Genomic DNA, 1,153,433 nt, shown 5'->3' with positions numbered 1-1,153,433 from the left:
GATCTCGCATAGCTATGCTAATTAGCCATATGATTATGCTAATGAGCAGCCATTTGAATTGCAAGATTGCTCATTTCCATGAAGCTGCCAGCTCTAAAGGTCTGTGTAGACCCAGCATTTGTGGATAACAGAAGCACTGTACTCAGATGTACAGGAACTCTTTTCTTAACCTGTGTATTATGTAGTTTTAACATAAGCTTTAGTAGTTTTTTAGAAGTCACTTGAATATTGGATGCAGCCCACTTTGGGGTTAGCGTAGCCCATCATTGCAATGTGATGGAATTTATACAATCAAACTCATTTTTTTCCATTTCTGTTCTCCTTTATTTCTCTAGTCCCTGCAACAGTTCATGTCAATCTTCAAGGAAAAATTTCATACAACTTCCTGTGAAGCAAAGTTCAACAAGCATTTCACAGGCTTCTTTGGGAAGACACTGGTCCTGAGTGAAAGCAGAAGTGTTAGTCCTGTCTTCTCAGTAGTTTAATAGCCAAACAATTGTCAGTGCGGGAGCCGTGAATAAGCAACTCAATGGGGTGGAAGGGCAGGAGGGCAATTCTGAGTTACAAACATCACACTGCCAGTAATGCCAAATTGCCAGTACATCACCATTCCCACCGATGCAACTTTTTACAGGACAGTTGTAAACATATTAAGGCTATGTCTACACTAGCCCCAAACTTCGAAATGGCCATGTAAATGGCCATTTTGAAGTTTACTAATAAAGCGCTGAAATACATATTCAGCGCCTCATTAGCATGCTGGAGGCCACGGCTCTTCGAAATTGACGCGGCTCCTTTTCAAAAGGACCCTGCCTACTTCGAAGTCCCCTTATTCCCGTGAGCAGGTGGGAATAAGGGGACTTCGAAGTAGACAGGGTCCTTTCAAAAAGGAGCCCCGTCGGGATGAGCCGCGCGGCGGCGAGTCGCGTCAATTTCAAAGTGCTGCGGCCGCCCGCATGCTAATGAGGCGCTGAATATGTATTTCAGGGCTTCATTAGTAAACTTCGAAATAGCCATTTACATGGCCATTTCGAAGTTTGGGGCTAGTGTAGACATGGCCTAAGAGACATAGGTTACACCCATGGGTAGGGATGGATGCATGTTTGTCTCTGATTTTCTGATCAACATCTATACAAAATCCTGAATCATAATTTGAGGTCATAACTTACAACTAAAATTCTCCTTGGCAAGGATGCTCCTAGTTTTATGAAGTGCCATGCTCATCTAAGGCATTGTACAATGAATAAAAATAATTCATTGCTAGTCACTAGTATTGTGTATTGTAGCCATACAGATACCAACAACAGAAGTCTGCCCTTACTAAAGTTAATGTCCTACCACACTGGTGAAAAATATTCCCTTCTTTCATTCGGAAAAGCCTACCACACACTTTATATCAACATATGCTGCAGCAATCTAAAGTAATTTCATTACTTCAACAGCACTGCTTCAAGAAAGAAGCACTTATTTTATTACTATTATTTAATATACGTAGGTTAGAACCTCATGTGTGAATTGACAAGGCAAAAGATACTGAAGGGAAACACTGTTACTCCTTGGGCAAACACATCCCTGAATCCATGTCTACACTAACACTTATTGCAGTATAACCTATGACACTCAGAGGTGTGAATTTCCTCCTCACCCCCCCACCCCAAATGTGAACAGTATACTGATCTACAAGCTGGTGTAGATAGCGCTAGGTCAGTGGGAGAGCTTTGCCTGCAGACATTGACTAAAGCCACACTGCAGAGGAGAATGTACCTGCTCAGAGTCAATCTTCTGGGGCTTCATTTTACACATGCATGAAATGACACTCCCAGGGATCCATGTTGACCCCTGTACTCCTCACAAGAGGCAAAGAATAAGGGAGGTCAAATTGATTTACCCACAGTCAACTTCCATGTCTGTCCACACAGCAGAAGGTTGACCTTCCTGTGACTTCCCTTATTCCTCGCCTCTTCCACTATAGTATGGCTCTAGTTTCAGTTACATTACCATCTCATACTGCCCAAATGGAATTACTCATGATCTTCCTGTGGTTTGAGAAGTATCATCTTGCATGTGGCCAACTGAGTAGCAGATCAAGTCGTGTTAAGCAATGCACAGCAGCTAATAATAAGGAAATGGTGTTTCTAGGGCCTGAATCAAAGCCTGCTGAAGTCAACAGACACCAAATAAGCAGCAGTGCAAGTACCTGATGGCTATTCTTTGGAAAAATGCCAATGAGGAGTGTTAAACCATTGGGAGTTACTCCTTCCAAGACATTAATTTTAATTTAAAAGAAGTGGGGGCAAATTCTGATCATCATACAAATCTAGAGTAATTCCATTACTTCAGTGGCACTGCTTCAAATTTACACTGGGTAATTGACTATAATTTAGCCCATTGTTTCTATCTAAGATTATGCCTTATTATAGTTGAAATGGCTGCAGCATATGTTGATATCAAGTGGGTGGTAGGTTTTTCTGAATGTATGTAATGCATAACAGAGTTAAAAAATCAGTACTTAGGAAAGTTGCAACAAGTTGGTACCTGCATGTGCCTTTTCCCAGTAAAATATATACATTCATCATCAAGTAAAATTATTACTAATCATTGATTGAGAGCACTACTGTTATGGCTGTTGGCAAAGTGCTTCACAGACATATACTGTACATTAGGTCTGTCCTCCCAGCACTTAACAGTTTAACTCAGCCAAATACAAAACATGGTTGCAGAAGGATTAATGCCCAGCATTTCTTTCCCAAGTTCTTTCTTTAAGCACCTTCAACCATTATCACCCTCTGGATACCTGTAGGGTCTCAGAAACAGTTACTTTTGTGTTTCTTGCTAGATTTGTCATTTCATAATAGTGTATGTTTATGTGATGTATGCACACACTGTTCTGTGTGAACAAACCTAGGCCTTATGAAAATGAACAACCACTGCTACTGCTACTAGCACAGAGTCATGACTAGCACAAGTAAACTCTTTGCAGGCTTCATTTCACACATGCATGAAATGACACTCCCAGGGATCGATGCTGACCCCTGTACTCCTCAGCCCCCCACTTCCGTTATCCACCTCTTTCGTATACACCAAGCACTCCCAGATCCTCTTGAATGCAAAGATAACCAATAGCTAATAACAGGTTAAATTAGCAGTGTTGACACAGGTTACAAAAAAAGTAATTTCGTGGTATTTTTTTTTTTTTTTTTTTACAGTGGATACAAAAGGGCTAATAGAATTTGTGATTTAAGAAGGATTTTGATCTCAGAAGTTTGCATACGAACCAGAACACAGCTGATGTTGATAGGCACAGAAAAACAACCTGAAGTTATGCTAGAGATTGCAGCTACCTCCTTAACTCAAGATGTGCACCTACCATTCATAGTCTGAGGTCTGGTTAGAAGCAGCCATTAGTTTAGAGGACCAGCAGCTATGGTCAGACCTCTTGGCGCCTCTTTTCACTCTTGATCCATTCCTTGGTCATCAAAGCAGTGCCTTCTCCATGAAACTACACCTTAAATCAGTGTTTCCCAAAGCATGGTACGTGTACCACTGGTGATATGCAAAAGGATGTCAAGGAGTGTGCAGCAAAAAATAAATGACTAAAAACCAGGAGATAAGAACTGGTGTGGCAATGGGAGAGGGGATATGCTGAAGTCCCAAAAGGGATATGTGAATGTTTTAAGTTTGGGAAACACTCCTTAAATCATTTGGGAAGCTGAAACTGGTGCAGAATGTAGCTGACCACTTTCAGAGTGGAGTGTCTTGCCAGGAATAGGTGACATCAGCATCCCATGATGTGCGGTGCTTGTTAGCTGGCTCCTGGAGAGAATTCAGTGTGATGGTTCTGACCTAGAAAGTCCTAAACAGCTGCCCATGACTTTGCCTGCCAGGAAAGACTACATTTTTCCATCCACCATCCCACTACAGTTTAGGTCAGCAAAGATGACTGTGCCGGAGCATCCTTGGTAGACACAGCAGAAAGCAGCCAGCAAAACTATTTCACTAAGTGGCCCAACCATGGAATGCACAGCCTCATTTGTCCAATACAGCCTCAATTATTAATATTAAAATAGCACTCAAGGAGCCTAATTAAGGTTGGAAATACTGTGCTATTAGGTTAAATTAGCAGTGTTATAAGTTACAAAATCTAAATTTCATTGCACTGTGTAAATAACTAGTATAATACTGTTCTTGCCCTGAAGGTCTCAATCTTCTACAGGCCCTGCAGATCAATCTCTTGCACATCTGGAAATAAAGCATAGATGGCATCTGTCACTTAAGTAATGTATAATATCCCTCATTAACATGGTATCTGAGCCACTTAGCTAAAACACTTATCAAAATACCTCACTGAAATACTGATTTCCAAATATTCCCATTCTAAGATTCACAGCCCTGTACAGCTTGAACCACAGCTGTGTGCCATCAGAAAGGAGAAGTTTCGAGCTCTGCAGTGGGGTATGCTTCAACTGCCTATAGACTTTAAGCCCCTAGCTCCATAAAACATGCATTTTTTAAGATCCACTGATGTTATTGGCACTTGAGCACAGGCTTATGGTAGCCACAGGTAAAGAGATACAAGAAATAGTGCAAAAAAGTGTGTTTAAAGCTCTCCAGCCTACTTCTACACCACTTTGTGAAACACTTGGAATGCTTAAAAAAAAAGACGACATTGTGGTCGAGCTTTGATTGGCAGTCATTTAGAATGACCTGCCTAATTCATCTTTGGGTTCATCACTCACAAGGAGTACAATCATCAAATTCCTACAAAGATATTCACATCACATGTATATATGTATATTACAAAATCTACATACCCTAATAATATAAACATACACAAATGCAAGCACAATGTTATGTAAGATATATAATATAAAAATGTATGTGTATAAAACACATTCCTCATACTCCATTTCCCTTTACATTTCCATTTAAGCTTTATTTTTCACTCTTCAGAGCCTGATTCATTTAGATTTGTTTAAATGTTTTATCACTGACAAAGACTATCGACAAGGCCAACTTCTAGCAAATTTGTGCCCTCTGCTGTTCATTGGAAGCTACTGAATTCACAAACGATTTCAGATTAACTGCTACTGCTACATTTTCTTCTTGACAAATCTTGGCTTGCTGTAATACATATAATTTTAACAGACTACATTAATTTAAATGCTGCCCACTTAATAATAGGAAGATTAACAACAAACTCTTGGGCAAGTTTTAATATATGTATACTTTATACAGCTAAAGGTCCCATTAATAAAGCATTAGACAAGCTATCAAGTATTTATTTCAACAAATGATATTCTGATTTCAAAGAAAAAGTGAAAACATTTCATCGATCCTAGGAAAGGTGTCCTTTTACATATTTTTAATTCAAATACAAATAAAAACCATCCCAGTGGGCATCACTAAAGTATGATAAGGTTGTCAATTGATTTAATGTGTTGCAAACATCCAAGTTTTTCCACACACCATATACTGCATCATTTGCAGATGCTTCTCTCAGCAGGGCTGTTCCTGGGTGGTATTTTCAATAAGTTAAGGCAGGTTACAACTTCACACAGGCATAGCTGAACTATGAAGTCTGCAGTCCAAGCCTGATCACTTAAGTAGGCAACTTGATTTGAGGTTATTCAGTATTAATAATCTTTGATTCACTGATGATCTTGAAATCCAGCTATATTTTCAGTTAGTTAATCCAGTGGCTCACAACCTTCCAGGCTATAGTTACCCTTTCCAGGGTCTGATTTGTCTTGTATACCACCCTCTCACCAATGTTTCACCTCACTTATAAAAACTACTTGCTTACAAGGCCAGACATAAAAATAAAGGAAAAAAGTATCCCAGCACACAATTAATTTCTCATTTTACCACACAAGTATCCCTGTTGTAAATCTAGGCATATATCTAGGTGAACTGATGTACCCACCGGAAGACCTCTGTATATCTCCAGGACTATGGGTACTCCTGGTTGAGAGCCACTGAGTTATAAGGGTATGTCTACACTACAAAGTTATTTCACAACAGCAGCCCTGATTTCAAAATAACTTAGCTAGCATCTACACAGCACAACCGCCATTTCAAAATAATTTTGAAACAGCTATTGGCTTATTTCAAGAGAGATAAACCTCATTCCACAAGGAATAGTGCCTATTTCAAAACAGAGGGTGCACAGACAGGGAGGAGAGCTTATTTCAAAATAAGCCATAGTGCATCCAGTGGCTCTGTTTTCAAATAGGCTCTATTGTGTGTAGACGCTCTATTTCAAAATAGCTGAGAGCTATTTTGACATGCACGTGTGTAACAGCGTTATTTCAAAATAAGCTCTTCTGGAATATTTTATTTCGAAATAAGGCTGCTATGTAGACATACCCTTAGTCTAAGGAGACCAGGAGAAACATTTTGATCACTGACAACTTACTATCTTTTACTGCAGTCAGATTTTTGGGGACCATATCATTGTGTTTTGCCATCTTCATTGTTCTACCATCTCCACTGCACTTTTAAGCTGCTCCCTAAAAGCTGCACAATCTAAAATCAAAATTTGAAAGAACTGTCCTCCTTAAACCTCTGCATAGGATTTCACAGGAGTTTAGAAGACTATTTCTGGTGTTCATCAGCACAGGCAGCCAAAAGGTGGGTTTTAGAAAGAGTCCCAGGAGCGTTCACAAGGAATCCTGCTCATTGGCAGTACTGCACGATATGTCCTTCTGCCTGCATCAGAGCCAATGGGCATGAACACACCATGTTAGTGAGTCTCACTTTGCATTAGCGGCCAGTTGAATTCCGGGGGCGACTTAACCTCAACTTCCACACCTAGAATGGTAGGAGGCCCATTTGTTGTACTCACAGAACCATCTCCCTATGCTCCTTCACTATCCTCGCTTCATTCCAATTGTCACTGCAGTGCTGACAGAGCTCACATTTCCTCAGTGTGACAGGGAGAGTAAAGGGAAGGGTATTCTCAGTGGAAGTCCCATTACGATAAAAGAGATTTATCTTCAATCTCATCCCCCATCAGGTGTGCTGCAAGATACTACACTGAACAAGGACATCCCCAAAGAGCTATATCATAATGACACCCGACACAGAAAGCATCAGCCACCACCCCAAACACTGAATGGAACTGGTTTAAAAAAAGAGGAGGAGACAAAGAGAAAGACACAGAAATCCCTATGAACAAAATTCAGTAAAACACTAAAAGCCCTTTGCCATAATTGCATTAATTTGACAGCTGGTGTCTGTCATTGCAGGAGTGCACTCAGACAGTGTGCTGTGGTAATAACTCATGCACCACATTTCAACTTCTTCTGTGGTCTCCTAACCAAAACACCACATTTAGATACTTTATAAACATAGCAGATTTCTTTTACCATGAAATTTTATGGCAATGAACTCCAGTCCCTTAAGATCTCAACTCCTAACTTCATTATTGTAGCATCCTGGGAATAAATTGAACATATACCACATACTGGCCGTGTCTACACTAGCCAAAAACTTCGAAATGGCCATGCAAATGGCCATTTCAAAGTTTACTAATGAAGCGCTGAAATACATATTCAGCGCCTCATTAGCATGCGGGCGGCTGCGGCACTTCGACATTGATGCGGCTCACCGCCGCGCAGCTCGTCCAGATGGGGCTCCTTTTCGAAAGGACCCCAGCTACTTCGAAGTCTCCTTATTCCTATCTGCTCATAGGAGCAAGGGGACTTTGAAGTAGCCAGGGTCCTTTCAAAAAGGAGCCCCGTCTGGACGAGCCACGTCAATTTTGAAGTGCCGCGGCCGCCTGCATGCTAATGAGGCACTGAATATGTATTTCAGCGCTTCATTAGTAAACTTCAAAATGGCCATTTGCATGGCCATTTCGAAGTTTTTGGCTAGTGTAGATGTAGCCACTGTTTTCATAAATAAAAAAATGCTGTCATCCCGAGTACGTTCGTGATTGGTTTCGTGAAGTGCAATACTGGCTCATCTAGTAGGCGTATAACTGTCCATCCCTGAGACTCACTGGAAGCTTCAGACTGAAGGCTTCCAGGTAGCACAAGATCAGCTTTCCAAGTTCTTGCAAACTTTAGATTTATTTTAAAAGCTGCAGCATCACAAGTGTGGTTGAATCATTAGTCTGGCAAGCACAGCGAAAGATGTTTGCTGCACTGGCACAGAATTAATTTTCACGCCCATGGATCATTTGATAAATTTTCCTAGCCCATAATTACAAGCAAGCAAGTGCAAGTTGTCTTCTCAGTTCCACATCCTCCATCAAACAAGAATGATTCTGACTTGCAGAGTTCAAAGTTTGGGGAACTAAACATTTCACTAACATGCAATTCATAGCTCAAAGGAGCAGGTGGGAAATTCACTCAGCCTAGAAACAGTTTCTTCCAGCAGAGTGTGTTTGAGATTAAAGGTGTGTCTACATGTTCAGCGCTGCAGTGAAGCAGCCATGCTAAGAGCTCTCTCGACAGTACTGAAAGGAACAAAAAAAAAAAAAAAACCTCTCCGGGAGCAGCAGAACCTATGTTGGCAAGAGAAATTCTCCCACCACCATGGAACGGTGCAAAGAATGCTTATGTTGGTGAACAGCAACGAAGGGTCCTGTGGCACCTTGTAGACTAACAGAAAAGTTTTGAGCATGAGCTTTCATGAGTACAGACTCACTTCATCAGATGCTGGTCTTGGAAATCTGCAGGGCCAGGTATAAATAAGCCAGAGCAAGGGTGGGGGTAACAAGGTTAGCTCAGTCTGCAAGGGTGAGGCTTACTACCAGCAGTTGATCTGGAGGTGTGAACACCAAGGGAGGGGAAGCTGCTTCTGTATTTAGCCAGCCATTCGCAGTCTTTGTTTAAGCCAGAGCTGAGGGCGTCGAATTTGCAGACAAATTGTAGCTCAGAAATTTCTCTTTGGAGTCTGGTCCTGAAATTTCTTTGCTGTAGGATAGCTACTTTTAAGTCTGCTACTGTGTGGCCTGGGAGATTGAAGTGCTCTCCTATGGGTTTTTGTATATTGCCATTTCTGATATCTGATTTGTGTGCGTTTATTCTTTTACATAGAGACTGTCCAGTTTGTCCGATGTATATAGCAGAGGGGCATTGCTGGCACATTATGGCATAAATTATATTGGTAGATGTGCAGCTGAATGAACCCACGATGTTATTCAGGGGAGTGAAACGATCGCACTCCTGAATGACAACAATTATGCTGATGCAGTTTGCAGTGTAGATGTAGCTTAAGACACACTGGAAGCATTGCATGGTGACAAGACTTCTGGTTCTTATATGAGTTTCAAGCTCTTGCCTGTACATTTAACCTCAAAACAGCTGGCAGGATGTGATGAACAAGCATCATTCACTGACTAGTCGTCATTTCTTAGAAAGCCTGTAAGAATGAGTCTGGATCAAATACAAATTTCAGGGGGTTTTCCTATGTGGTTTTTATCTTAACGGACACAAATGGAAAAACTCTGGATTAGTAGGTGGAAGTCTGATCCATGCAATGGACCTATTTACTACCATTTCTTGTATAGAATTGGGGCATGTCTTTCCTATGGGGGCAAGATCTGTTCTCTTGGTCCACTGCCTCCAATTAATGGCACTAGTGCATCTCCAGCAGTGTGGTGTTTGTTGTCATTGCTTTTTAAAAAAAAACACTGATCCCTTCCCACTAGATGAAGGGGCATCAACGCCAGCATGCCTGCCAAGATGGCAAACAAACTGACTTTCATCGGCACATGAGGCAGAAGCTCGGCCCTGCCTCTCCTCCCCCATGCAGGCGTGACCTTGCTCAAAGCCACACCACCTGGGGATTAACAAAATGCCAGCTAATGCTATCAACCACCAACTAAACACTAAAGCTCCGCATCTTAATTTATTTATTAATGAAGCTATTGTAAATAGGAGTGTTAGTAACTTTAAAAAGTATCACCAGCACTCGGACCATACACAGTGGTCAAAAGGTCAAATTTCGGCGCTCCGCCTTGGAAAGGTCACTGACGTCTGTAGTCGATAAAAGATGGAGTGCCTTAAAACCAACAGTCAATAGAGTAGCCACCAAATTCCTTTTCTCACGTCCAACCAAACAGCTCCTCATGATTCATGGATAATCAGTAACAACAAAAACAAGAGGGGAGACAAGCGCCAAGAGTGGGAATCTTGTATCACAGTCTGACTCCTAGCAACACAGAACAGCACTTGAAGTCTTACACCATGCCTGCGTAGAAGATGAAAAATGTTGACCTTCACCACAATGTCTGAAATCAAGTATAACAGTAAAAAACACTCTTGATAATTGATAAGCCCAGCTAAGCCACATGTCTCCATCTCAGTGGTATGGTATTCACATCAAACATCTATGTGCTATTCACAAATACATAGAGATTTTCATACAATATTGTTTGTATGTTCATAAACAGTCTTGTTTTCGCAAGAACATGAACTGTATATTTTCCAGTGACAAAAGGACTTCCTTGACCAGGCATACAAGTTGGAAAACAAATACTGAATAGCAAACAAAACACTCACACCCAAAAATCTGTGAGTAATGCATAGTCTGAAATTTATTTATCTAGACCTTCAACCTCCTCTCATGATTATGTCCTCTTCCTTGCTGTGTTTTTTTTTTAAACAGGAAGTGAACAATACCCTGAAAATTCCTATGTACTTCAGTAAATTTGCCCAGGACATTTCAGTTAAACTTGTCCTTTTGATTTCAGATGGGGTTTGTTTGATCTTTAATGGAAAATTTGAGCATCTCAGTGAGAACTTCAGGCATTCCTTACCGTACCTGTTTACAATTGCTAATGAGGACCAACCATCTCATAAAAAGCTTTCCCCTGAAGAGCAAACAGCCCTCAACAATATCAATGGGCCAACTGTCTCTCTCTTGTACGCAACAAGTTGAAGGTAGCAGTCTTGCACGAGCAAAATAATTCACCTTATGGATACAGTTTTAGTGACAATGTTAAAGATATTGTTAATTCATGCATTTGATGTTGACGATTCCCTTTTAATGCTATTTCCTTAAGTTGGACATGAAGAACCCCATCATATATTAGACATCTTTTAACTGATTGAAATATGACTTAGAAATAGTCAGATTCAAATACCATCCACAACTTTCCAAAACAGATAAAACCACCACCACATAAACAAAGGAATGGTCTTAGAATTCATGGATGTAACTGACTGCAGCATCATCTGCTTGCCATAATTCATGACATTTTTCCATGTCTGTATTCACTCTGACTTCATTTGAGCTGAAGATGTTCCTGTAGCATTTCAACAAAACCTGCTCCAGGAAGATTTTGGAAAAAGACATCTGGGTGCAGAAGAAGAAAAAAGGCAGAAAGAGGTAATTTAAAGTATGAGTTTATATCAAAGTAGTTATGATACAAATAGAAAAAACTGAACAGTGGAAGAAAACCAGGCAGTCAGTCAGTCACTAATTTCATTGAAAAACACCATAGGCTTTAGATGAAATTGTTGAATTACATAATCCATTCTCAATTCCTAAACAAGAAATTAAGAGTGTTTTCATGAGACTTCATAAACTGACTCCGACGTTGAGGCCAGAAGAGACTACCATGGTCATTTAGACTGTAATCCTCCACATTGCAGGCCACAGAACCTTGCCCATTCATTCCTGTTATAGACCCACTATTTGTCTGAGTTACTGAAACCTTCAAAATACAATTCAAAGGCTTCAAGTTAGAGAGAATCAATCCACCATTTAAATTATTTTAAATCTGCAAGTGACCAATGGCCCATGCTGCAAAGAAAGGTCTCTGTCAATCTGAGCCAGGGGAAGATTTCTTCCTAACCCAAACTACAGCTGAACTATCAAAGCCAAGAATCATTAGACTTACCATATTCCAACTTTCAAAAAAAGGGAGTGTATCAGTATCTACATAATCACATTGCATTAATGTACTATATATCCTGGAACACATTAATACAACATGAGTTGAAAGATAGTGATGCAGATACACTCCCTCTTTTGAAAGGTGTCCTATTTTGAAAGTTCAGATATGGTAACCCTAAGCGTTACGCTAGTTCAGCGGACTGCATTAAGGTTGGCAATATCATGCAAGATAGGACATAACTAGATAGTGACCATGCTATTCAACTCTAAGAAGGATATGAAGAAAAAACGTCCATTACAGCTTGCTGGTATGGGAGAGAAATGCTCGGCATGTGCACGTAAATATTTTGCTCCTGTCTGCTGAGACCTGCTAGATATTCAACTGATACAGTGCTGTTTCACCTATTGTAACTTATTTGGTTATGGTGGGACCACAAACTATGTTAATGCTAAACACAGGAGTTGTGAAATGTGATCACCCGTTCTTGTAATTATTTTGGGAACACAGAAAACAAGGGATGTATTTAACTGTTTTTTTTCCCCAAAAGGAAAGAGACCGTCAGTTTGAACAACCTGCAAGGGACCCTTGGTAGAACTCTGAAACTAGAGGGAGGGCAGGGCTCAGACAATGGGGCACATGCCCTCAGGTGTGAGCTGTAAGAATGGCTTAATGTCTTTCTCCCCACCTTGCAATGACAGAGCTAAAACAGGCTCTATGTTTAGTCTCCCATTTTTTTAAATTGACTCCATTGGATGCTGGAGCCCCCTTGTGGCTGGATTGTGCTATGGGCCAAGAACTGAAATCACTGAACTTTGCCCAGTGTCAAATCCACCACAAGCTAGTGGAAGTAGTGAACAGTTGCCCAGTGGGAACAGCAGTGCAGTCAGAGGGATGGCTGGCAGGAGCAGCAGTCTGACCGGCGGGAGCTGCAAACTATAGCAGTGGCACATCGAGCAGCCAGAAGGCAGATGGTGCAGAGCAGTGAGCAGGTGAATGGTGAGTGACCAGTGGAGGGAGTAAGTTGCTGTTTTACCTCCCCTACTCAGGATGGGAGGTGAACTCTGCACAGGCAACCCTGAATTCTGGAGCTGCCCTGACCAAGGGCAGCAAGTGTAAGAGGGGTGCAGAGGAAGGTCAGGCATGTAAAGGGACATTTGAGTTGCGGCACTTAAGAACGTCAGAGGAAGAGGACACCATCCAACCTATTTGGGTCAGACTTTTACTCATGGTTTTGTTTATGAATTCTGTTTGTGGTGTTTTCTCAAATTAACACCAAGCTACTTTCCTCTCTTTTAATAAAAGTTCTTTCCTACACTCAGACTCTGTGCTTGAGAGGGGGGAAGTATTGCCTCTCAGAGGTGCCCTGGGGTGGTGCATGAATTTCCCAGGTTAATGGGTGGGGAGGTTGAGCCAGTTTTGCATTGTATGGATGGAGAGGAACCTCTAGAAATGGAACTTGGCCCTGGCTGCTGTTGCTGGTTCTATCTGGCAGCAGGGTTACACAACCAAAATGAGGCAAACCACAAGGCTTATGGAGATAAAATCCAATGGTTAATGTCCCTTGGCTGCACATGTGCACTAAAGCCATTCTGATTACTTGTCATTTGCTGTCTGTTTTTGCTAACTGAAAAATTAATGAAGTTTGATCCTTTTCTACGTGGCCTGTGTTACAGCTACTTCAGGACAGATTCCAGAGCTCTTACTTACATACAGCTTCAATAAGCCAGCTCATGTGAGTAACTTTACACCAGCTTGAATCAGGATCGCACAATCTGACCCTTAGCAGAGGAACATGTTTCTTAGTTATAGCAACCAATGGTGCAGGCAAATTGAGTTGAAATTCTTGTGTGTGATAAGAGATGAGACAGTTTGCAGAACACACCTTGGCAAGTTTAGCTTTTTCACACAGACACCATCCACCCAAAAGGGAGAGAGAGATCCGGTGCAATTGATCATACAAATACATACACAATCTTGACAAGAGAGGGAAGACTTTCCAAGCAGGGAACTTTGTCCATGCCCTACCTATTAATTTGTGCTTTCAGAGACTGTTTTGTTCAAAAGGAACAGGATAAAACTAACTTCAGGGCATTAACAAAAGCATCATTGAAACAACAGCAGTTCACTCAATGAAGAAACAATAAGCTAACTGGTAAGGAGACACTGAAAATAAGTTGCTTTGGTGACCAAGATCAAGCAATGTTTGTTAAACAAATTCTTTTACCAAGTAGAGATTATGCAGGGTTTTGTTTAACCTGTCACTTTGGCTTGAACACCAAAATAAAAGCAGAGTTGATCAGTTTAGTTTTATATTGTTTCTAATCAACTTCTAGCTCTCAGAGCAAAATAGAACTTCATCTAGATTTGCAGCATCCTAGGGGAATCATCGGGAGATTCCCTCAAAGATAATTAAAAATTAAAGTCAGTGACAATTATGAAAATATTTGTTTGTAATATATTTTGAAAACCTACTTGGATCGCATGGAAATCCAGTGCTAGCTACATTCCTTGTTTTGTGGCATGCTGTTCTTTCTGGCAGACTATTTGTAGTTCTATAACATGATATAGAGCTGTGACCGTTTTGCTACCTATTCCACTCCTATGTCAGTATTATCATCTCCTCCACTTCTCTCTCAAATCACAACTAAAATTTTAGCATAAGATAATTTGGAAGCATCCATTTGAAAAGTTTCTCCTGGGGCTGGGGCGGGGGTGGGGAAGCCTCAAGGTCATGTTATCTGGGCAATCCTTTCTCTCTGGTCAGGATGCTGCCTTAGACCATTATACCCTCAAGTGGTGAAATCCTAGAAAATCAAGTTTCATTCTTGCAATTCCTGTGCGACAGGCTCAGGCTGGATGGCTAGATTAGAAGGGGAGAAAGGTATTGCCAAACAAAACAGAAATGGCCTGGCTAATTAAGAGAGGGATACTTCAGGGCAGGGAGGAGTATCTGACCCATGGAAGCAGCAGCAAAGGGGCTGGTATGAATCAATTGGCAAGGGTGGCCATCCCATGGCTCTCAAGCTGCATGCAGCTCTTTGAGCAATTTGAGCTCAGAGCCATGTGCAGGGAGTTCCATCCACCACTTTGCTCATGTGCCCCAACTCTCGGTGGAAAACACGCACAGCAGCAGAGGCAGTGGCTCTGATGAGTCACCAGCATTGAGTCTGAGCAGGGGACTGGAGGTCAGAAAGGACATTGAGTTGGAGTGGGGGAGGGGTTGGGGTGCCTGGCTCCTGGCTGGGGAGCATTGTGTTAGAGCAGGGAGTGCTTGGTTGTGGGGGAAGGAACTGAGTTAGAGCAGGGTGCTGGGGATGCCTGGTTCTGAAGGAGGGGAGAGGGATTGGGTTGGGAGCGGGGGGGCCGGGAGTGCCTGGCTCTGTGGTTAGGGGAGGGCATCGAGCCACATGTTGTTTATTTTATCTATCTAGAAATAGATTAGAGATAGATAGATCTTTGAACTCTATCCACATGGCTGTTTGCACTCTTGTCCACGGCTCAGTCCATAGGACCTTTAAAAAGCCTTCCCTGCTGGGGAAGAAGGGCAGAGTGGAAGAGAAGGTTGTAGAGAGATGAGGATATTTGTAACAGATAAGGGGATAAAATGGAGAGTTGATAAGGAGAACACCAGTGTTGCCAGAGACAGCAGGGCAGGCGAGGAGCTCCCATAAGGAGTGCTTGGACCTCAGTGGCTGGGAAGGACTATTTACTCAGCCCAGGCAGGTGTGGGGTGCCAACACAATGCCCTTCTAGCTGAGGGACAGAAGCCCGAACCCCAGCAAGGGCAAGGAGAACCCACAAAACAGTACCCAAATCCTCTGCAAGACCATGGACAAAACAGAGGTTGGAGGCCCAGGAGTGGGACTGACTTGGCCACACCTGAAACAAGATTTGCACAGCCTGTCTCAAGAGGTCAGCAAGCACTTTTGCAAAAACAACAGAATCTGGATCTTTATCAACTCGTCAGCAGGAGGTCACTGTATGTAAGTAACTACAAACTGCAATGTGATCTCCTAGAGATCTTTAAATTATATATTTAAAACAAAAAACAAAGAGGAATTTTCAGGGTTGGAACCGTTTGTCTGGAGTCTGGTGGAATATACTGCCTCTCAATCTTCTCAGGTTCCTAACCAAATGATCGTACCCCCAGAATCTTAGGAGCTGTCCAACTTTGGCCTTAACGAGGTGTCTTTGTGAAGAACCCTTGCTTCCTTCACTGTGCATCTTATAAGACAGGCAGTAAATGCAAGGACTTTTCTGGGATCCTACCTCATTTCACCATATATATGAATTATTGGCCCAGATCAAAGGTCACTGAAGTTAACGGAAGATTCCCATTGACCTCAATGAGCCTTGGATCAGAAACTCTATTATCCAATATATAGGTATGTGAATCCTGTGCAATAAAGTCCATCTTCACTCCAAAGAGTGCTAAAAAGAAATAGATGTGTTTCTACCACTTGTATAGGAAAAGTCTTTCATAATTAAGTTAAATAATAAACAACGGTAACCAGAATACTGAAGCATTTTTTTGTCAGGAGGGCTATTTCCACCACACATTTCAGCTTGTACCCTCAGCCCTCTCTCCAGAGCTGGTCAGAAAAGCAGATATATTAATGAAGAGGAGTTTCCTTGCTGCATTGTGCAAATACCTCAATCATTTTTGTTCAAATGTTCCCAGTAAAATTTCCCTCAGGAAGCAGCCACACCTTGGAAATTTTAGACAGGAATGTGAAAAAAACCAGTGTTTATAAGCATCTGAAAAGAGGGGATTAAAATAGAAACCTTTACACAGGCATAATTACACCTATAGTACGTGCTGGATATAGGAAATGTAGGTTTGACAACAAAGCAGGAAGAGAAGTATTATATACCCAGTTCTGTGTACTTGACATGTCCATTCCCACGGGATTTGCTACAGAATCCCCCCTTTGCTTTCAGACCTGAACAAGTCCGCCCTACATTTCTCATCCATTTGCTTTCTGAGGGCAACTTCCAGTCACAAATTGACTGTACACAGATGCAATGTTGCCAGCATGAACCTGAACACATTCGGGAACAAGAATTTGAGAACTGTGATCAGCTTCAGTCATCTCAGTGGGGTGTCAGTTTGGAAACCCTCCCCAGGTATCAAAATCCCTAACTAGCCCTTATTCCATAACCAAGACCTCCATCTTCTCCCAACCAACAGGTTTCTCCATCAAATGGCCAGACAAGCTTTACTCCCTTCTGCCTACATAATGGGAAGGAGTTTCCCTTGGGATTGAAGGGCTGGATCTGGCAACACCCAGTCAGCATGTTAAGGTGGCCATGTGCCTTCCCCTGAATGCTGCAGTGCTCTTAGTGGGTGGGAGAGTACGGACCCTCTAAAGACAAGGAACTAGCCACAGACTCTTGGGGAAGGTCATCAGCACTCCCCCTCTTCAGGAAGACGCCTAAGCTGAGGTACAGCCAGGACCCAAAGGTTAGATGTCAGGGAATGGAGGGATGAGAGGTTCAATACAGGGGGTGGAGGGAATCCCCTCAGCAGCAGTCACCTCTGAAGCGGGCTATGGTTGTAAAGACCTCATCTCCTACTTGCGCCTCGCCATGCGGGAGAGGCACAGCCAGCATGTTCACTGCCTCCATGGCCTGATGACCAAATTAAATTGGAAAGCAGCAGGAAGTTAGATAGATCCAGACAGTGAGCAACTGCTGCCCAGCCAGCTCTCAGACAAAATAGCTAGACTGAGCCTCAAAGGTTGAATCCACACTCACCCTGACTTCCAGAAGGGGCATGGTAATGAGTGGAGTAGAAAATGCAAATGAGGTATAGATTAAAATATCTGGCACCTCATTTGCATATTCCCATGAGATCTCACTTCTGGAAGATGCCCTTCCAGAAGCAAAAGCTGCTGTGTAGATGGGTTTCCTTTGGAAGGAAAGGGGGTCCTTCTGAAGGAAATCCTTCTTCCAGAAGATCCTTCTTCTGCAAAGGTTTGTGGAAGTAGTATCTTCTGGAAGGGGGATTTCCTTCAGAAGGACCCCGTTTCCTTCTGAAGGAGCCCTCTCTACACATCAGGTTTTACTTCCAGAAGCAAGATCTCACAGGAACATGCAAATAAGGTGTGAGATATTTTAATCCACGCCTCATTAGCCTCTTCCGCTCTGCTCATTACCATGACCCTGCAGGAAGGGGGTTGTGGGAGGTGAGTGTAGATGCACCCAGAGGGATCCAGCCCTTTGCACACAAGCCTGGGAAGCAGCAGGTAGTGTTCTGTCCATTATACCTAGCAAAGGACTGGGTCGTCTGTCACCACAAGTGGCCGGTGAGATTGGATCTCTTTCCACAGGAGGTGGGTGAATGTGAAACAGACTCCGATGGGATTTCCCTTGCAGATCATGGCTTTTGCTGACTGACAATTAAAAGGACCTGAAAATTCTAAGTCTGTGCTCAGGTTTACACTTGACACTTAGGTCAGCATAACTATGTTGCTCTGGGGTGTGGAAAATGCCCCCCTGCTGCAGTGAAATACATACAGACAAACCCTGTGAGAAAAACCTGTAGCATTGACAGGTTTATTTAAATGCTGGGAGAGGTCAAAGAAGTAACAAACTCTCCTGGCACAGTCATAGTGCAAGAACTTTAACAACCTCATAATAAACGGGTCTACCAGCATATCCAGCCCTGGTTTGGCAGTCAAAGTTCCTTCCTTCACGCCATAAAGGATTGTTTCTTGGAAAGATTAGTCCTTCATCTAATAAAAGGAGGAAACATTCCTGACTCATTCCTGAACAACACACGGGGGATGAGTCTATGAAATACAATAAGCCACTAAGTAACAGTGACCAAAACATAATTAAGTGCGACATCCTCTCTGGAGCAATTCATAGCATTTGTAAATACTGTGATCCTCTGTCAAGAAGTCTGGAAGAAATTTTCTGAAAATAAGGAAGAGCTAAAAACTGCACAAAGGTAGGAAATTAACATCTTTAAGATCACCATGAAACACTTTTCATGCCAATTTCACTCCCAATATAAGGGCACTCATCTAAGGCTTCCCTCTGACTTCACTTGCAGCTGCACCCTGCAACCCAGGGCTGATGTAATTGTGCAAGATTTACAGAAAAAGTCACAATACATAAAACACTGACTTCAAAATAGAAGAGGGAAAGCTATGATTAAAATTTTGAGTTATGAGCATTGCTGTATCTTTTTAACTTTACTACTTACTTAACTAACTCTTTCCTAATAGGGCTGCTTTGATAAGCACTACATGTCAGATACTGTACAGAGCAGTAGTCCCTCTCTGCACTGACTTAAAAATGAAAAAGACAAGTGAAATCACTTTTGATGGATTTCCTGATCTCATTTTAAAAAAAGAGCTAATCTTCAATTGCGAGGAATGAAGAAAGGAGAGAGTACCATATACACAAACTATTAGAAAACAATTAGAATAATGTATACAGTTAGATAACCTAATCTTTAACATTCCTGCAACAGTGTGGCTACGGGGAAGCACGTTATCTGATACACTGATTGTAATCTACCTAGATCTGGACTGACATAGCCAGGCACTTCTGTCTATACCCTTTGGTATGGAAGGTGCCCATAAGAAGTTGTTTGTTTGTTTGTTTGTTTTATATTTTACTTACACACAAACACACATGCACACTTCAGCTCTATGACAGAATAAAATATTACAGGTTGAACCTCTCTAGTACATGACCCTTGGAACCTGACTGGTGCCAAATGAGAGTATTTGCCAACCAAGGCAAGTCAATACTGTCTATCAGCATTACCAACACTTTCACTGCTTACTGGGCTCTTACATTCAGGGGTAAATGACAGCTAAATAACATAACACCGAGAGCCAGGACTGGCGGCTGTAAACAAACTTCATGGGACCACAGGTAACTTGGCCACACTCATAATAAATGGTCATCTAGCTAACTAAAATCATGCCAGATTACAGATAGTGCCAGAAGATAGAGTGCCAGACTAGTGAGGTTCAACTTGTGTAAAGAATAGGAAGGACAATCATCATCATCTCTCCTTTGGAAAAGAAAATGTTTTATAAGTGTCTTCAATATTCTTTAGTTCTGTAGCTTGATGTTTTCTAATTTAAAGTATCTATTGCTTTTCCATAGCAGGGATTGTCTTACATGTTTATACAGCCCCATTAGGCTTTACCTCAATAAAATACACACACAGGAAACACAGGACATTTGAAATCTTCTCCAGGGGTTTCTCTCATATAATCCATTTTTAATAAAAATCAATTTTTAACAAAAATGTATCTCAAAGGTTCCTTGTGGCAGAAGAGCATTTACTAAGTCTCTGTATCTTTTGAGACAGTATGTTCCAAACTGCGAAATTGCAAGAATATCTACAACACTGCTCAGGGTCAAGCTAAGAACCCAGTGGCTATTGTGTACTTGAATTTTCAGAAAGCCTTTGACAAGGCTCCTCACCAAAGGCTGTTAAGCTAACTAAGCCGTCATGGGATAAAACAGAAGGTTCTGCCATGGATTGGTAACTGGTTAAAAGAGAGGAAACAAAGTGTAGGAAAAAATGGTCATTTTTCAAAATGGAGAAAGGTACATAGTGTTGTTTCTCAGGGGGTCTATACTGAGATAAGCACCAGTCAACATACTCAGGAATGATCGAAAAACAGATAAACAGTGAGATGGTACAATGTACAGCTGACACTAAACTATTCAAGATGCTGAAGCCCAAAGCAGATTGCCAAGTGTTTTACAAATGAACCTTACAAAACTGGGCAGTCAGGCAATAAAATGGCAGAGGAAATTCAATGTTGACAAATGCAAAGTAACATACGTTAGGAAACACAATCCAAACCCCACAGAAATAAAATAAACAAGCCTCAAATTGAGAGAATTTAAAACAGGGAAATCCAACAGAATTAATTCACTCAGAAAGAAAGAGTCAAATCTGCTAGGGATGACAATGAGAGCTGATATGCAGACATGGCAATGGATCACAGACTCACCAAATCCTAGGGATGGAAGGGACCTCGGGAGGTCATCAAGTCCAGCCACCTGCCCAAAGCAGGATCAACCCCAACTAAATCATCCCAGCCATGACTACGTCAAGCCAGGACTTAAAGCCTTCTAGGGATGGAGAATCCACCACCTCCCTAGGTAACACATTCCAGTGTTTCACCACCCTCCTAAGCTATGTCTACACTACAGCCCTCTTCCGGAAGATGGTCCTTTGAAAGAGCATGTTGACATACAAAAAGCAGATCGAGCTTTTGAAAGAGAGCATCCATACAGCTATAGGCGCTCTTTTGAAAGAGCGGAGCAGGAAATGCCACAGACAGGGTCACATGACTGACAAGCGCTTCTGGGGCCCACAGCTAGACTCTCTCCTAAAGGGCCCCTCCCAAACACCCTCGCCCTGCACATTCTGAGGCCTGCTAAGCTGCTCCAAGCAACGGAGAGTCTGTACAGGGACCAGACAGCCAGCAACACCCAATGGATCCCCATTAGCAACTCATGGCACTAGAGCTGGCCATCTGGGGCACCCTGGTCGGCCAGCTGGCCACAGTGCTCACAGTGACCCTCCACCTCCTCCCAGGGCTGAGCCCCCCCCCCCCCCCCCCCCCTCCCAGGGCCCTGGAGCCCCTCTATCTGAGATCCCACTGGCACTCCCCCAGAGTGCCCCAGTGCCTGATTGGTGGGAGCAGCTAGTGTTGGGGGAGTGGGACGATGCTGGATGGCGGCAGAATTTCTGGATAAGCAAGCAGACTTTTCAGGAGCTCTGCCACTGTCTCGCCACCACCCTTAGAGACCAGGACACCCACATGCAGCCCACTCTGCCCCTCAAGAAGCAGATCACCATTGCTGTCTGGAAGCTGGCGTCCCTACTCAGCTTCCAGCCTGTGGGGCATCCGTTCAGGATGGGTAAGGCCACCATCGGGGCTGTCTTCATGGAGGTAAGACATGCTCAAGTCACACATCTGTCACAGGGAGGGGGCTCCAGGGCAAGAAGGACCCTTGGTGGCTGGGGCATGGGTGGAAGGGTTGGGGGGGGGAGAGGGGCAGGCACACCCTGTCACACCCTCACAAAAGTGCACGCCTTCCCTCCCACGCATGTTATCCACGCAATCAACACCATGCTGCTCCACAGGGTTGTCTGCAAGGGCGATGTGGACATGGCCATCGCAGGATTCGTTGTGGTCAGCTTCCGGAATCACTTCAGTGCCCTGGATGGGGGCACATTCCTATCCATGCTCCTGAACACAGCTCTGGCAGCTACATAAACCACAAGGGCTACCACTTGGTAGTGCTCCCGGCGCTGGTGGACTCCAAGGGTCAGGTCATGGACATCTGTGTGGGCTGGGTGGGCCAGATACATGAAGCTTATGTGTTCAAGAACTCCAGCCTCTGACACAGCATGGAGGCCAAGACATACATCCCCCGATGGGAGCCCCAGGTTGGGGATGTCACCATGCCCATTGGCATGGTGACGGATGCTACCTACCCCTGCAGCCCTGGCTAATGCGCCCTTACGCTGGCCACCCTGACCCCACTCAGGAGCTTTTCAACTCTGGGCTCAAACAGGCCCACAACACAGTTAAGCAAGTATTCAGGCAGCCGAAGGCCTGGTTCAGGTGCCTCCTCAAGTGCCTGGAAGTCAAGCTGCAGAACATCCCCCAGGTGGTGGGTGCCTACTGCACCCTCCACAACATTGTGGAGGGTAAGGGTGAGGCATTTGTCCAAGGGTGTGTGGCCAAGTCCAGCCCTGGCTACAAGCAGCCAGCCGCTGTGCTGAGTTGCCAGGCCCATCAGGATAGAGCCCACATTAGAAAGGCCCTGTGTGAGAGCTTCACCCATGGGCTCCAGTGACCCCACTCACAGCCACCCCCTGCAGGCTGCCCTGCACATACATACCCTCAACAACCCCCCCACATAACCATCCCCCCAGCATTTGCACAGGACACGGGGATGGTGCAAAAACAAACTGTTCAACTAAAAGTAAAAACTGTGGTTTTTACAAATGGGGACCAGAACTATTTACAATGAGGAACAGGGGACAAACTATACATATACAGGGGCTCGAGAAGGGGAGGGCAGCTCAACCCGGGGCTGAGGGGACGTCAGTCCAGGACAGCGGTGGAAGGCTGCGAGCCATGTCAGCTTCAGGATCCCCACCCACCCTTGGTTCAGGGTCCCCAGCAGGGCTAGGATGAGGTGGGAAATATGGGGAAGAGGGCCGTGGGAGGGCTTCAGCAGAGGGGTGGTGGGATGGGCGTGGGGGGGACCAGGAGGGCCAAGTGCTCCCTCAGAACCCCGGTTATGGCCCTGAGGTTGGACATGAATTCCTCCCAGACCACCCTCTGCCAGGCAAGGTCCACCTCCTCCAGGCAAAGGCACTGCTCGACCACCTCATTATCTCCCAACCGATAGCAGGCCCTCCTGGTGCAGATCCACCTTGGTGCTGGTGGCGGGGGGGCTGCCTGGACCCTCTCCTCCACCTCCGGTGGGCTGCCCAGGATGACTGAGGGGATGGGTCTCTCTTGGCTCTCTGGTGGTGAAGCTGTATGGATGAAAAGGAAGAGACTGATGGCATGTCAGCCACTGAGAACATCCGCTGGCCTGTGTGTCTGGCCTGGGGCCACTGGGAACGTGGGTGACCCACTGGCAGCTGTAGCACCCCCAACCCCGTGAGCTGGGGTGTGTGTCCCACTCAGTACTTACCAGAAGTCCCTTTCCAAGGTCCAGCAACGCCCAGCTGACTGTTGCCCAGCTCGACAAAAGTGAGGGGAGGTCAATGACTGGGTCCCCCTCCTCACTAGACCACTCAGCGGGTGGCTCCAGCTCTGGTTGGATGGTGTGGCCTTAGGGTCCTGGCTCCTCCTCTGCCTTGGAGTGCAGCTTGTCCGTCAAACTGTCCAGGATGGCAGGTGGAACTCCTGATAGTAGGGGCAGATTGCGGGACCTGCTCCCTACTGGCCAGCTTTATCTTGGGCCTACGTGTAACCCTGCCAGAACTCCTTCTTCACCTTGTTTCTCAGCTGGCCTGAGGTGTGGGCAGGATGTCCCCAAGTGGCCAATCCAGTGGCCAGGCAGGCAAAGGAGGCCACTTTACAGCACTTGCCACCCATCTCCAGCAGGACCTCTCCCACTGTAACTTGAGACCATTGCTCCTTGTTCTGCCATCTGTCACTGCTTACAGCAGCCTCTCTCCATCCTCTTTAGAGCCCCTACTTCAGGAAGTTGAAGGCCGCTATCAAATTGCCCCTCGCTCATCTGGAGGGATGTACATGCCATAAGTTGATATTCATCAAGCCAAGAGGTAAAATCCTCCCTTTTATATTAGGGAAGCTTGTCTACAATTTAAGTTCAGAAACCCCAGTTCAAATAATCGTATTTTGTCAGCAGGGTCTGGTTACTGGCAATTCTCATTTGAAGAGTTGAAGTAAAATATTTTTTCTAGCCAAATATCTATCTTTTTAGATTCTTTGTCATTACTTTTTGTTGGCTGTGTCTGGACCTCTCATTCATCACAGTGATAAATAATGACCCAAAGTCCTTAGAAAGCCCTAGGTTGCAGTGGTCTGTTCTCGATGTTAGTGCCAGACATATGTTCCTTGTTTTCCATTTGAACATGTATTTCTTAAATTGCCAGTAACTGGTTGTCATTTTACCTTTTTCCATTAGATCTCTCTCTCCTTGGAAATATTTATATATCATAAGCAAGTCTTTGCTCAATCGTCTTGTTGATAAATTGAGCGCCTTAAGTCTTTGACTATCTGGTACTTTTTTCTAGGCTTCAACCAAGTTTTATGGCTCTTCTTCACACCTCTTTGATTTAACGAGACTCCATGTCTCTGTGCCTCATTTCTAAACTTTAAGGGAGTAATTGCACATCAGACATGGAAGAAACTGTGGCAAGACTAGATTATATTACCAACTATCTTTTTCTTCTCCATCTCTAGAGGAACAATTCTTTATCAATAAAAAAGCAAGACTTCCAGGTCCTCTGCATATATCTAGCTAAGCTACCTACTTATACTACCTAGCATGGAGGTAACAGAGAAGTCTTTTGAACGCTCTAATACTCTTCTGATTGTCTATTTAACCTTTATATTGTGGTACCACCTAGCAGATCCATCCAGGTCAAGGCCCCCTTGTGCTGGATACTGTGCAAACATTAGTAAAGTGGTTAAGATGCAGGATGAGCAAAAGATCTAGATTACGATCTCCATGGTCCAGATTAAGATTTCAGTGACTCTGATACTGATCCAGAAGCACTGTACTGAAGATAGTGGAGTTTTTCTGGATTTACCATGATGTAACAGAGCAGAATCTTACTCATGATTTCTGACATAACTGGCGGAGAGCTCAGTATGGCCATACACATCTGATTTCTGAAGCCGCCGCATGCGGCACATGGACTACATTTTGTGCTTTCCAAATCAAAGCCATAGAACAGACTCTCAGAAATAAAAAAGAACAAATTTTTTTCAGTGAGCAAGTGCTGTGAACAGCCTACCAGTTAGTGCAGACCTGGGCACTCAGAACATGAAGGGAGCTTAGGTTATCAAAGTTCAGAAGGTTTTGTTCCCAACTCACTAAATTCAGCTTTTAAGATTAGACTGTTTACTGCACTAGCCTCAGTTCTTTGTTCAAAGAGCTCTCATTGAGGTTTGCAAATATGTAAGAGACAGCAAGGCCATATGATGTTTCCAAATTACATTAAAATCTGTGCTCTGTTATTTTATAGGCACATTGATCTTTTAAGGAACATTTAGGCATTTAATTAACATATGACAAGATACCAAAGTTAAGGAACAATGCCACTATTTAGTACACTATCAAAACAAATTATTAGAGCATTTCAGAAATTAAAGTTTCATATGGACTTGTCTTTGTTTTAATGTGGTACTTGGGTGTGTATCTTCCTTCTTATTTTAATAGTAAAACTGAGCACCCACTGTGTCATATGGTGACAAGGGGTAAAATTTTCTAATAAGTGCAGTAGGACCAGCGCTTTTTTTCCTCGGAAAAAAGGTGCTGGAACTCAAGCCCCAACCCCGTCTCTGCCCCATGGCCCCAAACTACCACCAGATTTCAACCCCTCCCCCTGAAGCCCCAAACTGCTGCTAGGCTTAACTTCCTCCCCCCACTAGTGGCCCCAACCTGCCACCAGCCTTTAACACCCCCTGTGGGGGGTCACACGTGCACACACAGAGGCTGGGGGGGGGGTGTCACACTCAGAGGATGGGATGGAGTAACATGGAGGTGTCACACATGGAGGTGGGGGATGCTGCAGACGCCAGGGCAGATCACACTGCAGGAAGCAGGGGGAGGGGGTTAAGGGTTCTTTTCATAATGGTGCCTCTGCTCTGCTGCCCTCCCCCTGCGCCCAGCTTAAACCCCACTTGCTCTCCCCGCCGCCTGGCTTAAACTGCTCCACCGCTGCCCCATCTTAGAACACACTTGGCTCCCCTCTGCCCCCTGGCTTAAATCCCACTCATGCCCTCCAGCCCCTGGCTTAAACTGCTCTGATCCTGACTGTCTTAAACCCCACTTGCTTCCCCTACCCCCCTCCCTACCTCACACAAGCAGCCAAGCTGCTGCTGCCAATGCTGCTCTTTGCCAGGCCACCGCTGCTGCTGCCTCCTCTGCATGGCTGCCCCCAGCCCCACCTTGCTGCACTATGAATAAAACTCAATTTACTTAGTTTAATGGCTGGCCTTTAAACCAATTAAATTGAATTCCATTAGCTAGCATGGCAAGGCAAGGCAGGGAGAGAGCAGAGGAGGAGTCAGCCGGAGGTGGCAGCATAACAGGCCGCAAATGGCTTTTAAAGAGCCATATGTGGCTGGGACAGAGCCATTCAGCCAGCTTTTAAAAATGGCACCATTGCTGCCTTTACTGCAGCCTAAGTGAAGTCCTGAAAAAAGGTGCTGGAACACCTTTCCAGGGCGTTTCAGCAGGAAAAAAAAATACCCCGATTAGGACTGTAGCCTGAGTTTCATTTTCAAATGAGACATAGGCACCTTTTAAAGCTGTAGCCAAGGGCTATATGGTAAACCATTATTAGAATCCATTTTGGAATTCTCACTTGGGAAGCTTGATCCAGTATCCACTCAAGTCATTTATGAAGCAGCCTGCGCTATGCATTTCTGAAAATCTGCGTGTTCCACCTGCCCAGCACTTAGAAAGAAACAAAAGAAAGAGTCTACAATTGATATACAATTAATAAGAATTAATAAAATCAAGAAGATTTAAAAAAATACATCCAAGAAAAAAGAGGTGGAGAAAGAGCAATTATTTGAAGTAAACTGTCCCATCAAATCAGAGCTCCAGTTATTTTACAGGCACAAATCCAGCTCCTCTCCTTACAGATCTCAATCCTTACCTTTCCTGGCACGTAAAAACAATGTGAGTCATCTCCCAGTGCATTTGCCACCTATCCTGCCATTCATCTTTGGCTTCTGAAGCATGTCCTTCCAACAAGCGACCGAGTGTGAGCGATATCCCTCAGATTCTGATAGGTTCAGCTAGCAACGAATTGGATGGATTCTTTATAAGAGGACAAAACATTACATTTTGCTGCCAGATTGATTTCAGAACACAGCACATGTTTGAAACTCCTAGTGCTAAAACAGTGTTTCTCAACGCGTGGTACATGTATCTTTAGGGGTACACAAGAGAATTCTGGGGGTTACACACACTGGAGCCATATGCAGCTCTGTGAGCAACAAAATGCTCAGAGCCGTGAGAGCACTGTGGGCCATGCCTCGCACACATCCCTCTCTAGCGCTTGGTGGGAGAAGCATATAGCAGTGGTGAGTCACTGGTATTGGATTACAGCGGGGGCGTGGAGAGGGAGGTGCCTGGCTCAGAAAGAGGGCAGCGGGAATTGGGTTAAAACAGGGAGCTGGGGGTGCCTGGCTCTAGAATATTATGCTTGTTATCTAAAGTAAGTGATAAAATTGGAATTAGTATCATTTTAGTTTAGTGTTTATAATTACAACTGAATGGGTTTAAAATGGACAGATTCCTTGTGAAAATAAAAAAAAAAACTGCAGATTTGGAAGAAGGTAGTCACAGGAAACCATATCAGAAATATCGATTTAATTGTGGTCCACAGCAATTCGAAATCTGAGTAACATTTGATTTCATCTGAACAAGCTCAAATTTCACATTAATTATATTTTTCTTGTAATTTCACTGATCATTATTCATTGATATTTGCATAAAACATATACATATGTATGAATAAAATTGGACTTATTTTACATTCACCTAATTTTTTTTATCTATCACCTTTGCACAATCATTTAAGTACGATGGCACGTCTAGAGCCTATAGGCAATTTCTTCCAACCAACCAGTTACAATTAAGTTGTTTAAACAAATGTGTTGCAATGGTAGAAAAAAAATTGCATGTCTGAATATTGTAGGTACTGGGGGACTTACTTTTTAAAAAAGGGGTACTTTATAAAAAAAGGTTGAGAAACACTGTGCTAAAAGACTGTATCCCTAGATTCCTCTTTGAATGCTGCATAATACACCTCAAAGGCAATTGCATTAGCCTTTACTTCACCTCTACTGCATCAGTACTGTTATTCAAAATAAAGCAGTCTCCACCATGCATGTGAATACAAATAGTTAACATATTTGATTTACTGAGTGAGTATTACAGGTTGAACTTCTCTCATCCGGCAACATCCATAATCCAGCATGATTTTAGTTAGCTGGATGACCACTTCTCATGGGTGTGGCCAAGTTTCCAGTGGTCCTATAAAGTTTGGTTACAGACACCAGTTCTGGCTCTCAGTGTTCTGTGCTGTTTGCCATAATTTACCCCTACATGTCTTCTAAGAGCCCAGTAAACAGGAGTAGTCTTGGTAATGCTGCTAGACAATATTGGCCTCCCGTGGTCCACCAAATTCTCTCATTTGGCAATAGCAGGTCCTGAGGGTGTCGAACTAGAGAGGTTCAACATGTACTAGGTTATAAAACAAGAGTTCAGAATAGAAAACAACATATCTTACACCAGTTTCATCAAAATATGAACAGCAATAAAATATTGGAAGAACGCACACTGACATAAATATATAGAAACAGAAGAATGTAAGATATAGGTTGAGCTGTTTTTCTTAACTACGATCTTAAACAATGAGTTACCTTGGCCTCTCTCCTGGTCTAGAAGTTTGAAGATGCCCCCTTTTGGTAGCTTATGCTGTCAACACTTGGGATGCCTTTCATTATCTGTCAGAGACAACCGAGCTATTTTACATTATTCTTTCCTCCCTTCAGTCCACTCACCAGAAGAGTCTGGGACTCTAACTCTACTCTCAGCCAGTTCAAGTTCTTTGGAGCAAATGGAGAAGATCCAGAATCAACAGACTCACCTTCAATAATCATCTTGATCAACAGTGACACACAATAAAAAAACTTCAAGAAGGAAGTAGCACAATAAGGAAACGGTGTGGGTAGAGAAACACAATGAGTCACTCTTGCTACTCTGGAGAGTAAGCATGGCCTGAGGAGAACAAGAATATAAAGAAACAGGAACCTGAAAAAACAAACAGCTCCAACTGGAAATAACACGGATTAAAAAGTATTAAGTATGTGAAGTTTGCCTAAATAACCATGAAGGGGAAAATGCAATAACTATTTGAGTTTTCAGATAACATTTACATCCAAGAGGGAGAGAAACTGATTAAGATGGTACATGGAGGGGAAGAATTAGGAGTAAGGGAGGCCAGGAGAGACAGGATCGATAAGGAGGATTAGTAGTAATTAAATTGAAGGCCTACTGCCAATGAAACAAACCCCACAACAGACACAAAATGAGGAAAGGATATGAACGAATACCAATACCCACATCATTGGAAACCTGAGCCAAAGGCCACTTAAAGCCATGGGAATTTTTCTAAAGATTTTGGTGGCCTTTGAATCAGTCTCTATGATTTACTTTCATCTTGTCTTACTCTACTATGTAACCAAGCCCTCTAGTTGCCTCACGGAAGGTACAAGATGTCCTGTCACCCTCCTGAAGCAGGAGCATCCAGTATTGGTGAGTTGGTCTTATTCAACCTCCTATAATCCCTCCCATCTCACATGTCTACCCTGCTCTAACCCATTCTCTGTCAGCACATTTTAATCCATCTTTTATTTCTAACACACGTGACCAGAGAACGAAACTGAGCTGGGGTCAAGGGGATGTTCCTTGTTCTCCAGCGTGCAATTCCTGTGCTTACTTGTGTTTGTCTCCCAGATCCCAACCGGGGTTACTCACAGTCTTCTAGGATGCAAGCCACACCCTGAGCCTATGTGGATAACTGCAGCCAGCCACATGTGATTAATGTTCTGGCTCTCACCAGCTTTGGTTATACTGCAGGGTGATCCAAACACATTCCTGGTCTTACATTCCCCCACGCACCCTCCAAAATGTATGTCTTGTACTGTCCAGCCCTCTACTGGACTGGACAAATTTCTATAAAGTCCATGATCTCTTTAATAGAAATAGTATGTAGAGCCCTGCGTGGGTACAAATGGTGTATCTACAGATGCTGTAGGGCTCAATTGGGAACTGCAGAGGTGGAACTAGCAACATGGAGGGCTGCTTGCAGAAGCCGCCAACTACATGGGCAGCTTCTCCAGTGTGGTGTGCCACCTCCTGCCCTGCCCACTGGAGCAAGCACCAAGCTCATCAGCAGCTCTCCCTGGTCACACTAGTGCGTGCAAGGGGCTCACACACCAGCTGAGAGGAGATGCAGGCTGCTGTGCGGAAGGAGACTTGCGTCCGGGACATGTAAGCTGCATGCATGCACTAGCTTGACCAAGGACAGCTGCCATTGAGCCAGATGGGCAGGGCTTTGGCAGTATAGCTGCAACGGACAAACTGCCCGCACATGGCACTGGCTCTTGCAAGTGGAAGCCTGACTTTCATCACTGCTGTTCCCAGCAGAACCCTGCAGCTCCATGCATATCCAGCATAGAACCACATACGTGGATATACATTTTCTATCTGTACATTTCTCAAATACTAAGCATACAACTTGCTATTCTGAATGAAGGTCTCAAATTCTTCAGTTTGAACACAGTGGAGAAGATAAAATGGTTTATTAACTACAAAGAGATTTTGAGTACAAGCAACGTTGCATAAAAGTCAGAAATGTAACGGGTACCTAATTTAACAAACCCATGTTAAATTCAATGCAAAGTTTTCTCACCACATGCTTTCAGAAATCTTTTTGATCAAACTTCTTTAGTCAGGACCCCTTCTTTCAGAATCCAAGTCGTGCTTCCTTTGCCACTTCAGGTGTTATGAATACAGCAGGTGGGGGCTGAAAGATGGGTGTTGTAGGGTCTCTGTCTCTCCTTAGCGTATTTTCAGTCCCCCTCTGGAAAAAACATTTCCAGCTGAGCATTGGGAGACAAAAAGTCTATGGGAAAGGATGTTCCCTGCTGCTTTTTCCTCACCTGTTTGATCTTCCTTTGTTTCCTTTCCTGCTTGACTACTATACTTATTGCTTAAATACACATCAAGTAATGTACAAAATATAGCAGAATCTTAAAATTTTGCTTGCAATGTTGCCACATTGAGTTTATCAGCATGATGAGGAGCAGCAAATGATGAGCTTTCAGATGACTGTTCAAAAGACATACTTTGTACAAAGATTATTACACTAGCGTGTGGACGCAGGGATAAATTCTATCACATAAGTAGAGTAAGATAGTTGGTGACTGGACTGCCTGAGGCACATGGCAAGCCCTGGCATGAAGAACAGCAATGGTATGTCTACACAGCAGCCTCATTCTGAAATAAACTATTCTGGAATAATCCCTTCTCATCTGCTATCTTAAAGCCCTTTACAAGACAGGACACATATCGCCTTCACCCCAATGTTACAGATAAATGAGGAAATAAAGAGAGGTGAAAGGATTTGTGCAAGGTCACACAGAAAGTCTGTGACAGAATCTGAAAAAGAACCTTGATTTCCTGACTACCAGACTAATCCTATGACCATTGTGCAATGCTGCCTTCTTTGCAAACTTTGCAAACTTTCCTCAAGCCTCCAGGTGGAACGTGGCAGCTCTCAGGTATTTGTTCGACATTGGTCACAGCGACATCTAAGCGAGTAAGGGAAGAAATGTTCCGGAGATCATCTTAATTTTAAGTGGCTCTCTCTGTCCCATACACCTCCCCCATCCCTCAAAAAAAAAATTTGAGTAGCACTGTTCTGGCAAAATAATGGTAGGGAAGCTGCTTATTTATTTGCTCCTTACTTGACCCTTAAAACATGTTCAATCTACTTACAGCAATAAAGCAGGACTGAGTGCGTGTATACATATATATCTGTTTACCACAGGGTGGCAGCAAGAGTTAGAGAATACAGTGACAAAAATACCTAAAGTAGAGAAAGCAGAACACTACAGTTGCTTTCTTAGCTATCACTGTGATTTAAAACAAAAATGCCAGGTCTGGACAAACAAACGTTCTTGTATGGACCCTAAACCCTTCTCCCCCACCACGTCTGATAGTCCCATTACTAGGAACGTGTGCACATTCTAAAACACTGTCAAGACATGCTTCCCACCTGTCAAATCCCAAATATGGCACACGGTATGTATCAAACTGAACATGAAGAATACAAAAGAAATTAATATGGAAAATTTAGAAGGCTGTGGGATTCATTCCTATTATCTAAACAACACTAGTATGTTCACGATACTTTGCTTTTGAGATCACTAAACAATTGCCCACAAAAATGAGGGGAGACAATTTTTGTGAGACACACAACTTTGGGACTGAAATGACTGACATCCTTCCAATGAGTATCACATAGAAAGAACATTCCAGAAAAAAATATCCTACAGAGAAAAAAATAATGTTCAGAATTAATCTGGAAAGAGAATGCATATTCCCACTCCAGGTACATTTAAAAGTTTAGCTGGAATACATTTTAAGCCTTCAGTGTAGTCTAGATAAACTTTTAAATCGGGGTGGGAAGCTTTTTCTGGGTCGGGGCCACTGACCCTTAGTGATCACTGACTGAACAACAACAACAACTACCAAAATGGAAATATTTCCTTTTCTAGCCAGGGCCAGTACCTTTTGTGGACCCTGTAAGCTCTGGGGCTGGTATGGGAGGTGAACAAGAGGTTCTGTGTGGGACAGGTGTATCAGGAACTGGGCTTGGGGTGTTAGGTCTGGGCAGGAGGAAGGGTGTAGGAGTAAGCTGGGCATGGGCAATCTGGGTGGGAGTGGCGTGCACGAGTGGGTTGCAGGTACAGGGCCTGCATGGGAGTGAGCTGGGGGGCAGGAGTGAGCTGGGGTTGGAGGTCTGACCACGAAGGTATGGAGGGGGGTCTGGCCAGGAGGGAGTGCAGGAGTGGGCTGGGGGTGTGGGGTCTAGATGGGGATGAAGGGTCTGGATGGAGGGTGCAGGAGCTATCTGGGGGCAAAGGATCTGAGTGAGGGAGGGGTGTAGTTTACCTGGACAGCACCCCCAGATGCACATGACTCTGAACTCCCTATCCCCACTCCCATGCATTGCCCTCCACTGCTCTGATTGGCTGGAATTCTGGCCAATCTGAGAAGTGGGATGAAGTCTACAGGCAGTGCTGCCACTCCTGCTTCTGTTCCCTACCTGACAGAACAGCAGCACCACCACACAGAGTGACTTCCTACCACCCCCAACAGTGGCCCAGCTTGCCTGACCTGTCCCATGAGGCTGAGGGTTCCCCACCACTCACCCCACAGAGGGCCAGAAGATGGGGAGGGAGCCCATCCAGGGAGTCCAGATCCAGGCAAGCTGCAGGCTGGATCCAGACCGCAGTCCAGGTGTTCCCTACCTCCGTTAAATTTAAATTTACCTAAAGACGGAAAATTCAAAGAACTCAAGTTTGCTCAGCAGGGGGCATCTGGCAAAAGTTACAAAGGACTCTGTCTTTTTAAAAAATTAAAGAATGCATATACCTAGTGCAGAGCATTCATTACGTAACAAAAATAATTTTATTTACAAAGCCACTCTGCTACGGTGCTTATTCTGATGTACAGCACAATCATAAGAAAATTTTCCTAATAAACTATGAACATTATAGAAGAATCCAAAAGAATCAACAGAAAATTAAATCCTTTCTATAGATATTTTTAAACCAAGCTATAGAATTCACAAGCAGGGCTATCTTTTTTTTGCTCAACTAAGCCACAGAATGCCATAGAGAATGCTCTAGAACTTTACAGGGCTGGCTGAAACCAACTATAAAAAGGATTAAATTAGTCATTAAATTCTATAGATTTTTAGAGTAATTTCCATGGAACCCTCCTTAATCTCTCAGACGCTCATTGATTTCATCCTTACTGAATTCCACAGAGCTCTTCTATAAGAGGCATGAGAATAAAAGCCTTAACAATGGGGTAATGCAGGTGGACAGAGCTATTCATGATATTGGTGCCTGGAACAGAAGTCTGGCTAATGTCATTATGAGAATTTTAAAGTAAATTCTTAAATCAAAGTATTCTTTTTCTTCTGAGCTAGATCTTGTTGGTTGGTGGTGGACTGGTGGTGGTGGATGGTTCACTGCCAAAGCAATCTTACTGGCCCTTCAGGATTGCTGAAACCGCATCATACTTATAAATAGTAGGTTATTTCAGGTATTTGGAAGATGTCTGTCGCTGAAGTATCAGTAGACACCAAAAAGCTTTGGATCAGGCCTTACATAATTAGGCTCATGTGTGGTCTCAGGACTCATCTCCCGCATTGTCTACAAGCCAGTAATACGCACACTGCAACATGTTAGCTTTTGTCCATACTGTTAATACTTATTCTTCTCCAATTGTCGTTTAAAATCCCTGCAGCACTAGAGGACTACATTTTGCTGGCCTTAAAAATCAAGGTGGACATTAACGTAACCAGTTGCACTAGCTTCTGTGCTAGAGACGTATGCTTTGTACAGAAGAAAGGAAAAATATGAAGTTGGTAAAGGGAAAACTGTCTCTATTTCAAGGACGTAAGAGTCCATTTGGCTTACAGTCTGACTGGCCAGAAAGAATCCATGCAAAGGTACTTGGGGACTTTCAATGTTCTAAAATAAGACTGTTTGGAATACTTGATGCCCATGGGAAAATGATTTCTGGAGTAACTAGCAACTGCATTCCTACATTTCTCCTGTCCAGGACGCTATCATTACACAGCTGTGAAAGAAGAGTCTGGAAAAAGTGTTTTAATAGCCTTCTGAAACCTTCCTGCTGTAAAAATAGACTATAACCATCCTTAGGTTGTGTTGTTGCTCAGCAACCTTTTTTTTCCCCCCCTTATGTCCCTGGTCTCAAATTTCCCATAAGTCTTTGCAGCTACCAACCAATCTGTAAATCACCATTCACCCGTCAAAAGCAGCAATGCCTGCTAAGCTTGCAGGACATTCCAGCCTCAAGTGATATCATAGAGCTAGAGAGATGGGACCATGCAGGGTGCCCTACACAGCCAGAATACCTGCACCTCCCCATCCCCTTCCTCTGTGTGTGTGTGTGTGTGTGTGTGTGTGTGCGCGCATGCGCGCGCGCCTGAAAGCATGTGCTCAGGGCTATGGAGGCAGAAACTAGAGTAGGGAGGCTGGTGAGGGAACAGGCAGAAGGGTGAGTGGTGCAGGCCATCAGTGCTGTGGGCTGGGGGATTTGGGTCACCGGGGACAGGCAGAAGGGCAGAGAGCTGGGGAATTCATCTGCCAAGGCCAGACAGAGGAGCAGAGAACGGGGGGTTTTGGGCTGCTGGGGCTGGGAGTCAGGGTAGGGGACCAAGGTATTTGGCCTTCAGGGCTGGGCAGTGGAGTGGTGGGGTGGGGTGGCAGGGACTCAGGGTGCTGGGACCAGGTAAAGGGGCAGGGAACTCAGGGCAGTCAGTTGCTGAGGCTAGGCAATGGCACGAAGAGCCAGGGGATTTGGGGTGCCAGGACTACAGGATTCAGAGCACCAGGGCAAGATGGAAGGCAGGGAATTTGGGCTTCCTAGGCCAAGAGGCGGAGAGGGAGCTGCAGGACTGAGGATTGGGCCTGCATGAGTGGCCACACTAGGCATACGCAGCATGACGCACTACTTAACTTGGGGCACAGTGGTGCCCTGAATTTAGTGGTTCCCTTCACAGCTGCATGCTCTGAGGGTGCCTAGGGGTGGCCCTGGGACCACAGGCAATCATCTGCAGATAAGACACAAACTTGAGGGAGAGCAGATAATTCTAACTTAAAAATAGTAATAGTAAAAATTCTCGCCCATAATTAAGAAGACAGGCAATCCCCTGCTTGTTGGGAATTCCTGCTTCAGGTGAAGTTAAAGAAACTTCTGGGGAACCATCTTGGTACCTTTTCCCCTTGGTCAAGGTCAGCGCAAGAAAAAAAGGCACCTAAGAGATATAAAGAAGAATACCTGAAGACAACATGCAAGGCATATTCTTTTCCTCTTCTCTGATGGCTGGACACTAGTGGAACAATAGGAGATGGGACGTTGGAGACAACAGTTTCACAGCTGTTAGTGAGTACACTTTACTGACGGGAAATATTAGGAATGGAGCTAAGCAGCCCTTCCACTGAGCTCTACCTATCACACATGGTCCTGTTTACAGGCTCTCCCAAGCTAACCCAATGGACAAGTACTCCACAGCATACCAACAGTGGAAGTGTCCTGATCTTTTAAAACGTGCCTCAATTCTCTCAACACCATCTTCCAAGAGGAGGAATACAGCCCCTATATCTGCAAGTCTTGATTACAGATAATTTCATTGTCGGTGAAGGGATCCACAACACAGAAACTGAACCAGTCCAAGACAGAAAATGACAAGCTTTTCTACAGCAATGAAGGGATAAGATCATGAGACTGGATCCAGAAATAAAAAAAACAAACAAAAAAAACAGCTCCACCAGCATGGAGGTGACCCACATGTGGCTGAGGGACTGAAACCACATCCCATCCTGATGGTGACAGCTGGTGACAGGCCAGCTCTGATGGAGATGAAAGTTCTGTTCTCATCTGGCTGCAGTAGCAGAACGTGAACATCAGCTCAGAAGGCAGGATGTTGAGTGGAGCTGGGCTAGTCACCAACAGCAAACATTTGATATACTGAAATAAAACAATAATAGATGCTGTCATGGGGCACGCCACCATCCCACTGTCAGAAAGCCTAATGAAGAGTCCCTGCATTCAGACAGTGCCAACTGGGGACAGCACCAGGAGCTAGAAGTAACTAGATCTAGGAATGACCCCACAAATGAGCTCAATTCCCATTACACCAGTGAGCTTGCCCAAGGATTGGGGGCTCTAATATAGTAATGGTTCTCAACCTGTGGTATGTGAATCCCTGGGGTGGGACAGAGGTCTTCTAGGGGTATAACAACTCATTAACTGCCTAATTTTACAACAGGCTACATAACAAAAACTAGTGGAGTCCATACAAACTAAACTTTCATAACGACAATGACTTGTTTATATTGCTCTATATACTAGACACTAAAATGTAACTACAGTATTTATATTCAGATTGATGTATTTATAACGATGCAGTAAAATGCGAAAGCAAGCCATTTTTCAGTAACAGTGTTCTGTGATTCTTTTCTATTTTTACATCTTATTTTATAAGCAAGTAGCTTTCAAGTGAGGTGAAACTTGGGGTATGCAAGACTAATCCGACTCCTGAAAGAGGTATTGTAGAAAGGTTGAGCAATACTGCACCAGGAGACCTACAGCAACAGACTATGGTCAAGCCAAGGCTAAGGGCTGGCCAACTACACTTGGTGTGGGAATGAGGGCAATGAAGCCCTCTGGCCAATACAAGGCCATGAGATAAAGCAAGTTCTGCACTACTCTGATCAGAGGGACATTCCATCAGGGTGGGCCCCCAGCACTGTCATAAGTGGAGGCCAAAGTGGCAACAACAGACGGCCAACCAGCAACAGCAATTCCAGCAGCAGCACAGCAGTAGCATCTACTGTTGAAGGAGATTGTGTCCCAGCAGCAAGAACTCCAGAGACATTTTCTGCAAAAGTTAAGACCACCAGCACTTGCCCAGAACATCTCTTCAGGGCTAAATACTCTGGGGAGCCCTGCCACTCGTGTCACTGAAGTTAACTAACATGGGCCCAGACAACAATCTGGAGGCATTCCTTACCATCTTTGGAAACAGACACACTGACCTCTCAATAGCCTTCAAAGCACTGGGCATTAGTTTGGACTTTATACTTGATGGGACAGGCCCCGCTGGCCTACCATAACTTGACAAAGAGCAGACTCAAGATTATGTTTGGGTGAAGGGTCTCAAAAGAGCACTTGAAGGAACACTTGAGGGCCCAAATTGCACGAGTGGTCCTGATGGAGTAGCTTGTACCCATACGTCCAATAAGAGGCCAGGCACTTGTGCTCTGTGAATGAGGGATGCCGTGCAGCTGATGGAAAACTTTCTCTCAGTCGATGGCTCACTGAAGATGGGCCTTGTGTAGCTGGAATCAGGAAATCTGCCCCTTTTCATTGGTCAGTGAAACCTCATGGCCCAAGCCAATAATTATGCTCTGTCTCATAGAGCTGTGAGACCCAGTAGCACAAGTCAGGAATACCACCTCTTCACACAGGACAGTATGGTCCCATGGCCCAAGTCAATAATTTTGCCCTTTCTACAGGGCAGTTTGGTTTAGTAGCCTCGGTAACTACATTTGCCCCGTCCATGAGGCCGTGAGGCTTAGCAATCAACGATTCAGCTTTTACAGTAGGGCAGTAAGACCTAGGGGCCACTGCTTGACACAGTGAGACGGGGCTCCCACCAGGGAAGTCTGGGCTCTCCCTATCCTCTGGGCCCAGAGCCTTTTAGGGGCTGTAGCACAGGCCCTTGAGTCAGCAGACAAAGGCTCTGACCAAAACATATGAGTCAAAACCTTGAGTCAACTCAGTCTGCTGTTGGATTCCGCAGGATGCTTCCTGGTGTTGTCCCTGCTGCTGGGGCCCTTTCTCCAGCACTTCCAAACCCTAGGAGGCCTCTGGGGTTGCCTTGGCCTCTGCCTGGGCTGTGGCATCTCCGGCTCCTACAGTTCCATGCTCTTGCTGAGCCGTGGCTGGAGCAGGCGACACACATCCGTCCTCTATGGTAGGCAGCTCCAACTGAGCTGAGCTTCCCTCTTTTACACTGGAATACCTGTACAGAGCAAAGGGGGTGGGGCTTCCTCAGCCCACAATAGTAAGGTTAAGCCCTTCCCATTCAGTGCAGGGTGAATGCGTCTCATCACACAGAGCAATGGCTGAATCAGGAATAGGATTCTTGCTTCTTTTCTCCCAGTCCAGTAGCCCATCTACTAGGTAACACTACCTTCTCATTTACACCAGCGTTACGTCTGTTTGGAATACCAAAAATATCCTCTAACTTAAAGCAGATTGCTTCATTTAAATGGAATAGAAATTATAACTGTGATGATTTTTAGCTAGCATTATCAGGTAAAATCTAAAATTACTGCCCTGCAGTGCAGCTTGATTTTTTGGAATCAAATTATGCTGGAAAAAACTAAAGACAGTAAGTAATTTTACAATCAGTTGCTTCAAAAGATGCGGTGCCTGAAAAACAATCACCAAAAATAACAGAGGAGCTCAAATATTTGATTTTTCCCTTAATACTAAATTGTCCTCTGGTAGCATTGAAGGTTGTTCAAGATACTACAATTTGATTTTAAAGTCTTATTTAAAATAGATAATGCATCAAAATCTAACATGGATGTGATCCTAGAGCCCCATGTTCCTAATAATAATATTTAACCTGTTTAGATTTTGACAGCATTTGAGTCATCACAGTTCTGAATCAACAGATTGTAGACTCAGAATTGGCTGTAGCCTTTTCCAGAACAATTTGTAATGGTTCTCTCTCGGGGGTTTTTTTAAAGCAGAATAATTATACATTCCAAAGTTAAGGTTCCCATAGCAATGTTAACTCGGCCACATTGCACATATGTAGTATTTTCAATAACTGTTAATTTATGCTTTACTATGTCTCTTAAATGTGGCCGAGTTATCGTTGCTGTGGGAACCTTAACTTTTGATTCGCTGGACTTTTTTTGCATAGTTAAGTTTTCAATTATAAAATTTTATTAGCATAGAGGATTTTTTTTAAGCATTGAATTTCCTTGTGCGTTTTCTGGGAATAAAATGAGAGGGAGAGAGGGAGACAAAGGACCAACTCAGAAGCTATGACTGCATATGCAAATAAAAGCTCTCAACTTTTTCCTTTAAACCCAATTTCCTTAGAGGGCATATTTGTAAATTACTGCACTATCTAATAAACATGCCAATTCTTTCAGGAAGTGAAACATTATCAAGACCAGCACCGCTATTTGGATACTAACTTTTTGTGGACCATCCCTTAAGAGAAAGATTAGACTACTTTCCTAGCATTTGTGATCACCCATGGCAACTACAGTAATTGCTGGTTACATAGAAAAGTAAAAGTACTGAATGCATCAGCTGTCTCTCTTACGAAATTTAAAAAGCTGAGTCAGCACTGTGACCTAATTTTTCAAAGGCAAGCCAGCGATTTTGGCTGCCTCTACTTGTTAGTCTCAAGCCAAGAAACACTTAGAAGAGGCTTTATTTTCTGGGAGAATTGCTCAGCCCACCTGAAAATCAGGCCTTGGTAAAGATGCCTGAAGATAGTCACCCAAAAGCACAAGCCACTGTACAGAAAATGTAGACCATGACATGATTGACCACGTGATCGCCAGCTCTCTGCATACCATAGTTTGGGAACCTTTGCTATGACTTGACAGAGAGCCGGGTGGGGTGGGGGGAAGTGAGGGGTATCTGAGAGAAAATATGCCACGATTCTTACTTTGAGATGTTAAAATTGGCCTGTATCACTAGGTACTGCAGGAAGGTTTACAAAGCACAACATTCTCAGGATTTCTGAATGTTTTTGGTGTGTGTTACAGCTGCCAGGTGGCTTAGCTTCTGACTGGAAATACTGGTCAAAAAGGGAACCTGGCAGCATCCAGCACTGATAGACCACCAAAAATCCAGTTACTGCAGGGTGAGGAGAGGCAATGGGTTACTAACCCGTGCCAGCCTCTGCTCAGCCAGGGCCACCTCCTACCTGCACACAGCCTCCTATTCAGGCTGCAGTAGCTGCCTTCCCAACCCTGGAGCATAGGGAGCCCAGAGGGGGGAGGAGGAGGATGGGAACTGAGAGGGAGATGATTTGGAGAGAGATGAGGAGAGAAGTGAGCAACAGGAGCTGGGCCTTGGCAGAGAGGCAGAGCAGGGGTCCATGAAGGAAAGAGATGGGATCAGGGGGCTGGGCTTTAGAGGTCCAGTTACCAGAAGTTCAAAAGGTGGCAGAACCCCCATGTGTGTGTGCGTGTGTCTTGAGAAACAGCAGTACTGTGTACTGTTATGGTGCCCCAAAGACTGATAAATGCAAATTTACAGAATACCCCAGATCTGGTTGTGACATTCTTCAGTGACATGACCCACAGAGGACTTATGAGAGATATAAGCCCTCCTACTAGTAGAGTTAATGCACAGTCTCCTTTAATTCAAATGGAACAGCCTATACTTTAGGAGCTGAAGGCCTTCTGTCATGTCCCCCTAATGACATTGAAGTCTAGACAGCCATGCCGTACAGACAACTTTCTTTTGTAAGGGACTGACATACTCCAGACGGGGCCAGTTTAACCACCTGCCCCAAACTAGGTGGGGACAGTCCCAGGGTGACTGACTCTGGGACAACACTTTTTCCAGACTCCCTGTGGTGCCTCTCCACAACTACCCAAGTTCCAGTGATGGTGACAGCCTCTTGCTGGCAGGGGAGGGAACTGAAGTGGTTGGGGTCTTGGGAGAAGAGGAAGAGCAAGGTCCTGCATGTGGTCCCACTTTTGCCTTCTGAAAAAGTGGTCCCTTGAGGCCAGTGATACTTAAAAGCAGACAGACATGAGAAGCTGTGGATCTTGCAACTCTCTCTTCCCACACGTGCTCTCTCTTGCCTATAAAACTATCTTGCTTCAATAATAGTAACTGGTAACTATGACACAGGCAATGGTTTACTTGTTAGTACAGTTGATTCAAAAGGATTTTTTAACGAGTGAGCACCAGCAAGCTGGCACAAAGCTGCTCAGGATTCACTGACAGTGTGGCAATCTTGCAGGAGAAAAGCAGAACATGATCAATAGCTGGAAGTCAAATTCATATGAAAAACTAGGCACACATCTTTGCTTAAACATTGGCACAAACTACGAAGAGAAGTGGCATATTCTCCATCTCCTCATCTTCAAAGCAAAACTGAGTGCCTTTCAGGAAGGTAAGCTTTTGCCAGACACAAGTTACCGACTCAGTAGAGGGCTTACTAGGTGAAATTCTAAGTCCTGTACTATACAGGAGCTCAAACCAGATGGTCATAATGGTCTTTTCTAGTCTTAAAATGTCTGCGTGTGGATCAAGGAGAGAGACAGAAGTTTCAGGGTGCCTAGGTCTGAAGGCAACTTGACTTATTTCCAGACTCAGTTTAGTTCACCGGTGACGACATACAGTCACTGTCACCTAGGAAATGAAATATGTTGCCATAGGAACCTCAAGACTGCCTTATTACACAGATTCAAAATATTGACAGTTGCAAAAAGGCCTCATCTGATATCAAAAGCCCAAAGTTTTTTTTCTTAATAAATATTACTAACAAATAACACATCAGGTTTTATGTGGAATGGCTTGGGAGAAAGGTATGCATCTTAATATAAAATACAACTGCGATATTAAACCTTTGGGAAAAATGGTGCACAGCCAGTTTTAAACTATATGAAGCCATTGCCTTCTATAAAAATTGTAGATCCTATGAAGGCAATTTTAGTGCTCAACTTGGCTTGAATTTCAGGAGCTGCCTTATTTACATTCTGGGCCCTCATACTTAGTTTGACATATCTCTTGATGTAAACGAACAGCCTGTTTTTTTAGTGCATAAATATCTGGAAAATACTCCCCTCCATACGAATAGGGCCACATTTACTATATGCTGTATTTGGAATTCCTTTGCTCTTTCTTTATATAACAACATGCTTGGAAAACTACCAAGAAACAGCATAAACTTAAAGACTAAATCCAGCCCAGAATAGTTTTGAATACATAAACCTTTATAGCAGCTGCAAAATCACTCAAGAGAAGTGGTCAGTTGTAATAGGCACATCACAAAGTTGGTTAGTTGCGGCAAAAATCTGGAAACACTTCCAGACAAATAATCTGCCCCAGGCTGGATAAGACTTTATTTCTAAATGGATTTTTAAATCATGTTTTATTTACATTAAATACAGGTTGGTTTGTTTTTTGTTTTGTTTTGTTTTTAATATTTGCAATTTGATTTAAAAATTGACAACTTATGTTAAGGCCAAAAAGTTGTAATCAATGGAAACCATTTCATTACAAAAATTATATTAAATACATACTTGCTGACAAGTCAGAAAGGAAGCCAAACCACTGAACTGGTAATGTCACTAGCTAAGCACCTGGAACCAGAGAGTTTGTTGATGTGTTTAATCAGGTTGTAAGAACAGTAGCTTTTTTCTGCAAAAGCAGAAAGAATATAGTGTTTGATTCACATGATTCAACTAGTTCAGACCAATCAATCACTTATTCCATCATAGTTAAGAAACCTATTAGAAGCTGCAAAAGCATGACAGATGGCTTTCCTCTTCCAATATCCAAAAAGGAATCCAGAATGAGAAGGTGAGATCTACTAGTTCTAACATCTTGAGAGACAGGGTGACCAATATTAGTTCAAACATCTGCAAACATGTGGATTTGCTAGTTGGTATTCCCTGTAATAACTGGGTATGTAGGGTGACCAGTTTTGACCAGAAATTCTAGTTTAAAAAAAAAAAAAAAGACCACTGACCAAAACAACTGAAGTCTACTTACTGAGGGCAGAGGAGGAACCAAGAACTAGCCTGTACTCAGCCAGGGTCATTTCCTACCAGCATCGGGTAGCTGCAGTGCCCTGGTTCTGAAGGTGAGTTCCTCCTGACCCACACAGGGAGGCAGGAGAAGGGTAAAGCAGTGAGTGACAAATGGAGAGGAAAAGAGAAGCAAAATAGTGGGCATATCTTCAGTGGGAGGACAAGGCAGGTTAAGGGCTTTGGGGGGAGAGGTGAGGCCTGGGGGAAAGGAGCAAGTCCTCAGGGGAAAGGCATGTTTCAGCCCCCTCCTGGAATGTCCGAGTTTTAAATATTACAAAGCTAGCAACCCGAGGGGTATGGCATAGCATGCTCTTCTCCTTCATTGCCCCCTGCTAACAACCCTTCTGGCCTTGCTGGGGTCTACCACTCCTTGCAAAACAGCCCTCCAACTAGGTCACAGAGCCAAACCCCTTAGGGGAAGCCAATAGGACAACAACTAAGAGCTTGATCCAGTCTTGACCTATTAGTCCTTACCCCTGGTATTGGGCAGGGCAGGAGGACAGAATTTCATTAGTTCTAACCCTTTGTCAGGGCATGTCCACTCTACCTATTTGATGGTCTGGTAGGGAAATCCAGACTCTCCCTCTCTGCTGGGTTCTTCCTAGTCAGGGACCCTTGAACAGGCATACAATGCCTGGCTACACAGAACCCCCTGTTGCTTTGCTTTGTACTACATACTTTGCCTTGGCCTGTCTTGGCCCCTTGCCTCTGTTACACTGGGGAGCTTGGGAAGAATCAGCTTCACTATCTCTAAGCCTCTTCCACCAGCTCACTACAAAGCTTTTTTTGTTCTTTCTGCTCCTCTGTCCTGCTGAAGGAGACATTTCTCCACTGCCCCTGCAGGACAGGCCCTAACTCAGCAGGAATATTCCTGCTCACTGCAGGTCTTTCCACCTGCATGCAGAATCCTGGATGGATTCACTGTCTGCCACTGCTTCCCAACTGCCCCATGTTCCCTGTTACAGGTCAACCTTCCTTCAGGAAGACTGTCTGCTAGCAGTCCCACTCAGCTCCTGGTTCCATGCCAGCTCCTCCAGCTGAGCAGGTACCAGAGAGCAGTTCTCTTCCTAGTCAGGGCCTACCTGAACCTAGGTTAGCCTTTTTAACTTCTTCCTCCAAGCTTGACACACGTACTGCAGGTATACCAGGGAGTGCTCGCACCCACGGGCTCTCCTTAACCCTTTCAGGCCTAGTGTGGGGTTTTTACTCCACTACAGCTTCCTTTGTTTAACAGGTAAGTTTTAAATCCACCACACATTCAGGAAATCTCTCTCTTAAAACCCAGCAGTTTTAAGGAAGTTTTATTTAATAAAACATTTTTAGATGCTTTATTTTGTGCATCTTCATTTGAATTTCCACCCAAATATAAACTTGACATGACACTCCTAAGAACGAATCACACATCAGAGAACTATTACTATGCCAGCACTGTGCACTGAAAATGTAAAATCCTCCAATCCAATCAGTACAGCAAGTCTCCAGTGTGATATTCCACACTCTACATGCTCGGAATTCTACTGACATCAATGGAATTTCCATCTTTGAATGGAAAGCAGAATATCTGCATTGAAACATGCCACATGGTTCCAAGGGAACCTCCATCTGGATTTCTTAAGGTGATCCTGATTTCTTTGCAGTTATAAAGCAGCATCAATGACACATACTTTTATGAATCATAAGATTATACAGAGATTGTAATCTGAAGGTATCATAAAGTAGGTATGGTTTAAAAGATTTAAAAAAAAAAATCTTACAAAATTGGTAAAATTAATTTATTACTGACCATACTGGCATTCCCTACAAGTTCAAACCACTCATAGCTTCTCCTATGGGTTTTAAAAAAATAAAAGGTAAAAGAAAAATAATTGAGCCCAGTGTATAAAGTGTATGATGCTTTCTCACAATAAAGAGCTTCTGTACTACATGGTCAAAAGCGAGGAATAGATTGTTCTTCAGACTTCAGATGAGAAAACCAGAGTTCGATAGGTTCTCTCTCCATTCCCTAGACAAAATTATTATTTGTGTTTGGGGCAAGTGCAGAAATTTGAGGACAAGGTCACAACTTAATATTTATTTAAACTTTATTTTTGTAAGATTAAAAATATTCTCACTTTCCTTTGTCAGATAAACATGTATTGTAAAGTCAGGACATTTACTACAATTCCTCAATGAACTCTGTGACATCCGTTAGTAAGCAGCCTTTGGCGACAGTCTACATTATTATGGTCACCACTTTTACAACATTTAGGGTGCGTCTACACCAGGAACTAACTTTGAAGTTAGGCACTACATTGAAGTAGCCAGCAGAAAGTCTACACACATTTTCCCTTACTTTGAAGTTAACTTTGAAATAGGAAGCCCAACTTCAAAGTCCTTACTCCATGCCTGGGAATGGAGTAGCACCCTACTTTGAACTTTAACTTCAAAGTAGGGTGTGTGTGGATGCTCATCTTCGAAGTGGTACTTCAAAGTAAGCAACTTTGAAGTAATTTTTGTAGTGTAGACACAGCCTAAGATATATTTTGTACAAAGCACAGCTTGTGAGTGATCATCTGAAATATCATAACCTGCCGAGCATCACTGGGCTAGTAAAATATGTGTACAGTAAGGTCTCAGAGTAAGCAAGGGTTCCGTTCCACACAACCTCGCGTAAACCCAGATTTCACGCAAGTTGGGGTCTGGTTTTTCCCTGGCAGAACACATGTTCTGCAGCCAGGGAACCAACAGAAAGTAAGTCCTGGGGTTGAGGGTGGGCGGGGGACAGTTGGGTAGGTTTAAGCCTGGCGGTGGGTTGGGGCTGTGGGAGGCAAGTTGGGGGTAGGCTAAGCCTGGTGTGGGTTAGGGCTGCAGGGGGGTAAGGGGTGGAGTTGAGCATGCGGGGTGAGTTGGGGTGCAGGGGCGGGGGGGGAGTTGAGCTGGAACCAGAGCCATGCCTGGGTGGTGAGCCGGCGGGGGGGTTGCACCGGAGCTGCGGCGGGCAAGCGGGTGGTTTGTGAGCTGGCGGTGGGGGGGGGGTCGCACCAGAGCTGCGGCGGGCAAGCGGGTGGTTTGTGAGCTGGCGGTGGGGGGGGGGGTCGCACCGGAGCTGCATGCTGGGGTGGGGGGGCATCGTCATCTTGTGAGCCGGCAGGGGGTCGCACTGGAGCTGCGTGGGGCAGCTTGAACCAGAGCCACTTGCAGGTGGTTTAAACTGGGCTGGGGGGTGGGGTCAAGGTCAGACACGTAAAAGCGGGTCACACACACTGAGTTCGTGTACTCTGAGACCTCACTGTATTGGTATTGTATGTAAAGTTACCAAGATTCTACCATATATCATTGTTATAAAAAGATATGAAAAGCAGGCCCAAACCAGTTTTTTTAGAGATAAATACTCACTGGCACCCTAACCAGCTTTTAAAGAGCTACCACAGGCTTAAGGAGCCATCCCCGAGCAATGGGGAGGTCTAAACAAGGAATTTACATTTCATCACAGGGACAGTTCAAACCTCATGTCCCCATGAGACTACTTGTTGCCTGCACCCCAGCAGCAGGTAGCCCCAAAGAAGGGGGAGAGTGTTGTAAATCTGAGATACAGTGGCCTCTGCTTTACTTCTCTTCTCCTTCATCTTTGCACAGGACCTCAATAACTGTAAAAGAGCTGACAGGGTCCCAAACTGAAATGAGACCCATCCTGTGAAATTTACTGCAGTGTATAGTGGGAAAAACTGTTTTGCTTTTAAGTTTTCTTATCCTGTTACATTACATATTAACTTCAGTTTTATCCTTCTATTTTCTTCTGCAACCAGTCTAGACTTCAAATCTATCTTTTTGTATTTAATAAGCTTATCTTGTTGTATTTAAACCAGTGTGTTTAGGTTAAAATATGTGAGGAAATGCTACTTGGGATAAGAAAGCTGCCACGTATATAATTTTCCTTTGATGAAATGATAGGCTTCCTATGAACTTGCAGTGTTCAGGAATATGATAGGCAGTACAAGACATATGCTTCTCAGGGGACAAGTCTGGGACTGAATCTCTAGATGTTGCCCTATAAGTAATTCATGAGTGACTGGTTAGAATGCACTTAGCTGGGAGTGAATTTGCACGCTGAAGGCTGTATGACCAGGCCAGGAGTGGATGTTCAGGCAAGAAAGCAGAGTAAAAGGCAGCTGGGCTAGAGAATTAGTGGAACCTAATGGTTCAATGGTCCAGATAGCACTCTGGGGAATGTCACTCCTCATATCTCTAGGCACTCCTCACAAAAATACCGTTGGCAAAATTCAAGCTGTTTAACTCTGACCATCATGTGGAAGCTCTCTTTTCTTTACATGCCACATACTCCTCTTTCCTTCTGAATGCTCCATTCCCTCATGTTGTGACATCAGTACAGACTTTCATGCTGCTGAGCCCTCCATTTTCTTTGATAGCCTCTATAGCCACAGATGCATCCCTGGTTCACTATTCAGATGGTCCTGCTCCCATCCGCTCTTGTCCCTACATTTGATGGAGGTTCCTCCTGCATGGCATGAAGTTGCAAAATTGAATTTTCATGCCTCTGTTCACATCCTTCATTTCCTTCTATTTTTCCTTCAGTGGCTATCCTACACCTACTGTAATGGGTTTGATCACAGAGGTCCCCTGGAAACTGTTACACAATGTGCTGATCATACCACTGAGCCTGCTTAACTGCCCCACAGGGTGCCCCTGTTCTACTGGACTAGAATCTATGGTCTCCCCCAGCCAACGCAGTGTGGGGGTAACAGACCCCCAGCAAAGCCACACAGATGCTACACCAGCTCACCTCTGGAAGGGTTAAACTACGGAGCCTTGACAGCATCCAAAGGGGACCAAAACCCCCAAACAAATCCATCTTACTTTGTGTAAAAGTTTTACACTGAGAACGCTCATAAGCTTTGCCTTTTATATCAAAGAAAGAGAGATTGAACAATGGTTGCTATCTCCCAGCCCAGGTAACCATTATTTTCATGGGGCTTGATAATAAACAAAAGTGTTCTTTTTAAATATAAAATGTAGGAATTAAATGATTGCAAGTGAAAACAGACAGATCAAATTAAGTTAATAAGCCAAAATAAACAAAAACACACCAAGTAAGCATAATACACTAAGATAAATTATTTCAATGTGTATTCCTCACCCTTACTGTTATTCCAGGAAAAAGCTTTCTAGACAGAGTTGATCATTTTCCCTAGCTGGGTCTACAGCTTTTTTGAATTCTTTAGAGTTCTTTGTCTTCAGGTTTCTTCATGTGTACCCTCGTAGGGTGGAAAGGCAATTTCAAAAGACAGTTGAAGACAAAAGGCTGATTGCATTTCACTCCTTAAATAGACGTTGCCCAACGTGGGAATCCTTTGTTGTATCTCCCCATGTCCATGAAAAATAACAGACTCAGGATGGGTTACAGCACCAGGTATTTCATTGTCACATGTCTTTCTAGGACCAATCACAATTTGGGCATACAGAAAAAACAACCCCTTTTATAGAGCGTTGTTTTGAACACAGGCCCCTAAGTTTCCCAAAGTACCACAAAGAGCTTTCACTAGAAGACTTAGATTAATAAACAGATTTGCACTTCATATTCCTAACTTTATAAACAAGAATGATACTACTACTACTTAACCCTTGTACTCCGAGTGGAGCATAAGCCGCCTACAAGTCTTCTCCACTTTCTTCTCTCTCAGCATTCAGTGCACACTTTTCAAAGAGCTACAAAACATTGATTTTGCTGCTGATGTTGCCCTCCTTTCACACCAAACATGAAAGCATGGAAGAAAAGGTCACAAAACACAACAAAACTGTCGCAATGACTGGACCGAACATTAACAAGGGAAAGACCAAGACATTGAGGATCAACCTGTCCAACACCACCACCATCACACGGAGAGATGGTGACCTGGAAGATGCGAAGCAGTTCACCTACTTGGGAAGTATTATGGGCAGAGATGGAGGAACAGACAAAGATATCAATGCCAGGATAAGGAAAGCAACAGCTGCATTCGAGACTCTCTATCCCATATGGAGTTCACAGATAATATATGCAAAAGGTGAAACTGCGGATCTTCAGCACATATGCGAAGAGTGTGCTCTCGTGTGGACAAGAGGCCTGGCATACTAAAAAGTCTTCAAATTACAAGCTACAGACATTCAAAAACAGATGCCCTAGGTACACACTTTGCATCAAATGGTAAGACTGTCACAAATAAGGAGCTTTGGAACAGAGCAGGACAAGAACCAACTGATGTTCAAATCAAGAAAAGGAAGTGGGGCCACACTCTCAGAAAACCATCATCCAGCACAGTCCACCAAGCTCTCACATGGAACCCACTCGGAAAATGCAAAAGAGGAAGATCTCGGACAATATGGAGAAGGTCTACTGAGACCGAATGACAACAACCAGGGTACTCCTGCAGTCTGCTAGAAGTTTTTGTCATGAGACAAGAATGATACATGCCCAGAAATAAAATATACATGGTCACATGATATGCCACATGATGCATTTTTCCTAACATATCTTTGAGTTATGCATATTCATACTTATAAGTTAATTTTCATGAAACTTGCAGGGAACTCCTGTGACATTTACCTTTAAATTAGTTACCATTTTCAACTGATACCACTCGACAACTTCAATACCTTTTCCATCATTTACCTCCTGGGGATATCACATGCTTAACCAGTCAGAGTATATACTCTGTGAAGAACAGCATGTCCTGGCTGAGTGCAGATAAGTTCATTGCAAACTGTTGTTTAGTTTTATAAGCAATCAGATAACACATGCAAGTCCCTACTTCACAATTAGCTCATCCTTGATGAAATAGTCTCTTCTGTAGAATGTTGCTTCAGAAAGTGAAAAGGCTGCTTTTGAAAAGTGGATAAAATGGAAATATTTCCAGACATGTTTTGCCAAAAATATAACAATATATATTTTGGTGTTTAAGTGTTAAGTCCATTAGAATCTGGAAATGTCTATATGGCATGCCCAAGCCAACTAAAATATGCATTCCAGGCTTCTTTTTCCTCGCACTTCTCCTGTAAACTGTCTCAAAAATACCTACAAAACACTAGTACGTATAACATATGGGCCACAATAGAGCAGCCATTGAGGATGAGCCACAGTGGAGTCATGTTTTATACCTTGCACTTGGTTTAACTACAGGTTTCCACTATTGAGACAGATATCTAATTTCCAACTCTTCATATTGTTTGCGGAAGAAGCCAACAGCGGGTCCTGCCAGTGTTCTCTCTAAACTGTGCACTTAGGCAGCCACCCAGGAAAGATACAAATGCCACCCAGGTCATTAGCAGAGTGTTCACAGCAGCAGCAGCTGGCAGCATGTATTTCTACTGGTGGTGCATGTCAGCACATATCAGGGCTTGTAACAAACTTTATTCTACCCATGGATGGAAAAATTAGAGGGTCATGCTGCTAGTAAATGAGGGACTCAGATTTCTTTGAGAAGGTAAATCAGAGCTGAGGGTGAGAGGTAAAATTAGCAGACCCAATGATATCATCCTCAGATGTATACCTGGCTGTAATACATTTCAAAATTCAGTCTTGAAATGGAGAGCATACCAGAAGGATCAGCGAATCTGAAAAACCAAAGGAGGTACGTAGCAGCGGTAGAGAGAGGTGCTGTGGCATCTTGCACACCCTAACTAAAGTCTGTAATCTTAAGTGTCTTTGCCCCGAGATGAGAGACAGGAGATTAAAAAAATTCTCTAAAGAGCTGAAGAGTTGTCCAGAGAATGCCTGCTGGATAATCTAAGAGACAATGAAAAGGCTGCAGTAGGCCTGGATGATTAATAATGACCAATAATAACAGTTAAAGTATTTTTGTGCCATTTTGCACATATTCCCCCCTATATTTTTCATACGTACTCAACCCGTCTTCCCTCCCAACAATTGTGTCTGATGCTCTACAGAATAGTAATTAAGTAGGGAGATGCTGTCTAAAGAAACCAACCTCTAAACTATATAATCACCATGCACAGATAACTGCTGAAACCTGATACAAACAAAATGGGGATATTTGGTGGCAGTGTAATTCATTTTAAAATTTCCCTGTCTCAAGTTAAGAGCACCAAACTGCATGTGGCAGTCACCTGTGACAGCCTGGTCAAGCCATGTTGAATTGCCATTCAGTCAACATTTATTGCCCCTTGAGCTAAAGATTTACCTCTCAGAGGATACTTTTTATCATCTTAAGAGAATTCAAGTCATTGGTCAGATTCAACAGCAGGTTACACTGGCAGCTACAGAGCCTCTGCAGTGGGGAAGCTTATGCATAAAAGAGCGAGCGCAGTAAAACTCCTACTCCAGCAGGGCGCTCTCAGTTGACCAGCACATTTGCAAAGATGGCTGGGATGGCTGTACTGGGACCCAGCCAGAACACAAGGATGGTCTAAATCAGTAGCCCCAAGTGATTGCCTATGAAGCCAATTCCCAATTCATAGAATACTAGGACTGGAAGGGACCTCAAGAGGCCATCGAATCCAGCTCCCTGCCCCAATTGCAGGACCACGTACTGTCTAAACCATCCCTGATAGACATCTAACCTGTTCTTAAATATCTCCAGCGATGGAGATTCCACAACCTCCCTTGGTAATTTATTCCAGTGTTTGACCACCCTGACAGTTAGGAACTTTTTCCCAATGTCCAACCTAAACCTCCCTTGCTACAGTTTAAGTCCATTGCCTCTTGTTCTACCCTCAGAGGCCAAGAAGAACAAGCTTTCTCCCTCCTCCTTATGACACCCTTTTAGATACCTGAAAACCGCTATCATGTACCCCCTCAATCTTCTCTTTTCCAAACTAAACAAGCCCAACTCTTTCAGCCTTTCTTCATAGGTCACATTCTCTAGACCTTTAATCGTTCTTGTCGCTCTTTTCTGGACCCTTTCTAATTTCTCCACATCTTTCTTGAACTGCGGTGCCCAGAACCAGACACAATACTCCAGCTGAGGCCTAACCAGCACAGAGTAGAGCGGAAGTGACTTCTCATGTCCTGTTCACGAACACACCTGTTAATGCATCCCAGAATCATGTTTGCTTTTTCTTGCAACAGCATCACACTGTTGACTCATATTTAGCTTGTGGTCCACTATAACCCCTAAATCCCTTTCTGCTGTAGTCTTTCCTAGACAGTCTCTCCCCATTCTGTATGTGTGAAACTGACTATTCCTTAAAGGTGTCTTCCCTGGACAAATTGGTAAGGAAGGGTGGGGGTGCTACAAACATCGCTTGTCCTCTCTCCAGAAGCGAAGCCTACCAAGTGTTGCAGCCCCTGTTGTCATAAGGTAACCCATCTGTGCCCACACGTCCACACCAAAAGCAGTAAATTAAGCCCACTAACCACTTAGTTTTGAAGCATGTAAAGCCTTAGGGCATCTTTTAAAGAAATATTTCCAAACAAACGAAGGCCTGTCCCTGCCCCCATTGAAGTAGTTTCCATTTGTATCAATGGGAACATGATCAGGCCTTAAATCTGTAGTGCTCTGTAGGCAATCAGCCCGACAGTGGCCTTTAACTCATTATAAATCATTGTAATTAAAATGTATAAGCAATAACAACAACATGTTCTAATCACAACAACTATTAATTCTAGATTTTTTTTCAACTTTCCAGAATCTTTAAAAGGACTTATGGCACAGACCTCATGGCTATGAATTATTATAACTACACATTTCTACATTGCTTATCACTAATGTATCTGTATTACTGATGTCATTTTTAAAGCTGTGGAGCTATTGGTTTCTCTCCTAAAACAGTGGGAGGTTTTTTTACACTCATTTTGTATAAATAATTGCTCATCAGAGAATAAACCCTTTTACCAGGTACACCTTCCATGCTCTTCCAACAGCTGAGAAATAGGGGTATCCAGCAAAAAAAGGGCTTTGAAGCATTAAGTTTAAAAATGGTTTGGTTGCACATTATTAACAGATTCTGTTCTCGTGTAACAAGAGAGGTAGCCATGTTAGTCTGCATGCTATCAAAACAAAAAAGCAGTCAGGTAGCACTTTAACGACTAACAACTAATGTAAATTGTTTTGTTAGTCTTTAAAGTGCTACAATTGCTTTTTTCCTATAGTAAAATACACAGTACACAGACAAGTCTATCTACCTTTCAACCTAATATATGGGAACACCTTAAACACCTGAAATGTCACAAACACTGTGAGCTGAAACAATTTTTCCAGAATCTCAGCAAGTAGACATAATTGCACATGATTAGTTCTTAATGTGTCCAGAAGAGGGCAATGATGCACATAGAGAGAATATTATATATGCCTTTTATATTGGCTATACATTTGAATTCAAAATGTTTGCTCCAACAGAGTTTTTCTAGGCTGTCCCTCCTCCAACAAGACACTGATCTTAAAAACAAACATACAAAAATGTAAAATCCCTTAGCCTCCATTTTGGGGAAATCAGACATCCAACCACTGGTGCAAGTACAGCTCAAACTTTTAGCTTTCAGTAGAATTAGGATGCCTGATGATTTCAGGCTGGCTGCAAAATGAGTGCTAAAAAATGCATGTCCACACCACCACCACCTCCCCCAAAACAGCACAGATTCTAGTTGCAATAAAAGCGCTTTGGTTTTTTCTTGTTTGTTTAAAATTGGAGCTGCCGCTTTGGTCCTGAAGAATGCAGCATAAGGGAATATCATACAAGGAAACTATCTGGTCTTCAAAGGAGACAAATCATTATTAAATACGTTCTGAAAAACCTTTTACTTAGAAGCACTTATTTGTAGGGAGACATTGCAGCAAACTTCTTTTTGTGGCATTCTCGAAGACTATCTGCGCATTTTTACTGGGATACCTTTCTCATCTATTGGAAGTTATTAACACAAACACTCCCTCTCTATTCTGCTGACCACACTTACATCACCTGATCTGCAGCTAGTCTGTAGTATAATCATCATAACAATAATACAACAATCATTAATGCTTTAATTACTATCTAATTCCTTCACATATAGACAAGGGTCAGATTAAGGGGAAATGTAGTTTTGTCACAAGGCTCTATTTAACCCTGGGACACGCCCTCATGGCTGCATCTGGGGAATGGCTCCTACTGGCCTGATGCACCAAAAGAGAGCAACAGAAGAGGAGTAACTCATGTATTTTTCCTGGAGGTGCAATCCCTCATTTTTAGCAGTTGGTATACACCTTCCTTGCTGCTTGACCCTCTAGTCAGGGGACTAGGTGTTTCCCCCCTTCCCCGGTATCAAAGCTTCACAGGCTCTTTTGGGTATCGTACCAAGAAGGCCTATAAGACAAAGGTATGCCATTTCCCCCAGTGGCTGGCAGGAAAACTAAGGCTCACCCACTATTCTGGGCTCCAGCTCTGGGGCCCATGAATCAGAGACCAAGGTCTACACTATTCCAAAGTTTGCTGCCATTCACCTAAGCTTTTTCCTAAGCCACTCCATCAAGCTTCCTTCTCTACTGTCTCTCTGGCTACACCCATCTCTCAGGGCCAGGATCTCAGGCTTTCTCCTTTTCCCTCTCTAAGCCCAGAAAGTGATGACAGGCTCTCATACTGCAGCCCTCTTCTGCCCTTACTGCTTGGCCTTGTATCAGCCCTGCCTGTTCCTACACAACCAGCTCCATCCAAATCTAGGGATTGTCTAGCAAACCTAACTCATCCTTGGGTTTGGTTTACCTGGTTCTTTATCCCCCCCGAGCCACATGAACCTGGTCCAGGTTGGTGTGAGGTTAAAACCCTATCACATGTGCTCCTCCAAGCTTCTCCCACAAAATCCGATCTGCCCATGTAAGTCACCACTATGAGACACCACTCTTTAGTAGATTATGCTCATATTCAGAATACAATCAAAATCATACTTGCCACTTGGATCCTTGGGTTTTGTATTACGTCTGTGGGGCCTGAATATATTGACGAACTCGGTGTTAGGTTTGCCCCTTCTTAATTGGGAGAGGGAGACCACCAAAAACTGGTGGGAATTTCCACACACAACCACCTGTTTGTGACACCAAAATGAGAGATCACTTAAGCACATTGTTTTTACGTGACACTGCCTTAGTGTAAGAGCACAAAGCACAAAGAAAAGATTGACATAGGTGCTTCATTTCTTCATTTCAAAATTGACAAATTCAAATTCATGAAAATATGTAAATTGTAGAGTCTCAAAAAATTCATGTTGTAGTCACAGAATATGCACTGTAAATTTGGAGGGCATATGTAGGATTTTTTCATTCTTGATAGCATTTGAATGAATTTGTCACACTCGCAAAACAGTACTCAAAACTTAACTGGGGAACTGCAACTTGCAGTTCCACACAAATACAGTGTAATTCAAAATGCTAACAAAGTTTGAATTTCATGCCTTAGTAAACATCAGTACTGGAAGGAAATCCAGATATCAAAATGCGTTTAATCTACAGCCTAACTCCTGGACAGAAAAAATATCATTGTTTTAATGAAATAATACAGCAATTGCTATTACATAAAACAAAATGACTAGAAATACTTTGAAACAAGGTATCTTAAGTTTTCTGCTGGGGTCAGTCTAAATATTTCTTTAAAATAGTGGCTCAACTTTTCCAGATGACTGTACCATTTTAAGGAGTCTGATTTGTCTTGTGTTCTCCCAAATTTCACCTCACCTTGAAACAACTTGCGTGCAAAATCAGAGTAATAAAGTATCACACCATACTATACTGAAAAATTGCTTACTCTCAATCAGTCCATATGAAATTTTACTTTGTGCTGCTTTAACTAACGCTTTTTGTGTAGCTTGTTGTAAAACCTGACTAATACCTATCTGAGATTACATTCTCACCGAAAGATCTCTGCATACCTCCAGGAGTATGGTACCACAGATTGAGAACCACCACTTTGAAAGTGACAGTCTGTATATTTTAGTTCCTGTGTGCCTGGCTTACTAAACTCCCTACAAGTGAACTAAGGTAGTCCTTCGTAATATATTTATTGTTATTTCTTCTTTGCATTATCATAGTGCCATGACACCATGGTCTTAGGTGCTGTACAAGCAAAGAAAAAAAAATAGATTACCCCTATCCTACAGAGATTAACTCAAAGTACAAATCAGGAAACAACAGGGAGATGTAGACAAATGGGGAACATAAGAGAATATTGAGACAACTCTGGTAAGCAGCCTGATAAGCAGTACCACAGCTTGGAAGAATTTTGTGACAACAGTTTTTTTGTTGGAAACAGCTGTTTCAATTAAAATGATTTTTTCTGTGTATTACACCACAAACATGAGATAGTTGAATGTAGAAAGATAAGGTGTTTTATTCAGTATTAAGTAGAAGATTACCTTAGTGATTTAATAATAAAAATACAAAATATTCTATTATTTTATTCTGAAATAGTAGTGCATTGGAACTTATGAGTTACAAACAGCAGAGCTACACCCTGACCAGGTCAAGCACACACCTCATTTGGAAAAAGAAGTACACAATCTGGCAGCAGTAGAGATTAATTAAAAAAAAAAAAAAAAGTAAATACAGTACAGTATTGAGTTATACATCAACTATGAAAAGACAAAGGGAAAGTAACAAAAAAGGATTTGGCAAGGTAAGGAAACTGTTTCTCTGCTTGTTTCATGGAAATCAAAGTGATTAAAAGCAGTATTTTTCTTCTGCAAAATAAAGTTCCAAATCTGTATTAAGTTAATGTTCAACTGTAAACTTTTGAAAGAATAAACAGAACATTTTATTCAGTCACAAATACATCAGTTACAAACAGCCTCTTTTCTCAAGGTGTTCATAACTGAGCTTCTACTGTCGGAGCGCATATTAACATGTCATGAAATAACACGCAGATATAAAAATTAAAAAGCTACATAAAAATTCAACTCTAAAATGAAATTTTGGTTTCTTTTTCACCCATGAAACAAAAAAAATCTAAGTTCCAGAGAGTTCTGATAAGTGGCATTCACAGCAAACCAACCGCCTGCCCTAGACAATTTTTTGTAGTCACTGTGGCTAAGGAGAGTTTCAAGGAGACAAAGTGAAAGCTGCAGTGTACACTTCAACAGACAATAAAACCACTTCTATACATGCACAACCTTCTGGAAGAGCAGTGGCTTCCTCTGGAAGATCCATGGAGTGTCTACACATGAAAGGTGCTCTTCTGGAAGGACACGTCACATCTTCAGGAGTCCTTACTCCACTGCCAAACGAGGAAAACCTCCTTCCTCTGGAAGATTCTTCCAGAAGAAAGCATGTGTAGACACCCACAGACCACTTCTTTTGGAAGAAGCGGTCCGCCATGGTGGCGGCCAGCCAGCGTATGGAGATGCTCCAAGCAACCCTAGCAGGGCTCTGTGGTCTCTGGGTTTGGCTACTTCTAAAGATGCAAGGACCCACAGACCCTGTGGCAGGAAGCTGAGTGTGTGGAAGCAGGCAGCATGTGCAGGGCTGCTAGCCACACTCCCCCAAGCCCCTGCATGACTCACTGTTCCTCACAGGTGGCGGGCAGGCCAGCATCCCACACCTCCCCAGGGCAGGCCCAGGGCACCCAGGACCCCCAAACAGAGGGCCCCCTCCTGGAGGGAGCCAAAGCTCCAGGACCTCCTGGGGCGCTGGCATGATGAGAAGGTGCTACAGGACAAGACGAGTCACCGGAAGAGTGCCCCCACCTTTGTGCGCCTCGCCCAGGGCCTGTCCGCCCAAGGTGCCCCTTCCTGGGCCCCCAAGCAGGTCCAGTGTAAGGTGAAGGAACTGCACCACGGGCACAGGACTGGGACAGGGCCTGCCAGTCCAGCCAGGCCCCAGCCAACTGTCCTTTCTTCCAGGAGCTGTGGGACCTCCTGCCTGGGTACGAAGACTCTCCACCCCGCATCACCAAGGAGACAGCTGCACCATAGCCCCCTGCCACACCAGAGGGGGAGGCATGTCCTGCCTCAGCACCCAGGACGCGGACATCCTGTCCAGTGGGGAGTCGTTGGAGGGCTCACTCATTATCGAGCTGCCCTCTGCAACCAACAGCCAGGTCACATCAAGCCAGGCATCACCCGGCCTGTTCAAGGCCACCTCAGTAAGTGCATGCCATGGCACATCTGAGGCGGGGGGCACACCTGGGCCCCAACGCAATGACCCGACCCAGATGGCCTGTCCTAGAACACAGCCTGGGGCCACAACCATGCCAGCAGGCAACATCCGGCACCATCAACTGTGGAGACCCCCACGAGCGCGCCAGGGGACCCTTGGCCAGCACAGCTGCACCCAGCCCACCCACTCCCCAGGAAGGGAATCCCCCATGTCCAAACCCCCACCCATGGCCTGCCAGCCTATGCATGGGGGGGCCCCCCACCATGGACAGCACCACTGCCATGCCATCGTACCTCATGAGCCAGCATGCCAGGAACATGAGAAACCGCATGGGGCCATCCCTGGGACATACCCATCCCTTGGGTCCGGGGGCAGGGGGTAGCTACAAAAGGGGAGTGGGGGCATGGCACCCAGGGTCCAGATGCGCCTCTGAACCCCCTCTCTCCCCCTACCCCACTTACAGCAGCACCATCTGAGGGGTGGGAGAGCAGGACGAGGAGCCCAGGGCCCACCAGCCCCATCCAGGACAGAAGGCCCACTAGTCCAGCAGCCTTGACTGGACCAGCCCCAGCATCCATAGCACAGTGGCCAAGGGTCCAGAGGGCCCAACGCCAGGGCCACAACGAGGAGATGCAGCCTACACGGCCAACCTCCAGCACCAGAACGCGCTGGAGGAGAGGTGGCTGGCCCTGGGAGAAACCGAACTAAACTGACGGCGGGACACATGGGGGGAGGTGGCAGGGATTCTCCACTCCTTGTCTGAGGCCCTGGCCAACCAACCCCAGATGTTCCTGCCCCCTCAGCTGCCCTTGCCCCTCTAGGCAATGCCTCTGAGGCCCTACCTGCCCTACTGCCCCCAGGCCTGTCCGCAGCTGCCCTGAGGCGCCTCAGGGCCTGGCCCGTGGCCACAGCAAGCCACCTGGAGTGCCCCCCCACCCCACAAATCTTCCCTCCACAATCCTCCCACGCTGAGGCCGAACCTGTGACCAACCACCCCTACCTCCTGGTGCTCCTGGCCCCAGCAGCGCCCCAACAGGGGCCACATACCCGGGATGGGAGAAGCACCCACAGGGGATGGGGCTCACAGCCCTCCACCCCATCCCTTAAGTAGAGCCCCCTCCATCCCTGTCCCAGTACCCCTCCAAGTTCTTATGCCCCGCAATCCCTGATCCCCATGTATATAGTTATGCAGGTTCTGGTTTGCACATGTATGTTTATTGGTTCTTACCTACTACTATTTACAATGGTTTCCTACGATTCTACATTTTGGTTTATATACAGTTTTTACAGTTTGCACCCCCTGTGTCCCTGGTTACTGTGGGGGAAAGGTAGGAGTGGGGGGTCTCTGGGGGTGGGGTTGGGGGGTCAGTACTCCTCTCAGGTGAATGCCTCCTGGAGTGCTTCCTGGGTGCACACACAGTTGAGCCACTGGTCGGGGACTGTGGCAGGCTGCTGGTATCTGGGGGCCACCTCCACCATCCTGCCCTGGGGGAGGGTCCACTCACATGCCTCAGTGACGTTGTGGAGGGTGCAGCAGATGGCCACAGCCCGGGGGACATTCTCCACCCCAACATCGAGGCATGTGAGGAAGCTTCTAACCCTCAACTTCAAGCAGGCGAAGGCACACTCAACAAGATACCACGCCCATGTGAGCCAGGCTTTGAACAGCTCCTGGGAGGAGGTGAGGTGGCCCATGTACAGGCGCATCAGCCAGGGCTGCAGGGGTAGGCTGGGTTGCCCATGAGGCAGAGGAGCATTGCGACCTCCCTGATGGTGTGCTCCCACTGGGGGATATAGGTTCCTGCCGCCATGTGGCAGAATAGGACAGAATTGCTGAAGACGCGTGCATGGTGTGCCCTGCCCCGCCAGCCCACATATGTCTGTGGACCTCCCCCACAAGTCCACCACCGCCTGGAGCATGATGGAGTGGTACCCCTTGCAGTTCACGTAGTGGCCACCACTGTGGTCTGGAACCCTGATAGGAATATGCCTCCCATTGATCACCCCAAAGCACTGGGGGAACCCGAGCTCAGTGAAGCCCTCGATGACCATGTCCAGGTCCCCCATGCACATCAGCCTCCGCATAAGCACGTCATTGATGGCTCCCATGACCTGCAGGGGACACAGCACAACCACACTCGTGAGCATGCACAGGGTGCCCCGTCCCCTTCCCCACCTCTCCTCCCTCCCTCCCTAGATGGATCTCCGGCCCCGCCCTCTCCCCCCACTGGGGCAACCATCTAGCAGCCGATCTGTGTTGGTCCCCTGGGGTCAGGCCTACCCACCCCCACAGTCCAGGCCCTCATCCCCTGGCCTCCAAGGGTCCCCAGTGCCCACAGCCCCCTTCCTCCCTCCCTCCTCCTATCTAGCTGGGCTGGGGCCTGGAATAGGGCTTACCTCTAGGACGACAGCCCCGACAGTGGGCATGCCCAACCCAAACTGCTGCCTGATGGACCAGTAGCTGTCCAGGGTGGACAATTGCCATATTGCGATGGCCACGAGCTTCTCCACGGAAAGGGCTGGCCACATCCAGGTGTCCTGCTGTCGACGCATGGGAGCGAGCCAGCTGTAGATCTCCAGAATGGTCTCCTCCTTTATCCGGGAGATTCTGCAGCCAGCCCTTGTTGTCCCACTCCCCCATGACTACCGTGTTCCACCAATTTGTGCTGGTAGTCTGGTTCCAGATGCGCAGAACAGCCGGGGGGCGGGGTCCAGCAGGGCAGTGTGGGGTCAGGACCCACAGACCTGGGTCTCTGTCTCTACAGGAGGCCAAGGAGGGTGGCCAGGAGGATGACCAGAATGAGGGTCATGGCAACCCTACTGGTCTTCAGCTGCTGGGAGTCGGGACAGTCAGGACCAGGATCTGGCTCAGCCTTGCTGCAAACAGCAAGACAGGCCTCAACAGCTTGTGCAGGGAGGAACTTTAAAAGGCCACGTGGCTGGCAGCCCCAGAATGGCTCTCCAGCCACGACACCGTACGCAGCACTTCCTGTTCTTCCAGAAGAGCATCCGTGCATGGGTAGACACGATCTATTTCCAGAGGATTGTCTTCTGGAAGATTGTGCGTGTGTATAAGCAGCTGAAGAGATTTGTAATAAGGAAGGAGGTAGGCCAGGAAGGACCTTAAAAATGAAGGCAAATAGCTTGTGTTTAATGCAGTAAAAATTAACAAAAACAAAAAAACAGAACCAGCAGAGAGGTACGTAGGCCAAAGCAATAAACTAACAAAACACTCTTTGCAGCAGCCAAGTTCTGAATATTACAACTTTCTGTTCTATAATGCCCAAAAGCAAATAGCTTCTGAATTCCTAAGGATATTGCTCTCAAGCCTAGTGAGTATTCTCTCTCCTGATCCAAAAACCCTGGAGGATCCCTTAGCTGAAGGAGCATTTCAGGTGTTTTAATTACAGCAGGAGTGCCTGTCTGAGCAGCCGAGTTTTCATTCAATTAAAGCTGCCCAGGTGGAACACAACCAGCTCACACCACTGCCCTCTGCAGGTCAGTTGTAGGACAGATGCATCTGACAAAGCGGGTCTTTGCCAACGAAAGCTTATGCTCCAAAATATCTGTTACTCTATAAGGTGCCATAGGACTTCAGATACCAACTAACACGGATACCTCTCTGATAAGTTGTAGGACAGCATTTGTAGCTCTCTTCACCTTTAAGCACACTAAACATACTTTTACCAGGGCCTGAATTTCAAGATCTTATTCACACAAAACAGCCCACACTCATGTGAGTAACTGCACTGAACCGTATGTGCATGGCTCACAAGTAAAATCTGGCAGGAACAGGATTCTTTTGCTCCGAGTTTCATAGCGCTTGACTAAGGCGCAGACACGCGTCTAGGACATAGCAACACAGCTTTCATTTAAAAACATCCACAAGTAAGTAAGTGTGTGCGTGTCCAAACCCTGTCTTGGTTGCCAGAACCAACCATGAAAATGTGAAGCAAGTTTAACTGATGCCATGATGACTGACTGTCTCCGGAGAGGCCCAAGAGGAGGAACTGCCCCATTTATTTGAATGAATGGTTAATACAAATCCACAGCTCTCCGGGTTGAACCTCTCTAATCCAGCAACATCTGTAATCCCTTACGATTTTAGTTAGCAGAATGATCACTTACCATGGGTATGGTCAAGTCCCATAAAGTTTGTTTCCAGCCACCAGTCCTGGCTCTCAGTGTTTTGTGATGTTATTTTGCTGTAATTTACCCCTAAATGTCTTCTAAGAGCCCAGTGAGCAGTGGAAGGGTGGTAATGTGCTAGACAATATTGCCTGGCAAATTTTCTTGTCCAGCACCAGTCAGGTCCTGAGGGCGCTGGACTAGAATGTTTCAACTGGTAGTTTGGTTCACAGACACTTCCTTAGCAGAGGACTGTCTGGGTAGTGCCCTTGCCCCTCCCCAGCCATCATGTCTGTGCAGTCAGGGACACTTCAGCAAATACCCACCCCTCTGCTCATTTTAGTTAATGCCTCTGAGGCAAACCCAGACCACTTTCAGAGAGCCCCGGTGTGGGCGGGGACGAAGAGGGAGAGCAAGCTTGCTTAAAGAACAGTGCCAGATACTTCTCTCCCCTATCTCTGAATTGCTGTGTAAAGACCCTGATACCCCTAGGCAGGTTGGTCCATGGTAGAAAACACTGGACCAAGAGACAGCCCTTTCCAGAGTTTGCCGAAAGCCCCAACAGGATTTACTGTGACCCTGCAGTGCAAAAACATTGCACGTGTCCAATTCCATACGTCAGCTTCTACACAAAACTTTGTAATTTTAACTTTTGCAAAGGGCATGCAGTGTTTTGGGAATGTAGTCCTAAAAGTCTATAGAGCTAAATTCCACCACTCCTCTATTCCTCTGCTACTGGAACCAAGACAATGGTATTGCATAGGTATGATTGACAACAGAGTAGGGCTGATTTTTGTACTCTTATATTTTCACCCTGCGAAAAATACAGTATGGAAATCTGTTGTGCTGTTTCCTGCTCAATTTGTAAGTGTTATTGCTGGATGGAAGATAAATTAGTTAATTAAGTTGAACAGCTGCATTCCTTCCTATCAGGTATATTGAGACAAGCAATCTTTAGCAGACGTTTTGAAGGTATTTTAATAAATTCTCTTTTCTGAACAGATATAAAAAAATCCTGCTGCAATCCAGAAAAATCAAGAGTGGAGATCAAAACATATTCCACATGTGCAAGTCCAGATGCTATAGTTTCTTTACAGCACAGATTTTACATAGCTTTCATAGTACTGTAACAAACAGGATAACTGCCCCCTAATCCCCAAATGAAACTGATAGATCATATATAAGTTCACAATTTAACGGAGTATTATTGAAAATGCCCATTTAAAAACCCAAACTTCTAACACCTGTGAAAAAAAACCTAGGATTCCAGAGTTACAGGAATCATAATCTAAAGTTACAAAAACAATTCTTATGCCATACCAACCTTAACACTTAATTTGTGCACAAGGATCAAAGTTTAATACCCAAAATGACCTTAGCTGTGACCCTGGTTTTTATCTTACTATTTTTGGGCTTGATCAATCTTTCTCTGAAGTCCCTGGCAGTCTATCTTTTAATTTTAATGGGAATTAGATGAGGCCCTTGATGCTTTTAAGGTTATAAATGAGGACAACTTTGTATTTGTTCTGTATTATTAAGTTTAATGGTTTGTTGCAACATGAACAGTTCCTGTTTTAATGTCATGGCCCTGGTTTTATGGTCTGGTGTTAATTACACTAGTCTATTTTTAAACAGTAGCTTCATTAGTTAATTAGCGACAACCTGAATTATTTTATTCAGTAAGAAAATACTTCTTTTTTGACATGCTTATACACTAAGATCATGGATGCTATAGAGAAGCAGATTAGATACTCAGTCAGGAATTCTTAAAGTTTTTACTTGCTGGACTGTGGACAGTTGAATTAAATGCAAAACTTTAAAAAGACATTTTGGGTAGAATTGATAGACATTTTCTCAACAAAATGAGATTTTTCATCACAAGATTTGCAGGAATTTGGTTTTTCAAGAACAACAAAAATCAATTTGGAGGTTTTCCTTCCTCCCTTTCACTCCATTTTTCCTGAAACAAAAGGCAGGCAGGCAGGGAGAAAAGTATGGATTTTTTTCCCCCAAAACAAAAAATAAAAGTTTTTGGTTTTCCATTTTTCTATGTCATGGACTTTTTCAGTGCTTCAGCTAAAAAGGCTGAAGAAATCAAAAATATTTAATCTCGTTCAAGATCTTCATAGAGAACAAATATTTTCAACCTTGTGCAAGTGCATGCTCCTACCATGTGAGTTTACATATAGGATCTAGTCCTTTGTAAATCAAATCATGGCATTCAAGTGTTTATGTTCAATTCCCTTCTGCATGGGTTCCATTGTTTGAGAACAAATAACTGTTCTTAACTAATTTTTGGGGTGCTGAGTTCAAAACATTATTTCCAATTTTGCCCCGATGCACAGATTTTCTGAAAACTGGAGTCTACTTTTTCAAAAAAAGTTATTCTAATGTGTTATAAATTACATGCTGTGACTTATTTTCAAGAACTTAAAACTATATGCAGTGACTTATTTTCTAGAATTTGCATGCAAAAATACCTGAAATTGACTGAATTGGCCAAAATGAATGCCATCTAGCTTAATTTTGTTGAACAGGATCACCAAATTATTATATATCACAGAAGTAACAAAACAGAATGGTTTCATTGTTTTATGTTTTGAATTATATTTATGACTGTATTTTCAGCATTTTTCAGGTAATCCCCTAATACGGCATCTCTAGATTTCCTGAATGATCCAGACATATTTTGTTACATTTGTGGCAGTTTTGTTCCAAAGAAGCAAAGGCAGAACGTAAAAGATTTTGTTAGAAACATATATCATACCTACTTTGGTTTAAAACTTAGGGATCAAGACAAGTCTTGGGCCCCTCATTAAGCGTGTGGATCACGTGTGGAGTCTCAAACACTGGAGTCAAGGAAAAAAGAAGTCTGACATTTGGAATTCCCATGGTTTGGTGTGAGCCCAAGAATCACAGGGATGACTTACTTCTGTTTATGTAATGTAGAAGGGTATAACATTTGAAACAAGCATGGTATATTTTACCCAGCCCTTCCTTCTGCAATACAGCAAATACAACATGGACCTGATGCGCCTATTCCTAACCCTCCAAATTGTATTGAAAATGTCATGTTGCCTTCCGACACCAGTGCTGATAATGTTGGAAGCGATACTAAGTATGGACCAGAACATACCAGTAATGAGCCACAACTTTTCCAAAGTGAATTGAATGACTTGGTGAGAGACCTGGATCAGCCTAAAGATTCTGCTGAGGATTTGGGATCCAGAGTTCAAGTGAAGAATGTGCTTTCCACTGGGACAAGTTTTGCTTGGTAAAGGAACCACGAGACTTTGTTCCACATTTTTCTATGGATGGCCTGTTGGTATACTGCAATAGCATTGCCAGATTAATAGGAAGCTTGGGGACAGCTTACCAACCAGGTGACTGGAGACTGTTTATTGACTCTTCAAAGACAAACCTAAAACTAGTCCTACTTCAAAATGGCAAATCAGTTATGCCTCTGTGCCTATTGCCTACTCTAGAGAAACCCAAGAAAATCTTGAACTTCTCCTTGAAAAGGTACATTATCCAGAGCATGAATGGACTGTATGTGGAGATCCGGAGGTGCTGTGTATGCTGCTTGGTCAGCAGGCTGGTTACACAAAAATGCAATGCTTTTTATGCAACTGGGATAGCAGAGCAAGAGATCTTCATCGGGTAAGGAAACAGTGGCCACCAAGGAAGAGTCTGACTCCCAGGTCCAAGAATGGAATTCATGAAAAACTGACTGAGCCCAGCAAGGTACTGCTACCTCCACTCCACATCAAGCTAGGTTTGATGAAACGATTTGTGAAAGCATTAAAACAAGAATGGTGACTGTTTCAAGTTCATTTGCAACAAGTTCCCAGCTTGGAGTTACTGAAAAGTTAAGGAGAGTGTCTTTGCGGGTCCTCAAGTTAGGAAGCTGATTCTTGACACTAACTTTGAAGAATCCATGAATGACACAAGGAAAGATGCTTGGATTGCCTTCAGAATGTCATACAAAACTTCTTAGGGAATAACAAAGATCCTGATTATAAAACACTGTTGGCAACATGCTTAACAAATTTGAAAGACTTGGATGCAACATGAGTTTGAAAATTCATTTTTTTGCTCTCCTATCTGGATTATTTTCTTGAAAATCTTGGAAGTGTCAATGAAGAGCGATGGAAACAATTTCATCAGGATATCAAGAGGATGGAAAAGAGATATCAAGGATGCTGGGATGTCAACATGATGGCTGATTACTACTGGCCCGTGAAAAAAGAGGCCGATAATGAGATGCATAAAAAGTTGTTGAAAAAGCATTGATTCAGTCACATCTAATCATTTAAAATTACTCAGTTGTTAAATTTCACATTTTGCTAAGTTGTTCTTTAAACAAGGACTTACACTAGACCTTTTAAAAATTATAAGCTTACTATTTACCTAGTTTTTAATGCATAAAGTGGAATAAAAAGCAGGAAAAATGTCCATTTTTCCTTTTTGATTTGTGAAAAATCCTTATGTGATAAAGCAAAATGGATGACATTTTTGAAATCAGCAGAGCAAAATTATGTAGTCACTGATTTTTATCAAAACAACTGAGACTGATACGGTTGTTGAAGGATACCAGTGACAATGCGGAGGCAGCAGTGACAACGTGCAGAGTTGGGAATTTGGTTTAAAATGAGTACAGGTATGAGACAAGGAGATCCAATATCACCAACTATCTTCATCACACATCTAGAGAGAGTGGTGGACAAGATCAAGGAAGAGGCAGAAGGGATAACTGTGGACAGGATAAGAACTAACAACTTGAGGTTCACGGATGACAGGTATCATTGAGGAAGATGAGGAGAAGCTAGTGAAAACGGTGCAGGTGCTAAACGAGGAAGGGAAGCGGTATGGACTGATATGAAAATGGATAAAACAAAAGCAATAGTATTTGGAGATAAGGAAATAGGAAGGAAGATCAGTATAGATGGGATTGAACTAGAGAACATAAAGAAGTTCACGTATCTGGGGAGCAACATAGCATATGATTTAGACAAGCCTTTCCCAAAGTGTGGTCCATGGTCCTGTACCAGTCCGTGGGGGAAAAAAATACTGGTCGTTAGAAAATATACAAATTATCACGCACAATCCTATTTATTTCGTACATTTCACATTCTTCCAAATAATTAACGTAATAACAATACGGTAGGCACTTAAGTATTTTATATCAAGATTTATATTATGTAATATTGGTATTGTGAATAACTAATAAACATTGAAAATTGATTCACTTTTCATTTTTTTTTTAATATGCATTTGTATTTTTGTGCCACAAAAAAGGTACTGAAAAAAACTCTGTTCCAACTATATCAAGTTTGAGAATCCTGATCTAAACTGTAAGAAAGAAATAGCGACTAGAATAGTAAAGCAAAAGCGAGTTTGAAGACAATGGATAAGATCTGGAAGAGCAAAGCAATTAGCATAGGAATGAAGCTGAGTGTCTTGAAAACATATGTATTCAGCAGCACGTTGTACAGATGTGAGACATGAGTGATAACGAAAGATTCGAAGAGAAGAATATTGGCATTCGAGAGGAGTTGTTATAGAAAGATCCTGAGAATAGGATGGATACAGAAGGTCACCAACAAGGAATTATACAGGAAGATACAGCTGAAAGAGAACCTACCACAGAAGGTTATACAAACAAGTTACAGTTATTCAGGCATATTTGCAGAATGAATGAAGAACGAAAAATCAAGACCCAGGTATTCGGCATAATGGATAGTTCAAATAGGAGAGGCAGACCCCACAGAGAATGGTAGATGATATAATAAATTTGCTTGATTTCTGTAAACTAGCCCCACACCACTCTGCCCTGGACAGGGAAAGAGAGAAGGAAACAGTGGCTACGTCTACATGTGAAGCCTACATCGAAGTAGCCTATTTTGATGTGGCGACATCGAAATAGGCTATTTCGATGAATAATGTCTACATGTCCTCCAGGGCTGGCAACGTCGATGTTCAACATCAACGTTGCGCAGCACCACATCAAAATAGGCGCTGCGAGGGAACGTCTACACGCCAAAGTAGCACACATCGAAATAAGGGTGCCAGGCACAGCTGCAGACAAGGTCACAGGGTGGACTCAACAGCAAGCCGCTCCCTTAAAGGGCCCCTCCCAGACACAGTTGCACTAAACACCACAAGATCCACAGAGCCGACAACTGGTTGCAGACCCTGTGCATGCAGCATGGATCCCCAGCTGCAGCAGCAGCAGCCAGAAGCCCTGGGCTAAGGGCTGCTGCACACGGTGACCATAGAGCTCCACAGGAGCTGGAGGGAGAGCGTCTCTCAACCCCTCAGCTGATGGCCGCCATGGCGGACCCCGCTATTTCGAAGCTGCGGGACGCGCAACGACTACACGGTCCCTACTTCGACGTTGAACGTCGAAGTAGGGCGCTATTCCCATCCCCTCATGGGGTTAGCGGCTTCGACGTCTCGCCGCCTAACGTCAATGTTAACATCAAAATAGTGCCCAACACGTGTAGCCGTGACGGGCGCTATTTCAAAGTTAGTGCCGCTACTTCGAAGTAGCGTGCACGTGAAGACACGGCTAGTGAGTGAGGCATCAGACACCAATGAGCACTAAGCACTTGGTTGTTGATGATGAACCTGGCATCTAATTTCATAAAGGACCTTATTCTGACATCCCATCAGATCCCACAAACAGTGAAATGTGGCTCTGCCACTCTTTGGATGTGAAACCATCAAGCTATTCAGCTGCTATCTACTCTAGGAAGTGACTGAAACTGGCAAATCAGTAGGGCTTTACTCTTTCACTCTGAATAGGAATCAGACCTCACTCCCAAACATTGTGTCAGAGGACTGAGCAGTTTTGCAGATGCTGGTCAAGCATTTCTAAAAGGCAGGCTCCTAAATCCAATCTAACAATGGGACTTGCGTAAGCATACTAGAGACTTAGAAGTGCAAGTCCCATTGACATCAAGGCGCTTTTAAAAATTGCACTTTTAGAAGGCTAAAGTTAGGCTATCAAAGAAAAATTTGTCCGCTCTTTTGGTTGAAATGGAAAACAGAGATGCTGGCCATTCCTGTGTACTCCAACATTTCCGTGAAGTACCCAATACCCAGGGGAGAGACATCCGTAGCACTAAAAACCACACTCAAAACTGGTGTTAAATAGTGAAGGGGGATAAATAGTGTAGAAGACAGGGGGTAGGGCTGCAGGGGAAGTGGTGAAACACATGTGGTGTGACGGGGAACCCCAGGAGAAATGGCAAAGAGGTGTGATTGGTGGCAGGGGCTGTGGAGGGAAGTGGTGAAGAGGCATGAGAGGCAGGCAGAGGGGCTGCAGGGAAAGAGGCAGAGTGGGGATGGGGAAAAGAAGAGCACAGGTGGGACCATGGGGGAAGAGCAGGATGTAGGACTGGAGCTTGGGGTTAGAATGTTGGTGGGGATGTGGCCTGAGTGCCCTTTCAGTAGTGGCACTCCAAAAGCAGTGGGAGTTCAGTGCATTAAATAGCATCCCTGTTGGTAGGCCAAAGCCTGAACAGTCCTATCAGCCCAGAGGTGGTCCTAGGCTAGTGCTGAGGCATATGACCAGGAGAGTGTAGGGAAACTACATCCAAACACATCATGCTGCAGATGATCAGCATGTATCTTTGAGCAGGCAACTCATGAAATGCTTCCAATATGAATCAACATCTTCTTTCAAGCCCCCAGGAATGGGACCTGGACAGGCTGCTGCCAAAATGTTCTTCATGTAAACTACTCAGTAGGCTGGACTTCTGATACTAATGGAAAAACCAAAAGTGGCTTTGATCTATTAATACCCAAGTTACACTTAATTTCAGAAAAACTGTCAGTCAAATTAGTCTCTGCTACAGTCAAAATTCTTTGTCATTTTCTATTGCCAGAGTCTTATAGAGTCACGATAAAAAATTTCTCTATGTTGAAAATTGGGCACAAACATGCCACATAACCAACCCAAGTTTTGAACTCATTTCGGAATCGTAAAAAAGTGCTCTGTTCCATTCCACCCTGGAACTGCTGGAGAAATGGTTGGCAATCACAACTTTCAAAGTATTGCAGTGTGTTTAGTTTTGGTTGGCTCTTCTTTGAGAAAAGACACTTTTGATTGAAAAGATCAGTGAATACAGTTAAAGGTGAAACAGGAGTCAAATACAATAAGGGATGGTGGACTTTCTGGGTAAAATGTTCAAAAGTACCCCTCTTTTGAAAAATTTTACCTTAGGACTATTTAACCTTGAAAGAAGAAGAGTTAAAGAAGCCTTGAATAAAGAACTCAAAATTACAGTCAAGACCAATCAGCTTCAACTTCTTTATCCTGCCTCATAAAACACAAATACTTCATGAGTCTACAGGCAAATTTTGAGTAAATATAGGCTACGCTAACATCCATTGTCAAAGAAAGAGTTATTGATAGAAATGTGGCTGTATTTTAAAATGGATATAATATAGTCATTTGAAATCGTGGTTTTTAGTTATGTTGCCTGACATTTAATAACTCAGTAACACCAGTTGAATGTTGTTTTACTTGGGTGAATGTTGAGCACATTCTGTAGTTCTGTCTTTAGTTATTACTTTAATTACACAGGCTTCAGACACAAGCCTTCAGACACACAACATTCAAGCTATTTCCTTACTTTTTCAACTTGATTTTAAGAACAGAAGATTTGTAGTCAAAGAGCACAGGTTCACTTTGCAGAAATTGAATGCAAAAGAAAAAAAAAAAGACACCCATGTGCACTTGATAAAGAAACAGACAAGTAGGCATTAACATATTAAAAAAGCATGATTGACATCCTAACATTTGTATTGGAAAGATCTTAATTACACGCTGCTACTCCTAAGAGGGAGACCACATACTCAAACTTTCTATTGGCGTTTGGTTTCTGCTACAAACTTGAAGAAGCAATCCTCACCATACGCCCCCACTTACAACATAAACAACAACACACACATGAATTATCTCTAGGTAGGCTAAATGACTCCTTCGGGCCGTTTCTTCCTCCAAAATGCTGTGCAGTAAAGGTAAAATGCTTTAAGAAGCACATTACATTCTAGTTCATTAAGAAACCCTTTGAGGGTTTTAAGGAAAGTTGAAAAACAAAACCCAAAAACAAAACCCAAAATATTTTTTTCCTTTCAAGATTCAAGTTAGAGTTAATGACTCCTAAATAGGGCAAGGCTGGGCCCAAGCACTGGAAGCTGTCTAGAAGTGGGAGGGGCCACTGGCCATGGATTGTGACTCCACCACTTGCTCCACCCATCCCCACTTGCTCTCCTCCTCCCACCCTCCAGGGCCCTGACCAGACTTTACTCCAACCTGCCTCTCCCCAAGAAATCACACACCCCCCACTGACTGCTCTTCTTTGCCCCTCCCCCCCCAACTCTGTACCCCAAATCAAAGGCTCCCCAGACCACAATTCTCTGTCTCTCAGCGGGTAATACATGCAATGGGGAGGGCTGCAGGGGAAGTGGTGAAGCACATGTGGTGGGACGGGGACCCCAGGAGAAATGGCAAAGAGGTGTGATTGGTGGCTAGAGCTGTGAAGGGAAGTGCAGAAGAAGCATGAGAGGCAGGCAGAAGGGCCATGGAAAGAGGCAGAGTGGGGATAGGAAAAAGAAGAGTACAGGTGGGGCCATGGGGGAAGAGCGGGATGCGGGAATGGAGTTGGGGACAGAATGTTGGTGGGGTCGCAGCGTGAGTGCCCTTTCAGCAGTGGCACTCCAAAGGCAGCGGGAGTATAGTGCACTCTACCGCTGCCCTACATCCTGTGAGGTGGCTTATCCTTCCCTGGCCTATCGTACCCAACACCCATACTTAGCAGATATTTGCAGTCTGGTTCTGAGAGACCTGTCTTTGTCCTGAAATCTCCCTTTCCAAACAACTATGGTGCAAGACACAAGGAAACTTCATGAGCTTCCTAACTGAGTGACTGCCAGCACTTCTGAATTAGCTATTAACCTTTTTAGTATTTACATGTGCCAGGACATACCCAGAGGGAAAGTGAGGATATTTATTCTGGAAAGACTAAGGGACATTTCCAGAACCATGGCAACCCTGACAGGAAAAGTCTTGTGTCCTGCAATGCCCGAAGACTTATGTCCCCATTTTATAACTCTATAGGTTCATTAAAAAGGGAAACCCCATAAAAAGGATAATGTTTTCTATTATATAATCTACATTGCTAAGAAATCTCTCTAAAATTCTATTGGTTACTTACCTAATAAATGCTTGAGGAATTTTTCCTAAGCGAAATGATCTCTTTCCATGTATCACATTTTTGTAAACTAAAAGTTCCCTCTCTCTTACCCTGAAGGAGATACCCCCTGCCAATTTTCCTTTCATTAACTATTTACCCAGCACCTGAGTGAACTTGGTTTCACACAAAGGAAGACAAGTTTTTGGGCTTCCAAAGAATGTTCTGACACTAGAGCACAACCAAAGAGCCACAAATGTTGATGGTTATAGGCAGTTTTTTTTATTAAAAAAAAAAAAAAAAAAAAAGCAAAGAGGAGCCAATACTGAGCCAGGTCCCCATCCTCCCAGACAATCCTGCAGCTGGGAGTTGCCAAGGTACCAGTACTCAGTACCAGCAAGTACCAGCACAAGAAAGCACTAGTAACAGGAGAATATGTAATTCGTATCTTTGGCCATGTGTCTTCCATAAGGCTCCCGGGGGAGGTAAGGACTTCACTGAGGGCTAGGGAAATGGCATGCTACAGAGGGGTTGATAGCGAAAGGCAATTAAGGGCATTTAGGGCCTTTGAAAAGGCTGCTCTGTTTTCACTATGCAATTGACAAAGCAGGACATTGCTTGCTCACAGGCCCTCTTCCCACCCCACACTTTGTGATGTTATTTTATTTGGTCTCCTTTACTTCACCTACTGTTTAGTGAGATAACAACAGATGGGAATGAATCAGTGGGCCGCTGCTGTTGCCAACACAGCAAGCTCCCTGCATATAACTTACTATGAAGCCAGCCACTACTTCCTTAGGAAAACAACCTGTTCAATCGCCTAGACCCCTTCCCCATTGGTGAATATTTATCACCAGCCCCAAAAAAACAGTGCCTGGAGCCAGAGCATTCAGACCTAGTTGTCATAATAGAAATCACATCTTAATAGAGAGATTCTTCACCACACACCTCTCCTCCCAATTACACAGACAACATCCTCTCTGCTTCCTAAGGCTCTGTTGCAATAGCACCTTGGACCAAATTAAACAATTAACTCCTCATTACATTCAAAAAATCTTTGCACTGACTTACAATGCAACCCCGGCCCCATCAAAATCAATGTGGCAAAACTCTCATTGACTTCAGCACAGCCAGGATTTCATTCTTAGTAGTTTTTATCTGAAAGGGCATATGCAGAGAAATGAGGAGTGTGCTCATGTAAGACTGAAATCAAGTGCTCATGAAAGACTGATGTCCATGTAGTGTTCACAAGAGGGAAATATCACACAGAGGAGAACATTTATCTATAGGTCCATTTTGTCTGCACAAATCTAATGTCATTTCCTCATCCCTACAGCTTATATTTCTGCACCTTTATGGGTACAAGTGTTTCACTGTAATACTCTCCTCTGGCTGCAATTTTAAAGTTTCCCCAATACTTAGCACTTTTGAAAGTCCCACACTGTGGGCGTTGTATATTTTTACAACCTGGCATTTCTTCCCAAGACTAACCCTAACATTTGATTTAAACAGTGGCCTCTTTCCACAAAATAAAAGTTGCCATACTACAGTGTCTCTGATACAGGTGTGTTCCACTGTACTTAAGGAAGTTCCTGTCCATGGATCATCACCTTGTAGTGGTGGTGAAGCTTGCCTGTTTCAATGACCCGAGAGCGATGCTGACAGGAGTCATGTACTCCCTTACGGTCACCATGGCAAAACAGTCAAGGGAGAGATTCCGGACAGACTGTGATCCAAGAAGACCTCAAGAGCAAAGCTGACAGAGGATGACTTCACAACAGAGGCAAAACAGTTGCATAACTTTATAATGGCTGTGAAAGCAGATAAAGGCTGCAGTTGATAGAGGCTTTCCAGTCACTGTGGTGTCCATATCATGGGTTTCAAGCCCTCTATAGCTATATCTACACTAGCCTCTCCCTTTACAAGCGGCATGCTAATGAGACACTTCAGGATATGCTAATGAGGCCCTGCAATGTATATACAGAGCCTCATCAGCATAACGGTGGCCACAGCACTTCGAAAGTGCCGCTTTCGATCATGCGTGGCTCATCTACATGGTGTCCTTTTCAAAAGCACCCCCCACACTTTGAAATCCCCTCATTCTTGTTTGCCGATTTCAAAGTGTGCGGGGTCCTTTCGAAAAGGACCCTGTCCAGACATGCTGCACGCAATCGAAAGCAATACTTTTGAAGTGCCGTGACTGCCATTATGCTAATGAGTCATTGCATATTCACTGCAGGGCCTCATGAGCACATCACAAAGTGTCTTGTTAGTGTCCCCCTTTCGAAAGGGGTGGGGGGCTAGTGTAGACATAGCCTATCTGTCAAGGACAGTGTGGTGAGGGGAAGTGATCTTGGAAGAGGGGAAGTGATCAAAAGTAGCCAACATGGATTCACCGGGGCAAGTCCTGCCTCACCAGTCTGATCGGCTTCTATGACGACGTAACAAGCTCTGTGGACATGAGGAAGTCAGTGGATGTGATATACCTTGACTTCAGCAAGGCTTCTGATACAGTCTCCCACAGCATTCTTGTTCATAAGTTAAGGAAATATGGATTGGATCCTTGGACTATAAGATGGATAGAAAGCTGGCTTGATGGTCGGGCCCAGTGGGTAGTGGTCAATGGCTCAATATCTGGATGGCGGTCTGTTTCAAGCGGAGTGCCGCAAGGCTCAGTTGTGGGGCCAGTGTTATTCAACATCTTTATTAATGACCTGGATGAGGGACTGGGTTGCACCCTCAGCAAGTTTGCGGATGACACAAAACTAGGGGCAGAGGTAGATACGTTGGAGGGTAGAGAGAGAAACCAGAGGGACCTGGATAAATTGGAGGAATGGGCCAAAAGAAATCTGATGCGGTTCAATAAGTAGAAGTGTAGAGTCCTGCACCTGGAGCAGAAGAATCCCAAACATTGTTACAGGCTGGGGACCGACTGGCTCAGCAGCAGTACGATGGAAAGGGACCTAGGGGTTATGGTGGATGAAAGGCTGGATATGAGTAAACAGTGTGCCCTTGTAGCCAAGAAAGCTAACGGCATACTGGGGTGCATTAGGAGGAGCATTTCGAGCAGATCTAGAGAAGTAGTTATTCCTCTTTATTCGGCACTGGTGAGGCCACATCTGGAATAGTGTGTCCAGTTTTGGGCCCCCCAGTATAAAAAGGATGTGGATTTGCTAGAGCAGGTTCAGCGAAGGGCAACAAAAATGATTAAGGGGCTGGAGCACAAGACCTATGAGGATAGGCTGAGGGATTTGGGCTTGTTTAGTTTACAGAAGAGAAGACTTAGGGGTGATTTAATAGCAGCCTTCAACTTCCTGAAGGGGAGCTCTAAAGAGGAGGGTGAGAAACTGTTCTCAGTGGCGTCAGATGGCAGAACAAGGAGTAATGGTCAGAAGTTGAAGAGGGAAAGAAAGATTCTCACTAGCAATCACAGGCTACACTACAATAATACTGATCCTGGAACTTTTCCTTGCAAAAAGCCCCACTGTCAACTTTGTCCACATATTTATTCTGGGGATACCATCACTAGACCTAACCCTGTTGGTTACAAGATCAATGGTACATTCTCGTGCACTTCCAGCAACATTATATATGCCATTATGTGCCAACAATGCCCTGCCACTATGCACATTGGACAGACTGGACAAAACCTTCACCAAAGAATAAAATGGACACAGAGCAAACATCAAGAAACTCAATACACATAAGCTAGTCAGTGAATACTTCGGTGGAGTGGGCCATTCTGTTAAAGACCTGAGAATGTGTGTCCGAGAGTACAGAGAATTTAAGAACAGATTACAGGGAGAAATTTGTGAATTGGAATTCATATTCAAATTTGGCATATTAACTTGTGGTATGAACAGAGACATCAATTACCTCACGCATTACAAGGACTGCTTCCCTTCCTTTGATGCTCGTAATTATCTCAGGCAGGACACTTAACATCCCCCTCCCCTCACCTCCTTCTTCTGTCCTATGTATTTGATTTGTCAGTTTTCATTTCTTTTTTTTTGGTCTTCTGTATGTATAAATATCACTCTATTGGAAATGAGATTGATCTGAAGAAGTGGGTCTGTCCCACGAGAGCTCGTCACCGAATAAATCATTTTGTTGCTCTTTAAAGTGCTACATTTCTGCTCTTTTGCTTTGTTGGAGTACAGACTAACATGGCTACTTCCCCATTACTTCTGAGCATTGCAAGTGACAATATCTCAGTATGAAACCCTCCACCATCTCCCACCCTTTGGGCCAGCATGTATGCGTTCCATCAGTATATTCCAAGCCCAAAAGTGTTCTGTAACCAGATTAGTTTGGGAAACACTCCTGTGCAGAATGGCATACTTTGTATCTTATTAAGACAACAGACGCTACTATAAAAGACAGATAGAATTATTTGACTTTATAGGATGGCTTAAACACTATAGAAAGACCATACAGAAAGAAAGAGCATAATACAGAATGATAATTTTCTGTAAGGCCCAATGACCCACAGTGAATTGAAAGGAAGGGAGAAACAGAGGACAGTTTGATTGTCTTGCTGCATGGAGTAGTTGATACACAGCAGACAGGATGTTGCAACAGCCGCCCTACAAACCTCTCACACCTTCTGAAGCATTTGATACTGGCCACTGTCAGGGATAATGCTGGAACACTAAGCGCACGATGTAACTTATGGTCCCAGGAAGTCAGGAGCTTAGTTTTAGTCCTCATCTAAAAGCCAACATTTCCAGTAGCCTAGTACTCCTAACACCATGTGTGGGACATTGGTTCAGTAATCTTGAGAGGGACGCATGTCATTTATCAGGTCACCAATATTAATGCCCCTACAGAACCTCACCATTCCTTGGAAGTCTCCAGACCAGAGGTACATCTTACTTAACACACAAAGACCTAAGGACAGCTCAACTCAAGGTACTATGGTTGCCGTAGAGTGCATAAGCACTAACACGTGTCTGACTATCTAGCAAGTAAAGAAAATCCGAGAGTCAAGTTCAACACTTCTCTCTCCAGCTTCTCTTGGCAGACAGTTTTTTATACACATTAGAATAAAAAAAAAAGTTTACAGTGTGTTCAGTAGAGTGGAGAGCCAAAATGAGGCCATCCTTAAAATATGTTCAGGCTGTTTCCTACTCTCAAACAACTCCTCAGACTAATCTTTGCAACTAGACATTTGCTTATAGGATGGAGTTTTAATGTCTTAGATTTTTTTCTTCCAATCACTCTAAAAACTTTCCAGAAGTCAATCAATTCACAAAAGACACAGAAAGAGAGGAAAAAGAAAAAGAAAAAAAAACACAAGCCAAGTTTTTCAAGATTGACCACACTACACCCAGAGAAAGTGTTGCATTGCATTTAGGAATTGTACAGAATATCTGGCAACATTCACAGTTTCTCTCAGACTTTTGGAAAAGGAAGGGTGGTTCTGATGACAAGTCAGTCCAAAGAAATGGAAAAGCTTCACAAAACTGTTTATCCCAGCTGGTGTTAATACAATTTGCCTACAGCTCACGCAGGTTTCCTATTACCATCCGTTAATTAACTTTTGCTATTTCAACTGTATTTTTCTTAAATTACACAGATTAGTAGATCACAATTGAGGACCAACAATAGGATCTGATTTGGTTATGACAATAGCATTCTTCAACTCTGTTTTTTATTTAATGCACTCATCTGTTTCAGCCATATTTATAACATGACTGTAGAATTCTGGATACAACAGAGACTTCAATGATGTTAAATTCGTTTCTATAATGCTCAACAAATGCACATGCTCAGCTGTTTTGATTATTTTACATTTCAGTTAATAAAAGTAATAAGGCACTTTAGGGTACAAGTTTCAGTGTGGTTATCACATTACTTGGGTACATAGTCACAGCCTTTGGCAATAATTCTACCCAAAGTATGTTGTTATGGTCTACAAAATTAACTGCTTTCCATGTTTTATGACTTAGGTACGTACTTGGCTTTAATATACTTTAAAATCTCAAAACAACAATATTTAATGGCTTATGGACAGAATGCAGTACAAGAAATTTAATTTTTGTACTTCCCTTATTTACGGCAGAAAGCATTTAAATGCAGAAAAGGGCTCAAACATTTATTTTAAAATTAAGTTTTCTTAAGTTTGCTGCATTCACAGAATAAAATCTAAAAATAAAACACTAAAAAAAAAAGATTACATCAGCTTTGCTAAGTCTGGAAAAATATTTATCAGACTAAGTCTTCCAGCCCTGCCTTATTATAAACATTAGCACATGTATCCCCTCGCCCATGGACACACCTGCATGCACACTCACAGATGCTGAGTCTCAGACTCAGTCAATTTAATTACAAATGGTCGGGGCATGAAAATTCTGCTACCCTGTGAGATGTAGCAATGCTGACCTGGCCCCCGGTGTAAACCACAGCTGATCATGTATTACGATAACTGAAGGAGATGATTAAGGTACAATTTACTCAAGTAATATACATTTCAATAACAACAAGAAGTCCTGTAGCACCTTACAGACTAAGATATTTTGGAGCATAAGTTTTTACCCATGAAAGCTTATGCTCCAAAACATCTGTTAGTCTATAAGGTGCCACAGGACTTCTTGCTGTTCTTGAAGATACAGAGTCACGCGGTTTCTTCTCTGCTACTTGTCATCATTTCAACAGTTTTCATGTTTCTTCTTTCCCCCTTGCTAGCAAGTCCACTCCCCCTAAATCAGTGTGTTCCAGTAAAGGGAAGAGAGCAAGCAAATGATTCAAATAACTCAGTAAACAGTACGACAAGATAGTCTTTAAAATCTTGAGTAGATTTTTTTAGGTGTTTGAGTAGCATAGCATGAGTAAGGAATGCCTCTTTTACACTGGTACGATAGCCACAGAGGCCTACAGGGGCTCAAAGCCTTTCGTGCAGCTTTTTTTGCTATTTTGCTGGTTGTCAAGTATGTTTGCGTGTACGCAACTGCTGTCTTATATTGCGTCTTGCCTCCTTGCTCACTCTACAGTGCAGCACATTGAAGTTGCACGCAAAACCACAGTGGTGTGGTGTAATGTAATTAAAAACAGACTTATAACCTCATTGCCAGATCAAACAGAAGTAGAAAGCAGGTTGGGAGGAGCCAGCTTATCTGATTCCTTCAATAGTAAATGGAATGTATAAAATAATCTGTGGCAGACTGATCATGTGAATTTTGGAAAACTCTTTAGAGTTTTGGAATAAAGACTACGCTTACTTTCCCTACGGGCACACTATTACATATTCATTATTTAAGTCATCTTTTGTTCTTTTCATATTTTTCAGTATGACGAAGATTGTTGAGATAAGTACCGCCACATTATAGAAGTTGCCAGTGTTAATGGTGGAAACTTTGGTGACTTGGTAGGGAGTGGCAGGGAAGACAACAAGCCATCTGGGACTGAGGGGCTAAGCATATGAGTTGTACACATCTGATTAAAAATGATTAACAGTGAAATAATAATCTTGATAGTTTAAGTGTGAAACTTAAAGACGATTATTTAATGGCCCACAAGAGCAGTTCCTACCTCCGAGAGGTATGCAGACTCAGAAAGACACCACAGCTCTGATTTAACACAGAAAATATGAGCCTCTATGGTTTCTTTTCAATCGTAAGGGCTACCTATGCTTTTATTCCTCCAGTGAAAGTTTAGATTCTGCAACATGGTTCTCTGGCTAACTTGGGGAATCATAATACAAGGGACTATTATGTAAAGAAAGTTAATTGTAAACAAAGCAACTTTTTACTAATTTTCACCTGTATCAATTTTAACATAGCATTTCTCCATTAGCATGAATACCGCTAATAGCGTACACAATGTTCTCACCCATTTTAAAATTGTGGATAAACAGAACTTAGCATGAAGAAGTTTGACATAATTTATTTAGGCAAGATTTAAATGTCAGACAGAAAAATTAAATGCTGAAATGTAGGCAGAAAGATGGAAATGCTCTTTAAGACAGAAAGACAGGGGCAAGACTTTGGCCCAATAACCACATAGATCCATGGCTACAGGAGGAACCTGGGGAAGGAATTATGACTTGGATATTTCTTTCTGGCTGGGTTCCTTGCGCCCTTGATTTAGGTCTATACCAGTACAAGATTACATTTGTATCTCTACTGGTTCAATTGGGTTTTCTCGGGTATTTGGGCAGGGAATAAAAAGCCAGTCGAGGCTCCACCCATTCCCTGCCCATTTACAGAGGAAGGCATGAATATATTTGTTAACCTTTCTGTTTTGTTCTTTCAAGGACTATGCATAATGACTGTAGGCTTTTAACTAGAAATTCTTTGGATCAACTCAACTAATCATAATGTTATAAATTCTTAATTCAAGAGTAGGTTGGGTTTTGTAGGGAGAATTGCAGCAGAGAATCCTAAATGTTTTAAAAAATGAAGGAACATGTCATTCTATTCATTAAATATGTTGGCAAAATCTCCTGAATACATGCATGTCAACATTGCTAAGGTAGCTTTGCCTTGCAACTGCTAAATCATGGCTGTCTAATTTCAGCTGCATCTGTAAGCATCTTAAATAAAATGGTTCATTATCTGCTTCTTCTGGCAAAGGTTGCTGCTTAAATGTGTAAGGGACAATGGTGCCCCTTTACTACCTACAAAGTCTTCAAATATCACATGAAACCAAACATAAATACTATCAAATAAGCCATGAATTGACTGCTAGGTTCACCTAAAAATGACCCTGGTTCAAGACAGGTGCCATACATATTGACATAAGTGCAATAAAGCTCACTCACTGGAAATTTATTAGCTGTTTGCGTTTGCAAAAACAAACAAACATTCTATACCATTAACCAGACCAGGGAAGAGTCACAGAGTTGAGACTAATTCTCTCCAGTGAAAGGTAAACAGGTAGAAGCCACAGTTGAGTTAGCAGTTTCTACCAATGGGAGATCAATAAGGATGCAGCCCCCTTTCCCCCTACTCCCCATTGAATCCTACCCTCTGCTTTAGGTACATCTTTCTTTCTGTAAAGAGGCAAACACAATTGCACTGACTATATACAGTTCCATTGCAAAGCTTGACAGACTATGCTGGATGATGGTTTTCTGAGAGTGTGCCCCCGCCATTTCTACTATCTTCTCTTGATTTGAAAGTCAAGTGGTTCTTGTCCTGCTCTGTTCCAAAGCTCCACATTTGTGACAAAGTCTTGCCATTTAATGCAAAGGATGTACCTCAGGCATCTGTTTATGAATGTCTGTAGCTTGTGATTTGAAAACTTTTTAGTACACCAGGTCTCTCATCCATACAAGAGCATGCTCTTATTTGTGTTGAAGATCCACAGTTCCATCTTTGCAGATATTTGTTGTGAACGCAGCTGCTGCTTTCCCTATCCTGGCATTGATATCCTTGTCTGTTCCTCCTTCTCTGCCCATAATACTCCCCAAGTAGGTGAACTGCTCCACATCTTCCAGGTCATCCCCTCCCAGCAAGATGGTGGAGTTGTTGGACTGGTTATCCTGACTGTCGTGGTCCTTCCCTTGTTAATGCTCAGTCCAGTCATTAAGGCAGTTTGATGCTGCAACTTTTTCTTCCATGCTTTCATGTTGGTGTGAAAGGAGGGTGACATTATCAGCAAAATCAATGTCCTCTGTTTGAAAAGTGACCACTGAATGCCCTGTTGATGACCATCTACTGTCCTGCTCTTAATCCAGTCCATTGTGCTCAAGAACCAGAAAGGTGACCATAGGCACCCTTGTCACACTACTATGTTAAAAGGAGTGTCCTGATCAGGAATAGCAATAGAAAATGGATAAGAAAGAGTAAATGATGTGGTACAGGTTGATCAGAGGCCTCTGCATTCTGCTGACTACATCTACTGTTTCTATTTCGCTTCAGTGCACCCGGACGTCTCCATTTTAGATCCACTAAAACTGGGATGCTTTTTCTTAGATAGCTATTCATCACTTATGTCCACTACCCAATAAAGCTGGAAGAACTGTCCAGTTGGAATGACCCTCTTCTAGTGAGAGTTACATGCTCAAAGAGAAGAGAGATTCTGGATACAAGAAAATGATGAGATTTTTTTTTTTTTTTTTTACTATCCTTGCCGTTACTGTAGCTTCTAACTTCATAAGGTACTGCTGTTGCCATTTTTTGCCCAATGTACATTGTACAGGGGTATTGCTGGCTTGTAATGGCATATCTGATATTGGTTGAGATAGATGAGAATGAGCCCGATTTTGTAATTAGCGTGGTTAAGTCCAGTGATGGTATCCTCAAAATAAATATGTGGACAAAGTTGGCAATGGGGTTTGTTGCAAGGAAAAGTTTGAGGATTAGATGGAGATGACAAAAGGGAATACTACCAACACGCCAATGAACATTAGTCTCACTTGCTCGATCCTCCCTACCAACACCAAAAGAAGAATTCTATGTGGACTCCCTGTGACAGTTGTAGTGACTGTATAGATTTCTATATACAATGCTTTCGCAACCATGCACAGACTGACATTATATGCAAACACCACCAAATGAAACACAATCTCAACTGAGCTGAACGCTATGCTGTCCAGAGTCTCAAAAATAACTCAGATATTATAATCAAGCCAGCTGAGAAAGGGGGTGCTGTTGTCATCATGAATATGATCAGGAGGCAGCTAGACAGCTCTCCAACACATTTTACAGACCACTTTCTTCTGACCCCATTTTAGAATTCCAAAGGAAACTACACCATCTACTTCAGGAACTCCCTGCCTCTACTTGGGACCAAATTCACTCAGACACGCCATCTGAGCCCCAAACCAGTTTATTCTATTTGCGTCCTAAAATCCATAAACTGGAAACCCAGAGTACTCAATCATTTCAGGTATTGACACCCTTACTACTGGACTATCTAGCTACATAGACTCCCTCCTCAAACCCGACACCACCAGCACTTCTAGCTATCTCCAAGATACCACTCACTTTCTGAGGAAATTACAAAACACTGGAAACCTTCCTGACAATACATCCTTGCCACCATGGATGTAGAAGCCCTCTACACTAGTATTCCACATGAAAATGGACTACAAGCATTCAGGAATACCATCCCTGATGTTACCACAGCAAATCTGGTTTCTGATCTATGTAACTTTGTACTCAACCACAATTATTTCCAATTCGGGAACAACATACACCTCCAGATTAGCGGCACTGCTATGGGCACCCGCATGGCCCCACAGGATGCTAACATTTTTATGGCAGACTTAGAACAATTCCTCAGCTCTCGTCCCCTATTGCCCCTCCTTTACTTAGGCTACATCAATGACATCTTTAGTCATTTGGACCCATGGTTAAGAGACTCTGGAAGAATTCCGCAGAGATTTTAACAACTTGCACCTTACCATCAATCTCAGCCTTCGCTATTCCACACGAGAAATACATTTCCTGGACACCACAGTACATGTCACTGAGGGCCACATCGACTCCACTCTCTACCACAAACTCACTGACTGCTACACTTACCTACATGCCTCCAGCTTCCATCCAGCACACACCACATAATCCATCATTTCTAGCCAAGCCCTCAGATGCAATCGCATCTGCTCTGCTCCTCCTGACAGAGATGAAAAAACTTCAAGATCTCTACACAAAACGTTCATAAAACTTAATCATCACCAAGAGAAGAAAAAAAAAAAAAAGATTGACAGGGCCAGATGAATACCCAGAAACCAGTTACTTCAAGATAGGTCCAGAAGGTCAACAACAGAACACCATTAGTCATTACTTATAGCCCCCAGTTCAAACCCCTGCAATGTACAATTAAAAACCTACAACCTATTCTAGATCATGCTGCTACACTCCAAAAAGGCCCTTGGGGACAGGCCTATACTCTCCTATAGACAACCTCCTAACCTAAGAAAAATTCTTACTAGCAATCGCAGGCTATACCCCAGTAATACTAATCCTGAAACTTTTCCTTGCAACAAACCCCATTGCCAACTTTGTCCACATATTTATTCTGGGGATACCATCACTAGATATAACCATGTTAATTACAAGACTAGTGGCTCATTCTCGTCTACCTTGACCAATATTACATATGCCATTATGTGCTAGCAAGACTCCTCTGCAATGTACATCAGCCAAACTGGGCAAACTCTTCGCCAAAGAATGAATAGACACAGAGCACACATCTGGAAGCTCAATACACACAAGCCTGTCAGTGAGCATTTCAGTGGAATGGACCATTCTGATAAAGACCTAAGAATATGCATCCTACAACAAAGAGACTTTAAAAACAGATTACATGGGGAGATTTGTGAACTAGGGTTCATATTCAAATTTGACACATTAGCACTTGGTATGAATAAAGACAACAATTATCTTACCTATTATGAGGACTGCTTACCCTCCTCTGATGTCCATTATGATCTCAGGCAAGACACTTAGCGTCCCTCACCCACCCCCACTTCAGTTCATGTATTCGATTTGTTACCTTTATTTCAATTTTTTTGGACCTCTGTATTATATAAATGGGTCTGGACTGGAAATTCTATAGATCTGAAGAAGCGGGTCTGTCCCATGAAAGTTCACCACCTAATAAATCATTTTGTTAGTCTTTAAAGTGCTACATGACTGCTTTTATTTTTTTGTTAAAATACAGACTAACACAGCTACCTCTCCATTACTATTCAAGATTTCTTACTGCATACTAGAGCGGACCCAAACAGAGAATCCTGATTATTAAATAACTATTGTACAAATATTTAAACTTATAAACAAACTTATTAAGAGCAATTCTTTAGGTGCAGAAAGGGGCAGGGAACTGAATTTTTCTTCTGGAGCCTGAAGATGCATTTGCTGGCATGGTGCGTTGGGCTGGATTTTCACCTTGTGCAAATCCAAGTATCTCAGTTGACTTCAATGGATTTGGCCCATAAACTGCATAGCTGTTCCAGAGGAGCTTGTTCAATTTTGCTGATGAAGAGGAGGTTGGTGGCAAAGAACTTTTCACTGTATCTTTGCCCGAGGCGGCCGAAAGGCTATGATGAGGCTTCAAAATGGAATCTACATAAGGTGACCGAACAGAATGCTACCTAAGATTGCATGAAACCCTGATTTGAATTGATGCTCACTATTGAATACATCATTTAATAAATACCTTTATTTTTAAAATCTGCTGACCGACATGTCATATTTTGAAACTGGCATATTTCCCCATAATATATTTCCATTATTTTTTATTGTTCTTTTTCTTTTTAGAAATTTTACATATCTAATGTTTTACAGAGATGAGATGTGACATGAGACTTCCACCTTACTTGACTTCTCCTTTTAACTTGCCAGAACAATCACTCACCTCTTTTTCTTGTTGTGAATTGCAGATAGCCACATTTTCTGGACTGGGGACAGGACAAGGGAAGGGCCCCCTTCAGATAATTCTGGAATAGGCTAGTGTGCCAACATCTGCCTTTTATCACCCCCTAGCAATATATTTTCTTGTTTAGAGTCCTCTGTGGATCATTTCATGAACCTAGCTAAATGTTTGCATAATGATTCCACACGTGTGTTGCTCCTTAATTGTGTGTAATAACTTAAGCAGACCGTGTAAACAAATCACAGTCCCACTCCTAAGAGCCTTGTCCAGATGCTCTCCGAAAAACTTGCAACCTTGGGGGTATGGTCCTTACATACTCTGTTAATTTCTGGTTTGCCAGCAGGGTGTTAGCTATTATAAAGCATTTGATTTAAGACACTTTTCTTTCCCTTTAGGACTACTCACTGTCCAGAGTGGGCACTCTAGATTATCAGATATGTGCCACAACCAAAGGACTCATTCCTACCACGTCATATGGGTCAACATATGTCCATCTGCGAGGTAGATATGACATCAGCAGCATGTGGGCCACGTTCATGCATCATCAGTCCCCATTTAATAAAATTTCTTTCATATACTGCATATAGTTCTGATGCACTTATCCTCATTGGTTATTTTAGTAATCTTTACTTCCTGCATCAACAACGTTGCTACCTCACAACCTAATAACCAATGAAGTGATTTTATGCCACAGCCATTGCTAGATACTGGTCAAAACTCACCTGAGAAATTATGTGTGCGCTAGGCAGCTGGGGAGATACTTGTAAAATCTTCAAGAATTTTGGGAGGGGAGAATCCATAGATCACATCCTGGTGTCACAGTTCAATGCAACTACACTTCTATTTCCCCTGCAAGGGCACCTGCTCTCAGGTTCCAGCTTAATGCCATTCCCTTTGTGTGTGGAGAACCATGTCTATCTCCCTTCTCCCCTGGGTATTTCCAGGCTGCACAGTTCCCTGCCTACACTGTGTTAGTCCCTGCACAGACCAGCTGCTCAAGGACACTGCTTGCTTTCTCTTCAGAGACTGATAACAGCAATTGTCAATGGTTATTAGTCACCACACAGCTCATCTGTGCCAGCCTGTTTTAATCTTAAGGTGACAGCAAGACCTGTTAAAAAACAATAAAAGAAACTACACATACACTAATAACTTACTAGAGATCACCCCAGCCCGAACCTTGATTTTGGCAAGAGCAGTTATTCAAATCCCTGCACAAGGGATGTCCTCGTGGTACAATCACTGCTTCAGCTCAAAACAAGCACACAGTACATATGGTTTCAATACACCCAGCCCTTCCAATCCTTCCTTAAGGGTCGAAGTCCTCCATGGACCAGGGTCCTGTCTGTTTGCTGGATCAATAAAAAGGGCCCTGACCCAGTTCAAAATGAGGCTGTTTATCCAGAAAGACCTTTTTTGTTGTCCTCTGGAGAAACCAGTTTGAGCTAGCGTGATGCACCTCTCCTGAGGGGTACCTTACAGGGGTAAACAACAGAGAAGCTACATTAGCATCCGTGCACTATTAGAGAACAGGCCTGTACGCAGGAGGAGAGGAGTAGAAGAGATGTGAACACACACCCTTCTCCCCGCCCACAATTGGCCATCCGACCCCTTCTCTGCTTTGCCTCCAGGCTGACCCGTCACCCTTTCCCTGACAAGCCTTGCTAGAGATTACTGGGGCAGGGGCTGGGCAAGCAGCAGGGATCCCATGTGCTGTTCTGCTGCTGCCTCCCAGCCCACTGAGCACCGCTGCGGGGCTAGAAGCCTCCCAGCCACCTGCAGAGAAGCAGAGCTCAGCAGGCTGAGAGGCAGAGGTAGAGTGCTGCGTGGTGAGTGCTGGGGAGGTGGAAGGGAAGCCGCAAAGCGGCAAACCCCTGCAACTACTGCTATTGCCAACTGCCCAGCCTTTGCCCCAGATAATCCTCCCCCTCCAGGCCAAGCAAAGGGAGGGATCTCCACGACAAGTTGAGGTGGCAGTCAAGGGGGTCTGACGGGAGTGTTTGGGCCAAGTGGGAGTACTGTGTTCGGGTGAGAGGGATGTTGGGGCCTTGAGAAGGGAGGGTCAGTCTGAGCAGGGGTGAGGGATTGTGTTCAGGCCAGGGAGGATGTTAGGGCCTTGTGGGAGCAGGGTGGGGGTTTCTTGGGCTGAATGGAGGGGTGGGGGGCTCTTAGGACCTAGTGCAGGTGGGGTGGGCCAAACTGGGGTGACTGGAGGGGAGCAGGGCCAACTGAAGGTGGGGATGGGGCATAGGGCCAGCTGAAAAGTTGAGGTTAGGAGGGAGAAGGGCAAGGCCCACTGAGTGGGGGGTGGGGGTCCATATTTACAGAAAAGTGCATAAACATTCTAGAAATTCCTGCATATGGGCCTGGAGAAGGCGTATAACATTCCACAGTAAACACCCTCACGGTTTTCCTTTTTTAACAAACTGGACCCCAAGGGTACTAATCCTAACTCAAAAGAGTTAATCTTAATTTCACAAGGTTTGTTTGGAGAATTACAGGAGATTAGGTGACACTCCTGGCTCCACTGAAGTCATTTGGAGGTCTGCCACTGCTCTCACTGTGTATCAGTGTACAATAAAGTCTAGTAATATTAAAAGCTGGAGTTAGAGAAAAAAACATTCCACACTGGACCAGTCTCCTGCAGATCCTTCATTCTTTCTTACTTCTGTCCATGTTTTAGCCTTTCAAGAAAAACTTCATGTGTGTAGACTTATGGATCTAAAATTTTTTTGTGGGCGAGTCATGAGCATCTCAGTTTTATGGTGGGTCAAGACTGGGTGTTTGCACTCGTATTTTTCAGTCTGAAGAAGAATTTCACACACCTTAAAATCATGTACAGAGACACTGGAGCATCAGTTACGTCTAATGCCTCTCAGGAATGGCTCTTCATCGACATGAGCATGTGCCCGCATACGAAGTCTCTCTCCACAACCCCATGCATTACTTATTAAACATGATTATATGGCATCTGGGCACTTCAGCTGAGGCCATGGTACATAAACTTTTATACTATAAAGAAACTACTTGTCTGCATATAAAATGTTATTAAAATTGTGGTAGTGACTGAAGGCGACAACTAGGTGGGGTTCCATCGTGCTAAATGTTGCACAAATGTAGAATAAATGACCATTTCTGCCTTCTTCCCTGCAACAAGGTCTTGGTACCCCCCAAAAAAAAAAAAATCAGAAACCTGTTGATAAAATGTAGCATTGAGGAGAATTAGGTATTGAACGTGTTGAGGGCTCACTCCTTAAAATTGTTACCAGGTGACTTAATTGTCAAATGGCAGTACAAATCAAGGTACAGAGCAGAAAAGAACCTTTCCCAGTGTGAGGTGATTCAGATCAAGCGTTTAGGCGTGGCCCAGTCTAAAGCCAGGGATCAGCCACAAAGATCCTGTCTGGTTCCACAACATTTAGAGGGGAGGAAAGATCTAGGTGTTGGGTTCTGACTCAACTCTGTCCACCAAGAATAATAATTTGCCCCATGTATTTTAGTTCTTTTCTTCAGATGTGGCATATGTGCTTATATACTACAATTGTTGTCTCAGGTTGAATGGGCACGAGACAATAAAATCTAGGATGAGATCTTGTGTTTCACTTCTAAGAGGAGCAGTAGGGATTTTAGGTGGCTTGAAACTGGAAAGGTCCACAGTATAATTATGGCAGCCCTAAAAGCCTTTTTTAAGGAATTTCTGGGACTGCCCTATCAGTTGCAGCATAGCTTGGAATTACCACAGCTTTCAGAAAAAAAAAAAAAAAAAGTTACATGAATTGTCTTCAAGTCAGAGACTTTTAAGATGCCTGCAGAGAGTAACTACTATACCTCAGAAGGACACTCCACTACTTTCCCCGTTTTTGGGTAATAGGCAAAGACCCCTTTGTCAGATGTAACAAAGATGAAGCAGGTCTTTGCCTGTGAAAGCTTATGCTCCAAAATATCTGTTAGTCTACAAGGTGCCAGAGGACTTCTTGTTGTTTTTACAAGAGCTATGTATTTTGCCTTGTTTTATTCCTATACCCTCCATGATCTGAACTGTCATTTTTAAGAAACATCCTAAATCAAACACACAGAAATCTGTGGATCATCTTTAAGGCAATATGGGGCCAGATACTCAACTGGCATAAAATGAGCATAGCACGACTAAAGTCAATGAAACTACACAAACTGAGAATCTGCCTCCAGCTCACCAATTTCAAGGCCAGCCCCACTCAATTTGCTAATAATTGCTACTGCTGGATTAATAAATACTTGTATACAAACACACCTCGATCCAGAGAAAATTAGAAAAAAGTGTTTTCTCTTATACCCAATAGCATATGAAAGTTGTCCTGAACATAACACTAACATTTTCATTACTAATGCTCCACTTAGTAGCTCCCATTTAAGATTTTGTTTTGCACTAGACTCCAAAGGGAATATTTTCAAAGGCACTTAGTAATTTTGAAAGCCAAAGGGACTTAAGCTCTTAACATTTTCAAATATACATGTGATTTAATGTCAGTACCTGTATGCCCATATCACTGAAGAATCCAAGTGCCTCAGAAACAACATCAGAGAGGTAGCCAAGTTACTCTGTATCTTCAAAAACAACAAGAAGTCCTGTGGCACCTGATAGACTAAAAGATATTTTGGAGCATAAGCTTTTGTGGGCTGATGAAGCGGGTCTTTGCCCAAGAAAGCTTATGCTCCAAAATATCTGAGAGTCTATAAAGTGCCACAGGACTTCTTGCTGTTCAGAAACAACAACATTTCTTCTCACCGTACCCCTATAGTTAAGAAGTCATCCCCGTGTTTCGTTACAGAGAGAACAAATGACTTGCCCAGAGTTACATTCTTCAAAGTGACTAAATTAAATATTCAGAATGTCAGCACTTCCAATAGCTCTACCTCATAGGATCAGGTGATAAAATAGCTTCCCTCTGACATGTAGGCAACAATTTTATCAGTGTAGATCTAAATTCTCCATCACAGGATGTTCAAAAAGAAATCAAACTGTATTTTTCAGGCCTAGATATAGTTAACCTATTCCACTAGATCTTAGAACCATAACCTTCATGATCACTCTCTTACAAGAGAGAACAGGAGTGAGTATGACTCTCCTGTTCTTGAGGCCTTGATTCAGCACGTCACTGCGTTAGTACAGACTAACCACTAATCACTGTCTGAGCCCTTCATTGGGGCTCCTCCCATACTTTAAGTTTGGCACATGCAAAGAACCTTTCTAAATTTGGACCTAAATGATTAGACATGTCAGATTCTAAGAGTTACAGAGAATCAACAGGAACCGTTACAGAAGCAGCAACCTGGTGTTATTTTTCGCACGGGAGTTTCTATAAAGCATTATTTCCACATCTATAAATCTTACCTACCAAAATATATGACCTCTCTTCCCAGGCACCTACACCTATACTTACCTTTTTTCCCCCCATCCTCTCCTCCTTAACTTTGTGCGCCCACTGCCAATAACTCAGCATAGCAAACACCAAAGGCCAAGGTCAGCTCTGGTGAGCATGAACATGACTCCACCAAAGTTAATGAAATTCTCCTGCATGTTACCAGGCTGAAATTAGTCCACAGGGCGAACAGTAGACTAAGACACATCCCTTATCCAAGGTGTTAGTTACATTTACACTTTGCTTACATACATGACACCCTTTATCCTTTCAGAATGAGTTTGTTTGCAGCTCACTGTAATTACTCCAACTGGTCTAATTTTTCCCCAACACAGGGCTTTTTTGGTAGTTTCCTAAGAAGGCCTTTATTTCACAGTGACCCTGGGAAAAGCACAAAAAGGTGAGATGTCACCCTTTCAGTTGTCAGGAAATGCATGTGTAGGGGGAAGGCCAGCACGTTTCTGAGAAGCAAACCCAGATAACGGAGCTCACGGCCAGCTAGAGCACTGACAGCTCAAGCTCACAAGTCTCAACTCCCTAGCCCACAGAGCCACGTGCTTTTCTGAGAGTATTATTTACTGGACAGCGTTTTGTTTGGTGCACAAATAGACTGGCTCTCCAGCAAAAACCAACAAGGTCTGTCCTTTCTTTTTTGTTTTCTTTACGGTATGGGTGTAGTACCCGACTATACACAATGCTTTGTGTCAAACATGCATCCCTCACCCTCAAAAAAAAAAAAATCAGCTCATCTCTGTCACAAAGTATCGACACTCAGAGAATAAACACAGATCGGACAACAGACTGACTACTGCTAGTAAGTGCTGTACACTTCCTGGACCAGGCACTTAAGGTGGAGAAAGAGAGTGGTTAGCTTACATCCATCAAAGCAGCTGTTTGAAACATAAGGCTTGAAGTGACAAGTGGGAGGAGAAGACAAATGGGCAGAACAGCTATAATGGATCAGGCCAATAAGGGATATCCTGTGGGCACAGGGCCTGGGGCGACCCCACCTACCACAGGCCCTACCCTTGCTCCTCCCCACTCCACACTTCCCTCATGCACCACCCTTGCACTGCCGATGCTCTGCCTCTTCACTTTCCCTCTCTGTCCCCATTATTCTCCTTCCACCAAACACCCTGCCCACAGGACACGAGCCAGGGAATTACTGGAGGGCCTAGCACAGGGCAGCAGCAGGGGTTGGGGCCCACGCTCGCTCACCACAGCGACAGGAGCCAGAGCCACCTGCTCCTGCTCCGCCATCCTCTCCCAGCCCACCTCCCTCCCCTTCACCACAATGCCAGGAAGCAGAGCACCCCAACCACAGCCCGCTCCTCTGAGTGATGAAGCGCTGAGCCTGGGGCGCTCCACTTCCCGCCAGCATAGTGAAGTGGAGCACAAGAGGCTAGGATAGGATGGTGGAGCAGACAAGGCTGGCGGATAGCTCCGCCTCCAGCCATTGTGGTGAACATGGGAGGAGCCAGAACCCTGCTGCCACCCCATACCAGGTCCCCCAGATAACCCCACATGCCACCCTGAGCCTCCTGGCTAACATGGGGTAACCTCCCATTCACTGAATGGGGGTCCCCGCAATGGCTGCCTCAACCAAAGTGCAGGCCCTGGGGTAGCCACCCCAAACCACCCTAGGATGGGGTGTCTCTGAAGCCAGTTGTCCCTGTAGCTCAGTACCCTTTCTTCTGACAGCAGCTGATGCCACTTGCTTCAGAGAGAATAAACAGAACAGGGCTCCATTATATTTTTGGCCTTTATAACATCCCCTGGCAATGAATTCCACTGACTTCCTTATGGTTTTTTTAAAGCTTCCTTCCTATTAATTTCATTGTGTTCTCATTGGTTCTTATATAAGGTGAAGGGGTAATTAATTTCTTATTCTCTTTGTCTGTACTTCTCATGATTTTAGAGATCGCTATTCTGTCTTTACCTCTCTCTCTTTTTCTAACATAAACAGTCCCAGACTTTAAAACCCACATTGTATTGAAGCTGTTCCATACCCCCTCACCATTTTTGTTGCCCTTATTTGTACTTTTCCAATGGGAATGAGAAAAGGTTGGGCTGAACATAGAGGGGGAAAGGAGAAAAGTAGTCCAGATATGCTGTAAACAAGCATCAGCCTTAATTATATTTAGTCCTGAACTGAGTGCAGTGGAGTGGGCCAGAAGCCCTCGAACTCCCTTCCAGTCCTGTAAGTCTGTAATTTACACAGAAGACGACAAGTAGCCAGGTTACTTCTGTGTACACACACACACACACACACACACACACACACACACAGAATCATGACACCAGCAGGAATGCACACTGTTGCAGAAATGCACATGTTCATTCATGTGAGGAGACAATGAAGTGAAGAGTATCTGAATGTAACTGCTTCTACCCAGTGAAAGGAAGAGGAGAGAATGAACAGGCAGTATAAGACAAACATTGGGTCAAACTCCTCACTCAATTACTTTAGTGTAAATCTGTAGTGAGCAAAATTTGGCTCCTATGTTTTGATGTGTCCACATCAATATCACGGCAATTTATTTCTCTAATATAGCTGCAAGATTTAATCAATAATATTTTATCCTATTCAAATTACAGGGTGTAAGGATGAATTTTCAGCAAGTATTTAAGAGCTCACATAACTAGATATTTTTAGACAGAGGCAAAAGTGTGTCCCAATTGTCCATTTTTACTTGAGTATCTTCGTGCAGGAACGAAACTCAAGGGAACTTGGTTAATATTATCCCAAACCCCTTTGTTCAGCAAACATGCACATGATAATTTTATGCATAAGACTGGTCTACTGAGCCCAATGGAACTAGTCATATACATAAAGCTAGGTACATGTATAAGCGTCTGCAGGATTGGGGCTCATGTTTGCCTCTTAAAAAACAGGTATAAAATATTTTTCTAAAATTATTCCCCAGGCACCCAGTCCTGCAGAATGCTGAGAGCCTTCAGCAGTCACTGATTTCTGTGAAAGCCAAGGGTGTTTGACACCATACAGAACTGGACCCAAAGAAATAAAAATTCTTTGATAGACTGCCGAAATAGAGACAGTAAAAAGGGAAATGCAGCAATGCATGCTGTTACGTGCGTGCAAGGAAGTAGCATTGGTTTAGCCAGGACTCAGAGAGCTATTCTGTCCACCAGCTCCAACACCAATAAATCTCCCCACAAAAAGTTGTCTGAAATATTGTATGGCTATGTCTGCACTAGAGAGCTTTGTAGACGAAACTGAGGTTTTCTTGAGAAAACTCGTGGAGCATCTACACACAAAATACATTTTGTCGACAGAAACTGTTGACATGAAAGCCATGTAGATGCTCCCGGGGACCCTTCTGTTATAAAAGCGGATCAAAAGATTGATCCACTTTTATGCATAGACATGGTCTATGGACAGATTTGTCATAATATCTCTAACAGTAATTTCTGTAGACAGATGTTTCTAGTGTAGATGTATCCTATTACACTTAAGCAGCAATAGCCAGATAGGACAAAAGTAAGAGTTGTAAACAGGATTGCTGAATAATTTTATCATATGTTGTGTTTCACTGGTTTCGTAAGTAAATCTTCATTATTATGAGCATAAATCCATTTTAAACTTGGTCTTTTGTAGCTAAAGCCCTTCTCTATCTTTCCACATTCTCTGCTAGCTTTCAAAGTAATATAAAAAGAAAGCCAAACAAGGTTTTCTGAATCATTATGCCCTGATACACAATATCATCACTGCCACCACCAGCTTTCAGTTTGTGACCCGGGATCATCTTAGCCATTTAAGCAACATAAGACACAGAAGGATGCAGACAGAGGTACTGTTAGCAACTTGACATGGCGACACACACTGATGGACAAGCTGCACATACCCATGCTATACCCATAGGGCTCAATTCTGACATTAGTTACTCTGGTGGGACTCCATTGACTTCACTACTCCTGATTTAGGCTGATGTCAACAAGATCAATATCAGACCTGCTTGGTCTCCACACTAAAGCTCTGATGATGAAAAGTACAAAGGATCCTGTGCATCCACTCAGGTCAATACTGCGTGCTGAATGTCCACAGCTTGCGATGTCAGGCCCTATTTTAGCAGTAGCAGTGAGGGAGAGGTCTAGCAATCTAAAGTAGTTAGAAATTGCATGAAATAGCCTACATGGTGTCCACCAGCCTTGCCCTATATTCAGCATAAGTGAAAGAAGAACAAACCTCCACAGGCATGACTTCATTTGGCAAAAGTACCAATACACAATGCAGCAGTTTGGAAGTAATCGGTTAGCTTGATGTTCTTAATCCACCACAAGCCCTCAAAGTAAGGGTACTAGTTTATTAGCACAGCATGTCCCCGATTTACCCAGATAGCGCTCAGAATTAAGGTGGCAGGACTAGAATGAGTCTCTCTATAGCTGACATCTGTGCCACTGGAAGAAGGGCCCTCCGTAGAGCTGCATTTCCATTCTGCATGAGTGTTGGATGTGGTAATACCCAGAAACCTCAGCTTTAATTTTTTTTTTGTCTGATCATTAGTAGATTAGAATCTATGAATTAAGTAAGCACCCCTCACATTTCAGAGCTAAATCTTGGAAGTTACATGGCTTTTTCATACTTTTGGGCAAATATTACACCCCTCACCCATCTAATGGGTATGTTCTCTCCACCAAGGTAGAAAAGCACACAGAGCATGTAAATCATCATTTCAGGTTCATCCAAAAACCCTATATCTAATGTCAAAAAAGGATCGTACTACCAAATTACACGTACTACATGATGGGGTCAAATTTAGCTACGACATATCAGGAAAGGGATCTTGGAGTTATAGTGGATAGTTCTCTGAAGACATCCATGCAGTGTGCAGCGGCAGTTAGTAAGGCAAATAGGATGTTAGGAATTATTAAAAAAGGGATCGATAATAAGACAAAAGATATCATACTTCCCCTATATAAAACTATGGTACGCCCACATCTCGAGTACTACGTGCAGATGTGGTCTCCTCACCTCAAAAAAGATATATTGGCATTAGAAAAGGTTCAGAAAAGGGCGACTAAGATGATTAGGGGCTTGGAACGGGTCCCATATGGGGAGAGGCTAGAGAGACTGGGACTTTTCAGTTTGGAAAAGAGGCGATTGAGGGGCGATATGATAGAGGTATATAAAATCATGAATGGTGTGGAGAAAGTGAATATAGAAAAATTATTTACCTTTTCCCATCATACAAGAACTAGGGGACACCAAATGAAATGGATGGGTAGTAGGTTCAAAACTAATAAAAGGAAATTTTTCTTCACACAGCGCACAGTCAACCTGTGGAACTCCTTGCCCAAGGAGGCTGTGAAGGCCAGGACTCTATTAGGGTTTAAAAAAAGAGCTTGATAAATTTTTGCAGGTTAGGTCCATAAATGGCTATTAGCCAGGGGTAAAGTATGGTGCCCTAGCCTTCAGAACAAGGGCACGAGATGGATGGCAGGAGATAAATCACTTGATCATTGTCTTCTGTTCTCCTTCTCTGGGGCACCTGGCATTGGCCACCATCGGCAGATGGGATGCTGGGCTGGATGGACCTTTGGTCTGACCCAGTATGGCCATTCTTATGATCACCTCCACTATGTTGCACAAAATATCCTCACTACAGTACTGTGGTACATTGAACACTCTTAATGGTTTCTACAGTTACGTATTCATACAGAAAATATAATCAGCAAGCAGCATTCTTGTCTGTGAAATACAAAGGAGAAAATAAAATAAAATTCACTATATATTCATGAAAATATACTTGATCTCATTACCTAAAATTAGATTTTAAACTAAATTCCGTAATTTACAATGCCCGAGTCTACATCAACCTGGATCACATATGCACAGCATAGGTTCATATTCAGTTTGATCTGCAAAATACCTTGTGTGTTTTCCTGCAAGAAATTTATTATTTGGTCTCCTAACACAAGCAGATCAATGCTTCACTAAATATTTTCCACTTTCCTTTTATTCCTTACTCAGCGTACTTCCAAAACAAGAAAAATATCTGTGTAAAGTTAAATGTTGTTTTCTTTTCCTTATTACATAACCAGAAATCTTGTATGGAGCACTATTGTGGAGTTTTAAGAAAAAAAAAAGAAAGAAATGACCACACACACACACACACACCACTGCATTACAATAATGTTCATTGTGTTGCCATACACACCACTGGTATTTCAATTAAATGAAAATGATATGTAACCTATAGACCAACTTTCAGGTCAATGCTGAATATCCTTGCAGTGTCTCACATCATCTATACCTGGTAGAGAGGTAAGCTTTTCTCACTTAGGGACAGCAAAACCACAATTTTTCCCTATTGATTGCAAAAACACTGTATGCTGCCATGCAAATAAAGTCATTCACAGTGATAAAAATGTTCCTCAGGTAACTGGATTTGTTTTAATAGACAAATGGTTTTAGGAAATAATGGATATGGATTTTATTTTATTGTGGGAGAGATAAGCAACCTAAAATAACAGCCACATAAACCCTAAACAATCTCTTTCGAGATAAATGGTGCATCACTATGTCTTCTTCTTTCTAATGAAGCTAAAAGAACACACCTGGAACCAGATTTGGGATATTTCACTTCAAAAACACAACCCAATGCAAAAATGTCTCTGGTAGAGATTGAATTTCATGATTTCTGATTACTTTTGTGACATTGTGATCCTTATCATTCTTCATATAAAGGACCATTGACTCCATATTGGAGAACACACTCATTCCATCCCTATCAGCTCTATGCTCAGGTTTGCACCTGCTAAGACAAAAGCACCATATTTCTGAATTCTATCCTAGTAAAAAATAAATTTACATTTGCATTTTATTCCACCACTCACACCATCATCTCCCATGTTAGTCTTCAAAGCCATTATGAATAGCTCTAAACATTGCTTTTAATCCAACTGGTATTTTTTTTCCTCTCCACTGCATTACAGCCACAACCCTGAAATACTGTGACTTGGCTTCACTCATCTGGGCCCACTTAGTCAAAACAAACACAAAGGGAAGGATCTACTGGACTGACAGAAACAAACAAACCAAAAAAATCAGCTGCAGAACTTCCTCATACTGGTGTGCATAGCTCTCTCACACCAGCTCAGGTTCTACATCGATATCATCTTGTCAAAAAAGTGCAGAACAGCTTTCATCACAAAGGCTCAGAGCTTGGAAATTACAGCAAAGCACCAAAGCTGTTGCAAACCCAACTTTACCTGGATGTGAAGTGTGCTCTGCAAGTGCAGCATTTGAAGCCACAACATGACGCAACTGAAATCATATGAGGGATGGGGGCTTACTGACGGAAATGGAACCCCCCCCTCAAAACAACACAGACACGCCACCCCTCAAGAGTATACCCCTCACTGCCCAAGCTTAGAGCACCCTGCAAACAGATTTACACAAGCTGCAAATCGATGACAGTGTGAATGCACCAATGCGACTGACAAACAGCAAGTGGTGAAGGGAATCTGGATTGATCCGCAAACCTGCAATCCCCGCAAGCAATACATCAACAGCCCCTTCCCTCACCTCCCTGCACCCTTTAACCCCTCCAGGCTCAAAAGTTCACTGGTGTCGCCATCACAGGGGACCTGCTCTTTTAATGCCCTTATTGGAAACAATCTGGCCTAATTATTGAAGTCACCTCTAGCTCTCTTGATTCAGGGAGCTAAACCAGGCTGATGCATTCCTGCGCTGGGCTCCCCACTCCCGGCACTCCCAATTGCCTCCCCTCCACTTGCAGGCTCCCTCCTCCCTACCTTGCTCTTCGCTGTCCCCAAAGCAGACTCTGGGTTCCTCCTGGGGGAGCCCGGATCCTCTACCCTCCAGGGTTTTGCGTTTCTTCGACATCTGGCCGGTGTTTGGGAGTTGGGTTTCTCCTCTCCCTCTCTCTCTCTCTCTCTCTCTCTCTCTCTCTCCGGGGAGAGGAGTGTATGTGGAGGGAGAGAGACACACGGAGAGAGAGAGAGACAGAGAGAGAGATTGAAAGAAATCGCTGCTTAAAGAGAGGGGAAGAGACTTTGGAGTGGCTAGAGAGCAAGTAGGAGGCAGGGACTAAGTGGAGAAATCCTACAAATCACAATCCCATCAATTCAGCCCCACGTCTAAGGGGTTTGCTCCCCACCCCTTTCCTAGCCAACAGGGGGGAGAGGCAGCCTTAGTGAGGGAGGCACTGGACCCCCCTGCAGGTTTTACCAGTGCTGGCGGACAAGCACAGCCTTTTGGGGTGGGCTGGAGGAGGGGAGCTGATTTATATTGATTTCTACGGGGATCCTTGCGGGTTAAACAAACGATTGGAGGTCAAGGAGTGGGGGAAGGGGGCAGAAGAGACAGAGGAGGGCAAACGACAGTCGCTGCAGGTGGAGGAGGACTGAGTGCCCTGCAGGGGTCGTGTGTTGTGTAGCCAGGGACCCTGAAGTCCCTGCAGGGCGGCCGGGCCGGGCTGTTCTCCTAGGTGGGCGGAGGGGTCCCAGGCCCAGCGGGAGTGCGGTGGGGGAGGGGGCCGCTGGCCGCCCCGGCGGGCACCTGCGGGATTTGAGTCATTGCTGCGGAGCTCGGCAGCTGGCTGGGAATATGCCCGAGTAACTCGCACCTTGCAGACTCCGCTGTCAAGTCAGGGGCCGGCCCCCGCACTCGGCTCTCCCCGCGCCCCCGCCTCGCCGCCATTAACCCTTTCAGCCCTGGAGGTAAGAAAAGGTCACTCTTCCCCCGCCTCTGAGAGCTACTTACCCCCAGCGCTGGTCCGCCGTCCCCTTCGGAGCAACTTTCAAGAGCAGCGCCTCGCTCTTCAGTCCGGGCGGGGGCGCTCAGCAGCCTCCAGGCGGTTGAAGTTTGGGGCGCTTGGGGAAGTGGGGGGCCCCGATCCCGGCTCTTCAGGGTGCCCAGCAGCAGGGCTTCCTCGCGGGCTCTGGAGAACAAGCTACTTCGCCAATCTTCCTCGCGCCCCGAAATGAAGCGCCCGGGCGGAGGGCTGCTCCCTCTCCTGTCAGGAGGCATTGAACCCAGCGATGCCGAGAGCGACTCAGACGCTCAGGAAAATTGGAGAGGCGCTCGCAGTGGCTGCAGGCTCTCCCCACGCAGAGAGATGTATAGAGTGTGCTGTTTGTACGACGCCCATATAGATCTACAGAGGGGACTGTGTTTCATAGGTGTGTTTGGCTCATAGGATCTTCCCAGAAAATCCCGGCTGCCGGCTGCCTGGAAGTTAGAGGTTTGTTTGTTTTTTTTTTTCTTAAGCAAAGGGGGCTGATGCTTGGACACATCTCACGTCCAACAGGAGGCAATGACGTCTGTAGCTTCATTGCTATAACAGCACCAAGGCTGCAATTGCCATTCATTGAAATGATAAGGGGCGCTCAGACGTAAGCAGCCTGGACCTTTAGCGAGAGTCAGAGACGAAAGAGGATTTTTCTCCCCCCTCCCCCAAACAAATACATAACAATAAACAGCGCGAGAAGGGGGCAATTTCAGCCTGGCCCTGAGAGGCTTCTCTCCCCAGACCCAGATCAGAAACACTCTGTAACTGACTAGACTTTGGGGGGGGGGTGTGGTGGGGGGGTTAATTGCTCATCTCTCTCCAGGCAGAGGTTGGATGGAGGCTGGGGGCTCTTCTACTCCCTCCCCTCCCAGCGCATTTCAGATCGGGTGCCTTGCCCTGCATGTGTTCCGGGTGTGTGGCTACGTCTTACGGAGCGATTATTCATTTCATTGCATTGCATTTATTGCACCCACAGCAACGATCTTTTCCTGCAGCAATGGAAGAGAAGGTGCTTTCAAAAAAGAGAGGCTGAGGAGCAAAGCGGTTCATTTCCGTGCGGGCTCACTACATAGTCACCGTTCTGGTCTCATATGGAGACGGCTTCCCCGGTAAACCGCGGTGTGGGGGGGCGGAAGGGGCCACTGTATAGAAATACCTCATAATCCCAACCCTCACAGTCACTGCTTGGCACTGCAAAATTACCAGGAGGGGGAAATAAACACGTCCCCCGCCCCCCGTCCACACACACACACACACACACAGAGAGTCCCCGTGATCTAGTGTCCTAGAAATGACAGCTCGGGTGTTAAATAACCCAAGAAACTGCCTGCCAACAACACTCTGCTCCCGGATAGGACCAAGTATATTAGCATCAGCGTGGAGCAGCCCTCTCATTGCATGCAGCAGAATCGACACACAGGCATAGGCAGAGTTGCGAAGTCAGGCAGTGGGTGAGGGGAGCAGCTTTGCATCTCTGGACATGCAAAGTGCACACATATCCCTGGGGAAAACGCATGGGGGAAAATCACAGCTCAGGGTTTGATCTAGCCCTATTGAAGCCAATGGGAGCATGGCCATTAGCGTCCTAGAATTTTAGGATTAGAAGGGACCACAAGAGAGTCATCTAGTCTAGCCTCTTGCCAAGGTGCAGGATTTGTTGTGTCGAATCCATCCTCAACAGGGCACTGGTCCCTACTGGGCAGTCAACACTTTAGTGAGGCCCAGAAGGGGGCTAGCAGGGTGGAGAGTAAAGCGCTAAGTGAAGAAACTTACACAGCTTCCTTTCACGTTTGCCTTTCATTTCAAAGATGCAAGGAGAGAGAGGGAAGAAAACATAGGGGCTGGGTGGGGGGTCCAGGGAATCACATAAGGAAGAAGATGATGATACAAAGGGAGAGGCACAGGCATGACCTTGTCACCTGAGCTGTAGCCCAGGATTTAGGAGACCTGAGGTCTAGCCCTAGTTGGGCCCCTGCCTTCTTGTACATCCCTGAGGCAGTTATTCGTTGCTCTGTCTTTTTCTCCATCTGTAAAAGGAGCATGATGGTACTCCGCCTAGCCAAGGTTGCTGACCCCAGCTTTAGCACATACCTAGCACCTTTCCGTTGCGGAGTTCAATGCACTTGTCAGAGTTGGAGTGCCAAAATTTAACCTTTTCACCTCTATGTGTGGTCTGAATGCTGGTGATACTTTTTAAAGTCACTAATAGTCCTACTTACACAGCTGCACTAATAATTAAATAAAGATGCAGAGCTTTGCTGTTAGGGGGTGGCTGTTACCATCAGCTGGTCTTTTGTTAATCTGCAGGTGGCATGGCTTTGAGCAAGCTCCCAGAGGCATGGGGAGGAGGGGTGGGACCGAGCTTCCGCCTCACGTGAATGAAAAATCAACTCTCGTGCCACTCTTGCTGACCCCAGTGCTACATAGTCTTACTCCAAATAAAGCTATGGTGGCGTGGTGCCCTGCGCCTGACAATGGTTTGTTACCACCCACGATCCCTGTTTTCAAAATACAAACAAACATCCACTAAACTATACAAAAAGCAGGTCATGACACTGACTAAAATGTCACCTACTGCCTTTGTCTTTCCTCTCCACCCAATCCAAAAACAGGAACTGGCTTAGGCTGGTAGTACAGACAGCTCATCAATACTGTGTACATGCCCAGTGGTGCTTTGTTTTTATAAACCAGCCTGAGGTAGTCAGAATTACTGAGGTTGTGATTTGGCCTCCCAGGGGAGAAAGCTGTCCAGTTCCCCTGGCCATAAAAATAACCTTTTAGAACAGGCCCAGTTTTTGAGTTAAAGTCACAGCTATTGCTTTCTCCCATATAGCTTTTCAGTCTCACCTCTAAGCTACTATCCAATGCGCCTACACCACTTGAACATGATTTGTCTAAACTAGCAGTTAGATGGGCAAAAATACCCAATTCTCCAGTCCACAGCACAAAATTTACATTTGTGTAATTTTTTATACTAGTAACTTCACTTTCACGTAGGTATAATTTTGTACTAGGAACATCAGTAAAAGTGATGTAATAGAGTGGTGGATCTGGCCCCCTACTAGCTGCAAGGTGTTTACTTCTTATTAACTTCTGTCTCTTTTCAAAGTCAATTGATAGGGGGAGAAAAGAATGTAATGTTCATGAATGATGGGGATGTTGATGGTGCTCGAACAAACGCATTCCAGAACTAATTTTATGGCTGGCATGGCCCACAAATTTATTACACAAGCTATAAATGGCCTTTAATGTCTGTCAAGATAAAGTGGATGGTCTTCCACGTGAATCTTTTGAGGGATTTGGCCACCTAGTGAATGTGGAGGCTTTTCAAATGAAGAGGCAGTAACTATCTTCTTTCTTATACATTTTAATTTAACCCTTCTGCTAGGAGGAACCAGCAAAAGCAGCCAGGGCTGGATTCAATACCTAGGGGTTCTTTTTCAACAATACAATATAGAACAGGCTCAAGACCCCACGCAGTAACCTGGGAAACTCACATACTGCCCCACGTGCCTCTGACAGAAAACACTTCCCCACTTGCATGCACGGAGTCCGAGTGCAGAAAAGAAACATTTAATGAAAAGAGGGAAGACTCCCAGTGTTAACTAGGGAAAATACCACGTGCAGGATTTATAATCATAAAAGCAATTGCAGGGCTTCCAGTTCACACTGCATGAGGACTGCCTTCAGTGCCTTGTGCCTCATGTGTCTGAGTTCTGCAAATAAATGTTTTTCTGTGGCCCTCTCTGCGTTATCACCATACCCCATTAGCTGTAGTTTGGTCAGTGAGGACTCCAGATTCAGAGGTGCATCTGTGTAAATTCACCTCCCACGGGGAAAGGAGGCACCTTGCTTGCTGTGCCATCAGAACACTTGCTCTGGCTAGCCACCCATCAACCATGGTTCCTGTCTGCTTGCCTCCCAGCCAGCTGCGTATGGCACTTCTACCAGTCAGTCTCATTAGACAACTGCTTGCCACTCCCACTGGCTTGTCGTCAGTTGTCTTCTGCTGTCACCCACCTCTCTGCCGTGACCTTTGCAGGTCCATCTCTTAGGCCGCATCCACACTGCACTTTTTTTTTTTTAAATTACATATTTTTTCAGCATCCCAAGGTCAAAATAAATAAAGTCAAAAATCACATTCACACAGGCCCAGCTTTGCAAAATGGAGCATTCACATTCAAAGGGTCCCAGTTCAAAATAAGAGCTCCTCTGGGAGAAAAAGCAGCAGAGCTTGCAGCACTAGCTAGAGTGACTATCCACCTGAGCATGATAGGAGCCCTCCCTGGTGGCCAATAAAGCTGGTAATAGCTGTGCTTTGTTCACACGCTCATTTTCAACCTTGAAAGCGGGGGCGGTTGACAAAAGTCATTTGCAGAGCTGGAGGTGTTATTTCAAAGGCAAAAGCCCTCTCATCTCCATTTTTTGTCCATGGCATTGTGAACGCAATGTGGGGTAGGGTTTGTTTGGGTTTTTTTTTTCCTGGGGCTGGGGGGGAGCCACAAATGTAGACAAACCCTTAGTGACCATCAGTTCTTAGTGATTTTCAGCTTTTAGAAGTGTCCACAATTTCAGCTCTCGTTTAAATACTTAAAATAATGAAGACTTCTAATAGAGCCTATGTAGCTCTGTCTTCGAACACTGAGGAGGAACACGTTAAACCATCTTGGGGACCCTTAGAGCAAGTCCACACCTCCTAGCTGGGACACCCATCCCCATCCCTCTTACTTTCACAGGTTCTGTCCTTTGAGCTTATCAAGGTCCTTTCCACTGAGGGTAACCCCCTCATTTGGGGCAGATCAAGTACAGTTCTGCCCCCCTTTATTCATACAATAAAGACAAGGACACTAAAAACATGTCACTACCCCTGCCTTCAGTACTAAAGTGTTTTGTAAGCCAACACCAGGCAAGGTTGATCGCTTAGAGGAGCGCCGCTCTATCTGCGGGATATTTTGGCAGAGTATGCTCAGGTAAATACAGTTTGCTCCTGAAACCTCTCCTCCTTCTAGCTAGCTATTAGAAGAGAATTCATTCAGACCTTGCTTACACCAATTTTGCCAAGTATCTAAATTCGGGGGTGGGGGCATAGGATTCAGAGAGTCCACTTTTGGGGAAGCCAAGAACTCCATCCTCTTTTCTATATTAATGTCCTGTAGAATTTATAGCCAGGGATATAAACTGATTGAGTAGGAGATCCTGCCTGGAGGTTTTTTTTGAAAATCACCCTACAATGATCTGTAGCAGGAACATAATTTTCCACTAAATTGTGTATCACAATCTTCCCCCTCCAAATTATATAGATATTTTTTCTGTGACATTGTATAGGACTTTTGCTCATGTTTTAGGATGTTAAGGCCTGGCTCTGGCTTTTCACAAGTGCTGCTACTGATACTATCATCATGCTGCAAGATCCTCCTCTTTATTACAGAATCATAGAAATTAGAGAAGGAAATATGGATTAAGGCACGTATTTTGATACCAACAAGGAATGAATAGGATTATTCTATAAAATATATTCTCTGTGGCTTTGTCCAGCCAAACCTTAATTAATTCCACCTGCCTTAGAAGTTTATTCCACCCTCTAATACATCACATCAGTGGGAAGTTTTTCTTACTGTTTATTCTAAATATTTCTCTGCTTAATTTCTTCCCATCACTTCCTACACATTTTAAAGCATTTTAAGCAATTGCTTTTTATATTTATGTAAGATATTTGACTTGTGCAATAGAAAAGGAGGACCAAGAAAATGTGACAGGTCTCCCCATGTTATTAGTGGTAGCATTCCAGATCAAGACAGGTTTTCTAAGCTTAGATATTAGTGCTGACTTCATGCTTCTTCTTTCAGAGGTGCTTTTAGAAGAATTGAGACAGAGGAAAATTACATATTGCACAAAGGTTTGAGGTAATTTTCCAGAACAGGACAGTGGGGCAAGAATGCTTTGAGGATAGGAATACAGCCGCATGGAGTAATTTGTCTTGCAAATAAAAAATAAACTCACTATTTCCCCCTCAAAAAAGATTTGCCTTTTTTTAATATGCAATGGTACGCTATAACTTGGGTCTTTAGGAATAAAAGAAATGCAGTATAGGTTAAGTCTTTCTAATCTGTAACACCCTCGACCAGCAAACTCTGTAATCCAGCATGATTTTAGTTAGTTGGACAACCACTTATGATAGGTGTGGCCAAATTTCTCAGGGTCTCTTATAGCTTGTTTACAGCCACCAGTCCTGGCTCTCAGGTTCTGTGCTGTTCTTCTGCTGTAATTTACCCCTAAATGTCTTGTAAGGGCCCAATAAGCAGCAGAAGTGTTGGTAATGTGCTAGAAAATATTGACCTCCTGTCATCCGACAAATTCTCTCATCTGTCAGGTCCCAAGGGGGCCAGTCAAGAGAGGTTCAACCTGTATACCAGGATCTATCACTAAAGATAGTTCTATTTCCTGACCTATATTAACCAACACTTTGAAGTTACTTACTGAATGTTGCTCATTTTTTTTCCAAATATTTCAAATCAATCAATCAATCAATCAATTCTTTTACTGGAAATTTCAATTGTTGTTTTGATGGTGGTCAGTGGAGATGAGGCTGTTAAAAATCTCTTCAGACCTGTAAGGAACTCAAACTCTATGGGCTTAAGTTTGAAATATTTCCATTAGCATCTATGGTTTGCCTGAATAAAGATAGAGGGGGCCTGGGCCAAAGTCCATTACTGTCAATGAGAGACTTTACATTGACTTCAGGGACTTTGGAGCCGGCTCAAGAAGTAAGGGATTTCAGGATTAGGCCCTCCACCATGGAAGTAAAGGTTATGCTAAATTGATTCCCCATATGAGGTTGACTTATACTTCTTTCAGCCTGATACACTTAGACAGAATATTTGTCTCATCTGAGGCAGCACTGAAATCACCAGACGAAAGACCTTCAAGAACAACAGCTCAGTTTGCAAACGCTTAATTTTTTACTTTATTTTTAATCAAAAGGAAGTGTTACCCGCTGAATCCGTCAATCATGCTTACAAAGGGGTACTCACATATTTTTTTACTGACTAGATGGAATCATGGCAGCTTACTATAAAGAGTACAAAATTAAAAATCCAGAGGGGAAAGAAACAGCCCTGCTAGGCAAGCCCTGTTCTGCACTTTATACCGTAATATACCGACAACATAAAATTCAGTTCAACTCCAGTGCCAACAGAGCAACAAACCAAATTCAAGGATCATAAAACCAAAAGAAGGGGGAAAAAAAGGCTATGTTAAGCTTCTTTTTTTCTTTAACTTTCCACCATAAGTTTTACCCCACTCAGTCAAATCACTAGAACTTTACACTATGGAGGGAAAAAAAAAAAAAAAAACAACTTTCGGATCACATATTCATGGTACTTTTCAGACTTAAATTATTAGTCTAACCCTGCAAAAAAAACTATGGCATATGTCAAATGCTTCTTCTAAGAGCCCTGTGTCCAGCTCCAACTGGAGTTAATGACATCAGGCTTTTGGTTTGTGACAGTACATATAGCTTGCCTAATTCTCGGTTACACTTTAAAGTGGGTGCACGTGTAATAATTTATACATTTACACCCACTTTAAGATCACTTTACATTGTCAAAGAGACATATAGCAATCTTGGTGCAAAAGACAATCAGGTCTGGGGGTGCCCAGCTACTGCTTTTATTAAGGTTAGTGAGAATTTTGCCATTCACTTTAATGGACATAGGACTGAATCTATGGGAAAGGAAGGAATACATATTAGAAGGCTCTGAAACATATTAAGCTATATTTTAAGGGATCTGGCCTACGTATGTGTTCGTTTTGGGGAGGGGAGGGCTGACACTACTACAGCCAGTGGCTGTCCTAGGGATACTGAAGCATGGCCCAGGAGTTAGGAGAAAAAAAAAAAAAAAAAAAAACACCAAGAGGCTGGAAGAATGACCCCAGTCATAAGGAAGCATACAGGTAAACTCAGTGGCCCAGATTAGCCAAACTGTCCACTGAAGGTAGTAAAATCCCTTTAAATCATGGGTGTCCAACCTTTTGGCTTGCCTGGGCTGCATTGAGTGAAGAGGAATTGTCTTGGGTCACATATAAAATATAATATAGTTATGTATATTAATCACATAATAATGTTAAAAGTTTACGATCTTGTGGGGCCGCATTACTAGCTGTCCAGGGCCACATGCGGCCCACAGGTTGGACATGCCTGCTTTAAATAGTGAATGATAAGCCAAAGGTAAAAGTTATACTGATCATAGTTTTCCAAGATGATATGACTGAACACCACACAACAGTCACCATGACATGAAAGGCAATTCTGTTTCAAGCATCCAATGACGTATTAGTTTTCTCAGGCAGATAAATGTTTTCTCTTAGTAAGTCTTTGCAAGGTCACATATGACCTAGTGCTTTGGATACTACAGATACGGATATCAGTATGGTCTAATCTTTGTAAAACCGTTCTCTGAAACTCATAGCAAAGCATTCACCTTTATTGGTGAATAAACTCTTTCACAGTTAATAAATCTTAGTATTTATATCATTTTAGATCTTCAAAGAGATTTGCAAACATTAACTATTTATCCTTACAATACACAGGGGAATAGATAAATTTTATTATCCTTATGTTAGAACAGGAAACAGAAGAGACCCATTCTGCCACTCTTGTTCATACTGAGCAGTGCTTTAATCCATAAACACTTCCATTCATGGAGTGAGATACTATTTACCATGAGCAATGGTGCCAGAATCTGTGATTTGACCAAGGCCCTGCAGGGAAATTACAGGCAGCCTTAAAATGCGAGTTTAGAGCTGAACAAGTGATCGATTTGTCAGGTCAATGGCTGAGATGGTAAAACTAGCAGAAAAATAGGTTTGTGTCTAAGTTTTGTTTTCTCACCACCATTAAAAAGTGGAAAACAGCAAAGTGTATTTAACATTTCTAAACTTCCCTCCCCCACCCCCCAGACAAAACTTCTACACAAATTTGACCCAAATTCACAAGTAGTTTTGGTGTCCCCAAACATGTATTTTTCAGTGAATTTACTGTTTACCAAAACAAAGTTGCACGACTCTTCTTATGAGTTGCTCACTCCTTGGGCAACCAGCGACCCATCCATTGAACAAGGCTAGTCCCCAGATTCTCCCCATGTACTCAAGGCCCTGACCTTCCCCCTCTTCTTCTGCCCCACTTGTCTCCACAAAAGCTGAGGTCAGGAGGCCTGACTGTGCAGCTGTAGCACTACCAGCCCCTGGTGCACCAGGTGGTGCGACCCAAGCACAGGCTGCCCCAAATCGCTGCAGGAGGCAGGCCAGGCAGCTCCAGCCAGACTGGACCAACTGCAGAGTGCAGGGAACTGCAGGTGGGAGCCTGGGGGAAAAGAATGGCATGGGCCACTCTAGGCTGTTTGGGGAGCCGTACCTTCCTCCCGCCTACGGTACCCATCGCACGTCTGGCTCACGCTCCTTTGCCTAGACCACCTCCCCTATTGCAAATCAAAAGCTGGAACCTACTGACATCTGAATTATTCTTCCGCCCCATAAGGTAATTTACACTAGCAATAATGATTGAGTATCCCTGTTGTTGCTGACATTGTGTTCAGTACAAACGGACACCTATAACAACAAAAATCCAAAGGACTTTTTCAGATCCCAATTTCTGATGCTAGGAAAGGACCACCTTTCCCGAGGGTTGGTTTTTTGTTTTTCCTCTCAAAGTTTAACAATTTGTAGGGGATGAAATGTGTATGTATAAGAGTCACATGAGACTCTAGTCCCCTAGACAGCCAGTAACATGCCTGTTTGCAGAAACAAACTGTGATGACATAAACATATTTCAGTATAGAACAAGTACAGTTTGAACCTCCCTAATCCAGCACCCTCAGGACCTCACCAGTGCTGCATGACAGAATTTGCCAGACCATGGGAGGCCACTATTGCCTAGCACCATTACCAACACCTCCACAGCTTATTGGGCTCTTAGAAAACATTTGGAGGTCAATTACAGCTAAATAACAGCACAGAATCGGCACAGAACCAGGACTGGTGGCTGTAAACAAACTTTATGGGACCATGGGAAACTTGGCCATACCCATGAGAAGTCATCATCCAGCTAACAAAATTTATGCTGGATTACCAACGATGCCAGACAGGAGAGTTCCAGATCAGAGATGTTCAAACTGTACTACAATTTCATTAAATTAACTTTCATTTTCTCATAGAATACGAAAATAATCAGGGCAATAATCTAGAGACATGCGATTTAAATTTGCTCCATTATATTTAATATCTGTTTCTTGTATCCTAATGTTTTCTCCTCCATAAATGAAGTTCCCTTTTTTTTTTTTTTGGCAAGTCCTTCAGACGTGCCCAACATATTTTTCCACTCCAACCAGCTCTCTCTGTGTTCACAAATGTTAGCCAGAATAATGCAACAAGAGTGGTCTTAGCTGTAAAAATATGTTAATTCATTTTGCATAAGGCCCATCTCAAATTAACAAGGATACCAATTTTTAGGTGCTCTATTAAACTGCAGACTAAATTTCCACACTAACCTCAGAAAAATTTTGAATGACACCCAATTGGGAAGAGGCTGGAGGAAGAAGAGATCCTGTGACAGTGCAGAAGAGACTCATTTATAATTCTGTTCCTTGGAAAAAGGGATGTGTATAAAATCAGGTTGCTGATGGCAGAGAGAAGCTGCAAGGAGGTGGTTTGTAGTCACTCTGTTTGGGTGTGTCTACATGTGCCACTTCTTCCAGAAGCAGCATGGTAATGAGCTATCCGGAAGATGTTAATGAGACACAGATGCAAATTTTCTGCATCTCATTAGCATATTGGCACATGGTTTGGAGCCCTGAAGGAGCTCTTCCAGGCTCCAAAGTACACATGCACAGGCGCAGCCCGCAGGGATCTTCTGGAAGGAAGCCCTCCTTCTAGAACCCCCTTCTTCCCCAAAATTCACATCCGTGCCTCATGAGCATCTTCCGGAAAGCTCATTACCATGCCACTTCCAGAAGAAGCAGCAAGTGTAGACACAGCCTTTGAGGCTAGAGGGAGAGAGGTAGCTTGGCTCAGATAGAAGGGAACATGTGAACAAGGATGGATAGGTAACAGTCCAGAGAAACAGCAGCAAGGTGTGATGGGATAGTGTAGACCTTAGCTTCTGGCTGTAAGATCCCTGAACTGGAAACTGGAGCAGAGGGTAGGCCAGGATTCCCTTACAAGCCACGAGGAAGTGGCACCATTGAGGGGCAGAGAATTGGAAGACTGCTTCAGATGGCTAGCACAGAGAGACTTTGAACTCAAACCCCCTCAAAAAGGGACAATGATAATTATCTGGCGAGAGGGATGACTCACAACAATTGAGCCATCAGTTATGAGAGGGAGAGAAAGTACCTGCAGAAAGAGGCATCAGATTGGCAAAGTTACATCTCCACTCCCCCCACCATACCACAAGGAGACACTCCACTGGTTAATAGAGCACCCTGTGATGACCACAGGCATTTCAATTACTGCTTTTCAGCCTTTCTGGCGATGACGTGAAACCCGAATAAGTTTTAGAAGGCTTGTTTGGACACACGGCAAACTACCAGTACACACAAGCAAATTTTTCACCATTACAAATAGTCACTACTTGCTAACACCACCACAAACAAGTCGTCCTGTGGCACCTTATAGGTTAACAGATATTTTGGAGCGTAAGCTTTTGTGGGCAAAGACCCGCTTCATCAGATCCGATGGGTCTTTGCCCACGAAAGCTTATGCTCCAAAACATTTTTAGTCTGCATCTTCAAAAACAGCAAGAAGTCCTGTGGCACCTTATAGACTAACTCGACGACCTCTCTGATACTTTCTAACGGTTACCACAACCTGGCATCTGAGACACTTGACACTTTAAAAAAAGTAAACCGTTTGCAGCAGCTCGGAGAATAAAAAGAAAGGTGTGGAAGAGGAAGAAGACACCGTGAAAGCCTGTAAGACTTGAGCTCTTACCTTTGTCTGTGCTCTTGCATCTTCCTCAAGAATCCTTCTGAAAAACCCAGGCATGGTTTCTTGATGTCACAAAGGCCTCCAAGAGCCTCAGGCATTTGCACAGACTCCCTTTTGTTTCAAGATTGTGGGGCTGAGTCTAGTACCTTTCCCAGGCCCTCTGAACTGTTCTAGTCGATTATAGAAATTGTAGAGGACCTTAAGCTTGGGAGAATTTCCCACTGCAGGAATAGGGCTGACATAAGCAGACATTTTGCCTGCTCTTGGAAAAGGTGTGCCAGGGACAGGTGAGCCAAGAAGTAGCTGAAGGGTGGCTCCTGCAAGTTAAAGCAGCCCTCAGGGGCCATTTTAGATTCAGCAGTGTTCTGGGTAGCACAAAAATGGCTTAAAGACACCTTTATCCCCATTTTTAAATCGGGGTTTGCCTTTTGTAAGCATCACTCCAGAGGAGTACAATCTCTCTAAATCAGACTTTGCAACCACAAATGTGCATGATCAAAAGACTTCTGTCAGTAGTGTAGTAGAAAATTTGCTTTTCGACTAAATGAAATGTATTGTGGAATATGTCTTCCCCCCACCCTCCCAGAAAAAAATTTTGATTTTCACAAAGGCAGACACCCAAACCTCCGAAAAAGTTTTCTGGTTTCAACCGAAATCAAAAACTTGAAATTCTAGAGAGACACAAAACATTTTATTTAAAGATTTTTAAATCTAATGACAGTGGAGTCCCTGTGGCAGGAAGACTCGCGCTTAGCACCAATCACCCAGCAGTTGCTCATCACAGCTTGCCCACTCAGCTTTGACTGACCTCATCATTAGTGGGCCCTTCTTAAATAATCCTGAACTTGGCAAGGCTTTGGTGCAGCCAACTAGCACCCCGGGGATCTTTGAGACAATCCAAGCTACAGCAGCGGTGCAGGTCACACAAAAAAGGTACACATTGCTGAGAATCACCCACTAACTAAATTCAGTGGTAGGCTCCGGGAGCTCCACTTGGACACTGAGAACACAGTTGCCTGGCTTGATGACTACAAAACCACTAAATAAGTACATTTGATGACTAAGGGAGTGAGTATTCCAGCGGCCAAAACCGGAATCTCTGCTCTACCTGTATCTTTTTAGCACTATATAGAACCACCACCACGAGGGACTTATTTTGAAGACAGCTACTGCAGCAGTTTCAGACACCTCTTAAGTGTCTTGGTTTTTTAAGCAGGGGAATTTTCACTACTTTTCTCAAGAGTTCTCCATTCCCCCCCCCCCCCCCCCACCTATTGTGAATTGTGTTGGCGGCAGGTATGGGACTGGCAACTGTGCCAAGTGAAGTTCTTTCTAACCACTTCCAGGGTACAGCACAGTCTCAGAGGGGTAGCTATGTTAGTCTGTAGCTTCACAAAAAACAAGCAGTCCTGTACCACCTTAAAGACTAACAATTTTATTTATTAGGTAGAGCTTTCATGGGTAATACCCACTTCAGATAAATCTAATAAATAGCTATTAAGGTGCTGCTTCTTTGTGAAGTACAAACAGTGGCAGCCAAACTAATCCATGATGTCCTCAGCAGCATGTCTCAGTCTTGATTGGTTTTCAGTATACAGATCTGATGGCCGAAAGGTATTTTTAACGTTACGTGGCATGCCAACTTGTACAATGAAGCAACTTTATCACGCATCTCATATTTGATAGTTTATTTCAAGTCCCAGCTCCTGGAGATAGTTGAATACCTGAGGAATTGTAAAGCAAAGCTTGAAAAATGTGACCCAAACACCCTGAGCACTTACAAGTCTGAGGCAAATAAAAAGGAGTCAAAATGTACCAGTGGGTTTTGTTTTTTTTTTCAAATCTTACTCTTGAACATTTGAGGTTGGTAATACAGAAAAAGCGTTGTGTGACATTTTCTGAAAGAATTACCCCCCATCCCTATGTCATTGTTGTAAAGCTTTACCATCACCCATTTGAAAAAGGTGAAAGGAGGAGTGGAGCATTCGAAATATTATACAATTTAATTCGGAACTTCAGCCCATGATGAGATGTTCCCTCCCCTCCGCCCCCACATACACAAATAAGATGAGTTCTATGAAAGTGTTTGCTTATTATTAGCAGTCAGTCGTCAGAGCTCTGGTTCATTAAACTGCCACAGCAACAGACCTAACAGCTTCTCAGGCAACGGAGCTTTTTTCCTCCTGTCTCTGAGGTGGAAGGACAGAGCACCCCCCAGACATGTTATCAACTACAGGTTCTAAGGGACACCACAGCCACACCCCTGCCAGGGGCTACTGGTGCTTGCAGGGGAGAGGTTGCAGGGAGGGCTACACAGAGGGGCAGAGGTGTCGGGGAAGGCACTCCATTTAGCCATGAAAATTTTGGTGGTAGGGCATAGAGAGGCAGTGCATCTCCTGAGTGCTACCACAAATCACCTATGCACTTGCCTGTAGGTGGAGGGATGGCACAGAGGGACACATCCCTGCACCCATAGACCTGCTGGCCACTAATAGGATTGTATTGTGAGGTGACTGCACCCGTTAACCTACTAGTAGGGGGGCACTGCACCCACAGACCTACATGTGGGGATTGGGACAGACTCATCTTTGCACCAGCACACTTGCTGGTAGCTGTGGGCCGCAGGGGACACTGCACCCACAGCCTGGTGGGGGGTGGGAAGGGCGATTTATTGCACACGCTTCCAGGAGCAGCTAGCCACTGTCAGGGTAGCTGGTGGGGTGCCACTGCTGGACGCTAAAGCAGATGGGGGTAAGCTGCATGCAGGGGACGTGGTACACGTAGACCTGCCTGAACTTAGAAACCGCTTTGCAGAGCAGTGTGGGACTGCAGCTGCACTACACTTGATCGAGTTCCCGCCGCCGCCCCCCTCACCGCTTGACACCACAAGCTGGCACCAGAGCCGCAGACACATCCTCCCCCCCCCCCCCCCCCCCCACGCCTGGCTCTGCGCCTGCCCCAACAGGAGCTGTGCACACATCCACCGCCCCCACCCCCCACCCCCGGGCCGGGCCAAGGTCTGAGCAGCTGGACCAGCGCGCACGGCTCCGTGCCTGGCACACTGATGAGGGCTGCAGCACAGGCTCGCCTGGCGGGCGGGGGGAGGGGGAGCTGTGCAGAGCGCCGGAGTGAATGGAGCGCAGGCGGCTCGCTTCGCCCTCTGCTCCCCCTCCTGTTCCATTCAGCCAGCCCCGGCCCTGCTGCTGCTGCTGGCGTCAGAGCTGCCTGCGTCAATGCTGCCTCAGTGACACACACAGGGGCTTTCTCCCCCCTCCTCCTCCTCCACTTTTTTTTCTCAATGAGCAGCCTAATGGGATTTTTATGAGCCTGCCCATAAATCAAGCCAGGAGGGCGGCTCGCTGCGGCTGGCACGTTTACACTTCACGAGCCCTTTGTCCTTTTGGCAGCTTCCCGGTCGGCCCCGGGTTCCCGCGCGGAGCCGGAGCGCAGCTTGCCCCCCCACCCCCGACGCTAGCGGGGCTGCAGAAGGCAAGAGACCCCCCCCCCCCCCGCACGCACCACCTGCTGATCAAACGCCCCCGCAGGCACCAGCTGACTACGCTAGTGCGGGGGGGAGGGGTGATTGCCCCGTCCTTCTCAAGGCGCACGCACACCCACAGGCGGGGCTGTGAGGTCGAGTTGTTTGGCACTGTTCATTATTTATTTTAAACAGCCCAGCGTTGTCTCCCTGCCTCCACTGTAATATTCTTGGCTCTGCCTGTGTATAAATCTTCATGCAGGGGTATGTATGGAAATACGCGCTTTCTGCCCTGCTACTCATCAAGGGGGTGGTAGCATGTTGAGCCCTAACGTGCATGCGGGGCGCGAGGGGAGAGGAGTGTTCTCCATCCAGGCACCTCTCTCCCTCCCCTACTTAAGTTAATGACAACACTGCCCTTGATTTCTGTGGTGCCAAGTCCAGCCTTGCCTTTAGAAGTATCTAGGCTTAGCTATGCACAGAAGGACAATAGACTGGACCTGTTGCAGCCAGTGAGGAACAATGAATGCAACAGGCTCCAGTCTAGGCTCACAGAAGACATGTGCACAGATGCTCAGTAATCTCGGAGGGGTAGTCAGACTGTCTTCTCCAAACAGGAAACAAAAAAGTGGTGTAGCATCCTTCACACTAACAGTTTTATTTGTTAGTAATCACCTAATAAGTTATACTGTTAGTCTTTCAAGGTGCTACAGGACTGCTTTTCTGTTGGTGTTATATACAGACACCTCAGCCCCCATCCTGCTTTGTATTATTGTTGAAGTGAACTTGAACTAGCACACTACTCTAAAACTGCCCCCCCCCCAGCCTTGCACATCCCTAGAGTAATTCTTAGTGACACAGAGCAGCTCCTATCTTACACTTCCCCCCCCCCCCCCCCAGATATAGCTCTCAGGCATTGTCTATACCTAAAACTTAAAATTCACACCTCTGAGCCACAGCTGTACTAACTTATGTTCTGACAATGCTGGTTATCTGAGCTATTGTTATACTGGAAGGGCACAACAAGTGGGGTTCCACAGGGATCAGTTCTGCTTAATATCTTCATCAATGACTTAGATCGGGGGCAGGGAACCTCCAGCCTGCAGCTGAGATAGGGCCTGCAGCTTGCCTGGATCCAGCCCATGAGGCCCAGGGATCCCTTCCACAACATCCAGCTTGCAGCAACTGGTGGGGGTGCAGAGCCCTGAGGGCCAGAGTCAGGCAAGCTGGGGACAGACCCAGCCCTTGGTGGGTGGAGGGAGGAAGCAGTAGGGGCATCACTAGAACTCTGGCCTTTCAGAGCAGCTGGTGAGGGGGGCGGGCTGGGAGAAGAGCCTCCCCAGGGAGCATTTCTGCCCTTTGCTGTTCACCCCAGCTGAAGGAGAGGGGGGCAGTACTGGCCTGTGGACCAGTACTGGCCATCATCCAGACCTCCTCCAACCCCAGCCCTTTCCTTTCCCCCTGCCCCATCCAGACCCCAAACACCCTCCACTAGCCTGCTCCTATACCCTCCCTCCTACCCAGACCCCCACGCCTGCTCCCCAGCAGCACCCTCCGATACACTGAGCCCTGAATCCCCAAATGGGGTCCCATCTTGGTCCCTCAGAAGAGTTCATTCGGCCAGGGGGAAGCCCTGAACCTCAGTCTCACCTTTTTCACTCCCCTCATGCACCTGCACCACGGGCAGGGAAGTGAAGTGTCTCACTCAAGTGCCACGTCAGTGAGCGTTTTGTAGGTTTTTATTCTTCACACTTTTATGTATCCCCTACCCCAGTTTAGATAACAGTAGATAATCCTATCCTCTAAAGCACTTGCAAACCCTCCCTTCTTAATATTATAATTCCAAGTGATCTGGACACACTGGAGAAAAGGACAAAGACAAAATATTCCACTTAAGAACAAAATCAGTTTCACATACAAAAACATGAATGAGTGCCTAGGAAGGAGTAGTGCAGAAAGGGCTAGGGATCATAGTGGACCACAAGCTTAAAGAAAAAAAAAAAAAAGCAAGCATCATTCTGGAAGCATTAACAGGAGTGTTCTAAGCAAGACATGAAGTAATTCTTCTGCTCTACACTGTGCTGATTAGGCCTAAACTGGAGTGCTGTGTCCAATTCTGGGGGGGCCACATGTTAAAGATGGACAAATTGGAGTAGGTCCAGAGAAGAGCAACAAGAATGATTTGAGGTCTAGAAAACACACCCTTAGAGGGAAGAATCAAGAAGTTGGGCTTGCTTAGTCTGGAAAAGAGAGAAGACTGAAGGTGACATAACAGCTTTCAAGTACTCACAAGATTATTATGAGAAGGGAGGGAAAAATATCCTCATTCATCTTTGAGACTGGGAAAAGGAGAAATGTGCTGAAATTGTTGCAAAGGGGGGGACTAGATTAGACATTAGGAAAAACCAGAGGGCAGTCACCCAAGAGTTCTGAAGGAACTCAAATGTGAAATTGCAGAACTACTAACTGTAGTTTGTAACTTGCCATTTAAATCAGCTTCTGTTCCAGATGACTGGAGAATAGCTAATGGGACACCAATCTTTACAATGGGCTCCAGAGGTGATCCTGGCAACTACCGGCCAGCCAGTCTGACTTCAGTACTGGGCAAACTGGTTGAAACTCTCAAAGAGCAGAATTGTCAGACACATTGATGAACATAATTTGTTGGGAGAAGAGTCAACACGGCTTTTGTAAAGGGGAGTTGTGCCTCACCAATCAGAGTTTTTTGAAAGGGTCAACAAGCATATGGACAAGGGGGATCCTGTGGATCTAGTGCACTTAGATTTTCAGAAAGCCTTTGACAAAGTCCCTCACCAAAGGCTCTTGAGCAAAGTTAACTGTCATGGGATAAGAGGACAGGTCCTCTATTGGATTGGCAACTGGTTAGAAGATCAGAAACAGTGTAGGACTAAATGGACAGTTTTCAGAATGTGAAATAGTGGTGTCCCTTGGGGGTTTGTATTGGGACCAGTCCTATTCAACATATTTATAAATGATCTGGAAAAAGAGATAAACAGTAAGGTAGCGAAATTTGCAGATGACACAAAACTACTCAAAATAGTTAAGTCCCAAGCAGACTGAAGAGCTACTAAAGGATCTTAATAAATTGGGTGATGGAATTCCATTTGCCATTTTGTTGCCCAAGGTTGATAAATGAAAAGTAACACATTGGAATAGATAATCCCAACCATACACATAAGATGATGGGGTCTGACTTAGCTGCTACCACTCGAGAAAGAGATCCTGGAGTCATTGAATGGATGTTTTCAGAGAGCTACCCACGATGTGCAGCAGCAGTAAAAAAAGAAAAAGTAACACAATGTTGTGAATCATTAAGAAAGGTATAGATAAGACAGAAAATGTCACATTACTGCTATATAAATCCATGGTATGCCCACATCTGGAATATGGTGTGCAGATGTGGTCACCCCATCTCAAAAGAGATATATTGGAATTGGGAAAGGTTCAGCAAAGAACAAAAAAAAAAAAAAAAAAAAAAAAAATGATTAAGGGTATGGAAAGTCTCCCATATGAGGGGAGATTAATAAGACTGGAACTTTTTAGCTTGGAAAAAAAATGATTAAAGGGGATATGATAGAGATCTATAAAATCATGACTGGTTTGGAGAAAGTAAATAAGGAAGTGTTATTTACTCCTTCTCAACACAAGAACTAGGGGTCACCAAATGGAATTAATAGGCAGCAGGTTAAAAAAAAAAAAAAACCAAACAGGAAATTTTTTTTCCCACACAAACAGTTAATCTGTTCAACTCCTTGCCAGAGGATGTTGTTAAGGCCAAGACTATAGCAGAGTTTTAAAAAGAACTAGATGAATTAATAGAGGATAGGTTCATCAATCACTATTAGCCAGGATAGGCATGAAGGGTGTTCCTAGCCTCTGTTTGCCAGAGGGTGGAAATGGGCAACAGGGAATTGATCACTTGATGCGTACCTGTTCTGTTCATTTCTTCTGGGGCACCTGGCATTGGCCACTGTTGGAAGACAGGATACTGGGCTTGATGGACCTATGGACTGACCCAGTATGGCTGTTCTTATGTTCTTCCGAATGCTCAGGATTAAGCACTGGAACAGATTGCTGAGGGAGGTTGTACAGTCTCCATCATATGAGATTTTTTTAAGAGCAGGTATAAAAACACCTGTCAGGGATGAAGTAGATGGTGCTCGGTCTTGTCATGAGTGCTGGGGGCTGGACTCAATGACCTTTTAGGGGTCTTTCCATTCTATGGCTTTGATTCTACTGTCTCTCAAGGGGTAGATTTATAGCAACAGCAATATCTATTCCATCATTCACTGTAGTGATTATCTATGGTACAGTAGCCTTGCTGCGGCACTGCAAACCCTAGTGCTTATAAAACACAAGAGCAGTCTTGTTGTACTTTAAAGACTAACAAAATGATTTCTTAGGTGATGAACTTGTGGGACAGACCCACCTCTTCAGATTTGGAAATTCCAGAATAATCCTCAGATTAAAGAGAATAATTTTTCCTCCCTCCTCCTTGTAATAATCTTGTAGGTACTTGTAAGCTGTTTTGTTGGCTTCTGTTTCCCAGACCTGAAGAAGTGGGTCTGTCCCACAAAAGCTCATCACCTAATAAAGGCTAACAAAATGATTTAAAGTGCCACAAGCCTGCTTTTTTGCTTTGTGAAGGTACAGACTAATGTAGCTATCTCTCTGTGACTATGCTGCGTATAGTGTAGACATGTCCTTATACGTATTCTCTGTCCCAGGCTGTTGAAGGGGGCTCCCAGATGACACAGGTACCCAGTGTTATAGCAATCCTCAGCATCTGGGCCATTATCTACTATGTTATAGTTTTCCTATGGGTACAAAAACAAACAGCAACTTTATAGAACACCTATCCCATCATCCAACTATCAGGATGTTAAAAATGCAACAGCAGTTTTGGGTTGAAATACCAAAAGATTTTTTTTTCTTAAAATAAAATAAATAAAATCACAAGCAATTATACTACAAAATAGAATTTGAGGGAAAAAGAATTCCAGCAACTGAATGACTCATGCACAGCAAGGGCTTTTACAGTACAGTTTAAAACTATGTTGCTATTTGCATTTTTAAACACAAAAAAGGAAACAAACAATATCTTAATAGCAATGTGCTATGGAGCAATAGGAGTCATTAATGAATATGCATTTCAACACCCAAGATACCTACATTAAACCTGCATTTATAGTACTTATTTGTTAATCTGCATTTTATTACAATGTATGAGCTTGAATTCAAAATTTATAAACATCTGTTTAGCAGATAGACCAAAGAGCCAGAGATTTTTTGCCAGGTAGGGGACCAAACAGTGTATTGGAGGTCTCATTATGTGTTTGAATAGCAGTATATCATGGCAACAGCAATTTAACTTACCTTTCCCAAGAAGTGTGTAGGGGAAAAGAAAGCAGACACCTGGCAATCTGAGTACCACTGTGAGCCAATTTTAACATAAAGGCAGATTCTGATTCCAGACATACAGATTACTGGGCCAAGGATGCCACGAAGGCTGTTTAGGTTCTATCACCGAGATCAGGGTTCGTCAACTTTACGAAAGGGGAAGGAGTGAGGAGACTAGAGGGACTGAACCTTTCCGATTTGTTCTTTCATGATATCAAGGACAGACATAGCTATGCATTATCATGTCCCTACATAATGAGCATATATGTTGGATATTAGAAATAATGAAGTGACACTTTTCCACACTAAGATCAGCCTGTCCCTCCTGCAACACCTTGACAATAACCTGGAGACATCTGTAAATCACATGCATGGCTGCCAGTCAGATAACTTCTCATGGCTCCCTATTCACTCATGGCCCATATGAGGAGGTGGGCCTGGATACTTCCAGAATACTCCAGGACGGGGCTTGGCAAAAACAGAAGACCCTAAGATTACATAGGCAGACGTAAGGGCCAGATCACGTAATACCAATAGACACTTGCTCACATTCAACCTCGATAGACAGGAACTACGAGTTATCCTTCAGTGGCTGCTTGTTGGCCCATCTATGAAATAAGCTAATGGGTTTGGTGTAGTTTCTTGTGGGCAGTTCTCTACATCATTCTGACAAACACAGCTGGCATTGGATGGCTTTACAGGGTTCCCAGGCAAAACCAGCATGGAAGCTGAACTATTCTCATGCCTTCAGCCAAGTCCCTCTGGTTTATAACCAAGGCTATGTCTACACTCAGAGATTAGGTCCAATTTGTTAAGGTGGATTTTTTTAAGCACCCAGTTTTGTGCCATTGAGGGTGCATGTCCCTACTGACATGTGAAGCCAATGGAGTACATCCCCATTAGGGTTGGCAGCATTGATTTTGTCAGCAATGCACTGAGATACCTATCCCACATTTCTTGCTGCCCCTTGCATTGTGGGTTAAACTCCTAGATTATGTCCACACTAGGAGGATTTTGTTGACACAACTTGAGTGTCCACACTAAAAACGTGGCTTCATGGGAGTAGAGAGTGTTGAAGTGGGGCACTTATTTTGAAGCTGCCCCCCTCTACACTGTCAATCTGCAATTGGAAGTCTGCACTTGCAAATTTGTATGCCTGTCATTATGCTAATAGCACACTGAATATGCATGTTAACACCTCATTACCATGCCACCTCCAACTAAAGGTGGCATGTGTAAAAAGCAGCCCTATTCCAAAAGGAGTTTCTGCAGCTGTGCAGGCTACAAGTGGGGATGGGGTGGTGGCGGCTTTCATGGCTGTCAGTCCGAGCCATCACATGCTTCCATTCCCCACTTTGCTGGAGCATTGGGAGCCTCCCATCCTCAAAAGCACAGGAAATGAGTGGCAGACATTGTAGTATGGGGCATGTTTTTCCTCCCTGGGGCTGTGTGTGACTTGTTCTGCTGGGACCGTGAAAGTTTCCCTTTCCCTAGAAGCCCAGATGGGAGGGAGGAGGCAGGCATGATAGTGCAACTTGTGCTATCATAGCTTTATAGTCCTTCCCATGTTGCCTCTAGATTGCAGTACAAGATAGTGGCCTTCTTAAGATAAACATGTTGATGAAGAACTAGTAATGTTTTTGTTCTGGTACTACCTTGGCAGCCTCAGGCCCAGGACTGTCTGGGAACAGGTATGGGGAGCTGGCTGAGCACCAGCTCCTCTTTCTAAAGCACTGTAAGGAACAGATGCTGACTGAATGTGGGCAGAGGGCTAGTTGGTATGTTACACTATTCTGTGGTGCAATGATACCAGATTACTTACTGGTGGCTTAGCATGGAAAGGTGCCTTATTATGGAGGTTAGAATAAGGCAGGGCTCCCCAGAAATCGTGGGAGAAGAATTCAAGAGTTCCTGTCTGAGAGTTTTATGGACATGTGCAGAAAGGACCAGCGCTCAGTCCCTGGCAACAATTAACAAGTTGTTTCCAGGGGACTGGGCTGTGTATGTACAGCACACATCACAGATCACACCCAATTACCTTTAGCCCACTTTAGTATAATTAAAGATGAGAACTCATGGGAGGTGCCCTTGTCACCATCATGGCCCAGCTGTGAAACATCCTGGGAGGAGGGGATGAGATCCAAAGTTAAAGAAGTGTCCATGGCCATTGGTGAGATCAGCTGCTCTGTTTGCCAGCTGACTATTACCATCCTTCTGCTCTTCATCAATCATGTCTTCCCTGTTGTTGCCAGAGAAGTCTCTTGGGAGCTATCCATGGACTGTTTGGAGACACTGTTAGGCAACCCTGGTGTATCCCTTTTCTGCCATGCCCTGTGAGATCTTGGCATAGATGTCTGCATTTATTTTGCTGCTTTATAGTTCTGCCAGCACAGCTTCATCCTGTCACACAGCAATAAGGTCATGGGTCTCCTGCTCATGCCATGCTGGAGCTCATCTGCCACCCTGGGAATTCATGGCCAGATGTGCTGCTGAGGTGTGCTGCCTGCTCTGCTCAAACAGAAAATGGAAACAAACAAACAAAAAAAAACACACTAAACAAAAACAAAAAAAAACTTTCCCGGGCTGTTTCCAGCACATCTGGAGAGCAGCAGAGCTGAATACAGTGGCCAGAGTGATCCAAATGGGGCACTGCAGGACACCTAGAACATCAAATTTCACAATGCTCTGTTTGCATTACCCTAAAGTCAGCCATGCAAGGCTGATTTTGGCATTACTCCTCTTGAAAAGCAGGAGTGTCAAAGTCAGCAGAACAGACCTTGTAGCGTGGCTCGATTGCTTAGAAAAACAACCTACAGCAGCTAAGTTTGACCTAACATCCTAGTGTAAACACTAACTGGTCTCAGCAGGGTAGCTTACCCATTGCCCATGCTGTACCTTTGTTGTGGGCAGTAGACTTCAGTCTCAGTGCTCTTCAATCTTCCTCTAAATTCATTTTAAAAATTTAGAGGCGACATAAGCAGCATATAGAGAGGGTTCATATTACATGCCCACACACACCATTTTATAGATACACTTTCATACATAGTGTACATATTGCATTTAATAACCATGCCTCTGCCTAGTTAGAAAGGAAAAAAACTGTGTGGTAGAAAACGTAATTTGTACATTAGGAAGTCTCCGTTGCCAGATCAGCAGCAGCACCACTGACGTCTGTACTCTCGCTTTGTTCCTGCTGCTATAAATCAAAATGACTACAGTCCAAATGCCTTCCTTGTTTAAGTACAAATGCACTGCTACTCAGGGGGGAAAAAACCCAACATATGGAGGGTCTTAGATAGTCTGAATATATTTCTAACCAATTCAACCAGAGGCAGTCCTAAGCCAGGTAAAAAACCATTCCTAATTTCATGATTTAAAAAAATGCCTTTTAAATTATGGCTCCAGCAGAGCTGTGGCAATTATGCATCTACTGGCATCAATGTCTTTGCTAAATGAACTACCAAATTTACTTCCCTTAATGTGCACTGAGATTTTTTTCGGATTAACACCACCTCTTCAGAGACCTTTCCCCCACCTCCATGTCCTTGTGTATTTTCTTTATCATTGTGCACACTATTAAATAAAATAGAAGAGAGGCAATGATCAGATTTGCTTTCCCTGCTTTTATATTTGAGGATTTATTGCCATATCTATTTGGAATTTTACAAGAGATTGACTAGGAAGAGAACAAACTGATTAAGATCTGTCTTTGGAAGTGAAATTAACACCTCTATACATCACAAGGCGTAATATGCAACTTTAATTTGAATTAAGTTCTCAAAACTTTAGTGGGATATAAAAAAAAATGGTACCTAGACCTTGTGCTCACCCTCCACACAGAAGTCAGTGTCACCTTGAGACTTATTGGGCACCCGGGATTGTCTTATTATATATGAAATGCAACCTAACCAATCTTTACATTGGACTTCCTGACTCTGCTAACACAGCTTTTTACATTTAATTGCTAAAGGTTTTTTTTAAAGCAAGAAGTCTGAAGTGGTTTGATTTACAAAGCTGTGCCATTATACCTTCCAAATTCATTTAACCTACACCAGCTGTTCACTCAGAGGTCTGATCCAAAATCCTGCAAGTGTAGCTCAGCACTTTTGCTATGAAAAAAAATTGTATTTAAGACTCAAATCGTAGTGCCTACTTCCACCACCTAGAGACATCGCTGGGTGTTTAAGGTTCAATTAAATCGAGAGGCGTAAGGATGGACATGGTCACATGAGCATAGATTTTCTAAATTCTATCTATTCTTCTACAAGAAAGGGTACCCAGAATCCAGTTGCTCTGAATCTCTGGCACATTAGTCTTTCATGAATGATGATCTAAATTTGCCCAGCCTTAGTCCTAAGCAGGAAACATTGTATTTAAGCAAGCTTGTCAGCTTCTCCACCTATACACATTGCGTTTTGTGTGGCTTGCCCCAAAGCACTTTAAGAATAAATAGCTCCACAGATCACACAGTATCCATGTATCTGGTTCATGGTATTAGGAAAGAGATCAGTTTGAAACAAAAGGAGAGTCAAAGATCAGGAATTCCAGTAAGGCCAATGTGGTTTTTTTTTTTTTCTTTTTTTTTTTTTTTATAAAAAACCCCAAACGCACCACACATGGGGACATGTACACCCATTGAATTCAGGCAGAGATTGTTGGGGCAGATTTTGAAACTAAAAACCTCATGTAAAAGCTGGTTGAATTTTAGTGGAATGGAGCCATCTAGCTGCCTGCAATCAACTAACAATGGAGCAAAAGGAGTTCTATTGAGGAAGCAGGAGTATTTATCAGAGCAGTGATGAGGAGGTTTTTAATATACTCCCTCTTGCTTTCCCTAGGAACTCCCTCAAAGTCTGTTTCCTTTTATTCATTTTGCTTCTTGGAAAGCCTTTTCAATTTGGTGGTATGGACCAAAAGTTCATCATATAGTGCTTTTTTTCTTATTTACATGGTGTACTGTACATAGGACCATCACAACCCTCCTGTAAAGTCTGCTGTAGCAGGGGCTTTGGAGTGAGGGAGACTGGATTATGCACAAGTTTGCTCCTCATTGCTCCCAGGCCATTCAAGGAGAGATTCATGTGCAGTGCAGCTTGCTCAGACTAAAGATACTCGCGATGCCTGAGAATGTCCCCATCCATTAGCCAAGAGTTCCTGAACTGCTATCTAAACACACTATTTAGAACACCGCTGTATCACAGTGCACTGGCCTGCATTAACAGTCACCACCAGAGGCAGGACTGACGTCAAAGTGGTGGAGATGTAATGCCTGGCGGGGGGGGGGGGGGGGGGGGGGTGTCTGATCTCCACGCCTGTCAACTGGAGAGGTGGCAGGGCAGGTAAAGGTAGCAGTTGCCCCAGAACCCAACAATGCAAAAAAAAAAAAAAAAAAAAAAAAAAAGAGACCTGGGGCTCCCAGCCACTGCCACTTCCACAGCAGCAGCTGGTGCCCCAGACCCTCTAAATTGCTGCCAAAATGCCATGCGGCACGCTCAGGAAGCTCTTGAGGATGATGCTGTGGTCCGGACAATGCTGAGCGCTAGCGGACCTGGCCCTTCCCCTTTTACCCAAGGCTCTGCGCCTCCCAGGAGCACAGATCCAGACCCTCACCATGTTCCCAGGGGCCTGGCACAGGTGTCATCTCCCCTGCTGATCTCTCTTACCTTGCGCCATGTACCCTTCCAGTTTAGGCAGTCTTCCAGACACCCTCCCCCCACCACCTCCTGCTGCCTTCCCTAGGCGCCCAGGCTGTGAATATAAAACCAGGCTGTAGACAACACCTCTGCCTACTCTCAGGGAGAGGTTCTTCCCCCTGTGATAGGCCAGTCCACTTCCCAACACAATTGTCTGTGGGGAACCACACCAGTTCCAGGCCTGTAATCAGGCCAGGCAGCAAACAAATGGGCCCAGGCCCTCATTTAGGGCAGGGCCACAAACAATTCCAACCATACCAGTCCAAGCCAGAGTTCCAGGGCAGGACAGCCAATAGAGGACAGTTCCCAGCAAATGTCCCAGGCCCTAGTGCAGGGTCAGGCAGCCAACAGTACACCACATAGGCCCAGGCTTTAGCATAGGGCAGGGCAGCCAATAGATCACACTACCAAGCTAGGTCCTAGCTCAGGGTAGGAAAGGAACTAGACAGGCCTCCTAGCCAGGTGGAGAGCTGACAAACAGAGGCAAGTACTTATAGTAGGGAAAGGGGAAGACTATCCCACCCCCCGAAAGGCCTACCAACCCCACTACTCCCCAGCCCAGGGCCCTACCAACAGCAAAGTGATCTGCCACTGGGTTCTACCAGGCTCCAAACTGCACCATGCCAACTCAGCTACACCAGGCCACTTCCAGACTCCCCCTTGGGGCATACCTCACTGAGCAGCAGGTTAGGCTCCTTGTTGTCTGGGCAGTGCAGGGTCTCTATTCCAGCTTGTACTCTTCCTTGGTGGGGGCTGGCAGGAGACCCAGTGGCCTGGGCCAGTCCTCAGCCTCCTGTAGGGCTGTATCACTTTCCCAGCCTGGGTGCTCAGGACCAAGTATCCAGCTTCTCCCGCAGCTGAAGCTCAACTGACCTCTGCACTCAGCTTTTATACTTCCTGTCCTGCCCCCTAGCTTCTGGCCAGGTGACAGGCAGGTGTGGAGCTCCACCCACCAGGGCTCGAGGAGAGGTTCTTCCCCTTCTGGGTCAGTGAGGGTCCACGCCACCTCACTGCAATCTCCTTTAGCCACATGTGACTGTGGCAGTCCAATAAAGTAGGTCCCAAGAAGCACAGCACCATCCTTGATTAAATGGTCCTATTACTGTAAGTTCCTTTAGACTCTGTGCCACCACACATCTGGCTGTCCTCCCTGTACCTACCCACAGCCTGTCATTTGTTCACCTATTTACTATTACTGCATAAAGGACAGCATGTGAGTGGGTGGGTGGATCCTGGGAAGGAGGAGGAGGGCTACAATGAAAGCACCAGGCTCCCACATGAAGGTAAAAACAAGCTCAGACATGGATTTTTTTTAAATATAGTGCAGGTCTTTACGTGATGTCTGTTTTCCAAAGCCATAGTTACCTCTCAAGGCTGTCCCTAGCTGCTCTCTCTGTTTTGGACTTCAGTTCAGATTTCATTTAATCCAAATCTTGAACCCAGATCTTGCCCAGATGTTTCAAAAGTGAGCCTTCTTATGGCTGGTAGATGAAGCTAGACAAATTTAGACTATTGATTTTTCTTAAGTGAGGACAGTTAACTATTTGAATAAAGGATGTGGCAGATTTTCATGATCGTTAAAGGATGAATGGACAACTTTCTGAAGTCTAATCTATAGCGTAAACAGAAATGATAAACTTGATACTGAAATTATTGGGTGAGGACCTTTGGCCTGTGCTATGCCAGAAGTCAAACTCCATGTTCATAGTGGAACCCCACGAGACTTAAATCTATAAATGGAGTGTTCCTGTCCAAAGTGGAGGCCCTTGAAAATCAGTTGGGCTCCATCATTGTTCAGAAGTGCCTCCCTATGGAATTCACTGGAGGCTTGGGGCTTATGAGGTTAATTGTTAGACTGGAAGTCTGCAAAAATTGCTAAATGAGGGCCTTTCCATGCAAGCAACAGACCCATACGCAAGCACAGATTTTCATGACGGTTGTGTCTGTAAGCAAACTGTTTTACTCTCTGAGGTCTGGTCTACACTAGGGCTGGGTCTACATGTGCCCCTTCCTTTCAAAAGGGGCATGTTAATGAACGGGTTCAAAAGCTGCTAATGAGGCACTGCACTGAATATGCAGCGCCTCATTAGCATAATGGCAGCCACAGCAATTCGAAAGTGCAGCTTTTCGACTCGTCCACTGCCCATGGAGACGGGACCTTCCAAAAGGACCCCCCCCCCACACTAGTTTCGACATCCCTTTTTCCAATCACAGCTGGGGGGAGGGGGTCCTTTTGGAAGGTCCCGTCTCCATGGGCAGTGTGCGATTCGAAAAGCCACACTTTCAAATCGCTGGCTGCCATTATGCTAATGAGGTGCTGCATATTCATTGCAGCGCCTCATTAGCATCTTTCGAACCCGCTCATTAATGTGCCCCTTTCGAACGGAAGGGGCATGTGTAGACCCAGCCTAGGAGATCAAGTCAAATTTAAGGCTCTATGCTCGATTTTATAAACTCTCCATCTATACACTAGCAGTCAATAAGTTGACACTAAGTGGCTGTAACGCCAACTTTGGTACTGCTCACTTCCTAATAAAGTTACTCAAAAAATTGAATTTGCGATGTCACGCGAAAACAATGTAGATTAACCAGAGTTAAAAATCAGTTTTATTAGCCCCAGAAACTGTCCCACAAAGTCCCTCAAAGTGTCCTTTCAGCACATTGCTCCAGGTGCGCAGGAAGTATGAAACAGGAAACTGGGCATTTTGAAGCAATTTCTTTATGACCAGTGTGATGGTCGCATGTAGCTACTTTACAGAGCTCCAGCATGGAGCCATCAGGAGTGCCAGGGACTCATTTCATTGTGCAGGCTAGCCACCTCCCCAACACAGTACATGGCGGCTTAGCTGTGGGGGTCATGTTTGTATTAGGGGATGAGAAATCTCTTTCCTGCAGGTCACATGTGTACAGGGGCACCCCCCCCCCCACACACACACTTACAGGCTCCAGGCAGTGGGGGGGGGGGCTATACCCAGTCCAACCACTTCACTAGCCCCCCGCTCAATAAAACATGTGCCTGCTGTGCAGTGCAGTCCACGCTTCCAGACAGCAGCATGTCCTGGCTTGTGTGCTGTGAAGCCTCCAAAGGTGAGAAAAATTTGGGGGCTGGCTGTTGCTGGGGGGGGGGTGCGAGAATTTCACCCTACAGCAAAGATTTTTTGGGTCTGGAGGGCTGTTGCCAGGGGCCTAGACCCTGCTGCCTGAACCAGGCTCATGGGAGCCTTCTGATTCCCTGGCTCGACAGGATTGGGAGCCTGGTCCTGGCTAATGCAGAATTGTGGGCTACCACCCACTAGTGCCTGGTGGCTGCACCATGCTAATGGGAGCCTTATGACCCCCTTGCTTCCCATGGCTCCATAGGATTGGGTGGAGGGCGGGGGGCTGGTTAATGAGGAATTGTGGGTTGCACCCCACCTCCCTGCTTCCCAAAAATGTGTGGCTCATGGGAGCTGCACATTCTCTGAGATGTCATGTTTGCTGCACAAATGGGTGTTCTTTCCCCAGGGGACCACTAAGATTCCTGTTAACATTGCCCTGTCAGAACAGGAAAGGCACCATTGCTAGTCGTGGCATAATATTCCTCGAGGGGGGAACACAGGTGGATAGCCATATAGAACACAGAAAATTTACAGGTGTTCTTTCCCCAGGGGACAAGTGTGGTTCTGTTAGCATGACACAGTCAGAGCAGGGACAGGCTCATAGATTATTGCAGTCTGACCACCTTTACCAATCTGCTTGGCTGCTGTACAGATTAGCATTCTTTCCCCAGGGGACCAGTGATTTTTGAACAGGGGGGCAGCAACACTAACACCTGGAAAGCAAGGCACTCGGTCTTTCCTTTTCTTCTTCCAGATGATGCTTACTACTAGACAGCATTGCCCTCAGGAATTGACTATTTTTCCTAATTTCCTTCTGAAAATTGGCCCTTTGGCTTCAAAGGGAAGAGAAGGAGGACAATGCAGTCTGGGAAGATGATAGTGGGGGCTAGCAGGGCACATTGGGCTGAAAGCTCCATGCTGCAGATGACTCAGTATCTCATGGGGTAAAGAGACTTCTGCAAAATGGCCAATTGCTTTGAGGGCAATGCAGTGTGGAATGATGACATCACACTCCCACAAGCAGCTGTGGGGAATTTTTTCCTATCATGCAGCAGTGAAAAAGCACAGAATGCATGGGAATTCAGGGAACGAGGAGATAGGTTCCCACAATTCACTGATGCAACAGTCAAACTTTGGCAATTAGCAGGAACCCACAAAGTCCACCTTGTGGGAAGGTGTTCCTATTCAACTTTAACTTTATAAAATCCAGTATTACAAATTCACCTATGATAAATTTAACTTTATTTTGTAGTGTAAATATACCCTTAGTGGGGATGGAAAGATGCAATGCTATAGCCACATCAGTGATATAGCCAAGGTGGGAGGCATGGAAATATAAGAAAGTGACTCAAGCTACATGTGTGTCTCAGGTAAGAGCATTTTATGATTTAGCACCAGCACTGAGGAGCGATGGGTTGGTGCTAACAAAGCATTCCCCCGTGGAAGCATCAACAGCTTTAACTATTAGTTCTGTATTGTAAAACTTCTGGAGCATCATGCGAAAACCTGCTGGCCCTGGGGAAATAAGTTGGACTGTTAAAAATAGATTCCAGCTTTTTCAGGAAGAGCAGATTGGCAACCGTGACGTATGAACACGCAGCAGCTTGTTGTCCGTTTCCCACAAGACGGTGGTATTTTAGTAAGAAACTGATGCAGATGGCTGCCTGGAGATGTAAATGCGAGCATGTTCTTTAGTTCTTCAGTCTCTATTTTTCATGGCTCACCTTTGGCATACTCTTTTCTAGTAAAGTGCCTTAGACGAGGGGGCCGTGACCATATTTTGAAAAGGTTACTAGATTTGTGGAGAAAGAGTTTCTTTTTGCCCGTGCCTGCCTCATGCCAGATCAGGATCAGCAACATCCAGCGTACATGCCAACAGTGGCACATGTGACAATAACGCAGCCCTGCTCCTCCTCCCCTCTACAGCTATCCTGCTGGGGGCTTGCTCAAAGCCAGCCCGCCTAAGGATTAATAAAGACCAGCTAACGCTACTAACCACCACCTAAAGAGTAAAGCTCTGCCTGTTTATTTTTTATGTATTTATTAACGAAGCTGTTGTTAAGTAGGACTACTAGTGACTTTAAAAAAGTATTACCAGCACTCAGACCATACAGAGAGGTCAAATTTCAGCACTCCACCGCAGAAAGCTGCTGAACCCTGCACTAGATATAAGATGGTACTAGGGACAGCTGTAGGCAACCCTAGCATCAACAGAAGCCCATGAATACTGGAAAAGATTTTCAGTGGTAATCATGGGCCACAGGGGAGGCAGTGTCACCGCTGGGTCTTAGCACTCACTCTCTCCTCTCTTTCTATCCCTATTCTGACCATTTTGAAGGCTCCCACAGCAGGCTGCTCAGCTTGACGACTGGTGACTCTTCACCTGAAGTGTATCTGTTAACTTAAAAGTGAAAAGCTTTCTAGCTTGCCTGACCTATTAGCATAACATTGAACCTGTGAAAGAGCCAATAACTAGTAATGAAACCACTTAACAGGCAGGTGGCAACCCTCTTTACTAACAAAAACAGTGGTGCATTACTATGTCTATAGGCCCTAAACTTAAAATTTGCTTTAACATTTTCATTAGTTTGTGGCCAAAGATTATGAAAATCACATCTCTTTAAAAAAATCCATACATAGATGCACTGAGAATTCAGGTTTATTCTTAAATGTTTGGATCTTCAGGCATATCATTTTTAAATAAACTCTTCAAAATACCACCCTCAACTAAAATGCACATTTTAATTTGAATTACTAGAGTACAAAAAATTTGCTTCCAAAGTATTCTTGTCCTTTCTGTCATCTCAAGTGGAAAAAGGTAATTTTTTTTTCCAAACTATAAAACGGTAGAGGGAAAACAAACAGGAAAACCTCTCTTCTCAGAAGCAACAAGTCGTCCTGTGGCCCCTTTTCGACTAACAGATATTTTGGAGCATAAGATGACAAAGTGGGTCTTTGACCATGAAAGCTTATGCTCCAAAATACCTGTTAGTCTATAAGGGGCCACAGGACTTCTTGTTGGTTTTGAAGACACACACAAGCTCTGATACTTTTCTCAGAAGGTGCAGGGTCAACTATTTCAGGGTCTAGCACTTGTGGGATAACCAGATTGCTATAGGTATGAACCACAAATTAGAGGAAAAGAGACAAAGTAAGGCATAAACCAAAGAACTGTATGAAGGATAAGATAAAAAGGAAGAACTCAAATTCTATATTAGGTGGTGAGTTTTCGTGGGACAGACCCACTTCTTCAGACCAGTATGGAAATGAACTGTATGCTCTGGGAATCAGTCACTGCACATTATAGCATTTGAATAGTCTGGTCTGAAGAAGTGGGTCTGTCCCATGAAAACTCTCTACCTAGTAAATTACTTTGTTAGCCTTTAAAGTGCTACTGGACTGCTTTTTTGTTTTGATAGACTATAGACTAACACAGCTATCTCTCTGTTACTATTCAAATGCTATAGTGTGCAGTGACTGATTCCCAGAGCATAAAGCTCGTTTCCCAACCAAATAAAAACTTCCCATTCCTCTGCAATACACTTAAAGATAGGTTTCTGTTCTGGACTATTTCCTACTTAAACTCCAGGCACTGATGGGAGTATGGCACTGAGGCCCAAGACCTGTAACTCTCCAGCTAAATTTTAAGCCCTTGAGGAAGAAACTCGGAGTCCAGCAAAAGATGTTCATCTTTGTCAGCAGAGAAGCCCTTGAGGAAGATGACGACTCAGTGCAGGTCTACACTGGATCTGAAAGTTGATCTTAGACGCACATTCCAGTTATGACAATTGTGTAGCTGGAGTCAATGTATCAGGCTGTCCACACAGGGATGTGGGTGGGACAAACCCTCCCATTGACCTCCCTCACGCCTCATGAGAATGAGAGAGTAGCCACAGTCGACTGTTGACCCCTGATATCATCCCCCCAACCAAGCTAAACTGAACCCCAGAAGATCAGCCCTGACCTGTCTGGAGGATATTATTGGTGTTCCAGGCAGGCTTCTCCTTTCCTCAGGAATATTGACATCCTTGAAGGATCTGTCTGAACAGCTCAGAGATCCTTACTGCAAACACTGTCTCCCAGATAGGAACAGAGAGGTAGTCACGTTAGTCTGTACGCCCACAAAACAAAAACAGCAGAAATGTAGCACTTTAAAGACTAACAAAATGATTTGTTCGGTGATGAGCTTTTGTGGGACAGATGTACTTCAGCATATCTTTGAGCGATCTGATGAAGTGCATCTGTCCCACGAAAGCTCATCACCGAATAAATCATTTTGTTAGTCTTCAAAGTGCTACATTTCTGCTGTTTTGTTTTGTCTCCCAGATAGTTAACAGAGAGCAGGTGCTAAGTGATCCCTTACATAGTCTCTTTCGCGGGAAGAATCCTGAGGTGATAGAATGTTGGATGCAAGCTCTGGCAAGAAAAAACAGTTCCATCCAGCAAATGCTAGTGTGGTACCATTGCCCAAGTTGTTTACAAGCAGGTTAGCAAAATGCAGGCCAAGGGTCAGGGCACAGAAAACAAACAAGCCACTCTGGAATTACCAAAAATCAACCATACAATTAAACTATAAACATGAGATCAAACAAGTTTTACACCTTTACATCTAACATCCATCCCTCTCCCTCTCCCTCTCTCTCCCTCACTCTCACACACACACACACACACACTCACTCTAAAGGGGGTATTTCTTAAGGGAAAAACATTCCTTTTCTTTTAAATGGCCATACAGATGCGTTTCCCTTTTACCTCCCACTATGCATCAGCTAGTTTTAGAGAACCCTCCACTAAAATCAGTACCTTGCTAAGATATAAAATCCTTTCATGTGCCTAAAAATCTTTGGAAACATTTTAACAACCATATTGTGAAGTTTCATAAATATATCTTATGAAAAAAAAAATCACAAAATAAATTAATGTTCCCTTTTTCAGAAAGCAATGAACTTTGTTATGAGAATACTATTTTAAATTAATTAATCAGAGCAATTTAATTTCTTTGTTTCAGTGAGTTTAAATATGTAGTAATATGGAATGATTACTTTATGAAGGCTTAATAATATATTTAAAACATTAAAAGTGGCTTAAAAATACTGATAAAGAGAATGCTCTAGACAGAAGGGCTGCATTGTGTATTCCATAATATTTAATGGTTCATTCAACTGGATAACTCACTTGCCCTTACTATAAAGATTTTGCAAATAAATCAATGACAAGCTTCAGGATTTATCAAAAAACTTGTAACTGACATGTTTTCTTGCCAAATTCAGTGATTTTAATCACTTACCTTCTTCATGTCCAGTCTACAATCTGGCATGCAGTGGAAAACGTTTCATTTTCTTTAGAAAAATTTTAGAAGAGGGTCTCCCTCCCCACCCCATCCGCACCTCCCAACATCATTTGCTACATTTGGGTTCAGGGATTTGGCTGGCATGGGTGAGCAGAGAAAAGAGACGCACAGTGGGGAGTGGATGGAGCATTGAGGAAGAGCGGGGCCACAGGCGTAGGATATGTGGGAGTACCATTTAATGTTCCTATGAGAGAGGATTTTCCAACAATGTTGGATGTTAAAATCAAAACTGACACATGCCCACTGACTCTAGTGTAGTGTTCTCTAGTACAAATCAGGAGTGAGATTTGTAGCTCTAATTTCCAAGGCATTCTCAATCCTGACTTGCCCAGCCAATCTTCCCTGACGCACCTAGCTGCCAGCCAGCACTGCTACGCTCTGGCTAAAAAAGACCAAGCACTGTCATCCACAAATCATGAGAAATACAGATCCAAGTCCAAGCAGCAAACACAAGCAGCACAGCCTGCAAGAATAGGGACAGTGGGGAAGAAGGTGTGCCACAGAGGTTGTGTGAAAGCTGAAGCAATCTCTTACGCCAATCCGTTGAAGAGTTGTGGGGAGGTTTTCCTTTGTTAACCCTTCAGAGGCACTGACCATTTTATTTTATAAATTTTCAACCACATTACCCTCTATTTTAGAGGAACAAACAAAAAAAAGGTGGGAGGGGGAAAAAAATCTATGTAACAAAAGAATTGCAGAAAACAGATTTACTGGAGGGTGGGAGGGAGAGAACAGGGGAATGCTCAAGTCACTTGTATTGGTGAAAAAAATCCACCACCTGGCAGAACAGTTACAACATACGTTTTTGTGTGTACTTACATTATTACTAAAGAACTATGAAAACATCCTCTTGGGCATGTGATTTGTTTGTTGGCAGTGGGCAGGGCCTCTGAAATGGGCTTGGCTTGGTTTGGGCCTGGTATGAGGTAGTGAGGCTCTTATCTTGACAGACTTGGAAACTCTTAAGATCCTGCAGAGAACAGCACTCTATGAAAGCAAAATAATGGTATTGCCTCATCTTTGAAACTCACCAGTAAGAGGGAGCTGGTACTCATTTTGTCATGTTCCGCAAAGATATATTTAACAGCAAATGGCATTTTGCATCAATTAGTGCTTCATTAAAAATTGTTTTGTGAACAAATTCACACTCCAATGGGAAGACTGAACTTCAAAGTGATCTGGGATACTCTGCACAAAAGGCACTCAGGAAATGCAAGATCTGCTCTATTGTGTTACAACTGCAGTGTTATCTAGCTCAGTTTTCCTTCCATGTTATATTGTCAGTGAATCTGCCTCAGGAAAAGACCACCTGCTGTTTTCACACTGAATTTTAGGATTTACAGGCAGAAATTGATGCCAAGCACTAATGCTTCATCGCTATCATAGAAACTCAGATATCAGGGGAGGGGCATTGTATGACTACCTAGGTTCTGGAGATAAAACTTAGTGGAGTCTTTTTATGCCACTGGAATATGAACAAACATGCTCCAGCAGGGTTTCTGAAACTATATTCTGCAGAACATTGGTGTTCCTTGAACAATTTACAGGTGTGCTGCAAGCATCTGGAAAAAATACACTGTTTGTATACATTTTCTGTTATTAAAACCCAAATACAATATTATCTCTTCATTGCTCCAATACCCGATATTTTAATTTTGGTTTTGCTGTATGTAGTGCTGGTTGGGGTTTACTTGTGTGTTTTGTGGGGGAGAGTCCTCAACAATTTTTTGAAGAAAATTTTCATAGGTGTTCTATACTAAAAATATTGTTTAGTGTTTCATGTCCTCAAAAAAGTTTAACACTGTGCTACAGTACAATAAATACTGAAACCTTCTTTTGTCCAGCAGAACAGGTGAGATTTCATTTGGACTCTGTAGAGTAAGTATTAAAATGGACAGAGTTAACTTAGATTAAGCACAATATTTTTTTAAAAAGAGGGTACGTGCACGTTAAAAAAAAAGCTTTGGAAATATACAAAGCTGTCCTGCCAGATCAAATTAATGGCCAGGACTAAATGTTTCAGAGGAAGGTGTGAGAAAATCTGAGGGAAGCTATGGAATAACTTTTCATAGGAAAAAAAATTCTAACCCCCTATTACTTAGTCGCTCATTTGTGTGATGAAGTATGAGGATTTAGATCCTTTCCAAATCATGGTATGAACACTCTTTCCCTTGTAAAGCACAATAAGAGGAACAGAAAATGTTCAAGATGAAAATAGTTTAAAAGTGTAACTCACTGGGTGTTGGCCATCCTCAGTTGCCAATCCACAGAGGACAGGTCTGTTACAGCCTGTCTTGCTGTAGCCACTTACAGAAATCCTGAATTCAACATCAGATCATGAGCAAGAGGATGGATATTCTATAACATACCTGCCATGTGGTAAAACCCTAACACGGGACCAGAAAAGAACTGATGTTTGGCTGCATTGATAAGGTGGTGGGAAGAGGAGAAACATATGAAGGGATGGGGGAAAAGGTGAAGGGGAAAAAAAGACCTGAGTCTTTCCATTTTAATTATCTAGGATCAGATTTTCAGCTTTAAGTTGTATAAGCTGGCATAGCTCCCCCAAATCAGTGGAACTACATGATTTACATGACCTGAGGATTGGACTGCTAACATGGCGTTAAACAATTTGAGCTAGCATCCATGTAGCCATAACATCTCATAGTGGTAGTGGTCATTTGCAATTGTTTCCATTTTGTGTCTTCCTAAGTGATATTTGTGCATGAACAAGTACATGAAATTGTAGTGCCAATCCAGTAATTATATATACATTTATTTCAATTTCACACTTATCTTAGAACTTAAAGATGAAGATGGGTGCTTAAGAGCATCTTGTGAGAACTAGTAACTTTTGTGGCTGCAGTAGAGGAGATGCAAGTTGTGCCTGTTCAAAAGCAGCTAGATATATCACTGTTTAAAATGTTACCCTACGTGCACACGTAAAGGTGTTTATCATCCATTAGTGTTTCTTGACTAAAGATTAGGGGTGAGGTGGGGTTTAAATTGATAATGAAGTTGAATGTGTCAGACATTGAAGTGCTTAAACACTCCACAGCCCTGACTAAGTCAGTATTTTTAGGGTCTAGCAACAGAGAGGTAGCCATGTTAAAGTACTACATGACGGCCTTTTTGTTTTCAGATACTGACTAACAAAATAACGTAGTAGGTGATGAGATTTCGTGGGGAAGACCCACTTTTGTAAGCACTGTCTTCTCCACGAAAGTGCATCACCTAATAAATTACTTTGTTAGCCTTTCAAGGCCTGTATGACTACTTTTTTGTTTTATTTTGGGAGTATAATTATACCAAAGTTTACCCTTACATATTATTAGCTATAGTATCCAAGCAGAAAATAACTAGTCCCCACAACTAACCACCACCAGGCTGTGTAGAGTACTTGAAGACCTTTGGGGAAATGATTAGCAGCATGTATTTTGATGCAGCCTTATAGGACTTGCTCTCATAAATATACTTATCAGTACGTCTCCAGGTCCATTACAAAAAGATGTTAACATCATCTATCCCACATTTACAGATCAGAAAACTGTATCAAAAGAAAGAAAAATTCTCATTCCTGATGATCTTCCTGAATCCGTGGCACACTTGTACCTCCATCCTAATCAAGATGAGCCTCATATGGCAAGTTATGAGTCACCAGTTATCTGTCACACAGTTTCTTTTATTATTAAGCCTACACAAAAGCTATGAAGCTTCCACCTAGCCTAGATCTCACCCCTCATTACATGGAGGCTGGACTGTGGACAGTCCTTTAAGAATGGGATAAGGCACATTGACAGAACATTGGACTGAAGAAACTCATACCACCACTGCCAGGGTGTGAGTCAGTTACACACTTTAAAAAATCCTTTATGCAAACTTTTTTGAAAAAGTTCTCTGTATTGCATTAGTCCAAGAGGCAATAGTCACTGGATGAGTGTCCTAAGTGCTGAACAAATAGAACAAAGACTGCATGTCCCCAAAAGTTTACAAACTAAATTGTAGTACTCTACTCCAAAATCAGTTCTTTGAGTATTAAAATGTCCTGATGACTCTAAAGATAGCCATCCAAAGGTAGAAGGATCATGATAGCCAGCTGCCCAAGTCTGAAGACAGCTTGAACACAAAGCTGAGACATGAACTGCCCCAGTCCTTTTAATTGGTTATTAAATTCAGACATCTTGCAGACAGTTTTAGCGCCACTGCACTAACATTATGATTATACAGCCACAAAATCTCCTGTCTACTAATGGAGCTTCCATCAGGTGCCCCTTTTCATTATACCTGCCAATCCTGAGTGTGTATAGACACCATACAGCACTTTGATCAGCACTGTATGGTTGTTTGGTAGCAACTGCTCATACTTTCGTATTTTTCACTAATATACGAGCATGTCTCCTTCAAAAACTTTTCCAGTGATGGTGAAAAATGCCTTTTGTTTCTTCCCCTGCTAGCCTCTACTCACCAACTCCAACCACTTTCCACCTGACATCATCCATGATACACAGGTTAAAAAACGAGCAATTTCCTGAAGTTGGTTAAAGTTTAGCAAGTAGAGTCTAGAGAAGGAAAGCCCTAATTTATGCCATGACAGACCCAGGTTCAATTCCTGCTATCCACAGACCTCTGATATGACTTTGGGAAAGATAGTTAATGTTTCAGTACTCTGTCTATAAAATGGGGTTAATTGTCCAGCCCTACCTCACAACTCTGTTGTGGGTGTGATACCCATCTCTGTAGTAAATATCTAGAATACTCTCTTAATCTGCAAGGATTTAGCACTTACGTTTTTAAAAATGTTATGAGTTCAAAAAAGCATAGACTTGAAATGGCTCTTAATATTTTATATTAAACAGCTACAGTGGTTTAGTCACACTACTTCAAGTAAAGAAATCATATCAGCACAACAGGCACACCATGCACACAATTAAGTTTGTAGGGGTCTCGTTTCCACATTCTTTGATGTAAGAGGAAGATTGTATAATATGCTGACTCTTCCATGTTATCCCCAAATTGCTTGCAATGCTAGAATACAAGTTCTCCAAAATCATACCACAGTTCATTAACTGAAGGAGAACAATGAAGGAATTGTTAATGTTACCCAAATACCTCAAACTTCTTAAACCAGTTTTCCCCTTTATAGATAATCTGCGCACACTGCCCTGGCATGATTTTAGTGAAGTTTAAAAACAGACTGATCTGCCAAGGTCTGTTTTGTTTGAGAAAAATTGTTTTTCTTCCACCCAGATGCAGTTGTCTGCCATTCCTGAAATAAGCAGGCATCACTGGCTCAGGCTGTAAATGCAATATTTTCTCCCTCAGAGTCTGAAACAAGACTTCTACTATTAAGTTAGTTCTTGATTCTCTCTGCAAGGTTCAGAGATACAAGATAATGAATAAGTGGTTAGCAATATATTTTGCTACTACAGTATTGGAAAAAATGTCAGTGTTTGGGTCAAGATTTTCAAATACAGGAGCCTGGAGTTAAACCCTTAACAAATTTAGTCATCCTGCTTAGACCCCCTTTGAAAAGAGGTTCACCTTGAATTTGGGGTAAATATTTACATAGATTTCTGGAAGCTTCTCTGAATTATCATACCCTTCAAGGACTCCAGAGGTTCCTTAGTCTCTCTCTCTGCTCTTACACAATCATCCTTGCCTATAACAGGCTCCAGTTCACATCCACAGAAGCCGCCACTTGACAGGCCATAGAGATGGCCTCCACCCACTTTAAGAAAAGATGAGGAACTGTGATCCCCTGCAGCAATGAGTTATTCTGCCAGGTACATTGGACAAAGCAGACAGTCTCTGAGCAAAAGCATGAATGGACATAAATCTGACATCAGGAATTGGAAGATACAAACCTATGGGGGAACACTTTAACCTCCCTGGACATTCTTCTACAAAAGAATTTTGCAACAAGATTACAGAGACAGACATCTGAATTGGAATTCATTTGCACATTTAACATGTTTAAATTAGGCTTAATAGAGATCTCAACTATCGTATGCATATAACAAGGGCAATTTCCCCACCTTTCATGTTCTCAGGAGTGGGACATATTCTACTTAAGTTAATGTGCTTTGTCTGCTGGTCCTACCAGTGAAAGGTAGCCTCCCCCCCTCCACACTCACCCCCCCTTTCCTTTACCTCCTGCCCTCCCCCTGCTATATAAATCCTGGATTCTAAGGGTCTACTCCAATCATCTGAAGAAGTGGTCATGCTTCTAGTAAACTCATGACAATATAAATTTGTTGGTTTTTAAGGTGCCACAGAACTCCTTGTTGCTCATGAAGCTACAGACCAACACGGCTACACCCCCCACTACTATTTTCTTTGGACATTGACTGGGAAGCCCAACAGACATTGTATATGGGAAATAGTGAAGAAGGATTTGGAAAAAACTTTCAAATCACTGATGTCAAGGAACCTTCTAGGAGCGTAATTTTCCTTCCTGTGACATTCTCCTTTACCCAGGTTTAGTTTCCAGGATCTCCCACTGGCTATTCAGCAAGACGTACCGACTGCCATTAGAGCTGCTTCTTTGCTTTCCCATTCCTCTGCACCCTGCTGAGGATACAGCAAGAGATACAGCCCAGTCACTTGCCTGCCAATTAGAAATAGTATGTCAAAGTCATGGGAGCAAACAGCAATAAACAGCATCAGCTGTCTAGCCTGTTTGATCCTGAGACCACTTCCATTGCTTTCCATTTTATTAAAATGATATTAATAGAACAGATATTTCAGGATGTAGGGCCCTCTCCTCCGTACAACTTATAGTTCGATTTTATGAGCAGCAAATTGGTTCCTTACTTGGGTCCCCAGTATTCTTGAGTTGCAGATCACAAGATTACTACGTTATTTTGTCCTTTCAGTTAAAAAGTTACACGGGAATATAATTAAGCAATCACAGCTAATCACTCTTCATTTGCTATCATTATAGACTGCACTGATGACTGAGCCTATTATAATGGGAATTATCAGGGAAGACCCTGTTTTAGTTGCTTATAGTTTTTCTTCACTTTAACCCATTAGGAAGACATTTTCTTTATTGGCTGTCTGCCTCAAAATGACTTCTTTGGAAAAAATTGCAACACAAACAATTTTGAAAATAAGGCTCAGGGAACATAAGTACATATTTCAAAAATGCATTTATGAAAATTTAACAAGGGAAAGCACTTTCATTTCAATCCATATACATCTACACGTATAGTAACTGTGGCTTTCACATATTAATGTACGAAGCTGTGGTAGTCCTTACTGCCTGTGGGAGTAGAGCAGGGGTGGGGAACCTTTTTTGGGTCAGGGGCCACATTTAAGAGAGAAGCCAAAAAACCACCCTACAAAACACTTACTGATGCAACTCCTGACTGAGACACCTCACTCTCCTGACGCTCCAGTACCAGAGGTGGGCAGGGGGTGGTTCAGAACTGAAGTACAGGGATTCCTCCAAGTCAAACTAACTGCTCTGGGACCAAAAATGCAGGGGTTCAGAATTCAGTGTACAGTAGGGGACTTCTGGAGAACAGGTCTGGGTGGAAGGGAGGATGCAGGAGCAGGCTGGGATTGGGGGAGCTGGGTGGGAAGTAAGGCGCATAAGTGGGCTGGGGGCAGCAGTCGGGGGAGAAGCTCAGGAGTGGGTGAAAAGGGAAGAGTTGAGCAGGATAGAGGGTGCAGGCACAGGCTGAGGGTGGTGGTCCGGGCAGCAGAGTGGGGCAGAATAGGGTGAGGTGCTCACCTCTGCACACCACTGCCATGACCCCTTCCCCCAGCTGCGGAAACAGCAGCGAGGGAGAAAAGTGTCTCTCGGAGCTTTCCTCCCCCCTGCTCTGATTGGCTAGAATTCTGGGAAATCAGAGCAGCGGGAAAGCCTCTGGACAGGCAGCACTATGCTGCCATTGCTCCAGCCGGGGAGGGGAAGGAAAAGGGGTGGCCACTCTGCATTCTGACCCTACACCTCCCTCATCAGAGCCTGGATCTGGCCTGAGCTTGCCTGGTTCTGGACTGTGAGGCTCAGGGATCCCCAGTCCCCCCAGGCCAGATGCTGGGGAGGGGAGCCCCAAGCAAGCCACAGTCTGGATCCAGACCACTGGCCAGGGGCACCTCATTCCTGGGGTAAAGCAGTAGGGATGCAGCCCCACTGCCGAATGGAACGGTGTGAGGGAAAGAAAGGCCATTCTTCTCTGGCTGCAAAGGAGCCAGATCATGCGTGTTAAACTTATAGGTACACTTACAGGAACCTGCTGGAAATGTGTTTGCTTCCAGAGAAGCTCAATTATGTCCTGGTCCACATCCCTCTATGGTTCCTGCTGGGCCTGTCTCCTGTCCACTCTTCCTTCCTCCATACAGCCTGACACATGCACCCTTCAGGACTTTTGTTTATGGTCTGATAAAACACTGGTATGCAAGATATTGTCGGACCGGTCCTCTCAAATCCTTTTGCCTCCTTAGCTGGCTCAGATGGCCCATGGGTGTTGGAGGCAGACACATCCACTCAAGGCTGCAACAATAACGGCTACACCATCATTGTAATGACAGTCACAACAGGAAGTGAAAGTTAAATTTCAGAATTCCCTTCCCATTCAAACAAGACATGCTTATTGATACTTCAGCTGCAGAGTACTTGCGCATAGCACCTCTCCCCAGTCTCCCGAATGCTGCTGACCATATCCCATCAGGAACCAGGTGGGCAGGGAAGAATGGGAGAGGGAATTAGGACAAAAATTGTTCAGTTGTATATAATAGTACAAGTATAAGGCAACACCACTGAATACTGATGCTATTTGTGCCAGGAGGGGGTGATTTTATGTGCTCTCTCACTGAAGGTAACAAAAGCACAGGGCGCAGCTGCTGTTGGCATCTCAGGGCCACCAGTGCCACATGCAACTTTGTTTACTGTACTACAATAAATCTGGCAGGTGCCAGAGTGGCAAGGAAAAAATGTCTTACTGCTGTAGAAACAGGACTCCCATCCTAGAAACCTTAAGGAGAGGATTCAGAGAACGTCCATGAAAGGATTCAAGGGACATCCACACATACAGGAACAGTTCTGCGTGGCCTCCCTGCCCTAAGGTTACCAACTCTATTTGGATCTATTCGGAGAAGTCTCATCCTAGGATAAAACAGCATTAATGACTGACCAACTATACTCTAGAACTCATTCACTATAGAGACATCATTTTTCCCCTCAGTACAAATAAGCAGCAGCTGAACCATAATTTCACATTAAGAATATTGTTAGCAATATTGCAAGCAATTCAAGAAACAATCACAACCATGGAATACCATTTAATTTTGGGTGTTTCTACATTTTTAAATGTGTTTATTTCAATTACAGAACAGACTGCAAAGTATGCCACTTTCCATTTATTTTGATTACAAATATCTGTACTGCAAAAGTAGTATTTTTCAATTCACCTAATACAAATACAGCAGTGCAATCTCTACCATGAAAGCTGAGCTTACTAACGTAGAATTAAATGTACAAAAAACTGCACTCCAAAACAAAACACAATGTAAAACTTTAGAACCTACAAATCCACTCTGTCCTACTTCTTGTATAGCTGATTGCTCAGACTACCAAGTTTGCTTACATTTGGTAGAGAGAATGCTGGCTACTTCTTACTTATGTGTTACCTAAACAGGTATTCACATGGTGCTGTCATACCTTACGTCACAAGATATGTATATCCCTCGATTCTTCAACCACCATTCCCGGGGACATGCTCAGGGTGATGAGGGATTCTGCTCAATAATGATCCAAAACTGAGCCGACCAACACATGCTGATCTTTGGCATCTGACTCAGATGCCACCAGCAGATGGTCGATTTTCTCTTTTGGTGATCCATGTTCTGTAGTTTCCCCATTTCAGTATTGCTATTTTAAAAGCATATGAAAGCATGCTCCATACCTTGCCCCTCAAATTTTGGGAAACACTTCAGATTCTTAAGCCTGAGTTGAGTGCTGTAGCTATCTTAAATCTCAGATTGTTAACTTCTTTGGCCAACCTGCAGCAAAAGTGATCTTAAAACCAACAGCATGTGCTGGGTCCTCATCTGAGACTATTATAGCAAACTATATGGCAGAAGGTGGGCAAAACAGTGCAGGAGACCATTCTTCCCCAAAGAATTCAGTCAATTTGATTAACACATTATGGGTGCGTCTATACTAGCCGGCTACTTCGAAGTAGCTGGCACAATGTCAAAATAGTACACGTCACGTCTACACGTGCCATGAGCTATTTCGATGTTTAAATTGACGTTAGGCGGCGAGACGTCAAAATCGCTATTCCTATCCAAAGATGGGAATAGCGCCCTACTTCGATGTTCAACGTCAAAGTAGGGCATGTGTAGATGATCCACGTCCCGCTACATCGAAATAGTGGGGTCCTCCATGGCAGCCATCAGCTGAGGGATTGCGAGATGCTCTGTCCAGCCACTGCGGGGCTCTGTGGTCACTGCGTGCAGCAGCCCTTAGCCCAGGGCTTCTGCTGCAGCGAGAGGTCCATGCTGCATGCACAAGGTCTGCAACCGGTTGTCAGCTCTGTGGATCTTGTGTTGTGCAGGCCGAGTGTGTCTGGGAGGGGCCCTTTAAGGGAGCAGCTTGGGAGCTTTGCTGGCCCCTTATTTCAACGGGGAGTGCTTGTATGTGTGGACGCTCCGCATTTCCTTCTGGGGCAGCTCCTTTTGATGTTCTCCACCACTACTTCGATGTTGAACGTCGATGGCACCAGCCCTGGGAGGATGTGTAGATGATACGCGTTGAAGTAGCCTATTTCAATGTAGTGTGCTAGTGTAGATGTAGCCTATCTGCTTAAAATGAGCATCATCATCATCATCATCATCATCACCACCACCACCACCGATGTATGTCCCTGGGAATGGTGGCCATAAAATGAAAGGGCACATAAATGTTTAGCATATCTAGCATGTAAATACCTTGCAGTGCCAACTACAAAAATGCCATGCGAACACCTCGTCTTACTTTCATGTGACATTGTAAAGAAGAAACAGGCAGTATTATCTCCCACAAACAAACTTGCATGTCTGAGCAAGTAGTAGTACTGATTGTACATGCAGGGTCTAAAGTTTCACTTTTTTTTTTTTGGAGTTCAGTTATGTAACAACATATATTTGTAACTTGCACTGTCACAACAGATTGCAGTACAGTACTTGTATGAGGTGAATCAAAATGTACTATTATTTTTACAGTGCAAATAGTGGATATTGAAAATAAAGTGAGCACTCTACACCTCCTGTTATGTTGTAATTGAAGTCAATATATTTGAGAACATAGAAAAAAATCCTAAATTTTTATTTGGGATTCTATTGTATAGTTGCAATTAAAACTGTGATTAAGTTGTAATTTTTAAGCTAATCACGTGAGTTAACTGATTGACAGTCCTACATACTGCATAAACAATACTGCTAAATCTCCAGTTGTAATGTGAATTTTTTTAAATAGTGAGATTGGATTTAGGGTACTTTGCTTGTTAATGCACATTTAACTGTGTGTTCATTAGTTAGCATGCCCTTAACAATGATATATGAAGCAAAAACAGACTTAGGATAATGTCTATACTTACTGTGCGTTCGGTGCACTGCAATCGATCCTCCAGAGTTCAATTTTGCCACGTCTGAACGGAGTAAGGAACATCAGTACACGCCCGAAGAGCCCTGATCTACACCAGGGAAGAAAGTTGATTTTTGTATGCTACTGGCTATGCTAATGGCATAGATAGAATTGTGTACCTGGGATTGACTTTCTGCCTTTGTGTAGACCAGGCCTCAAAAAATCAAATGCTATGGTGCTTTCCTTCTAGAATTTGGTCTCCTGTAGTGGAGTACCTTTGTTCAATTTCTTTCTTACATCAACACTTCAGTTGGCTTCATGCTGCTTTTCACAAAGCAGAGGACTTAGATGTGTTCATAAAAGTCAACGCATGACATACAGCAGTTCAGCTGCATTTATAATTCTGCGTTCACAACACTGTCTGTTTCTTACTTGGCTTCAGAGCAGAGTTATTAAGCAGAAAACCTTTTCAGAGTAGGCATTTGATACTGGAAGAGAAAGTGTGAAGTGAAGGACTTCAAATATTTGGCTGCTTCCACTTTCCGGTATTTGTTTGAAAACGATGTAAGAATATCACCTCCACCACACTGGACAAGATCATCATTCCATCATGCCTAGTATCTGGTCTTCCAATAGTGATCAGTGCCTGGTGTCCCAAAGGGAATGAACAGAATAGGTAATCATCATATGATCTATCTACTATCACTTATGCCTGGCTTCTGACAAACAAAGGCTAAGGACACTATCCCTGCCCACCTTGTCTAATAGATATTGATGGACCTACCCTCCGTGAATTTACCTAGCACTTTTTTGAACCCTGTTATAGTCTGGGCCTTCACAACATCTTCTGTCCACAGATTAACTAGGCATTGTATGAAATGGTACTTACTTTTCTTTGGTTTAAAACTGCTGCCTATTAATTTCATTTGGTGACCCCTAGTTCTTGTGTTATGAGGAGTGAAATACTACTTTGTCCACACCAATTTTATAGGGCCTCTATCATATTCCACCCCCCTTACTCATCTCTTTTCCAAGCTGAAAAATCTCAGTCTTATTAATCTCCTCTTATATGGAAGCTGTTCCATCTCGCTCATCAATTTTGTTGGCCTTTTTCTTAACATTGCCCAATCCCACCCCTTTTTATGTATATTGGGCAACCACACACATACAGTATTCAAGATGTGGGCATAACATGGATTTATATAGCTTTTTTGCATATTTGGCTTCACCTAATTCTTGACTCCCCCTTACTCCCACTCTCTGATTTGCTCACCTTGATTATATTTTTCTGATTTGTCAACCTCAATTACTATGTTGGGTTATCTGTGGCTTAAATATGGAGTCTGTTCTGGTATGGCTATGATCTGAAGAAGTGGGTCTGTCCCACAAAAGCTCATCACCTAGTAAATTATTTTCTTTGTCTTTAAAGTGCTACTGAACTGCTTTTTTGTTTTGATAGTGTATAGACTAGCACGGATATCTCTCTGTTTCTTTCAAAAGCAGTGTAGACATGGCTGTTTTGAAAGTAAACCCCCTCTCCGAAAGAACTCTTCTTCCCATAAAAAAAGTAATAAGGGTTCTTTCGAAGATAGGGTTTACTTTCAAAAGAGCCATGCCTACACTGCTTTTCTTCTTTTGAAAGAAGCTCTTTCGAAAGCATATGCAAATGAGGCACCAGATATGAAAATCTGGACCTCATTTGCATGCCTCTTTCGAAAGAGGAATGCAAGTGTAGACACAGCCCTTGTATGTAGCTGTGTTATTTCAAAATAAGCTGTTTCTGAATAGATTATTTCAGAATAACACTGCTGTGTAGATGTAGCCCAGATGTTTAGTATGGTTACCCCTTATGACAAGGGCATCTAGCCAAAACTTTGGGCTCTCAGGTTGCTCAAGCTAAAAGGAGATGCTGGTTGAGTCAGATATTTCTGATTCAATTTTGTTTATATACACAAAATCTTTTTCCCCTAAGCACAGGAAGAACCAAAACAGAGAATTTCTTTAATCACATCTTCAAGCTGCTGTCAACCAGCATCCAATCAAAAAAGTCCTCCCTCAGATCCATATACTATGCTCATTCAGACTGAGTCTGTAGCTTCTTGCTCTATTTCTGTGTGCTTCTCTGCCCCTCCCCATTCAAATACTACCCAGTATAACCCTTCCCCTCATAGTTCTATTTCTTGAGTGGCCATGGAGGCACCTGTGCTTTGGGAGCTTAACTATTTCCTCTGGTGAGGTGTCCCGCTCAGATAGCGGCACAGCTGCCAGCAGCAGCACAGAAAGAAGGGTGGTGTGGCATGGTATGGTCACCCTTCTGGGGCATGTTTCTGTTCCAAGGTGGACGACCCAAGAAGGCAGGAGCCCAGATTAGAAAACAGTGCTTCCACCAGCAGCAGAGCAGAAGGAAGTGTAGCAAGCCATTGTATTGCCACCCTTCCTTCTTAGCAGCTGCTGGCAGTGCCAGTGTTTTCCGGGCTCAGTGGCTCAGAGCCGCTGCCATTCCAGCCACCCAGAGATGAAGGAAAGAAAAAAATCATGGACATTTTTTTCCATATTTCTAAAGTCTCCTGGGCAGAGATCAGGAGACTAATGAAGCGGTCTTCTCTGGGAAAACCCAAACGTAAGGTGACCCTACTAATGACCCTCCCGCACTTGCTTTGCCACCCCCTTTTGAGGGATCCCCATCTGAGAAATGCTGCACTAGGGGATGCCTTTACAACCCCAAGGTCCAACACTGCCAATCGTTCTTGGCAGGCTCTTTCCCACAACTTCCATGGAAGTGGCTGTAGATTCTCAGGGAAGCTTTTTGTATTTCAAATACCTGCCTGGATGAAAACTAGTAGATCGAAAAGAAGGTCATGTCCAGGAAAACCCAGACGTGTTAAGCGACTATATATTTCATTGTGCAAAGAAACTTGTTACTTACCAAGGAACAAATACATTGTGCCTGCATGCCACTTGTATCTGCCAGAATGTATACAACCTTCTACTAACTCTGTAGTCTCCTGCTGCCTGCTTCCACCTCATTTTCCTGGAAAAGCAAGAGTTTAACTTAGCCACCCAGAGATGCTAACTACATCAATGCATAATTCTTCATCCTAGGAGCATGACTAGCCTCTGGTGGACCAACATCAGGAGACCAATTAAATAAAAAAATCATGATTGACTTAAAAAGAATGAGATTAAAGAGAAAGAATTCATTGAGGGCTTGTCTACACTACCTCCCTACTTCGAAGGGAGGATGGTAAGTAGCATGTTGGGAGTTTATTAATAAAGTGCTGCGCTGCATATGCAGCACTTCATTAAGCAAATTCCCCTCTGCGGCAACATCGCAGTTTTAAACTTCAAAGTGCCGGCTTGTGTCCAGCCACAGCTCACCTGCCAGTACTTCAAAGTGCCCAGGGTACTTCCAAGTCCCTTTCCTCCTAGCCAGCACGTCAAAGTTGCCACGGGGTAGGGATTTGCTCAATGGGAGAAGGTGGAGATGTCTGCACACCCCAGAGCCCTGCCAGAGGGGGACGCCCACTAGGAAGATCTGAGGAATGGTACTAGGGTAAATCAAGTTTGAGACACCTGCCTTAAAACCTTGGTTTTGTTCCTGCATGCACTTGGAGCAAATGAAGGCTCTCTGACTCACCTTTCAACTTATTTTCTTCATTTTTGTCTTATGCTGCTCTCTGTTGATATTCAGTCAGTCGTGTTTGTGTTGGATCGGAATATTAGTTATTGCTTCTATGAAAGGCTCTGACCACAAGTTACAGCACAATCTTCCTAGCAATGGAGAAAGTAGTGTCATGAGCCAAGATACCCTCTAGTGGCCAGTTCATGAACATCAGCCTCATATACAAAAGGACAATTCTGAGCATTCTTTTAACTTAGTGGAAGGTACAGCCTCGGGGACAGATGTGGCTACTATACCCCAGACACCTGAGGAGATGAACAAAGCACCAATTTCTTACCAGAATTCCTTAACCTGAGTGCTGTCTACACAAGCAAGCTCGCAAATAAGAGCATTAAAAAGACCATTCAAGGAAGGATGGTACTTCATGGTGCACCAATAGGGTGGAGAAGGTTGTGAAAGCACACAGGCAGGACAGCTAGCGCTCTTGATCGATAGGCAGATGCGCACTGACTAACATTGACTGGTGCTGCACAGTGGGGGTGTCTAATGTGTCAGAAGATGAAATGGCACCCCGTTTGTTCTTGTGCAGCTCTACTCTCAAAGCTGTGACGAGCAAGACTGTGACGATATCACATAGGAACGCTCAGGCTCGCTCTGAAAGAGAAGATGAGATGTTGCCCTTCTCTCTTCCTCTTTAGGTTTTGCATCTGGAAGTGTTGACACCTTTTATTGTTGGGTACTCACCCTTCTGGTCTGTTGTTGGCAGTTTCTTCAAAATTATCCTTAGAGCTAACTTTGTTTTCATTGGCCAAATTTCCTGTGTCAACTTTTAGCTTGCTATTGAAAGTTCTTTTTCAGGACTGTCCCCGCTCCCACTCTGATAACTTGACCTAGACATCAAAGTTCAGCTTTGATGCTCATTACTTAGATGCCCATTTTTCCTACTTTTTCCACCAATGTTAGCATTTAGCACTCCATGCCACTGGATTTTCAGAGTAGAGCAAAGGCAACGGCAACACAGGATTTTTTTTTCCCCCCCAGGTTACTTACCTGTATCTGTGCTAAAGGGTCCATGTTTCACACACCTAGAAGAGAGGCTGTTACTGCTGCATTGTGGGTTGTCAGGTCTGCTCGATGAGGATTTTTTGAATATCCCATAACTGAAGCATACCCGAGATCTGGCTTACTTTTCATTTTCTGTTTCTTGATCTAGGGAACTGCCACTTGAGATGCTACTGCCAAAGAATATTAAGTCATTTACACACTTCAGTTCTGAGCCATCAATGGCGATATTTGGTTCAACAGTAATTCTTCTGGTTAATGGGTTTGCATGACTTAGGCTCTGAATTGTGAGCTCTTCAGCACATAGAGTAACTTATTTTCTTAAGTCAACAACAAAAAATAGGGCTATGACCTGTGTTCACCAGCACACTACAGTAATGTAAACTATTCACTAAACTTCCAGCCTCAGAAGAGTTTTTGGGTGAGGGATCAAGGCATTTATTTTAATAAACATCTCACCTCTCTCTGACAACATACAAGCAAACGAACAGTTTCCTTCTTTCCTTTCGAAAGGCTAAGTCTTAGTCACTAGATGGTCATATTTCCCTCCTGGAAAGAGAATAAACCAAAACAGGGAGTGTTATGAGAATAAACATGATTTATTACTCCGAGACGTGGTGAATACTTCAGAACATTGCCAGCACAGCTAGAACAGTTTAGAGGGGAGAGGAAGATATAAAATAGGATAAATCCCTAAACAAAGCCTGCCTGGGTAAAGCTTCGGTGTAGGTACACTTATACCAGCAAGAGAGTCCTTTTGCGAGTCTAGCTTATTTTATGCAAGGCAGCAGCATCACACAACACCTTGTTGATATTAGCTGCACCTCCATCATATTGATAGATGACTGCTTTTTTGTTTTGATCTGCAGCATGAAATGATCCTGCTAGTGCTGCAACAATTCAAAGCTTGTTCTAGAAGAACTAGCTGTCAGTTCAGATGTTTACCATCAAGCTGACCCTTGTAATTTGACACTAGAGAAATGCAGAACAATCAGAAGCTTTTTATTAGTTTGTTGATATTTGAGTATAATTGTTCTCTTATCAGCACAGCATGTCCTTGCTCTGAAGTTTGAGATTTTAGTCCTACCCTTAGAAGAACCTGTTTTTAAAAAGAAAACATGAAAAAAAAAACCCTAAGGAAACTATTTGTTTTCTTCCCTATCCTCTTGCTCCTGCCCCCAATTTTGAAAAAAGAACGGTAATCAAGTTGCCTAAATGAAAATATTAATTAATGCTTGTAGTGGCCAATTCATGGGCAAATAGAACATTTGCTAGAACATTGGAATGACAATTCTCCCATTCCCAATTGCTGGCAAGGTGTCGGAAGTAACACATCATTGTCATGGGTGGCAGATATGACTTGTTAGCAAATGTCACTAAGGCAACACCTACACTGAGTTTTGTTGACAAAAGTTATGTTGACACTCAAAAGTCGACAAAACAAAAATCCCCAAAGGGTGTTCGCACTTGCTTCCTCTGCCCACAGAGCATGTCCTCACTGCAGGCACCATCACCGACAGCGTGAGCAATGATTGCCTCAATGCAGTGTTGTGGGAAGACAGTTCTCCCATAGCCACCTCAGATGCTGGAAGAGGAGCAGCATTATGAGTAGTCGAAGGCAGAAAAGATAAACCAATGGAGTGGAATAATAGCTGAAGTCACTTTTTTGCCTCACTGTGCTATCACGCTGCAAGATCGGAATTTACCCCTGCAAGCAACAGAAAGGTCTGTTGGATGGCCAGAACGAGCCACCAAGATAGAAAGATGGAGAAGCAACTAACTGCCTAGCTATTATGCTTCCTCAGAACTACCTGAGCTTTCTTCTTGAAGCTGTTAACTATCAGTTCAATTGGAAAGTTAAGACATCTTGGTTAAGTTATTGCAGTAGCCTCCAGAGGCTTCAAACAGTACACCTTTGTGTCTGTGTTTTGCATAAAGCGAGCTTTAAGTTGTCTCCTGTTTGCAAGCTGAGAGAGAGATGGGAGGATTTGGATACAATATATTTTAAAATGGTTGTTGAGCTGCCAAAATTCAGAGACTCTCCAATATTTCCACTGGATCCATCTGAACCACATCTTTTAAAGGTACACATTACTTATCTGAATGTTTAGGCAGTCTAATGTATTTCCAGAGCTTGCTCTTAGATTTGAGAGAAAGTGGGGAAAATGATAAGGAAAAGAACAAAATACCCATCAAAGGCTGTAACACTGTCTTTATGGTATGCGTTAAATCCTAGTCTCTATAATGCTGCTGAGTCTGAACCTCTTTATGGTAAAAATAATTTATAAAGGAAAGAATTGGGTAAAGGGAACGCAGACAACTCCAGACAGATGGACATAAATCAGACATCAGGAATGGTAGTGTACAGAAGCCGGTGGGTGAACACTTCAATCTCCCTGGACACTCAGTGGCAGATTTAAGGGTGACAGTTCTGAACCAAAGAAATTTCAAAAAATCAAATGGAGAGAGAAATCTGAGCTGCAATTCATTTGCAAATTTGATTCCATTAACCAAGGATTGAACAGAGACTGGGAGTGGCTTGCAGCTTACAAAACCAGCTTCTCTGCCCTGGGTGTTAATATCTCCCCATTAGACTCTGACAAAGGCTCACATACCCCTGTGTGATCTAACCTGTTTTTTCCTCTTTTGATAAGTACTATTGATATTGGGCCATTTCCACCTTGCTGAATAGACCATGCTGTTCATGCTCCTGAAGTGCTCTGGCCCTCCCTTTTACTGGAACCCCCTCTCTTTAAATACCCTTCTGAAACCACACCCCCACTCATGCATCTGATGAAGCAGGTCTTTGCCTACAAAAGCTTATGCTCCAAAGTATCTGTTAGTCTATAAGGTGCCACAAGACTTCTTGCTGTTCTCGAAGCTACAGACTAACACAGCTACCTCTCTGAAACTATGCCACATCATTTGAGGGAAAAATATGTAAAACAAGTTACATCCACAAGGGGGAGCACAGAGATCAGCAATAGGATCAACAATTTTTTTTCCCCAAGAAGGTATTCTTTGACCTGAAGTAAGTTAGAACCTACTTATATGGCTCAAGGCTGAAACAGAGGTATAGGGTTCCCCCCACCCCCTCCAAACCCCCATATTAAACTGTGTGCATGGGGAAACAAGAAAGTCAAGATCTCAACTGGGTCTTCTACAGTATAACTGTAGAAAGCCACAGAAAGATCTACTTCTGAGATCCAGAATCTGCCAACAGTTGAGAGACCGAAGATTTTTTCCCCCTCATTTGCCTAACAGAGTCAGATGAAGCAGCCACTAAACTTGCCGGATGCTTATCTGAAAAGAAAGTAAAGGTTGAAACTGGAATTCCAGTGATGATACGGACACCTGTGTTTTGCAAACTGCGGATAGCGCGATTCAGTTACAGCACTAGAACACGGAGATCTAGTGCCCACTGAGCCCATAATGAACTTAGGGCACTGGCCAAGCCTGTCAAATTCACCCCTCAGTTTGACTGTCTGGAAAAAATGGGCAGACTATTTCCTTACCTTCGGCCTGATTTTTATATATCTTCTCAAGCAGCGACTCCAGATTTTTTGTTTTGTTTTTAAACCAAGGCAACCCATAAGCCACGTTTTGTCTTTGCTCATGACCTGCTATTTCATGCACGTGTGCGCGCGGACCCACCCAGAGTGCAGCCCTTCCCCTGGCTTGATGCATAGGCAAGCAAGCCCACGCCATGCTCATCTCACAACAGCAGGAGGCTTATATTTCAAAATGTTTTGCTCACAGGTTGTGAACATTTATTAGTGAAAGGAATGGGAATTCTCCCTTCAGAGAAGTAATGTAAATGCAAAGCAGCATGAATATATTTGTCAAAGTATTACTTACCCATTTCACAAAAAAAAAAGTCAGCCAGCTCCAAGACAACGTAAGATAGGTTTGGGTTTTTCTCTTTTCCTTCTGCCCTTTAGCATTATGCTTTCAGCCTTTGCTCCACAGTCACAAGGACTAGAAATGGAAGTCGAGATTATAAAGTCTAAGTTCCAGCAGCTATGTTTTCTAGTGACTCTGGGTATGGGTTTTCATCTTGAAGACAGAGGGTTTGGAAATGCTATTTTGCCAGTTGCGTTTACATGCTTTGTAGTTCAGTGTACCTAAAACTAATTGACTGGGTATCTACATTGCTTGCGGGTGGTGTTCCCTGTAAAATGAGCACTTGGGTGGCCACCCAGGAGAGATTCAGGTACTGCCCAGCTGGTTTGCAGAGTACCCACAGCCACCAGCATGTGTTTCTATTGGTGCTGCATATCAGATGGGGGAAAAAATAAGGAAGAAAACACTGCTTAGATGCCATTCATTTTTTATTAAAAAGCATAAGCAGAGCTAGGGTCCATCTATGAATGCCTCAGCAAGGAGAGGGGAAAAACCATATTTGGAGATTTCTTTTAAAACCAGATGAGAGAGAGACTCAAAAGCTAAATAGCTAACCTAGAAAGACCAAAGCTAGATTCCTAGGGCAGAGCTACTTTCACTTGCAGTGGGTCGCCAGGCTAAATGTCAGCGAACTGAAGAACCTATACATTAAGGAAAGGCAAGAGCTGCTGTAAACTTAAGGTTTTGTCCAGCTTCTAGGCACACAAACTTAGAATACCAAACAAATGTCAGTAGGCAGAACATAGAGTAAAGGAGTCTAAATGAATGTGTGGAGAGGTCTAACATCAGTATTACCTTTGCATTGCTTGTACATTTAGTTTTTAAATTAAGACTTAACTAAAGCACTCTGAGTTTGGGTAAGTCTACACTGCCAAAACTCCCACAACTGCAAGTCTCAGAAGCCAGGTCTACAGCCCCACACTCATGCTATGGAGCTTAAAATAATGCACATACCTCATACTGCGCTCCCCCACCCCCCACCCCCCACCCCCCCGCAATGTAGGTATTCCCAGTCTCCAGGTTTCAGAGCCCAAGGTCCAACCTAAGCAGGACAGTCTAAACTGCTATTTTTCCATCCTGTAGCACAAGTCCAGCCAGCAGACTCTGGCTCTGAAACTTTCTGTCATAGGAATGGCAATACTGCTCAAACCCCAAGGAGTCTCACTAAAGAATTGTGGGACTTCCTCTCCTGAAATACATTTTAAACAGTTTTCATCCATGGGTAGCTCATATTTTTCCAGTCAGTCTTCTGGAGATCCCCAGGAACAGCTGATTTGGAGTATTATGACTTAATTGCACAGAGTTCCAATTCAGACTTACCCAACCAAGGAGAAACTAAAGTTGTTTTTGTTTTTTGGGGGTTTTGTTTGTTTTTTGGAGAGTACACTTCTGGTGAAACAAAAAGTCAATGAAGTCACACCATCAAGGAGAAAAATTCACCTAGCAGATTAGAGCTATCCTATTGGAGTTGCAGGGGGGAGGTGGATGCTGGGGGAATAGGAGAAGGCCCTTTGAAATTGACAGACCTATTAGCAAAAAGCTATTTTGGATTTGTAGCATGTACACGACATCTCCAAGGCCATGAGCACACACTGAATTCCTTCTCTCAGACTCAGCCACTACTACTTTAGTTATTTTTGTCCAGACTGAGTCACGTAAGCAAACCCCAGAACATCACTCACTTTCCAGCAAGAACCCATTCCTACCTTCAAAGAGTTTTCTGGAGACTTCTAGGCCTTAATTTGGCAAGGCCGCAAAAGACAGAGCTTTCCCTTGTATCCTTGAGAAACTCCTGAGTTGTGCTACTCTACAGCACCACCTAGCTCAGCCCCACACTGCAGTCAGGCTCAGAGGTTGCATACTCCTCATAAATGGATTCCTGCTGCAGGAGCAGGGTGCAAACCCCTTAGTCAGTGCAGTGTATATCCCAAGATGCAGAGGCTGGAGTTAGCCCTTCAGCAGCTGTTTTCTGCAAAGTTCTCATCCTTACGCCTGTTTGTTGGTTTATACCAGCGTTTCCCAAATGGTGTTCTGAGAGACCCCAGGAAAGTGAAAATAAGGGTTCCTCAAAAAAACCACCATTATGATAGCAGACTCCTCTGTGGCTCCCTGCACTGCGGCTGTTGAAACAGTAGAACTAAATTTAAATTGGTTTAATCGGCCAACAGGGTGGCAGGCGGGGTCCTGCCATTAAACCAACTATATTTGCGTGGAGTGTCTATGTAAAGTTGCCATTTAAGTAAAGCTATGTATTGTGGAGACGATACACTTCAGAGCATGAGTGTATTTCTATGTACGGTCTACTAATTAGTCTCATGCCCACCACACATACACTTCAAGCGGTTAACAGAAAACAGTTTTAAGATCTGACACTAAAATGAGAAAAAAGTGAAAGTCTGTATCAGTAATTTCTAGAACAAGGAGGTATTCTTGTGTTTAAAATAAAGCAGACAGCAGAAAAGGATAAAATGGAAAGTGTGCACTTCAAATGGTGTGGCCCTATTATTAAATGCAAATATTTTACACCAGCGGTGTCCAATAGAAATTCAAAGATCGCCACACTTGTGGTTGTTGTCGTCTTTCCGTATTTGCCTCAATTATTTATCAATCTAAACGTCCTCTCTCTTCTTCAGAGCCAGGGCTTTCCCAGCACTGTCTCTGAATAATCATCATCTGCCAAAGCCAGGCACCCCTAACTCCCACATTCTAATTCAATCATAGAATCCTAGGGCTGGAAGGCACCTCAGGAGGTCATCTAGTCCAGCTCCCTGCTTCAAGCAGGATCAACCCCAACTAAGTCATCCCAGCCAGGACCTTATCAAACCAGGACTTAAAAACCTCCAGGGATGGAGAATCCACCACCTCTCTAGGCAGCACATTCCAGTGCTTCATAACCCTCCTGGTGAAGTAGTTTTTCCTGTTCCTCTCCTTCTGTAACTTCAGACCATTGCTCCTTGTTCTGCTATCTGTAACCACTAAACAGTTTCTCATCATCCTCTTTAGAGCTCCCCTTCAGGAAGTTGAAGGCTGCTATTAAATCACCCTTCAGTCTTCTCTTCTGTAAACTAAACAAACCCAAATCCCTCAGCCTCTCCTCATAGGTCATGTGCTCCAGCCCCCTAATCATTTTTGTTGCTTTCTGCTGAACCTGCTCCAGCACATCCATATCCTTTTCATAGTGGGGAGCCCAAAACTTGACACCATATTCCAGATGTGGCCTCACCAGTACCAAATAGAGGGGAACAACCACTGCTCTAGATCTGCTCAAAATGCTCATCCTAATGCTCCCCAGTATGCTGTTAGCCTCCTTGGCTACAAGGGCACACTGATTACTCATATCCAGCCTTTCATCCACCATAACCCCTAGGTCCCTTTCAATGCCAGGGACTCACCACAGCTGCGGAAGCCACCACTGGCGTGACTGCTGGCGCTACCATGCTCTTCTCCCGCTAAGCGGTGGGGTGCACGTGTGGAGTGGGCAGACAGCTCCACGAGCCACATGCAGCTTTAGAAACGCAAGTGGGCCACCCCCGTATTTGCCACAATGCAATGTCCTATTCATCACATGTGGAGAGTGGTGAGTGTATTGGACACCACAGTTTTAAAAGGTCACTGAAATGCTCTGCATACCACATTCCTTAAGAATGGAACTGTGTGCTGTAAGGGAGAGAGAGAAACAGACAAATACAGCTTACCGGCAGAATGAGCAAGATTTAGCCATGGCTTTCAAATGCTGCGATAACTTTTGACAGAGGAATACGAGATATGAAGGATATTTAAACGATAGGACTCCTCAATGAGGCTTTGTCTACACAGCAGTCTTATTCTAACATAAGCTATTCCAAAATAACACAGCTACACGCAAAATGCATCTTGAAATAGCAAAGTGCTATTTCAAAATACAGCATCTACACACACAGGCCATGTCTACACGTTCCCTCCCTTTTGGAAAGGGCATGCTCATAAGACACTTCAGAACAGGCTGACGCTCTGACATGCATGTTCAGTACCTCATTAGCATAATGGCAGCCACTTGCACTACAAAAGTGCTGTTTTCAAAAAGCAGACTGGCTGTATGGATGTGGGCGCTTTGAAATAAGCGCCATATTTTGAAATTCCCAATCCCTTTTGGGCATAAGGGAAGTTCAAAGTGTGGTGATTATTCTGAAGCATCTGCATCTATAAGAGACAGTCTGTTTCAAAAGCAGCACTTTGGAAATGTGACTGGCTGTCATGCTGCTTTTGAAACATAGACTGTCTTTATAGATGCAGATGCAAGTGGCTGCCATTATGCTAATGAAGTACTGAACATGCATGTCAAAGTCTCAGCCTGTTCTGAAGTGTCTTATGAACATGCCCCTTCTGAAAGGGAGGGGTATATTTAGACATGGCCACGAAGCCTATTTTGACAGAGCTATTAGATGCATTATGGCTTATTTTGAAATAGGTGCTGTTAGGACAAGGAATAGACCCCTATATCAAAATAGGCACTATTTTTCATAGAACAAGGTTTACTAATTTTGAAATAAGCCAACCACTATTTCAAAATAGCAGTTGCTTTGTGCAAAAACTAGGGTTATGTCTATGCTAGCCCCTTGCTCTGGGGATGCTAATGAGGCACCACATATTCATTGCAGTGCCTCATAAGCATATCCTGAAGAGTCTCATTAGCATAATGGCAGCCACAGCACTTTGAAAGTGCCACTTTCAATCACACGTGGCTCCTCTAAACAGGGTCCTTTTCAAAAGGACACTGCACACTTTGATATCCCCTTATTCTTTGCAGTCCCTTATTAGCATATCCCAAAGTGTCTCATTAGCACCCCGCTATAGAAAGTTATCCCCCTAGGATAGTTATTTTGAAGTAACTTTGCTGTTTAGACATAGCCTATGGGAAAGTCTATACAACTTAATACTACCAAATTTACTTTAACTACTTGAGATGGTTTACTATACAGTTATGTTTTCTGAATCACTACCAAATTTGACAGAATTTTTTTTAGAAGAATGAAGAATAGTTTCCCTGCCCACTAACAGTCCCCCCGCCAAGAGCTAACTATTATGGATGTGCATGATTATGTATTAAACAAATCCATATAAACAATAAAATCTCAGGTCATGAGGAGAACCCAGGTTCCCACCATACTTAAATACTGTTTATACAGGATTTATCTTTGAGTCACCACTCTAACAAATTAAATATAAATGAAGAGCACAGAGGAAGCACAATTTGTTCAAATCTGACAAAACAGTTAGCTCTGACACTGACAGCTTTCGTGTTTATTTTCAGCAAATAGACTGAGTTTACTAGCACAGTTACACACACACACACACACACACACACACAGAAAGGGAGGAATTTGCGTTTGACTAGTGCTGAAAGAAAATTAAGCTTTATAATAAATAGAAAACAAAATTTACACTTTCAGTTCTTTACACAAAAGAAGTCTGTCAGCAGAAGAATAAAAATGGTTTTATGTAATACGCATTTTGGAGAACAGATGTTCATGGATCAGAATTTTACAGATTTGAATAATGAATAAACTCGTAACCTGCTCAATAACCGAAGCAAAATTTAAGAAAAAGTTATTGCCGTAGCTTTCAGACCATACTAGTTTGTTATGAGTGGTCAGTTAAAAGTAAACAGGAGGTACATCTTATTTCTTGGCTAGATATTTGGCCCAACTTAACTAGCTTTGAGTTTAGTTTTTTGACAAGTACTTTTTCCAACCAATGGTTAATTGCTACTATTTTCTGGCAGCCAATGCATTTGCAGGTCAGGTTCCCTCTGACATTCTCTGACTAGTGCTTTGTTTTTTAGAGGCAGACAGTTAAAAGATGGATGCCATTCCTCATATATATAAAAGAATTTGCTCATAACGAAAAAATACATAGAGGACAGATTACGAACTGGACAATCTGAGGGTCTGACTTCAGTAAAGTCTTCCTTAATCTTGAAAATGTTCAGTTTTCATTTTAAACTACATTAAACTATATCATGCCTAGTGTGTGTTTAGGTTATCACTTGCAGCTGACTTATCAGATGAGTCTCCTCCTATTACTTTCATTAAACACCTTGCAATGATCAGGCACCACTGTTTGCGTTAACATTATACAGCTTTTAAGTCTCTCAGATTATGTCTACACTATGAGAAATTCAACTTTTTTTTTTTTTTTTTTTGCAATTTTGGAATTAAGTTCAAATTTGATCATCTTCACCTCCAATGTGTTCCTCAAAGTCGTCTCATTGCTGCCACACTAACTGGCAAACATCAAACTGCTGCAGTAGTGCATTGTGGGAACCTATCCCACAGTTCCCTCATCCCTGTAGCATTCCGGGTATGCTCACTGGTCTTTGACATCTTCCCACATTGCATTTTCCCCATCCCCCTCCCGTGCTAAGCAAACATCCATTTTTGTCCCATTGAGGGGAATGAAAGGTAGGGCATCCACACAGATGCAAAAAAGTTTACAGAAATGTCTTTCTTCTGTAGCTGAATTCTCAACTGGCCATCCACTGAGTGTCTCCCCTCCCATGATTGCATCTGATCCCTGAAAATACAGGGACCCTGACTGTATTTTCAAAGTTAGGAGGAGGATAGAAGAGTCTAGGGGAAAAAAATTTTTAACTTGCCCCTTCAATACACAGATGTTGCCAACACAGGTGATGGCAGTGAAATATCATACACTGAATGCAAACAACAGCACCACTTTTAGTCAGTGTTAGAGACTACAAGGCCTTCTTGACATCGCTGCAATACCCACATATGATAGTACCAGTCTTCAGGAGAAGCATCGGTTGACATTTGTTGCTATCAAGTAAGTATCAGAAGATAAAACCATAGCTCAGCAGTGAGATGAATCACAGGCTAATATCAGTATGTGAATGATGGTCAGAGAAAAACTATTTTTACAGTATGTAAATACATCTTAAAAGAAAACCTATTTCTTTTTTTTTTTTTTTACAGGGATTATGCAGACAGCATTCATCGATATGGCTATGTCTACAATAGAGTAAGCTGTTGACAGAAGTTACTGTTGGAGGAGATCTTCCAACAAGACTTCTGTCAACAGATTATGGCCAGACTGCAAAGCAGACGAAAAGAGCAATCTACTCTGTCAGAACAGCCAGAATGCCTGGTCACTCTATTGACAAAACGGCCAACTGGAAGCGCAGCAGACAGGGCTGCCTGATGTCCAAGAAGCCCTCTCTGTTGCCAGAAGCCCCACCGGAACTCCTGGATTGCCTTTGTCAACAGAAGCATTCTGCCTCATGGAGCGGCAGAACACTATTGATAGAAGTGCCGTGTTCTGTCAGGTTACTATTGACAGAACACCTTGGGAATGTGGACGCTCCACCAGTTTTTGTTGACAAAAGCTCTGTAGTGTAGACAGAGCATGAGTGCTTGCAGAATGGGAATTTAACACACAAGGTTGGAAGCATAAATGTATTTAACTTCTGTTGCCATTTGTACAAGACACTTGGTTGTATTGAGACAGAACACAGTAGCAGACCGGACACCTTTGAGGGAAGTTTGACAATTCAGCATTTTCTTGAAAATGCACAGCCAAAGGAATTCAGATTAAAGCAGACTTACAGCATGAGCCTCACACAGTGTTAGGGGAAAGCAATGAATGGAATTATTGGCCACTCGGCCCAGTGAGCGGCCACTCCTGATCACTACACAGCTCAGTCCTGGGCTCAGGACTGACTGCAGACCTCAGCAAGCCCACACAAAGCTCCCATACAGGCAACACAGTTAGTCCAATCCAAAGTCAAAAAGGCCCAGGCCCTGGTACAAGGTGGGGCAACAAACAAGCTGCGTCAATATGAAGTCTGGAGGCCCAGGCCCTGCTGTAGAGCAGGACAACAAACAAGCAGGGACAATATAGAGTCAGTATACAGCTCTGCTTCAAGGTGGGGCAACAAACAGAGTCCGTATAGAGTCCATAACCTGTAGCCCTGGTGCAAGGTGAGACAGCAAACAGCCAGGCTACGTCTACACTAGCACAAATCTCTGAAACGGCCATTTCAGAGATTACTAATGAGGCTCTGAAATGCATATTCAGCGCCTCATTAGCATGCCAGCAGCCACAGCTCTTCAAAATTGCCGCTTTTTGCTGCCACGTGGCTCATCCAGATGGGACTCCTCTTCAAAATGACCTTGGGAACTTCGAAATCCCCTTATTCCTATGAGCAGAAATGGGCCCCTGTCTGGACAAGCTGCTCAGCAGCGAAAAGTGGCAATTATGAAGAGCCACAGCTGCCGGCATGCTAATGAGGTGGTGAATATGCCTTTCACCACCTCATTAGTAATCTTCAGATTTGTGCTAGTGTAGACACAGCCCCAGTCAATAAGCGGAGAGTGCTAGACAAGCCAGGTGTACGTCTAAATTGGTGAGAGGCCCACCCACTCCACTGTGCCCTGGCCCAGGGCCCAGTTAGCGACAGCACAGTCTGCCGCTAGGGTCAGTGGGGATCCACACCACAACATGCTGACCTTGCTATCCCTGGGTCAGTTCAAACTCTCCTCATACCTGATCAGATGCTAGTCTGGTTCCTCTGGGGTCCAGAAGGGTGTGGAGCCTTTTCCATGGCTGGTAGTGCCCTCATCCTTGCCGTCTGTCAGGGGGCCTTGGTGGTCCAGGCCAGTTCTCTACTTCTTGAAACGCAGGATCCACCTCCCAGCCTGAGAGCTCAGGATCTGTGCCTACCTCCTCCGGTGGCAGGGCCCCTACTAAACTTGAGGCTGGGGCGGGGTTATACTTGTAGCCCCACTCCTTGCCTTCTGGTCAGGTAAGGGTGTGGGGCTAAATTCTGTCTGCCAAGGTTCAGGGAGAGGCTCCTCTCCCAGCTCAGTGAGTGGCCACTCCTGCTCACTACAGGGAGTAAGAGAAAGAGAAAAATCTGACAGAACACCTCAACATGCCAGGCAACCCCAACACCACACTATAGCACCTGAAACCATCTCACTGAAAGGTAGTGTTGAACATTTAGGTAAGTTAGGAATGCCAAGGAATCTCCTAATTTCTCTGGAAACCAGCTGACAGATGTGTCATCTCAGACAAGCCCTCTGAACAAACAAACAAGGGCAGAAGGAGGGAGAACAAATGAAGAATTGCCTACCATGAATAAAAGGAAGGCATTTCCTGCTGTCAGACATGAAGGAGTCATTCACCTCATACTCATCCTGGTGATTGGGCATCTATTTAGCCAGCTCTCCTTTGGTGCCTCTTACGTATAGCTGGTCCAGCCCTCTAGCAGTCTGGCTGCTCTCACATCTCAGCTCCACAACCAAGTTACATTTTATGGCCACCTCTTTGTGGCATGTTGGTATCTTTTCAGTTTTCTGCCGAGGCACGGGCCTCAGCCAGGCTGTCTCTAGAGTACTCCCCTTTCAGGAAACAGGGATAGGATGACATCCTAAAAGTCTTCTCCACTCACCAATATACCCCGGCCCAACTTTCAGGGAACAGGTATCTACTGCATCTCATCACACCTTCCCTCCTGCACAATCTTCCTCTTGAGTCTGACCCTTCCCTCACAGCTGTACTCCATGTAGCCCAGGGCTTCTACTACAGCCCAGCTTTCTCAACTCCTTTTACAAAGCCCTCCCTTGTTCCTGTCCTTCTTTCAGAGCCCACTGTCCAGGAATGTTCCCTTCACCTGCAACAACGCTTTCCTGACTATTTTCCAGAGCTTCCTATTACACAAGGCTTCTAAAACCTGGTTTGCTTCTCCTCTTCAAGACCCAGCTTCTATAACAGCCACCCAATCTATTCCACCTGGGTCCCATCCCAAACTGAGCCTGGCTCTTCATCCAGGTGCAAGTGAAAACACAAACTAAGCTCACCAACTCCTCCTAACCCCTTCAGTGCTGGTCCTGCTGGATTTATATCCCAGAAACAGATGGTTTTGGTAAAACAAGTCTAGTCTAGAGTATCTAGTTAGAGCACAAAATGTCCAGATCGTATGCCTCCCTAACAATTGGGAGAATCTGAATCCGAGTTCATTCTTATTATCTGAAAGCTCTTTCATATAGACACAGATAATGACACCCATCACAGAGAGGGCATAGTATCCTACCCAGAAATACAACATAACACACCTTTGCACACTGGAACTCATTCTCCTTGCCTTAACTCTTGGGGACATGGCTAAAATCAAGACTCTTCCCAGGAAAGGAATCCCTAATCCCACAAAATAGTGCTCTCAGGGAGCAATTGGATGGGGTGATGGTCAAAAGGTTCACAGAGCTTCTCTGAGTTGGAAGCTACACATTATACAGAAAAATACAATATTGATGGCCCAGTAAGGAATATTTTACGTTAAGAAAGGGAACAGCTCTATTTTTGCTGTCTTAAACCCTGAACATTTAGGTAATAACCAGCACTTTGTAACCCAACACCTGTCCCACGTGTCACGTGACTAAATAAAACCTCAGTGAAACAATTGTTACAGAATCACACCGTACACAGAGACAGAATAAGCTGGGTTTCTCCTAGATGGGCTCTCTTCAGAATCTGGAAATGTTTGGCACATTTGTAACTTCATATCCCAACCCCAAAAGCAGGTGAACCCAAAACCTCAGGATGGGAAGGGGCTAAAAGTGTGTGTAGCAGTATAGGTTGCAGATGATATATGGGTCTGTTACCACAGGCCGAACTATGAGAACATTCTCTCCCGATAAGTCAAACAGATTCCATGCGTTTTTTCACGCTTGGTCTGCTATTTGTACAGTTAACTAGGTCTGACCTCACAGCTCCTTCAGCAAATATGACAGTCAGTAGTGTTGGAAAGTAAATGTGCACAAACAAAAGTGACACTCCGTTCCAGTGGGTCTTCTCTGACAACTTATCTACCATATTAACAAAGTCTGGGAGAAACAGTGGATGGATGCCCCATGGATTGTCATGCAGTGGGTGGGGTGGAATAAATACGAAATGGTCAGATAGCCTGCAGGGCCCGATTTTAAGTGTTGTGAAATTTATATTTCGTGGCATGGCAAGGGTTTGTTCCTGGAGAATATGAAAGAAGAGCCTATAAAATGGAGTGGTATGTGAACTTGTATACATCATTCCTAGAGCAAAACACATAGTCATGCACAAAACAGAGTGCCTGGCCAATGCTCCTCTACCAAATATTGCCAGCAGCTGTGAAATTTCATTTCTGAATATTTCCAGTGCAAGAGGGACAGAAAATGGCTAATTGATCAAGGGCAGGAAAAATACACTTGAGCCCACACTGTACATACCTGTCTTGCAGGTGACAGAAACCAGAGTTTTCCTGTTGAGTTGGTAGTGAACCTATAGGCCACATCAGACTCTTAAAAATAAATAGTCCAAAATGTTCAGCTACCAGAAGGGATCATCTAAGAGCCCCAGGTATTCTTTATTCCCAACCAAGAGAAGGAGCAATGACACACACACCCCCTTAAGAAGAAATTAGTTTTACAACTGGGGCTTATGGCTCAAAGAGAATTACTCAGAGTTGGCAAGAGTTGAATGGTGCCTAAGCATTTAGCTACTGTTTCAGGGTTAGAAAGCTAGCTTTATCTTGAATTTATTTATGCAGAAAGACCTTAGCAGCACAACATTAAATCAAGAACGTTCCCAAATGACACCATTCCCAAATTGTTCATATGCTTATGTTTATGCCAGACATCATCTTTGTGTAGAAACTTATTATTCCACAATGGGCACGTTAAAAAAAACACAACAAGAAACTAAACTTATTTTTTATGTTTCAGAAGTAGATCTCTCTCACACACCCCTGCCCTATATAGAAATTCACTCTTTTTGCTGTACTCTTCTCTCCCGGGCTTCTCCAGCCTAGTAAAGGCAACTGGGGGATGATTTCTCAGGCCAACAAACTTTTCATGGCATGTCACAAAATAGCTACCTAGGAAGTGACCCATGGGAATTGTGTTGGACTTAGAGGCTGTTTCATTAAATTACCATGTAAAAGTGTGATGGTAGATGAAACTAGCTACCATAGTCTAACACCTTCTAACGCTAGTCAATGTAATTTTAGGTTTACATTTACCACATACTAAGCTAGTCATGTTAAATTTAAAGCATAAGTTCTCAGAGTGGTAGCTGTGTTAGTCTGCAGCTTCACAAAAAAAAAAAAAAACCACACACACACACACGTAGTCCTTTAGCACTTTAGAGACTAACAACTGTATTTACTAAGTGCTCGGCTTCTGTAGGTAAAACCCACTTCTCCAGAATCTGAAGAAGTGATCTTACCCACCAAAGCTTATTGCCTAACAAGCAAAATCACTTATCTTGAAGGTGCTACAGGACTGCTTATTTGTTTGTTTGCTTGCTTAAAAAAAGAAGAAAGAAACAGCATAGGGGAAAGCCAGAATTTTAACTGAGCTAGTACAGCATATGCTAAAGAATAAGTCCTATGTTTTCCACTATTGTTATGAAGGGCTTGTCTGAATACACAAGTTGAATTGCTTTCCCTGTACCAATACAGAGACAGTGGCACTATACCACCTCCTTCTCCTGCCCCCACCATGGGCACAGCGGTTCCAACACAAAAGGGCTTTATACCTCTATAGCTATTTCCCTTCACCAAGAAGCACACGATGGTGAGACACCGAGCACAAGCTTGAACAACCCTCTCCTAAGCCTTGAGGTGAAACACAGGCCATTCTATGACTCCTCAGGTCTCCTGCCTAATCACTGCCTCCAACTCACCTCCCAAGATTCTTGGTAGCTCTCAGGCTTCTGGCAGTCCCATGGCATCCAGACCAAATTAAAATGCAAGCAAATGTCTTAAGCCAGGTCTATACTACACACATCACTAGAACTACATCACTCAGGAATATGAAAAATTCCTATGCCTGAGATAAGTTCCCCCTACGTCACACAGCTGTAAGGGCCACATGCGGGCAGCCACAGGGGGTCTCTGCTGGAGAGGAGAAAGACAGGGAACATGCAGGGTTGTGGCAGGAAAAGGTGCCTCTCCCCAGCAGCAGCCTCACTGCCACAGCAGGAAGAGCTGCCTCTCCTCTAGCCTCAGAGCTGCAGTGGCAAGAAAGGGCTGGATGGAAACATCTGTTCCTATTATGGCCTGAGGCAGTCTTCACTTTAAACCCTTCATCTCTAGCCCACCCCAGAGTCTGCACCCCCCCACCCACCCACCTTCTGCCTCATGCTGCTCCCTCTCTCATGCCCCCAGCCCACCCTGGAACTCAAACCCCTAACCAGAGCCCTCAGCTCTGCACACCCCAAGCCTTTCCCTCTGCCCTGAGCCTTGGCCCACACTCTGAACCCCAATAGCCACACTCCAACCACATGTCACTTCCATATTGATTCACATTACAAAATTCAGTCTGCACATGGATGTAAAAATCAGAGAGAAGATTGTCTCCAAATGGTATAGTTCTACCGACCTTTCTCCCCCATGCAGACAGCACTATTTTGGTAGAATAAGCTCTTCCTCTGACTCTGCTCCCCCATCTCAAGGACATGGAGTAACTAGCCTAAGGGAAGAGCTCTTGCTTGTTGGCTGAGACCAGCTTCATCAAAGCTTTACAGCAGCACAGCTGCAACAAATGAGGCATTTGTAGGATAGACCTGACCTTAGTTGTGATCACGGGCACTCCTTTGAGGATGGCAGGTCATAAAGTTGCTTTTGCATTCAAAAAGAGGCAAAACCCTCATCAGAGACTAATTGGGAAATCCATGTGATGCCCTCGTTCACTTAGTGCTTCCAGATTAGAAGTTTGCTGCCAGCTGGTAAGTTTGTCTTGGCCCTAATACGTGTTTTTGCTTGATGACATGGATAGAATTGGTGCCTTAACTAGTCTAGCCCAGCCCTTCTGTTCAACCACCACTTTCAGCACCTTTTTTTCTCTACATTGGCCAACAAAGGGAACGAAAGACACACTCCACCCAAGGGAACTGGATGCATTAAAGTATGTTCAGTTTCCACCCACCTTAGTGTACAGCTGTTAGCATGCTTGAACCAGTGTGACATCTGAGACCTGATAAAAATGTAATAGAAATGTTGTAGGTCTGGGAGCTTAAAGCCAACCCTGCTCTGCTATAGGGAGTTCCAGGCTTTCAAATTGTGCCTGTAGATATTGACCAGGGCCCCACAGGAAGATTCTGTAAATGTTATTACATTTTTCTAAAATAACAAGGAGGCAATGTAACAGGGCTTCCTCGGTCTTGCTTCTGTCTGGGCCACAAATCTTACAGACGTCCTTTTCCTGGTCCAACAACCCATGCAGTTTATTTATAACTGAGTCTCTCCAGCTGTACAGCATACATCATCATCATCTCATATCTGTCTCTCTCTCTGTGTCTCCTTGTGGATTCTGGCTACTGGTTTAAATAGCCTTTCTGTTCTGATCTGCTGCTGTATCTCCCCCAAGTTAGGCACGTCCTTGCCTTGTCAGCGCCAATGTGATTGGATCAGCTGTGATGAATGCAGATTCCATCTTTTATACCTGGCACTCTGGCACATGAATGTATGCAGGTAGGCCACTTAGCATATGGGGACACTCAAGCAGAATATTCATTTTTTATTGTGTTAACCCTTCTGCACAGACTTAGGGACAGAAGATGTCACCTATTTGTATCACTGTTTGTGAGAGTACTGACTGTGTAGCCCAACTTTTCATAAAGAAGAGTAATGACACAAATTAATCTTCAGACCTAAATATTCTTTTTTAAAACCAGTCTGATGCCTCAGATCTACTTGAGATTCACCTGCCAAGTTTTGTGTCCATATACAAGATTTTATAAAAGGATATGATCAAATTTCACTGACCCAACTTTAAACCTCTTCTGTTAAATATTTAGCAAAACTACATAGCAAATTCCTAAGGAGTAACCACTAATGCTAGGTGAAATTTCACACAGAAAAGCTACCGATGGAAAAAGAGAGAGAGGCAGGACTTATTTTATTTTTATTCTTTCAAAATGCAGCGTCAGTTATAGAGTCACACCAATGGCTGCATAATACAGAAAGCTACGATACATCACTTGACATAATATTAAAAACAATAAAACTAATAATCAAAAGCACACACATTTTAGCTCATCATCAAGTGGATGACATCACACTCTGAGTTCCACTGAGCTCCTTGACTTTCACTTCCCCTCAGAATAGTAACAGCGAGGAAGCTGTGCTAGTCTATACACTATCAAACCAAAAAGCAGTCAAGTAGCACTTTAAAGACTAGCAAAATGGTTTATTAGGTGAGCTTTCGTGGGACAGACCCACTTCTTCAGACCATAGCCAGACCAGAACAGACCCTCAGAAGGGCTTGAACATGCCTGTGGGATCTGCTAGGCTCTAGGACGTTGGCGCTTTCTTGGCTAGGGGAAAAATAAACAGTGGCGATATCTCCATAAAGCCACCTATTTTTGGCACCAAATGAGAGGTCAGTCAAGAAATATTGTGAAAGTGTTTGACCAAACCATTCCTTTCTCACCTGAGGAATGAAATAGTTACCACTGACATATCACTGGGCATCTGTTAATACCTCACTGAGATGAATGCAGCATCTTGTACCTCTCAGCACTGTTGTTCCAGATTCTCTACAGGCTCACATAGACATCAGCTGCATGTGGGTTACATATCTGTGGGTGCCTTCATAACTATAACAGCTAGACACTGTCTTTTTTTTTTTAAACTGAAAGATGACCGTCTTCAGACCAAGCAGATGCTACTGGTGTGCTGGACTACTGTGTACAGCTTCAGTCAGACCAATGTCAAAAATCTCACTGAACTCTCTCTGCTAAACCAATGAACTAAGGCTGGTTTAAAAACAGAATTTCTATTCCAGGCAAATTTTTGACATTTGATTTTTATTCCAAATCAAAATTTCTCAATATTCCAAAATATCTTGATTCAGAAGCAGCATAATGTGTTGACCAAGTTTCAAACAGGCAGCCATGTTAGCCGGTATCTGCAAAAACAATGAGGAGTCCTGTGACACCTTCAGGGCTATGTCTAGGTTGCTTGCTTCTGTAGGGAGACAGTCTGCTGTGTCGGAAGCCTTCTGACGACATCCCTGAGGAAGAAGGGATGTATCAGTAGAGGGGCCAAGAGAAAGCCTCTCCCAACAGAACCATTGGCAGGAGATATACAAATGCATTGCACAATTTGCATATCTTTTGACAACAGCACTCAGCAATCTCGACATAGCCTAAGACTAACATTTATTTGGGCATAAGCTTTCCTGAAAGTGAAAACCATGCATCTGACAAAGTGATTTTTACCACAAAATCTTATGCCCAAATAAATCTGTTAGTCCGTAAGATGTCCCAGGCTGACTCAATGTTTTCACTATGTTTGAAATGAAACATTTGTGTTTTAATGAGGTTGAACCAATCTAATGTCATATTACACATATGTAAATAAACACGTTAGATTTTCTTGTGCAGGTAAAGACAGATTTGCTCTGGTACATTGAATGGGTATGGGATATATCAAGCCTGTTTTACATCACGAGTTCCCTGACTGGCGATTCACACTCCCCGGTGCATTAATTTTAGATCTGTTACAGAGAGCTCTATGGCTGAGTATACTGTTTGCCTACAGAATGGTTAAGAGGCCTTTCCTCTCCACAGCAGGGTGAGTGCTTACTTGTACCAGGGCAGGCCACATTGGCAAGAGCAGGTCTAAAACAAATGATGCTCCTGCTCTTGGACCAAGCATTCCTGCCTACACACCTAGCCCCATTTCCTTTTGTGGTATCAGCACTTGAAGAATCGGATGTAATTTCACAGTTCTGCACTCAATGCACCAACTGTGGTGCCGCATACCTCAGGTTCGTGAGAGAAAAATCAGAAAGAGCCAAAACATGCTTGAACTTCACTTGCAGAGAAACAGACAACTACGTGTTTCACTCTTGGGCTACGTCTACACGTGAAGCCTACATCGAAATAGCTTATTTCGATGTAGCAACATCAAAATAGGCTATTTCGATGAATAACGTCTACACGTCCTCCAGGGCTGGCAACGTCGATGTTCAACTTCGAAGTTGCGCGGCACCACATCGAAATAGGCGCTGATAGGGAACGTCTACATGCCAAAGTAGCACACATCGAAATAAGGGTGCCAGGCACAGCTGCAGACAGGGTCACAGGGCGGACTCAACAGCAAGCTGCTCCCTTAAAGGGCCCCTCCCAGACACAGTTGCACTAAACAACACAAAATACACAGAGCTGACAACTGGTTGCAGACCCTGTGCATGCAGCATGGATCCCCAGCTGCCGCAGGAGCAGCCAGAAGCCCTGGGCTAAGGGCTGCTGCCCACGGTGACCATAGAGCCCCGCAGGGGCTCGAGAAAGAGCGTCTCTCAACCCCTCAGCTGATGGTCGCCATGGCGGACCCCGCTATTTCGAAGTTGCGGGACGCGCAACGACTACACGGTCCCTACTTCGACGTTGAACGTCGAAGTAGGGCGCTATGCCTATCCCCTCATGGGGTTAGCGACTTCGACGTCTCACCGCCTAACATCGAAGTTAACTTTGAAATAGTGCCCGGCGCGTGTAGCCATGACGGGTGCTATTTCGAAGTTAATGCCGCTACTTCGAAGTAGCGTGCACGTGTAGACACGGCTTTGCAGCATCCCTTCCTCCTGGCAATAGTCCTCCTCTTCCCAGCTCTGCTTGACAGAACTATATCCATCCCCTTTGAAAGTCTTTCGCACAGTGATGGATCTGAGACCTACATAATGGGGCCTATTGCCAGGCTGCAAGTATCCAGGGAGTAGTGAATGACTGAGCGCTAGTTCATGCTCCCATATGTAGTATGCCCAGTTTTTCACTGCATTAAACTTTCAGGGTCACATTTGCAGTATGTACTTATGCCCACAATGACTGCACTTCAATGTGAATATGCTCAGCTGCTTGGACACCCAAAACCAGATCATGTTAGTGAGCACTTAGACATGCCATTAACCAGTTTGTGCAAGTGGTAATGCAGGTTTGTATGTTTACAGCCTGGGTAACTATTTAAAGGCATAGTATCAGAGGGGTAGCTGTGTTAGTCTGGATCTATAACAGCAAGGAAGGGTCCTGTGGCACCTTATAGACTAACAGAAAAGTTTTGAGCATGAGCGTTCGTGAGCACAGACTCACTTCATCAGATGCATCTGATGAAGTGAGTCTGTGCTCACGAACGCTCATGCTCAAAACTTTTCTGTTAGTCTATAAGATGCCACAGGACCCTTCCTTGCTATTTAAAGGCATAGTTGAAGAGTTTGGATTTCAAGGCCAAACCCAAAATATCTGCCAAAATGTAAATTCAGCTCCATCTTTCCTGAATGGATGAGAGTTTTCATTATGAGAAGCATTTTTCCCTCGCTAATAATATACTACCCCCAAATTTTGATTACTAAGCCTACCTGCCCATTATGTGTACACATTTCTCTACAATCTTCATGACTAAGGGTCAGATGGTTGCCAGTTTGGCTCACAAAGGGATCTCCTGTTCCCCTGGGTCAACAGCAGCACTGCACAATAAGGTGCAAAGTCAGGTAATTCATAAAGCACCTAGCATAGACAGTCTATCTTTCATTGGGGCAAAAAGCAGCCAAATTATTTTCCTCAATACGGCAGTTCTGTGTTCCCATCCCCTAAGGGCCAACCTACTTACTCATTTACTGCACATGAAATACGACCACTGCTTCTTTGTAACATTGTCTTGTTATTGCCTTGTATTCCCCCATCTGTCTGCATCTAGTTGTCAAATCTTGTCTTCCATTTAGAGAATAAGTTCTTAGGGCAGGGAGCTTTCATTCTCTGTCTGTACAGTACTTAGTACTGGCAGGCAGGCAGACTCACTGGGCCCTTAGTCAAGGTAGCTGGGCCAGCTCCATGCTCCTGGAAGGGGCAGGGCCTCAGCTGGAAGGGGTGGGGCTTGGGCAGACGGGACAGAGCTCAGAACCCCTGGGGTGATGCCACGCCACACCCTCCCCTTGAGCTGGGCGTCCCAGGCCCTTCTGAGTTGCTGAGCCTTGGGGCAGTTGCCCCACTGTCAGTAGGCCTGAAAAAAGGATTCTAGTCCATGACTAGGACTCTTAAGTGCTACGGAAATACAAAGTTATAATAAATGAACTTTACTAGTTTAAACTTGTTTCCACAAATTAAAAACTAAGACTTTAGTTTATTAAAGAAACTTTACTAAATGTTTTCCAATTAACTTAATACTTTTGAAATATAAGTACAAAACACAATGGAACATACTTGTCTAATGTCTACAAAAGCATCTAAAGAACAATGCACTTACATCATATACATGATTCACTTTCACAATAGAACAGGAGAGCTTAGACCAATATTTACAATACGGAGAGAGGACACAGTTTGCAGCCATCTGACTCTGGGGCTGCCCTTTATTATGATTGACTCATTTGGAACAATGTATACTATCCTAATCCTACAGTTGGATTTGCCTGGGCAGATGTTTGATCCTGGCACAGATCCCCACTGAAGTCAGTGGGGCACTGCGTGGATGTGAAGACCCACCCATGTGTATCCAGTTGCAGGCATAGGGCCTAAGAAACCAAAAGTGAACAAGCATGTGCTTTTTCCATCTTTAAGCTGCCATTATAGCACATGAAATATAGAATGAGCCCTTCGGCTTAGAACTCTGCTTTCCAATCTTGCGCACTTCATCAAATAAGGACTTCTTCTGGCATGTGCCTAAAGTTCAGCTTCCACTCTCACCTGTATGTCCATAGACGTCAGTGGGAGCAGTGTATACATCCAAGGGCACATTTTGACCCAACATTTGGGCTTTGACTCCAGCAGTAGCTTAGGTCAACAAGAGCCCTCAAGGATATTGGTCTATTAGCATGGATAGCAAGGACATGAGGGCTATGTCAAGACAGTGCCCTAACCTTGAAATAAGCTACGCAATTTGCTCTATTCAAATTGTATTGCTTATTTCAAGTAGATTTCTAAGTAAGCTACATCAGCATGTGGCGCTGTCTAAATGGCACCACATGCCAACATGAAGAGCTGTTTCAAGGCATCCCTGTACTCCTGGTGCTGCAAGAGTGTGCCCATCATCTCAAAAACTTTAAGGCAAAGGGCTCATTGCATAGACGTGGGCAGCTTTTTCAGGATACCTTTGTATCTCGAAATAGCGCCGGCCACGTAAAAACATAGCCACGCAGACCTAATTGTCTACTAAAGACAAGCAGTTGGTGTAATTTAAGGATTATATTTATACCCCCCCCATGCGAAATTACTGACATTTCGGATTTGCGCATGTCATATAATTTAACTACTTGAACCCCACACCATTTCCATCGGTCATGGACTGGTATGTCCTATGCATGATTGTCTTAAGGTACACAGCATATTGGCAGATTATATACACATCTTGAAATGTACAAAACAAAGTGACATCCTAACAAATAATAAATATTGATCAGAGTACAATATTGAACTAAAATAAATTAGAAAGAACCATTAGGTATTAACTTTCTTCTCTCATCTGGGGCCTGGGCCATAGCCCATTAATGTGAATCAAAGTCTTTACATTAGCTTCCAAGAGCTTTAGACAGGGTCCACCTTTAGATAAAGCTCTTTGAAAAGCAGGGGTTTAGTTAGCCTGAAAGTTGCTTATTGGCTATATGATCAAAGAATGGAACTCGTCTTCAAAAAGTGGTATTGCCAGTAAAGATGACTAGAGAAAAATGTTATATTGCATTTATTGTGAAGAAAAAAGTTCTTGCTGATTGTCTTTATCATTTAATTCAGTCACAAGGAAACAAGCACATAGCTGTGCATAAAATTGTTAACTACCAGAATACCACATAATCTCAAGACAAATATACATTAGTGCACGCAGTTTTCCAAATTTCACTCTGCTAAATTGGCGTAGATTTGAGAATGATTCAAACTAATGCACTAATAAAACTTCTCTCCCAACTAAAGATAAGTTCACCAGCAAATTGTTACCTGGCAATTGACTGGAAGTAGCTTATTTAAAGAAAAAAAAAAAAAAAAAGACAGACTGACAAAAGTGTCCGGATACACATTAAATAAGACTGAACTACAGATGCTCCCAGAACATAAAGAACTGTAGAATATGGATCATTTTGGTGTCTCAGGCCCATCTATGCCAAATTTTTCAATTTAAGGGTTAAAAATATTTTAAAAGGGAAGAGCAGTCAAGCTGCTGTATGAGAATTGCACTCATAAGGGGTACATGCTGCTAATAATACACTGTCCTCCTGTCAGAAGTATAATTCAGTTGCCTTACACAAAAGCAGTGCATTTTTTTTTTTGCTTGTAATACACTTCATGTCTCTTTTCTCCCCTTCTCAAGACTTCACTGGGGATTCAGTATTAAGAGTTAACTAAATAGCTAAAAAGTCTTTGCCTTAAAGAAAGGGGTTGGTTTACATGGAAGGAGGTGTGACAGGAGTCCATGTGGAGGCCAGCCTAGCATGTGCCGAGGTATCATACTGGCTGTCAGGAATGTCTGTAGGTGTGCCAGTGTCATACAGCGGAGATCCCGAAGAGGAGGCAGTGACAGAGTGAGGAAGGGGTGGGTAGGGCGCCGTAGAGCTTCGCAAAAACTGGGAGCTCAGTCCATTGGACATCCCACCGGACTGAGAGACGGGCGTGATGGTGCTGTTATTCACAGACCACAAGTTGGGATAGTGACTGCAAGAAAGAAGGGTACATAACATGGACAATTAATTAACCCATTTTTCCCCGCAGGCTGCTATGCAGTTTTACAATTCACAATGCACATTCCAGGCATTTTTATCCAGAAACTTTTATGCACAGTTAAGAACTCAGGGAAGTTCTTGCTACTTCAGTATACTAAAGTAGTATCAGGCACTTAGACTGTGGAGCACACTGATATACTGCAGCCAGCATGCCATGAGTGTAAGCAGTGGTGCCAACAGCCATTGCGGGCCCAGGGACGAGGTGCAAGGGGGTGAGGCAGCTCCCCACCCCGGGAAGGAGGGGGGCCATGGGCACAAGGGGCACAGCTGAAGGCAGTCAGCACAGGTGCCTCCCCCGCACATTCCCTCAGAGTTGCACGCAGAGCAGCAACACAGCGCTGTGCAACACTTCCAAGAGGGTCAGAGCTCCAGCCACTGCCACTGCTACTTCGGCGGTGGCAGCAGCTGGAGTTCCAGGCCCCTTTGAGGTACAGGACCTGGGGACAACTGGCCCCTTTGCCCCGCCTCCCGTCAGAGGGCCTGAGTATAAGGATTTACTTAAATTCCCCCAGCTGCCATCTCATCCCTCTTGTCCCCCCACCCACACACCTTTTAAAAAGTTCTTTACCTGGGGCCAGGAATAAAAACGTTAATAGATGAGAAAAATCTGAAGAGGACACATTAGCTTTTCCATTTTTATTTAGCACCTACACAGCACTTTAAACCTGCAGATCCCAGAGCACTTCACATAATAATCTCTGTTATTTCCACATTACAGAGGGGGCACCAGAACCCAGCGGGGGTGAAGTGACTTGCCAATGGTCATACAGAAATTCAGTAGCAGAGCCAGGAAGACAAACTGGGTCTCTTGGCTCTCATTCCAGTGCCTGGGACTCTGGTGCCTTCTAAATGCAAAGACTTTTTTGGGAGGGCAAAGAAGTGGTTGGGAGTATTGTTGTTTCAATAAATTTGTGCTCAGCAAAATAAGTATCTTATACTTTGTGCTAGTAATATATACAGTATGTATTAATGTATACACATTAACTTGCATATTTCATAAATAAGGACATTTTCTGCAATTTAAATATATTAGCAGATTAGAGTGTTCAACTACAAGTTAAGAAAAAAAAGAGGGCTAAGCCCTTGAGCCTATTAAAGTCAATACCAAAATCCCATCCAACTCTTCAATAACTTCTAATTTGGGTTCTTAAGGATTGGGTACAAATGCAACATCCAATAACTTCATTCAATAGGCAAGCCAATATTTGATTAAGATAATCATAAGTCCAAAAAAAGACATATGTATCCATGACCTGAGGGTAGTTTTCACTGAACTCTCTTAAAAGCAATAAACAAGGACTTTTATTTAAAAGGATACTGTTTGCTTGATCTGTCATGCTTATCTGAGCATTATTTTACTTAGTCATTACCAATAACACTTAAGATTCCCAGAACTGAAAGATGAGAAAACAATTGTTCCTCATTTTGCCAATGTGGTTGTGTCAACACTAGCCCAAAACTTCGAAATGGCCATGCAAATGGACATTTTGAAGTTTACTAATGAAGTGCTGAAATACATATTCAGCGCCTCATTAGAATGCCAGCAGCTGCGGCACTTCGAAATTGACGCAGCTCGCAGCTGCGTGGCTCGTCCAGACGGGGCTCCTTTTCGAAAGGACCCCAGCAACTTCGAAATCCCCTTATTCTTACCTGCTGTTGCAGATGGCCATTACATGGCCATTTCGAAGTTTTGGGCTAGTGTAGACGTAGCCTGTATTTGATTTCTGTGTTGGCCAGCACTCATCAGATTGGCTATGGCTACACTATGGCTTTATTGCAAAATAACTCTGGTAGCAGCTACACTATGCACATGCTATTTTGAAGTAAATTTGAAATAGTGGGTTCATTACTTTGAAATTGGTAAATCTCATTGCAGGATGAATAATGCCTATTTTGAAATAAGCCATAAGGGCATCCAATGGCATTATTTCAAAAAAAGACACTATGTGTCAAGAATGCGATTTCCAAACAGCTGGGTGTTATTTTGAAATGCCTTTTGCATGAAGCAGCGTTATTTTGAAATAGTAGTTTTGAAATACTTTATTTCAAAATAACTCAGTAGTGTAGCCATAGCCTTTCATTGTTTCTCCTGTATGGCCAGTCACTTTTACTATTTATAAGGGATTTTTATATATCAACAGGGAGGGGGGGAAAAGCATTAAAAGAAAAATGTGACAATAAAGCCATAAATAGGCAGAGATTTAGACCTGATGTACACCTAAAATGTAGTCAGTATATCACTCAGGGGTGTAAAAATTCAGACACCCAACAGATGAAGTGAAGCAGACAAAAGCTCCCATATAGAAACCACTAGGGTCAACAGATGAATTCTCTGTCAACCCACCTACTGCCTCTCCAGGGAAGGCTTTCACTACAGCAATGGAAAAACCCCTTCCATCAAAGGAGTCTACACTACAGCCGTATAACTGCAGCTGTAACACTGGAGCCCTTGTAGTTCAGACATAGCCTGAGGGAGAGAGAGGTACAGAACTTCCAAGTACTTTTAACAGGATCTCAAGCTGACAGTGACCTGGTCACTCTCTTTCAATTAAAACTCACGCAAAATACTTGCATTTGGGAAGTTTTGGGGCTGCAATGAAAAGGGACTGAATCCTACCTGGAGCTGGTAGATGTGCCAGTGCTGTGACTCATGGGCAGCATACTAGTGTGGGGGGGAACTCCTAGACTGGACCAGTTGTCATGGGATTGAAGCATGGAAAGGCAGGCAGAGGAATTATCAGCATAGGCTGCTGTGAAAAACAAGCAAGCACTTAACAAGCAGATTAGCAGTTCAAGTGAAGCATGGCTAAAAGCAGCAGTGACATGTATCTATCAGTTGTGTCAAACTGTCACTTGTATTGAGGCTGTTGAGTGCCAGGGTATATTTCATTTCTAACCTCAACTAGTTCCTTATGGCAAAATGCTGAGAGGCGTGCTTCGGTAGCTCTGTGGTAACCGGGGGGCTTAATTAACAGTGGCTGTGCCAGCTCACCCTTTGCAGCCAGAAAAGGTTACTGTGAATGTAAGGAGAGGAGAAAAATCCCTGATGGGGGAAAAATTAGGGCACACAACAAAACCAATTATTCTTATGGAGTACTTTATTTTAACTTGTAAAACCGCTGTGTAATGCCAACAGAACCAGGTTGCTGGCACCAGGGATAAAACCTGTGAGCATAGGGTCTAAAGCCCTGCACTCTACCACATGAGCTAAAGGCCAGCTGGCCCTCAGCTGAGGCTGTAGAGCAGAGACCTCACTCACCCTAGTATGAGGTCTCAGTGCCTCTGGGTACTACATATGCAAAGGTTCAAGAGGCAACAAAAATCAGCTACACGCAAATTTTCATCTTTAACACACTTGACAGTTACTTGTTGTTCCAGACACATACTGTGCTTACAAGTGGACCGGGGTGGGCAACTTGTGGCTCTGGAGCCACATGTGGCTCTTTAAGGAGTCATTTGTGGCTCTGCACACTGCCCCTGCTGACTCCTCTTGCAGCTCCCTGACCCATTGCCACTGAAGCTGTAGATCCAAATGCAGTTGGTTCAATGGCTGGCAGGGCAGTGAGAGGAAAGTGGCCATTAAACCAGTCAAATTCAGTTCCCCTATCTCAGCAGCGGCAGGGCAGGGAACCTTCTTTCCATTGGGCATACATGGTCACCCAGCATGGGCTCCCCACCATCTGAGCACTCTCATCTGCCCCAGCCATGCCTGGAGGGCTGGAGCCAGCTATGTTGTGCCCCTTCCCAGCCATAACTTGGGCAAGGGGCTGTTTTTGGGCTGGCTGCACAGGTTCTCTGTGCTCTCAGCAGAGCCCCACAGAGCCAGCTCCACCCCCCTGCACGCCACAAATCCCAACCCAGAGGGGGGTCCCCCACCCTGCTGGTCACAGTAGGACCTGGGGTCAGAGGCTCTCACTCCCTGGGGGGCTCTGCCACCCTGCCTGCCATCCAGCCACCCACCACACCTGACTTGCTGACAATAAACAAAGCCAGTGCCATGGATGGGTTAGTCCTGGGGCTGGGTTTGTGGCTGAGAGGGGTCAAGCCTGAGGATGGGAGAGGTGGTTTGAGGCTGAGAGGGGTTAAGCCTGGGGATGGGTGGGGCATGTTTAGGGGATGAGAGGTAAACTTGGGGATATGAGGGCAGGTTTGGGGGCCAAGGTGGGTCAAGCCTGAAGATGGGGGGCAGGAAGAAGAGCCTGGGAACGGGGAATTGGGTGGGGCATGGAGGGTTGATGTGAACAGTGCTCCTTCCTGTTTAAGAGCCAGGTGCAGCATTTTCTTTGTCCTCATCTGCTCTGCAGTCCAGGGGTAAAAGTAACTTAAATGTTCTAACTGGTACAAATATCGGTATGTGCACTGGTCTCAAAACAGGGGTAACAAAAAGTACCGTTTGATGTTATTTATTAAGGACTGTCTCATATTTCACATGCACTGCGGGTCTTAAATATCTATTTTGTACCTGAATTTGAAAAGACGGCTCTTCTCGCTATTTTGGTTGCAGACCCCTGAAGTGGATAATGATTATGCCCTCTAGCTACATATTTTATACAAATTTAAAACATTAAGCTTTTTATAATAACCTTTCAGTAGCCTTCATTGAGCAGGAGAGAAAAACTCATAGCAAGTCCTAGATGCACAGTTAGTTAAATATTCCTTCCTTTCTTCTTACAGAAGTGCAGTTGAATAGACAGATTGCCGTTATGCATTCAGTTCTGCCATCCTTACTTATTCTGAGGAGTCCCTGACTGAACATGTAGTCAAGGGGACTATACAATAAGATGTTCCTCAGGGTGTGTAATGGTGGCACAATAAGCCCTCAGTTATTTATTTGCATAGATTAAGCCCACTCGACTTCACTACCAAACCTAGAAGCCCGTTTCTTCAATTCATAGCAGTATCTTTATCCTCCAGTTCCTCAGATACATACATTCCCTCTTCACTTAAACAAAAGGTCCCCAACTTCTTCTCCTATCCCCTCCACCAGTAATAGGACACGTCTGCAGCCACACTGGGCCAGGAGCAATAGCTGGGAGCAAAGATCAGGGCCTGGCCACCGAGAGCAGGGGTCAAAAACAGGGCTGGGACAACCTGGGACTGCATGTTGGGGTGGAGGGGCACGACCTGAGCAGGGCTGGGTGGCATTCCCTTCCTATCCCCCCATGAAGGTGGGCACAGGACCCGTTGCAGCTGCCAGACAGTCCTCCATTCCCCTGACAGGACAGTACATCCCACAGTTTGGGGAGCATTGACTTAAACTGACAAACACTGTCAGAATAAACTAAGCTACACCGAGCTAAAGATCACTTAAGAATCCTTTGTGGCAAGATTTTTGTTCTACAGCAGGATGCTGGGATAGTGTTAAGCACAGGATTTTCTAACAACCTAACAGTGGATAGAGCATTACACAGTCTCAATTCTCCGTTGTTAAGAGGTTACAAAAGTGTGTTTACTTTTTGGTATTGCCTTTCAAGCACTATCAGGAGCTCTCAGCACAAACTGTGCTAGATACTGATTTCTGCTCCAATGACATCACCCCAGACTTACCCTGAAGCTGATCAGAATTTGGACCGCTAGCTTAATTTCCCTCTTTAAATAGCTGCAGAGTAATAAAGACTTACTTGGAGAGTTGTTTCTGTGGACATATGGATTGGGGTAAGGGGTAGAACGGTGATTCCTTAGTGATGAGAACCTTTCACAGCTGTGAGCAGAAGACAGTGATAAAGGTGCTCCAAACTGAGTGTGCGGATTGGCAGGAGGGCACAGGGTCCCAGTTCCAGGAATAAGCCAACCACCTACTATGGGATAGAGAAGACATTTCATCACACTGATAAATAATGGCACAGGGTAGGCTATGAATGTTATGACTCCTTTGAACACTATTACTCTGAAGTTATATTATACAGGAAACAGGGAATTAGAGATGGTTACAAAATTTCCAACACAATGTTTTTCCACCAGAAAATGCCATTTGTCCAAAGTGAAATGATGCCTTGCCCAAAAATTCATGTTGGAAGAAAAATTTAGGAAAAAAAGGCAATTTTACTAAGGGTGAAAAAACAGGTTCTCTCCCAGCGCTGTTGAATAATATTATTTAGTTTGGCTTCCACATGCCCTTTTCAAAATGATACAGTAAAAATATTATACATTTAAAAAAATTCTTTACCCGTGTTACTAATTACACCTGAACTATTAGAACTGAAATATTTTTAAAACGTTGCACTGTTTGTGTTATATATCATTCACTTTAAACCATAAAAAAAAAAACAAAACACTGCTTAATTTCGTCTTTTGTTTATTTCTTCTCTTTTGATTCTCCTCCATTAGCACAGCATTGCTCTGCTTGGGGTTTCCAATACTGATATGGGATGATGTTTAAAAGCAAAATAAAATGTTTTCATAATTTTTAAAACATTCCATTTACTTGTAGAAGTCCTTTTACTCACCTTGTGCACCTAAATTTTTGGCAATGTCCCTTTAAAACAATATTTGAAATTCTGAAATAGAGACACTTTAAAAGTCATCTGAAAACAAAAGAATGTTAAAATTGGTGCCTCCAATTTTCTTTAAAAATAAATTGAACTGATGAGTTTATTCTCACTTTTTATTATTATTTGAAATAAAACACTCCTTCCATTAATTTTTCCACAGATATTGCATTCTTTATATCCAAGACCATTGTCTTGTACAAAACTAATGTTCTTATAATATTTCATTACATAATTTTTGAAGGCAGCATTACTATTTTCAATAAAACATATAGTATACAATGAGAACAATAAAAAACTGAGAGCTAGTAATCATAAGACAGACATTGGTCATAGGCCTGGAAGGGACTTTGAGAAATCTTCTAATCCAGTCTCGGTCTCAAGGCAGGACTAAGGCTACAGCCATGCTACTGTGGAAGACTCACCTGCTCAGGATCAATCTTCCAGGGTTTCATTTCACGCATGCATGAAATGACGCTCCCAGGAATCAATATCAACCTGTCCTTCTCATCAGAGGTGAGGAATAAGGAAGGTCAAAGGGAGAAATGCTCCTGTCGACCTTCCGTCGTGTAGGCAGACATGGAAGTCGATCATGGATGAATCAATTTTAGCTACACAATTGGCGTAGCTAAAATTGTGTATCGGTGGTCAACTTCTACATCTAGTGTAGACATAGCTTAAATATTAGCTAGACCAGTGTTTCTAAAACTTTAAGAACACCAAACAATAATATTTTAATGCCGAACACCTATGAAAATTTTCTTCAAAAAAGAATTTGTTGTCAGATGAAAAAACCAAAACAAAACTCCAAACAGCAACATATACAGCAAAAAAAAAAAGTAATGTAATCAGGTATCACAGCAACGAAGTAGTAACATTTTATGTGATTTTAATAACAGAAAATGTATACCAACAGTGTATGATAGCAAAGCGTTAGCCACGTGCAGCACACCTGTGAGTTGTTCACAGAACACCAGTGTTCTGCGGAACATAGCTTTAGAAACACTGATCTAGAAAGTCATACCTGATCTACAGCAAGAGTTAACAAATTCCTGCAAACAAACACTGGTGTCTAAATTTTTGCTCAGCTACAACATGCTACTAAATTGTATTGAAAGGCAATACAAGCCAAGCAGAGATGAAAGACAGTATTTTTTAAGTTATATACTTAGTGAAATTCAACATACATTGCGAATATCCAGATTGCTGATTTTCTCCGACTTCATCCATCATCTCTTTGTGATCACTTCTGTCAAAGAAGCCACATTTTATTAGCCAAAGAAAATGATTTGAAAGAAATATGTTTTACAAATACGTATTTTTTTCTGCAAACTTTGTAACTTGGTTTAGTCAGGGATTCTCACCTTTCTTTTGCATCAAGGAAAGCCTTTGCAAATGGATTGTATTTAATTTTTAAAGCTGTGATCTAAAAACAACAACAAAAATCTTATTTTGCAAGTGTTACTACTCATTATCACACAGTATTTAGGATCAAATCCTGCTTCACTAAAGTAAGTGGGATTTTACCATTGATTTCAGTAGCAGTAGGACGAAGGCCACAGGACAGCATCCAAACATCTCATATTAAAACAGCAGACTTTAATTAATCATTTGCTCTACCAAATTTCTCCAGGTCTGAAGAAGTGGGTCTGCCCCACAAAAGCTCATCACCTAATAAATTGTTCTGGTAGTCTTTAAAGTGCCACATGACTGCTTTTTTGTTTTGTGAGGATACAGACTAACAGGGCTACCTCTCTGTCACAAAATTTAAAGACATCCACTGTCACTGCCTAAGCTGCCTGGTTTCATTATCCCGTTAAGGAAACACATAACCAGTGACAGTTGTAAAGAGTTCGAGTTTTTTGGATGGACCAGCATGAACAAAAAATCTCCAAAAGATAATAAAACTTAGTAATGCGAAGTTTAATTGGAGTTTATAGTGTACATTTCAGTTATTTGAAGACCGGAGTCAGTTTTGAAAATAATATTTTTAATTAGTTCATGTATTATTTCTTGTACTTTAAAATAGGGAATTTACTCTTACCAAATTTTCTTACATTACTAGGTAGCTTTGATAAATTTCAAATAATCTTTATTTGTTAATAGTATAATTTGTAAAGTTACATTATACAGAAAACAGGGAATTAGTGTTACAGTATTTCCATTGGACTTTAATTTCAAACAAACTTGCTTTATATACAATTTAAAATGAAACACAGAGAATAGAAAAAAGTTACATGCAATCATTTTGGTCCAGTATCTTTCACTTTGCTAATTCAGAGGATATAACTGCATGCAGATTTCTTTCCCTGAGTGCATACCTCCTCATTCTGGTAAGCTGTCACAGCTATAAACTGGGTCTCTGGAAAGGAATGGCTGGTTATCATACGCTGAGGGCCACCAACTCTCACTATGTGAATCCTGGGCTCATACTTGTGCAAGGAGTTCAACATGATCTGTAAATATATGATAGCAGAGAGAAGCATCACCACAGTGGGGTGCACATTCTTACAATTACAGAACACTTTTTGGTTTTAAAAGAGTTAATGTTTGAGGTCTTTGTCAGGGAGAGGGAAGTCAACAGAAACTAGTAAATTCTTAAATTGAAGCCTGACAAAAGAAGACAAAAGTCAGGCAATTCAATTATCTGCCTAAACATGATGTCATTATATTTGGCAGGGTAGCCTATAGATAGGTGCACACTTCAGATTATCAAATAATCCAAGCCTAAAATAATGTTTTTTAAAAAAAAAAAATCACCTAAAGAATCCATGATCCACTTGGAAACGCTCAGCTGAACACAACCAGCCCAGTCTAAAACTATAGATGATACTGACTCCCAACCCAAATGTCAACCAAACTGAAGAATAACTTGATCTACAATGGTGGGGGCGATCAAAACAAATCTCTTTCCCCTTTCTTGGTGAAATCTAAAGCACCCTTTACAAGGAAATGGGTCTGAGTTTTTACTTTTGCTCTCAAAAGGAAGTGGTTTTTACACCAGTCTTGTACGCTTTAAAAAACTAACTTTTATTCAGATGATATGGTTCTATTTCCAGCAGGCTTTTACAGGAGCAACTCTTTCACAGTCGGCCTTACCATACAAAAGGAGGGGACACCCCTGAGAGGGAGTGTGTCTGTGTCAGTCTCTATCCACTCAAGTGGCATTAATGTGTCATGGTATATACAGAACATTAATACAATCTGAGTGGGTAGAGGCTGATACAGACACATTCCCTTCTCATGGTCTCTTCTTTTTGGAAAAGTCAAACGTGGCAACTCCAATGGGTCACAAGTTTACAGGCAACCCCGGATAGGTTGTACTGGAGGAAAGTAGTTAGACCTTTGGCGTGCTGCTTGGTAGAGCCAGAGGCTGAGAGAAAGTCGGCTGCCAGCCCTGGAGTTTAGCTGCCCCTGAGTTTGCTGCAAGGCTAAGCGGGAGCGGGTCTCCAGCCCTTCCCACGGCTCATACTGAGCTCTAACCCCCCCAGACCCAGAGAGGACGGGCGAGGGTCCCTGCCCCGCAGGAGGAACCGGAGCAGCTTGCGGGCGCCCCTCCCCGAGATCCCCTGGGGACCACTCACCTGCCCCCCTCCGTTGAGCTTGTTGGTGAGTTTCACTTTGCTGAAGGACACCGGCGCCTTCATCCAGTGCGCCCCGAAGTTGGGCGAGTCCGGGTGGATGTAGACGCAGCTGGGGGCCTGGGGCTCGGGTTTGCCCCCGGGGACCCACTCCCCGTTCACGTACTTCCAGCGGTGGGAGTCGGCGGCCACGAAGTCCAGCAGGAAGGAGTACATGGCGTTGGGGTCCAGGCCGGCCACGCTCACCTTCAGCACCGGGAACATCCGCCTGCGGGAGAGAGCGGGGCCAGGAGAGGCGCGGGGCTCGGGAGCCAGCTGGGCGACAGCCCGGCCCCACGGGTGCCCCGAGCTCCGCTCCACTACGCTCCCGCACGGGGCTCCCCCTCACCCGCGGCTCCATCCCAGCCCGGCCCGGCCTGGCCCTTGACCTTCCCGGGGACTGGGCCCCCCACCCTCCGGGCTAGGGATCAGCCGGTCGCCACCGCCTCCGGCTCCCGGCCTGCAGCCCCCTGCCGGGTTGCGCAGTCTGCAAAGCGCAGGGGAAGAGACCCGGCTGCACTGGGCGGCGGAGGGGGGTCCCGGCAGCCTCGCCCCACGCGGCCGAGGATCCGGGTTCTGCGGGCACATTCCGGAGACCCGCTCCCCAGCCCGGGACTGGAGGGAGCGAAGCCTGCAGGAAGTAGGGCCGAACGGAGGATGCCCAACGCAGAGGGGCAGGCGGCGAGCGCAGCGGGGCTCAGCCCAGCCGCCGCGGGCCCGGGCCCCCAGGTTGCAGCAGCGCCCCCTACCTGCCGTTCTTGGTCACGATCATCTCGTTGGTGAGCTCCTTGAAGCGCAGCCACAGCTCGTTCTCCTCCAGCGTGACGCGCAGCTCCCGCTCGGTGGGGTCGCCCTTCTCGCTGCCCGCCTGCAGCTCGCTCTCCACCGCGCTCAGCAGATGGTCCACCCGGTACTGCAGGCTCTTGCCGGAGCTCTCCGTGCCGGGAGAACTCATCCTCCCGCCTCCTCCGCCAGCCCCGCTCACCGCCCGGCGGTCACCCCCAGCCTCGCGTCCGGCTCCCGCTCCCGGCTGGACGCAGCCCGGGCCGCTCCGCACGGGTCAGCCCCGCGGCTGCTGGCGGGGGGAAGGGGCCAGGCTGGTTGCAGTGGGGCGGCCGAAGGGGTTAATCCACTTGACCTCTCCGGTCAGCGCGACTGGAACGCGCCCCGGGGGCCGCAATTATACCCCCCCAATAAATACCCCCCGGTGACATCACAATGCCTGCGGGGGGGCTCCCCTGATTGGAGGAGAGCCCCTTTGATGTGTCCGGCCGAGCCGGCTGATTGGCTCCCTGCGGCCATATCAGAACGGGGCCCGGGGAAGCCTGTGATGTTAATTGCGGCCGGGGGGTTAAACGCGGCTATTTTATGTAAATCTGCCCCCAAATGTTTGCACCTCTATCAAAGCCGCCGGGCTCAGGGCTTCAGCAGCCGAGGAGGAAATGGCCCATCTCAGCAACAGCCCCATAACCTGGGCGCAGCATCCTCCTGCCTCCGCAGCGGCCCTCCTGAGAGGCACACACGGCCATGCCGCTGGCGACATAGGGCACAAGCCCCCGCTCGCCGGCCTAGCCCGGCCGAGCCGAGAAGGGACTCTAGCGGGGCTTCGGGCTGCGCTCGGGGTCCTCCCCCACGCCGCTGGTGCAGGTGTTGGCCGCCTATTTCCCCCAGACATTTAAAGGATCACCTCCCCCCTACCCCGAAACCACCCATCGGCAGCGGTGGTGGCCTGGCTGCCGAGGGGAGGCACCTTTTAAGGGGAGAAGAGGTTTTAATAAAACAATCAATAAACAGCCACTGCCCAGAAAGCACCTCTCTGAAATAACCCCTCTGGTTGAACTCCTGCCTAAAGATTTTACTGATCCCCCCCCCATCATCTTCCTCTCTTAACCCTCATCCCTACGTGCCCGGGCATCTGAAACTGACTAGGATCAAATGAAGATCAGAGGGGCAAGCGGGTTAGTGCCTATCTTCAAAAACCACAAGAAGTCCCGTGGCACCTTGTAGACTAAGAGGTATTTTGGCGCCCAAGTTTTTCCCTTCGGGTCTTTGCCCAGGAAAGCTTAAGCGTCAAAATATCTCTTAGTCTACAAGGTGCCACCGGGCTTCGTGTGGTGTTTTGCGATCATCTCAACATTTCCACCCTTTAGTTGGAGACATGTACAAACAGCTGGAGAAAGGACGCTTAAACCGCCCCTCCAGAACCAGGGGGACGTTTTATGTTTGGATTAGGCGGGGGAAAGGGAGTTTAAACTAAAACTGGAAATAAAACTTCCCGATCCTCGGAGCTGCAGCCAGTCTCACGGGCCGAGAGCGAATGCCTGGTTGGAGACAGCCCAGTGCTTTGGCTTGGTTCGGCTTCTCAGGAGGCGCTGCACTCCGCGGCGCGAGGGAAGAGTTTATTACCTTTCTGTGAGAATCCCTGGCTGGAGGGAGAGAGGTGACAATGAGCAGGAAATAGTTCAAGGGGTCTCTTTAAACAGTAACAATCGCTTTAAACAGGCGCAAAAGAAGGGGAGGGGAGGCAGCGCAGTGTAAAAATAAGGATTTATTTTTAAAAAAATAGCCTTTAAAAAAGATCGCACTCCTCCCTCCCTCCCTTCCAAATACCGGATTTTCGTTTTAGCTGGACTGATTGAATGGGAACAAAAAGCAGTCGAGTAGCACTTTAAAGACTAGCAAAATGGTTTATTAGGTGAGCTTTCGTGGGACAGCCCCACTCCTTATGACTGAATGGGGTGATTTGAAGGTTTGCCGGTTAGGAAACGTTTCTTGGTCAATGGCAATCTCTAGGGGAGAGCAACAAGCGAAAACGGTGGCCGGGTTAGCCTGTATGATATCAAAATACGGCAGCAGTCATGGGGCACTCTGAAGACGAACAAAATAACGTAGTAAGGGGATGAGCTTTGGTGGGACAGACCTGGGCCGACAGAAGGTCTGTCCCACGAAAGCTTATGACCTAGTAAATTGGTTTCCTCGTCTTCAGAGTGCCACATGACCGCTGTTAAAAGCAAGGTTGAGCGTGGGGCGCTATCTTCAACGCGAGGCGAGAGAGAGAGAAATAGACAGATGGACAGACAGGCCGACACATGCCCATTGGATACAAGTCCACTTTCCATGCGGTACACGCCTCTGTATTGCAGGGGGAAACGGCTCCATTAGTCAAACTCCAAAACCACCCCGTAGGGCTGTACTCGTTTTCTTCTCCCCTTAAGCTCGGCCACGGAGGTTGCATTTTAACCGGCTACACGAGATAATCAAGTTAGTGTTTTTTGCTCCATCGCGTTGCTTTGGGAGGTTTTTTTTTTTAAACTGTGAGTGCAAAAGAGCCTCTGGTCCTTTGGGGACCTGGCGGGAGGACATTTCCCCGCTGGGGGTTAGTCCTTGCACAAGAGTTTTTAAAACTCTGAGTAACCTGGGCGCTTTGCTCGCCGGGCGCTCGGCTCGCTCTCCCAGCAAGCCGGGTTTCAATCAAAGGGCGGCCAGCGAGAGCCGCCACAGCTAGACGCTAGATCCAAGCCCCGCTCTCGGGAACGCCAGACTCCCCTTTTAAAAGACATGAACAGGGCAGCTCAGAACTGCCGGGCGCGGCCGTCGAGCGGGGTCCTTTTCCCACCGCTGAGCCTTATAACAGGGCAACATCCCGCCTGCCACGATCCTCTGAAACTTAATCCAAAATGAGTCTCCTGCGCGGCCGGCCGGTGCCAAGCAGCGCGGTTTGTATCTTTCAAGGCAACACAGCGATCAAACCTCGCTCCGCCTTCGCCCCAGTGGGATTTTTCGAAGCGTTCTCAAGCGATTTCTGCTCCGGCGGGGTCGGCGGAGGACGGATTTCGTTTTCATTTCTTCCACCACCGCCGCTTGAATGCCAGGAACAGAGTCAAGCGGGAGCGAAGGCGACAGGGCTGCTTGAGTGGATTAAAGTCTGAAAGGGCAACGGGATTTGATCTGGGGCCAAAGTCAGAGGGTTTGAAATTTGGCCAAAAACGGGGCTGTGGACGAGGGGGAAGTGAAATATTTCTGCGCCGGCTCGTTCTTTAATTTTAAAGACGACCCCACACACCTAAGGGAAGCGCCAGCCTCCCGCCGAAACAAACATTGTGATGACATTTTGCGTCTCCTAGCAGAAGATGTTATTTTCCTTAATTTACCCTTGCAATAGAAGCCACCTTCCTGTTGACTTGCATTGCGTTTGTTTTAGTCAGTGGCTTTCCCGTTTAGCGTCAAAGAACCAAGGAATAGCCCCCTTTTCAGCTGACTTTTTTTTCTTAAATCTTCCCCAAATTAATTGATAAAGTTGGGAAAAGAAACCCTGCAGGCTTCTTCATTTAACCAACACCCTAAAAGGACTTAACACCCTTCATCCCCCTCCTTCAGTCCCCTGTACTTGATTTGTCAGTTTTTACTGCATTTTCTTTAACCTCTCTTCTTACAAAAGTCAGTGGCTTTGGGAAATGAGATTGATCTGAAGCAGTAGGTCTGTCCCAGGACAGCTCATCACAGAATAAATCATTCTGCTGGTCTTTAAAGCGCTACATTTCTGCCGTTTTGTTTTACCCTAAAACAAGGTAACCCCGTTAAATCATTTTATTAGTCTTTAAAGTACTACATCACTGCCGGTTTGTTTTTTTTTTTAAACACCATAAACGGAGTGCAACTTGGTTATTTGGAAGAGTAGGGAAAATACTATTTTTTCCCCCTGGGCTGCTATTTGGGCCTTCTTCTTTATTATTATTTTCCCCTCTGCCCTGTTTCTCCTTTCTGATCTTAATTGCACTTTGGTTCTCAGGAGAGAAAACTCTCCACTTTCACAACCTTTTCACCGAGAGCTGCAGTGCATGACAGTTTACAGCCAAAAACTTCCTCCAGCCTAACGGCTATAAAGACTACCAATTTATAGCAATGTGCCTTATACTGGATGAGCACCAGCTTCCAGCTGTTCCCCCTGGGTTCATGGGATCTGGCTGTCTGTCTCTGCATTACCACCACCGCCAGGGTAGAAATAATCGCAACCGTGATCACTGGAGCACGCCATGATTACTCCCCATCGACACTAATCACAAATAGGCAATATACAGTCAACTCTTTCACATCTAGCCTTCTGTCATCCCACCGGCCTTTTAACCATAAGTAAATTTTAGCTATGTTTTTTGTAAGTACAGAATAGTGAAAGTAAATAGAAATAAATACAGCAAATACACTATAAGATTACAGTGTACAATATGACTTGGTAAATAAAGTACTCTGCATACATTTGTTTGTTTCTTAATATCTAACCTTGTTTTTCTTTAGAGTTATGCAGTGCTAGGTATGCCACTCTATTAGCCAGACTATTTTAATATCCAGCAATGTCTTGGTCCTGCAGCTGCAGGATATGAAAGTTTACTGTATAGTCCATCTCAAGATGCTACACATCAGCGAGTAAACAAAGGTGGGGTTTTTGTTACCTTTCAGTCTTTTCCCCCAGATCACACCTCCTATTCCAAAATAAGCCCCGCATCCAGGACTGATTCAATGCAGTCTTAAAAACAAATCAAAAAGAGCAACAAAGACTGGGATATTAATTATGTCATTACATTAAGTGCAAACGAAAAGTGTGGAGATATCTAGTGACCCACAGGGCTCAACTAGCACACAGTAAACTGAAATTACTTTTAAAAGTCTGGGGCATTCATTTTGCAGGGCTAGAACATGTCCCTTGCCTTCCCTTTGAAACTTAAGACAAATATTCTGTTTCCACGATCCCATTCAGAATTACCAACGTAGAACGTGTGCTTAATAAATGTGCAAACATCTTTGGAATTAGAAACCTGCTTGCTTACTGTTGTGGTCTTCGGCTGTCTTTTACTGAACATTTTCTTCAAATCAAACATTTGATTTCAATTTCAGTGTAAATTAAGTCAAGTTATTCAAAAAAAAAAAAAAAAAAAAAAGAATTCCCGTGGCACCTGATAGACTAACATATTTTGGAACATACGCTTTCATGGGAAAAGACCCACTCCATCAAGCAGGTCTTTACCCATGAAAGCTTATGCTCCAAAATATCTTTTAGTGTATAAGGTGCCATGGGACTTCTTGGCCTTGTCTACGCTTGGCCAAAATTTCGAAAGGGCCTTGTTAAAGGTCTAATCGGAGCATGCTAATGAGGTGCTGACATAAATATTCAACGCATCATCAGCATGTGCCAGCCATGGCACTTCAAAAGTGCCATGTTTCGATCACATGCAGGTTGTGTTCATGGGGCCCTTTTCGAAAGAACCCCACAAACATCAAAATCCCCTTAGAATAGGGGGAATAAGAATTAGAATAACGGCCCCATATAGATGAGCCACATGTGATCGAAATGTGGCACTTCTGAAGTGCCGTGGCTGACAGCATGTTTATGAGGTGCTGAATATTCATTTCAGTGCCTCATTAGTATTCTCTGATTTGGCCATTAGTGCGGTCCTTTCAAAATATTGGCCAAGTGTAGACACGGCCCTTGTTGTTTTTGCAGATACAGACTAACACAGTTACCTCTTCAAGACAAAATTATTAAGAAAGTCTCCGAACTTACTCACGTGTCCTTCCCAAACTCACAAACCTTGTCCATACTGGGAGAGATTTCTCCATAAACAGATGTTCAAACTATGAAAATGATAATGTACAAGATCAATATCTTAATGCATTTATTTTACTTTCATAAACATAAGTAATTGTGTTTTGTGGTCTCTTTTTAAACAAGAGACACAAGGCTTGTGTTGGTTTGTTTTTTAATTTTAGAGACATACGATTACTGTGCTTCATAAGGCTTTTTTTTTTTTTTTTTTTTTTTTTTTGTTAATTTTCAGAAAACAACTGCCTGTCAAGTAGCCATACAAAGTGAAAAAGTGTTTTCGCCTTTCTCATTTGGTGTTTTGGATGGTAGCATAAGCCTGTCCTGCCTTTTTGACCATGGGCAAAACTTTCAATGAACCAATCAGAGCTTTGCTCGAAGACTGCAAAATCCTCTATTTTTTTTTTATTATTAAATCAATGTGGGTACTTGAAGCCTAATTCTTCTGCCACTGAAGTCAATGACAAAACAGCAGGGCACTGGACTTGATAACATCTTGAGGTCCCTTCCAGTTCTAATATTCTATGATGCAAGAGGAGGTGGAATATGTAACATTAATGGCAGGTGAGTGGGTAAGCGTGTGACTGGTAAAAATATTTCACACTCCCCTACACAAACTCTAAAGAAAGTCCGATTAACAGAGTGGTCAAGGAAAAAAATGTGTGTATGTAAATAAATCCCATGATTCCATTCTTATCTTTTCCAATTCCACTACAAACTTGCTGGGAATATAATTGTTTAAACAAAATATCAATTCATAGGTGAGCTGGTGCAATTCAGATGCCCGAACAAGATCTATCCATGACTGTAGCAGCCTATTTCTGTGAAAAGGAGACAGTAGAATGATGGTGAGATGGGGAGGAGAGAGAGACTGTTTACTCTTTTAGCCTGGCCAGGATTATCATCTGTTTTTTTTTTCCCCAAAAGTCTGTTCTGCTTCCAGAGGAGACAACGGGGGCCATGTCGACACGAGGGGCTTTTTCCAGCAAAACCAGGCTTTTGCCAGAAAAAAAAATGTGGAATGTCTACACGGCAAATGCGCTTGGTCTACAAAACCCAGCATAGCTGCCTGCAGTGTTATACGTGTCGCCACTCAGGTATAACACCTCTCTCGACAGTGTTCTGTCAACAAAACAGCAGTGTAGCTGCTCTGGGGCCCTTTTGTTGACACATAGGACTGCTGGTTCACTGGGCAGCCCCGTTTGCAGAGCTTTCAGCTGTTCTGTCGGGAGAGGGCTAGAAAGCTTGGCTACTCTGTCGACAGAGTGGATTGCTCCTTCTGTCTGTATGTGTTAAGACGTGATGTCTTGACAGAAGTTTTGCTGGGAAATCCCTTCCAACAGTGACTTCTGTTGACAGAGGCTTCTTGTGTAGATGTGGTCTGGGAGCCTGGGGTACACAGAGTGCAAAGTCACTCTTATAAGTTTAAGGCTAATATACTTAGGAATTGGGGCAAATAGATGTCAGGGATGGTGCTTAGTTCTGCCAGGAGGGCAGGGGACTAGACTAGATGATCTCCCAAGGCTCCTTCCAGTTCTAGGAGATGTCTCTCTCCAAGTATAAAAATACCTTCTACCTATATTTCCTTACACCTCCACTGATCCTGGCCTCTAACTCCAACTTCTCAATGGGACTTCTGCCTGAAACAGGACATTGGGCTTCATTGCAAAGCTAGTGTTTCAGAAGTCAAAAATAGCTAATAAAAGATGACTGTTCATGACTCCCTTCGTAATAGTTCTCAGATTGAAGTAGTAATTCTCAAAATAATTAACAAGCCAAAATGGTCATAATACTACTAATCTGCATTTATATGGCACCAACTCACCCTTACACTGAGTCTTGTGCAGCTATTTATGTTATTGCAACATGAGAATAAAAGGCCACCAAATCAAAATGGTAGCAATTAACTACTTTATACTGGCATAAATACCAATACAAGATATAGATCTTGGAATCATTCACAGAGTGTCTACCTCTCCAGAAAAGGTATTTCAAAACTATCTTGAAAAAACGAGAAGTCCCGTGGCACATTATAGACTAACATAACTAGTAATTCTTTTCATAAAGCTGACATCGGGCTGTCATTTTAATGTCATGCAACAATAAGATTTCTAGAAAAGGATCTGAAGCCTGAGGGCAGGTTTTACAAAACCAAATTAGTTTTCCTGTCCCTATCTCAATTCTTTCCCCCTTCACTCCCAAGGTAAATATAACAGAGGAATGTTTTATTTGTGTATAGTATGATCAACAATCAGAAATATGGAAACTGACAGCCAGCCAAGCCAAAATCATCTCATGCCTTGACTAGCCTAATTGGTTCTGTTGGTTTCATGCTTGCAAACTTGCCCTTTTCAAGACCTGTGAAAGTGTTGTCACTAGAGCTACATCTACACTACCATAGAAGTCAACCTAAGCTATGTAACTCCAGCTCCAGGAGTAACAGTAGTTGGAGTTGATGTACCTTAAGTCACGTTACCAGAGGGTCTATGCCACGGGGGACTGATGGAAGCAGCTCTCCCATCAATGTTCCCTGAGGCCTCACCTACAGTTCATGACGCCTTTGATCTACTTCAGTTACCCAGATAGCGTAGCTGGGGTTGACATACTCACTGAGGCATCTTGCATGCAGTAATGTCAGCGGGGGGCTGCTCTCCTTTAGACACTAGCTAGTCTTCTCATCTTGGTGGATTACTAGCATCAATGGGAGTGAGCTCAGAGACTGATTGCATCTACAGCAGACATGATAAGTTGATGGCTGATGGATTAATTGCTGCAGTGTTGATCCAAAGCATAATGTGGACAAGGCCTCACTCTTCTCATCTGGGATTGAGTAGAAAGGTCAATTGCTGAATGATCTGTGGTCAGTTTGGTTAGACCCACTAAATCAACCACTGGTGGATTGATCTCAGAGCACTGATCTGGGCTGTAGTGTAGACAAAGGCTCAAATCATTTTCCTGGCTTGTTGCTTTGACTGTGGCACAGTCATGCAGTGTGACAAGGTTTAAAGACACTTCCTAAGTTCTGGCATGTGAAACTGTATAAGAACTCTCAGGGTCTCTGCCTGCTCAAGGATGATCTGGGCTGGCACTGCCAAAGGAAAGAAGTGGATGCAAGAGCATCTGTTGCACTTCCCAGTTGGCTAAAAGCTGGCAATGACAGTGTTAGATGTTATACCATGTTCTGCATTTCTTTGATCCTCTTTTGGAATGTTGTTAATAAAGCCTACCACAGGGGTGAGGAATAAGTGGGCCACAGACTGGATGCAGTTTTCCAGGGTTAGCCCCCATCAGGCTTCCAGACATTTTAGTTACCCGAGTGTCTGCAGGCATGGCCGCTCACAGCTCCCATTAAGTGCAGTTCGCTGCTCTTGCCTTAAGAGAGGTGCAGGAAGTGGTTGCCTGACCTGCAGTGTTTCCCCGCATCTCCCATTGGCTGGGGATAGCCAACTGTTGCCAACAGGAGCTGCCAGCGGCAGCACCTGCAGACATGCAGGTTAAAGAAAAGTAGCTGGTGGCCCACCGTGGCCTAATCCTGGTGAACCGTGTCCAGACAATGGGCCACTTATTGCCCACCCTGGCCTACCCTGAGGAAAAGAGCTTGAGCAGAACTAGTATTTGGACTTTTGAACTCACCCATTAGTGTCTCTCTGCTTTTCCTTCTCTTTATGTTTCTCCACAGGCTACCCCTTTTCTAAACACAGCAGCAAACCCAAACGTCTCATCTGCCCACCATAATGATGCTAGTCTCAATAATCCAGTGTTCCATGTCTAATGTTGCTTCTTAGGCACGGGAAAGTCTGCAGTCCAAACCCATCAGTCCACCACTTTATTCTCATTCTTCTTCAAAACACACTGGCCCCATCTATGCTGCCCCCTCCTTCTGGGAGGGGTATGACAATGAGAGCAGCGGAAGAGGCAAATGAGACATGGATTAAAATATCTTGCACCTCATTTGCATATTTCCACAAGATCTCACTTCTGGAAGATCCCCTTCCGGAAGCAAAAGCTGCTGTGTAGATGGGGTTCCTTCCAAAGGAAATCTCTTCCAGAAGGCCCTTCTTCTGTAAAGATTCTGGTTTTGTCAACAAAACTTGCAGAATGCCCACATGAAAAATGTGTTCTGTCAACAGAACCTGGCACTTTTGTGGACAGCCTTTGGCTTTTTGCCCCCTCCCGCCCCTCCATGAAGCACAATGTCTTTCTTGACAGAATCTGTCAAACAACAAAGCTGCGTGGACACTCCAAGGGGTCCTCTGTTGACAGACAGGGCTTCCAAATTGCCAAGCAGCCCTCTTTGCTGTGCTTCCAGCTGGCCATTCTGTCGAGAGCGCGGCTTGGCTGCTCTCTGTCAAAAGAGCAGATCGACAGAGTGATCTGCTTTCATGTGTGGTTGTGATGTGTTGACAAGAGTTTTGTCAGAAGATACCTTCTGACAGTAAGTTCTGTTGACAGATCGCTGTAGTGTAGGTGTAGCCTATAGAATCAAGAGACCACAGGGGCCAGTGCAGTGACATGAATGGGTAGTACTTTTTGAAAAAGTGGACACTTAGGCTAGGTCTGCCAGCAGGGCTATTTCAGAATAAGCTATTCCAGACGAGATCTTCCAGAATAGTTTATTTCGAAAAAAATGTGTGCGCACAAAAAATGCAGCCATTTTGAAATAGAGCCTCCATACTGACTGGACAGCAAGGCACCCCTAGTGGGACTGGAGGCCCCCTATTTCCAAATAGCCCCTATTCCCTGTCCATACAGCACTTATTCTGAAAAGTCTATTTTGGCAGCACTATTCCCCCTAGAACGGGGATTACAGAATTTGAAATAAGATGTCCAGCAGTTTTGCTGTGTAGATGCTCACCAAGTTGTTTCAGAATATTTTGAGCTCAGTAAACTTAACTGGCTCCTGGAACTATATTTTGCCCTACTTTGCACCACACAACAGAAATTAGGCCTCTATGAAGCATTAAAGTCTGGTGGCCCAGGCATAAGCATCAGGAGACCTGGTTTCTAATCCCACCTTCGCCATTGACGTGTTCTGTGACTGTGGGTAAGCCCTTAACGTCTTTGTATTCCAGTTGTCCCTGCGATAATGTTTTTAAACCTTTGTAAAGGGCTTTGAAATCAAAAGGTGAAAATTTCAGTAGAGATACTATTTAGTACATCACAATATTATAATATACTATAACATTCTAATTGATATCTGCCACATCCTGTTCTCTCAAGCCACTTTATCAGGGTATTTTCTTGTTTTCTTTCTTCAATAGGCTCCATACACTGAATGTCCTCAGAACACATTACCTTCCTTCCCCCCACCCCAGTTCACCCCCTCCCATTTTATACAGATGCCATTTTGGTTCATGATACCTTTAAAAAAAAATCTATCTATGTATCAAATAAAGGCATTTTTAATTCTTATCTCATCATCTAGCTGTTCATATACATTCTCAGTACAAGACAAGATATCTTGGTCCAGAAAAGGAAATGACATGAAACAGAGGAACAAATGTCTATTTAGTCTATTTTTTGTTGGAGTAACCAGTCAGCCATTACATAGAAAAGTGTAAGCCTTTGCCTTCAGCAAAGGATTTAATCCTGAAGTGCTCTTATCATGAGGGACATTTTCTTCTTGACCACAGATTGTGACTCTGAAGCATGTTAGAAAAACATTCCACCACCGACAGGCAGACAGGATCTAGACATTCCAAAAACTAAGCTAATTGTAGATATTTAATTCATTTAGTTTAAGTTAGTTGAGTTGATCAATTCAAACTGCTTTACAAAGATGAGCACTAAAACAATCTCCCCAAGGTGACCATTCCCTTTTGTTCTACAGGTTCCAGAAGTCAAATGTCTAATTTTTAACATTAGAACAATTAAGCAGCAGTAAGTTCGACAACTACTAGTATTTCTCTTCATTCCTCCCATCTCAGTTCTTTTTTCGCAAGTCCCCTCTTTTTCTCTTAGCCTGTCTACACTAGAGCAATCTGTCAACAGAAGCTTCTGTCAGAAGATATCTTTCAACAAAACTTCTGTTGACACATCACAGCCAGACTGCCAAGTGAATCAAAAGAGTGATCCACCCTGTTGACAGAGAGCAGCCCGACTGCAGAGCCGCTCTCTCAACAGAATGGCCAACTGGAAGCACCACAGACAGGGCTGTCCGGTGTCCTGGAAGCCCTGTCTGCCTATAGAGGGCCCCCTGGAATGTCCTGACCGCATTTCTCTCAATAGTCTCAGTTGACAGAGGCCTTCTGCCTCATGGGGGAATGGCAGAACGCTGTTGATAAAAGTGCTGCATTCTGTTGCTTTACTGTCAACAGAACACTTTGAGAATGTGGATACTCCACAGGTTTTATCAACAAAACACCAGTTTTGTTGATGAAACTCTCTAGTGTAGACATAGTCTTAAAGTTTCTTGCGTTTCCAGTTATTATAGGGTCTTGTAGAGACAAACAGGAACGTAATACTACACATTCTCCAAAGTACAAGAAAATAAGCTCATGAGTGTCCATATCTTCTACTATTTAACTGAATTATGGGCAAAATACTTCACGAACCATTCCTAAGAAGTCCAATTGCAGTAAAATCTTTGATATCCAGCATTCTATTATCCAGAATTCTTAAATAACTGGCATTTAACCATAAGTAAATTTTAGTTATGTTTTCCATAAGTACAGTATAGTTAAAGTAAATACAAATAAATACAGCACATGAAGTATAAGTTTACAATACTACTGTTGGTAAATAAAGCACATGGCATACGTTTGTTTGTTTCTTAACCTCTAATATCTTGTTCGTCTTTCGTGTTAAGCATTGCTAGTCATACCTCTCTATTATCTGGAATATTTGATTATCTGGCAGCCTCCTGGTCCCAGGGCTGCCAGATATGAAAGAATTTACTGTATAAGAGGTAAGTATCAGAGAGGTAGCAGTGTTAGTAGCATCGAGGTAGCTTCAAGAACAACAAGTCTTGTGGCACCTTATAGACAAACATATTTTGGCTGCATCTGATGAAGCGGGTCTTTGCCCATGAAAGCTTATGCTCCAAAATATCTGTTAGTCTATAAGGTGCCACAAGATTTCTTGTTGTTGTATAAGAGTTATTTATGATTTGCAATGCTGTTGCTAAGTGGATTGATACCCCAGGCCACACATCTTTCCCAGATCAGCTCTGAAACTTTGTATTCAGCTGCTCCAAGGAGCATCAGGGTAGTGAGTGCAAAAGATTGAAGGATTCAAAGGCACTGAGTTCACAGTAGGAAACTAGGATTCTCACTATAAAGCAACTCTAAATACTTCAGTTTGATTTAAAATTAAAATCCTTCTCCATGTACTGTGGTCATATCTGCAAAGGCGCTTTAGCTATCAACCTCATGGTTTAAGTGGGAGGGAGCTGTTAGGTGGGGTAGCTCCAGTGAAAGACTTTCAGCTATGGAACTTGCAGCACGTAGTTTTGTTACAAAAAGAGCAAAGTAAGTCCCATCTGTTGTTCTAGCTTTCTGAGAAAGGACTGGGCTAAGCAGACTGGTACTCATTAAGCTGGGGTTGAATGAGATAGCTTAAAAATTCTTCCTTGGCTAATTGTTCATTTTGTATTGCACGTGCACCTCTGGTGAGAAATAGTCATGTTAAATGAAAATAAAACAAATACATAGAATGAAAAATTTTGATCACAAGAAAAACTATGCTGGCATTTAGACATTTTTTCCTCTGAGGCAGCTGTCTGTCTCCTTTGTGTCTAAAGCTAGGTGCGATCTCTTGAACCAGGAGAACCACACTTCTTTTTTAAAAAAGAATTGAAGGTGAGATTTTCACCAGTGCTTAAAACTGTAATTGAGGGTGCTTTGACTATTCTTAAGATTCCTTAGAAGAAGATCCTGTGCATCTATGAAGACACATTTTATCTTGCTGAGCTTTAAGGAATAGATGTCACCAATTTTGTAAACTTAAGCAGCTTTACAAAACCAGTATAGCTTTAGATAAATCAAAGTGTAGAATCTCTTTTTTTGGAAAGGACTCTAGTTAACTAACTTCCTACATCAGTTTTGTCAAAGCCATGCACATTTATGATAAGACTGATTCACAAATTCCATTTGGGGTCAATATCTCTCCATGTGTAGTGACAAAAACACACATACAGTAAACTCATTATTTCCATTCAACTATAAGTTGCAGTGATTTACCTTTCATTCACTCAGCATGGACACCTCAAGATTAACTAAGGCTTGCTCATTGTTTTCAAATCTCCCATAACTTTTCTACCTCTTTGACATTTAAAACAGTTTTAAAATAACTTCAGGTCTCACAATTATAAGTTGGTAGTGTATTTTTAGATCATGAAACTGCATCTATCACACATCAGCTTGTTAATAACATTTATTCCAAATCAGTGCCTGCCTAGCTGAATCCTACAGTTTTCCTGAAGGAAAAAAAAAATCCCCTTTCTTCCCCTCAATGGCAATTTTCCTGAATAAGATCTACAAGGCTGAAACTATATCTCAGACCAACTTTGGTCCATGCAAATCTTATTTTGTTCTAGGGCATCAATGAATACTTTAGCTTGTATGAAAATCTTCATAGTTGCAAGGATGTAACCTTTTTACACAGATTACATATGACATTATTAACGAGAAGTCCTGTGGCCCCTTGTAGACTAACAGATTTTTTTGGAGCATAAGCTTTCCATGAGCAAAGACCCACTTTGTCAAACGCATATTTTTGCTCATGAGAGCTTATGCGCCAAAAAAAATCTGTCAGTCTACAAGGGGCCACAGGACTTCTTGTTGTTTTTGGAGGCAGACTAATGTGGCTACCCCCTGACACATGACATTATTGATTACCATCATAGACGCTGGATCGTGGGTTATTTGTGCCTTGATATATTATCGCAGAGCAACAATCTTTTCTTTTTTGTTTCCTTGTTCAAATGATGTACTGCTCTGATTTTCAGCAAGATTCTCAGTATAAAGATAGGAAAATGGCTGTGATTTAGACAAATTAAGCCTTCAAAATTGAGCTTTTCTGGAAGGCATTTATCAAATCTCCAGCGCATCTTGGTTTAGTCCTTATGCCTCTTCTGTAGAACGCATTGTATTGCCAGAGGGAGGTTTTGCAAAGCTTCCCCTGCTTCCCCTCCAAGAAACCTCAAAATCTTCACCTTTTGGCTGTCTCAGGTACATCTGCCCTGAAGCTCAATATGATGCAATTAATGAGCAGCCATCCTCCTCCATCAGCTCTTCCTTCCCTTTCTCAAGACAGATGTGCTGACAGTATGGCACCTTCTTTAAAGGAATTCAGTTTTATGGAAGGTGATCTTTCACAAGAAAGCACATGTGGCTAAAAGCTTTTGGTTGTCCTCTTTATTCCAACTGTTGTCTGCGGTGTTGTTGTAACGGAGTTGGTCCCAGGGTATTAGAGAAATCAGGTGGGTAATGTAATATCTTTTATTGGACAGCTTCTGTTGGTGAAAGAGGAAGGCTTTCAAGCTCACACAGAACTCTTCTTTCAATCCTGAAGAAGAGTTCTGTATGACCTCAATATCTGCCTCTTTCACCAACAGAAGTTGTTCAATAAAAAAGATACTCCATCACTTACCTGGCCTCTCTGTATTCAAAAGCAGACTCACCACCTCTCATTCCAAATAGCTTCAGAAAACCAAAGAAACTAGAAATAGAAAATATTTACCAATCTTCTAGGGGCCAGTGCAAGTGTGTTTCCTATAATATATTCTTTGCCCAAGTGACTTTTAAATGTATTGCACGCTGGAATACCTATTAATAGTCTCAGACTAATACATATTAGGACCTTCCTTCTGATAATTAGACTGCATTTTTCTTTGCTTAACTTCATTCCATTGCTCCTAGTTATACTATACATGTCACATAATGGAACGGAGAATGAGCCCAAAAAGCCCCGATCTACACCAAGGAAGAAATTCAATTCTGATATGTCAATTCTAGCTATGCAAATGGGGTGGCTAGAGCTGCATATCTGGGATCGACTTTGATCCCTAGTGTATACCAGGGCTATATTATGCACAAAATGTTCAGCTACCACAGTTGGGCACAGGAATAGAAAACCCTAACCATAGCTCAATAGAGAGACTAGAATCCTAGTCTTCGTAATTGTGTGCAACCTTCCACTTCACATGAAGAAAGGGATATTATCAACATTCCCTCCTGCTATCATCTCACACTTGTGAGAATTGGAGATTTAGCCTAACAACTGTCCTGCATCTTAAGTACAGTATTGTCCTTCACAAAGCTCTTCATACACTTGCTTATGTCAAAGCATGCAAGCAGAAGAGGAAAAATCATGCATCATTAGTAATTAGAGTATAAAAAAAACAAAACAGAAATTTAATCCAAAATAGCAATTGGCAGAAAGTTTGGGGGGAAAACTCTTGAGTTCAATGTTACTCCTCTGAACAATTTCCACTGACAGTGTAATAAAACAGAACTTTTTCCATTGCTCTAAGGCTTCATAAAAGCTTGATAAATATGAGTGAAAAAAAAAATCTATACTGATATAAGCACCGTTATACCTGTATAACTGTGTCCACACCAAGTAGTAGAAGGGCTTTCTCTCACCAGTTTCTGAACTTGCATTATTAAATCAGTAAAATAAACAATACGTGGACAACTCTTCATGTGTTGCTGCTCTTAGGTTGTGTCAGCAGCAGGAAAGATATGTTTGACTTAGCCTACCTAGGGTAACTAACTCAAAGTAAGATCCTATTGAAGAGACAGCAATGTGTAGTTCTCTCACAACTAAATCTTCAATTTAACTTACTAACTGGTGTATACGCTACAAATTGCCTTGCCTTCAGAAGGATTTTACTTCAAGTTAGTTAACTCAACATGGATAACTTGAAGTTAAGAACATACCTAGTTTTCCTAGTGGAGACAAGGCCTTACTCACACACCATGGACAGATGCAAAACCGAAAGTTAACCACCTACGAGGGCCTCTCTGCAAAACAGGCACGCAATTAGTTCTACTGAGTTCTGAGGTGTTAAAAGACTCCCTGGTCAACATCTCAGATACACAGTTATAACTCCAGTTCAAGTCAATGAAGCTGAAACCATGTAATTCAACGGGGTTTAGTCCCTCAGCTCCAGTGACAATTTAATATCAGGATTGTTCATGTATATTTCAAATGCAACTAGAACATGCGGTTAGACACACAAAGGCCATCAAAGGCACAGACCTTCTTTAGCCAGAGCATGCTCAACCATCTCCCAACCCCACTCCACCCCCTTCCCCAAACCCCACCTCTGCTCTGTTCCCACTCCACCCCTTCCCTGGCCTCCTCCTCAAGGGTGCCCCATCCTTGCTCCTCTCTGTCTCTCTCCTGGAGTTTCCTGAATGCCACAAATCAGCTATTTGTGGCCCACCAGAAGTTTATGGGGAGGAGTTGGTCAGTGGGGCCACTGGTGTGCAAGAGATGTGAGGGGAGGGAGACAGAAGGGAACCTAACACTGGTGGGTGTTCAAAGCCCACTGATTTTCTTCATGCTTCCTGTAGTCCCTATGGAGTTGGCACCTATGAAGGAAGCTTAGAGCACTGGAATGCCTAACATTTAGATACCCTGTCACCTTCTGGATTCCTCCATGCCAAACTCAGCACTGAAGTTCCCTACACAACACATGAGGAGAATTAGGCACCTTAGAAGGTTTTCACAGAAGCCATCACACTGAGTGGAGAACTACTTAAAAACTTACTGATAGGAAATGCCAACAAATGGGGTGTGACCTAAGTCATGGTCATCAAAAGGTAAAGTCATGTCCATTTCTGGACCACAGAGTGCTGCTTCACTCCACTGGGGCTTCATGGTTGCAAGCTATCTGCTGGAGTAAAGTGGCTAAAGAAAATTAGCATTTTCGTGGTAGCAGTGGCTTATCCTTAGTGGTTAAAATGCTCATTCAGGACAGCCATGTTTAAATCCCCACTTGACTGAGCTTGGAGGAGGGATTTGAACTATGGTCTCTCACCTCTTTGGTCGATACCCTAACAACTAGCATCAAGGGTATTCTAGGGTGCATTTCTCTCTCTCTCTCCAATTTGTATAGAAGATCCATTGGGCTAGATGGAGGGTGAAGACCATTAGGCCACTCCTCTGGGAAGTGGAAAGCCTGGTTCAAATCCATGTTCTAAATCATGCATGGTGAGGACTTGAATCCAGGATTCCCATTCCCACTGCAGCTAATGGGGCAGGGGCACCACCCCTTCCTTACTGGGGATTGTAAGGTGCCTGATATTGTAGGTAGCTCACTAGATCAGTCCCTGCAGTAAAGGTAAGCAGGAGAATCCTATTGTGAAGATCACACCAGGACTTAGACACCATGCTGCACATCAGTCTTAGGAGGCTTTGTGCATGCCCACTGGTAGAACTTTAGGCACAGGGGCCTTTAACAGCATAACTTAGGCAGCTAGAGAAGGTAGATGCTTAGAGGGTTAGACACTCACACATCCAGCTTGTGTGTTGAGAATCTAAATTGTGGACCTAGGTTCCCAAAATGACAGCTGGGCACCTATATCTCTTTAGCCGTGTCTACACGTGCACGCTACTTCGAAGTAGTGGCACTAACTTCGAAATAGCACCCGTCGCGGCTAAACGCGTCGGGCGCTTTTTCGAAGTTAACTTCGACGTTAGGCGGTGAGACGTCGAAGTCGCTAACCTCATGAGGGGATCAGAATAGCGCCCTACTTCGACGTTCAACGTCGAAGTAGGGACCGTGTAGACGATCCGCGTCCCGCAATGTCGAAATTGTGGGGTCCTCCATGGCAGCCATCAGCTGGGGGGTTGAGAGACGCTGTCTCTCCAGCCCGTGCGGGGCTCTATGGTCACCGTGTGCAGCAGCCCTTAGCCCAGGGCTTCTGGCTGCTGCTGCTGCAGCGGGGGATTCATGCTGCATGCACAGGGTCTGCAACTCGTTGTCGGCTCTGTGGATCTTGTGCTGTTTAGTGCAATGTGTCTGGGAGGGGCCCTTTAAGGGAGCGGCTGGCTGTTGAGTCCGCCCTGTGACCCTGTCTGCAGCTGTGCCTGGCACCCTTATTTCGATGTGTGCTACTGTGGCGTGTAGACGTTCCCTCGCTGCACCTATTTCGATGTGGTGCTGCGCAACATCGATGTTGAACATCGACGTTGCCCACCCTGGAGGACGTGTAGACGTTATTCATCGAAATAGCCTATTTCGATGTCGCCACATCGAAATAGGCTACTTCGATGTAGGCTTCACGTGTAGACATAGCCTTTGTTGGTCTAGCTTATACTTCACAAATGAATCACTGATATATGCCTCATGCGAGGTGAGGGACACACTGGAAAGCCAAGTAAGGTCAGTCATTCCACAACTAAGTATACCATCTTCCCACAATTACCCACAGTATAATGTGCTATTGCTATCATAGATCTTTTCAGCTGTACCTATTAAAGACATGTAAGTATTAAGTGCCTGCTAAACAGTCAGTGAAGCCACTAGATGACTGAGGTGCTACAGCCACATTCTAGGTTAAGCCTATTGCAGAGAAGATAAATGATTTCTTTGTATCCATCTTCACTGCAGAGAATATGGGGCCGATGCCACATCTGACATATTCCTCTCAAGGGACAGATGTGAGGAACTGTTTTAAAGTGAAACATCAATAAAGGAGGTTTTTGTAATAACAGTTAAGGCACCAGGACTGGATGGTTTTCAGCCAAGAGTTCTGAGGGAACTCTAATGTGAAATTGCAGAATTGCTCTCTGTGGTATGTAACATATTGCTTAAATCAGCCTTCGTACCAGATGAGTAGGTAATGTAATGCTGATTTCTTTAAAAGGCTACAGAGGTGATCCTGGCAATTACAGATAAGCCTAATTTGACTACCAGAAAAACTGGTTGAAACAATAACAAACAGAATCGCCCCACACACAGATATGTTGGAGAAGACTCAACATGGGTTCTGTAGCAGAAAATCATGTCTCACCAATCTATTAGAATTCATTGAGGGTATCAGCAAGCATGTAGGCAAAGGTGGTACAATTTATACGTTATACTTGGACTTTAAGAAAGCCTTTGACAAGGTCCTTTTCCAAAGGCTCTTAAAGTAACCAGCCATGGGCTAAGAAGGAAGGTCTATCATTGACCAGTAACTAGTCAAAAAGATAGGAATAAATGGCCAGTTTTCACAATGCAGCTGTGCAAATAGCAGTGTCCCTTTCAGGGACCTGCACTGTCACCTGTGGCTTAACATATTCAGACTTGGTCTAGGAAATGGAGTAAACATAGGGGTGACAAAATTTACAGCCAATATTTAACTACTCATGATAGCAAAGGCCAAAGTTGACTGTGAAGTTATGAAAGGATCTCACAAAACTAGGTGCTTGGGTAACAAAATAGCGAATGAAATTGAATGTTAATAAATGCAAAGTAATTCACATTGGCAAACATATTTCCAATGATACATACAAAATGATGGACTCTAAATTAGCAGTTGCCACATGATTAAGAAACACCCCACCTAAACGTAGTACATAGTAGAATCTCATTATTAAAGTACTCCCCTGAAAGGTGGAAGAACTGCTTGCAAATCTGTTCTTTCCTCCTTACCTATATTTGAGCATGCTACTTTCATATGCTGCACAGATGTGCTAACTGTTGGGCTAAAACTTAGGAGGAGCACCACTGCCACCTTTTTGTATGTGTGCTCATGCACAAAAAAAAAAGGTGTACACACCAAACTTCTGGAGAATTCACAGCCAGGTATCTGAGGACTGCCCATACATTCCTCTCCACTGCATTTCGTATTTAGTGTACATTGCTACCCATCCAGTTTTCTGGTTTTTGAGGACCCTATTTTTAAGTATCTAACTCTTCTTATTTGTTGCATAGCAAGCCTGGGTGTCGAACTTGGGGCTGTGAATTCTAACATGAAATTAGGTGCCTAAATATCAGACAGTGCATCATTGAGTCTTGGTTCCCTTTGTGGCTCTAGCCCTATGTAAATATCTTCCCCCAAAGTCCCCTACCTATTAGTCTTTACCTCCCCTTACTTTTCCTTCCAAATCTGCCCAGGGGCATGTACCTTATTTCTAGCCCCCAGAATTTTACATATTCCAGTTTTGTTACTTCATGAACGCTTTCTGGTTAGTTACAGTTAAGCCTAATTGTTCTATTGTTGGCATTGTTTCTTCTTCTTCTTCTTCAGCCCTTTCTTGATCAATGTCTTGCTATGATTATAGACAGTGATCCCCTTGATATTTAAATTCTTGTTTCTTTACATTTCCTAAGTCACTTACCAGTTTACGTCCACTTAAACCCCATGACAAACTTGCATTCACTGTCCCTTTTTGGTGGTAATGGTCACTGCAGTTTCAGGTCATATGAAAATTTGCCAGTTTTATTAAGCTTTCAGCAGTCATTAATGCTTAACATAAAACAAGTGTGGGTCACATACTAATCATTGGCATTCTGTCATCACCATACTATTTGATCTGTAACCATTCATACCTCTCTTTGCTCTGTCTGGCCTCTGTTGAATAAGGTTTTTTTTTTTTTTTAATCTCACTATTTCCCCATCAACACTAACCAAGAAGAGCAGGTTTACTGCTTCACCTGTTATTTGCATGCTCTTCTCAAAATAAATTAATGATTTCCTAGCGAGACAAGGAAGGTGAAGTAATATCTTTTATTGGACCAACTACTCTTGGTAAGAGATGAGTTTTCTAGGCTACACAGCCCTTTTATTCTTTAATTTCTTAGGCTGGGTCTCCACGTGCCCCGGAAAAGTGAATACTGAGGTGTCGGATGGGGTAGCCTAGTTAGTCTGGATCTGCAAAAGCAGCAAGAAGTCCCGGGACACTCTATAGACTAACATGTTTTGGCGCATAACCTGCTGCGGGCAAAGACCCGCTTCGTCAGATGAGATTCTAGCTGGACCAAAGGCGTGGCTAGAATTGCGTATCTGGGCTCGACTTTGAGCCCTAGTGTAGACCAGGCCCCAACGAGAAGAGTAGCGGACCCGGACGCGAAAGCCGCCCCCCGTGCCTACGTAAGCAGCGTAGCTAACCTAGCCGGCTAGCGCAGCCTCGGAGCACACCAGCCTCTCCCGCCCACGTGATAGCAGTTGTAATGCCCCGCCCCGCCCCTCCCCGCCCCGCCCCGCTCGCGCGCGCCACATTCAAAGTGCGGTTGGGGAAGGAGCGCGCCCGGCAGACGGACTCTCCTCGACATGTCGGGACAGGGGCGGCCGCAAGTCGGCTGGAGCGCCAGAGCGAGCCCAGCGCAAGAGGAAGAGACCGCGCAGTTGCAGGTTGGGTTAGACACCCCGCTCCGGAGCTTGTTGGGTTTGCGGGGTCAGGGCCTTTGAGGCCCCGAGAGGCATTGTGGGTGGATGGAGGTGCGGGGGAAAGAGGACTGTGGGTCCCACTACAGCGTAAGGGGCTCAGCGTCACCGTTTCCCTGCTCGTGTCGTGATTGTCGCGACGCACGCCCGTTGTGGCCGAAGCCGCGGTAGTTACGCAGAGGCCGGCGCGGTGATGAAATCTCGCGATGTTTGAGCGCAGCCCCATCGGGGGGCTCCTCCGCCCGTGGCTGCCGGCGCCGCGCTTCGCCCCCTTCCCCCCAGTTGCTGCCCCGGGTCGGGCCGAGGAGGGGAGGGGAGGGGAGGGGAGAGGAGAGTCCCCTACGGCCGGAGCGTGCCGCTGTCGCGCCGGATGCGCCTCTCGGGTCCCCTGGGCGCCATGGGGCGGGAGGAGCCTCACAACGGCGTTACCCTGATTCGTCGCTAGGGCTCGGGAGTCCTGGCCTTGGCGCCGCTCACCTGCCGACTGCACGTAGCGGGGGAAGGTGGCTGTGATTGGCGCTTAAATCGAGAGGTTGTGAGAGGCGTCGATAAGACTCAGCTGAGAGCGAGGGAGAAACCCTAGAGCCCTCTGCGGACGTGGGCTGACCTCAGCCTCTTGCAACACAACCATCTCAGCGCCGCCTGTGCATGCCCCTAACACAGTCAGGTGATACCACTTGCAGCGATTTTGAAGCCAGTGACTTTCGTCAGCACCCAGCTTTCCGAGTAGCAGTGAAAAGCCTCTGTTTGTGTTCTCAGTGCCAGAAGAAAGCCGCAGGTGGCCTGGGTTCCTTTTAAAATGCACAGGTGCAGACTCTGCTGTCCAACAGTAGTGATCTTTATGTGAAAACATATTTGGAAACTTGCAAAATTAAAGATAATCATTGGCCCCAACTATGCTCTTGAGTATGTTGTACCATGTTTGCTGAATTTTAAAAGGCATTTCTGCTGATATAATTCTTTCCTTTTGACTTTGAGGCACAGGGGCAGTTTTCTGTCTGCATAATGGATATATATGATACATTCAGCCATCAGATATTCTGAGGCTTAATACATTACTACTTGTAAAACATTTGAGATGCTTGGTTGTATACCAAATGTTATTTAAACCAGATCCTTAACATTATTGAAGTGTACAGTTTAAAATGGAAGTGGGCTGGTTTTAGGAATTCTTATTTTGTGAAGAAATGTGAAATCCCCTCACAGAGTTGTCTCCCAACAACCTGATAGTACCAGTACATGAACTTATTTATGATCTTTATTTTTCTTCCTTTTTAAAACTTCAATAGGAGGAGCTAAAGTCTCTTGAGCAGCTGCATTCATCCTTGAAAGTCCTCCATCAAATGGTTGCCTCCTGTAAAGAGGTAAACTGCATGAACATTTGCAAAATACTATGAATATAAATATTCTTTGACAGTGGGGTATAATAAGAGTACTCTCTCTCTCCCCCCCACTACATACTGTGGATTATGTTGATGGGAAGAGGTTTGGTGGGCTTTTTCTAGTATAATAGTTGACCACATCCCTCACTTAAATATTTTAAGGGCCTCTTAGGAAGGGTGGAATCAAAATGCTCAGGGTTCATGTAACAGCAGATAGTAATAAGGGGATTCCAAAGTTGCCGGGGTCCTTTCGAAAAGGAGCCCTGTCTGGATGAGCCACGTCAATTTCAAAGTGCCGCGGCTGCCAGCATTCTAATGAGGTGCTGAATTTGTATTTCAGCACTTCATTAGTAAACTTCGAAAATGGCCCTTTGCATGGCCATTTCAAAGTTTTGGGCTAGTGTAGACACAGCCCCTGTCTTTTAATAGACTATTAGCCTCCAGAGGTGTTCCATATGTGTCACACAATGCCCCACAGCCACGGACTCTGGCCACTTCCATCTTTGCTGCTCTCCAGGTGCAGCAGGAATTAGGGAACATGAAGCATGCAAATTTAAATTTGGCACCAGGAAGCTCATGCCTATGGGGTGATGCTTGTGAGAAGCTGAGAAAATTATTTTTTTGCTATCAGCACGTTGCGCACGCATCTACCCATTAAAAATAGCCCCAACAAGGAGTTCAGAGAGTCTCTACCTCTGAAAGCTGATCACTTAGATTTCTTTTTTCAGAGCTGGCACCAGCCCCTGCCCCATGTGGCGGTTAGGCTGCTGGGGCGGGTGTGTTTGTATCAGAGGCCAAGAAAATTCTTTTCCGTGGTTTACATTTGTGCAGGGTCCCTTCCACCCTCCACAGATGCCATGCAGTCAGGATCTTTCCCACACCCAATCACATCAAGTGGCTAGCCCCCCACCCAATAAAAGGATATGCCACCGTTCAGTGTGGACCGTGCTGGCAGGCAGCACCACGTCCTGGCTTGCATGCTGTAAGGGTTCCAAAGACAGGAAGGATTTTTCAGGGGCTTGTTCCCCTGTCCCCCACCTGAGCACCACTAAGGGGACTGTCTTGACTGGCCCTTTATCCACTGATCCCCCAAGCCCGCCCCCCATGGGATGAAAGGGACCAGCCCCTAACAGTCATTTGGGTCTGACCAACCCACCTGGGCAACAGTGCTTGTTGAAATTTGGCGAGCCCCATTCCCCCATGCTGGGCAACTCCGTGTAGTCTGGACAAGCTAAGCGGCAGTGAGCCACGTCAATTTCAAAGTGCCACAGTTGCTGGCATTCTAATGAGGCGCTGAATATGTATTTCAGCGCTTCATTAGTAAACTTCAAAATGGCCATTTGCATGGCCATTTTGAAGTTTTGGGCTAGTGTAGACATAGCCATGGTGTTTCCACACTAGCTTAATTCGAACAACACTACCTTAAGTTGCTTTTCAAGGTGTTATAATTCTGACCTTAGTGTTGCCTAAAATTGACAATGGTATTTTCAGTGAAGACAGTGACATTATAAAATCGAGCTAACAGCCTTAAATTTGGTTTTATCCTGTAGTGTAGGCATAGCTTCAATCTAGTGATATAAACTTGTCTCCCAGGCATGTGACTTAACCATGCAAGTCTACTGTCAGGCTGAATAGAATCTTCCTGTAATGAGTGAGTGTGAAGAATAGGAAACTTTTTGAAATCTTGAATTTTTGCAAGAGTTTCCTATTCAGCTTTAGTCCTGGTTTCAGCACAGAACACCCCGTTAGCAGTCTTCTCTCCTTTTATTAAAGATGTGTCCTGCTTGATAGTATCCACTGATCACACATGTGGCAGGATGGCACAAGGAGACAGGCCTGTTCGGGTTTTATAAAACCTTAAATTAGCATCTGGAGACCAATGCACCACCAGTAGACTCTGGAGTACTGGTGTCATAAGTCCCAATAAAACTCTGTATTCAGTAAGAAACTATATTTTGCACTAGCTTCAGTCTCAAAGTTTTAAATATGACCTTAGTGGTTTGAATGCTTTTGAGAAGTGACGCCATAGCACAACTCCCTAAAAGTAGCAGTTTCTGGGTGTGGCTTAGCAATGGAATGGAAGCTGTATGAAATCATCTCATGCAATTGCTGGTGATGCAGAACTGATATACCACTATTTTAAGTTACTAGAAAATTGCAGGTAAGGATAAAATACTTTGTCAGAACTCAGCATTATATGGGCTAAAAACTCCCTTGGAGCACCATGCCATCCTAAGAATTTTCCTTGGTGTTGCTGGGAATTTTCAAGATTAGGGCCTCCAGGATTACTCTCAAACAAGTTGCAGTGCTTATGAAAAGACTTCATATCCTGTAAATGTCTGCTGGTTTTTGGAGTTCACTTGCGAGTCTCTTGAACATAAAGGTCATAATGCAAGGATACCCATAAAGCACCTAACTCTTTTGACCTCTGATAGAGGGATGATGCCTTTTAGGGCAATTCTAGTTTCCACAGCACTACCTGGAGCATAGGATCAAGTGATCTTCTGTATATGTCTGAACAGTACACTAGGAGCCTAGTATTATAGGGACTTATTTGGACTGTAAAGATGCTACTAGAAAATGGAAGACATGGTTTGCAAACAAAATATTTCTTAGGAAAGGTTTGGTCATGCATTAAAACCAAAATTCTGTTGTCTTAACTGTGTTTTTCTTGCTCTCTGAAACATTGAGTGACTCAACTATTCAAGGGTTTCCTAGCAATGTCCAAAAACTGCCGGGAGTTTTAGCTTGGCTTTCCAAAACTTGAACTGATGCCATGATTTTTTTTTTTTTTTACAAACAGACTATCAATTCTCTTGTCCAAAACAACAACACATTAACAGGTTAGTACTATGTTGCTGAGAAAATGGCTTTAAAACCCACATATAGGACTACTTTTTTAAAGACTAGGAATTTCTTTAAAAGTTTTGGGTATATCTGTGGTATTTAAAACTTGTGACACCAAGTTTCAGAGCCCCACTCATGTGACTTAGGCTGAGGGTAGATTGAGGTGGTCAGGCTGTAGAGCTAAAAGTAGCAATGTAGACATTCAGGCTTGGAATGGCATCTGGGCCCTATGAAGGGCTCAGACTCCATTCAAAGCTCAGATGCTTATACTGCTTAGCCCTGTAGCCTGAGTCAGTTGACCTAGGGTTTGAGACTCTTGATGCAGGTCTTACTGCAGAGTAGATGTGCCCTTGGTGAAATAATTTGAAATCATGCTTTCTATTTTCAGGTGCAAACACTTAAAAAAACTACAAGGGAACTTATACCCTCAGCGATCTTTTCATTTAAATTTTTTTTTGAAAAATCTAACATTAATAGAAATGTGCTTGCGACTTCTACACTCAGTAAAATGTTTAAATGCATATGCACAACTGAACACAGCCAGACTGTGTCAATGCTTTCCTTGCAGTTTGAGCCAATATTGCCCTAGAGCGTGCTTCTTGTGGTCCATGTCTCCTTCTGAATAGAAATGTTACTACGTTTCACAATAGTGCTTTCTGACAGCATTTGGCAACTCCTTTCTTTCTCCCTTTTGCTGTCCCACTGCTTTTGGCTCCACAAGTCAGCAGAAAGCAAAAGTGTTCTTGACTACACCGCTAAATAGTACTCTAGGAATCAAGAAGCAACATTATTGGCTAGGAGGAATGAGATATGGTCAGTAAGTCTAGGCAATAAGAGTGTTGGAAAGGAAAAGGGGGATTTGAAATTGAGTACCAAAAAGTGAGTAATAGAAGTGGGGGAAGAATAGATGGAAAGGAAAACTTTGATGCAAGAGACTGAAAGAGCAAACAAGGAAGTAGCATAGAAGGCAGGAGCAAATGATTTACAAGTAGTAAATCTTGGCTTTTAGGTTAAATTATGCATGTTCAGGTATTTTATACTCCAAGTGGGAGAATGCAACTGGACTTAAAGTTCATGTAATTCTTTTTATAGGCAAAAATTATGGCTCCTGGCTGTTATTGCAAAACTGACATTTTATACTGGAACAAGAACAATAATTGAATTTGAAAATCTTCAGTTTTAATAGTTTAAGAAATCAGTACTGCAGGTTAATAGCTCTAGTTTAATACAAATTGTAACTTTGCCATGTGCACTTAAGCATACATTTTTAGCTGCACTAAACTTCAATGCTAGGACTCAAAGTTCTCAAAGTAAACTTGAGCTAAAAATGAGAACTTGTGGGAAGTTCAGTCTGTAGTGTGAATTCAGGGCTTGTTGATTTGTTACTTGGGTGGTAGTAAGGATTTAGCGAAGAAGGCTTCATATTAAGTGCTAAAGTGTGTTTCTGTTTTGATGTATAATTACATGGACTTTAAATAAAATTTCTCCTTATGGGGACCTGATTCTATTGGAGATAATATAAAGGAGGTTGCACATGTACATGACTACTTTAACCTCCCCTCTCTAAGAGAAATATATGAAACTTTAAAAGTAGTAGTCTTTTTACTAGACAGTTATGTAATTCTTTCTACTGTGTGACTTGGCTCATGCTTCAGCAAAGTATAAAGCATTTCTACATTACAGTGCCCTATGTTAATGCAGATGGATAAGTCTGAAACAAGGCAACACATTAAGGATACTCCTACACTGCAGCGATCTGTCAACAGAAGTTACTGTCAGAATAGATCTTTTGGCAAAACTTCTGTCAACAGATCACATCCACACACAAGTGAATCGGAAAAGTGATCCACTCTGTCAGAGAGCGGCCAGACTGCCTGGCCACTCTAGCCAACTAGAAGCTAAGCAGATAGGGCTGCCTGGTGAACCAGAAGCCATTTCTGCCTATAAAGGGTCCCTGGAGCATCTGCACAGCTCTTTTTTTGTTGCCAAACTGTTGACAGAGGCATTACTCCTCATCTGGGAGAGGCAGAAGTACTGAATTTTTATCAACAGACTGACAAAACATATTTAGGTAGATGCTCAGTTTTGTCAACAAAGCCCTCTAGTGTAGAGGTGGCTTATTAGTCCTCAAAGAATAACTCTTGGTCCCAACAATGGTTCGCTTGTTAGTAGGTAAGCGTAGAAATAAAGCATTGTTTTTAAAATGTCTAACCTTTGTTACACATTTTAGAACAGCAGTTCCTTTTAAGAACTAGCTTCTTCACTAATCAGTTTTGAAAATTTGCATGTATTGCAGATGTAGTAATAGTCTGAATGCTTACTATTTACTCAGTCATATGAAATATAGTGCTAAGAAACTAAAATATACCTTGTTTTCTTAACTCTTCTCTTTTAGACCTGAATAAAGGTTGGCAAATTTTCTTCACGGGACAGAAAGGAGATCTAAAATAAGGTGTACAAACTGATATTTTGAATGCTTTTTATTAAAAAAGTCACAAGCTGGAAATCAAATTAAATTTGCAAGTTTTGAAGTAGAGCCTTGCTAAATCTTCAGACTTTTGTCAGGTTCAACTGGAATGAACACAACTGCTTGGAAATGCAAACATTCCATGAAGAGAAGGCTTTTTTCGTAAATATATTGGACTTGAAATGACTTCACAATTCAAAATAGTAGATTCACAGCAGCCTAATTTTTTTGCTGTTTCAACAAATATCTTACTCTTGTCCTTTCATACTCTAATTCCTGTCTTGTGGTCTCATAACTACAATTCTGTTTACATAACTAATTTGTATTAAAATACTGTAAATGTCAAAGTACTCATTTCTTCACATTAAAACTTGCAAAGGAGTTGTTGCAGACAAGACTGGGAATTTTTGATAGCTGTGGAGACTACTGTCCATATCTACTACCAGAACAAAACATGCTGAAGATCTTAGAATATTCTCTTTAGAGATAATACTAAAGGCGGAGCAGAGGTGAGAAAATATTTTACTTTCTAGGTGTGCAATTGTGATTCTCTCATGATATGCAGCAATAACCCCATTCTTCCAGTACTGTAAAACAGATTCATATTCCACTGTGCATAAATTGCATGCAAATAGACCAGGCTAGTCAAGGGGATGGCAATATTAGTTAACTGTCTTAAAAAAGATCAGTTGTAAGATGGGTAGGAAAACCAAAGATCTGTCAATGTTACTATTACATTTATTAAAGAATCAGCTGAACCATCTGTAAACTAAGTATGTAAAACTTGATGATCAGTTTAACATATTACCTTTAATATGTAACCAATGACTTTCTGTGCAAGTTTCTGTCCTAGCCTCTGATTCCTTGTAGAGGTGGGTAGGCATTTACTAACTGATTGGAAGCAGCAGAACTAACAATCAAGGAAGCAGTGCCTGAGGTGACCTATGTATCAACTGCAAGCCTCAAATTATTTTGCCTCTGACTAGTCAGACTGACACCTTAGGAGTTGCTCATGTTCTTTCAGCCAAGTGCCATTAATTTGCTTTCTTCTCTTGTCTTTGTCCCTCCTCCCCAACATATGCTCTTCTGTGGGGTTGGTCTCCTGCCTTCCCGTGTCATCAGGCACAAGAGCCAGGTGATAGGTGGTTTGCAAAATGGCTGATGCACCCACTTGTACGTGAAGTGAAAAGTCCACAGCAAGATGCAAATTAGGTCTGAGGCAGCCATTTAAAAAAAAAAAAAAGCATTTAATTTCATAGTGAATGCTCAGAAGATTGCCTTACAGCTTTACATGAGTGATATTAGATTCAAGAATGGAGTTAAGTACATTTCTGACCAAATGCCCCTAAGTACTCTCATCTTTGCTGAAGTGAAAGCTGGACTTGCATCTGTCATAGTTTATTGAAAAATAGATTTACCTACTTTAAAAAAAATACAACACACACCTGCCCTACTAGGATTTAATTGCTCAGCTTGCAAGAGCTTATAATGAGAAATTGATTTCAGTACATTTATGTAACTTTCAACTACAGATGCATCAACTCACACACTGAGGTATGTTCTAATAGTTAATATGCAGTTCATCTAAAAGCTTAGGAACTAGTTATATTACATAATGAATTATCTATCTTCACAAAGACCCATTTAACAGCTACTTTGAACCACTCCATGGTAATACTGCTCTATAGCCAAATCCACTATTGTTAAAGTGAACAACATTCACATTGTCTTAAATAAGATTGAGATTTGGTCCTCAAAGTTGTTACGTTCATTGGATTTCATAATATAGGAACAAGTGTGTAGGTTACATCGTAAAGCTGCAAGTTCAAGGCTGGTGTCAGTTTCTGTATCTTTAGTCATCTTTTTCCACATTAGAAAATGGATCCTCCTTTGTCCACGTAATTTGTCCAAAAAGTAACAGCTGACTTAGCCTCCTTAAAATTAAAAAAAAAAAATCCTAAGATCAGCTGTGTACATTTCTAACATTAAGGCATTATTCAAACTAATAGATATAATGAAAGCAACATTTTGATTGTATCAGCTTGTCCTAGCATGCTTTTGAAATTTTGAACTAGTTATTTATAACAAAATATTTCCCTATTGTGTTCCATGGGAATAGTAGTTTGAGCTCCTGTTCTGTCCCTACCCCTTTTCCTCAGATAGGCTCAGCTTTCTTGCTAGAGTATGTCTCCCAGTATTCAATGTGTTTGTCCCTTGGACTAAGTTCTGAGGTGTATACCTTGGGAGTCACATCATTCCAGTTGCATCATGGATGATCCAGTCTGGGCAGGGGGGGCTTGTGCTATAAGGGAGAAGGGGGAGATTAGACCCCCCCACCTCCCAAACAACTCCCTGAAAGAAGCAATGCAACACAACAAGGAAATGGAATTCAGTGTTGGGCTGGCTCTAAATGACTTTTTTGGGGGGTGGGGTGGTGGTCAGTTCAATTAAGGAAAATGAAACCTTTTGGTTTGGGAATGTTGAAAGCTTTAATTTTGATGAAAAATAAGGCAAACTGAATGGCAAATGAGACCATTTCTTAATGTTTTTTTAAAATGTCCATTACACAAAAAATCTTAACATCAGTTTTTTGTCTCAGGTTGGGATAAGAAAAGTAAAGTAGTAGAATTTCACACAGGACAAACATTCTGAATTTTTGTTCAGCTCTACTTTTGGTATGACTGTAGGCTTTCCTACTAGAGAGCGGTTATAGATGTGCTTTGGCTCAGAACAGCATCATTCTCCAGTGATCTGCAACAGGTCCATCCCCTGGAGAGGGTAGGAGAATGCTTGTATTCCCCTTCTGCCTCACATGGCTGTAATTTCCTCATGTTCCTCATCTTTTCTCCATCATCTTTAGCAGGCCCTCTCCCTGCCTCAAGGTCCGTATAAACCTGGCTTGCCTGGCTCTCCTGCAAGTATTCGGATGCCCCGGATAAACTCATTACCTCATTGCCCTACGATAGCCCATGCAGCCTGAAGGCTACTGACCAGCAAAAGGATTGGTAACCGTGGTCTTGCTCTAATGAACTTCTAAAAGGTGGAGAAGCTGTACTGGTGAACCCTAAGAAATTTGCCAAACCAGAAGGTCTCTTTTGTGAGAGATCTGATCTCAAGGGGAACCCTCTGAGTGCAATGGAGGGTAGACTGATGCTATAATAGCTCTGCTCTATGGATACTACAAGGAAAGTGTAAGGGTTGAGTGTATGACAGCTCTGGTCTAATAGGAGACAAAAGAGCAAATAAAGATAGATACATACCACAACTGGATTGTTCAGAACTATCTCTTCCATGGTAAGAGGTACAGTGATCATTTCACGTGGGGCAAAGGCATTGTGACTGCATTTCTGATTCTCCAAACTGTAAAACACATCCAAAACCTCTTTCGAAAATAACTCATCTAAATAATCCATAAGTATAACTGTACTGTTAGGATAGCAACATAATCACTATGGTTGAGATAGATTTTCTGTTCTAAAATTCCTGGCTTTGCTCTGCATTTTCTCTCATTTCACTTTGGGAAGAGAATGTCTAATCTTTTCCCTCACTCCCTGTTAACTTTCGGGTGCATTCTAACTCTACAGCAAATAGCATGGATTTTATTTGCACATGAGAATATTTACAGGCACTCCTAAATTCTGCTGCGCTCAGTCAACTTGATTTTAAAATTTCCATTTTGGTATGCATGGTACATAGTCTTGGCTGAGGAGTATATGTTTTGCTTGAAAAGATTTAGTTTCAAAATAATATTACGGACATGTAGCCTGAGTTTGCACAGCAGGTTAAATGTTAACTTCAGAAGCAAGCACCAGGGTGTGATGCTCTGAATATTCACTGGTAAGTATATTTGACAGTTCACACCTACGTGTATTTTAATGTGTGATTGCTCTAAGAGCTGAAACGTTTCAAGTCACACTTACAAAAGGAAAAAGGGAATGGAGTCCTTACTATATAACAAGTTTTTTTCCAGTCTAAATGAAAGAGCATAAGCATTATGCACTGATTCAGGCAAGTCAGAGTATACTCACATTTCAACACCTTTACTTTCATGTTGTTTCTCCTTTGAATAGTTCTTCATTTCTTTAAAAACCATGCATGCTTTAGATAAGCCCCCATGACGCTGCTCCTGCTGTTTCCTATGCAGCAAAACTGGCAGTGTGCTTTCCTCCGTCCCTCCTTCAGTGGAGTGATTTCCAGCTGGTTTATGATTTGGAAACAAATATTCCATCTTGGGATAACAAAAGCACAAGCATTGGTTACACAAAGATGTCCTGCATTCTCAAAGCAGAACACTGGAAACTTCTCTTTAAAAAAAAATAAACAAGAACAAATAACCTAGCAACATGGTATGTTCAATTCAATCTCAGACTTGTGATTCACATTTGCTACTAGAACTGTATCCTGAGGTTAACACCAGTTTTAGAATCTAGTTTAAGGAAAACCTCTCCTAGTTGTTCTGTGATTACTACTTCAGCTGGAATCACACCATGAGGGTCACACTCACACCTGATATGCAGTTTGTATAAAATTCAGACCAGGACATAGCTCAGTGAACCATGCACGATATACCTTTGAAAGAAAAGTTAATAAAATTCCCTTTTCAATCCAGTAGCATAAGTACTTGAAACTAGTATAATAAGAAAGACCACTATCCAGTGTCAGATAATGTTTGTCATGGGCTGTGTTGCTTTTTTGGCATTTTTCAATAAATAGGCATTTCCAGTCATTTAGAACAAAGGAGAAACTTGTTTGTTTTGCTTATTTCCTTTTAACTTGAAATAAAGTTTCTTATTTACACTGATAATCTTCCACATATCAAAGGGAGTTCAGGAGATGAGTTTTAGGAGAATTATGTATTTCTATGCCTGAGGTATATCCTTCACATCAAATGGCAAGACTTTGTCACAGATGAGGAACTTTGGAACAGAGCAGGACAAAAATCATTTGACATTCAAATCAAGAGAAGGAAGGGGAGATGGCTAGGCTACATCTCAGAAAACTATCCTCCAGGATAGTCTGTCAAGCTCTCGTGTGGAACCCTCAAGGAAAACGCAAAAGGGGTGGACCCCAGACAACATGGAGAAGATCTACTGAGATTGAAGAACAAGGGGTACTCCTGGAGTCAGCTAGTAGTTTTGTCTTGAGACAGAAGTGGAGGAGACTTGTCGATGACCTATGGTCTACTCAGAGTACAAGGGTTTAAGTCAAGTAAGTGGTAGCTTTTATTAGAATAAATATCTAGGACCACTTTTTAGTGACATTTTATAAACACAGGGCCTACTGCCAATTCCATTGAGTCAACACAGATTTTACTTTTGACTTTAATGGTAGCATGACTGGATGCAGAAAAAAAAAGTTTCTCTGGCTTGCAGAGCTTTTTCCTTATTTTAGTCATAATAGACCTATAACACTACCAGGAGAGTTGAATTATTCATAGCGATAAGACAGTCAGCCAGTTTCAAGGGTAACAGAGATAGCTGTGTTAGTCTATATACTATCAAAACAAAAAAGCAGTCCAGTAGCACTGTAAAGACTAACAAAGCAATTAATTAGGTGATGAGCTTTTGTGGCACGGACCCACTTCTTCAGACTGTAGCCATACCAGAACAGACTCAATATTTAAGGCACAAAGACAATTTTCCTGATTTGTCAACCTTGATAACGATTTTGGTTTTCTGTGCCTTAAATAGAGTCTATTCTGGTATGGCTACGGTCTGACGAAGTGGGTCTGTCCCACAAAAGCTCATCACCTAATAAATTATTTTGTTAGTCTTTAAAGTGCTACTGGACTGCTTTTTTGTTTTCTATGCATTTTCCCCATTGAAAGTTGAAATTGGCCAATAACTTCTCATTAATTCACCAACTGTAGTTTCAGACACAGACGGGCAGAGGAGCCTGCTTATTATGAACTAAGATACAGGTACACTATATTTACAGTGAGGCAGAATGAAAATTCTTAACAGTTTCTATGTCATGTGATGTGCAACCTGCAATGCTAGTTACACCGAATCTCTGCAGAGAGTGAAGATTTGCTATAAAACATCAACAACTTCCCTGCATGTGGCTTTGCTGATGATTGAGGATCTTGATAAAAAGTGGCAGGTAGGAGGGAGATGTAAGGAGAATTTTACATTCAAGGAGGTATATAAGTCAAGCCGAACTTTTTAAGTTTGCAATGTTTGCAGTGAGGCTAAGTCTACATTTCAGGGTTTTTCAGAAATAATTTGGACAGTAATGTCAAAATACAGATAGTCCCAGCTTACGAACAGGTTAGGTTACGACCAGGTGTTCAGAACTATATTTGGTCGTAAGTTGAAAATACCCTTACACTGCAATCCCTCGAGGTATGGGAGGTTCCCGTTCCACGCAACCCTTGCGTACCTTGAATTTCACGTAAGTTGGGCAGGGGGCTTTGGTTGGAGCCCTGGGAGGGGATTAAGCCTGGGGTTGATTAGTGTGGCAGAGGTGGTGGGAGGGTGCAGTTGGGCTGAGGCTTGCAGGGGTTGGAGCTGGGGCTGCGGGGCTGGTGAGTGAGGGGGTTGGATCTGGAGCCCTGTATGTCGGGGGTTGGGAGCCCTAGGCATAGGTTGAAGCCAGAGCCGCATGTGCCAGGGAGTGTGAGCTGGGGCTGTGGGGGATTGCGGGGGGGGGGTTAACTGGGGAGGGTAGAGTAGACCTTCATGTGCCTGGGGAGGTAGACATTCAGTGGCTGACAGCCCAGCGTGTGCCGGGGGTGGGGGTCAGCTGGGGATGGAGGGGGTTGGGCTGGGCAGAGGGGAGAACGAATGGGGTGAACCAGGGTGAGGGGTGGGTTGAGCTGGCTGGGTGGATAGAGCCCCTGTGCACACTGGTGGCTGACAGCCAGAGCCCCAAGCATGGGGGAGGGGGTGAACTGGGGCTGTGGGAGGGAGTGTTGAATGGGGGGTGCACCACGGTGGGGTGGGTGAGTGGAGGGGAGCTGAAGTCAGAGCCCCATGCATTGGGGGGGGTTTAGCGGTGGGGGAGGGGTAGAATGGGGTGCAACAGGGTAGGGTGCTTGAGCAGGGGACAGGTTGGAGCCCTGTATTTGCTGAGCCACCTGCATGGGGGGGTGGTGACCTGGGGCCACACGGGGGTTGTGGATGGGGGGCGTCAAAGCCTGGGTGTGCAGGGGGGTTGGGACCCAGGGGGTTAGAAGGGAATCCCTCACTGGGGGAGGTGAGCTAGAGGGTGGTCGTAAGTCGATGTGTTCGTAAGTCAAGGACTGCCTGTCAGTTAGTTCTGAATAGAGTGTTCACACTGCAGGAGTATTTCTCAATTGAGAGTTCATACTAGAGAGCCCAATTTCGAAATAAGAGCGACGATGGGATGTCTCCCTGGATGCCAATTAAGTTATAATTTCCTGTGCTTAGTACACACTGAACCAATTTAGACAGTTGTTTGTTTTGGTGGACCTACTATTTAAAGTTAAATGCACTGTTATTCCAGAACAACAAGCTTTGCAGTGTGGGTGCCCCATGTGTGTGTTTTACACACACACACACACACACACACACACAGAGTGAACAAGTCCTGAGAATCTATGACCCATAAACAATGTGTGCACTACAGAGATCTTTCAAAAGAAGCCCTTCCAGAAGCTCTACTCTGAAACAGCTTCTTTCAGAAGAGTACGTCCACACACAAAAAAGCAGATCAAAAGAGTGATCTGCTCTTTGAAAGAGTGTCCACACAGCCCCCGCTCCTTTGAAAGAGCAGGCCAGGGACTGAAAAATCAGGTCCCATGAGGACTGCTCTTTTGGGGGTGGGGGAGAGGAGGTAGGGTCTGTGGAGCATCTACACATATTTTCTTTTGAAAGGGGGCGCTCTTCCTGACGCGGGAAAGGAAGAGCGAGTTGAAAAGGGTGCTGCATTCTTTCAATTTACTTTTGAAATAATGCTTTGTGGGTGTAGGTGCTGCACTGGATCTTTCAAAAGAGCCTTCTTTCGAAAACTCTTTCAGAAGACCTTACTAGTGTAGATGCAGCCATATTTAGGCAGTTAAACAAGTGAACTGATTTTCAAAAGGTGCTCAGCATCCACAGCTCCACTGTAAAAACTGGTAACTTATTTTGCTATTTAAAATCTTGGTCCTGCAAACAAACATTTATGCATATTTGCAGTATTCAAGCTTAGGTATGGATTTTAGGTGCAAATTCAAAAACATCTAGCTCTTGAAAGATTGGCCCTACTTCTCTTTTTAAACACATAAGAAAAGAGCATGAATAGTAGTAGTAGCCTATGCACGTAATGCCCAAAAGCTCCAAAAATGCTTTAGTGAAATCATTTTTTAGACCTATATGCAACATTTTCTAAAATCTTTTCTGTGTGGAAGGTATACTTCTAATAGAATATGTGCCTGGGGCAGTCATACACCCTTTATTTTATAATAATACATTTGTATTCTAAATCGTTGCTCACACCCCAATGTTATGTCTCACCTTCAGGGTGAGACATGTTATGTTTGCACAATACCATTATAAAGCTGTATAACTAGAGTTGGAAAGATTAGATTTTTATTTGTAAATGTCAGTAATAATCAATTTTACCATGCACAGTACCAAACACAAGAAAAACATTCCATCAATAATAATCAGAATTCTGCTTGAGAACTTCTGAAAAGTTTGATTTACAAATATTCGGTATATTTAGACATATGAAGTGGACAATTTGTGCATTAGTGTTTGCAAGAACATTAACTTTTTTAATCTCAGTTTCTATTGTCATTAAATAACAACTGTCTGATTGATCTCATAGTCTGGCTCCTGTGGAATTTCCTGCAACCATGAAAACTTAAGGGAGCATTTTTTCAAAAAAGCTCAGTATAATTAAGGGACCTATAGTAATTGTAAACAAACAAATAATCATCAAATTCTGCCAAACTGAAGTATAACCAAAGTCCCTTGACAATGCCTTACTCCACCTCTCTGCTTATAACTAACGTATAATACAGCAGCAGAAGACTGAAAATGGGGGAGGAGGAAAACTGTGGGCCCCGCTAATGCTACTGGGAGTTTTGCCATTGACTTTGATGAACTCAGGAATTAACCTGGGGTTTAGTTTAAGTTTACTGAACTCTATCTGGAATAATACATATAGGAATTGTGCAAACTTCCATGCTTAGTTCTATCAACGACACTGTCCAGATCCCTAATAATTCAATCCAAGGCCTCTCCAGAGGCTATTAATTGTAACAAATTGTATGGTGGTTTTGTACTATGGAAGTCCAGTGCACAAATCCACTTACCTTCTACTGATCTGTCTACTATGCTGTCTGGATTGAAAAGCAGACTGTAAAGCTTTAAAATAAAAAATATGCTATTCTAGACTTGCAGCATTTGTAGCAACAGTCAAGAAAAATGTTATAGCTACTACTTTGCCTTGGTCAACTATTTATTAAAAAGCAGATGGTATAAATGATAGCAATGATCATTTAACTACTAACCAGATCACGGACACTGTGCTCTTTTTCATCAACTGCAGACTGGCCATTTTTCTCCAGCAGTCTGTTCCAAGTAGCACCCAACGGAGAAAAGCAAATTTAGAAGAAAGCTGTAAGGACCATCACTCTCTGAATACACAGCAGATGTTATCGTAGCTGGAGAGCTGAGCAAATATTTAATTTTTCAGATTGGTGGCCATGCTGCAGTGAGGGGAATGCTTTGGTTAATTTCCAATCAAACTGAATTTTTTTTTTCCACTCACCAAAATGAAAAAAAAAGATTCAGCTAGACTTCACTTGAAATGAACCATCATTTTGAAATCATTCCTTCTCACTTTATTAAAAGAAAACTTCCCTCTTTTTAAATTCAGCTCTGACCACTTCTTGCATATGTCCTGAATTAGGACATAGATTTGGTAGCTCTGAAATGTCATCTTTAAGCCAATTTACCAATCTTTGAGGAAAAAAAAAATCTTACCCAGGTCCAATGATAACTCCTAAATAATGTTCTTTGAGTGCCATCTCTGCCTATTTCCACCTACAGATACAGCATCAAGCTGCAGAACTACCTTGAATGGCAGTTTCTGGTAAGCACCTTTTCTTCCATTTAAGCCCTCGGTGCGTTCTCACTTCTGGGAGATGAGCAAGTGCCCCCCCAGATGGACAATGGATGAAAAGTTCTTAGCTAAATAGGAACAGTAGCATTGCTCTCCCAAACTGGCCATTGACATGCAATGCTAAATCCAGGGAGTGTTGTTGTAATAACAGTCTGCACGCTTACAGCAAATGTGTTCTTTACTGTAAGAAAGTATATTAGCTGTCACAAGAACCTATAACATTGATGGAAAAACGTGCAAAAGCAAGAGACAAATAGTTCAAACACAAAGGGCTACTGATCTAAAACTCTAGGGCTATGGTTACGCTGCCCCAAACTGCTGGCAGCTGTATGCAAATACTGTCACAAAAAGGCAAATTGCTGCTCATTTGCGTATTTGCTCACTGGCGGACACCACTACCAGCACAAAAGAAGCTGTGTAAATGTGGTTCTGCCGCAAAACCTGCCCTTTGCCGGCAGAACCACATTTACACAGCTTTATTTGTGCTGGCGGCAGCATCTGCCGGTGAGTGAATATGCAAACGAGCATCAATTTGCATTTTTGAGACTGCCCATTTGCATACTGCTGCCAGTGGTTTGGGTCAGTTTAACCATAGACTAGGAGTATGTTAAAATTATGCCTGATAAGTGGCACCAGAAATTAATCAACTAAAATGGGTGCATTGGAAATTAAGCCAAGTGAATGATCAAAATAACAAAGAAATGGACTATTCTGCCCATCACTATATTCTGGGGATCCAAAAAAAGACTGGGCTAAAAATTAGCAGAGGCTACTGGAATGCTGATTGGCTGAAAAGAGGGGAAGAAGCGAGTGCCATCATTACTATCCTGGACATCTCCAAGGACCCCAGACCTTCTTCATCCTAATCCTGAAATGCCCTGACCAGCCCAAGCTAGGAGAGAGGGATCCAGATGACATCTCCACTGTACTGGCTACATCTGAATCCCAAATATCGTCTAGGAGTGGAGATTTCATTCTTCCACCCCAGCCCTCCCTTTTTTGTCCTTTGCCTTTCTCTCCTTACTATTCTTTTCTTGGACAAAGGGAGCAGGATAGGAAAGTCTGGCTTAGCCGGCCAAGACTTTGTATTTTGCAACATTGCTCTAAGCCTAACTAAAGAGAGGCACAGAGGAGTAGCAGGTTGTTTTTTGTGAAGATCCAGAGTATCAGTTCTGTAGCATCTTAAAGACTAACACATTCATTAGGTAATGAGCTTTTGTGGGTATGACCCACTTCATCAGATTGGATCTGCTCCAATCTGAAGTGGGTCTTACCCGCAAAAACTCATTACCTGATAAATACAATTGTTAATCTTTAAGATGCTACAGGACTGCCTTTTTTAAAAAAAAGTATAAATACGCTGCCCTAAACAATCAAATGCTGGAACAAGTTTGTCAGACCTCAGAGACAAAACAAAAAGCAGTCCTGAAGCACTTTAAAAACTAACAAAATAATTTATTAGGTGATGAGCTTTCATGGGTTAGTCCTTAAAGTGCTACAGGACTGCTTTTTTGTTTTGTGCAGATACAGACTAACTTGGCTACCTCTCTCTGACTACATCTCAGAGAATATGTCTACACTGCAATTAAAACCCACCAGCTGACCCATGCCACCTGAGATGGGCTCAAGCTAAGGGACTGTGTACTCATTTGGGGTCAGGCTGGAGTCTGGGCTGTAGGATACTGCACAAAGGTCTCAGAGGTTGGGCCTGAATATCTTCATTGCAATTAAACAGCCCCTTAGCCTGAGTCAGCTGGCATGCACCAGCCACCACTATGTAACTACAATGTAGACATACCCAGAAGGACTGACAAGATGAAATGCTGTCCCTGTGTTTTTCCAGCAGCGAGGTTACAAATGAGAATCAACACCAGAGACAGCAGCTGTATTTTCTGACTTTGATCTTTTTCTTGTCTCTTTTGAAAACGGGCCACAAACACAACCGTTCCAGTCCATCTCAACTAGCTTCTTTTTTCACAAAAGGAAAGTTATCATCTTTGGGATCTTCTAAAATACAGTTAGACGAAGGGGATTTCCTTTTAAGGAACTTCTCCAGCTAAAGGAAAAAGGAAGTGATGTTCTTAACGTCCTTACTTAATACTTTACATTTCAAACGTTTTACTGTTTTCCTCCTTTTTCTCCGTCTTTAATAAAAGGTAAAAAAAATCGTCTGCCATGGTATCAAGAAGGTGAAGGACTCCGTAAACCAAACCTTGTTTAATACTGTTTAATATTGGACAGTGACTCAGTCATAGTGATGCCTTTAACTCTTTGGGCCCATTTGCTCTACCTAAGTTAATACAACAGTGGTATCTGGTGAAGGTGTGTGCTGAACTTTAAGTTGCTGCTTTGCAGGTCTCCACTCTGGGAACCTACATAAGCCAACAACATGGACAGATGCCATTCATGGAACCAATCTTTAAACCAGGGAGTACAGCTTTCCCAGCTAAAATACTTCACACGTCTTAATCTACAAACGTGTCTCTTTGTTTGGTTATGGGTTCTCCCTGCCATTGATGCTCATGTTACAAATATGAAACATTCTGAAGGACTAGGTATTTTTCAGGAAAAAGCAAAACACCCACTCTTTACCTGCAGGGACTTTAACAGCAGAAATTTAGGGCAGGTCTACTCTACAGCAGAAGGTCAAATGAAGGTATGCAATTCCAGCTACGTTAATTACCTTAATTTGGGCTTCCGCACCACTAAGGAAGGTTGATGGGTGCATTTGCTCCTGGTGACTTCTCTTACTCCTAGCGAGGGGCAGGAGAACTGACGCAGGCATCTTGTAAGTTCAATTTAGCATGTCACTACTAGACGCGCTAAATCGCACTCCATAAGAGTGGCAGAGTCAATCTTCCCTGTAGTGAAGATGTACCCATAAGCACTCAAGAGTTAGGCAACAACTGTTTTTGAGGGTCTCAGTGGCACCTAAATGTGCAGGCCTTACACAGCTAAACTGGCAATTTACACCAATAACCCCAAGGACAGTTGGTGTTCAAACCTCAAATGTTGACCACTAAGTGACTTATGAACTACACCATCTATCAAACACAGCTCTGTGGTAAACCAGAAAAATACAGCACATGGAAATGTTTCACTTTACACAACCATTTTCATGTAATGCGTTCATGATGTAACTGACCTCTTAGATAATGACATATTGAGAAGGGCGAGATGATACATGTGATGCAAGTGTATCAGTTGTCGTTCATAGTGGAAATGCTTCCTACTCCATTTCACAGCGTTGCTCTGTAAATAAAAAATATCACAGTGCAATTCAGAATGCAAGTTCACTGAGAAGAAGGTTGAAAACTTTTTAAGGGACCTACAATAATACAAAGCAACTTTTTCATTCAGGAAGAATGAAAAGCAATGATTACTTTTAGTTCCTGTACTATTACCTCCTGAAATATAATTGAAAGTTTTGAACTTGATAGGTTCTATTACCAAAAATGGAACAGTCTAATCTGTTACAGTGACAAAAGCACAAAGTAACAATACTGAAGTTGTTACACTTCATCTGTCACATAAGAATGAGTTCCGTAAAGTGCAATATTTAATTTAGCTTAATTTTTATTAAAGGAGCATGAATTTTCATTCAACCTACATTTTAAATCACTGATACTTTTAATGCGCACAATCACCTGCCACACACTTCCAACTGCATTTAGTTTTCCATAAACTTCTAGCTGCCTAGTGCACTGAAACAGCTCATCAGAGGCAGTGCCTTTCTTTTATTTTGATTAAGACCATTCCTGTAACTTTGTGGCTGATCTGGTTCCCCAAAAGTCCCTCCATCAGTATATGTCTCTGAGTTTGCATTAGCATGCACATAAGTTCCTACATCAATAACTACATGTGGGTGACAAGTTTTAGCTGAAATCATATTTTATCGTTACATGGATCTGCTTTGGCTCATTCTTCAGATGACACTTCCTTAAAGTAATCAAGATAGAGAAGAAAAGTTGTTTTATTTTTAATATAAATTGTTTGGTTTCTAGAGCTTTGAGTACTCAAGAACCTAATTCAAAGCCCATTCAGTGACTCAGGGTCTTTTCTTCTTTTCAATTGGCTTTCCATGAGACCTACAATTTTTAATCAATGGCTGAACTGAGTGGCCCACTAAACCAGCGGTATCCAATAGGGATTCAAGGTCCGCAACACTTGTGGTTATTGTCTTTCCATATTCCCCACATTATAACATACAGAACTTTATAGAGCCAGGATCTCCCAGCCCACCTCCTTCTAAATAAATGCCCTCCCCCAACAGCCAGGCACCCTCTGCCTCTTCTGTTCTAATTCAATGCTGGTGACTTGCTAGAGCTGCTGCTGGGGTCACCATGCACTTCTCCCACTAAGTGGTGGTGTGCATGCACAGAGTGGGGGGACGGCAGTCCCCGAATGTGGCTCTCAGGAGGAGCTGCATTTAAAGGCTCCAAGAGCTGCATGGGGCTCGAGAGCTGCAAGTTGGCCACCTCGGTATTCACCACAAGACAGTGTCGTATTTCCCACATGTGGTGAGTGGCGAACTTACTGGACACCCCTGCATTAACAGTGTCTTCCACATTATACTTTCTCTGCAAATCTAATAAAATGATTTATAGGTTTATATGAGTGAAATGAAGAGCAGAACTAGTTACAGTTTATATACCCAAGTAATTGCTCAAGTATATTTAAAAAATTATTCTCAGTACTTATATCCTACACCCCTTGTTGCTTAGCCCCTCTTTGTAACAGACTCGGCAAAAAGTTATTTTGAATACATGTTCAAAACAGGAAATGAACCTATGTACAACTTATTTGTAGGGATCAGTTGTAGATAGCAAATGGCTAGTGTATTTTAAAATTTATTTAAGAAAAATGGACTTAATATACTATGTTCTCCGTCCTGTTCAATGATCTGTTTGCTCATTGCAGGATCAGATCCTTTTAGCGAGTGTGTGCGCGTGCGCACACATTTGCTATGAAGAATACCAAAGTGGACCCATGCATCCATCTAACTGCTGATTGTCTGGCAGGGATTCTCTTTAATTGTTCTGTAAAGCATTACATCTTTTTATAGTGCAATTTAGAAAGGTCCAGGTCCTGTAAATAACGAAGCATGTGGAACTGTACTTAATTTCAATGGGACTATTATTGTGTATAAAAATTACAGAATAAAGAGCAAATACATCAATATTAATTTACTGCAATAATTTAAAAATATCAATTCCTCCACCCAAAGGAAAATTATGGTAAAAGCAAAAGTCACCAAAAATCCTTCCACACTTTGCTCACTACATTATTGTAATGGGTATGCTCATGAAAAGAATGCTTCTTTATCGGTAACATTTCCTTTCCTTGTCTTACAGTTTTGCCTTTAAAGCCATGTAGATAGACAAAGATGAGCAGATGGTGGGTTTTTTTTTAAAACAAAAAACAAAAAACATTGGGTCTACGTCTAGACTAGAGGGTTTTGTTCACAAAATAGTAGTTTTGTCAACAAAACTTGTGGAGCATCCAGGTTCCCAAGGGTATTCTGTCAAAAGTAAGTCAACAGAACACAGCACATTTTTCGACGGCTGTATCCCACGCTGCACAAGGAAGACAGACAAAATGCCAGTCTGGACTTCCAGGGGCCCTTCTGTCGACAGAAAGGGCTTCCAGGACACCAGGCGCCACTGTCTGCTGTGCTTCTGGTTGGCTGTTTTGCTGGTAGAGCGGCTCACTCTTTCAATCCGCTTTGGCAGTCTGGACACGATCTGTTGACAGAAGTTTTGTTGCAAAATATCTTGCGACAAAAACTTCTCTTGACAAATCACTCTAGTCTAGAGATGAGAGGCTTTATTGACATGAATGGCAAATAGCATAATCCTGCTGCAAACCTGTCTAATTGAATAGGACTGTCTCCCTGAAGTGAACTGCATTCAGTGGCCCTGGATTTAAAAGAAAGCTCAGAAGAAGGTTCAGAATTGGCCTTGTCATTTTGGGAGTTGGAGTTGGGGAAAAAGCCTGATTGGTGAAATAAATTTTCACTGATCACCTCCCAAATGTGACAGAATCCCATAAACCAGGGTTTCTCAAACTTTATACAGTTGGAACCCAGTTTTTTTCAGTACCCTTTTTTGCAGCCCAAAAATAGAACACGCAGTAAAAAAAAAGAAAAATTAATAAATTTTCACCGCTTATTATTTATTAGCAATAATAATATAAATCTTGATATAAAATACTTAAGTGCCTAACTTGGTGTTATTACCTTAATTATGTGGGAAAATATTAAATGTACCAAATTAATGGGATCATGCATGCTAATTTGTATACTTTCTAAGGACCGGTACTGGGCCGCAGACCACATTTTGGGAAGCGCTGCCCTAAACTTTTGGCACACCACTATGCACAGGTCCGGCCTACAGATTTTGGAATGGGACAACAGGATAAATTTTTGGGATACATCCCGTATCCATCTGACTGTGAGAAGTCTGAATGGCCTCAATTCCCACCACAGTCAATCAGAATATTCTGGGTACTTATCACCTTGCCATATCAGGCTCAAACGCATCCTTAATCATTAGTGCTTCATACGTCCCATGGAGCAGCTCATCTGTTTTGAGTTCCCATTTCATTTTTCAGGAACAAAAACTAGGTCTCCAGGGCAGCCCTGAATGTCAGAAATTTTAAGTATTGGTGAGCTCCTAACAGAAAGTCAAAACCAGCTTGCCTGGCTTTGTAGTTCTCTAATCAGCCAAGTAAAGGTGACGTGTGAATTTCAGTGGCAGGAAGCAGTTTATAGTACAGTAACCTAGCCCATTGTCTGGGCTTTTTCTGCTCAGCTTCATTACTATTACCATGATAAAGGCAAGTGTTTTTTTCTGCTTCCTTTTCTTCCCCTTCAAGTCTCTGCTTGCTCTTGACTCTTCTGAATTTCACTTTGATACTTCCACACCTTGGCTCTTCTCCCAGACAGAATAATTACAAGAGCTCAAATTAACCTTTTTGTTGTTGTTTTTGGGGGGAGGGTGGATGAGGCAGCACTGTTGTGAAGCTTTGCTGAGCAAACTCACCAGCTCCTGAATTCTGGATTGTTCTTCAGGCCTTTTCCGCAATTCAGAAAGCCAAGAAAGCAGTGGCTGTGGGAAACAATTCAGGTCTCAGATTTAGCATGAAACAGAGATAACCAGAATGGGGCCCACCAAATGTGGCCCAGAGCTTCATTCATCTTACAAGACCTCCAGCCTTTTCCTTCAGAAGTTCCAAAGCTGAGAGTAAAGTCACAGGAGGAACAGAAAAGCCACAGTCATGTGATTCAAAAGTTGATCAGAATATCCAACTGAGCTGTCTGGTTTAGGTCTCGTTCAGCTAAAGGAAACTGACAGCTAAGATTTTAAACAAGCATTCTCCATTGCTGTGACCACATTGAAACAACTATTCGCATGCTCAGGTGCTGTGATCCAACATGCTGAGCAAAGCAGTGACGAGACATACTGGGAATTTGAAATATCCAGAGTCCATCCATGCATATAATAAGCAGAGTAACTCCATGGACTTCACTGGTGAAACAGAGATCAGGATCTGACCTCCTCTACAAATAATCAGTCCTCCTTTAAGTGACTTCATACAAAATGAAATACATTAGGAGAAATTGTGCCTTTCTGTATAGCCATGCAACCCCGTGCACATAAAAGAGATGAATGGGTGTAAGTAATGATCCACTGAGTGCAAATAGATTATTGCTAACATAAGGGGGGGAAAAGCAAGGAAATTGTTTTGATTATTCAGTTGCCTATTCAAATAACAAATCCATAAACAAACGTTAATTAAGGCAAGGAGGGGGAAACCCTGTTTTATCCCTCTTTGTAAAAGTGACATTCCTAAACATGACAGCAGCCCCTACCAGCCAGCTAGGACATGGTTCAGTAGTGATTCGAAAGTGAAATGCCACCTCTCTCACCAACATAATTTCCTATGGCACCTGGACATTCTCTGGAAGTCTCCTATGGAAGTACAACCCTACGTAGCTTGAGAGAGCCAGAGATCCCATGCTGATAGGGCTGCAGACATAAATACAATATATTGTATTCTAGCACACATTACACAAAGGCATATCCCAGATTACGGCACCATTATTCTCTTTCTGACACCATACCAATGAGTTAAGACTTCATCAGCACTGTCCACTGCAGTTATTACAACAGTGACAGAGGGACAGACACACTTCCACACACAGAATCACAAATTTCTTTCCTTCAGTACAAAACAAAGGTAGATAGCTGGTGGAAAAAATGAAACACAGCAGCCATTCAATCTCCAAACCAAACTGAAATAGAAAACACCACACTGGAAATCCTGAGCTCTAGCTACATTGCAAGTCATCTCGACTGGAAATATATAAGGAGTCTAGAGACTAACAGCAGCCTCAAGAGATGCACTTCCTTGTATTTCCCTCTCAACACCTACTTGGTTTACCAGGAATACTTCCACTTGTGTAGGGAATGAGATTATAGATCTCTCTCTCTTCCATTCTGCACTCCCCCAACCCCCCCGCCCCCATTTGCATCGTTCTAGAGTGTTAGGGTCTGATTATCCTCCTACATCAGGGGTGAGCGAACTTTTTACATCAGGCCACATTTTTCATCCCTGCAATTAGCAGCTCCCCCACACAGTTGTCTAATGTAATTCAAACTGATGGAAATTTTGGTTATGTTCATATAAAAAAAATCTTTCCGCATGTGCAAGAAAAGTAGTATGTGAATGTAAAAATTTTATTAATTGGTAAATAAACAGGAATACTCATACATAAAAACAATAACATAGGTCAAGATTTTGACTGAGATGGATGAGTCTGAGACCCATTTAATGAGATGAATGAGTCTATTATGCTGCACCCCCTTATGAAATGTCATGCCCCAATCCAAGGGGGCCTGCCCCCCACTTTTTGCACCCCTGTCCTGTGTGGCTGTAGCTTTCAACAGTTATTCTCAATTTACAGTGCTGTGAAGCAATCTGGCCCTTATGTCATGACCAGTCATCAGGCTGAATCATCATATTATATTAATTTGTTATCCACCTAAGACCGTTATGGCAGAGAAAAACAGTTTCTTAGTAGAATGTTACCTTGTATTTCCCACTATGTGATCTAAAATATGTAATACAATGTTCTAACAACAAAGTAAGCCCAGCAATTTTAAAGTCAGTAATTTTGTTTAGGGCATCCCCCTCGCCACAAAATTTGCAGATGGGTGTTCCTGAAATTTTTCATTTGTCAGCTTCCTCATCAGTTATGCCAGGTTCCCAGAAAGAGAGGGAAGCAGCCCTAAATGAAAAGTCTTTATTTAGCACTTCATATGATTTCATATTATTTTATCATAGTCCTATTTGGATCCTATTTTTGCCAGCCAATAGCTAAAGAAAAAAAGATGCTTGTCAAAATTCACCTATCTTGAAGGCCATGAATCTCTAGAAACATTGGGGGAGTTTTTCCCCACCATGTATCTGGTACAAGTTGGTTTCTGAGAGAAGTATCATGATGAAATATTATGAATTTGTTTTCAATACTTTAAAAAAACAAAAAAAAAAAACCCAAAAACTTTTTTTTTAAACTCAGGGAGCAGTTTGTACACCTTTCAGTTAAATCAGAGGTCCAAAAAAAAAAAAAAAGGGGAAAAATACAACAGTAAGGAACATCAAATGGATTTATGGCACTCCCTTGGAGGTATCTGATTGAATAAGCCACTGAATTGGGTGACAGATAAACAAAAATATGTTTTCTGTTACATTAATGCACATATATAATGTGCTTTATTTGAGAAATAAATGGAGTTTAACTGGTGAATACAAACAAGTTAAAATACTCTTTACTTTTTCTGAATATCATATGAAACACAACACAACTGAAAATATTTAAACTAAAAATGGTGTGTATACTAATTAGGTAAATTATTGATAAACTGAATATATTTTCTTTTTCTTACAAGCTGTCCTTTTAGCTTTTTTAAAAGTTTGTCTCCCCCACTTATCTTTCATACAGGAACCCACTGAGCCAACTTCTGCTCCAGTTTATATTGGTGAAAAATCGGGAACAATTACACTGACCTCGATGGTAAAGCTTAAAAAACAGAGGGCAGAAAAAAGTCCCAATGTTGCAGTTAAAAAATAAAAAGCAGAGGTGGTGTATTCTTAACCATAACTGTTGAAAGATGAGTTGCCTCGTGTGTTGAGTGTCTACATAATGAGTAGACAACATTTTTTAAAATACTTGATAGTCATCCTGTAGCCCTTAATTAGACAAGATTTCCTTTGGTTTCAATGGAAGTTGCACTTAAGTGACAAGGGTAGGATCAGGCACTTGAATACAAAACAAACATATTTATTGGTATAAATCACATATCAAGGCGCTAAGTTGTTTTACTCTAAGGGTCTATTTTCAAGTACTGTAACATCCCAGTTAAATTACGCTGGCCTTGATTCAATGTCCACTGATGTAATTAAATTTTCTTTGCATTAATTTAAATGGGACCTGAACTCGACCCTCTTTTGGTAGAACTTTCTTATGCTTGTTTTCAATCCAGCAGTGTTATTTTTCCTAAATTGGATTAAGAACTCATTCAGGTATTTCTGAAATATTAGAGCATGACATTTTTATTTTTATTTTTTACAAAAAAAAGAAATCACTAGTTGGGACATTAGATACTTTCTTGGGCAGTTCTCATAGCTCAAAATAGTCGTCTTGCGCTCTCTCTCTCTCTCTCTCTCTCTCTCTCTCTTTTTTTTTTTTTTTTTTTTTTTTTTTAAGTAAAACCTCCATCACCCTGATGATGAATACCTTTGCCAGGTTTATCTAAATAAAGTCATCTGAAAATATTTCAATAGTTAACAGAGAGAAAGCTGTGCTAGTCTACATACTGTCAAAAACAAAAAAGCAATCCAGTAGCACTTTGAAAGCTCACAAAATAATTTATTAGGTGATGAGCTTTTGTGGGACAGACCCACTTCTTCAGATCTGAAGAAGTGGGTCTGTCCCACAAAAGCTCATCACCTAATAAATTATTGTGTGTGTCTTTAAAGTGCTACTGGACTGCTTTTTTGTTTTTAAAAATATTTGGTACATGGTCCTTATCTTTTTAAAGATGTGCCATGATGTGGCACTTTAGTTGCATACAAGATAAATAAACTAGATATTTTGAGTTTTTCACCTGAAAATAAATGACTATTTTAACAAGTACATATTTAAATAAGCACATACATGTTTTCAAATCAATGTCTTTTCAACTTCCATACATTTCAAATAAACATACTCAATATATTTTAGAATCTCCTCAATCTGAGAACTCACATTTGGAGGGGAAAAAAAAACTTACACATAAAGGATCAGATTTTAAGGCAGACCATTGACACTCTCACTATTCCTGTTTACACTGTGGTAATCAAAATTAGACACTAGCCTGCAACCTGTCAAACACGTATTTTAAACTTTTCTCTTTATCAATCACAATTAAAAGGAAAATAAAAAGGCAAAACCACAAACACTCCAAAAGTTCAGATTTCAATAAATTCAATCTTAGAGTTGCCACAGCATGTTCTCTGATATAATAGTGCAAATCTAGACTAGCCACTGGAACTACTCAGGAAATTCACTCATGTGACTAAGATCAGATTTTGCTGTAATTTAGCATCATACGCACAAGGGGGATGACTTGTTGTTGCTGTGGGAACTGTAACTATGAATTTCCTGGCTTGCATGTGATTCAAACTTCAGCTTTAACGCTGCATTAATGTAGCTTTTCACACTTGACAGGCACACACTATTTTTAGCCCAGAGATTCCCAAATGGAATGCATTGTTTTCTTCACTACTCAAACAAACACAAAAAAAAAGTTGAAAAAAGAAAACATATGTACACAAGACTTCCCATTTTTACTACAGTACATTGACTAGTTCCAAGTAATCCCCTGCCACCAACCGCCAACTTTTACATTCAGACTGATAGCCAATATCTCAATGTACCTGAGACAGCTAATTTAAGAAGGAAGTGGTCAAAGTCATGCTTTTTTGTAAACTTCAAAGGTGATCCCTCTCCTTCCTCCTCTTTACATTTTACTGTCTGGCTTTCTGCCCATCCTGCAGCTGTTAGCTAAGCTTGTGTTTCATGGCGTCAAACCTGCCTCCTCACGGTCCATAAAGTTACAGCAGGGATCGTGATATGCAGGTGTGGAAAAGGGAGAAGTGCAGGATGAGCCTGTTAATGATTTTTGGCACCCCATGCTGAGTTGCTGAAGAAAGAGAGCAGCTTGCAGAAGAGTCACTCTTTGTTTGCAAAGGTGTTCTGGGCCATATTACTTCTCCCACAGCAAAGGTGTTGGGTTTTTTTTTTGTTTGTTTGTTTTATGGGCTGTTTACAAAAATGATTCACCTTTTATATAGCTTTTAAAAATGCTTTGAGACTTTAATTAGACACAGTAATTCCATCACACTACTATGAAGACTTTTACTTTCCATTTAATCTCCCATTAGATGATTCAATGCTCTTATTCAACAATAAGTCCACATAACTGAGGCTGATTGTTTAACAGAAGAAGGAAGATAGTAAAAAATCAGCCCATGCTCATTTATGTCACAACCCTTAGTTGGATTTCTAACACACATTTATAATTTGCTAATGTAGGCAAAGAGTCCTATCTTTAGACGTATAAACAAGCAGTCCTGTAGCACCTTAAAGACTAACACATTTATTTAGTAGGTAATTAGCGTCACGGGGTAAGGGATACTCATTTAATGCTTTCATTAGTTAGCTAATAACTGAGATTCTGAATCAGGAATTCACCTGATTTTAAACATATACTTCAGTGGTTACCTCAACAGCAGCTAACAGACCTGCAGAGTTACTTTGGAATAATTTAAACAAATGTTAATCAGGATTTTCAGAAATGGGTGCCTAAAATTAGTCTCCTAGGGAAAAACATTGCAGAAGGGCCGAAGAGTATGTCCACACGCCCGAGGTGCGACTGCAAATGTGTAAATTTGTTGGAGCTGGCACAGCTAAAAATAGAAGCACAGAGGCAATGGCAAGAACTTCACAGTCTTGCAGCACATGTGTACTTAGAGACTGCAGCATGCCTGTCACCAGCCTGTATGGAAGCCCGTGGTGTTGCATCTCCTGTGCGACTTTTGGCTGTGCTATCTCAGGTATGGCTCCCTGTGCTGCAGCGACCCCGAGGCTGCAGGGTGCCTTCGGAGCCTGGGTGCCACTGAAAGCCAGTGCGATGGACGTAAGCTCAAGTCACTGGAATGCTTTTGACAACTCTACCCCAAGGTTTTATTTAGGTGCGTAAATAAATGGGGGCTTTGGACACTCAGCCCTTTTGAAACCTTTCAGTCCAATTATGCAGGTACCTCAGCAGCTCAGAATAAAAAAACAATTTAATACCTAACTTCAGACTAAAGGTTGAGGTGCTCACTGGAAATCCAACAGGGGCTATGGGGATACAGAGACACGGAGAGCACCACTCCTCTCCTACTCAGTTGTCTGCTTGGATTGTCAGATTATGCAGGCAGGGTTCTGCGTCCTTCTAAAAAGTAACTGTATTTAATGTATAAAAATCCCACAATTTTCTTAAGCAAGAACAGCTTAGCTGGCATCACACAAGGCACTAATAAAGACACAGGTCCTGGTTGTGATTTCATTTAGGGCTTTGATAGATATGCTTTACAAATCTAAAAATAACTCATTTTCAAGATTAAAAATGTGGCACACATACTAGTGGTAATGGGGCTTTCACGAGCAACCACATCATCAGACACTAAATACAATTCACCAGCAACTTAACAGAGTCAACAGTGATGTGCTCTTGCCAAGAAAATCTGGATTAAAACAATGAGAAAGAGGAGTTCTACCTTGTTTGGCTGCAACTCAGAAAAAGCACATACACCTATGAAGTCCTTCCTGATTCAGGATGGCACTTAAGTATCTGTTTAAATGTAGCCACTGAGGTCAATGGGATTTAAGCACTATTGAAAATAAACGGCAGACCCCAGAGAAGTCCAGAACAGGGATGTTTTCCTAAATCAAGGCCTAAATGACAAGATGGAAAATTTTAAACACACACATAATTATTATTAGTTTCCATGACTCTGTCACCTAGGGGCCCCACTCATAAACCAGGACCCCACTGTTCAAGAAGCTCAACAAATACATAGAGCGGAGGATAAAAAACAGAGTCTCCCTAGCCCACAGAATTGGATATTTTTGCCATCACCATACAGTCTGTAGATACAAGAACACTCTACTAAGCCACCAATAAAGATGCGCTTTATTGTTACAAAGGCAGCCTGGATTACATTAATGTGTATATCCATTAATATATAATTATCTGAAACAAAGTATGATCCCATTACAGTCAGTAGAACCTTTCCATTGACTTCACTGGGGCCAAGATTTGGCATTATATTTGAGCAACAGCACAGGGGTATTTTCTTTCCTAGCAAAAGATTTTAGCGGATTCCTTTAAATTAGAAATAAAATAGAATGCTTGCACACAGATTTCACAGTTGAAAACAGACTGTAGCTAAAATTCTTGGTATTCAAAATTCTATTATCTTCAGGTCATGTTTCAAGGGTTATTTGTTCTCCAAGATGATCGGAAAGTTAAACCAACAAAAATATTTACCTATACAGTTGTAGGTTTTATAATATTTGTATGCGACCCAAAACACTGGATGGGAGTTGTTTTTTTTTTTTAAACTAGAAAGAGATAAATGTAAATAAATAAGATGACTCATTGAAAATCAGGGAGAAAGGCTCTTGGATTCTGCAGTGATGTGCGGCTTAATCTTTTCAATTCTTCCAAATTTGCTGCAACAACCTGACATACTTTTTATTTTTAAATTGTAGAACAGTAGGTATAATCCTAAAAATAAAAACTGGCTGAAAAGATACCTGTCATTTACATCATGCCAAAACAGCCCCCCTGAATCATATGACTTAACGACCTTGCCAATCCAAATGCCTTCATTAATTTACCAGTCATATTTAAAGTCAGGGAAACAGTCAGAGCACAGCCTGATCCCTCAAAGACCACTGGGACTGCTCACAGTGAGTAAAGATAAGCACATGCATGTTTTTTGTGCGTAGCTGAGTGCCAGAATGCACCATGCCTATGCTGCCTTGCTCATGGTAATGCTGAGTTATGCTATTGCGTGTTTTATGACACTTCTTCACTTGAGGCTGGAAACAGGATCAGCCACATAATGTTAAGTGCTGCATAAACACTTAGGTTGCGTCTACACTTGCATTCCTCTTTCGAAAGAGGTATGCAAATGAGGGAAATAAAAAAGGCAAATGAGGTGCATATTTGCACCTCATTTGCATATTCTTGTTTCAAAAGAAGAAAACCAATGTAGACTCTGCTCTTTCGAAAGTAAACCCCATCTTCAAAGGAATCCTTCCCTTTATTTAATGAAATAAAATAAATAAATTATTCCCATTAAATAAAGGGAAGGATTCTTTCGAAGATGGGGTTTACTTTTGAAAGAGCAGAGTCTACATTGGTTTTCTTCTTTCGAAACAAGCTCTTTTGAAATAAGAATATGCAAATGAGGTGCCAAATATGCACCTCGTTTGCCTTTTTGATTTCTCTCATTTGCATACACCTCTTTCGAAAGAGGAAGGCAAGTGTAGACCCCTAATACAAGAGCCACTATGCTTAAAAGCACCAGTGCCCTCGCTATGCCAGTATTCCTACCACTGCTTGGACTACAGAAGCACCATGGGTAATACTGAAACAGGAGGAGATTTCATAAAAAAGACTATGTAGACACTTGAGGATCAACCATCAACTGCAGAGGATCCACCATGATTTCTGAAATGGAGCTGAACGCAGTTTGGTCCCTTCTACATCTGCATTAAAAACCATTTACAGCACCTGTTGCAGACAGCAGGTATTTAACCCCAGGTATACTTCCTAGCTAGCTTTTTATAACTAAGCATTCCAAATGGCCATATTTTATTTCTGAAAACTGAAATGTGAAGAAATTGTTCATATCAGGACACGTGCCTCTGTTCTGCCAGTTATGTGTGGCCCATCATTCAATCCTCCTGCCTGTTTCCATTGTAGGTCTTACTCTTCCCAGGACTCCACAAAGATGGGCTTGTATCTCAACAAACAAACAAATTCTGCATAGGTCAGGGGTGGAGTTTATTTTGGGTGCTGCAGAATGGGGTGGAAGAAAGGGAGAAGAGAGGACACTGTGAAGAAAACAGTGGCTCTATATGTTCTTGCTGAGAAATATCCCAGGCGGGTTTCTCAGCTCTCAGAAGAGGAAAATGTGTTCACATGAGTAATTGCCTTGCCAGTCCTCTTGACCAGCAGACTAAGCTTTATTTACCTACCTTGCAGCAGTCGATAATGATCCCCTTTTTCTGTTTGAGTGGCTAAATTTTAACAGCAAAGTGCGAGAAACAAAATCTCCTTTTAAACCCAGCAAGTGGCAGTATACAGGCTGAACCTCGCCAGTCTGGCACACTGGTCTGGCAACATCCATAGTCCAGCATGATTTTAGTTAGCTGAATGTCAACCTATCATGGGTGTGGCCATGTTTCCTGTGACTCCATAAAGTTTCTTTTCAGCCACCAGTCCTGGCTCCCAGTGTTCTGTGCTATTATCATCTGTAATTTACATCAAAATGTCTTCTAAGAGCCCAACAAGCAGTGGAAGCATTGGTAATGCTGCTAAAGAATATTGACCTCCCATGGTCCAGCAAATTCTCTGGTTCAGCATCAATCAGGTCCTGAGAGTGCCAGACTAGAGAAGTTCAACCTGTACTTTGTTCCACACATACCAACCCGCTGGTGAAAACAAGGGGCTTCTTTTGGTCAGATCCAAAATGTTTTCTAAAACACCTTTTTTATGGGTCTCATGGAAAAGGGCTAAAGTGTAGGCTCTTTGGGGCAGAAGAATAATGTCCCTGAGTTTGGATAGCAACTAATGAAGTCTGAATGCAGTGAAAAATAACTGATAAGGAAGAGGAAGCTCAGCCCAATGGTTAGGGCATCACCATAGGTAACAGGAGAGCTAAGTTCAATATCCTGCTACACCAGAGACTTCCTGTGTGGCCTCAGGCAAATCACCTCATTTGTCTGTGCTTCAGTTTCTTTTCTGTAGAAAGTGGGGCAATAACATTTTCCTATTTAGTGGGTGTTTGGAGAACAGACATTAAAGATTCTGAGGTGCTCTCATAGCATGCGAATGGGAGAGCATTTTAATGAGACATACAGGAAATGAGAACTGTTCTGCAGAATTCTTAAACAAGCCTGTAGAATTCTATACAGGGCTATAATTCTCCATTCAATTATATAGGCTGATTTAAAAATTTAAAAGGACAAGATCTTGAGTCTCAGATGCTGGGGTTTTTTTTTTTTCAAAGTATCTTTGATAGAATCTTGCTGGTTTCATCACTATTAAAAACTCTGTATGACTTTTTCACAGGGAGTATACTCAGATTTAATCAAATGATCTTCGTACAGATTGAATTTCTCTAGTCTGTGGCTCTCTGGCCCAGCAACATCTGTGGTCCAGCATTGTTGGGTGTTCCAGGGTTGGAGTACTTGGGGAAAAACTGGTGCTGCAGGACCACAGATGTTGCTGGACTAGAGAACCAGCCCAAAGGCTGGGAGGTTGGAGCTCAGTGACGAGGCCATGTGCTGGAGCCTGGCGGTCGGGAGCGGGGCCTCAGGGCAGAGCCCAGACTGTGCTCCCAGGAGCAGAGCTCAGGCTTGGCAGCCAAAGGCTGAGAGCAGACCTTGGTGGCAGGGAGCACAGCCTGGAAGATAGCATCAGATGGGCCTGCATTAACCTCCTCTGGTCCAGGAAATTCCCTGGTTTGGGACTGGTCAGATCACAAGGGTGCCAGACCAGGGAGGTGCAACTTGTAATTGGTACATGAGATCTGGTTTCTGTCAATTTCTTTCCATTTTTCCAACATTTCAGCCACTTATTCCTATTCTATTATAAAATAGTTTAGCAACCAATCCTATGTCCATGCAGCACAGACAGCCATGAATGGTGGAACTGATTTGCCACATTAGGTTCTCTAGAGCCCCACACTCCTAAGGTCTTGATGAGTTTAAACTCTTAAGAAGAGTAGCATCCTAGAGGTTTACTGTCCATCACCACAGGATCTAAATGACTTCTATGTAATTATAATTATATTATAATATAACTCACCAGCTCATGAATCATTATTTTTTTCTAATGCTTAGGGTTGTCAATACTGTGACATCATAACAGAAGGAAGAATATCTGCAAAATAGTAGGGAAAATAATCTTATCTCCTTCCTCGTAAGATTTCTCGTCTTCACACACCAGACAACGAAGAAGAATAACACTTTAGATTCTTCTGTTCCATAGACTCTGGTGGGAGGCTGGGAATAGCTCTGCATGTTGAATTGCAACAGAGAAATTGAATAAAAGTGAAGCTGCACAAAACTTAAAAAACAAAACCCCAATTCCTGTCCTTAAAATGAACTCATTCCACAGACTGGAGGGGAAAAATTAACTGTGGAGAAAAATCAAGATGAAAATCTTGTTTTCACACCAAGAGCCTTCAGCCAACAAGCCTTTGGCCATCTTTGCTTGGCCAGAAAGAAGAGTCCATCAACCAACCCAGCAGGTCAACATTTTTTCTTCTAACATTTATTTTTAAGGGGAAAAAAGAAACAAGTTTCAGTTGAAAATTCTCAAAACCAGAAAGCTTTCAAAATGATTTTCCCAAAATGTTTTGTTATTAAAAATTTCCAAAGAGAAAAAATTATTTTTCTTGGTTGCTTTACCTTTCTTTTTTTCATTGTCAGTTTTGACTAATCACAATTGTTACCCAGTGATATATCGGGGAAAAAAAACCTAATGCTTTTTTTATTCAAAATATTTTTTTTAAATTCTTGATTTTTTTTAAAATTATAACTTCAAATTTGAAATATCTATTAAATTCTATGGACTTCTTAAAATAAAAAACAGCCCATTTTGAAAACCAATAGAATAAAAATACTTCAGAAGTGTTCCCAGTTTACCATTTTATCTCCATTTTTAAGTTTGCTCTGACCAGGGAAATGGGCTAAGAACAATAAGGAAGTTCCGCATACAAAACTGGTAATATAACAGGAGCTGTAAAATCCATGGGTACCAAACTGGAAATCCTAATCCCACTTCATGGCAGAATTGGACAAATGGGTGGAAGGAATTAAAGGGAAAATACAAAAAGGTGGAAATTAAATTACAAGTCCCCAAAACAGTGATCAAAGGGTATGACCACACTGCAAAAAATCCCCCAAACGATACCCTGTAGCTGCACGTTAAGAACCCACGTTAATTGCTTCAGGCTCACGTGCCTCATGCTAAGGGAGCTATTTTAACACAAATCAACAAGATTCTTCAAGTGATTGTTCACGGGATGTGCATTCCAATGTAGGCATGCGAGCCTGCGCATGCCCAGTTGCCTGAACTCCTTTTCCCCTAACTGGTAGCTATCGGGTTGGTGTGGTACCCACTGGAGTGACGCCGACATACGACTACTACTACTACCACCACTTAACCCTTGTACTCCGTGTGGAGTGTCGGTCATCTACAAGTCTCCTCCACTTCACCCTGTCTTGGAACAAAACTGCTAGCTGGCTCCAGGAGTACCCCAGTTGTTGTCATTCAATCTCTGTAGACCTTCTCCACCTTGTTGAAGGTCTTCCTCTTTTGTGTTTTCCTTGCGGGTTCCATGTGAGAGCTTGACGGACTATGCTGGAGGATGTGACCTAGCCATCCCCACTTTCTTCTCTTGATTTCAACATCAAATTGTTCTTGTTCTGCTTTGTTCCAAAGCTCCATATTTGTGATGGAGTCTTGCCATTGGATGTGACGGATGTACATCAGGCATCTGCTTATGAATATCTGTAGCTTATGATTTGAAGACTTTTTAGTACGCCAGGTCTTGCATCCATACAAGAGCACATTCTTCACATTTGTGTCGAAGATCCGCAGTTTCCTCTTTGCAGATATTATTTGTGAGCTCCATACGGGAGGGAGAGTCTTGAACGTAGCTGTTGCTTTCCCTATCCTGGCATTGATATCCTTATCTGTTTCTCCATCTATGCCCATAATACTCCCCAAGTAGGTGAACTGCTCCACATCTTTCAGGTCATCCCCTCCCAATGTGGTGGTGGTGGTGGTGTTGGGCTGGTTAATTCTCATCATTGTGATCTTTCCCTTGTTAATGCTCAGTCCAGCCATTGACAGCATTGATAAAGACACTTTGTGGAAACTGCTGCAACCCCTTGGCATCCCACGCAAAATTATTAGCTCAATTCATTCAACTTACGAACCCTTGACATGCCACATTATTCACAGTGGAGTCTTGACAGAATCCTTCAGCATTCTGTCGGGAGTGCGACAAGGGTGCCTATTGTTACCTTTCCTGTTCTTGAGCGCAATGGACTGGATTATGAACAGGACGACAGATGGCCATCAACAAAGCATTCAGTGGATACTTTTCAAACAGCTATGGGACATTGATTTTGCTGATGATGTTGCTCTGCTTTCACACCAACATGAAAACCTGAAAGAAAAGGTCACAACACTAGACAAAACTGCTTCAGTGACTGGACTGATGTCAATATGGCAGCCAGTATATACACTGCCCGACCTACTCCCCGTTCAGTTCCTTCTTGCCATGGTGACGGTTGTTGGAATTCCCTGTGCTTGTGCTTTCCTTTGCTGGTAGCTCATTCGACAGAAGTGCAGCATTCCTGACCCATATATATCCCAATTCAGGAGATCTGTAGGGTGGCCACCTGGTCCTCCATACATGTTTGTGGCCCATTATGCAATTACACAACACGCTAGGGAGGACTTTGCAGTGGGCAGTGCCGTACTGCAGTTGTTCCAGGGCTCTGACCCCACCTCCGAATGTCAGCTTGCATTCACTTACATTGGAATGCGCATGAGCAATCACTCGAAGAAAAAGAGATGGTTACCTGTTTCCGTAACTGGTGTTCTTCCAGATGTGTTGCTCATGTCCATTCCAAAACCCACTCGCCTTCCCCACTGTCGGAGTAGCCGACAAGAAGGAAGTAAGCAAGGAGTGGGCCAGGCAGTGTATATTTTGGTCACCATATTGGTGCCACTGCAGGAGGCACCACACCAACCTGATGGTACTGGCTAGGGGAAAAAAGACTTTCAGCAACTGGGTATGTGTGGGCACACACACCTACCTTGCCATGCACATGAGCAACACATCTCAAAGAACACCAGTTACGGAAGCAGGTAACTGTCTTTTCTGTGCAACTGCCACAGACTCAGCTGAATTTTAAATCTCTCCAAATATGTGGAAAGGGCTCTGTGGGTATCTTCAGGGAAGCGATGCAATGCCACATGGACAAAGGCATTTGTGGGAGACGATAACAAAAGGGTGAGAACACTGGCAGAGTGAGGCAATCTAAAGCACAACAAGGAAGGATACCTCAGGAGTGGAAAAGTTACGTAGAGCTGTATTTTACGTGGAATGAAAAAAGAAATTATTTGTTATGTGGAGGACCAGAGAAGAGGGTGTGGCAGTAGGTCCAGATGGTTATAACGAGAGATTTAGCTGAGAGGATGAAAAGAAAAGAATTTCAGAGAGTGTCATCCAAACATCTATTTACTGGAAAACAACGTACAAGTTGCATCTTTCCCAAACATCAGGACCTGATGGTGCCAAACAAGAGAATTCGCCTAGCAGCATTAGCAACATTTCCATGGTTTACAGGACTCTTAGAAGACATTAAGGGGTAAATATTAAGGTAAATAACAGCACAGAACACTGAGACACAACACTGGTGGCTGGTAACAAACAATGGGACCATGCGAAGCTTGGCCACACCCATGATAAGTGGACATCCAGCTCACTAAAACCATGCCAGATGCTGGATGTTTCCACACCAGAGAGTGCTGGATAGTGGAGAGGTTCAACCTGTATAATGGAGAATTGGAAAAAATAAACTAAGCTATACTTCTCTTCATTGGCAGAAATCTTTGGTGCATCTGCTCTTCTGGAACTAATCCATGTCTCTCCTTTTACAGCACCTGACGTGCAACACACCATACATTTAGGCTACGTCTACACTAGCACACTACATCGAAGTAGCCTATTTCGAAGTAAGGACATTGAAATAGGCTACTTTGGCATGTATCAGCTACACGTCCTCTGGGGCTGGTGCCATCGACGTTCCACATCGAAGTAGTGATGGGGAACATTGAAAGGAACCGCCCCGGAAGGAAATGCGGAGCGTCCACACATACAAGCTCTCCCCGTCAAAATAAGAGGCCAGCAAAGCCCCAAGACACTCCCTTAAAGGGCCCCTCCCAGACACACTTGCCCTGCACAGCACGAGATCCACAGCGCCGACAATCAGTTGCAGACCCTGTGCACGCAGCATGGACCCCCAGCTGCAGCAGCAGTAGCCAGAAGTCCTGGGCTAAGGGCTGCTGCATGCAGTGACCATAGAGCCCCACAGGGGCTGGACAGAGCATCTCTCAACCCCTCAGCTGATGGCCGCCATGAAGGACCCCGCTATTTCGAAGTAGCAGGACGCGGATCGTCTACACACGCCCTACTTTGACGTTGAACGTCGAAGTAGGGCGCTATTCTCATCTTCAGATGGGAATAGCGATTTCGATGTCTCACTGCCTAATGCCGATTTCAACGTCGAAATAGCACACGGTGCGTGAAGAAGCGACACGTGCTATTTCGATGTTGTGCCGGCTACTTCGAAGGAGCTGGCTAGTGTAGACGCACCCTTAATCAGAGATCATTAGAATGGGAACCTTTCATTGGAAGGCTTGGAGGCGCAGGAGCAGCACCATTGCTGAGTGAAAGCCATCCCTGTCAAGCGTGCCCAAAACCTCTGCACCACTGAAGCTAAGTGATAAATAGGCCTTGGGCTTTCCCCCTGGACAGGGCTGAACTTCTCCCTTTGCATTTTAGACACATACAAATAACATAGTGTCAAAGTCATAACACTTGACTGAAATGGGTTACAGACATTTAAACTGGAAAGCAATAATCACGCCGAAAAGGTGACTTTCTGGTGTGAATTCAGTAAGAATAAAAAGCACAAGCAAAAGAATTGCCTGTTCTGGGGCAGGTGGGTGACAGGCTGGAGATTAAGCTATATTCCTTTTCACAGCAAATGTCAAAGCTCCAGAGAAAACAAAGCAACCTGCTGACCTATGAGCACAATGGGCCAAAATTTAACCCTCGTATGACCCCACTGATGCTCATGGACTCCTTCCAGGGAAGGACTGACTTCTCTCCCCAACACTCTGCCTTGGGTCAGTGAACTAACTAGCAAACTGAGAAATTCAATTGAAAGGATGCAACAAGGGCAAGGGTCTTCTCACCTACCTCCGGAAATATTTGCTCAGTTTCTTCTTGGTGCTTTGTGTGTTTACGTGGATGATGAGTTGGAGGTTGGCAAGTCACTGGCCCTGGGAGAGAAGCTGAGCTCTGTAAGATAGTGAAAGCAAAATCAAGGATGGTATGTCTTCATAACTGGGGATGAAAAGGAAGTGCCTAACGCCTGGTCTACACTAGGGAACAAAGTTGATCCCAGATACGCAATTCCAGCTACGCCATTAGCACAGCTAGACTCGACGTATCAGAATTGACTTTCTGTCCTAACGTAAATCGGGCCTCTTTGGGCTTGCACTGATGTTCCTTACCCCATACGATAGCACTGAGTACCAGGGTCAACAGCTGAGCCCAGAGAAATCGATTTTGCTGTATCTTTACACACATGGCAAAAATCGAACTCCAAAAGATTGATCACAGCACGTCGAACAATTTTGGATTTGTGTAGTCATCACTTCTGTGCCATTTTGTAATGTGCCTGAAGGGGCAGGGGGAAAAAAAGGAAACAAATTGAAAATAGCTGTTGACTTATTTCGAGATTGGTCACCCTCCTTTCATAAGGAATATTGCCTATTTTGAAATAGCTAGTTCAAAATAGTTGCTGTTAAGATAGGGAATAGTGCTTATTTTGAAACAAGGCATAGTGCGTTCAATGGCTCTATTTTGAAATAAGCTTTTGTATGTATAGAGCCGCGTCTACACTAGCCGGCTTTTTCGAAATAGCTATGCCAACTTCAAAATAGCGCCCGCCGCGTCTACACGTGCCAAGCGCTATTTCGAAGTTGAAATCGACATAAGACGGTGAGACATCGAAGTCGCTATCCTCATCAGGAGATAGGAAGAGCGCCCTACTTCGACATTGAATGTCGAAGTAGGGCATGTGTAGACGATCTGCGTCCCGCAACATCGAAATAGCGGTGTCCTCCATGGCAGCCATCAGCTGAGGGATTGAGAGACGCTCTCTCCAGCCCGAGCTCTATGGTCGCCGCGTGCAGCCCCCGAGTTCCTGTGCAGGAAGCTGAGAGCACTTGCAGGCAGCAGCACAGCCACGTGCCCAGCCTGCACATCCTCACCAGCCCCAACCCAACACCTAGCAACCATGGCAGCCAGCCCCCCCAAGTACCCACAGGGCACTCCCCCCAAGGGGACCCAGGGCTCCCAGCCTGTCAGCCAGCGGGGCCTCTCCTGGACAGAGGCTGAGATCCGGGACCTGCTGGGGCTCTGGGGTGAGGAGGAGGTGCTCCAGGTAATGGGGAGCAAGAGGCAGAATGCGGATGCGTTCGCTCGGCTGGCCAAGGGCCTGGCTGCCCAGGGTTACCCTGCCCGCACTCCTGACCATGTCAGGAGTAAGGTAAAAGGAGCTGCAGCAGGGTTACGCCTGGGCCCGGGACACAGACAGCCGATCTGGGGCCGCCCCTGCCGCTTGCCCCTTTTATAGGGAGCTCCGGGAAATCCTGGGCCCCTGGTACACCTCCTCCCCACCCCCGGCCACCCTTGACACCTGGGCCGATGAGCCCCAGCAGGCCCTGGAGACGGAGTCCGCCCTGGAGGCCAGCCCTGCACCCCAGGGCCCCCCCCAGGAGCCCACCCCTGGGACACCGGAGGAGGAGGAGGAGTCCTCCAGCAATGGGGGGCTCCAAATCGACCTCCCCTCCCGCAGCTCCAGCAGGGCATCCACCCGATGGGTGTCCCCTGACCATGGGAGCAGACCATCAGGTATGTACCCCCCTGGTGCACACCCCAGGGGTTAAGAGACATGACGAGAGCCCTCCACACACCCAGATGACCATGGCCCCGAGGACAGCAGTGAAATGTACCTCAGAAGAGTCCATCAGCCCCTGCCCCCCAGCAGGACACCGCCATGCCCCATCCCTGGGGATGGGGGGAGCAGAACCTAGGGTCCCCCATGGGGAGGGGGGGGTTGGACACACATCATCATCATCATCAGCATCTCCGGGGGACGGGGACGGGGAACCAGCAGCAGAGGGGTGGGGGGACAAGGGCCACAGGCAGGGCCCAGACTAATGGCTCTCTCCAATCTTCTTCCCCCCTCTGTTCCGCAGCTGCACCATGGGAGGGCCCGGAGAGTACTGGCATGGTGTCTGGGGTCCTGGACAGCCCACCGGGGCCATTGCAGCAGGCCAGCCCCTCGGCGGAGCACAGGCCAGCCCCAGGACGAGCCCGACAGCGTTGGAGACATCCGCAGGCATCCATGGACCCGCCCCTGCTTGCCAGCCTGCAGCGTCAGGCCTGGGGGGCCTTCATGCGCACCTTCCAGGACATCGCGCGGCCCTTGGCCCGCTCCGCCTGCTGTCCCTCCACCATCCGCCGTCCTGGGGCCTGCCACCGAGGGGGACCATGGGCCTTCAGACACCGCCCGGCCCTATCTGCCGGTTCTCCTGGCCCCCATGCAGCCTCGACAGGGCCTCTGGCCGAGACGTGGGTTGCGCCCCCCCACACCAGGCGCAGGACAATAAGGGGTGCATGGCTGAGGACATTGCCCCCCAAGGCCCAGTCCTTTGGACATATTCCCCCCATCCTTGTAAATAGTTTTTCTTCTGCTCCTGTTTAGTACCTGCCCCCCATGTACATAGTTCCCCCCTTCTTCTTTTATTAATTAATACAGTTTGCACGGTTTTGTTTAAAAAAAATTACATTTATTGCACAGAAGTGTGTGTGTGGGGGGGTGCTCTCAGGTGCTCTGTAGTGTGGGTGTGGGGGCAGGGAGTGTTGTGGAAGATGGGGGGGTGCAGTGGGTGGCTCACCCGCAGCTGGTCCTGCCAGCGTTCACCCCGCAGCCTGGTCAAAACGGGCCCACAGGGCCTCCTGGACCCGGATCCCTTCAAGGTCGACCTGGCGACTGGGGGCAGCAGGTGGCTGGACGTCGGCCCTGCCAGCCTCCACAGCCCAGCCCTGGAAGAAGGCCTCTCCCTTGCTCTCCACGAGGTTGTGGAGTGTGCTGCACGCACCCACAACCTGGGGGATGTTGGTGAGCCCTGCATCCAGGCGGGTGAGGAGAAACCTCCAGAACCCGTTGAGGTGGCCGAAAGTGCACTCGACCACCTGGCGCGCATGGTTCAAGCGCGTATTGAACTGCTCCTGGCTGGCCGTGACATGGCCTGTGTAAGGGTGCATAAGACAGGGCCAGAGGGGGTACACCACATCTGTGACGAGGCAGAGGGGCATGGTGGTGTCCCCCACAGGGATCTCCCTCTGGGGGATGTAGGTCCCTGCCTCCAGCCAGCGGCACAGGCCCGAATTTCTGAACACCTGGGTGTCATGGATGCTGCCAGGCCAGCCAACATAAATGTCCAAGAGGCAGCCCCAGCTGTCCACCAAGGCCTGGAGGACCACGGAATGGCATTCCTTCCTATTCAGGAAGCGTCCTCCGCTGTGCTCCGGGGCACAGATGGGGATATGGGTACCATCCAGAGCCCCAAAGCAATTTGGGAAGCCCAGGCTGGCAAACCCCGCGATGGCAGCATCCGGGTCCCCAAGCTGCACAAGCCTGCGGAGGAGCAGGGCATTGATTGCGCGGATGACCTGCAGGGGAAGGACATGAGAGGGCACCGGTGAGGGGTGTGCAGGGTGTATCTGGCCCTCCCCCCAGGGTTCCCCCCCACGCCGTGTCCTCTTACCTCCATGAGGACAGCCCCGACGGTGGCCTTGCCCATGCCAAACTGCTGCCCTACGGATCGGCAGCTATCTGGAGTGGCCAGCTTCCAGACAGCGATGCTGACCCGTTTCTCTACAGTGACGGCATGTTGCATGGGGGTGTCCTGGCGCCGTAAGGCAGGGGTGAGCCACTGGCAGAGCTCCAGGAATGTCTGCCGGCTCATTCGGAAGTTCCAGAGCCAGCAGTCGTTGTCCCACTTGCCGAGCACCAGCCGCTCCCACCAGTCCGTGCTCGTGGGGTAGCTCCACAGCCAGCGGCGTGCGCGGTGGGGGGTGGTGCTGGGAGGGCAGCAAGGTCTAGGGCTTCTTCCTCATCCCTTGGGGGCAGCTCATCTTCCTCAAATAAAAGATGGTCAGCTGCCTCCTGCATGGCACTGAGCAGGGCAGCCACTGGTCCTCCAGGGGTGGGTGTGTGGGCCTCTGGCTGCTGCTGCTGCTGGGGGTCCATGGTGCTTCATGGGCTGTGCGTGCTTGTGGCTCTGCAGACCGCGTGCTGTGCAGGCTGAGTGTGTCTGGGAGGGGCCCTTTAAGGGAGCTGCTTGCTGTTACCCCAGAAGTGCTAGTCCACCCTGTGACCCTGTCTGCAGCTGTTCCTGGCACCCTTATTTCGATTTGGGCCGCTTTTGTGTGTAGACGCTCCCCTGCAGCACCTATTTTGATGTAGTGCTGTCCAATGTCGACGGCACCAGCCCTGAAGGATGTGTAGACGCTATTCATCAAAATAGCTTATTTCAATTTCGCTACATCGAAATAAGCTATTTCGATGTAGCATCCCAGTGTAGACGTAGCTTAGATGCTATATTTTGAAATAGCTTAAGTGCATTTTTGTGTGTAGCAGTGTTATTTCAAAATAAGCTATTTTGGAATAACTATGCCGGAATAGTTTATTTTGGAATAAGGCTGCTGTGTAGACATACCCTATTATTGCAAGAATGAACTTCAAGCACAAAATTGGTTTAGTTTGGATCAGATGATACTGAGTTTGTACAAATGTTGGAGTCTGTCCGTTATCTAATCCAAATCAGTTTGCCTATCCCCTCTTCGCAGAAATACCTTAATGCAAAGACATAAAGTACTCATGGGCAAACTAGGCAAGTAAATGGGAGGAATGAATGGCTCCCCTTCACCTCAGTGGGCCACAAAACTGTCATAACCAGGACAGCCTCCTGGAATAGGATAGTTCTGCTATCTGTGCTTGCACACCTAGAATTTGTGGGGTGTGCCGACTGAACCATAGCAGTGCTTTGACTGGATGCACAGAGAACACACGGCTCTCACAATTAATGGTACGTGCAATCAGCAAACACGTTGCTTCATCTGCCACTGCTTTATGTGCATGTTACTTTAGCAATACTGGCAGGGAAAAAGAAAAAAAGAAAACCTTATGCAGATGGAAACAAGTGGAATCTGGCAACCCTGTGCCTGGGCGATGGTAAACAAAATGTCTTACAGGCAATACATAGAACCCTGATGGGCTATAGGCTACCCACCACTGAATTAAAGGACAGGAATATAATTAACATCAGTCAACATGGAAAATTATGCCTTGGCAAACAAAACTGAATTCATTCTTTGAGGAAGTTACAAGCTGAGTTGATAAAAGTAACTGAGTAGATGTCGTTCAACTTCCACAAGGCATTTACTTTTGTACCACACGACATTCAAATTGAAACCCAGCAATGTATGGTATCAATACAGCACATGTTAAATGGATCAAGGATGACCTGTCTCGAACAGTGGTCATCAAAAGGGAATCATCCTCAAACAGCAGTGTTTGTACGGGGCTCTATGAGGTCTGGTGCTAGTCAACATTTTCATTTGTGATTTAGAAGTAAATGGAAAAATTACTGCTGATAAAACTGCAGACAACGGACTGGCATTCGCTAAGAATGGTGAATAATGATGAGCAGGAGGTCACATGCAGCAAATACAGCCACATGCAAAGCTATACATCTTGCAGCAAGGATGCAGTCTGTATCTACAGAATAGAGGACTGCATCCTGGCATGCAGTGGCTCCAAAAAGACCCTAGGGGGTCACAAAGAACAAACAACTCAGCATGAGCTCCCAGAACAACACTGTGTCAAGGACCACAGCGACCCTTGGATATACAACAGGGACGCAGTGAATAGGGAGGCTACTTTACCTCGGTATACGGCATTGTAGAGACAGCTATTGGAATGCTGTGTATAGTTCTGCTGTCCACATTTCAAGAAGGATGCTGAAAACTGACGAGAGTGCAGAAAAGAGCCACCAAAAATATTTTAGGAGTGGAGAAAATGCTTTGAGGGAGATACTTACAAAGCTCAATCTGTTTAGTCTACAAAAAGAACAAGAAGTCACTTGATTAAAGTTATATCAGGATCCTCATACAGGGGAGAAAATACTCAGGCTCTTTAATCTAACAGAGAAAGTCACCATGGCTGGAAGCATAAGCTAGACAAATTCCAGCTGAAAATAAGTAACAAATTGTTGGCAGTGAAGATGACTACCAAGGGATGTGCTGGATTCTTCCTCTCAATGTCTTTGTATTAAGACTGGAAGCCTGTCTGAAGATAGTCTAAAACCTAACAGAAGTTACTGGGCTCAATCCAGGGGTAACAAAGTGAAATGCAATTGCTAAGGATATACAGGAGATCAGATCAGATGATCTACTGGTTCCTCCAGGCCTTAAATCATGAAGCTATGACCAAAAAAAGCACTGAAGAATGAGGCACTGGAGACAGAGCACTTTATGAACTTTTAAGAGCGTCTTCTATGAAAAGCAGGTTTAGGAATTACACTGTTGCTAATTTTGTTCAGCAACTTCACAGTGCTGGGTTCTCATTTAGAGTTTTTGAAGTCACAGGATTACTGTCCTGACTCCTGTCTACAAATAAAACAACTACAAACATCCTTATTACAGCAGGGAGTTTAAGCACAAGGCCAGCTGAACAAAGAGAGCACAGAGTATTACAGTCCCTGATTTAGGATCAGATGTTCACCATCTATTTTACTCTGCAAACAATAAGATGAGTTATTTTTGTCCTCAGGCGTCCACTATCTCCTGCAAACAGAGCTGAAATGAAAGTGAGGATGTATTTACATTGACTCCAGAATTAGGCACACCCAGTAGTTCCATGTCAAATTAATGTTTTCTATTTAGGGTGAACCTTGAGATTTACATTATATATTTAACTTGCCTACGTACAATCTGATGAAGTGGGCCTGTCCTTCAAAAGCTCATCACTGAATAAATCATTTTGTTAGTTTTTGAAGTGCTACATTTCTGCTGCTTTGTTTTGCCTATGTACAGTTCAAGGACAGGGCACTCTCAGAGTATCAATCAAAGTAAAGATCATTTCTACAACCTTAGTTTATAAAATATAATTGTTTTGCTTTAACTTCCTTCTACTCAGACAATATTGCTGCCAAGATGTGAAGTGTGGATGATTTGACTCAAGAATATCTGTGCCCTTTTAGTACTCCTCTGGCTAATGAGGATTATGCTGCCACAAACACCTTGCCTTTGAGTCTGGGGAGCTAAGTATCTCATTTTGTTTTACAAACAAATATTTTTCCATAAATTTTGTTCAGAACAGAGAGACACTTCGTGGATGACAGGAAATCTGACCGATCACTCAACTAGCAGAAAAGGAAAGTCAAAACAGGCTCATCCATTCTCTCTAAAATCACTGCTAAAAAGAGTTGTACTTTTTAAGAGTAATGCAGAAAAACAATTAGCAGGATATGTTCCACTGAGGGAGTGGTTGCTCTAAAAACAAAACTGTTTTAAGGGCCACATCAGAGTAACTGTTACATTTGCCAAGTCTGAGTCCTGCAACCAACAAATCAGGCCAGCTGGCCAGTTCTTTGTTGCTTTTCCCATTGTACAATAATTCACAAACAGTGCAATGCAAGTACGCTTCACCATGGTGCAAATGACTGCACAAGACGCAGGGCATTGTAGACTGCATGCCACAGATCTTCCATCTGTTCAATCATCATCAGACAAGAGGTGGATGCTGATGGCTTGTGCAAGTGAAAACTTTAAAAAGGAAGAAAGCTGAAAACACCGATAAACTGAATGATCGTTGACTATATAGAGAAGTATTAAGAGAAATGAGGTGGCCAATCATAAACAGGAGAAAAGACTGAACAGGGCGGCACACAAAGGCTATGCCCACACTGCATTCCGCTTTTGGAAGCGGAATGCAAGTGAGATCAAAAATGCAAAGGAAGCATGGATTTACATATCTTGCATCATATTTGCATACTCTTGTGCAAGTGTACTTCCAGAAGAGGCTTTTCTGGAAGCCAAAACAGCCATGTAGATGGGGTTTCTTCAAAAACAAACCCCATTTTCAAAAGACCCCTTCCTCCTATTCTGTTTCAGGAAGAAGGGTTCTTTCAAAAGCAGGGTTAGTTTTCAAAGGAACTCTGTCTACACGGCTCTTTTTCATTCTAGAAAAGCCTCTTCTGGAAACGTGATCACACAAGAATATGCAAATGAGACTCAAGATATGTAAATCCATGCTTCATTTGCATGGAAAAGAGCCACATGGGTAAGGCTGTATTTTTGTGTTACCTGCTGCACCGTCCTGGGAGCAAACGCAGCTCCTTGCTTAGGCTCTCCTTCAGGAGAGATTTTTGCACTCAGCAGCCAAAGTGTGCCAGCACTGGAGTGATCAGTGTTATCGGTGTTAGCTGCAGCACTCTGATATGTCCTTGAGAACTAGCACATCATTAGTGATACCTTCACAACTGAACGTGTGGGTCTTAGGTCATACGCCAGACAAAGCCATGGATGCCATTTAGAAAAAGCCATTAATTATTATAATCCTTTACTTGACCCTTTTGCATTTCATTTCAGCTCTGTTTCTGATAACCATATTCCCTTATGATGCTCTTTGGCGAAGAGTACAGTAGAAGTCCCTGCTCCTTTGAACAAACATTGATCAAATGATGTGGGTCAATACACTGAAAGTAAATTGGAAAGGGGAATCAATTTTGCAGTGCAATTGAGAACCATACATAAAAGGTCCAAATCTCTGATAGGACTTGTCCACATTGAGGCTAGATCTACACTAGCCACAGAAGAGCAAACGATTAGGTTCAATCTTCCAGGGTGTCATTTCACGCATGAGCAAAACTGCACATTCCAGGCTCAATGTCGAACCCAGAACTCCTGGTGAGCCACAAGGAATAAGGAATGTCGGCGGAAGGAGTGCTCCTGTCAACATTCTGCAGTGAGAACAGGGACCAATGTTGACGGCTGCAAAATCGATTTTAGGTATACAATTGGTGTATCTAAAATTGCATAGCAGCCATCAACATTCCCCGTAAGTGTAGCTGTAGCCTGAGTCACAGCGCAGATTGTGGGGATGTGAACGTAGCCTTGTTTCAAAAAGGATTGTGTTAATATGACCTAGGCACTTTTTAGTTTGTGCCAACAGTGTCCACACAGGACACTTAGAGCTCAGCTGTTTGGTGTGCTCTGCAGTTCACTTCGTAGTCCTTACCATGGCACAGTGTAGGCAGAGCCGTAGTCTGCATTTTCAACAGTTATTACCATCATCCTGATTTAGTATCAGCTTACCCCACTTTGCACCCATGCAAATGCCAATACAAGGTGCAGACAGACTACGAAACAGCTGCGACACACACATCCAATTATACAAAAGGGGTGTGTATCATGCTTTACACTTTCCCTCGCTGAACAAAAATACATAGAAATTATGTGTGACTGCAAAATAAGTAGCACTTGTTTTAAATTCAACTTATATATTGACTCACATATGCACTCACATTGAAATGATCTTTCTTGTCTGCTGTACTCCACTCATGTTACATTTATAACAATATATCAGATTGTCTATGTTTATGAACCACGTCTTTTCCACAGACCCTGTTTTATATTATACACAAACTTTTTAGAATGGGTCTTAGATTCCCAAAATCCACTTCTCAGATCCACTCTCAGAGTTTCCTGCGGAGCTGAGAAATGCTCTTTGACATGGGAGAGGTGGAATGTTATCACCAGGCAGCCAGTTTCAGATGGAACAGTGAGAGTTCACACTAATAAAAGACTTGTCAACACAAATCATTGCAATTCTTCCCCATACCTTCCTACTTCTGCTGGTTGAGTATCTGTGTTAATTTACACAGTCTTATGAACATAGTTCAGACTGCTATTAAAGGTAGTTAGAAACTCACTGGCAACTGTGATAACTGCCTCCATCAGTTACTTCTTGTGCATATATAATCCCATGTTTTCACAGCTACAAATTAATGTTCTGATTTTCTTTTTTAATAATTGATTGTCTGAAGTACCACATTAAATTCCTGCCCCCGCAAGCCCTTCCCCCTCACCTATCTATACTTTTAGGCTATGTCTACACTGCAAAATTATCTCTACTTACATCAGAATACAGCCACCACAATTATTAAATCACTTGTGCGCATGCACGGTTGGCTTCTTTTGTTTGCAGTGCAAACCTCCATGAGAAGCAATGTATCAACTGTATTGTCACTGTGGGATGACTCCTGAAAGCCAGTCACAGTCGACATAAGCAACTCAGTATCTCCACGGGTGCTGTGTCTAATTACGTCAGCCATGACTCTACACCACTTGGGGAGGCAGTTTAGGCTACGTCTACACTGTGGACCTTACAGCAACACCACTGTACCTTTACAGCTGTGCCACTGTAAGGTCACCTGTTTAGCTGCTGTTTACTGACAGGGGAGCACTCTCCTGCTGGCATAATTAAATCACCCCAATGAGCAGCAATAGCTACATTAGCAGAGAGCCTCTCCTGCTGCCATAGAGTTGTCCACACCAGTGCTGTTACCAGCAAAACTTATGTTGGTCAGGGAAAGTTATTTTTACACCTCCGACTGACAAAAGTGCTAGTGTGGACAAAGGCTAAATCAGCACAGAGAGGCACATTTTTGAGCAAGAGACAAATTTAAGTAAAGACAATTCCACAGGTCGGTCAACAAAAGGCAGCTTTCATTGATTTAACTGTGTAGTGTAGACCAGGCCTTAGAAATATGCTAACGCCACACTCTCCTTCCTCAGGGTCATATTTAAGATATCGGGCATCTCTGTATGGAATCCAAAAGATGGGCAACATCACCTTTATTGTCTTGTCTAAGATAATGCACCTACACGTGGAGTTATCCCCTAACTATTCCTTATTTGCTGTATGTGTGCGCATCCTTACTTCAGAACAAGACCATCCACATGTGGAATAATTAGGAACCGTTACTCAGGAGGTTGTGAATTCTAGCCTGCACTAGCATGTTGCGTTGACTCAACTGTGTGGACAGTAGGTGATGCACACTAAAAGTTCCCTAGGGTGCCTTAATATTCTATTGTTTGACATGGGACTATGTTCATGCATTAACTTCCTCTCCTCAGTCTCACATCTTGCTCCCCAGTCCAACCTGGCTTCTGTTCTCTCCCATCACTGAAATGGCTCTCATCAATCTCTCACATCTCTTCCTTCCCACAACTCACTGGGATATCTTCTGCTTTCTGCTCTTTCTTGATCATGTCATGTTCTCCACAACATCCACCCTAACATGACTTGTTATGATGCAGATAGTCCTGTCCTCCTTTGGGTCTTCTACTTCTCCAACTCCTTCAGTGTTTACTCTGGTGGTTTCTACTCTTCCTTCTCTCTCCTCTCCACTAGGGACCCACGAGGCTCTTTCCTGGGTCACCTCTTCAAGTATACAGTATAGGAGGACCTGTTTTGATCACTCTGATTCAACTACTATCTTTAGGTCAATGACTCACAAATGTACATCTCCACATCTGACTTTTCTCTCTTAGTTTTGTCCTTTGTATCTGACTTGATCTCCAACATACTACCTTGGATGATACGTCATGGTCTTAAATTTAATATGGACAAAATTGATCTCCATGTATTATTTTTCCTTCTCCTCTACTTCTTCCACTGTTGTTAACATCAGCATCGTTCCCATCACTCAGACTTGGAGGGAACTTTGATGCCTCCATATTCTTGTGTACAAGCTTCTGGATTGTTCCAGTCTTGCTGGATCTCTCTCCACAACTTAACAGAAGTTCCCGCCTTTCCATCTGTCCAGGTAGGTAGCTAAAATCCTGCTCTCTATGCATTAGTGACCATCTCTTTGACAGCTGTAATTACTTCCTCCCTGACCTCTCCAATACCCATATTGCACTGGTCTGTTCAGAATGGATCTGTGATGATCTGGAATTAAATTACATAAGAAGGGTCCTGGACACTCTGACAATCTATCAGAGCAGATTGGAATTGCCCCAGAAGCTTCATTTATATTTAAAAAACAAGGGTTTCAGTAAAACAAATAAGGAAATGGGTAACATAGGGGCTTCTGTACTACTTATCTTTACATTAACCTCAGTTTATTTTATTTTGTCTCCACATTTTAATTTGCACTAAGACACAGATTTTTGTCTCAAGAACACAGTTTTTTATTTAATGGACATAATTCTGAGGGCATTTATCAAAGTCATAGTTTAATCACATCTCTAGACACTGATTTCTGCCCTGGCTTTAACATATGTTAACAGAATATGGCAAAGAGTAATTTTTTTTAATATAAATATATATGGAGCAGTAATAGAAAAAATGTGGGGCTTGTCTCATATATTCCAAAACCTATTTCTAGCACTCTGGGGCTATGGCTACACTACAGCCTTATGTCTGAACAAGCTTTCCAGAAGAGCTACAAACACCAAAATAACGCTGCTATACACAAAAACGCATTTCGAAATCGCACTTAGCTATTTCAAAATAGCATTTCGAACACATAGGGCCCATTATGGCTTATTTCACAATAGCCCTAATTCCACATCTTAACTGTGCCTATTTCAAAATAGTTATTTTGAAATAGGTATTACTCCTGCTGCAATGAGAGTTACTAATTTCAAAATAATGCACCTGCTATTTCAAATTTATTTCAAAATAGCATGTGCATAGCGTAGATGCTCACAAAGTTATTTCAAAATAACAGCTGTTACTTTGAAATAAGTCTGTAGTGTAGACATAGCCTGGCAGTATAAAGACCCTTCTGCCAGAGAGCTGTGAATGAGAACCAGACTTGGACTGCAAGGAGAGAATTATCGTAAGGAATTATTAAATTCATCTGTTTAAAGCCCTTATATTAATCTACAAATGGAACAACTGAAAAGGCTTCACAGCAATGTGGAGAGCTATCTAGTGCATTAAGCAAAGCAGAATAGCGTCTAACATAAGAAATATTTCCATTTTAAAACATACCCGTTCAAAAATGAATAAATATTAATTAAGAGGCATATGGTGTCTATTGTGGAAGTGGAAATACAAGAATAAGGGCAGGTTTACATTACCCCTTATGTTGATATAACTTCTGTCACTGAGGGGTGTGAAAAAGCCACCTGCCTGAGTGACACAAGTTACACTGAACTACACTAGCACCATGTCAACAGAAAACACTCTCCTGCCGACGTAGCCTCTGTCTCTTGGGAAGGTGGCACAATTATGCCAATGGAAGAGTGCTAAGCATTTTCACCAGCTGTGTTACAGCTGCATTATAGATCTATCTCATGGAATTGGAAAGGTCCTTGAGAGGTCATCAAGTCCAGGTCCCTGCACTCACAGCAGGACCTATCACCATTCCCAACAGATTTTTTTGTTCTAGCCTAACTTGCCCCAGACCCTAGATATGGCCTCTCCAGGAGTGAACTCGCAGCCCTGGGTTTACAAGCCAATGCTCTAATGACTGAACTATCCCATTCAGTACAGCTGAGCCCATGTAATGCTTCTAGACGATCTCAAAGAAAATGTCTTGGGCCCTGTCTACACCCAACCTTGCACACATTTAACTAAACCAGCTGTGGGGGAAACACATTACCCTTCATTAAACTGAAGCCAGCTTGACAGAGGACAATGACTCAGGGCGCAAGCCCCTTCCTCCTCTGGAAAATCTGAAAACATTCTGAGCCCCATTCATCACTGCCTTGTACCCGGCATACTTATTTACATTAGTGCAAAAGGAGTGTGTAAAGTTTCCATTCTGAATGTATCATTTCAAATCTGCTTTGCACAGGTGAAAATGACAACAGTGACACAAGACATATACAGTTCTGTGAACAGAAACAAACCAGCTTACATATTTCCTAATCCATGCCCACTTTTGCTCTTCTGTTTTCTGAAACCCATGTCTCTTGGGCACCCCCCAAATGAGCCATGTTGCATCACCAACCACTTGAAAATCTTGGCCTGGATTTCTACCTACTTATTTTTCTTCCCTGATAAAATCTGAAAATCTTCTAAAAAAATCCTGACTTTTTGACACTTTGACACTTGTCTCTGTTGATGCTCTATCGGTTTAATTGTCTGAAATTGGTTTTCAATTCATTTTCGAGTGGCACTTTCCCCTTTTCATGTTTAAAAGGTCATCCCCTCATTTCTGTTTTATTTTTCTCTCACATCTCTGTGAACAATCTCTTCTGCTTTAGTCAGGCTCATAGTAACTAGGAATGAGCCAAGATATATTTATCTTAGGCCAGGCAAACAGGGACTCATGTGGTCTACCTTTAGACTGGGGCAGGATAAAAGGCCAACACAGCCTCCTCACGGTTTGGTGACATCTCTATTAATCCTTCCTTCACTTGGAAACAATTACCAGAGAGTCACCTGAAAGCATCTACAGAGAAAGTCTTCTAGAAGAGTTAGGTGGGTCAACATTCTACTCTCGCTTACACTGGTTGAAACTGAGAGTGCCTCCGTTAGTTTCCATGGAGTTCCTCACAGTTTACAATGGTGTAAGAAAGAACAGAGTTTAGCTCTCAGGTTCACAATCCAGAAAGACAGCAAGAGTATGTGTGTGGTCAGTGGCACAGAGCAAAGTAAATTTTTTGCTACAAGTACATGCTTAAAGGTTATTCTTTTTAAAATGAACTGCAATGCTCAGTTGTATTTGTGTGACTTATCACGCTCATTTATGTACTGTGCTCAAAGGGTGATATTCATCTCTGCACAGGTGGACGATACAAGGTCTATACACTGCTTATGTTACACCTAAGCCTTCTTTTAAAATCTCAGCTGGTGCACTGATCTTGTCCTCTGCACAAAGGTGAATTTCACTTTCTGTAAATAAAGTGCTGGAGATAACTCCGGCAAGTGCAGCTGATAGGAGCAACATGTAATTGTGGAGCAGAGCAAGAGGGAAAAATGAACATTGCTAAGAATCTACTTTGCAGACAATGGCAAAAATTGGCTTTGGTCATGTGCCTGACTTGAAGAAAACCTGACTACTTATGGCAGTACAAGAGCCTGATCCTAACATTACTGTTCCATGGGTTTGTAGGATTCCCAGAGAAGTCCCTGACTACAAATTGATGGCAGGCTGAGGCTTTTGAGAGTTTAAACATTTTACAAATTAACACACACATGGAAGAATACACCATGACATTTCTTTATGCAGTATTAACCATATATAGAAAACAACTCTAAGTGAGGTTGTGCAAAACACATGGCTGAAGTGGGGCTCATACACTAAACATACCCAGCTCTCTGGCTGAGTCTAGACAAGAGATGATGCACAACGAGAGAGAGGAGACCTCTGAGGAGTTGGATGGGACAATATCCTCATTCTCCTCTTTCCAATCACCAGGGTAATGGGTGAAATCCTGAGGCACTTCAGGATGCAGCATTGTTCCTGGATACTCAGAGCCACAATTAAGAGAAATGCCTTCTTTCAGATTCAGCTAATCAGATGTTTATACTCATTCCTCCCAGACTAAGACCTAGCCATTGATCCTGGCTTTTGTTACTTTCGTATTAGATGTAGCACATCCTTACTTGGGCTAGCTCTTGAGGGTCATGTGGGAATCCTCGATCTGGCCATCATGGAGGAACTCACCTTTTACTAAAAAACAGCACATCACACTGTGCTCCAACAACTTTCCCATTACGTCCATTTCAAGGTCTCGGCCCTATAGTTGCATTACACCCTTACCTAAAACTCAGTCTATGACCTCCGTCCTTGACACACTGAGATAGCTCTACTTTATAACGACAAAAGCCGAAAGATCAATATTCAAGGTAAGTTAGGAAGACAAACCTACATGCAACTGTGCACTTAGATCACACATGCAATTACAGTCATATGCACAAATGAGGCAACTTCAAAGGACCTGCTGTGTGCAGTTTAAGGAATGGCCATGTGCACATCGGGCACACAACAGAACACTGAACACCTACCCCTGGACCGCCACATTTAATTTGGCATGAAATGATAGAGATTATTACTACACAAACTAAAAATCTTGACAGAGTGTAAATTTTTTCATTGCACTGTAGACAAGCTTAAGGTGTCCAGTATGTGAAATGTCTTTGACAGACCTGACTTCATTCAATTAAAAAGTAGACAGACATAACAGTATCCTATAAAGGAATGTAAACCACAAATTAAACTGTGCTTTACCTTCAGCAACCTGACAGCCAGGCCCAAGAAATACTGCTATGTCTAGCAAATTGGAAGAGTGATGTGTTCATTGCACTGAGGTGTGAAGGACCCAGCCCATCTTGCAGGGCACAGCTGGTGAACTGTACACAAAGGGGGAAGTAAGTGGGAGGGGGAAGAAGGGGCCTGAGGTAAACTAGGAGACATTTTTGCCTCCCATTGTCCCTTCCCACCCTTTCCTTCCATGCAGCTTTGCTTGCCCTTGCCACACCACCAGGAAGTGATTTTCCAGCCAAGCAACATTCTGGAAAGTGTTGGATCAATTTGCTAAAATAGTCGAAAGAGATCCAGGAACACAAATGAGCTTTCTCTGGGACGCTGGGCGTCATCCATCCATCACTTGCTTTTAAGTACAGCCATTGCAACACTAGGACAAATGAAAGCTCTCCAACAGTCTTTAGATAGGATCATTATGACTAATTCTGAACAACTGAACAAAGACCTCATAAGCCAAATGCAGAGTCCTCTGGGGCTACAGCCAATTAGCACACAGAACAAACTTGCAAGAATAGGTGGAAGGGGAAAATGTTGTAAAGGTTGCACACCTCTTCAACTCCAGTAGTCTCTCGTCCGGCAACACGGCAGACCATGGATGTTGCTGGACAAGAGAGTACCGAGCCCCAGTGGGGCTCAGAGCCACCACCTGCCTGCAACAGCGCAGGGGCTGAGAGCCAGAGCCCCCTGGGCTGGGGCAGGAGGGAAGCTGGAGCTGGAGCTGCAGCAGCCCCAAGAATGCTGGGCTGTCAGGGTGCAGAAGCCCTGGACCTCCCCTCATCTGCCAAATTCTCTTGTTCGGGACCTGTTATGTCCTGAGCCTGCTGGATAAGGGAGGTTCCACCTATACTGACACACTAGGGAAAGTTCAGTTTACTACATTGATCTCTTTGCTTTTAAATCAGCTTCTTCTCTCAGAAAACGTTTCTTCCAAATACCTGCCCTCCTGCACCTTCTCTATGTACAGATCCTCAGTCTTGCCCATCTGCTCTATTTTCCACCGAGGCTGAGCAAGAAAGGCAGAAGATGCAGGACACAGCCAGGGACGTGATCCTGCCAGCTGCAGGGGCACCAAATTCTTACACAGGGCTTTTGTTGTTGTTTAAAAGCCCCATAGGGACTTGAATTAGGTATTATGAATTAATCCTTACAACTCCCTAAAAGGTAAGTTATTCCTATTTTACACGTACGGTCTGAGAGACAATAGTAACTTAACTCTCAAACAGCCATAAAATGAAACCATAATCCCAAGCCACTCTCCCGGGGGCGGGGGGGGGGGGAAAGCAGGGAAGAAAGAGTGTGATACAGTCCTTGCCCTTCACAGGCCAGATTCTCAAGGGCAGCCGTGCTCCTTTGTGCTGTTTGGTATTATGGTTGTGGGGTCAGTGGGGGGACCGTCCGTGAACGTAAAGTCCCAGGGGCCAACATTTCAACCAGCCCCATTCCTCCTCCAGCAACCCCTACTGAAGAAGCTGCTACTGAGAAGGGGCAGAGATGCAAGCTCCTATGGAGCCATATGCCAGTGGCCTAAGTTGTGTAGCCCCCTACAGCAGCTCTTGCCAGGACCACTGCTGGTGCAGAAAGGGCCATGGAATCTGGGAATCAGTTACGGCTGGCTCCCAGCAGTTCCCCCTGCCTCACATTCTCTTATACCAAATGGGGTTTGGACAGAGTCCTCGACAGACAAGAACTATAGAATTAAAGTAGCATTATCTGAAAGCACAAGTGAGACTTACCGTTTTCAGCTGTCCACATCTGTTGGTCAGAAGAACACTGGCTGATTGTGCTGCACTGGTTCTCATAACACGATGTGAAGAAAAAGACTTAGCTGCAAACACTGTAAAGTAACAACAATACCTCAGTAATAATGTTATGTGTTGAAGGAAACCTTGTTATGAGTCAAGTTAACACCGCATTGAAATAGACAGGTGTAAACTCATGCTTCCATTAACATAACTGTAAAAACAAGCCCCCAGTCTATGACAAGAAGAGTGTGTGAACCTGACGAGGGTGCTTTTGTTGAGTGTTGTTTTGGGCAGGGGCATATGTGCGTGTGTGTGTGTGTGAAAAGCCAGACCAGACAAAAACCTGGAATGAGAGAGAGATGGAAGGACCAGCTGAAATGCTGGTGGTTGACTTCAGGGAAAAAAAAACCATGGGAAAAGGTTTTTGGGTCAGGCAGGCTGGCTGTATAAGTGGGTTCTAGGTGCTAGAGTAAAATAAATGGTTTCCTGCTATTTGAGTCTTTCAGCATACAGACATACAGAGCTTTGCACATTTCCTTTCGGACAAACAAAACAGCCTCAAAGAAATACCCAAGTGTTACAAATTTCTCCTCCCTAACTGGAACAATCAGCTAGACCAGGGGTCAGCAACTTTTCCTAGGTGGAGTGCCAAAATCTGACCTTTTGATATTTATGTAGAGTCCAAGTGCTGGTGATACTTTTTAAAGTCACTAAAGCTACGTCTACACGTGAAGCCGACATCGAAATAGGCTATTTCGATGAATAACGTCTACACGTCCTCCAGGGCTGGCAACATCGACGTTCAACATCGATGTTGCGCAGCACCACATCGAAATAGGCGCTGCGAGGGAACATCTACATGCCAAAGTAGCACACATCGAAATAAGGGTGCCAGGCACAGCTGCAGACAGGGTCACAGGGCGGACTCAACATCAAGCCACTCCCTTAAAGGGCCCCTCCCAGACACAGTTGCACTAAACACCACAAGATCCACAGAGCCGACAACTGGTTGCAGACCCTGTGCATGCAGCACGGATCCCCAGCTGCGGCAGCAGCAGCCAGAAGCCCTGGGCTAAGGGCTGCTGCCCACGGTGACCATAGAGCCCCGCAGGGGCTGGAGAGAGCGCGTCTCTCAACCCCTCAGCTGATGGCCACCATGGCGGACCCCGCTATTTCGATGTTGCAGGACGCGGATCGTCTACACGTGTCCTACTTCGACGTTCAACTTCGAAGTAGGGCGCTATTCCCATCCCCTCATGGGGTTAGCGGCTTCGACGTCTCGCAGCCTAATGTCGATGTTAACATCGAAATAGCGCCCAACACGTGTAGCCGCGACGGGCGCTATTTCGAAGTTAGTGCCGCTACTTTGAAGTAGCGTGCACGTGTAGACACGGCTTAATAGTCCTACTTACAACAGCTTCATTAATGAAATAATTAAGATGCAGAGCTTTACTGTTTAGGTGATGGGTGGTACCATCAGCTGGTCTTTTGTTAATACACCAGCAGCATGGCTTTGAGAAAGCTCCCAGTTGCATGGAGGAGGAGGGGCAGGGCTGAGCTCCTGCCTCATGTGCCACTCATGGCACCGGTGCCAGGGATTGCAGACCCCTGTTCTAGACCTCAAATTTTGGGGCCGGCCGTCTGGTCAAAAGGGGTAACACTAATAACAATTTCTCCCTGTGTTACAAATACACGTCACTGCTCATGGATAAAATGTAATTTCTATTTGCTCGACTCAGTATAATGCATCTTCCTTTTTGCCTGAATACTAAGGATTCCCTTTTTCCACTTTGACATCAAGAATACGCAACTCCAATTCTAGTCTGAAAGCATGTTTAGAGCAAACAAAATATCCCCACAATCTTACTAGAGTGGGGAGTGAAATCATCCCCTTCTGCAACAAAACAAAACAAAAAAAAAAAAAAAAAAAAAAAAAAATAATAGTAATAATGGCTACTTGCTGTTCTGGAAATGCTGTTAGCAGAAACAGAACAAGCAGTGTAGACAGAGTTCATTCGAAAAGAAACCCTGCTTTCAAAAGCACCCTTCTTCATGTTTTCAAAAAGAAGGGTGCTTTTGAAAACAGGGTTTCCTTTCAAATGAATCCTGTCTACACTACTTGAAGTGCTGTTTTCTGAAACAAAACAGCACTTCTTGGATAGTGAGTGGCCACCCTTATGCAAATGAGGTGAGTAGTATGCAAATTAGTGCTTAATTTGCATTTCCAATCCACTGTATCCCCTTCCGAAATGGGGATGTAGTGTAGATGCACCCAGGGTGGCATCTGTTGAAGAAAAGAGAAACCACTAACCCCATGAAAAGGGCAAAAGATTTTGACATGGGAAGCATGCATTGTCCAAAATTGAATGGGGAATCCTTTCTCCAACCTCATGTAGCACACGGTCTGCTACATGGTCTCCTAGGAGCACCTTAAAAATGATTGCATTGTTAGTTCAGTGTCTGTATTATCACTGAGCCCCTGGTCTGTGGTTGCAGAGTATTGAGTAGCACCCAACCCTCCACAATAGAGGGTCCTAAAACCACAGCACAAACAGTTGCACTGGGTTGTCCATTACAAGTGAGGATTTCATAAGGAAGCAGACACACAGAAAATCGTCTCACAAAGGTAAGCAAAAACTAATTCATCTTCTGGATCACTACCACGCAAACCCATGACATGCTGCACATTTTCCAGATCCAACAATCCATCCACAGTTCTTGATACAATGCTCATGTGCATCAAAATAAGAACCCAAATCACCAAAATATTAATGAAAGTCAGCCAATACTATGGCAAGCTCATATTTTGAGTTCGTAATGAAGCCTGACCTCAGGCACTTTTCACCTATACTTGGTTTTTGTTTATGAATATTTCTACATACCTCTAGCTAATGTCATTCTACCATATTGGAATGACATTTATTCTTGTCAAATTGAAAAAAAAATTGCACGTGTTTTAAAGAAAGATGGGCTACAGTCTTAGACTCTAACACAATGAATGTCAATGTTCATATTTTGAGTGCTCAATTATGCACTTGGACTTTTCAAAATCAGGGCCACTGGGTGTTGCAAAGCCTTCTAAAAATATAATATTCTATCTACTATGTATAAGCAGAGTACAAAAATACACCTGAACATACAAAACTTAACAAAAAACCTAAACTGAGTAACATTACTGCATTCCGTCAATTGTGTTTAGATGGTAAAGAAAAGGAAGATGGTGGAAAGATGGTAGAAACAGATGGTTCTCAAACATAAATTGTCCTATTGTGGTCCTCTGCTATAGTTTTGTTTTGTGTGGAAACAGGATTAAATAAAAGAAAATGTATTTAAACTGTGCTTGATTCAACATCCACTGCATTGTATAGGAGCCTTTCCACTAACTCAAGCAGGCTTTGGATCACACATATGATGATGAAGCTTGTGAGTCAACAGATTCTCAAAAATTCAGTAAGAAAATGTTAGGTGAGGGGGACAAACGTGATCCAGGTACAGAGTTCCCAAACTCTCTGGTACCACTTTCAAACTGGACTCAGTTCGTTATGTATTATAGTAGCACACAAAGGTCCCAATAAATCTGGTCTCCATCATACTTACAAGTAAGATACGGTTCAGATCTTCTGCTGGTATAGACTGATGACTTGAAATCAATTATTTACTCAGCTGGTATACATCAGCTGACGCTCTCTCAAGTCAAACCCTACAAACACTTAGGGATACATGCAACTATTCATGAGAGCAGTCTCATTTAGTTCCATCGTACAAATTTAAACTCTCCCCTCTGGCGCTGTCATCCCGCAACCTCCCTCGTCTGGCAGGACCATGGATGTTGCTTGACTAGAGAGCCCCTGGACCAGGGAGCCCCACTGGCAGCCCCAGCACAGGGAGCCTCAATACTGGGAGCCCCTCTGGGGTTGGGGGGCCCCACTGTGGGGAGCCCAACCCCAGTTGCAAGCCCTGCCAGCAGCTCTGCAGCCACAGTAGAGCCTGCAAGAGTGGAGCTCCCCCTCCAAGCAGCCTGAGGGCCAGACCTCTCCTCATCCAGCAAATCCCCTCATTAGGAACCACTCAGGTCCTGAGGGTGCCAGCTGAGGGAGGTACAACCTGTACTCCTGACATGACTAAATTTACCCATACACATGTTTACAGGATCGAGAATTGAATTAATACATTATGCGAAAAATGGGTGCAAAACAAATGGAGGGAGTGGAGGAGGATGGAGAAGGGTAAAAATGAGAGAAACACATGGTTATATAGACTACCTAGGAGCACAGCTTGTGGGCAATGCTGTTCTAGTGGTGTTGGTCCCAGGATATTAGAGAGCCAAGGCTGATGACTATCTTTTATTGGACCAACTTCTGTGATGTAAGAGACAAGCTTTTAAGCTGCACAGTGCCCTTTTTAAGATGTGGGAAAAAGTCACAGTTGGCAGCAGGTTTCAATTAAAAAAAGGAATATAAATGAATATTACTGACTGTAATAACCTTATATAGAGTAATCATTTCCTCATTTCTCCCTCAAACACAAATGATGATGCTATAAATGTAAAATTTCATAAAAACTGTTATGCCAAACATCAGCTTTTTCAAAATATGCTGTAGGCTGTTTAGGGATTCCATTTACAAAATAATGTAAGACTTCCATCTGTACAAACTAGCATCAGTGTTTGTCCCTTACAATTACTAAAGCCAGGTTACTGTCTGAAATTTTTGTCCCTATTTTTAATTTTATTTCTTTTTTCTAAAAGTCTAATAGGTTGTTTTTTACAAGCATGAGAAAAAAGTGATATATAGTATTGATTTGAAGGGTAACACTTTACAGTTTTTCTAGATTCTCAGATGGAATAAACCTGCATTGTTACACTGACTTCAACAGAGCTACACTATTATACACCAAATGTGAGTCTGGGCTCTTGCTTTGATACCTTGTTACAGATATTACATTTTTAAAATCAGATTCAAAAAGTAAAAAATAAACCCTTCAAAACATTCCGGAGAGACCAAGCATGTCAGAAACCCAACTTTTTGATTTTATATCCTGAAGTTTTTCTTTGAGTTGTGAACCGTGAGCGTCCTCTAGGATCAGCGTCCAAAAGTCTTCATAATCTTGCTGGTTCTTTAAGATTCCATGTCTAGTTAACTCATTCTGCAATCCTATAATCTTTAAAAGAGAAGAGGACAAGCAAATACAGAGTTTACTTTCTGCACTGACACGTACACCAGAGCCAAATAGGAAATTGTCAAATAATGGGTCAACTCCTCCTGTACTGGTGGATGAAGCGTATATGAATAGAGACACATTCTGATGTGCCTTTTACATTGGAGAAGCTGCTAGTGTGGACAGTATTCCTCAGTGACCCACTGGGATATAAAAATACAGTAAGACAAATCTTATTGCTCAAACAGAAAGACCAAAGCCACTTCAATTCCCTCCTCCCCCAAACACATCATATGCATTAGCTCAATGGTTTTCAACTTGAGGGGGTCTCAAACAACATGTAAAATTTCAAAAGGGGTCCGTACCTCCATTTGAATTTTTTTTAGGGGCCCACAAATGATAAAGGTTGAAAACCTCTGTGCTAGCTGATGATGAGGTTGAAACATGATTCCTCTCCCTCCTTCCCCTTCAGCTCATGATTATGAACTTCCTGGAAATCACACCAATTTAAAGATTCCGTGCCCAATAAAGATTCTCTCCAAATGGCACAGTTAACACATGATGATGATCCCATGAAGACACTTCATCTGTGAAGTGCTGGCACATTTGTATTTTATGTCATTATAATCAGTGTGCCAGTGACAAATGTATGCAACAAACTTAAGTGGAGATTCCGGAACGTCAATTATTTTCTCTTGCTGGGAAATATTAAAAAAATAAAAACCCTTAAAAGCCCACCAGTTATGCCACTGCTTGCACACTAAGTCAGCTCTTATTGTTTAAGCAACTACTTTCTGTTTAAAAATAATGCCAGTATTAAGTACTGGAGGTGTGGATGGATGGCTTTAGTTGCACCCTTTCCCTCCCCCCAACCTCAGTCCCAAGCAGAGAGCATGAGGCTGAAATTTGCATATACCTAAAATAAACGATTGAATGAGCAAAAATAAAAATAAAATCACAGGGTGTCAGTATCTTCTTTCAAACGTTAAATCTCAGCAGAAAACACCCTCAGCAGAAAACACCCTTTGCATTTCCATACGTAGCTTCATTTTATCTTCCTCATTCAGCTAGCGAAGGGCCTACCGTAAACTAATCAGCCATCCATTCTGGCTGTCACAAGGAAAGCACTGGCCGCAAATAAATCAAGGATCACAAGGACAAAATGCATAACATTACATAGAAATCTAACCCCCTTCCAATCAATTTGCTCTGTATCACAGAACAGCGACACCTTGACTGAAATAAACAAAAAGTTAAGAAATCTAACATACCACCACTGCATAGATGGCTTCCTAATTTAATTTTATCACTAAGAAATTGATCCAATCCCCTATGGCCATACACTGTTTCCCCACAGGAAAAAATATATATACATATACTAAAGTGAAAAATTTGCCAAAACAAAAAAGCAGTCAAGTAGCGCTTTAAAGACTAACAAAATAATTTATTAGGTGAGCTTTCGTGGGACAGACCCACTTCTTCAAACCATAGCCAGACCAGAACAGACTCTCTCCGTTACTGAAAAATCTGCATTTGAGAGAGAACTTCTAGATATGCAGATTAAGGGTCAGTTCCTAAAGAGAGGCACAGATAGGATGCACTTTCTCAAGGGTCTGTGAGATGCTGTTTACGGTTCATTTGTAATTCAAACAAAAAAAAAAAAAAGAAAAAAATCATTGTAAGAAAGGCAGATGACTTCGAAGAATGAGACAGTTTTTAACTAGTTCTATTTCTCCTCAAGTAAATAGTAAGTAAAATCAATTACTTTCCAACAGCTGTTCTGTGTCCTATTTTAAATTATTATCAATCTTTTTCCTAGTTTTAGTCTGTAGCTTCACTAAAAACAAGCAATCCTGTAGCACCTTAAAGACTAACAGATTTGTTTATTAGATAATCATCTTGATGAAGTGGGTCTTACCCACAAAAGCTGTTGGTCTTTAGGGTACTTACAGGACTACTTGTTTTTCCTAGCATGTATGTATCCACGTTACAGCTAGTATTATCCAGCCCTCTTATGGACGGTCTCTATAGGAGGCCAAGGATTGAATGGGAATGGTGTTTGAAATAGTTTTCTGCTGATCAAGTCTCCATGGGTCAGGAGTGAAGGTGAAACTGGGCGTAGTATGGGAAAGCCCAAAACTGCTGCAGTCTGTACCTGCTCTGTAGATAATCAGAGATTTTTAGTGTGCAACTCTTTTAGCCTGGCACCTTCCAGAAGAATTAAAGTCAACAAACATTGAGATTTACGGATGGTGGTGGAAATTTTAAGCAAATGGAATATTTTAAAAAGAGAAAAATTGTTATTCACTCATTTAATATACCAGAGCTTTATAGTAGACACGATGGTTACAACTCTTTAAAAATATTTACAACATTTGCTAAAACAATTTGGAAGCGATATTAAAAGCAAATACAACTCTTGCAGCATACCAGGTAATTACTGGACTGTGGAATAGACTTGAGGCACTTAGCATCACGAGATAATTTGCAGTAGGGCACTTGATGTCCAGGGATACACTTAAAAGAAAGATAAAATTTTGGTTAGCTTTTTTGTTTTTCCCAGTAGCTGGGAAACAAAGCACAAAACAAATGACAAGTAAACATTCAGCCACAGGAAGCCATTAACAACAGTGGGCACCAATTAGGGCTCAGCAGGTATTCCTAACACTGCCTGGTGCTCTAGCTCCTCCTCAAATGCTTTGACATAACACTCACAAAACCTAGGCTTAGGAAACAACAGGCTGTTTCATTTACTCAGCAATTTGTAGCCACATATTCCTGCTGATAGGCCCATAAACCTGTTTGTAGTCTTCTTCTGTTCCCCTTCAAGTTTGTGTCATTAGAACCTGCAATTACTGTCTGCCCAAAGGAGAATAGTTTTAAGGAAATAAAATAAAATGAAGATTCCCTCTTTCTTTTTCTTGTCTCCTATTTCCATCCTCTTCTGCTAAGGAATATAAAATGCAAAGGCTGATTTATGGAACTTCTATTCATGAAGATTATTTTTTCCTAGTTTTTTTGTTCTAAAAACAACAGCAGAATGTTCAAAAAGCACCACTTCTTTAAAAAGGGGAAGAAAAATGATTATTCTCCAGATGAAGCCATTCCCTTAAGTAAATACTGAACAGTTCACAACAAATCACTCTCCCACTCACATATAATTAAAAAAAAATCAGTAGATACAAAAAATATTTGCGTTCATTATAACAATACTTTGCATTTGGATAGTTCTTTGAAAAAACATTTATAATTTAAGCCTCAAACACTGTCCCTCTGATAGAAATAACATTCTCAGCACATATAAGATGAAATAAAATGTTACTGGTGGGTTAGATGCCTCCATAATCAGACTGTGTCTTCTCTGCTTTAAAAAAAATTTTTTTCTTCTTTACCTCGGATTAACTAACCTGTGAGACTTACTCTGAAGCAAAAACAAAGTGAAGACCAGGCCCTTTAGTTTTACCATAAGATAATATTGAGGCAGTCAGCCCAGGAGGGGTTACAGAATAGTGTCCTTGTATACATTACATACTTTTCTCCAGTGGAGCTGAAGTGCCCACTCTTCAGCATATTTCCTCCACCCCCCCCCCCCGGAGGCTGGCTGGCTGGCTCTCTCTCTCTCTGTGTGTGGGCGCGCACGCGCTCTCAAGGTTAACAATGAAACAAAAATATTCCTTTCCCTTCGAAACACACAGATTTGTTTTTTTAGCAGGGAAGACAAATCTAATAGAGACTGAGAATTACCAAAGCTATTGTGTTTAATTCTGCTCTCAATTGTGCCAAGAATCAAGCAGCATTCCTTGGAATTATATTATTGCAAAACAAACCAGCAGTCATGTAGCACTTTAAAGAACAACAGAATAATTTATTAGTCTTTTATTTGTTAGTCTTTAAAGTGCTACATGACTGCTGGTTTGTTTTGTTAGAATACAGACTGCCACATCTACCTCTCCGTTACTATTGCAAAACATGTCACAGATCAGAATGAGGCCAGAGAAATCTGACTAGGACCGACACATCATGGTAAAGTCTAGCCTTGTAAAGTGGGTGAAATAACCCACTGATTCCATTAGTTGCCCTTTTCTTTTCTGCTGCTCGCTGACAGTTGAGGTGCTCCCACTTCAGCCATCACTCTGGCAGATAAAAGCTAATTGGAACATTTTTATCAGTTAAAGTCACGTAATATATTGAATGCTGTCTTCATCTCTGAGCTAATTCATCTAAACTTTAGTATCAGGAAAAAACAGAGGGGAACATAACAGAGGTGATAATATGAAATAATTCTGAACTCCCCCAGTCATTTAGACCCTATGAGGCTTCAGGACAGGATTCTTTGGCTGTAGTTTTCCTTTAATGATTTCCTTTCTTCTCCTCTGCTTTTTTGCAGTAAATAAATTCTGCCACCATCAACAGTTTAGCTTCCATCACTGCCTCACAGTAACCACCTGCCCAAGCTGTTGGTGACATTTCTGGCCAGCTACTCACTTCAGAGAGCACCTGTGACCAGTTTTTTTTAATCAAAAGTATGTAATATTAAGCTCTCAGAGCTCTATAAGCACAGTCTCCCTATCTGATGGCTGACATGAGCCTTGGAACCTAAAGGCCCCAGTAAGTGTTACTAGCAGCAGCAGTGAAGACAAGTCTGCAACAGAGCTTCAAGAATTCATGTAGAACGGATTTTGGAAAGGACATCTAGCTGCATTGGGCCTTACGGCGCATATCCTGGAACCAATGTAGAGATACATATAATGTATATACACTGGAAGCTTCCTGGTACTTGGCAGACTGGAAACTTATGCTATGTCTACACTAGACCAAGCATATCCAATATGTTCACCACTCAGTACACGGCCAACTTGCAGCTCTTGGAGCCTTTAAATGTGGCTCCTCCTGAGAGCCACATGCAGGGAGTGCCGTCCATCCACTCCATGCACGCACCCCATCACCTGGTGGGAGAAATGCGGGGTGGCTCCAGCAGCGGCTCTGATGGGTCACTGGCATTGTATTAAGATGGAGGCAGAGGGGAAGGCTGAGGGTGTCTGGCCCTGGGGGAAGTCATTCAGTTAGAGTGTGCGCGTGATGGGGGGCTGGAGGTGCCTGGGTCTGAAGGGGAGGGCATTTATTTAGAGGGGGGAAAGGGGCTGGGAGTACCTGGCTCTATAAAGTTGTGTATAATATAATTTTGCAAATATGGAAATACGACAACCACAAGTGTGGTGGTCTTTGAACTCCTATAGGACACTGCTGCACTAGACACAGAAGTTGACCACAGATGTGCAATTTTAGCCATGCCAATTGTGTAGCTAAAATTGATGCATCTGCGGTCAACATTCATGTCTGTCTACACAGGGGTCAACAACAGAGTTTCTCCCTTCAACCTTCCTTATTCCTTGCCTCTCATGAGGAGCACAGGGATTGACTTTGACCCCTGAGAGCACCATTTCGTGCCTGTGTGAAATCAAATCTCGTAAGATCGACTCTGACTGGGTCAATCTTCCACGGTAGTGTAGATGGAGCCTCAAAAGGATCATCGCTCCATAGTTCAAAATCCCAGCTCAGGCTGATGGCTCACTGTCACATGACTACTTTATGGAACACAGCTGGCAGGGGTCCAAGCACTGATGTAATGTAACAGGCCCCCTGCCCAGCATGGAGTGAAGTAGCACCTTAACAAGACATTAGTAAGGTGTTGACCTCACTGCACGGCATGGCAGCACCTTGGGAGGCCTTGCTGCCACAGGTGCAAACAGAGTCAAAAGAAAAAGCATGCAACTGCCAGAGCCTCGGTGGTATACCAAGCAGGCCTTGGCAACTTTGCCTCCCTGTGCTCAGAAGCACAGCTGGGAAAATCTTTGCAGGTGCCAAGGCCCCTAGTGAATGAGAGAGTTCCTCCCAACACATCAGGGAACTGCACTGAGGAGTCTATGAGGTGCCAAGACTGACACATGGGAACAGAGGAATTCTGTAGCTGGAGTCTGAGATACCGACCCCCTCCAGGCATTGAAATGGCACTGTCCCTTGGACACACCAGCTGAGACTCTGAAGGCGGCAATAGTGAAACACAGGGAGACTAAAGTAATCTGTCCAGCGTCACAGAGAACACTTGTAACAGGGTCAAAAATAGAACCAAGAGCTTCTGTCACCTGGCTCTGAATCTAACCACATATAAGACCAATCATTCTCCCTTAATTTACATCCAGTGAAGTAGCACCATTGCAACTGCTGCTTTCTGCCCACCACGTCCTGCAGTTCCTCTGAGCCAGCCAGGAGATGGACCTGGGCCGAGAGGGGAAGGAAAGAGACCATCTGCCCTCGTGCCCCTGAGCTGCCTCCCGCAGACAGGTATGGTGACATGTGGCAAAGGCCAAGGCTCCAGGGCCAGTGGCACAACAGATAACACATCCGACTACAGATCAGGAGAGTGCAGATTTGACTCCTGCCCAGCTTGCGGTGTGTGCCCTTGGTTGCCACCTGCCTGATGGGGTGGTGCTAATTTTCAGTGGGGGCGGGGCAGGAAAGCAAGTCCCATAGGTCCAGGGGCAAAAAGAAGGGCCAGCCCTGCTTCATCAGGACCAAGGGAAATTGCTCACCTGCCTGACCCTGATGTGATTTGAACACATAGCCCTCTGATCTGGAGTCAGATGCACTGCTGTTGCACCATGAAGTTAACCAGCAGGCTGGTGAGTTTTTGGCATGTCATGGTGAAGCAGGAAGGGCAGGTGGACTTGCCTTCATGGTGCATGAGCCAGCGCCTACGATCCCCAGGTCATCCCTGACGTCGGCACCGAGTCAGGTGCTCGAAAGGGGCCCTTGCAGCTCAGCTAGAGAGCAAGCGACCAAGCCAGCTGGCATGGGAACTGCAGCCCTGGGCCTCACGAATCACCTGTTGGGCCCGTGCCCAAGTGGGCTCTGGAGCCAGATGTGGGGGGAGCTGATGCTTGTCCTTTCCATAGCCCATGCTTGCCTATGCTATGTCTCCATTGACGAGCGCAAAGGGGCGTAAAACTCTACCCAAGGCAGCACGCTTCTCAGCAAACTGCCCATGGCCCCAGGCCAGGGCTCCTTACAAAAAAAGAAAGTTAGGAAGGAAGGGGCCAAGAGCAGCAGCACCCCTCCAAGAGGCTCCTTCAAGAAGCCCAGAGAGTAAAGTGCACCGTGGAGCCCAGAGTCTTAGGACAGAGAGCTGCTCATGAGCCAAATGCACCAAAAGAGTGGCCAAGGTGGGGGGAAAGCCCTGGAGAAAAGAGGGACTGCGTTGGCTGCGAGTCAAACACGGGCCTCCCGCATGGCGGGCGAGAAGCCTACCACTGAACACTAACATATAAGCTATAATATAGCACAGGGGCGGCCAACTCGTGGCTCACCAGCCAGAATCCGGCCAGTGAAGCCTTTTCATCCAGCCCACAAAGCTGGCAGTGGTGCCATTTTATTCAAGCTGGTCAAAGGGATAGCTGGCTGTGAGGCTGAGATGGGTTAAGCCTGGGGGCGAGTTTGGGACTATTTTGTGTTCAGCTCCTGGAACATGTAAAAATTGCCGTGTGGCCACCGATGAAAAAAAGGTTGGCCACCTCGGTATAGGGAGACCAGACAGCAAATATGAAAAACTGGGGTGGTGGGGAGTGGTACATGGGCGCCTGTGTCAGACAAAACTCCAAAATATCATGATTGTCCCGCTAAACTTCAGGACATCTAAGTATCCTACTGAAGTATGTCATCATGTAAGCATATTTTCCTTCTTAGGACTGCTAATTCCTCTTGGTTTAAATAGGCCCCGTATACAATACGCTAATGTAAGTTTTATTAGCGCAGTGAAATCTAGTAGCAAGAAAAGAGCCTCATTGCATGCGTGCGCCTTTGTTGTGTGCAAAAATTTCAGCTGTCTCGATATTCTCAAAAAGGATTTGGATGAGGGTTACAAAACATAACTGAAGGTGAGGATGCAGTGTTACTTCACCTCACGGGCATTTATGTACACAACACCTCTTAACACCGTGCTTGAGCTCAGGCATGTATGCACACAAGTCACAGAACTGCAACATTGGAAGAGACCTCAAGAGCCTAGACCCCTACACACCGAGGCAATTGTATGGCAATTGTTATTGCTGTTCAGTGCAGGATACACCAAGCATTCACAGTGCCTACCACAGCTTGGAGGCAAGAAATGTTGTAAGTGCTTTAGTAGCTAGACCTTGCAGGCCGTACAGTAGCCACTCACAGACGTAGTTCAGAGAAATAATATTTCACTAGAGCTGAGAGGAAAAGGAAAGATTGTTTAAGCCTCCACAATAAAGGTATCTGCAATTAAAGTTCAAGTGAGCAATAAAGATTCTTCTTTAGGTTCCCGGGGGAGCCCAGTAAAGAACAGGGCTCTTCAGGTAGAGTGCCAGCTGCGCCCTCTCTAGTCCAGTCTTTTGTCCTGCAAACAGGAGGTTGCAGGCTTCCAGGCCATGCTCAGTTAGCATCTCCCATTGGAGGCCTACTGCAATGTCACAACACTACCTAGACTGCCAATGATGGGGATTCCACACCCTCCTTAGGTACCATATCCCAGCACTTAATTAGCCTTATAGTTAGAAAGTATTTCCTGATATCTAATCTAAAAATCTCTTACTGCAAATTAAGACAATTATTTCTTGTCCTACAAGGAAGATCTTTTATGCAGTGAAAGACACTTTTGGAAATCACAGCCTATATACTATTATAGAAGAAGACTATACAGAATTAAATGCACACATAATACAAATGCACAGAGATACACACATTTAAGCGATAAATTAACATTTAAATTCCTCATTTAAAAGATATGTACAGTCTGAACTATACCAACCAGTATTATAGTGTTGTTTTGACCCCTCTTAACAGCTACAATTTCTTCTGAACCCTCTTTTGTTTGCTACACCATCCCATCTAACAGTGCACTATTTACTATATTACACCGATTTCTCATTCTTTAATTCCTACTGAATTTCAGTGCTGCAAGCATTTTGGTTAGATTTAATATACAACATGTCCCTAGTCTGTCTATATATAATTTCAGAACCTGTCACTGCTATGTTTGTTCAAGAGGTCCTCTTAAATCATAAGAGCCACAACCACAAAATTTGGTAAGCAGCTTCCTCGTACTCTAACTTAGACCAAGTTCAGGGTTTGGTTGTGCCTGGAAAGTGGGAAATGCGTGAAATCCCAGGATTTCCCAGAACATAGGAAGGGAGGGGGCAGAAGGAGGAGAGAGGCAAAAGGGAGGGGCACAAACAGGAGGGATGCAATACTGAGAGTGGCTGATACAGGCTGGCTGCAGCACCAAGAGGGAGGCCAGACAGACAGATTGCTGGGGAGCAGCTGGAGAGGGGATAGCTCCCTGGAGTTTTGCTCCCCTGCAGACAGCCTGCAGGTTGTGGGGGGCCAGCTGGAGAAGTGACAGACCCTAGGTGAGACAGTTTATATTATACTTACAGTCATCGTGTTTCGATCGAAGTCAGAGTGGCTTAAATTATTACAGGCACAAAGCCTCATCATCACACAGCAGCTTACAATTATTTTTATACATAAACAGCACTGTATCACTTTAATCACATTTGTAACCCTGTCGTGCTAGTAAAGTTACTGAAATTCAACTTAACAGGAGCAAAAAGCAAAAGTTTACTAGTCAATTCATCACAGCTCAACCCTTCCTTATCTTAGCTTTATGCTCCCCTCAGGTAATGTGAGCAGAGAGAAAGAGAGCACATGCAATGGCTCAGCAGCTCACAGAAAGTCACAGGATTGGGGATCTGAAAGCAGGAAGCGGCATTCAGAGAGCAGAGCCAAGCAGAACCTGCATTCTGTGCATGGTTACCGAGTGCAGACACCAAGTATAACTTATGTATAGTCACAGAAGGCGTTAGGGTCTTGCTTCAGAAAAGCACTGAACCCACTGGTACAAAAGCACGTTTAAGCGCTTTGCTGAGTCAGGGCCTAACCCCGAAATGTTCACTCCCTCACTTTTACAGTGCTAGCAGCACCAGGAGGTAGCCAATGGCCAAAACTACTCCCTAAATGCTGTTTTATGTGGGGGAGGGACCATTGTTCTGACCATATCAGGCCCTCCTTGAAAAGGCTCATGGATCTGAGAACAAGTCCCCTCTGCAGCCTCTCAAACCTGTACTTACCAAGGGGAACATTGGAAGGAAAATCCATGATGATCTCTGTTCCCCTCCGACAGGCTTCACTGCAGGAGGGTAAGATATAGCCCAAAGTTTGTGCACTAACTTGTCTGTTTAAAATAAAGAGAGGTGTACCATGTCCATCTACAATCTGAGCTGATCTCATGTTAATGCGTTATATAAGCCAGCCACTGACTCAGAAAAAACAAATCCTGTTTCAGTGGGCTCCTAATAAATTTTTGCATCAGTTTAATGGACTCACCATATCAGTGGTTGTCCAAGTATGGGTTGAGACCCAGTTCTGGGATGCAGAATGCGAGACCTTAGGTCAACTTGCTGTCAGGTGATCAACAGGTGTGCGAGGCTTCCTGCCTGTTGTGGCACCATGGATTGTGCTGTGCTCTAGAAGCAGGCATCAGCAGGTCTGGTTCCCAGGTGGGGGCGCCACGTACTGCCCCCACCCTGAGCAGTGGGTCTGCTCTTCCACTGGCCAGTTCCTAGACACTTTAGACACTAAGACACATCTAGGGGATGCCCGCAGGTCAGAGCTGCATGGAAACATTCACACCCCTCCATCTAAGACTGCACCGGCTGCTGGCCATTTCTGTGGTGCAGTGCTATCTACAGTGCTGGGACAGGCAAGAAGCTTGCCTTAGCAGCACTCTGCTATGCTGCTGATCAGGAGCTGCCAGAGATAAGACCACACCGCAACCCCCACACCAGCCTTGAATGTCCCCATCCCAGAGCCCTCAGCCCCTGCTACCTTGGCACAGAGCCCCCACCCACACCTTGATGGCTTTATCCCCAGCTCCACTGCAGAGCCAGCACTCCCACCCCACGGCCCTCGTTTCTACCCACACACCAACTACCAGCAGCCTCCTGCACTCTGAATCCTTCAGCCCCCACCCTGGAGCCTGAACTCTAGTCAGAAGATATTATTGTTAGGTCATGGGCGTTAACAATTTTCTTCAACTGGGGGGCCAAGAAAAAAACTGAAAACCACTGTAACAGAGCATATGCCTAATATCGCCTAATGTGCGCAAGTGGATGCATCAAAAAGCAATGGCATTAGCACAGGCTAGGCTGCACATCTTTGCAGCTCGTTCCACGGAATTACTGCCAACTACCCTGTCAAGTATTTAGTGAGCCCTTAATCTGCAAAGCAGTGACAAAATAATCTAACAGTTGTGTGCCCAAGCACATCTATGAAGCATCTAATCCATTAATCTGAAGAGGCAATGATTAATTTTGCATGCTAAGGTGGCTTACGAAATTTGAGATGAAAAATAAAGTTCATTTGTAAGTGCAGAAAACCTGGTTGTTTACCAGTTCTCTTAATCTCCAAAAGGCACTAAATGCCTGAGAAAGACCTGTTAATAAAACAAAAAGCAGTCAGGTAGCACTTTAAAGACTAGCAAAATAATTTATTAGGTGAGCTTTCGTGGGACAGACCCACTTCTTCAGACCATGGCCATGGTCTGAAGGAGTGGGTCTGTCCCACGAAAGCTCACCTAATAAATTATTTTGCTAGTCTTTAAAGTGCTACCTGAATGCTTTTTGTTTTGATAGTATATAGACTAGCATGGCTCCCCCTCTGTTACTGTTAATAAAAGAACATGTTTACATCCAATTAAGAATTGAAGATTAAATTTTGGTTTTAGAATTCTGTTTGACAACAACCATAATTCCTTTATTTAAAATTTATCCATTCTCCCATTTCCCCATAAAAAAGCAACTAACAAACCACCCTCCCACCCCTTCCCTACTCTGAGGTTATCCTGGTGTGTGCAGAAGTTCAACTCAGAGAACACTTCTGATGCAACATAATAATATAATAAACCCATGAGTTCGTAACAGAAATATTCAAGTTTACACTACAAATATCTATTCTGATGTAATAATTCATGTATTTTTAGGCAGAAGGTGCATTTCCCCACAAATTTTCATTCTCTATTGATTTGTTTTCATATCATCATCTTACACAGTATACCTATTCATTTTGCACTACAGAAACATACCTAGTTAGAATGAACTTCTCAAATATTCTTAAATAAAAAAAAAAAATAAAAAAACCTAAAAAAATTCTTAAACAAATATATAAATAATATAAATAAATAAAGAGCAGAATAATAAACATAGTGCCCATTGGTACAATTTGGGATCCAAATGCTACAATATCAGACTTGCACTGATCTTTATAGGACTGGTGTGGGGTGGGGTCTGTATTTTCACTTGATGTATGTAGAAATGCCCATGGCCTTAATTCACATTAACCCAGAGTGAGAAACAGTAGCATTGCTCCTAATCACTGATGTGTGAATAAAACCCATAATACAAAGCATTAGCATAGTTTTACAAATCTAGATGATGAGTTAGTAATTGCTTGCAGTGACTTTCCACAGGTTTTCAAGCACATTGGCATGGCAGTGCGGGGGACATAGAACTGAAGCAGCCAACCCTGTTCCTGTTCTGGGGATAAAACAGAGGACATCAGGCTGCAGAGCCATTCATCCAGAACTTTCACCAGCAGTTAAGTCACTAAGGAAAAAGGAATAAACCATAAGACTCCACAAGGTTTGAACAATGAATATTTATGGCTTAACACTGCTAGAAATAATTGTTTTTAAAAAGGAAAAATATATTTTAAATGCAGATGTTTAATAAATATTAAAACTTCAGTTCCCTGAACTAAGTAAAATTATTATTCACATTATGCCACAAAATTATTTCCAATAATGATTTTCTGTCTCCTTAAGACTATATGGATGGACTTACCTGGACTTCGCAGGGCAGTATGCAAAATGACATACACTTGTGCTCATGTCATGTGGCAGGCAATCCCCAATGAGGCAATGGTCAACCACTGCTCCCAACACACCTCTCCACATGGCTCCCTAGCTTGCAGCGATTTATCCACAGGAGCAATGTTCCCTCTAGTTTTTTGCCATCCACACGTGGAATAAATTTTATTGCATGCACAGAGGCATCTGCGGATGTGAACCACCAAGAGAAACACATGCTGCTGGACTGCCAGCTGCTGTGGGCACTCTGCTAATCACCTGGGTGAAAACTGAATCTCTCCTGGGCGGCCACCCAAGCACTCAGCTTACACAGAGCACTACACTGGGGCCAAGTAGCCAACACTTGATTCAGAGAGCAACTTTTCACATGAGCTTTGAGAGAGTGAGGGCAATTCTTACTCTTCTACAGCCAGCCAGCCAAGTCATGTTGCATCACAGAACGGGAGATCTGAGGGTATGCTGGCAGGCAGATTAGAGAAGCCTGGGTGCAGTAGGTCTGGGATCCCCAAGAAGGGAAGAGGCTCCATATTTTTCCTGCTAAAGCCAAGACTGCCCTTGAGAAAGTACATCTGTGATTTATTTGACAGATGTGCAGAGGCCTCACTGAGGGAAAACACCATTTGAGTTTTCCTGTGAAGGAATGAAGGTATGGGATATTAGCGAATCAGAATGACATTTCCAGCCATTCCACTTGCTAAATACTTCAGATATTTCCTGGTAATATTTTTACACTAATATTTTAACTGATTTGCACAGACAGAGTGCTTCAGTTAATGCAGTTTACAATTGTGCTTCTCAAATGTAGCCAGTTCAGGATGTGACAATGGCAAAAATCAAATAATCTGTGAGCAACTGTACAAAGGAAAGCAGGATGAATACAAGAACACTTTTGGAAACAACTTCCATAGGGGAAGGTAATCAGGTACACAGGGGATGAGGGCAGCATGAATACAAACAAATTAGGCAAATAGAATACTGTTTACAATTTTTAAACTATATTGTCAGTATAAAAATGCTGTTAACCAACTTGGAAAGTGACTTTTTGAATTGGAAAAATTTACATGGTCTTGCATAAGCTGTTCTGTCATCATCAGAGGATCACTGGGCATGGACTTACACCTATCACAGGTCTTGCCCAGACTCAAACTTGCACTGTTTGAACAAGAAGTGTATTTTAAAATTGATTCAGGCAATGTCTACACTAAAGACTTTAAAGACGCACAGCAGCACCAATACAGCTCCATCTCTCAAAGGCTGGGTTTACACTTGCCATGGAAGATCGAACACTTACGTTCGATCTTCTGGGGTGCCTTTTCACCTGCCAGGGTCAATATTTACCCTGGAACTCCTTGTCAGCCCGCAAGGGTTAAGGAATGCCAACTGTAGGAGTGCTCCCGCTGGCGTTCTGCAGTGAGGACAAGGATGAATATCGACAGCAGCAAAATCAATTTTTGGTAGTCAACTGGCGTACCTAAAATTGCGTAGCAGCTGTCGATATTCAAGGTAAGTGTAGACCTAAGGCATCTTGTGTTGCTGCTCGCACTATGCTGATAGGAGAAAGGTCTCACATCCACATCATTAACCACCCCTTCTCCCCAACAGCCACACATAGCTACTGTGGCTCATGGGCGTATGTCAGCAGGAGAAGCTCTCACATGGACAAAGTACTGTGTACACTGCCACTTCTGCTGGTGAAGCTTACCTCACTCAGGCATGGCTTTTTCACACCTCTGAGAAACTAAGTTTTGCTAATGTAAGTAGTATTACAGAAATGGCCTGAGTTTTAGGTGAGGCAAACCTCTGTGCAGATGCTCCAATTTCATTTTAGGAGTAGCTTTTATTGGTTTAGCTTAAATTAAGTGGTTACTAACAGGTTGATAAAAAATAAGAAATTGGATGTTCCTAAACAAAATGAGTGTCTACATATGATTTTTCACTGCAATTTTCCCATGTAATTAAGCCACTGGACTCTCAGAAACAAACTTGCTACTACAGTTGGGCATATAAATTAAAAAAAGTCATCAGAGTGGAAATTCCTTAAATCTTTCTTCTTCTTACTCATTGGTTTTGTGTGTATGCATACTTTGCAAGAGCAAACATTCATTATTTCTTTTTTCATTTGAAAAAGGACCTAAATGGTTGTGCTTTAAAATTAAACGTTTAGTTTATAAAATGTCAAAGTTAAGATTCAGAACATCATGATTAAAGCACTTTCTTTCCTCTCACTGACTATGAGGCTGCAAACATAATTCACTGCAGTATTCTCCTGTTAAATATGGAAAAGTGTTTCCTTTAGAAGAGGAAATTCTCTTAAGGAAGTTGTTTTAAGATAAATAAAAGTTCAGGATGAAGCCAGCAAAAGGTGTGAAGGATTTCTCTTTGATTTCCCAATTTGTGTATTTGTGCTCAGACACAGACTACATTTTATGCACATATTAATAGGATGCTAATAAGTCTACAACTCTACTTTAACATGGACCTGTAGAGACAGCCTGTGATGTGGTACCAGATATATTAACCTTAAGTAAAGGAATTTTGTCTCTTTCTTGCAAAGAGGGAATTGGATCATGCTTTTTTAATTTTGAGTTGAAGACGTCGTGCAAAGGGAGACCATTAATTTATCAGACTTTTTATTGACCAGTTAAAATTGTCATTAAACATCAAGACAGAGGAACCAAGTCTGCCTAGAATAAACTTTAGTAGAATATTCTTTTTACCAGTATCATTACAGACAAGGAAAAAGGTGATTAAATTAGGAAAATTAGTTATGTCAAAGAGCTCATAAAAACAACAAAACACAGCAACAACGTCCACAGAACTCTGTTTAAAAGTTTGCTGAGATCTCATGGAAAACTAAAAAACGTGTTGTTTAAAAAACTACTCCGCTAATGTTTTCTGGATTTCTCTTCCTTTAGATCATTTTCTTAAAATACCCTTGGGAAATTCACATGAAACCAGGATCTTTATTCCTCAGCAGTTCATTTTATCCTGTCTGATTACTTCTGAAGTAAGGCAAAATCTTCTCTCTGGTGACATTATACACATCTCTATAAAGCCAAAGATGAGATTTAAATACTAAGTAAGGGAATAAAAAGAGAGAATAGAAAAAAAACTCTTCAGAAAAAGATTTTTTTCCCCATGTATTTCCCCTAGCAATACAAAAGAAAGGAAGTGTAAAGCCCCCAAACATACACATCCAACTCTGCAGTTGTCCAAGAACTGAACTCAAGAATTATACTTAGAACTATAATGTCATTTTAAAAATCACACTCTAAACCAGCGTTTCTTAAACTTTTTTGAGAACATGGAACACTAAACAATAATATTTTTTATGCTGAACAGCTATGAAAATTTTCTTAAAAAAAAAAAAAAAAAAAAAAAAAAAAAAAAGACAGGCCAAAAAAACCCAGACAAACCACAAACGAACAAACAAACAGCAACATATACAACAAAACCAAAATGAAGTAATTTAATCAGGTATCATTGCCATGAAGAAGTAACAATGTATCTGGTTTTAATAACAAAAAATATATACTGTCAGCGTATTTTTTCGAATGCTCACAGCACACCCACAAATTGTTCATGGAACACCAGTGTCCCACGGAACACAGTTGAAGAAAAACAGCTCTAAACAATGTTTACCTGTACAATGAACACCACCTGAGATTTCCAAAAATATTTCAGTTTTACTAATCAAAATTGTTTTTTTGCCATTTACACAGTTTGTCTTTTTCATAACTTCCAAAAGTGAAAAATCAATTAAGCCACAGCTCAGTTTCATTCTCAGATTCTCAGACACTACCAGAAAACAACATTTATTGACTTAAAAAAAGCCAAACCATTATTCCATTGGAGTTTTAAAAAAACCCACAGAAACATTACACTTAGACTATTTATACAAAACCTAATATTGAAACCTATTGTAGTTTAATAAAGCAAATGTGAAATATTTTCAAAAGCACTTAAGTGATTTAGGCACTTTTGAAAAATATGTTATCCAGTACCAACTGAGCTGATTTCTAACATGGTCTAACCTGACTGTACATCATGGGTTAGAATTGTGTTAAAAATGCCTCCCCTTCCCTGTGCTACTAGGTACCTAAACTAGAAGATTGTTTTGCTGAGGAGGGAAGGGGAAGAGAGGAGTTGGAAAAAACCCAGAGGAGTTCTACATTCATCCCTATTCATGTTGGCTGGCCAAATCTCATTTAAAAACAGCAAAAATGGAACAGTATTTAAAATTAAACATCAATTCAGGTTTTAGCTCCACTTACAAAGGATTTAAAAGAAAATTACTGATTACCATTTGAGTACTGTGCTATCCCTTAAGAATTCTTCCCCCAACTGTCCCACCATGTACTATGCAAACCAAGAACAATGTTCTCCAGAAAATATCAGTAATTCTAAGATTGTGTCCAACTCTGCATGTACAGTAATAACCACATTACAGAAACCATTACAAAATTTAACTATTAAAAATTAAATGTAATAGTTAAATAAACCATGGGTTACACTGTGCCCAGATGGCTGGAAGAAAGCTATATTATAAATGTATATTTTGTTTAGTATCTCTCAAAATAAAAACACAGCTATCATGGTTAAAATAAGGCTAGACCACATTCATGTTGTAGATTTACTTTTAAACAATGCTATTTTAAGTGCAGATGATAGCTAAGCTTTTCTTTTTTCTTTTTTTTCTTTTTTTTTTTTTTTTAAAAAACTTCTTGTACTGAGAAAACAAAGGTCACCTCCTCCATTCGTTAGGCCAAAAATCACCATGGCAAGTTTGGGGTTTTTTTGTGTTTTTTTTTTTTAATATAATTTTTTAAATTTAAAATAGTTCTTAAATAATGAAGTTGCTAAATTGTTCATTATTTTAGATGCTGACCAACTAGAGGTGTTTTTTAAGTTCTAAAACTCAGCAGTTTCATCTGCAAAATTAACTTCTTTCTCAAAGGAGCAGATGAAAGAGGTGTGGTGTCAAAGAGTCATTCAGTTGTATTTCAAGATTGAATTGCTAATTAGTTACAATGCACTGAGCCTCTGCATGCTCACCTAATCTTCCCCCCCACTCCGCCTCCTGCAAATCACTCTCAAGCAAGCAACAAGGCCTGGATGGAAATGACCCCTCTAGTATTATACTGAAGATGGATATATGAATTACTGTTAGTTACTTCCTACATCAAGCTGCCTTTAAACCTCCTCAGTCTGCCCTGCCTGTTGGCAGCAAGGGGACTCCTATAAATGTCTCCAGCTTTGAACAGTCCTGTGTGCAGTTCTTGTGTAGCAGCCACCAGATTCTCTGGCCAAGAGAAAAGGGAAGGTGCTATATTACACACTTTAGGATTCCCAGAGTAATGATTTATGTGACAGCACTATGACTGGGCAGGTCATGGCAGTGGGCTGGGTACAGAATAGGAACTAGTCAGGCAAATCTGGGGCATCCTATGAATCTATTCTAGTCTCTGAAGCTGGATAGCCCAAGATTCACTGAGAACCTTCTTCTCCCCAGCTGCAGTTCTAGGGCACCCGAGTGGGTCTGGTAGATTAGGTCATAAGCACACCAGAGTGTGCATCTGTGAAAGGATCTAAGGGATGTGGCAAAAGGGGGAACCTGTGAAATACTTCAGCCAGCGCCATGATAAATGGGGAGACATCTCAACTCCCCTGAAACAGTCAAGTTACAAGCTACAGTCAAAAACCTCCTCCCCCTACACGGTTGGCATTCTACCTTGGGGCCATGAAGCATGAATATGTCACATCTCACCAGCACCTCAAACCATCCTTGGTGGAGTTAAGATCCCCCAGGGCCTCCATTATCTAAAGTATTTTTAAAGACCATTAAACTGCACCTCCCGGGGGAGCCCTTCAGAGAGTAATCCCAGTGTCCTGGCCCATACCCCCAGATGAAAATTTCCCCAGTGACATCCTAAACCAGATGAAACCCATCATGAATGTGCTGTTTCCCCCAAGGTTTGTCGGCCATTCAGGTGACCCTAAGCTGAGTTTCACATGAATTCCCATCTTCCCGCACCACACACACACACACACACACACACACACACACACACACTTTATGCGAAAACTGAGCAAAACTCAATGTTTTCATCAAGCTTGTTTTGCATTTGGGCTCACTAAGTGAAAGTGAGCCTCGAGGGGTGTGAAATTCAAACCATATGGATCAGAACTCGCAAGTCCGGCACAGCACTACTTTTAGAATGCAAAGCTCTCTCATCGGCACAATTATCGAGTGCCCATGCTCACCTCATCCCATGTGACTGCTTTGGAGATACAGTCAGGTCGCAACATTCATGAGGGTTCACTGCTAAGAACCCTCGCGAAGGTTGAATTTCGCGAATATCTGGACGTACCGCACAGGTGGCTAGGGCACCTCATGGCGGCTCCAGAAGCACAGCAGCAATACCGGTGCCATGCAGGGAGCAATATGGCAGCAATACCAGCACCGCACAGGCAGCTATGGAGCCTCGCGCCGATAATACCAGCACCACACAGGCAGCTACAGAACCTCATGCTGCCAACACCCATGCTGCATGAGTGGCTACGGAGCCTTATGCCGCACTAGCGGCTATGGAGCCATGTGCCGCACAGACGGCTACGGCTCCTCACACCAGGCAGCGGCAACACCAGCACTGCACAGCTGACTACGGAGCCTCGTGCTGCGTGGTGGCAAAAGCTCAAGGGATAAACGAGCCACTCGTGAATAACTGAATTTGTGAATCTTAAATTCGCCAATGTCGTGGCCTTGCTGTACTTTAAACCATTAGACGCCTAAAGGAAGAATATGTCCTCCCATTTCTCTCATGACTTCCTTCCTTGAACCGGTTCTCCTTTATGCGCCACTTCCATTTCTCCTAAGATGGCTCTCTCCGCTCCTTTAGTTTTCCTGCCCTCAACTCCCTTTCCAACTACCCCAGATCAGGGACCCTGAGCCTCGCATTCCCAACCTGCCAGGCTCTACACAGTGGCTTCCATAAACCTGTGGGAACTGACCAGTCTGGATGCAGAGAAAACAGTGTTTCTTAAGCTTTTAGAGACCACAGAACACCAAACAATAATTTTTATGCATCATGCCTATGAAAACGTTCAAAAAAAATTGTTGCAACAAACCAACCAACCAACCAACATATCCAGTAAAACCAAAATGAAGTAATTTAATCAAGTATCATAGCAATGAAGAAATAACACGGTATCTGGTTTTAATAACAGAAAATGTATACCATCAGTGTATGGTATCAAGAAAGTGCAGATGCTTGTGGAACACCTGCAAGTTGTTCACTGAACACAGTTTAAGAAACACTGCAGTAAAACACCTCCTTACTGATTGGCAGCCTAATGGTAAAACATTCCACCTGGCTCTTTTTTATCTCACTGGAGTAGGGATTTACTCCTACAGTCAGGAATCAATTCACTAGGCCTAGCGCCAGACTCAGCAGCTATCACAATGCTACACCGTGCACACTGGGTAGTGCGAGAAGTACTCTAGGAGGCCTGGAAGCAGTTTTGATGATAATCATGTCTTTTAGAATTGCCTCAGTCAGGAATTACATGAAAGCCACTTAAGCTATGTCTACACTTACCTTGAAGGCCGATGGCTGCTAAGCAATTTTTGGTATGCCAGCTGCATAACAAAAATCAACTTTACAGCCATCAACTTCTGTGCCTGTCTTCACAGCAGAATGCTGATGGGACTGCTCCTCATGTTGACCTTCCTTTACCCTCACGGCTCACAAGGTGTTCCGGGGTCGATGCTGACTATGGAACGCACCATTTCACGCATGCATGAAACGGAACCCCAGAAGATTGACCAAGAGTGGTTGATCGTCTACATTAAGTGTAGATGGACCCTCAGATCTGTATGGCTGGCAAGGTTATTCCTCTTCAGTTTATTCTTTTGAGTTATTCAACTTTTTAGCAATAAGTGATTTTATTTCCACCTTCACAATTATTTAGAGCAAAATCTGTGACTGGAGAAAGAGTATATAAAATCATCTACCTATGGGAACAGCAGGATTCAAAAGGGATGACATCAATATGATTTATTTAAAAAAAACCTATAGAATTTAAATAGAAAATTAAGCCTTTTTTAAAAAAAAAATTATGGCTAGAAAAATTGTACCAAAACAAATTTGAGAGAATATTTTTTATGAAAAGTCAAAAGGAAAATTGGACCCATTTTCCTTCTAACTCTACTTTCCATAGATGCTTTAAACCAACATACAGAATTAAACAGAAAGCTGCATTCCCACTACACAACTGCATAGATTTAAAATGGCGACTGAACATTTATTAATCATTCTTTATTGGTTGCACTAGGGTTTTTCCCCATGGGCTGACTCTCCAGTTGCTTTTGTTTTTAACTTACAGGTATTTTCTGGGTTTTGGAAGGCAAAAATTCAACACCACTGTCAGAACTAAGTTAATGACTGATGCTTCCTGTACTAGTACTAACTTGTAATTTGTGAAGGAACTGTTTCTCTCAACCTGCCACAGCCCAGGTGAGACAGAAACCAAGCTGGGCTTAACAGACTCAAAATGAGCGGTGTACCGTTATCAATTCAGGAAGCTGGAAATGACGCAGGATTAATTGCTTCAGTAGAAATCACTTCAATTTCATGATTTTTTCATGGCCTATAAGGCGCTCACATCAATAAGTATGAGAAGACCAGAGAGGTGAAGAAAAGTGATGAATCTGAGCCTGAATTAGGGATGCTGCTCATAGAAACCTCCATTCAGGAAGGGGCTTGAGCCCATGATTACATCCACCTCTGCCCAAAGCAGTACTTACAATCATGCTTAACTTTAAGTATGCACTGCTGGCCTAAGCAGGGGTATTTTCCTGAACTAGAGCCAAAGAAACAATGGGCTGCACTGGACAGTGCAGTTGCATGCTTCCATTTCTAAAAAGGGCAACATAATTTTCTATCAGGATGTTCTTTGGCTACTCCATTAATTTAAACACAAAATAGATTATTTTTCTTTTCTCTGGGAACCTCCGTGGCTGTTAGTATGCTAGTTAGCCATGTGAGCAAGGAAGCTGTCAGGTAAAAGGAGTGTTTCTTTTGTTCTGAAATGTCAGACAAGCTATTGGAGGGATAGCCATGTTAGTCTGTATCCACAAAAACAATGAGAAGTCCTGTGTCACTTTACAGACTAACAGATCTACTGGAGCATAAGCTTTCATGGACGACTCCTCACTTTGTCAGCTGCATCTGACAAAGCAGGTCTTTGCCCATGAAAGCTTATGTTCCAGTAAATCTACACGGTTCCACAGGACTTCTCTTTGTATAAACGAGCTGTGGATAAAGGTTTGAACGAAAAGTTCAGGTTAAAGCCTTTGGAGAAGAACTTGGTAGAATCCACTGCAGGAATAATTTACTAAATATTTCAGGTTTACTTGTTATGTGCATTAATATGCCATGTAAATATCTTGAAGAATTATTTATTTTCATACCAGATGGAACAAACACAAAAAAGTAACAATTTACACCAAATAGCTTGGACATCTACATTTTCTCCTTCCCATGAGGACTCTAGAATCTGTTTTACCATGAGACACAGCATACTTTTTAAAAGGTAACAGAGGTACAGCCAAAAAAGGGAATGCTGACCCTAATTCTGCAGGATAGTGTGGTTTTGTTGAGACACCTTCTCACATTGAAATTAAAAATTCACTAACCCCTTCCTTACTAGCAGAGAATCCATTCCACAAAACTCTATTTAAAATAAAACAAAACAAAAAAATGTAACAATGAAGTTCACACATACTTCCCATTACATTATTTGGCATATATGAGGCACCAAGATTCTGGTTACAGTTCTCTCTTTTTTTAAGAAATGAGCAAAGTAACAATCTTGATTTCCATTTTGTGTGACTTATATAGAAGTAGCAGGTCACTCGCCCATTAAACAGGAAGTGTTCTGAAACCCGTTTGCAATATCTGAGGGGAACAGAAGCTCACGTTCCAGTTATAATTTAATTGTATTTGCCTTTAAGACTTACTTGTAGGGATGGTTGACAAGTTTCCATTGAAACTGTTTGACTGGATAATACATGTTTTTTGACTAAGCCAAAGGACATTTTCCATGACAATATTTTAAGCTTTTTGTCAAAAAACAGAATCTTTTTGATTTTTCAGCAGAGTCAAAATTTCCATAAGGGAATTTTTTCCCCCAACCAGCTCAGCTCCCTTTCATTTTTATATTAGTTCTCACTTTGGGGCACTAAAAAGGTGATTTCCTTTCAATTTACAATGGGAAGAAATTAAAGCAAGCACATTTTTACAGGGTGTAGAAAATTTATATGGGCTTGGGCATGCAGCGTGTGCTGCGGTTGAAGAAAGGAAATAAAAAAATAATAGGACTAAAGTCTCTGGAGTATTTTGGCAAAACTCTACAGAAGTCAATGACACTGAGCCCACTGACACTTGGAGAGTTCAAATCTCAGTATTAGCTCATACAGGAAAATCTAAAGCCTCTGATTAAATAGTTTAAGCTGCTCAGAATACTTTTATAACAGTGTCATGTACTTCTAAAAGAATGGTTGCAAATTTCATTAACAGGGCTGTTTTATTGTCTCCAGCTAGTCTTGAATACAGGAGTGTTTGTATATTTCTACACACTGGTTTAACCTGTTAAAACTCAAAGTACATAATATAAGCACCATCCAGTGAAGGTTGTGATCATGCAATTACTGGGGTGAGGGGTGGGGTAAAGAGAAGAACTCAACTGCTGCCCAATTGTTTTAACGTCAAGTTGTGAAGGACCCTCTGTATAAGTAATGCTACCAATTCACATGCAAAAATACTGTATTTCCTAGCATCACAATGTCACTTGGCTTCAGTTTTTTGCATTCCCAGTTTCACCAGTATAGTCTCGCAGCCTACAGAAAGGCTAGTTCAGCTATCCAGAAAATTATTATTAATTATATTTTATTGCAATGGTGCGTGGAGACTCCAATCCTACACCAGGACCAGGCTAGGGCAGTGCACACACAAAACAAAAGACCATTCCTGCCATGTGCATTGTCGTCACAGCACAGCTTTCACCTCCTATGTTTTAACATGTGAAACAATGGGCTAGGCTGCAGAACTCCTCCCAATAGATGGGGCAAGTATGTCTATGCTGTTTTAAACCTTCAGGAGTGAGTCTCAGAACATGGGCCTAGAGACCCATGTTCGCACTACAGCACTTAAAAACAGCTCTGGAGCCCAGTAAGGATGGTGGGTTTCAGAGCCCGAGCTCCAACGTGTACACAGCTTTTTGTAGTGTCTTACCACTAGCCTCGTAAGCTTGAGCCTGTCGACTGGTGCTGAGAGGCTTGCTGCTGTAGTTTTTTAAATGCAGCGCAGACATACCCTCACTGGCTACAGCACAGACCCCTCATGTTAGTCAATATTCATCCCTATGAATTGTACAACCAAGGCCAATTAGTTCAAGAGAGACATCAAAAATTTCCATATGTTGGAGTCAACAGTATTACCCATCAGTGAAGGATAGACACCAGCTAAAAGTTCTCCTCTAACTTCTGGATGTTAGTAATACCCAGAACTCACTTGCCACCCAAGTTTCACTTTCTCAGCTTGACTTGCAGCCTTTGAAAATAAACTGTGTCCTTTTAGTCAAGGCAGCAGTGTTCTCTAGTGCTTACGGGGAGCATAACATGCTTAGCAGCAAAGTTTCAGAAGGACAGCACCTGTGTATTTATTTTTTAATCAGGAGAGGAATGCAAGTCCTTTCATAAACCTCTCACCAATTCACAAGCACTGCCAATGCATGGGAGAGGTGGACTCCTGGAAAGAAGCCCTCATTAGCAATGGATGGGTAGCAAATGCCCAGGACCCACATTAGGGGAGCTGCAACCTACAGAACCTGGCTTTTGTGGGCCAGCTGTGGCTTCTCAGCATTGAGACCAGGCAGAATTATGTTGCAAAGTCTAGGTAAATGTGCTAATTGACAAGAATGTACAGTGCAAGCTTTATTATATGGCAGCCATGGACAATAAAATGTACCAGTTGTTGGAGCTGGGACCTGCTCCTGGCCTCACTCTGACCCCCACCCCTCCAGCAAGCTGGCCCCACTCTGATGGCCTGGCTCAGTAACGGGCCCCATCGCATGCCAGTTAATTGAATGTGCCAGTTACTCAGGTGTCAAATAACCAGACTTTTACTGTATATAACTCTTAGAACAGTCACAAACCCAAGTGGTTTAAAGCTAAGATATGAATACTTATGGATACCATAAATCTTACACTAACAAAACACAGCATAATCTCTGCTACTATAACTCATCTGAATTTCATAGAAGCTGCTGGGTCCACTTTGCCAACCCTAGCCATTATTTAACTTCATGCATCTGTTTTTGAAAATTTTGGCCCTTGCCTTTACAGTCATCTACAAAGGAAAAACCATGAAGCTTATACTGCATAAGCAGGGGCTTTTCTTACCTTATTTTAAACACTGCCCAAAAGTAAGACAGAGTCCAAAATGAACGCTCTTGCTGGTGTTTGGATTTGTTATGTTGCTAATTTTTTATTACCCATCAGTATTATATCAAAGTGACTATTTTTAGTCTCTGCAAGATACAAGATCTTTAAACCATAGGAACACTGCTGTCTATAATTTATCCCGTAGAGTTACCAATAAATCCTGAGCACAGACTCACTATGCGTTTGGATTGTCAGAAGTAGTGTTAAATCCTCCACAGAACTCCTGCAATTTAGGTTCTCACATGCACTTGTGCTCCTTTGGATTTCTTTCAAACAGTCACAATATCTAAAGCTACCGTCTTTTGGAGATCACTGATCATGATGAACACTCCTAAGATTATGAATGAGCAGCTCAAGAACACTTCTAACGATCTCTCCACATGATTCAGTAATCACTAGGATTGCCTTTGTTCTAGTTTCCTCCCCTTCCCCCCCCCCACAAGTGTTCTACTTCATAGCAGAGTTCTTCACACTGTGTCATCATCTCTTTTTTTCCTGCTTTTAATCAGCTGGTATGGCAATGCCAATTAACGTGGGGTTGTCCACGTTCCTTTGACAACAACTATGTTTGGCCTGTTTGCCTACACTGCTCAGTCTGTGGCAACTGCCAGATCCCATAAAATCTCTCTTAGTCTCTTCCTAATACCGCACGGTTCGCTGAAATCTATACTTGTCACAGTAGTACCAATACAGATACTTGGGTAACCTCATTTTATCTGTTCATACACAGTAAACTTTTTCATATCTGGCAGTCCCAGGACTGGGAAGTTGCCAGATATTCAAATATTCTGGATAGTAGAGAGGTATATCTAGCAATGAATAACACTTAAGAAAAACAAGATTAGATATTAAGAAATAAACAAAACTGTATAGTGTATTTTATTTACCAACAAGTCATATTGTACACTGTAAACTTATACTGTATTTGCTGTATTTATTTGTATTTACTTTCACTACACTGCACTTACAGTAATCATAACTAAAATTTACTTACGTTTAAAATGCCAATTATTTGAGAGTTTCAGATGATAGAATGCCAGATATGAAAGAGTTTACTGTATTCTCTATTCTCTCACAGATAGGAAGGAAGAGATGGTGGAGTCATGTGTTCAGTACCTGCAGGGACCTTTTTGTTATTTATTACAAAATGAAGTTCAGTTCAAATCTTCTTTCCATTCTTGGCTGTTCCTAGGATTTTTCTCCCAGTCCCGAACAATCCATATCCTAGATCCTTTATAAAGACTTACTTTACAATAAATCAATAAGCGAAATAACAGAAGCCACTTAGGCTACATATACACTGCATTCCGCTTTTGAAAGCGGAATGCAAATGAGCAAGATCAAATATGCAAATAAAGCATGGATTTACATATCTTGCACAATCGTGCTTCTGGAAAGAACCCTTCTTCCTATTTGGTTTCAGGAAGAAGGGTTCTGTCAAAAACAGGGTTTGTTTTTTAAGGAACCCCGTCTCCCCGGCTGTTTTTCCTTCTAGAAAAGTCTCTTCCAGAACCAAAGCATAGCCAAATAAACAAATAAATTAGCAGAATGAAAAAATAAAGCAATTTTTATAGTAAATCATCATCTCAGGTCTTCTTTGTGTTGTAAAAAGAAAGTCTAGAAGCCATGATTTTAAGTTTGTCTTTTAGTTTTCTACTTTGGAGACACCATATTTTTGAACTGAATCTGATTGAGTTATCAAGTCTAAATAGAGCTCCATATCTTCAGTTTTGCTCACGTGAACTTGGAGCATTGGAAGATATAGCTCCTTATCTCTTGGACAGCAAAATTTTCCAAGTTTCTGAGAGCATGATTAATTTTACCTCTTTGGCATAAGAAAATTAAATTTGTCAGTATCTCAAAATACAATGCTTTTAGTATTTTTCTCAAACCCCAGTAATAATTAAATCATTAAATTGGTGGCAATCAGCATTGTGCTTAAGGCTGGATTGACATTGATGATGTTGTAGATTGTGATCTCATAAAATGGACTTAACTGTGTTATAAAGAAGCAAGTAAAGCAGAACATGAGGCTTTATAAAAGTAACATTTCATGGATTTTATTATGTCAATAAATGCTAGCTAGTGACCAAGTGAAAAAAGAAGTGAAATGTGCTAGTTTGTTTTCATAAGCCACAAATAGTGAAATTAAGCCAGCTTTTGCAGCATCCTTTGTCTTGAATCATCAATAATTGTTGGTGACTCAGGCAAGGACTTTTTAAAAAAAGGATTATTTTTAATCTCAACATACTCTTCAGAAGACTTTCCAGTTTCAGGCATTTTTCTTCAGGCAACAAGCTCACTTTCCAGCAGAAAATGTTGAGTTTGAAACGTTCATTAATTCTTCACCAACTTCCCCACTCTCCCATGAAAGGAGTGGATCTATAGTTTAACTGTGTCAATGCTAATGGGAGATAAAAACATTAAGAATGGCCAGACTGGGTCAGACCAAAGGCCCATCTAGTCCAGTATCCTGTCTTAACACAGTGGTTAATGCCACATGCCCTAATGGAATGAAGAGAACAGGTACATCAACTGATTCACAATGTCACCTATTCCCAGCCTTGACAAAACAGAGGCTAGGAACACTATTTTTACCTATCCCTGCTAATAGCTATCAATGGTCCTATCCCTCATGAATTTATCTAGTTCCTTTTTGAATCCTGTTATAGCCTTGGCCTTTATAACATCCTCTGGCAAAGAGCTCCACAGGTTGACTGTGTGTTGTGTGACGAATTTCCTTTTGCTTGTTTTAAACCTGCTATTAATTTAATTTGGTAAACCCTATTTTTGTTTCACAGGAAGGGGTAAAACAATTCTTTATTTACTTTCTTCACACCAGCATAATTTTATAGACCTCTACCATATCTCCCCCTTACCTATTTCTTTTCCAAGCTGAAAAGTCACAGTCTTAATAATCTCCCCCCTCATATGGCATCTCTTCCATACCCACAATCATTTTTCTTTGCCCCTTGCTGAACCTTTTCCAATTCCAATATGTGTTTTTTGAGATGAGGCAACCACATCAGCACACAGTACTCAAGATGCAGGAGTACCATGGATTTATGTAGAGGCAATATGGTATTTACTGCAGAGATGACTAGTGCACTGATTTGGGGGGCAGAGGAGGGGCACTGACCATGCACCCATGCCCTGCCTCCTCCCCCAACCCTCCTCACATGCTGTGCCCAGGCCCCTCCCTCTTTCACTACTGTCCTGCCCCTACCCCACACTTCATCCCCTCCCACCTCTCCTGTGGAAGGGCTGTACTTTATATGCACTGGATCCCCCTTGTCCACACACTTATTGAATACCTCAAAGAATTCTAGTAGACTGGTGAGGGAAAATTTCCCTTTCCAAAAACCAGGTTGACTCTTCCCCAGCAAACTATGTTCATTTCTGTGTCTAAACAATTCTGTTCTTTACTATAGTTTCAACCAGTTTGTGAACACTGAAATTAGATGTACCAACTTGAAATTGCCAGGCTCAGTCCATATAAATCCTGCACATTGATAAAAGAAAAGACAACTCATACCATTTCAAAAGGATATAGGCAAAAAAGTCCTTTACTTTATCTAGTCAAGCCTTCCACTTTTTCCCCTAAATAGTTCCTTATGCTTGTTTGCAGGAGGTAAATCCCTCTTCTTTTCCCTCAAAATAAAAATTCATACCTTTTTTCCTCCTTGCTGTTCAAGATTTTTCTTGAAGTGGAGATCAGACTTTCTGACTTGAATTCGCTGCTTTTGAACTTTCTTATTCAGTAAATCTCTGTAACGAACATACAGGGCATTTCTGAGCCTGTATAGATTGTTGTAGTTTTCAAGATGGCGCTGGAAGAAAATATCCATATGAATTTGGAGGTTGGGTTTACTTATTTTATGTTAAATGTATATTTTCTTTCCACATTTACACTAATCACTTCCAAAACAGGCATGGACTTTCCTGATCAGAATATAGGGTCATTTCGAAAGCTGTACAGGAACCAGATATTTTGTTTAGGGGAAAGAGCTGCAAAAATTTGATTCACTCTTTTCATTCTGGAATAGAAAACAAAAACAAAAACTGAAATTTCACCAAGTACCAGAGTTCCAAACCCCACCCCGAAATCTGGGAAGATGAATACACTGTTTCAATGTTTGTTTTTCATTGTATAATGCACAATTAAAAACAAACCAAATGCTCCACTGAAGAAAAAAAAAAAAAAAGGTTAAAATGTGACATTTAGACAAATTGAGAATGAATTTTCAAAGACACCACCTTTCTGGGAAACATTCCACTTTCAACTAATCTGCATTTTCCATTGAGCTCTACTCATTCCTGTTCTAGCGACAGACATGAGAATTACCACAAAAGCGCAATAGAACCAGAGTCCATTTGCTGAGTGGGATCCCCACCTCCGAGACTAGGAGGCGCTGGAAGCAAAGGGAGAGAACATCTTGCATTGCTCTCAATGGTAAGGGATTCTGTCTGCTGTAAGAATGGATAATATCTAAGATTGTGAATCTCAACAGGAAAGAAGTCTGGGGGGAGGAACTAGTCCCTCTCATCCATCTAAAGGCCGTCTCGATAATACTTCTCCCTGTAACCCCTTCTAGCAAGCAACATGGTTCTCTATATTTTGTACCAATATCCTGCACAATCCAATTGATTTCAATAGGATGCAAATCAGCATAAAATTTAGTCTGTGAAATAAGCTGAGAGGCACCACTGGAAGCGTCATTCAATCCTCATTTGTAAGCAAGGAGAAAAAGGTGGCTCCTGGGCCCTAGAACGCCTAGAAAGATGGAAGAAAAAAGCCAAGGAAGTTATGAAATTACTATGGCAGCACCATCACCATAGCACCACTGTAGTTTACAACAATTTAAAACCTACCAAAGCTTTTGAGGAAACATCCCTAGAAAGATGATAAACAGTTCAGCAAAAAGAGGGTGATTTTTGCCCTGAAAACTAAGAAACATCCCGCAGTGCTGACTAGAAGGGAATGACTTCACATTTAGCCTTCACAGCCCTGTAGCTATGGATGTCCTCTGCTCCACACACTTAAGCGTCTGTTTTTATGCAGTACCTGGGGCTGGGTTAACACACAGCTACCAATGTTCAGCAATTATTCTGGTCATAAGACACCTTCAGGCTACGTCTACACGTGAAGCCTACATCCAAGTAGCTTATTTCGATGAATAACGTCTACACGTCCTCCAGGGCTGGCAACGTCAACGTTCAACTTCGACGTTGCGCAGCACCACATCGAAATAGGCGCTGCGAGGGAACGTCTACACGCCAAAGTAGCACACATAGAAATAAGGGTGCCAGGCACAGCTGCAGACAGGGTCACAAGGCGGACTCAACAGCAAGCCGCTCCCTTAAAGGGCCCCTCCCAGACACAGTTGCACTAAACAACACAAGATCCACAGAGCCGACAACTGGTTGCAGACCCTGTGCCTGCAGCATGGATCCCCAGCTGCAGCAGCAGCAGCCAGAAGCCCTGGGCTAAGGGCTGCTGCCCACGGTGACCACAGAGCCCCGCAGGGGCTGGAGAGAGCGCGTCTCAACCCCTCAGCTGATGGCCGCCATGGCGGACCCCACTATTTTGAAGTTGCGGGACGCGCAATGACTACACGGTCCCTACTTCGACGTTGAACGTCGAAGTAGGGCGCTATCCCCATCTCCTGATGGGGATAGCGACTTCGACGTCTCGCCGCCTAACGTCGAAGTTAACTTCGAAATAGCGCCCGACGCGTGTAGCCGTGACGGGCGCTATTTTGAAGTTAGTGCTGCTACTTCGAAGTAGCGTGCACGTGTAGACACGGCTCCTGAGAGACAAGCTTCACAAAGCATTAGAAAGACACCTCTACTCATGCTCTTTTAAAAGAACTTCAGAAGTGACAGGTAAAACCAAGAGAATGAGGGAAGAAATGGAGAAAAAGTCAAGTCTTTTTTTTTAATTTAAAAAAAAAAAAAAAAAAGACAAACAAGCCCCATTTCAGTTTAGGCTCATTCTGGAGAGTGTTTGGAAAACCTCATTGAAAATAGAAAACCATTTGCCATTTTATAAGTCATCTAGCATATCCCTATTTGCTTCATATTGGCATTAAATTAAAGAGACTGTGAAAGACAAGATCTTTGATATATCTAGGAATTACGTATGATAAAAATACAGCTAAGGAAAGGGACATGTAAACAGGGCATGAGAGTCAACACTTTAAATGCTTCCTTCCTTCAGGACCTTTTGGTCTTCTTGGGAAGAGTCTGAGCCCTGGTCTACATTAGGCAGGTAAGTCGATTCCAGATACACAATTTTAGCAACAGCAATTGCATACCTAGAATCAACTTATCTGCAATAAACTTACTTGGCCGTCTTCACAGAAGGAGGTCGATGACAGAAACTCTCCCATCAACCTCCCTTACTCCTCAAGATATCAAGGAGTAGAGGGGTCAACTGTTGTTGACCCAGGTAGTTCAATTTCACGCCTCTCTACCACTCTCCAGAAGATCGACACTGAATGGGTCGATCTTCTGCATAATTTTACCCTTAGTAGAATTTCTATTCAAGTCAATTGACTGCTGGGACTCAAAGGGCTGCAATGAAAACTCTTTGTTTGGATGCTCTAGATAGCAGTCAGATTGATTATCATGGGGGTAGCGTTCTGGAAGCTACAATACAATCTTGTAATATTGTTAGGACCCAGTTCTGTGCCACTGAAGGCAATGAGTCTTGCCATCAACTTCAGTTGCTCAATAACAGACCTGTAGGGGGTCACATTTATAGTGATAGATGGTTGAAAAATCCATGAGTAAAACTGCCCACCTATATTTATACATACAAATTACTATGACTGCATAGAATCATAGAACACTAGAACTGGAAGGGACCTCGAAAGGTCATTGAGTCCAGTCCCCTGCCCTCACAGCAGGACAAAACAGCATTTAGACTATCCCTGATAGATGTCTAACAGGCTCTTAAGTATATACAGTAACGGAGACTCCACAACCTCCTTAGGTAATTTATTCCAGTGTTTAACCTCCCTGACAGTTGGGAAGTTTTTCCCGATGCCCAACCTAAACCTCCCTTGCTGCAGAGGACAAGAAGCAAAATTTTAATTCCTCTTCCTTGTAACCCCCTTTTAGCTACTTGAAAACTGCTATCGTATTCCCCTCTAAGTCTTCTCTTTCCTAAGTTAAACAAGCCCAGTTCTTTCAGTCTTCCCTTATAGCTCATGTTTCTCTAGACCTTTAATCATTCTTGTCGCTCTTCTCTGGACCTTCTCTAATTTCTCCACCTTTCTTGAAATGTGGTGCCCAGAACTGAACGCAATACTCCAATTGAGGCCTAATGAGTGCTCAGTAGAGTGGAAGAATGACTTCCAGTGTCTTGCTCTCAACACCCATTAATGCATCCCAGAATCTTATTTGCCTTTTTTTTCTTTTTTTTTTTTTTGAAACAGCATCATGCTGTTGACTAGTATGTAGCTTGTGATTTACTATGCCTCCTAAATCCCTTTCCACAGTACTCCTTCCCAGACAGTCGCTTCCCATTCTGTATGTATGAAGATGATTGTTCCTTCCTAAGTGGAGTACTTTGCATATGTCCTTATTAAGCTTCATCCTGTTTACCTCAAACCATTTCTCCAGTTTGCATGTTCAATACTAGTTGCAGTAGAACCTCAAAGTTATGAGCACCTTGGGAATGCAGGCTTTTCATAACTTGAAATGTTTGTACGTTTGAACAAAATGTTATGGTCCTTTCAAAAAGCTTACAACTGAACATGGACTGAATCCAGCTTTCAAATCTACTACGCAAAAGACAAATACTGCTTTTAACTATCTTCATTTAAATGAAACAAGCACAGAAACAACCCTTGTCAAATTTTAAAAAATGATTCCTATTTTTAGTAGTTTATGTTTAAATGAAATACTGTATTTGCTTGGGTGTCCATGCACTGCTGCCTCTTTGTGTACTTCCAAATGAAGTGGTGTGGGTGACCAGACAGTTTAGAACATAAGAACGGCCATACTGGGTCAGACCAAAGGTCCATCCAGCCCAGTATCCTGTCTGCCGACAGCGGCCAATACCAGGTGCCCCAGAAGAGGTGAACCGAAGACAATGATCAAGCGATTTGTCTCCTGCCATCTGTCTCCAGCCTTTGACTAAAGGCTAGGGGCACCATAGGTTACCCTTGGCTAATAGCCATTTATGGACCTAACCTCCAAACAGTTTGAAACACTTGTGTTAAATAACTGAGGTACCACACTGTACATATAACATCCCAATAGTTCTACATGCACATATGAGTACTACTGTACACATGCTTTACACAAACCTCTAAATTTCTTTAAAAATTTGGGTCCTTTGTATATTACATAGGAAGTCATTTGAACACTAGTTACAAAAATATGCTCAATGTACCTTTCCATTTCAATACTTAAAGCTGGAAGCATGTGGGTATCCTACAACAGCCAGCACTTTCTCTGGTCTTTGGGTTAATAGCAAATACAAAATCAGTTGAATGTCTGATCTGAGAACCGTGTGCTGCATTAGTTTGGGGCAGGTGACTATACCAGGTCTTTTCTTTCTCTAATTTCTATGACCTGCTCTTTAATTCTAAATTAGAAGGAACTTCAACTTATTTTATTCGTTTCCCTGTGCATTCAAAGTGCGAATTCACTTTTCCTATAACCCTACCCTGGATAATCACAAATATAAATATTCCCAGCTTAATGTATTTGCAGACTAGCTGAAATAAATCAAAGTATTACAGTGAGTTCCCAGCAGGTGGTGCTGTTGACTATTGCTTAGTTCAATAACCCCAGGTTCCCAGTGACCTGAGAGTCTAGCATCATCCATTTCACTCCTGACACTGCAAAACTTCTGTGATTCCAGATTCAGTAAACTGCAAGGCTCCAAATCCATTTTCAGTAGAGATGCATGTTTTACTCAAGCATAGCTAAGTAAGCAAGGGTGCCTCACAACAGAGGTATGTTTGGATTGCCAAGTACCCAAAGAACCTGACATAAGATAATAGCTGTACAGTCATATGATGCAACAACCCACAATATCTATATATATTTATATGATGCTACTTTGTCAGTATGCCTATACACAGATGTCTATCAGAGAGATATTACAGAAAGGCAAAAATCTGCATAAGATTTATCATCCTAAAAAAAACTGAAAGAAAAATGGGGCTTTAAATAGAATGACAGTGTCTCAAACTTCACATAGTAACAAGTCTTTGACCCCTCCCTATGATTTCAAGACTGACACCCTACTGCATGCCATGGCCGCTCAGGACTTCACAGAAGCACTTGAACTAAAGGAGAATCTGCTTTAGCACTAGGCACTGTTGCAGCCAGGACACTCATACTTGACAGAGTGAACCAGTAAATACACCAGGTGTTTGCAAGTCAGGTGACTTCCACACAGCAACGCACAGAATAAAAATCACCTCACAGCTCATATTATGCTACATAAAGTGGTACTATACATGGCAATTGCCACATTACGGTACAAATATTAATGAATACTGTCCACATAATGCTTACTTCAGTTAAACTTTCAGCTTAATACACAGCTGAGCATTCTACACTCAGAACACACAAATATCTAGTAAGCATTACCCTCTAGATTTTCTACAAGCTAAAAAGCTATTCATTGGATGATCAATATGGCTCTACCATGAGATATGCTGGTAATTACAGCTACCTCAACTCTCAAGTCTACCTGTTTGCTTTCACCTTAGTAAATACCTTTCTAAGGAGAGTTTTTAGTACTAGAATTGGATCATTTGGTCCCAGTTCTCTCGCATTTACATGGAAGTAGGTCAAGGGGAAAACCCCTGGAAATTAATGAAACATGACATAAAGGTAAAATGAGCATCAGCTCCTTTGTCAGCCAAAGGAACCAATAAGCACAGCCACCAGAGAATCCAACAGCCCATCTGGATAATAACAAAGAGCTCTTAGACTTCTGGCCATCCAAATATTCTAACTATGGAATTCTTTTACATATTAGTTTAAGTTATCTGCAAACATCGTACGGGAATTACCTGCTCTAGCAGGGCCCATTTCATTGCAGCTTCTTTGTCTTCATCACTCAGTGATGATTTGATGTTTCCCTTCTTCCCATTGTCATCTTTCATCCTCTTTTTGGGGACTTTGTCATTCTGGACAGAAATACATGGATGTCAGACATGGGCTCTGATCAGTCATGGTTAAGATAAGTGCCACAATTTATAATATTTACCCTCTTTACTGCATAACAGACGTCTCTTTCACTGAAATCACAGAATAGCCAGATAAACCCAAGTTAAATTTTCAGAATCGTGGAGTGTGGAGCTAATACTTGGATCAGACTGAGAATTTACTTATTCCTAAAACTTACTCCATATTTTTCACTCATTATTATTGAATAATAATAGTGGTTAGTAAAGCATTCCAGAAAACATACATAAATTAGTATAAGAACTCTTTGTTTCTATGGCTTTAAGTAACTGATTTCACTCTATGTATTTAAACCAGATCACCAACAGTGTAATGTATATTTCCACTCCTTTTGAAAATAAGACACAAGCACATGAAGTAATGCAGTCCTCAGACACTGGTCCTAGAGACCAGGATTTTTCAAGCTGCACCAGCCAACTGTAGATGTTTCCACACACATACTTTACAATCCCTATCAGAAGCCAAAGCCTGCTAGATGTGGTTGCCTCCACATACAAGACTCAAGTTCCAAATAAAGGAACGTGGTCATGTGCACTGATGGGCCAAACACACTTCACAAATTCTTATAATCTCAGAAGGTGATGTCCAGAGAATGATGATACAAGTGTCATTTGAAAGCACTAGAACAATATCATCTACATTTCTGCTGCTTTGTTTTGTTGGAGTACAGACTAACATGGCTACCTCTCTGTTACTATTAAAAAGCAGGAATTATTTTGGGGAAGTTCTATGGCCTGTGGTATACAATAGGCCAGACTGGGATATCACAATGGTCCATTCTGGCCTTAGAATCTATAAATATACAAAATTATCAGGATCCCACTATTTAGAGAACACGTTTAAAGTAAGGATCTGGTAGTCCTTGATTTTGAGATGTTTATTGGAATTGCAGATAATGAAGGCTGTTGGTTGCAGAGTAATGTGAGTGAGTGAGTACTGGTGTTTCTATCAGCAGGTTGACCATATTTTCCTATGCTGAATATGGGAGGCTTGGTAAAATTACTCGTATTCAAAGGAGTTCAGTGGCAGTCAGTCAGAACCATGCAGTTCCTTACCTTTATCAACATGAGATTCAGACAAAAACCAACAGAATAGCAATATTTTTGTTTCCAGATATACAATAAGACACCTCCAGATCAACTGCTGATAGTAGGCCTCACCCTCCCTGACTGAGTTAACCTCGTAATCTCCAGCCTTGCTCTGGCCTACATATTTATACCTGCCTCTGCAAGTTTCCACTACCTGCATCTGACGAAGTGGGTCTTTGCCCACGAAAGCTTATGCTCATACAATATGGTAGTAACTTGCATAAGGGCAGATCATATTATTTATTTTAGGAAAATCTGTGAGACTGAGTTCACGTATGAAGTAGTGTTTCTGACACACTGACACAGTTGCTGTAGTCTGTCCCACAGGTAGTTCAGTGATGTTGTTGCTCACATTACACAGTTTGTAAACTACTTTGGGATGCATCTAGTTTAGAAGTGCTACCATTAGGAGGCATTGTGCCCCCTAGCAAAGGAGTGGCAGAGAAGACTCATCAGAAAAGCATCAGTTAATGTCAAGTTGACTGAGCCCCTGTTAAAAGAAATCCTGAGTAGTGGGAGTCTTTTTTATTGACCTTCTTATCTTTAAGGTTGCATGGGGAGAAATGACACACACACACACTCTCTCTCCGCCCCCCCACCCATACACCTCTCTCACACAGGGATGGAGATGGCCGACTGACCAGACCCAACTCTCCCTGTCTAGTGCTCTCCACCCTCCATGCCTGGCTGGGCCCCCAGGATGGGCCCAGCTCTCCTGGTACCCGGTATCACACCTTGCGAAGGCAACATGGGGAGGGCATGCAAAGTCACGGCCCCCCCGCCCCACATTTCTGTGAGGGTTCGCACCAGAACACGGCCACCAGCAGCCTTTCAACACTGTACAGGAGGGAAGGGATGGGAGCTGCTTCCAGCCACAGGGGGTGAGAGGTAGGGAGATTACAGGGTAGGGTTTACTTGACCCATATATTTGCAGATATCATCTCTTCTCTCTCCCCTGTCCCCCATCCCCATCACTCCCCTGGGACTAGAAGCAGCTTCTCCCTTCCTGCCCACAGAAAGGCAGCTAACACCTCCAAGCTATTGCTGGCTACTGATATAACCAAGCCACCTCCTGTCCTCTGACTACAGTGTGGGCAGGAAAGGGATAAGCCATAACGCTGCATTATGCACCAGGGCCCAGGGAACCTGACTGCAGGGGCTTCAGCAAACCAGAGAGGAGGCGCAGCAGGTGAGGATGCCTAAGGAGCAGAGCAGCCCCTCACTACCTTGGGGGCAGGATCTGGCACAGGGGCATTGTGTGAAGTGGCTGCCTGGGGGGCTGCTGCAGAGCCATGGCACAAACAGGCTGGAAACTGCTTCCTCCCCACCACTGCAGCATTTCGCTGATGGGCAGAAAAGCTTCCCTGTGCCAGTGTTATGCTGGGGTTTAGCACATGCAGGGCTTGTCTCCTCCTGGCCAGTGTCCCAAGCCAGAGGGCCAGGAGCTTTCCATGCCTGGCAATCCAGCCGGAGGCAGTGGAAGAGGAAAGAGCCTGCCAGCCAAGCTATTGGTGAGCCGAATGATCTGACTGGGGCTGGTTTGTCATACACACCCTACCAAGTGGAGATAAAGGAAGAGCAAGGGTGTGACGTGGCACAGCAGGGAGAAGACAGTGAGGGGGAAGAATGTAAAGGCCCAGTGGGTGGACAGCAGAAGTGACACGTAACCAGCCACTGCCAGCCCACACTCACCAGCCGTGGCTCAAGCAGTCAGTGGTGGCTGGAAATGGGATTGGGGTGGGGGGCAGGAGGGGGGCTGCTGCTCCAGAGGAGGCAGTGTGGCAGGGACTGCGCTGAGGGACCAGCAGGGGGAGTGGACTCACACATGGTAGCTTTGCCGGACCACCAGCCCTGCACACCCATCCTATTGTCAGCCATTGGCCCGCAACTCACTGCTGGTAGATGGTAACAGATAGCTGTGTTAGTCTGTATTCTAGCAAACAAAACAGCAGTCCTGTAGCACTTTAAAGACTAACAAAATGATTTACTAGGTGACGAGCTTTCGTGGGACAGACCCACTTTTTCAGATCTATACAATTTTCAGTCCAGACTCAGTTATATAGCAGCAGCAGTAGGACCCACCAGTACTGAGGGGTGGAGAGAGAGACAGAGCAATACAAGACAATTTGTCTATTTTTAAGAAAAAGTAGGGACACCTGAGGAAGAGAGTACATACAGGACCGTCCTTTTAAAAAAGGACATCTGGTTACCCTACCTATCAGCCTGGTCTGGACTACTCTAGGGTTGCAGCTCTGGGTTTGGAACTTGAAAACCTGGCTGCAACAAAGGCATTGTATTTAACAAATTTTGGCCATGGAAATTTCTTCGTGCTTGGTTTATTTTTAAATTACAAACCTGTGGCTTGTTTGTTTGTTACCCAGCCTTGACTTTACTAGGCCCAGCTCATGGGCCCACCAGGTTTCTAAATTACTCCCATAAGAGCTCTCCTTCCCTTACCCCCGAAAAAGGAGACATTCCTGGGAATCTGATCCCAACAGAAACCAATCAACACATAGGGCAACACTTAAAATGCCCTGATTGGTAAGGTAACTATTTTGAGAGCAGCATGCATGTAACTGTTTTGGATCTAAAATAAGCCCATTTAAAAAAAAATTAATCTGTGACTCAAAGTTGAGAGGGCAAAAAGAAAAAGTTTTATTGTGGGTTGGTTGTACTATTAAAATATTTATGTGCCTTTGCTCCAGGTAGCAAAAATGTGGTGTCTGAGATTTGGTGGGAACACATACCTTTTGTTGACAGGAGACCAAAGCCAATATTGGAAACTGCTGCCTCAGAAATGAATTACGTTCTATTTAAAAAACAAAAAACAAAACACCCTCTTGTGCAACTCTGCACAATGAAACAATCAGTTGTAATGGTATGTCCAGGACAGCATTGAATTTATATTGGTGGTTAGTGAAAAGTACTGTATAAAACCAAATAGCAAAGCACACAGGACAAAAGTTTGCTAAAAATGTAGGAAACTAAGAATGACCTATGTCTGAAAAGGATTTGTCAAAAACAAAACCCAGACAATTGTCTTTCTTCCTATTTACAAAAAATCTGTCAATAAGCACATTGCTCACAGTGGGAAGAATCCCCCTTTGCATTACAAGTAATTCCTTGCTACCAAGGATACCGCAAACATGCATAATCCTGGCCACGCTGATCCCGCTGAAAGGTCAGCGAGTGAAGAGAGAATTTAGAAAAAAGGCAGACTGCCACAGCACAGCAATCATAACAAAGGCAAAAAGGAGAGAGCCTGAGCTGACCACAACTCTGCTTCAGGCAAAATGCACCAACTAACTATAGCAAAAACGTGAGGGAAATGTAAAACACGGCCATTGCTCAGAAGCCAGCTCTATTTGAGGGGAGAAGAAAATTTTACAGAAGGCATAAACTCAAAACCATCACAGGAGACCCCTGCTAACTGCCTTTGATGGGCTGACAAGCCAGGTGCATGAATGACGCTTGAAGGCAATCATTAGCACACTGTCTCAAAGGCTCGGAGAAAGGGATTCAGTGGAATAAACATTGCTTCCATTACCAATGCAGATATTTCTATATCCAGGCTGAGGGAGGCTTGGGGTCCTGTCTGGAGAGAGCATGACTGACTGCCTAAACATGCTCTTTAATCCTCTCAAGTGCGTAATACTGGTTGAACCTCTCTTGTCCGGGACTCTCTGGTCCAGCAACATCCATGGCCTGGTATTGTCAGGGACCCTGTGGGGGCTCCAGGGTTGGAGCATTCAGGAAGATAAATCAGTGTTGCATGTTTCCAGATGAGCACCCCCGCCACAGCCGGGATCTCAGTGGCTGTAGCCTAGCAGGGGGATCAGCCACAGGGAGCCCAGCGGCCAGGAGTGGCGCATAGCTGAGCAGCTGGTGGCTCAAAGTGGAGGGTGGTAGCCTGTCTGGAAGCCTGGGGGCTGGGAGCAGAGGGGCTGGCATTGACATCCCTGGGTCCAGCAACCTCCCTGGTTTGGGACCAGTCAGGTCCCGAGGATGACAAGCCAGGGAGGCCCAACCTGTAGTACCTTCCTTCGATTAGCATGGAGAGGCTGGGTCAGGGCCCCGTTTTAGCAGGGTCACCAGGGCTGGTGCCTGACTTGCTGGAGTGAGAAGCCAAAGTCAGAGCACTGCTGCCAGGGCTGAAGCCAAAGCCTGGGCTTCAGGGCTCCGGTTAAGGCACTGCACCCAGGGATGAAACCTTTATACTTTGGCTTTGCCTGACCCTCACCAGGGGCAGCAGAGCTTGGGCTTTGGTTTCCCCTTCTGGGATCATGCAGTAGTTGTTGTCAGAAGTATAGTAAAGTTTGAGAACCCCTCGCTTAGAGGTTGGATGCAGCTGTTCCGCAGAAATCTGGGAACTGTATGTTTTACCACTGCTTTTGGAGTTGTCTTCTCAGACCGTCTCAGTGCAATTCTTGGAACTTTCCTTCTCCAAAGGAAGACCGACTCAACACCCTGTTTGGCCACTCATCTCACAGTTGTGTCTGTTCCTTTTGCCCCACCCACTCCCCAGAACAGAATATCCTTCCCAAGCTGGTCTCCAAAGTCAAATCACCTATCTCCTCTTCCATCACAGCGATATGAAACCGGCCAGTTAGGTGTAGATATGATGATTGCATCATGGCATGCAATTATCTTCACTGAGCATTTGTTTAGTTATTTTATGTCAGCCCTATCTTACCCTCTCCCCCTCTCCACTCTTTGGCAGTTCCACCTACTCCCAGTTGGATCACGTTGGAAATAAGCTAACTGATAGACTTCAGGGAAGCTCCTGTGTTTTGTCTGTAAAGGAAGGTATTGACATTATAGTGGGCACAGATAATATAGTAAATATATTGTGAGAGGAACAGTACACCTATATCTGAATGAGGAATCATCATCATGGGTCTGGCTACTCATTTTGCTCAAAGCAAGAAAATCCACTTCTGGTGTTCTGTCCCCAAAATAAGAGGGCTTGAAGTAAAATGGTGACCTATTACTGCAAAAGTCTGTTACCCTTAGTTATTTAGTAACCTGTACGTCTACACTAGGAGAACAAGTCAAACTTAGTAAGGCCAGTTTTATACCACCTGAATTTACAAGTCCCATGTGCCTGGGTTTACTGGGCACGAGGTCAATGGAGTACATTGCCAGTAGTGTGGCTGCTTGGACATTAACAGGGCTGCATTGTGGGTAGACATCCCACATTCCTGCCACACCTTTGCATTCTGGGTGAGGCTCCCAGTGCCTTGCTTGGAACTTGCTGAGGGGATTAAAACAATGCACCAAGTGGTTATGGGTACAGCTCATCAGCCTCCCATAACACCTTTATTTCCTCCTGCTCTCCCTGCTCAAAAGTGATGGTAAACAATCTTATAGCAAGCTTCCTCCCCCCACCCGGCTTCTCCATGCAGATGGCATAGCATGAATTCTGCTCAGCTGCAAACTGCTGTGGCAAGCACTGCAAACATCTCATGCGTTATGCTCCAGTTTCTCCCGAGCTTAGTCAGGAGACACTGGAATGAGCAAGCATGAGAGGAGGCCACAAACACAAAACATGCAGTAACTCACCGAGTGAAGTAATAGGTATATGCTGGCAGTGGTCAATCCTACTGACACAGCGGAATTCTGATTCTGGTCCCAGGGGACAAGCGCAAACTGGTGGGACCACAGTTAGGTGGGTATGGCACGATGAGCCACAGTGGCTGCAAAACTTACACATGCATAAGATCACCCTTCATGGATCTCTGTGAATTGCCTTCTCTCACCCTAAAGCACAGCAGTACCAGAATGAGACCAGCTCTGACAGCTGAGAAGTAAATGGCAATAGCTCTGTGGAAGTCTGCAATGCCAGACACCTACTAGTCACTGAACAATCAATTCTGAATAAGTAAGACTATAGTGGGGGCTGCTGCGATCCAAGGGGCCAAGGCTATCAATACCCTTCTGCTACAAAGGACAGTGACTCTGGGAAATGTGCCAGACATAGTGGAAGGCTTTGCTGTGGTGGGATTGCCTAACTGTGGTGGAGCAACAGGAGCTCTCTAGGTACCAGACCACCTTGCCCCAGAGTGTATAAACTGCAAGAGGTACTTCTCTGTGGTGTTGCAGGTGCTAATAGATCACAAGGGCCACTTCACTGATACAAATGGGAGATAGTTAAGAAAGGTACATGATGTGCACATCTTCAGGAATTTCGACCTCTTCCGAAAGCGGTAAAATGGAACTTTCTTTCCAGACCAGAAAATTACCATCGGGGAAGTTGAAGTGCCAATAGTTGTCCTTGTAGACCCAGCCTACACTTTGCTCCCATGGTTCATAAAGCCATACAGAGGCGGCCTGGACTGCAACAAGCAACAGTTCAACTATAGGCTGAGCAAGTGCAGAATGGTGGTAGAATGTGGCTTTGACAGTCTAAAGGCAGGCTGTCGGCATCTACTGACTAGGTTAGAACTCAGCAACATTCCCACTGTTGTGGTCAAAAACCTGTGCTCCATAATATCTGTGATGGTATGGGGGAAAATTTGCTGGTGGGTGGAGAGTAAATGCAGATGGTCTAGCTGCTAATTATGAGCAGCAAGACACCAAGGCAATAAGGCGAATTGATCGAGGGGTAGCACACATCAGAAAGGCTTTGAAAACTAGTTTAATGAATGACCAGACAGTGATGTGACAATTATGTATGTTGCCTTTAAAGTGGCCCCTGCAGTATGTGTGCTGGCTTGTTCAGTACTCCCTTCTCCAAATGCAGTTGACAAAAACAAAGATTCTGCTCATAGACAGCTTTGGGGCAATGGTTGGTGTCCCCACATAGATCCCCTCACAGCTGGTCACAGAAGCAGCAAGTTTGCCACTCTGATCTGGACTGATCATTTGCCTCTTTTGTCTTCTGGTAGGCTTGCCTAAGCTGCTTTATTTTCACATGGTACCGCTGGATGTCCCTGGTGTATCTTTTTTCCACCATGTTCTGTGCAATTTGGCAGAGATATTTCTTCAGCTTTTCTTCAGCTCTTTCCACAGATTCAGGATCTCCTGCACACTCCATGCTGAAATTCGTTTGTGACCCTGGGCATTCATTGCCATGCTGGTCCAACAGGAAATGAAATTCAAAATGTCCCAGGGCTTTTCCTGTGTACTTGGAAGTGCAGCAGAGTTGAAAGTACTGGTCAGAGCTGTCCCATTGGGTTAAGGTAGAGTCCAAAAACATCAACCTTTACAGTGCTGTATCTGTGCCATTCCAATATTGACCATGCCACATCCAATTTAGCTGTACTCCTCATCTAGGAGCGTACAAAAATTGCTTTAAATGCCCTGAAAGTCAGCAGAAGGAGCTTTGTGTTATAGACTTTTTCCTTACAAAAATCCACCTACCTTGGCTAACTTTGACCTAGCCTCACAGCACAGACCAGTGTTTCTCAATGTGTGTTATGTGTGTTACGCGTACCCTTAAGAGTACACGAGGGAAGTTTGAGGGATACATGCTCTGGAGCCTCATGCAGCTGTTTGAGCAATGAAATGCTGGGAGCTGCGGGAGCACCAGGCGTTACTCTGCACATGCATCCCTCTCCAGCACTTGGAAGGAGAAGCATGTGGCAGCGGCAACGGTGATGGAGGTGGCATCATTGGCTCCAGTGTGTCACGGGCACTGGACTATAGCAGGCTCTGGAGGAGGGAAGGTAAGAGTGGGTTAAAGCAGGGGACCTGGAGGTGCCTGGCTCTGGAGGAGGGGAGGAGGAATTGGGTTAAAGCGGGTGGGGGTGCCTGGGGCTCTGGAATATTATGCTTGTTATCTGAAGTAAGTGATAAAATTGCAATTAGTATAATTTTAGTTTAGTTTTTTTATAAATGCACCTGAAAGTGTTTAAAATCCATCATCAATTCCTTGTGAAAACAAAAGAAAAAAACCTGCAGATCTGGAAGACAGTAGTACACAGGAAACGGTGTCAGAAATATACGACGCAGGAAAACCTGAAGTGAAAAAACCACTCACCAGTGGAGGAAGTGGAAATTCTTCTGAGATAAGAAAAGCATGCAGTTACAATTGTGACCATCTTAAACTGGGCCTTACCACAAGCGGAAGTGTACCCCCAATGCCCCCTGCATGACTTGCTGTGACACATTATCTACTCACTGTATGAAATGACACCTTTATACAAGTTGTTTAAATACATGGGTTGAAATGGTAGAAAAAATTTTGCATGTCTGGAAATGGTGGGTACTGGGGATACTTGTAATTTTTTTTTTTTTTTTAAAAAGTGGTATTTTATTTATATAAAAAAAAAAAAAGGGTTGAGGAACAGTGGTGTAGACCAGGACTCAGTGAATTTTTGGAAGCAAAGCAATGCTTGAGTCCCCTTTATAGTCATTCATTTGGGCTGCCCAGATGCAATACATACTATTTTGTATGTACAATAAATACTCGATTTAACAGACCAATTAGGGGAAGAGGTTTGTCCGTTGTTCCCAAAGGTCTGTCCAGTGTGGGCGTTTACTGCCCCCCACCAGGCTCCCAAGGAAAAAAAAAACACCACACCTAACTTACCAGACAGCCACTGGAGGAGCCGCCGGACCCCCGCAAGGCTTGCACCTCATCACACGCAGCTGAAAGTGCCTTGCTGCGTGCAGCTAGAAGCACCCCGATAGCATGGCTGGAGTGGCCCTGTTAGGCACAGCGTGAAGCGCCCTGCTGCTCATGACTAGAGCAGGCCTGCTGCATGCAGCTGGAAGCGGGATGCCTCAAGTCGTGCGCGGGGAGGCAGTTCCAGCCAAACATGGCAGGGCCACTTGAGCCGCGCACAGCAAGGTGCCAGCCAGGTGGGGATCCAGCCACCTGGAGGAGCCACAGCCTGAAGGAACTGCCACCGGACATGCCACACGCTCCTCCCACTAGGAGTGGGGTGCGAGTGCCATCTGCCCACATACACCCCGTCCCCCTGGTGGGAGCACTGCATGCCAGCTCTGAGGGAGGAGGTGGCATCTCCTCCAGGTCACAGCAGATATAAGTCCCTTTACTTTTTTGTGGGGGGTGTGGGTGGGGATGGAGGAATTTAGGATTTTACAGTCCCCAGAGGACTTCAGGAACAAGTCCACCAAATCGGGGACCGTCAAATCAAGGGTTTACTGTTTCTTTGTGCTATCAAACTACACACTCTGTTCTATGACAACTGAGTGGGATTCAATTCCAAGCAGGCAGGTAAGGAAATAACTTGTAAAGGAAGGAAGGGAAAGAAACTAGCATAATTGATGTAACAATGGAATTTTGCAAAATTCATTCATACACGTGCAGGATCATACAAACATACACCATGAAAAAAGAAATTTCAATGGATGCATATCTGTTAAAGCAATAAAATCTACATTGATGTGCCTAAACAAAATTCAGACCTGCAATTATATGAAGCCAGTGAAAACACAATATTTAAACCAGATATGAATCAGACTAGCTGCATTAATGTAGCTCTTTCCTTCACTCACTCGTCTGCTGAACTCACTCCATGGCATGCATGTACTACCACAGTGACTCCATATGAACTAACATTGCCCAATGTCACAGTTACAACATTTTTGCTACTGTTTGTTTTAGATTATGTATTGCCTGTCTTAGGTATGGAGTTTAAACAAGTTAACAAAATAAACAGTAGTGTAGAACTCACTTCATTATTACTATACGATCATATGCCACCATAACAGAACCAGGAAGATCCAGGACAGATTTTGTAATGCAGTCACTTGGATCGCAGCACCCACATACTAAATAGATAGGAGGTTGTATGGTCACATGTCTTTCTAGAACCAACCACCATTTGCACTTACAGGACCAACAAGACTATTCACAGGTCATTGAGATGATCATGAAGCCATTAGGTTTTTGGAGCATCAGGAATGGCCCTCATTAGCACATTTAGAATTATACACAGATCCACATTTCATAGGTCTACCTTTAAACACAATAGTGACACATGAACAAAAATAGGATATACACTTTCAGAAGACCGTACCATTAAAACTGATGTCACAAGAGGTGTTTAGTCTAAATCGGTGGTGGCCAGCCTTTTCTCATCAGGGGCCATGCGGCAATTTTTCACATGTTCCTGGGGCGGGGGGGCTGACCACAAAATAGCCTCAAACCTGTGCCCCACATCCCAGGCTTAAACTCTTTTAGCCTCAAACCACCCCCCACCCTACCCCCAGGGCTTAACCCCTCTCAGCTCCAGACCCAGGATTAACTTACTTCACATAGGAGTTCTGCATGCTGCTGCCTCCCACTGCACCTTCTCCAGGACACTGTCTCCTCCTCAGCATGGTGGCACAGCTCTCTCTAGCCTTCCTAATGCCTTCCCCCATCTGCAGCACATTCGTCTCTCTGCACTGCTGCACTAAAATAATGGGACTCAATTTAATTGTTTGAATATCTGGCTCCCCTCTGCCAGCCATTAAACCAATTAAATTGAGTTCTACTCTTTCAGCATGGCAGGGCAGGCAGCCAGAAAAGGAGTGAGCGGTGGTAGCATCTGGAGCTGCAAATGGCTCCTTAAAAAGCCACATGAGGCTCAGAGCCACTTTGCCAGCTTTCAAAATGGGACCGCTGCTGGGTCCTCAGGCTGAATGAAAAGTCTCCGCAGGACAGACTCTGGCCCACAGGCCACGTGTTGGACGTCCCTGGTCTAAATGGTCTTTGATGTATGCCTATTCACATTCAGAAAGCAATTTTCATAAAGTATGGGAGATGTGACAGTCTGTACAAATCCTTCTTTCATACATACCTGCAGTGTTTTGCACAAACACATTTGCAGATAAAAACCTGGAGGCCATTTTTGAAAACCTGGCCCTGAAAGTCACATGCAGTTTTACAGAAACATGTAGCGCTTACAGATAAGCAACAGGAATGTGCCTTGGTCAGTTTTTCAACTTACTGTAAAACCAATGGGTCACATGATCCTTACAGATTACAATCTTGAAACTCTATAGCACATAACATATAAGGAAAGCCATCTACCAAGCAAAACCTCAGTTCATAATAAGCCCTTTACCTGACCATAAGATCAGTAAATAATACCACAATAATTCTGCTATGATGTATCCAGTTATATGGTAAATATGAATAAGTAGCCTAATAGTTTTAAAGCCTATTCTCTGCCCACTACAGCTGATGACCAGTATACAGAATTTGTTATTTTCTTCTCTCTAGAAGAGGGAACTGTAGTAAAAATATTTATGGCAGGACCCAAGAGCCGCCTCCTCTACAAAACTGTGATTTATCTCCAATGCTGATCAATCTGTGCACTGAATGAGGTAGAGGTCTTGAGAGAAAATTACTATGTGATTATGTATTTAAAGACTAATGCTATGTGTTTGTACAAAGAGGCCAATTACGGCTGTACAAGAAACCTTAATTCTAGCATTTCCTAACTTTGCAAACTATATGCGTGTACTGTCCTATATTTTAAAAAAAAAAGCAAACTGAATAAACAAATTCAGTCATGTGCCATCAAACTAACACCCATATGGGTCATTAGCAGGGTTCAAATCTTTAAATCCTCTACACAGACCTCTTCCACTGTAGATACCAGCATAACTAGTAGCAGTACTCGGCTGTTATCCTCCACAAGGACCAGACAAAAGAGGGGGAAGACATACACTCTGCCAGTGTGGTTCAGCTATATTTCCTCACAAGAGGGAAACAGGGAGATTCAGGAATACTGGGTTCTAGTCAAGGTTCTGAGGGTTGGCTACACGAGCAGTTAGAAATGCATCCACCCCGCCCCCCACCCAAAGCCTGACCCTCTTCTCCCCTCCAGCTTGTTCCTTTCCCTGTCGTAGCTCTTCCTTGCTCCACTGTCAGGTTCCTCATCTCAGTTCCAGTCTCTTCCACCAGGCTCCTTGTCCTTATTTACTCCCTCCAATGCCACCTCCAAGTCTGACTCTTGTCCATTCTGTATTCTAGTGCAGTCAAGCAGTCTCTTCCTCCTCCTCACTGCCTGGTTACCAACTGGGGGAGCACAGAGGGAATGGGAGCGACAGTCTTCCTGCTCTTGATTGCTTTCTTCACTTTCACTCTGGACTGCAGCACCTGGGCTCAGCAACTGTCGGGAAATTCATACTAATATCTTGCAACCCCAGGCTGCAGCGTGGTCCACACAGGTGCAATCTTTGGAGAATTAGCTGCCAAGATCTACCAAGATTCTATTCAGCATGTGTGAAATGAGATTTTGCTAAGGTTTATAATTTGATCAAATACAGGCAGTTTTCCCACAGGAATAACAAAAACAAATGCTTGATACAAAATTAGCCCTCCTTCCAAATGTTGGTTCCCTGCACCAGAGAATGGGGGTGCTAGAGCTTTTCAACAAAATGAGAGAACTAAAAAAAATAAAAGGAAAAAGGCACATGGACAAAACATATTTTTCCACAAGCCTCATTCTTGAAATGGCTGAACCATTTTGGTGGAAACTTTCAAAATATCCAGCTTGTGAAAGACACCTCATGTGGAAAAGTGCATCTCTAGCGGTTAATATTTAGCAACATTTCAAGCAACTAAAATAGAGTTTTATAAAGAAAAACACTGGGCAATCTTAACTAATTGGCAGCACTACCAGCTCCATCTATAATGCACATATACCTCACACAATGGATCCTGACTGGGACCTCTGTGCAGTACTGTGGTACAAATATTTGCAAAACAATGACCTCATAGAAACAAAATAAGCAGAAGAAAGTGTTGAAGGGAGACACTTGGTGTTCTTGTACAAATTAAATGTCAGAATACATTACTTGTGATGACACTTTGCAGTACAGCAGGGCTTTCATGTGGAAGATATAATGCTGTGATTGATAGCTCTATAAATGTTTACTGACTGCTCTAATTACCATCATCACATCATGTACAGAGGCACTTAATTCTTGATTTACAGAATGGGACATAAGGGAGACCTGTTTTTCCTTAGCTCATCATGGAGACCTTAAAATTCTACATTACTGTAATAAAAGTACAAGAAGGATAGCGTGTATTTTAGCTCTGCATTCTGCAATGAGTGCCTATATTTACCACTTTGTTACCATGGCAATACTGCCTGTGAAGTACATCAGCAAGCTGATGCTGTCATCTCTCGTTGTACTTATAGTGTACTGCTGCTCCTTATTTGGAAGGTGACCAACTGTAAAGGGGAATGTGAATTTCTCTCAGACCCCCAACAAGGGCTTATTTTCAAAATTTTTCTATTAACTACTGATAAGCTAAATGGTAGTGACAAATAAATACCAGCATTCTCTTCCCTTTTCAGAAGAGAATCGGTGTGCCTACACTTCAAGAGAGCAGAGGGCAAAACTGAACCCCTATGCTTAAATATGGAAGGCAAGGTTGGAAGCAAAGAAACATTCACTCACCTCCGTTACTTTGCAACAGCCTAAACAAGAGTTTTTAGTACATTTTTCTCAGATAGGCACAAAGGGACTGTCATTTAGTCCCACACACTTAATTGATTGTGAAAATAGGCTAGTGCATTATGAGCAAAAAAATCACCTTTTTGTTTCCATTAAGCACAAACTCTAATATAGGGCAAAAAAAGCTGAAGGCAGATCAAACTCTTAAGGTAGGGAACCCAATAAGTATATTCAACTTCACTGTATGTAAGACGGCAGACAGATTTATAGCAAAACCTACTCTCTGCTCTATTTATTTGTTACTGGTGAGAGCTACTGATTCTTTGTAGTTCCACCTGCAATTTTTTTTTAAACTTCATGAGTCCTAGGTGGACGAAGTAAGGATGTTAATGGTTAACCGATAACCCTCACCCTAAACAGATGAGGCTTACTGGCCACAGTTAACCGGCAGAAATTCGAACAGGCCCCAAACCATTGCAGGCAGGGGGTTGCTTCAGCCCCGAGGGCCAACCACGGGTGAGGGCACTCCAGCCTGGCTGGAACAGCCTGCATCCACAGCAGCCATGGGCGTGCTGCAGGTAGGGGCTCTCCAGCCCACCCACAGCAGCGCCATTCCTTGGCGCTGCAGCCCAACTGGAGCAGTTCCTGGCTGTGGCGGGGAGAGGTGGGAGGCAGGAAGCACTCCAGCCCGTCGAGTCTGGAGTGACCTCCCCAACCACCCCGCCCCATTTAATCAGTTAACCGATTAAACCTAACATTTAAATGGTTAACTAGCTAAATGGGATTATATATCATTAGGAGGCTCCTAGGGATATTTAGGACCAGACCAGGGGAAAGAAAGTCAGGAGAACTGGGTTCTCTTTGCCTCTCCCACGGACATATTATGCAACCTTGGGTAAGTCACTCATAGTAACATGACTTGTTTTAGCATTAAACGAGAATAATAGTTCCCTGACTTCCAAGGAAGTTTATGAAACTTACATCATCAAATGGTTTGAAGTGTTTTTAGATCCTCATATGAAAAGCTTTAAAGAAGTGCAAAGTAATATTACAAAACAAACATTTAACTCGTGGCAATAGTTTAACTGCTTTATGAACTGGTTTGGGGCATTACATTCTGCAACTTGATGAACCAATAATACTTTCTTTCCCTGGGTAGTTTACAAAGCACTGAGCAATCATGTCTTTGTCTCACTCGTTAGCAATTTCCTGTACAATTTCTATTTGGATTTTTACAGCATTGCATTTCACACTATTATTTACATTTTGGTAACTGCCATATTGTTGTTATGCAGTTTCTGAGGTGACAGGCACACAATAGTGTCTAATAGTGCATTTCTGATTCTTGGACTGTTCTTTGTAGGAGGTTTGTTTTTGTTTTTTTGGCTGTGTCCTGGGAGAGAATTTCTTCCTCGGACAAGGGCTGGGCTATAGGCATTCTTTCCAAACAGTCAGGAGGGAGGATCACCTTATGAAGTGACAAGGCCTAGTAGACAGAGCCCCAATCAGAAGCCATGTTGCCAAGTACCATGAGCAAAATGGAGCCTCGCTGCACATCAGGAGCCTCATGTCAGAGACATGGTCAGAAGCCAAGTACCAAGTCCATAAAGTGAGCTGGAGCTGACAGCCAGGAACTGGGAACCAAGGATATGAGGCAGAGCATGAGGAAGAGTCAAGGGGAGTAAACCAGGAACAGAAGCCAGGGATAGGGGCAAGGGAGAAGATGAGAGCAGGAAGCAGGCCCAGAAACGGTCCTGCTATAGAATGTGGAATGCCACTGAGCAGCCAGAGACCAAGTCCAGCTGCTGGAATTAAAAAGGTGCCTCCTGGAGCCTTTAGCCAAGTAGAAGGCCAGGATCATTGGCTAACTGATCCCAGTGCAACAAGCTGCACCTGTGGGTCCCTGATACCTAGTCTTTCACTATAGGACCAGGACTGGCAACAGCGGCTCACTCAGTCATAGGAAAAAGCATGTCTTGTATACCTTTCACAGACCCTAGCACAGGTTGGCAATGTAAGCACAAATCCAGGGGTCCAGGCATGCTCAGAAAGCTTTCCTTGAAACCCACAACACATCTTCACTGATATTTTAGCCATGCTGGCTGTGTTATTGGAAGCACAAGTAGATCTGCGTGAACTGCAATCATACCTCTGTTTACAGAGCAGGCATAATACTGACACTAGCAGCAGAAAAGAAAAATTAAGTTTCTTAGGATGTAAAATACAAGTAAGCTAGTATAATAAGTTCTGCTTCATACAGTGGCAGTTGTTAAAAACTTGCAAGTTGCCTTAGATAGCTGTAAGATCTACAGTTCACTAACCCCAGTACTCCACAGCATTCAAGGAATTGCCTATACTAAGCATAGAGAATTCCTGTGCAAGTGGACAAGGCTCATACATACTCACATAAAACTGGCAAGTTTTCAGTACCACCCTTTTAACCATGTCAACCATGGAGATGTGAACCAACATGCTCCAGAGCCAATCTTTTCTGGGCATGTCAGAAAGGGGGAAGAAGTCAATCCAAGGGATACTGTGGGCCTCACTTGTTTAAAAAAAGTGCAACCTTTGCTACTTCATCGTATCTCCTGTTTTAATTTCAGGAAGAGACTGGTCACTGCAAGTACTTGGATCACTGAATGCTGAGTCTGAACCCATACCAGGTTTATTCTACCTGCTACCCAAGATCCATAAACCTGGAAATCCCAGACGCCCCATCGTCTCAGGCATTGGCACCCTCACCACAGGATTGTCCAGATATGTGGACTCAATTTAGAAACTATGCTACCAGCACCCCCAGCTTTCTTCGAGATACCACCAACTTCCTCAGGAAACTACAATCCATTGGTGACCTTCCTGAAAACACCATCCTGGCCACCATGGATGTAGAGGCCCTTTACACCAATATCCCACATATGGACTCCAAACGGTTAGGAACATTATTCCTGATGAGACCGAGGCACAAAGGGTGGTGGAGCTTTATGACTTTGTCTTCACCCACAACTATTTCAGATTTGGGGACAAATTATAACTTCAAATCAGTGGCACTGCTATGGGCACCTGCATGGCCCCACAGAATGCCAACATTTTTTATGGGTGACCTGGAATAATGTTTTCTCAGTTCTCATCCCCTAGCGCCCCTCCTCTACCTGAGCTACACTGATGACATCTTCATCACCTGAACCCATGGGAAGGAGACTCTTGAAGAGTTCCACTGTGATTTTAACAGTTTCCACCCCGCCATCAACCTTAGCCTGGACCAGTCCACACAAGAAATTCACTTCCTGGACACTACTGTGCAGATAAGTGACGATCACATAAATACCACCCTATAGCGAAAACCCATGGACCACTATTCTTATCTACATGCCTCCAGCTTCCATCCAGGGCACACCACACAATCCATTGTATACAGCCAGGCACTAAGGTACAACCCTATTTACTCTGATCCATCAGACAGAGACAAACGTCTACAAGACCATTACCAAGCTTTCCTCAAACTACAACACACACCTAAGGAAGCGAGGAAACAGATTGATAGAGCCAGACGGGTACCCAGAAGCCACCTGCTACAAGACAGGCCTCGCAAGGAAAACAAGAGAACACAACTGACCATCACATACAGTCCCCACCTAAGGCCTCTCCAGCGCATCATCAGTGATCTGCAACTCATCCTGAACAATGATCTTTCACTCTCACAGACCTTGGGAGGCAGGCCTGTCCTCACCTACAGACAGCCTGCCAACCTTAAACACATCCTCACCAGCCACTACAAATCACAAACCAGTGACTCTAGGCCTGGAACCAGCCCCTGCAACAGTCCTCGCTGCCAACTCACCTCACATATCTACACCTGTGACATCATCACGGGACCTAACACCAACTATGCCATCAGGGGCTCCTTTACCTGCACATCTACTAATACAACATATGCCATCACTTGCCAGCAATGCCCCACTGCAATTTACATTGGCCAGACTGGACAGTCTCTCCGTAAAAGAATAAATGGACATAAATCAGACCTCAGGAATGCTAACGTACAGAAGCCTGTGGGGGAACACTTCAGTCTCCCTGGACACTCAGTGGCAGATTTAAGGGTGACAGTTCTGAACCAAAAAAATTTCAAAAATCAAATTGAGAGACAAATCTCTGAGCTGCAATTTATTTGCAAATTTGACTCCATTAACTATAGATTAAACAGAGACTGGGAGTGCCTCACAGCTTACAAAGGCAGTTTCTCTGCTCCGGGTGCTAATATCTCCTCATTAGACTCTGACAAAGGCTCACATCCCCCTGTCTGATCTGACTTGTTTTTTCCTCTTTTGATAAGTACTGTTGATACTGGGTCATTTCCACCTTGCTGAATAGACCTTGCCAGCTCTGGCCCTCCGTCTTACTGGGACCCCACTCTTTAAATACCCCTCTGAAACCACCCCCTGACTCATGCATCTGATGAAGCGGGTCTTTGCCCACGAAAACTGATGCTCCAAAATATCTGTTAGTCTGTAAGGTGCCACAAGACTTCTTGTTGTTTTCAAGTTTTTAATGATGCTCGCTATACGTATTGTAGGGAAAAATCAGCAGTCAGGGCGGTCAGACTATAAGGCTTAATATATTTTTCCCACTTCTATACTCAGTGAATCACTTGTTAATAGCATCTTGTGTATTATATTACAGTACACATCCAACAAGCTAAATGATTTATAAGAACAGCACTTTTCAGCAGAAAGACAGCAGGCATACCCATCTGACACAAAGGACTCTGACGAGCCTATGTATAAGTAAAATGTTTCAGTTCAAAGTGGAATTACTTCTTCAGGACTCTGGCCAAAACAAAAACATTTATATAAAAATATCTGACACTTCACTATCATAGTTTTATTTTGATACCCTTTGTATTAAAGTTCTGGATCTCTTCTGATAAGAGATTCCAAGTCATATCCAATAAATTTTAAAGTGACTTTTTGCAGTGGAAGAACGCTCAGTCAAAACTTGCCAGAGACAACTAAAGTTACCCTTCTGTGAGGGCTTCAGAGTTTGAATTTACTAAGTAAGGCTCTTGCACAGAAAATTATCTCCGTGTGCCACACGGACCCAAAACAATAGTCTGTATTTGGTAGCAAGTAGCTCGTCAGAAAAGCAGTTGGTCAACAGTTTACTCCTTTCTTGTTTGTTTTGTAATTTTCATCTGAACTGAACTTGGAGGTGGGAAGGGATGGGAGGACAAAGTCTTGTGTAATTCCTGTGAAGGACCACAAACAGCAATACCAAGTCACAATAGACAAGAGGATTGAGCTGGTCCTCCAATCAACTGAACTGGTGCTCCATTATTGTATATGTTGCTTAAATAAAACTATTCTCCCAGAATGCAAATAATTCTTCCATTTATCACATTTTAAAGAAGTATTTCACTCACAAGTCTGACATCTTTTAAAATGATTACCTGATTCCTGCAATGCAGCGGCTGATAAACATTCAGAAGAGGAGGAAATGTACTCTTCTTATAAAGCTGCAAGTTGGTTGCCATGTCACATTACAGTTTCACTCCCAGTCTCCTATGAAATGGAAGGTAAGCAAGACTACAAATAAAAAGACAGTATTACTACATCAAATTACATTAGCCAAACTTCAAAGCCAATATTCAACATATTTACAAAGCATGATATTACAAGCTGACATCTTACTACTTAAATCATTCTACTGTGAATTTACTTCACAAGTAGAATATAAGTCAACTGCTTTTGGTAAATTATGTTGTCTTGAAAGTAAATACTACGGACATGAATATGCTCCGATGCATTGCTTTTCCAGAAAAGGATTGTTTTAAAAAATTTTTAAAAAATATTGACAGAACAATTCCAATTCTAAAACAATTGATTCCAGGACTTGCTTCTATCTTAATGGGAGATATGCAGACCATATTCCATTGCTCCCATAACTTGGCTCCCACAAAGATCCATTAATATTTTCCATCCTCCACTCAGTGGCTGAGGAGTTGTGATGTCTTTACATCATTCCCAGTTTTCTGTTTACTGAAACAGTAGCCAATTTTCTCCATGATTTCCAGAGGAGAAGCTGCATGACCCTATATTTAAAAGGAAGCCTTTACACTACCCTCCATTCTGTTCTCTGAGCATCCAGAAGTCTACCTCCTGCTTGAGTACACACAGTACTACCTCCTTATTAATAGGTGTTCTGACACCTGTTTCCTGCATGCACCCTAGTCACCAGCAGGCACCTGTCCAGTAGGTGACCTCTGAGCATAACTACCCCCTTTGACCTCCTCGGGCAAACTAACATGGAATAGCTGGGGCAGGAGGGCTGAGGAAGACAACATCCCTTAGAATCATTAGCCTACTGCATAAGGTAGCCAGCCAGGATATTGAAAATTCTCCTGCAGATGACCACCTCTGCCTGATGGAGAGAAAGGATTTGCCCAGGAACTGCAACCGCTGAGGGGAGCGTCCTTCCCGCACAGCTAGAGAGTGGTTCTAGTTCTTTCTGGCTCTACTAATATTTACTCATTCCATTGTTCAGTTCAAGTGAAACCACTTCAATAAGAGCGATTGAGAAAGCCCAGCATTCCATAACTTTGTGATTAGAGCACTGACCTGAGAGTTGGCTGATCCCTTTTGCCTCATGAGAAGGATGTGGGATCTGAAGCAGTGGTTCCTCCCTGCCCGTGCCACTGCCTGACAAGTTCTCTATCTACTCGGGCAAAAGGTTATAAAAGAGGTGGTCCTCCTCTGTTTTCCTTCATGCAACTCAGGCAGCCAAGTGCTCATCTTACCGTGTTTGGTGATCACTAGTCAAGACACAAGACAAAGAGCCTAGACTTGGGCAGCTACTCTGAGCAATGGGCTTATCTCTTCCCTTGCCATACCTTATTCCCCTACACCTCTTGCCATGTTATCAGTGTCTCCCACTGGTTAGATTACGTGGCTAGCATGCTGACTTGGGAGATCACCATTCTCTGGTGCCCATTTCTCCTCTTTTATTGCATAGGAAGCTGAGGCACCTAACTCAGAGGCTAGAGGCACACTTACACCTATGCGCAGATTGCTACTCCGAAGGGCTATATTCCAGGATTTGATTTAGCGTGTGCGGTAGGGATGCTGTAAATCAAACATTCAAGGCATCCTGCTTAACCCCAGCACCCCTTGTGAGGGGTAAAGGCGAATCTGTACTCACCAGAAGATTGCCACAGGCAGATTGATCTTCCAGAAGTCGATTGTGCTGCGTGTTTTAAGATGTGGCAAAAATCGATCTCTCTGGGCTCAGCTGTCAATCCTGGTACTTCATGCTATTGCGTAGAGTAAGGGAGGTTGGCGCGAGCCTGAAGAGCCCTGAACTACACTAGGACAAAGTCGATTCCGTTGTGTCGATTCTAGCTATGCTAATGGCATAACTAGAATTCCATATCTGAGATTGATTTTGCTCCCTAGTGTAGATCTACCCGGAGAAAAATCAATGAGAGAGTTTCTCCTGTCAACCTCCCACTGTGAAGATAGTGCCAAAGTTCGAATCCTGGTACACTGACCCCAGTGTAAAGTAGCTGGAGTTGCAGGTCATAACTTGAATTTATCCCCAAGTGTAGACCTGCCTTAAATCTATATTGCAACTTTACTGTGCTGCAACTTTCTGGCTCAGGGGCATAACAAATCCCAAATCTTCCCTCTATCCCTCCTCCCCCATGAAGCAAGTTACAGTGCTGTAACGCACCAGTGTAAAAAGGCTCCAGCTCCCAGTGCCTTCAGCTACTCCCATGGTGGATGTGGTTTACCTGGAGCACTGGAACAGCTCTCTCTCAGCATTCCTGCTGCGGGCACACTTCACATTAAAACACTTGTATCAGCATCCCTTTAATTTTAGAAATGTAGATCAAGCCTTAATCTTCAAGGCCTGCAGCACAGTGCCTGTGATTTCCTAGGGCCCTGAAATGCTTGGTGTTGCAACACCAATATCCTTTCACAGAACTCATCCTAAACCTCTGCTTGGGTGCTCCAGCCTCATCTGTAAATTTGGAGGAAACATACTGCTAGCTGTGAAGAAGGAAGGAAGCAAACCCCAACGCCTTCCACTTACAGAAGTGCAATTTGCAAGCCATCTCATCAAAGGTAAACCCAGTTACTTGCCCAGAGCTCCCCTCACCTCCAAACAGAGGCCCAGCTTGTGGAAAGCAAGGAGAAGCTATAGAGGGGTGACTCCAGTTTAAAAGGAAGTTATGTGTGGCGGACTGCAGAAGACTATAGAGCTCACTTCTTCCGGAAGAAAGCAAAGACCCGTTTGTAAAATAGGACTAGCAGCAAGGCTGCCCCCCCGCCCCCGAGCTTGCTGTATCCCACCCTCGGGCTGGCGCCGGGAAACTGCTGGAGGGGTCCCAGAGAAGGAGCACAGGCGTTTGAAATGAGGCGCAGCCTTATTCCTGCACGGGGCATCACACCGCCACCCAGAAGCACCGTCCACGGCGATCTCTTGGCGGTTTCAAACCCACCCGCTCAGCGCCCCCTGGGGCTGGCGGGCGGCGCAGGGGCTGAGCCGCGAAGCAGATAAGCCCCTCCCCACTCTCAACTGGCCGCGCCCCAGCTCGGAGCCCGGCCACGCTCGGGCTCTGCGGCGCTGCCCCGGTCACCCACGCGCGAGCCCAGTTCTGTTCGGCCCGGGGCCGTTCCCGCGCAGCCGAGGCGGCACCTACCGCTTGTGAGTCGCTCCGCGAGGCGCCTCCTCCCAGTCCAGCCGCAGCTGCAGCCAAACCGCGCGGCTGGGGGGCGGCTCGAGGGCAGCCCCCGGCGAGGGTGGGGCGCGCCGGTCCCGCTGTGGGGCAGGCGAGCGGGCCCGCGTTGGCAAGGCAAACGTGCAGCCCGGGGAGGGTGGGGCAGGCGAGACAGGCGTTTTCCTGCAAGCAGCCCAGGGCGGGACGTCACGCGCGGCAGCCTGGCATGGCCCCCAGTGGGAATCAGCACTGTAGGGGGGATCCGCAACAGGTGTGCACTGCCAGCTGCTTTAGAGCCGCGTTGCTTACGTCTACACGAGCACAAATCGTTTCCAAGATTTCTAATGAGGCGCTGTAATGCATATTCAGCGCCTCGCCTCATTAGCATGCAGCCCGCCGCGGCTCTTCGAAATTGCCATTTTCGCTGCCGGGCGGCTCCTCCAGAGGGCAGCAGAGAGGAAGAAAGGGACTTCCAAGTTGCCGGGGTCCTTTCGAAAAGGACCCCCATCACGACGAGCAGCGCAAGAGCGAAACACGGCAATCTGGAAGAGCCGCGGCGGGTGGGCTGCTTATGAGGTGCTAAATATGCATTTCAACGCCTCAGTAGTAATCTTCGAGACGGCTATTTGTGCTAATGTAGATGCGGCCACAGTGCTGCGCTTATGCAGCTTTCCTCCACCCAAAAATCGTCGGTCCAAATAATAAAACAATCTGGTATCACAGCACTGACAGGGAGCGTCTGCACGGGCACAAATCTTCGAAGCAGCCATGCTAATGACCATTTCGAAGATTACGAATGAGGTGCTGAACGGAACATTCAGCACCTCCTTAGCATTAGGACGCTTCCGGCCACGGCCCTTCGAAAGCATGCGGCTTGGCTCGGCTCAGTTACACGGGGAGCCTTTTCAAAAGGACCTCCGTGAAGCCGCGCCGAGCCGCGCACCTGCGAAAGTGGCGCTTTCGAAGGGACGCGTCAGGAATTGTCCTAGTGCTTATGAGGCACTGAATATTCAGTTCAGCGCCTCACTCGTGGTCTTCGAAATGGCCATTAGCATGGCTATTTTGAAGATTTGTGCCCATGTAAACACACCCAGTGGGTACGACTACATTTGCATTCCTCCTTCAAAAGAGCTATGCAAATGAGGTAAATTGGAAATGCAAATGAGGTGTACATTTACATATTTGGTATCTCATTTGCCTATTCTAATTTCAAAAGAGCTTCTTTCAAAAGAGGAAAGCCAGTGCAGATGCTGCTCTTTTGAAAGTAAACCTATCTTTGAAAGAATCCTTCTTCCCTTTAATGCAAGTGTAGACACACCCTCTGTGTCTGGTTTTAACAGCAGAAAGTCAGTGTCTGGGATCAAAAGACAAATCAGACACTCGCGGTACACCTGCGAGTTGGCAAGAGAACACCAGCATTCCACAGAACACCATTTAAAGACACCGCTCTAGAACACACTGGCCAGAGCCAGTCGGTGTGTGTGCAAGCCAGCTGCCCATTTTACAGGAAGCTCCAGGGGCTACTCAGGGCTGAGGACAGCTCTCTGCCACGCTGTCCTCAACATAGCAGCACACGAGCCCCCTGCAGCAGCAGAGCCAGAGCCACCAGGACGCTAGACCAAACCAGTCGGAGCCAGAGACTAAGGGCCTGTTGGACAATGGCAAGTCATCAGATGGGACCCTGGTAATCACCATCTTATCAGGTGATTATTTTATCTAATCTCCTCACTAGAGGCTGACAAAGGCTCACATCCTCCCCGTCTGATCTGACTTGTTTTTTCCTCTTTTGATAAGCGCTGTTGACAGTGGGCCATTTCCACCTTGCTGAATAGACCTTGTTAGCTCTGGCCCTCCCTCTTACTGGGACCTCACTCGTTAAATACCCCTATGAACCACGCCCCACATATTGGCAGAGAGCTCTGTGAGGCCCTGGCAGGTACCCTAGGGTTGCCAACTCTTTAATGGTGCAAACAGCCCTGCCCAGCCCTATTGCTTCCCTGAGGCCCCCCCCTCAACTCACTCCACCCTCCTCCCCCCCCCTCACTCTCCTCCACTCTCACTCACTATAAGTGGGCTGGGGCAGGAGATTGGGATGTGGGCTCTCAGATTTGGGTGCTGGAGGGGGCCAAGGGTTGGGCCAGAGTTGAGGTATGGGTTCTTGTGGGGGACGTTGAGCATGGGAGGTTCAAAGGACTGGGGCAAGGACAGCAGGCCAGGGAGGGATTCCAGCCAGGCAACTTACTTCAAGTAGCTCCCAGAAGCAACATCATGCCTGGTCATAGGCCCAGGGATGGCCAGGCGGCTCTGAGTGCTGATACTGTATGCAAGTTCTTCTTCCACAGCTCCCATTGGACATGATTCCTGTCCTATGAGAACTCATGAGGCAGTGTTTGTGGCACAGGCACACACAGAGTGCCTAGAAACAAGACATGCCCGTCGATTCTGGCAGCCACAGTGGGCTTGCCTGCTGTGCTGCCACCAGACTTTCAGCAGCCTAACATCTCCCAGATGGCTTTCAATAGCCCCGCCAAGAGATTGACGCCAATTCCATGGAGGTTAGACAACTCAGAGAAAAGCAGGTTCCCCAGGACCTCTCCTACCACCAGAGGAAGTCTCAGCTCCTTGAAAGTGACTCTACTCCTTTTTGCTATAATGAATCCCTGGCTATGACAGCGAACAAGCTTGGAGCCCTAGGGCTTTGTGAGGGTGAAGGCATATATATTTCCTCATAAAGTCGTGCATGTAATGTGTTTCTCTAAATGCAGTCAAATATAAATGCCTGTGCATGCCCATGCATCCAGCCTGTCTTCTGCCAGTGCCTGGTGCCAGATAACTCAGAGGGAATGAAGAGAACAGAACCCATCTCCTGTTTGTAGCCAGAAGTTTAACGACACCTGGAGCATTTGGTGGCATCCCTGACCATCTGGGGTAATACTTAACAGTTCACATTGCCCTTGTTACAATCTAGCAACAATGTAATTCATTTTGTTGACAGTTTGTGTTGCTATCTTTCTCAATCAACTATAATTTTCAAATAGGTATGTGCCATTTTACAACTTACCATTCTTTCACTAGGAAACTCAATAGTGTAAACATTTACTCAGTTGCAAGTGATACTATTTTGCAAGAGTAGTATTAAAGATCCAAACCCAGCAAACCATTCTGAACTTGTCAGTGGAACTGCTCAACAGCAGCAAAAATTAGTCACATGTATGTTGGCAGGAGCAGAGCACTGTGGATGGCAAAATAAAAAAAAAAAATAAACAATTACATATTTGGCTGATTGTATTGATTAAAACAGGAGTTGAAAGTTTCTTGTATTAAGTATAATTAAGGAGTTAAGTTACAGTGCTCCCTTGCCTTGAAAGTTGGTAATTTTATGAAAATCACTACTTATATTCAACCTCTTGGACCTATCTGAAGGCATATCACTTAATTTCTCAACAAAAAATTTTAGGGTGAAATTCAGCCACACACATTAACACTGAAATGTCTAACTGTTTAACATTCTTCTTGGTGCTTATTTAAAAAAAAAAAAAAACCTGAAAAAAGTCTTTGGGGGGTAGCTGTAGCTCCTGCAGTTAATTCAGCAAATAGAGTCATGTGGTGATAAAGCCCTACTGCCCTTGTGTAAATATAAAAGGATACCCCTGTATGATGGTGCAAACTTTGATGCATCATGGTGGCCAGTTCCCAGAGGTTTACCTAGGGTTGGTGACACAATCTGCACCATAGGCTGCTAATGGAAGGACTGACTTTATCATTGCAACTATTATGCCAGTGCTATCTATTTATTCTGGTGCATCATGGTCTGGAGACTAATAGGATGGGTACCCTTTTGTATACACCAAATACACTCCTAATCTATTCACTCTTTGTAACAACTGGGTGTATAGCTGTTATAGGGATGCTAAGGAGTTCATACGAAGGTTAGCACTCCTTATGGAGAGACAAACTTTGACAACTGCTATGAATTGTGGAATCCAGAATTCCATGCACAGCTGTCTTCTCTATTCTCTTTGCAGCCCAATTAAAGAATGTTGACAAGATATAATAAGAAATGCTGAACAAAATTAAGGATAATCACCAACATTCCAAAAGTAGCTGGCTACATCTACACTAGCCAAAAAACTTCAAAATGGCCATTTCGAAGTTTACTAATGAAGCACTGAAAAACATATTCAGCACCTCATTAGCATGCGGCTGGCCACGGCACTTAGAAATTGATGCAGCTCGCCGCCGCACGGCTCATCTAGATGGGGCTCCTTTTCGAAAGGCCCCCCAGCTACTTCAAAATCCCCTTATTGCTAGAATAAGGAATAATTCTAGGAATAAGGGGACTTGGAAGTACGTGGGGTCCTTTCGAAAAGGAGCCCCGTCTGGATGAGCCGTGCGGCGGCGAGCCACATCAATTTCGAAGTGCCACGGCCGTCCACATGCTAATGAGGTGCTGAATATGTATTTCTGTGCTTCATTAGTAAACTTCAAAATGGCCATTTGCATGGCCATTTCGAAGTTTTTGGCTAGTGTAGACATGGCCGCTAAGTTTGGCCTAATTAATATGTCACTTTCCATAAGTAACCAGCAAAGAAAAATAAAACATTGTAGTCTCCTTCCTCTTTTTCTTTAAAGAAAGTTGAAAATGTTTTTAGTTTTCTGAATTAGAATGAAAGACACTGCCATGACTGGAAAACTCAAGCAATTATGACATCACAAAAGCCAACAGACTGAACAAGATCAGTCAACTCTGTGACTATACTTTGATTCTGCTGATCTGTTGTTATCATTCAGTAAGCAACAAACATTTAGAGAAAGGAAGTTTTTATAAACAAATTCCACCAGCTTTTAAAATGAACATACAACCTTTGATCATAAAGAAGGGAAAAAAGGAAAGCCCAACTAAACGTTCTGAGAAAAAAAACCTTTAGCAGCCATGTTAGTTAAAAGGAATTCTTAGTACATAGTTAAAAAGTTCTAAAAGGCCTGCTTCTATTACATTGACCTCTCTGCCCTCACAAAAAAAATACTATGATGTTAAAAGAGACAGTTACTTCCAAGATTCTGACCCCATTGGGGTGGAAAACATGTTTATAATGTGTTTTTTTAATTTAAGTATCTGTTATTCAGTATTTCATAAGTATAATTTTATTTTGTATGCTGCAAAAGCAACCGCAGTAGACTTACAAAGAAGCATTATGGCATGGATTTTTAATGGCCACATTACTCACACATAGTGAGCTGTCAAGGCTAGAAACAACCATCACATACCACTAGGCAAGGGAAAGTCACAGCTCTCCAATGAGAAGTCATTTTTACTTGCACAGCTTGTGAAAATATTCAGTTCACGTTAGACTACTACTGGGGCTGGATCTGTATTTTTTTCTGGGCTAAGTGTAATATGGAGAAGGGGAGGGCACACTATAATTGTGGAAAAAATAAAACATTGAAGATTTTTATCCTTCTCTGCAGGTTGCTTGAAAGCTATTTATTGGTTTAGAATGTTAAACACAGGCCTGGTGCATATGGATTAGGAAATAGAGTGTTTGTAGTAGCAGAGTGATTCACCAATATTAATTCAATTTACTCCCACATCACATCATTGTGAGAAGATATTATCCCCATTTCGTAGATGGGAAGCTGAGACACAGATATTAGTCAAAAGTTTCTACTAATTTCAAGTGTCCAATTAAAGATGCTTTGAACCAAATTTTTCAGATTATTTATGTTTAGCATTTTATAGCACTTAGGCCATGTCTACACTAGCCAAAAACTTCGAAATGGCCATGCAAATGGCCGTTTTGAAGTTTACTAATGAAGCGCTGAAATACATATTCAGCGCCTCATTAGCATGCGGGCAGCCGCGGCACTTCGAAATTGACACAGCTTGCCGCCATGCGGCTTGTCCAGATGGGGCTCCTTTTCTAAAGGACCCCGGCTACTTCAAAGTCCCCTTATTCCTATGAGCAGATAGGAAAAAGGGGACTTCGAAGTAGCCAGGGTCCTTTCGAAAAGGAGCCCCGTCTGGACGAGCTGCGCGGCGGCGAACCGCGTCAATTTCGAAGTGTCGCGGCTGCTCGCATGCTAATAAGGCGCTGAATATGTATTTCAGCGCTTCATTAGTAAACTTCAAAATGGCCATTTCGAAGTTTTTGGCTAGTGTAGACACGGCCTTAATGTGCAGTTTCCACTGACATCACTTGTAGGTGTGAGTGCTCAGAACATCTACAAATCAGATGCCAGGGTTTCAGATGTTGACCACGCAATTAGTGACCACCTCTAGAATGTTTAGTCTGAAGTGGCTTGTCTAGCAACACAGAGAAACTCTGTGGCACAGACAGGAATAAGCGCCAGTTCTCTAGAACAGTATTATACTGCCTTAACCATGACACCATCCTTTCTCTTCCTGACCTCTCTTGCTTCATTCACCACTTACCTTCCTATTTCTGCAACAAACGAGGCAAGGATCCTACCGAAAATACCCTTTTTTAGTGCACAGCCCTGATTCATCCTCAGTAGTGGTCCATTCTGTGCGCTGAATGAGGCAGTGGTCTTGTGAAAGAAAACATGTTAATGTAATCATGTACTTAAACTACCACAGCAGACAACACTGGAAAATAATTAACGTTGTGGGGGAAATCATAATTCTGGCATTTCGCAAGTTTGTAGGGCTTTGTTTTGCACTCTTACCTTAGTTTGCATGTGTAATGTTCTAGGATTTTAAAAACAGAACAAACAGAAATCCCCTAAGTATTGTGAATCAGATTAGCAACTGAAGATAATAAACTCCTTGATGCTTTGAATCTTTGGAATTTTGGTTCCCCACCTACCTCCAACAGCAGGTGTGAGTCTTCAAGGGTTTAATTATTTTCTCAGGATGTAATATTGCCTTTAAATTAATTTAACTTGGTTTCATATGGAATGAAATCATGGTATCAAGAGCTTATGCTGCTGTCAGGCATTCATATGAGCTGAATTCTCACCTTACACTATGATCTTCCACTATGAAATTCCAAATTTATAAGTAATTTTTTATATTTCATACTTTAAAGTGTCGATTCTTCTTTGCAACTAAATGTACTGATTAAATACACCTGTATATAAAAGCACACTGCAGTTGTCTTTAGCCATAAGTACGATAGTAATTTCTAAAAAGAGACTAACGTGATGCCTTTAACCATAAGTACCACAGTAATTTCTAAAAGTGACTTATTGGCCGTGTCTACACTAGCCCAAAACTTCGAAATGGCCATGCAAATAGCCATTTCGAAGTCTACTAATGAAGCGCTCAAATACATATTCAGCGCCTCATTAGAATGCTGGCAGCCGCAGCACTTCAAAATTGATGAGGCTCACTGCCACGTGGCTCTCCAGATGGGGCTCCTTTTTGAAAGGACTCTGGCAACTTCAAAATCCCCTTATTCCTATCTGCTGTTAGGAATAAGGGGTTTTCGAAGTTGCCGGGGTCCTTTCGAAAAGGACCCCCATCTGGATGCAAAAAGCAAAGAACATCCAGCTTCTGTTGCTCCTACTGATGCCTCTTGTTCCATCCACTGTGGCCATAAAATGAGTAAGTCAGACTGTCCCAGTAGAAATCACACTTGTGTAGGGAATCTCTATTTGTTTAAGGTGAATGGATACAAATTCAAACAGTTATGGTAGAGGCATGTGCAGTACAGTGTTTAAAAATGGCAGGAAATTTTATAGTTACATTTCATATGCAATATTACAAAGCATCCGTTAAATTGATATTATAATATTTAAATTATTACTTATTTTCTCACACATCACACTTTTTTCTTCGGACTTCTGAGAATATCATATATCCTTTTTACAGTGGCCATCCACTATTCTGGTATTTAATTAGTATAAAATCAGAGTGATACGTTTCGTGGTTTAATAAAATGAGTATGAAAAGGTCCAACTTTCTGGAACAAAATCAAAGAGCATATAAATAATTACAGGCCATTTAAAATTAATCTAAAATATACTATCACTTTGAGCAATTTATCTGTAAAAACAAAATCTCCTGGGAGTTCTTGGCATTGCCAAAGACAATATTTTTTCTGCTCTGTTGCATTAATGTCAGACTAATCCACTACATAAAAAACTAAAACTAAACAGCATAAATCTTTCCTACAGTACCATGAAACATTTTATATCAAAGCAAGAGTTTTTTTTAATTTCTAACTCTAGTATGCTACAGAATACTTGGTACATTCAAGTTAATATGTTAATACATATTTAAACAAAGTTATTTCATATGAAAGAGGTTTGCCATAGCATTTTAAGTATTTACTTATGAATTTTCTAAATGAGTGAATTCTGCTAAACTTGACCTCTTTAATCCAGCACCTTTGGGAAAAAGGCTATGCTTGATAATGGAATTTTCCAGACCATGCGCCTTTGCCAATACAAGTAAATAAACAAAGATTGTCTATAATGATTTGTGCATACAAAAACCTCATTGAGTACTGTGCATGTTAAACATGTCATATGATAAATCCTTAATGCAATGCTCTGTATTTAAACTGTTATTTTATTATAGTAATTAAGCAGAAAACTGCTAATTGTGCAGCACAGTTCTCTGCCGTTTTTCATGTTTACAAGTTAAATTTGTGCTAGATAATACAGTATATATGTATACTATTTTGTTGCACTGTATTTCAACTTATTTTTATCATGTGCAGGTGCAAACTACAGGTGTTCCTGCATTACAGACACATGGCATAAGTAGATTCAAGTTTACTGTTGTGGCAACAAGTAGCTGAGAGGATGCTCTTTAGTTATCAGCTGGTTTTCACACCCTTAACGGTCTTGAAAGACTGAAACTTTTTCAGAGGCCATATTAGCCTACTGGGCCTTAAACTGGAATGTTTTGGGGTGCCCACCCAGAACCTACTAAAAAAGCAAATAGGGATTCCCCTTGAACTCCTCAGTCTACTTATTATGTAGTCTTCTTATGCCTAATGCCGACAGTGCCTTTGCAAATGAAATTTTTTACATTTCCTCTCAACCTCAAAAGTTTGGGGGTGGGAGGGGGTGTGACTAAATTCAGGTTTACCCTCTCTAGTCTGGAACTCTCTCGTCCAGCAATGTCCAGAAACATCCGTAATCTTGGTTAGCCACGACAACCACTTATCATGGGCATGACCAAGTTTCCCCTGCTTCCATAAAGTTTGTTTATAGTCACCTGTCTTGCCTCTCTGTGCTGTTAGTTAGCGCTAATTTACCCCTAAACGTTTTCTAAGATTCCAGTAAGCCGTGGAAGTGTTGGTAAGGCTGCTAAATATGTTTAGCATGTAGCAACATTTAAATGTCATATTTTTCTATCTAGTGTCCTTGAACATGTTTGAAAGTTTAAGTTTGATATAATGTGATGTTAGAACATTCATACACTATTCATGCACAATGCCATTAAAAAAACAAACAAACTGTACACCCAAATAAGTGCTCCAGATACATAACACCACACGTACATAGAACTACAACTCTGCATGCTGATTGCAAGCCAGTTCATCTTAAACTGCTCTGTTCTGCACCCTGGCCAGCTATCCATCTCACTGAATGCCCATTATGATACTTATTTGAACACAACCATAAGACTGAATTTGAATTCCTTAAAAGATTTTGCTCCAATTCCTTAGGTTTTAAATCTTCTAGATATTTTAGTCTAGGACCACAATTAAAGTCATCCTACATAAACTGCACATTCTGTAACAGAGAGGGAGCTGTGCTAGTCTATATACTATCAAAACAAAAAAGCAGTCAAGTAGCACTTTAAAGACTTAACAAAATAATTTATTAGGTGAGCTTTCATGGGGGACAGACCCACTCCTTCAGACCTTCTTCTTCTTCAAATATTGAGTCTGTTCTGGCATGGCTATGGTCTGAAGAAGTGGGCCTGTCGCACAAAGCTCACCTAATAAACTATTTTGTTAGTCTTTAAAGTGCTACTTGACTGCTTTTTTGTTTTGCAGTCTGTGGGTATTATCAGCCCATCCTTATCCTTGGATAATCACTTGGTATCTCTTTCAATCCTGCAGCTAAATACAATCAGATGCCTACAACAGATTAAGAAGCCGTGTTCACAGGTACAAAGGTACTGCTGTTACAACACAGAAAGCTTTAATCGCTTATTCAAATAAATAAAAATATTCCCTTATGTACAAATAGACATATACCCTTCCTTTATTTACAAAGTAATTTCTTTTAAAAGTGAAATCAATACCCTCCTTCAGAACTGAACATTTGTCTGGAGTCCCTGTGTTGCCAGCTGGTTTTGTTTTCCTTTTAGCTTGACTGCCCTTTGTTGTTTGACACAAAGACTTCTGTGATCGTTTCTGATAAAGGCTCTGTAATTTTAACAAGTTTAGCCCATTTCCTCCTCCCTACCCCGACCCAGAAAGAGTAAACAGAGAGAGTAAACAATTCCTGCAAATATCAGGAGACAGCTTTTGCTACAAAAAACACTGAATACAGAAAAGGAAGCACCTATTGTTATTGTAAATTAACTAGCTGAGAACCTTTGTCTCTGTTTCTGCTAACATTCAAACACTCCCAACGCGCTGGTTTTAGCATCTCGTCCTGTCTATCAACTGTTTTGCCTTCTCCTTTCGGATAAAAAATATTCAGCAGCCCAGCCGGATAAGGAGAAATATGTGTACAATACTGAACGGTCAGCCCCACTTTTGGTCTCGCCAAGGGCCACATGATGTGAAGGAAAATGCGCAGGACCCAGCAGCTGTAAATACGTTGCCCCGGTTGCTGGAGAGCCTGGACCAGACCTCGCTGGGGTCAAGGCGCATTTCGCCTGGACGGACATCCGATTCTCGCCTCCATCTGCACCCAGTCAAGTCAGTTTCCTCCCAGGGGAAACCCGGCACTAAAGCTCCGCTCTGGGTGGCTGTAGACACCAACACGCAGAGTCGCTCTGGAGCAGGGTACGGTGGTGTGCGGCCGCCGGCGGATTGAGGATGGAAGAGCCCGGCTCCCGGCACAGCGCGTGGGGAAGCCCCGGCTCCTGGAGGGGCAGGGGCGGGCGCTCCCTGGCTGGTGCGGCCGGGCAGGGCGAGGTCCCCCATCCCCGGGCTCAGAGGGCCCCCAGGTGGGGCAGGGTCTCCAGCTTATCGGCCCGATCCCGGCCGGCCGCGCTCTCCACCCCTCGCAGCCACTCGGTGCATTTGCGCACCAGCCCCTCGTCCGCGGCCGCCGGCGCCGCCTCCTCCTCGTACTCCACGTCGTCGTACCGGTGCCGCTCGTTCAGCAGCGAGATCTTCAGCAGGGCGCGCAGATCCCCGCCGGGCGCGGCCCGGGCCCCCCGCCGCGCCGATCCCCCGGCCGTCGGGGCCGCCTTGCCCCGGGAACCCGGCAGGAGGCGCTCGGTGCCGGCGGAGGGGATGGGCCGCCCGCGCTGCTTCTCCAGGCCGCGGCGCTGCAGCACGCGGGCCGCATCGGGGGGCAGGCTGAGGGAGAAGCGCAGCGCGGCCTCCCCGGCGCCCGGCTCTGGCCCCGGCCCCGCCGCCGCGCACAGGCTCTCGCAGGAGCGGCCCCCGGGCTGGGGCGGCGCCGGCCTCCGTGGCTGCTGCCTCTGCAGGGAAGCGCACGGCCAGGAGCCGGGGAAGGGACCGGCCCGCTCCGGGGGCGCCCCCCGCGGCTTCCTGGGCGGCTTCTCCTCGGCGGGAGGCGGCGCCGCTTTCCTGGGGGCCGCCGGCTTCCTAGGCTGCGCTCGGGGGGCGGCGGGAGGCACGATGGGCGGCAGGGACATGGCGCTGCCGGCTGAGACCTCCGCCCAGCGGCTCAGGGCCGAGCATCCCCCGCCGACCGATCTGGCCTGGCTGCAGCCCCCCGAGAGCGCGCGATCGTGCCGAGAAAGCTGTACCCCGCCGCCGGCTCCGGCTGACTGAGCCAGACACGCGGGAGGAGGGGCTGAGTGGGCGGGGGAAGCAGTCGGGGGAAGGGCTGAAAGCCCCCTTCCGCCCCGCGCGGTTGAGCAGCAATGGAAGAGGGGAGGGATGGCGGGGGGGTGTTTTATTCTAAACAGTATTAAAAGCAGCAGATCTGGCTGGGAGGAGGAAGAGAAGTCAAAAATAATGCCAGGCACGTTCTCCACGGCGAGATCGGCGAGCAACTTGAGCAAGGCTGGGGTATTTATATCTCATCAGCGACACAGGCGTGCAGGACGTGTTTAAATGGTAGGGCGCCAGTTCCTACAGTAAGTACTTTTAGCCACAACTAAGGTGCAGACTGGTGCCCTCCTCTTGCACTCCTTGCCCCCTGAGGTCGCTGCTTTTTACATTTTAAAATAGTCAAGGGTTTTACACTACACAGTTACAACTATCAGAGAGGTAGCCATGTTAGTCTGTAGCTTCGAGAACAACAAGAAGTCTTGGGACACCTTATAGACTGTAACAGATATTTTGGAGCATAAGCTGTTGTGGGTGAAGACCCACTTCATCAGATGCATGAGTGGGGGGTGGGGGTGGTTTCACAGGGGTATTTAAAGAGTGGGGTCCCAGGAAGAGGGAGGGCCAAAGCTAACAAGGTCTATTCAGTGAGGTGGAAATGGCCCAGTATCAACAGTACTTATCAAGAGAGGAAAAAACAAGTCTAATCAGACAGGGAGATATGAGCCTCTGTCAGAGTCTAATGGGCAGTTTAAGAAACGTTATCAAGGAAGACAGGTTGAGATGCAAGACTAGTGGAGATTGAGGACTACAGTAGCCCTCAGCTACAAGCAGTGGTAACATTTATAATGAGCAGGGATGAGATCACTCAGAGTAGAAAGAAAAGTAGTCAGAGCAAGAAGGGGAAGTAAGTTATTCTTTCAGGCAGGCCAATAAAGTAGCTGGATCATATTGTTATAACAGGACAATCCACTACAGCTAGTGACTGAATTCAGGCAAGCATGTGAAAGAAATATATTTTCTAAGACTTTTGCAAAGGGCAAGCAGATAATGTTTCAGAAAATGGTATTCTAACTGGGTAAGCCACTGAGACAAGGATACAACTGTTAAAGCTAAATCAGGTATGAGGTTAAAAACAGGAGAGTAGGATGAACCCAGTTATTAGGCTACCAGTCTGGGACTTGGGATTTCCTGCTGCACCCCCGCTTTCCCATGGGATTGTGGACAAGACACTTGCACCAGTTCTGCATTCAAATGGCATTTCTCAGGAGTGCTGAGAAAAATAAATACATATATTGCACCCTTGTATCTGAGATGAGGAATGAAATATGTTCATATCAGCTGGACATTAACATTCACCAGTGAATGGACCAATTTACAGCAGTGGGTTTGAGGTGCCTGCTTATGGACATTCTTCAAAGATTTTTGTACTATTTATTAGTGTTCCTAAAATTTGACATTTTTAACTATAGTACTTCCAAGTTTTACTATTTGGAGCTGTTTACATATAAAACTGGACATGCCAAGTTAAGGCAAAGTAAGTGGAAATAAGGACGTGAAATAACAGCCAAGCCATGATTAACATGATCCTACAGTTGCAACTCCTGTGTAAGTCAGTGGTTTTGATTTTAATGATAAAGTTTTTATAAAATCAGAAAATGTAACTGAAATCATTCTGAAACCCAAATTGTTTTGATGGGGTAACGCATGACCTCATAGAAAGGGTGAAGCTGCCACAGCTAAACACATTTTTGGTAACAGAAGGTGCATGGAACAAAGTGGATTTCTCCAGAAATGAACTTTCTGGAAAAAGATCAAATTAACTCCAGACCCAGCAGTAGTATTAAGGAAGATAATGAAAATACATAACAAGGCACAAGATGAGTGGACCAGCAGCAGTTGACCTCAGACCATAAGATAACAAAAACTGAAGAGTAACTGGAACTACCATCTGTAGAATATTTTAAGCTAGGGTTGCCAACTTTCCTAACCAAATGCTATTGCCACAAATCCAGCCCCTCCAGTTGGGAAATCTGTCAACTCTATTGTTAGCTCAAAGCTAGTTTATTTTAACTTATTAAATGGGAGGTTTTATTTTTTTTCATTTTTTTTTCATAAAAGAGTGGCCATACTGGATCAGACAGATTCATCTAGCCCAGTATTCTGTCTTCCAACAGCTGCCACTGCCTGATACCCCACAGGGAGTGAAAAAAATTGGTAATCAAGTTATCCCTCCCTTGTCACCTATATCCAGCCTCTGACAAACAGAGGCTACAGCACCATTCTTAACTGTCCTGGCAAAGTAGCACTAATGGACCTACCCTCCATGAATTTACCAAGTTCTTCTTTAAAAACCCTGTGAAGCCCTGGTCACCACAATATCCTCCAGTAAGGAGTTCCACGGGCTTATCTTACTACTGCTGTAGAAATTCACAGTACACTCATCCTGAATACTGTGTACAGATGTGGTCCCCTCATCTCAAGAGATACACCTTGGCATTGGAAAAAAGTTCAGAAAAGGGCAACAAAAATGATTAGGGGTTTGAAAGAGGAGCCACATGAAGAGATTAAAAGGACTGGGACTTTTCACCTTAAGAGATTTGGAAGGGACAATGACGACAACATCCCCTCCCCTGGCTAAGGGAACGTCAGCCTAGCACTGCCTGCAGAGAGGCTTCCCCCACTGCTCTGACTAGGCAGAATTCTGACTAATCAGAGTGGTGGGTGTGTGTGACTAGCAGCAGTGGAGGAAAAAAGCTCCCTGGAGAGGCTGTTTTCCTGCTATTTTCATTCCCATGCCAGGGGAGGGGGCAGCAGAATGTGGAGGTAAGTGCCCCCTTCCACCCTGCTCCCACACAGACTTTCACCCTCCTGCACCCCCTCCTACCCAGACCCCACACCTGCTCCCAGCAGTCCCCTCCTGCACACTGAAACCTGCCCCCCCTCGCTTTTTGGGCCCACCCCAAACTGCCAAAGAGTTAACCTGGCCTGGGGGAAGCCCTGAACCTCCATTCCCCCTTCTCTGGTGAAGTGCGAAGCGAGTGATATATCTCAGTCAGGGGCCGCACCAGTGGGGGTTTTGCCTTTTCTTTCTCCACCTCACTTTTATGTGGCACCCAACTGATATTTCTGTGGGTCAGTGGTCCAGGCACAAAAAAGGTTCCCCACCAGAACCTATATGCAGCTGTGAAATAGGAACACACATGCTAGCAAGAATATAGCCCCCATGCAGTTTCTGTCACAGAAAATGCAAACCTCTGCCAGCCACCCCACTGTCTTAGAATTAACATTCACATGAAGACTAGCTTGTTAAAAATCAACTGGAAGAGACTCAACTATTGCTGTTGGAGAGAGAGAAACCAAAAGAACTTTCTGTCATCATCACATGAAACATCTAAGAGCTAGGTCAACTACAGCTTCAGGATCCTCATAGCTATATTGGTATTTGAAATATTTCAACCAAGACATGCTCCAAAAACACTGCTTTCACAGAAGCTAGGTAAGATGTATTAGCATATTCCACAGAGCTATAATTTCAAAATACTATTAAAGATGCTTCAAAGTCACTTTTGTACTTTGAGACAATCTGAGTTAGTTTAGTAGATGTACCAAACACAATTTTTAGTCTGATGATAGCCTGATGATAGGAGAGGGGATAACAAAAGAGATCAGGCGTAATAACTGAACATATGTTGACTAATTTCAAAGTGAAATACATTTTTGCAAGCAATGTCTTAATGTCTTGCCTATGTGGCTCCAGCATAAAAATTATAGTCGACATGTAAAATAATTCATTTATTTTGTAAATCAATGATTTATATATTATTCATAAGCCATTTTAATCAAATATTTTAAGTTTCAAAGTAAAAAAAAAATGGTGCTTAGAAGTGAGCAAAGCTTTTATCAGACCTCTCAGGTTCACACGATGCCTTCTCCATACTGCACGTGAACTAACATTTCAAAGCAACCCTCCCGCCTATAATTAACTATAAAATTCTAAAAAATTCTCTCTAGAATAATTACAAAATCCTGATCTTTGGGAAATGCATAGAATGAACAACAAAAGCACATAAGAAATAAGACAAACACTTTATATGAAACTTTAACAAATATCACCGAAGATCCTGAATTGTACACACTGGGGATTAAATTGTGTTAACAGAAACTGAGTTAAATAGTTTTTAAGACTAAATTGCATAAAAAGTGTTAAGCCTAGGATAATTTCTAAATGGTTCAGACAGAGATAAAACACTGCTTACCTGGCTCATATTTAAACTTGGTTATGCTAAAATTATTTAATCCACAGAGTGCAAAAGTCAGGTGAGATATAATAAAAACTGGCACCAAATATTGTTTCAGGAGTGGAAGTTCATAACAATTTTTTTGAGCAAGCTTCATAAAAATAGAAGTAGACTTTTAAAATATATCAATGGTTTGTGTTTTGTTCAGTTTAACTCAGGCAGGATGTGCAGCATTTAATCACAGCATCCCTAGAAACCAAAAAGAAAAATTTATTTATTTACAGGACACATTCAGATCGCTAATATTTTTCAGACCACACAATATTGTGTTACATTTCCCCAATTTAGTTCTAAAACATACAAATTCAATAATGCACTATTTACATGGTAAAACGGAAATCTTAATTACTTGTCAGATGCCGAATTCTGGTAGCAAACTCTGAAGAGTTTGAATGTTCTGAAGGGGCACTGCTTCCCTAATGAGCATTTTGTAAATTGTTCCATTTGCATTAATGTAAACTTGCTCAGCCTCAAAAAAAGTTGAAATTTTATAACTAACCAATTGTCAACAGCACATGTCAAAACACAAAAAGCCTTAAAAATCACTCTAAGTTCTCAAGCACCAATTTCCCTCGCTCTGGCTATCTGTACATTTTGATAGAAATATTTTCTCATCTGTATATAGTGAAATCTATATTTATTGACAAATAATCAAAATCTTCCAATCCTACTTATGGCGCAAATTTCAATTCTGGCAGTTATCCTCCATCCAAATGCTAATATATTATAAAATATGGAGAATATATTTGGGCTTTCTAGATTAGCAAGTTTTTAAAAAGCGATTTTCAAGAAAACTGCTTTTGAAAAAAACTTTAGCACGAAAAACAGGTTTATTTTTGTAACAAAAGGACATTTAAGGGTGACTCACCTTGCATAAGGAATATAGGAGAGACTATACCTGAAAAAGGAGAGAAAAAGTAGTTAAAATTTGAGACGTTTCATTTCTTTTCTACATACCAATTCACTATTTTAGTTCAGAATTCACAAAAGCAGACCAGTGTAAACAAAACACTAACAGGATTACGTCTTCAAATTATAACCACTTGAAAATAAAAAAAAAAGAGCTCTGCAAGAACTAAATGTACTGCCAAGAAATCTGGGTCTCCTTTTCTCTTTTAGTGTTGCTACGTACAGTAAACTCTTTTGTATCTGGCATTCCATCATCTGGAACTCTCAAACAACCAGCATGTTAACCATAAGTAAATTTTAGTTGTGTTTTCCATAAGTACAGTATAGTAAAATAAATACAGCAAACACTATACGTTTACAGTGTACAATGCTGTTGGTAAATAAAGTACTCAGCATTTTGTTTCTTAATATCTAATCTTGTTTATCTTTAGTGTTATGCATTGCTAGGTGTACCTCTCTACTATCCTGAATGTTTGAATATCTGGCATCAAGGCTGCCAGATATGAAAGAGTGTATTGTCGTAAAGCCTTCCGCTGAATGTGAATTCCTCTGCAAAAGAATATGTGGAGATTTACTATCATTTAAGATTCTTAGCTTTGGGGTTCCTGAAGACTGATTACCGAACCATATGAAATCCTACAGTTCTCCCTGAAATCAAACCCAAAGAGATACAGTTTATGTAAATATGTACCTGGCAGTATGCAGCATTCCCTATAATTTTTCACATCCATGCACAGACTGACTTGCATGGACCAATATGGAGGTGATGTGTACATACTGATGCACTAACAAAATCATTCCACACAGGGACAGTATATGGCGGGTTGCAGCCAAGAGGTTGGGGTACTGGAGGGTGAGGGCTGTGGCTGAAGGTACAGGTTCTGTGGTGGGGCCAGGGATGAGGGATTGGGGTACAAGCTGCCCTTTGGGAGGAAGGGAAGTGGTCTACTCCCAGGCCTCTCTCACCCTAGTAGCTTGGGCTGCTCCACTGACCAGTGACAGCTTCAAGCCTGCTTCAATGTGGACTGCATTCTACTCTGAGAGCAGGAGCCATCCGGATTCCATTTTCAGCATCCGGACATCAGTCCTGGGGACTGAGTGGTGGTTAGACTCGGGTTAGGGTCAGAGCAGAGCCACCACTTTAGGGAAGCCAGGACTGTTCAGAGTAGATTGACGTAAGCCACATCTGAAGCTGTCTAGCTGAGCTAGTGACAGACACGTGCAGGCAGTTATCAGTGGATGAACATGATGGAGCACTCTGAAACACATTTTTTTTCCTGCTGATCAGACACCAGGAGGATTTGATATCAGAAGACCACAACTTCATCAACTTTTAATTTTAGTTATACAGCCATAACCTTCACCAGTCCCCAGTTACTTGGGTCTAGTGCAACAAGAAATGGCCTCCATATCAAACAAACTGCCAGGACTGGCCTCCTTCAGCCTACTTATGTCCTTCTCATGGGAGGGAGAATTCAGAAGGGCATATCTGAAAGGCATCTATTGCTCCTTTTTCCTCTAGGCTAATATAGCTTAGTAGTTAGCTCTGCGAATTGAGCATTTAGAGTTTCACCCTTGCAATAGACTCTTAAGGGTTCCACTATACAGCTTGGTCATGGAGCTGAACCCACTTCCCATTATCTGGCCCAGCCCTAAGTTCTCTCAACCACACATTGTCCAATGTCTGATAAATGTACTCATCTTTCCTGTTCCACACAGAGGAACACCATACCTGATGTTCCTATATGAAAATCACTAGTGCCTGTTCCAAAGGAACCTGTGTACGTAAGTCCCAATTTTAGGCACCAATGTGACTCAACTCTGATCTCACCCCACCACTGCACCAAAGCTTCTGCTGTAAAAGTTCCCTAGGTTCTTAAGTGTGTGCCCTTTGGCACATGCACTGCTATATCGCTGTTATCATCCATACAGCTATCCCCATAGTGATCCATACATGGGAGAAAGAAGCATTTGTCTGCCTATCTTATCCATGAGGCCCAATTTAATAGGTGTGTTCACAAGCTGCCTGTCACATCCATTCCCAGTCAAAATCCTACCAGAGGAAGAGTAGGTGGTTGTACCTTAACTGTTAGATGAGTATCCATAAGACTCATTTTTAGTATGGGAGACTATCTGATTTTCCCCCAACCCTCACCTGAGGAAGAGGAGGAGACTTGGACTCTCAGAAGAGTGCCTTAACCACTGGGATATTCTGATGTGGTTTTCTGTCAGTCTCTCAACTGAAGCTTGTGCAATTCAGATACACCAAACATTTACAATAAACAAACAGTCATTAGAGCAATGGGATTGGACACTCCACCCATCAGGATATAGAGTCACTCACTCTTAGACCCAGGGATTTACCGATCACATTTTCCAGGCTGTATATAAAAGCCACCAGATACTTTTTTGCAAGTTATGTTGAGATAAATCCTGCCAAACTGCACATATACAACTTAATTTAGAGCAACGTGTGACTCGGGCAGAATTTGGATCTATCTACATTAAGCATTTTCATATGCACCTCAAACACACATCAAGTTTGTGGCAAGTGAATAATTCAAGATAAGTTTAGAACAGCCTTACCAGGTCATTGCTAAAAACTGGAATACGCAGAAAAGCAGGGCCAAACCTTTCTTACCCCACTAAAACAAAAGAAATATTGTAGATTAAAACAGATATATAGAAATGAATTTACAAACTAAAAGTACTACCGTTCTCAATCCAGTTCACTCCAAAGCCTTAGTCAACCTACGATGGTCAAGCTCCTGAGTTACAAAGGTGTAGGCGCTTAAACATATCTTCCTGTCTCTTTGCAGTAAATATAATCAATTGTTAGAATATGATCATTCCAACTGAAGAGAGCTAATTCGCATCTTTGTTATGCAAGGCTTCCCTAGTTCTGAAACTCTCAAAGAATTCCAATGATCAAACTATCTATATTTGATCTCTACAACATAATAGGTGTATTCTTTTCAGATACATGTTTACCTTCACCCTTGTACTGATACTCACAAAAGCACAGAACTGAGGCAACAGAAGTTCACCATTTCTGTTATCCTTTATTCATTTTAAGATCTTACGTTTCTTCAAATCCTTTCCCAAAAATACAGCTGTAACAATGCCCTTACTCTGTAGAAGAGGTGCTAAGTTCAATTCACTAACTATATGCTATTCAAAACATCAAATGTACACGCATGCTGAAAGAAAGCACTTTTTAAAATAATTCACAAGGTCCTCTCTCCCACTGTGGTGTCTGTAAACTTGAATATTACAGCATCAAGAAAACTTAGAAAAATCAGCCACGATCAGTCCTAGAACTCTTTAAACATTAGCCCTTTGTTTGCATTTTTGATCTCCCTCATTTGCATTCCTCCTCCGAAAGGGGAACGCAGTGTAGATGCAGCACTAATTTACAAATCTCATGCCTCCTTGTGCAACATTTTGCAAATCTCATTTCTGGAAGAGACTTTTCCCAAAAACAAAGACGACCGGGGGGAGAGCATTTTCAAACCAACCCTTCTTTCTGAAACAAAATAGGAAAAAGGGTTCTTGCCCCCTAAAGAAAGCCCATCTACAAGGCTGTCTGTTTCTGGAGAAGTCTCTTTGAGAAATGAGATTGCACAAGATTATGCAAAGGAGGCAAGAGATTTGTAAATCAGCATTTTATTTGCATTTTCAATTGCCCTCATTTGCATTCCTCCTCTGAAAGGGGAAGGTGTGTAGAAATAACCTACATGAAACAGAGTGCTACCACAACCAATAATCTACAAAAGCAAGTTTCTCTTAAAAGGGCAAAGAGGATCTAAGTTAATCACTTACCCAGAATACAGCACATAGAGTGAGTATGAAACACAACTGAAGAAAAAGAAAAGTCAGTGTACCATGTGCAAATATCCAAATAGTTTATATAAGTTCAATAAGTCATTTTCAAATACGCAATCTGAAATTAGGAAACCAAAAGGATTTTCGATATGGCTGTTTCTGCTAATAAATGGCCTGAAATATGCTAGTAAGGCACAGATGTAAATTCCCAGTGCCTCATTAGCACAGGGTCACATGATTTGGAGTCCGGAAGAAGCTCTTCTGGACTTCAAAACAGTGTGTAGAAGCCTGGCCCCTGGGGGATCTTCTGGAATGAAATCCTCCTTCCAGGAGGCCCCTTCTTCCTGAAAAAGGGAAGCAAAAGGGGATGGATTACATGATTACCTGGTCTGTTCACTCCCTCTGGGGCACCTGGCATTGGTCACTGTCAGAAGACAGGATACTGGGCTAGACAGACCTTCGGTCTGACTCAGCATGTCCATTCTTCTGTTCTTAGTGTGCTCTAGTTGGTCCCTGGAAGCTTTGCCTCTCCTGCCCAGGGCCCTCCAACCTGCCACACTACCAGTTCCCACACCTGCTACTGCATCCTGACTCAGATTTGCCATCACCCTGAAAAGTGGTTCTCATCCACTTAACATGGTATCTGGCACTCACTCATTTAGGCTTCCTGAGCCCAGCATAAAGGGCACTGAGCGCACAGGAGCATCTCCCTTCTCCTAGTTCCAGTACCCTGAACAACCTGAGCAGCAGTAGCTCAAATCTACAAATGCAGAAAAATTTCTGCTCAAATCCAGTTGAATTTAGTTAGGATCCTCTAGCAAGTCTCCACTGACCACAAGCAACGTGTGATTTCTCAAACATTTACAATCTGGCCAAATTTGGGAGAGAGGAGAGATGCCACAAAGGCAACCTAACAAATTTCAGATACCTGCTCCAACCCACGCTGGCAATAAACGTCTCAAAAGGAAAGATCAGATTTTCTTCTTTTTTTAAGTCTCAGACAAAGGGAAAAAATATCCCTAAAAGTCTCAAACAGCTGATTGATTTTAGGTGAACTTTTCTTTAACATTTCTGATTCAGGTTCACACCTGGCATGAAAAATTTCAGCTAAAGTGAGACGTAGTTTGGCAAAACTCATGAGCAACTGGAAATAGAATCTTGAAATGAGAAACCTGAGGCACTGTTACCAATTCAGCACATAATTCAATAAAAATAATGTGCGTCCATACAATATCTTTTTCCAAAGCTTAAGATCTGCTTCTTCTTCCCCATCCTATGCATTAAGATTTTTAAAGTTGAAAAAATGAGTAAATGTTTACCAGCATAACAATTGTAGCAATCATTCTTGTCGGCTCAAACATTTTTTTCAGCTGCTTCACAGGCCCCATCAAGAAACATGTACTAATGAAATAAGGAAGAAATAGCAAGGTACATTCAGATACTTTTTGTAAGGACTCAAAATTACAGTCATCCAATGTACAAACTATAGAGCCATCCAATGTACAAACTAGAGAAAGGCATCACACTTCAAGAAAAACTAGCAAGAGGGTCACAGATGAATACTCTTTATACATTTGTTCCAGGGATGTGTACTTGCTATTTGCTCTCCATTTCCTTCAAAATATTCCTAGATCTATCAAAGTGAAGCCAGTTTGAGCCTAGTCAATCTAGACCTGCTTTGAAGTGTAATTCATCAGATTTCACGGCACAGGGAGGATTTGAATTAGGAAGATTTGTCAGGCTGAGTACGACCAAAGCCAAACCTATACAGAACTTAAATTTTCAAAACAAAATACAATAGATTCTGGTCCTAAAAGTTCTAAAAAAAAAAAAAAAACCCTCAACTGACCCGTCAGACAGTGGAAGTTATAATATTGTCAAAAGCAGCTGGGTGTAGCATCAACTTTGAATTTAAAAGTTCGAATGAATGCTAGTGTGGAAGAGCCATGTCTCTGAATTGAAATCCTTAGCTTCCAGAGGTGTCCTGTATGTATCCCACAATGCCCCAAAGTCGCCCACTCCAGCACTTCCATCTCTGTTGCTCTCCTGGTGCGCAGGAATTAGGCAAAAGGAAGCCCATGAATTTGAATTCGGGACCAGGAAGCCCAGGGCTGTGGAGTCATACTTGTATGAGAGGCTGAGAAATTTCTCTCTTTGCTATTAACACTGTGAGTGCAGCTATGCATTAAAAATAGCCCCATCATGGAGTTCATGGTTCTGTCTTAGCCCTGCAAGCTGAGTGCTTGTGTTTTTCTCCTGTACTGGTGCCAGACCCTGCCCCACTGCACTATGTGGTGAGCTATGCTGTTGGGGATAGGGTGAGGGCGAAGACTGTGTTGTGCTTGTATAAGGTCAAGAAACTTCTTTTCCGCAGTTTACATTTGTGCGGGGGCCTCCCCTCACTCTCCCACAGGCACCATGCAGTTGGGGTCTCTCTCACACCCAACCATATCACCTGGCTAGCCCCCAAACCAAGAAAAGGACACACCTGCTGTTCAGAGAGGACCATGCTGCCCGGCAGCACCATATCCTGGTTTACATGTGGTGAGGGCTCCAAGAATAGGAAAGATTTTCGGGGGCTTGCTGCCACAGGTGGGGGTGGGGGGAGGAGAAACGGGGACAGCCGTCTCAACTGGCCCTCAAGTCACAGACCCCACATCCCACTGCCCAAAGATTTTGGAGGGGCTTGCTGCCACTGTGGGGGGGAGACCAACTCAACCAGCCCTTGAACCATGGACCCCACCCCCCCCAAAAAGATTTTCAGGGGCTTGCTGCCACGGGGGGGGGGGGGGGCAGGGGCACAACCCACGTCAACTGGCTCTGCAGTCACAGACCCCACACCTCCCTATGGCAATGAGGGGAGCCAGCCCCCACACGGTCAATTGGGGCTGGCCCCAGCACCTGAGGAACAGTGCTTGTTGAAATTTGGTGAGCCTCATCCCCTGCACTGGACATCTCTGTGTAGTGAAGAGGGAAGCCAAAAATCTTTTTCCTAACCTTTTCTATCCTTCTTTCTTCAAGCATTGGCCCCTTTAACACAGTGAAAAGTGGCTAGAGGGCCACTTAAGACAGATACCTTGCTGCAGTATCAGCCCATTGCAGACACCAGCTGCTTTCTGTAACATCTTTTATATTTAAGTTATTTCTTACCCTATCCTTCTCTTTCCTCAAACTTTGGCCCCTTAACATGGGGAAAAGTGGCTGGAGGACCAGTTGAGAAGAGATTCCTGGGTGATCCCAGGGCACAAAAGCGCACGCGCACGTGCACGTGTGTGTAAATTTGGTGAGCCCCTCTAGAAAGATTTTGTGAGGCAGGGTTTTTGGCTCTTTTTTTCCAAACCTTTACTATCCTATTCTTTCTTCAGGCTTTGCATTGTTCCTGAATTATTCTCAGGAATCAGGTTTCCATCACCAAAGGGACGAGGTAGGGAGGGGAGTGGCTGCAGGGCCAGTTGGAAAGACTCAGACCCCTGCTGCTTTTTTTAAAAAGTCTTTCGCAATTCAGTTATAAAAAGCAATTCCATGACAGAAGCAAGGGATTTCAGTTAATTTGGAAATCTTTGCTGATGCCCTACTTTTCCTTCTTTCCTTCTGGAAAAATGGCCGTTTGCTTACCACAGGCGGGAAATGAGGGCAAAGCAACGTGGGAAGATGGCATCACATACCCACAATCACTCGTGGGGCATTTTTCTCCTCAGACTGCACCAGCAAAAATACCCAGAATGTTATGGGGATGAAGGAACTGTGGGATAGGTTCCCACAATGTACTGTTGCAGTCAGTCAGTCAATGTTTGGTGACTGAGTGTGGAAGCTATATGTCAAGTTTGTGGAGAATCTGTAGGGAGAGTAGGATACTCAATTCAAATTTATAAAATCCAGCATTACAAAATCTATTTTAATAAATTCAAATTTATCTCAGTGTAGCTGTAGCCCATCAAGGGAACTCCATTCCTTTAGCTTGAACTCAGCACCAGATCAAATAGAGGAACAGCGACTGCAGTCTTTGCTGAATCCTTCAGCCTTCCTCTACTTGACTGAAGGGAAAGAAGGTCAGCCGCTCATCTAAAAATAATCTCTCTAGTCCAGGACTGCTCCTTACTCCTGTTGTCTGACACAGGACAACCTCAGAATAATTCTGTTCCACCACTCTGAAGCTGGACACACCCTTCACCTACATGCAGCCAGGAAACAGAAGATATCTAAGTTCCTTATCCTGCTCCAGAGAGTGGGTAGAGATTTCACCTGCTCCCATAGCCCCTCCCTAAACATTCTGCATCAACTACCATTTGACTAATCTCACAGTACAGCTCTATAAATTAGAAGTGAGTGGATGACTGCTTCTAGGTCCAGATAAAACTGCCACACTCAGATAAAAGAGACACATATGGTGGTAGAACGTTCTATCTGTCCCTGGAAAATGATGTCATGGGACTTGTATGTAGTGAGCTGCTATCCATACGAGACACAAGATCTAAAAGAGGTACCAAAGAGGCTGCATGAAAAGACACTTCATTAGACCCCCATCTCATGTGTAGGTTGTGTTCTTTGGCAACCCTGCGTAAGTCAAATTTTGCATGAGGTCAGGATGGGGGCTCCCTGGCTGTGGTTGGCTCCCTGCTCGTCTGAGCAGCAGGAAGCCCAGAGCCAGGCACAGCAGTGCTAGTCAGTTACCCAGCTCCCAGGAGTGGTGGAGATGCAGGAAACTGACTTGTGCTGCTGCACCTGGGTCCCAGCTGCCTGTCACACACAGGAGCCTGGAAATTGACTGGAGCAGCAGCACTGGTCAGTTTCCCAGCTCCCCTAAGCAGAAGGGAGCCAGGAGCTAGGTGCAGCTGCTGGGAGTCAGGAGTGCACAGGCCCAGCTGCTGCCTGGTTCCCAGCTCCCCACCGCTCAGGGCAGCCAGGAAACTGACCGGCACAGCAGCACTGGTTGATTTCACCTTGCATTATTCTAAGAAATGCACAAGTCGAAATCGCGTACATTGGGGGTCTACTGTACTGAAATTTCATGGCAGCAGAGAGAAAACCAGATGAAAGAAGAAGAGACTGAAGAACTGGTGGGGAGATAACTGAGGAAGTAGGGTGAATACCATGTGGAATGGTGTCAGAGGACCAGCCACAGGGGCACCATGTGCTACCCACCCCAGGCTCTGCTGCTCCACTGTAACTAGCATGTAACATGAAAATCTGAAGTGCACAATACAACCTGAAATTATAAACAAATGTTCTTCACACTTGAACATGTTAGTTGGCAGTTAACTTTAGATTCTAGAATGGCAGAACTTAGCAATAATTAGGAAAGTAATGCATACCTGGCTAATGCAGAAATGTTTCCTAGGGTGTAAAACACTGCAAAAAGTTTCAGCCCTGAAGGAAGCCACAGAAATGCTGTCCCCTGCACAAAAAAAAATATATATATTTCAACTCCTAGTCCATCCAATTCAGTGCATTTTAAAATAAATGTAAACTAAAAAATTTCAGTCAAAAGTAATTATGACCTATGCCAGTCATATACTATATTCAGAGACTGCAGTAACCATCCAGTGGATTAATATCTCCCTCTACTGGGAAGTAAGATGTAGTGATCTGTATTGAACTGAGATATTCATATTGTGGAGGTGTGGAAACAAATCCCATCAATATTCCTACAGCCTACATTTGTATCAGAGGCCTATTTCACAGGTACTTTAAGTAGTAATTAGAGACAGGTTTACTTGTTATGTTATTGTACAACAGCCAGACTTTCAGTTTCATTAAAACCCATGATTCCAAGTTAGAAGCTGCTGTACACTATGTGATAAGCAGACATGTATGAAGTCATACTGAATGTTCGCAATCCCTCCCAATCCACTACGAAGGAAGTCCCCTCTCACTTCTCCCACTCACGCTCCAGATCAACAGTTCTAAAAAAGTCTGGGTCAAACAAACCTTGGCTTGCAGGCAAAACACATGCATGGATAGAGGAGGAGAAGTCTGAATCAAGAACCTCACTCCAAGAGCACCTTGCTATAAACCCCCTCGTTTAAACAATGAGGCTGAAAATTCAAAATCCTCTGCTGTCCAGAACTACCATGACTAACATGGAAGAGAGGCAGGTTCTAAAGCTAACTTGAAGACAAACCACTTACGGCTTTTGACGAAACTATTACACCGATCCCTTGATTTACGAATTTTCGTTAAAACGTAACTTTATACCTTTTTTCAATTTATGAACATATTTTTGCTGTAAAGAACCACCAACCTTCATCTAAGCGTCCACTTCGCAAGTAACAAACATGGAGGAATACAGTAGAAGGCTGGGTGAGGCTGACTCATTTCCCTCAGCCACCCAGCTCTTCCCAGCATGCTATGCATGCTTCACTGAGTTTGTGTCATCTTGTCTGTGAATTATATTAATCTTCAAATATTTATGATCACGATGGGTCCTAGACTTGAGAGAGTGTCTTCAGGAGCAGAGACTAAGGCCAAAAAAAACAAAGAAAGCAATATCTGTGGCTACCAAACCTGAAGTTATTAAAAGAATTGAAGAGGGCCAGTAATCGAAAGACATATGTTGGCAATGGACTTGGCAGCATCGACAGTGTGTACAATCTTCATACAGAAAGAAAAGATAAAAGAAAGGGCACAAATGTATGTTGATGGAGCTAAAAGTTGTAGTTAATAATGAAGGCCAGGGATGCCATCATGAGTAAACTTCACAGACTTTTAATACATTGGATCAACAGTCATAATGAATGCAACATGTCTTTGAGTTTCCCCATCCTAAGGGAGAAAGTCCCACCTCTGTTTGAGGACCTGAAGAAGAAAGCCAAGGAAGAGGGGCAAGTTGGGGCCACTGAAATAACTTTCAAAGGAAGTCATGGTTGACTTGAGTGCTTATGATGATACAAACACAATTTAAGTCTGTGTGTTACAGGCAAAACAGCATCTGCTTATATTCAGGCAGCTAACATTTTCCCAGCCACACTGCAATGAATAATTTGAAGGTGGATATTTTGCAAAACAAATTTTTCATGTTGATTAAATGGGGCTTTTCTAGAAAAGAATGCCCTCTCAAACCTTTATTTCAAGGGATAAAACAAAAGCAACAGGTTTCAAGGCCTCAAAATATTGATTGTTATTACTTCTTGGTGGAAACTTGGAAGGAAATGTGAAATTGAAGCCTCTCGTTGTTTAAACAACAAGAATACCTGTGGCACGTTATAAACTAAGGTATTTTGGAGCATAAGCTTTTGTGGATCCATGAAAGCTTATGCTCCAAAATACCTTAGTTTATGAGGTGCCACAGGACTTCTTGTCATTTCTGCAGATACAAATGAACACTGCTACCTCACTGATACTCATCTCCTTGTTTACTATTTGGAAAATCTGAGGGCACTTAAAGGCTTAAACAAGACGTCATTTCTTGTGGTCTGGTGTTCTAACTGAAAGGCACGGGTAACAAAGCAGGTTTTTGTGGATTACATAACAAGTTACCTTTCATCAATCTTCTCTCAATAATGTGCTGAAAATAAGCTGTATAACACGTCTGCTGATCCTCAATAATGCTCCCAGTCACCCTATCAAAGTTGAAGACTATGGTGATGACATTCAAGTGGTTTTTTTGCCCCCAAATACCACTTCCATCCTTCAGCCAATGGATCAAGGCATCAATGCTACATTTAAAGTTTACTACCTGCAACTGGTGAAGAATTCTCGTATCTGCATCAGATGGAGAAGACAAACCAACTATTAAGCAGCTGTGGAAGAACTACAATGTGAAGATGGCTGTAGAAAATATCACAACTGCATGAAATAAAATTACTCAAAGTATCCTGAATGGTGTTTGGGAAAAGCTGTTGATAATATATATGTTCATAATTTCCATGGTTTTGAGGGTAAAGTGAAAGACATTCAAATTCTATTATGCAACTGGTAACTCAAGCAGGATTCAAAGAGATAGGCAAAGATGATGTTCAAGACCTCTTATTGTCACATGGTGAAAAACTGACTAATAAAGAATTAATTCAGCTGCATGCAGAAACGTTATCAGAAAAGGAGGAGGAAGAACTGAATGAACCACAAAAAACAGTGGACACTAAAACACTCAAAACTCTTCAGTGCATTAAGGCAGCTACACAAATTCTTGGCGACAATGACTCAAACTTAGAGCGGAGTTCAACATGCAAGCAACAAACTCAAAGTCGTTTGATGTTACCAGGAGTTGTATGACAGGAAAGAGAGGGCTGCAGTACAAACTTCAGTGCTATCATTTTTTCTAACAATCAATCTCTTCACCTCCTCACAAACACTCATCACCATCAGCTGATCCTCAACCTCAGACGTTGAAGATAAAACCCCAATTAAGGAGACTGAATTCACTACAAAGCTGTTTCTGATGATGACACAGATGATCCCATAGAACTCATGTCAACACTTCCCTCTTCACCACTATTTAAGAACTGTCTAGTGGTATTCAATGTCATAAAAAAGCAATAAAGTAGCACTGCTCTTATTTTTATGATAGTATAGTATTGTAACGTATGTATGAAAAATACTGGGTGATTTTTAGGGAGTTGGGAACCAGTCAGAATTTGACACTGAAATTAAGGGGGATTTCATTTCCAATTTATGAATTTTCACCTTACAGTTTTCATGGAATGAATTACATCCATAAATCAAGGGACAGATGTACCTTAAAATTTTCACACAAATCAAAAGGGTGATAATGTAGACCAGGGCATAAGTGTTTTGTTTTGTTTTTTTTAAAGAATCTGTTTAAGCAAGCAGCCACAGTCTGCATCAACTAGTTTGACTGATCTTACAGTGCAGACCCAAGTGCAGCTCTATAAATTACAAAGGAGTGGATGGATGACTGTTTCTAGGTCCAGACAAAACTGTACCACACACAGATAAAGGCACACTTGGACACTCCCACTTGACCATCCAGAAGCAGCCAGGAAAACCATAAGACTACCAGGATGTGAATTTGGGTAACTAAAAAAAACAAAACAGAAGGCAGCACTCCCTTAACGGAGTGGATACTCTCTCTGCCAATTATTCTAGGCTCATCTCAGTCTTACCTGGGTTAAGCATCCATCAGCTAGCTTTTCACCAGGCCCTAATGAAGGTAAGAGCTTGCAAGAGTCATTTGCAGAACTGGTTGATGCAAACTAAAACTAGGTGTCATCAATATATTGAGATGCTGCAGTCCACCCTATGGCATTCACTACCTTCCCCAGCAGCCTCAGATTAAGGCCAGAAGAGATCATCATGTGTCTAATTTGACCTCAGAACATTTCAGACCACAGACATTCACTCAGATTGATTGGTACAACCTGCTTCACATCTGGAGAGGTCAAAACCAACCATCCAACAGAATTTCAGCCGTTTAGTGGAGCTGTCAATTAACTGCAGTTAAGCCTGAAACTTACAGAAATCAAAGTTAACTTTTTTTTTTAAACATGTTAATGATATAGTTGTGGACAGGGGGAGGCATCAGTGGTGGAGGACAGAAGCACCAGCCTACCACTTCCTGGCCACACAGGCTGAAACCTCATGCCCCACAGGGGCATTTAATCACAGAAATCAAAGATGAGTAGACCTGGTAGGGACCTCAAGAAGTCATTGAGTCCAGTCCCCTGCCCTCAGGGCAGGATCAAGCACTATCTAGACCAGGGGTGCGCAAACTGTATGTCAGGTCCCTACTTTTCAACCCTGCAATTAGCCAGGCTCCCCCTCCACCAACCTGTGGGAGGACCACAGGGAAGGATATGAAGTGGGCACTCTGAAAGGAGGTGGGATGCTTGGGAAGAGGGTGCTGGAGGCGGGGGGAAGGACACCAGGAGGGTACGTGGGGAACTCACTGCTGAATCTTGTTGATGAGCAGCGGTGGCACCAGGCTGAAGGCAGCCCTGCACCCCCAGCACTTTAATACCAGATGAGCTGGAGCTAACAATTAATTTTCACCTTTGTGGACTTGAAAAAAATATCTCTTGCCATACTGTAGTTAGATTTTTTTTCATGGTCTAAGATGTAAAAGTTGGGTAAAGGTTGCAATTATTTTTCTGTATTTCTGCATAGAGGCAGCACTCACTCCACTCCGAGACTCCTGGGGACCAGCGTGACATGGGCTGCAGGGACCAATATAACTACCTCACCCAAGCCAGAAACTCACTGGCTTGGCCCCACCACTTGACTCAGGGCCTCTAAACATTCTGACTGGCCAAACAGTTGTTTTTTTTTTGGGGGGGGGGGGGGGGGGGGGGGGGAAGATGGCATGTTCCTTTGGCAACAGCAGCTGCAGAGACCACCAGGGAGAAAAAGCAGAAGGCTGGGAAGGCAGTGGAAGACACAGGGTGAGCCCATCGAACAGGCAGCCCCCCTTTGGATACTCCCCTCACATAGCACACTCCTGGTCTAGACCATCCCTGATAGATGTCTATTTAACCTCCTAAATATCTCCAGTGATGGATATTCCACAACCTCCCTAGGCCAATTTATCCCAGTATTTAACCACCCTGACAGTTTGGAAGGTTTTCCTAATGTCCAACCTAAACCTCCGTCACTCCACCAAAAAGGGAGGCGCTGCTGTCATCATGAATATGACAGACTACCAAAAGGAGGCTGCCAAGGCAACTCTCCAATACCACATCCTATCAGCCTCTGTTCCCGGATCCCACTGAGGAATACACAAAGAAACTACAGCATCTGCTCAAGACCCTCCCCATAAAAACACAGGAACAAATTTACACAGACACACCCCTTGAACTCAAACCAGGTTTATTCTACCTGCTACCCAAGATCCATAAACCTGGGAATCCCGGACGCCCCATCGTCTCAGGCACTGGCACCCTCATCACAGGATCGTCTGGAGATGTGGATTCTCTACTTAGACCCTATGCTACCAGCACCCCCAGCTTTCTTTGAGATACCACCAACTTCCTCAGGAAACTACAATCCATTGGTGACCTTCCTGAAAACACCACCCTGGCCACCATGGATGTAGAGGCCCTTTACACCAATGTCCCACATATGGACTCCAAACTGTTAGGAACATTATCCATGATGTGACCAAGGCACAAATGGTGGTGGAGCTTTTTGACTTTGTCCTCACCCACAACTATTTCAGATTTGAGGACATATTATACCTTCAAATCAGTGGCACTGCTATGGGCACCTGCATGGCCCCACAGAATGCCAACATTTTTTATGGCTGACCTGGAACAATGCTTTCTCAGTTCTCATCCCCTAGCGCCCCTCCTCTACCCGTGCTACACTGATGACATCTTCATCATCTGGACCCATGGGAAGGAAGCTCTTGAAGAGTTCCACTGTGATTTCAACAGTTTCCACCCCACCATTAACCTTAGCCTGCACCAGTCCACATGAGAGATACACTTCCTGGACACTACTGTGCAGATAACAGATGGTCACATAAATACCACCCTATACCGAAAACCAACAGACTCCTATGCTTATCTACATGCCTCCAGCTTCCATCCAGGGCACACTACACAATCTATTGTATACAGCCAGGCACTAAGGTACAACCCTATTTGCTCTGATCCATCAGACAGAGACAAACATCTACAAGACCTTTACCAAGCTTTCCTCAAACTACAATACCCACCTAAGGAAGTGAGGAAACAGATTGACAGAGCCAGATGGGTACCCAGAAGCCACCTGCTACAAGACAGGCCTCGCAAGGAAAACAAGAGAACACCACTGACCATCACACACAGTCCCCACCTAAGACCTCTCCAACACATCATCAGTGATCCACAACCCATCCTGGACAATGATCCCTTACACTCAGACCTCGTGAGGCAGGCCTGTCCTCTCCTACAGACAGCCTGCCGACCTTAAACAAATCCTCACCAGCCACTATGGATCACAAAACTGACTCCAAGCCTAGAACCAATTCCTGCAACAAACCCCTGCTGCCAATTCTGCTCACATATCTACACCAGTGATATCATCACAGGACCTAACATCAACCACACGATCAGGGGCTCTTTCACCTGCACATCTACTAATATAATATATGCCATCATGTGCAAGCAATGGCCCACTGCAATTTACATTGGCCAAACTGGACAGTCTCTCTGTAAAAGGATAAATGGACATAAATCAGACATCAGGAATGGTAATGTACAGAAACCTGCGGGAGAGCACTTCAAACTCCCTGGACACTCAGGAACAGATTTAAAAGTAGCAGTCCTAAAACAAAGAAATTTCAAAAAAATCAAATGGAGAGAGAAATCTCTGAACTGCAATTTATTTGCAAATTTGACTCCATTAACCAAGGATTAAACAGAGACTGGGAGTGGCTCATACCTTACAAAAGGAGCGTCTCTGCCCTAGGTGTTAACATCTCCACATCAGACTGACAATGGGCCATATCCCCTGTCTGTTATCTGACTTGTTTTTTCTGCTTTTCATACACACTACTGATAATGTGCCTTTTCTATCCTGACTGAATACACCTTGTTAGCTCTGGCCCTCCCTTTTACTGGGACCCCACTCTTTTAATACCCCTCTGAAACCACCCTCTCACTGATGCATGTGATGAAGCGCGTCTTTGCCCACGAAAGCTTATGCTCCAAAATATCTGTTAGTCTATAAGGTGCCATGGGACTTCTTGTTGTTCTTGAAGATACAGACTAGCATGGCTACCTTTCTGATACCTGTCCACCAAAAAGCCAGGGATGGGGAATCATTTTCCTCTCAGAAGCTACTGATCCAAGGGCATGGGGGCAGGAACAGAGGGGGAGGAGAAAAATCAGTCAGACCACACACAGCCCAGTGGAGCACAGGGGAAAGCACAGGTCTTCTCCTGGGTTTGGGGGGCAAAAATGGGGGGTTCAGGGTGTTGGAGGGGATTCTGAATTGGAGATGAGGGGCTTGGAATGCAGAACTGGGCTCAGCACTGGAGCAGGGAGTTGGAGTGCTGCTGTGAGCTCTGGGAGGAGCTTGGGGCAAAGAAAGGGGTTCTGATCTTGTCAGTGGGTTTGGCACGGACATGTGGGTGGAGGCTTAGGTTTGGGGTCAGGATTTAGGCTCCAGCCAGGTGCCACTTCAGTCAGCTCAACTGAGGCCAGCTCTCCTCTGCTCTGGTCTTGCACCACTCATGGAACTTGTCATGACATGGCCAGGTGGCTCTGTGCAATGCATACTGCCACACCTGCAGGTGCCACTCCTGGGAGCTCCTCTTGCCCACGGCCCACAGGCAACAGGAGGTATTGAGGTAAATGCAAACAGACTGAGCTTCCGTTATCACTCACCCTTGCACCTAGAGGCCATTGGGAGGTCAACTTCCCCACACTGGAGCAAGCCAAAACTTGTGGGTCCAGCCCCAGGACTCAGGGCTTCTAGACCACCTGCCAGAAACTTGCCAGGGCCCAAGTAAAGTTAAGCAGGAGGACAGAGGTTCTCTACCTCTGACTTAAGCCAAACTGGTTTGCAAGTTCCATTTCAACTGACTAATTGTGTTTTTCAGATGATGTCACAACTATGTACCAATACTCTCACCAACTTTACTATGCAAATTAGTGGAGAGTTTTACACATTAAATTGATAGATTAATTAACGTACAAATACTTATAACAGTTCTAAATGTGGGTGTTTGGAATGAACTTTGGAGGTCTCAACATATGCAGATTTTTTCAGAAGTGATCACTTATGTCAAATGCCCAGTTTGAGAGATCTTTGGCTTAATTTACAAAATGCTGAGCAACAATAATAGGCAAAGAAAACAGGTGTCAAGTGCTCTGTACCACTGAAAGTCAAGAAACAGATGTCTCAAGTTGGGCAAGCAGAACCAGCACTCTCTTCTGAAATTGTTACACTTGAGGAACAAGAAATTGTGAGGTATATTACAGAAATGGCAGGGAAAGAGGGACTGCTTCTAAAGCTACTGCCTCAACTTGCCTGTCTCTCAAAACAGGACACCTGCTCCTAGTACCTCCTTCCACCACCATCTGTCCTCCCCATATCATGGTATACAGTTTAATTCCAATTTAGTAGTACAAGTTGTTTACAGTTGTTTCAACATTACATGGAAAACACCATTAATTACACCTACAACTGGGAGACCTGAACTTTTGAAATAGCAAGTGGACAATATGTCAAAGTTTTGCTCAACTATTTTGGTTACTGTAATATAGTTTTTATGTGCAGATTGATTACTAGAGTAATGTAAGAAGAAACTGGCAGTAGTTAATTCTTGTAGTAAGAGATGCCACCAGACAATTTACTGTAAATGGGGGGAACACTGCCAATAGTGTAGATGACGACGTGTCAGATCCAGCATGGTACTAAACACCCTTTATTGCAATTGAAATAAAGAGAGTGTTCTCAGCACCCCATAGGCTCAGGTCCACAGAATGAAGATTAGCAAGATCCTACCAGAAGTTTTTTGTTTTTTTTTTAAAAAGGTAGAAACAAGTTTTACTTACAAGAATAGAACAGATAATTCCAACTGCAAAACATATGGCAAACCATTTCACTCGAGTACCAAAACTAAGCGTTGAGGCATCAAGAACCTTGGGGGGAAAAGAAAGTTGACAATAAAAACAATGAATTTTAGGTGTTGTCCAAAATATAAGTACTTCTTTTGCATTTAATGAGTTTAAAAGTGTAACTGTCTTCATTTCCCAACCTGGAAGTATTTACATTTTATCTTGATTGCCCAAGATCTCGCACATGATCATTTTACTCCAATTTAAAGATAGTACAGGTTGAACCTGTAGTCTGGAACTCTCTCATCTGGCAACATCTGTAATCTGGATGACCACTTACCATGTGTGTGGCCAAGTTTCCCATGGTTCCATGAAGTTCATTTACAGCCAGTCCTGGCTCTAAGTGTTCTGTGCTGTTATTTACCCCTAAATATCTTCTAAGAGCCCACTAAGCAGTGGAAATGTTGGTAATGCTGCTAGACAATACTGACCTCCCATAGTTTAACATATTCTCTCGTTTGGCACCAGTCAGGTCCCAAAGGCACCAGACGAGAAAGGTTCAACCTGTATTAGCTACTTGGACAGACTCTGTTAGTCCACTTTGATGTTATATGTACACCATAGCAATCAAAACGTGTTGCACCCACAGACATGCAGACCCACCCATCACCAAATTGTTACAACTAAACCACATCATGCCAAACATGGCCATTTCTGAACGAGTTCTAATGAGCAACATGTGTTTATTAGCTGTCCACTAATTTACCCATTTAAAACATATAGAAGAGAAAGAATCTTTTAGAAGTATACTAGTCAACATTTTAAACATATAGTTTCAAGATCCTTTTTGACATGGCTATATTTACTTTATCAAACAAGGCAATCACAGTTTACTCCTACAGAAAAAGGATAGCAAAATGGAACACGTACCAAACAGAAAATTGAAATGATATTAAGTATCTGAAGAAGTATAACAAAATGACAGTCCTGGGCATTTGCTGCAAAACCACTCCCTAAATTCAAACAAACCATATTAGCTGTGTAACTCTAGGTATTTTCTGCATGCCAGATTTCTTACTCAACTGCATACCTTCCAATAGGACCACCCCTTTAAAACAAGTAAATGGTTTTAACACACTACTATATCCAGTGAGAAATTTAAGTGGTCTTGGTTACAGACTTTGCAAATAAACGACAAGATACCAGTTAGGGAAGGCAATATGTAGCCTTCAGGTCAGATGTGGCCCACCAAAGCTTTGGATCGAACCCAGTGGGACCCACAGCCCCAGGCTGCTCAAAGCGGCTGGCTGCTGGGGTCATGTGTCTCTAGGCACCATATGCCCTTTGCAAAGAGTTGGGGAGGGCTACGTGTGCTTCCTTCTGCCTCCAGCACAATCCTCACAATTCCCATTGGCCAGAAGCCAGTCAGTGGGCACTCTGAAGACTATGCAGCGGATGGGGGCAGTGTGCCCAGTCTTCCCTCCCCCTTGGGGATCACTACACAGGTACTTAATGTTCTACATTTGCTTACAGATTAAATGAACTGATGAAGCACAATGCAAACTATCAGTTCTCTTCTGTTTTCAAGAACTAAGGCCTGTTCTTCCACATTACAGAATATGCAGCTTACCTTATTAGGGCCAGTTCTTTATCCTTATGTAAGCATAAAAGAAGTAGATGAGAGTAACTATGTATCTCAAAAAATGAAACAATATATAGCGATTATATTCTTGAACAGAATCAAAGGGAAGTGTCTTCAAATAGCTGCATATACATAATTGTATCACATGTTCAAGTACATTAATTCATGCAAATAACCACAAGTGCAGATAAACAAGTTAAATCCTTTCCTCTGCAGCTCAGAAACGAAGTGCTGCTATAGCAAGTGCTATTACCACATTAAAATACCAAGCAGGTTCTTCTGAAAAAGCCACCGTTTTCACTCTGCCACAAGGCAGGGCTGGGAAAGGGTTTGGAAACCAAAATGCAAATAAAGCCCTTCACCACCCAGCAAAGTACCATTATTGAAGATGAGTTAATGATTTTTAAGGAGTTAACCCTTTACTTCTGGATGTTTAGATTTGGCAGTAAATAATTGTCAGCAGAGAGCAGCTTAGGCAAAGGGCAAGAGACCCAACGTATACAGCAATGTTGACATCAGAATGTAGGCATCAAAAGTCAGAAAGGATTTGATTTACTGGCCCCCTTTTATATTTTCCATTCTATATGAAATAACTCCAGACCACAGTCATTCAACATTCGCAACAGCTTGCAGTCCAGGTTTCCTGTTAGCTTTTCCCTTTATTCTCCTTTCCCAGATAGTGCATCCACATAAGATTCCTCCAGACTACGAGTTTACACACATTGTACTCTTTCAATCTTCTCAACAGAGACCAGTTAATAATGCAGATGAGCATATGGCTGCACAATTAACCCTTCTGATAAGCTACTTAAGCCGTGTCTACACGTGCACGCTATTTCGAAGTTAACTTCGACGTTAGGCGGCGAGACGTCGAAGTCGCTAACCCCATGAGGGGATAGGAATAGCGCCCTACTTCGACGTTCAACGTCGAAGTAGGGACCGTGTAGTCGTTGCGCGTCCCGCAACTTTGAAATAGCGGGGTCCGCCATGGCGGCCATCAGCTGAGAGGTTGAGAGATGCTCTCTCTCCAGCCCCTGAGGGGCTCTATGGTCACTGTGGGCAGCAGCCCTTAGCCCAGGGCTTCTGGCTGCTGCTGTGTCAGCTGGGGATCCATGCTGCAGGCACAGGGTTTGCAACCAGTTGTAGGCTCTGTGTATCTTGTGTTGTTTAGTGCAACTGTGTCTGGGATGGGCCCTTTAAGGGAGCGGCTTGCTGTTGAGTCCGCCCTGTGACCCTGTCTGCAGCTGTGCCTGGCACCCTTATTTCGATGTGTGCTACTTTGGCGTGTAGACGTTCCCTCGCAGCGCCTATTTCGATGTGGTGCTGCGCAACGTCGAAGTTGAACGTCGACATTGCCAGCCCTGGAGGACGTGTAGACGTTACTCATCGAAATAGCCTATTTCGATGTTGCTACATCGAAATAAGCTATTTCGATGTTGGCTTCACGTGTAGACGTAGCCTCTATGTGCAAACTACGGTATTCTCTATGGCCATCCAGAGAGAAGCAGGTGTAGTAGGCTTAGATGACTGCCAAGTGGAGCTCCCTTTGTGTGACTGAGACACCCTCAATGCTAGCTGGCGGAAGGCCCACCGTATTGTAACTCCTGTTAGGCCAATACTCCCATTACCCTCAAAACATTACCATTATATGTACCATCCTTTAGGTATCATATGTGAACTGATGATACACTGACAGAGGGAAAAAAAATCACTGATATATAACTTGTGTGAAACCCATGCATACACCATGCTTAGGTACTGTGCAAAGAAAGGGGGGAGTCCCTGTCATTAAATATTTAATCTAATTTTGTCCTTCACATTAAAACAGAAGGATATGGCAGACCTGGGACTCTCATAAGGCGCTAGTACGCATACAATTTATCACTATCATGATTTAGCACAAGCAAAAGCAAGATCTAGGATTTCATCCTGGATTCCTGATTACTGAACTGTGCCGCTCATTGCAATATTGGCACTACTAGTATAACTTTGCTTTGTGAAGGACCAGATAAGGATAGCCGTATATTTCAAGTCTGAAAAGAGGTTATCAGGAGAACTTTACGAGGAGGAGGTGTGCTGTAGAAAATCTCTTCCTAATCTTTACCTGTAATGCCCTTTCCACATCATTTCCTATGGGCCCAAAATGCCATAATGAAAAAGGAACATGCAAATAACCCCTCATCCCCTGTATAATTACAGTTTAAGTCATACCACTTCAACGGGAAACTCAGTGACACAAGAGACTCACAAATATTGACATGTGAAGGAGATGAAATGTCTACCCAAAAGACAGACTAGAGAGCAAGGTGAAAGACTGAAATTGGGAGGACAGGCTTTGTGAAACATAATTGTTTGACAAGTCTAATGCAGAATCTTCTACTAAAAGAAAACACCTTATGATATCACTGCTGAATCATAGCGAAGTTTCTTATGGGCCCCCAAATGAAGTCAATGCTGGCCAGACATGTTGCCCTTCTGATCCTAAAAAGATCTATTCCACTTTCCTAACGCTGTATTTCTGGTTATTCCCTAGGTCATTCATTGCTAGGAGCAGAGAAAAAGTTGCACTTATGGGCAACTTCTCCCCTATTCTCTCCTAAAAGATTCCTTGCACTTTCTTCTGAAATTGTTTGTATTAGCCACTGTCCATAACAGGACACCGAAATTTGATGAGCCATTTATCTGATTTAGTACATCTATTCTTATGTTACTAGGTTGAGTTGTCTGATTTTATTTGCCTTGTCTTGCTGCTTCCAAAAACTTTTCAGTAATGACACCCTGCAACAAAAAAATCACTAATTTCTGTAAAGCTATGCATTTCACACTTTGACAAATTTGTCACTAATAGCAAAGATCTTCAGACCCATAAGAAGAATTTTACAGTGGGGACCCATCGACTTAAACCATCTCAAATTAAATACATTAGTAAATCAAAATCTTAGAACTCTACGTATTTTTAGGTGGAAAGATTCTAGATCAGTGTTTCCCAAATGGTGTTTCATGAAGTGAAAATAAGGGTTCTGTGAGAAAATGACCCAGGGCTGGCAACCTGAGGCTCCAGAGCTGCATGCAGCTCTAAGAAGTCATTTTCAGCTCTGGACGCTGCTGCTGCTGACTCCTCTGCGGCTCCCTGCCCTACCGCCACTGAAACAGGAGAACTAAATGTAATTGGTTTAACATCTGGCAGGGCAGCCCAAAGGGATCCAGCCTTTAACCAACTGAATTTAGTTCCATTATTTCAGCGGCAGCAGGGCAGGGAGCTGCAGAGACCCCCTCACTTGCAAAGCAGCCAGCATGTGCCCATGGGTGTGAGGCAAGAGGAGCCAATGGCTATCTGAAAGGGAGCCAGATGGGTCTTGCGATTCCTGCATTGTCCCTGCCTATCATTGGCTGCGACTGGCCTCTCATGTTGCAATAGGGCACTCAATGAAATTGCACACTTGGGAACAGAGCCCAAGGAGCAGTGGTGGCTAAGGTAGCTTTGCCCGCCACGTTGGGTGAGGTAGCGGGAGAAGCTAATGCGGGCAGAGTTTGTTCAGGAGGGGTTAGGCTGGGGGCCTCTTTGGGTGGGTCCTAGGGACTGGGTTTGGGGCTGATGGGGTTAAGTCCTATATAAGACTGTCATTAGGGGTTCTGCACAATTCTTTCGAGTTTAAAAAAGGTTCTGTGGCCAAATAAAATTGGGAAACACTGCCCTAGATTTATGCCCTGAAAGTTACGATTTGTGCATATAGTCTGCTCAGAGCATGGGGAATGCAGGGTACCTTACACTTGCACATTTCTCTCTGTAATGTTATGCTCCAGGGCAGCATTAAACATCTAGCAGCCAGCCCCATAATATTGGAAGGTGCGACATGATGCTTTCAGTCACTTCTATAACTTTCTTATTTCTATAAATTATTTCTGCCAACATATGAAAGGCTTGAACTCTCAATCAGAATTTAGTCCCTAATTTTAAGGTGTTTTTTTTTAAAAAAAATTCAGACTAAGCCTACAAACATTTTCTTCATATTTGTATAAACTGCTGGTTAACACTAACCCACATACTAATTAAACAAATTTCTTCAAAGCTTTAAAAAATTAACCAAAATGTTTGGGCAAACCTGAAAAACTGTCAGCCCACAAAAAAAACTGGAAAAAAAAAAACCCAATGCCTTTTAAACAAACTGCTTTCACAGCAATGAGATACAAGGTGGGTGAGATTATAGCTTTTATTGAACCAGCTTCTGTTGGACTGACACACAAGCTTTGTGGCAGAAAGCTTGTCTCTCACCAAAAGAATTTGGTTCAATAAAAGCTATTACCTTATCCACCTAGTCTTAGTAACATCCTGGGACCAACGATACTGTTCACTGCCATAAGTGACATTGAGGAATGAAAAGAGAAGGGAAGACTAAAAGGGATATGGATCCAAAAGAGGAGTATGTCTCCAGAGAGCTGTAGTAGTTAAATGCCAGTTAGCATTTAACATCATCATTAATATGAGTGCTCCTAGACGGTGATGGTCAAAACTGCACAAAAGTACCTCCCACAAATGCTGTTGTGCAGGATTCTTAACAGCCCTACCGTTTAAACAGGTCCCTTCCCATTTAACCATCACGTAGATGCCTTAAAAACCTAAATGATTGCATATACATACTGTACAAACTCTTTTTAAAAGAATCAAGGCAATATAGTGTATACTGTAATGTGACCAAAGTATGGGCTGTAGTATTTAAATAGTGACTATGAAAAACATTTCTTCCTATTTAAACCATCACTTTTAACAACGTAAACCTTGGACAGAATGTGCTGTTCCTACCAATGCATGCTCTTCATTACATGTTACACTTAGCACACAACACTGCTCCAATCATGAGCTGCCCATATAAAAGGGCCTCTGAGAAAATCCCTACTAGATACTGTACTTTTTACAGCTTCAGGTGATAAAAAAGCATTAAGACATAGGACTAATACTACAGACTAGGGATGATCAGCCTACTTGTTGCCAGGAAGCCATGAGCCCACCATCCTGATCTGAGTTTATTAGAACAAATTAACTGGAACAAACATATATGTCCGTAATAAAATCCCAGTTGGTAGGTACATGAAAAGGTGCTAGGAGATGTAAAGCACCGTATCTACCTTTAATAAATGAGTCATCCAGGAGTATTTTCCACCTTTAGAGTGGGAACTTTTCATCCAACCAAGTTGCTTCACAGTTATTTAAACGTGACCTGCTGTATTACAACACAAACTGTAAAATTATTTAACAGAATATACCGTTTGTGACAGTGAGATATCTTACCTAGGTCCCATTAGATGAAATTCTCTCTCTCCATTTACCAATAAAATTCCATTTAAAAATATACTTATATTTTCTTCCCTAATTCAATTTAAGATGGGATGTGTTTCATGACTTTTGTCACCTTAGTTTTGACTTAGCTAGTTCCAGTGATTTCATGAAGTTTAAGGTTTGTTCAAGCAGAAGTTTTAACTTTGCACCTTTCTTTAAAGAATCATAGAATACTAGGACTGGAAGGGACCTCGAGAGGCCATTGAGTCCAGCCCCCTGCCCCAATGGCAGGACCAAGTACTGTCTAAACCCATCCCTGATAGACATCTATCTAACCTGTTCTTAAATATCTCCAGAGATGGAGATTCCACAACCTCCGTTGGCAATTTATTCCAGTGTTTGACCACCCTGACAGTGAGGAACTTTTTCCTAATGTCCAACCTAAACCTCCGTTGCTGCAGTTTTAGTCCATTGCCTCTTGTTCTATCCTCAGAGGCCAAAAAGAACAAGTTTTCTCCCTCCTCCTTATGACATCCTTTTAGAGTTCCCTCTAAACTTGTATTTATTTCCTTGACAAAACTGGTTTGATCTTTGAGTGAACCTCAGCAAGGGAGGGACTTAAAAAAAAAAAAAAAGTAGTAGTAAGGGATTCTATATGTTTCTGCATAAGTTATATTTTTCAAGTTTTATAACTTCTTGTGAGAAAAATCCTTCCAGTTCTAAAATGGATAATTACATTGGAAGAGTTCCTACGAAAATACATACTGTTGGGATTTGTTTATTTGTGTGGATCCAATACATTTCGCATACCTGTCTCCTCAGTCAGTTGAAACATCCAAAACTAGAGATTACAGAAATCAGCATGTAAGAATCAAAACAGGAATAACACTAGTTTGTGCACTAATTAAAACATTAGGACAAGATCAGGCAACTGTACACATGGTCAAAAAAAAGAGGTTGTGGGGTGGTTTGTTTTTTAAGAGCATGTCTGCCAAGTGTCCTGAATCACATCTCAGATGTTTTTTGGCAATATTCTAACTATTTTTTACCTTAAGGTGGCTAGTAAATGTAGGGCTAAATTACATGCATTTCAAAGGGGTTTCAAAATTAATTATGAGCAGAGGTTCGTAAATCAGAGTAAAGGAACTACATAAGACCCATTCAGATGGGTACAGAAGTTTCTGGGAGGCTTTGGAAAGAGTAAAGGAAAAATCATTTTAGCTAACTACCAATGTAAGTATTGTCTTTGCTATTCAAGGGCTTGTTGGCCATGGGTCCCCATCCGGGGAGTTTCCTGCCACCCTTCTTTCGAAAGAGGGCGTGGAACTGGGTGGATGCTCTCTTTTGAAAGACCTGCAGTGTCACTTCAAAAGAGCAGATCAAAATACCTACCCGATAATGGCAACGGGTGCTCCCTTTTGACGTCTGCTATTTCGACCACCAAACTTCAAATTTTCACCCGTTTGAAAGGGCACTCACATGTAGACCCAGCTAGAATGTGTTTTCAATATTAAATCAGGAGAACACCACACTTTTCCATCGGCCCTCTTCCTCTCCCAGATGAGCAAGAGCACCCTCTTCTGAAAAATTCTGTCACAAAAAAGCATGTAGACACCCCGGGGCCCTTTTTCCCCCTCAAAAGAGCAGTCGTCATGTCAGATTTTTCTATCCCTGGCCAATTGTTTCTGAAGAGATCTTCTGGAAGACCTTCTTTCGAAGGATTGCTGTAGTGTAGATGTAGCCATGCAGTTTCCAATACCCAGTGACTCTCTCTCAGTTGGAAATCATGTTTGTTTTGGTTAAACATTGTTATATAAGGATTTAAATATTATTAGCTGAGAGTTTTGCTCCTGGGTGCTAACATTAGCTTAAATCATAAAAATGGATATATCACAAAACATTGCTTAATCATCACTTGAAGAAACAAACACGATTTTTTTTTTTTTTTTAAAAAGACTCCTTATATACTCTGTCTCTCTGTTGGTAAAAGAGAGAACTACTTCAATTTGCCCTCTCCCTCGTGTTAGTTCCACTTTTGTTTTATACAAGCTGACATACAAGCTGTCATCCTAAATACAACAGGATTGTGCAAAATATTTTGCTACACATCCTTCAATTTATTTTGAACACTCATAGTTAAGGCTAAATAAATGCATCCCTGGTACCTCCAAAATACTGCAGTAAGACAGTGTAATTTAGTATTTCAAGCATTTAGAAAGTCTCGGTTGATTTTTTTTCCTCTCCCAATTTCTGTTTAGTTGTTGCAGATGGGGAACTAGTTTTTTTTGGTTGTGTGCCATTGACCCAAAGGGAGAAAAAAAAAAGGTCAGTCAAGGGCCACATACAAATGAGAAGCAAAAAGACAGAACATAAAAACAATGCCCCCCCACATAAAAACCACTTAGTGACCTGCTGCTAACAAAAGACATCTCCTCACCTCAATCACATTCAATGTGGGGTGCCAGGGCTTCGCTTGCATTCCAGCCCCGGCGGGGGGGGGGGGGGGGGGGGGAACACAGGGTAATGAGGCTCAGGGCTTTCTCCAACTACATGTGCTCCAGCCCCGTGGAGGGGGGAAGAGGAGGTGCTGAAGCTCCGAGACTTGCCAGGAGCTGGAGCTGGAGCATCAGCTCAGCAGACTGCTGTGGGAGCCCGGAGTCTTGCTGCGGGCTGGATCCAGCCCATGAACCACTGATTCCCTTCCCCACTGAAAGATATCAGATTATTCAGTGGAAGATAGTCCTACCTGCCTAACTGAGACTCAGCAGGCTAGACCAGACATATAAAAATCAACAAGCCACAATCTGCTACATGGCTACCACTTATCCCCAGGAAAGACCCAGTATTTTCAGCTCAGTATTTAACATTCATTTGCTACCTCAAAAAGATAACCCAATACAAAATATTTCAATCACGTTAACTCAGGTCTTATTCCTCTCCCATCTCCATTTCAATCAGGAGTAGTATGCTTTTTTTTTTGGTGTTATATAAAAGAGGTACTCTTTTTAGGCACAGCCAGTGTCACTTGCAGTGATGATTAAATGGAACCCAAATATCTCAATTTTTGGTGTTCTTGTTTTACTGTACTAATTAAGATTTTTACTTTCACTTTGGCCACTAATGTTCTGAAAGCACTAACTACATCAGACTAGACTTCAATCTAGTACAGAGACTGGTATATGTAACTTAGGAAGCCACTTTATTCTTAAAGGAAGGTTTTCTGAGTAGGCCTGTCAATCAAAGGTCCTTTCTATACCATGTAGGGCTGCAACAAGTTATGGTTTGTTAACGTGTGAATTCATTCTACAATTAGAGATACAACACCTAATTCAGTAGTCAAAGGTATATCTGAACGGAGTTCAGCTTCAGCTGGTTTAAGTGTAACATAAGCCAAGAAAGATAAGTTACTCACCTGTAGTAAAGATGGTTCTCCGAGATGTGTCCCCGTGGGTGCTCCACAATAGGTGTCGGGCTCGCCCGGCGCCGCAGATCGGAAATCTTCTAGCAGTTTCTCCTGGATTGTGCATGCGCCGGCGTGCACCGCCCCCCTGTGCGCCTCCGGCCACGTGCACAATCCGGTCCCCGCCAGTTCCTTGACCAACCGCCTCAGATGCTCCTGAAAAACACTAGACAGAGATCCGAAGCAGGGAGGATGGGCGGGTGGTGGAGCACCCACGGGGACACATCTCGAAGAACCATCGTTACTACAGGTGAGTAACTTCTCTTTCTTCTTCGAGTGGTCCCCGTGGGTGCTCCACAATAGGTGACTACCCAGCAGTAACCCAAGTAAGGAGGTGGGTAATCTGTTTATGTGCGGCTTGCCCCAGAGAGGACTGCTGTCGACAGACGGGTATCCTCTTGGAATACCCGAGGCAGGGCATAATGCTTGGCGAAGGTGTCATAGGATGACCAGGTCGCTGCTCTACAGATGTCTGTTAACGCGATGCCCTTGAAGAAGGCTGTTGACGCCACCACCGCCCTGGTGGAGTGAGCCCTGGGCAGGGCCAGCAAAGGAGTCTTTCGAAGTTCGAAGCACATTTTTATACAGGACACAATGTGCTTTGAGATTCTCCGTGAAGAGAGACCTTCTCCCTTTGACCCGGGAGCGAGAGAGACTAGAAGCCTGTCCGTTTTCCGGAAGGACTTAGTTCTGTCTGTGTAGAAGGCCAACGCCCTCCTCATATCTAGCAGATGCAGGCGTGCCTCCTTGCCAGAGCTGTGAGGCTTCGGGTAAAACGAGGGTAAAACTATTGGCTCATTAAGACTGGACTCCGAAGAGACTTTTGGAACAAAGGCTGGGTGCAGCCTTAAGGTTACCGCCTCCTTTGAGAATACTGTGCAGTGCGGCGTTGCCATCACTGCCGCGAGCTCACTCACTTTGCGGGCTGACGTAGTTGCAAGGAGGAATGTTGTTTTTATCGTAAGGAGACGTAGGGGAACTGTGGCTAATGGTACAAAAGGTGGACCCGATAGCATGCTCAGCACCAAGTCCAAATTCCACGATGGTGGAAGCGGTTTCTGAGGGGGGGGGGGTGCAGGTTTACCAGCCCCTTCAAGGACCTGGTAACGATAGGATGGGCAAATACCGTGGGCCCTTCCTCTGTATGCCGAAAGGTTGATATAGCGGCGAGGTGGACCTTTAGCGAGGATAGAGAAAAACCCGCCTCTCTTGAGGTCCAATAAGTATTCTAGTATTACAGGTATAGGGATGTTGAGGGGAGCTAACTGCTTGGCGGAACACCAGGCTGAGAATCGAGTCCATCTCTGCTTGCAAGTCCTCCTGGTGGAGGTCCTTCGGCTACATTCCAGGACTTGTTGTGCTCCCTCCGTACACGTGCTCTTTAAGGAGCTGAGCCATGGATTAGCCATGCTTATAGGTGTACTATGGACCCTTGAGCCCGCGTGAGTAAGTCCGGCGCCACCGGCAGAGGGAGCGGTGAGTGGTCCAACATGCGCAGAAGCAAGGGAAAACATTGCTGCCTATCCCAAGCAGGGCTATGAGTATCATGTGAGCTCTCTCCCTTCTGGCTATGTGCAAGACCTTGTGGATAAGCGCTGCGGGGGAAACGCATAAATTGGGAGCCCTTCCATGAATGCGTCCCCCAGGGACCCCCACCCCACTCCTGGCCTGGAGCAGTACTGGGGACACTTTTTTTTTTTTTTTTGTACTGGGTGGCAAACAAATCGATCTGGGGAAACCCCCATGTATGAAAAATGTGCTGTAGCAGATCGGAGCGGATCTGCCATTCGTGTGTGATTGCGCAGCGCCTGCTCGGCTGATCTGCATTCACGTTGTGAGCGCCTGGCAAGTGTGAGGCATAGGGCACGGGATCGTGCTCCTCCTTGTCGATTGATGTAGAACATAATGGAGGTATTGTCGGTATTGAATCCCGACTACTTTGCCAGGTAGGTAATCTCGAAAATGTTTGCAGGCGTTGAACACTGCTCTGAGCTCCAATATGGATATGTGCAGTGCCTGTTCCGCAGGGGACCATAGCCCTTGCATTACCTTGTCGCCGATGTGTGCTCCCCATCCCATGTGGGAGGCGTCGGTGGTAAGAAAAACAGAAATTTGTGGTTGGTGAAAAGGCACCCCCACTAGCAGATTCTCGGGGTTTTCCCACCATGCCAGGGATCTGCGCACCCCTGTTGTGGGCGACACCACCCTGTGGACAGTGTGGGATGCCGGTTTGTAAAACGCTCACCGGCCAATGCTACAGGCTTGACATCTGCAACCTGGCATTCTGTACTGCAAACATTGCTGCCGCCACATGGCCCAGCAGCTGTAGGTATGTTAAGACCGGCACCGTGGGGCTGTATGTAATGACTTTCACCAGCGAACTGATTGCGCGGAAGCTGGCGTCGGGTAGGTACACCCCTGCTGTGACAGAGTTTCTGCGTGCCCCTATAAACTCTACATGTTGTGTGGGTTCGGACTTTGACTTTGCGAGGTTGATGACTAGACCCAGTGAAGAAACACGTCCACTGTGACGCGAATCATGCGTGAGACCTCTGCCTTCGAGGTCCCCTTTCAGCAGGCAGTCTCCCAGATCTGGGAAAAATAAACACCCCCTGTCTGTGCAGGTAGGCTGACACCACTGCCTGGGTTTTGGCAAAGACTCTGGGGGCCGAGGAGAGGCCAAACGGAAGAACCCTGTGCTGGAAGCGCTCCTGGCCGACCGTGAAGCAGAGGAAGCATCTGTGTGCCAGGTGGATTGTTATATGAAAGTAAGCATCTCATAAGTCGAGTGCTGCAACCCAGTTGCCATCGTCCAGTGCCGTGAGTATCAAAGCAACTGTGATCATCCGAAATCGTTGCTTGAGCAAGTAACGGTTGACGCTCCGAAGATCTAAGATGGGCCTCCAGCCTTCTGTTTTCTTCTCTGGTAGGAAGTAGCGTGAATAAAAACCTTCCCCTGGAATTATTCCAGCACTCTTTCCACCACCCGTATGAACAGAAGGTGAGTCACCTTCTGCTTGAGCCTTGCCTCGTGGCAGCGTCCCTCAGGTGAGGCCTGGTGGGAGGCTTCGTCGGTGGAAGCGACTGGGAGGGGATCGCGTAACCTGTGGCTATGATCTCCAGTACCCATATGTCTGTGGTGATCTTTTGCCATTGGGAGTGGATTGGTCTGAGGCGATGATGGAACATGAGATGAGAGTGGCATTGAGCGAGGGTATTGATAGTGCAGCCCCCGACATACCCATCAAACTTGTTGCCTTTGAGGCCTGACCTGAGGGCGTACGGCTTTGTTGAGAACATCGCCTAGGAGTTCTGTACTGTTGCCACTATTGATAGCGCCCTTGGCTGTAGCCCTGTTGATATTGAGCACACCGTAGTTGTAAGCGTAGCATCTTTGCTGAGGATAAAATTTTTCCCCTCCTGTATGGGGGAGTATAAATGTCCAAGGTTCTAAGTGTAGCTCTCGAGTCCTTACTGGAGTGAGGGACCGAGTCCGTTGAGTCTGCGAACAGCTTTTGTGTATCAAAGGGAAGGTCCACGATCTTCGCCTGTAGGTCCCTCGAGATACCCGACGTCTGGGGTCAGGATTCTCTACGCACAACCACTGCTGTAGCCGTTGAACGTGTCGCCGTGTCCGCCATGTCCAGGGCAATCTGGGCTCCCGTCCGCGATGCTGTGTAGCCCTCTTGAACAATTGCCTTTAACACCGGCTTTTTGTCTTCCAGAAGTGAATCCATGAGGGGAGTAAGCCCGGAGTAATTATCAAAATTATGGTTTGCTAGGTGTGCCCATAATTTGCCACTCTCAATCGCAGGATAGGAGAGGAATAGACCTTCCTGCCAAACAGCTCTAGCTTCTTAGCATCCTTGTCCGACCCCCGATTTGTACTGAGAAGCCTTTGACCTCTGCTGGGATGACCCGACCACCAAAGAATTTGGTTGGGGGTGACTGAAGAGGAACTTCATGCCCTTTGCCGGGACGAAGTATTTCTTATCCGCTCTCTCATTCGTAGGCGGAACAGAGGCCGGAGTCTGCCATATAGTAATGGCTGACTCCAGAATGGCTTCGTCCAGCGGAATAGCAATTTTGGATGAAGCCGGGGGTCTCAAATTTTTCAGGAGTTTGTGATGTTTCTCCTGTACCTCTGCTGTTTGAATGTCATGCCTGAAAGCCACCCTTTTAAACAGCTCCTGAAACTGTTTAAGGTCATCCAGGGGAGAGACATTCCTGGGGGCCATGGCCTCGTCTGGGGCGGATGAGGAGGAACCCCTAAGGTAAACCTCCCTCGAACCCTCGGGTGTCCGCGGGCGATGACACACTTGCTCGCTGGAGGATTGTGAAGGAAAGTCTCGGGGTTCTAAAATTAACTCCCTTTGAGACAACTGTGTTTCCGTCCCCGATTGGGAGTGCCCACGGGGGTATTGAGCGGCGGGGGGGGGGGGAGGGGGGGACCTGCCCCTGGGTGCAGGCCTGTGGTTTGTCTGTGTCCAGCATGATAGGATGACCATGGCAGCATGGGCAAGGGTCCGGGTATGGAGACCTGGACCACTCACGGGGGGTGTACCCCCAATGTCTGGGAGAGCGAGACCTCCGTGACGACACCGATAGAGGTGAAACTGGCTTGTGATAGTACTCCAGGGGCTCCAATCCCAGAAAATGGTGAAGGTGGCCCAAGCCATGGTGACATTGGTTGGAGGAACAGAGAAGGAGGTTTTTTTTTTTGTTTTTTTTGTTTTTTTGTTTTTTTTAATAACTGAAAAACAACAAATCACACGTGGAAAAAAACCACTAAGTAATCTTACTCCGGCCGTAGCCTGAGTGGATTCCGTCTGCAGCCGATGGCGGTTGAGAAGGAACTGGCGGGGACCGGATTGTGCACGCGGCCGGAGGTGCGCAGGGGGGCGGCGCGTGCTAGCGCATGCGCGATCCAGGAGAAACTGCTAGAAGATTTCTGATCTGCGGCGCTGGGCGAGCCCGACACCTATTGTGGAGCACCCACGGGGACCACTCGAAGAAGAATGCAAGTTTTGTTGCAGAGACCAAGAGTCTTGCCAAGCACAAACGCAAAATGACAGCTTGATGCCAAGCTGTCAATAACTTTTGCAAATGCATGCTTTCTGAAGCAAGAAGTCAACACTGTCTACAATAGCAACAACTCTTTTCAGCAGTTCCAAATGAGAATCCAAGTTCTCAGTTGATGCATCTGACAAAGCGGGTCTTTGCCCACAAAAGCTTATGCTCTGTAATAGCTGTTAGTCTATAAGGTGCTACAGGATTGCAGATACAGACTAACATGGCTACCCCTCTGATCCAAGTTCTCAAAGGAGACCCCACTGACGGCAATAACTGATCAACATTATTGAACCACCTCCCCTCACCTAATCAAACAGGCCTAGAAAAGAAAACAATGCATCTATAACCTATCTATGCAAATCGTGCCACCAGTAGAGTCCAACCAGTGATAATGTAGCAACATAAATTAAAGGCCAGAGCAAACAATACTTATAGCTTGGTACCACAACTCATTCAAAGGCACATACACTACAAGATGAAGTACTCAAATATGAGCCCTACATCATCAGCCAGGGACAAAATATCAATGCTCCTGTCTTGACAGAGTTACCAAGAATGGAATTTCAAAGTTCAGACAAACAGAATCTTCTGAGATAAAGACTATTCGAACTTATTCTGGCTGAAGGCTGCATGCACCAGATGAAGGTGTTCAGGAGGAACTGCACTAGCGATTAAGTGAATAAAGAAAACAAACTAGGTCACCTATTCCTACCAGGTTAATGAGAAAACTACATTTAAATATGCCATAAAAATATTACTTATCCCAGGAAACTGTGCAAGTAGAATTTTGCATGGCTGTTTAAAAACTTGATTATAAATTTAACAAAACTAATAATATTCTCAACTACATAATATCACAGTCAAGTCACTTACACTGTACTTCAGTGTCAAATATTTAAGAGTGGTACATTTTTGGATTGATTCAGAGGACAGATACCTCAATAATAAACAGTTAATGACCTTTGTGTCAGAGCATTTAATTATCATGCCGTTATAATGAACACTACACTGGGCAGTAGGGCAGAATGCGAGTATCTATCTAATATTCCCAACCCACAAAAAGATTGCCACAGGATGGCAGACTTAGAAGGCCTTAATCTCAGGTGTCCAAGCCGCCACACACCCCCAACCCCCACCCCCAAAAAAAAAAAAAAAAAGCAAACAGGAATGCCATTTCAGACCGAGTTCACTAACCCATCTTGGACAATGACAAATGCCAATTGCTTCCCAGGAAGGTATAACACTGTAGTGGGCAACTGCTGAATAACTTCTCCTTAGTAAAAGTTTCTTCCTAGTCCCTATAAATGTGTGCTTGATTTAAACATTGACTCATTAAGTACATAAATGTTAATAAAAAAAATTGTATGTGAGGAACTTCAAAGAGCTCTAACAAAGAAAGCTCAATGGGCAATACAAAACAGCAGATGAAATTCAGTGCTGTCTAATGCAGGTATGCATAAAGTGGTGAGTGCCATGAAATTTCCTAAGGGGGCACAGTATGATTGGCTGCTGTCTCGGGCTCACCCATCTCAGTAAAAATGTTCAACTATGTTACCATTTTATGTATGTTTATTTACACTAATATACCGATTAATAAAGTTTTTACATTATACATATGTTCTTCCACATGTTAATAGGGTTTTTTTGTTTTATTTTAAATCAAATCACCTGAAAATTCGGTTGTTTATGATTCCATTACACAGGTTTGATTGGGGATGGACCCTACTAGCTGCAGAAACAAGAAGTGGAGCCTCATGTAAAAAGTTTGCTCACTCTTGATCTAATACAACGTAATGCACATTGGGACGAACAATCTCTACTACTCTCACATGAGCAATAGAACTTTGCTGACTACTCAATGAACAGGGAAAAAAATTGGGCAGTATTGTGACTACTTCCATGAAAGTCTCTGTTCAGTGTGTTAGGACAGTCAACAAAATAAACAGCACATCAAGTACTAAAGTTAGAATGACAAAAAATATACATTTGTGTTATGCCATAAACAAAATGTGGGTCAAACACCACCACTAGCAGAGAAATAGCAAAAACAAAAGGATTTCAGAGTGATGATGAAAATTACTGAGGAAAAGGGAGATTACAGTATGAACAGAATTCAAAGAATGAAAGTAGTTTATAAAGGAAGATAGCAAAACATAACATGAGCAACTCAATGTAATGAACATCACACAGAACATAAATTGGGTGCCCTTTTCTTTTTATCTAGTAATACAAGGGAAACGCATTAACTGAAAGGAAGGGAAAAATGGATAGATATTTTGATTTGCACTACATACCATCAGTTTCTCAGCTTTGCCGAGTCAACAAGAATCGGACATTTAAATGGGGGTAACTAGAAAATCCATAGTGTTGATTTTCAGTAGTATTAAAAACCTAAGCAGTTGTTCACAGGAGGAAGTGCTAACGTGGGCATGTATTAATTACTCCAGAATCAAGCTATTTTTATTCCAGAGAGATGTCCACCCAAGGGCCTATGCCAAAAGGGCTAGTCCCATTCCCCATTCCCTTCCACACAAGCCCTTCCAGGGCTCTGAGCCCTCAGGCTGCAGGATGCAACTAAACTAGTAACTGGGTGACCGACGCTCCTTCTCTAAGAGACTAGTTCCCAGGCAGGCTGTGGGTTTCTTGCTCGGCTCCGAACCACAGGACGCTGGCAGGGTGGGGCGTGTCTGCTAGGCCGGGCAGCTCCCGTGTCACAAGAGCGGAGACGCATTGTCCAGCCCGCCGGCAACCGGGCGCTGCCCGCTACAGCCTGCGCCGGGAGGGGGCAGGCCCACCGCACACCCCCGAGACACCCCGACACGCGCCGCGGCGGCACCGGAAGAATCGATTATGGCCCCGGCGCAGCGGCGGGCACGGGGGAGCCGCGGAAGCTACCTGCGCCGTCAGCCCCTGCTCCTCGTCGTCCTGACCGCTCAGCACCCGACGCAGCTTCTCCATCCCGCCGCCGCCGCAGGCCCCTCCTCCCGCGAGCTGACGGGCTCCACCGGAAGTCACGAGGCCGCAAACGGAAAAAGAATCGCCGCGGCCGGGATTTTACTCCAACTGTTAGAACGGCCGGGAACCCACCAAGCCCCTTCGCGCTCCACGCCCCGCCCCCCTCTCCAATTCCCGCCCCGCCCCCGGCCTATCCCCAGCCTCTTCCTGAGTGCCCCCGCCCTCTTGCTCGCTGTGGCTCCGCCCCTTTTCCCCGCCCGCCGCGCACTCACCGGCTGACCCGGTCGAGCTGCGGCGTCGAGTCGCGCCTGGCGGGGGCGGGGCTCGCAGGGGGCAGGTCTCCAGCCCGCGTGTTTCTGCCCTCTGTGATTTTTTTTACTAATCCCTGTGTCCCTTCTGCCCCACCACCGAGAGGGATTTCGGTACAAACGTCGGCCCGCCTGAGAACAGCTCATGCCACCTCCGATTAGGGCGACCTTATCTGTCTGTCCCAAGTATGGGCTCCACTTTCGGAGCCCCTGCGGAAACAGCAGTCGCCGGTGCTCCCTCCTCCCTCTCCCCGTCCCTCAGGGCCCACATAGGGGGTAATGAGTCCCTTTTAAAATATACGTAGGGATCCCAAAAACGGGACTGCCCTGCCCAATATGGGACAGATGGTCACTTTAAGTCCTGTGGCTATCCCCTTGGGTGTAGTCTCTTGGCTAAAGTGTGAACAGTTATCTATAGGTTACTACTATATTCCTAGTGAAGTCTCTACAGAGCAATACTCTAAGGCTGCATCTACAGGAGTAGCTTCTGGCAAAACTGGGCTTTTGCCAGAAAAAAACATGGAGCATTTACATAGCAAATGTGCCTTGCCGACAGTCTGTCCACAAAACGCAGCACATCCACCAGCAGCATTACACCTTTCCTTGTTCAGGTGTAACGCCTCTCTCACCGTAAAAGAATAAAGGCACACAAATCAGATATCAGAAATGGCAATATACAAAAACCTGTAGGAGAGCACTTCAATCTTCCAGACCACACAGTAGCAGACTTAAAAGTCGCTATCCTACAGCAAAAAAATTTCAGGACCAGACTCCAAAGAGAAATTGCTGAGCTACAATTCATCTGCAAATTCGACACCCTCAGCTCAGGATTAAACAAAGACTGCGAATGGCTGGCTAAATACAAAAGCAGCTTCCCCTCCCTTGGTGTTCACACCTCCAGATCAACTGCTGGTACTAAACCTCACCTTTCCTGACTGAGCTGACCTTGTTATCCCCAGCCCTGCTCTGGTTTATTTATACCCAGCCCTGCAGCTTTCCATGACCAGCATCTGATGAAGTGAGTCTATGCTCACGCAAGCTCATGCTCAAAACTTTTCTGTTAGTCTATAAGGTGCCACAGAACCCTTCATTGCTGTTACAGATCCAGACTAACACAGCTACCCCTCCGATACATGCCTCTCTCAACAGTCTTCTGTCGACAAAACAGCTGTGTAGATGCTCCAGGGACACTCCATGTTGCATAGCTGCTGGTCAGCTATTCTGTTAACAGAGCAGCTGGGCAGTCTGTCCACAGAGCGGATTGCTTTCAATGTGTAAATGCGATCTGTTGACAGAAATTTAGCTGGGCTATCCAGACACTAACGTCTGCTGACATAGGCTTCTTGTGTAAATGTGGCCTAAATACTGATGAGGTGCATTCCACGCATGAAAGCTCCTGATCTAATACATTTGTTAGCCCCTAAGGTGCCACATGACTCTTTTTTTTGTGAAGAGAGGGTGTGTCTACACAGTAGCCTTATTCCTATTCTGGAATAGCTTTATTTCGAAATAACACTAATACGCACTCAGGCTATATCAATGCTAACCCCCCGCCTTTCGAAAGGGGGATGCTAATGAGACACTTTGGCAGATGCTAAGGAGGCGCTGCCATGAATATGCAGGGCTTCGTTAACATAATACCAGCCACAGTGATTTGAAAGTGCCTCTTTTGAATCATGTGCCACCTGTGTAGATGGGGCCCTTCGAAAGAACTCCCCTAGTCTTCAAAAGCCCCTTATTCCTGTTGGACTTTAGGAATAAAGGGCTTTCAAAGACTGGAGGGTCCTTTTGCAAGGCCCCCCCGTCTACAGAGGCTGCGCACGATTCAAAAGTGGCACTTTTGAATGGCTGTGGCCAGCATTATGCTAATGAGGCACTGCATATTCACAGAAGTGACTCATAAGCATCTGCTGAAGTGTCTCATTCGAAAGGTGGGGGCTAGTATAGACACAGTGAAAAATGCATTTCAAAGTAGCCTTCAGGTATTTAAAAATAAATGTGTCTACACACAGAGCCTTTTTCGAAAGAGAGCCAGTGGACATACTATGGCTTATTTTGAAATAGGCACTATTCCTCCATAGCATAGAGGTTACCACTTTTGAAATAAGACAACTGCTATTTTGAAATTGTGTTGTGTCGACACTAGGATAGCTATTTCAAAATAACAGCAGTTATTTCAAAATAACTGTGCTGTGTACACCTACTCACAGACACAAAGCCTATGTCTACATGGTGGGCACTATTTCAGGATATGAAGATGTCCCAAAATAGCTGCCTGCATGTAAGCAACGTGCCTGTTGTGTCCAAACAGTTTTTGAGATAACAAGCATGCTATTCTGGCATCCCTGTACACCTCATAGCATGAGGAATACAGGGATGTCTCAAAATAGGGCTTTATTTCAGCACGTGGCACCGTTTAGACAGCACCAAATGCCAAACTAACCTATTTCAAGTTTATGGTGCTATGTAGATGTAGCCTAAAAGGGCTATGTCCTCCCATTTAAACAGGAAGTAAAGGCACATAGGTACACCTTGTCATTGCAATTACCAAGGCAACGATCAACTCCTATCAAATTAAGGTGAAAGCATATCATATTATATAGGACTGCACACAGGAAACAAAACCATCTTTGGTGAAAATGACCATGGTTCCTCTTGCCCAATATTTTGTTGTCCAATAGGAGCTTGTGCCAGCTGCTTCAGAGGAAATGAATGGAACAAGGCACTTAAGTGTTCCTCACCAACATCCAGTCCCAGCTTCAGGCAGGCAGAAATTTAGGGACACACTGAGCATTGGGTCGAGTTTTGTTTGTTTTAGCTAAGAACTATTGATGGACCTGTCCTCCACTCATTTATCTCATTTTGTTTAGAACCCAGTTATATCTTTAGGCATCATAACCTTCCTGTAAGTGAGCTCCACCAGTTGACTTGTGTGTTAGGTGAAAAAGGACTTCCATGGCCCTGTCTACACGTGCCCCAAACTTCGAAATGGCCATGCAAATGGCCATTTCGAAGTTTACTAATGAAGCACTGAAATGCATCTTCAGCGCTTCATTAGCATGCGGGCGGCAGCCGCGCTTCGAAATTGACGCTCCTTGCCGCCGCGCGGCGCGTACAGACGGGGCTCCTTTTCGAAAGGACGCCGCCTACTTCGAAGTCCCCTTATTCCCATGAGCTCAGGGGACTTCGAAGTAGGCAGCGTCCTTTCGAAAAGGAGCCCCATCTGGACGCGATGCGCGGCAGCAAGGAGCGTCAATTTCGAAGCGCGGCTGCCGCCCGCATGCTAATGAAGCGCTGAAGATGCATTTCAGCGCTTCATTAGTAAACTTCGAAATGGCCATGCTTGGGCCACGTGTAGACACACACACACACAGCTCATATTAACTCTTGCTACCATTCTGACCCTGATCCACAATAATTCAGTAGTTGCAAATCCCCCTAGTGAGGACACGCACATGCAGAAGCAAGTTAGTTATTTTAGTGGCTGTAGAGCATCAAAAACTTAGGTTGATATACATCTATAAGGTTCCACAGGAGTTCTTGTTGCTCTCGAATAATTTTGCAGTGTAGTTACACTGTAAGTTTTTTTTTTTAAATTAAACATCGCCTTAGGCACTTAGGAACCTAAGATCCAACAACTTTAAATGAGTCTATTAATTGCCTGAGTTAGGAACCTAAGCCACCTAGGTACTTTTGAAAATGTTACCCTCTCTAATGACGACTCTACCACGTTTTGTGTCGCGAGACAAGCCTGACAGAAAGGAGGAATAGCAGGTTGTCTTTGCCATGGCTGACTGTTGGACCAAAAGGTGAGGCAGGGACAAAAACCTGTTCTGTCACTTTCTGTGGATTAAGGCAGGCATACAAAGTATGTGTGCTTAGTTTCCATAAAACTGTTGATTATTCTTTCATGCCCTTTTGTCTGTTTTCCTGGAGACAGCATTAGCTGCCCCCCAAGCATATCCATGGTTGTAGAGACTGGAACACCCTCTAAGTATGCCCAGAGACTCAGCAAGGCTACCTGACCCATTGCATCACCTCCATAAACTTATCAGGCTGTTTTGAAACTAAGTAGGTTTTTTTTTCCCCCCACTCTCATGATTCCCTGGGAAAGGCTGTTCCTGAATTTCACTCCTCTGATAGTTAGAAACCTTCATATAATTTGAAACCTAAACTTTGCTGATGGCCAATTTATAACCACTTGTTCTTGTGTTCACTTTGCTGCTTAACTTGAATTGAAGTCCTTTCCCTCCCTGGTATTTAGATCTCGGATGTATTTATAGAGAGCACTTTTATTCCTCTCATCCTTCTTTTGGTTAGTAACAGAGAGTAAGCCATACTCGTCTATGCACTATCAAAACAAAAAGCAGTCAAGTAGCACTTTAAAGACTAGCAAAATAGTTTATTATTAGGTGAGCTTTCGGGGGACATAGTGGGTCTGTCCCACGAAAGCTCACCTAATAATAAACTATTTTGCTAGTCTTTAAAGTGCTACTTGACTGCTTTTTCTTTTGGTTAGGTTGAACAAGCCAATCCCGTCGAATCTTCTCTCAGAAGGTAGTTTTCCCTGTAACCTCCATTATTTGATTGCGACAATGCTGTTTTTTCCTTGCATTCATTACATGTAAGGTGCTACTCCAGTGACAAAATGAGTTATAATGACTCCTGTTACACCAGCAAAGGGAAAGAGAGACTTCCCAATTGTTGTTCAATGCTAAATAAAGACAAACTGCAACAGACAGTAAAAAGGACTATGCTCTCATCATCGGTACTGGAGTTTGCAGGGACTTACTTCTTGTTCCAATAAAATAAAATCCCTTTGAGGCATTGTTAACAATGGGGAGCAGAGCTGTGCTAGCTCAAGCTGTGTTTAAGCAAGGTAATAACTACCATGGTTCTCCAAGACACAATTTTAGATGCACAACCTGCCCTCAGATAGCTCAAGAATTAGAGTTGGGACCCCAAAGTTAAGTTGATGATTGTGTCATTACAGGGTGAACCACTCTTGTTCAGTACCCTCAGAACCTAACTGGTGCTGAACAAAAGAATTTGCCAGACCATGGGATGTGACCTTTGTCTAGCAGCATTACTAACACTTTCAATGCTTGCTGGGCTCTTTGATATTTAGGGGGTAAATTATAGCTAAACAACAGCACAGAACACAGAGCCTGGTCTGGTGGCTGTAAGGAAAAAAACTTAGTAATCACATGAAACTTGACCACCGCCATAATAGATGGACATCTGGTTAACTACAATCATGCCAGATTACAGAGGTTGCCAGATGAGACAGTTCTGTATTAGAGAGATTCAACCTGTAATTGTAATACTGCAAACTGATCGTGTCTGAAATCTACTGTGATAATATGAACAATGAGTTGTAAATCAAAGCCCATGAAGTCAGTGGAAAATTCTCATTGATTTGAATGGCTTTTGGCTCAAGCCAAATGTGGATACTTGGGTTGGAAGGTTAATATCAGACCCTTGAAAAAAACTGCCTCATTCCATTCCATTTCTAGACTCTGGTACCTCTTTGGGCCTCTCATCCACAATAGATAGTTGGAGTATAGGCTGTGCTTTCAGGGTGGACAGTTCAGAAGATTAGTATTAGGACATGGAACATTTCATCTAAAGGGTAGACATTTGTGTCCAGCCCAGCCTCTAGTGACTTGTAGTACACATGGACCATAAAATACAAAAACTAGATTGTAAAATCTACAAAACAGTTTGGAAAAGAAAAACAAAAGGACCAGGATGGGTTTTGGGAGGGTCTTTTTTTATTGTGTTCAGTGCCATCGGTGCGCACAGACATATACAACATACCAGGGTGAGGTGAATCTCTGCCCTGAGGCCCCTACAGTGTAAAAGGCAGACGAAGAAAAAAAAAGGGCACAGAGAAATGAGAGAAGACTGTATTGGGAGAAGCAAGTTGGATGGCTGCATCTCTTAATATCAGTTGGTTCTTTTATATAAAAGTGTTGTTGTGGAGAAGGACTAGTGGCATAGTGACAGTGGTTTATTGGTAATTGCCTTAAATTCTCTTCAGGGTAGAATTCTGTCAGAAAATACACCCATCTCTCCCATGCTAAACCATCCCAGGGCCCAGTTTTTTTTGTTTGTTTGTGATTACCAGACCACACAACGTCATTGGTTCATAGAAAAAGTGTCTCAGATCACTTGCCCAAGAACAAGTTTTCCTAAACCATTTCAGCGCCTCCTAAGTATGTTTTTGACGGAAACTTGGGGTCTGTAGCCATACAAACCAAACCCACTTGGTCTGGAATGCCCCGCTGTGCTTTATATAACAACAATTTGTAGTCGACTTCTCCTACTGTCTTGCAGTCTTCAGGCTTGCTGATGCCCTGAGCAAAGAAAGGATTTGGCTGAACAATTTACTTTCCCCATTGCTGATATTACCTGTAGCCCTTTATTCTGTGTTTTGTTGTTGCATACTAAACAGTGACATATGCATTCACTTCTTTAGCTTGTAAAGGCCTTTATTGTTCCTATTGACAATCTCAGAAGAATCTGGCACAGGGACACCAAAAGCACCTTTCTCTTAAGGCCATTACTGAAAATATCACCAACAAACAATAGAAGATATTACATCATCTACCTTGTCTCTCTGCCAACTGTTGCAGTCAGTTTCCAGTATAACTCAAAATTCCTCACCTGCTAACTTGTCAAACATAACGTCAAGTCCTTAGATGGTGTTTTTTGTTTGCTGATCTACAGTTCCAATTAAATCTCTAAGAACACAAGTGCAACTTGCTGTATACACATTAACCTTTTATTCAGGATCAATAAATGAAAGACACCTTTGCCTATCTGTAGGCACTGCTCTATTAGAGATGGTGTGCCATTAAAAATAAAAACCCATTTGTCTACTGCAGTGTTTCCCAAAGTGTGGTACACATACCACCAGTGATATGCAAAAGGATTTCAAGGGGTACATGGCAGAAAATTACTGAAAATCAGGAGATAAAGCACTGGGACAGCACTGAGAGAGGGGGTACTACACCAATATGGCCAAAGTTGCAAAAGAGGTATGAGAATGTTTTTAGTTCAGAAACACTGGTCTACCGGAAACACCAGCTTCAACCTGAAGACCTTATGAATTCTCCATCTCTCAGTCTTTACATCAAGACTGGATGTTTTTCTAAAAGATATACTATAGCTCAAAAAGAAGCTATCAGCTTGATGCAGAAATTGCTGGGTAGGCTCTGTAGCCTGTGTTATACAGGAGGTCCAACTACCCAGCCAGAATGGCCTCTTCTTGCCTTAAAACCTATGAACCACTCAAAGTCATATACATACCTAGGGTTTACACTGGCATGAATAACAATTTTACCAAGGGTGACAGGACACAGTCCCATTCCTTTCTTGTCACAAACAGCTCAGAGATTCTCTTTTAGTTAAACTCCAATACAATTATTTATAGCATTCTCCCCACCACCCTTACAATCGTGGATGCCCCTCAATTCAGCCTAAGAATGGGGAGTCAGAAGGTATTTTCGAGCTGAGAGCATGCTCAGGTGGAGCCTATATATGGCTCATCAGTCCACTCACCTGGTGGTATTTGAGCTTACCCAGGGAGGGAAGAGTCACTTGGGTTTTAGTTCCTTACTAAACAAAAAAGCAGCCCTGTAGCACTTTAAAAGACTAACAAAATAATTTATTACATGATGAGCTTTTGTGGAGCAGACCTACTTCTTCAGCTCTGTTATTTTATTAGTCTTTAAAGAGCTACAGGACTGCATTTTTATTTTGTGAAGATACAGACTAACATGGCTACCTCTGTAACTATTCTTCCTTACTAGTTATGGTATGCAAAAAGGAAATAAGCCAGCCTCCCAGAGCCCAGACTGAGTTTGCATGGCTCAAGTTAGTGTTTTTAAAAAAAAAAAAAAAAAAAAAAAAAAAAAGGTTGCCCCCCAACCCCCCCCCCCCCGCAGTGCCTTTGATATGGAAATCAGACACAATGGTGGCATTCCACAGTGCCATTTGTAAAGTCACTTTTCAGGCAGAAAAGCCTACTCTCCTTCCATTCATGTGGGGTTTGTTTTCTCATGTTTTTGCTTTTCTTTCCCTCACCTGTAGTTTGCTCACTTGTTTTTGATTCCTTTTTCCTTTGGATGTTTTCCTTTTCATGATCTTTTGCTTTTTTTTTTTTTATATTCTGCTTCTTACCTTCCACCTTTTATGAATTTTCTTTTTCCTCTATTAGCACACTAAACACTAGCATCTTCCTGACTATAGCCAGATAGATATTTAGGAGGATGTTCATTTGAGATGTGTAAATTAAGCAACACAAAGGAATTGGTTCATATAGTAGCTATAGTTGAGCCACCATGTAATGTGGCTCATGATTAAATTTAGTTAAGCATCCCTGAGTCAAGAATTCTATAGGATACCCCCTTACTGGCTGCAGCACTAATCTGACCTAGCTGAGCAGTTTTTATAGTCTAAATCTAACCTCAGCTGCCTACAAAGGGTTGGTTAATTTTTCTTCCTCCCCTGGTGCCCCTCTCTCATGCTGGAACCTCTCTTTGGTCTCTTTTCTGTCAGAGTCTCTCTCTGCCACATTCCCACCCTGTCTCCCCTAAATATCGCCATTGTGCTTTGTAGGGAGAACAAATCACTCCCCCCTATGCCATCAACAAATGTAATTTACTAATAGTGTGTTCTCTCCAAGAGCTGGAAGGCAGTGATTGGGTTGATGACAAATTTCATCAGCAGGCTTCAGAGTGGGAAAAGAACTCTTATTTATAATGGGAGCCAAAGAAGCAGAATGCAAAGAGAATATACAGGACTTGTCATCTCTCTCACAAAGGGAATTCTATTCTCTCCCATTATTCCACTGTGATTATTTCTGTGATTTGCTTTTGTGCAGGCTAAATGATCACTACACGTGAACCGTAAATGGCAAGCTCCCACAATCAGATGTATGCAGAAGGAATGTTTTAATCTTGCAAGGACAAAACAAATTCTGTGAGCTATTGTAGCACCATCACAGGTTACTCAATCACCTTGACTAAAGGATCCACTAAGTCTTTTCCCACTCAAATTGCTATGGAGTTATTTCCTGCCTCCCAGTGGAATTCCCAAGACGTGTAACATTCCTTAGCAGCAGGCAAGTGCCACTAAAAAGGTGAGACATTCTTTCCTGTCTGAAAACATGAAAGAAGAGAGCAACTGAAGCTTCCCACATGCATTACAGAGGAACAGGAGGGGACATAAAGCCCTCTGCCCTATTCTGGTGAAGCAGAAGCAGGGAATAGAAAAAGGGATATGTGATTACAACAATAAGAGCTTCATTACTTAAAAATCATGCCTTGGCTTCAAAGTTAAATTGGATTAAGTTACATTATGACTCTGAAGTGTAGACAGTTGTTCCGGAATAACTCTGTATGTAGACAAATCTGGTATAACCTAAAAATCCCACAGTCAGCTAATACACAAAAAACAAAGTAATCCTGTAGCACTTTATTTATTAGGCAATTTGTTAGTTCCCCTTTCAAGCACCTTTGTTTAGGCAAATGAGGCAGAATAATTAGTGGGGCTAAATTGGTTGGTCACTCTTGCTATTAAAGGCATCAAATAAGTCATCTAGCCACACGATGGCGCTTCTTCCCTAGAACTATATGCCAATAGGAAAAAAACTGACAGGTCATGCAACATGAAAAAGTGCTCACACACTCAGTTCCTAACAAAGGTGTTCAGTGCCTTACAGCATAGGTCTGTTAACTAAGAGTAGTGGGTAACAGTCCCCTCAAATGACTTCTGAAGTTCATTATTGCTTCAAGCAATTACAGCTGACAGCTAGTAGCCTGGAGTATTTATTCTATACTGTATAAATATTAGAAGTAAACTCAAAACGAGAATCTCCTCTTCGAATCCTGTTGAGTCCAAGTGAAACCTCACCAAAATTCCAACCAAACAGACACTCTGCCCCCTAAAACAATAGCCTAATATACAATAGCTGATATGACCTCATGTCAGCCATTCTATTGTCACACTCAGTCTGCCACTTTACTGATTGTACTATACAACATGCTGCATGTGCTTCTTAGAGATCATTCCAAATGAACTCTGAGTGTTTGCACACCTGGCTTCCTTTTTCATTTGATCTCTTGCCTGTATAGGTGGGACCCAGCCATGTTTTAACTTGTTACAATAATGTTATTAGAGAAAAAAAAGGAAAAACTGCTCTGCGAAGCAGCAGGATGTCACATTGCAGTTGTCTGTAGCAAATCCCTTGGCCTCCCCCTCAGCCAAGTCTCTTAATCAGGGTTTCACTCCAGCTACGATGACACTAGACCAGGGGTGTCCAAGCTTTTTTTCCATCGGGGGCCACACGGCATATTCCAAGGGCTGAACACAAAATAGCTCCAACCCACACCCCCAGGCTTAGACCCCTTGCAGCCCCAAACTGTCTCCCGCTGCCAGCCCCCAGGCTTAACTCCCCCCAGCCCAAATCAGCACCCCCCACATGCTTAACATCCTTCACAGCCCCAAACTGCCCCCTCAAACCCAGGATTAATTTACCCAGGAACTCCACGTGCTGCAGCCCCGCGGCTGCTCCTTCACCGGGTCATCTCCTCTTCACCCTGGCTGCGCTGGTCCCCTCAGCCCTTCTACTCCCCACATGAGCATTGCAGCAGGGGCAGCTTTCAGTGCCCTGCCATGCTAAAAGAATAGGGCTCAATTTAATTGGTTTAACAGCTGGATCCCTCCTGCCAGCCGTCAAACCACTTAAATTGATTTCTAGTCTAGTTTCTCAACCCTTTCTTATAAAAGTACCACCTTAAAAAATAAAGTATAAGTGCCTCCAGGACCCACAAGTTTTCAGACATACAAAATATCCAAGCCCTGCTCCCCTCCTCCAGAACCAGGCAGCCCCAGTCCCCCACTTTAACCTAATCTCCCCCCCTCGCTATAATCCAATGCTGTTGACTCACCAGAGCTGCTGCCGACACCATCACCGCTGGCACGCACTTCTCCCTCCAAGCGCTGGGCGGGGGGGGGGCCACATGCGCAGCACGGTGCATAGTACGCCTGCATCTCCGAGCATTTTATGGCTCAAACAGCCACATGCAGCTCCAGTGAACGTACTCCTCCCACTGCTGTGTCTCTCTGCCCTGCAGTGCTGTACGGGAGCTGAAGGAGGAGTCAGATGCCAGAGGCAGGAGCTGCAAATGGCTCCTTAAAGAACTACATGCACCTCAGTGCCACGCAGCTGCCTTTTAAAAATGGCATCACGGTTGGCTCTGCAGACTGAATTAAAAGGCTCCATGAGCTAGATTCTGGCCTGCAGGCCACATATTGGACTGCCCTGCACTAGCTAGCTTATAGTAATAAGCTGTGTCGCTACTAGTGCGCCATTAAGAAGTGTGCAAAGAAGCTGTTTTTTGACTGTCCTATGACAAAAAAAACCTCCTCTCTGCCATGAGCAGCAACAACTTTCTTGGCTGGAGAGTGTGCCTGCTGACAACCCACACCAGTGCTTCTCCTCAGAAAAACTTTTGTCTTTGGGGGTAAGTAGGAGTGATCTTTAACACCTGAGTGACAGTGTTCAGTTGCTAGTGTAGACAGTGTCAATGAAGACCGCCATGGGAATCCTCACGGAATTGCAAAAAGGATGTTTCCACTGAGAACAGCATTCTCTTGATCTCACCTCTGCCCAAGCCATTCTAACTTCTGGTTACCCAACATTTAGACTTTCCCTCGTTTTGAGCCCTATGAGCAACATTTGCGACAAAGACTTAAAAGTCCCCAAAATTCTTTCAGAATATAAGAAACCTAAAGATCTGACCAAGTGTAACTGTAATTTCCATAAAGGTTTCAAATGGATCTAAGCCTGCTTTGGGTTTTGTGTTAAGTTTGCATTTTTGGTGAGGGATTGTCCTTCCCACGAAAACTGAAACTGCTCGTTAACAGTTTGCTGTTGTGGTTTTATGCTTATTTAACTCCAAACACAAAGGGTAGGAATTGCTACATATATGAAGATGAAGTGCTTTGAGGAAAATCTTATGAAATAAAACCAATGAGCCAGGGGTTGGTATGTGGCCTGGTTTCTATATTCACCATTGCATTACTGCAGTTTTCATGCCAATGCAATTTTGGTTAAACCAAAAGCTACAGTAACAAAATGGAGTAATGCAGAATTGAATCAGGAAACTGAGGCTTACTAAATAATATTTGTGTTTGAACAAAGGCATGAACTATTTTTAACCTTATGGGAGCAGGGCAACCCCTTTAAGAAAAATCAACCAATACCAGTTGAAGCAGAAAAGTGGTAATTGGGAAACCTAAGATCGATTTTTTATCTCCACTTTTTTTTACGTACATAAAAAATGGGTGCTTAACATGAAGCTCCTACATTCAAATTAGCCACCTAATTTCAACCAAAAGCACTGAGCATCCAACAGTTCCAACTGAAATAAATGAAAATTTTTATTTTAATGTGTTACCTTATCCTTCATTATAACGTGGTCAAACTACGATTCTGTTCCTCAAAGGATCATTGTTTTCCCCCAACCATTTTCAATACTCTATTAGCAGTTATGTGCATTATAAACATCACTCCTTCTGCTCAAGTATCTGACAGCAGCCACCGCTGAAGGATCATCCTTTGCCTTGACAGAGTTACAGATATGAAATAAGTAGGAATAAAGGCATATAGACAGAAAAGAAAGCATTTAACTATTACATAACTAGCCAGCAGCACACGAACTAACTACCTTGAGAGGTGGTGAATAATTTGTATTGTCAAATGAAAGATTCCCTTTGCTGAAAGATACGTACCTCATTGGTAGCCACGTGTGTTTTCCGATCAATTGCATGCAAACAAACAAACAATCAAGATCCACATTACTTTCCTCAGATGCATATTATATTGGTTTGAGCTGTATAATTAACAGTCACAGTAAGAATTCCAGAGACGTTTCCTCATCTCCTTCCTGAGCCAAAAAATCCCACTTACTTAAGTTATGCTCTCTATAAAGAAGTCTGTCAACTGTATGCCAATAATTCCACAGTCAGTATATTAAAAAAATGCAATACTATTGTCATACACCAGTTTATTTAAAATTTCAACTTCAACTCATTGCAACAGGAAATGACCCCTATAACAGAAAGTCCATGACCATCAGATTTCCCATGTTCAGGAGATTTCCTTTAAGATCTAATATTGGAGTATCAGAACAGTATGCTGTTTTATTGTGCACTTGTAACAGTTATCAAAATTATTTATTGCCATTTTTTCTGATTAAAACTTTTTGACAGTGCATACTTAGCTGGGACACAGATTTTACTATCCAAAGTCACTTCACTGATAGAGTTATGCCTGTCTTATATATTCTATATGTTGTATGAGTTATTTGCAGTTGTTGATGTCACTTTGAAGCAAGCATAATAAAGAACTTAATAAAAAAATTCATTTGCCATATTCAGATCTTACCCTGACAGGCTCTCACTGAAGTAAAGGGAAGTTTTATGCCTGAATAAGAACTTGAGCAACCTTCAGAGGTCCAAATGCACAAAATGAATATTTTTAACAATGTAAAACCTCACAATATATCTAGCTCCTTAAATATACATATTTGTAATTAGTTACCCCATGTCTGTTTACAAAAAGTTCTTGCTTCTCATGTGACTTGAGGGAGCAGAAATTATTTTTTGCCTAAGTAACATGCCCTTTCAGATAAAAATCCACTAGTCACATTACTGATAACAGACATGCACCTAGTGACTTGGCAATTGAGCACTGTCAAGTCTGAAAATGGAGACCTTTAGATCAGCAAGACATTGCTGAAATCTGGTATAAATTTTAATGATGAAACAGTCAGGAATAGATGCCCCCAAACTACCACGTTAAATGGTTTTTAAAATATTTAAATATGTAGAACAATTACACCACTTACAATTGTGTCTTACTAACCTCTAAGGTCATACTGATTTAACAGGCTTAAGTTACACACAATGGTTCTGTCCCATTCAGTTATCTAGTGGCTTAATAAAAACCAAGTTTTCATCATTTAAAAAAAAAAAGTATAGAATACATGATTCGGGTAAGTACTTTCATTAATAGAAAAGTAAAAAGTCAGTAAGTGTAAGGCAAAGAGTTAGATGTAATTGTTTACATTCAGAAGAGTATATTACAAAAAAAGGCAGACTACAAAATTTAGTGGAAAGACTATTGTTTTGTGTTGACAAGATTTTGTATTCATGATCAATGTTATGATGGAGAAGAAAATGAAAAATTGTGCGCCACAGCAGATGTAGAGCTCTTCCCTTGTTGTAATTTACAATGAGGAGCACATTCCCAGTTTTTCCAAGATGAAGGCATTTAGTTTTTCTTTTCCATCCTACCAACAAAAACAGGAGAATTCAGAGCAGCTCTTAGTTTTTAAGAACAGTTACTGACCAAGGCTTGAAGATACTGGGGAAATCAAAGGTTGGGTGTGAAAAAGACTTACTAGATTATCTGATTTATAACCTTAGTAAAACAAAAACAAACCCTAAAATCTCCTGGTTCTGTGAAGTCTAGTTCTGAAGCATCTCAAAAAATGGCAACTCCTAAGCTACTTTGTCAGCAAGTGATGAGGCAACACAATATTCATCATTTACTTTGCTTTTGTGCTAATTGTTTCCTGGGGAAGTCTTCATCCCAGAAGTTGCTTTCTGCGACAGAGAGATGAACGACTAACAATAGGATGTTACAGCAGGAGGCACCAAAAATAACTGGCAGCTAGTAGTCATTGCTAATTATAGAAGATGAAAAACTGCGAGTCTTCTAACTTGAATTCACGTACAGAGAACATCCCTAACAAATGACAAGTAACCCCTTCCTCACCCAGATTTAAAAACCTCACTCACTTGTATTTGATCAGTCGTCCTCCTTGGATAAGCTGTGCGATTTCATTAGTGAAGTGACAGGCAAACAGAAGCCAATTTCGCGGCTGTACCTTGTAGGCAAACCTCATAAAAGTCAAAGAGTAACAACACAGTGCTGTAAAACAAAAGAGTCAACATAATGTAAGTGATAAAGTCCAAATTTAAGGCCAGAAGGAACTACTATATAATATAGTCTAACCTCCTGCATATTGCAGGCCACAATCATCACCCATATTAAACCAAAGTATGAAATTTAGACCTAAGTATCACAGCCCACCAGAGACTAGACGATGATGAAACACAGGGAGAGAATAGAATGGACCAAGATACACCAGTGACAAGAAAATAATTAAATGTAATATATCCAGATAATCCCAGCAAGTGATATGTGGGCACATACTGCAGAAGTAGACTAAACCAAAAAAAAAAAAAAATATATATATTTTCATTCCCAAAACCACCAAAAGCAACAACCCCCACCCTCCACCGAAAATCCAGAATCACTCCCTTATGTTTAAGAAGCTCACCACATAAGGTTTTAAATTTCTCCTATTTATGGCAACACCATTTTTATGCAAAACAATACCAAATTCTTGGCAAACCACTATCAGCAACTACTGGATGTATTTCTCCTTTACTATGGAAGCACCTCAAACACAGCAAACAATTCTAGAAGTTGTCTGTTTTGCTGGGATGCAAACACAGAGGCTTCATAGTTGCAATAGTTCTGAACCCTCATCAGTGGTTCCTATAACCACACACAAGTTAGTGTCTTCATTTCATGGTCCAATTGCATCTTCTACTGCAATCAGTATTGATTCCAATGGAACCTGGATCAGGCCCTACATAAACAAGTTTTCAAATTTGCAGGAGGCCCTATTGGCACATTCCTGGCAAGAAACTAATTGAAAACAAACAGTCTTTTTAAAAGCAGTAAATGCTCCCCTTCTTAAAAGGCTGCCCCACGCCCCATTTTGCAAAACAGCTTTCCAGAGAAGTCTAACTTAATGTAGTCATATCAATAATTAACTATTTTAGTCTCCCTTTAAGTGCCCTTACGGAAAGAGTAGAAAAATATTTGCTATCGTGTAAAGTTTGTACTTGATGGAAATTCATATGTAAGAAATCCTTTTGTGAATCCTACTGAAATAACTGTTTGTGATAATAGACCAACAGACACTCTGAGAAAGGAAAGTCTTCGATTTTAAGAGAACCATTGACACTTCTAGCAGAATATTTGGAAGAAGGAAGACTGAACTTTCATTCTGTCCAAAACAAAAGCAACTCATTCAAAACTATAGCAAAAGAGAACAAGAAGTCCTGTGGCACCTTATAGGCGAACAGATATTTTGGTGCATAAGCTTTCATGGGCAAAGACCCACTTAATCAGATGCATGGGGGGCGGGGGTCCCAATAAAAGCAAAGGCCAGAGCTGACCAAAGACAATGCAAGATCTAGCAAAGACGATGCTTTGTGGAGAAAAACCACTCACCTACTAACCTTTTTAATAGCGCTGGATTATGACTGCAGCAGCAGACACAGTAAATAAAGCTATTTTGCAACAGTCATACAACCTTCTATTTGTGAACAAGCACTACGTGGAAACTGAACTAGCTGTCTAAACTTTGTGTTGGAGTGTACATATATTTGATGGAGCAAAGTTCTTTGGCCAAATATTTGAAGAGTTGTGCCATTTCCCTATCGAAAAAGCCTCCTCTCAAAACCAAAATGGATGTTTAAGCATCCACCACACTTGGAATGTACCATTTCACCATAAGGGGAAGATTGGTAGTTTCAACCTGGGCCTGAAACATCTATTTTAGATGTGCGGTGTTTAGCGAGATGAAGACCTTACAAAACATTCACATACAATAAAAATGTAAGCAACCGTCACCAGCTATATAGTAAGGGTACTCTAAAGGCTGAAAAAACCTACACTTCAAAACATCCTTTTTCATTAGTTGCTTTTGACAATACTACTGAACTGTGCTTCAGTTCCACTGTGAAAACAGAAAGGAAGCAATGTGTTTTACTTGTTAACTTCTGCAGCATGGGCTAGATTCAGAAGAGGAATCCACCACTTTGAGACCTCTAAAATCCCAGAATCATGCCCCACCAGAATTCACAACCTCACTCCTCCACCTCAGCTGCAGGTGCATAAATGCGCTTAGCATGTAAGATTTTGTAGTAAAAGTTTCCCAGGAACTTATGTTTTTCCCACTGAACCTGTGCACTGCAGATCCATGAGGTATCTGGATGCTTAAGTGTCAGAGTGATTCACCAACTGAAGGATGACAAGCATTCCTCTGTCAAATGTGCCTGTGGGGCCCAGTATGATGCATTCAAAACTTGCATATTGGCTAAGTCCAGGTAGGTGACCTTACATAAGTAACCACTCCACCTCAGGGGGACAAGTGGTTTGAGCAGTAATTTGCAGCCTCTCAGGTGAGTGCCTAACTACTGAGTTAGGGAATATTCTGATGTGCAGCTCCCTGAGGCTCAGTCTATGCTTTGAGCTAGGCGTGTGATTCCCAGGTCCAATATACACACTTGTGCCACTCTCCATGAGCTAGTGTAGCCATGGCCTGGAAAGCAGAGCAGCAGCAGCAGCACAGGCTGGCAACCCTGAGTACAAAGCTGTCAGACCCTGTGGATAAGTATTTAAAACAGCTGGTCTGTGCCAACACTCATAGCTGTTCATTCTACCATGGATAAATTACATCACGTACTAATCATGTACGAGGTGCGTCAGTCTTTCCTGTTGAAAGTATTCCACGATGGAGAGATATATTTTATATTTAAAATCAGGGGCCAGGGAGGAAAAAAGAGCAAGTGACTGAGCACAGGAGTGACTGCAGTCTGGTAATTAGTACTCTCAGTTGGGAGCTGGAAAACCCAAGATATAATCTCCCACTCCAATGTCTTAAAAATTATTTATCCAAAAGTGGAACAAGTTCAACAGCAAACTTTGGCAGGCTGTTCCACGACCCAGTAGTTAGGGCACTCACCTGTGAAGTAGTAGATCCCCATGCAACTCCCTGCTCCCCTTATTTGCAGGATCTCCCACAATCCAAGTGAGTACCCTAACCACTGGGTTAAAAGAACAAACATGTGCTATGGGGTAAGACCACCAATCCCCCTCCAAGACCTTGGAGAATGAAATATAATGATGGTCTTCACAGAGACTTGGTAGGATATACACGCAAGTGAAATACTGGTATAGAAGGGTACAGCTTACTCAAGAAGGATAGGCAGGGTCAACAGGGAAGAGGTATTGCCTTATATATTAAAAAATGTATACAGCTGGACTGAGGTGGCGATGAATGCAAGAGACAGATGCCTTGAAAGTTTCTGGGTTAGGTTAAAATGGGTAAAAAACAAGGGTGATGTCATGCTAGGGGTCTAATACAGACCACCTAGACAGGTAGAACAGGTAGATGAGGCTTTTTCTAAGCAATGAACAAAAATCATCTAAAGAACAGGATTTAATGGTGATGGGTGGACTTCAACTAACCAGACATATATTGGGAAACCATCACAGTGAGAGACCATCCAGAAAGTTCTTGGATTGCATGGATGACCATTTTTTATTTCAGAAGGTGGAAAAAGCTACGGGGGTCGGGGTCAACAGTACTTGATTTGATTTTACCAAATAGGGAGGCACTGGTTGAGAATTTGAAAGAGGAAGGCAGCTTGGGAGACAGTGACTATGAAATCACAGAACAGTAAGAGAGGTAGCTGTGTAAGTCTGTATGCCAACAAAACAAAGCAGCAGAAATGTAACACTTTAAAGACGAACAAAACAATTTATTTGGTGATAAGCTTTTGTGGGATACACCCACTTCTTCAGATCAATTGTTGAGAGCAAGACACGGGAAGCCATTCTTCCACTCTGCTCAGCTCTCATCAGGCCTCAATTGGAGTACTGTGTCCAGTTCTGGGCACAACATTTAAAAAATGTGAAGAAATTGGAGAAGATCCAGAGAAGAGCAATAAGAACGATTCAAGGTCTGGAGAACATGAGCTATAAGCGAAGACTGAAAAAACTGGGCTTCTTCAGTTTAGAAAAGAGAAGACTTAGAGGGGACATAATAGTTTTCAAGAACCTCAGAGGGTTACAAGGAGGAGGTATAAAAAAACTGTTCTCCTTGGCCTCAGAGGATAAGACAAGAACCAATGGGGCTTAAACTGCAGCAAGCAAGGTTCAGGTTGGACATTAGGAAAAACTTCCTAACTGCCAAGGTAATTAAACACTGGAATAAGTTACCTAGGGAGGTTGTGGAATCTCAATCACTGGAAATATTTAAGAGAAGATTAGATAGACGTCTATCAGGGATAGTCCAGATTGTGCTTGGTCCTGCTGAGAGGGCAGGGGACTGGACTCAATGACCTCTCGAGGCCCCTTCCACTCTAGTGTTCTATGATGTTAGTCTACCCTTCCCCACATTTGTCTGAAATCATGACCCTGGCTAAAAGTTGAGAGGTTATTCCCCACCCCATCTTCTTGCTAAACTGGATTCTAGAACTCAGAGAAGGTTTGCAGGAGAGAATCCCCTATCCCAGAGAGGCACGACTTAGCACCTTAGGTCAAACTGCTACAGGGTCTACATGGGAGAACCTCTTCCGTCATCTTCCTGTCCACGGTAGAGTAACAGGATTAACTGGAGAGCAATCTGCAGTTGACTTGGCAGGTCATTAGACCTACCAAATCAACCACCAATGGCCTGGTCTAGAGCACTGGTCCACATAGTCATGTAGCTGCAGCCTGTAGCTCATTTCTTTCTCTACTCATTGTAAAGAATTATCATGCCCAAGTTCCTTTGTGAACCTAGCCCTCATTTTACAAAAACTTTATGAGAGGCTTGCTAGTCAACCATTACTGGAGTTTATAGTTCATAATTTCCTTTATCGGGGCAATTTCTGCTCATATCACTCAAGTATCCAGACTTCAGTTGCAAAACTTATGTGTAAGAAAAATTGAGCTCTCTACAATGTTTAGAGGGCTAGCCAAAATGTTGGTTTTAGTTTCAACAGAAGTCTTATGGCTTAGTTAGCATACAAATTTACGTTTAACTGTCAATCAGGGACTAAATCTAGTTTTACAAAAAGAGGAATTAGAGATATTAAAGAAATTTTTATAGCCAGTGCAGTTTGTTCTAAAAAACATGTAAGTCATATTTATCTCATACATGCAATTTCCTCACTCTGTTTATATTTTGATCTCAATTGTCCACCAGCAGAAGAAAATTAACTCATGCAAAAGACAAATGATGATTTACGCTCATGACAGATTTTTTTGCCGTGCAACTTGATTTGCTGGTGAAGACCTTAAGGTTTTGTTCAAATCTATTAAGTGGGTCTGTCCCACAAAAGCTCATCACCTAATAAATCATTTTGTTAGTCTTTAAAGTCTACAGGACTTTTTTTTTTTTACCCATACACTTTGGCTTGTAAATATCAATATCGAATTAAGACATTATTTTTTTTATTTAAAAAAAAAAAAAACACAAGATGACAGGAAATCCAGTGTGTCAGAAGGAAAAAGTGGATCCTTGGGCAAAGTGTCTACATTCAAGGGACAACAATCATTTAAATGAAACCATTCTTGCATTTTCAAGCAGCAAGACTCCTGAACAGAATACAAAGTAAACAAATGGTAGACAGACATTTTCAAGCGTGATTGTAGCCCTCTTTCTTTTGTAGAAATCCTTTTAATTGACAGCTATTACTCTCTAAAGGCAATATAAGTCAGTTAAGGTGCAGGCAGCACTTAAACTTCAGAAAACATTCTCTTTCAATTCTCCAGATGGCAATTATTGTAACTTAAATCTCATACCACACACAAGCAGAATACATGAAAGCCCCTGGTGCAAGTGGGAGGCATTAACAAGTTAACACTGGAAATAAGTTAGTTCCAGAACATTTTCCAGAACTAACATTATATAGCAGTAAGCGAAAAAAAGATGAATTTTTGTAAAGCAGCTACTGATTTGCAGTGCCCACTTTCAAACCCCTTTCAGGAGCTCTCCCATTTGCATTAATTACTGAGTACCCACTCTTGGATAAGTACATAATATATTTTTCCCTCTAAGATGTTTCATGTTGGGCATGCCAAAAAGAGTACCCAGCAGTTACTAGTTTTTTTTTTAAAACCTAAATCCTCAGTGTTTTAGATGTAACAAGAAAGTTAATATATGTGTTAAACTAAAATTATTCCTGGAAGTGTAGCTTTTAGGAATTTTTTTTTTTTTGGACTTCATGTAGTTTGACACTAAGTCTGCTTAGTTTCAACCCTGTTTCATACCAAATGTCATCCGGCCACTAATGATCTCTGGAGATTTCTTCATGTCATTAATAGCAGCAATAGGGAGACCCCAGTTGGCTACCGGTCCCCAGAAGTGCTGTAAATAAAGTAGAAGAGTTTATTGTCTAACTATGAAAGATTTAATTTTTTTCCTACTATCAATAGATGTTATTCTAACATGTTTTTAAATGAGTAAGTTCTGGAAGAGTTGCAGTGGATTAGAGCTTCTTTCCAAGGTAAGACAGACAGCTTTCAACCACACTTAAGGAAGAAAACATGGTTGTCAAATAAGGATCTCACCTTCTCGGATGCAAGGGAAACATCCTCCCCACTTTCCTAAGACCATGGAGTATGATAGGGTACTGCATAACTTGTCACCCCAGGGGACAAGGACAGAACACAACATTTTTCCCAAGCTGTCAAGTGGCAAAAGAACCCACTCTATGGTCACCTCTGTAATCCCAGGTACATGCTAGAATCTATAGCTAATTTATGCAAATGTTTAGTGCACCTTGTTCATGCAAAAAACACCCTCCAAACCACTACTCAATATAATGCAAAAAACAAAAAACAGAATACAACCCTCAGTGGAAAAGAGTTATGAGAATAATTTAAGGGAGTACTCCGGCATTATGCTGGAGGCTGAACTACTCCCAACAAGCATGTCTGAGCTCTGGGCAACCATGCCACTTTGTGGAAGCTGTTGGGCAATAACCACCTTTCATTTAGGTAAGGCAGATCAGTTAAATGCCCTTTGTTCAGTGACTGCTGAAATAATGGAGAACTACTGTCCAAAGAGAAGACAGTATACAAGCTTGGGAAGCGTCTGAGCTTTGGGATTTAAGGGGAGTTTCCTGTGGGTCTGATAGAAGTGAAGGCAGGGATGGAGGATTTGACCTAACTGTGTGTCTGTGCCTCTGCATGAGAGAAGAATGAATGTCACAAAAACAGAAGGGCAACAAAAATCCCAGGTAAGACCTTAGAGCATGATCTTGCATAATAGGGAAGAAAGCAAGCTTTGGCTCAGAGTGCTGGCTGAAAGAGGCTTGGAACTGTGAATGTAGAAACTGTGCTCAGAAAAAACAGGTTTTTAATGTAATAAATACAATTCCATCAAACCAATACCCATCATGAGTTTCTCCTTCTAACAAAAGCCAAATGCAAGACCTGAAAGTCAGCTAACTGCTAAGGCCAAAAGGGTTAACACGAGTATACTCATTCGCAAGTGAAAGCTGGAATTCTTTGCCACCAGTTAATACCACTTTTGCCTCTATTTCAACATTAACATTACACCTACTCCAGTGATTCAGAGCAAGGGAACATATACAGGAGAGAAAGGGGGAAAATGGGTTTCGTCACCTATAATTTTAGTTCTTTTGCAGAGGGCTATCCAATGGTCCAGACATGAGCCTGTTGATTTTACTTGTGCACTCTACTAGCATAGAGACAGCTTTGCTTCCACTCCCAACTTGAAGGAAGGAAGGAAGGAAGGCAGAATCTAAACTGCTACTATTGTGGTGGAATGAGCAGATCTAATTCATTAGTAGTGTGCAGAATCGTGGATGCCCATGTATGAGTAAAGGAGGTAGAAAACTTGCAAAAATGCCCCCAGCTAGAATAACCCCCATGATCAATTTTGCTGAATTAAGTACTGTTTTGTAGCAAGGCTGATAGTTAATTACAGTGAGACATGACTTCATTTAAGGTGGCAAAGCTAAACACCACAAACTAACACTGCTAGTATTAGTCAAATTACATTGTCACTTAAACACCTGATGATAGGACTTGGACATTTCTGAAAATTATATCTAAACAGTGTAGCTTAAAGAAGTCTAAATAGCATGAACAGTGAGTACTTATGAAACATTGTACAAGCTATAAAAGTTAAAGACTGCCACTTTTATGCCAGAAAATATGGAAGAACATGAAAAGTTGACAGGAAAAGAAAATGCAACAGGAATCACTAATTAAAAACAAACAAATTACTACTCTCAAACCCACAAAACAAGGATATTCTGAGCTACAGTATGTAATTTGTATATTAATAGCAGTGTTTAAGTGAAGCCATGTGTGGCACAGTGACACCAGACACCAATGTAAGTTGATATAGGCTGTAATAGCTAGAACCACAGCAGCAGAAACTCAGTTACAGTGGAATTCTGTTATTTTGGGGTGCTTGCATGCTCGTCAGTTTCCTGGCTCACTGCTACTCCTGAGAGCCAGGAAACTGATGAGCACAACCACTCTCAATTTTGACTCTAATTAATCCAAGTAACACGCAAGTCAAAATTGCGTAAATAGGGGTTTTACTGTATTGTAAGCATCTCCTCTGTTTTGTTTTGTGTGTTTTTCATATACAACTCAAGAGGGGCTCAACAGAAATATAACGAAGTGCAACTTCATACGTACTGGTTTAGGGACGTTAAAATGGTTAACCAGTAAGCATGAGGCCTACCAGTACACTTATCAGTTAACTGGTCTTTGCTGGTGAACTCCAATGGCAGTCAGCTGCACTGGGCTGGAACAGCTCTGTCTGTAGAGGGATCCCATGTTTGTGGCCAGGTGGCAGGCCCCGAGTTAAAACATTTAACATCTCTATACCTGCTATATTCAGGAGACATGGGAAGCAGAGTAGGATAGCCTTCTGTTTTGGTATACACTTATCCTTACTGCAGGACTAAGTACACAGAATCTCAGTTTAGTGAGCCATGATTTCCAGCAATTGAATTAACTGGGGAATCAGAGAAAGGCTTGAGTGAAAGTCGAGACCATACCTGATGCAAACATAGTTTAAAACAAAACATTCAATTCCTCTAGCTGTAACACATGACTGTGCAGTAATCAGAGATTGAACTCTAAATCAACCCCATAGCCCTAGCAAACAATGATGGCCAGGACTATGAACGAAACCCAAAGTCCTGAAGATTAGCAATGAACCAATTAGAATCAAGTAAATTCATAATGCTAGTACAAGAAGAAATAATATAGCTTTTTCTTACCGTACTGTGTTGTCAGGGTTCATTATGTTATGGTTCACCATTCAGATGAGGCATGAAAGAGGAGCAAAGAGTTAGTTTTCTTCAAGAAACATTGTCAAATTACTCATTTTGAATGGAAGAGAGGAAAACATCAGTAATGCTACACCAATTCCTCAATTAAATTTTGTGCTAGAACGGAAAGTACTTCCATCTTCATACAATCAAATGTTACCCTCTAATATGTGGGTGGGCAATTTCACGAGGGCCACTTCAAGAATTTGGAAAGCAGTCAATGGCCACTATTATCCATGACATTAACGGAGGAAGTGCAGGGTGTGGGATGGCAGCTGGGTATGGAAAGAAGCTTGAGGTAAGGGAATGGGGTGTAGGAGGAGACATGGGGTCTGTGTGGGAGTTTGGGTGAAGGAGGTGATTGAGACCTGGGGCAGGGCACTTGGGATGCATGTGCACATGCACACACGCAAGGGTTTGAGTTAAGACCTAGGGCAGTAGGGAACTGTGGCCCAGGTCAGAGGCTTTGTCTGTGAGAGAAGGCAGGGTGGATTGTGACCTGGGGCATAGGACTGAGGTGCAGGCATTTGGATTGTGACCTAAAGTGGGAGAGGTTGTGACCTGGGGCACTGGATTGGGATGCAAAAATCAGGGAGGAGATATGGGTGCAGGAGGAGGGGCAGAGGGTTATAGTTATGTGGGATGAGAGGGGAAACAGGAGGGAGGGGCTAGGGTGCCAGAAGCAGGATCTGGCCATTGGACTTAGATGGCACCTGGCCAGCAGCCCTGCCTCAGGCTGTTTGCTGGCTGCACCAGCAGACTGCTCAAATGGCTGCTTGTTCCCTGTAGCTCTCTACTCCAGATTCCAGAGGGAAGGAGACTGCTTTGAGTGCTGCCTACGTTCCCCAGCAAAATCTCCAAGCTCTTATTGGCCACAGACTGTAAGCTGGCCAATGGCAGCAGAGATATTTTGCAAGGGGGCAGGAGCAGGAAGTGAAGGCTACCACCTTCCTCCTGGCATCTGGAGTGGGTGGGGGGGTGGCGCACAGGAAGTTATTTAAAGCAGGGGCTGCCTGTTCTGTCCTTGAGGCAGCTTGGCAGGCTGGATCTTGCACACCCCTGCTCTAACATATTTGGGTGAGATCCTGGTCCCACTGTACTAAGTGGGAATTTTGCCATGGACTTCAGTCAAACCAGGATTCCTCCTCTAGTCTTTTAGATCGAGAAGGTGATAAAACCGTGAGTTCTAAAAGCCATGTGGCTGGTTGCATTTTCCATGTAACTACAGATTAAAAAGAAATGCAATAAAGTGAAGGGTTTTATTACTGGTGAATTCAAACAAGTTGAAGTGAAGGCAAATCACAAAAGAAGCTGCATTTGCTTTTGATAGCGAAATCAATAGTCACACTGACCTGCTAGTTCACAGAAAGTTGCCAACAATGCTTAGGAGACCCAGTCCTAAATATTTACATTGACCACAATCTATGTTGACAAACTTCAATGGCCTGACACACAAAGATACTTAATTTCAATTAAGTTTATTGCCTTCAGGTTGTATCTATGCTAGCTGCTGGAACATATTTGGGACTATCTGTTGACATATGAGGCACTGGGCACATAAAAGGACCAAACATAAGATGCAATCGAAGTTGCCATGTTTTGTCTTGAGATGCACAAGTTTTACCATAACCAAGTCCACAATTCCATATTCTTTATTAGAGTCTGTATGGTAAGGCGTTTCTGAAGATCTTACTCTTAATAGTTTGAGATACACTGTGTCTATATGCAGTATGTGCATGACCAGCACATACACCTGCATAGCTAAATGGTCAGCCTTTGCTTATAAATGTGTATTCAGTGTAACTGTCCTAAGAAATGTTTTCACCATTATTTCTAGTGCTCTTTCATTTTGTAACCATGCTCACTGGGGACTTCAAGATGTTGTATGTGCATGTCTGTTGGGTATCCTTCACCCTAACTTGTTACAGGGCTGCTCAGCATAAAAGCTTTTAAAATATGAACTGAGGAAATGATTCATAAAGCTCAGTTTTTTTTGGGCAAACTGCTTTTAGTAAATAGGATACAAAGCTGTTCGCTTCATGACTGTGTAAGTTGTGTTTTTCCCTTAGTGGTCTACATATTGACTAGATATAGGAGCCAGCCACCAACAGACTCCACTGAGGAAAAGTTACATCAGGATTAATCTAGTCCATTTTTAATAGCTGCAGCAATGTCAATGCAATTTGCATTAAAACACATTTACATTGTATTGTTAGCTAAGTTTGTGGAAACTCTTAAATTAAGCCAGTTCAAACAATCTTACACTTAAATTCTCAATATTTTAAATGGAAGTTTGTTTCATTTAGTGGCAATTAAACCCAGCCTGCAGCAGGGTCTAAAATACTATTATTTTCGTGGTAGAACATGCAACCTGTCCCGATGGGAAATATTCTTTCCCACCAACCAAATCTTTTATGTTCCCATGTCCTTGTGACAGTTACTACTATGGGAGGAATACAAAAAAAACAGGGTTATAAAACTCTTTTCAGGAGCAAGCACATATTTTGCCAAGTACTTGGAAGCCAAGAACATGTCAGTTACCTCAACAGATGGAAGCTCTTCATTTTTAGACATAATTACATTGTAACATATGCTTCTTCCTCTAGTATAATTGTTCTATCCCTAGTTGGTCATCTCCATAAAGTAAATGCAATGCCTCAAAAGCAGAACCCTCGCTCTCCTGAGAGAGAGAACGCTAAGGTTAGTCACAATGTGTCGGACTTAGATTCCCAGTTGATCCTTTTAGGGGTTTCTAAGGGCTTCTCAAAGCACAGCACAGTAAACTGGGTTCTTGAATCTATCTTACACCAGTGGTCCATAATTTAAACTGTCCTGCTGATGCGTATTACCAGTTTAAGAAACTCTGAGATAGTCCCACTTCAAAGGAACTGTTAAGGGGAGAATTAAATCATAGATCACTGGGAGCAAGGTAGACAAGCTTGCCATGCTCTAGCTGTTCAGAAAGGCAACCCCTAACTTAAAATCAATAAGGTAGCCAGAGCAATTTAGAGCACTGGCAATGGGTGCACTTTGTAAGACATCAGGCACATTATGCACTAGCTTGAGCATCCTGAAGGTTTCAGGTGCATTACAGTGAATTATCCAAGGTGACAGAGGCCAAAACGACTACCGCAAGCAACCACATTCACCAGCAACTATCAATTGTCTTGGCCCAGCAAAGATGGAAAACATGTCATTGCCATCTCACTGCTGCTATATTGGCCATGGGTCAGCTGTAAGTCATGATAACCTGTGACTGCAAAGCTAAGAAAGAGGGTATTCTAGGGGACACTTTAGCAACCATGAATAATAGTGTCTTATAAATTCCTACCAGACAACTCATGGTGCTCTGCTGCTTCTTTAATGCTGCCTCACACAGAGCTGTCCAGAATTGTAGATGTGGTCCAGGTACAGCTCAGAAAGTGGCTCTCAATAGCCACTTCTTACCCTCATGCAGTTTTTTTAAATTGCAGAAGAGCATCAGTGGCCTCAGCATTTTTGTTTATAGCAGGGGTTGGCACTAGATTTTATTTCCTTGTTTCAGGCACGCACAAGCTGGGATCACAGATATGCCAAGTCCCAGACGTAAGGCAACAATACCTTACGCTACTACGAGTTATCCTGGTGACCATTTTTGAGCAGAGCTACCATTCTACTAAGAACCTTCACTTTACTATTCTGTAAGTGTGGGGAGGCTGAGGACACCCTTTTTGAAGAACTGAAAAATAATCCTAGCAAAAAGGTTAGCGACTTAGCAACATTTTTATCTTGTGCAAAGACAAGAAAGAAATCCTTCAATCCCTTGACTAGTCTACAAAACATTTGGGCTATGTCTACACAGTAGTGTTATTCTGAAATAACTATTCTGGAAAAGATTTTCTGGAATAGCATATTTTGAAATAATGGTGCCACACACAAAAATACACTTCAAAATAGCTGAGCACTGTTTTGAAAGAGTGTCCAGACACAATACAGCCTATTTTGAAATAGAGCCATCGGATGCACAATGGCTTATTCCAAAATAGCCCCTATTTCCTGCTTATACAGCCATCAATTTCAAAATACCTATTGTGAAATAGGTGCTATACCCCATACCTATTTCAAATTGTCCACTATTCAAAATTATTTCAAAATAGACGCATCATGTAGATGCTTGCAAATTTATTTTAAAATAATTTTTCTGTATAGACATAAGTTTCCAAATTGCATTTCCCCACCCATGAGACCGTTGCTATATGGTTCTATATTACACAGCTGCTGGACCAAGAAAAAAATCTCTGAATAGTAGCTGGGTAAGTATTAAGAGGACATTGCACAAGAAAAGAAGTGCTCCTCCCCCAAAAGATAAGACAATCCAAACAACTCTGAATTCTTAGTTTAGAAATAGAAAAGTGAAAGGGACTAAACTACATGAAAGACAGGAGTTCATTAAGGCCTTGAAGTCAGTGTCCTTCAACTTCTCCCAAAGTGTACATATTGAATGTGCATTTTGAAAAGCTTACTTTGAAGTATTCGTCTTGTTTAAAAATTAATTCCAGGTCTTATTTTGTCACTCAAAGTAAGCGCTCTCTCTTGAAAGAAGAATTGCATTTCTCTGTTTACATGGAAGACAAATATACCACTCGTATTTCTAGTCACATTTTAGATCATCTGAGTTAATAAAACTGCTCATGCATTACAAAGAATAGGACACACCTGCTTCAAAATAGTTACTAATCATGGGATCACTATTGCAATGTTAGCTAAAAGAAAAAGATAACACCATTTAAGATGGCCCCCAGCTACTTCAGAACCCAAACTAGTAGGTTCAATGTTCTGGAGTTTGATTTCACACATCTGGTAAAGACACAAAATCAAACACTCTAGGTTTGGTAGTTGCGTGGGGTAAGGTAGGTCAATGGGAGAAATGCTCCTGTTCACCTTCCTTAGTTAGGACAGTCAGGTAACTCAGTTTCAGATACATCAATTCTAGTAACACAATTGCCATAGCTAGAACTACATCTCTGCAATTGACTTATTTACCTAGTACAGACTAGTCCTATATTTACAAGGGCTGCAGAGCATCTCTCTGTGGTGCAGAAATTGAAAGCTACAATTTTATTAGAACATTTTCTTGCAATGTTCATTTCAGTGTTCAAGAAATACTAGATAACTGAGTCTTTCTGCCAGTGGTTTAGATATATAATAATCATACCATTAAGCTCTGAACCAGCTATTTCCAGTCACCAAGCATTTAAATCATAATGGGCTCACTTCCGACCAAAAATATTAAACAACAAGTATTGCAAAAGGTCTATTTGTAGCATACATTCTTACAATGTGTGCATTAAAATGCATGTAAAAACTAATGTTCTATTGTGTAAATATAATTGGACATACATGCATCTAGATCTCTATTTAATACTCTTCAGTTTAACCAGAATTTAAGAGTTGTCATAGCATCTGTTGAGTCAACTGATTTAAATGCTTAGAACACAGCTTCATAGGATATTTGTTATATTTTTGTATTTAGAATCTACACTTATCTTTGAGACATATGAGGCACTAAGGTTCTGTTAAAAGTGAATTAAAATACAGAGAGATATACCCGTCTCACAGAACTGGAAGGGACCTTCAGAGGTCATCAAATCCAGTTCCCTGCCCTCTCAAAAGGGCCTGTCACCATCCCTGACATTTTTTTTTGTTTATCTATTTGCCACAGACCCCCGAAATGGCCTCCTCAAGGACTGAACTCACAACCATGGGTTTAGCAGGCCAATGGTCAAACCACTGAGCTATCCCAAAAATACGATTTTGAACATGTGACCCACTAAAAACAGCCTAATTTAAAATGCACACATGTATGCTCTTTTATGACTTGCAAAATAACTGTCAATTATTCCTCAGGAAAGCCAGTTTGGGAAAGTAAAGACTCCTTATTGTAGGCCTAAGATGACAACACAATTTGAAGCAATGAACTGATTTTTTTTGTTGTTTTCCTGTTTTATAACATACAGATTTTTTGCTAGTGTTCCTTGAGTCATTGCAATTTTTAAACTTAAATCTTTGGAACCAAGATCTCGCTGTCACAGGCTCTCAGTATGACAAGACACAGCCTTCATATAAAGTGGGGCTCATAAATATGCACTGGATGAACTAATCAACTTAAGACTTCCACTGCAGTAAAAGTGTAAAAATTAAACAGACATAAATTCAATGGATAGGATTGCATAAGTATTTGTACTAGAGGCCCTGTTGCAGCTCCGCTTGCAAGTGGAAGTTGGTCTGGAAAAAGTTCTAGACAGAAAGTTGTTGTAACTCACATCCGAAGTACATAGGCTGGGCCCAACACTGGCAGGGGGAGGGGCTGGCGGGGTGGGAGAGAGGGGCTCAGTTGGGGGGCTTGGCTGGGACCTGCACCCACCTGGATCAGGGCTTTGTTAGTGGTTGAGCCAGGCCCTGCAAAGGCTGGGAGGGGGGATCTGTTGCAGGTCTGGGGGAGGTACTGGGGTTGGCACAGTATGGAGAGAGAACCACATGGTAGAAGCTTGTTCAGACAGAATGATGGATGGATACAACACAAATAGTCATTTGTATGTAGAAACCAATATGGCCATGAAACCAGAGCCCTTTGAAACATTAAACAATTAAAACACACTCATCCCTCATTCAATGCGTACTTTACATATGAGTACTCACTAAAACAAGGAACCTATACACCTACCTTTATTCACTATATCAGTGAATTTCCCCACTTATATGAGCAGGGTCCCTGGCCTGGGGAGCCCTACATCTCTGAGGCTGGTTCATCTCCAGCCGTGGGGTCCCTGGCTGGGGGCAGGGAGACCCACAGCTGGAGCTTTCTCCCTCCCTTCCCTCAGACATGCAGCTATCCGACAGCCCTTCGGCTGGGGGAAGAGAGGGAGAAGGCTCTTACCCTAGTTTCCTCCCCTGCAATGGCAGGAACGTGAAACTGACCAGCCATGAGCTGATCAGTTTCCCAGCCTTGCAAGCCATGGGCAGACTGGAACCAGCCTGCCCCTGGTTCCAAGCTCCTGCCACTCTGGGAGCCAGGAAACTGACCAGCCCTGGTGGTTCCTTGTTCCACTCCCCTTGCAGGAAAATTCGAGTTATGCAGGGGTTGCAGGAACAACTCCTGGATAATTCCAGGGTTTACTGTATTAGACCCCACTCCCCCCTGCAGACTTCACCCTTGGCCAGGTTTTAACTGCCTCCCGCAGTCCCAAACTGCCTTCAGCCTTAAACCCACCCAGCAGCCCCAAACCTCTTCCAGCCTTAAGAGCATAAAAACGGCCATACTGGGTCAGACCAAAGGTACATCCAGCCCAGCAGCCTGTCTGCCGATAGTGGCCAGTGCCAGGTGCCCCAGACGGGGTGGACCAAAGACAATGATCAAGCAATTTGTCTCCTTCCATCCATCTCCAGCCTCTGACAATCAGAGGCCAGGGACGCCATTCCTACTCTTGGCTAACAGCCTTTTATGGACCTAACCTCCATGAATTCATCTAGCTCTTTCTTAAATTCTGTTATAGTACTAGCCTTCACCATCTCCTCTGGCAAGGAGTTCCACAAGTTAACTATGCACTGAGTGAAGAAGAACTTTATTAGTTTTAAACCTGCTACCCATTAATTTCACTTAGTGTCCTCTAATTCTTGTATTATGGGCACAAGTAAATAACTTCTCCATATTCACCCTCTCCACACCTGTCAATTTTATATACCTCTATCATGTCCTCCCTCAGTCTCTTCTTTTCTAAACTGAAAAGTCCAAATCTTCTTAGCCTCTCCTCATACAGCACCTTTTCCAAGCCCCTAAATCATTCTAGCTGCCCTTTTCAGAACCTTTTCCAGTGCCAGGATATCTTTTTTTAGGTGAGGAGATAACATCTGTACACAGTATTCAGGATGTGGGCGTACCATAGATTTATACAGGGGCAGTAAGATACTCCTTGTTTTATTTTTCTATCCCTTTTTTAATAAACCCTAACATCTTATGCCTTTTTTTACTACCTTTGCACACTGTGTGGATGTTTTCCAGGAACTATCCACAATAACTCCGAGATCTCTTTCCTGATTAGTTATAGCTAAATTAGCCCCCATCATATTGTAAGTAGAGTTGGTGTTATTTTTTCCAATGTTCATTACCTTACACTTATCCACATCAAATTTCCTTTTGCCGTTTTGTTGCCCAATCGCTCATTTTGATGAGATCTTTTTGAGGTTCCTCACAGTCTGCTTTTGTCTTGACTATCTTGAACAGTTTAGTGTCATCTGCAAACTTTGCCACCTCACTGCTCACCCCCATTCTCCAGATCATTTATGCATAAATTGAACAGGATTGGTCCTAGGACTGACCCTTGGGGGAAACCACTAGTTACCGCTCTCCATTCAGAAAATTTACTATTTATGCCTACCCTTTATTTCCCGTCTTTTAACCAGTTCTCAACCCATGAAAGGACCTTCCCTCTTATCCCATGACAACTTAATTTACATAAGAGCCTTTGATGAGGTACCTTGTCAAAGGCTTTCTGGAAATTTAAGTATACTATATTCACTGGATCTCCCCTCTCTGCATGTTTGTTAACCCCTTCAAAAAACTAACAGATTAGTAAGACATGATTTCCCTCTGCAGAAACCATGTTGACTTTCGCCCATCAAATTATGTTCTTCTAGGTGCCTGATGATTTTACTCTTTATTATTGTTTCAAATAATTTGCCCAGAACTGACGTTAGACTTAGAGCCCCCCAGCAGCCTCAAACCGTCCCCACCTTTACACGACCCCCATCCCAGCAGTCCCAAACCACCCCCCAGCATTAGACTCTTCCTGCAGCCCCAAACTGCCCCCAGTCTTAGACTCCTCCTGCATCCCTCAACAGCCCCAACCTTAGGCACGCCTCCTCCTCCTCTCCCCTCAGCCTCTTCACTAGGGCTGCTAGGCTGGGTGGCTCCCCCAGCCCTCCTGCTCTCAGCAATTAACTCAAGCGTTAAGGTTTCAGCACCTAGGCATAAGGTAATTGCTATCTCTAGTGATGGAGATAACTGCCGGACATGGCAGCTATTACCATTGATAGATATCTGCCTGAGGCAGCCGTATTATGCAAATAGCTTCTTTAACAGCCACATGCCACTGGAAACTGGACCTTAACAAATCCACCAGGACCCTTGTTTGGGTACCGATCCATAGGCTGGAAATCCCTGCTCTACATACATACATACACTACATTCTATTTCTGGTGCCAAACTATCAAAATACATCAGAAAAGTACCTAAACTCAATTGATTTATGTCAAGTTACAAGCACGTGGAACAAATTGGAGACTTTCACATGTATTTTAATGGGAATTTAGTGTTGTTCTTATGAGTTTTCGCCTATGAGCAGAAATTTGGGAACCAACTGTGCTTGTATAATGAGGGATGAGTGTAACAAAAGAAAAAACTCGCCAGCTATCTTTTCCGCAAAAAATGCTCTTACACCATATAACTGAATGCAGCATGGGTAATACTTTTAAGCTGGGATGACTTACTATAATGAATATCTGCCTCTTTTTGTCATTGGAGAAGAAATGACATCATTTTATGAGATATTATTCATACATGTTCAAGCTCCAAGTTCAATTCTGTTATAACTAGCACAATTAAACACTTCCAACCACATAAGGTAGTGCTAAATGAAATAAAATGCACAGAAAACCTTTGGAGCCCTTGAGTTATTTCTATCTATGCCTGCATGTCTGCTCCCCTTTTTCCTACTTTCCCTCCTTTTGCTTCAACTCAGACTCTCTCTTTGTTGTCGTCTTTGGAATCTTTTCATGTTTTTCCACACTTTTTAACTATCCTTTCTATCTGAATTTGCTTCTGCAGATGCCAAACCTTTTCTGACAAAACAGACTTATCCAGTAAGTGTTGATTAGTACACTATTTCTCCACTACTTAGGCTTGCATCATCTCTTACTGAGAGCTTGTGTCTATATTACACAGGAAGTTCCTTTGAGCAACAATTATACTGTGTCCTGTGTTTGCTAGGCACCAAGCACCATTAGTGTTCAGAAATTACAATAAGAAGAGACTGTTCCCAAGTTCTGATTTCTTGATGCTTATCATTATATGATTCTGTTTTAATTTATTTGTAACTTTCCCAGACTTAAGTCATTTGGGCTGAAATTTCCTCTAATCTGTATGCCCCTCATGCAGGTAAAATATTTCCTAAAAACAAATTAGGTCAAAATATTTCCATATTTCTGAAAATAAGACTAACAGGGAAATATTCCACTCTTTTCCTAATGTTAAAATACTCACATCCATTTTGTTGATAAGCTCTAACACCTTCATGCTTTGTCACAAGAATCTGATATTTGGGAAGAGGTGGCAGGATTGCATTGGTGTCAGAGATCCGTCTTTTACGCTATCCCTGTGAAAATGTGCTCAAAATTTGGCCAAGTTATGAGTCTCTGAAAAAATAAATAATCATCCACAGTCTCCACATGCTCTGTGAAGACTTGTGAGATTCTCCGAGGACTGCATTAATACTAGTCACACATCATCCCAGAACTATAGGGGCTGGAAAGGCCCTCCACGAAATTGTTCATCATAGCCTCTCCAGGCCACTGTCGCAACAGGCCAGGGGTCAGCAACCTTTTGGGGACAGGGTGCCATAATTTGACCTTTTGATTTCTATGTAAGATCTGAGTGCTGGTGATGCATTTTAAAATCACTAGTACTCCTACTTACAACAGCTTTATTAATAAATAAAGATGCAGATCTTGAGCATTTAGTTTGTGGTTGCAAGCATTAACCCACCTTCTGTTAATCCACAAGCTTCCAGCTGCATGGGGGAGGAGGGGAAAGGCTGAGCTCCTACCTTGGGTGCTAATGAAAATCAGCTGATGTGCAACTCTGTGCCACCTGTACTGGGGATTTCTGATCCCTTCACTAGACACTGAAATTGAGATCAGAGAGAGTCTCTTTCCTGTAAATTCAGCTGATCACAGGCAATAAAGAGAAGGAAGCCACTCTTTATAGAGTGCTGAGAGGCAACAAGACTAACAGGCTGCACACACAAATCTAATCATAACATCCCCATTAGGGAACCTGATATTGAACCTATCACACTCACATCTCTGCTGACAGAGAAGCAATGTAAACAGCAAGGCAATCCCCTGGCAAATTGCTTATTCACCCCTTCTAGGGGTTGGACCACATAGGTGTAAGCAGGCAGTTTATCATTTAACAGGTACTCTATTATCTCAAGTGGTAGAAGTATGAATGTAGCTTTACAGGTCCAAACCCTTTTTATGACCCAAGTTGGGAATCAATATAATTTTAGCTGTTGGAGTTTAGTTCTTGGTTATTTTGCTTTTAAAGTTAATAAATTATACACGAAAACAATGTTACAAAAACATTAAGTTTGCAAAGTCAATCATTCAAAATTCCAGAAATGCTTTAAGGGTGCCTGAATACCTTTTACTTGGTCCCAATATGCTTAAATAACTAGACCCTGCATTAAAGATAAGCAAAGGCCATTTTCACCTTGTAAAACTGACATGATTGTTTACCTGCACAAGCACAAAGACTACACCTGTCCTTAGTAATTATAACAGTAAGAAGTAAATTGCTCATCCATTTTAAAAGGTAAGCAGCATTCCACAGGGTTCCAAAAGCCACCGTACTTTAAGGTCCTTTAAAGTGCTGCTTGACTTAAATTACAACAGAGTTTATGCATGAGAAAAATGGAGCAGGCATAGATGCACCTACAGGAGCACTTTGCAGACGCATGCGAACAACCTCAGAGGATAGGCCTGTTAGTCTTTAAGGCGCTACAGGACTGCTTGTTATTTGTGAAGCTACAGACTAGCGCATGTATTAGGTCATAAGCTCTCGTGCGTAAGACCCACTTTGGAGACCTAAGTATCTGAGGAAGTGAAAGCTCAGGACCTAATAAAGACCTTGAAGGTGCTTCTGGACTGCCTGTCGCATGTAAATGATGAGGCCCATTCCTCATTCCGATTGGCCCTCTGGCTCGCTGACGCACCCGACGGCATGGGAACCACTGCACAGCACGGCCCCGCAGCGGGAGCTCCACCTGCTTCCTTGACAGGGATAGCTCGGTAGCTATGGGAACACCAGCCCCTCCGAGCAAAACTCGCCACGCGAAGGGCAGCACCGATCTCCATACACGGCTGTGCTGCCCCGGGGCTGGTAACGCGCATTGCCAGGCCTCTCCCGGGACGCTCAGCGCCAGCAGAGGTCAACGGGCGCCGGCAGCGAGCCCCAGGCAGTGCCAGCCCCACCAAGCGCTCTGCGGGGCCTAACGGCCCCGCGGCTCCCGCCAGAGCCGCAGCCAGAGCGGGAACACCCGTAAGGCCGGCTAACGGCCGAGGCGGACAGCGGCAGGGCAGCACCCAGCCGCGCTCACCTCATCAGGTAGTCCCTGAAGTCCTTGCTCCGCACATAGTCCGCGGCCTTGCGGACCAGCGCCCCCGCCATGGCGGCAGGGGAGGGGATCGGACGACGGGCGGGAAAAGACGCTAGCAACGCAGAGACCACACTAGCTTCGCGTCCCTAATTCCAATGACAACTGCACTCTCTGGGACCAGGGTCAAACCGGCTACGCGCGGCACTCCCAGCGCACCGCTTTACGGCCACGGCTCGCCGGCCGCTCATTGGCCCCGGCTGCCCCTCCCCCTAATCAGCCTCCGAGGAGGCAGGCGACTGCCGTAAAGTAGCGTTACGTCGTAAAGCTCAAAGGAAGCCGAAGTCGCCCGCGGGGAGCGAAGCAATGGGTGTCTGAGCCGCTATTGGCCGTTGGCAGGTGGCTGCTGATCTCTTATTGGTTCCTGCCCACCACTTTGTTCCCCGCCCAGCTCTCTTCTCCTCGCCTCTTGTTCTGCTGGGTCAAGGGCGCGAGCAGCAGCTGTGGCCGTGTACAGGGGAGTGAGCCAAACATCTCCTGGCCTGCTTCAGCTAGGAATTGGCTAAGTGACCCCACACAGTGGCCTGCCAGTGTGTCACCTCCTCAAGGTTGCGCCTGTTTGTCCTTCCCGTGGCCTTTTGCTCAGAAATTATTTTGCTGGAATTATTTATTTTGGACTATCAGGAGTTTTTGCAATACTGTGAGGCTTAGACACACAGCCTACCACCAGCAGATTGCAAGACAGCAAAGGAGAAGCAGCATTGTGAGCATTCTTGAGTTAGTCCTGACTTTTGGGGTAGTAGGTGAGAAGCTCAGCTTTCACTAAAACAGGTAACTTTTTAACTCCCCTGATTATGGCAATGAGTTAGAAAGAATGAAGTGAGTGTAACTTAATGGGTGGACAACTGGTGCCTTCTCATGATGAAAGGGAGCAGTCTAAAGGGGGAGGATATCTCAGTGCTCCCTTGTTCACTACCCAGTGAATCTGCCACTTAGTGTTCTACCTGGGGGCACTATGCTATCTGCATCCCATGCTGTCTGCAGGGTGGGGGAGTTGGTTCTGTCTTTCTTTCCCTACCCCTTTTCATCCCTCCAGGCACGTTTGTTGGCTTTCCCTGCAGCGGGACAGGAACTGGGGATGAGCAGAACAGAGCAGTTTGTCAAGTGATCCACCCCAAGTTATCCAGTCTCAGCTTCTGGCACTCAGGGGGATTCAGGGACATCCAGCACATGAGGTTAGGTCCCTGACCATTTTAGCTAATGGCCATTGACAGATCAATCCGGTATGAATTTATCTTATTCTTTTTTGAACCCAATTATACTTTTGTCCTTCACAACATACTTTGGCAACAAGATTCACAAAACAAACAAAAATCCATAAACTGTTAATGGTAGGGATTAAATCCATGGAGCCTTAGATTATGTCTACACTGCAAATAGCACCCACGGCAGCATGTGTCAGAGCTTGGGTCAGCTGACCAGGGCTTGTACTATAGAGCTAAAATTATCCGTGTAACATTCCCACTTCAGCTAATGCCTAGCCTGTGAAACCAGCAAGGGGACTGCGTGTCAGAGCATGAGTTCCATCCCAAGCAAAGTGGCTCTGCTTTGTGGCTTCATGCCCACACAAAGCTTGAGCTGGTTTATGTGGCCTATAGGGTGCCTATTAACCTCATACTGCACCTGGAGGGGGAGCTAGGGCTTATAAAATCTGGTTGTAGATAAAGCCTATCTGTGGGAGAAGAGGGATTAGGATTATGGAGCCTGCAAGTAAGAGCAGCAACTGGTGATAAGGAAGGGGTAGTAGAGTCAGACGAGTGCTAGGTCTTGCTAGCAAGAGCTTAGTAAGCAGCTGAGAGAAGTGAAGTAGATGTGGGGAGTAGAAGGTGCGTCTTTGGTAAAGCCAAAGATAAACTGGGGTATAAGGCAGAAAGGAGCCCAGGGAAAAAGCAATCAAGAGTGAGCAGGCCAGGGTTCCTTATAACAGCATTTCTGGGTTAGCATGGGGATAGGGAAGTGGTATAATCCCTAAAGACAGAATAAAGAGTAACAGTTTATCTGGGGGTGGGGGAAACTTTGATGGTCTGAATGGTGGTGGTGTTGGGAGATGCTGCATAGTGATCTGGTTGGGGGACTGAAATAAGGAAGGACTCCTTCAGGTTCTAAAGGTGGAGAAGGACTGCATTATGAGCAACCAATGATGGGCTGTCATATTGGACACATGCTGATTCTCAGATCTTGACTTTATGAGGTTCGTGGATGGAGTCCTCAAAACCCAGATGTAATAGCTACACACAGAAGAGCAATCTGGAATTGGCCTGTGCTACCCAGTTGGGGTTTGAGGGGTTTGACCCATGACTTTTGTGGCTATATAGACATCTGAGCTTTGGGACCTTTCCATCTCACAGGGTCCCAGAGCCTGGGTTCAAGCCCAGTTTTCAAATCTGTGAAAAAGCCCTGCATCCTGAGCTCAAATTAGCTAATGTAGGGCCAGCTGTTGGTTTTTCTGGCCTGTGTAAAGCTAATGTGAGACTCATGGCAACAGCATGTGTGGCTTTTTTTCTCTGCTGGTGCAGACTGACTTTTAGTGTTTATGGGAAGGGACTTAGAGACAAGATACTTGTTTAGGCAAATGGAGAAGGATGATGGGCTCTTGTAACAGGGAATTCCTATTTAACTACTGATCAGGCAGTCTGGGAAGCAGGAAACTGGTTTCAAAAGAGGAAGAACAAGAAAAGACTATGATTCTGAGAAGCCATGTGCAGGGCAGGTGATCCTGTACTCAGTAGAGGATTCTGACCTCAGCAAGCCTCAAGGTAAGGAAACTGAGGCAGGTGTGAGTGTGCTAGCCTCAGAGGATTTAACTTAGTTTAAGTGGGGTTGATATTTGGCTTGATCTGAGGAATTGTGCCAGCAAAGTAGCTGGCATCTTGTTGACTCTTAAGCAGCCAAAGGTTCCCTTTGATGAAGTCAGCTGATACAAACCCAGATAACTATATTACCTTTGGCCTAATTCTCTAACAAGGGCAGCCCTCTTCCACTTTAAATACAGTGGATAAACAAACTATATAAGCTTATTGGATGATTAACTTGTGGCTGTGAACGTGCCAAAGTCCTTTCTCTTGTTACTGAGATCAAAGTAAGTGGTAGATGCTGAATTACAGGCAGTGCTAGTAGACTTTCTGCAAGGTCATTTGGGAGCCAACATAGTGTCCTCCTTTTAGGTTTACGGGAAGTGTAAGCAAGAAAAGTGCCTGCTCAAGATTCTGCATGCCTGTGACAACTTTTACACAATTATATGTATGACTTAAAGAGAAGCAGAGGTTGGCTTTAGGACAGCTCTCCAAAGCTGAAATTCACAGCTTGTCCCTATCTGTCTAATGGTTCAAATCAAAACCTTGCATCTGAATACTCCCAGCTGTGTAGATGTAACCTAGCTCCATATTTTACAGCCTCACTCTTCTCTCAACAAGCCTTCCGCCTACCTAATCAGAATAATATGAAACATAGCATTCAATGAAAGTAGAAGTTTGGCTAGTGCTTAGTTCTTTCTTATTCCAAACCCTGCTGTCAGGTGGTAGTGCAACCATCTCGTTTCTCAAGGATTAACACGAAATACTTTGGTTTAATTTCTCCAGAAGTGTTGAAATGGGATCAGTGTAAAATAGTTGTATAATTATTTAAAGTACCAAGGGGATACCTCAGTTTTGATATGATCTAATATCACAGCCATACCCAGCTTTTCTTTTGGCCTCAGATTGCCATCCAAAGAGTGTGTATGTACGTATTTAAACCTTGTGGCTCAATTTTCAAAGGTGTAGAGACCCCACAAATCTCATCCAGGTCAATGGGAACTTCAGATGTTCAGAACCTTTGGCAATGCAGAGGTTACTCAGTTTTGTAATTACAAGTATATCTCAACTGACTCAGTGGAATTACTTCTGATTCATACTAGTATAAGTGAAAAGACTAGGATACTTAATTATAATCAGCTATTTTATGTTATAGTGGAATCCTAGTTCCATTAAAATTATTGGGACCTTTACCCCAAGTTTAAATCACTGTGATTTGGCTCTTGAGTTTTGTTTTAAAAGGTTCGATTTTAGTCTTTCCCAGCCCCTCAGATAACTTGGGGGAAAAAAAATCCTGCTGCTGCTTGTTTCTGAAATCAATTAATCAAGAAAGATACAAGAAGAATTTGTTACAAAGAAGGCCAGTTTCTAATTTAATGTTATTTACTAATTTGTCAGTGGAACTGCACCTGGGATACATTTGGTACACTCTGGCTTTAAAGCAGTTTTTTTTTTTAAATTAGCTGGCTTGTTTAAGAGGCAGGCAGGCCTGCCTGATCTGTGTAACTTTAATGTGCCTAGTATAATGTCTGATCTATCAGATTTGGGCTGGCTAGTGCTTCACGTGATTAGTGTGTCATGAGTGTTAGTTTTAGGCTTGAAGTTTATTATATGAATACTGTTATCTTGATCTGATGATGAGGGATGTCAGTGCAGCACAAACTGAAAGGAGGCTAACAGCTAAATCAGACAACTGTGAACAGCAGTTCGGTGTCACCTCTTGTACTGAGAGAGCTTTTGATGAAAGCAACGGGTCAGGAAGACAGAGTGCAAGTGCCATTTTAAAATGGTTCAGCTTGGTTATTTGTGGCTGTCTGGGACTTACGCCTGATACTTTAAGCCCTGGTAGCGAGCCATCAAGATTTCTTTTGCATGCCCAAGGAATTCACTGTTTAACTGGTTTTGGATAATGGCTGATAGATATGACATTTTCACTGGCTATTTCCTTGTGCTCTGATGCTTACATGTTGTTTATCGCTGAGCTTTTCTTAAAGCAATCTGATTGAACAGAGGCAACTCCTCATTGCACAGCTTTCACCTCTTCACTATTAATAAAGTGACACTAGTAAAATTGGTTCAACATTTAATTAACACAATAATGGTAAGACCAAATTAACTGCCTGGGTGTCTTTCTGGATGATATTTGGTTATATAAATTTACATACTTCAGAAATCTATTTAAATACCACCACATGGCCAGAGACAGTGCTCTCTTTTCCATGCAGTACTATCAACTTGTCTTAATCCTTATCTAGTGGCAGACTACTGTCTATTGAGGGTGGGGGGCAGAATAGGTGAGTGGGCACAAGCCTGCTCACATCTGAAGACATCCCCTTCCTCCTCCTCCTCCCTCAGCTGAGGAGCCACTGGACCCAAGCCTCATGGAAATTCCTGAGGACAGCAAATGGGGGGGAAAAAAGGAATAAAATTATGGGGCAACAGCAGCAGAGAGGTAGCTGTGTTAGCCCGTATTCTAACAAAACAAAGCAGCACTTATGTAGCACTTTAAAGACTAACAATGATTTTTTAGGTGATGAGCTTTCATGGGCTAGGTCCACTTCTTCAGATCTGTAGAATTTCCAGTCCAGACCCAGCTATGTGGTACAGAGGTCCAAAAAAATTGCAATAAAAACTGACAAATCAAATACATGAACTGAAGAAGGGGGTGGGGAATCTTGTGTGTCTTGCCTGAGATCATTACAGACATCAGAGGAGGGGAAGCAGTCCTTGTAATAGGTGAGATAATTGCTGTCTCTGTTCATACCACGTGTTAATGTGTCAACTTAGAGTATGAAGTCCAGTTCACAAATGTTCTGATGTAATCTGCTTTTAAAGTCTTTGTTGTAGGGGACACATTCTCAGGTCTTTAACAGAATGGCCCACTCCATTGAAATGCTCACTGACAAGCTTGTGTGTGTTGAAAATCCTAATGTCTGCTCTGTCTGTTCATTCTTTCATGAAGTGTTTGCCTGGTTTATCTGATGTACATTGTAGAGGATTGTCTGATTTTTTTTTTGGGGGTGGGGCATCTGTTACAGATGCCCAAAATTAATCTCTGGGGTTGGCGGTCGACTCCTGTACTCCACACTATTGCTATGGTGGAATAAGGGAGGTTGATGGGAGAGACACTCCCATCGACCTTCCTTAGTGAGGACAATCAGGTAAGTCAATTCCCAATATGTCAGTTCTAGGTACGCAATTGCTGTAGGTAGAATTGCATCTCAGAAATCAACTTATTTCCCTAGTATAAACTAGCCCTCAATAAAATTATCTAGTTTAAAGTAGGTCCCCTGGTCTGCGCATAACATGACCAAGAAAAAACCTAAGATTATTCCATACTCTTCTTGCTCAAGTATAGTTTGTTGTGGTTGGGTCAAAGGACATTTCAGCTTTGTATTCTGTCTTTTTTGTTTCAGGCACAAACAAGTGAAGCCCCATTGTTTCCTGACATTGCTTTCCTGGGTGTAGTATATGAACTCAATACAAAGCCCAATACTGCCCCTACACCAGCTGTGTTCATATTTCAATGGGTTGTACTATTAAACGTGTCCTGATAGCTGGCTGAAGTGAGAATAGATAATGAGCAACTTTGAACAAAAAGTCTTCCACTGTTGCCACAGAGTGGAGGCTTTTGAATTACAGGCTGTTCTTAGTTCTTGAAATTGAAGATTTGAGTGTAGTAGATAGTGTTTGAAAGGTCAAGGCTGCTCTAGCTGTGAAAAGCTAAATACTGGTACCGTGTATTGATGCAGTATGTTAGGATGGTTTAAGGGAGACCTGTTGTTCATATTCCCTCCTGTAAGATACGCAGCTAGATATTCAGCAGGTGTAAATTGCTGTAGCTCCATTCTCTTGTACAGGTATGTTAACTTTCACCAACTGGTAACCTGCTCCCATCTGAAGTTACCGCACCTTTTAAATTCATGCTGGCTCCCATCCTTAACACAAGACCTTCAATCTTCACGTTGATTCTTCCATTTGTGAATCAAATGGAGGGATTGGAGGAATGAACTGAACAACCACTCAGAATAGAGCTCATTAAGGTGGAAAATAAGTGGAGGATTGGAATATGTGAGCAAATGCATGACCAGTAGGTACATGTTTATTTAACACAATTTTCTCAATAAAAGTACAATTATAATGAGTGAGGATTTGACATTAGCTCCTATTAATAGTTGAAGGGCCTTAGGCACAGGATTAATTTAAATGAGCATAATTATAAGAACAATGTGGAGCACTGCAACAGACTCTGATTCATCAGCCTGTGAGAGACTGCACAGCCATTCTCTTCATGGCACAGTGTGTGATGCCCAAGCATATATAAGAAGCACAGCTCATGCTGCTCTTAATTGTGCCTTCTCAGTAGTTAAAAACAAACCTGGCTGGCTGGAACCTGGATTGCAGGTTTCCTTTTAGCTTTCCCTTATGGTTGTGTGCTTCAGATGCTGGCTGGGCCTAAGAGGTGTAATATTGGAGGAATTGCCTGGCATTGCTGAGAGCTCCAAATCAGGGCAAACTGCTTAAACCAGGGCTGCTTACAGCCCAAAACTGGGGAGTTGTCCATCCTAAAGCAAACCAGTCACCCAGAACACTTCTCTTGCCACGCTGGCTAGAACGAAATCACACAAGCAATTTCGTCAGACATTTCAGTTTTCCTATGCCATAACCAGTACCCTCCTACACAGATGAGGTGATGTAAACTAATCTCACCAAATCTGAATGGGCTCTTCCAGTCCCAAAGGACCAGCCACATTCCCAGGTCAGTGAGTACGTTAGATCTTATCCTACAGAATTGAAGCTTTATTAATGAAAAGCAAACAGGGTGAATAAAATTGTTAAAGCAATCAAATGACATCAAAGGTCCTGGCTGGGATGACTTGGTGGGGGTTGAGTCTGCTAGAAGCAGGGGTCTGGACTAGGTGACCACCTGCAGTCCCTTCCAGCCCTGTGATTCTGTGACATAATCAGTCACAAACTTCTTGATGCAGGCTTGCAGCTGATGGAATAGACTGCTAGCTTTTTAGTCTCCTGGAGTACATCCTTTATCAGGATGAGTCAGCAACCTTTCTGGGTTCAGTTCATTGCAGGGTCCTTCTGCAGAGATGAGCTGGATTGAAGACAAAAAATGAAGAAACTCAGCGTGCCCTTTATACTGTTGTCTAGGTGGAGGGGAAAGCCACTGTTTATCCTTGTGTGGAGGCGCATCTGAAATACAGCCTGTCACATGAGCAGGTCCTTGTTTTTGGGCAGTGCCTGTCACCTGGGCTACAGGTCCACAGCCAGATTTCTCAGAGGTGGATTGGAATCAAGTACTGCTTTTCCTGGCTAAGAATCCATTCACGTTAGGTTGCCATGCCTCCTATTGTGGTCTCCCAGAGAGTAAAATTTCAGCTACAAAGACAGAGCCAATACATATACAGTAAACTCTTTCATATCTGGCAGCCCCAGGACCAGAAAGTTGCTGGATATTCAAATATTCTGCATCATAGAGGTATACCTCTAACAATGCATAATGCTAGAGAAAAACAAGATTACATATCAAGAAACAAATGTATGCAGAGGCCTTTACCAACACCAGTAGTAGTGTACACTGTAAACGTACTGTATCTGTGTTTACTTTCACTATCCTGTACTTATGGAAAACAATTAAAATTTACTTACGGTTAAAATGCCGGTTATTTGAAAATTCTGGATAATAGAATGCTGGATATGAAAGAGTTTAGTGTGACTCCACACGCAAAAATGATACACATAAGCAGCATTAATGGATTCAGTGAATCACCAGCTTTTATTAGAAACCTCACTTGGCACAAGATTTAGTGCCAAACCTAATACAGTGGTTACAGTAGTGTTTTTCATGGTCATTTTAAAATGCAGGAACATCAGAGGTGCAGAGTGGGCTGCTTTTCCCTGTTTTCTGAGCTGGCTGCTCATGTGTGATTGCCACCTTCTGTGGTATAATCCAGGACCAGTCAGTGGTTGTCACAGACTGTCCTTCCATCTCAGAAGACACTTAAAGCTCCGCTGCTGCCGCTCCCAACTTGGGCCACTCTCAAACAGCATGCAGGATGCACTGCGTGTTTTGTGAATAACTGTCATCTTGTTTCAGTAACTCTGATCCCATCATTTGTCAGCAACACACCAACTCCACGCCGGTATCCGTCAGCCTTGGTTGTTAACTGCAGAGTGACTGCAACAATTTCCTCATCCTTGATTTCCCCCAAAATTTGAGCTGTACCTGTTCTGGATTGTTGAGACATTAGATGTTTGTTTGTTCAGGTAAGGGATCAAGATACAGTGGTTTGCCGCTTCAATAGGAAATATAAAATGATTCAGTTCAAACACTTTATACAATAAAAGCCCTAACTACAAGGAGACTGAAGTGTATGAGTAGAAGGCAAGGGCCAGGCAAACTCTGGCCCACCAAGCCATTACATACAGCCAGATTATCTAATGTGGGTCTTAGCTACAAAAAGTTCATTACCTAGTAAATTTGTTAGTCTTTAAGGTGCAACAGGCTGGGTTGGTATTTGAAAAATATGGAATGTCTTTTACCCCAAGACTTCATGTCTCTGTCCTTACAGCAGGAAGGAACTTTATTTAAGGGTAAGGAAAATGCATTTCAGAGAGTGACCGTAGTATAAAAAAGGGCAAAACCACCCATCATATTCACTCACACCCTTCCCCCAAAATGACAGAGATGACAATTTTGGGAGATTTAATCAACCCTGTTACCAGGACCAGTTAGTTCCTGCTAAAATCCTTATTGTATCTAGTTTAGTTAAATCTGAAGAAGTGGGTCTGTCCCACAAAAGCTCATCACCTAATAAATTATTTTGTTAGTCTTTAAAGTGCTACATGACTGCTGATTTCTTTTATATCTAGTTTTAGTTCCTAAAAGCATTTTGCAGAGTGGCAGCCCTATTTAGTCTGTTTCAGCAAAACACAATAAGGAGTCCGGTGACTCTCTAATAATTAAAATTTATTAGGGCATAAGCTTTTGAGAGATACAACACCCTCAGCTCTTGAAGAAACAACGAAGGTATACAGCGGGGGAGTGTGATATCAGTGCTAATTAAATCAAAGTGGATATGGCTCAGTCACTCTACAATGGGGAGGAGAAGGTGAGAGGACTCAAAGGGGAAATTAGCTACTGTAATGTGAGAATTACTCCATGTTTCCTTTTAAGTCTTGTTTCAGGGTGTCAAATTTTCATACAAATTCCAGTTCAATAGCTTCTCATCTGCACTCGGTGTTCTGCAGCATCTTTATGGGTGACTTAGAACAATGCTTGCTCAGCTGCCAGCCCCAAGTGGCTGTTCTCTACTTGTGCCACATTGATATCATCTGGATCCATGGAAGGGAGGCCCTCAAAGAATTGCACCAGTTACCACCTCACTATCAATCTCATCCTGGATCTGCCCACATGGGCAATCCACTTTCTAGATACTACAGCTACAGTACAAATAAGTGATTGTCACATAAATACCACTCTACACTGGAAATCTACTGACTGCTGTACTTTAAATACCTCCATCTTTCATCCAGAACACATCGCATAACACAGACAAACCCCCACAGGATCTCTATCAAGCGCTCTTAAAACTACACTAGCCAACTGGGGAAGTGAAGAAAAATTGACATAGCCAGGTCGATACATAGAAGTCACCTACTTCAGGGCCGATGCAACAAAGAAGGCAATAGAATGCCATGCCACTAGCCAAATACTTGCAGATCTTTGCTGTGTAAGAGAGGTTTTCACTGGGGGGCTGCAAGTATTTGGATGGGTGGTGCAACTGTCTCTTGCAAAAGTAGTCAGACAAATTAAACAGAAGTAATTCTGTTGTCCTAAACATCCCAGATTTTGTGGTTTACAGTACACTTCCTGTAAACACCCCCCCAATAAAAAAAGTGAGTGCCTGGTTGAGTTGCCTGTCTGACTACTGGTGGCCCCTACTACCTATTGACTTCCCTTTTGTTTTTTGTACTTTAAAATGCTGTTTCTTTGTATAGGCTCTCACAGAGCACAGGCTTAGGTCCTGCTTTTCCTTCCTCTAACCTGCAATCCCAACATGACCTCCTGCTGCTGATTTTTCAGCCTACCCTCAGGCTAGGAGCCATGAAGGGGCTCATGGGGTGCATTGAGCAGTTCGGCCCAAATCAAGGAGAAAGCAACAAGGAGAAGACAGTGGGAAGAGAAGGTGGTTAAGAGGAGGCTGCTCTGGGGTATGACCAGAGCCCAATGTCAGGAAAGAAGTGGTCTGAGGCCTGGTGGGTGAGGGCTGCTAGGAAGACAGAGGAATATTTTGGGGAGTTGGGGTAAGAACAGAAGTGAAGAGGAAGCTAGCACAATAAATGGCACAGGAGGAGAAGAGAAGGCAAGATGGTGAGTATATTCATTGCACAATACCAAAGAGTGTATTTAAAATTAAAAGGATTGAGCTCCCTTCGTCCAGAATCACGTACTTAGTGAAGGATACCCCAGTCTGCTCCCGCACAGAGAGCGGTCCTGATTCTCACTTCAGTTACACCAGTGGAATGAGTTCAGAAGCAATGGAAATACACTTGCATAAGACTGGTGTAACTGAGGGGAGAATCAGGCTTTTTTGTTCCAGAAGAGTGGAACTCGCTCTGTGGTGCAGGCCTGGGAGACTGGGGTGGTGGCTTGTTTTTTTTTTTTGTTTTTTTTGTGGTCACCAGTAAAGCTAATACCCAGAAAAATGTTATGCAGGTTGCAGGCCGGTTACCAAGGAAACTCACAGCATCTCTCTGCAGAAGATTTCTGAGGGAACGTTATTTAAGTTTCCTTTCTGGAAACTTTGTTTTGAACAAAAGTGAAGTTTCAGGCTTGTCTGGAGGGAGGACTGACAGGCTGAGTGATTAAAGGCTCACTTGTCCCCTCCCAGGTACCAAACAGCAGGTCAAATTGGAGGTTTGAGGACTGAAGCTACAAAGCAGGAACATCTCCTGCTATTGTTTGAGAAGAGTATTGCATGATTTTATCAGGATTGTGTGCACGCAGCCAACTAAGACCAAGTACATAATTACTAATAAGGAATCGGATGTACAAAACCAAAATAAGGTCTTCTAAAAATTTCTTAAGAAAGAATGAGCATGACAAGCCAAAATTTGTTTCTCCTTTGGAGCCTGTCACAGTATGCTCTTGCCCTTTTAAATCCCTCTGAACCTTTTCTCCTGCCAGTGTCCCCCACCATCCAGCCCTTCAGCACAATCACAGCTGCTTTGAAGCCAAGTTCAGACACTTTCACAATGCTGCAACTCAGCTTGAGTCACATAGCAGCCACTGAGGCTAGTAGTGGTGACAGCACACACAAAGTGATGCAGGTACAGGGCACAGAAAAAGGAAGCGGAAAGCTTCTCTGTGAACCGCTGTATGTAACAATATAGGAAATCCAAAGATCAGAGTGATATAAAAATTTCACAAAACCATATATATAAAATATTCAGAAACTCTACTAACCCTAAAATTTGCACTGACTGCCCATTACAAACAGGAAACAAAGTATTTGGAAACAGGCATATGAAGTCTGTAAACAAAGTGCTGGATCATGGTCTATCCCAGGAGTCGGCAACCCCCGGCATGAGTGCCAAGGGTGGCACGTGAGCTGATTTTCATGAGCCCTGCTCCTCCTCCCTCATGCAGCCAGGAGCTTGCTCAAAGCCATGCCACCTGTAGGTTAACAAAAGACCAGATAATGTTACCAACCATAACCTAAATGGTCTGCTCTGCATCTTAATTTAATTTATTAATGAAACGATTGTAAGTAGGATGATTAGTAACTTTAAAAAGTATCATTGGCACTTGGACCGTACATAGAGGTTAAAAGGGTAAATTTCAGCATTGTCTTAAAAGGTTGCTGACCCTGGTGTGCATTGACTAAGTTATCAACTACTAACAGAAAACCTCTCACCTGGATTATTTCCTAAGGGCCAGATTCTATCATTCTGATGCAGAGTGAGTTAAGCCCATTGCTTTCATAGAAGCTACTTGTAGAGTAAGATACTGTGGATACTAAGGATGACAGGATTTGGCCCTGAGTTCTAATCAACATCTAGCTTTTAGCAATTCATTTTATTTCACAGTTCACACCTTTCCAATTTTTTCTCCTCTGGTTTCAAAATTCCTCGTCAACAAGAGATGTGTGGTACCCTCTCATCCCTGTCCAGCTTTCTTTTACATTAAGGAAAATATCTATTTAGGACGTATTATGGGGCAGAAATTGAGCCACTACGATCAGTGGTTGTATACTTGAAAATAGAATACTGGTTAACGGTAGGGGGTCAAATTTTCAAATGTAGACAAATTGTGTCCAAGTTTAGAAGACGAACTATTTACACGTGCTGCCTGTTTTTACATACATCAGCAGGCTAGTTAGCTGCTTGATTTGCAAGCATTGTCATTTGCACATGTAGCTTAACACAATTTCACAACATTGCTGAAAATTTGGCTCCAAATATAACTGACTTTGACATACCAAAAACCCCCTATACTTTGAGATTTTTTAATCTAACTTTACTTAACACAACAAAAGCCTTAATACTAATCTTGATTTATTTTGTATTTAACAGCCCATTTTTGAGGATTCTTATACATTCAGAAAGCTGCTTGCCTTTGTTACACGTGCTGTAATGCTTGCAGACAAACTTTTGTTTTGGTGTATATAAAGGTATCCTAAGCTTTTTAACAAAGCAAGCCTAAAAAACTTCTTACCAACTTGCCAAAATGTACTTTCTCAGCTGCACTTGTTATCTTTTATGACCCAGACATGTGAGAGGGAAGATCTGTCCTCCTTTCAAATCTTCCTCTCCCTTTTTTTTTAAAAAAAAAAAAGCTTCTCCCAACCATTTAAGCTACATAGTGAAAACCTTATAGAAAACAAATGAGGGATGCTCTTCCTCCCTGCCTGCCCTGCAAAAGGGTGGTCTCCTAATTTCTGAGCTCAGCTTAAATTCCAAAATATAAAGTTTAATATCCTTTCGAATCAGCTCAACAGTTGCTGAAACAGACGGTGGATAGCAGGGCTCAAGAAACATAAAAGCTAGGACTAGCTCGACTGCAGTGGGCCTCTGGCAAAGGCAGGGGGCCTGATAATGGTTGCCATTAGGGTAGTGGTAGGCAACCTGCAGCTCACTAGGGCTCTACCTGTGGCCCACAGATCCCCTGACTGTGTCATCCCCCGCACCTCATGTACTTGGGCACTGAAGCCCTGCATTTTTCATCTCCCTCCCATCACTTTTGGAGGAAGGAAATTACCTGATGCATGTTCCTCTTCCACCCTCACAGAACTAGAATGCTGCAAACAGTTGATTCATGGCATTCTGGCTGTGGCAGGAAAGAAGAGGAGTGGGGATGCAGCACACTGAACGTGCGGGGAAGGAGGTGGCATAGGAAGTGCAGGACTGCAGTGCCCTGGTGCATAAGAGGCGTGTGGTGGAGAAGATGGACAGGAGGGCCATAGGTCAAACCCCAGGGGGCTTCTGCAGCCCACTGAGGTGAAGGAGGGCTGCACAAGTGGCCTACCCACCATTCCTGCCTATTCCTGCCATGGACTTTGCCAGCTCTATGCCAGTTTGTGCAGGTTGGTTAAGCAGCTATTTGGAGCAGCAGGGCAGATTCCAGAATAGAACCTCTGTTCTATATACTAGGGAGTGAATTCATTAAATTGAACATCTCAAAATTAGGGCATGTGCTGTGCAGCGTGAGGCACTGTATGACTTTCTCCTTCAAACTGCCGCAAAGCAACTTCCTGGGCATTGGAATATGAAGAGACGTGAACTTGTTCTTCATCCTCAGTTCTACAATGTTTTTCCCCTTCTCCCTAGATTGGAAAACACAGCTGGTATAATTGGTCATACATAAGATTCATGCTCATAAAATCAAAGTGTGTTTGCAAAGATTGTATTCAAGTGCAGTCGTCCTCCTGAGTGCCCAAAAATGATTACGCAGGTGATGGTGTGGGCAAGCTGCATGTAGACAGGGAGGCTAAGTTTCGTAAATTTGGCCACCTATGTTCTCTTACTTAAAAAATATATTTATAAACACCCATTGCAAAGCTGTAGTTTTCTAGATCGATGACGGGGGTGTTGAGCTGAAGTTGCTCATCAGTGTAACTGACTGGGCCTGTAATAGGTACATCACTGTGTATGTGTGTGCATTCACATTTTTTATACACTTGGATGGTTCAGGTATTTAAGTCTTTTTTTCTTAAGCTTGCACAGTGAGCTAGTGCCTTTTTTGGCCAATGACTAGCCTGTACTTGGTGTAGATTCCAAAGCCAGAATGGCTTATTATGGTAAGATGTCTTCTAAATCAGAGTAATTTTATATTTACAGGACTCCAAAAAAATCATCTGGACCAGGAGTCAGAAAGGGAGGCGTGAGAGCCTATCTTCATCGGCTCATGGGGCCAGAGTTCAACCCCACCTCTCCTCCCCCATGCAGCCGGAAGCTTGCTCAAAGCCTGTGGAATAACAAGAGACTAGCTAATGCTACCAACCACCACCTAAACGGCAAAGGTCTGCAGCTTAATTTATTCATGAAGCTGTTGTAAGTAGGACGATGAGGCTTCGTCTACACTAGCCCAAATCTTCGAAATGGCCACATACATATTCAGCACCTCATTAGCATGCCAGCAGCCATGGCTCTTTGAAATTGCCACTTTTCACTGCTGTGCAGCTCGTCCAGATGGGGGTCCTTTTTGAAAGGACCCTGGGAACTTTGAAATCCACTTATTCCTATGAGCAGATAGGAATAAGGGGATTTTGAAGTTGGCAGGGTCCTTTTGAAAAGGAGCCCTGTGTGGATGAGCCATGCAGCAGCAAAAAGCGGCAATTTTGAAGAGCTGCGGCCGCTGGCATGCTAATGAGGCGCTGAATATGTATTTGCATGGCCATTTCGAAGATTTGGGCTAGTGCAGACACAGCCTGAGTGATTTTAAAAAGTATCACTAGCACTCAGACTGTACAAAGAGGTCAAAAGGACAAATTTCAGTACTCTGCCTCAGAAAGGTTGCTGACCCCCATCTAAACACACCAAAATAATGGGCTTTTATATGCTATTAATCTCCAATAGGTTTTTAAAAAAAAGTAAGTTAAGCCTTTGTATGCTAAACTTCTTCCTAAAAAAACTGCTTACTGCCAAGCTCTACAGCTCTTTAGTTAGAAGTCTGTAAAGGAAAACGTTGGCAAAAATAGTAAGAGAGAGGAATAGCTTGAGTAGTGGTACTGAGTACTGCCACTTTACCCGAGACTTTCAAAGCTCATTATATTCATAATTCCTCCATATTAACACTTTAAACACTGCATCAGCTTGGATAAATTGGGATTTATGTATTTTTGTATCCACTGTCAGCAAAACCCTAGTAAGTAAACATCATTAAACTTTGATTTCTAAGCTTATAAAGCAAAATAATTAGTACATGCTTACATTCATTCATGCTTAGTACATTCTTTGCATCTGAAGATGGGATTGAGTTGGAGCAGGGCAGATAGATTTTTAAATCAAGGTGATTTAAGTAATTCATGTAAATCTAGTTTCCCACTGATACTATTTTGTATTTCTTCAAACAGTGGTGCAGATCTGATCGCATAAACATGTTCATTGGTGGCTTAGTATAGCATTTTACAATTTCTACGAGGGAATACATTGGGTAATATTTTCAGATAACTGAGGACATAGTATATAATACTCAATACCTGTGTCAAGCTGCTGATGTAGCAGCAGTATATTAGGAATGGTAAACTAAGTCATACACACAAAGGTTACATCTACACTAGAAGCATCTGTCTAAAGAAGTTACTGTCGGAAGAGATGTTCTGAAACAACTACCGTCAACAGATGATGTCTACACATAAAAGCAGATGAATCTTTTGATCCGCTCTGTCAACAAAAGGGCCCCCAAGCTCATCTACACTGCTTTTTTTTTTGTATGTAGACGTTCCACAAGTTTTGTCTACAAAACTCTCTAGTGTAGATGTAGCCAAACAGAACAACTTTATTAAACTAAACCTTAAATGTTTCACATTTTCAGTTGAAGCAGTCTCCTGAGTTGCCTGTATTTGTGTGATAGATTCTAAACTAATTAATCAAGCCAGAAGGGTTAGCTAACCTAAACTTTTAGATATAGCCACATCTTCATCCACAGTTTTCCCCCAATAAGCAGTTGCAGAGCTGACACTTGACATTTTCCCAGGGAACAGATCTCTTCAGAATATTCCCAGATAGGGTCCTTGTTTTTTTTTCCAAACGCGCATGAGCCATGACAGTTTTTCTGTGGCAAAAGTACTGGGTAGTATAGGAAGCTGTGCGCGCTAAGGTCTTCCTTTTTTCTTTCCAGTACTCTCCACTGTTCCTTTCTCATTTTGTCTCCATCCTTTTCCTAAAGATTGTTTGTCTTTTAGACAATGTCTTAACTAACTCTGCTATACTTAGCCCAGGTCCATCACGATGTAAGCACAGAACAAAAACAATCTTATCTAGCTTGTAGGTTTTTGCACATCTTAATCTGCTGAGAAACAAATTGAAAACCCAGATCTTTCAAGAAGCAAGAGCTGGTTGTGTTAGACTGGACAGAGTAGAGCCATTAGTTCACTTTTATGAAACTAAGGCCATGTCTACACTAGCCAAAAACTTCAAAATGGCCATTTCGAAGTTTACTAATAAAGCGCTGAAATACATATTCAGTGCCTCATTAGCATACGGGTGGCCACAGCACTTCGAAATTGACGTGGCTCGCCGCCACACGGCTCTTCCAGATGGGGCTTCTTTTCAAAAGGACCCCAGCAACTTCGAAATCCCCTTATTCCTATGAGCAGATGGGAATAAGGGGACTTCGAAGTAGGCGGGGTCCTTTCGAAAAGGAGCCCTGTCTGGACAAGCCACACGGCAGCGAGCTGTGTCAATTTCGAAGTGCTGCGGCCACCCGCATGCTAATGAGGCACTGAATGTATATTTCAACACTTCATTAGTAAACTTCGAAATGGCCATTTGCCTGGTCATTTCAAAGTTTTTGGCTAGTGTAGACACGGCGTAAGTGTAACATGTTTGTCATATGATTTAATTGTACCTTATTTTTAATGAGAATTAATTTTTTAAAAAAAAATCAAAATCCAATTTAAACTGAGTTTTTGACTTTTTCTTTCAAATCATTGATATTTATCCATCCTGATTTTGAGTTAGAGGGCATTTTCATGTACCTGATATCAGAATCACCATAAGCAGGACCCAAGGCAGTGCTCATATAAATTAGTTGAGTGGGTCTAGTGCAAAGGCGAAAAGTTCAGAAAAAAATTAAACATATCAAAAAGAGAAGGAATTGTTAACTTGGCTTTTTCAGTTTTCTCCGAATAGAGAGGATAACCACAGCACTGCAAGATCCACAGTCTGTACACAATATAGACTTGGTGTCTCTTCATGCACAACACACACGCACAAGGCCCACTTCTTGAGTCTGTTCATGCAGCACAAATCAGCTGGAGACCCATACAGCTGCTGTAGTAACTCTATACTCCCAGTTTCATATGTCTATTCCAAGTGTCATTCCCAGGGAAAAGGGATGTGATCAGGACCTCTTCATACCCTTGTGAGCTGCAGCTTCTGGCTCAGCCCAGGTGGAGGGCTGGGGCTGCTTTAATCAGGTGACATAACACCTATATTCTCAGTCCTATCCCACATATACCTTGTCTAGAACAGACAATCAAGGCCATATCTGTTGGTATATGTGTACATTTATATATAGGGACAGAAAGTTGAACCAATTCATTCATCTTGCGTTGTTTCACAGCATTGTTTTATTCTTAAAAAAAAATATACAGCTTCAAGGAGAGCTGCTTTGACGCAGTCCCGTGTGCACAGCACATAAAACATTAAATAGATTTAAATTATTAAGATTATAAACTTTAAAATAGACTAATACAAACAATTCAGAACAACAGTGGAAAATGTAATCCTAGGAAGCACATTGCTGTAGTTAATGCAACTCCTTGTTCCCCTGGCCATACTGCTGCAAAGAGTGTGAATCTGCTGAGTCCATTTGAGTACCAAGATGCACACAGAGTGGCTATCCAGCAAAATAAATCCTTCTAGGATACCAAGTTGCATGTTCACATTTTTTTTTCTTTTTACCTTTTGCAACAGAAAATATAAGCCATCTTGTTTGCTCCTGCAAAAAGCATGTGAGGTGATGAAACTCACTTGAAAAATTTACAGAAGCGCTATAAATAACAATCCTGGCCAATGTGTGACCAGCAAGAGCCAATATGGATAAGAAAAGGAATTTAAAAAAAGCCTGAAGTCCAGCATTACAAACTTTGCCCATAAGGTGATTTGTTTTCTTAAGACTTTTCTGGTGCAGTGTTCTTTCCCTACAACTGGAAAACCCAGAGAGCAGAGCATGATTGATTCATCTAGTATATCAAAATCTCCTGCATAAGTGTTATATCTTGTAAGAATTAGGTGGGTCCCGTAGAGTTATGTGAGCCCAGGCATAATAGAAAGTTTTGCCCTTTAAAAGCAGGGAACATGGAGACTACACAGTTTTCAGGGAGGAACTGGTACGTATCATGTGTCTGTGGGAGTGGTGCGTGAAGTGACGACTCAAGACTAGAGGAGGACGACTCTGTGTTAGTGGCAGGAGCAGGGATTGGAGGTATACTTTAGAGTTGATCTCTCCAGCATAGCAGGACTGTGCAAACAAACAGGGCTGGTGGAACAGACCTAGGAAACAGCTGGGAGGAAGGGCTCAATAATCCACAAGTCTGCTTGGCAAAATTATGAAAGGGGGACTTCCCGCCACCCATGCTGAAAAATCAAGTCGGCCCCCACAACTAAAACAGGTTCATCTTGACTAATACTCCTCTTCTTTGTCCTGTCCAAGCTATTTTTTTCTGGCAATACCCTTCCTTGGAGTCTTTCTGTGTGCTGTAGGTAGGCTTTTCCCATGTCTTTGCCTGGCTCTATTCCAGCAGTCATTCTTAGTTTATTTTCTCAGTCCTGCTACTATGGAGAGGCCACACGCAGGGCATACCTCCTCTCTGAGCCAACGGCTCCTTCCTATTAAAGTCTTGGACAGCCATCTGAACTCTTCAGTCACGGGAGACCTAACAATCTCTTTTAGAGACTGTGGTTTCCAGAGTTCTGTGCCAGCTCTGTGGTAGGCCTTGGAACACTCGCTCTTAAAAGGGGCGTCACCACCATACTTCAATAGCAAATGAGAGTGGGAGGGTTAAAAACAATTCATTCTGAAAAAACTTGCTCTCCTTCACTTTGTGCTAAGTCTGGTATTTAGCATCATGTCTCCCCCTTCTTCAGTCCCTCTGAGATGGGCTTCAGTACAGCTGATGATCAGGAGAGGTCTACTGCTGACTGGTTGAGCCAATTCACCATCACGTAGATGCTGGCCGTAGCTAAAATATTTTAAACTGAGCTGCTTGTGTTCACTGTGAAAAGTGCTTTTTTAAAAAAAGTGAAAACATCTTAAGGATTCCAAAAATAGTACTTGGGGCTGAAAGGGAACCTATTTTATTTGGCTGTCAGTCAATAAGGAAGTAGGGCAATTGGCACATCTTTGAGAAGTTACTGATTCAGGATCCTGGCTCAAATGTAAAAGAAATAAAACAGCAAAGGATAAACTTTGCCTGATGCTGGACTTCTGCTGATTCTGGTGACTTCATGTGCAAGTTGTCCAAAGTTCTGTTAGCTAATAAAGATGAACCTCTTGAATAACACACTGTTGATTTTCAATGAGGCATTTTTGGGGACTGCTATAACCGTGTTGAGGTAAGTCTTTTCATGCCCCTCCTCTGAGCCAGATTGGAGGACAATACAGGCTCCAGCCTTGGCGCTTGAGGTGTTCGGTTTAAAGCAAAGTACGTGGCTGCCATTGCACCCTGTAAAGTAGAAGAGAAATTACTGGGCTTAAAAGAAGTTCTTTCATTACTCCCCTCCCTTTTCCAGTTCCTACCACCAGGAGAAAGATGTTAACTGTATTGGGCTTGCTGCACAGCTGAGTGGCTCAATTTCTCCCCCAGAAGGGGAACTGGTACATACGTACACACACACTTGAAGTAGTTAATGACAACACAGACTAAAATTATAGTAACTAGCAGATGCTGTGTATAAGAAGTTTAATGTCTACAGGTTGAACCTCTCTAATCCAGAACTCTCTTGTCCAACATCATCTGTAATTTGGCATGATTTTAGTTAGCCAGATGACCTCTCATCTTGGGTGTGGTCCCATAAAATTTGTTTACAGCCACCAGTGGTGGCTCTGTGTTCTGTGCTGTTATTTACCCCTAAATGTGTACGAGCCCAGTAAGCAGTGGAGGTGTTGGTAATGTGCTAGATGATATTGACCTCATGTGGTCCAGCAAATTCTCTCATTGGGCACTGGTCACATCCCAAGAGTGTCTAATGAGAGAGGTTCAACCTGTACTATATCTTGGACACATTTGAAAATAACCCCCTTGTTTCCCGTATCTCCAAAGTATTACCACAAATCCCATCTTTACTGTTAGTCAGGAAGTTACAGTTATTCTCTGGGGAAAAGATGCTGTGTTTTACCTTCACCAGGTGAACATCCTGTCTGCTGAGTTGATTTTGAGATAGATATTCCCTGTTCACTATCCATGGGTGTCTAAGCACTTGGATTGCTGTTAGGCGCTGATGAGGATCTACATGAAGCATCTTGGAAACAATATCCTGTAGTTGAAGGAGCAGGAAAAGGGGAAGTATAAAAACTTTTTTTTTTTTTTTTTTTTTTTTTTTACAAATCTAATTGGAAATATTTTACTTACTCATGGTAGGTTCATCATCAGTATTTAAACAGACAGTACAATGCATCCAAGCCTTTCTAATCCTGAGTAATATTCAGAAGTAAAACCAAATTTTCAAGTGTGGGTTCCTAATAGAACAACCAAAGTTCTTAACATTTAAGCACCTTCAAAGAGGCCATTAACCATATTATGAAACTGGATGCCCTCTGAAAACATCATAATTTGACAATTGGCCTGCACATGGGATGAATTTCTTATATCTCTTAAAAAAGAAAACAAAACTAACCCAAATCAACAAACCAGGTTTCCCCTAGGAAAACTGGGACACTAAAGGCCCTAAGTCACTTTTCAAAGTGTAATTTAGATTTCTTTGACACTGAAGCACTTCTGACATATGTTACATGAAGTTAACCAGCTTCAGAATGTTCACTAATTACACCCAGCTACTTTATTATGCTGTTATGATTCCCACATTGCTGACAAGCATGGAAATCAATTTTAATTAAAAAACCTCCAACTACAAATTTTTTTCAGAGTTCAGTTAAACCTTTGTATTCCACTTATTTGTTACAGTGAGGTTTATATGGGGTGGTGGTGTAGCTATGTTGGTCCCAGAATATTAAAAGCACAAGATGGGTGAGGTCATATCTTTGGTTGGACTGACATCAGTTGGTGCTAGAGACAAGCTTTTACACTTACACAGCACTTCTTCCTCAGATTTGAGTTGAATGGATCAAGAACTGTCTGACAGAACTCAAAGTAGCTGTCAAGGGGAAATCATTGAATGGGGAGTATTTCTATTGGGATTCTGCAGATATTGGCTGTAGGTCTGGAACTATTCAACATTTACTTGAATGATCTAGGAATAAATATAAAATCACTACTGATAAAATTCTCTGAGGCAGAGATTGGTAGAATGGAAAGTAATGAAGACAGGGCAAGTGTGAAGAGATGTCCTCATCTTGGTGTGCAGGAGGAGGATGAGTTCCTCTAGGATTGTTCCATGCCAATAAGACACCTGCCAGGCTTGTGCAGCCTGGTAGGAAAGGAGATTAAAGGAGGGAACTCCCCACAGGAAGGGGAGGAGCAGGAAGAAGTTGTTTTGCCCAGGGATGGCTGGTGACAAAGGGAATCTAGCCCAGGAAGAACTGAGTCATGTTGCTCCTGCAGCTGTTGATGGTAAACAATATCTACACCAGAAAACCTGGTAGAAAGAGAACCCCATGAGGGGGAAATACTCTGTGGGACTGAGTCCTTAGAGTTGACTTTCTAGGGCTACTTGAGAGATTGGTCCTTGTTCCCGCCAGCTCCCTTTCCCCCCGCTTGCAAAAGTAGTGGAGGAACAGGAGCCAAACACTGGCCTTTGAAGAGGTTCACTCAGACTGCCAACTGGGGGCGGGAGGAGAAGTGGTAAACAGGACACAGTGGGACCTGGGTGCAGGGAGTGGTTCAGGGAGCTTGTCCCTTCACCCCAATAGGCATGCAGACTGCACTATCTGGATTGCTTAGTAAACTGTGCCCATTGGAACAAAATGCATTTTAATACAGCCAAATGCAGAGTTGTACATTTAGGGGGCTAAAAGAATGCATATGATACTTTCAGAAATGGGGGGAGTGAATCCTGGATATAGCAGTGACTCTGAAAAGCATTTAGGGGTCATAGCGAACAACAACTGAACACGAGCTCCCAGTGTGATGCTGTCAGAAAAAAGGACTCCTGATTGAGTGTAGTAACAGAGAGATAGCCATGACTGAGTGTAGAGTGGTTATTTTAGCTCTGTTCTTGGCATTGAGAAGACCTCTCCTGGAATTCTTTGCACAGATCTGGTTTCCACATTTTAAAAAGTTGCTTGGAAAAACAGAGTGCAGAAAAAGAAAAGCCACAAAAATGATTTGTGGGCCAGAGAAAACTGCTTACCGTGAGAGATGTAAAGAATGCAATTTGTTAAGTTTATCAAAAGAAGTTTGGCTGGTCACTTGATTATATATGTAGGTATGTTCACAGAGGCACAATAGGTGGTACTAAAGGGCTCTTGAATTTAGTGGACTGAGGCGTAAAGACCACCAATTAATAGAAGCATAAACCAAATAAATTCAGATCACAAACAAGGCACAGATTTTTAACATTAAGGGTGATCAACCTGTGGAAGAAATGAACAAGGGCAGTGGTGGATTTTCCATCTCTTAACATCTTCAGGTAACAACTGGAAGGTAACTTATGCTTGTCTAAAGTGTATTTGGCTCAATACAGGGGTAATTTGGGTGAAATTCTGTGGCCAGTGATATACAGGAGGTCAGATTAGATGGTCTAATTATCCTTTCTGGCCTTAATTTTTTTTTTTTTTTCATTCTTTAGAGTTTGAGTCTTGTGGTTAGGACTAAGACTGAAGAATCCTTGTTCTAATTCCAAATCTTTCACAAGTCTTCTGTGACTTTGGGCAAGTCACTTTGGCTGAAATAAATGTATCCAATACTTGGAGGTGTTGGTACACGTTTGAGACACGTTGGGCCTGAGTAGAAGGGCTGGGGGTTGAGCGCCTGTTATTTCAGATGAAATCAAGAGGAGTTGTGGGGGTTCAGTACCTCTGAAACTCACAAAAGTGGGTGCCCCAAATTAGTGGCCATTAGTGAAAAAATTGGCCATAAGCACTTTGTGCTGCACTTAAATAGCCCTCTCTTTTTTTAAAGTGCCTTTTTCACAAGTCTCAGAGAGAAATTAGCATTTGTAAAGTCAACTGAGATGTGAATGAAAGGTGCTATGCACAAGGCAAAGTGCTAATGATCTAAAACCAGAGCTAGGTACATATTTTAATATTAGTTTATGGGCTGCCTTTTAAAAAGCTTACTTTTAGGGATTACACAGTGATCCGAAATTAAACTGGACATATGTTTTTTAGGTTGCTCTCTTTTATTTAAAAAAAGTTCAGTCAAATTAAAATAGATTTTTTGTTGGACTTTGATATTAAATTTCATCTATTTGTGTTCATGCTGTATTATGCCTTACATTCCTGAAACAGGATACAGAAGTCCATAATGTAATTACTTACACAACCATTATGACATAGGTCTCATTAAATACAGCCTATGGAGATAATAGAGCTTCTGATTTCACTTGCTCTTGCTTAGAAAGAGCCTTACATCTTGCAGAATGACCCCTGTTTTTGGAAAGCAGAATAAGAACAGAAAAAGTCTGCTGACCTTAGCAGCATCAGATACTGAATCCCAGTTTCCTCCTGTAAGTGCGTACTTCCCGCTGCCAATCCTGGCCAGTATTTCTTCTGGGGTGTCATCTGGTCCATTTGCAAAAGGGGTGAATCTGTGACACAAACATTTTTATTGTAAAAAGGTGTCTTTATGTGCTGCGTATTTTTGGCATACAATTATAGGACCTGATTCTGCAGCCCATTCATATCTTTAGGAACTTAATTGAGGTAAAGACTGCAGAAATATTCCCTTAATTTTTATTTGGCTATGGTGAGTTTCTCACGGTCAAATACTGTACCATCCCCTATAAATTAGCCTGCACAGAAAAAAGAAATGCACTTCTATTCCCCTCCTTTTGCTTTTCAATATGTAAAGAAGAGCTGAAAAGATTTTTTTTTTTTTTTTTTTTTTTTTTTTTTAAGTATGGGATTTTTCCTTTTTTAAAAAAGACAAAAATTTCGATCTTCGTGCCAAGGTGACTGGTGAAATAATAGAATTATGACAAAAAAAGCAGGAGGCAAATGCTCTGATGAGAAACAAAAGAAATGCTGGAAAATAGGCACCTTTCAAAAATATTAAAAAGCCCACCTCTCAGGTCTTCTTTATTCATCCTAATAAAGATTGCAAAATAAATCACCTGTGATAGAGTTAAGGGAAAGCCAGTCTCACCACCATAGCTATCTCCTCTTTGGAGTACAAGTGCCTGATACTTTAGGCTTCTCACCTTCTGAATTTTTATATGGCTGACAAATTTGAGGACTCACGCCTCTCCTTAAAAGATACCAGAGAAGCGCAGTTGTCGTGCTCCCAAACAATACAGCAGCTCCTACAACTGTACAAACATCTCAGAAAGAGTGTGATAATTTGTAAAGGAGACGGTCTTGCATGCCCAACAAACGCAGGCTCAAAAGGTATGACAAAGATTTTTCAGCTTGGGGACTGTACGCTGTCTCCTTCCTAGTTCTGAGGGCAGGTTTCTATCCAAATGGCAGGCCCTATATGAGGTAGTCCAATGGATATTCAGATTTTCTTTTCAGGATTACATTTTTAAAAAGGGCCCTGAATGAGCTGGACCAGAGACTCCTGGATTTCAGAGGTTCAGTCTGTACTATGCTGTGGCCAGTCAGCCTTACCTCTGCTACAGCCATAAGAAACTTCACATTTTTCATTTGCAAAGGGGTTCACAATTTTTGTTTCTGATTTGTGTTCTAGGAATTTCACACAGCTTCAGAGTCAAACTGAGTCTTCGCTTTCAGCCCTCTCTCCTCCTCTCAATCTACTTTTCCCCTCTATTGCATTGCAGCAGTCTTTTAATCTTTGCCACCACATCTATACCTCCTGGCTCTTTCTAGTTCTCTCTATCCAGCGGTTCTTTTCTACAATCTTATTGATGGTAGGACAGCTTCCTTCTTTGCAAATCTTGCCACCAGAAGCAAACTTCTTATTCTGTTTGCATTATGGAGCCCACATCTGTCTTTCAAATTGTATCTGAATACTCATTTTTTTCACTGGTGCTCAGACACTGTGGTGATCAGCCAAGTACAAGGACCCAAATTGCATAGAACACACCTTAAAATTGAAGCTAATGAAACTCCTCATATGAATAAGTTGAACAGGATCTGGCTCTTAGTAGGCTACATTATGCAATTATGATAACATTTTAAAAAGTGTGTAAGTGATGGAGGCATTTAGGAGCTTATGTCTAACTCAGTTCTTAAAGTGCCAGACACTTAGCTGCTTCTGAAGATCTTATCCAAAGTCTGTTTTTTTCTCTCTGATGCATTTGATATAATCTCACAGAATACATTGTATTTATCCATGACTTTTTAAAATGTTTAGCAGTTCTGAACTATCCTCACCAGAGAGTGTTGCTGCTAGAAATCTCATACTTACCCAGCCAACATGGTGTACAACAGGATCCCTAAGCTCCAGATGTCACAAGCAGCATCATAACCTTGTCGTTTCAAGACCTACTCAAGGAAATCAAAATAGGCACAGTTAATTCTTGCTCATGAATTCTGAACTACAAGAAAGTGTTGATGTTTTGGCAGCGTTTTAACATTTTGCAGGGCTTGATCTACCATGCAGGTGGAATAGGAGGTTGCCCTGGACAGCAAAATTGTCAGTAATTGTTTGTGTGGGTAATGGTAGAATGGCAGGGAACACACTATTTTAATGACGATAATAGGATCTATTTAGCTAGTCTGAGACACACAAATCCAAAGAAGCCAAATAAGATGGAGAGGCTGGGAGGTGTGTGCAAAATGTTGAATTTTAAAAGCCATGAGTACAAGCAATTATTCACACACACAAAATATGTAAATACTTTAGAGAATGTAACTCAAGTTAGTCACCCCCATGATATGCAAGGAAATTGCAGAAAAAAGCAATAATGGGACTGACAAACCCACTCCTAAATTTACTACTGAAACAAACGTGAGCTTCTCTACAGTGCTTCGTTAAAATGATTCTGGACATTAAGAAACACACACTTATTTACACGAAAGACCATATTTGCTGCTCTTGCAGGGTGAAGGGGGCTTAGCCGGATGTATATTTATGTACACTGAAGAGTGCCTTTAAGCTGGCGGAACCATGTAAAATGGCCATGATATAAACTGCGTTCTAAGGGGCTGACTTTTAAAAAGATCATTGCATGAATTCATATGCCCTGACCAGTCTATGTTCACAAATACAGTATTTGTGCATACAAATAGCTGGTAAAACACATGACCGGTCATTTTCCGACCAATATCCCATTTGTCCACTCACTCTCACTTACCTGTGTGGATATCATGTATCTGCACAATGTGACTTTGCATCACTGGCTTTTATACGTAAGAACATTTGAAAATACGCATGTGAAAGCTTCTGAAGTTACAGCAAAGATGTTACTGCATATGGGAAGGTAGTAAAGTAACCCTAGAATTTGAGATCAGACAGCAATATTCATTTTACGTTATGACCAACTAACTTATGTTTAGCAGGTGGTGTGTGTAGAAGGTGACCAGAAATACATGCTGCTATTTAGGCTCTCTTATGGACTGTGATGAGTGGGCATTACATTGGATTAGGTCATAAAGTAAAGTATCATGACATGGTCCAAGATGAAAGTCAGAAGTATCCCGCTGGAGGTTTTGGAAAACAGGTACTGCTGCACTCTGACATGAAGTGTTTTCCGTGATATACAAGGTATATAATCTGGTTCAGCACCTTTCAGCACCCTCTTCCCCCACAAAAATTGTTCCAGTATCCCTCTTTTGGATATCATTCATTTGGTTTGTCCTCACCCTTGTGAAATGCAGGTGTCTCAGCCTTTGGTATGAGTACCTTCTGTAACAAAGTCCAAGACCTTATTTAAGGGCCAGATTCTGTCACCTCATTTGTAAGTAGGGCTACGCAGGAAGAATGGTGGTATAAGCTGAATAAGTGTAAAACTACATATGAATCCTCTAGGTTTTGCTTTGTAATAGGTAAATGTCATTGGAATTTCTGACTTTTTTGTTTTGTCAAAAATGTATTACATGTAAGTGTACTGAATTTTTCTGAAACGGGGGAAGGGAACCAAAGCAAAAAGATATAATATGGTTTAGCTTAAAAAGAAAATTTAATGCACTCAGGTTGCATCTACACTACGAGATAAATTCAAAATCATTAATATCAATTTTGGAATTTATAAGTTCAAATTTGACCATCCTCACTTCCCACGTGCGCCTCACAAAGTCAACTCATAGCTGCTGCGCTCAAATTGACTTAACATTGATTGTCACAGTAGTGCATTGGGGGAACCCATCCCAGAGCTCCCTTGTTCCCATAGCATTCTAGGTATGCTCACTAGTCTTTGGCCTCATCTTCCCACATTGCATTTTCCTCATCCCCTCCCGATCCCTGAAAATATGCCCATCCCTGTAAATAGTACAGGGTCCCTCAAAGTTAGATGACTGTGTTTTCAACTGGCCGTGCACTGAGTGTCCCCCCCGCCCATCATTGCATGTGATCCCTGAAAATAATACAGGGGCCTGGACTGTATTGTAAAGTTAGAAGATAAAGGATATAAAGGTGTAGGAAGGAAGAATTTTTCACTTTCCCGTTCACTACAGGCGTGGGGGGGGGGGGGGGGAGATTCAGTGGGGGGGACCAGTTGAGGTGGCAGAATGTTGAAGTAGCTAAAAGGAGACAAGTGTCATATTAGGCCCACTGGCAAAATGTGTACATAAGAGAGAAAATAATATAGAGGATGAGAACGATTTAAATAACGTATGTTCTGTAAAAGATGTCCCCGGAAGAACCTGTGCTAAGGTAGTTTTGGAACAAAACAGAACAACACAGAAAGAAGGTTGCTGTAGGTATAATAAGGTGATGGTGGAAGCCCCAAATCTCATTGACTGGCTGGGCCAGCTTGTGCTTCCGGAGAGGGGGACAAGCGCTGAGGGCCCGGATGACATGGTCCCTTCATGGGGAATCAGCCCTTCCCAGTTTGTGAGACTTCCCCCCTGATGGCAGCAGTAAGCCCCTTAGCCACTTGGGGGGCTTCCCCCTGGAAGGAGCAAAACCCCCAGTATCTTAGCTGCCAGGGGAGACTTCCCCACGGTAGCAACAAAATCCCCAGTATCTTATCTGCCCGTGGAGCCCTAAATGCATGCAATCTATGACTTGGTGCTGCCTGGTAACATGGTCTGCACCAAACAGCAGGCACATCCTTTTATTGGGTTGGGGGCTACCCACGTGATGTGGTAGAGCACAGAAAAGACCCAGACTGTGTGGCACCTGTGGGGGAGGAAAGGGGGTTCACACACATATGTAAACTGCTGAGAAGTTTCTCCACACCTTATGCAAGCACGACCCCCACCACAGGTGCCACGTGGTGTGGGGGGGGTCAGCGGCTGGCACCAAGCAGTGCAGAAAAAAATAAGGAGCTATTTGTAATGGGTAGATACACTCACAGTGCTAATAGCAAAGAAAGACAGACATTTCTCAGGCTCTCATACAAACATGAGCCCACAGCCACAGGCTTGCTGCTCCGGCTTTGAAATTCATGGTCTTCCTGGTACCTAATTCCTGTGCACCTGGAGAGCAGCGGGCAGAGTGGAGCACTGTGAGGCATTGTTGGTTACATATGGGGCACCTCTGGAGGCTAATAAATTCAATTTTAAGATGTGGCGCTTCCACACTGGACTTTAATTGAACTTCTGAAATCAAGCTTGACCTTATACCCGTCAGGTAACCGCGATTTTGTAATCTCAATATTTGTGCTCCCTAAATTGAGCTAATGGTATTAATAGTGAAGACAGTTATGTGGTATTATCGAGCTAACTGCCTTAAATTCAAATTTGTCTCGTAGTGTAGGTGCAGTGTAGATGCAGCCTAAGATTAAAATGCAGTTACACCTTGAAAGGTGACCAGGTAAAAATGACACTGTTGGGGGTTCTAACTTTCAGTGTATGTGTCTATGTTAAGAAGAAAGGTCAGCTTAAATGAGACCTTGCCGCCAGTGCAGACACAGCTTAACGGTTTTTACCTTAAGGTCCCTGAGGGTCCATCCTGACCATTTAATGCATTTTTAAAAATGTAAAACCCTCTTTACTACAGTGTATAACACATTAGTTAAAATGTATTATCTAAAACTTTTAAAACTTGATTTACGTAGTCTAGACAGGACCTTAAGACTCTCAGATTGGAACTAATAACATTACAGATTCAGCACACTCAGTTTTGAGAGAGAAGAGAGAGCACTTTTTTGTCTAGGCTAGCATAAAGATGGTATTCGGGTCAGGTTTAATTAACATCCTAACTCCTGAATTCTAGCTAAAGGATTTACTCTGCCTCTATATTAAAAATAGGTCAGCTTTAGGTTGGGCTTAATGAGCACATATTAAAGCCAAACTTAATAATTTTTTCTTATGTAGAGAAGCTCTAAGTGTGCTATGAATAAACCTGCCTTATGACTGCAGCAGTACCCGAGAGGTACCTGTCTTCAGTCCTTTGGGCTGCATGGACAGCTAGCACAAACACAAGGGGCCTGATTCAGCTGTCCTCTGCAGTGATGTAAATCAGGAGTCTGTGGCATTACAGTGGAGTAACTCTCTCAGGACAGGGGAGGAACAGGGGATTCCTGGTGTTTTGAGAAGGGCCTTAAGAACATTTGGACCGTCAGGTGGAAGAGAATAACTAACTATTGTATTTGCTTCCCTCTTGCTTTAAAAGTGAGGCAGTATTCTGCTAACATTCTGAGATTGCAGTTGTTGTAGAAAATCAGTTTTGCCCATATAGGCTATGTCTACACTTACAAAAACTTTGAAATGGCCATGCTAATGGCCAGATCGAAGAATACTAATGAGATGCTAAATTGCATATTCAGCACCTCATTAGCATGCTGCCAGCCACAGCGCTTTGAAATTGTCACATTTTGCTCCCGCGGCTTGGCTACACAGGGGTTCTTTTCGAAAGGACCCCACCAATATCGAAATCCCTCATTCCTATGAGCTCATAAAATAGGACTAAAGGGATTTCGATGTTGGTGGGTCCTTTCAAAAAGGACCCATGTAGCTGAGCCGCACAGGAGTGAAACGTGACAATTTTGAAGTGCTGCGGCCGGCGGCATGCTAATGAGGTGCTGAATATGTATTTCAGTGCCTCATTAGTATTCTTCGATCTGGCCATTAGCATGGCCATTTTGAAGTTTTTGATAACTGTAGATGTAGCCATAATGGGATCACCAGACACTGTGAAAGGAAGGAATATTCTGTAACATTTTTCTGTCCTGATGCCCTATCGCTGATTAGTGATCTTGATTCATTGAAGGTTAACATTGCTAGATGGGCCAGGGGTTGTGGTGGATTCTCCATCATTGATTTTAAAATCAAGATTGAATGTTTTTCTAAAAGATCTGTTCTAGAAATTTTGGAGGGTTTTTTTGGGGAGGCTGTTCTACAGCTTGTATTAGACACATAGTCACTTGAAATGGTCACACTGGTTTCTACTGTCCTTGGAATCTACACAAAAAGTTGTTTCAGAAAATCCTGGCTAGGTAAACTTTACCAAATCTCAGTGACATGGCAAAACAGTTTCCATTTGACAGATGCGTGGAGTGCACTGAGTACTTCGGAAAAAGCTAACTTAACAAGCCAGTCATGATCTTGGGGAAAGAGATTAGACAAAAAATTCAGAACCTCTTAAAACTGTATTTCTGTTTACCGTTGATGGTGCTGGCTGGCTATTGCATCAAGATTGTGTTAAAGTCTAATAAAATAAGAACACATGTTGGTGCGTTGCAACTTTCAGATAACTTTGTTGCTGATTTTTACATCTTTGTGAAATAAAATGGGGAGGTTCCAAAGTAGCTCAAATAATATATCCATTTTGGAGGCTGCAGACCTGGTATTTAGGCAGAAAATCTGCATCCTTTGTGATGCAAAACCCAGTCTTGTACAAGCTTATGCTGTAGAGACTCTTGAAAAGGTACACCTACAACTACCACTTATGAGTGGCCATACTAGGTCAGACCAGAGGTCCATCTAGCCCAGTATCCTGTTTTCAACAGAGACCAATGACAGATGCCCCAGAGAGAGTGTGAACAGGACAGGTAATCATCAAAAGGATCCCTCTCCTGTCAGAGAAGATTGCCAGAAATGCCGTATTGTTCCCCAGCAGCAGGAATGGTGGAAGGGCTAGTTGGAGCTACGAGGCACACTGATGTTTTAACCATCATGCCCAGAATAGGTCTATAAGAACACAGTGAGTAAAGTGCTAGCACAGCCACCAGCACCTTGTGTGCCAGTGGGAGCTGGGAGTGTAAAACTCAAGGAATGGTAACTGTGTGGGACATTTTTGATAAGGTTTAGCACAGACCATGCCTGTGTTTGTACAGTGAATAGGACAAATGTGGCTTCTGAGCATGGAAGCCACCAAGAAGTGTATCCAACATCATTTCTTAGATTCTGCATGACTAGGCTGAAATATTGTAAAGATAAGAATTCTCTGGTACTTCTGATTGTAGTGGGAGTTAGGAAGCATACAAGAATGGAGAAATCAATTCTTTTGCATACACAAAAATTCTGACAAAGTTTGGTTGAAGAATAAAGGTTTTTTTATTTTTACCTGAGATGAGCCTCCTGTACTGTCATGTAATGCCTGGTGCTTATGGGCTTTTCCCGACACCCCCAACTGAACCATGCCATTTATTCTTTACTGAGAGCACTGCTCCCACTAGGTGGCATGCTGGTTCTTCCTCTTAGGCATCTTTTTGCATCTATGCTATTTTATGCTGCAATAGCCACATTAGCATCTAATACTGAAAATTAAATGGCTTCCAAAATAAATAGATTTAGATATGCAAACCTGCCATTACACCTCTGCTATTCTCCTTCTGTATCATATGCTCAATCTCCTTCCTAATGTCCAATTTAATTTTGCATGCACATTGGAGGAAATAGTTGCAGTAGGCGTTGTACTGAGACAGTAAAAGACAAATCTGAGCCAAAGGGCAGCATTATGTCACAAGGAAAATGTAGAAGCAGCACTTAAGGCTTTCATGTAAGCAGGCAATTATGGCAATGTTTCAATTGGCCGCTAATGTTTCCTGCATTAGGACAGTTTGCTTAACTCACTGAGATGTTAGACTTATGACTTTGGGTCTGAATTCAGCTTGCCTGCTGTCCAATCAACGTTTTGACCTGGTAGTGTTTTTTTTTTTTTTTTTATTATGGATCACACACAAAAGATATTCCATAATGAAAAGAAAAATCAGAGTAGGCAGATTACATCTCTCAGAAAATGACAAATGTTTAGTATTGCATATGTGGTCAAATTTTCATCTTAAAATTAAGTTCTCATGGAACACTGGTATCCTTTTCATCTACTGTAATATATTTTAAAGAGTTCTTTCCGCTTGTCAGAAAGGAAAATCAGACCAACAGCAATAAAATAACTGCCCAACTGTAACTTGACAATGGATGAGTTCATAAAATGTGTATTTTTATATATTGATTACAGCTCTGGTTTGTGTGTGTGTGAGAGAGAGAGAGAGAGAGAGAGATGGAACATGACTGCATCTAACACAATGAGCCACACCATGTGATGATGAGATAGTGTCAATTAAACAAGTCACTTTGAGCATGAGCGCTGTATGATCTGAAGTTACAAAAATTCCGTCAAAGTATTATCTGCAGGAAGATGATCCATTTACTTCATAGTTACAGACAGATAAGAGGCTACTTTTTGGGCAGGAGGGTTAGGAAATTAGGAGGCAAGGGAGGTTGAGGATTGCATACTATCAGAAGGAAAATGGTATCTGTAGTGGAATGATTTATAACGTTATGTAGTTTTGTTTCGGTTATTTGTTAATAACCAGCTGAGGTAGTCAAACAGAATTGTACATTCGGGGACTTGAATCAGCTAGTAAACATGACTGGAACAAATAACTAACAGTCATCCAGGAGATAAACTTGTTAGTACTTCAGGGAATGACAGATATGAGTTTCAGGTGCTGAGCCATAGTGGTGCCTGCATGGTCCAAGCAGGTAGGGGAACTAAAGCCTGGGGCATGGTTACCACAAGATTAAGGGCAATCAAGAGGAAAAACACTACCTCAGTGATAACCTGGAACTAAAGGGATCCAGTTTCTGTGACCTGGTTCAAGTCACTTGACCTTTCTCTGCCTCAGTTCCCCATCTATAAGGACTGAGGATAACAGCAATTCTCTGTGTCGCAGAGGTGTTGAAAGGACACCAACTTTAAAATTGGGAGGTGCTCAGATACTACAGAGATGGGGATCATATAAGTTCCACAGCTAGAATCTGGCCTTTTGTATTTCCTTTTCTTTCTAATACCCTTTTGCACTCTCAGCAGCATGTGACTCTCAGTAGTCCTAATGATTTCTGTGGGACTGCTCATGGTGTTAGGTACAATCATGACTAATGCTGTCAGAAACTGTCCAAATGAATCCAGAGACCTGATGCCAAGAAGTTCAGACATGGTGCCACAAAGAGAGAGGAGGATGGACTAGGTAAGGAGATATATACCTTCAAAACAGCGGCACAGCTATGGGTACCCGCATTGCCCCTCAATATGCCGATATTTTCATGGCTGACCTGGAACAGCGCTTCCTTAGCTCTTGTCCACTAACACCCCGTCTCTAGTTACGCTACATTGATGACATCTTCATCATCTGGGCCCATGGCAAGGAGACTCTTGAGGAATTCCACCGGGACTTCAACAACTTTCACCCCAACATCAACCTCAGCCTGGAACAGTCCACACAGGAGATCCACTTCCTGGACACCACGGTGCTAATACCCGATAGCCACATCAATACCACCCTGTACCGTAAACCCACTGACCGCTACGCCTACCTTCATGCCTCCAGCTTCCATCCCAGACACACCACACGATCCACTGTCTACAGCCAAGCACTAAGATATAACCGCATTTGCTCCAACCCCTCCGACAGAGACAAACACCTACAGGATCTCTACCAAGCATTCTTGAAACTGCAATACCCACCTGAGGAAGTGAAAAAACAGATCAACAGAGCCAGACGTGTGCCATGAAGCCTCTTACTACAGGACAAGCCCAAGAGAGAAACCAACAGAACACCAGTAGCCATCACCTACAGTCCTCAGCTAAAACCTCTACAGCCCATCATCAGGGATTTACAACCCATCCTGGACAATGATCCCCCACTTTCACAGGCCTTGGGAGGCAGACCAGTCCTTGCCCACAGACAACCTGCCAACCTGAAGCAAATCCTAACCAGCAACTATACACCGGACCACAGTCACTCTAACTCAGGGACCCATCCATGCAACAAACCCCGTTGCCAGCTCTGCCCACATATCTACACCAGCAACACCATTACAGGACCTAACCAGATCAGCCACACCATCGTGGGTTCATTCAGCTGCACATCTACCAATATAATTTATGCCATCATGTGCCAGCAATGCCCCTCTGCTATATACATCAGACAAACTGGACAGTCTCTACGTAAAAGAATAAACACACACAAATCAGATATCAGAAATGGCAATATACAAAAACCTGTAGGAGAGCACTTCAATTTCCCAGGCCACACAGTAGCAGACTTAAAAGTAGCTATCCTACAGCAAAGAAATTTCAGGACCAGACTCCAAAGAGAAATTTCTGAGCTACAATTCATCTGCAAATTCGACGCCCTCATCTCAGGCTTAAACAAAGACTGCGAATGGCTGGCTAAATACAGAAGCAGCTTCCCCTCCCTTGGTGTTCACACCTCCAGATCAACTGCTGGTAGAAAGCCTCACCCTTGCTGACTGAGCTAACCTTGTTACCCCCACCCTTGCTCTGGCTTATTTATACCTGGCCCTGCAGATTTCCAAGACCAGCATCTGATGAAGTGAGTCTGTGCTCACGAAAGCTCATGCTCAAAACTTTTCTGTTAGTCTATAAGGTGCCACAGGACCCTTTGTTGCCGTTACAGATCCAGACTAACACGGCTACCCCTCCGATACAAGTAAGGAGAGTTCACTAAACCCTTAACGCCTTTTTTATCTTCATTATAACCACTCAGATTCTGTCTGTCTGGATTATTATGTGAGGAGTTCAAGATTTGAGATATTTTGCAGGCTGTTTTTTTGTTTGTTTGTTTGTTTGTTTTAAACTCCTGAAATCTTGGACCTAATTAAGCCATTAGCAAAACTTCCCTTGACTTCAGTGAGGCCAGGATTTAATTCCAAGAATTTTTCTTTTGATTTTTAATCTTGGTTTTCAGTATATTCATTTTGAGACTAACTTTGTTTGGATGAGGTACGTTGAAGGGGAAGTAACCTGACTACAAAAGTGGAACAGCTGGGGGAAAAGCGATCCATATAACCTGGCATAATCAGTCAAAGTCACACCCAAGGAAGTCGCAGTACGATGTGGCTACAGTCAGTAGGGACAAGACAAAGCTAACCAACCAGGAAATAAGATGTGTGACAGTTCATAACAGGGCATATGAAACTTGTCTCTGTTCTAACTCCTGCTTTGTTCCTTACTCTTTTTTTTTTTTTTAATAGAAAGAATAGGGATAGATGTGTGTTTTGTTATAAAATACCGTATCCACAGTTTATGAAACACGGTCTTACCTCAGGGGCTACGAAGTTGGCTGTGTAGCAAGGTGTCATGAGCAGGCCATTCTCTGCTCTCAGCTGTTTGGCAAATCCAAAGTCACAGATCCTGATGGAATCTGGGTTTCCTGACTCATCCATATAGAGAATATTACTGGGTTTCAGATCTCGATGTACAACCTTAATGAGAAACAAAGAAATTACATAGGCAAGATTACATAGTTTGCAGACTTGGTTACCATTAGGCATTTTTCCTGACGGGTGAATGTGTGTATGAGGGGGTGGGGGTGAAAAGAATGTCACTTTTTGAAAAATGAGTGAACTGCTGACATGGATACAGAATTGCACTTATGTTAAGATTAGAAATAATACCAGTTATGTCCTCTGCTGTCATCCAAGAGTGAAGCAGATGTTCCAGTGGAGAGGCATCTCTTTTGTGGGATTGCAGAAGGGATTAGTATACAAACAAAATACCTCCCTCTGAAAGTATAGGAAGCTCTTTGAATCTCAATGATTTAATCCTTCAGTTACAAAGAAGGCTGCCAAAGGTGGAAAGCGTGGACTCATTTGAGTGTGAGGTTCTTCCGCTAGCTGCTCTTAAAGTGAGTGCCTCTCAACTGAAGGAGGACATTTTCATTTTTCTTCATTTTGTTTCCAAAAAATCCTTTGTGTAGTGTTGATGTGCCATGGTGCTTCGCTAGAAATGGCTGAATTTCAGTGGAATGCAAATAAATGGTAAACATTGTATCAGCCAAGCAAAACAGTCATGAAAATGTAGCAGCCTTTGTATAAAATGAACTCATTCTGGTCATGAACATGATAATGAAAAAGGTACCCTGCATGTCCCAGACTAATAGCAAAAGAAAGTACTTCAAATTGCTATAGGTAGGAGGCTGGAATTTCAAAACTTGCGTTATTAAAAGACTGTAAAAACTGACTCATGAGATGATCAAAACAGCATAAGCTTACGAACTGGGAGTTTGTTTATGCACCTACATGCTAGGACTAAAATAATTTATTCAACAGCTCATATTTGTCCACGTTGTGCTTAGAAACTACAGTGATGACTGTGGTAGGAATAAATAATCTCCACAGAGATTTGAAAACTAGAATCCTTGGGATAAAAGGCATTAGATAAATATGGTATCTGGCCTGGGGAATGGCAAGAGTGGCTTTGACCTCATTTCACAAACTGGAGGCTTGTTTTTAATTGTACTTGTTCAATAGTAAAAAAAAATATCATTCTTTTAACAGTTTCTTTGTACCCTTGAATGTACATTTTGAGCAGCACCCCCATTTAATTTGTTTCCCAATAAACAATATCAAACTACTTTTATAAGAGTTAGCTTTTACTAAGGTTGACATGGAGAACAGAAATATTAATACTCACTCCTTGGGAATGCAGATAGTCTACAGTCTTCGTAATGGTGCAGAGGACAGCACTAGCTTCTCGTTCTGAGAAACACTTCTGTCGAAGGATTCGGTCTAAGAGCTCTCCTCCTCGCATTAGCTCCATAACCAGGTACACATATTTCCCATCATCGTACACCTAGAAGAGGAAAGGAAGCAATCACAGATCATGGACACATTAGACTAGCAACTAGTGATCCATCTGCAATATCTTACTGTTGATGGAATGCACTTGGGTATCTGGACCCTCTGAGTTTTGTTGACAAAACGGCCATTTTGTCAACAAACCCTCCAGTGCTGACATAGCCTCTGTGTTTCTGTTTATAGAAACAAATACACCACACACACTGCTATATTCTTAAGTGTTGGCAATTGCTAGAATGTTGTCCAAATGAATGCCTAGGAATTATAATGCGAGTATGTAAATACACATAAGTGCGTAGGCCTGGCTTGCTATGTAACTTGCCTCATTTTTCAGTGGATGTCATTGAAAAGGTAAATGAAAGATTACTTTGTAAATAGATGCCTGCCAAGCAATATGTTGGAGTCAAAGTGTCCGTGTTAGCTAAGATAAGCAGCAGCACCTGGATTGTAGGGACAGAGGAAAAGATAAACCTGGAATGTAAAGCTCAGGTTCTATATGGACCATGCATGGAAAGAGCATGCTGTACACGGATTGGTTCCTGAAAAGTAACGAAGCCTACCATGGAACATGTGGTGCAATATATGGTTATGAATGCATGTTAATAAAAATATACATAAGGTAGAGTTTTGCTCTAACTTTGGATATGCGATACACCCTAAATCCACCTTCTTATACCTGAGCCTGATGAACCGAACATAGCTTTGCTGTATGCCAAACAAAGGAACCTGAGTGACTAAATTGGAGTCAAACTGAGTTTTCAGGGAACGAGTGCAAGAGGTATTGTGAAAATGTGACACCTACACATTCTCCTTCTCCTAACGTTCAGTTAGATACACATCTGCAAAGTACCAGCATTCTCGATGCCTTAACATTCTGTGCTTCAAGAGAATTCTGCTGTATTGTGTTCCCATACCATGCTCGTCCCTGAGCACCCAGAATCTCACACTAGATCATTCCCAATTCCTGCAGCTCTCGGAGAGGTAACCCACTAGGCTGTGCCTGTGTCTCTTAACGTTCCCCAGTTCTTGGAATGGAGGGAGCAATAGAGAGTCAGAGAACATCACATTACTACTTCAAATTTTGGAAGGCCACATGATCACTCTGTCACAGATTTCCACCTTCCACTCACTCTGAGCTTTTTAGACACAATACTGCAGGAACTCCAACAACAAAGGTTTGTTTTTCTTTAAGGAAGTGAACAAATCAGTAATTTAGCTCCCAAGAGCACACCACAACCCTGAATCAGGTTACCTCTTTTTCCTTTACTGCCATTTATGAGACAACTAGCAGAGTTAGCCTCATCTGCATAAGGGAATTTTATCAAGAACATTTTCCAACATAGTTGATACTATTTGGATTCCTAGTACTGACAAGACTCTAGCAGCTTACAATATTTCTACATGTTGATTAGAGCTGCTTGCAGGGGATAAAGATACCAACAGTTATGTCAGCACTAGGGCTCTGGCTGATGCTCCCTTTGGTGCAGATGAGGTGGGATGGGAGGGGTAGCACTGGCGGAAAATCTTTGCTAGTGTTCTGTAGTACAAACAAGGCCTTAGATGTTGTCCTTCATACTAAATGTAAAATAAGGTCTCTTCTAGTTGTCTCTTTGGTTGCTCACATTTAAGGTAGGCTTCTTGGCACTCAAGAAAAATTGGGGAAGTGCTGTTTGCCTAGTTAACAGTCCTTCTCTCAATAAAAAGTACCTAGGGATGCACGTCAGCAGTTACTAAACAGAAAATAGCCATTCCAGTTTCCACAGGATCCTTTTTACTAGCATTCAACAATTTACCTTAAAAAGCAGATTGAAAGATTTTAGTTATGGAAAGTCTTTTAAAATCAAATTAATTTCTGTTCTATCCAGTGTCACGGCTCATTTGAAGTATGCTTTTGCCTAGCTGGCCAAATAGTACTTGCTGAATACGTGGTCAGATACTCTTGCCACTTTTATGTCAAATAATCTTTCAATGAACATTTTTTTCTGTGATCCAGGTGGCGCTCGTTTTAAAATTAAAATGACTGAAATTAAAACAGTTTCTCAGATATGCTTGGTTTTAAAAGGAGAATTGTTTAAAGCGGAAAGTGCTCATAGACTACTCACATCTTTCAGAGTAATGATGTTGGGATGCTGCCCGTATCTCAAGAGAATCTCAATTTCTTCTGAGGGGTCTCGTTTGCTTTTATCGATTATCTGGAGTAAATGAAGCACAGACCGGTCAGATACAGGATAACATCACCAAATATAACAATGTCTAATTTAAATGTACTAACATTTAATAGCCCACTGATCATCATAGGTCCTTTTAAATCACTGGGCCCCAAGACAACTGCCCCTGTCGGCAACCCTGGACTTGTCCCTCAGCTCAAGCTGTGGTCACCTTCGTTCTAGGAAGAGAACACGACCATTTTCTGTATTCAGTGCATACATGTATTGCACTATACAGGAGACTAAAGAGTTTGACCAAATCTTAATCTGTAGACAGCAGGTCTAAGGAAAACCTTGCACCTGCTGCTTAAATGCCACCCCTGCGAACAGAGCCTGCTGTTGAGATGTCATTTATTTCTCATCAACATTTCTACCTGCCACACTTAGGAAGTCAGTCAAAGAGGCTTAGTTGCTTGTGCAGCAGAGAGCATTGCTTTCAGCGCTGAATGTGAAATGGCTCGCCATGTCTTATATGACGAACATGAAACAAAAGCAATTACAGAAGGATCAGGGGAAATTAGCTTTAGTGTGTGGTCTCAGCTGTAACTCCACAACTAATATCTTAAGTTCCACTCCAGTATAAGCTCAATTTGTCCCAAAAAAAAAAAAAAAAAGTCTGGACCTGAGAAATTCAGGACAAAAGACAATCCCCCCCCGCCCCCAAACATCCTGGGAGCATTACCAGACACACTTTTAAATATCAGGACTCTGAAAAAGTAATTGTGACATTTTCACAAACTCACAACTTAAAACTTTTGGTTCTTAAGGCTTCAGACTTGTGACATAATGTAGCTCTCTCAGAGCTAGCAAATTGTACAGACCTAACACAAATTTCACCCACAAAATTTCTTAAAAGCATTAACTTCCTTTACATTGATACATATTAATGCACACATTTGCATTTACTGTGGAGACCAGCAATGGTGGAGGGGGGTACAAAGATGACAATATGCCAGTCTTTGATTACAAGCCAACAGTTGGTGCGTACATTTTAAGTATATGTCAGCTGTTGAAGTATGGGCCAGTAGTAGTTGTGCACATTTAATAAATGCTGAGACAAAAACATTGAAAAACAAGTTGTAGGAAAAAGTCCTTCTAAAAATTTCTACTTAGTATAGTGTTATTCAATGAGAATAGGGGAATCTAGCAATACTCAAAGACAGTGGATACCCTCGTTGAGTGGTCACATGTAGGTACCCAGAGATTTAAAATTGCCCCTCAGCAACAGTTTCATATAGAAAAATATCCAAGATCCTCAGCTGGTGTAAATCCTCTGCAGTCAGTGGAGCTACACTAATTTGCACCAGCTAAAGATCTGGTCCTCTGATAGTTAATCAGTAGACTGAAAAATGCTTTAATAAATTCTTAATTTTTCTCACACATTTTTATTAAAGAAAATTATATGTAGTGCATATGTTATAAAGCACATGATTAAATCTGAAATACAAAAATAGTGTCAGAAAATTCTGTTTATCTTATTTCAAGAGAAGAGAGCCATTCTACGAGTCATATAATAATTAAAGACTATTCATGATGCCTTTGCAACTATGGGTGATAAATATTTTCTCACAAACTTGATGGGCCACATAAATGGTCACCCAAGAAACTGTCAGAGCTGTGAACAGAACTCCTCTATTCCTGACTACAGCCCATAGCCAATCCACTAGGATATGCTAGAACAGATCAATGGTCCTTCTTTACAATACCGTCATAGTGGCTTGCTAATGATCATGATCATCAGTGATCATAGGTTCTCTAGCTGTGGTCCACAGATCACAGGTGGCCCACGAACTCCATTCAGGTGGTCCATGGATAGTTCCTGTCAAATAAGAGCTCTATGCACAGAGGGCTTCCAATATTAGAACTATGAACTTTAGATAATTAGTAGCCTGTTCTGTCACTCTGACTTCGAGAGAAATCTAAGCAACTGCTTCTGACAATGGCACTGTGATTTAACCCCAGCTGTCCCAATACCATGGACTATGGCAAGACTCTTTCAAATGCAGACAGACATTCTCATTGGAAAACTTTTTAAACTTTCACAGAGACATACCAGATTCCGAAGGAGCATGACAGGTGCATTATACAGCACGGAGATCATTATGGCTTGGAAGGAGGGACCACAAATACATCCCTTTGATTAGCAACAGGGAAAAGGTGCCAGCTGTGCAGAGAAACCATAGGGAAGGAGAATATTCATGTTGTCTCTGCTAAAGCTGCTTTATTTTGTATAATGTGCTTTGAAGATTTCTTAAGAAGCATGATTAGTGTTGAAGTCTGGGTTAATCATATTTAACACAGTTGTGTGTTTCAGCACCATTTTATATGATTTGTAAGTGTTTTAAATGGGAATAAAAAAGAAACAATTCCATGAGTTTGAACACATTTTTATTTAGATCTCATATTTATGGCACATTCATGTCACCCTGATGTAACAGTTCCTTTAGCTATAGAAAGGCGAAACACCACTTTTGAACAAAAGAGGCTTAACTGGCTATGCAGAGATTTTAAAACTGGCTGGTTCATCTGTAATATTAAATGCAAAGAGAAGCAACACAATGAGAACACTATGCAGTCCTGTGCTGAGGGTTTCCATTTCAATTATATTGCCTTCTAAAAAGAAGTCATATTTATTTCTGTCAAGCATTTGTTTCAGTTTGGTTCCTTTTTATTTCAAGTTTCTCAGGCTGGATGAAAATCTTTTTGGAAGTGTCCACATTATTTAAAAGGATGTGGTATAATATTACACTTCAGATCTCTCAGACGAGAACTAGTCCAACTAACAGTTTCTGCGGCGGAGCGGGGGAGGTGGGGGGACATTTTGCTCTGTTATTAGATTTGATTAATTTAAAGGGTTCACCTACCTCTTGGTTAAAACTTTCAGAAAAATAGTGGAATGACTATATTTAAAAACAGATTTAATTAGCAGAAAAAATGGTCATCAGAACAAACTGTGTGGGTGGAGTGTGAAGCTTTCTACACCGAATACATATCCAGTTATTTCCACTCTTGTGACTCAGTGTTTACAACTTTAGCCTGCAAAGATTGCCCTGTGACTTAGGACTAGTTTGGTGCTTTCTATTTTCCAAGCAACACAGAAACACAAACTATTTCAACTGCAGAACCCTCCTTGTGCAGTAAGAAAGGATATTTTATAGAGACACTCTCCAGCCTGGGAGCAGCAATGGAGAGGGCTCAAGAAAGGGAGTCAGGAGACCTGGGGTCCATTGTCTGTTCTTACCGTGGTCCTACTCTGTGATTGCATTACCTCTCTTAGGCTCAGTTTGCACATCTGTGGACTGGGGATAATATGTCTGTCCTTCCTTCCTTTATAAAGCTATACAGATGGTATATAAGAACTAAGTGGTTTTAATGTAAGGAGAAAATTCTGAAAGCATAGAATCCAAGCATATGAACCAAAATCTTCATGGTCACTGAAAGGAACACATAACTGCTAAGCACAAAATTCCATCCAAAACATTCAGGTACTTAGATGTTCAGTTGGGCAAGGGGAGAGACTATCCTATTAAATTGTAGGAAAAAACTAGCTGCTATTTCTTCTCTTGAAAAGGTTCCTGTTTTCCATTGAAAATGATAACCTCTCCTCATTCTGCACAGTTAGCCAATAAATTGTGCAACTGGATTCCCATGAGGCTTTTTACCCATACTTAGGTCTCTTGTGGAAATCAATAATTAAACTATTCTGACATTTATTCTTTACATACGAAAAATCTGGCAGAAGTACTATGCATATTGTAGTAAGTTTTATATACCAATAGTATATAGTACAAAATAATTAATGTCTCTACAGTGTGATGCGATTTCTAGTCTTTTCCGCCTACTAGCCCTTGGAATGTGTGTGTGGCTGGTGCAGATGTATTTTTGTTCCTTGTAAAGCAGGTATGAAACTAAATAAGGCAACAAAAAATAAGATGCATTTTCAATCTGTCAAACAAGTGCACTATAAACATAAGTCAAATGAAGTTCGTACTTTCGGACAGAGACAGAGAAAGATGTGAAGTGTGATTGTTGCTTGCCTGTATCCTGAAAAGGTAAAGGATGAGACTCTCTGTGCTGATTTCTCAATGTTCAATAAATTGCTTGAGCTGAATCATCTGACATCTGGTTAACCGATAACCAAAACAGAACCCTAGCACCACCAAATGAAGGCAGGAACAACACACACATATTCACATCTCCTCCTCCAGTAGTACATCAGCACCAAACAGGGCCTATACCCAATAGATTAAAGGGTCATCAGTAAAGCAAAGCACTTATTGAACCTAATCTCCTTACAAACCTGCTCAGGCATCTCTATTGCCCTGCTCTGCCCATACTACCTTGTATTCCCAGTGCTGATGGTGAACTCCAGCTCTCTCCATAGACCCCTTCTCCATTCAGGTCCACTGATCTTTCCTCAATTTGCTTCTGCTTCCTCAGAATACAGACTTCATTTCCAAGACAGCAAAATCTGGCAGACACACGTGTGCGCGCTCATACAAACAGGAGAGCGAGCATGACGTCGGCTGCTTTCTTGTGAGTACAACACAAATCTCTCAAAAGGAGGCTGTCATGTAAAATTATACCATATACATTACCATATGAAGTTATGGTAAAATTGCTCCTTATGGTCCCAGTTCAGGATGAATCTTAATCCCTGAGCTGAGTCAAGGCCTAAAAGTATGTATCAGCTCTCAAAACTTGTTTAGAAGAGGATAATTAGGACAAGGTGTTAAAATATTCCCCCAGAACAGAGATAAGATCCTCGTAAGCCCTCCCTGTTGCACTTTCACCCCTTTCTTCTTGCTGCCATTTTTACCTTTATAAATGCTCTATCTAGGATATTTAGACAACAGTAGTCACTATTGTACTTAGATACTCCCCTCTCATCCTCTGCACAGTTTTAGCAATTATGAATTCCATGCCTTCCCTTTTGCAGAATACCACATAAGCAGCTTCTTGAAAAGTAGGCCCCAGGTGCAAAGCCATAATCTTCCATGAGGGACAAGAAATTCAAGGGCTATGTCTATACTGGGGCCATTTGTTGACAGAAGTTTTTGTTGGAAGATATTTTGCGACAAAACTTCTGTCAGCAGATCGTGTTCAGACAGCAAAGTGGATCAAAAGAGTGATCCATTCTGCCGACAGAGAGCCGCTGGACTGCCCAGCTGCTCTCTCAACAGAATGGCCAACTGGAAGCACAGCAGACAGGGTTGCCCAGTGTCTCGGAAGTCCTGTCTGTTGACTGAGGACCCTCCTGAACATCCAGACCAGCTTTCTGTCAACAGAATCTGTCAAGAGAGGCATTCTGCCTCATGGGGCAGTGGCAGAATGCTGTTGATAGAAGTGCCGAGTTCTGTCGATTTACTATTGACAGGACACCTTGAGAACATGGACACTCTGAGTTTCGTCGACAAAACATCCATTTTGCTGGCAAAATTCTCTGGTATAGACATAGCCAAGGTGTTTGTTCAAAATTTGTTCTGAAATCTGTGTTTACTGAATGCCATCATGTTCTCTACTGATGCTGTTGCCATGTTACCAGACTAAGGATCATTTGCTGATCAATACTAGCACACACCTGTCATTTTATGTGATCTGGTCCCTTCTAAAGATGTAAGGCAAAAAAATGTCCTTTTTGTAAGTGGTTTTGTAAGTAATCTCTGGAAGGGTGCAATTAACTCCCAGAAACAGGGAGATTGCATTGGCAATAAGGAAATCATTCCAAACTTCTCTCCAGCGGAGTGCCAGAATTTAAACATGTGGCTTTTGGGAACTGCTGACATCGCCTAATCTTGTTCTTGATTCCAACTCTCCCAACTAGCATTGGGCCCAGTGCCTCTGGGATGGAAATACAGAATCAAATCCCAACATCCCTATTCAATGCTCATTTTCACCGTCTCCCACACTACAATAAATGAGTTTGTATGACAAAGGAGTTGAGTAAAATCCAAATAAAAACCTAAGGATTTGGTTTATGTACCCATCCCATCCCCTCCCTTACTACCTTATGAGATTTAACACTGAACATTATTTTTGTTGTAGCTTGGCTTCAGGGGAACATCTTCTTTGGTACTATGCAGTTACACCGAGTTCTAGATTTGTGTAATTTGTGTGAAACCTGTTTCACCGTTAAATGAAAGAAGTTAATCAAAATTGCCCTGATCTGGCAAACTAAATGCACAGATAGAGCCCAGATCTCATCCAGATCCTGGTGAAATCAGTGGGGCTACGTGTGGACACTTGGTTTTAGGAGCTGGCAAAACTGTTCCAGCAAAAAGGTACAAGAAGCTTGAGATTTTTTCACTGAAATTCTCATTAGGATTCCTAGTGGTCAATTTATTTATTCTTTGGTCAAAAGCGCCATGGGTGCCTCTTGGACACATACGTGTAAACATGGTCTCTTTCCTGAAGAGTTTACAATCTGTTTCCTTTCGGTCAATCGACTCCTGTTTTCAGAGAGAATGAGAGAGCCAGGAAAAGCAATCCAAATAATACAGAGACCGCAACAAAGCGATCAGACTTGAGGACCACTGGGCAGAAATTTTTACATTTTCTGCATCAATAAAAGACATACAAATTCCTGTTTGCTTAAAAAAAAAAGAATACCAAACAAAAGCATCAGCATGTCAGGTAGAGTTGGAAGGCTAAATTTATCTTGTTAGTTATTCACTGCATTCTGCAGTTAGTAATAAACTCCTGATATAGCTGCAGGTTATGAGGAGAATAATTGTGCAATGATCTACATTTTATTGAATACTCCCTAGCTTTCAGACTAATGCTTCCCCATCTGCTTAGATCAAGCATCTGAAAAACCAGGAAATTACCACAATGAACATTAATGGAAGGGAGATGAAACTATAAGGTTAATTGTGGTGCATACCATTTAGGCTTTCTTAGCTAGGGTTGCCAACTTCTCTCTCTTGATGGCTTGTGGATACTCCCTTTCTATTTGTATTATTCCTGTACAGCTTAAGTAAAATGCACCTTTGTCCCATATCTGGATATAGCAAACTATAAAGGGGTGGCTGCAGCCACAGAATGTGGACTAATTGTCAGTTTTACAAGCTAAAGACAAATTGTCACTTTATCTAGAGAGGGGCCCATGCTGTAAGACTTGTCTCTCTATTTGCAGTGTCTGGTGAAGATGGCATGTTGGAGCAGAAGGAACCATGGCTGCAGGGCTACTCTGCTTGGGCCGTTCTCTGCAGGAATAGCAGCCCCTGTGGGCTGGAGCCAACCAATGGAGTTTAGAACATTCCCTTGAATGGGTCTCTCAAGTGCTGAGGCAGCGCTGTTCTGTGTGGCTGAAAAAGGGGGAGGAACCAGTTTTGCAGTCCAGGCAGCACTAAGGGCTGACTGCTGTAGCCCTGTCTGCCCCTTTTACCTGTGGCTTCAGCCCTTCCATGGTTGCAGAGCCAGGCCACCCCTCACCCTGCCCAAGGGCCTGTAGTGGTTGTTAGTCCCACTGAGTCCTCTAACTTCATTGCTGTATGCATGCAGGAATCAAAGCTGAAAATTAGCAGCAGTATTGAAGCAAAGAAAAATTTTCTCCAAGAGTGCTGACTTGTATCAACTCTCTGGGATGTTTTCCGGTGTCTGATTTGCTACTCCGTAATGAATGCAAGCTGTTTTCTTTCTTCCCTGAAACAAAGCTCTGCATCTGTTTTGGGGATTTCACATTGATTGCTTTTATTCTTTGGTATAATATCATCTTTCCCCTCTCCGCCAAAAAACATTTTCTCTTTATTTAAATAATTTACTTTCTCTAAATTACGGAGATAATGAAAATCAGGTCAATCTATTTTACTCCTTGACACAGTGACACCAATATAATCCTTACAAATATGCTCAATCAAACCAATGCCCTTTTCTATTTAAAATACCTGGGCATCTGCTGTACCTGCCTTTGCAAACATATTCAGTATTTGAAGATTCTGAACCAGAACAGACATCTGTAGAAAGAGGGATGCTTTCATTTTTCCAAATCCCTTGCTTTGTGACTGTGCCTTCCCAAGGAGCTCTGAGAAGTGAATGACAAATTGGACAAATGTCTCCAACTTGGGGAAATGGTCTGAAGGAAACAGGATGAACTTCAATAAGGACAAACGCAAAGTACTCTACTTATAAAGCAACAATCGGCTGCACACATACAAAATGTAAAATGACTGCCTGGGAAAGAGTACTGTGGAAAGGACCATAGTGGACCACAAGCTAAATATGAGTCAATATCCTAAACCGGTTGCAAAAAAAGTAAACAATATCCTGGGATGTATGAGCAGGAATACTGTAAGCAATGCACAAGTAATTCTTTCAATCTATGCTGATTAAGCCTCAGCTCTGGTTGCCATATTTCAGGAAATGTGTGGACAAATTGGAAGAGTCCAGAAAAGAGCAACAGAAATGAAAAGGGCGACTAAGATGATTAGGGGCTTGGAACGGGTCCCATATGGGGAGAGGCTAGAGAGACTGGGACTTTTCAGTTTGGAAAAGAGGCGATTGAGGGGCGATATGATAGAGGTATATAAAATCATGAATGGTGTGGAGAAAGTGAATATAGAAAAATTATTTACCTTTTCCCATAATACAAGAACTAGGGGACACCAAATGAAATTGATGGGTAGTAGGTTCAAAATAATAAAAGGAAATTTTTCTTCACACAGCGCACAGTCAACCTGTGGAACTCCTTGCCCGAGGAGGCTGTGAAGGCCAGGACTCTATTAGGGTTTAAAAAAGAGCTTGATAAATTTTTGCAGGTTAGGTCTATAAATGGCTATTAGCCAGGGATAAAGTACGGTGCCCTAGCCTTCAGAACAAGGGCAGGAGATGGATGGCAGGAGATAAATCACTTGATCATTGTCTTCTGTTCTCCTTCTCTGGGGCACCTGGCATTGGCCACCGTCGGCAGATGGGATGCTGGGCTGGATGGACCTTTGGTCTGACCCAGTATGGCCATTCTTATGTTCTTATGAATAAAAAAAAATCTAGAAAACATGACCTATGAGGGAAGATTGAAATCATTGGGTTAGTTTAATCTGGAAAAGAGAAGACAGAGGGGATATGAGAATAGTTTTCAAGTACCTAAAAGGTTGTTATAAGGAGGAGAGAACATTTCTTCTTAACTTCTGAGGGTTTCAACTGAAGCAAGGGAGTTTTGGTTGGACATTAGGAAAAGCTTCCTAATGGTCAGAGTGACTAAGCACTGGAATAAATTGCCTAGAGAGTACTTATGGAATCTTCCTGTGCCTCTAGAGATTTGAAAGAGCAGGTTAGAAAAACACCAGCCAGGGTGGTTTAGATGGTGTCTGCCATGAGTACAGGGGAGTGGACTGAATGACCTCTCAAGGTTCCTTCCAGTTCTACGATTACCGGTTTTTATGTTGCTAAACTGCACAGCAAACAGTGATCATCCAGAAACTGTTTTAGCTGAGTGAGCTCAGAAAACGACCCAGAGGAAAAATTTCAAAAGCCCTTAACTCTCATTTTTAGAGCCAGGAATTTTGGCGTTTATTGACATGATTGTTTAGTTTTTGGCAAACTAGGATGTAAATCTATCCCACGTTAAGTTCCACACGCTCAATTTCTATATGGACGCTGCTCATGCAGTCTAAGATTTTGTTAGTGTAATTTGAACAACTCTGCTTTCAAATGGGAGCTGATCATAGCACATTGCATCCACACTAGCATGTAGTTTTGTTTTTTTTTTTTGGAAAAGCTGGGTCTGTTTTGAAAAAATCCGTGGAGCACTTACACACAAAACATGGTCTTTCAATCCAAAAATTGAAAGAACGCAGCCCTTTTTCTGGTGGCCCTCTTCCTCCCCCAGATGAGGAAAAGCACCATTTTCTGAAAATTCTTTTTTTGGAGGGGGAAAAAGGTGTGTAGAAACTCTGCAGGGCCTTTTTTGATAAGAGCAGTCCTCATGGTGCCAGATTTTTCAGACCCTGGCCTATTCTTTTGAAAGATCAGGAACTGTGTGGAGGCTCTCTGTCAAAAGAGTGGATTGCTCTTTCAATCCACTTTTTTGTGTATGGATGCCATCTTTCTAAACAAGTTTTGTCAGAAGAGATCTTCTGGAAAAACTTCCTTGGAAGGATTGCTGGTTGTAATGCAGACAGGAAATTCATAGTGCAGAGCAGAGTTACAGCACAGCTTGCCAGACAAGAACTATAGCTAAGTGAAATTCAGTTAAGAGGCCTTAGGTATTGTGTCATATAGATGTATAAGAACCCCCTGCTTCCCTCTCCTACTGCATAGACAAATCCAGCCCCCCTAAGTGAGAGGTGGATTTGTCTAAGTAACTCTGGGACTATTCCCCTAAGTGAGTTGGATGCCTAACTCCTATTTCAAGCCAATGGAAAAGAGAGACTTAAGCTGCTTAGGTGCTTTTATAAATCCCTCTAGGCTCCTTTTTACATCTTTAGGTGTTGAAATAACCTTTGTCAATACATCCCCAGCGAGCTCAGCTGAACAATAATGAGAAGAGAGAGAAGTACCATACATTGTACAAAACACATAGGCTGCGTCTACACATGCCCATTTCTCTGGAAGGGGCATGGTAGTGAGCAGCCCAGAAGATGCTAATGAGGTGCAGATGTAAATTTCCCACACCTCACTAGCACATGTCCATGTGATTCGGAGTCTGGAAGCCCCGTCTCCTGGACAATTTTGAGGAAGATGGGGCTTCCAGAAGGAGGGTTTTCTTCCAGGAGATCACTGCAGGCCGCATGTCTACATGGCTATTTTGGAGTCCGAAGGAGCTTCTTCTGGACTCTGAATCACACGGTCATATGCTAATGAGGCACGGGAACTTTACATCTGTGCCTCATTAGCATTTTCTGGGCTACTCATTCATTCCGAAGGAAGGGACATATGTAGATGCAGACATACTGTTTCTGGATTAGGAAGGGGTTCTTTTTCATTGTGTGGATTTTCTAGCTGCAGCCCTGATTTACTCTGTATCACTGCTCTCACTCAATATAAGGCAATTTATTTTCCTACTCAGAAATAGTAAATAAATCTCAGCAGGTGCTGTGCAGCATCGTTATGTTGTGTCCTCTGGGCAACTGGCAGAGATTAATTCACTCAGTGACATTCTTCTGTAGTGATTCCACAAAGTCATGTTCCCAGCACCTACCACTGTCATGTGGGCGAACAAATCTCTTAAGTGCTAACCCTGGGCCAGAAAAAAAGAGTGAGAATATAACTCTATACCCTGGTGACTGGGGACTCACTGGCAGTTCCAACTGCAAAGACCATTTAACTATTAATGCAAAATAGAACCACTTCAATAGTACTTAAATCAACTTCTACCTCAGCATTAGCAATGACATCAACAAAGTCAACTACCATTAAATTCTCCTCAAACCCACATGCAAAAGCACAATTTAAAACAAACTAGGCTTCTCATTCATTTTGAAACTTACAAAAGGAAAACAGTGATCAGAGGACAGGTAATTTACTAGTGTAATGCCAGCAGATGGAACCAAATCCAAATGCTAAAAGCCAGTTACACTAGCATCCTTCAAACATTGTTAGTTCTGCAAAGATACTCAAATCCATCCCATAATTTGATTTTAAGTAAATACAATCTTATAATCTGTACCATACATTTATCTATGTACCTGCCTCCACTAGATAATTTCGTACAGGTTGAATCTCTCTTGTCCAGCACCCTCAGGACATGAACCAGAGAATTTGCCAGACCACATGAGGTCAATATTTCCTAGTACATTACCAACACTTCCACTGCTTACTGGGTTCTTAGAAGACATTTAGGGGTAAATTACAGCAAAACAACAGCTCAGACCACTGAGAGCCAGGACTGGTAGCTGTAAACAAACTTTATGAGAATATGGGAAACTTGGCAACAGCCATGATAAGTGGCTGTCCAGCTATCTAAAATCATGCTGGATTACTGACATTGCTGGACGAGAATGTTCTGGATTAAATAGGTTCAGCCTGTATCATTGGGCCTGATTCTACTAGTGTTCAGTCACATTGAAGACTCAGATCACTTTGGAAATAGTCACCTGATTGTGATTTGAAGCTGAAATCAAGCAGTTATCCCCTAAGAACATGCCATTGTCTGCTTCTCTGATGCACATGCTTTTTTGTTAGTAGCTATTTGTCTTCCGGAGGCATGTTTAATGTTTGGAACTTTTCCTCCAAACACAAACTCTCCAGACCAGGGGTCAGCAACCCTTCTGCAGCAGAGTGCTGAAATGTGACCTTTTGACCCCTCTGTATGGTCTGAGTGCCGGTGATACTTTTTAAAGTCATGAATAGTCCTACTTACAACAGCTTCATTAATAAAAAATTAAGATGGAGCGCTTCATTGTTTAGGTGGTAGTTGGTAGCATTAGCTGGTCTTTTGTTAATCCATGGGCAGCGTGGCTTTGAGGAAGCTCCCGGCTGCATGGGGGAGAGGGGTGAGGCTGAGCTCCTGTCTCGTGTGCTGATGGAAATTGGCTTCCATGCCATTCCTAGCACCTGTCCTGGGGGTTGCTGACCCTGATCTAGACCATCAGCCACTCCTGCAGGCTTCATCTTCTTCTATCTCTGCATATCCTTCAATTAATACATACAACAGATGCTGCAACATCATACTCCAATTGTGATCTTATCAAGGAATTATATGGAGAGATCATTATTTCCTTTTAGAAAAGAATTCCTTTTTAAACACCCTTGCAGTTTGCTAGCTTTCTTGGCTGCAGCTGTGTACTGTGACTTGGATTTCACAGTACTACTTTACCAAGTCTGAAGCCATTCACTTCCTCCCCACCCCATGTCCAACTGAACTGCATTTAATTAGTATTTTGATTCTCTGTTGGATCCTCTCCATTGCTCATTTGTGCAACTGTCATGTGTCTGAATGCCAATGAGGCAAAAAGGGAAGGGAATCTGATTAATCATAGGTGACTATGCTAGTGCAGCACATTTTTTCCCCCAAACATCTCTAATTATATGAAGGAAGTGTCATATTTTAATATGCCATAGAGAATGAGAAAGGTGGTTTGCATTTGTCAGGTGTATACTTCCCATTTTTTTTCTTCATTTGGGGGCTACTTCAGTTCTAGATCCTGTTCAAATCTATTACCTAGGTAACAGTGAGAATGGCTGAAATGATTAACAATAATCTAAACCTGACTGCATTGATATTCTGCGTGAGAAGGATAGGTCCTTTTCTTCTCTGATTTCATTTGCTGAGGTTAACTCAGAAGGATGAACCTTAAAGCTCAACATGTCATCCTTCTGAAAAGGAAAACGAGTCTGTGACCAGATTGATGCCTGATGTAATTGAGGAGCCTTCACCATACATTTGTATCTGCCAGGATGATTTCTTACCTTCACTGCAAATTCTGCTTCTGTTGCTTTATGCACACACCTCTTGCATACTGAATAGGAGCCAACACCTATGTCCTCCTTGATCTCATATCCATCTGTAAAATGAATATTGTTCCCATGTAACTGCTGTAGAGAAAAGGACAAAACAAGGGATATCAGAAGACCAGTATTATGGAACAGAAGAATCCTGGCCAGTGACCATAAAAGGATAGCTGAGCTCACCCTCTCAAACATCTACCATAGTGCTTAGAAAATATGTTAAGCTGTATTTAAGTTCAGTGCAATGAAGTTGTGGCCACTTTTTACATAAACGTGTCTCCTTCCTTATTGGTGCCATTCCTCAATAACCTACAACTGTATAGCTAGGAACAATGGTATTGAGGTGTTTTTAGACATGTCTGGGATTTGGAGATCCAATTCCCAGTACAAATGAATATTTAAGTATGCACACAAAGTGGACCAACCGCAACAGGAGAAATTGAGAGACTGACTAAATAGGGTGGTGGTTAGGGCAGACAAATTTGAATCTGGGTCCTCCAAATGCCAAGTGGGATTCCCCTAACCAGTGGGTTACGAGCTATTCCGAGGACTGTCTAGCTGTCCCTTTCCTTTGTTTTTCACAGAGACTTTTGAAGAATCTCATTTTGGCCCAAGAGGAAATGCAGCCTAATGCAGAATCCACAACACTTTTTGCAAAATGGAATTCTTGTTTTCTGGCCCTCACCAGTAATTGCATGTGGAGCATTGGGTGCCATACTTGCACAAAACAAGCTATATAAAAATTATAATGTGCTGCGGCACACAGAATATTAGCAGGATGAAAGCTGATACCACAAGCAGGGGCGCCTGTTGTGAAATGCATCGGAAAAGACTGTGTGTGCCAGACTGCAATGCTCAGGTGGTTGCAGTGTCACTCACTGAAGTGCGTGAAGTTCTTTTAGATTGCGTGCAAGTCTGCACTGACAGGTGAGTGGGCAGATACTGTTCACACACACAGCTGATATTCACTTTGCCATTCCCAAAAATTCCAAGGAAAGAGGATGGCACTGGGTAAAGAAACTGCTTCCTTCCCCCCGCAGCAGTAAGCACAAGGTAGGGATGGGAATTCACTGTAATGGCATGTAGGGGCGAGAACAAGACTGAACAGCCATTTACTGTTTGTCTGTTGGTGTTCATGTTACAAGGTAAAGACCCAGAAGTGTATGTGGGCCTCAGGCCCAGCAATGGGTTAATTCAGCCTAGCACAGAGTGCCCACTTATTCCTATGCACCTGGATCCAAGGTCTGTGTAGCCCATACAAAGGGAGGTCTTAGTCTCAATAATGCCATTAGGACAGGGCTAAGAACATAAGAACAGGCATAGTGGGTCAGAGCAGTGGTCCATCTAGCCCAGTACTCTGTCTTCCAACAGTGACCAATGCCAGCTGGTTCAGAAGGAATGAACAGAGCATACAATCATCAGGCGACCCAGTCCCTGTAACCCACCCCCAGCATCTGGCAATCAGAGGCTAAAACACCAGAGCATGGGGTTGCATCTCTCACCAACTTGGCTGAGAGCCAGTGATGGTTCTGTCCTCTGTGACCTTACCAATTTTTTTAACCTCATTGTAGTTTTGGACTTCACAGCTCGCAATGAATTCCACGGGTGGACTATGTACGGTGTGAAGAACAGATAGATAAGACAAATAGGACAGAAAAAATATAATGCCCCATACCAATCCATGGTATGCCACCATCTTGAACACTGTATACTGTTCTGGTTGGCACCTCTCTAAAAGTGCACATTAGATCTGGACAAAGTACAGAGGAGGGCAACACAAATTATTAGGCGGGGATGGAACAACTTTCATACAAACAGATTTAAAAGATTGGGACTGTTCATCTTAGAAAAGAAATGACTAGGGTTAGGATATGACAGAGGTCTATAAAATCATGAATAGTATGGAAAAATGAACAAGGAAGCATTATTTACCCAGGATATGGTGCAGAAACAAGGGGTCACCAAATGAAATTAATAGCCTATTAGCTAATAATGCTTCCTTGTTCATTTTTCCATACTATTCATGATTTTATAGACCTCTGTCATATCCTAACCTTAGTCATTTCTTTTTCTAAGCTGAACAGTCCCAATCTTTTAAATCTTTAAAAACAAACATGATGAAGAGAACATCTTCACGGAATGAACAGTTAACCTGTGGAACTTGTTGCTGGGGGCGTAGCAAAGGCCAAAACTATAACAGGGTTAAAAAGAATCATATGAGTTCATGGAGGATAAGTTCATCAGTGGCAATTAACCAAGATGGTCAAGGATGCAACCCCATGCTGTGAGTATCACTGAACCTCTGATAGTCAGGAGTTGGGACTCAGTGATAGAGGATGGGTCACCTTTTAAACTTCCCAGTTCTGTTTATTCCCACTGAAGTATCTGACATCAGGTGATTTTGGAAGACAGAATACTTATTTAGACTGACCTTTTGTCTGACTCAGTTTGGCCATTTTTATGCCCTTGAGCCAGCTCATGGTCAGGTATGTAGAAGTGGACTTTGTTTCAGTCATTAAATTGTGAGAATAAAATTTTCTTTATGCCAGTAAATAAGAACGTTGAACATGAAACTAAAAAGTCTTTGGAAAAATCACCTCTGTTTTTGCACCTACTGTTGGCTGTATGTAAATAAACTACGGATGAATAAATTAATCAACTGATGTAGTTTAAATACAATATGCAGCTGGATATTTGCTCATCCAATGTGAAATATAACTCAGTGTCAATACCTGCACAATTGGATGAACTGTGATTTTGTGCAAATCTGGCTGTGATGGCTCTTGTGCCAAGTTGGATGCGATGAAGCTGAAACCTCTGAAAAGGTGATGAGCATTGGCACTGGGAGGAACGCCAGGGGAATCTGCAGAAGAAATGAGAATATGGACTACATGAGTTAGACAACTAGAGAGCAGAAAGTGAGTAATGGTCCAACATTTGCAGCAATGAAGTATCAGCACTACCATCCAACAGCAACACACGCTGATTGAGCGGTTACAAACTCATAGACACTACTGGATGAGCTCCTCCTGCTTAGTATTGGAACAGAGAGGGGAACGTTCATGCCTGGTTTGCTTGTCTCCTGCGCAGCAGGCTTGTTGCACAGATGTTTCTACAGCGCCATTATAACAAAGGGCACACCACAATCCTGCGATTCATAGGAAAAAAAGAGAAGGAGCTGGGCAGGCTGGGAGGGCAGATTGGGGCACTACCCTCCCTTTGACCTGTGAAGATTCCCCTGGGGCGGGGGGGGAAATACAACCTACGGCTGTGCAGTAGAACCCACATTTTAAGAGCTAGTTGGGAACAGAATTCAGAAAAAATTTCGAACGGCTCATAAAATTGAACATCTAAAATCAGAGCAGGCATGGTGCACAAATTGGAGTGTGGTGCCCCACGCGGCTTTCTCTTTGTCCTTCAATCCAAGGCACTGAAGCCATTGGAGTGTGGAGGGATGTCAGGGTGTTCTTCATAAATGTTGCTATTATTACAGAGGTTCTTGATTTCCTGTCGTGAAAAGTTTCCCCTCTCCTGTGGACCCCTTGCCCTGAGGCCTGGGAATAGCCACAGCTAGAAGGAATGTAGACTAGCATGAATGGAGATATGTTGTCTGGGTTGGGGGGAATCACAAGTATAGAGCAATTGCAGCTGTCTGGTGCCTCTGCATATCTTGCTCCCAGCCTAGTTGAAATCCAGCAGGTTTAGAGATGATGGGAGCAGTCGTATATTTGGTGCTGGGGAGATACATAAGGGTTGCCCCTGGTTGGGCCTATGGGGCTAACGGTCTGAAGCGACGTCAGGGATATTTCTTTCCCTTAAGACCTCCTCTCATTGTAAAACCAATGGCAGGGGGTGATCTCAGTCTTAAAAAGTTGAAGTCCTTCTGCCCTGTGAGTCACACACCTATGTAACATTCTCTGGCAGCCAGGTAGCCAGCCCAAGAATTAACCTGTCATTGAAAAGGGGAAAAAGAGTTACACTGTATTTATCATTTTAAAAACACACACTCAAACATTTTAAACAAAGCAAACAATAGGGAGGTTAACTAGATGGGTATTACATAACATCTTATTTAAGCCTACTTATTTTTCTGATACTTCCTCAAGTTACACAGCATGTGTTTTTCTAGGGGAAAAAAGGTTAAGGAATTAAGCCTCCCTTTCTAAAGCATTTCCTAGTAGAAACCTTGTAGGACACCCAGTTTCACCTGAGCAAAGAGCATACATCCCCTTAGGGCCATGTATACCGCTCTTGATTCGTGTGTGCAACATCTGTGAAATCAACATCAATGTTAATTGAAATCAATGGGCAAGGTATGCACAGTTGGTTCTTGGTCCACAGTGCTCTGGAATTACTTGGCAAGGTAAATGTTTCCCCATCTGACCATTTGCCTCTGAAATGCAATAAGAGCAAGAGACAGAGAAAGACGTTCTGAACAGTTTTTCTGAAATCAGAATATGACGAACACAGTAAACTCTTTCATATCTAGCATTCTATCGTCTGGAACTCTCAAATAACTGGCATTTTAACCATAAGTAAACTTTAGTTATGTTTTCCGTAAGTACAGTGTAGTGAAAGTAAATACAAATGATACAAAAACAAGGAGAAGTCCTGTGGCACCTTGTAGACTAACAGATTTTTTGGAGCATAAGTTTTTGTGTGCAAAGACCTGCTTCGTCAGATGCGTGTCAAACAAATAAATACAGTATAAATTTACAGTGTATAATAGTACTGATGTTGGTAAATAAAGTACTCTGCATATGTGTTTGATCTTGTTTTTCTTTAGTGTTATGCATTGCTAGGTATAACTCTCTACTATCCAGAATATTTAAATATCCAACAACCTCCCGCTCCCAGAGCTGTCAGGTATGAAAGAGTTTACTGTACGTTTAGAGGAAATTTATCTGCTCAATGCTGTAGAGGCTAGTGCAGCCAAGGCTGAAGCCAGTATGTTCTTCATCAGGGATCATTCTTAGCTGTAATATGAATCAGAAATAAATAAAATGAATCAGACCCATCTCTGAAGTGTGAGAAAGGTCATGTTTGTTTGTTAAAATTATCTGGGCTGGCTGTTCATCTCTCAGCATTCTGGAGAATGCTGTCTTTCCAAATGCTCACATTGAATCACCAAGCCTCTTGCAAAATCAGATGCTACTCTGGCACATGCACTGCATCAGTTTTACGAGCCTGGTTAATAAAAAGGAGGAATGAATAAATCAAAACTGAATCTGAACACACTTAAACTTTAGGAAAACTCAGTTCTTGTTTCAAATGCTTTGACCCCAGTGTTTTTCCACATAAAAGCTAACTACTAATTCATAATCAACAGCCAATTTCTTCACCATCAACAATTACACTAATTATTTTGTTTCCAACATCAAAAATTGATCACAACTAGCTAGTAAGCCTATTAACATGATTGTAATCTGTCCACTCAGCGTTCCAAATCATGTTAGTTAAGCTTTCAAACCCAGCTAGTCTGCCAAGTGTAGATGAATCCCGTGTGACTTGCCAACTATGCATATATCTCTCAAGTGCATATAGATCTTGCACATTTATTTCTCAGACTAAACAATACCCCACTGAAGGAGGTAAGCAGCATTATCCTCCTTTTACAGATAGGGAAACAGCCCCAGAGATAATGTGATAAAGTCACACAGAATATCTGGCTCACAACACAATTTAGGAAGTCCGACTCCTAGTTCGTCTATCCTAGACCACACAAAACAACTTCTGATACAGCAGATTATTCAAATGTTGAGGTTTTGAAGCCATAACTGATACATAAATATTTTTTTCAGACAAGAGAACTCATACAGAAAGAAGTGACAGTAAAATGCCACGTTATGTTCACGGGCAGCGGGTACTGTAGGCAGAGGCAAGCAATGACTTCCCAAACTGCCTCACCTGGTGCCACCCATACTCCACAGGAGACTCCTCTACCTTGGCTCAGAGGGGGATCTTTAGTTTTGATTGAGCCTAGGTCTACCCATCCTAGTACTTGGCAGTAAGTAGACAGCCAGCTTGTTCTTGATCAACCACCACATCATGCTTCATTCAGATTAATCTGTGGATCAGAGTGTTCATAAACCAAAAGGATTCACCTAAAGATTGGGTGGATACAAATATGATGGAGGTTGGCCTGGTCCCAGCTTCAGCACATAGCTTTTTCACTCCATTATTGACATAGGAATTCACACAGTAGCGCACTTGAATAACTGTGTAATAAATTTTTATTATATAGGTTTTTCAATTGCTCCACTGTGGAGTGGTGTATAAACCTCTCCTGTAATTGAAGGATAACATTAGAAAGTGGCACCCTTCAAAGCCTACCCTATTGTACTTAAGCAGTCAATACCCACAGTTTTCGAAGTTTTTCAAATTCACATAAGCACCTATTTATCTGAAACTCTTTAATCTTATAAAAACAACAAGAAGTCCTGTGGCACCTTATAGACTAACAGGTATTTTGGAGCATAAGCTTTCGTGGGCAAAACTTGCTTCATCAGATGCATGAGTTGGGGGTGGGGATTCAGAAGACAATTTAAAGAAGGGAGGTCTCAGTAAAAGGGGAGGGCCAGAGCTGACAAAGTCTATTCAGTCAGGGTGGAAATGGCCAATATGAAACCCCATGTTGCACAAATCGCTTATCCAACAAAAACAGATAACAGTAATCCCTCGAGTATGTGGCGGTTGCATCCTGGCAACTGCTGCGTGAATCAAATTTTGCATAAATTGGGCGGGGAGGCTGGGGAGATCCCCAGAATTCCCCAAGCTGGGGGAGTAGGCAGCTGCTGCCCTCTGGGGGAAAGCTGAGGAGCACCAGTGCTCCGCTGCCATTCCAGCTGCCCGCTTCCCCTGGCTGGGAGAAGCGGTGCAGTCGCTGGCTCAAGCCGCCAGCTTCCCCCAGCTGGGGAGCACACAGCTGCTTGCGATGTGGTTTCTCTCAGGTGGGAGAAACAACTACACCGTAAGCAGCTGTGTGCCCACCGGGCGGTTTCCATTTGCATTTAACTTGTGTTCATGTGAGTTAAGCACAAATCGAAATTGCGCTTCTTGAGGGTTTACTGTACCCCATAATCCCACTTCTCCAAGTATTTTTGATGTCCTCAAAGCATTTAGGACAAATTATATATTTTGCTGCAGGAAGGTAGCATGTGAAACTGCAGGGAATGATCTGGATCCTAATCACTGACAAGGAGCTATAAAATTTGAAGAGTAACTGACACAAATACTAGGTTACTGGAATATAATTCCACTTACTCCTAGAACATAATCACATTAAATGAAGATATGGTTAGGATGATGACTAACTGTGAATAGAAGGCTAAAATTATATCACAGTGAAAGGGGGACATAATGACCCACTACACAGAAGCTTCATAGTAAACATAAACCAAAACAGAGACGCTTAATTGGTTTCCATCATCAACAAACCCGAAGGATGTATAGGAATCATGGGATTGTTAACAGTTCCTTTTCTTTTTCTTAAAATTTAAAGGGAAATCTATTTGTCATCAAAGATACAGTCTGGGGACAAGGTCTACTGAGGATGGGCCGGATTTTTATTGAGATACACGCCCCTTTACACTGCTTTAGAAGTGTAAGAGGGATCATATAGTGGTAACAGATCTCATTTACACTCTTTTTAAAATTATTGGGCCTGGTTCATATGTAGACAAAGGATACGTCTACATTGCAAATGAAGGTGTGACTGTAGCTCAGATAGGCACACAGACATGATCTAGCTATGATAGGGAATGATAATAGTGAAGATGTGGTGGTACAGGCTTCCTCCTGGGCTAGCGACCTAAGTATGCACCCAGGTTTCCCTGTGGTACTGTATTGGTGCAGCTGGCCCATGCAGAAGTCTGTGGTGCCATGACTTCACTGCTGTGGTTACCTGTTAGGCAGATTAAACCAGCATGGGTATGTCTTCCTGTGCCGCTACCACATCTGCACTTGTGGCCTGGCAGTGGAAGGGGGCCTTAATGTAAATGAGGATTTAAAAAAAAAAAAAAAAGAGCCTGGGTATGCAAGTCTGTTTCACATCAAATGTCAAGTTACAGCTGATAGCTAATGATCAGAAAATACCTGTGAACGAATGCAGTATAAACCAGGTAAGTCTGTCCCTCAGCATATCCATGCATACAGAGATTTTCATGCCAATAAAACCAGTAGAGCCTGAACCCCAAAAGCATTTAGAAATCCAAACAGATGTCAATTTCTTCAAATTAGCTGCCAGACCTCAAATCTCACATTAACAGACTAGCTTGTGAAGTTTCTGGCATTTTACGGAGGTGTGCATCCAGGTTCCAGACAGATCAGAATTAAATGTATGAACAGTGCAGAAAAATGCCTGACTCCCTACAGGGCATGCAGCTCTCCCTGTACTTATAACAGCCTGTCGATAGGAAAAAATTACAAAGTGTAAAGCAGTGATCAAAATAAAAGCATTATAAGCATTTTTCACAGCATGGGTGCATCTACACTTGCATTCCTCTCTTGAAAGAGGTATGCAAATGAAGGAAATTGAAAAAGCAAATGAGGTGCATATTTGCATATTTAGCACCTCATTTGCATATTCTTACTTCAAAAGAGCTTCTTTTGAAAGAAAAAAACAGTGTAGATGCTGCTCTTTCGAAAGTAAACCCCATCTTTGAAAGAATCCTTCTTCCCATTAAATAAAGTGAAGAAGGATTCTTTCAAAGAAGCATCGTCTATGCTGGTTTTCTTCTTTTGAAAGAAGCTCTTTCGAAATAATATGCAAATGAGGTGCCAAATATGCCCCTCCATTTGCATACCTCTTTCGAAAGAGGAAGGCAAGTGTAGACGCATCCCTTGAAAGAAGGCTTGAGTCAAGCTTTGGGTGATAAGTTTTAAGAGAGAAGCCTTTGACAAAACTAAGATCATCCTGAATCAAAACTATGGAAAAGTTCAGCTTGGAATCCAAGTGCCCTGATCTCTCTCTAGTGGTTTTTATCCTTATCAGAACTGATTCACTCATTTCTTATAACTCTCATTACAATTTTGGGACAAACTGGGGGTTGAAACTTGAAGCCAGAGATTGCAATTTATTCCAATACTTAACACTATTCACCCTTACCATCTTGAAATGGCTTTACACTCAACAAACAAGTAACTCTTCACCTGGATGGGGACACATAGTTAAGTATTACTGGGTCCATTTGGCAGATGGGAGGAACTTTGGGAGGGTGGTTAAATGACATGTTTAAAGTCAGACAGAGCATTGCAGCAGGGACTAGTGCTTAGAAGGTTACTGGTACCACTGTTTGCTCAGAAAACTGATCTACTAGTGTAACGAAAAATATTCTACCAGGCATATATGAGCACTAGTCTAAAGTGGAAATTATGCATCAAAATTAAGAGCAACAGTGCCATATTGAGCATCTATTGATCATCAAACACTTATGTTATGGGCCAAAATTCTCCAGAGGCCTAACTCCATTGGCCTCACTGGGGTTTTGCCAGCAGAGAATATAACACTCCATCAGAGTTACCATTCATCAACACTGGTCAGAGTGTTCTAGGGCATTCAACAAGTAAATCATACAGTGTGACACAGATAAATACTAACCTGCAAAGATGCTAAAACCTTTGAAAATGCTGTCATTTAAAACAGTTACAAGTACTCAACCTTAGCCAAAAAAAATTAAACAGTAAAAGCAGCGATTTTTCTTTCATTTAGCCATGTCAGGCACCATTTCTTTCTGAGCAACATGCTCAGTGACAAGTTGGTGAAGTAACTGGGCTCATTCCCAATAAATACTGAGCTGCAAAGCTACATCACAGCTTGACCAGGCCAAGTCCAGCACACGGATTCCATAAAAGATCAGGTCTATTGATTTCAGTGGAAATGGAACAATTAACTGAAAAGAGCCATCATTTCTGTTCCATCCCGTGACTGATGCTAACCTGTAGGGGTCCGTGATGTGAACTCTGGATCAAAATGGAAAGTGTCTTCGGGCCGTCCCACTGCTGGTTTAAAAGGTGGCTTGATTTCTTTTCTATAGAGTTTCTACAAGAAAAAGAATAGCCAACAATCAATGAATGATAGAACAACATACCACAGCAGCAGTCCGATCCCAGTGCAGAATCACACAGTTCTTTAGCATGTTCTCTGAGAGGGGAACTATGTGGTGCTCTGGCAGGGGGTGATATGCCTGAGGGTATAGCAGCTGCTTCTGCCTCTGTTGATTAGAATCTGTGTCCTAGTACGCCTTCGCCACTTTTAATTATTATGACCTAGATGCTATATAAAATGCTTCCTTTAGCTACAGAATGGTACAACATTTCAAGCAAACAGTGAGCCTCAGAATTTGCTGCTCTTCAAGACTGAACTGGAGTAGTTCCTGGGTAGGAGTAGTAAATTTGCAGAGCATTTCCAGTGGCTGGAGATAGGACATTAATTAGGGAGAGGGTCTAAGTCACTACGGAGCATTCTTTTCCAGGTATCTGCTTGGCACATGCTCAGGGTCTAACTGATGACCACATATGGGACCAGGAAGGAATTTTCCCCTGGGCCAAACTGGAAGAGAACCTGGGAGGTTTTCACCTTCCTCTACAACATGGGGCATGATCATTTTCTGGTTTAAACTAAAATAAATGGTAGACTTCTGTAACTTGAAGTTTTAAATAATGATTTCAGAGGGCTTCACTATCTCAGCCAGAGGTTATGGGCCTATTAAAGGACTAGGTGGGTGAGGTTTTGTGGCTTGTGATGAACAGAAGGTCAGAATAGATAATCATGATGGTTGGTCCTTTATGACCTTAAATTCTAGGGGTCTGAATTTGCAGATGGCAGTAAGAACCAAGCACTAGTGGGCTGGGTTAGATGGTGCTGTGGGAAAGGGTCACTGTATTAGTATTTATTAGTTGGGAAGAACCAAGAACATGTTTGATGACATACAAGACACAAAACAGAGACAGTTATTGCCGCAAGCTCCTTACAGTCCAAACAGGTAAGTAGGGCTACAAGCTACACTACTGTTGCTATTTGGGGGTACAGATATTGTCAGGGGCAGCCGTGCTATTTTGAGCATGGTATTCCAGTTCCGGTACCCCTCACTGTATGAGGGGTAGCAGAAACTTTGAAGTAACCCCTTATTTTGAACTCTGGCACTGTGTGGACGGCATCATGTTTGACATAAGCTAACTTGGAACAAATTACGCAATTTGTTGTGCGCAAATTGTGTAAATTATTTTGAGTTACAGCTACAGTGTAGTCTTGGTGACTTCTCATTTGCCATGACTGGAAAAGGAGGAGTGTGTGGTGGTTGGGAGGGAAAATGGCAGGGAAGATGAGAACTTGCCAGAGGGGGATAGCAAGGGGGGTCTGCAGCTGGGTCAGGCAGTCTGGTTAAGGCACTTGGAGATGAAACAAGAAATAAGAGATAATTCTAGGGATGGGAGAGGCACATGCAGATAAGTATTCCTGGGTATGGGTGCTTGTGTTGGGGAGGGAGGGAGCACATATGGAAGACTACACTTATAACCAGCAACAATAGTACTTTGAACCCCTATACCGCTTTCCATCCAAACACCTCATCGGTATTTTCCAAACATTAATGAATTAAACCTCACACTACTCCCGGGAAGTGGGCAATTAATTTGATAGATGAGTAAACTGAGGAATAAAGCTTTTGGGTGTGATTCAAAGCCCACTAACATCAATCTAAAGACTCCTATTGATTTCAACGGACTTTGGGTCAGCTCCTCTCTGAGCTAGAAAAAAATCACACAGGGTGTGCTTGATGTCAGAACAGGGAAAAGAACATCAATCTGACTCCCTCCCTGCCCTCTCTTTTCATCGCTAGACCATATTCCACCTCCATCTGCATTGTCATCTTCTGACTTCGAAGTGCTGATTTGATTAAACCAGAACACACTCAATAATTAATATGCTTAAGCACAAAAATAATGGTCGTATTAACCTTCAAGCCACAATAAGAGCTCAGAGTTCAACTTTATGAGTGTTTGGAAAGAATATTTTAAGCTAATTCCTAAAAGATAAAACAATTTAATAAAACAGCTGATTTTTTTAAGAATATTTAATGGCACTGATCACATTCTTTTTCACCTCTTTCCATGTAGGAAGATTCTTTTTAATGCATGGTTTCTGTAATGGGGGAATTACTGTAATATATGACATGTCTTATCAGTTATGGTATATTACCGTCCAACATTTTAGTGTTCAAATTGCTTAAATAAGGTCCCTGTTATATCACCTAATGTCTGCATCACCCCAGATCAGATGTTTATGGCCAAGTGACATCATCTTGGAAAAGAAGAAAGGGCACGGTGAGAGCTGGGAATGACATTCCAAAAACGAACAGTGATTTCAGTGTCAAAAGTCTGGCCCCTGTAAAACCAGCCTCCTGAAAATTTTAATGACTCAAAGCCATTAACTTTTTCAATAAATTGAGACCTAATAACTTGCAGGGTTGCTCTCCATCTAGATTTCTAGAGGATATTCCAATATTAACTGCGGGAGGGGAAGGAGGCAAAGAGAGGAAGAAATATTTTGCAACCTATTATAATGCGCCCAAAATTGTTCACATGATGCACTGTTCTTTCATGATAATGCAGTGTGTTGATATTTTCATTGTATGGGACAAACTAAACTGGGTGACAAGTGATTCAGCTATGTAAATTTGAACTCTGACATCTCTGTTGCTAAAGATCAGACTGTTAACTAGGTGCCCAGACAGTGTCGCCCCAATTCTGCAGAACTGAAAGGAACTGGGTATGTGCCACGGGCTTGCAGTGGAAGCAGGATTAAACCACCAGCAGTAAACTCTGTTTTAACTGGCATTCCATCATCCAGAATTCTCAAATAACCAGCATTTTAGCCTTAAGACACATCACATTTCATTACCTCATCTACCGGCATCAAAACAGAGTTAAAGTTTAAGTACATTTTAGTTAAGTTTCACATAAGTTTAGTATTTGTATAGTGAAAGTTAAAATAAATACAGCATGCAGTACTATTTAAAAATGACAAGAAGTCCTGTGGCACCTTATAGCCTAACAGAGTATTGTTTAAGTTAAAGATCAAGTACATTTTAGTTACATTTTCCATAAGTACACTCTAGCGAAAGCAAATACAAATGAATACAACAAATACAGTATACATTTATGGGTACAATACTGCTGTTGGTAAATAAAGTACTCTGCATACATTTTTGTTCGTTAGTTAATATCTAACCTTGTTTGTCTTTAGTGTTATGCATCGCTAGGTATACCTCGCTATGATCCAGAATATTTGACAATTCAGCAACCTCATGGTCTGGGGGCTGCTGGTTATGAAAGTGTTTACTGTATATCCAATTTTCAAAGTTTGACATCTATGCTGTGGTTCCCAATTTGGCATTTAGGGCATCTGGGCACTTCAGTGCCAATTTAGACATTTAATTTAGGTGCACAAGGCTGATTTTATATGCCCATTTATTTCCCAAAGCCATTAATTAAGCTAGGAAAAAAATAAGTTTACTTTTCTATCCAAACAGATTTCTTTATCACAGGGCCCCTCCGTCTTTTGTTATCTGTATATTCTTTTTCCTCCCAAATAAATAAAAAAAAATCACTATCATGCTGGCCGCTCACAGAAAGATATGGTTGATTTGTGTTAGAAATCATGGTGCTTTGCACAGAACCATGCAGAGTTACTAGCTGTGTAAAGAGATTGTATTGTCTTCCTTGGATTCAGGATGATGCAGAAGCTTAATATGTCGCAATAAATGGAAGTTACTTATCTTGCTGTAACTGCAGTTCTTTGAAATGGGTAGTTGCTACCTGTAATCCACTGTGGTTATGTATGCACTCCACGTGCCTGAGGCTCGAGATGTTTTCCAATAAGCATCTGTTAATTCATGTCTGTGCCCCTGCTCTCTGCATGCTCCATACCCAGGATATAAGAGGCAGGGTAGACTGCCTGCCTCCCTTGTTCCTTTATTGCAAAGATAGTCATGACTGAAGCACAGGGGAAGACAAGCTGGTAGTGAATATAGACAGAGAGCACACATCTCCAAGAATTCCAGTTATAACAAGCCAGGTAACTGCTTTTTGTGCTAGTTACTGTGTGTGTTATGCTGTGAGTGACTAACAAACAGCATTCAGAGTGGAGGGGGGGCAGCAATGCAGGTGTTGTAACTGCTGGTAGAACCACTCTCCCACAGTATACAACAGCAGTGGAGTCCTGGACCAAGGTGTACAATTATGTGTACCACCATGTAGCTGCCCTACATATATCAAACCGGCTACCTCTTGAAGTGATTCTACTGAGGCTGCTTGGGCTTTTGTAGAGTGAGCCTTTACCCCATATGGGGGAACAAGCCAGGTCAAAGGATGGAGTAGGATACAGCTAGAAATTATCTGAGAAGATACAGCTTGTCCCCACACTCACTGTGCTATGGCAACAAAAACAGTCTAGGCGATTTCCTGATCTCTTTCTGTCTCTGCAGGTAGAATGTCAATACCCACATGTCAGGGGAGTTAAATCGTCGTTTCTTGCTCGAGACATGGAGCTTTGGGAAAAACAGATTAAGTGAATTTATATAAAATTCTGAAACTAGCATTGGAGCAACTTTCGGGTGTATGTGTAGAAAGATCTTATCCTGATGGACTAATGGTGTAGTGAATCATGATCTAAAATTCTAGATGGATGATAACTCTGTAAGCTATTCACTGTGTCCTAGTTTACCTACCTTTCTGGCCACGGTGATGGCAGTGAAGAAGGTGACCTTTGCGGATAGGTCAGATATGGAATATATAGCTAGAGATTCATAGGGTGGGTCAGTATTTCATTGATAGGTGACAAGCGCAAGCTGCCACCAGGTGAATCTGTTGTGAACCAAGGCAAAGGACCTTCACCTGGAGGGTAAAAAGACAGTCCAAAATAAGGGAAATAGCTGTTCTCTCTGAATACATATGGTTTTGCTGGGCCCAGACAGAGCGCTGTTTCCACCAGGCTAGGTAACATTTCCAGGTGGAGTCCTTTCTGCCAAGAAAAGGCGTTGCATAGCTTTCGAGAAGGAATGTTCCAGGCTTGACACCCATCCAAATACCACATCGGGAGAGGAAGAGCGTTAGGATTAAGATGTCTGACCTTCTGGGTCATGCGATCTGGAAAGCTCCACAAGCTAACAGATGGCTGAGATGACATTTGTAGGAGGCTTGGAAGCCTGAATTCTCTGAGCCATCTGGGTACAGCGTGCCATGTCCAGTAAAATCTTTCATGGAACCTGAGGTAGTACTGAGACAGCAGGGAAGGCCTGGCTGAGCTGCTCTCTCTCAGGTAGGAGGGGAGAATCATATCTGGAATACTAACCTTGAGTTCCCCTGGAACAACGTATGTTGCACTTCCTCTGTGTCTTATCCCAAGCGAGGGCTCTCCACTGAGTGAAGACACTGTTTAAAACTGAATCGTGCTACTCTCACACTTGGCTGGAAGAAAAATGCCAGCTGAGGCAGTCCACCAGTGAGTTCTGGAGGTAGACTACTGATAGGATGGTGAGGTTCTGCATATATCAGTTCCATAAGTTGACTGCTTCTACAGAGAGTCTTTTCTGATTCTAGCGTGTCTTTATTTATTGGAGTGCAACCTAACTAGACTCCATGGGCAGGCAGATATCCCAAAGTTTATACTGAGGATTTTCAAGCTCTTGTAAGGAGATCTGGAGCTCTTCTGCCACTCTGTAATAATTCCTGAAAATGTTTATGACTGTCCAGGAGAGAAAGAGTGACTGCCTCTTCAGGTGCTGAGGACAATACCCCCCTTGGAAGATGGTGCTGGTAGACCTGGATTGTCTTCCCCTTCTGTGGGCCCAAGGGGTTCAGGCTGTCCTCTTGGAGTAAAGGGGGTGGGGGAGACAGATTCTGTGTAACTAGATTCTGGGTATGTAAGGCCAGTATAAGAGACTGAAGGTGGACCGTGGTGGAAGGACAGAAGAGCGTTGGGGGCCCAGAGGACACGATATAGGGACATACTGAAGGCACAAATGAAGAAATTCAGCATCAGTGTCAACACTTGGGAGAACCTGGCCCAGGACCATCCCCAGTGGAAAGTGATAGTCTGTGAGGGAGTGGCACAATTTGAGAGGTCCTGCCACAGCACAGATGAGGAGAGGCAAAGAAAGAGAAAAGAGCAGCAAAAACTATCCCACGCCCCTCCAATAGCTACCAACACACCTGCCTCTTCTGTGATAAGACATGTGGCTCCAGAATCCGGCTGTTCAGCCATCAATGGCCTCACAGCTAGGAGGGGGACCTGAAGATGTCCTACTCGTTATTGACTGACTGCCAAGATGAGAAGACACACCACTCTTCGAAGGAAGACATTTTTATCTGGGCAGCTGAAGCTGGCTCCAGAAAATTCTCAGTCTTCTGCTTGGACTTAATTCTCTGAGAGGAAGTGAAGCTGGTTGCATTGGCACACCAGCTCTCCTAATCTTGGATCTGGGCCTGTTGACAATTGCAATGGGTCCATGGACAGGAAACCATGGCTAGTGAACGGGATGGGGGACCAACGTCTCCCACAGTCCTAGATTCCTGTAGGAATTTATACTTTTCTGGTGCGGTTCAGTCCCAATAACAAGGGAGACTGTAGATCTGGAAGGGCAAATACACAGTCCCGACTAGTCAAATTAAGTTGCAGGCTCCACAGACTAGTGTAAATCACCCGTACCTTTACAGGCTGTAGGTTGTCACTCTGTGCCAACTAAGTAGGTATAGGTGGTGATTCCTTATGTGTTCATGATGATACCACCAGTGATTGAGTCCATGCAGTTTTTGACAGTATTGGTGGTGGTTCTTCCTTCATGTACATTTTAAGCGGGCACCAAACTCAGTGTCCAAGTTGATGCAGACTCCAATACTGAAGAAGTCTTGCTCCTATGAGTCTTTTGAAGATGCCATTAAGTTAGGGTTACCATATTTGACATGTCAAAAAAGAGGCCACTCCAAGAAAGAGTATCTATATCAGTACCCACCAACTCAAGTTGAATTAATGTACTAGATACACTGTAACATATTAATGCAACGTGAGTTGGTAGATACTGATAGATACACTTCCTCTTGGGGTGTCCTCTTTTTTATATGGTAACCCTAAAACTGCACTGTCCACTTCCTAGCACAGGGTGGGGGGTGGATACCTGTGAGCCTAATTCTGTAACCCTTTACACCTGTGCAAATTGAGTGCAAAGCTCCAGTCCCATTCACCACCAGCAGCACTTTGCATGAAATGGGAAGATCTCTAGGTGGCTCAGACCCTGGCAATGGCTGGCCCTAGGGTTGGCTCAGGCCTGCCTGTGGAGACCTGCCTGACTGCAAGCCCCTGTTAAAACTGTCAACATGCTGGAAAACCATCTGCCTCCTTCTCAGCTGCTTCTGGTCTATGGTTCCCCATGGACCAGCCCTGGGATCAGAGCAGGGGATGGCTGATGGGGAAGGGGTAGCATTTTCTGCATCCCGTTCTCTCCAGGGGGCAATGGGGAACTACCCTTTCCTCTGGGCTTTGCTGCAGAGAGCCTTTGCCACTGGCTGACTGACCCCATTACCAGCTGGACTGCAAGCATGCTACTGGCTGGAAAGGCTGAGCTCCCAGCTTGAACTAGCCCCCACACGGAGGGTGCTTACCTTGCTGGTGAGTGGCCATGCAGCCTCCCAGGGCTGGCCACGTTCCCAGCTAGGCTGCAAACACTTTGCTGGCTGGTGGGGCTGAACTCCCAGCCTGAACTTACCCCCACCAGATATCATTTCCCTAAAAAAACAGGGTGAGGCGGGGGAACCCTCCTACTTATCTTCCACGGCTCTGCTTCTGCCACTCCTTTTCTCACTTTGCTCCCTCCCGACTCAGGGAGCTGCCTGTAGCTGAGCAGAGGCAGATGCAGCTCGGAAAAGCTGCAAACAGAGTTTATGGGGCAGATCAAAATCCCAGACGTTTTTTTAGACTTAAAAAAAAAAACCTGGCTGGACTGAGATTTAATGGCTGAAAAGGAGAACATGTCTGGGAAAAACCGGATATATGATAACCCTAATTAAGTTTCAGGCAGGTCTCAGATGTTATGGATAGAGTGTGATGGCACACCTGACTTGGAGAGGTAAGGGAGGGACGTCTCTTCTTAGAGAATCTGGAAGGGAATCTGCTTACATTTGAGGGAGAGTGTCCCTTACTCTGACAGGGTCCTGTCCTCTCCAGAGTCCATTCTGGAGTCAGACATAGTGCTTGGGAACATACTTCCTGCTGAAAAGGGCCAATGCATAGATGCTTCAAAGTTGAAAGTCTTGTGCCTGCCATGTTTGGGTAGGAAAAGAGAGTGGCGGGTTTTGCTCTTAGCAGAGATGTGAACATCTCTGAGGCAGCACAGGGAACCTGGGTGGCTGTTGCTGACTGAACAGAAGTGGGGGCAGGAGAAACAGTTTAAGTCTGTTATCCTGGGCAAAATCTAAATACCCCACTGAGTGACTAGGAGAGCTCCCAGGGTGGGGATTTTAACTCTAACTGGAGAGTTATAAAACACTCACCATTAAAAATTCATGAGAACAATATAACTTGAATATTTATAGGAGAAGAGAACGATGGACACTGGAGGATTCAGACTCAGGTCACGTAGCTGTAAGAGGGAACTGGAGAGATGGTCTGAATTGTCCTGTATGCCCTTGGTGCAAAGCACAAAGAGGGAAAGGGTGTAGGCATGGACCAAGTGACACTACTTGCAAAAATTGTCCATTCTCAAGTGTATGGCACGTATGCATAAACCATCATGACATACACATAGGTTATATCTACAATACAGGGTTTTATCGACAAATTGGCCGTTTTGTTGACAAAACCCGCAGACCTTTCAGATTCTCAAGGGTATTCTGTCAACAGTAAGTCAACAGAATGCAGCACTGTTTTCGACAGCTGAACCCTATTTGCCACATGGAAGAATGCCTCTGTCAACAAAAATCCAGTCTGGACTTTCTGGGGGCCTTTCTACCAACAGAAAGGGCTTCTGGAACATCGGGCAACTCTGTCTGCTGTGCTTCTGGCTGTCCAGTTAGCCAGCGGAATGGCTGGGCTGTCCAGCCGCTCTCTGTTGACAGAGTGGATTGCTCTTTCAATCTGCTTTGGCAGCCTGGCCACAATCCATTGACAGAAGTTTTGATAGAAGATATCTTCTGACAAAAACATCTGCTGACAAATCGCTGTAATGTGGATATAGCCATAGGAACCTGCTTTCAAAGAAGACAGAATGATAAATTCAGGCATATGGGTTTGGAGAAGCATCCAAGCATCTGTATGTTTGTCAAATCCCCAAACCTTTTGAGGCTCTGACAATGATTACTGTCAGATTAATTCACAACTAATTCACCAGAATGCACACGGAGACTTCTTACAGTTTGAGGACTCTTGGCTTCTAGAGCTACAGTTGGTTTGGAGAATTAACTCTGCCATTTTTTTGCAATTAGCTATTTCATATTTTGACATGAGGCTAGGAAGCTCATGGAGATTTTGCTTAGTTTGACAGGAGAAAAATATATTCTGTAATTGATGGACGACTGCATCTGAACATATTTGTTATACAGAGATGTTTTTGTACATAACTTATAATTAGAGCTGGTCAGGAATTTATGTCAATTTTTTTGACAGAAAAAGCAGTTTCTGAAAAACCAATTTTCTGCAGGAATAATTTAAATTTAGTTTAATTTTAGTTTCTAAAATTAGTTTCTAATTTTAGTTTCTAAATGTTTTTAAGTGATTTTTTTCAGAACTTTGCATTTTTCCAAAAATTTTGAAATTGCAACTTCTTGTCCTGTTATTTTCATTTTTATTTTTTGAAATATCAGAATTTCCTACAGGCTGGAAATTCTGCTTTTTCAACCATTTCTACTTAATATGTGTTACTATTACGCTCTGTTAATATCTTTCCCCAGGTCCCTGGTGCTGACTTGGGTGGTCAATGGACATTTCTTTCTCTTGAGTGCATGTAATTAGCCAGCAATGCAATGTTTGGGTCTCACACCTACCCTTCATTATTTACGATCACTTAATTTATCACAATTCATTTTAAAATGGATACATCAGAGAGATACAGATGTAAATGATCTCTACAAGCATCTGGCAAATATCAAGAAAAAGAAAATTACTTGACTTAACTGAGAACTATTATATGATTTCCTACACTGACCAAATGTCTCTGAAGAAGAATTTAGTTATTCCTAAAACATCTTCCAGAAGTAGAAAGATGCTGCACTATGTAGTGGTGCCCTTGCAGAACAGGAATAAACTTGCTCGATGCATTTATGTATCGCAGAAAAACCCAATACAGAGACAAAAGGCTCAGCTATCTCTTAAATGTTATCCCTTAACAAGACTAATGGCAAATGACAGAAAGGGCACCAGAATTCACATCCCTGGATCAGTCTGTGCTGGTGATAACATCTGTAATTAATTTCTACTGTGAGTTTAGTTTGACCTTTATGGTGAAGGTGTGTTCTGGTGAAGGAAACAGAGGGAGCGGGGAAGAAGAGGAACTCATGCCCCGTCAGCCAGGTCAGATGACAGCACTGAGGTGGAGATCCACAGAAGCAACGTTTGGTGTGCGTCACACTAGAAAATACAGATTCAGGATCCTGGTACTGCAGAGATGGTACTAGTAACAAGGAGGCTTTTACAAAGACTGGCCAATGCTACCATTTTGGCTTTGGGATAAACAAGATGGACGAAAGTTTTCCGTCTGTCAAGTTCTCTTTGCGTTGCTTACACCATCTGAAATGCATCTAAAGGAGCTGGGGATTTGCACTAGGGAATTTCTCATGTGTAGGGGAAATCTCGATTGGCCAGCAGGGCTGACAGCCACTGCAGGCCCCCGGGAAAAGTGGGAGTGGGGCCCAGCTCTGTGACCCAGCAGGAGTGGGGCAGGGGCCATCATCTTTCACGCTCCCAGGACCGTGGTGTTGGGCCCCCCACAACCACGCAGAATGGTGGAGCAGCACTATGAGCATGTCAAAGGGGCCCAGAGTTCTGACTATCATTGCTGCTGAAATGGTGGAAAGCCAGGTCCTGGGACAATGGCCCCTTTTGGGCCCCTGTAGGCAAGCCTGCAGGTGGAAGCTGATCTACTACCTCCAGCACCAGAACCCACCTTGTTGTAAGCGGAGGGTAGGTGTCTGGGCGAGGAGGCACCCATTACAGCTGATTCTCCACTGGCATCATGCACCTGAAGGAATGTACCTCAGTGGTACATACCAAAGTTGTCTCTGTGCATCATCAATTTACACTACAGGTTGAACCTCTCTCATCCGGCACCCTCAGATGTGACCAGTGCTGGACAAGAGACCATGGGAAATCAATACGGTCTAGCACATTACCAACACTTCCACTGCTTACTGGGCTCTTAGAAGACATTTAGGGGTAAATTACAGCAAAACAACAGCACAGAATGCTAAGAGCCAGGACTGATGGCTGGAAACAAACTTTATAGGCCCCCAGGAAACTTGGCCACACCCATGATAAGGGACCATCCAGCTAACTAAAATCTTGCTGGATTATGGATGTTGCTGGATGAGAAGGGCTCAGCCTGTAGGGTAAAGCTGAGAATCAAGCAGCTGTGACCAGCTTCCCAACAGCCCCTCATTCTCCACTACGTCTGAGCAGTAGGGCAGCAAGCCTTCCATAAATAAGTCTTCATATCATTTTACTGGCTCCCACTTACCCAATTATAGTTAAGGGCCTGTATTCAGAAGGGTATGCAACCAAGCTCTAAACAGGCAGTCTAGGCTGAACTATGGCATCCAGTGGTCTCAGCTTAAGAACTAATTAGGAATGGGGGTACTCAGAGAATTGCAGTGTGGGTTCCAATGCTGAGCTTGACCAACTTCAGAACGTGCAGAACCCAGATTGCCTTGGGCTGAACACAGATACAGAGAACACAATTCCCCTTGGTCTTCCTCATGCATTCAGCTTTCCCATACTGCTCATGTTATGAGTATGGGCACCTGGTGCTTCAGCTCTCCCTAGACAGAATGAGGAAACCATCTGACCTCACCTTAGCTAACATCAGTTGCCAAGATGCTTGTAATGTATTTGAGTGCATTGAACAGAGCATGGAATTTGCTCATGTGAATTTGCGGTTTTAGTTTCTTAGACAGTTATGTTGAAGTTACTACATTTGTCAGCCATCCGGCTCCAACTGTGCGCGCACTTCTGGGTTTATAATCAAGGATTTGTATTATACGTACAATATTCAACAAGGGGTGATGAAGGTGGGATATCAAGAACCTTCTATGCAGCCAAGTCATAATCCAGTCTGATATTGTTTGCAGTCCCTAGGCACTAACAGCAGTGAGGTGAAATGGCAAACTACACTGGAAAAACGGAGGCCTATCGAAGATGCCATGGAGGACTGGCTCACATATCGAAAGGGGCTGGAGGAGTACTTTAAAATAAATTAAATTCTCCAAGCAAAACCATCAACTACATGAAATGTGACTGAGCAGCATTATGGAGTGTTATCAGAGGAAAGCCAGCCAGCAATGCTTTTGAAGAGATAAGGCAAATTGTTCAAGAGCACTATCACCCAAGCTCTTGATTGCAGCAGAAAGATTCAGGTTTCATAAGCAGCATCCACTTGAAAGCGAATCTATTTCCTCTTTTGCAACAGAGTTAAAAGATTACCAGACAGTGCTTTTAAGAACAAGTTTAGCGAGGCCCTAAGAGAAAGATTTGTATGTGGACTACGGAGTGAAAGCATGCAGAAGAGGCTCATATCTTTAAACACACAGTAGCAGCTGCACTAGCAATGGAAATTGCAGCTAGGGATGTAATAGAATTGCATTTGACACAAACAGCAACACAAATGCACAAACCATTTGTAACCCATGGCAAGAAGTTCAGCGGATCGGATTCCAGGCAGTCAGGCCTGACGGTCAGAGTGGCAGTCAGGCTAGGAGTCAACATCTGAAAACCAGAGCCAAAGGTCAAGACAGACTTCAAGTCAGGAATCAGAGATGAGCGTTTGAGGTGAAGCCAGAGACTGAATGCCAGAGCCAAGGACTGAAGCAGAGTCAGAGCTGATGGTTGGAGCGAGATTACCAAGAGTGAAGAAAAGAAGGAGAAGGGTTGATTCTGAGGTAGGAGCAAAGTTGGGACATGATGGGAAGACGACAGGGTGCAGAACTGTGTCTGTCCTGGACAGGCCCACCAATGGGGGAAGGAAGGCAAAGGGGGGCATTTACCCCTGGGCCCAGCATTTCAAAGGGGCCCAGAGCTCCAGACACTGCTGAAGTTGCAGTGGCTGGAGCTCCTGGCCTCTTTGAAATGCCATGGAGTGCTGTGCCACTGCTTTCGTGCAACTGGGAGGGAGCATGAGGGGTACCACTGCATGCAGCAGTGAGGGAATGTGGGGGAGCTGGGCTGACTGCCCTAAGCCCTGCCCCTTCCACCCTTGGCTCTGCCCCATCTAGGGGTGCAGAGCAGGCCCCCCAAGACTTTGCTCCTGGGCCCACGGCAACTGTCAGCACCGCTGGTGCTGTGGAGAAGCAGGAGCAGGACTTAGAGATGAGCACAGGGAGGCAGATGGTCTGTGGGCATCTGAGTTGAGAAGAAAAGGAATTACCATTGCTGTTAGGTTTAAGAACCAACTTGCTGGCTGTCTCAACCAGTCAGGCAGGGTGGTCCCTCAGGCAACCTGGCTGGCTTGTTAGGCTGTCCAGAGTACTGAAGAGATACAGTTGAGGGCTTACTGCAGACACAGAGCCAGTTTGCTCAGCAGACACACATTATTTTTGGAATGGAAAAGGATTTCATGCTCCTGATTGCTAAATTGAAGGTGCATATTGAAGAAGCTGTAATAAAAAGCATCATCTCCAAGCAGTGTCTTGAACTAGGAAGAATAAGGAAGAGACCAGATGAAGACAGAGAAAACTGAGTATCAGTGTACATGCTGTAGACAGGAGCAGTAGAGACAGACTGTGGGAGTAGAGTAGCCAGCCTGCATATATATTGTGTGTGCAAAAATGACCACTCAGTAATCTGGATGACACCAGGGTGGTTGGAAAAATGCTTAACATGGAATCGGACACCAGCTCGCCAGCTTCCGTCATCTCACATTTGGAATATGAGAAAACTAAAAACCAACAAACTGAAGGAGACATGGAGGTTACTAAGAATTTGCCCAGGAGAAAAAAATAGTGCTAAGTTGTGGTGATACAAGTGAATGTGGATTATAACAATACATATTGTTTTTTTAGACGTGTTTGCCATTGAGAAAGGGGGCGGGGACCAGCCCTGGAGGACTGTGAATTGTTACACAAGGTTCCACTGGATTAGATATTTTTAAAGATGCTGCCATCGCTTTCAGCAGACTCCAGTAAAACAGCTGAACAGCAGCTGTAAGGGATATTAAGTCAGGCATTGGGAGTTGTCAAGGAGTACCCAGAAACCCTAATACACACAAAAGCTCAATCAATCTTAGATCAAAAAGTGCAGACCAGAGCCTGACCTTTCCCAACCGGTATCTGCTCAAAGTTACATGCTGAATTAGAACAGCTTGAAAGTGAGACTTTCAAAACTGGCCTGGATTGAGTGGGAAATGGCTGTTGTTCCAACTGCGTGAAAGTATGGAGCAGTAAGAATGTATGAAGCTTTTCAGTTCATCATGAACCCTGGACTGAAAGTTGAAAGAGATACCTGGCCTTGAACCGAAGATGTTTTTTGTATCACTGGCAGCAGGACAACAGTTCAGCAAAATTGATTTGTCACAGTCCTACCCTGTGGATGAAAGTTGAGGAAAAGCCCAAGGCATACCTCACAAGCAACACACAGAAGGGTCTATATCAATGTAACAGCCAAGTGTTTGGTATTGCTTCAGCTCCTGTTATATGGCAATGAATCAAGTTTTGCAAGATCTTCCAAGTACATCACATTATCTGGATGACATTATTGTAACTGGTTGAAGTGATGAAGAACATCTGGAAACTCAAAGGATATTAAAACCTCTAGAAGAACTCAGATTACAAGCTAATGACATAAAATACTATTTTTTTCAATGACTCAGTAGCTTAATGTGGGCATGTTGCTGATGTAAAAACCCTACATAAATCTCAGGAGGCAAAATAGTCCTGGAAGCTTCCCTGCCAAAGAACATTTCACACTTTAGATCATTTCTGGGATTCATCAACCACTACAGCTGATCTTTACCAAGCATAGCTACTGCCTTTTAGCCATTGAACTGCTTACTGCTGTGTGGTCAAAAGTGGGTTTTGTCATGTGAGTGTCAAAAAGATTCAATACAAAGAAAACAATAGGTCACCTCAGACAATGTGCTCACATACATTACTCCTTCCTTGTCCTCATTGGGAACTGGGTTGGTCAGACCAGTACACAATGCTACAACTACCTCACTGTGAAGAAGTTCTCCTTTCTATTTTGAGCCTCTTTGCCAAATGGGATTGAGCGTGGCAGCTCCTTGCCACATCAGCTGATGCCGGCACTGGGGAAAAGCCAGCTTCAAAATATCAGTCTTGTCCTGGGTCTCAGAAGGCTCGTCTTCGTTCTGGTCTCTGGTGATGCACGTGTTTCAGCCTAAGGCCTTTCGATGCAAAATGCTTTCCCTGTGGTCCTATGAATGTTTCTGGACTGCCAGCTGCAGAGTTCTTGTCAGTCATAGCTGCCCTCAGAGAGGCCAAAAGCCCTTCTGGGCCCCTGGGCAAGGTGGCATTGGAGTGGGAAGGGCGGGAGGCACTGTGCTCCCGGGAGGGGTAGGGCCTCAGGCAGAAAGAGTGGGGCTGGAGACACCAACCCTCAATGCCACAGTAGCCGTGTCTACACATGCACGCTACTTCGAAGTAGCGGCACTAACTTCGAAATAGCGCCCGTCATGGCTACACGCGCCGGGCGCTATTTCGAAGTTAACTTCGACGTTAGGCGGCGAGACGTCGAAGTCGCTAACCCCATGAGGGGATAGGAATAGCGCCCTACTTCGACGTTCAACGTCGAAGTAGGGAACGTGTAGTCGTTGCGCGTCCCGCAACTTCGAAATAGCGGGGTCCGCCATGGCGACCATCAGCTGAGGGGTTGAGAGACGCTCTCTCTCCAGCCCCTGCGGGGCTCTATGGTCACCGTGGGCAGCAGCCCTTAGCCCAGGGCTTCTGGCTGCTGCTGCGGCAGCTGGGGATCCATGCTGCAGGCACAGGGTCTGCAACCAGTTGTCAGCTCTGTGTATCTTGTGTTGTTTAGTGCAACTGTGTCTGGGAGGGGCCCTTTAAGGGAGCGGCTTGCTGTTGAGTCCACCCTGTGACCCTGTCTGCAGCTGTGCCTGGCACCCTTATTTCGATGTGTGCTACTTTGGCGTGTAGACGTTCCCTCGCAGCGCCTATTTCGATGTGGTGCCGCGCAACGTCGAAGTTGAACTTCGACGTTGCCAGCCCTGGAGGACGTGTAGATGTTACTCATCAAAATAGCCTATTTCGATGTTGCTACATCGAAATAAGCTATTTCGATGTAGGCTTCACGTGTAGACGTAGCCATAGTGTGTCATGCCATGTCACATCCTCATCCTCCCCAGCCAGCCCTTAGCCCTGCCCAGAGCACGGTGCTCCAGAAGGAATTTAAAGGCCCAGGGCTTCGGCCACTGCTGCTCCACAGCAGCAGCGGTGGTGGACCTTTGAACTTCCAGGTCCCAGGGCAACTGCCTGCTTTGCTCCCCTGTCAATAGGCCTAGGTGCCCTGGTGGAGTCAAGGGGATGGGCAGATTCTGGGATTCCTTGGTTCTCTCCCACTGAGGACTTCAAATATCCTAGCAGTATTCAAGTCTTGGCATATCATTGTTGATGATGTTTGCTGACTGCCAGCAAATCAAAGCAAAGAGCATCCTGTAGTTGGTTGAAGAACAAAATGAATAAATCAGTGACTTTTTTCTGCAACAATCTAGAGCTCAGTACAAAGTATCTGTGGTAGATCCATTTCTGTTCCCCAATCACTTTCTGTTTCATGAAGGGCCTTCTAACAGCGGGCAGTATCATTACAATAAAAACAAAAGCCAAGTTTCATCTGAAGGCTCATGCTGACTCAAGTGTAAAAGCAGAAACAAGACACAAACAGACAGGTAATGCTAAAAAAATACTTTGAAATGGAATACGTTACAAAAAATCTTTTATAGTGGAAACGAAAAGAGAATTATTGGAACTAAAGCCTAAGAAAAGGGGATGCAAGATACCTGAGCAGCAGATGAAAATCTACAATTCCCTTTTTCTTTCATTTTATTGGCTCCTGGGGTACTCACAAGAGCCAAACAAGCTCTGCAAAGTTCACTTCAAAGCAGGTGTGTGAATCCTGACAATATTAAAATGATCTTTCAGCAGCACTCGGTGCCTTTTGTTTGACATAATTTGGGTTTAAACAAGCAGTTTCCTCCAGGTACTAGTTCTTTTATGAATCCTTATACAAGGTTACAGGTTTGGTTTGGCTCAGGTGCACTCACACAGGTTCAACAAAACCACAAGTGGGAGTAGCGGCCATAGGACTTGATCCATGTGACATCCCTCACAGGATGCAATTTTAATAATGTGGTGATTCCTATTTCTGTGGAACCAATTAGTTCACATGAAGTTAGACTGGAGAGTTGTAAAAGCTCTAGCAAGCCAAACCTCAGATTGCTGGCAGATAACCAGAGATCACAAAAGTTGGCACATCCAGTTTTAACTCAAACTTTGTAGATTTGGACACAATGGCCATGTCTACATGAGCCCCAAACTTTGAAATGGCCATTTCGAAGTTTACTAATGAAGCGCTGAAATGCATATTCAGCGCTTCATTAGCATGCGGGTGGCTGCGGCGCTTCGAAATTGATGCGCCTCGCCGCCGCACATCTCATCCAGACAGGACTCCTTTTCGAAAGGATGCTGCCTACTTTGAAGTTCCCTTATTCCCATCAGCTCATGGGAATAAGGAGACTTCGAAGTAGGCGGCGTCCTTTCAAAAAGGAGCCCCGTCTGGACGAGACGTGCGGCGGCGAGGTGTGTCAATTTCGAAGTGCCGCGGCCGCCCACATGCTAACGAAGCACTGAATATGCATTTCAGCGCTTCATTAGTAAACTTCGAAATGGCCATTTGTGTGGCCATTTCGAAGTTTGGGGCACATGTGGACGTAGCCAATTTGTATTAATGCTAGTGCTGGTTCATAAATTGAAACTTGTGCTGAGATTTATTTTGAATGTCTTTGAGGTCTGAATCAAATGGTTAGCTCAACTCTGTTGTTAATGTCATTCTAGGTTGAAATGGACTGCAAAAGGCAAGTCATTGGTTACAGTCTCAGGCACCATGTCAAACACTTCTTGTCTGGATTGTTAAATTTATTTAAATGTTTGCCATTTTCATTTCATTTCATTTCAAATGCTGAAGCTAAGCTTGTTAGCTAGCATCTATAAAAAGAATTGCTCATCTGCCCTGGATCATCAAATTGTCTATTATTAAAATAATTGGTCTTTAAAAATCTGTCTGGTTTATGCTTGTCTAAAGCGCAAATCCTAGTTCACATTATGCTACCCCAATGTTGCAAGGAAGTGATAAAGCCACTTTAACTTGGTGATTTATGCTTCCCACAGCATAGAACATCCTAAAATGCTGTACAGCCAGCAACAAGGGACTTAGAAAAAAAACCCGCCAGGCTCTCTGGCAGAGGAGGTGCATTAAAGCGGAAGGGGCATGACTGGACTACTCCATTTGCTGGGGGCCATAAGATAGAGCGGTTGTAGGACTGCTCCAAATGTGTCCAGAGGAGGCAGAATTGGTGGCTAGCAAATCCTGGAGAACACAAAGGTGGCACAGACCCCCAAAGAGTATGAGACGAGGCTGGAAGACTTCAACGGATAAAATAAGCACAACAGAGAAAGAACCCAGAGGAGCAGACAGCTTTCCTCATGCATCTGACGAAGCGGGTCTTTGCCCATGAAAGCATATGCTCCAAAATATCTGTTAGTCTAAGAGGTGCCACAGGGCTTCTCTTTGTTTTTGCAGACACAGACTAACACAGCTACTTCTCTGATACCTTCCTCTGCTGTGACTTTTCCCAAGCCAAAGCCGTAGGCTTTGTCTTGCGTTCAGTTTGAAATGTCACAGGAAATCCTTTTAGAGCTGCTCCATTACATTTCAATGCGGGATCAGTATCTTAAGTTCTTCAGAGTGCAATATGGTAATTATTCTTTGACCCTCTGGAAAGTGATTCAAAATACATCATAACGAGCCAGGTGATTACATAAAACCAAACAGAAAGTTTGAAAAAAGCTGAAGATGCTGAATGGACCTTTATTTTTTTTTTAGTGTAAAAGCAGAAATGTGGATGCTAATCAAAAGGCTTTAACTCACAAGCCCTCTCTGGCAGCTCTCACTCTAGTGTGCATTTTTGTTTTGTTTTGTTTTGACATAATAGGCTTGGCTTCCAGCTGGCCTTTGCTAAATCTACCTAATCCCAGGCTACAATTAGCAACAATATTGCTTTACTTACATTCCAATCTATAGTAACAAAGAACAGGTGTCGTTTAATTTCTTCAACTCCATCGAAGCCAGCACCTGTCAAGACAACAAGAAAAAAAAGAGTGAAAATAAAGCTAAGCCAAGAACAACATGTTGGCTGGGTCTACACAGCACTCTGCTCGGCTTGCGTGAGGTCTGTATTGCCCAGTCTCTCCTGTCTTGTGTTAGATAAGGAAATAGAATCATAGAAGTGGAGAGCTGTGGGAGACTTCAGAAGGTCATCTAATTCACCCTCCGACTCTAAGGAAGGGCCAAGCACACTGATGCCAGAGGTTTGCAAACTGGGCCATGACCTTTTTGAAGCATGCAGAGTGATGATGGCAGGTGGCTCGGGGTAGCCCCACACTGGGGCTCAGGAAGGAAGTGCCAGTTCTATCCCTTGACTCTTATTCTGTTTTTTTCTGAGGTGGGAAAGGAGGTGTCACCAAAAATTGTACTTCAAGTGGGAGGAGGCCAGCTCAAAATTTTTTTAAAACTGCCGACCTAGACCATTCCTTACAGGGATTTTGTCTGACCTGTCCCCACTGCCAGTGATGGTGTAATATTTTAGATCTGAGAGAGTTTGTATTACTGGTGGTCCTGTAATCTTGGGAGCCTTTTATGCTCAGCTGCTGTAGCTCACAGTCCAGAAGACAGAAGCGTTGGTACTCTGCAGCCCTGGATCAGCACTCTGATCCTAGCAACCTGCCTGAAACACCACAGCTAGACACCGGCCTCTGCCAGTCTTCATTATTATTTGCAGAGTGACCCTAATACACTCCCAGTCCTGAATTTTCCCTTGCCCTGGAGCATTCTGCCTTCTCCTGGAACACTCAGAAGCTCATTGTCCTTTCAAAAGACAAAAGCACTGCTTTTTACTTTAACTGGAGCTAGCAATCACTTCAATTGAAGCACAGCACTTGAAAAAAAGAATAAACAATTATTAACAAAAATGGGTTTTAAGTGAGTTTATGTACAAGGGAGAAGCATAACAATGGTTGCAAGCAAATACAAGTATATTTTCTAATGGCTAAAACCTAACTTAACAGGCTGCTGTCTTTGTTGAGGGCTGATTTTTTTTTTTTTTTAACTCCCCAAACAATGTTGTGTTTCTCTCAGTCAGGACCTTCTACAGACATACATGCTGTGGGGTTCCCTTGTCTTCTGAGGTAACAGATGCCAAAATGTTTCATCTTACAATACCCAGAATTCTCTGACTGTGTTTCAAGAGACAGAATCACCTCACGCTCGTCTTTCCTTCCTGTGGACGTCCCATCCCACTCTGATTTCTACATTGATGAGACATTCATTGTTTTGATTCCACAGTACTACTTTTCCTCTTGTCTGGGGGGGGCGGGAGCATGTTTCTCCCCATGTTGGGTCAAAGAATTTAAAGCATACTTTCACTGAATATTCACAATCCATCATATATTGTATTAAAATGTACATTTCACAATGATATTAATCACCAGCATGTCACTAGTGTTCACAAAAGGCATAATGCAATACACTTTATCATACAGTACTATGGTATACAATTAGTTGATACTCATCATTTGAGGGTCAGATCCCTGAAGAAAGCTACCGGCATCTCTCTCCAGGTTGATAGATTAGTTTATATTTTATGAAACCGTATGTTAATTATCTGATCAGCCTTATTGTCAGACAGACACATTCCCCCTTTGGGTAACTATTCTTTAACCTGTGCTGTCCCTTTTCTGGTTTGGATACCTCTTTATTGTTAATGTTAATTGTGTTAAACATCTGGTCACAATTATCCTTTTTAGTGAAGTGAAATAGAGCTTATATCAACCAGCAACATGTGCTGGAGGTTAGCACATTGCCTAATGCACTACTGGAAGGCACTAAGATACTAAAATGATCAGTGTGGCTCAAGAGCCCGTCCAGCAAAACACAGGACAAAACCATGCAGGAAGAGGAGTCCAAAGGTCTTCCTGACAGAGGGACAGTGATATTACTGCTACCCAGCACTTACAGATATTCATCTGGAACAATCAGCTTCATACATAAAAAATGGGAAGCGACTGTCTAGGCAGGAGTACTATGGAAAGGGATTTAGAGAGTCATAGTGGACCACCAGGTAAATATGAGTCAACAGTGTGATGCTCTTGCAAAGAAAGCAAACATGATTCTGAGATGCATTAACAGGAGCGTTGAGAGCAAGACACAGGAAGTCATTCTTCCGCTCTACTTAGCACTCATTGAGCCTCAGTTAGAGTGTTGTGTCCAGTTCTGGGCACCACATTTCAAGAAAGATGTGGAGAAATTGGAGAAGGTCCAGAGAAGACCAACAAGAATGATTAAAGGTCTAGAGGACATGAGCTATGAGGGAAGACTGAAAGAACTGGGCTTGTTTAACTTAGAAAAGAGCAAACTTAGAGGGGACATGATAGCCATTTTCAAGTACCTAAAAAAGGGTTACAAGGAGGAGGGAGAAAAAATGTTCTCCTTGGCTGCTGAGGATAAGACAAGGAGCAATGGGCTAAACTACAGCAAGGGAGGTTTAGGTTGGACATTAGGAAAACCTTCCTAATTGTCTGGGTGGCTAAACCCTGGAATAAACTACCTACGGAGGTTGTGGAATCTCCATCATTGGAGATATTTAAGAACAAATTAGAAAGACATCTACCAGGGATGGTCTAGACAGTGCTTGGTCCTGCTGTGAAGGTAGGGGACCAGACTCAATGACCTCGAGGTCCCTTCCAGGTCTAGTGTTCTATGATTCTATTTGTATCTACCTCCAAGAGTTAAGATTTATTAACTCCAGTTTACAGATGCAGAAACTGGTGCACATAGTCTCAGAAGGATAGCCATGTTAGTCTGTAGCTTCACAAACAACATACAGTCCTGTAGCACCTTAGAGACTAGCAAATGTATTAGGTCATGAGCTTTCATGGGTAACATCCACCTCCTCAGAATGATGGAGTAGGACAAGAACACATAGTTTAAGCTCAAATTTACACAGAGACAGCTGATTTTGGGTACCTCAGAGTTTGGATGTCCATTTTGAGACACCTGGTTCTCATTTGTATTGCCACAAAACACACCCGTCAGACACTTTTTGTTCACTAACCACTTTCTTATGTATCCTATCCAGTGTCTTTTTTGTTTAAAAAAAAAAAAGAGAAAGAAGATGGTACTCAGTCAGCTCCCCATCCCCCTCCCTGCCACTCCCGTGGCTGGGGCTGCCAAGATGTTGGTACTCAGTACTTGCAAGTAGTGGCAAAAAAACCAAACCAAAACAAAAAAAAGCACTGATCCTATTAATTATTTGGCAAAACTCCTTGAGGTTTCACAGAACGTGTCTAATTCTTTCTTTACTTTTGCTGAGGACTTATGTCCTCATTTGAAAATCATCCTCGTTTATTTCTTTCAGCACATTTAGTTTATTGGCTTGAGGAAAATCAGCAGGTGTTCAGGAATAATTAAACAACAATCATACCTGACAGAATGCCATCTGATTGGTTGATCTGTTTTTATTAATAGCCTTTTTCTTTCTCCCACGGGAGAAAAACACCACCTGGAGATGAAGATTCTGCATTACTATTTTGGAGCCATTTCCTGTGAGATGCTGAGCATCTCCAGTGGTGTTGAGCACTTCACTTCTGACTGTCATTAGTGGAAGCTGAAGGCACTCGAATACCTTGCTGCGGGTGTCCAGCACCTCACAGGACTAACCCTTTTATTTGCAATACTTGTACTTCCTAACAAGCAGTCTTGTAAAAGGTTTTGTCAACTCAAGCTTCTGTAAAATGTGACATCTGCTTTCCGTGCGCATAAGACATTATTAGTGTTTGCCAAAGCACACTGATCAAGAGTGGCATTCTATTGTCTGCCTAGCTTTGGCTCACGACTAGGTATTAAAAACAAATATTAGCCCTCCATGTAATAGGCAAGTATCAGACATGAACATTGAGAAACTGACCCAATGGAAATGCTTATAGTTTTGATTTTCCTTCCTGGTATTCTGAACACAGAACCGGTTGTTGCTAGAAATCAGCAAATACAGAAACTTGTCTAGCTACAAACCTTGTGATGGAAATTTCTTATTAGTAATTTTCAAACATCACCCAAAGTTCAAGGCATAGGCCAGATTGCCTGCTCAGCATACATGGTAGGCCTGCTCTAGATTTCACTGATATGTGTTAGCTAAGTGGAAACTCCAGCTAAGACAACAGAGTTACATGAATGTCATTTCAGCATCAGAAAAGTATCAGGAACAGTAAATGTGCTTAGAAGAAATATCAGTGAAGAACATGCTTTGTGTTCAAAGATAAGTGGTAACTTCATTACAGAATGTAAAAATCTGAGAACCAAACTCAGGTCCCACTGAAACGAATGGAAAAAATCCCATGGCTTCAGAGGACCCAGTTATGGCACTTAGTATGCGATCAAGCTGATAACATTTCCTAGGATGGGAATGACACATGCTTTTCTGCCTCAAATCTCTGCTCCTAAAGTTCCACCCCATGCACCTTTACAATTCTCCATTCTGTTATCTCAGGAACCCTCCCCTGTTCTATAGCAGAAATGAACCATCTTTCTGAAAGGTACTATTGTCAACCTTTTCCCTCTCCAGTGATGTATCAGTCCCATTTTGTTAAACGACTTAACATACACTTTAACATTTCTGGTGTCTACTAATTTTCAGTAAGATTGTTGAATTTCAGACAAATGATGACAATAAGCTAGCCACCTCTGTTAGAGGAAGATTACTGTGTACACTGAAAAAACATACCACACTATTTACATAGAAATTCATTTGAGAGATGACCCTAAATATACCCCCACATCTGAACACCCCAGAGCTCTGGCATGTTAAAAATCATTTGTGTGGCCCTTCATAGTTGGAGAAACTATCTCCAGTGAGTGTACTTTATTATAAAAGTCATACAATGGTAACTGCCATTAACAAGAACGATTGCCATCAACAAGTTTAACGAGAAATGAGTACTCCTCAATGCTATGGAATTTAAAGGAAGAGGTGAATGCTTTGTATTCAGCACTTCATATTTGCTCATGCAATTTCCACCACCATGAAGGAAATAGCAACTAGGATAGCAGAAGCAAGAGCAAGTTTGAAGGCAATGGATAAGGTCTGGAAAACAAAGCACTTAGCTTAGAAACGAAGCTGAATATCTTGAAAACGTGTGTAATTCAGAAGCATGGTGTACAAATGAGACACATGGGTGATAACAAAAGATTAGAAGAAACGAATATTGGCATTTGAGGGGAGTTGTTACAGAAAGATCCTGAGAATAGGATGGATGCAGGAGGTCACCAATGAGGAATTATAAAGGAAGATACAGCCAAAAGAGAACCTACTGCCGTAAGTTACTGCTATTCAGGTATACCTACAGAACCAACAATGAACGAAAACCAAGACCCTGGTATTCAGCATAATGGACGGTTCAGCTAGGAAAGGCAGACCCCATAGAGAATTATAAATGATGATAGATGATAGTAGGTTATATAGTAGATTGGTGCGGAGCTAGTCTACAGAAACTAAGGCACTCTGCACATGAGGGAAAGATGGAAGGAAACAGTGAAGGAGACATCTGATACCAATGGGCGCTGAGCCCATGGTTGTTGATGATGATGATGTACATCTATCTACTATGTATTTTAGAGAGTTTGTCTGTTTGATCAAAATTTCCTCCAAAATGGTAAGAGCTAGGATCACTAAATTTGGGACACAGCTTCCTCTTGTCATAACTTAAAGCAGCATAAGTGTTTGGTTGTGCCAGGAAAACATTACGTGACTGGAACAGGATTGCTCCTCATAACACCAAACAGAGAAGAGACAGAATCAACAAATCAAGTACAGCCCTCAAAACTGATATAATTGAGCAAATATTGAAAGAGACTGAACCAAGATGAGCCAGAAAAACAGGATAAACCTGGAATAGGATTGTTTCTCAAGAAACCTTACAGAAAAGACATAAAGGAGATATTTTGGGTTTTGCTCTGTTTTGGCACAGCTAAATCAATGCTTAAGGCTCGAAAACTAGATGACAATATTATTGGAGGCTAAAAAAACTGGACTACAGCCCTTTTGTATTAAAACAGTGAATGATAGGACTTTATAGGAATGAAGAAAAATACATTTGATAGAATTCACATTTAAAAAATAAATGGACAAATTTTAACAACCCTTCTTTTAAGAAATCAAAAACAAAAATTAACAATAAAATAATTCTGCATTTTTGAAAAATACAAATACAATCACTTAAGTAAAGCATGTATATTTTTCAAAAAACAAATAAAGTCTCCAAAACCCCCAAAACTTGAATTGAGTGATGGACCTGAGCAAAACCAGGTAAATCAGCTATAAGTTTTGTTTTTTTTTTAAAAAAAAGGTAACAGGAAGCACAAAGAGATCAAGATAATCAGAATACCTAAATTACTGGGCATTGATAGACGTTTGTATAAAAGCTGCTTCAACAATCATCACCTTGGTAGTTAAGCAACGTTTTGTTTATAAAAATCAGAAGAGTCATCAATTTTATTCCCTGCATCTTCGTAACACCATAGAAAGAACAGTTACGTATCCTCTGGTAACTATGGTTATTTCAGAAGGTGTGTGGGAGGCGCAAGAAGGGCCACGTACCCATCCCCAGATGCCCAAGGGGGTCACATTCAGCAGGGAACCACAGCAGAAAGGTGCAGAAGGTGGGGCCACTACTGCTGGGAGCTAGTGTCCTGCACCAGCAACTCCTCTGGCAAAGATTTGCTGGATTTATCACCAGACCTGTCCTTCAGCAGGACTGCAGAACCCATGGGATGCAGTTGTGTAGAATGGCTGGGGGCAGCACAGCTGAACTGAAGAAGTTGACAGCGTGAGGCTGCACGTGGATCCCACGTTCTGCTCCTTGTGCTGCCATGGTTCTGGATAGCATTGTGGCTCAGAAGACTGTCTGAAGGAGTGAAAGGACAGAGCTCCCCCACCAGGTAACATGGGACGGGCAGATTGCAGAGGGCTTAAGACTGGGGGGTGGGGCAGAGTCAAATGGGTGTCACATGTATCCCTTCCATGAGGCACCCCCACTGTTGTGTTTGGCCTGTGTATGCACCCTGTGCTTTCTGGAGCTGATGTGTGAGGAGATAAAGGAGAGAGTGGTCCAACTTTTTTTTACCATTCAAAGCTTGTGTTAACTCAGGACTCAAAGTGCAGATGGAGGGCTGTTTGCAAAGTCTCCTGTGACTACAGTATCTCAAAGAACCACAGTTACTGTAGAGTAACTTTTCTGTCTTCTCTGAGTACATGTCAGTGTGGACTCTGCTGAAGGTGACTAGCAATTATTATTCCCTTCAAGAGGGTGGGAGTAAGGAATTTCAGCTGTGAAACAGTGAGTGGAGTACTGTTCCCCTGAACTTGTTGGGTGGTCTGTCTGCTATATAGAGAGCACAAGATCGGAAAATTTCTTAAGCTGGTGACAGATGTAGCTGGTGCTTAGGTGGAATATGCTTGGATATTGGAATGGAAAAGCTCTCCAGGCAACTGAAAATGAATAGAAATGCCTTATGGCTGTGTTTACACTTGGTCAAAACTTCAAAATAGCCATGCTAATGGCCAAACCAGAGAATACTAATGAGGCGCTGAAATGACTATTCAGTGCCGGGGGTCCTTTTCAAAAGGACCCTGCAGAAGTTGAAATCCCCTTATTCCTATCAGCTGATTCCTATCACTCCGCCCCATTTGACTCTGCTAGTAATCAGCTGATAGGAAGGCAGGGATTTTGATGTTTGCAGGGTCCTTTTGAAAAGGACCCCCATGTAGATGAGCCATGCGTGAGCGAAACACAGCACTTTCGAAGTGCCGCAGCACACAGCATGCTAATGAGGTGCTGAATATTCATTTCAGTACCTCATTAGTATTCTCCCATTTGGCCATTAGCATGGCCATTTCGAAGTTTTGGCCAAGTGTAGATGTAGCCTATGTGATTCATTTGGAAATTCATTGTGGGGAGCCTTTGGGTGAGCCAGAAATGATCGCGAAGCGGCAATGAGCCCGATAAAACTTTGTTTGATCCCATTATGGTAATACAGTATAGCTGTGGATAATGTGCTCTTTCTTCTCTTCCATTGTTGAATGAGGCTTTGGGAAAAAGACTATCAAGGTAATTGATTGATTTTAGATGATAGTCTAAGGCCCTATTGGATAGGAAATTAGAATGTAGTCAGAGTATGACTTTGTCCATTTGAAAGAGCCAAGATGAGCTGTTGGCTACCACAAAGATCCGCTTGATGGTAAGGAAGTGCATAGAGCTCTCTGTTGTGGGTTCAAAAGGAGGATCAAAAGGTGGTGGATTCTCCATCCTGGGAGGTTTTTAAGTCCCAGCTTGACAAGGTCCTGGCTGGGATGACTTAGTTGGGGTTGATCCTTCTTGAAGCAGGGGGCTAGACTAGATGACTTCCTGAGGTCCCTTCCAGCCCTAGGATTCTATGATCCATAAGCTTCAGAAGTCTCAAAATAAGGTCTAATGAGGGAGCCAGGTCCTTAAATGGAGGGCTAACACAAAAAAATGTCAGTATCTCTGCATGTGAAGCTTTAGTGTGACTGTACTGGAGTGCGACCAACTGACACTGCTGCCAAGTGGACTTTGAGAGAATTAAATGGTAGTTGGGGCATGTTTCAAGAACAGCAAAGTTCAGAATCTTCAGTGTTGCTGCCTCAACTGGGTCTAAACCACACAGACAGTCTTTTCCATTTTGAAGCAAAAGTCTTCTTGCTGGAGGATTTTCTGCTTTGTATAAGAACTTTGAGAACTCGTAGGGAGCAATCTCAATATTGCTCAAACAGCCAGCAACCCAGCCAGTCATATGTATCAACTGTAGGTCTGGCTGTTGATCTTGATTCCATAATATGTCCAAGCAGGCTGGGAGATGGAACCCTCTGTAGCAGGTCTGACAGCCAATTTGACCAGTAAGGGAGTATCAGGATGTCTGTAGCTGTTTTCCTCCTGATCTTGGACATTATCCTGGAGAATTGGTGACAAAGCATGTTTGAGTCTTCCAGATCACTGCAAAACAAAGGCATCTAGTAATAATCCCAGGGTCATATTTTTTGGAAGAAAAATTCATGCACTTGACATGGTCTCCTGTTATGAACCAGTCTATTTTGTGGTCCCACAGTGGTAGAATGTAAGGTCTATGATAAACTCCTTCTGGGAGCTCTTGCAGCTGGTCACTGCGTAACTACTTAAGAAGTACGCCAGGCCATTGCTGGCCCCTGGGAGGTGTAGACTGAATGGGATTATCCTGTTGTGATGACATTACTTCCATAGACTAATGGTTTCTTGTCAGAAGATCAAGCATCTCTGTTTGTTTACATAGTGCATCACCAACATGCTGTGTTGCAGGATTTGCACTGAGCAGGCAGGAAGGTATGAAGGCCAGTATGTAGTCTCAGAGCTCTTGGAAATTCATGCGCTATTGCAGGTCACCCTAAGACCAGGCCCAGGCATCTCCTGGTATTTCCACTGGCTGCTCCAGCCCAGGGAAGCATCTGTGACAAGTATCCCCCCAGGAAAGGGACAGAATCGGAGCTGAGGTGCCAGCATCAGTTTCTTTCTTGGCAACATTTTTTCTGCACTAGTCTTCGATAGAAGTGCTGGACAATGCTGGGCTGTCCACTCTCAGGATCTCAGATAAGACTCTTACAAATTGTTCCAGAACTTGGAATTTGAGCTCCATGTCCTCCTAAGCAGAAATGGCACCTACTATGTCCATCTGTTAAGGGGATTAGGCTACAGGAGGACTGATCAGCTTTGAAGCCTAGAGGTTTAGGTTGGCCAGGCATGAAGGTGTAGATAGTGAAATCTAGCTGCTGATACTCAGAGAAAATGGGTCTATATGATCATAAAACAGTCAAATACAAAGGTGATCAAAGAGGTTCTGAAGAAATTCATAAGGTTTAGCCCAAGCTAACAGTGAGTTAGAAGGTGCCAGGTTCCATCTCACTGCAAGAAGTTATAAGAGGAAACTCAGAGACAATTTTTTAAGATAAACGTCTGTTGGGGCTGCACATGTACTATGTGCCTCATGCTTCCTTGCAAAGGCATAAAAGGTGAAGCAGCTGGAATTGAGTACCAGGCACGTGAAGCACACCAACGCCTACAGCAGCTCCACTCTGACATATATTTGAAAAATGTGAATATTTATACATTAGTAAAGCACTAAAAAGTTACGCAGCAGCCCAAGGACACACATCAAGAGGGGACTTCCATTTTCCACACAAGATTATTATTAGAAATTTCAGAAATCACAGATCAGCCAGATGGTGACATAACTTGGGGTGGGGGGAGGGGGTGCAAACATCTTGCTAACAACTATCTGTCAGAATGCTAATGCTGGGATTGCAACATGTGGGATCAAATACTCTATGTAGTAGATCCCACCATAAACACCACCTCAAGTGACGCAAAAGCTAGGGATGAAAGCAAGAGGCAAAAATACCTCTCCTGCACCATTTGCTTTTTATACATCTTAGAACAAGTTATTTGCTTAATTTAGCTTTGCTCTCCTACTCCTATTCCCCATTAAAAAAAATCTAAGCAGCATAAAAGGTTGCAGGAAAGAACAGCACTCTGCTTTTCAAGAGTTTCTCAGTATTTACATATTATGTGTCTCACTCACAAAAAGGCAAGTAATTAATTAGCTGCCAAAACCCACCCTGGGTACTGATGCCAGCCAACTGTATATTTAATGAGGATGAATTAGTTATTTCTTTTCCTGTGACAGAACTTACAGAAGTTGGAGATCAACCATTCTTTCCCCTGAAGCCTTTTCTTTATAGCCACCTAAAAGCTCTCGAGCAATATACTCGCACCAAACAGAAGAGAGAAAGCAGAGCAAACACAGAAGATTTGTGTGAGGCAACTGGTGGGCTGTGTCTACACTAGCTCCCAACTTCAAAGGGAGCATGATAAGTAGGGTGCCAGTAGATTAGTAATAAAGTGCTGCGGTGCATATGCATCACTTCATTAAGCTAATTCTCCCCCGCGGCAACTTCGAAGCGGCAAACTTTGAAGTGCTGGCTTACGCGTAGCCGCAGCTAACCCGGTGGTACATCAAAGTGCCCGGGCTGCTTCGAAGATCCTTTACTCCTCAAAAGTTTGCCACTTTGAAATTGCACCACAGCACTTCATTAGTAATCTCCCGACACCCTACTTACCATGCTCCCTTAGAAGTTGGGAGCTAGTGTAGACACAATCGTGGAGAAGGATACCTTATGGCTAATGAATATTGTAAATATACAGTTAAATCTTACTTCCCTTATATCTAAAGAGGAGAAACTATTTTAGAGTAAAATTGCTTTTGTTTTTTAATATATCAACATGGGAAATTACACCAGCAGAGCTATAACAAAATATATTACTTTTCCCTTGTATTCAAACTAAATTCAGAGTATGTCCCGAGGTTTGATTAGCACTTTTTTCCCCACTTTTGTAGAGTACACAGTGCATTTTACTAAAAGGTTTATGGCCTTCTGGATGCTCTAAGTAATAGTGCAACCTCTATGGGGTCAATTAAGTTATCATTTCACAAATGGGGAAAAATCACATATATTGGGAAAACAATGTCAACTGTTTTTAGCAACATTGTCAGATGAAATTTTGGGATCACAAGGCCCAAAATTGCTCTGTTGTTGTTACCTCGCTTTCTTAGATTTCACCTCTGAGATTGCACATTGAGGTTTCACTGAATAGTGGGAATTAGGTAATAACAGTGGTATTCAAGATGTTTAAAATAGAAAAGGGGAATCACTAGGGGATGACAATATGGAAGAAAAATAAATTTGTGGGAGGTGTGAGCTGGTAAAAGAATATAAGGCAGAAGAGAACAGAGAAAAATGGGAGAGTACCAAAGGAAACATCTTGTTGCAAACATTTATTTCCTTGCACTTATCCACCAAGACCAGAGCAAGGCACTAGAGAGCTGGAAGGAACTTACAATATTTTTACAGATGGAAGTAACATTTTAAACTAACAACCATATTAAATAGTAACAGAGAGGAAGCCGTGCTAGTCTATACACTATCAAAACAAAAAGCAGTCAAGGAGCACTTTAAAGACTAGCAAAACAGTTTATTAGGTGAGCTTTCGTGGGACAGACCCACTTCTTCAGACCATAAGCCAAGAACAGAACACCACTGGTCATCACTTACACCCCCAACTCAGACCACTGCAACGAATTATTAAAGACCTACAACCTATCCTTAATCAGGATGCCACACTCCAGAAGACCCTGGGCGACATGCCTGTTCTCTCCTACAGACAACCTCCCAACCTCATGAGGATCCTCACTAACAGCCACAGTCTGTACCCCAGGAATACCAGTCCTGGAACCTTTCCCTGCAACAAAGCCTGCTGCCAGCTTTGTCCACGTATCTTCTCTGGAAATACCATCACTGGACCTAATGAGGTTACTGACAGAATCACAGGCACTTTCTCATGCTCCTCTACTAACATCATATATGCCTTCAGCTGTGTCTACACGTGCACGTTACTTCGAAGTAGCGGCACTAACTTTGAAATAGCGCCCGTCACGGCTACACGTGTTGGGCGCTATTTCGATGTTAACATCGATGTTAGGCAGCGAGACATCGAAGTCGATAACCCCATGAGGAGATGGCAATAGTGCCCTACTTCGATGTTCAATGTCGAAGTAGGGAACGTGTAGTCGTTGCGCGTCCCGCAACATCGAAATTGCGGGGTCCTCCATGGTGGCCATCAGCTGAGGGGTTGAGAGACAGTCTCTCTCCAGCCCCTCCAGGGATCTATGGTCACCGTGTGCAGCAGCCCTTAGCCCAGGGCTTCTGGCTGCTGCTGCTGTAGCTGGGGGTCCGTGCTGTATGCACAGGGTCTGCAACCAGTTGTCGGCTCTGTGGATCTTGTGCTGTTTAGTGCAACTGTGTCTGGGAGGGGCCCTTTAAGGGAGCAGCTTGCTGTTGAGTCCGCCCTGTGACCCTGTCAGCAGCTGTGCCTGGCACCCTTATTTCGATGTGTGCTACTTTGGCGTGTAGACGTTCCCTCGCAGCGCCTATTTCAATGTGGTGCTGCGCAACGTCGATGTTGAACATAGACGTTGCCAGCCCTGGAGGACGTGTAGACGTTATTCATCGAAATAGGCTACTTCGAAGTAGGCTTCACGTGTAGACGTAGCTTTCATGTGCCAACAATGCCCAGATGCTTTGTATATTGGACAAACTTCTAACTCCCTTAGACAAAGGGTCAATGGGCACAAAACAGACATCAAAACACTCCAGATCCACAAACCAGTTAACATTTTAATGGAATGGGGCATTCTGTCAATGACCTAAAGGTATGTGTGTTACTGAAGAAGAATTATCGCACCATTCTGGAAAGGGAAACAGCCGAGCTGGCTTTTATATTCAAATTCAGCACATTAACACATGGTTTAAATTGTGATGGGAACTTTCTGAGTCACTATAGGGGCTCGTCTGCATACTTGGCTCAATCTAATTCTTGACCTTCCCCCCCACCCCTCCACTCTCTGATTTGCTCACCTTGATTATCTTTTTCTGATTTGTCTTCCTTGCTTACTGTTTTTCGTTCTCTGTGCCTTAAATATTGAGTCTGTTCTGGTCTGGCTATGGTCTGAAGAAGTGGGTCTGTCCCACGAAAGCTCACCTAATAAACTATTTTGCTAGTCTTTAAAGTGCTACTTGACTGCTTTTTGTTTTGATAATCATATTACTTTGATATCCTCAATTTGCTGTGGTTGTATTTGCTTTTCACTAAAAATGTCTAGGGAACAAATTTTCAAAGGAACCACCTCCTAAACATGATTGGCAACCCTAAGGATAGGACTACACAGCAAAGTTTTTTTGAAATAAGAGTCATTATAAAAAAGGCAAATGTAGTGCCCATCTTTAAAAAAGGAAAGGAGGACAATCCAGGTAACTATAGACCAGTCAGCCTTACGTCAGTCCCTGGGAAAATAATGGAGGGGATTTTCAAGGTTTTTTGGAGCACTTGGAAGAGGGGCAAGTGATCAAAAGTAGTCAACATGGATTCACCAAGGGCAAGTTGTGCCTGACCAATCCGATTAGCTTCTATGATGCGGTAACAGGCTCTGTGGACATGGGGAAGTCAGTGGATGTGATATACCTTGACTTCAGCAAAGCTTTTGATAGTCTTCCACAACATTCTTCCCCGTAAGTTAAGGAAGTATGGATTGACTACCTGGACTATAAGATGGATAGAAAGCTGGCTTGATGGCTGGGCCCAACAGATAGTGGTCAATGGCTCAATATCACATGGCAGTCAGTTTCAAGTGGAGTGCCCCAAGGCTTGGTTCTAAGGCCGGTGTTGTTCAACGTTTATATTAATGCCCTGGATGAGGGACAGGATTGCACCCTCAGAAAGTTTGTGGATGACACTAAGCTAGGGGGAGAGGTAGATACGTTGGAGGATTTATCCAGAGTGACCTGGATAAATTGGAGGATTGGGCCAAAAGAAATCCGATGAGATTCAACAAGGAGAAGTGTGGAGTCCTGCACTTGGGACAGAAGAATCCCAAACATTGTTTTAGGCTGGTGACTGACTGGTTAAGAAGCAGTACAGTGGAAAGGGACGTAGGGGTTATGGTGGATGAAAGGCTGGATATGAGTAAACAGTGTGCCCTTGAAGACAAGAAGGCTAACAGCAGATTAGGGTGCATTAGGAGGAGCACTGTGAGCAGATCTAGAGAAGTTGTCGTTCCTCTGTACTCAGCACTGGTGAGGCCACATGTGGAATATTGTGTCCAGTTTTGGGCCCCCCCACTATAAAAAGGATGTGGATGTGCTGGAGCAGGTTCAGTGGAGGGCAACAAAACTGATTAAGGGGCTGGAACTCTTGACCTATGAGGAGAGGCTGAAGGATCTGGACTTATTTAGTTTGCAAAAGAGAAGATTGAGGGGTGATTTAATAGCAGCCTTCAACTTCCTGAAGGGGTGCTATAAAGAGGATTGAGAAAAAAAACTGTTCTCAGTGGTGATAGATGGCAGAACAAGGAGTAATGGTCTGAAGTTAAAGAGGGAGAGGAGTGGTTTAGATATTAGGAAAAACTACTTCACCAGGAGAGTAGTGAAGCACTGGAATGTGTTGCCTAGAGAGGTGGTGGAATCTTTATCTCTGGAGGTTTTTAAGTCCCAGCTTGACAAAGTCCTGGATGGGTTGATTTAGTTGGGATTGTTCCTGCCTGAAGCAGGGGGCTGGACTCAATGACCTGCTGGGGTCCCTTCCAGCCCTATGAGTCTATGAAAATAAGTATCCTAGCATCTATACAACACAAACACTATTTCAAAATAATTTCCAAATAATGTTGGCTTATTTCAAAATTGATAAACCTATTTCTATGAGGAATAGCATCTATTTCAAAAGAAGTGCTGTTAAGACAGGGAATAGATCCTATTTCAAAATAAGCCATAACGCATCCAATGGCTCTATCACAAAATAGGCTCTATGCAGTAGGTGCTGTATTTCAAAATAGCTAAGTACTATTTCAAAATGCATTTTTGTGGGTAGCAGTGTTACTTCAAAATAACATATTTCAGAATAGTTCTTTCAGAAGAGCTTAGTTTGAAATTAGACTGCTGTGTAGACATACCTTAAGTGTCCTACATCACTTTCACAAAATACTGAGTTTCCTAATGGATGGATTTACATAAATTAATCGAGAACACACTTTACGTACATCCTTTCAAACATAACTGGGTGCAATAGAAAAAAAAAGAGGAAAACAAAATCTTTGTGACAAAGCAGACAATTCATTTTAGGATCCTAAACAGGAGAAGCCCTTTGTTCAAAACGCTCCTGCTAAAATAAATGAGATGGCACAGAAATTTAATCAGAGCAGCTTTTCAAGAATTCTTCCTCTCTTCCTCCCCCTCCAAAGATATGGAGCAGAAATATAGAGTTCATTAAAAAAATACCTGACTGGGTTCTCATTTTCCTGGATTACTATCCACAGGTGTTCTCTCATGCAATTCATACAGGTTAGTGATTTACTTTCTTTTCACTGAACAAATAAATCATGAATTAATCTCATGCTTTGGAGTCTAATTCTATGCTTGATTTCCTGGCTTCTCTCTCTAGTAATGCTAGTGTTTTGCTGCAGAAAACAACTGAATATAAATGTACACATAACAAAGGATAACTACTGGTTAAAATACATTGAGGGAAATTATCACCATCATATTGTATAGAAATCAAATGAGCAACCATACCTAATCTGTTGGACGGGTTCCTTTTGAAAAGGGCTCGCAGCAAACTTTGAGCTTCTGTGCTCAAAAACTGAGGCATTCCTAGCTTGGCTCTGAAAGAACAGAACATTTGAAAAGAAAAATACATTTTTCAAAAAAAATTCACATCCACACTTGCATTCATAACTAAAATTAATTTGGTCATGCAGACACCCAGACACATGTCCCCAAAGATGTTATACCAAGACAGATTAGACAGCTCACAAATGGAGGGGCCAGTCCTGTACCCAACGAGGTTAAAAGAAGTTTTATCACTGATGTCACTGGGAGCAGCTCCTGACTGAAAGCCGATAACACCATTTTATAGTTGATGTTATTCAAGGGATGCTAATTTAAAGAGGTCATTTTCAACTATAGGTTGAACCTCTCATCTGGGATTCTCTGGTCTGGCAACATCCATGGTCCAGCAGAACTACAGAAGTTTCTGGACCAGGGAGCTCCAGGCACAGAGATTTCTTGGGGCTAGGGGCTCAGCCAGTTTGTTAGATAGCCACATGGGGGGAGTCCCAGTAGCTGCCACTGCCCTGGGTGAGGAGCAGCTGGAGCAAGTTGTCCTGCTGGCTGGAGTGGTGGCCCAGAGTGGCCTGACCTCTCCTGGTCCAGCAAACTCCCTCACATGGGAAAATTCAGGTCCCAAGGGTGCCAGGCCAGAAGGTCCAACCTGTATAATCTCTTCTTCAGTTTTACCTTGCTGGACTGAATGCGTCAGGGTTGTTCTCAATCCAAAAGCAAGCTCTTTGGAAAGATTGACCCAAAAAATGGCCTAGATATTTTCATGAATGAAGGAAGTGATAAGAAAATACACATTTTGCACAATTAAAACATATAGTTGTTTTTTAATAGCTCTGGTCTTCAGTGGTACATGGCAGAAATACACAATGTGGCAGCGACTATGGTTTTGATCTTGCCAACACTTACGCACATGCTCAGCATCAAATCAATGACGAGCTTGCAGAGGAAAGGACTCAAATCAGAAATGATAAAGTGCAGGACTGCCTGCACAGCTTTAACCCTGCACCCTCTCATATATGCATTCTCATACAGCCTTACTATAGGCCCACATATTTTCTTCCCCTGCCAGGCCTCTCTCAATGTAATGCTCATAGACCAGTAATACACTTCCTGTTCATTTACTCTGAATGAGTTGCCTAGGTGATATAGGCATGCACTAACTCTGACATTAGTAGGGGTTGCAAATCTAACTCCCCGCACAGCCCTGAAATTCTCAGCTTCTACATATATTTCTTCTAGTTCTATGTATGTTATGCCACTAAATGTACTTAGGGCCAATGGCCCACCCAAGGAACAGAACTAAGAAGTATTCAGTAGATACACCAAACAGATATTACTACTTACTTGAGAATTAGTGCCATTGTCTCCTTTCTGTCTTTTCCCTGGAATGGTAATGATCCTGTCAGCATCTCAAACTGCAGGGCAACAATAAAAATAGTACATTAAATAAACACATATAGCATTCATGGAAGATTCCATCTGACAGTGCACGGCACTAATATTTTCCACTACCTCGTTTTTTATTAATTATGAATTATAAAGTACCTATTTGTGTTTGAAAACATACCGTTTATGCCAAAAATCATCTAAAAAACCTATAGCTATAAGTAGAGAGATATTATGACAAGTACATTTCTACTGTGTAGGACATCAGAGACTAACACAGTATTTCAGTTCAAAGGCGGCCTAAGGAACTGGTTTATCATCAGCAGTGTGGAGAATCGTGCTAGAAGAGATGCACAAAAGTCTTGCTTTCAGAGGTTTACGTGAACTTATTCTCCACCTATGTTGATGCAGCTGGGTTCATTCCCCCAAGATTTTTGCCTTCATATTCAGGTTTAAATGAACCCAGAAGCGGTCATCAATTTTTGCCTGGCTTCCATCCGAAAGCATCAATCATCCAACATTCCTCTGAAATGCAGTGACACTTTCAGCATTCCACATTTGTAACAAAACTCACACCAGGCACGCTCCCTGGCCTGGTTTGAGATGAATTCTGAGTGTCACACCACGCTAGTCACTGCACTGTTTGCATGCACAAGTAGTAGCTGATTTCCCCACGGTAAGCAATGTTGGGAGTTGTGTACAGGAAATAGGCATCAGGGACATAATTCAGCTCTGACACAAATGAGGACAGCTTCCCTTCCCCTGAGGTCAACAGGCCTTCTATTTGCTTATGTCAGGGCTGAATTAGGTATTGGGGCTTTTATTTGTAAATAAATCCACACAGTTTAATATTCATGGTTATAACTTAGCACATATTTATAAGGGCCAGCTTCCAACACCCTTCTGTTGAGTTGCACCTTACCAAAGGAGTAGCTCCTTTAATTTCAGCAGGGCTATTTGTGCATTAAGGTACTATTCAATGTTAATAAGGATAGCAGAATCTGACCCTTAATGGGACTCTCCCTTTTACAAGTTAAATAGATCAATAATTCCTGTAAGTACTTAATAATAATACTTAGCTCTCACAAAGCACTTTATAAAAGTGGGCAAACATCACCCCAGCTTGTCAGCTGGGGAGACTGAGGCAGGCAATGGCAGAATGATTTGTCCACGGAAACAAAATAGGTTTGTCTCAGAGCCTTTAGCAGAACCCAAGCTTCTTGGCTTTCAGTCCAGAGGCCAAAGTGCTAGATCATGCTTCCTCCTGTTGGCCTTTCTTTAACTTACACCATTTTTAATTACCTGGGGAAGTGGGTTCTTCCTATGAAAGCTCATGGCCTCATAAATTTGTTAGGCTCTAAAGTGCTACAGGGCAGCTCGTTGTTTTTTGCAGTTACAGACTAACATAGTTACCCCTCTGAGCCATTTTAGCTTACGTAACTAGTAAAAATTAGTTTAGGGGTGCGTCTACACTAGGAACAATCTTCGAAGTTAGGCACTACATCGAAGTAGCCAGCAGAGACTCTACACGCATTTCCCCTTACTATGACATTAACTTCAAAGTAGGGAGCCCAACTTCAAAGTCCTTACTCCATTCCTGAGAATGGAGTAGTGCTCTACTTTGAAGTTAAACTTCGAAGTAGGGTGTGTATGGATGCTCTACTCTGAAGTTGCTTACCTTGAAGTTGTACTTCAAAGTAATTTTTGTAGTGTAGACACAACCTAGAAGTAATCAGGATATTGCCAATATCTGTTCTGCTTTAGTTAACACAAAAGATGATTAAATGCTAAACGTAGTTTAGGGTCACTGAGAGGTAGCCATGTTAGTCTGAATCTTCACAAAACAAAAAAGCAGTCCTTTAGCCCTTTAAAGACTAACAAATCACCTATTACTCTTATATCCCAGTGGAGTAGCTGTATCAGTCCATTTCAGGAAAAAACAAAACAAAAAAAAACCCAAAGAGTCCAGTGGCGCTCTAAAGACTAACAAATTTATTCGGGTGCTAGTGCATCAGCTTTCATGATATATAACTCACTTCCTCAGATGCTGAAATAAAAACACAGATACTGAGATGAGAGCGTGACATGAGTGCTAATAAAATCAGAGCGGATATGGTTCATCTTCAACAGGGCAGAGAAGGTGGAAGAACCTGAATTGGAAATGACCTATTGTAATGTGATTACCACTTCAGGTGTCTGTTTACTCCTTGTTTCAGTGTCAAATTTTCATATGAATTCCAGCTCAACAGTTTCTGGTTGCAGCCTGCTTTTGAATTTTCTTTTTTTCTTGCCTGAGAATGGTAACTTGTAAATCAGAAACTGGAAGATTCAAGTGCTCCCCCACTTCTTCTTGAATGTTGCCATTCTTAATCTCCAATTTGTGTCCATTTATTCTTTTTTGTAGCGACAGTCTGGTTTGTCCAGTGTGAAGGGCAGAGGGGCATTGTTGGCATATATTACATTTCAGCCATTTAACAGACACAAAAGGGAAAACTAATAAAAGCCCTAAGGAATGAGTGTCCTGCGTTTTAAAAGATGATGCCGTTCTAAAAATCCGTATAAAAATCTGAATGATTAAAAAACAAACAAACAAACCACACACACAGGAAATTCAAATAACTTGCAATTTTTTTCCTCCCTGAAATTTAGAAAAATAAATGCTGAGCTGCACTGACTTCATGAAGAAATACCATTGCACAGAGTTGGGCCAGTAGAAGGGAGGGCATAATTTGAACCTCTAAATCAAATTTCAAGAGGTCAGGCAGGAATGTTTCTTGCTAAATACAATATGTTTTTTTCTTTAAGAGATATGTGCACATGGCAGGTAAGAAAACTTCCTATGATACAGAGAGATGAAACAGAAATATTCAGTTAAAACTCCAATGAGATCAGTGCATTTCTTAAAATTTGAAGCTCATTGTGAAGTGCTATTGTAATACATTCACTTTCAGTGATATCTGAAAATTTGATCTTCAAAGTTGAAATTGCAGTTTTTTATCAAATAAACATTTTTACTTTTATACATATTTAATTAAATAAATGCTAACTGGCCTTGTCTTCTCCCCTCATCAACCCATTTTAAACTCTCAACAGGGGTCGGGGCTATTTGAACATTTATTGCTTGAAATTAAAGTCTTCCATTCTAAATAGTTAGTTATATCAGGTCACATTTAAAGGTCACAATTTTATCATGCACATTGGTACATTATGCATATTAAATCTTTAGTTCAGTTGTGGTTTCCCCAGCACTAAGTTATCAAGGTATCCAATGCAAATTTTAAGAAAGCCTAATTTCACCTCTGAGACCCACTGCATAATGTATTTTGCAGTGTCTACCCAGCAATAATTCATGAAGCCATCACCTGAAGAACTAGATTGACAAGTCAGAGGAGGCTAATTTCACGTAAAATGTCCAAAAATGTGTACATTTCTATTCCAAAACAGTTTCTTCTCCTCAGTAGCTGTGCTAACACCCTAAATGGGAGAGGTGAGAAAGAATAACACATCTTCATAAAAAAAATACAAAAATAAAAAAATGGTTTTCTTTCTTTTATCTTTTTACCCACTAACATTCTGGTCGTGGAATTGGACTCTCTAGCAAGGAAGCTGCATTTTGCAGTTCTCAAGACCATTCATCACTTCCCTGGCCAATACATTTGTATCCCAAAATAGCAACTATAGTGTATCCATAGCCCAGGAAGCTTTCTGAAGCTACTGAAAGCAGGTACTTGAAAGCAGTGGAGCTGACAGACACCTGGTTACCCTGATGGTCTTCTAGATGAGCCAGTGGCCGTTTTTGACCATTTCTCTCCCCATCACCCGCTCCATCATGAGTCCCCATACTCAGAGACACTGTGTGTCCACTCCATCCGGTACCTTGGGAAGACTGCTTCTTTTCCCTAACCTTGACTTCTCACTTCTTTACTAACAAGCAGTGGGACAGGAAAAACACGCTTTGTCCCAATTCAGTTGGCCACACACTGAAGCTCAGAGGTTCCCAAGAAACATCATGCTATGGGTTATCAGATATTCTCCTCTAAAAGGCAGTTGCTAGGGAATCCCTGAAGACTCCTTAGCTACCAGGTTAGAAATTATGGGATGCCATACATTCTCTCCACCATCCAATGCAAAAAAGGAAGTGTTTGCTCTCTTCTACCTCACCCCACAATACTTTTTTTTCGTTTGATTGGGAGAAGTTATAACATTAACACAGCAGCCCCGCAAAACAGCAAGACTAGAGAAGCATCCACACCGTGCCCTCTGAAGGTCAGGGGATGGGGAAACTACACTCACTGAGGGAGTGAGGGACAGGAGTTTACCTTTAATGGGATCCAATGATTTAATGAAATGAAGCTGGGGCTGGCGGCCAGCCAAGCTTTATCAGAGTATGGGGAAAGAACATGTCTGCTGAAATATTGAGAGTCTGGGAGATGTTCTAGGTTGCAGTAGGATCCTGAAATCACTTGACTTCAGAGAGTAGAACATTCCAGTCATGACTCTTGGGCTTTACTCTCACTTTCATCTCTTCTGTGGCTGAGGTCCCACAGGCAAGGTCACTCAATGTCTCAGAGATTTCCCATTTATAAAAACAGATTATTATAGTTATTTATTATGTGTATTATCAAAGCACTTATGAACTCCAGGATTGGATTGGGGCCCCATTGTCCTAGGCACTGTACAATCACCACATACAAAGATGGTCCCTCCCGCAAAGCATTTACATTCTAAGGATTGGACAGGAGACAACAGATGGATACAGGCAGAAAGAGGAGTACAGGAAAACAGTAAGACAATTACAGTCAGCAAGACAGACAGGGGTCTCAGCACACTAGGACCCAGAGAATTTTAATTAGCTTTCTTTCTGTTTCACACCTACCTTTCTTATAGTAACACATACCTTCTGTTTTATATTTTGAACAAGTTTTTTTTAAATGAAATTAAAATAAGGCAAAGGTGAAATTATAAAATGCTTTAAAGACAAAACTTGCTTATAATGTAAAGGTACTTGCTGGTGGGCTATAGCATAGGTTAGTGGTTCTCACCTGGGGGGGAATCTGTGGCCCTGGGGGCACTGTGAGCTGGTTTTGGGGTCTATAAGCCCCAGTACCTCGGGCCCATGGGTGGCATTAGGTGGTGATGTGGGGCGCTGACCCTCAGACTTCAGTGCTATAACTCACAACAATGTAACCAGGGCAGGGCAATCCCAGGGCAGCTCCCCCCATTAACTGTTACCTCTGGTGAAAAAATGTAATAGAGGATTTGGGCAAGGAGGAGGGGAGATGGTGACCCATCTGCAAGGAGGAGATGTCAGTGTGACAGGTCAATATTTAAGCAGAAAGAGACAGGTCTGAGAGTAGAGAGGTAGCTCCGTCTGCATAGACATAGTCATAGAATTTGTGTTTGCCAATGAGATTACTCAGAGAACAGCTGTGGAGGAAGAGGAGAAGAGAATCTAGGACAGAGCCCTGTGAAAACTCCCGCAGAAAGCTGAAGAAGTGACTAGGGAGGTGGGAGGAGAACCTGGAGAGGACCAACTGATGGAAGACAGGTCAAGGAGGATGAGAACAGGGTAACTCGTGCTGAGATTTGGCTAAAAAAGAGAACACTAGAAACTATGGCAAGAGTAGTTTCAGTGGAGGTCACATGATACAAGTCAGACTAGAAATGATCTCAGATAAAATCAGAGGTAAGGAACTCCTGCCGGCAACTGTCAATACTGTATTCAATGCACTTAGAGACAAAAGGGAGGTGGGGCAGTAGGTGGAGAGGCATTGGAGGCAAGCAGGGCGAAGGGTAGTTTTTATTAAGAATGGAGAGACTAAAACATGCTTGCATTGTGAGGGGAAAGAGGCAGTGCAGAGTGGGAGGTTAAGGAGAAGAGTAAACCAGGGAGATGAGTAGGAATTGGATAACTGGAGAAAGTGGAAGGAGAGCAGATGGGAATGTCTTCCCTCCAGGACAAAGCAGAGCACTGTACAGCAGGGAGTGGGGAGAGAAGGTGAGCTGAAGGGTTCACCAAAAGGTCTGGGATAGAACTACGCCCCAAGACATGAACAAGTTCTTTGTGCCTGTAGAAGCCCCCCCTCAGTTAGGTGGACAGAATTGCATCTCCTGGCTCTTGAGATGCACAATTAATTTAATGTTTGTAAAGAGCCTGAAGATCTTCACCAAACAACTGCTTTTCACAGTAAAATAATCTGAATTATGAAAAACACCCCTCATAATGAAAATAAAAGGACATCTTTAAACTGGGTTGTTGCACAAGGAGATAATCTTGGTTTGTATTGATCTAACCAAGCAAGAATAGGTATACTGGACAGTCCTTGGTTTACAGGGCACTGTAGGACAATGAGCTTTAAAGCGAAAAATTATCATCCAAGCAAAACATTCTCTATCTGTCAGAAACGAAGATATTCATTAGCTTCTCCTTCCTCTACTTACAGATTCTGCAGGTGCAGCAACTAAAGAAAGACACTTGGTTCTATTCTTTATACATTCACTACATTGCATATATAAGTATAAACATGTTTTTATTTGGGACCTCATGCCCAGTCATCACTCACATTCCCCCACATGCAAGGAGGCTGTCTATCATGCATTTCTGCAGCAAAGTTTTGACCTCCAGGTGCGGAGCTCTATAAATCAGCTGGAAAGGCATACTAGGAGAACCTTTTGTTCTCAAGGCTGCCCAACAGACTTGCAGGTGCTCTCTCAACGAGAGCTCAGTCCACCAGGGATTCACACTTCTCATGAGCTAGCAAAAAATGGACTAGGTTCATTCACAAATTTCTAACCATTTAAGTTAGAATTAACTCTTCATACCAGTTTTAGTGGTGTTATAAAAGCTGTTCACTGACAAATTCTAACCCTTATTTGGATATCCCTTAATTCTGTCTGATTGTAGATTATTTTAAGATTAGCTTTTCCACCAGAGTATGTAAATCATAACTCGAAGAAAATACAGCATAAGGAGACAAAAAAGAAAAGGCTAGTAGCAAATATCCTTCCATACATTTTGGATAGCGAAATCCCTTTTTACTGCTTCAAATCAAGCAATTAATTTTGCAAGGAAAAAAGGTTACAGTGGTCAGAGCTTTTTTTCTCTGAGGTATCTGGCAGTACTTAAGGGCTAAAGCAGAAGCTTACAGTTAAGATGATTCTACTCTCTCTCTCCCCCATCTCTTTCTGTATTTCACAGTCTTTTCCCACATATTAAGTTACCAAGGAGGGGAGTGGGAGTGAAAGTAATGGTGGAAAAAAAGATTCAGAACACAAGGTGGATGCAAAGTAGACACAGTTATAAAAGGAAGAAAGAGTGGCATCATAGGTGGCAAATATACCAATAATGAATGTTTCTTTAGTGGAAGCAGACCATGAAAAAGTACATTGCAAAACCAAATATGGGATGAAGACCTCAGAAAATTTAGTACAGAATAGTAAGATAGAAGCCTTCATTTTACAGGTATCCTCAATGGCCTCCTTTTTCAGAAGTGCTAGGCACCCACACCTTACACTCAAGTCAACAGACAGATGCATGTTTGGCACTTCTGACATTCTGGATATAAACAGCCAGAGTTAATTTTGGATTAATTGGTGTTAACCAATTAGTACGTTGGTGCAAGAAACAAACATTACATTTTTATTCTGATTTTTCATTGATTTCCATTTTCTTTCTTTGATGACACCCTGTCTAATTGGGGGATGTTGTCTTTATCTGTTTGTAAAGCGGCTAATAAACTATTGATACAATAATAATAGGGTGACCACATTGCCCTATGGCAAATATGGGACACCAGCCTTCAGGGATGTGGAGGGACTGCTGTCCCATGTCAGGACTCCTCAGCAATGGGGTCCCTACAGGCTCCTGAGGGGGAGGCACTGGGGATGGGGGCTCCACAGCCACGCCGATGGAAGGGGAGTGGAGGATGGTGGCTCTGCACCCTCCTGGCAGGTGGTGCCAAGAATATGGGTTTTGCAGCCTCCTGGTGCGGGGAGGGGCAGAGAATGTGGAGGCTGCTGCGCAGAGGAGCTCACCTACTGCAGGAGCTGTTGCCCTAAGACACTGGGTGCTGGGAAACAGAAGCTCCACAAACACACAGGACATTTTGCCCATTTTCTTAAAGAAGTTGGGAGGCCTTTGAGACAGCTTAAACTGTCCTGGTAAAGACGGGATGGATGGTCACCTTAATTTTTTTTTTTTTTTTTAAAGTAAGACAGCGATGTGGTGAGACAGATAGTTCTGTGTACCTGAGTCACACAGAATTGAGCTTTCTGGTAGATTCAAATAAAAATTCACCATCACAAAATGACTTCATTATGAGCGAATTTCACTCTGGGAGGAGGTGGTCATTCTGGGGAAAGATCCACTCTGCTTCATCCCCTGCGGTAGTGACATAAGTTGTGGTGGACAAAGGGCGACCACAGCTTCCCACACAGTGCGCAGCAGGGGTGGTGGTGATTTTTGCTCATCTCTTGCCACAAATGGAGTCAGCTTCCTTTCTGCTCCTATCCAGTTCCACTCCCAAAAAGAGCAGAGCAGAAGCAGAAGGCCGCAGCGGACCCCTGGAATATCTTCCTGTTGGCACAGCCATTTTTTAAGACCCCAAGGACCTCCTTATGTGAAAGTGGAGCTTTGCTGTAAATGGCACAGAAGTCCATAGAAAGGCACCAGCCCAATTTGGGGGTTTTCATATTATTTCATCATATCCAGATTGACTATAAACAGCTTCCACTGTATGGCCGATGGGAAATAAAGCCTAAACAGAAGCAGAAGTAAAAAGCGGTCCAGGAATGTTCTTTTAGCCCTAAGCAATTGGTCTGTTTTTTTTTCCCCTACAGCAAAATGAATAATTCTGCAAAAGGAACAAGAGCATGATCTGACATTACAAAAATTGCAGCCATTCAAATAAGATGGATCTAACTGCAGATGTCTTTAAAGGTAGCTATGTGGTCAATTCATACACATGCTATATGGTTGATCCTCTCTGAATTTGTCCAAAACCAATTTGTATAAAGACTAACTATTAAAAACTAAGCAGCAACGGAAAGAAAAAGTGATCCTCACACAAATGAGCTAGAGCAGTGAATTTTAAGAAATGGATGGCAATGACAGGATGAATCAGTGCCCCTCCTCTGTGCCAATCCATACCACACAATGGGTGTCACACACCAGAGTACGTGACATGCCTTCATTAAAAAGCAACTGGGTTCTTTGAAGGACTTGATGAGGCCAAAAGGTCCCTGATTCTCTAAAAATGGCTGGGTTCTATTTATAATTTCTTGTCTGTGAGGTGCAATTATCTTAAAATTTTGTTCCCCTTACTTGCCTAAAATGCCCTATTCTACACACTTTTCCCTTCAGCAAACACTCAGCACATACAGCAAGGCTCCAGTGATGGTCAGAGGCAGACAAGTGACAGGAGAGGAATAAAGAAGCAAGACATACTGCCCTAACAACTGCTTCAAAATTCTATTTGGCTCTCCTTAACTACTTGACTTAAACACTTGTACTCTGGGTGGAGCATAGGTCATCTACAAATCTCCTCCACTTCACTCTGTCTCACAATAAAACTTCTAACTGACCCCAGAAGTATCCCAGTTGTCCTTCAGTCTTAGTAGATCTTCTCCTTGTTTTGCGAGGTCTTCCTCTTCTGTGTTTTCCTTCCGGGTTCCATTTGAAAGCTTGAAGGACTATTGTGAATGATGGTTTTCTGAGAGTGTTGCCTAGCCATCCCCTCTTTCATCTCTGGAATGTCAAGTGGTTCTTGTCCTGCTCCTTTCTGTTCCAAAGCTCATTTGTGACCAAGTCTTGCCACTTGATGCAAAGAACATAACTCAGGCATCTGTTTGTGGCTTGTGATTAGCTTTCCAGCAAGCATAAAGTTAAGGCTCTGAAGAGAAAATCCAAATAACAGCTCGCAAAAGTCAAAGAAAATTCACTGTCAGGTGATGTCAAAGCCAGGCCAGGAAAGACGGTGAGTTTTACTGATGTCAGGCCTATCACTGAAGTGGAAGCACAGATGCTTGTGAACTATTGAGGTGGAATGAAATTGCCAAGATGTCCACTAGAAATGAATTATACTTATATAAAAAAAAAAACCACCACACCCAACAACAAAACACAGGTTTCAGGAGGAAGACAAGGGCAAAGAATTAGCACATGCTCAGGACAGAAAAAACTGTTCATCTACGTTGCTCACCCGGTCAGTCCTCACCAGAGCCATGGTCACGAGAAACATCTTTGACTTGACACCTGACTGTAAGGAAGTATTCCAGCAGTGCAGAAAATAGAATTTAATCCCCATTGTTACGTTTGTTTCCTACTTTCCACCTTCCTCAAATACAGGCTTATGCCAAACTAATACTATAAAAAGAGTAAATAATATTAGCTAAAATACAGCTTTTAGTTATGTCCAGCTCTGAGTTTCTTGCTGCATTTGGTCTACTCTACACCTGTACCTGTGTTGTTTATTATTTACACTAGAATAACATCAACAGGCCCTATTCATGGATCAGGACCCCACTATGCTGGGTGTTGTATAAACACAGAACAAAAAGGGGGTCCCTGCCTCAAAGGAGTTTACAGTCTAAGCGGGCTGCAACTCTTCAAGGGAGGAAATATGGAATTTGTGTTTCATTGAATCTAAGCTGATCATATTGTCTACAATTAACAAAAACCAATCGCGTGTGGTTAAACATGGGTGAGTATTGCCTAGGGGAGACTTGGTTCCTTGAAGGTGAATTTATCAAAATCTGCTCATCCTAAGAACTTCATCTAATGTGCTTATGAAGAAACAATGCCAGAGAACAGCTAAATTAGCAGCACTTGAACGTGAAAGCATATGAATCTCTTCCCTGACTTTCTCCAAAATGTTTCAGTTATAGTAAATGCTTCAGGGGTAGAGTCTCCCAGGAGTTTCTCTAAGGCTGGGTCTACACATGCCCCTTCTTTTCGAAAGGGGAATGTTAATGAGTAGGTTCGAAAGATGCTAATGAGGTGCTGCAATGAATATGCAGCGCCTCATTAGCATAATGGCGGCCACGGCGTTTCGAAAGTGCGGTTTTTCGAATCGCGCGCCACCCGGGGAGACGGGACCTTCCGAAAGGACCCCCCGAAGGGCTTTTGAAGAAGGTCTTTCAAAAACTGGGGGGGGGGGGGGCAGTCCTTTAGGAAGGTCCCATCTCCACGGGTGGTGCGCGATTCGAAAAGCCGCACTTTCGAATCGCCGCAGCCACTATTACGCTAATGAGGCGCTGCATATTCATTGCAGTGCCTCATTAGCATCTTTCGAACCTGCTCATTAACATTCCCCTTTCAAAAGGGAGGGGCATGTGTAGATGCAGCCTAAGAGGTCAGGGAAATCTTACTGACAGATCCAACATGGAGAACTGCTTCCATTCAGGAACCAAATTAATAACTAAACAGAACAATGATCCTGTTTATTCCCCAGGTGATTATATGTTTTTTAACATGTTCTGCATTTTTCTATGGAATGAGGTTATCATGACTCATGGCAATCAATTATAACAACCAGTTTATGAGAGAATTGGATTGAGAGAGAGTGAGAAATTAGTGGCCAAATGTCATCCCATCTAATGTCAGAAGTAATTAGTTTCCTACTGCTGGCGCCATGTGAATGATTAAAGCAATCACCCACCATTTATATCCTGCTTACTACCAGGCCATTAATTACTGAAAGCGAGCCTCCTTAGTCTGAAATATCAAACAGCTGTGAAAAGAAGGGAAAAAAGGACACAATTCACACTTACCATCAGCACGCCAAAGGACCACCAGTCTGCACTCTGTGTGTGTCCTCGCCGATTGACCACCTCTGGGGCCATATACTCTATTGTCCCACAGAAAGAATAGGCTCTCTTGTCATGGTCAATGGCCTCCTTGCTCAGGCCAAAATCTAGACATTTTTAAAATAGATGGAACTTTTGTCAGATCTTAGCCTATTGTTATAAACATTGTCTCACATTTAAACGACATCTTTCCTTCAAATGAAACAACAGCTTAAGGCAAAGGTGAAAAATTCTGAACCCAAGTGAGAATCAATTTTGTCCAGAAGTGCATATTTTTGCAATGGGACATTTACGTGCATATAACCACCAAAACACACTCAGAAACCGGTAGCTATATACACATGTGGCTATACAGAAACAAAATTCCCTGCTGGCATGTTGGAATTTATGCCATGGGGGTGGGCACATACATATTCCACACACATCTGAAGAGACAGTCCAGAGATGGCAGAGGTAATTAGGATAAGCAAAATATAGTTACACCAGCTGGAATTTGAACAAGTCATTGGAGTTCACAATCCAATTCTCGCAAAAAGTACCATGGCATTTCTAACCATCACAAGTGGACGAGCATGTACTGATCCCACACAGCAGCTCCAAGGCAACACAGGATGTCCATTCCAGGCATCTTTTCATTCTGGAGGTAGACGCCATGTGGGAAGAGCATGTGGTTGCAAGGATTCATGGGTTGGAAGCATGGAGCTAGAAGCCACAGTCAGGAGCTTAATTTTATCTGAAAAACGGTACCTCCTGCATGCATTAATCCCTTATGCTACACTAGGACAGTGGCTCAACAATGACCACAAGGAATAATGTCAGCTAGTGAACCATCAGTCCCACTTACTGCAGCCCCTAAATTTTCTCTAGCAACTTCTTTCCAGCTAGTGATCCAAGATCACAGCTTGAGGTAAAATGATACATGGAAACCAATACAGTGAATTGGCAGGCATGTAGAAGTCAAGATTCAGTGATCAAATGCTGTTCTTTACACACCTGTAATCTTAATGTGGCCCTCTTCATCTAGGAGGATGCTGGAAGGCGAAAAACCACAGAAGGATTAGGAAAATATAAAACACATTTAACAATAGAGAATAAAAATGGTGAAAGGGAGGAGATATCTAGATTAAATATGCATGTAGCCTGCCTCCTTCTTAGAAGCTCCAAAGAGAAAGATCTCTTTAACACCCAAGGTCTACCTACCTATATGCCCGAGACATGAACAGCCTGTGCAGGCTGGATAATCAGCCTGATTGACATGCCATGGCAGCCAGGTGCATGATTCGAATGTTTGGTTCGGAGTTTCCAGACACATGAACTGGGTCTAAAGAGAGACCCAGTGTTTGTAGGAAGGGAGCTGCCTGCAGGACTGCTGATTTCAGCTGCAAGCATCACAGAACTTTAATTTCTCTTGAAGGAAAGGCGAGAAAGGTTCACAGAGAACCCAAAGCTCTTCAGTTGCAAGGTGACCTTCAGAGCCTCAAAAGTAAGGAAGAAATGGAGTCTTCCATTTGTGAAGAGCCAGGGTTCTCTGAATGTGATCTACACAATTTTTTTTTTAAACAGAGTATCACCATCACCCTCATTATCAAGACTCAAACAAAAACCAAACCAAACAACGCAAGCTAGATTTAAGACTGCTCATGCCTCTCCAAGTTAGCTCAATGTCGCAACAATTTCAGAAGTCTTTAAGTATCATGCAGGCCTTGGAACCATGTGATATGGCTAACCTCGTTCCTGGGCTCCGGGCCCCTGTTCAGTCCACTAGCCCCATGGCCAGGACACCATGGACATTCTTGAAACGGGTGCAGGGGAGGGATGGTGGTCTGGGGGAACTTGGGCCCCACCCACTCATTCCAGGTTCCGGCCCAGGGACCCTGTGTGGCTGCTACTGGCTCCCCTCACCATGGACACCACAGCTCTACCCCCGACTCTCTACCTCCTCCAGGTCGTAGTGGTGGCAGGAGCATGTTCCCCCTTCTGGATCAGCTCCCCCCGTGCGATCAGTCTATTCTGGCCTCATGGATAGGGGCCTTAGCTCTTTGTTGATCAGCATTCCTCCCCTCCTCTGCTGTTCCTACAAAACTCCCCCTGCTTCTTTCCACTCGCCTCCTATGTTCTCCTCTATCACCCTCCCCTCCCACTGGGCAAAGAGTTTTTTTAAAAGGCAGTCTTAAGTCGGAGCAGCTGGCCCCAACTGACCCAGGGCAGCGTCCTCCCGACCTGCTCCCACTCTGTTCATTTGCCAGCCCTGCTTTTCTCTCTTGTACTCACTCCCCTGGCCCTACCCTGTCACAGCCACTATGCACAACATCGTAGGTCAACAAAAGAATGAGGTCATATCCCTTAGGTCTGCATGCAGGTTGAACCAGCTCCACGGCAGCACCTTGGACCTGTTGCCTTGGACCTATTGGAGGATTTGCATAAACCCAGGGCTCAGTGAATGGAGAAGGATGAAGAGGTAACCCAGGGATGAGATATGAGATCGAGGGCATGTGTTGTCCTTCCTATACTCCAAAGGAAATCTGCTGAAAAGGTAATATAGCTACAAGGGAGGCTTACACAGTTCTCTTCATCCTAGGTCCCCTTCCAGTGAAAGTTAACTCCAGAAGCCACAATCTGGTCATGCTGTAAGTTTGCCGAATGTCTGTACTTAAATCATCTTAAATTAGCCCCTGAATATTATTCATTAATGTCCTTTGTTTTTAATAGAAATACATACATACATAAATACATTTTTATTTTCTGAAGTTAAGTTTAACTCAGTACCAATAAGAAATTGAAAGGCGAGGGCAGATGGAGCTCACCAGTGAGGGAACACAGTATAAAAGCCATGGTAGCGACATTCTGGATAGCTGCAAATCCAAAGGAATGATGTGTCCCAGTAAATAAATGATGCTCTCTTAAAAGGACTGTGCTGTACTTAATAAATCATTTTTACCTCATGAAAACAGTGACATGACTTATTTAATCTAATTGCTGATTCACATGTTGAAGAAGAAATAACTCATCTTCTGACTGTGTGTGGTCCAGGAAGAGATTCTACTTCACTTTTCCCAACAGCTGCAATGTTAACCCTTATCTCCTGTTCCAAGTCTAACATGAGCAATTGCACTTTCTACACCTAAATTTCCTTATCACACCTATTGGATCTGGCACATTTCTTTGTGCCCCAACCTCTTCTGCAGCATGTGTGCGCACAGGTGAACTTGTATTTTCAACATGGAAGGCAGCTCCTTTCAGTGATGCAAAGTGATTCCTTGTTTATGTGATCATGAAATATTATTCACAAACATTTGTGTGGGAAAACTAGAGATTCTCTTGATTTGTAGTATGGAGTTAAAAATGGGGAGACACTCATTTTTCTCACTACTATGAGCAATTTTTATAGTAGCAAAGGTTAAAAACACCCCAAATTTTGGCGTTATAACCTCCAGTTTTCATATGTTTGCTCCAGGCTAACATTTATGATTTTCACAGCAGCAGTCAGATATGAAACATGAAGGCACCAGAAAAAATCATCTTTAGTTTTTGTGCAAAGAAGAAAGAATTCTGAGGCAGAATTAGGATGCAGTAGTTTACTCGAATGTACTCAACACTCCTTTAATTAACCATTAGATTAAATATGTAAAGTTAGTAGCCAACCATATCATCTCTTGGTAGTCCTATCCCCTCCAATGTTCTGATTATCATAATACAGGTATATTTAAAAGAACCAACCTAATAGAAGCAAAACTGATACATTTGCCTATTTTCACAGAAAAAGTTGTCTTTGTGATAAAACAATTTAAACACGATCATTCATAATGCATTTGTAGGCCAAGGACAGCCTTGTCGACTCTGATTCAACATCAGAAGCTGACAGCTGAGTCACTAGTGTTGTTTAATAAACAAAGCCTCTTCTTTTCCATCTGCTCCCAACTTCTACAGAAGTGTGATTTTTAAGCACCGGCCATGTAAAAGCCATGTTTAAATATGTTCTAGTGATAATCTTCCCCCCACAGAGGATTACATGGAGGAAGATAACAGAATTTTGCTGTCCCCTCACCAGTGTGATTTGGAGGTGAGAGTTAGGCCTTTACCCTAAGATAAAAGGCATGTGACCCCCCCCATCCCATGCAAGGGCAGTTTGTTGACATTGGTTTTAGGTAGGTAGATATTGCTAGGCATATGAGAAACACACAGCTATTTAAGTCAGTATGACTCAAAGTGAGTCTCAAAGTGTGGTCTGAGGCCCACCAGTGAGCTCATCTCCCCACCTCCCTTGCTGCAGCAGGGAGCCCACACTGGCACTCCAACCCCATGTGCACTCCCCCAAGGCTGCAGCACAACCACCAGCACCTGCTGCAGAGGGGAGCTTTGAGTCCCTTGGGCTGGATCCGGCTAGTGGGCAGATGAAAGCAGTTCCATGCGCTGCTGCTTCCCCACCCTGTGGCTGGGGGGTGGGAATGGCAGTGCAGGAAACCGATCACCTGGAGTCTTCCCTCGCTGCTCCCATTGGCGATATTCTGGCCGATGGAAGTAGCATAGGGTGGTGCTTGGAAGCAGCATGGGGTGCAGACCCAGGTAAGCAATCACCCTTATGCCCGAAACCCCATTGCCCACATGGACCCTCCTCCTGCCAAGACGCTGCATCCCCACCCTGCTTCTGAACCCGCCTCCCTCCATCCTAGATCCCTCACTCTCTTCCTGCTCTTGCACCCCTCCCACACAGACTCCTCCACTCCGCTCCTTCAACCTCCCGACCACTCAGACCCCCACACTCCCTCCTGACCAGATTCCACATCCCCACCCTACTCTTGCACCCTCCTTCCTGCCCAGACCCCTATCCCACTCCCTGACGATCCCCTTCTGAACACTAAATCCCTCATTTGTGCCCCACACCAAAGCTGAGGGTGGCCCACAAAATCTATGAGCCCCAGGACATCGGAGGTATTCATCTTGCCTGTAGGAAGCCTTGAACCTTGTTCCCCCCCTCCACCAACTTCATGAGGCTGCAGCATGAGGGGAGTGAGCTGTCTCAGTTGGGGCCCACATCAATGAAAGTATGGCTTTTTTTTTTTTAAATGGGTTTCACTTTTGTGTGGTCCTCGACTGATTTTTCTGTGAGTCAGTGGCCCCCAGTCTAAAAAGGTTCCCCACCCCTGCCATAAATAAAGACAACATTGAAACCTTTTTTGGGGGTGGGGTGGGGACAAATTAATATTTCACTTTATACAAATGAAGGTTTAAAATATACACTTTTATGTTATAAAACATAAAATTAAGATTTCAATATATGCCCCCTTAAATGATAGCTGCATATTTACATTTCTGTGTTATGTAGCCTAATATAAATAATTTAGTATTTAAGGTACTTAGAGATAAGTGAATGCATTGTGTTATCATGGGTGATTAGCTGGTGATTTGTGAAGAGGTTTGTGTTGAGCAGGGTGGACCTCAGGGCAAAAAGTCTGAGAACCACGACCATAGCAAATAAGAGACAGAGACCAAGAAAGAGGCAGGGAAAAGTAGCAAGAAAATGACGGGAGGCGGTGAGCACAGTGTGACTCTAGAAAACGCTATAGGAAGACCTTTTGGCTCCGCCGTTGGCGAAAGAGGCTTGGTGGGCTGGTAAGCAAAGGAACACTTTTTTTTTTTGTTCTTGATGCCTTCTGCATTCCGAGATGCAGGACTTTGTACATTCATTTCTGAATAAAAAAAAGAGCATTAAACAAAGACCTGGCTACCACCAATTCTACTCCCAACTGGAACATCCACAAAGCCCTGACACTGGACTAACCTGTCATATCAAGGGGCAAACGTGCTAGTCAAACAGTTTTGGCCCTGGAAGTGTGAAAGGAGGAACGTAGCCCGCTAGGGGAAGCCTTCTGCGATAACAATGTAAGTTTGCAGCTCTGCACTAATTCCAGGGGTATTTCCAGCTGGGAGTCAGCACAGCTGCAAAGCATCCATTGATGTCTTCCCTGAATCATCCACACTATAAATAGTTTATTTCCCACTGGAAAGGTCTGCCACTTTTTGCAGTATTAATTTCTGAATCATGAATTCCACATTCCCATCCTCCTTGAGGAGTTCACAACCATGGACTGGAGTGAATGGTAATCAGGCTAGTTTATTATCAAGCATGAAAGGGGCCTAAAAACGTTCTGTGGGCTTTCTGCCAGTCAGACCCTTATGAATTTATTGAGAAAAAGAAGTGGACACACACATCAAAGCACTACATACTGTACGGAGAGTGAGAGGAAGAATACGGTAATCTTGAGTAAGGGTTGATGCTCAGACACTGTGACAATGAGGATCTACATCAGTTGTTGGCAGTTTGTGGGCTGTGGGCTGCACCAGGATAATCTGATTGGCAAGGCGAGACATTTTGCTGATGTTGCCTGTCCACAGGCATCTCCCTGTGGCAACTCCATCCAGGTTGAAATAGCAAACTGTGGCCACTGAGAGCTGTGTGGGACAGTTCCTGATGATGGTCAACATCAGCAAAATGTCCCACAACCCACAATCAGATTACCCTGATGGGCCACATGTAGCTTGTGGGCTGCACGTTGCCCACCATTGGTCTAGACAGGTGAGATTAGAAAGAGTATTTGTTTGTGGTGCAGGCGATGGGGATTCCCTGCATTCCTCTCCACACATTTGATAGACTGTGCATCTGTCCCCATTGCATGACCACTAATACCCCCATCAAGGCGATAAGGTACGTTCAACGTTTGCGCTAAGTTTTTTTTTTTTTTTAAACTCAATAGGCTACAACTTTGCCGAGTGTTCTATTTTTGTGCTTAAGCAAACTTACACTTAGAACTTTGTCCAAGGTCAGGACAAAATAGGGAGACTGTGCACATGGATCCCATGTACACGCAGAGTGATTTGTCCTCAATGTATAAGATGTACAGACCTCCATATTTATGAACCAAAATTTACACGGGAGGGAAAAAAAAGAACTAGCTATGAAATGTGGGGGGAAGTGTTCATTAGTGCAATGGATCAATTTAAGATTAGCAAAGCAGCCGCTGTAATCAGTCACTAATTATCCTGACTGAAATGACTGGCATATAGTAAACTTCTCCAGTAATTGTGGTGACAAGCGTCTTCTGCCATTATCCCTCCTGTCTGGTCTCTTTATGTCTTATGTTACTTACAGATCCTTTTTATTCTACACTATCATTAATTGAAATCTCTATTCCAACAATCACAGTTACTTCAGCTACTGCATATGAAATCATAAGAACATAATAATGGGCGCACTGGATCAGACCAAAGGTCCATTTAGCCCAGTGCCCTATCTGCCGACCACGGCCAATACCAGGTGCCCCACTGAGGACTCTGATAGGATCCCCAAGGCCTTCACACAGAGCATCTCTATTTTATTTACACATAACTGTTTTTTCAGTGTAAGATTAGAAAGCGTCTGTAAAACTGTGGCTCTTCACATTTTTTATTTCAAAATTACGAGTCATAATTGGCGCTTTTCTAGCAATGTCTATTTTAAGATTGTGAAACACAAATGATTAATTTAATCTTTGACAGCCTGACCCAGTTCCTGTTGCCCTTTATTGCATCAGGCCCTGAGGCAAAGAGGATATTCAACTCCATTTTACAGATGGGGAAACTAAATCAGGGACAGTAGAGTGACATGCTGTAGGGCACAACATTTGTGGAAGAGCTGTGATTACAACAGACAGCTGAATCTTAGGTGCAAACACCCTCCCTATTGAATATTGACAGTGTAGATCTCAATATGGAAATGATTCTGTCTGCAACACTTCACAATTTCTATATCAGCTTGTTAACTCTGATTCACGTCTTCTTGGCTTTGCTTCATACCCATACAACTCTGTCCACACATGTGGGGTTGTACCATTTTCACTATACTGCCATATATAAAAAATATAATTTTTGTGGAGACAAGCTCTTAGCTACGCCCATGCAATCAGAAGGATTCACTTTTGTAGCTTTTATATACTATGGCTGTGTCTACACTACATAAATAACTTTGAAGTTGAGCATCTACACAGACCCTGCTTCAAAGCAGGGCACTACTCCATTCCCGGGAATGGAGTAAGGACTTTGAATTTGGGCTCCCTACTTCAAAGTTAACTTCAAAGAAAGGGAAAATATCTGTCGACTGTCTGCTGGCTACTTCAAAGAAGTGCCTAACTTCAAAGTTAGTTCCTAGTGTGGACGGACCCTATGGCTGTGTCTAAATTTGCATTCTTCTTTTGAAATAGATATGCAAATGAGGGAAATTGAAAATGCAAATGAGGTGCAGATTTGCATATCTTCCCATAAAAAAAGGGAAGAAGGCTTCTTTCAAAGATGGGGTTTACTTTTGAAAGAGCAGCGTCTATGCTGTTTTTCTTCTTTCAAAAGAAGCTATTTTGAAATAAGGACATGTGAATGAGGTGCCAGATATGCAAATATGCACCTCATTTGCATTTTCGATTTCCTTCATTTGCATGCTTCTTTCAAAAGAAGAATGCAAGTATAGACACATCCTATGTGTTCTAGTCATTTATTATAGGCTGAATTAGAAGCACTGACTATATAAGTTGCTGACACATCCCATTATAAGACCTTGTTTCCAGTTATTTATAATCTTTGCCAAACATCACTTACTCAGGCTAAGATTTCCCAGTGCTGGATGTCCGCCTCAGGTTGAAATTTTCTGGAGGGCTGCGGGGGATGCAAAATTTCATCTAGGAGTCATTTACAAGAATGAGGCTAGGCAAAACTGTTGTTTTGCTCACGTTAAAAAATTCAGGCAGTCTGTTTGGTGTAAAAAGCTCTGTCCTTCCCATGCTCTGGAGCAGGTACTTGAAATTTGGTGGGGGCTTGCCTTTGTGTCCGGAATATGCATTTTGCCATCTCACGAAAATCTGCCCAAGTTTGGCCAAGTTACACACCTATGAAACACACCACAGCTTGAACACGTGCGAAGTTTTAGCAGCTAAATTTCTGGAAGATTCCATCTGTGCTGCACACGCTCGGGTTGAGTGGGACCGTCCTTAAAATGGCAGTTCTGCTGCGCTGTGGGTTGTGCAGGGTCTGGCCACCTGAGCAGAGAGACTGGCGTTTCCGTGCTTTCAGTGACCTCCCTCTCCTCAGTTGAACCTGGGCGCCAAGGAGGAGGATGCGGTTTGATTCAAATGCAAAGGGGACATGAGCCAGACCTGTGGAATGTGGTGGGGAGAGAGAATGAGTAGTTTATGACAAGGAATGTGGAGTACTAGGGGGAGACAGAAGCTGGCGGAGACTGTGACAGGGAGACAGGAAATGAAAGCAGGAGTAGTTGTGCAAGAATATTGGAAGCCAGAAAGAAAAACAGAGTGGGGTGATAGCACTGAATGAGGAAGGATTACTATAGAAAAACAGTGTGCAATTAAAATCCATGTCTTAATGCACACACACACAAGGAAGTTGAATACAGGTTGCAGAGGGGATCTTAATTCTGGCACTTCTGAACTTTTGAGTACAGGTGGAGGCTGTCCAACACCCTCAGGACCTGACCAGTGACAGGCAAGAGAATTTGCCAGACCACAGGAGGCCTTTTGTCTAGCACATTACCACCACTCCCACTGCTTACTGGGTTCTTAGGAGACATTTAGGGGGTAAGTTACAGCTAAACAACAGCACAGGAGACTGAGAACCAAGGTTGGTGGCTGGAAAAAAAAATTATGGGACCATGGGAAACTTGGCCACACCCAGAATAAGCAGTCACCTGGTTAACTAAAATCATGCCCAATTACAGATATTGCTGGATGAGAGAGTTCCAGATTAGACAGATTCACCGTACACTTGACTTTACAACTTTACTAATGTTCCTTTAACTTCGCTCCCTTCAGGGTGCAATTCTGAGATGTGCTTGTATCTCAGTTTGACTGGCTGGCCCCATAAAGACAATAGGGGCCTGTCTAATACTGGTTCAGCTCCATTGATATTTGTGTCAGTGGGACCTCTAGTGGATATGGGCTACCATAATTGTTTTCATCACCATATTGACTAGATTTACTGTAAGCAATATTAGGTGACATGCGGATGAATAACAGCATGAGAAGCAAGTGGGCTCTCCGTATCATGGCTCCCAACACTACTAAGACTGGTTCATCTTATTTCATTTTTCAAGGCCTCTTGGTCCCATGGTCAGCCTATTTTGGCCTCTAAGGGGTGTAATGAGCCTGTTCTCACCTCTGTGGTCACTTTACCATTAATGCAGATTTTCTTGCAGGTTTAACTTTATTTTTGTTTGACAAAGCTTCACTGACGTGCTCATGGAGCAAACAGACTTGCTGGGCCCTCAGGCAAGGTGGTAGTGGTGGGGGACTGACTGTGCTCCTGAAAGGGGTGGAGCTTCAGCTGGAAGCTGCAGGGCTGGGGCAGTCAGCCCTCACCACCACTCAGACTTGTGCTGTGTCCCCCTCCACCCCTGCAGCCTGGAGCATCGTCTGGAGCATGCTGCCCAAGGCTCTGGAGCGTGGTGCTCCGGCAGCAATTTAGAGGGCCCAGGACTCCAGCTGTTGCCTCAATAGCAGCAGACAGGAGTCCCAGGCCCCTTTGTGCTCTGTCAGTGGGCCTGCACGTGCCTACACACTTAACTACAGCTTAACTGAACTTTTTAAATGGGTTTGTAGTAAGGTTATTTTGTAGTAGTGATTCAGCACTTTGCAGATTGGCCAAAAGCAAAAAGCAATAAAGAATGTGCCAGTCCCCACAAAAAACCTTAGCATATGAATCTCAATAATAGCATGTAGCATTAGCAGGTGTGTTGTGAACAAGACACGAGAAATCATTCTTCCGCTCTACTCTGCGCTGGTTAGGCCTCAGCTGGAATAGTGTGTCCAGTTCTGGGCACCCCAATTCAAGAAAGATGTGGAGAAATTAGAGAAGGTCCAGAGAAGAGCAACTAGAATGATCAAAGGTCTGGAGAACATGACTTATGAAGAAAGGCTGAAAGAATTGGGCTTGTTTAGCTTGGAAAAAAGAAGATTGAGGGGGGGACATGATAGCGGTTTTCAGATATCTTAAAGGGTGTCATAAGGAGGAGGGAGAAAACTTGTTCTTCTTGGCCTCTAAGGAGAGAACAAGAGGCAATGGACTTACGCTGCAGCAAGGGAAGTTTAGGTTGGACATTAGGAAAAAGTTCCTAACTGTCAGGGTGGTCAAGTACTGGAATAAGTTGCCAAGGGAGGTTGTGGAATCTCCCTCGCTGGAGATATTTAAGAACAGATTAGATAGATGTCTATCAGGGATGGTGTAGATAGTGGTCGGTCCTGCCGTTGGGGCAGGGGACTGGACTCAATGTCCTCTCGAGGCCCCTTCCGGTCCTAGTCTTCTATGATTCTATGTAGAATCAAAGATCAAAAACACTAATTTTTTTAATTTATTAGCTTTTCTATGGTGCTCCTGAATGTAGCATTTGAACGCCCAGCAAAACATGAATGAGCTAAGCACCAAAACTTACTGAAATCAAAAAGATTGCTGGTAGACAGGGATACAAAAAATCCCACATGGCACTTGATGTTATTGATGACAGATGTTCTTTTAAATTTGATATTTGGTAGTAGAGCGATACAATTATTCCTGTAGATGTTTTAATTCAGCGGGTGACTTTCTGCATTTAATACATTTCTGGTTTCTATTTTCATTTAGGTTGTGTCTACACTTACAAAAAATCCTCAAAATGGCCATTAGCATGAAGTTTTTCATAAGTGTAGACGTAGCCTTAATGAAAAATGATGAAGTTAGACTCATTTATGAAATAGCCTTCTGAACAAATAACTATCATGTCTTCATCTACGGGTTTGTCAAAATAACTGAAATATATACATGAAACTGAATGAGAAGCTTATATTATTTGTATCATATTTGTGGATAAACAACCTTCCAGCCCTCAGATCCTCACTCCTGCAAAATCAAGCTTCTAAAATCCTTGGCCCTTTCCTTCCTTTGGAAGTATGAAGCTGACCACAGACCATTCTAAAGAAGTCTCAGGGGTTAGCGGTGTTAGTCTGTAGCTTCACAAGCAGTCCCGTGTCACCTTAGAGACTAACAAATTTATTAGGTAGTGAGCTTTTGTGGGTAAAACCCACTTCATCTGAAGAAGTGGTCTTGCTTATGAAAGCTCATAAGCTAATCTATTTGTTAGTCTCTAAGGAGCTACAGGATTTCTTTTTGTTTGTCGTTCTAAAGAAATAACTGTGGCAGGCAGGGAAATAATATTGCTATCTTCTTAGCATCTGGAAACATGAATGACAGTCACGCTGGCTCTGTCACTATGTATGAACTAGTTCTGCTTTACACTGCTACTTCCTTTAAACAAATCTTAATATTTCTTTAAAAGCTTCATAACTTTTAAAAGGTGAAGCATGTGTTTTTAAAAATTGGTGCAGAACAACATATGCTAAACATATTTTACCTGGAACAGAACAACAACAACAACAAAGGTCAACTGACTCCCAATCATCTCACCATGGGTGTCAGGTTTATTTCAGTAGTAAATGTAAATATTTTTAAAAAGCAAAGGAAGGAACTACAGTAGGGTCTCAACATTTGAGAGGGTTCCGTGTTGAGAATGCTTGTGAATGTTGAATTTTGCAATATGGGGGACTCAGAGCCCAGGGGAAAGCGGCAGCTGCTGGGACTCCCTGCCTGGGGCCCCGAGGGAAGCAGCAGATGCTAGAACTCGCTGCTGGGAGTGCTGGGGAAGCGGTAGCCACCTGGAGCCCTGGGGAAGCGGCTGCTAGCAGCCTCTCATGAATACTTGAACTTGTGAGCCTTAGGTTTGTGAATGTTGAGACCCTACTGTATTTTAGACACAAACATATTCCTGGCATAATTTAGCTACCATCACTAAGCACCTCATACAAGAGCAGGATTAAGGCCAATTTATCTTAGTGCTATTATAAATAGCAAACTTTTTTAAATTGACAAAATATCTTTGGGCTCAAATCTGATTTCCATGAAAATGGTACAAACCCAGATTAATGGCATTATTCTAGATTTACCTTATTTTAAATGAGATGAGAATCTGGACCTTCATTACATACCTTCTTTTGAACCGAGATAATTAAATCATATCAAAAGCAATACAGCACCCACAGTGAGTCACTAAATAATGCTGGTAGTGAGCTTTCATGGGTAAAAGCCACTTCTCCAGTAAGTCTTACCCAGGAAAGCTCATTACCTAAAAAATAAAATTGTTAGTCTAAGGTACTACAGGACTGCTTGTTTTTTGTGAAGCTGCAGACTAAAAAGGTTACCTCTCTGAGACTAAATAATGCTGGAATGTTGTGCTTCCTCATGCTGAAACAGTAGGGTTGGAAGGCTGGCACTGGGCTGAGATTCAAGAAACCAGCATGAAATTCCTGGCTCAACTGCAATCCTCTTCTTGAATAATTATGTGCTAGTCACTTAACAGACCAATTCCCCACCTCTGAATGGGTAAATACCTCTTGCACAGTGGTGTCGAGGGCCAACTCTAGTAATGATTGAGATACTCAGATATATGATAAGAGCTTTCTTTGGCACCCTGTGTCTTCCTACTATAACAAGGAAGTGATTTAAAAGATTCACTCACATTTTGATTTAATTTATTTCCATTAACTTACTTTTCTGGTTTTAGATCCCTGTAAATAATTCCAAGGCTATGGAGGTGATCTAAAGCCAAGGCCAGCTCAGCTAAGTAGAACTTGACATCCTCTTCTGTAAACATTACCTAGTAAGAAAGAAAGGAAGAACAAGTCTAATTACTGTAAGCAGACAGATTGCTTTGCTTTAAACAGCTGCACAGGAGAATTCTCTGACTTAGAATTGCAAGAACAACTATTGTATCAGAACAAAAAAAAGCAGTCAAATAGCACTTTAAAGACTAACAAAATAATTTATTAGGTGAGCTTTTGTGTCAGTTTGTCAGTACCTGTCTGCGTTCACGTTGACCACCCTCTCCAGGTTCTCTTGGCTACAAGATAAAATTCTGTTCATTCAGCTACATTTGCAACCCCCTTAAACCATGGTGCTTTCCTTCTTGGTTTTGGTCATCTCAGCTGATACTACATATATTTATAAATCAGGGCTGAGCCTTAGTATACTTACAAGAAGTCAACGCACAGCCCAGCTCTTAGTATTTTTGTTTACTAAAGTCTTGGTACACGATTCCCAAATTCCCACAAGTGGAGATACAGACCTATTTTGTTTAAAAGTGAACTGAAATGATTTTTAGTTTACTAATATGTATTTATTTTCAAAACATTAACAAAATACGCAACGTGAAGACTTAGGGCCTGATCCAAGAACCCCATTGAAATAAATAGGCGTTTTCCTTTGAATTCAGTGGGCTTGGGCTCTAAGCGATGACAAGCTCCTCCTTTACTCACCTGCTAAGAGACGTTTGACATAAGACACAGAACAATAGAAGTTGCAGGCACGGGCAACATGGTGACAGGACCAGAAATGGCTCCACCCCTAGTCTAGCCTGGGGCAATCGCAAACCTCTGCAGCCTGACTGCTAAGGCATGGGAACTGCTGCTCCTGGCTGTGAGGCAGAAGTAAGAGAGCTCAGCAACAGCTGCAGGGTACCCAACAGGATGTTTCTGAATCATTGCATGGGGAGAGGTGGGATTAGGCTGCCTTCTAGAGCAGCCAGGGCCTGTCTTCCTTCTGGTGCAAGGGGCTCAAAGCCTGACCATGTACAAATTTGCTTCTGTGGTGGCTGCATCAGCTCCCACCACACCTCCAGGAGGGCAAGGGAGTGGAGAGCATTATGGGGGGAACCTGTGAGGAATGAAGGGAACTGGAGACAAGCAGAGATGCCCCCTCCAGGGGCAAGGAGGAAGGGAGAGGGGCAGTTACACAGGAAAGTGAGAGAACTACTGCTAGCACTAAAGGAAGCTGGTGGCTCTTGATCTACTTGGACTCCCACCAGCTATTGCAAGGGACAGTACTATCCACATTCTGTGGGTTGATTAGCTTGCACAGCTGCCTCACCATGTGCCTTGGATTTTATCTCATGGCTGGCTCTATCCCCATCTCCGCGGCTAGCTGTTACTTCTCTCCAGCAGCCAGAGGCAGCTTGCTCCCCTTTGCTTTTGGTGAAACAGCTTGGGATTTGTAACGCCACTGCTAATAGCACCAGAGAAAGGTTCTCTCAGAGATGTATAACTGCTGATGGGCTCAGCCAATGATGGCAGGGGAATCACACCCTCCCCCCCCACTCTCTTTACCAGTAGAATCAAACTGGATCTCGAATTTAAAATACTGCAATATGTTTATCCCCACCCACACCACTTTCTCTCATTGACCTCTGTGAATTTAAAAAGCCAACTTTCAGGTGAGAGCGACGCTCTCAGAATTTGGCTTATGTTATTCACATGCGCCCTTGCTCCCTCTCCCTGTAACTGCACCCTCCCCTTTGTGGTACCCAGCGGAGCGTTTTCACTGTCTCGCCAGGACTGATGCAAGGCTCTTATCCCTGGCAGCTCCCTGAGTCTGCCCTCCACATTGACTCTGCCACGCTTTTCAAATTTAATCTGAAAATAATTATTTCCTCATTTCTCTCTGTCAGTCCCCCTGCTATTTTTTATTATGTACATGTTTATTTATAGGTATTTAACCCTGGGAAGCAGCGTGGGATAAGGTCTATAAGAACCGTACTGGTCAGAAGGAAAAGTCATGTATTATGAATGAGTAATAATGAATAATCTCCATCCTCAGATGCAGACACCTGCAGATATAAAGCAAATATGTACAAATGTGCATGGCGGCAGAGAGAGGGGATGAGAGAGTTGCCAGGCCCCTGGGCAAGATGAGGGGATGAGTGCTGGCTCTGTCTTCCCAGAAGGAGCAGGGCCTTGGGCAGAAGGGGCGGGGCTGGGGCAGCCAGCTCTCAGAGCTGCATGGAGTGCATTGCCTGGGGCTTTGGCAGCAATTTAAAAAGGCCCAGGACTCCAGCCTCCACTGCTCCTTCAGTAGTGACAGTGGCCAGGAGCCCTGGGCCCTTTTGAATCACTGGGCCCTGGGGCAATTGCCTCCTTTGAACCCTACCCACACCCAGCTTAGCTGCAGAGTCAAAATTTGTATTCACAGCCACAAAAATGAGCCATGGATATAAAGTGAATATTACCGATTTGCAGGACTCTGCTGAGAGCAAGATGCTCTTGACCTTTCAGTGACTTAGTAAGGGGCCCTCACAATCCTGTTGCTTCCTGCCCCAACAAGGCTTCAGGAAGAGACCTTAGAAAGCCACATAACCATGGGTGAAATCTTGGCCTCAGTGAAATCAGTGGTAGTTTTACCCTCGACGATAGTTGGGCCAGGATTTCACTCATCGTGCTTTTGTGTGCATTCCTAAAGATTCAGAGTCAGCTCTGGGGGAGCATCAGGGCCCCCTGAGCAAGGTGTGTGTGTGGAGGGGGAGGGGGACATGGCTCTGTGCTCCCCGCAGGGGCAGGGCTGGGAGTAACCAGTCCTCGGCTTGCCCAGAACATGGCATGGTGCCGCCTGCTCCCCCTTGCCATCCTGTTTGTTTTGAATTTTGGAGTTCATATGAAGGAGTACAGAGACACTTGTGCTAAGTGTAAAATAGCTGGGGACATATGTCGTCCAAGTTTTCTGTATTTTTTGGCACTTCAACCTCAGCTTCTCTCACCACTCAATACCCGACACTGCTACACATGGTCGCTTGCCCATAGGCTTCGTGGAATGGGGAATCTGGGTATCTCTTTTCTCTCCAAATCCACAGCCAGCATGTGTTTCTTTTTAATAGGGAGTCAGGGGCTTATTCTACCCTCAGAAGGAACTAGCAATGATCTGACCATCGGGAGTAAATTGTAAATAAGTTTTCTTTTAAACACGATGCTTGTGCTCTGTTGGGTGGGATGGTACATATCACATGATGCCTATATAGGTATTAAAAAGGGATAGGGAAATTAAAACAAATTATAGCTCCAATTTGGTTCTACAAAATGAAAATAACACCCAACCATACATATTCTGAAAACGATGCAAGGCACTATTGTGTGACCTACACAAAAATCAATGGGCTTACCTCTTTGGAGAGTCTTGTGAAAAGGTCCCCTCCACGCAGGAAATCTAGTATTAGATACAACTTTCCCTCTGTTTGAAACGCTGCATTAGAAAACAATGGAGATGTTGGAAGCTTTAATCATTGCAAAAGTCTCCAGGGAATGAACATTATTGATTAATTTTGCATCATTCTCTCAATTTCCTGCCATGGTAACCCCTCTGTTTCGGAATGGAATTATATAAACTCCCTGCTGAACTACACAGTCTAGTCCATACTAAAAGGAACATAAGCTGGGGCTGGAGATTTAACTGGTCCCAGAGCACTGGCTCCAGCCTGAGCCTGAATTGCCTACCCAGCAAATTTAGAGCCCCATGGCCAGAGACTCTCGTGTTCAAGTCAACTGATCCAAGCCAGCTGCAGGCCTTTAATAATGGTGTAGGTGTAACTTAAGATGATAAAGCTGCCTTCCACTGCACAGGGCGAGGAGAATAAAAGAGTAAAACAAATCAGAAAGGCTCCCAGAACTGTAGAAGGAGAGAGCCACAGCTGTTCCAAATGGTCAGAGAAGCCCCTTTATTAGCAACAGGACTCTTCAGGCATTCAGGGAGCTTGACTGGCTGAGACAGGGAAATCTAGGAAGAAGCTGCTTTCCATAAAGCATTACATTAATTTATAGAAATTAGTGAGTGCTATCAATTATCAATAGTCTATGGGAACAAGATACTCTAAGCAAGCTGTTTTCTTCAGGGGGTGGTAGAACTGGCATATATATCAGTTATCTCAGCTGCACCCACTGCATAACACTACCCTTACATTATACCTGGTATCAAATTTATTTTGAGAAATGAGTAGCAAAGCCCTCCACATGCTGAAATTTTCTTGCAACATAAGGACAATGAAGTCATACACTCCAGTAGCTGAGTGAAAATGGGTTATATTTGGCAAAGGTATGATTTCAAAAATGACACAGATCATTACCAGTTCCAAAACACACAGAAGAGTGAATTTCAAATTCCTTTTCATTATAATTACCATAATGAAGCTTCACTATGAAAGGATGATTCACTTCCGCCAAAATATCCCTCTCCATTTTTGATCGCACCCGATCCCGAACTAGAGAGAGAGAACAATAAGAACAGCAATCAATTAAGAGGCAGAATAGTGCAATAGAGAGCACATTAAACTAGGACTCAGGAGACCTAGAGTCTAGCTCTGACTCTGTCACTGGTCAGCTGTGTGACCTGGGCAAGTCACTTCACCTTCCCTGTCTCTCTCTGTCAATAGTAAGTAGCTGGGGCAGAGAATGTTCCTTTACAATACAATACACTAATTTTATTGTACGATAACTAATACTAATCTTGGCTAGGTTTTGAGGAAACAAATAATAGGAAGATGATTAAGGTTTACAAAAGAGAATCTTAATGTTAAAATTAAAAAACAGTTAAAACAATGTAAACACAAACATAACAGTGAATGACCATGGAAAATTAACCAAGGGACAGCGGTAAGTTAACCTTGTGTACATTTAAGCATATTAGTGCTGTGCTGATATTAGCAACAGGATGACTCACTGAACACCTAGATGTCATTTAAATGAAATATTTTAAACACCTAATTAGATACAATTTAAAAAAAGAAAAGGAAAAGCCTGTGTCTGAGGCAGAAGAGAACTATTATTTTCATGTGCAGAGACACTTAGTGTATGGCAGAAGCAAGAGTAATGATTTTTTTATGCATTAGATGAATGAACAAATATCAGAAAAATAATTATGGACATGTATAGGGTCTAATCAAAACAGAAACTGATGATTACACAGAAACTGTGTTTAACAGCATTTCAAGACACCTAGTTGAGTTCTGCTTTTCAGAGGAACATCTCTTGATTCTAAAGATGTATTTTCTTTTTTATCACAGCTTTACTCATTACCTAATTAAGTTGCTTAGGTTTCCTGTTCCATCTCCTTGTACCACATTATTTATTCACCTCTCAGCTGCATCACCCACACCTTGCACCCCCCACCCCCATTGTGAGTTTACTGTAGTCAATAATGCATGAGCCCTCTTGGTGGTTCTGCCATCACACGTACATGTGATGGGTCTATTGACAAATGGAAGGTCAAAAGCTCAGCGCCTCCGGCACCCAAGTTAATGAATAAATTACAGTGCAAGCTTTTCTCATGGTGCACATGCTGCACAGCACAAGCAGAGAGTCACATACTCAGAACAGGAAAGTCTGGGGTAGAAACTGCTGCACTCTCCCTGCACAGGAGATTTACTATTTCAAATCAAATGGATAAAGTACTATGAGTGCTTCCTGAAGTCTAGCTATGAAAGATACAGGCACACACCCCAGCACCAAACATTCACGTAAGCCATGCATCACCCTCAGGGCACAAAGCCCCCGTGATGGGGCAGAGAGATAGAGGGCAGAAGCAGGAGTGGTTTCTCACCCACCACTGGGTAACAGTGCAAATCAGCTGTAAAGCTCTCACTTCAACCACAGACAAAGGACCACCCAGTTATGCCCACCTCACCAACCATACCTTCAGCCAGGCAGGTGCTTGACAGTACTTCCGCACTGATGCTTATTTACAATCACATTATACAAAGCTTTGGTGTTCAGTTACTCTGGTTATTAGTTTGAGGGCATTCGAATGTAGCAGCAGGGCAATATTTATGATGTGCGTATGCTTGTATCACATCATTCGTGGCTCCCGCCATGAATAAGGCCTTGACTCCCCCACCCTACCGGGTATTTATCCTGACACATTGTTAGGCTGTTGTGTTTTTAGGTGAGCACCAGGATTCAGTTGTGTTGGTGAGAGAGACAGAGGGCTAGTGCTGGGCCAGGATTGTAGGATTGTATTATATGTGTATCAGGATATTGTAATGGGATGACAGCTCTGGAGAGGGGAGGGAAACTGTTTGCTGTTGCATACATAATTGAAATAGGTCAGAGGGTGGGAAGAGCCATATGTATAAGAGATTTCAATATCCCAGACTTCTGCCCTTTTGCCACAGTCTTCGGAAGATGTGGGTCCTACCTCTTTACCTAATGCATAAATTTGTTAGTCTTGAAGGTACTACAGGACTGCTTGTTTTCAGGTGTGTCTATCCTAGGAACTATCTTCAACATTAACTTCGAAGTTAGGCACTACATCGAGGTAGCCAGCAGAGAGCCTACACACATTTTTCCTTACTTCAAAGTAGGGAGCCCAACTTCAAAGTACTTACTCCATTCCCAGAATGGAGTAGGTGCCCTACTGTGAAGTCTAACTTCGAAGTAAGGTGTGCATAAATGCTCAACTTCAAAGCTGCTTCTTTCGAAGGAAGCAACTTTGAATTTATTTTTGTAGTGTAGACACAGCCTTCCAGTCAGTGTGTCTGGGGATCTGTAATCCTTCTAATTCTTCATAAGAAAATGCCTGTTTTGTAAAGGGATTTTGAGATTTACCTGGAAACGCAGGACGTAAGAGTGTTATATACTGTGTGTTGTCTCTGTGCCACATTGAACAGTTGCCCTGGGCCTATCTATCTCAAATCATTTCACATAATTCACTAAGGGGGTGGTTATACACATTGTTTGGGACTTCATTAACCTTTCATATCGCTGCGTCATCTGCCTCTCCACGTGGAGACAGAAGCTGTAGCAGGCCCTTGTGATATTGCAGAGAGGGCTATGTCTCCCTGTATCATGCATCTCAACTTCTCTAAATGCCTTGGCCTGATGACCTCAAACCCTCTCCCCTTTTTTATTTATTTATTTTTTTTAAAAAAGCATATCCTTCTAATCTCTCATTCCCTACAAAAGGGCAACTAAAAAGACTGTTGTGGCACACAGGTGCTTCAGTGGCTCATCAGGGTTACAGCTTGACATATAGGTGGGATACACCCTCTCTCCACCCCTTCATATTACATATTTCCTGGCATGGGTGCTTGTAGCACAGCAATTATGTGGGCCCATTTCTGGCATCCTGATGTCACAGCATCTGTTATTTAGCCCATTGCTCAGCTGCTGTCTCATTCTATGAGACAGCAGCTCTCTCTCTATTCTGCTCCTCCCACATCACCTCTCTGTTGCTTTGGTGTCTCTGGGCTGTGCATGCTTTTAAATTTAGGTTTCCTTCTCTGGATTGTATTAGAGGGGTAGCCGTGTTAGTCTGGATCTGTAGAGCAACGAAGGGTCCTGTGGCACCTTATAGACTAACAGAAAAGTTTAGAGCATGAGCTTTTGTGAGTTAACTCTTCTGAAGAAGTGAGTTAACTCACGAAAGCTCATGCTCTAAACTTTTCTGTTAGTCTATAAGGTGCCACAGGACCCTTCGTTGCTTCTCTGGATTAACACTCCTCAGGGTGGGGACAGCTGATGACTCTCTTTACCCTTATCCGAGTAGCTGTCCTATCTTAAGTGCATGCAAGGCCCTGTCACTGTAGCATTGAAATGCCACACAATGCTATAGGCAGCATAAATCAAGACTCACTTCCTCTCCCACAGCCCCTCACTCTACACAGGTGTTCTGGTTGTGGAGGAAGTCCAAGTTCTCTCTCTTTTGTCCTGGCACTTGCCATATGTGCAAGCTCTTCCTGCTACTGTCTACATTTCTGATGTAGGTGGGGCAGGTTTTCATGGGGAAAACCCTCCTGAACAGTCAGGCTTTGGTTCAGCTGCTCGAAACAAAACTTCTCCAGGTGGGACTCGTGTATGAAAATGCTCTGCCTGTCAGACTCAGATTTCTGCTTGTGTCCAGGACTGCACCAAATCGCTAAGTGCCCAAAGCCTGGCATGCCAGGAGCCAGCATAAATGAGTAACGTTATAGATTGTTTGCAATCTTAACAGACTCTGGCGCAATCATTCCAGATTTCTGGGTCCTGGTCACTCTGGGATTTGTCTCCAGATCTTATAGGGAGAGATTGAGGGGTCCGAATATGTGGTTGGATAAAGACACTTGGCCCAATGAATCAAAAAAGCACTGATCTGTTTTTCTGAAACTGTGGATAGCTCCTGTTGTCTAGGTCATTACATGGGGGTGGGGGAGTGTAACTCTCCATTTCCTTTGCTGGATCAGCTACTGAAAAGGACAATTTGCATCATCCTAAATTCAGTCACTCTCTTCCAAAACAAACTCGTCTGAGGACCACCTACTCCTCTGGATCACTTGATTCTCTCAGCCCAAAAGCGTGATGGTTCACTTTAACGTGTTACCCTCCCGTGGCTATGTGCAATTGTCTGCTGCTGAACAAATACTCCAGGACTTACAGGGGGTCACAAGGTCTAGCCTGGTCCTACTTCTTACCCTCTCATGCTACTTGCAGGGGATTGCTCAGATGTCCAAACACTATCTCCAGCACTTACCAGCTGCTTTTTGAACTTGCACCACTTATAGAGGCAGCATGCTCAGGAAGTAGCTGTGTGTAATGTTTTGCAGGTGATATTCACACTAACAGAAGATGTTTACTTTTCTGTATAAACAGTTTGTTCACTGGAAATGGTACCCATTTGCTGAACTCTTAGGCTATGGCTAGACTATTGTCACTCTTATGGGATGCAAATGTATTCCAAAATAGCAACTCCACAGCTACCCATTGCGCTCGAAATAGTGTGGCTATTTAGAGGACGGTATTCCTTTTCTGCGACCCCTCATTGTGAGAATGATAGTGGAAAGCTCAAGAGAGCCACTTAATTCGAACTTCGGCACCAAGTTTGAAATAAGTTAACTTGAAATAGTTGATTTGGAGTTAGGGAGACACAGTGTAGCCATAGCCTTAGTGACAGGAAAGTTTTTGTCCTGTATATCCAATATTAGATTTGGCCAAAATGTGTTTTTCTTTTTCTAACTTCAAACTGCACAACAGAAGTGCAGAGAGCATAGCTTAGAGCACTGATCCCCAAATCACAGCAGGCAATTTTATTGCTCCCCCCAGTTCCCTTCATAACAAGTTTTTAATGGGGGTAGTCTGGGAGCCAAGAAAATATGGGAACTGCTGGCCCAGAGGAATAAGCACAGGGCTGAGATTCAGGAAGTTCTGAATGCTAATCCTGGCTGGGCCACTGACTCACGTGTCCATTTTAGGATAAATAACTTATCTATAAATTACTTCTATCACCATGGGAAATGTAAAACAAAGTGATTACATAGTCCTATCCTACAGCAATGGAGAAGGTGTGTGCCAACTTCCATTTTGTATATGTCCATTTAATATGATAGGGTTGGGACTGTAGTTTTTCTAAAGACAAAGGACTGAAATAATAGGGAAGAGAGAGAAAATGAATGCCAAGTATATTGCTCTGGAAAAAAGCTTCATCTCGAGAGAAGATCAATTGCATTTTTCCTCCTAAGAAAATTGAATCAAAAATCCTCATCTGCTTCTCACTGAAGGGTTTGCTGACAACAAAACTGGTCAATAGTTAAGTAAGAAAAAAAACAGAATTAATTTTTAGCAGATGTGCCTTTGGCTAAATGCACACCATGGCTAGCAAAGCACACCGCTAACTGTTGAATCTGTGAAAACACAAAGGCTTTGCTTGACACAGAAACCACAGAGAGCCCAACCTCCTGCTGAATTGTTAGACTAACTCAATGGGAACCTTTAATTAATCAAATCGGGGCTTGCATATCCACAAAGGGCGATATTAGAGACGCAATAGGGTACTGTCGCAATTAAAATGCTGATTAAAATTGGTAGGTAACAGTGTAAAAAATGAAGAATTTAAGTGCTCATGGTTAGACCTCTGAACCAATATGCTGGCTCTGCTGAAGTCAGTGGGGGTTTTGCTTTTGACTTCAGTCAGGCAAAGACTTCCTCTCTGGATTCTTAGATTAGTCTGACCAAGTGCTACTCTCACAACTGTGCCCTTCTTGTCCCCATGGCAGGGTAATTTTCAGGTTTACTTAAGGAAAATTGTTCCTACAACATAAAAGACAAATGGCAGTGATAGTTTATTGGCCTTGGAGACTATGAGAGTTTTTTGGTATTTTTTTTTCTCTCTCTCAAATTCGGGGGCATTGATGTTGGTTCTATAGGTCATTATCTGTTTTTTGGTGGGAAGGTTTTTGACCAGTCAGTTCATAACTCTGATATGTTAGTGTTAAGCAGCAGAACTTTCAGCACAAATGGACTGCAGGTGCCAAGAGAGTCAATGAAAAAAGAGTAAGGGCAGGTCTACACTCCACGGGAAGGTTGAATTAAGGTATGCCATTTCAGCTATGGTAATTATTTAGCTAATGTCAGCGTACCTTAATTAGGTCTTCTGCACTGACTCCACTTCGGGAGGTTGATGGGAGCCTGTGCTCCCATCGACTTAGTCCTCAGAGGGAGGGGGCAGGAGTACCGCAGTTGACAGTGGGCACCCTCTAAACTCCATTTAGCACATACTTGCTAGGCACACTAAATCGAACTCTGGAAGATCAACTGCGGCAGAGTTGAGCTTCCCTGTAGTATATATGTGCCCTTAGACCTGATCTACAGAAGGGCAGAAAGTTGACCCCCTATGTGCAGTTCTAGCTGTGCCACTAGTGTAGCTATGATTGACGTACCAGGATCGACTTCCTGCCCTGGTGTACATTAGGGCTCTTCAGGCTCATACGGCCATCCCTTACTCCATGTGTTAGCGACAGCATGGAGTACCAGGGTTGACAGCCAAGCCCAGAGAGATCAATTTTACTGCGTTTTTACAGACACAGCAAAATCAAACTCCAGAGGCTCGATCGCAGCATGTCAAACCCCCTGTGAGTATAGACGTGCCCTTAATGACCTTAGTCTGTCTTTACAGAAGCTGTCAAGCCACCTAAATTTGCAGGCTTCTGGTTTAACAATCAGATGGCTAAATACGTGATAGCTGAACCACAAAACCAACATTAAATTTTTATGGAGAGCAAACCTGGCAGTTGCTTCATGGGCAAAATACCAGAGATTGAAGTGGGGACATCCAGTGCTAAAAGCATGAGCAACTACAATTTAATCTAAAGAGTTATTCATTTAGCTGGACTAGCATAGTTAAGCTCAACTCACCTTGGTAGTCTGGACAAGGCCTAACAGAAGGAAATCATGAAAATAGCTTCCCAAAGCAAATTCCACATTGTATGTTTAATTGTAAATTTCATAATTCACACTGGGAAAATTTTTCAGAAGCGCTTATATGATTAAGGAACATAAACATCATTTTCAAAAGGGACCTTGGGCCACAGATTTAAAAGTATTTAGGCACCCAGTAGAAATTCAGAAGAGGTTAGGTGCTTACTTCCAATTGCCTTATACAACTAATATACTCCCAAGGAGATGTTTTTGAGCTAAGTGAACACGTGAAGAAACATAATTTACTACGAGTTTCACAAACAAGAAGTCCTGTGGCACCTTATCGACTAACAGATATTTTGGAGTTTAAGCTTTTGTGGTCATCAGATGCATGAGTGTGTGTGTGTGTGTGGGGGGGGGGGGGGGGTTCACTTTGCCCATGAAACCTTATGCTTCAAAATATCTGTCAGTCGATAAGGTGCCACAGGGCTTCTTGTTGTTTTTGAAGATAGACTAATTCGGCAACACCTCTGATATGAGTTTCACAATCTATTCACATTCTGTGAAAAGATCAAATTCCACACATTTGTTACAAATTATTTGCTAATCTTTATCACTATTACTAATTTGCTAAGAAATGGCTCTCCTCAACAAGCAGAATGTTCAAATTAAATAAGAAAACCAATACTTATTACTTTATACTGTGATTATTACGGACTGGGTAACAAAGGAAATGACCAAAACGACAGGAGCTGCGAGACTTGCTAATTTAATCAATCTCAACTGAAAACGTAGGCCATGGGGGAGAGGAAATCAACGTTTGTTAAATGAAGGAAGCTACTGGTGAGATTCTAACATCTATTATTTTTCTCCATACCCAGAGATCTCAATGCAGTTGCTTGAATGTAACAAAGAAAAGAACTGACTCAAACTTAGGGACATTTATTTTACATTCAGGTTTCTAAAACTGTATTATGACATATACAGTGTAGTTTCAGCTCAGTTAGTCCCAGGATATCAGAAAGGTCAGCGAGAATCTTTTTTATTGAGCCAAGTTCTCTATTGGTGAACAAGACAAGTTTCTGAGAAACACAGGGCTCTTCTTCAGTTGTTGGCAGAGAGCGACACACACACACACACACACACACACAGGCTTTTGAGCTACTCTCTCTCTCATGGAAAAGCCAGTCCACTAAAAAGACCTGTCTATACTAATGGCTAGATTGGTGCAGAAGTGTTGATTTAGCAGGTCTGGTGAAGACCTGCTAAGTTGAGGGCAGATCACTCTCCCATTGACTCCTGTACTTCAGCCTTCTGAGAAGAGCATCTTCCAGTGACACAAGGCGGTGCACACACCACTTTAAGATGACCTAAGTTACATTTATTTCAGTTACATAACTTTCAATTACCTCACCTACCATATCTCTTTAATATTAGAGAGTGGCAGACAATACAGAAGAGTGAACACAAAAGTCAAGATATTTAATGCATTTTCTTCAATTTTTTAATCTGCTTTTGCATCTGGAGGAAATGATTTAGAGAATTAGATTCTAATCTCAAATTTGCAAGCATGTCATGGAAGATAAACTAGATGCCCAACAACTGATTCTAAAAAATACAAAACAGTATTGGAGAAGAGACTCTGGCTCTAATGGTTGTGCTCTGAAAGAAAATATGCACAATTTTTGCTACAGTTTCTAGTAGACAGACTCATACTGAAGATAAGTCCTCACTGAAATAAGAATTGCATTCTTAATCTTGAATTTGGGTTAGCAAACTCAAGTGGCTAATTTAGTTTAAAAATAGTAATAAACACTTGATTTAGCTGCTATTTTGACTTGATTTAGCACTGCAGCTCAAATTCTGTTTTAGACTTGAAATTGAGCTGCTAATCCAAGTTACAACCAGAGTTGCCTTATCTTCATGTTATACCTTATGCTTATAGGGATCTGTTATAATATGCAGAAACCTCTCGCTACGCTACGCTACTGTCACCTGAATAATGAAGCATAATGACAATGGCTTGAGCAGAATGCCACTGAACATGTCTTAATATTTGTTTCTTCTTTCCAAAAGAGGACTTTTCCAGGACAAAGACATTGCAAACCACTGCAAAAGTGGAAACTTTAGAAATGAGGAAAAATAAATAAAAAGTGAGCTTTTGTATTTAAGCTTAGAACTTTTGTGGCTGTGTAGCAACAACCACATAGACAGAATTATGAGACTGTTTTAAAAATCACTCAAAAAAAGATCAATAATGGTTCAGCCTACACTTAAAGAACTCAAGTTTGGGTGAAGGAAATTTTTCTCTTTTCAATAATTTTTCTTACATAAACCAATGCATTCCACTTTTAGGAATTTCTTTTTAAGTCAGCTACAAGTAACCAAGGTAAATCCAAACACTCATGGATATGACTTATAGGTTAGAACAAAAGATGTTTCTAAAATAAACCAAAATGTCTGATTATGCTTCTCACTTATAGCATAGATCAGTGTTTAACTACGTTACGCAGAAAACTGATCTTCCGTGAGCAACTTGCAAGTGTGCCATGAGCATTTGGAAAATAAAATACAATGTATATATTTTCTGTTATTAAAACCAAATACAACATTACTTCTTCATTGCTATGATACTTGGTTCAATTACTTCTTTTCATTTTTGCTGTATGTGATGCTGTTTAGTTTTTTTTTTTGTTCAAACTTTTTTTTGAAGAAAATTTTCATAAATTATCTACATAAAATGTTATGAATTGCTGTTCACAAAAAGTTTAAGAAACACTGGGCTAGATCACCACCTTTTAGTGAGGCTCTCAAAGAGCTGCACAAACATTGATCTTACATTGTCGCTCTAAGGAAGCTAAACTTGTTTTAAAAACAGGGAAACAGACATTGACCGATTTAGTGGCTTGCCATTTAGTCTTAAGAACAAATCATACTGGGTTAGATGAAAGATCAGTCTGGCCCAGTAATCTGACTCCAAACAAACAGTGGCCCATATCAGGTGTCACAGAAGGAAAGAAGAGAACAGATAATCATGAAGTGATCCATCCCCTGTTGCCCATTCCCAGATTTTGACAAACTGAGGCTAGGGACACCAGCTGTGGCTCTCCTGGATAATAGCCATTTGTAAACCTACCCTCCATGAACTTATATAGTACTTTCTTGAACCTTGTTATAGTTTTGGCCTTCATACCATTCTCTGATATAGAGCAGTCAGTGCATGTGATATACCTTGACTTCAGCTAAGCTTTTGATACAGTCTCCCACCAACTTCTTCCCCATAAGTTAAGGGCATATGGATTGGATCCAGGGACTATAAGGTGGATAGAAACCTGGCTTGACAGTCAGGCCCAATGGGTAGTGGTCAATGGCTCAATATCTGGATGGCAGTCAGTTTCAAGCAGAGTACTATTCAACATCTTTATTAATGACCTAGATGAGGGACTGGATTGCACCCTCAGCAAGTTTGTGGACAACACAAAGCTAGGGGGAGAGGTAGATATGTTGGAGAGTAGAGATAGGATCTCGATTGACCTGAATAAATTGGAGGATTGGGCAAAAAAAAATCTGATGCTATTCAGCAAGCAGAAGTGTAGAGTCCTGAACCTGGGACAGAAGAATCCCAGGCATTGTTATAGGCGGGGGACTGACTGGCTATGCAGCAGTACAGTGGAAAGGGGCATAGGGGTTATAGTGGATGAAAGGCTGGATACGAGTAAACAGTGTGCCCTTGTAGACAAGAAGGCTAATGGCATAATAGGGTGCATTAGGAGGAGCATTGCAAGCAGATCTAGAGAAGTTGTTGTTCCCCTCTACTCAACACTGGTGAGGCCACATCAGGAAATTTTGTCCAGTTTTGGGCCCCCCCCAGTATACAGAGGATATGGATGTGCTGGAGCAGGTTCAGCAGAGGGCAACAAAAATGATTAAGGAGCTGGAGCACATGACCTATGAGGAGAAGCTGAGGGATTTGGACTTGTTTACAGAAGAGAAGACTGAAGGGTGATTTAATAGCAGCCTTCAACTTCCTGAAGGGAAGCTCTAAAGAGGATGGTAAGAAACTGTTCTCAGTGGTGTCAGATAGCAGAACAAGAAGCAACGGTCTGAAATTACCGAAGGAGAGGAGTAGGTTGGATATTAGGAAAAACTACTTCACCAGGAGGGTGGTGAAGCACTGGAATGCATTGCCTAGAGAGGTGGCGAATTCTCCATCTCTAGAGTTTTTTAAGTCCCGGCTGTTGAAATATCTTCACCTGAGGTGCTTGATATGTCCCTGGCCATGGGCTGTGGTGTTTGTGTGTTTCTCCCCACATCTTAACCAAAAGCCTTAGGAACTGAGCATTTTAACATCTATGTTGTTTAATTCATGATTTTGTTCCCTATCAGGCCCATAGAAGCACCTTATAAAAATCTACTGTAAAAAATCCCCTTTGAAAAACACCATATAGAACTGTCTAGAATGAAGTAAACAAGAATGACAGTTAGAAAATGACAGTTGGTGTAAATATTTATGAGGGGCAGTTAATACGTATAAGTTACAGTTTGAAATCCTAATAGTTAGTTGGTTAGTTTTGGATACCTACTAAATATGTAACATATAGCTTTCCTCGGTTGCTGTGGCAACCAAAATGCAACAGGGACTTCAAACAGGTCCTCACAGGCCCTATCAAGTTAGGAGCCTGAGGCCCTTTCTCTCACTCCTTCTGGGGACCTGGACCTGGACCGAGCTGAAATCACTAAAGAGCTAAAGAAGAAAGAAGAAAAGAAGGTGACAAGGTTCGTGTCAGTCGTCGTACCCCAGCCGCCAAGAGACGTCGAAGACCCAAAAAGGACGCCTTCAGGAACTCGGACTTTGAGCCCATAGTCATCGAGGGACAAAGAAGAGCTCCTAATTGCCACCATTTTGAAGGCTCCGGTTTATCCTGGAGGGTTTGTTCCGGCAGGTGACGCTGCCTAACGAGCGCGCACCCTGTGAAAGGGATAAACTGCAGCAGCGGTCCTGCCCTTCTCCTTGACCATTGCCGTGGCTGCTGGGGAGAACTAAGGCCGTTCTGAAATCACTACAAATTTGGTTGCTTATTTGCAAATTTGTTACAGGAGGTTTTTGTATCCCAAGTTGGTTCTTTTCCTCCTGGTTCTTTTCTTCAATCCTCTTTCCTGTCAGGCCTAGCGCGGCGCTGTAAAAACACGCCTGTGCAGCCATACTTTCCTAGCTCCTAAAAGAAGCGATTGCAGGCCCAGCGCCTGGAAACAGAGCTAAGGAAGGAGAGGTAACAATCAAATGTACTTGCAATGACCTGGTTAATGTGTGTATTTTACACGTGTTGTTGTATCTTCGCTTGCTGCTGGATGTGCTAACCAATAGCAACAACGCATTCTAGGTGGTAGGCTGGGACTGTCCCAGTTCTGCTAACACAATCCGAACTGTGTAACCCTTTGTTTCTACTAGCCCATGTAAAGCACAGGGGGCGCTATTTATAGGCAACCCGAGATATCTTCAACCCTCAGAGTATTCTAAAAGCATAATTTACTTTGCCAGTAAGAGGCAAGGATTAATTTGACTGGCCCATAATAGGGACGGATATTGTATTTGCAAGCTACCGTGAAAGGTGTTTCTTACCTTGGGCTAGCTGTTTAACTGGCAGTCCAATCTAGGGGGTCATCGTCAGAGGTGACCCCAAACCTCAGGAATTGTTGTAAGAGGCGATCCTTAAGGGGGGAGTCGTAAGAGGCAACCGCAAACCTCGGGAACTGTCGTAGGAGGCGGTCCCATTCCATCTGCTCCCCCCCGTTCGAGAGGGAGGTTGAGCGCCCGGATCATTGTAAGAGGTGATTCCGGAATTAGGGTTGAGAGCCTCGTGGCTCTCCCCCCTGCCTGTGAGGGAATAACTCCCTGCGGCAGGTTACTTCTTATTCTTTGCCATTAACTGGCACCTCTATAAAAGAGGATTGCGTAATATTGTGCTTTAACTACTTTCCCCTTGCAGCACTCAGCGAAGACATCATGGGATTCCTGGGATTCGCTGTAAGGAGTGGGACATTTTGAGGGTGCTGCTCATTGCAGCTTTACATAATTCAAGGGCTGGTGTCATAAATAGACAAACTCTGTGCTAAAAAACTAGTAGAGGAAAGGGAAAACCTATAGTCTGTCAATTTAGGTTTATCCTCGTGTGTAATTCCTCTCCCCTTAATAAATTCCTCTTGTGGTTGTACCTTTAAAGGGACTCATTCATTCTTTCAGGGCGGACAGTGTTCAGCACCATTCCTGCGGATCCTACCACAACCCTGTCAACCCCATTGGGAGCGACCACCGTGCACACCGCGCTGGGTTGCAGGGTAGAATCCAGTGAGACACTCTACCAGCATCTCTAAGGGTGTGGTTAGGTGTCTCAGGGGCAAAACAGCAAGAAAAATTTAAATTTGGTGTCGTGCCTCAGTTTCCCCAAGTGCACACACATTGCTTAACAGCATTGCCCTCTGTGATACTGGCTTGACAGGGTCCTGGCTGGGATGACTTAGCTGGGGTTGATCCTGCTTGAAATAGGGAGCTGGACTAGATGACATCCTGAGGTCCCTTCCAGCCCTAGGATTCTATGACAAGGAGTTCCACAAGTTGTCTGTGCATTGTATGAAAAAAATACTTCCTTTTGTTTGTTTTAAATCTGTTGCTTGTTAGTTTCATTCTGTGGTCACTAGTGCAAGTCTTATGAGGCGTAAACAACATTTCCCTATTTATTTTCTTCACACCAGTTGTGATTTTACACACCTATGTCATACCCTCTTTTAGTTGTCTTTTTTCCAAGCTGAAAAGTCACAGTCTGATTAATTTCTCCTTATGTGATAGCTGTTCCACAGCCCTAATTATTTTTGTTGCCCTTTTATGAACCTTTTCCAATTCCACACAAGAAATCCATGCCAAGATCAGCAAGTGAACCTCACTGCCTGCTCTAATTACTGGACAAGCTCCATCATCTTGCAAAGTTCTTAATAGGAGACTTTATTAAAACAGAAAGTTCTTTATGAAAGAAATTTAAGTTAATGAAAATTAAAAGGATAAAGAATCGCATTTGCTATGCAAGGAAAAATAATGACGCAGACACATTTTAAATTTTAAATGCGTACACACACGCACTTAGAGGCCAATCCACTACCTCTTGACATACAATATACCCAAAGTTCCTGAAAGGCAGATCTGCTCTTACGTTCAATGGGCCAACTTTTGCACTGACATTCACCACATGCAATACCAACTGTGGCAATTGTTGTTGGTTATCTAGGAGAATGGTAATGAAAAGGCTGATGAAGAACAGAGAAATCTGCCAGTCATAATGAGAGGAGAGAGCTTCAGGAGAACAAAATTATACACATGGATATTCATGAAATGTGTCCTAGAACCTTAGCAGATTAGCAGGGTTGGAAGAGACCTCTGGAGGTCATCTAGGCCAACACCCTAAAAAAAAGCAAGACCAACGCAGCTAAATTCATTCCAGCCAGGGCTTTGTCAAGCCTGGCCTTAAAAACCCAAAAGGGTGGACATTCCACCATCTTTCTAGGTACCCAAGTGTCTTTCTAGTCTACATTCCTGATCACAGATCATCCAGCCTGTCTTCAACACACAAAAACCCTCACTACCTCTCAGGACAGCCTCAGCAGGTCCAGACTTCCTGGGTTACTTAAATTATATTTATTTAGAATTATTTGCCTTATTTGACATTTGTCGTCAAATAATGCATGCAATATTAGATCCCTATTTAATATTGCATTTTTCCTTTAGTTACCTTCACACATGATGTATAATAACTGCAATCCATAGCAGTTCTTACTGCATTAAACAGCCACTGGCAGGGAACTGCCCACATTATAGGAATCACAGAATTTTAAAACAAGAAATTAACAAATAAACCAGGCGTTAGGGCTACCGGGGCCCAACTGAAAGGAATCAGTAGTCACTCTGGAAATAGCTCAGCTCATGAAGGGAAGAGTTAGCTGACGATGCACACAGTATTGTAATAATAAACTTACAATAGTAACACAGTAGGATGGCCTCTTTTTTCCCCCGATCAAGAAGTATTCTCCCTTTTAACGTTAAGTACCAACTCTCAGAAGTGAGGCATGGAGAAGACCTACAGGCAGGGCCCCCCCAACGGGAGTGGGTGGACAAAAGGGACAAATCCTCCCACGCCTGGTGATTCAAAAGGGCCTGGGTCTCTTGCTCGCTGCTTGTGCTACTGCAGAAGTTGCAGCAGCCAGGCACTTTAAATCACTGCCAGAACGTGGCATGCTCTGAGCACCTCTCAGGCAGTGGGGGGCGCGGGTGCTATCCCTGTCTCTTCTGTCCAAAGCCCTGCCTGGTCCAGGAGCATGGAGCTAGGCCCTGCTCTACCTTGCCCAAGGGCCCAGCAAGTCTTTTGGCTCTCCTGCCTACAACATATTTCATTACTTACTCCAAAGACAGTCAGTCAGTGAATGGACACTGGGCCAAAACTCCTCAGCATTGCTCTCTTGCTACTGCCACCTTTTCTCCTTTGAGCCTCTAGTTCCCTTCACCGCTACTGTCATGCTGAGGTGTTCACCACCAGGCTGCTCACCTATGAGGCAAAGTCAACACCTCCATCTCTCCAATCCAAGGCCCAAATATGTCACCTCTGTTGGATGTTCCTGAATTAAATGATGTGCTGCCTTCTGTTTGTTATGGTGATATCACTAAGTAAACATGAACAACGAACGTTTTGTTTCTTTCTTCCCCAGTCTGAGATGGAGATGAGCCAGCTATCTGGGAACTAGTGGAACTCTCAAGGTGGCAAGTTTCATACATCCAACTTCTGTAACTTAAATTTTCATTTCTTTTCTTTGTTCTTAAAAAGAGGCTCAGGTCAGGTATTTGGTACACACACAGTGGTGCAAAATGCTTGGCTCATGTTACTTCTCCATAAAGGTTGCGTCTATACTAGCAAGTACTTTCGAAAGATGTTTCGAAACCAGGGGGCTCTTTTGGAAGAGCCCATGGAGTGTGTACACACAAAAAGTGTTCTTTCAAAAGTAAATCGAAAGAATATGGCTCTCCTTTCAAAATCACTCTTCCTTTCCCATTTCAGGAAGAGCGACCCCTTTTGAAAGCCTCTTTGGAAAGAAAACATGTAGACGCTCTGCAGGGCCCTTCTTTCCAAAGAACAGTCTTCATTTTTGATCCCTGGCCCATTCTTTTGAAAGAGTGGGGGTGTGTGTGTACACTCTCTTTCGATCTGTTTTGTGTGTGTGTGTGTGTGTGTGTGTGTGTGTGTGTGTGTGTGTGTGTGTGTGTGTGTGTGTGTGTGTGTGCGCGCGCGCGCGCGCGTTGCACTCCTTCAAAAAGAAGTTCCTTTGGAAGAGATCTTCCAGAACAGCTTCTTTCGAAAGATCTGTGTAGCGTAGACGTAGCCAAAGTGTTTGCCTTTTAAAGCAAATGTGTTTTTTATGGTGTTTACACAGTTTTTATGACTGAAAACTGTTGAGGCCTCTTTGAGTTTGTAAACATCCAAAGAGACCTGTGGTGAGATCCTCACCTTTGTTCTGACCTCTTCACACAGAGCAAAAAGGCCAAAGGGACAAAGTGGCTCAAGAAGTCCCAAATCTGGCCAAAGGAAGATTCCTTCAGTGCAGGCACTGGGGTGGATGGCCATAAGGCTGCTTTTTGAGGACCCACCTGCAAACCAGTGCTCAGAGGGCAGGCTGGGGGCAGGGCTCATACTGAAATTCTAGGCAGTGATGTAACGCATAGGTTAGTCCAGGGAGGCTGACTTTCATGAGACAGCTAGGGCTGCCTAAAGAATGACAAACCTTTCCAGTTGCTACAGCAACCCAGAGCTAAGATGGCAGAAATGTGGCTTAAAGTCACCTTAGCCCCACCCCATGCTATGAGGTTTGTGCCTCTTCATTGCAGCACAGATTCACACTTCAAGGGCACAACTGAAAGTGTTTAGTTACTATCAAGCGGGAGTGAATCTTTGGGAGGAGTGGACAATGTCATACACTCTCACACAATGGAGATTGTGCCTAGAGGGATTCTGCATCATCCCATCAATTGAGATTTATTCATGACTGCAACAGGGACTAGTAATGGTACTATATCTTCAGTAGATCAGGCCAAACATCTGAAATCCCATTTTATAAATAAAGTATAGCTTTTTTAATACCTTTTGTTCTAAATGGAACAAAAAAGTTGAAATTTCACACAAAATAAAATTTCTTGAATAAATAAAAAGGTCATTTTGTTTTGAAAAAAATTCCATTTTGACATTTTTATTTCATAAGTAGAGTTTAGTAATTTTTAATCATCTCAAACAATTTGTTGTAATGCACGAGGCTGGACTTAGGAGCAGGAGACCCAGACTAATGCCTAAGGTACCAGGCCTGAGATTGGGCACTGGGCTTACGGTGCTGTTTACAAGCAGGGATCCTTGCACTGAATCCAAGAGCTTTCTTCACATCTTGTGGTTGTAATTCCCTCAGCCTGTTTGTGTCAGATGGAGCCTCAGCATCCTCTTTAAATTCAGTATCTCTCTTTGCAGTACTGCAGAGGACAGCCATCAGATTGTTGATTATGAGGCTAGGACATAAGACCCTTACGGACAATGTTACAAATCTGATTGTGAGAGCCACATTGACAGTGCAAGGCCAGTGGGGTGCCAGATGACTGAGGTTTCTGATGCCTGATGGAACTGGTGCAGTTGAGTAAAGATGAGACCGGAATCCGACACAATGTGCGAAGCCTGGAAAACCAGATCACTGCCTTCAAATTTCTGGTCTCACAGTCTCTGTTCCAAGTAAATGTTGTAAGCAAGGCATTATACACTCAGTTGTGACATTCAACAACTATTGCTTTGATGAAAAGCTGTCTTGGTTGAGCTGTGTTCTTCAGAGGACAGATTTGAAGATGCCATCATTGCCAAAGAAATGGCAGAAAACTTAGCACTTGAGCCTGTCTTCAAGGAAACTCATGTTCATTGGAAGAACAGATACTTTTGGTTACCAGGGTAAAGATGATGTGATGGGAAACTCAGAATAAAAATCCAGAAAGGGAGGTGTTTTGCTTGCTCATTGACAATGCTCCTGTGTCCATTGAAGAGAGGTTTCGACAAGTGAAGCACCATGAAAAGACTTGAGTTTTTTTGGTATGGTCTTAGGAACCTGCTGGCAGACAGTAAAGCACTCTGGACCAATTGCACAGATCTTCACTGGACATCAGTGATAAAAAAGCTCTATGTCAAACTGGACAATATCTATCCCATTTTGCTTGAATGGGAAGCTCTCTCCATCACAAGTTCTCCAGTTCATTTATGATGCAGAGCTGAAGGACAGTTTTCCTAATGTATGTATAGCTTTGAGCATTCCGTTCATGCTGCCAGTCACAGTCATGAAAGCAAACTTTTCAAAGGTCAGGAGCATTACACCATATCTTTGATCAAGTATGGCAAACGACAGATTGACATTACTAGAAAATGCCATTTGCTGGTCTTTGGATCTCTCTAAAACTGCTTCAGTCTGCAAGGAACGTGACCTTTTGAACTAAAAATAGTATCTAGGTCTGTAAGGCTGGTTTAAAGACAGAGGTATCAGCTTTTGAATGGTTCAAGTTTTTCTTCCTATGAACCAAGGAAGACTCTCTCAGGTTAATTATGGGCACCTGACTCTAATTAAGGGCATCCTTGACCCTATGACCTTTAAAATCCTTTTCCAGGGAGCAAGAAAAGTAAGAACACCATAATGTTGCAACATTCGCGAGTTAGTTTGAGAATTCAATTATTTGTGAGCAGCTGCTGCTTCCCCAGAGCTCCTTGGGAGGAATGCTGATGGCTGCTTCCCCAGGACTCAGAACCAGCGAGGGGCATGGCCCAGCCACTGACCAGGTCCCCACAGCCCCGCCACTGGCCTCCGCCTCCCCCAACTGCTGCCCAGGAGCCCAGCCAGGGTAAAATGATATTTGTGAAATAATATTCACGAAATTAAACATTCGTGAGGGTTCTCAACACCGAACTCTCACCAATGTTGCGACCCTACCGTATATGTGAAGCCACCTACAGAAGGGTTATGTGCAATGGGGGGAAAATCTTCTCCGAGACAAAGAGTTGTTTTTCCCTATAAGGGTAAATCTTGTTTTTGTTCCAGATAGTGTGGGAATCAGGAAATGTAATAATTTTGTTTTTTCTTAAAAGAAGCCCTTGGACCTACCCTAGAAAATACTGTAAATAAGCCAATATAAATGTACTAAAGCTTTTGAAGTGGGACTGATTTATTCCAGGCCCACTTAATTCCAGAGGGAGAAAAATGGAGCCCTAATGTGACCAAAAACCTGCACTGTCACACACACATCCCCCATAGGCAAATGCAAAGCATTCATTCCATATCTGACCTCTCGGGATGACCTGGAAGATGCAGAGCAGTTCACCTACTGGGGGAGTATTATGGGCAGAGACAAAGGAACAGACAAGGATATCAATGCCAGGATAGGGAAAGCAACGGCTGCATTCAAGATTCTTCATCCTCATTAGAGGATCTCCAAAACATCTTTAAAACATGATCTTGGGAACTTGAATTAGTAAAGTTGCTAGACTCTGAAAACTCTTGGACCAAAAGACAGATTTTATGACTTATTCTGATAAGCAGTAACTTACTGTCTTTTTAAAAAAAAAAAAAAAAAAAAAATTTCCCTTTGTGACTGCAGAGGTGTTAAATTGTCCTCTTCCCCTGGAAAGATCTCTTACAATGCGTTTAGCATAAGGCGTTAGCATAACCTGCTACATCTTTTGTATTTAGCTGTGACACTCAAGCACTGTTCCCAGCTCTGAGGAGCAGCTCCATGTAAGCTTGAAAGCTTTGTGACTGCAAATCTCAAAATCTACTGTCATTAGTTATTGCCAGAGCCACCATAATTTTCCACAACTGTGAAAATTTAAATGGATAAAACATGCTGAAAAACCCAGAATGTTGACATTATATATCAAGATTATGAAAAAATAAATTTTGCCAAGTGTCCTTATACCACCACCAACTACAGCAGCGGCAATCATTTTGTCTGTTTCAGTAGGTATTCAGAGTTAAAGATTAATAAGTTTTAATGAGCAATGACTATAAGAGGTCGGGATAAAAGCTGACAAATATCTGAAGGACAAACATAAAGGAACGCAAAGAATTTTTTAAGAAAAACCAGCAGGGCCAAGGAGGATGTAAATAGGAGTAACTGGCTGAAAAGAAGAAAGGGAAAATGGTGATTAAATATCAGGAAATGTTCTTGTCAGTGATATCTGCTAGCTTCTACAGCAGGTGTGGGCAAAATATAGCCCCCAGGCCACATCTGGCCTGCCAAACATTTGGATCCAGTCTGCCATGGCCCAATGGGATCCTCAAATAGGCTACTTCACTGATGTGGCCTCACACACTGCTCAAAGTAGAAGACCCTTCTGACCCCAGCTCCCTCCCAGAATCTCTCCTGTACCCCAATCCCCTACCCAGAGTTCCCTCCTGTACCAAACTCCACCCCAGATTCTGCACCTATTGCTATCAAAGAAGTGCACCCGCTGACCATTTACCAAATTCTTGGAGCGGTCCCCATCAAAAATTATTGGCCACCCAGGCTCTAGAAGGGGTGGGAAGGAAGTGATGTGCTCCATCACTCAGCACATTTTAAAACCGGATTAGACCCCCAAAAACCCTCTCCCTAAAACAAAAACAGCCAGTCAGTTGGCTGGAAAGGGACACTAGCTGACCTAATATTTCTAGGGCCTTCCCATCTCTAACTTCTATGATTGTACTAGAGGCTTCAGGTATTCAATCTTCAAGGCCGTGCATCCTTCAGAAACTTTTAGATTCTCCTGTAATATGGACAAGCTGTTGAAATCACTCATTAAATTTTTTAAAATTAGGATCAAGATCTGAAAACCAGGTAAGAACATTTAATAGTTATTGTGAAAGAAAAAGAAGAGTTAACACAGCCGCATTAATAGACTTGAAAAAACACTACTGAAAACAATAGTAAGACCTCGCTGCTATAGAATAAACAGCAAGAAGTCCAGTGGCAACTTGTTAGGCTAACAATTTCATTCTGTCATAAGCTTTTCGGACTTGCCACTCAGGAAATATTATGCCATAATAAAATTTTTAGGTCTTTAAGGTGTCACTAGATTCCTTGTTGGTTTTGCTGAAACAAACATCTACCTCTGAAACCTGCTTTAGAAGGCTTGTCACCAGTAGATCTCAAAGCACTTTACACTGGCCAGCATCATTGACCCCATTATATAGAAGGGGAAACCAAGGCAGGGGAAAAAGGACTTCTCCAAGTTCATCCAGCAAGCTCATAGCAGAACATGGAACAGAATCCAGGTCTGTTGTACCCCGAACCAATACTTTAGCTATTAGGATACGCTGTCTTCAACTAAACACAGCACTTTTTTTTTTTTTTTTTTTTTTTTTTAAAAAGAGGTAGCTAACAAATGTCTTAGGTGAGTCAATTGGTGGGCTAAATGCAACTGAGCCTGCTCTGCCTCCACCCTAATACAGGCAAATCATTGGATTTCAGCAGAGCTAAGGCATGAGACAAGGCTGTCACTCCTCATTAGAATGAGTTGGGCAGTAATTCTGAACTGTCATTTTTCTCAATGATGTCTGAATAGCTTTCTCACCCTGCAGCTAGCTCTATTCCTCATGGATACTGTACAGACACTAACCTGCTTGTGCCTTCACCTTACACTGAGACACAAGTAGGTGAATTTCTTACTAAAAATGAAGTGTACGTGTGGACAGACAGGGCAGCTGCATCACTGCAATCATGGCTACAACTCCCATCAGCTGTTACTAAGAAAGTACCTCATAAAACCTTTCTGCGGGAGGAGAGAATGGTGGGTGGAAGTCAGGTGGGCAAGGCCTTGGGTGAAACCCTAAAAAAGTGAGAGCATCCCCTGCCTCTTGACTGGGTGTACGGAAGGAGCATGCTCCTGGAGTTCTTGAGACCCACCTGTCACAGAGGGTGCAGGGATCTGGGAGACTAGTCTTGGGTTAAGAGCATGAGCCAGGCAAGCATATGAGCAGCTGTGTCAGTCAGCTGCTGTTTGGCTAAACAAAGTGAGAAAGAGCAGTCACCCACTGTGTCCCCATACCTTTCACTCTAGGGGGAAAGCCACTTGAGGTACATGGGCTACTCTACGTAGACAAAGCAAGAGTGAATGGGGAATCTAAGGCTGCTCCGACACTCACCCCTGCCCATTGGAGGTGGCCTGCTAATGAGGCAATTTGAATATGCTAATGTCCATATTCAGCACCTCATTAGCATAATGTCAGCCACACAACTTTCAAAGTACAGACTTCAAATTGCAGACTGACAGTGTAGATGGGGGCAGCTTTGAAATAAGTGCCCCTCTTTGACATTCCCTTACTCCCATCTAGTTCTGTGGGAGTAAGGAATGTCGAAGTGGGGCCCTTATTTCAAAGCTGCCCCCATCTACACTGTCATTTTGCAATTTGAAGGCTGCACTTCGAATTTTGCATGGCTGCTATTATGCTAATGAGGTGCTAAATATGCACATTAGCACCTCATTAGCCTGCTTAAATTGCCTCATTACCATGCGTCCTCTGATGGGGGTGGGGGGCGAGTGCAGAAGCAGCCTAAGAAGTTAATTATGCAGCCTGGCTGCCTCTGGATAGGGGTCCACACTTAATTCAAGATGAAATCCATGAAGGGAAGAAAGTAGGTGATGAATAGCAGTAAGTCTGGGGCAGAAAGGGAGTGCAGGAAGGAATTATGCAGACCCTCTTGGGAGTCAGAAAAGTCTTGGGAGTCCCTCTTGGAAAAGCCTAGCGGGGAAGCCCTGGAATCCTCACCTGAGTTGAGAGGGTTGCCACATGGGTTCCAAGTGAGAGGCTTTTTACATTTTGACCGTGTCTACATGTGCCCCAAACTTCAAAATGGCCATTTGTGTGGCCATTTCGAAGTTCACTAATGAAGCGCTGAAATGCATATTCAGCGCTTCATTAGCATGCGGGCTGCAGCGGCACTTCGAAATTGACGCGTCTCGCCGCCATGCGTCTTGTCCAGATGGGGCTCCTTTTCGAAAGGACCCCGCCTACTTCAAAGTCCCCTTATTCCCATGAGCTGATAAGTCAATTTCGAAGTGCCACTGCAGCCCGCGTGCTAATGAAGCGCTGAATATGCATTTCAGTGCTTCATTAGTAAACTTCGAAATTTGCGTGGCCATTTCGAAGTTTGGGGCACGTGTAGACGTAGCCTTTAAGACTGAGGGTTTGTTGGGGGATTCCAGGGGAGAGACCTACAATTCCTAATCCTGAGAGAAGGATGAATCTGGAGAGCTTGTAGACTGTTCTGTTCTGGTCTGGCTATGGTCTGAAAAAGTAGGTCTGTCCCACGAAAGCTCACCTAATAAATTATTTTGCTAGTCTTTAAAGTGCTACTTGACTGCTTTTTGTTTTGATAGTATATAGACTAGCACGGCTTCCTCTGTTACTACGGTGTACTAAGTTTAGTTTTCAGTCTTACAATTCATTACTTATATCAAGCACAAAAACAAACTTGGCAGCTGCAACGATTAAGCAGCAATCTAAACACTGTCAACATGAAACACCTTCTGAGCATGAAAGGTGGCTTTGAGCTAATAATGAGTGTAATGCTAATGCAATTATCCCTGTGATGGAAACTATGCTACAATTTGAATGCTTGCTAGATAGCCAAGGGCATCATGCAACTATTGGTAGAAAAAGCAGCTTTGTGCAAATGTGAAAAAATTTGGTGTTGTAGAGAGTACGCTATGCTGTTATGGTAGTGTTGGTCCCAAGATATTAGAGAGCGAGAGATGGGCGAGATAGGCTGTGTCTACACAGCAGCATTATTTCGAAATAAATTATTCCAGAAGAGATTTTCCAGAATAGCTTATTTCAAAACAGTGTATCTACACCCAAAATGCATATCAAAATAGCACTCAGCTATTTAGAAATAGAGCATCCAGACAATTGAGCCTATTCTGGAATAGAGCCCTTGGATGCACCATAGTTTATTTCAAAATGCCCCATTCCCTGTATGCACAGCCCCTGTTCTGAAATAGATATTTTGGAATAGGCACAATTCCTCGTAGATTGAAGTTTACCAAATTCAAAATAAGGACGCTGCTATTTTTGAAGTTATTTTGAAGTAGCAGTTGCGTTCTGTAGATGCTTGCTAAGTTATTTCAGAATAGCCGCCGTCATTCCAAAATAACTTTGCTGTGTAGACACATCCCTAGTGTGTTTTCTTGGATCAGCTTTTGTCAGTGAGCCACAAGCTTTTGAGTTTACAGAGCTCTTCCTCATAACTGAGAACGGTAATCTGTGTCACAACTAAATATAAGACAAACACTCTAGCTATGTCTACACTGCCCATCTCTTTCTGAAGGGGCATGCAAATATGGCCGATCAGAAATGCAAACAAGGCACAGATTTAAATATCTTGTGCCTCATTTGCATACTTGTGCAGGATCTTGATTCCAGACGAGCTGATTTTGAAAGCCAAAACAGCCATGTAGACATGGGAAAATAGAAATCTGTGAAAACAATTTCTTCCTAGAGAGATTGTGTTGTATTCAGTCACCTACCAACTACAATTGTGCCACAATTAGACAGTGCTGAAAACGAGCAAGTGGTGATTACAGTTGGATGCTTCTCTGGTGCAACTCCTTCAGCAAATAGAACAAATAGAAAAGGAGCATGTCTCATGGCTAGACATTTCTACAGCTCATCAATGAGTTGAAGATGACTGGGCCGATTGGAAAATAGCATTGGAAAAGCCATATCGATTAAACAGCAGTTAAGTTATTGAGAGCTGTTAACTGTTAATTCTTCTGACTATTTCAAACACTTCATGCACTACAGAGCTATAAGAGCTAATAAAAATCTAATTGACTTTTTTTTGGCCAAAACTTCATAATGCCATGGACCACACTTCAGCATGTAATAGTATGTGTAATTCCACCTAAGTCTTATGCAGTATAGTGCTTATCAGCAGAGCTCAGCATACTTTACAAAAGGGGATAAGAATCATTATCCCCATTTCACACATGGAAAAACATATTTCAAAAGGTCACCCAGTAAGTCAGTGGCACAGCAACAATTCAGTTTCCTGAATTCCAGTTCAATACTCTATCATCTAGGTCAGGGTTCAGCCACCTTCTGACACAAAATGCCAAAATTTGATCTTTTGACTTCTATGTACAGTCACTAATAACGCTGCTTACAACAGCTTCATTAAATAAATAAATTAAGGTGCAGAGCTTTACCACATAGGTGGTGGTTGGTAGCATTAGCTGGTCTTTTTTAAATCCACAGACAGCAAGGCTATGAGCAAGCTCCCAGCTGCATGGGGGAAGAGGGGTGGGACTGAGCTCTGCCTTGCGTGCAGATGAAAATCAGCTCTCATGCCACCCTTGGCATGCATGCCAGGGGTTGCTGACGCCTGGTCGAGGTTATCCTGCCTCATGAAATAATGAATTAAATGGTATTAAGGAGATAAAGGAATGCCTACTGGAACTGGAGCCCATGCTTGCCAATAAAAACTAATGTTCTACAATTCATTTTTGAAGGGTACTGACAGCTACTGTCACAAATGACAGTAAACTCTTGAACATCATGCTGTTTTTGCTACCTCCGACACTGGTCTGCACCATAAGAGCAGCTGATTTGCTCTGGTCTGAGCTGTATCATCTGCTAGATCCAAACAGGTTAGTTAGCAATGCCAAAAAGAGCGTAGCTAGAAAATGTGCAATAGTTTCATGGTTCCTTCAAAACTGGGCTGATTTCTTCATTAATTTGTCCACATTTCAATGTTAAGAACCTTTGGTATCATGCAGCCCTTCAACACCTGTGGCAGTGTGCAGATCCATGGCATTTTAGGATTTGAAGGGTCATCCAGTGCTTGACAGTGCTGTTGAAGAACAGTTATCGATGCACAGGAGAATTTGGTGCATAAGAAAAACAAACAAGAAAACGAGTAATGAAGAGTTCTAATCCAAGGTCCCACTTCACCCGTGGGACACCACTGAGTTGGTCAAGTGCAGGGCAGTTACAACTTACAATTTGAGACATGATCTTTTTATGAATACACATAATAAATTCTTATGTCAACACTGATGTGATATGGCAATACCCATTATGGTGGTTCCTTTATCCCTCAATGCTGCCCTTAGTTACAAAGCTAAATTTGACTGTAAAGTAAAGTCAAGGAAAACACAACTGGAAAAGCCTTGAGGAATTGCTTTGTGATGTTCAAAGTAGCAGTGTAAAGGGAGAGTGAACCAAAAACTGCAGTACGGTTTTTCCTTCCTGACATCTCAGCCCAAGAAACATTTAACGTGCTGATATATATGTGCATTATATCACTGCAGCTGGACACGTGGGTCAGTTACTGTTTACTCAGAACAATGGCTAGCAATCCACACTGCTCTTCCGCTTGTACTAGAAATACATGCACAGATATTGAGTTGTTAAAAAAAGAGAGTTCACAGAGTATTAAAAAAGGACAAAGATAGGTTAAATTAAGAACAATACCTGCTGTTCTGTGCCTGATGCAGACCAGAACAATTATCACCAACATATCATTCTGAAGGTCACATAGCAAAATTTGGAGCAATTCACAAAGAGTCTCTACACGGAAAGATAATTTCAAGGCAAAATGTTTTGCAAGAGCCTCAGATGTCAGAAACTGCAGTTGGTGAGGATGAATATGAAGCTGGCAGCGAGAGTAATCCTGTTTTACCTAAGTGGATGGCTGCTGCTGGTGTGGGACCAAATGGAACAGCATATTGAAATTGGAAAATGTGCTATTGATCTCAGTCACAACTAAAGGACTATTTATAGTAACTATTTACCAGTCTGGGTGACCTTCAATCTTTTATATCTACAACAAAAGCAAACAGTGGTGATAATGATTCTCAACAATACAGTACTATGTGGTCATTTCTGCAGAACAGCAGCAGATTTTGGATTCACAACATTTTTAAATAGTTGTCAGACAAAATCATAAAACATGTTGAATTGTAATCCACGGAAAGTTGTTTCAGAAAAGGTAGTCATGTCAGTCTGTAACATCACAAATAATCAGTCCTGTAGCACCTTACAGACTAACACATGTATTAGGTCATGAGCTTTCCTGGGTAAAAGCAGTATGATCAAGTCAATTACCTGAGCTTTTTAGAGCAAATTTTGGTATGAAAGCTTTTATTTATTTATTTATTTTTAAAAACTGGAGCTGCATCTGTGTTTCCAGAGCTACTAATTTATGCTGCTCTACGTACCGGAATTGGACAGTAAATTTAAGAAGCTAGGTAGAAAATTGGATCAAAAGTAACAAAAGGATTTGGAAAATTACAGTTTTTAATATCACTGATGAAATGAGTATATGTCGCCCACTAACAGAAAAAATAAAATGCAAGATCTAGACAAATAAACCTGCACATGTTAATCCATCATTTAGAGGAATGCTAATCAATTTGCTTGGAGATTTCCAACAGCGGCCAATAGTTCAAGAGCCTATTCTATGGAAGTATTTTCCGTGGCACTTTTCAAATCAAGGGCAGTTGCTTTTTTTTAAGAAATTCTGAAGAAGGCTCCATATTCTTTCCATATCTCATTGGCAGCCAGAAAAAAAAAGCCAACAAGTAACAAGAGTAATTTTAGATAATTTAGATGAATTTAGCATGGGCGAAAGCACAACAGAAGACTGATCAAAACTAATGCTACAGAAATCTGTTCCTGTTGTGGAAGGACCTGCAATCAGAGTATTACCCTGAAATGCGATCAAAGGTATCCCGTGGTAACCAAATATCCCAATATCAAGGATAGTATAAAACTGTTTCCCCAAAATAACACAAACATGCTGGCCCCTCCTAAAAGAGAAGGTCTGCATAACAGTATGCAAGAAAAAGGTTTTCATCAATCAACATGTAGAAAGTAATGGGTAACAACAAGCCACATCAGGGGGCAGTAACTAGGTCAGTAGGACAGTATTAACTTGTTTGTATTGGGATTTAAATATGTATCTCCAAGGAAGTATCTTTGTTTGGCCTAGGAAGAAACAAATAGTCTCACTATTCATTGAATTGGTCCACTGTTATGAACATACATGTATTAGCACTCCAGTATTGTCTGTGGAATACTAGTGCTTTGTCTATAATAAACCTGGCAGGGTGTATTAACGGATCTTGTGGTCACTGGACAGTTCTGTCAGGGTCTGCAGGGCCAGCTCTCTCTGCAAGGCCGGGCAGCAAACACCAAAAACCCTCTCGCACACAGAGCAAAACATCTAACCCCACCTCTCTTACTCAGCTTCCTCTTTCTGTTTATATAGTGCAGCGCAAAGGTGGGGCATGGCTCTTGGATCACAACCCCAGATGTCCTAGCCATAGGTTCCAGCCTATCCTTTGAAGAGGTGGTACATTCCTTCACTGTTCCTAAACCACCAACTACTTTCTGCTGAAAGACCCGAAACGGAGCTTGCTCTCGGAGCTCATTTCTTCTGATTCTCGCTTGGGCTGGGACTAATCATAGGCCTTCCCATTATCCCAAGTTGTTGACATCAGCCGGTTGCATTGATGCAGCCTTTTAAAGAGCCCAAACATTTGAGGAGATTATGTTTGACCCTGGTTTAAATAATCAATGAATACAAAATATTTTAAAAATATGAAACTGGTAAAGTGGAAAAAAAGATGAGGCTCAGATGAGTTCAAATGTAGGTTAACCTCTGTTTGGGAGTAATGGAGAATCTGGCCTTTGAATCAGTTCTGAGTTCTTCCTCATAACACCCACCTTCCTCATGGCTGGGTTATGGGGATTAATTAAACCAGTTCACAATACAGTGCTTTAAACATGCAAAATGCCAAATTACTACAATTACTGTCATTCAAATTAGGATTCATTTCCCCCATCTTCTGATGTATTTTGGATTATTTCCCCCTGCGTTTAGTAGAGAACTTTTTCAGGCTGATTAATATTTGTCTTAGAAAAACGAGGTTCTACATTCAGCTCAAAACCATTTATTTGTCTATATGTCACAGTAAAACTGCATGACTGGGTTTTCTGTGGGGCACCATCACTTGTTTAAAGAAGGGCACATCAATCAATAAGTTATTTAAAGAAGTATAGGCACACAGTTTTATAATTCTGCCTGCCCTGTAGGCATAAATCTTTTGAGTAACTCTAAGTTTCTATTTAAAAAAAACAAACAAAAAGCCCTCCATTGCTGAAGGACAGCTGCATTTTAAGCCTGTTGGGGTATGCCCTTTCCTGAAGTCCTTAGAAATGGGACTTCTTCCCCCTTAGCACAAGATTTCAACAATTCTAAGTGCACCTTGGGATGATGCTATAGGCTATAATTTGATCAGACCTTATATGAGAACGTCCAGCTGCCTTGAACAGAAACAGACAATGCTGTGTGCTCAGAATTTATTTGTATAGACAGAAGTTGGGCTTGAATATAAATCTGAACCTGTATTCTGAATGAGTAAAGAAATGGCAAGAAACAAATACCAATATACAAAAATTAAGATCTAGAGCATGGGTGTCCAAACTTTTGGCTTTCCTGGGCTGCATTGAGTGAAGAGGAATTGTCTTGTGCCGCATATAAAATATATAATATAGTTAATGTATATAAATCACATAATAATGTTAAAAGTTTACGATCTTGTGGGGCCGCATTACTAGCTGTCCAGGGCTGCGGGTTGGACACGCCTGATCTAGAGGCAGCTGAGTCAATTTTTAAAGAATCCTTTTTGCAAAGCAGCAGCAGCCAATTAAAAAGAAAGCTTATATATAACTTTAACCTGTAAAGTCTTTGTGTTGGCTTCTGGAAAATCTTTTGCAATGAATAATAGCAGCAGTACTTATACTTCTGTAGTTCAGGGTAACATTCTCAGAATATCTGTTCTCACGCACAACAAACTTGTATGACCAGGTTATTTTTCTTTACGGCACATGTCTACATTTCTTCCTAGAAATCTCTCAAGACAGGAGTCTGCAACTGAAATAGTGAGAAGAGCAATTTTTTCCCATGTTCGATTACAAAAATCAAATACTTCAAGGGCCACAATGCATGGGAATAGGAGATAGTCCTTAATAAATACTGTCAAACCATACTTCTTGTAAACCCTATTTTAAGAACAGTGCACGCACAATTTGTAATGTGATTCATTTAACCCTTTTCTGAGTCCTAGGAGGCTTCAAGATTAGTGCTATTTAGTGGCAATGACTACCAGGAAATTAATTGGCGATCCAAAGGGGGTCAGTTTAGGAGCATTCAGCATAGCAGGTGAAAGGTGACCATCCATCCCACATTTGGCAGGACGCCCCATGTTTGGGACACCAAAAAGACATCCCCACTTATTTTTTTAAAGGGGACTAATTGTCCTGTATTTGGGCCTTCCCCCACTGACCTTTTCCACCAGCAGCTGTGCAGGCCCAGCTGTTGGCCAGATAGCTCTAGGTCACTTCCCTGAGCCTTGGGGAAGCAGGGGGTAACATGGGCAGCTGCCGCTTCCCCAGGGCTCCCAGAAAGCACCGGTGGCTGCCGCTTCCCTAGGACTTGGGGAGGGCTGCTGGCTGCTGCCTCTTTCCCGGCTCCCCTGGGCTTAGTGGAGCCAGGGGGAGCCACCCCTCCCCTTCCATATCCCTCTGTACCGTATTTGGGACAGGGAGATATGGTCGCCCTAAGCAGGGGTCAGTAAACTTTTGTGTGTCAGGCCCCACTTTTTATCTCTGTAATTAGCAGGGCCCCTCGCCCAGCTTGTCCAGTGTCCCGGAAGTGAACATCGGTCTCCCATAAGTTATGGGCCATGTTCCATTGGCAATGGTGGGGGCAAAGACGGGCACCAGCAGAGGCCACAGCGGGGAGGCTGATTGCACCGTACCCCTGTTATGAAATGTCATGCCCCCTGCCTAGTGCTTAGAGCAGAAGATGAGGCATCTGGAGATGAATTCTTTTTCCAGCATTTCATTGGTTCATCTAAAGCAGAAGTCCATAAATGGTGCACCAAGATTGAGAGTGACTTTCAAAGCACATTGGCAGCAAAATAGTTAGCCAAGGCCTGGTTTTCAGACATGGGTTTGCAGCACTTCTGAGACCTGGCCCTGCTCTCAGCCTCAGTTGCACCATCTGTGAAATGGGTTTAATAATTCCTGTCTCATAGAGGTATTGAAAGAATGAACCAAAAAAGTTATCTGGTTGATCCCCATTAGCAGCCTATGGCAAACTTGCTCTTGAAGCATCCTAATTGCTGGGACCTTTAGCCCAGAGCAGGAAGGGAAGCTGGAAGCCCATCAGTGGTAGGCAGACCCTGAGCCTTAGATCATCACAGATCTAGGGAAGTAGGTGGAAGAGAATCCATTAGCCCACAGTGAATGTGAACATCCTTTTGCCATCCCAGCTGAACAATGTTTCTTCCTCCCTGCTCCCCTGAGTCAATAGCTTGGGAAAAATCTCAGTATTAATTAATTTGAGCATAATGTCCAAAACCCTGGCAGTAAGCGTACAGCAATCGGGCCATGGCAGCCCTATGTAGTAACTGTCACAGTACTGCCTCCCTGAGACCTGATTCTCCCCAACCCTAGGCTAGCTCCATTCACAGCTGGGCTGCAAGCACTCTGCCCGGTGGGCTCTGCTCCCAGCCTGAACCGGCCCCCACAAGGAGAGTGCTTACCTTGCCAGTGAGGGGCAATGCCTGGGCGGGCTGGATGGCTGGCTGGCAATATACTGCCAGCTGGAGGGGCTGAGCTCCCAGTCTGAACCCTCCCCCACAGATCTTATTTCCCAAAACAAAATGGGGAGGGGGGAGCCCTCCAATCATCTCCTTAGCATATCTCTGCTCCTGTCCACTCCATTTCTGACATTGCTCCCTGCCGACAAACAGGAGCAGCTGTAAGTTGAATGGAGGCAAACACAATGAGGGTGGGAGTGGTGGGAACTCCAGGGTTGCAGAAGGAGTCTGCAGGAGCTGAGCAAAATCCCAGTCATCTTCTGGCTTTGGAAAAACCCGGCTGGCCAGAGAGTTAACTGGATGTATGGTAACCCTAATTCCAGTGTCCAGAGCTGCAGAGGAGTCACCGCTTGGAGCCATAAGTGACTCCTCAAAGAAACACATGTGGCTCAGGAGCCACAAGTTACCAACCCCGGTCTTAAGCAATCCATTGAGCGAATTAACCACATTCTATTCTTCACACCAGGGTCCAGCTCTGTCCCTTTTCCAGGTTCTGGAACACTGGAAACCATGGCATTCTGGGACTTGCCACTCTCAAGTATGTGAGTATATATGTACGTGAGACAGCAGTGGATGTGGTGAAGGTAGTTGGGGAAATATAAGCAACAGTCTTTCCTCAGAACAGTGGAGGACCAGGGAAGACCTATTCAGGGTCACTTGATTTGGAAGGGGACAGAGCACACTGTTGAAAGGCTGGAAAAAATCTTGAGGGACAGTCAAAGGATGAGGAAAGGCTTAAGAAGAGGCAACGTTTTGTGCTAGGAACTCAGTCACTGCTGCTTACAAGCTGAACAAAAGCTGTGGAAGAGCCCAGTAGTATAGGACTCTGCACCTGAGTACCTGTGAGTGAAGTTAGTTTATTTAGCTAACATGTTATTTGTAAACTCCGCACCAAGGTATGATGTTTAGATTCCCTCCATAAATGTTGTTTCACTGAACTCGTTACACCAGAAGCAGAGAAGTTTTGGGGGTTACTCTCAGGTCTTAACCACACAACCACCAACAGGAAACATAGGTAAGTACAATGAAGGGCAAAATTGAGGGAGTTGCTGTGCCTGCTATAATATGGAAACTCCAATTTTTTGATGCAGGGTGTTCTGAGTTACACCTGCTACCTGGGACAGTTATATATATGTATATGTTTAATATGCAGTTTGTTATGAATATTTTAAACCACTGAGAACTTCAGGTTCTTTTGAACTAATAAAATTGTTTTCAGGCTTTTCAGAATCTGTAAATTCTACAGCAGTGGTGAACAAACATTTTACCTTGGGCCCCCCTTTTCATTCTTGCTATTAGCTGGGGGCCCCCCAACCTGTCTAATAAAATGCAAACCAACAAATTTCTATTCTGTTCATCATGAAAAAAAGAAAAGCCTTTTGGCACGTGCCAGTCTATGTGCGGTGGTAACAAACTGCAATGGTGCAAGGACAATACACATAATGGGAGAGAGGATACCCATTACACAGATAGAGGCAAAGCATGTTTGAAGAGCCTGCCCTGCCAACTTGCCCAGCTCTCCCAGCAGTTATTAAAACAAAAACAAAACAAAAAAAAACCTCACTCTGTTTAAAAAGCCCTCTCAAGTCCTGCAGTCTCAGGTAGTTCATCTTGCTGTTTCAAGAGCCTGACCTAACTTGGGGTGGGGTGGGGGGCAGTGAAGAAAAACAGGTCCCTGCTGTTTGAAGAGCTTACCCAATCACCCACCCCTTTTCCAGCCCTCCTGGGAAGTTTTTTTAAAGTTAAACAAAAACTAAACAAAAGATCAACAATTTCACTCAACAAAAAATGACTGGACTCTCTCGGGAAGTTGAAATGAGGGGCTGTTCTGGTAAAAGCGCGCACGCGCACACACACGCACACACACACACACTCTACCCCTACTCAAATGCTCCCACAAAATGTGAGGGAGGGGACCAGAAATTAGGCTCTCCCTCTCCGAAGGCAGAGACTGGTGGGGGAGGGAAGCAGGCAGTGCTGTACAGGGCAGCTGAGCCAGAAAGAGGCTGCAGGGAGGCAACGGAGGGACCCCATGGTAAGGGGTACCACGAATGAAACCCGCTCTCTCCTGACTTCAGGGAGAAAAGCAGCACAGCACATGAACACAGCACAGCTGTGCACAGAAGCGACAGAGAGGCAGTGGAGGGCTCCCATGGGCAGGGGTCAGCTGATTGCGCTGTGCCCCCTTTTGATATTTCGCATCCCCTTGAGGGGGCCTACAGTCAGTTTGTGCACCCCATTCTACAGCATTGTCAGCTCAGCTGAAAGCACCATAAACCAAATAGCTGTGGCTGAAGAAGATCACAAAATCTCAAGATACATTTGGTCAAGTCATTGAGTATGCGCTATGCGTAAGCTCCATAAATAGCAACGTGGCAAAATCTGGGGAGCTAAATCGCTTCTGTTCCTCAAGAAACCGAGAAGCTTCACAACAGAAAGCTTTCAAAACCTGCAGGTACCATCAGTACAACTAAGCAGATCCTCAGGTGCATCCCGCCTCTGACAAAGGTCCAGAGGCCCATACAGTCTAAATGCCAGTTACTACAGAACGTTTTACAAGAACGCGTCTTCGTATTTCAAACTCCGCAGTTAGTTCCTGTATGCCATTACCAGCTCTTCAGATCTGTTTAGTGGAGTTTATAATTAATGTGATTCAAAAACAGATTCTGCTCACGGAACTATGAATCTTATAAGGCTCCATCAGCTCTTATACACCTTGAGAGGAGCAATGTGAGAATCAAGTTAACAAATCAGTCCTTCCTATGTGCCATGTTTCATGTAAAAATGGAAGAGGTCCTCCCCCCACACCCAAAGCTTCTGTCCCCTTGTTTTCAGTGGGACCAAATGGCAGCCCTGCTAAACTGAAAGTCTCCTCCAATTTTTTTTTTTGTTAAACATGTATTACTATATTCTTGTCTGTTTTCCAAAAAATAATAATTTCAAGAAGCTAATTCTTATAGTGTTAAGAAGAAACATTTTAGGGCACGTCTACACATCAAAGTTTTTGTTTTTTGTTTTGGAATAATAGCCGCTATTCCAAAATAACTTTACAAGCATCTACACAACAATACAGCTTATTTCAAGTTCTGTAAACCTCATTCTACAAAGCATAACACCTATTCCAAAATAGATATGTTGGAATCGGGGCTATATAGAGAGGAAATAGGGGCTATTTCAAATAGGGGGCCTCCGGCCCACCCAGGGTGCCCTGCTGGCCAATCAGTGCGGACTCACTACTTCGATACACATTTTGAGAGTAGACATGCTATTCCGAAATAAGCAATTCCAGAAAATCTGCTGTGCAGACAGTCTTTGAGAGCTTATTCAAACACGTCTGAAGTTTAAAGAAATTCCCAGAATAGATGGGACTCTATTCCAAGACTTAAGACTCTGACACAGTCTTAAGATTGGAAATATAGATCAAATACAAAGCCCTCATGAGAATATCATAGTTCATAAGTTCAAAAGAAAGATGAAATATTTCAAAGTCAGAAAATTCAGAGTTTAAATTTCCACAAACATCCTTAACTACATTTTATATTCCTATTTAGTATTCATCTAGCAGATCTTTCTCAATTTTAAATATTACCAAAACTTTGCCCCCCAATTGCATGTCTAACATTAGATTCTGATATCCTTAGCAAGGGTCCTAAATAAAGGGCCTGATTCTGAAAGCAATAGGTCACTAAGTAACTAAGTATCAGAGGGGTAGCCATGTTAGTCTGGATCTGTAACAGCAACGAAGGGTCCTGTGGCACCTTATAGACTAACAGGAAAGTTTTGAGCATGAGCTTTCGTGAGCACAGACTCACTTCATCAGATGCTGGTCTTGGAAATCTGCAGGGCCAGGTATAAATAAGCCAGAGCAAGGGTGGGGATAACAAGGTTAGCTCAGTCAGCAAGGGTGAGGCTTACTACCAGCAGTTGATCTGGAGGTGTGAACACCAAGGGAGGGGAAGCTGCTTTTGTATTTAGCCAGCCATTCGCAGTCTTTGTTTAAGCCTGAGCTGAGGACGTCAAATTTGCAGATGAATTGTAGCTCAGAAATTTCTCTTTGGAGTCTGGTCCTGAAATTTCTTTGCTGTAGGATAGCTACTTTTAAGTCTGCTACAGTGTGGCCTGGGAGATTGCAGTGCTCTCCTACAGGTTTTTGTATATTGCCAGATCTGATATCTGATTTGTGCGCGTTTATTCTTTTACGTAGAGACTGTCCAGTTTGTCTGATGTATATAGCAGAGGGGCATTGCTGGCACATGATGGCATAAATTATATTGGTAGATGTGCAGCTGAATGAACCCACGATCGTGTGGCTGATCTGGTTAGGTCCTGTAATGGTGTTGCTGGTGTAGATATGTGGGCAGAGCTGGCAACGAGGTTGGTAGCATGGATGGGTCCCTGAGTTAGAGCGACTGTGGTGTGGTGTATAGTTGCTGGTTAGGATTTGCTTCAGGTTGGCAGGTTGTCTGTGGGCAAGGACTGGTCTGCCTCCCAAGGCCTGTGAAAGTGGGGGATCATTGTCCAGGATGGGTTGTAAATCCCTGATGATGCGCTGTAGAGGTTTTAGCTGAGGACTGTAGGTGATGGCTACTGGTGTTCTGTTCGTTTCTCTCTTGGGCTTGTCCTGTAGTAAGAGGCTTCATGGCACACGTCTGGCTCTGTTGATCTGTTTTTTCACTTCCTCAGGTGGGTATTGCAGTTTCAAGAATGCTTGGTAGAGATCCTGTAGGTGTTTGTCTCTGTCGGAGGGGTTGGAGCAAATGCGGTTATATCTTAGTGCTTGGCTGTAGACAGTGGATCGTGTAGTGTGTCTGGGATGGAAGCTGGAGGCATGAAGGTAGGCGTAGCGGTCAGTGGGTTTACTGTACAGGGTGGTGTTGATGTGGCCATCGTGTATTAGCACCGTGGTGTCCAGGAAGTGGATCTCCTGTGTGGACTGTTCCAGGCTGAGGTTGATGTTGGGGTGAAAGTTGTTGAAGTCCCGGTGGAATTCCTCCAGAGTCTCCTTCCCATGGGTCCAGATGATGAAGATGTCATCAATGTAGCGTAAGTAGAGACAGGGTGTTAGTGGACAAGAGCTAAGGAAGCGCTGTTCCAGGTCAGCCATGAAAATATCGGCATATTGAGGGGCCATGCGGGTACCCATAGCTGTGCCGCTGATTTGAAGGTATATATCGTCGCCAAATCTGAAATAGTTGTGTGTGAGGATAAAGTTACACGGCTCAGCCATCAGATGTGCTGTAGCATCACCAGGGATACTGTTCCAGACAGCATTTATTCCATCTTTGTGTGGGATGCTGGTATAGAGAACCTCTACATCCATGGTGGCTAGGATAGTGTTTTCTGGTAGGTCATCAATGTATTGCAGTTTTCTCAGGAAGTCAGTGGTGTCTTGGAGATAGCTGGGAGTGCTGGTGGCATAGGGTCTGAGGAGAGACTAAGTAACTAACTTTGATTTGATCTATAAACAACTGTAGCATTTTATACTATCAGGTGTCCATAACATAAATACATGACTATTCATGTACTACTTTAATACTGGCAGTGCCTATTTTTATTTTCACAAGAGATTGTGTGAACTACCCACAGCCTTGCAACTCTTCCAGTATAAGATTAGGCTTAATGTGTAATATCTAACTTCTGGTTAGCATTCAGTACAGCCACAACTAGGGAATCCCCTTGCCCTTGCAGGGGGAGGGACTCCATTGTCTAATAGATCTCTCCCCATCTCTAAATATGGTGTTTCTCTATATACAGTGTTAACTTAACCACAGAGGTCTGTTGGCATAGAGCTGACTCACTGTGAGCTGTGAAGGCTGAGAACTATTGACTGATGAAGGTGAAAGGTTCTGTATTGGTTTTTATAATAACCTTTGTTGCTGTTGAACCCTGGCACGGTGCTGACTAGTGAGGCATAACTAGCCTACAGAGATTATTTACTGACAAAGAATAAAAGATTCCACGTAAGTGGGTAACCCTTCATTAAAACATGCATTAAACAACTCTCACGCTCTCCACAGCCAAGCTCCTCACACTAATCCAAACAGGTGAAGTTTTCTGCAGCCTTTTTTTAAAGCTGTCATTTTGTCTCCTCCCTACTTTTTATGTTGCTGTAAATCTATCTTCCCACAGGAAAAGAACAACCCATGTCTTTTGCAAGTTGCAAGAGCTACTCATGGTCAAAACTACGTTTTAAAATGCCATAGAGGTCCCAGAGCCACGATTTCCAGACACCTCTGATATTTTCACTTCAGCTCCAGATGCTGCTGCTATCAGGGTTCCTTGCAGCTCTCAGAAGTTGGGGGGCAGGGACCCTATGGCACTCCCAGTCATGACGGGGGTTCCTTGATGCTTTTAGCTGCCACAGGTGGCAGTTAAGCCCCCTGCCACCTGCAGACTGCCCAGCTATTGTAGGCAGTGGCTCCTATCCCCGTTCTCCAGCTGTCAGTCTTTGGGAAACCCCTGGACCTCTCAGCCACTGTGGCTGGTGGTGGTAGGGAGCTCAGGACTTCTGAAGTGGGAAGGGGGGCCCCCTGCAGCTGCCAGTCTGTGGAGGCCCTAGACTCCTCAGTTGCTATAGGCGTGGGATCCTCCTCCTTCCCCACTTCATCATGGATATTTTTAGTGAAAAATCAGAGACAGGTTATGAGCGTCTCTGAACGTACTAAAAATATCCATGACAGACCCCTAGCCTTGCTCCCCTGACATTCAGCTTTATGCTGTTCAGTGCAGCATGGATAACAACAAAGCCTGGGCAGCTCTGCTTTTACCAGTAATTACTGAATGTGGTGCTAGCAAGCACTTCTGTGTTTGTGCCCATCACTTGACATGGTAATAAATACTTGAAGTCAGAGGGATTTCCAGCCCTACTCAGTGTGGGTGGCCAGGGATAATTCAGAACTCACTTACAGACCAAATTAAGCTGTCAAAACTATTATCTTCTGTGCCAAGCTCCTTGGAACTTCAATGACAGCAACTCTCACTACAGCTCTTTTAATATTTCCCTTCCTACATCTTGCTGCTTCTGGGCTGTCTTCATTTTTGTACTGCAAGTGAATTGATTGCCAGTTAATTTGAGGCAGATTTGTAGAAGCTAATGTGGACTTCCCTCAAACCAGTGAGCTGGGCTACAAGTTTTTGCTCTTTATGCTTACCTCAGGGTGAAGTAGCCTGAGACACAAAAGGCAGTGAAAACATGCCCTCTGACTGGAACCTTGACAGCGTGACCCATTGGAATGGTTCTGGTATAGAATCTAGCAGAGACCAGGCTCCTGTCTCAGGCTATGTCTACACTACGAGGAACGTGAATGTATTAAAATTGATTTTATATTGTTGGTTTTTCTAAACTCGATTGAGTATCCTCACTTCCCCCAGGCTCCCAACAAATTCGACACATTGCCTCCACACTGAAACGACCAAACATCGACTGTTGCAGTGGTGCATTGTGGGAGCCTATCCCACAGTTCCCTCAGCCCTGCGTTCTGAGCCAGGTACAGCAGTGCCGTTAGTGTCCTGGGTCCAGCAGTTTGACAGACCTGGGAAACTGACAGTGCAGCAGCCCTAGTCAATTTCCTGGCTCCCACTAGCACAGTAAACCCTCCATTTTATGGACCAATAGGGCTGTCTGTTCTTCCCCACAGTCCCTTAAATGTGAGGGTTTACTCCCCCTCCCCACAGGTTCCCCCAGCACCAGTCCCACACCAACTCCCCCACCCAAAAAACCAAAAACTACCAAAAACACCCCCCCCAAAAACAAACAGACAAACAAACAAACAAACCTCTGCCACTCACCGGCTTGAGTGGAAAAGCTGCTGCAGCCCACTGGCTGGGGGTGCCTGATTGTAGGTGGCCAAGTGTGCCTACAGGATGGGTGCTGGCCCCTGGGTGTCTGGCCCCATGCATGGCTCGAGCCACCCTGCAGCAGCAGGGTGCCTGGCCACCGCCACAGGAGTGCAGCAGCCTGGTCAGTTTCCCATCTCCTGCTAGTAGCAGAGAGCTGGAAGCCAGGTGCAGCATGCATAGCTTTGTGGGATAGGTAGGGGACACTTCTGGAGGCTAATAAATTTGATCTTAAGATGTGGTGCTTCCACCCTGGCCTTCAGTCGCACTTGTGAATTCGAGCTTGATGCTTTACCCAGGCGGTAACTTCGATTTTGTAATCTCAATATTAGTGCTCCCTAAATCGAGCTAATGGTATTTTCAGTGAAGACACTCACGTGGTAAAATTGAGCTAACTGCCATAAATTCGAATTTGTCTCATAGTGTAGACGCAGCCATAGCTTCCAGCTGTTACTACTAAATATCACAGAAGCCACTGTGGTGGTATATTCGAGGAAGCACGGCGATGTTGTGCAGATGCAGGGAGAAGTGAACCAGAAGTACCTGACAGAGGGGAAAGCATGCTGGTGGGGTAGGAGGTAGAGATATCAATCTAGTGCGAGTTTTTGATGGAGGAGACCAGGTTAAACCTCTATGGGTAGCCTGAAATAATCATCCAAAGTCTGAGACGTTTGTCTGAAGAGAACTGAACCTACGGAGTTTTTAAAATTGATTGGCCCTCATTTTATTTTTAAATTACCCTCCCATGTGATCTACGAATACTAATATAGTCTATTAGGGAGACAAGGCAGGTGAGTATATTTTATTGGATCAACTTCTGCAGAGGAGAGAGAGAAGTTTCTGAGTGTACACAGAGCTCTTCTTCAGCCTAGGAAACATACACAGAGAATCTCAGCTAACTACAAGGTGGAACAGATTGTATAGCATATGGAGTTAACACATTTCAAGGGACCATTGAAGGTGATGTGACAAGTTAAATCCCTCCAGACACAGGAGCGGAAGAAAAGATAAAAAACAGGAGGGGGCGAGGAGTTAGTGGGTTATAGGTTGTAATAAGCCAAAAATAGTCCATGATTTTAAGTTAATTTAAGTTTGCAGGCAGGTTTCTTTTGAGAAGGAGGTGGTCTGATGGGTAACTGGATAGCCAACCTCTTTATGAAAAGCACTCACCCACAAATGACAGGATGTTTTCTGTTTCTTATTCTTCTGTTATAGTTCATTTGAGAGCTTAGCGTTTGCCTCATATCATTCCATAGTTGTTACTGGGGTATTTAGTGCTCTGGATGCAGTATGCCACATGTGATTTTGAAAGGTGATTTGTGTTGCAGCTGAATTAGTCACCTTAGCTGTGGAGATCTGTCTACTGGTTTTGCATCTATTCTGGCAGGATCTGGTGCTGCTCTTGGTTGACGTGTCCTTGTCTGTGGGGAGCGTACTTCTGATGATGAGATGAGAGGAGAGAGGGGGAGATCTGAAGGGCAGAAGAGAAACTTCAGGAAAAATCTCTCTCTGTAGGGGGTCTCCATGAAGTATGGCTTCTACTTGTTTAACAATACACTGTGTGGAGTGATAGATGACAATTAGGGCTCTGTTGTTACAGGGGTAGGTGTGTGTGTGGGTGTGGGGGGACGTGGAGTTATTTCTGTATTGAAGCAGGTTCTCCTAAGATATTTGGCTGTCCAACTCCTGTCTATTTCTCTGGTGAAATGTCCCTTTAAGTGTGCTATGATGTATATTCTGGGCTTTTTCTTGAAGCGTGTTCTACAGCAACTGTGCGCCTGGCTGTCCCTAACAGATTTTTTGGTATGTTTGGGGTCATAACTGGATCTGTGAAGGAAAGTGTGGTTTTCTGTAGCTCTTCTGTATATAATTGTCTGGGTTTCAGGTGGCCTGTCTGTCATGTCAACAGACTCCAGTCGTTGGTGGGTAGGACCAAGTCGGGGACCTAGGTGAGGATTAGTGTTTGAGCCTTTACTGCTGGAGCTAAAACAGACTCATGAATCTCTAGCTGGCCTTGGTGCCACTATAGGGGACAGAGCACCACACCAAGAAGTCATAGGGTACATGTCCAGAGGATGAAATTATCATCCAGGCACCTCATGTATATGGCTGTTTTTGTGGTACACGGAAGAGGCTGACAGATGAGGCATCCATCCATGTATGCATTACTGTCCCCAGAATTGGGGCAAAGGATTGTTGAAGATGATGCTGTTATGAGTGAGGATGAATTGGATGAGTTTGGCCACGTGTGTGCCATAGGTAGCCAAGTGAGTAAATATTTGAGACAGGCAGCGGTTCCATCATTGTGAGGAGTGTCTGTGTACAGGGAGGTGATGCACATTGTGGCAAGGATGGTATTCGGAGGGAGGTTGTCAATATTGTGGAGTTTGTGCAAGGAGTCATTTGAGCACTGGAGGAAAACAGTCACTAGTGGCATGAGTGGTTTGAGGATAATTTCTATCAGTCCCAATATTTTGTTAATACTCTGTTATTCTGACCGCCAGGACCAGGGACGATGGGTCTGCCTGGGTTCCCTTACTTGTGTACCTTGGGAAGCATGCAGATGGTTGTTGGGGTGGGTTTATGAGAGATATGTAGAATTCTGTAGAATTTATCTTGTCCTTCAAACTATTGCCACCTCTCCAAACTCCTCATCAGAAGCAGGTTCCCCACAGACCAAGACATGTCAACTCAAAGCAGCACCAGACCAGAGCAAATGTAAAGTCTGCAGACATCTCTCCTTGGCTATGGATGTCAACACTCCCCACAACACATCTTCTAAGACGCCAAGGTCTTACATGTGCCTATCACCATGTGGTGCATCACATCCGGTGCACTAATACTCCAACCACAATGTGAGTGAATGCGGACAGACAATTACTGCAGGCACAAAGGAACTCAAACAGAAATGGGGGGGCGGGGAAGAGAGAGAATTGCTAGGCTCCTGGGCAAGATGGGGATGAGGGAACAACTTTGTGCTCCTGTGGCCCATGGCAGCCAGTCCTCTGTGCCATCCACATTGTGCTGCCCCACCCCAGCTAACCTTCAGTGCTGCCTGGACCATGCCACCTGGGGCATCTGCAGTGATTTAAAGGGCCTGAGGTTTTGGACACCACCACTGCCATAGTATTGGCAGCGGCCAGGTGCCCCAAGCTCTTCTGAATTGCCAGGCCCTGGGACAGTTGCCCGTTGCCTCACCCCTGCAGTTGGCAGACCAGCACAGAAGCATCAGAAACAAAACACACCAGATCACCTGTGTGTCAATACTTTTCACTCAAGCCAACACTTATCTGACTATGGGTAGGGGGGGACCTGCTGGCTGGGGAAGGCTAGCCCCCAAGTCCCTTCACACACACCAGAGCCACCCTATTATGGCCACTGACCCATGCCCCTTGCCACTGGCTCCTACAGACTTCTGCTCCCCTCACCCCAAGCATGGTCACAGCCTTCCCAGGCCAGAAGTGCAGAGCTGTAGGGGAATGCAGCCCTAGCCTTCCAGACCACAGAGCATGGGGAGGCTGGGCATCCAGCCATGAATGGAGAGCCCTCCAGAAGCCAGGGAGGGCTCGGTATGGAGAGTGGGCAGGCCACACCTGGATATTCCTCTGATACCCAATGCCCATGGCATGGATCTGACCTCTGTCCCCATCCTCAACACAGAACTTGCATAAAAGCTTCAAAAGATGAGCCTGTGAGGAGCTTATTTTTTTTTTCTGCTCGGCCACTAGAAGTCAGACTGAAGAGACACTGGATTTACGAGCAATTACAACAATCTCTAACTTGCTAATAACCTCACCCTGGTTTCCCTTCTCCCCCTCATGACCAGAATGGTGCTAATGGGCCACTTCACCTTGAAATGTGTTAGCCACTTACGTGAAACAATCAGTTCCACCATGGATGGTGGGTGACCCCACTGTTTGGGAGGCAGAACCCCTACCCAACCACCTCCCTTCTGGTCAAGGCCCTGCCCCCCACTCTGGTCAGAGTCCAGCCCCTTGCCTCCACACACAATAGGACCTGGGGCTCAAGGAGCCCCAGGGAACCAGCAGGCACTGCAGCTGCTCAGCACCCTCAGGGCCTCCAGCAGAGCATGAGCAGCACCAGGTGAGGCAGGTTGTGAAGGTATTACCTTTCGCTGCCTAAAATACCCACTACCCATGCATTCCACCTCGTCGTCTCAACATCCTGGGACGAAGGCTATATCTATACTATGCAGCTTTCAGTCACAAGCTTGTGTCAACACAGCTTTGCTGCTAAAGTCAGCATGTATGAATGCTTTTTGTAGACACTTTTGCTGACAAAATACTTTTAGCCCCATGAGCGTTGATACTTGCACTTCCCATGGCAAAGCTTTTGTCACTTGGGGGGGTTAAGCATCTTTGAACGACAAAACTGTTAATCATTTGCAAGTGGAGACAAAACCTAACCCAGCTACAACACCAGAGGTCCAATTATTTGTTAGGTGATGAGTGTACACTGTGTGTTACACAGATGGAAAGCCAGTGATCATTTTTGATCCAAAGACTTTACTCATTGATATGGGGATGTTAAAAATATGAAATTCTCATACAGGAAGGGTTATGATTTTGTGGTTTCACAAAAAGAGTAACAAGCTATGTGTTCTTTCCTCAGATTTGTCGCAGAACAAAAACTATTTTCACAGGCGGCGCAAACAGAGTTTTGATCAACCAAGGTGCTGCAAAATATGACTGAATAAGGACTTGAGAATTTGCTCCATTATAAGCATGTGTGCATGCACGCACGCACGCACTTATCGATTAGCATCAGATATATTTAGATGGCTGTTTATTCTAGGAAAAGAGCAGAGTGCAAACTCTTCTATATGCATTCTAAACTGAAAGACCAGCAGCGGCTTCAGCTTTGTAATTAATGTTTATAAAGAGCTTTGACATCAGAAAGCACTATGTGAGTGCTTAGTTTTCTGTTTGCCTGACTTAGTTAGTGTGCAAGAGAATTACTGTGTGATGTCATTAGCCACGGGATATCTACTGTGCTATTAGTCATAATCAAGATAATCTAGAATGACTAATGATTGTAAATATCCAACTTGAGAGATGTTAGGCACCCAGAAATCATTTGTCATTTTTGAAATCTGAGCCTGTGAGTTTTCAAATATATAATGAGAATCAGTTAATACTGTTACTTTGTACCAATAGTAAGATATTTTCTACTTTTCAAATACATTTAACTAAACATAAAACAAAAACAGCAGTCATGTAGCACTTTAAAGACTAACAAAATAATTTATTAGGTGATGAGCTTTCGTGGGACAGATCCATTTCTTCAGATCTGGAAATAGTGTTGAAAATTAACGGGCACAATGAATATATAACAGAGATAGGGAAAAAAATGAACACTGACAAATCAGCTGGGGTGGGGGCAAAGGGTGGAAGGAGGGGAACAGAATTCCTTACTCCAAGTGTCTGTTAAGTGACTTGACTGAGATCACTACAAATACAAAAGATGAGGAAGCTGTCTTTGTAATGCCACACAATCTATCATATATAGTCAAGCCCTTAGACACCATCACATCTGGTCCAATTCTACTGACAGAGACCAAAAACTTGAAGATCTCTACCAAGAATTTACAAAACTTAATTGCCTACCAGGAGAAGTAAAAACACAAATTGACAGGGCCAGATGAATACCCAGAAAGCAGCTACTTCAAGATAGGTCCAAGAAGGTCAACAACAGAACACCACTTGTCATTACCTATAGCCACCAACTCAAACCCCTACCGCACAGCATCAGAAACCTACAATCCATACTTGAACATGATCCTACACTTCCGAAGGCCCTAGATGAGAGGCCTGCTCTCTCCTATAGACAACCTCCTAACCTTATGAAAATTCTCACTAGATACCACAGGCCACACCACAGTAATACCAATCCTGGAACTTTTCCTTGCAACAAATATTGTTGCTAACTTTGTCCACATGTTTATTCTGGAGATACCATCACTGGACCTAACCATGGTAATTACAAGATCAGGGGCTCATTATTCTGTACCTCAACCAATGTTATAAATTAGCATGGGCCAGCAATTCCCCTTAACTATGTACATTGGACAAACTGGGCAAACCCTTTGCCAAAGAACAAATGGATGCAAAGCAGCCATTAGGAATCTTGATATCTTAATATACTTTAACCAGTCAGTGAGCATTTCAGTGGAGTGGGCCATTCTGTTAAAGACCTGAGAATGTGTGTCCTACAACAGAGAGTCTTAAATAGTGGATTACACAGGGAGATGTGTGAACTGGAGTTCATGATCAAATATGACACATTTAACACTTGGTCTCAATACAGATGGCAATTATCTCGTGCATTACAAGGACCATTTCCCTTTCTGTGGTACTTGTAATTATCTTATCTTAGACAAGACTATTAGATTCTCTCCCCTTAACTCCCCCACCCTTTAGTTCCATGTATCTGATTGGTCAGGGTGTTTTTTTTTTTTTAAACTCTGTGCTGTCTTACTGTCAGTCTGTACTGGAAATGCTATAGACCTGAAGAAGTGGATCCATCCCACGAAAGCTCATCACCTAATGAATTATTTTATTAGTCTTTAAAAGTGCTACTTGACTATTGGGTTGTTCTGTAATGCGTAAGATAACTGCCATCTCTATTAAGACAAAGGTGCAAAGTGTCGAATTTGAGAATAAATTCCAGTTCAGATGTCTCCTTTTGTAATCCCTTAACGTCTTTGTTGTAGGATGCAGTCTTAGGTCTTTAATACTGTGGCCTACTCCACTGAAATGCTCACTAAACCAAGTTCAAAAACAGAGATGCCACCACTTATATGCAAATTAAAAGGAACCCCAGAAGTCCTATAAATAATCCGCATTAAAATAGTAACTAAATAATGCAGCATTATCAAATACCAAAATCCTTATTTAATTTCTGTTTCCCATACTATATGGTCAGCAAACAAAAAACCCAAAGCAAGTGAACTTATTCACTGAACTCTTAAGCAGAGTGATAACAGGAATAAAATTAAAAAAAAACCCAGAAAAACATGATTTTTTTTTCATTATGGCAGCCAAGTCTGCCTTGGCTACTTAGATTCAGTTATAATATCTATTACAAGTTGAAGAACAGTTTCTTTACCTTCATTATTTACTTTTTTCCTTAACAATAACTGCACAACTTTCCTTGCCTAAGCATTTTAGTTATTATGAACACAAAATACAACTTTCTCTCCTGGCAATAATGACGACAACATCATCAAGCATTTTATTAAAATGGCTGAACAGGTATGAAAAAAACCCCTCACTTTTTCATGTAAAAATTTAAGGGACCAATTTTCAGAACTAGACTCTAATGTGATCCCCACAAACAACACTGCTTGTTATTTACCGCAGGTACAAATGAAAACATCTTCGCACACTGCTGATTTGCAAGAGTTATTTCCTCATCTATCATTTGCTCTTGCAAATAACTTCTCTTTGTAAAATGTGGGTGCATTTATTTCAAGGCACAAAGTGACACAAAGTATAGAGTTTTAATATGTTGAATCCATTATGAGGCTATAGAACGGTGGAGGCTGATAGGAACATGATTTTGTGTTCTCAGATCCTCCAAAACCATGCTAACAGATACTAAACATCACAACAAAAATAATTTCTATAGCACGAGAGAGAGACAGACACAGAGATAGAGTTTTCAGCCCGGTGTCTTAATCCATACCTTTCAGAGTTGCTTTCTTAAGTACCTTCATAGCATAAAGCTGGCCAGCATCAGATCCTTTGATCTTCCTCACCAGAAAAACCTGAAAAAGTAAGACATCTATATAATCAAGTGATGGGGTTTGAGAGGCTAGCATTTTCTGAATTTGATGGAGTAATGAGTACTGAGACAACAAGAATTCTAAGGAAAAAATAACAACTTTCCCAGAGTACATCTGAGTGATATCCCTACTATTACACCTTTTGACTCTGCTAATATACAAACAAACCCAGTTTTTAAAATTTTATTATATATATATATATATATATATATATATATATATATGCAGGAATTCCTTACTATCTAGTCCCAGGTGACTTTTGGGACAACAGGGAAAAAAGAGAAATCAGCAATTTAGTTCATTCACTATAAGCCTCCCAAGATTTCATTTGAAGCTATCCAAATTATTCAGACCTCCCTGATCAATAAGGCAAGAAATCTCAGCAGAGTAGGGTCTTTCAGTTAACATCCAGTATTTACAGGTTTCACAAAGGCCAGATATACAGTCAGAGAATCTGTTCTCTGAGGTATTTCAGGACTTCTGTTGCTGGCAGAAGAAATGCAAAAATGTTCGGTCATGACAGGAGTGTGATTTGGTGCTTTGTTTCCTGATCTGATAAGTGTGTGGCTCTCCCACCAATAATTGTGCACTCAAAGTGCAAAATCTGGCTTCTCTGCAGCTACAACTTTAAAACGTACTTTTCATTTACATTCATGTTAAGGTGAGCTCAGTCCACCTTACCTCAAGAAACTGACTTACTCCTGAAACCAACTGTGTTACACCAGCAGAAGATGGAGTAACAGTATGACAATGTCTACAGTGGTGCATGACTCTGAGCACCAACCTTAGGGCAGATAATCCAAACTGGTTATACTCCAGAGTACATCTGAGTGAGATCCCTATTATTATAGGGATGACAGGGATGTGTCTGACATGTCAGCTCTAACGTGTGTATTTCTAGGTAAGTTTCTACTCCCTGTTCCTGAAATGCTGCACACAGATGTTTTGGGAACATCCGAGTCCTCCTCCTTTTTTTTGCTATTCTGGGCAAACGGACCATTTTTATTACAGAATTAATCCATGCACAGAGCCAGGGGACCCCAAATATCCAGCTCGGCAATAAAGGCAGAAAGAAGAGGACACTGCCAAAACTAATCATTTAAAAAATCCAACTATTCACAGAAATGTGCGTGGGTACATTTCACTCGGCTTTACTCAGAAATAGTGTCTGGTAACATAGGGATAGGAAGAGGGGAAAAAGTCACGTTAAACCTCAGAGTTTCAGCACTGTTATTCACCTTTAAAAAGCATCATGGTATCTCACTCTCAATCAAGTGGGCAGGATGAGAAAGAGGCCATGTCTACACTTATGAAAAACTTGGAAATGGCCGCGCTAAAGGACAGATGGGAGAATACTAATGAGGCACTGAAATAAATATTCAGTGCCTCATTAGCATGCCGCCAGCCGCGGCACTTCGAAAGTGCTGCATTTCACTCATGCACGGCTCATCTGCATGGGGGTCCTTTTTGAAAGGACCCTGCAAACATCAAAATCCCTTTATTCCTAGAAGTTTTTCATAAGTGTAGACATACCCAGTATGTTTCATAAGAAACCCTGTGTTTTCAGCAGGACAGAACACTATACCTTCAGGGATGTTCAACAGGAATTACTGAAATATTGGGCGGGGGGGCAAGAAATAACCCTCACAGTATGTTGTATAATCTTGCAAAGCCAGTAATATGCCTATGGCTGCAATAGAAAAAATCATCAGCTTAAGTTATTAGTCATTTGTCAGCTGTTCTGTGTAGCATGGTCTGCTTTCCTGCCCAAAACAAATGAGTCAAGGAACGTTGTGTGCTGTTTTAGAGGACATCAACATAATTACCACACTGAAAGGGAAAGGGAACAAACAAAAATGCATTCTATTGCAAAATGATGTATTTCATTATTCTTAAAGGTACAGTGGAAGGCAAAGAGAATGGTTTAAATCCCCTCATTGTGTGGTTTTTCTGAAGCTACATCCCTAAGTCATTATTGGAGCACCTAAATAAGATTTTCAGAAATGCTGAGGACTTTCAGCTCTCCTAGACTCCCGCCAGAGCATTAATCTCCAGAACTGTCAAATCTTCACTTGTCATGGCTACCAGCTGGAGCCAACACACTACTGAGTTAAACAAGGATCTCAGACATTATGGTGAGGAAAACCTTGACAGGAACAGTGTAAGCAACTCCAGCAAGATTCCTCACCTTGTCCTAAACTGCAGGGACCATTCAGACCCGCTGATAGTGGGGGCAAAGGCAGCAGCTGCCCCAGAGCCCAGCAATTTTAAAGTGTCAGGGGCTCCTGGCTGTGGGAGCTATTGCAGATACAGCCCTGGGTCCTTTAAGTCACCACCACAGCCAAAAGTGGCACGCTCTGGGTGGTACTAGGGGGGAGTTAGCCCCCTGCCCTATACCTCCCAGGGTAGACAGCCAACCCCATCTTGTCCAGGGGCCCAACAAGCCAGTCAGCTGCACTGGGACCCTCACTGGAATGAAAAGGTGGTTAGCATTCTAGGGGCATTCGATCCCAGGCCTCTTGGCTGAGGTGCCAATTAGAGCCTGCTGTGGTATTGAATGCACTAACCTATTTCATGTAGCTCACTGAATGATGACTTAAGACCAAGTCTTTCTTTGGTAAGCACTTCTGTGGCACCAGGGACTAGCTACTTCAGCTGTGAAATGGTGACTGTAAACAGACAGTTTAGATGACTGATAGTAAAATGCAGCATACAATCTAAGATGGCCTTGAACCACTTCTGCAGTATTATAACCATATGCTGAAAAAATTTGATTAATTTTGGTCATGAGAAACTACTACAGGAAAAAGAGAGCTGGGGCATTTGGAACAAGGACAGGTGCCAATTGCTGGTTTTGAAAGAACAAACTTTCCATTACCATCCCCTCCTTTCTTGTTAAGGCATTGCATCACACAGCAGCAGCCTATGCTTACCCGGTCTGCCTGACTCTGTTTTTTTAAACGCAGATATTCAAAACACACGTGCGCATGCATGTGCACAGGTCTTTCCTATGCAGAGTTGCAAGTCATGCATTTGCCAGTGAGCACCAAGGTTTCTAAATTCCCTTATGTATTATGCAAGCATAAGAACGGCCATACTGGCTCAGACCAAAGGTTCATCTAGCTCAGTATCCTGTCTTCTGACTGTGTTTGCAGTGTTTAGGAAAGCTGCTAAGGTTGAATCTTTACTTACCTGACGTTTGACCGTGCCCTGGTCGATCTTTCAGAGTTTGATTTTCCTGCGTGTGTTAAGACACAGCAAAATCGATCTACCTGGGCTTGGTCATTGAGCCTGGTACTCTGTGCTATAGTGTGGAGTAAGAGACATCAGCGTGAGCCTGAAGAGCCCTGATCTACACTAGGTAAAAAAGCTGATTCTGATATGTCAATTCTAGCTACGCTAATGGCATAGATAGATTTGTGTATCACAAATCAACTTTCCACCCAAGTGTAGATCTAGCCTTAATCTTCCAGATTAGGGGTCAACAACCCTTCCGAGGCGGAGTGCCAAAATTTGACCTGTTGGCCTTTACAACAGCTTCATTAATAAATGAAGTTGCAGAGCTTTACCAATTAGGTGGCGGTTTGTAGCATTAGCTGGTCTTTCACTAATTCAAAAGGCATCGTGGCTTTCAGCAAGCCTGGGGGAGGAGAGGTGGGGCTGGAAGAGATGTATTAAGATCAAGGTTTGTCCCATACACAAAGTGGCCCACTGAAGGCAAAGGAAGCCTTGTGTAGCATTTAGGACAGAAACTTCGTTGGTTGCATCCTTGGCTTCCTCCACAAAGTGGAAACCTCTGCATAAACTCATCCCATCAGCTCGGATTCTGGGAGAAGGGATAAAAATCCCAGACAAGAGAAAAGCAGGATCTTTATGCTGTCTGGACTTGGAGGGGCAAAGATCCTAAACATAAACAAGAGATCCCCTTGCCGCTGGGCCTGAGTCAGCCCTAAAGTACATACAGAACCCCTTATCCTAGTAGTTTATATGACCATTTTAAAATTAAGACTAACTCATTTGTGTGTATTTGTTTCCTGTTTGAACCTTGAAAATAACTTTTCCCCCTTTGTAAATGTTTAGTTAGTTTGTTACAGGACTGGCTACAGGCATTGTCTTTAGTTTGAGATCTCAGTACACATGACCGGGGTAAGTGACTGATTGCTACTTTGGACCTAGAAGTAAACTCAGTATTGTGATTTTTCATGTCAAGTGACCATCATGTAGTCTGGTTTGCCTGGGCAGCAAGATAGGCTGGAATGCTCAAGAGGACTGTCTGTGACTACAAGGTGAGTGTTATTCTGCTTCAGGTGTTCACACTTGTTATTGGGCAGGTGAAATCTAATTCTACATCATGCAACCAGTTTGGAGTATCTGCCCTGAGGATGGTGCTCACAGTCATGTGCCACTGTAGACGCTGTCATACTGTTACCACATCTTCTTCTGGTGTAACACAGTTGATTCCAGGAGTAAATCAGCTTCTTGAGTAAGCTGGACTGAATCTGATTCTGGTTCAGGTCTAGGGAATATGCTTTCAAACAAACCGAGAAAAATGAACTTAGAGCAAGGATTTTTGACACCTGGTTTTAACTAGGCTTGCCAGCCACCACTGAGGATCACACATCCAAAGGTTTGGTGTTACCATGAATCCAGACCATAAAAATGTAGAAGCTCAACCAAAGAACATTCAAGTGTGGGTTTATGGTCTTTGTATTTTGTTTTGTAACAGACATGTATAACATGCACATAGCCATGGAACAGCACACAGCTGAAAGCTTTGTCCTGAGGCAGAGTAAAGTGGAGGAGACTTGTAGATGACCTATGCTCCACCCAGACTACAGGGATTTAAAGAAGAATGGAATATGTGCACAAACATGACTTTTGTGGGCATTAACAAGGGGGAGTGCTTTTCATCTGAGCATGGTAAAGTTCTCACTGCACCGCTGAGAGGAAACTCCATTTTATTTTATAGATGGGGAAACTGAAGCCTGGAGGAGGTAAGAGAAAGCTCAGGACAACATGGGGTCACTGGCAGAGCAGGAACTTGAACATTTGACTCCCAATCCCATGCTTTAACTTTAGTGGCTGTTATCTCGCTCATTGAGGATGAAATCTGGGCTCCCCAGTGCTCAGAACATGATTCTCAAAAGGGACTTGAGGGACAATGCCACCAAATCTCATTGAAAGTCCATGGGAATTGGGTGCCTGGCTCCCACAAACCTCCTTGAAAAGCACAGTCTGGATCAGCTGCAGGGGTGGTGGTGGTAATGCTACAAGGACCGGATTACATAACATGCAGTGTAACAAATATGGTTTTTCTGTAACTATACTGAGAGGCCTAGAGCTCTTCTGCAGCCAGAATAAAGAGCAGCAGCAGCCACCAGTAACTAGAGAGCTGGCAGTCACATTCTTACATTCTATCTAAATCTCCTTATAATAGTGTCACACCAGGCTGTTAAGAAGAAGGAGACCACATCCTAATGCCACCCACTGTCACCAAATAAAAGAAAGCACATCTCAAGATGGGAAAAGAAACATAGTTAACAGAATTTCATCTGGCAAAAAGCTACATATTAGTAACTGAGGTTGTGGAATCCCCATTCTATGATGATTGTCCTCACTTTTCTATTGTTTTCTGTGTGCTCTCTCTCTAGTTTAAATTATTTCTGTCTGCTGTATAATTAATTTTGCTAGGTGTAAATTCAATTAAGGTGGTGGGCTATGATTGACTGGGTAATTGTGTTACAGTACATTACAACTGGTTGGTAAAATAATGCTAAAATAATTGGTCAAAGTATAGCTAAGCAGAACTCAAGTTTCATTACTTAAACTGGAGTCCAAGAAAGTAAGCAGGGCAGAAGAAAAGAAAAAAAGAAGGAAAAACAGCAAGAAGAGGAAGAGGGGGGAAAAAAACTCCAAAGACTCACCCCCAAGACCAGAGCTGCAGCAACCAACATCCAGAGAGGGAGACTTTGTTTGTCCAACAGGGGAAGTCTGCTGCCCTTTATCGGGATTGGTGAACATGGCACTGTGTGCTTAGCGTATATTCTACTTTCTTGAGAATTGCAAATAAAGAATAAAAATATTACTGTGTAAGGCTTTTTCCAGTGGCACAGATCTTGCACACCGTCAGGGAATTATGCCCTGAGTCCAAGGAATTGGGTAAGGGTAGGAGTTTAAATTAACAAGGTCACACCTTGAGCCCTAGGGATTGCTTAAAGGTGTGTGTGTCTCTGAAGTGCAGAAGGGATAAAGAAATTTGTGAAGGTAACAGTATGGTTTTAGGTCTAGTGGCATAAGCATTATCCCCCAGCCTGTTGTACAAATGATCCCAGTAAAAGACAAATATGCAATTCTGCCCAACTTCACTGACTTCAATGGAATTGTACTAGTGGCATTTAAAGCATTATTAGGTCCATTATGTTATCTTGTCATAAGGCATAGCTGAATAATTACATACTGTAGAAAATTACCTTTCCATAGGAACCTTGCCCCAGTACTTTCAGCAACTCAAACTGTGAAGGATCCGCCTTTTCAAAACCTTCCTTTACATGATGACTGATGTCTATTTCCTTTACTATACCTTCTTCCTGTGAAAGATTAAAAAAACCACAGCTGTTACTGAGTGAAAACACACAATATTTATTTAAATCCCACCACACTTGTTTCTGCAATTAAATCCCTAATACTAAAATCTTTGGAGAATACAAACGATGCTCTGCCAAATATGAAGCATGTATATACTAGGACCTATTTTCAGGGCAGCATCGTGAGTCCAACTGCAAGAAGTCAGCATCCCACTGCTTCTGCTTATGAAACTTCATGATGTGAATAGATAGAAATAGAACCTGTAAATTGAAACATTGGAGTAAATAATTGATGCCTCATTCGGCTCAGGATGCCTGTTCATCATAGACCTTATTTATCACAGTGATGTATGTATAGGTGCTGTAGTACTGTAGTGCATTCCTTTCCAACTACACCCTACTCTGTCCAAAGATACGACTTACAGTCACCTAAAACCTTGCAGCTTTATTATCTTTAAGGAGAGACTCTACACTGGTGACGGAGAGATTTTGCTCATAGTGCTGCTGCACGTTTAGCTGAAGGAATGATGAAAGATTACTACTAGCAACATTCCAAATGGCAAGATTTACAAATCCCACATGCCACTGGGGCGGCAGCAGCAGCAGGACGACATTTCCTTACTGTGTCCTCCCCACATCCCCTCCTCTCTCAGAACGAGGCCCCTCATGTCTCGTTTTCTAGACTTCTTTGGAATATTAGCATTGTTGACACAGAGGCACCCTTTGAAAATGCACACTGAATGGGGCTCCTGATGCTGCAAAACTCTGTGCTTAAAGTTAAGCACTAGCCTAAATGTTTGAATAGTTGTGAAGCCATAAGCATGTGTTCAGCAGTCCAGCCTCTGCTATATATCTGATGAACAGTCATATGCTGGGTAACAATTTAGACTTGTCATTGTGTCAACTGAAGGGACACTGCACAAAATTATTTGCCAGACCCGCGTGAGCTCCTCAGGATCATAGGAACAGCCCTAGACTTTCTGTAAGGCATGGCATCAAGGTGGTTTACTTGACTGACTTTCGCAGCAGATTTATTCTTATCTAGTGTGAATCCCAGAAGTATCTCATTCAACTCACTATGCTTAAGTGTCAACTTACTGATACCACTATCACAAAACAAGTCTTTTCCAACTCAGCCATACTTTACTCTTGTACATAGCACTTACTCAGATGCTAGATTAATATATGCATAGTTTTTCTCTGTTTCATATAGAAATGGGCTAAAACCAGACCCGTCTCCTCATACTCCTGAACTCTGGGTCCAAAGGAGAAATGCAACCGAGATCTAAATGAATCTTGGTTTTGTGTTGGCAAAACCTAAAACCCAAACAAAACTAGTCCCATTTTTATAAACATCAAAACAAAATCCCCAGTACTACTGGTATCTCGTCTCTTCACCACTCTTGTCTGTTCCCAAAATACTCTGGATGAAATCTGGACTGCATGCAAGACTTAACAAAACTCTCAGGTCTCTGGAGCTAGAATTTCACACACTGCTTTCAAGTTGCATTAGCAAATTACAGTTATACAATAGTTTTCTGTCTATACATTCATATTGATAATGAGTATCACATGCCTATAACCTGAAGCATATTCCATATGTTTTTCTTAAAAATAATGTACCCTCTTGAGTTCAAGGTATATAGTTACAGGAATATAGGAAATTGCTAAGGTGTTGCTAATTTTGTTTGCTGAAAGAATATTAGTAAAATGTATTATTTCCCTAGAATAGCAAAAAATGTAAGGTGATTAATTTGGAACTTATAATAAAGCAGCAATTGAATTAGTTACAAAGAAAATTAATACCACAAAAAGATTGTTAAAAAGGACACACAAGAACTAATATTAGACCTACCAATTTTTAATGAGAGGGTCAGTGCACTGTTAAATACCTCAAGAAATGAGGTTTAGACCACTTCCTATGGAAGATCTTTTTGCTTTGGTTTGACTTCATTTCAAACGCTCAGAGGCATGCCAAAATACTTCCGTCTGCTTACTCTGTTTCTGGGAGCAAGCATGACGTTCTCTCAAACACTAGAAAGGCAGGATGCTTGTGAATTGCCACAAGCCGTCTCCTGCTATCGGTCCTCAGCTGCATAAATGGTAGTTTGCATCTGACAAAAGCTTATGATCCAATATATGTTAGTCTCGAAGGTGCCACAGGACTATTTGTTTTTACTAATGGTAGTTGTTTCATTCACATTGAACTTTATGAGCTTAAACCTCCTTCCAGGGAAGTGAAGGGCAAAGGTCACAGGTTGCTTGAGCCAGTCAACTGTGACCGACTCTCCTTGGCCTTCAACGAGCTTAGTCTTGAAATTAAATACAGCTTTCAAACCACCTGAGGAGTGAAGCTCTGGAACACCCTTCCATGGCAGCACAGGATAAAGTCCTGTGTGGACCGAAATAGCGGCCAACAGAGAAGAACATGGTACCATTGTACCTGGAAGCCAGCATGGCTCCATCATGCCCAGGACCCAGCATCTCAAGCTAACAGCTCCTCCCGGCAGGGCAGCCGCACCTTTCTCACTAGGACTGTACCACCCCCAAAAAAAGGTGCTGCAGCTGCGGAGTGGTGCTAGAGGTGGTGCAGCTGTGCTGCTGGGAGGGGCTGCCATGGATGCAACAGTATCAAGCTCCTCTCTGTTGGCTGCAGTGGCTCTTGGGAGCAAAGCCCTGTAGACCCCGGTGTCTAGCCACTGAATCTGCAGCCATGGCTAGACATTTTTATCTGTGCATAACTCTAGAAATAGGTTCAAAAAACTTAACTGGTCTTCAAGGCTGAGCTTAAGTTTTATGGAGGGTACGACAGAGAATTCTTTCCCACGTGTCTGGCTGCGGGGTGCTGTCCACACACTCTGCAGCCAACTGATCACCATTTTTGGGGGTCAGGAATGAATTTTCCCCTGGGTGCAATTGGCAGAGGCCCTGTGTGTTGTATACCTTCCTAACCACTGTGTCTACACTAGCAAATTCTTTTGAAAGGTTTTTCAAAAGAAGGGGGCTCTTTGGAAAGATCTCAGGGTGTCCAGAGTGTCTACACACAAAAAGCGTTCTTTTACAAGTAAATTGAAAGAATGCGGCACTCCTTTCGGAGGAGCTCTTCCTCTCCTGTTTCAGAAAAAGTGCCACTTTTGAAAGCTTCAGAAGAAAGAAAACATGTAGACACTCTGTAGGCACCTGCCCTTCCCCCCTCCCTTTTTTTTTTTTTTTTTTTTTTTTTTTTGGAAACAGCAGGCCTCACAGGACTTACTTTTTGGATTCCCAGCCCATTCTTTCAGAAGAGCGGGCCTGTGTGGACACTCTCTTTCAACAGAGCCGATCGCTCTTTTGATCTACTGTTTTGTGTATGGACGCACTCTGTTGAAAGAAGTTCTCTCAGGAGAGATCTTCCAGAGAGCTTCTTTCGAAAGATCTCTGTAGTGTAGATATAACCCTGCAGTAAGCAACATGGGCTACTTTCAAGCGAGTGAGTTCTATATAACCCTTGAAATCATTATTTGAGAACTTCAGTAGCTCAACCAACATTACAGGTGGAGGTGGGTGAGAAAAGGAAGGAGGGAGGAATGAAGTTGATCTGTGGCCTGTAATGGCCAGGAGTTCAAAACAGATCACAAAGTCTATGAGTATTGCTTTGCCCATGAAAGCTTATGCTCCAGAACATCTGACCTCAATAAGTGGGTCTGTCCCACGAAAGGCTCATCACCTAATACATTATTCTGTCAGTCTTTAAAGTGCTACTGGACTGCTTTTTTGTTTTGATAGTATATAGACTAGCACAGCTCTCTCTCTGTTACGCTCCAAAGTATCTGTTAGTCTATAAGGTGCCACAGGACTTCTTGTTCTCAAAGATGCAGACTAACACAGCTACCTCTCTGGTACTTGGATTGCAAGGTTCCCAAGGCAGGGACCATCTTCTATTCTATAATTTGTACAGCACCTAACACATGGTCCTTGTCTATGAATAGCATATTTGTATATAAAAAACTGATTCTGTAATGCTGGTATATGGAGTTACTCGATTCAAAATGGTATAAAACTATGGCAGGCAATCAGCTGAAGTAGCAACTCACAAAAAGTCCTATTGACACAATATTATAGGGCCAGTTCCTGTGATGTGCTGACCGTCATCAGCTCTAGCTGAAATCTTTGGGAGACAGGGGCATGGGTGTTTGGACCTCAGAGAATGGAGTCCCATAAACATTTGCTATGGCAGCACAATACTCACGTAATGGATCTCACTAGATGGTTCAGCTAGGCTAGCACAAGGATAATAGTGTTACTTGTTCTCAGGAAGCAGAGTGTACTAGGAGCCCAGAGATTAGGCTACTGGTATGAAGACTGAAATGGAGGGATAAAACAAGTATTAGAAATACTGTTGGCTGAGCCCCACTGCATACTTCAATGCAATTTCAAATTAAAATAATTCCAGAAACAGGGTCTCTAATTACAAGAGAGATTATATCACTAAAAGGCAGCGTTTTAGCTCTGTGGCACAGCTAGCATTGAGACAGGAAAAGGTTATGCTGCAAACAGAGCACAGGGCACACAGCAAATCACCAAGGCTACGGATTCTGTCATGAGCATTTTAGTAAGAGTCAGACAGGTTGCAAGCAACAAACAAAAGTTCATGGACGCCTATGGCCTGTCCTGACTTACTAAAGGTATCCTGGGGGAAGCAGTGGAGGGGTGGGAGTACAAACAAAGGCCTGGCAACACTTGCAGCTGCTTCAGCTCCACCGCTGTTTCTATGGCATGGGTTGACTACTGCTGTTCCAGTCAGTGGCCCTCAGAGTGCTGGGTCAGCCATTCCTCAGACCCCTGGGGCTGCCACGCAGCTAACCAGCGGCTACTCATCTAGCAGCCCTGGGCTTAACAGCTGCTTCAGCCTAGCCCTACATGTAGTCCCAGAAAGTTCTGGAATCCATGACTGAATTGTATCTTACTCATCACTGCGAAACCTGATGAGCTAGGAGGTTCCAAAAGGGTTTTTACAGGAAATTTGAAAAAAAAAAAAAAAAAAAAAAAGTTAAGGGCGGGTATTTTGAGCTGAACAGTTGCAATCTATACATGTTCATAGATATTTATAAACACAGGAGTTTCAGTGGTCTGTGATAAAATGTCACTGACATTTGGATGATGGTTGTTAGAAGAGCCCAGTTATAGTTGTCTCCTAAGCAAGACAAAAACAAAGACAATTAAAGTGCCACTTCCCTGGTTCAGCACCCTCAGGGCCTCACAGGTCTTGAATGAGGGAGTTTTCCAGACCAGGGGAGGTCAGTACCTTTCTTGGCCCCCTGGCCCCTGCTCCCAGGCTCCCTTCCTAGCCACCAGGTTCTCAAGTGTTGATCTGTCTCCACTTCTGATCAACGACCCGTCTGCTGCTGGCTCCTAGCTGGCCCCTGCATCCCAACCACCAGTGCTCTCCAGACCAGCAACTTCCAGGGTCCTGCCAGACCACACGTTGCTGGACCAGAGAGGTTCAAACCATAATGTTGACAAGCGTACTGAAGGATGGAGCTGTCAGCAGAGCAAGGCTGGTCTCTCTTGGGCCTGACCTATCTACTCTAGCCCACCCACGTGTAAGATATGGAGCAGAGCTGTATATAAAATTTGCTGACCTAAATTTTCAGAAGTGGTTAGTGAATGTAGGTGCCCAAGTCACGACACATGAGAGCAGCTGGATTTTCATAAAACGCTGGGCGTATTCCAAGGGGAGGGGGGAATTCAAGCTTTTTTTCAGCTCAAGAGAGAAACCAAAAATCCCTACTGGTTTTGAAGACCCACCTTCATTTCCCCATATCATCCTTTTAGGCATCAGCCAGTTGTGTCAAAACAAAAAAGCAGTCAAGTAGCACTTTAAAAAGACTAACAAAATGAGTTTAGGTGATGAGCTTTTGTGGGACAGGCCCATGTGGGACAGCCATGGTGACAGCTGTCCCATGAAAGCTCATCACCTCATAAATTATTTAGTTGGTATTTAAAGTGCTACCTGACTGCTTTTTTGTTTCGATAGACTACAGACTCACATGGATCTCTCTCTTTCACTATCTGACTGTTGTGGAACCCCAGTAACAAATCTTTCTTATTTTTCAGGTTAATGGGTTGCATAGTGCTACCCAATTACCTGACTTTATTTTTTGCTACAAAGTTGGAAAGGGAGAGAGGAAACTGAGCAATCCACAACCTTGTTTCAGGTTTAGGACCCTATGAATCCACAAGTCACCAAGACTACCTCATTTTTGCATAGCTCGTATACAGGGGAAAAAATAGACTTTTGTTTCTTTCCTGGCAGAAAAAAAACTTTCTAAATGGTTACCTTCCTTGTTATTGGTCCCAGTATTTTGCATCATTTGTGGCTGCTGAATTCTCCCTTAATTCAACTAAGGTAGGGCACAACGTACAGCATTTGCTAGGGAATCTGTTTTCACACACAGTTAACCAGAGTCAAATGCCCAAATGAAGGAGCACAAGATTTAGGGTCCTGCCTTTTTCCCCCCCCACTGAGCAGCATTTGTGTCTCATGGACCCCCTCCCCACACTGTAGTTTGTCCGGGATAAGTTGCACAAGTGCAAGCCACAGTTCACATTGCTGTGGCACTGCCGAGGTACAGGCTGACAGCAATGCAGTTACACCCGGGCAAAAGACTCTCCGTGCATCCTGTAAGCAGCCCCACGGACAGAAGTGGGATCGGTTGTGGAATACAATGCTATTCAGTGTGATTAAAGCTAGCGCCATTATGAGTGTCATTTTACCACTCACACAGCTGTCATTCAGAGACGATGGATCAGGAGTTCCACCAGTTCTCCCCATGCCCTTTTGGCCCGCGGAAATCTTTCTGTGTTTCGCAACTATAACAGTGCCTGCTGCCACTGACTGGAGAAAACATAGGCAACTGTATCACAGCTGACGGAACTTTAACCAGGAGCCAAAGGGGCGTGCAGGTGCTCCCTCAGTCCGATCTACAACATCCGAATTTGAGGATGAGGCAAAGCAATATCTGAAGATCTGATCAAGTTAGACAAGTGGTTCTCAACCTTTTCACTAGTGAGGATTCCCAATCACCCCCTAAACCATTTGGGAACCACCACCAAAGCCAATTTTAGCCACTACATCCACTTTCACTAAACAAAAAAGGCAACCACAACATAGATTTTTGGACTGGAATTCATAACGTTATTGGAAGTGTGGCAAGGTGTCCCTCTGTCTGGCTCGGGTCCCTTGCTTCTGCCTCTGACTGTAGGTGTAGGCTGTGGTTACCTCTGCTCTTTGGGGCCATTGGCCGGTCTCCTTCCCTACTCTCCTCATGGCCAGGGCTGTCAGCCTGGCTCGGGGGAGGGGAGTCCAGCTACTCCTCCCTCCCCAGCTCCCTTGCCATTACTTTCTCCACTCCTTATCTGCGTTTGCCTTCTCCTTTACCATGGCTCTCCAAACTCCTCCACCTCCTCTCTCACCTTCTCCGCCTTCCCTGTTTGCCTGGTCTGCTTTTTTTAAGCCAGATGGCAGTCAGACCAGCTGGCTCTTGTTAATTGATTGCAGATTGCTCTCACCTGCATTGCAGCCTTAGCTGCTTCCCTAGATCAGGCTAGCAGCCTGAGCTGCCTTTCTCCTCCAACCTAGCAGGGTCTGCTGGTCTTCCTGTTGCAGAAGATACTTCATTTTAAAATACTAATTGATTGTAATGTTGCAATTTATTTAAAAAAAATCCACAAAACATTTTCTACAATCATTTTTATTTCTCTTTTATTTTTTCCCCCCACAAACTCCCTTCAATATGCTCTCGAGCCCCCAGGTGTCCACCAACACCAGGTCAGGAACCACTGCGTTACAGCATTTTGCTCTTAAAAAAAAAAATGAGCAGAATCTTCAAGCTGAGTTTTGATCAGTCCAGTTGGGAGAATATAAAAATGAACGTATCAGGATTCAGTCACGAGCACAGCAGCCAGTCCTCTCACTCTCGGCTCACTTGTCCCTCCAGCATGCCAGTGGGAACGCGGCCTCGACTGAGCTAAACCTTCTGTAAATGTGTGTGTCAGTGCAAGAGGTATAGAATTACTCAAGCAAAACTGATGCTCCTATTTGTGGAAAGCCTGTGATGGAAAACCACAAAAGCCAGAGAGAAATGTTCCTGCACCTCTGATAAAGTAGCAGAGAATGCTTCTGTGACTCAGGAGAGAAGGTTGAAAGAACCGAGCATGTTTAAGCTAGAGAAGAGAAGGATGAGGGAACATAATTGTCTTCAAGTACATTGAAGGCTGTTATAAAGAGGACAGTATTCAATTGTTCCCCATGTTCGTCAGATTCAGAACAAAAAGTTACTTAGTATTGGGGTAATTTTGCAATTGTTGCATTTGGGGCCATAGTAAAATTGCAGATTTCCCCCAGGACTAGTAACGGGCTCAAGTCTGCAGAAAGAGATTTAGGTTAGTTGCTATAAAAAAAAATTCTAAAAAACTACAAGGATAGCAAAGCACTAAAAATAATCTCTGCATAGTTATTCTGAATCAGTGCTGGGGAAGGAAGAGGAGTGGAGTAGAAATGGACTAGATGAACTTTAAAAGGTCCCTTCCAGCCCTACATTTCTATGAATTTATGTGCTTTGCATAGCACAGGAATGTCAATGATTTAAGGTCTGATCCTGCACCCAGAACTCCCAGCAAAGTCAACAGAATTTCTGGGTGAACAAAGTGCCACAGGTTGACTGCCTTGTGTGAAGAAGTTCTCCCTTTTGTTTTAAACTTCCTGCCCATTAATTTCATTGGGTGATCCCCTAGCGCTTGAGTTATGAGGTGTAAACAACATGTCCTTAAGAATGGTACAGAAAAATTGAAGATCATCACTATCATATCCCCCTTAGTCATCAGCTTTCCAGGCTGAAAAGTCCCAGTCTTTTCAATCTCTCTTCAAACAAAAGCTGTGCGACACTGCTAATTATTTCTGTCATGGTTCTCTGTCTCTTTTCTGAATCCAACATATCTTTTTTTGAGATGAGGTAACCAGCTACACGTGCAATACGTGGGCAAACCATGGATTTATATGCTATTAGAAAAGGGATAGCTGATATGACAGAAAATTTGTAATGTTCTATTGGCTTTTTTAACAGCCAGTGCGTATTGAATGGATGTTTTCAGAGGACTATACACGGTGACACCAAGATTTCTTTCTTGATGAGTAACAGCTAACGTAGACCCCCATCATTTTGTGGGTCTAGTTGGGATTATGTTTTACCCAGTGAATTACTTTGCATTTATCCAGACTGACGGTCACCTGCCATTTTTCTGCCCAGTCTCCCAGTTTTGTGAGCTCCCTTGTAGCTCTTAGTAGTCAACTTTGGAATTATAAAACTCCTCATATTTGTTATCATCTGCAAATTTTACCACCTCACTGTTTGTGCCTTTTCCCAATTCATTTATGAATATGCTGAAAAGCACCGATACCAGTACAGTCCTCTGGAGCACACCACTACTGACCTCTCTTCATTCTGAGAACGGAGTATTTATTCCAATCCTTTGCTTCCCATCTTTTAGCTGGAGTGCCTGGCTATGCTCTTTGGATCATAGCAGGGTCCTTAATTTAATGACAAGACTTTTGTTGTATTTAGTCACCCTGTTTCTCGTTATAAACAAAACCAACAAGAAGTCCTGTGGCACCTTACAGACAAACACTTTGCCACAGAAACTTTCATGAGCAAAGACCCTGTTCATCAGATGCATCTGACAAAGTGGGTCTTTGCCCACGAAAGCTAATGTGACAAAAAATCCCTTAGTCTCTAAGAGGCCACCGGACTTCTTGTTGTTTTTGCGGATACAGATAATATGGGAAATCTGTCCACTACAACAGAGCTCATTCCATGCTAGGGAGAGGAAGGAGGTGGCAAGACCTGGTGGGGAGGGGAAGGAGAGAAAGAGCTAAGAGAGCCACATGAAAAATGTAACCATCGCTGCAGAATGGCTTTCATTTCTGCTAGGTGGGGCCTCATGCCTGGCCTGTTCTGCAGCCTCTCTTCAGCACCATGGAAGAGGCCTTATTTCCTGGTAAGTTTTGAGGGTCAGTTTTCTGCATTCTCTGGCCCCATTCCTGTGGGATTTTTCTTAAGGAAGGGTGTGACCAGGTCCCAAATCAGGGAGATAATTTCACCCCACCCAGTGATCTCAGTTCCTGTGGTATTTGTCCACAATTTTTTTCTGAAAAGGTATGAGAGCCTGCTGTTGGGTAGAGGGGAGGGTTCAGTCTAGAGATTATAATGATAGTGTGGGATAACTTTATAGATACATATTGGAAAAGCCACACAGGATGAAATGATGCTATGCAAATTATAAGAGCTTTATCATATCACACCAAACCCGAAAATAAGATTATTGCACATTACCCTGTCCCTTGCACATACATACTCAGAGAACCATGCCTAATTGTACTGTAAGAGGGCTAGCTACCCTCCTGGAAAATTCTTACTCACATGATAGAAATTGCTAATCTTTCAGTAGGTTTAAAACAAAAAACAATCAAAAAAACTGAACCAAAACTCTATAAGCTAATAGATGTCTTTCACATAGATTTCCACAGGGTGAGTGAAAACCATATAAAAAGACTTGTAATGGAAAATGACAAGCTCTGGACTGTTAGAATAATTTCTATAGAATCAATTCAGGTGAATCACTCAAATTCTAATCAAACATTTCCATTAGGCTAACATATATTGTACTTTGCCTTCCTCAGGCCCTATTTTTATTCCACTGTTCCTTCCAGTTGAACTTTTACTTCAGAAGGTAGTGAATCTCTGACCATTTTTACGCAGGAATCAGATGAGGTGATCACAATTTTATGTACTTAAAACCTATTAATTTACTGCCCTCATGATAAGAGGGGGGGCTTTCTGTATTTTTCTTGACACAAATGACAATGTGCTTAGGAGTTGTACAGAACTGATTATTATCAATAATGTTCTAAACTCTTCACCCCAAGATTAATTTAGAGGATATCAAACTTGGGAAAATTTAAGTTTCTCTTCAAATCTAAAAAATGAAGAGGAAAAGGAGGCAAAGAATCCAACTCTCAAACCCAAACACCTGATAGCCAAAAGTACAACCAACTCCCAGCCCCCCAAACACTTGGCCAGCCTTATTTATGTAGCAGCAATTTACAAATACTCAAATGAATTTGTGAAATTTTTAACAGAATGTGTCCAAAATGAATCAGTATTAAAAATTAGGAACTCAACTACACTGCAAAGAACTACAACAAACAGGGACATGGTCATGAATAACTCAGTCTACATTATTTATCAGCATGTGGCTGGTCCTAAATCTGTATACAATTCTTCAGGCAACTTATGGTTTGATTTCCAATATTCTTTGGTCCACTGCCACTTTTGAAGGTGTTTGTATGAAAAAGCCATTCATATGTTGACCAAAGAATAAAGGAAATTACAGTTGCACCCCTCTTTCTCTTAGTAAATAAAAGTTGTTCTTGTCTCAGTCCAGGGTTGATCTTATTCTGATGTGGGCCCAGGAGCTTGGTCTTCACCTTATAGTTCTTTGTTGCTAGCCTTCTTCAGGCACATCCACTCAGGGTGGGGAGGCAATTTCAAAAGCCAGCAAGAGACAAAAGATGTGATTGCTTTCTACTCTTTAAATAGACTTTCCCCAAGGGCAAGAACCATTTGTTCAGTTTCCCATCTGCATGGAAATATACAAGATCCAAAATGGATTCCAGGACCAGGTGGCACAGTCATGTCTTTCTAGGACCAACCACAGTTTGGGCTTAGAGGAAGGAAAAAACACAACATTTATAGGGCATTAATTTGAGTACCAAGTCACTTAGTTTCTAAAGTATCACGAATGACCTTCATTAGAATATTTAGAATTAAAACCAGATTCCCACTTCATATGTCTAACTTCAAATACAAGAATGATACATGCACAGGAACATGATACACAGATCCAGCAGATTGTAACTTTAAAATTGGTATGTTACATGACTGTGCATTAAGTATCTGGTTTATGCATAGTCAATTTTCATAAAGCATGAGGAGCCATGACAGAAGAAACAATAAAACAAGGTCTAAACAGGTTAGTTCAATTAGAGACACTCTCAAATTGGCTGTCTGTCAAAAGATGTGTTCCTTCCAGGAGAATCTCAAGGAAGATAAATGTACACAGCCCAGTGAAACCTCATTTGGTATAGAATCATCGATACCAACTGTATCCCAAAATACTTCATTAAATTAAAAACAGAGACAGCACACTATAAACAATCTTCCCTAAATGCCAAGCAGCCACAAAACATTTTGGGCCTTTCGATTCAGTTAGTTTCCCAGGCAGAAAGATAAGAGTGGGCACAGACTCCAGGGCTTCCTCGCATTCAGTTTCTTTATTGACGCTCTAAATATAGCTGCGGTTCCGCCATTGCACAAAGATGGATTACCAGCTAAAAGCAGTTTCTATGGATGTAGCCCTATTCTGTGAACTTCAGCTGAATGCAAGGCTGTGTTTGGGACAGCCCCAGACAAGGCTTTTGTTTTGTTACTGTCCAGAAACCCTTTAAGCCTGCCTTAAATTTCTTTCTGATGAAGACTTTCATCAAAGCCACTGACACCAGCTGGCTCAGGTGTCGATCAAAACCACAAAAGAGCTTTGGCCCCAGATCTGAGGGAGGAGCAGATGTAATGCTCATCAACTACAGATATTTTGCTACACAACACTGGAAACTGATTTGGATTCAACCCCCTCCCCCACCCCAAAAAACAAGAGTTCAGGTTCTGGCTACTTGTTTTTATAATTTGGCATTTCTTTTTCTTGTCAGATTATTTTCACAAATAGCCAAATTACTTAAAAAAATACAACAGTCCCGCCCAGTTCTGCTCCAGGTCCCTCTTGTAAAATAGGATCTCTTTAAACAAAACTGTAGTCATACAAATAGTCCCTATTCATGGTTATAGTGCCATTGCCTTCAGCATGAGTAGCTGTGTCAGAAGGCAATGCGGGTGTGAGTGAGAATGAGTAGAATCAGGCTCTTTAAAACCAATATGAAAGTAGGATGCAGATGGCTAACACAAGATGTGCCATGTGTGAAAACAACGTCTGTTTGTCATTATGGCACAGCACCAGTTAGTTCCTGAGCACTGTGGAAGAGGAGGAGGAGCTATGCCATGTGCCAGATTTACTATATTAAAGAGCGAATTGGGCATCAGCATCTGTTGCAGCTGATCAACAGAACGAGAAGTGGGGCAACAAATTATGCCCTTTTTAGTCAGCGAGCTCAGTTGCCTCTTTTGTAAATATGAAGAGTTACTAAGTTTGTTTTCTTTACTGCTTACTATTTAGCGAAAACACATGTCCAATTACCAAATTAAGGGCCTGATTCAAAAGCTTGGAAAGGACTCTTGTTGACTTATATGGGCTTATGATCAGGCTCAAAACACGCAAAGTACTGATGATCCCCGTGGGAGACTCAGGGTGCCAATTCCACTGAAAATGCCCTAGTTGTGAAAGACTTGCCTACTGTATGGTCACAGGGCAGACAGAGCTGGGCCGTGATTCTACAAGCCCTAACAAAGGAAATTAGTCTGAATAGGAAAAGTCACTTTTCCCAGAACCAAAAAGGAGACGGGGGCTCAAGTGTTGCCAGGCCTAGCTTTTTAGCACCTTGGGGGTGGGGGAAATCACTGGGATACACAAAGTCTGGCTCAGGCTCCTGGGCCCCTATACAATGAATGGGGCAGGGGCGGAGATGAGCATCTGAGACTGACCCCCAAAAGCCAGGGAGCTACCTAAGCTATCCAAGAAGAGATGGTGATGAGAGGTATGTTTTATGTCTTACTCTGTGAGTTCACTGTCTAAGCTGGGCTGTTGAGAGTTGCCTGTCTCTTTGTGAGCCACAACTTGGAGTCCCTCTTGAAGAATCAGGCCATTTAGACACCTAAATAATCTGGCTTTTATGGAACACCTAACACCATGCCAATAATTAAAAAAAAAAAAAAAAATGGAGGGGAGGAGGAGATGGTGGAGGAGAGGAAAGGAGGAGGCTGTTGTCTTCCTTATAACTTATAGCCCAGATGTTAGGGTACTTCCCTGAAAGCTAAGAAATCCTTGTTCAAATATCTTCTGATTAGGTGGAAAAGGGAATTGAAATGGGTACTCTCTCACATCCAATGTGAGTGCTCTAACCTCCCTCCCTGTCTGGCCTGGGGTGAGAAATACTCAGGGTACACCTACTGGATTGGTTCCCACAGACAAGATAGGTATTCCTCTGTCTATCTTCCTCTGGTGTGAGAATCACACTGGGACTTCAGCAGGAGATGAGAATACAGGCACCTCCCTGAGGCACTAGGGCACATGTGCAGAGGCAGAAACTGAAGGGCTGAGTTCATATGCCCACAGGGTCAGGAAGTGATCAAGCAAGAGCTGTGGAAATTGCAGATGTGCTTAAAACTGGGCTTTAAGCACATCCCAGTCCCTCTGCGGGCCTAGCCCTAATGTGTTACTCAGCAAGGCACCCACTAAGCTGTACTCTGAACTCCTGCTCTCACCCACGTCTCTGCTCTGTGATGTTCAAGCCTGCCAGTCTAGCAGTAACATGATGTGCCTTATGGCTCAGCTCTGGACACCGTCCCCTTTCCAGCATACTCAACAACCAGTAAAAGAAATGAATGCAAATGAGTTGTTCCCACCCATGAGATAAGAATCTCTTTCTTCCGGGGACTCCATCTAGCCTCACATGCAGTGTTCCCTCTTTTTCCATCCATGGGCAGAATAAATTTTGTTTTATGCCCAGGCATGTGTGGATGTGCACTGCCAAGAGAAAAACATGCTGGTGGCTGTGGGTGCTCTGCCAATCAGCTGAATCCGAATCACCGCTGTACAACCACTCAAGCATTCCGCTGACTGGGAACTCTGCTCACAAGTGACTATGGAAAAATGGTCCCAGTAAAGATGCATTAGCAAGTCCCTGCCTTCAGCCAGCTCGCTTGCCAGGAGCTGAAGATGGGAAGTGCACTCCCCTCTCTAGCTGCCACCAACTGTGCCATGTTTTTCCTTTTAAGATGCTTCCTCCAACTCTGATCGCTCTCTACTAGGTGTGGCAGGATGAGGGCAACTAAGCCCACGATAGCTCAGTAACTTGGTTTTCCCCTGTGTGGTGTTATAACACTTTCTCACTGAAACGCGCTATGCAGAGCTGAAGAATCTGGTCCAATCTCTTGATATGTGACTGTACCAGTCTCAAGCAACCACAGATGCTGACTCTGTGGGTGGCTCCAGGGCAGGAAAATATTTGTGGGTGCTTAGCACCCACCAGCCACCAAACTCCCTCTCACTGATCAGCTCACCTCCCTCCCAGTACACCACAAAACAGCTGTTCTGCAGCATGCAGGAGGCATGGGGAGGGTGGGGGAGGAGCAGGCAGGGGGCACACTCAGGGAAGGGATCTGGAAGAGACAGGGTAAGAGTGGAGCTGGGAGAGGGGCCTGGAGGAAGGGGTGGAATTGGGGGGGGGGGCAAAGCAACCCCTAGGTAGAGAGGAAGTTGGTGTTTATGCAAGCACCACTGTTGAACAAGGTGAATGGTTTTATTGCAAGCCTTCCTAAAAAGGGAGCACTCGAAATAAACCACAGTTCCATCATCTTCCTTCAGGTTCGTGTATAAATGTCCTCATTCCTAGGAGAAATGCCAGAAACTCTTTTTACCTCCATAAAAATAACCCTTGGCCATTTATTCATGAAGTTTCTCTCTGCAGAGGGGAATTCTGAATTCCCTTATATGACAGCCTGTCTACAGGGAGCTCCAATATGCTACCTGTTTACCCTTTAGCAATTTTCAGTGCCTGAACAGTTTAGTCCTGGGATACATGGATACTGAAAGAAAGGTGATAGTCTATTCACAGCTCTTATCAAGAGTTCCTAAGAATTGTTCTAAATATTTGGAACCATAAAGGACCCATATAATCAGAAACATGGAGAGGACATATAGAAACATATTTCCATGTTGAGATTTTTCCAGCCTTTCACTCTCACTGAAAATTCCTCATACAGAATTCAGGCAGATGCTGCAGCTTCATAACACAATTTTATCAAATTCCACTCATTCAGAACTAATTCCAGTGCATGTTAGGTTTGGAGCTGTAATTAGAATCCCGAGTAATCTTGTTAATATAGCTCATTAATCAAGCACATTCTATTTGGACATGCAAGGCGAATACATCACCAAGGTGACAGAATCTTTCTACATAGCACAGCAATTTTCCTCCATTTTCCTCCACAACCTCCCCCACCCTCCATGTAATATTAAATTGCCTTCAAAGTTCCCATCACTACTGGAAAATGCTTCAATAATCAAAATCCAGGGATTTACTCTACTGATCACTAATTCCCAGAAACCCCAAAGGCACTTGCTTTCAAAGAAGATGCTATTCAGGATTTGCAAGTGCATCTATAAAACAATGCAAAATTGATAGCTTCCCTTTGTTTCTTCTGAGGCTTTGTTCGTTGCTTTTCCCCAAGGAAAGCATTGCCAGAATGTTCTACTGGAGAATGCCTCAGCTATTATATAGTTTGAGTGCTTGCTATGCTGACCTAATTTGCGTCAGCAGAAACCAGTGATAAGTCACATTTCTAAAGAAAAAAAAAGTTACAAATTGTATTAAACTGCTGCACAAATTTACTTTGACTGATTGGCCATAGCTATTGTTATTGAACTCTCATGACATCGTTTCTCAAACTTTGGGTCTCAATCTCCCACAGGTCTGTGAGCAGCTTAGAGGGGGTAACAGCTGGATTTGGTTTTTCTTCTGCAAAGATGTGTGTCTCTCCAGCATCTCAACTGGCAATCCATTGACACCGATGATGTGATTACCAATAGTTGGGCTCGGCTTCTCTCACAAATGTTCACGTGTCTCCGCTGTCTCCATTGATGATCTAAACACTGATCCTGTGGATCTCAGACGGTGAGGTTCGGCTTCTTTCGCAAATATTTGTGTCTCTCTGGTATGTCTGCCAACATGATGTAGTGTTTACTAGCACAATGTCTTTAGTAGTTCTTGGAGTGTATGGGAAGTTCCATTCTTTAATCAATTATTATTATTAATTTATAAAATCTTTAGAACAATTTATTGAAAGCAATAACACATTAGTGAAGATGTGGAATTTTGTATTTTAGATCACCTTTCTTCCTGAAAATGTCACTTTAAAATCTATTTCTCTGATGTGGATATTAAAAAATTTGATTGGATAAGGAACCCATTCAATGCTAAACTAGTAGCTGGTATGCTCACTACCACTGAGGAGAAGTTTGATATCATTGATCTCTTCTGACACTGCTTTAAAAATAAAGTTTTCCAACGTCTCTCTGCATTTTGGATCAGTGTGCAAAGGAGTACAAAGAGTTAAGAGAGAAGGTTATGAACATACTGATCTCATTTGCAACATCTTATTTGTGCAAGTCAGGGTTTTCTGCAGTTGCTGCTATAAAAAGCAAATATCAATCAAAAGTAAATGTGGAACAAGAAATAAGAGTGGCTATCTCGACAATGAAACCCGGATTTCAAAAATTATGCAACAATAAACAGCTCATCCTTCATATTAAACAATATGATTCCAAGTTTGATATTCGTCTATTTCTAATAAAAATTTAGTTACCAAAAATTATTGGCATATTTATTTCTTGTCCAATCCTAATCCCAATAGAATGATTAGCTTTACTGATGGAGCAGTGAGGGTGGGGTTACATGAATCCATTAATCATTTTAGGCGGTCGTGGTATCCAAGTTTGAGAACCCCTATCTTATGAGGTTATTCTTTACAATGTTAAAATACAGGCTGCACCTTTTACATTTTTAGAGGTACAATAAATTGGAGAGACTAGCATAAGGTTATCATACAAGAAGAGAGGACACCCCAGAGAGGGAGTGTATCTGTACAAGGATCTACCAGCTCACATTGTATTAATGTGTTATGGTATATACAGTACATTAATACAAGATGAGCGGGTAGAGACTGATACAGATACACTCACTCTTAGGGTTGTCCTTTTTTTGAAAGGTCAAATGTGGTAACCCTAGATTAGGCTACATTCCATTTTTCCTTAACAACAATTGTGTTAATTCACAGCATCTTCCATCATATGATAAAGTAACAGAGGTAGCAGAGTTAGTCTGTATTCTAGCAAAACAAACCAGCAGTCACGTAGTACTTTAAAGACTAATAAAATAATTTATTAGGTGATGGGCTTCCATGGAAGAAGTGGGTCTGTCCCATGAAAGCTCATCACCTAATACATTATTTTGTTTGCCTTTAAAGTGCTACACAACTGCTGGTTTGTTTTCATATGATAAAGTGTGTTGGAAACTTTAATTTAGCCTCACAAGACCCTGTGAGGGACCCACATATTACCCCAGACCAGCAGTCCTGACAACTACCACAGACCTGGGGACAAAAGCAGGGGCTGGCTCCCCACCCCCGTAAGAGGTGGGGCTCAGGGCAGAAGCAGCAGGATGTAGGGCACTGAGCCTTGCCCCTCAACTCCCTCAGCCTCACAAGGAACAGCAGCACAGCACTCTGACGTTTCAAAAAGAGGAGGCCTGGAACTCCACCCGCCGACACTGCTACTTTGGTAGCACCGGGGGTCGGAGCTTTGGGCCCCTTTGACATGCTGGGCCTGGGGGCAACTGCTCCCTCTGCCGCCGTCCATCAGCAGACCTGACTTGGACAGATGTGGTTAAGTTGCTTGCATAGGCTCACATGGTTCACCTGGCTGAGCCAGGCGATAACCTTACTTTCCTGCCTTCTGGTCCAAATCATAGAAGACTAGGGCTGCCAGAGACCTCAGGAGGCCATCCAGACCAACCCTCTCCTCAAAGAAGGGCCAACGCCAACAAAATCACTAAGGATGGAGATTCCTGCACCTGCCTAGGTAACCCATTCCAGTGCCTCGCCACCCGCCTGGTGAAAGAGCTATTTCTAATACCCAACCCCCCCCCCCACCACTGCAAATTGAGACCATTGCTCCTTGTTCTGTCATCTGCCACCACTGAGAAGAGCCTGGTTCCCTTCTATTTGGAACCCCCCTTCCTGTGGTTGAAGACTGCTACCAAATCCCGCTTCCCTTCCTTTCTGAAGGCTAAGTACACTCAGGTCCCTCAGCCTTTTCTCATAAATTGTGAGTTCCAACCCTCTCATTATTTTCATTGTCCTCTGCTGGACTCTCTCCAATTTGTCCACATCATTTCCATAGTGGGGAAGTGGGGAGTCACAAAAACCTGCACAGCACTCCAGATGTGGCCTCTCCAGTGCCAAACAGAGGGGAATAATCACTTCCCTAGACCTGCTAGCATGCAGGAAGTGCTGGGAGGAGGTAAAGAGGAAGAACCGGGGCAGAGCCTGGGGTGAAGTGGGAGTTGAACACCCCAGGAAAAGGAGGAAGCTGGCACCTGTGAGTTGCGCTATCAGACCTGCATGGAGTTTTCACCTGGGGCTCCCCAGCCATGCAGCCACAACAGAACAGGCCATCTCAACTTCTTAAACTTATTCATCTGGCAGAGGAATAACTACTTGCAAGGACCTAGTTCAAAGCTGTTCCACCCTCTGTTCCAGTTCAAATGGATTGATGCTGGATGTATAGCTTACAAACAGCCATTTATAACCCACTCATCAGGGCCATGTGTGAGGGGCACCAACGGTTGTGGTGCCCCTAGTGCTGTGGGCAGGAGAGGCTAGGAGCCAGCAGAGGGTTTGTCCAAGTGCCTCATGTCCCACACAGAGCAGGGGACTAGCCACGGGCCTGGTTTAGGCCCACTCCCCACACTCAGCAGTGGGTTGGGGGAGTGGAAGGAGCTGGGGCCAGGGCTGGATCACTCCATTTCCACCCATGCTGCTGGTGAGTGTGTGCATAGGGGTGACCCCTATAGCTCTTCTAGTTGCCCAGGCTGCATTGCTCAAGGCAGGGAGCTGTGAAGTGGCTTGGCAGAAGGAGCAGATGGGCATGGGGGCAGGAAGTGGGGTTGGCCTGGGGTGGAGAGGGAAGAGAAAGGGCCCTCCCACTCTGTGTGTGTGTGGGGGGTGTCATGGGGCTGGTGTACCCCCTTGTGTCCTTCCCCAACAGTCTCCAGTACCAGAATACTCCCACCCCCATGAGCTGCCATCTCCTCCTTTCGTAGTTAAGGCTGGAGGGATGTTAATGGGTCGCTCCGCCTTGATAAGTCCCTATAAATCTGTGTCAAATACTTACTCAATACAGTCTGTTCCACCTTTCTGAGTAGGTTTCCCAAGCTTGTATAAGCTCAGAAGCTTGTCTCACTCACCAGATGTTGATCCAATAAACGATATTACCTCACCCATCTTGTGTCCCTAATATCCTGGGGCTGACACAGCTACAACACTGAATACATAGTTTTAAATCTGACCTACATGTAGCTTACATTTTGCACACTAGAATTGCTAGTCCCTAACCTTTACTTGTGAGAGGCAGCATTTGTTGTTTAAAGACAAGAGATGAACAAACTAGAAAACAGTCCATTACCTGCAGATGCTCAAAAACAGCAACCTTGGCAAATCTGATTGTGATTCCTAATCTAACACGATTCCTAGCAATAGACTATTATCTGCAGGATGGTACTTCTGTTTTACAAGTGGCATTACTACCCTTTCATACCAGAAAGGATTTGTTTCCAGAAATGTTGCTTCCAGTGTTTCTGGGAGCAAACAAGGAAAAAAAGTGGTGGCCACAGTGATTATTATGGGATAGATTCTGACACACATACAGATGTTCGATAGCACTGGTAGCTATAGAATACAGGTACTACTCTATGGCCACATCTACACAGAGCTGTGATCCTGGCAGCTCCATGCTAAGGAGCAGTCTCACAATTGCAAATGGCTGCTCATGAGCATCACTGCACAGCTCATGAGCATGTCCACACAAGATTTCACCCTCAGCAGAGGGGGCTGCCAACAATGAAGAGGCTGCATTGACATGCCTCTGCCAGCTAAACCCCTCCCCTGTCACCAGTCCCTCATCCCTGGAAACCATACAGTGTCAGTGTAAGGAACTCGGTGCCAAGTGACAAAGAAAATAAGTGGCTTATGGAAGTTAGCACTGTAATACTCTTGTATCATCACCAAAGGCATTCTCTCTCTAAGATGCAACTTGCAATGGCTATGCATCAGAAAGAGAATGACGTCACTTGCAGAGTTCATACAAGTCCTGCAGGTCCTGCAATCTTCCTCCAGACAAGAGCCCTTACAGCTCCTCATAGCTGTGATTGGGGTAGGGAGGGCGAACCTAGAGATTCTTAGGTCAGGTTGGTGAGCTGTTCCCCAAAACAGTAATCCTACCTAAATTTCCATCTCTTGGTCAACAAACCCGTCCCTGGTTTTTACTAAAAATACTGGGGAAGGGGTTGGAAGAGGAGGAGGAGGGGGGGGGGGAGACAGGCACAGAGCGCTGATGGGCTCGCTGTTGCTCCAGTTTGAGACTCACCACTGTTCTGCGTCTAATCCCAGCCAGGCTCTGGAAGGCTGCAGGTCAGGTCTACTCAACTGCACTGTGCATTTTCACAAACTGCACGACAGGTACACTCATTATAGGTAGCGTACAGGAATTTGCGGTACACATGCGTATCCAAAGGTACAATTACAATCCAGTTAATATTTCTATAATAGGCTCATAAAAAAGCTCTAAACCAATTTAAAAAACATTCACTAAATATCCAATCCCATGGGGTTCCACCCACCCGTAAGAATGCGACTACAGTAAAAGCCCAGTTATTGGCAAATGGATAACCAGTGTATTTGTCGAACCGGCATGCCCGGCGGGGGCTGTCAAATGATGGCCTGGCGGAGGCTGGTGTCGTGGCTGGGACTGGCTGCCACAAGGCCAGTGTCCTGGGTGGGGCCAGCTGACATGGGGCCAACTTCTCACTGCCCAGCGAGGACAGCGAGTGGGTGGTGGGGGAGGGGCAGACTGGGACCAGCTGCCCACTGCCCAGCCAGGGCAGGGGGTGGGGTAAAGAAGGGCAGAGAGGGACTGGCTGCTGGCCCCAGCTTGAATAACCAACACATTTTATTATCCCCAGGGATGCTGGCTAATAAAACTTGTACTGTAATTGTCCTTGTTTCGATTTTCTACCCCACCCATAAGAAACTGGGTCAGCAAGACTCCTGTCCCTGACTAATACATAAGTTGGTTGTGAGGAACTTGTGCTCCCTTTGACCTGAAGTGATGGTGTACGTTACTGGACTTAGCATCTATGAGACTTGACTACTGAAGGTGATGTTCCTCCCTTTGCAGCCCCTCTTTGTGCTGCTAGCAGATGGAAGAGCAACTTTCATCCCCCAAATCTCCTTCTCCTCTCCCTAGCAGAGGATGGCTTCATTCCAGAGCAGAAGTGGTCAGTCAGGAGAGTTCCCATTCAGAAAACACTGCCCCTTTCAGAATTTTCCCTGAATGGCTTTGAAGGAAGACCACAGGTCCACATAGCTGTGAAGACACACTAAGCGTGGTCTGTGCATTCTGAGATAGAATTCTCATGCCCAGTTTTAATCAACACAGGGTAAAGGCACCCTTAAGAACGGAGCAAATCTTGGATGCAATGTAAAGATGAAATCTGTTGGGTTTGTCTGCATCTGAATGGGAGGTAGCCTAAAGAAACAGCAACTTCTGTGACAGTGCAGAGTCCATATGCTCTTCAGCCACAAATCAGTTTATATTCAGTAGTGTTCCTGGAGTGTTAAATTACTTTTGACTTTCCTATGAATAATGCAGCTGTTTATGCAGAGGTAGATAGCAATAAATAATGTGGGTCTCAGGCATATTCTTTTCAGCAGGTTTCTGGTGATATAAAATATTCAGTTCAGGCTATGGTAGTGGTTGATGCTTATCTACAATAGTGAATCATTTTTAAAAACCACTCCTAGCGGGAATGTCTTTACTTCTTCCAGAATCTAACTGTCAGTAAGGTAGCATTTAAATAAACACACAAATCTCAATTTAATATTCAGTTTTCTCCCTACAGAGAACTGAGCCTCAGATCAAAAATGCCTGATTAAAAACAGATCTAAAAGACATCCACAGCATTTTAAAAACTGTGTTATTGCTCAGAAGTTGGCCATCAATTCTATACATCCCTACAGACTAATCATGTCTTACAGTATTATTATAAAGGAGAAACCAAACTTTCCTCTTACGAAGAAAACTGGCTCTTATTGGCTACGTCTACAGTAGCCCAAAACTTCGAAATGGCCATTTTGAAGTTTACTAATGAAGCGCTGAAATACATACTCAGTGCCTCATTAGCATGCAGGAGGCCATGGCACTTCAAAATTGACACGGCTCACCGCTGTGTGGCTCGTCCAGACAGGGCTCCTTTTCAAAAGGAACCTGGCTACTTCAAAGTCCCCTTATTCCAATCTGCTCATAGGAATAAGGGGACTTTGAAGTAGCTGGGGTCCTTTCGAAAAGGAGCCCCATCTGGACGAGGCGCGTCAATTTTGAAGTGCCGCGGCTGCCCACATGCTAATGAGGCGCTGAATATATATTTCAGCGCTTCATTAGTAAACTTCGACATGGCCATTTTGAAGTTTTGGGCTAGTGTAGACATGGTCATTGTGTGCTAAACCCAACTATGCTTGAGTAACATCAGTGTAAGAAGCTGAAAGCCATCAGCAAGTTTTATTTCTTTGTGCTGAGAACAAAAACATCTGACTATTTTGCTGAGCCAGGTAAAAATGACAATTTTTGTTTCATGATCTTCCCAGACTGTACCTCAGAAATAAATTTTCTTGCTTCTATCTAGTTTGTCCACACTCCATCCATCTGTCTCAATGAGCATTCTGTTTGAGTACCCAAGCGCTATTAGGACCTCATTAAGTACCTCAGCATTTGGATTCCAGCTGATCTCAAGGATATACTGTACAAGAACTTCAAATTGCTACTGAAAACCCTGCAAAGTGATTCTGACATATGGGGTCTACGTTTTTAGGCCTATTATTATAGAGTCAGTCACAATACAATGATTTCCACTCCAAAAATGACTTAGTCACCATTGAGTATCCCCGTTGCACAATTATGGAGATATTTTAAAGACAACAGGGATTTGTTTTTATTTCTGGGGGTCAGAAAACAAAATCTAGTACTGAAGACAAGCTACAGACGCACCCAAAATTAAGATAAACACCACTCCTGAAAATATGGTTTTCTAAAACATGCATGATTAAATAACAATCTCTTAATATGATTTAATCACTGTGTAAGTGGAGGTTTCTGTCTCTTTCCCAGCTCCCAGCCAACCATGTGGTGCCCCAGCAAGTTTTTTTCAAACAGATTTCTTCTCTTAACACATGTGAGTAAACAGTGAATAAACAAACAGAAAAACAGTCTTAACTCACTCTTTGCTCTCAGGCTTCCAGGCCACCCCTCTTAGGGTCTCTGACTCCTTGCTTCTGGCAGCTTCCCAGTTCCCCCTCACCTTGCTCCCTTTCGGGGGCAGTAGCTTCAGGGTTGCTTCCTAGAGCCCCTGGTCCCTTGCTTGAGAGATTTTCCATAGAAGTTGGCACCAACCCACCATGACTATTCTTCTCCTTGTGCCACCTGCCATAACCACTTACCCCTTCTGTCTGGCTTTTAAGAGTTCTTTACAGGCCCAGGTGTAGCCCAGCCCCTTTGAATTGGCTGGATTGGGCTCACTTACTGTGACATAGCCCTATTTATTCTCAGGGACCATCTCTCCTGCGATTGTCACCAACAGTGTGTATGAAAAACTGTATCTAACTCTTAAGGGATAGAGGTAAATTTCCTCTGGGGCAAGTTAGCCCATAACTGGATATATTTTGACACAGCAGAATGTGGGAGCAGGGGAGGAATAATAAATTTCATTTTGCAGTGTATTTTTACTTCGAGGGGTTGTTTGTGTTCGGAATAGTGCAGTGCCCAATCCCAGAGTACAACAGTGCCTTCCAAAAAGGAAAAAAGCAAAACAAAACCAAAGCCCACTGAAAACAAACCCCAAGTCCCCATCCAAAAATAAAAGAACCTCTCCCCCCTGCAACAGGGATAATAAATAGAATGAACTAACCCATTTATCACCTCAGACCTGCCACAGAGACAAGGAAATGCTCACTAAGACATTCATTAAAGAACTGCTGGGACAGACACAAACATCTTGCAATGTATCCTTGAGGGGAGTGAGTGAGGGCCTTCCACAGACTTACAGAGGACAGGGAGTTTCCAGATGCACTGACAAGAATGCCTTAGCACTACCCCTCACAAATGAAAGAACGTAGGCGAGGTCAAGATCTTTTATTGGACCAGCTTCTGAGAGTAGAAGTGCTCCAGTCAAATGTAAACATCCAGTGGTGCAGCAAGATGTGGTGCAGATAAATCCCAGATAATTGAGACACTGAACTAGGCTGCCAATCTTTGACTGTCATGACATGTGCTATGAAGCAGCCACTAAACCTGTTACTGCTGATGGGTGCATACAGACAGAAGATCAAGGCTTGATGTGCACCCTGTTAGATTCTGTAAAGCTATTTCTGCCCTTATTCACACCTGTGCAATTACAATAAGTCAGAATTTGTCTCTCTATTTTTAAGACATGAATAAAACCACAGTTTTCCTACTCAATCAGTGAATAATTATGTTTCATCTACATGCAAATATCATCAATGGAAATGTAAGCTCAGGAGTATTTTTTGCCCATAAATTGCCACTTGTGGTGACAGCCTGAGAAGCATCACATAGATCCCCATTACACACTTCTGTGGAATGGCTTTTAATGCTCCCACTTCAGACTACAAGCACTTTTCACTAAGCCACTTGAGAAAACTAAATGTTCAACAGCCTCACAGAGATGGAATAAAGTACAAATACCCAAGACATTTCTTCTATTAAATAAAATTAGATCACCCACCCATTGGTTTAACGTACGTGCTTTTGACAGACAGGCGTGCACGCTTGAGATTTTTATCAAGGGAAAAGTGAGCTAGGACTAGACCGAAGATGGATTCTCCAGTTGGCCAAATTCCCTTTGTGCTGCATGAACTTAAAAAGACTCAAAGTTGTGCCAGGAGAATTCTCCCTGGTGAGGGGCAATCTCTGGCAATGGAAAACAGGCAGCGGTAGTGACAGTGGGCCCTGGGGCCTCATAAGAGGGGAGGGAAAATGCCAGGAGAGGGGAGGGAGGCGAAATGAGGGTAACGGCTACAGCAGAGCTGAGAATCAGGGAACTGCTGTCAGCTTCTTGTCACAACCCCTTCGCTGCCTAAGCCCTGGTCTTTCACACTGCTCTTTAAGTACAGAGTAGCTTGTAGCCGTGATGTCCCCAGAAAAGCATTGGTAAATGTATGTGGGTCACAGAGTCCCAGTTCAACTGCTGGTTCTCTCTCGCCCCACAGGAGGAAAACGTGTAGTTTATTTTACCCATTGGAACTTGCCAGCTCTGTGTCTGGTGTGCTGGGGGTAAGGGAGAAGGCTGTGGAGCCATGACACTGTTCCCTCCTTAGCCCTTTGCTCAGTTTAGGTCCAGGAGCTTTGGTCTGAGTAGGTCTGATGTGCCCATGCTGGTATGTGGAGCCATACTTTTTCCTTCATGGCCACATTAAGACTAAGGACAGTTCAGACCTTTATTGTATTGTGTATACACAGTTCCTAATCCTCTACTACACAGTGGACAGCAGAAGGCGCAAAGACTGACTCCCCGATCTTTGTCCACACACTGTTGGAAGATGAGACAGGATCAGAGGCTCCTACTATAAGAAAAATTATGCTAGCTGAGTGCCCATCCCAGGCATTCACCTCCTCTTCTTCCTTCCACCAGCATGGAAGAGGGACAGCTTGCATGAACAGCTGCGATCAGTTGCACATACACAGAATAGGAAATAACTGCCCAGGAAGGATTACTGAGGAAAGGGATCTGGGAGTCATAATGGACCACAAGCTAAATATGAGCCAGAGTAACACTCTTGCAAAAAGAGCCAATATCATTCTGAGATGTATAATAGGAGTCTTGTAAGTAAGACAATAAGTAATTCTTCCACTCTAATGTACACTGATTAGGCCTCAGTTGGAGTACTTTGTCCAGTTCTGGGCACCACCTTTCAACAAAAATGTGGAAAAATTGGAGAAGGTCCATGGAAGAGCAACAAAAATTATGAAAAGTCTAGATAATATAACCTATCAGGTAAGATTGAGGAAAAATGAGTTTATTTAGTCTGGAAAAGAGAAGCTCAAGAAGGGACATTATAAGTGTTTTCTGGTACATGAAGGGATTGTTACTTGGAGGAGGAAGAAAAAAATTCTCCTTAACTTCTGATGATAGGACAAAGTGCAATGGGCTTAAATTGCAGCAAGGGAGGTTTAGGTTGGACATTAGGAAAAACTTGCTTACTGTCAGGGCCACTAGCCACTGGATTAAATTGCCTAGAGAGGTTATAGAATCTCTATCATTGGAGATTTTTAGGACAAATAGCTGTCGGGGTGGTCTAGGTGGTGCTTGGTCCTTCCATGAGTTCATACAATCATAGAACAATAGAGCTGGAAGAGACCTAAAAAAGCCATCAAGTCCAGCCCCCTGACCTAGGCAGGACCACACCCATCACATCAGCCCAGCTAGGGCATTGTTGAGGTGAGACAAACACCTCCAGGGATGGAGACTCCACTACTTCCCTGGGTAGACCATTCCAAATCTTCACCACCCTCCTAGTAAAAAAAAGTTTTTCCTAATGTTCAACCTGGACCTTCCCAACCACAACTTGAGACCATTGTTCCGTGTTCTGCCATCCGTGATCACTGTGAACAGCCTCTCTCCAATCTCCCTTCACTAAGTTGAAGGCTGTTATCAAGTCCCCTCTCAATCTTCTCTTCTGCAGACTTAACAGTCCCAATTCCCCCAACTTTTCTTCATAGGTCATACGCTCCAGCCCCCTAACTATTTTGGTCACCCTCCGCTGGACCCTCTCCAGGGTATCCACATCCTTCCTATAATTGGGGGTCCAGAACTGGACACACTACTCCAGATGCAGCCTCATCAAAACCAAATAAAGAGGAATCATCACTTCTCAAGGGAGTTCAAGGGACTAGACTAGATGACCTCTCAAGATCCCTTCCAGTCCCATGTTTCTATGATGGTGAATATTCTCCCAAAGAGAGGAAATTCTTCTGTGGAAATCTCCACTTGGTATAATTTCACTTTGTATGACTTACACTGAGCAAGGTGGTCTTGACAGGCTGCAGTACCAGCCCCTTATATTTAAATGGTACAGCATAGGGCTCATGACACCTTTCCCTCTCCAGGCACATACCATAAATAGATATTCGGCAACAGAAATAAAGCAATCGCTCCATCAGAGTCCCTATACATCACAGGCAGTGCATTTAAGGAAGAACTAACAATATGTTTATGGAAACTGATTTCTCCCAGTGCCCCTCAAGAGAATCATCGTCATTCATTTTAGCATTACAAGTGCTTTGATAGAAGGTAACCTTCCCTAGTGAAGTGGGACCAACACATAGTGATGTTGGAGACTGGCAGTGAATAATTAATGATGTGATTTCAGGCACTGGAGTTATGTCTGTATTCCTGAAGGAACTGGCCTACTTAAGGAACTGGGCTTATTAAAAGTCTTTCCCAAGGAAAATAACGCAGACTGTCTAATGAAACATTTTCACCAATTTGTGATATATTTGCCCTCCCAGGTCCCTCGCTGTACATTCCAAATCCATCCACCAGATAATTGAATCAAAGATGGTTACAATATCTCATTTACTAAATTACCATGCATTTGCCTAATTGGCAATTACAGCCCACTATTGTCACAAACGTTTACTGAGTAATACCTTTGTTCCAACGTAGGCTCTGCCACAATAGAATATAATAATACCCTAAAAATGTGCCGGCAAGGCTGAATACCAAGAGCTTTGTCTAAATGAAAAAGGGGTCCCAAGCTCAAAGGCAGCTGACGCTTTAAATACAAAATGCTACGAGAGGGAAGAGACTGAACCTAAATGACTATTATTAGAATGAAAAAAAAAATTTTTAAAAGCCAAAGCATGCAGGCTTTTGATAAGCTATAAATTTTTTTCAAAAATGCTTCTCTGGTTTACAATGTGACTTACCCATATCCTCCCTCTCTGCCCACCCCTCCTTCCCCTCTTCACGACAGTGGAAGATTTGATACGGACTTCAATAGCAGCAAGAACATGGAATTTTAGAGCAATTTTAAAACTAACTGGGAAACCACTTTCACAGTGATCCGAGAATTGCATCACATTTTCATAAAAAAAGAAATCATGAGAGGTGTAAAGAAATTCCCACCCAGAACTCTGTTTCTTTTCAGGCTTTTAACTATGTCCAAAGAGTGACTAGAGCAGGGGCTGGCAACCTGCAGCTCCGGAGCTGCATGCCGCTCTTTAAGGAGCCACTTGTGGCTCTGGGTGCTTCTGCTACTGACTTCTCTTGCAACTCCCTGCCCTGCCGCCACTGAAATAATGTAACCGGTTTAATGGCTGGCCGGGCAATGGGAGAGACCTGGCCGTGAAACAAATTACATTTGTTTCATTATTTCAGTGGCAGCAGGGCAGGGAGCTGCCGGCACTGCTGGTGGGAGAAGTGCTATGCCCACAGGAGAGAGGGTGGGGAGGGGCAACCGAGCCTGCCCCCGCTGGAGCCATGCAGCCCTGCTGAGACAGAGGCAGGAGCCATGGAGGAGCAGTGGCAGCATGCACAGCTGGAAGAGCTTGTCAGCTGAGTCGGGTTAATCCTGAGTATCGGAAGGACAGGTTTGGGGCTGAGAGGAGTTAAGCCTGGGGACTGGGGGGCAGGTCTGTGAGATGACTGGTAAAGCTTGGGGATGGGTAAAACCTGGAGATGTGGGAGGTTTGTGGGCCAACGGGGTAGAACCTGGGAATGTGGTTTGGGGCCTGGAGAGGTGATGTGCACATTGCTCCTTCCTGCCTAAAAGCTTATCCCCAGGCGCAGTGTTTTCCTTGTCCTCGTTTGCTCTCCAATCCAGGTGTAAAAAGTAACAAACTTTTCTAACTTGTGTGCATGCTTCTCTTAAATAAGGGGTTACAAGAAGTACAGGTTGGCTTTATTTATTAAGGACTATCTTGTATTCACATACATTGCAGTTCTTGAAAGTATTGATTTTGTAACCGAATTTCAAAAAAAAAAAAAAAAAAAAATATAATGGCTCTTCTTGCTATTTTAGTTGCAGACCCTTGGATGAGAGAGTGTTGATTTACCAGAGTACCTCTGGGGCCCTACACTTTATGTACTGTATCCGTTAGACGCAGTTAAATTAGCATCAAATGGCAAAATGTTGTTCTAAAACACAGTCTGTTTAAAGCTCAGACATGACTACGATCACAGTTTCAACTGGCTCGGAAATGCTCCCATCTATTTCTCAACTAGTTTCACTCATCTTCTCAAAAACATCATGTTCTAAGGAGCTGGCGTCCGTGTCAGGAGATGGGATGACTCAGCCTTGCGCACGCAGATGCTTTTCTCAAACCCAGGATATGACAGAAGCATATTACATCCAATTGTCAAGAGCTCCTGTTCATTATCATCTCAGCTCCCTGTGTGGCTGCACGTTACGTGTTCTACCGCAGAAGAAGCAGCCACAGACTTGCAGTGATTCCTCAACCTGTATGTAATAGTGCCATACTCAAGGATTTCATGAGGACATACAGTAATTTGCTCACGTCTCCCAATCCCTAGTTCCTGGCCAGAAATTGTTCATTGAACCAAACAATAAATCAAGGAGATTGAAGAATAAGCACGGAACCCAGCTAACTGTTTTTACAATACAGCTACTAGATTCCAACTCTCTCCTGAAATTAACCTCACTTTATCTCGTTATTCCTTGCAACTTCTTAAGTGTTATGAGCTTTAAATGAACCAAAATTATAGGCTACATAAAAATAGAAAGGCTTTTTTATTTCCTCTCAGAAGCTCATATAAGTGAATGCGTTTCTTAAGCAGAAAAGTGGCAGATAGCAGTATTACATAGGAATTCTACAAAGGGGGAAGTGAGTACCACAGCAACCTTTTTCTTCCTGCCCTCCCTGTTTCTCTTTCTGTGAACTCTTCATGTCCATCATTCCTTTCGCCCCATTCCATTTTTTCTTCCACACTTGTTTGCACTGAGGTCCTGTCTCATAACTCTGGCAGCATAAAGGAGCCTTGAAGCAGGTGTACATTGCATTCACTCTGATTATAGAGTCCCACTAAGATGCCAGAGAAGTGAAAAGGAATCCTAGTGTTCATGGGAATCACCCCATTAATTCCTGGAATGAAATCAAAGAAAACTTCAAACAAAAGCCTGGTGAGAAGTACTACTTGAAACCTGTACAATTACATTGGTGTTGTCTACACAGCAAAGTTATTTTGAAACAACAGCCATTATTTCAAAATAACTTTGTTAGCATCTACTCAGCGCAACCACTGTTTCGAAATAATTTCAAAATAGCAGTTGGCTTTTTTCAAAATAAATAAACCTCATCCCAGGAGAAACAGCACCCATCTGATGAAGTGGGTCTTTGCCCACGAAAGCTTATGCTCCAAAATATCTGTTAGTCTATAAGGTGCCACAAGACTTCTTGTTCTCAAAGCTACAGACTAACACGGGTACCTCTCTGATACTTAGCGTCTGTTTTGAAATCTCTCTCTCAAAAAAGGGGCTGTTTAGACAAAGATTAGCGCCTATTTCAAAATAAGCCATAGCACATCCAATGACTATTTTGAAATGGTGCATCTACACACAACAAAGCCTGCTTCAAAACAGCTGAGGGCTCTTCCAATAGGCATTGTGCACGTAGAAAAATCTCTTCTGGAATTGATTATTTTGAAATAACGCTGGTGTGCAGACATACCCATAATTTACAATCATCATCAATAAAAGCAAATTGCATAAATCACCACCCTATGATGATGTGTGCCCTTGGGAAGTAGTGTCCACATGAACAACCACCGCCTAGCAATCTGAGTTGTAAACCTACAGCACTCCCCTGCGCTGTGCGCTGTCCGAAGCCCTGACGCTTGCACTAACATACTGCTCTTTCTAAATGAGCACCAGGGAATGTGTAGTAAGCAGCGGCATGGCCTATGGCCTACACAGCGTGCAGCACACTACCACGCTGTAGATTCACACCTCTGCTTGCTGTGTAATCAATATTCATGTGGACATGGCCTGATACCAAAAACTCACCTCAGGCCAACAGATCGTAAGTCTTGTCTGTGAAGCTAGAAAACCCCAACTCTGCTCTGTTTGTGAACTCTCACTGCCAGAGAAAAGTTTGCCAGATGAGGCCTATGTAATCACAGAATCACAGGGCTGGAAGGGACCTCAGGTCGTCATCTAGTCCAGCCCCCTGCTTCAAGCAGGATCAACCCCTACTAAGTCATCCCAGCCAGGACCTTGTCAAGACAGGACTTAAAAACCTCAAGGGATGGAGAATCCACCACCTTTCTAGGCAACGCATTCCAATGCTTCACCACCCGCCTGGTGAAGAAGTTTTTCCTAATATCTAACCTACACCTTTCCCTCTTCAACTTCTGACCATTACTCCTTGTTCTGCCATCTGACACCACCGAGAACAATTTCTCACCCACCTCTTTAGAGGTCCCCTTCAGGAAGTTGAAGGCTGCTATTAAATCACCTCTAAGTCTTCTCTTCTGTAAACTAAACAAGCCCAAATCCCTCAGCCTATCATAGGTCTTGTGCTCCAGCCCCTTAATCATTTTTGTTGCCCTTTGCTGCTCTAGCAAATCCACATCCTTTTTATACTGGGGGGCCCAAAACTGGACACAATATTCCAGATCTGGCCTCACCAGCGCAGAATAAAGAGGAATAACTACTTCTCTAGATCTGCTCGAAATGCTCCTCCCAATGCACCCCAGTATGCCGTTAGCCTTCTTGGCTACAATGGCACACTGTTTACTCATATCCAGACTTTCATCTACCATAACCCCTAGGTCCCTTTCCATCGTACTGCTGCTGAGCCAGTCGGTCCCCAGCCTGCAACAATGTTTGGGACTCTTCCGCCCCAGGTGCAGGACTCTACACTTCTACTTATTGAACTGCAACAGATTTCTTTTGGCCCAGTCCTCCAATTTATCCAGGTCCCTCTGGATTCTCTCCCTACCCTCCAACATATCTACCTCTCCCCCTAGTTTTGTGTCATCTGCAAACTTGCTGAGAGTGCAACCCAGTCCCTCATCCAGCTCATTAATAAAGATGTTGAACAACACCGGCCCCAGAACCGAGCCTTGTGGCACTCCGCTTGTAACAGACCGCCATCCAGATATTGAGCCATTGACCGTTGGGCCTGACCATCAAGCCGGCTTTCTATCCATCTTATAGTCCAAAGATCCAATCCATATTTCCTTAACTTAAGGACAAGAATGTTGTGTAATGTATGTTTTGCAGATTTTGAGTGAACAATTTCAATTAGTTCACAGACTACGATTGGATAATTTTATTTTTTCTACAACCAAGGTCTGTAATTACATGAGTGGATTACTGCAGCTCAACCAGAACTGCTAGACAGCAAAACATTTTTGTTTGGGTCTGTCCACTTGTACGATGGTGCTCTGGGTGAGATGTGTTTGAAACTGGTGCTCTTTCTTCTACCCCTAAAACATCCATCCTACTTTGGAGGGTCTCATTCAGCACATTCAGCGTCTCTCACAGCTAAGGTGACCATCTGTCCCATGTTAGCCAAGACTGTCCATTTTTTTTTTTAGCTCTTGAGAGCATCCTGACTTTTTTTTTTTTAAACAAAAAAAACCAGGCTAATTTTTCCTTATGTTGCAAAGCAGGGACCTGAATTTTAAAGAGACAGAGCATCAAGCAGCAGAGGCAGTCTGTTTAAAGAGCTGGCTGGAGAGGTGGGTGGGGTCTTTAAACAGATTGTTTAAACACAATCTTGCCAACAGCCCCTGGGGTGATGGGGACGAGGAGGGATGGAGGACGGGAAGGTTGTCAAAAGCCAGACTCGGGATGCTGCACTCTTTGCTCACGCTGCCCGAGGAAGACAGAGGAAGCTGTGACTCAGATAGTTCTCCCCACTCCACACACACTGCTAGCAGGTAAGAGGATTGGGATAGGGTGGGCAGGGCCCTATGGGAAGCAACAGGGGCCAGCCACAGGCAGGTGGAATCCCCCACCTCTTTGGGGAGACTAACCCCCTGCTTCATTCTTTATGCCTGTGCCTTCCCTGAAAGGCTAGAGCAACAGCCCCTCACCCGTCAAGAGGGAGGTGGAAAAAGGTGAGGTAATGGGAAAAATAAGGTGGGAGTAAGGAGTCTGGCTGCTCCACCTTGCGTTAGTGTTAATGGTTTAGAAGGGAAAGAAGTCTTTTTACAACATAATTCTTTAGGAGTTCTGTAGCTATTGGAAACTGACCTATATATTTAAATATCCTGTGTTACTTTACTAATTGATGCATGGTCAGTTAAAAACTGGAAGAAATTTACCACAGATGCTGTTCATTTGACTTTTCAATTAGAGCTGGGTTGCCAGATAAATGATTTCCATCAAGTGCTAGCATTTGTTTGAGAAGGGGCATTTGAACCATTAGGGAGCAGCCCTCATCTTAATCTGGCCCTGCCCTGGGGAATGGGAAAACTAGCTAGGCCAGGATTGCAAAGGCAGGGGTGGGGTTGGGGAAGGGGTGACCACAGGCAGCAGCTAGGACATCTCTGGGGTGGAGAGGGGCAGCTGGGCCTCATGGTTAGATGGCACGGGTCAAGTCACTGTTTGGGAGAGATAAACACATGATGGGAGATTTCAGTGGAAGACAGCAGGAGGCATCAGGGCAAAGGGTGAGGATTTCCAAGCCTTTCAATCCTGTACCTGTCATGGGGGCTTATAAATTACAACCTCTGAAAATCCTGTTTACAGAGTCAGTTATTAGAATGTAGGTCTGCTGTATACAGACTGGTGGCAGGTTGGAAGGTTTGGCCATGTGCTTGGCACAGTGTGTACCGATATTACTAGGCATACTGTGCTGTATTGAAAGGTATCAGGTATGGAACAATAAATTGTTTCTCTTTGAAAGCTAGAGTATAATTTATTTGGTGTAAATCCACTGACTCCAGTGAAATTAAATGTGGAGGGGGAGTTGCAGCAGCAGAGGGTGGGGGGGACTGGCTTAGGTATAATTCTCCTTTTATACTGCTGCAAAAATATCAAATGGCTTACACTGTTCCAGAACCCAGCCCCAGGGCTCCTCTCTGCCTCTTATCCTGACTCCTGCCCTCCCCCCCGCCCCCACAATTCCAGCAGCTCAGCCACATACTCCCAGCCTGGCTCCTGCACTACCCCCACCCCGTCTCACTACCAGCCCCCACACCAGAGAACAGAAAGATCAAGCCAAGGCAGGCACTTCTATAGACCAATAACCACTTAAATATATATATTTTACCTGTTTTTGTTATATAGTAACAGAGAGGCAGCCGTGTTAGTCTGTATCCTAAGAAAACAAAAAAGCAGTCTTGTAGCACTTTAAAAACCAGCACACTAATTTATTGGGTGATGAGCTTTCCAGTACAGCACTATCTCCAGATCTGAAGAAGTGGGTCTGCCCCACAAAAGCTCATCATCTAATAAATTAGTTAGTTAGTCTTAAAGTGCTACAGGACTGCTTTTCTATTTTTGTTGTAATAATGCAGTGTATCATTGCTCAGTCAACTTAAGGTTATTTTGAATGTTTGCATTGCACAGTTATCATGGATTGCCATTGAACTTGCTAAACTCCAAGCAATTTACCAGGTGTCCCATATTTCATATAGAGAAATATGGCCACCCTACTCACAACACTCTGACCTTGGCTCTGGCAGTTTCCCCTTTTGAGGGAATCACCAATGTCCCTATAGCAGGGGGAAAAAATAGCCCAAACACACCAGCTGTAATCAGGGGACACCTTTATACTGAAATATACTGGATGTAGAAAAGCTTCAGTTAAGGAAATATTTTGCATGTGCGCGGAAACTGGCAGCAGGATTTGGCCAGTAGAACCCAAATTTCTAGCCAGTTAAATGTTCAGTGGAATGTCATACAGCTGCAGATCATTTGAATAGCACAGGCTGTAGAAATTAGGTGACCATTGCTCCCATATTTGTAACTGCAATGAATGAGTCACTCCCCAAATGATTTGGATACTAACTTGCATCAAAACAAAATCTGTACAGTCAGACTACAAAAAATGAGGGACTACAACATCGCTAATCAGTAATTGGGCATCTTTATAGGCCACTTACAGAAATCTCTTGCCCCGACAAGGGATCCAGGAATGATTTTCAGTCCCTTTGCCTGAAACTTGGTAGAGTGAGATTACCAAAGAAATGTGAAGAGATTTACATATGTGCAGCTGTTATGTCTAATTGTAATAAATTCAATTACCCAGGGAAATTCTTAATAAATGAAGCTTATAAAACTAGACCAAATTAACCAAACCAAATCCCCGCAGTTCCATGTAGACTTGAACCAAATACTAGGATTGGACATGCCATACCATCAGGAGCTCATATACCTGTGTAACTACCCACAGGCAAACTCAAACCTGGGACTTCAGGAGCTTAGTGCAGCTGCCTCTACAGCTTGAGCTGAAGGCCGGCTGGCTTGCTGCTTAGGCTGTAGAGGACACTTATTCTTTATGAAGTGGTCTAGGTACCACTACGTGGGACAGTTAACCACACACACCTGCACATCCACTAATATGATAAATGTCATCACATGCCAACAATGCCCCTCTGCCACATACACTGGGTTAAAAAAAAAAACAGACCGTCTTTGTGCTGAAGGATGAATGGAAATACATCTGACATCAGGAATTGGAATACACATAAACCTACAGGGAAAACACTTTAATCTCCCTGGACATTCAATAACGGGTATAAAAATAGCCATTCTTCTACAAAAGGATTTTACCACAAGATTACAGAGAGACACATCTGAATTGGAATTCATTTACAAATTGGACAGGTTTAAATTTGGCCTTAACATGTATCCCAGTTACAACACACGACAAGGGCAGTTTCCCCACCTTTGATATTTGCTGAACTTAATTTGCATCATCTACTGGTCCTATTAGTGACAGGTAACCCACTTTTTTCCCCTCCTTCCTTCCCCTCCCATCTCTCTCTGACATATAAACCCTGGATTCTAATGGTGTACTCCAAATCTGAGGAAGTGGGTCTTAGCCAGAAAAGCTCATTATCTCATAAATAATTTTTTAAGGCTTTCAAGTGGTACAGGACTGCTTGTTTTGTGTAGTACTGGACAGTTACATTATGCACAGGGTGTGGTGAGAATTATTTTAAAAACTGCCTCTGATTTTGTACATCTAAGGTTTTTATTTGGTTTGAACACTCTGTGGGGCAGTGATTATCTTTTTGTTTCACATTTGTACAGCATCTAGCAGGGTGGGCTCTTGCTCCATAACTGGAGTTCCTAGGTACTGCTACTACACAGCCACAGATAATAAATAATAAGCATAGCCTTTCAGAGGTGACAACCACCAATGGTTCCAGGTCACTTCACTTAAAGTTGGGGGTGGTTGGCCCCTCTGAAAGTCAGGCCCAATTCAAGTGTCTCAAAATCTGAGAAGACTTTGGAATATACGATATAGCCCTATCATAAGCAAGAGAAAGTTGATAGAGGGAGTTTCTCTCAATACGAGTGCAACTGCAAAAAGATCCAATGTGCAACATAACACTACTTCGAGGGAGACAGCAAGTACAGGTAGGAGGGTAAGTATTAGTTAGAACATGCTGTTTCACTGTGTAAAGAGAGACCAATCCATTCTGCAACCTTAGCAGCTTGTGTTAAATCAGCAGCAGCCACAGCTGACCTCCTTCTGTGGTGCTGATGGGTCTATATGAGCTGCCCTTGTTACATAAAGGCAATCAATAAGAAACTGGAGCACAATGGCTGTACAGTGGTTCATAAAAATGGAATGTGAATCCTTTATCCCCACCACCCAGAGTCGAACTACTCCCACAGCCATGTAAGTGCAGTTCCTGCTAAAACGGAATATTTTCTGACTAGGAACTGCAGTACAAATCTTGTTTGTGAGCCGCAATGGAGTGATAACTTGAGTAATGCCCATCTGGTCAGTTTCATTGGGTCAGTCAGTCTGTCCCTCTTTTCAAACTAAGGTGTCATTACTTCACCAATTCCCTCCCATTAAGTGATACAGCACAAGACAGGCATTTATTTTGTTAGGTGTTGCATTTACTACTTCAATAATGTTTCAGCATTTCTCTAAATTACATGCCCCAGAATATGAATATTAACTCATATACATACCTAATTTCATTTTAGCGAGATATTAGTTATGGATTGGAACGAGCAAGGAGGAACTCCGTGAAAAGATCCTTGCAAATTTCCTTCTGCAGCAGAGATTCCGTCTGAGGGGGATGATCTGGCTTCAGGTTAGTAGTTTCTAACCCTGGGTCTCAAGTGACTGTCTTGCATGATTGCAATAAACTAGTGATTCAAAACACTAATGGCTTGAATTTACACAAGAGACAAGGTGGGTGAAGTCCTATGTTTCACTGGACAGACTTCTGTTGGTGAATGACACAAACTTTCAAGCTTACACCCAACTTTTCTTTAGGATGACAGATCGAAAAGACACCTGGGTAAGCATGAAAGCTTGTCTCTTTCACCAAAGAAAGTAAGTGCAATAAAAAGATACCACCTCCATAGGCAAAGATTCCACAACCTTAGCCAGGAGCAATTTGTGTTAAAAACAATCTAAGGAGCTGATCCTACCTTTGGATCTGAAGATTGTCTGTGCTCTCTTTTTTATGACAGAAACAAATTTTGCATTTCCCCAGTTACAACATTTCAGATTATTGACCAGCAGACACTCACATCCAATAGGTTTTGGTAGTTTTATTGTTGGACAGCAAGATCAGCCTTTAAAGTTGTCACCACCTAGATAGTGGCCAACTTCTACTACATTCCTGCCTCAGTTCTGTAGCCATGTAACTATCATGTAGCCTTATGTAATGTAATGTGCCTCAGTGTACCTTGCCAGCCATCCTTCCTAACTAGCAGAAAAAAAATGGCCAAGTGCTGTTTATAAAGATGCATCAAGCAGGCTGTTTGTTATTGATATTTAGGCCAGGAACAGACCAAAAGGGTCCTTATGACTCACTGTGGTCACCCTTTTACCCTTAGGGCTGAATTTCCTCTTTAATTTAAAAGTGCAAGGGGTTGTTTTTTTTTGTATTAAGGAAGAATTTATAATAGCCGTAGTTATTTTAAATCTTAGAATATTTTACACCTGATCTGTTTTTCAAAAGCAAGTATGTCATCCTTCGTCGTGTGAAGCAACTATAATTTTTCTTTTTGTGACTGAACAATGCGAGTGTTTGAAAAAGAGATTAGTCTGGAGGCCAGTACACCATTCAAATGGTCAGAGGATGGGCCGAAGACTCAGGAATACCAAGCAAATGTACTCATTGAAATCCGAGAAGCGGGCAGATTGAGGACTTTAAAAAGTACGGAAAGCACCTATCAATTGGGACAAGATAGTTGTGATCAAAACCAGCATGATGAAAGGACAGATTAAGGATCAGAACAACTTAAGACAACAAATACTCATCAAACAGTGACTGATTACAGCACGATGGTGTGAAACTCATCGTCCCAATGAAGGGAAACTACCACAAAATGGGTTACTTTGCCATGGTCTTGGGTTCCGTCCTGCCAAAAGATCCTGGAGCATTGGTGTGGATTGACAGAACCCAGCTTCTCTCTTGTACTCAGACTGGAACGGCCACCAGGCTAACGCAAGCAACAAACTGGTAACTAAGGCTAGGTCTATAACACTACAGAAGACAGACCTGTTCAGGGTCAATCTTCTGGGGTTTCGTTCTGTGCATGTATGAAATGGCACTTTCTGGGTCAAAGTTGATCCTGTAACTCTTCACAGGGAGTTATGATTAAGGATGATTGACATGAGAAACACTCCTGTTGCCCTTTTTCCGCGTAGACAGCCATTGAAGTTGACTGTGGATAAGTCGATTTTAGCTATCAGCAGTCGACTTCTATGTCTAGTATAACATCCATTGGCGGGTTGTGTGTATGTTCATGTGAATGTACACTCGCTGCTTTACTCCTGTATTCTTACTTAATGTGACACATTGCCTTTCCCCCTAAAAATGATACTGCATGCTTCTTGTCAGCACAACAATTTTGCCTGAATAAGTAAAACAGGATATGGTCCTGAACATTTAACAAACAAAACAAGTAAATTGCTACATTCAGCAGTAAATAAAAGTAGCTAGAGTTCTAAACTCAAGTGCGCCTTTTTTCCATTTATCACAAAACACAAGCTGTTCCACTGAGATCATAACTGGAGCCTTGGTTGTGAAAAGGGCTAGAAGCTCAGAATCTGAAACCAGCAGCTTTCAGGAGAACCCTGGATAGTAAGTTCCCCCATGTGGCACTGCTTCCCAGTCACCCACCTAGAGCCCACCTGCAGCATGTTCCCAGTACCCTTGCTGCTAGTGCACCCTCCCCCACCCTCCAGATTGTGATTGGAAACAACATTACTTCATGTGTGCGTCTACACTAGTCAGCTACTTTGAAGTAGCTGGCACAACGTCGAAATAGCACGCGTCACGTCTACACACGCCGTGTGCTATTTCGATGTTGAAATTGACGTTAGGCGGTGAGACATCAAAATCGATATTCCAATCCGAAGATGGGAATAGCGCCCTACTTCGATGTTCAACATCCAAGTAGGGCATGTATAGATGATCCGCAACCCGCTACTTTGAAATAGTGGGATCCTCCATGGTGGCCATCAGATGAGGGGTTGAGACACGCTCTGTCCAGCCCCTGCAGGGCTCTACAGTCACCACGTGCAGCAGCCCTTAGCCCAGGGCTTCTGGCTGCTGCTGCTGCAGGGGATCCACGCTGTGTGCACAGGGTCTGCAACTGGTTGTCAGCTCTGTGGATCTCATGCTGTGCAGGGCAAGTGTGTCTGGGATGGGCCCTTTAAGGGAATGGCTTTACTGGCCCCTTATTTCAACAGGGAGCACTTGTGTGTGTGTGTGGACGCTCCACATTTCCTTCCGGGGCGGCTCCTTTCGATGTTCCCCGTCACTACTGCGATGTGGAACGTCGACGGCACCAGCCCTGGAGGACGTGTAGACGATAATGTCGAAGTAGCTTATTTCGATGTCCTTGCTTCGAAATAGGCTACTTCGATGTAGTGCGCTAGTGTAGACATAGCCAATATGTCTCAAACAAGTATCAGTTTGTGCCAGTTTTCCCAAAGGGTTAATAGGGAAACTACAGTCAGCTAACACTCTCCTTCTTCTACTTATTACCAGGGAGCTGAATGCCTTCATGGCACCCACGAACTAGCTTCTGCAGACTCGGGGGGGGGGGGGGGGGAACAGCATAGCATAGAGCTACCAGTTCCCCCTCTTCTCAGATCCACTGCTCTGTGCTAGGTTATGTGCATGGAAGCAAAGGGGAATGTATGCACCATGTTACTAAGCTAGTTTTAACAACACAACACATGCACTTTGGGCAAAGTAGCACACCGAGTGAAAAAGTATACAAAAAGTTACTTGAGTAAAAGTGCACCTGCTTTCACCTCTCATACTTGAGTACAATCAAGATGTGGTGTGTGTATTTTTACTCAAGTAGTTTTCTAAAGAGACACCAGGGACTTGTGCTTAAGCGCACTCCCCCGAAAGCAGCTGTATTTTTATTCAAGTAACGTTTTTGGGTACTTTTTCCACCTCTGGCCCAGTGCTTTGGAAACAAGTGCTAGAACTATTTAATCTTGCAAACTAAACAGACCCACCAGCACAGCAATGTTTTGAAAAAGGAAACATGGGGCAGCATTTACAGTGCCACTCAATATCTTTGCCTTTTGGGGGTTGGGAGGGGAACGTGCATGAGTGGTGAAAAATATCTTGTGCATTGCAGTAGCTGGGGCCAAGTCAGCATGAAACAATTTCACAATTAATTACAGACTGCCCCAGCAGTCCAACTTGCATAAAAAAAAAAATCAATTTTTACAGCTGTGGGTAAATAGGAATTTAGGGCCTAATCCAACATTCGCTGAAGTCCATGGGAGCCTTTTCAGCAGACTGGAATATTGAGAATGTACTGAGTTTTAATGCTCCTCTTAAAAATGATATGCATAAGAAGTATATGTAGTACACCAACACCATGCTCCTCAAATCAGACAAACTATGTCTAAGTATTGCATTACAGATTATATATGAACTTGCTCTTGTAATGCCTTCAATGGGTACAACAGCCAACCCATTTTAAGGGCATAGTTAAAGCCTTTTCTTTGAATATCATGCCTTTAAGCAGTCAAACCTTATTTTAACATTGCATGTGCTTAATGTGTGTCTGAATTATTATTGCATTTCAAAACAGGATGGGGTGGATCCTGGGGATCTATAGCTGAGAACATAAGAAGGAAACAATATTTAAAATTTTTTTTCCTGAAATCATGGCTCCAAAAGAAAATGATAAAAGTCAATACTTAGACCTGACAAAGCATTTATCATTTTCAAAGGGCTATACAAACTTAGACCCAATAGTTAAGATAAGAATAGGAAACCTACATTAAAATGGTATATTTAGTTCAAAGTAAAATCTCGGTGATGATGCTGTAACTTGGGGAGTGGGGGCAGGGAAGAATGGAAATTACACATTATGGAATATTTTAAGAGTTTGAAACATGACTGCAGTCACTAATTCAGTCTTGGAAAGACGGTCTTTGAAAGCTGCATCAAAGCAGGGATGGGCCTATTTTAAATAACAGTAGGTGACTTCAATTAAGCTCTACTTGAGCTTTTCAACTTGAAGCCCTTTAAAAAAAAAAAGCAGGGTTTGCACACAGGTTTCTGTAAGCTCTGTGAAGCAGCTGGCCATCCTCTTAACTGCCCTGGGTTAGCTGACACTAATTTCTAAAACAGATTTTATTTTTCCATAAACAGCACATTTTTGGAAACATTCCAGAAAATGCTTCAGATTAAGGGCAGGTCATGCAAAACCAGCAAAGGAAAACACATATTGGATTGATGCATATGCTAAAATATGTGCTTGTTAACACAAAACAAAAACAGAGAGAGGATTAAGGCTACCATGATTTAATTAATTTTACCAGAATTCTTTCCAAATAAGCTGAGGAGGAGTTTCCCTCCACTCTGATTTCAACAACTGAATCTTTCCTACATCAGCTTATAGGACATGGGAACCTTTGCAGTTTTTCCTTGGCTTGAATCTAGAAAAAAAACGGTCTGTCACAGTTGCTGGGCTAGTGGCACCTGTCCCTACCTTGATCTCTCTGAGTCCACCCAGGCCTGCTGATGGGAGGGAGGGGAAGGGTCAGTTACCTCAGGGCCCAGTATTTCAAAAGGGGCCTGGAGCTCTGGCCGCTGCTCCTTTGGCAGCAGCGGGAGCTGGAGCTCTGACCCCCTTTGAAGTGCAGTGGCAGCACTGCTGTGAAAACGTGGTTGTCAGCTCCAATGTATGCACCCTTGAAGGTGCCTTCACTGCTCGAGGAGGGCTCCCCAGTTCTCGCACACAGTTCTGTGACCTAGGGCACGGTCTACCTAACTTGCTCACCCAGGAAGCACATACAGCTCTTTCCTTCAGGACTCTGTGGCCAGTGGTGACTACTGATACCAGACAACCTCCGTAGACCAGAGCACTGCTTTATTTTAACTGTAGAACTAAAGCATAAACAAGGGAAAAAAAGATCTTAACAAGCAACACCGTTTATACCCGTCTAGCTGACTTAAAGGCTTGTCACCCCCGATGGAAGGGAGGCCTAAATTTTTTTGAACATCCCCAGCACTGTCAGTCTGAAACCTCTCTCAGCCACAACTGCCCCCCTAAAATCTTTGTTTTCTTAATTCCTGGCATTTTGATGCTGCTGTCCAAAGTCATCTCTGTGGCAAGTCAACCTCATTTCTTCAGGCCAATAGCTGGCCAACACTCCTGTAACAATCCCAAAGGCTTTGAGAGCTCTTAGGATTAGGATCACTGCTTATACCTTCCTATTGGTTTCCCTAACACCTTGTCACACAGCCCACAACCCATATACTATAAACTGACCACCTTGCAATATTGAGCAGCTTCACTTTGACTGTCACTCATAAGTTTCTCTTCCCATGTTAGTAGTTCTATTGATTTCAGTGGAGTGACATCTCTTGGTCTTTCATGGGTTAGGCCCAAGATGTGCAAGCAGGCACTGTGGGTATTGAGGTATCACTATGCATCCTGTACAAGTTACAGCAGCACATATAAACCCTTCCCTCATGCATCTCCTCCTACTTTGCATCATGGTGTGCTGGAAAAAGCTGAAAAAAACCACACTGCCAAGGGAGAGCAGCTATGGCTATGAGTGTCACTAAGTCTGATCTGAAAGGCAAAATGTTGTAGCCTCCTTAGTTTAAGTTATTGTGGGACACATGCAGAAGTAACTGAAGAGATGTACCAGAGAGCTGTGGTACAAAACAGCTGCTACTTGCTCATGTGCCTATATTTCTTTTGTATCCAAGATCTTCCTCCTAACCTTTTTGGCCAAGACAGGATCTGCTTTATTGGTGCATCGCTGCGAATAAAACTCTTGGATTTTGCAGAGTACAGATGAACTAGTGTACGCCTTGCATATCTTCAGTAAGCATCATCATTTTCAACTGTAAATGTCATTTGGCTAGTACAACTGCAAGGGTGTTGTCTTTTTACCTCCATCTTAGATTAGGAGTCTGGAAAATAATGCAGCGCAAACAAGGGCCATTAACCTGCAGGAGGCCTTATTCAAACAGAAGAACTTAAGACAGAGCTAGGTGCTGCCTGAGGACTCAGATCAGCCAGGTAAGTTTGTAACCAAGCAGTGGATCATCTGACAAGAAGAGCTTGACATGACAGGAGTAACTGAACCCATCTAAAAAGGTCACCAGCTATTTTAGAGAACAGAGAGAGAGACCAGAAGATAAGACGAAAGGAGTGGGGGTACAGAAAATCCTGGATTCCCTGAAAATACACTGAACAAATCCTAAAGGACTCAGTGAGGAGACAGAGGTTCACATGTAGCCTTTTATATACACTGTATATTGTGTGTGAAGAGAAGAGAGTGAGAGTGTGTGCATACACACGTGTGAAAGAGAAAGAAAAATTCCTCGTCAGAGTCGGTGTATTATTTGCTTACACCATCACCACATAGCTCCCCTCAGCATGGAGCAGTAAACCAAAGGGTCCACAGATTGGTGGAAGTATCTAATAGCTACTGGGAATGCTGGCCTGAGGTTCATGGCCTACCCCAGGTGATACTCAAACCTCAGTGGCTCAGGAGCCAAATTAGCGATTAGCATTACCCAAAAGAGTCAGGGTAGTGTGACCTCATGATTTCATTTACTATAGTACTGTACAGTCATTTAAATGATAGGACAGGGGAATTATTTAGGAATTAATACACACACACACACACACACACACACACACACACACACCCCTCACAGCAAAATGACTAATCAAGTATTTTTAATTTATCAACTACAGTTGCTCAGTATTGTAGTAAAAGCTTTGGGGGAGCTTCGTGGATAATGGAAACTTGGAGAGTAGCTATGAGGAGGAGATCTCATCCAGGTTTGTGGCAAAACAACATACAAGAGGCATTCAACACTCTACTGATTCACTTACTTAACAGGAAACATACGAACCACCACAGCATACAGAACAAAGTTATAAAGTTACTTTACTCAAGAATCCAGTCACATAAAGTACTGATCCACACAGATACTCAGCCCCTTTTAGTATCAAATCTCTAGTGAATCTTTACCAATTGGCAGTGATGTTTCCCTCTGTATCTTCTGTTCCAAACCCTTGTCCTCACTGCTTGGTGGAACAAAGTGAAAGGTCTCTGTACCTCTCTCTCTCCTTTTTTTTTTCCAAAAAGGTATTTGTTTGATGCTGGTAAAATGAAAGAGGTGATCAGATACCCTGTTCTGAGTGAGGGAGAAAGATGTGTCTAAGATATATACATGCATCTTTGTAGAAGAGCAAATTTATAATTCAAAGATATTGTCAAGTGACTGGTGATTTTAGTGCCTAGCTTGAGGCCATTTAAGGGCTCTCAGTTTCAGAGGGCAGACAGTCAGTCAAACAAACTAACCACTGTAAACAGCAGTTCTATTGGTGGCATCATCAAATCAGATGATCTTCAGTGAGTAATCATATCAGAATTCCTGGCAGGAGGGTTGGGGGACAGAGAGAGTTTAAAGCCTTATAACTTACAAATGATATGGATGCACATGGGGACTGAAACAGGACTTGTGATGCTCATCATAAGGGTTAGTATCATATCTTTCCCATCCTATGGAGAGATTTGCTTATTAATTTTCCCCTCGCCAAATCTAACCTTACATTATCAATACCTCTCCCAGCAGTTCTCTAGAAAATATGCATGCAGGGTACTGCCTGTAGTGTATTATCAAGTACATTACTTTAGGAAAGATGAATCACATGGGATGAACTAAAAAAATAATATAGCTGCTGTCAGAACAATGACTGGGGACTTCAAAAAAGAATTAGACAAATAATCCTCTTAAGCCATCTTAAAAATCCCAAATATGCACACTCGTGGTAACTCGACTTCTGTCATCACAAATCTACTGTATGCCTTATCTTTTATATGGTGTCCAGCTGATTTAAAATGTTTGAATAACTTGTGTGTTCAACAATTTTATTTTAAAAAGTATCTGGATGCAAAAGCATTTGCCCATCTATGCAAAATCTATTTCAGAGGAGTTTGCCCATCAAAATTTGAAGTTAGATTACTGCACATAATTTATACTAGGTTTTAATGTTATAGTACAAACAGTACTCTATATTTCTTCAATGCAAATATTTGTAAGATCTCCAACTGAATTTTATATTACACACCCCCACACCCACACACACACACACACCCCCACACCCACACCCACACCCCCTATTCGAGACCTAACTACAAGTTTAGGGTCTTGATTTTTCATTTAAATGAGAACACACACCTTCATTATATGCATCCTTGTGCAAGTGGGCTTACAAACCTTAAAACGTGTGATGAAATCCATCATTGGTAATTTAATAAATAAGGCTGGATGTTTTTCTGAAAGACCCTTTCTAGTTCAAACAGGAATTAATTCAGACACATTCTATGGCTTGAGTTATGAAGGATGTCGGATTAGATGACTCCAGTGGTCCCCTTTAGTCTTATTTATATTTGCTGGATCTGTATTTTTGTCTGCAAATATGCATATAAGAGTCTGGGGTTTTGTATGTGAGTGCATGCACGCCCACCTTTCAATTGCCAAAAAGAGCTGATAAGACAAACCTCTGTAGATGATTGCATCCAAACTGGATTTTGCAAGATGACACCAGAAAAAAGATTCTCAAAATTCTGAGGACAAGATGGGAGATATTGCAGGTGCAAAGACAAGCGAAACGAACGGGGGAAAATATAGGTTCCTTTTAAGACAATTTTACCTTTTTAAAAAGAAGAACTAATAAACTCTGATCACACAAATATTGATATGCATGAGCACTCATGTGGCCACAACTAGGTAAGTATTTGCAGAATCTGGGTCCAATTGTGTTTCTCTTGCACCACTTCTCTTTTCACATCAGAATTTGGAAGAGAAATAAATGGTTAAAGATACTCAGAGCACACCACATTTTCAGGGCATTAGATGAACACCAACCAATTGGATATATTAAATCAAATTTTCACTGAAATGCCATGTCTCATACCCAACATCTGCCAAACAAGAGAGCATTTATCTGTGCAAATCAACATCCTTGTTGCACATCTCTTAAATCTTATGAGACAGCTAGTCAATGGTAACTCCTGACACTTCTCCTGAACTGCTTTTCTTCCCTCATCTCCAGTAAAGAGTATCCCTTGCAGAATATGTTTCCTGACAGCTGTGTCACAGACTAGTGTTTGAGCCTCCTTGAGAGAAATGAAATCTTTAAAAAAAAGACAAAAGAAACAACCCCCCCCCACTTTCTAATGCTGTCACTGTGACTTTTCATAGAGCTGCTAGATGCACCTGTTATAGGGTTAATAGTCTCCTGTAGCTGATCATAGGTGCTCTAAATGGCACACTCTGGGCAGGACAGACCTCAAAAGGACCTTGAAGTGACAGATTACATCAGCTCTAAACTTGGAAAACATTGTGATTTGCCCCATGTTCCTCCCTGGCAGAAGATCAATAGAAATTACGATCTGGGTTAGTTGTGGGGCATGTCCCTGCCACCATGTACTGGATCTTGCTTTTCTTGTCTCTTTGTGTAAGGCAGGCTTAACATCACTAAGTGCACACATTTACCACTGTGTAAGAGAGAAGGAGGCCTCATCTCTTTTGTATTTGATCTGCACCCAGATCTATTTCCTCCCCTTGCAGAAGGCATCAAGCAATTAGAAACCACACCAAGAAGGGATGGAAGAGATTGTGGTATCTCACAATGTAAAAAATAGTAGCTTTGAACAGAAAGTAAGTTTCAAAATGTCAGACACACAAGACAAGAAAAATATGTTGTTAAAATGCACACAGCAATATTGGCTTTTCCCGTTTAATTTAGTATATTGGCAGCCTGTTTAATTTAGTATAGCCTAAGGGCCCAATTTTCAGAAATTCTCAATACCTACAACTTCCACGGATGTCAATGTGACTTGCAGGTTCTTTATCTCTAATCTCATTGTTCAGGCCCTGCAATTATGAAGCAGTACCTGTTGGCCAAAACACTTCCAAGTATATTCAAAAAACTCCAAAAACACTTGAAAAAATAAGTGAATACAGTTTTGTTCTCAGTTTCAAAGATGCATCTCCCACTCAGTTATCCCACGGAACAAAGCAGAACACAACTATGAGATCTCTTCTGCAACCTTCCAGTGCCATCAACCTGATCAAGAACTCCAGCGGAGCAAGAGAAAAACAGTACAACTTTCTCCAGGATAGTTTGTGAAAGGCTGGTCCAGGGATTGTCACTCAGCTGTTTAACAAAAGGTATAGTATTGCCATTCCTACCCAACAAAAACCCGTGTTTCTGCATTGTTTGTACTGTGGTTCCAGCTGTTGAAGGCAATCCCATTCATCAGTAGGAATGCTCCTTATTATTTCATTAATGAGCCAGCAATAAGTAATAAGCCTGAATCCTGCTCCACGGCTGCCATTACCCAGTGCTTGTAATCACTTACTGCTACCTCAGCATCCTGCTAATAGTACAATTATAAACCTTCATAGTTCTTGCTTCACTTGCAAGCACAGACAACTTTGATACCTACTGCTGCAAAAAAGAACAAAATCCACATTAACAGAGATGACAAGCCCCATATGACATGTACTTAGAAAGAAAAACTGCTAACGTTCAGTTATCCTGGAGCCAAATGAAATATAATTGGTCTGTGCTGTAGTTCTCAGGATGATGAAAAATGCCTGAAGTTTATAAGCTGTAGTTAAAAAAGCTTCAAGGAGTTCGGTTTTTAATTCTCACAGTTCTTCCGCCACTGTTCAGCAGTTCCATGGGACAGAGGAACGTAACAGAACAGCAAGTGAAAGGGAAATCAAAGATGAAGAAATGGGGGAGGGGGAGAAGGAAATCAACTGCAATTATAGTAACAGTCTTATTTCTACACTCGTGGCTCTTTAGTGACAGTTACTGTGACATTTTCATGTATAGAACCAAACCCACTTGGCTTTTTCTTTAGAGTAGGAAAAAATGGTTGATGTCAAAGGAAAAATCAAGAAGGAAACCTGCACAGTTCACAGCATTTGTTATATGATAACATCTATCACCAATTCCAGTCCAGCTCAGGCCATGCCATAGTTAGCAGAAGCTGGTTGGTATTGGGTGGCTTATGTGAAATGAGGTTTGTGTTGCCACAGGCCAGTTTCCCACTAAGAGAGGTATATCTGACAAAACCACTACCCCACAGGGGTTTGTTAGTACTTGAATCCTAAGGTTAGGACTGACAGGACTACAGAAACAGAACTAACCTCTCATTGACACTGGTGGTCCCTTTAGGTTGGGGTTGAGCTACACAGGCAAAATAATAAAGAGAAGGCTCCTTCTTTCCACTTAAAAAAAAAAAAGGCTGTTTTCCTAAGGCTACCAATACATCCATTTTTTACAAACAGTGAATTCATATTAAGATGTTATTATTAAAACAATACAGGCCCAAATGACTTTAGATGAGCTTTTGGTAAACATTTGGGAGCACGTCCTCAGCTGGTGTAAAAGTCAATCAATTCCAAGGGAGCAATGGCTATTTACACAGTGGTGTACCTCCCTCTCCTGAGCTGGCTACTCGTCTGAACTTCATATGCTCTCCCCATCAGAAGTCCATGACATCCAAGAGCTCCATTTCAGTGCTGTAGGTGACAGTTTCTTGAGCGCCTTTTGCATGGTCCATGTTTAATGGAGACAGAGAAGATAAAGGTCCCAACCTAAGCAGTTTACCACATGAAGTGGACAAATTAAGTTACACTGTTCAGACTCACTGTGCACCTGATTACCAGAATACATTCTGCTACAAAATGGTGCAACTATTTCATTGATTTGCATCCTATTTCTTCTTTGGTGACCTTACTAGGAGAGGCTTCATGGAATATACTAATATACGAACTTGACCGGAGCGGGAGAGGGAATCATTTTGGAGGTAAATCATAAGTGCAGACTAGAGCACAGGAGCGGGAGAGCACCCAGTTACCTTCCAACAGATATCACTAGCTGAATGAGTCCCTATCACTCCTTCCGAAGGAGGATAATGTTTTTAGCTGAATCATCTCTCTCTTTGAAAATTTCAGCTCCTTGAAAGTCTGCCCATCATATTTCTCTAGTGACATATTAAAATGTGTCATTCTGCCACTGTGGTTTTACACTATGCTGGTGTTCACATGCCTAATGGAACCTGCTGTGGTGCATTTTGACATGACATGTCACCCAGAAAATTTGATAAGAATGTTTGTTCTTGCTTGCAGTTCCTTGGAGGAGAGGAAACAGAAAAGATGGCCCCTGTTATTGACAGGTGGATTTGAAATGAGTACTAGCCAAGCAGTCACTATGTTTGTTAATATCTAAAACCGAATTACTAGAGAAAAGCAAGTATTTTTCCAGTAATGAGTGGAAGAATATGCCTGCTTGCATTCAGTTGCTGACATACTTAAAAAATGTTTTGACTCTAAAAATATTTTTTTCCAGTATTAGCTCAAAGAACTCATATTAGATCTGTATTGTCAGAATTGTATTTGCTAGAAGTAGTCATATCAGCTGGACTTATTATTTGCACTTCAATATTTACTTTTACAGCTCAAAGTTAACAGTGTTTTTTTTCAGGGTTTTGGGAAGTGGAAAAAACCAGCTACTTAAGTGGCTGCATCTCCACCAATAACTCATCGAGATAGTTGCCCTCCTTCAAGACCAATGCAACTAATAGAATCCAGAGCAAAGCACCCGAGAACCAGAGGTAAGATACTTCTGGTTGAGAAGATGCAGCTAAAGAATGAACTCCCCAAAGGAGTCAGACTGACTGGAGTTGGACCCCCTATAAGATATACTATAAAACTTTCCTTTTTATGAAGTATTTCCACTGAAAGACAAATGATTTGGACTTCACAAAAACCCTAGCTCCAAGTAAAGCTTCCTGTAACTGGAGGAGGGAGAAAAGCAGAAGACTTCACAGAGAGTCTAGCAGGGACTCCATCATGTAGATCTAACTTTATTAGCCAAGTGCTTAGACACCATAGTGATGTTTGCTTCCAGGACGATAAGAAAGACTATCATAGTCTGACCCACGTTTGGAAAATACTCACTCCAAACATCCTTGTTTTACATATCTTATGGAAACCCAGTGTCTCTTATTCTTACAACAGCATTTCTGCAGTCGTGCCACAAATGGAACTGGTCGTGATTTAAGGCCAGAATCTTCATGCTTTAGCGCCTACGCCATAACACTGTAGAGGGCCTCCTGAAATTTCTTCTTGACAACTGTGCAGTTGGTGCAATCAGCTGTCAAAGTGGGATGTCAGTGCATTTATAGCTGGGGCTACGGACAGCTTCTGTGGAGTGTGGAGGGAGAAGGGGGCATGCTGCATCACGTCCACCCAATGGAAAATATTCAGGTGTAGGTGGAAAAGGGGTGAAACTGAGCTGTACGTACAGGTATCCCTGCAGCAGGCCCCTTCCCTCTGACTCATCTCCCCACACACACATACTTGACAATCTAATTCTTGACCTTCCCCCCCACCCCTCCACTCTCTGATTTGCTCACCTTGATTATCTTTTTCTGATTTGTCCTCCTTGTTTACTGTTTTTGGCTCTCTGTGTCTTAAATATTGAGTCTGTTCTAGTCTGGCTATGGTCTGAAGAAGTGGGTCTGTCCCACGAAAGCTCACCTAATAAACTATTTTGCTAGTCTTTAAAGTGCTACCTGGCTGCTTTTTGTTTTGGTAATCAAGGAGTGTATGATGATGAGACGTACAGTAAACTCTTTCCCATCCGGCAACCTTGGGATCAGGAGATTGCCAAATATTCAAATATTTTGGATAGCAGAGAGGTAAACCTAATAACATAGAACACTAAAGAAAAACAAGATTAGATACGAAGAAATAAACAGAATTGTATACAGAGTGCTCTATTTACCACTGTACAATATTTACATGGTACAAAAGCTTATTAACACTGTACAATACTACTGTAGTGTATTTGCTGTGTGTAACTAAAATGTACTGATGGTTAAAATGCTGGCTATTTGAGAGTTCTGGATAATAGCATGCTGGATATGAAAGAAAGTTTACTGTAGCTTGTATACCTGAGAGGGAAGTCCCCAAGCAGGAAAACCTTGGACCATGCAGAAGTCCTTTTTTCCTACCCTGACGGAATGAAAGGACTGGAAAAGGAATAATAAGGGTGGGAAGAGGAGAAATGAGGGCAAGAGAGCTAGGAGGGCATGGCTGAAGAGAGATGTGGTTGCGAGAGAGAAAAAGAGATTACTTTTGAACAATCCTGTTTTTCAGACAGAGAATTCCATAAGGGGAAGCCACACTTCAATTTTCTAAAATGGACCAAGTGTAGTGCAACCAGCTCATTGCAAAGTCTGCCCAGAGTGTACACTATTCTACCGAAGTATTTTCTAGTTATCTTTGCCTGGACTTGCTTAACGGTAGTTTGCAATTGGTAAAATGCGTACAGTGGGGTAACATTCACATTGTACCTAGTGTGTGATTGTGTGTTTTTTAATCGGATGAGCATGTGACTTTATGGTGCTCTGTAAATGCTAGATTATGCTATTAACATTCTCCTACCCAAAAAAATCCTGAAGTACAAAGAAATCTGAAACTCTAGTTCATGATATTTGGGGAGGGAGAACTAGGTTGAGCTCTTTCCTGTACACTGCTCGCTTGGGCTACGTCTACACTAGCATTACTCTTTTGAAAGAGGCATGCAAATGAAGGAAATCAAAAAATGAAAATGAGGTGCAGATTTACACATCTGACACCTCATTTGCATGTTCTTTCAAAAGAGCGTCTTTTGAAAGAAAAGCAGTGTAGACACTACTATTTCAAAAGTAATCATCTTCAGAAGAACACGTCTTCCTTAAAAAAATTACGAAGATGAGTTTTCAAAGATAGGGATTACTTTAGAAAGAGTCGTGTCTACGCTGCTATTAGTCTTTCGAAAAAAAGCCCTTTTGAAGCAATATGCAAATGAGGTGCCATCTCATTTACATTTTTTATTTCCTTCATTTGCATGCCTCTTTCAAAAGAGGAATGCTAGTGTAGACATAGCCTTGGCAAATAAAGTACAGGATTTAAATTCCACATGTTTACTGAAGTCCAAGGAGATTGCTGGTTTCAGAAGTTATGGTGCCATCCGAGTAACATTTTCCACTTACTCCCACATGTATACACAAAAACAAATGGTTACCCACTGTGCACTTTTTAACTGTGCTCAATCCCACTGCACCAAAAGAACATGCAGGAAGGAGGCAACGGAGCGTCTTTTGATTAACCCAAAGAATTGACAAGTAGTCCTACCGCACCTTAAAAACTAAATTTATTTCTTATTTATTAGGCTTAAGATGCTACTTAACTGCTTCTTATTTGAGAAGCTACAGACTATCTACCAATCCAGAGAATTGAGTCAAGTTAACCATGCCAGTCAGCAAGTTGACAAAAAAACCCACAAGTGACTGTCCGACCCCATTAGCTTCCTATTTTTCATCATCCCAGTCAGGAGAGAAGCAAATGGGGAGAGGGTACGGGAGGTAAAAAAGGGAGAACAGACAACAAATATGATCATTGCAAGTGGATCCACATACCGTGCCTGCCACAAGATAAAGTAATGATGAGAATTGAAATTGGTATAAATACATTATGAGGGGCAAAGAATGGAATCCATTTAGTAAACATTGATCCTCCATTAAGGGGCAGAAATTGCCAGGGAAACTCCTTTCTTCCTCTCTATATATTTGGCCAGTGAGCTAAGGGCAGGTTGAATCATTTCTAATTCACAACTGTTAAAAGCGACAGCCATGGGCAACCAGAAACGGCCTCATTTCTACTTTACATAACGTGTTATTCCATTACTTCCTGCATGCTGAAGATACGTACCCTATGGCTACAGTAGGCTAATTATAAAGCTGTATGTGGATTGTTATAAAAATGTAAAACAAACCATTGTACTCCTTCAGGGAGAACACATTTTCACCTTGCTTCAATTGCTTGTAACCCCTGTTAATAAAATGAGTGGGAAATTAAATTCTGGCCTCAGAGATTTTTGTTAAGCTTAATAATGTGAAACTACTTCGGGCTGATTTAGGGCTCTGTGTTACAACAGACATAGAACAAACAAGCCCAGTTGCTGTGTTTTATGCTGGTTTTAGAGTTTCCTACAGGCAACAGGAAATGCGTGCAAGCAGCAGTCCAGTTATTGGCTCAAAATTTTCAAAAGCATGTGTTCTGGGTGATCTACATACCCTTTCTTCAATTCCTTCATATGAACAACAGACAGATCACCATGTTCATGCAGCTCTGACTTGCATTTTTGGAAAGCCCAGTGAGAAACAAAGCCGTTATGTGTATTTCTGATGAAGAAAGGATTCTTTTTGGACACACCTTACTGTTTATAGAAATGAAGGTATGTTGTTTTTCTTTCTTGCGTAATATACTTATTATTTGGTGGGCCAGGATACTTATTTCCTAGTTCTTCATTAAAAGTTAGGCTCAGATGTCCACTATTCTTACTGAGGCTTTGAAGCGTTCCTCAGTAAAGTCTCCTCTCTAACCAAATGCTCAATGACTTTCTTTGATTCAGAATGTGTGCACATTACAACAGCAGGACTGGGATGCAGTAACAAATTTCCTGAGCCTCTGTCTCTGGAGCAAGCCTCAGCCCTTTGCCTGCTTCGGTTAGTAATGGCTGGGAGAAACCAGACAGTTGTCTGTAGGGTTGGCAAAGAGGTCATTAACACTACTTTTTGGGAAAAGTGAGGTTCTTCCCCTCATCACGTTATTGCGCCCTTCTATCAGTGGGTGCAAATGCATCCCAGAGAAACCTCTCTGACACTGGATCAAAACTGAGCGTGGAGGCTCCTGATAATGATAGTAGGAGGATACCTTTCACAGAGGATCTTCTGCTGAGGTGGCATTTGCAGGGACCCCGCAGAGCAGCAGGTTTTTGCATTAACAACCCATTGTGGTGTAAGGGGAAAAGTGAGTCATGTTGTCATGATATCTGCAGATACCATTTCATCAGTTACACTAGGGTCACAATTTCAACATTTAGTAAACAGCCATAATGGCTAGAAACAGCTTTCATTTAAAAAGAGCTTAGCACATATGATTAAGAGCTAAGACTCTAGGCATCGAGGTTCAGTACTTATGCATTTATGTGGTTCTGGTGCTGGTTCTCTTAAGTATGAATCTCACATTCGGCACCCAAGCAAAAAGTTCCACAGTGTTCAGAGGAAGTTTGCCTCAGTAAGTAATTACAAAACAGTGCCTTAAAATGGGCACTAGCAGGCCCCTTTAAGATCTAGAAGTACAAGCTATTAATTAAACCTAACATCAATAAAACTGCTCTCATGTATATTTAAAGAAAAATTGGTGGAAATGAATTTTAAAGGAATAAGATTTCTGCTCAAAGACTGACCATAAAGAGAAGAGAAATTCACTGGCCTACTTCATGAGGGTTCAAGCAAATAGTAAACAAGTCACACACAGAATAAAGTGTAAATGAGATTTTTACATTTATTTCCATTTTACTCCTCTACAATGTTATCAGTAACACAGTTGTGGAAGCTGGTTTTTAAAGACAGTTTCAGTTTTGACCTGCAATTTTCTTATTACCATATTCTAGACCCCCTCACTGTGTATCTGCTCTGCTGCTGCTTCTGAATAGAGGATATTTCTTTCAGTGACACATCTAACAGAAGAAAATAAAGTATGGCCTCCCAACACTATAGTGTCGCTCTGCCTCTCAATCTATAGTGTATTCACCCTCAAGACTCCTGTGAAGGAGAAAACTGCTGTTATTCCATTTTGCAGATGGGGAACCGAGGCACAGCGATTAAGGGGATGCCTACCTTACATTTTCAATCCCACAGCAAAGAGGCTCTGAGCCCATGTCAGCAGACTCAAGCTATGGTGCTAAAAACAGCTGCATGGATGTTCTAACTAGGGCTCCGATGCCTGGATTCAGGGCCCAAAATTCACTCCAGCCTGAGCCACAGGTTTTAAAATGCAATGTCAACAAGGCTGTAGTAACTTAACCACTCTAAATCACACAGAAAGTTGGTGATGAAGTGAACTGGGCCCAGCTCTCCCAATATGCAGCTTAATGTCCTGATCACTGGACCATCCTTCCGCTCTTTATAATTGGAGATATTCTTGTAAATTCTGGATTGTCTTTGGAAAGGTGTGTGTGTGTTTGTGGAGCCAAATCTGGTAGAAATCACCACAAATTACTTTGACTGGGAGGGACTGATGTTAGCAAAGGTAAGGAATGCTCAGCTGGCTTGAACATAGAAAACTTGCCTCATTCAAGGATTCCACCTTCTATTTTGGAATACCTGCTGTCATGGCCACAGTATTCATATCTCCTGAGGTGGTTTGCCCTGGCAATTCCAGCTGTTGATTTAGCTCAAGCGAGACTATAGTGAAGCAGCAGTTGCTGACAGTAGTTTGCCTATAATGGAAGCTCTCTCCTCCTCTGGCTGCAATTAATTTAAAGCCTGTTGCCGCTATACAATTAGCATGGGACGTTTCCCAAAAAAGAACCCATCTATATTTGATCCTGTGGAAATGCAGCTGGATGCCAGGGCTGAAGAATGCAGGCACAAGTTGGGTAGCACTTGAGACAGCATAAGAATATAGGCAGCATGTAACAATTGATAAGGGCTAATATTAAGAAGATTAGAGAAGATGCATCTGCAATGTGCTGCAAATTTTCTGCACCAACCAAACCCAGGAACTATATCTCCTAAATTTTCATGAACATTATTTGCACATATCTGGATACAAAGCATATCTGGAACACCAACCAACCAATAGACCTTTAAGTCAGAAATGAGCTCATCAGCATCCAACTAACACTCCTCCTTCTCCAAATACCAGAGAAGACACCATCCCCAAATCAGTTCACGAGGTAGGCCCAGAGTCAAAAGAGAGTTTGGAGTCTGCAGTAGGCTCCCAGCCCCACCACACACCCTGGATATCTCAAGGACCAGCTATGGCACATCAATTCACATTGCATAAAGGTGGCACATTCCCCAGTCCTGTTATCTGTGCTCGTTTTATTGCCTGGGGCACCTCTGCCACAGCTGAGGATTGGACAAGATCTGCCTCCTCTTGGGCTGTGTCTACACTACAGCGATCTGTCAACAGGAGTTACTGTTGGAAGACCTCTTCTGGCAAAACATATATGTGAACGGATTACATCTATATATAAAAGCAGCTCGAAAGAGCAATCCGCTCTGTCATCAGAGAGCAGCCAGACTACCCAACCCTCTCCTCAGAGAATGGCCAACCTGCTCTGCCAGTGCGCCAGAAGCCCTGTCTGATAGAGGGCCCCCAGAACATCTACCCTTTAGTTCTGTTGACAGATTGTAGACAGAGGCAGTCTGCCTCATATGGGAGCAACAGAGCTCTCCAGAGTTAAACTGCTGTGCTCTGCTGACAGTTTCTCGACTGAATGCATTTTAATTGTAGATGCGCCATGAGTTTTGCTGACAAAAGCCCAGTTTTGTCACAAAAACTCTATAGCATAGATGCAACTTTGTAGTTTTAGGGTAGTCATGACAGTCAGCTTCCTGGCTGGAAAGTTTGAAATTTTAGAAGTGGGTGGGGGGGAGAACAAAACAAAACAAAACCAAAAACCAACCCTACCCTCTCCATGCTCTGCCCCACATGGATTTTCTAGAGTTGAGAGAAAAAAACTCTGCATAACTGCTATGATCATTGAACAAATAATGGTAATTACCACAGACTCCCCCACCTCTTTCCTCCTGATAAGTATGTAGAATTACTGGCTCGATCACAGTGTTAACCGATATTTCTGGTTTGACTGACAAAGAACAACATTAGGGCAGGAAGTTCTCTAATTCTAATCGTAGTGTTAAAAGACTGAGGAGTTACAAAGCAAAAGGAAACAGTAATATTCTAGACAAGTATTCTCCTTTATAGGCCAAGGTCCCAATCCTGTAATCAGATCCACACAACGAACCTGTTCACCTTTAGAAGAACAGCACCCATTCCAGCTCCATTACTGATCTGACTGCAGGACTGGGGACGATGCTAGGGTTTTGAAGGACATGGATCCACCACAGCACTTAAGCACATTCTTAGCTTGAAATATATGCATGATTCCACTGACTTATCAAGTGCCCAAAATTAATCATGCACATGAATGGGCTTATGTGGTTTGAAATGCAAAAGAGCATTTTCTCCAACTCAGGCCTTCGCTGAGATACTTTATCCTGCTGAGTTTTGTGTGCCTCTCAGCAAGCCAACAGCCACCGTGGGCCCCAGGGTAAGGCAGGGGGTAGAGGGGAAGAGTTCCATGCGCCCCAGAAGGGATGGGGCAAAGTGCAGAACAGGGTGGGACAGTCAGGCCAGAACACGGTACTGGCTCCCTTCCAGGTCACAGAGCCATGTGAAGCAGCACTGCTCTGGCAATTCAAAGGGAGCTGGAACTCAAATCACCACAGCTGCTGAAATTGCAGTGGTGGTGGATAGAGCTCTAAGTTTCTTTGAAATGCAAGACCCCTGTGCAACTGTCTCCCCTAGCACCCACCTGTTGGCTGGCCTGGTGCTTCCACATGGAGTAAAATGTTCGTTTACATTTGACAACGCAAAAAAAAAAAAATATTAGAGTGGCTCCAATAACCAAATTTTTTGGTTTTTTTTTTTTTTTTTTTTGGCAAACAGTATTGAGCCACACTGGTAAAGCAGTGCAGAAGCAGCCTGACTTGCAGCTACCTATCCTGTACCTGCTCCTATGCCTGCGAAGAGTTAGACATATGAGTAGAGCCATTAAAGCCAATAAGTTTTTGCATGATCTGGTCCTTTTAAGTGGATGAACAGAGGGTTGAATTCTCTGTTGCAGTCAGTCAACACCATTCATGAAGCTGCCCTTAGGAAAAGAATGGTAAAAATATTTTTCTGAACATATTTAAAATAAAATCCTTACTACAATAATAACTGAACAACTTATCTCCACGTAGTAAAACAAAAGATTTAATGCTCTTCACTGTAAAATGCCATCACCTGTGATGGTTTGAATCCCACTGCCTGGGGTAACTTCTAAGCTCCGTGCCACTTTCAGCTTTTCTAATACAATCCTGTTCGTTTCATGCTTTCTCAACAATAGAAGAATGCCCCTGAAATGAACAAATGTCTCACTTTAAGCATACAAAGATGAATGAACCATACTCGAAAGCATTTCCACAGACATGGGGACGAATACGCAATATTTCAGCTGTCTGCCACTACTAGATTTTTCTGAACTCCATTAACCCCTTCCACTTTTGTGTCTGATTTATAAACAAACAACATGAACAACTGCAGACTAACAGCACAGGTGAGAAAGCAAAAAAACATAGTATTGTCTGGCAATAGAAAAAAGCCAAATGTAATTATAAAATTCCAAAAAGAATTCTCTCAGCTGCTAGGCATGCATTTGCCTGGACTGGTAGATTGTTATGATGGAATTCAAACAAACAATCAGCAACATCTTCTGCCGGCCATCCTGGGATTAGCTCCACCAGCTGGTGCCTCTCCCATCATCTTCTCTGCCTGCAGACCTGCCTCAGCCTTGGAATCACTGTCCTGGTTTCCTTCTTTAGGATTTCACACCATTAGTCCCAACTCAGGAACCCTGTATATAGCAGCATCCTGCTGTATCTCTAATTTCCCCCAATGCTGTTTTAATTCCCTGAGTCATTTTCTCCAGTGGCCCAAGCACCTTCTCTACTTTTTCTTCTGGGCTTTCTGCTCCTCAGTCTCAGTCCCAGCAGCCAGCCAGATCCTCCTTCTTGCTCCTCCAGTCCCCACCAGCGGCTGTTCTGTCTCAAAAATTATCGTTCCCTTAGCCTGCTAGGAACACAGTCCTCACTCAAACTCCCAGAAGAATCTGACTGTGCCTTGCTGCTCGTCCTATGGGGGGCCTGTGGGGCCCACAGTGGATGTTCCCTGCAGCTCTTCTTTAGTTTTCTGTCCTTTATGAAGCCACTCTATGCTACTTGGACAAGCCACTACTGTTTTCCAGAGCAGGCCAGGATATGTTCATGACGCCTCCATTAACCTCTTCTGCTCTTGCATCAGGTGGCATCCCACCACAGTTACCACAGAGAGAGGCTTTACCATATGCAGATCCATGGGTCCAGATTTAATGTGCCCAAGGGTACTGAGCGAATTGGCAAATGTCATTGCAGAGTCTTTGGCCATTACCTTTGAAAACTCAGACATCAGGAGAGGTCAGATGATTGGAAAAAGGCAAATAAAAAGGAAAAAAGGACAATCCAGAGAACTATAGACTGGTCAGCCTTACCTCTAACCCCTCAAAAATCATGGAGGGGATCCTTGGGTAAAAAAATCTATTGTGAAGCACTTGAAAGAGGGGAAAGTGATCAGAAATAGTCAAAATGGATTTACCAAGAGCAAGTCATGCCTGACCAATCTGATTAGCTTCCATGATAAGGTAACTGGCTTTGTGGATATGGTGAAAGCAGTGGACATGGTATACCTTGACTTCAGCAAACCTTTTGCTAAAAAAGTCTCTCAATATACTTGCCTGCAAGTTAAGGAAATATGGATTATATAAATGGACTGTAAGGTAGATAGAAAGCCGACTAGATGATTGGGCCTAACAGATAGTGATCAACGCCTGTGTGCCTGGTTGGCAGCCTGTTTCAAGTAGAGTGCCACAAGGATCAGTTCTATGGCCAGTATTATTCAACATCTTTATTAATGACCTGGGTGAGGGGAAGGATTGCACCTTCAGCAAATCTGCAGATGACACTAAGTGAAGGGGACAGGTAGATGCATTGGAAGGTAGGGATAGGGTCCAGAGTGACCTAGACAAATAGGAAGATTGGGCAAAAAGAAATCTGCTGAGGTTCCACAAGCACAAGTACAGAGTCCTGCACTTGGAATGGAAGAATCCCAAGCACTGTTACAGGATGAGTAGCAGTGCAGCGGAAAAGGACCTGGGGATTACTGTGGAGGAGAAGGTGGATAAGAGTCCTCAATGTGCCCTTGTAGTCAAGGAAGCTAATAGCACATTGGAGTACATTAGGAGGAACATTTCCAGCAGATCTAGAGAAGTTATTATTCCCCTTTATTTGGCACTGGTAAGGCCACATCTGGAGTATTGCATCAAGTCCTAGGCCCCCCAGTAACAGAAAGGATGTGAACGCATTGGAGAGGGTTCAGCGGAGGGCAATGAAAATGATTAGGGGGCTGGAGCACATGACCTACAACGAGAGTCTGAGGGAGTTGGGCTTATTTAGTTTGCAGTAGAGAAGAGTGAGACGCAATTTGATAGCAGCCTTCAATTTCCTGAAGGGGGCTCTAAAGAGGCTGGAGAAAGGCTGTTCTCAGTAGTGACAGATGTCAGAACAAGGAGCAACGGTCTGAAGTTACAGAGGGAGAGGTGTAGGTTGAATATTAGGAAAAACTTTCACCAGGAAAGTGGCGAAGCTCTGTAATGTGTTACCTAGAGAAGTGGTGGAATCTCCATCCCTAGAGGTTTTTAAGTCAGCTTGACAAAGATCTGTCTGGGATGATTTAGTTAGGTTTGATCCTGCAGGGGACTGGACTTGATGACCTCCTGAGGTCTCTTACAGCCCTCGGATTCTCTCTTTCTATGATTCTAGAAAGACAGCGAGGAGTGGTCTGAGAACAGCATCAGGAAAGCGTAGATCACAATACATAAGAGCATAAGAATGGCTATACTGGATCAGACCAAGGGTCTGGTTAGTCCAATATCCCATATTCTGACATGGGCCAGTGCCTGATGCTTCAGAGGAAATGAATAAAGCAAGACAAGTAGTGAGAGTTCCATCCCGTCATCCAGTCCTAGCTTCTGGGAGTGACACATTTAGGGACACCCGGAGCATGGGATTGCATCCCACGACAGTCGTAATTCTGTTTCACTCCCTGGTACACTCTTGGCCTTTACAACATTCTCTGGCAATACATTCAAAATGGTTGACTGCATTGTGAAAAGCAGTACTACTGTTTCTTTGTCTGAAACCTGCTGCCTATTAATTTGATTTTGTGATCCCTGCATTATGCAAAGGCAAAATAACAACACTTACCCATTCACTTCCTGCACACTGATTCTGATTTTATAGATCTGGTTCATATCCCCGTTAGTCATCTCTTTCCTAAGCAGAACAGTACCAGTCTTTTTAATTTGTCTTCATACAGATGCTGTTCTAGAACCCAAATCATTGTCATTGCCCTTCTCGGTACCTTTCCAATTCCAAGGTGTTTTTTTAAAAAAAAGATGGAGGTAACCAGAACTGCACACAGCATTCACGGTTTGGGTGTAACGTGGATTTAGGTAGTGACATTAGGCTCTTTCCTGTTTTATTAACAATCCATTTCCCAATGGTTCCGAACATTGTTACCTTTTTTTGCTGGTTTCTGCACACAGCATCATTGAAGATTAGGATTGGAGCAGACTTCAGACAACGAGTCCAATCCCCTGCTCAAAGCAGGAAAAAAAATCATACCTAAATCATCATACTGAGCAAATGTTTACAGAGAACTATCCACAATAACTTCAAGATGTCTTTCTTGAGTGGTAACAACTAATGTGGAACCCATTGTTTTGTATTATAATGGCAATTGTTTTTTCTGGCATACACTGAATTTCATCTATCATTTTGTTGCTTAGTCATCCAGTTTTGTGAGATCCCTTTGTAATGCTCCACAATCAGCTTTGGCCTTAACTATCTTGAGTTATTTAGTATCAACTGTAAACTTTTCATCTTTACTGGTTATGCCTTTTCCAAATCACTAATGAATATGATGAACAGAACCTGTCCCAGTACAGATTCTTAGGCGACCCTGGTATTACTTATTTCCATTGTTAAAACTAAACTCATTCCTACTGTTTGTTTCCTATTTTTTTAACCAGTTAAAGTAAACCCCTGATATGCATAGTTTTGACTTGTGCTTATCTTGCATTAATGCAAATTAAGTGGAAGTCAAAATCATGGGGCTCCAAAGGGCTGGGGGCTGAGGAGCGCAACAGCTCTGCCATGTCCCAACTCCAGCACCAACAGCTGGGGAAAACCAGGGGAGAGAGAGCCGTGCCACTGCGGCTTCTCCCTGTCTTTCACCATCATAGAAGCTGGGAAGAAGCCACACCTGCCTCAGAGTGGCAGGGAGCCTCCCAGCTCTCCTGGCTCCCGCAAGCTCAGAAAACTGACCAGCACACTAGCGCTGGTCAGCTTCCTGGCTCCTGCCAATGGAGGAGAGCCAAGAACCATGCTGCTGCCTGATACCAAGCTCCCCGCCACTCTGGGACCCAAGAAACTAACCAGCACTGGTACACTGGACAGTTTCCCAGCCCCTGTGCACCCAGGGGAGCCAGAAGCCAGGCTGCTGCCTTGTTCATTGCTCCCTGCCCCCAACTTGCACAACATTTGAGTTAGGTGAGGGGTGCATGGGTCTACCATACCCGATTCTTCAAGGGACTTTCCCTCTTGCTACGTGACTTCCTAAGTGTTTTTGATGTGAGACTTTGTCACAGGCTTCATGAAAGTCCAAATACACAATAATCAACCGGCTCACCTTTGTACTTGTTAGTCCCCTCAAAGTATCCTTTCAGGCAGGTGAGGCATGATTTCCCTGGAAATGAGCAGTGTTTATTCTCCTCTAACAAATGTTAATCAATGTGCCTGATAATTCTGTCCTTTACTACAGATTCAACCAATCTGCCTGCTTCTTCTGTTACGCTTCCTGGGTGTTTGCTGGTTAGCTAAGGTTTGTGAAGGCAAGTGATTGGGGATAAATTGGGGCTGGAGGGTATTGGCGAAGAGATGCTCTGAAGCCCATGCATCTTACCTTGGGAATTGAGAACAAAAACTATAAAAAGTAAAGCTTTTTCTTACCTCTTCATCTCGGGTAGTGGTGGTGAGGATAGAAAGCTACAGGGCATCTTTTCCTCTCTATCCCCTGGTGCAGTGTGAAGGGGGCGTAGGTTGAGCCAGAGGGGAAAAAGGAGTAACGGATTCTCTTTATCTCACCCTCTAGGGAATGTAACCCTCATGGCAACATCCTGGTAGAATTTATTTTAAATCCTTTAACATTATGTTTAACCTCCTACAGAATTAAAAGGTTCATCCCTATTGGCTTTAATGGCTATTTAATCACTGCCCCTGTCCAACCCTCTGCTCTAGAGACCTACAGAATGATTTTCAAAAGTTTATTATTTTCTATTGATTCTATATTAAAAACAATAACCCTTGACATAGGCAAATAAAATAAATAAAATCAGATGGAGAATAAAATGCAAAGACTGTCCCTGTCTCAGCAAGCATACAGTGTGTGTGTCAAATGTCACAAGTAGGGATCATAAACAGACAAAGGGACAGATGTTAGTGTCAAAAGACCTAAAAGGAGAAGATTGGGTCATGCAGACAGAAGATGAACATGGCATTGAAATGATTTGGTCACTGGAGCAAACAGGAAGGAGCAGATTTTCGGGAGTTACCCACCTCTCACAAAGCACTTTGAGAACCAAGAATGAAGAATTCGTAAGGTGAATAGTATCACTATTACCTACACTATTACTAAAGTGACTTTTAGATTAATATTTGAGCCTATTTATAATATTGTAGCAGTGGAGCACTCCTTGTAGCGTCTCAGATGAAAAGGAAGGACATCATCAAAAATATGGGCTGCCAACCAGTTCCTCGGCATACCCAACAGAAGTAAAAGCTAGATGGCTTCCAATCTGTGATGTGAGATAATTTAAGCAAAGTGTGGCTCGCACTAAGGATGGTAAATGGTTAACCAATAAGCATACTGGTAAACATGAGACCTACCCATATGCTTAATGGTTAACCGACCTTTGGCAGTGTACTCCACTGGCAGCCAGCCACATGGGGCCAGAGCAGCCCCTGCCAAAGAGGAGCCATCAGGCTTCACAGTTAAGACCTCACAACCTCATCATAACTCCATGTTTATGGCTACAACAGGCACAGGCAGCAGGAGCAGAGTCAAAACAGCTAACTGTTTAAGAACTGCCATGGAACCAGTTAAGTGTTTTAGCATCCCTAACTCAAACAGTAAACTCTATGGGGGAAGGAACAGAAGTTTCTTGTGGTTTTTCCCTTCTGTGTTTCTACAGTGTTTAGTGCAGTGGGGTCTCTGTCCGCAAGCAAAGCTCTGAAAACACATTAACCCAATTGTAGTTGCCACATATGCTTTATGAAGGAGTATAACCTGGAGCCAGTTTGAGATACAAAAAAGTCAAAATACCACCACATATTTTTGGCTGGCATTCTATCTTGTGAGCAGTAGAACAGATTGTTGGAAAAGCACATGAAATACCGCTGAGTATGTAGCGTTAGTGACACGTGCCCACATGAAACACCACCCTGCTTCATGTATTCATTTATTGTCTGCAACACTTTGTGGCAGAGTGTATGGAGGAGTGGGGGGAAATCAAATACATCAGTTCTAATTCCACATTATAACATTAAATAATTTGATCTCCCACATTAGTTTGTACATAATATAGTACTTACAACAAGCTTGTGACTGAAGGGGAGTATAAATGGTTATTGCAAGGATAATGCAAAGTAAAAATCACTGGTCAGATTACAGTATTTTGGCACATCCCTTAAGCAGCTCTGCATAAACCCCTCAACTCATTACAAAAATTCTCCTTTGCTTTCTACATTATAATGCCATAGCTTTGAGAAAGAAGTTTCTGGGGAATTTCTGTGTAAATTGAATATGATGAAAAACAATAGGGCTTTTCAGAAATTGGACAGGGGTTTGAGAGTAGGCACCTTCCCTACTTGCTCTGCAAACAGTCTGCACATTATGTAAAGTCCAAGAGCATCTTTTTCCTGGGGTTGGCTTTATTAATAAAGAGCGCAGCAATATTTTAAATCAATAAGCTTAAACCTTCTCCCAAAGCTCAGTTGATTCAAGGTTTCCTCCTAGAAGATTGCACTGCTCACACTCAGAGCACATCTATGCTACAAAATTAAGCCCACGTAAATGATGTCAGCATGCTGTCGCAGCAGTAATTACATTGTTTGGGTGTGCACACATAACATCAGCTTGGTGCATCATGCAATAGCTTCTGAAAGCCAGTAATCATTGATGTGAGCCATGTAGCACCTGCACAGATACTGGGTTGACCTAATTACACCAACATTGACTCTGTGCCTCTTGTGGTGGAATTAAGTCAGCGTATGGGGACAGTTACACCAATAGGAGCAAAATTTTAGTACAGGGACTTACAGAGTTCAATATTAACTGCTTTGCATCAACCTCACACTGTAGTAGGCCAGGCTTAACCCTCTCTTTCCAGAGAGCCACTTCTGTAATTTGCAGACTGATTAACATGTAGTTTGCCTCTGAAGAATTCCCATAGGATGTATTGGTGCTGATTCATTGGGTGCCCTGGAGCTAGTGCAACCACAGGAAAAAAAATAGTGGGTGATCGCCACACAGCAGTGGCTTCACTGATCAGCTCTTCCCATTCCCATCCCACCTAGTACAATTATTTGCTCAGCAGGAGGTGCTGGGAGGTGAAGAGAGGGCAAAGCAGGGGTGAGAAGAGGCAGAGCATGTTGGGAAGAGGTTGGGTAGGGGTGAGACCTGGGGCACAGGAGGGGTCACCTGGGAAAGGAGAAAGTCAGTGCATGTGATAGGCTTATTCCTGCCGGGTCAGACCCACCAAGGTGCAATGCTCTGAGGAAACTCTGCTGCCCTTCTACAGTTCTGTAGAAATTACTCAAAAGCCTACCATTATGATCTTTCCGACAAAACATTTAACTACGAGGCAAGTTTCTGCTATGGAATTCCAATATCTGTGTATTGTTAAAAACAATAAAATGTACTAGATTGTCAGAATGGTCCTTGGATGCATAAAACTGGAAGCTGGACCAGAAACAGAGGGGTTATTTTACCTCTGTACTTGGAATTGCTGCAGCTGAGGCTAGACTACTGTGTTCTGTTCTAGAATCCACAATTCAAGAAGGCTGTCAATAAACTGGAGAGGGTTTAGAGAAGAGCCACAAAAAATAATTAAAAAGGTTAGAAAACCTTAAGGAGGTCAAATCTATTTTGTTTAGTAAACCCAAGGTTAATAGGTGACTTCATTACAGCCTATAAGTACAGGCTGAACATCTCTAATCTGGAATTCTCTCGTCCAGCAAACTCCGTAAGCCAGCATTATTTTAGTGAGCCAGACAACCAGTCATGTGTCCCGTGGTCCCATAAAGCTCGAGAGCCAGGGCTTGTGGCTGGAAACAGAGTTCTGTGCTGTTATTTTGCTGTAATTTACCCCTAAATGTCTTCTAAGAGCCCAGTAAGCAGTGGAAATGTTGGTAATGTGCTAGACAATATTGACCTCCCGTCGTCCAGAAAATTCTCTCATCCAGCACTGGTCAGGTCCTGAGCATACCGGATGAGAGAGGTTCAACCTGTACCTATCTGGGGACAAATATTTAAAAATGGTCTTTTCAGTCTAGCAGAGAAAGGCATAAAACAATCCAATCTCTGCAAATTGAAGCAAGGCAAATTAAGACTGGAAATAAGTGTATATTTTGAATAGTGTACGCAATTTGAATAGTGGACCAGCTTACCAGTGGTCACAGTGAATTCTCCATCAGTCACAGTTTTTAAATCAAGATTTTTTTTTAAAATAGTTAAGAATATTTGGAGAAAACTCTGTTGCCTGTGTGATGTAAGAGGTTAAATTAGATTATCATAAGGGTCCCTTCTGTCTTGGGAATCTATGGATCTATAAACTTAATCAGTATTTACATGTACTTGAATGGCCCAGACTTCACATGAATACCAGCTGAAATCAAAGAGCTATTGTAGAACCTGGAAACATTTAGGTTAAAGTCAGTAAAAGCCAAAAATGAAGGGTCTTAAATGTAACACAGAATGACAACTCTATGGCAGAGTACTATTGGTTGATTTAAAAATTGTATGAAAAGTTATCATGTCACATTAAAATTCTGTAAATCTCTTCCAGAGGTCTCAGATTGAAACTAACCAGCCATGGATATTACAAAAAGTGAGAGAGAATGCCAAGAGGTAAAGTAATTCAGCTGCCAAATTTACAGTTTGACTCTGGACCAGCTTTTCACACAATTTTTTTTTCCTAACTAGTTAAAACCAAACCAACCAAAAACCTTTCGTCCTGCCTTTAGAACAAGGGATAAAATAACTTGGCAATTCAAAAAAGTCAACAACCTGACATAAGTTTTTGAAAATACAATTACTCTACTAAATGATGCTGAAAACTTGGGAGAATTCAGAACCCATTTTAATGCTGGTGACTTTAAATGCTCCATTGTAATTAAATGCATTCAAGTTCTGAGTTCTTTTCAATGCAGTAGCACATTAGAGAAAGAGTCCAATGGATTCCTAGAATCCCCTAGCATCCATCAAACCTGACAATCACACAAATCAGTACTTTAAGGCATCGAATGGCTCTTAGCAAAAAGAGCAAAGGAGTCATACAGCAAAGCTGTCTGCACTCTGATGCAGGGAGCTGAACTGGCAATTGCCCAAAAGCTGCATATAAAACATATACAAATTCAGAGATACTGTGAGGAGAGATAAATGAACACTGCTACAATATCCTCCTGTATCACTAACTTCCTGGACAGATGAGTAGAATTTTGTTGTGGGTTCAGCAGCCAAACATCTACACACCCTGCAAATGATCAGCTTCGTCCTCCAACTTCAGTTACCAAGTGAAGGGAGTTAGAGGCTATATTTTATGATTCTGGTAGAACACCACTCTCCAAAGTCTCTCGACTGGGCTTGCCTTCTTTCCCAGGTTACCTATGCAAAACAGTCTTTGATATGAAGATGTCTGAGATAGCAAGTGACTAACACTTTTACAATCAACACTGTAAAATTTCTTGAGGTCTGCTCTGGGGATTTAATAGCTTCCCCAGTTATTGCTCTGTCCAAAAACATTGCGGGGGTAACATCTACATTTATGTGAAGATCAACGCCCGTCAGTCAACCTTCTAATTGATCATGTTTAATGGGATGCTCTGTATCGTACAGACTTGGTGCCTTTTGTCAACCCTGGGGCTTCTGGCCTGCACAAGGAGTATGGGAAACTCTCTTGTGAATCTCCACTCCACAGCTGCAAAGATGGATTTTAGATAAGTCGACTCCAGCTATGGAATTCTCATAGCTGGATTTGCACCTTTAAAATCAATTTTACCCGGCCTAAATTTTTAATTCCCTGAAAATAATGACTATTTTTTCACTGCAAAAATGCTCAGAACTTAGTCAAGGCTATTTCATATCACTACACTTCAATTTTTCATAATTACATGTACAGATATGTAATTTTGTCTCATTGAAGTTTTACACGTTGAAAAGCGTCAAAGAATTTGTTGCAAAAAGGCATTATTTTCCTTCAAAAGTCATCCCATTAGCTGTTAAAAACCCAAGATATTTTTCAAAATATGATTAATTTTCATATAACACACACAAAACCTCCTCAAATGCCAAAGTTTCCCAGTTTGCCTGCAAACATTTTGTCCAATTCTAGTTTTAAGAAACACACCTCTTTCAGGTAGACATGCTCCTATTTCCTTTTTACCAGACTCTTATACCTTTCATAATAAAAATCATAGAAACGTAGGGCTAGAAGGGAGTAAGCTAGGAATATCAGTATTCCTTCACGCAAAAACCACAGGATACTTGTAACTATTTTCATTACTGGTGAGGAAGATAATTATGGAAATGATGATGACAACTCACATTTCATCCTCTGTCCTCCCTTTCCTCTGCCCAGAAAGAGCCGTTCCTCAGATGGGAGGCCCATTTATCAAGGATTCTGTGAGAGATTGCAAACCTAAATCTTGCAATTCACTCAAGTAGGAACTGTTGGCAAAAGCATTTTAAAAATCTCATGGCAGACAGACTGGTGATGGGCTATTCCTTTGGAAGGCAAAAAGAAAAAAAAATCCCCAATTTTGCTCTTTGACAGTTTTTCATGTCAGTAATCATGAAAGTGTCAAAGCTGTGGATTAAAATTTCCATCCTTTGCAAATATACCTACAATAAAAACGGACTTTTGTTTTTTTAACATACAGACTTTGTGATGGCTTTAAAATAGACTATTTTGACTAGCTTGAAAGAGGTAACTTCTTTGCCCACTCCCATCTTTTTATAATCATTTTTCCTTCCATTCCTCTCACTTCCACTTAGGCCCACCGATGCCAGGGGGAGGGGGAAGAGAACAAGGTGGGCAAGTGCACTGGCCCTGAAGACTCAAAGGGGCACAGAGCTCCCCACTATCACTGCTGCTACCATGGCAGCGGCTGGAGCTCTGGGACTCATTGAATTGCTGCCAGCACCCCACTTCCTGGGACTGAGGGCTGAGAGGAGCACTCTGATCTGGGCAGCGCTAAGGGCTGACTTCTCTCAGCCCCGTACCTTCCACCCTCAGCCCCGCCCCTTCTGCGGCACCGATTCAGCTCCTCCCACACCTTGTCCTGGTCCCACAGTTGCTGTTGGCCCAGCTGCTTCCACTTATCCAGCTTTTCCTGCCATGAACCACCATGGCTGTTGGGCAGGTCTACACAGCCGAGTTATTTCAAAATAATTATCCTAGCACTGACACACCACAACCGCTATCTCGAAATTATTTCAGGTGGCTTATTTCAAAACAGGTAAACCTCATTCCATAAGGAATTCGATAGCTATTTTGAAAAAGGGGCTGTGTAGGCAGGGAAGAGAGACCATTTCAAAATAAGCCATAGCGCACTCTATTTCTAAATAGGCTGTGTACTTGTAGAGCCTCTACAAGTAAACCCTCGATTTAATGGATCCTCTCACAATAGATTTTGGAAATAACGGATGCTGTCTGCCAGCCCCACTGACCCTGCAAAATAAATGCCAGACACTCACCAGAGCTGTCTCCCAGGCTGGAGGGGCCACCAAGGCCAGAAGCGGGGTGGGGTGGAGCTGCAGTGGGATGCAGAAGCTGTCCTTCCCCAGCCCCATGTGCATGGAGCATGTTGGCATCCAGCTGCAGCTACTTGCAATGGCCCTCAGGAGCAGCCAGGGTGTTGGAGGCTGCTGCCTGCTGGCAGCCTGAGGGCCACCGTGCTCTGCCTTGGCACAGGTGGCTTAGAGCTGGGGGCTGGAGAAGCTACAGCCCTGAGAGCTGCAGGAGATGGAAGGAGCCAGGCCAGCATTCAGCGCCTCTCCTGGTAATTGGGAGAAGGAGATGGAAGCGTGAGCGGAAGAATGGGGCAGGAGGGGGGCAGAGGACAAGAACAAGTGACGAACTGGAAAGGTCAGTGCATCATACAGTATAACCATTCAGATATAACGGACTTTTGGCACTAATGGACACCCCTATCCCCCATTAGTCCGTTAAATCGAGTGTTTACCATTGATAGAAGTGACTGTTGGAGGGATTTCCTGGCAAAACTTCCGCTGACAGAGTGCATCTGCACATAAAAGCAGATCAAAAGAGCCATCTGCTCTGCCAACAGAGAGCAGCCAGACTGCCTGACCCTCTCTTGACAGAGCAGCCAACCAGAAGCTCTGCAAACAGGGCTGCCTGGTGAACCAGAAGCCCTATCTGTCAACAAATGGGCCCCAGAACATCTAAATGGCTGTTTTGTCAACAGGAAACTGTAGACACAGGTGTAAAACCTGAATGCAGATGTGCCAAGTTTTGTCATCAGACAGTGGACAAAGCACATTGTGCGTAGACACTCCATGGGTTTTTCTGACAAAAGCTCAGTTTTGTCAGGAAAAAACCTCTCATGCAGACACAGCCCTAGAGAAATTCATAGGCCCATGGTTGCTTCTGGTGTTTTTCCCCCCACATCATTAAAAATAGAACACCTGAAGACTTGAACCCGCTGAACACTGCATTGGAGAACTTTGTGGCCTGATTCAAAACTTCTGAGCGCCCACAAAACCTGTGGAAGTCAGCAGGAGCTGAGGCTGATCAGTATCAGACATCAGGCTCTTGGAAACTCTTTCCTCAAAGTATCACCACCTAGAATCTTTTCACTCATAAGAAACCATGCTTTGATTTTTTCCCCCCGTGTCATTCATATGACTAAACCCCATTTAGCTTGTTGACTCTGACATTGGGAATGATATGCTGTTGCTTGCAGTATGCTGCTTCCATGTGTATACTTTGCACTCATACTGACCAGGAAGAAAATTTGAGTCCTCAATATAACAGAACACTTATTTCACAAAGAGTTGATTCACAGTTAGTTCGGGGCAGAACACGATTCACACAAGTCCAAAGCATATTCAGTTGGTAGTGAAGACCACATATCCCTTGACTGCCTCCCTCCAACATCCTTTCCATGTTGCTACTCACTTCGAAATCCTAAAACTACACACAAAGAAGAGAGACAGCTTTTCATACCCGATTCACCCCACTCCCCGATGGCTCCATTTTCTCATCATCCCCATGATTTAAACTCCTTGTGGCTCTTTCTCCTGATCTTGAAACCTGCTTCTTCCCAGCAGGAGAATTCCATTAGGGCTATTAGATCTCTGAGCTTGCAGCTGCTGCTGCCTCATGACTTATACCTATGCCATTTTCACAGCACTATATGTAGCTCAAAATCAAGAGGAAAAAAAGTGGGGATGGTGAAGCCACACTCCCAGAAAAGTATCATCCAGCGTAGTCCAGCAAGCTCTCAAGTTGAACCTGCCAGGCAAATGCAAAAGAGGAAGCCCTCAGACAACGTGAAGAAGATCTACTGAGACTGAAAGACAGCAACTGGCATATTCCTGCAGCCAGTTAGAAGTTTTGTCCCGAGAAAGGGCGAGGTGGAGGAGTCTTGCAGATGACCTATGTTCCACCCAGAGTACAAAAGTTTTAAGTCAAGTAAGTGGTGGCAGTATAAAGAACAGTTCCTATGGCATCTGCAGTACCTCAGAAAATGGCAGTCAAGTCACTAAAGCTAGGCAACACTCAGTAATTTTTTCTCCTGTACCAACTTTGTATGTTTTTCCCTCTGCATTTCTATGCTCAGTATTTTGCTTTGAGTGCTGCAACTGAAGGGACCAAGCAGCTCAAAGCAAAAATCTGAAAGTGCCAATTTTGTCTGTTGTAGTTTCAGCTGGTTGAAGTCATGCAGCGCATGGCTTCCATTCAAAATCCACCACTCAGGCTGTCTGGAAAAAAAAAATCTCAGCAATTTTACAACAAATTTCAAGCCTACTTGGGTTGATTTACCATTTTGGATGGTAAACTGAGGATAACTCTGCTCCAAACTACCTAATTTCATGGTCTGTAAGAGTGTTTTATTTCAAGGTTGCATTAAACTTGAAATCTCACACTGAAACACAAACCTCTGCCAGTCAAAACCAAAAACAAAAGTGCACACACAGTCTTGCAAACCTCACTTCATTTTGCATTTATAATGCAACCTAAAACCAGGTAAGGTTGACCTCATGTGCACTTTTGTTATAAAGTTTCACAGAAGTTGGTCCTGGAAGCTTTTAAGTACAGCAATATAGTCATGTTCTCCAAACACTGTATTTAATTAAAAGAGTGCATTAGCAATCTCTTATTGTTACCTACTGCCAGATTTTGCTTGTGTCTGCTGGTCTGCAACCTGAAAACTGATTTGTTTAGATCATTTCCGTGGAAAGTTCCCTCTTCTGTCCCGAGATTTGCCATTTGTGGGTCCTGTATCTCACCACTGCTGAGACTACAGATGGTCTTCTCACCAACTTCAAACAGCGATATAAGGAAAGTGAGGCTACCCCCATCACACCTGTGTCCAAAGTACTTTTCAGCTGGAAGTTTCATTTTGCAGCATTGATTGTGTCACAGCTAGATCCGACTTCAGTACATTCTAAATAAACTGTGTATAATTCATGGCGAGAGATAAATCAATTCACTTCTGCAACTGGAAATTCAGCTCAGAAACCTGTCCTTCCCTTCCCTGCCTCCTTAGCTTTATTCTAATTTACCTAATTCAGACTTAGATAACGAGCATTTCCATCAGTTTCTCTAACATGAAAAAACTTCCATGGGGCGGGAGGGGGGCGGGGTGAGAGGACAACAAAATTGCAGGTGGCAGGGACCCTGATGTGTTATGAAGCAGGAATACTATATTTGAGAAGTGTTTATACTTTTTTTATTTGATTAATTATGTAAGTAAACATACTGGGAACCAGTGAAGGACTTGACCTTGGGGAGGCTGAGGTTTTCCATACAACAAGCAGGCCAGGTGCATTGTGTTGGGTTGTTCTCATCTCTCTCTTCATCTGCGTCTGAGGTACCAAACTCTGAGTGCTGAGTCTCTGGAGAGCTAACAGGGCTGAAATGGATTTCTGGTGTGTGAACACAAAGTCACCAAGGAAGTTACTTTAGTAAGTGAACAGAAGCAGCAGTCTTTTATTAAAGATATTTGGTTTCATTTGCCATTATAAGCTGACTGCAATGTAATGGGATATTGGCTGTTTTTACTCAGTTTTGGATCAATTGATTTTTTCCTCGCCATGAATTAAACTCATTTTATTTAGAGCAGTTGTTTTCAGCTTGTGATCCATGGACCCCGGGAACCTCTGAAGACTGTTTAGGTTTCTGAAGAGATCAGCACCACGATTCAAAACATGTGAGGAGGCCTGCAAATGAAAAGTCTCAAAACAACAGATTCAGAGACACTAAAACTATAATTTGAAGATAAAGGCACTGTGCTACTTGTTATGGGAAAAATTCTATACAATTTAATATAGAATGATAACCTTGTCAATAGAATAGATAGGTGCATTTAGGTTAATAATAGATTAGTTTAACTGTAAATGTGAGGCTGTCCTGAAGTAAGGCAATGTAGTGGAAGATGTACATGTGTGATTGTGTACAATTTGTGAAATGAACCACAGCATAAAACTGCTTTGATTTTTTAATGCTTACTTTTTTCTCCTTCCTCCCCCCCGCAAAAAAAAATCAATCCCAATATTTACCTAGACAAGTTAATTTTTCATCAATAGTCTCCCAAATTTTTTGATTTTTGTAACAAATATGTTTTCACATTTTAAGCAATATAAAAAAAGAAATAAATTATGAAAAATACAAGGGCCTTAATTATATTCTACACACTGGTTTAATGGCTTTAATTATATATTTTTTAAAATAATTTCCATATAGTTTCTTGGTTAACTGCTGTTTCATCCCTGTTTAATTTTATAGAGCATTGAATAATGTCCAATATTAAATTGCATTCAGTGAGCGTATAACCAGTCACTGTAGAGGAATATGACAAATTCCATATATGCCAAGACATCAGATTGCAATGAGATAAAATGTAACTACACTATGCTCCAGGAGCGAGATCAAAGATGGCAAATATTCTGCCCCCCCCCCCGCCAAAGAAATTGCAAACCAAATACATAGGGGAATATTCTCAAAAGCTTTTTGTCCTATTACTGCAGAGGTGTTAACGGTCTACTCGGTCTTGACTGGTCCCCTACAGCATTAACTCCTTATGGTAAACAGTTTGTTCCACTTTGTGTTTAGCTGTGACACTTCCATGAGTACCTTAACTCAAAGAGCTTTGTGTAAGCCTCGGCCTCATCTCTTCCAACAGCAGCGTTTGGTACAATAAATTATATAACTTCACCCACAGTCTCTCTAAAAACCCAACCAACACCTAGGCACCCAATTCCAACCAAAGTTCACCTAGAACTGGGTGTTTCAAGCCCCATTAGTACATGTGAAAATTCCCTCAAGAAAATTATAAAATTATCATGAGAACAATTTCACAGTTAAAGGAGGAGAAAGATGCTGAAAAAACAAGTTCACACAGAAATAATAAGCGTAGATTAGTAACAGAGAGAAAAAGCCATGCTAGTCTATATAATATCGAAACAAAAAAGCGGCAAAGTAGCACCTTAAAGAGTAACAAAATAACTTACTAGGTGAGCTTTCATTCGACAGACCCACTTCTTCAGACCATAACCTGACCAGAACAGACTCAATATTTAAGGCATAGAGAACCAAAAATAGTAATCAAGGTTGATAAAACAGGAAAAAAAGTTATCAAGGTCAGCAAATCAGAGAGCAGAGGGATGCGGGGTGGAGTCAAGAATTAGATTAAGCCAACTATGCAAAAGATCCCCTATCATGTCCCAGAAAATTTGCATCCCAGTTCAAACCACATGTTAATGTGTCCAATTTGAATATGAAAGAGTTCATCAGTCTCTCTTTCCAAAGCAGTGTGAAAATTCTTCTTCAATAAGATACAAACTCTTAAGTCATTAACAGAATGGCCCACTCCATTAAAATGTAGACTAACTGGTTTGGGGATCAGGAGTGTTTTGATGTCTGTTTTGTGCCCATTAACAGGGCCAGACGAATACCCAGAGACCAGCTACTCCAAGATAGGCCCAAAAAAGCCAAACACAAAACACCACTGGTCATCACCTACAGCCCCCAACTCAAACCACTGCAACGCATTATTAAAGACCTACAACCTATCCTTAATCAGGATGCCACACTCCAGAAGGCCCTGGGTGACATGCCTGTTTTCTCCTATAGACATCCTCCCAACCTTATGAGGATTCTCACCAACAGCCACAGTCTATACCACAGGAACACCAGTCCTGGGACTTTTCCTTGCAACAAAGCCCGCCGCCAGCTTTGTCCACATATCTATTCTGGAGATTCCATTACTGGACCTAACCAGGTTAGTCACAAAATCACAGGCACACCCTCATGTTCCTCAACTAACATCATATATGCCATCGTGTGCCAACAATGCCCAGATGCTTTGTATATTGGACAGACTTCAAACTCTGTCAGACAGAGTTAATGGGCAGAAAACAGACATCAAAAACACTCCTGATCCACAAACCGGTTAGTCTACATTTTAATGGAGTGGACGATTCTGTTAATGTCTTACGAGTTTGCATCTTATTGAAGAAAAATTTTCATACTGCTTTGGAAAGAGAAACTGATGAACTCTCTTTCATATTCAAATTTGACACATTAACATGTGGTTTGAACTGGGACGCAAATTTTCTGGGACACTATAGGGGCCCCTTTGCATACTTGGCTTAATCTAATTCTTGACCTCTCCCCCACCCCCTGCTCTATGGTTTGCTCACCTTGATAATTTTTTTTTCTGATTTGTCAACCTTGTTTACTATTTTTGGTTCTCTATATCTTAAATATTGAGTCTGTTCTGATATGGCTATCGTGTGAAGAAGTGGGTCTGTCTCGGAAAAGCTCATCTAATAAATTATTTTGTTAGTCTTTAAACTGCTGCTTTACTGCCTTTTTGTTTTGATAAGCATAGATGGAGACCCCAGATCATAAATGAAAGGTCTAATCAGGAACATTTTCAGAAATGTGATCTGTTGATTTGCTGTGTTAAATATTCCTGTTGCAGGCTGGATAATCTTATCCAGGAGTTTTATTTCTTACAGACTCCTTGTGTCACTGTTTATTAGAGAGCAGTGAAATTGCGTCTAGGTACCCCATAGCTTTACAACTCCAGAAATGTTATATTATGAACAATAACTTCACGTGGAGTCACCCGATACCTCCAAGCACCTACATAGCAAGGCACAAAGATGTACTGATCTGGATTTTCCAAGCAGCACATAGGAACTGGAGAAGAGTGCAGAAGGGCGTGGTTGTGTTGGATTACAATACCAATCACCAGTGAAAGAAGTGTTCCATTATCATCTCTTTCTTTGAGAAAGGACAACAGTTGGGACTGAAGACATGAGTCCATGAAAGTGACTAATTAAGTTACACTCCTCCTCATTTTCATATTAGGTAAAAACCTGGCCTCTGATGTGGTAGGTCCTTATTGGGATGGGTGGGGGGAGGCTCTATTAGCCCTTAAGATTCAAATTACTTGGACCTAGAGCAACAACCATCCTTCAAAGTTGTCAGGCCCAGTTTAGAAAGGAACTCTGGATGCCATGTGCACATTGTGGTTATGATCAATAAAGATTCTCAGAGGCTGGAGACATTTCTACTGGGTCCCTGGCCACCCAAGTGCACACAGAATGGGTTTACTGAAGACTCTACGCCCTACTGGAAGAGCCCTGATAACCTTATTCAGACGTGGCAAGGATTAATCAAATTTCCATGGAGGAGAGCTATCCAGAAGGAATCTTTCTGCCGATTATCAAAATCTTTTCCAAGATGATAATCCTACCTAACAATCAGCTGGGATTGTCTTCTCTAGGAGCTGAACTGACTCATGTTAGAGCCTTGGTTGACTTCATATCAGGGATTCAGACAGGGCTAGAATGTGGACCACACATAAGATGACTAAAAGTTTAACATGACTCAAATGGAAAATATCACCATTTGTTCTTTCTTGTTAATATTTTAGAGTTTCATTTTCCTGGAAACATTTCAGGGCAGGAAAGGCTTCTGGGTCATTTGAATAACTACCCAAATGAAATTCTTTGCTTTTTGAGCCTTTACTAGATTGTTTTATTACAATATCATTATTGACTTTTATTTACATATGAAGAAATCATTGTCTCCACCATAAGACTCATTGTCTTTAGCAGATTCCCTGCTGCATGTGCTTTCTCCTGGTCATTTCACATTTAGGCTCACTGACACTCAGTCAGAACTATAAACAAAACTCTGCTCCCAGTTCCACACATAATTCCCATTGACTTCACCAGGTGTCAGTGGACTTCTGTAAAAATTGTGTGCAGATGTACAAGGACAGAAACTGGCTCTGCATGTTGACTAATATTACATCACAAGTCCAAGAGATATTGAAAAAATAGTACAAGCTTAAAAGCTAACTACGTAGCAAAATAATTTCAAATTTGAGCTGAGTTTCTCCAGAATATAATAAGGCACATTACAAGTAAGGGAAAAAACCCTAACATGTTCCTTATTTACCATAGCACTGGTCTCCAGTACCTCTCTCATGTACTACCCAAGTCATAACTGTTTAAAACCAAAATAGTGTAAATGACAAATGGATTTGGATGCCTCAAATAAAGTGATATTGGTGTACTGCAGCCGTTAAGTTTTGGTCTGCAACTTGCCAAGTCATCTTCTGCATCTATTCCTCTGATTTACAGAGCTGTGAATCTTGTGTATCTAGAATTCAAGCAGCAGCAGCGGCAGCACAAGAATGTGGGGGACAGGGCGAGAAGAGAAAAAGAACAGTGAAACCATACCTAGCAGATACATTTTAGACATTAGTGTAACTGTAATAGTTCAAGGATATAAGTTACTGGAAGGAATATCTATAGGTTTTTTTTAAAGGGGAAAAAAAGGTGACAGACAATGATCCTTCTCTGAATTTCACATCAGATCTACCAACACATGATTTCTGCCAAGTACATTAAAAACCAACCACTAAGCAAAATATTACTGTAAATATTTTCTCCAAAGTCCCTGCCTTTGTGAATGATAATTTCTAAATACTGACTTGATATTTTGTCTGTTTAAGCGGATATATGTGGAAGGAGTGGATGGAGACTACCCCTATTCCTAATGATCCAAACTGTTAACAAGGGTCCTTTGCTCTTTATATTTTGTTGATGAACGCTCATTAGCTTGCAGTTAAGAGTATATACACAGAAGTGCTAAGGGATAGCGTGTGTGTTTGGTTTTTCCACTAAGAAATTCTTTGATGATTTTCCACACTTAAATAGCACAACATATTTTAAAATATTTTTTTCTTTCTAGTTGGAAAAACCCTTGTTCCCTATTACTTTACAATACTGAGTGACTTCACATACATGAATTATTGCTCGCAAATAAAGTAGAGAAGAGGGGAGTATATGAGATGTTCATAACTTAAATGGGTTACAACAGTTGTATTGGGCTTCTTCTTGAACAATCAGTAAAATCCTGGTGCAATGCTTCACACCAGCAAATCCTGGTACAAGAAAACAAAATGTAGAATTCTATGGATATTTTCTCTACAGTCAGAAGGGACCTCAGGAGGTCATCTAGTCCAGCCCCTGCCTAAAGCGGGATCAGCCACAACCAAATCATCCCAGTCATGACTATGTCAAGCCAGGATTTACAAACCTCTAGGAGTGGAGATTCCACCACCTCTCTCAGTAATGCATTCCAGTTCTTCACCACCCTCCTGGTGAAATAGTTTTTCCTACTATCCAACCTACACCTCTCCCTCTAACTTCAGACCATTGCTCCTTGATCTGACATCTGTCACCACTGAGAACAGTCGTTCTTCATCCTCTTTAGAGCCCCTTTTCAGAAAGTTGAAGACTGCTATCAAATCACTCCTCAATATTCTTTTTTGCAAACTAAATAAGCCAAAATCTCTCAGCATCGCCTCATAGGTCATGTGCTCCAGCTCCCTAATAATTTTCATTACCCTCTGCTGAACCCTCTCCAGTGCGTTCACATCCTTTCTATACTGGAGGTCCCAAAACTGGACACAATACTCCAGCTGTGGCCTCACCAGTGCCAAGTAGAGGGCAATAACTTCTCTAGATCTGCTGGAAATGCTTCCCCAATGCACCCCAGTATGTTGTTAGCCTTCTTGGCTATAAGGGCACACTGTTGACTCACACCCAGATTCTCATCCACTGTAATCCTCTTTTTCTGCTACACTGCTACTTAACCAGTCAGTCCCCAGCCTGTAACAATGCTTGAGATTCTTCCATTCCAAGTGCAGGACTCTGCATTTGTGCTTGTTGAACCTCTGCAGATTTCTTTTTGCCCAATCCTCCAATTTGTCTAGGTCACTCTGGACCCTATCCCTACCCTCCAATGTATCTTCCCAACCACCTACCTTAGCATCTGTGATGGAGTGGGGGATACCTCTGTGTGTGTGTGTGTGTGTGTGTGTGTGTGTGTGTGTGTGTGTGGGGCTCACAGAGGGTGTGGGGCTCCTGCTGAGGGTAACCCTGACAACCACGTAACACCTTTGTACTGCAGACAAAGGAGGAGGTGGAGCCTGAGGGGTTTGAATTGGAACTGGGAGTTGGAAGCAGTTAGTCTGGGCTGGGAGAGAGAGAGACACAAAGGAGGGGGCAAGGCCCCGGCTCTGGGGGCCCCTCGGGGCCTCCTCTCCCCAACATGGATTGGACTGGCTGTCTCTGCCTGCTGTACTGACTCCTCTGTATGATGCTGTGTCCTGTCGGCTAATAAACCTGCTGTTTTCCTGCTGAGTGAGAGACTCTCCTGCCTGCGGACAGGGTGCAGAGCTTGGGGGACCCCAGAACCCCATCACAGCATCATCCACAAATTTGCTGAGGGTGCAATCCATCCCCTCATCCAGGTCATTAATAAAGATGTTGAACAGTACTGGCCCTAGAATAAATCCTTGGGGCATGTCACTTGAAACTGACCACCAGCCAGACACTGAGCTATTGACCACTACTTCTTGGGCCCATCCATGAAGCCTGTTTTCTATCCATCTTACCATCCATGCATCCAATCCATACCTCCTTTACTTATGGGCAAGAATGTTGTGGGAGACTGTATCAAAAGCTTTGCTAAAGTCAAGGTATATCACATCCACTGACTTCCCCATGATCAGAGACAGTTACCTCACCATAGAAGCTAATCAGATAGGTCAGGCATGACTTGCCCTCAATGAATCCATGTTGGACTACTCTTGGTCACTTGCACCTCTTCCAAGTGCCTCAAAATGGATTCCTTGAGGATTCCCTCCAATATTCTTCTGGGGACTGAGGTGAGGCTGACCCATCTGTAGTTCCCTGGATTGTTCTTTCCCTTTTTAAAGATGGGCACTACACTTGCCTTTTTCCAATCTTCCTGTACTTCTCCCGATCATCACACGTTTTCAAAGATAGTAGCCAAAGTCTCTGCAATGACAACTGCCAATTCCCTCAGTACCCTTGGATACATTAAATCTAGCCCATGGATGTGTGTGCTTCTAGCTTTTCTAAACGGCCCTTAATCTGTTCTTTCCCCACCAAGGGCTACCTACATCCTTCCATACTACATTGCCTAGTGCTGTAGCCGGGGAGCTGACCTTGCCCGTGAAGACTGAGGCAAAAAAAAGCTTTGAGTACTTCAGCCTTTCCTATGTCATATATCACCAGGTTACCTCCCCCATTCAGTAATGGCCTCATACCCTCCCCAATAACCCTCATTGTTAATATACCTGTAGAAGCCCTTCTTGTTGCCCTTCACATTCCTTGCTAGCTGCAGTTGCAATTGTGCTTTCACTTTCCTGATCACCGCCCCCGCAAGCATTCTCCAGCCACATTTTATACTCCTCCTTAGTCGTCTGTCCAAGTTTCCACTTCTTATACACACCCTTTTTGAGTTTAAGCTCACCAAGGATTTCCCTTGTAAGCCAAGCTGGTTGCCTACCACATTTGTTTTTCTTACTGTACATCAGGATGGCTTGTTCATGTGCCTTCCATAAGGCTTTAAAATACTGCCAGTTCTCCTGAATTGTTTTTTCCCTTCATATTAGCTTCCCAGGAGATCCTGCCCATCAGCTCACTCAGGGAGTCAAAGTCTGCTCTTCTGAAATCAATCAATATCCCACAGACATTTAAAAGAATCTAAATAATTACATAATAATTATTAGCACGGTGGAAACTGCTCCTCACCAGCGTAGTGAGCCAAGAGCTATGTCGTATGACTAGTTAATGAGTGGTCTGGGGGACAGGACTCTGACAACTCAGAAGTCACGTCTCCTGCTATATTCTATCCTGGCACTGATCAGACATGATGCTCGTTAGTCCCTGAGTAGAACTACTTTGCAGCTGGATTTGCATCTGCTCTGGTGGCACAGGGAGTTGACTTCTTTCATGGCATGTTTCAAGATACAGCTCTTTAATTTAGCTCTTCCATGATTTCAGCACACAGCTGATTGAGGAGGAATTTCTTTTCCCTGACAATGAGGATTGGATTAATGTAGCTGTTGTCAAATGATGAAAACATTAGGTTTTCATTGGGGTGTACTGAATTCCTACTTGATGAGTGAAATAGAACTAGAAAGATATGTATTTTCTTTCCCCAGGAAGCAGCTTCCCCCCCGCCCTTTTTTCTTTACTATTTAAACTCAATCTTTAACATATCCTGCTTCAATAATGACATATCAAGAACTATCATCATCATCTGGTATCTTAGGTGTGACATGAAATATTTTTTAAAACAAATTTACACAGTATGAGCTAGATTCTCCCTTAGGGACAGTGGTGTAAATTGAGAATAACTTCACTGAAGACAATTGAATTATGCCATTGTAAAAATGAATGCAAATAAAGGGAGAATCAGGCCCTGTATATCTTTGTTTTAGTGGGGAGGTAGCAGACCTTCTGCAATGACAAAGAGAACAAAAATAATAGGACTGACACATTCAATTGTTCTCATTTCATGTCTCTTCCCATCTCCTGATACAGGGTCAACAATGTCATGGATGGAATACAGAAATCCTGATCCTACCCTAACCAAAACATTCTTGTACATTAATACTCCCTTCTGACTGAAAATGCATTTCACTCGGTGATAGTGCCAAAACATTTTACATAGATTCTTTTGTCATGGAAAAACTTTGCCTTAGCAGGACCTATGGGCTGAACAGAAGATGAATACCAATACATGGCAGGGATGGGAGCCTTTTGACAGGCAAAGCAATGGCAATTATTATCCCGGACAAAAGAACGGAGAGTCACTTTTGCAAAATATGAAAAAAAAACATTGACAACCAAGAACTGCAGCAGACTGAGCAGTGGCAGGAAGAGTAAAACAGATGGCTACTCTCAATTTCTTTGCTGTTCATGCTAATTTAGGTGATTTTGTAATTATTTCAAACAAGTTTATAAACATCCTGATTCAGGTTTCCTTTTCACATGCTATGCTGGCAAAATAACCCTCATGCAACTACGTTTTGCAATATACAGTGTATTACAAAAAAAAAAAAATCTGCTAAGAGATACTAGGTAATACCATTGTACACCCCTGCAAAGGAAGGTTACCTTTAACTGCCGATTACGTCAGCAAGTGCAGCCACCCTCCTCCACCTTTCTAACAAGCACATCAGAGTATTTGCCACATATAACCAACCTGATAAAATTTTACCTCAAATCTACTTAAACTCGAGCTCTTCGAGCGAGACTTCTTGCGTAGATAGACTGAAAAGAATCGACGCACTGTGAACTTCTTCATATTCATTTCCATTGCCCCGTTTGAACTACGGTGCAGAGCAGATAGGAGCGGCAGTGATGAAGACTATCGCATCCCAGTTGCCCCTTATGTTAAATCCACAGAAGACAGATTAGCTCAGGGATCGGCTGCTGATTCATCAAGTCCTGTACAGCTAGATGCACAAAAGGGATATTACAAGAGCCATCAAATCTTGCAGTGTGCTGCTTGCGGCTCAGACCATAAGTGCTTTTTTTACTCTCTCTCTTTCCACTGTTTACATTTCAGTGCTGCAAGCTGAACTCTTTCCACTCCCTCCTCCCTCGCCTTAGGTCCTACTACAGCCAATCCGAGTCAGCTGCTCCTGCATACATAACAACCTCCAAAAGATGACAGCTCCCAACTCCCAGGCAGAACAGGTTTGCAATAAATATTGTGTGTCTATTGCTTGCATTCCTGTTCCCTCTTGGCTTGCTAACTGTACAGGGGAATAGACATGCTGCATTTCTGTTTTTAGCTCAGAATTTCAGCAGAGCTATAATTACCATATACACTATGGGCCAGATTTGAGAAGAAACAAGCTCTTGTAAAGAGATTCTCCTAAGTGAAGGCTGAAAGACACCAGAAGCCCATTGCTAAAATAGAAGCAGCATCTGAATTTTTCTTTTTTTAAGCTTTTGTCAGTCTGAATTTACAAACATTTTCCCCAAACAGTACTTTCCAGAGACAAGTGATTACCTTGAGGTTTTACACTTAAATAGGACTTGGTACAACTCTTTCAAAAGACAAAGCACCATATAAATGTTGATTATTATATTGGTGTTGGGAGGCAACAATCCTTCTCTTTGCCGTGTTAGAAACATTTACTGTATATACACACAGAACAGAAACCTTGCTGCTTGCACAGTAATTCTGAGTTACTCATTTTACTGGAAGCATGCAGACCCATAGCACTCCCCCTCTAATTTTTAGATTGCCTTTAGAAAACTACCAAATATCAATGTTATTGTGAAACCTAAAGTGTTTCTGTAACAGCCACATGTAGCTTGGGCTACTCGGCTCAATTAAAAAGAGCTCTGAGACAACAGTGACACCACCATTCTGGGAAAAGTTCTTTGAGAACTCCACTGCAACTGATCTTAAAGAGAAACACACACATTTTGAGTTAATTGCTCACTGGGTCTCTGAATGCACCTTCAGGGACTGTCATGATTGACATGGCTTGCTCTGTTGATCTGTTAGGTTTTATGTTTTGTTTTGTTTTTTTGTCCCTTGTCATTATCCAAAACTGTAAAAAAAACAGGAAAAAATAAAAGTCAAGGTAAGATGTCATGGAGTTTTTGGTCTCAACTTACACAATTTTTTTTTTTGACCTGGACTTTTGTAACTTCTTTACCACTATCTCCCTGCAGCTAATCCCAACTCCTATCAATTGCGTAGTTGTGAAAAATCATCTACTTTGCCAGGTGCCTCCTAAAGAAATTCTGCACAACTGCATATGTGCTGAATTCACGCCCCCACCCCAGATTTCTTTTGCTTGCCCACAGAACAATGTCTTTCTGAAGAGAAAGCAAAGGGAAGCTACAAGAGCAGTCAGGCATCCACCCCCAGCAATTTGCTTTGGGTGCCCAAGGAAGCCTGCTGAGAGGTAATTCACTGTGGAGCAGGAGGCAGGACCAGGGGAGACCTGGCTGGTGACTCCAAACCTGGGCAGGGCTCAGCTGCTAGTACCAGCTGTGCTGGGAAGGATAGGATTTCCTCTGCATGGCACCCAGAACTGGGTCAGACTCACCCTGCAAGCTTTTTCCACGACTGCAGGAAGCTCTGCTAACTCCCCCTTTCCACTTCCTGCACCCATCATTCCTCAGCTGCTCCCGCATCTGCAGAGATCTGCTCCCCCATCTGCCCAACCCCTGGAGCACCCAAACCCCCTCAGACGCAGACCCTTCTGCTGAGTCTCACCCCCATCCCAGAGTCCTCCCACCTGTACTCACCAAGCTTTAACCCCACCTACCTAGACCCCGCTCCACCACCATCCTGCAACGTCCCATTGCTGTTGCCCTCACCCACAGTCTGTCCCTCAAAAGCTCATCACCTAATAAATTATTTTGTTAGTCTTTAAAGTGCTACCTGACTGCTTTTTTGTTTTCATAGAATACAGACTAACAGGGCTCCCTCTCTGGGACTCTTTTCAGTATAAGATTGTAAGAATGCTGTTTCAACATGAAGGCTGTGACCAATCTAATATACTGCAATTTGCAGTGATCATTAAAAGACCACTAGATGAATCTGGTCTGAACCCAAAAGAAATATTATCTCTAACTGTCAAGTAGCAGATGTCCTTTCTTTTTGTTCAAAATAAGGTCCCTCACCATCCTCAATAAAAATTTAACATGTCATCATTATCTGTTCCTGCAGTGATGATCTTTTGGAAATGTACTGAAAACACCAGGATAGTAATTATCCCTTGCCAGCAAGGGCCAGAGTGAAATTTGGTTTACATGTTCATGCAAAGGGGTAAGAACGCTCCTTATACCCCTGAAAGGCCTTATTCATTGCAGATCGAGGCATGGGCATAAAAGAGGTCTGTCAACATACTTGTAACTTGCTGCTGGAATAGGTGGTAAGCAAGTGGGTGCAGAAGGGTAGGGAGAGTCAGCATCTTGGCATCACTCCCCCACTTTGATATTTGCAGACCATATAGAGTTTAAGTCTACAAGGAACCACTAGATCATCCAGTCTGGCCTTCCACTCAGTGATGGACCCCTCCTGGCAAGTGAGCCATATCAACATGCTGTAGAGGGAGCTGAAGACCCCAGAAGTTCACTGTCTATTTGACATGTGTGTGTGGGGGGAGATTTCTTCCCAACCCCACATGAGGGCAATCAGTTAAGACCCCGAGCACACACCAGCCATCCAGCACCTGACAGAAAGAATGACTGGTGCCATCTCACAGCCCTGACTCACCCCACCCAGTATCTGCTCTGCACACTTGCCAGCCCCGATTCTTCAGAAGAATGCCAAAAAAACCCTAACCCTGCAAAAGCCCAACAAAAATCCCCACAGCACAAGCCAGGAATCCCTTCGTCCCTCTGGCGCTGGCCAGCTGAAACCCTGAAGCATAAGCTTTAGGAATAGAAATTATAAACTAGAAGAGTCCTGGAGTCGCTCAGTCCTGCACCCAACATCACAAGCAACCCCATCAGACAACCGACTCAATGTTGTCTGTCTCAGAAAACTAAGTAAATTGTTCTCCCCACAACTCCTGTTAGGAGGCCGTTCGCAAACCTCACTTTGCTGATGGTTAGAAACCTTATTCTAATTTCCAGGCAGAATTTGTTCATGGCCAGTTGATAACCATTTGTTCTAGGGACAATATTTCCACTCAAGCCCACACTTCTGACTCCTTACATATTTATAGAATCACCCATTGACTTTTCGCCTTCAACCAGTTCCCTTATTCACCGTAGAGTTACACTAATTCCTATTCACTCTAATTATGATTTTAGTTAGCTGGATTACCTCTTATGGGCAGGACCAAGTTTCCTGAGGTCTCATAAAGTTTGTTTAGAGCCACCATATATATATTAGAAGCATGTGTCTGTCCATCCATGAATCCGCTTGTTCAAGAACTTGTCCTAAGTGGTGAGCACTATGACCTCCATTTTTCATTTGCAGCTTCCTTTTATCGTAACTTAAAACCAAGGTCAGAGTTTGATCATGCCAGGATAAAGGGATTTGGGTGAAATACAACAGTTTCATACCAAATGGAAAGGAAGGAATGTGATGCCAGGAACAGTTATACTCTGACATGACCATGGTACGGTGGGGGGTGGGCAGCAAGTACCACAGAAAGCAATCACTAGCTAGCAGCACCTACCACCCAGGTCTGGCAAAGGGAGCAGCTGCCAGCTGCTGCGTGGCCCACTCTGAGCCAGCGCCCTGGGCCAGGCCCACACAGCCCCTTCTCCGCCCTTAGGAGAAGCTTTCAGTCAGGGTGTGCACCCCACCCCCTGACCCATGGACAAGATGGCAGGAAGAGTGAGCCACTTTTTCCATCCCACAGGAGATACCAGTGGCTACCTGTACCCCTGCTCTGAGCCCTCATCCTCACCCCTGGGCTTCCCCTCCTCCCAAGCCTCTACCTTGACTTGCACCCTATTCGTTGCCCAGAGCCCCTCAACTCTGAGCCCTGACTTCTGCACTCCCACACCCCCTCCTGTCCTGAGCCCCCATATCCTCAAGCCCCTGTCCTGATTCCTGCACCCCCTATATCACCATCCCCCTGTCCTGAAGGGCCCAAGCAATGCTGGGTAAGTCTTCTAGTAGACTTAAGTGGGGGCGGGGGGAAAAGGCAAGGACTCCATGGCTCAGGAAACTGGTGCTAGAACACCATCTCAAGTCACCATTCTTACACTGGAAGATGCGTCCAGCTACCACCTTTCTTCCAACCACCTACCACCTTCTAGATTATTGCTTTAAACATATACCTGGGTAAGGAATGCCTAAGGGTAGTTGCAGTCTCGTTGAGACTGGCCTATAATATGCATAATCTTGCTCTACTTAAGCTAACAATTACATACATGATGATACCATGTCAAATCCTTTACAAGGCAAGAGGATGTAGGAGAGGAAATGCTCCAACTATAACTACTTCACAGATAAAAGTCAAAAGAATTAACATAGGAAAAACAGAAAAAAAATGCATAGCTAATACAAAGTATAGGCAAAGGAAAAAAACTTGTACAAGCCTCATATGTGCGTTTTATGCATCTGAGCCACTGTATTTAATTTAGCTTCAGAAGAACAAGTGAATGAGATGAGGTCTCAGAATAAAAGACCCATAACTTAGAGTTAACCATAGAATATCCAATTTTCCCCAATGACAAAAAGGTACACACCAAGAAAGAAATTAGATTAACTTGGAACATTCTTTGTTCTATTTATAAGTATACCAACAGTCAGCTCAAACTGAAAAATGCATGCACTTAGAAATTCATATCAGTAAATTATTAAATCAGATCCCCTCTGAGTGTTTTTGACTGCCAAAAGAACCTGATGGAAATGAAATCCACCAAATGGCTGTCTTTAAGGCAAGAACAAACAACAGAGATGGGATCAATTGACATATGTCGTGGTAATATTAATTTTTGGTCCCGATTTATGGCTTCTAAACAGAAACAATTGTCGTCGAAACAAAAGTTTAGTAAAAGATAAAACAACTGGATTTTGGTTGTGTGTATCAATGGCAAAACATTTATTTTGACCTGATTGGGTCTGAAACCAAAACATGCACACAAACCCTTTCAAGACTAAAGTCCTGTTGACCCTGAATGCAGGTTGACTTAACAGAGACTGAGGAATAAGCCTCTAGGAATAGACCTTCAACAAGTCTATGCAATGAAAATATCTAAGGTAAAATTGAGGTCCGAAAGCAAATGAAAAGCTGGGCTAAACTGATTGGGCTTTAGAGAGCAATACACAATGTGTACAAATTGATGGCACACTCGTACCATGAATAATACATGCAGTTTTGCTTGCTCTCTCTCAAGAAGTTTACACAAGAAACAGAAAGGCTCCGGAGATGGGCAACAAAATTATTACAGGTCAGAAAGGGCTTCCATATAAAAGACCACATATGACTAGACTACATCAATTTAGAAAGGAGCATGAGAGGGTCATGATAAAGACAGAGTATAATTCCAGTACCCCAACTCTCTATACCCAAAAATCCTAGTTATCTGAAACCATTGTATGTCTCCCAGACAGTACTATATTATTTAAACACCTGCTCATAATTTTGTTACTTAGCTCCTTACAAATTAGCTTGCATTTTTACTGATTAATGCTTTCCGTTTTATTAATGAACAACAATTGAGTTTAGACACTACTTTTATTAAAACACCACGTCAAAATTTTCTTAATTGTATTAAATGTGTTTTTTTTATTCTTTAATCGATGTTAAGCAAGTATCAGCATTATTCCCTTCCCTCCCCATATTTCTGTATCAATGAAACTGCCGTTCATTGTAGCGCTTCTGTTTCTCCAAACAGCCAGTTATCCAAGAAAAGTTTCAGCTTCCTGGATAGCTGGGCCAGGATAAACCCCACCCTGAACCCAAAAATAATTAGGTATGTTCATGGAGAATGGTCCATCAATGTCTATTAAATAGGATGTGCAGGGATGATGCCTCTAAACCCGGTTACTAGAATGTGGAAATGGTGGACAGGGGATGCATTATTTGATGACCTATTCTATTCATTCCCTCTGGGACACCTAACATTGGCCACCATCAGATGGCAGAAGACTGGGCTTCATGGACCTCTGGTGTCGCCCAGTATGACCATTCGTGTGTACAGAAAAGTCAAAGTAAATTATATACTATTTACTCTCTTGTAACCACTTAGTTCATCTTACCATTTAATTCTTTAATTGTTGTGGTTAACCATACGCTGTTTCATATAGTTGCTCATCATGCATTGATTACATAGCTAAGATGAGATGATAGGGCATAAGTAGGAGTGATGAGTGTGTATTAGATATACAAGTAAAGTGCAGCTGTAATACCAGGCCTATAGGGTGAAGCCTGTAAGATTTCATATTAGCTGCACTAGTGTTAGCCGTTGCCCGGGTAATGTGCGGTGAGGTACCAACTATGCCCTTATCATCATCCGAGTTTAAAACTGCGAGAGCACGGAGCTCGTCGCTGCAAGCAGCCAAGACAGGCTGACGGATTCCCCTGGGTCCTAAGCAACCCAGGGTTTTACTGTTAGAGCAGGGAGCTGCTAGCACTCTCACCTATGGCCAGGCTGTAGTAACCAAACGGTTAAAAGTTCTTTTGTTGTGTTGGCTGTGTTGTACTGACAAAAGGATAACAGGGTCAGGCTTAGATCTTAACTGGTTACAAGTTTATTAAGCTACAGTTATAAGCATGTGGTTACAAAAGGCTATTGTCTACTTCGTATATGCTAGCAAAAGTACAGGTGTTAACAAGTTACGTTACAATCCAATACAAAGATCTGTTACCATCTAACACAATGATATCTTGATACAATGACATCTAGTTACAGAGCTCTAATTCTTTAGCTGAGCAGAAAAAAAAACAAACAAACACGGAGACCTAGCATGGGTATATCTTACCCTCTCTGCGTCTCTCGATACCAGCGCAGCCAAGCCGGATCGGTCACTCAATTCCACGGAAAGATGAATACGAGGTTGGGCGTCCCCAGCTGTGGATCTCGGGAGGCAATCACCTGACCCGACCAGCAGGTAGTTGGTGGAGATACACTCAAAGTTAGAGTTCTGCTGGACCCATATTTTATACCCCTTTTGGGTTACGTATTCTCTTTCTTATCTAAGGTGCCAGATCATACTGGTCTGTCTTGTGATGCCAGTTTGTTACAAGGGCAATTCTTACTTAATTTGCACTTGTAAGATAGGAGATAAGCAATTTGAGAGCACAGGACATTCTTTTTGTGTGGGCGGGGACTTCCTCTTCTGGGATGGTATGTGTGTGTGTGCACGCATCAAATTCATCAATGCCAGCTGGGGTGACTTCTTGAGGGTCCCCCCTCCCCTCTTGTTGACAGTTTGGCCTGTTAGCCTTTTATCTGTACTTTCTGCTTCTCAGGGTCATGATAAGCTAGCACATCTGGGCCTCAATGAGGGCATCAAAGACTGTGCTGTCAGCAGCCGTTTCCATGCCCTGTGTGCTCCTCAGTGGCGGGGGGGGGGCAGCGAGCAAGCTGGCTTGTAAGGGGGAGACTGTCTGGCTACAGCTAGGTTTAAGGAAGCTTCACATCAGTGGGTGACCTAAGAATAACTTTATGCCAATAAAACCCCATAATTACGGCATAAGATGTGCCAATAGGCGAGGTTATGGAAAAACAGACTGCAATATATCCATCTAGACTGCAAGGTACCTGATTAAGGAATCATTGAAAGTTCTATTCTGACTGCAGGTTACCATGGGAACATGTATATTAATATTACTAAGATGAAATAAGAATAACCTATGAAAAAAAGTGAGTGCCCCCCAGATTTATGAGGCATGAAAGTAAAGGAAAGGAAAAGGTGGGTTGGCACCCTCATGCAATCACACAAGGGTGAGGTGCACTCAGAAGAAAACAAAAATGATTCAATTTGCAGTAATGCAGGAAGATCCCAATGTAAAACACCATCAGGAAGACCTCATCAGGAACCACCCTACGATCAGATCTGCTGAGAGACCCATCAGACTCTATATTGGGTATGTGGGCATGAATAAAGTATCGGCGGTTACTGTTGCTCACTCAGGCTGAGTAGGCATGGATGCGAGTGTAACTTATAAATGATAATACAAGCTAGTTTTTTTGTATTCATAACCATGCTTGGGGTCTCTATTTGTTCTTTGTGCATCCCTAGCAGTCTCCCAGTCTAAGAGAACCTTAAGGGTAACTTTCAATCCTATTGATTCGAAATTGTGGCCACACAGAACCTAAGCTCATGCACGCGGGAGGACACTACTTTAGAAAAGGCTACATTCTCGTAAAAGGAGAATGAGGAATAGGTGTTCCAGGAACACCCCCCGAGCAGCGTGAAGAATACAATCCTGGCTGGTGATTATGCAATATGTGTTTGCAGCATTATGGTTGCCATGATGACCCTAGGCCATTAGAGAGACAAGGTTGGTGAAGTACTGCTTTTTAACTGAACCACCTTCTTTTGGTGAGAGAAGAGCCTTTGGGCAACACAAAGACCTGAAGAAGCAACTCTTGTCTCTTTCACCAAGAGCAGTCAGTCCAACAGAAGATATTACCTCACACATCTTGTCTCTGGAAAATGATACACGACAATTTCGTCTCATTACCGCTGCCTCTGAATCTTTACAAGATGCAGGGGGCACATATCAATGTGGTGTTTGTTTCCCCTCAGTATGCTATTGTGAGGCATGTTCTTCTTGCTGTGTTCTTAAACAAAAAACCACACCACACTGATGGCTTTGGGTGAGAGCCTCATGACCATTTTTCTAGTTAAACCAGAAGCCTCTCTCCTTTGACCTGCTGCAGTAGCACAAACCCTTGTTCCTGCACAGACCCCCATGGACTGTAAGGGGGCTCTGTGATAGTGAAGAGGTATTCCCACACAGACAAGGCAGGGTTTGCACCACATATCCAATATTGAAGAGGACTGCTGCTGGGTGTGAGTGGCTGGGTTTGAGAGAATGTTTTTTAAAAAGGTGGGAAAATTATGCGCTATTAGATGACTGTATTGGATGGTGACTGCTGCATACTGAGAAGTGGAACACTTGCCACTAGTCATCCCTGCATGACTTATTTCTGCCCCACTCTGAATTGCCGTAACTTCCCAAAGACAGTGTGCTACCTGGTGGATGGTTGAATTCAGGGACTCCAACCCATGATGCATCAGATTTGCTTCAAAACACAAGGAGCTGATTATTCATGAGCACGATGCAATTTTCATATGCAAAATTTTATAGCCCTCACTACTGACAGCATTGTTGAAGGCATTGGGTAATTTTCTGAAAGGTAACTGGCATAAATATGGCCACACCAAAGATGTAGCAACCAATGTTCCTGCTTTGAAGGAACCAGTGTTGCTCAATATGCTCTGTAAGCCCTCAGACTCAGTACCAACATCCTCTTTAATGGATTCTGTCCAACATCATCTAATGCCACATCTTAATGTTTAGCATCCAGGCAAGCTATTTAAATTTTCAGAGTTGCTGAGAACCCGTTGCTATCGGCAAAGTCACCCAAAACTATTTCCACTTCTTTGCAGTTGTGTCTGATTGCATGGTACAGATTACTTCATAATCATTCTTCTGGAAAACACAATGCAAAGCTATCTCCCCCCCCCCCCCCCCCCCGCACCCAAGGGCCCGTGTACTGAGACAACAGTGTTTGAAGCAAATGGCAGAAACTTGCATATACTATTAGATCTTCATGATGCAAACTAGAGGGAACTCTTCCTCCTCTTGTCTTTTGCTCCTTTTTTCCCCCCAGTACAGACTCCAACGTGCTGTACTTCAGCAGTAGTTATACCAGACGTACGTCATCCAAAGACAGTGCTCATGACTATATGATATGGATATGACACTGACAGGGTCTTATTTTAAGCCATGTAATCCCTAGAATATTAATTTTCTCAACCCCTATAAATTTAGAATAAAGCATTCAATCTTACGAAAAAAGACCTGAATCAGGTTGCATTGGGAGTTACCAGCTGAAAACTTATAATCGGAAAATATTCTGAAGATGCATAGGCTGTTCTTATTTATTCAGAGAGAGCTGCGACTAAAGCAGACGTAACCATGGCAGGACAAAGCAAGGGAGTTCGATTTGTCTGTAAATGTAATAAGATATTTTAGTTCTCTCAAAAGGTAGCACTTGATCTTCATGTCTGGACAGCGTCACTCTGGAATCAATGTGGCATTCTCTACTACTGCTTCTGTACCATATGCAGCCTCCCATCCACAGATTCCCTGTAATGGCGTGGCATGCAGCTCTCAAGTGATCCCTTCAGGTCTGGTGTTTCTGCCATCTTTAAATAATCCTAACCTTTGTACTGAGCTATATTCCCAGGGCTTCATCCCTGGAGGCAATAGTTTCTCCATCCATATTTGTAACTGGGACACTATGTAGTTCAGATCCCCTTCTGAGGGTTTATTGCTGTCCATCTGTAGGTTACTTCCATAGTGGCCTGTGGAGAGATCTGGGCCCACCTACAACCTCAGGGCCCAGGCCAAGGACCCTACAAACATTAGCCACACTCTGTAGTCTCTAAACTACTTTGTTTCCTGGACCACTTCCCATATGGCTCTGACATGCATAGAAGCTTCACCCTCACCTCATGACTTTTCTATGTTCAGGCCCAGCAGCCAGCCAGAGTTCTCCGACTCCCCGAGTCCCTGCCAGCACTGAGCTGTCCATGGTGCTTTACTTCTGTCTGGCCATGCAGGAGCAACATCTGTACTCCTCTGACTCCAGCAAGGGAGCTGCCGCTAGTCTGCGCTGAAGCTTTTAATACTGGCCTGCAAACCTCTGACTGGCTAGCCCCTTGCAGCTTCCCTGTCATTGGCTGCTTCCTACACAGTCTCTCTGGGCTGCTTAGAGGACTTAATTCCACTGCTTCTTTCCTGGGACAATTGTGATAGGACCCTGAGGCCTCTAGTAGGGGCATCTGGACCTAGTCCACCCCATCACACTGTCCATTAATAAATGATAGCATAATTGTCCATATCAGCATCAGCTTGCATGCATTATTTTTTTTAGCTGGGAGGGTAGTTTAACAGCTTGTACTGAAAACTCCCCAGGGAGGCCAGTACTAGTTACGGCTTTTACTCTTGTCACAGGGCCTTGCATTTGGCAAAACTGCTTCCCAGCTTCTACCTGAATTTTCCTTAGGCTCAACTAGGAGATTTTCTTCCACCACCCCACACTTCAGCCTCTGTCCCAGCATGCTCTATGAAGACTGACAGACAATGCAAAATTTTGTTCACTTGATTTTGGGGGGGGAAAAAAAAAATCAATAGCATTGGACACTATTTTCTCATACCAGGGTGGAATTATACTTTGCTGACATGGATGCTATTGAGCATCTGACTCACCAGTACCCTGAGCACACAAATGTTCCTGAATATCCACTTGATTCTGAGCAGCTACTGTACAAGGATTTGGGGTGGGGGGGTTCTCTTTTGCAGGGGAGGGATGCTTGTTTCACATCTACTAGCTTTGGTTACCAAAACAAAAGTACTGAGGAAACCGGCAATGCCACAAAGGAATGTACGTACTAGCAAACCAACAGTATCTCAACCCCTTTTGGTATGCCTGACAGGAAGGCACTATACCTGACAGGGTGACTGGCATGTGGCTCTGGAACCCCTCACCCCTAACTTTAATTTTTTAGTAAAAGGGGAACACCACCACCAAATAGCCATTACCAGCAGAGCAAACAGTCACTGCGAGCTCTAGGGCAAGGTGGAAGGGGGGCCCGGTTCCAGATGGGGTTGAGTCAAGGGTAGTCAGCCCTTTGCACCACCCCACCCAGACTGTGGCACTGTCCCCACCCCACAGCCACATGAGGGGTGGAGCCATGTTTTTGTAGTGTTTCAAAGGGGTCTGGGGCAACTGCCTCCTTCCCTTCCCCCTCCCCACCCCGCACACCATTGGCAGGCCTGGCCATTACACTTGCTTTCTTGACAGGATCATGAGAGATGGAGTGAATATTACTCCTTCAGCTGTCAGCAGAGAGCAGTGCACAACATGGGGCTTGATTTCTTTCCCTAGCACAGCTGTCATATTGTGCCGCTCCACAAAGGAAGCCCTCCTGCAAGCTACATTGACACCCAAAATTCCAGACAACATGCAGTATTCAGGAAAAGAGAATGCAATGCTGAAGAGAAAAATGGGAGCAAAAAACAGGTTTGCTTGCCCTGAACAAATCCTGCATTTCAGAGAGAGCTGTTCAGAGTGCATATTAGCAATACAATCCCCTCCCCACCCTGCCCCAATATTTCAGACTTCAGAAAACAATTGTTTTGGTCCCATTCTAGAGCTGGGAAAGGTTCCCGGTGGTTCTTATATTGCCTGAAACAGCTGATCTCACCTTAAGACAGATGAACTAAAACCCATTTTAAACTCACCATCAGTTCCTTTTACTTAGAAATATGAAAAACAGGGCATCTCTGCACTTCATAACACCATAAAGAAACAGGAAGCAGTAAATACCACAAACACAAGGAATGGGATAACAAATGTGTCTCAGGGTTCCAATGAGATGAGGCACAGTTCAGTAAGTTTTCATTGCTACCATGACATTATCAGAACTCCTTGCTATGTGTACAACATCATAGTTACAGTTTGTGCTGTTGTCTCCTTGGCGGCAGTGGTGTGTGTACAGATGGCACTGTATGGATTAGGGAGTAGCAGCCCTTATCTGGCAGGCACTTACAAGACCCATGAATGAATAATGGAGCCCCCCTTCCCTAGACACTGATGTAGGAGGAATGGGGATAGCCTTTAGGGCTAAATGAAGACATTTACAGTAAGGTTGGGTGGACACCAAAACATTCATGATGGCACAAGGTCAAGGCAAAGCTATGTGAATGCCATCTATTGAAGTTTAGGTCTTTCCTGTTAACAGAACCTGAACGTATTATAATTTTGGTGAGTTCACAATTTTATGTTATCCTTTCTCATAACCTTATACAAGCCCAGCTGCATAAATGGCCTTTCCCTCTGAAATGCTGCATGACCCATTTCACTGAAATCATCCATCCGTGGACTGTGCAAAGGCTTCTATTTGTGAACTTATTGATGTCCGCTTATGAAATGAATGAGTGCCTCAAACACCCAGGGGATTTCAACATATGGTGTATGTCTACCTAGTCATCCAACAAGTTGGTGAAATTGGTTGTAAGACGCTTAGAGCAGAATGTGCAATAACCAGATGTCTGATTAATCCAGTGCTACATAATAGGCAGAGAACTGACAACTCCTCATATTAAGCCACTGATAGCCTTTGACGTTTTTTATATAATTAAGTACATTCTTTCAAATTCCAGTCTAACATCACAATTCCATTTGCAGCATCACTAGATTTAGCAACGTAACACTGACTACACTTTGTTTTACACACAAGCATAGGAAACAAGACTCAATTTCTCATATGTGCAATATCTAATTAGTGCTTTGTGTTTTCAGTTTGTCATCAACTAGCAATAACAATATGCAATTAGTTCTGTGGTAAACTTCCAACCCTTATAACGTTTAATGTATGTTTTGAATACTTCTAAGCATATGTTGGAGGATGTAATTAAACATTTTGACTTCTGCTGCTTTTATAGCTCAACATATAAAATGGATGCTCCTGATCAAGAAGTTAGAGCCCAGAACGTATGAAGAGAACCATATGATTTAAATGTTACACCACTTAGCCCTGGGGTTCTTAAAATGAGGGGTTGGGATTCTTCAGGAGTCACAAGGTTATTAAATGGGCGGGGTGAGAAGTCATGAGCTGTCAGCCTCCACTCCATGGCCCACTTTGCCTCCAGCATTTATAATGGAGTTAAATATAAACAAGTATTTTTTTTCTTTAAAGGGGGGTGGTGCACTCAGAGGGTTGTTATGTGAAAGGGATCGCCAGTACAAAAGTTTAAGAACCACTTACCTTATCTAAGGGCAGGTCTAAAACTAGAGGGCCAAGTTGAATTAAGTTATGTAACTCCAGCTGCCTCAATAGCTTAGCTGGAGTAAGTGGAACATAGTTCAACTTACCAAGGTATCCCCACACCAGGGATGATGGGGTCCAAGAAAAGAAACTTATGTCAACTTCCTCTACCCCTCACGATCCCATGGAGTACTAGGGTCAACAGAAGCATGAGCAATGGTTGATATAGCATGTCCCTATTAGGTTTGCTAAATTGAATTCTGGGGGGGGATCAGCCCCTGAAGCATCGATCCAAATGTAAACAGGCCCTAAGAGAGTACAACATTACAACACACATCTAAAAATTCCTTACACTGTCAATAACCTGCACTTTGAAATCTCTGTTGAAGAATCAGTGGAGGGTGCCTTGGAAGCTACCTTATTTAACAAGCTGTCAATACATGCTACATTCAGAATATAGGTATTCTGAGATTAGAAAGCACTTTACAAATAATGGACAACTGAGCCAAAATTCAACCACTGAAACATGACTCTTACAGTACAAGAATACTTGCAGGTAATCTGTACAAGAATGCAGTACAAGAATACTTGCAGGTAATCTGATTTTTTTTCTTCATGTTTAACATGCAATCTCATTGTTTATTTATGGAAGATGTATCTCCCGGGAAGCTGGGAATGTTATTTCTTTTTTCCAGAGATATGCCACAGAAAACAGCCATATCTCAGACACATAAGACAATTTGCATAACCTACTTCATAGCGATCACTTCAGCTGAATCCAAGAAAATGTCTGTACAAGAACAATTCCAGTATCAAGGGAATTCCTACAGAAATTCAAATTATAACCACATTAATGTCTCAGGAATCAAACAATACCTAGCTTCCAGCTCCTTTTACTCTCTGGGCCCAGGAGCAACTACCCTCCTCAACACCCTGATCAGTGCACCTGGTCTCATCTGCTACAGCCAACTAAATCATGCAAAACAATATTAAGTGGGAGCTGTGCTGGAACCATACTTGAACATAGCATTCAAGCACAGCTCCTTTTCCAGTTCTATCAGGGCAGAGCAATATGGCTTAGGTAGGATTCACAGAAGCTGCAAACATACTGCAGCCATACAGCTTCACAAACAACAGGCACTCCAAGCCCTAACACAGGGGCCTCCGCTATGACGACAGCTGGTAAGAAGCAGCTCCATAGACCACAAAAACCCTGGTTTCCGTTCCCATTCTCCCAACCTCTTGGAAACCAGCTAATGGGGAAGGAGTAGCCCACAATATTTAAAGAGAGTTAAGGTGTTAAGAACTGTCTTCCCTCAGATTCCATTTCCACCTACATTCTTCTTGGTCTCCCCTCTTTCTACTCTGATCCCACCTCACCTGCACCACCACACCCCTACTGTGCAGTACCAAGGGTCCAGGCATGTCGAGAGCAATGGTTGATTAAAAGTAGCAAACTTCAAACAAAGCAGCAGCGTTCTCTCCTTCCGACTCCTGCTACATAGGGCACCTCTTTGCTTAAGCACTACAGTGGCACAGCTGGGCCACCGGCCTATTTCACCATAGATGCTACCTGTGCTGACAGAAGGGATTCTCTTGCTGGCATAGATAATCTACCTCCCTGTAAGGTGGTAGCTCCATCAAAGGAAGAATTCTTCTGTCAACCTAGAATGGGCTACATGTGGGCGTGGACTGAACTATATTGCTCAGGAGTGTGGATTTTTTTATACCCTTTGTCAACACAGTGAAACCAATCTAGTGCACACTGCACCCAGGGACTAGCAGCAGGACACTTTACACCGGGTTAGGGTGGTGCACAGGAGCCAGCAGCCACCAGAGGCAGCACAGACCTGACTCTCCCCTTGTGGCAGGAGAACAGATACGCCCCAGGAGGTGGTTGGAACCCTGGAGCTGAACTGCCAGGGTGCTTGCACTGTCCCTGCGGAGACAGTGCTAGTTCAATGGAAGAATTCTTCTTTTGACCGGGCTGCCACATCTCAGGGAGGTGATTGCTGTCGCCAATGGGCGAATACCTCCCATCAGCATAGGTATTGTCTACACTGAAGAGGTACAGTGGCACAGATGTGCTATTGTAGCTTTTGAAACAAGTCCAGAGTTGGGACCACAAGCCCGACAAGGGAAGCATTTATAGCCCTGAACGCAACCCCTCTGATTTCACATAATGGAATTTGTCTCACGTGCTGTAGCAGCTCCCAGGTCATTTTCACATTAGATCTAAAACATTTTCTAATCCCTATAACAGAAATGGCAAACATGTAAGATATAACATTAAATGTATAGCCAAGCACTAAACTGCCATTCATTGCTCTGAAAGCTGTTGCCTGACAAAGAGATACAGATTAATCAGTGTAACCAAGCAATCCTATTTTCTGCATTGGTGAAAACACGGTTTTACTTTTACAGTACAGTACTTTGAATATATATTGATTAATCTCAGGCTAGCATTACTATGTATAGCTAAATTAATAACGCTCTCCAAACACAGCTGTGTTAGGCCCATAATTTACTGATTAGCAGCCTACAGAGATAAACGTTACGAAATGTCTCTACAGCAAAAACAAGTGTGTTGCTCTCACAGCAGTTCCCTGCTTCATAAAAGTTCTATTGTAAAATAGAACTCAGGGCAGTTTCTCTAATGAAATACGGTGGGCTGGGAGGGTTCCAACAAAACAGCTATTTGGCGTAGCTAAACCAGCAGTTCTCAAACTGCGGGTCATGACGACAAAGTGGGCGATGACAATGATCCCATGTTAATGGGACTTGCCAGTGCTGGCTTAGACTGGCCACCATACTTCTTGTCATCCTTACTTTCAGAACAGCGCACACACAATGATTTGTGATGTGATACATGTTTACCGCAGGATGGTCACACACTTTTTACTTACTGTATTTCCTCATACTTCATATGTGTGTTTGTACCACTGGCTTCTAGACTTTCACTCCCAAACCTTCTCTCCCTGGAAGGCACTAGGGAGAGTTATCTGATGCTTTGAGCTCACCTATTGTTTTCTATTTAGATCGGAGGACTTCATTGTAGGTTTTTAGATGTTCACCATTTATCAAAAAACCATTTTTCTGCAATTATAGCATTGGAAGCAACAAAGAAGTCCTTAAAGAGACACAGGTTGCAAACCCCTGAGTTAGACTGATTTAACTACTCTGCATAGGGGTATGAATTTTTTGACATCCCCGAGTAACGTAGCTGGGCTGATCTAATGTTTTACTGCACACCTGGTCGGACTATGCTCTTTTCCATGTTGCTAATGGTCAATAGCTCCAACGTTCCCCACCATTCCTCACTTTCTCATGCTGAGAAGAGACCTCATTGCCAGAAAGCCTTTTACAGATTCATAGCTTCATTAGTGCTGTGAATTAGCCTTCATCTCTTTCATGCCTCAGGATTAAAAAGGGATGTTTTATTTCTCAGGTGGATTTAATTATATGGTGTGATCCATACAGGCGTTTGTTATGCACATTCCAGAGCAAAATACTTAACAGGCACGTAACTCTGCTGAGCAGTGGTAAGAAAACATGGGGAGATACAGATATTTAAGCTTTTAGAAGAAATAGTTTAAAAAAAGATAAAAAGCCCAATCTCACCATGCACATTGGATGTTTGACTTGTAACCATTTCCCATTTCTCTTTCAACTCCCTTTTGTAAGCATGCCTTAATAATCTCTCACATGCTAAAACACGGGGGAGGCCAGGGGAGAGAAAGGGAAATAACAGGGTTTTCTACTGTATCAGATGGAGTACATAAGAAAAAAGCAATTGCTCAGGAGCAATTAACCTTGTTCTCTGAATGTATTCATTACGAAGAGCTTCATGGTGAGGTGGGTTACTCCCAACAGCTGGGGGACAACGTTTGAGCTGAACATTCCATGGAGCTTGCTATCAGAGTGCTTTGATCTTTCATGCTCAGAGAGTCTAAGTATCTTGCCCAAGATCTCACGGGGTACCTGTGGCAAACCAGGGACTTTAACTCAGGTCTCAAGTCTGAGGCTCGTACTCCAACCACTGGACCATCCTTCCTCTCAGCCCTCCAGGAGCAGGTGAGACAGCGGAGGTGCAGGGAGAGGTTTCAAAGTACAGTGAAGGACAGCATGGCTCTGCTGAAACAATACATTCAGAGAAGAAGGATTACAGTTGGTAAGGGTGTTCTCTGTCTGTTTGATGATGCTCACAGGATAGTCTCCTCTCTCCTCTCCCTTTGCTAAGGGGAGATGGCAACTCCTACCACTTCTAAACATATGAATTCCTCTCTCAGACCCTGAACTTAAGGCAGAAACCTGGCATATCCCTGCAGTTGTGGGCTCCGCAGAACTTTATGTGAGCATAATTAAGACATTTGTGTATGTATGGTTGCAGGTTAGGGTAATCTGATTTTTAAAGAGAGACCGATTTTTCACATTGTGTCTCATCATAGCATCACTACAGTTCACTGCTAAAGTTCTTTGAGTGCCTCAACTGTGCAGTTCTGAACATGTCCACATTTATTTTAAGTGTAATATTAGCCCTGCATTTCGTAAGGCTTGGTTTGGGGCTAAGCACTCACCATTTTGGGAATGCTTATGCCCTTTGAATTACTGATACAGATGGAGGGAAATAAAGAGGAGCACTTTCCCTTTGGGAAACTCGCCACCTCTCCTGTACTACAGCCTTTTCTTTCCACAGGAGCAAGCCACAGCAAGAGGGAAAGGCTCTTGCTAAGAGAAAGCACCAGGCAAAGCTTTCAACCGTGGGTAAAGCCTGTTCCTCCCCACCCACCCTCCAATGCCCCCACTCTGCCAGAGCATTTCACTGACACATGTAAGTGCACATTATAGAGTGGAGGCAGCCTGCTCTTTACATATGCATTGCATGTGTAACCCACACACTTAGGTGTGCTTCACTGTCCCACGTTGAAGCACCTACACCACTTACACAGAGTGGGGCTCGGTCTACACGAGGGAGTTAAGTTGATTACAGATATGCAATTCCAGCTATGCAATTGCATAGCTAGAATCAACTTATCTGCGATCGACTTACCTGGCCATCTACACCAAGGCAGGTCGATGGGACAAATTCTCCCACCTGACCTCCCTTACTCCTTGCGAAATTGAATGGTACAGGGGTCACCTACCAACCCCAGATAATCTGATTGTGGGTGTGATTAGGCATGTGAAATTGAACTCTTGAAGAGTGACCCTGACCAGGTCCATCTTCCCCGTAGTATAGACATACCCCGAGTCTCCTCTAAAGCCTTAGCTGAGAGGCAGCTGACATTTAACTCAAACTGTAGATACTCTTGCATTAAGCTCCCAAGGTCCTAGGATCAAGTCCTCCTGTGGACATTTGTGTGTTACGCCCTGGGCAGATGTAGCCTTAGAAAAAGTACAGGTGAGAACAACTTTTATATTATTTCTCAGTGTATATTCTTTGATTACAGTCAGAGAAGTCCTTAGCTCACTGTATTGTGCTCCAGCTCTGCAGTGTTCCCAATTTTCACAATTCAGCAGGTTATGAAATATGCTGTACTGGATAAATGCAATTCAGCAAGTGTACCAAGGCACACAATATGTAAGTGTCACCATATACAGCCAGCCACTATGCAGTTATCCCTGAGCTAGAAATTATGGTTGGTATTTTTTTTTAAAATGGATTTGTGATAAGCAATTAGAAGGCAGGATAAGCACTTGAGTGACTTAACATAGTCCCCAAGGTTACGTTGGGTTTGCCATCAAGATCATACTCTCACGACTTCCAATTCTCTATCCAGCCTCCTTCACTGGCCAGTAACTAGTATATTAGAAAGGGGGGAAAAAAACCCATAAACCTAGCCATTGGTATGATATCTTTGGGTGGGGCAGGGCTGTATGTCTCACTGAAGCTTACATGCAGTACTTTATACCCTGAAACTTAAATTTATCATTGTTTTGTTGTGTATAACTAAAAGTTCTCTCAAAGTTACTCTGCCCTGCATTAATTCCAGCCATAATATATGACTTTCTATGACCTCCTGTGATAGAGCTGTATTATATTATCTTAAGGTATTATTTTCCTTCAGTAGGTTCAAGTGTAGCGTCCTTTAATTTTCATGAGACTCTGATTTTATATGATTAGACAGGTTACAAAGGTACTATTTGTACTTTGAACTATTGGACGTGTTGTTTGTGATTCTGAAGAGATCATTTAAGTCCTTTTATCTCTTCTTTTTTCCATGAGGAATAATCTTGGCTTTAAAATCTTTTAAGTAAATGCTGTCATACTTTAAACCAATTTCATTCCCCTTCCCTGGGGTTTTTCATTTTCCACTGTAGAGCTCCCTCACAGTGGCTACATCTACACTAGCCAAAAACTTTGAAATGGCCATTTTGAAGTTTACTAATGAAGCGCTGAAATACATATTCAGCATCTCATTAGCATGCGGACGGCTGCGGTACTTCAAAATTGATGCGGCTCGCCGCCACGTGGTGACGAGCCGCGTCAATTTTGAAGTGCTGTGGCCGTCCACATGCTAATGAGATGCTGAATATGTATTTCAACGCTTCATTAGTAAACTTCAAAATGGCCATTTCAAAGTTTTTGGCTAGTGTAGACACGGCCAATGACTTACATGAGACAATATACCTCTGATCAAGATTTACTGTTCTTCCCTGTACCATCATAACTGTTGTTTGTACCTCATTTTATACACTCTCTAAGCGTTCTATTTACTTGTTTAACCACTGCTGTGCACTGGGCAGTCACCTCCAATGAGCTATTCGTGGATCCCCAAAACTACTACTTAGAGGATCTCTCAAGTTCCCATAAGCATATGAGAAGACTGGAAACGGTACTCTAACGTGATGCACTGCAACACACACACACACACACACACACACACACATTGGCCTGTCTGTACCCTTTACCAAGCATATCACTTCTGGTGTCCAGCATTCTCTTCTTCCAGTAACTTAACTGGGAGTTAAGGTTTTACATGAAGCACTCCCAGTCGAGCTGGATCAGGCCTTTTTTGCTTAACCACAACAAGCATGCATTCCTCCAATTCACAGTACTCCTCCACTTCTGTTTTCATTGCCTCTACAATCTCCAAATCAACAGGTACACAATGCATTATTTTTATAGCTGTCACTCTGACTGGAGGTTAATATGCTTTCAAAAGATTTTGAATAGCTTTGAAACAATTGGTTAAGGTTAATGTGTGTTGTATAGTTGACATCAAGCTATTAGCTCAAATTTGCATCTTACAAATTGTGTGTGAAAAATACATATTTATTTTTCCTCTAGTCTCTTCATCTCCCCTGTTAACCTCGGTACATCTAGGAAGAAAAGAAATGAAACCACTCTATACCTTGGTCTACACTAGGGAGTTAAGTCAATTGCAGATATGCAATTCTAGCTCCCCAACTGCATAGCTAGAATTGACTTATCTGCAATTGACTTACCTGGCCAACTATACAGAGGGAGATCAACAGGAGAAACTTTTCCCTTAACCTCTCTTACTCCTCATAATATTGAGGAGTACAGGGATTGACAGTGAACCCCACACAGTTTTGTTTTGCACATCTCTACCAGGCACAAAAAAAATGAACTCCGAAATATCAACCATAACCTGGTTGATTTTCCCAGTAGTACAGACATACCCTATATTTTTTTCTAATTCTACAATTATATCTTCAAATGTTTGTTTATCATAATGTAAACAAAACTGATTTGCCTTTATTCATTTTCCCTTGTTTCCTCTGAAGACCATTACACTTTATACTTACCTTTGTGGCTGGAAATTTATATCCCACTCAGTCTTATGGGCACACTTCCAGAATTCACAGAAACATAACGGCAACCTTGTGCATATCTATTTGCATACAAACACCTCCACACTTTAGATGTTAAAAAAAAAAGTCTACTTATGGAAAAACTGCCTTTTTTTGGTAAGGAAAACCCACAAACACCTCTTCTGTAATACTGAAAAATAAGTACATAAGATGAAAAACTAAGAGTGCAACTCACACAGATACAAAGTATAGCCTGTTATTGTTCAGACAACCTTGTAACAGAGAAACTTATTACAGCTGATGCACAGATGGCCTGGAATTGATTTGATAGTTTTGATATTTTCATACCAAGCTCTTATCTTCTTACAAGGAATGAAGCCTTCCATTTAATTAAAAGCAAAGCTACTTTTCTAAAGGACCTGAACAGCAAACATTGAAGCATAAAAATTGAGTTTTGTCTGGTATTTCTTCCTGATTTAGAGCTCCGAACTTCATTCCATTTTAATGCCTTCCTTCAGAGGCACTCAAAGCACTAATGACAATACCCTATAATAGGGTGGTATTCTTGCCATTTTATAGGAGAAAGTGGCAAAGAAAGCAAGCTAAAAGCATTGCTCAAGGTTTCCCAGTGGTTTGCCGCAGATCTAGGACCAGAACTCAGTATCTGACTCCCAGTGTATAGTCATAATAGTTGGCTTAGCCCCTAAGGCTGCGTCAACACTATGATAAATTTGATAAGTAATAAATTCAAATACTTAACCTCAATACATTGAATTTGAAAAAGATGTCATCAAGGCTTCTTGAAATTCAACCCACCTTCTCTCTGTGTCCCTATTGCCCCGTGCAAGTTCAACAGTGTGAGCACTGCATTGTGGGTATCTACCCTACAGTGCCTTAGCCCTGGTTGCTTGTGGGTGTTTCATGCTGGAATCCCAGAATTCCAAGCACTGTCCCCGAATTCACTGCATCACTAACTGCACGAAAAAAAGAACTGGAAAATTGTGCCATTTCCTGCTGCAGCATTCCAGTGCAAGCATGGATCCACGAATGTTCCTACTCATAGCACAGATTGTTTCAGCAAACACAGCAGCTGTCACTCCATTTGTCCCTCAGTTCCAAAGCTCAATGATACTGGACTACCCTACTGGTGCTGCTGACGACGACGAGGATGGTGGTTTGGAACAGCAATTGTCCCCGCTGCAGCCCAAGAACTCAGAACTGGTGGCTCCCATGGCTGCATTGCTGACAGTGGAGCGGCGGTTTTGGATGCAAGAGACCAGCTCACATTGGTGGGACCACATCATTTTGTCGTCATCCTAGGATGACCAGTAGTGGGTGCAGACCTTTTGCATGCGCAAGCCCACCTTTATGGAACTTGGTGATGTGCTGGTGCCTGCCCTGAAGTGCAGCAACAGCAACATGAGACCGGCTTTAATGGTTCAGAAGCGAATGGCAATTGCACTGTGGAGTTTGCAACCCCTGACAGTTACTGCTCAGTGGCAAAATCAGTTCGGGGTGGGCAGATCTACAGTGGGGTTCGTGGTGATGGAGGTGGGTCCATGCAATCAGTCAGCATCTTCTCAGGAAGACTGTGACCCTGGGAGATGTACAGGACATAGCGGATGGCTTTGCTGCCCAAGGCTTTCTTAACTATGGTGGGGCAATAGATGGCACATACATCCCCATCATGGCCCTGGCCCACCTGGCCTTGGAGTATATTAATTGGAAGGGGTACTTCTCCATGGTCATGCAGGGGTTGGTAGATCACTTCAGTCCTTTTACCAACATCAGCATTGGCTGGTCAGGGAAGGTTCACAACGTGTGTATATTCCAAAATTCAGGACTGCACCAAAAGGTCCCAGATAGGACTTTTTCTCCCTGATCAGAAAAATCAACATTGGGAACATGGAGATGCCCATTGTTACATTGGGTGAACCTGCTTACCTGCCTGATGAAACCCTACACAGGAGCCCTGGACCCCAGCAAGGAAAACTTTAATCACTGACTAAGCGGGTACAGAATGATCATGGAAGTTGCCTTTGAACATCTGAAAGTGAGGTTCAGATGTTAAATGACCCGTTTGGATGTTTCTGATGCTAATGTACCCACCTTTATTACAGAGTGCACTATTTTGCGCAACACATGCGAATCAATGCAGGAGACTTTCCCATGTATCTGGAATTCTGAAGAGGCGACAATAGGCAGGGCTTACTTGCATCTGTCTACACTGCCATCCACCAGTAGCCATGCTCATGCTGCTGCAGTATGGGATGCTTTAAGAAACAGTCTTATGACTGATCTATAGTGTACATGCTACCTGTGTAGGTCTGCCATGCTGCCAATAAATCATACTGAGCCGTAAAGAATGAACGCTCTTACTGGTGGGAGGGGGTTAAGTTGCAGCAAATAGATTGTGTGTGGTGGGCAGCTGTGCCTTCAGCACCTCCCCCCAACCCACCTGGTTCCCTCAGCCACGTGTCTGCTGCAGACAAGGGAGTTTAACTGGCCACCTGTGCCTTCTGGGCACTCACCCTCCCCACACCTCCCCAGTTTGATTGGTTTTCTCTGGAATGCTGGGAGCTGGGTCTGGAAAATTAAGGTCAAAATTAAGATACAATTCACATAACGTGCTTTGAAGTGCAATGAATGGGTCTGTGTGCTATCACTGAAAGTCTACTTTTGAAGGACACAGGGGTTATTAAGGATGGAACAGTAAGCGTGGATTTCACAATACCTCCCTTCTCCAGCACATTGCTTTGTGGACTTGGTATGTTAAAAGCCATTGTCCTCTCTTGGTGGGAATAGGAAGGTCTGCAAAGCAGGGGCATCCGCCAAGTGTTCTGGGGCAGTGAAAAATGGATGGCTGCATATGGGGGTTCGATGCACAAAAGAAAAAATATCCAAAAGAAGGCTAGATGTAAAGGGACATGGGAGTAGAAAAGCACAGGAGAGAGAGAGATTCCCAGCATGGCACAGAGGGATTCTTGAGAACTGAAAACAAATGGTGCTTGGAAAGTGACATGGGAGGGGAAATGCCCAGCAGAGCCAGGCAGCCACATGGCACCAAGGAGTCCTGGAATATCCAAAGAAATCCTGGGGGAAGGGGGACTGGGAGGGAAAATGCCTAGCAGAGCCTAGCAGCTCTGGGGCACTGGGGTTGGGGAGGGGGCAGGAAAATACAAAGAAATGTTGCGGGAAAGGGACATGTCATGGGAAAAATCACAGCAGAGCCCAGCAGCAGAGTGGCATGTTGCGCAGGGATCATGAAAAATGAAAAGAAATGCTGGCTGGAAAAGGAAAAAAAAAAAAATCAGGGGGAACCCCCCCCACAGGCTGCAAACAGTGTTGTGAGGTGGGGAACGGAGCACCCGCCAGTTGCTGCAGGCCAATGTAGGAGGTGCAAGAAGTGTGTTTTAAAAAAATAAATGCAAATTTCTGTGCTTCTGCAGGTTGCCAAAGACAACAACATCACCCTCCTAAAACTAACAGATATGGAGAAAGAACAGCTACTCACAGCTGCCCACGACATGCATTCTATTTACTGCAACTTAACCTCCTTCCACCAGGTAAGAGCATTCATTGTTTACGGCACGGCATGATTTATCGGCAATATGGCAGACATACATAAGTAACATGTGCACTATAGGTCAGTCATAAAGCTGTTTCTTAAAGCATCCCTTACTACAGCAGCATGAGTACTGCTATTGGTGGATGGCAGCATAGACGGCTGCAAGCAAGCCCTGCCTATTGCCTGGAAAATTTGCTAAAATGCTGTGTGGTGTCTTGACACCAGATCACTATCTGGTTGCCTGGCAAGGTGTACTATTATGGAAGCTGCAACAAGTCAGTCAGACCTGCCCAAGAATCTCATGGGGTGGGTGGGGGGAGAGTGCCTGAATGAGGCCTTCGAAGAGATCTCCAAAAAGAAGCACTCCAGCCCAAGAAATAAAAACATGCTGTTCTGAGGGGCACAGCAGTGCAGCTAGCAAACTGTACCTATACAGATACCACCCTATAGCTATACCCACCCCCAACCTGCTTCTGGCATGCAGAATAAATACTCACCTGAACTGCTTTCTCCAGGGGGCTCAGGGACCAGAGTGGAAGGCCCATTCCAGGTTGATGGTGAAGAGCTCCATGCTGTCTGGAACAACCTCCTCTCTCCCCTGCTCATTGCTCCTTTCCTCCTCTCCATTGCCCTCTTCCTCCAGGCCACCCTGCTACTCCAGGCTCACTCTGAACCCCATACCAGGGCCTCCACAACTGTCACAATTCAGTCCAGGCTCTGTGGTGGAGTTGCTCTCCATAAGTATGTGGAACTGTCAGTAATAGCAGCAGGCACATGAAGCTGCCCTAACCGCCGGTTAGCTTCACGGACCTTTTGATAGGCCCGTCAGTGTTCTTTAACCTTCACCCATGATTGCACTGAGTCCCGGGAGTAGCCTCACATCGCTATCTCACGTGCAATCTGATCATAGATGGCAGATTCTCTTGGTCACCTGAAGCCTCTTTGCCACCGATTGGTTTCCCCAAATGGCAATGAGATCCAGAATTTCCTGGTGGGTCGAAGTTAAGGCTCTCTTGTGAGCCTGAGAAGGGCTAGTCAGATCAGTACCCTGAGTGCTCATGATTGCAGTACAGGGCTACCAATAATGTTTACTGATGCGCTGCGGTGTGATGGGCAAAGGGTTTTTCTCATAATGGACACCCTTTCTGTTTGCAGGGCTGGGCTGCTAAATTCAAAATCAAATCAAAACTTCACAGGCTTACCTTAACCTTCTTCCTGCACACCTGCCAGCAGTGCCCAATGAAGTGGCCATACTTAGAGGGTCTCCGTATAGCTTTGTGGGTACATGCGGGACACTTCTGGAGGCTAACAAATTCAAATTCAGGACATGGTGCCTCCATACTTTTCTTGATTCAAGATTTTATATTCTAAATAGACGCTATACCTATCCCGTAATATCAATATTCTGTAATTGGCATTACAACTCAATTAACAGTATTATGTGTGAGGACAGTCACGTTTTAATATCAAGCTATAGCCTTGAAATTTGAATTTACCTCAGTGTAGATGCAGCATATGTTTGAGCTTGGGAAGCTACCCCAAGCCACCCCCAGTGCTGCAAAATCTACAATGCTCTTTTTGGCACACTAGGTTGAGCTGAGATAGCACTAATTTTTCAACCCATGCTGGGAATCACTCCTCCCAGCTACAGAGGACTTTTACCTTCCATCCTCAAATCAACAGCTCATGTGTCTCCTTCACATATCCTTCCTCCTTATCATCTATGGATAAGCTGCCACTTTTCTGTTTAAAACTATTTTATTGGGAAAAAAAAACCCTTTATTTTACAAAAAATAAAAATTGTATTTTCCCCCCATTTTCACCCTACTTTTGTATCAAATATGTAAAATGAATTTGTATTATCCTAATGAAACAATACATTGCAGGAAATGTAGTATTATAATACACACATTAGTCTGTGTAGATATGCAAAGCAGTCTGTTGAAGTATGGCCATGTATTGATCTGGAAGACATACAGTCAACAGGCACACATACAAGTGCACTCATATCTGAACGTAATGGTGAATCTCACATCTACTTCATATACATTTCAAGCTGTTGGCCTATACCGCTTTAAAGATCTGACACGCTAAACTGGGAAGAAAATGAAAATCTATCGGAATACTTTTCAGAACATGAGGAAATATTTGGAAGTTGAACAAAAACAAAAACCAGGAGAAAAGGATGAAGTTGAGTACAAGCACCGTAAATGGTGTGGCCCAATCATTTAAATGTAAATATTTATAGGCTGATAGTTCTAAATTTACTCTGTTTATTCAATAGGAAGTTTTATCTGGGGATTAGAGATAGATTGTTTTCTTAATCTGAGAGGTAACTGTAGTAACAAATGCCAATAAATTCCCAGGAAAATTAAACAAAAAAGAAAAATGAAGGGCCCTATTTACAAACAATATTGTGTAATAAATAATCCACCAGACTGCACTTGTGGATCGGCACAACCCTCTGAGCATTTTACTAGATACTTTTAACCCTCTGACTTCTGCTGGGCATGCTTTATACTCACTGCCAGATGCTTGGTGGAAGTCAGCACAACTGCTCCAATTTTACACCAGCTGAGATTAGAATTCACAATTTCTAAAACTGGGTGCTTGGGCAAACTTCAAGTGTTTCATATTTCCTTAATGGACCACCAGGTTCTGAATCCTCACCAAGTGCAATGTGAGTAATTTATAGAATGACAAACCAGTTTTTCCTCAACCTACTTTTTTAAATAAAGTACCCTGTTTTCAAAAACCTTAACCCTAAGCACCCCCAGACTTCTCTCATGTACCCCTTAGGGGGTACACATACCACTGGTTGAGAAATGGTCCTAAAATAATCTGAGGTCTTGAAACAAGTGCCATTCAACCTTTCCAGATTACTGGACCCTTTTCAGGAGTCAAATTTGTTTTGCGTACCACCAATTTACACTTTACTTAAAATATGCAAAAATATCACAGATTACTGAATATTTGCTTACTCTATCATTTAATTATCAAATACATTAATTGAGATAGAATTATTGTACTTACATTTTAGTGTAAGGCATATGAAGCAGTAGAAATAAGTCATTGTCTGAATGAACTTTTAAATTGTACATACTTTAGTGTTTTTATGTAGTTTGTTGTAAAACTAGGCAAATATCTACATGATTTTATGTACCTCCCAGAAGACCTTGGTGTGCCCCAACAGTATAGATACCCCCAGTTGAGAATCACTGACATAAGCCATAAAAAGATACTTCTTCCCCACCAACATCTGGGACTATAACTAGGCCTTCTAAATGCTAACATTAGACCTTCCTTGAGTTATCTGGGAATAAAAAGATTCAGTGGAACTTATATTGTTGTGACAGAGGTTAGGTGAAGCCTTACTGATGCTGGTGAACATAGCTGTCCTTCATTTAGGATACATGTAAAAAAACAGATAACCTGGTCTTTGGAATAAATGCCTAAACAATTGGAGCCACCACTAGAGGCCACCTGGTAGGCCATTCAGAAATATAATTACATGCATGAAAGGGTTTTGCTCAGAGAATCACAAGCTGCAAAAGCAGGAGACAACAGGAAAAGAATGTGTTGCATGACCCTGCAAGAAAGCCAAATAAACTTTTTTGGCCAAGACTATTGGCTAGGAAGAAGCATTGAACCTTGAGCAAAAAAACCAGCCTTCTGTTGTTGGAGTTTTACTGTATTCAGAGAAGCAGGACTTTGTGTACGTTCTTTGTAAACATACAGCCCTGTATCAAAGAAATCTGTAACTTCATCATCAATTTAGTTTCTCCTCATTACTTGTCTAGCAATGCATTCAAGTAACTGTGTGGTCTAATCTTTCCTCATTTACAAAAATGGTTCTTGATCCTGTTTTCAAAGGCATTTTGTCCTGGTTCACTGACCCAAGGAATTTAACCAGGATTCCATTTTTGAAGAAAAGATTGCCTCTGTAAGGGAGTGAGAGGAAGGATGGGGAGGGCAGAGGTTAAACAGAGCCTGTTTGCCCAATTAGCCCCACCCCAGTTCACCTGCAGCCTTGTCAGGGCTGTCTTGCAACCTTCTGAGCACCACATCATCCCACTGCGTAAGGGGACTAGGAAGTGTTTCAGCACCTCACAGTTCCCTCAGTACCAGGGGATATCCTAGTGATCCCAGGCTTTGTAAAATGAGCGCGCGCACACACACACACACACGCACACAGAGTGCCCCTGTTGCCAAATCTAGAGAAGTAGTTTCCAGCCTATAAGCAGTGTAATATCTGGAGTGTCCTCTGAAGAATGCAGAACAGTTTAAAACAGGGACTTGTGGTTTATGTTTTTCATACATATGCCAAGTATGTTTCTAGTGACCTCCGTACTGCTAATCAATAGATACTATAACTAAATTCATCCAGCCTCAAGTGTCCTCAGTTTGATTTTCATTAGACTACAGATCCTACCATGAATTAGCACCCACAAAGTCAATTAGTAATAAAGCCCTCATTTCTTCCCTGCATTACAGTTCTCATAAGCTACCGTGCAGCTCAGCCATTTGTAATTTCTCTTTTTTTTTTTTTTTTTTTTTTAAAAAAAAAAAAAAAAAAAAAAGGCCTTCATGACAATAAAGCTCTTTTTAATCACTGACTGATGAAGCACCATAGCTTCTCCATTCATTCTGTTTGGCTTTGTTTCACTTCAGGGGTCTGAGAAGAAAACCATCAAAAGGAGCATTCAATTTAAAAACTATATATGCCACGGATTGCTGGTGCATAACTTAAGAAAGCTTTGATCTCAGGTTTCCGTTGTGAAAGCTGACCTATTAAACAAAAACAAAAATACAATTAAACTGGAGATACATTTACACATCAGACCATAATGTCCTTTTTCACAAACAAACAGAACTGATCACAAAGATTTTAATTTTAAAAGAGCATTCATTTACTATTGACAAAAAAATGCATGCTGTGCTCTTTCACGTCTATGTGCCTGATCCTGAGAACTCTTACAGACGTGAGTAAAATCACTCATTCGCATGTGTGCTGACCTGGGCCCTGTAAATGCAAGAATCTCATTATGTCTTGAAACATGTGGCTGAACTAGCAAAAACAGATGCTACTGGGATTTCAACCACCAACAACCAATTCAGAAAGAAAACTGGATTCAGGGCTGAGTCTTGCAACCTTCTAAGCACCACCACATCCCATTGTGTAAGGGGACTAGGAAGTGTTTCAGCACCTACAGTTCCCTCACTACCAGGGGATACCCTAGTGATCCCAAGCTCTGTAAACTCTGTGTGTGGGTGTGTTTGAACACACACACATACGTGTAACATCTGGAGTCTCCCCTGAATAATGCAGAACAGTGCAAAACAGGGACTTAGAACTCTGCCCCCACACAACCTCCCCTGCCACAAAACCATTTCCCCCCCCCCATGGCCCCTTACGCCGTCATCCTTTATACTCTTTCAAAACAAAGCAATTAAATTGGTTTAACAGGACATTATATCCTTCCATACAATTCTGAAAGATAGTTCAAATGCCCTAGACTGGGGATCAGCAACCTTTCCGAGGCAGAGTGCTGAAACTTGACCTTTTCACCTCTACGTACAGTGTGAGCACCGGTGATCCTCTTTAAAGTCACTCATGGTCCTACTTACAACAGCTTCATTAATAAATAAGTTAAGGTGCAGGAGCTTTACTGTTTCGGTGGGAGTTGGTGGTATTAGCTGGTCTCTTTTTAATCCACAGGCAGCATGGCTTTGAGCAAGCTCCTGGCTGCATGGTGGGGGAGGAGGAGAAGTGGTACTGAGCTCCTGTCTCCAGTGCCAATGAAAATTGGCTCACATACACTCTTGGCACCCACACCAGGGGTTGGTAACCCCTGCACTACAGAAAGGCTATTGCTCTCTGTGAACATCAGTTGGCTTGAGGACAGTTTCTATAGACCCATATTATGTTTCTTAAAACCCTACTTTTTTCATTCCCACTAAAAATCTACATGACTTTCCCATGAGATCCTGTAACACATTTTTATCACATTGGACCACATAAGCCAGAAGCAGACAAAAGTTCGATAATTTCATATGCTATATGTAGACATCTGTAAGGGAGTGAGAGGAAGGCCGGGCACAGCAGGAGTTAAACAGAGCCTGTTTGCCCAGTTAGCCTCTCCCCAGTTCACCTGCGGCCAGTGTCAGGCCTGGAGGCAGCATAAAAGGAGAGAAGCTACCCCAGTTCAGGGGTGACCAGCCAAGAGGCAGGAGCTGGCTTTGGTGCATGCAGGGCTGGAGTCAGAGCTGCCACGAATTTGGCTGTCCAAGGAAGGAGACTGCGAACCCTTCCCCAGGCAGAGAGGGGAAGAATGACACAGAACCACGCCCCCCCCGCCCCCCGAAGGGAAGCTGGACTCTCAGGGCCATGCCCCAAACTAATACTACAGCCTATAGGGTGTGGGCTAAAGACCTACACCTTGGGCCTCGCCACTATGCCACCCTGCCACCTGTGGGAACCGCCTACACAATCCCGTTTAAAAATTGACACTGAAAATGTCCTGAATTGCAGGATTCCTCACCATGACAAGTATTAACACTGAACTCTGTCAAACGTAACAGTTTAAATATTTCAGATTTCATTCTCTATACAGGCCAGGCTGCCTGTATTTAACAAAGGTGTACATCAGCCTCCTCAATTATTCAAAATACAGGCTGGGCCTCACTCGTCCAGCACCCTTGGGATCGGACTGGTGCTAGACGAGAGGATTTGCCTGACCATGGGAGGTCAGTATTGTCTAGCACATGACCAACACTACCACAGCTTACTGGACTCATAAGACATTTAGGGTTAAATTACAGCTAACTCAACAGCACAGAACACTGAGCCAGGACTGGTGGCTATAAGCAAACTTTATGGAACCACAGGAAACTTGGCCACACCCATGGTAAGTGGTCGTCTGGCTAACTAAAATTGTGCTGGATTATGGATGTTGCCAGATGAGAACGTTCCAGATGAGAGGTTCAACCTGTAATACAATAATTATTGCAAAAAAAATAGCTAGTTATATTTTGTCATCAAAAGCACAATCATAAAGCCTCACTGGCGTAACAGTGAAATTCAGCCCATGTTTGGCACGTAGGAAATCAGGCGAAAGTCTGGCTGTGACTCCACGAGTAGACTTTTGCGCTTGATTATAATTCAAGCTAATGGGGCTCTGTGTTGCTACAGGTCACTTGCAAACTCAGCGCCTCGTTATGCAGATAGTTTTAACAGTACCGCCAACTGTCATCATTTCAATGCAAGTCTCCAGACAGTTGATGGTTTTGTTGGAGCTGCAGCTGCAGGAATTGGGTTTATAGGGACAAATCTCAGCTTTTCACTTTCGGAAAAAACACTGAAGCTTTCTGTTTAGGTGAGAAGAACCAAGCCTCAGGAAGGAGTCGGCACAAGTCCTCTACCAGCAAGTAGAAAACAAGACACTGCATGCACACATGCACTGCTGAGCATTGAGCTGGAGATAAAGAGAACTCTGATGAGAAAGCTGGACACTTAATTTTCAGGACATTTTGAATATGCAAATATAGTAATTGACTAATTTCTATTCACTTCCACAGGGATTTACCTTCTAGCTGAGCATCCCAAGGCAATACCAGCTCGAGGCCTTTTTTTGCTTTCTAAATTATTAAAATATAACCAAAAACCAGGAAATGGTATTTTATAGGACAATATTTTTCTGAAGGCCCCCTGGAATATGTATTTGGAGGTCTACATGCCCACAGATTTTTTAAACTAGTATAACTATTTAATTTAAGGGGTCTGATTTTTAAAAGGAATGTTTTACTGGTACAACCTGTAGTTTGGACAGTCCTACCAATGCAAAGGTGCCATTCCTGTGCGTGGAAAAACTATACCAGCATAAGTACTGATATAATTGCATTTACACTAGTGGGATTCTATTGATTTAATTAAACTGGTGTAGTTAAAGTGGTACAAATTTTATGCAAGCAGCCTACAGTGTTTTTGACTTTTCACAGTCTTCTCACTTGTTTGGCTGACTGACTGACTTTCTGAAGTCTGCTAATATACTCAAAAGGGAGGAAGGGAAATTAGTCAGTCTCTCCACCTTGTAACCAGTCAATATATACCCCTGGCTATCACACCACCTTCCATTTATTATGGCTTCTTATCCTCACTCACTCAGTATATTCTCTTCAACGCTCAATACAAGTTTAAATTCACCAGTGTCTAGAGATGTACATAAAAACACATTGCTAATTTATTAGCACTATAATAAATGCATCACTCTTTTCTAACTGCCTGTCTTGTGAATTTATGATCTACCATCAATAAATCCTGAATTAGAATATTATTCATACCAATGGAAACTGTATATGAAATATTTTCTATGCAGTGACATATCAATTTGGTTTCTCACTCTCTTTATTGTACCTGAAGTTTGCTTTTATTAAATATACGTACCCACTTATTTTTTTCAATCCATTGCACACAGAATCCTCACTTTTTTTTTTTTTTTTTACCCATTCACATATGCTAACACTTACCTCAGGCTTTAAAAAAGGCTTTATAGCTATGACAGGGATCCTGATTCAATTATAATTACAATTACTACCCTTTATTCTGTCTTGGCTTTGTGAAGTGGCTATAATTGTAACTGGCACTGATTTTAATCCCCCTTTACACTATCAATGAAAAATAGAGGACTCATTGTGCATAAGACATAGGTCCTAACACTTAGACTGAAGTTTACTGAAACCCAGAAATGAGTTAATGATGTTTGTTTAAGATCTTGTTAGAAACGTCATTACTTTGTTAAGCACCTACAGGGTATGCTGGGTGCTATAGCAAACCAAGGAGGATTTAGGTACTTGGATGAGATTTATGCCTTTGAAAAATGGCACCCATGGTGTCTATCCAAAAGATAGACTGAAAAGCAAACTGTGAATGCCAAATGCATCACCTGAATAATTTGAATACTGAGAACTTGCTATGAGTAAGCTGATCTCTCATTCAATGATTTCTCAGTTTTAATATGGTTTTATTTTTCATTATTCTAGAAAATCCGATGGGGATTCCCCCTGGTTCAAGCTCTGTGGTGCTTTTCAGAAGTTTTCTTCCCATCAAAGGGACAGACACCATACAAAGTTCAGTAGGGCTACAGGGTAAGATTGCAATTAACTGTAGACATGTGTAAGAGTAGTGAGAAGCATGGAGCTTCTTTAGCAATGGTTTGTTATTTATTAACAGCAAGAACATTTTGAAAAGTTCATGGGTTTTATACCTCATGAAGATTTCAGAGACGTTCTTTAGCCTTCAGACGGGGATTGCGGCTAAAACTTGTAATCTCTCTTGAACCAAAATGAATTTGAATGAGTGCACTACGTTAGCATTGGCCATGGATTAAATACACCTCAGGCTGGCCCAGTAACCAGAAGGTTAATGCAGATATCGTGAGCCAGTGCCAGCTGGCAGCCTCCCAGAAGCTGGGAGGTAAAAAGGACTGGAAAGCAGGGGTGGCTGCCACAGGAATGAGCAGGCTGGAGATGAGCAGCGCGCTACTGGGAACCCACTCAGTTTTAAACTTTTTAGTAACTTGTGTCTCTCTCAGTTAATGTTTAGTAAACTAATTAAAGGATGGGCTACAGGACTGTCTTTGGTGTGAAGTCCTGAACATTCATTGACTTGAGTAGGTGACTAGCTGCCTTTGGAGAACCACCTCATGTGTGATAATTTTTGGTTTTAATAACCTTTCATCACAGAAGTGTAAATTGTCAGGATGGTAAAATAGGCTGGAGTGTCTCAGGGGATGGGCTGAGGCGCTGTGTTAAGATAGCATAGCAGTCTCAGAGCACACGTTTGTTGGTGGGTTGGTTAAATCTAATTGAAAAATATGCCACTAATGTGGGAGTATCCGCCCTATTTTTTGGGCAGTCTGACCTGAGATAGGCTCTCTTGGCTGTGACCCATACCAGGCACCGCAAAAAGAACCAACTTCTGTTTGACTGAAAAGCTTGTCCATTTCCATCAATAAAAGATATTGCCAGACCCTCCTTGTCTCTCCAATACAGTAATGGTGGTTGCGGGACTCAATCCTGCCCACTCACTTGTGGTGCTCTGACAATTCTTGCTTGTGATTTCATCAGAACACTGAAGCAGCAGCCCCTGCCTTAAACCAAGAAGTGGAATTTGGGGCTTTGAAACTTCAATTTGGTTTTGTATTTTTAAAACAAAATTAAAAAGCAAAAGAAAAATTTGTCCTTAGATGACAAGGTTAAAAACAGCACTCTTAGGTTTTTAATTAGTAATCAAAATAATAAAACCAGCCATTAGAGATGCATCTACGAAGCAGTTTTAGATTTAGGCAAGACTTCAATGGAAAACCAGAGTATAGTGCCAAAATCTTCCCACCATGTTTTGCATGATTCTCAACTAAAAATACAGGATGTTGTGTGACATCGGCTAATCTTGCAAAGTTTGACAGCCTCACTCACATTCAAACATTTCTAGTGTTTGGGTCCCATCCAAAAACTTACATGGAACTCATGGAAAGGTTTGGATCTGAGGTTTCAGTTTTATAACCGTCCACTTGCCTCCTTTGTTTATGTACACACGCAGGTTGCACCTCCCTTACCCTTATTCAAGATGACTTCATCTTTATGGTCATGAAGTGTCTGAACATTTTGCAGCACTTTCACGTTATAGTTGCTACTTCTATGTTTCTGAATCTTTGAGGTTTTTTGCAGGCTTGACTGTTTGTTTTACTGAGAAATTGCATAAGAAAAATGGGATACATGACTATTTTCATGAAAACAAAGTTCTGACTGAGTTCCCATCCTCCACTGAGCATACGAACTTCTGAAAGCAGGCACAACTGCCCTTTTGTCAAGCACTCTCTCCTACATTGATGTCCCTGCCACAGAGCTGCCTAGGTCTAGCTCACAAATCTCAGTGGGAACCTTTCCTCCTTCACACGGGCTATGTCTACACTACAACGATCTGCTGACATAAGTTACTGTTGAAGATATCTTCCAGCAAAACTTCTGTTGACAGATTGTGACCAGACAGCAAAGTGGATTGAAAAAAGTGATCCTGTCTGTTGGCAGAGCGCGGCCGGACCGCCTGCCCGCTCTCGACAGAAAGGGCAACTGGAAGCACAGCAGACAGGGCTGCCCAGTGACCCAGAAAACTCATCTGTCATCAGAAGGCCCCCCCAGAGCATCCACATGCTTTTTTGTTGACAGATTCTGTTGAGAAAGGCATTCTGCCTCATGGGGGACAGGCAGAAGGCTGTCACCAAAAGTGCCACATTGTCAATTTACCATCAACGGAATGTATTTTTAGTATGCATGCTCCGTGAGTTTTGTTGACAAAATGAAGCTCTCTAGTGTAGAGGTAGCTATGGGGAATAGTCACATGAGCTCAACAAGGAAGGACTATGGAAACACCAAGACCTTAAAATTCCTTTTATAAAGCAGCTAGATACATGAAGTTAAAAGCACTTTCATGCCCCATGATCACATTAATATTCAGAGGAGCTACAGCCACCCTCTGGATATGAGAGCACGGAACTCTTGGGGGCAGATTTTGCCTGTACACACAAGGGCAGCTCCCTTCAAGGAACTGGGAAATGCATGCATGGATTTAAGGTAGAATTTGGATCTTTGTTTGCTGGTTCCCTGGGCATCATTAAAATGGCTTGTACTATAAACTTATCTGCAAATGGCAAACCAACCAACCAACCCATCCACCCACCCACCGTTTATCTATTATTCTTCCTTTCCAATATTTTTTCATCTGAATTTCTGGAAATACAGTCCTTTAAAAGGCTGAAAACTAAAACACCGATCTCAATGTTTCCTTCCAAGCTGCTGGCTCTTTCCTGATCATTTTAGCTGACTGCTTCAAGAAAGAAGCTTTAGACCCAAGGAGTCTATGATGTAATCAGTTTCATCCAGCTGATGCAAATCAAAATTTACTCAGTTGGTGCAAAGGAACAAATGAAATGGATCCCAATCCTCACAAGTAATGACAGTGCGTTGCTGGGAGCTTATATGCCAGAAATTGAATCTCAGCAGCTTGCTGTAGCTCTATTGTTATTTTGCTTTGTTGTGATTAATTTCCTATTCAAGTGTGCATAGTGCAGCCACACAATGCCCAGAGTTAATATTCTGGTACATTTTTATGTTAATTCCCGTTAATGGAACCCTTTGAAAATTCAGATCTGCTAATGGATAAAATCCTAAATAGCTGACTGAATGAGATTTAGCAGATTAAAAACAGACATCAAATTCGTAGATTCTAAGGCCAGAAGGGACTAGTGTGATAATATAGTCTGACATACAGCCTGTGTTATACAATTCCCACAGTAATTCCTGTAGCACACATTTTAGAGACAACCAACCTTGATATAAACATTGCAAGTTACAGAGTCTACTGCAATCTTTGCCAAACTGCTCCATTGGCTAAGGATCCTATTTTTAAAAGTGTGCCTTATATCCAGAGACAAGCAGGAGGTACTAATTTTAACTGGACTGTCTGTTTGTCTGAATTTGTCTACTTACAGTAACCGTTCAACAGCTGCATTCTCTGCTAGACTGAAGAGCCAATCAAATATTTGTTCCCCAAAATGTATATTTATGAACCATGACCTTCGATTTAGTAAGCTAAATAGAGAGATTCAAGGAGTCCAATCACTAGAAGACATTTTCTAATTCTTTTTCTTTTATCGTTCCTGTACATCTCTAAGGCTTGCTTAGGAACTACCTTGATGTATTTGAATTTTTCCCGCCCCCACCCCCCGGCAGATGTTCAGAATGGGATCTTGTTTCCTGGATCTGTGCACACTTCAGGTAGTTTTTTTCATTTTAAAATCAATTAGCAAATCAGCTGCACAAAAGCAGAATTTGTGTTGCCACCATTCAAAAAGGCCTGGGGCTCCCACTATGGCAGCAGTGGCATCTGGAGCTCCAGGCTCTTCAATTTGCCACTGGAGCCCAAGGAAGCACATGCTGGGCAGACCTACAGACTGCTTGGGGCAGGTGCCATAGACAGTTACCATATAGAAAGTCTCCTGACCATTGGTTTCCACAGATTCATAGGAACAATGTAACTAAAATATTTTTACATGGAGGATGGAGGTGGGGGCAATGGATGTAAGTAAGTTTACATAGTTTGGGCTTGGTACAGGGTTTGTCTGTAACGTATAATCACTCCCCCAGCCGGCAGCAGCAGGGGCTCTATGGTCCCTGCATTCGGCTGCCTTAAAGCCGCATGCACACAGGAAACCTGTGGCAGGAAGCTGAGCACATGCTAGGAGCAGCCTGCACACGTGCTCCAGCCTGATGCTCCAGCGCCCTCATGGCCAGCAGCCCCCCCCAACCCCGGCAAGCCCCACAGCACCCCTCTGAGCCCCCGCAAGGCTCTCGGGGGAAAAAAGGGCTCCCTCCCGGACGGAGCGGGAGCTGCGGGACCTCCTTGGCCTCTGGCAGGACGAGGAGGTACAGCGCCACATGGGCGTAAAGCAGTGCAATGCTGCAGCCTTTGGTTACCTGGCAATGGGCCTCCACACCACGGCCAGTGGCAGATCTCATCCACGGTCTGCCTTGACATGCTGAAGTTCCGCAGCCACCTTTCCTCACCCCACTCCCCCAGCACCAGGCACTCCCACCAGTCGGGGCTGCTGGGGTGGGTCCAGAGGCATCAGGGCACCCAGCGGTGCCCTGGTGGGGGGAGCCCTGTGGCCCTGGGGGGACCGCACAGCCACCCGATGAGCTTGGGTGCAGCTGCGGCAAGGGTGCACAGCACTGCCATTAGGGTGTCCATGATGAGGGCGTCATCCTGCAGGAGCTGTCTCTGGGCCTCCATACTGGGGATGAGTGGGCTCTGCTGGGCTGGGCAGCACTTGTCTCGTGCTAAGGGGAGGGCAGAGGGAGGGGTCCTTTAAAGGGGGTGTCTGGCTGTGGCCCTGGAAGGGCTTGCTGGCCATGGGACCCCTTCTGCAGCGTTTCCTGCTTCCCTTTTTTTCAAAAGGGAGCTTGGAGCCGTGTGGACACACACTTTTGAAAGACCTCGACGGCACTTCAAAAGAGCAGATCGGAACACCAATCTGAAAAATGGCAGCAGGTGCTCTCTTTTGATGGCTGCTTTTTTGAAAGCCCAACTTCGATTTTCACCCTTTCAAAACGGCGCTTACATGTAGACACGGCTCAAAAAACATCCTTCAGGGGATTCTGACTTATGCTCTAGACACACAGGCTGCAAGGGAAAATCTGTCCCTTTTTTTGAAGCAGCATGCAGAATGTCTACATGCAAAATGAGCTCTTTCAATCAAATCAAAAGAATGCAGCTTTTCTTCCAGAAGCCCTCTTCTGCTTCCAGATCAGGAAGAGCACCTTCTTTTGGAAGGTGGGGGAGGGGGGCATATGTAGCTGCTTCGCAAGGCCTTTTTTAAAAAAGAGCAGTCCTCATAGCACTGGATTTTTTTCAATCCTTGGCCCCTTCTTTCAAAAAAAAAAAAAAAAAAAGCAGGGGCTTTGGGGGTGCTCTCTATTGAAACAGTGGATCGATTTTTTTCACTCTGCTTGTGTGTGTGTGTGTGTGGACGCACTCTTTCTGAAGAAGTTTTTCAGAAGAGATCTTCTGGAAGAGCTTCTTTCAAAAGATTGCAGTAGCGTAGACATAGCTACAGTGGCATTATCAGATAACATGAGAAGGAGCAACCTCCCCATGAGCATCAAAAGCAAGCTCTGCAACAGCTGCTGCTCTAGATTAAAAACATTGAGTAAATTCACAACATCTTACCTAACTCCATCTTCAAATATAACTTTAGTTCCCTGCTGTGGCATTCGGTGAAATGCAGGGGCCCTCTTTAAAGTCCTGTTGCTGCCAACTCCCTCTGCTGGAATGTACCTTGTATAGCATGAGGCACCAGACGAACAAGGAGGCCAACCCGGACGCACCACTGAAAAAAGGGTAGTACTGTGCTTTTAGTTGAAGAGTAGTGAATTGCACAGTCCTCAGAGATGAAGGCAAATCTATTTTCCCTTCATTGGCCAGAAGCAGGGATTGAATGACAGGAGATGGATTTATTTAATAATTGTCTGTTCTGCTCATTCCCTGAAATGCCTGGTACTGGCCACTACCAGAAGACACAACACCATTGGTCTCACCCACTGTGGCCAATTGTATGGAATTCCTAGATGAGAAAGGAAGACATGATAATCTGGGAAATACTTAGGAGAACGTAGACGTGAGAGAGAGAGGAACTAGTTACGATGGCAACAAGGGGAGCATAAACAGAGGTTGCAGCCGGCACGTGAGAACTAGGAGCAATAGGAAAAAAAAACATTTAGGCTGATTATGGAAACAAACTTTCTGACAGTGAGTTCTATCAGGCTTGACTATTCCAAAGAGAAATGGTGGAAGCCCTATTGTTTAGTATATTTAAGACTAGACTATGGTTAGTTGGGACATTTAGGCACTAGTGCATTTACGACTGAGAACAATTCTGCTTCGTTGGGGAGATAAACTCAAACAAATAGGCCACTTCTATCTTTGCTTTCTATGGATTATTTCTTCTGAGTTCAGCAGTACAGAATGCCAAGAGAGCCTCTGAACAGCAATAATAATTTCTGGAACTATCCACTTCTCTAAAGGACTGTTAAAAACCAAAGCACATATCCTGAGAGTGCATTTTAGCTTGATTCGTACAATCAATACAGAATTTAGAGATTGCCAAGACTACCATTAGGAACAGAAATAATGCCTGTCTTGCTTAATAGTAATTTCTGACAATCTAGCAGCATCAATTATCTGGTGTGACTCAGACAAAAATGTAAAGGAAAACTGCAGATTTTAAAAAATCCATTTATAGATTTTTTAAGCTGGGTTTGTGCTTTACTTCCTCAAGTCAGTCACATTAAATAAATAACATTTTGTCACAGCTCATCTGCACTGATGTAAGTCATCATAAAAAGAGGTGGCACAAAACAACTTAAGGTTCTCCTTTCCTTGCAAAGCAGATTTCTAGATATGGTCTTTAATTTCACAGGATTCCATGCATTAAACAGCTTCACTGGAGATACAATGCTCTATGAAAAAAGGTTATATACCCAACCACGACAGACATGTAGGATCAAGAATAAGCAATCTAAGCCAAATAGGACAGGAAATTGACACTGGGATGCTCCTGGACCAGTATAATCACAGGCATTCACAAAAAGACATTTTAGGAAAGGAAGAACCTAAAAGTTGATCAGTTTTGCTCAAGTATTCAAAACTAATAATGCCTGTTCAATTTGTAGGGACAGACGGTGTGATCCATGCTCATGCTGTGCATTACTCTTAAGCTACCTGTTGTCCTACTGAAATGGATGGATGGTTCATGGTGTAAAGCACTTACTGGCATTAATAAACTTAATGAGAACCTGGCCCGTAGTGAATTGTCTGAACCTTCTGAAACTCCCATCTTAAAGTTCTCAGATAGGTTCCCTCCTTCTTGCAGCTAATTCCTGCATCTGTTCCTACTGAACCACCATTTGTTAACATCATGACCTCCAAATTTTTGACATTTATTAATTTTCAGTGGTCCCAGACAACAATGCTTAAATCAGAGTAATTGCTGTGGAAAGTCGACACCTGCCTCTTTGAAAAGAGAAGTCAGCCTACAGCACTGTGGTTGCCTTTCAGAGGTCAGTAGGGCTATGTCTACACTGCAGTGTGTTTTTGGAAGGGGAATGCAAGTGAGCAAGATCAGAAATGCAGATGAGATATGTACCTCACACCTCATTTGCATATTCACATGATTTTGCTTCCAGAAGATCCTTTTCCGAAAGCAAAAAACAGCCATGTGGACAGGTTTCCTTCAAGAACAAACCCCATTTTGGAAAGCATCTGTCTTCCGACTTAGTTGCACACACACAGTGTCATGTATAGTAATCATGAATTTGACTCATCTGTAAACCTATGATGTTCCTACATGCTCTCTTTGAATAACCACTGACGAGCATGTGTGGAGGTGCTCTCCATGGGACTGAGTCTAACTAGAAAACAAACCAACGATTAGTGCTTATTAATGTACATTAATTATCCCAATAGCATAAAAAGAAAACAGACATGAACCACACTGGCTTCACCCGTCACATTACCCAGATGCTCACTCAGGTGCTCTCTTAACAAGACTCTTCACTGACCACATGTACTTTTAAACCCTTCTCTCTCTCAAGAGGAAGTTGCTAATTATCACACTGCCTCTGAAGCTTTGTCAACGATTTGAATGATGAGGTTTTGTTAACCTCAGATACTACTTACTTACCCTGGGGAAAACTGCACAAGAATCATTCATTAAGTTCCTAGTATATGGAATAGCCATCCCTCCATCCACCCATCTCCCACATGTGGATAATTAATAGTTGAACCTTAGATTCAGTATTGTATATCAATTCCATCAGAAATATCTTAGACCATTTGCACCTGAGGGTTTGTCACAATTTCAACCATAACTGGCCACCTGTGTAGCCAGATTGCCATACATGCCTTCTGAAGACAGGCCAAGCAATTATTGTCATGGGTAGAGCTTATGCTTGCTTGAAACTTGGTTATAAAAAGTACAGGTTGAAACTCCCTAATCCAGCAACACCAGTAATCTGGCATGATTTTGGTTAGCCAAATGTCCATTTATCATTGAGTATGGGGCAAGTATATTTACTTACAAGTAAATAAAGTTTATTTACTTACAAGTATGGTTCTGTAGAGTTTATTTACAGCCACCAGTATTGGCTCTGTATTCTGTGCTGTTATTTAGCTGTAATTTACCCCTAAATGTCTTCTAAGTGCTCAGTGAGAAGTGGAAATGTTGCTAACGCAGCTAGACCATACTGACCTCCCATGGTCCAGCAAATTCTCTCATCCAGCACTAGTCAGATCCCCAGGGTGCCAGGCTAAAGAGGTTCAGCCCATACTTGTAGACAGTAGTGCAATACAAGTCCCAGGAGCCCATTTTAGTAGGTTCTGTAACTAATACAAAACAAAATGAGTCTACATCTACAGTAGCATTTTGTGGATGAAACTATGGTTTTGTAGACAAAACTCATGGCACATCCACACACAAAGTGTGTTTTGTTGACAAACTGTCAACAAAAATGCTGTTTAGACACCGGGGAGGCCCTTTTGTCAACGGAACGTATCAAAAGATCGATCTAATGTATGTATAGATGTGCTCTGTCAACAGAAGTTTTGTCAGAACATCTTTTCCAACAGTAATTTCTGCAGACGGATGCTTATAGTGTAGACGTAGCCTGTGTGTTTAAACTAAGCTGATTTAAGTCAGGCCTACAGACATTTGTTTTAGTTTTCTCATGGGGTGGGGAGTTTTTCCCCCACACAATCACAGTCTCATACAGATGGCCAGTTAGGGCTGGAATCAGAACAAATCTCCAGTGGGACAAGGCTTTAGTGTGGCAAAGCTAGGCGCTGGTATTCTCTGACAATGAAGGAGTTTAAAGAAACAAAAAAGATGAGCTCAAATAAAAAAAACCTTCAAGTTTTGGAAAGGACCACACTTAGACATGGTCAGCCTAAAAAATTTGGCAGTTGGTTTTTATACATTATCTCAGTATATGTAATATTTCCTACAGCATGTATTGAGAATATTGATAATATGAAGGTCATCAAATCCCTTTAAAGTGGATTTTGCAGATATTTAAGGCCAAACTACTGTGTTGTGATGATGGGCACATTATAAATACATTCAACAGATTTTAGAGAAAGTCAGAGTTGGCATCCGGTCTTTATTTATATAATGAGGCATTACAAAAGTCAGGATCCTCTCATTCTGGATCCGAGTATCTCCATTTAAAGTAAAATAAAAACAATTAGATTTATGTGCATAACAGAATATAAGTTTACTGGATCAGAACATTGTTCACTCAGAAAAGGAGGAAGCTTTGAAGTCCTTTGGGTAGGTCTGTTTATCAGGTTGCCTGGCAACTTTACGAAATTCAAGAACAAAAATCAGCTGCGATACATCCCAAAGAACTTGAATGGATATTCAAATACCCCTAGACAATGGAATTACTCTGGCCACTTCTTTAGCATTCCTCCTCCTACCTATAGATATATTTCAGCGCAACATGTGAACAGTAAGATTAAGTACACTACTGGTGGAACATTTGCCACTGTATGCTAAGAACATAGGAGAGAGTCCATTTCTTGCAGTTAGTTTCCCCTCATATTAGATGTTAAAACTGAGCAATTTGGATGGACTTGAAAAAACACAATATGAATTTTTCCTGTCTAGTTCTTGAGTTCAGTTAACTCAGCACTACTCACGACATCACTATACAAATGTTTTTTCCACAAAACAAAACAAATACAAGTGGGACTAACTTTGATTCGTAGCACTTTAAAGACTAGAAAAATAATTTATTTGGTGATGAGCTTTCATGGGGCAGACACACTTCATGTCTAGAGATGAGCTTTCATGGGGCACAGTATCTCCAGAGCTGAAGAAGTGGGCTTGCTCTACAAAAGCTCATCACCTAATAACTTTGTTAGTTTTTGAAGTGCTACATGACAGCTGTTTTGTTAAAATACAGACTAAAGACAGCTACCTCTCTTACTATTTAACTGTGACATGGTTTTGTTTGATGCCTGAATGTACAGTATGCTTCTGTACTGACAAACTACCTTTGCAGAATTTGCCAAGGCAGATTTTTTTTTTTCTTGTTTTCACATAGTTTGCTCTCAGGGCAACTACAGGATGCACTTAAACTCTTCAGTCTTTGCTGACTTCTGAATAAAGTAAGGTCTCAGAGTATGTGACCCTACTCTTACATGGCTGACCCCCAATTCATACTTTATCCCGTAAACCCTCCACATATGCCCAGATGTGGGGTGGGGAGGAGATACCCCTGTCAAAAGGAAAGAGCTGCCAGCTCTTCCCCAAATGTTGCCGGAGAGGGGCTGGGGAGGGGGGCCAGCTTCTGTTGCGTGCCCTGGCTCCAGCCACTGCCACAGCCCCTGGATCTAGCGCCCATGAACCTGGCTCAACTCTACCCCCACGTTCTCTTCTCCACCCTTAACCTACTCCAGGCTTAACACCCCCCCTCAGCCTCCCTGCCACACCTCAACCCACTGCCCAAGCCCCTGACTTACGCAAATTTCAGGGTATGCAAGGGTTGCGTGGAATACAACCCTTGTGTTCCTTGGGGGATTACTGTATTTGAAATGGTTGGGGTCCATGCACAGCTATGTCCTAGAAAATTCTCACCTTTAAAAAACAAAACACAAAAAACAGTCCAACAGCATAAGTACCAACAGCATAGAGAGCTCTTTCGCTCCTGCAGGTGTTTTCAATGCCATGTCAACTAAATGTCACCTGAGCTGCTTTAGTTGCTATGTACCGGAAAAAGCCTATTAAAGTCAGCAAGTCTTCTATACTAGGGCTCCCAATGTTAACAGCACTGCAGGTGAACTAGGGCTAGTACTCTTCTGTATGTTGCCTAGGGCTGACAATGCACATACTCGTGGGGCTAAAGAGGACCAAAATATTAATATTTTCTTTTAAAGAAATAGCTTCTATATAGTTACAAATGCCAGAGTAGCACTGGAGAGGCTGATGAGCTGCAAGCTGAAATTAAAAGAAGTTTGTGTTTATTAGCCTATAAAGGTGCCACAGGACTTCTTGTTGTTCTCTCACAGATATTTTGGAGCATAAGCTGACAAAGCGGATCTTTGCCCACGAAAGCTTATGCTCCAAAATATGTTAGTCTATAAGGTGCCACAGGCTCTGCTGTTGTTCTTGAAGATACAGACTACCACAGCTCTCTCTCCGATACTTATGATTATTAGTTTATTCAACTCTTGCTTATTATCTTTGCTATAAACACAACTCCCTACTAATGTATCTTCCCCTTGATTTAACTGAGAATGGGACTGGTGCATAGAATTGGTATGACAATTATCTTCATTTTGTACTGGAAAAAGATAGGGAAATGGAGTAGACAGGTTCTCATTGTTTTTTTCCCCCTTGTTTGTAAAAGTTAACCTCCCTACAACACTAGATTTGCATTAACAATTTAAATATGAAAAAGTGATAGAAAATGTCATGAGCTTAGTTTGACACAAATCCATATCCCAGAAACCTTGTCCATTCCATTTCTTAACTTTTACCAACCAGTAAACATTCACATGATTTTACCAGAAAGCTACTGGTATTACATGAAAGACCTTCAAAGGACTATTAGAAGACCCCCTATCAATGTACATGCATGATTATAAAAGGTTCTTCTTTTCACCAATTGAAGAACTTCTGAATATATAAATAAATATAGACTTCTGTGCCAAAGCACCATGACAATGGGACACTAGACTTATGTTGTTTGACATGAAAGCTCAGAAAACCACAGAATACTCTGTTCATTTGTGGGCCGCTTGTAGCTTGGGCCTTAAATTTGACTACTGGAGTGTCTATTCTGACAATTCCTTTGCTGAGAAATAAGAACTTCATAGGAATAAGCACTGACAAAAAGCAGCTTCTTTCTGGAACATTAAGCATCTTAAATTATTTGTAGAATGAAGAACTAGCATTAATTTTTTTAATGATGTGATGAAATGAAAAACACCATGTCTTAAGGTCTCAGACTAATCCTCATTCATGTAGCATAAGCCATTTTTTAATTCACCCCCATAAAAAGAGATGTTTTTTCAAATAGCTCCCACTAGGGAACTTAAAGAATGTACTTTATATGTTTAATATCTTGATGGAGCAAGCCTGGTAAAAATGTGGGGCCACATCCTGCCCTCCCTGGGGCTATTGTTAATCATGACAACCCCTCCACAATTCATGCATTTGCACTGGTATGAAAGTAGAGACGGACAAATTTGAAAAAACTCAAAGTGCTTTTGGAGGCTTGTTTTTTGAAAAATTGTGTCATTTAAGGTCTCTTTTTTTGGGCACTCAAAATCACAAGCCACTTGTGAAAAGGGAGGACAAGACTTACTCGCTATCCCTATGAGACTGAGCACACATTTGTAGTGAGATAGGTGCTGATGTAAATTCACCTGTCTAATATGGAGATACCTCTAAGAGATCTATGGGAGGGGTGGGTTGAAATGAATTGTCTCTGGCAGATGCACAATTAGCAGTTCCCATCCAGAAGTATCTGGGTTTGGGTGTTGTCATTTGGGGAACGCTCAAGTCAGGTGGTTCCCTATTGCTGGACTTAGTCTACGCAGAACAAGTAGTCAGGGCAACTGCTTTACAGAAGGCCATGTGCATTTGAGAGTTGGGAGAAGCTGAAAGCAGTCTGTTTCCCCCCACTCTGAAGTGCTGGTTAATTAGCTGAGTCACTAATTTCAGAGTTTTCAGATTTCAAAAGGAGGCCGAGTCCAAGTTCCAGGTGCAGGTTTCTGCAGGCAGGAGTAGAGAAGTTATTGCTGTGGTGCCTTTTACTCAGCAGACTAGAAAATTGTGATGATCAAAAACTGTAACTAAGACTTGGCGTCAACTCAACCTGGGCCTTCGGGAACTCAGTTTCGTTTCTCTGGAGCCTGATTTCTGTAGATATCATTTGTCATCTTTATTTATGTGTATGTAAAACTGTGAAGATAATGTATGTGATTTATAAGTAGTCATGTTGTAGAAATTCAGTTGTAGTTAGGTTTCTTTATCACACTCTCTTACAAAGTTGGTGCTTCAAAATAAAGTCAATTCCTTCTGTGATTTTTACATTTGGCCACAGGGACGTTGAAGTCTTTGCTAAAAATCCACAGTGACTGAAATCAGAGAGTCTGTGCTTTTCTACAGGAGTTGGGAAAGGGACAAGGGGAAGTGAATTAAACTTTAATGCACTCCCGGCTTACGCTGAGGAGACAGACCCAATGAATCTTGTGTTTCAAAGCTGCCCCACCCCCCACAATCAAAACACTAATGAAGAAAAGTTGTAACTGACCCTGGTGGAATAAAAGGGGGAGAGACTTTTCAGAGCTGTAAGTCAGGGTGGAAGAGTGTTCTAAATGTTTCCCTCCCATGAGGTATGGGTTTGAGTCCCACTTCTAACAGACACTTTTAGCCCTTTGAAAAAAAATACATGATCTTGGACTTAAAATGCTGAAGTGGGATTCAGGAAACCAGGGTTCCATTCCCAGCTCTGCAACCTACTTCCTTAGGTGTCGTTGGACACACTACTCCATCTCTGTGTCTGTCTCTCCTTTGTTAAATGGTAGAACTGAAAATGTCACTTCAAAAGGTGTGGTGAGTGAAATTGACTAATGCATATATACAGTCATGCTCCCTAGCTAAAATTCCTCCACTACTTCCAGGATATAAAATTTCCAATGGCTGCAAGATAAGCTAGACAAATCCAGAGTGAAAAAATTGCACTTTATTTCAAGTGACCTTAGTCAACCTTTAGATGGACGTTATGGAGGGGATTCACCAGCCTTCTAGGAGTTAAGAACAGTGGAGCAAGACTAGGTCAATTTACTCAGGTTGTAACACCTTCAGAGAGATACCACCACTTAGAAAGACTTGCATATATATTAGTTCAAACTAGATTCTGTGGAGACCAACTGACAAAAAGGATTTTGTGATGCATATGCTGGAGTTTAAAATTGATTCAGGGTTTTCTTTCTGATCCAGTAAACACATAGAACCTTCCATCCAATGTGACAGGTTGATATAATTGTTAGGACTCTCACGCATGGTGCTGGGTTGACCTCATGCCGAGATTTTTTTTTAGCTTGTGTGCATGTTTTTATTGTTTTTAACATGTTTTTGCTATAATGCTTGAGTAGATGATGTGTGGCAACTTGTAACTATGGGCAATTATGTGGTTAAATAGATCTGAAAAATTAGTGCCTGTGCTGGTTTGTTTAGGTATCCTGCCAAGGAAAGGAACTGTTCAGTCTGGAAAAAAAAAAACAACAAGTCAGGGAAGGAGAAAGATGGGATTTCTTCCCAAGAGATAACAGCTGAGGAACTGGGAGTTTCAAGAGGGTGCCTTTGTTGGGCCATGAAGTGTGAAATATAGGTGCAGTTGCCCTGAGCTATGACAAGCCAGTCTGACTCATCAAGAAGATTAAGTCTTAATGCAGAAAATATTTTGTGAAATTTTTATGGTCTGTGTATGTCAGGGGTCAGACTAGAGCATAATTGTCTCTTCTGGCCATATAAGAAAGTAGCTGTGAAGGTCTTTCCTCCATCTGTCACCTAAGTCCAACAGGTCAAATTCTGCTCCTGGTTACCTGCTAATAAATGTATGGAAATCTACGAGACAGAAGCACACCTCTTAGGACAGAGGTTAAAATCAAGTCACTATAAAAATGTACTAAAACAGGTTAAAAACAGATGATGTTCTGTAAAACTCTGTAATGCAGCTGGATGGTCAATTAATTAGGGTGGCCAGAAGCCAAGATACCTTGAGAAACATTATAGAGCATCTATTTGGACTTACAAAAGTAGCTAAGGGAAAGCATCGTGAAAAACAGCAGCTCCCACCTGAATACAATAATTCATCTATCAAATTAGATTCCTCTTTTGTGCAAAAGGTTTCTGAAATAGTTGTATGAATAATGAAAGATAAACACCTTTTTTGTTTTTCCTAGGGTTTCAAGAATAAAATCAGTTCCATTTAAGTTAATGGAAATAAAAAGTTCTCAGAACAGTATTCAAGGGGCTTGCTAGTGGATTGTTATACAACACAAATTCCATAATTTTTTTCTTTGCTGGGCAACTGGGGAGTCACGTAATGTGTAGATGTGGCTTAGAAGACCAATACAATTGAACAGAGCATTTATTTTTAAATGAGGATGGTTTACCACTGAAACATACTAGCAAGACAAATGGTGGATTTTCAATCTCTTGAGGTCTTCAAATTGAGACAGAAGACCTTTCTAGACAATATATTAGACTAAAACACGTATTTGGGCTCAATACCACAGATCAGGCAAGCTGATCTACATTGTCACTTCTGGTCTTAAATAAAATTGTTGAATCCATGTAAATGGTTAATATTTGACATGCAGTTGAAAATTTTAGCCTGAAATTTCCAGGTATTTTTAATGCCCCCCTAATTTTCCTTAGAAAAAACTCCCTCCCTCTGCATATTACTAAAACTGGTTTGGCCCCTTCAAATTAAATCCAAACCCTCTCCTCCCTCCATCAGAGTAATCTCCTTAAATTCCACAAATCTGTCCCTTTCAACATAGTTGATCACTAATACTTGCAGAAATTTAGTGGTTTATCTTGGAGAGGACACCAAACTGACATGACTGAGAATCTTCCATAAGAACGATTGCTGGGGGGGGCAACAGTTTCAACCCCACCCTCCAAAAAAAATCATGCATTTTACTGAAAATGTTGCTCTTTCTAGTGAAAAATCAACATTAAATATTTAGTTTCAGGTCTGTTTGACTAAAATATTTCATTTTCTTAAAACTGGCCAGAAATGTTTCATTTTTAAGGAGTTTAATAAAACAAACTGCATTTTCTCAGCAGAGCTGTACTTCATGCTCCCATTCTCTCCTGTGGGCTGAGCTTCCAAGAAAACTACATGCTCTATAAAGCAATGGGGATTTTGTGCTATGGTGCATTAGGGGAGACTCAAGAGTCAGGGTGCATCATGGGTGAAACAATGTAATTTAATACTGAAGCATTCTATGTCATTTCAATAAATGGAAATGACCTATTTTATTCTGGGAAAGGTGACGTGTCATTCTGCTTGTAGAGATTTCTCAAAGTCCAGTAAAGTATCAAAACAAAAACACTGATACTTCCATAACAAAAGTTTTCTATTTTTCATCCTGATTTAGGATGAAAACAAGTAAAATGTCAGACGTCTCCATTGGATAGAAGTTCCAAATTTCATTCAGCTCTGTTCTTAGTAAAGACAGATCGTGAGCAGCTGAAGACCTACCTCATTTCAGAGAAAGTGTGTTAACATGTGATGGAGAACTGCAAGGTTTTTTTTTTTTTCTTCCCTCTTCTCTCTCCAGTTAACTGAATCATTTTACTTAGGAGATGTGTCACTTTATCCCTGGTAATGGGTAAGGACTTGACTTTGAAATGTCCAATTATTGAGCAGAGTCATGTGGCTGAAGTGAACAAGGCTTCCTAAACTGTTCATCTCTTCATGCCAAAAAGCCTCATCTTTTCCAGAGAGGATACATCTGGACTGAGAGTAAAAAGAGATCTGCTCTTTCTACTGATTTCAGCTGGCTGTTGTAGTCAAATCTGACATCTTAACAGACACTTATTTAGGCACGAAACACAAAATGCATTTTAGGATGACTCAGAGGCACCAGATAACACAATGGAATTTTTATTAAAGTGTCACAGGAAATTCCTATGGAGACCTTACATTAAGAATACCAGTAGTCTTATTGTGTAGAATATTTAGTCTAGAGATCAAGAGTCTTTTGTATTATGATGGAAATGTAATTCAATATGCTCGTTGTCACCACACTCTAGGAGACAAGCAATAGTTGAAGTTACGCCAACTACATTATTCAAGAGTCACTAATTTTAGAGACAAGTTCAATGATTAAAAATCAAAAAAGAGCCAAATCTCATACTTCTATTTCCCTTGCATAGCTACAATCTATCAAATGACAGATGACCAAGTACTAGAGCAGCTTTTGGTCTGTAATGAAACAGTTTTTCAGAATGTAGTCAGACTATAGTTATGCGGAAACGGCGAGCTATAAAATAGTAAGATTAATAGTGAAGTCATCTTTTAACGCACAGTAATTGTCTATAAAACTTGAAGGAGAGATTAATACTTCATTTTGTTACTGATACGATATTCTTTTGAAGACAGAAGTTCTCTATTTAGCCACAGAACTGACACAGACATGAGCTTGGCAAGGTAGTGAGGGATAACTTGTGGTGCTCCACCTCAAGTCAAGTATGCTCTAAAGAGACCATCCGGAAAGTAAAGTAAAACTCAACATTCAGACCATTTGATTCATCTTTGGTATGTCTACTGAAACTTGCCAATGCTAATGCCAATGCCAGTTGCAGTAACCACTTCTCAACACAGAAATGTGACAGTTAACGTTTCTTATATATGTAATTTTTCTTTTACACAAGGTACAATAGTTAAGGCTTAGGACTTACCTTAATATGAAGAAAGGACTATGGCAGATATAGATCATTGCTTCAAGAAAAGTAAACACAAACAGCGCCGCCATTCAAATTCAATTCCAATCTAAACATTCCTACATTCTCATTTATACATACTATCCCGCAAACATGATTTCAGCAAGCCACCTGAATGAGTCCAATCATCCCTGGAGTCTCACTAATTTTGGCTGTTCCAGCAATTTGCATTTCCATTCCGCATCATTCTTGGGTTTCTGTTAAGCTGACCCTAAATGCTGGATTTCCTGGAATTCTCATGGCCATTTTGTAACTCAGGATTTTGACCTTTAAACACCTATTTTGTACTTTAGGCCTTAGAGGAGTTAAAGGAGAATTTCTAAGAAAGCATCACAGAATAGAAGCAGAGTCCAGGGGCAGTATGGGGGAAAGGGATATGGGGACACAAATACAAGGGGGAGCTCTTCCCTCCCTTTCATTTGAAAAGGCCATAAAGCCAAGCAGCCTTCTTATGACCTGATGCCCAGGTCACAACACAACTCAGGTTTGACTTGGGTGACTGGCCTCAAGTAGAAGGGCTAGGGCTAGAAGCAGCCAGCCCTCAGCACTGTTTCAACTGTGCTTTATCTTCCCACTTAGCTCTCGGCATTGCCCAGACCATGCTGCCTGGGGCTCCAGCAGAGAGATTTAAGAGGCCCAGGGGTTCCAGGCTGCCAACCACCACGGCTCGCCATGCAAAGAGGCAACTGCCTGAACATTGCTGTGACCCTGTGTACCAAGGTGCAATGTCTAGAGTCAGAGTCAGGCCCAGCCCAGTCAACTAAGAGCCAAGAGTCACTGTGGAGGAGTGAATGGTGTGATAATTCTTTTTCCTGGAAAGACAAGGGGGGCCTAAAATTCAGATATTTGTCCCACAGTCCCAAAGATCTCTGTGCAGCCCAGAATAGATGTGTACTAGTTGTAAGATTAGTAGTGTTATCTAACAAACTCAGCACTGAGATACGTGGCATGCCTCTTGTTTGGTGCATTCTCACTGAAATCATTGTTGATCGAGAACACCCCAGAACTTGTACAAAGTTCTCAGGACCTCACAGGTTTGGGGACTGAGTTCCTCACTGAACATTCTCACGCCCAGCCCCATTTTCACCCTGTGCCACCACCCACTTTGCACAGTCGCACGTTTATTAATATTAATCCAAGCAGCACACAATGCTCTAGAATATATCTGTGGATACTAACAACTTTGTAACTCCCAACATCTAGTAAAGAAATGTCATTTTACATCTATGACATGGCAGAGTCAACATACCACTGCACTTCAGCCTGATGTTACTTGAAAGCGACACTGTTCCCTGTTCATTGTCAGAAAATACAATAATAATCCACATAGAGAAAAGGAGTATCTACAAATGGAAAGCTTTCTGCTGTTTGAAGACATGAATGTTTAAAAGGTACTATGTTTTGACACTCTTTCTAGTTAAACTATTTTGAGAGGGAAGATATAATTACAAGTATTTTTTCATCCACCTCAGCTGCTATGACTGTGTAGTATTACTTTGCATCTTAGTGGGTCTTTTCTGTGTGGTTTTACCTAGAAAGAACAGTCTCAGAGAGGAAGCCAGGTTAGGCTGTAGCTTCACAAACAACAAGCAGTCCTGTGGCAACTTAAAGGCTATCAAAGGTATTAGTCATCAGCTGTCATGGGTAAGAGACACTGCCTCAGATGACTGGCGTAGACGCTTAGAATCCAGAGTGTGTATAGCACAGAGAGAGGAAGGAGTGAAGGGAGAAGGAGAAAAGGTAGGATCCTCCCTCCCCCACCCCCTTTCCTTTCCACCTCCCTCCCTCCCCACTATATAAGCCCTGGATTCCAAGCGTGTACTCCAGTCATTGCAGGAAGTGGGTCTTACCCATGAAAGCTCATGACCAAATAACTTCGTTAGTCTTTGAGAAGCAGTCTTGTAGCATGTTATCTAGAAAGAACAGTTAGCTGTAACCATCTGTTTTGAGTATTACTATTTGGTGGCAGCCTTCCTAAGTCCATGCTTTATGCAGAAAAATGTGAATTTGTTGCTGACCTGAAGAGAAAGTATTTCTATGAGGATTTCACTTACATTTTTGCATAGCAATTACTGCATGAGAATATGATGGTTCAATTAACTTATGCTGAAGAAAATATTTTCCATTTTAAATAACATAGACTTTAACACCACCAAATCACCTCATCTATTGGGGTTGTTGCTGCAAGTTCTGTCAGTTCTCTATAACTAAACAAGATGCTGTGCCTCTGTCCTAATATCTTTTCCAGCACACTGAGTATCCCATAGGGAAAGTGCCAAAGAACTCTTCCCACTCCCAAACCAGCTTCTAAGAATGTAAGAACATAAGAATGGCCATTACAGGGCCAGACCAAAGGTCCACCTCACCAGTGCCAGGTACCCCGGGTGGGGGGGGGGTGTAGATCGAAGACCACGATCAAGCAACTGGTCTCCTGCCGTCCATCTCCAGCCTCTGACAACCAGAGGCCAAGGACATCATTCCTGCCCTCTGGCTGCTAGCCTTTTATGGACCTAACCTGCATGAATTTATCTAGCAAGTCTTCTTTATACTCTTATAGCCCTCGCTTTCACAGCTTCCTCTAGCAAGCACTTCCACAGGTTGACGGTGCACTAGCTTTTTCATTGGAAGGCTTCATGTTATCAGAATGCATGTCTTTGATATAACAAATATTAATGCCATACTTAAACATGTCTCAGTTTACAGCTATGATCACTGAAGCATATGGGTATTTACATCATAAAAATGCTACAGAAAGTTTACTCCTGTAATCTTTCATGTGTTGGTATGGTACCATCATATTATGGTAACTCATTCTGTAGAAAATCAACAGTACACAGATTTTTCCACACATCCCCATGGTACCCAAGTGATCTGAAGCAGGTGTGTTAATCATTACTACTATCTGACATGTTTGTTCTCCCATTACATTCTCAGAGGGAGAAGAGCTTGTAGTGCAATATCTTTTTAAATCTGCACATGTGCAATGTGTAAGTTGTATAATTACTTTCTAGGCTTTGATACCTATTTATGTATTCATTGTACTTATCACACATTAAGAATATTACAATTTTACAAGTACAAAAATGAAGTGTAATAAACATATCTTTAAGAGAATGTCCCAGCAGCCTTTCAAGCTTTAGAATTAACTCCTTTGTAAGCCATGATTTGAGAAGAGTTAAAATACTTAAATTTCATGTTGAAGTGCCATTATTCCCTCTTAAAAAGGAAAGTTTAGCAAGACCATTGTTCCAATTTGTATTTAGAGTAGACTGAAAGAGAGGCCTCATGGGACTTGTCCAACTATGGGAAATAAAAAATGGAAGGGAAACCTGTGTATGTGCATGTGTGATGTTTTATGAGTGAAAGAATTTGGATAATCTTAGGATATTTTAGTACATTAAAGATAAAGGAATCCTAATAGTAAAAGGAGATTATTGCTTTTACAAACAGGAATTTGGAAATAATGAATTTTGAGAATTCCTTCAGTTTAAGGCTCCAATTCTCTATTAGTAGTTTTCCATATATGCATCTGATTAAGTGAGTCTTTGCCCATGAAAGTTTATGATCCAAAATGCCTGAGTTTATAAGGTGTCACAGGACTTCTTGTTGTTTTTGAAGATACAAACTAACTCAGCTACCTCTCTGATACTGTAATTATGTAAACATGCACACATACATACATGAATGACAGATAAACCATGTCTGCCTCAGTTATAAAGCACTAGGGTTGGTCAGCATACATCAAAATCGAAATTTCCCCAAATGTTTATAAATTTGATAGGAAATTTCAACAAAAAAAGATTGTTCCAAAGTGTTAATACTTTGAAGTACCGAAGTAGTTCAGTTTGAAATAACCCATTCCATTTTGATTGTAAATGTTGAAATATTTTGATTGTCATTTCCAAATCAGATTTTAGAAACTTGTTTGTATCCCTTGAACATTTTTGATATTTCCATTTTTCATTCCACTTCAGGATAAAAAGCAAAGTTAAAATATTGCAGTTGCCTGCCAGATGAAATTTTTTCCCCAGAAGAGCCTTAAATTGTTGAAAGGGGCAAATAACTGTGGCTTTTGATTAGACCAACACTCTGGACTATTATCTGTGGGTATCTGAGCTCCAGTTTGGTTTAGGACACAGATTATGTACAGACCAGGGCCTTAACCAAAGACTTCTCTTTGTAGCCACTTAATGACATAATTAGAAGTATTTTCTTGAGAGATCTATACATGGAAGAGGTATTGATACTCCTGAAGATTGGAACCAAACATGGTGCCAGCCTGGTCTATCAGTTTTTCACACCTTTCTCTTCAAAGCATTTTAGAATTTGTCCCTGACTCTCACACAAGAAAAAAAAAACATTCAAATAAAAATTAATGTGTGAAAAACCCACATGTCCTGCTTGCTACTTCAAAAAAGTTAGTCAATATGAAGATGCTTCCTATCTAGGGATATTTGAAGGGTTTATTTCATTGCCTTGCTCAATCTGATAGCCATAATACCACATCAAAAGATAAATTATCTGACTGAACACCAAGGTTATCCATTACAGGCGTAGCCCCAGGAAGTGCTGAGACCATGTACCAAGGAGAGTGACGTTTCTGCTCTACAGGCTCTAAGAGCCAGTTGACCTCTACTGATGTGGAAGAGCACAGGACTTTAGGTTAAATCCCTTCTCCTGATGACCCCAAGTCCATTGGTGTTACATGTGTATCAAAACTCTGCCTTTTCCCTTTATACCAACAAAAATATGCTAAATCTTTGCCATCACCCTTTGCTATATTATGGCCTGCAATTCTCTTCCAGTAAGCAGGGTAACTACATGCCACAAACCTACATCATCTGACAATTCACCATTAAAAAAAAAAAAATCTTGGAAGGAACATGAACTCCCATTATCATCTCATTTCAAAGAAAATTTCAATTTTAAATTATTTTGTAGTCTGTACTTGAATTACTTTTTGCTTGCCTCTTACCTCAGACATGTCCAAATCTGCTCCCACATCAGAAAAGCCTGCTCAGTAATAATTCAACTTTCATTTTGCATCTACTAAATTTATCTGTTTCACAGAGCCTTCAGGCTGACATGCAGTGAGCTGTTCCCACACTTGTAATAATTAGCCCATCTCTGGAAAAGGTGATCCCCAGCAGTTTACTAAGCAGTCATAAGTTTGTTCCCCTGCCTCTGCTCCTCTATCCAGGCAGATTTGCTCAGGTCACTTGCATATGGTCCTTCTGATACCAAGAACTCTTGTGGTATTAATTCCCATGGCACCTCCTCTGTAACCCCACTTCAAGCCAACATTCTAACTTCACAGCAAAAACATTCTAGGGTGCCTTTGAAGGGGGACAGTAAGTGTTGGGTCATTGCACGAAAGGGGCTCAGATGCAAGTTTGTCAGCTAAAACTATCTCCTGCCATACTCACAAACAGGTGTATAGAAACTAAATACCTCAACTATGGCATTCTAACCAAACCAGTAGATACCCGCACGCACATGAAGATCCATTAAGTTGAGTACGACTCCCCACAGGAAACCTTTATACCTGCACAGAATCCCAATGAAGTTAATTAGGCTTCTGTTAGGCACACAGGTCCCTCCAGGCAAATCAGATTGCTGGGTCAGGGCCTGGAGGAGTGACTGAACATGACCGTCAGACCAAGTGCAAAAGAAGTGTTGTTCTAGGCCCCTTCTCTTGGTTAAAGAAACATTTAAATAAAAAAAAAAAAAAAAAGACACCTTCAGATTAACAAACAGCAGCTACGAATAAAACACCAAAATGAGCTGTAAATCTGCATGTTGTAAAATAGCAGAAAGCCCAAGCAGAAAATTGAAGAAAACAAACCCACGCTGTGCTGCAGAACATTGCTGAGATACAGTAAAAAAAACAGAGGATAAATATATTTCCTTTTACTGAAAAGAAAGTGGGCTAGTCATAATTCCTGGCCTGGAACCTCCTTGAAATTACATCTTTATCTACTTGGTAGTTTTCTGAATGAAGGCAAGTCAAGAGACTGGAGGATCACTGAAATTTGGGGATGCGGGGAGAGATTAGAAATCAAATCTAAATCGGTCTTTGTTTCCATGCCCTGTGTTTTGTGTCTCTATGAGCACTTTGGTCAGTTGGATGATTTAGATCCAAATGCAATTTTAATGAAGTAATAACACCTACACAAACCCTGAGGGAGCCATGTCCAGCTGACTGCAGATAACTAGCTTGTCTTCCAGCCTATTCCACTGGGAGCACAAGTAATGTCCCTGCCACAGCAAGCAAGGGGGAAAAAAAAAAAGTGAGCTAGTTAACAACAAGAAAACAACCTTTCAGTGCAAGTGTAGGAGGCTTTTCTCCTCCCCCTCCACCCCAATAAAAGTAATGTGGTTCATTAATCAAAAAGCCAGCACCCACAAAAGTATTGGATTCTTAAGAACATAAGTCTCAGGAGAAATGAGATCCTATTTACTAAAGTTCCTATTAATTTATAAAAGCTTAGTGCAGATATAGACAATGTTTTTCCATTAGAAAACACACATTCAAGACCATCAAGTCCCATGGACACATCTCAGTTTTAATAAAATTTTCTTTTGAACTAAAATGAAAAATAGAATAAAGTTTTGTTTTTTTTTATAAGATTGCATTGCAACTTTGCGTTGAAATGTTTTTCAAAATACACAATTTTGAAAATCATTTAAACTGGATTCTTCATAAAATAAAGATAGTAAAAAGCTGAAGTTAAAACAAAGTTTTAATTTACCCCGAAGATTTTTTTCGAAGTGCTTTGAGAAATTGAGATTCTGCGTTTCATTCTGATTTGGAACAGTTTTTCCAATACTGCAGAATTTCCTGACATGGAGAGTCTAGTTTCTAGCCAGTTCTACCATGAAGTATTTATCCCACTGCTGCTACTTAAGTACGTCAGAGGAAATCTCCTCCAGTTGCCATACATTAGCAAGTGAGAAGAGGAAGAATGCCAAAAGGTCAGGGCACTAATCTGGGCAAGTCATGTCCTCTCTAGGCCACAGATCCCCTTCTGTAAAATGGGAACAGCAAGTTCTTGCTTTTCAGGAGTGTTGTGAGCATAAATACATTAAACATTGTGAGGTATCCAACTGCAATGATCCTGAAGTCATATCGCAAGTCCACGATAGCCAGAAATGAAGTCGGTATCTACCAAGTCCACCATGCCAATAGATGGCTTTACAAGCTACACAGAAATAAAATAAATTTCAGCCACCAGAGTGAAATGCTTTACAACAACTATAGGAAACAACAAAACATGGATATTTACAAGTTAGCAAAATGTAATTATTACCAACAGCAGCAACTTGTTCAGCCCTTCATATGTTCAACATTGTGCAGACTGACTAATTAGCCTGAAATACCCTTATTTATATCCATTTATTGGGAAAGAAAAAGGTAAAGGGCTGACCCAAGATCATTCAATGAGTCAGTGATCAAGTCCTATAGCTAGCATCTCCAGCACTGGTTGGTTAATGTTCTCCTGGAATATAGGGCTCCACTTAGCTAGTTTACTCACCACCGTCACATCCTAAAGGCCCTGGAGAGCCCTTGGAACACTTTATCTAGGCTCATCCCCATGTATCAATGGAGATTTGACAAGATTGCCATGAAAGGTAGCAGCTGTCTCCAATGTCTAAACCCCATAGATGTAACCTTGCCCATATAACTAGGCTGAAGTCTAGGAGAATCTAGGGCCTTAACACAGTCAAAGGGACCCAGGTAGTTTCTGTCCCTGTCCACCCTACAGCATGTATCAATGTTATAACTGCATCTTTTGATTCAGTTACAGATGTAGCATCAACATGATCTCAGGCACTCAAATATTTTCATGACTGATTCTTTTTTTCCTGCTTTTTTGATGAAGCAGAAAGGCAATAGGTCCAAGGTAAAAAGATAAAATACAATGGATAATTCAAACAGCACAGAAAAGCGCCCCCACTTGCATATTCGCTCTCCATTATAAAAGTTTAAATGACAATGAAACAAAACAAAGCACCATGATCACTCACCAGGTTCATGTTGTAAAGATACATTATTGAACAGGAATCAAAGTACCACCTCTCAGTTGCATATTACATAATTTGACATATAGGATTAAATGAGTCACTTCTCTTTCACACCCCCACATTGTTAAAAATACCCTCTCTCTTAAATCCAGTTTCTGTGTTAGCCAAACTTCTTTCCAGACAAAATACACGAGAGAAAATGGTTAGCAAAAAGCTGAATGAAATGGAAGGAAATACATCTTGCTTGGGTAGCAATAGCTAGGCAATGGTAGTACCAGCTATTAATGGTACCTGACATTCTCCATTATAAGATGCTGTTTTCAGTTGCTGATAACGTTGCCTAACTGTTATTATGTGGGCAGAAGTCTTCTATGGCAGGTGTCTGTCTCAGGCTGATTTTCTTCTCTCTCTGGATGCATCTACCCTGGCAACTAACTTCAAAAGTTAACTGTGAAGTTAGGCACTACACTGAAGTAGCCAGCAGAAAGTCTACACACATTTTCCCCTTACTTCTAACTAGGGACCCCAACTTTGAAGCCCTGACTCCATTCCCAGGAATTGAGTAGTGCTCTACTTTGAAATTCAAAGTAGGGCATGTGTAGATGCTCTACTTTGAAGTTGCACTTCTACATAAGCAACTTAGAAGTTATTTTTGTAATGCAGACACAGCTTCTCCTTTTAAAAACACCCTTTTTTTTTTTTTATCTTCTGAGGGTTTGACTTTGCAACCTTAACACTGTCTTTTTCATGGAGTTCTGGGATGTGTAAGTAGAATTTAGTTAGCGGACAACTTCAGTTTCATTTTTACAGTTGAAGTGAAATAATTTCCTCTCTGTGATTCCTGCACTCCACTAGTGAAAATATTGCAGATATAGGGCTGATCCTCAAAAGCAAACATCCTCAGGCTCCTGAGCTTTATCCTTAACTGCCCTGTCAGGGGCAATGTTGGGATCCCTAGCATAGAAAAGGGCCATGCAAACAACATCATTTTTAATGCTTCACAAAAAATAAGCAGTCCTGTAGCTGCTTAAAAAGATTAACAAAGTTATTTATTAGATAATGGGCATTTGTGGATAAGACTTCAGAGATGTTTAATGCTGTGTAAATTCAACCTGCTTGATGTAAATCTAAAAACCTCCACAGGAGATTGGTGGTCAGTGAGCATCTGCCTATCCTGCAATAAAAACACCTCAGCAGGCTTGCATCAGCTATGTTGGGTTCACAGGGTTATAAAAGTGTAGACATTCAGGCTCAGGCTGAAGCCAGGGACCTGGGACCCAGCTTGAGCCTTAAAAATCTACAATTCAAGGCTACATCTTCACTAGAGAGTTTTGCATACAAAACTGGCAGCGTGTACACACACACACACACCCCCCACTTTGTTGACAAAAATAGTCGACAAAAAAAGCTGTGTAGACGCTCCAGGGCCTCTTTTGTCAACAGAGCAGGATCAAAAGATCAATCTACTTTTATGTGTGGACAAGATCAGTCAACAGAAGTTTTGTTGGAACATCTCTTCCGACAGTAACTTCTGTAGACAGATGCTGTTAGTGTAGACATAACCCAACTCTATAGCCCTACAATCTGAACCTAAATCAGCTGATGTGAGCCAGCCCAGGTGTTTTACTGCAGCAGACATACCCTAAAGCTCTCTCTGCTGCTTTATTCCCGTATGTAATTAAGTCACCAAAAATGTAAATTTCAAACTGCTTATACTTGGATAAAACTCAGAAAAATTGTGAGAGGCCAAAGCTAAAAGAAACTGAGGACATTTGTAGATTAGCACATTTGGCAATTAATTTCAAGTAACTGTGCATTGATACAGCACATTCTTACGGAAAAAATAGTTTTTATGCTGCTTACCAGGTCATTTTGAGACACACACATTCTGGTGTCTCTCCATTTCAATTGACGATATGTTGAGAGAGAGCTTCTTCAGGTGTTGTTTACATATTTGGGACCTTCCAAGGCATGTTTGCTGAATACTGGTCTGGCAGCAGCTACACCAATCATGGGAAACAGTCCAAAACCAGCTCCTCAGCAACAGTCTAGTGACAGAAGTACCCTGTGGCATGAGAACTCGGGCAAGTGCTCACACTCCAGTAACCAGAGAAGAACCTTCTCTTTGCATTAGGATGCTGGTGGATTTACTGAGGACTTGGTAATACACACAAGAGCTAGACTGTCATCTACTTTATATGGATATATTTACACATTAATCAGAGGTGGCGGGGGAGAACAGGACTACATAAGTTCTTTTCTGAGACATAAACCTCTCTCTGAGCTGGACAGCAAAAAAACGCTTCTACAGCTCCATCTGGACTTCAAGAAGTACAGCAAGAGTTGATTTTGAACACCGGAAGATCAACTGTCAGTGCATTGATCTTCGAATAAAGTGTAAATTTACCCAATTTAGCATGTTTAGTGGGGATGTGCTAAATCAAACTGTCATGGCACCACCATAGACCAGGAAGTTATGAGGAGAAAAGGCAGTCAACGGGAAAGTTTCCCACATCAACCCTCCTGCTGTGGAAATGATGGCAAAAATGGATTTCAGATACACAAATCCTGCTACAAGAATGGCACAGTTGAACTAAAATCTGTGTCAAATAGATTTTTCCTCCTCATGTAGACCAGGCCTTTGTGTGTATAAATCTCAGATTATCCCACATTAGCATAGGGCAACTTGCTACCCTCTCTGGATCACTTAAAGGATTATTATTTTATAGCACTGCATACTTGCAGGGTAAAACTCCATGTTCCCATCCTGGAACAATAGGTCATTCCAGATAGGGCCCCACACCAGAGGAGATTAGATTGGAGACAGGAATAATTATATGGCCTGGGAGCCTCTTTTCCTACAGAGGTAAAGTATTTGGGAGAAATGTGAAAAATCAGTCTCTGTCCCTGTCTGCCCTTGCAGTAACTCATGTAGCTTAGCACCAGGGACAGCTAAGCTTTTCTTCTCTCATGGCATCCCTTTCAACTAGGAAAACAAGCATTAGAGACATGTTTCATCTGGTAGGACAGGAAGAGTGGGATGGACACTCTAGGAGCAAAATATATATGTGTCTATACCTCCCCACCACCAAACTACAAAACCACCACTACCACAAACACACAAAACACCCAACCCCACAGGTCTCCAATAAAAATACACAATACAACAGAGTGAAGAAAAAAAAAAAAGGATTAAAAAAAACAAACAGACTCAGAAAGGAGCAGGAGAGCCAGAAATACCAGAGAGGAGAGTCAGTAACTACTTTATGGGGCATAGAACAACATTAAGTTTTACCAATCCACTACAAAGGGAATTTCTAAATTTCATCCAGTGATGCGTCCTAGCCCTCCAGTCAAGTCAGATATCAGAGACCAACCCTTCTGAGGGCCTCAAAGTTCTTTATTTAAAATCCAACAGGAAACAAGCAGCGAGCCCTATCTTCAAACCATCCCAACACGGACTCCAGTTCCTGTGATTCGCTCCCACTGCCAGAAGGGGAGGTGTGATTACACTATTCTTCTACCCAGAGAATCAGGGAGACTTCAGTCCCTGATCACCTCCTGTATCCAGTCAGGCTTCCAGTACAGGGCTCAGCCTCCCAGATTTCCTTTAGTTCAAGAGACAAAGCCCATCCCTCTTCCTCCCTCCCCGCCCCCAAGCTTCTTCCTTATCACCTCACTACAGCAGCTACCATTTGTGCCTTCCTCTATGAAAACCTGTCTATCCCTAGCAGGGTTTTATCACCAATTATGCACAACAACTTTCAAGGCACAGCCCAATATGCCAATTGGCCTCTGAGGACACTTTAGTCCTTTTGCTGCCTATGTGACAGCTGAAAGCATTTTGATAATACCCCTCCAACCCCAAAAACAATCTGACACAAAAACATCCCACTTAAAATCTAGATTCCATTTCAGCTCTGATTCATCTCAGATAGTATATAAATACATGACAAACCTCTAAAGGTCTGCAGAAGTTTGTTCCCCACTGCACTGGAAAGATTTAAAACAAATTAAAACCCAGGGGCCAATTTCATCCATAGGACAAGTCCACTGACTTCAGAGGAGTTACACCAGGGGTAGGGATTTGACTCAGAACATTGTTAATTACCACATTAAAGAATTTAGATTACTCAGAAACTCAAAATAAAATTGAATGCATTCCCAGACTACTGGGCAAGACCTTCTGGGAAGTGGGGAAAAATACTGTGGGTTTGATTCCAGTCTCACCTGGACCACTTTTACACTGATGTAACTCCACTGATTTAAACTGAGTTATCCCAGATTTACACTGGTGTAAGTCAGATCAGAACCAGGCTCCACATTTTTTGCCATCTGGATTGGCAGGCCTCCATCAATCCATTGGAGCCTGCTGAAAATATAGAAAAAAAGTTAGAAAAAGGCTGCCTATACTCTTGTTTGTGAACCTGAGCAGATTGTAAGGAGGAAACTGAACTAAACTGAAAGAAAAGGAACAACAATAAAGCATTGTTATCTACATGTTAAGAAGCTTTGCAACGTAACACACATTTACATATTCTCTTCTAAACAGGACAGGTCCTTTAGCACGTTTCAAAGGTAGAACCTCCTTTTTCTGCCTCAGTCAAATATTTATCACTTCATTAAGTCCTGCTCTCAATTGCAAAACCCAGTTTTGGTAACATCAGACCAATAAATCCAATGCTATACAATACAGGTTGAACCTCTCTAATCCAGCACTCTCATCTGGCAATATCCATAATTGGGCATGATTCTAGTTAGCCAGATGACCACTTACTTTGGATGTGGCCAAGTTTCCCGTGCTCCCATAAAATTGGTTTATAGCCACTACTCCTGGCCATCAGTGTTCTGTGCCATTATTTACCCGTAATTTTCCCCTAAATGTTTTCTAAGTGCCCAGGAAGCCATGGAAACATTGGTAATACTGCTAGACAATATTGACCTCCCTTGGTCCGGCAAATTGTCACATCCAGCACAAGTCAGGACCCAATGGTGCTGGACTAGGGAGGTTCAAACAGTTTTGTAAAAGCCATTCACCAAAAGTAAATATTCCTATTACTGCTTTGAGAGTGTACTCATTTATGGAATACACACCACTGAGTAGGATAAATGCCAGCAACAAATGCTGGTTGTGTGTAATAAGTGGCCTTTGTTTTGTTTTAGCTTTATAGGGAAAGTGTTTTAAATAGATAAAATAAATATCACTAAAACATGCTGTAAACACATTTGCCCATAGGTGCTTCTATGCCTCCAACTCGATGTGGTTTCTATCAGCATTTACACTTTGGTTTGATGGCTCTCAGTATCCTTACCATAAAAATTGTTTTAGAATGCCTGCATTAGTCTTGGTATTGCAACATTACAGTTTGAAAGTTACAGATTTTCTAGAAAGAGGGTGCATGTTTTTTCTACAGCAGATTTAGTTAAATAGGCCAATCGCTTTATTACAAATATTTTGTTCAGTACAGTATATTGGAAAAAATAGCCAGAAACTAACAAAACCACTATGAAATAACAGAGAGGGAGCCGTACTAGTCTATACACTATCAAAACAAAAAGCAGTCTCTTCCCACTAATACCTTTTTGACATGACAACAGCATGCATGGAGATAATCCACACTTCAATTTCTCACTGATGCATTAGAGAAAGTGCACTCTGTGTGTACTCATTAAGGGCGCCTGTATTTATTATTTTTTCTGTTCTTCTCAAGAGCACTTCAGACAGTTATGTACCAATTAACTGTGAAAAGGGACACCCTGACCAGCCTGCTCACTCAGCATTGATTTTACAGCAGCCGTAATGATTCTCTTATGCAACTGGTAACTTTGATATTGTGCACGTGTGGGTACATGTGTATGCAGGCAGTGCTCATGAGGCTCCTGCCATTGCCACAGTCCATAGCACTAGTATTTGAGAAGGGTGTGAATTTGGCCAGGTGAGTAGACAGACAGGAAGTGCAGGAACTCTCAGAAGCAGAAAAACAAGGCACTAATTCTCGTCACTGGCTTCTCTTCACTGGCTGATCAGTGTAGTAGTACCACTGTTACAACAGCTGGTGAGCAAGGACAGCAGACAGAAGGGGGGAGCATGGTTTTGTGAATATGAAGGCAGCCAGCCTTGGCACTGTATTTTTACAGCAGAATAAGAAGTTTGCGTGGAACATTTCCTACAATGTAAAAATGGCATAAAAACTGGAGAATAGCCCATATGGAGTCAGACCAGTAGTCCATTTCACTCAGCATCCTGTCTTCCGAGAGTGGAAAACTGCAGATGCATCGAAGGAATGAATAGATCAGGGCAATTATCAACTGATCCAGGTCCTGTCAACCGACCTCAGCTTCCAGCAGTCAGTCTGCATATAGACTTACTTTGAAGGTCAATGGCTACTACATGATTTTTGGTTTGCCAATTGCATACCAAAAATCGACTTTGCAGCTGTCGACTTCTGTACCAGCCTTCACAGCAGAAGGTTGATGGGTGCACTCCTTCTGTCAACCTTCCTTACTACCATGCGGCTCAGGACAAGTTCCAGGGTTGACATTGACCCTGGAATGTGCCAGTTTGCACATGCACGAAATGGCAGCCCAGAAGCTCGACCCAGAGCAGTCTATCTTCTCTGGTAAGTACTGATGTAGTCTCAGAGTCAGGGACACCCAGAGCAAGCAGTGCATCCCTGATTGTCGTGGCTAGTGGCCATTAATTGATATATCCTCCATGAATTTAAACTAATTCTTTTTCAGAACCAGTTCCAATCTTGGCTTTCACAACATTCCCCGGCAGCAAGATCTACAAGCTGACTGTTATATGAAGAAGTGCTTCTTTTGTTTGTTTTAAATCTGACATTCATTTTATTGGGTGACCCCTCATGCTTGTGTTATGGAAAAGGGAAATAACACCTTCCTATTCAATTTTCCCACAGTACTCTGATTTTACAGTCCTTGATAATTTCCCACACGGCCTTAGTTTTTAGTTTCCTAAGCAGAATAATTGCTGTCTTTTTAATCTTGCCTCGTACAGAGGCTGCTCAACATCCCTCATCGTTTCAGTTGCCCTTCTCTGTACAGTTTCCAATTCTAATGTGTCATTTTTGAGACAGGGTGTCAGAAGCACATGTAGTATTCATATGGCCGCATTTCCCTATGCCAAATACAGGACACGTGGTAAAATTGCTCAGACTTCAGCGAGTTCAATGGAAATCAGACCTATGCCATACAAACATTCAAAACAATGTTTACTGAGACCTATTAACAGAGAGGAAGCTGTGCTAGTCTATACACTATCAAAACAAAAAGCAGTCAAGCAGCACTTTAAAGACTAGCAAAATAGTTTATTAGGTGAGCTTTCGTGGGACAGACCCACTTCTTCAGACCAGAACAGACTCATTGAGTCTGTTCTGGTCTGAAGAAGTGGGTCTGTCCCACGAAAGCTCACCTAATAAACTATTTTGCTAGTCTTTAAAGTGCTGCTTGACTGCTTTTTGTTTTGAGACCTATTAAGACGACTATATATACACACATATATATTTTAGTTATAAAAATGTAGTAACAATTCAGTGGTTCCTGCTCTTTGGAAGGGACTGCCCCTTGGTCCTGCTCCATGCCCCATTGCCCCTCCCCAAACACCTACAAATGTTTGGGCTTCAGATCCACAAGAGGTTAGTCTGGCCCTGATTCTGCCCCATAGGCTTCTCCTCCACAAAGGAGCACATGGGGAAAGCAGGATTAAGCCCTGTCACTCCCAGCTGTTGCCCAACAGTGGGACACTGGGGCTCCTGCCTTGCAGTGGTGCCCTTGGCCATAGGGGTTGCAGCTTCCCAGCGTGGGGGGCAGGGGACCCTGAGGATGAAAGCTACAGCATGCAGGACTGTGGAGGGGTCCTCCCTGGCTGCAGGGGTGACTGCCCAGCCATGGGGCACCAAGAATGTAGCCCAGAAGACAAAGGGGGATGGCTGTGGGGGAAGGGCTGCCCCAAGCAATGGGGCTACTGCCCCAAGGAGGAGAGGAGAGGGGAAGACTCCTCCACAACTACCCCACACTGAAGGGCACCCCAGCTGTTCCACACTGCAGGATGCTGGGAACTGGCTGCCTCCCCTGCAGCAGGGGAGCTCCCTGGCTGCTGCCATCCTGTAGGCGAGCTCCCAAGCTCCAGGAGAGTTTGCCCTGTGGGAGGTACTGCCTGTATCCCCCCAGCCACCCCACACCATGGGGAGCCAGGAATGGGGCTCCAAGCCCCACGGCTGAGGCTCCTGGCTTTCCTGAGCAGTGGGGAACCAGAAACAGGGCTGGGGGGGAGACGACACACACTACTCCCCCCAAACATATCCTTCCTTATCCTATGGCACAACTCCAGCACAATTAGCCTTTTTGCTAAAATAAGCAAGGACATTTCCCTGACACCCAAAATATGGAACTGTCCCAACCAAAACAGGACAGATGGTTGCTCTAAGCATTCAAGGTGTGGGCACATGATGGATTTACATGGGGGCATTATGTTTTCTTCTGTCTCATGATCTATCCCTCTCCTAATAGTTCTTAACATTGTTAGCTTCCTCCCCCTTAGCCAACTGTGCAACAGCAGTTGGGGGGATATTTTCAGAAATCTATCCTCAATTTTCAAGATCTTAGCTGCAGAGAGCGCGCTAATTTAGACCCCACCATATTGTATGTAGAACTGAGACTAGGTTTCTCTCTGTGTGCTTCACCATGCATTTATCAATCCTGAATTTCATTTTGCGCCATTTTGTTGCCCAGCCAGCCAGTTTTGTGAGTTTCTTTTGTGATTTTGCATAGTCAGCTTTATACTTTCTAACTGAACAACGTTGTATTAATCTGCACACTTCACCAATGTATTCATCCCTTTTCCAGATCATTTATGAATGTGTTAAACAGCCCTGGTCCTAGTACAGAGCCCTCTGGGACCTGGCTATTTACCTCTCTCCCTTGAGCCTGCCCTGAAGAGGTCCAAAGAGAACAGCTGAATTTCTCCCCTGCTTCCTTTTCCTTCCCATTGGAGAAAGTATGGGAGAGTAGTAATTTACTGTTGTACTGACTGCACGGGCTGAGCTATGCTAGCAAATGAAAAAGGGTGGGGGGGGGAGAGATGATCCTGAACTGCTTAATTCTCTACCACTTCCTCTTAGAAGGAATTTTACATGACTAGCCCACCTCAAACGTTATATAGCCAGACTCAAAGTCCAGGTAAGTTCTGCAAGAACATTTGTGTGTGTGTCAGGAGGTGGGTTGGTTGGGCTAGCTCTTATTCCTCGAGATGGGTGTACAGTCCAACTATTAGTCTAGCCCTGAGAGGCTGATTCATCCTACAAGTAAACCGTGTCCCCAGTAAGTCTCCAGGGTGCCATTCATTGAGCAACTGGCATTAGTGTGCCCTAAATATGCTAGTGGTCATGCCTAAGGATCCTTTAAATTTTCCTCAACTTTCTGTTGCCAGGAAAAAAGACCCCTTTAAGAACAATGTGGTGTCACTATACACAAGTCAAAACCCAAACAGAGATCTTTAAAGACTGCCATGCAACACACAGTGCAACAGACATCATCTGTACAATGGTATGTTAGAATAATTCTCAAACCAAGAGTGGTTTTGACTGTCAGTACCAGTAGCTTTTCCCACTTCAGGCCAGATTAAATACAAATGCTTATCAAGCCAGATATCACCCCAAAGGTTTTTTCCCTTAGTCCATTGCTAAGGCTTCCATGAAAACCAGACCTGTTTTTTTATAAAGTTAGGAACGTGATGATAAACGTCAGTCTGTCGTACTCTCTCATGTGTTGTTATGAAAGCAGCTACATCGCTTTTCAGCCATGCTTTGTGCTGCTTGATGTACTTTTGAAATTAAGGCAACCCTCAAACTTTCTTATCTTGAGCTCTCAATGCATCACCTCTAGAAATGTCTGTCATGCAATTTTCCAAATGACCTTTTGCTATAATCATGGCAACTTACAGTGTATCATATTCCCCTACATATTTCTGATGCTAGCAATATAAATAGAGGTTCAATAATAAATTATGATAAATTACACTTTGGATTATAAATATTGACATTCACTCATAATGGTGGCTTCAGAACTCATTCAAGATAGTGACTTTTATCTGCATCTCCAGCTGAGAACCCTGGTCTTCTGTAGCTTTGGCGCCAAATGCCTTTTTAGTGGCAGTAAATCTATTAGCACAAAGAGATGCACACAGAATTTCTTCTATATTATGACCAAGTCAGACTGGGCCTTTGCAAGAGGGAATTATCAAGCTGTTTCCTTTCTATTAGCTGGTTACCTTGGCCAGTTACAGACACCTGAGTCCAATTAAAGGATTGTTTGAGACCTTTCGAAATCCAGCAGTGAGGCGGAGGAGAGGAATTACTGTAGGAGTAGCGGTAAACAGGATACATTTTTCCATACCAAGGCTGAAATAAGTAAAGCCCCCAAAAAAAAAACCACGTTAAAATAGCCACAGAACTGTGAAACGGAATGTTCTCATTTACAGCCACTGTCCACAGCTAGAGCATAGCCAAAGGAGCATTCACACAAGCCGATCATAGCTGTGCTTTGTTCATATGCATTCATGTTCAACCTGGAATGGTGGAGCACGGGGTGAATGTGGGAAAAGGGAGGGAGAGAGAGAGTCACCAAAAGTCATTTGTGGAGCTACAGTTATTATTTTGAAGGAAAAACCCTCTTACCTGAGCTTTTCATGCATGGTCATGTGAACACTCCACATTTTTTTTCTGGGGGGTGGGAAATGTGTTGTTTTTTTTTTTTGGGTGGGGAGGGGGAAGACCTGCAAGTGTAGGCAAGGCAAAAAAGCTAGCACTGGAGAGTTGATCGTTGTTCATGTGTTTTCTCTGAGGGTGGTAATCAGCTTGGTTTAACATCTTCTCTAACGACAAGGGCAGGGGAAATCTACCACTTTTTTTTTTTTTCCTCATGAAGTTATTCTCTCTCTGGCTAGATCTACAGTGATCTGTTGACAGAAGTTACTGTAGGAAGATATTGTCCAACAAGACTTCTGTTGACAGAGTTCGGCCATACATGAAAGCAGATTGCTCTGTCAGAGTACACAGACTGCGCGGACCTCGACAAAACAACCACCCAGAAGCACAGCAGACAGGGCTGTCCAGTGTCCAAGAAGCCTTGTGTGTCCACAGAGGCCCCCCTAGATTATCCACACAGCTTTTTTGTTGAGAGATTCTGTTGAGAAAGGCTGTTGACAAAAGTGCCATGTTTTGTTGATTTACTGTCAACAGAACACTAGTGTAGACTTAGCTACGGGGAATAGTCACATGAGCTCACAAGGGAGAACTCTGGAAACACAAACATCTTAAAATTCCTTTCATGAAACAGATAAATACATGCAGTTAAAAAGTGCTTTCCTGCCCCATGCTCACATTAATATTCAGAGGTGCTACACAGTGGGAAATATAGGTTGAATATTAGGAACAGCTATTTCACAAGGAGGGTGGTGAACCACTGCAATGTGTTACTTAGAGAGGTGGAAAAATCTCCATCCCTAGAGGTTTTTAAAGTCCCAACTTGGATGATTTAGTCAGTCGGTCTTGCCTTAGGGAAGCAACTGGACTTGATGACCTCCTGAGGTCCCTTCCAGCCCTAGGATTCTATAATCATATATTTGATAAGCCAGAGGGAACAAACCCACATGCAATTCTTTTCTAGAGCTTTTTATTCTGCCTATAACTTTTTTCAGGCAAACAGTTGTCTAATATTATGGACAGGATCCTTTAAGACTGAGTGTCAAAGGAACCTAAATGACATAGAAACCAAAAGCCCACTGAATTCCTGTAAATGGTGTTCACTTGCCCAAACTCCTCTTTGCAGTCCCACCTAACAAAAAACAGGAAAGAAGTGTTTCTGGAAAGGATGGCTTTCCCAGAAGCTACAAAATAAATTTTGAACATTTTCATTTAAGAAACAGGTGGGTCACAATTCACCCTCTCCAACAGCAAACTGTAGCACCAGAAAGTTTGAAGACTGTTGGGCTGGGTGAGGCTCCAATCTGGATATAGCTAATTGCGCCTCACGAAGGTGCCTCGTTGCCATAGTAACTTACCATTCCATGTCTCACTTTGGAACAGGTTGCTGTGGTAAGCACTGCTTGGCGAGGCCATGCCACAATTGTAGCTGTTCAGCCTGGGTTTCAGGGAGTTCGCTGGGTGCAATGAGACCACCACAGCTGTGTCTCACCTCAGCCCTTTCTCCATGGGAGTTGGCCCAGTGCAAGTACACAAGGAGCCAACAATGGCTGCTCTATGTTATAATCTGAGGCTGGGATTCAGAGTTCCTATGCTCTAGTTTACAAGGACTGCCACTAACTCAAGATGTGACCTTGACCAAGTTACTTACCTTCTTGAGTGCATCTTCCTTTGTAAGAAGAGGTGAGTGGTACTTGACCTACCTGCCTTTTTATCTAAGTTGCTGGAAAGCAACTCCTCAGGCTGGTATCTGAGCACTGCAGTGATGTTCATGAAATTCACAGGGCTTCCCCCCCTACCCCCAGCTGGTGGAATACAGTGGAACAGGAGTTCTGGCACCTTCCCCCGCACACCACCAGAAAAAAAAATTTCCACCTCCAGTCCCACAGCAGCACAGGGACAGGAGAAGGAGCCCCTGCTGGTCCTGCAGCAGCATGGGGACCAGGGCATTAAAACTGAACACTCAAACTGCTATGAGGAATCAGACTTGACTTCTGGAACTATTTCTCCTAGGGAAAAAAAAAAAAAAGCACTGGAAACTCGTATGTATAAAGTCATTTAAATCTTTGGATGAGAAGATCAAGACAAGTGCCAAGAAATAATATGTAATATATTTAAAAAAATTAAAGGAAGTAACCAGTTACGGGTAATGGCAAAATGCAATAAGAATTCTGCCCCCCGCCCCATTTCTCAGTACTTTAATGGCTTTATATAAACATGGGGCGGGGGGGAACACACAAAAATCCAGCTGTTGTCTTCTTTAATTCCTTGCACCCAAGCAATTGTGTGGTTAATTTCAGCAATGGTAACATGCCATGTGAGGTGCCAGCTTGAAAGGAAGTGGCTACAGGTGGTCATTCTGAGAGGCCAATATGGTGCCGCACAACACCAAGGATTCTCTGGCACAAAGAAGAGGGAAAAAACGACAGCCGTAATGAACAGGAGCTGGGCCAAAGTCTGAGTCACTGCCTTGGGCATAAGTCCCATGGCATAAGCAATGATAGCAGATAAAGAAAAGCTGGCTTGAGACAGCTGGGGCTGACTAAAAACATTATAAATGAAAAAAAAAAAAATCTGCTAACAAAAAAAGGTGACACAGAAGCAATATGACTCAAGGGAAGACATGGCAACAGGTGTTCAAGAATGGAAAAGCTTGTTATGAAGACAATAAGCTTGTTCTCCTTTACCACTGAGGACAGGACGAGTTATAATGGACTTAAATTGCAGCAAGGGAGATTTAGGTTAGACATTCAATAAAACCTAACTGTAAAGGTAGTTAAGCACTGGAACAGGTTATCTACTGAGAGGGCAGAATATCCAAATCACTGGAGGTTGTTAAGAACAGGTTAGACAAACACTTGTTTGGGATGGACTAGCTAATACCTGGTCCTGCCTCACAGCAAAAGGATGAGACTAGGGCCGTGTCTACACTAGCCAAAAACTTCAAAATGGCCATGCAAATGGCCATTTCAAAAAAGTTTACTAATGAAACGCTGAAATACGTATTCAGCGCCTCATTAGCATGTGGGCAGCCATGGCACTTCAAAATTGATGCAGCTCACTGCCACGCAGCTCGGCCAGACAGGGTTCCTTTTCGAAAGGACCCCACCTACTTCGAAGTCCCCTTATTCTGATGAGCAGATGGGAGTAAGGGGACTTCAAAGTAGGCAGGGTCCTTTTGAAAAGGAGCCCCGTCTGGACGAGCCACGTCAATTTTGAAGTGCCACGGCCGCCCGCATGCTAATGAGGCACTGAATATGTATTTCAGCGCTTCATTAGTAAACTTCGAAATGGCCATTTGCTTGGCGATTTCGAAGTTTTTGGCTAGTGTAGATGAAGCCCAGGTGGCCTATTGAGAATCCTTCCAGTCCTGTATTTCTAGGATTCTATTAAAAATCACTTAGAAATTGCACACACACTACAAATTCTTAATGTTCTAAAGAAGGCTCATTCCCAGACAAAGAGTCATTGCATTAAATTCTACTGTCAGTTGCAAAAATGTCAAAAGGGAACAAGTACTCTGGCTCCACTGAAGTTATTTATGCTTTATAGACGTGTAAAGGACAAACAAACAAACAATCTGGAAATTTGTCCAGAGGGACAGTTAATACACAAACAAGGTGGGGAGTAACTCCACAGCACAGCGGGTCATGCACAACTGTGTGTGGACTATGCTGTTGCCCACCACAAGCTTCCTAGCACGTGGTGGCAGGGTCCACACAAATAGCTAGTGCATAGCATGCGAGTGTACTGCAGGTTTCTACCAAGTTTTGCCACACGTTAACTCTCCATCTAGACAAACCCTGGCATTTTATTAGAAGAGCAGCTAAGGCTCTCATCTTGCACTGGAATCCACTGGCATGGTCTGCTGCACCTGACCTGAGTTCCAGACATCTGGGCTACATCTACACTAGCCCAAAACTTTGAAATGGCCATTTCGAAGTTTACTAATGAAGCGCTGAAATACATATTCAGCACCTCATTATAATAAGGGGATTTTGAAGTTGCCAGGGTTCTTCGAAAAGGAGCCCCGTCTGGATGATCCATAGCAATTTCCAAGTGCCACGGCCACCCGCATTCTAATGGAGGTGCCATTTTGAAGTTTTGGGCTAGTGTAGACATGGCCCTGAAGTTTGACATTGTTTTCATTTGAGTATCCACACATACTTTTACATCATTTTAACTAAATAGGGGTGAAAATTAAGCCTTAAAAATTAAACCAGTGCCAAATCAGTCAGTAGACAAACCTGACACTTCTCTGTTCTCTCTCTCTCTATGGTAGGCATTTTCTTGAAAATATTCTCAAGAACAGATTTGAAGGTAAAAGTTTATACATACATTCATAAACTGCCCCTCATCTGGCTATAAAAGAAACCCAGTTCTGTTAGGAAACGAAGTGTCCCATGCCAAGACTCTTCTGGAGTTTATAAACTCTCTACAACTGGAGAATGGTTGAGCACTGGTGGTTCTCTAATCTTCTGGGCTACGTCTACACTACAGAGATTTTTTCAAAAGAAGCTCTTTCAGAAGATCTCTTCCAAAATAACTTTTTGAAACAGAGTGCCTCCACACACAAAAAAGCCGATCAAAAGAGTGCTCTGGTCTTTCGAAAGAGCGTCCACACAGCTCCTGCTCTTTCAAAAGTATGGGCCAAGGATCGAAAATGAAGACTGCTCATTCGAAAGAAGGGCCCTGTGGAGCATCCATACACATTTTCTTCCAAAAGCAGCTTTCAAAAGGGGGCACTCTTCCTGAAATGGGAGAGAGAGAGAGAGAGAGAGAGAATGATTTTGAAAGGAGTGCCACATTCTTTTGAAAGAATGCTTTGTGTGTGTGTGTGTGTGTGTGTGTGTGTGTGTGTGTGTGTGTGTGTGTGTGTGTGTGTGTGTGTGTATACACACTCCATGGGCTCTTGCAAAAGAGCTCGCTCTCCAAAAAAAATCTTCCAAAAGAACTTGCTACTGTACATGCACCCTTGGAGTTTATGCGAGCCAAAGGATTCCTCCACTTCCTCTTGCGCTCTCAACAGTGCTTTTTTTGTGCCAGCGCTGAGGACCGGCACCTCAGCAGCTCCAGCCATGCAATTGGCTAGGGAAGAGGGCAAGGAGCCAGAGTACCACCACTTGTTAAAAATCCAAAACCAACCCCTGCCCTGCCCCCCCCCGCCCCCCGACACGCACACCAAAGCTCACCACCTGTAAATTATTTTGCTAGTCTTCAAAGTGCTACTGAAATACTGTTTTGGGGTTTTTACCCCAAAACTGACTGTCAGTATTTTTAACTCCACTGGAGAAGCTTTAGCTCCAACATGACAGGATGGCAGCGTTTAAGTCAGGACACTGGCCTGAGTTTCAAAAGATGTAATTGCTTTGCTCCATCACAGATGCTGAATGTGAGTTTGAGCAAGTCTCAGTCTCTCCGTGCCTGATTTCTCTATAAAAATGGAGTTAATAGCAGTTTTACCTCAATGGGAGGTTGCAAAAGATAAAGTACATTAAAGATTGAGGCATTCAGATATTATAATGAGGCCAAATAAGCACCTAAAATAGATTTGAATCAACGTATTGATCATTTCCAAAACTGACCACCCTACTGCCTACAAAAAACAGAACTCAGACACTATTTTTCATTCACAGCAAATAAATTTATGGGGAGTTTGGAGAACTGTGTATTCCCACCAAAGCTAGAAACTGAACCAGTTGAATATCTTATTTTTCCGATTCATAACACAAAACAAACATTCAATCTTTACCCCCCTTGCAGGCAACTACAGGAGACAAAATTTTAGGACAATTTTTTTTTTTTTGTTATGAAAACATGGGAAAGGAAGAAGAGAGTCAGAATCAAGCCTGTAATGTAAAGCATGTTAAAGACATACCGAGTTGCTTCATAAAACATGAAGAAAAATGTACCCAGATATATTTTATTAGCAGAAAACAGTAAATAATTTTAAAGGTATCATGATAGCTACAGGGAGCATTTGTCCAAATGCCTTTAATTCAGGGATATTACTCATCTGAGATTGTACACTAAATATTCTGCATAAGTTTTATTTGGCAATAATTTAGAAGCATATTTTAACCAAAGTCTCCTGATCACTTACTAGTAGGTAAATAGCAGCTGCTTGTGTAAATCATCCAAAAGAAAGCAATTACCAATTTGTTCAAACTGCTATCAGGTCTGCAGCTATAGGTAAAGTAAGTATCCTCTAGGTTACTTTTTGCTGAGCGAGGACAGTTGACCACACACACACACACACACCCACCCCTTAAATTCCCTGAGATCTCAAAACAGTAATGAGAAAGATATAAGAACTATTCAGGCATTAACAGATGTTTTGCTTGCGGGGTGTTAGCCGATGGTTGGGTGAGATACCACCTATGCCCCAAGAGTCTGCTCCATGGAGGCAGCATGACTCAGTGCTCAGCTCTCAATACGCCCCACCAGTGACCAGGCTATTACAGATGAAAAGTAGCTGGATTCTTTGTTTTGTGTTCCGTTTGCACAGTAACAGGAAGAGTCAGGTTACCATTTAACTAATTACTTGTTTATTTAACTAAAAGTTAAGAACTCTTATGGTTACAAGGTACATACATTGTTGCAAATTTACAATATTTATACTTTGTTACGAAGATTACAAGGTTTATACACTGTTCTTTAGTTGTCTATAGCTGGCATGTAACAATTCATAGATCTATTATTGAACGTGCACAAAGAAAACAAAAGAAAAGCAACACACTTCACAGGACTTATTCTCACCCCTGCATTACCAATGTGGCGTGACCAGAGTTTCACTCAATCCCTCGGGAAGAAGCAACAAACAAGGACCTCAGGAGGCAACAATCCTCCAGACAGGCAGGTAGGGGTAACTGGAGTTCAATTAGGGGGTCTGCCAGGCCCTTCTTTATACCCATTGGGTCATGTATGCTTCTTCCTTACCTAAAAGGGTGCCAATCGAATTAACTTGTCTGAAACACTAGTTCTCACAGGGTTGGTTCACACCTGTGGGGTGGAGATAATTTTAGGGCATTCTTTCTATATGGGCCAGAGATTTTTCCTCCCTCTGGGATGTTTGTGTAGGCAAATCAACTGATGGTCGTTAGCCAAGGGCAGTCCGAGGCCCAGCTGTTTATTAGTCCATTGTCTCTTGCTCCAGAGCATTCAAAAGACTGTGGCTGAGCTAAGCATATATTCCAGGGCTGAGCTGTTAACCCTTTGGTGCTCTGAAGCACCCAGGAGAGACAAGATGGAGTAGAGAAAAAGCGGAGGAGGGAGGTTCTGTCAGGCTCCGGGGGTGGGGGCGCCAAAAAAACATACCTTGCAAAAGCTAAGAAATTATCTTCACTCCTTTGGGGGCTTTTCCCCCCTCATTTTTATTTTTTCCACTCTTAGAAACATTGCTTTTTCCAACCCCTGCGTAAGAGTGTTTTCTAGATATGGTGTACCTTCTATCAAACCGTAATGTTCTGCAGGGAGAGATATTAATCCTGCAGTCAAAGATGTAAAGTGGATTTTTCTCAACACAAAAGCTCCACACCACTGACAGAAGTACCAAAACATGTTAGCATGAAAAGATAAGATAGCAAGAAAGGTCCTCTGGTTCACTGAACAGCCATCTCTAGACTCTTCGGCTACATCTACACAGCAACGTTATTTTGAAATAATCCATTCCAGAATAGCTATTCTGAAATATCTTATTTTGAAATAACAGCTATATGCAAGAATGTGTTTTGAAATAGCACCGAGCTATTTCCAAATAGCAAGTCCGGACATAGTGCCCGTTTTGAAATAGCGCTATTTAGACACCATTATTGCTTATTTTGAAGTGGTGCTCTGCTGTGTCTTGACAGCACCTAATTTCAAAATAGGTGTTATTTCTCAGACAATGAAGTTTACAGAAATCAAAATAAATGTTGTTTCCATATTTATTTTGAAATAGCACATGCATAGCACAGAGGTGCACAAAGTTATTTCAAAAGGAGTTTGCTGAGTCTATGTAGGCTTATAGTCAATATTATCTCAGATTAAATCCAACTTCTGGGAATTATAACAGCATGAGTAACAAGAGAGCTATGCTGTTCTTCCACCTCACCAGAACGCAGAATGTATTTTGAGTGCACACATTCAGGTGGATAACATCTAGAACTTCTCCTTTCAGTCACCAACTCCTTGTATGATCTTGGACAAGTCATTTAGCATTTGGTGCCTAGGTTTTTGCCTTTAGGATATGGGGACAAAATTATTACACAAATCATTCTGAGATGCTATAAGAATTCTCGTCCTTCTAGGCCACCATCCTGCAAAGTGAATGCTTAGACCCTGATTCTGCAATGAGTGGGTATATCCTTCTCATTTGGTAACTGTGGGAGTGACCAGGTGGAATTCGGTGGTTCCAGAGAGCACTCGCTGACCTGCTTGTACAACATCATTTGAGTTTATCTGAATGAATTTCTTGCCCTTGATAGCTGTCCTGTATACTAATTTACAGTCTCTGTTACTACCGCAGAAAACGTGTATTCCTGTTGGTGCTATGTACTGTACAACCTAAGTATCAACTCTGACTGAAGCCTTTGGGCAACACAATACTACAAAACAGCCTGTATATTTCTGGTTGGGTAATTTATTTTCAAAAATGACTAACTTTGCCACTAAACTCATTTAATCTGAAAGTATTCTAAAATAGCTTTTATTAGAGAAGGAAGTGAGCAAGATTGTCTGGCTGCTAGTGTGGATGGCAAAATAACGAGGATAATTCTTTGCTGGGAAACATTTCTATTTTAATTTAACAACAAATTGATGCTTGCATTCTAGGCTCAACTCTATGGACTGATTCTGCAAACACAGATGACAAGGTGTGGCCACTTTTTCCATCTATATTTAAAAACATTTGCAAGTCATGGGTGGACTTAAAATCAAAACCTTGAGTGAATTGTAATGACAGAAAATCCAGCATCATACCACATGCATCATCTTCTGCACAATTACACGAGTGATAATGGATCGTTTTTGCATATTTTCCCACTTAAATAGCTATGAGAACTTGAACCTGAGAAAGGTGGGGATTTGATATAATTTATAAAAAAAACACGTTAGAGGAAGTATGCTCTGATTTGCAGCTTAAAAATGGCTTGGAGTTACTGTTTATTAACCTTATTACGGCTGACGACTCAAATAATACACGGAGTTATAACTGTAGGGAACAGTTAATGCTGGAGCATAAACTGCAGCCATTTCTTTGTGAACATTTAGATACAATTGAGACACAGTTCATGGATACACATCGTGTACAATGTATCCCAACAAATAAGTCAATAACCTGCAATTCAAATTCAGATTCCTTTGGGGAAGCTTTGTACAATTCATTATGGAATGCAAGAAGTTTATCCATAGAGTTTTTAGAGACATCTTTCGAATGCTGTGGTGGATGATCCTTTAACTTCCAGAAGGGTTAAAAATTCTATAGCATTGATGGCAGTCTTGACTAATTCAAAGGTCTGAGAGCAATTAGTTTCCCTAGAAATTTCACCCCTTTTCAGTTCTGTAAAGATTTGCTTTCAGTGAATGTTAAGGCTAGTGCTAATGCCTGGAGCAGGGTTCAGCAACCCCTGGCATATGTGCCATGGTTGGCATATGAGCCACTTCTCAGCAGCATGCTGGGGAACTCAGCCCTGCCCCTCCTACCCTCATGCAGCAGGGGAGCAGAGAGACACAGGCGAGCCCCACCTACCAAGACGGCGGAAGGGCATGCACAGCACCTGCACCTCTGGCATGCTTCCTGCCTGCTCCAAGTGGAGCTTAAGTCAGTCACAGAGTAGGGTGGGGAGGGGCTGCCTGTAGGGTTGAGGGATTTGTGGGGGGGGGGTGGCTTTGGGGGTCCCTGGCTCCATGGGTTGGCCCAGGCCCATATATGGGGTTCATGTGGCTGCTGGCAGGGCTCTGTGCTTCAGGGGGCTCCCCCAGCCCCAGCCCCACTAGTCTTTACAAGCCCAACAGGAGTCTGCTGACTGCTGGATCCCTGCTTCTGTGCCACCAGTCTCCTCTGGCCTGGCTGGGTTCCACCCCTCAGCCCCACTTGGAATCCCACTCACTGTGAGGCTGCCAGTGAGGCACTCTGTCTGGGGTCCCCCTTGGCTGCTGGTGAGGTGCCCTGATTGGGTTCCCTCCTGGCTCTGGGGCTGCTGGGGTCCCTGCTGTAGGGCTCCCCCAGCCCCAGCTTGGGTTCCCATTGTTATGGGGCTGCTGGTGAAGCTCTCCAGTCCAGCTGACTCCCAGCGGTGATGTTCACAGCTGGATGGACTCCCCACAGTGGGGCTGCCCCTGCTACCAGCAGGTTTCCACTGTGTCCTGCACAGCCGGAGCTCACTGGTCTATCAACATCCATTATCCTGCTGGATGAGGTATGCTGCTAGACCAGAGAATGCAAGAAAAAAAACAAAACAATGAGAAGTCCTGTGTCAACTTACAGACTAACAGATTTACTGATGCATAAGCTTTTGTAGTCAAAGACCCACTTCATCAGATGCACCTGACAAAGTGGCTCTTTGCACTGAAGAGCTTCTCATTGTTTTTGGAGATACAGACAAACATGGCTACCCCTCCGATACAGGATGAGAAAGGTTCAACCTGTATTAAAATCCCAGATGCTTTTAGATATTTAAAACCCTCTGCCAGATGTAGATTTAAAGACAGAAATGGTGAAGCTCTGCATCTTAAGTTGTTGTAAGCAAAAAAACAACAAAAAACCCACACACTTAACACAGGCATTCAGATAATACAGAGCAGTCAAAAGGCCACATTTCAGCAATCCACCTCAGAAAGGTTACTACCGCTGGCCTGGAGGAACATAGCTCAGCTAAGACAAATCTTATCTGGGCTGGGGAGCAACTTCTCTGCTAATTTCATTAGCTGTATTGATAGGTTGATAAGAGAGCTATATTCAGGAGAGATCAACTTGATCACAGACAAAGTACTGCTGGGGTTTGAATAACCAACAATTGTCTAGTGGTTAGACTTCTACTCTGGGAGCCAGGAAATTTGTGTGTGTTCTCCTGTCATCTCTACCACTGACTTGCAGTATCATGGTGGGTAAGTCACTTCCCTTCTCTGTGCCACTGTCTCCCCCTATTAAATTTTCCACTTTACCTATGTAATAGTCAGATCTTTATGCAGGGAGTTGCCTCCATGCTTAGTTTGTCATGAAAGAAAAGCTGGAGCACAAGCAATTTTTTCCCACATTCATAAGTGATGCAGCAGGCCCAGACACGTATGAGCTATGAACTGCTAAGTCTGGGGATGCCATTGCTCAGCCCAGATGAGTGCTGGGTGTCTTCATAACATGTGCATGTACAGCACTTAACATTGTGAGGCCCACTAATTATTTGGGTCTTCTAGGGCTCCCCATAATGCCCAAGGTCTGACAATTCCCCAAGTTTAGGAGGGCTCAAACTCTGGTTATCATTCAGGATTGTCTCCACTCTAAAGGTCCTGGGATGCAACAAGTCCAGTATCATTTGTCCTGTATAGATGGCCAGGAGGAAGAAAGCACCTGGCAGAAGACCAGGGGTCGGGGCCAGAGGGGGCCAGAAGGTGTCAGGAAATGCCCGTTATTTCATCTCTTGGGGGCGGGGGGGAGGGAACACCATGGAAAAGGAACAAAATTTAAAAACAAACTCAAGTGGCAAAAGACAAAAAATGAAAAAGACTTTGAAAAATGTGTCATCAAGCTTCTTCTCAAGCTCATGTCTCCCTGTGGAACATTATTTTCCATGCTGAAAGGCAGAGGCTATAATGCAAACAGCAATCGCATAGAATGTGTCACAAAAAGTATTTGTATAAAGGATAGGAGCAAGAATAATATTTTTCTCAAAAACTGAGTTCTCATAATATACTATTAAAAACTTTAAAACACTGAGACTTTTTTGAAAATATATTCCCTGTACTTCACATTCAGTTTTGAGCTCAAGTTTTGCCTTTTTTTTTCTTCAATATATAAAAAAAAACACCACAGGACTACTGTTTGGTTTGTGGGTTCCCCGAAAAGGTTTTGGGGTCATCATAGCCAAGCAAAATCAACAGGAGTACCCAGTGTCATGCTATGACAAAAAATGGGTTAATCTGATCTTTGGATTTATAAAAAAAGAGAGCAGGGAAATGTATCTACAGCATTGGTGAAACCAGTTCTGGAAGGCTGCAATCATTGCCGGTATCCAGATTTTAAAACTATATTGAAAAATTGGAGAGGGTTTAAGAAAGAGCCACAAAAATGATTCAGGGGCTGGGAAAATGTCTTATAATGAAAGACTTGGGAGGTTCTAGCTGTTTAACTTATCAAAAGAAGACTGAGAAGTGACTTCATTAACTTGTCAAGGTATCTTCTTGGGGAGAAACTCTGAGCAACCAAAAGGTTCTTTGATTTAGAAACCTTTTTTTTGGGGGGGGGGGGGGAAAAAAAAAACAAAACAAACAACCAACCACCACCAGTGATGGTAAGCTGAAGCCAGACAAAAATTAAACAGAAATGAAGCCCTGAACCGCCCCGCCTTTTTTTTTTTTTTTTTTAAAAAAATATATATATATATATATATATATATATATATATATATATATATATATATATATATATATATATAGTGAGGAAGATTAACTACTGGAACAAACCACTAAGGGCAGTGGTTGATTCTGTCAATATTTTCTGAACAGCACCAAATGCCTTTCTGGAAGGCATATGCTTTAGTCAAGCATAAATGATTGGGCTTGATATGGCATCACAAGGTGGAAATGAATGGCCTTTGATAGACAGCAGGTTAGACTAGGTGATCCAATTGTCCCTGCTGGCCAAGAATCTAAGAATCATAAATGTAAGATTTGACAAGCACCATGCTATACAGAATTATTGCCCATTTTAAATAGGAATTGTTTACCAACTACAAAAAACAGAACAAACTATTTCATGCAGCTTGGAGTCCTTGCTTTTTCTCCCTAGTTGTTAACCACCTGTTTTCCACAGAATTTAATACAGTATGCAGTGGCAACAAAAATCCCCCCTCCCTCTGACCCCTGGAAGAAAGCTGTGAAGCCTAGTTGTCTTTGATAAGACCATAATGAGGAGATTAAGGGACAAGAGGAAATAAAAAGTTTGCCTCCATTTTCTAAAGCAAGTTTGATTCACATTTTCATATTTAACAGACGAAATAAATTGGTACTATAATTTAGATAAGACTCAAAGGATCTCTGTGACTAGCTTTCCTATGCAACGTATATTAAACTGAAATATATTAACTATGGTTTTAAGATAGCCAATAGACTTCTCCTGTCGCAATACAGGCCTACATTAGACTTGGATGAACTATGGTTTTGAATTCAGTTGAAATATTAACATAAGCAATAGTATCAAAGCAAAAAGAATGAGATCACAAGAATGGCAGATAGTGGTAAATTTATAGTGAACCAGTGTTAGCTTATTTGTAAGATCTATGCTGAAGTAAGAGAAATAAAATATAGTTAATTGGTTACTAATTTGTGCACTAAATAATTGGCTTTACAAAGGTTGAGGCTACACTACACTAGCCCCAAACTTCGAAATGGCCATGCAAATAGCCATTTCGAAGTTTACTAATGAAGCACTGAAATGCATATTCAGTGCTTCACTAGCATGTGGGCGGCCGCGGCACTTGGAAATTGACACGCCGTGTGGCTCGTCCTGATGGGGCTCCTTTTTGAAAGGACCCCACCTACTTCGAAGTCCCCTTATTCCCATCAGCTCATGGGAATAAGGGGACTTCGAAGTAGGTGGGGTCCTTTTGAAAAGGAGCCCCGTCAGGGCAAGCCGCACAGCAGTGAGGTGCGTCAATTTCGAGGTGCCGCAGCCGCCCGCATGCGTTTCAGTGCTTCATTAGTAAACTTCAAAATGGCCATTTCCAAGTTTGGGGCTAGTGTAGACATGGCCTGAGTGTATTACTAAAAAAACTGCTTCATTCAGTCTTTGCTAAAGTCTAGGACTTGCAATGGCATCACTTGTTTGCTAAAGAGTATGAAAAAGGTGAAGTTCAGGGCTCGTTAATATTTGTCTGACCAAATTACAGCCAATGGGTATGATTACACATCAGCGATCGGTCAACAGAAGTCACTGTCAGAAGGGCTTTCCCAACGAAACTTCCATGTATAGAGGGCAGCCACGCAAAAGCTAACTGGAAGAACACACTGTTCTGTCAGAGTGTCTGGACTGCCCAAGTCCTCTCTTGACAAAAACAGTCACCAAGAAGCACCGCAGACAGGGCTGCCCACTGTTCTGGATGCTCATCTGTCGAGAAGGCCCCCAGAGCATCCACACAGCTTTTTTGTTGATAGACCCTGTCAACAGCAGTGTTATGCCTCTTGGCTGAGTCTCAGAAAGCTACTAGCCAAAAAGTGCTGAGTTTTGTTGGCAAACAACAAAATGCATGGGGGGGGGTGTGGGTGGGGGGGTGGATGGATGGATGTTCCACCAGTTGCAGTGACTAAACTGGGGTTTTGTTGACTAAATTCACTAGTGTAACTATAGCAAGTCAGTAGGTCTAAACAGCCCTAGGTTTTGCCTCTTAAGTATCTCACTCAAATGCTTATTATATATATATGTTTTGTTACTATTTGGATGTAGTAAAAATATTAGACATTTTAGATCTATCTGGAGCAACTGTAGAGGTTACACTCAGCTTTTAGATTTAATAAAGGAATTTATGGTTAAAGTGGTGTTGTGGTACAATACCTAGAGCACCTCTGTAGAACAAAAGCTGAAGGATCGTAACTATGATGTAAAATGTGAAGACGCAAATTCAGAACACTCATTTGCAAATGAAATTCTCAAACTCTAACATTTTGAAAATGTTGGCGCACATATATTCAGCAGCATCCTTGGCAGCTTGCCCAAACTAGCAGATACAGACAGACGGCAGCCTTTGGGAAGTTAGAAATCATGCCAGTTTTCTATCAAAATTTCTGAGCTGAAAAACCTTCTCAAGCAAGACTAAGTACCAGTGCCATCATGTGGCTTATAGGTGACATACCAGGGCCTGGTTCTGACCTTGGCAGAATAAAAATGGTTTACCCTAAACTGAAATGTTCAAGAGGTTCTCTAGTGTCAAGCCCCTCATTCATTCACAATGTTCAAAGATGTTTTCACATTTGAAAAGCCGCTGCCAAAAATATCAAAATTGACTTCGGAAAGGTCTCACCCCTCAAGGCTAGGACCCAAAATAGAGACCAGATCCATGATGTTTGTTCTGCAAAGACAGAGCAATTCTAACATGACATGACAAACACTAAACTAATATACAGGTCATAAAATATTCCGCTTACCTACCTCGCTAAAGCCAAATAAAATTTAGCAGCTTGGGAAATCATAGCAATGGGTAACCTCTTTTGGCTTTAGTTCATTATCTTTATCATGCCAACAGTAATGCCAATCCAAAACACTCAAAAATCATGAGTCTTGCCCCCCCCCTCATAAAGTCATTATATTTTTAAAAATAATTGTTGGGTTCTTTTTATTCATGGTCTGCTTTTTCAGCCATTAAGTTGTGCTTATTTCATGCATTTAGCTCTTCTTACACTGGGAGGACTAGAAGCTTCCCACCTCCCAAGTACGGTAAGATTCTCATAGGTTAGCAAGATTTTAGCAGCCAACGCTTTCAAAATTATGTTACAAAACATAAGATTCACAACAGAATCATGAAAGCTGGCAGCATTGTGCAAAGCTGTTTATTTGGACCAAAACTATAAGTCTTTTCCTGCTACCTGTGAGGAAAGAGGGAGCTTGTGAACTTTTTAGTGCAAGCCTCAAGCAAGCCTCTGGGAACCTTTCGGCAGTTCTTGGCTAAGGCTCAGGGTCCCAATGAAAGGTTCACAGAGGCCTAATGGAGAAAAATTAGGTCTGCTTAAAATCAGAGTCCTGTTTATTTCAAGTGTTTATCCTAAGGGAGTGCCAAAGCCTAATTCAGGGCTCAGTTATGTAGGTCTCTTTACAGATAAAGGGACAATCCATGCGCAATTAGAGATTTTTTGGTGTAGGGCTAAACCCAAAAAATAGGAAATAAATTTGGTTCCATTTGAGCTAAACCTGTTTTTTTCCCCCTCATTAAATAATTTTGGTGTTTTATTTCAGGTAACAGTGGAATGTTTTCACTCTCTTATTTTTGGTTTGTAGTTAGGTAGACTGAAGTAATCGTTTCATTTAGAAATTTTAGCTAAAAAGGTTGAAGAAAAAAAAAACCACCCATAAATGATGTTTCAAAACAGTTAAACTGAAATTTAGTTTGTGAAAATAAAGCATTTTTAAAGAGCTGAAATATTTCATTGAGATGTCTGAAAAAAAAGAAATCTTTCAGCTAAAAAGCTTTGACCAAAACTATTAACCAAATTCAACCCAAATTCACAGATAGTTTGTGTGCCCTTAAAAATGTCTTTTTCAGCCAATTTTACTATTCATTGAAAACCATTTTGTCTGGCTCTACTTAGTCTAAAAAAATACTACCAAGACAAAGAGTTAAAGCATACACGTGGATTTATATGGTGAAAAATAGCACAACTTTGTTAGTGTTTTTTTGCACCCCCCCACACCTTTTGATTATGGTTAGATGTAGAGTCAGAAAGCCATAAGACTGAAGGGGGAAAAAAAAAAAAAAAAAAAAAAGAGAGGGAGACAGACACTGTAGCCCTAGCTTGAAATATTAAACAATTTGTGTTGTGCAAATTGCACAATTTCTTTCAAGCTACCCTATTTTGAACCCAGTACTGGCTCCACTGCACCAGGTTTGAAATATGAAGGTTATCATGAACAAAACACTGCTCAAAATAAATAGCAGGGCTATTTTGAGTGCATGGTGATGGCCATGAAATTTCTATTTCGGGATACCAATGTATCCCAAAATAGAAAGCACAGCATAGTCTTCACCTGACTGTTCATTACTTGTGTAACCCTAGTCAGACTGGTTCTGTAGGAATCATGGCAGCAGTGAGCCCTAATAAAGGGTTTGAAGGAAAATAAGGTGGATGCTTAGGTTTTGAGAGGTTACACAAGGGCTACGTCTACACTAGAAGCATCTGTCGATGACAAGTTCTGTCAAGATTTAACTGCCAACAGATTGCACCTACACACAACTTGCTCTGGGTCAACAGAGAACTCCCAGACTGCACTGCTCTCTGGTGCCAGAAAGTGAAATGACAGCTCTGCAAAAAGGGCTGTCTGGCAACCAGAAGCCCTCTGTCGACAGATGTGTCTACAGTACTCTGTCCAGAGGTTGAATACTAAGAGAGGAAGCCGTGCTAATCTATACACTATCAAAAACAAAAACAGTCAAATAGCACTTTAAAGACTAGCAAAATAGTTTATTAGGTGAGCTTTTGTGGGACAGATGCACTTCTTCGGACCATAGCCAGACCAGACTCAATATTTAAGGCACAGAGAACCAAAACACAGTAAGCAAGAAGGACAAATCAGAAAAAGATAATCAAGGTGAGCAAATCAGAGAGAGTGGAGGGGTGGGAGGGGGGAGGTCAAGAATTAGATTGAGCCAAGTATGCAGATGAGCCCCCCATAGTGACTCAAAGTTCCCGTCCCAGTTTAAACCATGTGTTAGTGTGCCGAATTTGAATATAAAAGCCAGCTCGGCTGCTTCCCTTTGAAGAACAGTGCAAAAGTTCTTTTTCAGTAACACACACCTTTAGGTCATCAATAGAATGTCCCAATATATTGGACAGACTTCTAACTCCCTTAGACAAAGGGTTAATGGGCACAAAACAGACATCAAAACACTCCAGGTCCACAAACCAGTTAGTCAACATTTTAATGGAATGAGGCATTCTATTAGTGACCAAAAGGTATGTGTGTTACAGAAAAGGAATCATCACACCGTTCTGGAAAGGGAAACGGCTAAGCTAGCTTTTATATTCAAATTCAGCACATTAACACATGGTTTAAACCGGGACAGGAACTTTGAGTCACTATGGGGGGCTCGTCTGCATACTTGGCTCAATCTAATTCTTGACCACCCACCCCTCCCCTCTTATTTGCTCACCTTGATTATCTTTTTCTGATTTGTCATCCTTGCTTACTGTGTTTGGTTCTCTGTGCCCTAAATATTGAGTCTGTTCTGGTCTGGCTATTGTCTGAAGAAGTGGGTCTGTCCCACAAAAGCTCACCTAATAAACTATTTTGCTAGTCTTTAAAGTGCTACTGGACTGCTTTTTGTTTTGTCCAGAGGTTGTTATGCCTCACATTTTTGAGGCATAATACTGTAGAGGAAAATGCAGAGTTCTGTCTAGACTTTGTCAGAATGCTTCAAGTGTGTAAATGCTCCCTGAAGGCCCATTTTGTCAACAAAACTCTAGTGCAGACCCAGCCAAAGGGCAGTGCTGTAGACACCACTAAATGTTATTAGATTTGCAAGCAAAATGTAACCATCATAAAATGAAATGGTTTCCCCCCATACTTCTGAACAAGCAGTTCTCAATAAAACAGGCCCACCACTGATACTAGGTGAATCACAGTATTATAAAATGCCCTTTACAAAGCTAACTGGACAAAAATCAATAAGTGCACTTAGCCCAACCTGAGAGCTGCACAGATTGAAATTGTGAAGAAACAACAGCTCTCATCAATAACATTACTTAGGCCATTTAGTTTTCATATCCTCGAGAGAAATTTTAAGAAGCCTACATTATTACAAGACTAGTTGTGACAAAAGTGGTAGGAAGTTGGAAGGCAAAAAAAAGAAAGCTAAAAATCCCAGACAAGGAAAAAAATATGAACCAGTTCTTAATCATAGTACTATTTATGTACCTAGCATTGCAAGTTTCCCTATACTAGTTCACACGCACATGACCCATTAGTCAGTATGCATGAGGTATCCCACTGCGTGTCTGATCTACAGAGGATGCTGAGCCTGTGTTTTAACTGGAGCTGTAGATATATTTTAAGCTCTGGAAGTCCTCAGTGTGTCAGGCATGGTGGCCACCACACACAAGTTTCATTCCATAATAATAGGAGTCAGCAAAAAAGGGGCAGAGCAGTATTTTTAATAATTCATTATGCTTCTGGCAGCTTTACCTTTCATCCAAGACGACCAAAAGCACTTGAGTGTAAAAGCTAGAGATGGAAAAAATTATGTTGTCTAGGTCTGAGAAATCAAAATATACAATTTTAGTGTTTATTTTAAAATGTTGCTTTTGAAAATTTATTTTGTTTCAATGTCCAGTGGAAAAAAAAAAAAATCATAACTAAAATGTTAAATGCCTAATTTTCAGAAAATTGTAGGAAAAATTTTTTTCTATTTTCTGATTTTGGATTTATCCTCAGCTGGTGTCGCTGATTTTTTTTTGGGGGGGGCGGGGGGGAAGGTTTCCTTCATTAGGGGTGTATCTACATGAGGAACTAAAATTTAAAAGTAGCCAGCAGAGAGTCTACACGCATTTTCCCTTTCTTTGAAGTTCCCTTACTTCAAAGTTAGTTCCTCATGTAGATGCACACCTGGAGCCTGACTTCAAAGTCCTTACTCCACTCCTGGGAATGGAGTAGTGCCTTACTTCAAAGTTTAGCTTTGAAGTTGTGTGTGTGTAGACGCTCCACTTTCAAGTTGCTTACTTCTAAGTTGTACTTCAAAGCAAGCAACTTCAGTTATTTTTGTAGTGCATACACAGCCTTAAGAAAGAAAAGTAATCGGAAGTGAACGCAGAGAATTTATTTTTCCCCCCCATGCCTTGTTCTCATTTTCCAGGAACTATTCCAGATGGAAAAGTTACAGAAAATGTGGGGAAAGAACTCTCCACTTCCCCGCCCCTGCCCCCCCCATCTCCCTGCACCATTTTTCCATTGGAAAACTGGCATAGAAGAGGGTGCAGAAGGAAAGGATAAAAGAAAGTGGGAATGTCCAAAAATCTGTCCTCCCTCCCTTCCCTCAAAAAGGGGGTGAGGAAGGGTGACAATTTTTTCAGACTGAAAAAAAAGAAACCACCATACAAATTTGTTTAATTTGAAAGTATTAAGTTTTCCTCTTGGGAAATTATATATAAAAAGATCTTTTAGCCAAAAACTTTTCATTCAAAAACTTTTAGTCTGGCTCCACACCTCACAAACTAAGGGGTCCAATCCTGAAGTGAGATACATTTGTGGACACACAATTACAACGGGACTCTAAATGGACATAAACATGGATGCTAGTTAATTCAATCGCTAGCTCAGGGCCTAATGAATAATATTTCACTCTTCTATAAATTGCTTTTCCATCAGGAGATCTTAGTGTGTTTTACAAAAACAGTCAAATTCATCATCAATCATCATCATCATTATCTTAGAGATAGGGAAAAACAGACACAGCAATCCCATTTTGCAGCTATGTAAACTAAAACAAAGCAGGTAATAAGATTTCTTTTAAACAGTTTAACATAGCAGAAAGCATAGCAGATAGACAGACTAAATTTCCCAACCAAAAGATAATGGCATAGGGTGTTTGTTGCCTGTGTCCATACAGAGCTCTCATGAATTATTGATGGCTGTTATGTACAGTCAGACAAAAAAGTTTCCCCTCCCACTTTTTTCATTTTTTGCTCACTTTTCACCTGACTTTCCCCAGGAAAGCAGCAACAACAAATCAAAAGAGGAAGAGAAATGGCATAAGTAGATAAAAGTGAATTTTCCATCTTAACAATAACTAACCTTCTGGAGAAATTTGTAGCTCTTTATTGGAACTTTACTCTTACAAGTTAAACCTCTTTCATCCGGCACCCTCAAGATCTTCATGAGAGAATTTGCCAGACCATGGGAGGTCAATATCGTCAAGCAGCATTACCAACACTTCCACTGCTTACTGGGCTCTTAGAAGACATTGATGGGTAAATTGCATCTACAAAAACAGCACAGAACACAGAGCTAGGACTGGTGTCTATAAACAAACTTTATGGGACCACGGGAAGCGTGGCCATGCCTATGATAAGTGGTTGTCCTGCTAAATAAAAATCATACCAGACTACAGATGTTGCTGAGCATGCCAGACTAGAGGGAGTCAGTCAGATACTACTGTGGTGGGTGCCAGATGAAAATGTAGACTGCCTAAACAGATGGCTATGAGAATCTGTTTAAATGAAGTTTCACAAGCAACATTAATAACACATAATTACTAAATAATCCCTACACATTTAATGTGTGAATGGTGCACTAACCAAAGATGTGGTATGATTTACATAATTTTAGGAGAGGCCTCTTATGAGCTATTCAAGTGTGTTTTTCTTAATCAGTTACCACAAAATGTATTCAGTTGTCTGTCATTTACTGTTGACATAAGCCAGCTGTTCCCTGGGCACAGAAACATGAATTTATGGAGATGCCTTTTGTTAAATCTGAGGTGTAGGATCCCAATTCTCCATATATTTATGCACGGGAGTAACTCGATTTATATGCAGTACTTCCAATCCCCAAAGCCATGACTTGCATCTCTCTCTCTCTCTCTCTCTCTCTCTCACACACACACACAGAAACTTCAAAAACAAAAAAAAAAAGCTAACTTGATTGTAGGCCATGAGACTATTGTAATTTGCCCTGGAAATTTTAATTTTTTAGCTCCCTTTGAGTAGTCTCACTATGTGGTGACAGTTACTGCCGTGCACTCTCCCAAACATTTTTGGGACCGGTGATTGTGGTACACACTGCTGGATCTCTTATTTCTGGGTTTGCCCATCCCCTAACCCACATTTAAGTCGGCACCTACAACCTGCAGATCAGTCCTGTTCCCCAAGTGGCCAGATCCGTTCTACCCCCACACAGTTCTATTCACCACTAGTCTCACCCTTCTGCTGGCATTCTTCTCCCTTCTTCCAGGCCTGGGGTGGGAGCAGTTGAAGAGGGATCCCTGTGACAAAGCTTTTTACCACTTCTTACACTGTTAAATCTGGAATGGGAAAGAGTCTTCCCCAGACAATTGGTCAAGGCATTGGTCTTTATGAGGAGCTTATTGATTTCCACTCCAATCTTTTGGCCCTCAAGAAGGGGAAGTCTCTCTCAGACAGGCGTTCAATAAGCTTTGGGGTCCCCCCACCATTTCAGGTGGTATCAGAGTAGGAAACCCTTTAATTTTGGGGGTGGGGGGGCAGCTACCATCTGCATTTGCATTCAACTTTCTCATGAAGGCCATGTCTATAGGAGATGCACTGATGCAGATGTGCTGCTGTAGCGTGTTTGGTGGAGATGCTGTATGTGGATGGGGAGCACTGGCCTGTTGGCAGGATTAGTCCACCTCTGCAAGAGGCAGAAGCTAGGTCAGTGGACAAGAGACACTTCTACTGGCATGGTGCCAGCGTGGACACTCCTTGGGTCAGACAGTTTGTGCCACTCACTCAGAGAGGCTTTTTTCATACTCTTGAGCAACGTAAGTTAGCTTGACTTACACGGTAAAGCAGATCTGCTCTCAGTTTTAGAGCTGCTGACACCGATATCCAGTAGGTGGTGACGGAGCGTAACAAACACCTTCCATCTCCCAGTAGAAGGGTGCGAATCATTTCACACAGACTGAATTGTTGTACTAACCCCAATAGTTAACTGGAACCCCTACCCCTTTTAAGCAATTTCTTTTAATATTCCAGAGTTGTGCCTGGTTAGGTTCTTATATCTTTTACCATTCCCTTCCCCCGCTCCCCGCCATCTGCAGCCATGCAATTCCTATCATTTCTATAGTATGCAATCAGAGAAGACACACAAAATCCCTCAAAATTACACTAAAAATCACGAGAAAAGCCCAGTCACCCTTGCTTAAGATGCTTTGAATTCTCACATACAGTCCAGAAATAATGTGTAAACAAGACACAGACACCACCACTGCAGAATAACCCCATTCACAGACATCCCAAATTCAGGAGTGGTGAGGGACACAATAAGCTGATGAAAGTTAGCTTTTCCTTCTCCCTGGAACCTGTGTGTAAAAAACCACATATTAACTCTGTTTAATGCAAGAAAAAAAAAAAAAAAAGGTTCATATTAAGTAATAAATACAGTTGGGCAAAAGATTTCTGAATAGATTTTTTTTTCCTTAAAAAAGCGCTTTTCAGCATTCTGAAAGGATGCCTATATTCAACAACTAGTTTCAGCTGAGAAAAATGGTTTTCCCCAAGTCTATGTATTTTGTTTGAACCATTTCTAAAATATGTTTCAACTTCATTTCAAAATTGTTTCAAATTCAAGTTTGAAAAATAAAGGTGAAAACCACCCCAAAATGGCCCAGTTGACAAGAGAAATCTTAAAAATAAATTTTAGATTTCAAAATTGACCAAAAAGTAATTTGTCAAAGAACTGAAAATCCAAAACTGTGTTACAAATTGGATTGCAGAATTTCAGTTGATTTGAAACAACCTTTTGCTTTTTTGATTCAATTACTTATTTTAAACAAAAATGGATTTGGTTCAAATGGAAATAGATGTTATTTGGGAAGAAGTAGTGGTGGAAACAATTGGTCTTCATATAAAAAATGCCAAGTATTCATTCAGCCCTAGGAATACATACATACATAGGTCTCAGAGCTGAAAGGGACCTTGAGAGGTCATCAAGTCCAGTCCCCTGCCCTCTCAGCAGGGCCAAGCAACATCCCAACAGTTTCCCCCCCACCCCAAATAATGTAATTTGTCCTGGATCAGAGAATGGCCTCCTCAAGGACTGATCTCACAACCCTGAAACCACTGAGCTAACCCTCAACCACTACAATTTCAAACTGCCAAGGGCTGCCCATCTTAATGTAAGAAAAAATGTTTCAGAGCAAAATGGAAGGCTTATTATAAGAAAAAAAGTAGGTGAGGCATTTCTACTTGTAATGAATATTCAGTAGCATTGCTAATGAAATAGTGATTTTTTTCCCAGTGGCTAATAAGCTAAAAAACATTCCTCACACATATGTCCTTAAGGCTGGAAGTGTGCAGATAGCAATATTTATGGTTTACAAAACACTCCATAGTAGTAAAACCTGAGCAAAAAAGTATTTTTTTTAAAACAGAAGAAGTTGTGGGTGTTTTGCGTGGGAGCCTTTTTAGTACAATAGCAAATATCCTGTTATGCCATTCTGAACTAGAATGGAGCTACATCAATTCCAGCCAACACAATTAAAATTCTTCATCCTTAAAAAGTAGTCTTAAATAAGGTATATTTCTGAAGCAACAGTTGAACTTTGATTGCCATCTGCTTCGGTTGCCATTTCATATTAATATTCCTAATTGTCATACACCTGCATGGTCTTACATTCGCTGTAATACCTCTCTATAGCTTCACATTGCTCCTCTAACTATTTCTCCTTATTCTTTCTGGCTGCTTTCCTTATCTCTTTGAATTTCACCCTATATTGCTGTTCTGTCATCTCAGACACATCTCTTCTGATCTTCAATGCTCTCTCCTCTTGAGCCAACTTCAGTGTCTCCTGGGTAATCCACTTCTTATTGCTCTTTTCTTCTTCTGGAACAGTCTGCTCAATTGCCTCTTCCATAGCAATTCCGGTAACCAAAGCAGATGGTGATCAAAGATGAGAATGAAGAAGTGCTCATGAACAGGGAGAAAATTGTGCAGCAATGGATGAGATATTGCACTGATCTATATAAAGCACAGTTGGACCTGAGTGTCTCACAGACTGACTGAAGAACTGAGAGAGGTATCTCCACCAAGCATCGAGAGAGACCAATATTTTGAAGGAGGAAGTAGAAAAAGCAGCAAAATGACAAAAGAACAACAGGACCCCTGGAAATAAGATCATGGGAGAGATGATCAAATGTGGCAGAGAAAGCATGATTCAGGAAATACACCAACTATGTAATATAGCATGGAAAGAAGGGAAGGCCCCTAAGGAATGGGCAAGATCTGTGCTAGTGAAAGAAAGGAAAGTCATTGGAGTGCAAGAACTACAAAAACGATTGCCCTAACAAGTCATCCAGGTAAGGTGCTGATGACAATACTGACTGGGAGACTAAAATCACAGAACATATAGGAGACGAGCAAGCAGGGTTCAGAAAAGATAGAAGTACCACACAGCAGATATTGGCACTAAGACCAATAGCGGAGAAAGCGCAAACAAACAAACAAACAAACAAACAAAAAACACACACTACACACCCCACACACAAAACAAACACACAGAGTCAATTTTCAAAAGGTATTTGACAGTATAGATCACAAAGTGACTTGGGCCGTGTTGGAGTCATACGGAGTGGATAGCAGCCCGATACGGTGCTTGAAGGATATCAATGATAATGCAGAGACAGTGGTGAGAACATGTGGGGAGTTGGTTTAAAACAAGTAGAGATACGAGACAAGGAGATCCAATATCACCAAGTATCTTCATCGCACATCTGGAGAGAGAGTGATGGACAAGATCAAGGAAGAGGTAGAAGGGATAGCTGGCCATGGGAAAAGAATTAAAACTTGAGGTTCATGGATGATATACTTATCATTGAGGAAGATGAGGAGAAGCTAGCAAAAATGGTGCGGGTGTTAAACGAAGAAGGGAAGCGGTACGGACTGATTAGGAACATCAATAAAACAAAAACAATGGTAATTTGGACATAAGGAAATCGGAAGAAAGATCAGTGTGGATGGTATTGAACTAGAATGTGGAGAAGTTCACGTATCTGGGGAGCAATGTAACATATGATCTAGACTGTAAGAAGGAAATAGCAACTAGAATAGCAAAAGCAAGTTGAAGGCAATGGATAAGATCTGGAGAAGCAAAGATATTAGCTTAAGAACGAAGCTGGGCATCTTGAAAACGTGTATCCAGCAGCATGTTGTATGGATGTGAGACATGGGTGACAATGAAAGATACAAAAAGAAGAATATTGGTGTTCAAAAGGAGTTATGGAAAGATTCTGAGAATAGGATGGATGCAGAAGGTCACCAATGAGGAATTATAGAAAGATACAGCTGAAAGAGAACCTGCTGCAGAAGATTATAAAATGGAAGCTACAACATATTTGCGGAATGAATGACAAATGAAAAAAAAAAAATCAAGACCCTGGTATTCAGCATAATGGACGGTTTGCATAGGAGAGGCAGACCCCACAGAGAATGGATAGATGGTACAGTAGATTGGTGCAGAGCTAGTCTACAGAAACTAAGCCACTCCACTCCAGACAGGGAAAGATGGAAAGAAATAGTGAGAGGCATCAGACACCAATGGGCACTGAGCCCGTGGTAGGTTGATTGATGATGATCAGTTGAACTACAGTGCACTTCAAAAACCATGGGTAAATCAGAGTAGTAATTTTTAGAACTGTAAACCATCCCAAATGGAGGCATTTCAGTAAGTCAAGATAGAGCCCTGTGACTAAATATGAAAGATCTGCTCTATCATACATTTACCTATCAAAACTGTTACAAAAGAGTAATCAACAGTACCCATGCTACATGTACTGTATACATTATGGTTAAGGCATTTCTGATTATGCAGCAGAACAATGCAGCTGTCCTACTGGGATCTTTCAAAATGGAAGACACTAATTACATTCACAATAACTTAACATTTCAAGCCCACAAAAAGGTAATTAAACTGCACATTAGTTGAGATATTATCAAAGACACAAAAGGAGTTAGCAATGTAACTCCCATTGACTTTCACACAGTAAAAACAGCATAGGTTCCAAACTGTCTGAGAGTCTATGCGCATATTTTGCCTCGGGGAAAAAAAAAAAAAAAAGTCATCCTCTTTATAGAGTGGGGTTTTTTTTATATTATTAGGACTATTTACCACATTAAGGCAGGTGAAGTCATCAATAGGAAAATAGATTTATAATCTCAGTATTCTATTCACATTATAATTCTCAAGTTAATGCATTGTAAGTCAGCAAAACATATGAACAACTATTTGTAATAAGTACTGACACACAACAAGCATTACCCTGAAAGGCTTAGCCCCGTCATTAATTTATAGCTGAAACGAAGATACACCCATGTAGATTTTCCTGAGCCCCTTACAAGACAGTACATTGTAAGAGAGACAAAAGTAGCTCATGGGGTGTCTACACAGGCACAAATCTTCGAAACAGCCATGCTAATGGCCATTTTGAAGATTACTAATGAGGTGCTAATTGAATATTCAGTGCCTCATTAGCATTAGGACGCTTTCTGCCGCAGCACTTTGAAAGCACTGCTTTTGAAAGCGCATGGCTCAGCGCAGCTACACGGGGGTCCTTTTCAGAAGGACCCTGCACCTTTTGAAATCTCCTTATCCCGATCACTGAGGCATCCTAATGATAATGAGGCGCTGAATATTCAGTTCAGCGCCTCGTTAGTAATCTTCGAAATATGGCAGTTTCAAAGATATGTGCCCGTGTAGACATAGCCAATGAGAGCTGGTAAATAGCTACTGAATATTTTTGATAAAATATGGACAGAAGTCTTAAAGAAAATTGCTTCTCTTCCAGAAACATCTCCACTAGACAAAATAGCTACATGTAGATTTTTAATGAAGAAATTTGACTCCGGGGACAGTGACTTAAGGGGCGACATGCAAATAGGAGAAAGTGCATCCTGTGCTCTTTTCTCCCTTTTAAGCAATTTTGCTTGTGGAAAAAACTTCTCTATTTATTTTTTCCTTAGATCTATTGGGGGTGGCAAAAACTGATCTCTCTCAGTTTTGTTAGAGGACTATTGAGGAAAAGATTCCATTTGGAAGCTCTTTTGCCCTTTAGTTACATCAAGTGGGCTGCTGAATCTTTAACGTAGGGTTCTCCAGCCTTTGCTAAAGCCCCTTACATCTTGTAGTGCTAAAGTTAAATAGTAGCAGTTTTTCAAAAAAGAAAAACACCAAAAAACAGAAAAACCACCACAAGGAGTTAAATTCGCTACATTTAAACACCTCCCCCCACACCATATACACACCCAGAGAATCCTAAACAGTCCAGATGGGTAAGGAGGCCTCATTTCTCTCAATCAAGCTTCATTTTCTTGGTGCTGTGTATCATAATCTAATCATTTCTCCACTGGCCAGCTAAGCTGGCCAACATACACAAGACAATTTGAGATGTAAAATTATGGGGTGGGGGAGTGGTTTTGGGAAAAAAGGGGCCTTTTTAGATCTCCTTTTCATAAAATCAAGTAGGAGGTGGGGCCCTCTCGCCCACAGTTTTTGTCATTTGCAGGGGACGTCTATTGGAGTCCCTTTTGTGGTGCAGAGCACCCCCAAAAACATAGTACTTCTGCCTGTAGTATAGCTCTCTCTCCTGAGGGAATGTGGCAAAAGGGACTTCAGTGTCGTTGTGAGCTATTACAAAGAGGACTTGTCTGTTGGAGAATCATCTGGCCTATGAAGAATTAAAAAACAAAAAAACAAAAAAAAAAATCCCTGAAAGGGGAGCAAGAAACGCCTTGGATGCAACTCTCTATGTAGAAGATTGCATTGTGCTGCTAAAACCCATTCTTTTCGAGACCTGTTGGCAGAAGTTGCGTACATGTAAATAAAAAACAGATCACACAATAACCCTCTAATATTCTCACCTACAAGAAAATAAGAATTCTCAGACCCAAAAGGTGCTTTATCATCTTCTCACAATACTAACCATGCACAAGGTCATGCAACTTTTCATCTGTGTTTGGACTGACAATTCATACTCAAAGTAATTAACTCCAGGAGAAAATCAATACCAAATGAACGGGTTCAGCAGTTTACCTGCAAGAGCACTCTGTATTAGCACCTGAGGACCAATCAGAATTTCCTGTAGGCTGGGAAAGTTTTGATCTACTCAGTTTCTAGGGCACCAAACACCAGAATGTTGAGAGAATGCCCCACAACAATGGTTAATTTCCCCATTGTTATACTGACACTTCCATTTGTCATCTTTCTCAGGATGTTAAAGCTGCACAAGGAATTTGAACAAGAGGGTATGATGCAACTGTTCATAAAATGGCACCAAGAGTGAATTGCTAATAAGTCAAGGGCCAAGAGAACCATAAAGAAGTGTGCTGTCTATAGGTATGGCAGGATTTCGTCATTTTGTAGCCTTAGCATAATAAGGCTCAAAATGTTGCTCTCATTAAATCAGTGGAGTTACACCATGGCAAGCACAAAAGCTGTCCCTAAAAATAAGCCTTTCAAATAAATTTGGCTGCAGGTCCTAAAACTTCACACATGATAAATACAATCTGGGCATTAAAATGAACAAATTTCAGATTTTAGTTTTTTGTTTTTTTTTTTTTTTAAAAAAAAGTAAAAATTAAAAGCAGACCAGGGTTACTTAAAATGAAGTAGGTTTCGAGCAGATAAAAGTGACTACTGTGGACACAAGTTTTAGAGGTAGCCATGTTAGCCTGCTTCAGCAAAAATAAGGAGTCCAATGACACTTTAAAGACTCATGAAAGCTTATGCCATAATAAAACTGTTTGTCTTTAAGGTGGCACTGGACTCATTTTTAGCATGAAGAAAGGCAGAATAGAAGGAGACATGATACAAGATAGTGAGAAAAAGGAGATGCTGTATATTAATTTATGCTCCAAAAATGCTAGATGCTTATGCAGTATCCACCAGCTGTGCAGGGCAACACACTTCTATTTCTGTCAGTGTTTAATATCCATGAGGTCTCTCGGACCTCTCCCTTTTGATATCTGATGTCCCAAGAATCACAGCAGCAGTAAAAATGTTTTACACTCTGATCTTATGAAATAGAAAAATAAAGATAGATGCATAAATCAGAACCTCAAGTTACGGATATTAAATAAGTTGAGTAAAAATGATGATTTTTCACAATATTTCAAAAGTCACTATTATTTTTCTGTAGCAGCAACGAAGGGTCCTGTGGCACCTTATAGACTAACAGAAAAGTTTAGAGCATGAGCTTTCGTGAGTTAACTCACTTCTTCAGATGCTGCAGCATCTGAAGAAGTGAGTTAACTCACGAAAGCTCATGCTCTAAACTTTTCTGTTAGTCTATAAGGTGCCACAGGACCCTTCGTTGCTGCTACAGATCCAGACTAACACGGCTACCCCTCTGATACTTGATATTATTTTTCTGTTTTGCAAGAAAAAGTGAATCCAACATGTTCACCTCCAAAAGCTCTTCTTTTGAAAAAGACATTCCATAAATTTTTTTTTTTTTAAATTAGTTCAGTTTCTGGTTTAAAAAATATTTTTAACTGTATATTAGTGGAAATTTTCATTTTTCACTGGAAAAAATGTAATCAACTTTTATTCACAACTCTTCAATTCTAAACTACCCCTATAATTTTAGAGTTCAGGTGAGGTCTCAAATGGAGTATTTGGTTACTACATTCTACAGTCACTACGTTTCACAAATTCTATCATTTTGGGGAAAATTTAGCCAGAACAGCTCATGAGCAATCACAGCTTTCAGATTTGGCCCTTAGTTATCAAACATGATTTTAAACAGACTAATCTAGATCTCAACACTTTTCCCCTTGATCCTTCTCTGATGGAAGTAGTGATTTTAGGTGGATGCTTGAAATCCCGGGTAACCATGCATACATGGGCCAAAATGAGGCTAGCCAGCCTGCTGTTACTACAGATGTCTCCGAGTGCCAGTCTTACCACTGGAATTGTCTAACAAATCACTGGAGGGGTGGGGGGAAATGGATGCCATCAATTTCATCACTCAAGTTCTATTTCAGCTCTATTTTGAGGGCTTCATAGAATCATAGAACACTAGGACCAGAAGGGGCCTCGAGAGGCCATCGAGTCCAGTCCCCTGCCCCGACGGCAGGACCGACCACTATCTACACCATCCCTGATAGACATCTATCTAATCTGTTCTTAAATATCTCCAGCGAGGGAGATTCCACAACCTCCCTTGGCAACTTATTCCAGTACTTGACCACCCTGACAGTTAGGAACTTTTTCCTAATGTCCAACCTAAACTTCCCTTGCTGCAGTTTAAGTCCGTTGCCTCTTGTTATCTCCTCAGAGGCCAAGAAGAACAAGTTTTCTCCCTCCTCCTTATGACACCCTTTAAGATATCTGAAAACCGCTATCATGTTCCCCCTCAATCTTCTTTTTTCCAAGCTAAACAAGCCCTTCTTCATAAGTCATGTTCTCCAGACCTTTTATCATTCCAGTTGCTCTTCTCTGGACCTTCTCTAATTTCTCCACATCTTTCTTGAATTGGGGTGCCCAGAACTGGACACAATATTCCAGCTGAGGCCTAACCAGCGCAGAGTAGAGCTGTAGAATGATTTCTCATGTCTTGTTCACAACACACCTGCTAATGCATCCCAGAATCATGTTTGCTTTTTTTTGCAACAGCATCACACTGTTGACTCATATTTAACTTGTGATCTACTAGAACCCCTAAATCCGTTTCTGCTATACTCCTTCCTAGACAGTCTTGTCCCATTCTGTATGTGGGAAACAGATTATTCCTTCCTAAGTGCAGCACCTTACATTTATCTTTACTAAACTTCATCCTGTTTACTTCAGACCATTTCTCCAACTTATCTAGATCATTCTGAATTATGACCCTATCCTCCAAGGTAGTTGCAGCCCCTCCCAGCTTGGTATCATCTGCAAACTTAATAAGCGTACTTTCTATGCCAATATCCAAATCATTAATGAAGATATTGAATAGAACTGGTCCCAACACAGACCCCTGCAGAACCCCACTTGTTATGCTTTTCCAGCAGGATTGAGCACCATTAACAACTACTCTCTGGGTACGATTAGCCAGCCAGTTATGCACCCACCTTATTGCAGCCCCATTTAAGTTGGACTTGCCTAGTTTGTCGATAAGAATATTATGCAAGACCGTATCAAATGCTTTACTAAAGTCTCGGTATACCACATCCACTGCTTCTCCCTTATTTACGAGTCTCGTTGTCGTGTCAAAAAAAAGCTACCAGGTTGGTTTGACATGATTTGTTTTTTTACAAAACCATGCTGGCTGTTCCCTATCACTTTACTACCTTCCAAGTGCTTGCAGATGACTTCCTTAACTACTTGCTCCATTACCCCTCCTGGCACAGAAGTTAAGCTGACTGGCCTGTAATTTCCTGGGTTGTTCTTGTTCCCCTTTTTGTAGATGGGCACTATATTTGCCCTCTTCCAGTCTTCTGGAATCTCTCCTGTCTCCCATGACTTTCCAAAAATGAGAGCTAATGGCTCAGCTACCTCTTCTATCAGCTCCTTCAGGATTCTAGGATGCATTTCATCAGGCCCTGGCGACTTGCAGACATCTAATTTTTCCAAATGGTTTTTAACTTGTTCTTTTTTTTAATTTCAAAAACTAACTCTACCCCTCTTCCAGCAGCATTCACTATGTCAGGCATTCCTTCAGACTTCTCTGTGAAGACCGAAACAAAGTCGTCATTAAGCATCTCTGCCATTTCCAAGTTCCCCATTACTGTTTCTCCCTCCTCACTGAGCAATGGCCCTACCCTGTCCTTGGTCTTCCTCTTGTTTCTAATATATTTGTAAAAGGCCTTCTTGTTACCCTTTATGCCTGTAGCTAGTTGGAGCTCATTTTGTGCCTTAGCCTTTCTAATTTTACTCCTGCATTCCTGTGTTATTTGCCTATGTTCATTCTTTGTAATTTGTCCTAGTTCCATTTTTTATAGGATTCCTTTTTTAGTTTGAGATCATGCAGGATCTCCTTGTTAAGCCAAGGGGGTCTTTGCCCATATTTACTATCTTTCCTACATAGGGGAATAGCTCGGTTTTGGGCCCTTAATAATGTCTCTTTGAAAAACTGCCAACGCTCCTCAGTTGTTTTTCCCCTCAGTTTTTCCTACCATGGGATCTTACCTACCAGCTCTCTGAGTTTACCAAAATCTGCCTTCCTGAAATCCATCTCCTCTATTTTGCTGTTTTCCCTCCTACCAGTCCTTAGAATTGTGAATTCTATGATTTCATGATCACTTTCACCCAAGCAGCCTCCCACATTCAAATTCTCGACCAAGTCCTCCTTATTTGTTAAAATCAAATCCAGAACAGTTTCTCCCCTGGTGGCTTTAACTTTTTGGAATAAAAAATTGTCTCCAATGCAGTCTAAAAACTTATTGGATAGTCTGTGCCCTGCTGTATTAGTGTCCCAGCATATATCTGGATAGTTAAAGTCCCCCATCACCACCAAATCCTGGGCTCTGGATGATTTTGTTGGTTGTTTAAAAAAAAAAAACAAAAAAAACCATCATCCACCTCTTCCACCGGGTTAGGTGGCCTGTAGTAGACTCCTAACAGGACATCACCCTTGTTTTTTACCCCTCAAACTAACCCACAGACTCTCAACACGTCCATCTCCTGTGTCCATCTCCACCTCAGTCCAAGTATGTACATTTTTTATATATAAGGCAACACCTCCCCCCTTTTTTCCCTGTCTATCTTTCCTAACCAGGCTGTAGCCTTCAATACCAACATTCCAATCATGTGTATTAGCCCACCAAGTTTCTGTGATGCCAATGATATAGTTGTATTTATTTATTAGCACTTCCAGTTCTTCCTGCTTATTACCCATACTTCTTGCATTGGTATATAGGCATCTTAGATATTGAACTTTCCCCCCAGTTTTTTCCTGGCCCTCTTTTTACTCTGACATTGTTGCCCATGCTCCCTCCTACTTCCGACCCATCTCCCAGGTTTCTGTGTTCTCCACTTACCTGCGGGCTTTGCTCCCCTGTCCCCGGCAAACCTAGTTTAAAGCCCTCCTCACCAGGTTAGCAAGTCTGTGTCCGAATATGGTCTTTCCCCTCCTTGAAAGGTGAACGCCATCTCTGCCTAGCAGTCCTTCCTGAAATAGCATCCCGTGGTCGAAGAAACCGAAGCCTTCCCGGCGACACCATCCATGCAGCCAGGCATTCACCTCTAGGATGCACCTGTCTCTGCCTGGGCCCCTACCCGCAACAGGAAGGATTGAAGAGAATACCACCTGCGCCCCAAACCCCTTCACCCATGCCCCCAGAGCCCTGTAGTCACTCTTGACCTGCTCAGCATTACACCTCACAGTATCATTAGTGCCCACATGGATGAGAAGCATGGGATAGTAGTCTGAGGACCAGACAATCCTCGACAATGCCTCTAACATCTCGGATACGGGCCCCAGGCAGGCAGCATACCTCCCGAGACGAAATGTCAGGGCAACAGACGGGTGCCTCCGTCCCCCTCAAAAGAGGGTCTCTGACCACCACTACTCTGCGTTTCCTTCTTGCAGTGGTGGCAGGAGACTTCTCAGCCTCGGGGGTACGAGGCTTCTCCTCTTCTGTACTGGGCGACTCATCTCCTGTAGCAAGTACAGCATAACTGTTTTCCAGTACCACAGTGGGAGGGTTCTGTGCAGGGGTGGAACACTGCCTGCTGCCAGAAGTAACCAGCTGCCAGTGCCCACCCTGGTCTACCTTTCTCCACCAGTGGTTTAGCAGCCTTCCTGTACACTGGGACAGTCACCTCAGCAGACCCCAGATGAATACTATCTAGGAACTGCTCATGGATTCAGATACTCTTCAACCTGGACACCTCCTCCTGTAACTCTCCCATCTGCTGCCTGAGAGATTCCTCCAGCAGGCACCTATCACACTGAATGGTCCCCCCAGCCTGGATATGTGTAACTGGAACTTGCAAGGCACAGTCCTTGCAAGGCCACACCAGAGTCTGGGTAGAGGCATCCATGGTCAGGCAGTCTGTCTGGCTACAGGCAGAGGTGGAGGAGACAGCAGTAGTGGTGGCACAGGTGTTGCGGGTCTTCCTGACCATCGTAGGCCTCCCTTCTGCCAAACTCCCTCTTAAACTCCCGTCAGCAGCTCCCTGTCCGCTACGCTCTCTGAGTTTAAATAGGCTGAGTTTAGGCTTAAATAGGTTGCTCAGTGATACATGTGTTCTGGCCCTCTACACAAAAGCCTGATTATAGACAAACACCTTAGCAGGTCTGCTGATGGTAGGGGGTGGCAAAGGGGGCAGTTGTCCCAGGTCCTGGCACTTCAAAGGGGCCTGGAGCTCTGGCCACTGCTGAAGTAGCAGCGATGGCAGCTGGAGCTCTGGGCCCCTTTGAAGCGCCGCAGCACCGCTTTCTTTCCACTGCGCATGGCCATGAAGGAGTGTGTTTGGGGCAGTGGGGATGCCCCTGCTGCAGTTCAGGCCGTGCTATCCTAGGCCCTACCCCTTCCACTCTTGGCCCTACTTCCGAATTGCAGAGCCAGCCCCGCTTCTCACCCTGCCACAGGGCCTACAGCAGTTGCTGTTCCCACCTGCATGTTAGGTTCTAACACCTAGTTGGACACACTGGGCCCTCCAGTCCACACACATGGCTTCCACTGAACCTAAGGGGAGCTGCCTTGGCCTCCGCTGACATGAGCAGGGATAGCACTACTGACAAATTGACCTATGCCAATTCTGACCACCTTAAAATTTGATGCAATGTGTTTCTAATGCTCCTGACATTTCTGGATTCTTCTGCTTACTTGTGTGATGTACACCCAATACAGACTCCAGAAACAATCGTGGCAAATTTATGAAAATTAAAAAGGAAGCAGTGAGTAAGTCTAGCTACAGAATTCTGTTGCTGGATTTGGAATCTTTATCTAAACATAGCTGACCTTTTCGTTTTAAAAGTAGAGCTGAGCTGCAGATTTAACATGAATACAGCCACTTAGTGCCTTTGTAGCCAAATCTCAACTTGTTTATGATTCAAATATATTTGTAATGCTCTTGACAGATAGCTTATGTTAGATATTGACTTCTCCTGCAATTTGAGTCAGATGGTGGGAGGAGGAAAAAAAACCACTCCCCACATTAATACAGAACTGCAATAATATCTCTAATATAGATGAAAGGACTGGGAAAAGTTGTTAAATATTTGTGGACAGGAAAAAAAAATCATTTACACAACAAGGCGGGGGGGATATTTAGGCCTTTAAAAAGTCATATGGAATCTGGGCAGCACTGCCCCTCTGCCCCTGGATGGCTGTGTGACTTGCTCACTCCATACCTGTTAGGGGGAGGACACTAACTACAGGAGGCCTGAAGACCCTCAGTTTGTGAATTCCTCACAGCCTTCCACCAGAATGAGGTCAACAGTTCCCATCCAGGAAGCAAAGGACAGCGGCAGGACACACTGAGCAAGAGCAATGAAAGGAAGGTATATGGCAGCAGGAAACTGAGGAGATGGTTGGCAAATGGATGTGTTCTAAGACGACAGTGAAGAAAGAAAAAAAAATCTGTTTTGTATCTTTCAGGAAGTATCAGATTTAACCTGTGAAGGAGGTGTCACACCAACAGCTTTAGCAACAACTAAGGAAGAAGGAGACAGCTCTTTAGATGAGTGGTCTCCTTTCCCGGCTTCAAATATTTATTTTTGAATATGGGTAAATTACAGCTAAATGACACCACCACAGGACAGAGCCAGGACAGGGAGCTGTAAACAAATTTCATGGGACAGCGAGAATTGTCACATCTACAATAAGTGGTTGTTTGGCTAACTAAAATCCTGCTGGATTACATTGTGCCAGATTAGAAAGGCTCAACCCATATTTACAGTTGTGGAGGGGCATTCATTGTCTGTCATCCCTGAAGCAGGCATAATTGGCATATTAATTTAAGCCAGTAGTACTATCCCAATTTATGTCAGCTGAGGCCATGGCAGCTGCCCTTCGATTCCGTGGAAGCTGTGTGTGAGGACTGGAGGACCCAGTGTCTCTCATTAGATCCCTGCTCAGTAAACACAAATTTGAAAGACTCAACTGATGGACACACACATACACAGCCTCTCTAAAGAAAGGGAAAAAAGTTATGCAGCTACAACTTCCAAGATCTGAAATCAAGTCCCCAAAAGGTGTGCTCTGCAGTTTCCTTCTTAAAGGCAACACTGTTGACACAAGGCAGCTCTTGTAAGCATTGGAATTATCACCCAACTTTTCACTAGCATGGAAACTTCTCAAAGACACTTACTTGAAACAATGTAGATTTTTGGGGGAGTGATAGCTCAGTGGTTAGAGCATTGGCCTGCTAAACCCAGGGTTGCGAGTTCAGGGATGGTGATAAGTCCTTCTGAGCCATCAGTTTGTTTTTTTATGCGTTCCAAGTCAATAGAGACATAAGCAAAACTTATGCGTACTTCGACAATGTCTGATGAACATTTTAGAGATGAGATTGTGGCCTGATTTAAACTTCCATTCTGCATAAAGAATAGAAGTGTCTCTGCAACAATGAGCCAGTGCTTTGGGACATAATGTTAATCAATGTTTAGCTCAGAAACAAAATAAAAGCTCATTCTCCAGAGGAAGGGCACTTCCTAAGAGGAGAAAGCGAACAATGCAAGCTACTAGCCTCTTTTCCAGTATTCAGTCCTATAAAACTATATCACTAAGTCAACAACTGCTTGCACTACCACTTACTTAGCACCATGCCCTCACTAGAACTGTCATCAGATCTGCGAGACTTAGAGAGAAATAAGCAACACACATACACAAAGCTGAAAGCCATAATAAAAAGATGTTTTCTGTGTATAACAGCCCACCAATTCAAACATACAGCATCAATATGGTAAGGGCTTTTCAGTGGCAAACTGATTATTTCATTAGGTTTTTCAATCATTAGAACCCAGTTTTGAGCATTACTTCAAGTGCTTGACATTATAATTGTATCCCGTCAAGTTTGTGGCTGGAAGTAAGTTATGGCTGAGATCTGTGGTGGGCACATGGTTTAAAGCAGATTTCTAAATGGTAGATCAACAAGAGCTGCATCTTTATACATTAATTAGTTGCATGCTATCATGTAGTGACAGGCAAAGCATGGAAGATAACCTCCTTGTTCACTGGGGCTATTGTACAAACAGAATGGAGAATAAATATTGGCCTATTTCATGAATCTAGGTCATGCTCCCAGTTACTCTAGCTACTATTTAGTGCACATGGTTACTTTTTGCCCCCCCAAAAAAGTTGCTTTTTCCATTGACTGTATTAATTCCAATTAAATTTCAGGTTTACTAAGCCAACGTAGCCAAATAGAAGAGTTAGAATGTTACATTTTATATAAAAAAGTCTTATCCAGATGAATCCAAACAGCATGCTACAAACTATAGCTCAGATATTTAGTGGATATAAAAAAAGTCAACGTAACTCTACTGACCTGAAATAGCTGAGGATCTCACTCACACACACCCCCAGATCATTCACACTGAAATGGTCATTTTTGCATGGAAAGCTTCAGCTGTTTGATAGAAAAATGGCAATCCCATGCAGTAATTCTGTATCTGAAGAATCCCATACCGAACTGAAACTACAAGGGAAACTCTGATTGCCAAATGTACATTTCTTAATTGGGAATGTGTTATTTTTTTACCTGAGTAACATCATCATTATGGATATATACAAACCCAGGCTCTGATCCTGCAAAGACTTTTATTCACCTGGATCAGTTCGATATGCACTGCAAATAATCCCAGGTGGCAGATTCTGTGGATATGGAAAAAAGCAGTGGACATGATACACCTTGACATTGACCTAGATGATGAGATGAATTGCAACCTCAGCAAGTTGGTCAATGACACTAAGCTGGGTGGGGGGGGGGGCGGGGTTGGAGGGATAGACATGTTGGAGAGTAGGAATAAGTGTTCACAGTGATTGGGACAAATGAAATCTGAGGTTCAATAACAACAAGTGAGGAGTCTTATATTTAGGATGGAAGAATCACATGCACCTGCTACAGGCTGGAAATCTACTGGCTAAATGGCAGTTCTGCAGAAAATGACCTGGGGATTACAGTAGAGAAGCTGGGTCCGAGTCAAAAGTGTGCTTGTTTTGCTAATGGCATATTTGGCTGCATTAGTAGGAGCACTGCCAGCCAATCAAGGGATGTGATTATTTCCCCCTATTCGGTACTGCTAAGACCACATCTGGAGTACTGCATCCAGTTTTGCCTCTCTCCTCTGCAGACAGAATGTGGACAAATTGAAAAAAGAAGTCCAGCCAAGGGTAATGAAAATGAATAGAGGACTGGAGTGAATGGCTTATCAGGAGAGGCTGAGGGAACTGGACTTATTTTGTCTGTAGAAGAACTTGGGTGGCAGGGGAATATTTGAAATCTGCCTTCAGCTACTTCCAGAGAGGATGGAGACAAGCCATTCTCAGTGGTAGCAGATGTAAAAACAAGCAGCAGTGGTCTCAAATTGTGGGAGGCCTATTTTAGATATTAGGGGGAAAAAAAAAGTGTTTCATTAGGAGGATGGTGAGGCACTTGAATGCATTCCTAGGCAGGTGGTAGAATCTCTGTCCTGCAAGATTCTTGAAGTCCAGGCTCACCAAAGTCCTAGCTGGGATTGGTCCCGCTTTGAACAGTGAGTTGGATTAGATGACCTCCCGAGATCTCTCTTCCAACCCTTATCTTCTACGATTCTGCAAGTCTGAGTGTGCAAAAGCACGGATGAAATTATAACTAAATGATTCACTGAGGCCAGTGTTCCCCCCCCCGCAATTTCCAGTGTATAGAAAATGTAGAGGCATTTTCCTTAGAAGGCGTCCCTATGAAAATACACATAATGCTGAAAGGCAATCATTCTAAATACTAGGGGAAAAATTGCTGACAGGTTTTCATTTGTCAGTAAGAAATTATTGTTCGTGAGTTTCTGTGAAACAACATAGCTAGAACTTTTAACTATGTAGGGGAATAAACTCTTCTGCTAGGTCTGATAAGCAGGGCCGTGTCTATGCTAGCCAAGCAAATGGCCATTTAAAAATTTACTAAATGAAGCACTAAATACATATTCAGTGCCTCATTAGCACGCAGGCGGCCACGGCACTTCGAAATTGATGCAGCTCCCTGTAGCGTGGCCCGTCCAGACGGGGCTACTTCTTGAAAGGACCCCAGCTACTTTGAAGTCCCCTGATTCCTATGAGCAGATAGGAAGTTCTAGCTATGTTTTTTTTCCACAGAAACTCATGAACGATAATTTCTTACTGACAAATGAAAATCTGTCAGCAATTTTTTCCCCTAGTATTTAGAATGATTCCCTTTCAGCCTTCTGTATTTTCATAGGGCCACCTTCTAAGAAAAATGCCTCTACATTTTCTATACACTGAGGATGTATTTCAGCGCTTCATTAGTAAACTTCGAAATGGCTGTTGAAGTTTTTGGCTAGTGTAGACGTAGCCATAAAGCATCTCAGCAATTCTGGAAGACCAGTTTTCAAGACTACCAAAGTCAAAACAAAACCAACTATTCCTGCATACTTATTTTCCATGCTACCACGCTGAATGATTAATTTTGTTTTTAAAAATTTTACTGTATCATACTAGTGTTCATCAAAAAGGCAAAAAGCACCTCTGTTATCCCCTCAGTTCAGTAATGTTCTTGGCAAGCTTGTCCCCTAACTGTTTGGAGACTTACTGTAAGTTTGATGCTTCACCAGCCTCTAGTACAGGCTAGCTCTCTATAGTCCAGACTTCCCCATAAGTCCTCCAACCCAGGTGTACCCACAGGGATGCCAGATTATGGCTATGTCTACACATGAAGCCTACATTGAAGTAGCCTATTTCAATGTGGCGACATCGAAATAGGCTATTTCGATGAATAACGTCTACACGTCCTCCAGGGCTGGCAACATCTATATTGAACATCGACGTTGTGCAGCACCACATCGAAATAGGCGCTGCGAGGGAACGTCTACACGCCCAATTAGCACACATCAAAATAAGGGTGCCAGGCACAGCTGCAGACAGGGTCACAGGGCGGACTCAACAGCAAGCCGCTCCCTTAAAGGGCCCCTCCCAGTTGCACTAAACAAACACAAGATCCACAGAGCCGACAACTGGTTGCAGACCCTGTGCATGCAGCATGGATCCCCAGCTGTCGCAGCAGCAGCCAGAAGCCCGGGGCTAAGGGCTGCTGCACACAGTGACCATAGAACCCCACAGGGGCTGGAGAGAGAGCATCTCTCAACCCCTCAGCTGATGGCCGCCATGGCGCACCCCGCTATTTCGAAGTGGCGGGATGCGCAACGACTACACGGTCCCTACTTCGATGTTGAACGTCAAAGTAGGGCGCTATTCCCATCCCCTCATGGGGTTAGCGGCTTCGATGTCTCACCGCCTAACGTCCATGTTAACATCGAAATAGCGCCCAACATGTGTAGCTGTGACGGGCGCTATTTCGAAGTTAGTGCTGCTACTTTGAAGTAGTGTGCACGTGTAGACATGGCTTATGGGAGGGAAAAAAATCAGCCTATGTTCAGGAACACCTTCCACTTCCTCATAGGGCACTGAAAATAGTTCATTTGTAGCACTCAAGCACAGGGAGGGAGGGAGCAGGAGGAGTGGGCAAAGAGGTATGTTTCTAGAGAAGATGCATGATAGTTGCTAAACCTCCCAGGGCTTTGTTTCCAGACCCTTGATGTAGAGCTCCACAGCTACCCTCCCTCTTCTCCTGAGCATCCCACTTCAGCCTTGCTCAGTCAATGTCAGCCCCCCTGATGCCACTAGAGTGGAGCCACCCAGCCAGTGGCAGCAGATGGGCCAGCGTTGGCCTCCCCTGGTCCAGAACTGGGCAGGTGCCAAGGGTGCTCAATCAGGAAGATACAACTTGTTCCTATCAATTATTGCTTGAAATCCCAATGTATAATTCATGTCTGCTTCTATGCTCTCTTGGGCTACAAACTTCAATAGCATTGCCACAGGCACTCTTCCACCCACCCACATGAAGGCTCTCGCTCCTCTCATGCCTAAAGTCACAAACAGGATGCAACACCCTAACAAAGGGGTTCTCACCATACCACCATGTATGATGTACATACCACTGTAATGAACACGTTCTCTTAACACAGAGAGAAAGAAATCATGTTAGGGAAACTCATGCTGGTAAAATGTAATCACTATTCTTGTATCATCCAGTGCTTTGTATATTTGAAGAGCTGGTCAAAAAACAGTGTTTCCATTTTTTTTTTTTTAAACTGAAAAAAAATTTTTAAGCATACATACTGATTGTTTTTAATCTTACTTTGCCTCCATTTCTGCTGTGTCTCTCTCTCATATATAATATATTGGAAAAAGGCACACACGCACACACACCCCATAGAACTGGAAGGGACCTCAGGAGGTCATCAAGTCCAGCCCCCACCCTCTTGAGAGAACCAGGCACCATCTGACAGATTTTTTTTTTTAAATCTATTTGCCCCAGATCCCTAAATTGCCCCCTCAAGGATTGAACTCACAATCCTGGATTTAGTAGGCCAATGCTCAAACTACTGAGCTATCATTCCCCTCGAAAGAGGAGCAAAGAGAAGTTGTGGGGAACATAAAATAGGGAAAGTCTCCCAAAACATTCCCCCCCTCCATTTAAAAAAAAAAAAAGCAAACAGATTTGTTTCTACATTTTTATTCAACGTAAGCCAATTTGTGGAAAAAGTTGCAAATAAACTTTTTCGGAGCATGGACCAAATCTTAGAGAGATTACCTAGTGCAGATCTCTTTGCCCCATCACAGCTGCAAGAATCCAAGAGCCTACCACCACTAACAGCAATAGTTGCAGGACTATTGCTCTTTCAGCTCAAGTCCTCTGTTTTGGTGCTGAAGTTCCATCCCTGCTGTTGACTCCTTGAGGAAGGGGGATATCAAGAAAGTCCCTCTTGCAGCAATCTAGGGGGATTAATCAACTTGTTTTCTTCCCCTGCTTTATAAATTTGGTGCCAGGTCTCCCAATAGTTTCCTGAAACATTTCTCAAAAGCTGGCAGAAGGTGGCCAAGATTAACAATAGGGACTTGTTTACCCTCTCTGCTTCTTCTCGAACAGATCCTTCCCAGAAACCCAGCCCCCAGAATCATGTGAGTCAGTTGCCTACATGGATCCATTCACGTTAAAATACAAATACAGGCCAATTAATACTTGTTTGTATCGCCTTTCCTAAACCTCCCAGAATAAGTTCTTTCTTGATGTCAAGTGCTTCATATCCAGCCAAGGTCTTTTTATAAAGCCCAATATACTTCTCAACCATGGCTCAAAATAACCAATGAACGATCAATAGAACTTAGTAAGTCTCAGGCTGAGTCTATGCTAGGAGATAAAAATCAATTTTATTAAAATCAGTTTAACAACACTGGGTTTTACCCGTTGTATTTTGAGCATCTTCGACTTTCTATGTGCACCCCACAAAAATCAATTTACTGCTGCTACACAAGCAGCTGAAGCCAGGCTTAAAATAGAGCCCTTCAGCAGTATATTGTGTGAACCTGTCCCACAGTTCCCCAAGCCCCATAGCCATTCTGGCCCTGCAAGTAGATGTGGGTATATGACAAGATCTTCAGGACATTTAATTCCCCTCCTCTTTCTCCTGCCACATTAAGTATGCTTAAGTAGACAGAGATGCTACACTGAAAGTTGAATGAATGACTCAGGGCAGTCAAAAGATAGCAGATGTTTGACAGCCATGCCATTCATGACCACCCATGGAGACCCTTTCATTATGTAGGAAATTTAATCTGGATTTAGGTCTCCTGCGAAAAAGAGGCCCTTATGTTCAAGTAGGCAATGTTGCTGCACTGAAACTCAAATGAATCAACTAAAATAGTTACATCTTGGAGCAGATAACACACTCAAATAAAGCCAGCCCCTTTGGCCTTTGATAAAGCCCATATAAAAAAAATTGGTCCCAGAGGGCAAATATTCTAGTGACAAAGTATTTTCTTCCAGTGACCTAAAATCATGTCTGCTGAGGGAGACTCCCCCCCCCACCCCCGAGCAGATAAAAGACCACCCCCCCCCCCCCCAACTACAGCCAACCCCTGAAAATTGTGACTGCTAATGGAGACGTCCCCCAGGCAGCTAAGACCCCCAGCTATAGCCAGCCCCCAAAAGTCATGACCCTCACCATGTGCAAGCTGCCTGGCACCTTATGCAGCAAGTCTGGGGTCAAGCCACATGATGCATTAGGGCACAGGAAAGTTCCAGACTCTGTGGCCCCTTGCGGGGGGGGGGGGAGGGAGGGAAGGAAGAAAGGGGATGTGGGGCGGGGGGGGGTCAAGACAACATGTAAGCAGGTGAAAAAGTAGTTTCTTGTACAAGCATGACACCTACCTACACACGGCCATGTGATGCACTCAAGGGAAAGTTCCAGAATGCATGGTGCCTCTCAGGGAGGGAAGGACATGTAAATGGCTGGGGAAAATTGTTCATCCTACCACCTGCAGCCTAGCAGACACATGGTCCAGGGGACTAGGGGGAGCGGTGCAGCCACTGGCACCAGGCAGCCCAGGAGTTAAAAGAAGGCAGCTAGTGGTACGCACAGAACCAGTACACAGTAGCACAGCTGTGCTACTAGCAAAGAAAAAAAGAAGATTTTTCAGCCTCTTATGACCCTACAGCCAGGTGCTGAATTGTAAATGTCTTCCTGTTGCCTAATTCCTCCACACCTGAGGGCAGTGGAGATGGAAGAGGCCAGAGCAGAGAATGTGGGGCACATATGGGACATCTCTGGAGGCTAATCAATTCAATTTAAGGACACGGTGCATCCTCACGACACTTCATTCAGAATTTTAAATTCAAACTGAACGCTACACTTCTCAGGTTATTACAACTTTAGGATTTCAATACATCAATTTTAGTGGTCCACAAATGGAGCTAATGGACTTAGTGAGGACAGGCACTTGGAAAATTGGGCTAACAAATTTTTTTTTTTTTTTTCTCCTCCTCCTTAAATCTTGCAGATGCAGCCTCAATGCAAATGGAGTAAGCGATCATCTACCTGTCAAAACTTCAAATATGCTCCCTCATCACTTTCCAGTGAATAAAGGACAGGTGGAAGAAATGAGGAAAATGCTACATTGATTTATGATAGCATCAGTGCACCTTTTCTGAAGCTGTCTGTGCCACTCGTGCTTGGCCTTACTGTTGATGAAGCAATGAGGCATATTCAACTGTAAACCATGGCTGTGTCTACACTAGTAAGTTTTCAAAAAAAGTTTTTGAATGAAGGGGGCTCTTTTGAAAGAAGCCCATGGAGCATCTACACACAAAAAAGCATCCACTTGAAAGTAAATCAAAAGAATGTGGCACTCCTTTAGAAATCACTCTTCCTTTCCTGTCTCAGGAAGAGCGCTGCCTTTCGAAAGCTTCTTTCAGAAGAAAAGATGTACACTTCCCACAGGCCCTTTTTTCCAAAAAACAGTCTTCATTTTCAATCCTTGGCCCATTCTTTCAGAAGAGCACATCACTCTTTTGATCCTCTGTGTGTTCGTAGATGCCTTCTTTCAAAAGAATTTCCCCCCACGCCCCCCCACTTCTCTGTGGACATAGCCTATCTTATTGCCTGCCTGAACCTGTTGTGGGAATAATACTGTTGATACTTGGAAGGAGCTATTTGCATGAAGTTATCAAACCTCAGACAAAAATCTACATGGATGTGGTATGCAGGAAAGTGAAACAAAAATCCATTTTCTGTTGCAAGCCAGAAAATTCTCTCATTTCCATTGTGTTCATGAATTAATAAAATGTTAGCATGCAAACCTCTCTCTCACACTCTTTCAGCCAGAGAGATAAAGTTCTCATGAAAAAGGCCTCTTACAAAAATATTATGTACCCTTATTGGAAAAAATTAAAGGGGCAAAAACTTTCTAAAGGCACAAAAGGACAATTTTCTTCAGCCATAGTGGACTGTTTTACTCCATTTATGTTGTTATCAGATAACAAGAGTTCCTATTGCAAGTGGCAAAAAAATACATTTCCTCATAGGAAACAAACACTTTTTAAAAAAAAAAAACAACACACACTCCAATAGTGGAAGTTCTAAAACATCCCTGACAGCAACCAAGGGATTTATGTACTTTGACAGTTGAAAACTGGGGTGTGAGGAAGGAGAGCGGAGAGAATGGATACCATGAAGCTAATGAAAAGTCATGTCAGTGTTTGAGGAATAGAGATGCCATATTGTTCATGAAGGGTAGAGAGGTAAAAGTGATGTGTCAAGGCCAAATGTCATGCTTTTGACAATGCACCATGTGCGGATTTCAGTGCAGTTTCAAAGGATTATCCACAATCATAGAGATTAGTCTGGATTTATAAAGAATTAAGGGATTTTTATGCTCTTCAACTGTTGAATTCAGATAAATGTGAAACGTTACCACTCAGCTGACCTCTATTAGCTGCATGTATCAATGGTTTTTGTTTCTGTCTACAAAGCATGATCAATCAAGCTGCGTCTGCACGAGCAAGTTTTTTTTTGGGGGGGGGGGGGGGGGCCTTTTGTGAAAGAGCCTGAAGCGTGTCTATGCAGAAAATGTGCTCTTTCGATCTGAAATCAAAAGAACACACACTTTTTCAGATGAGAAAGCATGCTTTTTTCTGAAAGATTCTTGGAGGGGGGAAGTGGGGGAACCATGTGTAGATGCTCCACAGGCCTCTTGTTTCAAAAGAGGAGTCTTCATGGCACTGGATTTTTGATCCCCAGACTGTTTTCAAAAGAGCAGGGGTTATGTGGATGCTACCTGTTAAAAAAAGAGAGGATAGAACTTTTGCTTTTTTTTTTTTTTTGTGCGGATGAGTACATTTGAAAGGTTTTTTTTTTGGAAAAAATCTTCCAGAATAATTTCTGTCAAAAGATCACTGTAGTGTAGACGTAACCCTAACAGTTTTTCACTGGTTACTGAAGGTTCAAAGTTAGAGACACTCCAAATAAATAGTGAGTAGACCGAATCAAATTTTACATCACACTTGCTATTATGCCAGAGCACAGCTTGGTGTTGACCGCATGCGAGTGTTTACACTGTCGTCATAAATAGCAACTACGGGTGGTGGTTGTCCCATGATCCCATTTCCATACGGAAGCCTCACGGCAAACTTGACCTTTAAGACACCAAGAGCCTTTTTCCACCAATCACAGAATATCATAAGGTACTTAAATGCTGGTGCTCAGGTTGGTTTGTAGGATTCTAAGCTAAACTTCTTACTTAAAAATATACACATTTACATAGCCCTTCATAATGGAGACTGGCAATTGTGAACAACAAACAAGAGTGAAAACAAAAAGTTTAATCCTCCTTATTTCTACTGTGTATTCACAGTATTTGGGTATCATTCTGGGTTATGCCAGGTCCAGGGATGCAAAGGAATCAAGTCACCTATTCCAAGTGATTCTCCCTCCTACACAATTTGAATACTCGTTCCCATGCTTTTTTCACTTATGCTAGTAAAGTGTCCACTGTAACCCAGACCACCTTCTCCCCTTGGCTCAGTAGTGTTTCACACCTCAGTCATTGGGCTGGTGGCTCCTGCTGTCACCCCCTCACTCCTCCTTACTGGGATCCATTGATCCCTCTCCCTTCCTCTTTTCCTCCCTCACACACCATTTCTGTAGAGGATACGTCATTTGTACCCTCATCTTCTTTACTCCATTTCCACCTCTCTTGATGCTCTTCCTTCTGGCCCACTTCCCTGGGGGAAAATATCTTGATTCGTTACCCCACTTTCCTCCCTTCTCATGTTGCTGGTGTGAACTGATTTACATGAGCTTTCTGTTGCACCATGAGAAACACGTGCTGCCTAAATATTCCTGGAGGGGGCCCTTTCATCCCCTCTGTCTGTGTACAGCACTGAATTACGGTTGGTGGGCCTGGTGTGCAGCCAGTTGGGGCTTAGTAGCTGGCTACAGCTGAACATAGTTGCCATGGAAACTGCAGCCAAGATTTGGGCTCAGACATCTCTTATTCATCAGACTGTTCCCATTTTGCCTCCTTTGCTCAGTGTCCATTAAACTCATTACAAAGCTCACCCTGCCAGTTTCAACAGTTGATTGAGAAAAAACATCTGTTCTTCCAATTCTGGGTTACGTCTAAGGTGGTTTACTGCATTGAAAGTTGCGCTCTCTCTCTCTCTCTCTCTCTCACACACACACACCCACCCACCCCCCCCCACTCCGCGCCATGTTGCTATGGTTCAGCTCAGGAAAACAGCTCTCAATGGTTCTCACCTCAGCACGGAAACAGGCTGAGCAGTTTTGTCCTCTTATGTCGTAGCTAATAATGAAAATGTAGTCATTTCCCATTAAGCCTGCTCAGGTGTACACAGAAAAAGGAGTATGACGACAGCTACAGCATGAATCATTTCCATAAAGCATATTTTAATTACTACTTTGGGTTAGAAACAGTAGGAGAGGCTGACCGTCCTTTGCAATCATATTGTGCCCTTCAGTATTAGCAGCAAAAGCTTAACAAAATTTTTTTGTTCCATCTCAACAATGCTTGGGGACCATTTCTCTACTTCTTTGCTTCGTGTTTTCCACTTATACCTGGTAAGAGTACAGGCACAATGAACATAAAGGCTACGTCTACACTAGCCCCCTTCCTTTCAGAAGGTGCATGGTAAGGAACGAGTTGGGAAGATGCTAATGAGGCGCAGCTATGAATGGGCAGCGCTTCATTAGCATAATGGTGGCTGCACACGATTCGAAAGCTATGCTTTTGAATTGCTGTTAGCCGATGGCCAAGGATGTTTGGTGAGGTGCCAGCTATGCCCGTTTTATACCATCCGTGACTTTAACCGCTAGGACGCACTGTCCCTTTGCGGCGGGCAGCCCGGGCTAGGCTGACGGATGCCCCAAGGTCCTAATCACCCGTGACTTTAACTGCTAGAGCTCAGAGCTCCTTCGCAGCGGGCAGTCAGGATTGACTGACAGGCGCCCCAAGAGTTTGCCCCGTGGAGGCGGCACAACTCAACGCTAGGCTCTTAGTACTCTCACCTAATGGCCAGGCTTTATAGCCAAAACGGCTGAGGTTCTTTAATTGTGTTGGCTGCTTTACAGTAAACCAGAGAAACAAGTCAGGCTTATGCACAAATGGTTACCAAAATTTATTAAACTAGATTCTAATCATGTGGTTACAAAATTGCTAGTGCCTACTTATTTAAATGTATAGATGTTACACACACAAACAAGTTACAAAGCTGAAGCCACAATCCCAAACAAAGTATAGAGCTCTATTTCAAAATGTGTACACTACAGATAGGAGATCAGGTGTGGGTGCTTCTTACCCTCCTTGCATCTCTCGATTCCAGCGGTGCCAAGCCAGGATCGGTCACTCAATTCCGCGGAAAGACGAATAAGGGACAAGGCTCAGGGACCCTCTTAGCTGCAGAAGCCTTGGGAGGCTGTCACTTATCTGACCAGCAGATAGATAGTGAAAAGCACTCAAAAAATCATGGTGCTGTAGGTCCCATACTTATACCTCTGTACTCCTTTATTCTCTTTCTCCTTTCTTATGCCAAATTGGGGCTGGTCTGTCTGGGTGACGCCAGCTCTCGCAAGAGTAGTTTACACTTGCAAGGGAGAGAAACAATAAGTTTCGACTACTGGACATTCTTTTATTAGGGTAAATATTTTCCCACCTAGGATGTGGGTGTGTGCGCATCACGTTATTTAGTAGGGGCTAAGAGCCATGTCTGTCACAGCTTCTCTGTCTGCTGTGAGCCTAATCGTTGTATATGTTCCCAGAGGCACATTGCAGCAGCACACCTGTGCTTCTCACAGCTTCAAAGGCTGTGCTGCAATTTATGTTAAGTGCCCTGTTGTTTTGGCTCCCTTGTGTTCCCAGCAATGCTGGTCTGAGAGGGGGCTGTCTGTCTGGCTACAATTGCGTGCCACCAGAGGCCTTTCAGAAGGACCCCAGCCTTCAAAAGCCCCTTCTTCCTAAAACCAAAATAGGGAGAAGGGGCTTTTGAAGTCCAGGGAGTCCTTTCAAAAAGCGCCCCCCCCCCCATCTACACAGGTGGCAGGCGATTCAAAAGTGGCACTTTCAAATCGCGTGTGGATGGCCCTTATGCTAAATGAGGCAAGCCATATTCATAGCTGCACTGCATTAACATCTTCCCAACTCACCATCACACCCCATCCAAAAGGAGGGGCTAGTACAGAGGTGGTCAAAATGCTACCTAAATCATATGCTGGTGTTTTTTCCCCATTTAGCACATGCAACTGCACAATGTACAAGGCCGTGAATAAGTAGACCGTTAGAATACAAACATCTTAAGATTAGTGTTTTTTGAAACCTTTCATGAGCTAAAAACATGTTGCTATTACCCACCCACACTTCTGTGGGGTTGGTCCTGCTTTGGGCAGGGGACTGGACTCAACCTCCTGAAATCTCTTCCAGTCCTAAAATTCTATTTTTTTTTTCCTGACACAAGACATTGGAAATTTCCCTGGTTGAGGAAAATAGGCATCCTAATCTATCAAAAATTAGACTCTCCTTCTTCTGCTAATGACTTAGAACTGTAGCATAGTGAATTCTCTGCCTCAGTATTTGGTCACTCCTTGGGGAGTGAGGATGATAGGAGGGTACGCCTCTGCCTTGCAAGACTGTCTCCTTGACTTTCAGAACTGAACAAAAATTTTGGGTTGATTTGTTCTCCAGGTTCTTCTTGCTATCAAGTTTTAAATCGTCCTCCACATGAAGGCAAAAAGCCAGGACAAAAGCAGGAGTTCGAACCATTTCTTCATGGGTAAAATGCCTCCTCATTCTCTGGACCTGAAAGTCTCTTGCCTCTGAGCAAAGATTAGGAAGCAAGTTGTTTGAGCAAGTTTGGGCACTTTTGTGGCACTAAGCGATTTCTTTTTGTTTTGGAGAAATTCTTGTCTGGGTGCTTTTTGCTACAAATTTGCGTCCTAGACAAAAAAGGCAGACTGGAAAGTGGAGAATAAAAATGGCCAGCACCTGCCAGAGGATGCCATCAAAAATGGAAGGTTCTGTTGCTGCATCTGCTTCCCACCCAAATGTAGCCCAAGATGTCCAGCTATCTGCACTGATATTCTAGTTAGCAAGGAAAAACTTTATATAGCTGTATACAATCAATAGATAAATGGAAAACAGTAGAGATTATAACCCAGATTTTCAAATTGATGTAAACTGACATTTCCATCGATACCCACCGACTCTGGCCCTCCTTGTATTGGGTCAGTAATAAGACCTTCTAAAAGTTATTCAGAAAACACGTATGCATTACAATATTAGAAACTCCTCTTGCTTTCCTAAAATATTTTGGTTTGCAAAATAAAAAACAGTTTTTTCAAAGAATGAGTTTTGAACATTTCTCTGAAGGCCAAAAAATTGTACCATCAACCTCAAAAGACTGGATAGAGTTGTTAGATTGCTGCATTGTCTTGCGATACGTTTCTAATCCTGTCACATCAGACTGAATCACATGGCATGGTGCACAAAGGAAGATCACACCCATTACAGGACATCACCATGTCAGATGTTAACACACCATCCAGAAAGGAGACAATATACACATTCGTTTCCAAACCTAAGAAGGCAAAGACCAGACTTCTTGCAGAACTCCATAATCCAAATTCCTCGTGGGTTCTTTATTTCAAAGTATTATCGCTTTGTCATCTTTATTCAGAAGTAAATCAGAGGGCTCCAACCCCAAACTTTGGAGCCAAATAATCCCAGTATCTGGGGGAGGGGGGGGAAGGGAGGCAGAGATTTTGAAATCTGAACCTCAGAAATCCAGAAGTTTGTAGTTAATGTCCAGTAAAAATGGCCCAAAGCCAAAAATCAGAGCATGATATTCAAAATCCAGAACCAAAACCAATTTCTAGAGCTGAATCTACACTGCAGAGTGCTGTCGACAGTTATTTCTCCACAGAGCCTCTGTCTACAGAACACACCCATACCTAATACAGGCTCCTCCATCAATGCCCTTTGTTAACAGGAAGTGTCCAGACTGCCCAGCCCTTTGTTGACAGAACAACCAACTGGAAGCCCTGCAAACAGGGTAGTCCAACGAACCAGAAGCCCCCTCTGTCAACAGAAGGCCCCCCTGGAGCATCTACACCATTTTTTGTCCAACAGAAGCACTTTGCCTCATGTGGTCAAGATAGAATTCTGCCAGGAAAACTGCTGATTTGGTCTGAAAATTGACAGAATGCACCTGCAACATGGACTCTCCCTAGTTTTGTTGACAGAAGACCTCTGCAGAATTCTATTACTGGTAGCATATACCCAGCTTAGGGCTTTAGTCCATTTCTAAAATAAATGATATGGAATAAGCAAAACAGAAGCTTGAAAGGTCAATTAATGAGCATACAAAGAAATATTTGTATGTGGTACATTGAACCTAGATAGGATGAATAATTGGTTTTAATTAAAATCACTTTGCACGCACTTTTCTGAATGGCATGGTCTTACAAAAAACCATTAGCTGAGGATTTTTTCAGATGCTTTCAGGATTTCATTCTCTAAGTTGTCAAACATGGCCTGACAAGAGCCACAAAAATTAGTTCAGAAAAACAAAGCTAAAAAACACTGTAAGAGACTGGCTATACTCTTATTGCGATAGATTGAAGGACTTGGCAAATGTACAGTGTAATGAAAATATATTAAGATATGCAAAAACTGACGCAACAAACGATAAGTCTGAAGGATGAGATGAGAAAGAACACGACACCATAGCAACAAAAATTGGTATTGTTTTCTTTGAAAAAAGAATAAGGAAAGACTCCTGGTCTGACAGTGACAACTATGTTTATTTTTCTTAAGATGGGATGAAGGAAGATCAAGGACAATACTAGCTAACTCAAAGTATTGTGTGGCAAGAATTTATGGGGGCAGATATTTCAATCTGAAGACATGTACTGTGGTTTTGTAACAAGACCATTTTCAAAAGGTATATTAGTACGTAACTTTTATAACTGGAAGAGCAAAGAGCAAACACTCCATTTCAATGTGGCTTTAATTTTAAAACAAACAGCAATAAAGTAAATATGTAGCCAATATGCAGTTGTGACTACATCAGATTGATTTGCAAGAAGGAGTTGATATTGACAGGCAAAAGTTTAAGTGAACCATTGTAAACTCTTTGGAGGGAAGGGGCTCTCTTTCTTGTGTATTTGTGTAGCGATTTCAACTCTTTTTAAAAAAATGTATCGGGTTTGTTTTGCTTCTAGTATTAAAATTAGTTTAATTTTGTAATACAAAAGATGAACCAAAACAAATGGAAGTTAAATTCTAAATTAAAATGGTTTTTATTGTCCTGAATCAAAAATTTAGAATTGTTTTTTAGCACACAGCTTCAGCTTTTTATTTAGCTAAGTTTCCCAATTTTCCATGGGATGGAAATTCTCTTCTCTATCCAGCTTTAGTAAAAAATGCTGTTTTTTACTGTATTGTCTACTAAAACTTCTGATGCTTTTGAGACAATATCCTTCTGTTTCGATGCAAAAAACCAGCTTTAAAGAGGCATTGCAATAGACCATTTAATAGCTAAATTGAGTGTTACATTTAAAATAAGAGATCAAACTACAACCTGGGTTCATGTTTTCTTCAGTAAAAGCACAAAAGGAACGGTTTATCCTACCTTCAGCTGGTTTTACAGCATTTCAATTTTTGTATGTGCATCTTTGCTGTTCTGGTTTCTTTATCTTCTCAGTCTCTTAATTATCTTGAAGATTTTTAGAAAGGCACCACAAGCTCCCATCTTTATATGGCTCAAGCTAATATAAGTTACACATTTAGTAGTATTATAAGTAAATGATAAAAATGCTCAAGATCACAGATATGGATTCATAAGGGTTTTAAGAGAAAAAGCTTGGAAATTTTTCACTTTCCAAATTTACAAAAGTCAGCATTAGCATTGGGGAAATGATAGGGCATGAAATTATTATATGCGTGGTATGTTATTGTTGTGTTACATGGATTCCATGAGGAACGCAGGGGGGGAAAAAAAAAAAATCAAAATCAGTCTGAAGACAAATCACAATGTGAGAAAGTCATATCAAATATACCTGGTGGACCACATTCAAGGTTACGCAGTTGAAAAAGTGGAAGATTGTTTATTGGGATCAAAATTTTTCACAAAGACAGTGACCAAGATGAGAATAGAGAACAAACAAGTTTGGGCTAAGCATTGTTTCATAGATCAAAATCATTTCTGACAGGAATGATGCTAGTTATCTCAAGTTGTACATCACATGAATTCTGCCTCTTATCTCTGGGGCTGAAACTGGAACACTGACTGAGAAAAGGGCTTGAATGTGCCACAAAGAGAATGGAGCAGGCAATCATATTTAAGTACAGAAGAACCAATGCACAGCTTTAGCAACTGACTAAAATAGGCGTCTGATGCAAAGAAAAGCAAGTGGCAGTTGGATGTCTACAGTGTGGACATGCAGCTGAAAGGCAATCTGAGAAAGATTTAGAATGCTGGCCCAAGAGTTGGAAACAAAGCAGAGGTTGGCCATAAACTAATGGAAAAATACAGTGACATAGTAGGTAAGAGCAATGTAGGTGGAAACGGCACAAGGTCAAAGAAAGTGGTTCTTTTTGGAGAAGGCCTTCAGCAGTCAGTGGACTGGAAAACGGTTTTAGAGATGGCTGTAGAAATTCCAGGGCCAAAAACTCTCCTAAATTATCTATCCCAACACGCAAAAATAGCGGTTGATGGATCAAGTTCAGCTATAGGGTCATTTGTATAAAACCTAAAAACAGCCCTACGGGTTTCAGTAAAGTCTTGCACTTTGTGTTGTGCGTTTGTACTATGCCCATGATATGGGCTCCTAGATTCTAAGAGAACACAAACATACTACTACTAATTGTGATGCAACGAATGGGCTATCAATGTGCTTGGGAGAGTAAACACTATTTTTCCTTCCAATTTGATTTGTGAAATGAAAAAAGGCCAGATGGAGGAACAAACCTTTGGAAAGCACCCAAACTACACTAAGGGTAACAAATGGGAAAAAAATTTAAATTTTACAAAAAAAAAAATCTGTCAAGAAAAAGTATTTTGAATTAAATTGCACCTGTGTAACATGCAAGTCGCATGGGTATTGTAGTTCAAATGTATCATGCCCCCATTCTGTCCTCTGGGTTGGGCGCCTTGGTCGAACTACATCTCCCCTCTGAGTGAGCCTGGTGGTGCATCATGGGAGTCACATATCAGACATGCATTAGACAGGATGTCGTTAGTCTGGATAACCTACAGAGAAGCAAATGGCAGCAAAGCATCTTAGACAAATGCATTTTCATGTTGAACTGACTCAAAATGAAGTGTGTAAAATTTCATTGATATACCAAAATGAAACTTTTCAGTACAGATATGTCAAAACATTTCAGTTCAATCCAAACTGTCAAAAAGAAGTGTTTTGACATATTTGAATTGAAATTCTCTTCTGCGGAAAAAATTGATATTCAGACTTTCAGTCCTCATTCAGAAGGAAAATAAATTTAGAAAGATCAGAATTTCCTAAGAGAGGTGAAATTCTATTTGAGACCTTAAAAAGGCCTGACTGGGGGTCAAATTGTTGGGGGGGAAGGGGAAAGAACACACACACACAAGATAGTTGTCTCCCAGGACAAATTTCACTTTTGACAATCTTAGCCTAAGGAAGGAGACATGGGCCCAGTGTCGCAGGAAGTTGGATGAGAGGTTTTGAGTCCAGTTTCTCTACCGCTGCCCTAGCATGAGGGTTCCAGAAGTCAGTTTAGTACTCAGGATCCTGGCTGCCAGTCCTGGGGGGGCTCTGCCACTGCCTGACCCAGACACTAACCCCACACCCAAGTCTCCACAGCCACTCCCAGATGCAGGCTCAGCCTAAGGGCAGCGAGGGCTGGTGTCTGTGATGGCCAGTGGCACGAGGTCAGAGAGGTAGGGTGTAGTTCAGTAATCCATCCCTTAAAAAAAAAAAAAAATATATTGTTCCAGTGCCACTGTGTGGACCCAGATAGTTTGTCTAGATTGAGCACGCTGTGTCTTTCTTCCTACTATAACATGGCACCAAGAGTGAATTCTTTGTTAAAACTAGTTGCAGCTGACAAGACACAGCTTTAACATTACAAATATTCAGCCAGTTTTTGAATCTATCACCTGAACAGAGCTGATGAAACACCCTTGTAATCAGCCACTCAAGAAAAGAAGCACCACAGAAACACATGCTATCATCTCTTTGGGCACCTGGTGCCTAAGAATGGTAACTAGGACCGAGTCCTACTACATTCCACAGAAGAATATAATCCTCTGTGCAATTCCACCCCCCGGCCTTGCATTCAGAAGCAATCAAGTCACCATATTGTGCTTTTTGAGCCATTGTTTTAAATGTGGCCTGCTGCAGAACAAAAAAGCAAAGACTTAATTATTGTCTAAAAAGAGTGAGGATGCATTTACTTGGAGACATTGATTTAATTTAGCTTTTTTTTTTTTTTTAGAGCCAATTAAACTAATGCAATTATGCTATGAATACTTTTGGTAATTAGACACTACAATACAAAATTTGCAATATACTTTCTGGGCTTTGTTCCTAGCCAGTGACAAATAAACGCAAAGGTAAAAATACTTGAAAGCAGCAGCCTGTATTAACAATGTTTGGCGAAATTTAAAAATCAGAGAAGCGACCATCTACCCTAGGTATAAAATACATCATTAACTGAACCTTATTATTAGATTCGTGTGGGTACGTTTGTCAGTCCATACTACCCAGAGCACAGAGAGAAAGGACTGTCAACAAACAAAATGTTTGGTCATACAAGTTTCCTGGTATCTTTACCTTCAGTGCCTCAATTTGTAAAGTGTTTCAAAGGTGAGTGCTTAGTTTTATCTTTTGTTTTTTAAGCAAACACCTGCAAAGAAGAGGAACACAAGGTACATATGCTTGTACTCAAGTGAGCATTCCTTTTTTCTTGAGGGTATTCTTTGACCAACTTTTGGCAGAACACGATACTTTGTCAAACAACAACAGTAGCTGTTTTGAAGAGCTAGATGTTAAGTATTTTTGGAGGGTCTCAATCTAAAGGAAAACTAAACAGTACCTGATGGAAAATTCCATAAACTGCTGAAGCATGTCAAAGATTGCTTTGAAAGTAAACCTTTAAAAAGAAAAAAAAAAAAAAAAGACAACCACACACCCGCAAACAGCAGTTGTCACAACCAAGAACTGCTCTCACTGACAGACTTTTCCTCTGAAGAAGTGCAGGCCAACCCTGAAAGGATTTGGCTGTGAAAATGCACACAATGAAAAGCAACTTCCGGGAGGAACAAAATAGATTGCCCTAGCATTTTTGTTAGCTACAAGTGGTGCTCTGAAACACCAAATAATGGGCAGTGAGGTTACATGCAAAAAAGCATATTGGACAGGCTCAAGGATATTTTAATAGGAGCCATCTTTGGAATTCATCTCTGGGTTCCACATCCTTCTCCCTAGCTCCCACTAACACATCATTTAGAAGGTAACCTGTCTAGAAAGGAAGGTCACATACAGATGCATTCAGAGAAAATTAAATGTGGCTCTAAAGGAAGAGGTGGGCCTGACTCAAAAATCCAGATCCACCCAACCACAACCTCTAAAAGGTTCAGGTCCAGATGTTGCGATTCAAGCCACCTCTCCCTGAAGATTAGTGAGAAGGATGGGAAGAGGTGAAATGCGGTGGCTCCACATTGACAGATGTTGTTCTTTCTTCCCCAGGTCCTCAATTTCACTGGGACAAGAGTGAAGAACTGCGACTGGAGAAGTTAAATTAAAAAAAATATTTTAAGATACTCTACTCTTGAGCTTTTAACAATAGAGCTCACTTGAGAAACGCAGATGAGTATTAGAATCCCCATTTACCAGATAGAAAAACTGAACCACAGGCATTAGTAGAGCTGGGAACAGAACTTAGGTCTCCTGAGGACCAGTTCAGCACCCTGAACGCTGCACCAAGCTGCTGTCCAATCAGGTTTCACAGTCCCTGTAAAATGTCATAGGCACTATGGAGGTGAACTATTGAGGCTGCTATAGCAAGACCACCAACTGTGTCACTGTTCTGTATTTGGAAATGACTGGATCAGCAGCAGTGCCATAACTAGCTAATTTTGCACCTGGAGGCAAGGATATAAAGTTTTGCCCACTTGTGTTTATATATTCATGGTACTTATTCTGTAGAAAAAGGGAAAATAGCATAACTAAAGTATTGTGTTATTTGTGTATTAATTGTTTAGGCAAATACATATATATCTTGATATGTATAATCATATCATACATATATCATTAATACATAGATTAGAAAATATCACCATGTCAGATACTATTAGGTATTGGTCTACAATTATACTTTGTGCACTTTTAATGAGACTCACTTATGTCTATGAAATTATTGATATCAGAAGGGTAGCCTTGTTGCTTTTGAAGATACAGACTAACTTGAAGTCTTGTGTTAGATTGCCACAGAACTGCTTATTGAAATTATCCACTACCTCTTGTTCTATTGATAATCTCTCCTGATCCATGGATACTCAAAAGTCAGTTCTTAATTTTAGTTTACTGAATTTTTCTTTTGCAAGAAGTCAGTCAGTCACAGTCACTAGCAAGCAGAGAAATATTGCAGGGTCATTTCCAAATTTGGTTAATAACTGGCCAGATTATTTCCATGAATTAACCGTAGAAGGTCCAAAACTAGTCATAGATGAAGAGTTTAGCAACAACGCTGAGGTCTGATGTTTAAAACTCTGAATCTAACAATTTCCAAATTCCAATTTCATATGGCTGTCATATTCAAAACTTAACTCTATTGCTGCTTTTTGAATATTAGCAGTATCCATTTTAACAAAAGGTCTACCTACTGTCAAGCAATACACAGCTGATAAGAATAACTCTCATGCTTTAATTTTTAAACTTTAATGGCTCACAATTAAAATTGTTATCTTAAACGGGAAACATATGTTTAAGGGTTCAACACATTGGCTTTACTACAGACCTCAAAAGGAAACATCTTTTTATTAATTGGACAAAATCTTTGTTGCAAGATATACTATTTTACTATACCAGTTAGAAAAATTTGTACTCCCAAGGAACGGTTGATCATCGCAGGCAGGCATGGAGTGAGGCAGAAGTGAAGATATCTTAGTAGTGCTCTTAAAATAAATTTTCTATATTATTTTCTGCATGCCATGCCCTTGTTATGGCACTGATCAGCAGAAAGGCTGAGAGTATCCAGACTGTTCTAAAAAAGAAATTCCAATGTTTGCTGCAGTGAAGCCCAGGCCAAGCCAGCACTAAATAACTGGTTTAACCCAGCTATGGCAAGGGTGTGGAAAAAAATCTACACCTGAGAGCGATGAGGGTAAATTAGCCTGAATCCTGATACAGGCTCTGATCAATTGGCAGAATTCTTCTGTTGACATAGCTACCACCTTTCAGGGAGGCAAAGCACCTATGCCAATGAGAGACGTGTTCCCATCAGCCTAGGTAGCAACTTAACTGAAGTGCTACAACAGCACAGCTTCATCATTAGCGTGTTTTGAACACAGACAAGTCCACAGTTACAGTAGCAAAAACAGTGCAGAGACCAAAGTAAAACCTGTAATATCCACTCCATTCCTCCATTATTAGAATTATATATTGTAGACCAAACATTTTTAAAAACATAAGAAGTTAAGAACTTCTTTAGCAAGCACTCAGTAATATTTCTGTTCACCAGCAGGAATACAGAAAGATACTTAAAAATCACTATCCACATAGCAAGGGTTGAAGACAGCTCCTATGACTGTGTCCACAGAAAGTGAGGTAGAAATCTAACACTTCTTCACCTAGATTAAAAAAAGGAAACAGCAAGTGTACCCAAAGGGATAAATAAGGTGCATTAAGCATGAACAGAGAGGCAATGCTGAAGTATTTATGCAAGCCATTTGTCCATATTCAGTTAACTCTCAAAAGCGCAGTATTACAGGCCTGAAAATTGCAATTCTCACATTAGACAGTTGCGATCTTACAACTAGTGCATGAAAGACATTAGGGGTGTATCTACACTAAGAACTAACTTCAAAGTAGCCACCAGAGAGAGTCCACACACAATTTTCCCCTTCCTTCAAAGTTAACTTTGAAGTTGGGAGCCCAACTTCAAAGTCCTTAACTCCATTACCAGAAATGCAGTAGTGCCCTACTTTGAAGTTAAGCTCTGTGTAGACTCTCAACTTCAAAGTTATTTTTAAAGTGTAGACACAGCCAACGAGTACCAGAAGAGAGCTGGGGTGTTACCTAGTGACCAAAGAGTGAGGCACTGTGGTGTAACCCACACACCTGCTGCAGATGACGTACTGTCCCACCCACCATCATACAGAGAGGCTAATGAATCTGCTCTATAGACTTATCAAGCAGAGAACCCAAGTTTGATTCTACCTGCAGATGACCAGGGTTTGCCAGTGTTACAGTGGCACTAACTCATTCCATTGTAAGAATCAGAGACAACAACAACCTACAAGTGAAAGCTCTACATTCTGTTTCTAGCCCTCAGACAATGAATTAGTGGGGGGAGGGGTGGAAAAAGAGGTTACGGCAGTAAAGAGAGTCAACAGTAAGCAAATACTCTAAGCTGAATTATTAATAACCTAAGAAAGCATTTGATTGTCTCAACCTAACTTTACAATTTACTCCATCAGGTCCCAGCAATGCCCCTCCATTATTTATATTGGCCATACCAGACAGTTTCTGTGCCAAACCAGACATCAGGAAAGGTCACACACAGTCTGTAGGGGAACATTTTAACCACCCTGGAATTCAATAGTGGATTTAAAAGTAGCCATTCTACAAAAGAAGTTTATCACCCAATTACAGAGGGAAACCATCTGAACTGGAGGTGATCTACAAATTCAACACAATCAATTTGGGCTTGAATAAATATCTTAACTGGTTAACACACTACAAAGGCTATTTCCCCGCTCCCCACTCTTTGATATTCATATTTTTGAATCACAGGCAATGAATGAGCCATCCAGCCTGTCTTAATTAGCTACTGGTCCTACAGTAGCTTCTTTTGTCATTATAAACACCCTGGATTCTGTAATCTCTATTCCAGCTCATCTGATGAAGTGGGTTTTATCCACAAAAGTTCATGTTAGTTTTTAAGGTCCCACAAGACTACTCATGGTTTTTAAGGTTACAGATAAACACAGCAACCCCAAGACCTTTTTTCCCCCAAAATGTAAGTTAGATATCAGAAGATTCTCACCCCCTCGAAATTTTAGATGTAAAAATAGCATCAAGAAGCCAACTTCCAGTAACAGAGATTCTCCAATAGTAAAAATGGACCCAAAAAGGAGAGAGGTTGTGTACCCCATATTTCAGTAACTGAATTAATGGCCAGGTAATGACAGGAATATAAAATTGTACTTGCAAGCCATCACTAGTATCACTTGCACATACCAAAGCAGGGGGATACTTTGGAGGAGGGAAAAAAAAAAAGACCTCAACAACTTATCCACTACCCAATATTCCTCAGGCTGGTACTGAACTGTTGTGGCTGATTCAACACCTTAAAATAAATCTACCCAGAATAGCTGGTGAGAATGTTGCAGTCCAGAAAAAGGGAGGGGGTGGGAAAGGAGGAAAAAAAGCCACTCATCACCAATCCAAATTATTGCAGCATAGGGGCTGAGGTAGGGGAGGGCATTTATGTTCTCAATTCCTATATAAAAATGCCAATATTTTGTGTAAAATGTTTTGACCTGGTACTGAGAAGTACCATGCACCTCAAGATAGAAGTTATTAGGCAAGTTGGGATCACTCAGCATTAAACTACTTGTTTCAGGGTACTTATTGTCAGTTAATATCCAAGAGCTCCCTGGTTACCCAATTTAAGGGACAAGGAGTTACAGAAATAAAAGCTGAGAATACAAGATACAGGAAACCCTTGAAACGTGCATTAATGCAAGCTAAGTGCAACTTAAGATCTGGCTCCCCTGGGCCCTGGCTCACCCCCCCCCCCCCACCCAACCCATGTTCAAACTCCCTGGTGGCCCAGCTCGCTCTCTCTCTCTCTCACACACACACACAGCTCTAGTTCCAGCTCATGGTTCCACAGCCCAGCTCCGCATCAACTCCAGCCCCCTGCAGCCCTAACCCACGCCAGGCTTAACCCCCTGCACCCCTCCCAGTACCCCAACCTGCCACCAGTCTTAACCCTCCCCATCCCCAGGACTTATTTTTCATATAGGAGCTCTAGGTGCTCCTGCTGCTTCCCTGGCTGCAGAACATGACAAGTGGGTAAAAAGAGCCACTCCCCAACTTACACAAAATTTGAGTTACACAAGGGCGTGCAGGACTACTGTATATGCAGTCACAGTATGTAACAAGAGGTCTATCATAGGTCTGAGTGAGAGAAGGCTGGATGTACACAGCGATACCAGCAACACAGGGCAAGGCCACAAAAATTGAGAGAAATAGATTTTTCTAGAGTGAATTCTTCTCTTGAATCCTGCCTTAAGCAACTGCATAAACGACTAGAAAACGAGGCTACCCACCTGATGAGATCTTTATGCTGAAAGACTCGTACTGAGACCTTTAAATTACTTGAAAGGGGTTGTTTAAAACTGATGAACCTACTCGAGATGAACTTTAGTATAGATTTCACTCTGTCCCTCAAAGATTCAATGCTGGCTTTTTGGATTGCAGATTCGTTAAATTTAAAATTGCATTTATTGAAGTTTCCTTGGTGATAAGATTGTTTCTTGTAGGACCCATAAGAACATACTTCGTAAAGCCACAACTTGCACAGGACATCAGGCTACAATCATGTCAAATATATGGTAAATAGAGTGTGGGAAATAGGAAAGTCTACAGCTAATTATTAGGCCTTTTTATTACAGTGGGTTTGTCTGCACCCCTCACCCACCAGAAGGCTGATGGGCATATACGTGAGCTGTAGGTGGCGTGGGGCTGTCTCCCCTCTGTGCATTTTTTCAAGCATCCGAAGCAACTAGGCCCCCAAAGTGCAATTCTACTGTCAATGAACTCCACCGCAGAACTCCCACTGGGCTTCCATGGCACTAAGCCTAGAGCTGAAGATGTTACAATTAACAGGGATCAGTAACACAATATAAAGACTCTGTGACTAATCAAGGTTGGGGGGAAGCAATCTTACAGAGATTGTGGGACCCTTAGCTTGGAATTGCTCACTTCAACCCATCAAAATACAAACCTCAGTGTGGCATAAATGTGACTGTGCTCCATGTGAGGCCTCCAGGATCAAGCAGTACATTAGGGCTGTGGCCACAAGTTCAAAATGGCCATTTCAAAGATTACTAATGAGGTGCTATATTGAATATTCAGCACCTCATTAGCATTAGGACACTTCCAGCTCAGCTGAACAGAATAAGGAGACTTCGAAATGTGCAGGGTCCTTTGGAAAAGGACCCCCCCCGCATGTAGCTGTGTCGAGCCACAGGCATTTGGAGTTTGAGCCAAGTGTGGCCACAGCCTAGATCTTGTCCTGTTTTCTATTAACAGTTTGGGCCAGCACTGCCAAGAGTCACATGCCCTTCTCCTGCAGAAGGAGGCATGGAAAAAGCAAAGTTTTGATAACAAAGGTTCAGGTATTTCCCATCAGGCAATTACATATCCTCTACAATACAACCATGTATTGCAGGTGCATGGCACCAGACACAGTAAGTATTCACATGTGCCCAACACAGTAAGGACTACAGAGTCAATGAGAGACAGTAAATGAATGTGCGCAGAGGGGTGAAAATAACAAAACAGTACCCTTGTGTAGATATATCCCAAACTGTGCTACCAACTGACATTGCAGACACCCAGTACACTGCACCCGAGTATTACAAGAAGCTGGGAGCGCAAATAATTGACTTTTAAAAGTCCATTAAAAATTATTTGGGGGGGGCGAGTGGTATTATCAGACAGGCAGAAGATTCCTCTTACTAGGCACCTGAGCTTAAGCCCTTCTCAGGCTGCTCCCAAGTGCCTGCAGCATCTCTCTGATGCTCTTCGCATTTGAGAGTTCAGGTGTACCCCTAGCAATAAACCCTGCACGGGTCTGGGTTTTGTTCCGCTAAACAAATACTTATCCAGGAGGTTTGTTTGGCCTCTTATAACTTACAAACCAGCTGTGGCCCCCAAACGGACAATAGATAGGCAAAAACCTGAGGCTGACTTGTGGGCGCATCTCTAAAAGCCCAAAGATGTTTATTCTTAAGGGATTTATAATGTTTTAGGATTTACAAAAAAAAACAAACACTATTTGTCTATAAAAAGAAAGTGGCTGTTTCTGAGAGGCATTGAATACACAAAGCTCGACACTTGTGAGTGCCAGAGGTGTTTGCAGAACATGGCCCCTGGCATTCAGCAATGGGGCAATACATCACAGTCTGTTCCCTGTGGGACTTGAAACTGCACAAGAGGTGAAGAGAACACATGACAACCCCTTAGTCTGCTTTATGTATTTACTAAGACCTTCACGCTCAAGCGTCTCAAATAATGTTACTCAGTGAAGGAGCCTGGATGGCCAAGTTAAGTGCCTTTCCCTTTTTTCCTTGAAAATTTTGTTAAGTTTCATTTCACAGCACATTTCAAGAGCTAGCTGTGCAATATCAAAGTGTGCCCTAATCAAAGTCAGATGTAATAATAAAACATTGCATTTTTGCACACTCAGCATACGGCCTTGGCCTTTAGTTGCCATAACAACACTGCTGCTTCATCCACTACCCCATACCCCAGGGAAACAATCACTACTTCTGTGTAGGAGTAAGTCTCCAAGGCTGGCTGCAAGGTAGGGGACAGCAGAGGGAAAAGAAAAATATGTAGTTTTTAAATGTAAAAAGGAAGATTAAAAAAACCACAATAAATTAACTTTGCCAAAATCTATATTGATGCCGCACAGGAAAAATTAACTCATCTTTTATATGTTTCCAAAGTTCTCTACATGCCATTTTGATGATAAATTAAGACCTACAATTAGTGCAGACTAAGTTCCTGTACTGTTATACTCAGCTTAGTTTCACAGTCACAATTCAATCCCCAGCTGTGTTGCTGACCATCACTCAAACACACTACTGCAGATTTGTCACCATTAACTGTCTTACATCTTGAGAACATAAACATTATCTCCCATTTGAGCCCTGCTCTGCGGAATTTTCATTCTCGCACTGACCCTCTCAAAGTCACCTACCACTAGAGATGTGTAAGTTTCAGTAGACAGCTCCAAAGGTCCTTCATCTTCCGTCAAGGAGGCAAAAGCACTGTCCACTGAAAGCACGCCCATATCCGAACACAGCAAAGTCCAACTTTCTACTGAATCCTTTTCAGCGTTGCTTAGAACATGCCAGTGGGTCATGGTTGCAAAAGAAGCGTTAACCCACAGACTGCAAAACAAAGGAGTCTTGACAACTGCCATCCATGTCACTGCTCGAGTTGGACTAACAAAAGCAAACAAGGGACGGTTACAGCAAGCTGGAAACAGATCTCCTGGTAGCAGCTCTGTTCACTGGGGCATTCTCCCAATACAGACACCTAAGACACAGGGCTCTAGGAAAAATTGTTTTACTCTGTATGGATAAACAGCCTTCAAAAGCAGTGAGCATGGGCTAAATGCAATATAAAAATTTTTACAGCAATCAGAAGACATTAAAATGCAGGAATTGTCTGTCAATTTTGTAGCAGTTGAAGCTATTGCCAGTTTTTCCTCTCTCATCTTTATTTCTTAAGGAGAGAGAAGGGGAGGGAGCACATGGAGAACAAAGAATCAACCTCCTCCATTGTTTGGGCTGCAGAGGACAAAGGAGCCATTTCGTCTCCAGATTTTATAATAGCAATGCAAAGAGCTTTCATGACAAAAACACAAGTCAGCTAGAGAGAGCTACTGCCACTCCGTTTCATTTTTACAGGTCTCATTAGGAGCACCACTCCTCTCTCTGGAAGTTGAAAGCAATTTGTTTCTCTCAGACACAAACCCAAGATTTTTCATTCCATGTGAATCCCTGCTATAGCATTGTTCAAGCAATGGAAAGAGAAGTGTGTAAACATAAGGCCTTTTTCTGCAGCCACATTTAGAACAGCAGCAGCCCTGAGCTTAAGAGTCAGTCTCACATTGCCTCTAAATTATGTCAAAACGATGCAATATAAAGGTTAAGACAATGTTCTTATCCTAATGGTATCCAGCATCACCAGATAAACACCATTTGAAGAAATCTTTGATCCCTTGCCTGACAGAAAGCGCTCTCTCAGTTTTGATTGTGAATTCTCTACTTCATTATTTTGCCTTTATGGCCCCCTCTATTTTTTTTTATCTGAAACAAAACACTCCTCTGAAGAGCTAATTTTGCAAGATTTAAATCAAAGGTGTTGGGGTATGGTTGATCAAGCAAACCAGCTGTAGCATGTTAAGGACTAACAAAATAATTTATTAGGTGACGAGCTTTCAAGGGGTACACAACTTCACATGACTGGTTAAAGAATCGTTTCATAATGTACTAGGATTGGTGAAAAATATTGTTTCATAGTAATTTAGTTTAAAATGACTGGTTAGCTATAGCTAAGCACAACTCAAATTTCACTATACAATCCAGTGATGGGCAATCTAGGCTAGTGAGTGGACCCCATGAAAGGCCTTCCTTCCTCTCAGTCAGACAGGATTTTCATAACCAAAATGGTCTCCTGAGATAGGGTAGTTGAGCTAACTGTGTTTACATAGCTGAAATTTGTGGGGTGTGCTTATTGAACCATAGCTGCACTTTGTTTTGGCTGTGTGTTGGGGGAGTGGGGAGATAGCACATGACTCTCAGCATCAATGCACACAGTCAGCACGCACCTATCTGCGCATGTTGCTTTACATTCGTGTCACTTTAGTAATAGCGCTGGGGAAAAAACTATCCAGATGGACACCAGCAGAATCTGGCATCCTTGTGTGACCTCAGCACGTCTCATGGGCCACAACTTACCTGCCACAGATATAAACTGAGGTCAAAAGTGAGTTCTTTGGAACCTAACTTCAGGATTTAGCCGTGGTAAGACTTGCCAGACCGCAGCACACTGCCAATGATGTAATACATAAACTGGAAGAATGCTGGACAACCTGACCTTGATTGACCAGCATGAAGAGTTCATCTGCTTTATGGGAAGTGATGAGGATTGTATGCTTAGGGTGTGTATTCTCTTTTGGCAGCTGTTAATAAATAAGGGTGAAGACATTACTGTGTAAAGATTTTTCCCTGGAAAAAAAAAGCACACAGAAAATGAGGCCCTTAGCCTTTTATCTGTGTAAGGTGGCCCTGAGCCCTACTAACTGTGACATGGTGAGAATGCCTACACTGAGCCTACCAAAGGGCTACACTAGAGAGTGCATGTAACAAGCACAGACTATCAGCAACTGCTTATGGGATAAATCCATGAATGGTTTGCAGGATAGGGCCCAACATTTGTTCACGTCAATGCACGCAGCGATGAACCTGATTCTGAAACCACTACTAGCGCACACAGTTCCACCATCTTAAATGGAAGCATGAATGCAAGTCTGGGATGCTCTTATTAGTTAGAGCAGCACGCTGGGGCCCAGCTTTGTTCATATGCACTAAAGCATGGGCGTCCAACCTTTTGGCTTGCCTGGGCTGCATTGAGTGAAGATAGTCTTGGGCCGCGTAAAACATATAATATAGTTAATGTATATAAGTCACATAATAATGTTAAAAGTTTACGATCTTGTGGAGCCGCATTACTAGCTGTCCAGTGCCGCATGCGGCCCGCAGGTTGAACACGCCTGCACTAAAGGAAAAAAGGATGACAGACATGGTTCCTACAGCAGCCATTTTTGGCTCCTTTAGGCCATATAGATGATTCAGGTGGCTCCATCTCCTGGTAAGTTTGTCTCACACATACCGCCATAAGACCTAACTTTAAAGTGTGTAAGACAAACTGAATTTCGTTTGTGCTGAAACTTTCCATGCCAGAGGTCTGCCTTGGAGTGAGTTATTCTGGAAAGTTTCAGCTAAAATGAGTCAGATGTTACTGAGAATGTTAGGAGAAAGTAATAGCTTGTTCATGTTAAAATGCCACCCCACCCCACCCCCCCAAGCTTCACTACCAAAAGCATTATTTGTTGCCAGAGCACCATTTGGTGTACAGGATGGAGGAGGTGGGGTCCTATGGAAAAATAATCAAAGACCATCATAAAAACAGAGGGCCAAATTAATGTTGCATTTCTGAACTTTGAGTACCTGACTTTGCAAACAATGTTTTTAATGTAATATGGAAGTATTATATATGAAGTTGAATCTTAAGATAATCACACAGTGTAGCTGAGTTGTGGTTATTGCTGAAATCAGAACTCAATTTCTTTACTTTTCAAGTTTTTTCTTAGCCCTAGCAAAGACTGATTTCTCTCTTTATTTTCATGACTGGAGTGGGTGAACATTTAATTTCAATGTTCAAAAAAGACTGATAACTGCAGTATATAAAGATACCAGGTGAAATGCGGAAGCATCTCTGACTTACGATCTAAGGACTATTAATGTCCAGTATAAAGTAGTCTCCTAAGCATGTGCTATAAGCTTACCTATAATCTAATTAAAAGGGCAACTAATGAAGTGTGTGTGAAGCACCAGCTACAACCACTTGGTCATGGTAATAATTTAAAACATGTAGCTCAAAGGAGTCCGTGGGCAAGCTAGAAATTTTAGACCGAAGAACTAAAATCCTGGCTCGATTGAAATCGGCAGGAGGAAGGATCTCTCTCTCTCTCTCTCTCTCTCTCTCACATACACACAATTTTAAAATTTCAGAATACAAGTCTTTGGCAAGCACAGAAGGCAATACCATGAAGTTGGCAGGTCTCAACATGGTCTAAATTTTAACTTGTTAATCCCTCCGTCAGTACTTTTTTTGTGCGTGTGTGAGGCAGGGGGCGGGAAGGAGATGGTACACAGCCAGCTCCCTTCCATCCCACACCAGGACTTCCATGGCTGTGGCTGCCAGTGGTGTTCTGCACCCCAGCCAGCTCCCCGGGGGGCTGCCAGGGACCCCTGCCCCCAGGCCGGGTCCCTAGGGCTTGAGCTGCTGGCAGAGCTCCATGCCCCACCCGGCTCCCAGCCTGCAGGCTACTGAGGTAGCCCTGGCCAGGTCCCTGGAGGCTGGAGTAGTCAGTGGTGGAGCTGCACACTCCAGCTGGCTCCCAGAGTTCTACCAGCTCCAGCATGGTCTCCAGGGCTGGGGTTGCTGGTAGGGCTCCCAGAGTTGCCCTGGCCCAGCTGGACTTGCCCTCACCCAGTCAGGTCTCTGGGGCTGGAGCTGCTGGTGGGGCTTTGCACTCCAGCTGGATCCCAACACTGGGGCTGGTGGGGGCCCCCCCGCCACCCAGATGGGGAGCCCAAGGTGCTGGTATGGCATACTAGCCCATACCGCCACAAAAAAAGCATGTCTGTAATTCCACATAATTCCGTACGTTTTCCCTGCCCCGGAAACACTTTCAAATGTTCATTTTATACGTGCACCACATCTTGCACAGAGGTGGTCCTGGGGACATGCCCAACCCTCGCCCAGCCTTCACTTTTTGCAGAAATAAATCTAAATTTTGTTTAAATTAAGTTTCACAGCTATTTTTCTTGAAAATGTAAACTAGCAATCCCCTGTCTGGAAGTTTACCATTATTCCCTTAAGCTAGGAGAGATAATTTCCTGGCTGTAGAGGTAGTGCTGTTCACGTGCCAGCTGAAGTTGTCCCAAATTCTTTTCCAGGAGGCTGTCAAGAGCTTAAATGGCTCCTTGCAACATGGGCTGGCAATATAACAATCTCCTTAAGGGCATGGTCAAGTTACTACCTTTTCCATCTTATTTTTCCAAAACTGTAAGAGAACTCTCAGAATATTTACTGACTGTTGAGCTAAGCACTTAACATTAGTAGGCACTGTGTACCAAACACGCTTCTGTGGCACCTCCCAGCTTGGCCAACAGGAATTGAACCAGAGAGCTGCAGAACCAGCAGCAGGAGTATCTACACACAGCATGAACTAAAAGGCCAGGCTCTGTAACTGAGTCTTTCAGCATTCCCATCTTCCAAGGATCAGGCACAGATGAGGGATGCGTAGCACATGCATATTGACCAGCAGGTTGCACTAAACATTGACCCAAATCTAGGCTAGAAACCTCAGACACCCAGTTTAGACAGCTGTCTTTTTTTAAAAAGAGCCAAAGGTCAATAACTATGTACTAAGCATGGCACAAGCAGCTTGGTACTCTGCAAATCCAACGGCAGACAGGCATCTGACTATTTCCCCCACCTCAGACATTCATCCAAATAAATGAGCCAGGTCTGTATCTCTAATACTTCCCCATAACTGATGGCACCCTAGCATTGGGCTATCACACGAGACAGCAATTTGTTGGATTGGAGATGCAGGTGAAAAAACTGGCACCAATCAAAAAAAATGCATACACCAACCTCATATTCCATTCTGATGGATTTCAAACCTTACCCTACACAAGATGAAATGCAGCCACCTCTGGGGCGAGCATAAAATATGCTGTATAAGCTGCTCAGAATTCACAAGCAACCTTGTGATAGAAAACAAGCAGACATATGCCACAAAGGAAAAAAAAAATTTAGACACAAGTAAATTGTTCACACACATTATCTGAAGAACAGCGAGACTCATTTTAAAGTTTAAAAGAAATACCTTCCCCGTGTATATGACTCCCATACGGCAGAATGTACCCCAAGACATCTAGTATATCTTTACACCTTCAGATTCCTTCGGCTTTGTGTAGCTTTTCATTCTTCTCTGCCTGGGATCAATGACTCAACCATATGTTCTTTAAGGATAGAAACTTTCATTGGGGGTGGTGATCAGGATGACACAGACATTTATTACAAGCTATCACAGAGCTATATTCTGCCAATATTGTAGTCACTACCAAATCATCACTCTTCACTGGGGAAAAAAAAGGCAGGTTCCTCCCTGCCAACGCTGCTGAGGCAGTATGCATTTTACAGACAGACAATCAGACAAATTTTGGCAGCACCGCATCTGTGGAAGGTGGGAGTGATGGCCACTGAAGTCTTCGTTTATGTTTTTGCTGAAGTGCTTATCCTCATTAACACAGGATGCATCCTCTGTTACTAACAGAGGAAGTCTCTTAACAAGAGGTATTGTGGAGTCTATTTTTTCCTCCCACATGCTACTCAAGCTAAAATGCATTCTGCTAGTTTATTTTCCTCCTGAATTAGTTATTAAATTACAGTTTACTGCTATAGTGACATTTATACCTATCCTTCATATTAAATAGCTTATGTAAAGTTGCTATTTTATGCATGCCAACTTTCATGGAGTCCTCTGGTTGAAAAAGCCTATAGAAACAAACAGTTTTTCCACTACTATTTCTGTAGTGTTTTTTTTAGATTAAAAAAATTACTCAAAAGCAGCATTGATTTGCATGAAAGATGGTAGTACATGAAGCGCATTACCTTTCAAAATGTCTTATAAGTATTTGTCCATTGTTAAAGCATAGTTCTTTGAAAAGTGACTATGTAACAATAGTAACCACTTAAAAGATCTGTTCCTTTTGCACATCCATCTTGAAAGCTGTATTCAGTGACAAAAATAAATTTGTACTTTTTATTCCTATTAGCCCCATAAAGCTAAGCCCTCTAAGACCGAGCAATGCTAGAGACTCTATTAAGCTTAGAATTATACACTAATTTCCAATCGGGTACACAGGCGGAACACCACAGATTACCCTGGGATGGCACAGGAGTCATGGAGGCGATTCGGGCCTTCAAAAACTGTCATTAAGGGTGATAAACTGGCATGGTGAGTGGGGAACACTGGAGTAGCAGAGCCTAGTTTGAGCTTGTGTGATGGTACTTAGAGAAGACCATTACATTTACTTATATAGCAGAGCACTTTGGGACAGGACCATTGGGACAGCTGGAACCCTACAAGGCCATTTTCAGTCGATATTCAGAACAGAACCACATTTTAACAAGTGCATGGTGTCCAAGTTACTTGCAGCTTCACACAACTGGTGGGTTTTCAGTAACTTGAAGTCTTTGTTTGAGGACTTCATTAGTTTAAGAGAGAGGTGATGGACCTACTACAGGAATGGGTGGGTGAGGGTCTGTGGCCTGCCATGTCAAGGACCTCAGACTAGCTGGCCATGATGGTCCTTCCTAGCCATGAAGTCTGAGTCTCCAAACCATTCAAGTAGCTTCACTGAGACTAGTTCTGTGTGAGTAAATGCTGGAGAGACTAGTCCCTGAAAAAGACTTTCACTACCATGGGTAACTTTTATATCCTTTTTGTACCTGATCTCATCAGAAAAAGAAACCAGTCATATGCATAGGCACTGGAACTAGGAGTGCAGGGGATGTTACTGCATTCATGGGCTTGAGTTGACTTCCATTTTGTCAGTGGGTTTACAGTTTGGTTCAATGGCTTTCAACACCAGGGATGGATTAAGAACAGGTGGGACCCTCGGACAACACAGTTACTAGGCCCCCACTCCCAGTATATTAAAATATCATTATTTAGGCTTAAAAAAAAAAAAAAAACTACTCAAGCTTATTACTACTCATGATACATAATACAATTACACTTACATTAATTTTAAAATAAATGACATGTCTTTTGTTCCATCAAAGCAAATTGTTTCAACAAAACAGAGTTACAGAACCTTGGGGCTCTTCACGCGTGGGGCAACCGCGCCTGTTGCTCTTATGTTAATCTGCCACTGCTCAGCACCTCCTAGCCCCATCACACACAAAACTTCTTCAGGCACAGCTGGTAACATACAACCTGATATTTTTTTTAAACAAAGAAAAGCCACAGCTAACTTTGAAGAACCTTGTTTGTATTCAAATCACTAGCATTATACCATCAGCTACCTACCTACCTACCTTCACCAGTCTGAACACTAGTTAGAGTTACTGTGGGCACAAAATTACATAACAAAAGTTGGAGGCTGGGCTGAGGTCTCTTTAGACATCTGCTCTATAACACAGGCTCTGTGTGACAGATCAGTGGCCCCCCAAAGTCCATAGTCAGCACCTGACTCTAGTTGCAGCATGAGAAACCAACTCTTGAAACCATTCACACCAAAAAGATCGAGTCTTTACCATCAGATTTAATGGAACATCTTCATTAGTCATCCCTGGCTATCACTTACAGCAAGGGTGGGCAAACCTTTTGGCCTGAGGGGCCTATCTGGGTATGGAAATGGTATGGTTGGTCATATGTACTCATGGAATTAAGAGCTCATGTTCATACTGGGACAACACAAGTTTTTAAAAAACAAAACAAAACCCAACTCTATTAAAATATTTTTGCTAAACAATGAGCAGTTACAATTAGTGAGCTGCTTGTTGATTTTAACCACACAATTTTGCTTGTCTGAACATAAGTTATATGCCAGCTAAAACTTTTCATTGCTCTATGTTAAATGAGAGCCGAAACAGTATTTCTTTTAAATCAGAGAAGACATACTGTGCCAGAGGCCGAGCCATGGATGGGTCTGAGCTTATCTGCTAGGCCCATCCCATCGCTTGCCCTATTTCACCACCCAGCACTGCAGCCAGGCAGTGAAGCTGGGTGCTCACTTTGCTCCTCCTGCCTCCATAGCATTCCTGCCAGGGCTCATGATCAGCCCATGATGGTGGACAAAAGTCCGCAAGCCCAATCACTTGCAGAGTACTGGAGCAGGGCAGTGGAACTTGAGGGCCAGATTAAAAGGATTGATGTCTGCAGTCATAGGGTATGTGTACACCACCAGGAAAATGGACCCAATCAGGGTCTATCTTCCAGAGTTTGATTTCAAGTGCCTGGTAGAGATGCATGAAGTCACACTGAGGTTGGCAGACAACCCCTGTACTTGTTGATGTTACAAGTAGTAAGAGAGGCTGACAGAAAAGGTCCCCCCGACATACCCCCTTCAACTTCCTTTTCTGTAGGCATGTAAGTTGAGTGCAGATAAGTCGATATTACCTACTCAATTGCTGTAGCTAGAATTGCTTATCTGCAGTCAACTTAACCCCTTGTGTAGGCCAAGCCATAGGTTTTCCCATCCTGGACTTAAAGGGATCATTAACCATCATAGTACCAGAAGTCATGTCCATTTCACAGAGGAGCCACTGGAGGGTGACCTGGGCCATTAGAGCTGGTTGAGAAACATCCACTATTTTTCATGAAAAAAAGATTTCATTGAAATTTCAGCAGCTCTAGTCAACTCAGAACAAGTCTGTGGCATAGCCAGCAATGGGACCCCAATCAGCTGACAGTAAATGCTGCGGTCGAACGATCACACTATAAAACATCTGCGCCTCATTTCAAATTAAATTATGACCTAAATACACAGATATTGCAGTGGAAGTTGTCAATGAGCTTGTGCAGCCAAGGGATTAATCTGAGCTATTGTTTTGTGGAGATTTTCCTGACAGACACTTACAAAAAAGGTCTGTATGCCGATTCAGCCACCTCCTCCATATTTTAGATGTGTGGCAGAAATATTTCTGTATAGTTTAGGCTTATTACTATATACAGAAGGTATTTTATTTAAAAAAAAGCTCTCCAGCAGGGGGCAAAGAGAGGCACTGGGACCAGCCACTGTTCGCATGATCCTGGGGCAAATGACCACAGGCAATGCCTGAGCAGCACCATAGGGGGCATTCCCTGGCCCTACTGCATTGGTCACTGCTTGGGCAGCTATCCTGGGGGCAAGAACCTGAGCAACTGTCCCTGGGGCCTTGGAACAGGAATGGCTAGGATCAGTCAGCCTCTGCAGCTGGTGCAGGGGCTAGCTATCGGCCTCTGGGCTCCCACAGCCGCAGCATCCCTGGATCTGCTACCTTTTCCTCAGGGGTATTTACAGGGTACAAATAATGGGCAGATCACTGGAAACAAACAAAAATTCACAGCTCATGGCCTGCCCACAGCTATTAGATGTGGTCAGAAGTACTTTTACTAAGTCATAGCCATAAACATAGGCATCAGTTCTACCCTGTGTCTCGATTGCCTTGGTACCACGTAGATGTGCCTTTGCATGGGAAAGCAGGCTGCTACAGGACACCAAATGCAATCAATGGCCTAGCATTTTTGCCTGCTGAATTACGCTCAGTTCCTTTTAAGTTGCACCCACCTTCACTTTATCAGCTGAAAACTGTTGCTAAGAGTGCCAAGTGCAGAAAGGTGAATTATACAACTTCAAAATGCTTCTCATGTATTTTAACACAATTTTAATCAATCTCTTGGGACTTGGAGCACTATACACACAAATCAACAATATTCTGACCTTATAATCAACTGCATACACAACCTTCACAACACACATGTTCTTGGGGAGAAGGTCAATATTTTTATTGTTCACTTTGCCTGTAGGATCTCCAAAGGACAGTTACACGCAGCTGAATGATATTACTCAAAAAAAAAAAACCCCACCAGAATTCCTTCAGAACAAGACTGTACTCATCTTCAGCAATGAACAGGTTAAATCATATTATCTATTCAAGTTCCAGGATTGAAAACTTTTAAAAAGGTGTTTTTGTGGGGAGGAGGAAGTTATTCCAAAAAGAATATAAATCAAAATGTTTTTGTTCAGCAAAAGCGTACATTATGGAAATCAAAGTGAAATTGTGAACAGGTAAAACAATATATTGTTGAAAATGAAGTTTAAATATACTGAAATTGAGTCATATCAAATTACCAAACCCTTCAGCTCGTATCACTAATAAACTGGAAGCATATGAAGATGGGCATGGGGGGGAAGACATTTTACCTTTATAAACCATAGGATAAAAGCTGTATGTCCAGGAGAGAAAAGAAAATAAATAAATAATTAACAAGAGAGAGAGGCCCTTCAGACAGCACAACAAAGCATTTAATTACTCTGGTACCAACCTTAACTATCGTATCAGTCTTTGAAGTGGGGTGTGTCACAAACCCAGGGAGAAAAAAAACTAACAACCCCGAGCTGGGTTGCTGAGAGAAAGACAGACAGAAACTCTAAACACTTCCTTACCAAAATTGCTATGCCCCACATTATAACAGTCTCACCCCGCATACACCCAACTTTATCAGACTACTCTATTAAATATATTATTTAGCAGTGCTTAGGCACACAACTGTGCCAGGAGTAAATTCACCAGTGAGTTTTAGAATAAGTTGGTTTTGAACCCTGAAAGTATTAGGCCAGATTCTTAGTTACACCCACTAGAAAGGCACTAATTACAAGAGTATATTTGAGTTTAGGGTACACCTGTAAAATGCAGGCAATTCTCCTTTTGGCAACAGGATTAACAACAGCATCTGCGTTTGACTATTATTTTTAAGATGAGCAGTAGTCAGGGGAATGCAGCCTTTTCTGCACACTAGACAGAGCTGCCCCATACTTTTTGGAACAATCAGAGAACATTCGGGTTTAACTTGATAGGTTGGACTGCATACTACTTCTGAAACAGTGAGAAAAGCCAAGATAGCATGAGGTTGAGAGAGCCTATAAACAAGGACTATTCTTGACTTAGATGGTGCAGCATACTGTACATTACATGTAGCGTGGGACATAATATAAAACATTAAAACCACAAGCACAAAAGAATTAGCTAGATGAACCAGCATCTCAGGCTGAGGAGAGCTGTGCCTTCAGAACAGTGAACACATCAGAACAATTTAACTGGCAAACTTTGCCATTAGGCTGGTTCAAAACAAAGCAGCACCTTACCTTTTTAAGGAACAATTTTTGTAGTTTCTTGTGAGGCAGCTTTATCATTTTTATCAGTCTTCCAAAACTGTGAGGTGGTCAAATTCTCCAAGTACCTGAAGCAGTTTGCAAGGACTCAAAACCTTTCATCTTCTCTGTTATCTTGTTGCAACCAGCTTCACTCAGCATGTCAGACAGCAGCCCCAGCCCAGCAACAGATTAAAAGGCAAGGGCTAGATTGGAGCTAATCTTCGACTCAGATCAGGTGGATAGACAGCTGTAGCTTCAGCTGAAGCCTAACTCTGTCAGTACAGTGGAGGAAAAAAGGAAACAAGCCTTCAGGCTGCACCTATCTTTTGTGAAATAATTGTGACGTTATAATAGGTTCTTATCTCCAGAGAAAAGAAGTGCAAGGGAAAGCAAAAATGTACAGGAGCTCAACATCTGACTGATCCTTCAAAGCCCACAACACGGAAGAAACTAGTTCAGCATCTGAGACTGAAGGAAACCCAGCTATGCATGCTGTTCGCCACAGTATACCTGTTAATTGTGTGCATTTTGTGACTCAGCCAAGCACAATAAAGAGGTTGTCCTTTACATTTCTTTCTGAAATGAATCAGAGACCTTCTCCTTGTAATGGGGAAAAGAGAAGACTACACAGAGATATTACAAACACAGACAGATATTTATACCATGTGCAGATAATGAGGTTGATTCAATGTCATGAGTAGTTACTGTCTTCCCTCACCCTCTCAGAGTTTTTCCAGGAGAATACGGCTTTAAGTGGTGAGCACGGGTTGTTGGGTGATGTGCTGGTGGAAGCTGCCGAGAGTAGGTGAAGTGTTGATTCAGTGTGATGGTTAAGCACATGCCTAGCTTTATTCACAGGAAAAGTCTCAAGGAAGGCAACCAGAGGGTCCCTATGTTTAAAGTTAGGCATTTGTAGAAGCAGTTGGCTAAATTGGCATCTAATCTGCTGTATCCCCAGCTACTCTAGCCATAGCCTTGGCCAGTACAGACCACTTCATGAGCTCCTCAGTAGAGGAGCAGGTGTAGGCATCTCGTGCTGCAGAACATACTTTCTACCACCACAGCCTTCTGCTCTGAGTTACACCACTAGAATCTGGCATAACCCACCACTAAGAAAAATCAGGTGGGGGCAGTAATTGTTCAAAGTTGCCTCGTGATTGACCCATTGAGCCTTTCTGCTATGAGAGCTATCTGGTGACACCCATCAGCACAGAGCTGGCATCTCATCATTCTAATAACAAAATATGTCCTTACACCCATTGAATGCAATGGATGAGGGCAAAAGTGTATCAGGAGGGAAATGCCTTTAAATAAATACCACCACCCTGACGCAGCCACTTCTGTTTTTAAATGGCCGGAATTTCTCTCCACACAGGTTACAGCTGCAAAACCAGTAAAACCTGCAGGCAATCTCTTACCCTTTCTGTCTTCCTACCCACCCCTTGGAACAGCTCCCTTCTCTCCTCACACTAACCCACTGGCTAGGGTTGCCAGTTGTGACCAGACTTATTCCTGAAGGTTTCAACATACAACATAATCTTTAATTAAAGATTAATCTTTAATTCCTGGTGACTCCAGGACAATCCCAAAGGGCTGACTACTCTGTCTACCTCAGGAATTGACAAGCAGTATCCATGCTCACAGTCCACTGCAAGGTTTGAATCATAAAGCATTTATGAATGTGCTTCACTGTCCTCCCACTGTGGCAACTTGTAGAACTAGTCACATGCTTAGAGGCAAGCAGTTGCTTATGTGTTTAGATGACTGGGGCTTTTTTTATTTATTTTTTTTTTTATTTTTTTTTAAATTTTGGGGGTGGGAATAGATCCATTAATACATTGACAAGAAACACAAACTAAATTTACAGGCCTTTTAAACATTTCATTTTCCCCTCAGAAAACACCAGAAATAAATAAGGAGCTCAAATAGCCTATAGCAGGGAATGAAAAAGAAGTAAAAGTGAGACTTAAATATCAAGTGATCCAAACAATCCTAGATACCTAGGTAAAATGTCAGTTGGGAGGGAAGAACACCAATTTCAGGAAGAGCAGTTTGGAAAAGGTACCAAGAAGACAGCCTGTGTACTCACAGCTCGGATTGCAACATCTCTGAAAGTAGGTCTCCTAATAAAGTGCAATTTTAGTTTTAAAAACATAGGCCTAGTTTCTACTAGGATTCAAAATCGATCCCGTGTATTCAATTCTAGCCACGCCATTTGTGTATCTAAAAATCGACGTATCCAGATCATCTTTCTTCCCTGGTGTAGATTGGGCCTCTTCAGGCTTGCGCTGATGTCCCTTACACCATGTGGCAGCATGGAGTACCACGGTCATGGCTGAGCCCATGGACATTGCTTTTGCCACATATTCACACGTGCGGCAAAGTCTATCCCCAGAAAATTGATCACAGTACGCTGACTCCCCTGTAAGTATGGACATACCCATAGAGAGTTCTCTCATGTTATTGTCCAGCATGTGGCACTTGAAATATATTGTATATTGAAGTGGGTGCTTGCCCTTAAAAAAAAGTACTTAGATAAGGTTATTATGTCAGTTTTCCAGGGGATGCATTGGCTGCCAATAGGTTTCCAGGGAGAAATCAAGACATGGGTGTTACACTAAAAAGCCTAAATGCTCTAGGGCTGGGTTATCTCAAAGGTCAATCCCCTCCTGCCTTCCAAAGTGTCAACAAGGGAGATTAGCAGGGACCCTGACACTGAAATTGCTTTGATACAAACAAAAAAGAAGGACCTACACACAGGAGGGTGTCTGTGGAATACACTCCATCTGGATCTGCCAGGGCTGGAATTTGTTAAACACGTGGCAAAGCCTATTTTTCCTGACAAAGATTCTGAGTAGGAAACGGGCTGGGATTTAGAAGGTTTAGGATTTAAATTTTATCCTCATAATATGTGCCAACAACACTGACCTCAGAGGGGAGTCCATTATGTTATATCACTCATCAGTATTTTAATATATGCAATGGCATCCAGAGGTAGGACTGGCACCTATATAAGCTTTTACGAATCTAAATCAATTAATTATATTGAAGTACTTTGAAGATATGACTTAAAAATTTAAATTATTCCATGTTGAGTTTACAATAGCACCCTGGCGCCAGGCCCATGCTCACAAGGGGCCTTGGCATGCTCTGCTCACACTGTGCCCTGAGACAGCACCAGCCCACTGGCTTCCCACCACTTGCTCCTTTCAGACTGTTCTCCAGCCAGCTGAGACCTCCTCACCACCTCCTGGCCCCAGCCACCGACTCAGCTGAGACCTCCTCTCCACCTGCTGGCCCCAGCCACCCTCTCAGCTGAGCGCTCCTCTCTCTGCCTCCTGGCTAGAGTCTAGTGCGCCTGCAGCTCCAAGCAGTCTCCTCCTTCTCACCACCTCTGGGACCCCGTCTGTCACCCTGGAGCTGAGCCATCCAGGACTGGCGCAGAAGCCTGGCCAGTCTCAGCCAGTTGGGGCCTTCCAGGCAAGTGGATCCTGAGGGAGTCCAGCTGAGGATCACACCACTCCTGAGGGGCTGGAGCAATTCTCCACCTGGAGACAAGCCCTGGCTGCACTGGTGGCTCATCCCAGCAGATAGAGTCACCTCTCAGAGGGCTGGTGAGTGTGGCTGAGGGGCAGGGTATGGGGCAGGGAGGGGGAGTGGGTCTCTGGATGTCCTGAAGGTGGGTGCTGGGCTTATGGGCCAGGGAAGATGTGTGTGCTGGGACACGAGGAACTAGGGGCTCTGGGTGGAATGCTGCGCAGTTGTGGTGAGGATGTGGGCAGGAAGGGGCTGGGCACGGGTGGTAGTGTGAAGGGCGCTGTGCATTTGTGGCAGGATCTGGGGGAAGCGGGGGGGGTCACTGGGTACAGTGAGTTGTTGGGGGGGAGCTCTGGCCATAGGGAATCAGCAGTGATTCAATGCTGGGCTGCAGGGTGTGAGGGAAAATGTGCGGTTCAGCATGGGCACATCCCCCGGGGAAGTACAGCACGGGGCCAGGCGGGCCAATGTGCCACTGATCAGTCTCCAGCGTGAGGGACCACCCCTGCCATTCCCCTCGCTCTGCAGACTGACCCTCCCCCCCACCATCATGCTCCACTGCCCCAATGGGGACCCACAAGTATGTTCGGTGCTGGGCCCAGAAAAGGTTAATCCAGCCCTGAAAACGTTACCAAAGGATGGGGTTGTGCCTTTGAGGAGAAACCCCAGGGGAAGGTCTCTGGGATCCCCCCACATTTTCAAAGAAGGGTCTGTTTTAACTAAACCCGTGACGACATCTGAAAAACCACAGCTTTAGGGGACAGGTTGAAGGTGGAGTCTGAATTATAACTCTCAGTTCCTGCTTCCCATTCTCTTCAGAGTTAAGACATACCTTTAACATAATTTTTAGGCGTGCGCCTGACTCTGTTCTGAACTCTGCTGTGGTTACTATGGCAGATAATTCCTTGTTATTAAATGTCACAGGAAAGAGACAGAACACATACAATCTCATCTTACTCACCAACCATTCAGCCAACTGTGTCATTTAAAGAATAAATATGTTTTATATTCAAGCATTGCCACATGCCCTTTTGTCGAAGGCTGCATGTTGTTGTGTGCTATATTTGGCACTGAATGGGACATTTTTGTGGAGAGGAAAGAATACTACTTTACGCTGCCGATCTTCCTAATGCAGGAAATTCAGCATCTCAATTAAATGAAATCAAATGTTTTCTTGAAAAAAGAATCCTGTTTTTGTAGGCCCAGTCCTGCCAGAGGCTTACACCCTGTGGAAAATGAAGGGACTTAATAACCAGCAGAAACCATTCAGCAGTAGGCAAGATTATACATCTTTTGGCTGCAGAATGGATGCAATCATCTCTGGCAGACAGAGTGTCTGGGTTCCCTTTTTTGTTTTGCAGCGTATTCCAAACATGTGTACAGCACCTACCACATTTGCAGGTGCCAACATGAATAAAAAGCCTAGTATATTTAGGTAAATTTTATACTGTACTATGTCATATTGAGCTCTACCAATGAAAAGTGCTGCATGAGAGCTAAGTGTATTATTATTTTATTTTTTGCACACTGTATTCTCTCTTTTCTGTTTTATTTCTTGTAAAATCAAATCATTCTTTAAAAGAAATAAAAATATCTGCTTTGCTGAAGGGAAAGAAGAGGAAAGTGGGGGAAGCACACATTTTTGTATCTTGCAAAATAGAGGACAAAATAGATTTTGGTTACTGCTTATTCCATAGGTTCCCAAACTGGGGGTTGTGGCCCTTGGGCGGAGGGGGGGGCATGAAGAAATTCCAGGAGGGGCGCAAAGTGACCCAGACCCCCCCATCAATCCCCTCTACCCCAAGAAAGAGCCCACACAGGTGTTACCTCCTGCAAAAATGGAGGTAGCGCTAGATTCCTGCAGCGTGGGGTAGGGAGCAAGTCTTGCACGTGCACACCAAAGCCAGTATCTCAGGCAGCTCATGAGTTACTTCCCATCCCCAAACAGCCATTGCGTTTCCTGAAAAGCAGCGTCTGTTGTCCGCTGGCAACTTCTGCCTGCTGCCTTCCTATGCTGGGTGGGAGGAGGAGGGGAGCAGAAGCCCTGGGTCTGCACCAGCTCCAACTGCTGTGGCAACATGCACCCTGCTCCTCACTCCCCAAGCAGCCACGCATTGCCTGAGTAGTTGGAGCTGGTGCGGACCCCGGGGCTCCTACTCCCCTCACCGCCCCCCTCACAGGAAGGCACAATGCTGAAAAGTTGGGAACTACTGGTTTATTCAGACCAAATACATTCACCCATAAAACACCCAGTACACCTGTCTGTTTTTTAAAAACCTGAACATTTGATCAACATGGCTGTTCTGCTCATACGTACAGAAAATTCACTCCATTGCAGAGGGAAAGATCACTAGAAACAATGTGGCATAGGTAGGATAATGATGCTTACCCTAATATTAAACTGAAGGATCTGATGACTGTTACTATACACTGGCTTTTCCCAACAAAACCTCATTCTTGTAATGATTCTTGTGTTTCTGAAATTGGCAGGTTTACAGATTCTTGTCATGTAACTACTTTCTCAAGAAACAAATACTAAATATTTTCAGTTTACTGTATTTTGTACTGTATTTTGTCCTGTATTTTGTCCCTATTAGTGCTAAATCTGAATGGATCACTGATCTACCCTATGCTTCTGAGGCATATTAGTATTATTTGTAATGTGGGAGTGATCTAGAGCCCCAGGCATAGACCAGGACCCTGCTGCATTAGGAACTGTGCAAACAAACAATGAAAAGCGAGCCAGTTACCTTATAACTCACAGAAGTGAGACACAAAAACCAGGAGTCCCAGGACTTTTCCCTTTCTGGGGTGACCAAGTCTGAATCTTTGGTTACTGCATATATGATAACAGGTGGGCTGAGCCGTCTGATAGGAGTGATAGGCTGGGAACTCTGAAAATCTGGGACATATCCCTAATGCAAGTCAGTTTCTTAATTGGCTAACTGCCTACCTGCAACTCCATCTCTACTTTATGTTTGATTGGGCCCATCAATATCTGCCTCTGCTTAGAGATGCAGAACACAGAAGTGAAACTTCAGAAGCATGGAAACTTCAAAGGCTATTATACTGAGATACACCAGATGCTGCATAGTCACAGGCTGTTATATCAGTAAGTGCTGTTTTTGCCTTTGAGTTCCTGAATGGCTGGGTTTCTTGTGGAATCTAGAATCACTGGGGGATAATTAATGCAGATTCCCATTGCCAGTTATGCAAATAGCCAGTCCTGTGGTAAATAGCACTGACTGGTTTTACCTGATTCAGGCAACCTGGAAGACCGAGGCCCCAAAAAGTGTATGAGGGTCAGTCTGATCTGACTCGAGAGACTCGTAGGAGTTATAAACAAAAAACAAAAAGAAAAAAAATGTAGGTATGGGCCTACCAGAATCCATGAGGATGATGGGTAATATCTGGTAAATTTAATATATGTGTTAACTGTTTTATTACAAGTTCTCTCTAACTCTTCTGTCCTTTTTAAAAAAAAATGTTCACTACGTTAGGAAAGCTGACTAAAGCTGTTCACTCCATCACAGAACTGCAGGTGCAGCTGCTGGGATATGCACAGTGAGTTGCAAGGGGGCTGAACCTTGGTCTGAATGTGGATACAGATGCCAGTCCTGAGAACCATGGCAGCTGGAGGCCTGGGATATAAGGGAGTGCTTTACTGAAGGACCTGAAAGGGGTAGAGGTACAGTTAATCCTCCAGCTGTAGCAAGGGGATTCACTGATGTGATGTTTGGAAACCAGCTTGGAGAGCCCACTTTTATCTTCACAGCAGGGACATGGATGCTGAGTGCCTGGTAACAATAACCCTATACTTAAATTCCTCCGAATAAACTCACCCCCTTATTTTCAAAGTGCTGTCCTGCTGGGTTTGTTTGAGTCATGCGCCAAACATTAGCTACAGACAGCAATTCATTTAGGGTCTGATCCCAAGCAAAACTTAAAGTGGGTGGATGTTTTCCCAATGCAAGGACCATTGGATGACGCCCAGAAACTGTAACTCTACCTCAGAAAATTGCTTGTATGAAATTTTTCAGTCTTTTCATCCATTGCTTACAGCCCTAGCTATAGGCTGTAATGATAAGAATAAGCTTTTCCTGCGTTTTCACCTCCCAGTAGACCAGTGGAGGCAGTGCATGAGAGGGAGGGAGATGGGTTCTGTTGTTTTTGATGCAGCATCAGAATGACTATATCCCAGTTAAATGTACATGTGCAAATCCATTAGAGACAGAGGGACTGCACAGGTGTAATGAAGGCACAAGTGCTCACCCCTGACATTCTAAATTATTGGTGATCTGCCAGAAGGAAAGAAACCAAATGAATTCTCTAATCCCAGGGTAAATATGAGGGACCCACAGTTAGAAAAGACATCTAGGCTAACAGCAAATTAGTAACGTGCAATCTACAATCTCTGAGATTCAGAATCATACAAGTTCACGATGCCATTTTTGCAGCACTTTTTAAAGCTGGACCCTCCAACCCCTTACCAGCTCCAGACACATTCAGGTTGCAGTAGAGAAGGGTTTGGGGACCGTAAGAAAGAGGTCCAGAAGGTGCCCTCTCCCTGCTAACATGCTGCTGGCTTTGGTAAGAGATCAAAACTGCAGCAAAGGGTTGAGCACCTCTCAGCACCTCAAGCAGCTCCGGCATCTGACTTGTCACAGAATCACAGGGCTGGAAGGGACCTCAGGAGGTCATCTAGTTCAGCCCCCTGCTTCAAGCAGCATCAACCCCCACTAAGTCATCCCAGCCAGGACCTTGTCCAGCCAGGACTTAAAAACTTCAAGGGATGGAGAACCCACCACCTCTCTAGGCAACGCATTCCAGAGCTTCACCACCTGCCTGGTGAAGTAGTTTTTCCTAATATCTAACCTACACCTCTCCCTCTTCAACTTCAGACCATTACTCCTTGTTCTGCCATCTGACACCACTGAGAACAATTTCTCACCCACCTCTTTAGAGGTCCCCTTCAGGAAGTTGAAGGCTGCTATTAAATCACCCCTAAGTCTTCTCTTCTGTAAACTAAGCAAGCCCAAATCCCTCAGCCTATCCTCATAGGTCTTGTGCTCCAGCCCCTTAATCATTTTTGTTGCCCTCCACTGAACCTGCTCCAGCAAATCCACATCCTTTTTATACTGGGGGGCCCGAAACTGGACACAATATTCCAGATCTGGCCTCACCAGTGCTGAATAAAGAGGAATAACTACTTCTCTAGATCTGCTCGAAATGTTCCTCCTAATGCACCCCAGTATGCCGTTACCTTTCTTGGCTACAAGGGCACACTGTTTACTCATATCCAGACTTTCATCCACCATAACCCCTAGGTCCCTTTCCATCGTACTGCTGCTGAGCCAGTTGGTCCCCAGCCTGCAACAATGCTTGGGATTCTTCCGCCCCAGGTGCAGGACTCTACACGTCTCGTTATTGAACCGCATCAGATTTCTTTTGGCCCAGTTCTCCAATTTATCCAGGTCCCTCTGGATTCTCTCTCTACCCTCCAACGTATCTACCTCTCCCCCTAGTTTTGTGTCATCCGCAAACTTGCTGAGGGTGCAACCCAGTCCCTCATCCAGTTCATTAATAAAGACGTTGAATAACACCGGCCCCAGAACCGAGCCTTGCGGCACTCCACTTGAAACAGACCGCCATCCAGATATTGAGCCATTGACCACTACCCGTTGGGCCTGACCGTCAAGCCAGCTTTCTATCCATGTTATAGTCCAAGGATCCAATCCATATTTCCTTAATTTATGGACAAGAATGTTGTGGGAGACCGTATCAAAAGCCTTGCTGAAATCAAGGTATATCACATCCACTGACTTCCCCATGTCCACAGAGCTTGTTACCTCGTCATAGAAGCTAATCAGATTGGTCAGGCAGGACTTGCGCCTGGCGAATCCATGCTGGCTACTTTTGATAACTTTCCCCTCTTCCAAGTGCTCCAAAATGGATTCTTTGAGGATCCCCTCCATTATTTTCCCAGGGATTGAGGTAAGGCTGACGGGTCATCTTTATCCTTCGGCTTGAGTGATGGTAGCTCCCACTCAAGACAAAATGTGCCACATACACTCATTCTCCTGGAGATCCCTCATTGGAGGATGCAAGCAAGAGTTGGGTTTGCTCAGCTCTGCAGGTGGAAGCTAGGACACCGTGGCTATGGGTACACTACAGTGCTCTGTCCACAGTAGTCACTGTTGGAAGAGATTTCCCAACAAAACTTCTGTCTACAGAGTGCAGCCACACACAAAAGCTAATGGGAAGAGAGCTCTGTTCTGTCAACAGAATGGCTAGACTGCCTGGCTGCTCTCTCAACAAAACAGGCATCCAGACGCCCAGCAGACAGGGCTGCCCATTGTTCTGGATGCCCTGTCTGTCAAGAGAAGACACACACATGCCAAGAACATCCACACAGCTTTTTTGTTGACAGCAGCATTATGCCTCATGGCTGAGAGGCAGAACGCTGCTGGCAAAAGTGCTGGGTTTTGTTGACAAACTGTTGAGAAAACGTATTTTGTGTGTGGACAGTCCACCAGTTTTGTCAACAAAACCTGGGTTTCGTCAGCAAAAGTCACTAGTGTAACCATATCCTGTCTGTCCACAGGAGCTGCTTCCATTTTCCCCAAAGGGTCAACGGGGCAACCTTTATTCCACTGCCCTCAGCCATGAAATTGAAACAGGCTCATTAAACACAGAAATACAATGTAAAAATTAATGGAGACACTAAAATGTAGAAAGAGATATAGCATATTCATTACTGGAGCACATTCATTAAAATCTAGGCACACTGCTCAGGGTCAATCTTCCAGGGTTTGATTTCATGCCTCTGGTAGGGACACACAAAATCTACCTCTCAGCAATTGCAGTCAACCCCCATACTCCTCGTGAGATGCAAGTAAGAGACACCCAGGAAAAACTCTCCTGTTGACGTTGTTCAATAGGGACAGCCACGTAAGCTGAGCTATGATAAGTTGACTCTAGGTATGCAGTTGCTGTGGCTAGAATTGCGTACCTGCAATTGACTTATTTTGCCTAGTGTGAACACATGCATGGGATTAGGAGCGTGGCTTTGCTTCTGTGGCTCTATCCTGCAACCTTCAGCCAGCTTGACAGGTGCACTAATATATTACTATGGAAATCACATGATGAGAGGGAAAATGGAAAGTAGTATGGGCAGAGTACTGGGGGAGAAGAGATTTTGAGGTAGGTGAGACCTAGACTCCCCTCTCCAGCTATATTTTTCCTGGGTATGTGACACACACAGCTACGCAAATAACACACAGACCTGTAGCACCTTAAAGACTAACCCATTTATTAGGCCACAAGCTTTCATGGATAAAATCTGCTTCTTCAGATGAACTACTACATCTACATACATAGTCACTTCTGCACAGAGTCTATTATAAAGCAACCAGTAACACTGTTTTACACCATACTTTGTCAATATCACTGGATGGCAGTAGAAGGGAAGCAACTGTATTGAGGGAGGGTCTGAAATTTTCATTCTAGATTTTACTGATATAGTCCAAAGGAGAGGATAGCCTCCACGTCTGGTACCAGCTCAGCTGCAGGAGTTGCCGGGACAGTGCCAGAAGTTGACACCTAACGGCCTTCGGACTCCACTCCGGATTTTCTGTCAGGGTTTACTCCCTTAGCCTTTCTCCTTCCCAGGATAACCCACAAGGCAGTGGGGTGTGGAGAATGTGGTTAAGGATCCCACTACTTCATACCTCTCTGTCACCACAAGTCACCATAGCTCCCTGCAGAGCAATGACCTCATATCCCCGGGACCCTCCTCCCCACCTTTCACCGCCCCTCCCCCCAGCTACCATCACCATAGGACCCTACCAAACCCACTACCCCCATCTGCTCCCATGTCCGCCTTCCTCGCTGCACTGGCCCCTCTCCCCCCAGCTGCTCTCAGTGCCCCCAGGTCCACCTTCCCCCATCGCTCTTCAGGCTCTTCTCTTCAGAGACTCCTTTTCCTGATAGTGCTGCCTTGCAGGGCACAGGTGGAACACCATACCTGAAAAGGACAACAAACACAGGGCTCCTCCCTCGGCAAACTCCCAGAGGCAAACTCCCTTCCCTGTTAGTTGTTGCCCCTTGTTCGCTGGGAGCTCCCTTCTTATAGAGAGAGCTGCTAGCTGGTCAGGCCTGGCTCAAAGCCTTGCCTCCAGTCTAATCAGCCCTTGAAGGCTCACCTGGCAGGGAACTCCCCCAACTGACACCTTGCAAACTGCTCTTCTCTGCACAGCACAAGCTTAGGCACCCAGGCAGCTGATCAAATTGCCCTTCTCTGCAAAGTAACATAGCTGCACAGACAGACAGAGTACCCAGCAAGCACTTAGAGAGGCCAGAAGAACAGTACAGCAGACAGCCAGGTGCTGTGCCAACAACCACTGGCTCCAGCTATGCAGCAGCATCCAGACCTGTGCCGACTTTGGTAATCTCAGAGGAATGTATGAGGGTATGAGGAAGGTATTAGGACCCACCCAGAACAAGATGGCACCTCTGAAATCCAAATCTGGTGAAGTCATTGCTGACAAAGCCAAACAGATGGAGCACTGGTTCGAGCACTACTCTGAGCTGTACTCACGCGAGAACATTGTGGTTGACGCAGCCCTCGATGCCGTCGAGCTCCTACCAGTAATGGACGAACTGGATCAAGAACCGACTGTGGATGAACTGAAGAGAGCCATTGACAGCATTGCAGCAGGAAAGGCCCCTGGCCAGGATGGTATACCACCAGAGGTAATCAAATGTGCTGCGGACACACTCCTGGAACCCCTACATGAGCTACTGTGCCTGTGCTGGAAAGAGGGTGAGGTTCCACAGGATATGCAAGACGCTAACATTGTAACGTTGTATAAGAACAAAGGAGACAGAAGCGACTGCAACAACTACCATGGAATCTCCCTCCTAAGCATCACCGGTAAACTGTTCGCTCGTGTCATCCTTGGCAGACTCCAGAAGATTGCTGAGAGGGTGTACCCTGAATCGCAGTGCGGATTCCGTGCAGAGAGGTCTACTGTTGACATGGTCTTCTCTCTAAGGCAGCTCAGGAGAAGTGCAGGGAGCAGAGAAAGCCACTCTACATAGCCTTCATCGACCTGACCAAGGCCTTTGACTTGGTCAGCAGGGATGGTCTGTTCAAACTGGTCCACAAGATAGGCTGCCCTCCACAGTTACTCAAGATGATCCAGTCGTTCCACGAAGACATGAGAGGAACCATCCAATATGACGGCGCATTATCGGATGCTTTCAGAATCAGGAGCGGCGTCAAACAAGGATGCGTGCTTGCTCCGACATTGTTCGGGATCTTCTTCACGCTCCTCCTGAAGCACGCCTTTGGATCTTCAACAGAGGGCATCTTGCTGCACACAAGATCTGATGGGAAACTGTTTAACCTTGCAAGGCTGAAAGCTGTCTAAGGTGCGAGAAGTCCTTATCAGAGACATGCTGTTCGCAGACGATGCTGCTGTAGTGTTTCACACAGAAGACCAGCTTCAAAAACTGCTGGATCAGTTCTCCAAAGCGTGCAAGGACTTTGGGCTTACCATCAGCCTAAAGAAGACAAACGTACTCGGTCACAATGTTGCTGAATCCCCATCAATCAGCATTGACAACTATATGTTAGAGGTCGTCCATGAGTTCGTTTACCTCGGGTCCACCATCACTGATACCCTGTCGTTGGACACTGAGCTAAATAGGAGGATCGGAAAAGTGGCCACAACTCTGTCCATACTCAGCAAGAGAGTGTGGAATAACAAGCAGCTGTACACTCACACCAAAATGCAAGTCTACAGAGCCTGCATCCTCAGCACCCTCCTTATGGCAGCGAGACTTGGACCCTGTATGCCCTCCAGGAAAAGAGGCCGAATGTCTTCCACTTGCACTGCCTCAGGCGCATCCTTGGAATATCATGGAAGGACAGAGTGACCAACACCGCCATCCTCGAGCAAGCTGGAATCCCAACCATGCACACCCTCCTCAGGCAGCGTCGACTCCGCTGGCTTGGCCACGTCCACAGGATGAATAATGGAAGGATTCCAAAAGACATCCTGTATGGTGAGCTAGCCTCTGGCAAAAGACCTCCCAGATGCCCCCAGTTGCGCTACAAAGATGTCTGCAAGAGAGACCTCAGAGAGGTAGACATCGAGCTGGACAACTGGGAAGAACTAGCAGACGACCGCAGCAGATGGAGGCAGGGGTTACACAAGGGCCTTCAGAAGGGCGAGATGAAGATCAGACAGCTAGCAGAGGAGAAGCAAGCGCACAGAAAGCACGATAAGGACTTGCCAGACACCCGCTACATCTGCAAGAGATGCAGCAAGGACTGTCACTCTCATGTGGGTCTTCATAGCCACAGTAGACGCTGTAAATGAAGTCCTCAATTGAAACTATAAAGGGCGCAATCCATAGTCTATGCAGACTGAAGGATGCCTACTACTACTACTACTACTAGATTTTACTGAAGTCGTCTTATCCCACAAATGTCAGTCAAACCTCTATTGTTTTCGTAAATTTTGTAACAGATGCTGCAGGAACCCAAATGAATCCCATCTGGGAATCCAATGAAATATCTCAACTCGAAGCATACACCACTAAAAATAAAGTACTTAGAGAGTTCCCTTGAAGAAATGCCAGAAAGCAAAAACGTCAGAGACATTTCCAGATCTTTATTCCTGTAAATGAATCACTATGCTGGGCTTTCAAATATGCAGCTGGACAGGAAATAGAGTTGCAGTCCCGTTGCCTACATTTTCCAGTAGCACCTCACGAACACAAGGATAGATATTTATCCTTAGGAAAAAAAAAAAAGAGCTGAGCTCTCACAATTGTGCCCAGATTTGAAAAGGGCTTTGCAGTCATCTAGGCACCAAAAGAAGTGACGATGTTTTCAGAAGAGCTCTGTATATTGGCTTCTGAACTTTTTCAAATGTCTGTGCCTGAATGGGAGCTGCTGTTGGTGAGTATTTGGGAGACTGTGGTGTCTGTGCCTGAATGGGAATAGGGCTCTTGTGAGAATGAAAACCTGGCATTGATTATGGGCACCAAGCACCTGAAAAACTGGTTCTGAATGGTTTTGAAAGTCTGGTCTGTCACATGGAGATGCATAGTGCTGTTTTGAATAAATATACTTTCCTGATATTTAAGGTTGTAATCCATCTTACGTTTTAAGGTCAGCCATCATCTGTCCAATTTAAGAAATCAACTTCATGTTTTCAATGTTCAGTTTAGCCCTGAGGGTGAAGCAGACGATTTTCCATCCTGAGACTTGAAGGAAGTTAAGCAAATACTTTTCCAAGTCAAGATTTTTTAGTAGGGCCTTTCTTTGAAAATTGCCACGCTTCTGAATGTTTCTTTATGTCCCTAGTTATATTGAAAATAGAATGGGATTTTAATATAGTAATTCCTTGGTAATTAGTTTTGCATCATAACTTTGTGGATAGGCCAGTAGTCAAACAATAAAAAATAACTAATAATATCCAGAATTAGCATTTTTAAACAGTACAGATGAGCCACTATCATTGTAGCTAGTGAAAAATGAAAACATGCCAGTAGGTACAGTTTGTGCAATCAACTCAGAAATAAAATAGTAAATGCAATGACTGTTCACAGGGCATACTTTTTATGCCAACACTTGTGATCAGGTAAAATTTAAATGAACTGATTTTCATAGATTCACAGATTCCAAGGCTACAAGAAATCACTGTGATCATGTCTGATCTCTTGTGCAACACAGGACATACACATGTTGGCATCCAGCTCAAAAAGTACTCATTCATGATCACCATTGAGCAGGAGAACCTGGACCACACTGGGACTATTTAAGTCTTGAGGGAAAAGGAAAGTTTTCAGTAAGAGTCTATACACATAGACATTTTGCTGCTTTAATTCTGCGCCTTGTCATTACTACGCTACTGTTGATTTAAAATAATAGTATTACTAGTATCATTGCCTTTTGCTACTGATCACAGTTCCTGACTAGAAGTTTCATGCAGGCTCCAAACCTGCTTCAGCTTGCTAAGGATACATGGCTGGTAAATAGGATTCTATAACTACGAGAGCAAGACTGAAAGTGGGGTGACTCATAGGCTGTCACCCTGGAAGATGTGCAGGTTCTGGGCTGGTGACCTGCAACGGGTGCCCACAGACATCCATAGAAAGCAACGGTACTGCTCACCCTGCACCAAAACACTTTTTAGCAACATTCTACAGAAGCGAAAATTACTATTTGACAGCTCAACCATCATCTTAACCGTGTCCTCCAAGACATAGCTACCTTACCAAGAAACACAGTACTTCAGTGCTTGAGATACAGATTTTTAAAAGCTAGACATTTACTTCAACATATAAAAAATTATACAACTTTAATTGTCTTGCAACAAACTACATAAAGCAATGTATTTCAAGGTCTATTGAATACACACAAAATGTTGGTGTGCAGCAATTATGCTATTTAATTCTAAAGACGTTATGAAGGCACACTAGCTTGTGTCCAATACTTACATAACTAAGCCATATCATCCTACAGAATCAGATCTATTGTGCTAAGTACATAATAATGACAATACCATTTTCATCATTCATCTACAGACAACTGACAGTCTATACCAGGCCATGTTTATTGAGCACAGTATTGACCAACTGTGCTTCAAAGTAAAGTGAAAGGGGTCAGCATCAAGGATGTTGAATGTTGATTTTTGGAGGTGTCAATTTTTGCTAGCAAGTGTCTGAACTCTAATTCTTTACTTCCATTTATTTCTGTACTACGTAATGATTACATTACTTCCATTCTAACACTTTTTGGGTATTTATCTTTTCTGATGCTTAGCAGGTCTCATATATGGTGGTAACCTTAAACTCAAGGTATTTATCTAGACATAGATTCTCTCTTGCCTAAGAAAAAGGCCTCCTCTAATGGGGAAAACTCTTGGACCCTCCCACCTCTGCCCTAAGGAGTAATGGAGTGTATTGATCATCACACACCAGAAGAAGGGAGGCTGAGTGGAATTTATAGGATTACTGACACACGTGAGAAAAGCTGGACTGGTGCTGGAGGGGGACACAATGGAGAAGTTAGAGTTTTAAACTTAATTTTGCAAGTGACCAAAGCATGTGAGCAGTCACTTCAATGGAACTGCTCAATCGTTTAAAGTGAAAAGTGCTTAGATTAAATGGTCACATCAGGACTTAAGTGAGGGGTAAGCACTAGATCAAGGGATGTACATGAGGACACTGTAGGAGCCTTTCAAAGCTGAGTTTGTGTGAGGAGATTGTCATGCTGCAGAATGGGTGAATACATGTCCCTAACGAAGAGACAGGCATATTGGATTAAATAGTTCTTAATTAATATGCAATACTTGATAATAGACTTCAGTTTCTGGCTTCTAATATAAATATTTTTTAAAAATAAGCTGGGTAGTATCTCTTTAAAGAGCACCTGCCACCCCCAAGCAAATAGAAAAAAAGACAGATATGTGACCAAAATATCAGCTGTCACATCCCACACACCCAGCTGTGAGTCCTGTCTGCAGCTGAATAGCAAGATGTTCATGTCTAACAGACAGAGCTTTGCGACTTCATAAAACCCTCCTTTTGCCACCTGATTCATCAATAATGCTGCAGTCCATGCTTGTAAAATTACACTAACTTCCAACATGCTGTAGCTAACTGACATATTAACAAGACATTGAATTATGAAATAATTCAAGTTAAGGCCAAAAGAAGGAAAACCGATTCAAAGGAAAAGCTTCAATGTACATAAAATTATATGATTAACTGTGATGAAATGAGGTGGGTGAGGGGTGGGGAAGAGTGTAGTAGTTTCCCAGGGTACAAGGTAAAATATTTCTTATGTTTGCCTGAGAGTGGTGGGGTAAGACAGCTGGAGGAAGGTCACGGAAAACATTAATCTCCTCTCCAACAAGGGAAAACACTAGTTTCAATCCCATGTACTTGCACAGGGGCCCAATGAAGTCAGGACTCCAAGCAGGTATGGAGACTAGCATTAGCACTTGCAGAATGAGGGCCTGAGGGTTAAACTCTGCACGTCTGACGAAAAAAAAGCTTATTCATAGAATAATCCATGTGCCTTTGAGCACTATACTTGCAAATGTGCTAAAATGTACATATTTGATATTGCAGGTCTGGCTGAGAACGTGAATCCTACAGCATTTTCCTGCTTCTTGCAAACAGCTAGTTTTTAACCTATCCATAGTATATTATCCATTCACTGTATGGCCTAAACTTGAACATTTTTGTGCCTTTCTAGTAAAAAATAATTAGCCTCTGAATTTGAAAGACTGTACAGTCACAGTGGAAGATCATATTTTGATTCAAAGGATGATTTAATATGAAACTCATCGGTTGGATCCATTTCCACAGCGAGTATAACTCCAGGGATAGAATTTGGCTCTTTAAAATTGTCTTGAGCTTGGATTAGGGTTTTATATCAGGCACTGTTCTTGTTACAATAATTACCACCGGGATGGATTCGTATTGGTGTATTTTTCTCATTTCACTCAGTGAATCAGGAAGGTGCAACATCAGAGATCTAATGCTTTGCATGTTTAGCACGCAGAACTGAAAATTGCATTGCAGTACTGTAATTTGTTAACATTCCTTTATTCCCTGGCCAGTCTTAATTTCCCTTGTGTAATATCATAGTATTAGATGGGCTACAGTCAAGCAAAATATATACATTAACAACATTACAATCATCACAGTAACATTACTCACAAGGTTAGACCAGCATTGCCCTTAGAAACATGGGAATTGCTGAAGCAGATCAGATCATTGGCCCTTCAATGACCAATACCATATACTTCAGAGGAAAATACAGGGAAGTCCAATTATGCAACTATGCAATTTACCCAGAGGGAACATTTTTTCTATTACCAGGCTAATGCCTCATAATTTGTGTTCCTTTTTAGTCCAGCTAGGTTTTGTGCCTCAATAGTATATTGAGACAGTGAGTTCTACAGACTTCTCAACACATAAGTAAATCCATTCACCAATTGTAAATCTCTTGCCTTTTACAGTAACAGCCCAGTTATCCCACATTCGAATAACTGGCATATTTGGTTAAGCGACATGCTCACCCAGGGCCAGCTTCTGTAGGTCTGATGTCCTAAATGGGACAGGCTGCTGCAGGGCCAGTGTCCCACTGCAGTGGGGCCAGCTGCCCACTGGCCAGCCAGGAGTGTGGGGGTAGAATGCAGCCAGCTGCTGCTTGCCCAGGCTGGCAGGGGGAAAGAAGGGGCCAACTGCTGGCCCAGCTCTAATAACTGGCACATTTTATTATCCAGCATCTCCAGTTCTCTGTAAATGTCAGATAATAAAGCTTTTACTGTAATTTCATTAGATGCTACCTTGCTTTCACAGGATGTGAGCTGGTGACTTAACAGTGCCTCAGTGATCGCTCATTATCTTATACACTCACTCTTTTGCCCGTCTCTTCTCTCACCTAAAGTATCTCCTCATACAGCAGTCTCTCCAGACCTGTCATCATTTTCACTGCCTCTCTTCGGACCCCTTCTTCTTCTTCTCCTCAGCTAACTCCTTTTCAGCACAAGGTGAGCAGAACACAGTACAATTGATTTACTTTGTGTTGTTACTATATTGTATTCTATTCTAAACTATTTTGCTAGTCTTTAAAGTGCTACTTGACTGCTTTTTGTTTTGATAGTGTATAGACTAGCACAGCTTCCTCTCTGTTACTGTAGGCACATAGGGACTGTTATAGGCCCCACAGGTCTACAAAGGACTGTGAAGCTACTATTGTGCTGTCATTAGAGAGGCCCAATAGCAACACACGAGTTGGAAGAAAAGGCAGTGCCAGTGCAACTACAAGCTTCCTGGAAAGAGAGAATAAAATAAGAAACAGTGATACTATTGAATTTTAAAAACCTTACTCTACAAATGTTCAGATTCTTTCCTCCCCTTGTTAAAGAAATCTTTGTGCATTCTGATGTTATTACACTTTGTGGCACACACAGTGATGAAACATTTTACATGACATGCAAGGTTTTTGCCAGATAAAACCATCCTCACAGCTTTGAAAATTATCCCATTATCTCATAAAGTAATTATGTTGCTTGTCATAATTACAGCCATTGAAGCTATGGATGGTAAATCTACAAAAAAAAATTCAATAAAATTAACTAGCTACGTGAAAGCAATATTCAACTAGACAAAAACTTTTAAACACCCTGTTTGAGGCAATAACTGTGCCCCAGGATGAATAATTAAGCCCCAGGTATTCATATCCATCCATGATACAACCAGGTGAGCACAAAATACACTCAAGGTGTTGAGCCTGCAGCCTCAGGAAACTCTCTCATTAAAATAAGTTCACGACTAGATAATATCTCTTCACCAGAACACATTAGAGCAACATATAGCAACCCATGTCAGAGTCTGAAAACTCATTGCAAAGACTAACAACAACAGATAGATCTAAGAGCAGTGTATTTTCTGCAACTCTGCATAGTCACAGTGAAACTCTTCAGTTACAGCGTAATAAAGACAGAAGGAAACCAGAATATTTAGAGCCAGAGAGCTTTCAAAATGCATATACCACCATCCATCAGGGAATGAATGTCTCTGTGAAAAAGTTGCATTCTTCTTCTACTCACAGAAATTACTATCAAGTGAACCTCAAACACTCGCAACCACAGCAGGAGAGTTATTAGGGAAATAAATCACCTCCCTCAGAGCCATGTTTACCCATAAGCAGTTGTATATGGGGCACCTGAAAATTCGGGGCATCACTCGCTCTTAATGTCCACTCACCTAACGTTTCCTATCCCTGTACCATGGCTCTGCTTTCTCTGAAGAGGATCTAGTTAATTTAAAAGTAAAAAACGCTGCCAGACCTATCAGCAGAACATTGAACCTGTGAAAGAGCCATTCAAGGGGTAATAAAGGCCATTGAACAGGCGTTTGCCAACCCCAGGTAATACTGTAATCTCAGTTTCTGAATTTGCTGTGGTAGTCTATAGGATCTCAGTTTAAAGTGTGTTTTAAAAACATTTCATTAGTGTGTTGCTGAAGATTATAAAATCATGTCTCAAAAAATCTTCATCCCCAACCCCTACTGCCACTAGGCATAAGGACATCAGTTTAGTAGTACTGAGTAGGCCCCCATAAAATCCTAAAGACAGCCCTGCTCCACCTACTTGTTTTCTCTAAGGCCATTTCTACACTAATACATGCTAATACAGGGAGTGAAGATGCTAATGAGGCACGGATGCAAATTCCCTGCACCTCATTAGCATAATGTCACATGATTTGGAGTCCGGAAGACCATTCTTCCGGACTCCAAAATGCCGTGTAGAAGCGTGGCTGCCGGGGGGTGCTTCCAGAAGGAAGTCCTTGTTGCAGAGGCCCCAAAAATTTTTGGGAAGAAGGGGCCTCTGGAAGGAGGACTTCCTTCCGGAAGCCCCTGCCCCCCGGGGCCGTGCTTCTACACGACATTTTGGAGTCCGGAAGAATGGTCTTCCAAACACCAAATCACGTGACGTTGTGCTAATGAGGCACGCAGAATTTGGATCTTTTGCTCCCTGTATTAGTATGCTACTTCCAAAGGAAGTGGCCTGTGTAGAAATGGCCTAACTGTCCAGAAACCCAAACATTTCAGGTTCCATCTACCAGCTTACAAGAACCCACAACAGACATGGGCAACACCTCCCATTAATTATGTTCTGAAGGAAAACCATGCTCTCCTCACACCGTGAGCACCAGACTTAAATTCTGGGTATTCAGATTATTATATATAGCAGCAGGAAGAAAATTAATTGTCAACACTCGCTCACAGGGGGAAAAAAACCCTGATGTTATGATATAAAACAGATCACAGCTTAGAACAGGTCAGTTCAGGACCAGTTTGAGGATATGTGGGCATTTACAGATGAGATGTTGTACTTGTGTGCAGAGAAGAAAAATAAAAATCTTAAGTAATAACTACATACAGTATCTAAACATTCTCAATCTTATTTACATACATCATTTTAATCATCATATACAGGTACCTAACCCTGAATAAATCTCTACACTGCCTGCTTGGAAACCTATTAGTGTAGAACAATATTGCACCAGGGAGATATGTAATTTTTTGAACCTAGAACAATGGTTATACTACTTGCCTATGTTCTTACCTATGCACAGTACTATACCTACAGACTTGTGCACACCACATTTATTTATTTGGAAACTTTCATCCAGAACACAAGGTTATCTGGCCATCTATTCAACTGGTGTCCATCATTGGCTATCTTTCAGTGGCACCAGGGCTTTCAGCAATCATGTGATTGCTAGCTGTGTCATGGCATTACTTGATAAATACATTTTGGACTCTGCTCCTCTTCCATTATAATGATAAATTCATACAAGAAAAGATACCAAATCTGAGCAAGTGCCAATAGAGGTGCTGCAGAATTCAAATTCAACTACCCTCATTGCTGATCACAGTCTGTGACATAATATAGTAAACCCTCAAAATATGTGATTGCAAGTTGTAAGTAAGCACAACTCAAAACCCTGCTCCCCCTCCAGCTCTGGCTCAAGCCCCCTGGCCCCGTGCGGCCCCAGTTCAGCACCCTCCCAGCCCTGCTCACCACCCGCACATGGCTCCAGCTCACCTGCCACCGTGGGGACAGCTCCTCCCAGCTGCAACCAAGCCATGGACACTCCCAGCCCTAGAGCCTCCAGGAAGTGGCAGCTGCAGGCACTCCCCACCCTAATTCAAACCCTCAATGTGAAGCCCTGGTTCAACCCTTCTCCCCCCAACCCCCGCACATGGCTCCAGTTCTGCCTCCCCTGCCCTCCTGCAGCCCTAACCCCAGGATTAACTCCCCTGCACCCCTCCCATGGCTCCAGCCCACCACCTGGCTTAACCCTCCCCAACTGCCCCCACAACCTCAGGACTTACAATTTGAAAAAGAGCTCCAGATGCTCCTGCTGCTTCCCCGCTGCAGAACGTGCATTCCTCCAGAGAAAAAAATGCCCTGACTTGCACAAAATTCAGGTTACATGAGGGTGCATGGGACCGTAACCCTCACGTAAATCGAGGGTTAATGTTCTGAACAGATAACAAAGGCAACACGAATTAAAAACATCAGCCTGGTCTTCTTCAGTCTTTTTCAGTGTCAACAATTCACAGCTCTATCGTACAATGGGTAAAATCACGGTTCTACAGATCTGTCGCTTAGTAGTAAGTTTGATGTCATGACATCCCCAGAAGTTGCTTCAGGGCTGGCACATAGCAACAGCAACTGCGAAACGACTGTTCACATCTTTTAAGCACCCTCAATAAGAGAACCAAAAAATAAAAAAAGCCACCAGAGCTGAACAACAGAGGGTAAGAGGCAGATATAGACAAACAGGTATTTGCTAGAAACAGGAAGGCTGTGGCCATACTTGGCCAAAACTTTGAAATGGCCATGCTAATGGACAAATCGAAGAATACTAAGAGGTGCTGAAGTGAATATTCAGCACTTCATTAGCATGCTGCCAGCCATGGCACTTCAAAAGCGCCACTTTCGAACACACGCAGCTCAGTTGATAGGAATAAGGGGATTTCGATGTTGGTGCCTCGTGTAGCCAATCTGCGTGTGTTCGAAAGTGGCACTTTCGAAGTGCCGTGGCTGGCGGCATGCTAATGAGGTGCTGACTATCCATTTCAGCACCTCATTAGTATTCTCTGATTTGGCCATTATCATGGTCATTTCAAAGTTTTGGCCAAGCGTGGCCACAGCCGAAGCGAAAGCCTACTGCAGAAAATAAAAAAGAGCATAAACTTTGGCAAATCAAGTCTAAAAGCAGAATAAGGGAGTCTGATGGGATTCCTGAGGTGCAACCTGGGCTGTGGAACTGCTGAGCCCTGCAAACCCACCAATCTGCAAACCCACCAGTCCTTCACACTGTGATGCTAATGTCAAACTACAAGCCTTTGAGAAGCACTGCACTTACACAGTTATCCAGAGGCTGGGACTTGCACCACTGAGCTACATAAGTGATCTCCTAGCCACTCATGAACCATCAGCTGGGTGGCTTGGGCCAGTTCCGCCCCCCATCTCTACAGCCTTGCACCCAAGAACTTGCACCCAATGATCTTGCACTCATTACTTATTCTGCCGCTCCCTGAGATTCCCTAAATGGCACATTGTTTTAGATAAAACAGAGTAGCTACAAAAGAAAGTATTTCTGTGATTATAATTAGCAGGCATACCTAAGAAGTAAAAACAAATTTGCTGTATAAATTCCAACTTAAACGGAACAAACAAAATTTGAATCAAACAGTGGCTGGCCCTAGCAGATGCTACAGTCAGCTTACAGTTCCCCCATATACAGTTTTAACCCACTTCTTTAAGGAGCCTCTGGGACACCGGATTCTTTTTTAGATGGGCCATCGATGCCTTTCTGGACAGTGAGGGGTTCTCCTTTGTTCTTACTGAAAGTCTAGCTGGGGGCATATCCCAACCTCACAACATATTTCCATAGCAAATATAGCAGTACTTCATAATTTCACGTACAATAATACATACAATCCAACAGTATGTTAATGTTCAGCAAATCAAAACCTTTAAAATGATGCCACACAAGATTTACTGTGTATGAAATATAATCTATGACAGTGGTGAATATCGTGATACTCTGAGGTCCAGAATGTCACAAGCAGACCAAGAAAGAATTTTAAGAGCAACTAGCTAAGAATATAAAACCTAATAGGAAGCAGGAAGCTTGGCAGAAAAATTAGTGGGGCCACTGGATGATGAAGGTCCTAAAGGAGCACTCAAGGATGACAAGGTCATTGAGGAGAAACTACAATGCAAAGATATACTTGTCTTCCTTGCAGAACATGTGGGGGAGACCCTCACATCTAAGCCATTTTTTTAAAGTGACAAATCTGAGGAAGTGCCTCAGGTTGAGAGTCCAATAGAGGAGATTTTGGAACAATATGGTAAATTAAATGGTAATAAGCCATAAGGACCAGCTGGTATTCGCCCAAGAATTCTGAAGGCTACAGAAGCTAATGACCCTACTTTCAGTACCAGGCACATTGGTCAAAACTACAGTAAAGAGCAAAAGTATAAGACACAGATAAACACAATGACTGGGTCTACACAGCACAGCTTTCCCGGCAGTTCCATGCTAATAAGCAGCCTTGAAATTGCAAATGGCTGCTCATTAGCATGGTCCCATGGCTCATTAGCATAGCCACATGAGAGCTCAGTCTTGGCCTCGGCAGAGGGCGGTGCCGGCAGTAAAGAGGCTGTGTTGACATGCCCCTGCTGGCAAAAAGCCCCTCTGTCACCAGACCCTTATGCCTGAAAAAATTCAGGCATAAGGGTCTGATGACAGAGGGGTTTTTTTGCCGGCGGGGCACATCCACACGGCCTCTTTACTGCTGGCATCCCCCTCTGCCAAGGCCAAGCCCGAGCTCTTGTGTGGCTGTGCAAATGAGCCCCAGGACCATGCTAATGAGCAGCCATTTGCAATTTCGAGCCTGCTCATTAGCATGGATCTTCTGGGAAAGCCGCGCTGTGTAGACCCAGCCAATATGTTGCAAAACAGTAAACATGACTTTTTCAAATGAAAATCATAGCCCATCAATCTATAAGAATTCTCTGAGTGTATCAGCAAGCATGTGGAAAAGGGTGATCCCAATGATATAGAGCAGTGTTTCTCAGCCCCCCCCTTTTTTTTTTTTTTTATAAAGTACCCCCTTTTTAACTAAAATAAGCAGTCTCAGGCTTCTCTTGTGTATCCCTAAGGGTACACATATCACCAGTTGAGAAACATGGGTCTAAGGTAACCTGAGGCCTTAAAAAAAGTGCCATTCAACCTGTCCAGATTACTGGACCCTTTTCAGGGTTCAGATTTGTTTTGCGTCCCACCAAGTTACAACTCACTTAAAAACTTACTTACAGAAACATGCAAAAATATCACAGAGGACTACTACTGAAAACTTGCCACCTTATTATATAATACATGAATAGAACAGTGTAAGACATATGGGCTATGTCTACACTAGCCAAAAACTTTGAATTTGCCATGCAAATGACCATTTCGAAGTTTACTAATGAAGTGCTGAAATACATATTCAGCACCTCATTAGCATGCGGGCGGCAGCGGCACTTCGAAATTGACATGGCTTGCCGCTGCACAGCTCGTCCAGACGGGGCTCCTTTTCGAAAGGACCCCGGCTACTTCGAAGTCCCCTTATTCAATTTCGAAGTGCCACGGCCGCCCGCATGCTAATGAGGTGCTGAATATGTATTTCAGCGCTTGATTTGTAAACTTCAAAATGGCCATTTGCATGGCAATTTCGAAGTTTTTGGCTAGTGTAGACACGGCCGTGTAGTGATAGAAACAAGTCATTGTCTGAATGAACTTTTAAATTATACTGCCTTTACTACTGTGTTTTATGTAACCTGTTGTAAAGCTAGGCAAGTATCTAGATCAGCTGATGTACCCCCTGGAAGACCTCAGTGTACCCCAAGGGTACACATACCCCTGGTTGAGAAACACTGTTATAGAGTACTGGGACTTTCAAAACGCCTTTGACAAGGTCCCATAACTAAGGCTCTTAAGACAACTCAGAAGTCATGGAATAAGAGAAAAGGTCTTCTCATGGATCAGTAACTTCTTCAAAGATGGGAAACAAAAGGTAGGAACAAAATGGTCAGTTTTCAGAATGAAGAGAGGTAACTAGTGTTATCCCCCAAGGGTTTATACTGGGGGAGTACTATTCGACATATTCATAAATGATCTGAGAAAAGGGGCAAATAGTGAGGTGGCAAATTTACAGATGGCACAAAATTACTCAAGCTAGTTAAGTCGTGAGCAGAATTGTGAAGAGCTATAAAGGGGTCTCACAAAACTGGTTGACAGGGCAGCAAAATGGCAGATGAAATTCAATGTTGATAAAAGCAAAGTGATGCACACTAGAAAACATAATCCCAACTATGCACATAAAATGGTGGGGTCTAAACTATCTGTTACCACTCAAGAAAGAGACCTTGGGGTCAACGTGACTAGTTCTCTGAAAACAACCATTCAACACGCAGCCGCCAAAAGAAGACTAATAGAATGCTGGGAACCATTAAGAAAGGAATAGCTAATAAGTAGGGCCCTGCTAATTTCATGGCCATGAAAAACACATCATGGACTACAAAATAAGCCCTTCCCTGGGAAATCTGATCTCCACCATGCAGCTAGGGCCCCTCGCTGCTAATATGGGTGGGCAGGGGAGGGACAGGACTCGTGCTCCCCCTGCATGGCCACTCTCAGAAGAAAGAGCGGACCCACCTCCAGAGACAGTGCAGAAGTGAGGGTAGTTCACATTCACTTCTGTGTTGCAGCTGCCCTGAAGATTGGGCTGTGCCCCTGCAGCTCTTGCCACCATCTGGAGAGTTTGGGCTCAGGGATTTTACGCCCTGCAGCTCCTGCTTGGGTGCCTCAGGGCTTCTGCCCCCACAACTTCTGCTGGGACTCAGGGTGTCCATTTTTCTGGTGGGGGGATGGGAGGCCAAACTGATTGGGCCCAGTTACCCATGTGTTAATCTACCACTGGCTGGGATTAGCAGCCCTGGGATGTTCCTGGTGGTGGGTCTGATCTCCCCATCTCACCCCCTTGAGAGTGGTCATGAAAGGGGAGAGCATGTCCTGTCCCTCCCCAGCTGGCTGGGACTAGCAGCTAGGAGCCCCTGGCTGGGGTGCTCCCAGCAGCATGTGGGCAGTTCAAACTCATTTCCACCTCTGGGAGCTTCCTCCAGCTGCAGGAAGCTCCAAGGCTACTGCCTCCAGGTCCCTGAAGGCAGCCCAGAAGTGAGGGTGGCAGTCCCATAACACACACCCCCCGCCACACGCAACAGCTTTGCAACTTCCCACACCCCCTTTTTGGGGTCAGACCTCCGCAGTTACAACACTGTGAAATGTAAGATGTGAACAGCTGAAAATATGAAATTGACTATTTTTCAAAACCCACGACTGTGAAATTGAGCAAAATGGAACATGAATTTGGTAGGGTCCTAGTAATAAGATAGAAAATACCAACATGACATTATAGAATCAATGGCACAGTCGCCTCATGAATACTCTGTGCACTTCTGGCCACCCCATCACAAAAAATGTGTTCAAATTAAACATGTACAAACAAGGACAAGGAACATGATTAGGCACAGACTCTGACTTTTGTTTCTCCGATGGGTACTCCACCTCTGCTTCACCCTGAGGCCCCACCAGAAGTGAAGGTTAGCTGGTGCAACCCAGCAAATATCTCCGGAAAAATGGCACTGGAGTGCTGAGAGCCTGGCAACCCTCCTCCAGCCACACCTCTGCTGTGAGCCAGACCTGATCTGGCTGGGACATCCCCTATCCCAACCCAAACAACCTCTGCCAAGGTGGCCCAGGCTGGCCCTTTCCTGGCTGCAACTCTGCCATGAGTCAGCCCTGCCAGGCACCCCACCCAGAACTCATCTGAGGCCATGGCAGCACGGACCTACCGTGGCTGGGGTTCCCCTACTCCCCACCCAAACCCAGCCCTCTATACCTACCCAAATAGACGTTCTTTTTCACTGTTAACCCCTCAACCCAACCCCATCCCAGAGCCCATGTCCCTGGACAGAGTCCTCTTTGAATCCTAGAATAATCCTAGAGCTATAAGGTGACCTCAGGAGGTCATCTAGTCCAGCCTTCTCCCCGAAGCAGGATTAACCCTAACTAAATCACCCCAGCCAGGACTTTGTCAAGCTGGGGCTTAAAAAGGAGGTTCTGCCACTTCTCTAGGTAATGCTTTCTTCACACTTCTGCACCCAATCCTCTGCCCCAGCCCTGAGTCCCTCATCCCTGGACACACCCTAGAGCCTGCACCCCACAGCCAAAGCCCTCATACCTTTGTACCCAAGCCTTCTGCCCTGGGCCTGAGCCCCCTCTCACATTTCAACCCTTGGCTCCACATCCGCCACATGAGTTATTTCAAGTGCACCAATATGCAGTTCATGTGTAACACATTATCTCCATATCAGTGCACCTAACATTCTGTACAGAAGTGGGAAAAATTAGAAGGAATACCATAAGCCACACAATTTCTTGTCTGGTTTCATGGCAGACTAACAGGCCTGTTACTGCCCAGGTCAACCTTCCAAAATATTGGCATGTTATTAACTTTCCTCCCACCCTCTAGAAATTCCCCAGCATTCCAAGAGAATTAATATTAAGGCCACGTCTACCCTGTGCCCTAAACTCAAAACAGTCTATTTTGGCATTTGTTACTGTTTACCCAGCACCAAATGTTGAAATACTGTGCTATTTCGAGGCAGTCCTTACTCCTCCTGCAATAAGGTGTACAGGGATCCTGAACTAGCATGCCTGTCATTTGGAAAACATATTTCAAAAGAATGGGTGCATTTCAGAGATGCAGAGTAGCTATTTCGAAATACTTTGGTATCCCAAAATAGCTCTGCAGTGTACACAAAGCCTAATAGTCCAAGTATCAGAGAGGTAGCTGTGTTAGTCTGTAACTTTGAGAAAAACAAGAAGTCTTGTGGCACCTTATAGGCTAACAGATATTTTAGCCTATATCCAAAATATCTGTTAGCCTATAAAGTGCCACAAGACTTCTTGTTGTTCCTAACAGTCCAATGAGCTCCTCATCCAGCTTTTTTAAAACTCTTGGATGCCAGTTATACCAGCAAGTTATTACCAGGTAACATATAACTTCAGGAACTGCTATTTAACATCCTTTTGAGATACTAACGGAATGTAAAGAGTGTGATCATATGAGATGACAATATTGTCTGTTTTTTTCCCCAAAATACATTAACAGAAGTTTTATTAAATACTTCTACCTTTTCTACTTTAATAACAATGATTCTACCACTTCCATGTAGAAATATATCAACACCATAGTTAGAATTCTTTTTGTTCCAAATACAGTAAATGCTTCACTTGTGCAGCAACTAAGTTCCTGGGAAACCAGGCGTAATTCAAATTTTGCACAAGACAAGTCGGGGCAGGGCTGCCAGCTCAGCCCAAGCAGCTGCCGCCACTGTGGAGGCAGGAGATCCCCCTGTCAAGGGGGAAGAGAGCTGATGGAGCACTTCCACCAGTTCAGTCCCAGCAATCATTTATCCATATTTGAAAATTATCTTTTTGTGGTCACATTTCCTCATCTATCTGTGTTTCCTGGTTTTGTCGGACACCACAAGTTAAAACACTAAAATATGATAAAGAAATTGTTCATGGGAGATTTACTACTTGACTTCCTGGTAAAAAGGTTTCAGGTGAGCATTCAGGCTAGCCTGAACTTAACTTTCTGAGATTTGGCCACTCCCATCTAATTAACTCAAGATTTCAATAGGATTATTTTACCAAGTTCATCATTAGGATGTATAGTTTGTTGATGCCAAATAAAAATAAAACAGATGTTCAACAAATATTGACAGTCCTACTCAGATGATGAATTATTGTAGCTCTTCATCCAATTTAATCTGTTCTGCGGCTGGTGGGATACCCTGAATGATATATGTAACACATTATTCATTGAATAATTCTATCTGGTACTTATGCTGACAAAAACAACAGTTAAGCTCCCTTTCTAAGAGACAAACACAAGGCTCTTCACTTTCTGAATCCTACGGTTCATATGGCTCTGATTCAGATTCATACCTGAAAGGAAATTTGGTTCTGTTTTTTCACACAAGGGAGACATCTACTGGCAGACAAACTTACTGCATTTTTATCCCAATTCACTTCTATTTTCACAGAACAAATAATGTAACCTTTCCAGTTATATGATTCCCAATCCAGTGCATGTGGTAGTTTAAGCTACTCTGTTAATTAATAAATATACACAACTCTAGCACCTTTCACCCAAAGAAAATAATGCACTTAACATACATTATCAAATTTATCTTAACATCTACATTTGTACATCCATGAGCTAGGAAAGTTATATCATCACTTTTTACAGGTAGAAAAACTAAGGCAAAAATTAAGGTACTCATGCCTGGTCCCACAGAAAGTCTGTGAGATAGCTAGCATTTGATCGTATTTGGGTTTGGGTTCAGTTTGGTTTTTAAAATCATTTACTTTTTTTTTTTTTTTTTAGCAGAGAAACAATTTACGTTCTAATTAGGGTAAAGAAACAAATAGTTAGTCTTTAAAAATTAGATGTGTACATTCAGAATCATTTTCTAGGAGCTACCCCTGGCACACAATTACAAAGGTATGCAATCTAGTCTTTCAAGGCACACAGTCATCAGAGTTGACTATTACATTACAAAATACAGATTGAAACTCTCTAATCCAGAATTCTTTCGGCCAGCAAACTCCATGATCTGGAATGATTTTAGTTTGATGGCCGATCCCTTATCATGGGTGTGGCCAAGTTTCCTGTGGCCCCATAAAGTGTGTTTACAGCCACCAGTCCTGGCTCTCAGTGTTCTGTGCTGTTATTTAGCTCTGATTTACCCCTAAATGTCTTCTAAGAGCCCAGTAAACCGTGGAAATGTTGGCAATTTGCTAGACAATATTGACCTTGTATGGTCTGGCAAATTCTCTTGTCTGGCACCAGTCAGGTCCCGGAGGGTACCAGATGAGAGAGGTACAACCTGTAGTACAAATATTCAGATACAAAATCCAATGCCAGGTAAAATTCAGCTGGTTTGGAATTTCACATAGAGATGGACCCAAACCAAAACACAGCATCAGAACCCACGTCCTGAACTTTGAGGACATTTACATCTGGACTAACTGAAATTATGGCCAGATCACCTTGAAGAGATGGCATCAGAACCAAACTGCCATCAATACTGCGATCATTCAAATTTTAATGAAGAACTTGATTTGAACTTTGCAGCTTGGGAACAGTGATTTAAGTCAATTGCTTGGGAACAATACTTGAAGACTAGGCCCTCACCTGGCTCAGGAGTTGCAATCTAGTGTGGAGGGGTTCCTCTACCATCCAGCCTCACTCAGCTTTCTCCCTCAGAGAAAGCAGGCAAGTCTTCATAACTGGCTTTCTGGCTCTCAATTGGTCAGAATCTCCTCTTGGCCTTTCTAGGCCTCTGGAAGACTCGAGGTATATTTACACTTATTTTTCGAGAGGTCCCCCCACAGCACACTTCAGCACAGACTCTTACTACAGTGAGGAGAGGACTTCTCCCATCACTATTGTTAATCCAGCTCCTTAAGAGACGGTAGCTAGGTCAATGGAGGAATTCTTCAGCTGACCTAGAGCTGTCGACTGCAGGGTTAGGTCAGGATAGCTATGTCTCTCAGCGAGAGGCGGGGATGGATTTACCCCTGAGAGACATACTTATCCGATGTGACTTTTCCGTGTACATTGGCCCTTAGTCTTTACGGTAGCTCAGCCTGAGTTAGCCTGTCCTAAGCAAGGGGATGCTCTGGACGATACCTGCAGCAGGGGGCAGAGAAGGTCTGATAGACTCCATCGCAGTGAAGCTACTGGGATTGAGATACAGGACACCTGATTTCAGGTCCCTGCCAGTGTTCCCTGTAAGCTGTGCACTTATACAATCACTTAGGAGAGATTCCGATGCCACCCAAATGATTAGCAGAGTGCCCACAGGTAGGTTTCTATTTCTCCTGGTGGTCTACATTCATGCATGCCTCAGTGCACATATAATTTATTCCACACATGTATGGAAAAGATTAGAGGGAACATTGTTCCCCGCGCTGTTGGGCTAAGGCTACGATATGGTTTCTATATTGGGATAGTTTGTATCCCAAAATAGAAATCCCATGGCCAAACATGGCGCTATTTCAAGAGTGGTGTTTTGTTCCCACTACCCCTTGTCATACGAGGGATAGTGGAAAGTTCAAAATAGGCACTTATTTCAAACCTCGGTGCTGTGTAGCCAGCACCAATTTAGAAATAAGTTGCCTCGAAATAACTTACACAATTTGCACACTGCTTGAGGGCTACAGCCATTCTTCTGAGAGCTTGGACAAGAAACTTTGGTGCCTCAGTTCCCCATATGCAAAATAGAGATAACACTTCCCTTCCTCACGTGGATGTTGTGACTATCATTTCATGAATAGCTGTGAGGTGCTTAGATACTTCCATAGTGAGAGCCCCATCAGTCCCTCGATCAGTAGTTCAACTGATTTGGGGCCTAAAGCAAATCCCCCTATTCACTTTAGTGGTTTGGGATTGGGTCCAGGCCCTCCGAAAAGCCCCTTGGAGTAATGACTGCTCTTGCTCCATGGCTGTGGAGTGCTAAGCACACAGATATTTAATAGTAAATAATCACAGCACTATGTGTCATATTCATCCGATCCTACAGTTTTGGCAAAGGTGCATCATTCTTCGGTGCCTGACGGATTATTCTGTGGAAGACAGGCAGGAACACCTATTTTGTCACATTTCAAACCCATTTCAAAATTTTTGAAGTTTAGAGTTCAAAATAGGAATTCAGATCCCAAATCCATCACTTGAGCCCATCTCTACTCAAGGGGTCAGGCCTTGAATTTCACCAACAAAAAGAAGCCTTTAAGTGTTTGATCCATTTTGGCAGACATACTGTCCCCTTTGTTCTGCCTCCATAGCCTTCTCCCCCTCTTCTTTCCTACATTTCCAGTCTGCACATTCTCTAATTTCCTGCTCTTCTGTGGTTAGATGTTGATAGACGTTGAGCTGTATTTCTCTGGTCCCTCTATGTGCAGCTCCAGCTCTGGGCAGACAGCTGGCACGCTAGACATTAAACAAACTGCCCAATGACTACAAGGTCTGTTACAGGATGAAGGCACCTGGTCAGCTCTGTTGTTGATGAAGCACAATACTAGTATCCCACAGATTCCACCACCAATACACTCATCCCTCACTCTACGAGCACAATTGGTTCCTAACTTTATGCACTTAGGTGAAAACTCGTAAGAGGGACACTAAATTCCTACCAAAATATATGTAAGTGTCTCTGATTGGCTCTAAGTGCTCGGAGTGGAAGCAGGTCGCACTGCTTTTCAAAGGTAAGTGAACCTGGGGTGGGGGTGGAGGATAAAGGCTGGGGACAGTTTGGGGACATGAGTGAGAGGGAGGATTAAAACATGGTGGTGGGTTGGGTCCGCAGGGGGTGCAAGGTTAGGCTGCAGCAGTTTAGGTGCACGGGGCCAGCCGGGGGGTTAGGTTTCGGCAGTTCAGGTATGCGGGGCAGGTGAGGGGCTTAAATTTCAGCGGTTCGGGTCCCTGAGGGCCTAGGGGGGTTAAGTTTCAGCAGTTCCAGTGTGCGGGGGGGTTAGGTTCCAGCGGTTTGGGTGTGCAGAGCTGGCCAGGGGGGTTAGGTTTCAGCGGTTCAGGTGTAGGGGGCCAGAGGGGGGATTAAGTTTTGGTGGTCTGATATCTGCAGGGCTGGCGGGGGTTTCAGGCTGCGGTGGGTTGGAGAGGCAGGGAGCGGGTAAGGCTTGTATTACTTGTATTAGTGGGGGGAGTTCACTCATTGAGTGAATTAAGTGAGGTATGTGTGTCCCTCGTTTAAGCAAGTACTCGTAAATAAAGTACTCGCTTAACAAGGGATGATTGTATATGTATGCCCATAATAATGAACCAGCTCAGTGATTGTCAAGACCTTCCATTTGCCCCTAGGATAAACAAGAAACTACCTTAGAGATATATCTTTATGCCCCAATACAAAGAAGTTGGTACTGCCTATTTGACATAGTTCCAGAGTTACAGCCCCCAATGTGAGGTTATGACGTATTACCTTGTACCTTTTACTGCATACTGTTTCTTCTGACTTTACCTTTTAGGAAGGATCAATATGTTTCTGCTCTCATGTTTTGTACCATCCTTGCCCTCAGGATTTTCTGGTACCATTTGATTTTGTAATGGGTTTTTGGGTGTACTCTGTGACTACCATTTCTTAGGAATGTGTATTTCTGCAATATCAGCCCTGTTCTTGTCTGATCCGATGAGCAGCTCCTGTCTCATACCAGGCCTATGATATAAGGACTTACATCTCAGGCTCTCTCTTCCTACTACATCCCACCTGCTTTTTTGTCTGTTTATGTGGAGGATGTTTACCCCTTGTGTACCCATTACCCACAGCTTCAGAGTGATTTCACAGCTGCTATCAATCTGCTATACTGTTGTAACTAAGAATTCTTTGATAACACCAGTAACAGCAAGAGAGGCATCAGCCTGGGTTATACGATTAAGCCAGCCAGGATCCTGTGGATAAGCCACTGACACTGTCTTGGTTCTGAACTTTTTAAAACTTTCTAACAGGTTTCTGAAACTCCACGTTTATCCCATTTCTTCTAGTCCGACTCCATTATTGGTTCAAATGCTTGTGACTTTCTTCCGTTTGTCCAATTTCAACAAACACCACTAGATGCCACTATTGTCTGCTGTGTGTAAAGGTGGTCTTTTTCAGGTGCTGCTCAGTGCTTTGGTGCCTGGCTAAGAACAATAGTTTAGATTTTCATAGCATTTTACTGGGGTGGGGGAAGGGTGAGAGTTACACCTGTTCTTTGTCTCTTGCAGACAGGTTCTAAGGATTGTCAACAATTGGAACACTACAGCCTATTCTGATGGGAGGGTGCACTCTTTGCTACAGTTAATTCACCACCCCTCAAGTATCAGAGAGGTGGCCGTGTTAGTCTGTCTCTTTGAGAAGAACAAGAAGTCCTGTGTCACCTTATAGACTAACAGATATTTTGAAGCATAAGCTTTTGTAGAGCGCTAGGGCCAGGGTGAAGGGCCCCTCAAAGGGAACCCAACAAGCAGAAGGGCCTGCAGGGCAATCACCCAGCTGGGTGGGAGCTGGCTCAACTTAATTAAAGCCAGCTGGCCCCAGTGACTGGGCCAGTAAAAGACCTTTAAAACCCTTTACAGTGGGAGGGGCAGGGGGAGAGAGTGAGAGATGAGCAGAGAGATGCAAGGTAACAGGAGCAGAGAGAGAACAGGAACACTGGACATCACAGAGGGAGAGTAGGAGCTTCTACAGATCAAAAGTGAGGACCTGTGACTGCTATGCTCTGGTGAAGGTACCTGGGGGAATCGTCTGGGGAAGTGGCCCAGGGAGGAGAGCTGCTGTGCTAAGGAGTAAGGGAGTCAGCTCCTCCCATTGGCAGCTGCACAGGGTCCATGGGCCAGAACCTGGCACGAGTGGGTGGGGGCTGGGTTTCCCCCAGACCACCCCTTGCTCCAATGAGGGCAACAAGGCCCTTAAGTGGCCCTAAGGGACTGAACTGAGGATGAGGTATAGGACTGACTGTCTCAGTGGGCAGAGACCCACTTCATCAGATGCATCTGATGAAGTGGGTCTTTGCCCACGGAAGTTTATGTCCCAAAATATGTTAGCTTATAAAGGTGCCACAAGACGACTTGTTCTCTCCACAAGGTGATAGTCAGATTGGAAGAATTCTTCCGTCATCAACTTTGCATTGTGTGCACTGACTCTTAGGCTGATACAGATATGTCCTGAGCAACATAACTGGGTTGATCTAACTTTTAGCACATACCAGCCTTTGTTCCAATGCAGTGGTTTCCAAACTCTTTGGCATCATGCCCCCCCTTCTGATTTTTGAGACACTCTCATGCCCTCTCCCGCTGCTTCTTTACCATCATCCAGCCCCACTTAACAAAAAATTCAATTAGTAATTTGAAATAAACACTAACTTGATTTAAAAATGTTATTTAAAATTAAAAATAAGCAAAAATTATTTTGCTTGGCCCCTTGTGGTTGCCCGGTGCAGCCCCAGCTGGCTAGCTGCCTGAGTCCTGTGCCAGCCTCCAGAGCTGCCCCCACCAGCTGCCCACCTACCTGAGACCTGCATTGCCAGAGCTGCCCACCCGAGCCCCAGGCCACTTGGGCCGGCCAGCCACCCACGGGCCAGCCACCCAAGCCTCACGCTGCCAGATCCAGCTGCCCACCTGCCATCCTGAGCCCCATGCTGCCAGGGCCAGCCTCACACCCATCAGCCTGAGCCACCCAACCCCCATGCTGATGGGGCCAGCCGCTCAAATTATGCTCTGCTGAAGCCAGCCACTGAGCTCCACACATCCCTCGAGCTGGCCAGCCTGCTGAGCCATGCAAACCCTGCAAGCCACCCACCTGAGCCCCTCCCCTTCCCTCCCACAAAGCCAGACACACCCAGCCCCGCATCCAACCCCATCCTCCGCCCCCCGCCCCCCAGCAACTCACACTCATTTGCAGAAAGCAGCTAGCTCCACGTGGGTCTTTGCCGGCTGCCTGCTTTTTATAGCGGCTGCGCCAGGTCATCTACACAAAATGGGAGGGGCCGAGAGCGGGAAACAAAGGTCCAAACTTTCTTCAGGTTGGGGGAATGATGAGGGAGGTCTGGGTCACCTTGCTCCCCCCCCCAGAATTTCTTCACACCCCCCCGCAAGGAGGGCACACACCCCAGTTTGGGGAAGCCATGTTCTAATGTCTTGCTTTCTTGAAGCCAACCTATTGACAGAAAAATGCGGCCCAGCCCCTTATACCTGTACCGTGAAGTTGATGAGATGGTTACTGTAAGGTCACAGAAGCTGGAGTATACAGCTGAACCTGCCATTTTGTAAGAACAAATCAATTTCCCAGATTCAGGAATATAGTTGGGGAAGGAGGGGACAACACACACACACACACGCACACTGATGTTTCTATAGCTAAACATGGAACCCATCAACCTCGACAATGACTCTCCACCACAGTGATGAAACTGAGTCACTTGCTCACATAATTGTTGGGTTTATAGCGCACACACATCACAAAGAGATGTGACTATAATCTATGAATTTAAAAAAAAATTATTTTCCTTCCTGATGACAGACTGTTAAGACACACAGGCTACGTCTACACGTGCAGCCAACATCGAAATAGCTTATTTCGATGTTGCGACATCAAAATAGTCTATTTCGATGAATAACGTCTACACGTCCTCCAGGGCCGGCAACGTCGATGTTCAACTTCGACGTTGCTCAGCCCAACATCGAAATAGGCGCAGCGAGGGAACGTCTACACGTCAAAGTAGCACACATCGAAATAGGGATGCCAGGCACAGCTGCAGACAGGGTCACAGGGCGGACTCAACAGCAAGCCGCTCCCTTAAAGGGCTCCTCCCAGACACAGTTGCACTAAACAACACAAGATCCACAGAGCTGACAACTGGTTGCAGACCCTGTGCCTGCAGCATAGATCCCCAGCTGCCGCAGAAGCAGCCAGAAGCCCTGGGCTAAGGGCTGCTGCCCACGGTGACCATAGAGCCCCGCAGGGGCTGGAGAGAGAGCATCTCTCAACCCCCCAGCTGATGGCCGCCATGGAGGACCCAGCAATTTCGACGTTGCGGGACGCGGATCGTCTACACGGTCCCTACTTCGACGTTGAACGTCGAAGTAGGGCACTATTCCTATCTCCTCATGAGGTTAGCGACTTCGACGTCTCGCCGCCTAACATCGAAGTTAACTTCGAAATAGCGCCCGACGCGTGTGGACGCGACGGGCGCTATTTCGAAGTTGGTGCCGCTACTTCGAAGTAGCGTGCACGTGTAGACGCAGCTACAGAGTGGTGTCTGTGGAGAGACAGATAATGATTGCGTCAAAATAGTTTCAATATTCTTTATACAGAAATATAGCAGACGGTTATGTAATATAATATTTGGGTCAGTTTGAGAGAGGCCAGATTTGTTTAAGTGATCATTTTCAATGTTTACATTCAATATTGACATGTAAGAGACCCTAAGCTGTCATGGACTTCTTGGTTATTTCTGTGATGTGCTGAAAGCTGTTAAAATTGGGAATTGTCACTTTACTTTTCAAGACTTTTTCCTGGATCTGCTTGTAGGTTAAGGGGCTGGTCTCTGCCAGATTGGCATCTTGCCTTCTAGGAACAGACAGTCTGCAGGCAGAGAGCCTGGAGCAACATGAGGTGAGTGATTTGGGGGAGGAGCCTGCTTTGTTTCTCTGTTTGTGGGTTCTCACCATTATGAATTCCCATAAATAATGTCAAACTGCAGCTCTCCAGCAAGAGCATATGCTGTATCTGTATGCCCTGCGCATAAACTCTACCCCACACATACAGTATTGTTAAGTCAGGACATAGCTTGTTTACACATACAGCACTTCAGCAGCTGCACAGGTGCAGCTGTGCCATGGTAGTATAATCCACACACCGAGTGGTTCACTATCCCATGTAGTGGCATCTAAACCACTTACAGTAGTACTTGGCATATATCTACTACATATGCCCACTACATTCACAGTATGTATAATGCCTTAGGGAGCAAAGGCCAAACTCAAGGATTTGCTAGGCCCTGTGCAAAGTCAGCTTTGCGGGGCATAGCCAGCTTCCATAGTCCACCTCTCTTTTTAAAAAAAAAAAAAAAAAAAAAATTTGCTGCTAAACAAACTGAGGGTTCAAGGAGTTAGGTTTCCACTTTCCATAGGAATGTGCTCCCAGGCTCCTATCTATACCTAATGTCAGTGACCACAGCAAATTATATACAGCATTGCCAGCTCCTGTGATTGTATTGCAAATCTTACTTTTCTTGGGTAAGAATTTCAGCCTTTTGTTGTTGTTTTTATTACAAATGTCATGATTTTCTGAAGACTGACAATTTTTGAACAGTTAGGGATGAGAGTACCGCAAATACTATCAAAGAAATTTATGGAGATGGGATATGATCGGCAGCTGCAGTGGGAGTTGCAGGAAACAGGGCAAGAAAGTCAGACAGATCCAAGATAATAGGGCATTGTTCTCCCTAATGTCCTGCCCCGCAGGATTATGTCTAAGGCTCCTGCACGGCAACCTAAAAAAGCCACAAGGATTGCATCTTGCAGCAAATCAAAAGCAGACCAGCATTTCATCTGGGTTCTTTTTACAGCCCTTTTGCACCTATTAATATTGCACAGTGATGAGGTTACATTAGCAACTTTAATTCTCCAATATTTTCTGTGAAAATTACCAACAGCTCTTCTAGACATTCATACCAAACTACAGATAATTTAGACTTTTACAGTGGAAGGAAGAACCACAGGAAGTACATAATAACTGAAAACAAAGAACAGCAATTTCCGATAGATGTAGCCAGACACAACAGTGAATCAGACTGGAAAAAAAAAGATGTGAACAATTACTCTTCTACGTGTCTGCTAAACAGATGCTTTAATACATGTCACGCTTATTTGGATATTCTATTCAAACTGATACTGTGTCATAACTAGAGTTCACTAGGGGCTGGCTTTGTTTTAAATTATGTGCAAGTAATAAGATTATTACACAAACTGAAAAGATTCTGGGAATTCAAAGAAAGTGAAGTTCTCTTCTGAATAGTGATTATGTGAAATTGTCATCTTGTTTCTTTATGCTTCTTCATGACACTAAGGCAACATCTACACTAGCCCCAAACTTCAAAATGGCCATGAAAATGGCCATTTCGAAGCTTACTAATGAGGCACTGAAATGCATATTTAGCGCTTCATTAGCATGCAGGCAGCCGCGGCGCTTCGAAATTCACGCGGCTTGTCCCAACAGGGCTCCTTTTCAAAAGGACCCCGCCTACTTCAAAGTCCCCTTATTCCTATGAGCAGGTGGGAATAAGGGGACTTCAAAGTAGGCAGGGTCCTTTTGAAAAGGAGCCCCGTCGGGACGAGACGCGCGGCGGCAAGGCGCATCAGCTTCGAAGCACCGCGGCAGCCCGCCCGCTAATGAAGCGCTGAATATGCATTTCAGCACTTCATTAGTAAACTTCGAAATGGCCGTTTGCGTGGCCATTTCGAAGTTTGGGGCTAGTGTAGACACGGCCTAAGAAAAGGAAGGAGAACAGCAAAATAAAGACAATGGATTTCAAAAAGGCAGACTATAGCAAACTTAAGGAATTGGAAGCTAAGATCCCATGAAAAGCAAGACTAAGAGGAACAAAAATGGAAGTCAGTTGGCAGTTTTCAAAGACATTATTAAAGGTGAAACAGCAAACTATTTCATTACACACATTAGCTAGAAAGATAAAAGATAAGAAAAAATTCTACAAATAAGTTAGAATCAAGAAGATGACTAAGAACAGGGTAGGCTTATTACTCAATGAAAAGGGAAAATCTGTACCAGACTTCTTTGCTTCGGTTTTCATCAATAAGGTTGGTGGTAATTATACTAGATGTACAGTTAATGCCAGTGAAAATAAGGTAGGTTCAGAAGTTAAAATAGGAAAAGAAGTTTAAAATTACTTTAAAAGGTTGTTCTTAAAGTCACCAGGGCATGATGAAATGCATTCTAGAATACTCAAGGAAATAGCTAATGGATCAGATATATTCTAGTCATCATCTTTGAAAAGTCATGGAAGACAAGAGAAATTCTAGAAGATGGAGAAAGGCAAATATAGTGCCACTCTACAAAGGGAAATAAGGACAGCCCAGGAGACTACAGATCAGTCAGCTTAACTTCTGTACCAGGAAAGATAATGAAGCAAATAAAGAATCCATCTGCAAACATCTGGAAGGCAATAAAGGGATTAGTAACCACAAGCTGCAATTTATTTGCAAATTTGACTCCATTAACCATGGATTAAACAGAGACTGGGAGTGGCTCGCAGTTTACAAAGGCAGTTTTTCTGCTTTGGGTGCTAATAGCTCCTCATTAGACTCTGACAAAGGCTCAGATCCCCCTGTCTGATCTGACTTGTTTTTGACTCTTTTGATAAGTGCTGTTGATACTGGGCCATTTCCACCTTGCTGAATAGGCCTTGTCAGCTCTGGCCCTCCCTCTTACTGGGACCCCACTCTTTAAATACCCCTCTGAAACCAGCCCCCATTCATGCATCCGATGAAGCAGGTCTTCGACCATGAAAGCTTACGCTCCAAAATATCTGTTAGTCTATAAGGTGCCGCAAGACCTCTTGTTGTTCTCGAAGCTACAGACTAGTATGGCTAACTCTCTGACATAAGTAACCACATAGACTCTTGAAGAACAATTGGGTCAAATCAGCCTGACAGCTTTCTTTGATACAATAATAAGCCTTGTGGATAAAGGGAGTGGTAGATTTTACTACCACTAGGTTTTACTATCAAAACAAAAAGTAGTCAAGTAGCACTTTAAAGACTAGCAAAACAATTTATTAGGTGAGCTTTCGTGGGACAGACCCACTTCTTCAGACCATAGCCATACCAGAACAGGCTCAATATTTAAGGCACAGAGAACCAAAAACAGTGATCAAGGAGGACAAATCAGAAAAAAAACGATCAAGGTGAGCAAATCAGAGTTGGGGGGGTGGAGGGGGGAAGGTCAAGAATTAGATTAAGCCAAGTATGCAGATGAGCCCCTATAGTGACTCAGAAAATTCCCATCCTGGTTCAAACCACATGTTAATGTGCCGAATTCGAATATAGAAGCCAGCTCGGCTGTTTCTCTTTGAATAGCTGTGCAAACATTTTTTTTTTTTTCTTCAGTAACACGCGTACCCTAAAGTCATTGACAGAATGCCCCATTTCATTAAAATGTTGACCAACTGGTTTGTGGATCTGGAGTGTTTTTGATGTCTGTTTTGTGCCCATTAACCCTTTGTCTATGCGAGTTAGAAGTCTGTCCAATATACAAAGCATCTGGGCATTGTTGGCACATGATGGCATATATGATGTTAGTAGAGGAGCATGAGAAAGTGCCCGTGATTCTGTGAGTAACCTGGTTAGGTGCAGTGATGGTATTTCCAGAGAAGATATGTGGACAAAGCTGGCAGCGGGCTTTGTTGCAGGGAAAGGTTCCAGGACTGGTATTTCTGGGGTACAGACTGTGGCTGTTTGTGAGGATCCTCATAAGGTTGGGAGGTTGGTTGTCTATAGGAGAGAACAGGCATGTTACTGAGGGCCTTCTGGAGTGTGGCATCCTGATTGAGGATAGGTTATAGGTCTTTAATAATTCGTTGCAGTGGTTTGAGTTGGGGGCTGTAGGTGATGACCAGTGGTGTTCGGTTCTTGGCTTTTCTGGGCCGATCTTGGAGTAGCTGGTCTCTGGGTATTCGTCTGGCCCTGTGGATTTTGTTTTTTTACTTCTCCTGGTGGGTAATTCGGGTTCATGAATATTTGGTAAAGATCTTGTAGTTTTTGGTCTCTGTCAGTTGAATCAGAGTAAATGCAATTGTATCTAAGAGCTTGACTGTAAACAATGGAGGTAGCTGTGTGCAGCATGGAAGCTAGAAGGGTGTAGGTAAGTATAGTGATCAGTAGGCTTTCGGTACAGTGTGGTACTCTTCAGGCCATCCTTGATTAGTACTGTAGTGTCCAGGAAATGTATCTCTTGCATGGAGTAATCGAGGCATAAGTTGATGGTGGGGTATAGATTGTTAAAGTCTCTGTGGAATTCTTCTAGAGTATCCATACCATGGGTCCAAATCATAAAGATGTCATCAATGTATCTTAAGTCGAAGAGGGGTATTACGGGTCGAGAGCTGAGGAATTGTTGTTCCAGGTCAGCCACAAATATATTAGCATATTGTGGGGCCATGCAGGTGCCCATAGCAGTCCCACTAATCTGGAGGTATAAATTGTCCCCAAATCGGAAATAATTGTGTGTGAGAATAAAAGTTACAGGGGTCAGACACCAGATCGGCTGTGGTGACATCAAGGGTGGTATTCCTGATTGCTTGCAATCCGTTTTTATGGGGAATATTAGTGTACAGAGCCTCTACATCCATTGGGGCAAGGATGGTGTTATCAGGAACTTTTCTGAAGTTTTGTAATTTCCTCAGGAAGTTGGTGGTATCTCGGAGATAGCTGGGAGTGTTGGTGGCATAGGGTTTGAGGAGGGAGTCCAAGTAACTGGATAGTGCAGTGATAAGGATGCCAATACTTGAAATGATAGGGCATCCAGGGTTTCCAGGTTTGTGGATTTTGGGAAGTAAATCGAATAATCCAGGCTGGGGCTCAGATGGTGTGCCTGAGTGAATGAGATCCCGAGTAGCAGCAGGGAGTTCCTTAAGTAGTAGTTGTAATTTCCTTTGGAATTCCAAAGTGGGATCAGCGGAGAGAGGTCTGTAAAGTGTGGTGTTGGAGAGTTGTCTGGCTGCCTCCTGTTCATAGTCTGACTTCCTCATGATGACAACAGCACCCCCTTTGTCAGCTGGTTTGATTATGATGTCTGGGTGATTTTTGAGACTGTGGACAGCATGGCGTTCAGCATAGTTGTGTCTCATTTGGCATTGTTTGTGTATAACGTCAGCCTGAGCACGGTTGCAGAAGCACTGTACATAGAAATCCAGACTTTCACTGCAACCCTCGGGGGAGTCCACATAGAGTTCCTCTTCTTTTGTTGTTGTGGGGGGGGGCGGGTCGAGAGTCAGACTGTTCATAGGTGTGCTTGAAAAATTTGTTTAGATGGAGGCGGTGAAAGAAGGCTTCAAGGTCACCACAGAATTGTATTAAGTTCGTGGAGGAGGTAGAGCAGAAGGAAAGACCCCGGGATAAGAGAGACTCCTTTGCTGGGCTGAGCTGGTAGCTGGAAAGGTGAACAATATTGTTAGCTGAGCTGTTTTTAATTGTGGTTGGAGTATCCTGAGGAATGAAGTAATGTCGAAAATTTATTCTCTTTTCTTTTTTGTAGAAAGTGGAAGTGTGTTTTATAAGTTTCTTGTCTAGCACTGGTAAAGCCTCGTACTGTGTGCTCTTGCATGGATGCCCGGTTGTTGATGATAATTTCAAGTTCAGAGAGTTCATTTTTGATCATCTTTTGTTTATTGTAAAGGATTTTGATCAAGTGGTTCCTCAGTTTCTTAGAGCGTGTTGCACAGATGCTCACTGTAATCGGTGTAGTATGTTGATTGTAATGGGTTTTTCCACTGTCAGGCCTTTGGGTACAATGTCCATTTTCTTGCATTTGGAGAGAAAGATGATGTCTGTCTGGATCTGAGCAAGTTTTTTCAGGTAGTTGATGGATCTCCATTCCAAATGGCTAAATGTAGTGCCTTGCATGTTGGAATAGTAACATAGGTTTTACTAAAGTATTTGATACAATCTCACGTGACTGTCTCAATAATAAACTAGGGAAATACAACCTAGATTCAGTTATCATATAGGTGGTTGGATAACTGTTCACAGAGAATAGCAAGGGTTCACAGTCATGCTGGAAGGGCATAACAAGTGGAGTTCCGCAAAGATCAGTTTTGGTACAGATTGTGTTCAATATCTTCATCAACAATTTAGACAATGGCAGAGAGTACACTTATAAAGTTTGCAGATGATACCAAGCTGGAAGGAGTTGCAAGTGCTTTGGAGGATAGAATTATAGTTCAAAATGAGTTTGACGAATTAGAGAAATGGTCTTACATAAATAGTATGAAACTCAGCAAGGACAAATGCTAATTACTCCACTGAGGAAGGAACCATGGGAAATAACTATCAAGGAAAAGAATTCTGCAGAAAGGGATCTACGGGTCCTATTGGACTACAAGCTAAATATGAGTCAACTGTCTGGTAGTGTTGCCAAAAAAAAAGCAACCATTCTGCACTGATGAGGCCCTGCGTCCATTTTTGGGTGCCATGTTTCTGGAAAGATTTGGACAAACTGGATGGAGCCCCAGAAAGAGCAACAAAATATTAAAGGTCTGGAAAACATGACCTGTGACAAAAGGCTGAAAGAAATGGGTTTGTTTAGTCTTGAGAAGAGACTGTGAAAAGCAGATCAGGATAAACAACTTTCAAGTGCATTGTTACATGAAGGAGGAAGAAAAACTTATTCTCCTTAACCTCTGATGATAGGAAAAGAAGCAATGGGCTAAAATTGCAGCAGTGCAGGTTTAGATTGGACATTAGGAAAAAACTTCATATCGGGGTGGTTATGTACTGGAATAAATTGCTTGGGAATCTTGTGGAATCTCCATCATTGGAGATTAAGAGCAGTTAGGCAAACACTTATCAGGGATGGTCTACAGGGCACCTGATCCTGCCATAAGCACAGAGGACATGACTTGATGACTGCTTGAGGTTTCTTCAAGTTCTGTGTTTTGTTCCCTCCCACGCCACCCCCCAAGTCCTATCAGTTGATCAGAAGGACTAAATATCAAATACTTTTTATTCAAAATGGAAACTGTGCAGACCACGCTAATCTGGGAATGGGAGCTCGATTCTGTTCCAGATTTGTCAACAGAGTTGTTAAATTCCAATTGTAGATTTTTACTTTTGATGATTAATCCCAACTCAGCTTTCAAATCCCAATAAGCTTGTAGAGTTATACTCAGAAAATAAAAACTTCTTTTTCAAGTAAACTGAGCAGATTCCCACAATTCCAGTTTTATATAGCTGTTCTTCTGAGTCCAAATATCCTTTCAGGCTGATCTTATTGCTGGTGAAATAGGCAGACAATTTACAAACAAAAATTATTTACTCAAAACTGCTTAAAGAGCAGTGGAACTGTGTTAGACTACCAGCCATGTAAATTTACAGTGTGATTCTTGTATTTCAGCCAAAATAATTCAGTAGGTCTCAGAATGCTTCACACAAACTAAATAAGCCACACAAAAACCCAAGTAGGCAAGGCACAATCTGAACCATGCAAGTTGTATCACAGAATCAACTGGAGAAACACTAAAACTGAAGTGCCTGTTCCTGGAGATCTGCAGGTGTTACTTCTGCTTAAATCTGAGCAAGAAGTTCTCCCAAAACCATCTCTGGAAGGCCTGTAATTGACAGGCCATAGACTGGAGAGGGCAAAATACAGCACTTGGGCCATATCCAGCCCAGCAGAACCTTCTCTGTGGCAGCCCCACACTACATTCCAAGTGGGCATCTGTTGGGGCCAGCTAGCCTCCTTCAGGAGAGGTGATCTGCCCCCAGCACTATCCTCACAACCTCCCTTTGGCCAGAATCCTACTGCTTCCTTCCTCCCATGGGGTGTGCTACACAGACACAGACACACGCCCCAGCAGATGACCACTATGAGCAACATACAGCAGTCAGGGAGCCTGCCTGACAGTCCTACTGGGATGCTGGCCAGCAGCCATCTCTGGTAAGTGCCTCCTAGACAGAGCCTTCAATGGGCACCCTACTCCCACCCTGACCCTTACCCCACCCTTATGCCCCCTGGCCCAGGTCAGACCTCCTCCTGAATCCTAATGCCCTCACAAAACCCACACACCCTACCCCAAGCTCTCTCACTGTAAATCTACATGGCTCTCTCATGTACCTAAACTCCATCCCAGACCCCACACCATCTCCATTAATAATAAATTATTTATATCCCAATAATAGAAATTTGTGGCCACTACCTACTTAGCAAATTTTTGGACTACCCCCCAAATCAAAAATTACTGCCAACCTCCACCAGAGACGGCTACCTAGAGGCAATGGTGACAGCTATTGTCTAGTTTGCAGAAGAAGAATCAAGTGTCAGCAACACACATTCCTCTGGAGTCACCATTTCTTACCTCTGCCAAATAGTGACTCTACTATCCACTGTTTGTTTTCATTGTTATAACACTGTCCGTATTGTCTTGCCATGCAAATACTATGAAACAAAATACTAAATTGCAGAGCAAATACTTCTAATGGGAAACAGAGAAACTCTAAACAAATCTCTGTATACATTAACAATAGAGGCAATTACGGGTTTGTTTTCTGACCATATCCAAAGCTTCAGACAATTTTTGGAACACATTTAGGTCCCATCAATATTACAAGCTTGTAAATGGATCACCTGGCCCCACTATCTTTAACATGTATAAACCCTAATATCGTTTAATTTAATGAGCTTACCATGCATTTATGCTCTAATGACTGCCAGACTAGAACAAGTGCACCAGCGAGAAAAGTTAACCACACTGAAATACCATAATCTATTACCTTGTGTTAGTTACACAATTTAGATGCTCTTGTTGCTGTGATTTGCAAAATAAAACACCTCTTTTGGGATGAATAAGGGACTTTAGGCTCCTCTGCTCAAGCACTCCTAACTTCACAGAATGTCACTGAGATATCTTTACTTGCATCCACTTGCAGATTACAAGGCAGGCACCTCATTTCTGAAAGAGCTCTTCTTATCACAGACTTTATCTGGTAGGCAAGGTAAGGAAGATAAGATCAGAAATACAGAAGCTGTGTGGAAGGAAATGCAGTTGTTGTCGGGTTTTTTTTCTTTTTTTAAACCGAGATACGTGCTTCCAAGCTGTACTACTTTAATCAGATTTTGTTTAACTGAGGCCAGGGTACAATTTCTGTGAAGACCTCTACAACAGCATTTGTTTTACTTAACAGACAAATCTTAATAGGGCGGCAAATCTGGTAGAAGATGCTCTCTCCACTGCCCTTCTTTTCTTCTCTCCCTTCCTAGCTGAACATCAACCTCCTAATCTTTTGATTCACTTACTCCTGTCTCCCTGGGGAAAAAACAGAGCTGCTTAGTGTTGACCACCAGCCAATAAAGAGGATCTGTAACACTGTATCTAATGGGACAGTGGGAATCAAGAAGCCTGGGATCAATTTGCTACATTGCCCCTGCCTGAGAGCATTATCTTGGGCAAGTCAAGTGTTCCCACCCAGCCACCTGTGAAAGAGGGAAAAAATAATACTTAGCAACATGTGTAAAGGGCTATATATGAGTACAAAGTATCATGTTAGCACCTTGCTGTGACCTAGGGACAGTCTAATCCAGGTAAGGCTCAGAGCAACAACATAATATTTGTAGCCAGAATTTTTTTATTATATGTTAGCTTCTGGTTTTACATGAGTGAAATTTGAAACAGTTCCACCGGAGCTGGACCATTATGATACTTCGAGGATTCCTTAACGACTTCCAAGAGTGCAACACAGGAATACGAGAGACTGGCGTAGCTATTTAACATAACAATCCACTTTGCCCAGCCAATACGTGAACTCCTACTTTAACATAACAGCTGTGTCTACACGTGCACGCTACTTCGAAGTAGCAACACTAACTTCGAAATAGCACCCGTCGCGGCTACACGCGTCGGGCGCTATTTCGAAGTTAACTTCGACGTTAGGTGGCGAGACGTCGAAGTCGCTAACCTCATGAGGGGATCGGAATAGCGCCCTACTTTGACGTTCAACATCGAAGTAGGGACCGTGTAGACAATCCGCGTCCCACAACGTCGAAATTGTGGGGTCCTCCATGGCAGCCATCAGCTGGGGGGTTGAGAGATGCTGTCTCTCCAGCCCCTGCGGGGCTCTATGGTCACCGTGGGCAGCAGCCTTTAGCCCAGGGCTTCTGGCTGCTGCTGCTGCAGCGAGGGATTCATGCTGCATGCACAGGGTCTGCAACTCGTTGTCGGCTCTGTGTATCTTGTGCTGTTTAATGCAAGTGTGTCTGGGAGGGGCCCTTTAAGGGAGCGGCTGGCTGTTGAGTCCGCCCTGTGACCCTGTCTGCAGCTGTGCCTGGCACCCTTATTTCGATGTGTGCTACTGTGGCATGTAGACGTTCCCTCGCAGCGCCTATTTCGATGTGGTGCTGCGCAACGTCGATGTTGAACATCGACGTTGCCAGCCCTGGAGGACGTGTAGACGTTATTCATCGAAATAGCCTATTTCGATGTCGCCACATCGAAATAGGCTACTTCGATGTAGGCTTCACGTGTAGACGTAGCCAACGTGTCCCAAAGAGGGCTGAAGCAAAGACAAAATAGACAAGCAAAAGGAAAGAGGGATGAAGCTCTCACATCTATAGTGGGAGTCAGGTTGTAGCAGGCCCTCATTTGCAAACCATGTCTTTGGAGGTGGATTTAAGCCAAAGCTTTGCCAAATTAGCCAACACACCTGTAATGCCAGCAATTATTTTTCAAAGGACCTGGAAAAACTGCAGAAGTAGATGGCTGAAGAAAAGCAAACGTCTTCAGGGTTGAAGAGGGGTAATCATGTTGATGGCTCCTGATGGGCCTGGGTGAGCTGTTTGTAAAGTTCCTTACATCTCACCCTGTAATAAAATAATGAAGCAATCTTGACTAACAAAGTCGTCTCTAAACTTCCAAAGAAGGAGCCATAAACAATCAGCAGAATGTCTTTATACCTCAGAGTTCCAGTCACTTGATTGCTCTGATATTATTACAAAGATAGTGCTTGATGCAAATGAAGCCATGCCAATGTAATTGCTTAGGACATAGTAAGCCATCCGATAGCATCTTATCAATCTCATCTGAAAAATTAACTGAAACTGAATCTGGTAAGATGTTATGTGGAATGGCTGTTGAATGAAGGGGCACAAAGGGGGGATGAAAAATGGCGAAGTACTGAGTTGGGCAAGTGTTTTGGGGGAACTTTGTAAAGTCGGCTTTTATTAAATACCATCAAGTACTCTGGAAGAGCCAATTAACAGGGCATTAAGGACATTTGCAGAAGAAGTTAAATTGGGAGCATCACAGCTGTTACTAAACACCAGTAAAACCTCTGTTTAACTTTAACACTGTATTTACCATCTTTATAATCAGGCTCAAAAAGAAGTACCTGTTCAGCCTCTCCTGTCTGGCATCCTTGGACCTGACCAGTGCAAGATGAGACAATCTGTTGGATGACAGGAGGGCAATATTTTCTAGCAACATTACCAACACTTCCACTGCTTACTGGACCTTAAAAGACATTTAGAGGTAAATTACAACTAAATAACAGCACAGAACTGTAATCAAACTTTATGGGACCATGGGAAACTTGGCCACACCCAGCTAATTAAGATCATGCCAGATTATGGAATTTGCTGGATGAGAGAGTTCCAATTAGAGAAATTCAACCTGTAGTAGAACTACTTGCGCCAGATATTGCAACCCTACATAGTATCGTTAGAGATTATAGTTTTAAATTTATAACTGGTGTAAGTAAGCTTGTGTTTGGCTCTATGTGAAGAATTTTGCCATAGCTCCTCCAGGAGGAAAGGCTGACTAACCAACTTCAGAGTGGTCTTACATCCTGGAGAAATCTAAATACATTTGGTCCAAAGTGGATTTCCGAGAGATTCTAATAAAGAAAAGGCCCTTTGTATTGGAAGACTGAGTTCAAACCAACACAGGTGCAGGTAAATGTAGTGGTAGCAGCCCACCAGGAGCTCACACTGGCAAACTGCTGCCATTTTATTACCCACTTCTGGGCTATCAAGACACTCTTTCACTGGCCCAGTTAATATTTAATTATTGACTAGAAGTGCAACAACTTCAGGAGGCCAGTTGGAGGAAAGCCTTTATCAGAGTAGCCCATAGCTCAGTCATTACAGCAGTCACCTTAGAGGTGCCAGAGACCTGTTCAAATCCCTATTCCACATCAGGAGAAGTGGGGAGCTGAAGGAAAGGTATTCAGACAGGATATGGTTATTAGAGAAGTTTATCTTCCCCACCTCCAGCTGTTCTGTGTGAACTCACCCAAGCGGGGTCTCCTCCAGTAGGCATGTTTGGCAGTCACCTGCCAGACATGTCTTAGGTGGCTGAACGACTGCCTATCTTTCCCAGTTTGTGAACTGCTGTGTGCTGTTGGCAGAAAACAGTCACACCTAGAGCAAGGCTACACCACTCCGGAGCAACCTAGCAGGAGTTTTGTGGATCGCAGCAGTGCCTACTAATGAGACGTATGCCTCTAAGTACTTTCATGGTTTGTACCCTAGATCTATAACTACTCTCTTCTAGTTCATTCCTTTGTTTCTGTTCACTTACACCTTTGTTTTTGCATCAGTGTGTTAATATTAACAGGCCTTCTGATGGGGAGAGAGAGGAAGGAAGATGCCAAAGGGGTCAGCAATTCAAAAAGAGCCAGGGCTCCTTCCACAGCTACTGCAGCAGCAACCAGAGCCCCAGGTCCTTTAAATTTCTGCCCCTCCCACATAGCACATTCCAAGCAACTCTGAGGGCTGAATGGGAGGGGGCATAGCACGCCACAGTCCAGACAGCCCTGAAGGTGTCCCCGACCCCTTCCAGTCCTTTCCCCACCTCATGCAGGGCTGAGGAATTCTGTCAGCTTCCTCCCTACTCCTTAACCTTCTCTCAAGGGAAAGAATGCAAATGACAGGGAAGGGAAGTTTGTGTTTGTACAGCACCTAGCAAAAGTTGATGCTGGTCTCTGACTTGGGAGCCTAGGTGATCTTACAATAAAAATAACACTTCCATGCCCTCCCTCCATCACTGACTTGGAATTTATAATCTGCCCCCGTCTGTTTCTACAGCTGCGGACCCAGCTGCCCGTACATGGTTGCTGCACTGATGCAAGTAACTCCTCTCGCCACGTCAGGTTATGTGAGCTCCTTGTCAGACGGGGGAGTATATTCACCCCTATACCCCAGATTTACTATTTTGAAGGGGATGGTTTGCAGTCATGGGCCTACCTTTTTTCATATGGCAAAGACCCCCCTATCGAGATATGCGGAGCAAGACAGGGTACTTATCCACACCCCTCACAATTATTGTGCATGGCTAAACATCATCCTGGTTGTAGAAATCTGCACACTGTACTCCTCAGCCAAGGTTTTCGGAGCTAGGGTTTCTTTAGTACCGGTCAGACCCTGACTTGCTGGAGATGAATGGTAGATTCCTCTCAAAAGGTAGGGTTAGCAGTGAGGATGCTGCATTCAGGGACTGAGTAGAGATGGTGTAGGTTAACCAAAAGATGAAATCTCTTCACCAACTTCACAGCAGCAGCATAGACCTGTAGGAATTCTGCAAGTAATAGTGTGCGATTGTATCTTCTAACACTGATGTTAGAATTTGTCTTCTGACTTTTGCTGTCACATTAGGCACTGCAAGGGGAGAAATCACTTCAGTTCCCCAGTGGCCACAGCAGTAGAGAGGGAGGGGGTGCAGAACTTTAATATATGATTCTACACTCTTACTTTATTGATGGTGGATAGCATTGTTCACATTTCAGAAATAAGCAGGTTCCAAAAGTTTGGGGGAAGGGAGGAAAAGCAAGGAGTGAATTCCTAGCTCAGTCTGGGAGAGGAAACCAGCAGACTCATTTTAGGAAAATCCTAAAAATGACTAAAGGAAAAAGACAAAAATAATAGGCTTGCCAGCTCTTTGTTGCCAGGTAATAAAAACTGGCATGTTCATAACAAGACTAGGTTAGAACCTAGTATGTGAGAAATTTTAGCTTTCTCTGGTTTTAAGCTAAAAAATGAAACACGAACAATACTGTAGAAGGCACTCTACTCAACACAGAAATGTTTATTTTTGACATTAGGGACTGCCACGTGTCTTCTCTCTCCAGACAACATGATTAGTTCACAACCACCGTATTCCCATGAGTTCTCAGTACTCTTATTGAAAGATGTGGGTTTGCATAAAAGACTATTTTCCCAGGGGAGGAAAACTGTTTAAACTAAGGGGAAGTATTAATTTTCCAGTGATAAAGTAATCTAACTACATCAAGTGTTGTGCGCCTTCTGGAAAAATGTTCATGTCTTTCTTTATTCTTTTGATATTAGAATAGTTGCTAATGAACAAATGCGAGCAACCACTCTTTTTACAGTGTTTCTTTAAAGTAAACCCCCCTCCCCCAATCACCATGTTACTAATTGCCTCCTGCTTTAATAAATCTGCTTGCCAGAGGTCCCTACTGAACCTCATGGAGTTTTCTACTTGTTTATCCCTCACAGACTGGGAGAGTATGGATCAATCCTTTGTGCAGTTTCTCATTCCAAAGCCACAACCCCTAGACCCTGCTCCAGTTCAGGCTTCAAAGATCACAGTTAAGCTGCCTTACACAACAAGTCATGATGATGGCCATCACTCCTTACAGAGTATGGTCCTCTTCCATGGGAGTTGTGGATGCTAAAGTGGCTGATAAAGGCTGTCCTTGAACCACAAGTTCTGTTACAGTGTGGACAGACGTTTCCAGGTATAGCAAGAAGCTGTTGACCATGACTGAAAGCCAGGCTCTCCTTCCTCCTAGGCCGTTTGTCCTCCTTCACTTAGTGGTAAGGCAAGCTCAAAATGCAGGGAACACTTGTGAATTACTTCTCTCTATTTTGAGTGAGCAGTAGACTGGAACTCAACTGAAGAATCAGAACAAAGTGTCCCCTCACATCCCATAAAGGATAGGGGCTGCCACATTTTGCACAACTGGTTACTCAATATCTCAAAGTCCACTATGAGACCAACTGGGTTGGGAGCAGTCTTGATGGAGCCCTGTGGAAGCCGCTCCACACAAGCTCCAGGGAGAGAACTGGATATTGGTTCACCGCTCCAGCTCTTGAAGAGAAATAAGCAGAAGGTCATGCTATTTGCCCAGGGAAGCTCAGTAACAGTTGGGATTGACTATATAAAAAGCTAGAGCAGTAAAGGGTCATGAGCAGTGGATACGATAACCATGAATTGCCACAATAAAGCCATCATTTGGTGCAGCTCTTTGGGTAATGTGCACAAGCTAAAGCTCAGCAGCACAGTCCCATGCCTGCTACCACAACATAAGAGAACCCAAACACATTCAGTTCCTGGCATCATTTTCATTGCACAAGCTGAACAGTGTATTAAAAACATAAGTTTGTGGCTGCAAATGTATCAGTCTGAAATGTTGCATTTTATCCTGTTGTCGTAATAGTACTGTAGTCACTTCTCTGTGCCTGCAATGTGTACTTTTAAAGTACTAGTCACTATTGTTTTCCCTTGGCCATGTTATTGTTTTCCCTTCAGCAGAAAGGCACAGTGTCAGACTCGGTTGGAAGTACACTGCTCCTGCCCATTTGATTATGAAAGAACAATGGCCTGTAAATCAGGCAGTCCTTCCACATTTTTCTTACAGCTCTTGTAAGTGCAAAAACCTTTTCCATGGTAAGACTTCTGCTTTTTCCAGTTTTTGTTTTGCTCACACTTATCTTACCTCAAAGCAGAGGCTGTGTGTTAGCTATGCTAGATTCAGCACACACACAGGGGCCCACTTAAAAAGTTACACAAATGCCACATTTTAAAGGTTTGTCATAGCCTAAATATAACATTTAATAGGATGTTTTACACCTGTGATGTTTACTATTTTTTACCATGACCAACCCGTGAAAAATAAGGGATTTTTTTCTGCAACATTTATCAAACTGGAAATGCCAACCCAAAAGGGGTTACAAGCCAGTTTGAGGGGGTTCCACAGTTTTTCCGCCCTGATATCCGTGGCTGCTGCTGCTGACAGCAGTGCTGCTTTCAGAGCTGGGCACCCAGTTAGTAGTTGCCACTCTCCAGCTGCCCAGCTCTGAAAGCACAGCTGAGCAGCAGCAGCTTCTGGGTGGGCACCCAGCTCTGAAGGGAGCGCTATCAGCACAGAGTAAACATGGTGCTTCTGTAACATCTCCCCCCCGCCCTCCACCGCCATATAGGCTTGGACACACAACACCTTTTGGGTTTGGGCCCCAGTTGGATAAATGTGGGATTCCTCTGCAGCACTTCACACAGGATGATAACAGCAGCTCAGAAGTAAGGGTAGCCATACCATTCCAAACCACATTACTTCTCTAATGCTGTTGGCCACAGTGCTGCCTTTACAGCTGGGCACACAGCCAGCAGCCTGTGCTGTCTGCTGTGTCTTGAGAGCTGGATGTCTGGAAACTGGATTTCACTGAGGAAAACAGATTTCATGGTCCACGATGCAATTTTCACAGCTTCAAATTTGGCAAAACCCTATACATACATCACTGTTAGACACTTAGCTCAATATCTATAAAGTTGCTGCCTTGGCCTGAAGGGATACAGTAGCTGGGAAAGGATTACATCATGCTCTTGGGTCTCAATGACTAAAAAATGAATACTGTGGTGGACAAAAGAAGTCCGAGAGAGCAGAGTACTTGTTATTTTTTTCTACATACATTCATAGCCCCTCCTCCTCCTTTAAAGATATATCAGATGCTCTAGTTTATCTAGGGAGAGGAGAAGGAAAACCACTAGTACACAAATAGCAAAATCTCTTAAGGAGGTGTACGTGACCTGGGCCCAGTGAATTGGATTGTCAATGCACCAGGGAAGCTCCTTATATATTTCCCAGTAGCCTCTTTCCCATCTGCCCATTTCATACACCCATGTAACAGCTAGGCACAATTTGCCATGACTATTGAACTTCTTACTCTGATGCAGCGTGAACCTAGATGGTATTTTAATACCTATTTGCAACTGACTGCACACAAACAAATCCCCCCCCACCCCCGCGCACACACACACACCATGACTTCAAGTGGGTTCAAACACAGATGGAGTGCTTCTGCAATTGGCTGTACACACGATTGGGTCTTAGACATCATATTTGGCACACACATGGAGTTGGACAGGGTAATTCAGGAGCTCATATTAACTTGGTGCCCTAACCTGTTCCACTTGTTTATATTTGGTAAAAAACAGCCCTTTCTTTTACTGACAAGAAAGGAGAACAAAAAATGAGAAGTGTTCAAAGAGAAACCTTTGAAAATTCAAAATGCCCATAAAATCCATTTCAAAAGCCAATTAATGTTGCTAAGTTACAAAAATATTATCTCCCAAATCCTTGAAAGCAAACAAATAAATAGTTCAGGACTTCATAAATCTTACACGGCCCACATACAAACATTCTAATTAAGTAGAAAGCACAAAATGACTGACAATATAATCAAAAACAAGAAATAAATCTCTGTAAGGTATACATGTATCAATATTAGCCTATGATAAAATTACATAGGTGGGCATACACTTAAGGTTTGCCAGTTTTTAATTTCATTGCTCTTTTTCAAAGGACTTGTGTTTATATTTTGAGATTCTTCACAAATGAGTAGTCGAAGACTTTGGGTCAGAGGTAAGCTTTTTTAATTGACTAGAAATGCATTACTTATTTTCTCACTATTTCAGCTGAACAACATATGTAATGTCTTTATCTGTTCATTTTCTCATTTCTGAAAGCTTGGATTTTGTAAACAACTTGGTGGCTAAATGCACTGCTGTCACTTACCTCAACTAGATTTTTAAAACAAAAGCTTCTGATGTTGTTTCATATACCTATTTGTTTTTCCTAGAAAGAACAAACTATTCCTAGGATCAAAAGAACTCTAAAGCACAAAGTCTAAATCGTTGTTTTATCTATTTCCCTTCCTGCCACAGGGGGAAAAGAGAGCCTACATGCTAGTTAAGTATTATACACAGTAAAGGAGTCACTGGGCAAGAGGGAGAGAATGGCTCTGTAGTCTAATGGTTGAAGCATCTACCTTAGAGGTGGGAAACCCTGGGTCCAGGTCTGTTGCTATAGTCACTCTTTCATTGTTGAGTCAAAGTGGAACAGCTATAAAAACCAACATGTCTGAGAGCACCCCACTTCAGAACATGCCCTAGCGCCGTAGGTAGTGCAACCTCTTGCAAGAGGAATTGAATGTGAGTTTCCCACTTCCCGGATGAGCACTCTAACCACTGCTTTCAAGTTGAGTAGGCAGCACCACCATCACCTCCAGATGCCTAGATGGAGGCAACAGGAGACATTCTGAGAAGCAGGAATATAGGTGGCTATCAACATTTTATTCTGAAACTTATGTGCCAAGTGAAGTTTTGACAACTATAGGGTTTGATGGGAGTTGTGCGTATCTTACTGGACCCAAAACTGGAGCTTAGGCTCCTAAATGCAAGAGAAAGATTCCCCAAGCACCTTTGAGGGTACTTAGGCCCAGTATTAAATGCCATCATTAAAAAGTTCTTTTAAACAGGCAGAGACCTGCCTGTCCTAATCTAGTATGTCTGGTTAATGGTATCTTTCTTATAGGCTTATAGGGAGAGCTATCTCCATCTCCACATCTCATAGAGCTAGATGAGACCTTGACAGATCATCAAGTCCAGTCCCCTGCCCTCTTGCCAGGGCCAACCACCCTTCCTGAGAGAATTTTTTATTAAATCTATTTGCCCCAGACCACTAAATGGTTTCCTCAAAGACTGAGCTCTCAACCCTGGGTTTACAAGGCCAATGCTCCAACCACTGAGCTATCCCTGCTCCTCACAAGGACACCTTATCAGCAAAAATCCCATTACTTTTATGTAATGACCTCAGTAGACCTCACAAGGGAAATGACTCTTGGAACAGTAAGTTAGAACATTATTAGTTAGACCTATAACAGTTGTCAGTTGTCTGTCCGATCACTGACTGTAGGCCAGGTATTGTGCATACAGAAGCTACACTGAAATTGCCCTAGAGGTAAATGCAAACATCATTAAACTATTATTATATTTTATAGCTGACCGTGGAATATCACCCCACTGTTATATAAAATTTGTTGTCATCAGTTGAGTTTGTTTCATAACCACAGCCATTCTTTGAAGATACTGGTCGGCATGACGACAGGAACGTAAGAACAAGAAGTCTTGTGTTTATTCCTGTGAGAGTGCTCTGTTTGTCCTTGAATATTGGCATTCTGCCTGTCACTTTCATATAAAAAGAGATAATTATAGGTAAGTATTTTGGGCACCTGTTTCTGCTCCCCCAGTGCACTGCCTTTGACAATTGTGTGTAAAGTACAGTAGCTTGAGAGGGTACTGCTAGTGGCCTCTCTGATACCAAAAGCATGGCTTATGTCACTGTGCTCTCTAAACACTACAAGTATTCCATTTCCACCCATGCTTTCATGGAGGTGCATTTTCTCCAACAGTGGCATCAGCATCTTTCAAAGCAACAGCAATATTTGAATATTTCAGAAAGGGGGCGAGGCATGGCTCCAAAATAAGTTAAGTTGGACTAACAAGTTTTCATTAAGCAAAAGAGAGAGGTTTTGTCTAATTCAGTTTCTGGACAGGTGACAGATCTGACAGAGAATCATTCTTCATTGAACTTTGAAATTGTATTTTTAGCAGAAGGTCTGAAAATATTCTAGGTAAAACTTGCAACGCTGCTAGGGAAAAAGGTATAGAGGAACAGAAGTTTAGAAAACATTTAATTCACCACAAAAATGAAGCTATTTCTAAGGAACATGCCTGCTATTTTACAATGCACAGCATAGCTCTCCCACTTCACTTAATAAGCTATTGAGAAAAAGAATACAGCTTCCTAACAAAAACAGCAGGGACAGCCTAGATAGTAATATGACCAGAACACTGGGATGAACACCCTCCCTTACTACCAGCATGGGATCTTTAACAACTCAGTGATAAGCTTTTCCATTGGCCAAAAACATCTGTTTCTAAGTCACTAAATCATCAGTTCCATTAATACTTTTAGATCTTTTGGACAGAGGGAAATGCTCTAGAACAAAGAAATAAATTTGCCTGGAAGCAGTTCCACTTTGATAATCAAGACAGCCCGGTCATCTATTTGATTGTTTTCAGACCACAGCTTGGGTACCTCCAATACTTCCTGTTACTAGCTGGTACTGGGGAAGTTATTGCCCATTAAGGTCCTCTGTCATTTTTGCCCTTTGGGATAGTCAGAGAATTCATCCACTCTGACAGCAAAAATCACATTACCTGTTGTCTGAGTTAGTGCCATGTAAGTGTTTATATTGGTTTTAGCTAGTTTATCTGATTTCAGTGGACTGTGCACAGCACCAGGAAAGGATACTAACATGGCCCAAAGCATTTTGTTTGCGTTCACTGAAGGGCTGTGTTTCATCTATTGTCTGCATTGAGGTGCTTAAGACCACCCTTAAAAAATATAGATCAACATTTCCTTGATAAAACTGGCTTTGGATTTGGGTGCAGCACATCCATCGGCCAGGAGATTGCCTAATGTCCTGTGGCAGACTCAACGGTTGCTCAGCCAGAAAACCATATATCCATGGTGAGGAGAACCCTAAAATTCCAGAAACTAATCCTCCTCTGTACATTTTTCTGCCAACCCAACTACCTCCTGTCAGAGGCTGATTACCTACACTAACAGGAGAGCCTTTTCTGCCAGCCTGGACAGTGTCTACACTGAACCACAGGAGTGGTTTAACATGCAGACTTACCTTAAGTTAAAGCCTGGAAGGGTCTTGACCCTCTACAGACTCTAGCTTAGACAATTTGCCATCTGAGAGCACAAATCTCCTGGTAATCAGCAGGGTAAGCACAGGAAAGGCAAACATTGTGAGCTCCATACAAGAAGTGAATGTTTGAGAAAATCTTACATGAGGATGGAGGACAGAGTAATTGGGGGGGAAAAAAAAGAAAAAGACAGCCTCCTTATTCTGTGTGCACCTTTTATAAAGGCCACTACAGCAGATGATGGAGACCAACACAGCCACTCCCTGTTCTGGGTTACTTGCTAGGGAAAGCATAGCAAGCGCTTTGGGGACAGTCTCAGAAGGGTAGGCATGTTAGTCTGTAGCTTCACGAACAACAAGCAATCCTGAAGCAACTTAAATACTAACACGTTTATTAAGTCACACGCTTTCATGGGTAAGACTCACGTCAGATGCTTGGATTAGACAATTAGAATCCAGGGTTTATATAGTGGCAGGAAAGTGGGGAGAACAGGAAGGAAGGAGGGGAAGAAAGGGGCTGTCACTAATTTGACCAGTAGAGGAAGCAGATTAAGTAGAATGTGTGCCATTCCTGAAATCAAAGGCAGGGAAATTTGCCTTCTAACACATAAGATAATTGAGATCCCTATTAAGACTGATTTTAAAAAGTGTCAGATTTGCAAATGAATTCCAATTCAGATATCTCCCCTCTGTAATTTTGTGGTAAAATCCTTTTGTAGAAGAATGGCTACTTTTAAATGAAATATTGACAGTTCAGGGAGGTCAAAGCATTCCCCTATAGGTTTGTGTGTATTCCAGTTCATGATGCTGGATTTATGTCCATTCATCCTTTGGCACAAAGACTGTCCAATTCATCCACTGTACATGGCAGAAGGGTATTGCTGGCACATGATGGCATATGTTTCATTAGCAGATGAACTCCTAATGGTAAGGCTGATGTGGCTAGATCCAGTGATGTCGTCGCAAGTATAAATATGGGGACAGAGCTGCCACTAGTGTTTGTTGCAACGATAGGTTCCCAGGTTAGTGTTTCGGTGGTATGGTGTATGGCTGCTGGTGATTATTTCCTTGAGGTTGGGCAGCTGTCTGTAGGAGAGGAGAGGTCTCTTGCCCAAGGCCTGTGACAGCGAGGGATCATATTTCAGTGTAGGTTGTAGATTGTCAATGATGCGCTGGAGGGGTTTGAGATGAGGGCTATAGGTGATGACAAGTGGTGTTCTGTTATTTTTCTTGTTGGGCCTATTGTGAAGTATGTGACTTCTGGGTGCTCATTGGGCTCTGTCAGTCTGTTTCTTTACTTCCCCCAGTGAGTAATTAAGTTTTAAGAATGCTTAATAAAGATTTGTAGTTCTTTGTCTCTTTCAGTGGGCTTTCAGCAGATACGGTTGCATCTTGGGCCTTGGCTAGAGACAATGAATCATGTAATATGTCTTGGATGGATGCTAGAGGCACGTAGGTAAGAATAGTATTCAGTGGGTTTCCAGCACAGAGTGGAATTAATGTGACTGTTGATTTGTACTGTAGCATCCAGAATATGAAATGGTTCAGGCTCAGATTGATAGTGGCGTGGAAATTATTGAAATCCCTGTGGAATTCTTCAAGGGTCTCCTTCCCTTGGGTCCATATGATGAAGATGCCATCAAGATACCCAAAGCAGAGGAGCCATGCTAGAGGACAGAAGTGGAGGAAATATATTTTAGGACAACCATAAAGATGCTGGCATCTTGTAGGGCCATTCAGATTCCCATAGCAGTGCCGCTGACTCGAAGGTATAAATTGTCCCCAGATCAGAAATAGTTGTAGGTCAGGACAAAGTCCCATAGCTCAGTCACCAGATGTGGCACGACATCATCAGGGATGGCATTCATGATAACATGTGGAATATTCGTGTAAAGAGATTCTACATCCAGGGTGGCAAGGATGGTGTTTTCAGGAAGATTACAGATGTTATAGGCAGAAGGCAAAAGGGCATAGAGACCAATGAAGTGCCAACAAACAGTGAGCTTCATATAATCGAACTGTGATCAAGTGAAAATTTTCTGTTTTACGTTTATGGTGCCTACGCTCGCACTTAGAACTAACAAAGGGGCAAAAGACAATGCCTGAACTGGAGCTCATGGCAACACAGATGACTGATGGTTCTTACTTGGTCAGACGGCTTGCATCTTAATTTCTCTCTGCTAACTTAAGAACTTCCTGATATTGTATTCCTCTTCACATACAAGTCCTAGTGTTTTTAAAATGATGCCTAGTGTAACTGCAATACCTGAGAGAATGCATTCCCCAAGAGCGTAAGAGACTGATCAGGAATTGCCCTATTTGTAAAAAAACAGTCTTGAAGGCTACATCTACACTAGAAACATGTGTCTACAGAAGTTACTGTCGGAAGAGGTGTTCTGACACAACTTCAGTCGACAAATCACTTCTACACATAAAAGCAGATCGATCTTTTGATCCACTCTGTTGACAAAATGTTCCTCCTCCCTCACCTAACCAAGTGTCTACACAGCCTTTTTTGTGGACAGAAACTGTTGACAAAATGCATTGTGTGTAGACGCTCCGTGAGTTCTGTCTACAAGACTCTCTAATATGGACGTAGCTGAAGTGGGCAAGGGGATTAAACCTCTGATCTGTGTCTGCAAACTGCATACAACCATTTTTGAATGGCACTTTCCTTTAAACTATTTCTAACATGGTACTCAGGACCAAAGGCAACTGAGAGCATTGGGGCGGAGGGGAGGGCAGGGCAAGGAGAGTGTGAAGAGACCATCTTAGGCCTGCAGGAGGGGGAGCATCTGGCTAATGAGAATTTTCCACAATACAGAAAAACCTCAGAGTTACCAACACTCAAGTGACAAACTGACTTCAGGTCAACCCCACACCACATTTGGAACTGGAAGAATCCAGGCAGCACTGTTACACGCTCTCTTGCATAAAAACGTGAAGAGTTGGAGTGTGTCGTGTCTACCCTGATCATCTACTTTTTCATCCTTCTTAACTTTGAGTCCAACTCTTTACTTCCCTTATAGTCAGCATGTGGGTGTATGCTCTTTTTATACAAGTGAGCACCCATTCCTACCCCTCATAACTCCTCCTCACATTTCTCTTCTTTGGCTTTCTCCCCTACTCCTTTCATGCAACATTTCAGACCTTTCTTCCTTCATATTCAGCTGCAAAACTGCCTCCTTCACAACACAGTTTTGCAGTCTCACTCTTGTAATAATAGAATCTTCTACTTCCAGACAGGATGACCCTGAAAGTTTTGTAACAATTCATGAGATGTCAGGGATTATTGAAATAAAAATATTATTAGAATAGTGATCGTTCTCTGGCCAATGCAGGGAACTATTCTGCTGTACAGTCACCGTTTGCTTGTTATTTTAATAATTATCATGGAGAAATGTGGCATCCATAACTTTTCTTGACAATTTAATAGCCTCATTTCTAGGACAGATCGCCAACAGCCAGCCAAAATAGTACATTTTCAAATTAGCATTTGATAGAAAGTCACTTCTGACAACATTTCCTCAAGTAGGGGCAGAATACTACAGCCCTTCCCCCGCGCACACACACAAAAATAGGAAATTGATAAGCATGAAAATATCCAGAAAATTATAACATGCACATAATTACCTCACTTGTAAATTCATCATCCAAGCTGGCATCTTCCACTGCAGGCTGTGGTAATAAAAAAACAAGAAGAAAAGTCTCAAAGATGGATTATGAAAAGCCTCCAAAAAGTTTCTAAACCAGACTGCTCTGTTACACCAGTGTAAATCTGAATCAATTTATGTCAAGGCAGTTGCTGCACATTTATAATGGTTAAAAGTATTAGCAGTTACAGTTTTTAGTTATTGCTGAAGCTTTTAGGAATCTAGTTGCCTAAGAATGCTATGACAAAAAACAATACTGCATCTACTGGGTATATGCACAAAACTGTGTATTTTACTTACCTATTATTGAAGTAAGGAGTTCTCTCATATGAAAAAGTTAGGGGAAGTACATAAAAAGACTGTAATACACAGGACTAAAAGAATGTACATTACACAAGATTATGGGTGAACCAAAAACAGACTTGTGCAATTAATATGTCAAGACTGAATAAAAATGAAGCATGATTATTCATAACGGATTACTCTGGAGCTCTGGAAAGGTAACAATCTTTCACGAGGGACAAAAAGAATACAGAGGGCCACATTTTTCAGAAGAGGTCAGCTCTCAGTGAGGTATTGGCACTTATTTGGCACCTCTGTGGCCAGGAGCAGCTGGATGCTGAGGCCTTGGAGAGGAGATGGGGTGGAGGGGAGAAAGAGGGAGAATTTGGCTTTTAAAGCAGACAAGGTTACTCAAGACTTGACCTTCCAAGTCCTTACTCAGGAAAATGCCCAAGGGAAGTCATTCATGCACTTTAAAAAAAAAAAAAAAAGCAGTCAAGTAGCACTTTAAAGACTAGCAAAATAGTTTATTAGGTGAGCTTTTGTGGGACAGACCCACTTCTTCAGACCATAGCCAGACCAGAACAGACTCAATATTTAAGACATGGAGAACCAAAAACAGTAAGCAAGGACGACAAATCAGAAAAAGATAATCAAGGTGAGCAAATCAGAGAGCAGAGGGGTGGAGGGGGAAGATCAAGAATTAGATTGAGCCAAGTATGCAGATGAGCCCCTATAGTAACTCAAAGTTCCCATCACGATTTAAACCATGTGTTAATGTGCCAAATTTGAATATAAAAGTCAGCTCGTCCACTTCTCTCTCTAAAATGGTGCAATAATTTCTCTTCAGTAACACACATACCTTGAGGTCATTGACAGAATGCCCCATTCCATTAAAATGTTGACTAACTGGTTTGTGGATCTGGAGTGTTTTGATGTCTGTTTTGTGCCCATTAACCCTTTGTCCAAAGGAGTTAGAAGTCTGTCCAATATACAAAGCATCTGGGCATTGTTGGCACATGATGGCATATATGATGTTAGTAGAGGAGCATGAGAAAGTGCCCGTGATTCTGTGAGTAACCTGGTTAGGTCCAGTGATGGTATTTCCAGAGAAGATATGTGGACAAAGCTGGCAGCGGGCTTTGTTGCAAGGAAAGGTTCCAGGACTGGTGTTCCTGGGGTATAGGCTGTGGCTGTTAGTAAGGATCCTCATGAGGTTGGGAGGTTGTCTGTAGGAGAGAACAGCCATGTCACCCAGGGCCTTCTGGAGTGTAGCATCCTGATTAAGAATAGGTTGTAGGTCTTTAGTAATTCGTTGCAGTGGTCTGAGTTGGGGGCTGTAGGTGATGACCAGTGGTGTTCTGTTCTTGGCTTTTTTGGGCCGATCTTGGAGTAGCTGGTCTCTGGGTATGTGTCTGGACCTGTCAATTTGTTTTTTTACTTCTCCTGGTGGGTAATTCTGGTTTATGAATATTTGGTAAAGCTCTTGTAGTTTTTGGTCTCTGTCAGTTGGATCAGAGCAAATGCGATTGTACCTAAGAGCTTGACTGTAAACAATGGATCTAGTCATGTGTGCAGGATGGAAACTAGAAGGGTGTAGATAAGTATAGCGATCAGTAGGTTTTCGGTACAGTGTGGTACTGATCAGGCCGTCCTTGATTAGTACTGTAGTGTCCAGGAAATGTACCTCTTGCATGTTGTAATCGAGGCATAAGTTGATGGTGGGGTGTAGATGGTTGAAGTCTCTGTGGAATTCTTCTAGAGCCTCTGTACCATGGGTCCAAATCATAAAGATGTCATCAATGTATCTTAAGTAGAGGAGTGGTAATAGGGGACGAGAGCTGAGGAATCATTGTTCCAGGTCAGCCATAAATATATTAGCATATTGTGGGGCCATGCGGGTGCCCATAGCAGTTCCACTAATCTGGACGTATAAATTGTCCCCAGAACACCCCACCATCAACTTATGGTGCTGACTTTTATATTCAAATTTGGCACATTAACACATGGTTTAAATCGTGATGGGAACTTTCTGAGTCACTATAGGGGCTCGTCTGCATACTTGGCTCAGTCTAATTCTTGATCTTCCCCCAAACCCCTCCACTCTCTGATTTGCTCACCTTGATTATCTTTTTCTGATTTGTCCTCCTTGCTTACTGTTTTTGGTTCTCTGTGTCTTAAATATTGAGTCTGTTCTGGTCTGGCTATGGTCTGAAGAAGTGGGTCTGTCCCACGAAAGCTCACCTAATAAACTATTTTGCTAGTCTTTAAAGTGCTACTTGACTGCTTTTTGTTTTGATAGTGTAGAGACTAGCACGGCTTACTCTGTTACTATTTTTTAAAGAAGTAATTGAAATCAATGGAGCTTTGTCTGAGTAGACTGCAAGATCATATCCACTAAAAACATATTCTCACTTCATTATCTTTAATAATGTAGGGCCAAATCTCCTTTATTCACAAAGCAGTTCTTCTGAAAGACAAGAGGGAAAGCAAGTAGGACTCAACCCTTAATGCTTCCTTGTTTACTCACTTTACACAGTGCAATACATGTCCTTACTAAACCCCTGCTGATACAAAATTGATTTAGTGTAAGTGCTGTATTTAAAATGTTTGCAACTGAGTCATGCCCAGATACTGGTAAATGCATTTTTAAAAGGTTTTTTGGCATGAAGGGGGAAGGCTTGCATACACAAAAAAGAAATAAGATGCTTCTCTTCCTTTCTAGGTAGATGTCATGTTTACAAAACGTGAAATTTTTTTTGTGGAGGAAGAGGCACAGCAGACAAAGGTTTGGCACAGGTAAAATTAAGTTAATTTAATAGCTGCTTTTAAAGAAGAATTATTTTGTATTCAACTCACTGTGATGACTGTCGTGATTTGAACACTTACCCACTGGACACAGAATAGCTTAGATTCACAAAAGGCTATATCTACGCTATAGAGAACTTCCTAAATTAGCGCTTCTGGAAGATCTCTTCCCAAAGAACTTTCTAAATAGCCTCTGTGCATGCAAGCACTGTGTCTACACTAGCCCCCCACTGTTGAAAGGGGGATGCCAATGAGGCACTGCAATGAACAGGCAGCACCTCATTAGCATGACAGCGGCCACGGCACTTCTAAAGTGCTGTTTTCACTCGGGCACAGCTCACTTACATGGGGTCCTTTTCTAAAGGACCCCTTGTAGACGAGCCGCACATGATTGAAAGTGGCAGTTTCAAATTGCCATGGCTGCCATCATGCTAATGAGGTGCTGCATATTCATTGCAGCGCCTCATTAGTATATCCTTAAGTGTCTTATTAGCATTCCCCTTTTGGGGGGGGGGCGCTAGTGTAGACATAGCAAAAAAGTGGATCAAAAGAGTGATCTGCTCTTTCAAAAGAGAGCATCCACACTTCCCCGTTCTTTTGAAAGAGCAGACCAGGGATTGAAAAAAAAATCAGGCCCCATGAGGACTGCTCTTTCCAAAAAAAAGGGTCCGTGGAGCATCTACACACATTGTTTTGAAAGGGGGCACTCTTCCTGAAATGGGAAAGGAAGAGCAATTTCAAAAGGAGTGCTGCATTCTTTTTATTTACTTGCAAAAGAATGTTTTGTGTGTGTGGATGCTCAATGGACTCTTTCAAAAGAGACTCCTTTTGAAAAATCTTTTGAAAGAACTTTCTATTGTAGGTATTCAGGCTTGAAGTTTCCATTGAAATCAAAGGCCATGCAACAGCTATCAAATGGTAACAATTCCCACTCATACCAGCTAGAATCAAACAGTCACTTTATACTACAGTTGTTTTTAAAAGATTTCTGAAGTTTTAATAAATGATAGTATGGTTTATAAACATGTTGTATACAATCAGTACAATGTTGTACAGATGGTTATAAGCAACTCACTCTTTAGATCTTCACCTTGTTGTGGTGAGTGGTCTCGTGTGATTCAATGAGCCCAAGAGCAAAGCTGTAGGGAGTATCGTACTCCCGGCAGGGTCACCGTTGGGGGCAAGGTCAAGGGGGGAGGGTCCAGATGAAGAATGATCCTAAAAGTCCTGAATGGCAGAACAGGCAGAGGATAGCAAGGGTAATTCTACAACAGCTGTGAAGGTTGATGAAGGTTGCAGCAGAGTACCAGTCATTGTGGATCCCAGGCCTCCTATCCATCAAGAATCGTGTGGTGGCTGCAGTGCAACATCCCACCCCTCCATGTTAAAAGATGCCACACACAAGCATCTTCTTCTGCATACCACTCTCCTAAACTTAAGCCCTACAGTGAATGGTGACAGCAGCAGGATTGTGAAATACGGAGGCTTTCACTCATGGACCAGCACGCAGGCAGTGGATGTTATGTATCAGTCATTCCATTTTGAGGGCTGAGGGGGTAGAATAGTCCAGCTGCTGCATCCACAACTGAGCAGCCCTTTTTAGGATCCGCTCTGCTCACCCCACATGGAGAGGGCATGAGAAAAGGTGTGCTAAACACGGTCCATCTATCCACCTTGCTGGATAACTGCATCCAGTGGGTTCACCTCTATGTGGTTGAAACAGAACAGTAAACTTTGGAACATAGAATATACTCGGACTCTAATGGACAGCCCAGACAGTGAGTGACCCAAAAGACACACCGTAATTACCGCCTGTGAGCTGTGATGATTCAACATCAATATAGCTGCCCTGGCAAAAATGTGCAGATCAGAAGGACAGCTAAGAGAGGAAGGTGGAGGGTACACATTTTTCTGGAAAGAAACCCCACAGGAAGAAAAATGAATTCATAGAGTAGAATTTGGCATCAAAAATGAACTGACAAAAAGATCCTCTCTGATGTGCCAGCTGGCATAAATGAGAGTCTCATGACTCTGCTTAAAGCTTGCCAAAAACCAACAGGCAACTGTCATCAGTGCTTATGCACCAACTCTAGATGCTGAAGATAATGTGAAGAAGTTCTACACCCAATAGGACACAGTCCTGAAAGACATCCCCAAAGAACACAAGATTATTCTCTTGGGGGATTTCAACATCAGAGTCGGAAAAGGTGTGGGACCTCTGGCAGAAAGAGGTGGCAACAGCAACTCCAATGGAGTGCTCCTCCTTACACAATGTGTGGAATACAAGTTCATCACCACAAACAGCCTATTCCACTAGAAAAACAAAATTTAAGACCTCATGGCAACATCATCAACTGAAGCTCTGGCTCCTCAGACACTATGTCATCGTCTATGCTCAGGATGTGTGTGATGTCCTTCTCACACATGCAGTGACTAATGCTGATGACAGCTGGAGCAATCACTGCCTTCTTCAATCCACAATGGTGATGGGGGTTGTCACCAAAGCATCAGGACTGGTTTGATAAGAACAATTGGAAATTGAATACTTGATTGATGCAAAAAGGAAAGGCTCTGGGGCCTGGCAAAGCAATATCAATTGCGCAACAAAGAGAGAACTGCATGCCAAGAAAGAAGGGCAATGCAAAACAAGGACTTTGAAAAAATCAGTGGCGGACTAAGAGAGCACAAAAACTCCAGCATCTTGCAGACAGACATCAACATACAAGAAATTTCTTCAATGCTACCAAAACTGTCTATAGACCGAGACCCCACGGAATCAAAGGATGGTGCCCAGCTCCTGAAAGACAATGAAGCCATTGCTTCTCACTGAAGGGAGCACTATAAATGAGCTCTTGAACTGCCCCTCCACTATGATTCTACAATCCCTTCACCAAATCTGTCAGCAACCACCTAGGGACAATCTTGCAACACTTCCTATAACAAGTGAGGTCCAAGATGCCATCAAAGCAATGAAGTACAACAAGACAACCAGACTAAATGGAATCTCCACTAAAGTCTTCAAAGAAGGCAGGTTAGAGCTCCACAAACAGCTCCACCTCCTGATTCTCAATATCTGAGATAGGGAAGAGAGGCCATGAGATTTCAAAGACACACTGACCTTCAGTCTCTTCAAGAAGGATGACAAATTGGAATGTGGAAACTATCATGGCATTCCCTCCTGGCAACATCAGGGAAAAAGCTCAAATACTTGCAAATCGACTCCTGCTACTTCTCAGAAGACATTATCCCAGAATCCCAGCATGGTTTCTGACCATGCTGAGGAACAGGGGACGTGATCATCACTGCCAGGCAACTGCAAGAAAAAAAAAGTCGTGAACAAAACCAAGCCTTATACATGAGTTCCATCAACCTCACCAAAGCAAATCAACTCAGTCAATCATAGCACCATGCAAACCATCCTCTCAAAGATCAGCTGCACCAAAAAATTCATTAGCATCTTAAGGCTGCTTCACAACAAATTGACTGCCACAGTATTGAGCAACAGTGGATCCCAAAGCAACCCCTTTGAGGTCAAAATGGGAACCAAACAAGGCTGCATCATTGTCCCATCACTGTTCAGCACCTTCATCACCATGACCCTTCACTTCATTGATGGCAAGCTTCCAGATGGCGTGAAGATTGAAAAGCTATCCATTGATTCCACAGACAATCTCAGGAGACTGAAGGCTAAAGCTAAAGCCTCCATGACTTCAATCGTGGAGCTCCAGTATGCAGATGACAACCCAGCTGCTGCTCTTTGTCCCACAGCTTTGCAAACCACCTTAAATGCCTTTGCTGAAGCATACGAGAATCTCGGGCTCACACTGAGCATCAAAAAAAACCCAGGTGCTCCACCAATCTTCGCCTTTGGGACAATCTTATGTACCATCTATTGAAGTCAGTGTAGAACTGCTGGAAAATGTGTAAAACTTTCCATACCTTGGAAGTCATCTTCCCACTAAAGTTGACATTGATGAGGAAATCCAGCATCGTCTGTGCTGTACAAGTCCTACTTTCGCCCATTTGAGACAAAGGGTCTTTGAGAACCAGAACATCTATTGCAAGACAAAGCTCCTTGAATACCATGTGGTGGTTGTCCCAACACTACTGTATGCATGTGAAACCTAGACAACATACCAGCATCATTTAAAGGCACTTGAACAATATCATCAATGCTGCCTAGGAAGAATCCTAAATATCTCTTGGGGGGATAGGCGCACGAAAACTAGAGTCCCAAGAGTCAAACATGGAAGAGCATTGAAGCCATTATCATTCATCAACAACTTCATTGGACTGGTCACATGGCTCATATGTCTGATCAGTACCTCCCAAAACACATTGTGTTTTCTGAGTTGAAGGAATGACAGAGGAGCATTGGGGGCCAGTAGAAGCCATATGAGGGACATGCCGAAGGCATACATGAAAAAGTGCAGCATTGGTGTTGACATCTGGGAGAACCTTGCCCAAGACCATCCCCAGTGGAGAAAGGTAACCCATGGGGGTGGCACAATTTGAGAGGTCCCACCGCAGTGCCAATGACCAGAGGCAGAGAAGGAAAGAGCATCAAAAACTGCCCGGTGCCCCTCCAACAGCTACCAACACGAGCCCCCTCTCTGATCAGATCTCTGGCTCCAGAATTGGGATGATCAGCCATCAATGGACTCACAAATAGGAGGGTGACATGAAGACATCCTACTCATTTTCAAATGACCGCCAAGAAAGAGGTTGTAAGCAAGTAAAAAATGCTAGCAGCCAGATTTAGACATAAGCCATGATTGTGGAGCAAGTAATAGACCTTTTGGACGTTAAGAATTATTTAACTCTTTTAAACTATACTCAAGTTTTGTTTTATGAATAAAAAATGAACACATCTATAGTCCATTACCAAATGGCTCTTTAAAAGCCGGCAATTAAGTCCAACAAGAATACTGATCTAGGATCCTAATTTATATAAGGAATTATACAGTCTGCTTATTTTTGGTTCATCATACACACAAGAACAGTCTCATCATCAACCCAGTGGCAAAGGCTTAACTATTAAATGCGTGGATTAAACGGATTTGCATTTTAGCCCTCCTCTATTGTTCAGCATGGGTACTACTTACTTAAGGCTGGCAGTTCCAGAGGTGAGACACCTAAAAACTTCTTCGTATTGGTTGGACCAACACTGATTTTTTTTGACAAATTGAAAAGGTGGAAGTAAATCATTTGGGGGTATTTTAAGGAAAGCAAAGGAAAATAAGAGTGGTTTTCACAAGAAAGGAAGGTCATTTTGTGCCCCACAGCTGACTTGTTAGGACAACCCTCTGGGATGGGAAAGGCCCTAGTGTTATTGATCCAGAGTGGAGACTGACTGGAACCCAGGGGTTCCTCCTCCCAAGTGAATGCCTAATCACTGGGCTAAGCAGTCACTCTGTCACAGAGTCCCAATGATTATTCAGCTATTTTATGCAAAATGTGGAAAAACTCCAAAAGGAAATACTAAGATACTCCCACCTCAGAGTACCTCATGATGAGGGCACACTTCTGCGAGCAGGGAAGCCTGGGTTCAAATCTTTGTGGCAGAGTGGGGTTTTGAACCTAGGTGGCCATCATTCCCAAGGAGTGCCTTCCCCAACAGGCTATTTGGTGTAAGGGAGAAAAATGGACACCATCACAACTACCTGGTTTGTGAATGATGTCTCAACACCTTTGAGAATCTAGCCCAACAAGCTCAAGTGTTTTTTTTAAGCTAGTGTCCAATTGTCTGTTGGCACAGTTCCAAAAACGGATTCTGAGCAAGGCAACTGCCTGCTGTTATTTGTGCTTGCTGTGTTCAGGATAGACAGGCCTGCATGTGCATGGCCTCTAAGTACCCGGTTCCATCAAAGGAGTGCTCAACCCCATCGCCATTTTCAGCTCCCAACTGAAACAACTCAGCAAGGCCCCATATGTGCCCCTTTGTGTGGGCCAAAGTGGCAACTGTGGTATAAAGGTGCCATTTTTGATAGGCTGCATAGATTCCCCAAAAACAGCAATTATTCAAGGCTAGTCTGGACTATATAAAGGATTTTCCTCAGAGACAGACACAAATCAACTAAGAGACTATGACCAGCCACAAAGAAAGAAAGTGAAGGCTATGACTCAAGAAAGCATTTGATCATCCTTCCCCAATCCCAGGCAAATACTTTTCTAATAGAGGGGCTGCACAGCAAGCTAGGGCCACAGTATTTATTGTAATGCTTGTAAACCTTACTTGAAACAATAACACAAGAAGGGAGGTTGTAAGCTCTACTCTGAAGCCACTACAGTAGTACAGCTGTAGCAGCATCGCTGCAGTGCTTCAGCATAGTGTCTCACTACAGGAGCTGCAGGGGTTCTTTGCCATGCTATACACCCAGGATTAGGTTAGCATAACTATGTTGCTGTGTGTGTGGATTTCAACCCCGACAGCATATATCTGGCCCAAGCATAAGACAAGATCTACAAGTACAGAAGACTGATGCAGGCAAAATGCTTGAATAAGATTCTATAGTTATATATATTACATAGTTCTTGTATAGTTCTTAGGGAATTTTCTAATAGGTTATCAATCACTTTCTCTGGTAGGTACTTAAAGTACAGTCCCATGTTTGAACAATGATTTTTAGAGGTGAGTAAAGCTAGTGGGTGTATTCTGATGTCACCTATAATGGAACAAAATCAGGAGTAACTCCACCGAAGCTAATTAAATTGAAGTGGTGCAAAATGAATGTAAAGTAGGTCAAAATCAAGTGCAGGGAAGAGTTCAAAAATTGGTTTCTTCCATTAAGCATTTTGTAGTGAAAGAAAGTTGGCACACAATGGAATACAAAGAATGCAGGTTTATTTAAAAAGCATACATTTAGTAGTAAGAGGAATAGTTTAGCTAGGTAAAATTCAAATCAAGGTAGCTCATTGCATTCAAGTAGTAACATTATCATCACCATCTTAAACTAATTCCACCTATTTACACTTTTAAAAAGTCAAAGAAATCCAAACTACATATTGAACCTGTACAATAGGCAGTCTCCAGTCTTGGGGGTACCCCAGAGTATCTTCCAAGAGATCCCCTTCATTAAAAAGCACCTCTGTAAAGCAACCGATTTTGCTCAGTACTTTGGGAGTTTGCTCACAGTAGGCATCTAAGTAAGCATCCAACACTATCACAGGACTTGAAGGTTTTCCCATCATTTCAGAAATCAGCAGCCATTGAGCTCCAGCATGACACATTTCCTGGTTCTGTCTTTTATGAATCATTCCAAAAAAGGGGATTAAACAGGCAGCAGTTTTCTCTCATTTCACTACTACTGTCCTTAATCCATTGCTCGAGTAAATTAAGCAATTCACTCCCTTACACAGGAAACACTTCGACCATGATCATCAACAAGTGGGCTTCTCACAAAAATACAAAACAAGACACTGAAAGAAACATCCTAAAGTTTTACTAAACAGATCAGTGGTTCCCATGCTGAAAGAACCCACCAAAGCACTTACATAAATAAGCAGTTTATATAAATGACATCTTCTAATTGATCCATTTGCAATGGACATGGGATGCCTGTGGAAATTAGGAATCTGTTTGTGGCTCACCTCTGTGTCCATGGGTTCCACCTCTATCTTTTTCCATAGCTCCAGTAAGTGGGCAATCGGCATGTTGAAGTTTTTCCTTTCAAAGGCTGAGATTGAAAGCGTGCGAGTGAGTGGAAGAGGATGAGAGAGAGACAGCCAGAACTACGAGAGAGCAAGCGAGAAGTTCTGTCTCTGTTGGGCACACTGTCAGAATGCAGCAGCCTCTGGGATAGGATGCAGCTCCTTCAGGTATCTTCAGTAATGCCTTCCCGTGAGACCACTACCGACTCCCATTCTTCAGGCAGACAGACACACAGAGGAGCTGCTGCTGCTTCCCGTTCAGGCTTTGAATTAGGGGGAAGGATGGATGGACGGATAGAATTGCAGCTCTAGATTTTTGCAAAGTGACTTTGTCAGTGGGAATGCTTCCTTTGCAGCAGTAAATTGAACTACCTTTCTTCCTCCTTCCCCAGCATCCACTTTATGAAAAAACCCTTAATTTGCTCTTTAAATGATGGGTGGAAGTTGAATGTGAGGATGCTGCTGCGGCTGCTGCTATAGCAACCACAGAGCAAGCAGGGAAGAGAGAGATGGGAGGGGAGATGGAGCAGAGCCCTTCCTTTCCAGGCTAGCTGCTGGCTCCTGTACTGACGGCACCTGCAGCAGCTCCCAGTGGGGCAGAGTCTGTTCTGTCTGGAAGCTTAATTCTCTCCTCAAGTGGCAGCCAAACATTGCAGTGCATGCCGCCTTTCCGTCTCTCCTCATACAAGGGATGGAAGCCGCTTCAGTGAAGTAAGGAAATACAAAAAAAAAAAAAAAAAAAAAAATCAAAATACTGACTGGCTGCTAAGTGAGCTGCTGTTCCATGAAGAGACAGGTGAAATGCCCATGCTACAGTGTGCCCATAGCGTTCCTGAATCTCCTCATCTGCAGTGGTGTTATTGCCTATGCAGCCTCTCGGGGGTTGTGTTGCCTTTTAGTTGGTGTGAAAACCACCTTAAGGCTCATTTCTGCCAGTCTAAAAGGACTCCGCTCCCTCTGACTAGGTGTCAGCACCTGGTGGGTGAGAGCAGTTTTGGAGGATGGAAGGTGCTCAATTCATTCGGAGCCAAAGATGCCCTCCGATCCCAATGCACCATTCAGTGAGCAAACTCGTGCAGATCAAAACCTACGTAAGGACCACAGAAAACCTGACTAAAGCCTTAAAGGTCTGCACAATACAGCATGGTACCATGTAAAAACACAAGAGTGGCCATACTGCATTGGATCAAGAGTCAATCTAGCCCAGTATCCTGTTTCTAGCAGTGACCAGCATAGGTGCCTTCTCAGTGGATTACCTGGTGCTTGAGCACCCGGGGGGGTGGGGGGGGAGGAAAAGAAGTGGGTGCTCATCACCCACTGACCACCAGCCCTCCCCAGCCACCAGCCGCCTTACAGTAGTCCCTGGAGTTACGAGGGTTGCATTCCCACACACACCCTGCTCCCCATAACTCAAATTGCACATTAAGTTGGGGGGAGGCTTCCTCCCCCCAGCGGAATGCACGTTCTGCAGATAGGGAAGCAGCAGGAGCACCTGGAGCTCCTTTTGAAAGGTAAGTCCAGGGGCAGGAAGCGGGGGGCATGGGAGTGAGTTGGGGGAAGGTTAAGCCTAGGGTGGGTTAGGGCTGCAGGTGGGGTAGGGGGTGGAGTTGAACCAGGGTCATGCAGCCCTGCAGGTGGGTGAGCCAGGGCCGGGAAGGGGATTTTGAGTTGTGTTTAACTCACGCTAACACGAGATAGGCACAGCTCGAAGTGACGCATTTCGGAGGGATTACTTTACTGATTTATTTCCCCTTCCTCCCATGGCCTCCTGCAATCAGCTGTTTCTGGGTGTACAGAGGCTGTGGGACAGAAGAGGACAAGCAGGGCAAGGACATACTCAGGGAGGGAGTGGGAAGACACAGGGGCACAACCTGATGGAATAATTTGGCACACAGGGTGCCTGGAGGAAGCCAGCACCTCTAACGAGCCTCACAGATGGAGTACAAAATGGGCCAATTTTTGAACCATCCCCTGCCATCTTCTGATAGAAGCTTAGTGCTCCCCCAGGCATGAGGTTACATCCCTAGCTATCTTAGGTAATAACCAATGGTCAACCTATCCTGTGTGAATTTATCTAGTTCTCTTTTGAACACAATTGTACTCCTGGTCATCACAACATCCTAAAACAATGAGCTCCTGAGGTTAATTTTGCATCTTAGTAAGTATTTCCTCTTGTTTGGATTAAACCTGCTGCCTATCCAATGAAGGCAATAGCCCCTTGTTTTTTGCAGCGTATATCAACATATATTTGCCTTATCTTACCACTGGCAAAGCAAACATCATCCATGGTACCTTTTAATCAGTGACTACTGCCGGTTTATTTACTTGGGATGTGTTGGAAGTAACTTGCAAGTGATAATAAATAAATACAGTGGTTGACATATGGTAGACCTGGCCATGAGAAATTCTCAGCCCACAAGGGACATTTGGAAGCAACAGCATTTCCTTCCTGCAAGGAGGTGGTTTTAAAAGATCATTTTTTTTGCCTGAAGATGACACCTCCCTCTGGATCTGCAAACATACTGGCAAGTTGCACGCCATAGGGTGCAATATCCTGGCTTTGTTTAGGCCATGTTTCCAGGGTGGCAATGTCTGCTGGGAAGCTACCCTCACTACCTGCATCTGGCAAAGCAGGTCTTTACCCACAAAAGCTTATGCTCCAAAAAAATCTGTTGGTCTGTAAGGTGCCACAGGACTTATTGGTGCTTTTGTGGATACAGACTAACACGACTACCCCTCTGATTCTTACACACTGTGTAATCCTCAGAAGAATAAATGAAGATGGCACTACCTAAAGGGTATCTGTCTCAGGCTTTTATGCTGAGCCACATGCATTGAGTTTACATTTTAAAATATACATAATCTGTGGGGGAAATCCTGCATCTTCTTAATCTTGCCTGAATCCCTCAGACACAGTCTTCAACTAAATTATTATTTAGCCTTCTGGGAGGACAGCATTCAATTTTCTATTGGGCATACCTTGGTTATTTCACAAAGTAGAGATTTACTTAGCATTGTTTGGGTCTTCTACTGAATTAATTTGTTTTTCTTCACTTAAAATCATTGCCCTGGGGTGAAGCTGAGGATGAGTGGGCTCAGTAGGAAGGTTGCCTCAGGGAGAAAGAGGCCAATCCCAGTCTTTTCTTTCTTTCTTTCTTTCTTTCTCTGTCTCCCTCCCCCTCCCTCCCATAGCTTGGGACCAGGTGAGAAGCACTTCTCCATGGTCACTGAAGTTCCAGTGCAAACAGCTGGGGTGGGGTCCACATCCCACAGCTAGGACAGGTCCATCTGCCCCCAGCATTCCCCTACAGCGCAAGGAATGCAGCAAACTGCACTTTCCCTTGGCTTCCTGGGGGAGAGAAATAGTCAGCAGGGTTTCTGTACAAATCTGGGGATGGGGGAGAGGGGGCACACGCACAGAAGGAGGGGGAGGGAGTTTCAACCCCCCACTGCTCTCCCTAAAGGAGGTGGGGCAGCCCTGCCTGGGAGGGGGTATGCTCCCAGCCAGCTCCTTTCACGTGCCTGGTGATTGTTTCGTCTGTATTCACCCAATAAATCATTTCATTAGTCTTTAAAAAGTGCTACATTTCTGCTGCTTTGTTTTGTTGGAGTACAGATTAACATAGTTACCTGTTCCTTTTCTGTATGGTTTTATGAGATGCAATCCCATTCCAGGCACACCCCATTTTCCCAGCACACCCAACCCCTGATCTTGCTTTAAGTTATGGTGAGACAAAGCATCTCACCAAATTTGGTGGTCCTAACTCTTACGGTTTAGGAGGAGTTCTTTGAAGAAAGATGCAGGCAGACAGATTCACAGACAACCTCTTCCAAATAGGTGGAAGAAGAGTAGAGTTTCATTCATCTGAGCACCTCTGGGACAATAACAAGAAGTCCTGTGGCACCTTATAGACTAAACAGATATTTTGGAGCATAAGCTTTTGGGGGGTAAAGGCCCGCTTTGTCAGATGTGTGACACTCCCACTTCTTTTACAAAGGAGGGTGACTGTATGGTGGGGAAGGAAGCCTAATGTGACAGAAGGATTCCCCTACCCTCTGAACTATGTAGTAGTAGTAGGCATCCTTCAGTCTGCATAGATTATGGATCACGCCCTTTATAGTTTCAATTGAGGACTTCATTTACAGCATCTACTGCGACTATGAAGACCCACATGAGAGCGACAGTCCTTGCTGCATCTCTTGCAGATGTGGCGGCTGTCTGGCAAGTCCTTAGTGTGCTTTCTGTGCGCTCGCTTCTCCTCTGCTAGCTGTCTGATCCTCATCTCTGGGCTTAAGATTTATTTTAGTCTTAGCTAGCGCCTGAGTCAAAGTAAAATGTTAACATTCGTAGGCTAGGAGCCCAGCACTCACGCACTACGACACCAACAGTAGTGCAGCTAGTAGATACAGTAGCAACAGGATCTGTACCTAAACATACTTCCAGCACTGAGTGATGGCCTCATTGCAGACACAATCGATTACAATCAATACCAAGGGATAGACAAAAAGCAGGAAGCAGGAATGTTTGATCTGGTGACCTTTTTGATCAGTTTATCTATCATCTTAACCAGTGCTTTTTTTATGTAAATAAAAGAAGAGCCGCTACTCAGCTGGCTCCCTGCTTCCCTGCCAGGGTTCCAGTGATTGGGGCTCCCAGCTACAGGGCTGGCAGGGGTTCCTCTACCACCCAGCCAGGGATCCCATGACTGGGGCTGCCAAGGTGTCAGTACTCAGTACCAACAAGTACCAATGCAAAAGAAGTCCCCATCCCTTCAGAATTATAGTTATGAACAGAGCTACATTATATGATCCGTCTGTCTGTCTGTCTCTCTCTCTATATATATATATATATATTAATTATATTGTCACCTTCTAGTTCAAATATCGGGCTTTCAACTTTTATATTGGTGTTTTTTCCCCAGTTTGCAGTTGTACAAGTAAATACGTGAACACTTCTTGTTTGCGGAAGAGGGCAGAGAAAGAGCCACAGTATGTTTCTATTGTATGGCTGTACAAATACATTATGAATTTTAATGTACACTAGTAAGATTTGAAAAACAGGTCTCACACATACACCCCTAGTTCACTGAAAGTGTGTTTTTCTTCGTCTAAGTTAATTTCTATGGTAGCTATTGTAATACTTTGGGGAGAAACTTTCAGAAAACTCAGTGCATCAAAGGAAGATGGTTTTGAGAAAAAAAGGGGCTCCAACAACCCTGAGAAACCTATTGTCAGCCAGCTGTAAAGCCCCAAATAGATGTGAGTCCACAAATTATTTTTAATACAAAGCAGACTGCCCAATCTGATCTTGGATTTCTTGAATTAAAGTGATTTGCTGAAGAGCTTGCACAAAACAATTTGTGATCAACAAAGTACATTGACTGAACATATAGGTCATGTGGTATATTAAGCATTCCCTGACACATAAAACTAATACGCTACAAGACTGCCTACAAATCTGAAGGGTTTTTTCCTGATAATTCCATGAGCCGCACTTAAAGCGCACTGTTGTGGTGACCCATTTTGCCAGACAGCTAGAATATTTACAGGAAGCAAAACACAAAAAGATGAGAGTTTTAGCTATGCAGAGTTGGGAATGTTTGGAGCTTGTTCCTTGGTCCACAGTCCTCGCCAACTGTCCTCGCACATGGCAGACTCTGGATATGAACTGTCATGGCAAGTCCACTGTTTGGCTCAGGAAGCCCCTTTCTGGTTCGGTCTTATGCTGGAGCTGTGCACGTTTCAGCTTGAGGCGACATACTCCTAGTCACTCTGATGGAGCAGCACACTGGAAATAAAAGCGTGAGGCTGCCTTGAGCACAAGCCCATCCGAAATCACTGGTACTGACTCAGAGCTGCAGTGGGAGGGGCTAGTCAGCCTATGATGAGGGCTGCCCTAGAGTGAACTAAAGGGTTTGCATAGGAGTTGTGGTGATGCTAAAGATTCCATTGGGAGGAGCTCAACCATAAGGACGTAACTCACCTGTGGCCATAGAAGATGAATTGTGGCTAATGCTGAACTGAGTTACATTACTTGATATTTTCTGGCCAGAAGCTGAGAGGGAAGCAGTAACCAGGGATCCTGAGCCACACAGCCCACCAAGAAATCCTTCTCAATCCAGAAGTGAAGGCCAGGAGCAGCCTAGGATTAGGCACTCAGCCAGGCGCCTGAAAACTGACCAGAGCAATCCCCTACTAATGGCAGGAAGTAGCAATATGCCCTCCCAGCCCACCATGAGCGGCAGCAGCCTGCCACCCAATCACAACCTTCCACCCAAAAAAAAGCCAGGAGCAGAGAATAAAAACCAATGGAATTGCTTGGATGTCAACCCACATCCAAGGTGAGAACAGCTGTGTGGTGTGGAGCCAAAATTACCCGCATTTGTGCTAAGGAGACAAGTGAGCAGGTAAACACTGGGGTTTTTGCATCTGTGGCCATATCAGCACATGATAACCTCCTGCCAGATAAGAAGTCCATCATGTTTCACCTCTACCAGAGGGACAAGGTATCCATGAGCTCCTTTATGAAGCTTCTTGTTAGATTTATAATGCACATTAACCCAAATATTCAAATTGGAGTATTGACTCAAATAAAAATCTGGAGGATTTTTTATTTAAGAGTGACAGATGTTATGGACACATTGAATATTCACAGGACTGTTGCATCAACTTTATAAGTGTTTACATGCCAGCTAGTGATTGTATTTCTGACTCAATGCAGAACTGAAATCATGAGGGAGGGGGAGGGACTATTAATGCAAATCCCTAATGCAGGTAACAGAGCAGTGGCAGTTTTTTTCCCTGGGGAGAAGATAGCACACCCTGGTTTGACCTTGTTCAGGAGTTCAAGCAACCAGAGAGCAGACAATGGTATAAAAAGACAGCCCTGGTCCGAATAGGCTCGTTCACATGCAATCCAAAAGCTAACATGAAATTGCAGCCAGCAGAGACAAGCCCTGCAACACACTGAGACTGGCCCAGAGCCTCATGTGAAAGGTCAATAAGCACCTGCTAACTTAGACCTGCAAATAAATGGGTTTCTTGGCAATGCTTTTGCTCTAAGTAGCTAACAGGTCACTGTGAAAGCTGGCTGTCACTGGTTCGTGCTGTCATTGTCTCTGAGACAACAGGGCTGCAGGGACTGAACAAGTCTCAAGGCTCATCTAATACCTGAAACACTACAACAGCACAGCTGAAGCTTCACTGCTGCATCAATACTCACCAGCACCAGTTCCCCCATCAGTGTAGTTAATCCACCTCCCCATGCAGCCATAGCTAGACTGCCAGAAGAATTCTTCCAGCCATGTAGTGCATAGGACAAGGTGGGGCAGCTGCCCCAGACTCGGTGCTTTCAGGGGTCCCACAGCCCCACCTTTCCTATGTGGGTGAGGGGATGGGGATAGCCTGGGGTAGACAGCACAACAGGCAGCAGCAGATCACCTCACCCCATCCCCAGCACTCACCACACTGCACACCCTCCACTGCCTCCTGGCCCCCTGAGCTCTTCTTCCCCATAGGTGGCTGGGTTGCCTCCAGCCACCCACAGAGAAACAGGGCTCAGTGTGCTAGGAGGCTGTGGCAGAGTAACATGTGGCAAGTGCTGGGGAGTCTGCCACCTGCCTGAGGTAATACCCCCATGACCCCAGGGGTCAGGGTGGAGGTGAAGCAGGGGAAGGGGCAGGGCTGTTCCGGGGTCTGCCCCCACCTCATGGTGGCCTTCAGCGCAATCTAAACCACGGGGTTAGGCTGGTTTAACTATGTCATTCAGAGGCAACACACATTAGTGCACCAACCTAATTTTTTCAGAGTAGAGTGGGCCTGAGACCTATTAAGATAGTGACTTGCAGGACTGCAAAGCCACGTCCTCTGTCTAGCAGTATCCTGCACTGACAAAGGTGACAGCTAGCCCTGACAGGTGCTTGAGGGAGGCCCTGAAGGATCAGGGGTGTGGTTACCACAGGAACTTACGTAGCTTTTAGCCTTAACGTATGCCGTAAAGGCAAAACAAGTAGGAAAGAGTCAAAGAATACTTTGACCTTACCTTTCCTCCAGCATGTAGCAACAGTTATTGCAGCCACTACTCTTAGAATTTGTGCTACTGCAACCTATGAGGCTACCCTAGAGAATAAAAGGCTGCACAACAGGTTACTTCTTTAAAATATTTGAATATTTTAATCAAAGCCTGTATTTCAACCATCTAAGGAGGGGCAGATTGATCTGACTGTCAAACTAAAGGCCCACCTAGCCCAGTAGCCTGTCTTCCTATAGTGGCCAATGGCAAAATGCTTCAAAGGGAATGAACTGTGCAGGGCAATGATCAAGTGATCCCTCCCCACCATCTTCCACCTGGCAGCCAGTGGTGTAGGGACATCCAAAGCATGGGGTCCCATCACTGACCATTTCACACCCATTATTTGAAAGGAACACTTTAAAAAAAACACCCAAACTAAAAATTAAAGCTTTCATTTCAAAGAAAATCCATTTCCTTCCTCCACATATTAAGCAGTTAGAAATGGATTTTGCAACCTTTGCTCACAAGAGAAATTCTGGTGAATTTAATGGCACTACTCATGAGTAATGGTTTACAGAATTAGGCTTTTATTCATTATCGAGCACGGCTGGTTTTGTACTGCCTTAGTGATTCATGCAGTTCTACTACAGTTTTTATACACACAGGGCAATCTGTGGGCGTCTCCAACTGCTTAAAATCCTTGTTTTACATGAATTGTTGGCTAAATCTTATGTTTCCACCCTTTGCTTGTTTTATAAAAGAGCATCTCTGATATAAATGAAAGGCAGGTTTAAAACCAAGACAGGGAAACACAGAAATGCTCTAAAGAATGAAGGCGTGGAATTTGCTGCCATAAGGAGCAATGGTGGGGAAGAGCTTATCTGGGTTTGATAAATATTAGAACTCCACTACATCAAGAATTCAGAGGCTTTATTTGACCCTTCACCTCTCTTTAAAGGCAGAAGATGATTTCCTTTACTTCTCTTCATAACACAGCAGCATTGTAGTTAGCACATTGGTTTTAATCTTGTTTGCCCATCTGAGCACTAATTAATTGCTACTACCAGCTGTTAAATGCTGGCTTAGCTGGATCAGTAGCCTGCTGTGTTATAATGCCTTTGTTTGCAAAAGACGAAAAACCTACAATTTATAGAAGTCTTTCCATCAAAGAACCACCCGTCTGTGAATTATGCCTTCAGGGTTTCCTGAAACCAGGCACCATATGGTTTATTACTCACCCTCAGAGCAATGCTCTCTGCAGCTTATTTGAGGATTAGCTCTTGACCCATCTGGTGCTCTTGCTTATCCTGTGGACTCTCTCAGCTCAGGTAACTCCTTCCTTTTGGTCTATCCCTCCAGCAAGGCCACCACGACTGTTCTTCCAGGCTATCAAAGTCCCCTTAGACAAAACTTTCCCAGGCAATCTTCTGATCTGCCCAACTGTGCCACTCCTCCTGCAGCTCTTTGGTAGGGGAACTCAGGTCTGCCCCCAGCTCTGGGTTCCAGCCTAGGAACACAGCCTAGCAACCACTGTCTACCCAAACTCAGACCCAGTTGCTGGTTCCTAAGACTCCTTCCCAGCTCCATCTTCTGACTCAATCCTGAGTTGTCACTTGTGCTTCCTACACATCCTGTGGCTCTTTCAGACCCTCTCAGGTTCCTGCCAGCATCTGCATTCCCTCCCAGGCATCCCAGGATTTACTCATCCTCTCCAGCTCTGTCTGCTCCTGCCCAGCTAGGCTTCATCACTGAGACCTTAACAGCTCTGACTCCATTCCAGGTGCAGTGAGTCACAGACTTAATTTGGCCCTTTTTACCTACTCAGGCCTTGTGTGGGGGAAGAAACCATAGCATACAGGGAAGTGTTATTTTCATTTTCAAAATGTGAAGAAAAACACATATGGAGAATTGACCTGAAGAATTTAATGACCTGCAGAAATTAAGGTCAGACAGCAACTCTGTGGCACAGCTGTCATCTAAAACAGGTCACTCAATTCCTAGGCCGTGCAGACCATATTTTCCACCCCCCTCACTTCTCTAAGGATCTGGTCCTCTACAAAGGCTCCATTGCACTAACCTGACAGTGTAAAGAAGCCTCACACTGTAGAATTATGTATGTGGCCTTACTCGGAATGAGAAACAGGCCCTTAGATGTGTGAGTAGTGGGGTGAAATCCTAGAAGCATTTTAAATATATGCCTGTTGAGATTGAGAGTCACATTAATTTAACGTGCCAGAGAAATGGGGAGGATGGGAAGGGGGGCAAAGTTAGGGCCAGACTCTGTGAAGTCCCAAGGGCCCTGAACTCCTACGGGGAATAATTACATCAGTGGGATTTCAGAGCACCCTGCAGGAAATATTCAGATTTTTTAAAATCAAGCCTTTATTCTTTCAGAGTGAGTTGTTTTCTGGCTTTTTGCACTTTAAGTGAGATGAGCCAGAAGCCCCAGGAGGCTTGCACTGGTGCATGCAAGGAATAATTTCATTGAAATCAATGGACTCACAATGGTGTCAGACTGATAACTGAGAGGCGACTCAAACCCCATGAAATGTACCTGAGTTAACATGTACTTTCAGACAGCTGCTGGCTGTGGAAAAAGCCCATTAGCTTGTTTTGTAAGTAAATGTTTTTCCTAATACCTCAGGAAATCAAGGACTCGCTTACCTTAAAATCTTTGACATTAGCTATTGAAATTCAGAGATATTGAATGTAGGTATTTTGTTGCAAGACTACATTAAAAGATTATTTTTCCAATCATCAGAATGAATTACAGTATACAAAAATCCCATTAGTGCCATGTCTTAAACTTAATTTGCAGAGGAAGAGAGAGCAAATGTCTAAAAGAAAGCAAGAAAGAGTTATACTTAAGAAAAGGCTTCATGTACAAAAAACTTAATGAAATATCAGAAGACCACAGGCAGTACTATTACAATGCAATCACCAATAATGGTAACATTAACACAGCAAAAGAATGCATGCCACATCAGAATTCTATGGGACCATTTACCCAGCAAGCATGACAACAGGAAAGCTCATTTCCAGAAATAAATAAATGAGAATGAGAAGCCAGACAACAGAACCATTTCATAAGAGTAAGGACACAAGGGCTACATCTACACATGCCCCAAACTTCGAAATGGCCACGCAAATGGCCATTTCGAAGTTTACTAATGAAGTGCTGAAATTCATATTCAGTGCTTCATTAGCATGAGGGCAGCTGTGGCACTTCGAAATTGACGCGCCTCACTGCCGTGCATCTCGTCCAGACGGGGCTCCTTTTCGAAAGGACACCACCTACTTCGAAGTCCCCTTATTCCCATGAGCTGATGGGAATAAGGGGACTTCGAAGTAGGTGGCGTCCTTTTGAAAAGGAGCCCCGTCTGGACGAGACGTGCGGCGGCGAGGCACGTCAATTTCGAAGTGCCGCGGCCGCCCGCATGCTAATGAAGCACTGAATATGCATTTCAGCGCTTCATTAGTAAATTTCAAAATGGCCATTTGCGTAGCCATTTCGAAGTTTGGGGCACGTGTAGACACGGCCAAGGTCTGATTTCCAACTGGTCAGATCTTTGATTCAGTTGCTAAGGGGGTTAAAAACCTAGAAAAACTATAATTCAATGGCAAAAAAAACCCTACATTAATGCCAAGTTCAGTTTGTGGGGTGATATTTCATTCCCTTGCAGAGCACTGAATTGAGCAGCACTCAGACATCTGGGAACAAGAAAGGCATGAGTAAGATTACCCACTCAACCTTAACTCTGTACTCTTTCAGCAATGCCCCACTAAGACACAACTTCAGTCTGCCAACTCCCTAGTTTCTGAAGTATACAAGCTCATCATCTCCTTTTACAGCCCCTTCACTCTCATCCCAGGATTCCAATTAACACTATTCATGACCAAAAAGGATGGTGGTGGGGAATCTATATGAAAAAATTGGGCATGCCACCTTTTCTCTGCCCTCCTCTATCAAGAAGGTTGTGTGAAGTGATATCATTATAAAAGACATTAAGCTATGTATTTCATCTCAGTCTACAAAAAAATGTACATTTTCTTAACTTTTGTTCTCAGTTTTGGTTCCTTAAAATTTTAGTGGGTGCCATGCTTTACCTTGAGTAAAATTTGACACACTGAAACCATTTTAAAGAAAGAGGGAAAGGGAAAAATGGGTTCCAGGAATGCACAGTCCTGTTACTTTCACCTCACTTGCATGCAAGATCTTGGATCTACTTTCTTTCTCAAAATGTGTGAAGGACATAGAGGTAAGAGATAATGGAGATAAAATACCAACTTAGTTTTACAAGACATACAGAGATTGGTCTGGTAGAGAAAGCCTGACCAATGTGATTTCCTTCTCTGAGAAGATAACTCAGTTTTTAAACAAAGCAAATGCAGTAAATCTAATCTACCTGGCTTTCAGTAAGATATTTGATACAGTTCCACATAGAAAAGTATTAGTTAAATTGGAAAAGGTGGAGATTAATACAATAATTGAAAGTGGGCTAAGATATTGGCTAAAGGGAGATGACAACATGTCACGCTGAAAGGAACTATCAAGCCAGAGGAAGGTTACTAGTGGAATTCCTCAGGGGTTGATCTTAAAGTCAATCTTATTTAACGTTCTTATAAATGTGCTTGGCACAAAAAGCCATAGTGGGCTAATACAATCTGCAGAGGACATGAAGTGGGGAGGCATTGCCATTATGGAGAAGGACCAGTGTATCAGAAAATTTTCTGGCTGACCCTTGAAAACTGAAGTAATAAAAATGGGATGAAATGTACTAGTCCCTGAATGCACAATTTTGCACAAGCTGTGAATGCTGAAAATTTATCAGTTTGAAGAGAGGAAGAGAAAGACCTGGGTGTGTGGGTTGATCATACTATGACTACAAGTCATCCATGTGATGCATGCATGAAAAAGGCTCTTGCACTCCTAGGATGCATCAGATGAGGTATTTCCAGTAGAAATAGGGAAGCATTAGTACCTTTATACAAGGCACCGGTGAGACCTCCTCTGGAATACTGAGTGCGTATCTGGTCTCCCATGGGGAAGAAAGATGAATTTAAACTGGAACCGATGGAGAGAAGGGCTACTAGGATGATCTAATAACTGAGAGTAGACTCAAATTGTTTGGCTGGTTCAGCCTAACCAAACAAAAGGCTCCAGGGAGATATGAAAGCGCTCTGTATACGTCAGGAGTATAAATATCAGACAAGGAGAGGTGTTATTTAAGTGTCAACATGGAAACAAGAACAAATGGATATAAACTGGCCATCAACAAATTTAGGCTTGAAATCAGATGATTTCTATCTTCAGAGGGGTGATGTTCCGGAATAGCCTTCCAAGCAGAGCAATGGGAACTAAACACCTACCGGGCTTCAAGACTGACTATGATAAGTTTATGGAGGAAATAGCATGATGGAACTGCATACAACAGCACGCAGCCCATTTAGAACAGCTGATGATAGGACACAATGGAAGGGCTTTGAGTTACCTCAGAGAATTCTCTGCCAGCTGGGTGGCCAGTGGTTCTTGCCCACATGCTCAGGATCTCACTGCATCACAACATTTGGTTTTAGGAAGGATTTTTTTCTCCCAGGCCAGATTGGCAGTGACCCTGGCAGTTTATCCCCTTCCTATGCAAAAGAAGGTACTGGTCACTTGTAGGTTTCAAGTAGTGTAAAACCTGATACATTGTTTGAGGACTTCAGTAATTTGAGACTACAGTGATTTGGTCAGTGGTGAGGTGATGACCACAGGAGCGGGTGGATGAGGTTCTGTGGTTTCCAGTGTGCAAGTCAGAGTAGATTGTCATAAAGGTCCCTTTCTGGCCCTTGGAATCTATGAATAGTTTGACATCTAAATATGAGGTGGTAGGCAGCGGAGGAAAAACCTTCTAGAAGTTTTTACAAAAAGGGCTTTCTCTGGGACCTGTAGCTCCAAGTGCCTCCAAGCTGGGGCCATGAACCCTACCTGTACCTTTCTGAAGCACAGCAAATTGCAGAGAAATCTGATCGTCTATTCACGTTAAAGGATTTAGAAAGCTCAACCTTTAAATAGATGTCATACTGCTACCTTAATCAGAGTAGCACTTGTGACCCACTGTAATTTCTCCTGCTCATCAAATTACTTTATATTCACCTAAACTTTTGTGGATCAGTTCACATGACAAGGAACATGACCAGAATTTACCTAATTTCCCTACAGGGCACACTCAGGGTTTCTTTAGTGGAGGGGTTATTATGTTTGCTGCACACAAAAAAGGTCCCTGGTTTGTAACCAGCCCTACTTTTTGAGCTATGAGGAAAGACCGAAGAACTGGGATTGTTTAGTTTAGAAAAGAGAAGAGAGAGAGAGGACAGGATAGTGGTTTACAAGTACCTAAAAGAGGGTCACAAGGAGGAGGGAGAAAAGTTGTTCTCTTTGGCCTCTGACGGTAGGACAAGAAGCAGTGAGCTTAAACTGCAGCAAGGGAGGTTTAGGTTGTTACACTGGAAAAACTTCCTAACTGTCAGGGTGGTCAAACACTGGCATAAATTGCCTAGGGAGGTTCTGGAATCTCCATCACTGGAGATATTTAAGAGCAGGTTAGATAGACAGATATCTATCAGGGATGGTCTAAATGGTGCTTGATCCTGCCATGAGGGTGTGGGACTGGACTCGATGACCTCTCAAGGTCTCTTCCAGTTACAACATTCTGTGACAAATGGTTTGTTTTCTTTACACTGCTGTTCCCAAAAGTTTTCAATGCAGACATAGCTTCATTGTCAAAGCTCCTTCAAATTGTGCAGGCAAAGCCCAAAGTGATCAAAAATACCAAGAACATACTAAAAAAAAAAAAAAAATGAAAAAGTCATCAGAACTTTGGTCACAAAGATTTGCATTCGATTATTGTTCTACATTCTATTAGCATGATGGGTTATTTAGGAGATTTTTATGCATTCCTGAGATCCTTATTTACATCTTATTCATCTGAGGTGCTCTTCTTGATATAAAACGTAACTCCAGGTGCAGCTACATTGCCTGCGCACACACAAGAAGCAGCCAATGCCAACCAGTTGCTGTGCATCTCAGGGTATGTCTGGGTTGCAATTGGATACTCATGTCTGGCCTTTGCCAGCTGACTAGAATCATGGGGCTCAGGCTAAGGGCCTGTTTAATTGCTGTGCAGATGCTGGTGTTTGGGATTCTACCACTTTTCAGGGTCCTAGCAACCAGGCTCCAGGCATGCTCTAAACAGTTACACAAAGTCAGCTGGCGTGGACCAGCCCTGCCCATCTAACAGCAGAATAGGCATACCTTCAGAGCCCAAGACTGCCTTTTTAGCCATGTGGTGCAAACAAAAGTCAGCAGACCCTGCCTTTAAGATACCACTACCATGGTTTTTATTTTTTTTCCAGTGCGGACATACCTCTAGGCCAGGATATTACTCTAGCTTTTATTTAAGCTTTTTTTTTTTGCAGGAGGAGGTCTTGGGGGTGGGCTGCAATTTAAGCACACAAAGCAAGAAGACTAGTGGTATCTATTCCAGTATTGTTTTCACAGTAGACATCTCTCCAGCGTTTCAGGCTTGATGCCTACTTCCAGACAGCAGTACAGTAAAAAAGTGCACGCTTCAAAATGAATAAAAAGGGAAAACATTCAGATTTACAAAATATATTAGATTCTTTGATATATAAAAGAGAAGCCTTGGGGCCCTTTCTCCCTCTTTGGTGATACAAGGAGAAACCAGGGGAAAGGAAAGCCCTGAAGCCACCATCACTGACAGCACCACCAGAGAAGAGCTATTCTGCAAAGCCTACCAGCTATATCGTCACTCATGCACGTACATCTGTCATGTAACACACCAGCAGGCCTCAGAAAACAAGAGTGGGAACTTCCATTCCTGTGCTACAACCAAGTTCCCATCCCTATGTTACAGCCTGTTAGAGCATTGGACCCTGCAAATATAACCATCAGAGAGCCATATCAGCCCCCACACCCGTGTTTAGAAGTGGGAACCAAAGGAACCAGTAACCAGTACAACCTTGGCCTCAGCCCTGTGAGAATATTAAAAGTGGCTTTGAGCCAGTATGCACACACCCAGTAAACAGCTAAGGGATAAAATCACTGTGCGGTCCTGCCCCTAGCTGAGTTTCACTGGGGACTCTCTCCCTCAGGGGTGCCTTGGCCATTCCCCCACCTGGAGCAATGTCCGCTGTGGCCCTGATGTGAAATGCTTCAGGACAGGTGCTCCCTGCGGCTGAAGGGATGTAAGCATGCCAAAATGCCTCTTATCTAGCGATATACATTTCCTGTTGTGCTTTGCTTCCCAATGTGTACTTTATGAATAATTTGTAGCAACTTGGAATATGTAAGCTTAACCAAATACATTATCCCTAATTGGCTCTGTGTTAAAGTGAACCCCATGATCCTGCCCATCCTTGGCTTGTGAGTTGATAAACTCACAGGAAACAAACTCTGCTTATACCTGAGAGCTTTCTGCCATCTTAATTCCATACAACTCCTAATAAATTGCATCTCATAGCCAACATAAGACTGATGCTTCTGGACTGCTGCCAACCTTCTATATTTGTTCATCCGGGTATGAGAACCACTTACAGCAACTGATCAGATCAATTAAATCACTGGGTTTTTTTGTTTTTGTTTTTGTTTTTTGCAGTGAAGACAGGCTGAGTCGGATAGGAAGTAGTTGTATTTCCTATATTGCTGTTGGTGGCCTGTGCTCACTCCTGTGCTTTTTAGTTTTGTTTTGTTTGTGGTCTCACTCACTGGATAAAAATGTTATAGCATTTCTGGCATGATGCTTTCAAAATGGTAGTATCAGAGGACTAGCTGTGTTAGTCTGTAGTCACAGAAACAATGACAAATCCTGTGGCACCTTTCAGACTAATAGATTTATTCGAGTATAAGCTTTTGTGGGCAAAGACTCACTTTGTCAGAAGGATCAAAATAGCTGTTAGGAGCTCACAATGAGTGAGATTCTGTAGATTCAGTAAAAATTACTGAAATAGTTTGATGGTATAAGACAAGAAAACATGCTGGCAGTAAGATATGCACAGTTAAGGTGCCCAAACAACCTTAATTTTTGGAGTTAGGTCATGTACTGAATCAAGGTGTTTCAATATCTGTGGTCTCACATGAAATTACTATAATTTTTAAAGACATTTGATTTCATTCATTTTTTCTCTCCTCATGGTGTCACCAGAGGGTAGATATAAAGTTGTTTGGGTGCATTAATTGTGCATTTCTTTATACATACAGCCTCAACTCTGCATTTCTTTTGTTTATAAGGCTTGGTTTGGGGACTTTTTTTAACCTTTGTTATGTATTCTTAAGGGTAATTCTATTTTAATGTAGCTTTCTGTCTAAACGACAACAGTTGTGTCAAGTAATCCACCTGTGAGAATTTCTGATACATTTCTTGTTTCTGTCATATCTGTCAGCACCCAGAGGTTCTCCCCCGCAACAGATGGCCAATTAAAGTGCGGGCGAGCCGGGGCCAAAACCCAGGCTCCTCGGAGGGGGAGTCCCACAGTGAGGGGAGGAATGCAGTCACCAGCGGGAGGCAATGTAATCACACCTAGGGTCCACCCATTTCCCGACAGGTAGGAGCCCGGACCGAGAGAGAGAAAGGGAATCAACACAGATATAAAGTGCAACTAGCAAGGAATTTATTAACAAAGATAACAACAAGCAAAAAGGCAACAACAACAGTAAAATATACACATAAACCAATTCATGTCACTACTAACTAAACTATACTTAACTTACAAAGATATACTTGTGATCCATCTTAGGATTCCTATATTATCATCACTTTATTGTTCCGCAAAGGAAAAATATAGTTATTAGGAGAGGAGAAAAAGGAAGAAGGGAGAAGGAATCCGGGCCAGGGCGCTACTCCCGGCCCAAGTGGCTGGTGGCGGAGGCCGCTGGGTCCCTGTCCGCAGTCGACCTCCTTACCCCAACCTTTTCTTGGGGCTTTTTGCCTCACTTGGGAGAAAAGATGGGAGGATGGGAAAAGAATACGGACAAACTATTAATGCCTAATTGGCATTAGGTTACTTATCACCTATATACATGTATATATCAACGATCTATTACTACACTTAACTAAACACAAACATTACTGCATTAAACTTATTATAAATGTTTTTAACCAAGTGTGGCTTTTATATTGTGTAGGCTTCATGGGCCCGGCTGTGTGGGGTCAGGCCCCCAGGCACTACCCTCCCCCTGTCAGAGGAAGGCACAGTGAGAGTCACGACCTCCCACTCCCCTGTAAGGGGTCCTGGTGCCTATTTAGATGTCCTTGGATAGCAGTTAAACATATCCCACTTCTAGTGTGTGAGGCCAGGGCTTTTTGCCTCAGGCCTGGTGAAATTTACATGTCGTCGACGACGGCGTTGTCCAGTCCGAAGTTATGGTCCAATCCGGTTGAATAGTCCAGCCGATGAATGACAGCTCTGGCCCTTACGCGGTTTGCTGGCGGTGGTGTGGTCAGATCAAGGAGAACAGGATGACGTTGGTGGGCCTCTGGCTTCCTCACTGGGTACGCAGTACCCGTGGCCGGAGCCACAGGCCAGTTCGCCACCTGGTGAGTACACCTGGAGACCCACTTGTCGCTCCTTGATGCAAGTGCGTGGCTAGAGTACGGAGGGGCGCTTGTACGAAAGCACCGCTTCGCAGCTGCTTGGGCCTTTCCCCTGAGGGAAGCTGCAGCTGCAGTGATTAGCTCTTAGACAGAGTTGTCTGAAGACAGATGCTGTAGTGATTTTCTCAGCTCCCAAACAGCTCCCCCTGAGGGAGACTGCGGATATAGTGATTCGCTCTGAAATGGTGCCTCCTAAGGGAGGGACACCACAATTGTCAGCTCTCCTCGCTTCTCTTGTTGAAGCTGGCCTCAGGGATTCAGCGGACGCGGCTGCTCACACCGCCACGCTTCCCTGTATTGGATATCAGGGTCCTCACCTGAATCTCCAAGGGCCTAGACTGAGCTGAGAGCTCAGAATTTATAGAGGGTTCTCATGATTATTTATGGAGTGATTTTAATATTCATGATTCTGTGTCGCAGTTTTCAATTAGGTCCTCCTTTCAGCTGAAGGTTCTGGAAACTCTCTCCCTTCGGCCAATCGGAGGACTCCACTTGAATCCTGGCTTCATGAGTTCAAGTTACCAGGGAAACCAACTGCCTCAAAATGGCCGTTGGTGCTGCAGCAAAATGGCAGCCTGTGACACTTTAGGTTTTCCATGTACCCGCATTGATTCTACCTCAGCCAGAGGCTTGTTTCCACTGGCACACAGGGGCAATTATGTCCTAAAGATAAAAAATCCCCGACAATATCACTTTCCTTACCACCAGTATAATTGTGTGGATTTTTAGCTGTGGAGAAAGGGTAATAACTGGTTCAACTACATCTGATGTTACCAACTCCACTAAAGCTACCTGAGCTGTTAATCTGTCAGTCTGTTCAACTATAGTCTATGCCTTTTTTTAAATTTACAGAGCCTTTTAAATTTTTCTAACAGAGGTGCAGACCCCTTTGACACTTCAAATGGAAATGCAGATGCCTTTGGAAATCTGTTGCATGTATATATATACACACACACACTGTTGATTCTGTTCAGTCAGAGCTTTGCAGACCCTTGAGACATAATTCATGGATCCTCAGGGTCTGAAAACCATTACTCTATATAGTAATTATATGCAACAGTTGTTAACAGCTTAATTACATTCTAAATTTTGCATTTGTAACCTATGCTCAGGCTTTAATATAATTTGAATTATATATAAAGCTTGAAGTGTCTGCAGCATTCCCTTGTCTTTGCCCCCAAATGATCATAGCAACAGGATAGCTCAGATATTTCCAAGTTCAAACTAACTAGTGTTTTGTACATATTTAGGAACATCTCCTCACATGCCTGGAGGGTGACCTAAGAGAAAGGCTAGGGGTGGAGGACTCATGAGGTGGGGTGGGGGTGAGTCATGTGGCCAGTGTCTTCCTTGTGTCCCTCCCCAGCAGCTGCTACTGAATAGCAATATGATTAAAAGGTGGTGATCACATTACTGATACTGAACCCATATTACCCACTCTCCCAAATTACAAAAAAGAGAAAAGTAAATTGCAGCTGGCTGGAAGAAAAACAAACAATAAAACATCAAAAAACACAAAATCAATAACATGAGAATCACAAAACAGCTAGTTTTGGATTACTATAACTACTCACTGATTTATGTTACTAGTTGTTCACCATCTCACCCCAGTTCAGGCTCCAGTGACACAAAAAACAGATCTACATAGGTAGCCCGCAAAGTCAAACATTTGAGAAGAACTTGATTGGCCTTTTCTTTTCAGATTAGGAATTCACTCCTGAAACCACTCACGAAGGGTAGGTCTATACAGAAAAATCGTTTCAAAATGACTATCCTAAAGTCTACAAAACACAACCACTATTTTGAAATCATTTGACTTAACAGGTGGCTTATTTCGAAATTGGTAAACCTCATTCTACAAAGAATGGCACCTATTTCAAAACAGCTATTTTGAAATAGGTGCTGTTAAGACAGTGAATAGAGCCTATATCAAAGTAAAACCATAGAGAGTCCAATGGCTCTCTTTTGAAATAGGCTCTGTGTGTTGATGCTGTATTTTAAAATCGCTAAATGCTATTTCAAAGTACTTTTTTGTGTGTAGAAGCGTTATTTCAAAATAAGCTATTCCAGAACCTCTCTTCAGCTGTGACCACACTTGGCCAAAATTTCAAAAGGGCCAGGCTAATGGCCAAATCAGAGGATGGTAATGAGGCACTAAAATAAATATTCAGTGCCTCATTAGCAGGCTGCTGGCCGCGGCACTTTGCATGTGCCACATTTTGATCGCACGTGGCTAGGCTATATGGGGGTCCTTTTGAAAAGGACCCTGCAGACTTCGAAATCCCCTTATTCCTATCAACTGATGCACCTATTTCAGCTGATAGGAATAAAGGGGATTTCAAAGTCTGCAGTGTTCTTTTCAAAAGGACCCCCATGTAGCCGAGTTGCATGCAGTTGAAATGTGGCACTTTTGAAGTGCCGTGGCCAGCATTATGCTAATGAGGCACTGCATATTCATTTCAGCACCTCATTAGTATCCTCCGATTTGGCCATTGGCTACACTAGCACCCCCCCCTTTCAAAAGGGGGATGCTAATGAGCCACTTTGGCAGATGCTAATGAGACGCTGTTATGCATATGCAGTGCCTCGTTAGCATAATGGCGGCTGCACGCGTTTCGAAAGTGCCGCTTTCGAAATGCACAACACCGGTGCAGCCGGGGGCCTTTTGAAAGGACCAGTGGACTTTGAAAGCCCCTTCTTCCCAAAACCAAATGGGAAGAAGAGGCTTTTGAAGTCCAGTGGTCCTTTCAAAAGGCCCCTGTGTACACCAGTGGCGTGCATTTCGAAAGTGGCACTTTCGAAATGCACGCAGCCGCCATTATGCTAATGAGGCACTGCATATGCATAGCAGCGTCTCATTAGCATCTGCCAAAGTGGCTCATTAGCATCGCCCTTTCGAAAAGGGGGTGGTGGTATAGCCACGGCCTTCCAGAATAGCTTATTTCAAAATAAGGCTGCTGTGTTGAAATACCTTAAGAGAGATTGACATGTTGCTTCCAGTGTCAGCAAAGTTCTGTCTTAGACTAAATGTAGTTGCTTTTTCATTGACTCCAGAGAGCTTCTAGAATCTGCATCCTAAATTCGCATGAAAATATCCTGTGACCAGCATAATATTCAGTGGCACTTGCCTATATGTCATTTCCTCTCAGTGCATAAGGGACCCTCTTGGAGACAAATGAGGAAGAGGGGAAATAGGTACTCACTCCCTACCCCTACAAAGCAACATAGAAACATTTCTGCTTCCACTGTTAGCTTGCTCAGGTAAAAAGACACCCATAATTATTAACTAGCAGTTGCTAAGGAATCCACTTTAGTTGCCTAGCAACCTTGCTAGAAATTATATGGCATCTCAACCATTTAGTCTTTTCATTGAGTTCGCCAGTACTGGAGCAGGCAAGTTTGTCCCCTTATTGTAACCTTTTCTCCAAAAGGCCCCCTAGAGACTATGGGTCAGTTGCCTGCATCAGACAGCTCTGCAGAACTTCCAGGAGTGGTCACATTTGACCACTTGATGACAAGGGTCCAATGAGGCCCTCCACACATTAGGTCTCATGAACATGGTTGCATTAAGAAGTCAGGGTCCCAGGGTTTTCCAGAGGGATGCCAACTCTGGGGAAAAGTACCGTATAATCATTTTGGGGAACCTCAGTCCGTTGCTATCTGTGTCAGCCTAGGAACTCAAACATGGGCTACAGGCCAAATCCTAAACTCCTTTTTCATTTACTGCACATTCCTTGCTATAGTTTGAATTGAAATAAAAATTATGCAAAGGTGTGCCTATGTCTACTTTGTTGAGATTAAAGATAACAAAAGCATGTAATAAAGCAGCATCCATTTTAATACTTTGTACTTCTACAGCATCTTCCATGAGAATTTCTCAAAGCGCTTTATAAACCTTAATGAAATAAGCCTCAATATTCATTTTATAGAGCGGAATTTGAGACAAATTGTTCACGTGATTTCTCAAACCCACGCAACAAGCCTATAGCACAGCGGAGATCCCAGATTTCCTCATTACTAATTCTGTGCTTTAACTACAAAGTTATGTGTGAAATCCTGACCCTTTTCAAGACAATGGAAATGTTGTCATTGACTTCAGTGGGGCCATGATTTTCACCTCTAACATAAATCCACACCTCTTCCACCCCATATAATTTGTTCAGTTAGCGTAACCCCTTTGTAAAAATGTCCCTGAGCAGATCACAGCATTTGTAATTTGTTCATAATTCAACATTTCTGAATAGCTTTTAGTAATATATTCAAAATTCGGAATTATTTCCAAATTACTCATAGCAAGTATTGGGCAATTTTTAAAGACTCAGAATTTGCTGTTTTAGCATTGTAGTTGGTTAATTAAGTCCCAGATCTTGTTTCTATTTCCTAATTGGATTATATGACTGAGGATGAGCATACCTTTGGCTCAAGAAAGCATTCTAACCTTATTCAAAACTCTGCACTGAAATTAATTTCAGGCCCTAAGGTAAAACTAGAAGGGAAAAAAACCCGACAGGGTGCTAAAGGTACAAGTAGGCATGGGCTTTGTTATCTCAAAAGAGATTTTTATTGTCAGGGAAGGAAAAGGAGACTACTCTGAATATTGTCCATAGCTAGGGAGGTAAGAAGGGATATGGACCCCCCCCAGTTACCATTAGAGACACAGAACTTATGTGGCACTGGAGTGAGCACCTGCCAGGGCGAGGACAGAGTAGAGGAAGTGCCTGCCTGGTCTGGATGGGAAGAGTGGAGAGAAGAGAAGCTCCCTTCAGACCTGGAACAGTGGGGAGCAGTGAAGGCCTCTCATGAGAGTCATAGGATGCACTCCTCCAAGATGGGTCAGTTTTGAATTCCTGTGGCTCTCTCTGCCCGCACTACTTACTGAAATGAAATGGCCACCAGCAAAAGAGCAAAACCCCTCATAAAGACATTGGGAAGAAGGGTGGATAGGCTTCAGAGAACTAAACCCAAGAATTCCTTCCCTCAGAACGTATAAAGCCAGAGTTTCATATAGGGATTTGGAGATTTTTGAAGTCATCTTCAATTTTTCATGTCTCCCTTCCAGATTTCTAGCTTCATGTGTGTACCTGGCCTTTTTCATACCAGTAGACTCCTGGTTTTCTTTCAGCATTCAGGTAATGTTTCCCCCTTCCCTTCTCTAATCTCTTGCGTCTTTGCTCTGCCCAGAAGATTCTCAGGGTTATCACAGGGCCCTGCAAGATGTGTTTTCTATTATTGCCCTCAGTCAGGAGGAAACAAACCAAAATGTCATCCTATATATCTTTCTAATCAAACCAGAATTAGGTGACATTCATACTGGTCTTATAATAACCATACTGAGTCATGGTATTAAAGCTCGTTAGAACAAACAAGCTGTACTTCTAGGTGAACAGCACACCTTGTAACCAACATTCCTCTCCTACCTACTGTCCTATTTTGCCACAACTGAGTTAAAACACTGCTTATGGCAACTGTGAATAAACTGGCATCTAGACTAGTGTAGGCGGATCTTTGCATTGTAGGAAAGCAGGTATATAAAGGCAGCCTCACAGGAATATCAAGAAGGTAACATTGATAAAGAAAGTTGGACGAAACTCAGACGATTTGGAGGTAAGCTTCAGAGAGCCACAAATAAGTAGCCAAAGGTTTGGATGCTTTTTTTCAAATGTAAATAACTCTTTGACCCATTAGAAATCTAGTGGGAAGAGTTCCCTTCTAACACAACTACACATGTCCAACGTTAGCCAGAAATACAGCAAGGAGACCATAGCCAGTAAATGCCTGTGGGCCTTCTTGAAAGCCCACTAGTCACCTAAGTCTCATTTCTCCCAAAATGATTTTTAGAAGTACCACTTGTAAAAATAATACTAATGTAGTCTAAAACAATTGTCCAAAACACCACAGCACACACGTGTAAGGATTTTAGAGCATTCCCATAGAGCCAGTCTTTTGTTACAGTTTTTCCCTGTGCTGCTTAAAAGTCTTAAACATGGGAAGAACAAGTATCAGAGGGGTAGATGAGTTAGTCTGTATCTTCAAAAACAACAAGAAGTCCTGTGGCACCTTATAGACTAACAGATATTCTGGAGCATCTGATGAAGTGTGTCTTTGCCCACAAAAGCTTATGCTCCAAAATATCTGCAAGTCCAGAAGGTGCCACAGGACTTCTTGCTGTATGGAAAGAACAGGCTCTCATACGTGTGAGATAAACATGCTTGTTCTGAGTCCACTGAAATCAATGAGAGCGTTTCCACCTTTTTCTTTTTCTTTTTTTTCTTTTTTTTTTTTTAAAAAAAGGACTGGAAGGGACCTTGAGAGGTCATTGAGTTCAGTCCCCTGCATTCACAGCAGGACCTATCACCACCTTTGGCTGATTTTTTTAATCTAACCTACCCCAGACCCTTGAAAGGCCTCCTCAAAGACTGAAGTCACAACACTGAGTTTACAAGGCCAATGCTCTAACCAATGGGCTATCCCCCACTTCAGTGAGCTCTGCACAGGCCCATGTAATCCATCACTGTGAACCACTATGTGCCACACTCAGACGCACAGATATCAGACAGCATGAACCTTCTGCAGCCCCAGCAAAGCCCTTATTAATTATTTCAAAGTAGCCGAGACATAGTGAGCGGTTTCCAGCAGCGCATCCTCCATAATGGACTGAAATAATGGTAAGAGATGCCATACGATGTCTGAAGCTGCAGATCACTAAAAAAAAAAAAAAGTTGTGTTTTTTGAAAGGAAAAACAGCTTACTTTCAGCAACGGTATTTACCCTGCTTTTAAGGCATTTGGAAAAACCTCTAATTTATCGTAACGATAATGGAACATAAGAAGCTAAGTACAATTATCCCAATTTTTGAACCAGCTATGGAGATTAGCGAGGGAATCTGAGAGAAGGCAGCAAAAACAGCAATTTGTATGTTCTCTTTCCTCCCTGTTACATCTAATAGTCTATGCCGGGTGCACTGGAGGTAAAAGATACCCTGAGGTCCTGCTTAGATACCAGGGGCTGGTGAGTTTGTTGAGATTAGCTCTTAGCCATCTGGACAGTTTACTAATTAATGTCATTTTACTACAGAACTCTCCTACGTCAGCTCAACCCATTTAAAATAGTTCATACTCCATTTACCCACATCCTGTAAGAATAAGAAAGGAATATCCAAACCACTCCAGCTGGTCAGATGCATTTTCAGTGCAACATCATAATTAATGACATTTTAGCCAACTGATTAAACAAATAAATTGACAAATATTATTAGCCATTTATACATCACTAGGCCTACATTCAAGAGAGGAGCAGAGGAGTGAATGCAGTATCTTATTGTTACTGTTCTTAAATGCCAGCACAAATATTATAGCAAATTACAGTATCTTTGAATAGTAACAGAGAGGGAGCCGTGCTAGTCTACACACTATCAAAACAAAAAGCAGTCAAATAGCACTTTAAAGACTAGCAAACTAGTTTATTAGGTGAGTTTTCATGGGACAGACCATCAAGACTTTGAGGAGTATCTTTGCCACTGTTTATTATCATCAGTTTCAGCCTAGGGGCTTGGGTGAATCCCACATTTTACTTGGTGTCAACTCTCAGCTTGATTTTGCTGTGAGTTTGAAGTCTTGTGGGCATTCAAATGTGAGGATGACAGCAAAACTCAGACAAAACCTTGAAGTCATATCCATTTAAACAAAAACTCAAATCATCCAGGTTTGCTTGAGATATTCTCAATCAATAACTCTAAGTCTGCCAGCTATAGAGTCTTAACCGCCATAACCACACTGCCATACACCATCTTGTGTAGGGAAGTCCTGGCACTACAGTCTCTCAAACCTGATTTTCTACAGAGATTCACAGGCTCAAGACTTGTCTCTTGCAGAACCTTCGGCATACATAGACATGCCCCATCTAGCTACTTCGCTCTCCAATACCTAATGCCTGAAGGACTATCCCCTCACCACTGTGGTCTGCAGTAAGGAGAAATGCATTGAGCAGAAGACTTAGAGATTCATCTGAACAGAAGGTGAAAGCATCCCCCTGGCCTTCCTGCTGTTCCCAAACCCCAGGGAAGGGGGGGGGGAGGTCACAGAGAGCGATGAACCTCTGCCATTCCATGTTTAGCTCCAATTTCCACCCCTTGAGCCACTTCAAGAATCCATTCCTGCTGTCCATCAACCCTCTGTCTGCCCTTCACAAAAAAAATTTCAGGATCACAGCCCCTCAAGTCCCCGAATGAGCCAAAGGATGCACCTCAGGCCCCACAGCTTCCTTTCCCCCATCCTTAGGATACCCCTAAAGATGTTGGTAGGTACCCTTAATAGGCACCTCCACCCCAGAGGAGCCAAAAGAGGTTTTTCAGTGAACCCATACAATTGTTAGAATTAGCAGCATCACAGGGGTCCCAAAGAAGCAACCAGACCATAAGATCCTCTAGACAGGTCTGGGGGAAAACAGAAAACAGAGCTTTTGGGACTGATAAGAGAGCTGGGGCCTGTACATATGGGAGAAACTGGGGGACACCTGTGAGATCTAGGAAGCCTGGAAAGGGTATGAAACACGCTCTGGTCCCTTCCATTTTATTTGCTGGGTCATAGCAATTAGCTGCTGTTTATATAGTGTGATAGACCCTGGCCCGCAGCCGGCCACAGCAGCCTTGTGGAAGGGAGGGAGATATGTTGGCAGCTAGATATTTGCTTTCATGTTTCCCAGGGACTGAGGCTTTTCCAAGGTCATCTAGCAGCAGCAGGCTAACCTAGCACCTGCTGCCAATTCAGAACCTGTAGCTAATAAAGCACTGTGGAACCCTTCAAATGGGGGGTTTTCTGCAGGCAAGATGGGGTTGTGGGGGGAGACAGAGGATGGACAAGGAGTGTGAAAGGAGGACTCCCAAGGAGAGAAGATGGTAGTTACCTGAGGAAGGTACTGGGGAGGTATCTAGTGGAAGTGGCCCGGGGAGGTAGGTTGCTGCACCGGGAGGGCCCAGGGAGGGACACCCTTCCAGCTGCAGCTGCCTAGGGTCTCTGGGCTGGAATCCAGTACATGTGGGAGGGGTCTGGGTTCCCCACAGACTACCCCACACCCAGGGCAGCCCTAGAGGGCAGGAGGAGACTGGGCAGCCCCCAAGGGGGAGGGGCCTCCTCCACTAATGACTGTATTTTGGACTAGCTAGTGGTGAGAATGGCTTAGTGATGCTGTGAGCCAAACCTCTGTGAGAGCAGGAGGCAGAGCAGGCCTCTGACGCTGCATTTAAACCACCACATAGCGCAGGACCTGATGAGAACAAGCCTAGGGCTTTGTCACAATAGACATAAGCAGAGCTTTTTTTAACCTGGTGAAATTCTAGGTCTGTTATCTTTCCCTGCAGTCACACTTCTTGTTTTTTAAAAGTGGCGTCCCCTGACAGCTTTTTAGCTGTCATGGACCTGAGACATCTCAAGCTACCTATTAAAAATGAGACTGTATTGAATGACATGTAAATTGTTCTGCAAATCAACTACATACTGAAGGGATTTACATTGTCCCAGAATAATCAAGTAAATAATCACCTTAATTTTTTACTTTGGTTTTTTTCAGCATACCAAATTTCCAATCCATAACCCCAGGTGCAGGAGAAGACTACAAACAGGAAGAAGAAACATTCTGCAAATGGTAGCAATCCAATCCAATGCTTGCAGCATGAATTCTGCTCTGCTGCTCCTGTACAGACACAATTGAGTGGAATTTGGCCTTTTTACTTTCCTGAGCTGTGACAGGTGCTCCACTCCCCAGCAGGATGGTACTTTCTCCTGGTCTCTCTGGAGGATAGCTCCCCATGCATAGGCGCTGGCTTCCTTTGGGCCCAGGAGGTGCTTGCAGCTCCTCATCCTAGTCTCTGCCCCGGCCCTCCCTTGACCTCTTCTCCCATGTCCCCATGCAGACTCTACCCAGACCTTTTCAGGAGTGCTCTCCCTCCCGGAGTTTCCTGCTCACCATGAAACAGCTGATTGCAGGTGCTGGGGGTGCTGGCTGGAAGCAGAGAAGTTAACCAGTAGGCAGGAGGCATGGGGCAGAAGAGCGGGGAGTGGGTTTCCAGTGGGTGCTGAGCACCTGCTAACTTTCTTCTGTGGATCCTCCAGCCTCCAAGCACCCACTGAGTTGACACCTATGTTCTGAGACAAACACCCCTCCTCCAGTGGCATGCCATCCTTCTGCTTCTCTCTCTGGATCTGCAGCTCTCCTTTAGCTGCATGAGCCATAGCCTCCTTTTAATGTCTCTACCCTCCATCCAAGTCAGTCTAGGTGTTTTCTGCCCTTCCAGGATAACCAAGTCTTCCTTCAGCAGTCCTAGGCAGCCTTCCCATTTACCGTGTTCGTGCCACTTCCTCAGTTGCTGCCAGGGAACATGGACCCACTCTCTGTTCCAGGTTGTGGCTCAGAGATCCTCTAGCCAACAGTCAAGGTCTGTTCCCTTTTACACCTTACTGCATGAACCTGAGATCCAACAGAAGGACTGTAAGAAGTGGACATGGCGATTGAATGACAGGAAGTACAAGAACGTGATAGATATTATCTTAATAAGAAGATGGGTAACATCAGTACAGCAGTGCCAAACTTTCCAAGGAGCAGACATAGACTCGGACCATGGTATGGTGATCGCAAACATCAAAATGAAACTCAGGAGAAAGTATAAGACAGTGTAAGAAAAGAAGAGACATGGCAAAGCTAGGAGAGGAAGAAACAGGGAATGAGTACGGAACAGCACTCAGAGAAAATCAGGAATGCAGTCACAGAGAAAGACCTAGATTAGAGAGTTGAAGGGATAGCCATGGCGAGAGAGGCAACTGAGTAGACTGTTCCAGAAGAAGAGTTCAATAAAAAATGGATTACTCAGGAGACACTGAAGTTGGGCCAAAAAAAAAGAGCACTGAAGATCAGAAAAGATGTTTCCAAGAGGGCGGAACAGCAATATAGAATGAAATGCAACAAGGTAAAGAAAGTGGCCTTATAGGCTAAGGCAAAATAGTTACAAGAGCAATGTGAAGATATAAAGAGGTAGTACAGTGAGTGTAAGATTAGGGACATGTATAAGATGATCAGAAATATTAATAGGAAGTGGCAGCTGAAGCAGATGGTGATCAAAGACAAGAACAAAGAGGTGCTCATGAACAAGGAGAAGGTTGTGCAGTGATGAACAAGATATTGCACCAATCTGTACAAAGCACAGTTGGATCTGAGTGTCTCAGAGGAACTGATCAAAGAACTGAAAGAGATATCTCTGCTGAGCATCGAGAGTGAGACCAATATTTTGAAGGAGGAAGTGGAAAGAACAGTGAAGTGACTAAAGAACAAGAGCACTGGAAACAAGATCATGGGAGAGAGATGATCAAATAGGATGGAAAAAGTATGATTCAGGAAATACACCGAGTATGTAATATAGCATGGAAAGAAGGGAAGGCACCTAAGGAATGGACAAGATCTGTGCTAGTGACAATACACAAGAAAAGAAGTGCACTGGAGTGCAAGAACTACAGAACGATTGCCCTAACAGGTCATCTAGGCAAGGTGCTGATGATGATACTGACTGAGAGACTGAGGTCACAGATAGAAGAACATCTAGCAGATGAGCAAGTGGAGTTCAGGAAAGATAGAAATATCATACAGCAGATATTGGCACTAAGATTGATAGCAAAGAAAGCTCAATGAAAGAACAAGAACGTCTACAGTTGCTTTGTCAATTTTTTTCAGAAGGCATTTGACAGTATAGATCAGAGTGACCTGGACTGTGTTGAAGTCATATGCACTGGATAGCAGACTGATATGGTTGTTTGAAGGATATGGCAGCAGTGAGACTGTGAGAAAAGTTGGGAAGTTAAGAACAACTACAGCATGGTTTCCCAAACTGGGGGGCGGGTAGTTGTGAAGAAATTCCGGGGTGTGGCGTGAGGTGACCGAGCCCCCTCATCATTCTCCCCACCCGAAGAAAGAGCTGGCTTTTGCTTCTGGCTCTCAGCCCCTGCCATTTTATGTGGATGACCTGGCGCAGCCACTATAAGAACCAAGCAGCTGGCAAAGACCCACATGGAGCTAGAAGACCCATGTGGAGCTAGCTGCCTCCTGCAAAGGTGGCTGAATGTGGGTTGGAGCGGAAGCGGGAGAAGGAGGAAGTGGAGTTAGATGAGGGGCTGGAGATGGGGTAAGAGTGGGAAGCTAGTGGTGCCTGGCTTTGTGGGAGGGAAGGGGCTCAGGCAGGTGGCTTGCAGGGCTCGTGAGGCTCAGGAAGCTCGGGCTCGCAGGTGGGCGGCTGGCCCTGGCAGCACGGAGTGACTTGGGCTGATGGGCAGGCAGCTGGCCCCAGCAGTGCAGAGCTTGGGCAAGCAGCTCTGGTGGTGCAGATTGCAGGTAGGAGGATACTTTGCGCGGGCACCTCTGGTGGTTGGCACGTGGCTCAGGCACCCGGCCAGCTGGGGCTGCACCAGGCACCCACAAGTGACCAAGAAAAACTATTTGTGCTTATTTTTAGTTTTAAATAACATTTTATATCAAGTATTTGTTTATTTTAAATTGATTTTTTTGTTGAAAGGGGGATTGAATGATGGTAAAAAAGAGATGGGTGGGGCGTGAGGGTTTCTCAAAAATCAAAAGAAGGGTGTGATGTCAAAATTTGGGAACCACTGGACTACAGGTACAAGACAAGGAGATCCAATATCACTGAGTATCTTCACCATGCACCTAGAGAGAGCAATGGACAAGAACAAGGAAGAGGTAGAAGGGATATCTGTGCACGGGATGAGGTTTGTGAATGATATATTTATCACTGAAGACAATGAAGAGAAGCTAGCAAGAATGGTGCGGTGCTAAAAGAGGAAGGGAAGTGGTACGGGCTGATTATGAACATCAATAAAATAATAACAATGGTATCTGGAGATAAGGAAATAGGAAAGAAGATCAGCGTAGATGGGATTGAACTAGAATACGTAAAAAAATTCATGTATTTGAGAAGCAACATAACATCTGATCTAGACTGTAAAAAATTAATTGCAACTAGAATAGCAAAAGCACGAGTGAGTTTGAAGATGATACGTAATCTCTTTGCTTTTCCAGATTGTAGCTTGGGAACAAAGCTGAGCCTCTTGAAAACGCGTATATTCAGCAGCATGTTGTATGGATGTGAAACGTGGGTGATAACAAAATATTAGAAAAGAAGGATACTGGCACTGGAGAAGAGCTGAAAGATCCTGAGAATACGATGGATGCAGAAGGTCACCAATGAGGAATTATATAGGAAGATACAGCTGAAAGAGAACCTACTGCAGAAGGTTATACAACAGAAGTAACAGTTATTCAGGCAGATCTGCAGAATGAATGACAAATGAAAAATTAAGTCCCTGGTATTCAGCAGAATGGACGGTTCAAATAGGAGAGGCAGACCCCACAGAGATTGGGTAGATTGGTGCAGAACTAGTCTACAGAAACTAAGCCACTCTGCGCTGGACAAGGAAAGACGGAAGCGAAGAGTGAGGGAGGCATCGGACAACAATGGGCACTGAGCCCATTGATGATGATGATGATGCATTATCATCAACACTCTGAGCTCTCCTTTGCCATCCAGCACTTCTCCTTCTCTGGGGTTTGCCAACCTCCTAATTTCCCCTTCCCACAGAGTAACTAACTGACGCCTATCCCTGTGTGCTCTAAACTCCCCTCCCTTTCTCTGAAGAAATGACTGAATGTTTTCCCAGCCACCCCTGTCTTACTTCCAGTTTCCTGTCCTTATGTGCCTAGGCAAGCTGGTTCCTCCTTAGAAGGGCCCCCTAACTCAGGCAGGATTATTTGGCCACCTGATTCCCCTCAGCTTTGTTTTTTTGGGTTAATTGGCCCTCTTCTCACTGTGCATTAATCCTTTCCAGACAAATGTGGTGCGGCGAAAAGGGAAATCACACTATCACAAACATGTATGTTCCACAAATAACAAGCAGTCCTGTAGCATCTTTAACATCTAGTGGGGATTTGGTCCCCAGCTGAATCAGGGAGTTTCTTGAACAGATGGTGTCGTTTCTATTGGTATTCCTCTTTAGGATCAGAGGAAAGAGCCCCATAGAATATGTTACTGGTGAGTTGTCTGGCCCCCTCCTGTTCATAGTCTGATTTATTCATGGTGACCTCCGCACCCCCTTTGTCGGCCTCTTTGATTATAATGTCAGAGGTATTTTGAGGCTCTGGATAGCATTGCATTCCGCGTTGCTGAAATTATGTGGCATATGGTGTGGTTTGTTCACATTGTCAGTCTGTGCACATTTGTGGAAGCATTCAATGTAGAAGTCCAGACTGTCATTGAAACTCTCGGGGGGTGGGCACATAGAATCCTTCTTCTTGTGGTATTGGTAGCAGGGATCCAGTGAGTCAGCATGATGTTCATGGGTGTTTTTGGATGTATTCCCTCAGATGGAGACAGTGAAAATAGGCTTCCAGGTGACCACAGACCTGCATCATGCGCATGGGTGGCGGGGGGGGGGGGTCAGAAAGAGTCCCTAGTATAAGACCAACACTTCTGCATGGCTTAGTCTGTAGCTGGAAGGATTAACAGTGTTTCCTGATAAGTTGAGGCTGTCATAGCTGTCTATGAGATGAAGGAGTTTCCATAGTTTATTGTCCTCTTTCTTGTGTAGGGCAGTGAAGTGAGCATTGTAAATAGCTTGTCTTGTGTTAGTAAAGTCCCACCAATGTGGCACTTTGTGCAGAAGCTTGTTTATTGATGATTCTCTAGTCTGGGGGGGTCATTCTTGACTTTTTTCCCCCGTTGTTGTAAAAAATACTGATTAGGTGGTTTCTCAGTTTCACGATGGCTACAACTCTCCCTTTGTTTGACTCTTTGATGCTCAGGTCATCATGAATAAGTCAGAATCAAACATGAAGCAGCCAGGCAACTCTCTGACACCATATTCTACAGGTCTCTTTCCTCTGATCCCACTGAGGCATACCAAAACAAACTGCACCATCTGTTCAAGGGACTCTGCTTCATCTTGGGACCACAGACACACCCACAGAGCTGTAACCAGGATTATTCCATCTGCTGCCCTAGATCCATAAACTTGGAAAGAAAGGTTACTCACCATAGTAATGGTGGTTCTTCGAGATGTGTCCCCGTGGGTGCTCTACATTAGGTGTTGGGCTTGCCCAGCGCCGCAGATCGGATCTTCCAAGCAGTTTCTGCCGGACCGCGCATGCGCCGGTGCGCGCCGCTCCCTTGCGCGCTCCTGGCCACGTGCGTGATCCGGTCCCCGCCAGTTCCTTGACCAACCGCCTCGGATGCTCCTGCAAAACACTAAACAGAGATCTGAAGCGGGGAGGATGGGCGGGTAGTGGAGCACCCAAGGGGACACATCTCGAAGAACCACCGTTACTACGGTGAGTAACCTTTCTTTCTTCTTCGAGTGTCCCCGTGGGTGCTCCACATTAGGTGACTACCCAGCAGTAACCCAAGATAGGAGGTGGGTAATCGGATCACATGCAGCTTGTCCCCGAGAGGACCGCTGTCGAGAGCTGGGTATCCTCTTGGAATACCCTGTGAAGGGCGTAGTGCTTGGCGAAGGCGTCAAAGGATGACCAGGTCGCCGCTCTGCAAATGTCTTTTAGCGCAACGCCCTTGAAAAAGGCTGTTGATGCCGCCACCGCCCTAGTGGAATGAGCCCTGGGAGTGGCCAGTAAAGGAGTCTTTTTGAGTTCGTAGCACATTTTTATGCACGATACGATGTGCTTCGAGATTCTCTGTGAAGAGAGACCTTCTCCTTTCGATTTGGGAGTGAGAGAGACTAGGAGTCTATCCGTTTTCCAGAAGGACTTGGTCCTGTCTATATAGAAGGCTAGCGCCCTCCTCACGTCCAGGAGGTGTAGGTGCGCCTCTTTGTTAGAGTTATGAGGCTTTGGATAAGACGAGGGTAAAACAATAGGTTCGTTAATATGAAACTCAGAAGAAACTTTAGGAACAAAGGCTGGATGCAGCCGTATGGTTACCGCCTCCTTGGAAAATACTGTGCAGGGTGGCGTTGCCATAACTGCCGCAAGCTCACTCACCCTGCGAGCTGACATGATTGCGAGAAGGAAGGTCGTCTTTATCGTAAGGAGGCGGAGGGAAACCGTGGCTAAAGGCTCGAACAGTGGTCCCGTTAGCGCATTAAGCACCAGGTCCAAGTTCCACGAAGGTGGAAGCAGTTTCCGAGGGGGGTAGGTATAGGTTTACCAACCCTTTGAGGAACCTGGAAACCATGGGATGGGCGAACACCGTGTGCCCTTCCTCTTCGCGTCTGAACGCCAAAATGGCGGCAAGGTGGACCTTTAACGAGGACAGTGAGAGTCCTCCTCTCTTGAGGTCCAGTAAATACTCTAATATTACAGGTATAGGCACCGAAAAGGGAGCTAGCTGTTTGGTAGAACACCATGCCGTGAAGCGAGTCCATTTCTGCTTGTAGGTCTTCCTGGTGGAAGTCCTACTACTACTTTCTAGGACTTGCTGCACTTCCTCCGTACATGTGCTCTCTAGGGAGCTGAGCCATGGATTAACCACGCTTGTAGTCGCAGGCCTTGGGGGTGCAAATGCACTATGGACCCCTGGGCTTGCATGAGCAGATCCGGCGCCACCGGAAGGGGCATCGGTGGACGGTCCGACATGCGCAGGAGTAGGGGGAACCATTGCTGTTGATCCCACGTTGGGACTATCAGGATCATTCGGGCTCCTTCCCTCCTGGCTTTCTGCAAGACTTTGTGGATCAGCACTGTGGGAGGAAAAGCGTAAAGCAGAGAGCCCCTCCAGGAGATCGCAAATGCGTCCCCCAGGGACCCCCGTCCCAGTCCTGCCCTGGAGCAGAATCGTGGGCACTTCTTGTTGTGTTGAGTGGCAAACAGGTCTATCTGGGGAAAGCCCCATGCGTGAAAAATCGGTCGTAGCAGATTGGGACAGATCTGCCACTCGTGTGTGAGTGCAAAACGCCTGCTCAGCTGGTCTGCCTTCACATTGTGAGCACCTGGTAAGTATGAGGCTTTCAAGGTTATATTGTTGGCGATACACCAGTTCCACAACCGGACTGCTTCCGCACATAAGGCACGGGACTGAGCTCCTCCTTGCCGATTTATATAAAACATGGTGGAGGTATTGTCTGTACTGATCCCGACTACTTTGCCTTGTATATGGTCTCGAAAGTGTCTGCAGGCATTGAACACTACTCTGAGCTCCAGTATATTTATGTGCAGTGACTGTTCCATGGAGGACCACAGTCCTTGCGTCACCTCTTTGCCCATGTGTGCTCCCCACCCTATGTGGGAAGCATCTGTAGTAAGAAAAACCGATATTTGTGGTTGGTGGAAGGGTACCCCTGTTAGCATGTTCTTGGGGTTTACCCACCATTGCAGGTGGGCGACACCACCCTGTGAACAGTGTGTGCTGCTGGTTTGTATACGCTCGCCAGCCAGTGTTGCATGCTGCGCATGTGTAACCTGGCGTTCTGTACTACGAACGTTGCTGCTGCCATGTGGCCCAGCAGCTGTAAGCACGTCAGAACCGGCACTGTAGGGCTGAACGTGATGACTGATGCTTAATGACTTCTTTGTTTCGGTCTTCACAGAGAAGTCTGAAGGAATGCCTGACATAGAGAATGCTGGTGGAAGAGGGATAGAGTTAGTTTTTGAAATAAAAAAAGAACAAGTTAAAAACCATTTGGAAAAATTAGATAGAAGAGGTAGCTGAGCCGTTAGCTCTCATTTTTGGAAAGTCATGGGAGACAGGAGAGATTCCAGAAGACTGGAAGAGGACAAATATAGTGCCCATCTACAAAAAGGGGAATAAGAACAACCCAGGAAATTACAGGCCAGTAAGCTTAACTTCTGTGCCAGGAAAGATAATGGAGCAGGTAGTTAAGGAAGTCATCTGCAAGCACTTGGAAGGTAGTAAAGTGATAGGGAACAGCCAGCATGGTTTTGTGAAAAACAAATCATGTCAAACCAACCTGATAGCTTTTTTTGACACAATAACGAGACTCGTAGATAAGGGAGAAGCAGTGGATGTGGTATACCTAGACTTCAGTAAAGCATTTGATACGGTCTCGCATAATATTCTTATCGACAAACTAGGCAAGTCCAACTTAAATCGCGCTGCAATAAGGTGGGTGCATAACTGGCTGGCTAATCGCACCCAGAGAGTAGTTGTTAATGGTGCTCAATCCAGCTGGAAAAGCATAACAAGTGGGGTTCTGTAGGGGTCTGTTTTGGGACCAGTTCTGTTCAATATCTTCATTAATGATTTGGATATTGGCAGAGAAAGTATGCTTATTAAGTTTGCAGATGATACCAAGCTGGGAGGGGTTGCAACTACCTTGGAGGATAGGGTCATAATTCAGAATGATCTAGATAAATTAGAGAAATGCTCTGAAGTAAACAGGATGAAGTTTAATAAAGATAAAAGTAAGGTGCTGCACTTAGGAAGGAATAATCTGTTTCACACATACAGAATGGGAAAAGACTGTCTAGGAAGGAGTACAGCAGAAAGGGACCTAGGGGTTCTAGTAGATCACAAGTTAAATGTGAGTCAACAGTGTTGTTGCAAAAAAAGCAAACATGATTCTGGGATGCATTAGCAGGTGTGTTGTGAACAAGACATGAGAAATCATTCTTCTGCTCTACTCTGCGCTGGTTAAGCCTCAGCTCGAATATTGTGTCCAGTTCTGGGCACCCCAATTCAAGAAAGATGTGGAGAAATTAGAGAAGGTCCAGAGAAGAGCAACTAGAATGATAAAAGGTCTGGAGAACATGACTTATGAAGAAAGGCTGAAAGAATTGGGCTTGTTTAGCTTGGAAAAAAGAAGATTGAGGGGGGACATGATAGCGGTTTTCAGATATCTTAAAGGGTGTCATAAGGAGGAGGAAGAAAACTTGTTCTTCTTGGCCTCTGAGGAGAGAACAAGAGGCAATGGACTTAAACTGCAGCAAGGGAAGTTTAGGTTGGACATTAGGAAAAAGTTCCTAACTGTCAGGGTGGTCAAGTACTGGAATAAGTTGCCAAGGGAGGTTGTGGAATCTCCCTCGCTGGAGATATTTAAGAACAGATTAGATAGATGTCTATCAGGAATGGTGTAGATAGTGGTCGGTCCTGCCGTCGGGGCAGGGGACTGGACTCGATGGCCTCTCGAGGCCCCTTCCGGTCCTAGTGTTCTATGATTCTATGACTTGCACGAGGGAGCCGATGGCCCGAAAGCGTGTCTCTGGTAGATACACTCTCGTTGTAATAGAATTTATGCGTGCCCCTATGAACTCTATGTCCTGTGTGAGGTCTATCTTTGATTTTGCCAGATTGATAACCAGGCCGAGCGAAGAGAACGTGCCTGCTGTGACGCGTATCATGCGTAGTACCTCCTCCTTCGAGGCCCCTTTGAATAGGCAGTCATCCAGATTCGGGAATATAAATACCCCCTGCCTGTGCAGGTAGGCTGACACCACTGCCAAGGTCTTGGTGAAGACTCTGGGGGCCGAGGAGAGGCCAAACGGTAGGACCTTGTATTGAAAATATTCTTTGCCTACCATGAACCGGAGGAATCGTCGGTGAGCCGGATGGACAGTTATGTGAAAATACGCGTCTTGTAAGTCGAGGGCTGTGAACCAATCTCCATCGTCCAGTGCCGTAAGGATGGAGGCGATTGTGATCATCCGAAAGCGTTGCTTGCGCAGGTACCAGTTGAGGCCTCGAAGATCTAAGATGGGCCTCCAGCCTCCTGTCTTTTTCTCCGTGAGGAAGTACCTCGAGTAGAACCCTTTCCCTTGCAGTTGCTCCGGCACTCTTTCTACTGCTCCTATGAGCATGAGACGGTCTACCTCCTGCTTGAGCCTCGCTACGTGGGAGACCTCCTGGAGGTGGGGCCTGGGTGGAGGTCGTGGCGGTGGGAGCGACTGGAAGGGGATGGCGTACCCCGTGGCTATGATCTCCAGCACCCATTTGTCTGTGGTGATCCTTTGCCACTGGTCGTAGAATGGTCGGAGGCGATGGTGGAATAACCGCTTCGGATGACCTTGTGCGATGGTAGTGATGGCGCAGCCCTGGATCTGTGTGTCAAACTTGTGGCCTTTGGCCCTGCCCCAAGGACGCACGGCTCTGTTGGGAACGTCGCCTGGGAGTTCTGTACTGCTGGTGCTGTTGATGTCGCCCTTGCTCGTAACCCCTGTGGTACTGGGGACGCTGTGGCTGGTACTGGTACCGTCTTTGTTGAGGGTAGTACTTTTTCTTTCTGTATGGAGGGGTGTAAATCCCCAGGGTCCTAAGTGTGGCTCTTGAATCTTTACTGGAATGAAGGACCGGGTCAGTTGATTCAGCAAACAGCTTCTGCGTGTCGAAGGGAAGATCGATGATCTTTGCCTGCAGATCCCTCGGTATACCCGAAGTCTGGAGCCAGGACTCCCTTCGCATCACCACTGCCATAACTGTGGAGCGTGCTGCTGTGTCCGCAACATCCAGGGTGATCTGAACTCCCGTCCTCGAGGCCGCGTAGCCTTCTTGCACGATGGCCTTGAGCACCGGTTTCTTGTCCTCTGGAAGCGCGTCCATGAGGGAGGTTAACCTAGTGAAGTTGTCGAAATTGTGGTTCGCTAGATGCGCTGCGTAATTTGCCATTCGCAACAGTAGTGTGGAGGAGGAGTAGACCTTTCTGCCGAACAGCTCTAGCTTCTTGGCATCTTTGTCTGTTCCCCCTGTCTTGAATTGAGATGTCTTTGATCTTTGTTGCGACAACTCTACCACCAAGGAATTTGGTTGTGGGTGGCTGAACAGAAACTCCATGCCCTTCGCTGGCACGAAGTATTTCTTGTCCGCTGTCTTGTGGACAGGCGGAATAGTCGCAGGGGTCTGCCATATCGTAATGGCGGACTCCAAGATTGCTTCATCAAGCGGTATTGCTATTTTGGAGGAGGCCGGAGGTCTCAGATTTTTGAGGAGCTTATGGTGTTTCTCTTGCACCTCTGCTGTCTGGATGCCTCGTGTGAAGGCCACCCTTTTAAACAGCTCTTGAAACTGTTTGAGATCGTCCGGAGGATGGACGTCCCCCAGGGCTGTAGCCTCGTCTGGGGAGGAGAGCGAGGAACCACTAGGATACGCCTCTCTGGACCCTTCCGGTTCCTGTTGGCGATGGTACATCCGCTCGCTGGAAGCTTGCGAGGGAAAATCTCGGGGTTCCATAACCAGTTCCCCCTGAGATACTTGAGTCTCTGTCCCCATTCGCGATTGCCCTCGGGGATACGGGACCGTCTGTGGGGATCTTTCCCTGGTAGAATGCCGGTGGTGTCTATGCCCCGTGTGATAGGGACGACCATGGCAGCATGGGCACTGTTCTTGGGAAGGTGACCTGGACCACTCCCTTGGTGCATACCCCCTGTGTCTGGGGGAGCGAGATCGTCGAGAGACATGGGACACTGGAGAGAGCGATTTGTGATAGTACTCCAGCGGCTCAAACCCCAAGAAGGGTGAGGGTGGTCCCAGCCAGGGCGAGGCTGGTTGTAAAAATGGAGACGGAGGCTCCGGGTAGGCTAGGGGGGACCCCTGCCTTCTAGTTGGAGTCCGCAGCATGAGCGGAGGGCTGAGAGAAAGCAACTCTGCAGCCCTGTCTGGAGAGGGGCTGCGGTGCCTTGTTTTCTGTGCAGCCTTCCCCCTCCCTTGAGGGGGTGGCTCCGCCCCCTGACGTGCAGGGGATCTCGGCCCCGTCCGCACCGCGCTCGGCACGCTCTTGGGCGGTGCCGCGCAGGCAGTGTCCTCTGGTGCCTGCAGGCTGCGTGCCTGCGCGCTCTGCACCGCCGGTTCCCCGGGGGTCGGTGCCGCTGCCTGCGGTGCCGCCGGTACCGGTGCTTGTTTAGCCGCCGCCCTGCCTGCGGTGCGGGGCAGCTGTTTGATTATCAGAGGCTGATCCGCTTCCACGTGGCTCTCCGTGCCGCCGCCGATCAGCTGTTGCTGCAGCTGGGGGCTGTGCGCTCCTCCCATCCCGCTCGCTGTTGCTGCCGGCAGGGATCGGGTTGGGGAGACTTTCCTCCGTTTTTGCGCTGATGGGGTGAGGGAGGCAGCTTTCCTTTTATGGGCCCCGGAGGGTCCCTCCTGCCTTATCGAATAGCAGCATTTTAAGCCGCATCTCCCTGTCCTTCCTTGCTCTGGCTGTTAATTTTGCACAGAAGGAGCATTTCTGCGTGACATGGGACTCCCCAAGGCACCTTATGCAGTGACTGTGCCCATCAGACGCTGGCATTGCCTCTCGGCAGGACTCACATTTCTTGAACCCTGAAGAGGACATTGTTGGTGAGTCTTTTAGTTGTTAATGGGGTACTTAGCACCTTCTCTGTGCTGTTTTCCCCCTCTCGGATAGCCTGCCGCGGCAGGAGGGCTAATGGCCCTAGGCTCCTGGCCTCCGGTGCTCCGCTTGTTACTAGGACTGGACTGAATTCCGTCCCGCTTGCTGTTTCTTGTTTTTTGTTTTTTTTTTAAAATAACAACTGGCTAACTTAACAATAGACTAAGAACTTGAAAACTTTAAAGAAAACAGCTAAAAACCATTGAATACGCTAACTTGGCCGTAGCCTAGTCGGATTCCATCTGCAGCCAACGGCGGTTAAGGGGAACTGGCGGGGACCAGATCGCGCACGTGGCCAGGAGCGTGCAAGGGAGCGGCGCGCACCGGCGCATGCGCGGTCCGGCAGAAACTGCTTGGAAGATCCGATCTGCGGCGCCAGGCGAGCCCGACACCTAATGTGGAGCACCCACAGGGACATTCGAAGAAGAAACCCCAGATGTCCTAGCATTTCAGGTATTGGCACCCTTTACAGCAGGACTACCCTACTAGCTATCTCCGAAACACCACTGACTTCCTGAGGAAACTACAGAACATCTGTAATCTTTCTGAAAACACTGTCCTCACCACCATGGATGTGGAAGCTCTTTACACCAATATTCCACAGGAGCATGTACTCTAGGCTATCGGGAACACTGTCACTGCAGATGCCATGACATATCTGGTGGCTGAGCTATACGACTTTGTCCTCACCCACAGCTATTTATGATTTGTGGCCAATGTATACTTCCAAGACAGCAGCACTGCTATGGGCATTCACTTGGCCCCACAATATGCCAATGTTTTTATGGCTGACCTAGAACAATGTTTCCTCAGATACCGTCCCCAAGCACTGCTCCTCTACTTACTCTACATTGATAACATCTTCCTTTTTTGGACCCATGGTTATGAGATCCTTGAAGTCCACAGGGATTTCAACAATTTCCACCCCACCATCAATCCCAGCCTTGATTATTCCACACAATACATCCATTTTTTGGACAATACAGTACAAATCAACCAAGGTCATATTAATACCACTCTATACTGGAAACCCACTGACCACTATTTTTACCTACATGCCTCCAACGTCCACCCAAGACACATCACACATTCCTTTGTCTGCAGCCACATCAGAACCTTATCTGCCCCAATTCTATCAACAGAGACAACAATCTACAAGATCTTTATCAAGTATTCTTAAAACTTAAGTAAGGAAACAGACATAGAGCCAGATCCATCAGCTACAGCCCTCAGCTTAAAACCGTCCAGTGCATCACTGACAATCTGCAACCTATACTGTAACATAATCCCTCACTCTGATAGGCCTTGGGTGGCAGGCCTGTTCTTTCCTACAGACAGCTGCACAACCTTAAGAAAATACTCGCCATTAGCCGCTCACCATACCACAGAAACACTAACTCAGGAACCTATCCCTGCAAACCCTATTGCCAACTCTGTCCACATGTCTACACTTGTGATGCTATCACTGCACCTAACTACATCAGCCACACCATCCAGAGCCCATACACCTGTACCTGCATTAATGTGATATATAGTATCATGTGACAGCAATGTCCCTCTGCTGTGTACCTTGGACAAACTGGACAGTCTCTGTGCCAAAGGATGAATGGACATAAATCTGCTATCAAGAACTGGAATACCCATAAACCTATAGGGACACAATTCAACCTTTCTGGACATTCAATAATGGATGTAAAAGTAGCTGTTCTTCTACAAAAGAATTTTACCACAAGTTTACAGAAGGGGACATCTACATTGGCATTCATTTACAAATTTGACACTTCAATCGGGCCTTAACAGGGATCTCAATTATGTTATACGTTACAATGGCAATTTCCCCAACTTTGATAATTGAAGGAATGGCACCTATCCCACTTAATTTACTTCTACTGTTCCTATTAGTGACACGTAACTTCCCCTTCCCACTTTTTCCTCCTTCCTCCACTCCAACCCTCCTCCACTATATAAATACTGGATTCTAATTGTCTACTTCAAATCTGAGGAAATGATCTTACCTATGAAAGCTTATTACCTAATAAATAAATTTGTTAGTCTTCAAGGAGCTACAGGACTGCTTGTTATTTGTGAAACTACAGACTAATATGGATACCCCTCTAAGTCTATTTATGTTCCAGAGAGATATGAGTCCCTCCACAGTGAAAGGCACAACCAGTTTTTCAGAAACCTTTTTATTCACCCTCTCTACATCCATTAGAAAAAATCCTTGTTAGTTTTTAAAATTAGAAATGGGAAAACTATTTTTTAACATTTGGGATGAATCTTTGGCAAAGGAACAGAACCTACAGAAGTTCAAAGTTCTGTTTAGTCATTGGAAACTTAGAATATGTTTGTGCTGTGTACCCTTATTACTGTGCTTCCTTTCTTCCTATCACCTTCCTTTACTCTTTCCTTTGGCAATTAACAAAGAGCTAATTAATTAGTCAAAAAAATGAACTGAATGTTGGGAAGATTAACAATGTTTTCTGATAAGTACGGAACCATTAGGAAAATATCATAATTGCCTCTGTATAAATCCATGACATACCCACATATTGAATACCAAGGGCAGTTATGGTTGCCTCATCTCTAAAAATATATTGGTATTAGAAAAGGTTCAGAAAAGGACAACGAAAATTATCAGAAGTATGGAATGGTTTCTGTATGAAGAGAGACTTAATAAGACTAGAATTTTTCAGCTTGGAAAAGAGACAACTAACAGGAAATATACTTGAGGTCTGTAAAATCGTGACTGCTGTTGAGAAAGTAATAAAAAATAAAGTGCGATTTACTTCTCATAACACAAGAGCTAGGGTTATCAAGTGAAATAAATAGCAGGTTTAAAACAAATGAAAGGAAGTATTTTTCACACAACATGCAGTCGGTCTGTGAAACTCTTGCCAGAGGATGCTGTGAAGGTCAGGACTATCACAGAGTTCAAAAAAATTAGATACATTCATAGAGAATAGGTCCATCAATGAATATTAGCCAGGATGATCAGGGATGGTGTCCCTAGTTTCTGTTTGCTAGAAGATGGGAGTGAGTAATAGGGGATGGATCATTTGCTGATTACCCAATCTGTTCATTTTCTCTGAAGCATGAGGTATTGGCCACTGTCAGAAGACAGAATATTGGGCTAGATAGAACTTGAGTCTGATCCAGTGGGGCTGCTTTCATGTTTTTGTTCACACACGAAATCTGAGGCAGAGCTGGGAAAAGAGCCCCAATGTCTGAGGACATCTTGGTTGCAAAAGTAAAGAAATTGAAGAATAATCAATGTGTATACATGTCACAAGGACTATCAAAATATGGTTTCTTAACCCAGTGTTTGCCTTACATTTGCAGAACATTTTATAAATTTGGCTGCAGTTCTGCTTGTAGGGTTTCCGTTATTTGATTAAGCGAGATTTTCTTGCACAAGGCATTTTAAATCACTCCATGACTGTATTATCCTGCAATAATGTTAGTAGCTAAAAGCCATCTAGGAAAAAGTGAGCTGAACTGAGTTAAGGTGTGTATACAATAACTAAACCTACCAGAAATAATTTTGATGAACTTTCCCTCTTAAGTCCTGCTCTAGTCAGTAACATCCAAATTAGATCTACTTTCTGATGAAGATGACAAACTCCATCATTAATAGGTTCCCCCTGGGCATCAAATGTCCAGCCTAGCCATCACTGAGCCTATTGGTCATGCTCTTATTACTTTGTTAGCTTTCATGAATTAAGCCTATATCAGCTGTGCTCCTTCAAAGCTTATTTAAATTCTGTTTTCATCAAACTGGTCAGCTTTGCTTTACTATCTGATTTTAAGATGCAGTCTGGTAAAGAGTTAAAATTGGAAGTAAAATGACCAATACGGTAACAGAAGAATTCCCAGTACTGGTCAATTATTCTCAGCATAATAACAAAAATCTCCAATAAGGGCTAGCCAGATGACGACAATTCTGCTTTGTAGCAACTGCAAAGGTATTGAAGTTTGTTCTTATTCTATTCTGGAACAAAAATGAAACCCTTTCAGACATTTTCATCATTACGAAATGGTGTTGAAATGTCAACTGTTAGCATCAAAACATGATGAAGGCGGCCAGCTATACTTATGTCATGCTGTAGGGCAAGGGCACTGGTTTGCATTCAACTCTCTGCTCCAAAATATGATTTGTTCGTTTGTAATCTCAGATCATTCATTCAATCTGGAAAAATCTGGATTTGAGCCTGAACTATGGCGTGGTAAGACACTTCCCCCCATACACACTCCCTACTGTCAGAGCAGGGGCTTACTGCCACCTTGGATTCCTTAAGTCTTAAAATTACACAGAAGCCAATTTCAGTTAACTGCCAACTGTTTGAAGTCGCAGATACATACTTCTGTAATAATATTTATAAAGCAACTCCCATACACTTCATTCTTAAAACCCTCTCTCACACAGACATCCCCTGCCAAGTTCCCCCAAGTGCCATGCAACAAAATGGACAAAGGAATTATACACACTGAGCAGGATGACCATGAGTCCTCAATGTGATGCGGTCATGAAAAAACGGTAATGCACTCTTATTTCCAGCAGAAGCAAATAAGTGCTAGTTCCATAGTATACTCTTGAGCTTTCATCTGGAATGTAGTGTGCAGTTCTGTCTACCGTGTTTAGGAAAGATGAATTCAGACTGGAACGTGTGCAGTGAAGGGCTACGAAGATGACCCAATGAATGGAATACTTACCTTTTGAGAGGAGACTCAAAAAGCTTGGTTTAACCTACCCAAAAGAAGGTCGAGGGAAGATGTGATTGCTCTCTGTGAACGCAGCAGATGGAGAGGAATTGTTTACGTTAAGCACCAATGTGGACACAAGAACAAATGGATATGGACTAGCCATCAATCAGTTCAGGCTTGAAATTAGATGAAGGTTTCTAATAATCAGAGGGGTGAAGTTCTGGAACAGCCTTTTAAGGAGGGCAGTGAAAGCAAAAAACCTACTGTTTTCCAAACGGTGCTTGTTTATAGTATGCTAAGTCTGCCTAGAAAGGCATGTAGTGAATTTCTGTCTGCTAGCAGCAAATATCTCCAGCAGCCAGTGAGAGAAACCCAGCTGGGGAGAACTCTGAGTGTCCCTTGATCCTGAGCATGTAGGCTCACTGCTTGCCTTATTTGGACTCGGGAAAAATTTGAGGAGTAATGGGACTTTGAAGATGCCCCAGCACTTTGAAGTACCAGGTGCTGCGGCTAGATGCGTGCCAGTACTTCGAAGTTTAAAACTTCGGAGTTGCCACAGGGGGGAATTTGCTTAATGAAGTGCTGCCTATGCACGGCAGGACTTCATTAGTAAACTCCAAACAGCCTCATTACCATCCTTCCTTCAAAGGAACGTGGTATTGTAGACACAGCCATCATGAAGCAGCAAGATACATGCTCAGGCAGGAGGTAGATGTGAAGAATGAGGCTGTAGTGTGCATGCCCAGAGGAAATAACATAGATGCAGAATGAATTTAGGTGCCCACTGTGCTAGATTTGTGGACCAAAGTTGCACCCATAATTCTGGTGCCTATCTATCTTTGTGGATCCCACACTTAGTCCCTCTCCCTAGTTTTCCCATGTGTAAATTGGGGATAATAGTACTTTCGTTACTCAGCAGATTTTTGTGACCATTTAGGCCTGCTTGTGCTTTAAATATAACTGATTCATCTAAAAGTTGTCCAAGGCTTTAGTCAAATTGCAGATGACAATGTAGTCTCATACCGATTACAATCTGAAACAATGCTGTACCCAAGTCCATTACCTTGGAGATCATTTGTAGTGTCTTTCATTAATGTTTGTAAAACACTTTCAAGACAGGGCTGGCTGGAAAACAAGAATTCCTTTCTGTGAAAAATGTTGAGGTTTTGAGGGGTTTCTTCCCCCCATGATGAGTAATGAAAATGAGAACTTTCAATTTTCTTTTAGAAAATTAAAAACAACCCCAGAGGAGAGCATAAGACCTCCTTTAAGTCCTAGGGTAAGGACTTGAAGGACATAAGGCTATGTTTTACATATTTTAGGTCAGCGTTTCTTAAACATTTTGAGACCACAGAACACCAAACAATATTTTTAATCCATAACAGCTATGAAAATTTTGTTTAAAAGTTGTTGTCAGGCCAAAACCAAACCAAACCAAACCACTCAGCAACATATACATATCATCAGGTATCATAGCAATGAAGAAGTAACATTGTACCTGGTTTTAATAACAGAAAATGTATACCATCAGTGTATAATATCAAAAAAGCATCAAGACGCTTACAGCACACCTGCAAGTTGTTCACAGAACACCAGTGTTCCACAGAACATAGTTTAAGAAATGCTGCTTTAGGTAGCTCCCCTAACTACTCAGCTATTAGCTACAGTGGAATAGGGCCTTTCTCATTTTCTGTCATTTTGAGCAGAATTCCATCCTAGATCTGAAAGAAGCAAGTTTAATTAAAGCCAGTACATTTCCACAAAAAAAGTTTCAATTTGGATGAAAACTACATTTTCAGCATTGTTTAGTATTTTTCAGCAACAAATTCCAGCCGAATTAGCTTTTGGCTCTGTGTATGGAAAGTGCCATATAAGTGAAATATCACATATACTCTAGATTCTGGAATGGCAAAAATTCAAAATGCCCAGTTCCGTATAAATGATACATAATGTTGAAATTTTGTTTTCTATTTAAAGCTGAGGCTGAAATGTCTCTCAGCCCAGTTCCTGTGGTAATTAATGACAGTTAATAAATAAATTGAGCCCAGAAGCAGAACTGGCAAGAAAGAGATCATAATCATCCTAATTTAAGCCACTTTCACTTTCTGAGAGTTTTAGAGGTCTTAAAATACATAATTCTTTACAAGAAATCAAGAAATTGAATAATAAATTGCTACCTTCTCACTGAGAAAGTGTAACTGCTTCTTTAAGACAATGACACCTCATAACTATACTTCACTCTGAAAAGCTTCTTGCTTTATTACCCAAGTCTGGCTTCCAGCTACCTTGGAATAATGTCCCTTAATGACGTTCCAATGAGTGGTTTGTGAGATGATTTCGGGAAGTGGTAATAAGAAAAAAAGTCTCTGTAAAGAGCAAAGTAGAAAAATGAGGCTGATGATCAGCATAAACATGAGTAATGCCAGATCATTTGGAAGAGAGCTGTTATTGAATACAGGGAATCTAAACTGGAGCTTTACTGTAAACCGTTCATGATGAAGAGATTATTGATTAGTCAAGTCTGACTGCAGACACTCAAATAACAAAATTGTGATTTAAAGCAGTTCAGCCCTGTAATCCTGGAAATAGAACTGAGAGCAGTGGGTTTCTCTCACCAGAAAAAGTTACAGGTGAAAATGCTAAACAAAAGCGTCTCCAATATACTCCTGTCTTCCTTGATTGGTTGTTTGCTCAATATCTATTTAATTGTGAAAGCCTAGGTGGAAATAATATAACCCCACTTCCATGGTTGCAATTTATTACATCCAGATGTTCTTACTTGGTTCCTAGCAATTTTCTTACAGTTTAAACTAAACATTTAAAAAGATTGTAAGTAGAGTGCAAAACTAAAAAAAAAAGGAGAGTAAAATTGAAATAACAGAAAAATTGAATGCCAGCATGTATTGAATTAAATCTAGCGTGGATTCTTCATTTCACTAGAGACAGACAGTCCTCTAGTACTGAAAGATTCACATTTTCCGCTATAATCAAAAATGGCACACTAAAAACATAAGGGGTTTTTTCTCTCTCCTTTTCAGAGTCACCATGACGGTCAAGTCTTTAAGCCATGTGAACCAGAATGCTGCTTGCTCTTCTTCCCATTCCCCTGATTATCAGAGAGCAAGGGGAAAGTACACAGATTGGGTGCTCTTTGGCCCCTCCCTCACCAGCCAAGAGTGAGAAGCATGCATATGAACCATGTACTTTCTCCTCACTCGCCAGTAGTGAGGGCAACGGGAAGAAGAGCAATCAGTATCCCAGTATGCATGGTTACTACCCTTACCCCCACTTGCTCTTGCTATAATAGGACCGTGTCAACTACCTTAAATGTGCAAAAGGGAGTTCTCTCCAAAACAAAACATAACATGCTTGGAACAGGGAACCGCGGGCCAGCAACTTCAAATCCACATGCTTTATCTGCATATGCTAAAGAAAGAAGACGGTTGCTTACACAATGCCTTTATGTTCTTTTCAACTGGTAATCATTCATTAGAGGGCAACACTCACCAGATCACACCAAACTTAGTGGCAAAAATGCACATTGGCATCAGCCAACGTAGGCTCATAACACCTATTCAATTAGATGGCAACTAGGAGCAGCCCCAAAATTATCTAAAAAGCATCAATCATAGTTTTGCTTAATTTTCTTCTAATGGAGTTGACCCATGATATTTTCAAAGAGAGTTAATAATAGAAAATGTTTTGGGAGTAATTAGCAAGCCAAATTTCAGCTAGAGGCACCCAAGCTACTTAAGATGAAAGTCGAGGTTTCACATCCCAACAAAAGTACAAATAATCTGCAGCTCTCAAACCATTTGAATTTTATCCAGACATTCTGGAAACATTTTCCTTGGCCTCTAGAGGAAATACTACAATTTTCAGGCAAATCCAGTTTCCCCAGCCACAGTTCCAGGATTTTAATGGCAGATGGCTGCAACCTTTGGCTCTGATCCCACAATTGATAGTGCAGTGGGAAACCAACACAAAAACAGCAGTCCCTTTGTATATTGTCAAGTGAAGGCTCAGCACCTTAAGAGGATCCTTAAGCGCTAGGCTCATTCTTTAACCACCATGGTCTCAGTTCAATTCCAAATGTGCACAGGTGTCCCTGTCAGTGACACTGGCCTTATTCACAGTCTTAGCAGAATGACAAGGATTGACTGATTCATGGAGGCTGACCACATTTTGTAATGCAAAATGATTGCTTGCATGCATTGAGAAAACATGTTAGGGCCAGAGGCCTGATCCAACACCTGTAGGAAGACAGTGGCAATCTTTACTTCAGTGGATGCTGATCAGACCTGTATGGCAGAGAAAGAATAATGTAGCTCTGTCTCACAATGCTAATATAATCTTTGAAGTAAAAAGAAAAAATGCATTTTAGTCATAAAGGCAACAAAGAGACCACCTCTGGCTAAACAGATCTGGTTTGGTAAGAAATTGTGTTTTTCTATAATTACATTTCTGACCAGACATGCACTTTGAGGAATTTTAATTCAGTTAATCACAAAAGCCAATAACTATTTTTGTTATTTTTTTAAATAAGCTGATATTTGAGCAGAAAACTGTTTATCAGATAATAGTGAATATAATATCCTATTGTACAATGATACATGATGACATACTACATCTGATTTTAATCAGTGATATTTACAGTAATGAGAAATAAGAACAAATATTGTAAGGCAGGCATTAGATTTGCAGAATAACAAAGGAAATGTAGTTTTTCAAATCTCTAGTAAAATCATCTTTGATGTATGGTGCTAAATATTGGTAATTGAAGTAATTTTCACCCTCTGAGTGACTGTAATGAGTCTCCATTAGTCTTGAATACTGAATGCTTAATCACCATCATGTTCAAAATTATAGTGGGTTATTAGAGTGTGCACTATATATCTGACTAAGAACTATTAACTGTCTTATTGATATGCAAACCTGGAGGGACAGCGTAACCTGAATTAAAAGGTACATCATTTGTATTTTCCAATAAATGTATATTTGGTTGCATCTGTCACATAAGTAATTATATCAGAATGCCAATGTAAAACTTCCTACTTCTGTCCCTAGTGCCTTTGACAGTTTCCAGAGGAAGATAACTGGAAAGCAAGAGCTCAGGAACTCTGACATCAGCTTCTGAAAGTGAGAGGCACAAAGGGGACTTGGATTCAGTATTACAGCATCTAAATTTTAGGTGCCCTGCCCCCCAGCCCCGAGTTAAATGCTCAGGTACCCTATAAAATAGATGGGGATAGTCAGGTCCCCAAGGGAAGGATTCACAAAAAGCCAGCACAGTGAGCAGGAGACAACTAAGTTAGCCAATAGGAAATGATAAGGAGTGGCCTGGGTCTTAAGCTTAGACCTTCAAAAGGAGCTAGGTTCCTAACTGAAGGCACCTGACTCCATTTAGGACCTTCAGCTGTGAAACCTCTCCTAGAGTTTGGCACTTAAACCAGATTAGCCCTTTCTTGTGAAAAAGAGGAAGTGGCAATGTCTCCCTTATGCTCCCTAACCAGAGCACTCCCTCAAGATGTGGGAGACTTGGGTTGAAATCACCATGCAGCCAGACCTGAAGCATGCAGTAGAACCCAGGTCTTCTATCTTCCAAGTGACTGCTGTAACCATTGGGATTAGAAGATAGTTGAGGGAAATTTCTCCTGATGAAGCTATTCCAGTCTCTATGAAATATTCATTTTAGCAGGATCTCCCAGCTCCATCTCAGTCCTGATCAGATCTATGAAGTCACTCCTCTTCATGCTCTAGCCTGCTGACTAATCATCAAAGCATTTATAAATGGTGGACCAGCTTCAAGAGAAGCAACAGAGAGCACCACATTCCCAAACCAGCCCAGTGATTAAGTCGATTCTCTTGGAGACAGACCTAAATTCAAGTCCCTCTTCCACCACAACAGAGTGGGTTTTTCAACCTGGGTCTCCTCCAACTTGAGTGAATGCCCTAAACCATGGGCTGTGCAGGGTGGAGGCTGAAAGCATCCCCATTAATTTGTGCCAGGTCTGTTGTCATAGGAGTGTTCCAAGAACCCCATCAGACTGGGCCCTGGCAAGTGAGATAAAGGAAGAAAATACAGTTTCAGGCTCCTACCAGGACTTAGATGTCAGCCTTATGTTAGCAAAGAGGTGGCTTTTTCATGCCTCCCAGCAGACATTTTGTTGCCCATGGAAACGTAAGTACCTACATGGTTAGTTAGCACCAGAGGGGGAATTTTGAGGTCTGAATTTTTTGCATAAACATCTAGAGCATCAGTGGGGAGGTGTAGCTGCTTAGCTTGACTTCAGTGGAAGTAACATTTGAATTGTCTTCCCCTCCACCATCTTTTGCCACATTTTTCCTATTAGGTTTTGGTGATACTGATGTTACTTGTGATCTTGTCAGGGGGCTCATGAGTCTGTAAGATGTCCCACAACAAGCCAATGCCCTCAGCCACCATTGTTTTGCTACAATCTTTAGAGTATGAGGGAAAACACAAATAAAGCATTAACGCCAATTAACAAGTGCACGTACCTTCCTCAGGATTTCAAGGATCCAGCTCTGAGAACTTCACTGCCAAAAAAGATGTTCTCAGATGTATAATAGTATCACATTGACTGTTCACCAAATGGAAAGATTTTGTGAAATATTTTGGCACTTGAGTTGAATGAAGAATTTGATTTTCTGAAGTCACAGTGAATACTGATGTGGATTTAATTGAAAACAAAACTATATATTTGAAATTACAAAGTAGTTTGTATCCAAGGTCAACCAGTTCCCAGGATCCTGACTTTGATTCTAAAAATGGGTGAGTCACTGAGTCAGCAGATAGGAATAAGGGGATTTCGAAGTTGCCAGGGTCCTTTCGAAAGGGAGCCCCGTCTGGACGGAACATGCAGCAGCGAGCCACGGCAATTTCGAAGTGCCACAGCTGCTGGCATTCCAATGAGGCGCTGAAAATGTATTTCAGCACTTCATTAGTAAATTTCGAAATGGCCATTTGCATGGCCATTTCGAAGTTTTGGGCTAGTGTAGACATAACCTTAATGACTTAAGAGTTTGTGTCTTATTGAAGAAGAATTTTCACTCTGCTTTGGAAAGAGAGGCTGTTGAACTCTCTTTCATATTCAAATTCGACACATTAACACATGGTTTGAACCAGGATGCAAATTTTCTAGGACACGATAGGGACTCTTTTGCATACTTGGCTTCATCTAATTCTTGACTCTCCCCCCATACCCCAGCTCTCTGATTTGCTCACCTTGATAATTTTTTTCTGATTTGTCAACCTTGATTACTAGTTTTGGTTCTCTGTGCCTTAAATATTGAGTCTGTTCTGGTACGGCTATGGTGTGAAAAAGTAGGTCTGTCCAACAAAAGCTCACCTAATAAATTATTTTGTTAGTCTTTAAAGTGCTACTTTACTGCTTTTTTGTTTTGGTAGTATATAGACTAGCACAGCTTTCTCTCTGTTACTATTGTCTGGCAGTGCTTCACTGAGTTCTGATGGGCGAAGTGGCACTCCACCAGCACTGTGTGTAATCAACCCTCCTACTTGCTTCATACATGGTGTCCAGACTTTGTTCCAACAGCAGAAAAGCTTTAAAAAGCACAGCCAGTGTCTCCAGCTCCAGAAAACAAAAAGATATCAATTCACTGATTCATTTGTTTTTAAATGCCTGGGGCTGGCAATACAAAATGCCTGGGGTTGTTATTCTTATTGGGTTAAAATGAATCCCTGTGTAAAGGGCCAGCACAAAGCTCTGAAGCCCTGTTTTGAGAGGTGAAATGTTACTAAAGAAGCACATAGGCTTCATGCTGTTTTTTTGCACAGAACAAAATATCACCCAACAGTGATTAATTTTCTGCCAATCTCCATACCTGTCAAATAATTGTCCATACTTAGAAGGGAAAAAAAAAAGAAAACATTAATGGTTTCGAAGAGACTCTGTTGGAAGCAAGTTATTTCATGTACTTTAGGTGAGTCTCACCAGCTATTATTGCTTAGAAAATTTTGGCATAAACTGAGGAAGGTTTCAGGACCTACAACAGAGAGTTAATGAGCCCTCTGCATGCCGTGCAAGCTTCTAGGATGAAGATTTGTTTTGCTTTGAGTTTCATGCATTTTGCACAATGCTGAAGTTTGCATTCACAACTTTTACAGGAAATCATTAATCAGCAAAAGACATTTTCAAAAGCCTGATGTAAATCTAAATTTGGACCCCACTGACTAGCCGGCAATGTCCCTGTAAATCTTGAGAAGTTATTCAACAATACCAGAACAATTCTAGTAACAATCTTTGCATTAAAGGCTCCCGCAATACCACTCACCATCATCAACATGTTACTGGACAAATATATGTACTGAAATTTTAAAACATCCCAAAACAAAGATTTGTTCTTATTACCGATCATTTCATACCGTGTTCTTTATTAAATCAGCGCTGATAAAAGAACTATAGATGCTCACAGCTCTAGCAGAAGACTAAGTACCATCCTGGAAAGTTTCAGACTTTCTCTGGATTCATCCCAAAGTAAGCTTTGAGCCCACCTGCGTTCTTTCATATACAAGCAGAATCCCCACAGAACTCAGCTGGTGCCCCAACCTACACAATGAGAAGAATTTGTCTCTTAATATTTATTAGTAAGGCTGAACTGTGTAGTCAGCCCTCCCACACAGGAATCACTGAAATGTTCTAGACCATACAACACCAGCATCATTTGAAGTCAATCTCTTTTACAATATTGAAGTGTTTAACAAAACATGATTTACTCTTTACAATCCTCATATGAGACAGATATATGGAATTCTTGGTGATTACCTGTTCCATTCACTCCCTCTTAAGTATTTGGTATTGGCCACCACTGGAAGACAGCATAGTGGGCTATATGTACCTTTGGTCTGATCCAGCATAACGAATCCTTATGCTTCTGACCTACCACATGAGTTCTACTGAACATCACATTTTTTTTTAAAAAAAAAACAAGAACATAAAATTAGAAGAGGAGGGACCATGTCCCCTTCCTGCAGCATAGGAGGAATTTTGAAGTCCCAAGTCTATACACTAACACTTAAATTAGTAAATTCCCTATTTTATAATGAAAAGAAAATACAGAATCCAGGAAGCTCTCTCTGGCAGGAGAAGGCACTGAACAGAACATGTTTTATTAATATTTCCTTTATTAAAATAAGCTGTCTAGCATTCTTAAGTAATTGTCCCAATTACTGCAGCATTTTGAATGTTACTGGAGGGTGTATGGCACAAAAGAATGAGACAGAACAAAAGCGAAGAAGCCACTTAAACTTACTCAGACTGATTCTAGGAGGAATATTAATTTTGCTTACCATTATAGTACATCGTGTTTCTACTGTAATTTTTCCCAGTCTGAATACACATTGCTGCATCCTGCTGAACTATATCTGAAGAGGTACAATTCTGCTCATATAACTTTCCAGATCATACCTTCCTTCAAAAGCAATTTTAAAAAAATCTTTAAAATACTCTTCAGCATTAGATACAATGGACACTTGGCCTCAAATTAAAAAAAAAAAGAAAAAGAAAAGAAACCTTTAACTTTATTAGATGCTATATACCTAAAATTTGATAAATATGTATACTACTCTTACTTCATTTTGAGTTTTGCAATATTTGGTGCTTTTTTTCTAGCAGTCTTAGCTCCTGAAGTCTTGTGATTACAAGACAATCTCATCTTTTATTATAAAAAATAGTTCTAGTCATCCTGAAGCTGGGACTTATCAACCATAATAACTCAAGCTAGAAAAAAGCAAACAGAGTCCTATTTTTAATCATTTTTATGGTCTGTCTCACTCAGGGTTTCATACATGTAGGCTTAGCATGATCAGATGTCTCTGAAAAATATGGAATCATTTCAGCTAGCAGTTTCAAATCTAGCTACAGATTATAGGTATCTAAATTTTTGGCTGCCCAGTCAGACATCTTGAGTATAATTTGCAGATTATTTTAGCACTCCCTGGTCAGAGAATTACAGAAGTTCAGCATCCTCAGGGGAGGCAACTCTTGACATTGTGAAAAGGACAACTAAAACTGGGACACCAAAAATAAAATAAAATAAAATAAAATAAACCACAAAAAAAAAACCCACAGTAGCCACATTTGGGAGTTAGCATGTTTTTTTTTCATTCACTACATAAGATAACAAGCCCAGTCCTGTGAGATAAATGTCACATAAAATGCTTGCTGACTGCAATGGGTATAGAAGAGGCTTAACACATTGGATTCGGCTTCTAGTCAGAACTCCCAGGCAAAATGCTTACTGCAGCCTGTAAGTATTTTGGCTTACTCAGGAGCTATGACCAAGGCCTTTATCATGTCGGAATAAGCTTTTCCTCCCAAGAAACTCATCTCTACACCGAGAAATAAGAATAATTTTACAATGGGCTGAGTCATTCATTCATGTTCTGTTTGCACGTCTTAAAAACAAACAAGTTAAAAAATAAAAAGTGTTTCCAGATAAAAATTCAGGATTTAATGTAAATGGAAAATTCTGAACTTCTGAGAAATCATTTCTCTTTTAAACACTATTGCCTTTTGTAAAAGCACAGATTCTGACTTCAAACTAGTGCAATTATTGTAGGCTTCAGTTATTTACAGACATTAGAATCTGGCTCATTGCCCCCTTAATGCAAAAGAAACACTTCAGACTTTAATCCCCTTGACACTCATGTGAGGTAGGCAGGTGCAGTATCACTTACTCAAAACAGCTTTTCCCATTGCTCTGCAAAGTATCTTTTTTTAAAAGGTATTTATTACCAAGTATTTCAAGTTCTGGAGGCTTCAGCTGTAAAACTAAACCTGTGCTGGATAATACGTCAGGGTATCATTACAGACTGACAACTCCTCAGTTCCGAAAGGCCAGCCATTTTGCATTACGTAGGATTCAGCCTTTGAATGTGTACAGTTACTTAGCTCCAACTCTTTGGAGAAACAGAATTCAATCTGACCAATTGTTTGCACTTCTTCACCCTAGAAACAGTAAAAATGAGATACTCAGCTTTTAAATACATTTACACAGGCTGTTTGTTGTAGGGGGAGAAAATAACGCTGATCCTATAGGTATAGGCTGCTTGTTCTTATGGCATATTGAAAATATACAGTAATAGGTGTGTTATCTGGCCCCGTACCAACCATAACACACTATAATCCAGCATTTTCCAGTCTTCACAGTATGTCCTGTTTATAGTCTGGTTGGGTGCAGGTGGAGTCTGCAGGCTGTTTACCTGGCTCCACATGGCTCACTGGAACGGATGACGTATCCCTGCTGCTCCTACGTAGAGGAACAGCAATGAGGGGTACTGTGCAATACCCTTGCCCCATCCTGAACACTGGCTCCACAGCTCCCATTGGCTGGGAACTACAGACAATGGCAGTCACGGAGGAGGCACCTGCTGGTAGAGGCAGCACACAGCCATCTAGCTGCACCTCTGCCAGAAATAGCAGGGAGGAGCTGCTGCTTGCAGGGAGCTGCCCAAGGTGAGCGCTCCCCAGATCCAGGTCTAGGATGGAAGTTGGGTGCAGAGGGAACTTGCAGTAAGGGACTGGGGTGAGGAGGGAGTGTGGGGTCTGGGAGGGAGTTTGGATGAAAGAGGGGATTGTGACCTGGAGCCCGGGATAGGGACTCAGGGTCTGGGAGGGGGTTGTGACCAATGCTACCTCTGATTTTTTTCTATCCATGTATGTAATAGTTTTTGTTAGGTGAACCAAAGCATATGTGAACATACATCACCAGTAGAAACACATGCTGCTGGTTGTGGGTGGCTGTGCGCACTCAGCTAATCAGCCTGGCAGCATCTGAAGCGCTCCTGGGTAGCCACCCAAGTACATGGCTTACAGGGAACACTGGTTGTAACCAGGACTGGATGCAGAGGATTTGGATTGTGACTGAGGTTAGGAGGACTGGGGTACCAGGTCCAGGAGGGGTTAAGTGTGCAGGGGAAGATTCTGATCTGCAGGAGGAGTACAAGAGGGGACACAGGGTCTGGGAGGGGGTTGCAACAGGTATGCCGGAGGAGGTTCAGGATGTGGGTTGTAACCTAGGGCAGGGACTTGGACTGTGCAATAGACTGGGGTGCCAGATGCAGGTCTTGGCTAGGAGGCACTTATCCTTGGTGGCTCCAGGCCAGAAGACCTGAGACACCCTCAGGCAAGGTTCCTGCCTGCTTCCCCCCACCACACTACTCAAAGCAGGCAGCTGTGGGTGGCTATGTGCTGCTCTGTGTGGCACATGCCCAGGCAGGGCCTCTGGGTGCTGTCTGCACTGCAGGCACAGCCCACGCAGCTCTCATTGGCTTATTTCTGGCCAATGGGAGTTGCAAGATTGTGCCTGGGTGGCAGCAGTATGCAGAGACCTCCTGTCCTCTCCCAGCAGTGTGTGGCATACAGAAAGCACATGGAACTCAGAGCTAGTCACTTTGAGCAGTGTGTGGGACTGTGGCAGGCAGGAAGCCTGCCCAAGGCTCCTGTTGGATGTGGGACAGTGGCAAGCCAGATTTGGTGGTTTGGCAGGCCAGTTTCAGACCATGGGCCATATTTTGCCTGCCCATGATTGCTACAGTTGGGATCAGGAAGGAATTTCCAGAGATCCCATGACTTTCTTCACCTTTCTCTGCAGTACGGGGAATGGGTCACTTGCATCTTTAGAGTAGTGTAAATGATGGATTCTCTCTAACTTGAAGACTTTAAATCATGATTTGAAGACTATGGTAATTCAAACAGAAGTTGTGGGTCTATTACAGGAGGGGTTGGGTGAGATTCTGTGGCACCCGATAGACGGGATGTCAGACTAGATGATCATGATGGTCCTTTCGGACTCTAGAGAACAACAAGAAGTCCTGTGGCACCTTATAGACTAACAGACTACCCTATGCTGTCCAGAGTCTCAAAAATAACCCAGACATTATAATCACACCAGCCGACAAAAGGGGTGCTGTTGTCATCATTAATAAATCAGACTATGAACAGGAGGCAGCCAGACAACTCTCCAACACCACATTTTACAGACCTCTCTCCTCTGATCCCACTTTAGAATTCCAAAAGAAATTACAACTACTACTTAAGGAACTCCCTGCTGCTATTCGAGACCTTATTCACTCAGACACACCATCTGAGCCCCAACCTGGATTATTCTTCCCAAAATCCAGAAACCTGGGAATCCCGGACACCCTATAATTTCAGGTAGTGGCACCCTCACCACCGGACTATCCAGTTATGCGGGCTCCCTCCTCAAACCCTATTCCACCAACACTCCCAGCTATCTCCAAGATACCACTGACTTCCTGAGGAAATTACAAAACATCGGAAAAGTTCCTGACAACACCATCCTTGCCACCATGGATGTAGAGGCTCTGTACACTAATATTCCACACGAAGATGGATTACAAGTGATCAGGAATACCATCTCTGATGTCACCACAGCCAGTCTGGTGTCTGACCTCTGTAACTTTGTTCTCACCCACAATTATTTCTGATTTGGGGACAATTTATATCTCCAGATTAGTGGAACTGCTATGGGCACCTGCATGGCCCCACAATATGCTAATATATTTATGGCTGACCTGGAACAACGTCCCCTATTACCACTCCTCTACTTAAGATACATTGATGACATCTTTATGATTTGTACCCATGGTATAGAGACTCTAGAAGAATTCCACAGAGACTTAAACAATCTGCACCCCACCATCAACTTGTGCCTCGATTACTCCACACGAGAGATACACTTCCTGGGCACTACAGTAGAAATCAAGGATGGCCTGATGGTACCACACTCTACCAGAAACCCACTGATCACTATACTTACCTAAACGCTTCTAGCTTAAGAACATAAGAACATAAGAATGGCCATACTGGGTCAGACCAAAGGTCCATCCAGCCCAGTATCCTGTCTGCCGACAGTGGCCAATGCCAGGTGCCCCAGAGAAGGAGAACAGAAGACAATGATCAAGTAATTTATCTCCTGCCATCCGTCTCCTGCCCTTGTACTGAAGGCTAGGGCACCATACTTTACCCCTGGCTACAAGCTTCCATCCTGAATACATAACTAGATCCATTGTTTACAGCCAAGCCCTTAGGTACAATTGCATTTGCTCTGATCCTACTGACATAGACCAAAAACTACAAGATCTTTTCCAACATTCATAAATCTGAACTACCCACCAGGAGAAATAATATAGGCCCAAAAAAGCTGAAAACAGAACACCACTGGTCATCACCTACAGCCCCCAACTCAAACCACTGCAACACATTATTGAAGACCTACAACCTATCCTTAATCAGGATGCCACAATTCAGAAGGCCCTAGGTGACAGGCCTGTTCTCTTCTACAGACAACCTCCCAACCTTATGAGGATTCTAACCCACAACCACAGTCTATACCGCAGGAACACCAGCCCTGCAACTTTTCCTTGCAACAAAGCCCACTGCCAGCTTTGGCCACATATCTATTCTGGATATACCATCACTGGACCTAACCAGGTTATTTACAGAATCACGGGCACATTCTCATGTTCCTCAATCAACATCATATATGTCATAATATGCCAACAATGCCCAGATGCTTTGTATATTGGACAGACTTCAAACTCTCTTAGACAAAGAGTTAATGGGCACAAAACAGACATCAGAATATTCCTGATCCATGAACCTGTCAGCCAACATTTTAATGGAGTGGGCCATTCTGTTAATGACTTAAAAGTTTGCGCCTTATTGAAGAGGAATTTTCACGGAAGTCTGGAAAGGGAGGCTGCTGAACTCTCTTTTATATTCAAAATCAACACATTAACACGTGGTTTGAACTATGATGGGAATTTTCTGAGTCAGTACTGGGGCTCTTTTGCATACTGGGCTTAATCTAATTCTTGTCTCCCCCCTGCCCCCAGCTTCTGCCCCTCTACTCTCTGATTTGCTCACCTTGATAATTTTTTTCTGATTTGTGAACCTTGATTACTATTTTGGTTCTCTGTGCCTTAAATATTGAGTCTGTTCTGATATGGCTATGGTTTGAAGAAGTGGGTCTGTCCCACGAAAGCTCACCTAATAAATTATTCTGTTAGTCTTTAAAGTGCTACTTGACTGCTTTTTTGTTTTCATCAGATGCATGAGTGTGGGCGGGGGGGGAAGATCCAGAGGGGTATTTAAAGAGTGGGGTCCCAGTAAAAGGAAGGGCCAGAGCTGACAAGGTCTATTCAGCAAGGTGGAAATGGGCCCAATGGGCCATTTCCACCCTGCTGAATAGACCTTGTCAGCTCTGGCCCTTCCTTTTACTGGGACCCCACTCTTTAAATACCCTCTGGAAACCCCACCCCCACTCATGCATCTGATGAAGCAGGTCTTTGCCCAGGTAAGCTTATGTTCCAAAATATCTGTTAGTCTATAAGGTGCCACAGGACTTCTTGTTGAGCTCTCCGATACTTTCTGATCTTAGAGTCTATGATTTGGAATGTTTAAATGTAAAAAAGGACTGAGTACAAAGATTCAGAATATTGCTGAAGAAAATTGACTTGACAACACAAAATATATTCAATTCCAAAAAGCAATTTGAACTTGGAATGGTTTTCATGAAATAGCTGTCTGTATGTGGGGGATAACTCAGCCAAATGTTTTTCAGCAAAACAGTTATATTAAACTGTGATAACGGGAGTCTGGTGACTGTTAGACCTGTTCTGTGACCTTTTCAGAAAAGGTCACATTGCAAACTGATAGGAAAAAGGGAACAAAAAAAACCCAAAACCCATAGGTATATAGCTACTAAAGTCAAAGTCATGTGCATTGTTTTGATGCCTAAATATTTTCTTGTGGTATAGGAAGATAGAATTGTAACATTTAAATTATGCACAATAAATTCTCTATTGAATGCTAACTTGTAGATCAGCTGCTGGCAAGAAAGGGGAAAATGGAACCAGACTGTTAAGCAGCATTGACTGGAGAAGACAAATTATTTAGGTCTGTCTTTCTGAATCATAAGAAAATCTTGTTTAAATTTTTCCAAGCAGAAATTCTTTGGGGACACCCTCTAAGTTAAGTCTCTGAATTTGCCATGATCCAGATGCATACTAAGCAAAGGCTTTTTAAATTTGTTCTGAAATGGTTGACATGTACTGTGTATTCTGAGGTTAATATATTTCAGGTGATACTTAGAATGTCCCAACAAGAGCAGAAGAGAGAGGAAAATCATTGGAAGTTAAAAACTTTAGGTTAATCAAGGAAATCTTTTCTCTACTACTTAAACCAATAAAGGAAATAACAAAAGGTTTTACCTCTTTTGGAGGAAGGCACTGAACTTTTGGTGTTACTCCATAAATGCTTGTGAGAGCTTCTTTTATGGCTGTCATCTGAAGATTTAGAGAGAGTTGAAAGGCATACAAAATCACTTCAAAAAATTCCATATATGTACAGTCATAAAAAGCCTTTTACATGAAAAACAAGTGTAAATAGCTATATAATTACAAGCGATTGCTTATCTACCGCTAGTTTAAAGCTACCCACTCCTTCTAGCAGAAGTACATTAAAATGACATTATGACAGCTTCTTACCTGGTAATAGGTACTGCTTGGCTTTATCCCAACTTTCAGGAGACAACTGAAATGAATACAAAATACCTTTTGTGGAGTAATACATGTTATCTTTCATGTGAGTCACTGCATGTGGATATACTACAGCCATCCACTGGGTAAATGGAGAATCCTGGTGACAGCACTAGACTGACTTAAGCTAAGGGAATGGGAGAAGCTCAACAACCTCTCATTTCCTGAGCATGGGCAACCAGCATTTTCCCTACTCATCGCATCTTCTGCTTGAATCTACTTTAACCATTAGAGCCAGGGCCTCAGCTGTAGCCTGGAGAAGGGCCCACAGCATTCTCTGCGCTCCCCAAATCCATGGTCTGTGGTGTGCCAGTTATCTGACACAGATTACAGCAGCACCTCACATCTCTTTTCCTTCAGCTGACCAGAGGGAGGGAGAGGAGTAAGAGTCGTTATGGTTACTGTGTACTACTGGCAACCCCCCATATACATGGAGATCTACCAATTTAAGGTGACTTTGTACCAATAGAACAGTACAAAGTGGCTGAACTGCAGCTCAGGATTCAAGATCTTTTTCAGCTAAAAATAATCAAACACGTTTTCTAGATCATTTAAAATTAAAAACACAGATAAAATTGTAAGTCACTCAATGAAGCTAAACAGGATAGGTGGGATGAGCCAAAGTACTTTAATAGATCCCTGTTTAAGTCATCCAAGTTCATTTTTTTGGCACCTAAATCCCTCTTTTGCCTCCCCTGTTATCCACAAAACTCCCATTGCACCCTGCAGGGACCCACACTCAGTGCCTAATTTTTTCATAGGAGTTCTGTAGGCACCTATGTTCCTGCCTCTGTACATGTGCACTTTATGGGCTAGATGGACCTTTGGTTTGACACAGTATTGCCATTCTTAGGATCTGGGAAATTGCCATATCTGTCATGACCCCTTAAGCCAGTACCTACAGTCTTCTCCTGAGAGGTGGAAGATGCCTGTTCAAATTCCTATGTCCCTCTCCCCAGCAGAAATGGGAGAATTGAATCTGGGACTCCCACATTCCAAGTAAATACTCGATCCAGTGGACTAAAAGTTAGGTGGATAGTACCAATTCCTCCTCAGAGCATTTTGTATGGAAAGAGATAGGTGCTCGACTCCTCCCAGCCATCTAAGGCCGTGTCTACACTAGCCCCAAACTTCAAAATGGCCACGCAAATGGCCATTTCGAAGTTTACTAATGAAGCGCTGAAATGCATATTCAGCGCTTCATTAGCACGTGGGCGGCCGCAGCACTTCAAAATTGACGCGCCTCGCCGCCGCACATCTCATCCAGATGGGGCTCCTTTTCAAAAGGACGCCTCCTACTTCGAAGTCCCCTTATTCCCACAAGCTCATGGGAATAAGGGGACTTCGAAGTAGGCAGCGTCCTTTCGAAAAGGAGCGCCGTCGGGATGAGACACGCGGCGGCGAGGCGCGTCAATTTCGAAGTGCCGCGGCCGCCTGCATGCTAATGAAGCGCTGAATATGCATTTCAGCGCTTCATTAGTAAACTTCGAAATGGCCATTTGCGTGGCCATTTCGAAGTTTGGGGCACATGTAGACGTAGCCTAACACTAGGTGTCCTTAGGCACCTCCCCACACAAGGACTTACGTACCGATCTCTAAGAGGGCTCAGTACACACCTCTATGATTAGCATAGGCAGTCCCCTATCTATTACACTATTTTTTGTGGATGATATTTTTAGGCACCTCACCCCCACTCACTGCATATGGACCCTAGGCCCCTAACTCAGGTTTTGTGGATCACTGTCTTTCCATTTTTCTTTGTTAACTAAAAGTTATATGCTGTGGATGTTCTGCATTATGATGCCTAGGCCCTTCATAAGTCCAGCTCTCCAAAATCTGAAATTGGTGCTCCACATTCCTCTAGGCCTGATCATAAGAGAAGCTCAACTATTCAATTGCTATTGAAATCAATGGGCCATGTCCCAGCAATAGTTCAAGAGGCATTGTAAGGGTTTGGGAGCTGTAGGGGTTTAGTCAAATGAAAGCTGATGGTGCTCAGTATCTGGCAAGATCAAGTTCCACACACTTTAGTTTTAAACAAAATGACTGAAAGCATCTTCCCTATAAGTGACTATCAGTCATCTGATGCTGGGTTATTGCTGGCTGGGGACAAGTAAGAGTACTCTGTATTTTTCAACAGCCTGGAATCATCACCTCAAAGAAAATACTTAAAAAAAATTGTGTACCATTATACTGGGGGATAAAAAGCAATTACAAGAAGATATCTATTATGAATTCCAGCTGTTAATTTTCTTGTTGAAATTTGCACATCAATGTATTAAGAATGTTAAATTTAACATTCTCTGGAAGCACAATGAAGAATGTTAATGCTATTTGTAAGTGATAAGAAAAAAAACAGTAGCAATTAACTTCAAAATGTTTCAGTCTCCACACTTTGTTCACTGAGCTACAGTCACTCGAAACAAAGAGCTCCACTGTCGGTCACTGTTCCATCTGAAATCATTCTTCAGTCACTTTGTAGAAGCAACTCAGGACAATAGAGCTCAGGCAATTTACTAATCAGCAATATTTGTACTGATTTTATTATTACACCTGACTTAAGTCTAGAAAAATCTATGACTGGATATTAGAAGGTAGCTAGACAAGATGGAGGGGATAAAGATCAGTATTTCCTGTTGTTCCCTGTATATATGGATTAAAAAAATACTTTGGTAAGAAGCAGTCTGAATTAGCAACAAAACCCCCACCTTTTTTTTTAAAAAAGACAATTTAGGTTAAGTACAGAGGGAGTTTTTTCCTTCTCTTAAAGGCTGTTTTGTTACATATGGAAGGTATCTTGACTATCAGATATGGGGCCATGAAGACATTTTCCCCATCCAATGAACAGAGAGGAAACAAAGGTTTTTCTTATTTGGCTTTTTCTATAGCAGGACTGTGCCACTCAGACAGTGAAGCAAAAGTAAGAATAAAGTAGTATCACAGGATGGCTGACCCTGACGTTGATCCAGCTCTCCCATGCAGGAACAGCTGCCCCCCAGCTTGGTCAATTCAGAGAGCAGAGCAGCCCCTGGGGCTTTAAAGAACTGCAGAGAACCTGAGCAGAGTGAAACCTGCTCAGACAGACTCTCAGACAGTCAAGACTGTCTGGGAGAAGAAGACTGGCAGGACAGGAAGGCTGCCAGACACAGATGTCTCCTGGGTGTGCTGCTAGCTGACCTCCCCGAGTCACAGCTAGAAGGCTGATGAGAAGAGGAAATTGAAGGCTGGAGATGGCTGAAGGCAGCAGAGGGTCTTGAAGACTACAAATTGCCTTCAGCTACCCCTACAGGGCTTATCCATTTGTAAATCTACTAATCTGATATATGCTTCCATGTGCCAGCAATGCCCCCTGCCATGTATACTGGCCAAACAGGAGTCTCTGTACCAAAGGATAAATCAACACAAATCAGACATCAAGAATGACAAAATATAAAACAAGCAAAACACTTTAATCTCACACAGTAACACACAGTAACAGATTTAAAAGTAACAATCTTTTTTTAAAAAAAATTAGGAACCAAATTACAAGGAGAAACAGCAGAGCTGCAATTCATTTGCAAATATGACACTATCAGATTAGGACTGAATAAGGACTTAGAATGGTTAGCTCACTACAAAGGCACTTCTCCATCTCTTGGTATTTACACCTCCCCATCAACTGCTGGGATGAGCCACATCCACCATACTGAATTGGCCTCATTAACACTGGTCCTAAACTCAATAAACAACAAGAAGTCCTGTGGCACCTTGTAGACTAACAGGTATTTTGCAGTATAAGCTTGCTTGGGCAGACACACTTCGTCCGATGCATGAATTGAGGGTTCCAGAGGAGGGTTTCAAGAGGGAGTCTCAGTCAAGGGGAGGGCTAAGGGGAAGGCCAGAACACAAGTCTGTTCAGTCACAGAGGATGTGGCCCATTATCAGTAGTTAATGTGGAGTTGTGAACATGAAGAGAGGAGAAATCAGGTCAGTTCAATCAGGGAGGATGTGGCCCATTATCAGTAGCTAATGTGGCGATGTGAACATCAAGAGCAGATAAATTGTTTTTGTAATTGGCCAACCACTCCCAGTTTCTGTTCAGTCCTTGGTTGATGGTGTCAAATTAGCAAATGAATTGCAGTTTCTCTTTGGAGTTTGCTTATTTAGGTCTTCTTTTTTTTTTTTATTTTTTTTTGTAGGCTGGCTACTTTTAAATCTGCCACTTAGTGTCCAGGGAGATTGAAGAGTTCTCCTACAGGTTTTTGTATGTTACCATTCCTGATGTCTAATTTGTGTCCATTTACTCTTTTGCAAATTTGACTGAGACTCCCTCTTTAAACCCTCCTCTGGACCCCGCCCCGCCGACTCATGCACTGACGAAGTGTGTCTTTGCCCATGAAAGTTTATGCCTCAAAATATCTGTTAGTCTGTAATGTACCACAGGACTTCTTATTGGTTTTGAAGATACAGACTAACTCGACTACCCTTCCGAAACTACACTTGATAAGTAACTCTTCTTTTGATATACTGGTGCATATATTATACTCTCTCTCTCTTTCTCTCTCTCCCTCTCCTTTAATTTCCATTCCATGCATCTGGTGAAATGGTTTTTACCCACAAAGCTTATGCCCAAATAAATCTGTAATTTTTTAAGGTGCCACAGGACTCCTTGGTTTTTTTGCAAATAAAGGTGAACACAGTTACCCATCTAAGGATCACATTAGTCCTTCTGGCCACACTTGCACTTATACCTCATGCTCAACTGAGTATCTACCATGACCATGGTATCTTTTCCATAGTCACAACTTTCCAGGACAGAACCCCTCAGTGTAAGTATAGCCTACATTCTTTGTTCCTACATGTATACATTTGGCTATCTTAACAAGCGCTGTACTCCACTTACCAAGTGATATACATCGTACCAATGACCTGTCCTTGTCATTTTTTACCACTCCCCCAAATTTTGTATCATCTGCTAACTTCAGCATTCATTACTTGTTTTCTTCCAAGTCATTGAGGAATATATTAAATATCACAGGGACAAGAACCAATCCCTGCAGGACTGCTAATAGAAACAGCCATTCAATAATGATTCTTGGTTCATAGTAACATCTTGAGATTGATCTGTTTGCCAAGTCTTAAGCTAGTAAATATGAGCCATGTTAATTGTATATCATTCTTGTTTTTAATCAAAATATTATTCAGTACCAAACACCTTGTGGAAGACTAAGTATATTAAAGCAAGGATTACCTTTTATCAAACAATCTTGTAATTTCATCAAAATAACATATTAAGGTAGTTTGAGAGGATCTATTTTCCATAAGCCTATGTTGATTATATTGCCCTACTTTAATTCTTTACTGAGTCCCTTGTTCAGGACTGATGTCAAACATAATTCCACAAGTTATACTGTTCCCCTTTTTAAAATATCAGCAATGAATATTAAACATTTAAAATCAGCTCCGAGGTTGTCACATCCCTACAGGTTTTATATGGGACATATATATGCTATACGTTTGCACATTCCAGGAGGGAACTGAGAAGCTAAACAGACTGATAGGCACTATACAGTCTGATGGGGCACTGGGGAATCCTAAATAATGTATACCTAAAGTAGTTAGTTCAAGTTGCTATGTCCCATCTAATTTTTTTACTTTTAACCACCAGTGTGTTGGAGCAGTAAGCTGGAATAAGAATAGGCAGACACAGCACACAATTAACTGCTTATGAGTGCATGTCGGGAGCTTTGGCATTAGAAGGCTGTCCATTTTTTCTATTGGGTCCTCTCCTGTGATCTGTAAACTCCAGTCTAATATTATTTCTTTCAGCAGAGCAACACAAGTTTTTCTTAGTGGATAGGGAAACATTGGACATGTTTTATTTCCCTACTATTGTAAAATTTAGTTTCTTAATCACGGTGTTGCATGAAGGTTTTTAAAAATCACCCAGCATGTTTCTGGTTACATTACAACACTTTGGAAAGGTATAATAGTCAACACATGACTTCCAATTCAACTGTTCTAGCACCATGAAATTAACTCAGGCCCTGATCCTGCAAATGCCTTTGCACAGACTGAACTCTATTGCTATGAGTAATCCCATAAATGTTAATAGGGCTACTCACAGAAGTAAAGTTGAGCACATGTGTAAGGCCGTGTCTACACGTGCCCCAAACTTCGAAATGGCCACACAAATGGCCATTTCGAAGTTTACTAATGAAGCGCTGAAATGCATATTCAGCATTTCATTAGCACACGCGCGGCAGCGGCACTTCGAAATTGACGCAGCTCGCTGCCGCGCAGCTCGTCCAGACAGGGCTCCTTTTCGAAAGGACCCCGCCTACTTTGAAGTCCCCCTTATTCCCATCATGGCTCCCATGATGTTCTTCCTTTTGCCCCCTTTTGCCCCTCCATGATGGGAATAAGGGGACTTCGAAGTAGGCGGGGTCCTTTCGAAAAGGAGCCCTGTCTGGACAAGCCGCGCAGCGGCGAGCCGCGTCAATTTTGAAGTGCCGCTGCCACACGCGTGCTAATGAAGCGCTGAATATGCATTTCAGTGCTTCATTAGTAAACTTCGAAATGGCCATTTGTGTGGCCATTTTGAAGTTTGGGGCACGTGTAGACGTAGCGTAAGTGTGTGCAGGATCAGGACTTCAGTAAACAAACAGCAGCTTACGGTATCTAAAAATCAATCTACCTCAAGGATCAATCCTGCCATTCTCACCACAGGTAATGGGAGTTTTACCTGAAAAGGATGGCAGAATTGGACTCATAAGAGACAATAAAGAAACTTACTGACTGCAGTGGAAATTGGATTAGTGCCTAGCACTGCGTGATTACAACATAAATTGGCAACAAAATAAACATTGTCCTGGCTCCATAGTATGAAAGCCACTGGCATCAGCAGTCATTTTTTTCAATGCAAAAGGAAATTTCTAGAGTTTTTTCTTTGTTGTGTAGTGTACATTAAAGCCTTTTACACCACTAACATAATAAACCAACAGAAGGTGTCGATTTCCATACCTGTTGAGGTCAAGTTTTTGGTAGAGATCCAGTGTTTTACCAAAATATTTCTTTTGAGAATTAAGAGGCTCCAGTGCGGCTGCACAGGTCCCATGCTTCTCCCACTCATGTTTCCTATAGGAACAAAGCTAAATTCAGTTTTTAAGAGACATAAAATTTGTCCAGGTATACTCAGAGACCCAGGAAACTGTCCCTTTAAGGTCAAGAGTTCTTAACCAAATATTACTGTGAGAACAAGATTCTGATAGGTGAAGTTTATAGCTGAAACCAGAAAGAAATCATTCCATCTCTTACAAAAAACTGCTTATACTAACAGCTAGTGTGGGGAAAAATCCCAGTCCCACATCTTCTCCCCTAAATCACTCTGCACCTCAGTGCAACTCACCAGAAATACTGACTTCTACAAATACATCTTGTTCACTTTGCCATAGGGGTCAAGGCGAGGAAAGAGTAAGAAGCCTCCCATTCCCTGTGCCAGCATCTCAGGCTGAGACTTGATTAGATGTGATTAGGCAGACGCTCTTTAGTATGTTGTAGTGCATTGAACACAAAGGAAGAACATTGCAGTGGGAGGGCAGATTTTTCACAGCTCTATTAGAGCAAATTGCTAAGGAAACATCAGGGTGAGGCAATTGTTAGAACAAAAGAAGACAAACAAAATTGCCCGCTGACTGAGACCAAAAATGTTACAAACAGTCAGGGGCCGGAACAGCTACATTTTACACATTGTGCTTCAAAGTTTTGTCAGGTCTGCACACTAACAAGAGTCACTAAGCCAACCGGTGGCAGGTCTGGTAAATAATTTAGTGCCACATACAGGTAAAACATATAACACAAAACCCCTGCCTTTGTGAGATTTTGTTTTATTTCTGTACTAAGCTTCCATCTGGCTGGCGATTCAGGAACATTTTTTTCAATAAAATACTACAGGAGACTATGAGAGAGTTTCAGATCATACTATAAACTATATAAAAGAGAAGATGATCAGCTGATTAAGGTACTAGTCAGGGACTGGGATATCTGTGTTCAATTCCTGGCTTTGCCACAGACATCCTGTGTGACCTTGGGAAACAGATTGGTCACTCTGTGACTGAGTTTCCCAACTGTAAATTGGGGATAGGGAAATATTACTTATCTCAAAGGACTGTTGTAAGATTAAACATATTAGCTGGGTCTACACGTGAGTGCCCTTTTGAAAGGGCGAAAATCGAAGTTTGGTGGTTGAAATAGCAGCCGTCGAAAGGGAGCACCCGCTGCCATTATGGGATCGTCATTTGATCCACTTTTTCAAAGTGCCACTGCAGGTCTTTCAAAAAAGAGCATCCACACGGCTCCAAGCCCTCTTTCAAAAGAAAGGAGGCAGGAAACGCTGCGGACGGGGTCCCATGGCCGACAAGCCCTTCCAGGGCCACAGCCAGCTGCCCCCTTTAAAGGGTCCCTCCCTCCACCCTCCCCTCCGCATGAGCCGAGTGCTGCCCACCCTTTCCCAGCCTGGCAGAGCCCACCCGTGCCTAGGATGGAGGCCCAGCGACAGCTCCTGCAGGAGGACATACTCATCATGGAAGTCCTGCTGGCAGTGCTGTGCACCATCATTGCAGCTGCACCCGATCTCATCGGGTGGCTGGGTGGTCCCCCTGGGGCTGTGGGGCTCCCCCACCCAGGGCACTGCCGGGTCCCCCCCCCCGGCTGCCCCAACGCCTCTGGACCAACCCCAGCAGCAGCGACTGATGGGAGCGCGTGGTGCTGGGGGTGTGGGTTGAGGAAAGGTGGCTGCGGAACTTCCGCATGTCGAGGCAGACTTTCAATGAGATCTGCCACTGGCTCACTCTTGCACTCCCAGCACCATGACACCTGCATGAGGCCAGCCCTCACCCTGGAGAAACGTGTGGTGATCGCCCTCTGGAAACTGGACACCCCAGACTCCTACTGCTCCGTAGGACAGCAGTTTGGGGTGGGCAAAGCCATCGCTGGCTTCCAGGACCTGGGCTTTCCGAACTGCACGGGCGCTTTGGATGGCATGCACATCTCCATCCACACCCTGCCACATAGTGCCAGCCAGTACATCAACAGGAAGGGCTACCATTCGGTGGTGCTCCAGGCCCTGGTGGACATGAGGGGACGGTTCTATGTGGGTTGGGCCAGCTGCACCCATGATGCCCAGGTCTTGCGGAACTCTGGCCTGTGCTGGCAGATGGGGGCCAGGACCTTCGTCCCCCAGGGGTAGATCCCAGTGGCAGAGGATGTCACCATGCCACTCTGCACGGTGGCACATGCGGCATACCCCCTGCTGCCGTGGCACATGAGGTCGTACACAGCACACCTCGACCCCACCCAGGAGGCATTCAATCAAAGCATCAACCACGCCTGCAACATCATGGAGCGCACCTTCAGGTACCTAAAGGGGCAGTGGAGGTGCCTCCACATGCAGCTGGAGGTCGGGGTCCTCAGCGTGCACCAGGTGGTGGGCACCTGTCGCATCCTCCACAATGTTGTGGAAGCAAAGATGGATGCCTATGTCCCCGGGAAGGCCCTCTGGCCGGTGCTGGCTATGAGCAGCCAGGCGCCGCCCGCGTCCACCAGGCCCACCGAGACGGCCACCGCATTCGAGAGGCCCTTAGGCAAGCCTTTGCTGACGGCCACCTCTGACCTGCATGCACACCCACATCCCACGCACATCTGCACCCCCACCCAAACTGCACCTGAACATCCACCACCCACCATCTCCCTGAGGAGCACAGCACGGAGTGGTGAACAATAAAATACGCATTTATCTACACTATTCTTGTGAACTATATATGGGGGGAAACCTAACTTGGAGAGGGGCACGGGGAACCTACCTTGGAGGGGGACAGGGTGCTCATTCCGGGGCAGGGGTGGTGGGCTGCGAACCCCATTGACCCCTGGAGCCCCTGCTTCCCCGGGTGCAGGGTCCCCATTGGGAAGGAGAGGATGCGGGTAGCACCAGCAGGTAATGCTGGCGAGTGGGCCTGGTGGGGATGGGCTTGGCAGGGGTGGGGGGGTCAGGAAGTAGGCAACATTGTCCGCGTGGTCCCAGACGATGTGGCCAATGCCCTCCAGGGTGGTCAGCAGCCTCTCCCAGGCTGCCCTCTGCCACTCCATCTCAGCCTGGGTGAGCCGCAGGTGCTGCTTGGCCACTTCAGCCTGGCGCTGGCTGGCTGGGTCCTCCTCGGCCTGGTGGGGGGCCCTCCAGCCACAGCCCTGACGGCACGCTGCCTGGCGTGGCGTCCGGGTGCCTTCGAGGACTGCCGGGAACGGGGGGGGGGAGCTCTAGGGGATGAGGGACGGCGCAGGGCTCTCCTGGCCCACAGATGGCGTGGCTGTGTGGAGAGGAGGAAGCATGTCAGTAATGTGCCCCAGACGGAGGGGACCAGGCTGTGGCCCACACACCCGAGCCCACCCCATGGAGCCCCCGTCCCCACAAAGGACACTGACCCCCCCAAAGAGCACCGACCCACCCCCCATCAGTTGGGCCTCCCAGCCTGGGGGTGCATCCAGGGGTCTCTTACGCAGCTGGCCCTTCCCGGCCTGCGGTGTGCAGGCCCCAGGTGCTGTCTGGCACTGACCGGCCGCCGCCCCTGTGCGGCTTGCGGCGCTGTCCACTGAGGGTGGGTGCCGGGCCCCACTGGTGGGCCACCGGGGGGTGCTGCATCCCATGTGGGGGGTGGCCTGTGTGCGGCCCGGGACCACCAGTCCTGTGTGCGGCCCAGGACCACCGGTCCTGTGTGCAGGCGACTAGCTGTTGCGTCGCCCCCACCCTGTGGAGCAGGTGTGCACCCCTCCCTGTATGTACTGGCGGGTCCCTCGGCGACGTCCGGGGATGTCCAGCTCTTTGTCACCTGGCTGGAGCAGCGGAAGGGGAGGACGATGGTAAGGTCCCCCTCCTCACTCAACCACTCCATGGTCCTCTCGCCCTCCTGGGTCCCTGGTCTGGGCTGCTCCTCCTCCTTCCCTGGCTGCAGCTCCTCGGCCAAGGTGTCCAGGAACGACGGAGGTGGGGAGCTGTTCTGGGGCCCCAGAATGCCCTGGATCTCCCGATAGTAGGGACATGTTGCTGGAGCTGCCCCGGAGTGGCTGGCCTGGTCTGGTCCCTGGCCCGGGCATAGCCCTGCCACAGCTCCTTGACCTTGGAGCATACCTGCTCTGCAGTACGCTCTGGGTGGCCCCTGGTGTGGGGGCCCTGTGCCAGGTGGCCGAAGGCAGCGGCACTGCGCCGCTTGACCCCCATCCGGTGCAGGACCTCTTCGTCCTTCCACAGACCAAGGAGGTCCTGCAGCGCCCACTCTGTCCAGGAGGGGACCCTTTTTTTCCCTCTCCCTGGGAGCCCTGCAGGGGCTCGGGGGTGGGAGCGGGGGCGTGGGGCTTGCAGCGGGGCTGGCTGCTGGCTACGCTGTGGTTCTGGAGTGTGGGGCTGGAGCATGTGCAGAGGCTGCTCCTAGCACACTCTCAGCTTCCTGCCACGGGTTTAAGAACATAAGAACATAAGAATGGCCATACTGGGTCAGACCAAAGGTCCATCCAGCCCAGCATCCCATCTGCCGACGGTGGCCAATGCCAGGTGCCCCAGAGAAGGAGAACAGAAGACAATGATCAAGTGATTTATCTCCTGCCATCCATCTCCTGCCCTTGTTCTGAAGGCTAGGGCACCATACTTTACCCCTGGCTAATAGCCATTTATGGACCTAACCTGCAAAAATTTATCAAGCTCTTTCTTAAACCCTAATAGAGTCCTGGCCTTCACAGCCTCCTCGGGCAAGGAGTTCCACAGGTTGACTGTGTGCTGTGTGAAGAAAAATTTCCTTTTATTAGTTTTGAACCTACTACCCATCAATTTCATTTGGTGTCCCCTAGTTCTTGTATTATGGGAAAAGGTAAATAATTTTTCTATATTCACTTTCTCCACACCATTCATGATTTTATATACCTCTATCATTACGTTATCATTTCCTGCGTGTGTGCAGCTTTAAGGCAGCCGAATGCAGGGACCATAGAGCCCCACTGCTGCTGGCTGGAGCAACCCCACACTCCATCTCACCGGCACCATGGCAGACCTGTATTTTGAAAAAGCGAACTCTGGAGTGTGTACACATGTACTCTTTCGATTTAGTTTTTCGAAAGGGACTGATCTTCCTGATACAGGATCACAGTTCGGATTTCTAAGTCTGCGCCCCATTCTTTTGATTTCCTTTTGAAAGATGGCTCTAAAAGTGTGGAAGCTCTGCCTGCTCTTTTGAAAAAGGGCCTCTTATTTCAATGTTTTGTGCACATGTAGACACAGTTCTTATGATGTGCCCAGGCACTACAGTGAAGGCAGGTCATATAAATAGCTTACAGACATGTAAAACAAATGCTCTGCGGGCTAACTTAGGTAAGCAGAACATACCCACATTAGTCATACCTTGACAAAATTCAGTCATGCTAGTGTGGTAAAAAATGTTTTATTATGAGACCTGAGTCATATCCAGAAAGTTAAACTATGAGAATTTTCCCCAAAAGTGTTAATATTTCTAAATTTCTTTTGGGATAAAACTATAGTAAAGGTCATGTACACTGAGCAGGCCATGCACCAGATTTTAAAATTTTAAAAGCCATGAAGATGTTTTGAAACCTGGTGTTTGCTATATTGCCAAAATTGTATCACAGAATGCAATGCAAAAACGCCATACTCTGTTTTGTAAGTGGACTAATACATAGGATACATCTACACTAGCTAAAGTCAGTTGAACACATATGCAATTCTAGCTACGGCAACTGCATAGCTAAAATCTATGTATCTGCGCTCGGCTGACCTGGCTGTCCGTACTGGGAAAGGGCAACCGGAGGGTTTCCCCCACTGACCTCCCTTACTCCTTGTGTCTCACGAGGAGTACGGGAGTCAACTGCTATCCCTGAGAGATCCATTTAGTGCATCCATACTGGATGTGCAAAATTAAACCCTCGAAGATTGAGCTTGCATGGATCGATCTTCCAGAGTAGCGTAGACATAGCCATGCAAAGCAGGACAGTCAATTATAGCTCATGGAATATTTACTGTGAAAAATGCAAATAAGGAACTTTAACATGGACATACTTTCCCCAAAATATTCATTACTAGAGACTAGAGTTAAATACATTAGCCCAAAACCAGAAAAAGTTTGTAATGAACGAATGATTAAAAATTCCTGAGATGCCTTTCATTCTCTTGACTCATGACCCTCAACTTGACACATCACCAAGAATTAAAATCAGCACACATCCAATTTGTTTCTTTTGCAGGATGCCTCTGAGTTATCCATTTGCAATAAAAGTTAAAAGAATTTGGAACTAGAAAAAACTACTCATTTACTTTTGAGTTGGAAGTGAATACTGAGACTGAGTTCAAGATTTTCGGGAGTTTTGTGGGGAGAGGTAACTGAAAGATTGTGTAAGTACTTGAAATCAGGGGGTTACAGTGAAAATGATAGTGTTTTTTCTTTAGAATTAATAAAATGTGACAGATCAGTGTGTCTATAAGAAATATATACACCAAATTCCAAATCAGAGAGATTTCAGCTTTGGTGGAATTTTATGAGCATGCAGCGGCTGCTTGGGACTACCTCTTCTAGTTTCAGGACCTAGGCAACCTCACTGTAGTGCTTCCAGTGCCAAAAGTCCCAGAACTCTGCCCAGGATGAACTCTTGGGACCTGGGTCCACTACAGCCTGGCAAGTGTCCAGGAGGGGGCACTCATCCTGAGTTTTAACATAACACTTCCAAAAGAGACACTACAGGTTGCTCCTCCCTGGTCTGGCATGGTCAGGACCTTACTGTTGCTAAACAAGAAAATTTGATGGACTGGGGAGGTTTCCTGCACAGGTCCTTAAGCTGACACCACCTTCCGCCCGCCACACATACACTGGTCTGCTCTCCCATCAGCTGCTGGGCTGGCCAGAAGGAATCCAGCCCTGGCCCGTGCTGCTGTGGGGGCTCCCACCCACATTGCACCCTGTGGGGCTGCCAGGGGAAACCAGCTCCAGCCCCACAGGGCTGTTGGGTGACACCTGTCAGCTCCAGCCCTGGCCCTGCGGGGTTGCTGGGGGACACTAGCCCCAGCCCTGTCAGGTCCAGCCCCCCAGGGCTGCCAGAGGACATGTGCATCCTGCCTGGGCTCTCTTGTCCAGGAACATTGCTGGTTCTCCTGGACTAGGGGTTTTGCTGGACCAGAGTGCCAGTTTTAGGAGGTGCAACCTGTACCTGTTCCGCACAGCATAGCTATGTGAAAAAAGGGGAAAGATGTAGAAATACTGAAGTATTTCTAACTGTTGGGTACAGGAATGTGGCATTTTACCTTCAACTTTCCCACTTAACACAAAACAGAACTAAAGAAACTATGGAAACTGCAGATAGTGAGATTCCTAGTGAAAAGTGCGAAACCAACTCCTTTCTTGTCCAACGGCCTTGCTTAGAAAGGCCTTGATTTTTCAAAGCACTTGTACGGCAAACAGCAAGGAAAGCAAGGTCACTACACTTGAGTACCTGCTCATGGTTGTGCTGAATACAGATGGAGGACAATTCTCTGCACTGGGGAGAAATGAGTACACCTATGTCCCTCACCCTCAGGAGGATGGTGGGAGGGTGAAAGAGGTGAGACACTAGTTTAGAACAGGTATATCTGAGGAGACATGAACTCAAATGCATTCAAAGGGAATGTTCAGCTAGGCAATCCACTCTTTTAATTTCCTTCTGCTAATGGGCATGCAACTGCACTCACCTGCACAAAGCGGGGTTTCTCTGTGTAACCTGCCCTACTTTATCACTTTGCACCTTGTGCTGACATGTGTAATTCTGCCTCTGCACTAGGCACACCAATTTTTGCTGCATTTCCAGTGCAGAGGGAAGCTGGGTTGTCACTTTCTCCTGAACAGCACTGCAGAGCTCTGCTCAGCTTTGCAGGAACACTGATGCTAAAGTGTGTGAGGTGGACAAGACTAAAGTCGTATGAGGTAGGTCTGAGAACTAAACAAGTGCAATGCTTACAGATACGTTCATACTGGGGGTTGGGAGGAAATGATGAGGAGCTACAGCCCACAGCTGTCTATACCTCAAAAAGGAATTGGATGCAGATTACCACCCAGTTTGATTATTCTTTCTTTTGCACTATGCATATTCAGGATGGGCCTACAGCCTACTTGGGCTGAACAATCTTTCCAAGAATTCCGCCCCCCCCCCCCCACACACACACCTTGTTTAATGGGCCAATTTCAAATAAAATTATAAATTGTAGAATACATATATTAATATTTCCTATGCTTCTAATATCTCAGATTCTTAAGTGGGAGGATTGTCAAATTCATTTACTTGTCACTTTTTATGCTCTTCAATACAATGCTTTCATTTAGCTTTCAACAATGAAAATATATTTGGTCAGTTTCACTTTTTGGTTCTTCATTTCGAACTGCCATAGTTTTATAAGCTGGAAAGGAATACTTACAAGGAATGCTTATTTATTTCATTAGAGCTATTATAAGTGAAACAAAAATGCTGAATCATTTCAGTAGGTTTGCTAAAAGCTTGGCATTCACTATATCTACAATTAGAGTCATATTTAAGGCAATACTACCCCTTATTAAAAGTTCTATGTATTAAAGGGAAGGACTTCTCACAGTCAAGTAATACTGTTTACATTGAAAAAGTATTGAACATAATTAAACCAACTGCCATATTGCTTTTATACTGCTGCCAGGTTATTTAAACTTTTGGCAAGGCTGCTGTTGGCTAATTTTTTATTTAGAAATGCTTAATGGAATCAATAGCCATGATAGTACAATTTGGAAGAGTTGATTCAAAATTTGAAAGGATTTTCCCATTTTGATCAGTCATTTTCATGAAAATAAAACAAAACAAAACAAAAACCCTTGAATTAAACTATCTCACTTTGTTTATTGAGATCTGGTGTCCACTAGCACGATATCATATCTTGATTTTCCCCTTTTGCGGAAAAAACACCAAAGAGAAGCTCTTACATGTACTGTACAGGTCAAAAGCTCCCATCAGTTTTGATGAGCAGGGCAGAAAAAAGAGCATTTGATCTGGGAACAGAATGTGCCAGTTCTGTGTGACATGTTTCTCTTACCTTGGGACATTCAGAAATTGAGCACTTTATATAGGGAGAGGGCATGACCTAAAGGACAGCCATTCTCCTGCTTGCTTTGGGCACCCCTTCACCTGCAAAGAATTTTTTTCAGTTCTATAGGTGGAGGTAAACCACCTGACCCCAATGCAAAACATCTTAGAAAACTAAGTCAGTGAAGAATATTCATGGAACAACTAGGAGACTCTAACAAAAGAGTGATTTACTCCATCAACTTTGGGGAATTAGGGTTTTGGGCAGGGAAGGCTCTTCATTCACAGGCATGCTGTCTCCTTTTCACATCTATACAAGGGATTCTAGTGTGAGATAGATTGATGAGCTACATACACATCAAGCAGAGACATACAATTAGTACATCTGCAATGGGACAAAGAAGTAAAACAGTTTTCTTCCCCTCTTTGACTCAATACAGAGGTGACATGGAAACCATGGTAACAAGCCTACCTTACTGCAAATACAAAAGATCATTCAGTATACCATACACTTTAAGAATCATGTTTATCCTGTTACTAACACTGAACTCCACACTTACGTCCTCCTTTCCAAAATAGTCTTCTATTCTCTAAGTGCAGCCTGCATTCTTGATTCCCCAAGGTATATCCTTGGCTATGTCTACACTAGCCCCAAACTTCGACATGGCCATGCAAATGGCCATTTCGAAGTTTACTAATGAAGCACTGAAATACCTATTCAGCACCTCCTTAGCATGCAGGCAGCCGCGGCACTTTGAAATTGACGCGGCTCGCCACCACATGGCTCGTCCAGACGGGGCTCCTTTTTGAAAGGACCCCGCCTACTTTGAAGTCTCCTTATTCCCATCCGCTCATAGGAAGAAGGGGACTTCGAAGTAGGCGGGATCCTTTCGAAAAGCAGCCCTGTCGGGACGAGCCGCACAGCAGCGAGCCACGTCAATTTCGAAGTGCCGCGGCCGCCCGCATGCTAATGAGGCGCTGAATATGTATTTCAGCGCTTCGTTAGTAAACTTCTAAAGGGCCATTTGCGTGGCCATTTCGAAGTTTGGGGCTAGCATAGACACGGCCCTTGTGTTTAGCTATATTAAATTGCATGTAGTTAAATGACGACAGTTTACAACGTGAATCCCTTGCAGAACTAACCTGTCTTTATCATATTTCTTGCTTTACTATTTTGTGGGCCATCTGTAAATGTTAGCAGCAATAATTTTATATTTCTTTCCTGGTTTCTGATAAAAATAATCATTAGTGCTGGGGAAAGAACAGATCTCTATTGGACACCACCATTAGATGACAACTCATGTTTAGGTTTCTTTCATTTTTGAAATCTATCAGATAACCAGTTTTAAAATCCATACAATATGGACTGCAACGATTTTTAATAGTGCTTTAAAAAATGTCAAAATACTGCAAGGAGCTAACTCAAAATTCCTTACAGAAGCATGTGACCACAGTTGCCTTTGTCAACCAAACCTGTAACTGCAAAGAATACTATCAAGTTTGTTTGACAAGAATTCATGGTTTCTTAATTAGTAGTTCTCTGCACCTTCATATATGTCTTGTATGAAAAACATTTGTTCCTCTACATCCCTCTCTAAATGTGTGCCATTCTATAGGAATGCACGCTGTACCTACAAGAGTTCTGTACATGACACTCGAATCTCACTGTAGTCATTGGGACACAACAATGGCATAATGGTCTACACAGGTAATCTCTCAAAAGACAGAAATCCTGCTTTAATGTAAATATTATTATTTACAAAGAATAAGAAACACAGAAGGAAGAGTTCAGAATCATTTCTAAAATTATGTTTCCAAGGTTTTCCGGGTAACTCCGGCAAGCGTCTAAAGCCACATACCAAAGGCTTCTTCAGATAATCATTCAGAAAAACTCTTTATAAGATACATCTAATGTGATTTTCCATTCTAGCTTGAACTCACCAGAACTGGGTACGATTAGGAGATGAATGGAGTACATCAGGCCAGTACTGTCTCATGTCTGGCAAGAGATCCTAGAAATTAAAAATATGTATCTAAACCTCTGAAGCTGATATGCAACTTCATACTCAACATATATAAATTGATATCTTTTCCAAACATTGCCCTTCTCCTGGGAAATTCCTGGCTGAAATAAATGAAAAGACGTAATCTAGGTGAGAGACTTTGTGTGCACCTCGACTCTGGGAAAGGACAGGCTACAGTCACAACTGTTTTCATGTCCCTTACATGTTCCATGGCAGGTAGAGGAGACTACTTTAAAAAGATGAAACTCACCAGAAGTCCTACTATAGGCTGAACCTCTGTAGTCCAGCATCCTTGAGACCTGGCGTTAACCCAGAGAATTTGCTGAACCACAAGAGGTCAATATTGTCTATCCACATTACCAACACTTCCACTGCTTACTGGGCTCTTAGAAGACATTTGAGGGTAAATTACAGCTAAACAACAGCACAGAACACAGAGCCAGGACTAGAGACTGTAGACAAATGTATGGGACCACAGGAAATGGCCACACTCATGATAAGTGGTCATCCACATAGCCAAAATGAAGCTAGGCCACAGATGTTGTTGGACAAGAGCGTGTTGGATTACTGAGGTTCCATCTGTACTGGAGGGTATGTGGGAAATGCAATTCCAGGCACCTTGACCTCTGAGCCCTCTAGTGGCATAGGAATGGCAAGCATCACATTTGTTGTACTCTCCTCTCCAGATTTTTTTTCTTCTCATGGGAGGCCCAGACCCAGTGTTCTAGTAGTTCCTACTAGAAGAGACTAGGGAATTACTCAAGCAATGCATGTATAAAAACCAATGGCAATTAGAGGGCTATTAACTACACGCACACAGCCGACGATGAATAAGGGCATAAACACTTAATTAACATTGGAATAGGATTTTCTAAAAGCATATTCATTTCATATCACAAATTAAATCAAAAGTGACATGCTATGAAGCATGAAGTTATTTATATATGGGAAAAGTTAATTGTGTTCATCCCACACAGTTAACATTTGAATTTCAATAAATTAAATTACCTTGATCTCATTCACATTGAAGTGCCATGTTCTATTACATTCTTCTACTTTATCAGGCCTAGGGAAAAAATATCCAAATGGAAACAGAATGTCCACTCATAGGTGCCACATGGAAAAACTCTGTCACAGGGCTACATTTCAAAGTTACAAGATTACAGCTTTTGAAATTTAAGTTTAAAAGGACAATCTCCACATCATGTTAACCAACACATGCTGATTGTGACTGAACTGTTCTAAGTGCAGAGAACCCTGTCATACCCTTCACAGCACTTCAGCTACGCATAAAGTGACTAAGTGGTATAGAAAGCTTTGCTTGGCCCTTTTCAATTAAGTTGATGCCACCTCTATGTCCCTCTACTTATGATGCCCCAGACCCATACACATTTCAGCTGACGTGGGCTACGTCTACACGAGGCCCAAACTTCGAAATGGCCACGCAAATGGCCATTTCGAAGTTTACTAATGAAGCGCTGAAATGCATATTCAGCGCTTCATTAGCACGCGGGCGGCCGCGGCACTTCGAAATTGACGCGCCTCGCCGCCGCGCGTCTCGTCCCGACGGGGCTCCTTTTCGAAAGGACCCCGCCTACTTCGAAGTCCCCTTATTCCCATGGAATATTCCCATGGAATAAGGGGACTTCGAAGTAGGCGGGGTCCTTTCGAAAAGGAGCCCCGTCGGGACGAGACGCGCGGCGGCGAGGCGCGTCAATTTCGAAGTGCCGCGGCCGCCCGCGTGCTAATGAAGCGCTGAATATGCATTTCAGCGCTTCATTAGTAAACTTCGAAATGGCCATTTGCGTGGCCATTTCGAAGTTTGGGCCTCGTGTAGACACGGCCTTGGAGACTAGTGGTAACGCTGCTGACAGTTTTATAGAGCATAAAAAATACCAATCCATTGCAAGTTTTTTCCAGTTACTGCTTCTCCTTCATGAAAACTCTCAATCTTTTTTAATTTCTACTGTTCACAGAGATTCCAGTCAGTTGTTTCCTTTGAGGCAGACATGCCTTTCTAGAGTTTCTATGTGTTTTTTGTAACATGTTTCGATTCATGATGCCATATTCAGTCACGAGACACTAACAAGAACTCTGAAGTCAAAAAAAGAGGAAGCTATGTTCCCCTTTACATTAGCAACTTTGCAAAGAGCTTATGCTCCTATTTGATTTATGTGCAGGCACATGATCATCCAGCATGTGAGATCATCTATAAGCAGCACACTGAACTTTACAACTTTGGTCTTTGACTAGAGTAGGGTTATTATATTTCAATACACTTCACGTTCATAAGACAGAGCAGATCAGTGGAGCATTCACCTGCAAAACCACCAAATATCCTGGTTAAGTTAGAGGACTGACCTGAACTCATAAAGACAAAGATAAATGGGATTCTGCTCTGAAAACCACTTATGGAAAACATAACTTCTCCCTCCTCAGCTCCGTTCCCTCTGTGTGTTCAAGGGTATATATTATTTTGAGCTCTAAAGGGTCATCAGAACTAAGCAGAGAAGATGAACAGATGTCTCTTTTGGATGTATCATCACCAGTATTATGTACTATGATCAGGTCAAACACATCTATGTAGATCCTTTTCATGGTAACTGGTTGCTTAGGCACCAACAAGAGTGTAATTTGAAGACAACGTGATGGGAATGCAGAAGTGTCACTGAGGGCTTAACTGGATCCATGGGACTTTTATTATAGGAGAAGGAAAAAAATCTTCCATGTCATGTTTACAAAGTCATTTGTAGCTTAGAAACACACTTCAAAATTTGTAATAATTTCCATTCCATAGGTAGAATGGAAAGAGGAAAACATCTCTTAAATTGATATGACCCTATTAACAAAATTAGAAGTTGTATATCAAACTATTAAATCTTTGTGAATAATGCTACTGAAAATGTCTGCATAAATGTGTAAGACCAAACAAGTAAAAGAAAAAAAATACTGTAATTAGGATTTTAACATGTATACTTCTGGGCAAATTTGCAGTGAAACCAAAAATAAAACAGATAAGAAATTTTAGCAAAGTTACATGTATCAAGGCTGGTGATATTTTTAATGGATTATTGACGCTGCCCAATTTGGAGCTGTTTATAGTCGATTGGGTCAATATTTTCTCTGTAAGTCTGAGTATTAATCCTTACAACACACATTATAAACATTTTTTCTTCAAAGAGCTGTCTAGAACCAAAGAGCTAATCCTTGTAACACCTAAATATCATCATCCCCATTCTGCAGATCACACACACACGCTAAATAAATAAATAACAGCATGGTGTTACTCACACAAAGCTACTGCAGGAGTCAGTGCCAGAGATGAACTCAGAACCCACACTGGCGTCCCAGGCTTTGGATCACAATTACACACCAGTAGTGAAACCTTGTTCTGAAGTCAATGGGAGCTTTGCCACTGGATTCTATGGTGCCAGGATTTGGCCCAGCTCTTTTAGACTTAAAATCCTATAGCACAGAAGCACAACTGTGCCCTTTTACAAGGATATAGATCTGATTCAATGCTGCTTCAAGATCCATTGACACACACCCCCAGTCTGAGAGCTTGACTCTCCTTTCCCTCACACTCATTTAATAGCATTATCTCTAATGAAGATATTTCTGATTTAAACTGGTGTAAATAGGAGGAGAATCAGGCCCTTACTTGAATTCAGTGAACTTGTATCCACTTACACCAGCACTAAATTTAGACCAACAAGGCATTCTTATCCATTTGAAATTAAAAGGATATGTTTTACATTCTTACCATAGTCCGTGAATTGTCCAGTATTTTGGAGGATCTTTGCAGTCATTCTCATTCATCTGGAGAATGTAAAAATTCATATTTGTTCAATATATTCTTTAGTCAAAGACCAACTAATCCATTTTCGGTTAAAAACATTAAACTTACCACAAACATGCTGAGTGACTAGCACAAATACATGAAAGATCCCCTGTTAATGTAAATCCACATAGCTCAACTCATTTAAATGGTGCTAAATCTTATTTTCATCTAATGAGGACCTAGTATGCAATTCCCAGTAGTTTTGTATTTAAAACATCAACAAATCCTTTCACTGAGTTCATGTTCCCAAAACAAAAAGATTTTAAATGCTGTGAGAAGCCACTAATTGTGTACAGTAACAGAGAGAAAGCCGTGCTAGTCTATATACCATCAAAACAAAAAAGTAGTCAAGTAGCACCATAAAGATTAACAAAATAATTTATTAGGTGAGTAGGTGAGCTTTCATGGGACAGACCCACTGGGTCTGAAGAAGTGGGTATGGCCCACAAAAGCTCACCTAATAAATTATTTTGTTAATCTTTAAAGTGCTACTTGACTGTTTTTTGTTTTCATTAATGGTGTGTTAGTGAAAGGCAACCAGGGCCAGTTTTCGGAGTAGGCAAGCAGGCTGGTTGCCCTAGAGACCAACTTTCTGGAGCACACCACTCACTGTAACTTTTTTTTTTCTTCTATTCAACTGATTAGTAGAGACCTGCAAATCTGTGGATATTTGCTTTATAGCCACAGGTATCTGCAGCTGTGATGTCAATGCAGATATCTGCTGCTCATTTCTGCAGATGCCAATCCAAATTTTGTATCCATGCAGGGTTTTACTGATTAGCTTGCTGAGCCTTCCATGGAGGCACAAAAATGTTCTCTGGTCCTGACTCCAGCAACAGTTCAGTAAATGGCCATGAATAATTCTATTGCTAATATAAAGAAAACCACGTCAATATACATTGCTGTAGCTGGAGCATGCTATTGGCTGCATAACCAAGGCAGATATTCAGTGTATACTACATAAAACAAGTAAGGGAGAGAACCACACAGCATTCATAGCCCAAATAATTACATATGCAAAACATTAACTGCTAAAGAGAGAGCAGAACACTAGATACAAGAATTTCCCAGGAGTCCAGTAAATGTAATATGTGGGCCCAGTCTTGCAAACCCTCACACTGATACCACTGATTCTACTTGAACTATTTGTATAACTAACACCTATTACAATGATAGCCTGGATGCTGTTCCTCCCTCCCCCTCCCACCCTAGCAAAGGGAAGCAAAGCCCTTGATCATACAAGGAGAGGGAATGCTTGATGCATAAATGTTTTTAGTGTAGGTTTGCTCCTGATCAGTCAGTAAACTTGATGCTCAGTCCATTGGACTCAGTTATTCTGCCTAGTACCCACCAAACAAACCAAACAGTTTAATGTAAAGATTGAAAGCAAACAAAAACAAAACAAAAAACCTCCCCACTAGTTTTTCTTTTAATCCTTGCATGTTACTTCCTGCTTTAATTAGTGTAATGTACTTTTTCAGGACAGCTCTGACACTGGAAAAGGACAGAATAAGACCTGTAACCTCACTAATTGACTAGGCTGCTACAGTACCATGCCATCATAAAGCAACATGCTTAATTTTTCACTTTTTCTTTCCACGAGTGCCATTTGCCTTCCTCTCTGATCTTGCCACTTACATGGTCCACTGGCCAGACAGCAATTATAAACCCAATGTCAGAGTCCCTTTTATTCCAGAAGGGAAATTAGACAAAAACATGGCAAAGATCAACACCATTGCTCCTCAAAGGACACAGGCTTTGTCAAGACAGAACACTTCAGACAGCTAAACCAGAAACAGACAACTAAAAACAGTCCAGCAAGTTACATCTTCCCTTGAGCACGGTCTTACACCTACGGTGAGTATAGAAGAATAGGAACAGTCTGGTTTTGAACATCTGAGAATTGTCTGGCAATCAGACTGTACAGCACAGAGCCAATTTGGTACGATAAGCATTCTTTCCAACAGAATGCAGATGTAAACCACCAGAAGGGCCATCTATTACTTTTCATAGTGAAAGGAAGGTCTGTTGGGTAGGGCTCTATCTTGGGAGTTGGGAAACCTTGGTTCATTTCTAGTTCTGCCACATATGTTCCCTGGGATCTTGGGGTATCCATTTAGTTTCTCTATGGATTAGCTTTCTTCCTGTAAACAGCAAATAATAGTGTTACTGCACTTCACAAGGTGCTGTGAGGATGGAAACTATGAGATGCTCAGAAACCATGGCAATAGGGGCCATACAAGCACTTATGATAATACATCTAGTTTTAATGTTAATGTGCTTCATTTCCAGAGAGTCTACAAACCTTAGGGTGACCATCTCTCCCATATTAGGCGGGATGATCCCATGTTTGGGATGCCAAAAAGGCATCCTGATTTCTTTTTTAAAAAAGGACGAATTGTCCCATATTTGGGCCATCCTCCCCCACCCACTTCCCTGGGCCTCAAGGAAGCAGGGGGAGCATGGGCAGCTGCCACTTCCCTAGGGCTTGGGAAGGGCCAGTGGCTGCCACCTCCTTCCCAGGTCTCCAGGGCTTGGAGGAGCCATCTCTTCCCGCATATCTCCCTGTTCTGGGTTTGGGACAGAGTTATGGTTGCCCTAACAAAAATACATTTATTGAGATGAACACCAAAGCAGCAGTGAAAATGGAAACTAGAGGATGGCTTCTGTAGCTACTAGATAAGGGGCTTATTTATGGCAGTGGTTCTCAACCAGGGGTTTGGGGCCCCAGGGAGGGGCTGCAAGAAAGTTTTAGGGGGTCCAAAAAGCAGAGCTGTCATGACATCTGCAGAAGCCTAGGGCTGAAAGACAAAGCCCTGCCATGCTGGGATTAAGCTGGTGTTTCAACTCCCACCACCTGGGGTTGAAGCCTGACCAGATTAGCTTTGTAAGAGGCCCCCACAGCATGAAGCCACAGGCAATTTCATGCTTGCTACCCCCTAACGTCAGCCCTGGGTTTTACATGCAGAAAACTATTAGTTGCAAAAGTGGGACAAGGTTTTTGTAGTATGTTGAGGGGATGCCTTAAAGAGAAAGGCTGAGAACCCCTAATTCATGCAAACAACCACAGCAGGTAGCAATAAAGATACAATGTCTGTACATCAAACAAGAGTTTTACCTTCTGGCAACAGCTCTTCATGTAAGCAAAGCAGCTGACTAATGCAGAAAGGCCCACTCACTCACTCTACACCTTCAGGAAATATAACCTAGTAATAATAACAACAAGCAATCGCATAGACTATTCAGTCATCAGAAGCACTTTACAGACATGAGTGAAACAATCTGTGTTGCAATCTCCTGAATCCAGCCATTTTTTTAAGGTCAGAGCAATGTACTAGTCATTTTGAAGGCATAGGAGGTGGGACTGAAGTTAAGGTTCTTGTTAACATTCAAGGTTGTGAAATGGTACAAAGTCACCTAATAATTATATTCTTTCCAAGTTTCTCTAGTCTACTAGATGCACTTGTAGCCATTTTTATAGCTTGCCAAGTCTTCAGTTATCCTGGTTGCAATTTCTCCATTTCAGCTCTCAGGGTTAATGTAACTTTTCAGGTTAGTGTTTAAAGTGCTACATGACTGCTGGTTTGTTTTGTCAGAACACAGACTAACATGGCTACCTCTCTGTTACTTTTCAGGGTTAATATAACTTTTCAGCTCACAGCAGAGCTATATGACTAAAAACAGAAGCCAAGGTGGAGGCGCAGTTGGAAAATATTTTACTTTGTTAAGTTTGTATATCTCATTCCTCTAATCAATAATTTGCAAGGCTGGAATTGAGGACAGAGTTTCAGATTTTTTTGCAGATCACCACAAATCCAACTGAAGTCAGTGTGAGCTGTGTGAGCTGTGTGCACTCCACAGCACTGAAAATCAGATCTAATATGCCCCAAGCTGGACACCTAAAATCAGTTATTATGTCTGAAAAACTGGCTAAGTTCTTCACTATTGCCACCACCCTATTTAGAGTATTGTAGAGCAGGGGTTCCCAAAGCTCAAGGGCTTCAGCCCGGAGTGATGGGGCTCAGATCATAGGCTCCCTGCTGCAGCTTCAGCTTTGGCCACCACACCCAGGATGGTGAGGATCAAGCTTTGGTTCAGGCTGCAATCCCCTCTGCTGGGGTTATATAATTATTTTTGCTATCAGAAGGGATCTTGGAGCAACAAGGTTTGAGAATACTGTGGCAGAGCGGAATTCCTACTCCCCTCGAATGAGTGTTACACTCTATTTATTTTACTTTTCTTGCTTTTCTCCTTAATTCGATTCCTGAAACAGGGCTGAAAACACTCATTAAACAAGAAAGTGTGCCTCCCTGAATGCTAATGAGGTAAACATGTCTCTTCCAAAAATGCGTTCTTGCTGTTCCAGACACGTAGCAGTAACATCCTAGCTGAGGCTTGTCTTTATTAAATCACAAAATCATATGGTCCTACCTCAGCCAATCTGATTAAGAACTCTCCAAAATTTAAATTTCAAATTAAGTCAGGAGCAAAAAGCAGACCTCTGTTGTCTCCTACCTAGCTTAAAATTAAAAAAAAAATCACTTACCAGAATTTAATGTTGCCGGGACTTATGGGCAGCACATGTATTTGCTAAGCACTTTCCAAACATATCTGAAAACTCTGCGTTCTAGGATTCCTGCCAGGATTCCCCAGGACACGTCAGTGATATATATGGACATGTTTCAGTTTAATGACAACAATAAGACAATGAAGCCAATATTGCAAAGCTTAATCAATTAATCAAATTGGTTGACAGTCTTATAAAAGTCCACTGTCTATGAAACCATTTTTGTGAGTTACTTCCCACAACACTGAGTTAGGGTCATATAACTGTATGAGCCTAAAACTGTGAGGGGACATTGGATTTATTATTATTTAGGCTTATATGCTACGTTTTATAGACTGTTACGGATATGGCACTAGCCACATGTTGTTCTTTGGTGTTGCTCCAAGCCACTGAAAGACGTGACAAACAACAGATATAAACCAATACTCAGAGAAGCAAAAATATTAAAATATAAGTAAGTTTATCAGGGATTTTGCTAAAATACTAGGTTCACTCTATTTTCAGACAGATAATGCATGATATACACAGTTCCATTTGCAACTATGTATTTAAAACAAAGTTCACCTTGCATACGGTCACAGGCCAGTGATGAACAAGGAACAGCTTTTTCCAAGTGTGAGGATGATGCTCACTAGAAAAGAGGCAAGAAGTTTATTTTTCTCAAGAAAAAAGCAAACACACCTCCAACTAATGAGACATTGGTAAAGTGTGCAACACACATTTTAAAATCGATTATTATTTATTCTTTTTATTGCTGCTGTGCCTAAGGATCCCAAACAATGGCTAGGGACTTGCTATACAAAGCGGTGCATGAAGAAATAGGTGGATTTTAATTGTTATTAATATTTTGACCATTGCTAAAGCAATTCCACTGATGGCAGCTTGGCTCCCTACAGATTTTTTATTTCTTAATATAGACAGAACAGTAATACTTTTATATTATATCTAGAAGAGGACTTATTTGGACGCTTTATCTTGTTATGATAAGAGCACATGAAGATGTATGTGCTGGAGGGCCTGCTGCACCCCTGCGACTGAAGTGGTTTCAGTTATATTCCGAGTTTACAGTTTGACTGAATGCATCTCAGCGCTCCCACTATAAAAATTGTTCCAGACCCTCTGCATGTAGAGGATTCCAAGAATCTCCTAATTTTTCCTCATGGCTGTTTTATTTGAAAACAGTGCACACAGCATTCTTGAAACTGTACCTGTTCTTTTAAAACAATTATGATGAGCACGCAGGAATTACAGAAAATGACATGAATGCAAGGGTAACGTACTTACACAGCAAATCCATTTTGAGAAAGAACACCAGAGCTTGAAGCCAGTGAAAGCAACATTCCTAGGCTAACAATTTATATTGGGATCAGGGTACAAAAAAGAGTGGAGAAAAGAGATTGGAGGTGGAATACCAGGTAAAAAGATGGTCATGTATAACTGTAGTTATTAAATAAAGCATTGGAGAAAACCTTACAGAAACCTCAATCTACACAATCCAGCAGAGTGACCAGAAAAACTATGTAAATTGTTGTTAACCTCTTGTGAACAGCTAATTTGTCAAATGCCTTTTGTTAAAACAAATGAGGAAGAGAATAAAGAAAGAAAACAATTATTTGAGAAGGTTAATTTTCCCAAAATGGGGAAATTAGGACCATATATTTATGGCTTTAGGTTGGCAAGAAGTTACTCTCAATTCTGAATCTACCCATCTGTGATTTTCCACTACTAACAGTTAAAATGTAGCCAACAAAAGTCAGTCAAATTTATGTGCGGTTTTTAATTAATTATACTGAACAGTCATGGAACAAATCAAGCATAGCCACAATAACAATCATCAACATTTCTCTTACTGAGATCCCTAACTGGCCTTGTATTACGAAGTTATTGTTGTAGCTTCTCATATTTTGCAATAGTTTCAAGATTTCCTTCTGCTTTACCAGTTCAAAGTAACAGACACCCCCCAACCCTCCCCCGCCTCGAAAAAAAAAAACACTCTCTTTTTCTGGACTGGAAATTGCAGATGTTTCTGTACTATAACAGGCATTCCAAAACTAAGGTTTCGCATCCATATACACACTCAAAAACTTTACTAACTTAGGCCCAGACACACAAAGAGAGTTAGATGCTTAAAGCCCAGAATGAGGCATCATGCCCCAGCCCCTTTCACCTGCCACCTAACCCTGTAGACAAGTAAATTGGTATGTCACCTACAAGGCTCTCAGCGTGAAGAGCTACCAATCTCTGACTCAGAAAAAATGTCACGAATCTGAAAGTGTCTTTCAGAATATGAGGAACCTTGCAATGGACTGGGGATTAATAGCACAATACATTCTCAATAACCATTGCTTTCCAGAGGTCTTCTGGCGGCACACAGCCCAGTGAAGCCAATGAGAGCTGCAGTAGCTGTATCTATGGACATTCAGGTAACTAAAGTGTTTGGTGGCCTGCAAGGGGTTAACTCCAGCAAGCTGTGTCAGGCCTGAGAGCCACTTATTGCCCGTCCTGATCTACACTGAAGTGCTGCATGGTGTAATGCTATATTGCTGTAGCATTTTAAGCGTAGGCATACTCTTAGCTACTGAGGCAGAAGCCCCTAGGACCCTTATTAACTGAAATGACTGGATAACTTTTAAAGAATATCCATCATCAATCCTAGCACAGGACTCTTCACTTAGCTAATGAACCTGCCCAGTTTTTAAGCATGACCACTGTGGAAAACTAAATTAACAGAAACTTGAGCAGGTTTTCCACTTACTATTCATAGGCAGTGCCTAAAACAAATATTGGATTAATCATGAAGCAAAATTCTAATGTTTGTAAAGTGCAACAAGTTTCCTCCCTTGACATACTAATAAATGTGAACCTCAATTCTTCTTAGGCATAAAAAATAACTTTATTCAAATCATATCATTGTACTATCTATACAGAGACAAAGATATAGTACACCAATAACTGCACAAGATGGAACAAAAATGTCACATTAATAAAAATGCAATCATAATCTGTAAGTCAACTTCTTCTTTAAATAAATAAATAAACTAGGAAAAGTTTTTAATATCTTACTAACTGATAACTTACCTTTCCAGAAATTTACATGATGTATATCCACAATAGAAAGCCAGAAAAAAACACGCCGGAATTAAATAATGCACAACAGCCAGCTTCATTTTGTTTACTGTATATCTGTCGAGAGAAAAAGAAATCTGTAAAAATTATCAGAGAGTTGCTTACTGGGTTTTAGGAGTTAGAAATAAGAATTTAATACTACCAAGACTGCAAACACTACAATGATAACAGACATTAACATTATGTGAAATTTAAAACAAAACTTATTTTTAACACATGGAATATGCTGTATTTTTAAAAGCTGTGCATAAATTTCTCTGTCTAAAGTGTTAAATTTCATACTTCACTAGAATCAGGGCTGAAACTGCTGCTTTGTGATTTACTTGCATAGCACATTGTATCACTGGAGAGCTGGCCTCTGACATATATTGAGAGATGAATCATGATTTTTATATGTAAATATGCTTTACGTAGCACAAACTTATACTTGTGTTGAGTTCAAGTGCACAAAGTGATTAATTTAGGAAATCTCAAACTTAACACTGATATTCTCTTAAGCCCATCCAAACTGAATCTTCACAGAAGCTCAGTGGGACTAAAGTATTATTTATTTGTAATCAGTGAACTACTCACTTAGGCCTCCCGCATATGTTCTACCTAAGTTATACCTTATCATGAAAGTGTAAGTGGGAGTTAAGTGGTTTATAACCTTTGTGAGGTCTGCTTACACAGTATGGCATTTCACCCAGTGGCTACGTCTACACTAGCCCAAAACTTCAAAATGACTATGCAAACGGCTATTTAGAGGATTACTAATGAAGCACTGAAATACATATTCAGCACCTCATTAGCATGCAGGCAGCCACGGCACTTCGAATTTGCAGCGGTTCGCTGCCACGTGGCTCATCCAGACTGGGCTCCTTATCTAAAGGACCCTGCCAACTTTGAAATCCCCTTATTCCTATCAGCAGGAATCTGATAAGGGGATTTCAAAGTTGGCAGGGTCCTTCTGAAAAGGAGCCCCGTCTGGACGATCCGTGTGGCAGTGAGCCGCAGCAATTTCGAAGTGCTGTGGCTGCCTGCATGCTAATGAGACGCTGAATATGTATTTCAGCGCTTCATTAGTAATCTTCGAAAGGGCCATTTGCACAGCCATTTTGAAGTTTTGGGCTAGTGTAGACACGGCAAGTATGTTTAATAAAAGGGGGACCACCAATTCGGAACTCACATCTATCTGAATCTGTTAAAAGTAACACCCAAGATAAGTATCAGACAGGTAGCTGAGTTAATCTGTATCTTCAAAATCAACAAAAAGTCCTGTGGCACCTTATAGACGAACAGATATTTTGGAGCATAAGCTTTCATGGGCAAAGACCCGCTTCGTCAGATGCATGAGTTGGGGGGGGGGGGGGCGTTCAGAGGAGGATTTAAAGAGGGAGTCTCAGTCAAGGAGAGGGACAGAGTTAACCTAAGATAACTAGATCTGAAAAAGTTCCACATGCTATTCATACAGGATCAAAGAGGTAGAGGAGGTCTGATTTCTAAAGTAGGCTTTTGCTTTTGCACCAGTTATGCACCAGAAGGAAAGGATTTCAATGAATTTTAAGTACAACGTTGTGGGGACAATTAATTGCAAGTGAAAAATCGTTTTAAAATTAAGTCTCCATATTGGCAGGCACAATCTGGTCCTGAAAGTTTGGAGCTAGAGAACATGTTTCCGGGAAAAAGAGTATGACCCTCTGGCTAGTCATTCCCCTCCAAGATTTCAACTTTACTATAGAAGTTTCAAATCAAAACTTTGAATTGAGAAAATAAGATAATTTTGATGTAATTTTCCCACTGGCGCTGTAATACATAGGAGTGCTGGTAAGAGACTAAAATTTTATTTCCTGATTTCAGTCATCCCACTCCGATCAGTGATTAATATATCCACTCAGAGGAAGAAAATGTAATACAAGAGAAGTTAGTCTCCGTGGACAGGAGCACAGTCAGAATCATTACAAAAAGAAATTGGGAACAAAACATAATGACCTAATTACTTCCATGTACTTTCCCTCCTACTATCGAATTTCTATTACACAAACTGGTATGACACAAGGTGGTTTGAATTATTAAACTGGAGATTCTAGTTAAAGTTGCAAGGAGCCATAAAAGAGGCTACTCTTTCAATGGATGATGAGAAGGGATGAAAACCAGGCAGCATTGCCCAGCAGAAAGTAAAAGGTGCCGTTTTGTTCAACCTGCTGGTCCGCATCTCCAAGCCAAAACCTTGACTATCTCTCTGGCTTTCAAGACTATACCCTTGCTTTGTATCGATTAAAATCCAACCTGTGATGAGCACTCTATTAGCAGAAAAAGAGTAAGACCATAACTGGAATAATCCCTTCAGTGAAACACTGCAATGTCTGAAAAAACGCAACTGAGAAGTTGAGCTAGAAAACCAAGCTTCACTGCAGTTCGAACAAAACAAAGAAAGGCAAAATAACTCTAAAAATGCACAAAATACAGCTTACCCACTATTGACTTGGTTGTAGCTAGCCTAAGTGCTTCTCAGAAAGCATAAACCTGAGTTAAAACCCTCTGAATGACTAAAAGTTATAATGCACTCATTAACACATTAATTACATTACATAGAAATTGTACTCAATCATTAACTCAGTCGAAAACATTAATATTGGAGAACATCATTACATTAAGTCTAGTACTATTCGCAACAGAAAGCTGTGCTTCTCCAACAGCAAAATTTCACTATGACAAACCCGGAGTGCACAGGTGACTTGTGGAAGCGCTTGGGAGGTGTCCCACTCCCTATTCCACTGCCAAAATTGTAATTGCTAAATGGGGTGCCCCCACATGGCCCCTGACTGTCCCTCAGGTGGTTTCCCTTCTACCCCACCACCTCCTGCAGACACCAGTCACGACTACCAGAGTGTTTCTGAAAGTTCAGTCTAAAAATCATACAAATTTTGTGATCAATAGAATTGACAACTTATTAAAAAAGAAAAAAGCTTTGAATTAACTTACAAGGTGAAGATTTTACACCACTATTACAACCTTTGTTTAAACTAAGGCACATGTTGGTGAAATTCCAGAGAAATAATTACCTGCATATTATATTGGGGTTTAACACTTAATAAACTTGTATGTGCACTAGTGAAAAGCTCGCCTATGACTGTTCCCTGGATAAGATTATTTTAACTGAAATATGTTTTTGTTAACTAAGCAGCTTGTATAATTTTTTTAATTCTGCTTAAATTGTTTAGTTGTAATGACAGATATGAGAAGTCACATAACTCCATTGGCAGATAAAATTAATCTGAAATAAAAATCTATATTTAAGAATCCATAGTTCCCTGTTGCCATCTTAAATCACCTGCCCAGACTAATCTTGAAGTAGGACAGTCAGCCTTTGAAACAAGATTATGTTAAAATTGTGAATTGATCCACTGTATTTTTTTCTTGAAAAGCGCAACTTATGTTGAGTTCAATTTTAATGTTGTAAACACCATCATTTAACCACTTTTAGTCTGCCTTCTGTGATCTCTTATTTCCTTTAAAAAGACAGGTTGGTTTATAGAACTCAAATTTACAATATGCTTCCAGTTGGTACTTCAGATAAGGGATGCTGATCCACAGAATGCTGAGAAACCTAGTAAAGATAGCTGATTAAGTGATTTAATGAACTAGTTGTGTGTGTTTTAACTTTTCTCAAAGCATTACACATGAAGACAAACTCCTCCAATAATGGCCGCAGGGGAAAACCATGGCAGTCACCTTTACGTATGAACATCCAAAAATGAATACAAAGCTTTAAGGGCCATTTTAAACAAGATAGCACACACTTCCTCTAATGCAAAACAGTAGGGCTTCTTGTAAGAACCAGATCAACACACATTAAATTGCAATATAGCAATACTCTTTGGCTTCCACGGCATTAAATTTCCACAACAGTGGAGCAAACAGCTCTTTAGAAGTCTGACCAGCACTTAAATAACTAGAAAAAATATACAGCTCATTGGGCAGAACAGATCACTACAAAGGGCCAGACTGTTTACAGGGCCTCAACTAGAACCTGCTCACTAGCAAACTGCACTTAAGTAAAACACACAATTGGCCAATAGACTATTGCCCCATACAATCTACCTGAAAAGGGGGAAGGATGGTTTTATGGTTAGGGCACAAGTCTGACAATGCAACTATCTCCTTTCTGTTCCCAGTTGTACCATTCACTTCCAGTAGAAACTTGGCCTCGTCCATTCCTCCACTTTCTCGGCTAGGGATAATGATGCTCCATACATCCAGAAGTGTCTCAGGGTTTAATTCACTGGTATTTGTGAGGTGTTCATATTGTGGACACAACAGTTGCATAAAGATCTTACCAAATAACACTGAAATTACAGAATATGTAGAACCATGAGGTGCAAACAGCTTAGACAGTGAATATAATGTGACAGAAGAGCAATGGAAAATGAAAGGTATTTTCTACTGCCCTATTTTACCAAGGATTTTCAGAAATATACCCCCTCAAACAATCACAAATAAAACTTTACATCAAGATGAAAGAAAGAAATGGATAATACAATACTTCTGGAAGACAGCATATAATATTGGTGCTTTCTTGCTTTGTCCTGCCCTCTCATATGTTTTCACAGGGTGCCTAGGGTGCAGGTGTTGACCTACAAAAGCACTTTATGGTTTAAGACCTAACTACCTGTCACCCCAATACTGCAAAACAAGAACGATATACCCAATTTTATGAATCTGAATTATCCTTTTAAATCTAATGGGTGGCTATATGTAAAGCCACAGTTAATATCATGTATAACTGTTTGCAAGGTCTTGGTCACAGAGATTATCATCTTTGAAGTGACTGCAATCATCATATACAATTGCATGTGAATTCCTGTTTCAGATAGGAAGACTCTTAGGGCAAGATACTTAAGGGTCCTTAGCTCTGATTCCCCACTTCTCTCTCTCTTCCTCCTCTCCCCCTCAAGTCTGGATCTGATGACCTTCAGGGATACTTAATATTTGCAATAGTATCCAGAGAGTGTTGTCTTGCTCTGTGTTAGCTGCTATCATAGCACTCAGAAGAACATAATCCCTCTACAGGTTTTAGAAACTAACAAGTTTTAGTGACAGAGAGATAGGCCTGTTAGTCTGTATCCTATCAAAACAAAAAAGCGGTCATGTGGCACTTTAAAGACTAACAAAATAATTTACTAAGTGATGAGCTTTTATGGAACAGGCCCATACTTCAGATCAACTGAAGAAGTGGGTCCGTCCCACCAAAGCCATCACCTAATAAATTATTTTGTTAGTCTTTAAAGTGTTATCTGACTGCTTTTTTGTTTTAACAAGTTTAAGGACAGAGATCACATCTGTTCTTGAAAGATCCCTCTGAGTTACAGGAGATATTTTGTAAGTGAAATTCTGTGGGGCACATTAAAACCTGCATAATCCCAGGAGTAAGGAAAGGGATGGCAAACTTTGCATCATGCTGAGCAACAACAGACTATCAAATCAGATCAGGCTCAATACTAGCCAGCTAACACCCTCGATCGGATCCCAGGCCATAAGCTAGGCAGCCGCTCACTACACTGCGGCCAGCTGTGGCAGATGCCATGGGAGCACAGGTTTCTTTCACGTTCTTGTATCGGTTGCGGGACTAGTTGTAGCAATAAAGTTGTGATTTGGGCAGCGGTGGGGTGACATTGACCAGTGCTGCTTTACCTGCGTAGCTCGCAAGAAAAGCGGGCGCTAGAGATCCAGCCTCAGCTCCTTTCCATCCGCCACCCAGAGACGTGCCACAACCCTCCCACGAACCCAGACACGCAGCACACACACCCCTCACCTGGCCTTGGCTAATGCAGAGCCGGCGATAGCGTCTCGTTGAAGCAGCAGCAAGCCCACTGCTCCAGCACCGACAGCCACTTCCGGCAACAACTCTGAGCCGCCCGCGTTAAACCCCGCCCCTGTGTATAAGTCACGAACTAAAGCAGGAAAATAAAGTGTAAAGGGGCGCAGAAGGTTAAACACTGAAAGGCCTAACCAAATCCACTCCTCTTGAAACTACCTTCGCACCGGTTACTGAGGGTCTCTTCCTCGCCAAATCTCAAGGACGCGTCTTCTAAAGACGCAGGACATGATTGCCCTGATTTGCCCAGCTTTCCCCTGGAGCCCCTTTTAGGGTTTCACCATTGAGGTCAGTAAATGACCTTAATATAGGGATGTGATCTCAAGGATGGTTGTAGCTTGCTCCTGTTTTTGGTCTACTACTTCTCTTTTTAATGTAAAACACCCCCTTACCTGCATAGACCCGGTTTTTTGTAGTATAGCTTGTGTCTTCTTCTAGTATTTGAGGTGTTTTAGAACAGAAGAATGGCCACACTGGGTCAGACCAAAGGTCCATCTGGCCCAGTATCCTGTCTTCCATCAGAGACTGATGCCAGATACCCCAGGGGAGTGAAGAGAACAGGTAATCACCAAAGCAATTCCTCTCCTGTCATCCATTTCCACTCTGATAAACAGAAGCTAAGGACACCATTCCTACCTATCCTGGATAATAGCCATCTGTGGACCTAACCTCCATGTATTTATCTAGTTCTTTTTTGAATCCTGTTAAAGTCTTAGTTTTCACAACCTCCTCAGGCAAGGAGCTCCACAGGCCTACTATGCCCTGAGTGAAGAAAAACTTCCTTTTGTTAGTTTTAAATCTTCTCATCATCGTTAACAACCATGGGCTCAGAGCCAGTTGGTGTCCGATGTCTCCCTCTCTATTTCCTTCCATCTTTCCCTGCCCAGTGCAGAGTGGCTTAGTTTCTGTAGATTATCTCTGCACCAATCTACTATATTTATGCATTCTCTGTAGGGTCTGCCTCTCCTATTCAAACTGTTCAGTATGCTGAATACCATGGTCTTGATTTTCGTTCATCATTCATTTTGCAGGTATGCCAAATAGCTGTAACTTCCATTGTACAACTTTATGCAGTACGTTCTCTTTCGGCTGTATCTTCCTATATAATACCTCATTGGTGATCTTCTGCATCCATCCTATTCTCAACACGTTTCTATAACAACTGCTTTCGAATGCCAATATCCTTCTCTTCGAATCTTTCATTATCACCCAGTCTCACATCCATACAACATGCTGCTGAACACACACATTTTCAAGACACTCAGCTTTGTTCCTAAGCTAATCATTTTGCTTTTCCAGATCTTATCCATTGCCTTCCAACTCGCCCTTGTTTTCACTATTGTAGTCACTATTTCCATCTCACAAGTCGAGATCATGTTATGGTGCTTCCCAGATACATGAACTTCCCTACGTTCTCCAGTTCGAGACCATCTACACTGATCTTCCTTCCTATTTCCTTATCTCCAAATACCATTGTTTCTGTTTTATCAATGTTCATAATCAGCCCATACCACTTCCCTTCCTCGTTTAGCACCTGCACCATTCTCACTAACTTCTCTTCATCTTATTCAATGATAACTATATCATCCGCAAACCTCATGTTGTTGATTCTCAACCCATGCATGACTATTCGTTACATCTCTTCCTTCATCTTCTTCATCAACCTCTCTAGGTGTCTGATGAAGTTACTCAGTGATATCGGATCTCCTTGTCTCATATCTCAACTTGTTCTAAACCAACTTCCCATCACTCCACATCTTCTCAGTGCTGCCTCAGCATTGTCATTGATATCCTTCATCAACTGTATCCACTATCCACTCCATATGATTCCAACACCACCCAAGTCACTTTCTGATCTATATTGTCAAAGATCTTCTGAAAATCAACATAGCAATTGCAGATGTTCTTGTTCTTTTGTCGAGCTTTCTCTACTATCAGTCTTAGTGACAATATCTGCTGCATTGTACTTCTGTCTTTCCTGAATCTTGCTTGCTCATCTGCTGGATGTTCTATCTGTGATCTCAGACTGTCATTCAGTATCATCATCAGCACGTTGCCTAGATGACATGTTAGGGCACTTGTTCTGTAATTCTTGCATTCCAAAGCACTTCCTTTCTTGTGTATTGTCACTAGCATGGATCTTGTCTGTTCCTTAGGTGCCTTCCCTTCTTTCCATGCTATATTACATAGTAAGTGTATTTTCTGAATCATACTTTCTCCACTGTATTTGATCATCTCTCCCATGATCTTACCATTTCCAGGGCTCTTGTTGTTCTTTAGTTGTTTCATTGCTTTTTCCACGTCCTCCTTCGAAATATCAGTCTCACTCTTGATGCTCGGCAGAGACATCTCTTTCAGTTCTTTGATCAGCTCCTCTGAGACACTCAGGTCCAACTGTGCTTTCCACAGATTGGTGCAATATCTCATCCATCACTGCACAACCTTCTCCTTGTTCATGAGCACCTCATTGTTCTCATCTTTGATCACCATCCACTTTGGCTGCCACTTCCTATTAAAATTTCTGATCATCTTATACAGCTCCCTAGTCTTACACTTGCTGTAATACTTTGCTATATCTTCACACTGCTCCACTAATCATTTTGCCTTATCTCTTCTAGCTGCTTTCTTTACTTTGTTGTATTTCACTCTATATTGCTGTTCAGCCCACTCAGAAACATCCCTTCTGATCTTCAATGCTCTCTTCTCTTGGACTAACTTCAGCGTCTCTTGCATAAGCCATTTCTTATTGATCTTCTCTTCTTCCACAACAGTCTGCTCAATTGCCTCTTCTATCACTGTAGTTATCACTCCGACTCTCTTATCGAGGTCTCTCTCAGGGCCTGCATTCCTAATCTTCTCTTTGAGTGCTGCTCTGTAAGCATTCCCTTTTTCTTCATCACCTAGCCTTGCCATCTCTTCTTTTTTTAAACTTTGTCTTATACTTTCTCTTGAGTTTCATCTTGATGTTTGTAATTACTAGACTGTGGTCTGAGTCTATATCTTCTCCTTAGAAATTTTGGCACTGCTGTACTGATGTTTCCCATCTTCTTCTTATCAAGATCATATCTATCATGTTCTTGGACTTCCCATCATTTGATTGCCATGTCCACTTCCTACTGTCTTTTTGTTGGAATCTCAGGTTGCAGATCACCACTGAGTGCTCCATAGCAAACGCTAGTAGTTTCTTGCCTTGTTTGTTTCTTTCTCCAAATACAAACCTTCCCCTGACTCTCTCTCAACCTTTGTTTTCAGTTCCGACCTTCGTGTGCCAGTCTCCAATGATCAACACATTTCTCTTCAGTATCTCTTCCAGCATCTTTGTCAAGTCTTTATAGAATAGCTTGATCTCTTCCTCCATGCTCTCTGACGTGGGTGCATACACCTGAACAACTGAGATGTTGAATGGTTTTGATTCGAATCTTGCTACCACCATCCTTACACTCATCGATTTGTATCCTAACAATGCTCCTCTAGCTCTTTTGCTAAGAAGGAATCTGAATCCTGCCTCATGCTTCATTTAGTTTCCTAACCAAATGACTTTACAGCCGCACATCTCTCCTGATGCTGTTCAATGTATCTTTGCCAGTTTTAAATCTGCTACTCATTAATTTCAATTGGTGACTCCTATATTGTAATCATTGTTTAGTACTTTGACTAGACTATGAATATTTCATGAAATACAGTAAGCCTTTTGGTGAAGCAGCAGGGGTGCTTTCCAAATAAAATGATTTTATTGATTATGCACAGTATTCAACTGCAAATATTGTGCTAGAAAGTACAGTAAGCACAGTAGAGGAACAACTGAGTGATGAGGTACGTGTTTATCTGAGGGGGGAGCTGCATTTTTGCTTTCTACAATGTCATGAGAGAGGTTGCAAAAGATCACATTCGTGTGCTGACAAACTATCAGGAAAGAACCCAGTGGAATGAACCACAAAATGTTCTCAATCATCACTTTGGTGAGGAGTTTTCCATCTGATGTAATAAATCAGAAAAAAATCCAGCCAACAGTTTTGTGTTTCCCCTTTGATACATGCATCCTTAGTATTAAGCGTGATTATTATATAACTATAAATAAATTGGGGCCACATTTCAAATATCCTGTTATTGTAACCACAAAACTGTGGGAAGATTCTTTTTAGTAAACTTCCTATTAGGCTCTTGTGCAAGGTGACGTTCTCGTTGACCAGGTGAGATTTTCTGGTGATGTCATGATCCCATTTATGCATTGTACCATGGCAGTGGACAGGAGGCAAATGTAGTCTTCTCCTCCCCCTTGCACAGGAACACAGGAATTGTCATGCTGGACACAACCAGTAGCCTATATAATTAGTCTGCTCTTTCCAATGGTCAGTATGGGAAATTTCAAAAAAAGTTTAACAGCAATAAGAACAGAAGTCTTTGGAGCCCTGTAAGCACCTCTTCTGGCATCACCAAGTATCCACATGAAAGAAAAAAAAATCATGCTCCACCCCGAAGAACTTATTTATTTTGTCAACTATTCCAGTAGGACTGACCGGACATGAAGAATGCTCCAAGTCACCATTAAGGCACACTGGTGATATGAAGTGGGTTGTACTGCATTGATGGTGGGGGTTGCAAGATTTTTCTTCTCCTGTTCTTGCTATACCTGCTCCAAGGAAAATTACAGTATTAATCTCCAGGCTCTGAAATTGGCACTTAGTTCACTTTAAGAAAAACAAACTAAAGCTATTTCCCCACTAAAATAGTAATGGATGGTGCAGTTTGCCACAATTCAGGGCAACTGCACTTGTGTTTCCTCACGAGAGTTGAGTACAGGCACCCATTCCCAAGCTTTTTGAACAGTTTTCTGCCTTCACTGTTTTATTTCAAGCAAAAGACAGACTGCCTAACCAGATCTGCTTGCTTTCTCTTCAGAGACTAATAAATACCTACAACTAACCTACCACACAACTCTTTTCAAACAAGCTTACATTTATTTAGGGTAAAGGCATTACAGAGAAAGCATATTAAAAGCAATAAAATAACCAGCGTGCCTGCTAATAAGCTCACCCGTAATTGCTCCAACTCCTTCAAACTGCAGAAGGGGGTCTCTTCTAGAGTCAAAGGTTCATAACAGAACTAGCATGCTTATGAAAAGTTTTGTACTTCCTTTATATAGTTCATAGATCTTTCTTCTGGAGTTTCAGTAGACAATGGGGTTTTCTCCCTAGGGAAGCTTCCCAAGGGCTGCCAAAGTACCTCTTAGAAAACTAACTTCATAAATATTGTCACAAACCTATTTGAAATTCCTAACATTTCCCCAAGGTTTAGATTTGTTGGCCTCCTAGAAAAATGTCCCATACAATCCTACAAATAATAATTAAATTTAAATACAGTGGACCCCAAAGGTATGAAATTTAATTCAATAGGTTTTCTCCAAACTATTTCAGTAAACTGCTCTCTCTTTGGTGACAGGCCAGCCGATAAAGGTGTAGGGGGAAGCGCAAGTGGGGAAACTACCTCAGGCCCAGGAGATTCAAAACGGTTCAGGGCTCCCAGCAGCAGGAACTCCAGGTGGTGCTAAGGGTTGGCTGTAGGGTCACAGTGCACTGTAGTCATCTCTGAGAGCTGGCTGCTTTCAGCCCTGCCCTTTACCACCAAGGCCCTATCAAGGCATATTTCCCAGGGGTATACCAATTCCATCAGCTACCCTGTTTGGTGAGGCTGGGAAAAGGAGGAAGAGAACCTCAAAGACTTCTTTTGAACTACTATTTTCTAAACTTTAGATTTAATATGTATAACTATGTGTACAAGTCAATAACAGCAATTAAATCAATCATGATGTCAGATGCAAATGCAGAGTTCTGTAAAGAAAAATATGGACTAGTTTCACTGTATTTTCTATGTACTGCAACCATGATGTTTTCAGACAGGAAACTATTCAGTTCTTAATAATGTCAGCTTCTGTGGTAGAAGCCACCTTACAAAATAAAAAGCTAGATAGAAGATTAAGCTTGCTTGAATAATCATTTCTGAAATGAAGTTTGTCCATCTTTTATGAATGGTAAGCGATCTTATAAACAAGCATATCTGACAAACCAGGAAGACAATTCCCTGTAATAACTGCTGTAATCTCAGATTAGCATTGAGAGCTTTTCATTTGCTGCCTGAAATGAAAGGCTCTTGCTCATTTAAAATTGTTCATTGCTACTCTTGTCTTTAAACACGCTATGCTTTTCAGAGGATGTTATTTAGTAAGAAATGCTGTCGTACTTTGATTTTTAACCCTTGCACTTCCACAGCTGCATTAACAATGTGCAGGATTTTTACTCCTTGGTTTGTATGACTCCTGAATAAAAATTATTTAGCACTTATGTAATATTTGAGTATTTCTACACTAGATTAGGTCAAATTTATTAAGGTCAATTTTTTAGCACCTGATTTTGTAAAGTCAAAGGTATATGTCTACACTGGCACAAGAAGTCAGTTCAGTGTATCCCCATTAGGATGAGCAGCTTTCCTGCTGCTCCCTTGCATTCTGGGTTAAGCTCCTAGTGTCTGCTGGGACAACACAGAGCCATGGGTGGTTCTGGGTACATCTCATCAGCCTCCAATAGTACATGTATCTCCACCCCTTCCCCTTGGAAAGCAACGGCATACAGTTTTTACCCCCTTTTTTCACTGGATATCCATACAGATGCCATTGCAAGGCTAGCAAGGAACCCATACAACTTCATACTGTTGTGGCAAGTATTATGAGCCCCTCACACATTGTGCTGTGGTATGTCCAGAGCCTAAGCTGCCTTCAAAGTGATGAAGACTGAGGGGGACACAGACATACATGTATGTGAAACACTGGGATGGAGGAATGGGAGATGCTGTCTGGACTCGATACTCTGTACACAGTGGAACACCAGTTTGGTGCCATGCAACACGCTCAGACCTATGGAACCTTTGATATGCAGGTAAGAGACAATCAGCAGTGGCTACAAAATTTCTGCATGCATAGGGCCACTTGCATGTAACTTTGAAAATTGCTTTCCCCAACCCTGAAGCATAGCAATACCAGAATGAGACCTGTTCTGATAGTCCAGAAATGAGTAGCAACAGCTCTGTGGAAAATTGTAACACTAGACAGCTACCGGTCAGTGGGCATTCAAGTGGGCAAATCTGTAGTGGGAGCTACTGTGATGCAGGTAGCCAAGACAATCAACACACTTCTGCTATGAAGGACAGTGACTCTCGGAAATGTGCAGGACATAGTGGATGGTTTTGCCACAGTGGGATTCCCTAACTGTGACCAGGCAATAGATGGACTGCACAAGATCACCTCGCCACAAAGTACGTAAACCACAAGGTGTGTTTCTCCCTGGTATTGCAGGAATTGGTGGATCACAAGGTCAATTCACCAACTTCAACATGAGATGGTCAGGAGAGGTGCAGGACGTGCATCATTAGGAACTCTGGTCCATTCAGAAAGCTGCAGAAAGTCAGAAAAGTACCATAGGAGATGTGCAGATGCCAATAATGATCCTGGAAGATCCAGCTTACCGCTTGCCCGCTTGGCTCATGAGGCCATGCAGAGGCAGCCTGGACCAGCAGTAAGAAACAGCTCAATTACAGACTGAAAAAGTGCAGAATGGTAGCAGCATGTGCATTTGGCCATTTAAAGGCCAAGTTCCGGAGTCCCCTGACTCAGATAGACCTCAGTGAAAGCAAGATTCCCTTTTTGGAGGCAACTTGCTGTGAGCTCCATAACTTATGTGAGAGCAAGGGAGAAAATGTTATGCCTGGCTAGGGAGATGAGGCAAATCACGTGGCCACTAAATTATGAGCAATAAGACACCAAGACAATAAGTGGAGCACAGCTAATCAGGGAGGCTTTAAAAACAGCTTTCTGAATGAATGGAAGACATGATGGTCATGTCTGTTCCTGTCAAGGAGGTACTTATTCCCTGTATGATGTGTGCTGGCCTGTAAACACTTTAAATTCCCGCTCCTTCCCCTTGTGCAATAAAGCAATAAAGTGGGGATTTCAGAGAGTATGTGTATTTCTGAAGGGAACAAAATGAAGTTAGCAGTAAAGGAGTTTATGACAGGGGCTTTGGAGGGGGTAAGCAAGGGCAAGAGGCATTTTGCAATCACAGGTGGGAATCATCTCAGCCTTCTGCTCTGAGAAACATCCCTGGTGGTTAAATGGAAGGCTGCCCTTATTTCCCCCCCAGCCCCACGTATTCTGGGATGTTAAGGTTAGGGAGGGTACAGAACATGGTGAGGAGGGCATGTGGTTCAGCACAGGCTGCAGTGGTGCTCTGTGCAGCTCAGGACCTCTTTGGTACACCATGAGCTTCAATGTTTCATCCTGGGGCTGGACTTCACACTCTGTGAGTGCTCTCCTCTCCTCCTAATCCACCCTTTTCTCGTACAGCGTGGTTCTCCTCCATGCATTTAACCATGCCCTGTCCATGTGGGCAGCTGACATGTGCTCACAGAACATATTTTCCCATTTTTGTTTTCACCTTCTGATCTGCGTCAGTCTAACAGCTGGGGCTGTGGACAGTCCTGAAATAGAACTGTTGTTGTAGACATTGCAACAAAATGTAAATGAACCTGGGAACTCCCTTTCCTTTGAGTTCTAACCCAGGGTTCTGTCGGTCCCGGGTTCATTTGCCACCAGCTTGGCGGGGATCCAGCTTCAACACACTGAGCCTTTAGCTGGTTTTAACACCATTTGTCCACTGTGTTTCCCCGGGCCTCTTCCTACCTGAATCTATGAAGTCCTTAGTGTTCATGCTCTGGTGGTCTCTGCCCCTGCTGCAATATTCCCTGTCTGTGTATCTGGGACTTGGTCTCTCTAGACTGGCTTCCAAACCTTGGAGTTCAAACAGTCCACCTGCTGGAGCTATTCTCCTCCAGCAGCCAGCCCAGATGGAGCTCCTCTTAGATCTTTTATATTCTGGTTCCAACTGGTAGGTGCCAAGCAAAGGGCCGGGGGGAGGCGTGTCATCTTCTGCTAGCAGAGAGGGGTTAACCCCTGGTGTGCCAGCATGGTACTGATATACCCCATCACAGTGACCCGCTGCGCTGCAGGCTGGGAGCCACCTGTGATAAGCACCTACTGTCTAGAACCTGCACCTTGCTGTTCCCCAACACCTCAAATCCCTGATCCAGAGCAGAACCCTCTCCCCTGCAGCCAAACTCCCTCCCAGAGCCCACATCCCTCACCCTCTCCTGCATCCCAATGCTCTGCAACATCCAGGAGCTCCTTCCTGCACCAAAACTCCATTCCAGACCCTGCAACACCACTATTAATATAGTAGTCCATGATGACCTGCCAAAATTTTTGGCATGGCCCCCCTGCCAAAATTATTGCCCATCCCAGTCTATATGATCTTTCTAAGAATGTAAACATTTTAACAATTCTATCCACTTGCCCTCCAAACAGACACAGTTTAAATTCCTTTCCAGTTTTCCTATTTATACAGATGAGTTCTTTGATTTTGGCAATGGTAAACTTGAAACTCCATCATTTATCATAGTATTAAATACAGTCTGGTGGATAACATTTCCCGGAAGTGTACCTTTTTTAATACTATATACAGTTAACACAACTTTCCCAACTCTGACCTGCATGGTCCTTTTACTCAGAAAGTCCCTAATACATCCATGCATACTTCTCCTTACTCCTAGTGTACCTAAGGACAATAAACCTTCCTTCCTTACCACATCATATGATTTTTCAATACTTAGAAAGACAGCTATCATGAAACCTTTGTGCCTCATTTTTTTCTGCTTTCGTTCTAATTTAACAATGTGTCCAGTGGTGCACCTTCATCTCCTAAAACCACTCTGCAGCTTACCTATAATGCCCTTGTTTTCCAAATAGGCAATCAAACATTCCAGTCACAACTTTATCCATAATTTTACCCAAACAGGACATAAGGCATCTACTTTTGTACATAGTCTGTCTAGTTTCTGTATTGGAATTATTTGTGCATGCTTCCACTGTGCTGATACTACTGCTCCTTTTCCCCATATAATATAATTCCAAGAGAACTCTCAAATCAGTGTCTGAAAAATATTGAAATATTATATTGACTATATTTTGTTTATCCAGAAATATATTCTAGCTGATATAAATAGCTTTCTCAAGTTCCTGCATACAAAAACATTCATTCAGTAGTATCAGAGAGATAGCCCTGTTAGTCTATCTTCGAGAACAACAAGAAGTCCTGTGACCCCTTATAAACTAACAGATATTTTGGAGCATAAACTTTCATGGGCAAAGACCGGCTTCATCAGATGCAACATGAAGCGGGTCTTTGCCCACGAAAGCTTATGCTCCAAAATATCTTAGTCTATAAGGGGCCACAGGACTTCTTGTTATTCACTCAGTAGAGTATCCTCATATTTACCCAACCTACATAATAATTCATGGTTCTCTTCAATGAATTGTCTTTTACTTTGTTGAAAAACTGCACTTTGACTTTCATTACACACCTCTGGCAAATTTTTGTGCTAAAACTTCTGCTTTCTCATTATGAGACCTTATTTTGTCAATCCAAATAAGAACTGGGCTGCAACTATACTTAGTTTGCATTCCATTTATACTTCTGTTTTGCCCGCATATTTGTGATTTCTTGGTCTCTATTTATTCACCCACCATACTTCCTCCAATTTTCTTTGTTTGTGTTTGTTTAATAAATATTTGTGCAACTGCTCTACTTTGATCGTTTGATTTAATGCAGCCACACTAGGCTTGCTATCTCAAACCCCGGAAGAACAATTGGGTTGATCTCCAGAAAGTATAGACAAACCCTTATTTCCTATATGGACTGCATATACTGTAAATCCTTAAACAAAGATTTCTTCTCTGAACTGAGATTTCAACAGCATTATATTCAAAAAACCTACTTCTTTGTTCTCTGCTGCTGTGTACTTTAACCTTTCCCTTGTGAAAGTACAAGCACTGCCTTCTCTTCCTAGTTTGCAGTTTCACCTAAAAGTTAAATATAAATAAACTTTAGAAGAAGGCATTTTAATCAACCATGTTTCCTGGATACATATGAAAAAGTGGTTTAGTTTTCATGTTTCAGGTATTTTCTTTCAGTCTTGATCATGTGCTACCAAACTGTGTGCATTCCAGTAAAATATTGTATCCTTGTACTAATCTTATTTCAACATCAGCCTCATCCAAAATCACCTAAGTACAGTCTATTGACATATTTCCTGAGTGCAGTATTTCTCTACTGCCTGTATGTTTTTCTCATTCCTTGTTTGTGATGTACAGTTTATCACTTCAAAGACAAATGTGATAAACCTTTCTTTTTTTCATCGCTTGTTACTTAGATGTTTATCAGATTTTTATAGAGTGAGACTGGGTTCACAGTTCTCTTTTTTCTGTGCTGATTTTCTCTTCCTTCTCTGCCTGACTTTTTGGGAGCCTCCGTACAGTTACTGTGTAAGATCTGCCATTAACAATTTTTGCCTTTTGTATCTACTTATTTTGCCAGACGATACACTCTATATGCCAGATTGTGATTACCATCACAGTTACTATACTTAACATCTGCCCTGTCTATGCAATGTCCATAGGAATGCTCTCCCTTGTATTTATTTTTGTATGTATTTATGTATACATCTCATTTTCCCCTTGCAAATATTAGCTACGTGCCCATACCTAACTGTTGGCAGTTATAACACCTTCCAGGAGGGAAAATATATGGCTCGGTTCTAAAGATTTGAACTGCTGGTGTTATTTTCTCAAATAGAGTTTCCCCCTTAAATATGCTCTACACAACTGTAGATAATTTATTTTCTCCTCCTCATATACTTACTGATCCTTTATCTTCCCTTATGCTTTTTGTCATCTCATCATTGGTTAGTTCTAGTGGCACTCCATGTATAACCCTTTTGTTTTGGTCAATAATTTGGTAGGTTATAACTTATTTTAATTTTGCCTAGCATTTTAGTTTTAGTGGTTTATTAGCCTATTCTTCGGTTTTACATTCAGCTAAAAGATCCTCATATCACAACCTCCTGACTCTTACTGTCTCCTCTGTGCTTTTCTTTAAAAAATACAGTCAGCTACTTTCACAGTGTTAGTGTAATTTAATATTATTTCTCTAGGTATCATACAGCTATAGCATTTTGGTTTTTTTATTTACTTCCCTAGCTCTACTTTTGGAGCAATACCATCTTCTGATTCTGCTCCTACTCCTTTCTTCCCACACTGACTGTACTCCACCCTCCACATTTTATATCCATTCTTCCTCTCCAATAGGTTCTTCTTCAGACTCCAGAGTGATTTCATTTGGAGTAAGAAAATCTTCCAATTTCTTTAAACATTCCTTCCCCACATCATAGCCGTTTCAGCCTGTCTCCAACCAGCTTTCATTCTCCTAATTCAGGACAAGAATCACTTCTGTAAATAATTCACATTCACAGGAGTGATAAGTAGTATTTGTAACTGCATACTTACAGTGTGACAACAATAGATAGACCCTTACATTTATGACAAAGGGTCCAGATCTCTAGTTCCTATTCACAAAGACTCCCTCAATTCTTGAAATTCACAAGATAAAACTGAGGCTAAGAGCTTCTCAAGAGTTAAAAGTAAACAATACTAGACATGTGGATAATAAAAATATCCAATGCAACATAAGATAAGCTAACAATTGTTAATGAATGTACACCTCCATGCTTCAGTATATAAACTAACCAATAACTTGTCTGGATGTAGAAAGAAAGATGTTACACAATCATCCATAAGAAACATCATACACCTTCCGCTAATGGTACTGACCATTGCTGGATACAGGAGACCCTACTCTTGATTTGATTGTGTATGGCAGTTCCTATTTTCCTGTTTCAGTTTTGTCTGAGGAAGAAATGTAGGATCAGTCAAAATTCCTCTTATTGGCTCAGTTCCACAGTCAGTTTGCATGCCCATTTCCCAGTATTGGCCTTAACTTTAAAAATGCCAAATGGTTATTGACTTCAGTTGGTGCCAAATCAGGCCCATAATTAGTCATAACACAAATATTGCTAAACATTATGAAAAATGCAACACAGTGTGTTTTATATGTATAAAGGGCAATCTTTTGCTAGTCACAGAGTTTAAGGTAAAGTATTACCACTTTGACAGAGGCAGAAATGAGAACTGAGTTTGGAACAAGAACACATATCGCCACACTTCTCTTTGCCCTAACTTTGCTAGTGATTGGCAGTTCATTAACTGTATCTCCATAAAAGCTGGATTTCTTCTGGCAAAAACGAGCATACAGAATATTCTGTCTGAAATCATTCTGTTTGAGAGGATTTTCTATCTTTCCACTGTTCTAAAGTGTTTTCCATATGAATTACTCACCTAATTCCAGAAGTGGTTAGCACTTCTGAAAGAAGTCAGACCACTTATCTTTTAGTTTGTGATCACATTATTTTTATATAGTTAATGGGCTACTGGGGAAAAGCTTCATATATTTTCAGATGTGTGAATATCATACAACGGATGTGTTACAATTGGCTTTCTTGTAGTTAGGCCCTGAGTCAAACACATGCTTTCCTCAATCCTGAGACCTAGGAACAAACTTAAATAATGGTTTTAAGTATTGTCTAAATATGGATGGAATTAAGAAGGTACTTAAGTTCTTTCCTGAATAAGGGTCTAAATCTTCAATTGATTTTTAAATTAGGACTTCCAGTAATCAACAGTGTACACATATTTAATTTTAAGAGTGAAAGAGGCTTCCACATCTTAGAAATATAACTCAAAATATTATTCTGGTATCAAAATTTACTTCTCTTGAAGATATCATTCATAAACAATAGCATTATGTCCCCACCCCTGCCCCACATACCACATGGTCTTTCTTTGTTTATGCCTGGCCCATTTATCCTGTTGTCTTTATCTTTCACTGCATCTAGTACTAGCTTGGAAAACAGAGGAAAATCCCAAAACATTTTGAAAAATTTCTTTTCCATCTTTCATGAAAATGTCATTTCCCTCACAGAATTCCAACCAAGGTTCCCTCTAAGCTGTGTGACTGAACAGCTGCCTAATAAGTCCCACATAGGGGGCTCAGGGCTATCTCGATCAGAACTGTGGCAGCCAGGACAGAGGCCAACTCCTCCAGCACCAGAAGCTGAGCCAGATTAAGAAAGAGGCTTTAGGGACTGTACCCCTAATACCCTGTATTCTGGGCCAGCCCTTCTGGGAAGGTGACTCCATGCACTGCTGTTCCTTCCCTCTCTGGCTGCAGCCATGTCACCGCAAGCGCCAGGAAGCTCCGTACCTGCAGCTCCCACTGGCTGGAAATCATGGCCGATGGGAGTTGTGGCAGGTGATGTGTGCCGCTGAGCACAAGCTAGCATGGAACTACCTGTTCCCTCCACATGAAATGGGAGTTGCCCCAGGTAAGGACCCTGTACCCCAATCTCCTGCTGCAGTATCAAGCTCTCTCCATCACCCTAGCTATCGCTAGATAACACACCTCAGCCCTGAGCCCACTCCTGCACCCTAACTCTTTCTCTCATCCTGAGGAGAGAAGACTGCATGCCCTCACCCCAGCCTCCTGCCCTGAGTTCACTTCTACACTCCAAACCCCTTGACTCGAGCCTGAAGCCCCCTTCTGCACTCCAACATCTCATCCCCAGCCTAACCCCAGAGCCTGCACCCCCAGTCAGAGCTCTCCCCCCGCGCCCCTGCGCTCACTCCAAACCCTCTAGACCCAGCCCCATCACATATCATCCATGTCACTGAATTTTCCTATGTGCACCAAAATGGAGGAGATATAGACATAAAAAGTTATAGGAAACATTGGTTCCAATCAACTCTAGTTACATCTAACTTTGATTTAAAAAAATGCATTTGTACGCTCAAATCTGTGCCTGAAACAAAAGTAATGAAATGTGCATATTTATAATTTCTCAAAAGTTTCTATATTAGATGTGCTCAGTTAAAAAATTTAAGAACTATATTAAAGAACAGACTTGTCAGGCACATACATGAACATAATTTGATGGGGAAGAATTAACATAACTGTTCTGAAAGGAAATCATGCCTCACTGATATATTAGAATTCTTTGAGGAGGTCAACAAACATGTGGACAAGAGTGATCCAGTGGATATTATATACTTACTCTTTCAGAAAGCTGTTGACAAGGTCCTTCATCAAAGGCCCTTAAGCAGAATAAACTCATGGTATAAGAGGGAAGGTCCTCTCATGGATCAGTGGCTGGTTAAAACACAGGAATCAAAAATTAGAACTAAATGGCTAGCTTTCAGAATGGAAAGAAGTAAATCGTGGTGGCTCCCAGGGGTCACTACTGTGATAGGTATATGGCCCCTTTTCATCTCGAGAGATGATGGTTAGCAATGGCAGTGAGGATCTGTGGGCAGTGTTTGAGTCTGCAGCTTCTTACACAGCTTATCCATCCAATATTGGATTTGCACGGTCGACTGCAATAACCAGGTCAGTCTATTTCTGAATTCTTGAGTCTGAGAGCTTTTCCTTCTAAGACGAAGTTCTTTTGTGTGGCTTGCACATATACTATCTAAGGATAATGTGCCCTGTCATAGCAATCGTTGCCAGGTATTTCAATCTGATGATGTAGATTCCAAGAATTTTGGATCAATGTTGAATTTTTTCATAGTGTCTTTGCATGTATCCTTGAATCTTAGCTTTGGTCTTCATCTTGTTCTCAACCCACATGACAGTTCACCGAAGAGGATTTCTTTGGGAAGAGTTTTATCACTCATTCTTCTCACATGACCAAGCCAATATAGTCATCTGCTGTTGAGGATCACTATGAAGCTGGGCATGCCAGATCTTGACAGGACATCTGCATCTGAAACTTGATCTTGCCAGTTGATATTCATAATTCTGCTCAGGCAGTGAAGATGGAAGCTGTTCAATTTTTTCTCCTGGTTCAAGTAGGTGGTCCATGCCTCAGACGCATATAGCAGGATACTCAGTACACATGCCCGGTTGATTACTGTCTTTGTTTTCGCTGTCAGTTTAGGATTGTACCATGCTCTTTTCATCAGTCTGCCAAAAATATTAGCTTTATTCCTGATTCTAATGTTCAGTTTTTCATCCATGGAGAAGCTTGTGGTGACAGTAGATCCAAGGCAACATAACTGTTGAACCACATCTAATGGGCTGGTACTAAGAAACATTAATCAATTATCTGGAAAAAATGGGAAAACAGTGAAGTGACAAAATCTGCAGATGAAACAAAACTACCCAAGATAGTTAAGTCCAAAGCAGACTGCTAAGTGTTACAAAGGGATCTCACAAGAGGATGACTGGACAACAAACCGGCAGACGAAATTCAATGCTGATAAATATAAGCAATGTACATAGGAAAACATAATGCTAACCATACATACAAAATAGTGGGATCCCTACTAGCTGTTACCACTCATGGAAAATCTTGGAGTCACTGTTCATACCCTTTGAAGCGCCTGGCACTGGTACTTTCAGAAGAAGGGATACATAGGGTATATCTACAGTATGAAATAAGGTCGAATTTCTCAAAGTTGAATTTGTAATGCTGGATTTGATAAAGTTGAAGTTGTATCTGCAGCTGTCCACTAAGTCAGCTTAGTATGTCCCCACTAATTGCCAAAGTTCAACTGTAGCAGCAGTGCATTGTAGGAACCTATCCCACAGTTCCTTCAGCCGTGTTGCATTCTGGGTTTTTTGGTTTTTTTTTTCGCTGCTGCATTATGGGAAAAAAATCTCATGAGTAGTGTGATATCATCTTCCCATACTACATTGTCCTCAAAACAAATGATCATTTTGCAGAAGTCTCCTCCCCCAATGAGATACTGTTTAAGTCATCTGTATTACGGACCTTTTAACCAAATGTGCCCTGATAGCACCCCCTGTCATTGTCCCAGACTGCATTGCCCTCATTCCCCTCCCTTTGAAGCCAAAATGCCAATTTGCAGAAGGAAATTAGGAAAAATGGGGAATCCCAGCAGGCATTGGTGTCCAGTGGTTAGCATCACTCACAAGAAGAGAAGGAAAGGCAGAGTGCCTTGCCTTCTAGTGATTAGTCTCCCTTTCCCTGTTGAAAATCACTGGTCCCCTTTCCCTGTTCTGATTGTGTCATGCTAACAGGAACCTTGCTAGTCCACCTGGTTGAACAACAGCTGTACTCTTTCTGCATTCAGTATGGCTGTGCACCTGTGTTCCCCCATCAAGGAATATTCTGCCTGCAAGTAGCAATGGTGCCCTTCCTGCTCTGACTATTTCATTCTAACAGGAACCTCAGTGGTCCCCTGGGGAAAGAACACCAATTTGTACAGCAAACATGACACCAAAGAGAATGTGCAGCTTCTCTGAGCAACATGCTTTGGAAAGCAGCAGGGGTGGGGTGGGGGGACAACCTTCAATTCCACATTGGCCAGGGCCAGCCCACCCAATCCTATGGAGCCACAGGGAAGCAGGGACTCATGATGCTCCCATTAGCATAGGGTAGGCACTAGGCTGTAGGGGACCAGCCCACAATTCCACATTGGCCAAGGCTGGCCCACCAATTGTATGGAGCCGTATGAAGTAAGGGAGAGGCACTAACCTAGCCAGCCCCCAAAATCTTTGTCGCAGGGGGAGCCTTAAATATGACTTTATCTCCTGGTATAGACCAGGCCTGAGCTAGATTGGTCTGACTTCCTATGGCTATTCTTATATTTTTAAGAAGTATGTTTTCTTAGCTGCTAGCCCCGCAAATTCAGTCTGAGATCTCACAGCCAATTTGGGTTCTTTCCTTCTTTTGCATCAACAACCCTCTCATCCCCGCCCCCCAGCCTCAACACAAACACTTCATCACTTTTTTATTGTTGTTAAGGCTACAGAGCCAACACAGATAGCCAGATTCTGTTCTCTCTTATGCATCATTAAAGGAAGTGTTTACAAATCTCCAGTAAGTTACATATTAATAGCAATGGGAATGCATAGATGTCACTAAGGGTCCAATTGGAAGACAATGGGATTGCATAATTGTACTGTTTTGAAGGCTTAAATTGGACTCAGTTTCGTGCACAAAGTTTGTGCCAACACTTTCCACATGGGCGAATTTTACCCAGTAAGTGTATCAGCTGAATAATAAGATGGTATCCATGTTAGTCTGTACTCCAACAAAACAAAGCAGCAGAAATGTAGCACTGTAAAGACTAACAAAATGATTTATTCGGTGATGAGCTTTCTTGGGACAGATGCGCTTCTTCAGATCAATTTCATTTCCAATACAGACTGACATTTATAAGTACAGAGGACCAAAACAAAAGCTCATCACCAAATAAAGCATTTTGTTAGTCTTTAAGGTGCTACATTTCTGCTGCTTTGAGTAATAAGATGCCATTTTTGCAGTCACTTTTCAGAGCAGACACAGGGTCACACAAGTTTCTGGGAGGCAAGGACTGTTAAGTGTTGTGCATATTTATGTCACTATTTAAATAACAAAAAAACTATAAATTTTTTAAAAACTGTATAAAATATTTATTGTATGTCCTTTGATACTGTAACATGATTTCAGAAAGATAGACATGGATCTTTAACCTATTTCAAATTAAAATAGCCCCAAATTTTGCATAGACAAACTGAATCACGACGTTGACTGCCAGACTTCATGAGAGAGACAGACTATTAAAATGTTTTAACTGTAGGATATCTCTATACATTTGTGGCATTTTGTGCGACAAAGAAGGTTCCGTGTGCATGTAACCACCAACAGGCAGACCCAAACCAGGGATCTCTGGAGCTTCGTGCAGGAACTTGTACAGCTTGAGCTAAAAGCCAAGGCGTGTTCATCCAAGGCTGTAGTGGAGACTCATTCTTTCTCTATGTAAGTGACCTAGGTGCCACTATGTGCGACAGTGAACCAGGGTTACACACACTGGCTATACAAATGTCAGAGAAACATTTAGGAGCAGGGTGTCATGACACAGAAATGAGTCTCACACACATGTAAACAGTTTTAGTTAACTCAGATATATTCTAAATCTGCTGAAGTTATTTTAATTATTTTGTATCAAAATGAAAGGAATACTGGTTTGCTCTCTTTAATCTTGTAAAACTTCCACTGAAAGCCAATGGAAGCTTTGTCACAGTACAAAGTTGAGTCAGAATCCAAATCAGTTCTGTATTAGTGAATACCTCTATGTTCAGTATCACTTATTCGCAGAGTAAATTTTATGATTTAAAGATGTGTACAAGGTGACACAAAATTAATGACTGACTGTACATTAGATAAACAAATTTTAGGAGAAGAGCTTTCATTTCTCCAGTTTTCTTTACTTATTATTAATGTTTCACTTCTTGTTTTCTTTTCTTATTTCCTCAGACTTTGAGCCATACATATTTGTAAAAATAGCTCTATAAGAATGCAGACTTCAATATCATCAGGGTAATAGTCCAAAAATAAAACTAAGTAAGATATTTAATGGGAAAAATCTTGATGTCCTTCACATTGCATTTTTCTTCATAGACTACATGGTAGAGTTAGCCCCAAAACAGGTTCCACAAACACGTTTATAGATAACATAGTTCTCTCATTTTCACTTTTCTTTTGTGATTCTCAGTCATTTTTATGGGTTGTATAAGTCTTTAAGATCTGATCTTTTTGAGAAAGTACAGAGATTAGTTATACCTAATAAATTCCTCTAGTTCTCTATTTTACATATTTAATAACTGAAGCAATAAAAGGGCTGTAGCCCCATGAATTTGGGTTTGGCACGCTACTCATAAATGGTGACATGAATAAATTATGCAGATTCAGGGCTATTCTAAACAGGTTCTGATAAAACCTTTACACCCCACCACCACAATATATTCTATATATACAGCATATGCATTATAGAAAAATGATTATAGTAATATTTGAGCTGTTGGACACCCTATAGCTTATTTTGAAATAGCCCCTATTCCCTGCCTACACAGCTGCTATTCTGAAATAGCTGTTTCAGAAGAGGCCCTTATTCCTCATAGAATGAGGTTTACCAAGTTTGAAATAAACTGTTCACTATTTTGAAATTATTTTGAAATAGCCGTTGTGTTCTCTGGATACTCGCAAAGTTAATTTGGAATAGAGGCCATTATTCCGAAAAAACTTTGCTATGTAGACACATCCCATGAGTCCAAATCTAAAAAGGAGTCACAAAAGCCTTTATAACCAATACTTTTCATATATTTTATATTCTTGAAGATGTTACTGAAGTTCAATAGTATAGGCCATTTCAGGCTTGGCAGTGAACAATGAAGCTAGGGATCTCCCCTTCTCAGAAGTATGAAAGTTCTTTTTTTCTGTTCCTACATGATACTGTATATTTGACTTAAAACTTATGGCATTTTTTGTCTAAAAAAACGCTATCACTGACTTGGGATTTAAACCTGTCCACCTCAAAACAATGCAGTTTGAGGGGAAGTCCATGCTTGTTCAACTGAGACAGATTTTTATTATTTATATTACTGTAATGCCTACGGTCCATAGCCCTATTGTACAAACAGAACAAAAAGACAGTCCCTGGCCTAGAGAACATAAACCCTAAGCATGAGACCAGAGAAAATAGATGATACAATGTGGAGAGGTGGGGCAGTACAAGGAAACAATGAGACAATACTGGTCAATATAATAAGCACAGGTTTCAGCATAGCAATAGCTAACCATTATCAGGATTTTTGAGACACCACAGAGAAGTAGAGTTTTACTGGAGGTTTAGAGGGTAAAGGGATAGCTTCGCAGATATTTATGAGGAGATTCTCCTGTGCTCCTCCTTGTGGTTACGAGCAAGCATGAAGGTGCGGGTCTGAACAATTAACTGGTCAATGGAGGTTGGCATCATGAGCTGATCTCAACATCAGAGTAAAAGAGACAGTGGAGAAATGCAAACAGCAAGGGTGATGAGATAAAAGCAGTGAGCTAGGAAAATAATTTTTGCAGCAGCATTCTGAATGGGTATCAGTGGGGGCAAAGTTGAAAGTGTCAAAGCCAGAGAAAAGGGTGTTACAGTAACTGAGGTGCAAAACGATGAGAGTTTTAGCTACACAGATGGATAGAAAAGATTATAGCTTAGAGATATTATACAGAAAAGATCTGCAAGATTTAGACATACACCTCTCATATGGCCCACACACGCTGAATGACTCAAAGGCAATACTTGTTTTTCAGGCCCACAAACTGGGCAAGTTGTTGTTGGTGCCCATAGTTATTGAGTGAGAAAGGAAGTAAAGGTGAGGACTTATGTCAGAAGACTGAGGTCTGTTTCAGCCATGTTAACCTTGAGCAGATGGATAGACAGAGAATTATAGAGAAGGCACCACTAGATCATATAGTGTAACCTGCATAGCACAGGTCACCTACATCACCCACTACTCACGCACTAAACTCAATAACTGAAATGAGACCAAAGTATTACAGCCCAGAGGAGGTTAATCCGTTATGCACCGTGGACAGAGAATAGGAAGGATCAGTAGTAACAGGGAGGGAGCCGTGCTAGTCTATATACTATCAAAACAAAAAGCTGTCAAGTAGCACTTTAAAGACTAGCAAAATAATTTATTAGGTGAGCTTTCGTGAGACAGACCCACTTCTTCAGACCATAGCCATACCAGAACAGACTCAATATTTAAGGCACAGAGAACCAAAAACAGTAATCAAGGAGAAGGGTCATAGTGAAAGTCTGGATTTCTACGTACAATGCTTCCGCAACCGTGCTCAGGCTGACATTACACACAAACAATGCCAGATAAGACACAACTATGCTGAATGCCATGCTGTCCACAATCTCAAAAATCACCCAGACATCATAATCAAACCAGCTGACAAAGGGGGTGCTGTTGTCATCATGAATAAGTCAGACTATGAACAGGAGGCAGCCAGACAACTCTCCAACACCACATTTTACAGACCTCTCTCCTCTGATCCCACTTTGGAATTCCAAAGGAAATTACAACTACTACTTAAGGAACTCCCTGCTGCTACTCAGGATCTCATTCATTCAGACACACCATCTGAGCCCCAGCCTGGATTATTCGATTTACTTCCCCAAATCCACAAACCTGGAAACCCTGGATGCCCTATCTTTTTGAGTATTGGCACCCTTATCACCGGACTACCCAGTTACGTGAACTCCCTCCTCAAACCCTATGCCACTAACACTCCCAGCTATGTCTGAGATACCACCGACTTCCTGAGGAAATTACAAAACATCCGAAAAGTTCCTGATAACGCCATACTTGCCACAATGGATGTAGAGGCTCTGTACACTAATATTCCACATAAAGACGGATTACAAGCAATCAGGAATACCATCCCTGATGTCACCACAGCCAATCTGGTGTCTGACCTCTGTAACTTTGTTCTCACACACAATTATTTCCAATTTGGGGACAATTTATACCTCCAGATTAGTGGGACTGCTATGGGCACCCGCATGGCCCCACAATATGCGAATATATTTATGACTGACCTGGAACAACAATTCCTCAGCTCTCGTCCCCTATTACCCCTCCTCAACTTAAGATACATTGATGACATCTTTATGATTTGTATCCATGGTATAGAGTCTCTAGAAAAATTCCAGAGCCTTTAACAATCTACACCCCACCATCAACTTATGCCTGAATTACTCCACGCAAGAGATACATTTCCTGGACACTACAGTATTAATCAAGGATGGCCTGATCAGTACCACACTGTACCGAAAACCTACTGGTTACTATACTTACCTAAACCCTCCTAGCTTCCATCCTGCACACATAACTACATCCGTGGTTTACAGTCGAGCTCTTAGATACAATCACATTTGCTCTGATCCAACTGACAGAGACCAAAAACTACAAGATCTTTACCAAATATTCATAAACCTGAATTACCCACCAGGAGAAGTAAAAAAACAAATCAACGGCCAGAACAATACCCAGAGACCAGCTACTCCAAGATCGGCCCAAAAAAGGCAAGAACAGAACACCACTGGTCATCACCTACAGCTCCCAACTCAAACCACTGCAACGCATTATTAAAGACCTACAAGCTATCCTTAATCAGGATGCCACACTCCAGAAGGCCCTCAGTGACATGCCTGTTCTCTCCGACAGACAACCTCCCAACCTTATGAGGATCCTCACAAACAGCCACAGTCTATACCCCAGGAATACCAGTCCTGGAACCTTTCCTTGCAACAAAGCCCGCTGCCAGCTTTGTCCACATATCTTCTCTGGAAATACCATCACTGGACCTAACCAGGTTATTCACAGAATCACAGGCGCTTTCTCATGCTCCTCTACTAACATCATATATGCCATCATGTGCCAACAATGCCCAGATGCTTTGTATATTGGACAGACTTCTAACTCCGTTAAACAAAGGGTTAATGGGCACAAAAGAGACATCAAAACACTCCAGATCCACAAACCAGTTAGTCGACATTTTAATGGAATGGGCCATTCTGTTAATAACTTAAGAGTATGCGTGTTACTGAAGAAAAAATTTCGCACCACTATTCAAAGAGAAACAGCCGAGCTGTCTTTTATATTCAAACTGGGCACATTAATATATGGTTTGAACCGGGATGGGAATTTTCTGAGTCACTATAGGGGCTCATCTGCATACTTGGCTTAATCTAATTCTTGACTCCCCCCTGCCCCCCCAGCCCCTCCACTCTCTGATTTGCTCACCTTGATCATTTTTTTTCTGATTCGTCCTCCTTGATTACTGTTTTTGGTTCTCTGTGCCTTAAATATTGAGTCTGTTCTGGTATGGCTATGGTCTGAAGAAGTGGATCTGTCCCACAAAAGCTCACCTAATAAATTATTTTGCTAGTCTTCAAAGTGCTACTTGACTACTTTTTGTTTTGATAGGAAGGATCAAGAAACACTAGTGCCTATGGCCCCCCACATCGACAGGGAAATGTTTAAGTGACTTATTTCTCTGATAATCCTTGCAAGTGACCTGCAGCCATACACTGCAGTGGAAGATGAAAACCCCTTGTCACACTTTCCAGAGCGTCTCATGACAGAGTGCAAATCTCAGAACACACACCCCAACTAGTCATATTAGATTTCATCAGCCAGTAACAAACATGAACTTCCACAATAGTCTTACAGAGGAGCCACAGAGAATCCCTGTAGATATTCTAATCTATTTTGCCACCTGGGCAAGCTAGATTATGATATAAATGGTCATTTGCACAAAAAAAAAATCACAGAATAGTCCGGTTGCATATAGTCCGAAGAGACCAGTCACTCACCCAGTTGCATTTGCATCGTGAGTTAATTTTATGGTAAACTAACAGTTAATTCGTTAAGAAAAAAGAAATGAGGGTTAGAGAGACATCAAAGCAGGTAAAAATGCATTTGCAGGTCTGTCAGTCTATAATTTGAAAAAAGTTACTGAGATAAGTAATCTACCAGTTTCCCAAAAGTATTTGAATTCTACCCAGAGCACATCTGGAGATTTCCATCTTCTAGATCAGTTTTTCTGATCTGTGAGAATCAAAACAGTGCTGCGATAAAGATTATTTTCTGTATGTGCATATTTATAGCTTCTTCTCACAAAAAGGCAACCTGAAGCAACAGTTCCCACACAGGTCCCTTCTTCATGTAGGGAGTGGAGAAGGAAAGGAGGAGTGCACTTCAAAGGTTTGAGCCTTGATCTTGAACAATGGCTCATTTTAGTTTAATGAACCAGATTTAATATCTTCTTTTTAGAGATCATAATTTGCATTAAACAAGGATTTTTCTCCAATGATTTACCTCATCAAAATGTACTAGCTAATGGTTGCTATTACTTTATAATATGGGATATAGTTGGGTGAGAACAATATATGCAGCAACCCACAAGCATTTTATAAAATGCTACACTCAGGCATGGCCTACGCTTAGATGTTAGGTTGAACTTAGATGACTTAGGTTGATTTTCTAAGCAATCAGTCCAAACTACAGGGTCTGTTCCACTGACTTCAACGATTCCTATGGTTGGCTTTAGTACTTCTGCTTTTCAAGAAGAGTAACACCAAAATCAACCTTGCCTGGTTGACTTTAGGGAAGTGCAGATGTAGCATTGTGAAATTCGACTTTCTTGATCTCCTGGAGGTGTCCCACAGTGCCCCAGTGTGCCCACTCTGGCCACCAATTTCAGCTCCACTGCTCTCCAGGGCTGTGTCTACACGTGCCCCAAACTTCGAAATGGCCATGCAAATGGCCATTTCGAAGTTTACTAATGAAGCGCTGAAATGCATATTCAGCGCTTCATTAGCATGCGGGCGGCAGCGGCGCTTCGAAATTGACGAGCCCTTGCCGCCGCGCGGCGCGTCCAGACGGGGCTCCTTTTCGAAAGGGCCCTGCCTACTTCGAAGTCCCCTTATTCCCATGAGCTCATGGGAATAAGGGGACTTCGAAGAAGGTGGCGTCCTTTCGAAAAGGAGCCCCGTCCGGACGCGCCGTGCAGCGGCAAGGCTCGTCAATTTCGAAGCGCCGCTGCCGCCCGCATGCTAATGAAGTGCTGAATATGCATTTCAGCGCTTCATTAGTAAACTTTGAAATGGCCATTTGCATGGCCATTTCGAAGTTTGGGGCACGTGTAGACACAGCCCAGGCGTGCAGGAAACAGCCCAGGAAAGTTGAAATTTCATTTTCTGTTCGGCCAGCATGGTGAGCAGAGCAGGAAGTACATCTGGCCATGGATTGCAACATCTGGCCATAGATTGCCAGGGTTGCAGACGAGCTCCAGCATGGAGCGTGCAGGAGATCCAGGACCTTATTGCTGGAGGCATGAGGGGGGTGATGAAACTGTGCTGGCAGAGCTATGAAGTAGCAAAAGAAATGCACATATATGCCAAGATCTCACAAGGCATAATGGAAAATACCAGGGATGCCCAGCAGTGCTGTGAGAAAATAAGAAGCTCAGGCAGATTACCACAATGCAGAGGAAGCAAACAGACATTCTGAGTCATTGCTACAAGCATGCTGCTTCTATGAGCAGCTGCCTGGGCTGCTGGGTGTGTGGGTTGGCCCAACCACTGTCCTCAGACAGTCTGTGGATACCTCCCAAGAGATTCCTCAGGCAGCCTCTGGCAACACCAAGTCAGACATGGTGGATAAGGAAGAGGGGGAAGATGGTAACGATCAGCAGACAAACAGAGATGCTGATCTCACCGACAGACAGGAGATTTTTTTAACTTTGGATCTCACCCCCTCCTCCCAGGATATTTCACAGCCGGACCCTGATTGAGGTGAGGGCACCTTTGGTGAGTTCTCATTTTTAGACATGCTACAAGTGAGTTAAGGCAATTGTGTGATGTGTGGCGTGTGCTGTATGGCGTGTGCTTTACCTACACAACTCAGGCCCTTCAGAACAACTCCCTGCACATCTCCATAAAGCTCTCAGACACATACTCTTTATTTTCTCACAAGGTATCTCGGGAGCCCTGACTTATTCCAACCTCCATGATAGGACACCTTTTCACTCCAAGACATCAATAATTAATCTGGCATCATTGTACCACAGAGCAGTGCACCATACCAACCAGCCTTCTGCCCACATTCAGTCAGTATCTGTGCCTTATCAATGGGTGTTATTCAAAACAGGCTAATATTGCAATCTTGAGGAAGCAAAAGGAGCAACAGAAGTTTTGGAGCCACCGCTGATTATGCCATACCTGCAGAACACTTTGGCCCCACCAGTCTGACCTTGTTTCATGGCACCAGAACTGGCGCTCCACTGTGTACAAAGCACTGAGTGCAGCCAGCATCTCCCCATTCCTCTTCTCCAGTGTCTCACAACTGCATATATCTGTGTCCTCCTGTCAGAGTCTTCAGCACTCTGGCAGCTGCTTAGGCTGAGCACCTACCGCAGCACAATGTGTGAGATGCTCATAATACCTGCCACGTCAGTTTGCAGCCGTAGGGGTTCCATGCTAGCCTTGCAATGGCATCTGCACGGAGACCCACGCAATGAAAAAAAAGGGCGCAAAACACTTTTTGCTGTTACTTTCCAAAGGGAAGGAATTGAGATAAGCGCTATGGAAGGCTGATGACGCACACCCAGAACTACCAGCAGCCCTTTTGTGTCCAGTCAGACACTGGGAGCTTAACCCAGAATTCAAGGCGGCATCAAGAACTCCAGGATAGGTTCCTGCATTGCTGACAAAGTCAAAGTTGCCAATCCAAATGGGTACACCCTTCATCAACTTCATGTGCCAGTGTGGACGTGCACCATCAACTTTACAAAATCAGGTGCTAAAAAAATCAACCTTAACAAATTCAATCTAATTTCCTAGGGTAGATATACCCATATTTTTATTAATTTAACATGCCATATCTATTTTGTTAACGCGAACACATAGGTAAGCAAGACTAGTTCTGAGCTATGCATTTGTAAGCACTCAGTGAAGCCTGAGGCCTTGGATAAGTTGGCATCTGCCAGTGTTATACCACCATAATCAATACCAATCTGTTTTGAGGGAAAATTCTCTACCAAGCCCGTATGTGGTGCTTTGTCTACTTTAACAACATGGTTGTGTTGACATGGCCATGTTGCTAGAAGTCTGGCAGCGTAAACACCGTTTGTCAGCACTTTTGCCGACAAAATACTTCCAACACCCTTCTAGTGGGGTTTGCATTATCAACAAGAGAGCATTTCTGCCCGCAACACACTGTTCACACTGCCACTTGTCACAGTAAAACTTTTGTCTTTTGGTGGCAGAGGGCTTTTTTAAGCACCCATGTAAAACAAAAGTTTTGTCATTCAAGTGGCAGTACAGCCAGAGGTTTAGAAACAGGAGATGTTAGAAAGACATCCCAAGATTTTAATTTAGATAAAAGACAACAGGTCTGGTAAGAAAGGTGAATCTATGTGTTACTTACCAAAGAGCCTGTGATTGAATTTATATAGTGGATGAAATTACCTACAGGTAAGGCGTACAGCATGGTTTCCCAAACTGGGGGGCGTGCCCCGGGGAGGGGCATGAAGAAATTTCAAGGAGGGTGTGAGGTGACCCAGCCCCCCCCGCCATCATTCTCCCAACCCCAAGAAAGAGCTGGCCCTTGCTTCTGGCTCCCAGCCCCTGCCAATTCATGTGGGCAGCCCGGCACAGCCACTATAAAAAGCAGGCATCTGGTGAAGGACTACGTGGAGCTAGCTGCCTCCTGCAAAGGTGAGTGAATGTGGGTTGGTTGGGGGGAAGGATGGGGTTAGAGGGGGGGCTGGTGGTGCCTGGCTTTGGGGGAGAGGAGGGATCAGGCGGGCAGCTCACGGGTAACTGGCCCACGGCTTGGGAAAGCAGCTTGGGTGGCTGGCCTTGGGAGCATGGGGGCTTGGGTGGCTGGCCCCAGCAGCACAGGGCTCAGGTGGGCGGCTTGACCAGCGGCTGATGGGCGGGCAGCTGGCCCCAGCAGTGCAGGGCTCAGGTGGGTGGCTGACCCTGGCAAACTGGGGATTCGGGCAGGTGGCTAAGGTGGCTGGCCTGCAGCTCGGGTGGCTGGCCCATGGTTGGCTGGTGGGCAGCTGGCTCTGGCAGTGTGTGGGCTAGGGCAGGCAGCTTGAGCAGCTAGGAAGCTGGCCCTGAGAGTGCAGGGTCTCGGGCAGGCAGCTTGAGCAGCTGGCCCTGAGAGTGCAGGGTCTCGGGCAGCTGGCCCAGTAGCACAGGGGACTTGAGTGGGTGGCTGGCCCAGGAAGCATGGAGGCTTGGGCAGGCGGCTGGCCCCGAGAGCACGGGGGCTTGGGTGGCTGTCCCGTGGCTGGTGGGTGGGCAGTTTGTGTGGCTGGTGGATGAGCATGTGGCTGGCCCCAGCAGTATGGGGGGCTAGGGTGGTTGGCCTGAGGCTCGGGTGGGCTTGTCTGGAAGCACAGGGCTCGGGCTGGCGTCTCCAGCAGTGCAGGGCTTGGGCGGGCAGTCCCAGCAACATGGGGCTCAGGCAGCCGGCCAGCTTGGGCTGCACCAGGCACCCACAAGGTGGGGCCTGTGTTGTTAGCCTGGATGGTCCATAGTCTGTCTCCTAGGATTTCCCAGCTTATGAAGAAAGTGCAGCAGCATCTTTCACAGTAAGTTCATTCATTTCTGATGTTAAATTATGTTTTTATTAAATATTTAGGCCAAGAAAAGCTATTTGTGCTTATTTTTAATTTTAAATATTTTTAGGTCAATATTTTGTGTTTATTTTACCTTACAAATTGAATTTTTTGTTAAAGGTGGGGGTTGGATGATGGTAAAGAAGAGGTGCGGGGTGGCGTGAAGGTTTCTCAAAAATCAACAGGGGAGCGTGATGCCAAAAAGTTTGGGAACCACTGGTGTAGAGAAAGAAAAAAAGGAGACTAAGAATGAAGCACTGTGGGACTTCTACAGAAAATTGGAGAGGAATGAATATGAATCTCCAAAAAATACACAGAAAGAGTGATTAGGGAGGTGGTAGAACCAAGAAAGGATAGTCATAGAAACCAAGGAAGAACAATATTTCAAAAAGAGGAGCATGGTTTATGATATCCAAAAGAGATGACAGATCAAGTAGGATGAGTGTGGAGTCCTGGGTCTCAGCTTTGGCTAGGAAGAAGTCCCTGGAGACTTCGGAAAAGCAGTTTCAGTAGAATGTGAAGAAAAGAAGCTAGACTGGAGAGGCTCTAGAATGGAATTAAAGGCACTTAATTCAAGATGGAGATTGTAAACCGTACTTTCAATGAGTTTTCAGAAGAAAGGGAGAACACTAGGAGAGGCTAGTGGAGTCAATGGTGGGCAGTTTTAAGACAGAACCACATATTCGTACTGTGAAGGGAAATAACCAGTATGTAAAGGAGAGGATGCGAGTGGCCATGAGATCAGGGGAATGGAATTAGGTCATGGGACAAGTGGAGGGATTAGCAGAGGACAGCAGACGAGAAACTTGTGCAACCGTGACAGGACAGGAGGAAGAGGCCACTGTAGAAGAGGAAGTGAGAAAGAAGGCAAGATGTATGCTGAGGACAGTCACATCCTTTGTCAATTTTCTCTTGAGAGAAATCAGTGAGATCCTGTGCAGAGAGAAGTGGTGACAAGAAAAAGGGGGTGGTGAAAAATGATTGAAAAGTGGCAAAAAGGCAGCGGAGATTGCACCATAGGGCCTGGACAGGACTGACAGGCTCAGGGAAAGAGAGGATTTGATGGTCAGAGAAGGAACTCAGCAACAGAGAGGTGAAAAGGAGAGCAGCGCTTGCAAAATTCAGTGCCTATGTTTTAGGGATGCAAATTTTCTAAGTGAACAAAACCAAACATATTTGTGCTGCTCCTTCTCTGAGGTCCCGCCAAACTCACTTCATCCCCCTTCTGTTGCTTGCTCTCCCCCACCTCATGCACTCATTTTCAGAGGACTTGGGGGGATCTCCTTTCACGTAAGTGTGTCAAAAACTGGACACTTGGTCACGCTACTAAGTTTGGGTTGCAGCAAGCTTCTGTTAAGCTGCTCAGGGGGCCTAAATTGTTTCTTGTGAGAATGAGTTGGGAGTTTGCGTCCCCACAGCACAGCTTTAGTAGGTGCTACTGTAGCCAGACAGAACACCCCCTTTTTCTCTACTCCATCTTGTCTCTCCTGGGTGCTTCAGAGCACCAAAGGGTTAAAAAAAACAGCTCAGCCCTGGAATGCCTGAGAGCACAGATGTGCTTATCTCAGGCACAGTCTCTTCGATGCTCTGGAGCAGAGACAATGGGCTAATAAACAGCCGGGCCTCGGACTGCCCTTGGTTAAGTGCCATCAGTTGATTTGCCTTCACAAATGTCCCAGACGGAGGAAAAATCTCCGGCCCATAAAGAAAGAATGCCCTAAAATTATCTCCACCCCACAGGTGTGAACCAGCCTTGTGAGAACTAGTGTCTCAAGACGAGTTAATTCAACTGGCACCGTTTTAGATAAGGAAGAAGCGTATGAGACCCAATGGGTATAAAGTAAGGGTCCGGCAGCCCCTCTAACTGAGCTCCAATTACCTCTACCTGCTGGTCAGGAGGTTCTTTGCCTCCCGAGGTCCCAAGGGATGCCCGTTTCCTTGTTATCATTGCTTCTTCCCGAGGGATTGAGTGAAGACGCTGGCCACACCACGCTGGTAATGCAGGGGTGAGAATAAGACCTGTTAAGTGTATTGCTTTCCTTTTGTTTTCTTTGTGCACATTCAATAATAGATCTATGAATTGTTACATGCTAGCTATTGGCAACTAAAGAACAAAGTGTAAACCTTGTAATCTTTGTAACAAAGTATAAATCTTGTAAGCTTGCAACAAAGTATATATATCTTGTAATCTTGTAACCATAAGAGTTAAGTCTCCTTAGTCAATAAATAAGTAACTGGTTAAGTGTAACCTGACTCTCCCTGTTGCTGTGCAAGCCGAACACAAAACAAAGAACCCATCTGCTTTTCAGCTGCGTTAAGCCTGGTCATTACTAAGAGAGTGCTGAGAGCTGAGAGCTGTGTCATGCTGCCTCCACAGAGCAGACTCTCTGGGGCACCCGTCAGCCACCCTGGCTGCCCGCTGCGAAGGGACTTTCTCATCCTAGCAGCTAAAGACTCGGGTGTGGGAAGCTCTCAGTGCAACTGTTGGGGCGCCCATCAGCCTGTCCTGGCTGCCCGCTGCGAAGGGACTTTTCCCTTCCTAGCACTTAAAGACTTGAGTATTAGGACCTTAGGGCATCCATCAGCCTGCCCGGGCTGCCCGCTGCGAAGCAACTATCTGTCCTAGCAGTTAAAGACTCATATGAAAATAAGGGCATAGGTGGTATCTTACCCGACCATTGGCTAACAGCTGCCCACCTTACAATTCTTAACATAGTGGCTAGCACACTCCCCTAGAATGTGGGAGTCCCAAGTTCAGTTCTGTCTTTTAGCTGGTTGAAAGAAAAGGGGTGGGATTTGAACAGGGATCTCACATGAGAGTGCACTTATCCCTGACCTATAGACTAATCTGATACAGGGGACAAAGGTTAACCCTCAGTCTCTCCTGTTGAAGCTGTTCCACTTTGGCTAAAGAGCTGCCAACTCATTGGACCACCGAGAAGAATGACTCAACAGCCTGGTGATCAGGGCACCCACTGGGGAGGAGGGAGACCAGAAGCTAGTCATCCTTCTGGCTAACTATTTGCCCACAATGGAACAACTTCAACAGGAAAGACTGAGGGGATCCCCTGAATATCTTGTAGTTTAAGTGGTGAGAGCACTTTCCTGATATGAGTAGGATTCTTTTCCCTCTTCCTGCAGGGAACTATATGGGCCCACAGAGCTCAGCTCCAGCAATATTGCTGGCCTGGGGACCAGGCTCAAGTAAAGTTTGAGTTGGGTCTCTCCTTTGGCCCTGCCTGCTGCTCCAGTACACCTTCTCCAGTGTGTCCACTGGCCCCCCCTTCCATCCCTGGGCCATTTCAAGGGGCCCAGAGGCCCCTGACACCACCAGCTGCACAGTAGGACTCGAGCAGTCCATGTGCTCTGGGGGCAGCTGAGGGCACTTCCTGTGATCCTGGGGAAGGGTGGGTGTATTTGTCTCTGCACATTGCCCATCTCAAGCCCCCTGCCCTAGTCCAGAGGCCACACCAAACTCTGTCCCAGAACCCTCACCCCTGATGCACATAAATTCCCTTCCAAAGCCTGCACCTTGCCTCCCTTCCTGCATCCCAGTCCCTGTCCCAGCCCAGAGGTTATACTTCATACCTCTCCTGCACTCAAACTCCCGCTTGGAGTCCAACCCTCAACCCTTCTGCATTCAAACTCCTTCCCAGAGTTTGCACTCCATACTCCTTCCTGCACCCCAATCCCCTGCCCTAGCTCAAAACCCACACCCAAACTCCATCCCACAACCCTCACCACTCCTGCACTCTCTCCCAAAGCCTGCATCCTGCACTCCAAGCCCCTGCTCCCTCCCAGAGCCTGCACCCAAACTCTCTTCCAGAGCCTGCACTCCAGATCCTCTCCCGCACTCACACTCCCTCCCAGAGCCTTCGGTGCTGGGATAAGGTTGGACCAGTTCTGGGCACTAGCAAAAATTCTCCAAACCTGCCAGCCCTGCTTGCAGGTAAATGACAGAATTGAACCAAGATGTCTCACATTCCAGGTGAGTGCTCTAAACACCTATCTTAAGAATTATTAAGGGAAGCACATTATTTTCTCCTCTGACCAGCATCTGAATGTGACCAAATTTGGCACAGGGAAAATAACCATTCACCCAGCTGCCTTTCCCCAAGTTTTGAACTGTACTAGAACTTAGGCAGGAGACAGGCAACAAGATATGTGCTTGGGGCAGAAATGTGTGCATTTAAGCACTTTTCATCCTGAAAATCTAGGTTGAGGTTAGACACATATGGGGTTAGGTATCAACCAAACAGGAGCCATATAGATCTCAGTGGCTCCTGAAATTGGTACTCAGGGGCTTAAATCTGGCATTGTAGCTCTGGGCCTCCCACATTCCCACTTCAGAGCTATTCATACTGCTAGTAATGATAAGGGTGGGAAATCAGCCTCTTAAGAGACCATTGTACTATCTGCCACAGAAAGTACAGGTTCCACCTCCCTTGCTTGGCACCCTCGGGAGCTGACTGGTCCCAGATAAGGGAATTTGCAGGATGAATGGAGGTCCCCTGCTCTGGCCACCCAATCTGCTGCTGGTTTCTCGTTTATGCTCCTCCCCCACAACTCCAGCCCCAGGGCCCCCCTTACCACCTTCAGGGACCTCAGTTCCTGCTGGGCTGACAGTGACCTGGCCCCTCTGGTTGCCCTCTGTGGAGATCACTCCAGCCCCAGCCAGACATGGCCTAGGCCCCACAGATACTGGCTCTGGACATGTCCATGGCCAAGGCTACGTGATGCCAGCTCAGCCCTAACTGAGCTGCTGACTCTGGCCTCAGCCATATGGGCACCTGCTGCAGCCCTGGCCAGGCTGTCCTTGTAGTCCCAGCTCTGCAGACCCTGAGATGCAGCTCCAGCCCCGTGGAGGCTGGCTCCAGCTGGCTGTGCCTCTAGTCAGCAACACAAGCCCTTTGGGCTCCCCTGCCCAAGGCAGCCAGGCTCTCCCTACTAACCTCCGACTCAAGCATGTCTAGTCCAGTAACATCCGTGGTCCTGCCGGATGACACTAGACAAGAGAACGATGCTTTTGGGAGCTTCAACCTGCAGCTGAAGAATGGGAACCAGCAAAAATCACTTCATGGTCCTGGATCTTCTCCTGCACCAGTGCATATCGGCTTTTCCTCAGGGCTTGTGGCAATATCTCAATTTAATTTAATTTAATTGTACATCGCCACCTACCTGCTTCAGAGGCAGGTATCTTGCTTTGCTAGTTGGTTTTTGCTAGATTCGTTTTTGCTTTCTCTTTAGTATTTTGCACCCAGCACATTGTTTACCAGTTTATATTATACATAAAAAGCTCAAGCAATCAATAGAGATGTAGTGCCTCTTTTGTAATAAGTGCTTTCAGTTTCCACTTAGCCAATGAGAATAAGGACACTCATCCTACCTGCCAGCAGGCACTTGCTTTGTGCCATCATTATATTCTTGTCTTTCTATTCATGATAAAAACAAGAAAGATGATCAATTATATGAAATCTATTCAGTAACTATGTCCTGTATACACTTATTAAAATTCTATGAGATAGCAAAAACTGACACGTGATAATATAGCACCTTGTTTCAAATCTACCTTTTTCCCCCCCGCCCCCATTAAAGCTCACTATTTCCTGAGCAGCTCAAAGAGGAACTCCTATTGAGTTCCCATATTTGTAATCAGGCCTCTCCTGGTTATTGTTGCTAAAACATCTGCATTATTTTTTTCTTTTCAAGAAGAAGAAGAGATTGCAGAATTTTACCAAAATTAAATGGGTTCAGGGCATTTTACAAGCAAATAAAATGACATGCATTTGGTCCAAGAAATATGTCATATAAACATGGGAAAATATCACTATAAACCAACAGATGGTGCCAACTGTACTGAGGATGACAAATTACAACTGCGGAATATCATCTGATCTGCTTAATGTTACTGGTGAATTCTAGTATTTCTTCTCTCTTGCTGGAAAAAAAGTATGAGGGTTGGTAGATGGTGTCAGGAATGATGATTTTCTGAAGCAGTGACAGAAGGACTATGGTATGATATAATTATTTTTATAACCGTGTCATCAACAGTTTTTATGCTAAAATAGAAATGATCACATCTCAAGTTTACAATTTCAGGGTATCAGCTGGTCATTACAGTAGAACCCCAAGATACATGTACTCAAGTTAGGTGCCAGCTCTCTGCCACTCACAGGAGCAGCAGCCTAGAGCCGGACTCTCATATGCCACCACTTACATGAGTGGCTACCACTCCTGTCAGGAGCAACAGCCTGACTCTCACTGTCCCTGACAGGAGTGGTTTCCCCGGTCCTGTCAGGGTGGCCAGCCTGACTCTTGGCTGCCGCCACTGGCAGGATTAGAGAAACTGACCAGCACAGCAGTACTGATCAATTTCCTGTCTCCTGTGAGTGGCAGGGAGCTGGGAGCCAGGCTCCAGCTCCCAGCCACTCACAGAAGACAGGAAACTGGTCGGCATTGCTGCACTGATCAGTTTCCTGGCTCCCCAAGTAATGCAAAATTTGACTTACGTGGGGTTGTACAGGAACTCAACTTCTGCATAAGTTGGGGGTTTACTGTACAGCACAGCAAGAAAGAGGAAATTCTGAAAATAATAATTTTTGAGGTAACCTTATAGACTAACAGATATTTTGGAGCATATGCTTTCATAGTGGGTCTTTGCCTACAAAAGCTTGTGCTCCAAAATGTTGGTCTATAAAGTGCCACAGAGCTTGTTGTTGTTCTCGAAGATACAGACTCACATGGCTACCTCTCTGATACTTTTTGAGGTAGTCTTTACACATCATAAGGAATCAGAAAGAGAATTTTTTGGTTTGAAGTTGACTCCTATCACCACAGAGTGTGGTGAAGTCAAATTATCTTTTCAATTTCAGCCCCTTTGTTGTGACAATTCATGAAAAACAGAGGCAATCAATGCAGGGATTGCGGATGGGGAGGCTCACCAGCCATGTGCCCCTATTCTGCCCACTCCCCTGCTCCTGCATGCCAAACCCCTTTCCTGCCCATGCGTGCCCCCCCGACCCCCACTCTGTCCCTGCCCGCTTCTGGTGCATGTGGGACAATCCCCTCCCACTCCCCACAAGTGGCACAGCTTAGAGTAGTGCAAGCTAGGAAGCTGATGCTGCTCTTACGCTGCATTGCTCTGGGAGAGGCCCCCACACCCACTGGAAGCGGTGCAGTGCAGCACTAACAGCAAGTGTGTGTGGGGATGATGCTGGGTGGGCATATGTGGCCCCCGTGAACCTCCACACGTTACCTATGATGAAGAGCCAAATCCTGTTTGCCTTTCTAACATAAATGGAAGTACTAACTTGAGCAAGGTGAGTACAGAGACCAAAAACAGCAGCAAGGGTTCATATACTAATGCTAATATATCAAATGTTTCCTGTTAATGAAGACAGTGTGGCCTTGTCGATCAACAAAAAGGAGGGAAAGGAGGATGTAGAAAATTATAAACCGATTAGTATATATTCAGAAATATACTGAAACAAATTATTAAACAGTTAATTTGTTCAAATACAGAGGATAATAAGGTTGCCAGTAATAGACAATTACCAAGAGCAAATAATTTTAAAACAAATATATTTCTTTCTTTGATAGGGTATTGGAATTATTTGAAAGTATTCATATTAATACGGGAAACCATCAAACACTAATTTACCATACATTACTCCATTAAATTTAAAGGCCAAGTGGTATTTATACAGTAGCTCTAAATATGCCTATTTATAGGTGCTATACCTCCAGATCAAGAGGAGCTAGCTGAGGTAGTTCAGGCACCCAATAGGAATACCCCCCTAAAAAACTTCCTTTGTAACTCTACTGGGCACGTCTTGTTGGGAGGAAGCCGTAAGGCTGACTCAGGACATGCTGAAGGGGTTATATCTATCAGCTGGCCTGGGAACATTAGGCATTCACCCACCCCACCCTCCTGGGAGGAACTGGAATCTGTTGTGGAGGAAAGGGAGGTCTGGTTCTCCCTATTCTCCATGCTGCAGATGAGGGAGGTTCCTGCATGCACTTGAGAGGAAAGGATAAAGAATTCAAAATAACTTTGGTAAACTTGACTGAAATCAATCAGACATGCTAAGTACTATATTAAGGAAGGAAAGATTAAGTGCAAATACAAAATAAATGAATGAGTAGGCAGTAGAACTGAAAAAATGATGGGGGGTGGGGCAGGTAGTAGTGGCTCCCAAACTGATTATGAGCCAACAGAGTGTGATGCTATTGTGAAAAAGGCATATACATCAGAATGATATTAAACAGTAGTGTCATATGTAACACATGGGAGATTGGTGATACATCAGATATGAAATGTGTCTACATTTGGTAACCACACTTCAAGACAGGGGCCAGGGTGGGGACAGGACCCCATCTCCAACAGGCTGCAGTACAGAGCAGACACTACTTCAGGCAAAGACCCCCCCCAGTGACGTTTTAGGCTTGTGGGGCACCAGCAGGCTGGGGGCTTCCCCCAGAGTGGCGACAACCCAGGCTGCAAGCCAGAGAGGGCAGCCAGAAGTCAGGGCCAGGCTACAGAGCCTCACCACCCACCCGATAAGCATGCAGCCCCTGATCCCTCCTTCGTTACATGGGGAGCACAGTCCTAGGTCCTTGAGAGGAGCTGCCACCATAGCAGCATCACCCTTACCGCCACAGGAGGCCCCAATACCCTCCCAACTCCCAGACCTGAGACCCCTGCTTTAACTTTTGCACCCACCATCTGCCTTGACTTATGCATGTCTACTGCATTCCTTGAGCCCCCCAGCCTTGAGCCTGCAACTCCCTGCCCCAAGCCAACACTCCTCACCCCTGAATCCTCACTTTCAGCCTTCATTTTTCAAAAAAATACTATCATTAAAAACAGCATGCTTATTTTTCATTTATTTTCAGTTAAATAGCTAAGCAATGTCGGGTCCCTCTGCTAGTATCTTATAAAACAGTTTAAAACACTTTTTAAAACTTTGAAAAAACCCCCATAAGTTAAAGCATTTATTTAATGCAGTTTCATGTTATGTAAACCATTTGCCCTCGCTGATCAAAGTTCAGGATAAGGACTTTAGACTGCAATACTACATTCTCTGGATCACTCTGGGTACGTGAACATTGAGAAATAGTCACTTAGTGAAACAGGTCATGGCATTGCTAAATTCTAACTTTTCAGATTTGTCTGTAAAATGTTCTTAATCTTCAATTGTGTCAAGAGAAAATAATAATGAAACTCATTAGTGCCACCTATTGCTGGTTTTGGGAAACAGTACACAATGCACATACCAGCATGTCTGCATATTCACTTTGAATCTTCATTCACTCTCTTACATTTCTAATTACACATTTCATAGGGGCTTTCTTCATTTCCTGAACTTCCTACAGCTTTCCCCTCATTTCTCTAAATTTACTACAAATGAAGGTTTCTTTCAAACAATATACTGCAAAGAACCACATACTGTAAAGTGTCAAAGATGTAGCCATGTTAGTCTGTCTCTTCGAGAACAACAAGAAGTCCTGTGGCACCTTATAGACTAACATATTTTGGAGCATAAGCTTTAGTGGGCAAAGACCTACTTTGTCTGACAAAGTGGGTCTTTGCCCACGAAAACTTATGCTCCAAAATATCTGTTAGTCTATAAGGTGCCACAGGACTTCTTGGTTTACTGTAAAGCAGTGTTGCTTAAACTTTCGGAGACAACGGAACACCAAATAATATTTTTAATGTGGAAAAGTTGTTGTCAGACGAAGAAAAGAGACAGCAACACATACAGTATGCATACAGCAAAAACAAAAGGAAGTAATTTAATCCAGTATCATAGCAATGAAGAAGTAACATTGTATCTAGTTTTAATATCAGAGAATATATACCATCAGTCTGTGGTATCAAAAAAGCGTCAAACACTTGCGGTACAACCGTGAGTTGTTCACAGAACAGCAGCACTTGTAGGTCTTAATGACTTGACTTACTTGACTTAAACCCTTCTACTCTGAGTAGAGCATAGGTCACCTAATAATAGACAGCATTAATATAATGTTTTATGTGTTCAAGGCTCTACTCCACCATTAATGGGGGAGGGGGTGATACAGGGGGTATGGATAGGTGCATAAATGGTAAGTCCAGGCACCAGGACTATTACTGGCCTGTGGCCTGGCTCCACCAATGTTCAGGGCCAAGTCTCTGCCCAGGCCCAACCTGCCATCCCTTTACACTGCCCACGGTATGTTCCCCAGCCTGCTCACTGCCCCCAGGAAATTAAAAAGGACTCAATACTCCTGGCAGCCAATATCGATGGTGCAGTGAGGTTAGAACACCATTTTGCTGCTTGCTCTGCAGGGCTGCTGGCACAAGTCCCTGCAGCCCAAGCGGAGGCAGGATGCACGTTCATGCACTGCTCCCAGGAATCTGCAGCAGGAGCAGTGCACAGAGATACCCCAGCCCTGGGCTGTTGGGATGTGTTGGGAGTTGCACAGAGCAAGTAGCTGGTAGCTATGTCAGCCCCATTGCACTGACATTGGTGGCAGCAGGGGCCCCTGGGCCATTTTAAATGGCTCAGGGACAGCAGATGGGCTGGGGGAATGCATGGGGTAGGATGGCAGTATGTCCTGTTTTTAGAGGCACAGCCCCGTACTTAAGACCTCCTGCAAGTGTTTCAGCTTTTTCTTGAAAGTGGGCAAACTGTCCCATATTATCTATCTTCCCCCATCAGTATCAGCAGGTCCTGTTTCTGGCTGAATTCCCACTCTCTAGCCATCCACCCACTGGGGGTGAAGAGGATGGGTTCTGTGTCCAGCAATAGGGGTGGGTTTGCCAAGCTGGTGGTAAGATGAAGTAGCATGTGGGGCCAGCTGCTCTCCCTGCTAGTGCATCAGTAACTGGGAGGCTTTCATCCAGCAGTACCTTGTCCCCTATCCTATTTCCAGCCAGCACTCACCACAAGCTGCAGAAGCTGGTGAGTACAGACTGGCACAAGGCAGTGGTTGGTTATCCACTGTATCCAGGGAACAGGACATGACTGGGTTAGGTTAATAGCCCACAACAGCCTGAAGGTGTTAGTTCCCTTTCTACACTGTGTGGACAAAAAGGGAAAAGCTGCTTCCAGTCATATGGGGGTAGGGAAGGAGAAGGAGAGGAAAGATGAGCTTTGCCAAAACATGAACCAGGTCATCCCTTCCCCTCCTCCATGAGCCAGGTCATCCCACGCCTTCCACCCCTGCCCTCAGCTGGAAGCAGTTCCCATCCTTTCCCTCCAGCACAGCATGGAATGGCTGCATTTTGGTAGGCATGGCAGAAATCTGCATGGGGGGCACGTGACTCTGCTTGCCTGCTCTATGGTACCTCAGGAAGGCATCAGAACCAGTTTCAGGGTACCAGCCAGGCATGGAGAGTACTAGACAGAGAGGGCTAAAGTTGGTTGGTTACTGCATTCCTTGTGCGAAAGACGTGTATTGGAGGTGTCACCTCTCCACCTGTGTATGTGGGGTAAAGATATATGTTTCACCTCTCTCTGTGCAAACCCCAAAGCCTTAAAGATAAGAAAATAAATAAAAAGAAATACTGTGTAGTTAGATTCTTTGTAAGAGGGGCCCAGGCAATTTGATGTCAATTTGACCATTTGTACTGCACCGTTCTTACTGATTACTGTTGAACTAGCTTCACCGTGAGTAATTTTACTATTTGGTCTCCAATGCCCTGTGAATCCCCCCTATAGAGGGGATCTTTTAGCTCTGTGCAGGCTTGTGCCCACCCACTACTTGGATCCCAACAGGGTATGAGTATCAGAGGGGTAGCCATGTTAGTCTGTATCTGCAAAAACAGCAAGAAGTCCTGGGGCACCTTATAGACTAACATTTTGGAGCATAAGCTTTTGTGGGCAAAGACCCACTTTGCCAGAGGCATCTGATGAAGTAGTGTTTGCCTACAAAAGCTTATGCTCCTAAATATGTCAGTCTGTAACAGCCTATGAGTAACTTTACTAAGAACCCCCTATTCAGTATATGCTCAGCATGATGTGCAGGCTTGTGGGGAAGGGGGCAGGGGAGCCCAAGGGGGCAGCAGGCAGAGATCCTCACCTTTCCCATGTTCTGCTGCCAGAGGGGAGTGGCCCAGATAAGCAGGGCACCCTCCAACCCAACTCCCTCTCACAGCCCGTGTAACCACCCCACAGGCTGGCTCAAGCCTGGACCGCTGGAGCTTAGTGCCTGCTCCTCTGTACAGTTTCCAGCTAAAAGCCAGCTGGCTCTCAGCTAAGGCTGTAGAGGAGACTCCTCCTTTGTTTGCCTCAAAGTGGTTTCGGTGCCACTACACGGGACAGCCATGTACTGTAGGTTGTGTGCCAGCGCAGCCCAGCTGAGTAGCAGAGCCCTCACAGCTGGGTTTGGAGCTTCCGCGCCCGGGGCAATTTGCGCACCTCAGGGCCCGTAAGAAATTCCTTACACACCTGGATAAATAATAAATAAAAAAAAAAGATACCCACCCAGGCCTGGGAAAGGCCAGCGGCCACACCGCGGCCTTGGGCCCAGCACCAGACTCTAGCCCGGGCCCTGCATCCGAACTCCCACCCAGAGCCTTCGGCTGGCGGAAGCTTTGCGCCCCACCAAGCCGCTGCCCCAGGCGAGCGAAACAACCCGCCAGGCGAGCACTAAGCGGGAGGAGCCGGACGGGAAGGCCAAGGCCCCGCCCCTCTGCCTTACCCCGCACACCAGCGCGCCCCCGCCGCCGCCTCACCAACGACCCCGCCCGGGCAGCGCCACAAACCCACTCCCCTCCCACCCTTTAAATCTCCCGCGCCCGCCCGCCAATCGCGACGCTGCCCGTTAGCCGCCGCACATTCCGCGCGCCGGCCGGAGACGGGCCTGAGCAGCCCCGGCTCGGCCTCTGCCTCTCGCGTGGCCAGGGGCTCGGCGCGGCCGTTCGCCCGCTCCCCTCGAGCGGGCTCTGACGTCAGCGCCGCGGTCGTGCCCTGCTCCGCCCCGCCGCGAATCTGCGCGGCCCGTCCGGCGGCTAACGTAGTTTGGGCGGTTGTCAGGGAGAAACAAGATGGCGGCAGCGGAGGAGGACACGGAGCTGCGGGACCTGCTGGTGCAGACGCTGGAGAGCAGCGGGGTGCTCAATAAAATCAAGGTCGGGGTGGGGGAGGGGTTGTCCGAGGCGCGCGAGGCACGTGCACGTGGCGGGGGCAGCCACACTAACGGGACTAACCTACCGCCGTTCCGCCTGCCCCGCGCCATGAGGGGGAGGCGGGGCCGGGGACTCCTCGCGCTTCGGGCTGCTGGGCCCGGCTGGGGGAGGCACTTGCCTGAGAAGCGCCTCTGGCCCCCACCCGGTCGGAGCGACGTGCTCGGGGGACGGGCCTGGCCGCTTGGCGCTGCGTTGGGGGCTCGTTTGCTCCCCCGGCTTGAGTGGTAGCTCCGGGCCTGACGCGCTACCCTCAAAGGCAAAGCAAAGGAACGGCTGGAGCGGGTCTGCCAGTCCAAAGACCTTAGAGCCCGTGGGAAGAGGCCCTCCGACGTCCCGGTTAAAACAGGACCCCCTTTGGAATGTCCGCGGGCCTTATTTGTGGGTGCCTGTGTTGATTACTGATTAGTCTTTTCGACTGCCTTGTGGATTACAGCTGTAGGAGTAGTGTTAGTATTGAGAGGTTCAGGAGCACAGAAGAAACACTAAGCCCCTACTAATATAATATATGTCATGATGTGCCAGCAGTGCCCCACTGATATTTACATTGGCCAAACTGGCCAGCCTCTACCTAAAAGAATAAATGGACATAAATCAGACATCAGGAACACCCTTGCTCTGGCTTATTTGTACCTGGCCCTGCAGATTGCCAAGACCAGCATCTGATGAAGTGAGTCTGTGCTCACGACAGGTCATGCTCAAAACTTTTCTGTTAGTCTATAAGGTGCCACAGGACCCTTCGTTGCTGTTACAGATCCAGACTAACATGGCTACCCCTCCGATACTTGACATCAGGAACAGTAACATACAAAAACCTGTAAGAGAACACGTCAATCTCCATGCACACTCAGTAACAGATTTAAAAGCAGCAGTCCTACAACAAAAAATTTAAAAAATTAAATGGAAAGAGGAGCTTCAGAGCTGCAATTCATTTGCAAATTTGATGCCATCAACCAAGGATTGAACAGAGACTGGTACTGGTTGGCCCTTTACAAAAGCAGTTTCTCTGCTGTTGATGTTCACACCTCCACATTAGCAACTGACAATGAGCCACAGCCCCCCTGACTGAACTGCTGACTGAACTGACTTGATTTCTCCTCTCTTGTTCACAACTCCACTTTAACTACTGATAATGGGCCACATCCACCCTGACAGAATAGACCTTGTCAGCTCTGGCCCTCCCCTTTACTGAGACTCCCTCTTTAAATCCTCTTCTGAAGCCCCCTTTCTTCTCCCCCCTACCCCCCGACTCATGCATCTGATGAAGCGGGTATTTGCCCAGGCAAGCTTATGCTCCAAAATATGTTACTCTATAAGGTGCTACAGGACTTCTTGCTGTGTTTTTGAAGATACAGACTAACTCGGCTACCTCTCTGATAGTAAGCCAGTGGTTCTTAACCATTATTGCAGCTTGCCACCCCTTTGATTCTCAAAATGTGTTCTTGCACCCCTTGTCAAAAATTAAAAGTGGAGATGGGGGGCTTATACACTTTTAAATGCATATTAAATATCTGTAAAATAGTTTTGTTATTACTCACCACAAATAATAGTATAGTAGGCCTACAAAAATACTCAACTATTACCCAGGGATGTTGTAAAGTTTTGCTGTGGAAGTAAACTGTAACTGACATGCTAACAGCTAGGAGCTAACTGAATACAAACAAATTTAATTTGTATATTACTGTAATCGTTAAAAAGTGCTTAATGTTAATAAATGCATAGGTTTGACAAAACAAATTAGTTGTGCTTTCATGCCTGTGTGTAATTTGTGTCTTCTGTGATTTACCTTCTAAAAAAATCTGGCATGTTTTGCACCCCCAGAAAGGGCATCGCACACCCCAGGTTAAGAACCACTGCACTAAGCAGATAAACAGTCTGGGTCTCACCTGCCTGGCAGCAGTGTTTGTTGAGCTCTGTGACCAGCCTCTCTTTCCTGTCCCACAGTCTCTGGGCCCATGTCTACACAACAGCGATCTTTGGAAAGAAGTCCTTCTGGAAGATCTCGTTCGAAAGAACTTCTTTCAAAAGAGGGCATCCATGCGGCTTCCCTCTTCTGAAAGAATGGGCCAGGGATTGAAAAATCAGGTGTCAGAAGGACTGCTCTTTTGGGGAAAAAAGGGTCTGCGGGGCATCTACATACATTTGTTTTCAAAAGAAGGCACTCTTCCTGAAATGGGAGTGAAAGACGCTTTCCAAAGGAGCTCTGCATTCTTTTGATTTAATTTTGAAAGAATGTTTTTTTGTGTGTAGCTGCTTCACTGGATATTTCCAGAGCCCCTTTTTTTCAAAAAATGTTTTGAAAGAACTTGCTAGTGTACATGTGGCCTGGATGTGTCAGTCTTTATTCTCTTCCTCATCCTTGATCAGCACCCATTGTTGTGATCCTGGTGTCTTCCCATGCATTTCTCTTTGCACACAGCCTTTCTATTCAGTGTCATGCTTGCAGCCATTAAAACTCATTCATATCCATATGGATTTGTGACTTATTTCACACACATTATAAACTGTAATTTTTTTCTTTAAAATTAGGTTAACAAACTTATTGGCTTATTGGGTCACGTAATTTTGTCATTTAACGTGTTTGACATTCCCATGTCGCAAAATGACATTTTTATTCAAAAAAGCTCTGTGAGGCTTCCCAGTATTCCAAAATAATGAATTCCTTGTTTGTTTCTGGGTATGTTTCATTCTTGACTTCAACTGTATGTACAAATTGAGCTGGAGCCTTTCAAATGCTGAGGCAGTCACACAGTTCGGGCATGACTCAAATCTGGTTAAAGGCCTGTGCATGTTGCAAGGGAGAGTGTGCTTAACTAGGCTTGGGATTAGCCTTATTGTAACTGAGCCATGATACATAGCTATGGTTCTAGCCCCTTCTAGAGATTCTTGTCAGACAAGAAACTTAGGGCTTGTCTGTACTCAGTGGAAAACTGATGCTGCAGCGATCAGTTTTCTGGAGTTTGATTTAGTGTGTGGTAGGAACCTGCAAAACTGGAGTGCCCCAGGCTGCCCTATATGGGCTGGTGTGCAACCCCCCACCCATGTGTGCTCAGCCCTGGGGGACTACTCCAGCTCTACCGATTAACAGCAAGGGATTTATTTGGCTAAATGAAAGGGCTTACAAAAACCTGACATCAGAAAGTATATAATGACAGAAGGAAGTTACTAACCTTAAAGTTCAGCTTAGTTCAGATATGTGTCACACTTTAAGCAAAATTGTACAACTGAAACTTATTTTCCCCTATAGTTAGAATAAAAATGGTATTTTTTATTTCCTTTTTTAAATGGCATTCACAGATTAAATGAGCTCACTGTATATTAGACAATGGCTAGGTCTACACTAGCCAAAAACTTCGAAATGGCCATGCAAATGGCCATTTCGAAGTTTACTAAGGAAGCGCTGAAATACATATTCATCGCTTCATTAGCATGCGGGCAGCTGCGGCACTTCAAAATTGACACGGCTCACCGCCGTGCGGCTCATCCAGACTGGGCTCCTTTTCGAAAGGACCCCCGCCTACTTCAAAGTCCCCTTATTCCTATGAGCAGATGGGAATAAGGGGACTTCAAAGTAGACAGGGTCCTTTCGAAAAGGAGCCCAGTCTGGACGAGCTGCGTGGTGGCAAGCCGCATCAATTTTGAAGGGCCATGGCCGCCCACATGCTAATGAAGCGCTGAATATCTATTTCAGTGCTTCATTAGTAAACTTCGAAATGGCTATTTGCATGGCCATTTCGAAGTTTTTGGCTAGTGTAGACACGGCCAATATGTAATTATAGTTGGTTGTAGTGTGGTCACTCTGGGCTTGTCTACACTATGTCCCTACTTTGAAGGGAGGATGGTACGCAGGGTGTTGGGAGATTATTAATGAAGCGCTGTGCTGCATACGCAGCACTTCATTAAGCTAATTCTGCCCCACGGCAAACTTCGAAGTGATTGCATGTAGGAGTAAAGGGGCATCAAAGTTGCCCAGGCACTTCAAAGTACAGGCGGGTTAGCTGCGGCTACACACGAGCCAGCACTTTGAAATTTAATACTTCGGAGTTGCTGTGGGGGAGAATTTGCTTAAGGAAGTGCTGCATATGCAGTGCAGCACTTCATTAATAATCTCCTGACACCCTGCTTACCATCCTCCCTTCGAAGTAGGGAGCTAGTGTAGACACAGCCTATTAGTAGTTGCTAATTCAATTGAGCTTCTTATGTAAAATCTTTTTTTTTTGTTTTGTCCTGCAAGTTAAAATTATGCTTGGATTGTTTTAATTTATAGCAATACATATTGATAAATATTGATTTCACCAGCATATACAAATAACAAAAATATTTGATCAAAAATAATTGAAATTAATAAATTAATCAAAACAAGAAAACTGCTGCTTGAGAACTTACCAGAGTTCAATTTTTTGAAAGTTTTATTTTGTTAGTCTTTAAAGTGCTACTTGACTGCTTTTTTGTTTTGATAGCACGGCTAGCACTAGCACGGCTCCCTCTCTGTTTCTTTGAATGTTTTGACATGTCATGGTAATAGTTTGTTTTGATGGTTTAATAAACTTTATTTTTAATCTTAATGTTTACTATCATTCTCTCATTGCCCATAATTCCTGCTGTTGTCAAAATTAAGTAGGTTAATTTTTTTCAAGTTTTAATTTGAAAAACACTCTTTGGATTTATGAGTCAAAATCATTTGAAAAAAACCGATTTCTTCCAAGCCTATTTATAATGCAGAAACAGTAGCTGATATGGTCAAGTAAAGGTTGCCTTGATTGAAATAAAAGCATCCTATTCTTCACTTATTCGCCTGTGCTCCACAGAGATTTGTAAATGTCTCCTGCGGCTACTTGTAGTTTCCATTGATAGCTCTCTTGCCAGTGGCTCCCTTGAATGTCAGCCTTCCCTGAAATTCGGTTTGAATTTCTTAAACACAATGCTTACATCTACACTGAGAGTTTTGTTGACAAAACTTGTGGAGCATCCCCACGCACTATGCATTTTGTCAACTCAGTACTTTCGTCTACAACCTTCTGCCACGAGGCACAATGCCTTTGTCGACAGAGTCTGTCGATTTAATAATAAAAAAAAAAAAAAAGTCGTGGGCGCTCCAGAGAGCCCTTATGTCAAGAGAGATGTCCTCCATGGTCCCGGCCAGCTGGAGCTGGGCACATCCAGACCCACCCACTCACAGTTGGTGGGAGCGAATGGAGCCCTGGAACACTGAGGGCAGGCGCCTTGCTCCTAGTGGCAGGTCTGTCCCACCAGAGGAGGACGAACAGAGTTGCCACAGTTAGGGTGGTCAGCAGCTTGAGCATCTGGGAATGGGTCCAGCACGAGCCTGGGGGCTGCTCTGGCACCATGGCTAACTGAAAAGGTCAAACTTTCCCTCAGAAAGCATGGGAGCCATGCACTACCTATGCTGTCTCTCTTGGAGGTAGGCAAGCCTGGATGTGGGCAGGTGGGGGGAGAGTCCTTTTAAGGATACACCAGGCTGGGTCTCCCAGAATGGCTCACTGGCCATGCAACCCTGTCTCATACGATTCCGGGATCTGTTTTGTGGACAGACTGTCTGTGCTGTGTGGCCGCTCTCAGTCAGCTTTTTTGATCAGCCCATGTGTGTGGCTGTGATCTGTCGACAGAGGTTTTGTTGGAAGATCTCTTCCAATAGTAGCGTACGTCAGCATATTGCTGTAGTGTAGTCGTAGCCAGTATTCTGTACGTGGCTGTGTAGTAGTAGACATCTGAAGTAGCGGAAAGAGTAGACTTGTAATAGTTGGAGTAATGTAATAATGTTAAGCTGCTTCTGTTAATCTGACCTATTTTGATAGGCATTTGCACTTCATGTTTTATTTCATGCATAAGAATTTTTTCTTGCGCTATATTAAATGTAATGCATTGCTTGGGTCTTTCATGCCTATTTGTACTTTTTAAAAATAATACATAAATTAGAGCATAGCTTGTTTTCTCTGACATTGCATGTTTATATGAGATTTATATCCCAAAATCATATATCCTACTTTCCAAGGATTAGGTGAGGGTGAATGCTAGAAGGTAAGGGACAGAAGGGTGTGTGTTCATTATTATGTGGAGATAAAAGCAATAAATGAAAGCAAATTATTATAAGAAGGGGATATATGAGAGTCTGATACAGATGAAGTAGAGAGAATGTGAACTTGACATAAATGATGAATGTGGAAGGACTGTAGTTAAAATAGAAAATGTTTATTAGAAGATACGTTGTAAAAGTGATAAAACAGAAAAATATACAAAACTGGTTTTGTCAGTTCTAGGCCTTCTATGGAGACTTGTGAAGGAATCAAAGTGAGACCTTAGTCCTGCAGTCGGTTGTATGAGATTGTTAATAATGGCAGTTTGCTTGGTTTTGGGTTTTCCTTTGTGTTGTGCACATTGGCATTTGTGTAAATTACTTCACTTGGCAGTGTATTTTTGAAAGAGGTTAAATGTTTGGAGTAATGCCTCATTAGTATTCTTCGTTTGGCCATTAGCATGGCCATTTCCAAGTTTTTAGTAGTAGCCTTCATCTATTCTTTTGACTTTTTTCTACGAAACTCGGTTCTTCACATTTGTACTTTTATTACTTGTTTTCACTATAACTGATAACAAGATGTGTGCTGTACAATCACAAAAGAAGATGTGGGCCCTATTCTGAAGAGCTTATGTATTTTCTTATCTTTGTTCTTCATATGAAAAAAAGAGGCCTTCTACTCTTCTCTCATTTACTGCTTTACAGCCATTTTTTTGTGAATAAGATGTGTTCAGAATCATTTAATGGCCCTTTAATTAGGTGAAATGTCACTAGTGACATGAGATCTGCAGCACTTTTGATGTTATCATAGAAGTAGGAGCGTGAGACTCTCGTTTGGCAGCATAAAGCTAACAGCAGCCATGATAAGTCCGTTTTATTAGTTCAGCCCAAAACTTTCTGGGCAGTTGACGACAGAATTGCTACAATAGTGGGTCAAAAAGAATAAATTGTTAAACTGATATAATGTTGATTCTTATTAATTTTAGAGAGCTAATTAGTGCCCACAATTCAGGGCAACTGCACCTATCTTCTCCCTCCACAGCCCATAAAGGGCATCATCTCTAGGTCTCATGCTCATCAGTTACCATCCCTCTTGGGTAGAGACCTGCATGTCTCTCCCTCTTGCCCAGGGTTTTTCAGGACTCCATGGTTTCCTGTGTTATCACTGTTGCAGCTGCTGCCGAGACGCCGAATGTGGCAAGCAACCGCGAGATGAGGGTGCTGCGTGAGCAGTGAGAGCGGACCAAAAATGCCGAGCTCTCAGACCTAGGCTCTAACAATGGCTCTAGGTCTGTGGTGTAACGACCCCTCGTGGGTTTCCCTCTTTTAATAAGAAACAGTTTGCTTTAAAAATAAAACACAGTGATGTCTAATTGAATTAGAAAGACTCAAAGGCAATTTAGCATGGTGGTCAGGTTAAAAGAAACACTGGTGTCAGCAGTAGCTAGTAAAGTTCCTTAGAGGGCATCCCCTGGTGTTAAGTCCCTGCAGTTCCCTGTATGGCCGAGAAAATGGAGGCTGAGAATAATTAACTGTTACAAAAACAAAGTAGAAGTTTATTATAAGTGTTCACCAAAGAAACCTTTTGATTACAGTTAATCCAGTTATTTACATTTACTTACACAAAGTATGAATCCGATTGCCATTCCCATGTCTTATTCGCAAAAGTATTAAAGACTGACAGGGTGTTGTTAAACCAGACAACCTGCTGTCAATTAAGTCCACTGGGGGCGCTACTCCCCAGGGACCTAAAAATAAGATATAATACTGTGTTCAGGTATGATACGCTTGGGGGCCCTGCTACCCCCTGCGTTTACTTAAAGGGGAGGCAGAGCTGCTGCTTCCTAACACCCCTTATTTATAAGTGTTCAGCCCAGGGGTTGCTAATCCCTGACATCAATAGTGACTTATAACAAATTTGTAAGTATATATAATTGCACTAAGTTAACATTCTACTAATAATGCTGTACCTAATACTTAACCATAACAATAACAGTAATAATTAACAAAAATATCAGCAACTGTGAATAGGAGTAAAGGGAAAGAAAAGAGTCAATATTAGAAGGATATAGCAGCTGGAGCAGCCTTTCTTTTGTAGCCTCAGCTCACAGCTGCTTAGTTGATGAGTTGTCCAGTCCGTTAAAGAAGTCTCTTTGGAGCGAGGGCCAGCCCTGGCCCGGTTGGCCCCTGCCGGGGAGCGGTGTCAGATGATGTAGTATACCACCGTCACTGCTGGGCTTCACTGCAACGGTATGGCTGCGAGCTGCAGATGATGCCTGGTGCGGCGATCCAGGTCCCCTCAGTGCCGCTTGTCTGTCCGGTGATGTTTCAGCTGCTTCACCCCAAAGGGCTACCGAAAGGGACTGGTCCAGGTCAGGAGACAGGACCTTCCCAAAGGGCCCCTTCTGTGGTGAGCACCCTTCTTTTATTCACCTAGCTCATGAATAATTCATAAGTCTGGGGGCTGGGTGCAGACCTGATAGAGAACTACCCCTAACAGGTCTGGAGACTTCAGACCTTTCCAGAAGTTTTCCTTTTATGGTCATAAGTGGCAGTTACAGGTCATTAATATTCACAGGCTGTTGCTTTCCCACCTAAAGTTACCCCCTCAGATTAAATGGATGGCTATGTATTGATTTTAAGTTAAAATCACTTTCTGAAGAAATTTCTGAGGGAAAACTTGTGCTTTGTTGATGTTTCAAGCATGAGTTGTCTACAAGGAGACCCTGTCTGGAAACCCTGTCAGGGGCTTTTCTGACACGATTTCTTGACAATCACTAGCAAGCCAGACTACCCAAACAGGCCAGGATCTGCATCTCTATTTTTTTTAATGCTACAAATAGCTGTGATTGCCAGCTGTCACTAATTACCACATAGCTCTTTCTCAGAAGTACATTTATTCTTAAGGCAAATGAATTACAGCAAAAACACATGAATATAAAAGAATGTACACTGATGTTAAAAAGTTTATCGGAGATCACCTCCCATCAAACCCAACAGAGACTCTGGTAGGAGTCATTCATTCAAACTCAGACAAGGGGTTTTTCTATGGTTACAGTTCAGTAATAGTCTGAGCTCAGAACTCATTCACCCATGAATAAGTTGGTTTTATATAGCTAGGACTTTTGGTCTTGAGACACTGGGAACACATAATCAGCAGATTGTTTGTCTACCCAGGGAGTCATTTCAAAAGGCTGGGTTTTTGCATAACTGGAGGTGGGGAATTTGCATTCTCTTCCCCATAGAGATTTCTCCAGGCAAACCACTTGAAAGTGTCTGTCCCAGAAGTCCATTCTTGTCTGGCACATTGTTCACTGTAGTCCTTTGAAGTTCATAAGTCACAAAGTTCACATCCTGTCTCCCCTGTAGGAGAATGGTTATTTATAGTCATGGCCCAGACCATTTAATATGATGAACTCCAGGCATAACTTAAACTTTATAACCTCTCCCAAGAATATAATTGCAGACAAGATGTATCTGTCATATCTTCCGTTTATTGTAAAACACATTTTACTATGTTTTTAATTACTAATTGCCTGTCATACTCAGCACCTTTTGTATCATATCATCTCATAAGGTGTAATCTCTAACCGTCCCTTCTCACTTGCACCTGTTATGACAGAAGCAGCTTTGTGTCAGGAGGACAGCTTGCTCGTTAAACTGGAACAACAGTCTAGTTCCTATTTTATATATAATGTTAACTATTCTTTGACATTTTTTAGATTCTTTGCAGTAAATTAGCAAGCTTCAGTATTTTTAAGAATTGTTCATATTTTAAATTTAAAACTTGTGCTCTGGCTAATTTCCAATGTCCTTTTCTTTCTACTTACGGAGTGGCAATCTCCTACTTTGGTAATGAGATGACCACAACAATCTGCTTGTAGCACATGAACTACATCACTGTGATAGGATTCTAGTGTCCCTGCTACGATTGATGTGAACTTCTGATTGGAGTGGGGGACCACATCATATATGGCTCAGGAGGGGATGTCACCAGAGGCCCTTTTCGTTGAGGGACATAAGAAAGGAGTACAAACACATCTTGAGAGCATTACTCATTTCTTATCATGGACAACCACTGAGTTTGCTTTTTAACCTGCCTAAAGAGCAGAGACTGTGTACCCCATTGTACATCAGTTGCTGTCATCCATCCTTAGTGTTCAGGCTGATCAATGAAAGCTTTGTTTAACTTGGCTGTTCCCTTCATGCTGTAAGGGCATCTGGCTTCTATGATATTCATATAGCGGGAGAAGTCATATTGCAATCTGTTTAGGGTGAGGTTTACATCCCTAATAAATAATATATTCTAATTGTTATATTCTTATTATTCAAGCACAGAATTTCTATCTATAGAGAGCCTACGATACAGTTTGATTTATTTAAAATTTCTATTATATTCAACCCTGCTTTCTTTCATGTATAGTTCTGCTCTCATACCAGCATGACCTACTCAGTCATTCCTATATATATATTTTGTATCCTTATCGTGTCCAATTTATTACCATGATTCCACCAACTTCCTGTGATTCCCATTATATCAATATCCTCATTTAATATCAGGCACTCATGTTTATCCAGTATTATTTTGACTGCTACCATTTATATACTGGTTGAACCTCTCTAATCCAGTGTACTCTTGTCTGACATCATCCATAGTCCAGCATGATTTTAGTTAGCTGGATGACCACTTATCATCGGTGAGGCCAAGTTTCCTGTGGTCCCAGAAAGTTTATTTACAGCCACCAGTCCTGGCTCATGGTGTTCTGTGCTGTTTAGCTCTAATTTACCCTTAAATATCTTCTAAGTTCCCTGTAAGTAGTGGAAATGTTGGTAATGCTGCTAGACAATATTGACCTCCCACTGTATGGCAAATTTTCTTGTTCAGCACTTGTCATGTTCAAAGGGTGCTGGACTAGAGAGGTTCAACTTGTACAAACTCTTATAAGTTTGTCACCTTTTTAGCCATCTGCCGTCATTTGTTGTGATTGACTAATACTCTTCCATTTGTTTCTTGACAATTCCTGTATATACTTTATCAATTTCTAGTTTTTTCTCGTTTCTAGAATAGAGACTCCCTGTTAATAGATGCTCCTCTAAGGGATATCTCTGTCTCAACCACGTGCTCCTCCACAGCTGTTTGCTTTTCTGTAGCTCTTATTTTAAAAAACTTCTGACCTTTTTAATTTTACATGCATGTAGTCTTGTTCTGTTTTGGTTTACATGGAGCTCATCTTTCCTGTATAGGCTTGTCTCGTCACAAAAGGTTCCCTTGTTCATAATAAATGTAAGCCTTCCTCCACACATATGCTATTCTCTCATTAATTGAGTCCCCACGTTTCTGCCTATCTAACTGGCCATGCAGATGGATTTGAAAGCATTTCAGAAATACTATCATGCTGGTCCTGGACTTCAGTCTTTTACATAGCAGCCTAAATTTGGCCTCCATGACATCTCTCCTATGTTTCCCTGTGTCACTGATACCGTGACCAGTGGCTCTTCCTCAGCACTGCACTTCTGTCCAGATAACTTGTGGATTTGGAACTTGTGCACCTAGCAGGCAATTTGCCAATTAAGTGGATGAAGTTTCATTCAAGGAATTAACTATTTTGGCAAAAGCAAGAATGGAACAAAATGCTGTACTACAGACTATTGTATGAGGGACATAGGGAAATTCAAACTTTAGTACTCACGCAAGACTTAAATTTGAATTTTAACAAAGAAAAATAACAAATGAAAATAGATCTATGAGCAAAGTGAATCCAAATAAAAGTTTTAATACCTTTAACTCTGGTCAGATTCATGAGTGTAGATGTATGTGTCTTGACCAGACATTACAGAAATATCTATACCTTGCTATTAACATTTTTTTAAGTTTTGAGTATATTATTTGTATGTTTCCTTATCATAGATTTGTATATTAAATGGGGGAGTTTCAAAGACATATATATATAAAAGGAAGTTAAATATTCAAGTTATGTTCAAAATTAATAGGAATTAAGTATGCAAGTCCCCCTAGGGAGTGTTTTTAAAAATCCTAATTTATCATTAGAAGTGACATGTATAGTGGAGTCTCATAGTTACGAACACTAGAGTTATGGACTCGGCAGGTCATCCACACACCTCATTTTGAATCAGAAGTATGCAGTTAAGCAGCAGCAGAGACAGAAAAAAGCAAATACAGTACAGTTTTGTGTTATATGTGAACTACTAAAAAAAATTAAGAAATAAATAGACGAAGGAAATAGTGTTTCATTAAATTAAGCAGCATTTTTGTTCTGCACAGTAAAGTTGCAAAGCTGTATCAAGTCATTTTTAATTTCTAAACTTCTGCAAGAACAAGTATAAGTTTTATTTTAGAGTTTATAAATGTTTGAGTTATGAACGAACTCTATTCCCAAGGTGTTTTTAACTTAGGTTCCACTGCAGTTCACATTCCTTAACCTCTTGTTTATTCCCCTTATTTTAGATTGAAAACTCTTCTTTCCCAGCTCTAAGCCATGTTGCATATAGCTTAGTTCAATAAAATGAAGGCATTTAGGGGTATTAAAATATATACCAGTGCCTCAGGAAGAAGGTGCGTCTAGTTTAAACAAATACAGTAGGCTCTCAAAATTCACGAGGGTTCCATGTTTAGAACCCTTGCAAATTGTTGATTTTTCATGAATGTGGGGGATACCCCAGGCCCTGGGGGAAATGGTGGCTGCCAGTGCTCCGGCCTGGGGCCCTTGGAAAGCAACCACTCAGCTGCTTGCAAATAATTGAATTCATGAACATTAAGTTCACAAATTGTGAGACTCTACTGCATCTGGCTAGCTAGTTTGTTGTTTCTTCTATGCAAATTGTGGGGAGAAAATTGTGACTACAAAAGTAATTTTAATTTTTATAACTGATAGGCAGAACTACGAGCAGCGGTATTTCTGGCACTTGAAGAGCAAGAAAAAGTAGAGGTAAAGTGGTAATGTGATTTCTACTTCAGCTTTCAGTAAATATTTGGACCAGTAAAAAGCTCAACAAGACAAATAACAGGTCCATGTGTTTGTTTTTTTTAATTTGCCAAAAGTACATTGCTATCCTTAAATTCTTACTGATTTTCATTGGTAACAAGATCAAACTTTAAATATGTCAACAAATATCAAGATTTTAATCAAGCCTTTCTAGGTTCTAGGTGTTGGGATCACAACAGTGCGACGAGATGTTGGAGTTTTTACTAAAAAAATTCCATTAACTGAAAGGGATTTTTTCTACTGTTTAATTTTTGTCCTTTTTATTTGATCTGTTTAGATTCATAACATCTCATTTAGAAATGGTCTGCTATCTTGTATAAATATTGATCTTGGCTAGATTTCAAAGAGCATGTTATCACGTTTTCCAGAGGTGGATGAAGTAATATGTGTTATTGGACCAACTTCTGTTGCTCAAAGAGACGAATTTTTGAGCATCTCAGGTTCCTGAAGAATAACTCTGACCACAGAAGTTTATCCGTTCTACCAATGGAAACTAATCTAATACAAGAGACTAGCTCATTATCTTATCTCTGTAATATCCTGGGACCAACATGGCTGCAACAGCCATACAAATATCCGAAAAAGATACTCCAGTCCACCTAGTGTGTGTTGATAAATTATTTTAAAATATTTCTTATTTACCTGGCTAATATTTTAACAGAGCATAATAGGCTTCTGAAATATAAAAGATGGAAATTATTTTCAAAAATCACATTATGAAAATTAAGGCAAGCAGTTACCAGCAGTATTTCTGCATTTTAAAAAAAAATTCTAAATGTACTTTCAGTTTACTAGTGTACAAGCTTACATTTAAAATTAGAGCCTCTGAATTCCAAATATAAAGTTTATGAAAACATTTCCCATTTGCAAATTTCTGTGCTGTTTGTGACTTGGCTTCAACAGTTAACTCAGACAAATGATGTTTCTGGAGATACACAGGCATCATTATTTGATTGATTCATGATGAACAGTGATATAGTGGTAATCTTGGTATAGAATTTGTCATTTGCTAAATTGTATAGTGATATTACAACTAAAAAAACTGCAAGTTAATTTCTCCCTTATTTTAAAATCTAAGTTTAATTAGAACAGCTCTGCTGGGGGAGAAAAGCACTTCAGTGTTTGTAGGAAGGTATTAAAAGAAAAAGAAAGTTATTACTTAGTATTCCCATGTTAACTGATAGTTTAGTCAGTAGTTTGCCTGAAGAATCTGCAAATTATATTTTGAAAAACAGCGAGTGCAAAATAGAATTGGCAACATCTGTTTTTCAGGAGTCGATTGACTCAGCTGCTAAATTTGTAACTTTTTTAACTGTAATAAAAAATCTGTAACACTCTGAGACTATTCCTTCTTTATATTAGTGTTTTTATAGCCAGGTGTTGGAAATAGAGATATTAAGGTAGCCTTAAATATGGCTAATGCTGTGTCTACACAGGAAAGTTATTTTGAGATAAAAGCCCTTATTTTGAAATAAGTTTGCTAGTGTCTACACAACACAACTGCTATTTTGAAATAAATTCAGAATAGCCGGTATATTATTTTGAAATTGGTATACCTCATTGCAGGAGGAATAGCGCATATTTCAAAATAAGCTATAGTGTGTCCAGTGGCGCTATTTCAAAATAGGCTTGTGTTTAAATGATATTTTTGAAAATAGCTAACACAATATATTTCAAAGTGCATTTTTGTGTGTAGCAGCATTATTTTGAAATAAGTCATTATGGTATAGCTCTTCTGTAATAGTTTATTTTGAATTAAGGTTGCTGTGTAGATGTAGCCTCAGTGTGCTCTTTTACTATTAGTGTATTTAGAAAAAAAGTACATGTTATTTGGCAAAATTAATTTTATATGCTAGGTATTATACTATTGAAGTCTGCATGACCAAAGCTTTTGATCAAGTGTTAAATTTCTTTGCAGTCCACGGAAATCCCTTTTGACAAGTCTTTGATTTTTCCATTTTTCAACAGAACAAAACACCCCTGGTAAATGAAAGCTTGAAAAAGTTTCTAAGTACAAAAGATGGTAAGCATTTGACTGTTCATTGACTTACACGTTCCTCAGATACTAATAGATATTTTAAAGAAAAGAGAAGGTAAAATCCATTTGCTCTTGTTTTTGGAGTATGGTCCTAATGTTGGTCACAAACAGATTTACAGTAAAGATCTCATTAAGTAAATTTCAAAATGACAGTTACAGTGGTACACACTGAAGTCAAGATTGAGTTTTAAGTTTTTAAAGTTAATATTCTGTTTATTACCATAGTTGTTCTTTGGGTGATGTCCCCATGGGTGCTCCACTGTTGGTGATGGGAGATCACTGGAGATGAAGTTTGGATCTTTATACAGCAGTTGATATTTGGGCTCCATACACATAGGAGGCACCTCGTGCTGTTGACAGTTGGTGCCTCTTGTGGCAGCCCGGCCCCTCACCCTCCCTTCAGTTCCTCTTCAGCCATCTTTCAACTGGCAAATGGAGTTCTCATCTCTCTTGCCTGGCTTTGTGTCTTGTTGCTTACTGGCTAGTTAATTGCTTTTCTTCCTGGGCTATTGCTCTTAATTGATCAATTGACACAACTTCAAAGAGAAAAGGCAAAGAGAAAGAACACTCTGTTTCAGCTTCTTCCTCAGCTGCAGCTGCTTAATTCCCCTCAGGCAGCTGCTTAATTCCCCGGAGGCGGAGAAGGGTGGGGGTTCTCTCTCTTTCAAAAAAAACGGGGGGTGTAAAGAAAACAGAAATGAGGCACCCGAGCCTTTGCATGATGGGACCATGCCCAGCCCTCGGGGTTTTAAAAAGTGCTTACAATGTAAGGAACCCATGCCAGTGCCAGATGGGCATGATTCCTGCATAAGATGTTTGGGGGAGGCACATGCTCCCCAGTGTGATCACTGCAGGAGCCTCACAGCCAGGGCCAGGAAGAACTGTGAAATGCAGGTCTGCATGATAATTTTTCAAAGGACGATGCAGTCCTTGGATGAGCCTGAACTAACCATGAAACACAAAGACCTAAAGCACAGGCCCATGTCACCATTGCCCCAGAAGCAGCACAGGGCAACAGTCTCACCTGCCAGATCGCTGCCTACAAAGCCGCCCCACTGGCTGACCACCAGGAACATGTTGCATGCACAAAGGAAGCGGGCAGCAAAATCATTGTCAGGCACTGCTGTTGCAAGCATCCCACCAACTTGGGGTCAGCATGCTCATGAGCAGCTGTCCTGGCAGACCACAAGACCGCACAAACCAGCCCCACAGAATTTAGGGCCAAGAGGAAGCATGGGACTGCCTCCCAAATGGCCCTGCAGGTCCTTAGCCCCACCTCCTTCTCAGCCACCAACAGGGAAGCCCTCTCCAGCAGTGGCTTCAGCAACGCAGCATGATCAAAGCCTTGCACAAATGCAGGATAGGAGAAGATTAACAGCTGAAAGTAACAGCCTCAAATGAGCTCTCCTTCCCCATTGCAAGCTTCACCCCTTTCACCTAGCTGACTCAGGAGGTCCATCCTTATCTAACACTGGACTCCCACTGACACAGAGAAACACTGCAGTTGCTGCATACAATCAATGCAGTGTTTTTTCTTCTCAGCGCTCATCTCCAACTACATCTCATCAGTTTCAACATCATCGTGAAAGACCCCTCTATCTTCAATGGTACCAGAAGTGGCCCCCTCCCTAGCACCCCCTCTGGTGGACACTGTGGGACCACTGGAAGCCCTGCAGATGCCATCCTGGGAGCATGTCTGTCTCACATAGACGGCTACCCCAGCTTCTCCAGCCCCATACCCTTTTAACATCAGTAGACTCGGAGGAGGAAGAAGAGGGTCAAATCCTGTACAGTGATAGTGTTATATAAGAAAGGCAGGCATCCGAGGAATATAAGAAAGGCAGGCATCTGAGGACAATTCATCTTCACCCCTCGGTGAGCCTGTGGCACCAGGAGCATCAAATTCCATAGACACGTAAAATAGTTTCAAGAATTTTCTAAAAGAGTAGTCAGGTGGTTCAACTCCAGAAAGTAAAAGAAAAAAATCTCCTCTTAAAGAATATTTGCCTGTCCTCTCAAGGGAAGATTGTTCTCCCTGTTGATGCAGTATTTGAGGTATCTGATGACATTCGGGGGAAGCTAATCTCAATACAACCCACTTGCAAAAAAGCTGATTAAAAAGTACTTTTGTCCCTTTCAAGGACCTGGATTTTCTCTTTTCTCACCTCCATCTGAACTAACTGGTGGTAGATGCAGCGAACCAATGCTCCAAAGTCCCAGATCAGATCTGCGAACAATGACAAGGAGTACAAGAAGCTAGACATCTTTGATGGGAAAACTTATTCATCGGGCACACTACAACTTAGAATAGCAAAGTAATCTGCTACTAGTGATTAGCTAACCATGATTTTGATAATTATTCTAAGCTGGCTGAAGTCATAGAACATCTACCCAACTACAAGAGGTCAATGCTTAAGGCGGTGGTTGATGGGAGACTCACTACCATCCACACGGTGCTATTAGCAGCCTTAGACATTGCAGATAAGGTGGCCAGAGCGACAGCCATAGCTACAGTGATGAGGAGAGCTTTCTGGCTACATGATGCAGGGTTGCCTAAATAGTTACAGGTGAAAGTGGATGATCTTCCTTTCAATCAACAAAAGCTCTTCACAGTGAACATTAGATGAGATCCAGAATAGCAGCAAGGACTCTCGCACTATACACACCGTATAACAGAACTAGGGATAACTATTACCGCCGTCTCCAGCAAAGACTATATGACTATAAACAACCCAGGCAGCAACTCCAGGGAGTTGCATCCACCTCAAGCACACTCCTCCCGATCACAGACCACCAAACAGCAAATTTGAGGAATTGGTTGAGGGTTTGCCTGACCTCCCCAACCATCCAGGGACAATAAGCTAGGAACGCCTCTTTAGCCACAGATTGCATCCCTTTTTTCATCATTGAGCCTCAATAAAATCAGATCGCTGGATATTGGAGGTTATCCATACATCCATCCCCTTCATGTCACGTTCCCCCATCTCCCCCTATTCCCCATCACTTTCCAGGGACCCATCTCACAAGACTCTTCTCAGGCAAGGAATAGATTGCCTCCTCCAGAAAGGTGCAGTAGAGAGACTACCGCAAAGGAAGTGGGTTCTATTCAACCTGTTTTCTGACCCGAAAGCAGGCAGGGGTTGGAGACCGATTTTTGGATCTTCACAGGCTAAACAAATTCCTATGCAAATGGTGTCTCGAGATGGTCACACTGTCTTCAGTAATTCCAGCAGTGGACAAAGGGGACTGGTTCACAGCCCTCGACCTACAGGATGTGTATGTCCATGTCACGATACATCCTTCACACAGGCGTTAACTCCATTTCACAGTTGGAGATGACCACTTGCAGTACATGCTTCTATCCTTCAGCCCCCCTATTTTCTCAAAGGTATTCACATTAGTAGCAGCCTATCTTCGACAATGTTGGGGGGGGCATCTTTTTCTGTATCTTTAGGATTGCCTCATCAAGGGGCCATCACAAGTGGAGACATCCAAGATGGTAACCAAGACCAGGTGATTATTCGTTTACCTCTCTTCAGAATCAACACTCACCAACTCCACCTAAATGGTTTGTTTTCTTGGAGTACAGACTAACATGACTACCTCTCTGTTACTATTCAGCTCCACCTAGACCACATTCCACTTATGCCATGGCAACATCCACTGCCTTCCTGAAGGACATATACCAGGTGGCCACGTGGTCATCCGACCATCCTTTTGGTAGACATTATATCATCAGACTACAAATGGCAACTGATACAATAGTGGCTACATTGGTACCATCTGCCACCACTCAGCAGTAGCTCTGAAACCCACCATCACGGAATACTGCTCTGTAGTCACCAACAGTGGAGCATCCATGGGGACATCACCTGAAGAAGAAAAGGAAGTTACTCACCTTATGCTGTAATGACTGTTCTTCACGGTGTGTGTCCCCGTAGATGCTTCACAGCCCTCTGTACTTGGAGTTTTCAGTGACTCGGGCATATATGAGGAACTGAAGGGAGAGCCGGGCTGCCACGTAAGGTACCAACAGTCAGTGCCACAAGGTGCCTCCTGCATGTGTGCTGCTGCCCAACTGTCAACTGCTGTGAAAAGCTCCAAACTCCATCAGCAACAGTGGAGCACCCACAGGGATGCACTCCTCGAAGAACGTTCTTTACTGCACAAGGGCTGTGTCTACACTACAAAAATAAATTCGAAGTTGAGTGTCTACACACACCCTACTTCAAAGTTAAACTTAGAAGTAGGGCACTGCTTCATTCCTGGGAATGGAGTAAGGACTTTGAAGTTGGGCTCCTTACTTACAAGTTTACTTTGAAGTGGGGTGGGGGGGGCGGAAAAAAAATGCACGTAGATTCTCTGCTGGCTATTTCGATTTAGTGCCTAACTTCGAAGTTTAACTTTAAGTTAGTTCCTAGTGTAGACGCACCCAAGGTGAGTAACTTCCTTTTTCAGTTGAGAGGACGAATTTCTGTAGGCATCTGAAATAACTGCTGAGGGTTTTTTCCACTTTCTCATTCTTGATTTGCAGTAACTCAACTGAGCCTCTTTAGAGGAGCAGAAATAACAAGCTGAAGCTGTAATATGAAAGTAGACTGTAGAGAGGTACAGTATTAAAGTATGTGTGGGACGTCAAGATAAAGATGTCTTTGAACAAGATTTTTTTTAAAAGAAGTTAAATGGGACTGGAATTTTAAAAAGGGCTTTGAGTAGTTTTGGTTTAAATGTCTTCCTGATTTGAACTGAGGATTTGGTAGTTAAATTATGGACAGAACACAGGAGATCAGAGTAAGGATCTCTTAAAAATCAGGTCCACAATATAAGATAATTTAATTCTGTTTTTACCAAATTTCTCCCACCCCCATGTTGTTTTCTCTTTTAGGTCGCTTGGTTGCTGGTCTTGTTGCAGAATTTCTTCAGTTTTTCAATCTTGACTTTACATTGGCTGTTTTTCAGCCTGAATCAAGCACAGTAAGGAAGATACTGTTTTTAACCATATTCTGTCTTGACTGGTAGAAGCCGAAATGAACAAATACAGAAGCTTTATTGGATGTGGTTTTGGTCTATACTAGTTATTCAAATGTATGTGTTAAATATCAGCTGGAACGTAGTAGTGTACACCTGCCTCACTACACTAACCAAAGCTATAGACTCTCTCAAGTAGAAAACAGCATGCTTATGTAAATGATCATTCTTTTGGGGTTTTTTAAGTTGACTGCTAAAAACATAAATACTTCATCAATTCTACTTCTGTCTGCATAAATAAATGTTTTGTCTGTGAAGCTATATGTGCTCATAATAGTCAGGGATTCTATTAATCAAATCATGACATTCCTTTTGACAGTGTTTGAAATTTGGCATCAGTGCAGCAATATTTAATTGAGAGGTAAATAACCCATTGCATAATGCCACAAAGTGGCTCTGCTGTAAGAGACACTGGACAAAAAACAAGTAATTGCATGAAAGTGATCCAAACTACACTAAGCAACAAGGTTACATACTTGGAACATTGGCTTGGAATTCTAGTACAAGAGGAGGAAACTGAAAATGGCCTTTTTGTTTTAAAAATATTACTATATTTAGCTACATCTTCAAAACACTTTTTTGTATTATAATTTCCATTGTTTCTGACTGGAAGCATTTTTATCTGATTTTAAAAAAGGGTTATTCCTTTTCTTTTTCTTATTGATCACTTCAGTTATTTAGTCAAGAAGCTTTGCTAACCTAGTTGTTTAAGCTTGAATTTTGAGCAATCATGAATTTTTTTCACAAGAATGAAATACTGATTTGCTGTCCATAAAACATGGCTATAAGGCATTTGTTAATTCAGTCTAGATAAACAGATAAATACTGATGCCTCATGTTAGATCCTAGCGAAGGGACTTTTGGCCATGTATCAGAACAAAACTCTTGTGCAGCTGACCATCTTCCTATCGTTGGATTTAATTCTAAAATGACCTAGTCTCCCATGCTGTGACAAATATCCTCTGCACCATGTATGTTCAGCATCAGCTCCTGTTAAGATGAGCTTGTACTTTTGTATCTTGTAGAGTGTCTGCTCTGAAAATGGCACTTCCTCACTAACAGATTTTGTCTTCAATGTATCTAGACTCCCACCTGCTGAGTTTAGTAGCCAAAACTGCTGTTACTGTACACTGCTACTGTTGTTAGCCTTGCATAGCGAACATAGCTGAGAGTGCAGGCTGAGTTCTTCTTATCAACAGATTGCAAATGAATTTTAAAAAAATCAGATATGCCTTCGAAAAACTTATGGAAGGCAGTGTCACCAAGAGCATGGTTTATTATGAATCAGAATTCAAAGATCCAGTTTGACCTTCAAAACCCAAGCTCATCCTAAGGCCTTTATTTATTTATTTATTTGAGTAAAGCCTGGCCTTTATGGACTAAACGATTACATAATTGTGATAATTCTTCACATTGCCTATATGAAATATCTTGATGATTTCAATTGGTTTAAATGACTACTTCACAAGTAAAGTTTTGTGTTAGATTTTCCTGGATTTTTGAAGAGGCTACAGCTCCTATTAAGTCACCTTTAGGAATTTGAAGCAGGGAGGATGCCATTTTTTAGCCATTCTTTACTCATGTCAGTAAAGCTTGGCAAACCATATCACATTTTTGTCTCAGCTGCATGTGTAAGAGTTCCCTTTGTTCATTTTTAAACTGATTTACAATCTAGTCTATAATCTTTTCGCTAATGTTGAGAACCAATTAATTTTGAAGTCAGAATAGGACAATTTTTCATGTGGGTCATTAGTAAAGTCACACATTTGTGGACCCATAGTGGCTGGAAATTAAGGCTTTGATTCTGCATACTGCTCCACATAGGTGAAGCCATGTGCTTGCACAGTTCCACTGAAGTCACTGAAACCCTGCACGGAGGCCGTGGTCCATTTGTGCTGAGCTTGTTGCAGAATCATTTGTTGAAGTTTGGTATTGACTAAAAGGTAATAGACTAAAACAACTTGAACATCACGTTATTTTAATCTGAATTGTGTGCTAGATTATATGAAATATATATATATGCTGAATTAAAACTATATTATTAAGTCCTGTAATGTGGTATAAAATAAAGTTGTTGTATAGTGTCAGCTAGTCCTGAAGAGCACATAACTGGACATTCTTGATTGGTTGGTCAAATTGTTGCTGTGCTGACTCCTAAAAAGTTTACCACTTTCATTTGAGTTTAAGATTTATATGTTAACTTTTTTCCAGCTAAATGGGCTTGAAGGGCGAGAGAATTTAGCCCAAGGCTTAGGAATTATAGAAGCAGAAGGTACTGTAGATGGGCCCTTATTGTTGGAGGTGGTCAGAAGATGCCAGCAGAAAAAGGGGTCCAGCAATGGAGAAGTAAGTATTGTAAAAGTGCATTATATTTTTTTCACAATATAAATGTTTATGTAATTTATAAACTGCTTGGCTTCTCCTAGGGATGAACTGTTTCTGTATTTTGTATGGAAATAGTATCTATAGAGAAAGTTTCAATCCCCAGGATTTTTATTTCTGGGTCTTAATTCTTAAATGCTAGTCCAGGATTTTCCTTAGTTCATAGGATCTTCAGAGACTGCAAATTATGTGTAAATATCTTTATTTTGCAAGATACCATCTGAACGGGATTCTCACTCTTTGGAAGTAAGTAGTTTGAGGGATGTTCCAAAAAAAGAAGAAAAGTGGATAAAGCTGCACTCAGTAGTAGCAGGGCCAATGCAAGAAGTGTGCATTTTTCTCTTAATTTTATTTACCAATTTATGAGTATATTGCTTTATCCTGCTCCATTTTAACCCAGTGTTAGCTTTGCCATTGACTTCAATAGGAGTAGGATCAGCCCCATAAAGAGGATTTTTAAGTATTAAATCCAGCAACAATATTTAAGTCTACAAGAGGTGACACAATAATTTGTGAAAAACTTTGCACAAAAAATCAGTGAACTGAAAATACCTTTTTTCAGTGTCCCTAAATTTTTAAGGGGAGGAGAGATAGAAAGTGTTGCAAGAGTTTGATCGAAAAAACTTTTCCAAAAAAATGAAGAACAGAGAGCTTGAACCAGGATTCCATTTTGTATCAAAGCATCGGTGCCTGTAACAATATGGTGAAGATCGTGCTGTGTGTATACTTGGCACTTAAATCCTATGCTCACTGGTGTATCGAAGTGTAGACACACATAGATGTCCATTTTACTATAAACAATAGTCCAGTAGAACAATATATAACACTAGATATTTTTCAAAACCTGCCAAATATGTCATAAAACTTAGGAAGTGCAACTTTTGCATGGCCTCTAACCAAGAGAACAAAGTCATTTATCTTACAAAACTATCTTAGTTGGGTAACATTTGGCCTACATTGTATTCTGCTTTGAGATAACTCCTTAATTATTTGCATTAGAACATGTATTTAAGAAATAGTGCCCCCTTTCCAAAACAGATACAACATTGCCCATTCTAACTTCTCCCTTTCCTTTCAGACTAGATCTTATGGTAATCAAGAGTAAGTTATAAGGAAACTGAAAAGTTCTATAGCAAGCTCACTCCTTTCTCTAGGCTCTCTCTGGCATCAGTTGCTGCTTCCTTTCTTTACAGTTGATTCCTTAGAGTAAGCAAGTGATTTTTTAGTGAAAAAACACTTGACCGACTAAAGCTGTACTGATAAAAGCACTAGTGTGGACAGCACTTTTTCAGTGGGAGCCACTCACTCGTATAACTTACAGTGGAGCTGTTGTAGCTGCACAGCTGTGATGCTGTAAAGTATGTGTAGGAGTGTGAGAGGTAGGCCAGGCAAGGTAGGGGTTAAACAAGGCCTGTTGGCCCAATCAGCCCCACCCTGGTTCACCTGCGGCCAGTGTCAGGACTGGAGGAGTATAAAGGGAGGGAAGCCAGCTCAGTTTGGGGCTGATCAGCAACGAGGCAGGAGGCCTTAGAGCAGAGCTGCCACCCGGTTAGCTGCCAGAGGGTGCAGCCCAGGACCCTCCCCCAGGTATTAAGGGGAGCAGGGAGCCCTTCCCTGGGGAACCCCTCTCCCGCCAAAAGGGGGAATTAAATTCTCGGGGCCACACCCCAAACTCATCACCTAGATGCTTGGATGGGGGCTGCGGGCCCACCCAGCAGGCCCTGGCCAGGGGGCCTAGCTGTGAACCGCACACAGTATGAAATGTAGACATAGCCTAAGTTTTTTTGTTTGTTTTTCCAAAATCTGTTCTTCCAAAATAGATTTAATTACTAGCATGTCTTTAGAAAATGAGAACCTCATTCCATTATGGTTAGGAAAGAGGAGAGATGATGTACAATTGTTTAATCAAAAGTGTTCATCTACTAAGCTTTCATCATAAAATATTGTAACAGTAATTCAGGATAATAAGGAAGCTCTTAAACCATGTGTTAATAGGATGTAATGATGAATTACTCCCTTTTTTCAATCTTGATGCAATCAACCACATTCAGTTTGAGATTAAAATCAATATTTCTTGGTTTCAGTCAACACTTCTCAGGGGTTAGTGTTTATGCAGTGTACTATGTGCAGGATAGAAGATATTTCCTCTCCACTTGTGTCTGTGTTTAGTCTTTAGTTACGTGTCAGTACCGCTGTAATTGTAATGAAAATCCATCTTATCCGTTAATCTGAAATACTGCTGTTCTGCTTCAACTTGTCATATTTTAATAAGTATTTTAACAGGAAAATGAAGTATTTGTATGATAAAATATTAACATATTTGAATATCGTGACTTACAAGGGGTAACCATATTTAATGGAGTCTGCGCTGGAAGCAGAAAGAAGGAAATCCAAGTGATTAGCATTTATTTTCATTCCTGGTCAGGATAGTCATTTCAAAGAAAGTAGGCGATTATACCAGATTTTTCAAAAGTAGTGTGTGTTTGAGTACATTCCAAAAAACTGAATGGAAGAAAACTTAATTTGATTAGCTTAATTAGCTCTGATTTGGTATTGCTAAAGTGGCTGCACAGTATCACAGTTTGTGTTTAGAGAAGGGCAAAATGTTTTTTCATACTTCATCAGCAGTTGGCATTCTCATACAGTCTTACAAAATTTTAAGTATGTTCTTTGTGAAACTTTGGTTTAGGTAGCTGCAGTTATGTCTGACATGTGTTCTTCACCAAAATCAACCAATGGGCAATCAGGTACACATCCAAGTAAGGTAAGTTAGCTACATAAAAGGAAATGCTATATAACAGTTTGTGGTAAAGTGCATTAAAAAGGGTGTTTTAATGTAAAAGTGAGGAAATGCTGACTGACTCATTTAGCATGAATATTTTGATCATCATATTTAGCTGGTTGAGGCTTTTGCTGTCTTATCCAAACATTTTTGAAATATATAAGAGCAATAAATCCTTGTGTAGTGACAGTGGAAGCTAAAACATTAACAAATTACAGCAAATGACAATTACTGCCTTTACACTGGAGATGGTTATACATGTATAATTTGGCAACAAAGTCTTAAAGTAGTCTTTCTTGTTTCTAATGATCCACCTTTCAGACAAGAAGCTGTATGATTAATCTGAAAGTATTTAGTCAGTTGCAAAGTCTAAACAATTTTGTGCACATTAAAAGTATGTAAAACAGTTAAGGTTATTCTAGGGTATTTTCCTGTGTGCTGTTAGATAAGCAGTACAAAAATTTGGTGTCATGGCAACCTATAGACATGTCTTATATGTGTTTAGCACAAGGTGAGGGGCTAATTGTCATGTCAGTTGTTGTCATGAGAAGACAGTGATGTGCTCAACTGTGTTAAACAAATAGCTCTGTGCAATTTCTATTCAAAGCAAAAAAGACTCCTCTGGACATTCGTGCCCATCCACTTCACTTCCTCCGCAGTAACATGGCTTTCCATTTTAATTTTTCTTTTAGATGTGTAAAAATGGGAACTAGTTTGGTTGTTTTCCATTTTACTTCAGGTTTGGGGAACTGGAATGTTGGTATGGAGTATGTGAAGCATTGTATTCCAGCAGTAGTTGCGCTGTCATTCTTTCATTTTCTTTTCTAATATATGTACCAGCAGTTCTGAATGGCTTACCACATTAGGCTAGTCTCAGGCCATCCTCTTGCTTCCCAAAAGTAGTACAGAATTGAGAACAAAAACTTAATTCTGTTTTGATGATGAAGAAAGGGGAGTACAATTGCTGTAATTGTATATAAAATAGGGAAGAGTAGTACAGCTTACTACAGAAGGTGGGAATGGAAGAAGTCATGGTAGAAGCTGCTTAACTGGGACACCCCTAATGAATTCCCAATGTCTTGATTTAATAGCTGTTTCATGTAAATAGTTTCCCCAAACATTACTTAAGATTATCACCTTTTGTTTCTGCAACTTGAATCTGTTCACGGATGCTTGGTTATGTGCTAGCTATATTTTTAAAACACAGATCTTACTTCAGTTGGACTCAGCCCAGTCATGAGTAACTATTTTCATGACTTTGGTCAAGGAAAGGCATTTTCCACACTATAAATGTGATTTGGGTTTTTTTGTTTTTTTAAAGGTTGCTGAAACCACTCAAAGTGATACAAGTATCTCATCAGGAGAAACAAAGAACAAAAGCAGCATTCACTTTCTTCCCAATGAGACAAAGATCGTTTCTCAGTCACATAACAAAGACCTAAATGTCAAAGAAAAAAGTGATCCAGCTATAGATGATGACTTAGAAGGAGATTCTTTTTTTGATGATCCTGTACCCAAACTGGAAAGAAACTATGGCTGGTAAGTAAATTGTGCTCTCTGGTTAACACGTGTATTTTATGCTTGTTAGGTTTGGGTTAGATGTGCTGTTAGCACATGGCTTGTGTGTAGGTGCACTGAAACACATCCTGCTTGACATGCACAATGCCTTGGGGCTTCTTGGTTCTGTGGGTGAGTAACTTTCACCCATTTTGTGAGTATCAGCATATTCCCCTTCTGATGCCAAGCCAACTAATTTGGCTAGTGGGCTTGGAGAAGGCGAGGAGGAACACTGGCATTGCTAACCCCTGTTCTTACCAACCCGTCTGATACCATGAGTATCTGGCTACGTCCGCACGTGAAGCCTACATCGAAGTAGCCTATTTTGATGTGGCGACATCGAAATAGGCTATTTCGATGAATACGTCTACACGTCCTCCAGGGCTGGCAACGTCTATGTTCAACATCGATGTTGCGCAGCACCACATCGAAATAGGCGCTGCGAGGGAACGTCTACACGCCAAAGTAGCACACATTGAAATAAGGGTGCCAGGAACAGCTGCAGACAGGGTCACAGGGCGGACTCAACAGCAAGCCGCTCCCTTAAAGGGCCCCTCCCAGACACAGTTGCTCTAAACAACACAAGATCCACAGAGCCGACAACTGGTTGCAGACCCTGTGCATGCAGCATGGATCCCCAGCTGCAGCAGCAGCAGCCAGAAGCCCTGGGCTAAGGGCTGCTGCACACGGTGACCATAGAGCCCTGCAGGGGCTGGAGAGAGAGCATCTCTCAACCCCTCAGCTGATGGCCGCCATGGCGGACCCCGCAATTTCGAAGTTGCGGGACACGCAACGACTACACGATCCCTACTTCGACGTTGAACGTCGAAGTAGGGCGCTATTCCCATCCCCTCATGGGGTTAGCGGCTTCGACGTCTCGCCACCTAACGTCGATGTTAACATCGAAATAGCGCCCAACATGTGTAGCCATGACGGGCGCTATTTCGAAGTTAGTGCAGCTACTTCGAAGTAGTGTGCATGTGTAGACATGGCTTCTGAGGTACAAACCCTTGCTGTTTGAGCCTGGAGATGCAACTGTGGTCAACCTAAAAGTAGCTACATAAATGCTAGGGAAGAATCTTTATTTTTTTTGTGTAATTTAGTAAGGACTGGCAGAATCTAACCCACAGTACTGCAATAGTTAAGAAAATATTATTAGTTCATACACCAGCTTCATACAATACAGGTATTAGGAAATATACTTTGGCTCATGGAAAAAGGCCCTTTATACAAATCAATGCTCATATTTACTATCCAGTGTATCCAAGATGACTTGTTTGCAGTAGAGGAGTAGTTGTTCTTGTGAAACTTGGCAGTTTTGCAGGCCCAACCATTGTAGGACACTGTAATTTTGTAGTGTCTGATAAGTGAAAATATCATTATCATTTTCAAGTACAAGTCTGACCCAAAGGTGTCAAAGCCTGCCTTCTCATTCTTTTGATCTTATTGTGCCTCTACTCAGAGCTGCAGCATTTCCACTGTGCTGTATTAGAGCAACTTTTAAAGTTTTCCTAACACTGGATGGGCCAGAAACGCATCTAAGGATTGATAGCAGGAGGTTGTCTTAACTGTGCCCCGTCTCTCCTGTTTATAGGCAGGGGGATAGTTTAAGCTTGTGGCTCTCAACCTTTCCAGACTATTGTATTCCTTTCAGATGTCTGATTTGTCTCACATGCCCCACAAGTTTCACCTCGTTTAAAAACTACATGCTTACAAAGTCAGACATTTGGTAGGATAACGAGCCTTCTGAATAGGGGAGAAGTGGTATTCCTAGACTTTAGTACAGCATTTGATACAGTCTTACATGATATTCTTATCAGAAAACTAGGCAAATACAATTTAGATGAGGCTACTATAAGGTAGGTGCATAACTGGCTGGATAACCATACTCAGAGAGTAGTTCTCAATGGTTCTCAGTCCTGTTGGAAAAGTATAACAAGTGGGGTTCCGCAGGGGTCTGTGTTAGGATCAGTTCTGTTCAATATCTTCATCAACAATTTAGATATTGGCATAGAAAGTGCGCTTATTAAGTTTGCAGATGATACCAAGCTGGGAGGGGTTGCAACTGCTTTGGAGGATAGGGTCATAATTCAAAATGATCTGGATAAATTGGAGAAATGGTCTGAGGTAAACAGGGTGAAGTTTAATCAGGACAAATGCAAAGTGCTCCACTTGGGAAGGAACAATCAGTTTCACACATACAGAATGAGGAGAGACTGTCTAGGAACGACTACAGCAGAAAGGGATATGGGGTTATAGTGGATCACAAGCTAAATATGAGCCAACAGTGTGATGCTGTTGCAAAAAAAGCAAACATGATTCTGGGATGTATTAACAGGTGTATTGTGAACAAGACACGAGAAGTCATTCTTCACTCTACTCTGCGCTGGTAAGGCCTCAGCTGGAGTATTGTGTCGTGTCCAGTTCTGGGCACCGCAGTTCAAGAAAGATGTGGAGAGGGTCCAGAAAAGAGTGACAAGAATGATTAAAGGTCTAGAGAATGTGACCTATGAAAAAAGGCTGAAAGAATTGGGCTTGTTTAGTTTAGAAAAGAGAAGATTGAGGGGTGACATGATTGTGGTTTTCAGGTATCTTAAAAGCATGCCATAAGGAGGAGGGAGAAAACTTGTTCTTCTTGGCCTCTGAGTATAGAACAAGAGGCAATGGACTAAAACTGCAGCAAGGGAGGTTTAGGTTGGACATTAGGAAAAAGTTCCTAACTGTCAGGGTGGTCAAACACTGGAATAAATTACCAAGGGAGGTTGTGGAATCTCCATTGGTGGAGATATTTAAGAACAGGTTCGATAGTTGTCTGTCAGGGATGGTTTAGATAGTACTTGGTCCTGCCATTGGGGCAGGGGGCTGGACTCAATGGCCTCTTGAGGTCCCTTCCAGTCCTAGTATTCTATGATTCTATGATAAAGCTATGTGTCACAGCATACCATTACTGAAAAATTGCTGACTCATTTATGCTATAAAATTGTAAAACACATCAATTGAATGAATATTATACTTACATTTCAGACTATGGTGTATATTCAGTAGAATAAGAGAGTCTCTGTATGAAATGTTAGTCTGTTCTGACTTCACTAGCCTTTTTTGGGTAGAATGATGTAAGACTAGGTAAAAATCTAAATGAGTTGATGTTTCCCCTGGCAGATCTGTGCATATTCCCAGGTACACACATACTGTTTTAGAACTATGGGTCTAAATCCTCTTCTGTGGGCTTTGAAGTACCAGATGCTCACTCTTAGGCTAGGACGGAATGAGCAAACTTTTTACACCAGGCCCCGCTTTTTGTCTCTGCAGTTAGCCACCCCATCCCTCCATTTCAACCTGTCTAATGTAATCAGACTGATGGAAATTTTGGCATATTTGTATGAGGAGAAAAAAAGCCAGACCTTTTTAGCACACGTAAGAAAAGAATATAAAAACTTCATTAATCAGCATATAAATGTGAATACACCTACATACAAAGTAACATTTTTATTGAGAGGGATGAGTCTGAGACCCAGCAGCCAATGATGCTGTACCCCACCCCTTATGAAATTTCATGTCTCCCTCCCCACACACACACGTTGCTTACCCCACACTAGGATGATTCTAGTGTGATGCAAAGCAATCGCACAATAATTTCTGTGGTAGACACATCAGGATTAAAATAGCATCTTTGATTTGCTCTTGCTTGTTGAGGAGCTTAAAGCGCTAAATGATTGATTGTATTATGTTCATTTCTACAGCCAACTGATGTCATAAATTGGGATAAAACAATAGGTAGGAATACCAGTGGCAGAGAAACTTAACATGAGCTTTAAACTGATTGCTTTTTATGACTTAAAACAATACTTTTAAAGTAATTTGTTCTTCCAGTCATTGAATCCCAAGATGAGAAGTGTGTTTCGGAGCAGCTAAACTCCTAGGATTGTTACAATTTCCTGTACTTTATCCTGCAGAATTAACTTTGCTTTTAACTGATATCATTGCTCATAAGTGAGTGCAGTCCATCTGTTTTAATTACCATTCTTGAAAACTAATATAACAATCATGATAGCAAATTCTATGTTCATAGCCTATTTTTTTGCAATTTTTCTAATAAAAGGCAAAAAAGGAAGAAATTAAATAAATGTTGTGCAGTGGTTAGCAAGCAATATACCTCACTCATATTTACAAACATAAAGAAATGCAATAAATACAATGTTCAGGAATTTTACTATTGCAGAATTGCACTAGTATATAAATGGCCATCACATAAAAGCAGAAAAGACCACTGCCTGGCTGATAATACCTGTTTATAATTGCTACCTGAAAAGCCTTGAAAGACAAAAGTTAAAGAAGGGAAGCCTTAGTTACATAGCAAAACTAAATTGTCATATAGAAATCTCCATGTCAGAAAAGAAACAAAGATCTAAAGATCGATTTTTATAACAATTTTACATATATTTTTAGACTTGTGAATCTTATTTAAGTAGCTTGCAGATACTTATAGCAATTCCACAGCAAGGCATCTTTATGTGTGCAAACTGTGGTAAATGAATTAGCAAAATGTTAATTAACAAAATTCCATAGAGATGTATTCTATGTGCAGTGAAATAATCACTGTAATCTTTCATAGTGGATCAAATTTTATTTGTATATACATGTAACTTGGAGCCATTATAAAACTATGTAATGGCCTAATAAACTTGTCTAAATAGACATAAAACTTAATGCAAAATCAGATTCTGCTCATACATCATCTCACGAGATGGCCATAAAATACATTACATAAAGCCATTCACAACTTGGTGACTGAAGATGTTTTCTGGGAATGGTTAAGATTAAACTAACTTTCACTGTGCCTGTTGAATCTTTTATGTGTAAATAATACGTTAATTTATATTCTGTTCCTACATTTAGTGGCAGCTAATCCCTTTTATTATGTGGCAATGAAATTTATTTTACTGCACTCTCAAGGGGCATTCTTTCTACAAAGAACTGTTCCTAGTTTTGTTGAACAAAACTGATCATAATTGGAAGGCAGGAACTGGATGATATGTTTATTTATGCCTGATGATTTTCTTCTTGGCTACCTGGTATTCGTGGGGATAACAAAGGCCCCTTGATAAAAATAGCGATACTGAAGAAAATGCAGGAGACGAGTTTGCGACAGAAGGCAGGCACATGTATATAAATAGGTGAGAAAATAACTTCTATTGCTTGTCTTGCTTGACGCTTTTACTACCAACTTCCAGTAGAAAGTTTTCAACCTTTTTCAGATTGTAGAACAAATAGTTCCTTCACCTAATTATTGCAGCATACAGTATCATTTCTAGTTGCCTTTATATTTAATGGATGGTAGAAGAGAGTCTGTCTAGTTACAAATTGTTTCCCTTTTTAGGAAAACTGAGTCCAACAAACAAGGAGAAAGCCCAGCATCTCTTTCAGAGGCACCACCCGTAAGTAGTGGGCTAAGCTCCCTTGCTGGAGCACCTTCACTAAAAGAGCCTGAGCGTAAGTATAAAATAGAAATTCTTTTGTATCTTGAGTAGGGCAGGAGATTAGTCATTACGTTTTCAGAAATTAATCACATGGTCTGGGTGATATAATGTAAATGAATTGTTTATCTTCTGCAACCAGAAACTACTAATCTACAGTGTGACACTGAGTGAAGTGGTTTGCATCCATGAGTGCGAACCTCAGGGCAAATACCTCAAACTGGTTGTATGCTCTGTAATTAGAGGTCTTGATCCTAGTAACAAATATGTATTCCTGAAGCATTATTGTGTCTTCCCATAGAGTCATGGACAGTCCTCCTGGCCCCTTCAGTCTACCTTGCAACTCAAGCAAGCTGGACTTAGTGATAAATGATCACTTAGACCATATATCACAAACAATTAAGGGTGATCTCAGTCCTAGGAAACCAATTATTTACTTAAGGTCAGTTTGTACCTCTTATCTCATGCCAAAGCTAACAGTTGTAGCCAGTCCTACAGCAAACTAAGTGAGGATTCATTAAAGAGGAGGAGGAAAAAAAAAAAAACCTGAGTGCTATAGGAGAAAAAAAACCTGAGGGTCAAGCAAAAATTATATCCATATATAAATTGTAATCTCTGGTTCCTAAAGACTGTAATAATCTGGACTGTCCTTTAGAGCTAACCCAAGTGGACCCGATCTTTTGTTTCCTAGCCCATCCCTGCTGTGAGAGTGTAAACAGCAAAGAGATGAAGAATTTTCATGCCCACTTTATTTCGTTCTTCCAGAATTCAGTTTGATGGGCCAAGTCTCCTTGCATGTCTGTTGGCCTAGTCTTTTGTATTTTAATGCTTCACAGTAGCCCACTTACCTTATGTAGTCCTCCATGATGGGCCAGAGAACCACTCTGCTTATTTGCGTAGGCTTTTTACAGTTGTAACTCAAAATTTGCATATTACCTAATAGCATGTGATACAGACCTTACAGTTAAAATTAATGCATGCAGCGACATAGAAGGATTTTATAGAGACTAAACACATTCTTATTAATCTAGCCCCCATCGCTAACAATACTAACATACAGGTGAGCTGGGCTGGTTTCCAGCTCTGAATTTGTTGCCCAGCTGACATTTACAGCCTTGGCAAGAGCTGCCACCTCATCTGCAAGCATCACATGCATCCCATGTTCTTTCTAAAAGTGACCACTTTTAGAAAGTTCCAGTAATATGTGTTTTAAAAAAAAATTGTTTTGACCAATTCTAGTACCTATAGCTGAAATTAAGTTCATAATATTGTTTCATTAAATTGATTTCTGCATTGCCCATCCAAATTCTAACTGTATTGTTATCCCTGAGGAACAAAGGATGTTTGCTGATCTTTTGTACCCAATTTACAAATAATCAGTGGCACAAATCATGTGTATGGCTTTACTCATGAAGACAAACACCTGTCTGGAATGGACTACGTATACTTAATCTATCCTCTTTGCCGGGAGATGGACTTAGATGGTCTCACGATTCCTTCAAGTCCTGTATTTATATGTTTATGTGTCTGTAAGCATTTTCAGGATTGGCTCTTAAAATAGCCATTAGAAAATATACTCGATTTAATTGGTTGGGTGTGTTTTAAGTATGCACTTTTTAAACAATAAAGAAACCTAGTTCTCCTTTTGTTTATAGATGCAAATAGAAATTCTGTTTTAAAAGATCTACACTTGGTGAATACAAAACTTGGATCTCTTGAATTAGGCAAGTAGTTTTGATCATCAGGGAATGAATAGTTCTCACTGCTGGAGTCAGCAGGACTCTTGCTTGAGTAAAAGAAGCAAGATCTAATTAATTTTTCTGTATGCAAAATTTCTGATGGTCAGGAATTATTTGTATGTTTCTAGCAGAAATATTTTACACAAGGTCTGCTTGTCAGTACAGTATTGTTGACTAACCATAAGAGGGAAACCTACTATAAGAAGAAAAAAGTCTTGTTATAGCAGCTTATGTCAAGATGATGTGACCTCTAAAGCAGTTTACCATATTACTTTTAGTATTACACAGTTAGTTACTTTTTTAGGAATTGCAATATATTTCTGGATATGCATGATGGCATCAGTATCTAGTTATCGTTGTTCCTAATTCTGTTGTGAAATATTTGACTAGTAAATTATCCAGCATGGAAATGCATCTCAGAAGTAGGCTGTCTACACTTACCAAAAACTTTGAAATGGCCATGCTAATGGCCAAATCGAAGAATACTAATGAGGCGCTGAAATGCATATTCAGCACCTCATTAACATGCTGCCAGCCACGGCACTTCGAAATTGCCATGTTTCGCTCCCACGTGGCTCGGCTACATGGGGGACCCCAATATCAAAATCCCCTTACTCTTATCACCTTTGTTCTTATTGTTAAAGATAGTAACTGTAAACCCCCAAGTGATGTGAAGGTTGCATTCCTGGGCAACCTCGTGTAACTCAAATTTCAGGTACATTGGGAGGAGCCAGGAACCAGGTGGCAGCCTGGTTCCTGGCTCCCCTGCACTTGAGGGAGCCAGGAAACTGACCAGTGCACCAGCACTGGTCAGTTCCCCAGCTCCCAGAGTGACCGGCAGCCATGAACCAGGAGGCAGCCTGGCTCCACTCAGCTGGTGGGAGCCGGGAAACTGACCAGCACATCTCTAGGCTGTGGCCTCTGACAGGAGCCACAGGAAACTGACCAGTGCAGCAGCTGGTCAGTTTTCCCACTCCTCTGATCAGGGCCAGCTCCCTGCCACTCCCTGCCCCACAGCCAGGTGCCATCTCCCCACCATTCAATCTCGTTAACCTGAGATATGCACAAGTCAAGTGTGCGTATCTTAGGGTTCTGCTGTAATATGTTTGCCCTTGTTCTTGCTGCTGGGACTTTTCCCATCTTTCATGAACGCTCAAAGTAATTTGCTATTAGTTCTAAGGTTGCTTTAGCTAGTTCCTTAATTTCCCTACTGCCTTGAGTACTTTTAACTCATCAACTTTAGTAATTTTTCTTATTTTATCACATATTCCTTTCCTTTTTTATTAATCTTAATGGTGCTGAGTCTCCTGTTATTGTTAATCTTTTTGGTGAAGCCTGAAGGAAAAGGTACATTAAATATTTCAGTCGTCTTGACATATTATCAGTTCTCCTTCCCTACTACATAGAGGACTTCTAATTCTTTTCATTTTTATCTCTTGCTAATTGTAACTCATCTTTTACAGCCTCTCCTATTTTTTGTCCCATTTGCTTTTTATACTTTTGGGCAATTTTCTAAGGTGGAGTACAATTTCCTGGCTTTTTTTTGATTGTCAGGTCATTAAAGTGGATATCCTAATTTCTTGAGTGTCAGCTTATCCAACAGAATAGAACTACTTACTGTTTGGCTGCAGAAATGAAAGATGCATCCAACCCACTGAAATCCTGCAGTTGGTTTAGGGGTGGTCCACATTAGGAAGAGATTTGAGTTCTCTTCCTAACCTGCTTTTAAGATTTACTATTCTTGTTACCTGTAGCTGGCTATTACACACTGTGCTGTGATACAGAAATATAATTTGAATTCTCTGTATTTCCTTCAGAGGGAATCTATCTTACTCAGTAAAATGTTTTTCCATTATTTAGGAACTGCAGAAGAAGATGACTATGTTGATGATTTCAACAGGTAAGAGTCAAAAGGACAGGTTGGACATCCCTGGTCTGGCACCCTCGGGACCTGACCGGTCCTGAACGAGGGGATTTGCTGAACCAGGGGAAGTTCCCTGCTCCCAGCTCCCCAGCCCACCGTTGCCTCGATTCCAGCCCTGCTTGCCCCACACCACCAAGCCTGGCTTGACTGCTGCTGGACCTCAGCCCTAGCACTGTTGCCAGCAATCATGTTTTCCAGCTGCAGCTCCAGCCCCATGGCTGTGGTCCTGCTGCCATCACCAATGGGCTCTAGATGTAGCTTTGGCCCTGCAGCTGGCTCCCCCGCAGTCCCCACAGTGCAAGCACCAGCCCTGGCTACGGCTCCAGCCCTACAGCCATGGGCTCTGGCCACAGCTCCCCTGCCACAGGCTCTGGCCCCACTGTCATGGTCTTTGGCTGCAGTCCTGCTGCCATGGGCTTCCAGACTCAACACCCTTGCTGCAGGCTCCAGCTCTGGACACAGACACATAGCTGGATGCCAGCCCTGGCCAGGCTGCCTGAGTCTGGCCCTGCTCTAACTGTCTCCAGCCTGGCGCACTCTGGTCCTGCAGCATCCATGACCCAGTTGCCGCACCAGAATATCCTGTTTTTTAGAGGTGCAAGCTGTACTTGTATTGCTACAGTGTGATATTAAATTGGTAGTAAATATTCACTTTTCTAGTTATATTAAACCAGAAGCAGGTTCATCGTAACCCAGTCAGTTTAACAGTGCTGCTACCTGTCTGCTATACTTTTTTATAGGCAGAGACAGGATTATCTTGAAAACCTATCTTTAGGATGTTGACCACCTTCAGGTTTTTTTAATCAAAGAAAGTGGCCTCTTCTCAACACATTGTTATAATTTTTTATACATTTTAGTTGATATTTTTATTCTTAGAATTAGCTAAGAGTACAAATTGAATCTTTCATCTAGAAAACTGAGCAGCATAAAGGGCAGACAGTTGAACAATAATATTTAAGGCACTGATACTACAGTTTATATGGCACTGCTTGTTTATCTCCGTTTACTTCAGTTACAGGGTGTTCTCAAATATTTTTATCATTAAATTTTATTTCTGTACAAATCAGACTATGTAACCTAAACACTCTTCCCTCTGGAGGTGCGAAATGCGATGGAAATTTTTGGATAGCAGAAAAATAAGCTGTTTGTTTTCACCCATACTTTTTCCTGTCATTAGTACAAGTCATCGCTCAGAAAAAAGTGACATCAGTATTGGAGAAGAAATAGAAGAAATTTCTGTGGAAATAGAAGACCTGAATGTCAGTGACAAAGTATGACTTTTATTGTGTGGACATGCTTTTAATCTTGTAATAGATATGTCTGAACGACTGTTATATTGTAATACGCTCTTTGAGGAATTTGGATATAGTCGTGTCATTTGTTAAAGCTGCCTGCTATGTATAACATTCACTTACTACTAGGTTAGGATTTTATACTGACTTTTAAAAATCTATGGAGAGATTTAGTGTAACCAAAAGGCCACATAAATCACATTCTAGTGCCTGGGCATGTGAAAGGATTTGCGACTGATGCAATAACTGACACTTGAGGTTTTCTTGTCATCTTTTAGCATATGCAAGAGACTTTATTTTTTTAAACTCTGCCTCAGTTGTGCCAAAACTTTCATTATTCAGAGCTGGCTATCCAATTTCTAAATCAGAACACGGAAGTATTGTTGCTAGGATTCTGTTGAACAATGTGATTTTACAATTAATAGGTACTGGTACCAGCTGAATTGTTCTTGCCTGACAGCATGCTCAACAGCCTATTCTCTAGCACAGGTGACCCCAGATCTGCTTTATTTAAAACTACCTTTTTCTCATTTGAATCAGTAACTCTTTACTTAGTTGGAAAGATAAAGCAGTAAGCCCAATTAGAAGCCCAGTTCCATGAAGTGCTTCTTATTAACTTCACAGGCGTGTGAATACATGTAGCGTCTCATGGTGGAATTGACACATTCTAGGACAGGATCATAAGCTACCAAAATACTTTTTTGCAGGACTGTTTAATAGATTTAGAAATATATATAAAAAATAAAATAAAAATTGTATCTGGTCTGGTTAATTTTGTTCTCTCTTTTAGCTTGAAGACCTCACTCAAGATCTTACTATTTCTCAGTTAAAGGATGTTGCAGATTATCTAGAGGACGTGGCATAGAATTGGACAGTAGAGATGTTTCAAGTGCTGGACTGAAGACTCTGAACTTCTGTTTTGAGACAATCATTTGTTGCTGGAATATCTGTTCCCTGCTTGTGCCTTGTGTTTCCTGAAAGACCAGAGATGTAGAGAACTCTTAAAACCATAGCAAGAACTGAATGAAGTAGTTCATTCCGGCTTGAGTCTAGTATATTGGAATTGTAGTTCTTTGTTTGGTTCAGCAAAAACTTTCACACAAAGAGTTGAATTTTCCCCGCTGGATGTCTGTTGCTGGCGATGGACACACCAAACCATCAGTTTATATAGGAGAACATAACTGAAGGAAATCAGCAAAGCTGCAGAACTTCTACACAGATGTGTGGCTTTATAATGAATATACACTCTTATGGTAACAGTTTGATTTTTAGATAAGATAAGGAAGTTTAAAGTTAAAGCTTCAACTTAATAAACACTTCAGCAGGAAAGTAAAAGCAGCCTGTATGAAATTTACACATCTAACAAATCTGCCTGGTCACTCCATGCATAAAGGGGTGAAGATTTTGCAGAAATCACTAGTGATTTTTGGCAGCCCAACTTGAGATCTGCAATCAGCTATATGTTTTTGAAAGTCAGGCCCCTTTAAGGTATCTGCAATTCAACACCTAAAATCAGTTGGTACTTTCAAAAATTTTGGTTGATGTACTTGTCTTAACTTTGGACTTTGTTATTTCAATGTGTTTGACAGACTATTAACATTACTCAAAACTACTTTTTGTGTGATAATTTCATTAACGGATGTTAAATTCCCAATAAAAATGTGAGATTTCCCTATGATACACCGATCATAATGAAGAATAGCAGAATTTCTGAGAAGAGGTGTTCAGTAGTTTGTGTAATTCATGTTACTGGGGGAGGGGGAAATCTTAATTTGGATTGACCCACTTCCATTGTTTAAAATCTCTTTTTTCAAAAGAAGCATAAAGTATGAAACAACTAAACTTATCTGTGTATCGGAATCTAATTATGCGATGAACAGATTTAAACCCAATTACTTAAGTACCATGCCTAAAATGTTGAACACACTAAGTTCTAGCCAGGAGCACATTTTTGTAGTACTTCCATTGTCAACTCTTGAAAAACAGGGTTAGTAATGGAAACAGTGACAGTCCCTTAACTATACCGTCATGCACGGTGCTGCTATTATATAGGTCATGGACATTTGTAATACTGAAACAAGCCTTCAAAATGTGCAGTTTTTTGAGCACTGTTAAAAATACATTGGAAAAGATACATGTCAGTGAATATAAAGGTAATTTAATCACTTTTTTGCAGGCTTTGTAATTTTATTTCAGCTAAGCTACTAGCCATCTCAGTAACAGTAGCATGCAAGACCATGTCCGCTGCTACAGCCTGTAGAGCTGCTTTACTTTGATTTCAATCTGACTTAAGCTCTTTACATACTGACCTGTGGGGTTGTATTGAAAGATTATACTTACAGGTTACATCTACATTAGAAGCACCTGTCTGCAGAAGTTACTGTCAGAAGAGATGTTTCGGCAAAGCTTCTGTCAACAGCTTGTGTCCACACACAAACGTGGATTGATATTTTGATCTGCTCTGTCAATGAAAGGGTCCCCTGAGCATCTACGCAGCTTTTTTGTTAACAGTTTGTCAACAGACACATTTTGCATGTTGATGCTCCACAGGTTTTGTCTGCAAAACCCTAGTGTAGTTGTAGCCATAGAGTAGACAGATTACTTGAGGGCAGAGGGGGAAAAGTGACTTATGTGCATCCCCAAATATCCAGCATAAAATAGAACATTAGCAATACAGTTAACATCTTACTTGTGCCCTAATGTCACAATGTTGAGCACAGAAGAGTGATTTCCCTCCCCCCAGACTTTAGACAATCCCAAACTCTTATGTGCCACCACCTTGAAGTAGCCAAGTCTTTATATCATACAATACTGAGAGTGAAATTCTTTAAGATGTGAAAAAGCTTGTGTCTAGAATTATTTACCTGTAAAGTAAGACATAGTGAGGGGAGGGGGCATTGAGAAAGCAGGAGCCTGCGTGAGAATGTATTCTTCCACAGGAGATATTTAGAACATAAGAATTGGCGCTACTAGATCAGACCAAATGTTCCTCTTGTCCAGTATCCTATTTTGACAGTTATTGATGCCAGGTGCCCCAGAGGGAGTGAACAGGACAGGTAATCATCAAGTGATCCATCCCATCACCCAGTTCCACTTTTCTGGCAAACAGGCTAGGGCCACCATCTGTGCCCTCCCTAGCTAATAACCATTGATAGGTCTATCTTCCATAAACATACGTAGTTCTTCTTTGAAGCTTATTATAGTTTTGCCAGAGGAGGTTGGGAAGACCAAGAAGTTCCAGAGGTAGACTTTGTACTTTGTGGAAAAACTACTTCCTTTTGTCTGTTTTAAACCTTCTACGTATTAATGTAATTTGATGACCTCTAGTTCTTGTGTTTTGAGAAATAAATAATATTTACTTTCTCTAGACCAGTCATGATTTTATAAACCTCAGTTCTATCCCTATCATTTCCAAGCTGAAAAATACTAGTCCTATTAATCTGGCCTCATATGGAAGCTGTTACATAACCCCATCACTTTTATTGCCCTTTTCTGAACCCTTACTAATTTTAATTTTTTTAGGTGGGGTAACCAGATCTGCATACACTATTCAAGATGTTGGTATACCATGGATTTATAGAGGCAATATGATATTTTCTGTCTTAAATTGCTGCTGTACATTGAGTGGATGTTTTCAGACAACTACACGCAAGGGCTCTTGAGGGGTAACAGCTAATTTATACCCCATCATTTTGTACATATAATTGGAATTAACTTTTCCATGGTTCATTATTTTCTGTTTATCAGCATCTGAGTTTCACCTCCCATTTTGTTGCCCAGTTTCCCAGTTTTGTGAGATCCTTTTTGTAGCTCTTCACTGTCTGCTTCAAACTTAATTCTGTTGAGTAGTTTTAATTTTGCCATCTCCCTGTTTATCCCTTTTTCCAGATACATGTTGAACAGGATTTGTCCCAGGAAAGACCCTTGGGGGCTGCCACTACATTTTCTATTAAGATGTGCACTTGTCTAGCCACGCAGGAGAGAGTCAATGCTGCCCAGCTGAGTAGCAAATCTCCCACCATTGGGTAGCAGGAGGAGTGTTATTGTTGGTGCACACAGAAAAATCTCTTCTTAACATGGAAAAAAATCTCCACATGGATGGAAAATATTAGAGGAAATAGTTACCACCACTATTTACCTTTCTCCATTCTGAATACTGACCATTTATTTCTACCCTTTGTTTCCTATATTTAACTAGTTGCCAGTCCATGAAAGGACTTTCCTTTTTATCCCATCACAGCTTGATTTGCTAAAGAGTAGGGTGAGGAACCTTTTTGAAGGCTTTCTGAAAATCTAAGCCCACTGTACCTTCCCTTGTACAGATACTTGTTGACCCCCTCAAAAATTGTAGTAATTTGTGAAGCATGATTTCCCTTTACAAAAAAAATATTTACTTCTCCAACAAATTATATTCATCTATGTTTCTGACAGGTGTATTCTTTACTATAGTTTCATTTAGTTTGCCCAGTACTGAAGTCAGGCTTATCAGAGAGTAATTGCTGGGATTACACCAGGACCCCTTTTAAAAAAATTGACATCACATTAGGTATCCTCCAGTCATTTGGTACAGGAGCTCATTAAATGATATGTTACAAACTACACTTGTTAGTTCTGCAATTTCGCATTTGAATTTATTTAGACATCTTAGGTGAACGCCATCTTGTACTGGACACTTGTTACTGTTCACCACTTTGTTCCAAAACCTCCCCTAATGACACCTCACTCTGGGACAGTTCCTCAGATTTGTCACCTGAAAAGAATGACCCAGGTGTGGGAATCTCCCTTACATCCTCACATGTTGAAGACCAATGCAAAGAAGTCTTGCCATTTCTCTGCAATGGCAGTATCTTCCTTGAATGCTCCTTAAGCATCTTGACTGTCCAGCGACCCCACTGCTGGTTTAGCAGGCTTCCTGTTTCTGATTTATGTAAAAATATTAGTTTCTTTTGGAGTGTTTGGCTGGCTGTTCTTCAAATTCTCTTTTGGGCTTTCTCATATTTTTATTATTTGTCATCAGAGTATGCTTTCTTACTAGGAAAGCCTAAACAGTAAGGGGTGTACTACTGTGCCTTGTGTGAATGCCTTTGATAGAAGAGGCATCACAGAAGCTTGGTGGAATGAAGCTAATCAGTAAGTCTTGGTAACACCAGGGTACAAAATACAGTGGAAGGACAGAACTGTGGTGCCTGTGAGGGAGGGGCACTATATGTGAAAGAAAGCACAAATCAATGAAATAAAAATCTTAAATGAACTAAACTGTACCATAGAATCTCTATGGATAGCAATTCCATGTTCCAATAATATATCCTTACAGCTATATTCTCATTATCAGTCACCTGACCAGGATGGTGATAATGACTGCAAAATACTCAGGGAGATTAGAGGATATAAAAATAAATTCAGTGGATGAGTTAAGGTAATCCTATATTGACTGGGCACATTTCACTTCAGGACATGCTCATGAGACAAAGTTTCTTGGTACCTTAAATGATATCTTCTTGGAGTAGCTAGACCTGAATCGCACAAGGGGAGAGGCAAGTCTTGATTTAGTCCAAAGTAGAGCATGGGATCCTGTCCAAGAGGTGAATATAGCTGGACCATTTGGAAAACACCACACTACCCACCATTGCATTTAATTTTAGGAAGGGGGGACTCAAATGTATACTGCAAATTGAAAAGCATAATAAGACAACCAAGAAATGTCTCTGTGGCTAAACAACCGAAGCAAAGGAAGCAGTGAGAGACAAAAGGAATCTTTTAAAAAGTGGAAGTTACAATCAAGTGAGGAAAATGGAACACTGCATTGCATTTTATCTTTGCCTTTTTTTTAATATGTGCATGACCCATGTAGAGACAGCAATATTTACATTTTACATGTCTCTCGTAAAATGTAACCTTTGTATCCTCACCTTTTAGCGGTATCCGATTTACTAGGTTTTGTCATATCACTAGGAACTAAATGTTTTAATAAATATCATTGGAGCGGCTGGCTTTCTTCATAGCTAATTAGACATTTTTAATGTTAACATTCAAAAAAGGAGTACTTTTTTCCTACCAGGGGCTTGAGAGTAAATCTGGAATTCAGATTGTACCAAGAAACACCAGTGCTACGTCTACACTACAGCATGATTTTTGAAAGGCGAGCTTTGGAAAGCAACTCAGTGTCACCCCCACACAGGCCCCCTGCATGTACACTGCTCACCATCCCCCCCCAGCATGACCCCTGCACGCACACATGCATCCACCCCCCACACCCAGAGCACGGGACACAGGGATGGTGCAAAAATATAACAAAAACTATTAACTTTGTGGTTTGTACGACCATCAAAACAAAACTACCTACAGCAGGGAACAGGGCAAGCAATGTACAATGGTGGGGCTGCTCATCCAGGAGTGGGACTCAACCAGGAGGGGCACCACTCCAGCAAGGGGGTAGATTGCCATGAGCCCTCCCACCTCTGGTATGGGGTCCCTGGCTGGGCAGCATAGCGGGGTAGGATTATGGGGAGGTCTGGTGCGCGTGGACTCAGCAGGGGGACAGGAGCAAGGGTGGTGGGAGGAGGGGCAAGCAGGTAAGGAACCTCACATGCTCCCACATGATTGCTGTTCTGTCCCACAGGTGCCTTTCAGGTACTTCCATGTGGCTCTCTGCCACATATGGTGGGCCTCCTCCATGTGGAGGTGCCATTCCTCATCTCCACCTAGCAATGAGTGGTGGTGGTGGTGGTGGTTACCATTGTGCACTCCTGCTCTGGGCCCCTCGTGCTGCTGCTGGGGGTGGTGAACGGTCCCCCTCCTCTGCTGGGCTGTCTGGGACCACACGGGGTCTGGGGGTCTCCCAGCTCTCCTGTGGCGTGGCTGCAGAGCTGGAGAGGAAGACATGGTCAGTCCCTCCGTACTGGCACAAAGACCATGCCCCCCACCCATCTGCAGGCACCAGCCCCTGCCCAATGGCAGGTGGCCATTGGGTATCATGCACGCTGTGGGGGTCCCTGCCCATGTGGGGCACTTCCCAGCTGCGGTCTGACTGCCCCCACTCTGGACTTGTGCTGTCCATGTGGCAGATGCTGAGTGTTGCTGGCAGTTGTTGCACTGTCCTGGGAGCCCCAGCCAGCTGGGTGTGTGAGTGGCCCACTGGCAGCTGTGGTGCCCCCGCCCCACGAGCTGGAGTGTGCACCCTGCCAGGTACTTACCGGAGCATCCCTCGCCAAGGCTGGTGCCATGCGACCAGCTGTTGCCTGGCTTGACAACCAGGATGGGAGCTCTATCATGAGGGTCCCCCTCCTGGGTCCATCCACGATGGTGCCTGTTTATTTGAGAACTGCCTGGACTCCTCCAGGTTCTGTGAGGGCTCTGAGGGGGAGCCCTGGTGCTCCCGGGGTGGCTGGCTGCTGGGGGCTGGCTTGCAGGGAACAGCCATGAGGGCATGCTCTGCAGCTTGTGCTATCCTTGCTGCTAGCACACTCTCAGCATCCTACTGTGTGGTTTCTGGGTCCATATGGCTTTAAACGTGGCCAGACACAGGGCACTGCTGCTGACTAGGGCGTGTCATGCCCCAACTGACTGGCGCCAGAGAGGACGCCTCTTTCTAAAGAGCAGGCCACGGAGATTTTATGCACATTTTCTTTCTAAAGGATCTTTTGAAAGAGGGCGCTCTTCCTAATACAGGACTGGCAGAGTGCTTTCGAACACAGCTCTGCATTATTTCACTTTTCTTTTGAGAGACTTCTTTTGTGTATAGATGCTCCACGTGCTCTTTCGAAAGACCGGATTTTAAAGGTGTCAATGCTCCGTGCTCTTTCTTTTGTGAGACTTTTGCTGATTTGCATATAATAGTTTGAGCTGCAAATAAAGATATAGGGTAATCTCGATTGTATGTTTTGAGATTTCTTTAGCTGCAAAACTTAAGTTCAGGATTGGAAGGACGTCAGCAAAGTTGGCTTGCCTTTATTAAAATATGTGCTTATGAACATCAGCCCAAACTGAGTACTGGGGAATATCACTGGATATGATTCTTAAGAACAAAACAGCAAAAAATGCCCACATATTTCTGCACCTCCAGAGAGAATATTATTAATCATAGCATGGCTTATCTGTATTGAGAATTAATGAACAAAAACTAGGTAGCATGTAGAGAGATTTGCCAAACATTCAAAATTTCTTTTCAACATGACTGTACCAGCTTCTCAAAATGAACTCACATTTTGTGTCTAATTTGTTGAAAAGTGAGACCCTACAGCATAGCCAGAGATGCAGAACCTGACTTGAGCACTTTCCCAAGTGATTTGTTTCTAGTTAAACCTGTCTCTCAGCTTTTTGCTTTTGAAGATGTTATCTTGTGAAACCCAAGTGCACTTAAATAGTAGTACTGAGTATGAAGCAAACTTCTAAAAACATTTTGGAAATAAGATGGTTTCAACCAACTCAAAATAAATACTTTTCACCTGGAGCAGCATAAAGGTCATTTTGGGAAGTATCTTTGGTTATTTCATTAAAAGCTGTTCAGCAAAAAGTGGAAGCTCATTTAAATTTCAACTTTCTGCATTATTTGTAAGCAACAGTAATTACATATCACCATGAAGACTGGAGCATTCCCTGTTGCTTTCAATTGCTACCAAAGTCAGAAGTCCCAGCTGTAGATAAAGCCTTTTTGGCTTTGACCTGTTCCTTTGTAGTCACTTTGGCTCTGTCTAGACTACAGCAATTTGTCAGCAGAAGTTTGTGTTGCAAGACATCTTGTGACAAAACTTCTGTTGACAGATCACATCCAGATTGCAGGGTGGCTTGAAAGAGTGATCCGCTCTGTGGACAGAACGTGGATGGCCTGCCTGGCTGCTCTATCAAAACAGCCACATGGAACCATGGCAAACAGGGCTGTGTAGCATCCCAGAGGCCTTTTCTGTAGATAGATAGCCCCCCAGAACATCCAGACTGATGTTTTGTCAACTGATCTCTGCTGACAGTGGTGTTCTTCCTCACAGCGAGTGGGGTAAGGCTGTCAACAAGAAATCTCACAGAATGCTCCTGGCAATGTGGACGCTCCGTGGTTTTGTCAACAAAACAGACATTTTGTTGACAAATTCCTGTAGTCTAGACGTAGCCTTTGAAGCTGAAAGCAAAACTGGTTGTGAAGATGCAGCTTCGCTTGACTTCAGCCATGCACTCCATCACAAACAGACTAGGCAAGAGTTCACTACAAGGCAAAAGTGCAACATTGTAAAACACTGGGAATCACCCTTCTGACTACATCTCCAAAATACTGGCCTGCCCATTAAGGCTCAGTGCATAAACCAACATCAGATTCTTTGAGGGTATGGCATTATTAGGTGAACATTTGAAATGCCAGTTCATCAATTCAACAAATGAATTCTGAGGAAAGAATTGAATTCTCCTTCTTCTTCTTTTTTTTTTTTTTAAAGGACAGTTCCTTGACATTTTATTACCACTGTTGACTTAAGCACTGAGATACTAAACCATGGAACAGCTGAGATTTGAAATGAAAGTCAGGAATTTTAAACCTGTAAGCTTTATGAATATGTGCATATGCAATACTTTATCACTGATATTTACAATATATTAAAAACCGTACACAACTTTGAGCTTCTTGCACTAGAGCTTTTTCAAATATTTTAAATACATTTCAAAGTGATAAAAAGAGGTACAAGCATAAATTGTACAAGCGACTGAGCAAAAAGTGGCCTGAATGCAGCTTTTATTCTCAGAAGCCCTGCAAAGAAAATGATCATTTCAAGCTGTTTTGGCCTGTGTCTTGGCAGTGGGTTGGATCCTCACACTGGAAAAGTGGCCAGAAAAATAACACAGCGTTTTTAACTATGGAAAGAGAGAGTTCTATTTTTTACTTCTGAAAGACTGCACCATATCATGGTGGAGTAATTTGAAAATGCCAAATAGGTCACAGCAGACATGAGTAGGTGAGTAAAGGATGCTGTGATGAGGTAGGAACAGTCTTGTTATAAAACAAATGAAAGTTGGTCCCTATTTTTTTAGCCTTTTTAATTAAAGGAGCATGCATTATACAATCTGTGAAGAGAAACATGGAAGGAGACCATTTTATACAGGACAGTTATCAAATAGAGTTGATCTGTGTACCTAGTTGTATGTGTATGCATGCTTAATTTTGTTGCCTTATTTGCATGCAGAAATGGCCAGTTGTGGTCCAATTAATCATTTACACACATGATTGTGAATGCAGTATCTGTAATTTTACCTATGGATTAGAGCAAACTAATTCATAAATACCAGCCTAATTTAACCTTAGTTGGAAATGTTAAACACTCAGCACTGTTGAAAAATCAGGCAGGTGTCTGACATATGCATTTAGAAACCTAATTTTCACCTATGATCTTTGACATTCTTGACATTAGAGCAGTGTTGTGTACAGACTGTTGGACATCAAACCACATGTCTGCAGTATATTAAAAAGGACCACCATTTTTAATTGTACTAGTAGAAAAAAAATCGAGCACAGCAATTAAACTGCTGAAGAGCTGAAAAAACACCCAGGCAACCACAACGGATACTCGTAGTAAAAATCAGGTCATCTGCACAGCTCCCCTGTAAGAGCAGCACGTTTTCTGATAATGCACAAGAGTTGCCACAAAGTCTTCACCCTTTAAGTACAAAAACACTCCCACCCCCATGTGGCATTTAAATATCCTATCTCTTGGTGAGCAAGCGCACTAATACAACTGACATTCAGCCAGGAATGATTAATCACCTTGTGGTACCTGGAATGTTCTGAGGGACGTGTGGTGCGTAGGTCTTGCGCACGTCAGGCTGCACATGTGCTCCATGTCTCCAGGACCAGAGAATTCTTAACGCCCATTTCGGCTATGCACTTGACCCAGCTCTCCTTGGCCATGTCTACACTAGCCCAAAACTTCGAAATGGCCACGCAAACGGCCATTTCCAAGTTTACTAATGAAGCACTGAAATACATATTCAGCGCCTCATTAGCATGCGGACGGCCAAGGCACTTCGAAATAGACACGGCTCGCCGCCACGCAGCTCATCCCGACGGGGCTCCTTTTCAAAAGGACCCTGGCTACTTCAAAGTCCCCTTATTCCTATGAGCAGATGGGAATAAGGGGACTTCGAAGTAGGCGGGGTCCTTTTGAAAAGGAGCCCCATCTGGATGAGCTGCGTGGTGGCGAGCCGCGTCAATTTCGAAGTGCCTTGGCCGTCCGCATGCTAATGAGGCGCTGAATATGTATTTCAGCGCTTCATTAGTAAACTTGGAAATGGCCGTTTGCGTGGCCATTTCAAAGTTTTGGGCTAGTGTAGATGTATCCCTTGTGTTCTGCACCAAGAATTTGGAGAGCAAGTGGTGTTCTTGTCCATCCTTGCTGTCGAAGGGAAAGGGCTAGGTAGGGACCGTCGAATTGAGGAAGTAAATGCATGTTTATGCAAGTGGTGTCAGAGAGAGGACTTTGGATTCTTTGATCATGGGATGCCGTTCCGGGTGCAAGGATTATTGGGAAGAGATGAGGTCCACCTAACCAAGAGAGGAAGGAGCATTTTCACAAGTAGGCTTGCAAACTTAGTGAGGAGAGCTTTAAACTAGGTTCGCTGGGGGATGGTGACCAAAACCCTGAGGGGAGAAAGGAACTTGGAGGCCGGAAAGAAATGCAAAGAGGAATGTACAACAAAAGTGGACCCTGGGTTCGAGTAGTGAGGGCAGGGAGATCGACTGGTTATCTAAGGTGTGTGTACACCAGTGCCAGAAGCCTGGGTAACAAGCAGGAGGAATTAGAAGCCCTGGCCCAGTCCAAGAACTATGACTTGATTGGGATAATAGTGACTTGGTGGGACGACTCGCATAGCTGGAGCAATGTCATAAAAAGGTATAAACCATTCAGGAAGAACAGGCAAGGGAGAAAAGGAGGAGGCGTTGCACTGTATGTAAGAGAGCACTATGATTGCTCAGAACTCTAGTACACAGAGGGAGAAAAGCCTGTTGAGAATCTATGGGTCAAGCTTAGTGGTGTAGGCAGCACTGGAGATGTGGTGGTTGGTGTCAACTACAGGCCGCCAAATCAGGATGATGAGGTAGATGAGGCTTTTTTTGGACAACTGAGAGAAGTTTCCAGATCGTGGGCTCTTGTTATCATGGGGGACTTTAATTACCCTGACATCTGTTGGGAGACCAATGTGGAGGTACACAAGCAGTCCAGGAAGTTTCTGGAGAATGTTGGGGATCACTTCTTCGTACAAGTGCTGAAGGACCCGACCAGAAGTCATGTGTGGCTCGACCTGCTGCTTAGAAACAGGGAGGAACTAATAGGGAAGGTAGAGATGGGTGACAACCTGGGAAGCAGTGATCATGAGATGGTAGACTTCAGGATCCTGACCAAAGGGAGGAGAGAGAACTGTAAATTACACACCTTGGACTTCAGAAAAGCAGACTTTGACTCCTTCAGGAATCTGATGGGCAGAACCCCTGGGGATGCTATCATGAAGGGAAAAGGAGTCCAGGAAAACTGGCAGTATTTTATGGAAGCCCTATTGAAGGCACAGAAAGAAACTGTCCCAATGCACAGCAAGAGAAGTAAATATGGTAGGAGACCAGACGGGCTTACTGGGGAAATCCTTGGAAAACTTAGGCACAAAAAGGGAACTTACGAAAAGTGGAAACTTGGACAGATGTCTAGGGAGGGATATAAATGTACAGCTCGAGAACATAGGTCAGTTATCAGGAAGGCGAAAGCGCAACTGGAATTGCAACTCGCGAGGAATGTGAAGGATAACAAGAAAAGTTTCTACAGGCGTGTTAGCAAGAAGAAGGTGATCAGAGAGGGCATGGGGCCCCTACTGTATGAGGGAGGTAACCCAGTGACAGATGATGTAGGGAAAGCTGAAGTACTTAATGCTTTCTTTGCCTCTGTTTTCATGGACAAGGACAGCTCCCGGACTAACGTGATAAGTGATGCACTGTGGGATGAAGGTGGACAGCCTTTGGTGGGGAAAGAACAGGTTAGGAGCTATCTAAAAAAGCTAAACATACATAAATCCATGGGCCTGGACCTGATTCATCCGAGTGTTCTGAGGGAGTTAGCTTATGTCGTTGATGAGCCCTTGGCCATTATCTTTGAAAAGTCGTGGAGATCGGGAGAGATCCCAGATGATTGGAAAAAGACTAATGTAGTGCCCATCTTTAAAAAAGGGAAGAAGGATGATCCAGGGAACTATAGGCCAGTCAGTCTTACATCAGTCCCTGGAAAAATCATGGAGGAGCTCCTCAAGGAAGTCATTCTGAGGCAGTTGGAGGAGGGGAAAGTGATCAGGAATAGTCAGCATGGATTCATGAAGGGCAAATCATGCCTGACCAATATGATTATTTTCTACGAGGAGATAACTGGCTCTGTGGATAGGGGAAAAAATCAATGGATGTGATTTATCTTGACTTTAGCAAAGCTTTTGATACGGTCTCCCACAATATTCTTGTCAGCAAATTAAAGGAATATGGATTGGATAAATGGATGGTAAGATGGATAGAAAGCTGGCTAGAAGGTCAGGCTCAGTGGGTAGTGATCAATGGCTCGATGTCGGGATGGCGGTCGGTTTCTAGTGGAGTGCCCCAAGGTTTGGTTCGGGGTCCTGTTCTGTTCAACATATTTATCAATGACCTGGATGAGGGGTTGGATTGCACCCTCAGCAAGTTTGCAGATGACACTAAGCTAGAGGGAGAGGTAGATACACTGGACGGTAGGGATAGGGTCCAGAGTGACTGAGACAAATTGGAAGATTGAGCTGCAAGAAATCTGATGAGGTTCAATAAGGACAAATGCAGAGTTCTGCACTTGGGCCGGAAGAATCCCAAGCATTGTCACAGGCTGGGGTCCAACTGGCTTGGTAACAGTTCTGCAGAAAAGGAGCTGGGAGTTGTAGTGGACGAGAAGCTGGACATGAGTCAACAGTGTGCCATTGTAGCCAAGAAGTCTAATGGCATATTAGGTTGCATCAAGAGGAGCATTGCTAGTAGATCCAGAGAAGTGATTATTCCTCTTTATTCAGCTTTGGTGAGGCCACATCTGGAGTACTGTGTCCAGGTCTGGGCCTCCAATTATAGGAAGTATGTGGATACGCTGGAGAGGGTCCAGTGGCGGGCGACCAAAATAATTAGGGGGCTGGAGCATATGACCTCTGAAGAAAAGTTGAGAGAATTGGGACTGTTTAGTCTGCAGAAGAGAAGGCCGAGTGGGGACTTGATAACAGCCTTCAACTTACTGAAGGGAGGTTGCAAAGAGGCTGGAGAGAGGCTGTTCACAGTGGTCACGGATGGTAGAACACGGAACAATGGTCTCAAGTTGTGGATGGAAAGGTCCAGGTTGAACATTAGGAAAAACTACTTCACTAGGAGGGTGGTGAAATGTTGGAATGGTCTACCCAGGGAAGTAGTGGAGTCTCCATCCCTGGAGGTGTTTAAGTCTCGCCTTGACAAAGCCCTGGCTGGGCTGATCTGATGGGTTTGGTCCTGCCTAGGGCAGGGGGCTAGACTTGGTGGCTTTTTTAGGTCTCTTCCAGATCTATTGTTCTATGATTCTATGATACAGAAGGCTGCCAGACCCGCCCCCACCTTTTCTGATGGGACCTGAAGCACTGGGGTACAAGAGATGGGGGATACAGTGCACTGACATAGGGACAATGCATCTCAGAGAACTGCAAAGTAACATTTCATTCTAGGAATGCTTGTTTCTAGTGGTAGTGAACTTCAGGTGATTCATAAGCAGTGTTTTTCCCAGGATGGTGCTTGCCCAGAGCCTGGTGCCACTGTGGAGTGCAGGATTATAGTCTGCCTATGCAGGCACCCCTTGAGGTTGTGAAATGATTGGTATTGGGGGGCATCAGGGTTTTGCCCATAGTTGATACCCTGAGCCAACTCTTCACAGCACCAGAGTGAAATACCTCCCTTGACTTGAAATGGAATAGCGAGTTCTCCTTTTTGGAGGGCTCACGTGGGGACCTTTCCTACTTGTCTTTGTGGAATTCCTGTGGCTTCCCCTGCTCTATCCTGGCTCTGCTCACCCTGAGTCTCTCAGAGTCGAATGGGGGAACAGGGAGGCCATGAAACCAGCCAAAACTGTATTCCAAAGGGACACCCCTGTCTTTTTCAGGTGGATACACAGGGGACACTCCTCAGCCAGAATCTGAATCCACTCTAATAGACTTATCCATGAGAAAGATGTTGAGGTGGAACTCTGCTGGCTGCTGCATGCTCCAGTGAAACAACCTACTACACCTGGAAGGAATAGGCAATTTCACTCTAGGCCATGCAAACAGGTGGGTTTTACCAGGAAGGTTTTCTGGCAGTCCCTGCAGCTGTTGCAAATTAGGTTCTTTGGCATTCTTTCCCTGCCCCCAGAGAACAGCAGTGGAGAAAGAGGTTGGGTCCAAAGCAGAGAGTTGCATGCCTAAATATACGTTAAACTATTTCTTATTGTTTACAGGTAAGGCAGCTCAGCTCCTTCCCAGCCCACAGTTGCTACAGAGGAAGTGAAATGGCAGGGATCTGGCTGCTTCTTTTGTCCCCTCAATGTGAAGCAAAGCGAGCAGGGGCACATGCACAATCCAGCCAGACTCTGGTAGAGAAAAAAATATGATTCTGGGTGTAGATGCATCCTCAAGTTCACTAGACATATGGGCAAACACTCAAAGAAGGTGGCTCGTTTGGGGGGTGAAGGAGGTGTAGAGTGGGATACGGTCTAGAAAGCTGGCCAGCAACTGGCATGGTGGGTTTTCCGAGGTCTGTTTTGTCTACTATATATTTTAGAGAGTTTGTCTGTCTGATCAGGAATTCCTCCTAAAAGGTGAGGGCTAGGATCACCGAACCTGGCATACAGCTTACTCACCATACGTTAAAGCATTGTCAGAGCTCAGCTGTGGTAGGAAAATGGGATGTGCCTGATATGGGACTGCATCTCATAAAACCAAACTGAAAAGAGACACTAACTCGATCAAGTACAGTCCTCAAAACTGACATAACTGAGTGAATGTTGAAAGAGACTGACCCAAGATGAGCCACAGAAACAGGATGAACCTGGAACAGGACTGCTTCTCAATAAACCTTACAGAAATGAATCAGTGTTGATCAGCTCCTTGTACTCAATGGGGTGGGGCAGCAAACCCTCAGTGCTGCCTGGAGAATATCTGGCATCCCTCACCCTCCCGACCTCCCTTCCCCTGCAAACCTTCACAGCCCCCACATGCACCACACAGCCCTCCAGCAACAATTTAAAAGATGTGATGCTCTGGCATTGCAGGAGCTCCAGGCACTTCTGAATTGCTGGGCCCCAGGGCAATGGCCCTTTTGCCATTTTCTTCCCCACCTCTTATCAGCTAGCCTGCTCCCATCTTTCAGTTGTGGCTGCACAAGCGGCTAAATTACGGTTGCCTCTTTTTTAGGTGCACTGGAGAGGGAATGGCCTCTGTCGCTTCTCCCTCCCCTCACTGTGCCTGCATCAGAGGGTTGCGCTGCGATTAGAGTGGTGCTCAACTTGGGTTCAAGGGTGCGTGAAATATCTCAGACAAGCTGCTTTGAGGGAGAAGGAGAGAAGGAATCAAACCCCATTCTCTCATCACCCACCCCAACATTGGCTCTTTATCCAGCACAGATCTTTCCCAACCCCACTCCCTCTGCCCCCCACCGCAAGGAGCAAGCTATGATGAGTATTTGTGCCAAAGACACACAGCTTTGCACAGTTACTGAGAAACCTGAACACAAAATGGGGTCACAAATATAGGCCAAGTGCACACACATCATGGAACAGGAAATTTTGCAGAACGCTTTCTTTCACACTGCGCCTGTCCCATTGTGGTTTGTTACATGTGGTCTTTGAATACAAAAAAGGATGCCACCTGACTCATATAGTTGTGTGATAACATGGTTGCTTGTAGCTAGCCAAAGGTTGGAGAGGGCTGTGGGAGCTGAAAATCTATGCAAACTAGAGAATCCCCAGTCCTACAGTCCCTCGGTCTCTGGTATAAGGTGAACTACACTTTGAAGTCCTTCAGTCTCTCCTCAGTGCATCTCGCAAGGCCATACTTGATTCCTTGCACATCAGCCTGAGTGGAGCCTTGCAATACTACCACCTGGAATTGCATCTCTGAATGTGCCCAGCTTCCCTTTAAACTGCAGTAATGCAACCGTCTGGCCTCTGTAAGAACTTTCACTCTGGAGCCTGCGACCAATGGCGTGATTGAAGTGGCTCAAAAGCAGCAGCTTCAGAACAAAGATCAATTCACCAAAGGTTCAAAGGATGGAGAGCAAAAGATAAAGTCATAAAAAGCGTTTATGCCTGATTCTTACCTATTCCGTACTCCTACTCTGACAGTTGTGTGGGTTCTGTTCAACCCAGCTAATCCTCACTTCTGGCTGGGCGAAACAGACTTATGCTCGCACCATAATTTGCATGTGCCTGGGTCAGCCTCTCAACACTTGCTGTCACTTCCTGGATGGTTGCTGGTCATTGACTCAACCACCACTCTTTTCTAAGCCTGGGGGCTTCTAATGTTTCTGCGTTCCCCTTGAACTCTTTCTTTTCAGCCTTAGCAAAACAGGTTTGTCAGCAGGGTTGGGGCCAGGGGCAGTCACTCCTTGACTGTTAACTTGGCCATCCTGTTGTAGCACTTGCTGGGATGCTTGTTATCTTGATGTTGTTTTCCAGCTTAGCTTCTTGAACAACCCAGTTTGATCTAGTTCCATAGGCAGTACTGCACCATAAACAAACATTAAGGCTGTGGCCACATTAGGAAGTGATGTCGAAAGGAGTAATCCCTATCCATCACTTTGAAGTGAGCCGCTTCAAAATGAAGCAACTATACACAAAACGTGGATCGATGTGATCCACAACATCAAAGAGACGCCCCGTCATTTCGAAATGGAGCAGCTACACAGCCACAGCTTCAGTTCAAAATAACAAGGAGGAAAATGGCAAGAGCAGGGTCGAATGGCCGACAAGCCCTTCCTGAAGCACGGGCCAGCCACCCTATTAAGGGGCTCCTCCCATACACACGCCCTGTGCACATGCAGAGGACCCTGGCTGCTTGCAGCACGCAAGCTCCAGCACAGCACTCGGCAGAGCCTTGGTTAGCCACCACACCACTGCCTGCCATGGACCTGCAGCACTTCACTGATGGGGATGCCCTTGACATCACGGCCAGCCTGATGGCCAACCTGAAAGCATGCCTTATGAAGTTACGTGCTGCCCGCCATGTGGCCAGCCTCCTGCAGGCCTCGCCCAGAGTGCATCCAGAGCATCCCCTGTTCCAGGCCCGCCATCACCTCTGGTGGTACCCCACCAGCAGGAAATGGTAGGATGACATTGTCCTTGGGGAGTGAGATGACAACCAGTGGCTCTGCAACTTCCATATGACTCGGGCTGCGTTCATGGAGCTGTGCCATTGAATGGCACCAGCACTTCACCACCAGGACACCCGCATGCGGCCCGCGCTCCCCCTGGAGAAATGAGTAGCCATCGCCGTGTGGAAGCTGGCCACCCTGGACAGCAACCGCTTGGTCAGCCACCAGTTCGCGGTGGGGAAGGCCACCATTGGGGTCGTCCTCCTTGAGACAAGGCACCCGGGGCCATGCACCCACCACAGGGTCCCAGCAAAGGGTTCCCAGGAAGGGGGGTCCACAGGAGGGGGGTCCCAGGGAGAACCACACACTCACGGGCATTTGTGCCCTCCACCCCCTACAGGTCGTCGCCGCCATCAACAGGATCCTCCTGCACCACCTGATCCTCCGGGGGGCGTGGACGCTGCCATGGCTGGCTTCCAACAGCTGGGATTCCCCAACTGCATTGGCGCATTGGACAGCACCCACATTGCCATCCAGGCCCCACCACACAGCCGGGGACGGTACATAAACCAAAAGGGCTACCACTCTGTCGTCCTCCAGGACCCACCAGCACCCCCCAGCACTCCCCTCACCATCCCCACCCAAAGGAAAGACACATATCACCATTAAATAAATTCAACTGTTTTTCTTCCCGGAAAACAAAGGACATGTGACTATTTACATGGGGGGTGGGGTGAACTAGTTACATGGCAGGAGGGGGTCCTCAATCCTCTGTGGGGGTGGCTGGTTGGGAGCCGTGATGGCCCCTGGAGCCGCAAATGGTCTGAATCCAGGGACCACGGTGGGGCTGGGATGGGGCAGGGGAACTGGGAGGTAGGGCTGGACTGGGGTATCTAGGGGCTCAGACTTGCGGAGGATGAGGGGGGAGCCACAGACAAGCAAGGCTCGCCTGGCTGCAGTCAGCGTGCTAGCTCCTGCCGCTCAGCTGGGGACATGTCGTCTGGGAGCAGAGCTGTGGGGGGGGGTCGGAAGGGGCACAGGGGGGCTGGGGAAAAGGGAGGGCTAGGGAAGAGGGGGGAGCTGCAGGAAAGGCCATCCATGGGGCAGGCGGCTGGGCCAGGTGGTTGGCGACAGCCTGGGTCAAGGTGTCAAGATACCCAGCCACCCGCTCCCAGGCCACACACTCCATGGAGAGCCATTCCCACAGCAAGTGGTTTTGCTCCCGCCATGTGGCCGTATGGGCTGCTGCCAGATCATCTACCCAGCTGTGGCAGTGGCTCCACCCACCACAGTGCCCAGTCCAGGGAGGCATCGCCCCTTTGCTCTCCTCAGCTGCTGCAGGGCTCCTGGGCATGTCCAGGGGGCTGGGGTGGCTGGCAGACATCAAGGCTATGAAAACATAAGGGGAGAGGGTGGTGCCCCATCAGTCACGAGAGTGAGTACCATGGGCTACTGGCCTTGCTCCCACCGCCATCCCTCCCTGCTTATGGTGAGGGGCCCTGGGGTGGCCCATCTGCCGTGGGGTCCGTCAACACAGAGCCGTTAGAGTGGCTGCTCCAGCCCTCCCCGTCTTATGACCCTTGTGGCAGCCCATGGCCCCATGCAGGGACCCCCCGCATGCATGGTTCCCCCCCGACAGCAATGAGGGCCATCACTGGGTCCCTGGCTCGTGGCCACGTGCCTGGGCCCATGCTGGCTGTGTTGGGGACCACCCCCTGCCCGCATGGTCGGGGCATCCCATGCCCAGTCCTACCTGAAGGTTCCTCAGGTGGTTCAGGGGAGGCCCGGGTGGAGGTAGCCTGGCTAGGGCTCCACAATGTACAGCGGTCCCTCGCTCCCGCTGTCGCTGTCCCCGGTACCAGGAGGTACTTCAGGGCCTGCAGTATGAGGGACCATCGAGGGTCCTGGCTTGGGCACCTCATCCTGCCCCTGCAGCTCTGCCATGTCCAGGGTCCCCTTGGGTGGTGCAGCCTCCATGAGGCCCAGCAGCTGGTGGAGCTCCCTGAAAGAGGGGCAAGTGGCCGGCACTGCCCCGACTGCCTGGCTGAGTCCCTCACTTGGGCATAGCCCTGCCGCAGCTCCTTTACTTTGGAGTGGACCTGGTTGCGGGTCCAGAGGAGGTGGCTCCTTGTGCCAAGGTTGTCAGTGAGGTGGGTGAAGGCATCCACATTTTTCTTCCGCCCCTCCATCCTGAGCAGGACATCCTCATCCCCACAGACAGCTAGCAGGTCCCAGACTTCAGCTTCCAGCCAGAGGTCCCCCATCCTTTTTGGGGGCTGCCCAGAGCCCTGGGAGCCCTGCTACCCAGAGCCCTTGGCTCCATGGGGATCCTGGGGGTCTTGGCTGCTGGCCATTGGTCCAGCAACAGTGGGGCATTGCTTTCTGGGGGTGCTTCAGCGTGTTGTTTGGCCACCTCATGCATGTATGGCTGCCAACATGATCTCAGCTTCCTGCATGGGGTTTCTGCGTCCCTGCAGCTTTAAGGCACTCATAGCTAACAGCCATAGAGCTCTGGCTGTCGGCCAGGGTCTCTCTCTGCTCTGGGGAGGGGCCAGCTCTGGGGAGGACTTTTCATTTCGAAATGGTGGCCAGGGAGCGACTACACACATTTCATTTAGAAATCAACATCAAAATGAGGCGTTATTCCCAACACGGGAGTGGAACAACGACTTCAAAATTAACGACTTTTCATTTCGAAACGAGCGATTTGTGTGCAGCCGCTCTCCTGCTCATTTCGAAATTGCCCCTCATCTCGAAATAGCTTTTGAAATGAACAGTTAGTGTGGCCACAGCCTCAGAGGCATGTACCATATCTGTAAAAAAATTACAAAAAATACTGTTATTTCCCAGTTTGTCACACTCTCACATACCAAACAGCCAACAGACTGCCACTAAGGTCACATCTCCATTGCCACTAACACTGGCATAACTTATGACACTTGAGTGTGAATTAGCCACCACTGAGCAACATAAGTTACACTGACCTAAGTGCCAGTGTGGACAGGGCCGTCGGTGGTAGAACTTCTGCCACCATAGCGGATTAATTACACCAACACGAAAGCTCTGTGGTGGAGGATGACTTCTCTACCTCCACGAACACTTAAAGTTCTACAGAGGCAGAGCCACAGCACAGCTATAATGTTTCAGTGTAGATGCTTGCTATGGTGACAGGAGGTCACTTCCATAGACACCATTGTCACTACTGTCTCATAAAAAAGCCATACTGTGTCAGACCAATGGTCTGTCTAGCCCCGTAGCCTGTTTTCTAACAGTGGCCAGTGCCAGGTGCTTCAGAGGGAATGAACAGAACAGGCAATCATCAAGGGACCTTCCCCACCATTGGTCACTCCCAGCTTCTAATAAACAGAAGCTAAGGATGCTTCAAAGCATGGTTTTGCATCCCTGCCCATTCTTGCTAACAGCCATTTATAGACCTATCCTCTCTGAACTTACCTAGTTTTGTTTGTTTTTTACTTATTATAGCACTTGGTGTCCACCCAATTCTGAAGCAGTAGCCATTACAGTGGCTACTGCTATAGTGAATTAGCCACATTATTCTGAAACTATATTTATTGTTCAAGCCAACTAGCCACATTCAAGCAGCCCAACAGCCACATGTGGCTATTGTGTTAGACACCCTGGTTCTAGTCTCAGGCATCATAATATTGTCTAACAAAGAATTCCACAGGTTGACTGTTGTGTGAAGAAAGACTTCGTTCTGTTTGTCTAAAGCTTGACCACCTATTAATTTCATTTGGTGACCACTTGTTCTTGTGTTTTAAGGAGTAAATAACACTTCCTTTTTCACTTTCTTCACACCAGTTATGATTTTGTAGCGCACGACAGTGGTGCTGGAACAGGTTTTTGTAATGGTGGTGCTGAAAGCCATTGAACAAAACCACAAATCCTTTATACAATGGGAAATGCTGTACCCCCAGACCATTAGTTACAGAACCTCTATCATACCCATCTGAGTTATCTCTTTTCCAAGCTGAAAAGTCCCTTATTAAGCACTTCTCATCTGAAAGCTGTTCCATGCCCTTAATCTTTTTTGTTGCCCTTTACTCTGTTTTTCCATTCCTCCCTCCCTCCATTGTATTTATTTATTTAGATGGGGTGACCAAATCTGCTGGCACTATTCAAGATGTAGAGTACCATAAATTTATATAGAGGCAATATATTTATTTTTTCCTTTCCTATCAATTCCCACTATGCTGTTCACTTTGACTGCCATTGCATTGACTCCAAGATCGCTTGCTTGGGTGCTAACAGCTAATTGAGACCCCATCATTTTGTATGTATAGTTGGGATTTATTTCCAATATGCATTACTTTGTATTTATCAAATTGAATTTCATCTGTGATTTTGTTGCCTCATGTCTCAGTTTTGTGAGATCTCTTATAACTATTCACAATCAGCTTTGTGAGGAACTATGTTGTGTAGCTTTTGTACCAGCTGCAAATTTTGCCAACTCACTATTTATCCCATTGGCCACGTCATTTAAGAATATGTTGACCAGTAATAGTCCAATAAAGACCCCTGGGGGAACACCACTATTCACCTGTCTCCATTCTGAAAACTTACCATTTAGCACTACCCTTTGTTTCCTATCTTTTAACCAGTTACCTGTCCATGAGAGGACCTTCTCTCCTAGCACATGAAGCCCGTGAAGTACCTCTTCAAAGGCTCTCTCAAAATCTAAGTACACTAAATCCACCGGATCCTCCTTGTCCATATGCTTGTTGATCCCACTCAAAGAATTTTAGTATATTAGTGAGGCATGATATCCCTTTACAAAACCATATTGATTTTTGCACAAACTGTGTCCATCTATTTGTGATAATTCTGTTCTTTATTATAGTTTCAACCAATGTTCCTAGTATTAAAGTCAAGTGTATTGGAATGTAATTGCTGGGATTGCCCCTGGAGCCCTTTTAAAAAAGCTGACATCATATTACGTATTCTCCAGGCACTTGATACAGAAGCTGATTTAAAGGAGATGTTACAAACTACAGTTAATTCTGCAATTTCACATTTGAGTTCCTTCAGAACTATTGGCTTAATACCATTTGGTCATGGTGACTTACTGCTGTTTAATTTCCCAATCTCTTCCAAAATTTCCTCTAAGGACATCTCAATCTGGGAAACTTCCTCTGTTTTGTCACTTAAAAAGAATGGCTCAGGTTTAGGAATCTCCTCCGTGTCCTCAGCCATGTAGTTTCTCTGCCAAGGCCTAATCTTCCTTGAGTGCTCCTTTAGCATCTTCATTGTCCAATGTTTACCAGGCTTCCTGCTTCTATTTTTTTTTTTTTTTTTGCTGTTACTTTGAATTCTTGGCTAGTTCTTCGAATTCTTTTTTGGCCTCCCTATTACATTTTTATATTTCAAGTGCCAGAGTTTAGGTTTCTTTCTGTTTTACTCAATAGGCTTTAACTCCATGGTGTCCAATACGCTTTCTGTTCACCACATGTGGCGAACTGGACACTGCGGTGAAGTGAAATTTGGCGTCTTAGAGCAACACACATGGAGCACCCTCTGTCTACTCCACGTATGTTCCCCAATGCATGGCAGCAGTGGCAGCAGTCCAGCTCGTGGGGCTTCAGCCACAGGGTGGCTCTGGTAAGTCATTGGCAGTTTGTGTGGGGGAGGGTGCCTGGCTCAGGGTAGGCGGAACGCCTGCCTCAGAGAGAGGGAGGGCTGTGGCGAGCCTTCCATTTCTTTAACTTCTATTTCTTAAAGGATGCCTTTTTGGCTGTAACTCTTTTTACTCTGTTGTTAAGCCATGGTGGCACCTTTCTGGTCCTCTTCCTATGTTCTTTAATTTGGGGTTTACATTTAAATTGAGCCTGTATTATGTTGTCTTTAAAAAGTTTCCACCCTACTTGCAGTGATTTCACTTTTGGAACTGTTATCTTTTAATTTCAGTTTTAACTGCTTCATTTTTGTGTATTTCTCCTTCCTCAAACTAACTTCTAGCATGGTGGGCTGCTGTGGTGTCTCTCTCTCTCCCACTTCCCCCACAGGGAACTTAACTTCCTCCCCACAGGAAATGTAACTGTGTTACATCACTATTGTATTCTTGACCAACATCAATGTGGGTGGGTCAGAGAAGGGGCATGATACACAAATCTTTATGAACACAGAACTTTTCAGAAGGCTGCAAACAGAGACTTTCTTTCCTGACCAACAGATTACCATTGGGAACACTGAAATGCCATTATCGGTCTGGGTGACAAGGAGGGCAGCCTAGCCCTCGTTCATGAAGCCATGTACTGGCCTCCTGAACTGTAGCAAGAAAAGATTCAACTATCAGCTCAGCAGATGCAGAATAACAATCAAACTCACTTTTGGTCATTGAAAGGGACACAAGAGTTGTATATTCACAAGACTGAACCTCAGTGAAAAAAATATCCTGCTGTCTTTCTGGTAGCTGCCTTCAGTGTCCTACATAATAGCTGTGAAAAAAGTGGGAATAGAGGGATTAGGTAGAGTAGCTTCCTGCTGCATTTGAACAGCAAGACACAGGGGCTTTTAGAAGAGCTCAATGCAGGGTATACTACTCAGGAAGGCCTGGAAAGACTATTTTAACTATAAGCCAAAGTAGCATGTGATGGAGTGGTGTGCTTCACCTGAACCTACTTTTTTTTGGCATGGAAGAAAGTGTGGTGATTGCTTTACCTGCAGACATATAACATTGTCAGTGCATCTACGAATATTGTCTATGATGATCCTGTGAGCTGTGTGACACTGTGCAGTAATAGGTAATCGGTTGCTTTCAAGATTGCTGAGCATTAAGCAGCATGTGTTGTGAACTAATCAAGATGAGTTGTGTTCCAAATAACATAAAATCAGTGCAAAAAGTGTAATTTTATAACAAATACATTAAGGTAACAGAGCTTATGAAGAGGACGGACCATTCATGTCCATTTAAGTTATACATACATCAGTGTTGGCTTTCACAGATAGTGTATATGAAGCGGTGAACTTCTTTAAAGTCCAGTCTGAGGGAAGTGGAAGGGGTAGAGCAGAGAATGCTGATGCCACGTGGAAAATTGAGGATGGTGTAGGAAGGTCCCAATATTGAATGCTCCATAGGCTGCAGAGGGAAGTCGCTCAGCAAGCCCAGGATTGTTGAATGTGTTGGTCCACTGGAGTCTTCAGCCTGATACACTCTTCTATTGCTTGGTATACCTCTCTCTCCTTTTCCTGTTGGGACTACTGGGCCTCATTTGGAGATACACATGTCATTGAGCTGAAAGGGACCTGGAAGGTCATTGAGTCTAGTCCTCTTGTCTCTTAGCAGGACCAAGCACTTTTTTTTTTTAAATCTATTTGCCCTAGATCCCTAAATGGCCCCCTTGAGGGCTGAGCTCACAATGCTGGGTTTAGCAGGCTAGTGCTCAAACCACTGAGCTATCCCTCCCCCTTGCTCCTCTCTCCTCTTTTCTTCTTTAAGGAGTCCACAATCTTCTTCCTCCAGGCCCTGTCTTCCAGTCCAATGCAGCACTGATTCACAGGATGGCTACGTCTACACTTAGGCAAAACTTTGAAATGGCCATGCTAATGGCCAAATCAGAAAATACTAAATGAGGCACTGAAATGAATATTCAGCACCTCGTTAGCATGCCACCGGCCATGGCACTTTGAAAGTACCCTGTCTCACTTATGTATGGCTCGTCTACATGGGGGTCCTTTTCAAAAGGACCCTGCAAACGTCAAAATCAGCTGATAGGAATAAGGCGATTTTGACATTTGCAGGGTCCTTTTGAAAAGGACCCCCATGTAGACGAACCGCGCAAGAGCGAAACACGGCACTTTTGAATTGCTGTGGCTGGCGGCATGCTAACAAGGCGCTGAATATTCATTTCAGCGTCTCATTAGTATTCTCCAATTTAGTCAGTAGTAGTAGTAGTAGTAGTAGTAGGCATCCTTCAGTCTATGTAGACTATGGATCGTGACCTTCGTAGTTCCATTTGGGATCATCATTTGCAGCATTGACTGTGACGGTGAAGGCCCACACGAGAGTGAATTTGCCCCATTTCGAAGTTTTGTCCAAGTGTAGACATGGCCGATCTGTGAAAGGTGCTAAAAGTGTGCATTGCCTACAGAACACCAGAAGCCTGGGCTATACGCAATTGTCCCAGGTTATTCTGAGTGCTCTTCTTTGGCCTCCCAATCTAGTTCTGGTATTCTGTGAGTGTGGAAGAAGAGACCTGGAATGCTGCAATGGCAGCAGCTGGAGATAAAACACACAGAGGTACTCTTGCCAACATAGTCATTGCAGAAAGCAAAACTTAAGATGCCAAGCTCAATCCCTTCCTCCCCTAAAGTTCTAAGTACTAGTCTCACTCATGCTTGGGATTGCTTGTGCAGGGTGTCAGTCACAGCACCAGCTGTGGTAAGGCCCCTTAGGGGTGGGGTTACAAGAGTCTAGTAGCATAAGGAAATGGCATGGAATACTGGCACCATTTTACACAGACAGTGGTGATTTTAGCTGATACTTCAACTCCTAAGGGCAACAAGGGCAAAGTGAGCACAGATGCTGCTGATGTCTAGAAGCATACCAAGACTGCATACTGCTAGTTTGTACACTGCAAAGGTGCCTGATGGCACTATTGCTCAGTGCTATGGGAAAGCATCTTAGTGCAGAGAAAGAAATAAGGTAGCCCTCCCGAGAAACCTGTGGGAGAGGATTGCAGATGCCCTCATGAAAGTTCCCTCAAGATCTCTCAGGAAGACAGACATCCATGTGTACATAAACAAACTGCTCCACTTCCATCCCCCCTCCCTGCCTTTCTCTTGAAGAGAATGAAAAGCAAGTTTTGATTCTACCTCTCTTGATTGTACAGTGCCATGGTGGGATCTCTGTAAAGTATGGCATACAGCTCTTCGTAAAAGACACAGGTCTGCAGCTCAACGGCAGGTTGACTACTGGCCTCCCTGGCTTTCTGGCACAGTTGCTGCTGTGCCTTGGTTTTCACATGGTTCTGCTGCTGATCCCTGTCATACCCCTTCTCCTGTATTGCCTGAACAATCTACTCAAACATTTCTATGGCTGGATTGGAGCTGTGCTTGAACAGCCTCTTCCCTGCACAGGCCCAGAGCCAATGTGTCCTCTTTACCCATGAGAGGAGAAGCATCTGGAGTGTGTAGCTGGTGTGGTCAGAAGGGAAATTACACACAACAATAGAGAGCTGCTACATGTGGTTGACAAGTCAGGGAACCAGGAACATTTTCAAAAAATTTGTGGGGCTTTAAAGGCTGTGGGGCCTTCTGGTCTCAGTGACTCCTGGGCACTGGAGTTAACACATTACTGACCAGAGAGATCAGTGTGATGCATTATGGGAGAACTGCTGGGGGATGGTCTACGCACGCACTGTATCAATCCAAGTACATAAACCGTGCATTCTCTGGGTCACTCAAGGAAGTGGTATTACAATGTTGGAGTAACTGGGTGCTTGTGGGAGGGGTAGGAGACAAATTTAAGGGTAGATATCTGCACATCTAGGTCGATTTCAGTTTCTTTGCCTTGACCTAACTGCATGGAGCAGACCAGGCCTGACTGATTCAAAAACTTACTTGAGTTTCTTTCACTACCCTGTCCCTCTCCCCTCATTGTAACAGTGTGTGACATAAGCACAAACCATCTATCTACAGAGTAGGGATGAGGTATTCATTGCCTTTGAGTATTAATACTGCATTACAAACCTGAGCACTTACTGAAAATTAAATATTCAGAAACAAAATAAAATACTGTAATGGAAAGTTCATCAAGGCTTTATGGAAACTTGGTGAGTTTAGAATTGAAGCACTGCCAGCCTTTGAAACGTGCTAAAAGTGTGCATTGCCTATAAAACACCAGAAGCCTGAGCTATACACAATTGTCCCGGGTTAATTAAAGGCAAAATGTTGAACTGATTTAGCTGAAGAGGTGCAACTCTGGGGAAACTGACCTTATTTTAAATCTGGGTTGTAGTTTATCTTGAACCTTTAACAAAAAGCACCTCTAAATAAATGTCATGCCTTAAATTAAATGGTGCACATATAAGCATAGGTCAGAGCTGAGATGCAGAATGGAAAAAAGGAGTGGGAGACAAGAGGGTGGAAGATCTTGATATAGTTGGTGCATAAATTGTCAGTACAGCGAATTTAGAAGGGGATTTGTTGTCCATCTGAACATTCATTTGGTGATTGGGGTAGAGTAGACAGTGGCGTTCTTAGGAATGCCTCTTGTGCTAGTCCTTCATAAGGGGGCTCAAAATGTGAGAAGGGTCCATTAGATAGCTAATATTCGATGTCATAAAAAATCCCTTGCATGGCTGTTCCTTACCCTTTCCCTTTGCATCTGGTCTGGTACTTCTTCCACGTACTTTTCCATCCCCTTCCCCTGCTTTGTTGCTTCCTCTTCATCTTTTTGTCTCCTTCCGCACCTGACTCCAGCCACTGTTACCTCCTGTTTGCTATCCCTTATTGCCTCTTCTCATCCTCTGTCTTCAATTCCCTTTACTCTGGCAAGCTCACTTCAGACACAAAGGCTTGTTATTGTAGGATTTGGTTGATTTATATAGCCATGGATTTATGTATAAAAATTACACCATTTTCTGTTGATTAGACACAAGATTAAGATTTGGCAGATGAATAAACGCTCTGACTTGTTTAAAAGACAAAACAAAAAAAAAAAAAAACCTAATCCACATTACTTATAGAAAACAGAACTGAACTCATTAAGAGCTATCTTCTCATTTGAGAATAAAACCTTAAGCAGTTTTCAATAGCATGACACTTTCCACACCAGTAGTTTGCAGTGTCTTAAATAACTTTTTCAACCACAAGCCTCCTGACCCTTTTATATAACCTTTCTGCAATCTAAGACTCTTTTTCCAGCACATCGGAGAATGACAAAAACTAAAGATTAAAAACAAAAAAAAACTCACCAGGTAAAACATTAACATCAAAGCACAGATTTTTTTTAAAAAAGTCATAAAATAATCTCCATGAATGTTAAGGAGAAACAAGTTTTTTCTGCACACCAGCTCTCTGAAGCATGTACAGTAAATCCTTGATTTAACGGACCCTGATATAACAAACTTCAAAAATAACAGCCCCCCCACCCTTCTCCCCACATAAATGCCAGAGACTCACTAGAGCACCGCCAGGGCTGGAAGAGCTGCCAGAGTGGTTGGGGCCACCAGGGTTGGAGGGGCCACCGCAGCAGCTAGGGCCACCAAGACCAGAAGAGCTGGGGAGAGAGGCTGTGGCAGGACACAGGAGCTCTCCTCCCCCAGCCCCATGTGCATGGAGCATGTTGGTGCCCAGATGCTTGTACCTGCATTGGTGCTGAGCAGCACCCATGGTGTCGGAAGCTGCTGCCCATTGGCAGGGTGGGAGCAGCCACGCTCTACCTTTGCGCGGGCAGCTCGAAGCCAGGGGCTGGAGAAAGCTACAGCACTGAGAACTGCAGGAGGTGGAAGGAGCCAGGCCGGTGTTTAGCTCCTCTCCTGGTAATTGGGAGAGGGAGATGGAGGTGTGAGGGGAAGAATGGGGCAGGAAGGGAGAAGGGAAGCAGTGGGGCAGGGGACAGGAGTGAGTGATGGACTGGGAAGGTCAGTGCATCATCATACAATATAGCCATTCAGATATAATGAACTTTTGGCATTAACGGAAACCCCTTCCCCACAATAGTCTGCTAAATCTAGGCTTTACTGTAGTGACAAATTTATCCACTATTTTCCAACAATCCTTCATTTTTCTAGAGCCTTGACCCCCCTCTCACCCATATTCATGCTTGTACAGGAACAGGAAGCACCAAAATGATATGAAGGAATCCAATCCCAGTACACTTCCAGTGCTCTCTCTCAGACACAAGAGAAGAGATTAAGAAGTTTTGGTTAATATTGAAATCAGTGGCACCATATTAATTTAGACCAGCTGAGGATTTGGTTCGTAAACATTTGGTGTTTACCCAAACTGACCCTGAATCTCCATTTTATGTACTTATTTGATTTATTTATTTATTTGGTGGGAGGGAAAGGGTTTTATCTGGGTAAACAAATGGTACAGCTGGTCCAAATAAGGTGCAGGAGTACTGAGATGGCACCTTGCTTAAAGTCACGACAGTATACTGGAATATACAGCATTTTAAATTAATTATTCAGACAACTTCTGCCTACAGTTAGAGCTCTCAGTCCAGGGTAATTCCCTTGATTTCAATGCTTTTAATCTGGCTTTGTAGCTGGGTAACAGAGTGCAGCCCTAGGCCACAGTAGGGACGAAACTGGACTCCTTTAACAGTAATTCTGCAACACAGTTAACTGGGACATCACATGTGCATTTAGGTTAAACTTATCCGACATTTTATGGCCATATGCCTCTGATTCAGTTAAGTTTCATACTTCTCTTGTAAAAACTGTCCATTTTACAAATATTAAAACTTAGAATCAAATGAGGAGGACCAGTCAAGTACTTAGATAGATTAGAATGAAAATAAATTATGGGATGCTTCCTGGTTACCATTGAATAAGTCAGGCATAGAGCACAAACAATGCACTTTTTATAACCTTCCTGACAAGAGGAACACCTTTAACAGGATTAATAGTCTAGTGACATCAAGAACTGTCCCAACAAAATGACTCGAGGAACAGCAACCTTTACCTTTAAAGGAACTGAATGTTTTTTCAGTTGAGCATAGGAAGAAATCAGTTTTTGGTGCATGAGCTTTCCCAGTTATCTGTGCACTTGTCTGAGCAGAAAAGAGCAGGAGTGAATATGCATAGAGCATTCTTTACTCGTTTACAGACCCAATTAGTTCTGCTACATCAAGACTGAAGAACGCTGATTAGAGCAGCCTGTGGATTCCTGCCCATGCTTTATCTGTGCAGTCTTTCCTCTCATTAGCGAGAACATATTCCCATTGGAAATTTTAGTCTCCTGTCCAACTTTTAACCAGTATGAAAACTCTGGTCCAGCAAAGCACTTAAGCACCTGCTTAAATTTAAACATATGAGTAGTCCCAGCAGAGTCAGTGAGACTGCTATTCACAGGCTTAATTTAGCTTTAAGCACATGACTAAGGCTGTGGCCACATTTGCCCAAAACTTCGAAATGGCCATTTCGAAGATTACGAATGAGGTGCTAAACTGAATATTTAGCGCCTCATTAGCATGAGGACGCTTCTGGCTGCAGCGCTTCGAAAGCACTGCTTTCGAACCCGTGCAGCTCAGCTCAGCTCAGCTACATGGGGGTCCTTTTCGAAATCCCCTTATTCCTCTCAGCGGAGGAGCAAGTATGAAATTTGCATGGCCATTTCAAAGTTTTGGCCAAGTGTGGCTACAGCCTCAGTGTTTTACTGGATCAGGGCAGAGAGCTCTGTGCCTGGCTTAAATTCACTACAAAATTTTAAAGCACTAAAGGGCTACGTCTACACGTGAAGCCAACATCGAAATAGCTTATTTCGATGTAGCAACATCGAAATAGGCTATTTCGATGAATAACGTCTACACGTCCTCCAGGGCTGGCAACGTCGATGTTCAACTTCGACGTTGCACGGCACCACATCGAAATAGGCGCTGCGAGGGTACGTCTACACGCCAAAGTAGCACACATCGAAATAAGGGTGCCAGGCACAGCTGCAGACAGGGTCACAGAGCGGACTCAACAGCAAGCCGCTCCCTTAAAGGGCCCCTCCCAGACACAGTTGCACTAAACAACAAGATACACAGAGCCGACAACTGGTTGCAGACCCTGTGCACGCAGCATGGATCCCCAGCTGACACAGCAGCAGCCAGAAGCCCTGGGCTAAGGGCTGCTGCCCACAGTGACCATAGAGCCTGGCAGGGGCTGGAGAGAGAGCATCTCTCAACCCCCCAGCTGATGGCCGCCATGGAGGACCTGGCAATTTCGACGTTGCGGGACGCGGATCGTCTTCACGGTCCCTACTTCGACGTTGAACGTCGAAGTAGGGCGCTATTCCGATCCCCTCATGAGGTTAGCGACTTCGACGTCTCGCCGCCTAACGTCGAAGTTAACTTCGAAATAGTGCCCGACGCGTGTAGCCACGACGGGCGCTATTTCGAAGTTAGTGCCGCTACTTCGAAGTAGCGTGCACGTGTAGACACAGCTAAGGAGAGTTAGCATTCCACTGTGGATAAAGTTATAAAATGGCTATTTTCTTTGAGCTAAATGTGGTTGAGAATAAAGAGAAAAGGGAGAGGAAATTGGCCCTTTGTTAATACAATGTTGGTGCAGAAGACTGTTTTTTCACCAAGACACAAATGGTTTTATCTCCCTTGAAGTCTCTTCCCTTTCTGTGGACTCCCAAATTACATATTGGTCTATTCACATGGTTTCTCTAAATAGATCTCTCTGGGTTAACAGCTCATCAGATATAGTACTTAGTAAAATGAGTGCACTTCTTGTATATTCAGTAATTGTTATCTGATATATGGTTTAATTTGTCACTTAAACTTTAGCATTAAAGATGAAATTAATAGAAGATTAGGATAGAAGAGACCTCAGGTGCTCATCTAGTCCAACCACCTACTCAAAGCAGGACCAACCCCAAGTAAATCATTGCAGCCAGGCTTTATCAAACCTCACCTTAAAACCCCTCAGGATGGCGATTCCATCACCTCTTTAGGCAACCCATTCCAGTGCTTCAGCACCTTCCTAGCAGCATAATTTTTTCCTAACATGCAACTTAGATCTCCCCCACTGCAACCTGAGACCATTGCTCCTCATTCTGTCAACTGTCGTTATTTGATTTAGATACAGTAAGGACACGTATTCTCTATTCTCCCCTAACTTCTGCCCAAAATACAAATTAAACTATAAATTAGAGGTGCAGTAAAGTTTATATTAAAATATTGTTTCCTTTTTTAATCACTTCATTCTGTGGATATATGTTTGAACCAGAGCAGGATCCATCAACCCTGAAATACTTGAGACAGTATTTCCTCATGATATTTTAACCCAAGAGATTCAAATAGATTTTGGCTAGACAGATGAATTTTGGGTTGCATCTCTCAATAGAATCCCAGTCCTGTATCTGTCTTACATGCATCCATGCTTTCACAGCCTGATGCACTGCAGAAGCAATCATAGAATACTAGGACTGGAAGGGACCTCAAGAGGCCATCGAGTCCAGCCCCCTTCCCCAATGGCAGGACCAAGTACTGTCTAAACCATCCCTGATAGATGTCTATCTAACCTGTTCTTAAATACATCCAGCGATGGAGATTCCACAACCTCCCTTAGCAATTTATTCCACTGTTTGATCACCCTGACAGTTAGGAACTTTTTCCTAATGTCCAACCTAAACCTCCCTTGCTGCAGTTTAAGTCCATTGTCCCTTGTTCTACCCTCAGAGGCCAAAAAGAACAAGTTTTCTCCCTCCTCCTTATGACACCCTTTTAGATACCTGAAAACCACTATCATGTCTCCCCTCAATCTTCTCTTTTCTAAACTAAACAAGCCCAATTCTTTCAGCCTTTCTTCACAGGTCACTTTCTCTAGACCTTTAATTATTCTTGTCGCTCTTTTCTGGACCCTCTCTAATTTCTCCACGTCTTTCTTCAACTGCGGTGCCCAGTCTCGACACAATACTCCAGCTGAGGCCTAACCAGTGCAGAGTAGAGCAGAAGGATGACTTCTCATGTCTTGTTCACAACACACCTGTTAATGCATCCCAGAATCATGTTTGCTTTTTTTGCAACGGCATCACACTGTTGACTCACATTTAGCTTGTGGTCCACTATAAGCCCAGATCCCTTTCTGCTGTAGTCATTCCTCGACAGTCTCTCCCCATTCTGTATGTGTGAAACTGACTTTTCCTTCCCTAGTGGAGCACTTTGCTTTTGTCCTTATTAAACTTCATCCTGTTTACCTCAGACCATTTCTCCAATTTATCCAGAATGATCGCCCACAGGGTGATGTATCTGAATCAGTAGCTACTTACTTAAATGTAAGCAGTCTTTTGTGTAGCAAATCCAGTTTGTGATACACATGGTTCAAGCTGTGTGATATATTATACAGTACAGAATGCAGAGTGATGGCCTGAGTTAGAATGAAACGAGCGTAATAATCTGTACCGAGTATGTCATGAGTCCCCAGATCATAATCACTCTGTACAGGAATATATCAGGCTCAGACTGGCTGACAGTGATTTTCAAATGTGTGACATACAGGCTTGATTACTGCAGCTTACATCTAGAAATGAAACCACATGCTTTGAATCAGCTTCCATGGGTACAAAAAGCAGAAGTCCACCTGCTTAGCAACACAGATTGTTGTGAACACTTTACCCTGGTGCTCTGTTCTCCACTGCACACAAAAACCGATTCATAGGTTCTGTCCTGCAATATGGGACTGGATCTAGAGCTCTGAAAGACTGTCTTCCTGCACAAAACATAGCTCTCATGGCAGATCCACAGGAGCAATGATAAACAAGAAAAAGGATTGTAAAAGTAGAAGACAGAACTTTCATAGCAGCTGGAAGAAATGCAATCATTTACAGCTAACTACACAGCTCATCTCTTCCACTTTTCTTCTGTTAAGGCTCCACGTACAGACACACAGGCATACACGCACACAAATAATGGGAAAAAAAGATTCTCCCACGGTCTTAGAAAAGGAAAGGCTATACCAATTATTTCAGTTTTAAATACTTATGAGGTGCTCAGATGCTATGGTGATGGAGGCCACATCATTATTCTGATTAATAAACAGTTGCCTTATTTCTAATCCAATCTGTATTATTCTGTGAGCAACTTCTTCTCCACAAAAATGTGAATCTTGAGAATCTTGATTACCTCTGTGTTAGGTATCTGATGATAGTGCTGAGCTTCTGTTCTGAACATGTTGTAACCTTTGTTTCACTTCTTTTCCAGTCTAACCCATTACACTGCATCATGTACTTGTGTGACCTGTTGTCTAGTATGTTTCCTTCTGCTGCAGCTTCTCTTTGCCCTAATCTTTTCCTGTCTCTGTCACTTTCAATTATAAACTCACCAGTTCAGAAACCGAGTTGTTCTTTGTGTCCGCACAGCTAGAACCAGGATTCTAACTCAGGTCTTTGGGCACTATGGAAATAACAAGCATTTTTTAAAAATATCATTAATTAAAAATTGTCCTAGAAAATGTATTTATATGGAAAGTAAAGGAAACAATGACACTAACTTCATGTAATCATATCACTAAGTGACTGGCTTTAGGAAACCATCCTTTTTAGAAACCCCTTTTAAAAGCAATCTCCTTGAACACTTGGGCTAAGGGGCTTTTTTGGTTGGCAGTCTTTTCCCTGGTTTAGATTCCCTGCAGTGATGTCATGGTGTTCACTTTCTCTCTTTACAGCCCTCTCTCCAACACTCACATCTTGGTGTGTGCCTCACTAGGTCTGTGTTAGCATTATGACAAGGTAAAGTCCCATCCTGGCAATTCAGGAAGAAACAAAGCTGGTATATCTCAGGAGTAGCGATTATCTTACATTATAAGAATGAGATCCTTAATTCCATGCACAATGGACAGTTAATCTCAAACAATCAGTACTGAAGGAACAGAAGCTTTACACAGCTGGTGGAGTGTCACTTCACAGCTTTCCCCAGAGGTAGGGCTGGCACAGGGAGAAGTCAGGTAGAGAGGGTGGTCACATGACCAGTGCCACCTGTGTGTCCCTCACCAGCAGTTGCCTATGTTCATATATCTTTTTGGAGTTACTGAAACCACTCTGGAAACAGCCATTATTTAACTGCTAATCTCCAGTTACTAACTACATGCATTAAAGACAAAAGATAAAACGATAACAGGAAAAAAAAAATCAGCAACAACCTGCTTTCAGAAATGAAGTGAAAGGCATTTTAATACTCAACATCTGAGTTCAGAGAAATGTGCTAGCTGAGAACTGGTCCTTAGCTCTTAGGCAAACATTAGCCACCATTATTGAAACAGACTAATAGATTCAAGAAGTAGGATTGATTGGACTTGTAGGCTCTAAAATTTTACGCAGTTTAATTTTTATAGTTTTTTTTTTACATAATATTTCTAAATTTGTAAGTTCAACTTCCAAGATAAAGAGATTGTATTTAGTACTTGTGCCAGGTGGATTGAAAAATACTACTTTTGACAGGATTTATTTTCCATGAACCCATATTAATTTTGATTAATATTATTTACCCCCCTTAAATTCTTTATTAATGAAGTCCCATATCAGTTACTTAATCTTCTTTGGGGTCTATAGCACATTGTAGGAGAGTCATTCAGGTCATTCCATTTAAAATATTGGCACAATGTTGCTTTTCTTCCAAACTTCTGGAAATTGCCCAAGCGTTTCAAGACACATTGAAAATCAACACTGGTGAGTCAATGAGCACCTGAGCTGGAATTTTAAACTCTGAGATATAGGTTATCTAGACCTCATTAGATAAATGTCTAACTTCAGTAGCTGCTCTTTAACCTCTTCCTGGGATACTACTGGAATGGAAAGAATGTTATCATGTGATATTGACTACATCATGGCCGTGTCTACACAAGCAAGCTCTTTCGGAAAATCAGGCTCTTTTTCAAAGAGCACACGGACTGTCCACACACAAAATGCACTCTTTCAATCTGAAATTGAAAGAATGTCAGTCTTCTTCTGGAAGCCCTCTTCTGCTTCTGGATCAGGAAGAGTGCCTCCTTTCAAAATCTTCTTTTGAAAAAAAAAAAAAAAGCACGTGTAGCTGCTCTGTGGGCCCTTTTTTTTCAAAGGGCAGTTCTCTTTTTTTCCATACCCGGCCTGTTCTTTCAATAAAGTGGGGACTCAGTTGATGCTCTCGATTTTATGATCCCTTTTTATGCGTGGATGCACTCTTTCCAGAAGATCATCTTTTGAAAGATCACTGTACTATAGATGCAGCCCATCTGTTGCCCTCCTCAGCCCCCACAAAAATACGGAACAGAAACATTTATTGAACTCTTCTGCCTTTTCTAAATTACTATTTATATTTCTATGCTTGCCATCTAATAATGAACCGCTGACACCTTATTGTTATTAACATTATATAAATCTCATATGTCTTTGCTTCCCGTATCAATTTTTGAAATTTTCTAGCTTCTGATTTAGTCATTACTATAAACTTCCCCTTTCTTCCATTTATGTATTATATTCATAGCTGACTTCACTTTCTCTCTACTTCAGATTGTTTTTTTAACCAGAATAGCCTACTTTCTCAATTGTGTGATTGAATCTTTTTAGACACCTACAAAAGTGTTCTTAAACAACTCTCAATTATCTCTTGCATTTTACCAATTAAATTCTCTCTTACACCTGATCTGGCTCATAATTATTTTCAGCTTTGTGAAATTAGCCCTTTTAAAGCACGGTGTGTGTGATGCATGTTAATGGCCTAAACTTTATTCTATTTGCACATATAAATGTGATCAAGTCATGATCACTTTAACTTAAGCTATCAACTACACAGTTAGTTCTGTGATCAGTTCCTCATTATCAAAAAAAGCTCTAATATCAATTTCCCATGTTGGCTGCAGCAATTTTTGAGTTAGGAAATTGTCATCCTTAGTATTTACAATTTCCAAGTATGTATTAGTACTGGCAGCACAGCACCTTCAAGATGTGCCACTCAAACTGAAGCCCCCATGATCACACAGGTTTTTCTACACAATATATATAGGTGCTTAAGGAGCTGGCCTTCCTGTTTCCTCATGTGATTTGGAGGTCTACACCAAATACTGACTAGTACTCTACTTTGTGCTTTATTTGTTAGAACATTGATCCATAAGCATTCACGTTCATCTTCTACTGACTTATCAATGGTTCCAAAATAGGTAATGCCATACAGGTAATGCCTTTCCCTTTTGTCCACTCCATCTTTCCTAAATAGGTTACCATTAATTGTAACACTCCAGTCATGTGAATAATCTCACCAGGTATCAGTAATATCAACTCAATAAAATTTGTGCCCATGAATGAGTAATGTAAGCTCTTTTTATTTGTCCCCAGGCTCCTACCCACTGGTGTGTAGACAATTCAAGAACTTCCTCCAACCATATCCTCTGGTTCCTTGATTAATTTTGTTGCCAACATGTCAGTTTTGTGCTAGAGGAGTGCTCAGTTCTTTCCTTTCCTGTTGTTAGTTTGTTTCCCTTGAACTACTCTAGCCAGCCTATCCTCATGGAAATGGGCTCTGCTTTTACTGAGGTGGAACCCATCCAAACTATACAGCTCCCTAGACCAAACAGAAATTAAACCAATGTACTGCAAAACCAAACCCCACCACCACTTACCTAGCCAATTAAGTTGATCACTTCCAAACTCATCTGCTTTCTCTTCACTTGTGGGACAGGAAGGATCTCAGAAAAGACTGATTAGACATTCTTCTTCTTCTTCAGCATGCTTCTGAGTTCCTTGAAGATACCTATAATCTATGAAATATCCTATCATCAGTGCTATTATGAACCATCACCCAATGGATCCTTGCTCATCGACTTCAGAAACCTTTTCAGAGGCATCTTATATCTCGGTTCAGGAAAGGCAACACAATAGCCTGCTGTCTCTGTACCCCTTGCAGAAAGTTTTTTTTTTCCCTTCTGAGTACTGAATCCCCAACAAGAAGTGTCTGTCTTCCCTGGACAACTGGAGAACTCTTTGTGTGCAAGCTTGTGGTTTTTTTTTTTTGGTTTTGTTTTGTTTTACCCATTGAGGTCAAGCTTCCATCAAACAGGCTTTTCCATACATCTCTTCATTCCCTCAGACCAGCTGAATCATGAGAGGTATCTTCCAAATGAGGAATTGGTGTTGAGTGGAAACTTGTAGCTTTGTGGAATCATCCTGATCTTCTCCCTGGTGGCCACAGTCTGCCCCAGGTACATATAAAGCCACTGTGAACTTAAGCTTATAGTCATTACAAACTTCCAGTCCTTTTCTGTATCTTCTTGGTGGCCAGCTCCATTTTTCCTTGAAACTGGGGTAATAATGTTTTCTGAACCTGGCTGTCAAGATATCATCTCTATTTGTCCCTCCAACCCAAGTATCTTTTTCTCCTGCACAACCAACTTGCCCTTCATATATAGGAAGTCTTTTCTGGCTTCAGGCATGAAAAGAAATTTGGAAAGACACTGTCACAAAATCTGTTCTATTACTAGCCATCTTGAAATTATATGTGGAGGTGGACCTGGAAGTAAAGCCTCACACACTCCTAGTCTGAAGTCCTTCCAAAACTCTCCTCTGATCAATTGTGGCATGCTGAACCAGATTTCTTGTAGAAACAAAGTAATACAAAGAAAGCATAACTCTGAGCAGAAATCAGGTTAATATATTCAATATGTTTGTCTAGAAATGTCACCATTTGGGGGCTCAGATAAATTATGAGAACCTCTGAGAAACTCCCAGGGTACTTATTTCAAGGAGGCATGAAACACAGACAGAGAGAAAAAAATCATTACCACAAGGTTCATGCTCTGACTAAACCATCAAAAATGTGAAAATTATGAACTGAGTCAATTGCTTCATATGTAATTCCCCTGCAGTGCCTGAAGTTTGCAGCATTTATGATATAGAAACTTAGTCACTAGACTCATTGCTACTCCACTATTTAGGCATGATTAGGTTAACTAAAAGGTGACAATTCAACAGAATTTCCTTGCTTTTTAGCATGTTAGTTTTGTCCACAATCATAAACACATTATTTGTCTTTTCAGCTGAAACATCTTGGAATTCAAATTTCTATCAAAAATTTCTGTTGACAATTCAGACAAAATTTCTTGTTTCCTGAAAAAAAAATCTGGAAAATAAAAGCAACTCCACTGAAATTTTAAGTACAAGTGTGAGGACTCATGCACCGTTCCTTTAAATCTGTTTCAGGAAACTGGCCACCAAAGGAGCTAGGGAAGGCTCAAAATAGAAGTTCTGTAGTGAAGAAGACTGAGAAAGAGAAGGTTTAGAAATAAAATGTTTTTTCCCCTCATTTTGGCAGTTCCTTGTTCAATGTAAAAGGAAGAGAGACTTTATGTAATTCTTTATCATTGTCACATAGGTCTCTTCCTATTTTCCCATTCATACAGTGTTTGCTCTTGCATTATTTGTTACTTTCCACAGTAAACAGTGGAACATAATATTGACAGGGTGACAAGATTTTGAAACCAGAGTAAAATATGTGGTATCTCGTGAAGTAAGAATAAAAAACTAAGCACAGGGGTCAATATTGTCATCCCTCCCCCTCATGTACACTCCATATTCACTTTCACGCTTCCAGACCAGACCTACAGCTCTTCCTCCTGAATCCCCAGAACATCCCTTCTGGGCAACTAATGGGGGCTCAGATTTCTCTGTCAGGTTTGAGACTTAGATTAAGCAGACTGAACTAAAATTTGACCTAAACCCTAATATTGAAGGCCTGTCTCAGTCCCTCTTACATCTATGTAAATTAGAAGTACCCTCTGCTGGCTGATTCTACCCTGAAGAACAACAATCCCAGTCCCAGCCCCAACAACCGTTCCAGAAGTATTGGTTTGTGTCAGCAGATGGATATGGGAAGAACAAGGGCAGAATGTGTTTATGACAGAGTGAGAGTGTGTGACTCAAAATTGTGAGTAAAAAAGAGAAGTTGAGCAATTTTAGAATAAAGAACAGCAAGTAGGTCAGCATAGGGCTATCTTGGGTGATGAGAAAAATAAGGTGAAATAAGTCTAAGATCAGTACCAGGCAAATTAGTAGAAACAATAGTAAAGAATAAAATTGCAAGGCATGTAGAAGAGCACGAATTGTTAGGCAAAAGTCAGCATGGTTTCTGCAGAGGGAAGTCGTGTCTAACTAATCTATTAGATTTCTTTGAAGGGGTTAATAAACATGCGGACAAGGGGCACCCAGTGGACATAATATACCTAGATTTCCAGAAAGCCTTTGACACGGTCCCACACCAAAGGCTTTTATGTAAATTAGGCAGTCATGGGATAGGAGGAAAGATCCTTTCATGGATCGGGAATTGGTTAAAAGACAGAAAACAAAGGGTTGGAATAAATGGTAAATTTTCACAATGGAGGGGGGTAACTAGTGGTGTTCCCCAGGGGTCAGTCCTGGGACCGATCCTGTTCAACTTGTTCATCAATGATCTAGAAAAGGAGGTAAGCAGTGAGGTGGCAAAGTTTGCAGATGACACCAAGTTGTTCAGGACAGTCAAAACCAAAAGGGATTGTGAAGAACTACAAAAAGATCTCAGCAAACTGAGTGATTGGGCAGCAAAATGGCAAATGAAATTTAATGTGGGTAAGTGTAAGGTAATGCACATTGGAAAAAATAACCCAAATTACACGTACAACATGATGGGGTCAAATTTAGCTACGACAGATCAGGAAAGGGATCTTGGAGTTATAGTGGATAGTTCTCTGAAGACATCCACGCAGTGTGCAGCGGCAGTTAATAAAGCAAATAGGATGTCAGGAATTATTAAAAAAGGGATAGATAATAAGACAAAAGATATCATACTTCCCCTATATAAAACTATGGTACGCCCACATCTTGAGTACTGCGTGCAGATGTGGTCTCCTCACCTCAAAAAAGATATATTGGCATTAGAAAAGGTTCAGAAAAGGGAGACTAAGATGATTTGGGGTTTGGAACGGGTCCCATATGGGGAGAGGCTAGAGAGACTGGGACTTTTCAGTCTGGAAAAGAGGCGATTGAGGGGCGATATGATAGAGGTATATAAAATCATGAATGGTGTGGAGAAAGTGAATATAGAAAAATTATTTACCTTTTCCCATAATACAAGAACTAGGGGACACCAAATGAAATTGATGGGTAGTAGGTTCAAAACTAATAAAAGGAAATTTTTCTTCACACAGCGCACAGTCAACCTGTGGAACTCCTTGCCGGAGGAGGCTGTGAAGGCCAGGACTCTATTAGGGTTTAAAAAAGAGCTTGATAAATTTTTGCAGGTTAGGTCCATAAATGGCTATTAGCCAGGGGTAAAGTAGGGTGCCCAAGCCTTCAGTACAAGGGCAGGAGATGGATGGCAGGAGATAAATCACTTGATCATTGTCTTCTGTTCTCCTTCTCTGGGGCACCTGGCATTGGCCACTGTCGGCAGACGGGATACTGGGCTGGATGGACCTTTGGTCTGACCCAGTATGGCCATTCTTATGTTCTTATGAGAGAGAGAGAATGACAGAGAAAGGGGAGGGAAAAGATTGAAAGACTGCAACAGAAAGAAGAAGGAATGGAATGGGAGAGAGAGAGAAAAAACTGCAATACAGAAAAGTAAGTTTGAGAGGGGAACAGAATAAGGAGATGGGAAAAGGAGGAAGGTAAAAATAGATCTGAAAATATAGTGACTATATGGGTACGGCTACACTACATTCCCCTTTCAGTGGAGGAATGCAAATGAGGGAGGCTGAAACTGCAAATGAAGTGCTGATTTACAAATCTAACATCTCATTTGCTTAATCTCATGTGATCGTGTTTCCAGAAGAGACTTTTCCGAAAGCAAAAAACAGGCATCTAGACCAGATTCCTTCGAAAATAAACTCCATTTTTGAAAGAACCCTTCCTCCTGAAACAAAATAGGAAGAAGAGTTCTTTTGAAAATGTTTTTCCCCCCCAAAGGAACCTCGTCTAAACAGCTGTTTTTGCTTTCAGAAAAGTCTCTTCCAGAAACACAATTGTGTGACATTATGCAAATGAGGTGAGATTTATAAATCAGCATTTCATATGTGTTTTTGATCTCCCTCATTTGCATGCCTCCTCTGAAAGGGGATTGTAGTGTAGACACAGCCTACGATGTGTTAACTTACATATAATAAACAATATTTATCTGTGTATTATTTAAATTCTATGCTCTTAAGGAATGACAGCAAGCCCAGAGCATGTGATGGGTGCCATTTTGTGTCTATCTGTTTTATAAATCTATATATGTCAATCTAAATGTAAATGAATTCAAAACATGGGATGGTACAAAGTACAGGACACATGCTGAAATTTTTCTAGAGTAACAGAGTAAGTTTGGAATCAGTTCCAGTTAAGCCTGTGGGTTTCATCTGTGTTAAAGGGACAGTATTTTTCACATACTTTATATACTCTTTGCTTAGTGGTGCATACTAGTGACAGGTGGTAAGAGCTGGCTAACCACAATAACCATATTAGCAAAATGATAGTAAGTTTCCTTTCGAGCTGAAATATAAGATTTGTGGGGTGAGGGCTTCATTTGCATAACTTGCAGATTATCAGAAAGCTGTCTTAAAAAGGAAAAAAAAAAGCTTTCCTTACAACACTTTGAAGAAGTCTGAGGTGTCTGTTGGCACAGCTGTCTGGACTTAATAAATGGGTCAAAAGAAGATGTGGAGTAGTGGTAAGTCCATAACTACTTTAGCCAACGAAAATGGATTTAAATTCACTTTCAAGACTGTTTTTTTTTCTGCTAATTGTGTCTATTAGAAACTAAAAGGAAAAAGCTATATTTTAGAAGGCAATATTAGAATACAGGAAAAAAAATCAGCAATGCTTTGTAGAGTGTGCAAGCTGAACATCTGACTGGCCTACTTAATAGGTGATGACCATCCCTCTTATTTTAACTAAATGTGCTTAGAATGTGGGCCAGCACCTGAGAGAGAGACCATTAAGTCTATTACTAGCCGCAGAATTCTTCATTTGGAAGTGAGGATCTGGACTGAAATCTAGCATATTTGTTATTGAGTTATGTATCCAGTTTAGAAGACTACAAATCATTACCATGTTCCGATTACTTTACTCATGTAAGTATTCCCATTGAAGCTGATCCAACTATTCACACCAGTAAGGGAAGCTGGAGCTGGATTTGTGTAATGAACTCACCTCTCTAAGAGCTGCAATCACCTTTTCATTCCCAAAAGTTGTAAAAAAGTTTTCTTAAGGCAAGAAAGAAATGTTAGAGGCCCTGATCCTGCAATGAGCTCTGTGAGCCAGGGGCTTCATGGCATGATTGTGGCCAAAATTTTAATATGGCAAGAAAGACCTTTATGAATCAATGGATCTGTTTTAGATATCAATAGAAACTGTGTTTCTCTCTAGTAAGTTCCTTGAAGAAATGCTATCACCCATAATAGAGAAACAGTATAAGTATCTGTCTTTATCTCATCTTACTAATGCCTTGTAACAGGCAACAGAATATCCAACTAGGGATTTCAAAAACATTTTATAAAAATTATTAGAAACAAAATAATTTCTATCATCATTAGAAAAATATCTGCACGTGCAATCTTCATTATAAAGTGGTAGTGAGTGAGGGTGATATGTTAGTTTGATACTTCAGAAGTAAGAGAAATTAATAAGAATCTGATAAGAAATAAAAAACATACATTTAATCCTCCAGAGCCCGATCCAAAGCTCAGTGAGGTTACTCAAAGACATCCACTGACTTCAGTGAATTTTAGAGCAGACCTTTTATAGTATATTTGGAAATGCAAGTATTCTCACTAGACAGTAAAACAAAATAAGCAACCTAAAGCAACCTAATGAAGAAATATTAGCAAATAAGATCTTACGAAAAAACTTTTCTTAACCAAGCTGCGTAGGTTTTTTTTATTGTTCTTAATAAAACAGCTGTGTAGCTGGCCTATGGGGACCTCATTTACTCATAAGATTGTGAGATTTTAACGATCAGTGTATCTTTATACATCATGAAACAAATACATTACACAGAGTAGATTAAGTTTCTACTATTTATGTTTGTTTGAAAAAGTAGAAAGCACCCATCCACAAGCTCTGGACATCCTGCCAGTTATCTAAAACATAAAAACAACAAAATTGTAATATGCTCCGCTCATGCGCTCTCACACACTGCAGCACATAATCAAATACTATCCCTCCTCAGACACTGGACACCATCTTACTCCATCCACCTCGCTTTAAAGTTTTGGTGAAACGGTTGAGCCCTGGAGCATGCCATTGAAGTCATTAAAATCAACCTGTTTCAGAGCCTTGCAAATTTTGTTAGCCACTTCTCTATGACATCAATCGGGACCTCACATCAATAACTCTACAGTACTTCACAGGAGGAAAGACATCTTTCAAGTGGACTGGCTCTAGGTCATTTAAGGTTATACCATTTAAAAATAATTGTAGGCTCACAAGGAACCAGTGCAAATACCATTGCACAAATGTTATGTGCATTCTAATGGACATTGAACCTGTATTACAAAACCAAGCAGACACCTTCTGCACCACATTCCAGTTTACAAATTGATTTAAGATGCAGTCTCATGTGAAAATCACAGCAATAATCTAACATGGAAGTACTAACAAAACCAAACACCAGAAATGTAGCACTTTAAAGACTAACAAAATGATTTGTTCGATGATGTGCTTTCATGGGACAGACCTACTTCATCAGATCAATAGCACTTCCAGTACAGTCTGACATCTAAGTACAGAGGTCCAAAAAAAATTGCAATAAAAATTGACAGATCAAGTAGAGAGGACTGAAGGAGAGGGGTGAGCAATCTTAACTGTCTCGCCTGACATAATTACAAGCAGTCCTTGTAATACGTGAGGTAATTGTTGTCTTTGTTCAAAACAAGTGTTAATGCATTGAATGTGAATATTAACTCCAATTCACAAATTTCTCTACATAATCTGTTTTTAAAGTCTCTTTGTTCTAAGACACAAATTCTCAAGTCTTTAACAGAATGGCCCACCCCACTGAAGTGTTCACTGACTAGCTTACCTGTGTCGAGATTCCTGAAATCTGCTCTGTGTCCATTCATTCTTTGGCAAAGAGTTTGCCCACTCTGTCCAATGTACATAGTGGTGGGGCATTGTTGGCACATAATGGCATATATAATACTGGTCGAAGTACATGAGAATGAGCCCTCAATCTTGTAACTAACATGGTTAGGTCCAGTGATGGTACTCCCAGAATAAATATGTGTGACAAAGTTGGCAGCGGGGTTTGTTGCAAGGAAAAGTTCCAGGATTAGTATTATTGTGGGGTAGCCTGCAATTGCTCGTGAAAATCTTTTTTAGGTTAGGAGGCTGTCTACAGGAGAGAACAGGCCAGGCCCCTAGGGCCTTCCAGAGTGTAGCATCATTATCTAGAATAGATCATAGGTTTTTAATGATGCGTTGTAGGGGTTGAGTGGGGGCTATAGGTGATAACAAGTGGTGTTCTGTTATTGACCTTCTTGGGCCTATCTTGAAATAGCTGGTTTCTGGATATTCGTTAGGCCCTATCAATCTGTTTTTTCACTTCTCCCAGTAGGTAATTAAGTTTAATGAATACTTTGTAGAGGTCTTGAAGTTTTCGGTCTCTGTCAGTAGAATCAGAGCAGATGCAATTGTATCTAAGGGCTTGACTATAAACGATGAATCATGTGGTGTGTGCTGGATGGAAGCTGGAGGCATGTAGATAAATGTAGCAGTCTGCGGATTTCCGGTAGAGAGTGGTGTCGATATGGCCATCAGTGCTTTGTACTGTGGTGTCCAGGAAATGTATTTCTCTTGAGGAACAGTCAAGGCTGAGATTGATGGTAGGGTGCAGGATGTTAAAATCTCTCTTGAATTCTTCCAGAGCAAGATATGGATTCCAAAACATCACACCTGTCAGGCCAGACACAGATAGAATACCTTTGGAACCATTGTTCCCACCCAATTCTCCAAATAAAACTGTTGACCTAACAAAGCCCTGTTATAAACTCAGGTGATAGAGGCAATCTAATCACTGTCATCTTTTCCATGTTTCCCCCAGACTACCAGCATCACCTTTGTCTTGGCTGAGCCTCAATCCCGATACCTTGTTCTCTTCCATGTGTCAATCTTAGTTAGTCATTAGGTCAGTCTCTCAATTGTCTTATAACTTTAATATTTGCCATGTTCCTATCCAATTAAAACTATGGGTTAGGCAAAGCAGTGACAAGTGGCGAGATATATTTCACTTGAGGGCTGGTAAGAGAGTACATGTGGTTATGTCAGTAAAGAACTGGATTCTTATCATATAATTTAATTCCATTCAGGGCCTTTCATATTGATGTTATGGAGAAGAGCGCCTGAGAAACAGATCAAGGATAATAACTGTAAATTATTATGGACTTTTGACGTAATAGTTTGACTCAGTTATTTAATATTTTCTCACCATGAAATGTGTTTGACTCTATGGGCACATTCTGTAGACAGCAGCCCTGACAGCAATAAAAATTAATCCAGTCAAAGAAATGCAGATTGTTCCCAATCTTTACTGCTGTAAGTTCAACTTATCAAAAGAAATGTGTTGCACCCAACCTCTAGTGTTTCTCCAAGACCCACAATCCTCTTGATTTCAACAAAATTTGTACGGCCTACTGTAGCAGTGTCATCTGATGACATCTAATAATATTACTATGACATTGAGTAAATCATGCATATCTGAAGGATTTTTTTTTGTTTAATTTATTGTTACTGCAAATATTTGAATTGCTATAAACAAATACATAAAATACAGGGAAATAAACAAAAATATTATCCAGAATTCATAACATAAAAATCAAACCCTTCCAAGCCTAATTAGTTCAATTGTTGACATTGTGCCTTAGCTATACATAGCAAATATATGCATAAAAATAGACGCCCAAGACTTTTCTCCTTTCTCTGTGCAACTGCACATTTTGCTTGAGTATATTTCACATATACCATTGTTAAAATCTAGAACCCATTATACAAAAAGGTCTTATGCATACTTCATAACATAATTACTGCTCAATTAAGTAACTAAGATAGGCACTGATTAACCAAACACTTGGGCTGCATCTACACTCATAAGTTCTTTCAAAATACTTTTCAAAAGAAGGAGCTTTTTCGAAACATCCAGTGGAACATTTACACGCAAAAAGTGTTCTTTTGAAATTAAATTGAAAGAATGCAGCACTCCTTTCAAAAACAGTCTTCCACTCCTGTTTCAGAAAGAGCACCTTCTTTCAAAAGCTTGTTTAGAAAGAAAGTATGTGTAGACACTCCTCAGGCCCTTTTTTCCCCCAAAAGAGTGGTCCTCATAGCACCTGATTTTTCAATCCCTGGCCAGTTCTTTCAAAAAAGCAGGGTCTGTGTGGATGCTCTCTTAGGAAAGAGCAGATCACTCTTTTGATCCACTTTTTTTTTTTTTTGTGTGTGCGTGGATGTGCTCTTTCGAAAAAAGTTATTTTGGAAGAGATCTTCCTGAAGGACTTCTTATGAAAGATCACTGTAGTGTAGATGTAGCCTTTAGATGTGTTTAACTTTATAGACACTGCCAGAAATTCCATGGACTTCAGAGGAACTCTCATGTGCATAAAGTTAAGCACTTGCTTAACTGTTTGCAGGGCACAGGCTATAATCCATTATATGTGCTAAACAAAATAAAATTATTAAATTAACATTAACATAATTTAATTAGATACCAGCCTATTCCACATGGTTCTAATCAAGTTTTGTCATCTATAGAACACCTACAGCTGAATCTTTGCTTTTACATGCAAAATAGATTATCATTACTTGTTAGGCGGAAGTGGTGATCATTTGAATGTAACCCATACTTGCAGCTGATGCGGCTATTTCTTGTTTCTCAAGTTCCTAATATTCAAGTGTATTTTTACTGAAGTTGAACTGAATACCTACTTCCTTTCTGATTGAAGTGTCAGACATTTTCCTGCACTGGTGAGTAATGAAGTTAAAAAAAACCAAAAACACTATGCACATATTGGAATGGTAGTCTGACCAAATCTGTCTAATCTATATATCTGGAATTTGCAAGCAGTGGCACTGTGGTGACTTTTAGCAATATTTGAGTGTTACTTACTGATTTAACTGAAGTATCCAAAATCATCTTATCTTTCAGAAATCTATCTTCCTTAACCATACTTACATTTACCCACTCTGTAAGGTCTTCTATTTATATTGTTATAATTTCAGATTATTCACTTGTTTACCTTTTGCATTTATTAGTATATTTGACTGATGTATTGGTGGATAGTGGAATGAAATATATTGAGATGCATTCATTGGAAAAGTGGCACAACTGAACAACTTGTTGCTGAGTTTGTGCTACCCATAGCGTTCATGTGACACACTCACTATTACAGAACTTGTGGTTTTAGTGGCTCAATAAGAAAATGTATCTCTGATAAACACTTAGTACATTATAAAACATAGAAGCAGGCATACTAACTAAATGCCTGTTAAGAGACCCCTAGCATATTTTACTGGTAACAAGTTTTTGCTTATATTGTATGTAGGGGCTGAATTAGCTGCCATTGCAGTCAACATGATGTGTGGGCAAGTCTTTGGACTCTGGGTTGAATACTGCAGTCCTTATTCACCCCTATTTGCAATTCTGCATCCTCACCAAACTGACAGAATTTATTTTTGCAATTGGTGAGCGATTTTCAAGTAAATCAGTTAATTAATTTGTGTCATAAACTTTTTAAAATTACCGTTTATGATTTTTATTTGCAGGGTGAACCTGTTCTTTTAGAGTCCCTGGTGTTTGAGAATTTAGAACAGACTTTCTTGTAGATTATTCCAAGATCTAAGGTATGAGGTTTTTTTTTAAACTGTAAATACTTCAAGTTGTAACTATTTCTATTTATACTACATGTAATATTTCAACTTATTTGCTGTTAAATGCATTTTACAATAAGTATAGTGACATCTAATTAATTTTACATTGATTATTTGTTACAGAGAGTGTGGTTTCTCATACATAATTGCAAGGTAAGTCACCTGGGGGAAGCTGACAGAAGTAGCATTATCTTACAGCCATTTAATTCAAAGATTCATGGGCTGAACCAGAAACAAGGACTCACTGGCTGTGTCTACACTACAAATTAACTTCAAAGTAAGGGGCTACTTCAAAGTAGCCTGCAGAGCGTCTACACATGCTTTTCCTTACTTTGAAGTTAACATTGAAGTAAGGGAGGCTAACTTCGAAGTCACTACTCCATTCCTGGGAATGGAGTAGTGGCTTACTTCGACCTGTAACTTCAAAGTTAGTGTAGACGCTCTCCACTCCTTACTTCGAAGTAAGGAGTCCTCCAAGGAGGTTCCCCTGCCCCCAGAGGATGGAGACAGTCTGTCCAGCCCAGGCAGGGGTCTGTGGTCCCTGCCGTCTGCCTTAAGGGAAGCAGCTCCCTGGCAACGTGAGGCAGGAAGCTGAGTGTGCGCCACAACCAGGGGCAGCAGAAGCGCTACCCTGGACTGGCATGCAACCCCATGCCTTCATCATTTCCTGTGTCCTTACTTTGAAGTAAGGAGTATTTGTGTGTGGACATTTAACTTCAAAGTAAGGGAGTGTGCATTTTGTGTGTGGACACTCTATTTCAAAGTAAGCAACTCCAAAATTATTTCGTAGTGTAGACACAGCCACTGTCTGTCCCCTACATCTTAGCAAAACTGTAGGAAGGATCAGCTATCCTGAATATGAGTGCTGATTGCTTACACCAGCAAACAAGAAAATTAGCTGGGGCAAGGGAGACTGGGGAGTGGAAAATTGCAATGCCTGGTTGGAGACAGCAAGAGCCTACTCAAAGCTTAAGGAACAAATAGAGACTGAGGCCCTTTAGAGTGGAGCTAGCTAAGAAGCAGCAAGAAACAACACCACCTGTAATCACAACTGCTTAGATTGAAACTTTACACTTCCAAGAAGGAGCTTTAAATAGTATTCTAGTTTCCTCCACCAGGAGCTCAAACTTCTCCCGGCTTTCAGGTACCTTTAGGGTCACAACTAAAATTTTTGAGAAACAGGCACGGGGGAAGCTGGTTAAAGCTTTTCTGATTGGTATGCCAAGTCCAAAACAGAGAAAAACATCTTGACCTTACTCACAGACTAGTCTTCTCTCTCAAGCCCTTTCAAAAATTGGACTGCAGTCCCAGTGACCCCACATACAATAAAAAAAGTAATAAAAATTCCTGTTGCCCTATTTTTATAAAAGAGACCACCACAGGGTTACACTCATACGTATCGGATTAAAAGAAGAGGGATAACTAGCTTTCAAGCAAACATCCACACACACTCATAGCCTCCTGCACTCACACCCTTACACAGACGAATTCACGCAGGTGAAAAGCTGCACAGAGACAGCGAAGGAAGCTGAGGCAGAGTGGGTCCAGTATGTCTGGCTGCAGTCATGAATCCAGGCGGTCAAGCTGATTGTATGACCCCCCCCACCCCCACTTGTCAGCTTGCTCCCTTTCTTTACAGTGTTGTACTCAGGAGCAGTCAGTACCATCCATCCTGAGGAGACTAACTTCTGCAGAGAGGTGATAGCAAGAAAGGAGAGAAACTAAGCTTTGCACCCATCTTTTATATGTTCCAGTCCCATAGCAATTCTCCTCTCCCACTGCCATGGGATGCTATATGACCACGAGCCATCGCCACTGTCCCAGGACTCTGTATGACCATGAGTTATCAGCTAACAGCAGACAGGATTATGATCTTCTCTTGATGGGGCCTCTTTCTCTTCCTTGGATGGATTCTTTTGCAGGCCTCAGCTCCTATTTTCTCTGGCCATCAAGGTGCTACCAGCAGCTGGTTGTCCAGACAGGCTGGCTTCAGGCACTGATTCTACTGCAGACACATAAACATTGACACTTTTCTCACTCACACAAAGGAAAGCTCACTGCAGAGAAAGGAATTTAGTTTACATAGGCTACGTCTACACATGCCCCAAACTTCGAAATGGCCACGCAAATGGCCATTTCGAAGTTTACTAATGAAGCGCTGAAATGCATATTCAGCGCTTCATTAGCATGCGGGCGCCCGCGGCACTTCGAAATTGACGCGCCTCGCCGCCGCGCGTCTCGTCCAGACGGGGCTCCTTTTCGAAAGGAGCTGATGGGAATAAGGGGACTTCGAAATAGGCGGGGTCCTTTCGAAAAGGAGCCCTGTCTGGACGAGACGCGCAGCGGCGAGGCGCGTCAATTTCGAAGCGCCGCGGGCGCCCGCATGCTAATGAAGCGCTGAATATGCATTTCAGCGCTTCATTAGTAAACTTCGAAATGGCCATTTGCGTGGCCATTTCGAAGTTTGTGGCACATGTAGACACGGCCATAGGCTGGTACCTGTAAACAATTTTTATTAACTTATAATATTTCATTTAGACCTAGTAGTGCCTACAAAACAAAGCTTATGAAACAAAATATAACTATATAGAACAAACTTACATCTACAAAACAAAGCTACTGTTACCCAAGGTGACCATCCATCCTGTTTTTGGTGGGACAGCCCCAAATTTTAGGCGCCATTCTGGCATCCCAAAGTATTTTACAAAAATGGCTAATTGTCCCATATTTCACAGGGTTCACCAGCTTCCCCTACCTGGGGGAGCCGGGAGCTGGACCTGCACCACTGCCGACCACCTTTCCCCACCTGGGGGAGCCAGGAGCTGGGAGTCAGTCCACGCAGTGGCTCAGCTGCAGCCCAGCATCCCCCAGTGGGGGCTGGAGCTGAGCCAGGGCTAGCGTGGGAGCCACAGGGTTTGGTGAACCAGGGCTTCAGTGGGATTGGATCCAGGGCCTGGGCAGTGGGGGTTGAATCAGAAGCCGGAATTCGAGCTGGAGCCGCAGGGGGTTGAGCAGAGCTTCTGGAACCGGAAGGGAGGGTCTGGAGCTGGAGCTGTGTGGGGCGTTGAGCCAGGCCACGGAGGTTGGAGTGGGAGGTTAGAGCAGGGCCAGTGGAGTCGGGGCCGGGCGGGGGGCTGGAGCAGAAGACACAGGGGGTTGGAGCGGGGCCACTGAAGCTGGGGGAGCTGGAGCCACAGTCGCAGCTACAGGGGGGCGGTGAACTGTGGCCACAGTGGGGTTTGAGCTGGAGCCACCTGGCTTCCCCAAGCTGGGGCAGCCAGGATCTGGACCTGACCAGCGGCGCAGGCTGCCACCCACAGCTCCGGAAAGCCAGGAGCTTCACTGGTGGGGTGGCAGCCTTGTTCCTGGTGTCCCAGATAGGGAGACCATCGGTCCCATTTTGTCCAGGACAGGGGTCATTCCCCATGTCCCATATTTGCCTGGGGTAGATATGGTCATCCTACTGTTACGAAGCTTACAGAAAGTTACAGGACTTAAAACCAGCAATGACTGAAAGTTACGAAACTTACATCTATATTGTACTGGACTGAGCGGAGGCTTTATACATTTCCTAACTTAGATTTAAGGTTGCTCGTCTGTTTCATCACAAGCATGCAAAACACTAAAGATTAAGAAATAAGTTAAGGCAGTATATTCACACAACAAATATATATCCGTGTGTTAGTCCACTACCACTTTGCCTCACCAAACACAAACATATACACTTTCAATTCAACACCCACTGTCACCTACCGTTGATTAGAGAACAATAGTGTTTTGTGACAACAGCCAAGGTGTTGAAATTAGTTCTTGTGTGAAAGGATTTGCTTTCATGCCAATGTAGAACATTTTCATAAACATTGAGGTTGATAGAGCACTGGCCTCTGATGAGGGAGACCCTCTTCAGTAGAGAGGTTTGTTTTTTTTTTTAAATCAGAGATCACTCTCAATCTAACAGGATAAGATCCTGAACCTGGGTCTCTTACATCGCAACACAGTGCCCTAACCATTAAGCCTTAGAAAAGGCATGTCAAACTCAAAGCCTCCTGAGGGCCGCACAAACGAACACTGATAGCTTTCAGGGCCACCAAAGAAAATATACATCCATCAGAAAGTCGTAATTATTTATTATTGTAGATTATGGCTTAGGTATATTTACATATTTTTAGGTCTTGTTTGAACATAATTTTAATTGAGAATTTAATACTTAATATGAATTTTGTTGTTTTATAATTTTATTAATAGTTCACAAAGCTTGAGAAAAGACACACCTAGCAGTGAGGGAAGAAAGAGATAGAAAAACACTGATGATTAAAGCTGACCAGGGAGAAAATCCAAATCAAAAAAGGAAAAACATCTCAAAGAAAGAAGGGACAGGTGGTTTTGCAGAGAACAGGCAAAGACGGTGTCAGGATGCCTGTGTTTTATGGCTAGCTCTGCACTCTGTGCTGTCAGTTTCCTCATCCCAAAAAATGAGGATAACCTACCCCACAGGAAAGTCATGAGTTACCAACATGAATGAATGGGCTTTGAGATATGTGGCTGGATGGAACAACAGGAAGAGTTAATTTAAAGAAGCGATGTCTGAGGGGAATGAAGTAGAGACTCAGGATGAAGATTAGGCCTGAGAGAAACTGATCATGAGGGTGTACAAATCGGAACATTGCCATTGTACAGGGTTTGCTTTGTCAGTCATTGTGACCAGTGTTGAATGATGCTTTGGCTGATTTTATGTATTTCCTTCTCATCTTTGTGAGGGGTGATGGGTGCAACATAGTGGAAACCCCTCCCCTGCCCCAAGAGCAGCAGGAGGTTAGAGTTTCCCCTTTCCCGCTTTCTGTGGGCCATAGAAGACATCAAAATCCAACCTCTTTTTTTCCCTGCACAGTGGGAGCAGAAGAGAGGAAAGCGGCTCTGGGTGGGACTGGGTGGCTCCCACTAGGGGAGGGGGTGATGAGGAGAGAGACCAGGTCAGGATCACACAGCTTTGGCTTTTGTCGAAAGGCCATAAAGGAGATTTCCCTTCAGTTCCACTGAAGGAGATTCACCACACTTTCCTTAGGCCCCCTCCCCTCCGGTGTACACTGCACTCCCCGCACCCTCAATTTCTCTGCACTTCCTTCTGGGGTTTACACTGCAGTCCCCCATTGCACTGTGTTCTCCTCCCCTCTCAGATTCTTTGGGGCCTGTGTGTCCCCCCCACTGCAGTGCAGCCCCCATTGCACCATCAGCTGGCCCCTTGAGGCCTGCACTGCTCCCCATTACAGTGCAGCAGTCATTGCACTGCCAACCCCACTGCACTGCCTTCTCAGGCCCCGAGGCTGGCACTGCCCCCCACTGCACTACCCCCAGGCTCCATGAGGCTTGCACTACACTCCCCACACTCCTTCCCCATATAATTCTGCCTCACACTCCTCTGCCCCTTGCTCTGCCCTGCTGCAGCTCCCTACCTGCAGCTACCCCAGCAGGTGCCTTTCTCTGCCTCAACCCATGTGGGATTCACTGCACACACACCCCGTACCTTCTCCCCATGCAACTGTGCCTCACCCTCCTCTCCCTCTTGCTCCGCTCCCCGCAGCTGCCTACATGCAGCTGCCCCTGGCAGGCACCTCTCTCCACCTCAGCTCATGCTCCTTAAAGACATCACCCACCCTTCTCTGGCACACATGAGCACCAGGGGGCAGGACGAACACGAATCCCGGCTCCTCAGGCTGTCTGTGTCCAGCGCATGCACATTAAAACACCTTTGGCTTCCTGTGTTTTTAATTCGCATGTGCTGGACGTGAACAGCTTGAGGAGCTGGGGTCGCTGTTTGTCTCGCCCCTGCTGCTTGTGCGTACCAGAGAAGTGTGGGTGACTGGCCAGGCCACACTTAGATGTTTTATTAACAGCTAGTTGCGGGCTGCAAAAACAAGACAAAAAAAAGTATTGGGATGTATGTGGCCTCCTGGTCGAGAGTTTGACATAGCTGCCTTAGAACACAAGTCTCACTTGCCCTGTCTCAAAAGTTCTCAGCTTTTCAACAGAGGTTTCGTCAAAACTGAAACATCTCAGTGAAAACAACATATTTTGATTTATCTTGTTAGTCTTGACTTTCTTGCTACATACTTCTTGGTTTTGATCTCTTAACACTTCCTGTTTTGCTCTCCTAATCCACTCCACTTCCCTCCTGCACAGGGACCTTGAGGTCACCAGAACTATCCTCACCAATTCTTTTCTCATCAGAAGAAGCAGATTACCAAAATGAGCACGGTAAGCAATGCGTTGCTGAAGTGTATTAATGCATCAGTGAAACAGTTGATTTGGAAGCGGCAGCTCTTTGAAGTGCTGGACAAATTGTCATGACATTGGGAGTAACTGGTTAATAAGAATTTATTTGTGATTATACAGTGGTTCATAGACTTTGTCGTCTCTGGATATCCTGCTTTCAAGATGGGGTTCTGGAACTATCCCAGATGATTACCTCCATCACTAATAGTTCAGTTAAAATTTAAAAGCTTACTAGCCACTCTATTTCCAGGAATTAAATGAACAACACAAGGTCTACAGCACTAATTTGAATTCAAAAAAGCATGCTGATATTTCTTTGGTTTTCAGTAATACTTCTACAGAACAAGAAAAACAAATGCATAATGCTAAAAGAAAGACTAGTAAATAAGAGGAAACTGCATTCAAGGTCAGGGACCTTATTATGTAAATAGTGTATTCTCTGTAACTTGAAGTGTTTTATTTGAGGACATCAGAAACTCAGTCAAAATTAAGGATCTATTACAGGAGGGAAGAAGTGGTTTTGTGGCTTGAAACACGCAAGGGGTCAGACTAGATTGGGGTGTCCAATCTTTTTCCATGGGGGGGCCATACTGCAACTTTTTACATGTTCCAGGGGCCAAACATAAAATAGCCCCAAAGCACCCCCTGGCGCCCAGCCTTAAACCCCCCACAGCCCCAAACTACCCCCTGAATAGCATGGCAGTGGCAGCTCCCTGCCACACTGAAAGGACTCAATTTAATTGGTTTAAATGGCCTGATCCCTCCTGCTGGCCGTTAAATCAATTAAATTGAGTTCTATTTCAGCGTTTCTCAATTTTTTTTTATAAAGTACCCCTCTGAAAAAAAAATGTAAGTACCCCAGTACCCACAATTTGCAGACATGCAAAATCCCCAACCTCACCCCCCCTACCCACGCAGTCCAAGCCTTCCACTTTAAACCAATCCCCCATGCCATCTTCCAGAACCAGGCACTCTCAGTCCCTCCCCCACTTTAAATCAATTCCCCCCCCATCCCCCACAGCCAGGCACCCCCAGCCCCCCAATAAATGTCCTCCCCCTTCCCCAGAACCAGGCACCCTCAGCACAAACAATGTGGCTTCTTACCAGAGCCGCTGCCACCTCAGGAGCGGCAGGAACTGTCGCAGCCAGGGCCCAAGCTGCGTCCATGCTGGGGCCCAAACCAGGGCCCATGCAAGCCACATTGTCTGGAGCCATGAGCCGTGTGAGCTGCGCTGGAAAAATGGTGGTGCTGCCAGTTGCACATGCCCAGATAAAAAGGCTCCGCAAGCCAGATTCTGGGCGCTGGGCAGTGGGTTGGACACCCCTGGACTAGATGATCAGGATGGTCCCTTTTGACCTTGAAGTTGATGAATTATTTTTAGCTGTTCTCCAGATTTCTTCTAACACACTAGTCATTTTGGGGCAATTCTTCTCTTTAAATAGTGTATTTTTCACTATTGTGTGAAAGAGCTAGATCTATCAGAGACAATAAAGCTGTGCACAGTGCAAGTATGCAGAGGGTGAGAAAAAACAGAGAATGCTACACGTCAGCAACTGAAGGAGAACATTTCTGAGGGAGCCCTTTGTTAGCATTTTGACAATATATTACTGGAGTGCACAAGGACTTTGGTGGTCAGGATGATAAGGATAAGATGGATTTCAAAGAAAAGTGACCAGGTGTACTATTTGTATGCTTAATTTTCAAAACTCTTAGGACCAAATATATCCATGGCTGCTACTGAGACACTGGGATGTGCCTAAAAGCAGAATCTGATTCTGTATATCTCATATTATCAATTCTCATACCCAACATAGAGAACTTGCAGAAATGAGCACTGACATTTACAGTAATTGGCTGCATATTTGTACAGGTGGAAGAACTCAACTACACAGAATATCCAGAATACTCATTTGATTATCAACAAATCACAGCACCATGTGACAAGACGGATGTCAGAAACTTCACAAGAGTATTTTTGCCAATTGCATACTCAATTATATGTGTCTTGGGCTTATTAGGTAACATTTTTGTAGTGATGACCTTTGCTTTCTATAAAAAAAGAAAGTCTATGACCGATATATACCTCTTCAATATGGCCATAGCTGACATATTATTTGTTCTCACTCTTCCTTTCTGGGCTGTTAATTATGCTGCTGAAAAATGGATCTTTGGTGATTTCATATGCAAAATAACCAGAGGTATTTATGCAATCAACTTCAATTGTGGCATGCTGCTCTTGGCCTTTATCAGTATGGACCGATACATTGCTATTGTTCAGGCGACAAAGTCATTTAAACTGCGGGCTAGAACGCTAGCATACAGTAAATTGATCTGCTTGGTTGTATGGGTATCATCAATATTAATTTCCAGTTCCACTTTCATATTCAGTCAAAGCTACAGCCACACAGTCAATGAAACAAAAAAGATTTGTGAACACAGATCCAGTAAAGAGACAAAAGGCACTACGCTGAAGTTACTGCTACTGTCTATGCAACTTCTATTCGGATTTTTTGTCCCTCTGCTGTTTATGGTGTTTTGCTATGCATTCATTGTCAAAACCTTGGTGAAAGCTCAGAATTCCAAAAGAAACAAAGCAATATGCGTGATTGCATTAATTGTGGCTGTTTTCTTGGTTTGTCAAGTACCACATAATATGGTTCTTCTTGTGACTGCCACAAATTTAGGTGAATTGAATAAATCGTGTGATAATGAAAAGAAAATAGCCTTTGCAAAGTACATTACAGAAGCCCTGGCCTTCTTCCATTGTTGTTTGAACCCAGTGCTTTATGCATTTATTGGGGTGAAATTTAGAAGTTATTTTGTGAGTATGATGAAAGATCTGTGGTGCCTCAGATACAAGAAATACAAGACCCAGAGTTCAAGGATAAGTTCTGATACCTATCATTCAAAGCAAACAAGTGAAATTATAATTGACAATATGTCATCCTTTACTATGTAATATGACTTCAACATTATTATGAAGGAGCTTTGAGTATATTCAGCGAATAACAATCCAAATCCATCTCCTTATTCATGTCACAGCTACTGATTTCAACTTCCCTGCACCCTAAATAGTAGTTCCTTTGATCTACAGCTTACTCCATCAAAATAATTACCATAAACAGAAACATGGCACTTTACAATGGAAAACTCATGTATTAATCACTATTTAACTAACATTTATACTGTTTTCAAATACAGGCACTTAAAATTCTCCTGAAAGCTAAATTTATCAAGCAACTTCCTTGATTCCTATGACAAACTGCAAATTTGATCTGAATACTGCCTTGGCATATTGGTTTTAAAACAGGGTTCAGCTATTTTCTATCTGATGTAGGCATCCCTCAGTCTGCATAGACTATGGATCGCGCCCTTTACAGTTTCAATTGAGGACTTCATTTACAGCGTTTACTGTGACTACGAAGACCCACACGAGAGTGACAGTCCTTGCTGCATCTCTTGCAGATGTGGTGGGTGTCTGACAAGTCCTTAGTGTGCTTTCTGTGTGCTCGCTTCTCCTCTGCTAGCTGTCTGATCCTCATCTCGCCCTTCTGAAGGCCCTTGTGTAACCCCTGTCTCCATTTGCTGAGGTCATCTGCTAGTTCTTCCCAGTTGTCCAGCTCGATGTCTACCTCTCTGAGGTCTCTCTTGCAGACATCTTTGTAGCGCAACTGGGGACATCCGGGAGGTCTTTTGCCAGAGGCTAGCTCACCATACAGGATGTCTTTTGGAATCCTTCCATCATTCATCCTGTGGATGTGACCAAGCCAGCGGAGCCGACGCTGCCTGAGGAGGGTGTGCAAGGTTGGGATTCCAGCTTGCTCGAGGACGGCGGTGTTGGTCACTCTGCCCTTCCATGATATTCCAAGGATGCGCCTGAGGCAGCGCAAGTGGAAGACGTTCAGCCTCTTTTCCTGGCGGGCATACAGGGTCCAAGTCTCACTGCCATAAAGGAGGGTGCTGAGGATGCAGTCTCTGTAGACTTGCATTTTGGTGTGAGTGTACAGCTTGTTGTTATTCCATATTTCCTATGGTACTCTGGCATCGCTGAACAGTGTTATTTCCTATCAAAAGGCTCAAAAGAGGTAAATTCACCACCAGTGCCACTACATTTACACTTATATTTTTATTACTTATGCTGCAGTACCATCTCAAGGTCCTGACTAAAACTGAGATCCCTTTGTGTTAGCATTGAACATATAGTAAGAGACTGCCCCTGCACCAAAGAGCTTGCATTCTGAATAGCCAAGACAGACAGAGAATTGGAAGCAATATGCTTAAGGTCACAAAGCAGATCTATGGCAGAGTGGTCTCCTTAGTCCCCAGGCAGTCCAATGCTCCAACTAATGACTGTGAAACCACCCTATATAGTTATGCCGGCTTATGTGAGCACTGCATTGTCAAGAATCAACTCTAGTATGATGCAAATCTGGAATAATGCCACAGACTTCAGAAATTACTCTGATATGACATGACTGAGAACAGAACTGGGCTCAGTGAATGCAATGTAAATGTAAAGTCAGATGGAGTTAATATCAAGTAAATACATCAGTGGCTTGTTATGAATATACTTTGAATACTTAAACAATGAACAGGAAGAATTTATTAATCAATCCTGGAGGCATATAGCACAACCTGATCACAATCCAGAATAAAACTCGAATATATCCATTGTGCAGCTTATCACATTTTATATTTACACAAGATTTCAGCCATGAAGAGTCAGGATGGAACTGAAACTATTTTTAAGTTACGCACAGGAATGCATTAAAGCATATTGTACATAGAAAACACTCAGTTAAAAATGTAAATAGCACATCTACCTTAAAACGATTGTTACGGTTTCTTTAATACGTCGGTTTCCCTAACTGAAAGTTTTTGTTTGTTACTGAAGCTCATCAAATTGTAAGAGCAGTCAGAAGAGACTTAGAGAGGAAGTTGCATCCCTCCGGAAACAGGACTGGTAGGAGAATATTCTGGACAGGAACTTGGAATCTTGGAGGGAATGGTTTCGACTCTGAAATGTAAACAGGCAATCAATTTTATTCTGAAACATAGGGTGTGGAGCAGGGTGTAGAAAGGTGCAAAAGCAGCTGCTTTGCCTCAGTCTCTAGGAGGACAGGTCCTTTGTGGAACAGCTGAAATCTGG

General features: G+C 43.1%; 9 protein-coding genes across 16 annotated transcripts; 2 read left to right on the top strand and 7 right to left on the bottom strand.

The window, feature by feature from the left end:
• Window positions 1–177,231: 177,231 nt before the first annotated feature.
• Window positions 177,232–188,630, bottom strand: TBXT (T-box transcription factor T). 3 transcript variants are annotated; one of them, XM_074988682.1, is made up of 8 exons: window positions 188,425–188,630; window positions 187,640–187,904; window positions 186,377–186,511; window positions 185,420–185,481; window positions 185,243–185,304; window positions 183,189–183,365; window positions 180,185–180,314; window positions 177,232–177,499 (listed from the first exon to the last, which is right to left on the bottom strand). In XM_074988682.1, the coding sequence occupies exons 1-8, from the start codon at window positions 188,628–188,630 to the stop codon at window positions 177,232–177,234; spliced, it is 1,305 nt and encodes a 434-aa protein (XP_074844783.1). The 3 variants fall into 3 exon arrangements, with proteins under 3 accessions (XP_074844783.1, XP_074844784.1, XP_074844785.1); XM_074988683.1 differs by having other exon boundaries at window positions 183,189–183,362; XM_074988684.1 differs by lacking the exon at window positions 183,189–183,365.
• A 28,659-nt stretch (window positions 188,631–217,289) lies between these two features.
• On the bottom strand, window positions 217,290–332,684 carry LOC142010364 (uncharacterized). The gene is made up of 15 exons (XM_074988681.1): window positions 332,660–332,684; window positions 331,156–331,267; window positions 329,408–329,543; window positions 309,331–309,447; window positions 302,959–303,117; window positions 276,270–276,356; window positions 273,704–273,842; window positions 268,674–268,774; window positions 250,766–250,867; window positions 234,412–234,477; window positions 230,514–230,620; window positions 226,755–226,815; window positions 221,320–221,519; window positions 220,552–220,651; window positions 217,290–219,225 (listed from the first exon to the last, which is right to left on the bottom strand). The coding sequence occupies exons 3-15, from the start codon at window positions 329,489–329,491 to the stop codon at window positions 219,163–219,165; spliced, it is 1,386 nt and encodes a 461-aa protein (XP_074844782.1). The 5' UTR covers window positions 329,492–329,543; window positions 331,156–331,267; window positions 332,660–332,684; the 3' UTR covers window positions 217,290–219,162.
• Window positions 332,685–342,608: 9,924 nt separating this feature from the next.
• PRR18 (proline rich 18) lies at window positions 342,609–344,560 on the bottom strand. Its single transcript, XM_074988679.1, has one exon. The coding sequence runs from the start codon at window positions 344,439–344,441 to the stop codon at window positions 343,767–343,769; it is 675 nt and encodes a 224-aa protein (XP_074844780.1). The 5' UTR covers window positions 344,442–344,560; the 3' UTR covers window positions 342,609–343,766.
• Window positions 344,561–348,066: 3,506 nt separating this feature from the next.
• On the bottom strand, window positions 348,067–386,513 carry SFT2D1 (SFT2 domain containing 1). Its single transcript, XM_074990259.1, has 8 exons — window positions 386,402–386,513; window positions 368,054–368,140; window positions 358,928–359,010; window positions 354,935–355,016; window positions 353,613–353,648; window positions 352,377–352,435; window positions 349,750–349,779; window positions 348,067–349,070 (listed from the first exon to the last, which is right to left on the bottom strand). Exons 1-8 carry the CDS (start codon window positions 386,462–386,464, stop codon window positions 349,031–349,033), a joined length of 480 nt encoding a protein of 159 aa, XP_074846360.1. The 5' UTR covers window positions 386,465–386,513; the 3' UTR covers window positions 348,067–349,030.
• Window positions 386,514–401,642: 15,129 nt separating this feature from the next.
• MPC1 (mitochondrial pyruvate carrier 1) lies at window positions 401,643–423,656 on the bottom strand. Its single transcript, XM_074990260.1, has 4 exons — window positions 423,432–423,656; window positions 422,681–422,684; window positions 407,969–408,065; window positions 401,643–401,779 (listed from the first exon to the last, which is right to left on the bottom strand). Exons 1-4 carry the CDS (start codon window positions 423,500–423,502, stop codon window positions 401,643–401,645), a joined length of 309 nt encoding a protein of 102 aa, XP_074846361.1. The 5' UTR covers window positions 423,503–423,656.
• Window positions 423,657–441,947: 18,291 nt separating this feature from the next.
• RPS6KA2 (ribosomal protein S6 kinase A2) lies at window positions 441,948–915,098 on the bottom strand. Of its 3 annotated transcripts, XM_074990258.1 has the most exons (22): window positions 914,829–915,098; window positions 904,129–904,173; window positions 608,423–608,539; window positions 601,853–601,934; window positions 554,573–554,653; window positions 553,562–553,641; window positions 550,128–550,234; window positions 537,511–537,548; window positions 536,482–536,624; window positions 524,671–524,741; window positions 523,279–523,367; window positions 507,013–507,077; window positions 487,442–487,544; window positions 480,238–480,368; window positions 477,467–477,592; window positions 464,015–464,104; window positions 461,749–461,907; window positions 460,377–460,538; window positions 450,169–450,245; window positions 448,270–448,387; window positions 444,860–444,997; window positions 441,948–444,186 (listed from the first exon to the last, which is right to left on the bottom strand). In XM_074990258.1, the coding sequence occupies exons 1-22, from the start codon at window positions 914,889–914,891 to the stop codon at window positions 444,061–444,063; spliced, it is 2,211 nt and encodes a 736-aa protein (XP_074846359.1). In that variant the 5' UTR covers window positions 914,892–915,098; the 3' UTR covers window positions 441,948–444,060. The 3 variants fall into 3 exon arrangements, with proteins under 3 accessions (XP_074846359.1, XP_074846357.1, XP_074846358.1); XM_074990256.1 differs by lacking the exons at window positions 904,129–904,173; window positions 914,829–915,098 and adding an exon at window positions 829,612–829,836; XM_074990257.1 differs by lacking the exons at window positions 904,129–904,173; window positions 914,829–915,098 and adding an exon at window positions 693,331–693,429.
• A 53,890-nt stretch (window positions 915,099–968,988) lies between these two features.
• On the bottom strand, window positions 968,989–1,027,833 carry RNASET2 (ribonuclease T2). 2 transcript variants are annotated; one of them, XM_074990254.1, is made up of 11 exons: window positions 1,027,820–1,027,833; window positions 1,017,232–1,017,344; window positions 1,006,810–1,006,914; window positions 1,004,296–1,004,362; window positions 999,087–999,142; window positions 996,332–996,389; window positions 995,241–995,311; window positions 984,201–984,314; window positions 977,148–977,193; window positions 976,872–976,946; window positions 968,989–971,583 (listed from the first exon to the last, which is right to left on the bottom strand). In XM_074990254.1, exons 2-11 carry the CDS (start codon window positions 1,017,258–1,017,260, stop codon window positions 971,407–971,409), a joined length of 798 nt encoding a protein of 265 aa, XP_074846355.1. In that variant the 5' UTR covers window positions 1,017,261–1,017,344; window positions 1,027,820–1,027,833; the 3' UTR covers window positions 968,989–971,406. The 2 variants fall into 2 exon arrangements, with proteins under 2 accessions (XP_074846355.1, XP_074846356.1); XM_074990255.1 differs by lacking the exons at window positions 1,017,232–1,017,344; window positions 1,027,820–1,027,833 and adding an exon at window positions 1,012,652–1,012,724.
• A 26,815-nt stretch (window positions 1,027,834–1,054,648) lies between these two features.
• Window positions 1,054,649–1,095,540, top strand: CEP43 (centrosomal protein 43). Of its 3 annotated transcripts, none has more exons than XM_074990251.1 (12): window positions 1,054,649–1,054,865; window positions 1,067,847–1,067,900; window positions 1,069,926–1,069,980; window positions 1,074,881–1,074,969; window positions 1,077,235–1,077,369; window positions 1,080,095–1,080,169; window positions 1,081,509–1,081,726; window positions 1,087,122–1,087,234; window positions 1,088,874–1,088,942; window positions 1,090,818–1,090,857; window positions 1,092,059–1,092,140; window positions 1,092,964–1,095,540. In XM_074990251.1, exons 1-12 carry the CDS (start codon window positions 1,054,782–1,054,784, stop codon window positions 1,093,036–1,093,038), a joined length of 1,089 nt encoding a protein of 362 aa, XP_074846352.1. In that variant the 5' UTR covers window positions 1,054,649–1,054,781; the 3' UTR covers window positions 1,093,039–1,095,540. The 3 variants fall into 3 exon arrangements, with proteins under 3 accessions (XP_074846352.1, XP_074846353.1, XP_074846351.1); XM_074990250.1 differs by having other exon boundaries at window positions 1,054,672–1,054,865; window positions 1,092,059–1,092,152; XM_074990252.1 differs by lacking the exon at window positions 1,088,874–1,088,942 and having other exon boundaries at window positions 1,054,655–1,054,865; window positions 1,092,059–1,092,152.
• A 52,716-nt stretch (window positions 1,095,541–1,148,256) lies between these two features.
• CCR6 (C-C motif chemokine receptor 6) lies at window positions 1,148,257–1,151,243 on the top strand. The gene is made up of 2 exons (XM_074989106.1): window positions 1,148,257–1,148,265; window positions 1,150,155–1,151,243. Exons 1-2 carry the CDS (start codon window positions 1,148,257–1,148,259, stop codon window positions 1,151,241–1,151,243), a joined length of 1,098 nt encoding a protein of 365 aa, XP_074845207.1.
• Window positions 1,151,244–1,153,433: the final 2,190 nt, after the last annotated feature.

Source organism: Carettochelys insculpta, chromosome 3 (assembly GCF_033958435.1).
Source record: "Carettochelys insculpta isolate YL-2023 chromosome 3, ASM3395843v1, whole genome shotgun sequence".
NCBI classification, from domain to species: Eukaryota; Metazoa; Chordata; order Testudines; family Carettochelyidae; genus Carettochelys; species Carettochelys insculpta.
The sequence above is the reverse complement of the archived record's forward strand: the minus strand, read 5'-3'. Positions and strand labels throughout refer to the sequence as shown.

Excerpts from the sequence above, each read along its gene's own strand:
- RPS6KA2 (XM_074990256.1), bottom strand. The coding sequence starts at position 829,836 with ATGGCAGTTGTCAAGACTCCTTTGTTTTGCAGTCTGTGGGTTAACGCT. Across the intron at positions 524,742-536,481 it reads GGTCCTTTGGCGTGCTGATG|TTTGAGATGCTGACAGGATC; the intron begins GTAAGTGTGAAT and ends GTTGCCCTGCAG. Across the intron at positions 507,078-523,278 it reads GAACCCGTCCAACAGATTAG|GTGCTGGCTTCGATGGAGTT; the intron begins GTATGGTTGCTC and ends TTGTCTTGACAG.
- CEP43 (XM_074990250.1), top strand. The coding sequence starts at position 1,054,782 with ATGGCGGCAGCGGAGGAGGACACGGAGCTGCGGGACCTGCTGGTGCAG. Across the intron at positions 1,069,981-1,074,880 it reads GTTTCTAAGTACAAAAGATG|GTCGCTTGGTTGCTGGTCTT; the intron begins GTAAGCATTTGA and ends TTTCTCTTTTAG. Across the intron at positions 1,080,170-1,081,508 it reads CAGGTACACATCCAAGTAAG|GTTGCTGAAACCACTCAAAG; the intron begins GTAAGTTAGCTA and ends GTTTTTTTAAAG.
- RNASET2 (XM_074990254.1), bottom strand. The coding sequence starts at position 1,017,260 with ATGGTGACTTGGAGCATTCTTCATGTCCG. Across the intron at positions 984,315-995,240 it reads CCTAATCGTACCCAGTTCTG|GAAACATGAGTGGGAGAAGC; the intron begins GTGAGTTCAAGC and ends TTGTTCCTATAG. Across the intron at positions 971,584-976,871 it reads AGTGCCTTCCTCCAAAAGAG|GGTGAAGAAGTGCAAACAAT; the intron begins GTAAAACCTTTT and ends TACTGTTTCTAG.
- PRR18 (XM_074988679.1), bottom strand. The coding sequence starts at position 344,441 with ATGTCCCTGCCGCCCATCGTGCCTCCCGCCGCCCCCCGAGCGCAGCCT.
- SFT2D1 (XM_074990259.1), bottom strand. The coding sequence starts at position 386,464 with ATGGAGAAGCTGCGTCGGGTGCTGAGCGGTCAGGACGACGAGGAGCAG. Across the intron at positions 368,141-386,401 it reads AGCAGGGGCTGACGGCGCAG|GTTCTTGATGCCTCAACGCT; the intron begins GTAGCTTCCGCG and ends TTTCCCCCCAAG. Across the intron at positions 349,780-352,376 it reads CAGTTTTTAGCAATGACCTG|GTATAGTCTCTCCTATATTC; the intron begins GTAAGGCTGTTC and ends CTCCTTTTTCAG.
- MPC1 (XM_074990260.1), bottom strand. The coding sequence starts at position 423,502 with ATGGCGGGGGCGCTGGTCCGCAAGGCCGCGGACTATGTGCGGAGCAAG. Across the intron at positions 401,780-407,968 it reads TAGTGGCCGGATGACATTTG|CACTGTGTTGTTACTCTTTG; the intron begins GTATGAAACAGG and ends TTTGTTTTACAG.
- TBXT (XM_074988682.1), bottom strand. The coding sequence starts at position 188,630 with ATGAGTTCTCCCGGCACGGAGAGCTCCGGCAAGAGCCTGCAGTACCGG. Across the intron at positions 185,305-185,419 it reads TTCCTTGATGCAAAAGAAAG|AAGTGATCACAAAGAGATGA; the intron begins GTGAGAATCCCT and ends CTTCTTTGACAG. Across the intron at positions 180,315-183,188 it reads CCACAGAAACAACTCTCCAA|CCTATGCTGATAATTCCTCT; the intron begins GTAAGTCTTTAT and ends TTTTCACAGCAG.
- LOC142010364 (XM_074988681.1), bottom strand. The coding sequence starts at position 329,491 with ATGGCAACCAACTTGCAGCTTTATAAGAAGAGTACATTTCCTCCTCTT. Across the intron at positions 221,520-226,754 it reads AGCACAGTGTCCGTGATCTG|ATGGAATATTTGTTTCCAAA; the intron begins GTTAGTAGTTAA and ends TGTTATCCCAAG. Across the intron at positions 219,226-220,551 it reads TTCTGAACAATCCAGTTGTG|GAGGCTAAGTCAGCTGTTAC; the intron begins GTATGTATCTAT and ends TTTAATTTTAAG.